Source organism: Choloepus didactylus, chromosome 1, assembly GCF_015220235.1.
Source record: "Choloepus didactylus isolate mChoDid1 chromosome 1, mChoDid1.pri, whole genome shotgun sequence".
NCBI lineage: Eukaryota > Metazoa > Chordata > Mammalia > Pilosa > Megalonychidae > Choloepus > Choloepus didactylus.
Window position 1 is genome coordinate 81,619,768 of NC_051307.1, and position 1,153,433 is coordinate 82,773,200.

Here is a 1,153,433-nt window from a genome sequence, read left to right on the forward strand (position 1 = left end):
TGGGCATTGTTTTAGTTTCCTAGGCTGCTCAAGCAAATACCTTGAAATGGGTTGGGTTAAACAATGGGAATTTATTTGCTCACAGTTTTGAGGCTAAAAGAAAGTTCAAATCAAGGCATCATCAAGGCAATGCTTTCTTACTGGGGCTGGCTGCTGGAGCTCCTTGGTCCTTAGCTTGTCATATGGTAAGGCATATGGCAGAGTCTCCTGGTCTCTCCCTTCTCTTCAGGATTCTGTTGATTTCAGCCTCTGGCTGCTCCCTCTATGGCTTTCTCTCTCTCTCTCTCTCTGTCTAAATTTCACTCCACTTATAAAGGACTCCAATAATAGGCTTGACACTGATCCTGACTGAAGCAAGCCATACTTTCTTAACTGAAGTAACCTCATGAAAACGTTCTATTACAATGGGTTCACACCCTCAGAAATGAATTAAATTTAAGAACACGTTTTTCTGGAATACGTACAGCTTCAAACCATCACAGGCATTATCCATAAAGGCTTCAGTTTCAGAGGAGGACTGTATTTCTGACTTGGAACCAGCATATAGAGAGAAGGTAGCCAGGATTCACATGTTGCATTACAATGGTTTGTCAGTGAGAAGGAGATAAGTGCTTAGGTTCAGATGCCCCTATGTTAAGTTTGTGTAGAAGGGATTGATAGGGAAACTTAATAAACAACCTTGGAATTTATCATAGTCTCTAGGGGTCCACCAAATTCTCACATCTTTTTCTTTTCAACCTAATCAGGGTTGGTTGGGAAAGAGAGCTAGGTGGCCAAGTCTACTCTCTGGGAAATATATTGACTTATAGGGCTCATATGTAAAGGCATGAAAAACCAGAAGGGATGTGTGGAATCGTTTGGAAGGGAAGGTTAAGATTTCAGTTTTGAACATATTAGTTTGGGAGTTCTCAGCATATAGAAGGCATTTAAATCCATGAAACTGGATGAGTGTAACAACAGAGTGCATTTAAATAGAGAAAAGATCAAGAGCTGACACCTGGATCATTCTAACATTAAGAGGTATGGAGAAGAGAAGTAACCAGCTAAAGAGACCAAGAAAAGTGAACAGTGAGGCAAAAGGAAAAGCAAAATAGAGCTGAATCCTGTAAGCCAGGTGAAGAAAGGGTTTTGAGGAAGAGGGAGTGACCAATTCTGTGAATTCTAAGGAAATGGCTGGTAAGACAAGGACTGACAACCGACAACCGTTGGTAGTATCTAGATAAAGATCAATTGTGTTTATGACAAGGGCAGTTTGGGTGCACAGTGAGGACCAAATCCTGATTAGAGTAGGCTCAAGAGAGTGTGGAAGGAGAGGAATTAGAGAGAGTACAGGATATTCTTTTGAGAAGTTTTGTTCTAAGGGAGGAAAAGAAATGGAAGATTAGCTGGTGGAGGAAATGGGGTCAAGAGAAAATTGAGTTTTTTTTTTTTAATAGTTGAAACATCATGTGTATATGCCTATGTAAATGACCCAATGGAGAGCAAAAATTTGATGAAGGACAGATAAAGGAACTTTCTGAATTAATGTACTTGAGTAGACAAGAATGAACAGACTCTGGTGCACAAATGGAGGAATTACCTTGGCTAGGAGTATGGAAATGTCATCTGTTATTTGTGGAGTGTATGTGGGTGTGCATGTTGGTAGATGAGAATATGTGATAGTGTAGTGGGAGTCAAGTCTATGGCCTTTCTCTACTGATTACTTCAATTTTCTCAGGGAAGTAGGAAATAAGTCATCAGCTGAGAGTAAGGTTGGGTGAGGAGGTGTGGGAAGTGAGAGAAGAAAAAATATAAAACAGTGGCAAATTAGAGTAGGAGAGAGAAATGAATCATACAGTTTGCATGCTAGTAGTGAGGGACCACTTGGGATTCAAGATCATGAATTTGAAGCAAAAAAATGGAGAGTTGAAGTATATGCAAAGGAAAACTTGAATGATGCTAATAAAAATTGATCTGCATAAGGAAATAACTGAGGATACCAAGGGGTCAAGAAACAATGAAAAGGTAGTAGGATCAAAGTTTGGAGGTCCCCATAGGGTCAAAGCATAGTATAGATTAGGGTACTAGAGGGAGTCAGCCAGAAAGTTAGGAAAATGTGGTCAGAGCATGGGAGGCAAGAAGATGAAATTAGAGAGGGGCTGCAGTTACTGGTAATGAAAGATAATGTGGCTGAGATTGGGTAAAGAAGCAGATAACTGGAAGAAAGGAGTACAGAACTAAGAGTTGCAGGTATGGGGAGGATTATCTCTATGTATGTAGAAATCACCCAAAATAAAAGCAATAGTATTATTAAAGAGAATTACAACAAGCCAGAAGTAAAAACCATGGAAAAACGAGGGAGAATGACTTAGGTAGTGATTGGTAAAGGGTAATGGGGGATATAACCTGAGGTCATGAGATTCAAAGTTGGAGAAATTTCAGGGAGGAGTGAGGGAGAGCAGTCTAAAGGTGGAAATGAGGAATAGCTGCTCCAACTCCAGGCCCAGCAGTACCAAGTCTGTGGGAGAAAAACACATCCACCCCTTGAGAGTGCAGCAGAGGAAGCAGAGTTCTCAAGAGTGAGTAAGATTTACATCAGAGAAAAAGAGGAAGGGAGCTTTCCTAGAATAGGTTGATGGTATGGGACCTTTTGCTAATAATGGACCTTGAATTCCAGAGGGTCCAATGAAAGGGTTTCAGAAGTTGTTAGGGGAAATGGAATAGGGGGCTGAATAGGAATTGTGCAGAGCCTTATGTGGATTAGTGTGTAAGAGATGAGAGGTGACTTGGACATCTGAGAAGTTCTTGTGGAGCAGATGTAGAGATGAAGGGCCCCATGAGATTAGTCCCAGGGGTAGCAAGACTTGTGTATTGTGGAGTAGGGAAAAGGATGTTTCTGGGGCTCACACTTCATCCATGATAATGAGATTACAAGAGCTGGAGAAGTCATGGTCTTAGTCTTGATTCACAATTCTCCTTTTGTTCTAGTTTGCTAATGCTGCTGGAATGCAAAACACCAGAGATGGATTGGCTTTTATAAAAGGGGGTTTATTTGGTCACACAGTTACAGTCTTAAGGCCATAAAGTGTCCAAGGTAACACATCAGCAATCAGGTACCTTCACTGGAGGATGGCCAATGGTGTCCGGAAAGCCTCTGTTAGCTGAGAAGGCACATGGCTGGCGTCTACTCCAAAGTTCTGGTTTCAAAATGGCTTTCTCCCAGGACATTCCTCTCTAGGCTGCAGTTCCTCAAAAATGTCACTCTTAGTTGCACTTGGGGTTATTTTGTCCTCTCTTAGCTTCTCCGGAGCAAGAGTCTGCTTTCAATGGCCGTCTTCAAAATGTCTCTCATCTGCAGCTCCTGTGCTTTCTTCAAAGTGTCCCTATTGGCTGTAGCTCCTCTTCAAAACATCACTCACAGCTGCACTGAATTGCCTCTGCCTATCAGCTCATTTATATGGTTCCACTGATCAAGGCCCACTCTAAATGGGTGGGGCCATGCCTCCATGGAAATGATCTCATCAGAGTTATCACCTACAGTTGGGTGGGGTGCATCTCCAAAGAAACACTCAAAGAAATGTAATTAAAACTGATAACATCTGCCCACACAAGATTACATCACAGATAATGACGTTTGGAAGACACAATACTTTCAAACTGGTACAGCTTTTGACCCCAGATGCCTAGCTAGAAGGCTTAGGGGAGGTATGACCTTAAACCTACTGTTCAGATTCATTTTCGTTCCCTTATTGGAAGAGAGGTGATCTTTCTCGGAGTATACATGTCCAATCTTGAACTCTGTTGATGGACTGAAGGAATTCTGGAGAAGTTGGTTGTATTATCAAGGGCATGGGCTTCTTCTGCCCCCTTGATGATGGGGTAAAGGGCCAAGGAATTCAAGGTTTCAGACCTCTTCCACAGCCACTGTTATAGTGCTGGGAGGAGAGCAAGTTAGACGAGACTGGTGCCCTCATAGAGCTTACATTTTAGTGGGGGGACATCAGAAATGAACAAGTAAAGAATAAAAACACTCAAGAAATGTTCAGATAGTATAAGAAACTATGAAGTAAATAAAATGGGCCTATCTGCTTGTCAAAGAGTAGTCAAGAAAGGCTTCCTTGAAGATGTGATATTTGATCTAAGACTCTTTGGGGATTCAAAATATATTGTTTGCCTCTTTGAAAAGAAGTGTCAATTTTAAGTAGGAGAAAAATGTAATGAGGTTGAGAATTTTATTCACCGGATATCTCCTGCAAGAAAAATCATCCAGAGAAATGACATTTCCCAGGGGTTCCAGCTGCCCCTCTCATCAAGAAACAGGAGGAATAGGTATATGGAGCAATCATGCCCTCCAGACTTTCTGGTTTGGCTTGGTACAGGTGAATGCAGAGTCCCTGTAGCAACTTCTGGCAGGGAGATAGGAGAGCAGAGTGCCAGGGAAGCAGAAAAAGGAGACAAAAGAGAGGCAACTGTTTGGATTGGAGTCAGAGGGAGCAATGCTGAGAGGCTACTGTGACTTTGAAATTTTGGAGAAAGAAATGTCGAAATAAAATATTTGAGAAGGGGTCTATGGGTTGGATTGTCTAAAACTAGGATGACTGTATGTCTAGGGGTGTCTGGATTAGTCCTGGTTTATTCCTGTTGATCCAGTCTGATTTTTAAGACAAACTTGTCTCTTTCAAAAGCATCACAGTTTAGACAGTAGATTATATAGTCACCCTGCTATACAAAACCCCTTAACTGCGCCCTATATGAAAGCCCACAGTAAAGATCTACATTATTTGGAAAGATTTCTAGAGTCAGATTTATGATTATTTTGAACATTTCTCTATGTAAAAATGGACAATTGAGGCTCTGACTCATATGTGGACTATAAAAGCACTCGCTGTGACATTTTAAAATCAGAATTTTTCAATCTTTATTTGATTTTTATAGAAATAGTTTATTATTTCCTGAAAGGGAATGAAGGCAAAACAGGTATAGAAATAAATAAGTGCATTTTTTTAACAAAGTGAAAGTTGGATGTATAGGGAAGCCAATTACTCTTGCTTTTACCTTAGCCTGGGATCATCTGTTAGAAGGAATTGTAGATCACTCAAATTAGCTTAAGCAAAAGGGGAAATGTATCTGGTTTCATTATGTTTCCCTATAACATTCCAAGGGCAGGATGTGTAGCCACATCTTGCAAGGTTTATTTTATTTTATTTATTTTTTTTTTTTTTTAATTCAGTTTTATTGAAATATATTCACAAACCATACAGTCATCCATGGTATACAATCAACTGTTCACAGTATGATCATATAGTTATGCGTTCATCACCACAATCTATTTCTGAACATTTTCCTTACATCAGAAAGAATCAGAATAAGAATAAAAAATAAAAGTGAAAAGAGAATACCCAAACCATCCCCCCATCCCACCCTATTTGTCATTTAGTTTTTACTCCCATTTTTCTACTGATTTTTTTTTCAATTTTTTAACTTTGTTTATCAAAAATTAAAAACAAACAGGCAAACAACAACCAAAAAAAACCCCACAACATTTCAAACAAAATCTTGCAAGGTTTAGACTCCAAAACCTAGAACGTCATCAAAGCCCAATAAAGTTATTCAGTCCCTCTCAGTTTCTTTCTCTCTCTCTCTCTCTCCCCTTTTTGGGGACTCAGTTTCTCATTTCTACTTCACTCCTTCACTGCTGGCCGATTTCTGTTTTCAGCCACTCAGTTTGTGTTATTTTGTTACGGCAGTTCTAGGAAATTAGGACAGTGATTATGTATTTTTGGCAGGAATACCACAGAAATGATGTTGTGTTCTTTTCAGTGCATCATTTCAAGGGATACATGATGTGCGTATGTCTTATTATTAGTATATTAATCTTGACCACTTGGTTGAGGTGGTGTTTGCCAGATGTATCTATTGTAAAATGACTATTTTCCATTTGTAATTGATAAATATCTTAGTGGATATACTTTCAGATTATGCAGATAACTTGTTTATCCTCAACAAAGGATCTGCTCTTAACCATAATTCTCTATTTTCCCCAACCATAATAATTTTTATTGGAGAATCAGGGACATGTTCATAGAAAAGATGTTATTTGAGCTGAATCTAGAAGTTAGATTTTAATGGGCATAAATCAGTGGGAAGGTTGTTCCTGGCTGAAAGAACAGTATGAGAAAAGTTCAGAGGTCTGAATATGCATGTTGAATTCTGTAAAACTGGTGTGTAGGCTATATGTATAGAGAAACTGACGAATGAGACTTAAAAGTCACAGGGACATAGATCATCCATGTCTGAATTCTCTGCTAGTTGTGACCTTGTTCCACAAGCCTCATTTTCCTCAGTTTCTAACAAACTGTGATTTTTGTGGGGGGTAGGGGGTTGCTACTTCTTAAAGCCTATATCTTCATTTGTAAAACACATTAGATAGTCTCGAAAGTCACTCTCACTGATGAAACTTTATGACTCTATGAATTAATAATATATTGATCCTTTCCATGTCATCATGTGTAGAGGACATCAAAGTTCATAACTTAGTGGTTTTAAAAAAATCAATCCCATGATGACACTTTCTCTTTTCCTCACATAAAATCATAGTCATAATCTGAATTGATTCAGGAGAATAGGAAGCAGGAACCTGATTAGCCAGACTCCCCTACCTTTTCCCCCACTACCAGTGTTTCCTACAAAAAAATAGGGTGTGGTGGCTTGAAGCTGTTATGTACCCCAGAAAAGGCCATGTTCTTTTAATCCATTCCTGTGGGTGCAGACCTGTTGTTGGGAAGGACCTTTTGATTAGACTATTTCAATTGAGATGTGACCCACCTCATTCAAGGTGGGTGTTAATCCTTTCACTGGAGTCTTTTTGAGAGGAAAAAGGACAGAAAAAGCCAGAGAGCTTAGAGAAAAGCTCCAGAGAATCTAAGAGAGGACCCACAGAAGCTCAGAGAGGAAGCCGCTGGAACCAGAAGTTGAAAGCAATGAAACCCAGGAGAGAAGGACCAGCAGACACCAGCCATGTGCCTTCCCATGTGACAGCGGTGTCCCAGATGTTGGCAGCCTTTCTTCATAGACCATATCATCCTGCTGATGCCTTAATTTGGACATTTTCATGGCCTTAGAACTGAAAATCTGTATGCTAATAAATCCCTATTGGAAAAGCCAACCTGTTTCTGGTATACTGCATTATGGTTGCTTTAGCAAACTGAAACATAGGGAATATGAAGAAACAGAGTTTGTTTATCAGGGAGAATGAGGGGCTCCAATTTGAACATGGTTGTATTGAAGAGATAACAGGGTGTGCTGGTTTGAATCTATTATGTACCCCAGAAAAGACAATGTTCTTTTAATCCAGTCTTGTGGGGGCAGACCTATTGTGGGTGGGACCATTTGATTAGATTGTTTCTGTGGAGATGTGACCCCACCCATTAAGGGTGGGTCTTGATCCTTTAGGAGAACTCACAGAGCAATCTCAGAGAAGCTGAGAGAGAAGCTAAGATATGTATTCCAGAGTTTGCCCCTGAGAGAGGCTAAGAGAGAAGCTAAGACAGAAGCCCAGAGACACTTTGGAGAAAACCATGGAAACCAGAAGCTAAACCTGGGATAGACAGGCAGACTCCAGTCATGTGCCTTCCCAGTGTGACAGAGGAACCCCAGATGCCATTGGCCTTTCTTCAGAGGAGGTATCATTCTATTGATAACTTAATTTGGCTATTTTCATGGACTTACAGCTGTAAATTTGTGAACTAATAACCCCCCTTATAAAAGCCAATCCACTTCTGGTGTATTGCGTTTCAGCAGTTTTAGCTAACTGAAACACAGGGTATTTAATTGGATGTATTTTGATCAGATGCAAAATGTAGACTAGTTTTCCATGGATAGGTGGCAATAAAGCCAAAGACCAAGAACAGCTTCCTTCTTGTACCATCAATTTAAATAATTCAAAGATAGTGGTAGTTAGAAAAGAGGAGAGAGACTTTCAGAGGACAATTTGAGAAATGGGGAGGAACATCAGTAAATTAAAGAGAAAATATAAAATTTTGTTTGTATTACAAAAGCATGAGTTCTGCCATGGATTTAAAAAAAAAAAACCTTCAGAAAGATCAGCTTCATCCTTCTACTAGGCATTGGAAAAAAATATAAAAGGGTGCTCATATCAGCAGTTAACAGGGCTTCCTAAACTCACTCAGTTATATTAGCAAATATAGCTTTATAATTACACATATTGATAGGAAGATTTTGTTTTCTTTTTATTATTGAATGTCACTATGCTTTATAACAGTGTCCCAGACTGATGTTAAAATTCTGGATCAATGAGAGACTATGACAGATTGTGACCAGGATCTTGATTTTCTCTGTGAACTTATTCTGTAATGACTCTCTTGGTGTACTGGACAGTGCCTTTGATAGCTCTGTGATGTAGAAATATACAACAATTTTGAAACCTAGCTAATTCAATGATTTTGTTACCTTAGAATGCTTGTCTCATGTTAAAAACTAGTTAGTACTTTGTGTGTAAGTTTTATCATTTGGATGTTTTTCAGGTCCATTATCATAAATAATGTCACATTTTTTGCTTGTAGGATTATGAGCATTGGAGATATTTTATTTTACATCTTTATTACTCTAGAAAAGATTTAAGGTGGCTTCAAAGATACATGCCGTACTGCGTGATAATATAACTTAGAAGCAGATGAGAAGGAAAAATGTTAAATCATGGTATAGGGTATAAATTTGAACCAGAAATGAAGCTAATACAAAAATAAATTCCTATTCTAAGCTTTCTAGCATCCATTTACATAAATTCTAAGACCACAGGTCTTAGCAAAACTGTTTTCTTACTAAGAAATAGGCTTATTTTTTAGACTAGAAAGGCTTTTCTCCTGGGGGTCCTCATATCAAGGATACTACAATATCAGGAATAAATTCCACAACAATGTTCTTATATTTGAGGCAATATATTTCATAGGATTGCTTCTTACAATCTCTCAGAAAAGTCTGGCAGGATCATGCTAGACACAATTCAGAAAAAGCTCTCTAATGGGGGTTGGTAAGGCATTGGCAATAGAGAATCCATCCAATTTGCAGCTCTCTGCTGGCTTGACTTAACGTAGAGGCAGATTTTTATAATATTTAAAGAACTCTATGTACTGCATCAGCTTTCAGCTATAAATACTTTCTCTTTTAGCTGAGCTTTTGATAGATACTGAGTAGCAATAATGATTTAGTCAGGGATGTTTTTCGTTGGGGTGAACAGAGACCAACATAAATCGGTACAAGAAAAGAGTGCAGGTTTACAAAGAAGACTGACATAATTCAAATATAAGAAATAAAGGTCAGCTGGGCCTCATGGGAAATGTATCTGGGAACTGGAAACAAAAAAAGGCAACTGCTGTCTCTTGCTCTGGACATATGAGGTCATCTCTCTCTCTCCCTGGCTCTGTTGTTTTTCTGTCTCTAGAGAGGCTTTCCCATCATAGTCCAGCCCTGAGAAATAACAACTCCAACACCCAGAGTTAACATAAATCATTCACTTGAATTTCCCAAACCAGAATTCCCAGGATAAAAGGAAGCTGGCTAGCTATTCATTTATTTATTTATTACAGAAGTTGTGAGTTTACAGAACAATCATGCATAAAATACAGTATTCCCATACACCAGCCTATAACACCTTGCATTGGTGTGGAACATTTGTTACAATTGATGATAGCACTTTTTTATAATTGTGCTATTTTTTTTTGTGTTAATAGTTACCTTTGTTACAATTGATGAAAGATTATCAAATAGTTAAATAGTACTATTAAATATCATGCATAATTTAGACTAGATGTATCTTTCCCCACATACCACCCAATTATTAACACTTTGTATTAGTGTCATACATTTGTCATAATTCATGAAAGAACATTCTTATACTTGTACTATAAACTGTAGCCCATCATCTACAATAGGGTTCCCTGTGTTATGAAGTCCTATGTTTTATCTTTCAATTTTTATTGAAGAAGAATATGCTACCTAAAATTTCTGCTTTTAACCACATTCACCTATATAAGTTAGTGCTGTTAATTATACTCACAATAAAATGTTACCATCACCACCATCCATTTCCAAACCTTTACAATCAAGCTAAATAGAAATTCTGCACAAATTAAATGTCAATTCCCCATTTCTAATCCCAATCTATCCCCTGTTAAACTATATTCTAGATTCTAACTCTATGAGTTTCCTTATTATCATTAGTTCCTGTCAGTGAGATCATTCAATATTTGTCCATTTTTGACTGGCTTATTTCACTCAGCAAAATGTCCTCAAGGCTCATCCACGTTGTCGCATGCATTGGGACTTCATCCTTTTTTACAGCTGAATAATATTCCACTGCATTTATCTATCACATTTTGTTTATCCATTCATTGGTTGAAGAACACTTGGGTTGCTCCCATCTTTTGGAAATTGTGAATAATGCCACTATTAACATTGGTGTGCAAATTATCTGCTTGAGTCTTCTGGGTTCTTTCAATTCTTCTGAGTATATATACTTAGTAACAGGATTTCTCGGTCATATGGGAATTCTATACTTAGCTTCTTGGGGAACTGCCAAACTGTATCCCACAGCAATTGTACCATTTTACATTCCTACAGCAACGAATGTGTGTTCCTATTTCTCCACATCCTCTCCAGCACTTGTAGTTTTCTGTTGTGTTAATAATAGTCATTCTAGTGGACGTGAAATGATATCTCATTGTGGTTTTCTTTTAATGCAATTTTATTAAGATATATTCACATATCATACACTCATTCAAAGTGTAAAATCAGTTGTACACAGTACCATCACATAGTTGTGCATTCATCACCACAATCAATTTTTTGAAAATTTTCATTACTCCAAAAAATAAACATTAGAATAAAAATAAAAATAAAAGTGAAAAAGAACATCCAAAACATCTCCTACTCCTCCCCATTATATCTTTACTTTTTGTCCCCTTTTTTTCTACTCATCTGTCCATACATTGGATAAAGGGAGTGTGAGCCACAAGGTTTTCACAATCACACAGTCACATAGTATAAGTTATATAGTTACATGATCATCTTCAAGAATCAAGGATACTGAATTGCAGTTCAACAGTTTCAGGTATTTCCTTCTAGCTATTCTAATACCCTAAAAACTAAAAAAGGATATCTCTATAACATGTAAAAATAACCTCCAGATTGACCTCTAAACTCCCTTTGAAATCTCTCAGCCACTGAGACTTTATTTTGTTTAATTTCTCTTCTCCCTTTAGGTCAGGAAGTCTTTCTCAATCCCACAATGCCAGGTCCAGGCTCATCCCCAGGAGTCATGTCCTGCACTGCCAGGGAGGTTTATGCCCCTGGAAGTCATTTCCCACATAGGGAGGAGGGCAGTGAGTTTACCTGACAAGTCGGCTTAGAAAGAGACAGGACACATCTGAGCAACAAAAGAGATTCTTTGGGGTTGACTCTCAGGCACAATTATAAGTAGGCTTAGCATCTCCTTTGCAATAACAAACTTCATAAAGGCAAGCCACAGGATCAAAGGTTTGGCCTACTACAATAGTAATCCTCAGTGCTTGCAAGAATATCAGGAATTCCTCAGGTGAGGAAGTTTAATATTTCCACATTTTCCCCAAGTCCCTCAAGGTGACTGTACAAATACTTTTCAGTCTCTGCCCTAACTACTCTGAGATATATCGGGACTTCACACTAACCCATACAAACCAACAAGATCTCACCCCCTACTCAAGGTTCCATGTAACCATGGTGTTTGAATAAACTGGCCATACAATTTAAATTACAGAGTGTGCAACAGCCACAGAAGATACAGATTTTGCACCAAATAAACATCTCTTCCTTTGGTCTTACACAGAAGTTGAGGTTTTAGAACACAGTCAATATCATCCTTTTCCCATCATTCTGGCTTACTTTAGTGCAAATCAAGTCCATTTTGTTCATATCTCTAATTGAAGTCCAATCTCTTCTTCACCCTCTTTAACATTTGCTTTATGGGATAGTACTGAAATTCATAGCTGCCAAATTCTGGCTTTGTGTCTCAGGTGTCACACAGATACCCGAAGTTCCAGAGACACACCTGGTTACACACAAACAGCTCAGCATCTCAGAATTCAGAGATAACCATTACAACTCAAGAATAGATGTGACAGCTGCAAGAGTTTACAATCCAGGAATCTTTACCATAAGCCTTCCCCTGATAACCTGTGCTCTCAGATTCAACTCTCAGAGCCTGCATACCATAATTAGTCCACATTAGTGAGTCATTATAATGTATGTCCTTTCAATTCTGGCTTATTCCACTCAACATACTATCCTCAAGGTCCATTCACCTAGGTGCATACCTCACAATTTCTTGCCACCGATTGATATTCCATTGTATGTATACACCACAGTTCACCATTCTGTTTATCAGTCAATGCACCTTTAGGCCACCTCCATCCATTGCAAATCATGAATTCTCCTGCCATAAACACTAGTGTGCAATGTCCGCTCATGTCCCTGTTCTCAGTTCTTCCAATTATATACCAAATATTGCAGGACTGTATGGTAACCCCATAGTTAGCTTCCTGTGGAACCACCATACTGCCCCCAGCTATAGAAATAGCTGTTCTATTTCCCTATGAACAGGGAATAGTTACATCCCTCTCTTTCCACATTTTCTCCAGCACTTGTATACCTCTGTTTATTTTTTAAACAGTTTAATTCACAAACCATACACTCCCTCCTAAGTAAACAATCAATGATTCCCAGTATAATCACATAATTATGCATTCACTACCACAGTCTGTATGAGGCCATTCCCATTTCTTCCACAAAGAAAGAGGAAAAGGAGAAAACAAAATGAAGACTAAAAATACAAAAGATAGAAGAAAAATAAAAATAAAATAAAATACAATGAAAAGGTCAGACAACAACAACAACACCAAAAATCCCGTATTGCTCCCTTACACCCCCCTCTTATAGGCATTTAGCTATGGTATGTTGCCTTTGTTCCAATTAATGGAAGCTTCTTACAATGTTACCATTAACTATAGACTCTAGTTTGCATTGATGGTATTTTTCCCCTACACCATCCAATTTTCAACACCTTAGCAATGTTGACATTCATTTGTTCTCCCTCATTTAGAAACATTCTTATATTTGTCCCTTTAATCACCATCATAGACCATTCTAGGTTTTGCTAAGTTATACAATCCCAGTCTTTATCTCCTATCTTCCCTTCTGGTGTCATATATGCCCCTATACTTCCTCTGTCAACTACACTCACATTCATCTTTGTTCAGAGTACTTACAATGTTGTGCTACCATCACACACTATTATGTTATACATTCCATTTCTAGATCTGTACAGTCAATCCTATTGAACCTTCTGTACTCCTTCAGCATCAAATGCCCGAACTCTAACCTCTTTCTATCTCCTGATAACCTGTGATCTCAACTCTCAAATTTCACTCATGAATATTAGTCATTAGTGAGAGCATACAGTATTCATTCTTTCATTTCTGGCTAATTTCACTCAACCTAATGTCTACTGTCTACCATTTTGTCTTTTGGATTTTATATGTCATATCTTATTTTATTTTTATTTTTTTCCTCTCTCTTTTCACCCTTATTGATATTCTTCATACCTACCCTCTTCTCCAAACCTGTCTCTCCTGTCTTTTCCTAACTGCCTGTAGTGCTCCCTTTAGTATTTCTTGTAGAAAAGGTATCTTATTCACAAACTCTCTCAGTGTCTGTTTGTCCAAAAATGTTTTAAATTCTTCCTCACTTTTGAAGGACAGTTTTGCCATATATAGAATTCTTGGTTGGCAGTTTTTCTCTTCCAGTACCTTAAATATATCATACCACTACCTTCTCACTTCCATGGTTTCTACTGAGAAATCTGCACATAGTCTTATCAAGCTTCCTTTGTACGTGATGGGTCACTTTTCTCTTGCTGCTTTCAGAATTCTCTCTTTGTCTTTGACATTTGATAACCTTATTATTAAGTGTCTTGGAGTCAGACTATTTGGATCTATTCTGTTTTGGGGTATGCTTTGCTTCTTGGATCTCTAATTTTATGTTTTTCATAAAAGTTGGGAAATTTTCAGTGATTATTTCCTCCATTATTCTTTCTACCCCTTTCTCTTTCTCTTCTCCTTCTGGGACACCCATGACATGTATATTCGTGCATTTCATGTTGTCATTCAATTCTCTGACACCCTGCTCATATTTTTCCATTCTTTTCCCTATCTGTTCTTTTGTGTGTAGAATTTCAGATCTCCTGTCTCCTAGTTCATGAGTACTTTCTTCTGTCTCTTCAATTCTGCTGTTGTGTTTCCATTGTGTTTTTCATCTCTTCTACTGTGCCTTTTATTCCCATAAGTTCTGCCAATTGTTTTTCCAGACTTCTGAGTTCTTCCTTATGTTTGCCTAATGTCTTCTTTATATCCTTCATCTCTTTTGCCATAAAGTCCCTCAACTAATTGATTTTATTTTTGAATTGATTTAGCATATTTGTTTGAAGATCTTTAATTTGTTGTTTCAACTCCTGTATCTCATTTGAAGTGTAAGTTTTTCCTTTGACTGGGCCTAACCCAGGGTTTGGGACAAAACCCTTTTCCAGTATTCTGAACTCAGCTGACTCCAAAAGCCTTTGTTTTTATTTGTGCATATATTATTTATCCATGAACCCTGCCTCCTCTCTACCAGGAGAAAACCTCCAGGTTCCTTTCCTGCTTGCTCTGGGTTTATCTGTACTCCTAGTTTATATTCAGTAGTCCCAATTTGTTAATTAAAACCACAATTAGAGCTTGGTTGAGCTACATTTCTTTGCTGCTGGCAGGCACTGCTTCTTTTTCCCACATGTTCCAAATCAGTCTATCATGCCAGTGGGGGAGGGGTGCCAGCTCTGCAGTTTGGGGAGCTTTACTTACAGTTCTATGCTGTGATCTCAGCTGTTCTACCATTCCAGACTGTTGTGTGATGTAGTCCTGTCATGGAAGTCCCTCTAACATTTGTTCCAGATTATTTACTAATTGTTCCTATTTGCTAGTTGTTCTAGGGAACCAACTAAATTCCACACCTTCCTATGCCACCATCTTGCCCTGCCTTTCTCACTCTCATTGTGGTTTTGATTTGCATTTCCCTAATTGCGATATTGGGCATCTTTCCATGTCCTCTGTAGCCTTTTGTATATCCTCTTTGAAGAAATGTCTGTTCAAGTCTTTGCCCATTTTTAAATTGGGTTCTCTTTTTATTGTTGAATTCTAAGGGTTCTTTATATGTTTTTGATATTAAACCCTCATAGGATATATAGTTTCCAAATATTTTCTCCCATTATGTAGGCTGTCTTTTCTCTTTCATGACAAAGTCCTTCAAGGCATGAAAGTTTTTAATTTTGAGGATTTCCCAATTATCTATTTTTTCTTTCATTGCTTGTGCTTTGAGTGTAAGGTCTAAGAAACCATTGCCAAACACAAGATCCTGAAGATGCTAGAAGTTTTAATATACTAGTTGTTATATTTGGGTCTTTGATCCATTTTGAGTTAATTTTTATATGTGGTGTGAGACAGGGGTCCTCTTTTAATCTTTTGCAAGTGGATCCCCTGTTCTCCCAGAGCCATCTGTTGAAGAGACTGTTCTCTCCCAGTTGAGTGGACTTGACAGCCTTGTCAAAAATCAATTGACCATAGATGTGAGGGCCTATTACTTAACTCTCAATTCAATTCCACTGTTCAATATATCTTTTCTTGTGCCTGTACCATGCTGTTTTGACCACTGTAGCTTTGTAATAGATTTTAAAGTCAGAAAGTGTGAGTCCTCCAACTTTTTCAAAATGATTTTGGCTATTTGAGATCCTTACCAATCCAAATAAATCTGATCATTGGCTTTTACATTTCTGTTGGAATTTTGATTGGATTTCTTGAACCTGTGAATCATGTTGGGTATAACTGAAATCTTAAGAATATTTAGTCTTCCAATCCATGAACATGGAATGTCTTTCCATTTATTTAGGTCATCTTTGATTTCTTTTAGCAATGTTTTGCAGTTTTTGTGTATAAGTCCTTTGTTAAATTTATTCCTAGATATTTGATTCTTTTAGTTGCTATTGTAAATGGATTTTTTTCTTGATTTCCCCTTTAGAGTTCTCATTTCTAGTATATAGAATCACTATTGGTGTTGGCATGTCAGTCTTGTACCCTGCCACTTTCCTTAATTTGTTTTTTTAACTCTAGTAGCTTTATTGTAGATTTTTCAGAAATTTCTCTATATGGGATCATGTTTTCAGCAAATAGTGAAAGTTTTACTTCTTCCTTTTCAATTTGTATGACTTTTACTTTTTTTGTGTGTGTGCCTAACTGCCCTGTCTAGAACTTCCAGTACAATTTTGAGTAACTGTGGTGACAGTAGGCATCCTTGTCTTGTTCCAGATTTTAGAGAGAAAATTTTCAGTCTTTCACCACTGAGTATGATGTAGCTGTGGGTTTTTCATATATGCCTTTTATCATTTTGAGGAAATTTCCTTCTTGTCCTATATTTTAAGTGTTTTTATCAGGAAAGGATGCAGGATTTTATCAAATGTCTTTTCTGCATCAATGTTGTTGATCATGTTTCCCCCCTCTGATTTTTTAATGTAGTAGATTGCATTAATTGATTTTTTAATGATGAACCATGCTTATATACCTGAGATAAAACTGACTTGATCATGGTGTATAATTCTTTTAATGTGCTGTTGGATTTGGTTTGCAAGTATTTTGTTGAGGATTTTTGTATCTATATTCATAAGAGAAATTAGCTTGTAATTTTCTTTTCTTATAATGTCTCTATCTGGCTTTGGTATTAGGGTGATATTGGCCTCATAGAAAGAGTTAAGTAGAGTTCCCTCCTGTTTAATTTTTTGGAAGAGTTTGAACAGGATTAGCATTAATTTTTCTTCAAATTCTTGGTAGAATTCTGCTGTGAAGCTGTCTGATTCTAGGCTTTTATGTTGGAAGGTTTTTGATGACTGATTCCATCTCCTTATTTGTCATTGATCAGTTGAGAGTCAGTGTTCATTGTTCATATGTTTCTAAGAATTTCTCTGTTTCATCTAGGTTTTCCAATTTGTTGGCATACAGTTGCTCATACTATCCTCTTATGATCTTTTTATTTCTGTGTTGTCAGTAGCAATGTCCCTCCTCTTATTTCTAATTTTATTTATGTGTATCTTCTCTCATTTTTATTTTGTCAGACTAGCTAAGTGTTTGTCAATTTTATTGATATTCTCAAAGAACCAGTTTTGGTGTTGTTAATTCTCCCTATTCTTTTTTTTTTTTTTTTTTTTTTCCTCAACTTCAGACATTTCTGCTCTAATCTTCGTTATTTCTTCCCTTCTGCTTGCTTTGGGATTAGTTTGTTGACCATTTTCTAGCTCCTACAGTGTGCAATTATGTCTTTGATTTTAGCTCTTTCTTCTCCTTTAATATAAGAGTTTAGGGCTATAAATTTTCCTTTCAGCACTGCCTTCCTTTCATCTCCTAAGTTTTGATATATTGTGTACTTATTTTCATTCATATCAAGATATTTACTGATTTCACTGGAAATTTCTTCTTTCACCCACTGATTGTTTGAGTGTGTTAACGTCCACGTATGTGTGGATTTTCCAGTTCTCTGCTTGTTATTGATTTCCAGCTTCACCCCATTATGGTCAGAGAAGATGCTTTGTATAATTTCAATCTTCTTAAATTTATTGACTCTTTTGGGAACCCAATATGTGGGTGAAGAATGATCCATGTGCACCTGAGAAGAATGTATATCCTGCTGTTATGGGGTACAATTTTCTGTATATGTGTGTTAGATCTAGTTCATTTATCATTTTATTCAAATTCTCTATTTCCTTACTGATCTTCTGTCTAGATGTTCTATCTATAGATGAAAGTGGTGTATTGAATTCTTCTACTATTACTGTAGAGGTGCCTATTTTTCTCCCTTCAGTTTTGCCAGTTTTTGCCTCATGTATTTGTGGGTACTGTGGAAAGGTGCATAAATATTTATGATCATTATTTCTTCTTATTGAATTTTCCTTTTATTAAAATATAGTGCCCTTCTTTGTCTCTTATAAAAGCTTTTGACATAAAACCTGTTTTGTCCAATATTAGTATAGCTACCCCAGCTCTTTTTTGGTTACTACTTTCATGGAATATATTTTTGCCACCACTCACTTTCAACCTATTTTTGTCTTTGAGTCTAAGGTGAGTCTCGCAAAGAACATATAGTTAGATCATGCTTTTTTATCCATTCTTCCAATCTGTGTCTTTCAATTGGGATGTTTAATCTATTAGCAGTCAGTGTTATTACTGTAAAATGCAGCTCTTACTTCAGTCATTTTTTCCTTTGGTTTTTATATGCCATATCTTTTTCTCTCTCTTTTCCTTTATTGCAACCTCCTTTTATGTATAGTTGATCTTTTGTTCTGTATCTGAGTGATCCTTTTCTTATTTCTGTTTCTGTATATTTTTAAACACTTTCTTTGTTGTTACCCTGGGGTTTAAAATACACAACCTACATCTATAACCTACTGATTTGAAAAGATACCAACTTTTAGCTTCAATAGCTTACATGTTCTCTGCTTCCATATATCTTGGTTTCACCTCTTTGTGTTGCTTTGGTCCTGCCTAGCCACTTTATATGTTATATGTCCATTATCAGGAAATAGTCCTTTTTCTTGTTCAAGTGTGTTTTGACTCCTATATGAATTAAAGAGTAGAGTTGTGTATTGAAGGTCATTACTATTGGGTTTTGCATTCACCTTTTTACCTTTTAGCTACCTTTACTGATGATCTTCATTTTTCACACCCCTCCATGCCACTCTCTTCTGTCTTTTCCTAGCAACCTGCAGAAATCCCTTTGGCAATTCTTGTAGGGAAGGCCTTTTGTGACAAACTCACTTTCTGTTTATCTGTGAATATTTTACAGGACAGTTCATTTTTTGCATTTACCTTTTTACCTTTTAGCTACCTTTACTGATGATCTTCATTTTTCACACCCCTCCATGCCACTCTCTTCTGTCTTTTCCTAGCAATCTGCAGAAATCCCTTTGGCAATTCTTGTAGGGAAGGCCTTTTGTGACAAACTCAGTTTCTGTTTATCTGTGAATATTTTACAGGACAGTTCATTTTTAAAGGACAGTTTTGCTGGGTAAAGAAATTTTGACTGGCAGATTTTCTCTTTCAGTATCTTGCATATGTCATACCACTGCCTTCCCAACTTCATGGCTTCTGATGAGAAATTAGTACTTTGTATTGTTGAAGATCCCTTGTATGTGATTAATCACTTTTCTCTTGCTGCTTTCAGAATTCTCTCTTTATCTTTGGCACTTGGCATTCTGGTTAGTATGTGTCTTGGAGTGGATCTATTAGTATGTGTTTGGAGTATGTTGTGCTTCTTGAGCATGTATGTTTATGTCTTTCATAAGAGTTAGGACATTTTCAGCCATGATATACTAAAATATTGTTTATGTCCCCTTTCCCTTCTTTTCTCTTTCTGGAACACCCATTATGTGTATGTTTGTGTAATTCATGCTGTCACTCAAATCCCTGAGACACTCAGTTTTTTCTATTATTTTCTCTATCTGTTCTTCTGACCATATGATTTCAATTGTGCCTGTGTTTCAGTTCATTGATTCTTTGTTCTGCCTGTTCAAATTAACTGTTCTATGCCTCTAGTGTGTTTTTAATCTCTCTTATAGAGCCTTTCTTCCCCATACCTTCTTTTATGTTTCTTTTCATACTTGAAGTTCTTTTTTATTTTCCTACATTGTTTTATGAATATTCTTTATCTCATTATGCATATTTTCCCTCAACTCCTTGATTTGATTCAGGAGATTTGCTTGAACTTCTTTGATTATTTATTCTAAATTCTGTCTCCTCTGAGGTTTTAATTTGTTCTCTTGTCTGAGTCATATCATCCTGTTTCTTAGTATGGCTTGTAATTTTTTGCCAATGTCTAGGCATCTGAGGTAACTCTGAAGGTCAGTTTTTCCTTCTTTTCTAGGTTTTTATTATTGATTGGTCTTGTGTTAAGGCACTTCTTTGATGTTTGGTTCAACTTATTCTGGACCTTTATAATATCCTCAGTTTAACTGATCAGATTTTTTCAGCTCTTTTTCATCTGATTCTTGCTCTGGATATGTGGTATAATTTTTAAGTTTGCACTTTTTGTGTAATTGTTTCACCTCCAGGAGAAAGCTTCCTTTTCTCTGTTCCTTCTCAGGGAATTATCATCTGTTCGGTTTGTTTTTGTGCAGAATTTTCTCCCCATCTCCTATGATTTGTTAAACTTCTCTTCCTCACTAAGTGCCCCATTTTCCTTATAATTTTCAGTCTGATACCCTCCTGTCTTACAGCAGTTCAGTTTCACACACATACCCCCCTTTTATTTTTTTTTCTCTCTGAAGATTTCCCATTAGAGTACTCCACCCTGGGGAGCCAAATAAGGCCAATCCAGAAAGGTAGGTCACTCCAGAAATATCTGTTTTGCATTTAGATGGTCCAACTGACACTAACTGCATTGAATGAGTGTACCACTTGGCATCCACCATTCTGCCACAGTCTTAACTGATACAGATTTTTATCACATCTTGGTCCTTTACCCTTTTCCCCATACTGAGCCCCTGAAATCCCTGTCCATTATCTGGTTATATAAAGAGAAAGTGCCTTCTGTCCAAAGGTGTGGTTTTGTGTGAAGTTGTCCCTGTTTTTTTTTTTTTGTTTGTTTTTTTTTTCCTGTTATTCATTCTGTCTTGTATTATTTGGAGAAGGTGGTGATGAGTGGGGAGAAATGTCACAGGTCCACTGCTTCCTTCTTATCCCTTTTCTTTTGGTCATACCAGAACTCAGGACAATGTACATGGGAAATTGTTCATTTTGTAGCATTTAGGATTAATCTTTCTACCTTTTAAAATATTTAAAATAAATAGGTCCATCATTTCATCAGTGGTCTCTAAATCAGGCATGTGCAAGCTATTCTAATAGAGTACAGAATAAAATATTATAATTTCTATTCACATATATTGACTTCATTGTCTTAAAAGGTTAATTATTTGTGATTATTCTAATGTCTGTAAACATTAGTACAGAAATAGAGCTATATAATTTATATATAAATTAATGTTCATATTCAGGGATGCATGCATTTTTTTTTTCTTTTTTACAAATTGGGTGCATGATCAAAAGTTTGGAGCCCAGTGGAATTGAGTCCTGATGAATGGGCATTATAGTTTTTATTTCTGTAGCAACATTAACAATTTCCATTTCAACCTGCAGCCAATTCTGACTCTAACTTCCTCATAAGGGTCTGATCCCACAGCACCTTGTATTATTTAGCATGTTATGCTTTCAAACCACTTGCCCTTTATTTAAATATTTATTTAGCATGAAACACTAGGAGACAGATTGTATTATGGTAATTTATTTTTGTGTTTAATTTTGAATCAGAAAGTATGAAACAACAAGTACATGGTCACCACAGGGTGAGGAGCAGCCTCCGAGTATCAGCTTCTATCAGTTTACAGAGTTCCTCAGAATTCTATTAAAAACTGTGATATTTTGAACAGGGAACCAGAAATGCAGGCATCTGTTTCTTGTTACTATTCTATGACACAAGATGTACCTGAAGCCCTGGAATTCCTTATATGTGCATATGGTCAATGATTGTTGTATACTGGCTGAGGCTGGAGATCAATGAGAACTCAAGGATGATGCTTTCATTTGCCAGTAAGGGAATGGAGAGTAGAGGAGCTTGTAGAATCTGGTAAGAAGGGAGGGGCACTGAAATTTTCCAAGCACTTATACTCCAGGCATAAATATAAACACTTTACACTTAATTCTTACAAAGATCCCATAAGGTTTATGCTATTGTTCCCATTAGACAAGTCACTATATCTCTAAGAGCCTCAGATTTATCATCTACCTAAAGTCACATTGCCCTCTAAATGGTAGCCAGGATTTGAACCCATGACTCTCCCACTCCAAAGCCTATGTACTTTCCACTATAGCACCTTTACCCTCTGGTGATATAGGTCAAGTAAGATGACCAGATATACCAATAAAATGTCTTTATTCATATATATTTTTATTTCATTCTTTAAAAAGGTTTATTATTTGTGTCTGAAGGCATGTAAAATAGCCATGAGTTGAATTTTCAGTTTGGATGATTCTGAATGGATGCTTTAGAGTATGCATCCTGTCATTCAGCACATATTTTTTTAGCACTTCCTATGTGCCAGGCATCATTGTAATCTATGGGGACACAGTGTTTGGCAAGAAGAGTCCTTGCTCTCATTCTGGTGGAGAAGGAAGCCATAAATAAGTAAATAAACCTGCAGTCAAGATGTTTTATGTACTAATAATAAGTGCTAAGAAAGAAATAAAATAAGATGATGTGATAATGATGTTGGAATGGTACACGCATGGTTGGTGAGAGGGTTACTTTGGATCATGGGGTCAGGGAAGGCATCTCTGAGGAAATTTATTTGAACTTAATCCTCAATGATAAGAAGAAGCCAGCCTTGCAAAGAGCTACAGCCTTGCAAAAACCTCACAAAATAGGATCAAACTTACGTGTTTGAGAAAAAAATCACTGTGAGTTGAGCACATGAAAATGAGAGTGAGTTTGGAGAAAAGTCAGGGACTAGGTCTTGAGTGGTAATGGAGACATCCTGGTGCCCATTCTTAAGTAGTTTTATAAGTTGATGTAACCAGCAGGTTTTAGATTTGATCTTAATATAAGGAGATCAACATCTATTTTTTGAGACCATACTATGAAAGCATTTGAAGTTTTGATCCCTGAGTTGGGACTCAGGGCTTTGGGAAGGAGTTTGAAGTTTATTCTAGGTTCAATGAGAAGCCTCTGTGGAATTTTAAGTAACATAATGAGGGGAGGAGGAGAAAATATTTTTATGTGCAGCAAAGTTAGGGCTTTCTGAGAAAATTTTAATGAAACTTGGGTCCTGACTAAAAGAAAGGCTTTGGAAGTTAATTTGTTACGGATCAGTTAGTAAGAGTCCAGAGGGATTTGCCTGCTGGAGGTATTGGTTTACATTGCAAGGGTGAATGAGATCCAGGACCATGATATTTACTCTGGATTGTTAAAGAGGAGGCTTCTCTTCTTTCTATATAAATGTCCACATTCATGTTTTTGGAGCCCAAAACATGATTCCACATAGTTAATGAGTCTAAGTCTCATTACATTGCTCTAGGGTAAGAATTGGGGCAAAGTGGAGATGGTGTGTTATTTATTCAAGTAAATAAGAATTCTCTCTGCACCAGTGACCTCAGCTTGACATCAAAGATGATATTAATAAATAGATATTATAAACTTAATGCATAATATGATTCATCATTTTTACTAGCATTCTGGCTGCTGTGTGAAGAATGGATTGGAAGAGGAAAAATGGAAGAAAGAAACCAATTAGAAAGCTATAGCAGTATATCAGTCTTATGTTATGGTTATGGCAGCAGAGTCGAAAATATCCTAGATCTATTTTGGTGATAGAGTTGACAAAGCTGGGAGATGGGATGAGGAAAATAGAGAAGTCAAGTTTGACTCTCAGGTTTTTGGCTTAAGAAATTGGGACAATTGTGGCTCAGTTTCACAGATAGGGAAGTCTGGAAGAGGGACAGGTTGTGAAGGATTAAGGTAAAGGGCAGAGTTAAAGTACCCTTTTCAACCTCATAATTGTTGGCAGGCCTTTTTCCTATTTGCCACTTGGGTCAGCCAGATGGGAATGGGTAGTTTTGCTTCATGCCTTGTTTTTCTTTTTAAATCCTGAACCTACTATTCTATCTACCTTGAAGGACATTAGTGAATCCCCTATGCCTTAATTGCTATCCAGAAGTCATATGTAATTCCACCCAAGTAGGCCTGTCCTCTTTTCTAGAGTGCTTGCTCTAAAATCACCTAGAATACTTTCTTTCCTAGTCATTTTCCCATTTGATTCCCATGCCCAAGAGTAATATGAGAAGGAGCTAAACAGGATATTATGGGAGCCCATAGATTTATATTTGAATATTCAAAATGCACAGTTTTCTCCCAAGTAAGAGTGATTTGTATGCTGTTATCTTAATGATTCCACATAGTTAAGCTGGAATCACATTTCCCAGAATTCCCAGGTTAGGGATGGCCACAGCAGAAAACTGCATGAGATTCGGAAGGCAGAAGAGAAGCACCAGCTATCTTTATGCCTTGAAGGTTGGTGTAGGGCCAGGCACTTTGCAACTCACACATGCTGTTGCTGATCTGCAAGCTTATTCTGTGGGCATGGGAAAGCAGCTCCTCTAGCTACTGCCATAGTTTTTTCCTTCGGCTTCTTTGAGTTCTGGGTCAGGTGTGTGTGCAATTCCAGGTGAATGGTGTCAGCTTATCCTGCAAGTCACCTTCATGGAAGCCCTGAGAAACAGACATAGGTTGTAGTTTGTTGGAAGCCTTGAGAAACAAACATGGATTCTAGTTTGTCCTGCTCATCCCCATTTTACATCCATCTCTCCTTCTTGACTTCCAGCCCTGCTGACTTCAGGCTTGAGAACAAATTCAGAGGCAACAGCTTTCCATAGACTGCTTAACCAGTTCCCATAATTGTGTAAGATCTCTTATAACACATCCCTGACTCTATATTACTCACAGTAGTTCTGCTTTTCCAGTAAAGCATTAACTGATACATACGTTATACAGCACTGTACACCTAGAGTTTCTATATGGTATCAAAGGGTGTTAGCAAAATTTTTACCCTACTATTTTGATTTATATCACCTCTTTTTACCTCTATGGTAGGCCTAAAACTTCCTGTGGATTGAAATACTGCAAAAGAACATTTCTATTACTTTTTAGTATCTCCCAGATTATTACTATGTATAATTACCAAGGAATACAAAATGTGTTTTTTATAATTAAGTATATGCAATTAATTTTGTTGTATATTTTATTTGCTTTCAACAACAAATCCTGTGTATGCATGTGTGCATAGCGGAAACTGTTATTTTCCTTGTATGAATGTTTTTTTATTCCTTAAAAAAATAATAGAATAACAGCTAAGGGCAATACATGATCCTGAACAGAATTTAATTATGGAGGACAGAGGGCACTAAAGGACATTTTCGGAACACATGAAGAAATTGGAATATAGATTATATTCCAATATCAATGTTAAAGTCCTTGAACTTGATAACCATACTTAAGGTTGTTACATAAGTGAAATCTTTGTTCTTAGGAAATATACCTGAAAGTATTAAATGCTCATGGAGTATGATGTATACAACCTACTCTCGAATGTTTAGAAAATAGAACAATAGACTGTTTAAATAGATAGATAGATAGATAGATAGATAGATAGATAGATATATAGATAGGCAGAAAGAATGATATGGCAAATGTAGCAAAACATTAAAAGTTGGTGGATCTAGGCATCTGGATGGGGCAATACGTTAGAGTTCTCTGAATGAGGTTTGTATTCTTTTTGCAGTTGTCTTGTAAGTTTGAAATTGTTTCAAAATAAACAGTTTAAATAAAAAATTAGTAAAGGCAACATTTGTGGTAATCTGACACTTTAAGTAATGTCCCATTGCCCATTTCATTTAATAAAATTCTACGCAACAGTATTTATTGAGTCCCAATATGTCCAGATCTATGAATTTCTATGAAGGATTCAAAGAAATATAAGACATAATTCCTGCTCTCATGGAATCCATAATCTAATACATTTCTCTTTTATGCTAAATATGTATTTTAATTTTCAAACAATTTCAAATTTCCCAAAAATATAGGAGTTTAGTACAGAGATCTTTTTTCCCCTGAGTAGTTGAGAGTAAGTTACCGACAGGATGCTCCATCCTCCCTGATTCCTTTACTGTGTTTTTCAAAAAAAAACAAAAACAGTCTTCTACATAACCACACTAGAATCATCAAAATCAGAGATTAACATTGATACTTTACTCCCATCTAATTTCCAGTCCCTGCTCAAGTTTTACCAATTGTCCCAATAATATCTTTTATAGCAAAAGGATCTAGTTCAGAAACACTTTTTTTGCATTTTGTGGTCATGGCTCTTGAAATCTCCTCTAATCTGGAATAGTTCCTCAGTCTTTTCTGGTTCACGATCTTAACAGTTTTGACGATTGCAGGTCAATTATTTTGTAGAATGTCACCTGCCCACCCCTCTAATTTGGGCATATCTATGTTTCTTATATGTATGTAATGTATAAATATGTAAATATCTCCTGCCTCTTTAAATTTTCAATTAATCAATTGATACCAGTATGGACTCCTCTATTTTATTCAATGATTTAAATTTGTTACTAACATTATTTATTTTGATGCTCAAATTGTCCTGTTTTGACCAATGATAGCCCTTTTGAGATGGCTGCCGTGTCCTTTTCATATGTCTCTATCATTCCTTGAGCATTTTCTTACTTTTTGTCACAGTAAAATGTTCCAGGTAACTCATTACTTCAGAGTAATTGCTGCTCCCAGCCCTCTAGAGTGGATAGTGCCTGGGCTTATGCATAGGTTCACACATATACCCAAACACACACATGCATGCATGCATACATTTCTATGTCTCCATACATACATTTACATCTACATTTAATTTTTTATCAATCTGTATCGAAAACTGAGTTCCAATTCCAGCCTAACACTAGAGGGTTTATTCTAGTTTTCTCAATATTTTCACCTCCCTTCTCTGACAATGAAAATCTTAGCCCCCATTATCTTTAATATTTTTACTTCTTTAATCATTTCTCCACTATGGCACCACCCACTCCATTCGTTGCTGCTGCTACTCTATGACGCTAACCTTCCTGGTCTCTCACTTGCAAGGACCCCTATGAATTCTGTGAGTGGCTGGGAGTTCTAGCGTGTTCTTGGTAGGTAGCCAGGTCACACTCAGGATAATTTGCATGTAAGCAGTTTTGGTACATTGTCTGAAGAAATCTCAGGAAACAGAAAACTTAATCTCTAAGTCTACCATTATTTGTTGGGAATTTTTTTTTCATTCTAAATATTTACTTTCAGCGTCTAATTCTTTTTATTTAAATGTGTTTTTACTGAGATATATTCACACACCATACAGACCATCCAAAGAATACAATCGCTGGCTATGGCATCATTGTATAGTTGTACATACATCCCCATGATAAATTTTTGAACCTTTTCATTACTCCAGAAAAGAAACAAAAAAATAAAAATCAAATCTTCCCATACCTTTTATCCTTCCCTAATACCCCCCCTCATTATTGACCCAGAGTATTGGTGAGGTAAGTTTGTTACTGTTGATGATAGAATATTAAAATATTACTGTTAAATACAATCCATAGTTTGCAATAGGTATTATTTTTCCCATATACCCTTCTATTATTAACTCCTTAAAGTCAGACATTTGTTCTAGTTCATGAGAGAGCTTTTTTATATTTGTACAATTAATCACAGACATTGCCCACCACAAGATTCACTGTGTTGTACATTCCCATGTTTTAATGTCCAACTTTCCTTCTGGTGCTGATGACATACATGACTCTAAACTGCCCCCTTCCACCACATTCACACCATTGATTACTGTTAATCATTCTCACAATAGCATTCTACTGTCACCTCTATCCATTTCCAAACGTTTAAGTTCAACCTAGTTAAACAGTCTGCATATCTTAAGCAATTGCTTTCCAGTCTTTAGCCTCCTTCTATATCCTGGTACTCTATGTTCTATATTTTATGTCTATGAATTTACATATTATAATTAGTTTATATTAGTGAGATCATACAATATTTGTCTTTTTGTGTCTGACTGATGTCACTTAACATATGTCTTCAGGTTTCATCCATGTTGTCGCGTGCTTTAGGATTTCATTCTTTCTTACTACCAAATAATAGTCCATTCTATGTGTATACCACATTTTGTTTATCCAGTCATCTGTTGATGGACACTTGGGTTGTTTCCATCTTTTGGCAATTGTGAATAAAGCTGCTTTGAACATCGGTGTGCAAATGTCGACTCACATCCCTGCTTTCAGATCTTTTGGGTAAATTCTGAGAAGCAGGATTGCCAGTTGTAAGGCAACTCTATACTTAGCTTCCTGAGGAACCGCCAAACCGTCCTCCACAACGGCTGTACCATTTTACACTTCCACCAGCAGTGAATAAGTGTTCTAGTTTCTCCACATCCTCTCCAACACTTTTAGTTTCCTATTTATTTAAGAGCAGCCATTCTAGTAGGTGTGAGATGATATCTCTGTGGTTTTGATTTGCATTTTTGGTTTTGCTAGAGAAGCTGAGCATCTTTTCATGTGCTTTTTAGCCATCTGTATTTCCTCTTTGGAAAAATGTCTATTCATGTCTTTTGTCCATTTTTTAATTGGGTTGTTCATCTTTTTATTGTTGAGTTTTAGGATTTCTTTATATGTTCTGTATATCAAACACTTTCTTTATATATTCTGGATATCAAATCCTTATTCAGCATCTAATTCTTTAATCAAAATTTTGAATTTATTTCTTAGAGGGTTTCCTCTAATTTTAATGAGGTTTAGACTCCAACATTCTGGATTTGACTGGCTATTCTATATAAATTATTTGCATTATCTGATCTAATATCCGTAGTCAACCTTTGAAGATAGCATTATGATTGACAGATGAAGAAATGAAACCTGTGACAACTTAGGTCATTTGCTCAAAATCACACAGCTTGGAATTTGAACCCGGGTTTTCTGATGTCAAGTCCACACTCATTGTAATGTATCATATTCCCTTGTGAACTATAATCTGAATGTTATGATGGTTTGCAGTCTAAGAGCTACTTTTGTAGGTGTTACATGGCTGTTCATGCTTCTTGAAATGTGAATAGGCAAAATGATTGATTTTTCTTTGCTATAATGGCTACTTTAGGTCTAGGGGTAGGAGGTGTCTAGATAGTGTTCACATTGAGTATAAAGATGCTAGAGCAAGGATTGGCAAACTATGGTCAGCAGGCTAAATCTGGCCCACTGCCTGTTTTTTACCCCCTGCCTGTTTTTTTATGGCCCATGAGCTAATAATGGATTTTACACTTTCAAATGTTTGAAAAAATAAAGGGAGAACATTTCTTGACAAATGAAAATGATATGAAATTCACATTTCATTGTCTGTACCAAGCTGTGCATCATGGTTTAGAACCATGTACTCCAGAAAAACATGTTCTTAAACCTAATCCATTCCTGTGGTTATCTGAAGTAACCTCATCAAAAAGTCTTACAATGGATTAGGTTTAAGAACATGTTTTTCTGGGGTACATGGTTCTAAACCATGATGCACCATGATGCACAGCTTGGCTGACACTTGGCTTCATCATCTACTATTTATGTAATCTTAAACATTTTATCTAGTTCTCTAAGCCTTATTTCCCTCTGCTATAAAATGAGAATAACAATGGTGCCCACTTCATTGGGTTGTTAGAAGAGTTAAATTTAGCATAAGAACTTCTCCATAAATGTTAGTTTTACAAATAGTTGAACGCTGGAAAATTCTTTATTTTTCTAAGTCAAAATAAATGATGGTTAATGCCCACATATCAGGATTGACAGGTAAGCTTAAATCAATTACTTTAGTAGGTCCCTTCCACTTCCCTTGGGATCCTACAGGAACCACAGGGGCTCAGGAGCATCCCTAAAGAGGGTTTTCAGTAGGTTGTTCTTGTTTATCTCTTTGATCAAGTCCACACGGTCTGTTCCAGGGCAGGGAGCTCTGCTGGCAGGTGTCCTTCCTTTGGTGTCACACTTGGCCTTGGGGACCTTCACCATAGCGTCTATATCTGGTACATTAGGTATCACAACACTCTTCCCTCCTGAGAAACAGCCTCCCCTGGGATGCTGTGTGAAAGCAAAGTGCAGGTCTATTGGTGACAACCTTTATAAGTCTTTTCTTCCTTGGCTCCTGAATCCAACTCTCATTAGATCAACCACCCTGTTTTTCTTCAATCCTTGAAGCATCTCTCTCTTCTGATAATTCAGTTCTCTGTCTTGTGAGCCCCTAGTTGACCAGGGGTCTCACACTCAACTGCCTAACAAGGCCACACATGTAAAAAAGCTGGGCATAAGACAAGAGGGCGACATAGGTACTAGGGCAAACTAGAGAGCCACTTGCCCACTCTTATGGCAATAACAGCTCCTCAGCAGCCACTGATGGTTACCATTCAGGTTCACTGTTCAAAGGAAGCTGTAAATCTTGGCAGTTGCATGAAAATTTGAATTATAAAGAAATACAGTATGGTCAGAAGAAATAGTCTGGAGACCAAATCCTGCCCAATTTCTGGTCTACTCAGCAAAGGAGAGGAGGGAAGGGAAGGGGAGGGGAAGAGAGTGGAGGGGAGGGGAAGGGAAGGAAGACGAAAGCCTCCTCCCTCTCTATCCTCTTCCTTCCGACTCGCTCTGTTTTCTCTCTTTCGTTACTTCGTTCTCTCTCTCGTTCTTGTTCTTCTTTCCTGTACCTCCCTCCTCCCCTACATACGAACGAAGAAAGAAAGAAAAAAGACAAATAAGGCCTCTTGCTCTTCTGGAGATAGAGAAACCCAGACCTAGTTATCTTCTAGGAAGGGAAAGAATATCTCCCATATCCTCTTCCTGAGACCAATGAAACAAGATGCAGTTAATTCTTGAGCAACATTATTTTGGTATATTGTTATTAATTATTATTAATTTCTTAGCAATCATGTAAAATAGTACATTCCTGGCAGATATCACTCAATAAATGCTTGTTATTACTGTTGTTATTAATTTGATTAACTCTGTCCACCCTATTTTGGAGTATGTGAGAAGGAGCAGAATCCCAGTAGGTCATCAGAACCGTGTGTGTGTGTGTGTGTGTGTGTGTGTGTGTGTGTGTGTGTGTGTGTGTGTGTGTGTGGTAGGGGTCTGACCTACTGCAAACACTTGCAGAGCTCCAAACGGCAGGTTGGCAGGAAGCTTTGCTGCCACCTGCCGCCGAGTTCACCAAACTGCTATTGCTCCCATCCGCACCCCCTGGGGAGGGTTGTTCGCCCGGCTGCTCCTTCTGGGCTGCAAATCAAACCGTTCTCCTCTCATACACACCCTCTGCGGAGCAGTTCCGTCACTGCCCCTCCCCCAGATGAGCAAACACGCAGCCTTTTGGATTGCCCTGGTGACGGGGATGAACCGTCCAGATACCAGGGGAGGGGGACTAGGAGGAACGCAAGTGGGTGCGGAGTCGATCCCTGGGATTGGCCGCGACGCGCCGACCACAGGGGTTCTGCAGCAGGACAGCGAGCAGGAGTGCTGGGGAGACCGCGCTCGGCTGCTAGGGGCCAAGCGGACCCGCCAGCTTTGCCTCCTTCCTTCCCTAATCAGAGGCAGCATGACTCATTCCTTTGTTTCCGGAAAAGATAAATCTGTATTTGCCTGAGGCGGAATTCACGCCTCCCTCACCCATCAGGAATCGTTTGTATATTCGCAGCGCCCCTTCCGTGCCTGCCCGGGATGCAGCAGAATCCTTACGGGGGCTGTCAGCCGCTGTGATGGGTGACATCGAATGAGCAACCGTCTGCGCCCGCCTTCCAAGTACTCCCTGGCTGTACATTACTGGGGCTCTCGCCAGCCCAGACGTCTGCCTCCTGGTGGCGGGTGCAAGAATCGCAGCCGTGCGGTCACCATCGCCCACCCCAATACGCCGAGCCTCACTTGGGGTGTTTTCCAAAGGGAGGTTTTTTTTTACATCTCCATTCAACTGCTGAGGAAAGGAGATGTGGTTCTTAGGTTTGTTACTAATGAATGAGTGTGTGTGCGTGTGTGTGTATGTGTGTGAGAAAGAGAGAGAGAGAGAGAAAGAGAGAGGGACTACAAGAGCATATTCATGACAGGATAATGGAGAGAAGAAAAAGGAATAGGAAAAATGAAAGAGCTTAAAAAGCAGAAGAGACAAAGTGACAGTGATGAGGAAATTGACAGCTAAAGGATGCAGAAAGAATGCAGGGAGCAACAGTTTGATGGGAAATGGGAGGGGACTTATGCATGAGAGAGAAGGGAGGATTTGACATCTGTGAGAGGTAAAGTCTCATTTTGGTGAAGTGAACCTTGTGAACATTTCAATATACCTCTCTCCTATTTTACATCCCATGTTGTTTGGCAGCTGCTAGAAATGAGTTTCCATTTTTCTGTCTTGTTTTAATATTCTCATGTCTCCCACACCTCTAAGATCATTAGAGGCAAAAACAATTATGCCATACGTCTCCTGCACCTGACAGAACCCTGGGTGCATGCTGGCTTATTAACTCCCGCCTAGCCCAGCCGCCATCAGCCACATCTGCTTTTGTTATTCTGAGCCAGGTTTCACCTGCTCTCTTTCTCTCTCTCCACTGACCTCTGTGGGCACGCTTGTCCTTTGGGAAATAGACCAGTAGCTGCTCAGAATCCAAATGTATATGCGACAAACACTCCCTCAAAGGCTTCTGCCATCTGCTCATCAACAAACAACAAACCCCACTAGCAGCAAATAGCCACAAGAATGGGTTATTTTGAATGGAATCTGCAACTCCTCACTCTTCTCTAGAAGAACAGAAGAAGAAAAGAGATTTTGCAAGGCCTGTGCTGGCTCTAGCTTGGTACCAGATGTAAAAAGGTTTAAAGAGACTCTCCACACCCCAGCCTCTGTTACTATTTTGCCAACATTACCCAAACTTGTTCCAGATTTTGGGGGTCACATTTAGAAAGCCTGGGCAGGATGATAAAACTGCTTTGGCAGGAGATAAAACAGTGCATATGGGCGTGGGCAGTAGTGCCCAAACTCATTTACCAAAACAAATGGTTTTATGAAAATGTTTTGGTCAATACATCTAATTTTGCCATAATAAGGTAGAGTTGCCTGTTTGTATGAATGAATGGAGGGGATGGGCAATGTGTGGGTAAGAATACTTAGTTTTCTTAGGGGGAACTCTCAAAGATTGCTCTCTTATTCTGGAACATGCTAGAGATGTTCAAGAATATGAATGTATATTGGAGATAAACCATTTCTCATTTTGCATAAAGAATTGTGATACAGATAAGCAATAGGAAGAGAGCAATGGGATGGTTCCTTAAAATATGAAGACTTTCTGTGGTTGTGAGTAAATGGAGAGAATCATTCTTGCCTCAATTTGTTGTTGAGAGGTTCAAAAGAAATTGTATATATGTATAGGTTTCTCAAATTCAGATGCTCCCCAGAGCAAAGGAGAAACAATGCTATAGAGAAAAAAGTCTGTTTGCCATAAATTTTTCAGCATAAGGTAACCACGTATCTCCAAATCATTAAATAATTGTTTAATTATCCCTTTAATCATTTTACCTACTTAGTTTCCTTTTCATTCCTTTATGATATATCTTTCTGCTTAGTGCCTTTGCTTATGATACTCTACAAAGATTTCAAACAACTGAGCCAGCCAAGGAGCATATTCTTATTTGGGTTCCATTGAAGATGTGGTAAATTTAGTCAACACTAGTGATCAATGAGCTCTGCTCAGTTCCACGCTCAGTTCCAGTTTTTGACATAAATATAGCTCATCACAAAGAATTCAGATGAATCTGTGAATCTATGTCTTTTTGTGGGATGAAAGTAGGAGAACCTCTCTAACTGTATTTGTATTATATATATATGTGTGTGAGTGTGTGTACTTACAGTATATACATGCTCTCTCTCTCTTACACACATACACACCTCTCCTAATTTTTCTTACCCCTACCCACAAGCTTGACCACTTTACAGAACTCAATAGTTTGTCTTCAAATTTTGGCTATGCAATGTTGGAAGGAACAACATTTAGCAACCCTTACACGGACCAGTGCTTTTTCTGTGCTTGCTCTCTAAGCATATTCACATCAGAGGTGTGCCAATGAAGCTGGAAACTGAGAGTCCTTTTTCAGGTTTCAAAGGAGAAAGAGGTCTATGGTGAAAATAATACTAATATTAGATCCAGAAAGCCAAGAGGTTGGGCACTAGGGTTCCACTATTTAGCTGAATATGTGACCTTAAGTCAGCTGTTAATTTTCTCAGTCTCAGTTTCCTCATCTGTAAAACATGGGCTAATGATAAGTGTTCCACCATCAATTGTTATTGAATATTATTATCACTATTGGAGTTTCTTGAGATAACTACATAAAGAAGTTCTGTGAAATGATATGTGCTGTCTAAATATATAGTATGTTTATGGTTAATCTTTGATAACATTTCTTTGTGTTGGGAGATAGTGTGGTGGTTAAAAGCATTGTTTGTGGAGTCAGGCAGATCTGGGTTTTAAGTCCAGTTCATTCACGCCCGTTGATCTATCATTTAACCTCTTAAAGACTCAACTTCCTCCTATGAAAAATGGAAACTAACAATATAAACAATCACATAGAATTCTCATGGATATTAAAGAAAATAATGCATATAAAACATGAGGCATGATAAATGGTTTACTTAGCATCAACATCTACATCAATTTATTTGTACAAACATTTTCCATTGCCCTTTTCCACACCACATTAACCTCCAAATCGACTCCTGCTATATTCCTGATTTGTGTTCCATGAACAGTTTTTATGACATTCTTTTGTGCTAGTCGATAGCAATTTATTTTTTTCAGTAGGTCCTCTTGCCTCGTCCTCCTTTCCCCAAACTAGCTTTCAGTACTTTCAAAGCTTTGCACCTTTGTGAAGATGGAATAAACCGTGGTGTATTTTCTTTTGCAGACCGATTATCTCCTCCATTAGAACAATCCCTGACCTACCACACACGAGTCACAGTCACTTCTTTTAATACACAATGTTGATTTGCTTCCACAATTTCATTTCATTTACATTCTTTCAAAACATCCTTCTCACCCTAAAGTTTGAGTAGGTTGCAGAGATGAGAATACATATAGTATTCACCTTCACTTAGTAGGGAATCCCAGTACCCAGCACAGTGCCTAGACCCACAAAAATTTGAATAGTGAATGAAAGAATGAATGGCATGCTGACAAGAAAATACCCAAAATATTAAATCCATTTTTCAGTGACAGGTAATGAGGGAGGAGAGTATGAAGTCTAGAGTCAAGGAAACATTGATGCAGAAATAGGGATGTGTGTGTATGTGTGTGTGTGTGTGTGTGTGTGTGTGAAACCCATTTTGAGAGAGACAGGAGCAAGGAAGTACAGTTCAGAGTCAAATAGTTTAAAAGAAAAAGGAGGGAGTGGAGCATCACATACAGTAAAACATTCTGAAAAACTGCCCTCTCCAGTCCCAGAGAAATAGTCACAAACTCCATTTTTTAGTGATCCTGATTCTACCATGATAATATAGACCGTAGGCAATGTCTGTCTTGCCAGCCAAAGGGCAGGACTCTGAAACCATCATTAAAATATGTTACTTGCATCATGAAAGAATTGACTTCTGTCTAATTCTGTTTCATGTCTCTCTTCCCAGCCTCAGGGAGCAGGCAAATAAGCATGGAGCAGGCCACACAATGGTCCTGTTTAGAAGTGTAGAAGGCACACGCTGCCTGTGTACCTTCACAGGTGCTGTGCATTGTAAATGAAGATAGTCGTGATGAATGAATAGCACAGAGATTGACATCTGTGTATTCACACATCTCCAGAGTCTTTTCCTCCATCCCCCGAACAACTTTAGTGCTGTTGAGTAACCTTATATCGGTAGCTGACACACCCTCATGCATGATCTTCCCTTTTAGGCTGAATTTTGCACCATGGCAACAAGTGGCAATTTCTATCAGTAAATGTTCAGACCTAGCTTAACATCATTAGGTTTTCTTTCTTCTTCTCATCACTGTGTCACACATGCCTATAGCGAATTAGTTCCATTGCTACTTGTGTGATAATATTTTAGGGTGTGTTTGTTTAAAAACAATAATATATTTAGCAAATGCTATAGATACAGGAGGTTTTAAGTGGGAGTAAATGCAGCAATTAATGCTAATGAGTCTGCTGTTAGGATGTAATATTATCGGTGTTATAATCAACATCACCAAATGTGGAGCCTCAGTTTGTTCAACAGATGCTGGTCTTAATGGCCATATTTTCTTCCATAGATAAGTTAGCTTTAGTTAAATGTACCATTAAAAATAACCATTTGAAATGTTGCTGAAAACAGTGACTATATGCACTGGGAATTTTTGTTTTAACCTCTGTTTTACTACTTCTTATTTTTGAAGGATGGTGGGAAGTTGAGCCTATTGCCTGTTTATGGTGTTTTGAATAGGTTAAAAAAAAAAAGCTCAGTTCATTCTAGTTAAGATCTGGTGTATATAGGCAAGAACAACAAAACAGGTACCCATGGAAAAGCCCATGTCATTTCTGTTTACAACAGCCCAGGATTGCTGGTCTGAATTGCTAACACTTCCTATAGTTGGAGACTAACATTCCTTTGTTCTCATGTCTCATTTCTTCTTAGTATTCATTTAGAATGTGAGGAAGAGTTGGGTAAGTGGGGTCTGTGGTAGTCCAACTAGCCAATAAGCAAATACCGTGTCTTCCTGAAAATACTGTTATTCTACCCCATATTAGGATTAAAGAAGGAAAAATACCAGGATGCTGACACTTAAGAATGAGGATCTTATCCTTCCAAAGCAACACACCTGGTTTGAGATTTCCCCCTGAAATATGGAGCTTGTAAAACAATGGATTAAGAGATGCATAGCCTGAGCTCTGTATCTTTGCACAATGCATTGCCAGTTATACACCCTGAGATGGATTCTCCACGTCTGCATGGTGTGCTGGTTTGAATCTATTATGTACCCCACAAAAGCCACGTTCTTTTAATGCAATCTTATGGGTACAGACTTATTGTGGGTGGGATCTTTTGATTAGATTATTTCCATGGAGATGTGACCATGACCATTCAAGGTGGGTCTTAATTAGTTTACTGGCATCCTCTCTGAGAGGATAAAATGTAGAGACATTTTGAAGAAAGCTCAGAGACGCTTAGAGAGAAAACACCCAGAGACATTTTGGAGACAGCTGTTGAAACCAGAACCAGGAAAGAAGCTAAAAGATGAAATCCAGAGTTTGCCTCAGGGAAGCTAAGTAAGAATCCACACATGCTTAAAGAGAAGGCCACTGGAACCAGAAGCCAACCCCAGGAGAGGCCTAGTAGACTCCGGCCATGTGCCTTCCCAAGTGACAGAGGAGCCCCAGATGCCATCAGCCTTTCTTCAGAGAAGGTATTATACTATTGATGCCTTAATTGGGACATTCTTATGGCCTTAGAACTGAAAATTTCTGAACTAATAAACCCCCATTGTAAAAGCCAATCCATTTCTGGTATTTTGCATTCCCCTCAACTTTATCAAACTGGAACACATGGTAAGGGGAGATAAGGTAGAAGAACGTTAAGAAGCTCAAGACAGTGCAACTGGCCTGAGATCGGGGAAAGGTTGAGTGGGGAGGGGTCAACCTGACCTGGTGAGCATGTTTATAAAGAGATTTTTCACATACACACCCCAGCTCTCTTGCATATAGGTAGTGTTTCAATCCAGAAGGGGTTCTTGGTCCTTTCCCTGGTAAGTCCTCTTGGTTCAGGGAGGTTTTTTTTTTTTTCCTAGAATGTGCTCAAATATTACTGTACCTGGGTGAATCGGTGCTACTTGAAGGCTATGCAATCTTATGATTGCTAGTATAACACCTGGAGAGGTTATATATGAAGAATAAGATGAAAACTCAGCAGCACAGGTTGGGCTAATTGTCTAGGAACCCGAAAATAATGAATGAAAAGAGATATTTGTCCATAGCCCAAGGATCTGGAGCATACTAGAGGTGTCTGAACAAAGCCTGTGGTCACAGCAGTTGAGAGGGTGCTGCAGCATTCTTTTCAGTGGCAACTGCCTTGGAGCTTCCAATGATTCTCAAACTGGAGCTGCTCAAGGCTATAATGGCACTGTTTTCTCCAACCTGGCCATCATCCTTTACCCAATCCTGTGTTTCTGATCAGAATTCACCTCTAGTGTTTGCTCCCACTAATAAAAACATCTTTTCTGGGCGGACAGAACCCAGGCATAGGTTCTTTCAGAAACAGAAGCCTTTACTACTAGATCAGTGGATCTCTAATTTGATCTATTAGTCCAGACAGGCCTAGGGTGAGCAGGTAGAATAATACAAAATACAGGTACCATGGTTAATCAAACTTTTGCACTGCCTTAAGGAGTAAAAGCTAACATCTTGTTTTAAAAGTACATGACCAGTTAACCAGCGCCTTCTCATTGAGAGTGGTTGGGTCTGTAAAAGGTGACTTATGTTAGGTGATGCACCCCAATGCATGTTCTCAGACACAATTCCCAGAGTTCAGCATAGATCCTCACCACTTTGGGATCCTTTTACCAGTAGATAGATTGATCTGATAGAAGGCTACTCTACTTGGCCAGTAGCCAATTTAGGGTTAGAAGAGAACTTAGGAGGAAAAATGGTGAAAAGGACTTTTTCTTCACACAAAAGATACATTAAGAATTCAGTCTTGGGTTTATAGGCAGTTAAGTTTTCCATGTTCATGTAATAGTTCTTCTTTTGTTGGGGAGAAGAGGGTGGAATCTGCCAATTGATTCATAGGCTTGGATTTAGAACTCTTCTATAGCCACTTGAAGTTATAATGATTGATAGATTCCTATATAATGATTGGTAGATTTGTTGGTTGACTGTAACACAGCTTAATTCTCTTTTGACAAATGTTTGGCAAGCCTGAGAGATGAGCATGGTACCATCCTAGGTCTGAAAGGATCACAAGGGTGAAAAAGACCTGACCCTTTCCTTAAGAGGTTAGAATCTTAGACTCACTTTCTTTATAGCTTTCAAGTGCCGTTTCTAGCATACTCTTAAATAGTTGGATGGATGTAGCAGGAGGTAGAATATTGGCATATAGTAGAAGGAATTTCTTCTGAGGCAATCATGATGGCGAAACTTCAAGACGGTGTTAACCTTCTGTGATGGTGGAGCTATGCACTCCAGAAAAACATGTTCTTAAACTTAATTCATTCCTGTGGGTGTGAACCTACTGAAAGCAGGACCTTTTGATGAGGTTACTTCAGTTAAGATGTGGCCCACTCTCTCTCTCTCTCAAAGCCCACTCAGCAGGTAAACTCATTGCTCTCCCCACTATGTGGGACATAACTCCTAGGGCTGAGCTGGACCCCTCATTGTGGAACTAAGAAAATCTTCTTGACCAAAAGGGGGAAGAGAAATGAAATAAAATAAAGTTTCAGTGGCTGAGAGATTTCAAATGGAGTTGACAGTTCACTGGGGAGGGTATTCTTACATGCTGTATAGATATCCCTTTTAATTTTTTATTTGTATTGGAATAGCTAGAAGGAAATACCTGAAACTCTTGAACTGCAACCCATTAGCCTCAATTCTTGAAGATGATTGTATAACTACCTAGTTTACACAGTGTGACTGTGCGATTGTGAAAACCTTGTGGCTCACATTCTGTCTATCCAGCGTATGGACAGATGAGTAGAAAAATGGGAACAAAAATTAAATGAATAATAGGGGGACTGAGGGGATGGGATGTTTTGAGTGTTCTCCTTTACTTGTGTTTTTATTCTTGTTTTTATTTATTTTTATTATTTTATTTTCTTGGAGTAATGAAAATGTTAAAAAATTAATTTTGATATATGATGGTACTGTGAACAATTGATTGTACAGTGTGGATGATTGTAGAGTATGTGAATATATCTCAACAAACTGAAAAAAAAATGAAAAAAAAAGATGTGGCACAACTTAATTGGGATGGGTCTTAATCCTGTTACTAGAGTCCTTTATAAGCAGAATGAAATTCAGATAGAGAGAAAGAAAGCCGCAGAGGGACCAGTCAGGAGCTCAATGTCAATGGAACCTGGAAGAGAAAGGGGAGGCCAGGAGACGCTGCCATGTGCTCTGCCATGTGACAGAGGAGCCCAGGACCAAGGATCACCAGCAGGCAGCCCCAGAACCTGTCTTCCAGAAGAAAGCATCACCTTGATGAGGGCTTGATTTGGACTTCTCCTCAAAACCGTAAGCCATTTAATGCCTATTGTTTAAGCCAACCTGTTGCATGATATTTGCTTGAGCAGGATTAGAAACTGTCTTCTAAGCGTGAAAGGAAAAGAAATATAAATTTCCTTGTTTAAAGGAAATCCAAATCTCAAGCCAACTGGGGAAAATGCTATTACAGACTCCAAGTGGTTTTTACTATATTGGCAGTGGAAGGGCATTTTCAGAGTTTTATATAAAATTTAAATTTTGGGAGTCTAGACCCTAAAGCTGTCTCTCCGGACCAGGAGGGACCAAGGGTTTTGGTTCTGTTGAGATCCTTTTGCTGACTGTTGAAGCTGACCATGAGCCCTCAGGAACCCTCCCCCACCTTCAGCTACCCCGAGTCTCGATCAGTTCTCTTGGTTATGTTTCAGATCCAATTCAACTCCTAAGGGTCAAACTTCAGACCTTCCCAATCACTTCTGATGTATGATTAGTCAAATCCACCTCTTTGGGATGTGGATTGCTTACTTCTTTGCTATCTTCTGTCTGTCCTGAGCAGTGCTTCAGGTATTCTATAGAGACTCATGACACATTTTCTGAAGATGATAGCTCTCAGCAAGAATAGAAAACAAACTGCTTTTTCATAACTCAAAATAATAGGTGGTTTTAGAAAGTAGTTTTTCCTACTGCTATCACATAGGATCTCATTAAAACTAACTCTTAAAAATAACCCCTGTGATGGAGACTTTAAAGAAAGGGTGTAATCCGTAATATATTTTGGTATCATGTTTCAAGTTCTCACTCAAGTCTAACAGTTGGGAACTTCTTCTTAATGCTTTATCTGTAGCTTCCCAGTGGTAATCTGTGCTCATTTTTTATGATCCCTTGTGAGGAAAAAAAAAAATCATTTTCAGAAAATTCCTTTGCTTAGGTGTAGACAATTATGGTAAATAGTGCATTCCCTTCTGTGGTAGATGAGACATTGTTAGAATGCCTTCAAATGATTTTTTAGCCTATTGGCCACCTCTCGCTCACATGATTTTTGTTATCATTGGCATCGTTTCTTGTCTTTTTCATGAAATCCTCCAAGAAGCAGTGAAGTTAACCACAAGATTAATGACCAAGGTCAATGAAGACACATCTCCTTTTCACGTTTATTTCATTTTGTTTTAAGATCACAGAACAGCAGAGCATTCATACTTGTAAAGTAACAGAAGATAGAAACAGAATTTAAATACATTTAAAAAGAAAAGGAAAAAAGCCTTTTTTTAATTTTGATTTTTTTTTTTTTACACACACTGCGCTTTTTTTTTCCTCCACAGAGCTAGTATCCAGGGAAAAAAATCCACCCAATAAACAAAAATAAAAATCCTTGAGCAACAAAAAACCCAAACCAAAAAATGGCCATGTTGATATTGTCAAGGGATCGTTCATGTACAGGGTTGAAAAAAGGAATATATTGATATATATATATTTATATGTATATAACACTGTAAATAAGGAGAATTCTAACCAAGAGCAGGATTTATACACTCTTCAGTAGAGCAGTGAGAAGGAAGGAGTGAAGCTGGTGGGGAGGGGATTGGTGGGAAGAAGTTGGAGGTTTTCCTCCATGTGTCTCTCCCTCTGCAATCTCCTCCTTTTAACCTCCCTTTCCTTCCCAGTAAATACTTCAGGGAGCAGAACTTAGCCACAATTCACCAGGATAAGCCATATACATTCTCTGGTGAAGAGTAAAGATACAGGCAAGTGGGTTCAAAAAAAGGCCCCAGAGAGCCTGGAATTGGTGCCGAGTGCCAGGAAGCTAGTATCTTGATGTATTTTCTTCATGTGCAAGAAGCAGAGTTTTAGTCTGTGCCTGTCTTTATACAGAGAAGGTTTGTGCAGAGAAGAATATAGCTGTAATAGCAGATTCAGGAGCACCATCCAAAAAGAGGCACCTCTGAAATGATCATGAAAATGGGGAGCTACCCCATGGGCAGGTCATTCTCCCACTTAAACAGAGCCTCATAAACACTCTAAGCACATTCACATTGTTATTTATACAAAGCTATATGAATTCTGGGAAGTTACGAATAAACCCTGCTCTTCAGTGTACAGGAAACTTGAGATTTCTTCTGCTCTTTTAGGCAATTCATGAAAAGACAATTTGGACAGTTACCAAGCTGGGCCTCTAGGAGAGCATGGGGCTATAGTTTGATGGGTCAAGACAAGTAGAACTGTGTTCAATGCATCAAGGACAAGGTACAAGACAATAATTCCTCACTAACTGATTGAGCACCATCTTTTCTGCTTACCCTCTTTGTAGCGAACTAAGTTTTCCCATTTGCTTTCGGCCTTCATGACAACTCTTACTGTCTTCAACTCTGTAGCCTCTTAAAAGTGAATTCATTTTTGTTTTATTTTCAATTGTAGATGGTATCAATTTGTACTTATTTGAAAATGAGGACTGTTTTCTCTCCATCTCCTTGCTTGGTTTTATACCCTATTAAGTTTAGGGAAACTAAAGTTTCCTGAGGTGCCATGAGGATTTCCTTCCCAAACAAAATGTATTATCTTGCTTGTTTCTCACAGATCTGCCTTTTGAACCTGTCTGGGACCACATGCTTACTGTCATCAGCACAAGGGTTTCCAAGGACACGCATTTACTATAAAGAGGCACTTGGCCCAGGATGAGAGAAAACTGTGTTTCCTTCATTTTCACAACTTCCTCTCTTGTTACATGCACAATACCCAATCTGCCTTCTCATGAAAGGTTATTCGAGTACAGTTCAACAGCTAAATTTTATAATATTATAAACAATGTTCTCAATACAATCTGGATGTGTCCCTTCTCTACATTGCTAAGAAGTCTTGATCAGAGCAGAATTATAGAACCAGTCCAGACATCTGCATTCTAGGAATTTTGGCTTTTGAAATGGAGATGACAAATTGATGTTTCTGAGAGGTGAGGATAATACAGAGCCCAAACTGGGGATGACAATTGGCTGCTTAGAATAATTAGCTGGGCACAAGACTTAGTAAGTATTAAATTCTTACTCAGAATCAGAAAGTTGAGAATTGAAAGAGACTTTAGAGATAATGTCATTGAAATTCTTTATTTTGGGGATGAGAAAACCATGACTCAGGGAGGGTAAATGACTTGCCTAAGTTTGCACAGCTGTCAGGTGTTTGTGGGCAGATCCAGGGCTGGAATCCAATTCTCCTGATTCCAATTCAATACGCCACCTACCTCACTTTCAAGTTTTCATTTATCTTAAGTAGAGCCTAATGTTAATTAAACCTAAATTTCTTTCTATGACTAGCAGAAAATTCATGTGTCCCTTGAAATCATCTCTTTGGTGCTTCTTTATGTACAAATTGTCCTGATAGTGGAAAAGGTGTATATGCCATTCTGCTCAACACACCAGGCACTTCAAAAAGAATCCAAGAGAATATGGCTGAGAGAGATACTATCCTTGCAATTGAAATGATTCTGACCCTTGTTTATCATATTTAGGAGAGATAAGTAGAAACATGCATCTGCCAGATAAATAAAAGTAGTTATTTCTTAGTGTAGGACCCAGAAAGATATTTCTGAAGGACGTATTTCTCATATTCCTCAATTTTTTAGGATCAAGTTGACAAGGAATCTTTCCAATGTTTCTGTGAACAGAAAAATGAAAACTGAGTAATATTCTTCTCATCAAGGTGTTGGTGACTTCCTTGAAGAAGGACGTCTTGGATGGTGACAAAAAAAAAACCAGAAGAGACTTTAGAGTTGATGAAACAGGCACACAAGATCTTAAAACTCCTCCCTCCCCTTCTCTTCATTTCAGGAAAAGCCTGGCTAGTTTTGGTGTCAAGTGAGACCACTGCTGCAACAATTGGGAATATTTCCTCTGGGTCCTGAAGGAGCAAAGAGATAGGCATTTACTCCTGTGACTTGACGGGATATGAATCTTTTACAGCTCCTGTGGGCCTGCTGCCTTTTGCGGAGGCAACCTTGTGTTCAGTTGATACTTCTTCCCGTTCTTTTAGTTTTTATTTCATGGTGAGTTTTTTCTTTAAGATTAGCTGAAATTGGGCCTTGCATGAAAAATGTAGTTTACATAGTTTATATTATGTATATAAACTAGTGATTTACATTGATTTACACATGATTGGTGCCTAATTTATTAATCAGCACACAGTATGTAAATGTGCTGAAAGGAAATCAAGATTTTAAAATAAGTTTTCCATAATATCCATAAACATTTTTGTTGGTGTAAATGTTAAACCTAAACCCAATGTTAACACCAGCTTCCTTGCCAAGAGTGAGGTTCGTAGCTGGGTGAAAACAAATTCTTTCTTAAATTTCAGTTGGCGACATTTGAATAGCATAGCTACATGCAAATGAGAATAGTTTACTTCCCTTTCATTAGTACGTACGTAAATGTAAACTCCATTTTACATTTAGTGAGATGTTTACAGATATTATGCCAACCATAATGGAATATTTACATTACTGGGGCAAATGCAGTCTTTGGAGGAGAAATATTTTAAATATTTAAAAGAAGAGAAGGAGGCTTCATAAACTGGATTTGTGTTCCTTAACTCAGGGTCTTATCTCACCCTTTTTGTGGTATGTTTAATATTTGTCTGCAAAATTAATAGTTTCTGTAGGTCAAATAGAACATTGCACTTACATTTCTACAAATGATAGTTACTGGGAACCAAGACTAAGTCTAGGCTAAAAGGTTATGAGGATGAAGAGAAAAATCAGGACATGGTAATCCATGGAACATGGTTCATAGCAAATTCCTTTCAAGCAAATAATTACAAAGTGCAAAAAATGGGGCTCCATGTTTTTCTGAATGAAGCATAGCTCTTTTTTTAAACCAAATTCAGCACTTTTCTTTTAGATTTAAATCATTATTCTAGATTTGTCTTATAATACATACAATGTTGTAAATATAGCATTTGTAAAGACAAGATTTTAAAAAAATACATACACACATATATATATATTTCCACAAATAATTCAAGGTCTGCAAAGAACAAAATGAGAAATTCAGAGAGACTAGCCAATAGAAACAGACCACAACCAACCCGGGGATGGAGCCTATAACTCTGGAATAGTTAAGAAGCTAAAAACTTGCTAGGTAAGAACTCAGAAACAATTTCATGCTGAGGAGTTTAGTTTTTGTGTGCAAAGGAGGTAAGTCCATTTTTGGAGGAGAAACAGATTTTTGTTTCAGTGCTCCAAGAACACGAAAATCACGAGTACTTTTTTAAGGTCTCTATGAATAGCCCCAGTTGTTGTATGTAGTAAAAAAAAATAAAAAAAATAAATAAAAAATAAACATGGCAAAGGAGAAATCTGACTTGGGAGAGAAGTCAAAGTTTAGGAAACAATCTTTCCTGAAAGAAAACTCATCTACTTTTCCCTAAGCCTTAGTTCTTTTAGGACAGAGGGATTTTGTCTCAAAACAAGCAAGACTGTTTCTCCAACAAGACAAAACCTTTTGATGAACAATTGTGCAGAGGGTGTAATTACATTTTCTGCAGTTACAAAATCTATGATAACTTTCATTTATCAGAAAGCACCCTGAGTCAAGGTCATTTCTGCCTTTGTCAACTAAGAGTTGGTCTAAGGATTTTGTTTTATGGATAGTAGAGTTTCATTTTGCAAACATTTTTACTGATAGTAAGTATTATATTAGTCATTCAGATTAATTGATACATTTCACTCCTCTCAGTATATTATTTTCAACCAGGTGGCTCTTTTTCAGTGCAAGGTTTCAAGCTTTCTTTGCCAATGGACAAGATTCTTGAAGGGATTTATAGCAATCTGATGAACTAAGTTCCAAGAAATCTCATGTTAAAACTTTATTTCTTGGTGTTGATCCTCTGGCCCCTTCCTTTTCCCTGACCTTTCTCTAAATGGTGTTCTCCTCCATTCTTCATATTGCTTAGCTAGACTCTCAAATCTTTGAGATTCTGGTGCCAGTGTTTTCTTGGAAACATGAACCAGGAGCAAAAAAATAAAAGAGAAAAAAAGAAAAAGAAAAAGCCCAGATCTTGTCAGAGATATATGCAAAGCCAACACAATATTTAACATATTTAATTATGTTTAATACAAGGTCCATTATATTAAAATGGAGGGAACAAATGGTGCTGATATGGCAAAGACATTCCTTTTAATGGAAAAGCATCTTCTATAAACCAAGACATTGCCCTTATGATAGAATGGACAAAATAGGGAAGTAAGGCATGTGGATTAAAGCCTGTGACATAGTATAGGGATTTGTTTCTGGTGCTGATACTAACATCTGAATTGACGTTTGTACTTTGTCCTTACTATTTATCTTTAAGTTAGCATGCTCCCTTTTAAAGCTTCTATTTAAGGGTGGGGCTGCCTCTTCAAAATATGGGGAGTATTTGTCATCAAACATGATAACCTTTTATTCCTTGTACATAGAAGACCAAAGCTGTTAAGAAAATCCTGATTGTCAATAAATTGATGCTTCATAGTAATACAGCTCACCTTCCCTTTATTTTAGTAGCTACCTTCTTGGATATGAATTTCTGCCCTATGCCAGTAATTACCATAAAAATTTTTACCCTTCTCCAAGCCCAATTTGTCCATTTCTGTCTCATATCCTAACTGCAAAATCATAAAGAAAGGCTGGTGATAAGTTTCTGGGGAAAAAAGAAAAACTGCAATAGATTCCCTTAGAAAAAATTTAAAATGCTGCTAATCAGGGAGATGACTACCTGCAAAGAAGAGACTCATTACAAAGAGCCTTCTGTCAGTAAAATCTATCAAGAAAAATTTCACTTTTCCATTTTTTTTTTAATTTGCAATTTTAGTTTCCCATTTTATTTCAAGATTCAGCTAATTTCAAGGTTCCAAAATTTGCTGAAGTACCACATTTTGCTCTGTTGTAATACCATGCAATTATGACCTCAGAAATAATCCTCTGTCCTCTCATAAACTGAGCCACTTCCAATGCTCACTATAGTCTAAATGAGAGCAATGACTGGTTTCTTGACAAAGATATCTATGTACCTACATGCAGAGAGCCAGCTCTCTCTGCCTTCTGGTGATACCAAGATTTATGATACTCATACAACATCCACATAAATTAATTACAAGTTGTCCAGCTCTTTTGATTAGGGAACTGACCCACATTTCATTGTTAATGGCAAGATGTAATTTATAGATATAAATTTAAACACCATACCCCCACTGTATCTTTTTCAGGAGACCAAAAGCTAAAAGTGAGCAGAGAAGGTGATTACAATGCAATTCCTAGTGTCCTATCATAGGATAATATATATGACATAGGGGTCACTGGATGGACTCCTATGAGCAATGGTGGTGTACACACCATCAGTGAAATAGCAGGGAGATGATGCAGACCACAAAATAAAGTATCAACCTAGAACACCAGGTCAGAAATCTGCAGGTGAACACAAGAAGTGTATTCTGTTTTTGCTATGGTCTTTGCTTTGTATTAGAACTCTGACAATATCTCTAGAATATGGCTAGGAAATTAGGCATCTGTCAACTTTTCCCACCTTGCTTATTCTTATTGTATTTGTCTGAAATATGAAACAATCTCTGCTAAGAGGAATCCATGGGGCAAATGTATTATTTGTAGATTAAGGAAGGAACAAACCAGTGATGCTTAGGATCTCTGTGTGGCTCATCATTTGGCCACTGGGAATTAAAACTTGGAGACCTTCCTGTTTCTCAGATTTACTCAACACGTGCTACTCACTCCTGCAACAGAGCAGGACCCAGTCTGTCAAAAAGCCAGGGAAGATATGATTCCCTCAGACTCATGAAACAAGAGCATAATCAGGAACCTTCTCTCCTAGGTCTCCTTGTCCACGTCACTGAGCTTTTCTACTATTTGCTTACTCCATCAATAGTAGGCACTTTCATTTACAGTGATATTCTGAGTGACTCCCGAGTAGGCTCTGATGATTGGACTGGGAGGAATATGGGAACCTGCCCTTGAAAGGATACAGCTTGGTTTGAATATACATCAATGTCACGTGACAGCCAAGGATGGGGCAGTGACTCTGCTCCTCGCCTCCTACCCCACCATCCCTTGAGCAACTTGTCACAGCCGCATCTCACAATTACAATGCAGGACAGTATCTACAACACAATGAGTCTATGTACACATGGACCATTCCTGTGGCATGCTTTAGAGAGAGAGACACACACGCTCACACACATGTATACCCACGTGAGAGAGAGAGAGACTTGAGCAGGCGCGCGCACAGTGGAGAAAATTAAAATGGCACTTCCTAGCATTTGCGGCATGACCAGTGCTCAGGAGGATGGTGGGGGTGAAGAGAAGCAGGGAGTTGGGATAAAAAGAGAATATCTGAAATGGGCGTGGGGGAGTTAGAACACACTGGAGGGAGGGGGTGGTCTTAAAAATTGGAGAGAGAGCGGAAGCAGGAAAGTCAGATAAAGGCTCAACACAGAACTTCAGTTCGGATTCCACTGATAGTCTGAAATGGCTATGAGTCAAATCAAAAGAAATACAGAATAAAAAGATCATGGAAATATAAACACCAAAGGCAATATCTTATTTTTACCCCACAGATGAAAAAGGATGAAAGAAGGAAGGATGGGTGGGGTGGAGTGTTAATATTCATCTTGCACTTTTTTACTTTATTATTTTTTACAACATCTGGATGTCCTTAGCATGATGAAGTCTCTACACAGCATAGATTTGCTTAGACATACACATACCCTGGTAGAACTTTTCCACCCTGAATTATACTCAAATTTTCATTGATGGACTTAAAATTTCTTAATGTATTTTCTTCTTCATTCTTTTATTTCCCCCTTCATTTAGAAACACACACATTTGTGAAATAAACGATCTTCCCCCATCTTGCACTCTCTCTCTCTCTGTATCCTGTGTGACGCATTTTTGTGTGTTTTTTTTAAATTATTTTAAAATTTTTATCCTATTAACATTTGCTGAGAAGGCAGAGCAGAGATGCTGCCAGCAGCCACAGTGGTACGGCCAGACTGATGGATCCGTTTATTCCTCTCACCGACCCAGGTCCTGCAGAGGAAAAGAGGAGAGAGAAAGAAATGATAATAGTTAGGCCAGACATGCTCCATGTTACAGTTGACTTCTGACCATATCAGAGGGAAGTCCCGGCCAGAAATCAATGCTTCATAGTCAGTGTGCTAATGTGCAGCCCAGGAAAGGCTCAAAATCGTTCCTAAATCCCTCTCCTCCCTGAGCTAAAACTATTTTAAACGGTATCATTGGTTGAGACACTTTTCAATACAAAATGCTCTCCTTGGGGAAGATCCTAAAGTGACCGTTGCTGATGTCTCTGATGGTACAGCAGGTTCCCTTTCGCCCAACTGCCTCTTGTAGGCTCAGATCTCATTAAGATTCCAAGCGATGCTGAGGTCCTTGAGCAGCCAGACATGGGCTCCTTGGGCAGATTCATCGCAGTGTCTCCATCGACCAATGTATGGCTCCCTCATTTCCCAGGGATGAAGCTGTCACTGTTTATTTGTTAATGGGGAGTGGGCTTGCTTTAAAGTAACATTTATGGCTGGATGGCATTTTAGCAGTGAGGTGGAAAATAAGCCAACACCTTATAATCTTAAGAGGCAGCAGGGATCCATCTGGGTCAAACTCTTCATTTGACATTTAAAAAAAAAAACACATACAAAATCCACAAACAAACAAACAGAAAACTCTGGGGCCTAGAGAGGTTAAGATGCAAGTTGGAACTGGAAGCAGAACTGAGCCTTTACCACCCCAGTTTCTCCAGTGTGGCCTTGACCTGGAGGATGTGGGTATGTGTCTGAGAGGGATGGAGAGGAAGGTGATGAAGAGGTTTGTGAGTTGATAGAAAGAGGATTGGGGCAGAAATTGTAGGTCCAATTGAAGAGCTTGTCTCCTATGCTTTGCTTGTTCTAGTTTTCTCCTTTTGTATAGATCCATTGTATAGATCTATTAACGGAAGAACATATTAGTATTTTTCACTAAGGAAACTTTTGGATTTAAGATGGTACGCTTAGACAATGAGGTCCAAAAGACAAACTGGTGTGACTGTAATTCTGGGTCACATTAAAGTTGTGAGGGCTTGTATGTAGATCAATGTGCATGTGTGAGAATGTGTGTGTGTGTGTGTGTGCATGTGTGTGTGTGTGTGCCTGTGTCTGTTGAAAATGGGATGGTCTGCAAGTGCAATGGAAACGTCCTCTGGTATGAGAATGTTTCCAAAAATGTCTACAAATATACCAGATTTGGAGGTAAAATAATATGGGAAAAATACCGTATTCAAAGATAGTTTCCTAATCTATGTTTTAGGTAAGTAATAACAACAGCAACAGAGGAACAAAAGCAACAATTACATAGCCCTTTCTACAAGGTACTGTTATACATGCTTTAAAAATATAAGCACACAACAATCCTATGAGGCAGGTAGTATAATTAACCTGTTTTACCATGAGATAAGTGAGGCACAGAGAGGTTAAAACATTGCACAAGTTTATACAACTAGTAAGCAGAGGAGCTGAGACTTTTACCCAGGAGTCTGACTCCAGCATCTGTGTTCATCACCACTGCAGAGTGGGTTACATAATAAAGTATGCGGGTGAGTCTCTTGTCAAATATTTGGCAACAGAAATTTCGATTTGTTTAAAACAACGGCCAGAACAAACAAAAACAACAAAAGGGCCTCCATTATCTTGGCAAAAATGATTTTCAATAGAATACTTTAGACTAGAATGCCTTTGGAGAATATGAAAAACATTAATTAATATAAAATACAAACACGAACTTTGAGAAGCATCATTATCACATCAAGTGAGTTTTGTCATGTTTAAAGATGTGGAAACATAGGATACAGAATTTAAATATTCAATTAATTCTCTAATTGTTGAATGGCTGTAGAATCATACTAATGAACGGCACTTTACATACCTTCAGGTCCATACCTTTTGTGAGGAATTAAGTTTCAGGGAGATACCTACCTTTAGTAGCCTGCCTAAAGCACTAGGTGTTCTGAGTCTTAGCTCAATTCTTTCCTAGGCTTCTGACCTGAGGGCAATGTTAGTTTTCTATCATTGTAGTTATCTGCATTACATTAAATGGCATGGGCTACTTGGCACATTTGTTAAGAAGCTACAAAAATATGTTTGGATTAGTGTTTCAGTAAAGCTTTCAAAACAGAGAAAGGAGGCTACACAAAAATTGAGGCCATACAGAGTTAAGCAAAAATGATGTCTGCTTTGCCCAAGGGATAGTGGGAAACAGAAGGTTTTCAAAGAGTCTAATTTTGCTTAATTATTTCCTTAATCTGGCTTTAAATACTAGGGGGAGGCTGGATTATCTTTCAGACATCTTGGATCTGAGAGGTACCTGGGGAAGTTTAAGGAGCCTAGTCTTATCATTTTAATTGAAGTGTAATGAATGTTTGAAAGTGCAAAAATTCCTTCATTGTAATATATGATATATACATATATAAGCCTGGATAAGCATATTCACATATAATATTCTTTCTAAGCATGTATGTACCCAAGGAAGTACATATGTTATATTCATACTCATATATACATTTAACACGCATATTATTGGTCTTTTAATACACACGACTGATAATTAACTGTTATTTTGCATGGCATTCTATGTGATATATGGAAAATTCCAGTATGCCTATATTAATAATCTTTTAATTTTAACCTGAACAAAATTATTTTACATATTTGAAATTTATTCGTACATCAATTAAAGATATCTTCATCTCTATCAATTATCATTTATTAAGTGCTCTCATATAGCTATTAATGTGCTTATATGACTTGCTCTTTTCATAATTGGCTTTGAGAGTAAATAAATAGACTTGAAAAAATTCAAGAGTAAATGGGTGATAGTTGGAGAATCATCATAAGTGCATGTGCAATTACGGATATATATGACTACATAGGAGACTACTTCAGTTAATGGCTATTTCAAGGCAGAATAATCAGCAAAATCATTAATTATGTTTTCGTTCATGGTTATGAAATTTTTGCTTATTTGTAGAAATGCAAATGATAAATCTCATTTCCCACACCAGATGGCCAGGCTCAGCAAGTGCTTTCAGATACTGACAGATATGATGAAAGCACAAGTCTGCAAACATAAATTAGCTTTAAGAATAGATGAGCAAATAGCAATACAATTCAAAAATTTGCTACATGTTTTTCATGTAACAGACATGAATGAGATCTTGGTTTTCAGCCATATTCTGCATGTCCGTATGTGTGTATGAACGCACCTATATATGAGTGGTATTTAGTAAGCACTGTATTGCTCTATTAGCTATAGAAGTTTGGATTACAGAAAAGCATACAATACCAACCTAAATCATTGGTTTATGACTTGGGTCAAGGCTTTTAATGTTTAATTTGAAGGGGCAACACATAGCTGCAGCAAGACTGCCAACCTGAGTCAACACACCAGGTCAAGGTTCTTAACTCCAAGCATAGGATGATAAGTAAAGCTCTGTATCAAGGTGAATGCTGGATTATACTTTGCCATGACACTACGTATAAAAGGGAATTTGTGCTTAGGGCCAAGATTGGGAAAACATCCTGAGATTAAAGGGTATGAGAATTTGGGGCATGTCTCTATATTACAAATCTGATGCAGGATCCTGAACTGATTGATTTCTCTCAGTAAAAACTCAAAGAAAGGACAAGGTGATTTTTCAATACCTGCTTTAGAAAAGCATTATACTTGGAGACACTACTTTAAGTCTGGTTAACACTTTTCTGTTGCTTCTCTTGAGGGCTTAGGGACCATTCTCTGGATTTGGGACTTGATTTACTTAAAGTGTTCATTAATCATGCCTTCAGTGAAAGGCATGATTAATGACTCTTGGGCATATCTTTCAGCCATTAAGGGATCAGAGACAATCATAATTTTCATCTTGTACATAGTTCAGCCATACAAGAAGAGAAGAAAGTCCAAAAGACTTCAAGATTTTATTCTTTTTAGAATTGTCAAAGAGCTGGCCAAGTGACTAAAAACAGAACAAAGACTTAAACAATATATAAAAAAATGTTAATCAAAGGTACAAAAATAATCTTCAGAGTCTCATAAATATCTCTTCAATTTCACCTGAAGGGTCAGACTAAGGTACACTGGCGTTCTAAGAAACCATATTTAAAGGGAAGCCAGATTCCACTGACTTTGGCGCCCCCTGCCTTCTACTTTCAGGCAATATAATTTCCACTGGGTGAATGAATTAGGGATTAAAGTCTACAATTGCCAAATAGGAGCAGATTAGAAGAGGGGAAATATGTTATTTTTGAGTAGTGGGTCTTAAGCTTAAATTTGGGCTCTTCCTTTTTATGCATCATATCCATTTTTTTTATAAATTGAGATTTTTGTGAGGCTGAGGTATTCTCACAGTAATGTTGAAATTATCACATCTTTCCTATCACAACAGTATCACACATTTTGGCACGCAAAATTTTGAAATTTTAGGCCAATACTTAGAATGAGGTTATATTGATGACCTGGGAGAAGGATGAGGCAAGAGGAAATATTAACTGCTCAAGTGTTTCGTTTTAAGAGACCCTGCTCTATTTTCTTAGCAATGTTTATATCTGAATAGTCAACAAGGGATGTAAAGTAGGCTCAGTGTCCCTTCTGAGAGAGCCCTGTAATTTGCATTTCCAAAAGTGCAGCTCTGCTCAAGTTAACCACAGATACTTAAGGTAACGAAACTGGGATGTAGGTATGAGGATAACTTTCTCAGTCTCCGAGATTTAAAAATGAATAGCCTGTCAAAAGCAATATAGGAGTCATAGATTGGATGACAGACTCCCGTGAATGAGAAAGTTCACGATTTGGGAAAAGTAGTGCCAATTGTGTTACGGAAATTATTATTGCAATTTATTGTTATGAAATAAACTCAAATATATAAGAACACAATATATTGCTGTGAAATCTTAACTTTAGTATATAGAAGGTAATCAGAAATAAGAACCATACCTTTTTGCTTGAAGTGCACGGTGGTGCCAATTTCTAAAAAAGAAAAATTTAGCAAAACAAAAACAAAAAAATTCTTTATCAATTGAGAATAAATATGAAGGTAGTCTGGTACTCTCCACTGAAAGGAGGCGGAAAGAAAAGGCAGAAAGAACATTCTAATGGGAACAGATATTGACAGAGATTAAAAGAAGGAAAACAGAAAGAGACAGTATTGTTGAAACAAATGTTGAAAAACTGGAGGGTGGCAAAAATGATTTGCAACTACAAATAGTCGATGTTACGTGTTATGTGTGTAGATGAGCAAACTCTGAGTAAGTTGTCTTAAAATACTCTTGATCCCAATTTCATGGGACAATAGACTGATCTGGTTCCAACCCCATCCAAACATTATTCAAGCCAATTGACCTGCGTGCTCTTCTAACAAACCAAGTCCATCTCCACTTCAAAGCTTTTGCACTTGTCTTTTCCTTTGCTTATAATGTTCTTCCCCCAGATTGTTGCATGGCTCATTTAGTCACTTCATTCAGATACTGCTAAAATGTCACTGAATCAAGAACTTCCCTGATCACCTTATAAAAATATTACTACTTGTTACCTTCTCTATTCCTTTTCCCTGTTTTACTAATCTTAATAGCACTTATCACTACCCGGTATCATATTATGTGCTTATTTATTTGCTTGTTTATGGTTTGTTTTCTCCATTAGCACATATGGAGGCAACAATAGTGTGTGAAGTCTTGCCTACCCCTGTATCTTTGGTGCCTAGATGAGCCTGGCCTGTAGTATGTATTCAATAAATGCTGACTGTATAAATAAATCTCAGAGTTTGAAACGTTCATATACTTGAACTCCTTTTTAAGTATCCTTATCAAATAAACCACAACACTCTTAGATCTCTATAAGGAAATATATACAATTTCCACAAGATACAGAGACCTATTTTGAATTTCAGGATTAACTGAATGGTTGTTCAGACACAGGAGCATGAACTGTGGCTATGAGATACGGATTTTCTTCTCTGTGAAGAGCAGCATATAACCTTGGGTTCCTGGGTAGCATGTTCTCACTAGAGAAGTAAAGTGATGAGTCTTTTCACTGGAGAGAGCCTTTTGAATTGTACACTTGGTTACCTAACTTCCCTGCTAGAACCTTGCCATTTTTCTTGTGGTTTCCACGATAAAGAACAAAATCCTTAACATGGCTCCCATGGTCCACCGTTGAGTGCCCTGTGCCCCCACCTCCAGCCTCATCAATATCTATCATCTCTGAGTTCCAGCTCCCCAGCCTTCCTTTAAATCTCATGGGTAACTGGCCCAATAATATCTCTATTTGAATCCCACTCATGCTTCAGAATTTAGTTGTCATTTCTTCAGGAAAGTCTTCCTCGGTCTCCTTGATCAAATTAAATCGCCTTCCCCCCTTCTAAAATAAGCTTTGCCATCCTTTATAATCCTCATCTCAGTTTTATTTTCAAATGTACTTTTATAATTTTGTGATTAATGCTTGTCTTCACCACCTGATTGTGAGTTCCATGGAATCAGGGCTTTGTCTGTCATTGTTCACAGTTGGAGCCCAGTCAGTGCATAACAGACATGCTGAATGTGCAATGGGCAAAAACAGAAGCTCTAGAATCACGGAAGTATGAGAAAAAGAAATATATGCCAAGCATTCTCCTAACCTAAAACAACAGAAAACTTGGACAGCTGAATCCTTTATTCTTTGATTGAGCACAGAGAGGGCAGACATTCAAAATCAGGACTGCAAAGTTTCTGAGGTTCACGGCAATTTATTAATCTACCCCCTCATGGCTTTCCTGTTTGTCCATCCAAAGTAGTCACAAGGAGAAATCATCATTCTTATGATGGCTGTAAGAAGGGCACAACTGTCCTTGTTTCTGATGTCTTGAAAATGTTTGGCTACAATCCAGCTTTAGCAAAACTGATGCCAGTCAGGCTGTTCCTAAGAGGAAGGATAGCTCGCATTAAGGGTAGTTTCCCTAAACGGGTCAGATGCGGGAGAGGAGACCGGCCTGAACTTTCTTTCATATTGGGATTGCTGGTGGACCTTTGAATGCACTTCAGAAGATGCCCAAGGACCTCAGCACCTGCCCTCCTGTCCTAGAAGTCCATGACTTGCAGATGTTTTGTGTGAACAAATGCAACCCACTAGAAGTCCATACAGAACGAAAGAGAGAATTTTGCTCCTCTCCTAGCAGAAGCCAGCAACCTCTACCACTCCCACACCAGAAGTGAAGCCAGGTCACTATCAGGGTATAAAACACTGGCCACTACCTGTTGGCTACCTTTTTTATATGTCTAATAGTCTTACTACTAATGTTTCAATTGCATATCAAACAGACTGCTGCTTGCTTTCATAATACCTGCAAATCAATATATTGCCTTAAAAATTATTGAAAGGCACTGTGGACAATGCATTTACCACAGTATGAACAGACTGTGGCCCAGAGAGGCTAATGAGTTACCCAAGGTAACAGCCAGCTAGAAGCAGAGCTGGGACTAAAATTCAGGGCTCCCAGTTCCCAACCAGAACCTTCTCCAAGATTTTGTAATACCCCTCTAGTGTTTTTATAAAGGCAAGTCCTCTTTAACTCTAGGGGTATCACTGGGACATTTAAACAATTCAATACTGGTTGAAAAGGGTCTCACTCTGCTCTTGTACAAAGTGCAACTTTCTTTCTTTCTTAGGTCAAGCCTTTTGACTTATTCCTTAGAATCTGTGAGGTCCCCTCATGGACCCAGAGTGACGTACGTCACCCAAAGGGGCCTAGATCCCCACTGGAACCATCTTTAGATAAAGAACACTTGGTGCCCTGCTCCATATCTGGTTCAAAGGCCTTATGGGAACATTCAGTGCAATAAGCAATTGTTCAGAAACCTGGACCAGACAGAAAGCCACTGGTTCTGCTCTAAGCTCCTTGTACTTCCTTTGAGTTTCAAACACACTGAATGCCCAGAAGCCAATGTAGAAAAGACCCTGCTTCTCTTTGCCTCAGTTTCATCATCTGTAACATGAATGTAACTAACATGTTCATTATAAAGGTGTGCTATGCATAATATAAGTTAATTAACATAGAACTTGGAATGGAGACAGGCACTCAGTAAATACAGGTGGTTGTTGCCAATTTTGGGTGAAATTCCTTCTGGGGAGGACTATTAGTGCAATTTTGGTGGAGAGATAGAAAATAAATCTTAACAAGTAAGCCATGGCATTGCAGGTCCAAAGAATAAAATAAAAAGGTAAATCTAATGCAGCAAAACTATGGACAAAACATTGGGGGATTCTAGTACAAAAAAGTGATAGGAAAGCATATTGATTAGGCAGCATTTTGGTCAGGAGAAAAGCGACAATGTGCCTGAGTTAATCAGTTACTGGCATGGACCTGGGTAAGAGGCCATGTGTTATAACTGGATCTCTTTGGGAACAAAAACTCCCTTACTAATCAACTAAGAGGAGTTGATTAAAAGAATGACTTAAAAATATTGCCCCAATATTTCACTCTATGAATAGAATATCAGAAAAATTCAGATTAACAAGATACATTTCCTTGAAATTGCTTTAAAAAGCAAACTAGATAACCAGTTAAATTTTAGATAGTCCTCCTGACTTGGACAATCAATCAACTGATTTGTGAAATGTTAAAGATTTTAAGACTCAGGATTCTATTTGTCTTTAGAAAAATAGGCTGGAGCACTTGTTTTGTATTTTTATTGCCTACTCACCGTCTTCTGTTGGAAAAGAATATTCTCTTTCCAGGAGCAAAATAAATTTGAGAGTATTTCAAAACAGCCCAGCTCTTTGAAAACCTGGTTGTGTGCTGCCATCTTGTGGTAATACTGTGACATGTTCCTACGTACTATCTAAAGGAATTACCTTTGTCCACCAGGTGGCAATAGTGGGAAAAATAGAAACACCATTTTATTTTATTTTTAATTTTTTTTTCACTGTCAAAGCAAGAACAAAATACTGCTCTTTAAGAAGGGGTCTTCTCCATTATTACAAACAACATAATTTTTTTTTGTACCTTGCTGGGAATATTATTCCTGTAGGAATTCCTTGGACCTACTCATTACGACTTACTTGGAACCTATGATTTTTATGCCTTTCAGAAAAACTACTGTCATCTCAATCTTGCTCCAACCAATAAACATAAAAAGTAAGCCATTTCAGTGAAGATCCAAAGAGTAAAATAAAAAGATAAATGTACTGAATTTATCTCAGACAGAATAATGGGGGATTCTAGTACAGAGAAGTTTCCAGCCATTCTCTGAAAGAATTTTTGTGATCTTAGTTCCTGATGAGGGGGCACAAGGGGGCAATGAGGAAACAATTTAATACTAGAAAGGGCAAGTGCTTTGACAAATTGATTTATGTTAATCCATCTTCGACTTGTGCTTTCAGATTCTTGACACCCAACCTACAACATAAAAAAGAACTGATTTGGCCTCTCTCATTGGCATAGACAACATGTCTTCCTTGTTCACTACTGTACCCTCAACTTAGTGTGGGCACAGAGTAACTGCCCAATAAATCTGCTTGATAATTGAATGTATACATATATGTACAATTGAGCAAATGAAGTTAATACTCCAGGAGCTGCCCTAGCCAAGATTCTAGGTAAGGGAAGATTCTATTCCTTTTTGAACCCACAATGTCTTAACCGAAAAGCAGGATTACTGCTGGGAATTCAGTTATGTGAAGAGCCATATGGGGCCAGGAGCTTCTTTTAGCAGTCCCCAAATCCTGACAGGTTGCAAATTTTCTGGAGGGCTGAGCTATATTTAAAAATATTCTTGATGTCTTATCAAAATTTGAGCCTTGGAAAATAAAAACTCAAGCTTCATTTTTTTCAAAAACCAGAAGATTTTGTCTTCTTCTTACCTCTCATCTCATATTAGGTGGTATAAGTTACTCTGACTCTGCCTCTTTGTCTCCAGAAGCTAAAGGGAATGTTGGACTTCATGGACTTCTAGGACTTGAGAGAGATGGTTCATTGGTGATTTCAGAGGGTAGAGTTGGGAACTCTCTCATTGCCTCGGAACATTTTCACATCTACGTTTATGGAAGATTCTTGCATTTTGCTTTCTTTGAATTCTATTTGGGAGCGGAGATGATGGTATAAAAAACCAATAAGGAGGAAAACTGATTTCCAATTTTGACTCTTGTGTCTTGACAACTTGGCTCTCGTTCTCTGCTGCTTCCCATCATATATCATACGTAGAGTTTGGGGGTTTATACTATTTGGACAGTTGTTCTAATTCCAGGGTATTTACTTGGGCATAAATGTTTCACTTTTTATACAGCCACAGCCATCTGAAGAAGAAAGAGCTCTCTTCTATTGTGCATTGTTCAGCTCTTTCTATAAGGCCATGATACACTGCAGATTTTGAAAATGGCATATTAGTTAGAGGACTGAGACCACTAAATGTTATTTTTTTTCCTGCTGACCCAGAGTTAGCAAGTTTGTCTTCAAGTGGGGAGGAGGGTCCAAATTCAACAGAGATTTTACCCTCCAGTTGCCTGGAATAGTGCAAGAGGGGCAGAGTTACAACCAATAAGAAATTTAATAAAAGAAACAAAGGAGATTTGACGTGCTGCCTCTTCCTCCATACCTGATGCTGAGAGCCAAAGCATTGCATTTGTAAGTTTCCTCCATAGGAATTTACGGGATTTTTGGTCCTTTGAGGTTTATAATTTTGCCAAGGATTTGAAAAATAAAATCTTTATTATTATTGTGGCTTAAAATGAGGCCATATTTATTAAGTCAATTTTCAAAGCTGCATTCTCTAAGTTATTACTTTCTTTCTCACAGGTTTCTCACTCTGTTCTGAGGCTTTAGGGATTAGCAGCTTCTACTTACAAGTATTATTATTATTTTTCTTTTGTTATAGAAAATGATATGCCTGGTGGTTCCTATTTGGATCGTTAAAGCTTTTGCTTTTCTCCCGTATATGGTGTTCATGTTGCATAATCCCTAATGCCTGGTATTTCTAGACTAACATTCTCTAAGAATCATAGTAATCATTCTGGGTCTGGTTCAGGGGAAAAATAAGCCAAAATAGGAGAAACAAATCTGAACCTCTAAACCCCAACCTTAATGTTATCCCTGTTTTTTAGTTCAGAGTTGAACTAGTGTCTTAACTACCAAAAGAATATATCAAACTGGTTAGAAAAACAGAGAAATCATAGCATGTCATTGATATTTGAGAAGACAAGTCAGCCTCCCTAAACTAGATTTGGGTCAAAAAGGAATCCTACTCTTTACTTTCAAATACCTCTGAAGGGTTTTCCTCTCTTGAGTTGACACTGATTGGAAATGGATTTCAGGTTTTTGATGCTATTTAACAGTAAGTAATAGACATGAATGACTTACTACACTATGGACCTATGGTGATCAATGACTCATTGTTGAATGAATGAATAAAGTAATAAGAACAGATGCTGACAGAATTTCTCCTTACAAAGTATTAATGAAATATTTGAGCCTCACTCCTTATTTTCATCAGTTGGTGGACTGACCCTCTATTCTCCAAATATTTATACTGAATAGAATCTGAAAAAATATTTTTTAAATAAATAAGAAAAGTTTTAATACATACATTTAGGGAGAGAATATAGCTGCTCCCACATATGAAGTGGGTACTGCTACTGGAAATCCTGGAGGTACCATGGGGAAATCTCTTCTAAAATGAGTCAGGTTTTGACTTAGGACCTACAAGAGCTGGAGCCATGCTTGTTGCTGTGGAGAGGGCACTAGCCCAGGGCAGGACAGCTGCCCCTGGGCCTTCTCGTGCTTTGACTTTGAGCAACTTACAGAAACATGCCCAGCCTCAGGGAGAGTGGAAAATAGAGAATGTTTCAGACCTTTCAATTTGAATGTGCTATAGTAACCTGACAGCAGAAAAATTCAGACAAAAACATCCACTTACATCATAATAATGGTGTTATCTCTAGGTGGAAGGATTATTCATGACCTTTATATTTTTCTTTATAGCTCCATATATTTTCAAATTCTTCCAGAATAAGAATGCATAGCATTTATTATCAGACTAGAAAACTATTTATAAAAACAAATCAATGGATTAAAAAACTAATTCTTGGGGAAAAGAAAACCACTTTATGGTTTTTTGGCACTGGGTGACAACATTATAAGCAGACTGAATTTTTTTTCCCCAATTTTTAGCTGACTGGTATTATGTGGACAAAATAAAAGAGAAGCTAAGAAAGGTGAGGCCTAATTTCTATAGGTATATAGACATAACAGTATGAAATAGCAATACAATGAAAAATTTATTCCATGGGTCTGTGAGGCCCTTCTGACACTAGGCTTGATATTCTGGGTAGTTTTCCTGTACAGTAGTTATAGGTGCATGTTTTGACTGTAAATGCTATGAATTATGTATGCTGAGTGACGATATGGATTGTTGCAGGAAGTGCAGTCTCACTAGACATTCTCAAAACAAAGAGAAGGCTTAGTTAAATCTCTTATACCAAATCAGCTTCCTCAAATCCTGAGGGTTTCTTATTCAGCCTGAGAGATTTAATGTTTAATAACCAATGAATTAAAATATTAGAGAATGCCCAATTGACTAAATTTAATAAAGTGGTGCCCTAGGGCTACTCCACCTGAAAATATGTATGAGATTAGACAAACTCCAGAAGTAAACTTATTTGAATCAGCTGTCACTGAGGTAGGCAGGGCCAGATGTGCAGTTTTCATCTTAAAGAAGAAACAACTGTCTCTGCCCTTCTGCCCAGAATGTATCCATCGTACTTGCAGGTAAAATCCTGGTCCTTTGACACTTGTTGGAATTAAAGACCAGTCAACTCATTTAATAAAGAACAACTTTCCAGCCCCCAAATGTACCTAGTTGTTGGTGCAAAGTAAATTATACTCCCCTTGTTTAAAAACATATATTTCTTGTGTATTTGAAAGCCTCCTGCACCTTCCTTTATCTGACTTGCTAAAAAGGCTTTAAGGCAAAGGTTTGGATAGGTCTCTAGAGATTTTCACGTTTTCTGGTTTTATTCCTCTCTTTCTGCTTCCCAGCCCTAAATTGCAAATTGCAGATCCATTTTAGAATACATTAGATTCAAAATCCTAAGGGATGCAAGACTATCTTTAATCCATGTAGTGTGCATTTTCATGTTGTATGTTTCCAAATCAAAAACATTCAAATACCATGAAATGAGATAATTGGCCTGCAGAGTTTGAATGCAGAGATAACAAGTGACGACGTGAGATTTCCTGGGGTTTTAAAGGTCCTGGAAATAAGAAGATAAGGGATTGAAAAATGTCAGTGTGCTCTGGGTTACCTTTGAACCTACATTTATGACAGTAACCACTACAGTGCAGAACTAGAGAAAGGTAGTTTTGCTTTGAACCTTCCCAGTAACTTTATTATGGGAAGTGCCAGGAAGCCTCAACAACTCTGGCATTTCCATAACTCGTGGTGTCACTGACTCCAAATATAACAGTATTACCAAGTTCTGGTGTAACTCCCTGAAAATGTTGCTTTGCCTGACCATTGCTTGGGTCAAAAGAAGCTCTACCATCAAACCTGCCTACTGAGAGGTTTTTTCTAGATGTTCTTCTAGATAATAGGCTCTCGATATCCTCCAGAAAACTAACCCAATTAATGCTACCTACCACATAGTATATAGTGTTGGTATATGTGTATACAATTAAGCCAACAAGTACTCTTTCTTGTCCTAAGAGTATAACAGAAGTGGAAATGCCTAATCCCTCTCCTTTAACCCCACCAGTTTATCAGTTTTTTTCATACAGCTCAGATGCAAAGTCAAAGTAAGAAACTATCAGAGCAAAAATTGTTTTTCCTATTTTTAGAATTAATTAGAGTTAATATTGAATATCATCCAGTTCAACTCTCTCTGGATTCTAGAACTTTGCATGTGTTGGAGTGTTCTGCCCTCCTCTTCTCCTCTTTTTGTCTAAACTTTTACCTGCAAGCCTTCCCTGACCAGTTTAGGCTAGCTAAGTTTCCCCTGCTCTGTGCTCCCCAAGTACCCCACAGGCATCCTAACGTGGATTTAGCAAACTTTTTTGTGATTGTCTAATTCATCAACCACTTCCTTATCTGGTCTATAAGCTCCATTAGTGCAGGAGCCATATCTGGCTTATTATCCATAGTCATTACCAAGACTTTCTGAGACTGGCTCAGATAGCATTTTTTTTTTTTTTTTGGAGTGAATGAATGGTATCATAAAAATATTATGACTTGCTATCTAAACTTAACATGGGGTAAAAACTTGTTTGCACTACAAATCAAAAATGAATATTCTTTCTTGTGTTCCTAATGATTAGACATCACAGGAAAAAGAAAGCATAAAGTCTAAAGGACTCTACAAAGCAGAGGGGAAAGTAAGTGGAGAGTACATCTAAATGCAGACCAAGAAGTCACACCATCAATGAGTTTCAGTGGGATTGATTGTCTATCTTTCCAGGGAAGACCAACCTCTGGAGAGTGAGATGGTGCTGTCATTTACAGCACTGCAACACCAAGTAGCTTTGAACAATGAACTTACCTGTGTCCTGGAACTCCAAATAAGGAAAATCAGTCTCCCCAGTTATTCTCTAGCTTGCAATCCAACAAACAGAAGTGCAGTCTACTGCTTTGTTATTTTTTAGCTGTTTTTGCTCATTAGACTTCTACTTCTGAGTTATACAAAACTCAAGCATACAATTAAGAAAGCATTTTAGAATTGCCAAACAACTCCCTAATGTAGAACATGGCTGGGAATGCCTATTGCTGTATGGGATAAAAAGGATGGGGTGGTAGCTGGGGTGACACTCAGCCAAGGCAGTTTTCTCCTTCTGCATTTTTTCTTAAGCCACGGGATACCATGGTTGCCCCAAACAATGTCTTCTTAGGCAGTTAAAAGATGATTCACCTTGGGACTGTGAGGTTTGGAAGGTGGAGAAGTCAGAATATCTATTGTGAGTGTGGGGCAGATGAAAATACTATAGATTGATCTCTGCTTTAGAGTAAAGATGCTATGTTAGTGGAATTGCCTAGGTGTTAAGCATATATGCATGTTACAGAGAGGTGGGAAGCATTTTGTTTTGCTATCAACACTGTGATAAACAAAACAGTGCAGTAAGCTATGGCAGTGCTTGGCTCCCCAGTGTCCAATTAGGAGGTAAGATAAATGAGCTATAAGGTCTCTCCCCCCACTGATTTGTGGTGGATATAAGCTGGCAATTCTCAGTGGTGTCCTAGTGAGTGGTCTACCTACTCCCATCATACATCTGGGTATGTATGAACACCTCAAATTGGAATTCCAAGCTCATTATGTCATGCTGTGTTCTTACTTGACAGGTATGTTTCTTCACAGCAGTATACAAGGGGAGATGTAATGTGGGACCACTTAAGCTGTTTTTGTTTTTTTTTTCCCCACAGAGGTGCTTGTTTAATTTAATACCTGCAAATGACTTGTGATGATGAAGGAACATCATGATGCTAGAGTGATGGTAGAAGGGAAGTTGTTACTAAGGTTAATCTGTATCTTACCTCCAGAAGTAGACAAAACCTCCAGATATATGGGATATTGGCTTTGTGGTGCTTGTATAGTAGGCAATCAGTATTTAGAAGTCAAATCTACTACTATCAAAACTTCTTCTTGGTTTTGTTTTAAGGATGTGAAAAAGAAAGTGTGTATGTAATGCAGGGTGGAATATAGTGGAAAATGAGAAGAAAAAGAAAATCAAGAAATACAGCTAGCAGGAACAAGGATTTCAGGCAAAAATGAAAGAATGCCAAGGGCAGACTGAAGTTAAGCTCTATAGTTTTGGGGGGCTATGACATGACATTTGTCAAGGGCTGGGTCTGTATTGATGATTAAATTCTTGGAAGGGTATGCATTGTTTTTTTTTTTTTTTGACTCTGAGTAATAACACTTCCTTTAATGCCTCTAGCCCATGTAAAGTCTCTGAACCCAGGGATAAAATTCTAAAGAACGGGCCTCTTTTCTGGCACTATCCGGCAATATTTGTCACAGTAGACTACTACCCTCACATCAAATAGTGCCCGGACACAGACACCAAGGCAAGCTGTGCTGGGGTGCACAAGAAAGCCTAGAGGGGCCTATGCCAGCATTTTCTGTCCAGTCAAGATCCTGAGTATCTCAGTCTTTGAGGCAACATGCCAACATTTTTCTTTGCAAATCTTACTGAGCTCTTCTTAGGCAGCTTTATTCCTTTTAATTAAAAAGACAAGACTGTCAATTACTTTAACTTAATTCCCAAATGTAATTGTTACTTTGAAAGATATTTTTTCCCATAAAGCTCATAGAAGAGAAATATTTCCATTAAATTAAAATTTAGTCGAAGCTTGGATTTTCAAAACTATATATTCATCTTCAAATCCCTGCTGGCTTTAGAAATCTAAATAGTGCTGCAAGGAATAAGAACAGGAAGATCACCAGGAAAGTCTGACTGGTATAGACAGATCCAGATTAGAAAAATGGGAAAAGGTACTAGAAAAAATGTCCCAGCACTAAAAATGGCCCTATCTTTAAATTGAGGCTGTAGGAATTTTAAACATTTAGCTTGAAGCTAAATGTAAATTTTGAGAGAGGTAACACTTTCAAGCTGTTATGGGACATTTAAATAATGGGGTGAATAAATTTCAGCTTTATTCTTGCTAGCAATTTTTTAACAGGGATTAATCACAACAGTTTAGGAAACGGAGGGCAGAAGGAAGAGTGGAAAGGTAAGAATTGCTAAGACAGAAATGGGAAGAAAACCTCACCTATAACAGCTGGATCTCCATCATAGGATTGGCAGATGAAGTATTAATTCCAGATAAAGTACTGGCAAAACTATCCTACTTGGCTCCCAACCACTAAAGAAAACTGTTGTTTGCAATAAAATAGGCAGGTGATGGTATCAGTATTGAAGTCAACTCAATTATTTTCATGTGTATTAATCAGGGCCTATGATCTTACTATCAAATAGTGGTTGACATGCCTAACTTTTATTTGTAGAAATATGGCCCTTGTTTTTGTTAGCCAGTAGGAAAGGAGAGAAGGATTAAAAAATGAAACCCTTTCTAGGACATGCATTAAACATTTGACCAGCAAAAAGGGCAAGTTCTTTAGATTGGTGACTTTGGATTAGTCTGACATGACTGGCATCCATTGAAAAGTATGCGTGTGCGTGCGCACATGCACATGTACTACAGAATACGGAACTGTGCAACTTTGTAGCTCCTCTTAACTGTGATAGTATATTTCTAAAAAATGATGGAAAATATTTTTTATTTAACTTTGGGATGCTACTGCATTTTTCTATGACATCCTCAGTATTCTCAGTATCCATAATACTTTAAACTATAACAAAGCCACATGAACTTATATCTAGCTAATACCCATGCAGTATGATATAATTACAGTTCTATATTTCAGTACTTCTAAAAATTATAAGAGATATGTGTAGCTCAATGTGATGATTTTAAATTTAATATACTTTCTTTCTAGGAACTTAAAGCTCTTTTTTGTATTTTAAAACACATCTTTGAGCTTGTAAGCATGAAAAATATAATTTCTTTCCCATTTCACAGTTGGAAAAACTGAATTACTGAGAACAATCCTAGTAATTATTCATGATTAATAGAGGTATGTATGTAAATCAGCCTGAATGAATGTGTGAAATTAGATATACTGATGCCAGATAGCTATGCTCATGTTTTTTAAAGATGAATGCTTTCATATAAATCTCTGTGTGAGTCGGGCTTACATCTGTCTCTGTAAAAAGTTATGGAAATTAAGGTAACTGATCATTACATATTATAAACATTATAACGTAAAATAAATTAGATGCATGTTTAAAATTTATCAGACAGGTGTATATCTAATGAGCATGGAAATATACATAATGGCTATTTACAATGTCCTATATATTTATATATTTGCCTGGATGCACAGAATGGTAGATTAGGATTTAGGTGTGCTTTGATGATTAAAAAGAGGCAGCTAGACATCGTATCAACCAAGATGGCAGCAGAAGATGCTCCAAGGTTCTATCCCCCCACAGAAACTTTGAACACTAACAATAAGTGGCAGAGCAATCTTCTTCAAAAGTCCAGAAAACAGTTAAAAGATTGCAGTAACTGCGCAAGCGCCAAATCAAGAAAATACAACTTTAAAAATAGTAAGGAAAGCTTGTGGCACCCTTTCTGGCTCTCTACCACTCCTCCTTGGCAGGGTGCGTGTAGCTGACCTGCACTCCAGTTGTGGTTTCTGGCCCTGTTCTGAAGAAAGCAGAGTAATACCTATGAACATACTGGGTGTCTGTATGTCAGCACCAATCTATTAGTTGGCAGCCTGAAAGACTAAACCAGGAATCTCATCTTGGACTTAACCTCCCAGAACTTGCCCCGCAGGCAGAAGCAACTTGCAGATAGTTAAAGCAATGTTAAGAAACAATGAAAATGAAGTCATCAGGGGCAAAGGATTATCTTCTTTTAAAATTAAAATAGTGGTTCCTGGAGGGAGTGAAAGTTCGTTTGATAGGGATTAGAAAAGACATTCAGATTCCTGTAAATCAGGGAATTCCTAAGGTCAAAGGTAGCAAAAGTCCAGGACAAGATACAGGCCCAGAAAGGACATAGAGGATCCTCCACTTCACTTTCACCTTGGACTGATTTCAAGATAGGAGGGCTAAGCTCTGAAGGAGAGCACCAGCCAATGCAGAGACAATTTGCAAAGACTGTATGGTTTTTTTTGCTTTTGCTTTTTTGTTTGTTTGTTTGTTTTTGCATTGGTTTGCTTCCTTATGTTAGTTCCTGGTACTCGAGGAAATTTTGTGTCACTAAATGATCACAGATTTAAGGAACACACAGTTCAGGGACTAAAACTCAAAGTTAACATAGTAAAATATTAAAAATACAGAGCAAAAGAAAATATTAAAAGACAAATAAAGAAACAGGAAATGATGGTCCATCCAACGGAGCAAGAAAAATTCAGCAATGATCAATGAAGAAATTCAAAGGTTGGGCATATTGGAACAAAGACTTTAAAAAGAATGATTTTCAATATGCTCAAGGAGATAAAGGAAAACAAAGAGAAAGAATTAAGGGATATAAGGAAAACAATGTATGAACAATATGAGAATCTCTATAAAGAGATAGACGTTTTAAAATGGAAGAAAATAGAAATACTGGAATTGAAGACCAAAATTCCCCAGAGGGTTTCAAAAGCAGATTGGAGCCACAGAAGAAAGAATCAGTGAACTTGAAGACAAGATAATTGAAATGATTCTGGCTAAGGAGCAGAAAGTAAAATGAATGAAAAAAAAAAAAAAAAAGCAAATAAAGCCTAAGAGAGCTGTGGAACACCATCAAATAGACCCATATATGCATTATGGGAGTCCCAGAAGGAGAAGAAACATAAAAAGGGGCAGAAGGAATATTCAAATAAATAATGGCCAAAAATTTCCCAAATGTAATGAAAGACATGGATATTCACATTCAAGAATTCCAATGAACCCCAATCAGGATAAACTTGAAGGGAACCATAGCCAAATGCATATTAGTTAAACTGCCCAATGCCAGGGAAAGGAGAGAGTTCTGAAAGCTGCAAGGGAAAAGCAATGTGTTACATACAAGGGAGCCCCAGTAAGATTAAGTGCCAATTTCTCATCAGAAACAATGGAGGCGAGAAGGCATAGAGATGAAATATTTAAAGTGATGAAAGAAAACACTTGCTAAGCAAGAATTTTATATCCAGTGGGAATGTCTTTCAAAAATAAGGGAAAGTTTAAGACATTCCCAGAAAAATAGAATCTGAGGAAGTTTGTCACTATTAGACATGCCCTATAATCAGTGCTAACGGGGCTTCTTCACACTAAAAGGAAATCACACTAAACAGTGGATAAGTGGCTTAAAGAAAAAAGACATCCACTGAAGGCAACCATATTGGTTATTATAAATTATTGTATATTTTGGTATGTAACACCACTTATTATTTACAGATTCTAAAATGCAAATGCATAAAAAGTAATGATAAATCTACAGTTTGGGACATATAATATACAAAGATTTAATTTTTAACAAGTACAACAAAAAGGTGGGGGATGGAGACTAGAGGAAGAGTGCTTGTGTTTGCTATTGAAGTTAAGTTAGTATCCAAATCAAACATGATTGTTAGTGATTTATGGTGTTAAATATAAGTCACATGGCAATCACCAAGAAAATATATGAAAAATGCATACAAAAGGAAGTGAGAAGGAACTTAAAATTGTGTATTACAAAAAATTAAATAATTATGAAAGTAGGTGTTAACAGAAGAATTAAGTGACAAAAAGATATAAGAATGATAAAGACCAAATAGCAAAATGGCAGAAGAAATTCCTGCTTTTTCAGTAGTTACTTTAAATGAAAATGGATTAAACTCTCCAGTCAAAAGGCAGAGATTGGCAGAATGGGTAAAATAAGCATGACCCAACTATATGCTGTCTATGAGAGACTGACTCACCTTAAATGCAGATACAAGTAAATTGAAAGTGAAAGGATGGAAAAAACATACATGCAAACTGTAACTAAAAGAGAGCTGGGTTAGCTATGCTAATATCAGATAAAATATACTTTAAGTCAAAAACTGTCATGTGAGACAAAGAAGCCCAATATTTACTAATAAAGGGGTCAGTTCAACAAAAACACATAACAATTAAACATATGTATGCAACTTAATGGTAGAGCCCCAAAATACATGAAGCAAATACTGACAGACTTGGAGGAAGGAATAGACAGTTCTACATTCACAGTAGGTGATTTCTATACCCCACTTTCAATAATGTATAGAACACTTAGAGAGGAGACAATAAGGAAACAGAAGAGTTGAAAGATACTCTAAACTGACTAAGGCTAACATACATATATAGAACACTTCAACCAACAGCAGCAGAATACAAATTCTTCTTTAGTGCACATGGGTCATTCTCCAGGATAGACCATATGTTAGGTAACAAAACAATGCTCAATGCATTAAAAAATATGAAACCATACAATATATCTTCCTTGACACACAATGAAAGCTAGAAATCAATAACAGAGGGAGAAATTGGAAATTCAAAAATATGTGGAAATTAAAAACATTCTTAAACAAACAATGCATCAAAGAAGAAATAACAAGGGGAATTAGAACATATCTTGAGGTTAATGAAAACAAAAACATAACATAGCAAAACTTATGGGATGCAGCAAAGGGAGGGCTGAGTATGGGAAATTTATAGCTCTAAATGTTTTCATTGAAAAAGAAGAAAGATCTCAAATCAGAGGCCTAAAAACTGGAGGATCTAGAAAAAGAAGCATAAATTAAACCCAAAGTAAACAGCATAAAGGAAATAACAAAGATTCTGTCAGGGATCAATAAAATAGGAAATAAAAAACAACAGAATCAACAAAATAAGAAAGTTGATTCTTTGAAAAGATCAAAGAAAAAAAAAAGAGAGGAAGCAAACAACTAAAATCAGAAATAAAAGGGGACCTTACTACTGACCCCACAGAAATACAAAGGATTAGGAGAGATTACTATGAAAAACTGTACATCAACAAATTAGATAATTTAGATGAAATGGACAAATTTCTAGAAACATAAAAACTATCTGTACTGACTTGAGAAGAAATGGGACATCTCAACAGATCAGTAACAAACAAAGATGCTGAACTGGTACTCAAAAGCCTCCCCACCAAAAAAAGCCCAGGACCATGTGGCTTCACTGGACAATTCTACCAAACATTCCAAGAAGAATTAATAACAATTCTGCTCAAACTCTTCCAAAACATTGAAGAGGAGAGTACATTTCCTAACTCATTGTATAAGGCCAACACCATCCTCATGCTAAAGCAGGATAAAGATACCAAAAGGAAAGAAAATTACATACCTTACAGATATAGTTGCAAAAATCCTCAACAAATTACTAGCAAACTATATCCAACAGCACAGTAGAAAAGAAAATCAAGTAGGATTTATCTCAGTTATGCAAGGATGGTTCAAAATAAGAAAATCAACTAATGTAATATACAACATTAATAGAATGATGGCAAAAGAAAACTATATGATCATCTGAATTACAGAAAAAAACATTTGACAAAATCCAGCACCCTTTCTTGATAAAAACACTCAGAAAACTAGGACTAGAAAAAACTTCCTAAACATGATAAAGGACGTATATGAAAAACACACAGCAAATATCATACTCAATGGTGAAAGACTGAAAACTTTCCTTAAAAATCAGAAGAGGACAAGCATGCTGAGTCTCTGAGTAAGATGGTGGACTATGAAGCTTCAAGACTCAGTTCTCCAGACCAGCTAGTAAACAGCCAAGAACCATATGAAACAACTGTTCAGGTGCTCTGGAGACCAGAACACTGTACACCATCCAGGGAAGACAGAAAGGAAGCGACGGATAACCTGCAGTGAAGAGCCGTGAGTAAAACTCTCCGTGTTGAGGAAGCTGATGCCCATCCCCTGCCCTCAAGGAAGGTCATATGGGACCCAGTCCCTGACTGGAAATAAAAGTCCTCTTCCCCAAGAATACAGGTGTGAGAGGGGCACAGCCAAGCACTGATCATGGCTTTTGAGTAGCTAATAGGGAAGGCTGCATCCTGGCTTTGAGGGCAGTTATAGTTTCAACCATCCCGGGACAAAAAGCAGCCTGCAGCCTCTGTTTCAACTCCATCCCTGACAAGGGTGGAAGGGGGCAGGAATTTAGTGACAGAACCTTCTCAAGGCCACAGGGAACAGTTTGCTGAAAGGTGGCTCTTCCCCAAGAATGGTGGTGGGGGTATGACCTGGCACTGAATGCAGCTTTTAATTAGTGAATTCAGATTACTGGGTCCTGGCTTTGAGCTAGGGTTGCAACCTACCCCAGACAAAAGCAGCCAGCAGCCTCTGTTTCAACCTCACCCCTGACAGGGGTGGAACTGGGTGAGACCCAAAGGCATAGTACCACATTAGGACTGTGGGGAACAGTTGGCAGCAGTGTTCCATCTGCTGAAGAAAGCATAGAATGGGGAGCCATCAAAGAGGCTTAGCGTCCTTCTGGGTCTCCTTCCTAGGGTACTTTAGAACGAATATATGCCCCTACATCAGACCAGGGTCCCGCTTTGCCTGGGAAATACTGACTTGGGAACATTCTTTCCAGGGTAGCCCTCCTCTCTGAATTTTCCTTCCAGGCAAAAGAAGGTAGAGACAGTGAAAGGAATGTTAAAAAATTATAAATACAGATAAAAAACAAATGGAGGAGATTGATATTCCTAGAGAAGAAATGGGGAAAGAAAGCTTTCTCCTGAGGGTGAAACGATAGCACAAATTGTGCAAGCTCAAAAATTGTACCATATATCCAGGGCAAGAATCAGATAAATAAGAAGTGAAAAAACCTGATCAGTTAAACATGAGCTATTCTAAAGGTCTATAATAATTTGAACCAAGTGTCAAAGGAGTGCCTTAGCACAAAGTCAATCAACAAGAAAACCTGAGGCAAGAGAGAAAAACTGACATTCAGAGTAAACTCATCAGGGTAATCACATGCCTAGACATCAGCAATAAATTACAAGCTATACTAAGAAACAGGAAAATATGGTTCAGTCAAAGGAACAAATTAAAATTTCAGAGAAGGCACTGAATTTGGAACAATTAATCAAAGGCATTCAAACAAATCTTCTAAATCAGTACAAGTAGATGAAATAAATATGGCTAAAGACATAAAGGATATTAAGAAGACACTGTGAGCACAAAGAAGAATTATAAAATATGAAAAGAAATATAACAGAAATGAATCAAATGAAAGAAACCACAGAATAGATTAAAAATACACCAGAGGCATCCAACAGCAGATTTGAACAGACCAAAGAATCAGCAAGCTAGAAGACAGAACAGTTGAAATCTTACAGACAAGAACAGATAGAGAAAAGAATGGGGAAAATGGATTAAGTTATCAGGGATTCGTATAACAGTGCACAAACATATTCATAATGGGTATCCCAGAAGGAGAATAGAAGAGAAAAGGTGCAGAAAGAATATTTGAGGAAATAATGGCTGAAAATTCCCCAACTCTTATTAAGGATATAAATATAAATGTTCAAGTAGTGCAACATACTCCAAGCAGAATAAATCCTAATAGACCTACCAAAAGACACATAAATCATTATGTCAAATGTCAAAGGCAAGGAGAGAACCAAGAGATCTGACATACAAGAAATATGAAAGGGAGTTCTGCAGGATGAAAAAAAGAGACAGGAGGGAGAGGTTTGGAGGAGAGTGTAGAAATGAAGATTATCAGTAAAGATAACTAAAAGGGTAAAAAGACAGACAAAAATAAGATATGACACCTGAAAACCAAAGGATAAAATGGTTGCCTATATGATAACATCATTGAATGTTAACATCATTGAATGGATTAAACATCATTGAATGATAACATCATTGAATGGATTAAACACCCCAATCTAAAGACACAGATTGACAGAATGGATGAAAAAGTATGATCCATCTTTATGCTGTCTACAAGAGACTCATCTTAAACTCAAGGACACAAATAGGTTGAAAGTGAAAGGTTGGAAAAAGATATTCCATGCAAACAATAACCAAAAAAAGAGCTGGGGTAGCTATAACATTGAACAAAATATACTTTAAATGTAAAACTGTTATAAGAGACAAAGAAGGACACCACATATTAATAAAAGGGGCAATCCACCAAGAAGAAATAACAAATATTTATGCACCTAACCAGGGTGCCCCAAAATACATGAGGCAAACACAGGCAAAACTGAAGGGAGAAATAGATGTCTCTATAATAATAGTTGGAGATTTCAATACACCACTTTCATCAGTGGATTGAACTTCTAGACAGAGGTCAAGAGGGAAACAGAGAACTTGAATAATATGGTAAATGAACTCGATCTAACATAGACAGACCATGGCATTCAAAACAGTAGGATATACATTCTTCTCAAGTGTCCATGAATCATTCTCCAGGATAGACCACATGTTGGCTCAAAAAACACATCTCAATAAATTTTAAAACATTGAAATTATACAAAGCACTCTCTCTGAAAACAATGGAATCAATAACAGGTGGATAACAGGAAAATTCACACATATGGAGGTTAACACACTCAATAAGTGGGTCAAAGAAGAAATTGCAAGGGAAATCAGTCAATATCTTGAAATGAATGAAAATGAGAGCACAATAAATCAAAACATTTGGGATGCAGTGATGGCAGTGCTGAGAGGGAAACTTGTAACCCTAAATGTCCACATTAAAAAAGAAAAAGCTAAAATCAAAGAGGAACCTGGAGGAACTAGAAAAAGAACAGCAATCAGAATGAAAGAAATAACAAAGATTAAGGCAGAAATAAATGAAATTGAGCATAAAAAAATCATTAGAGAGAATCAACAAAACCAAAAGTTGATTCTTTGAGATCGATAAAATTGACAAACCCTTAGCTAGACTAACAAAGAAAAAAGAGAGAAGATGAAAATAAATAAAATCAGAAATCAGAGGGTGTCATTATTACTGATCCCACAGAAATAGAAAGAATCATAAGAGGACACTAAAAAAATGTATGCCAACAAATTAGACAACTTAGATGAAATGGACAAATTCCTAGAGACACATGAGAAACTACACTGACTCTAGAAGAAATAGAAGACCTAATCAGACCAATTACGTGTAAAGAGATTGAATCAGTTACCAAAAACCTCCAAACAAAGAAAAGCCCAGGACCAGATGGCTTCACAGGTGAATTCTACCATTCTTTCCAAGAAGAATTAATGCCATTCCTGCTCAAATTCTTCCAAAAAAAATTGAAGAGAAGGGAACACTACCTAACTGATTGCATGAAGCCAACATCACCCTAATACCAAAGCCAGGTAAAAATACTACAGTAAAATAAAATGACATACCATTTTCTCTAATGAATATAGATGCAAAAATCCTTTACAAAACGCTTGCAAATTGAATTCAACAGTGTATTAAAAGAATTACACACCCTGATCAAATGGGTTTTATCCTAGGTATGCAAAGATAGTTCAACAACAAGAAAATAAATTAATGTAATATGCCACATTAACAAATTGAAGGGGGAAAACCACATGATCATCTATTTTGATGCAGAAAAGATATTTGACAAAATCCAGGATCCTTCTGGATTGAAAAAAAATTCAAAATATAGGAATAGAAGGAAACTTCCTCAATGTTTATAAAGGGCTAATATGACACATTCACAGGTAACATCACACACAATGGAGAGAGATTGAAAGCTTAACCTGTAAGATCTCAAACAGGGCAAGGATGCCCACTGTCACAACTGTTATTCAACATTGAGCTAGATGTTCTAGCTAGAGCAGTTAGGGAAGAAAAAGAAATAAAAGGCATCTGAATTGGAAAGGAAGAATTAAAACTTTCACTATTTGCAGATGACATGATCCCATATATAGAAAGTCCTGAAAAATTGACAACAAAGCTACTAGAGATAATAAACGAGTTCATCAAAGTGGTGGGATACAAGATCAACACACAAAAATCATAGTGTTTCTCTACACTAGCAATGAATAATGTGAAGAGTAAATCAAGAAAAAATCCATTTATATAGCAACAAAAAGAATAAAATGTGTAGGAATAAATTTAACCAAGGATGCAAAAGACTTGTACATGGAAACCTGTAAAACAATGCTAATAGAAATCAAAGAATATCTAAAGAAATGGAGGGATATTCTGTGTTCATAGATTGAAAGATTAAATATGGTTAAGATATCAGTTTTATACAAAGAGATTTATGGATTCAATGCAATCCCAGTAAAAATTCCAACAGCTTTATTTGCAGAATTTATAAGGACAGGTAAGGTGTTCCAAATAGCCAAAACCATCTTGGAAAAGAAGAATGAACTGGGAGGTGTGCTGATTTGAATCTGTTATGTACCCCATGAAAGTCTATGTTCTTTTAATCCACTCTTCTGGGGCAGTCCTATTGTGGGTGGGATCTTTTGATTAAGTTGTTTCCATGGAGATGTGACCCCACCCATTCAAGGTTGATCTTCATTATTTTACTGGAGTCCTTAAGAGAGCTCAGGAAGAGAGAGAGAGAGCTTAGAGATGCTTGGACAGAAATGCCCTGGGACAAACAAGCAGAGAAGCTAAGAGAGAAGCTGAAGGACACATTTTGCAGAGAAGCTATGATAGGTAATCCAGAGTTTTACCCCAGGAAAAGCAAGCAAGGACCCACAGGAGCTGAGACAGAAGCCCAGAGACATTTTGGAGAAAGCCACTGAAATCAGAAGCTAAACCTGGGAAAGAAGGTTCAGCAGAGCCAGCATGTGACAGAGGAACCCCAGATGCCATCAGCTTTTCCTCATAGAAGGTATCTACCTCTTGATGCCTTAATCTGGACATTTTCATGGCCTTAGAACTGTAAATTTGTGAACTAATAACCCCTATTTTAAAACCAATCCATTTCTGGTATATTGCATTTTGGCAGCTTAGCAAACTGAGACAGGAGGACTCATACTTCCTGACTTTAAAATGCATTATCAAGCTACAGTAATAAAAACGGCATGGTACTGGAACAAGGACAAATGCATAGATTGGTGGAATCTCATTGAGAGTTCTGAAATAAACCTTCATATAGCAAATTAATTTTTGAAGAGTTTCAAGTCCACTCATTGGGGAAAGGATAGTCTCTTCAACTAATGTTTCTAGGAAAACTGGATATCCATATCCAAAAGAATGAAAGAAGACTCTTATCTCATGCATATACAAAAATTAACTCAAAAAGGATCAGAGACCTAAATATAAGAACCAACCTATAAAACTCCTAGAAGAGAGGAAAGCATCTTCAGGACCTTGTTTTAGGCAATGGTTTCTTAGACTTTACATCAAAAGCACAAGCAATGAAATGAAAATAGATAAATGGGACCTCCTCAAAATTAAATACTTTTGTGCTTCAAAGGACTTTGTCAAGAAAGTGAGAAGGCAGCCTACTCAACAGGAGAAAATAAATTGGAGGCCAAATATCTGATAAGGGTTTTAATATCCAGAATATATCAAGAATTCCTAGAAGTCAACAACAAAAAGAAATCCAATTAAAAATAGGCAAATTCTTTGAATAGACATTTCTCAAAAGAAGATGTACAATTGGCCAAAAAGCACATGAAAAAATGTTCAACATCCTTAGCCATTACGGAAACGCAAATCAAAAGCACAATGAGATACCATTTCACATCTGGTAGAATGACTACTATTAAAACAATGGAAAATAACAAGTGTTGGAGAGTATATGGAAAAATAGGAACAGCTGTTCATTGTTGATGTGAATGTAAAATGGCGCAGTTTCTGTAGAAAACGGTTTGGCCATTCCTTAGAAAGTTAAGTGTAAAATTATCACATGGCCCAGCAATTCCACTTCTTGGTATACAGCCAAAAGAACTGAAAGCGGGGACTCAAGCAGATGATCTGCACACCAATGTTCATAGCAGCATTATTCACACTTGCCAAGAAACAGAAGCAACCCAACTGTCCATTAACAGATGAGTGGATAAATAAAATGAGATATATACATATTATAGAATTATTCAGCCAGAAAAAGAATGAAGTCCTGATGTATACAACAACATGGATGAACCTTGAAAACATCATGTTGAGTGAAATAAGCCAGACACAAAAGGATAAGTATATTAACTCACTGATATAAAAAAATTAGAATAAGTAAATTCATAGAGTCAGAAATCAGAATACAGGTTACCAGGGGCTGAGGTGGGGATAGGGAATGGAGAGTTAACACTTAATGAGTACAGAGTTTCTGTTTGGAGTGATAGAAAAGTTTCGTTAATGTATCATGTACAACACTGTGAATGTAATTAACACTACTGCATTATATATTTGAATGTGGTTAAAAGGTAAAATTTTTGGTTGTCTATATGGTACTGGAATACAAATTCTTAAAAATTTGTACTGTATAACACAGTGAACCCTAATGTAAACTACAGAAAAACATGAATAGTATAACTATAAATAATAGTGTTTCATTATTTGTAACCCAAATATCATACTACTTCAAATTGTCAGTAATAGAGAAAACTGTGCTTGTATGTTGGAGGTTCATGGCCACTTTGTATTTTCTGCATGATTTTTCTGTAAATTTACAACTTCTCTAGTAAAAAATAATTTTAAAAAGTGTGGGAGAATTGCGTGTTACTATCTTAGGGTTGTGGGGTTAATTGGCTTAACATATGCAAAAACCCTGAGAACTCCAATTGGTATCCGATAAGCCCATCATGTATGTTAGCTGTTATTATTATTAATATTACCACTATTATTAGATGAGGTCAAACTGCTGTTATAATAAGAAGCTGAAAAGAAACATTTAACCATTGATATAAATGCTGTTATCCTAGAGAAAATAAATGAAACTGTTGGGAATATCCAGTCATCTTCTTGCCGCAGTCTATGTTCAGGATTTTTCTCTCAGTTTCACTCACACCCCAGTGGTGTGTCAGTTTGAGAACCCCTTCCTGGGAGGGCCAGGTGAGAGCAGGTATCTGGTCCTCCTACAATAGATCGAATCTGGGTGATCTGATGTCCTCATAGGGTCAGCTTATAAGGACACATGTCTTACTCTGGGAGGAAACATGCCAGGCTGATTTAGGATTTCTATAAACCTTGTTTGACTCTGGCTTGTTTTAAGATTTTTCTTTTAACTTAAATTTTTTGGGGTTTTGTTTGTTTTCAGAGTGAGCTTGAGACAGCTGTATTAATCATGCAAACCCAGCCATGTGTAATGCATTTTATCAATGGAAAAACAGGGACTGAATGGCAAGCAGCTGTGAAAAAACCCAGTGCAATGCCTGAGTCTGGGAGATAATCTCAACATTTCCCAAACCCATTCACCTCACGGGGTTAGTGAATGGAAAGGCTGTTCACTTGGGATGCATAATCAGACGGGACGCAAACACATGCAACACATTCCAGGTGTTTCTTTTGAAAAGTGGAGGTGAGCGGAGAAGGATGGGCTGATAGAGCCCAGAGTACTCCAAGTTCAAGGGAATTCTCTACTCGAAGGTTAGTAAAACAAGACATGGTGGTTTCTTCTTGTCCTTTCCCCTCTTTCACTTATTTTAACTTTCTGAGGCTGGTTTCATCACCTCATTTCAACCGCCAGTCCTTCTAAATATGAGGGTGTCTCTAAGCACACTTTCTTCATAAAGAATGGCTATGCACCAGTAAGCTTATGGGGAGGAAGCAAGCAGCAATGTTATCATTCCCGTGTTTAGAGGCCTCAGGAAATGATCTGAGCCTAACAAAGTGAAAAGAGTTCCCTCAGACATTTAGAGCCCACTCTTTCCTCATTTTACAATTCAGTGGGTTTTCTTCAGCATGTAGTCAGGGGTAGTTATGCAAATATATGCAATTCAGGACTCATTTCAGAATAAATAACTCTAAATTAAAATTAATGGGGAAAAACACCTTTCAGAAACAGATCAAGGATGGAACATTTTATTTTATCTATTTATAGATATATATCTTTTAAATTAAGGAGCAGGAAGCACACTTTTTTTCTTCTTTTTTTCTTTTTTGGCAGAAGAGGAAAAGACACTTGAAAATGAAAATTTATGATTGGCCACAGTCAATACAAATTATCCTTTGGTGCAATTCCAAACAGTGGTATTATTATTATCACTGCAGAAAATCAAGCAATATGATGAAGGAAACCCAAGGGAAATATATTTGATTTATTGAGACTTGTTTTCTTTAATCACAGTTTGGAGGGGTTTAGGACTGAATTCCTGCTATGACTCTGCTGTTTATCATCTATCAGCTCGATGAGCCACGGAGAGTGGGGACAGGAGGGGACACCCTGCAAGGAGAGGTATGGACAATGAAGCAGCTGAAATTAAACATGTATTTCCCATAGGTTGGAAAATAGGTCGGAAAGTTCTCTCTTTTTTTAGTGATGGGAGGACAGGAAAGGATTTTTGTGACTTTCTCCGACTTTCAAAACACCTTAAGGAAACTAATCAGATCAAAATTCTACAGGCCATTTGTATCAGCCAACTGCTTAGGACACATTAATTATTTTAGGGTTCAAATTTAGGTTTCCACACAGAAGATGGCAATATATGATAATTACTTATTGTATATAGTTGTGTCTTGTGCTACAGTTATGACCACAATGAGGCATACTTTTCATAGATACTTGAGTATTTCATTGGCACTATAAAAAGGGTTAAGTATCCTACTATTAGTATATCTTTCCATGGGAAACTGCATTTCATGGTTGCCGTCTTGACTGGAAAGAGGAGAAAAAAGGGATTTGGTCTCTAGGAAGTTAAAAGTCCTTGTAAAGAACAGAGAAATTAAAGAGGAGACTGTCTTCCTATACCAACCTCTTCGTACCAACTACCCCCAGTCATAATTAACAGCTTTTCAATTTCCACCAGCAGAAGCCCAAAGTATTAGTAGTAAGATAAATTATATTCTCTAAAAACTATTGGATCTAAGAAAGCTAACTACAGTCTACTTACAACATAAAATCAAACTAGGGTCATTCTCCAATCAACAATTCAATTTGTGGGAAAATATAAAGTTCAACCAAATCCCACGTGCTCCATCCCACATGCTCCATCCCATGTGCTCCATCCTATGTGCTCCATCCCTAGTCCAGACTGTTTTTCAATATCCGAATGCTGCCCTTTGTGAACAGTGTCTGGTTTCACTTTGTTCAGTGTTAACATATTTCATAATGCATGACCAGATAAAATATTTGGGTTTGTGGCTGCAGAACTGCTCCCACAAAGGATACCTAGCATCATTGTGACACTCTACAATGGATGGAGCATGGCCTCTTTGAGAATACTATCCATTAGGACAAATGTGTGTGTGTGTGCACGTTTGTCACATCAAGATATCTGCAAGATGGAAACATGACAAAACGGTGTCAATCTCTGCAGCATCTCTCGAAGATAAATGTCTTAAAATAAGTGTGTCATGTCAGGAATTCAAAATGGGATATTTTCCGTAAATATGAAGCTTTGTGTCAAGTCTAGAAAACAGCCACATTTTAATGGTCCTTATTTTTAGTGGCTGGGGTAAGAAACAGATCTTATTAATATTTTAAAGAGGTTTTTATTCAATAGATTTCTAAGCTTTTATACTAAAAATAGTTTGGCCTCTTCGTAAAATTGAAAAATAACTCTTTTATTAAGCTGCCTAGTTGATCCTTAAAAACTTTGAAAGCCTCATTTCAAACAAATTAAAATAAGTTTGCATATATATGAATAGATACATATGCAAAGTGTTGCATTACTGACACTTGGAATATCTACATCCAATTTTGGCCTAATTTCTAGTTTGGACAAGTGTTATTGATACATGATTTGTCTTTAAACTTCTAAAACAGCAGCTTTCTACCTTTAATTCTGAGCACATTTCCTTTACAGTGTATAAGATAATATTTTTTAATTGGATTTATTTTTCTACACTAGGCCCCACATAGCCTAGTTTCCATTTTTTTCTCAGGTCTTTGAGTGTTATTTGCAAATCACTTTTCTGAAATTAATTTCAATGGCAGGTTGCTTTCATTTCAGAATTTTTTGTATTGTTTTAATTTTATTTGCCAATTTGCCTTTAAGTAGCCTTAAGCTAGAAATCTGTGGCTGTAACTTGCATCCAAATGTGATGTAGGAGGCAAAATTTAATTTGAGTGTGTAGACAGTTTTATGGAAGGAATACAGGATGTCTACCTTGGTTTTTTATTTGTTTTCTCTAAAACAGTTATGTTTAAAAGAGGAAGTCCCTGAATTAGCCAAGATTTTAAGAAAAAAACATTACCCTTTTTGTAATCTTGTTGAATTTCACCTTTGGCTGTATATAAAGTCATTTTTACAGGTAATACCAAAGACTTCAGATTCAGATTGTAGGAGACTCCTAATATGAGGACAGTCAGTCAGAATATCCGTATTTTCAGGGGCTAAAGAATGAAACTGGTTGTGTTCCAAGAATGTGAATTCATAGTTATCTGCAAAAAATACTGATTGAGGAAAAAATTGATTTCTGAGTTTAGCATTATCTTCCCAGCTACGGACCAGCTAGATGTTAGTTCAAGTGACAGACCCATTACGTCTGTTAACTTATTTGGTGGCAACTGGTTGACTTTCTTTTGAAGGTTTGAGGAAAGAAATGATCTCTATTGTACATGAATTTTGTGAATGTGTTTTCCCCTTTGGGTATTTTGCCCGTTACAGATGATGGAGAATGACCCAGCAGCACAGCTACAACGATAAAAATCATACTGACCTTGAATGGGGTGGGGAATTGTGGGTAAAACACGCTCTAAAGGGGAAAAAATAGTAAGCATCATGGAGAGTTTATATATTTTTATATAAATGTTTGTATATATATATATGTCTCATGTTTAGCTACTCAAACAATTATAAAACCAATGAATTTCTATGCTATAGTACTGTATCTCCCATTATGCATTCTTCTGTCTTTTCAACTGACACCAAAGTATCAAAGATAACTATTAGTGAAGTTAAAATTCAGATACTTTAAAAAAAATTTAGCTAAAGTAGTTGACAACATTAGATTGTAGTAATACTACGAACAGGATTCTACCTTCCACTGGAAAAAACCCACCAAGATTACTGATCTTTTGGAGAGTTGGGTTTAAGGGTTTAAATTAGTAGTGATCAAATTCAGGTCATGCATCCTGGTTCTGGATCTGGTCTCTCTAGCCCATGACAGATGGACCTATGGACATCTTTGTTCTCCCTAAGCCTTAGGGCTCATATCAGCTTTAGCCAAGCATCCAGAAAATTTATTTCAAGAAATATTAATTCAAATTTTCCCTCAGATTTTCACTTCCATATTACTGATATCAGGGCCAGTGTAATACCAAGGTAAATGTCTTGACATGATACAGTTTTATTTTTAGTCTTTTCCTCAATCTCACCCTCTTGTTATAACACAATTTCACCCAAAATTTGATCAACCAGTCAAACTTGCTTGATGATAAATCCCATTGAGTAATAAAAGGTGCTTTACTTTTGAATGCTGGAGTCATGGTTTATGAGTCCCTTACCACCACCCCCCCCCCCCACTACCTAAACTACTGACCAAAAATTGAATATGCTCGGTTCAAGCTTTAAGGTAATTTTATTTAGTCCATCAAATACCTAGGTTTAACTCTAAATCCTCCACCAAGGATGATTCAGAAATGTAGAAAGATACATCAGGTAGAATACCTTACTTGCTACCCCCAAATCGTATAGTGTAACATAATTAGCACATACTTTTCTACATTTCTACATACCAAACAGCTTGTTGAAATAAAGACCAACTAGAAATGAAAGTCAGCAAGAATCAAAACCACAAAAAGAAATGCATAAGTGCATGTTCAAATTTGGTCTGCCCCTCATCTTGTACCATGAGCTTAGAGCCAATTTTACCTGTACTCTGGATACTCAATAAACTGGACACAGAATACCCAGTCTTCTCTGCAGAGTGGGCTTTACTCTAGCTTGGCTAAAAGTTGTAGTTTAAATGTAAAGTTTCCTAAGCACATTAAGATGAAGCAAGTCAATTATAGCCCAGTGAACAATTGCGTCTTAGTTACACAAGTGTCAAATAGAAAAATGGTTTAAACTTCCACTGGTTATTTGGCATTAAGTCTCCAGCTTTGAAAATAAATAAGTAAACTGCTCTCAGCATTTATGTAGCAGTTGGAGATCACTGTCCCATATTATATTCCATCTACTGTATTTTATTTCTATTATTACTATTATTATTCAGGCTGTTTAAATGACTCAGCTTAATATTTTTTCATCACACTGTTCACAGCTGGGCAAATACACTCTGCCCTCATTTATACAAGACCATTTATATTGCTAAACCATCACAGCCACCCTCCCTTCATCACCTTTTCAGCTGCTTCCCATTTGTTATTACCGTCTTAACTCCATCCTATTATCATCTTAGCCCTCTCATGCCCCATTAGCTATTCTCATTCTGTTAATTCCATTCTACTGGTTTATCATTCCTTAGATGCTTCTCCATCCTAGCATTTTATCCTTATTCTTCTACCCTCATTCTGCTGCTATTTTACAGTTGTATGCCAGGGTTTGTGAGTAAGAGTGTAAAATAAAATAAATACCATTTATATTAGGAAAAAAAAAGTCCTCTGACTTTGAGGATTCAAAAGGAGGTGTGTGTGTGACTTGGTCCTATGTGGTTCTCCTCGGGCTGATAATCTTTGAGGAGGTCAGCAAAGTTCATCAGCTGATTGGTAAGTTTTCAGAAGAGAACTCAAAAGTTGGCCCTAGTGCTTTATGCTGTGGTTTTTAACAAGTCTTTAACTTGGAGCTTTGGGTTGTTTATCTGCTAAGTGGGAAGCAGGGTGTGGAGTGGTATTGGCTGATTCTGCTGGGCTATCATAAGAAACAGATAAATGGGCACTAACCCCTAACAAGAAACCTTTTTGGATTAAAAGTACCTAATGACAAAAACTGAGATTGAGGGTAGGGTGTATACATGGAGGTAATTTTATTAACCCAGATAAAATTTTCTTTTATTTTCCGGTGGGTATTACAGAGGTTCAGCATAGTCGATGCCTATTCTTGAAACTAAAACTAGTTTGTTTTTTTGTTTGTTTGTTGATTGTTGTTGAGGGGCTGCCAGAGTAGCCCCAGGAGCTAAGGGAGCTCTGGTCAGGGAAGGCTGTCTAGATGAGGTTGCATGTCTTGAGTCTAGAGGGACAGAGAGATCAGCCAAGAGGACCCTTGACTGGGCGTACAGGAGAATGAGGGTGAGCTCTGGGCAGGGAGTGGCAGGAACCTGCCTGGCTGCCCTGGGGGTCTTTTTTCAATGGACACACAGCTCTCAGGGGCACCTGTGCTCAGAGCTTGTGTGAAATCAGTCCATTGGTCTCCCCAACCTCTCATTCATCCTCTGGTGTTTCCTGAGGCTTCCTTTCCTGGCCCCATGCCTGTTGTTCAGTGTCCTGAGCTCTCTGAGACCCTGGAACAGTGGTGACTCCCCATTTTGCGAGGATGGATCAGAGGCTCCAGTTCAGAAGCCCCAAGCCCAAGTTCCAGCAGGATTGGAACTTACATCTGAGTGTGATCCCAGAGCTCGTGTGCTTACCCATAATGCCACCTTCTCCATCGCATTCTTTCTTTGGGCCAAGGCTGGGGTCTGGGGGAGACAGACGCTGTTCCAAGGATCTGCTAGGTATTGGTCGTTGGGTTGGGAAGCCTGGGCTGTCAGCCGACGGGCACGCTGTCACGGGGACTCCTATGGGCTGGGCCTCTGGCTGGTTCTTGTATCTTTTTCTATCTATGGAAAGTCCTTATGGGGAGTTTGCAGCTAGTCTTTTGAAATACATGTGGGTAGGGCTCAAATAGCAGCTCAAACTGTTTTATTATGTAGCATCCAAAAGTAGCTGATTAAGAGGCTTTGCCAAAATCTTAACTAGCATCATCAAGTATTCTATGTTTAAACGCTGGGTCCTAAGATAACTTAAAATGATTTCTAAAGAAGAAGGGAGGCCTTCATTATGAGGACTCTCTCCAGTGCTGGGTTGCTTAGGTATTGCTTGAAACTTTAATTGTACGTTTACAGATTGATGATCATTTAAAATTAAAAAGGAAATTAAAAACAACTTCCTACTCAATGATGTGGTTTGGCCCAGTGTAGATTTCTTTGTATTTTTATTCTTTTGAACTCAATAGCCTCAAAATATCTTATTAATCCTTACATGTCTCTTGGTAGAAGGCAACTGATCAGCAGGACTGTTCTTTAACATGTGGGGATATTCCACTCTTAGAGCCTAACAATGACTACTAGGCTGGAACATTAGCTTAGAAAATCAACATGACAAAAAAGTCAACAGTCTAACTAATCTAGAGGACCCCAGGCTGGTGGGGATTGATGGAAATGGAGGTAGGAGGACGCCAAAGCAGTGATTCTGGGTGGGAAGGAATATGACAATAGTAACCCAGGTAAGTGCTTCATTAAATGAAAAAAGAACAATGAAATTAGATGTCTCTTCATTTCCAAACTACAAAAGATACATCTCCCACCATTTCCCCACATACAAAAATCTAAAAAATGTACTGGTCTAGAGTCTGGACTTTGGAAACAGACTACCTGAATTTAAATTTCAGCTCATCCTTACTTAGTTGCATGAGTTAACCACTTTGTATAATGGAGAAATATAAGTACTTAATAGGGTTGTCATGACGATTAAATGCGATCATGTATGTGAAGCATTTAGCACAGTACACAAGGCATGGTACATTGTAAGGACTCAGTTGATAATAAAAAGCATTAACATATGGAATCTGTTTATATATTTCATGTGCTGAGAGTGGAACTTTTCTTGGCATCGCAGGAAGTCCAAGTCTTGATCTAGGCAATGCTGAATCATTGCTCACACATATTGTGGTATTGGATTAATGTGCTCAGAAAAGTTATATAAGGTAACACTTTTCCCAGGGATGAGGGAAGAGATATAAAAGGTATTACATGGTTATGTGGACTGAGGTGTTATGGATCCTTGCCAAAAAGAATGCTAGAATGTCTGGAGAATAAGACAAATGAGAAAGGACTATTTCCATTGGCTTAGGAAAAAATGGCTGTGAATATAATGTAAACTTACCCTCTCAATCAATTATTTTGACCCCTCTGGACATGAACAGTTGAACTGAGAGTGAAGAAGCGTTTGTGTGCATGTGGCAGAAGACAAGATGTATCAGTGACCACAAACTGACATTGTGTGAAAAGTCAGCACCTGTCACGGTGCTGGATGTGGCTGGGAATGTGCTGACCGACCAAGAGCTCTTCAGGGGCTCTGACTCTGGGCTCCAGCCTCATCTGCTCTGGACTGGCCTGGTCAGCTGCCCACACAGCGCTCTCTGTCAGGGCTGGCTGGCTGCAGATGCCCCCCAAGCATCTGTCCCTTTCTGACACAGATCTGTGGAAAATTACAGCCACCCACATTTTCAATGTCTTCTTTCTCCCCATTAGACCCACTTATTGTATTTTAAATCCAAGAAGTGGGCAATCTCCCCACTCATGTACTTTCTTTTCCCCCTTTCCTTTTCCTTTTTTCTTTTTGCTTATGTGAAAATACACTACCACAAAGCTTCAATCTCAAGATTCCAGCTGGGCAGGCTGTAACAAGGGGCCCTCCAAACCTGACTGGGGTGGGGGAGGATTCCACTCCTATTATAGAAGAAGCAAATGCCTGTCCCATAAAATGCTCACACTTATGCCTTGGATCTAAGAAACAACACGGCAGGTTCACTAATTTTCAGCAGTTTTAATATCTCCTTTTTACCTCAAAACCTGACAACTTTTAGCGTTCTATTCTTCAGCGAGTTTGAAACCTCCCAACTTTCCCAGAAGCTGATGCATGTGTTACTGAACAAGCACCTGCGTGGGCTGTTCCGTAGGTTGGTGTGAGCCCCCCCGGAAGTGGGATGCTCTTCAGCCCTGCACCGTGCACTGTGTAAATATATAATTTAGAGTGACTTCTGCCAGGTCATCATATGATTGTGAGATACTTGCCAAATTCTCCGATTCTCAGTTTACAAATGGAAATTCTGTAGGATTCTTGAAATTTCTTAATTTTTCTGGATTGATTCCTTTAAATAGACTTTTATGGATAGGGTGATGGATTTATGGGCTTGAGATGGGCTTGAGATATGGCAAATGGCCATACCCTTTACTCTAAGTATTCTGTCCTTCTGCCCTCCTTCCCCACCCTGTCACTCAGTTTATCACTGTCATTTTATTTACTATTTGAAATAATCATTAACATACTTCTTATTCTGGAAAAGGGAGGATATATATGTTAATGCATTTACAGTCGCGCACTTTCTCTAGCTAATCCAATTGTCCCATTTATTCTTTTCCAGCCCCTATAAACCTTCATGTTAAGTATATGTTCTCCTTAACCAGGTTAATTTACATCTATTGGAATCTCAAGTTAATTGTTGAGGCTGATCTGTTTTATTTTCCCCTACTTCAGAATCCCTAACATCAGAATGAAGCAGGCAACTGCATTTCTTAATAAATACCTTTCTCAAGTGTCTCAGGATATTACTATCTCTAGCTGAAGCAAAGAACACTGATGTTTGGTCTTTGGAGACAAGTAAACAGGAATATGAATTTTAGACTTCATATTGACACAGGATTTGTATAGCCATATCCCATCAAACTGTCACAGACTGAAGTCAAAGAGAGTCATGAATGAGAAAACAAAGGCCAAATTTAGAATAGTTTGTGGTGGTTGTTTCTTATAAGTGGAGTTAAAACTCAAGTAGCTTAAAAATGGTTTTAATGCTGCATTTCAAGGGACCACTCATTTAAATTGCCTTTTTTTTGTAAAAAAAATTTTTTTTTTCTTTAAGCCTCATCCAAACTGAATAAAGTAAGATGGAGCCATCTCTCCCAGTCATAGTATTTCTAGTTTTTTCAGTTGAACCTGTGCAGAAAAAAAACCTTTTAGTGGTTTATTATCCAAAATAACAGTAATAATAATAATAATGTTTTCTGGATTTTTCCCATTGGTACAAATAAACTTTCAGACTCAAGATGTGCTAACTTTTTTGTTTCTTTTGGTTATTCCAAAACATTTGTGCCTATTGCAAATTTTATCATTTTCCTTTGATCCTACCTCTCATACTTCTGTCTCTCAGAGGGCACCTGCTCCTTTGCTCTGGTCACTGGACAGACCAGGTGTGGAAGGCAGATCCAGGGCTTTAACATGTTGCTAAAGAGAAAGACTTCAAGACAGGGTCTCCTACTGACATCAGTTACTTTACAATGACTTATTCCTCTCTAGTCTACTTTCAGAATCTTATCTGGTCTTCAGAAATGTTCCTCTTTCCTACCATTCCAACTCTGTTCTAAAAAAGTAGCAGAAAAATAATGCCTTCTCCTGGCATATGAAAACGTTTCTGCAACCATTTTTCCTCCCCTAGATTTTATGTTTTGATTTAATCATTCACTCTAACCCTCCTTTTGTACTGTTAAAAATACTCTCTCTTTTTCAGCCTTTCCCCTCTTTCAGCACCTTATCCATTCTCACTGAATATTTCTTCCTCAATCACTCTCATCACTGCTATTTTTTAAAATGCCGTAAACTTCTAGGCTCTTATGTCACCTCTGCTCTTAAAGAGACCATTACCAAAGAGATTTGTGTTCTCTGAATATTCTTGCAGTTTAACCAACCATGGAAAACAAAACAAAGAAACTACAACAACAAAAAACCCAAAGCAGTTAACAAATTTAAGCCAATAAACTGAGAAGTTCCTGCATTTGTTAATCTCTTCTTAGATGTACGGATTGAGGATCCTGTGTTTTGTTTCAGTGACTATATTCTTCTTTTGTATATGTTTATCTTTAATAGATAAGGGTCGATTTTCAAGTTTTGCAAGTGAGAATCTAATAAATTTAATTCTATCTAATTGGGCCCTGCTTTGGCATACTTACTGAAAAGGACTAGGCTGGCATTGGTGATCCCCAGCTTGTTGGCAGCCACACAGGTATAGTTACCATAGTGCTCCTCAGTGACGTTGGTCACCGTCAGGGAGGACTGGCCCTCCGTGCTCTTAATCTCAAGGCCATTGGCACTGTTTATCCTAAGAGTTCAAAAACAGAAGAGTAAAAGGAAACACTGATGACATTTTTAACTTAGCAATTCCTTCCCCATCATTACATTTGGAGGGAAAGGAGAGAAAGGAAGCAGTTAGAGTTTGTTGTTCCCTGCTCAATCCCACATTTTAATTGTGCAATCCCATGTTATCAGAATCAACGTCCATTGACAGGGAAGACTCAGAAATGGATGAGTTTCACTGAGCTTGAGTTTCCACTATAAGCAAGAAAGACAAGCAGGTGGAAACTACTCATTGGACCACCTACTTCACTTTTTGCATTTTGCCGGGATGCTTTTGGGGTTTAGCTTAGTAGCTATAGGTTCCAAAGCAGGTGATAATGGGATATGGAACAGGAAGAGTGTAATAGTATAGGTCTGCATAGTTACAACTGTCATAATTAGGACTTCTGGTGCACCTAGCACCACATGGCAGAGCAGTGGGGCAATGGCAGCTTTGGCACATACCTGGTGTCATCTCGGTACCACTCGAAGTCAGGGGCAGGCACTGCTGAGGCCTCACATTTGAGTGAAGCTTGTCGCCCTGTGGTAGCTTCGTTGCTCTTGGATTCTGTGATGGTGGGAGGATCTGTAGGAAGGACAGGCACATGGGTATACATGAGAGTCAGTGAGCACTCCAGAATTTCCATGCAGGAAGAATGAGGAAGGACAATTGGGAAGGGGGCATGAAAGGCATTGTCTTGAAGCTCCATTTACCTGAATTACGTGATCAGCTGAATGGGGCTGGTCACTAGTACACTAAATAAAGTAAGAGATGATTAATGAAACTACAGGCTTGGTTTACTTAAATGGGACTCTTAACAGGTTTTATGGAAATGTAAATTTTTCTCTCCTTCAATACACCATCAATTATTTCAACTGTAGATTATGATATTTGCTTGGTTTTTTCTTTCGTAAGTTAAACTGGGATACTAAAGGGCTTAGGATTTTAAATGAATAACCTGGCTATTTTTCTTTTTCACCATCATCATTGTCACTGTTATTATTATTACAATTTCAGATGACTTTGAGGAGTCTGACAAAAATAATAGGAGGCCAAGGCCATTCCCACCCGAGCTTGGCTTGGCATTGTTGCAAAAATTCAGAAAAATAACCAAACTAGTATTAGGTGATTATTTTACCTTCTTTTATCCTACATTTCCTTTATTTCTATGACCCAGGTAAATTTCACTTGTATGTGTGGTGGTGCAGTTTGAAGTCTATTTGTTGCATAGAATGTATCCATTTTCTACTCTCTCTGGCATTTGTGTACTTGATTTTTAATTCCTAGGACTGGGCCTACAAAACTAAAGCAGGCTTGAAATGAGCTCAGAAACACATCTAACATCCTAATTTGCTCCGTGTCTTTAAAACAATCCCAGAGTGGGTGGAACAAGTGTTTACAGGTCCGTATGACTAAGATAGGCTGGTAGACTCGAGCACCAGCTTGGCTGAGGCTGTGCTTGTGTAGGTTATCGGCCTTCAAAGAGAAAAGGACCCTTCCGTCCAAAGGCCAATGGCTATGTGTGCATGGGAAAAGCAGACCCAAGCAATCTGCTTAGAATTTGGAGAGAGATAGAGATAGAGATAAAGAGCTAGAGCTAGAGCTAGAGATAGAGATAGAGACAGAGACAGAGATAGAGATAGAGAGGGAGAGAGAGAGGGAGAGAGGGAAAATTTTAGGGAAAATAGTAAAGTGAGCTCTAGTATACAAGAATCAATCAAACCAGGCACTTCAGCACCTGGTTCAACTCACTTATTTCTGAATATTCTCTTCCTATTCAAAAAATAGTTTCCAAGTTTTCTGCCTCTAGAAAACTCCAATCTTGTTAGTTAAAAAGGATGTAAAAAAGCATCAGGTTATTCTGCAATTTTCTCCCTCATTTCACTTTCACATCAGCATTAATCTTGGGAAAGGATGACACTAGTCAATTACAAAAGCTAAACACTTGCTTCTCTGCTTGGAAACCTAGGAAGTTTCTAGTACCAGGGTAAATTCACAGATATTGATAAATGAATGAAGAGCAAGTTGTTCCAGTATTTCTCAAATGACACAATTTTGCAAGCCTGTTCTTTCATGGCTTACTGGGAAGAACATTTCAAAATTCACTTGTAATGAATTCTGAATAGGTGAGGCTAAGAAAAATTATTACAAATCATACTGAGGTATGCCTAGTGTAGTTAAAATAGATGTCCTTGCCCAAAATATTGTTATAATAAAAATGTGGCTTCATAAAAACACTGCATGGAGATCCATTGTTATTCTTTATGTGACTTTAGAATAGCTTACAATTGTCAGAGGACTCTTCCAGTTTTATTACTTCCAAATCCCGGGTTCTAAAAATATTAATAAGTCCTTTCTTCTTCTTATATCACCAATAGCAAGACTCCTTCAATTAGAGTGAATAGGATAACAATGACAGTGGGCTAGGAAACAAAATATCATTCATTTAGTCTTCCATATATTGGGAATAATAATTAAAAAAGAAGAAAATTCTTAATAAAAGATTTAATTTACAGACATTTACCATGTATCAGTATTGCACTAGTTTTTAGACATTCTTTGCTTCCTAATAATACCCCTAGGTTATCATGTTCCGAAGCCTGTGCTTTGAATCTCTCTACTCTTCTGCTTCCATTTGAAAGAGTTCTTTTAGAGAAAAATGAATTCCTTATAAGGGAAAATACCATTTAGGGGAGCATATGGGTACCTTGAATAGTTAATATTATATATTTCTTCCATTTACAGGATATCAAAAAATGGCACAATAGGCAGTGACATAGTGGCTATAAATATAGATTAAGAGCTGGAAATTGGAGTCAGAGATTATGGGTTCTGCCGTATAGGATGTTATCAGACACTAAGACCTCCTGGAAAACCTTACCTATGAAAGTAGGTAATGATGCCTGCTGTTGGGGATTGAATCATGTGCCTCATAAAGACATGTGCAAGTCTTAATCTACAATCCCATGGGTGCAAATCCATTTGGAAATAGGACCTTTGAAGATGTTATTATTAGTTAAGGTGCAAACTCATTTGTGCATGAGATCACTAAAGATCCTTTTCAGATAGGGCCAAATTGAATTAGGGTGGACCTTAATCTGTTGGCTGAAAGCCTTATCAAAAGAGGAAATTCAGATGCATTCAGTCAGTAGATGCCGGAATTCAGAGAAAGACACTAGAGGAGACCAAAGAGACAGAGCACCATGTGATGGAGGCAGAGATGCAAGCCAAGGAACCCCAAGGATCGTGGCAAGCCAGCACCAGAATGCAACAGACTCTAGGAGAAAGAATGGCCTGTCAGGATGTTGAATTTTGACTTCCAGCCTCCCAAACCATCCTGTTGTTTAAGCCTCCTCATTGCGTGGTTTTTATCTTAGCAGCCCTGGAAAACTAACACATCTTCCTACCTATCTCATAGTTTTGATGTAAAGATCAAATGATAGTATTTATATGAAGACACCTTTAATATCTAAAGCAATTAAATTTATTATTTTTTATTACTGTTATTTACCTGGTGTCATGAAAGGAGCATAGGCTTTGGAATTAGACCTAGGTGAGAGTCCCAATTCCCCCATTCACAAACCATTTGATTTTGTGCCAAAGCTTGTTTTTGTCCTTTATACATGAGGATGACACTAACTTTCTCACTGGCTGAGTGTGCAGGAGTGTACCAAGGGAGGTGAGGCAAAGGGTACTGACAATAAGAAAGGGTATCATCTGTAGAGAACTTAAAAACAAAAATAAAACTGACTAAAAGTTTGTCCTTTTTTAAAATCACCATGTATAGACAATTCTAAAAATTTCAGTGATAAAAATTAAATAGCCCTCCTTACTGGAGCAGGCTAGGCCACAAAAACCTCTCCTTTGGTTCACCATCATTGATGCAATGATTATATTGAGTGTATACAAAATTTACTGCAAAGTTCCTGGTATTCTGCATGTACTCAGAAAAGTATGATCTTGTTCATATTGCAAAATTATGGTAGAAAATACAGTACTCTGGATTCTTACTGACTAGTTACTCTGAAGATCTCATACAGATCCATAAAAATTAAGATTCATCTTTATTATTACCTCTTAAATACAAGAATAAACTTAAAGTTGGCATGGAGAATGGATAGGTATAGTGAAGAGCTAGAGAAGGTGACCAGTCTGGTTCTATACTGAGTGCTCATTTTCCTAAAATTTCCTCTTTAGGTGATATTTCAATCCAAGCACTGAAGAGTCCAGTTCGAATACATGTATGCTGTCTGGAGACAACAGATTTCTCCAGTCCCGATTGTGTATTCTATGGAACTTCTGCTGCTTCTAAATACATGGCTATCAAATGCAAGGGTGAGCTTTAGAAAAGCCAGCATCCTATGTCCCCCAGCATCCAGATTGCACTGGATAGCTGTGGACACAGGATGGAGGCAGAGGTGGAGTTCAAAGAGAGACAGGTAGAGGAAAAAAGAGTTAGAAAGGGTGACAATATGAACCCAGTTAGAGAGGAACCTGTGGGAAGGAGGAAGGTGAGAAAATTAGCTGGTCAGTGAGGTTGGGGACAAGCTTGAGGGCTGGGGACAACTTTTGATAAGAATTTTTCCAGGAATAGAGAAAAAGCCCAGTATAGGAAAAGTCCAAATAAAACTAATAGTGTATAGTTATTGAATATTTGCTATTTGCTAGATATTATCCTAGGGATATTGGGCACTAGAGTGAGGCAAATCAAGGAGATACTTTTAATGCACTGTTGAAACACCATGACAGAGGTGGACCAAGGGAATGTCACCCTGAAATTGAGTGTTTGCACCTGGAACTTATAATTAAAAGACAGTCTGTCCCTAGGATTGACATCTGGAAGATATTCGCTACCCTTGGGTAAGATACAAGCAACCAGAAATCTTGTCTATTGTGTAAAATGTTATTAAGCTGATTTAATTGAGGAGATTTCCAGTCAATAATTTAGCTTTCTTTAAACTCCAGGAACTCCTACCACTATGAAAAGTAGATTTTGAATGTAACATGGCTGTGTGCAATGCAATAGACTTACTGTGTAGGAGGGTTATCTGAGAGAAGTAAAAAGGAGAGGCTATAAAATTGAGCTTGTGAGCTAAAAGGAGATAGTGTTATGGATCTCTTGTTTACCACTGTAGCGTCAGTTCCCTGTAACAAATATCTTTTGGCAGACTGACTCAGTAAATGAATCAAAATTTTGGTGGGAGAAAGCATCTAGCATTGGGATTTCTTTTTAAAGTGGTACAGGGTCTGTTTCATTGCAGTAATCCATTCCACCATTAGTTATCTTAGCCATCCTGATCCCCTGACCTAATTCCAAAATTATGTTCTGAAGAGGAAGAGGAAAATGTGGGGCATTTTCATAGCGGGCAGGCTTAGTTGAAAGTGACAAAGGTGATCCTGGATATTTTCAGAAATACAAGGGTTTTGCTGGCCAGATCTGGTTCTAATTCAATCTTGGAGTCTTCATCTACCTAATAGAATCATACTTGAGTAGGATGAATTGTTTGAACAAGACAACAGGTGCAATGTCTTTTTTAACCTGCCAACTAGCTGTTTTAACATAATATAAACACAGCTTATGAATGTTGGTAGGAAGGTGATTCCAAAGGAAATTTCTATTAGAATAAACTTCCTGATTTGTGATCAAGATCATTTGCAAAGGTTGGAGAAACGTTAAAAGGGCAGAATTTACCTGTGAGATTTTTCACCTACTTACTCAGAAAACATTTGTTCAGAAATTTGTGTAAGGTCAGTCACATGCCAGGTGCCACTGGTTAGGGCATACAGGACTTCTGACCGAGCTCATTACAGACGTCCAGGTAATTTGTTATGAGATGGTCTTTTTAGAATCCTGAGGTTTTTTTCATATACTCCTGTGGTTCACTCATCACTAGGAAAAGCTTGCATTTTCATAAAAGCCTTTTATTGAAAATTATCCACATTTTCTGCTGTTCTAAGTTACACTTTGGGGACAGTCAAGGAGCAATGTCAGAATAATTGCACCAGTAATAATAGGGCCCAGGCAGCTAGCTTTGATCTTGGGAACAATCTGCAAACCAGACCACTTTGATGTTTCTTTCACACAATGGAAACATAAATATTTTCTATGTACTCCATGATTGGACTTTCAGAAATCTAATTAAGATGAAGGTCAATTAAGAGAAAATGAAATCTTTACTCCAAAAGTCAGAGAAGAAGTAGAAGATGATGGCATGACCGTGTGTACATAAAAGAAGCTAACTAACCTAATTATAAACTTATATAAACAGCCAGAGAAATTGCCTTTCATGTGGGGAAAAAAGGTCCTAAAGCATTTTATAACACTGAGATCATTAATGTGTCTTTGAAAGACACCCAGTACCAGAAAAGAATAGCAACACTGGCATTTCAAAACTCTATTACCAAAAACTTCATAGACAGCTAGGGATAAAAGCACTTTCAGAGTTCATCAAATGCAGCCCCTGCTTCTAGGAAATTAGTACCATAAATGTCTAGGGCAATCATATGTATTGGAGTCTTCTGGGTATGGTATGAAGGACATTGCTTGTCTCTTTCAGAAGGCTGTGTGGTTAGAGTAAGGCTGTGGGAAACACTGCAGAACAGCACAGGCTGGGTGGCTCTCTAAGCCTCAGTTTCCAAATTACTGCGCATGGGTTTACTGAGCTTTAAATGACAAATCTAAATCCTCTAATCCAATGCTACACAAGTAGGTACTAAGAATTGAAAACTCTTTCTTCTCTTCTGAAAGCATGGGCTTTAGAATCAAACGAACCTGTGTCTGAATTCCTTTTCCTGTACTTCTTTCTGTGTCACTTTGGGATGACAATCTTACCTCGTTGGGTTTCAGTTTCTTAAACTCCAAAATGAAGTCACTTATGTCTACCTGCCAGGGTTATTGAAAAGATTAGAGAGAATTTTCTGGCATATACTTTAAGGAAGACATAAAATGACCAAAAATAATTCACAGAGGTCTGAAGCATATTTTCAAATATGGGTTAAGATGTTTATGCAACTATGTCTGTGTGCCTATGTCTGTGCATGTGTGTTATGTGTGCATATGTATGTAAATATATATGTGTTTATATGTGTATGTACACATGTGCTAAATGCAGGAAGGGAAGAGCTGTCAAGGCATCCCTTTGTCCCCTTCACTAGCACAATTGTGTGATGTGGGAACTTGAATTTGAATGATGTGGGAAGTCACTCCTAACTGAACAGGATAAACGAATTCTCTTTATTCCTTTGCTAGGTGACACACATCACATGGATTCTTCCCCCTGCCCTTCTCTACCCCTTTTGAACTACATCTAAGGATCTTTTCATCTGAGAAGTTCAAAGTATGCCCACTTACCTATGCATCTTAATGAAATCTTCTTTCTAATATGCCCATACTTTGGGACAAATAGATAATTCAAATTAATGTATTAGCCACTGGGGACACAATGTATCTGACCACAGTGGCTTTATGTTCCCAAGGCCAATTAGTTAAATAACAGAGTATAAAGTTTGATCTTGAGTTATTCCCTTCTGACAAACAATGCATTAAGAAGAAAATTCCAGTTAAAGCAGATACTAATTGTTCCTCTTTCCAATGTAGTATCTATGACCTTGGTCTCCAAGAAGACCACAATAATGATTGTCACAAATGCTGGTGCTGTTTTATGATGTTTTCTTAATTCTATGGTCTAACTGAAAGACAGAGAGACAAAGTGCATTGCTGAAAGTATTACAGGTTACATTTAGAGTTGGTAGAGTCGATTTATCAAATTCAAAGGCCAAGTCCTGCCTTTTGACATGTCCAATGTAAAAATATGCATCCTTGACCAGAAGAGTATCTGCTTGAAATGCAATATTCTTTTGCTAATGGGATCTTTAGAACTCACTGGAGGTGGAGGTGGGCCCTGGGCACATAGCACCTGCTGACTCCTGCTATACTCACAGTTCACAGTGACCTTGACTTGTTTGACATCTGCTGAGGAGACTTCGTTGGCAGCTTTGCACTCATATTTGCCTGACTGCTCCCTGGTGATGCCGAGAATCTCCAGATATTCTTCTTCTCCTTCAAATTCTCTTCCTGTAAAACAGAGGCTTGCATGATTTTTTGCTTTAAATTTTTAAATAAGCAGCAGATCACCTCTTTTTCATTTTTTAATGCATTAAATCCATGTGGCTTTTCAATAGTTTGACAGGGTGCTTTGTCTGAAGTCAGGCTCCACAGAAGCAGACCCAAGACAAAAATTCATGTCAAAGTGACTAAGCAGGAAGTATTCCCAAGAAAAACTAGTAAGGAGTGGGGGAAATGGGACCTGGAAAGGAAAGACGCCAAGCAACAGGGCAATGCCAAGCCAAATCCCACAGAGGATAACTTTGGTTCAATCCTTCAGGGAGCTCTGAAGATAGCACATGCCCTACTTGAAAGTAATCCTTATCAAGAGGAAAGGAGCTGGAGGAATATTTATATGTCCTTAACTGTTAGTCATTGTTTAAAGGCTTGGAGCAAGGTAGAGGAGGTGCATACAAGTTGTAAAGGGCTCTGAGGTGAGATGGGTGAAGCACTGGCATCATCTATTACACCACACTGCAAAGCACTCTTTCAACCAAAGTGGTTTTAGAAAGAAACGTGGCTTCCTTGTAAGAAAATATCATCCCATCTCTTTGCAAGGATTATGTTCTAAACCCTTTCTTACATGTATATTTTCTATTGTTCAGTATCAAACTACATCATCCTTGAGGCTTTCAGGCCACAGGCCAGATCCATGAGAATGTGCTGCTGATGGTGTGTTTTGCGATAGCCTGAGTCACCCATAGGTCAGAGATAGGGAAGTAGACATCACTTGATTAATCAGTTGGGATTGGGCTATGGAGTTCCTTTATGGAAAGACCTATGATGTTGAATGTGTCCATTTTTGTAAAGAAACCTCTAGGTAGGCAAGCTTCTTTAAATTTCCTTCTTATGGAATATAATTGATTAAATAGCTTTCTTCTGGAAGACAGAAAGAGAGAGAAATAAGGAAGAGGAAGTGGAAGGGGTGGCAAAGGAAGAGAGGAAAAAGAAGATAAAGAGGAAATGAGGCTTGAGGAAGGGGAAGAGCTTGGCCAGAAAAGCCTATGGACTTTAACTCCATCTAAATTGAACCATCCTCTCAACCCAAAACTTCAGAACTCCGCTACTGTGTGGGTTAGGATAGAGCAGCTGGGGAGTTTGTTAAAAAGCACAATCCTGCCCCCATGATGGAATCTTGTCCTTGGTCGTCTTATAGTAAATGGTACTGATTAATAGCTGTGCTCCAATGCCATGAGTTATTTTCCTTTTCTGGAAATTCTTTGATGGTCAAATCAACACAAGAGACAGCCATCACAGAAACAAATTCACTATCTAAATATGACAGCTAAGCCTGTTTAAGTAGGCTTGCAGTAGAACACAGGACCACTTTTGTAACATTCTATACCCCAACTGTCAGGAACACTCCTAGCTTCTTCTGTCAACAGTCAATATCACTAGTTTTGAGGAAGCTGCAATACCAACAACAAAAATAACAGTTATAAAAAATTATTTGGTTCTGAAATCCTGCATGTTATCTAGCCCAGGTTTCTACTGAAATGTTTTTAAAATTAGTTTATAAAGCATGTAGCTGGATATTATTATAAAAAGTTAATTTTTTTCCCTGTCTATGCTTTCCCTTTTCCCTTCCCCACATTCAAGCAGGTAATCATATCTGTTTTCACATGTTGCAGAACTGAAGGTGCTAAGGAAGGAAACAGAAATCTCAGAAAGGAGAAATTCTAATTTATTGGATTAGCAAGACAGGATCTGGACTTGGAGAGAGACAGGAAAAGATCTTTGCTGCCTATTTGTGTCTATGGAATGAAAGTCGAGCACACTAAGTGATTCCATGAATCTTCCTGATGAACATAAATGCCTCAAAGACTAATGGTAATTTCAGGAATTGCAGGCCGAAATAAGTGTAAGCCCATTAAAAACCTGGAGTGCAGAGGAAGAATGGACTTTAAGATGTTATTTTTGATTTGGGGAGTAATGGTGGATTGTAATGAGAGAAGAGTTAAAGATGATTTTAGAATGTTTTAGGACTCCTTCTCTGCCCTCCCCTTGCACCTTTCAAGCTCATTTCCAAGTAGGGACAGAGTGGTCAGTAGAAGAAAGAGAGGGCACGTACAACTTTGTTAGGGATGGCTCATGTTGCATTCTTTTCAACTTCCATAAAATACCTAGAAAAGGCAGGTCATGGATCCCTACCTCGGATTTTAAAATTCTCAAAGAAATAAAGTATTTCATGAGGAGGAAAAGATTATTTCAGCAGCATCAACTAAGGTTCTTTAAGCTAGAGAAGATTTCTACTTTTGGGAACAGAAACCAAGATGAGAAAATAAAGTAGTATTTATGGGCTTTGTGGCCTGAGATTCTTATATACCAGGGTAGGTATTAATAATCTCATTTTTTCCCAACACGCATATAATAAAACCAATCCTCAAGGGTTGAATCTTCAATCTACATCTCTTGAAAGAACTTCCCCCAGTACCACCTGAGGATAAAAGGGGAGTTTCCTCTTAAATGACCCAAAAGTGAGACTGACAGATCATTTTTGCCAGTCCTATGGCAGCTCTTCTCCCCTCTTGGCTGCCTCTATCGTCAGCACACAAAGGCTTTTTCACTAGAATGGGAGAGTCTCAGGGTGCAAACCTAATACATATAAGAGAAACTACATGCTCTTCCATCATTGAACATGGTGGCAAGAATTTAAAATATAAAACAGTAACTTCTGAGCCCTCCCTATTGTCACTCTTCCTCTACCTCTTGGATTCTGCAGTTGAAACTCTTCTACTTGCCCCCACAGGAGACTTTGACCAAAATGTGCTATCTTTACTGCTTCATTTGAGAATTTCTTTTTAGTCCAAAGTGATTTGAGAGAAAATGAGAGCTTTTCTGTTTCTAGAAAACCAAAGCACCAGATTGTAAGCTCCTTGGGGCCACATCTTATTCTTATTATCCCCCAAAACTAGCACAGAGTTTGGCACAGATCAGTGACTCAATAAATGTTTGTTGAGTTAGCCAAACTGAACTAAGAAATATGAACAGATACTAGAGTCAGATTCAATACATCATATAGTTTCAGAGAAAGGAGCTAAGTGTAGAAAGGTGACTGAGTATTTCTGTAAGAGAAGCTTGTGTGTAAATCCACTCCCTTTTAATTGTCCTAACAGAGTACCATTTTACTGGGGGAAGAAAGGGTGAACTAAGCACTCTGTGATTGAAAGACTGGACAAGGGCATCTCTGTCCACATCCTGAGGATGCACCTGCTGTGTGGAATTATTATTTCAGAACAGGTATGGTGAGACCTCAACCTGTGGAAGAGGCGTGAGGTCATTCCTTTCATCTGAGCAACTATAGTTTCTCATTTCAAGGCATGGAATATACCATGTTAATCTTGAGTCCCCAAATTGTAAAATGCACTCAGCTTTCCCTGCTCCTCTCTATTTTCCACAAAGTGTCTGTGCCTATAGAGGCATCTTTTCTTCCATTCTTTGTGCTCACTCTGATTAGCTGCTCTTAACCCAAGGTTCCTGTCACCATTTTCCTTTATTCTCTCCACCTTAAGAGAACTCTCAGGTCTGTTGTGGTCTTCCCTGATGCCAGAATGTGAACAACCTGGTGTTTAAATTCTCTAGTGGAATAAAGCCCTATGGCCATAATTTGAGCCTTTTTCCTTGTCCTATCTATTATTTTCTGCCCTTGTATAAATGTTTACTTGAAATGCAAATTTCAATATTTTGGTATTTTAAAGATCTCAACCTATTTCCACAAGCTTGCTCACGTTAGGGAATGTTATATTTATTCTGGGATCTGGTGTTTAGTTTAAATCTCCCCTTGCTTAATGTGCTTTCGTGTCTCCTGGCAATATTCTGCTAGCAGGCTAAATAACTTCTTGTCTTCCTCAGTGCACACACCTTGCAAACTCTTGCACATAATTAGCATACCCCCTCTTCGTCACTGTTTACTCAAGTTGTACATATTAGTTCTTTTAATATTTCTTCATAAGTCGGAAAGAAAGGCCTTGAGCAAATGACAAGGGGAAAGCATTCTCGTCTGTATTTTACTATGTGGAGGCAAATCAGCCAGGAATAACTCAAATTAAAGTATGCCAGGTGCTACCTTCTGAGTGCTGGGAGTCCATTACCTCCAGAGTACAGTGCTTTGGTGAAGCCTGTTGATTTCACATCTAAAATGTCTGTTTACTTAGATTTCAAGGCCAACTAGGCATTTCTAAGCAAACAGCCATTTGAAATAAAATAAAATTCTGTTGTGATTCTCTCTCCTGCTCTCTCTTTTAACTCTTCCCCCAACATTTTCCTTGTTTCTCTCTTTCCCTCTCGCTCTCTCTCTCTCTCTCTCTCTCACACACACACACACCACACACACACATGCCACATACACACACATACCACACACAAGCAGCTATTTATCTACACATTGCTCTTCACTCTAAGTTTTAGGAAACAGGGTACATATTCCGGAAAACCCAGAGCATTTGCTCACTGAACAGGGCAGGCCTGCTCTGGACAACACTCCAGGAAATGACCACATTCCCCTATTTGCAATTAAAAAAACAAAAAAAGACCATTACCCTAATAATTATCACAGTATCTGTCTTTCTTTTCCTTTCTTTGAGGTACAAGAAATAAAATTTAGGTGAACAGTAAACTTGAGTGTTTTGTGACTTTGAAAGTATAGAATTCGAACAACTCATATGCTATAAAATGGACCAATTCATTTTTCCCCCACTGTTTTGAAGACAGTCTGATAAAGTACAACATCTGAATAGAAGGGAAAGTGTTTTTGAAATGGCGCTAACATTCCCTTTACTCGCCTAAATTTGAATATTTACATATAAGTGGCTGTAAACACATTAGCTGTAAAACAAACACACATAGAGTTTAATGAAAAACAAAGAAGTGGAATTTGTCTTGCAGGGTATGTGTGCATGTGTAGAGTGTGTGCGTCTGCTGTAGTTAGAAAGAGGAGTGAAGAGGGTGAGCTAAAGCAAGTTACGAACTTCTATCTATAAAAATAAAAGAAAAAAGGATTGTGAATCAATGATGCCATTTGAAGTTTCCTGCGTTAACTTCAAATGCTGCCACAAATTTTTGTTCTTACAGTACGTTTCATGTTTACTTTTTTTTTTCCTAAGGACCTGCTCACCCGTTCCTGCTTTTGCTTTACTACATTTTTGCACATAATGTTCCCCACAAACATGTTAAAAAAAAAGAGAAACAGAGAAGGAAACACAAGAAATCTAGAAAAGATGCCTGCGATAGGGTTCTGTTTATATTTCCAGCCACGTCTCTACCCAGATCCTTTGAAGTTTCTGTTTCTCAGCTCCACATCCCCCTCAAGAGATCCTTCAGCGTTTGACAGTGTTGCTGTACAAAGGTTGAAACCACTCACTCCTCCTCCCCACCTCTCATCACCAAAATGGAGGGGTAATGAGTGGAAATGATACATGATTGAAAGAGGGGGCGGTAGATGCACTGACAGAAGCAGCAATCATAGGAAAATAAGGACACCCAGGGAAGGGCAACGTATTGAAGGGAGGAGAACAACAACCAACAAGAAAGCCCTGGGTGAAGTGATACAATGAGGACAATTTAATGGGAGAGACAGAGGAAGGGAAATGAAAGAAGAGAGCATTCTCTAGAGAGAGAGGCATCAAACTATTAAGATATTTGAGTGGCATGGAAGGGAAGGGGGTGGTTCACCCTGCTGTAGAAACGCTCACGGTTTGAATAGTATGACACAACAGGGTATGGATTATACAAATTGGCCCCATGCCTTCCACAGCCCCAAAGGGTGTAGTTAGTATCCAGGAACCAGTGAGAAGCACAATGGCAGGGAAGATTCACAACTGGCTTGATTCTATGAATGAGCATAGGCCAAATGAAGAAGAATGCCCTGGCATTATTTTTCCTGGCATCCAGAGAGATGCAGTTCATTACGGTTTGCATTTTTGTTTTCACATACAGGAAACCAGCCAGCTGCTCTAGCTTGAGCTCGGCATCCAACCGAGGACAGCCATTCATGCATCCTTTTCAGTCCTGGGCCCTGACACTCTGTCATTTTACTTACATTTAACCGTGACCCCCTTCTTGGTGTTAGTTTTTATAAATTGTCCTGCCCTTCTAAATGCTAGGTTTGAAATTAGGATCTCCCTAGGTTTAATTCTCTAAAGGGGAACTGTATTGATAACAGCTATTGTTGCATTGCAAGACTTTACCACAGTAGGAATCACACCTGGTTTTGCTTATCATTGTATCCCCAGGTTACAGCTTGATGCTGGACCGTATTGAGTGTTCAACAAATATTGTGGGGTGACTGTGGAACAAACTACCACTTATTAAACACTAACTAGCACTGTGCCAGGTGACACATATTATCTCATTTAATTCAGATTGCTTACAGATGGGAAAACAGAGATGTATAAAGTCAAAGACCTTGCCCAAGATTATAATATTTGTAAAGGTAGAACTAAGGTGGGAACAAGTCTGTAGATCCTTGGAGCCCATGTTCCCAAGTAGGCATGCCTATTTCTCTAATTACAATGCTAGGAGATGCTAGAGATGGCTAAATTCTTAGCTCTCAGATCTGCTCTATTTCTGTCTTTGAGTACAGAATGGGAGATTGAGAAGGAGCCACTTGGGGAATTTACCAAGCAAGGCAGCTCACTTACTGATAAAGAAAGAAAGTAAAACAAGAGCCTCCAAATTTTATCAGTTCTGTCCACTTCACTTACCTTCCTCATTGAGAGAATCAAATAAAGCAATAAATGAGATAAAAGTTGGTGTTTAAAAATTTAACCCCCACCTATTTATTTATAAAAGCCCCTTCAAAAGCAATATAAAGCTGTTGGTGCACATAAATGCCAAGAGCCAGAGAAGTGGCCCAGAAACACTGTAGAATGGACTTATAAAAGGGAAGACTTTGGGGAAGAAATGAGTTTCCAAGAAATGTATAATCAAGCCATCGATGGTAATTCAAACTACTGGAGTAGGAACTACAGAATATTTACATGATACAGCAAGCACTCACTGTCCTACTTAAATTTTAAATTTACCCCAGAGGTGAGAGGAAGAAGAGGCAAAGAAGCAAAATGGGGATGGAAAGAATAGGAAAAAAGGAAAAAAAGATCCTAAATACCTAGAAGAGTCCTTTAGGAATAAAAAAAATAAAAAATAAAACTCCTGCAGGTGTTGATTGTTTTCCAGCTATTTCCTAAGAAGAGGGTGAGGTAGCGATTAGCTGGACAGCATCAGCAACAACCTAGATGATTTGCCATTGTCATCAGAACTGTAGGGGTTATTTCCAGACCTGTCATTAGTGATTCTGCCATGGCTAAGGATTAAATATCAAGAGAGATGAGAGCAGTGACTGCTGTTTTCAAGAGCCACATAAATCAATTGGCATTTTGTAAGTGAATGTGTTAAACTCAGCAGGGCAGTTGTGCTGCAGAAGGGTTGCTGGGAAGAATTTTCCGGATGCCACAGAAGCCTTTGAAAGTTAATTAAAATAAAGCAGAAAATAACCCTATCTGGCACCCTACTTTTTCCTTTTAGGCCCTGATGCTACAGTAACCTAATATGGGTTCACCCCAAAGTCTTTGCTCCATTTCAGCTAGGCCCAGAGCTCAATGAGCTACTCAATCCAAATGTAGAGAAATGTTCTTGAGTAAAGTCAATAAATAAGTGATGAAAAGTAGGGGGCAGGCAAGGCTGGAGGGTGGGGGTGGTGGTGGCAGCAGTTAAGGGGATGCTTTAAACATAAACTGAGCTGATGTTTTCAAAATATTTCCTATAACAAAAGGTGGGCAGTCTTCAATTACTCAAGGATCAACATACATAATAAGAGGGAGTCCCAACATGTGCTCTTTGCTCTTAAACTAAGGTACATGAGCTGGGATTTACTGCACATACATTCAGTTTGGGTTGAAGGCCTCTGCGTACCAGCCCCCCTCATCCTGGGCCTGGTTCTTTATCTCTTCTGTGGATCAGATGGATCATGGTTGGGATGGGGTCACAGTGGCGGCACGGGAGGGAACAGGAGAGCACACGCCACCTCCTGAAAGCAGATGCTGTTCCAGGCTGGGTCCACGCGTTCCTGGAAGGCCAAGGAGGCCAGCGGGCCAAAGCTTAATAGGAAAACAGCAGCAATTTGTCTCCACTGCTATTTATATTTCAAGTGCGTGACAGGCTGTCAGTGCGAGTGAGGGTCGCTAAATTTACTGCCTTTCACAGTAGTGCCACAGTGTTTGACTTGACAAGTCACTTCATTTAAAAAGCACTGCCTGAGGATGTTTCCTCTACTTCTTTTTAAATAAAAATAAAGGGTAAAAAAGGTAATCACTGAGGTTTAAGCATTTGAAATGAAGAAAGCCCCCAAGACTGTCTTAGCCTGAGTCTATTTTCACAAACTTCCCTCTAATTTAAGTGGAAAGTGAGGGAAAGGGATGGCTCCCAATTTCTTGGTCTGACTGATTTGTGAACTGGTGATATTTCTATGCTGGGGGATGGGGGTGGGTAAAAAAGTGAGTTTTTGTATCTGTTAAATTTGAGATCCTTAATGGACATTCAAGTGGAGATTCCTTCTACACAATTGGATATAATTGCTACTTATTTTTTCACACTTCATTTCTTTACCCTTTAACCTATTTTGAGATCTTTATAATCTGAGGAAGATCACTATAGGCCGAAAGAAGAAATTAACCATGTAAAGGATGAATGGGATGGAGACAGAGTACTTCTGACAGCTGAGCAAGAGGAACAATCATACAAAAAATATAAATTTCTTGTATGAAAAGGTCTAACTACATTAACATGTATATGCAAGTGGATTGTGATCTGAATTGTAGAGCATGGCTTCTTAGTACAATTTTAAACAGTCGTTTCTTAAATATCGATTGCTACCATGTGCCAGTCAATAATTTAAGCAGAAAGTAGAAGAAAGATACTGGTCCCAACTGTCAAACAACTTACATCTTTATCAGGAATAAATAGAATTAAACAAGTCACGAGAATAAAAGTGTAATGAAATTGCAGTGGAAGTACAGGCACCACGGGAGCAAATTGTTGAAGGCCTTATCCTAGTTGGGAGGATGAGAGGGGGCCATTAGAACAGGACCAGAGGAGGCCTAAGAGTGAGGCAGAGAAAGAGATCTGCAGTCACGGAGTGAAAAATGAGTGGCTTAGCACCCAGGAGGGCCCTGACTGTACTTCACAGGAGGGGATGGAATGGTTTGGGGTCTACAGTAGAACTTTCTGTAACAGTTTCTATTAAAAATGATTAGTCATATTATCCCCAATGGTTTTAAATGCTGCTCTCACAACTTTGTTTATTTCTTGATTCTGCTCTGTTTCATGATTTTTTTTTTCTTTTTGTCTATTCTTGGGCAATAGACAATTCTTGTCCTGCTATTTAAATTACCGTAACTCTAGAATACGTTTTAGTAACAGATATGAAGTCATTTCGCAGAATTTTCCATGCCTTTTTTTTTTTTCAGATAAACTTTAAAATTAACCTGTTCTTTTCTAAATGAAATAATTATTTGGCATTTTGATTGGGGTTACATTGGGTTTGTTGATTAAGTTAGAGGGATAGGATGCCTTACAATCTTGATTCTATTCCAGAATAAGATATTGCAATTAAGCCTTATTTATTTCATCCTTTAGGAGTTTTTCTTTTTTTCTTTCTTATAAGCCCTGAGAACTTTGTATTGTTTGTTCTGAGATATTTTATATTTTCTCGTTTCTAGTGAATGGGGCCCTTTCTCTCATTATCTAAGTGGCATTGGTCACACTTTTGCATATTAATCTTGCAACTAGCTACTTATTGAATTTTCTGATTCTCTTATTGTTGCTAAAATGCTATTTGAATAACAGACTATCCTACTAAAAAATACCCTCACACCATTCACTAAAACCCATTCAGATGGATCAAAGATTTCAAAATTAAAAATTAAATTATAAGTGTACTAAAAGAAAAGTCAAGGCCATAGTTTGATAACATTGAAGAAGGAAGAATGTCTTTCTAAGTAGGCCATGAGACACAGAAGCCATAAAAAAAATACTGATTTGAGTATATAAAAAGTAAAGATTTCTCAAAAGCATAAAACCTTTATCAAGAAACTTAATACACAAATGACAAGATAAAACTTTTTATAATATGTATGACACAAAGGGGCCAAATACCTTGAACAATGAATTTTCAAAGCCAGTAGGATGGTATGACTATTTTGGGAAATGATTTGACAATATCTGCTAAAGTTGAAGATTAGTTAATCCACTAATTCCATTGCTATGTGAAGGGGTATTCACAGCAGCTTTGGAAGCAGCTCACATTGTGTTTAGGGTAAATAAATTGTTTTCTATTAATATAATAGAATATACCAACAGCAAAGAAAATGAATAAATGACAGCTATGAGAAGCAACACAGATCAATCTCTCAAACATGGTGTGAAAGGAACAAAGGATTCTAGAATAAATACAATAAAAATCCATTTATTTGAGAATGACAGGTAAAACTCATATATACTTTCCATGGATGCTATATAGTTGGAAAAATTATAAAGCAAAGCAATGAAAGTATTATCATAAAATATTTAGCATTGTTATATTTAGCCTTTATTAAATGCTTACTATGTATCATCTTTTTCTGAATTCATTTAATCAGGAAAATTTAATTAATTTAACATAATGCTCTCTAGTCATAAAAAACCAAGTTAATACAATATATATTCACAATGCTGTCCAAACTATATTGTTTATGGAATACTATGTATAGTATAATCTCCTTTGTGTTAAAAAGTTATACACACACATAAATACATATGTTCATGTACATGCTCTTTAACACATACTTGTATATACATAGATAATGTCTATAAAATGTTAACAGTCTTATTTTGGGGGGATGGGATTAGAAGTACCGGAGTATGTGATTGGGGAATTTCCCTTCATTTCATCCCCTCCCATACTGTTTGAATTTCTGATATAGATCATATATTACTTTTATAATGAAAGTTTTAAAAAATTGAATTGGATTTAATACTTTCAGTATGGGGAAAGACATACCCACCCTTGTGACTGTATCCTAAGGGCAGGTTTCTCATAATGAAAAAGAAAATCTCTGAGATTTTTCTATTTCTGGCATAAGGAAAGAAGAATTAATAGGGATGTAAGACACCAATACTAACTGACAAGAGGAACAGTAGCAAGCAAGTTGATATATGAAATCGGAACAATTCTCTAATTAGATGGAAAATAAGGAGTTTTAATGACTGTACGTGGGCATTGTCCATTCCTCTCTCCCTTCAGTATTGTCCAAATGTGGCCATTAAAGAACTGTAATTTGCAATCCTGGCCCATGCGACTCAAGCCTGTCCGATTATCACAAGCTCCCCACTGTTGAGATGGTGCTGGACTTAAAGCACTGACCCAGAAGGTGACAGAGACCTATATGCCTACTCAGTTGCTTTTACCCTACCTATGCCCCACCCCACCTAGGGTGGTCGTTTACCTGATTGCTCTCTGGTGCTTCTCATTTGCATTTAGATTGTACTCCAGTTCCCAGCTGGGGCTAAAGTTGGGCTCAACCATGAACTTAAGCCATCTCCTTTTCTTCAAGGCTGGACCTTTGAATCTACATCGACTAGTCTACTAGCCTTGATGCAACATCACTACCCAGAAATCTCTGTACTCTGTTGCTTTACCACCATTTTGAGTCTGAATATTTTGAGAATGAGCCCAATCTGAGTTTCCTTAATGATATGAACTTTGAGTCTTACAGAAAAGGGAGGCGTTCTGAGGTGAGGATAGAGAGAACCCACCCTCTGTCCTAGTTAGTTCTGCCTTTGCCATCTCTCAGCCTAAGCAGGACTCAGCTTGTCCTCCTTCCTCACTAGGTACTTCAAATTGCCCTCTAGAGTCTAATAGGCATAAACTACAAAGTCATTTCCATAACATTATTTAACTAATAGGGTCCACATGGACATCTTTTATGGATGATATGTAATAGCTGCCACACAAAAATTTTAGGCTCAGGATTTTTTTCCATTTTATATAGCACAGAACTTTGGATTTTGACCAAGCACTTAAATGTACTCAATCTTTTGTTTATATCAGAAAAAAATGTTACGCAACTTCTCAGGCTTGTGCCAAAACCATTTAGCCTTCCTCTGGGTAGCTGATCAGTCTGCTTGGAAGGTTTTTACCCTTCACCTCCCATACTTTCCATGTAGTAATCTCTCTACACAACACAGAATAGCTGCCTTGAGATTCAGTCACTGATGGATTTCAGTCTAGGACCTGTCAAATGCTTGTTTGAGACATCTGATCATTGCAAGGCCTATCTTTTGGGTATGTTAACTATTCTTTTAGTTAAAGAGTCTACAGATTCTATCCAAGGATCATATATTTAGAAAGCAAACCAGTTGGACCATAATTATTTCAACACTTCCCAGAAATGTCTTCACTGAAGTGAGACCACAGACTTTTCTAAAAAGTCTATATAAAACTTACTCTTTGGAATGCATTTTCTATGCATTTCATAATTCTTGACTTTTTAAAGGTAAAAAATAACTATGTAAATCAATATATTTTCCTATTTTTGCTTTCACTTTAGAAAACTTATGCAAATATAGTTCCCAGGTGTGCTGATCAGCTCAGACAACTTCTTGTCAGTATGTATTCTAGTGTTTTTCAAAGTGTGATCTGCAGACTGTCCACCTAAGAATCATCCTGGGAGCTTGTAACATACACAGATCACTGGATCATTGAGCCCTTTCACAGATTTGCTGAAATGGAATCTCTGAGGGCAAAGTCCAGGAGTCCATGTGTTTAGAAAGCTCCCCAGATGATGCTCAGGCACACTTATATTTGGGAACTGATATTTGATCTTAGTAGTCTGACACTCATAGTCACATCCTTTTCCTTCCCTCACTGGACTCCAGTTAACTCCCAGATGACAGGTTCAACTTTGGCCTGGGATCAGGGATCAATCCTGTTTTTAGGTCAGGGAAGACTGAAGGAGAAAACTTAAATGATCATTAAGAGAATCAGAGAATCAATACCCCACATTGAATTTGACACTCATTTGCCACTCCTGGGCTAACAACTCAGCCTGTTTGCTGGGTAGTACTATGTGTCACATGGGATGTTTCCACACGCTATTCATTCAAATAAAGGATTATTTTTTTCTCTTGCAAATGAAGCAACTGAAATTTAGCAAAGTTAAGGAACTTTCCCAATATCACCCAGATAGTAAATGGCAGAGCCAAGACATCTGTGCCACTGTAGTATTTTTAACAATTTTACCATATTTTTAAAAGTCTCAGCTCTGTTCCTTGACTGAGCTCCATCTTGCCTACCAGTTCTAGACACTAGATTCCTGGCAAAATTCTCCCATGCTGATTGCTTCCCAGCCTGCCTGGAACTCCAAACAAACCTGGGCCACAATGTTCAGTTGTCTGTTGTACTTTCTTTTTCTCTGTCCTGCAGTTACACTGCTTTTCAGGGTTTGATTACTAGATTTGTGTATTGTAAAGTCACTGAGAATAAGTCAATTACATGCAAAGTTGGACATGAAAACGCAAATTGCCTTTCCTAGTTCCATTATGCATGAATTTTTGTAACAAAAGCACCTTTGATCGGTGGATAAGCTGTCCGTGAACTTGGAGAATGACAGATGGATGGCTGCTGACCTTCTCAAGAGTTGGAAGATCCTCTAAGAGTAAATTAATTTGTAAACAGATGAGATATTTAATTTCTTCAGATCATGTTATGTAGGATTCCGAGCTACCCTATCACACACTCTAGTAGGCTAGTTGCACAGTTACATCAAAATTATAAGTGGCCAGCCTGAGGTGTAGACAGATAAGGTGATGAAAAGCAGGCAATGCTTGCGTGATAATATTTGACAGGTTGCTAGGCAGGATAAATTGCCTTAAAGATATCAAACTTTAAACCTTAATTATTTTTCCATTAAGTCTCCTTTTGCAATGCAAATATTAATGGAAGTGGTTATACCTTTTATCAGCTAGTGTTTAATTCTCAATGAACACCTAAGGAACTTCTTGGCCTGCAGGCAATCAGGTTAGGTTCTTGTGGGAATAGGTCTGAGGAACTGGAAGGACTTGAAGGAAGAGGACACTGCTAGGGGAGGAGGGATTTTCACAAATTCAGATGTCACAATTTTACACACACTATCTTGGCTTCGTGTATCTAAATGTTTGGGGAAACTAGGAAGTGAATAGTACACAGAGATAGAAAATCATTCCCATTAAGGTCTAAGTCTTGATGTGAAATTAGTTGCAGATATGAAAAAAAGGGCACAACTTATGATATATAAATAAGTCAGAATTGGTACAAAATACACTAAAATTCTTTGGATCCATTTGAAGTCATGTTCAGTTGTCTTTTAAATTTGCTGACCCACAGATTTGATGCAAATAATAATGATCCAGTTTTCCAGAAGATTATTGGTTAAGTTCTGAGCAGGAGGTCTTGGAACCTCTTCAATAAATTTCTAGGCTTTCAAAACTTTCAGCCTTCCCTTGTTTGTCTACCATTCTAAAGTAATGTTGGTTTCCAAAAGGCTAAACTTACTATATCAATATCTCAACATAGCACATATTGATGCAATTTTAAGTTCCTCATCTAATAACCCTTAAAATTTCAAGTTGAAAAAGTTAAGCTCCTCAAATCACCTCTTTCTGATGGTTGGCTTCACATCAAAGGCAAACTTAGCAGTGGCTCCAGGGCAGCACTGTCAGACTTGCTACGATGATGAGGGGCAGAGGAGAACACAAGGTGAAGATGTGAAAATGGAAGAGCATGAGGGGTAAGTCCTGAAGCAAACAAGAAGGAAATGAAGTAAGACACAGGGAGATCATAGAAAGAAATCAAGCAAATCATACCACGGGGAAGAATAAGAACAGGAAGATAATGTTTTCTGAATTGCGAAAGCCTAAAGTAGACTTGCAGACACTTCTAGAAAAGAAATTAGTCTTGCTGGCAGTCAGGGCAGATAGAGGTTCATTTTGTTTTTTTTTGGGCCTGAAGCCTATTCACTGGAAGACTCTATTCTGGATCACATGAAACAATCATGCTAAGAAGTCACCTGTTATTCTGCACAGCAAGAGTAAGTGAATAAATGCACACCTTTGCAAAGATGGCTGGGCATATGAAAGCGTAGGCTTCACAAACAGCTGGGTGGTCATTCTTGACAATGTGGCAATAACCCTTAGTCCTCATTAAAGGACTGGAGCACCAAGACATGTTTTTTGCCATTTTCCCAAATCATTGGTTCCTTTGCTCTGGCCTCAAACACTAGCTATGCTGTAAAGCAAGTTTTCAAAGCTCTGGCTGCTGCTAGGAACGGAACTATTTTAGCTTGTATCCTGAGACTTTCCTGGGAAGAGATTGCTGCACTTGCTGTGGAATATTTCCCAGGAGAAATGCAGTAAAAGTTGGAATCAGACGAACAGCTTTATACTTGTTTCTCTCTAAAAGAGCCGAAAAAGCCCTGAGCATTTCTTTTGCCTGCTGCAAAGACAGCAATCACAAACCTGTAAGGTGTACGGCGTTCTGGGTTCCTTTGGCAGAGAAAAGTCATTATATGAAATCACACACAAACACCCAACAACAAGGCAAGAGAGTAGTGCTCAAGAATCAGTCACAGAGCTTTCAAATTATGAAACTAGAAATTATATTTCCAAGAGTTGAAAAGTTTTCCCCTCTGAGAGTATTATTATCTTGAATTCACAATAAACCTCTTTCTCATTTTATGCTGCCTGGGAGTTCTTGAAATTGATGGATCATAGAAGAAATGACACGACATTCTCATAGAGACTGGCATTCTGGAATGGCCACACAATTTAGACCCTGAAACAGAGAGATATTCATTTCCCCGCCTCCTTTTAAATTGCCTTCCTTGCTCTCAGTCAAGGCTCGAGATTAACATTGTCTATTCAGCAGAGACAGAGAAAAAATGGCTACAGGGAATTAGAAGACCTTCATCCTTGCAAAGGTATGGTCCCAAGAAATCGACTTTGCCATGGAAGGTTCTAAAGGCCCTAGAAGAGCTCAGGGAAGTCTGAGACTTAAAGGAAAAACAATATTAGTAGAGCAGTGCAGGTAGGAAGTCCTGTTTAAACCATTCCAGGGCACAAAGAGCGACTCCACCTAAAGAAAACCATTGTTAAAGCATTGTGTTCATGTGTGTGGGTGGGGGGGGGGAAGGAGGGAGAGAGAGAGGGAGAGTCAGTCTCCACCTTCCTTGTTTTTTATATTTTCTCTATATATCTCACCTAAGTGTGCCCTATTGTCTCAGTTTCCTGGGGTGCTGCTGAAGGTTTGTAAGATTCTAGGAAGAATTCAACATTCATGTGAATAAGCAGGAATAGCATCTGTGCTATGCAAGTGAGAGAAAGTATGGCACACACCATCAAACCTTTTGCCTCAGGACATAAAGTGATCATCAGCTGGACTCAAAAACATTTCTACACCATGTCGCAGAGTTCTTTGTGGGAAAGAAAAGAGGGTTATAAGCTGCTTAGAACAAGTATACAGCTTGGCTGGTACAGTTAAGAGGATGCTGTTTTCTAAAAGCATTAAAATGTTCATGTCTAGTTGTCATTTATATCTCAGCATCTCCCTTTTTATCTCCTTTTTTCTTTCTTAGATTTCTACTAATTTGCATACTTAGCTATTTTTGAAGCTCTGAAAAATGGGTGAAGCAGAAGAATTAAATATAAATACAAAGATAAAAGCACCCACAAGAATAAATGAAGAAGTGAGCACACACATAATTCTTGGGTACGCACCTGTGTGTGTGTGTATGTGCGTGTATGTGAGCATGCACAAATGGGAAATGTAGGAACTCAAGTCGAACTCTGCTCTTACATACATTTTATTGTCTCCATCTTCCCAAACTGAAGAGATCTAAATAATTTATTTGTCAGTGCTTGGAACAGCTTGAAGAGACTTCTAGGTAGGTGGGATTTCTCCATCTGACAGCCGGGACGTCATCTGGTCCCTAATCTAGCTACTGAAGAGTTGGCAAAGGCAAGAAGAGAGGTAGAAGGAGAAAAAACATGAAAGGTCTACAGAGGGAAGGAAGGGAGAAAATAGGAAGTAGAAATCTGGAAAAGACGAGAGGTCTGAGTGCCAAGAGGGGTCAGGGCTAAGAGGTGGGAAAGAAAACAGAATTCAGAATCCTGAGAACAGATAAAAAGATTTTAAATTAGGTGCAGAATGAAAATAAGAAAAGGGAAAGGAAAGAACACAAATATTTATTGAGTGAAAACCATATTCTAAGAACTCTTGTATAAAGTATATTATTTAGATCTTTTGAAGATTCCATAATAAAAGTATTATTATCTCTACAGATAGTTTCTCAGAGGAAACTGAAACTAGACTGAGACTATTAAGTATCTGCCTTAAGATCACATAGATAGTGGGGAATAAGATAACCTACACTGGCTTACCAAATAAATGTTATTGGGAGCTTATTGTTAGCAAGGTATGTGCTAAGCAATTCCATACACATTACCTTGTTTAATTCAGGAAATATACCATTATGTTGTATATATTATCATTCCCATTTTATAGATGTGTGTGAGGCACAGAGGTCTGAATGAGTTTTTCAGGATCATATAACTAGTCAGTGGCAGACCAAGATTTGAATTCAGCTCTGATTAGGTCCAAAATCCATTCTCTATTTACTACAGTACTAGATTCAATTTAAGAAATAGGATAAAAGGACTAGACTGAAACTAGATTTATGGGTCAAGATAGAGAAAACCTAGAAAATAAAGAGGAATGTATCCTAATATATGATATATTTGATAGCTGGATTTAAAACATTTTTGATATAAGAAGAGATTCAGAAAAATTTTTTAACATTCCCATCTAATTTTTCTGGTCATTCTACCTTATTTTCCCTTTTTTTTTTTTTTGACAAAATAAGTGTGTGTTATAACAGAGTCTTAGAAGTGGATTTAGGGAACATAGGTTTTAGCAAAAATTCAGCCATTAACTTTGGGCAAGTCATTAAAAATCTCCAGCATTGAGTTTCCCCATCTATAAAATATGGGTGATAATATCCGTCTTGATGACCTCATAAGATTGCTAAGAAATTCAGCGCAAATGAGGTAATAGATGCAAATTTTTAAGCATTTAAGTAAATACATACAGTCACATTTAATAGCTCTCTTGCTTTAGGCTGCTGGAGAACCTTCATCTTCCCTCTGTCCCTTCTGCAGATCATCTCAAGACAAGAACATTCATTGAGGAATCAGTCCATTAAGGTGCAGGCCTCAAGGAGCTGACCATTTTCCATTAACAGCATGCCAGAGCCCCCATGTTCTTAGAAATATTTTACACTCTGAGCTTCTGACATCTTGTAGGTTCATTCTCCCCTCTTGGAGCCTTTCCATAATTTTTTATTGTATATTTAAGCATAATCAAGTTTTGAGTGCTGTCTCTGAATATTGTAAACATTAATTTGTTTTGTTTGATATAATGGAGTTTGAGCTTTTAGATTTCTGCCCAGAGATAGATGCAAACAGTACATGCCATTCTCTTCCCCCAGAAAGATATTCCTCTTTTCTCTGCCTGAGTTCCCAACACTCAGTCTTCAAGAGCCAAACCAAAGGCCATCTCCTTTACAAAATCTTTCCCAGTATTTTCCATTCTCATACCTCTCCTCCCAAACTTGCTTGAAGCTACCTCTATTCCCAACCCCCAGTTCTTGTTGGTCTCCTCTGTACTCTCAGAGAATTATGTTTATGCAGTTATTGCAGCCTGAATCAGCGTGTATTGCCATCATTTGTAAATATTTCTGTCTCCCCAACTAGACCACGAAATTCATGAGGTTAGTGTTCCAGGTCTATTTATCTTTTTTTCTTCCCATTCATTCACTGACTTGTACATTTATTGATACATTCAACTAAAAATATTAAGTGCCTATTACATGTCAGGCATTGTGCTAGGTGCTGAAAATACAGTGGTGAATAAATCCAGCCCGTTTTCTTTCCTGAAGTTTACCATTACAAAGATTTGTGTGTGTTATTACTCAATTAGTGCCTAAGGTATAACTTGGAAGAGAGATTTCACCTGGTTAGGGGGGCTAGGGAAGAGCCACTGAGGAAAAGCTGCTTGAGTGGGGATCTATTTTATTACCAAGAGTTTCCAGCCCCTAGTAGGTGCTTTCAAAAACAAAACAAAACAAAATTTTAAAAAATGCAGGGCCTCCTCAAATGACACAGAATAAGTTTAATAAAAATAGTTACTATTTACCTAGGGCTTTCTGTTATATCTATATTAACTCAGGCAATTTTCACAACAACCATACAAGAGAACATTATTTTATTTCTTCTTATAACAACTTCAAAGAGATAGATAAGGAATTGGATACTTTCAGTCCAAATCACAGATTATTCTAGAGATCCTCTCCCAAATATTTTTCTCAGAAGAGATGCTATCTTTTTATTTTCCATCAGAGGAAGCAAGCCTAGTAACTGTAACCCGATATTTGAATTTACTGTTAAAATTGTATTCTTTATCTTCACTTCCAAAATAAAATATTCTTTATACTCTCACTCATTTCTGTATTGGAATATTTAATTGAGTGAGATATTACAGTAGGGGTTTTATAAGTGGTTGCTGCATTTCATTTTAACCGATGTGGCGGGTTATCAAAATTTCTGCACTGTGTCCAAATCACTATAAATAGAAACCTATTGCCACAGGGTACAGAATAATTACAGTGTTACCCCAAATAACATCACATGCTATGCCTGGCACATAGTAGACACTTAATAAATGATGACTTATTGCTGATGAATCCGAAATGATTTTTCTTTGACAAGCCATTGTGCCTGAGTATTCATTTGAGGGGTCACTGCCAGGGTTAAAGAACACGCATGGGCAGAGGACAAAGCAAAGTTCACTGGATTATGGAGACCATCCTGTTTTCTGACCTCATTAGCATCATACCCAGAGTTCTTGATCTCAATATCAAAAATAGTTCTTGTGACTACATTAAGGCAAATCACCGTTCCTCTCTGAAGGCACACGAACAGAAGACATGCAAACACATCTATTTTCTGAAATAACTTCGCAAAATGTGACCCTGGGTAAGACTTAAGCATCAGTGTTTTTCTACTGAACTTTAGGACACAATATCCATAATGCTGTAAGTCTCACGGCAGCAGGCCAAATGGTGTATTTATATAAAGGTAAAATCCTCCCCTAACTTCCACAAACAGGTGATTGAATTTTATTTTTTTTTCATTTTAATTCCTAGAACACTAAGGAATTCACTTTCTGTTCCAAACTATAATGAGCGCTCTGTTCGGGAGATTTGTCTCTGTAGCTAATTTTTTATGCTAATCAGTCATATGGTTATCTCCACTTTTAACACCCCTACTGATCCTGATCTTTTGCATGAATTATCTGCATTAGCCCTGCAGAGGATTTCAAACTTATTCAGTAATGCGTCAAGTTCCTCATTCACTTTCACTAAAAGAAATGCTTCTGATAAAGAAAGCTAATGGTTTTTTTTTTTTTTAGACAATAAACAATACCTGTATTTTGCATAAGCACTCATTAACTTTACCTTGATGAAGTTTTAATTTCCATCAGATAGTTTACACACCCTGACCGGTAATACACTCAGCCTCTCCAATCAGCCTGCTAAGAAATGTGCATGTTGGTAGTATTTAACTGTGAGAGGAATCAAAAAGCTAATTGCTCTCTGCCACAGAACATGAAGTTACTAATGATTTCTCTCTTATCCCTTTCCTCTGTTGGTTTGATTTCTTTTGAAAGCTTGCCACAAGTTCATTCTCTGGACCAGCCTCCCTTTTCACAACCTTGTGCACTGATTTCACCCAGGTTTTTGGCCTCATGACCTCACTCCTAAGATCTCCTCACCCAGGACTTTCCAATATTCTATACTTCTCATTTCAACCACCCCTAGCAGGTTTATTTGCCCCTCTTCCATTCTATTTTTTTTTCTTCCTCTATTCTTATTTTCCTCCATTGTGATCATAAACATGTGAGAAACAACATTTACACAACACCATCTAATTCCCTGCATGATGACTCTGGGAAGACATGAGCAGTTCACCATCATCTGGAGAGTAATTTTAATTAAATTTTTCTTCTTATAGCTCTTCCTCATTCTGTCCACACTCTCTCCCCTCCCTAATTCACCTTCTCTTTTTGGAAGCTTTCCAGCAGAAAAGCAGAAGGAGGCAGCCTGAGAAAGGTTAGACAAACACAACAATATTACTGGAATAAGTAACATACTGCTCATTAAACATTTAAAATCAACAGTTGCTTGCTCGTTCTGCCAATATTGTGAGAAATGCCAGTTTTACTGCTAGGTGCCACTTGGCTTGAACTGCTTAATTCATGATTTGTGAACTGACATCCGGGATAACAAAACTGTATTCCAGTTAGAATTTTGCTGTCAAGAGGAAAGCTGAAATATCACAACACAAAGCTCCCTGACTGTTTCCTCTCCTTCCTGCCTCCCACCCTCCTTCATCATGCCTCTGCCTTCATTCCAGAAACAAATGGATGTGTTAAAACAGTCAAATGTGTTTGTGGAAGATAAATAGTTTATCTTAAATATACTGTTGTAGTGTCAAACCAAGTCTCAAATACATGTACATATTTTATTCACAGACATATTTCAGTTTCAAAATGAATAGTATTTTTTTTTCTTTTTCAAACGTTTATACATGAATGTGATGCCTACCAAAAAAAAAAAAAAAACAAAACAAAACAAAAGAAACAATGTAGCTTAGATCTTATCAGTATTATGTGCCCATCTCATCAAGAGCATGAGCCCAGAATGTGGCAGTTTGTTCCATCAAAGGCATCACTTCCGACTGGCAGCAAAGGGAACTCCCTGGATTTTTAACACATCCTTTCCCTATTTCCCATTTTGAATTTTTGTTTTATTTTCATTTTGCTGCCACAAATATGACTTCCTGGCTAAGGCTTCCAATCATATGGGCATGCTCTGTATGTAATTCAGTAAGGTGATTTTGGTCAGTTGGAGCCTCAGTTACTATGTGCCAGGTGCTGTGCTGTTTTGCAAAAAAAATGATAAAATAAAATGTGGTTCCTGCAGTTAGGCAGATCTCAGGCTCCCTGAGAAATAAATAAGCAAACAAATGATGATGGCACGCTATAATAAGTGCTGTAATGGAGGTGTGTTGATCTGCTATTACAATTCAAGATTTTCAACTCAATGGAAAAGGATGTGTGCAATAAGGTCAATGAGTTCCATCTCTGAGCTGTGCCCAGAGGCATGGTTGTTCTGTTGCACATATGAGGTGTGTGACTGCCAATGCTGATGTGCTAAAATGATGATTCCAACATCTGTGGTTGGACAATCATCACTTAGAAGGGGGGTATCTCACAGGGAGGTGAGACTCTTAATGAGTTTCCTCTCAGGACAATAATGCAACATTTCAGATGGAGGGGGAGTAAGGGAAAGGTGATAGAGGGCACTTTGCACGGAAATGATGAATATGTTGTTGCAAACTGGAAGAAAGTCTATCCCTGTTTTAAAGTGGCTGAGAACTTGGCAAAATTGTGTCCTGGTGTCAGATGGAAGGCAGAATTTGAAAGCAATGAGCTCGGATACTTAACTGAGGAGATCTCTAAACTAAAAATTGAAAATGCAGCCTGGCTTCTCCTTGCAGCTTATAGTAAAATGCAAGAAGAAAGAGATAAGCTAAGAACTGAACTCTTGGGTACAAAGAAACCAGAGATCGATGGTTTGGAAAACTCTGGGCTTCCAGAGGGTGTAACCCCAAAGGCTACAGCCCCACGTGAAGATTAAATGAAATCTGGAACCAGCCAGCCGTTTATCCAGAAAGGATTTGTGGAAAGTCCTATTGTCTGACTGTTTTGACCCCTGCATGCTGCATGCCAAGCAAACAAATTTTTTGCGAGATCTGTATAAATGGAACCACTGCCAGTCTGGACTGGAGGGGGATGGAGAAGGAACAAATTGAAGGAAAAATGTCTTCAAAGAGACAACCATGGAAGCTGAGGTCTGGAGTCAAGAAATCTCAGGCAAGGATAGCAGAGCAACCCATGCACGTGGAAAGGATGAGATTGCTCCAGGGGCAGAGGGCAGGCCTTCCGCCTCCATGCTCAGGAAGAGTGCTGCCACCCCAGGCCTCAGAGAGAGTGGAGCACATTCCCCCAGGATTGGGGAGAGCCTGGCTACCACCTCACTGTTCTGAAGGGGTTGAGCATGTGCCCCAGAGATGGAAGACAATCTGGGTGCTGCCCGATGTTTGAGGAGGGTGGGGCCAAGAAGGTGGTCTCCTCAATGCATGGATATGTTGGAGCACTCACCCCAGCGTTTGGAGAGAAAAGGGCTGCCATGAAGGCCCTTGGAAAGGGTTAGACTCCTGCTCTCTCAAGCCCCAAGGATAAAACATCATTCCATAAATTACTCTCAGACTTCGAAATCCAATGGCATTTGCCCTGTGGGTTCTAGGAATTGTTTTGGTCCTGTGAACCCTGTTTTCCTTTCAATTTTTCCCTATTGCAATGGGAACATTTATCCTATGACTGTCCCTTCTTTGTGTATTGGAAGCGGATAACTTGTTCTAAGTTTCACAGGTCCATAGCCAGAGCATTCAAAGAATGAGATGAGATTCTTTAATGGCATGATGCTGGTGAGAAAGTCCCCAAACATCTCCTGCTTAGTTCTTATTTCTACCTTACCAACAACCTACTATTCAGAATTTCCTTCAAGTCTTTGATTTACTCCTGTGAATTTCTAATAAATCTCCCGTTTTTGTCCTATGATATTCAGTTAATTTCTGTTGCTTGTCATCAAGGGACATTAATAGAGATAAATACTTGACAACCAACTTTTCCTCTTTTACTGGTTTAATACCTCAGGGTCTCTTCTCAGAACTTTTAAATTACTGGAAAAACAGAAGGCCAGGATTATGAGCAAAATTCACATAATCACTCAGCAATAACTGGAGAATATTTTAATGAGTTGGAAAATCAGTTTGAAAGATAATGGTTAGATTGAAACCTAAATATTTGAAATCTGCTGTGTTAAAACAATGTACATAGTGCTTTATGTGCCATTTCTAGTTAGATTCTATCGTCCTGACATCAAAAGTTTTTAATGTCCTACTTCAACAAGCAGCATTTTAATAGTCTTTTCATTTGTGTTCATACATGCTGCTGCTAAAGGTGGATACAGATACATAGCTGCATTCAGGTAAAGACTTAACATATAACCATTGCTCTTTGACAGTTTGAACACCCCTGAAAACTTCCCCAGGATCAATAAATCCAGCTGTCACCCCTGGGCCTTCTAACATTTGAAGCCCTGTATAGAGACTATTAAGAAAGAGCAATCCATGTTTGTGTTTCTTGCCTACCCAGTATATTCCCAATTATTCCTTTTGCCCAGGATTGCAGAGCCATTTTGCATTGTTATGGGCCTTGCTTTAATGTGTTTTGCTAATATTTCTTCTGATTACCTTGTCTATGGTTGCACACATCCAGCTGCTTGTAGAATCTTGTTGCCTTTACCCTGCCAATAAAATCTGTATTAAGGGCAAATATTCTTTTACTGATACTTGAGTGGTTTTGTTCTTGGACGTGGTTGCTGTTTATTTTCACTTTCTACTTAAATTGGTTTCTAAAATGATAGTGATTAAGCCAGATGGGACATATGTAGTATGTTGAATAAGATTCGTTGCCATAAAGAAAAATCAGAAAATATCACCATTTCTATAAATTATGAGCTTGGTTTAGAGTCAAATTGGGTCACACTCATTCTTTCACTCACCTAATAAATATTTATTGATTACTGCAGTAGATGCTTTCTGGCAGGTACATCAACCTCACAGCTGCTGTATGAACTGTGGTTAGAAGCTAACACCTGTAGCTTTCTCTGGAGCAGTGTTAGTGGATGAGAGCCAAGACGTCCTGAAATTCATGGGAGGTTACGATTCCCCTCTTTCCTAGAGGTTAATCACTGACTGATACAGGGTTAAAAAAAGCCAAGCCTTCTGATCCTGATCAGGATGGCAGAGTGAGAGAAACATTGAACAACCAGCCTGAACTAGCAGAAATATCTTTCTAAACACTCCAGAAAACAGTTAAGGGATTGAATAACAGAGCCAGCTTCAAATCAAGATAAAGCAGTAGGATCTCTTGGCACCCTGGATGGCCTTTTCCTGTCCCATCACAGGCTTGGAATGGAGCTAGCACTGGGGCTGGCCTGAGCTCTCAGTGCAGATACCTGGTCTCAGATTCAGATATGAAGAAAGCCGAGCATCCTTGTGCACATACTGGGAGCAGGTATGTCTGAACTAATCTGACTGGTGGTGGCCTGAAGGATTTGCTGTCCCAGAACTTTTCTTGCATGTAGAAAAGTCCCCTCCCACAGAAAGTTGTGAGACAGCAGTCACATTGTGCTGCCTGAGGCAAATGATTGCTGGCTGTAGGACATACAGTGCAGTGCCCAGGACCATGAGGAAACTGTTTCTTAGGGAAGAGGAGACATTCCTACCTCTGTTAATGGGGTATTCCTAGGACCACATTTGTATGCCCAAGACAAGAGGCATATGCAGAGAGGATCAGGGAGGTCCCTAGGCTTTGGCTGGGAGATAGTCTCCAAACTCACTGTATGGTTAAGTCCTGAAGTCACTCACACAGATCAATTTGCAAAGACTTTTTCAAATTTTTCTTTGTTGTTCTTTTTCTTTTTTCTTTTTTTTTTTTTAGTTCCTGGCATTCAAGAAGAGCTCTGTCACAATACTAGCTGAATACAAGTTTTAGGAACATATGTCTCAGAGTCTAAATTCCAGTGATAACATACTAACATATCAAAACATCCAGGTTTCAACAAAGGATTTCAAAACATACAAAGAAACAGGAAGTGATGGCCCTGGAAAAGGAGAAGATTAAGGCATTAGAAACCATTAATGAGGACAATCAGAACTGGGACATTCCAGACATAGACTTTTAAAAAATGGTCCTAAGTATGCTGAAGGAAAACTTGAGCAAAGAGCTAAAGGCAGTTGGGAAAATGGCAGATGACAACAAAGAGAGTATCAACAGAGAAGTGGAAATTATGAAAAAGAATTAAACAAAGTGTAAGACTGCTGTAACAGAAATTAAAAATTCCCTAGAGGAGTTCAACAGTAGAATGGAGTTAGCAGAGGAAAGAATCAGTGAACTTGAAGGTAAGACCATAGAAATCATCCAGTCTGAGGAGGAAAAACAGGAAAGAATGAAGAAAAGTGAAGAGAGCCCGAGGAACCTGTGGGACACCATCAAGCATGCCAATGTGTACATGGTGGGAATACCAGAAGGAGAAGAAAGAGAAAAAGGGGCAGAGAGAAATAATGGCTGAAAACTTTCCAAATTTAAGGTAAGACGTGAATATACACATCCAAGTGGCTCAATGAACTCCAAACAGGAGAAACCAAAATAGACCCACACCACACCATGTTATGGATCAAGTGGTCAAATGCCAAAGATAAAGACAATTTTGAGAGCTGCAAGACAGAAGCAATGTGTCATGTACAAGGGAGCCTCAGATTAAGTTCCTATTTCTCATTAGAAAACATGGAGGTAAAAAGGCAGTTGGAAGACAAATTTAAAGTGATGAAAAGAAAAAAATCACCAACCAAGAATTTTGTATTCAGCAAAACTGTCTTTCAAAAATGAGGGAGGAATTAAGGTATCCACAGATAAACAAAAGCTGAGGGACTTTGTCACCAGTCGATTACCCCTAGAAGAAATGCTAAAGGGAGTTCTGCAGGAAGACACTAGATACCAGACTGAAGCCACATGAAGAGATAAAAATCTCCAGTAATAAAGACAATGACATGGATAAATATAAATAGCAGTATTAGCGTATTTTTGATTTGTAACTCCATTTTTTACTTCCTATAGTATCTAAAAGACAAATGCAAACATTGGTGTTCTTGATGGCATCATGTTAAGTGAAATAAACCAGGCCCCAAAGGACAGACATTGAGGATCTCACTGATATGAAATAATTATAAAAAGCAAATTCATAAAGTCAGAAACTAGAATAGAGTTTACTAGGTGCTGAGGTGGAAAAGTTTTAGCAATGGAAGATGGTGATGGTAGCACAACATTCTGAACATAGTTAACAGCACTGAATTATATATTTGAATGTGGCTAAAAGGAGACATTTTAGGTTGTATATATGGTATTAGAATAAATTAAAAAAAAAAAAAAAACATAAGACAGTACAACATAGTGAACCCAAATGCAACCTTGGACTATATTTAAAAGTACAATTGCAAAAATGTTCTTTCATAAATGTGCCCCATTAATGCAAGGTGTTAATAATAGGATGGTATATGGGAACTCTGTATTTTGTACATGATTTTTCTGTAAATGTACAGCTTCTCTAATAAAAAATACTGAAAAGGCAAATTTGTAAAAGATAATAAATCAATGATTTTGACTTATGAAATATAGATATATAATTTGTGACAAGAGCTACATAAAGGTGGGGTGACAGAGGGGTATGGGTACATGATTTATGTTTGTTATTGAAGTTTTTCAGTTGGTATCTAACCAAATGAGATTATTATAGATTTAGAGTGTTAACTTTAAGCCCCATATTAACCACAAAGAAAATATCAGAGTACTTGGAAATTCATAGAGACAGAAAATAGAGTACATTTTACCAGGGGTTGGAGGCAGATGTAATGAGGAGTTAATCACAATGAGTGTAGGATTTGTTTGGGGTGAAAGGAAAATTATAGTAGTGGATGGCAATAAGGGCACTTTGACATTGTGAAGGTGATTAACCCCACTGAATGGCATGCTTGGGTGGATGTAGGATGGGAAGACTTATGTTATATATAGGTTTCCACAATAAAAAAGAGAGAAAGAAAGAAAGAAGAGAGAGAGAGAGAGAGAGAGAGAGAGAGAGAGAGAGAGAGAGAGAGAGAGAGAGAGAGAAAAGAAAGAAAGAAAGAAAGAAAGAAAGAAAGAGAAAGAAAGAAAAAGAAAAAGAAAGAAAAAGAGAAAGGAAGCAGAAGAAAGAGAGAAAGAGAAACTAAAGAGTTAAGGACAATTCAGTGCAGTACATGATGCTGGATGGGATCTAAAAATGGAGGAGAAAAGGCTCTAAAGGACATTATTGGGATATAAGAAAAATATTGGAATATAGAATGTAAGCTTTATATAAATGTTAAATATCTTGAACTTGATAACTGCACTTAAGTTGATTTTATACAAGTGAATATCCTTGTTTGTGGAAAATATACTTGGAAACATTATGTGTTCAAGGAGTATGATATGTGCAATATGCTCTCAAATGTTCAGGAACTAGATAGATATTAGATAGATAGATAGATAGAGATAGAATGATATGCAAAGGTGACAACATATTAAAATTGGTCATCTGGGTATCTGGGGGTGGGGATGGGTGTGTGTTGGAGTTTTCTGAAGGGGTTTGTATTATTTTTGCAACTGTCTCGTAAGTTTGAAATTATTTCAAAATAAAAAGTTAAAAATTCTCTCAACCATTTTGTCTCAACTTGGGATACAGAGCCTACACCACAGTCAGGCTAAGTAAGACCAGAGTTTCCCTGAGACAACATTCTTCTTGTCCTGCTGCTATTCCCTATTCTACTTAGGTTTTTGTTAGGAACATTTGCTCAATAAACCACACACACCTAAATCCCTGTCTCATTCTCTGTGTCTAGGGAACTTAACCTAAGATAATAATTCACTTTATGTCAGGTACTGGTGTTAAAAATTGAAAAAGACATTTTTGCTACCCCCCCCCCCAGGGGCTTAGAGTTTCTTTCTTTCTGGACTTATCCAGATATTATTCTGATCCAGTAATTGCTGAAAAAAAAAAGAATGGTTTTCTTGAATCACAATTTTCTCTTTCATTTAATCCATACTTTTTGAATGCATCGTTATTCAAGAGACATGCTCTTAAAACGTTGTCTAATTGAATCTTTGAATATAGAGTCATACGGGCATACCTTGTTTTATTGTGCTTCACTTTATTGCACTTTGCAGATAATGGTGTTTTTTTTTTGTTTTTTTTTTTTACAAATCGAACTTTTGAGGCAACCCTGTATCAAGCTAGTCTATCGGCACCATCACCATTTTTCCAACAGCATGTTTTTGCTTCATGTCTCTGTGTCACATTTTAATGAATCCATATGCATTATTTTTTAGACATAATGCTATTGTACACTTAATAGAATACAATACAATATAAATACAACTTTTTATATGTACTGGGAAACCTAAAAATTCATGTGAGTCACTTTACTGCAATATTCACTTTATAGCAATATTTGCTTTATTGTGGTTGTCTGGAACTGAATCTGCAATATCTCTGAGTATGCCTGTATTTGAAGTGGCACAAGGGAGTGTGCTATTAAAAGCTCTATTGTTAATCCTTTTGTGAGCTAAATAATTAATCACTCAATTTATCTACTTCAATATCTGAACTTCCATATGTCACATTGATATAAAAAAGGTAATACTTTACTGGGTTATGTCTTGGCTCCAAAGGAACTTGCTGGCAGCTTCCACAATACCCCCTATTCTTAATTTCAGACCCCCATCCCTGTTTCTATGACTGTGACATTCTGACTCCAGTGTGCCTGTCCTGCTGAGTGTACTTCATGCCAGTGAAGCCCAGCTCTTTTTCTTTCTTTCCTTATGCTGGGCATCTAGGCAAATAGCTATAAGCAAGAATTTGTGCATGATATTAGAAGGAAGAATGAGTCAGATGAACTGAATGATAAGGAAAACTAGAGGTCAACTCCTATCACAATCAATTCCAAAGGATCATCTACATATTTTTTCAGTTTCTGAAGGTCTTTTTCATTGATTGCACTGAAAACAAGTTGACCACTCTCAAGAGCTTGGGAATTTACTGATTAAACAGAGGATTTCATTTACTGCAGTATATTAGAACACATTTGGATAAGAACATAGAAGTGATTAAGAGGAATGAGAAGGAGTGTGAAGGTCAGGAGTTGAAGAATAAGTGGAAAGGTAAATGGAAGAAAAAACTGGTTGGGAGGAGATGGTGAGAATTAATAGTAAGGTATGTCGAGGAGTCCTCTCACCACACAATGTAGATATTGTGTAAACACAATGTAGATCAGTGTAAATCTGTACTTGGCTAGTGACAGACCTCAGAGAGGTTGAAACAATATTCCTGGTGTGATGAGGGAGGCAACGGTGGAGGGATGTACAGGGAGGGAGGAAGGCACTGTGTGAATGGAGACAAAAATAAATGAGAGACACAACATTAATGGTAAGTGCAAATGGCTGAGACACTCAACTAATTTCTTAAATCTGGCTTTAATAAGAAAACAATTACTGTGTATGATTAGGATGTAATTAAGATTCTGCAAAAATAGCTCCTAAATGCAGAGAATGGAGTAATTGGAAAACTTGGTCATTAACAAATCAATGACTGGGTATATGATGCCCACAATTGACTTAATAGTTAGGTGTCACAGTTATCTAATTTGATTTCTGCAAAGGTATGAATAAAAGAGAGAGCTCTATGTAAAACCAAAAGATGTAATAATAATAGTGGATGAATGGAACTAATCTTCATAATAGGTAAAGGAAATGATTTTGGATGCTGACTTCAGCATTTTTAAAAAGGAACACATGTTCATAGAGTGCAATCTTAAACATCAAGATGACAGGTAAGCAATACTATCCAGAGAAGAACAAATGGTGGACATCAATTTTGATTCCTTTATGGTGGACAGAATTATAAGTAAGTAATAAAAGGCAGCACAGAGCAATTCATATAGTTGAGTTTCAATAAAAATGAAGTAGATAATTAAAGATTCTAATTAGATTAAAATTTAATCTGAAAATAATGCTATTGGATTGGCAATTAGTAAAGATTTATAATGAATAATAGAGATCTAGTTCTCATGATCTTTTGGGTGAGGATACTATAAGGTTTGTCACTGTATATGAGAATGACTAAGGAGAGGTTGCAGATAGAACTAGATTTAAAGATATTGCAGATGTCAGTTAACAGAAAATAATGCAAGGAATGCCAACACATTTACAAATATGAACAGAAAGAATCTAAAATAAAATTCAGCTTGGAAAAAATAAATGCTCTAGCTGAGAAGAAAACAATCTAACAGACACATATATTCACTAAAAAGATGAGCCTGGAAATCAGCAACATTGAAAAAAGAACAAACATGAATGATTGTAAGAAACACAAGTATATTCTGTGTACAGAAAATATAAACAAAAGGGCTGTTCCTTTAGTTGCTGAGTGCAAGGAAGCACACTTTGAAGGTCAGAGAGGAGTTTATAGCTATAACTTAGGGAAAGTGCATAAAAAGAAAATGTTATTCAACACCTAGCATGTGTAAAAAACACTAAGCAAGACTCTCATAGGGGAAAGTATATTAAACATGCAAAACTGAATTAATTATCTTTATGCCCCAATTATAAAAACTGGGGAAATTTACAGAAGAGAAGGGAAAAAAACAAAGAGAAGGAGAAGCTAAAAGAATGATGCAAACTCAATTCTATAAGTACTTAAATTTAGCACCTGCAATGTACAGCACATGTGCCCAGTGTCTGAAAAATATAAAGCAGAATTAACATTTGTCCATTGCTATCTTCCAGTGTTTTATTCTTCTCATGGAGAGAGTTTTATATTCAATAGAACCTGCCTTGTCTTCAAGAATTTTAAGTGTTTCACAGGTGGTACCATGTGCAAAGGGCAATGGGATAGCAGATATCCAAGGATCATTAAGACTATGAGATTTTTTAAGTGGTTGGGTGAGATGATCTTAATTGTCTTCTAAATGTTATGATTCCATGGTTTTCACTTCTGAAGAAGAGACTGGAATACTACAGGGGAGGCTAGATTATATTGAGCAAGGAAAAAATAAGGGTAGGCTGAAGGTAGTTAGTTTAATATCATCCATAGCCATGGGCAGCTGGTCAGAATCAAAGGAGGACTCCAAAGACGTCACACTGCAACTGACGGGAGTTTGAAAGGTCAAAAATTTTGGGGCAGGAAGAAACTATCTGCCACAAATGATGCAAGATTCTTTGTTACCTTATTTTGATACTTTTTACCAAGCAACTTAGTAAAGCAAGGCTTAAGTCAGAACCAAGAATTAGGAGGTGCTGCTGCCATGGTCTACAGTACCATGGAGAGCTCCCACAGTGCTGAAACATCTGAAGGCAAGGTTGCCCTGTCATCCCTGATAGTTCCCCAACAACTAGAAAATGGACACTTGAGTTCTTAAAGTACCAAGAAAAGGGTAACTTTGGAGTTTGCATCTGTAACAGGGCTTTCTCTAGTTAGATATGGCTTTTAATGGAGGATTTTTTTTTAAGTCTTTGTCAGAAATTTATTTTTTGAGAGCACAGACTCTTTTCACATTTTCTCCTTTGACTCAGTCCCACCTGGTGGAGGAACTGTTTGAAAAAACAGAAAAGATTTACTGTAGAACATGAATAGCAGGATGGATATGTAAGCTCTTCCCATTTCTTCATTATTTTTATTCAATATTTTATAATTTTACTATGATCACATATTAAAGTATTAAACTGAAAAACATAAGGTAGCTTGTTAATTACTACCCTATGGCACTAAAATAAATGTTAAGGAGAATCTTATTTCAACAAACACAAAGCAAAAAAAAAAAAAAAATGATCATTCAGATGTTTGGTTTCTATGATATGAAGTTTTGCAACACCCTCCAGGCACCAATTTTAAGGTTGGTAAGGATAAATTATTGAGAAAAAGTTAAGGTGAAAGATTACAAAAGCATATCTAATAGTCTGAATATGGAACCACAGAAGGTTAGTTATGGAAGTGACCTTAAAGATTGAATCATATACTCATTTTACATTTGCGGTAAGAGAGACCTAGAGAAGTGAAGTGAATAGTTGACAGTGGCTACAATTAAAATTTAAATCTTCTGGCATCTATTGCTTTAGAGTCTTTTTACTAAGTGACATGCTAATCATTTAAACTGCTGCTCTTCAAAATGTGGCCTGTAAACTTTTTTATTAGTTTACCAAGTAAGTATGATTATCTAAACATTTTTTCTTGATTTCTGTACATATCTCATGGAGGAATATTAACAGTTTACAAACTGGCACTAGGCTGTGGACCATAATTTTTGAGTAGCAGAGATATAAGTGATAACATCTGCCATTAGAACAGTCAAAGATGGTAATGGAGTGTAAGGACGCTTAATCCAGAGCATAAAGAAAGATGCTCAATCCAAGTAAATGAAGGTTCAAAATTCAACTCTAAAATTCTTTATTTTTTTTCTTCTGAATTGACATACTTATTGCTTGTATATTTCTGGAGTTTCTCTGAACAAGATTATTAATGCAACCTTTATTTCTGACTTTCGGTGTTTTTAGCTAATCTAGTCCTAATCCTCTTTTTAGTGGAGCTGCCAGAAATAAAATGGGCAAATGAGACTGGCCGAAAAGACTAAAGCTGCATTGCAACAAACCTACTCACTTGTGACACAAGATGAAATGGAGCAGTTGTCTCTGAGGATGGGATGTCATTTGCAGGTTAATAATGTGTGATCCTTTCTTATGTATTTTGGAAATTGCAAACCACCTTTAGATAGCAAGTCAACTTCTTTTGTTCAAACAGCTGAATGTTTCATTGCTGCCTACATAAACGGAGTCCAGCAACAATGTTCCCTTGGATAAATATGCTCAGCTTTAATCATTTCTTAAAAACCATTCTCCCATGACAGAGACCTAATACAAAATGACATGCCAGAATCAGCAATAATTAACATACAAAGAATTTTATATGTTCTCAATATTAGAACAACAAGTTTTCTTTGAACTACCTGGACCTTAAATCATGGGGCAAAGGAATAGCCTACATAAACAGGAACAGCCTTTATAAGAGCCCCCCAATTTTTATCAAGTTTCAGAAAATTCAATTAGTTTTCTAGTGGCTCTTAATAATGTCTATTATTAAATAGCTACTCTGAGGCAGGACTGACTATTTATAGAAAGGCAAATAGATGAGAACTGTCTTTTTCTTTCCATTATATCAATATATATAGTATTTGTTTAATTTTATTATATCCAAATATGTATGTAAATATCAACAACTGTAAAATCATCTTGTGCTTTCTATCCTATAATGTGAAATCAAAGGTAAGATAGCTCTTTTAATACAAAGCAAAAAAATTCTGCATATATTAAGACTACTTCCCTGCTTTTGAGAAAATGAATGAAATGCTTTAACATACATCTGTCATTAAGCAATTTTATTTAACTCAGATATTGCCCTTTTGGCTTTGCATTAAGTAGAGCAACTAAATTTAAATGAATACATGATGTAGGAAGAGAAATATTTTAAATACTTTTAATCCTTTTCTCCAAATTGCACAGCCATTTTGGGGAGGCAGGGGTAAGGAACGGGTTAAATATTTTCCGAAAGCTATTGTGTTTTTCAAACCTAAGCGCAGAAGCCGAGGTTACTGTGCCATTTAATGAATAATCAATTCAGCAAGCATTTGGTATATACACATATCCACGGTATTTTAAGTGATGAGGAGGGCAGTGTGATATAGGAAGGAATTCAGAGCAGGTGACCTAGGGGTGATTTGTGAACTATGTACTCTCTTTGTGAATCACTTGTGGACTAGAATATACTTCACAGTGAAAGAAATCATACTCAGAGGCCATAAAGTGAAATATTGATTGGTATTTCTCAGGTAATAAGAACTTCAAGATACCCTTTTGCCACTGAATTTAAAATGCCGAACTGTTTTGTGAGCAGTAAGGGCAGCAACATCCACTAAGGCTCCTCGTTTTGCAGGGAGGAACTATCTGAGGCTCCATGGATCAGAATTTTCTGGTACTCTTTTTCCTTACAGCTGCAGCCATCTGACCCTAAGGGGGCTGTGAGGAGGCAGAAGAGACTGACTGCTCTCCAGTATTATTGAAAATTTTATCTGAGATGAAGGGCCATAAATCAGACTCATGATTTGCAAGCTGGCTCTACAGAACCAGAGAAAATCATGACACCAGACTGAGAAATTAGAATGCTGATTATTAGGCAGTTTTCTGGATCAAAGAAAATCTATCCTCCTATATTTAGATTGGGTGGTGTAAATATGAAAAACATACAGTTAATCATATTAAGAATCTAAAAAACAAGCATCAAGTACATAGCCATTGCTCTGCTTCCTCTCTGCTGTGCGGTATTCTAAGCTTCTTGATTTACATAGTCCTCGGTATTTCAGCACAACCTCCTGGGCTCCTGCCATGTGGCGTAAGAAGAATGCGCCTTGCCCCTGCAGCCTGGGTTCCAGAGAGAACCCACATGAAACAGACTGGAGCCCAAACCACGGCCTGGAGCCAAGCCCACCTGACTTGCAACCTGAAGAGGTGTCATGCAGCTGAGCCTAGCCCGATCATCCAAGACATGCAAGCTTGCAAATCAACCAGTGAATGTTTACTTTTGAAAGCACTGAGTTTGGAGGTGGTTTGCTACACAGTATTATTGTGACAAGAGCTGATTGATACAAGTATTATATAAGCCTTAATCACCAGTAGCAATCACTTGCTACATAGTGAAAAATTTTTTTAGGAAAGTACAGTGACATTCATCCTGTCATTTGACTAGCTCTAGATCAGGCAGTGGTAAATAAGAAAGCAAAGTTTTATCCCTTCATATTCTCACTCAAGATACATGTATCTGTGTGTCTGTGGGATGAGTATGCCTATTTATACACACAATTCTGTTGATTTAGAAAGCAGCATAAAATTCAAGTTATTCCATTTCCTTTTCATAAACCATGAAATATTATGGCAAGACTTAAAAGAAGTTAAAGCTCATTCCTTAAATACCTTGTCATTGACTTAACTGTACCAAAAGCACCTTCTCTTAATACATTCATATTTATCATCCTATTACCAATCCAAGCCTTTTCTGCAGCTTCTAGTCCCATCTGTTCCAAAGTTTAACTTCTATTCAGAATATGGTTGTTAATTACCTCTTTAACACCTCTCTGCTACTCTACATAGCATCTTTCTGTTGTTCAGAGTTCCAAGTTTCCCCATTTTCTCCAATTAATATCATCCAAATACATTTTAAAAAAAAGGAAGCAGGGAATATACTCATACTGACCCTAATTTAATCTCTGTCACTTACCACTGTTTGTCTGATATCCTGCTTTCCTTGAGAACCAGACTTCCATGTTTCCATGCCTGGTCTCTTAAAGGCACAATCCTTCTTTTTGGTATTTTCAAAAATGTAGACCAAGAACTCTTAGGTTGAACAGATTTCTATTCTTCACCGTCCCTTCCCCTTCTGCCACCCTTATTTCCGACTATTTAGATGTATGATAAATTTGGAAAAGAGGAAAGTTCAATAAGTGGTAAAATGGGATTGTTGAGATTATTTCAGAATGGAAGCCTTGTCTATTCTAAGTCTATAGCTGGAAATAAGGATTTTTGAGGAATGAGAGACAACCACTCCACCCTACCCCCACCCCCGCCTTCTGAGCCCGAAAGATCTCAGAAGTTCTTCTCAGGGTTAGGCTTTGCCTTCTACCACACAGAAGGAATAAACAAAGAGGGAAAAAAAGGGTAATAAAGCATACAATGCCTTGTTTACAACCTCTGCCGAGGCTCCTGGCTTTTGTAGATGTTCTCACTCCCCCTAGAACACTCTTGCAGCACACACATATTCTAAATGGGGTTTTCTAAAGGCCCCCCTCATCCCATCTGGGAGCAGCAAGCTGGAATTGGAGGGTGGGGCTCAGGATGGGCAAGGTGCCTTGTATTGAAAAACAGCATTCCAGTTTTTAAACACAAGTCATTCTACTTAAAGGAAATATTACTCTTTTGGAATTAAATGTAAAATCTTGGGGTTGGATAGCTGTATAATCTAAATATAATTCATGTGGCTGTATCGGTGCATTTTCAGAGTTCTTTGTACTGCTAGCATTTGTGTGTGTGTGTGTGTGTGTGAGTGTGTGTGGCTTGTTATTAAAGAATGAAACTTGGACTCTGGTGCTCAAACTAAGTTCTATCTAGATGAGGCTTAGGCATTTAAGAGGGAGTCAAATAATAAAGTCTGGGGGTAGATCAAAGTTGAGGAAAAGCTGCTATTTCTAATATGAGTAGATCATTGGATTAAGTCTTAGGATGCCTGGTTTTCAGGCCTGGTTTGGCAGGTAATTGGCTACAACTTATAAATGGAGGACATGGTACTAGAGTATTAAAGAGTGCAAATTGGCAGTAGCCTTAAAGGTTAATATTCTATAATCCTATATGATTATCCTACAAGAATAATTTACTTCCCTACTATACCTGAACTGTCAAAAACAGTATGGTCCTAGTAGTTCTGCTTAGACATTTCTACAAAGTTATTGGCTAAGAGTCCTAAAAATTGAACATCATGATAGAAACCCTTTCCTTGTCTCCGTCACTGCTAAAACAATTTGAGTAATGTACAAATGAAATCAAAAGCATCTTATATTGCATTTAAATGTAGTTGCAGTGGAAGAGATAATTTTAGGTACTCCCTCAGAACTGGCAAGAACATCCTCTTTTGCATCTCTCCCATTTGTTATTGTTTGCAGACACATTGCCTACCTAATACTTGTTTTATGTAAACAAATAAGAAACTAAATAAACAGTATATGCCTTCACTTTCTGTAGCTGTAAACTTACATTTTAATGAGATTTGGATTCAACACAGCTATTTTGATTTCTCTTTAACTTGGTTAAAATAAGATTCTACCTGAATTTCTAAATCTCAAGAACATCCTTAGCTCTACATACAGACTCAATATAGAAAATGTTAATGTGCTCTCTCTGAGTTGTGTTGCAAATGACTTCCTGAAATTGTGAAGGTAACATTGGATTGTCAACGAGCTAAAATTGTAGATGACCTTAGAGATTAATACTCAATAACTATGTATGATGATCACACAAGAATGATTTACTTCCCTACTATATCTAAACTCTCTATAAAACAATATGGCATGAATAGTTCAGGTTAGACATCTCTTCCAGGCTGTGTTAGTGGTTTGAGATGAAGCTGTTCTTCACTTTTCCAGTCAAAATAACTTGTTCTCACAGGTAGTGGAGGTTGACTTCATATTAAGAGGGAAGTTTACCTTCTAAGCCCTCTTACTTTTTAAGTACTGTTTCTTCTCTACTTTTCCAAAGTACATATTCTCCTTGCTCCTGTTAAAAGTCTTCAGATGTCTTTCTTTCTCCTTTCCAGAAAACAAAACAGAACAAAACAAACTGAAACGAAATCTCAGTAAAAGAGTTAGCCAATGAGTCTTTGCATACTCACATGTAAAGGACTGATTTTCACACAACAAAGGGATGAGTATCCTGTGATGAAAGCCCCAGCTCTCCACTGTCCTGGGTTACACCGTTGTCCCAGGAATTGGTTCCCAGTTTGCAGAAATATTGAATATTGAATAGAAGAATCCAATTAATCTTTCATTATGAGCAGCCTAGTATAGTATGCTATAAAGACATAATCATTTTCCATGTATGCCTTTGTGTGAAAAGAGTTTGTGGGAAGCTCAGCTAGGAATAAGGTAGACTTTTTGAATAGAGAGGGGGTGTTTCCAGCAGGACAGCTTGTACCACATGTGTGCCCGCTGTATACCTGTGATCCCTTGCTCATCCAATCCTAGCATACCCCCAAATATGTTCCCATTTGTGTGCAGAAGGTAGAAACCTGAAGAGGATTTACTGGATACCTAATTGTGGTGGACTGGTGGTGTGAATGACCTGCCTCAATCTTCCTTCCTCCATTTACCTACACTAGTTGCCATGGAACTTAGTTGAACCCTCCCACTTTTGACTGTGGGCTCAGCCACATGACTTCCTTTGGCCATTGAGATGTTATAAAACATGATATTAAAGGAGGCTAAAAATGGACTTGCACATTGGAGCTTGTATTCTGCTATTTTTCTCTGTTACTGCCATGAGAAGAAACATGATTGGGTGGAAGGAGAAGGACCTGAGGAACAGGGCTAAGCATGCTAATCCATTCCAGTCAAGGCCATCCTAGATCAGTTGCCTCCAAACATGGGCATGATCTCAGCCAAGATCAACAGAGCAGCCTGTCCAACTACCCTTAAAGCATGAGAAAAACTGCTTACTCTTGAACACCACTGAGGTTTTGTATTTTTTGGTTGTTGTGGTTATGTGGCAGAATTCAGGCAATATGGAATGGATAGTCTAATGAAGCTTAAGCTTCAGGGTCCCTCACTTGCTAAGGCCCCTTCCAAGACCCTGGGAGAGGCCTGTTTGTTCAATTTGGTCATTTGTTTTGTAAAATCTGCAAAATAAGATATTTAACTGCAATGGATTATGACTGTTGCTTCATTCTACTCCATCTTCTCCTCCATCACACTTCTCCAGATAGTAGGTGGCTGCAATCATGTTGGAAATCTTACTAAGAGGCAGCTAAGTCGGTATCACCTATATCTAGGTTGAGTGGGATATGCTTTTGTGTTTCACAGTTGATTCTGTGAATAGGAAAATTATTATTAGCCCCTCAGTTTAGGAATGCACCTACTTTCCACTGAGTTGACTCACTCAGCATTGCAGGGACAAAGGTTGTAATGTGATAGGAATGTGCTCTAGGACACCCAAAACCAGAATTATGTGAGTAGTAAAGGAAAAAGTTTGAAATATTTAAAGTCAGAACTAGTCAATGGAAAATTCTTCCTAACATCAGACCCATGAAATTGTAATTAGAGTGGTTCAACCACTTGAGAAAATTGTTTTCCAGAATCTACTAAATCCAAACATTTGCCTACATTAGGATTGAGAAATCCCACACCTAGAAACATAACCAACAGCAATGGGTCCATATGTTCATTAAATGATGTGTATAAGAATGTTCTCAGCAACACTATCTATTATATCTCAAATTGGAAGCTGCCCATCTGGGATAACATAAACTGGCAATAACAAGCTACCTAAACCATGTCTATCTCATAAACACAATCTTTAGTGAAATAAACCAGAGACAAGAGAAGAGTACTACAGCTATGATCCTGTGTGTATGAAGTATGGAAACAAGCAAAATTAATTTATGCTGCCAAGCATCAGGATGGTGATTACTTTTGGAAAGAAGGCATGAGGATGGTGTCAGGGGTATTGGTTGTATTCTATTTCTTGATCTGGATGCCTATTTCATGGGAGTACATTTGTGACAATTCATTGAACCATACATTTATGGTATGGGCACTTTAGTATGTATATACTCTAAGAAAGTATTTTAAAAATTGTAAACAGAAGATTCAGCTATAATCAAAATGTCAAATGGAAAAGCCTCCTTGTCAGAATTATATTTGATAATGCAGTATATATATTTATGCATATTTTATCCATCAGTTATATACTGTATATAATTATATATATTATTTTTTACATAAACAACATGAAAGGCATTTCTCTGCATTCCTCTTTTTAGGGCAGAAATCTGTCCTAGTACTACAAACATTGGGAATGGCAGTATGTGAAGTATGTGAAATCCCACTGTATCACTGAATGAAGAAATACTTAAATTTCTTGTTAACTTTGCACAAAACAGTAACACCAACAAAGACAATATAAAATTCTTAAAGTGCCACTCAAATGAGAACAGTGGTGACACACTTGTTATTGGGTGCTGTCCACTAAAAAATTATTTAAGAGTAATCAACGTCTGAGAACTTGGGACTGATCTTAAAACATATGGATGAAAGAATTTCAATAGAGGTTTCTTTTTTCTCCAAATTGGCAACAATTTAATAATTTACATGATATTACCCTTAAAAGCTGAGAAGTAAAAATGGAACTTTTAAAAACTATGAATACTAAAATACAAAGTTTAATCAACCATACTAGAAGCAAAATTGAATTGTTTTTCTATTCACGGTATAGAAAATACAACAAAACTGTTGTCTAAGAGGTGATCAAAATATATGCAAAAAATGTAGAGATATAAGTATTAAAGGGATATCAGGCAGCTGATTCATAATATAATCATGATATTCTCTTGATTTTGTGATATTTATGGTCTGTACCAGTTTTAATGTTCATAATTTGTTATAATTTCTATTTTCATTCTAAATAAATATTGAATTTTATACCCGATACTGTATTCTTCTTTTAAAGAGGACCCCCAAATTGTTATATTCCCACAGATCCTGGATGCCCCTGCTGGGAACCAAGATGCATACTCCCCAGATATGTGCCCCAGTTGCAGGGCTGTCTCCTGACAGGCAAGCTGTCAATGTTTCAAATCCTCTTCCACCTTCTAGCCCTTCCTCTGCTATAGGTCAGACCTTTTTTCCTTTTCCTCCACCCCTTTCTCTTTCTTACTCTTAATTTAGTCCCCATCTTGCAGTATAATTTGAATTAGAGAAATATGCCTGGATAACTCTTTATTGTACAGCCCTGGTCCAAGAATTTACACCATCTCTCTTTTAGTCTACTTGAAGGAAGGTTGATGACATACCCACCATCCTCCAGAACACTCTTGCCCAGATTGCTGACTCATCCAGCATAACTCTAACAACTTCCCTCACCACCTACAGTTCCTTGCCTCTGTCCACTTTTCTGTCCTAATGCATCTTTCTGTCCTTCCCTTTTTCACCCTAGTTGTATGTGGCACCTAAGGGCAATGGTGTGAAGCTGGGAAATGAAGTAGGTGCAGACCATACATGAGCTCTTCTAGAATCCTAAGTGCTCTCTGGATGAAGGAATGACCTCATAATGAAATGCTCTGTGCCTGAGGAGGGAAAATGAGCTCTTTCCAAACTCCCTACTTTTATCTGGAATTTGGAGAGATAGAGAATACAATCAGGTAAAAAGCAAGGGCTTCTTTGGTAGACCATCTTATTTATAACTGCCATCTTCTGAGTTAGAATCACCAACTCAGCATTCTGATTTAATTCACTGTTTATGAAAAATGAAAACCACTGATACATATTTTTTCTATGAGGAGTTCAGAATAAAGTCTCAAGCCACCCAAGGAAGGATTGATTTGCCTGTAATGAAACCGACTCACAGGAAAAATTTAAAATCAATCTTATGTTTAAACACAGAAAAACACTGATGGTACCTTCATATTTTCTCTCTCTTTCCACTGCTAGGTTGTTACTAGTGAGCACATATTATGTATATTACCCAGAGATGTCTCCATTATTTAAATTTAAAAAGAAACACTGTTTTTAATCAATCCATTTGCACTTGGCTGTCATAACTCACAAAGGCAGTCTGATTCCCTTTCATTATTCTCAAGAGAACCAAATGCAGATGAATAAAAAAGAGTATGAGAAGGAGGGCAAATTAAGGGTTAATGCACTTTGCTAGATTCAGACAAATATAAATAATGAAGAACTGTGTTTATTCATAACTTTAAAAAAATCTTTGTTATGCTTTTTTGCCATTGAAAATTGCGAACAATCGTCAGGTGTAAATATGAGCTTCTGCTCTTTATCTTTCAGATTGTTCTTTCATGTTTCTTTTTTCCTAATTCACAAGCCACTGCTCCTGATATCAGCACAGTCCAATCTCTCGACTGTGAATTATGAGGGCTTAGGGACTTCAGTGATGTATCATTTTGATGTCATTGGTCGAAGCTTTACAACCGACATTTGAGAGACAAAATGCTTATTAAGGGACCATACAGATGTAGTCAGATGATTTCCGGCAAATTTCAGGATATTAGGAACAAAGATATCTCTGCAGGAACAGCAAAACCTCCACTGGTTACTCAAACTGGCTGATCATTAGAACTTCTGAGTACAGTTTCCGGATTTAGCAAATAAAAAATATAGGATGCCCAGCTATATTTGAAGTTTAGATAAACACACAATTTTTAAATATAAAACCTCTTTTCTGGAAGTCCATCAAGGGGAATGCATTTCTTCTAAGGGATCTATGGAATGTGGAAGAGCAGGTAGTTAGGAATAGGGTGAAGACTGTGAAGAGGGATGGGTGTGTTTAATACATAAGAGGACTATGCGACAAATTTGTAATTCCCCTGTTTCAGTGTATTTATACCTGGCAGAATACAAGATATATCTGTAAGACCGTTTTATCTAGTACTCTTTGGAAATGATTCATTATGGAGAGCCAATTGTTTTGTTTGTTTAATAGTTGAAGTGTTGCCTCTTTAAGCAGTAAGACATTTTACATTTTAACTTTTTTGGATGGAAATCTTTCTTAAATATGTATATATTTCTGCCATTTGAAAAAGAAAACCCTGGTATTAATTTAACCTCTTTCTGTGAAGAGCCAGGGTTATTATTATATGCTTCCATTTTGTAATACAGTGATCTCTTTAGAACCCATTCAAGGATCTGTAGAACTATTTGCCCTTTTACTAAATGTCTCTATACTGTGGTGTTTTAAGCTTTTATATATGTTTTTGTTGTTTTCTGTATTCTCCCTGGCCAAGATGTTAACTGGCATTTCTTGCTTTTTTCCAAAATTTCCAAATTTCTTTCCCCCTTGGATTTGTTTGCTAACCTTCTTAGATTTGAAAAATATTACAGGAAGGTATTAAATTCAGTTCTTAGGACTATGTGCAAATTTAAAGTAAAGAACCCTATGTTAGGTTTCTATTGGGGTCTCCTATGGAGAAAGTGCATTAGTAGCTAAAATGACAGTCCTTCAGCTGTCAAAATAGTTGGCACATAGTCTACTCAAATTGTCTGTTAGCAGGTTCAATGTAGGTGTGGTTATAAGGTGGCCAACTCCCAGGTAGAAAAGTGAGGTGTGATATACTCTCCCTGTTTATTTAGAGTGGTCCCTTAAATTAAAAAAAAAAAAAAAAATTGTGGTGAAGGCATAAAAAGATGGGACCAGTAGCTGCAAGGTAAGTGATTCTGGTCTACCATTAGGTTCCCATGTGGTCTATACCTCATGAGGCCCTCCTCAGTGGAAGAACTTGCCTATTTGATGGAGCAGAGTCTCGGTTCTTTATGGTCATGATATACACATGCAGGGACTCTATGCCTTGAAGACAGGTTTCTAAGTTCCACCATTTCCCTGCCACTTCTGTACTCATGCATGGGGGTCCTCTTACACCTTCAGGGAGTACATCCTGAGCAAAGCCTGCCCTTTGGGTATGGACCACCATGTCTGCTTTGATCCCCAGTCCTTACCTCTGCTTCTGGTTGGGTAAATGCAGACCTAGACATTTAGATGTGGGATGGGGAGAGAATAAGATGTCTCGCTTATGATCTAAGCCTAAGTTTCTCAGTGGTACCCCTTACCAAAGAAGTCCTAAACTGGGTAGGGGTTGGGGGATATTACTCAGGTGTTTATCCAGTTATTAATAAATTGGATAACTTATCATTCCATTTGGCCAGCGTTATTATTGCAGATAATTTTTTCCAGAGCAAATTTGGAAGGGAGAAGAGGAGAGCAGAAAGAACCAGCACTAAATCCCATTCATAAATCATATTATCCTTAGAAAATGCTGGTGGCTATATGAGAAAAAATCTTAAGACATAGTAGGAACTCAGTTATTTACCTCTTCCTGAATGGAGAGAGGATAATAAGAGAGGTACTGAATGGAGGAAGATAAAATGGTAAAAGCGTATATCATTGTGTTCCACCTAATAGGGACACTGTGAGGAATAACTAATGAATGATTGTAAAAGTCTTTTGGAAAGATAAAGTCTATAGAAATGCAAAATAGTATATCAGGGACTAGAGATGTCAGTCGAATATAAAGGAGACAGTTTTTATTCCCAGACAAATATCTTGGTCACCATCAGCAGCAGTGGAGAAGAAAACAGAAAGAAGGGTATGTGACAGTTTAATAGTGTTCTGTTAAAAATAGAACATATTTTAAGAGTGTCCAGACTTTCTTTAAAATGAAAAGATGAGCATTGATTTACTGCCTGCTAGAATAGACTCCAAAGTGCCTCCGGCAAAATCACTGGCTTTCCCACCTTCAGTTTCTTCTGTTAATTGCAATGGAAGGGCAAATTTGGTTTATGAGAAGAAAAATGTCAGGAAGCCATTTTGACAGGGAAGGGGATAATGGTGTGTGGTTGAGAGCACTTCACGCAGGTAGTTTGTGAGCTCTGGACGGCTCAGCCTTCCGCTCTGGATCCAAACTACCCCAAATCCAAATCTCTGGTTTATCATGGCCTCCCTAAGGGATTCCTAAATGTTTAGAACAGCTCAAGGAAGCACAACAGCTTAAGGACCTTATAATCAGCAACTTGGGACAAGATGATCTCTTGGATTATCTAGGACTATTTTGGGTTCTTCAAAGGGCCGCATAGCCCAAGATTCTGGATGAAGATAAATGCTGTGTAAATAACTTCTATGGCAAAATAAGTGGGCAAAACGTTGGATTAAAAAAAAAAAAGTAATATTATTTTTTAACAAAAGGAGTTCTTAAAACCATTAACATGTTTAATGTGTGTTCTGAATCTTCAAAAGGTAAAAGCAGTGTGTATGCCCCAAACATTTGGCCATGGAACTGTTTTAGAGTGTATTTAGCAGGGAAAGCTGTAAATACATTTTGGAAAATACTGTTCTGGGCCACGTACAGATTTTCTTTTTCGACTTGAGCTTCCTAATGATTTTCTAGAGAGCTGAACCCCAAGAAGAACCAAGAAATTAGACTTTGGGATTTAGTTAAGTCTGGACAAGCTATGTAAGTTTTCTCAGATCACTTTGGTACCAATGTATGGTACTCTAAATTTATTCCAGAGTCTTCATTGAGGCTTAACCAGATGCAATTATATTGAGACCCCCCTAGTAACCAGCCAATGTTCCATCTTCTCTCGCTGTGATCGATGCAGGCATGACCTCACTTAGTAGAGAGCTCAAAGACATGGGGAACACAATGCTTCCTAGTTTGAAGGTGGTGGGAACTCTGCATAGTTGTGACCCCAAAAATGATATATGGGAATTTAGAACAAGACAAGGGAAGAAGTAGCGTGTGTTAAGTTTCCTCTGGCCACACTGAGCACACTTTGAGTGTGAGCTTCGGAGGCCAAGGGCCTGTCAGTCAATGGTCATTTGAAGCCCATTGTAAATGTGCACTGCCCTGCATCTCTAAAATATTCTCAGACAGCACCACAGTAGAAATATAGATAAGTCAGTTGAGTATCCAGAACCCAAAGGAGAGAATTGTGCTGAAATCATAGAAAAGAATAAAAGAAGACTCATTTTAATATGTTAAACACACATACATAACTAAGATAGCCAATCTGAAGCAGAAGCAGATGTATTCAGGGTACAAAGAATGACATTTTTAGCTAGCTTGGCTTCCTTTCAAACAGTTTCTCTCAGAAATGAGGGATTTCTGAGAAATGCATTTATATAGATACAAAGCATGTGTGTCTGTGACAGCAGGAGTCCTTATTTGCATCAGATTTTCTTTAACACCTGTTTGTTTCAGAGGGCACTGCCTTCCTAGGAAACACTCCAGAAAAGGAATTACGTAAAGAAAGGATGCCGTACCTTGGAAAGACAGAAGAGAGCACTCACAATTCCTGTAAATCGTTGAGTCTACATTCCTTGGTGAATAAGGGGAAGGTACTTTATTATTCTTATTATCATTATGAGAGCTGTGATTACCTTTTTATGAATAACTGCCTGATGCCTATTTTTAAACCATGTCCTTGGAACTCACTGAGTATTCAATTAAAGGTATAGACTGAACTATTTCAGTAACTCAGTCCTACATATCCCCTAAATCTTATTTGTCAAATTGCCACGAAATCTAAATGTGATGCTGTTTTACTTGTGTTGATTAGAATGATTTTGTATCTGTCTCTATACATAGTCCAAACACTGACTTCGCACAGTCAGCAACCATCTAGAGCCTTATGCATCCTGAGAAGAGGACATGGCATCTGGCTCCACTTTAAATTGTGCTTACTGTAGACAACAGAACTCTCCAAAAATGGTAATGGAGTTTATATTTATTCACATCTAATTTATTTCAGAGGGACAGACCCAGTTTCCAAACTGAAAGACGTTCTTCCTGATGACCATTAGGAATGTCCTACTTTCTTAAGATATGAAAGGCAAGAAAGAAGATGTAGGGCCGTTATATATTATAGTCCTTTCCTTCCTCACAGTGGTGCAATAAGCATGAAAAATAATTTGGATGAATAATTACATGCAACTATTTACTCCTAGGATATCTGTTTCATTACTAGTCTTCCCTAAACTGAACAGATCAGAGAATTTCCATGTGGTTTGTGAGATTAGAGATACTATTTTCCAAGTCCACATTCTAAAGATGAAGAAACCAAAGCAGAACCACGATAAGAGCTTCACTTAAGTTGAAATGGTTATTTTAAATCAGAAGGAACTCTTCCTACAAACTCTGACCCTAAAGCTCAAAGGTGTGAGGGTCATCTAAATTTGCTAATGTTCTGCATAGTAAAAGGATGGCAGTGTAAATCAGGCAAGTATACAATCAAAAGAAGAGAAGCTGGCTGCCTTCTTTATCTTAGTACTGTCTGTTTTCTTCAGCATCAATTGAGGGAAAAGCTGAAAGCCAAAGAACAACAGTGAACTGGAGAAAAATGTTTTCTTTTTGGGTGCCTTCCTGTGCCCATGGCACTGACATGGTGGATGGAAAGGGCCGATTCTGGCTAATGGCTGGAGATCATGAAGTTAAAATGACAGGAGCAGTTCAAAATATTTTCGTATTTTATTTAGAAGTGTTCTTCTCCTTTATTGATATTTTTACAAGACAAAACTTTTCCATTTCCCCATACCCGCACCTACTCTCCCCACCTCTCTGTGTTCAAATTTGCTTGAGTCGTGAGTAGCAGGCTCCTCTATGCAGGTTTAGTAAGGGAGGCTAAGACAGCAGGAACGTGCTTACAGAAGCATTCACTGCTGTGCTACTCTGGACAAACCTTTGGAGACTCTGCCACCACTAGAAACTTTCGGGGTCTGAGAGTCTGGGTTGAACCTGTCAGTAATGGCAGTCAAGGGCAACTTACATAATCATTGCCATTTACCAATTCAGCAGCAAACTACTAGATAGGAGGGCATGTGTGGAGGTAATAGGTAATAATAAATTTTTATATATTTCAAAATATGTCCTTGGCTGCCTTCTCTTCCCATTCTACCTACCATACAAAGGCTGCAATTACCTCTGTGACATGGATACCTCAAAACAGTGTTTTAAGGCCAGGCCTTGGCTACAGATACCTATTTCCAATCACCTCCTGCACAAATTAACTGGATGTCACACCCATTTTAAAAGCAACATGTCAAGACTAAACTTCTCATCCCACTCGCACAAACCAGCTTCTCCCCTGTATTTCCTATATCAATGAGCAGCACCTAAATCAACTCAGTATTATCAAAGTCAGAATATTGTTATGTTATCCTGGATTTTAAATCTCCACTATTTCTAACATTCAATTAATCAACAAATAAAATCTTCTAAACATTTCTCCAGTACATACTCTTCCTTTCTCCATTATCATAGCCTTGATTCGACACATTATCATATCTCATAGAGGCACATGAAACTAATTCTTGGGCATATACACTTAAGTGGAGAATACAGATTCTCTTAAACATACATGAGTGATCTATAAAAATTGGCCATATTCTAGGATAAAAACACATCTCAATATAGATTATGGTGATGAACACATAACTATGTGATCATACTGTGGACAGTTGATTGTATACCATGGATGATTGTATGGTGTGTGAATGTATTTCAATAAAAATGAATTTAAAAAAAAACAAACAAACATCTCAATAGATAAAATTGGCACCTATAGACTGCACTCTATTTTCACATTGCAATTAAATTAGAAATTAATAACAAAAACCTAAACAGAAAAAAACTTTCCTTTTAGAAATTCTAAGTAACTCGAAGGTAACATAATAAATCATAGCAAAATAAGAATGAACAATGATAAACATATTACAAATCAACTCTTGTGGGTTTCAGCTAAAGCAGTTCTTAGAGAGTAACTTACAAGGTTAAATGCTTATGTTATGAAGAAATAAGAGTTGAAAATTAATGAGCTCAGCATGCATTTTTTAGAAGTTATAAAATGAACAACACAACTCACAGAGAGTTAGAAGGAAATAACAAAGATAAGAGCCAAAATTATTGGGAAAAGGAACAAAAGGAAACATACAATAGAAAAGATCAAACAAGTTAAAATGTTTTCTTGAAGAAGATTAAAAGCTATCAAGTCTCTGTCAAGAGTGATCAAGGGAACAGAAAGAAAAGATGAGGCACAAATAAATTTTAGGAACAGAAAAGTGGATGTGACTATAGATTAAAGGATTAGGAACTATCATAAACAATTTAGTAATCTTTATTGTAAAATTAGGGCTATATATGTCAAATGCTTTTAAAAATTGGATGAAATTGACAAACTCCTAAAACAATATAATTTGGTAAACCTGATTAAAATATAAAATAGTTTTATAGTCATGTAAGAAATTTATCTGGTAGATTAAAATAAAACAGAGAAAACACTAGGCCCAGATAAAGTTGCAGGAGAATTCTATTCAATATATAAGAAAAAATAAAAACAAAAACAATAGAAATTTTCTATACTATTTCTGCATTTATAAAAATAACAAGTAATTTAAGATTCATTTTATTAGGCTAGCAAAATCTTGAAATTACTTCCTAACTGGTGGCCTTGTCTGTGCTGTCATCTTTCCCAGATCCTCCTTTCCCTCTCAAATGCAGAGCTGATCATGCAGTTCCTTATGTCAACACTTTCAGTGTTTCCTCATTGCCATCAGGACAAAACATCACAGCTTCTTCCTCTGGCATGCTGGCTCTTCATTCTTCTAATCTCTTGCCTTCCTTTCCAACCTCTCTCCATTGTGCTATTGTGGCATGTTTCCAAAGATGTCATGCTTTTCACCTTCTCTGCCTCCTCACTCACATCCCCTCTAATGGGGCTGTTCTTCACAATCTTGTCTTTCAAAACTAGATTCAGTTGGTCTCTCCTTGGACTCCCAGAGTTGGACTCCCACTTTTACATCTCTCCTTCACAGCTCATGTCTTCCATGTTGATCTGTGTTTACTATTATAGCTTTTCTTTCTCATGATCAATTGAATTCATTAAGGGAATTCATTTGAGGTTCTTCAGGGTCCAGCATGTGCTGGCCCATGGTGGGTGGATACTACACTTCAGGCACGTCATGGATACAATGCTTTCTTGTATAGTTTGACTGGTAAGTTAATCATCGTGTAGAATATTATTTCTAAGGGAAAATGTATTCTAGGTTACAAAGAACAATAAAAGGAATGCACTTCAACCCATTTCTAGGTTGGGGTCTGTCTATATTAGCTATGAAAGTTTCACAAGTTTTGGACATGGGGAAACAACAAAAACACCTTTCTCTCCTAGGTTCTTCGAAACACAGGAAACTCACAGTTGCCCTAATATGTGACACCAATGATATTGAGAAGCATTCTTCAGTGCACAGGCATGTGGCATGCTGAAAAAAAATCAGTTTTACCTTCCTCCCTGCTGGGCTTCATTTCATCATTCAAAGCTATCATTACAAGCCCCCAAAATATACCTGTTCAGTTTTTCTTCTGTGAACAACATTACACTGATTTCAATTAAATTCCAAAAGAGTTACCCCAGAGTCCTCCCTAGAATTTTTAATATTTGGCTTTTAATATAAATTGATCCTTTGCTATCAAGTCTGTAACAAAACGAGGAAAAGGCTTTGAGAGTTATTAAAGTCACAGACATGCACAGGGTATACTTGGGAACACGTGCTGTAGAAATGCAGCCCTACATTGAGAGGTCACATATTTACAATGCATTTGAGCAGAAGAGACCCATCGTGAGAACCCTGCAGAAGACGCCAAGGTGTTCATTACCCTCACCTATATTAGCACTTACAGCTCCCAAAGATAGAGGAGCTCCTTTACTCTGGCTGCCCCTCAGGAGCATAGCCCATTCTAGGGCATCACAAACTCAACGGCCTTGAACGCATTTCTGAGAGTGTGCCCTTGGGGTGGGAAAATACTGGGCATTCCTGTTTGGCAGTGCACTGAGGAAACGGAGTGAGGTCAGGGGACACCACAGTGCCAAGGTCACGGGGCTATGGCAGAATTGGAAATAGCAAACACAACTATTGGCATTCAGTCTGTTCGTCTGACCACCGGACCCTGGAAACAGGTGCTGGAACCTTATGGAAAGCAATTAAAGCTCTCATCCAGATTACAGGTTTTTGCCAATGTCAAAAGGAAGAAAGCGCTGATGAGGTTACCAGACCAGGGAATTTCACTCTGTGGCTCTCTCATTCAGAATTATGCCAGGAATGCATTCAGTGATGGAGTCCTGCCACTTATAACATGTGTCACTTTGTCTTTGGGAGAGCAGAAGTAACTAAGGGTAGTTACTTTTATTTATGCCATTTCATCTATCAGAGATCAGCATTTATTAAGCATGGTACTGAGATTACACTTGATTTCCCCTCAGTTTTCTTTTATTGTTTTTGCATGTAAGTCTTGGGGAAAATAATATTGCTCTGGCGAACAAATGACTTAAATGAATCTGAGGTTGTCTGGGTGTAGGTATTGCTGTGAGACCAACTTTATTATTAGTTGCTATCGTAGTTATTGTAATATCTAGTGATGTGCAGAGTAGACTTCAAAGAGCCAGCAGTTCACAGCTCTGACAATTGAAGAGGGTGGCAGCATGGAAGAACATTAACTTTGGAATCCCATTTCTGTCTCTTACCAGCTGCGTATCCAGGAGCAAGCTACTTCAACCATCAAAGACTTAATTTATTCAGCTGTAAAGTAAAGCTAATGCTTACATGTTTGCTGAAGGCTTTAAATAAATTACTAGGTATAAAGAGTTTGACACAGTTTTTGGCAAACAGCAGGTGCTCATTGCATGTTATGTCCTGTTTCCTATTTTACAGCCATGCTTTTTCAAAAGAGCTCAGAGATAAGATGTGGTCCAATTACCAGGTATCACATATTAAACCGAATTAGAGGAAGTTAATTATATATTTGTTAGCTTGATTTCAAAGAATGAGCAAAACAACTTTTGAGGCTTATTTGAATTCTTAATCAGGTTCTACACAGACAGGCCCAAGTAAAGATTCTCTGTAGACAACTTCTGTCCACAAGCCCAAACTCACAATTCCTCTAGCTCCCTAAACTTGGTTCCTTTTAGTCCACACAATTCTGCAAGTGGTCCTTTCATGCTAGTCTCTGTCAGGATATAAGTGTTAGAAAAGTCTTTAATAAATGATTCAGGTGTTAATGTTCAGGTGTTTATTTTTGTTTCCTAGGTATAGTCACTCACCTAGTGGATATTAGTATCTGTCTTTTCTTCAAGAGTGATATATATATTTTTTTCCTTGTTAATGGGTCTTAACTCAGAAACTCTTACTGCTAGGTGATGGTTCAAACTATGGATTTCTATTTCCTAATTTTTTAAATCAAGAAATATATCACTTCTTATTATAGGCAGCATTAGTTCAACAGGTTGAAGGTCTCTCTCTGTTTGATTTTGGGGAAGATATGCCACAAGGACAAAGCTTAAAATGTACCAAATAGCTAAAGAGATATCATCTGTGTTCTATCAGTTTTGGGTGGAAACTGATAAGGCCAGTCAAGATAAATACACTTCAATAAGACATTTGCTTTGTTAGAGAAGAGGAAGTTTTGCTCTAGTCTATCCTGTTTTACCTAAGTTTAAAGTATTTGGGTTTCACTCTACTAAAAAGCCAACAAAAATATATTTATCCTCTTGTTTACCCTCATATGTTTATGGTAGTTAAGTTTTGCTTGGTAAGTCATAGCTAAGTCTTTGATACAGTGTACCTCTGGTAGATTGAATTATGTACACTAATTTAGACATATTCTTAATCTTAATCTGCATTCCAGTGGATATGAATCCATTGTAAAGACGATCTCTTGAAGATATTATTTTAGTTATACTGTGGCCCAACTGAATGAGAATGGGCCCTAATCTAGATTACTGGAGTCCTTTATAAACAGAATAAATTCAGATATAGTGAGAGAAAGCCACCAGGAGGAGCCAGAAACCAGAAGAGAAAGGAGGGGACATCACCACATGATGTGGGGCAGAGATACGAGCCAAGGGACCCCAAGGGTCAGCAGCAGCCAGCACCAGAATGTTACAGGCTTTGGGGAGAAAGCATTGCTTTGCTGATGTCTTTGTTTTGGACTTCTCCTAGTCTCAAAACTGTTAGCCCATAAATTCTCATTGTTCAGGCCAACCAGTTGTGTAGTATTCGTCATAGCAGCCTTGCAAAACTAAGACAGTTCCTATATCAGTGTTGTCTTAATAATAACAATACTTTTTGTTACAGAAAATATGTTCTCTCATTTGATAACACTGGGAGGAAAGTAATATAGTATTTTTATTATTCCCATTTTACAGAGAAGGGACAGAAGCTCAAGGAAATTCAAATGTTTAAGGGGACCACAGCTAGTAAGAGGTAGGATCCAGGTTTCCAAATCCTCTCTTCTTTCTACACAGCACTTTTCAAAGTTGGCCCGTTACCCAATTATATGTGAGAAACAGAGTGATGCAAATTCTTGTTTCTACAGGTCTAGAATATAGTTTTAAATGTCTGTTGAAAATGTGAAATTTCTTTGATGTTTCATGCTTTGTAAAAAAAAAAAAAAATAGGCAAACTTTGCATTCTGCTCCATAATACATCAGTGTTTGTTTTGATGTCTCCTCTAAATACTCTTCCCCTCCATTTGATTTTTTAAATTAAAATTTTTATTTTGAGATAATTGTAGATTCATATGCAGTTGTAAGAAATAACAGAGGACTCCAGGTCCCTATTATATTTTCCCAGTAGTAACATCTAGCAAAACTATAGGACGTTATCACAATCAGGATATTGACATTGATATAGTTAAGATACAGAACACTTCTATCACCATAAGGACACCTCATGTTGCTCTTTATAGTCATACCTACTTTCTTCCTGACCCCATCCCCTCCTTAACCTCTAGAAACCACTGATCTGTTCCGCAATTTTTTTTTTCCTTCCAAGAATATTATATAATTGGAATCATTATACCTTTTGCAGTTAGCTTTTTTTCACTCAGCATAATTCACTGGAGATGCATATGGTTGCTGTGTGCATCAATAGCTCATTTCTTTTTATTGCTGAGTAGAATTTCATGGAATGGATATACCACAGTTTGTTTTACTGTTTTCCCTTTGAAGGACATATAGGTTGTTTCTGGCTTTAGGTTATTATAAATAAAGCTTGTATAAAAATTTGTATACAGGTTTTTGTGTAAATTTACATCTTCATTTCTCAGAGATAAATGTCCAGGAGTACAATTACTGGGTTGTATGATAGCTGCATGTTTAGTTTTTTTATTGCCAAACTTTTTTCCAAAGTAATTGTATCATTTTCACATTGCCACGAGCAACTTATGAGTAATTCAGTTTCTCCACATCCTCTCCAGCATTTGGCAATGGAATAATTCATTTTAGTCTTTCTGTTAGGTATGTGGTGATTCTCATTGTGGTTTTAATTTGCATTTCCCAAATAGCTAATGATGTTGGACATCTTTTCATGTGCTTATTTGCCATCTATATTTACTCTTCGATGAAATGTTTGCTTCTTTTGTTCATTTTCTAAATGTCTTATTGGTTTTTTATTATTGAGTCTTGAGAATCTTTTATACATTCTACTTATCAGTCCTTTGTTGAATATGTGGTTCCCTACTTTGCAGCATGCATTTTCATTTTTTCACAGGATTTTTTTGCAAAGCACAAGTTTTTAATTTTAATGAAGTCCAGTTTATCAATGGATCATGCTTTTGTTGTCAACTTGAAGAACATTTTATCTTTTCCATACATATTTTAGAATAATTTTATCTATGTCTACAAGAAACCTTCCTAGGACTTCTTTAGGAGTTTTGTTAAAACCTCATATTAACTTGGGGAGAATTGACAACTTTATTAAATTGAGCCTTCCAAATTGGTCATGGTTTATAATTCTTTTGATGTATTTCTGAATTCTATTTGATAATATTTTGTTAAGGATTTTGCATACATATTCATGAAAGATACCAGTCTGTAGATTTCTTTTTGCACATCTTTGTCTGGTTTTGGTATCAGGGAAACATTAATTTCAAAAATTGAATTGGGAAGTGTTCCCTCCTCCTCTACTTTCTGAGATTGTGCAGAATTGGGGTTAAATCTTATTTAAATTTCTGTAGAATTCCCCAGTAAAACCATTTTGACTTGGAAATTCTTTTTGAAGAGTCTAAAATTATAAATTCAATTTCCTTAGTAGTTGTAGGGTTGTTCAAATTATCTCTTTCATGTTGAGTGAGTTGTAGTAATTCACATTTCTTGAGGAAGTGGTACATTTCACATAAGTTGTCAAGTTTTGTGGGTAGAGATTTTTATTGTAGTTATTGCATTTCTCAGTTCTGAAATTTCCATTTGCATCTTCTTTATATCTTCTATTTACTTTCTGAGACTTTCTATTTCTTTACTGAGGCTTTTTATTTTTGTTGGTTTCAAGTGTGTTTGCAATTGCTTGTTCAAGCATTTTTATCATGACTACCTCAAAATATTTGTCAGATACTTTTAATATCTCTGTTATTTAGGTGTTGCAATCTAATGTTAATCTTTGTTCATTAAGTCTGAGATTTTCCTGGTTCTTCCTATGATAAGTGGTTTTTATTGAAATGTGGATGTTTTCATATTATCTTACAAGACCCCAGATTGTATTTAAACCTGCAGTTTTACCTTGCTTTCTCTGGCACTGCTCCTGCAGGGGAAAGGGTAGGGTGCCACTTCATTTCTGCCTGCTGAGGGCAGAAGACCAGGCTCTCCACTAGGCCTCCACTGCTACTTGAGGGGGCAGGCTTCTCATGACTGCTGGGCAGAGATGGGAGTTCCAATTCCCCCTATGATTTCCACTGATACCACAGTGGGGTTGACCTCATTATGCTGTAAAGCGGTGAAAGTCCTGACTAGGTCTCCTCTGACACAAACCCCAACTGGGAGTAGAGGGGCTCCTCCTTATTGCTGGGTGGGTACACAAATCCAGGCTGACACCACAGATGTGGAAGTATGGCTCACTACTCACCAAGAGGGGTGCAAGTCTCAGCTCCTCCTTTGGCCTTCTCTGACATCACCCTGGTGGGGACATTGGGGCACCTCCAAGTCTGGGTTATACAAGACAAAATGTAAACCCAGAGAGCTCACCACTGTGTTGTTCTTCAGACCCTGGGGTCCTTAGGTAGTCTTCTTTCTTCTCCCTACCTTTTTAAAGTATTCTTTTATTTGCTTTATATGTAATATCCAGGGATTTTAGTTGTACTTGTCAGGAGGAATAGAGTAAAGTTAAGTCTACTACATCTTCCCCAAAGCACAAGTCCCCCAATTTGATTTTTAAGTAAAACTAGATGATCTAGAAAGTATGCCATACTTATTCTGGCAGATAAACAACAATATATTAGTATCCTCTAAAAAGTCCATAGCACAGGTCTATAGGGAGCACAGATGTTGTCAATAAATTACAGAATGTTCATGCTGATGATTAAAAAAAAGAGAGGAAAAAACTGATCTTCATCAGTTGTGTAATCTGTCCATTTAATGGCCTTGAGGGGAGAAAATATAATTTGACATCATTTCTTTTCTCTTTCTCTCACTTCATATTCCTCTAAACTTGGAGCAACTCATTTCCCATTGTTTCTTTCTGTCTCACTCAACTGGCTGTATTGGCATCTCCATCTCACCTGGCTGTATGAAAAAGTCACAGCCCTGCTGACCTGCAGGCTTTAGCCAGTCCACAAATATTTATCAAATGCCCCGGGGTCAGAAGCTTGTGCGGGCTGCTTAGCAGGCTAGAGGCAGGCGGTGTTTTTCGCTTCCCCGGGGCAAGGACTGTCAGACAGCTGAAGAGTACACAGGTGTTTTAGGTTGAAAAAGAACAAAGTTGCCCTGGAAATGCCTTTCTTCAACAAAGGTCTTTTGAAGCTAGACCCTGGTATTATCTTAAGAAAAATATATATTTGTGTGTGTGTGTGTGTGTGTGTGTGTGTGTGTGTATGTGTGTAAATTCCCCTTTCCGTTGATGAGGAATTTCTGTTTGACAGAAATAGAAGAGAAATCAGAGTGGTGCATTATTTATGTGGACTCTGCCACAAAACATCAGTTTTTCCATGTAGTTTTTTCCATAAGGCTAGGAGCTACGTCTTTTTCACTATGTGACGCAAAGTATGGCCTATAATTGTTTTCTAAATGAAAGAAGACATCAGTCTATGTCACATCAAACCACCATGATGTGTTAAAATCCTGAGTGGATCTTGAGAAGAGAAAGTTTGGTGAACTGAACTCTGCAAATCCAAAAGCATAATTAAACCATTAAAAAAAAGAGACAGAAGACAATTAAGACCAATAAGATTCATAAGAGAATGATGTGGCTGTGGCAGTTCTGCAGGCACAACAGAGCGTTTAAAAAAAAAAAAAATGAAGGCCCCCAAAGACAGCGAAGATTCAGAGAATACAAACCTAGAAAAGGATAGGATAGGCAGTTTCTTTTCTCCTTCTCTGTCTTATTGTATTTCTTTCTTTCACCGCTAAGAGAAAACCTGAAGTGATAACTATCTCTCTTATAGACAGGCAGACCTACTCATTGCTACCTCCAGAATTGTCCTTTTTAGCTGCATGCCACACAAAACTCAAAACTATTGTGTCAGGAAGAATGGAATGTTAAGTACGCCCAGGCACATATATTTTAGATGCTTCTTCATTCTTCCTATACTCTTAGGATTCTTCTGCACTGCTGGAAAGTTGGAACTGGGAAGCACATTTTTGTGCTTGAAAGGTCTGTATCCTGAGACAGACTCCAAAGAGGGTGAAAGAACAATCATTTTGGGACAAGTAAGGTAGAGGAGGGGAAAGGGATGATGGGGGATGCTTACTTGTTTTATTTATCTGAAAACCAGAACACAGCAAGAGGCTGGTGCCTTGCTGCGATATAGAAACTGTCTGAAAAGAGATGTCCTGTTACTTTTTCCTTGTTAACAGTTATGCAGTATAAGCTGGAACTGGGACATGCGGGATTCGAGGCACTCCTCCATTCTCTTTGTCTACCTTCAATGTGACCAAATACCTAAGTGAAAGTTTGATGTTCTTAACTTGGCTGAAACACCTCCTATGCTGTTAAATATGGCTAACTCAGCTCCCTGATTTTGGACAATGTCTTGTTGACAACGGAAGTGATAAATTTAGAAGTGGAGATATGAGATGGTGCTTCTCCAGCATCTGCCTGCCTAGTGCTAAAAAGTTTCACTGACTGAAGATTTTTTGCTGCTGGAAAAGACCTTTAATATCAACTAGGACAACTCCTCCCTTATTTTATAGACGATGAAACAGAATTTTAGAGGTGAACTATTATGATGGAGCTCATAAATCTCATAAATGGAAGAGGTGGATCTAAAATCTTTTGACTCCCAGCATTTTCTTCTCCATCACCATATATAAAGCTTCTGAGTTCACTTGCTGCAGCCTTTAAATGTTAGTCTTGGGAACTGATCTGGGGGTGAGAATATCTTTTGCTAAATAGAACTCCTAAAATACTATGCCAGCTCTGGCCCAGATATAGTGAGTGGAGTTCTACTTACAAGTGATTGAAAATGCCTTGCGAAGATGTCCCTGTCTCCAGTCATTTCACCCAGCAGAGCATGAATGACCAGTTTTTTACTTTATAAATGAATGTGCCCCATCTGAAATGTGCAATATTAAAACTGAAAATCCAATTCCAATCATCCTACAGACAAGTAGGTGCAAGCAGACATAGGAGGCCACCGAGGATGCTCAGCCCTGCTTTAAGGGGTCCTTGCATCTAACTCTTCTCTTCAAAGCCCACTTTTCTTAATCAGCTGTGGTGTGAACTATGCTGGATTCAAAATGAAAAAAAAAAAAAAAAAAATGGGAATCTGTAAAAGTCTCAGCAGTCAAGAAACTAAGTAAACAGATGTTTACACAACAGGATATGAAAGCCAGTGCATCTAAAATATACAATAAGCAAGCAGAAATTTAACCTTATATAGTAAGTGTGTCAAATATCAACCTTACCCCTGAAATGTGCATCTCCATCATCTAGCAGACATTATTTATTATGTACGTTTCAGATCAAGGTTATAAAGGATCATTCAACCACTTACAGCATTTACTAAGGAAAATCTCCAAGCATTTAGTGGTAGTCACTTTCACCTTCTCTTACACTAATTTCATTTATGTATTTATTCATTCATTTCTTTAAACTTTCCAGGTACTTTAGCCCATAGTAGGAACTTACAAAATATCCACTGGGTGAGGAAAAAGATGAATGTCCTTTCATTTATATCTCATGACAACAATCCAATGAAGTAAATAGTATCCCCATGTTGCAGATGGGAAAATTAAAGGTTACACATCTAGTAAGAAGGGTCAGGAATTAAATCAAAGTCTGTCTGCCATCAAAGCATTATAACACATTGCATGAATACCTTTTTATTTCTAGAGGCCTGGGAGGATAAGGATGGAAAATAGTGAGAAAGAAAAAAAAAAAGTGGTACTGTTCTCCTTAAAGGGTATCTTCACTTTACTATGAATGAGATCCCAAATCTGTATATTATTTATATCCTAAGTAAGAGACAAATATTTCTGCAAAATACTAAGTAGGGGTATTAGTAGGTTTCATTAGCAGGGCCTCTGCTAATGATTTCCTGAAACTTGCCTGGGGCTTGCAGCTGAGAAGAAGTAAATGCATCTCAAGGAACAGAGTGATTTGTTGATGGTTTCAGATATTCCCTAGGTTAGAAACCTTAGAGGAAAAATAAAATGTTAAGGTGATGATGGTTGAAGTAGGACATTACAAAAATGCTTGATAGCCTTGGGCAATCTCTGAACATTTGTTTCCATATTTCTAATTTGCAACCAACCTTTCGGTTCCACCACTTCAGCTGATTGTTTATTACTTGCCTTTGCTCCTATATTGTTGCTGCTTTGTGAAATAAAACACTTTATTCCAGAGATCACAGAACTTTGTACCAACTGCACTGTTTTCTTAATGATTCTCTCTATTACTTTTCAGAGGTAGCTTCAGAAGTGTTCTATTACTATCCACTCTTCCTTCCTGCTACTTCTAAAACAAATTTCCCTTTACCTTTTCCCAACCTCAAGAACTTTAAAAACTGTATGGTGGTTTGAAGCTGTATATACCCCAGGAAAAAAACATGTTCTTAAATTTAATCCATTCTGTGGACGTAAACTCATTGGATGTAAGTCCTTTTGATGAGGTTACTTCAGTTAAGGTGTGATCCACCTCATTCAGGATGGATCTTAATCCTATTACTGGAATCCTTTATAAATGAAATGAATACAGAGAAAGAGAGGGAAAGGCATGAAAGCAAAATGCTGAAAGCAATGAAATGAGGAAGACAAGGGAGAGACCAGCAGACACTGCCATGTGCCTTGCCATGTGACAGAGAAGCCAAGGATCACCAGCGGCTCGTCTTTGGGAAGAAAGCATCACCTTAATGATGCCTTGATTTGGACATTTTCTTGGCCTCAAACTGTAAGGTAATAAATTTCCATTGTTTAAGCCAACTCATTACATGGTATCTGCTTGAAGCAGCCTAGGAAATGAAAACAACCTGTGTCTTTTTGTTTTGTACCATTGCTAAAGGCAATTATATTTTGTCATATTCTCATATCCATTTATTACATTCTTCCTCATTCTATCAAATGCTTTTTTAATTTAATGAACACTTTTTATTTTGAAGATCATATCTCCTAAATATCTGAAATCTTGCTTTGTAGAGAATAGCACCCCGAAAGAAAGAAGGGTTAATTTCATGTCTGCTCATACTGAAAGTGGAATGGAATTTTCTTCATTTTTTCCCCATTTTTACAATTTGTCTGAAAAATTATAAAACACTTTACTTTATTAAGTATGGTACATTAACCTTGCAAATATGCTAATGAATAAAAATCTGCTGCCTCAGCAACTTCCCTGAATATAAAAATTATCTCTGTTCATCAAAGAGATTTTAATTATATATTATTATTTCCTAAAAGCACCTCTTGTTCCAAATTGAAGCAGTCTTCAAAATGCAAGTACCCACCAGTGAAGGCTTCATGAGAAGCAAAGCAGAATCTGGGGCCAAGGCTGTGACTCAGGGTAGGGTCAGGTTCAAATGCACATTTCTATCTGTTAACCTCTCAGCTGTCTGATTGTTCAGGTCAGTGGTCACTAACTCCTAGCAGGGGACACAGAAGTGGTTTTATTCCTCCAGTACCATTAAGACCCGGAGTCTATTGGTGGATACTGACATAGGGAGATTACTAGCTGACGTTTAGGATAAGATCACGTTATTCCAAGCAATGCGAAGGTTGGGATTTTTCTCCCTGGCTGGGGTAAGAAATACCAAATGAAATCAAATGCTGAGAGATTTCTCTTGAGGCTGAAAAATGAATGATGTTATCTAGTACAACCTTATGCTTTCTTTCAGTTAAACAAATCCAGATTCCATCATTCAAACAACACTTTGTGAGATCACGATAACCTCTTAGGCTAGCCTGCTAACGTTTGGGTTGGAATGGGCAGCTTTTTATTTTCTCTCTGGCCAGGACTGCTATCTACATCAGTCTCCCACTGGCACAGGTGTGATGGAAGTTGCAGAAACCGGCCCCACGGTGGGCTCAATTATTCTGGCTCTGACTGTGGCTTTGGCTGGGTGATGATGAACTGCCACTCTCGGCAGCCACTTTGCTCACAGTAAATTCCCAGATGGCTTTATTTTTAGATTAGGGACAAAATCCTAAAAGACAACATTTTCGTCACTGCCTTCATGGTGTTTAGACCATAAAGAGATGGGGTGGGAGTACCTTACCTACCTTGAAAGGAGATGAGAGTCAAATTTGAACAGATTAGATAATAGCTACCATTTTTTTAGTGTTGTCTTTGAGTTAACTATCGTGTTAAGCCCGTTACATGCATTATCTAATTTAATCTTAAAACAAGCCAATGAAGTAGAGGTTAATGACTGCCTTAGGTTATAAAACAGATAAATGCCAGCAAAAAACTCCAATTCAGGCCTAATGGACTCAAAGTCTCTACTCTCAACGGTATCTACACTGCCTCCTAGGATAGGTGACAGAGGTGATTTACCTGCTCTAAAAGAGTTGCTAATCTCCCATTTGCTGTAGGAAAGACTACACAGCGCTTGAAAAAAAATGTGCTTTTTTCCCCTACTGTCCTACTGGATGCCAGGATGTCCATAGGACATTCTAAATTCAGCTTCTTGAATCTAGAAATTAAATGCCAACATGATCCATTCAGAGTCCTGTTTCCATACACCTGGGCTTGTTTAGCCCCGAGGGAAAAAGTTGCTGGCGACCTTTCCTTCTCGTGTTTGCTACACTCATAAATACATTGTATAGATTTAAGGCATCTCAACCAGACCAGCCAGGAAAGAAGGACGTAATTGCTTTATAATAGGCTGAGGGCTCTGATGGTCAAGACTTTGTTTTCCACTATAATTCTGAAGGACTGTTTTGGGTTGAGTGTCTGTGTGTGTGTGTTTGTGTAAGAGAGAGAGAATGTGAGTGTATGTGAATGTGTGAATAGGTGTGTGTTTATGAGACAGAGCATGTGAATGTGTGTGTATATGTGTCATGTGTGCGTATGGATATATGTGGTGGGTATGTGTGCATGAGTGTGAATGAGGTGTCTGGAATGTGAATGGTCAGTATCTCCTTTGTTTATTTCTTTCTTTCCTGCATCTGAAAATGCTACAAAATAGGTTTTGTTATTTCCTCCAAACTCTTAATTTCTACAGAAACTCCAGTTTGCAAGAAGTAGGCTCTGATACGGGTTCAAGTGGGTGGATTCTGGAGTGGTCAAACTTGGGATGAAAAAATTGGATGCACTATAATAATTTATTTTTGAAAAAGGAAAATGTCTCTCAGACACTGTGTTGGTTTGGAGCTATGCACTTTATGCGCCCCAGAAAAACATGTTCTTAAACTTAATCCATTCCTGTGGGTATGAACTCTTGTAAATAGGACCTTCTGATGAGTTTACTTCAGTTAAGGTGTGGCCCAGCTTAATCAGGATGGGCCTTATAGGGAAGGTCACAGAGAAAGAGAAAGTGAGAGGGAACAGCCAGAAGCTGAAAGTCAATGGAACCTGAAAGACAAAGGAGAGGCCGCCATGTGCAATGCCATGTGACAGAGATGCCAAGGAGCAAGGGTCAATGGCAGCCAGCCCCAGAATGTCACAGTATTCTGGAAGAAAACATTGCCTTGATGACGCTTTGATTTTGGACTTTTCCTTGCCTCAAAATTGAGTCAATAAATTCCCATTGTTGAAGTTAACACAATTTGTTGCATTGTTGACTAGCTAGGCACCTAGTGAACTAGAACAGATACTTATATATATCCTGGTTAAGTGTCCTTTAACCTAAAGATTCAATGATTTCTGAAAAAATGCAAACTCCTTAGCAAGGTATATAAGATGTTTTATAATATACCTTTTTAATCTCTTTCAAGGAAAGCTGAATAGTATAGTAGTTAAAGCATGGCTCCTAGAGACTCTCTGTCTGAGTCTAGATCCCATCTTCACCACTTGCTAGTTGTGATACCTTGCACAATTAGCCTAAGCCTCAGAATCCTCACCTGCAAAATTCAAGATAGTAAGAGTGATTTCAGGGGGTTATTATAAGTCTTAATTGAGATAATCTATGTGAAGTGCTTAGCATATTTTCTGGCATAAAGTCTATGTGCCATATATGCATTGGCTATTCCTATGATCACAATTATGTTATTCTACATTACCAAAACTTTAGATGATCTCTGAACATATCATGCCTGTGTCTTATATTATTTCTTCTGCTAGGAATGGCCTTTCCTTTCTTTTCCAACCAGTGAACTCTAATGCAGCTTTCTAAAACCAGCCCAAAATGCCATCTTCATCATGAGTCAGCAGAGAAAAGCCCCTCCTTTTCAAACATTTATAACACTCTTCATTTTTGTATTAGGATCCATATCCATTGTGTTGCAAGAGGGAATTAACATTTTTTGGCCTCCAAACTCCTTGTGGAGAGGAGCACTTCGATCTGTGGTCTGTGTGTCTGCCTCTGATGTCTGTCTTTCTGTCTTCTGCTCACCATCTAGCATGGTGGCTGGCACGAGGTGCTCGTTGATTGTTTACCAATCGATTTGCACAGGACAGTTATTCTGCTTTCACTTTAGCAGGCAATATCAAGGATTTTTGTTGTTGTTGTTTGCTTTTCTTAATTTGGATTTTTTGGCCTTGACTAAAACCTTCAGCCAGAATTAAATGGCAAGCTCCTTGGCCATTATCACCATCTGTGCAGCCTTATCCTAATGACCTTAGGCCCCTTTCGTGCCTGCCTCTTAAATCTCCTTATTTGGGTCAGAACTTAATCAATTCAAATAGTTTCCATTTTCTACTTCCCATCTGTTTCTTCCATATTCCTTCGACATTTAGCTTTTATTAAATTTGAAAATTGCAATGGACTTGCTGTTTAGGGTTATAGGAGAACAGTGAATGCCCAAGAGTGGAAAAGAGAATGTTAGAACTGGAAGGGACTTCACAGATTGCGTTAAGCATTGCCCCCACATTTACCAGAGAGGTAAAATGACTTGCCTAAAGTCATTCAGCCTTTTAGGGACACAGAAGAAGCTAGTACTCTGTGTCCAGGAGCATAGATAAAAGTTCTTTCCATTGCATTGACATTGACTCCTTCTGGGTTAAGTTGGAAGGAAATTTTGACAGATTATTTCACTGTACATTAAACAGGCAGATGAAATTGGACAAAATGTATTTATTGTCCTGCATAATTCTTTATCAAGTCTCTTAGGAAGGTGTTATGTAGGGAATATAGTAACCTTTTTAAATAACTATACTAGAAATGTTGCCTAAATAAATATTTGAGTCAAATTGGGCTTAGTAGAAACCCATTTTATTTTAGCTTTTGCAATTAAAATATGTCTAAAATATGGAGCCCTACATCTTTCCCTTGTTCCTGTAGTGCCGTTAGGCCCAGGCTGGAGAAGTCCCTCGAAGTTCAGGTCTTTCTCAGGATGTACTTTTCCCCATGAGGCAAGCAGTTCACAAGATCACTGGGACAGGCCCTTTCACAGTAATGGCTACCCGACAACCTTCTAGACCATGGTCTAGGTAAAGAGGACCACAAAATTCCCTGAGAAATGGCTCCTAGTCTGCTCCCAGGCTCTGCCTGGATTTCTTTCCCAGTTCATTATTGGAAGAGTGGACCTTGTCCCTGGCGTATCTATCCCTGGGTCCAGAGGCTTGTCAAGGAGCAGCTTTTGGTTAGGAGGTGTGGATGAAACTTAAGACACGTGGGCCTGGGTATCCACACATATGCTCACTAAGTTCTTTGACGTGTGGCATAGGGCCAGGGGTGGAAAGAGGAGAAGGCTGTGCTGTGAACCAGGGTCTGGGATCTGACTTTCCACACTATAACTTTCTGGTGCAGAATTCAGAGGTTTCCAAGAATTCTAAATTCAAACTTGACTTCCAGACCATTTTGAAAGAATTTTGTAAGTTAGAGGAAAGAACTTTTTTTAAAGCTTTATTTGTAGTTTTTAAGTATGTAGGTATTGGATTATAGGTCTTCATTTGTACTCTTGCCCCAAGACCTATTAAAATTAGGTGAGGGTCTGCCTGTCTGGGTTAGTATTAAGCATCATGCAAAGACTAGATTTGTCGAGTAAATTGCAACCTGTAAAACAATAAAAACATTTCAGAATGGTGAACATTGCATATGTTTTTGGAGTATAGCTAATATGAACTGACCCTGAAACATACCTTGATTTTTAAAAATTAAACTCTCAGTAATTGGCTCATTTATTTAAATTTTACCTCTTTATTCTAAAAGATGAATGACACTGATGGAATTTCCATTTAATTGGGTCAATCAACATTTTTACAAATAATACTATTTATGAGTGAAAAGAAGATGTGGGCATGCACAGTAAGGGAAAACAGGAAGAGGAATAACTGGATCAATAGAATGGGTTTTATAAGGCAAACCAGATGCATTGGAGCATGCTATTTGGAAAGAAATTTAGGTCCAAAGGGCACAGTGGTGTAAGAAGGATGGAATAACATAAATGGTAAGTGCATGATATACAAAAAAATATAACAAAGAAGGATCATAGTGCAACATAGAGTGCATTAAAAATAAAAACAAGCAGGCAATGCTGCTGAACTATTGTGTGAGATGTATGAGAAAATGTGGAAAATGGGACAGGGGCTGGAAATGAGCATATACTGTCTCCACAATCATAAAGGGCAATGCTGTGTCAATTCTGGGCCCTGCCCTTCAAAAGGAATCTGAAGGCACTTGGAACACATAGGAGAGAGTGATTGGGATGGTAAAGAATCTGACATCTCTCATACAGAGGGATCTAGGGAACTCAGAGAACAAGTGCTGTCTTTAAATATCTGAAGGACTGCTATATCCAAATGGGACTAAGTTCTTTCTGGTACCAGAGGACATACAAAGGATAAAGGACTGGAATTCACAGGGAAGTGGGTTTTTGACCAACATAAATATAAACATGTTTCTAGTGTTGTGAGTTCCTCTGCAAAATTTCTTGAAGGACAGAGAAAATGTGTGTTATCTTCACAGCTGGACCACTCCTTCCATGTTTCACACCTGGCTGTGAGTCTGGTGGAGCCTTTTGAAAAATAGTTCTTTCACAGATTTAGATTTAGGAGATGAGCTGGTTTGAAGCTGTTATGTACCCCAGAAAATGCATGTTCTTTTAATCCATTCCTGTGAGGGCAGACCTATTGTGGGTGGGACCTTTTGATTAGGTTGTTTCATTTGAGATGTGAGCCAGCCCATTCAAGGTAGGTATTAATCCTTTTCTGGATAAGCCTTGTGTGAGGATAAGAGACAGAAAATCCTCGGGAGCTTAGAGAGAAACATCCAGAGAAGTTTGGAGAGAGCTGAGAGAGAAAAACCCCAGAGATGCTAAGAGAAGACCCACAGAAGCTCAGAGAGGAGGCCACTGGAAACAGGAGCTGAAAGCAATGAACCCCGGGAGCGAAGGACCAGCAGATGCCAGCCATGTGCTTCGCTATCTGATAGAGAAATCCCGGATGCCAGCGGCCTGCCTTCAGAGTCCAGGTATCATCCTGTTGACTCCTTAATTGGGATATTTTCATGGCCTTGGAACTGTAAATTTGTAAACTAATAAATACCTAATTGTAAAAGCCAACCCATTTTTGGTATATTCCATTCTGGCTGCTTTAGCAAACCGAAACAGATTTTGATACTGAGAGGTGGGGTTCTGTGATTTGCAAATACAAAAAATGCTGGAATGGCTTTATAAATAGACACAGAGAAGATTCTGGAATAATTGTAAGAACATTGATAGAAAAGGCCTAGATTGCTTTGAAGACACTGTTGATAGAAATATGGATGCTAAAGGTACTTCTGATGAGGCCTTAGACAGAAATGATGAATGTGTCATAGCAAACTGCAAGAAAAGTGATCCTTGTTTTAAAGTGGCAGAGAAGTAGGCAAAATTGAGTCCTCATATTGGATGGAAGGCAGAATTTGAAGGTGCTGAGGTTGGATATTTGGCTGAAGAGATTTCCAAATTAAATGTGGAAAGTGCAGCCTAGCTTCTCCTTACAACTTATAATAAAATGCAAGAAGAAAGGAATAAGCTGAGAACTGAACTCTTTGGAAAATTCTGAGCTGTCAAAAATGAGTCCTCAGAGAATAATCCCCCATATAAGGATTTAATCAAACATGGAAACAGCCAGCCATTTCAGTACAAGTCAGGATTGGAAATGCAGCTATCCAGAAAGGATTTGTGGAAAGTCTTATTGTCTGACAGTTGGGAACCCTGTGTGCTGCATGCGAAACCAATGAGCTTTTTGCAAGATCTGTACGAACAGAACCACTGCCAGCCTAGACTAAAAGGAGCAGAAAAGGGGCAGATTGAAGGAAAAATGAGATCTGGAGCCAAGAAACCTTAGATCAGAAGAGTGGACCCACCCAGGCACATGGAAAGGGTGTTGGCCCCAGAGTTTGCAGAGGGCAGGCCTTCCTCCCCACTGTTGCCTCAGGCTTCAGAGAGGGTGAAGCACATTCCCCAGGGATTAGGAAGAGCCTGACCACAACTCCATTGTTTAGAGAGGGTTGATCCCATGCCTCAGAGACGGCAGAGACTCTGGATGCTGCCCTGATTGTTGAAGAGGGTAGAACAGAGAGCATGGCCAACTCCCCAATGCTTGGAAATGTTGGAGTCCTCACCCCAGTGTTTGGAGAGAACAGGGCCAGTGCATGAGTCCTTGGGAAGGATGGGACTGCTGCACTCTCAAACCCCAAGGATAAAACATTTTTCTCCATATGACTCTCAGACCATTTAATCTATCGAAGTCTGCCTTGTGGGATTTTGGAGCAGTTTGGGTCCAGTGGCACCTGTTTTCCTTCCAGTTTCTCCCTATGGCAATGGGAACATGTATCCTATGACTATCCCTTCTTTGTATATTGGAAGCAGATAGCTTGTTCTAAATTTCACAGGTTCACAGCCGGAGGAAAATTTTGCCTTAGGACAGACCACACCCATAACTGATTTTGATGAGACTTCCTACTTAATATTGCTACTGAAATAACTTAAGGCTTTGTGATATTGTGATGGAATGAATGTATTTTGCATATGGAAAGAACATATTTTTTGGGGGTCCAGAGGAGGGAGTGTGCTGGTTTGATGCTGTTATGTACCCACAAAATGCCATGTTCTTTTAATCCATTCCTGTGGGGGCAGACCTGTTGTGGGTGGGAACTTTTGATTAGGTTGTTTCAACTGAGGTGAGCCAACCCATTCAAGGTGGATCTTAATCCTTTACTGAATAATCCTTTAAGAGGTTAAAAGACAGGAAAAGCCTAGGGAGCGCAAAGAGAAACATACAAAGATGTTTGCAGAGAGCAGAGAGAGCAAAGCCCAAGAGATGCTAAAAGAGGATACACAGAAGCTCAGAGAGGAGACCGCTAGAACCAGTAGCTGAAAGCAATGAAACCCGGGAGTGAAGAACTAGCAGACATCGGCCATGTGCCTATCTTCAGGAAAGGTATTGTCCTTCTCATTCCTTAACTGGGACATTTTCATGGCCTTGAACTGTAAATTTGTAAACTAATAAATACCTATTGTAAAAGCCAATCCATTTCTGGTATATCACATTTCAGCAGCTTTAGTAAAGTGAAACAGGAGGTCTTGCAGGGTGTGCTCCTCTGGTGTCCTGAAAGGTGCCATAGGGATGTTGAAATGCATCAGGAACTGAGAACCACTGTCCTACTATGAAATAAAAGGCCTGGCATGTGTGAAAGGCTTATTAATTCCTTGACTGAACCTTCACACTTGCTGTTCTCTCTGTCTGGAATACTTTCCTCCAGACTTCTGAAAGTTTTTCTCTCTCACTTTGCTCAGATCTAAAATAAGCCCACTCCCTGTCATTTCTCCTGGTTCTGCCTTATTTCTCATCTTTCTACTTACCCCTTATCTGAAATTCTACATTTTATTTGTTTATTGGACTCTTCTCCACTAGAATATAGGTTCCATGAGGACAGGGCCTTTATTTGTCTTATTCCCTGCTGCGTATCTGGGCCTTAGAGGAAAGCCTGGCAAACCATAAATGCTTAGTGGATATTTGTTAAACGGATGAATGTATAAATGTATGAATGAACGCTTATCAATTGGTTGACTGTTTGATTGGCAGATTAAATGACATCCTCCTTTATGGAGAAACCATGGCTAGCTGACCACTTTTTTTGAGGATGCTGTGAGGGAAATCATGCATCATATAGAAAGCTAATCTGAAAATCTCTTCCCAAGGATTAGGTGGGGGATGAGAAAGAAGACTAGAAGAGAGTTCTCATAAAAGACAGCAGAATAAAGAAGGAACTAGAAAGCACTGGAGTGAAACAGCTTGCTGAGAAGCTGGCTATGGCAGCTGACTTGTTGAAATGTTCACCACACACTCTGAAATAACAGATGCACACTGATGGATCTGTGTGAGCATTTGTAATCCACTGCTGAGATGGGCTCTCTCCTCCTACCTGCCTCCACACACAGCAGCTCATTGCCTCACCATCCACTCCTAGAAAGTCTTTCTTCATTCTCAAAGAGAGGCCCACCCACCTAGCCAAGGTAATGTTTTATTTCACTCCTGAAGGAAAGGCTCAGTATTCCTTCTTCCCTTAGCTCTTTGGCCTCCTCTCTCTCTTCTTCAGCTAATTCTTGACCTTGCTCACTCTGCTCCAGCCATGCTGGACTTTCTGTTCTTCCCTAAACACATCTTCCTTTAAACCTACTCCCGCCTCAGGACTGTGCACTGGCTGCATCCTTGTCTTCCTCCAGAAAGCTAAGTAGCTTTTTCTCACCCCTGCTTCAAGTCTTGGCTCAGACGTCATTTCCTCGGTGACTCTGACTTTGACACCCTTATTGGAGATAGCAATCTCGCTTCTCCCACATACTCCTGAGACCATTATCCTATTCCAGATTTTTCATTTTTCATGCACTTGTTACTTGAAAATATACTTTTACATTTTTTATATTACTCTATTGATTATCTGCCTCCGTATATCAACCCTGTCCAACTCAAATGTTCATGTTTGAAATTGCATTTTCCATGTTTAGAACAGTGCCTAGTATGTAGCATGTGTTCAATAAATATTTGCTGAAAGACAAAATGAATTAACAAAATATTAAAACTTAAATACAATCAAGGAAATTGTTCATTAAACAAGTCTTATACCAATTAAAGAACATGGGAGTTCCTGGTTGTTTTCATCCTTTTTTCAGCTTCCACTTTGCATTCACATCTTTTTCCTCCTTTTCAATGATCCATTCATTCAAACTGCAATTATTTAACACCTACGGTGCACAGAGCAACTCACTGAGTTCTTTATGGAGGCAAAAGCAAAAGAAGACATTCCCAAGGAGCTCACAATGAAGACCTGAAGAAAACACATTGATAAATATGTCCCCTGCCCAAAGACTGTGGGAAATGAAAAAGGCTTACACCACATTTCTTTTATTAAAATGTTAATGTGAGAAACTTAATAGCTTTAATTGCTTAACAGAAATCAGGGCTTTGGCGGGTGGGGGTGGGAGAGGGGCAGGGATGGGGAGCTGCCTTTAAAATGTTAAGTGCACATCCTGAGTCTCTGGAGATATTTTACAGGATTTGGTGAGTTATATCCAAGTGAGATGACACCTAAAAGGAAGGATGCAGAGTTTTACAGGTGTGCAGTTTTACAGGTACACAATGTGATGGGGGGAGGTATTGAAGGGGGGGCATACAGGAAAAGGGTGAGAGAAAGAAGAGTGTGGCTCTGGAATATTCAGGAAGTTTGACTTCAGGGCATAGGACTTTTGCTCTGTACCCATGGTTCCCAGATCACAGGCTAGTGGAAGAAAATGAAGAAAAAATAGGAATACCAAGGGAAAGTTGAGGTAGTTTTACTTGAGATGATAAGAACAGAAAGATCCCAGAGACTGGGATTTATGTGGGAGAAGACCATTCTCATCAATGTTGAGGTATTATTTGAATGTGCCTTCGGTTATTTGACTTATAATCTATTGTGCAGATTTTTTTGATATCTGCATTTGTTCCGTATAAGAAGTTGAACATGGCTAGTTAGGTAGCTCTTCACTTGTAATAATATTCTATCAGAATTTTAAATGATTAATGTGGCCTCTGAATACAAATTGCTAAAGGGGTGTCCCTAGAGCCTACCAGGAAAGCATCTAAATCTTCTAGTGCCCCAGGTAGAGAAATAAGGATAATAGCTTAACTCAGGAATAGAGAGTAGAAAGCAAGGCAGATTAGTAAAAAAATCTTAATTCTGAAGAGCCATGAAGAGGCACAGACATTACAGGAGACAGGAAGGGTGTGTAAGGATTGTGAGAGCTATAAATCTGGGAAAAGCTAAAGAGGTCATGTTGGATTCTACTTGTGGCATGACCTCGATCCATAGGCCAGGTAGGGATATTTGAAGAAATAATATATTCTGCACAGAAGTAGAGGTGAGAAAATGAAGGCACCCCTCCTTTAGTTTGTTAGTAGGGGCTCTGAAGAGAAAAATTTCAGGTCTACCTAGCAGACAGGTGAAAATATACTCAGAACAGGGAGCATAATATAGCTTAAAATTGTCTTGTCTGGGAGGCAAAAGATTTGGTATTCTGCAGAAGCTCAGCCATTAACTAGGTATATAACCTTAAATAAGTTAGTTTCACCTGTTGAATAGGTGAGTTAAAAGTTCCTTTCTTGCTCAAAACGCTATGGAATTCTGCATTTGTTTTGTAAAGAAAAACAAACCATGAAGGCAGAAAAAAGCCTCTTCCGAGATAAACAGGGCAAGTTCTCTGACTTGGCAGTTTAGGTGGAAACCTTCAAGATAATGTGATAGGGCTCAGTGTTTCCCTTCCACTCCTGTGTCCTCTAGTTCCTGGAAATTCTATGCTTATGTTCAGTCTCTTGCCATTAGGCATCATTCCATTCCAGTTGTTGTCTTAAAAACACTAGAATTCCTGGAAGGGGTAGTGGCTGGCATATAATAGGCACACACAACAAATGCTTATTATACCAGAGTAACAAATCTACTAGATCTTTTTTTGGTGTGACAAGTAAGATAGGTCTTGTGAACTATTGGGGCCTATAAGGTACAGAAATTAGAATGGAGAAAAGGGTTACTTATGTCGCTAACAGCATAACCAGTGGCTCGAGTGGGACTCTAACACCAGCTCCATCCCAATGGCAACGGCAGACCTTTCTCAGCACGTTGAATTAAGAAGAAATCTCATTAAGTCAAAATTACAAATTTATTTTTGAGAGTCAGAAAGCAGCCTTTTTACCTTGTGGCCTAGAGCTAACAAGAAAAGAATAAACACTTAAGAAGCATATGTAATGGGCCAGGCACTATGTTAGCTGATTTCATATATATTATCTGAGCATACTGTCTAAGAGGAAAACTGGGAGATTCAAGACTAACAACATGACTACTATGGGGTTAATTTGCTTCAAGGGAAAGGAGAGAAGTTTTCTTAGGTCAGTCAGTCATTTAGTTCATTTCTAGGGAGGCTAGTTTGGGAAACCCAATGTACTATATGTAGAAACAGAGATAAATGAGGCAGCGGGGAGGGACCTATTCCAACCAAACAGGACTGTCCTTCACTATCTATTTCTTAACTTTGGATCACGGAACAGCCCACAATCCAAGTGTATCATGAACTTGTATGAATCTTTATGTTTGAATGGCTTTAAAGTACAATAAAGCATTGCATTAGTGACTTAAGTGCTAAACTTTGCATCCTTCACTTTGAGAAATGAGAAGAGATTAACAATTTGTCTTTGCAAGTTCCTCTGCCTCACAGCCTGATATCATGGGGCTGTGCCTGGTCTTTGCCTGGTCAAGTCCTCCACATCTGTATAAACAGGGTAAGAGAGTGAGTCTGAAAATCTTGAAGGCATTTTCTGTTGTGTGTAAAATTGCCACTACATTTTATAAAGCAACAAGCATGCAATTATATTAATTGATCAGAAAGAAATAATCTTACATCAAAGTCAGTCCTGGGTTCCTTAATGAACACTTCAGTTCTTGCGGAAAATGCAATAAGGTCATTGTTGACTTTAGATGATGAGCAACCCAGCTGGGTGTTTATTCTAAATTTATCACTGCCAGTATCACCCTTGGCAGCACCCCGCTTCCTCCTTCCACCTGGGATTTCCCACAAGCTGGGGAGGGAGCTCATTACTAACCAGGAGGGGAGAATGGATGCTAACACCCACAGCAGCAGTTCTGTCAACCCCTTCATTACTCTTCCTCCTGCTGAACTCCCGGCAGTCTCTGGGAAGAACCTTGGCCCTGGCCTGCTGCAAATCCCAGGGCCCCTCACTAACGCTTCACTTTTCATGGAGGTCATCACTAAGCCACACAGGACTTTCTTTGCCTGCCCCAGCTGAGTGACCTGCTTTCTCAGCAGCATGATTTCTCTAATGAGATTGTTTCACAAAGAGAAGAATGAAATCAAGTGTGAGGGGTTTGGAGCAACATGATGCTTATTCTCTGAGGCACAGGGTCAGACTGCAGGTACAATGAGCTCCTGGACTAGAGGAACTCCTGTTGAGAGCACCACCCCTCCCCTGCTACCATGTGGCTGCTTTCTCCCTGTCTCAATCCACCTGTAAATTTGGGGAAAAGATCTTCCGTACAAATGCTAGAATTGAATTTGAGAACCATTCATTAAATATCTAACATAGCTATTCTGTTGTGCTCTTCATATATTATCCTATATACATTACAGTACCAGTCATTCTATACATATTTAACAACAAACCCATGAGGTAGAAACCATTCTTATTTCACATTTATTGGAGATGGAACTGAGGCTAGCACTGAGTTGGTCACTGCAAAGATGAAAGAGACCAGGTTCTGGCCTTGAGCACTTTACAGTGTGGTGGTTGAGACAGACATGTACTTGAATGTGCCAATTTGAATGTATTATGTCCCCCCAAATGCTATTATCTTTGATGTAATCTTGTGTGGGTGGACCTATTGTAATTCTTTGAGTGTTTCCATGGAGATGTGCCCCACCCAACTGTGGGTGATGACTCTGATTGGATAATTTCTATGGAGGTGTTGGCCCACCCATTGGGTGGGTCTGAATTAAATTACCGGAGCACTATCAGTAATTTACTGGTGCACTGGATCAGACAGAAGGAGCAAGTTGCTACAGCCAAGAGGGACACTGAAGAAAGCACAGGAGCTGTAGATGAGAGATAGCTTGAAGACAGCCGTTGAAAGCAGACTCTTGGTCTAGAGAAGCTGAGAGAGGACAAATATCCCAAGTGCAACTAAGAGCGACATTTTTGAGGAACTGCAGCCTAGAGAGGAATGTCCTGGGAGAAAGCCATTTTGAAACCAGAACTTTGGAGCAGATGCCAGCCATGTGCCTTCCCAGCTAACAGAGTTTTCCCGACACCATTGGCCATCCTCCAGTGAAGGTACCCAATTGCTGATGTGTTACCTTGGACACTATGGCCTTAACACTCTAACTGTGTAACCAAATAAACCCCCTTTTATAAAAGCCAATCTGTCTCTGATGTTTTGCATTCCGGCAGCATTAGCAAACTAGAACACTGAGTTATACAAAGACAATGTAAGAAAGAATGTAAAAATTGTAATGCCATGATAGGGATACAAAGGAAATGCTTTGGTAACACTACAGTGGGAATAAGATGATAAAATATTTACCATTTATTATCTTATCTTAAACCTGACAACTTATGAGGAAGATACCATGATTATTCCCATATTATAGATGAGAAACTGTGACTTACTTTAAATCAGCCAGTAAATGTAAGAAATAGAATTCGGGCCTGGATTTTTCTGACCACAGAGCCTAAACTCTTATCTTCTACACTATTCTAATTGAGGAGAACAGAGACAAAATTTATAGGGAAATTGTCATTTTACCTTGGCCTGAATGGATACATTTTTTATAAGAAAAGTTGTGTTTGTTTTTTGGGGGAGGGAGTCATTCAAGGAAGTGGGAAAAATGTTTGCAATGGCAGAGATGTGGGATAGGATAATAGGGTGAATTCCACAATCACTGAAATTCAATTATGGATGTGATGAAGTTGAAACCTATAAAATGATTACATGGATCTTATTTTACATATACAGCATACCTTAAATGTTAGAAAAATCATAAAACGGTCAGTTTAGAGGGAAATTTGTAATAAATGAAATAGTTCTGTAGAATGTTTTAGTTTTCTGGCTGCTAAATCAAATACCATGCAAAGAGCTGGCTTTAACAATGGGAATTTGTCTCACAATTTCGAGGCTAGGAGAAGCCCAAAATCAAGGTGTCATCAAGGCAATGTTTCCTCCCAGAAAGCTATGGCATTTTGGGCCTGGCTGCTGGGGATCCTTGGTCCTTGGCTTTTCTGTTATATAACAATGCATATGATGGCATCTTCTCCTTTCTCTTCCAGGTCCTATTGCCTTTCAGCTCTGTCTTCCCATGGCTTTTTTTTTTTTCTGTGACCTTCCCTACAAGGCCCACAGTAATTGAAGTAAGACCCATCCTGATTCAGCTGGGCCATATCGTAACTGAAGTAACTTTCTCAAAAGGTCCTATTTACATGGGTTCACACCACAGGAATGGATTCTTTAAGAATATAATTTTTCTTACATAGCTTCAAGCCACCACACAGACCATCTCTAGATATTCTATTTTTTATCAGTTCTTAGTCTTTTCCAACATGGTACTCATTTTTTTGTTGTTTTTTTTTTGTTTTTTGTTATCAAATCTCTCTCATGACTTCACTCACTAGATAAATAGTCATTCAAGTCTAGACAAGTATGATGAGGCTCTGTGGCCATGCATGCCAAGCAAAAGAGTTTGGGCTCTAGTTAGAATATCATGAGAAACCCTAAAGGTTGTTGGTAGGTTGGGAACATCAGCAGAGAATCAGAGCATTAGAAAACTTGACACTGATGGTAATTTTGAATAGTTTGGAGTATGAGAGAATAGAGATGGAAACCCTATTGCTCTTGTTCGGTTTAAGTAATAATGACAGTGACAATGGGAAAAAAGTATTAGATTGAGAAATGATACAAAGAGAAGTAGGCTTTTCCAATCATTAAATTTAGGGGAAAAGGAATAAAGAAGATAATGCTGGAGGGGTAGAGCAAGAATTATTAACATTAAGAGAAACTAATTTCATGAGAAAGAAGAGCTATCACACTTGTTGAAATTGAGGGGCTGTAAGAATTCCAAGTAAAGATGATCAGTTCTAGAAATCAGAACAGCCTGCTTTTAAGTCTAGTCAATATAAGCATAAGAGAATCCCTTAAAGAGTGTATATAGAGAGAAGATCATGTCAGAACATGAGGAGTATCTCTTTATTCAAGCGATAAAGGGAGGAGGAGCCACAATCTAAAGAGATTGTTGAACCTCTTGGTAGAGGGTTTGGGATAGAAGTAAAAATGTAGAGTTAATGTATGTCAAGGAAGCAGGAACAATGAATGTAATCCATTCTTTTCACAATGTTGGCACTGAAAGGAAAGGAGAAAGATGGAACAGTGTCTTGGGGATGCAAGTCAAAACTTAAATTTATTCACCTTAGTATAGTTTCCCAAAATGGTTTCCTCAAATGTATAGTTTATATTATGACTTATAAGTATTATTGAACTGCATAAAAATACTACATAAAATACAAATATGCTATATTTTATTTTAACCTCTATACAATGAGAATTGGGCACTGTATGATGCAAGATAATGGTACTGATCAACTAATGGTTTGAGAAAGTGTGGCATGTGTTTTGACATTGTCAGGAAGTTTATTTTCTTGTCTGCCCAGGTTGCTTATGGCTGGCTCTGTTCCATATGTAGAAGAATCATGTGGGTAATGGTTCAGGGTCTGTCACCAATCAGGCCCTTCAGTCTGGAGCAAATGAATTAACTTCTCTGGGCCTCTATGCCATTTTCTAAAAATAAAAATATGAGACTTGATTACCTCTTAGGCATATTACACCTAGAAAAATGTTATATGTCTTCCCTTCCTTGTTCTAGCTGTACTTTTGGGAGGGTTTTAAAAATATTGCATCACGGGAGAAGCAGGATTAGAGCACTGGCCAAGCTTTGAGCAAAAAAAAAAAAAAAAAAAAAAAAATCTGTTTCAGGAACTGAGAGAATGAAACATTCAGAACTGAATTATTTATTTGGGAGTAAAGGCAGGGCATAAAGAAGATCTGACTCATCAAATGCAAAATGTACAAAGAAAGAAAGAAGGCAAGGATAGAAGGAAGGAAGGAAGAGAAAGAAAGAAGGGAGGGAAGAAGGAAGAAAGAAAGGGAGGGAGGAAGGAAGGAAAGAGTGACACTGTAATGTTAAATATGATCTTGAAAAATAAAATAAAATGAAGGGATAATTTGATGAGTAAAATATAAAAGCATGATGTTTTATGTGGTCATATTGCTCTCTTGGGTAACATTTGGTTTACTATGTAGGAATCCCTGTAGTAGTTTTCCAAACTATAGCCATTTTGCCTACCATTTTGCCAGACAGTCTGTTTGGCTGTATCCCAGTTGGAAGGTGGAAATGGATAACAGAAGAGAGAGGGAGGAGGAGCATAGAGGAAGTAAAGCTCCTTTTAAAATAGGCAGTTTATACTGTGTTAAGTTTCAGATGGAAGAAATTCTTGACTCCCAAGGATGATAGATGAACTGGAGGCTGAGAGGTCCTGAGGGATGACTTCCCTGCTCTCTGCGAGAGTGATGCAAGATAAAAACCCTCTTGAAAAAGTCAACTGGAATGAATTGCAGACAATGGCAAGCCACAATCTTGCCTTGTGTACTCCACACACTGCTGATCCCAGCAGACTGGAAATCCATTAGGCAGAGGAGGCTCTGCTGTTCTCTATCAAGTTTGCTTCTGACTCCCTTTTCTATTGCCCACTTCTCTATTGGGAAATGATTTCAAAAGGCCTACTTTATTGGGAGTTGACTAGATAGTTATCACTTCTTTTCTTTCTGTTTTTGACACATGGCTCTGCACTTGCTATAGTTTATATGAGAAGAAACTCCCATTTCAGAGTAGCAGGATGGGGGACGTCTTTGGAGAGATGGGAAAGGAAGAGACAAGGATTTTTAACATCATGACACTTTCAAGAAATAGCAAAATGTTTTAGTATCAGTAAAAGCTAGCAAGGTGTCATGACACTTTTTGCCTGTAAATAGCACTCTTTCAGAACCCAAAACATAATTAGAGGTGTCCTACCAGTCTCCTCCCTTTTCTTCCTGCCACATCTACTGCAGTGCCTGTCCCAGGCAATCCCATCAGCTATGACTTTGTGATCTGACCGAACCTTCACTATTTTGGTATCAAATTGTTTTTGTACTTGGGTCTCAATTCAATTCAGTTCAATTAACATTTATTGAACACCAGCAGGGAAGACCTTCAACCTTCTCTATGAGTCACACCCAAACCTCTCCAAACAAGTAAAATTGAGCTGAAAGTCTGATAGAATCACACTTTCTTACAATGCTTCCAGTATGATCTTTTAGTTTTTGCTGCTCAAAATGTCTCATGTTTGCTTTAGAGAGGTAAAATAATTATCTGGTGGCTGGGATAGCTAAAAGACTAGATTTCCTGTGGCTCTTTACTTGTGTTGGGAGAATGTATCTTGCCAAAGATTCTATAGGTTACATTTAATTTTTTTTATTTTTAATTTTTTTTATTTTTTAGATTTAAATTTTAAGTAAAGACCAGCATGACAGTGACACAGATTTCCACTGCTACTACTGACCCTTCAAAAATTCAGGACAGAATAAATCCTTTATTTGAGTTCTTCATGACTTTGTTATTTGATTTTTTTTTTTCCCTTGCAATGTATTAATACATTCTGAAAACACAGGAAGAGTGAGGTGTCATGGAAGGTGAATCATGGACTCTGCTACTTGATCTTACCTGGTTTCCTCATTTTAATAATACCTCTGTTACCTGTTGCACAACTCCTGGCACAGTAGATGATCAATTCTTCCTCTTAAAGGTATACATTGGCCATTAAATTATTTCCTGCATAATGTTATGATAAACTCTTTAAATATAAAAAAAAGTCTGTTCAAATATGTTTTAAATGTTTAAATTTGCTTTAGACATTGACTTAAGATAATTATCACTATAACATTATTACCAAACTAATATTTTTCTGATTGAGGCCAATGGTCAGAGGAACAGCAGATGAAGTGTTTGATGGCCTCCTTTTTTAAAAAAAAAACTAATTTTATTGCTATTGTTCACATACCATACAATTATCCAATGATGCAAAGTAGACAATCAATTGCCCATGGTACCATCATACAGCAGTGCATCCATCACTACAATTAATTTTTTTTCAATTTTTAGAACATTTTCATTACTCCAGAAAAGAAATAAAGATAAAAAAAGAAAACTCAAATTCTCCCATACTTCTAACCACCCCACCTCCATTATTGATCGTAGTATTGGTATAGTATATTAGTTACTGTTGATGAAGGGATGTTGAAATACTACTAACTGTAGTACATAGTTTGCAATAGGTATTTTTTTCCCTATATACCCCTCTATTATTAACTTCTAGTTATAGTGACATACATTTGTTCTAGTTCATGAAAGAAATTTCTAATATTTATACAGTTACTCATGGATGTTGTCCATCACTGTTTTATGCATTCCCATCTTTTAACCTCCAACTTTCCTTCTGGTGAAATACATGACTCTAAGCTTCCCCTTTCCACCACATTCACACAGCATTTAGCACTGTTAGTTATTCTCACAAAAACATGCTACTGTCACCTCTGTCCATTTCCAAACACTTAAGTTCAACCTAGTTGAACATTCTGCTCATAATAAGTAACCACTCCCATTCTTTAGCCTCGTTCTATATCCTGGTAACTTATATTTCATGTCTATGAGTTTACAAATTATAATTAGTTCATATTAGTGAGACCCTGCAATATTTGTCCTTATGTGTCTAACTTATTTCACTCAATATAGTGCCCTCAAGGTTTCTTCATCAACCTGTTTTTTTTTTTAAGATGGTTTTGTTCACCCACCATACTTTCCATCCTAAGTAACAATTGATGGTTCCCTGTACAGTCACATATTTATTTTTCACCACCATCAACACTATCTATATGAGGACATTAGCAATTCTTCCACAAAGAAGGAAGAAGAGTCAAAGAAGGTAGAGAGACAATAGAAAAAGAAAAGAAAGACAGAAAGAAAAACACAACAGCTAAAAAGCAACAAAAGGAAAGAGAATTAAACTAAAGTAGAATAAAAGAGTCAGACAACATCACCAATGACAAGAATCCCATACTCCTTCACTATGTCCCCCTTTTATAGGCATTTAGCTTTGGTATATTGCCTTTATTAAAGGAAGCATAATGCAATGTTTCATTAGCTATAGTCTCTAGTTTGCACTGTTTGTATTTTTTCCCCAATCCCACCCTATTTTTAACACCTTGCAAGGTTGACATTCATTTGTTCTCCCTTATGTAAAAACATATTTGTACATTTTATCACAATTGTTGAGCACTCTAGGTTTCACTGAGTTATACAGTCCAAGTCTTTATCTTTCCTCTTTCCTTCTGGTGACCCACATGCTCCTAACCTTCCTCTTTCAACCATACTCACAGTCATCTTTGTTCAGTGTGCTTACATTGCTGGGCTACCATCACTCAAAATTGTTTTCCAAACCTCTCACTCCTAACTTTTCCTATCTGTCTGTAGTGTTCCCTTTAGTATTTCCTGTAAAGCAGGTATCTTGTTCAAAACTCTGTCATTGTCTGTTTGTCAGAGAATATTTTAAACTCTCCCTCATATTTGAAGGACAGTTTTGCCGGATATGGGATTCTTGATTGGCAGTTATTCTCTTTCAGTATCTTAAATATATCACACCACTTCCTTCTTGGCTCCATGGTTTCTACTGAGAGATCCGCACATAGTCTTATCAAGCTTCCTTTGCATATGATGGATCTCTTTCTTCTTGCTGCTTTCAGGATTCTCTTTGTCTTTGATATTTGATAATCTGATTTTTAAGTGTCTTGGTGTAGGTCTATTCAGATCTATTCTGTTTGGGGTACGCTGTGTTTCTTGGAATTTTAATTTTATGTCTTTCATAAGAGATGGGAAATTTTCATTGATTATTTCCTCTGTTATTGCTTCTGCCCCCTTTCCATTCTCTTCTCCTTCTGGGACACCCATGACATGTACATTCATGTGCTTCATGTTGTCATTCAGTTCCCTGAGCTGTTGTTCATATTTTTCCATTCTTTTTCCTCTCTGTTCTTTTGTGTGTAGGATTTCAGGTGTTATGTTCTCCAGTTCCTGAGTGTTTTCTTCTGTCTCTTGAGATCTGCTATTGTATATCTCCATTGTGTTTTTCATCTCTTGTGTTGTGCCTTTCATTTCCATAGATTCTGCCAGTTGTTTTTTTCAAACTTTTGATTTCTACCTTATGTTTGCCCAGTGTTTTCTTTATAGCCTTCATTTCTTTTGCCATATCTTCCCTGAACTCATTGATTTGGTTTTGATTTGATTTGGCATATTTTGTTGAAAATCTTTAACAGATTGTTTCATTAAAGTGGAACAATATCTCAACTGTATCTTGATTGAGGTATAAGTTTGTTCCTTTGACTGGGCCATATCTTCATTTTTCCTTGTGTAGATTGTAGTTTTCTGTCGTCTAGGCATCTGTTTTCCTTGGTTATTGCAATCATATTTTCCCAGACCAGAACATGTTCGTATCTCAGAATGGGGTTATATTCAGTTTCAAGTCTCCCTGTGGGTGTGTCTTAGAGATTGACAGACTTTCCTGTGAGGTCTCTAGCCACTGCGCTATTCCTAACCTGCCCAGCAGGTGGTGTCTGTCAGCCTGTCACTCCTGATTGGTGTAAGGAGGCATGGCCCCTTTAGTTTCTGTTTTGGCTGTTTTCCCCCAGGACCTGGGGTCTGGTTCTGAAGGGAAGACCAGTAGTAAAGCTGGGCCCCACCTCCTTCTTCTTAGGGAAGATATACCCGCTATGGAGTTATTGTCTGCATTTGAATAGCTTCTTTGTCTCTCTGGCTCTGTTATCTCCACCCCTGTCTTGGTCAGAGTTCTGCAAACTGAAAATGGCTGAAGCTTTCTCCACTGAGCCCCGCAGGTTAAGAGAGAGAAAAAGGGACAGAAATCCCCCTTTCAGAGCCAGTCCATGGCCCCCCAGATTCACTCATCAGCCAGAGGCCACACCTGGTCTTCTGGGCTCCCCCTCCCAGGACAGTGGAGTCTTCGGGTTCTTTAAGGTCAGTCATTACTAAAAGCTCTAGCTGCTTATTAGAGGTTTGTAGCTTGTATTCAGCAGCCCTCATTTATTAATTAAATCCCCAGTTGGAGTTGGGCTGAGCTATATTTGCTTCCTCAGAGAGTGCTGCTTTGTACCACAGCAAGGTTTTGCAGTTAAGCCTGTCATGGTGGGGGAGGAGGTTCCTGGTACAGTTCCACAGTTTTTACTTATGGATTTTATGCTGCAATCTCAGGTATTCCTCCCAATCCAGGTTAGTGTACAATGTATGGATAGTCACAATTGTCCTCCAGCAGTTATTCCAAATTATTTACTAGTTGTTCTTGGTTGTTTATTATTTGTTTCAGGGGACTAATTAAATCCCACTCCTCTCTATGCCACCATCTTAGCTCCTCTTCCTGATGGTCTCCTTTTGATTTCAATCTTGATGGAAGGGAAGAAGTGATGCTAGAAGGACGTTTTTGCTTTGACCTTGCAGTGAGTTGAAAAAGACCTATCACTGTTCTCCAGAGAAAAGGGGTCAGAAAAGTGAGCACTTCAGGTCATAAAGTCAAGCCACTATCTCAAAACCTAGCCTTTGGGAGTCTGAGGTCATTTTCAAGCCAGGGGAAAATTCAAGTTTAGAGTTCATTTATTAAATTCATTTACTAAAATTATTAGATTAAGGGCTTAGGCTATTCAGGGAGTGCTGGAAATGCATATAACATAGTTGCCACACTTTGTCAGCTAAATTAGGGGGATTCCAACTTTAGGAAGGAAGTTTGTGGAATGTGGACAATGGATCTGAGTGACCTCAGAATTAGATAAAGTGGCAATTAATGGTAGTTTTCATTTGGTTAAGTACATAACCTATACTCACATACTTGAATTAATTTAAACTTTTCTCCACATTGTATCTTTTTTATGTTTTCATCAATTATACTAATGATATCATTGAAATAATATTCACATTTAAGATTTTTTAGAACACAAAGCATAATTTAACCTGAAAACCTATGCACTATATAATTTTACATTTAATATATAAAATTTTTCTTTCAGGAGAACCTACCACTTTATTTATCAAACCTTTAACAGCAGCACCTGGTGTCAGCTTCTGGACTCTCAGGTGCAATGAATAGGGAATATAGTTCAATGAGATGTAATTTTATTTGTGATGGCATAATTTGCATTATGTGCAAATTTTAAAATTTAATGCTTGATCCCTTAACCAACCTTTACTTTGCCACATTCTGAACTAACCAACACTTGGTTCGTCTGTTAAGAGAGATGCCCCAGTATGCTGAACAGTATTAGCCAATATTCTTTGGCTACCAACTTCTTCCACCAGTTAAGTTTTATGTTCACTATGACAAGGCCATGTTTATAACCAAACCTGTTTAATCAGTTGTACTAGTAACTGTAATTAATTTAATTTAATATTGTGTAAACTGCTGAAGGTTATGGTGAAAGAAGAGGTTTTTATTTAAACTAAATGCAATGCTTTGGGGGTTGTTCATTAAAGAAAAGTTGCAAAAAATTACTCTTGAATTAGATGTAGGCAAGACAACTCTAAAAGTAGGAAAGCAGAAACATACAGCATTCAGGTTACTTTACAAAGATCTTCGTGTTGTTATTGCGCTTAAAATAATCCAAAACAAGAAATAGAAGATAATTTTTTATAGGTGTGGTTTATACAAAAAAGATGATGTAGAACTCTAAGAGCAGACCCAAACTCACTGTGGTGGTTTGAAACTATGTACCTCAGAAAAAAATTAATGGATTAAACAATCTATTCCTGTGGGTGTGAACATATTGTAAGTAGGACTTTTTGATGAGGTTACTTCAGTTAAGGTGTGGCCCAACCCAATCAGGATGGTTCTTGAACCTATTAGTAGAGTCTTTATAAGCAGAATGAAATTCAGACAGAGAGAAAACAATAGAGAGAGCAGTCAGAAGCTGAAAGTAAAACAGAACCTGGAAGAGAAGGAAGAGGCCAGGAGAAGCCACCAAGTACATTGCTATGTGACAGAAGAGTTCTGGACCAAGGATCACCAGCAGCCAGTGTCAAACACCAATCTTTGGGAAGGGGACATCACCTTGATGAAGCTTTGATTTGGACTTGATTTGGACTTCTCTTACCCTCAAAACCATGAGTCACTGAAGTCCCATTATTTAAGACAACCCATTTCATAGTATTTGCTTGAGCAACCAAAGAAACTAAAATACTCACGAAAAATACCTTGATCCTAAATAAAGAGATAAGGGTATGAATGTACTGTACATTCATTTGTGTACATTGAAATATTGAAATATTTATGAAATAGATCTTTTTGGTGTTTTCCAGGTTTGAATTGAGTTTTCCATTAACTAATCATTTAGGTTTTCTATTGCATTAGCTTCCTCCTGTAATGAGTATCTCCCAAATTATTTAACAAGAAGTCAAGAATTACATTTTATTAGAGTTAATGTGTTTACTAAATTGTAAACTGTATTTATGCTCTTACAACATGGTGTACCACTTTAGCTAGTAAAACAAAGTAACAGTTCTTGCCATCTTTGTTAGAATTAGTCCTGAATAATGTGAGGTTTGAATTATAGGAGGTTTTAAGGAACACTTCCCATATATAAAATTCAGGTACAAGTCAAGATGTATAGCACACATAAAGTTAATTGTCTAGATACATCTTACTAAATGTAGTTGTGTCCATATAGGAGGGTTAGTAGTGAATTTCATTATGTCAACAATTACAGTCATACAATGCTATCAAAACTAGCATTTGCACAAACCTCCTGAAATGCAATTTTTTTTGTTTATGTAAATATCTTCAGGAAATATTGAATCCATGTCAGTAACATGCCTAATTTTTCTTAAAGCATTGGGAAGAATAAATATTCAGGAGAAATTTGTTGTAAGAACATAAGCACTTGATATATTTTTATTCTATCTGCTCCACTGACTTTCAGGTGTGGGGCCTATGACTTCTGGGATAAATAGGAACAAAATAACAAAGAGAATGCTCTCATACCTTAAAATCAGGGATCGGTGGACACAAAATGACGTGGATATCTGCCATGAGACTAGTTTATTTTATGTGAATAGAGATGTTTAGCTAATGAAAAGCTAGGTTCTTCCAAATAATAAAATAAATTTAACATTGCAGTATAAGTTTTCAATGAAGCCCCAAGTCTTAGTTTCCCCATCTTAAGAAAACATATATATTTTTTTTAAACGAGGAGGATGTATATAGCCTAAAATAACAACAAAAAACAGTAGGTATTGACCTCATCTCGTTTCACTATATCAGATTGCCTCCTGAACGGTAATGCTTTCTTTTTAAAAATATTCCTTTCCATTCCATTTTTTCCTATTACTTTTGTAGTAACTTAATATTTGTTGAATGAATTCTACTAAAATAAATACATAACAAAGGAGAACCAGTAATCTGGCTAGTTGATAAATAGTAAATAGAAAACAAAAGATGGATTAAGGAAAGAAAAGTAAGAAATATATAACTTTGCAAACAAATTAAGTGTCTCTTTCAAGCTCCATCATTAATGCTGTCCGCTTTTAGGTGCGTGTCTTTATTACTTTCTCCCTTATATGAAAACCTGGCTTCCTTACAAAAGTGCAAAAATGTGCCATCATCAAGGGTCATAAATCTTTCAGTATTCAAAGGAACAAAAGGTGTCTGCAAAAGTTTTGTCATAAAACAAAGTGTGACCTTGATGACTGAGTCAGTTTTTCCTCTATAAAGTGATAGTTATTTTACCTTGTTACAGAAACAATTGTGCAGTGGAGTATAGCTGCTTCAAGACAGCACAACACTAGAAAAGATTTCCATTCTCTTGTATTCAAAATTTAACCACAGTGTTTCTAGTTTCACTTGCATCTTTTGTATTTTGTTTTCTTTCATCTTATAACCTATTATTTTATCTTTGCAAATTTTCATATTTACTGGAACCCCCTGATGTGCTGTTAATATTCCCAGGTCCTGCCCTTAGAGATTCTGAATCCGTAGGTCTGTGGTGAGACCTAGGAATGAATATTTTTAATGTATTATGTCCCCCAAAATGCCATTATCTTTGTTGCAATCTTGTGTGGGCAGACGTTTTAGTGTTGATTAGATTGGAATTCTTTGATTGAGTGTTTCCATGGAGATGTGACCCACCCAACTGTAGATGATAACTCTGATTAGATAATTTTCATGGAGGCATGGCCCTGCTCATTCAGCATGGGCCTTGATTAGTTTACTAGAGTGCTATATAAGCTCAGACAGAAGGAACAGCTTGCTACAGACAACAGGGATACTTTGAAGACTGCAGAGGAGCTGAGAGAGGAGCTTCAGCTTACAGAGACATTTTGGAGACAGCCTTTGAAAGCAGACTTTTGCTCCAGAGAAGCTAAGAGAAGACAAACGCCCCAAGAGCAACTAAGAGTTCCATTTTTGAGGAGCTGAAGCATAGGGAGGAATGTCCTGGGAGAAAGCCATTTTGAAACCAGAACTTGGAGCAGATGCCAGCCACATGCCGTTTCAGCTAACAGAGGTTTTTTGGACACCATTGGCCATCCTCCAGTGAAGGTACCTGATTGTTGATGTGTTACCTTGGACACTTTATGGCCTTAAGACTGTACAACTGTACCTGTGTAACCAAATAAACCCCCTTTTATAAAAGCCAATCCATTTCTGGTGTTTTGCATTCCAGCAGCATTAGCACACTGGAACAACCACATTTTGGAAACTTTGGATAGAGATCTTGAAATTTTAGGTTTGTGTCAAAGGTAAAAATAATATAGGGCTAGCATCCATGGCTTAACAATTTTCTCTTATACAGAGGTCAACATTAGTGTTTTAGTGTGTTGATTTTATACTAATACTATGCAATATAAAAGTATTCAGTGTATGGATGTATACAAGTTAAGAGCTCAGAGGAAATCATTTTCTGTTGTAAGGTTCAAGAAATGAATTCATTTGAAATATGAATTGAATGGCGAACGTTTGTGAGGGGAGGGGGCGGCAGCCACAGAGAAAGGTATGAAAAACTTACCTAGAAGAATATGGTTCCATTTATGGGACAGGAAGTGAGCTGTTTAGCAGGGGTACTGGGAGCATGTCAGAGAGTACTGGGAAGAGAATCAGTCCTGGGAGTTCTGCTGGGTTAAGAATTACTTTCCTAGTCTATTCTCATTCCTTGATTTGTTCTGACTTCTCTTCAGAATATTTCATCATTCTGGATTGGATCTTTCTTTAGAGCAGTTGCTCCCCTTCTCGGGGGGTTGAGAGCTGGCAGTTCCTCCCTCTTTCGCCAGGAAGTCCAAAAGAATCACCATTCTCCCTAATTGGGGTGGCCATTCTCAGTCAGAGAATAAGTGAGGTGTAGCTTGTTCCTCACTGCTTCTATTGTTAGACTGGCTGTTACCCCTTAAAATCAGTTAGGACCTGAGCACATAACTGGCAAGCTGTCTGCTGTTAACTCCCTGGGATCTTTCTCCCTTAAAGCCCCTGTTGAGGAGATTTCCATGATAGACAGCTGCATGTCCTGATTAAGCTGTTCTCATTTAAATGGCACCTGCCCAAGAGATGCTACTTTGCCTTCTCAGGTCTAATTTGAAACCAGAACTAAACTGCACATATGGAGATTTAAAGCTTCCTGCTCTTCACCTGTTCTTTACTCGCCCTTGGCTGCCTCCAGAGAGCCTTTGGCAGGATCAGGGATTATAGGTAGTTCTTAGAGGATCCCACTTTGCCAAAAGTGTCAGAATCAGTCCTCAAATAAGCCTCTGGGGAAATTCCCAACTGCTTCTAACTGCTTCTCTCTCTCCCTGAGGGAAAATGCATCTCCATGAAACAGGAGTATTTAGGAACAAATTTCCAGAAGTTATCTTTCTAAGGGCTCAAAATTCAAGTCTTCCTTAAGAAGAAAGTGATACATAACCAAATCCACAGATTTACAGTGCAACATTAAAAATACCCACTAATAGAGTTTTCCCACTGTACTTAATGAGGACGACGGCTGGTGGTAATGATAAATTTCTCACTGTACACTCCTGCCAGGGGCCCTCTGGGGAAGGAAGCTGTTGCTGACTGAGGCATTTATAGTTTGTGCTAAACTCTTCTCAGTAGGAATGTCCTTGCTGGCACTGCTGAGGAGATGAAGTGGTGTAACGTGAGGTATTCACTCGCACTGATAGTAAGAACATATCAACTCTAGGCGATTAAAGTCAATCTCTTTGGATACATGCATTGTTATCAGTAAAGGCAGTTTTGCTTACTTGAAATTCAGTCTCATATTTTACACTGAATTCCTGGGTGATTGTCCATTTGATACCTCAAAGGGGACTTCATTGGCTAAGTATTCAGCTCCCACCACTCCATCTTCTTATACTTCAGTTGTTCCTGATAGAACCAGAAAATGATGGCTTCAAAATGCACTGAGGTCAAGTGCACCTTAGTCAGCCAATCCTGAAATAATCTTAGCTAACATTTAAGGAATGCATTATACCATGCCAAATATTTCATAAATTATTTCATTTAATAATTACAATAGTACTTAGTGGTAAATATCATTATCCCTATTTTACAGATGAGGAAATTGAGACTCAGAAAATTAAGATATTGTTCAAGGGCACAAATCTTGTAAGTGGCAGAGCCAGAACTTGAACTCAAGGCTACATAGCCAGAGCTCTGAATCTCCATGGTATATTATTGCTTCTTTCCAATCTTCTGGGTCCATCCATGTTCTCTCACATTGTGCATTTGCTCAGATTATTTGTGCCACCTGAGTATTCTCCTATCTTGCATTTCCCTCTTTACCCATATTTCCCTATTAATCTTACTGATTTGTAATACCATCTTCTCCACTAAGTCTTTCCTAATTTTTCTTTCCACTTATCTACACCCTTCTATCCAGATATGGGCTCCATTTTTGAGTATTTTCAGTAGCTTCCTTATAAATGTTATGGTTCTTATCTTATTTTGTCTTATCAACTTGGTTATTCAACTGTAAACTCTCAAATTGTAGTTGACGTATATTCCTAAAAGACTTAATCAAATATTTTCCATATGGTGGGTGCATAATAGATATCTATGGGATATAATTTGCTGAAAGCATGCCTATAATTAATCTGGGTCAGAGCCCAGACTAAGGACATGCAATTATGTATCTTATATAGAGGACAGAGATTATGGGTATCTGCCTCCCATTTAGAAGGTTGAAGGTTGTGATTTGAGTTTCTGGGCTCTATAAGGCTTCAGATATTGTGAAGATATGGGTGACATGTGGCACAAGAAAGTAACCTATCAAAGGTTACACAACCTTGAAGCTTCAGAGTCACAGGACTGTGATTCAGAATACCTTCATACTAGTGCAATAATCTTTTTACTACATAATGCTGACACAAACGGAATGTTTAGAAACATTTCAAGTATTTTGCCATCAATTTCTCTGGTCCTAGAGTCCAACATCTTTTCTATGGCAACACAACAGGAGATTTTAGGGGACAGCAGACCTCAGCTTTAAGAAATAAAATTATTTAACAGCTTTTTAAGAGCAATGTCAGTTTAATAGAATCTATATTGTCATAGGGACGTTTTGCTCAAGTAGACAACTTTCGATTATTTCTGATGGATCATTAAGAGTAAATTTTGCTTTTGAGTTCTTATTGACATTATCACATACTCAATTCAGCTAAATCCTTTGTTAAGGAAACTTTAGTGTACTCCTTTGCTACAATTTTTAAACACAATAGGAGTTTGAAGGAAAGACTGTTTTAAAGTCAAACTCTTAAATAGAACATCCTCTTAAAACCCTTCTACATATTTAACACATTTTGATTGAACAAAGCATCACAGTCAATAAAAAAATTAATGCCATAAGTAGACTTCCTACTTTTAGATATGACAAAATAATTGGTGTTAGACTAAACTTTAAAAGCTGGATTTAAAAATGCCCAAAACTCTTTGAATGCACCAGAAAGCAACAAAGACAGCTGGACTTGAGGAGCAAGGTCACAGAAGAGAGGGAAATCATTGAGGAAAGCCCTATATTTACATCTGATTTCTTTCTTTGGGGTATCTGTTGAAACACTGTATGGAGCAAAGAGACCAAAGAAAGCAGCAGTCCCTGTACTGGGGAGATATAAAAAAGATGAATATAGTGCTGCTACCAAAGATGCTTTTGATTGTGGCATGAGAAGCCACAATCCTGGGATCTGCAAGAATTTGCCATAATGGCATACTCAATTTGAAAGATGTATATGCATGAGCCATATTTTAAGAGTGTCTAAGCAGAGACTTTGTCAGTCTCATTGTGCTAAGAGATGAAAATGGAAGTTCCGTTTGTTAAGGGGCTCTGATAAAAACCACAAGCTTTCAGCTGAGACCATTGAAACACTATGCCCCAGGTGTATTAATAAATCCAAAACAACCAGGTTTGATTGGGTCAAGTTGATCTGCCCAGGCTCTAACTGCCTGAGAATAGGAAAAGAAAACTGCTTAGAAAACGATGTCCAACAGACCCTCTAATTAATACTGTTTATTATGATGTCTGGAATTCAATAAAACATTAACAGACATGCCCAGAGATAGGATTATATGACCAGAGACTAAGAGAAAATATATCCAAAACACAAATAATAGACCCATAGATGATCCAGGTATTTATGCTATAGTATGTAGCTTTTACCACCTAATAATTAATATGTTAAAGAAAATAGAGGAAAATTTGAACTTTAATAGAGAAATGAAATCTCTTAAAAATAATCAAATAGAAGCTTCAGAATTTGAATTAAATGATCAGTAGATGGATTTAACAGAGGGTAGACTGTGGAAGACAGGGTTACTAAATTGCTTGATCTAGATTTAAGCATAGAGAAAATTTTTAAGATGAAGGAAAATACAGCAATGATTATGAAGGATAAGTGGAACATAGTAGAAAGTTTTATGGTATGTGTACTCGGAGATCCAGAAGGAAAGATAAGAGGGAAAATAGGACAAAAGCAATACTTAAAGTTACTTTTCAAGAAATAACTAAAACTAACAAAAGACATACAACTATAAATTCCGCAAGCTTTATAAACCATAAGAAGGGATGAATGGAGAGTTCCTTCATTTGGTTTTCAGTTCATTTACACCTCTCTTGCTTTCCTTATTACAAGACTTCACAAAGTCCTGGTGTTCTCTTGGGCTCAATAAGCCTGTTTAGGGCCTGATCTCTATGGTCCCAATTTAAGACAGGAATAAGGTGATGGCAAGATATGTAAAACATAGAACGATAGATAAACTAAACAAGATATAAGGAAAATTGCTGTAATGGTAAAAAAAAAAAACATTACAGAATCCTTATTATATAATGCCTGCCTAAAGTGCTTTAATATTTAATTTGATCTTTACACTTACTATGTAAAAGGCACTACTAACCCCATGTTATAGGTGAAGAAAGTGATGTTTACAGAATTAAGGTAATTTAACCAAAGTCATAAAAAGAGTAATTTGGTAGGACTGGGATTTGAACACCGTCTAACTCAGAGCCTCTTCTCGAACACTGTACTGCACCTACCCTCCAGCAGACATGGCCATAGTGCGTGCCCTTTATGTTTGCATCTCAGATCCCCTCATCCAGTTCCTGCCCAATTTGTCCTCATGTGCACCTGTTTTGTTTTATTATATTTTTCCAGAAATAGTGCAACCAACTTTGATTATTGGGTTGATTTTCCATGGCAACTTTTCATTCTGGGCTATTTTCTTCACTTCCCAGTCAGTAGTGGATGCAAACCAATGTTAATTAGCAAAACTAATTAGTGAGAAATTTGATGGCATAAAACCACAATATAGCCTATTTTTATACAAACATATATCTATGGTAAGCCAAATATAAATCCCTTTTGGATCAGCAACTTTGGGTTTTCTGCAATGCTCTCCCCACTCATACTTTCCCTACCTGCCCCCCAGCTCCACTTTTCCCTCAGCAGGATAACTGAGCTCCGTTACCTACTTAGCACAACACCGGTACCAGGAGAGAAGCTACCATAAACTTGATCTAAAGAGAAGTTTGAAATTAAAAGGGTAAAGATCTTAAGGGATCCTATTATACAGGAAGGCCTTAAAGTATGCAAAATTCCTTACCTTGGACTACAAGTCACTGCAAGATCTGGCAGGGGCCAAACTCTCCATCATCGTCTCACACCAGTGTGCCCCTCTCTCACTGTGCTTTAACCATGTTGTCCTTCTTTAGATGACTTCAGCATTTTCTTCCTCTAGGTCTTTGCTGCCTTTGATTTCTCTGCCTAGAGCATACTTTCCCCAGTTCTTTCCAGGGCTGGTTCATCTCACCTTTCAGGTCTCAGGTCAAATGGTCCTTTCTGAGAAGCCTTCTCTGAGCCCCCTACCTAAAGCAAACACCCACTTCCTTGACCATCTCTCACAGCACACTAGCTATTTTATTTCTTTTATATCACAATAACAATCTAACGATATTTTGTTCCTTTGCTTTTTTTTCATACTTTTTTTGTGGAGTGTAACATATATATGTAGTAGTGATAACTTTCCAAGTGCAATTTAACAAGTAGTTAGAGAGAAAATTCCAAATAATGTTATGGGTTACAGTTCCATAGTTTCAGTTATTTCCTTATTGTGAAATATAACATATATGGAAAAAGGTAAAAGCTTTCAAAGTACAATTTAACCAGTAGTTATATAAGAAATCTCCAAAAACGTTGAGTTACAGTACCATAGTTTCAGTTATTTTCTCATTGTGAAATATAACATATATACAAAAAGGTGATAACTTTCAAATTACAATTTAACAAGTAGCTGTAGAGCAAATTTCAAAGGATGCTATGGGTAACAGTTCCACCATTTCATTTCTTTCCTTCTAGCTATTTTAATGTCTTAGCAACTAAGAAAAAGAAAATTACATAGAGATTCAGTATTCATAATCCTTTGTTAAATTCCATCTTGACTGTTGCTACCCATTCCTCTAGTTTAATCACTTTCCTGACCTTCATGGGTGTCTAGGCAGTGACCACCCTAATTTGTTCATGTTGAAAAAGGGTGTCGACATTATGGGAAAAGGGGATCATTTGCTTTTTCATTATTCATTTTCTGCCTTATCCGCCAACCTCTCTTTCTCTAGTCCAAGCTAGAATGTTATATCCATAAATTACTTGATGAATATTTGTTGAAGTTTTTATTATTTTATTTCAGTAAATTTTATTTATTTCATTCATTTTATTTTACTGTATTTATTTTGAGACTGCCTTTTGGAGTGTCTATGAGTTTTTGCCATCCCTCTCTGACATTTCTGTTGCTATGGCCAGTCACTACTGTGGACAGCCACATTGGGCCTGCTGATTGCTGAGGAATAGAACCTGCTCCTACTCTCTCATCCTAGGCTTTCATGTATTTAGCTCTGCCAACTGGAAGAAATTGAACTGCCTCCTCCTTCAAACAGACAGGTATAGGGATAGTGCCATGGAGAGCAAGAAAAATGAATTCAAAGTGCAGGGACTTTTTCAGCAAGAGGCCAGAGAAGGAGAAATGGATGTGACAAATGGAAAAAAGAGAAAGAGGAATGGGAAGATGCAAGGATTTCATGCATTCCTCTTAGATGTGTCAGCTTGCAGCTCTGAGATAGAGCACTCAGCTAACCAATGCCAGGCTTTTTCAATGTTGGGGCCAAATATAGATTAGAATAAAAAGGCAATGTGTGTTTTAACCAAATGTATGATTTTAAGATGGCAGGCGAAGAAAAGGTCTTCTCTTTCCAACTCCCAGCATTTATTAGATGCTAACTTTATGACACTCTTTGATCAAAGAGGGAGACACTGACCTAGTCATTTAAAGTAGCTCCATGATTATCTTCTCCTCAAAGCACCATATCCAGTTACCAAACAGCTTCTGCTGGTTGTTGATCCCATGGGTCCACTTAGTCCTTGGAAACTTGTGCTAGGGTTTCTGGACTTGCCTTTGGCATTACTTTTCCACCTGCTTGCTTCATAATGTTACTGATATTTATCCTGTAACTTGATAGTAAATCTTGACTCCATGCTCAACCCATGAATTTTGTATAGTATTTCATTGTTTTCTGCCGCTTCTCTGGAGTTACAACTACCTTTGTCCATGTTCCTGGTTCAGTCCTGGTAGACTACTAAAATATCCCAGCAGTCTATGTTCATATCCCTCCCCCCCCAAAAAAATAGCAGTGATATCAGACTTCATTTATTGTTTTAATCTATTCATTTACAATCTATTTTAAACCTGCTGTATGCTAGACATTGTACTAAGTGCTGGGAATACAGCAGTAAACAAAATCAACATGGTTCTTGCCCTCAGGGAACCAATAGTTGGGTTTGGGAGACAGGTATTTAAACAAGCCATTGTGATAACTGCCAACAGGAAAAGTAGGGGTGCTAAACTAGCAAGCAGAGATAAGAGTGTGTGTGTATGTGTAATCAGATAAAACTTTCTGGAAGAAATGGCATCTAAATTGAGATCTGAGGATTAAGGTAGAATTAGCTAGGTACTAAAAATTAGGTAGCTGTTTTGCATTAAAAACAGTAACAGAAGTTTCTCTGGTGTTGCTTTAGGCCCCCACACCCTGTTCGCTTGGCTGATCGGGGAGCTCGTGAGATTCTGGAGCTGCCTCTGACACTAATCTCCAACATGAATGCTATTGGTCCTAAGAAGGTTAGTTTTATTCTTTATTTAACATTTGGGCCAGTGAAAGGATTGTGTCCTGTGCATAAATCCCCAAACCCTCAGTAGGCCAATGTGGTGATCTGAAGTTATGCACCCAAGAAAAACGTGTTCCTACTCTTAATCCATTCCTGTGGGTGTGAACCTACTGTAGATAGTATCTTTTGATAAGGTTACTTCACTTAAGGTGTAGCCAAATTGAAATCAGGATGGGTCTTAATCCTACTAATTTAGGCCTTATGGTAAAGGCCACAGAGACAGAAGACACAGGGGGAAATCAGAAGCTAGAAACCAATGGAACTCAGAAAGAAAGAAGGAGAAGATAAAATCATGTGCATTACCATGTGACAGAAAACCCAAGGACCAAGGATTGCTAGTAGCCATTTCCAGAATGCTTCAGTCTTCAGGAAGAAAGCATCACCTTGCTGACAACTCAATTTTGGACTTCTCCTAGCCTCAAAACCATGAGCCAATAAATTCCTGCTGTTTAACTCAACCATTACATGGTATCTGTTTTAGCAGTCAAAAAACTAAAACAGTTTTGGTACCACAAAGTGGGGTGTTGCTATCTAAAATTGTAGAAACAGCTTTGGAATTGGGTAATGGGTAGAGGCTGGAAGAAATGTGAGGGATCAGAAATGAGTGAGAGTTGTAGAGAAAGCTTGTATCACCTTATAAAATATATAATTCCTCATTAACAGAATGTTGGTAGAAATATGGACATTAAAGATACTTCTGGAGAGTACTTAGAAGGAAATGACAGTGATCCTTGCTAAAAAGTGGCAGAGAATGTGGTGAAATTGAATTCTGATGTTCTATGGAAGACAGAACTTAAAAGAGATGAACTTGGATATTTAGCTGAGGAGATATCCAAGCTAAGTGTGGAAAGTACAATCTGATTTCTCCTTGCAGCTTAAAGTGAAATGAGAGAGGACAAAGATAAACTGAGGCTTGAACTGTTAAGCACAAGGAAGCCAGCAATTCATAATTTGGAAAATTTTCAGCCTCTCCAGATAGTGTGCACTGAGACTAGGGCCAGGAGTGGTTCTATCAGGGTCCCCCTGAGTTTCCAAGAAGTGAGTCTCCAGAGAGCAGAAAGTGAGTTCCATGTGAGGGTATAACGGAACAACCTTTTGCTAAAGAAGGTGTAGCTGAACACAGATCCAGACAGCCACTCAGTGAAAATCAGGTTTGGAAATGCAGTTATCCAGGAAGGATCTATGGAAGGTTCTATTGTTTGATGGTTTGGACTGCTTGAACTGCACACAAAGCCAACAAAATTTTTGAAAAACATATATGAGCAGAACACTGATAGCCTGGACAGAAAGGACAGAGAATGGATGTACTGAAGGAAAAATGACTTCAAGGACAGAACAATGAAAACAAAAGTCTGGACCCAAAAGATCTCAGGGCAAGAGAATGAGCCCAGTCACATGTATGGTCTACCCCTGTGCTTGGTGAGGGCAGTCCATCTTCACCAGTACTTACAGGAGGTGAGACTTGTGCCCTGCTGTTCATGAGAGTGCCCCCACTTCAAACCTTGAAGATGGTGGGGCCTATAACCAGTTGTTCATAAAGACCTGATGCTCAGAGAGGGTGGGGTCTTCATCCCAGAGTTCAGAGAGAGCATGGCTACTGCACAAGTGCTTGGAAGGGGTGTGACCACCTCCATCAGGTTCAGAAGACAAAGAATCAAGCCACAGATGGCTCTTAGATCTTCAAACCAAATGGACTTTGCCTTGCTGGGTTCTGGACTTATTTGGGACCCATGATCCCTGTTTCCTTATAATATCTCTTTTTTTGGAATGGGAATTTCTATCCTATGACTATCCTACCATTGTATATTGGGTGCATAGAACTTGATTTTTAGGTTTCTTAGGTCTACAGACAGAGAATTTTGCTCCAGGAGAGACCACACTCAAAACTGGTATTTATGAGACTTTGAACCTAGTATTCTTCTAAAATAACTTAAAGAGTTTGGGATGTTGTGATGGAATGATGTATATTGCATGTGGGAAGAACATATCTTTTTGGGATCCAGAGGGTGGACTGTGTTATTAATTAATCTATTCCTATGCATATGAACCCATTATAAATCAGACCTTTTGATGAGTTTACTTCAGTTAAGGTATAGCCCAACTGAATCGGGATGGGTCTTATAGAGAAGGCCATGGAGACAGAAGCCACAGGGAGCAAGCAGATGCTGGAAATCAATGGAACTCAGAAGAAAAAGGAGAAGTCACCACCACGTGCTTTGGCATGTGGACCAAGGACTGCTAGCAGCCAGCCCCAGAAGGCCACAGTCTTCAGGGAGAAGACATTGCCTTGGTGACACCTCAATTTTGTAAGTACAAAAGTAAATCAATAAACTACTGTTGTTTAAGCCAACCCATCGTATGGCATTCATTTTAGCAGCTGGGAAACTAAAACAGCATCAGATTTTTTTCAAGTGTTTTTTAGAAAATTCAGGCTCCTAAAAGGGAAGACAATGTAAACTGAGCTCAGGGGTGTGACCCAGTTCAAATGGAGGCTACTGTGATCCACCCCCTTACACAGGATCTCACTATCACAACTTTTAGGAAGATCTTGTGACCTCTTCTATAATTGTCTCCATTCAGCTGTATTGAGAAACTTACAATCTGACTGGCGGGGAAGACTCAGCAAAGTACCAAGGTATCTGGGATTGTGGGCAAGGGAGGTAGGATTTGGGGCCTTGAACCTGTACATAAAGAATTCTGTTGGACACATCTCACCTAGTCAGCCTCATATCCAAAAACAAATGACTCCATCTCATACTGGCCAATAAAGAAGCTTCTAGTATAGTCCTGCCAGTCATTTCCAAATGACCTTAATATCCACAGAGGGGAAATACCCTGGATTGCTAGATTGACACAACTGAGAATCTATCTCCATTAAATTCATTACTTTTGCACCTGGGACTTTAATTGTATCTTGACATCCAGCTGGTTACCCACCTCTATTCTTAGCTCAGACCTATTCTTTTGTAGAACATACTGATGTTCTAAAGATATCTCCCATGATAGTTGAGACAGGTGCACTAATCATCCAGAAAATAATCCACTAAAGATTTGGATGTAAGTCCATGTCAACTTACTTCCATGATGGAAAACCTCCAAAAGGCAAGAAGGAAAATTCATTAACTAGTTCACAATAAAAGATATCAGTGTATTTTTTTCCTAGCACATTAAGAATGTTCAAAGGTTTCTTGGATTTAAGCTCTTCATGCCTGCAGCCTCAATCTCCCCTGATAGACTTATAAAAATAGTTCCAATATTCTGCAGATGCCAAAAGCCTTCCAGAACTTGAAAGTTTATTTTTCTTCAATCTTTCTGAGAGGCCCAATCTAAAAGTAACCCCAATCAGCCATTAACAGTTAAAATTAATACCACAAACATTACATTTGTCCAATTTTGTTTTAACAGTACTCTGGTAGATTGAATCATGAACATGAACAAAAGACAAATTCTTAATCTTAATCTGCATTCCTGTGGGTGTGAACCCATTTGTAAATAAAACCTTTGAGGATGTATTATTAATGAAGGTGTTGACTCATTTGTGAGTAGGATCTTCAAAGGTCCTAGTTAGGTGCAGCCAACTGAATCAGGGTGCTTCTTAATCAATATTACCGGAGGCGTTAATAAGAGAAGACAGGAGTCAGAGAAAACCACAGGAAGAAGCCAGAAGTCAGAGGAAACCAGGAGAACAGATTCAAGAAGAAAGAAATAACCATGTAACAGGAGCCAAGGAACCCCAAGGATTGTGGCAAGCCATCATCAGAATGCACAGATTTCAGGGAGAAACCATGGCCTTATCATCTCCTTGATTTTGGAATCTATTCCCCCAAACTGGTGAGCAAGTAAATGCTTACTGTTTAAGCCAACCCACTGGTGGTATTTGAAATGGCAGCTCTGGTAGACTAAGGCAAGTACTGTGAAGCTATCTCCCTTCCCATTGCAAATATTTTAGAGAAGTTTAACTCAAAGAAGATGGATAATTTATCCAGGACAGAGCTAGCCATGATAGGCATTAAAAACCTGGCATTTTTATTTGAGGAGGTCTAGTACCCAGCAAAGGTCAAAACTGATATCACATAACCAAGAAACTATACTTATGATAGATGTAGAAGTCCGATTCTTACCATATCAATTTCCAAAGGCTACAACCACCACACAAGTGTCTTTTTGGAAAACAGAGCCATTTGTTTTGGAAATGTTTGTCCTTGAGCACTTTATGGCCAACCCATTACTCAATGTTGTCAGTTCCAACCTTGCCTCAAACTGCATCCAGAGACCGCATTACCAACACATCTACTTTCATTTTTCAGTCTCTTCTTTGGAAAGCCCTAAACCCAAATACATCTGTGGCTACTTGTTGAAATCACCCAACCCTCTAAGGGGCCTCAAAGACAAAAACTAATTCACCAGTGTTACTGCCATTACATGTGTAGTATGTCACCATTGTGAGTTCTGCATTAGGACAAAGGAGTTGGAAATTTTGTATTTTCCATGTCAGCCTTACATGTCTGCATAGTCAGTGAACTTAGTGATTTTCTTGCCTCCATCTCAAAACCCTGGTGCCATCCTTGTAGTTTAGAGAGTACAAAGCAAGACTAATCTGTACTTTTTTTTTTTTAAGACATAGTGACCCCATTTTGTAGGAGATCTTTAGAAAACCAGCTCTTCTACATCATATGATTTCCAACTGTAATTCTGTGACTCTGAATTATCCCCTCATCATGGAGCTTCTTTGTCTACTACTTATAAGTCATTCCCACCTTCTGTCCAACATTTCCACGTGGGTGATGCTTAGGTTTCTCAGGTATGGTGTAAAGAAGGAGAAAGCTTCTCTGGGTCCTGGGGGACAGGAAAAAATCTATTTTTCAGGAATGTGGTAAAAACCAGTCCTGAGTCTGTTATATTTTTTGAGAACATGATTACTTTTCTCTATCTCTCTCCTCTCTCTCTCTCTCCCTCTTCCTCCTCTCTCTCTCCCTCTTCCTCCTCTATCTCTCTTTCTCCACCCCCCCCCCACACACACATATACACACACTTTGGCTCATTTAATGAGGATGTGCATACAGTTATAGGGTTTGCAAAGTGCCTTTCTTAATGTCTTCTTGATTATATAAGACTTAAAATAACTTTAACTTTTAAGGAGAAAAACTGTCAGTATTGAGATGTTGATTTTAACAAATTTCATAAACATGTTTAATTGTCCAACTAGAATACAAATGACTAAAGGGTAGGGATCCTTTCTTTAAGGATCTTTGATAGCCTCTGAAAAATGTTTTAAAATGGTGGGCATTTAAAGCTTCAAAGATGTTTGCAAAATTCTATGCAGACATTGTTAGCATTCCTTTTCAATTTGCTCAGACATTGTAATCCATGTGTGAGAAGGGAGGAGGAAATTGAGGGTGGTATAACTTCCCTGAAGGTCAGCCAGCAAGCCAGGGGGAAAGACAGAATTAGAACTCACACCCCTCAATTTTCCAGGCTGTTGCTTAGTCCACTGAACCCCATTGCCTCTGACTCAGTGTATTAATATAGACTGTGGAACACAGATTGTCTGAACATATGGCAGAGAGGATGAGAAGATAATATTCTGTGGCAGAATTCGTTCCTGCAGAGGGGTGGCTGCAAAAGCTGTTTTTCTGCTGACGATTCAGCAAGTGAAGCGTTAAGTGCTTTTCTTATTTTTGTCTCCACATGATACAACTTTTCCTCTTGAATGAGATAAATTTCTGGGCATTCATTTTGTCAGGGGAAACTGATAGAAGTGAGGCCAGGAGGAGTGCAGGCCTCCACACGAGCTGTGGTGAGGAATAAATGATAAGGCACCCAATGTTTACCTGGAAGGGAGCCTAATAACCACAAGTTCCCTCTCCTTCCTCAGCAAGCCACTCCCTGTATTTAGTGCACAGATTCTAGAATTTTCTTCTGATATAGATACTGCTAATACTGCTATTCTCCTTAGGAATGATCTACAGTTGTATATACTCTTAAAACAGCCTACTTCTTTTATCACTATAAACAGTTGCCTCTAATAATCTAGTCTGAGGGCTTCATACAATGCATTGAGCAAATTATTTTGGGTTGTAGCCCCCAGAGTCTTTCTTGAGAGGGAGGCAGCAATATGGTGTTAGTCATAGGTAAGGGAAACTGGAAAAGATGGGACAGGGCTAAGGCCACCAAAGGGAGGAAGTCCCAAAGTGCAAGCACCTCAAGCACGATGTATGGCAGTAGTTTTCAAACTGGTGGATTGGTCAAGAAGAGGAAATGGAGGTGACATCAGGGCAGGGTTCCATACCCCCTCCTCTAATTATATGTTGTACAACTGTGTTCTATAATGGAGTTAAAGGTAAGAGTTTGGTTGGGAAAATAGAGGGGGTTTGTAACTAAAAGAAAGCTTTAAAAAACTGATTTAGGAGGCGGGGCAAGATGGCAGACTGGTGAGCTGTATGTTTTAGTTACTCCTCCAGGAAAGTAGGTAGAAAAGCCAGGAACTGCGTGGACTGGACCACCACAGAGCAATCTGACTTGGGGCATACTCCATACAACACTCATGAAAACGTGGACTGCTGAGATCAGCGAAATCTGTAAGTTTTTGCGGCCAGGGGACCCGCGCCCTCCCTGCCAGGCTCAGTCCCGTGGGAGGAGGGGCTGTCAGCTCCGGGAAGGAGAAGGGAGAACTGCAGTGGCAGCCCTTATCGGAATCTCATTCTACTGATCCAAACTCCAACCATAGATAGACTGAGACCAGACACCAGACAATCTGAGAGCAGCCAGTCCAGCAGAGAGGAGACAGGCATAGAGAAAAAAAAAACACACGAAAAACTCCAAAATAAAAGCGGAGGAGTTTTGAAGTTCTGGTGAACATAGAAAGGGGAAGGGCCCTGAGGCGCATATGCAAATCCCGAAGAAAAGCTGATCTCTCTGCCCTGTGGACCTTTCCTTAATGGCCCTGGTTGCTTTGTCTCTTAGCATTTCAATAACCCATTAGATCTCTGAGGAAGGCCCTTTTTTTTTTTTTAATCCTTTTTTCTTTTTCTAAAACAATTACTCTAAGAAGCCCAATACAGAAAGCTTCAAAGACTTGCAATTTGGGAATTTGGGCAGGTCAAGTCAAGAGCAGAACTAGGAGAGCTCTGAGACAAAACGCAATAATCCAGTGGCTGAGAAAATTCACTAAACACCACAACTTCCCAAGAAAAGGGGGGTGTCCGCTCACAGCCATCATCCTGGTGAACAGGAAACACTCCTACCCATCTCCAGCCCCATAGCCCAGAACTGCCCAGACAACCCAGTGTGACGGAAGTGCTTCAAATAACAGGCACACACCACAAAACTGGGCGTGGACATTAGCCTTCCCTTCAACCTCAGCTGATTGTCCCAGAGTTGGGAAGGTAGAGCAGTGTGAATTAACAAAGCCACATTCAGCCATCATTTGAGCAGACTGGGAGCCTCCCTACACAGCCCAGCAGCCCAGAACTGCCCTGGGGGGACGGCACTCACCTGTGACATAGCACAGTCATCCCTCAACAGAGGACCCGGGGTGCACGGCCTGGAAGAGGGGCCCACTTGCAAGTCTCAGGAGCCATACGCCAATACCAAGGACTTGTGGATCAGTGGCAGAGACAAACTGTGGCAGGACTGAACTGAAGGATTAGACTATTGCAGCAGCTTTAAAACTCTAGGATCACCAGGGAGATTTGATTGTTAGAGCCACCCCCCCATCCCTGACTGCCCAGAAACACGCCCCATATACAGGGCAGGCAACACCAACTACACACGCAAGCTTGGTACACCAATTGGACCCCACAAGACTCACTCCCCCACTCACCAAAAAGGCTAAGCAGGGGAGAACTGGCTTGTGGAGAACAGGTGGCTCGTGGACGCCACCTGCTGGTTAGTTAGAGAAAGTGTACTCCACGAAGCTGTGGATCTGATAAATTAGAGATAAGGACTTCAATTGGTCTACAAATCCTAAAAGAACCCTATCAAGTTCAGCAAATGCCACGAGGCCAAAAACAACAGAAAATTATAAAGCATATGAAAAAACCAGACGATATGGATAACCCAAGCCCAAGCACCCAAATCAAAAGTTCAGAAGAGACACAGCACCTAGAGCAGCTACACAAAGAACTAAAGATGAACAATGAGACCATAGTACGGGAGACAAAGGAAATCAAGAAGACCCTAGAAGAGCATAAAGAAGACATTGCAAGACTAAATAAAAAAATGGATGATCTTATGGAAATTAAAGAAACTCTTGACCAAATTAAAAAGATTCTGGACACTCATAGTACAAGACTAGAGGAAGTTGAACAACGAATCAGTGACCTCGAAGATGACAGAATGGAAAATGAAAGCATAAAAGAAAGAATGGGGAAAAAAATTGAAAAAATCAAAATGGACCTCAGGGATATGGTAGATAATATGAAACGTCTAAATATAAGACTCATTGGTGTCCCAGAAGGGGAAGAAAAGGGTAAAGGTCTAGGAAGAGTATTCAAAGAAATTGTTGGGGAAAACTTCCCAAATCTTCTAAACAACATAAATACACAAATCATAAATGCTCAGCGAACCCCAAATAGAATAAATCCAAATAAACCCACTCAGAGACATATACTGATCACACTGTCAAACACAGAAGAGAAGGAGCAAGTTCTGAAAGCAGCAAGAGAAAAGCAATTCACCACATACAAAGGAAACAGCATAAGACTAAGTAGTGACTACTCAGCAGCCACCATGGAGGCGAGAAGACAGTGGCACGATATATTTAAAATTCTGAGTGAGAAAAATTTCCAGCCAAGAATACTTTATCCAGCAAAGCTCTCCTTCAAATTTGAGGGAGAGCTTAAATTTTTCACAGACAAACAAATGCTGAGAGAATTTGCTAACAAGAGACCTGCCCTATTGGAGATACTAAAGGGAGCCCTACAGACAGAGAAACAAAGAAAGGACAGAGAGACTTGGAGAAAGGTTCAGTACTAAAGAGATTCGGTATGGGTACAATAAAGGATATTAATAGAGAGAGGGGAAAAATATGACAAACATAAACCAAAGGATAAGATGGCTGATTCAAGAAATGCCTTCATGGTTATAACGTTGAATGTAAATGGATTAAACTCCCCAATTAAAAGATATAGATTCGCAGAATGGATCAAAAAAAATGAACCATCAATATGTTGCATACAAGAGACTCATCTTAGACACAGGGACACAAAGAAACTGAAAGTGAAAGGATGGAAAAAATTATTTCATGCAAGCTACAGCCAAAAGAAAGCAGGTGTAGCAATATTAATCTCAGATAAAATAGACTTCAAATGCAGGGATGTTTTGAGAGACAAAGAAGGCCACTACATACTAATAAAAGGGGCAATTCAGCAAGAAGAAATAACAATCGTAAATGTCTATGCACCAAATCAAGGTGCCACAAAATACATGAGAGAAACACTGGCAAAACTAAAGGAAGAAATTGATGTTTCCACAATAATTGTGGGAGACTTCAACACATCACTCTCTCCTATAGATAGATCAACCAGACAGAAGACCAATAAGGAAATTGAAAACCTAAACAATCTGATAAATGAATTAGATTTAACAGATATATACAGGACATTACATCCCAAAGCACCAGGATACACATACTTTTCTAGTGCTCATGGAACTTTCTCCAGAATAGATCATATGCTGGGACATAAAACAAGCCTCAATAAATTTAAAAAGATTGAAATTATTCAAAGCACATTCTCTGACCACAATGGAATACAATTAGAAGTCAATAACCATCAGAGACTTAGAAAATTCACAAATACCTGGAGGTTAAACAACACACTCCTAAACAATCAGTGGGTTAAAGAAGAAATAGCAAGAGAAATTGCTAAATATATAGAGACGAATGAAAATGAGAACACAACATACCAAAACCTATGGGATGCAGCAAAAGCAGTGCTAAGGGGGAAATTTATAGCACTAAATGCATATATTAAAAAGGAAGAAAGAGCCAAAATCAAAGAACTAATGGAACAACTGAAGAAGCTAGAAAATGAACAGCAAACCAATCCTAAACCAAGTACAAGAAAAGAAATAACAAGGATTAAAGCAGAAATAAATGACATAGAGAACAAAAAAACAATAGAGAGGATAAATATCACCAAAAGTTGGTTCTTTGAGAAGATTAACAAGATTGACAAGCCCCTAGCTAGACTGACAAAATCAAAAAGAGAGAAGACCCACATAAAGAAAATAATGAATGAAAAAGGTGACATAACTGCAGATCCTGAAGAAATTAAAAAAAATTATAAGAGGACACTATGAACAACTGTATGGCAACAAACTGGATAATGTAGAGGAAATGGACAATTTCCTGGAAACATATGAACAACCTAGACTGACCAGAGAAGAAATAGAAGACCTCAACCAACCCATCACAAGCAAAGAGATCCAATCAGTCATCAAAAATCTTCCCACAAATAAATGCCCAGGGCCAGATGGCTTCACAGGGGAATTCTACCAAACTTTCCAGAAAGAACTGACACCAATCTTACTCAAACTCTTTCAAAACATTGAAGAAAATGGAACACTACCTAACTCATTTTATGAAGCTAACATCAATCTAATACCAAAACCAGGCAAAGATGCTACAAAAAAGGAAAACTACCGGCCAATCTCCCTAATGAATATAGATGCAAAAATCCTCAGCAAAATACTTGCAAACCAAATCCAAAGACACATTAAAAAAATCATACACCATGACCAAGTGGGGTTTATTCCAGGCATGCAAGGATGGTTCAACATAAGAAAATCAATCAATGTATTACAACACATTAACAAGTCAAAAGGGAAAAATCAATTGATCATCTCAATACTGAAAAAGCATTTGACAAAATCCAACATCCCTTTTTGATAAAAACACGTCAAAAGGTAGGAATTGAAGGAAACTTCCTCAACATGATAAAGAGCATATATGAAAAACCCACAGCCAGCATAGTACTCAATGGTGAGAGACTGAAAGCCTTCCCTCTAAGATCAGGAACAAGACAAGGATGCCCACTGTTACCACTGTTATTCAACATTGTGCTGGAAGTGCTAGCCAGGGCAATCCGGCAAGACAAAGAAATAAAAGGCATCCAAATTGGAAAAGAAGAAGTAAAACTGTCATTGTTTGCAGATGATATGATCTTATATCTAGAAAGCCCTGAGAAATCAACGATACAGCTACTAGAGCTAATAAACAAATTTAGCAAAGTAGCGGGATACAAGATTAATGCACATAAGTCAGTAATGTTTCTATATGCTAGAAATGAACAAACTGAAGAGACACTCAAGAAAAAGATACCATTTTCAACAGCAACTAAAAAAATCAAGTACCTAGGAATCAACTTAACCAAAGATGTAAAAGACCTATACAAAGAAAACTACATAACTCTACTAAAAGAAATAGAAGGGGACCTTAAAAGATGGAAAAATATTCCATGTTCATGGGTAGGAAGACTAAATGTCATTAAGATGTCAATTCTACCCAAACTCATCTACAGATTCAATGCAATCCCAATCAAAATTCCAACAACCTACTTTGCAGACTTGGAAAAGCTAGTTATCAAATTTATTTGGAAAGGGAAGATGCCTCGAATTGCTAAAGACACTCTAAAAAAGAAAAACGAAGTGGGAGGACTTACACTCCCTGACTTTGAAGCTTATTATAAAGCCACAGTTGCCAAAACAGCATGGTACTGGCACAAAGATAGACATATTGATCAATGGAATCGAATTGAGAATTCGGAGATAGACCCTCAGATCTATGGCTGACTGATCTTTGATAAGGCCCCCAAAGTCACTGAACTGAGTCATAATGGTCTTTTCAACAAATGGGGCTGGGAGAGTTGGATATCCATATCCAAAAGAATGAAAGAGGACCCCTACCTCACCCCCTACACAAAAATTAACTCAAAATGGACCAAAGATCTCAATATAAAAGAAAGTACCATAAAACTCCTAGAAGATAATGTAGGAAAACATCTTCAAGACCTTGTATTAGGCGGCCACTTCCTAGACTTTACACCCAAAGCACAAGCAACAAAAGAGAAAATAGATAAATGGGAACTCCTCAAGCTTAGAAGTTTCTGCACCTCAAAGGAATTTCTCAAAAAGGTAAAGAGGCAGCTAACTCAACGGGAAAAAATTTTTGGAAACCATGTATCTGACAAAAGACTGATATCTTGCATATATAAAGAAATCCTACAACTCAATGACAATAGTACAGTCAGCCCAATTATAAAATAGGCAAAAGATATGAAAAGACAGTTCTCTGAAGAGGAAATACAAATGGCCAAGAAACACATGAAAAAATGTTCAGCTTCACTAGCTATTAGAGAGATGCAAATTAAGACCACAATGAGATACCATCTAACACCGGTTAGAATGGCTGCCATTAAACAAACAGGAAACTACAAATGCTGGAGGGGATGTGGAGAAATTGGAACTCTTATTCACTGTTGGTGGGACTGTATAATGGTTCAGCCACTCTGGAAGTCATTCTGGCAGTTCCTTAGAAAACTAGATATAGAGTTACCATTCGATCCAGCGATTGCACTTCTCGGTATATACCCGGAAGATCGGAAAGCAGTGACACGAACAGATATCTGCACACCAATGTTCATAGCAGCATTATTCACAATTGCCAAGAGATGGAAACAACCCAAATGTCCTTCAACAGATGAGTGGATAAATAAATGTGGTATATACACACGATGGAATACTACGCGGCAGTAAGAAGGAACGATCTCATGAAACATATGACAACATGGATGAACCTTGAAGACATAATGCTGAGCGAAATAAGCCAGGCACAAAAAGAGAAATATTATATGCTACCACTAATGTGAACTTTGAATAATGTAAAACAAATGGTTTATAATGTAGAATGTAGGGGAACTAGCAATAGAGAGCAATTAAGGAAGGGGGAACAATAATCCAAGAAGAACAGATAAGCTATTTAACGTTCTGGGGATGCCCAGGAATGACTATGGTCTGCTAATTTCTGATGGATATAGTAGGAGCAAGTTCACAGAAATGTTGCTATATTAGGTAACTTTCTTGGGGTAAAGTAGGAACATGTTGGAAGTTAAGCAGTTATCTTAGGTTAGTTGTCTTTTTCTTACTCCCTTGTTATGGTCTCTTTGAAATGTTCTTTTATTGTATGTTTGTTTTCTTTTTAACTTTTTTTTCATACAGTTGATTTAAAAAAGAAGGGAAAGGTAAAAAAAAAAAAAGAAAAACAAGGAAAAAAAAAGATGTAGTGCCCCCTTGAGGAGCCTGTGGAGAATGCAGGGGTATTCGCCTACCCCACCTCCATGGTTGCTAACATGACCACAGACATAGGGGACTGGTGGTTTGATGGGTTGAGCCCTCTACCACAGGTTTTACCCTTGGGAAGACGGTTGCTGCAAAGGAGAGGCTAGGCCTCCCTATGGTTGTGCCTAAGAGCCTCCTCCTGAATGCCTCTTTGTTGCTCAGATGTGGCCCTGTCTCTCTAGCTAAGCCAACTTGAAAGGTGAAATCACTGCCCTCCCCCTACGTGGGATCAGACACCGAGGGGAGTGAATCTCCCTGGCAACGTGGAATATGACTCCCGGGGAGGAATGTAGACCTGGCATCGTGGGACGGAGAACATCTTCTTGACCAAAAGGGGGATATGAAAGGAAATGAAATAAGCTTCAGTGGCAGAGAGAATCCAAAAGGAGCCGAGAGGTCACTCTGGTGGGCACTCTTACGCACACTTTAGACCACCCATTTTAGGTTCTAAAGAATTGGGGTAGCTGGTGGTGGATACCTGAAACTATCAAACTACAACCCAGAACCCATGAATCTCGAAGACAGTTGTATAAAAATGTAGCTTATGAGGGGTGACAAGGGGATTGGAAAAGCCATAAGGACCACACTCCACTTTGTCTAGTTTATGGATGGATGAGTAGAAAAATAGGGGAAGGAAACAAACAGACAAAGGTACCCAGTGTTCTTTTTTACCTCAATTGCTCTTTTTCACTCTAATTATTATTCTTGTTATTCTTGTGTGTGTGCTAATGAAGGTGTCAGGGATTGATTTGGGTGATGAATGTACAGCTATGTAATGGTACTGTGAACAATCGAAAGTACGATTTGTTTTGTATGACTGCGTGGTATGTGAATATATCTCAATAAAATGAAGATTAAAAAAAAAAAAAAAAAAAAAAGACATAATGCTGAGCAAAATAAGCCAGGCAAAAAAAAAGAGATATTGTATGTTACCACTAATGTGAATTCTGTGAAAAATGTACAGTGTTTTATACTGTAGAATGTAGGGGACCTAGAGATACCAATTAGTGGAGGGGGACTGATAATCTAATAAGAACAGATAAACTATGGAGGGTAATCTCAATGTTATGGGAATGCTCAGGAATGATTATGGTTTGTAAACTTTCTTGGATATAGTAAGATCATGTTGGAAGCAATAGAGTTATTTTAGGTTTTTTTTTTCTCTTATGCCTTTGTTTTCTTAGGGGTTGTTAATTTTCTTGGGGTATGGTAGGAACATGTTGGAAGCAATGTAGTTATTTTAGATTATTTGTTTTTCTTACTCCTCTGTTTGGACATGGTTTATTAATTTTCTTGGGGTATGGTAGGAACATATTGGAAACAAAGTAGTTATTTTAGGTTATTTGTTTTCCTTAATCCATTGCTTTGTTTGAAATGTTGTGGGGTTTTTTGGTTGTTGTTTGCCTGTTTGTTTTTAATTTTTTGATAAACAAAGTTAAAAAATTGGAAAAAAATCAGTAGAAAAATGGGAGTAAAAACTAAATGACAAATAGGGTGGGATGGGGGGATGGTTTGGGTATTCTCTTTTCACTTTTATTTTTTATTCTTATTCTGATTCTTTCTGATGTAAGGAAAATGTTCAGAAATAGATTGTGGTGATGAACGCATAACTATATGATCATACTGTGAACAGTTGATTGTATACCATGGATGACTGTATGGTTTGTAAATATATTTCAATAAAACTGAATTAAAAAAAAAAAAAAAAAAAAAAAGAGCCATGTAGGCCCAGACAGTGTTGCAGCTGAGAGACACATTTTGAAGATAGCTGTTGAAAGCTGACACTGACATTTTGGAGACGCCATTTTGAAATGCAGCCTGGGAGCAGGCAGATGCCAGCCATGTGCCTTCCCCGCTAACAGAGGTTTTCAGACGCCATTGGCCATCCTTCAATGAAGGTACCCTATTGTTGATGCCTTACCTTGGACACTTAATGGCCTTAAGACTGTAACTTTGTAACCAGATAAACCCCCTTTATAAAAGCCAATCCATGTCTGGTGTTTTGCAAAATGGCAGCATTAGCAAACCAGAACAGATTTTGGTACTGAGAGTGGGGTGCTGTTGAGTTTGCAAACACCAAACATGTTGGAATGGCTTTTCAAATGGATAAGGGGAAGATTCTGGAAGAATTGTGAGGAGCTTGATGGAAAAGGCCTAGATTGCTTTGAAGAGACTGTTGGCAGAAATACGGACTCTAAAGATACTTCTGATGAAGTCTTAGACAGAAATGATGAATGTGTCATTGCAAACTGGAAGAAAGGTGATCCTTGTTTTAAAATGGCAGAGAATTTGGCAAAATTGTGTCCTGGTGTCAGATGGAAAGCAGAATTTGAAAATGATGAGCTGGGTTACCTGTCTGAGGAGATTTCACAATTAAATGTTGACCTTTGTGAATGTATCTCAATAAAATTGAATATAAAAAAATAAATATCGAAAGTGCGGCCTGGCTTCTCCTTGCAGCTTATAGTAAAATACGACAGGACAGAGATAAACTGAGAAATGAACTGTTGGGTACAAAGAAACCAAAAATTGACGGTTTGGAAGATTCTGGGCTCCCAGAAAATGAAACCCCAGAGGCTACAGCCCCACGTGAGGATTTAACCAAATATGGAACCCGGCCGCCATTTCAGTACAAGCCAGGATTGGAGATGGAGTTATCCAGAAAGGATTTGTGGAAAGTCCTGTTATCTGACAGTTTTGACCCCTGTGTGCTTCATACCAAGCCAATGAGATTTTTGAGAGAACTGTATAGCTGAAGCAATGGCTGGTCTGGACTAGAGGGGACAGAGGAACAAATTGAAGGAAAAATGTCTTCAAAGACAGAGCCATGGAGATTGAGGTCTGGAGTTAAGAGGTCTTGGGTAGGGAGAGCGGAGCAGCCTACACACATGGAAAGGGTGAGTTTGCCCTGGAGGTTGAGGGCAGGCCATTTTTGGTGTTTTGCAAAATAGGCACCAGTATGTTGGGTTTTTTGACCGGGAAGAGAAGAGATCAAAATTCAATTGGAGAAAGTTTTATTGTAGCCATGCGCAGGTGGGCTGAAGCCTAAGTGTGGCAACAGCTCTGAACAAAGATGGTAGTACAGATTTATAGATTTTTGGGATGGGGGTTGGGGGAATAATTGTTGGTGGGTGTGCTGGTTTGAATATATTATGTCCCCCAGAAAAAGCCATATTCTTTGATGCAATCTTGTGGGGCAGACGTTTTGGTGCTGATTAGATTGGAATCCTTTGAGTGTTTCCATGGAGATGAGACCTACCCAACTGTAGGTGATAACTCTGATGAGATAATTTCCATGGAGGCGTGGCCCCACCCATTCAGCATGGGCCTTGATTACTGGAGCACTATATAAGCTCAGACAGAAGAAGGGAGCTTGCTGCTGCCAAGAGGGACACTTGGAAGAATGTACAAGAACTGAGAGAGAGGAGCTTCAGCTTACAGAGACATTTTGAAGACAGCCATTGAAAGCAGACTTTTGCTCTGGAGAAGCTAAGAGAGGAAAAACACCCCAAGAACAACTAAGAGTGACATTTTTGAGGAACTGCAGCCTAGAGAGGAATGTCCTGGGAGAAAGCCATTTTGAAACCAGAACTTTGGAGCAGACGCCAGCCATGTGCCTTCCCAGCTAACAGAGGTTTTCCAGACACTATTGGCCATCCTCCAGTGTAGGTACCTGATTGCTGATGTGTAACCTTGGACACTTTATGGCCTTAAGACTGTAACTTTGTTACCAAATAAACCCCCTTTATAAAAGCCAAAAAAAAAAAAAAAAAAAAAAGAAGGGAAAGTTAAAAAAAAAAAAGAAAAACAAGGAAAAAAAAAGATGTAGTGCCCCCTTGAGGAGCCTGTGGAGAATGCAGGGGTATTCGCCTACCCCACCTCCATGTTTGCTAACATGACCACAGACATAGGGGACTGGTGGTTTGATGGGTTGAGCCCTCTACCACAGGTTTTACCCTTGGGAAGACGGTTGCTGCAAAGGAGAGGCTAGGCCTCCCTATGGTTGTGCCTAAGAGCCTCCTCCCGAATGCCTCTTTGTTGCTCAGATGTGGCCCTCTCTCTCTAGCTAAGCCAACTTGAAAGGTGAAATCACTGCCCTCCCCCCTACGTGGGATCAGACACCCAGGGGATTGAATCTCCCTGGCAACGTGGAATATGACTCCCGGGGAGGAATGTAGACCTGGCATCGTGGGACGGAGAACATCTTCTTGACCAAAAGGGGGATGTGAAAGGAAATGAAATAAGCTTCAGTGGCAGAGAGAATCCAAAAGGAGCCGAGAGATCACTCTGGTGGGCACTCTTATGCACACTTTAGACAACCCTTTTTAGGTTCTAAAGAATTGGGGTAGATGGTGGTGGATACCTGAAACTATCAAACTACAACCCAGAACCCATGAATCTCGAAGACAATTGTATAAAAATGTAGCTTATGAGGGGTGACAATGGGATTGGGAAAGCCATAAGGACCACACTCCACTTTGTCTAGTTTATGGATGGATGAGTAGAAAAATAGGGGAAGGAAACAAACAGACAAAGGTACCCAGTGTTCTTTTTTTACTTCAATTGCTCTTTTTCACTCTAATTATTATTCTTGTTATTTTTGTGTGTGTGCTAATGAAGGTGTCAGGGATTGATTTGGGTGATGAATGTACCACTATGTAATGGTACTGTAAACAATCGAAAGTACGATTTATTTTGTATGACTGCGTGGTATGTGAATATATCTCAATAAAATGAAGATTAAAAAAAAAACTGATTTAGCAAAAGGTTGGTTCTGTACAATAAAGTACATTACCTAAAAGTATGGATTTTGGTGATAGACCATAACTCTAAATGTAACTTACCCTGTGACCTTGTAAAAGTTGTTTGGCCTCCCTGGGCCTTAGTTACCTCATCTATAATAATGGGATAATAATTGTGCCTACCTCCTAGGTTTTTAAGGAGGCCTAAATGAGATAACACATGGAAAGGATTTGGTCTTCAGTTGGACACACAGTAACATTTGCCAAAAGGTAGCTGCTGTTATAATTTTACATAGCTATTACTATTACTTTTTGATATTGTTATTATTTAGATCCATTCCAACAACTTGGATTCATTGCCTTACTTGGGTTTGGAATTTAGGTAGAATGTCTGGGGGCTTCAATGATCTGACCAGGAATGGTAGGACTCCCACTCATGGAGAGACAGCATGAAATCTTCTGTAGAAGGAAGAATGGTAAAATTTAGATGAGAAACCCAAGTCCACTTATTTTGCCTGGGGTACTGAAAGGTGACTGTGTGGCTAGGGAGAAACTAACTACAGGATAGGAAATCAATGCTCAGCCCTGCAAATTGGGTCAAAGTTGGAGGGTGGGTGGAAATACTGCAGGTGCCCAGGACTTTCCCTTGGCATATAGGATATCTATGGTATGTGGTTGACTATAAAGGAGACTAGCAGAACAGAGGCAAACCCAAGAATTTATAGATTCTCTACCAGAGTGTGGTGTTGCTCTATCCAACGCCTTATAGTGGGCCCTGCCGGGTACCCTTGGCCTACATGTAGGGCCCAAAGTAGATTGGGCTACAGGGAATTGGAAGACTTCCCCTAGGCTATGTATTTCATTATTAAAGAATGTGGAAGTTATTTTGTTCTTTTGAGATATGGTCATCCTATTTAAATCTGCCAGGTTAAGGTTAGTTTCTATGTATGGTGACCAGGAATTTGACTGAAGTGAGAGGTCAATCCTGGTATCAGTTTTTTAAAGCAGAGGCAGCTTCACAAACAAAACCAGAACTAAGAGGTCAAGACATAGATATGTAGGAAAGCCAGAGAAAAGAGAACATAGGATTCATGAGATCAGGGGCCATGGCTGTTTCCTTGCCAGATATCCTTACACTAGCACAAATATCTCTGCCTCATAGTTGGTGTTTTATTTCTCAATGAATCAATGTATGCATGGCTTGACCTGCTTCTTTTATTGAAGTATCTAATATTGTACTCAGCTATAGGGGTGCTAAACTTATTTTATTTTTTTTTTCCAATGGGAGAAATATCTCAAGCTCAGAAGGAAGAACCCTGTTATTGGAATCTTCATAACAGTAAGTAAACTACATCTTGCAAATGAACTTATTTATGGCATACTCAATGAATGTTTCTCTTTTGCTATTAGAAAAGTTAATTAGGAAGTTCCATCTTTGTTTCAATGCTGCTACTTGGTAATACTTACTGGGCCCCAGTGTTAAAGAAACAGTAACCTCCCCCTTTCCTCCTAATCGAGGCTCATGTCCTACTCCTCATCTGGGCCCTGGTCCTAAACAATGTGCTGGGAGAGAAATCCCAAAGGAAGGTGCTATCTCAGGGTCTGGGCCATGCTACCTAATCGAACATGCACTATACCAGCCTGAAGATTTGCTGTCTCTTACTAACCTTGGAGATTTCATGGCTTAGTTTAATTTAAAAAGGTAGCTTTTGTTTATCAATCCAAAAGCAGGGAAGATAGGGCAGGGCCTGGCACTCCCCGGGAATTCCAGTTCTGCTCTTCCTCTTTCCTCAGCAAAATATTATTGGTACATGTTGGGATTTTTTAGGCAACTTCCAATCACATTTTAATTTTTTCAGCTTTTCATTTGGTGTTTCCTACCACCTCTGTTCTTTGAGAGTGATTGTAATAGATGATTATTGGCACTGTTTTCCTGCTATACCCTGGGGCCTGCAATAATCATCACCTAGAAGAAGAATTTAAAGAGTTATCAATCCAGATTACTATCAGGCAATATAATGTCTCTGAAATACCCTGAAAGCAACTGTTATTAAAAGACAAACAAACAAAAATAAATCACTAATTTTTTTCCCTTGGAGAAAACTTTTTTGTTTTTGTTTTTGTTTTTGTTTTGTGTTAAATACAAGTGCACCCAAAATGAAACAGCTATCAAAGTAAGCGTCCCCATTAACTGTCAGTTCACAGCAACTTCAATCAGCTGGTGTGTCTGTGCCTGCGGTAGTATCTCCCCAACAGCCTCCCACACACCAAACTTGACTGCTGTGTGTGAGCTGCATTAAACCTGTCTGCCATCAATCCCCCAGGTCTCCTCTGCAGCAGCCTAACGAGGTGCAGGAGCTAGCATCGCCAAGAGGCAAATGCTATTTTAGAGGGGCTCAGAGAAGCTGAGAGAGGAGCGATGGTGGAGAAAAGCTAGATATAGGCCATTAAGCAACAGGGTTTTTCTTATAAGATCTTCTCATATTGTCATTTCTATGCAGATGTGTTGTTTTCCAACCTCCTAACATCAGAAAAGGCAGTGGAAGATGAGTTACTAAACACCAGATCACAGCAAGCTAAGACACCATCACACAATTTTACCTTATGGAGAAGCTGGAAGAAAATATGCCAACTCTCATTTCCCCTCATGCATCTCTTAGAGATTGGAGACATCTCCCCAGGATGGGGCACTGACATCGTAGGCTTGGGACTCCCTTTAGAATTCGCAGGAAGGAACACTACGAAAAGAACAGGTTTTCTTTTTGCCTTCTCAGAGAATCTGGTTTGAAGCCTATTTACAGAGTTTGTCGCCCCTGGGAGAGCTGATCTAACTTTCTCTCCCCTACCCTGACCCCCACCGCCGACAATGAAGGGGGGCTACAGCCAGTGGCTATAGGACCATAAGGAGAAGTAACTCAGTAAGTAAACAGGGAAACAGTTCCCCATCCCATTCCCCGAGCTAGCAAGAAAAGCGTCACATAGGGCAACTGAGCGTTTTCCCTCCATTCTCTTTCTGGACGCCAGTTTCACATCTTCCTGAAAGGCCACTGGATCTGGGGAGGCTTCTGGGGAAAGAAGCTGAACTTTCATTTGTTCTTAAATAGCACTGGCAACCATAATAGATATTTACACTGAGAGGGTCCTTCAGAACCTTTATTAAATCCATCCAAATATACTCTCTTGCTTCTATCCAGTGAAGATAATATGCTTTGTGGCAGATGTCCAAAAGATGGCTGGATAGCCTTTGGCTACTGGAACTACCTGCTGTCTAAAATAACTCCTGATTTGTATCCAGACTCTGACAAATGCCGGGTAAAGGCATCGGCCTGCAAATTTCTTTAATCTAGCAATATGGTTTGCTGTTTTTTAAAATCATAGAAACTCAGCAAAGAAAATGATCCACTTACCCAACCATGCAACTGATATTTGAATTAGAATTGCAACCAAATGACTATCCAGTTCTGGCTTAAACTCCTGGGATCAGGGGAGAGTTACTATCTCCTGTAAGAAGCTGTTTTGTTTATGAACAGCATTTCCTTTTGGAAAATGCCTTCTTAGATTTCTTTACACATGGTCTAGAGCATTTTCCTGACATTCCTAAAAACTTGTGTAGAAATGGAAATGCATTGGTCAGATATGATTTATTTTTTGTGAGTTCATCCTGGCTCCCACTGAACAACATTTTTCCCTTAGTGTGCTTAAACTCGCTTTCTACTAATTCAGCCTGACCTTCCCCATTCCCCAAAGGCAATGTGTATATTAATAGGTCATACAGAACATGACCAGGATTAGAAGAATAACATTTCTTAATGTCTTTTATTATACAATTTGGGATAATTCTCATGACACAACATGGCATAGTGAAGATAGCTCTGACATTGGAATAAGAAAATCCAGATGTGACTCCCAGCTTGAACAATTACTACCTTGTAAATTGGGAGGCCTATCAATCTCACTATCTATTTGTAAAACGGTAAATAAAGCTGTATTTACTCATGAGGGCTGCTGAGAGAGTTAAGTGGGATAATGTATGTGAAAGGAATTTGTAGATGGTAAATTGCTAAGTAGTTTATTCCATTTTTACATTTTAGCTATTCCTTGGAAAATTGTGCAAATGGGTGGAAAAGGGAAAGGGTGAGAACACAGTGATTTAATTAGATCCATAGGACATTGCCTGCACATGGGTATGTGGATTTTAGCATACTGATATGTGGTAACTCAATATGCAAATGAAAGGCCTCAGAGGGCACCCAGCATCCACATGTGCCAATTAATCAAAGGAAACAGTGTCGTCCACTAATTAGAGGATCATCCATAAGCTACTAGGCTTCTGAGCTACTGAGGTTTAACAAATTTGCAATAAATTATGAGTAAAACATTAGCCAAGGACTAAATTCCTACTGAGCAATAGGATAAGAGGAGGGCTCATGTTATCGTTACATTTAAAGTAATTTTCTTAATTTTCTTCTTATTATTTTCCATCCTAAATAGTTCAGAACACAGTGGTAGCGTGGGGCCATAAATCCCTGTGGTTCATTGTAACAAGGGGTCCAGAATGAAGACACAATTTTGACTATTAAATTATGTGAGTGAAATTTTAACAAATGTACCAGCATTAAGTTCATCCAACTTCTTGTTTGCTTCATTTGTTCTAATGATACTACCACTGCTAAAAATTAGGGAATCCTTTGAGAATTACCCTCATGTACTAATTTATTCTTCTGAATCTCCTCAGGGTGGCAAATTGTCATTAGAGGGTAGATTTGAATTTGGAGGCAGCAACAAGATGTTTGGATCTACTCTGGTTACAAAGAAAGGTGAGCAAGCGGGAAAAGCCTATTTGTGGTCAATTGATAAACCCATCTCATCACCCATATGCTTGTCTTAGGGGATTGGTAAAGCTCAAAGAGCAAAGCTCTAACCATTAGATTTGAACTCGAGTATAAGACTCAATTTGACTGAGGGTATAATGGATACATCAAGTTTGGGTTAAGACTCAATTTGACTGAGGGTATAAATGGATACATCAAGTTTGGGTTCTGTTTAAGAAGCTTATCCCTTCACTCAGAGCACAGGTACAAGAGGTAGACGCCTTTGCTCATGCTGAAACGCTACTCATTCTTTAATTTCTGTGTAAGTGCATGTTACTACCAAAGATCTGCCTGCTAGTCTCTAATCGGCAGATTTTTTTCTGTTTTTGAGCTTTCATTGTTACTTGAACCCCTCTTATGGTACTTACTATTTTCTGTGTTTTATTGTGCCTGTTTTTGTATAATTCTTACCATTCTTATAGATAGTAAATTTTTTGGTGATAGGATTTGTGTCTCATTCATCTTTAAATCTCACATATCAATTAGATTAAGCTTTGGGCATTATATTTATTCACTATTAGTTGAATAAATCAGTTATGGGGAAGTCTTGTCATTATATGAATAAGGCAATGACTATATATACAGAAGGACCTCCAGATAACTACCTAATTTCCCTATATAAAATATCATTCTCAAGGATGAAATATTAAAAAGCATTTCCTTTAAAATTAGGGCAAAATGCCCTCAGTCACCACTTCTATTCAGCACCAGAGGTCCTGGCCAGTACTCTAGGTCCTGGCCTAGAGCAAGGGAAAACAAAAAGGTAAAAGGAGTAAAAGGAAATAAAGAAAACTTTTATTATTCACAGATGATAAAGTTGTCTATATAGAAATCCAATAAAATCTGTACATTTTTAGAATTAAAAGAATGTAGAAAGGTGGATGGATATAGAATAAAGAAACAAAAATCAACTGCATTTCTACACACTGGTAAAAAAATCTGCTTGAAAAAAGATATTTTTAAAGTGATAGCAAAACAAAAATGACAAAAATAGGAAAGAGATATGAATAAGCAGGTCATAGAAAAGGAAATCAAAATGACAAATAATATGAAAAGATGAAACTTTACTATTAATCAGAGGTGTACAAATTTTAAAAATGGTTCATACTATCATTTTTTAAAAAGTTAAATTTTTGATAATTTCTAGTGCGGTTATTAGGCAGAGAAACAAAACTTATCTTGGTCTGCAGGTGAGTGTTCAAATTAGTACAATTACTGTGGCAAAGGCTGTGAGTTTCCCCCCAACATTTGTCTTTCTTTTCTTTTCCAGCAATAAGAACTCTGTAATTTTAGCTGGATTCATGAGCCAACTTGAATACACTTCCCAGTTTCCCCTGCAGCCAGATATGGCCATGTAAATTCTGGTTAAGGAGAGACAAAGCTGCTTTGTGTATCTTTAGGGAAAAGTATATGCACTATTTGTTTCTTCCTGCTTACTGACAGCCAAAATATGGATACATTGGCTGGAACTCCAGAAACCATTCTGGACCTTGAGATGATCTTGGGAATGAAAATTGTACATACAAGTTGAACTATACAATACAGGGAGCCTAGGTCTCTAACATCCTGGATTGCTTCACCACCTTGGACTCATCTCCAGACTTCTTGAATCCAAGATGGAAATACATAACCACCTTATTTAAATTGCTATGGTTCTGGATTTTTTTGTTACTTGGTTCTGGATTTTTTGTTACTTGCAGCAGCCCAACCTAATCCTAACCAATACAGCCTCAATAGGAAAATATTTGGCCTTACCTCATAAAATTGAAGATGTGCATACCTACAGCCCAGCAATTTACTCTTCATATAAGTATATGCCTTGAAAAACCTCATCCTTATATGCACCAGGAAGCATCTATAGAGCTTTGTAATAACATGATTCTAAGACCAAAAATTGGAAATAACCCAAACGTCCATAGAATGGGAGAATGAATAGGTTGATTTTGTAGTGTTTTCATTCAGTGAACTACTAATATAGAATTAGAAATAAATTCAATCTCCCAAGAATACATAAGCATGATATAATTTATAAAACTCAATAACAAGGACACCTAAACAATGTACGTTGTACAGATAGATCTATCTATGTAATTTATAAGTAAAAGCAATGGAATGGTAAACCCAAATTTCAGGATACTGATTACCTCTAGTGTGGGAAGGGGTAGGGTCTGTGATGGGAAGGAACATGAGGGTAGTTTCAAAAATATTAGTAAGGTACCATTGTTTTTAAGCTGAGTGGCAAGTACAAAGATTTTCATTTAGTTTTTAACTTTACCTAAATGTTATACGTATTCTTTTGAGTATATGAAAGTTTAACAATAATAATGGTAAAAAGAGCAAAGGGCACAGTAGTCCTTGAATTTTGGGGTGTGTGTGTGTGTAAGTAAATCTGACTCTGGGGACATGGAGAGATTTCATCTGGGCCATATGTAGCACTTATGCTTAAGCACTACTGATATAGCAGAGTGTTCCTTCCAATGCTTTTAAACTTGTGAATGATTACCAAGGACCTGTAAGCCAAACAGATGAAGGCGACTGCCCTTTATGTCAAACAGACTCTTTGAAAGCTCATGTCTATAATCACTATCATCACAACTGCCCCTACTGCTGCCACCACTTTCACCACCTCCTTCACCACCACCTGTTTATCATTACTTCATATTAAGTGTTTTTATGTTCCTGGCATTTTACTAGGTTTTTTACATCATTAGCTCAGTTAATCTTCAACAATCCAATGAGCTAGATATTATTAACTCTTTGTGAGATCTGCCAGAATAGCTGTGCTCAGAGCAGTGAATGAACTAGCCTTGTCACAGCCAGTAAGTAGCAGTGCCAGGGTTCAAATGCAAACCCATCTGTTTTCCAAATGTGTCCTCTGTACCTCTATATCTTACTACTTCTCTACAATCCTCATTTCAAATGTCTATTTCTACTGTCAGCCTTTCAGTTACAATAATGGGTATCATGGCTTCTCTCAGGCAATATTCATGGGGATGCTTAAAGGAGTAACAGAAACAGAAGAATGTAGTGAATATATGGCTATCACCAGCAACACTTTTGAGAGGTTGGAAGATGAGACACAGAGAGAAAGAAGCAGGACATTCTGAAAAATTGAGGGTGAAGGGATGGAAATGGAGTAAGACAAATTAAAACCAGGGAAATGGGGGGGTGGGATCCAGAGAATGAATGGAAAATAAGAGGACCATCCTGAAGAATTTATTTTTTCTTTTCCCCAGAAGCCTCTTTCCTCACCTTGGAATAGGTGTTTCATCTTTTGAAATGAGTTGGATAAATGAGAAGAAAGGGTTGAAAAGTAATTTCAAGTCCACAGGGCAAATCCTAGGATAGATTGTTTTTCCCTTGCAAGCCTTTCATCCAGAAAGCTTTAAGGTCTCATGATTTTGGAAATAATTATAGCAGTGAAAATAATACTGCCTCGCTGGTGGTTTCCTCTTGGCAGCATGTGTGTGCCAATCAGTTTGTCATGATAATATCTTCAAGTTCACACACTAATTTGCATGCATGTATTTGTTAGTCAAGAAAAGTAAGGACCCTTTTATGCCCTTGGACCTCAGTGTATTTGGGGCTGTCTGTCCTGGACATCTGCACTAATGAGGTACTTTTAGGTCAGAACAAAGAAGTTCTTGCTTTGACTTATTATGTATATTTGAATATTTTAGCTGTGCATTTGAATGTACATATCACAGATATATGTAGACATTCCTACAGGATGTGAAAACTCAGATAGTTAGGGTGGGAACCTGACACTTTGTACTTGCAAAAATCCTTTTAAAATAGGATATTTACCTACTTATTAAAAGAGATAATTTTCATACTCCTGGTTTGAGGGTGGAGTGGGTAGAGGACGTTTCTCTGAATTCTGTGATATATGTGTTGTCATGAGACCTCTTATCTATATATATTATGTATTTTGTGATTCTTAAAAGCAATCACTATGCCATATAATTTATTTAATCCTTCTTTTTATTTTAGTGACATGTTATAGGAGTTGAGGATGGGAGAGAGGAAGGAGACAAACAGTAATGGGGATAATTCATTCAGCCTCTCCAAGGCATGCTAGGGCCAGAAAACCCATGTGCCTCTACAGACAATTCTGACACATGAGAGATAACCCTATCATGAATGGACAGTGTATATGGGGTCAGAGGGAAGTTGTGGGGGAGTGCTGATCCTGGAGTCGGGAAAGGGTGAAAAACCTGTCTCTTACTCTTCATTTTATAAGTTCAAAATCCTGCCCGTAAGATTTTTATGAGAAACATATTATGATGAGAAAGGCCTGTATATGTTTTTGTCTATCTTCCAAATTTCACAATAAATGGAGGGATCAAAACCCAGATGATTTTCTAATCTAACACAATGACATGTTTAGATGGTAACGGAGGAAAAACTATTGTTAGAACTTCATGATAAAACTCTTTAAATGGCTTTGTCTAATCTTCAAAAGCTCTAAAGGGAAATATGTTCTGTTTTGCTTTCACATTACTAAAAGGACTGTTGCTTTTATATGAAAACTAGTCCTCTTATTTCTAATGTACTGATTCACCTAACACTACTGAAGCTTTAAAACCATGTGTGATGGTTATGGCTTTAAGTTTTGTCTTCCTAATTATTATTTCATTGACCTTACCTCATATTGTTGAACATCAATAATAGGCTAGAAATTATCTTGTTAGGTCTTCTCAAAAGTTAATAAAAAAATTTGGAGGTATTTTTAGCTTCCTGTGAGCATTTGTAACCACTGCTTCAATCACTGACTTCCCACCTCTTGCCACCTGCTGCTGCTATCTATCCTTACTTGTGGGTTTCTTCATGCTGTGCCATATTGTAACAGAGAACTCATTTCAAAAGCAGAAAAAAGAAAAAAAAATAAAATAAAGCAAGGAAAATGCAACTGAAACATAAGCAAACAAACAAGAAAATCAGAAAGACTGCTCTACCCTTCTGATTATTTCAACATTTAATTAACTTAGCCATTAACTCTCCTTAAAGTGATTATCCCTCTGGTGGATTTCCTTTACCTAGTATATAGGAAATTAATCAATTAGGATACTTATTAGATGTAAGCTGCTTAGGGCAAGGTTGATAAGTTGTCACATAGTAGGTGCTTAATAAATGTTTACTGACTGAATGAATAAATGAATGACCCAATAAATCAATAAGCTATCTGCATAGGTAGGTAGAAATGTAGGTTCTGAAAAAAATGGATCCCATTGCTGCATTTTTACCCATGACTTCATTCTGAATTGTATTCAACTGTCATTTGAAAAAATAGTCTAGATTTTTTTATGTCTATATAACAATATAAATCCTATGAATTCTGTAAATCCTTTGGATAAAGATGAACAAAATAATTTTAAAGAATACAAATTTCATTAAGTTTAGGATAGTAAAACAGAGGATGCACTGGGGAAAAAAATCTAAATTTTGGCTATAATTATGCAGTTAGATTTTCATTCTATGAACAAACTACACTTCATAAAGGATCGGGAGAATGACCAGAAACAATGTTGGCAACACCCAGCGCTTCCAAAGAAATGTTAGGGTAAAGGGGAAGCCAAAAATTATTGGAGCTAAATCAAACTACTAAGGAGGATTGCAAAAATAAATCACCTGACTGTAAAGAGAGAGCTTAGGAAAAATGAAGTCAGAAATGCTAAATTAATAGATCTGTATACTAAAAAGGATGAATTTTACTGTATGTAAATTATACTTCAATAAACCTTACTTAAGAAAAAGGCTTTTTAAAAATCAAGTACCTAATATGACATTATTAAATTTTTTTTCTAATTACTATGGCTTCAGCAAAGCCATGGGACTCATTATTTTACCTGAAGGGGTGATAATAAAAGTAACAGTATTTGGATTAAGGTTAAGAGCACTGCCTTTGAGATCAGAGAAATATGTAAAGCTATTAGTTTTGTTACTTTGGGCTAACAAACAAACCAATATAAACTCCAATTTATACATCAGTAAAATTTATAAAATAGTAGATATGAGAAATGGTTGTTGGGAGAGCTTAAAATGAAAATATATACAGCACACTTAACATAGAGCTCCACACATTTTGATTATATGCTGTTTTCTACTGGAGTAATCAAAGTCTTCACATAGGAGGTTGAAAAGAAAGGACATTATTGGCAAAGAGTATAGAATGACTAAAGTGGCTGTGACAGACAGGAGAAGGACATGTTGTAGTTTGAATGCAGTGTTAGATCCCAGAAAGGGAGAAATGAGAGATATGTCTAGAAATGTGGGATATTACCAGATGGTGCATGGAGTTAAATGTTATTTTAAGGAGTTTGGATCTTATTCAATGGGTAATGAAAAATGATTAAACATTTTGGAGAAGTGAATGACATGATTTAAACTGTACTTTAGGAAGATTAATTTGGCAGCAATCTGTAAGTATAGATTAGAAGTAAGAATGGCTAGATATGGGATGTCCATCTGGGAGATTAATATCACATGTAAGTGACAAACAGGTCTTGAATTAGAATAGTGGTGGTGGTGATAGTAATAATGAAAAAGGATATGGATTTGGGAGATTTTTAAAGGATAGAATTGACAGAATTTGGCATTGGAAATGGAAAACACAAAGCGGCAAGAAAGAGGAACAAGTCAGAGTTGGCTTTGAGGTTTACAAACTGGGCATCTTGGAGTATGCTTGAGCCCTTAATGAGATTTTATTGGGATATGAGGAGTTCTGTTTAGGATACTTTGTGTTTGACACACATGAGAGACAACTTTATGAGTGAATGCACAAATCAAAAAAAAAAAAAAAAAAAGAGTATTGAACCACGTGATTTCTAGGGTTTCAAGGTGTCTATATTACTAAAGCAGAATCATACCAATCCTTTTAAATTTACAGTAGAGTCCTACAAGACATAGGAGCTCACTATTCCTTGCATTTAATCCGTACCTCCTAACTCACTTCCCTTCCTCTTCTAGAAATGCTCCTTGACTCCACCAGCTGGTACTTTCCCCATTTTTGAAGGTCCAACTTGAATGTCTTCTCCTTACCAAATGACTCCCAATTGAAATGTCTCCTCCTTATTGTCCTAACTAGGTATGGTTAAATGACGGGGCAGGGAATGAACATCAGAGAACCCTGAAAAAACCTTTCTCTTTTAACTTTTTCTTTCTTCTTTCTTTCTTTCCTTTCTTTCTTTCTTTCTTTCTTTCTTTCTTTCTTTCTTTCTCTCTCTCTCTCTCTCTCTCTCTCTCTCTCTCTCTCTCTCTGTCTCTCTCTCTCTCTCTGTCTCTCTTTCTTTCTTTCCCTTTCTCTCTCTCTCTCTCACCCTCTCTCTTTCCAAGTTTAAATATGAACAGAGACTGGGCCAATTAAATTGTTCCAGTTATGAACGAATAAAAGAAAGCCAAACGAAAGTGGGGGTGGAGGTGAGAGAAGACATAGCTTTTATAGCCTTAAAGAGCTGAATGAATTAAATTCACCCTAAGTTATTTAAGGACTTGGCATACAAAATGACAGACCTAATAGGTATCATTTTTCAGTAACCATGGAAGGTGCAATTCCCAATGACCCAGCAGCTCTGAGAATTGGAAGGGATGTAAAGAAAAAAAGCCTTCTGCCTTCAGGCAAAGAAGTTACAGTTATTTACTTCTTATAGCAGAGGAAAACTATGCCAAAAGGGAAAAATAAAAGAAAAACTTGGAAATAATATATGGATCCATTTTACATTGGTTTTTGGTAAATAGTGTTATCTGATTATCACAATAATGGGGGGGGCAGGCATTTTTAATCTCCATTAGAATGGGGGGAAACTGAAAGAAGAAAAGAAAAGAAAAGGGAAAAAACAGGGCACAATATCACCTTAGGACTAGCAGTGGCCTTGCTAGTGGAGGCAGGTTTTAAGGAAGAAGAGATTGTTGAGAAGTTGAATGAATGGTACCATGAAACCAAGAGAATTAACATCATGCCAAGACCACTAGATTTTGCATTTAGGAAGGAACCAGTTATAGCCAAATTGAATTGAAAGAAAAAAGGTGAGTAAGGAGGTGAAATTCACTGTTTTGAGAAATTTGGCACCAAAAGAAAGAGGTAATTGGTTTATTAGTAGAGAGGGTAGAATTATACAAATAAAAAAATCAATAAAATTGAATTTTATGCATTTGAAGGCAGAAAGCTAAAAATAAGTATAGAGATACTGAAAAACACAAAAGGAGATCAAATACATGAGTGCTGCAGAGTAGAATAATTAGAAGACAAGAAAAAGATCATATAGGTTGTGCCAGTTTGGATATATTATATCCCCCAGAAAAGCCATATTCTTTAATGCAATCTTGTGGGGGCAGGCTGATTAGTTTGTTGATTAGGATAGAAACTCTGACTGAATTATTTACATGGAGGTGTACAACCTGCCCATTCAGGGTGGGTCTTAATTGTATCACTGAAGTCCTTTAAAGGGAGCTCACAAGGGAAGATGAGAGAGACCTAGATGCTGGCTGATGCTTGGAGATGACTGGAGATGCAGACAGAAGGACGTTTGGAGATGCTAAGCTCAGAGATGAAGTTCAGAGTTTGCCCCAGATAAGCTGAAAGAGAACCCCCAGATGCTTAGAGAGAAACACCTTGGGGAAAAGAAGTAAGGACACACAGGAGTTGAAAGAGAGGAGCGAAGACAGATCCCAGAGATGTTTTGGAGAAAGCCATTTTGAAACACATTCCAGGAGCAAAGACTAGCAAGATGACAGCCACGCGCCTTCCTAGCTGACGGAGGTGTTCTGGACGCCATCAGCCTTCCTTCAGTGAAGGTATCTTCTTCTTGATGGCAGTGCCTTAGTTTGGACACTTTTATGGCCTTAGAACTTTAAAACTGTAACCAAATAAATCTCCTTTATAAAAGCCAATCCATTTCTGGTATTTTGCATTATGGTAGCATTAGCAAACTGGAACATAGGTGGAGAGATTAAGCATTGAGACTGTGAAGGGCTGTATGATATATAGGGAAGAAGAGGAAGGAGGGGAAAGAGGGAGCAAAGAAAAGACAAAGTTAGTTGGTCCTATTGGAGCTCCTCTTCAATGTTACAACGTTTAACGTGATAGTATTTGTTGAAGGAGGTGTGGTTTGAATAGGAGAAAAGGGAAGGTAAAATGCTAATGTCTAATAAGATAAACTCTAGCATATTGATAGAAGGAAGTGAGGAGAAACCATTTTCCAAGAATATCGTGGGATTTATAATCTTGAGATTAATGGGAAACTCTTGTCTAGTCATACACTATGGGAAATAAATGAGGTATTCACAGAGAGTTAGTTCCAAGTATTTGTAGCAGCTGTGAGAATTCCATTGGTATTATAAAGAATGGCTTCGTACTGGGCAAAATTAGACAGTTCTATGATTTTCCTTATATGTACCTTTGGGCCTAGGAATATAAAAATAAATTAGAAATTAGTGGCTATTATCCAGACTGTAGGTTTAGAACATAGTCTTTGATATAACTTTGGAATGAACTTCCAAGGGAGATTGACAAATCTCCATTCCCTAAAATCTTCAAGAATGGAATGAACAATGAAATCTTTTTGCAGGCTGTGATTCCATGAATAATAATTTTGATCACCATACATCAAGTTCCTCTCCTTTAAACAGATAATTAAAAGATGGAGATTTTTCCTTTTAATCATGGTGCATCCTCAGTTGGACCAATTATTAATCTCCACACACAGTGGGATTTCAAGGAATGTTTGCTTAAGGGGTACCTTTTGTAAGGCTTAGATTTTTTCTGCTTATGATGCCATTTAAGGGTTAGCACACTTAAGTTTTGCTATATTGCTTAAATATTAAGTTAAATTCATGAACCTCTTTGGTTCTCAAGCCAACTTCTACTTCCAGTAAGATTTAAAATTCACAATTCACTGCACCATTTTCTAATTTAAGCTTATTTTATAAAGTTCCTAGGTTGCCCTGTTAGACTCCAAGAGTTTATCTTAGAATTGGGAGAGGTTTTGATATGAAGAAAAATATATATTTTTAAAAATTTTAGACTATTAAGCTTGCCAATTCATTTTCCTCTTAAGAAATGATCATCTCATTAAAACTGTAAATTTATTGTCATTCAGTTTCATACTAATACTTTAAAAAGTAGAATTGTAAATTTTTTCTCCTAAATAATTTAGCTATTGAAATTTTAGTTTCAATTTATAAAATTTTCACAATACTCAGAACTTCTAAATAGGTATGATTTTGCAATTTCTCAAAAAAAATTTTCTGTATAAAAGAAAAAATTAATCCATGTAGTGACCTCTAAGTTTGGAGTTTGTCTTTCTGTTAGTGTAGAAAGAAAGTCTTAATTTCTACTTTCAAGACTACAGATAGTAGGAAACATTTTCATATTAATTTTCACATGGTCCCTTCAATCCTGGTTTTATAAAAACATAACGGAAAATACTGAATTAGAGCAAGTTGGCTGACCCATTTTGGAACTCTTAGATACCTTGAATAATTGTTGAGACCTTTGGGTTATTATCTGTACCAAGTCTTTTGAGGTTCAATCACCTCTATTTTCCATCTAAACGAGAACTTGGTCCTTATGACTTTAGAAAGGACAAGCCTCAAGGTCCCAGCTGTGTTCCTCTTTTATCCCTTAAGCTGAGTCATCGCACTCACCTCCTAAGGCCAGGTAGCTCTTGCTTGTTCTCTGTTGTATGAAGTGGCCTTTATGCTTCAGAAAATTTAAAGGTCATTTTCCTTTCTTTGAAACCTTGCTACATTTTGTTACTTACAGTGTCAGTTTCAGTAAAAGAAAACAGAGAGTTGAATTGTTATTTCATTGGTGATACCTAGAGCTTTGGGGAGCATCTCTGAAAGTTGTTTTCAATCCTGGGTCACAATGCTAGTATCCCATACTGAGATCCCTTCCCATTAAACTACACACCATAATACACAAAGGCATGGTACTCCTGGTGTGAAATGAAAGTTTTCCTTAAGAAATCTCTGCATTGTGGGAGACATTAAAAAAGAAAAAAAGGAAGTGAGCTCAGTTATCAAACCAAATGAAAATTAAGATAGAGATGAAAGGTCTTGCCCTCCAAAACTGAGTTTTTCAGAAAGCTTTGGGAAGATTAAGAGCCCATACAACTTTATAGTTATATTCTTTCCTAAGCAGGTCACTAGATATTTATATAAAGTTGGGCCTTTTGCAATAAATAGGAACCACCAGGTATTATGTTGTAATTTCTTTTTTGTCTGTTTTGAGTTTCTGGGTATTTTTTTTTTCCTACTATTGATACTAAGATCTTATTAATAACCGTATCTTCTCCAAAGCTACAAAATACATTCTCCATACCTGTTAACCCTGTAGCTTTGTAGAACTGCACTCTGATCAATGAACTTTTTATAATCATATTATGAGCCTGAATGCTGCCTTCCATCCATTTTCTGACATCAGCTGGTTACTAGTCACATGAAATGAATACTGATTGGATGCTACATGTTTGCCATGAATTCTTACTGGCTAGTTACTCTGATGCATGAAGGTCACTTGCTGAATTGTTTTGTGCTTTAGTCAGTATTGTCCCATGTTCTCTTGCAGATCTCATTTCTCAGAGTATTAACAAAAAAACCCAAATCTGCACATCAGAATTCTAACCAAGAGCCTTTGTTTCCTCCCAATCTCCAAAGAGGAGGTCCAGCTATGGAAATTATACTATTCTTCTCATGGCACTTTCCTGTGAATAGTCACATGCACAAAAATTTCACAAAGATATCTAAAGAAGCCCAATCAGTGTGTAACTAGGTGTCTCTGAGTAATGAAGACAGAGTCACTAATGAAGGGAGAGTGAATTAGAGGTCCAAACTGCATCCATCTTAACCACTTATATGCTTTGGTTAACTTTTTTTCCTTAGAAAAGAAAGGCATTTATGAGATATTGATACCTTCACATTTCATTCATCTTTGAAAGAGGGAGGAGCTGTGGAACAAAACTTAAATCATCACTATCAAATCTATTCTGCAGATACAGGAGGAAAAGAGTTGAGATATTCTAAGGCTTTCATCATTATCATCAGTGAACAAGAGGCAGTGAAACTTGTTTGGCAACTGGTAGATGTACAATGCTGAACGGTGCCTAAAGAAGAAAATCTTTATAGGCAGTAAGTCAGGAATGGGAGCAATTTCAGGAAATGTAGACACTATGTCTCTTGTCCAGGAGATACATTTGCCAAGTGCTTTAACTTCCTATTGTAGTAACTGAGCTTCCACATCATCTAGATGACTATTATTTTCCCGCACTGATTTTGACCTTAATCTCATAAGGCAGAGATTCTTTATCTAAATAGTAGTTTACTTTTAAATGAAAGGGGGGAAAATTGCCCTTGATACTTCTGGTACAAAAGCTAATGAAAAGCTCAGAAGTGAGATGAGACCCAAAGGGTCCTCAGTGTCTCCAATCCAGATTTTCTCTACTCTCTGAATGTTTTTTTCTTTATTTGTACAATTTCAATATTATCCTTTTTTTCCTTCATTGTACATTTTTTACTCTTTGCTCTCCTTCTCCTGTCTGAACCCCATCTCTCCTTCCATCAGCCTCTCAAATTACTGATTGTATTTTTCCTCTTTCTATTTTTATCTCCTTCACTGTCTCAGGCAGGGCTTTATATTTTTAAAGTTTTATATTTTTAACCACTTCCTTCTTTCTGTTTATCTGCCTGTCACTGTCATTGCTTGCCTCAGCCTTCTCCTGTGGGCACACTGTTATCTTAACCAATCATTTCCCATGGAGGCACTTTTCTCAATCCAGTCAAAGGCAAAATATGAATTGCTTGCCAGAGAGACCAGTTAAGATTCAGTTTAAAAGTGATACTATGGAACACCAAACTTTTTGATACCCCACTCTTTTCTTGCTATCCCCACCAGCACCCAAATAAAACAACTAAAAATAAAAGCCAGGCTGAAAAAAGGAAGAAGGGGATGAAACATGTGGGTCATTATATGAGGATCTCAGCATTTAAAGTGACATTTAGCAATATTTAAAAAAAAATCAACTAAATTACAAAGCTCTTTCTGGTTTCAAGTTTTGTGCTCTTCAGTTTTAAGGAAGATCTCTGATTCTCACACAGTGAGTCAAGAAATAGTTACAGAGAGGGCCGTCTGCAAGGAAAACTTTCCAGAATAAGCAGCTTCAAACAACAATATATTATTTCACAGTTTCTGTGCATGATTCTGGCTCAGAGTCTTTCATGACGTTGTAGCCAGAGAAGGGGCCATGCAGAGGCAACAGCAGAACATGTGCAGAAATGATAACTTCTAAGAAACTGCATATTTAGATCCTTTGGGGAGGAGAAAAATTGGGAGAGATTAATCTCCGGGGATAGGCAAAGGCAGAACTACAGTGTTCACTGTGTTGGTTCAAAAGTAGCAATATTAACATTAAGACCATGGGAAACTGCTGACGGCATTTAAACAGAAATGACACATGACTAATTTGTGCTGTAGGACAGTCGCTTTGACAGAAGTGTGGAAAATAAGCTGGAGGAATGTCATACAGGAGGCAGGGAAATCAGTTAGGAGGTGCTTGCAGTTGCCTAGACAGGACACACGAAGAAGCTGAAAGAAAAGGCACAGAAATAAGAATAGTTCAAGAGATATTTAAGTTACAAGCTTAGAAACAAACTGAGGAGGAAGCAAATGGCTAAGATGATGCCAAAGCTTCTGGCTTGGGTATGTGGTGGTACTGTTCACAAAGAAAATATAGGAGTAGAATTGGGTGTGGATGGGAAACACGAGGAAATTATTTATTTATTTATTTTTACATTTTGAGTTCAAGTTAAATTTGGGAATTATAACTGCAGATATCCAACAGTGAGCTAGATGTATTGGTCTATAAAGTCAGCATATGGGTCTGAGCCAGAGTTAAGTTTTTGGATGGCATGGAGTATAGATGGAGATGTAGGTTTAAATGAGATCATTCAGGGAGAACAGGTAAAGTGAGAAGAATCAGCTATTTTTTCCATTTTATGCTTGTTAAACACTTATTAAAGGCCTACTATAAGGGCAAAGAGAGTACAGAACTTAACTATGGGCTTAGGAAAGAAAAAAGAGGAAGGCATAATCCTTATCAGTTTATTCATGTGTTAATTTATGCATTCAATAAATATTTAGTATGGGATTACCATTAATAATCCAGCACATTAGGAAGCAGGTAAAATAGATAAAATCCCTACTGTAATGGAAAGTAATTTCTAATGTAGTTCCTTTGAGGAGTAAACAATCTAGTACAGGCAACAAAGAGATAAAACATAATTCATTGTAAAGAGTACGGTAGTAAAAATATCCATAAATTACAATGACAGCATAAATGAACGAGTGACTTGAAGAATCTAAACAGGTTTGGGGGAAGGCAAAGAATCTTAGACAAAGTGATGGGCATATACAAAACGGAGAGGGATACAATTGCTTGTCGTATTCCATAAACAGTGATCAATCTTGTGATTAGAGCACAGTGGATGTATGGAGATAAAGCTGGAAATATGGACTAGGGTCATACTGCAAAGGGACCTGTAAGCAACAATAAGCAAATGAGCTCTGTCCTGAAGGTATAGAGCCAAAGAACTCTCATCAGGAGACTGATATGCTTAACCATGTATTTTGCAGTAAAAGTTTGGGTGACTTTGAGGAGCTTGGATTGAGTATAGAAAAACCTGAAGACCAGAAATATTTAGGGGTACTTATGGTTTATTGTGACTGCTATAATTATTCTGGCTAATAAAAAAAATTGGTACCAGGGATAGCATGATGCTATCACAAAAACTTAAAAGTGACATTGATTTATGGTCAACTGGTAAGCAAACTGAAAGGAAAGCAAAAGAAATATGATCTATGTTATGAAGTAGCAAAAATATTTGGCAAAACCGTCACTGTATTAACTTGTGAGGTAGAACCACATGCTTACTGAGTGCACAGATTGAAAAGAAGTTGTGGTAGCCAACCTATAAGATGGCTCCCAGTCGTCTGTCTCTTAATATTTTCCTGATATTGTCTAGTCCCCCTCACACTGTGTGAACAATAGCATATTGCAGAAGTCATGATATTTCACTTCTGAGATTAGTTTTACATGAGACTGCGCTTCAGTCTTGGGTGCTCTCAATCACACAAACACTTTTACTTTTTTTAGATCACATTCTGGGGATAATCATAGGGGGGCAAGCAGCCCTACGGAAAGTCCCATCTGGTGAAAAACTGAACCTTCTTTGCCAAACAGCCAAGTGAATGAGCTTGGAAGCCGATTCTGCAGACCCAGTCAATTCTTCAGTGACTGCAGCCCCAAGTGACAGTTTGACTACAATCTCATGAGACACCCTGAGCCAGAACCACCAGCTAAGCTGCTCTTGGATTCCCACCCACAGAAACTGTGAGTTAATACATGTGCATTGCTTTAAGCTGCTAAGCTTCAGGGCAATTTTCTACTCAGAACTATATAATTAATATATGAGGTCTTTGGAAGAGATTAGCAAAATAGAGAATTGGCCAGTTTGTGAACAGAAAGAAAAGATAACAGAGAATCCAGGAATTGGGGGCCTTGAAAGGTTGGAAAAGCTAACTACTTCCTGATCCCAAACAGTAAGAGATGTGTTTTGAAAAGAACTTGAATGACAAAAGGTCAATTAAACTTCTCAGTTGATTAAAGAAACTCAGGGCAAAGGTCCAATTTACAGTGGAGACTCAATGTACCTAACAATTTTTGGGAGTGGGATGTGTGTGTAATAGGCATGTGCAAACACACTTGTACACACAAACACAACATATATGAGAACTGTGTCCCAAAAAAGAACCTTGAGTATAGTTATTAGCACATGTTGCTGATAAGAGGCCAATAGATCAGAAGTCAACTAAGATGCTGGGGGAAATATATCACCAAAGCAATCATAAGCCCACACTTAAAAGCCAAAATTGCTGAAAAAAAAATATACAATTTTTTCATTTGCATTTAATTGGTAAATTGGCTGAAGAGTTTTATTGTTAGACACAAAAAAGAAAATTTGGACCACTATGAGCAAGAGGTCGTGCTGCCAAGTTGCTACACCTTTGAAGACAGCATATTTTCAAATTTCCACTTTCGATGTGATCAAGGAGCCAGTGGATAAGTAATAGCCTTCTAGAGGGCAGATATGGATAGGATCCACTAAGAAAATAGCAGGCAAGAACACAAAATCAGATACCACAACTAGTGGAGTTTTGGAATTGCTATGGACCAGTGACTAATATGTATCTCTCATTCACCCTACTCCCAGTGAAAGTATTCATTGCAATTACCTAGTGTCTGGTTCATCATTGGTGTGTATGTGATGAGGGAGGTAAGGAGGCAGGTAACTTATCTTTTTATTTCCTGGTTTGTTGTACCAGAAGGAACAATAACTGAAACTCCTGGGTAAGACTGTACATCATCTGGAACTGAGGATTTGAGGGGCATGCAGTGACAGGATTCCCTTCCTTAGGGAGGAGGTAATTGTATTTGGTGTAAAGGAAGAATTATACGGCTATGGAGTGACTGAAGGGCTGACTGTGGCAGAGGCAATGCTTTCTGATTGACACATCTCCCTTCATTTTCCTCCCCCTGGACATATAGGAAATCACATCACTGAGTCTCCACTGCAATTCTATAGGGTCATAAGAATTCTGGCAATGCAATGTGAGTGGAAGTCAATTGTGTCTCTTCTGGGCTGAAGCAATTAAAAGCTAGTGGCCTTCCCTACCCTCTCCCTCTTACCCCATCACTTGGAGGACAAGTGTTTCAGATGGCCAAACAGCAAGGGAGAGAAAAATGACACAGGTAGGACTATAATGTGAGGGAGAAATAAATTTTTATTGTATTAAACAACTGAGAATTCAGAGATTAGAGTAGCAGGTATGGTTAATTATTCTGACTAATATAGATTCCCTTCCCTTCTCTTCTTCACCACAATATGAACAGTAAAAACACCTACTGAATAATACCATTTTAGGAGCAATATCCCCAAGTTTAGAAAACATTCATGAGATAGCATGTTCTCCTTAATACATTAATATAATAGGCTAAAACTGTTATTTTAAAACAATTAAAACTGCTTCATCCTTCAGGATGTTTTGACTTCATTTTGCTTGCTATTTTCTCTTTTCTCCAATAAGGCTATAGTGTTTCTCTAAATGAGAGGGGCACAGTGATATCAAACACTGACAATTCGTTTCTTAAAAGGCATTCAGTTTTCATGCTAAATGAGTTGTTGGGAGGATGAAAGTACAGTTCAAGTCAGGTGGTAAATAGAACTGAAGAAAGTAAAAGAAATTCATAGGGAGATAAGAAAAGAAAAAGGAAAAGCAGGAAAAATGAATAGTTTATGCATAATATAAAAAAAAAACAGAAAAAAATAAATGCTTGCTACATTCCTGGTGATTTTCTGTTTCAAGAAAACATCAACCACCACAATTATAGTTCATATTGTATCTCATACAACACAATGAGAAGGGACTTCTTTCCAAGATGATATTGGTAATTAGACAAATACCACTATTCAATAAATAGCACTTTTAGTTTGTGCTAATGACAAAGCTTTATACTACCGATGAAGCTTGATACTGGACACATTAGTTTTATATCTGACTGCCAACTTCCAAAAGAACAAGTAAGTCTTGATTGATTTCTCTTTCCGTGCTTTCTCTGTCCATCTGTCAGTAATCAAAAATCATTTTAACAAGAAACAATTCAAATGATCTGTCTCCTCTATAGTGCTAAAGAAACATCTTTCACTGTGTGCTAGTCTTTTTTGGTACAACTTGATATATGTAGATGCCATTGAAAGTGGCCCATGAATATTTTGACCATGTTCATAGTCTCTAGAGTTGGAGTATCTTCCTCAAAGGACTCAAACATGTTCCTAAACCACTCTTCAGTTACTTTCTTCAATTCTTGGAGATAGATTATGCTCAATAAGACCAGCTTATTTTGTAGTCCTGACTTTGGGCTATTATAATTGGTAAAGGTAGGTAGAGAAAATGAACTCAACCATGCTGCAGACTTAACTTAGAGCAAACTGGTGACTCAGAATAAATCCAACACACTGTTAGAGACGTCTGATATTTAGTAAATGATCAAAAGAGCATTCCATGTATAATTCAGGACTATAGTGTAAATGGAGAGAAGTTGTTGCATAGGGTGTACGTTTAGGAGTAGAGTTAAGATCTGGAGAGGCTTCTGAACTGAGTGTATTGAGATGATGCACAAAAGAGATTTATCTGGAGACAAAGAGAATCCAGTTCCTAAGCAGCTTTCACACAGTTGATAGTAGTTTTAAAAACATCTTTTCATTGATTCTTCCTTGAAATGTAATCCAGTCAGTGAGATAGAAATCTTCTTGCACTTGAGTCTTATTTGTCATAATTATGCATCTTTAGGGTTTTATAATGACCAATTTAATCACTTTGCCGTTTAGGAGGCCATAACAGCCAATCATGATAATAGGTTTGGTATTTGGTAGGAACCATTTTACACCCAAGAGCACTTATTCTGAGCCTCTTGATGCTACTTCAACTTGACAGGCAGCTTCTGATTAGCACACGTTGCAAAACCTTTGGCAAAATGCTCATTTCTTTTAAAAAGCTATGTGACCTAATAGTAGGAAACTTAGCTTGCATACAAGGTCACTATGTAAGAGAAGTTTTCTCCAAAACACTCATTCTCTTCTTAGCCATCCATAATAACTCTCTGAACACACCGATCAGCTTCCACATTCTCAGGAATTTCAAATGTAGTGTAGTTCTAATTGGCGCTGATTAGTAAATGCACTGGAACTTCCAAAACTAGCTCTGCTACTCTCATTGAGTGATACTGGGAAGGTCTCAGGTTGTATCCACTTAAAATTTATCATTTTCCTATCATCAACTGCACTTTTCAACAACTTGTCACACTAACATCATAGACAACAACATGAGATCTTAGGGCATTTTTTCTCAATCTTTAATGGACATAAGAATTACCTGGAGAGTGTTTCCAATACAGATTCTTCTGTATCATCCCCAGAGTCTCTTATTTATTGTCTTGGTGGCCCCAGGAAACTCCACTTAACATGAACCGCATTGATTTTTATATAAGTAGCCATAGATCACATTTTGAGAAACAATGTTTAAGACCAATCACAGGTAGTTTTTGCAATTGATAAAATGGCTTTCCTTTTTTTTTTTCATTTTTATTTTCTATCTATGTCTCCATTTCTTCTAAACTGAATAATCTCTCTCCTAAAGTATTTTGTCAAGGAATGCTTGAGTACATTTATTTCTTTGGAAAAAAAGGTAAAGAATACAGGGCTTTTTATGTTTGCATAGCATTATTTTAAAAATGAACAAAGATTATTCTGGAAAGCTTTCCCAATGTCACAACTTAGTATAGTGGTTTAGGTTATAGATGTGGGTTCAAATACCATCTGTGGCACCTACTAGCTTTTACATCACTAACCCTCTAATTCTCAATATCCTTTTCTGTAAAAAGGGATAGTAATACATGTTGTAGAACTCCATGAAAATTAAATACTATATCAGCACACACATGCACACATACATAAATACATGTAAACACATGACTTAGCAAAGTACCTGACTAGAGTAAGCTCTTATAATCTTTATTATTATCTTTAAGAGACTGGAGAGAAATATTATTGGGGATTGATTCATGTCTCCCACTGATGTAGCTTCCTAGGCTGTATAAGCAAATACCAAGCAATGAGTCAGCTTAAGCCAAGGGAATTTATTAGCTTATAGTTTTGTGGCTGAGAAAAAGTCCAAATCAAGCCATCAGAAACACAGGGCTTTCTTTCTGAAGACTGACATTCTGGGGCTGGCTGCTAGTGATCCTTGGTCCTTGTCTCCTCTGTCACATGGCAATGAACAATATGGCCTCTCCTGGCCTTTACGTTCTTTTCTGAGTTCCATTGAATTTCCAGCTTCTTGCTTCCTATGGCTTTCTCTGTATCTGTAAAGATCTCATTCTGCTTATAAAGAACTCCGGTAATAAGATTAAGACCCATTCTGATTGAGGTGGGTCACACTTTAACTGAAGTAGCCTCATTAAAAAAGGTCCTATTTAGAATTGGTTCAAACCATCAGGAATGGATTAAGTTTAAAAACATGGTTTTCTGGGATACATACAGCTCTAAACCACCAGGTCCACAAAACGCATGCATAGGTCCCAACCCCTAGTTCTGTGGGTGTGAACCCATTTGTAAATAGGACCTGTGAAGATATTATTAGTTAACATGTGCCAACACTGACTGAAGGTAGATCTTAATCCAATATGGTTAAAAGTCTAATAAACAAAGGAAATTGGACATAGAAGAAGCCACAGGAACAGCTGGAAGCTGAAAGTTAGTGGAACCTAAAAGAGAAAGGAGAAGATTCCACCAAATGAATTGCCATGTCATGGGAAAGTCAAGGAACCCCAAAGATTGGATACCAACCCCGAGCTAGCAAGCCTTCTGGCCTCTGAAACATGGTGCCAATAAATTCCTATTGTTAAACCAACCCATTGTATGGTATTTGTTTTAGAAAATTAATATAAATATCAGCATCTTCAAAGAAGTCATCAACATGGTGATGTAAGACATCCCCTGAAAAAACCTCCCCAGAGAGTTAATGAATAAATGGACAAATCCCACTTGCTTACAACTATGGAGGATGGTAGAGACTGGAGAAGGACTCCACAAAGCATCAAAGAAACAGAAAAAGGTCAGGTAGGAAAATTCCATTCTGGACCACCAGTCTGTTCCCCTCACTTGGTCCCACACAGCTTGGGAGTTGCAAAAAGGCAGCACAGCCCAGGTCCCTCCCACTAAGGACAGAGACTGTGGAGTGACTGTAGAGTGACTTACAGCCATGAGTTAGAACTCCATGCATATCCAAGCACAGGGACCTAAGTCCGCAGAGATACAGGTCAGAACAGAAGCTGCTGAGGAGTGCTGCATACAAAAGGGCCTTGGAGGAAAGAGGGAACCACAAAAGAAATGCTGGCAAGAACTGCTGTGCCCTCACTCAATCCAGTTTCAGTTGGCCAGACCACATAAAAAGACTTTTCTCAAGTGACACACCTTTCTGGATTGTCCCCTTCTGGCTCTCCAGGGTAGGATACCCCAACAGGGAAGAAACCAGAGGCAGAAAAGCCTCACAAGAAAAGGAGGGGTGGTTAAACTGAACAACTGTAAGATTGGATGGGTCTCATTACTGAGAAGTGTAAGGAAATGGGGCACTGAGTAAGGGAGAGAATTTAAACAAATCATAGGAACTGAGGAGAAAAGTCTGCACAAAAACAAACAGAACACATCAAGATTCCCTGAGCAGGAATACAGGAAAGGAAGCTGTCTCACTAAAGGTGAAACAATTGCACAAAAAGTACAATCTTAAAAATTGCACCACATATCCAGAGCAAGAATCAGATGAAGAAGAGTTGAGGAAAATCTGAACCGTTAAACAGAGACTATTCTAAAAGTCTAGAATAAGTTAAACCAAGTGTCAAAGGAGAGCTTTAACACAAAGCTAATCAGTAATAAAACCCTAGACAAGAGGGAGAAATTGACCTTCAGAGTTAACCCATCTAAATACTCAGATGCCTAGACATCAGCAACAAATTACAAGCCATGCTAAGAAACAGGAAGGTATGGCTCAGTCAAGGAAACAAACCAAAACTTGAAAGGAGACTCAAAATTTGGAACAACTAATCAAAGATGTTCAAACAAATTTCCTAAGTCACTTCAAGGAGATGAAGGAACAAATGCGTAAAGAGATAAAGGATATTAAGACAATGTGTTAGTATAAAGAAGAATTTTAAAGTATAAAAAGCAATATAATAGAAATTATAAGGATGAAAGGCATAATAGTAGAGATTAAAAATATACTAGAAGTATACATCAGCAGATTTGAGCAAGGAGAAGAAGAATCAGCAAACTAGAAGGCAGAACAATTGAAATCATACAGACAGAAGAACAGATAAAGAATGGGAAAAAAAGAGCAGCGTCTCAAGGATTTGAGCAACAGCATGAAGTAAACAAACCCATACGTCATGGGTGTCCCAGAAGAAGAGAAGGGAAGAGGGGCAGAAAGAATATATGAGGAAATAATGGCCAAAACATCCCAACTCTTATGAAAGACATAAAGATACATGTATGTCCAAGAAGTGCAATGTACTCCAAACAGTATAAATCCTAACAGACTCTACCCCAAGACACATACTAATCAGAATGTCAAATGCCAAAGATAAAGAGAGAATTCTGAAAGCAGCAAGAAAAAAAGTGATTTGTCATTTAGAAGGGATCCTCAATAAGACTAAGTGCAGATTTTTCCTCAAAACCATGGAGGTGAGAAGAGAGTGATATGATATATTTAAGGTACTGAAAGAGAAAAACTGCCAGCCCAAAATTCTGTATCTGGCAAAACTGTCCTTCAAAAATGAGAGAAAGTTTAAAATATTCACAGATAAACAGAAACTGAGAGAGTTTGTCAACAAAAGTTCTGCCCTACAAGAACTATTAAAGGGCTTCTGCAGGTTGCAAGGAAAAGACAGGATAAGTGGCTTATAGTAGTGTGAGAAAATAAAGATCATCAGTAAGGGTAAATAAAAGGGTAAATGCAAAACCTAATAGCACTGTACCTTCAATATACAACACTGCTCTTTAATTCATATAAGAATCTGAATATAATTGATCAAGAAAAATGCATATTTCCTAATAACAGGCATGCAAAATATAAATTGGTAAAGTGGGACAAAACAACAAAAGAGGGAAAACAGTGGGATATGGGAGCAGAGAATATATATCCTACTGAAACTAAATTAGTATATTTTCAAATAAATAGGTTATGATTGTAGGTTGTGTAATGTAAACCCTAGGACAGCCACAAAGAAGGTATTTTAAAAATATGCAGGAACAGAAATGAGAAAGGGATAAATCAGATACATCACAAAAGATCAACTATACAGAAAAAGAGGCTGCAATAAAGGAAAAGAGAGAGAAAATGGTATGACATATAAAAACCAAAGGACAAAATAGCTGAAGTAAGTACTGCCTTTATAGTAATAACACTGAATGTTAATGGATTAAACTCCAAAATGAAGACAAAGGTTAGCAGAATGAATAAGAAAGCATGATCCAACTATACGTTGTTCACAAGAAACTCACCTTAGATACAAAAACAGAAATTGGCTGAAAGTGAAAGGATGGAAAAAGATATTCCATGCAAATAATAACCAAAAAAGAGCTGGGGTAGCTATACTAAAACCAGGTAAAATAGACATTAAGTAAAAAGCTATCATAAGAGACAAAGAAGGACACTATATGTTAATAAATAAAAGAGGAAGAAAAAAATGATCATAAATATTTATGCATCTAGCCACAGCACTTTGAAATACATGAGGCAAACACTGGCAAAACTGAAGTGAGAAATGGACACCTGTACAATAATAGTTGGAGACTTTGATACACCACTCTCATCAATAGAACTAAACAGAGTATCAGTAAGGAAAAGAAGAGCTTGAACAATGTGATAAATGAATTAGACCTAACAGATATAAATAGAACATTGCACCCCCAAAGAGCAGGATATACATTCTTGTCAAGTCCATGGATCATTTTCCAGGATCAACCACATGTTGGGTAACAAATAAGTCTCAATAAATTTAGAAAGATTGAAATTATGAAGAGCATCTTCTCTGATCATAATGTACTGAAGCTGGAAATCAATAACAGGCAGAGAACTAAAAATCAACAAATATATGGAAGTTAAATAACATGCTCTTAATCAGTGGGTCAAAGAAGAAATTGCACTGGAAACTGATGAATAACTTGAGATGGATGAAAATGAGAATACAACATATCAAAACTTATGGGATGCAGTGAAGGCAGTGCTAAGAGGAAAATTTATAGCCCTAACTGCCTACACTAAAAAAGAAGTAAAAGCTAAAATCAAAGAGGAACCTGGAGGAACCAGAAAAAAAACAGCAAGCAGAAGGAAAGAAATATCAAAGATTAGAGCAGAAATAAGTGAAATTCAGAATTAAAAAAAGAATAGAGAGAACTAACAAAATTAAAAGATGGTTCTTTGAAAAGATGGATAAAATTAACAAATCCTTAGCTGGACTGACAAAGAAAAAAAGAGAGAAGACACAAATAAATAAAATCAGAAATCAGAGGTGGACATTACTATTGACTCCACAGAAATTAAAAGGAACATAGGATGTTGTGAAAAATTGTATGTCAACAAATTAGACAACCTAATTGAAATGGACAAATTCCTAGAAACAAATGAACAATGTACACTGATTCTGGAAGAAACAGAAGACCTCAACACACCAATTACAAATATAGAGATTGAATCAGTCATCAGAAACCTCTCAACAAAGAAAAGCTCAGGACCAGATGGCTTCACAGGTGAGTTCTACCATTCTTTTGAAGAAGAATTAACACTGATTCTTCTCAAACTCTTCCAAAAAATTGAAGAGGGGGGAACTACCTAACTCATTCTATAAGGCCAGCATCACCTTAATATCAAAGTCAGATAGAGATACCACAAGAAAAGAAAATTACACACCAATTTATCTAATGAATATAGATACAAAAATCCTCAACAAAATACTTGAAAAATGGAATCCAATAGGACATCAAAAGAATTTTACACCATGATCAAGTGGGTTTTAACCCAGGTATACAAGGGTGGTTAAACTTAAGAAAATCAATTAATGCAATACACCACATCAACAAAAAAAAGGGGAAATGCATGATCATCTCAATTGATGCAGAAAAGGCATTTGACAAAATTCAGCATGCTTTCTTGGTAAAAATAGTGAAGTAGGAATAGAAGGAAACTTCTTTGGCATTATAAAGGGCATATATGAAAAACCAACAGCTAACATCATACTCAATGGTAAAAGACTAAAAGCTTTCCCTCTATGATCTGGAATAAGAGAAGGATGCCCACTGTCATCAATGTCATTCAGCATCGTACTGGAAGTTCTATAAAGAGCAGTTAGGCAATAAAAAGAAATAAAAGTCATCCAAGTTGGAAAAGAAGAAATAAGACTTGCACTATTTGCAGATGACATGATCCTATATATGGAAAGCCCCCCAAAATCAACCACAAAGCTACCAGAGTTAATAAATGAATTCAGCAAAGTGCTGGGGTACAAGGTCAACACTAAATAATCAGTGGTGTTACTATACACTAGTAATGAATGATCTGAAGGGAAATCAAGAAAAAATTCCACTTACAGTAGCAGCTAACATAATCACATATATAGGAATAAATTTAACCAAGACGTAAAGGACCTGTGTACAGAGAAAACTACAAAACATTCTTACAAAAAAAAAAAAAAAAAAAAAGTCAAAGAAGACCTAAATAAATGGAAGGACATTCAGTGTTCATGATTGGAAGACTAAATGTAGTTAAGATGTCAATTCTACTCAAATAGATATACAGATTCAATGCTCTCAATTAACATTCCAACAGCCTACTTTGCAGAAATGGAAAAGCCAATTATCAAATTTATTTGGAAAGGTAAGGGGCCCTGAATAACCAAAAGCATTTGTAAAAGAAGAGCAAAGTTAGGGAGCTCACATGTCCTGACTTTAAAGCTTATTACAAATCTACAGTGGTCAAAACAGCATGGTACTGGCACAAAGCTAAATATATCAACCAATAGAATTGAATTGAGAATTCAGAAATAGACCCTTGCACTTATGGCCAATTGATTTTTTTTTTCATTTTTATTGAGATTGTTCAGATACCATACAATTATCCAAAGATCCAAAATGTACAATCACTTGCCCCTGGGTACCCTCATACAGCTGTGCATCCATCACACTTAATTTTTGTTCAATTTTTAGAAACTTTTCATTATTCCAGACAAGAAATAAAGTGAAAGATGAAAAAAGAAAAAAAGAAAAGGAAACTCTAATCCTCCCCTATCCCTAACCACCCCCCCCAATTGTTGACTCGTAGTATTGGTATAGTACATTTGTTACTGTTTATGAAAAAACATTGAAATACTACTAACTGTAGTGTATAGTTTGTAATAGGTATGTAGTTCTTCCCTATATGCCCCTCTATTATTAACTTCTAATTGTATTCTCATACATTTGTTCTTGTTCATGGAAGCAATTTCTAGTATTTGTACAGTTGATCATGGACATTGCCCACCATAGGATTCAGTTTTATACATTCCCATCTTTTGACCTCCAACTTTCCTTCTGGTGACATATATGACTCTGAGCTTCCCCTTTCCACCTCATTCACACACCGTTCGGCGCTGTTAGTTATTCTCACATCTTGCTACCAACACTCCTGTTCATTTCCAAACATTTAAGTTCATCCTAATTGAACATTCTGCTCATACTAAGTAACCACTCCCCATTCTTAAGCTCGTCCTATGTCTTGGTACCTTATATTTCATGTCTAGGAGTTTACATATTATAATTAGTTCCTGTCAGTGAGACCCTGCAATAATTGTCCTTATGTGTCTGGCTTATTTCACTCAGTATATTGCCCTCGAGGTTTTGTCATCAACCCATTTTTTTTTTTTAATATGATTTTGTTCACTCACCATACATTCCATCCCAAGTAAATGATCGATGGTTCTCTGCATGGTCATACATTTATGTGTTCACCAACTTCACCACTATCTATATAAGGGCATTTACATTTCTTCCACAAGGGAGGAGGGAGAGTCAAAGAAGGTAGAAAGGCAAAAGAAAGAGGAAAAAAAAATGACAGCTAGGAAGCAGCAAAAGGAAAAATAACCTTAAATCAAAGTACAATAAAGAATCAGACAATACCACCAATGTCAAGTGTCTAACATGCCTCCCCTATCCCCCCCTCTTATCTGCATTTAACTTGGTGTATCACCTTTGTTACATTAAAGGAAGCATAATACAATGATTCTATTAGTTACAGTCTCCAGTTTATGCTGATTGCATCCCTCCCCCAATGCCTCCCTATTTTTAACACCTTGCAAGGTTGACATTTGCTTGCTCTCCCTCGTAAAAGAACATATTTGTACATTTTATCACAATTGTTGAATACTCTAGATTTCACCAACTTACACAGTCCCATTCTTTATCTTTCCTCCTTTCTTGTGGTGTCTCACATGCTCCCCACCTTCCTCTCTCAACCGCATTCATAGCTACCTTTGTTCAATGTACTTACATTGTTGTGCTACCATCTCCCAAACTTGTGTTCCAAACCACGCACTCCTGTCTTCTATCACCCTGTAGTGCTCCCTTTAGTATTTCCTGTAGGGCAGGTGTCTTGTTCACAAAGTCTCTCATTTTCTGTTTGTCAGAAAATATTTTGAGCTCTCCCTCATATTTGAAGGACAGCTTTGCTGGAAACAGGATTCTTGGTTGGCGGTTTTTCTCTTTCAGTATCTTAAATATATCACACCACTTCCTTCTTGCCTCCATGGTTTCTGCTGAGAGATCTGCACATAGTCTTATTAAGCTTCCTTTGTATGTAATGGATCGCTTTTCTCTTGCTGCTTGCAGGATTCTCTCTTTGTCTTTGACATTTGATAATCTGATTGTTAAGTGTCTTGGCGTAGGCCTATTCATATCTCTTCTGTTTGGAGTACGCTGCGCTTCTTGGATCTGTAATTTTATGTCTTTCATAAGACATGGGAAATTTTCATTAATTATTTCCTCTATTATTGCTTCTGTCCCCTTTCCCTTCTCTTCTCCTTCTGGGACACCAATGACACGTACATTATTGTCCTTTGTTTCATCCTTGAGTTCCCGGAGACGTTGCTCATATTTTTTCATTCTTTTCTCCATCTGCTCCTTTGCGTGTAGGCTTTCAGGTGTTTTGTTCTCCAGTTCCTGAGTGTTTTCTTCTGCCTCTTGAGATCTGCTGTTGTATGTTTCCATTGTCTTTCATCTCTTGTGTTGTGCCTTTCATTTCCATAGATTCTACTAGTTGTTTTTTTGAACTTTTGATTTCTGCTGTATATATGCCCAGTGTTTCCTTTACAGCCTCTATCTCTTTTGCAACATCTTCTCTAAACTTTTTGAATTGATTTAGCATTAGTTGTTTAAATTTCTGTATCTCAGTTGAAGTGTACGTTTGTTCCTTTGACTGGGCCATAACTTTGTTTTTCTTAGTGTAGGTTGTAATTTTCTGTTGTCTAGGCATGGTTTCCTTGGTTATCCAAATCAGGTTTTCCCAGACCAGAACAGGCTCAGGTCCCAGAGGGAAGAGATATTCAGTATCTGGTTTCCCTGTGGGTGTGTCTTAGAAAATTGCTCCACCCTTTGATGCCTCAGGTCACTGTGCTTTTCTGCCCAGCAGGTGAAGCCTGTTAGCCTATAATTCTTGACTGGTGTGAGGAGGTATGGCCGTGTTCCCCCAGGCTCTGGGGTCTGGTTCTGAATGGAAAGGGCCCCACCCCTTTCCTCCTAGAGAAGACAGACCCCCCAGGTGGAGGTCATTAGCATTTCAATGGTCTCTCTCTCTGCTTGTGCTGTCTCCACCCTTCCCCCAGTCACAGCCCTGGAAACTGAAAATGACTGGGGCTTTCTCCACTGAGCCAAAAAAGAAACAGATAGTCCCCTTCAGACCCAGTCCAAGGCGACCCTCCGGCTCTCCAAGGTCAGTCGTCACCCAAAGCCTCTGTCTGTTTTTTGGGGATGCGTACCTGTAGTGAGCAGTTCACACTCGCTACTTAAAACCCCAGTTGGAGCTCAGGTGAGCTATATTCGCTTGCTGGGAGAGAGCTTCTCTCTGGCACCATGAGGCTTTGCAGCTCAGGCTATGGGGGAGGGGGCTCATGACTTGGATCCACAGGTTTTACTTACAGATTTTATGCTCTGATCTTGGGCATTCCTCCCAATTCAGGTTGGTGTATGATGAGTGGATGGTCTCGTTTGTCCCCCCTGCAGTTATTCTGGATTATTTACTACTTGTTTCTGGTTTTTTTGTAGTTGTTCCAGGGGGACTACTTAACTTCCACTCCTCTCTATGCTGTCATCTTGCCCTGCCTCCTGGCCAATTCATTTTTGACAAGTCTGCCAAGTCCACTCAATTGGGAAAGAATAGTATCTTCAACAAATGGTGCTGGGAAAATTGAATATCCATGTACAAAAGAATGAAAGAGGATCCCTATCTTACAACATATACAAAATTAAGTCAACATGGATCAAAGACCTAAATATAAGAGACAGAACTATAAAACTCCTGTAAGAAAAAATAGGGAAATATCTTCAGGATCTTGTGTTGGGTAATGGTTTCTTAGACTTTACACCAAAAGCACAAGCAACAAAAAAATAAAGTAAATAAACGTGACCCCATCAAAATTAGAATCATTTGTGTTTCAGAAGAATTTGTCACCAAGAGAAAAGACAATATTTTCAATGGGAGAAAATATTTGGAAACCACATGTCTTATAAGAGTTTAATATCCAGAATAGATGTAAAGAAATCCTGCAATTCAAAATAAAAAGACAACCTAATTTAAAAATGGGCAAAAGACTTGAGTAGACATTTCTTCAAAGAGGATATAAATGGATAAAAAGCACATGAAAATATGCTCATCATCACTAGTTGTTCTGGTTTCTAATGCTGCCATTTGCAAAACACCAGAAAGGCAGGAATAGAAGAAAACTTCTTCAGCATTATAAATGGCATATATGAAAAACCCACAGCTTTTATAAAGGAGGTTTATTTGGTTACAAAATAATGGTCTTAAGGCCATGAAGTGTCCAGGGTAAGGCATCAACAACAGGGTGCCTTCACTGGAGAAAGGTGATTGGCATCTGGGAACCTCTCTTAGCTGGGAAGGCACATGGCTGGCATCTGCTTGCTCCCAGTTTGCATTTCAAAATGGTGTTCTCCAAAATGTCAGCATCAGCTTTCAACAGCCATCTTCAAAATGTGTCTCTCAACTGCAGCTTCTCTGAAGTCCTTCTGTTTCTGAGCTTTTATAGGGCTTCAGTAAATAAATCAAGACCCAAGTTGAATGGGTGGGTCCACACTTTCATGGAAACAATCCCATCAACAGGTCACATCCTAATCAAAGGTGTTACTAGTCACATCTCCATGGAAACAATCAAAAGGTTCCAACCTAATCAACACTAAATACATCTGGCCCCACAAGATTGCATCAAAGAACATGGCGTTTTGGGGTACATAATACATCCAAACTGGCACACTAGTTTTTAAGGAAATGCAAATAAAACCAAAATGAGATATAATTTCATACCCACTAGAATGGCTACTATTAAAAAAAAAACAGAAAATTACGTGTTGTAGCAGATGTGAAGAAATAGGAATAGTCACTCATTGCTGGTTGGAATGTAAAATGGTGCAGTTGCTGTGGAAGAAAGTTTGGCAGTTTTTCAGAAACCTATATATATATAATTACTATATGACCTGGAAATCCCACTACTAGGTATATACCCATAAGAATTCAAAGCAAGAGCTTGAACAGATATTTGCACACTGATGTTCATAGTGGCATTATTCACAATTGACAAAAGATGGAAGCAACCCAAGTACCCATCAACTGACTAATGGATGAACAAAATGTGGTATAATACAATGGATATTATTCGGCTGTAAGAAGAAATGAAGTCCCGATGCACGTGACAACATGGATGAAACTTGAGGATATTAAGTTGCGTTAAATAAGCCAGACACAAAAAGACAAATATTGTATGATCTCACTGATATGAACTAATTATAATAAGCAAACTCATAGAATTAGAATCTAGAACATAGGTTACCAAGGTAGAGAATGAGGAGCTGATGCTTAATTTGCACAGAATTTCTATTCAGGTTGACTGTAAAGGTTTGGAAATGGACGGTGGTGAGGGTAGTACATTATTTTCAGTGTAGTTAAGAGCACTGAATTATTTATGTGAGTGTGGTTGAAAGAGGAAGTTTTGGGTTGTGTATGTTACTAGAATGAAAGAAGATAAAACATGGGACTATATAACATAGTGAACCCTGCTGTGAATGATGGACTAAGGTTAATAGTACAAGAATGTTCTTTCAAGATTCATAACAAATGTATGGCACTAATACAGGGAATTAATAATAGGGTGGTACATGGGAAAAATACAACTAATGTAAACTCTGGACTATAGTTAATAATATATTTTAGTATTCTTTCATCAGTTGTAACAAAGGTATCACACTAATGCAAAGTGTCACCAATAGGCGAGTATATGGGAGTGCTGTATATTTTTACATGACTTTTCTGTAAACCTACAATCACTCTAATTAAAAATTAATAGTTAAAAAACCAACAACTTCAAATATCTATATGGGAAAAAGAAATGTGGCTTCTAGGCTCTCTCTCTCTAATCTTCTTTACAAGTGGAGTAAAAGTAGTAATAAACCAAAGGAGGATAGAGTAACATTTAAATAGAAATGGATTGCTACTGTGCAGTACCACAATACCACAGGATTTTGCTACAGGTGACTCCATGTGCTGAGGTTGGTCCAGGGCCGGCCATACCTTTGCAAGTTCAGATAGCAATAATGAGGCATTGCCATGCTCCAGGGTAAAGCAGATCACCTGGAACTGTCTCCTTTCCCCATCTGTGTTTGCTCTTGCATATACTACCAGATTTTTTTTTTCCAATAGCCCAGTATCTTATTCTGAAGAGTGATAGGTGGATAGCATTGCTGCTGGAACTATGTTATACTTTTTGACTCAAGTTTAGTTTGAGAAGTCATTGTGCAGCACAGGCAATTTTGTTATGATATACTTTACTAAGTATGTTAAGTGAAGAATTGCATTTCAGATTGTTTTTGGTAGACTAGATGTCCTTAGCCCCCACCTCAAGCTTTGTATCAGAACCAGCTTAGTGTGACACGGATGGGGACTGAATCAAAAGGGTTGGCTATGCCCTTATTTGTGATGACAGCTGGAGTTAATGAGGTCCAGGAGGTGGGAGAGCGTGATGTAGTGATGATGACTTAGAGAACTGGAATTCTCCCCAGGGTCAAAAATCGTTTTTGCTGCCGTGACTGTTGATCCTCTTGTTTTATAGCTTTGAAGATACGTGGTTGGGCTCACACAAGAGAGTAGGATACTGAAAACCACCCTCCCTCCCCTATTATTAGGATTAAAACCAGCATGCAAGTCAAATGACATCACTAAGTAGATCTGGCCATTTGAAACCTGACAGAAAAATCTTCTCATATATAAAATAAATAGAAAAATTTTCTGCATAGAAAACTTTTTTTAAAAATGCCTATGTTTTGTATACTGATGGCCTTTCTTCCTTTGTGGAAAATTATGAGATAATGTTGACATAATTCATAAAGAAGACTAAAGGGTTATAATAGAATAGATTGACATGGAGCCTGGGAAAAAGACATAATACTGCTTGCTGAACAGTTTAGGAAATGTTAATCTAAGAGGAAACCTGAGTTTTATTAGTTGAAAGAAATTTAATCAAAAAAGTTATAAAACATATTTAATTTCTTTCCTTGTGATTTTTTCAAAATTAACTATTTTGACATTGGACTAGTATGTTTCTGCTGAATGTGCAGGGGAGCCCCCAAATGTTTCCTACCTATGATTGTCCGAGTTCTTCTTCAGTGAATGATACACAGCACAGTCCCTGGTTAAGAATAAAATGTTCAGGGAAAGTTAATTTCCTATGTCTCAATTTTCCTTCCCTGTGATTCTTGGTCCCTTTGTTTGTAAAATGACTTGGTGCGGTCCATTATTCTGGTATTTCAATTACTTTTAAGTGTTTTCAAGGAGTTACTTGTTTTTCAATAAATATTTTAAGTTCATGATTTATTAAGTACCCACTAGATATCTGAAATGGAGGGGGTATAGATACTTCCAATGTTATTTGGAAAACAAGACACCACAGAAATAACTATAGTGTATATAACATAGTATATAGTTATTAAAGCAATGAGATATCTAATTTCTTTTTAATAGAGCTATAGAAACAAGTAAGAAAATAGTACATAATTAAGTGGTTAATAGGGTGTTATAGGCTACATGTTCAGATGAGTATATAATTCTCAGTAATATAGGAAGGGTGTGAGCAATTGAGATTGGTGGCGTCTTCACTCATGAGATAGGTCTTGAACAGGACCCAGGTGATGCTAGAACTTGGACAGCTTTTCTGGGCAGAGATAATGACTTGAAAGATGTGTGATCTGGGATACTGCACAGGAATATGTATGTTGGGGAGTGGTGGCAAGTGAATTGGAGGGAGAAGGGTCAGATATTTAGAAGTCTTGAAGTTCAGGAAGAGAAAATTGGATGCAATATACTAGCAATCAGATACTGAGCAGAGAGACTTGATACAGACAGTGTTTCAAACAAGCTAGTAAGGAGAACAAGTGTGAGTGTGTGTGTCTATGTGTATGTGTTTGCATGAATGCGGGAATGAGTGATTAAAACTTGGATTAGGTGCCTATGACTCCTTCAGACACTTTTTTTTAAAAATAAGGTGTAGAACTTCTGTGTTTCTCAGCCATGAACAGAAGAAGTGAATTTACAACAAAAATAACAAAGCTATATTCAGATGGATAACTAAGAAGTTGCCTTGATATGACTGCTCATAAATCTATCTCCTACCCTTCCTCAAGCAGCTCTCTGACTCTTCAGTCCCAGGACTTTGAGAGCCAGGCAAAGCCCCGTTTCTGCTTCTCCTCCCCTCTCTCACAGGTAGATACTGATTATATGTGTGTTCACAATTTCTCCTGGACTAGTTTTCAGGTTTATGAAACTTGATGCAGCAAATGGACATCTGGCCTCAAAACTATAGATGCCTCAATGTTTTGTTCTGTCAGAAGAGAATAATTTTATATTTCTTCTACATACCATATAAAGTTTTTCTTTTTATTCTTTTATTCATAAGCCAAAGGTCTGTAAAGCATGGAGATTCTTGGGAGAAAGTGATAATTAAATGCTTAGTTAAAAGAAACAAACAACAACCCTCATATTTTTCCAGTGCCAGTTGAGTCAGTTTATGACATAAACCTGAGCTCAATTCCACTGTAAAATTCAGCACATGTTCTCTACAGGTTTGAGAATGTTAGGGAAAATTCATCTTTTACTTTTCATGGTTTCTTGTTTATTTGTTTTTTCATTACAATTGTTGTGTTACATTTTTCTCTGATCTGTAGTGCACCTAGGAGAAGGAATTTGGCATTCTAGAGAACAATCAGTACCTCAAAATTTCCAACTGTATTTCACAAGTTCAGATAATCTTATTAACTTTTAGCGATTACATAAACTAAAGTCACCTACTCCTCTTTTGAAATGTCTTCAGGACTTGTCTCATGTAAGATTTTTAAGCTATCACACTTCATACTAATTCGATTTTGTTTTTATTATTGTGTCCCTTGTGTTCTTAAAGGGACAGACTTCACTTTTCCTTCTAAAGATGAACATTCATTTTTTACCTTTTGTCCTGAAAATCATGAAACTTCTGCAGTGGTGATAGTAGTCCATTTTTTTTTTTTTTTTTTTTTTTTAATGTAAACACTGAGTATCCAAGTAAAGTGTAAAATGATCTTGTTTCTCCCATCTCCTTACATTCCAGATCCTTCCCATTTTCCTTATTGGTATGTGATCCTATTATTCCTGCCATATGAATAAGTCATGGTGAGAGTGTTGATTTAACTCTGCAAATGCATGTTACACCTGAAAAGAATAAGTGGGTGGGTCACATTAATGGACTCAGAAAATAATGCAAAAAATGAGCTAAAATTAGAGATTTAAGTCTTAGAGCTTCCATAAGAAGTAGGGGCACATGAACTATTTTTTCCCCTCTCTTGTGATTAGAAACTACCCTTTGAGAAAGACCAGTGACAACTTAGCATTGTAGCAGTGACAAGCGCAATGAGAATGACATTCCAGATGTCAATGTGACATCAGCTTCCCAGATCTCCTGCTCTTAATGATAGCATATTAAGAAAGAAAAAAAAAAAAATAGAAAAAGAAGCTTCAGGGCAAGTGGGAGGGACCAAGACGGAATTTTCTGAGTGTGCTGCCTGGAGATTTATGAGGAGTGACCCTGAAGAGGAGACAAGGATAGTCTCACTATATGCAAGAAGGGAGCCCTAGTTATTATGATAAAAAACCACCACCACCTCCAAAAATCCAGGTTTATTTATTACCCAGCCTAGGAAGTGCATCATATCAGTTGTAAAATGATTTAATTTTGCAAAACTAAGGATCATGTGACTCTTTTGTAAGGCTTACCATGTCTTACCATTTAGGTGTTGTGTTTTTGAATAACATTAAAGAGTGTCCATGTTCAGCCTCTGAAAAGAAGCCTCCTATCAGCTTTATTTTAGCCTTATTTCAGCACTAAGTGTAAGTGATTCCTACACGCTGGTAGTGCAAAGTCTTGGGATTTCAATGGATAAGGGAAATTATGTCAACGTAGAGTTAAGATTGAATCCTCCTGAGAAGCTTGTTTTATACTAGAATTTAAAATGAGTCACCCCACCATTCATTTAGTTGAAATCTGTGGTCCCAAAGGGAACTACAGTAAAGTTTAGCTGTTATATCTTTGCATTCTACATGGATTGGGATTTGGTTGATAACAGGCATTTGCATTTGGAGATGCTGAGGTGATAACCTACTGGAGAGAGTCTTTCTCCCCATCACTCCCTGAAACAGATCACCAAGCATGATATGAATAGTTAACTGGAAGTGCAAGTTCCTGGGCAGGGAATAATGCCCATATTTTCAGAGATCTGTGTAAAGTTTAAGTAAAGCTTCCCTGTATTTTTATATCTACTATCTTTGATCTTGCTAAAACTGTTAATTTTCTCCACATAGAAGTCATTAATGGACTTTTCATAAACTCTTTCAAAAACAAGTAAGTAGTCTCTCTTGGAATTTGGGCCTTTCATATTCTGTGTGATGCCTCCATTATTCCTGTCAATAGTCAGGTAATTAAGAGCACATGTGAGGATGGGATCTAAGATGGCGGCATAGAGAGGCGTGGAAGCTAAGTAGTCCCCCCAGAACAACTAAAAAAAAACCAGAAACAACTAGTAAATAATCCGAATAACTGCAGGGGGACAAACGTGACCGTCCACGCATCATACACAAACCTGAATTGGGAGGAATGCCTGAGATCTCAGCATAAAATCTGTAAGTAAAAACTGTGGATCCAAATCGGGAGACCCCTCCCCCACAGCCTGAGCTACAAAGCCTCGTGGTGCCAGAGAGAAGCTTTCTCCCAGCAAGTGAATATAGCTCAGCTGAGCTGCAACTGGGGTTTTAATTAGCAAGTGTGAACTGCTCACTACGAGGTACGAATCCCCAAAAAGTAGGCAGAGGCTTTGGGTGACGACTGACCTTGGAGAGCCGGAGGATCACCTCAGACTAGCTCTGAAGGGGACTCTCTGTTCCTTTTTCGACTCAGTGGAGAAAGCCTCAGCCATTTTCAGTTCCTGGTTCTGTGACCCAGACAAGGGTATAGCACAGGCAGAGAGAAACCACTGAAATGCTAATGACCTCCCCCTAGGGCATCTATCTTCTCTAAGAGGAAAGGGGTGGGGCCCAGCTCTACTACCTGCCTTTCATTTAGAACTTGGAGAAAAAGAGCCACACCTCCTATACCAGACAAGAATTATATGCTAACAGGTGCCACCTGCTGGGTAGAAAAGCACAGTGACCAGAGGCATCAGAGGGTGTACCAATTTTCTGAGACACACCCTCAGGGAAACAGGATACTGAATATTTCTTCCTTCTGGGACCTTAGCCCATTCTGGTGTGGAGAGGCCTGATTGGGGTAACCAAGGAAACCATGCCTAGACAACAGAAAACTACAACCTACACCAAGAAAAATGAGGTTATAGCCCAGTCAGGGGAACAAACTTGCACTTCAGCTGTGATGCAGGAATTGAAACAACTAATAATAAGTCAATTCAGAAAGTTTAGAGAAGATATGGTGAAAGCTGAACCATATAATGAGAACACAGGACGTACATAAAGTAGAAATTGAAAGTTCAAAAAACCAACTGGCGGAATCTATGGAAATGAAAGGCACAACACAAGAGATGAAAGACACACTGGAAACATACAACAGCAGATCTCAAGAGGCAGAAGAAAACACTCAGGAACTGGAGAACAAGGCATCTGAAAGCCTCTACACGAAAGAACAGATAGAGAAAAGAATGGAAAAATACGAGCAACGTCTCCGGGAACTTAAAGACAAAATGAAAAGCAAGAATTTACGTGTCATTGGTGTCCCAGAAGGAGGAGAGAAGGGAAGAGGGGCAGAAGCAATAATAGAGGAAATAATCAATGAAAATTTCCCATCTCTTATGAAAGACATAAAATTACGGATCCAAGAAGTGCAGCGTACCCCAAACAGAATAGATCTGAATAGGCCTATGTCAAGACACTTAATAATCAGATTATCAAACATCAAAGATAAAGAGAGAATCCTGAAAGCAGCAAGAGAGAAATGATCTATCACATACAAAGGAAGCTTGATAAGACTATGTGTGGATTTCTCAATAGAAACCATGGAGACAAGAAGGAAGTGGGGTGATATATTTAAGATACTGAAAGAGTAAAAACACCAACCAAGAATCCTATATCTGGCAAAACTATCCTTCAGATATGAGGGAAAGCTTAAAATATTCTCTGACAAACAAACAATGACCAAGTTTGCGAACAAGAAACCTACTCCACAGGAAACACTAAAGGAAGCACTGCAGACAGAAAGGAAAAGACAGGAGTGAGAGGTTTGGAAAACAATTTTGGGAGATAGTAGCACAGCAATGTAAGCACACTGAACAAAGATGACTGTGAATGTGGTTGAAAGAGGAAGGCTGGGATCATGTGGGACACCAGAACAAAAGACGAACGATAAAGACTGGGACTGTGTAACTCAGGGAAACCTAGGATGCTCAATGATTGTAATAAAAGGTACAAATATGTTTTTACATGAGGTGGAACAAATGAATGTCAACATTGCAAGGTGTTAAAAATAGGGGGGGATTGGAGGGAAAATACAATCAATGCAAACTAGAGGCTAGAATTAACAGAAATATTGTATTATGCTTCCTTTAATGTAACAAAAGCAATATACCAAAGCTAAATGCATATGGGGGGTGGGGGTGGGGAATAGGGGAAGGGTATGGGACTCCTGGCATTGGTGATGTCTGACTCTTTATTCTACTTTAGGTTAATGCTATCTTTCCTTTTGTCACTTTCTAGCTATCAAGTTTTGTTTGTTTATTTGTTTGTTTGTTTTTCTCTTTTTCTCTTGCCTTTTTCTTTTGCCTCTATGCCTTCTTTGACTCTTCCTTTATCTTTGTGGAAGAAATGTCCTTATATAGAGGGTGGCGATGGTGCTGAATACATAAATATGTGACTATACGGGGAACTAATGATTGTTTACTTAGGATGGAATGTATAGTGTTTCAACAAAACCATCTTAAAAGAAATGGGTTGATGAAGAAAACTTGAGGGCACTATATTGAGTGAAATAAGACAGACACATAAAGGCAAATATTGCAGGGTCTCACTGATATGAACTAATTATAATATGTAAATTCATAGACATGAAATATAAATTACCAGGTTATAGAATGAGGCTAAAGAATGGGGAGAGGTTGCTTATTATGAGCAGAATGTTCAACTAGGGTGAACTTAAATGTTTGGAAATGGACAGGGCTGATGGTACCATATAATGAGAGTAACTAACAGTGCTGAAAGGTGTGTGAAGGTGGTGGAAAGGGTAAGCTCAGAGTCACACATGTCACCAGAAGGAAAGTGGGAGGTTAAAAGATGGGAATGTATAAAACAGTGAATCTTGTGGTGGACAATGTCCGTGATTAACTATACAATTATTAGAAATCTCTCTAACAAACTAGAACAAATGTATGTCACTGTAACTAGAGGTTAATAATAGAGAGGCATATAGGGAAAAAATATATACCTATTGCAAACTATATAATGCAGTTAGTAGTATTTTAACATTCTTTCATCAACAGTAACAAATGTACTGTACCAAAACTATGAATCAATAATGGAGGGGGGGGGTTGTTGTTAGGGGTATGGGAGGATGTGAGTTTCCTTTTTTTTGTCTATGTTTCTTTTCTGGAGTAGTGAAAATGTTCTAAAAATTGAAAAAAAATTGTGTTGATGGATGCACAGCAGTATGGTGGTGCCATGGGCAATTGATGGTACACTCTGGATCTTTGGATAGTTGTATGGTATCTGATCACTCTCAGTAAAAAAATAGAAAAAAAAAGTAAATATAGATGTCAAAGAATTAGACTTTGAGGCACATACGTTTAGTGAGAGTGAGTGGGTGACAAAAAAGTCAGGGGTGGTTATGAGGTTCTTTATTCGTAACAAAAAATGTTCATGTTTAAAAAGAAAAAAAAAAAAAAGAGCACGTGATCTTGCCTTCTCCCGAGCTTTATGATCTTCACCCAGCAGTGCCTATGCATGGTAGACATCAGTGCTGATCTCAGACAAGGGTGCCCTTGTTCTTTTGTTTAATGTAGTGCCCTCCCTCCCCTACAGTAACCAAGACCTGGTTTACTGATTGGCACATGATAGTGGATACTCAGGAAATATTTATTGATGGTGATGGTGGTAATTATTCCATACCACAGACCACAAGGTACTTTTCTTATTGAGAAACAAAAATCTCCTTAATTGTTGATTATACGCTTTGGTTGTTAATGAGCTAAAGGAATCATATACATTCCAGGTTGTCATCAGAAGGTAGTTTTAGGAACAGACTTTTTTTTCAATCATCTAATTGATGCCCAATGTTATACTAGTTATATGCACTAGCTTTATGGTGGGGAGAACATACTACAATAGGAAAGTATATGCTTAAATTTACTTGACTTAACATGTAACTAATAGGGCAGAGGTTTCATTCGAGACACAATTCAGGAAAGATCCAAATCATAAAGTTGATCTCCAAGGACTTACCCCCAAGATAAAATTTTCCAGATAATAAATGGACATATTTTTAGGAGCTGATGGAGAAACCTTTATCTGTTAAAACTTTCCTGGGAAGCATCAGTGATTTGTCTCTAGGGACAAATAAACAATGAGCAGAGAAAGCTTAGCTTGAGATACAATATATTAACAATCAGATGGAACCCTAGAGTGAGCAAATACCTGGGTTCAATTTACTACAATTACCAAATAACTGGTTAACTGTGGAACATATTTGAATTTAAGTAAAACGTTTGTTATAACCTGATTTGGAGAACAGCATGGAGTATGTTGACTGGATTATAGTAAAATGGATTCATAACTGATTGAAAACCGTACCTAAAGATTGCTGATTAAAGGACAGACGTCAGTTTGAAAGACCTAGAAAAAAAAACAATAACCAAATTCACCGATTATATGGAACTGTTTGAAATAGCCAAAACATGGGATAATAGTATTAATAGTGAACATACATTGGACATTTACTAGATGGTTGAATTGCATCCAAATGCAAGTTCTACTCCTGAACTGACATACACAGATAATCTCCCCTTTTCAACGAAAGCCTTCAGGGAAATGGTGTTTTGCTTAAACTTTTATAAAGAATTTCAAGATATTGTCTTATTTTGAGAATTCAGCAACAGAACAAATCTAAAATTGCACATAACAGGGATAAATGTGAAGCCTTTCCTTCACATTACAAAAACTGACAATATAAATTCAAGATGCAAAATATATGGTTCATTAGCCTTGTGTGAAAATCCATCACGGGCTTTAGTTGCCTGTGATTTCACGGCCACTGGCATGGCTGTGGAAAAAAAAATCCTACCAATTTTTTAAAGTCCTCATGATGCTCATTATCTTAAGGTTTATTTCATAGATTTTTTGCTTACCCTTTATTCATTTTTCACTTTATTACTATTTGCTCAGGAAAGGTCATTTCCTTACCTTCCCTCAGGCTCCTTTCGACTTTCAAGAAAAACAAACCAGGTCTATTCAACCTCAAGGTGAGGATGGGTTGGGTTCCCTGTGAGAGTCAAGCCCCAGACCCTCACCACCCATCTCCCACCCAGGAAGATAAAACCAAAGACAGGATTCTTGGCCTTTTCCCAACTCCAGCAGAACAAAAGAGATGTGGGCCTGCTCCCAAGATCGAAGTGCAGGCTGGGGAGTGAGCTCCTCCCTGTGATTCACTGGAGTTAGTTATTGGTTATCCAGCTCAGTAGAACTCACACTTCAATGCTTATAGGAATCACCCAGGAGAGCTTGTTAAAATGTAGATTCCAGAACCCCACCCCCAAGAGATGGTGTAGGGCTCAGAAATCTACATTTTTAAATACACAGCCCAGTAGATTCGGTAGTGCATTCCTTCATGTATTAATTAATTCAACGAATATTTGTGAGCAGTGACTGCCTTGGGCATCCTTCTAGGGTACAGAAATATTACTGAGGATACAGCAGTGAATAAGATGGGCAAAGTTCACGTTATCATGGGACTTAAATTCTACTGTGGGCTACGGAGAAAAAGCTCATAAATAAGCAAATAAAATTCCAAATTGTGGCAGTGCTACAAGGAAATAAAATAGCTCAGTGGAAAAATAAAAACAGTAAAAGGACTGTTATTTGAGCTATAGTGATTGGGGGTGGTTTTCATGACAAAAGGAGGCAGTGATTTGTATAAACAGGGGAAAGAGTTCTAGGCACAGGGGTACAGCAATTGCAAAGGCCCTAAGGTAGGAAAGAACTTGGTAAAACTTGAGGAATAGAAAGTAGGGCAGTGTGACTACCACAGAGTTTCTTAATACAGGCACTTTTGATACTTTGGGTTGAACAATTCTTTGTGGTGTGGGGCTGCCCTGTGCATTACGGGACTTCAGCAGCATCCTGGCTGCTAGCCACTAGATGCTGATAGCACCCACCCAGTTTTGACAACCCAAAATATCTCTGGACACTGCCAAATATCCCTTGGGAGCAAAATCACCCCTGTTGAGAACCATTAAGCTAGAGACATTGAGAAAGGGAGAATGGCAGGAGATGAGGGTGGTAAAGTGGAGAGTGGGTTAATCATGTAGGGCCATTATCACTGCATTTTTTCCAAGAGATTCTGGAAGTAATTGGAGGGTTTTAATCCAGTAAGGGGAGTGATGTAATCTGATTAAGCTTTTAAAAGGACATTCATTGCTGCATGGAGAACAGGCTGGGTGGGAAATGGGAGCTGGTTTGCCAGTTGTCAGATTGCTGAGTAATTGAGCAGAGAAATGATGGGACTTGGAATAGTGCTTAGCAGCAAAGATGGTGAGAAGATGTTGGATTCAGAAAGTACGTTGGAAGAAGCCCAGGAAGGACTTCCAGTGATCAGTAAAGCACACTTGGAGAAACAATGTTCTTAACACTTGCTACTCAAAATGTTATCCATGGACCAGTGGCACCACCATCACCTGGTAGCTTGATAGATGCAGAATCCTAGACCCCAACAGTCTTACAGAAGCAGAATCTGCATTTTAGCAAGATCCCCAGGGTGATTGCTATGCACTTAAATTTTGAGAAGTGCTCCTATAGGCTAAATTTCTCATTTTGCCTATGAGGGAATAGATACTTTGAGAGGAAGAGTGATTCATTCAATTTCACACTTATAATCAGTGACAGAGCCAGAACCAGAACCCAGTTCTGCATCTCCTGGTTCAGTGTCTGTTGGTAGGATAACTGTATCTCCTATTAGAGCCCTTACTTGGAGAGCCAGACATTGCATGTCTGTCCCTTAATTCTCATAGGATATGGAAAAGTCACCCTTCAGAAAATAAAAGATTGAAATTCCTCCAGGGAGGAAGACTGATGACATCAATTTAAAGCAAAAAAACAAAAAAACAACAAAAAAAAAAGCACTTAAAAACCAATTACCAAGCTGTGTTGCCACTGCTCATACTGCTGGCATCTTTTCCCTGCTCTGAGTAACATTGAAAATACAAAACAAATTCCTTGAAAAGTGATGCCAGGAGTGGGTGTGGGGGATGATGATGGGCCTTGAGATCAGCCTCTGCTCAGAGGGCTGTTCAGCTGCATTTTCAGTGACAGTCATCTTCCATATCACAAGCAGCAGGATTTGCAACTTGAACAATGATTCTCTTCCCTCCATGTCAAGAGAGATTTTGGAAAGTTGAATTCTATTCTGTCTCCTCCTGGCTTTTATCATCCTCTCTCTAGTTATCCCAGACTTGCTGTTTCCTCATCCCACCAGGAAAAGGACCATTTGTCAAATTCTCTTCTCAAAACCCACAGCATAAAATAGCTACTGTCCTTTTTGGCAGCTCCTGCAGAGCTAATGTGCTGTGCTTATCCCAATATGTGGGCCCCATCATGTCATAAATTAGTGATCCTGGTTTGGAGGATGAACTTGAGGGGAAAGAATATAAGAAGAGAGATTCAAATCTTCAATCATGCCTTTCATTTGACAAGATATCTGTCTCTCTCCCTGGCCCTTTGGTGTGTGAGGGCAGCCCTGCCTGCTTTGAAGCCTAGGAGTGATTTGGTGAACCACTTCTGCCAGAGGCTTCTTCTGATTTCCTGGAGTCAGCAGGTTTATAAAGGGCAGTTACACCAACCGCTGTATGAGCACAGTGGTTGGTGGGCAGGGAGGCTGCCACAGGCTCACATGGGAGAGGATAAAGCTGAGTGTCTTTTTAGGGCTACATGTGAAATCGCTCCTCTCTGCAGGGCAACTGCCCCCAAAGCACACAGCTTCTGTCATTGCACAGCTGTCACCTGACATTAGCAGGTTCCTGACAGGAACATGTGGAGTTACCCACCAGTGCTGCTCCCCAGCAACTGAAAGCTGGGCAGTGATGCAGGTATGGGTGTGGGTGTGTGTGTGCATGTTCATGTATGTGTTTGTTTTCTCATGTGCATGTGTGTGTGTGGTTAGAGAAAGGGTTTGCGTGTATTGGGAAGAGACAACAAAGAAAAAATAATAGAAATTAAATAATGGATTTTGCACACTCAGGTATTTACAGAGTATGGAGGGAAGAGAGCAGGATTTGAGTCAGATATTCCATTTTGGATAAGTCATTTTATACCTCTGACCGTTATTTCCCTCCACCAACTGAGAACAGCAGCAATCTATGATTTATAGGATAGATACTAAGTTCCAGCCCCTATGTTAGAACGCATTGCAGATACTGTCTCACTTAATAGTCACAACAACTTTATGAGACAGAAGTCTACTTACCCACCCACCCACCCCCCTTTTTTTTCAGATGAGGAAACTGAGGCCAATTTTCCCACAACTCCCCAACAGGGAGTGATGGAGCCAAGATTCCACCCCAGGCTGAGTGATGCTAGAGTTGGCATACATCACTACTCTGCCTTCTCAAATGATAATGACCACCTCATTATAAACTTACTGCATAACAATTCATAGTTCTAGAAATCAAGGATACCCTATGTGCCCACCAAGTAAGACTAAAACAAAACAACTGCTTATCTAACCACTCTTGTAACAGTTCACTGAAGTTGAGTTTTAGTATCATCATTTTGAGTTGCCCCTAACAATAACCATGCAATATCCTTTTTTTCTCTCTATCCATGAAATTTCCTGGCAAAAACCTAAAAAGAGTAAATTTTAATTCTGAAACTGTTAGGCAGTTTTCTCAAAGTTGTAGTTTAGCAGACATAATCTAGGACGTTGTTACATAGTAAATGATGGTTTATCTAGTGTTCATCACCTGGAAATATTACTGTTAACAGGTGTTTCTATGCTTCAATGGTACAATGATAATTGATGCTCACATCAGTTACCCCCGAGGCAGTGCAACTTCTTGAATTGCTTTATGGATCTTGAAAAAACAAAAAGAAAAAAAAAAAAGAGCTTCCACTGGCATACTTTTAGCATTACATTTTATCATAATACAATTCTTTGTGCATTAGTTCAGCTACAAAATGCGTGCTAATTTCAGTTCCGTGTACTGCCAAAACAGGTTATTCTGTACAAATATATGTTCAGTATTTTTTTTTTGCCCCAAAAGCTCAAGCCTGCTTAACATAACTCAATGTCTCACTGTGAATAGCTCTTGTATTAGGTTCCTATGGCTGCTGCAACAAATTACCACAAACTTAGTGGCTTAAAACAATACAGATTTATTATTGTACAGTTCTGGAGGTCAGAAATCTGAAACAGATCACATTAGGCTAAAATCAAAGTGTTGGCACAGCTGAGTTCCTTCTGGAGGCTCTAGGGAAAAATCTGTTCCCTTCCCTTTTCCAACATCTAGACGTTGCCTGCATTCCTTGGTTCATGGCCACATCCTCCATCTTTAAGCCAACATCATAGCATCTCTCTTGGACAAACCCTGTTTCCATCTATCCTTATTCTGACCTCTGTTTCCCTCTTATAAGGACCCTAGAGTTACATTGGGCCCACCCAGATAATCCAGGAAAATCTCCCATCTCAAGATTCTTAATTTAATTCACAGGCTCTGGGGATTAAAATGTTGACATCTTTAGGGGATAATTTTTCTGTCTACCACACTCTCCTTAACGATACCTCTTTGTCACAATGTTTTCCTTCTGTCTTTTCTCTTTGACTTCAAAGTTTTGGAAGCAATACCCCCTTTTATGTATGATGGGAAGAGTGATCCTGAAATGCAAATTATGAAATTCCATGAGGTTGAGAAAAGTGATTCCACATTTAACCTCTGCCAAAATTTGGCAGATTCTTGTCTTGCCCCTCGTCAAAGGCAGCAGCACAGGGGCAAACCTGGCAATTTCCCACCACACAGTGTGTGTCTGCAGGCACTTATTCCCCAACGAGGAGAACTGTATACATTTCTCCTGTTTCTTAGGCCTCCTCTTGGGGCTTTGCCTTAAAGAATAGAACAACTTGGAGCCAGAGCATAAAAGGAAGATAGAAAACATGGAGAGTATTTTCCTGGTGCCAGACAGTAGCAAACACAAGAGGAGAATAGGAAGGAAAATCAAGGAGGCAGAAATCCAGGCTGAAAGAAACTTTGAATGCCATCTGACAGGTCTTTGGAATGTGCAAGTTTGGCTGCCTTAATGGCTGCACCATGCACCCCACATCCCTCTTTGTATTGCCAGAACAGGAGGAATATATTCCTTGGACAGAACATCCAAGTGCACCCAGAGAATAAGGAAAAGTCATGAGTAAGGTTATGAGAGAGATACGAGCCAAGGGGTAGTGGAGGTTACAGCTATGTGGACAAAATGTCCAGACAGGAAAAAAGTCCAGACACGTCGAGCCAGGCTGGGCTTCTGTTTCTGAGCCGCAGACAAACATTCTCTCTGCTAATCTTTTGCCCTCAGCTCACTTTGGCTGCTTGCCTTTGAATTCTGTTGGATATTTCTCTTCTACCTCAAATTTGGGTGTTTCATAAGCCTTGTTATTTGCAAAAGCCATTAGGGTTTAAATAGGACACCTGACAGATCTATTATAAGCAATGTTTGAAGGAACAAGAACCATCATTTCACTACATGCAAGCCCAGTTAAGACATGGAAAAATTCTCCCTATCACTGAAGCAGCAGGGTGAGGGAAAGATGCAACTGTGCCACTGTTAACCGCGTTTCAGTTCTTTTCGCAAGCATGGTCACTTGTGGATTGGTGCCTTTGCACACGAACCACACTTTTTTCTTCTAGAAATTTTAATAGCAATAACTGCAACTATCTTTTTTGAGAACTTAACAGGTTAGGTACTAAGGGGAATGCTTCATAGACATTATCTCTTTTAATTCTTTCAACAGTAATAATGAGAAATATTATCATCCCATTTTGTAGATCATTATATGGCTGAAGGAAGTTACTTTACCATGCTCACATCATCAGAAGATCATACCTAAAACTAAAACTCACATTAGACAAGTACTTCCTCATTTTATTCCCTTAAGCACAAAATGTATTTCCTCTATGTTTATCTATAAAGACCTGTTTTAAAACTTTGAGAATTGTGTAGTATCTGAAATCCTTCTTCCCTCAGATTGCTTGAAAATAAAGGCAAGATCTGATTACATTTCCTTTGTATATGGCAATACTCGGACCTCCACTCATTTTGCCTTTCTAAAGTCATTAGGATTTGTTCAACTTGAATTCTATTATTCTTCTCTAGTTTTTTAATTTGTGAAATGTATTTTGATGGTGCAGATAAGATATCAAGATGGTTTGACAGACATTACTGAGGAAAACTGCATAGTTCATGACTATGACCAGGTCTCAGGGATACAGCTTTGTACCTTAGTATCCTGTTCATGCAAACTGAGCTGCTGTAAGCCTACTAAGCATACCACCTAGGATCATATTCTTAGTATCTGAGAAATCCCAAGGTATTGGGATATTTATTGCTTTAGAGCTCTCTGGCTTGTGTTGGGAATGGGTTCTGAAAATTCTTGGAATCACCCTTGGGTAACTGGCTAGTGATTATTATAAAAATTAGAAGTTATAAAGGCAGCATACCTTGAACATGACAGGCTTGGTGTACACACTCCATCATTGATAGTAACTGAAATGAACATTGTTATTTTTGGTGGTAGTGGTGGTAGTAGTAGCAGCAGTAGCAGTAATGGTAATAGAACTGGCTTTGGTAGGTATGGTGAGAAAAGACCTGAATAATCATTTAGGTTTCTCCAAATCTCATAGATCTCTCTTACATAAGATGGAATCCCCAAAGAAAGAGAACTAGCTGCCTATCTTCATACTTCTATGGATTTTGAAATCAGTTGGAACTCAAAAAGATATCATCTCAGGCAGCTGAGATAAAAAAAATAAATGAATTTTACGGATATTCTAAAACAACTCAGTCTGTCTCCATAAGTGGACTCTATTTAATATCAGTTCAGAAGCAATATGCGGCTCTTACAGGCTAGCCTTGGTAGAAGCCATTATCCCTCTTCCAGGCACCAGTCACCCACCCTGACACAGCAAGATAGGATCAGATTGTAGGTAACTGCTGCTGCCAGACACTTCCTTGGCAGGGCCACACCTTTGACAAGGAACAGACTTGAGAGAAGATTCACATATATTATCAAAGGCTTAGCAACTCTGCACACTAGCCTCAGCACTCTGACACACAGCAGCTGACTCAGCCTGCTGTTGAGAGCTTAGAGTGCTTAAATGTTCCCGGGGAATTATCTCCTCTAGCAACAATCAGTAACGGAACTGCCAAGGGTGGAAAGTTACAGCTGCTCACACACACATAAAGCAAATCTTCCTTTCAACCTGGCCTTAGCATGTTACAGGAATGACCCAACCAGACGTGCTTTAGGTCCCCTACTGCTTCTTGGCATTATAGAGAAGACACTCCGGGTTGGCTCTACTGACAGGACATTGGGACTTTGGGGTGGGAGCAAGCAATAGAGTGGTAATGGCTGCATATACATTTTAAAAGAAGATTTAACTCCAGGATATGTCCAGTCCTAAGGAAAACATAACAACAGAGGCACTGCAAGTCTGTGATTCAGAGCTCAGAGAAAAAGGAGTCAGGCGTCCAAATGAGCAGATATGATAGTGACTTATAATGATTTTTTTTTTAAATAAGTGAGTTCATTTTCTAAAAAATAAACTAGCAATTATTATATGTGCAGCAAGCATAGTTACCAAAATTATTTTTTTAGAAAATAAAGGATGTCTTTGCTCTCTTCTGAGAACCATAGGAACCTATTCTTCTTCTCCCCAGATCACTCCCCAAATAAGCTGTCTAAATTTTAGAGTTAACCAAAGAATTGCCTGCTTCTGTGTCCATACCAAGTGTGGTGGTTTAGAACTCTATATACCCCAGAAAGAAATGTTCTTAAACCTAATCCATTCCTATGGGTATGAATCCACTGTAAGCAGGACCTTTTGATGAGGTTCCTTCAGTTAATGTGTGGCCCAAATCAATCAGGATGAGTCTTAATCCTATTACTGGAGTCCTTTATAAGCAGAATGAAATTCAGACAGAGAGAGAAAACCATGGGAAGCAAGAAGCTGAAGGTCAGCGGAACACAGAAGAGAAGGGAGAGGCCAGGAGAGGCCGCCATGTGCATTGCCATGTGGCATAGGAGCCAAGGACCAAGGATCACCGGCAACCAGTTACAGGATGCATCTTTGGGAAGAAAGCATTACCTTGCTGATGTCTTGTTTTGAACATCTCCTAGCCTCAAAATGGTGAGCTAATAAATTTCCATTGTATGAGCCAAGCCACTGGATTGTTCTTTGCTTGAAAAGCCAAGGAAACTAAAGCACCATGTGACTGTAAGCTATGGGCAGCCAAACCCTCAGTACCATGCGCTATATTTGGAGTAGCTTTTGTTTTAAAGTGAAATCTGGGATATATAGTTTGTTGCAAATCAAAGAAATTTTCCCATGGCTTCTTTTTTTTTTTTTTTTTCTTTTTTGGTGGTCGGGAGGTGTTAAAATACAAAATGTCCCATGGATTGCCCTATACAGGCTAACTTGCTGTGAGAAATGATGATGACTATTTTCCCATCTGTCTTTCAAATCCCTCATTCCCTGATCTGGTTGTATCTTTCCACAGTCAAAACTGCATAAAGCCTCAGTGACCAGCCCAAATAAAAAAATAAAAAAAAAAAGACTTATGTCATTCAAAGACTGACATTTCAGTTTTTATTACTAGAATACCTTGAAGAATTAGATATGATTTGCATTGATATTTGCCAACTGAATTATTAAAGTTTTGTTTGTTTGTTTTCTTTTTCTCTTCTTTTCATCAGGTCTTAACACTTCAATCAACAAAGCCACAATTCAGCAATCATAAGACTTCATACAGCCTATGGGATTTTGAATTGTTGACCAACTTCAGAAGAGTATCTGATTTGATGGATATAATGAAAGAAATTGGCAAGGTATTTTTGTAAAGAAGTTTGCTTCTCACAAATGTTTCTTAAGTGACATGGGGTAATTTTATTGGTATGACTTTTGTGGACAGTATGACCCCATTTGTGTTACCTATTGAGGTTTCTGTTTCATTGGAATGGATTGCAACTTCAATGCACTAGGAGACTTGCAAATGAATATGCCAAGAGAATGATGAGGATTTCAGAAATGTGTATACATTTTAAGTGATGTTAGCTTCAAAAGAATGTAGATGGAAAGACACAAAGTGGGAATTTCTGTGCAGTTGTTACTTCTAAAACTCTTCATCTAAAGTGATAGAAATTCTAACCAAAGAGATATGACAGTGCATTTATGTATCAAATAATTTTACACAGGTACATATATTCACACACACCAGGTTACTGAAACATTTCCTATTGATTTCTTATTATTGAGCCTGAAACAATTCAAGCATTCCTCACTTGTGCTTGGTAAAAATAGCACAAAATTTTAACTATTTTGGAAGATATGTTTTCCTTAGAGCAGAAGTTCTCTAAGTTTACCATGCATCAGAATCACCTAGAGAGCTTCTTAAACTAAAAAGTGTTGACTCCATGTCCAAAGCTCTAGGGTGGGTCTGATAATTTGAATTTCTAAAAAGTTCCCAGGTGATGCTGATGCTGCTGGTTTGGAGACCATACTCTAAGAACCACAGCTTTGACTACATAGAGTCTCTGGTCTTGTTACATATTTTGATCAACTGGAGTTCTACGCAGTCTTGCAGATAGCTTTTTCTACTACCTAACAAAAATACTACATTTTACATTTAAGTCTACATTTTGCATTTATCCAAGATAACATATTAGAAATAACAAACAACACTTGAATAATGTTTTATCATTAAAAAAACACTTCCACAAACATTATGTTATTTAAGACAACACAGGAATCTTGTTGTGTGAGCAGCCATTATATTATTTATATTTTACAGATAAAAACAATTTACCTAAACCCTTCCAAAAAAAAGTGAAGGAAAGCAAGGACTTAAATGCAAGCTTTCTAACTCCAAATTCTGTATTCTTTCTACCAAGTCACTCTTCTTCACAATCTATTATATTAGTAGTGAGCTATAAACTTTTGAAACTATATTTTCAAATTCATTATCTCGTTTGATCCCTCAAAGCAACAGCGTGAAGCAGATAGGCAGATATTATTGTCTATATTTTGCAGATAAAGCCATTAGAAAAGATGATGAGAAAAGTGATTACTGTCATTCAGACAGTATCTCTTCATACACTGGCTTAAATTTGTCCTACAATATTTAGCAGCATCCTCTAATGTAGCAGGTAGAGCATTAAATGTACTCCCTTGCAAGTGATATTCAGTGACACAGTATTGCAACCCCACCCCTACACCAGTTTTATTTCCTTTCTTTCTCCCCCTCACCCCCTGTCCCCACCCCAGGAACACATTTGGAAGGAAGGGAGGTGGAGATGAAGTGTAGAACTACAAATTGGTAGGAAAGTGGAAGTCCCTTTATTCTATACTTCAACTACTAAAAAAAACTTAGTAGTATAAAGACTCTTGACGCAGGATTTCTCAAAGTTTAGTGTGCATAGAAACCACCTGAGGATCTTGTTAAAATGCAGATTCTGGTTCAGTGGGTCTGAGGTGGGGCCCAATATTCCGCATTTCTAAAAAGCTCCAAGGCAATGCCAATTCTGTTTGGGGGTGGGAGGAGGCAACCTCAACAGACAAGGTTCTAGCCTATTTTTCAAAACCGTAATTATTTCATTATCATTCTCTGAACCATCTCTGGATCTCTTGGGTGGAACGGAGAGATTAAAATATAAAACACTATAACAATATTTGGTGAATACAATGTACATTGTGGGATTAGCTCAGACCTTTCTCTGTGCTAGGCTATTGATACATTCCAGTATCTTCTGATTTGTTTTTCCCTCAGGATCCTGGATAAGGTTCAAGATGTGGTCCACAGACCAGTAGGGCCAACATTACCTGGGTGCTGGTTAGAAACGCCAAATCCCAGGCTCCACCCAAGAACTACTGAATGAGAATGCAAAACAAGATTTCCAAACACATTAAAGTTGGAGAATGCAGTGCTTTAGATCCTTTTACCTTCCTGTGCTTAAGGAGTCTTCCCACGGTTCACCTGGCTGATCATCTGACTCATTGAGAGGCTTCACGCGCATAGAATCCCAGAATTCACAAGAGATTTTGTAAGGGTGGGTTCAGCCAGGAAATCTGCATTTTTAAAAACCTTTGCTTCTAATCTAAGCACTTATGATCAGCCAGCTTTGGAAACCCATTGGACTATCTAATAGTGGTCATGAAAGTTATGTCCTATGTTTTACAGTGAATTACAGGAAGTATTATAAAACTTATAGCTCTGCAATGTGTATTATTACTCTTTCAGATAGACTCAACCTGTGAACTGCTCTCTACTGCCAAAGCTAGGGTAGGCCTAAACCATCCCTCACCCAACCCCTATCTCCAGACTTTAGCACATTGGAGTAATAATGCTGAGCGCTTTGTCACGACACATACTAAAATAAATTAAATATCCTTTTCCAGATACAAAGGCCTGCAGTAGACATTTTATAGCATGTGTTAAGGAAAGAAAATGTCCTCTTATGTTAGAGATGCATACTTCAAAAAAGCAAAACTACAGTTTATGGAAACTGTTCTTGAAGTCTAACCTTTAAGCAGTTTCTAACAGACAGTATGACATTTGTCCACAGTAAGCAATTCATTTATTCATTTAACAAAGATTTCTTGAGTACTTACTCTGTGTCAGATACTATATTGAGAACTAAGGACACAAAAAATGCTTGCTTTTATGAGGAAAATGGACAATATAAACATAAATAAATGTATGACAAATACCAATTGTTAATTTCTGATAACAATTATTGATAAAACATGAGTGATAAGGAAAGCTCTAATAGAAGAATGTGGCCATTTCAAATCATTCTCTGTAACCCAGTGGATAATGGCATGGATCAGATGGAAGATGATCAACTTATCAAGGCAACAACAAAGAGGAAAAGATGTGAATAGGACCTAGAAAAAGAGTATTCCCTAAATTTCTAATACCTGCTCAGCAAGGAGTTCATGAAACTATTATCTGGCTAGGATAATGTCCATTATGTCTATTGTTTATCACTTGTAGTTTGTTTTCTATGCAATCATGCTTTAATTATCAATGTGTATTTAGTTTGCATTCATGGCGTGAGTAGCGTTATTTCTCAACAACACTTCTGTTTTCTGTACAAAGCCCTTAACTAAATAACTCAACTAATTAATAGATTTTTGAGCACTTACAATATGCCAAGTGATGTGTTGGGATGGAGAATACACACATGAATAGGTCATAGTTTCTGCATATTTATAAATCTTACAATCTGGGGAGGGGAGACAGATAAGCACATAATTAAAACCCAATTTTATTGGTTCTATGGGATGGCTTCCTGGAGGAAGTGTCATCTTGATTGTCTTGCAAGAAGAAATTATATTGGCAAAATAATAGTACAGGTGGGATGAGCAAAACAAGGATGTGTAAAGGCTAAAGGAAGTGAATGGGGCACACACTTCAAAATATAAGTAACATAATCAGTCTATAGCATAAAGTTGAGTGGGTAGAGGTTTAGGGATAGAAGAGTAAGTTGAATGAAAGGCTTTATATGCCTGGCTAAGTGATTTGAACTTACCCCAAAGGCAGTGGGAAATTGGAAAATTAAGCAGAAAAATTAACTTGACCATTTCTGGATTTTAGAAATAGCATTCTTATAGAAGGGGAACATGTCTATTAGCAAGGGGTCCACTTAGAGGACTGTTGAAATCCAAGGGAGAGAAAACATTGGCTGTGGCAATGACAATGGGAGAAGGTGAATGGATTGGCCTTTAAGGAGGTAGAATTAACACAATGTGTCAAACGAATTGCTGTTGGGAAAAAGGAAGAGGAAGACACCAGGATCAAGCTTTGGTTTTTACGTTGGACAATTTTTATCTCTTACCCTGAACATCTCCTGGAAATTGTCCTCTGGTTCCTCTACTTCTGACTACCCTGGGCAAATCCCTTAGATTATGGGACCTGGGACTGGCCTCCTTTACAAGCACCGAAATCAGACCTACCTTAGCATCTCAAGGATGATGTTAGAACAGACCCTAGCTAACCACCACAGTCAAGATTCCAAAGTCAATTATGGGCAGCCCACAACACTGGCACAACCTAGCATGATGTAGGTGAGCAACATCAAATAATACAAGTCTTACTGTGTCCTCCTCTTTAGTAATTTGTTTGGCTTACAGGTAAATCAGCCTGCACTTGTCCTGATGAATTTCATTGTGCTAATAACTGCCCATTTCAACAATTTCATGATCAGTTTGATCTTCTTAACATACTTCTCCAAGAAACCATAATTTGTTATTTTTGTTTGTTAGTTTTTAATGTGTAGTGCCTCTGTTAAACATTTTTTTGGGGGCTTCTCCTGAAATAACAGCTTTGGGAAAAATGATAAGGATGGCAATTTATCAATACAAGTTCTATATGGCTATAGTTAATAAATTAGCTGTTACATAGCTAGACTCTGGGAGAATTGTCTCCCCAGAGGAGGATGGGACATATGAATAAGTCCTGCTGGAAAATCTGTCTCTACCAAGACACCCATGATTGCTATACCCTGTTGAAAAAGAGACACTGAAAAGAACACATCAAGTATGTATGCTGAGATGTGACACAATATAAAATATTAAGACCAGCTTAGACAAAGCATTTTTATAATCCCATGGTTGTGTGTTGAAATGGAGGATAGATTTGGATAAATATGGCACTGAGGTTGTTTAAAGCTATCAAATTTTCAGTCTCTCTCAAACTGATCACTATAGGAAGCTGATGCATGGATAGCTAATAATTACAGTAATAAAAACAATAACAACAATAAAGATAACTGTGCTAAGAAATTTGCCTACATAATCTCCTTTAATTCTCCAGATAAACTTTTGGTAAGGGTTCTATTATTACAGGCATTTTAAATATTAGGAAAAACAGACTTTGGAAAAATGGCCAAAAATTTGTGAAAGGGTGAGGTGCTGAGAACCGTGGGCTAATCGGCTGTGTGCAAAGTTTATGATTAAGCTATGGCTGCCCCCACCCTCCCACCCACTCATGGATCCAAAATATTCTGAAGCCCTCAAGTCCAAGTTAGACCCCCGAGGACATATGGAGGGCAGTTCAGATCTCTTCAGGCTGAGTACTCTGGGGATCAGATGACACATCTGAGTAGGACGAGAGTCATGCACTGGGGTGGTGCTAGATATGCCTTTGCAAGTCCAACACCTGCCAGAATGGCCAGCATATCAGGTTGGGGAGATTCCCACCCCACCCATGGCTAGAGGTTGACAGTGTCAATTATTGTGCATATCTACAGGTTTCTAAGTTTGGGCTGGGAGGTCAGTAATCATGTAGTTGAATTTTGTTGTCTTCACTCTCTAAATTGCCCATTTATTTTAATGATAAGCTTACTGAAAAAAAAGAGTTTACATTTACTTGATTCAGAACTATATACATTGGTAAGGAATATGTTTCTGACTTAAATTTAAGCTGCTCACACATACAAATAAGTCTATATACCTGCTACAACTGGCAACTAAATAAGTGTGCTATAAAGAGAAATTTTAACAGTAAAAGAAAAGCAGCATGACTAAACACTAACATCATGGTTTTACAGAGGACACTTGCCAGAGTTCTTAAATGCATTAACATTCAAGGCCTTTCTATATTTTGTTTTCTCTACCTAGAATATTCTTCTCTCCCTTTTTTTCTTGACCAGACATTTCATCCTTGAGGTCTCAGCATAAGTTCCCCTCAGGGGAGTTTTGCTGGCCTTGCAGATTTTGTTGTATGGCCCTGTTTTATGGTTGTGTAGCATGTTATAATTTTCCTTGATACTGTATAAATCTAATTAAGTGGTTAATGTCCTGCTCTCCTGTTGAACTATTAAGCTCTAAATGTGCAGGGACCATGTCTATGTTAATCTTTATTGTGTCCTTTCAAAGAGTGAATACTCAATAAATATTTTTGCCAAATGAACAAATTTTGAGATGGAAATCAAGATTAATATAAATATAATTCTTTGTTGAAGACATATTTTAAAATCAATATGCAAATAGGGCATGGAAAAGAAAACAGCATGATTTTTCTTTACCATTTTTCTGCTGTTTGAATATAAAAAATAAAAATGCAAGAAATAGGTGAAAGCAATCAATAGAACATGTTGAATCATTATTCTCCTTTGAATTGTTACTCTATGCTCAAGAGACTTTACCTGCAATGTGCATAGGTTTGATTCTTCCACATTTATTTACTACCAAGGTTGACTTGAAGAATCTTTTGGAAGAGCCATACCAGAAAGCCCTAGAGATTGAATATCTTGAAACTTAAAGTGGGGATCATATGTTCTCTGCATGAAATGTGAAGTCATACTAATTCCAACATGCTATCTCAAAAGATGAGATGGTAATTACTTGGAACACGTACTTTTGGAATTCAACTTGAAGAAATTAATTTAGTTTAACATATATTTCTTCCAAATCCATGAGTGTGGAGACTAAACTGGATGTGTTTTAAGTTTAGAATTAAGACAGATGGGGCCACAGAATTAATAAAATTCAAGAATACCACCAGGCTTGACTTGACCACCAGGTCAGACTTCGAAATTAATTGAAAAGGGTCGTTCAGACTAAGAGATTAAAACTCAACATCCACTAAGAAAAATCAGATTTAAAACTCTCTGGAGTTGTCTTAACACCTCTTAGCACAATGTTTCCATCTGATACCACCTATCAAAATACAAATTATTTCTTAAGTGAGACTTCTATGTTAAGTATTTATGTCAAATCTGACTTCTGGCTTGGATGAAAGAATTATGCAGCACCTCCTGAACTGTTCTCAGCCTAAGGGGGCTAAATCCTCAGTGTGTCTTTTGTATTTCTCAGGTACAGAAAGCTACAGAGATTGTGAAAACCTTTATAGAAATGAAATGCTTAGAAACTCTTTCTGTAACCCTGAGCAATTCTGACACCACATGATGCACTCTTGAGAAAGGGGTTTCCTCACAAATGTGAGAAGAAGAAGGGCTGAGAAAAAAAGTTCAGTGAAGATGGGAACAGCATTACTGCTCACAGAGAGGAGATCAAACACTCCATAGAAAATACATGTTATGGTGCAATTGCCCTCTGGGAGTTACAGGATTATGGAAGCCTAACTTAATTAAGGGAGAAAATAGGTCACATTTAATAATCAAATATGTGACACATCATTTTGACTATAGAATGACTGATGAGGAGAGAAAAATTAAGGAATTAGAAATATATGAAAGGCAACCTTGGAATGCATCAATCCTTCTCTTCCAGTTAAGTCAGTTACATGCCTTCATTTTGTATGTATTAAAAAAAAATCACCGTTCTTCTTACTTCCCTGTCTCTTTAAAAACAGTTGCAGTATATTTGAAAAAGAAACTTTAGGAAACGAAAGAAACAAAATGACCCAACCGAAAATTTACAAAAAAACAACTGAATTCAGAGGTAATAAATATATTTCTCCTCATAAAAATATACCATGTACCTTCTTTCCTTATTGTCCCTCATGTCATCAAATGACAGGTAATCAGGTATTTGCAAACCCTGCATGGAATCTACCCTCCTTTCACGGTGGTTCGATGTCCCTGTGGAGTCGAGCTAATTACAGGTTCATTTCCTCTGCAAGGCAGTCACATTGTACTGTTGAAGGTCCGATTAATAATTGAACAAAGCTAGCTGGATTTTTTTGCTCAAACAGGTGCAGTCAGCTTTGCTGTCACACAGGGACAGAGCCTCTTCCATGGGTGTCTCCAGGAAAGGCTTCGTGTTATAGACGGAAAAGGATCACCTAATGCTTGCAAAGTTTGAAAAGAAGCAAAAAGAAAAAAAAAAGAACATCGTAGTTTCCTTTATAGAATATATAAAGGCAAATTCTCTCTTCTGTTCCCAGGAATATGCTTATGATCAGGTGGCTATTTAGGTCAGGTGCGAAAGAAAGGTATGGGAACTAATACCTGTTGTAAAGAAGAATGGAAGTCTGCCCTTGAGTCTGTGTATGCAGCAGGGAGCTAGTTTTGCATGTATCAGAATAGAATTTGACCACCAGAGCAGGCCTAGATAGAGGAGTATAGAGAAATAAAGTTCTTTCTCTTGAGATGTCTGAAGAAACTTAATGGAGGATATTTCCAAAGCCAGAAGGATAATTGTTGGGTGCAGCAAACCTCTGGCCTGTGCCCCAAGCCATGGTCTTGGCCAGGCTCTGGCAAACTTTTCTGTAAAAGGGCAGGTGGTGCAAAGTTTAGGCTTTGTGGGCCAAGTGATTTTTTGTTGCAACAACTAAACTCAGCTGTCTTAGAGAGAAAGCAACAAAAGTCAATATTTAAGTGAATAAGTCTGACTGTGTTTCAGTAACACTTTATTTATGGACACTGAAATTAGAATTTCACATATTTCTTGCATGTCAAAAAGTAAAATTCTTCTTTCTATTCTTTTTAACTGTTAAAAAAATGTAAAAATGATTCTTAGTTTGCAGGCAGTACAAACATGGGGCAGGCTAGGCTTGGTCCGCTAGCTATAGTTTGCTGGCCCCTGGTCTTGACTATTGGGAATTCCTGTGAGTATACTTATTTTTTTCTTTTAGCTGATTTTGAAATCTACAGGATTCTCTGATTGGATAGGATATAAATACTGCCTTCACTCTGGAATATCCGGCTTGCCCTCTGGTCATTTGTTGACTTGAAATATCATGGAAAAACAGGTCATTCAGGGTTCAGATCTGATGTTCGCGCTCATTGGGAAGTTTAGTTCAAGACTGGAAAGGCCCCACAATCCTGGTTCTATCTCAGAATTACTCTAAACTAAAGGGACAAAAAAGAATCTGCCTTCGGGTTCAAGTCAGCAATAGCATTTTCCCCTGAAAAGACTACTTGTCAATATTACACCAAAAGAGATAAAGTCTTTCCATTGATTCCATGATTATAACTTGAATATAATGTATCTTCCTAACCTTCTTCCTTTCTTCTTTTCTGTTCTCTACCATCTTGTTCCTCGAAGGATGTTAAGGGATTATGAACAATATATTTATATTTTCATTTAAATTAATTAGAAAAGGTGAGACAAAATAAAAATAAAGTTGAGAAAACATGATGAAAGCAGGAGTGTGGTCTATGTATGAACTTTATGCCATAAAATCTTACATAGTTTTTTTTTACTCAGTTTTATTAAGGTATAATTTATATATAACCTATACTCTTTTACAGATGGACCATGAATTTGGTTCTGAGTTTGCTAACAGTCCATATAATAGAGGACTCATGACTGTTTATAAAATTCACTGGGTTTCATTTATAAAAACAAACCATTGCTTAGAAAAAAGACAATATAGATATTGAAAACAAAGAGGAAATGCCTGAAAAGTTCCTTTCAGAAAGGAAACTATGCCATAAAATTAACAGTCTGTCAATAACAACTTTACAGCGAACACAATGAGGAGCTTTAGAGGACACTTTTTGTAACATCTTTAAATGTAGCAAATGACATTTATGTCAAAGTGCAGTTAAGTAAAAGTAGTTCTATTTGGGATAGAGGTAGCTGGTATGGGATTGGGGGCTAATATAATGCCATTCAAGTAGAAGGTGCTCTGGAGATTTAAATTAAACCAGGAGGAAGATGTTTGTTGTCTAGAGGTTCAAACTTCAGTCCTCTATGTTTATCCTTTTTCTTCTTTGTTTTTCATGTGAGGTATGAAACAGGTATGAGAGGCAGTGCATTTGAAGTTGTTCTCCTAAATAAATGCCTCATGTGTTGCTACTACATATTACCAATAAATGACTAGTTGTATGCTTTAACAACCAACAAGAATGGGTTTTGATTGATATTCTTAAGAAAATAGAGGCCTCTAATAAGAATCCCAGCATAAATAGAAGACTATTTCATAGATTGGTCCAAACTTCACCTGAGACATTAATTTGGGAGCTAATGTAAAATGTGAAATGGATGCCCCATATAATCACACCACAAAATACAGTGATTTTAAATGAAGCTATCACCAAATACTACCTTTTTTAAAAAAGTGCAGGGTAGCTCTCATTGTATACATAGCTTTGTACAATATATTTCATGGTGTTCATTTCAAAATGAATATGATATAAATCCTTAAATGAGGAAACTTTAAGAGAATGCCAGTTATAAATCAGTTAAAGGTTGTGGGCTATCTACCAAAAATAATGCCATTTTGTAAGAATAATTCATCCATAGTGTATCTTTCAGGAAGCAATTAAATAGCAGGCCCCATTCTACAAAGACTGTCGTTAGCAAAGTCATGGCATTTGCATAAAATAAGATGCAATCTGTGGAATAGGGGAAGAGGTATGCAGTTCATCCTAAATGATTTGGTAAAACATTCACATAAAGTTCAAAAGCTAGAGGACCTGGGAACCCAGTTGTGATGGGGGTGGGACGCTTAGGGTGGGGAAGAATGCAGAAGATATTCCTGGGAGATGATTTTCTGATTTTAACTGAATTAGCATCAATAGCTGGAGATCCACAATGAGCTCAAGCAACTTAGTCCATTCCTGATGCCCATCCACAGCATCAGATGTCAAGGACAGGTTTTTAGCCATCACAAACCTTTTTGTATTATTTCTGATGGATTGCCTCACAAGGTAATGCACATTAGGAAAATGGTTTATAGTTAAAAGTAAAACAAAACAAGCATACATACAAAAAAAAACAAAAATAAAAGAAATGCATATTTAACTCCAACAAAACATTGCCCTAAGATGCCCAAGCAGTAAATTAACATATATTTTAGATACAATATCCAGTCACTTAATGAATTTAATCCCTTTATATTTGTTGAGCTGGGAGGTGCTCTATTGAAAAATGAAAAATAAAATGTGTTCATGTGTGTGCCAATTACACTATCTACTATGGTTGCAGACTTGATCGAAATGACACATTAGCAAAGACAATGAGGACCCTAAATAAGACCTATGTCACAACCATGCTTGCCCTTCTGATCCAATGGAATCTCAGAAGCATGAGGATATCTTAAATGGTGTGTGGCATCTTGGAAACTGGAAAGTTGCTTACCAGTTGGTGTAAGGTGTCTCCAGGTGATAACAGGTTCAGGACGGCCATTTGCCATGCAGACAAGGGTCACATTGCTGCCCTCATTCACAGTGACATCCGAGGAGATGTTGGAGATCTTTGGTGGAACTGTAAAGACAAAAGCAAATGGCATGTGTAACCATGTCTGGTAAAAGCATGCTTGTAACTCACTGGTGCATGAAACTGGAAATGGTAAATTCGAGCCAAGTGTTCCTATGGCTTAAAGAATTTCAATTTTTGTTAAGAAGTCAGGTTGCTCTTAAGATCCAAGCTTTCATGTGTTCAGATCTCTAAGGGGAGCCTGCTGAGTGTTGTGTGTACTCAGAGGTACACAGAATACTACAATGAAAATGCTATAGTTCCTTTTTGACTAGAATGGATGTAAATTGGGTATTTAAGAGCATGTACATTTATAAAAATTACAAATATATTTTTCTTATCACTAAGTTTTACCTAAATTTATTTTCTTATGTATAAAAAATGAACATAATCCAGTATTTCCTCCAAATGCCAGGGGAAGAAAAAGTGTTATTTAGTATAAGATTGCATCATTGTGTTAAAATGTGACAATACGTGGTTACTTACAATCTAGCCACATAAGGAAACCATGGGGTTAATTACTCAATAGAAAGCCTCTAAATAACATCTTGGTTGGTGACAGGCTTAAAGATGTACTTTAAAACTTAAATATTGAATTAATAAGGCCCAAATCACAGACAGGTAGACCTTACAAAAATATGCTTGAACCTCACTATTTGCAGTTTCTGTATTTGTGAATTTACCCACTTGCTAAAATTTATTTGTAACCCCCAAGTTAATACTTGCAGTGCTTTTGCCATTGTTTGTGGCCATGTGTAGAGCAGCAAAAAATTTGAGTCACCCCCGGTGAGTGTTCCCAGCAGAAGTTAAATGAGGCGCATTGCCTTATTTCAGCTCTCATGTTATAAACACGTGTCCTTTTTGCAGTATACTTAGTGCCATGTTGTTTGCATGTTTGTATTTTTTGTTGGCAATTTCACTGTTTAAAATGGCTCTCAAGCATAACCTCAAAGTGCTGCCTAGTGTGCTCCAGTGCAAGAAGGCTGTGATGTGCTGTATGGAAAAAAGATGCATTTTATATAAGCTTCTTTTAGGCATGAGTCATAGTGCTGTTGGCCATGGGTTTGATGTTAATGGATTGACAATATGTATTAAATAGGGTGTCTTTAAACAGAAACACACATAAAACAAGGTTATGTATTGATTGGTGGATGAAAATGTTGTGACCAGAGTCTTGCCAGAACCTAGCCCTGTATTTGCCATAGAAGCAATGGTTCATTCAATATTTGTTAATTCAGTGTTTGTGGTGATTTTACAGAGCCTAAACTACCACAAAAAATGATAATTGACTGTATTACTATTACTCCTCTTCCTATTCCTACTCCTATTTAATGATACCAAATTTTAATCAAGCATGTACTATATGCAAGACTCTGTTGTCGGGTACTTTATAAGTATTAGCTCAATAATCCTTCATAACAAGAAAATAAATTCCTATGAGGTAGGTTCTAGTAATATTCCCATTTTTAGGAGTGGGACACTGAGGTGTAGAGGTAGCAAGGTGAGGGGTAGAACTTGAATTTGAATCCAGACAGACTCCAGGTCACATGCTCTTAGCACCACTTGAATAAAACGTTATCCTCACAATACCACGTGGCTGAACATGAAAAATTACTTTTTGGTGATGTGAGAAATGAGTCTCCAAGAGCCAGCTGTGATGCTTTCCAGCTTCCTTCATTAGTGTTCAGGGTGGCAACATTAGATCCCACATTGGTGAGCTTAAATTTCATCATAGAAGTTACGTGCTGATTACAAATAGTAGGGTTTATAGTTTGACTGTGGTTTTCCTTTTTGTTGCTGTTGTTTGTTGGTTTGTTTAAACTCTTGATGACTTATGCTATCCTTGAGAAAGTATGTACCTTGAGAAGGGAAGAAGACAAGACAGCATGAAAGAGTTCAATAACAAAAGAAATTTTTTTTTTCCTCCCTCAAAACAGGACTGTTTTCTGCTTTTCTAAACACAGAGGCAACTGCCTGATAGCCACGCAATCCCTGCAGATCCCAGTTAGGAGACACTGATGGTACCTGGACAACTTACTGGTTCACAGTGTCATAGGAGGCTGTGGAGGATGACCCTTATGACCTCAGAATTTCTTTCGCTTCCAGGTAGGAACCAGTGATTCCAAATAAAACCAAATGACAGAAAGAGATTGTAATTGATTCCAATTATTTAGCAATTTCTATTTATAGAGTATCTATTCCTCCTTGTTTTCTATTAGGGTTAAGAATCATTTTCTCATATGTACATATTGACTTGCAATATATTCTCTCAGTCTTTTACAATGAAAACTTGCAAAGTCATACCCACTTTTTAGGGAGGAACATGAGGCACTGAGAGGGATAATGACTTGTCAAGGATGATCTCATCAAGAAATATGGCTTGGCTTAGAATTCAGAGCTCCTGAATGTCCAATTGCCCTATTATTCAAGATTCACAATTTTTAATTCTGAGCTGAGTAAATCCATATCCTAAACATTTCCAAAAATCTACAATAAAATATAAATCAATGACGGCATTCAAGAACAAGATTCAGACATCTTAAGTGCCTTCCTCAGAGATCTAAAACCTGCAACATAGAGCTATATAATAATTTAAAAAGGTCATATTATTCAAGTTGTGGTCATCTCTGAATTTCAAAATGGGACATAGTGTATGGAGAATAAATAAAGATGTGTTCCAATTTTTAAAATGGTGGAGGAAGAGAAACTCCATATGCTTAATGCAAAAACATGCAAATTTACAAAACAGAAAAAACCTCTAAAGGTCAATCTCCCAGAGAATGATTATCTACGATAAAATTTACTTATATTACTTCACTTTCATAAGAGGAATACATACTAAGGATTTGTACATGGTGTGACTGTTGATTTTATGTGTCAACTTGGCTAGGTTATGGTGTCTAGTTGTTTGGTCCAACACCTTCATAGACGTTGCTATGGAGATATTTTGTAGCTAGGACGAGCATCTATAGTCAGTTGTCTTTAAGTAAAGGAGATTACCTTCCATAACGTGGGTGGGCCTCATCCAATCAGTTGGAGACCTTAAATGCAAAGAACTGGTGATTTTAAGATAAGAAGGGCTTCCTCCTCAAGGAATCCGAAACACTCCTAAAGTGTTTAACTTAACTTCTTTCTGAGTTTCCAGCCTAAGACATTCAGACTCAAAACTTCAGTATCATCCTAATCAGAATTTCCAGCCCTATGGAACACAGAATTATCCATCCCTAAACTTGTGTGAATCAATTCCTTATGATAAATCTCTTAACGTGTATACACTCAGATTAACCCCAAGACCAAAGAATACGCCTGGCACAGGGTTACCTATGAGTTTAATTAGATACTTGCAGAACAGGAGACGATTTTTCCAGATGGTGGTGCTGGCAGGGGGAAGTCAGCATTCTTTTATTTCGCAGAGAGAAATGAGTGCAGGGGGTGGGGGGGTGGTCTTATAAAGGTTTGTAACAATGGAGTTTCTTGCAAGATTTGGTTACAACAAGGTCTGCTGAGATTTGGTTACTGACAGCGATTAGGAGAGAAGTTTTAATGCTTCCCCCCCCTGGGGGCAGGGGGCCCATTTCCTGGTCATGCAGGCAGCTGTGTGTATCTCATAATGGAGGAGAGGTGGGGCCCTGGGCCCTGGGTCCTCATATCCTGTTAGTTCTATTTCTCTGAAGAGCCCTGAATGATGCACATAGCAAGTAAATTAAGCTACTTGTTCAATGTCACATAGAGAACAACAGACTTGGGAATAAAATCTAGAATAATTGTCTCTGCTGTGCTATGTTCTGGCCACCAAACCATACTGTCTCTACTAATTAAGGACAATATACCCAGATTGTGACAAACAATTAGCAATATAACCACACTGATATTGTATCTCCCTTTCCTCTGGGTCCCTTTTAATGGGTCTCACTCCAACATTTATCATCCCACTTTATTGTACCCTATACCAGCTTCTTCCCACAAACATTTATATATGATTTAGTCTCTCTACTCTAGGAAGAAATCCCTCCCCAAATCTTAGTTTTCAACCTGTTGAAAATCTCTTGAAGGAATTTTTCCATACCACATCCTTATTCCACCATAACAATCTCCAGTGCAATTTGGCTTTTCCCTTTGATCTCAAAAGAAACTGCTCTCATGAAGCTCACCGATGAGTATATTATCTCTAGGTTCAATGACAATTTTTGTTATTATCCTATCTTTCTCTGAAGTATTTGACCCTGTTGACCACAACCTCTTTCTTCCAGTTCTTTCTTGGTTTCTAGGACAACAAAATCAAATGCTTTCCCCCTCATCCCTCTAGCAAGCTTTTCCAGTTTAACTTTTGGGCTCATCTTGCCCTGTTCCTTAATTATCTGTATTTCTTAGGGTTATATCGCTGTCTTTTATTCATCCCAATCCACACATTCATTGTGAGTGATCTTGTCCACTCTCTAACTTCAGAAGCTATTCTATGTTATGGATGTCTCCCAAATCAAAGTCTCCAACCCAGATTTTTCTTACGATATTCCTACTCGCATTTCCAATTGACATCTGCACTGAAATGCCCCACAGATACCTGAGACTCAACATGTTCAGATTGGAAGTCATTATCTTCCTTCCCACACACACACAAAAAACTTTTAGCCTTATGTTCACTCTCTTAGTAAACGGTGTCATCATGCAAACAGTTGACCAAGCCCAAACAAACAAACACAGAAAACAAAACAGAACAAAAAATACCAAAAACAAAGCAAGGCATCTCCTTTGACTGCTCTCTCTCCTTCGCTGTACCACATATACAATTGCCCCTTAAATTCTGTGGCTTATACCTTTTAAAAATCTCTCAGATTCATTAATTACCCCAAATGCCTATTCCCACTAGCCTTGTTTCAACTATCAACTTTTTTTTTTTCCCTGAATTACTGCAAAAGCATTAGAACCAGTTTCTTTGCCTCTAGCCTTCCTCTCAAGCTCCTGACCACTCATTCACCACACTGCAATCAGAATTTTGTTCCTAAATTGCAAATGTAAGTATAGTATCTGCTGATTAATCTCATTGCTCGCCAAATAAAATCCAAACTTCTTAGTGGAATATTCTTCCTTCAACTGTTCATATGGTTAATCCCTTCCCCCTCTTCAAGTTTCAACTTCTGTCCTCTCACTTTTCCCAAGAAAATTTCCTGCCTCTGCATTCTCTCCCCTCAATTCCAGATACCACATTATTGGGTGAAGTGCCTCCCCTGTTTTCTCACATTGTGCTCTGCATTTCCTCATCATGGCACTGAAATTGTAACATGATTACTGACCTGTGTTTTTCACTAAACTGTAAGAGGTAGGAGGTGGGTGCTTTGTTTTCTCTACTGCTGAATCCAACAAACCATGGTAGGTGCTCTTAGTGTTTGGAAAAAAAAAATACTGCAAATTCTATCTTACCTCCTGCCCCAATTCTTTCCTTAGCTCAAGGAAAGCATTTCATTGAATTTTAGTCAGAAAGGAACAAACATTTATTTTGAATCCAGTAAAATATGGCTTTTATTAATATATTTTTAGCTATCCCTCTAGTCATCCATTTCACTATCAACTTCTTTCTCTCTTAATGGAAAAAAATTACCATGGGGCAAGGAATTGTTTTTCCATTTCAGAAACAGGAAGCAAGAGAAAGTTAGTGCCTACCTTCCTTAATTATTGGTTTTTCTGAGTTTTAACTTACCTTTTCCTTTTCTATGAGGAGTAATTTAAATATATTTATATTTTTTAGACTAATAAAATATTTATATGTTCTTTTTATTAGTCTAATGATTTAATAGTTTCTCCCTAGTTTCCTGTAGCAATTCATGGAGTTTCTATTAGACCACCTTAATAACATAACATCAAGGAGACAATTCGGGTTTTTGTTTTTTTTTTTCCCATTAACTAGTACAGTCTTTGTAAAAATTCTGGGAAATAGAGATATTATTATTATTATTATTATTATTACCATTTTTCAGGTGTGGATGTAGGGGACAAAATGGGTAAAAGCCACTTAGCTAACGAATAAGAGATCTAGGACAAAAAAACTACAGTTTGTAGATTTCCCAAATTTCACACTTTCCTCGACACCACATTTAGCTCGGCAAAAGTAGTGCTATATAACATATTCCTTTTAATTCTCAGTAAGGATGACTAAATAGGTAATACTGTTTAGCATGATAATCTTATTTGCATCAGCAATCAGAAGTTATTTTTCCAAATCATTGTAATATTGATTTATGCTCAATTCTTGGGTCATGATAGTACTCTGAAGATATTCTTTTTCTTTCTGGTCTATTCCCTAGCAATTCCTTATTCACAAGATATTAGTGTGATTTATTATGTTTTCCTAAAAGTAATGCTGTGAACCATTTATTTGAGGTTTTCAACCTATTCAGTTTTCGTGATCACTCTAATTTATCTGGATTATTTTGTTTTTCTTAGCAATTCATAAGTGCTTCTTATGCAGTAAGGAATCGACCTATTGCTGTTATGTTTTTTTGCAGTTTCCCCAATGTCTTCCTTGCCTCTTAATTTTGTTTCTGATTATTTTTGTTTGGGAGAAATTTTAAATTTCTTTGTAGTTATATCTATTGATTGTTCTTTTGTGATTTCTTCTATTGCTTTTGTGCATAGAAGGTCCTTTCCAAACATAAGATCAGTTGACTATCTCTCTTTCTTCTTATTCTTTTTAATGGTTTGTTTCATTTTTTAGATATTGAACTCTTTAAATAAACTGGAATTTATTTATGGTGTGAGAGACAACCAGGGTTTGTTTTCCATAAAGTTTTAGCCAATTTTCTCAGTATCATTTGTTGAATAATATAAAATGCATACTGTAATTATTTTTTTAATTCAATTTTATTGAGATATATTCACATACCATGCAGTCATACAAAGTGTACTATTCAATTGTTCACAGTACCATTATATAGTTGTGCATTCATCACCAAAATTAATTTTTGAACATTTTCATTACCACACACACAAAAATAATAAGAATAAAAATTAAAGTGAAAAAGAAAAGTGCTATTTTTTTTTTTGCCCCCATTTTTCTACTCATCCATGCATACACTGGACAAAGAAGAGTGTGGTCCATACGGCTTTCCCAATCATATTGTCATCCCTTATAAGCTACATTTTTATACAATCGTCTTCAAGGGTTCTGGGTTGTAGTTTGATAGTTTCAGGTATTTATTGCTAGCTATTGCTATTCATTAGAACCTAAAAATATACCATAATATTTGGCTTTCAGAAGCCAAATAGTTTTACCCTATAAAAAATTACCAACTTGGCCAGCCCAATATTTCTGAGAAACATGCAAATATAAATGTCACTTACCATGCCAAGTAAGTTTACCAAAATATTTTGAAAATCTAAGTCTTTAATCTTTTGGACACCATACTATTAACACGTGCTACCAGTTTCTAAATTAATTACTCATTAGAGAAATACCTCCTAAATTGTTGTTTGAAAAACATAATTTATATACCCTCTTTTCAAACCTTAGTGAAATTCATTATTCGTAGGAATCTTCAAGTTTTCAATTGACAAAACAAAATAAAACATTTAAAAATGAATATGCCATGTTTAAAAGTTCTGTTAAAATCTGAATCATCAAATAGGTAATGTTATTTCATTGGAATACACACCAATTACATGTTAAAGAAATGTACATTTTCCTGTTCAATACAAATTGGTGGTTTCTAAAATAATGCTGAAATGTAGGTGGACTTGGTTACAGAGATTCCTTTGGCCTTGAAATAAACCAGCCTTTGGTAAAATATGGCACAAACTGGCTCTGCCACACATGCTTTTATTTTCCTGCCTGATTCTTGGTAATCTCTTTACCCATACCCTTGATCAGATCTCCGGGGTCTGCCCTGACTTTTGTGGATCCAAACATGCCTGTACATGTTTGTATGTAACACTAGGTTCCAATGCCTCTGTCTTCTCTTTTGTATAAGAGCAAGATCCGCTACGTGTGACAAAAATGTGGCAAAGCAAGAACGTGAATGGAGTGGCCATTTATTGTTTTACTTGCACAGACACTATACTCCCTTCTGCTTTTGGGGAAACCACCTCTTACCCACTGCCATTTGTTTGCTGGTACTGTCAATCAAGTGCTCCATTCTTTCTTAACTGGGGAGTGGTTCATGACCTAAGCTGGGCCAATCAGATTCTCGCTCATTGGAACTTATTTTTGTAAAGAATGGCCCTCCTTTGGTAGACTGTGTTAATGGTCCCAATTCTCTACCCCTCCATTTATCCACATACTTGCCATGTCAGTCTCCTCCCACAGTGAGTGGGGCACAATTTTTCATCAGTGGACCATGTTATTTTCTTTAGTCTATAGGATATTAGCATAGGTAATACAAGCAGAATCTACAGAAGTCTTGCACCATTGGGTCCAATAGCTCTTGGGCCACTGACATGGCCCTGACAAGATGCCCAGCAGAGTCTCTGCTTCCCAGGAGGATGGCAGACATGTGGAGAAGATAGGATTGCCAGATAAAATAAGGACCCCCAGTTATATCTGAATTTCAGATAAAAAGCAGGTGATTTTTTTTTAGTATAATTTGGTCCCAAATATTGTATGAGACATAATTAATCTGGCACCCCCAGGAGTAGAGCTGCCCCAACAAAGACCATCCTTGATCAGCTGACTTGCAGACTTGTAAGAAACAAAGAATAATTATTGTTTTATTCCCCTGAATTTTGGAGTGATTTATTCAGCAGCAATAGGTAGCTGATACATACTCCAGGGCAATTGACTGGAGGGGTAATTATTTTTCACTAGTTTCTGAAACCTGGATACCTAGAGATGTATGGCTTCTGTCCTTTCCAAGGCAAAGTTATTCTGCTTTTCCTTTGATTCTGTGAGCTACTCCACATCCTTCCGAAAAAAAAAAAAAAAAATCTCTACTTTTTACATAAAATTAGTTGAGTTTTGTTGCTTAAATCAAAGAATCCTAATTGTTGCATATTGGGAAGCAATCATAATAAGGGAAAAGTTTGAAGAAGGTCCTTCTTAAAGAGGTAAATGGCTGTACTCTCTGCCTAAGGACTCTTCTGAGTTTCCACGTGATCAGCTTAGTTGGAGGTTTAGCACTGGATCTAATTGGTCTACACAGTGCTTTAAAATAACCCCAGGTCAGCAAGACCATCTAATTCTAGTTGGGTGTATTTTCATGCTTTTATCCTTGGTCCCTAACTGACCAATCAACAGAAGGAAACTTCTCAATTCCAGAGTAGGGGAGAAAAGTGGTCGGTTGTCTCATTTCCCTAACCGCAAATAATTGGCAGTTATTTTTTGTATCAGTTCAAAATGCATTCCTAGTGGTACAAATGAGCAACAAATTGGTCTCATTTGCTCTTTTGAAGTTGGAATAAGTTGTATGTGTTAATGTGGGGGTGGGAAGAGTTTAAAAACACTGCTGATTTCCTAATTTCTAACCTTTAGTTGGTATGACTTGAGAAGCTTAAGACCTACCTCTTGCCATATTTAACAGGCTGTGGAACTGCACAGCCTGTCTAATAAGAACTTTGGGTTTAGAAACCTATAGGATGCTTCCTGAGCAGCATTTATCATTAATAAACATGATCCAAAGATTCAATAATAAGACAAAAATATTTAATATAACACATAAATTCCATCTTGTAGAACATCAAACATCCACCCAACCTGGCATTTTGCTTTTGCAAATTCCACTGAAGCATGTTTTGTTGTATGGTGTTACAGTTTCCAGGATGGATGATGGCATTGGAAAATGAAGCACAGTGTACTGGATTGAGAGCCAGAGATTTCAATCCTACCATGCCACTAACTCACAATGTGGCTAAATATTCTCTTATATTTGCTTTTCAATCCCTATCATCAGGCACATTGCAAGTGCTTAAAATTTTTTGAATGGATGAATGAATGATTGAATGAATGACAAAGTATTTAAATCTCTCGGAGTCTCAGTTTCCTCATCTGGCAGTTGGCATCTTTTACAGGGTTATTAGAAGTACTATAGGATTGTTATAGTAAGATAATGTACATGAACTTGTTGTCTAAATTGTAAGAGGTTTTATGAGAGTTGCTACTTATTACATGCTAAAACTAGCTGATAAAGCAGTGTTGGCTTAATTCCTCCCAAGGTAATATAATACAATAGTTCATGCAATTCTATGACTAATAGCATTCTAGTTGTATTTTTGCAGACACTATTATTGCTAAAAGGTGTAGGTAATTATTACAATTCATAATTAATCATTAATATTGACATTGACAATAAATCACTCCAAAGACATGTATTGAGTTCTTATCTAGTAATGGAGCAGAGCTATGCCAATATGCTCAGCCCTTTAGTCAATGTCTAGACATTTTATACCTTACAATAAAAAGTGACACAAGATGTGAACGTGTACAACCACCAATGAAATGTTTCACCAAAATTTTTATAAGTTTAATTCTTGTAATCTTAAGAAAAAGCTCTCCAAATAAAATCGTGTCACCAGTACATAACTTGTTATTTAAGTCTCAGTAAAAGAGAGGTCTAATTTTATTTGCTGTCTTTGTAGAAAACAGGTATTGTCACGTGCTTTGCAGCTGCAATTTGAAGCCTCAGACCTTGCAATAGAATGGAATGACTAGTAGGGGTAATTTCTTTTACAATAGTACTAGTTCCCACTCCTATTAAGATCCATTTATAAAGCAGGAAACACCAGCATCTGAAGTAAGTACATGAAAAGTTACATTCTATGGGAACATGATACCTTTTAGAAACAAATTTCATCAGCAAGTGGGGAAAATATGTCAACTATAGATCCTCTGAGAAAGTGACTTGAAAATAAGGATAGGAGAAACTCATAATAAGTATCAATCTATTCACATTTCTTGCTGAAACTATTACAAATAGTCCATTTTTATATGCGTTAAATGATGGGCAGAATAACGGAAGAAAGGAGTGCTCATATGCTAGCAATTTAGAAGAAAAGACAAAACACATATATAAAACAAAGCAATACCACATGCCAGAAGTGTGGCAGTGTGGTAAAGTCAGAGAAACTGAAAAGGGGGAAACTCATATAAATGACATATTAAAACAATGTGGGGTCAAAAAAAGTCATCATCTGTTAATCAAACAGGAGTAGTTTTGAACTGTACATGTTTTAAAATGGGACAAGTCCATAAACAAACCCAGTGCCTGAAGCCTCACTAACCATAGTCCTCTGAAATTAGCTGGCATTTTACCCTGTTGGCCAAAGGTATACTCTGGTTAAGATTTACATTTTTGGGCCTTTAAGCCCTACATTCTCACATTCTCAAGTGGCACCATGAGTCGCTGCCACTGCCACAGGAAGTCAGATTTATACCCAAAACATTCCTTAGAGACCCATCCAGACAGTAGCTACCATCAAAAGGGAAAGTTAATTTGTGTCAGACCCAAGCATGGTATCTATGGGAACATAAAATGCTATATATATCTCACTTATACTCTACTCTGCAAGGTTTTGTTCCCTTAATGGTGGTAGATGTGTGGCTTGGATATCTATATCTGACTAAGACTCCCTTAGTCTACTTAAAAAGAAGGTATGTTGAATGGAATTTTTCCATACTTATTAAATCTTCAGAATTAACTGGAATCTAAATGTGTGGGTTGGTTCAGAAAGAGGGTACATCTCCCAGGCACCGGCATGCACATTCGTGACCAGTTAAGGGAGTCCATTATTGCCGCTTCAGCAATAGGCACACTCTGCGGGATGTCAAAAGCTGTTCCCGTGTACGGGTCATTGCCTTGCTAAACAAGAGCGAATGGAATCATCCCGACTCTGCTCACTGAGGCTGCAGTTTCTCAGCAAGTCAGCAGCTTCTCCAAAATCTCCTATTCCCAGATCCTTATTCCAGCTGTTTGGATATTTGTGTTTGCTAACCTGGGAAAGTATCCAGATGCTGGTTTAACCAATAGGTAGAAGGAATCCTCTTTACCTAGGCAAAATATCTTCTCATTTCTGGTACTTACAGAATAATCTTTAGATACTGTTCAACCACAGCAGATGGTTTTGTTATTTGGCAGAAATGGGGGTATCAAGCAGAGGGAAGCTCAAAAATATCCGGCTACCTTGGGTAGATGGCAAATAGCAACTGGGTGAATTCCAAGGTCTGAGAAGTGGCTCCAAGGGTTTACCAGAGATAAAAGAAGTGCTTCTTTTTCCTCTTTGAACTCTAAAAGATATATTTTTTCTGAGTTAAAAAGAATTGTTTGGTGCCATTCTTAGAGAGTAGATGAAAATGCATACTGCATTGCTGGCATATGCTAAAAACCCACTCTTTATTCCATTAAGAAGCCTATAAGATTTAGTCCTAAATGATGACATATCTTTAAAAGTTACATACTACTCCATGAGAAACCAAAAGATCTTTTCCCTGTCTTCCATTAGTATTGTCAAGAAATTTTGTTTTTGAATGTGAGGAAAACATTGCCTGTACCCTATGGATGATCTTTAGCTATTAAGTGAACATTATAAAGTACAAGTCCTTATATCAGAAGCAGGGAGGATTTTTAAATCAGAGAGAAAGGAACTAAAAGTGAGTAGAAAATAGAGGTATAAAGCATTCAAAGACCAATCTGTGGCCTATTACGCTTAATGATAATACAAACTAACAGCATTTATATTGAGAGCCTACAACATGCAATGGCCCTGTGCTAGGCACAGGGCAGAGGTGAGGCTGGGATGATACAATGACAATTATGACCTAGACTCAGCCAGTTTTTAATTTTTCAAAGTGCCAGTAGGAGGTTATCGTGAAAATAATAAGAATAGTTTCTAGAACATTTTCAAAATGGCTTACTGTTCATCTCATTTCCTCATTTCATTTTGGCAATCAGAAGTATATAGTGATGACTATGGAGCTTGTAACAAACCCTTAAACTTAATGATTTCATGCCCACATTACTAGCCTAAATTCTATTTTTTAGTTGCTTAAGGCACACAGTGTTCTTTGCATGTAGAGAAGGAAGTAGATTCTAATAGAAACCAACTAGGGTGAACTGAAGCATGACTAGAATACAATGGAAATAATAAAAGTTGTTTCCTGCCACTGCTCAAGGGCCCAGAAGATAGAATATTTAGATAAAGAAAAAGATTGACAGAAGGCTTTTAGAATTTCTTTCTTTGCCTTGCCCCTGTTCAAAGCTTACCATGAACCATCGCAAACTGTTTTATCAAGCACAGGTAAAAGAGAAAGAATACTTATAACAATTCTAAATAGGTTTGAAAACTCCAGAGAAGTCAGTAAGATTGTGGAAGGGTGCATGGGGAAAAAGTAAAAATAAAACCTTCTAAATGATAAATGTAAGTTTGAGTTCTCTTTCATACCTTGCTTGCCCTCTGTCGAGGGGCTAATGAATGATAGTTGACTATCAGAAGAAAATACAAGCATGAAGAAAAGTGAGAAGACATGATGATAATGGTGGTGTTGATGATGATAATACTAATGTCTTACAAAGTATGGCATTATACAAGTTTACAAAACCCTGACAGATGCCCTGTCTTATTTGATCCATACCATATCCATGTTAATATCCAGACAGGGGTTATTACCCAACATACTGTCTGGAAAGCTGAGGATCAGTGAGGTTCATTCTCTTGGCCATGGTCACAAAAATGAAAGTGAGACACTGTAGTTAAAAACCAGCTCTTCTGGTTATGCCAAGAGGACCCAAGGAAGGCCTTGCTATTTCACGGACTAGATTATTTTCCCCTGAGATGTGTGATGCTGCCACATTGATTGAATTAACTAGCTGCCAAGATAACCAGGGCACAACTAGAGACTAAAAAAAAAAAAAAAAAAAGTCTGGGTAGGTGGACAGTTATGCTGAGAACAGTGATGGAAAAAACACTGACTGCACAGAGGTGGTGGGAGTTTGGCTAACTGAAGTTAGTTTTTCTCTGCATTATTCAGTTCCAACAGGATATGGTTAAGAATTTGGTTTTCTGCTTTTGAAGTAGTTTTTTTTTAAAATAATGTTAATAATATTAATATCTGAAATTTGAGAAGGTTTAGCAATTTCACATTGGAAACTAGAGCCATCCTCACTGGCCTTATTTACTGCCTGCCTTCAATTTGGCCAAAGCAAAATGAAATTCCTCTACTTTTTCCTTCTCCTTCTTAAAACTCAACAGGGGCCTGATGGTGGTGGCAAGAAGGAATATTTCATCTCTGCTTCCACAAATGAATCTTGAATGGGGCGAGTCCCTCATTAATCTCAAACTAAATATGAAGTTAGACAAGGAGGGACCTCGAGTCCCACTGGTTTGTTCAGAGCTGTAGCCACGTGATGGGGAAAATGTCAGAGATTTCAGTTCTCCTCTGCACCCTGCTGTGATGTTCTATTCAAGCCTCATGTCCTAAAGAAACAAACACTGCCTATCAAAATCTCCCCCACCTGGCTCCCAGTCTCACCCATAAACATGCACAACACCTGTGTTTAGGAGCGCCGATCAATTCTCGCAAAAAGTACTCTCAGTAAAATGAGGAGAGACCTGAGCACTCTAGCCAATGATTTCTGAGGTAGCCACGACCCTTCGTGACTGTTTGCATCCATCTCACGATGCAGGCGCTTATACAACACGATATGTCCACTGACCCTTCCTCCCACCCAATAATGATTTTAACTGTGAGTGAAATGCTGTGTTCGTATAGAGAAAAACTGAAAGCTGGAAAAATAGGTCTGCTTGGGGTGGTGGGAAGGTAATGCAGGTGTCCAGGAGAATGGATCAGAATCAGCAGTGCTTCTAGGAGGGGAGCAAGGAGGTATTTCTCTTGCTTTGTTTCCATCAACTCTATAGTTGGTATTGCCCTGTGCTATGGATTAAATTGTGTCCCTCAAAAAGATATGTTAATGTCCTAAACCTCAGTACCTCAGAATGTGATCTTATTATAGGGTCATTACAGATGGAATTAGGAAAGTTAAAATGAGGTGTCCTGATCAGAAAGGGAGAAGAGACACAGTCATGGGGGAAGAGGCCATGTGAGAACGGAGAAGGCAGAGATTGGGTTTTACCACGAGCTAAGCAATGCCAAGGATTGTCAGTCATCTCCAGAAGCCAGGAGAGAAGCATGAACACACTCTTCTCTACTGACTTCAGAGGGAACAGGGCCCTTCGGACCCCTTAATTTCAGATGGCTAGCCTCCAGAACTGTGAGACAATACATTTTTGTTGTTTTAAGCCATCCAGTTTGTAGTGCTTTGTTTTCGCTGCCCTAGGAAACTACAGCAGGTTGCTCGCAGGGTAGTAGTTTGTCTATTGGGCCTAGAAATCTTTATAGAAACTGTAGTCCATGGGCCTTAGGGGAGGAAAGTGAGCAGTCTCTGTCCATTCCCTACATCTCACAAGCCCATGAGTCAGGTTGCAGAGCAGGAACTGGGAAGAGTTCTTCATGGTGGTCATGCAGTTTGAGATCTTCTTTATACCAGAACTCAAGTGACTGGAGGGCATCTGACATGATGGCTCCATTGTTCTCCGTAAGCCACAGACTGCACAAGGAAGTGACACGTGCTGTAGCAGTGGGTGGGATTCTTGTGTTTTTATCAAACAGCTCCACAGGCACTGAGAACCAGGGCTATTGGCCACCACGAGTGTTCTTGGTTCTCAGTCCACATCTCTCCCTTTTCCATCAGTGGAGAAAGGTCCCACTGCCCCTTCTGTATGTTACTCTATCTTTCTTCCCTCTGGTCATGGGCAAGTCAGTTAAACCTCATCTGGAAAGTGCCTTGACCCTGGGAGACTTTGGCCATTGAGAATATTTAATGCCCTTCTCTGTCACCCCTGCACGAAAGCAGAATGCCTGCCCAGATGTGGCTTCTCATTAGTTGAACATTAAGGGAGTGAATGAATAACTTACAGAATGTTCAATTCCATGAATAAAATTACACAGGAATGATTAGGACTTGGGGCCATTTGTGATTACTTTGCTCTCTTAGCCTTTTGTTAAGCTTCTTCCATTAATTACACAGACATCCCATTTCTCCAGACAGCAAAATATCTGAAATCCAAACTAGAAAATTTTAACTATTTGCCTTTGTTTTGATGAGTAGAGACTGCATGAGAGAACATAACATCAGCCTCTTTCTAAACCACGTAAATGAAAGTTTAAGTAAAAAAGAAAATCTCCCCTAAACAACAGATTCAACTACCTATGTGTATATACATATATATGTATGTTTATGTGTGTATGTGTGTATGTATGTGTATGTATATATATGTATAATATATAACCAAAGATATATTCAAAAATTCTTCCCTTGTTTAACTTTTCATGATGCTCCACTCATTAGACTCTGCCTTATGCTGGCCCCTCTGATCACTTTGGGAGTCAGATCAGGTTTCGGCTATAAACCAGCTGGTGCTATCCATTTAAAAGAAAACAGCTATGTAAGTGAGCAAGATTCTAATCACTAAGTCTAATTACAAAGTAGAGTAAATTATTATAAATGTTTAAAAAGGTGTCTTAAAACACTGTAAAGAAGAAAAATTATCAACCAAACAGAAATATGCTATGCTGGTAGTTGATACCATCGCTTGGGATTAGGAAATTCACGTGTAAATGTCTTATGGTATGGCTATTTCTGACACATGAATCCAGCATTCTCACACTAAAGACTTTTTAACCTTTCTCATTTAATCAGATGCTAAACTGCTTGATTCAAAGTACACCTTAGTTTATAGGTCCTAATGGGAGTAATGGGAACACTTCATTTATACTAGACTGAAGGGAACTTCAAATGGCTCCACTAAAATTCTAACAATTAGTCAAGGGAAAGAAAATGGGGTGGGAAAATTAAAGTGTGCCACTTTATATAGATGTGTGTATTTCCCAAATGCCCATTTATCCTCTTCTATTTAACAACCTTCCTTGAAATATTTCAAATGCCTTACATTCTCCAAATCACAATGCAAAACCAAAGACAAACACATTAACATTTAATCCTTGGTTTCCAAGCTAGCTGTCTGCACAGATATTTCTTACATTAGTTGTATTTCTAGCTCTTTCAGGGCACCATGGATCTGGTACTTTGGTCTAGGTGCTCCCTTGATGGATGAATGTGTGTGCTCATAATGGTCAGAGCTCTTCAAAATGCTATTCCCGATTTACTATCTATTATGACCCTTGGAGACTATGGAAGAGGCTGTTAGTACTCACAAAGCATCTTTGTGCTTCTCTAAATTTTCCAACGATTTGCAGTTAGTTTGGGACCATATAACTGGGCTCTGGCCAATGAAACATTGGGGAAAATGAGGTTAGCCATGCCCATACTAGCTCTTAAAAACTGTGTGTCATTCTAGCTCTTTCCTACATTGTCATGGCAGCCGATGGGGCCACTGATACAATTGGTACAGGAACAGGTAGCAGGGGGCTGCCTGACCTGGATTTGACTGCATGACAAGAAATAAGCCCTGTGAGTTCAGAAATGTCTACTATGGCAGCTAACATCAATTACCCTGACCAAATGATCAAATTTTTATTTAGAAGGGTACTGGGCTGATATTTGAAAACTAGATACTATGTTCTTTCCATGATTATGACCGTTCAATGTCTCCTCCATTCAATGAAGACTTTGGTGTGATTGTTACTAATGACTACGCAATTAATCTTCCTCTTTATTCATCCATTTTTTTTTTTTCTGACCAATTGGCATCTTCTGTCTAATATTGGTCATTGTGCCTAAGAGGTACAGGAAACTTTTTCTGCTCCACCACTATCAAAGCCAAAGTGCAGACTCAATGGAAATTTGTGCCTTAATTCTATGTCTCACTTTTGTCTTTGTCACCTATTAGAAGTTAACTACCTGCATGCCTACCTCTGCTCATACACCTTTGGTGTTGAGAACCGGGGAGTGCCTGCTTCTAGACCCCTGATATCTGTAAGTCACATGCCTGGGAATTTGGCATTCTCAACTTTGAATTTTGTAATTATATGTAAGATGCAGAGTGCAAAAGCAAATGCTCTGTAAAAACTAAACAAAGACACTTTAAAGGATTATTATTTGAATTAGCAAAATGGCATTTCTCCTCAAGAGAGTCACAACCTCTATTCATAATTATAGTGATAATGAAGCAGTACCAGATATTTCTAGAAATTGCCTGAGGATGTATTTTACTAAAAATGCCTATTTTGTACTCCAGGTGCTATAACCAAGTTTTTCCCCAGTTGCATGTCCCTGCTAGTAAATAACAGAGCTGCTTGGAAATTCTTGAATCCTGAGTTGGCTTTCCTTCTATCTTGGTATCTTTTGTACCTGCAGGGAGTATTTTTTCTCCCTATGCTGGAGGAGGAAGGTGATGCCTCTGGAATTATTTAAGGAAACAATGTTCCACAATCAATGCAAGGGCTCTGGGCCCTCTATATTAGCCTCTCTTACCTTAAATAAAAAATAATACATTATCAGAATAAATAAGATTTCTAATATGTGTTGAACATGTCCTCAGCTTTCCTATAGCGAAGGAGTTCTATACTTGGCATTTTGTAAGCCTCATTATTATAAAACCACATTTTCATAAAAAAAAACATAAAGGTATTTCACTGACTATATTTCTAGTAGAGGAGTTATTTTTAAGGTCAACCAGGGAGAATTTAAAGATAATAGTAAAGTGGACATACTGCAAATGTGTGACTATGAATAGAAAATAAGATCTGACCCACATAAGTAAACAGAATTATCTAAAAGCAGCTTCATTCATTAAATGCAATACTACACCAGGCTTCAGGAGACCTAGATCTGGAACCCCATATTTCTCTGACCTCCTTCATGTCACAAAATCTCTCCATACCTCAGTGTCTTCTTCTTTAAAGAGAGAAAAATAATATATGCCAATTTTATAGATGCCAGGACAGATAAGATTAAATCATTTAGGGAAAGTATATTGGGCACCTGTGCTTACAGTGCTTTCTTTTAAGTAAACTTTTTTTTTCAGACAATTCAAGAGAAAGATACAATTGGGTCAGGATTGTCTTTATGTGAGGCTTGCAGAATATGTCCCCTGACTATAATTATACCCGCTTGGCCTGCCATATGTAATAACACTAATTAGAGAATTAGGGATTGGCCTTTATAGTTCATAGATAGGCCAATAATGTCCTATATAATAAGATTCTACCAAATCTCAATGACATTAGCTTATAATATCTATTGAGAAGGGGGCTTTGGAAATCAATCAGGAGAATTGCTCATTTAATTGGGCTCTTACAGCCCTTTGGCTACTGCTTCACTGTACCCATGAATTTAAGAGATTAAGAGCCTAAGGTTAAAAGGTGTGTATATGATAAGTGCTCTGACAAAAGGGAAAACTCAGAAATGCCTGGAGACTTAATGAGTGTGGGAACCTTATCTTTCAGTATATATTTGTAGGATAGTTTTATGGCTACATACTGGGCTCTGAAGCCAGGCAAGGTTCCAATCCTGGTTTCTCAACTTACTAACCATTTAATCTTGTGCAAATTGTTTAACCTTTCTTTGGCTCAGCTTCCTGATATGCAAAGTGGGAAAAATTAGCCTACCTCATTTTTAGAAGTATTAAACAAGATAATGCGTGTGAAATGCGTAACGTGATAGCGGGAACATAGTGCATGCTTATAATAAAATGTCATTGCTCTCTGAACGTGCTAGTGCCACCTGACTGGGATATCAGGGACAGCACTTTGAATATTTTTCTGGAACAAAAGAGTGAATGAATGAATGAACAAATCAGTGAAGAATTCTCCCTAGCTATATACTTTTGGGAGATAACAAGTGACCAGCAACTTCTATTTCCTTAATCTGCTATGTCTGTGTCGAGTAGACTAAAACATATAGCTTTATTTCTTCAAGTGTGGGATACCTTGAATATTTTCTTCTGTTTCTAATGTCTTTATTCTCAGATGAGGAAAAGCCCAGCTCCCTCTTCTCTAAGATACATACTGCAGTTGCTTAGCACTTCCACTTTCAATTGAATGCAATTCATGTTGTAGGCCTAAAGTAAGGCAGAGAAATGTAAGTCAGAAAGGCAAGGAAGGGCATCCAAATAGAAGTTTTGCCCAAATGCTTGTCATTTTCTCTATACCACAAGGCTAAAGACTAAGATCTTCCTTTATATCAGGCAAGAATTACAGTTAATTGGGAAACCACAATTGGATAATTTCTCTTCTGTGCAATTAAAACACCAGACCTTAAGGTAGCATTAAAATATTTTGCATAACATTTACTTCAGGTTTTCTGGAAAGAAGGGAGAAAAATAAGAATTTCATTTGATGCAGCTTCAAGGTCTTCCTTTCTTTCCTGCCACTGTTTGAAATAGCCTATATTTAAATATATACAGGTTTCTTCAGGGAAACACAGGCATGAAGAATTACAAGTCTGTAACTGGAAGCATCTTTTGGGATTGAGAAATGTGTAAGCTATTGTGAAAGCTCAACAATACATGTTGCAATAATTAAATCTTTTGGAAATGATCGAACTGGATATTTTCAAATAAGCAGATCTACGTTTATCATTCTGAATTCTTTTCATGGAAAGATGGTGTTTCTCTCTCCTGTTTAGGTAATTAAAAATAGTCACCCGATGATCATTCATTATCAAACATTTCCGCACCTTAAAAAAAAAAGTTTGGGGTTCAGACTACTTGTGAAATTTCATCCTTCAGAGGAAATCTTTCTCCAGAAGCTATTATTTGCTATCGGAGAGTGGGATTAAAAAAACATTACTTCATGCCTAAGTGATGTGTTCACAGCACAGAGCATCTCTCCCTTGGTGGCTAGGCTCCAGTGCCCGCATTTTATGAAAATACCATGCATCATCCTGAAATGCTGGGCAGCCTCCAGCAGCATTAGGGTTTGGAGGAAGTGCTGTTGCTCCTTAGAACTTTACTTCTCTTATGAATATGATTGTCTCCATTTATTCTAATGCAATCGGTGGGAGAGAAGGTGGGAATAAAACACATACACAGAAGCCTCTATCTAACAGTACTGCTGGTTTGGGCATCACAAAAAAAGCCATAGGACAACCTTTGAGAGTTTGGAGCCTGCTGTGTGACAGAGATAAAAGTAGAAACAGCAAATTGGCTGCAGTACGAATGGCAGGTGCATTTGTTCACTGGAGGAAAGTTGGCAATTTAGTTTTCAATGACCAGCTTGTCTCTCAAAGGTTCACCTTTCAATGTCCTCCCTTTTGCCCCCAACTTACATCACCAAAGCTCTTTTTCACTTTGAGTCCCTATGCTCCAGGTGACAGCTACTCTTTACCCTGCTTCTTTTGGAAAAAAATGCCCTGGTCCCTTTCTATGCTTACTGGGAGTGGAATTAAAAAGAAGGAAATGGAAAGCTCATTGAAGATAGCACAGTGGAACCACATACCCAAGGAGAAAGCAAATGTGTGTTGTGTGTGAATGGTTTTGTCCTAACTGGGTAAACATAAACTGAAGGGAGGAGAGCTCTCAGGCAAAACACTGTTTCTGACTTCGCTCCAGCATTTCTATGGAGAACAGAATTCAAAGCCTTTGTTCCTTTACCAGGATTGGATTTAAAAGAGGCAGGTCAGAGGAGAAGGACTCAGAATGGAGAGGCTGATGAGAGCAATCTGTCTTCACTGAAAGGAGATGGAGGGAGGTGACAGTTGTCCAACTCCCTGCCTCAGATAAGCAAGGAGAAATGAGTGCTTTCTGGGTATAGCTCAACTGGACAAAAAGCTCAACTGGACAAAAATCTATTCATTTCCCCTTTACATAAAAGCACACAAAACCTTGAAATGTACATGTCATATATGCCAATTCTCATTTTTTTTTTTTGGACCCATCATTCTTATTATACTGGTCATTTCTTCACTTTATATTTCCATTAGTATTAACTATCTTAACAATTCCTCAAAAGGCCAGAGCAGTGCTTGAAACCATCATCCTCATCATCATCCTCATCATCATTTGAACACTTTTGGTGGAGATGGCAGTGATTATGGTAGGATCTTCCTCAAAAACTCCATTTCAGGTAGTCTATAATGTCTGATATGAACTAGGTCAGATGATTTATAAGGCCCATTTTAGTTAATAAAATAGCAAATTGATCTTCGGCAACAATCAAAAGAAGGATGTATAACAAATAAGTGATTTCCAAATTGTACAATTGCCTGGTAATGAACAACAATTTATCAGATATGCTTGTCCAAGGCTTAGCATAAGACTGATGAAACACCGCTGATCTCAAAATTGTCTGCCCCACATGCAAAATCAAAGGCTCCTGGGTTTAGGCAGGCGAATAGGATTCATATTAAAAATTTAGCCCTTTTGTAAATGAGTGACTAAATTTCACGTATTGCTCCATGATGGGACATCTGTTACCTGTTGTGCCGGTTTGAATGTATTGTGTCCCCCAAATGCCATTGTCTTTGTAGTTTTACGGGGCAGGCGCTTTGGTGCTGGTTAGATTTGCTTGGAATGTGCCCCACCCAGCTGTGGGTAATAATTCTAGTGAGATGTTCCCATGGAGGCATGGCCCCACCCATTCAGGGTGGGCCTTGATCGGTGGAGCTATATAAATGAGCTGACTTGGGGGGAGGAAAGAGAGTGCAGCTGGGAGTGATGTTTTGAAGAGAAGCAAGCTTGCTAGAAAGGAACGTCCTGGGAGAAAGCCGTTTTGAGGCCGGAGCTTTGGAGCAGACGCCAGCTGCCTTCCTAGCTAGCAGAGGTTTTCCGGACGCCATTGGCCATCCTCCGGTGAAGGTACCCGATTGCTGACGTGTTACCTTGGATGCTTTGTGGCCTTAAGACTGTAACTGTGTAGTGAAATAAACCCCCGTTTTATAAAAGCCTATCCATCTCTGGTGTTTTGCATTCTGCAGCATTAGATAACTAAGACACCTGTTCTTACAGTAGAAAGAGATGGGGCACAACTTAGATGTTGCACTTTTCACAAATGATATTGATTATACCATGGAGATTTGTACTATAAAGGATAAAGCAGTAGAAATGGCACTAGCAGCAAATGCTTGAGTACCTCTTGGTACTCTTAATAAAGTTCCTGAGATACCATTTCATTTTAATTAAGCAAGAAGGAAACAAACTCACACATATATTATGGGTACCACAATAGTAAACCTTGAATTCCAAATGGAATATCTATTCTATATAGCAAACTGTTTTGGAAAGTTCTTGAATGTGAGGATATTTTCTCTACTGTTATACTTGGACATACTTGAAGCCTTAACCATGCTTAAGAATATTATATTACTTGCTTACTTTTCTTTGCCATCAATCCCAGCAGACTGATACAGTAGAACCAACATAAGTACATCTGTGCACACTTTATTTAGATTGAAGTTAATTAAACATTAAGTTTATAGATAATGTTAGGCGATCGATAGGACCTTCATTGTCTGAAAATTTTATCTTCCATTCTGAAGTGTGACTACCAGAGTTAGTGTATCTATTTTTATGTTTTCATTATGATAAATTGTGAAGGGATATAATAACAATACCTAACATTTATTGAGCACTTACTAAGTACTTTAAATGTATTAATTCATTTAATCTTCTTTAGAAGATAAGTCTATTAATATGTCCATTTTACAGATGAGGAAACTGGGTTTACATAGTTAGCTTGGATTAAAATCTTAGGTCTGCTACTTTCTATCTGTGCTCTTAATCGTTACTCTGTATTCCCTATCAGTATCTATCAGCCTATTGATAAGTCGTTCTGGATCAGTTAACTTGGATTATGCTCTCTTGCCTTCTCACCACTCTATATGCCCTTCCCAAAGATGCATACTTGGTACCAAAGGATCTTATAGAATAAAGGGATTAATTTTTCAGTTGAGGTTGTATAAACAGCTTATATTCCCCTGCTAGAAACTCCAGAATGGTGAAGATCCAGTGTCTTATCCCAGTCTATCTATGTTCTATCTGGAAATTTTACATGTTTCTACATATCCTTCCAGTGGATGGTTTTTCAGCCTTGGTACTGTTGACATTTTGGGTTGGATAACTCTTTGTTGTAGGGCCTTGTAGTTTAGCACATCACTGGCCTCTATCTATTAGATACTATTAGCACCCCTTCCACCCCAGGTGTAACAACCCAAAATATCTTCAGACATTGCCAAATGTCCCCTACATGGCAGAACAACCCCTAGTTGAGAACCACTGCTCTGGGAAGTTGTGTTGGATGGTCCAAGGAAGTGCACACTCATCTACCAGGCTAGGGGTAAATGCAGATGGCATGAGAGATCTTTCTGAAAGACAATGGCAGTTTCCACAAGAGAGGACTTTGCCAAATCTATTTACTGTTGTGTCTTTGGTCCAAGAATCAGATTCTTAAACAGCTCCAAAAAGACATATTAATTTCATTCTTCAAGATGATGCTCCACTTTATTAAAAAGTAATGAAGGATGATTTCACCGATTATCATTACTCTTTAACTTTTCGAACATACATCTCTGGTCACTATAAATTTTTCAAAAAATAAATAAATACATTTAAAACATTCTTAATTTAGGTACTTGCAGAAGGGTCTCAGATAAACATTCAGTCTGCCTTCCTCCATGTGGACTGTGAAACACAAGGATCCTGGTAGGCTGATACATAATTATTAAAGTTAGTGTGATGCCAATAGACATGAAAAGGTTGCTTCTGGTATTCTACTCTGCTTGAGGAAAGAGTGATGCCCCTATCTACCTAACTCAGCACAGATGTCACCTCAGCACAAGGCAACAAAATGGAATTTCCTGGGCATCAAAGCAGCATCACAGTGTGACACGCAATCCAACAAAACTTAGCAAGAACACCACTACGTTAGCTTGCTGCTGTGTCAAGCAGACCTGCCGGTAACACCTGGCCTGGGAGCAAATAGCTCTGGATGACTGGAGGGAATATGGAAAGGATCCATTCTTAATGTCTTTACACTTATACTTTCATAGACTCTTCTACTTTGAGTCCAGTGAAACATCCTGTGAATTCCCTCTGTTTCGTCTTTACCAAGCTCTTTACCAAGAGCTAACTTTATTCCCCTTTTAATTAAAGTATGACCAAGTTACGATGCTTTAGATATATGGACAGACATGGTGTACTCAGAGGAAATTCTCAGGGTTGATTACCTGGCAGCATGTTGTGTACCAAGAGAAATGCTGCTTTGCTTTCTAGATGGAAAGCAATGGGAATAATAATATGCAAATTGATGTATCAAAATTTCTGAAAGCTCAGCATTATTTCTTCTTGCCCAAAGATTTCACCTCACCTTATTAACTATTCTAACAACCCTTCCTTTTTTTTTTTTTTTTGTTTGTGTAATTCTTGTTTCCTCCCATTTAGCACATAGAAAAAAGCATTAGTAACACTCTTGGTTTTAAATGAACCCTATTAATATTCGCCTCTGCAAGGGACTCTGGGATAATTTTGATAAATGCGGCCACGAAGCTGATGTGACAGAGCTGAGTGTGATGTTTGTGTGTTCATGAGGAACTGCTTCATGCACAAAAGGGAGACAGACTGAGATGGAGTCTGGCAGGTCTCTATTTTTGAGCCACAGTGAGCAGCCTAAGGTAGAAATATAATTGGATTTAAAAAAAAAATAACTAATACAAAACAAAACAAGGAATCCTTATCAAGAAAAAGCAAACATCTACTTCCTGATCAGGAGGTTATTCAAGTATTGGAATCCTTAGCTCTCACAGACCTGGTTGTCCAGACCCAGAGAGCTGCACAAGAGGGTAACGAGAATAAAACCTGTGTATGTAAGGGGAGAAGAGGTGAGCATGTGGGACTCAGGCTGCTTTGAGCTGCTTCCATTTCTCTCCATGGTTTCCCCTAACAGAGCAAGTTGCCCCTGAATGACTAGTTGCTTTCTGGTGGTGAACGCATTTCCAGAATGTGGAAAAAAAAAAAAAATGCAGGTTGCCACTTCTTGAAAAGCTTTATAGCAAATGTCAGAAGTTATTGAAGATCATTCCATATACGTAGTTGCCTAGGGTGGCCTTCAAGAAGGTTGTTCATTCTAAATGGAATAAATAAAAAAGCGTTGTGGTATTGAAGGTTTATGAGCAGCATAAAGACAGCTATTCTAATTGTGTTAAAGGGTCTTTTAAGCTAAATGAGATCAAACTCCAAACAGAAGCACAGAGAGTAAAAAACAACAACAACATTAACTTCTTTCTACAGCTACCTTTATTGTCCTTTGTCCTATTTAATATTTTCATTATGAGCCTTGGTGCTATTTTGGGAACAGGTGTCCATTTTATCAACATTAAAAAGTACACAGATGATCACATTGAGTGCTTCTGAAGAGGATATTAGAAGGAAATAAGTAGAGAGTAAAGGTTATAGTAGTAATGGTTGGAAATTTGGCAATCATATTTTGGGGGAGAGATGGAAAATCTGGGAGAAGTTGGCGATAGGGTTTTAAAAATAGTGTAAAACCACAGCCAGCTCAGAAAAATTGTTGCTGGTGTGATAGGAAAAAAAAAAGTACAAAAGGTAGGAATTTCTCACAAGTTGGCTTTTCATTAAGTATTTCTGAGAAGTAGAATAGAAAAGCTGCCAATTGCATAGTCATCATTTATTGAATACCTGCTATGTAGCAGGCCCTGTTCTAAGAATATTTTATTTAATTGCCAGAAGCCTCTTGAAATGTAGATATCATTATTCCCATGTTACACGCAATTGAACTGAGACTCAAAGAGATTAACCATGTTGCAAGGTAAATGGCTTTGATCTAATTTAACTTAAGGCCAAAACTGGGCATAAGAAGTTTAGGGACTTTCTCAAGATCCCACAGCCTAAATGATGGAGTCCTAGTCTACCTAACTCCAAAGTAGAAGCTCTTTTTCTCCACTAACTCATGCTCTTCAGTATTTTGGTCCCAGTATTAGGAGATGAGAAATAGGAATCCCTTTTCATGGGCTAAAGTAGGTGTGGTGGATTGAATTGTTGATGCTAGTTTAGACATGTTTCTTGTTTTGTCCAGATTCTGGTGTTGTAAGATTTCTGCAACATGTTACTTCAGTTAAGTGTGGCCCAATTGAATCAAGTTGGATTTTTCTCAGGATCATTAGAGTCCTTTATAAGCAAAGTGAGAATCAGATGGAGAGAGAGAGACCCCAGGGAGCAGCCAGAAGCTGGAAGTCAGTGGAAGCCAGAGGAGAAAGAAGATACCACCATTTACATTGCCATGTGACAGAAAAGCCAAGGACCAAGGACCCTTGGCAGCCAGCCCTAAAACACCAAAGTCTTCCAGGAGAAAGCATAGGCCTGCTGATGCCTTGATTTTGAATTCTTCTAGCCAAAATCATGAGCTAATAAATTCCTATTGTTTAAGCCAACCCATTGTATGGTATGTTTTTTTGCAGCTAGGAATCTAAAACAGTAGGTGTCTTGGCTATTCAAGCCATTCTCCATTTATATAATTGTCATATAGTCTTTCTCTAAAGATTCATATGAGACAACTCCTGTAATATATTTCTTGGAATTTATAAAACAAAAAGTTTAATTTTTGAAGCTGACATGGCTCTTATCTTGTGCTTCATTGCCTTTGGAAGGATGGACCCTCCTGTTCTTAGCGTGGTTGCCAGAAGCCTGCACCTGGTCGAGGTATCTCCATCTAGTGGTCCAATCAGAACCCAATAAGCAATGAGGTGGACTGCTTGGAAGAGGAAAATATGGAGCAGGGACGCTCAGTCTGGGCTATATTACTATGCCATTGGAGAAAAGAAACAGGAAAAAAAAATATAGCCACACAGCCTACTGAGCAATTGTTCCTGCACAGCAACTCCAGTCTAATTGATTTGGACACCACAGCTAATTTTCCCTCAGACATCTGTTAGCACACATTAGTGGATGTCGTTAGGTAGGGAGGCACAGATTAGATAGGGAGCAGAGCTCAAAGGCTGTGGTTTGGGAGGCTGGAGCAGATGGAGGAATGACAACAGATTGAGGTTGCCAGCACTCCAGCAACATCAGATACTTCTGCTGCAGCAAACCTGAAACAAAATGGTAATGGCTAGGGAGCCCTGGCAGTTGTGGCAAAATAATCTGATCCTTTTGTTATTTGCCCAAATAATAAGTGCCTTCTGAACTTCCAAAGACAAAACAAGGATGCTCCAGATATCAAAAGAGCCAAAATACACATAAAATAAACACAGGTACTTCCAATGGCCCTTTCTCTCCTCGTTCCAAGTCTCATTTATCCCTGTATTTTTGATATTAGTATGCAGTGACTATTCCAGGGCCTCACTCACACAAAAATTCAGGCAGATGAATTCAGGCTGGTCAGGTCAGAGTTGTCTAAAGCATTTGCCATTGCAAAGAGCTGAGAAAAAAAGTCCTGTTTTATTTATTCTTTCTTATGCATCTATGCTTACTTAACTGATGCCAGAATGTAGTTCCTGTCCTTTGGGAATTGTTTCTCACTTGAACAAGTCAAAAAAATCATCTGATGCCTTCAAAGAAATCCTCCACAAGCCAGTCTATACTGATTACTACTCAACAAATACATTTGAAAGATTATGATCCTCTTTCAGAAGTAGTACAATGTTATGCATTGCAAATAAGTTGGAGAGAGAAAAAGGCTGTGTCTCAGTCTGGAACAGAAAAACCCTACATAAAGGCAATTATTTCTGTTCATGATATAGACTAAATATTTCCCTCTGCTCCAGGCATCCCCTCCAAAAATCCTTATTCACCCTTGCTGGCAAGGTAAAGCCCAATTTCCTTAGCAGGCCTTTCAAAATACATCACATTCTGGCCTCAACTGATTATTCTGGCTATATGTCCCCAAATTCCTCTCCAAGTTCCCTATACTGATTGAAATGGGCTATTTGACATTTCGTGAGCATCCCAACTATTGTGTCTCTTTCGTTCCTTCAGCCCATCTGGGCAACTCGGTCTTATCCTTCTAGGCGTTGCCCCTAAGATGGCAATGAAAGAGTCGCAAAGTATAGTGTCCTAGAATATCACTGGTTTACCAAGGAAGGGATATTTTGTGCAGTACAGTAGATTATATGTGAGTCTTTGAAAAATGATGGAATGACAGTACATAATGATTAAAGAACCCACAAAACTACAACTCTGAATGGTGTGACTTTTCTGTCAACTATGAATTAGGTTTAACAGAAAAATATAAAATAAACAGAGTCACATGACTTAAATTGTGAGTAGAAGAAATGAACATAAATTCTATAGTCTTTCCTGTGGTTGCCTTTTCATCCCTTTTCAGCCTTATTACATTAATGATGGGGGGAAGAGAGAATCACATTGAAGGATTTATATAGCACTTATATATTAGACACTATGCTAGGTGCTTTAATATTATTTTTGATAAGCTATTATCATCATCCCCATTTTGATGATTAGAAACCAAGGAAAGAAGAATCCAAGTCACAGAGCTTAAGTTGCATACTAGAATCAAACCCAGTTTTCTGGTTTCAAGGCCAGGATTCCTTTAACTATGTAATAACTTCCTGTTTCTTCTCTCCATTACAGCATCATGCACTGAAGATGTGGGAATTAAAGAGGACCAAGGCATTACTGGAATAGAAGAGGTGAAAGGCAGTGTGGGAATGGATAGGGTGAGGATCTCTGTTGCAGCTTTTATGGGCACTGATGCTATAGAAATTCAGTTGAGCACAAAACCTCCTCTTGGTTCAGTCTTGGAGGATGATTAGAAGATGATAAATATAGTGTCTGTGTTATAGAGGATTGAAGTGCCTCTACTGGAGCTTGAAGCCAGGGGTGTCCATCTGTTCTAGCTTTAATGGGATTGACCTGGCTTTGCTATCTCTGCTTTCTGCCAAACAGAATCAGAAGGCATCAGTGTTAGTAATTTGGGAGCAGTTTTGAGCTACATAAGTGGCTGTTAGTGGAATTTATGGACAGTAAAGTTAGATTCAGGGATAGCCTGGAGCAGAAGCAGTTTATCTTCAGTAGCCTCCATGTTCCTATGTCCTCCCTTCTTCCAAGTGACCATTAAGAGTGAAAGAAAGAATTTGAAATATTGCAGTGATACATAGTAAGGTGCAGGTGACATCTGCCAATTCTCACCTTCCAAGCTCAGTTAACAACAGGTATTTTCATTTTAAACTATCTTAACTTTTAGGATGATAGGGTAGTGACAAAAGGGATTACAATGCACGTGGTTACACATGCAGCCAGCTTCTCTGACTACTCATAAAACTGTTTTGCTTTGTTGTTGTTGTTTTTGCTTTGTTGATTGGATATGAGGGGTCTCTACCTGCATCATGCATTTCCCCAACTCTCACCTTCCACAATCAACCACTTTTTATGAAGAAGGATAGTTCTGGTTGCATAAAAATGCATATTTAATATCAATTAGCCTTCATAAATTAGTTAAAACTAACAGTGTGTTCACTATATTTCTACTTCATGTACATTTACCAACATCAATTACTGAACCAAAACAGACCCAGGGAGATTAGGTACTGTATATGTTTCTAACTTGAATAAAAGTCAAAATCCCTCTTTACTTACCCCATTTAACAGAGAATCTGTCACTTCAGAGAAAAGGTGAAAGTTTCCATGATGCTGGCAATATCCCCTTGGTCAGATGTTTTCTATTTATGCTCCTCTCCCCACTCCCAGATCTACCTTGCTCCAGGCCCTAAGAGGCTAATTCCAGGAATTTATCAATAACGTCCTTGCCTTTGACACCCAGTTGGATCAGCCAGTGAGGAATGTTGGTGAGAGATCTGAAGGAGGGGAGGGAGTGAGATCTGGCCCTTTATTCCCCAGCCGCCCTGAGGCAGCAGCCCATGGGCTGGCGGCAAGCAATTTCCCACTATGCATTATAGCTCTCATCAGGGACCCTCAGAGATCTCCCTTTCCTGACTGCACTGGCTTTACCCTCTTCAGAACTAGAGGTGACAACAGCTTCCCTGTGTTACCAGCCCCTGGGGTACAGCACTATCCCCTGTGATTTCCTTACCCCCTGACTCCTACCCAAATATTTAAAAATATTCTTTATTTAACACCTTCAAAATTATCCAATTTGAGTGTGCTGTCTGTTTTCTGCAGGGATCCTAACAGACCAAGCCCTATAATTCAGATTTACCTTTATTCTGAAGCCTGAATATGGTCCTTGGGGAAATTAGGAAAAAACAAATTCTTCCACCAAGGCACAGGGTTGAAATGGGTGGTTTAGTCTAGAAAAGCACCAGGAAACTGTATGAATTCCCCATGCCAAATACTGGCCATTAAAATGTGGCTCACATTCACCTACTAAAGCTTGCTTCCCAGCCAAGGTTTTAATAGTAAAATAAAAATTTTGGAGTTGGCCTTGCTCGCCCCAGGCCAGAGGCATATTTCCCAGTTACTTCTAAATGACTTCTCTTTAAAAAGATCCAATACACGAGATGCTCTGAAATGCTGTCTTTTTTCCAATAGCCATAAAATTAATTTGTATCAGCAGTGTGATAAATGACACCTTGTGAAAGATAAATTGTGTCTTATAAGGCCACAGTACAGGGCACACTGGAGTCCAGAATTCCAACATTATCCCCAGCAACAATTCCAGGATTCCATGAAAATGTTAAATAGTAAAAAGCCCCCAAAGTGTTTGAAATGGTGATATAATGGCATCTTCTTCCACGTCTGCCTCCATCAGAAACCTGGTGGCAGATGTAGTGAGCGACATATTAGGAGCACTCATTTTCTCCTCCAGAGACACTGGAACCTGCAATTGGGAAAAAATGAAAGGGCTCCAGTATCTGGCACAGCCAAGGGTTGTGAATCATCAAGGCCAGCCAGGGAGTAGCAGGGCGAATGATGACCTCCCTTGTCAGGTTTTAGCATCCCATATATTTGGCACGCAAAACAGGGGTTTAAAATAGCTCTCTTGCAGGTTCCATGTGACTCGTCACTGGACCCAGACAGCACAAAAGGACTGATTAGTGAAGCAAAAAAGAGGATTTCTCCTGAGATGACTTCCAAAAGCTGCTTCTTGAAGCATAAATCTCCCTTTGGAAATGTACAACTTTCTGGGAAAGGCAGAAGCACCCTCCCCTTCAAACTATTGAGTTTTGTTTGGGAATTTTTTTTTCCCCTAAATGAGGAGCACCTCCAACTCCAACAATCTTTACTGTAGGGAGACATCAGGGAGTGAAAAGGATAGTTTCTTCCCAAAGCACACACCCTAGTCTTCTTTCCCACTATCCTTGGGCAGAGAATCCAGTGCCACACCCCCCTTCATGGAGAATTTTGAGCAGTGGCTTCTTGGTCATCTCTGGCTGCCAGCAGAAGCACAGGGTTGTCACTTCTATTTTGGGTGCATTTGCAGAATACAGCGAAGGGCCGTTCATGTCAAGGTTGCCAGCTGGGAGCCACTGGCAGGTGCTTATTGCTGAAATGGTGCATGGGGGTTGGGGAAGGGGTAGATTCAATTTTCCTCTCCTGATGGAATAAAAATGTTTCCTAGGGAAATACAAGTAGAACAGCTGTCATACCACCAACAACTGCTTCAGAACTTCCTTGCACCCCGTGTTATTCTTTAAATGTTGAGCAAGTCACAGAAAAACAAGGTGAAATGCTAAGATATGAAGTGAGATAAAGAAAATGGAAGAAGGCAGGATTTAAAAGGAGAAAAGGGAATGATAGGGAGAGGAGCCATGAACTGAAGAATTGCTTCAGGCTGTTCAGTGATCCAAAGGCTTCAGAACCGTGGACAGCAGTAAATAATGACTACTTCGCAAGCATCACCTGATTGATAGCTGGCCCCTTAGGATTGTGGGAAAAACCTTCTGTGCTTGGAGATGACAACGAGGAAAAAAGAAGGATGAGGAAAGAAGAAGAAGGATAAAAAGAAGAGGAGGAAGATGAGGAGGAGCTAGAGAAAGAGAGAGAGAGAGAGAGAGAATATATATTTGAATTTAGAATCTTAGAAAAAGGGGAAAAAGAAATATTATATGCAGCTTTTGCTTCATTCCCCTATTATTCTATCAAACCTTTTGGGTTTTGGCTTTCACAGTAAGTTTTATTTTTATTAAAAGACAATATATACTTTATATTTTCTGTATAAATTTATCATGAAAGATAGTATGTATTTTCCTCCTAAATTCTTGTACAGGAAATTGCTGGCTGGCTTTATGCCTCTAGGTCCTTGGCAGGTGAACACTTTACCAGTGAGAACAAGTTCAAAGTTAAAAGATGTTGGGACAATAGGACAAGATGCTCTGCAAAAAAGTCCTAGCGCTTAACCTCCATTAAGAAGGAATTAGTCACTTGCCAGTAGTTACTAGGTATTTGGGCTCAATTATCCAGGAAACTTCTTTCACAGAGTGGCCCTGCTACTATGTTATGGGGGCAGACAAGTCAGTGTGATGTTGTTCGAGGTGCTCATGTGCTCCGGAACCTATTTCACATCTCATTGCTTAGCTGGATGGGATTTGATTGTACATGCTGTCCAGTCTCTAGCCTGGTGTAGAGAATCAACCAGTTCTGAAGCAAAACTCAGTTTCATTAAAGGAAACAGAGTGGAATACAGAGTGAAAGGACTGCAAATGAGATCAGAGTGAAGTATCTCTACTTACAAGTCAGTCTGGCTCTGAGTTAGTGAAGAGGAAAGGAGGATATTTACCACGAAGCACAGTGAGGTTGGACGTCACCGGTTCCTAATAGTCACCAAAATTAAAAATTCTTACTTCACAGCTTGAAGTATCAATCACCATATTATGTTTGAAAACCATTTGTCCCAGTCCTAGATCTGTAATCTTGATCACAAAGGTCAAATTTTCAATTCAGTTACATCATAGTTATTGATCACCTGCAATGAGGTGCAACAGGCAATTAAATCATGATTTTGTCCTGTACTCAGTGTTCTTACTATCCATGGAGGGAGACAGGCATATAGACAACCATAACGCAAGGAAAATAGGTGATGTTACAGAAGTAAAAACAGCAAACTAAAATAGCACTGTTTGATTGCTAGAAGTCTTTTGAAGATGTAGCATTTAAGCAAGGACTTAGGGGCAAGTTTTATATTGGAGGGATGATGATGGAATTCTAGACTGAGGACACTTCATGCAAAAGTTCAAATATGACAAACCGATGAGTTTTTAGGAATTGGCAAGTAGTTTGATACGATGGAAACATTGGGGAATATAAATAAATGTGAAGACAGACATGGCTGGGATGTAAGGTGATAGGAAGTTCATGGAAAAGATGAATATCAGGCTAGTGTGGAACTTTATATTCAGTAGGTAATGCAGCATCATTCAAGTGTTTTGTGTTGGGGAGTAACAGGCTCTGCTGTGTGCTTTTTAAAGGCAGCTCATACAGCCAGATAAAAATGGATTGGGGAGGTCTTAGGTTGGAGGCCATTGGTAAATTCTTCTTTTCTTTCAGTCATATATACTTAATGTTTCATTTTTGGCAAGGAGAAGGAGGAGTGGGAAGTTCCAAGCATGGGCTCCTAAAGACTTTTCCTGGATTCAGTCAGGGAAACTGTCCCTAATCATAATGTCATAGGCTGAGTCAAGTAGTCAGGGAAGAAAAGTTCTTATGTATATAGTAAAAGCATTTTGCATTAACACTTCTGATCAACACTGAATAAGCATTTAATAAGAGTAAAAAAATTTTGCATTTGTTTAATGTCAAGGGAAAAGTAGAAAAATAATTTTGGCAGTAAGTGGATAAAACATTTGGAAAACTTATCATTCTTCTGCCTTTTTTGAAAAATTAGCAAGAGAGGGTCTAGCATTTACAGTCATGTTCATTACCATGCAATAATGTCCTGTTGCAAGCCTGTAGAATAATAGTGCCTTGTGGTTGGGCTACTCTTTCCTAGAGGTTGAATCTTCAGAAGGTTTTATGTTTTGTTTTGTTTTTTACTATCTATTATGTTTCCTATACTTCCAGTAAAGGAAAATATTCTGAAGTCTGAGTATAGATAATATAAGCATGTAACATAAAGATTCTTGGTCTGGGATTCAGGCAAAAGGCCATGCTTGTCCCTGATTTGCTGGGTGATTATAGTCAGACTAGTAAACATTATCATGCCACAATTTTGCAATGTGTTACTCAGGTATTAAAAAATGGTAGCTCTAGGTATGCTATGGAGATGTTGTGGGATGAAAAGCGATATGAACCTGAAAGTCCTTTGAAAAAAGTGCAGAACTGAGGGAGAGTACACTCCATGTGCTATCTGACCATGTGCTATCTGTCAGGAACTGGGCTGAGTGATGAGGATACAGTGATAATAATATGTGGCCGGAAGCTGTGAGTCAGCAAAAAAGAAGGGCAGGGAGTTGTGATAATTGCTGTAAGAGATGTATATAAATTTAAGGTTCACTTTTTTGGGGGGGTTGAATGATTATAGATGAACATGATGCTTTGAGGAGCCTACCTGGAATGATGCAGGCATGTTTTCTCTATAAGTCAGAGTTGAGGGGAAATCCCTCCCCCTACTTTTGAAAGGCACTGTTCTAAAACACACACACACACACACACACACACACACACACACACACACACACACACACCTGCATTTGGCAATACCGTCAGCCCATGGGAAGCTTAATGGAGAGGAATAGGGCTCTTTGGAGCTCATTGTGGGCTATATTTCCCAGTTCTGGTTCACCCTGGGACCTATTCCAGAATCAGTCATATTTGTCATTCTTTAAATGTATGTGGAAGGAGTAAAGAATGATTGGAGAAAAGTGACAGTGAATTCCATATGCTTCCTTTCTAAATTACTTTTTTAGCAATTTTGCTTAGTCGATATGTCAAGAGAGGATTTTTTGAGCTAAGGTTGCAGATTCCAAGTGGGTTTTGAAACTCCTGCTGTGCCTACATCAACATATTAACCAAGCAAGAGGCAGGAGAGGACCCTGTTTTATTTCCTTTTCCATAGCTTTTTTGATTCATGAAGCAGATACATGAAGCCTGGAGGCTCACCTTCTATAAAATAGTCTCTTATTATATGATTATAAAGAAAGATACTGGCTCTCCATCCTCATTCTGATTCTGATGTATTTATTTTTTCATCTCTGTGCTGTATACCTGTTATAGGAAAGAATATGGATTTGATGTTAGAATTGCCATAGTCATTAGGCCAAGTCTTCCTAATACTGAGGATGGATCAAATTGGGTCATCCAGACTCCCATACAGTCTCTTCCATAACCAAATACACACAGTGAACTAGTTTAGGCTAAAGTACCGTCTGGTACAGAGCTAATCAGTTCATTTAGGAATAGGACCCTAAATAAAAAATATGATTCAGATAAACTGACCTTACTATTAATAGAAAGCAGAGATCACCACATGTTATACAATGACGTTAGTCAGAAACAGACATTCTAAGAAGAAATTAGCTCTAATGAATACTCAGAGTAAAAATTATTTTTAGAAAATTATCTTCAAGATCAGAGAGTCAACTCTACAAAATGTGATTTCTGTACTCCTCGCCCCATTTTCTGTATTTCTCCTCCATTCCCCAGAAATCCTGAATGCTCATAATGGACCTTTCTTTTTTGTTGTTGGAGGAAATGTAACCAAAAAATAAATCCTTACCAAGGCATAAGGGATCTAGATATGCCTTCTCCTGAGAAGTTTTTATTCACTGATTTGTGGATTTATTAAACAACATTTAGTGATGTTCTGCTATGCACTGAGCACAATGCTAGGCATGATATTTGTAAAGTGAATGATAGAGGGCCTGATTTGTGATATAAAGGAATACATATGAAAATGTATCTCATATGTGGATATTTTGGAGAGCAGCCTCTGTGAAGTTAGCACACATCAACCACACCAAGGCTAACCCTGTCTCTAGCACCTGCTGTGAACCTTTCTGTACAGATTTTTCACTCAAAGTCAACATCCATTGACAGACCAACTATTTTATTTGTGGAAGATGCAGGCCCACTGTTTCCTGGGGACCCTCACTTTGGTAATTTCTTTGTTTATTCACATTTTTACCAATGAAATAAAGATGGAACAGAAAAGAATGTCAAATCAGTCAAACAGGTAACTAGATTACCACTTCAGATAAAAGGAATTCAGTATGTAAAAGCCTTTTTGGGTATTTTAACTCTATGGGCATATATGATTTATCTTCATGTAGAGGTTTTCTTTTTATCAGCCTAGAATTTTCTCTTTAAACCGTTGTACCCACCTGGGGGGTCTGCCTATTATATGACTTGATCTCCCATGAGAGAGTGTTGGTCATCTGACTCAAGTTAGCCAATCAGAGTACTGTTCTCCTTAGAGAGTGAGTTTGGTCAGCAAATGGGTATGTTATTGAAACAGAGCCAATAAGAGTCTTTCTTTTCATAGTCTGAAATGGGAAAAAAAGAAAGAAGAGGAGAAGAGGGGAGGAGAGGAGAGCATTTGAGAAAAAAATGATGTTTATTCCAACAAGCTTGTATGGGATGGAATGGTAGGGAGAGAATTCAGCTGGGGATTAGAAGGGATGAAGTCTGCTGAATTATCTATAATGAATATGTTTTACAGTAAAAGGAATGAAGGCAGCTCCATTTTGGAAATGAAATAGGGAAGATCTGGGTTCTAGTTTCAATTCTGCCACCAACTAGATCTTTGACTACAGGAAAGTCAATCAAACTTTTTAATCCATGGCTTCCTCCTTTGTAAAATGAGGGGCTAGAGTAGTGGTTTTCATCCCCAACCCTGGTGATTCCTGGATGTTTCATGGAGCACATTGGGAGGGGGAGGGTTAAGATGTGGCAACAAAGTAGGGTTTTCTTACCTTTCTGCCTATGCTTTCTAAATCAGAGGTGCTTTAAACTTATCTGTTTTATCTGTTGAGCTTTCATATAAGCTTTCAATGTAGCTTAAAATTTGAAAAACAAAAGTTAAAATCATTGAACTTGATGATCCCTAAGTCCCATTAGGTTTTACCTCTCTTTGAAGTTAATCCCCACAGTAAATTTTCTACCAGGAATACAGTAACCTGCTCATAAAAAAAATAGTCATCTTCTGTAATTGCTTGCACTTAATCCAAGCAAGTTGGTTATTTTTGAACATTCAGAATCTTTAGCTTTGTGAAGTATGATGATATAAGTTAAAAAAATATGAAAACTTGGTTTGGGACTGCAAGTTTGTGTTTTAGTTACCCAGATTCAGGCCATTAAAGGAATGGAGAAAACAAACCCAATTTATAAAACCCAATATATAAAACCCAATATATAAAAGAGAAAGTGAGAAGAATGATAAAGATGACTAAAGATCAATGAATTGTGGGTGTCTAAGACATATACAAATCTTCAATCTCTTACCTACTAGGAAAGGAACTATACCGGTAAATACAGGCTCCATGCTTGTTCTGTTCTGACACTGCCTTTATGATATATAAAGGGCTATGACACATGTCCTATCTAGTTGAGAATAGATATGAATTTAATGATAAATTTAGCTGCAAAGCTGTAAATGGTTAAGTGTTTAGAAATTAAATTTTCAGTATCTGTACAGGAGGGTAGCATACTAAGAATCAAACTAGCTGCAGTTTCAAATGAGTTAGGTTTCTACTGAAAATCTTATTTTACTTCCTGGTGGATTAGAGTGGGAAATTTCTTTTATTAGAGGATGTTTAGCATCCAGCAGATAGAAGGCATCTGAAGAAGGAGGAAGGAGCCTTTTGCTTTACCTAACTCTCTCCAGCCACTCATATGTATTGAAGAGAAGACTAAAAGAAAGAAAAACAAAATTAGGAAAAGATATGTTCCTCCAGCTCTGATTACTTTGGATCCCCCTTGTATTTTGCCTATCAAAGTGGAAGAGATGTTGGAGAGGATATCTGGCTTCTAAGAATTCCAAAGATGAAATAATAATGACCTTTGCTCTACTTTTCTGAGCTATCGTCCTTTTTTCTCCAAAATTTCCCACATCAAACACCAAAGTTCACCTGGGGTAACGTAGAGCTTAGATCCACCAGAGGAGTCAACAGACTGATTCTTTTTCTTTCAACAGGCAGAGCTGGTCTGTTCTAACACAGGAGTTTCATTTGAATCTCAGCTGTGATAACCTAAAGGTCTTGTACACACAGGTAGCCTAACAAAGGTAAATGAGACCTTTTAATCAGGTTTTCTGAATTTCCATTGGCTGACTTGGCTGCATCTCAGCTTTAGATGATGAAAAATCACCTGGAACCTCTCTGATGAAATGCTCCCTGCCTTGGTATGTGTGAATCACCCAGAAAGGGTAATCAGGTGCCTTCACTGATCCTGCAGAGCAGGCAGCCCTCCTGCTGGAGATATCGCTAGCTTGCCACAACAACTTGGAATTCTCCTCGAGTACCCTAGTTCCAGGCTAAGCACAGCCATTCTGTGATTTATGTTACATAGCTATGCCTCCAGGCAGAAAATGCTACCAATAATCACTCACTATGGGGGACTGGGAAAAATGCAAAGACTTTGGGGGGGGTTTCTCCTCCTCTATTTTCTTTTCTCTTTCCTTTTCTTCCTTCCCTACCTATCCTTCCCCTCCTCTCCCACACCTCTCTCCTCTCTCCTTGCTTCTTCTACTCTCTCCCCTTCTCTTGCCTCAATTTTTTCAGCAACACACTCATTTGCTAGCTGAGTTATAAAAATAGGAAAATAAGAGCTAATTTTGCATTCTTCTTTCTTTCCTCTTAAATCAAAGTACATTGTTTGTGAAAATGCACAAATACATCAAATATTCCTTAAAGAAGTAAAGCGAATCCTAAATGAAATTTTAATAGCTAAGAAAACTTAATGCCAAATGAGTAAGTTCAAAACCTGAGAAATGAGCTCTCTAAAAAGTAGGGATTTATTAAACAACAATGACAGCAACAACAACTAATTCATTCGTTTCACAAAATTTTAATTTTAATACCCAAGGCACTGTGCTAAAGGAGATACCCAAATAAAAAATAATATGCCACAGTGAAAAATTAAAAAAAAAAAGACAAATTTATAACATTTAAAGGCTTTCTTTCTACAAGGCAGGAATATATTGAGACATGAAACATTCAGCCTGAAGTTGCCAGGGAAATGTAACCAGAGAATGGAGACAAGGACTAGAAGAGGACCCAGGCACTTAACATACTTTATCATATTTAAATTAGTAGCACTTATTATGTTCATCACAAGAAGTTTTAATATTAATATTTCTGTTTTACAAATGAGAAAACAAGCTCTTCTGGGGTTAACTACACAGCTGTTACTTGGCAGAGTCATGATTTGAATCCAGTTCTCTGCTCTGAAGTCAGTGCTCTTTCTAACAGTATATCACATGGGAAAAGAGAACCATGCATAACTCACTTAATGGAATTTGATTTAAAATGAAAATGTTGCATCTAAAGATAATAAACTGCATAGGTCCATTTCCCTCAGTCCCCTGAGGGAGCAGTTTGCCATGGTCAGGTCTTAATTATCCTCCGTGTATGGACTCAGAGCCGCCGTGATACAGCCCAATTTGATACAGTCAGAGGACGGGGTAAGTACATTGGTACCCCCTCATCTTCAGCTATCTCTTCAAATGTCACCTTAACAGGGAGGACTTCCATGCCCCAATATTGAAAACTGCACATACCCTCCCCCCAACTCTAACACCACTTACGTTCTTCCCTTCTTTTTCTCCATTGCTCTATGTGAGGTAAGAACACTGACCCAAAACTTACAGATCATAAGAGCAGTTCCTTCTGAGGTTAGAAAATGGAACTGGAAACTGGTCAAAGGAACTTCCAATTTATCTGTGTTGTTTAAAAAATTTATACAAAAATACATCTATGAACTACTTGTAAAATTAAAAAATACATAAAATAAGTAAAAATAAGGCAAGATAGAATTCGCTTCATTACCTTACTGTTACTCCCATTTTCTTTAATGAAATTTGCATAAAACCTTCCAACATGCCTTGAATGTAGTTGATTCTCACTGAATGTTTGAATGAATAAAATAATTTCTTAGTCAATAATTTAAAAAAAAGAGCAGCATGCTAAGCACAGAACTACATTTGAAGTTAAAATTTAAGATCATGTAATATGGAGATAAGGGATATGGTAGGGATATAACTTTTTTTTTTACATATGTATGTATTTATTCAATATCTAATAAATCCATTTTTTAAAGACTGGAGAGAAATATACTAAAATGTTAATAGTGGCACTGTCTCTTCTAAAGGATAGGTGTTCCGGTTTGCTAATGCTTCACTGAAGAATGGCTGTTAGTGTCCAGAAAACCTCTGTTAGCTGGGAAGGCATGTGGCTGATGTCTTCTTCCTTTGCTCCCAGGTTGTGTTTCACAATGGTGTTCTCCAAAATGTCTCTTTTAGCTGCAGCTCTTCTGCAAAATGTCACTCAGTTGCTCTGAAGTCCCTCTGTTTGTGAGCTCTTTTTATAGGACTCCAGTGAACTAACCAAGACCCACCCTGAATGGGTGGGGCCACATTTCCATGGACACATTCAATCAAGAGGTGACACTTTAATCAAATGTGTCACTCACATATAACATACTACTTTTACAAAGTTTTTTTTTTTTTCCAAACATGCAAATTGCATAAATATAATCTCATTTATTCTCCAAAGCCCAAGATACAGGGAGAGACTTTGGTACCACTTTTTCCTTTTGGGTAGCAATAAAATAACAACAACAACAATAATAATACTAGTGATAATACTACTACTTTTACTAAATGCATATGCTATGAAGCAATGTATAAAGTTATACACACAAAAAAACAGACACTTATGGCAATGCGTGTGTATATATGATTTGATCTATAAAATAACTTTAGTTTTCTTGCATCAGGTTGTGTCTTTCACTAATTTTGGAAAATTCTACCATTTCCACTTCAAATATTTTTTCTGCCTTATTCTCTGTCTTTTCCTTTTGGACTTTTGCCATTTTCTGGTGTCTCACAGCTATACAAGGCTCAGTTCCATATTTTTCACTCTTTATTTTCTCTGAGTGCTTCATTTTTGGAAAATTCATACTGTTCATCAATTCTTTTCTTTCCTGCATTCATCTGCTGAAAAGCTCATCATGTTAACTCTCCACCTCTGATGTCTTTTCCATTTCTAGTATTTCTATTTGGCTCTTTTTCTTTTTTTATAGTTTACATTTCTCTGTTGAAATTACCCATCTCTTCATGCTTGTTGCCCATCTTTTCCTCTAAATCCTTTAACATATTTATCATAGTAATTAAAGTCCTTTCTGGTATTTCTAGTATTTGGCTCATCTCTGGGTCTGTTTTTCCTGACTATGTAATCTCTTAATGATGGATTCTATATTCTGGCTTGGTATTGTCTCATAATATTTTATTACATGCCAAAAATTGTGTACAACAGAAGTCAATATTGAGGTAAATAATGTAAATATACTGTCTTAGTTTACCACACTGCTATGACAAATACCACACAGTTTGTGGACTTAAACAAAAAGCATTCATTTTCTTACAGTTTCAGAGGCCAGGAGGCCTGAATTCAGGCATCAACAAGGCCATCCTTTCTCCCAAAAGTCTGTAGAGTTTTAACACTAGCTTGTTGCAATCCTCGGGGATACTTGGCTTGTATCTCTGCCTCCTGTCACATGGCAATCTCTCTCTCCTTGTGTCCGTAACTCCAGTTTGCTGATTCCAACCTTCTGGTTCCTCTGGTTGTATATGGAAACTCCTCTCTTAAGAAGGCCTCCAGTCATACAGCTTAAGGCCTGCTTCATTCAGTTTGTCTATACTTAAATAGGATCTTGGAAGATCCTATTCACAAATGAGTCCCACACTTTAACTGATAATATATCTTCAAAGTGTCCTATTTACAAATAGTTCCACCCACAAGAACCCAGATTAAAATTAAGAGCTTTTCTTTGTTGGGGTACATAATTCACCCCACCACAGTCTGCCTTCTGGACCCATGAAATAAATGTTCTTCCCTCATGCAAAATATACTCACCCTATGCCAATACCCCAAAGGCCTTAAAGTAATTTCAGTAACAACTCTACATACGAAGTCTCATCAAAATCAGTAATGAGTGTGGTCCACGTTGGGGCAAAATTCTTCTCAGTCTGTGGGCCTGTGAAACCTAGAAAACAAGATATCTCTTTCCAAAATAAGATGATGGGATGGGCATTTCTCTTCTCATTACAAAAGGGAGAAATTGGAAGAAAAACAGGAATCATGAGTGCCGAGCAAGTTTGAATTCCATAGAGCTGGCTGCAAGCTGGAAACCTCAATAAAGGTGAACTTGAATCCCCTAGGGGAAGGAAGAAATTCTTCTTTCTGACTTCTGAAATCCTAAATTCTGGATTTTAAGACCCTCAACTGATTGCATGAGGATACTCCCCACATTGTTGAGGGCAATCTCCTTTGTTTATTGTAAATGCAGTCAGCCATCGATGCAGTAAACTTTTATGGATGCAAATCCATCTACAAATAATTTCCAGTAACAATCAAGCCAGTGCATGTTTGACCAAACAAGTGGATACCATAACTTACCAGGTTGACACATGAAATTGACCAATACATATACCAAGACAAAAGTCCATCTTTTACTTCTGGGCTGTTAATGTTGGCGATTGGGTCAGTCTAGTCTGTAGTTGATCCGAGTCTGTGCCTTGTTGTTTTAGTTACCTACAGTACACCACTGGCTTTAAGGCCCCCTGATGATAGACTAACACTGCCTTGGTAGTAATGTACTATAATGCAAGGAGGTTTTTGTCAGTTCTGCTCTGCCTCAGATTTAAGCAAGACTTGTACACCTACACCTTGGGAAGGGAATGTGCCCATTCTCCTGTTCCTCCCCTAATTGTAGATGGTCAGTGATTTATAGTCAATGTGAAGCCCAAAGTGCAAAAGAGTTTTTTCTTGCTCCTTCTTCAGATATATACTGACCCTCCACCAGATGTAGAGGGTCACTACCTGGTAGTGGTAGAAGGCCTGAAATGACTTCTCACAAACAACTCAAGGACCTTAGATTGATTTAATAAGATATCCCCATTCTTCTATCTTTCTTGATATCATTGTATTATATTATATTTTCCTTTTTTATTCCCAAATTAGCTACCATTTTAATTCAAAGCCTATTTATTATTAACAAAACATCTGCCAATATCTTTGTTCAAATATGCTTCTTGCATTTTACTCCTTCCTTCTAGGTCTACCTTTCCTTTACTGAACAATGTTTTTCCTCCAGGAGATATGCCAGTGAGGATCTGCAAGTGTTGTATCATTGCAGTCTTTATTGGTCTAGAAATGTTTCTTCATTGTTATTTTTATTTTTCTCTTAATCTTGAATAATGTTTCTACCCAGATTGATTTCTAGATAGCTAACAATTATTTACCCTCGATGGTTTAAAACATTTTTCCCATTGTTTTTTAGACTTTCCTGTTACTGATAGGTAGTCTTCAATCAGACTGATCATTTTTCCTTTGTAGGTAATCTGCTTTTACTATGGATTTGAGGTTTTCCCCCTTGTCTCCATGCTTTGCAGTTTAATCATAATGTGTCTTGGTTTTAAAAATTTTTTTTTTATACTTGGTATAAAATACTACTTTTATCTATGAATTACAATTTAAAGTTTTGGAAAAGTTTACAGACTCACTTCAATTAATATCTCTCCTTAATTCTTTCTAGTCTCTCTTGGAACTACTATGATATATATATTGAATTGTATTCTATCTTCCATGTTTCATAAAATTTTCTTTTTCATATGTTCCATATGCTTAACAACCTGTGATTTATCCTGGGTGATTTACTTGATCCATCTTCCAATTCCTTAATTCTCTCTTCTGCTATATCTAATCTGGAATGTAACTCTTTCATGAAGTTTTTTTTCCCCCATTGATCATATTCTAAATTTCTAGACTTTCAGTATTATTCTTTAATGTATGTTTTCTTTTCTCATGAGAGACTATTCTTGCTTAAAAGATGCCTTCACTTATTTGTAAATTTAAGCAGGCAAATTGTAAAGTTCTTTTTAGATTGCCCTACAATCAGACTTCCTCAAGGGTTCTCTTCCTACATATTGGGCATAAACACTAATTTTAATGGCATCAAATTTGCTTATGAACTGTATACTTTTTAATCAGTGAGAACATCTTGAATTCCAATTTCCAAATTTTTGGAAATTATCATCTTCAAGAATACTTTAGTTTGAGGATATAACCCTATGGAGCAGTCTCATGATGTTTTGCTAGGGATCTATGGTAATCACTGTTCTTTAAGATTTGGTAAAATGGATATTTGAATGAACAATGTCTAAAAATGTGGTAACTCTGAGCCCAATATCTATTCATTTTTCTATTATTCTGTTATTTCTGGGTTTTAAGGTAATATCTGTACAGGTATTAATAGCTTTGTAGTACTATTTCTAGGTGTTATTTAGACCTGGTCCTATGCTGGGTCCCTAGGCAAGGAGGTGGAATTATTCTAGACCCAGTTTGCATGGTGAGTTTGCATGGTGGCAACTCTTTCTTGGCTTGTGGCTTTAAGTGTGGAGACCAGTTACAGCAAGTCCACCATGCATGGAGTCTTACATTTTGTTCCAGTCACACTTCAACATTAAAATCTTGGCACTTAGGTATCTAACCAGTTCTATTACTACTGTGGAATAACTACTTTCAAATTCTATTCATCTCAATATTTTTTTTCTTAATGTTTGATGTCTAGAGAGTTCCCCATTAGTTACTGACTCTAAAACATACTCTTTCCTGAAAAGCAACTTAGATACTTGAAAAACCCAATCTTGAGCATGTTTGTTTAGCTTTGCACCATTTGTGGAGAAGCCCCAAGAAATAAGAACATTCCTATCACTGTTCAGTATAGCCCAAGGAAGGAGACAGGGGAAACATTATCAAAAGTGGTTTTAAAGTTTTATTAACAATCACTATTTTCATTTCTCTTGTCTTATTGGAATAAAAATGATAAGAGGATCCCAGTTAATATTATCTGCTTTTTAAATACTGAAATCATAAAATGGTAAATGGATATAATATGTGTATATGTGTATGTTTTTGGCTTGTATAGATATATCTAGTATATTTACATTATGCCAACATTTTTAAAGTAAACATAAGTACAAACATAGTTATCTAGGAGCTTTCCAGAAAATTTACCTTAGAGACCTATATTCTTATTTCAATAATGTAATTATTATTCAAATTACATCTAGAACTTAATTGTAGATTTGATTTCTAAGACCTTGGTATCTTGGTACAAAAAAACAACAGATATTTGTTCACCAAGATTGGAACCAGGTATCAAGTATTAAAGTGTGTGATTAACCTTGGTAACACTGTCCTCAGTGAAGAAACAAACAATACAAAAATTATTCTTAAAGTAGTAAAGATCCTTTTCCAATTGTTCATAAACTTATCAGTAAATGAGAAGTTCTCCAAAAGGTGAAAAACTTACAACATTTGAAGAAAAGTATAGCAAGTAAAATGGACTATTTTGAAGAATAATACTTATTTGAATATATAAACAACGTTTGCACTGTTTATAAAATAGTTTTATTATTTGTTATCACTCCTTGTTACTGTGTGTGTGTGTGTGTGTGTGTGTGTGTGTGTGTGTGTGTGTAACCACCTTGGAGTCAGAGAGTAAGTTTTCTTGTCAAATTTAATCTAAAACTGAAATCTGGAAATTTGTTTATGGTGTCCTGATCTTTGGGTTTGACAAATCTCATTAAGCATTTTATTACTGAGATTGCTGCATGGTTTCTAACACTTCCTCTTTTTGAATTAGACACAGTAAAATTCATATGGTACTTCAGCAATTATGCTGTTGGAACACACTGAAGAGGCAAAACACAAACTCCAGCCTAAATCGTTTCTACTGTTAAACAGGAAGAAGGGATTCATTCTCATCCTTCTTCAGAAGCAATTCATTCATATCAGGTTTCCAAAGGATTAGCTCATTTATCCAAAGGAAAAATTAACAGAATATTTGTGTATTTTGCTCTAAGAAAGTCTGTACAACATTGATTTGAAAACATGAATACAAAATAAATAAATTAGGGAATGATATTTACATTAAAATGAGAGTATTTCACTTTTAAACATATTTTCCAACAGATTCTTAAACTCTTCCAATGCCTTTATGTGTATTTAAAATTGCTAATTACTTGATCATAAACCTGTAGTATGAATATTATTAAAAGTTATTGTTAAATAAAGAATAATTATGAAATGAAGACAAAAGTTTTAAAATAATAATGTAAGCTTATGGAGAAAAAAAGCAAATACAGATTAATTTTACCTGTAGACCTTCAAGTAGCTATCTATTGCAAAAAAGTAAGAATGATGTTTTTCTCCAGAAGGCATGGCATATTATTAAAACTATTATGTTGCTTTTAACCTCCCTTCCCTTCATGCATCTGACTTTTCCCCTTAAATTTTGAAGCATCCTTCAATCTACTCTTGTTTGCTTTGCTTTTTCGCTGCCTCTTTGGCAAAATTCTAGATAAACACAATAAATGGGTGGTGATGCAGAGCAGTGACTCAATGGATTGTAGTCCTTTTTTCCTCACTTTTGGTGGCTTGTTCTCAGGAGAAATGGTTCTACTGAAAATGACTAATTTGGTGAAGCAAACCTCATTAATAATTCCTAGAGGGAATTTTGATGCCAGAAGCATTTGGAACTGTCTGTACAAGAAAAATATGAAAACTTTCAGAAACACAGAAAATAATTTTGTACCTTTTCCCCCAATGGAGATATTGGCTAGGAAGTTATTCAGAATGTTTTCCTAATGTGAAAAAGCAGGAAAACATAGCCCAGATATGACCAATGTGTTTTTCAGGGAGGTAAAATAAAACTAAAACAAAAATAATACCTATTATTAATGGAGTACCAACTGTATTCCAGGCAGTGTAGTAAAGACTAGATTACATTTTCTCTCAATCTCTACATGCACACATGCACACACACAAACACACACTGCTATGAGAAAATTATTGTTACATCCTCTTTTTACAGAAAAGAAAACTCAAGCATAAATGTTAACATAATTTGACCCAAATCAAACATAGTAAGTGAAACAAACCAGAATACAATTTGTATAGTGTGACCTCAGAACCTGTGTTCTTAAGCTACAATGTGCTGAACCTTAAGGCTAGGTTTGGGATCTTGGCAGGTTCCTAGACTAATATTTTAGGTATCAAGTTAAAGAGGATAAATAATAATTATTATTATATCATAACAATTATTTATCATTATTATTTACCATTTATGGGCTGGTTTTTCAGATGGACATTTATCTGATGCATAAGAAAGGGATTCAGTGACACCTAGTCAGACATTTCTTAGAAGATGACACTTCAGAAAAATTGTCTCCTGTGGATAGCAGTCAGTTTGGAGTTTGTTGTGACTTAACCAGCAGAGGATTCTGAGAACAGCTGTCACTCAGATTATATGACAGAAGAATATGCTGAATGTGGGTCCAAACCATGTCCATTCCAGGTCAAATAAGAAGAGAAATAATGACAATATAAACAGTTATACTTAGATTTAGGTAGTATTCTTATATATTTGTTATTTCATGAGAGAGTAATAATTCAAAGGGAATTATATCTCCAGTTTTGTTTTCTATATTTGATTGATATTTGTGATGCATTGTTGTTTGCTGTGGCTGTCTAGGTGATCAAAATACTGTTCCAATTACCTGTAGGGGACTGGCAGGTTATACCTGGCATAAGAGCAGAGGGCAATTTGGATCAGTCTAAATTTTAGCACTTTTACATGAGCTGGCTTTCTTATCAAAATCAAGGAGAACCTAAGATGGCGGCTAGGTGAGACGGGACAAAAAAACACCTCTGTGAAAAATACCAGATAAAAACCAGAAAGTGACCCAGAACACCACTGCCAGTGATGCACCAGCCGGACAAGGTCTGCTAAATCCATAGGGAACATGCATTTGATGAAACCAGGAGCCTGCATTCTGAAACGAGTGAGTGAGTCAGCTGAAAGTCCCGCAGCTGTGCTGCAGTGTGGGGAAACGGTGGGCTGGCATTTGGAGACGGACTAGTTCTTTAAAAAAAAAGCCAGGGAGTGGCTGCAGATACGACAGGGAGAGCCGCACAATGAAGCAAGGCAGGAGCAGGCTAGGCTAATGTCTCAGTGTCTGGCGTGGAGGATACCCCTTCCCACACCCGCTGCTGATAGTCTTGAGACCAGAGGAGCAGAAGGGAGCCAAAAGGAGAAAAAAAAAATGCATTCCTTGCAGCCATCTCCCCAGCAGGCAGGGGATGCTCCTGCCTGGGGCCATACCCACAGCCCAGAGCCACACCAAGAAACCCAGTGTGATGGGGAATCTTTCCTGCAGCACTACACACAAGCCACAATATCGGCTGTGGACAGTGGTCTTTAATATACCCACAGCTGATTGACTCGGAGCTGGGAGGGCGGAGCTGTGTGGAAAGGGGGAAGTTAACGCGTCCCATTCAACCATCTTTGAAGTGGGCTGGGAACGCCCCTGCACGGCCGGTGACCCAGGGCTTCCCTGGAGGCTGGTGCACACTTGTGACATGGCACAGCCCTCCCTCAGTAGAGGTCCTGGAAGAGCCCAGCTGGGAAGGGGGAACCGCTCGGAAATCCCAGGGACCCTATGCGAATACCAAGGACTTGTGGGTCAATGGCAGAGACAATTGGTGGAAAGACTGAAATGAAGGCTTAGGCTCCTGCAACAGCCTTAAATCTCCGGGAACACCTGGGAGGTTTGATTATTACAGCTGCCTTGCCTGCCTAACCACCCAGACACATGCCCCACATTCAGGGTGACAGCACCAGCAACACACCCAAACTTGGTGCACCAATTGGACACCACAAGAATCAGATCCCCACACACCACAAAGACAAAGTGAGGGAGAACTGACTTGAGGGGAATAGGTGACTCATGGGCGCCATCTGTTGGTTAGTTAGAGAAAGTGTATGCTGCCAAGCTACAGTTCTGTCAAATTGGGGATCAAGTAAAGCAAATGTCAAGAGGCCAAAAACAACAGAAAATCTTAAAGCATATGATAAAATCAGATGATATGGAGAACCCAAACCAAAATACCCAAATCAAAAGATCAGAAGACACACAGTACTTGGCACAATTAATCAAAGAATTACAGACAGGCAACAAGAGCATGGCTCAGGATATAAAGGACATGAAGAAGAGCATGGCACAGGACATAAAAGACATAAAGAAGACCCTAGAAGAGCATAAAGAAGAAATTGCAAGAGTAAATAAAAAATAGAAGATCTTATGGAAATTAAAGAAACTGTAGGCCAAATTAAAAAGACTCTGGATACTCATAATACAAGATTAGAAGAAGTTGAACAACAACTCAACCTCCTCGAGGACCACAGAACAGAAAATGAAAGAACAAAAGAAAGAATGGGGAAAGAAATCGAAAAAATCGAAATGGATCTCAGGGATACAACAGATAAAATAAAACTTTCAAACTTAAGACTCATTGGTGTCCCAGAAGGGGAAGAGAAGGGTAAAGGTCTAGAAAGAGTATTCAAAGAAATTGTTGGGGAAAACTTCCCAAACCTTCTACACAATATAAATACACAAAGCATAAATGCCTAGTGAACTCCAAATAAAATAAATCCAAATAAACCCACTCCAAGACATATTCTGATCAGACTGTCAAATACTGAAGAGAAGGAGCAAGTTCTGAAAGCAGCAAGAGAAAAGCAATTCACCACATACAAAGGAAATAACATAAGACTAAGTAGTGACTACTCAGCAGCCACCATGGAGGTGAGAAGGCAGTGGCATGACATATTTAAAATTCTGAGAGAGAAAAATTTCCAACCAAGAATACTTTATCCAGCAAAACTCTCCTTCAAATTTGAGGGAGACCTTAAATTTTTCACAGACAAACAAATGCTGAGAGACTTTGCCAATAAAAGACCTGCCCTACTTCAGATACTAAGGGGAGCCCTATTGACAGAGAAACAAAGAAAGGAGAGAGAGATATAGAAAAGTTAAACAGACATATATAGAATATTACATCCCAGGTCACCGGGACACACATTCTTCTCTAGTGATCACGGATCTTTCTCCAAAATGGACCATATGCTGGGACATAAAAACAAGCCTCAATAAATTAAAAAAAAAAAAATGAATTTGTTCAAAGCACATTCTCTGACCACAATGGAATACAAATAGTAGTCAATAACCATCAGAGACTTGGAGAATTCACAAATACCTGGAGGGTAAAAATGAGGGGGAGATAAAAACATTCCCAGATAATCAAAAGCTGAGGGACTTCATCACCAGTAATCAGTCCTATAAGAAATCCTAAAGGGAGTTGAGCAGGCTGAAAGGAAGGGACACTAAACAATTGATTGCAACTACATGAAGAAATAAAGATTTCCAGTAAAGGTCACACGGTGAACATAAATACCAATACTACTGTATTTTTGATTTATAACTCCACTATTTAGTTCCTACAGTATCTAAAATACATAAAGTGTAATGACAAATCAGTGGTTTTGGAATCAATGTAAAATATATAATTTTTTACAAGAACTACATAAAGGTGGGGGAATAATGGAGTCCAGGAACATAGTTTATGTGTCATATTGAAGTTAAGTTGGTATCAAAGAAAAACAAGATTGTTATAGATGTAAGATGTTAAATTTAAGCCCCACGGCAAACACAAAGAAAGTATCAGAGAATATGACCATAGAGATGAAAAGTAGAGTAGGGGTTCTGAGAAGTGGGGGAAGGGGCAATGGGGAGTTAAGAAATGAGAGTAGGGTTTCTGTTTGGGGTGAAGGGAAACTTCTAGAAATGGATGGTGGGAAGGTGATAGCATTGCAACATTCTAAATATGATTAATTGCACTAATGGAATGCTAGGGAGGGGGTCGAATGGGAAGATTTAGGCCATATAAATGTTTCCACAATTAAAAAAAAAAAAGTGTAAATAGATGACAATTAAATTTCAAGGATGATCCTGGATGGGATCTGAGGATGGAGGAGAGGAGGCTCAAAGGGACACAGATGGGACACACACACACACATAAAAGGAAATATAGAATGTAAGCTTTGTATCAATGTTGAATTTCTTGAACTTCTTAGCTGTGCTTAATGAGATTGCATAAAAGAATGTTCTTGTCCATGGGAAAGGTATGTGTGAATTATATTGTTTGTTCAAAGATATGTGCAGCTAGCTCACATATGTTCAGAGGACAGAGCAATAGATGATGGATGATAGATAGGGAGGGAGGGAGGAAGGGAAAGAAAGAAATGGTGGTGTGACAGGATGTTAGAGGTGGTGGATTGGGGTATCGGGGGAGGGGGGCTGAGGTATGATGGAGTTCTATGTATGGGGTTTGTACTGTTTTTGCAACTCTTCCTGTAAGATTGAATTTATTTCAAAATAAAATCTATTAAATTAAAAAAAAATCAAGTCATTCATCCACTCCATTCCTAAATCTCTCTAAATTATAAAATGGGGATTGTAGCACCTGACACCACGCGTTTCACGGGTATGCAAAGAAAAAACCTAGCATGTACTTTGTCTAAACAACATCTCCAGATGGCTATTTCTCTGCCAACTCAAATTAAGTGTTCCCAAGATTGCTGTTCACCATCTTTCCTTTATATGTCTCCCATGGGTCCAAGGAAGCAGCACATTAGGAAAACAAGCAAACAAACATATACACAAACATGGCTTCTCAAATCAGACAGACCTGAGTTTGAATCATGGCACTATCATATATTGCTTGTGTGAACTTGGGTGAGTTATTTAATCTTTCTTTCTCCATAATCTCATTTGGCATAGGGCTGAAAATATTCACTCTATAGGGTTGTTGTAAGGTTTTGTAGATAATGAATGTGAATATCTGGTACATATAGCAGGTGCTTCAAAATTGGGCTATCACATTATCACTAAACTCTATGTCACTGGAGTGGCAATATGCTATAGAACAAACATGAGGCTCAGTTTTAAGCTCTTTATTGTTCTTCATACAAAATCAGAACTTTTCTGCCAGATACTATAGGCTTCATATGTTGAAAAATCACCCCATCCTCTTTGCCCAATAGAATTACAGTCTGGTTACCCTTTCCCTGATACTACTATCTATTTTTCAGAAACTGCCATTAAAATCATTCTACTTCAGTCTCGTTTTTTCTGTCACTGAAGATTCTGCCCATAGTTTTTACCAAGTTAATACCCTCATTCGACATTATAGAAATTTTCAATCTCACAGGGAATAAAGTCTAAGATTCTCATCAACTACCTCAAAATTCTTTATATAAAACCAACACAATAATTTATCTCCTCTTAATCACATACCAATCTTTTCTGTTTCTAAGATCACTTCATCCTCATATTCTGTTTATCCAACTCCTGTTTGCGTCAAGCTACATTCTTTCCCTCAAAATCCCCTCATCACCATTATTTCTGCCCAATAAACATTTGCTATCTGATTTTTCAAACAACTGTGGAAATCTCACCTGTCTCAGGAACCCTGTGTTATAACTGTTCAGCGAGAAGCCTCAGCTGAGAAGTTCATATATCTGACTTAGAGCAATTCTTACATTCTTAAGCCCTCCCCAAATTAGGAGAAGCATCAGCAACTCCCTTCATAGTGCAAATCCCACAATTTCCTCTTCAGGCTACAATTTGGCTAAATATATTCCTTTAATGTCTTCCTTTCTATCATTGTATGATGCCTTAATATCTGAGCTTGTACTCTCCTAGAGAGCATATAATGTGTCTACCCAAGCAGAGAGATGCTTCAAAAATATTACCGAAGTTGATGGAGAGGAGATGAACAAAAATGTGGCATTACTGGCTACCCTACTGCAAGGCACAAAACCTAAACTTCTAATTTTACCCAAACCAATTCTACCATCCCATGCCCAAAGGCCCTCAAGCAGCAAGGCTGCACAGCTTACACACTGCTGTGAAATGCAGACCTCATATAGCAGCCGAAGTATATAAATATGCAAATCATAGATGTATGCAGAAACAGCCTTCCAATAGAGAACACCAGCTGTCATGGGCAAAAAATCACTCTGAGGACTTGGCATTGGTGAATTGGCAAATACCCCCTGGTTATTGCTGTCCCATCAATCATGGGCTGTTTGGCCAGGTTGAATTCTTGAACAGGTTTTCTCCCCCATTCATCTGGTTAAAGAATATTTCAGGGGATGAAATAAGCCACTATAAAATTTTATCTGGTGGTCTGATATAGGGAGTTTATTGTTCATCTCTGGACATATGCCTTGCTGTTGTTTAAAAAAATCTACAAAAAGAAAACAAAAGCACAAACAAAAGAAAACAAAAGCACCTAGCTAATGTTTTGTTTCTTTTTAGTAAAGAACCATTGAGAAGGATTCTACTGTGATATGGGTGATGGGAAATGTGCAAAGTTTAGTAATTTGTTAATTTTTGTTCAGAGTGGTTCACTAAACACTACTGGCCTAGGAAACTCTAGATCCTATAAGTTATCATGAGTGATTACTCTGTGAAATGGAAATGAAATGGGGAAGAGGATAAAAGGCAGTCTGAATATTGACAAATCTATGTTACCCCAAAATCTTTGGAAAGTCTTGTTTAACGAGAAAACAAATAAGAAATTTACTTCTCAACAAACAACAAATAATGGTTTACAACCATAAAGGAATTCTGAGAGAAGTAAACATGTCATCAATTTCAATAACAGTATTATGCAGCAGAGAACAGATCAACGAAAGTTGGGTAGGTTTTCAGATGCTTTAGAATATTAATGAACAAACCCATTTCTCCCTCCATAAACCATTCCATCCGGAAGAGCACTTAAAAATGTACCACAAATCATTATCCACTCTAGCAACCAATCAGCATTCATGGAAGTTATATCTACCCCTAGTCTTCTGTCTCTGAACAATCTGAAAAATACTCTCAATTTTGCTAACTCATAGGCATGGTACAATTCTTCTTACTATATACTTGCTAGAAAATAATAAGCTTTCTTTCAGATTTAATATTTTCTCATGGTGGCAAATACTAGAAGGGAAAACCATCATATTTTCTTTAGAGAACTTAACGTACTCTGGGATTATTACTTGGGTGATGTTCCGTTACGCCCTTGTAAACAAGTTGAGATTTATTGCTGCTTCAAAGACAGGGGAGCAGGGCATAGACAATTGCAAAGATGTGCTCCATACATACCAAGGTGGAGTGAAGATGAATCATAATGAATAAAGACTAAGATTTTCATTAAATGCCTCAACATCCTTTATATGCTTCCACCCTCTTTTGTCAACCTGGATGTTCAGCAACTACAGTGTTAGTAAGTAAAACTAGCAATCCATATGAGTCATCTATTTTTTGTAGTTCTGTATGGTTTCAAAGAGAAACAAGACAAGGCAAAGTCTGAACTCTGGGAACTTATTCAAGTAGAGGAGATAAGACGTGTATTCAAATAACCATGTTATAAAGTGTTAAAGGAGAAATAAATGTTCTTCTAGCTTTGAGAAAACAGAACTCTTGCTTATGCATGGTAAGATTAGGTAAACTGTGATGGACAATCCACTCTATATAGAGTGTGCAGGGTGATATTTCTAAAACCTCAGTGAGAAAGTGTCACTTCTCTGCTTTAATCTTTCCATTGATTTTCATTACAACTAGAATACTGCACACCCAGCAAAACCACAAACAAACAAATAAATGACCTGCACATGCCTGCAAGACTCTGCCTGACTCCACAGCCTCCTCTTGTGCTCCATACCCCCTCGCTCAGCTTGTTCCTGCTCACTGGTGTCCTTCCAGCTCCTGCAGAGTCGAGCTTCATCCATTCTCAGGGCCTTTTCACAAGCCTTAATTCTGTGTAGAACCCTCTTGCTCACATGCCATGCCTCGTTAACACTACTCTTACCATTGTGGGGAAGAGGTGGATTATCCAGGATATGCACATAGGGAGAAGTGCATCTGAAACAACGTTAGGAAAAATCACACAGGTCCAGACTATTCTGTGTGCAGTTGTGTGCAGTCATACTATGAATGTTAATACTGGAGGGATATTTCACAAATATCTGGAAGAGATGTGCAGGGCGGCTTTGAATAATAGAAAGATGAGTGCAAGAGATATCCTTTTTCTTGGGAAAAAAAAAAACCTGGGAAAGAGTTAATGTGGGCCTAAATTAGAGATTGTAAGAAAGCATGTTTTATAAAGATGTGACTAATTGATGGAGATAGATGGGGATGAAGAAGATAAAAATAACCCTGCTTTCAGGGAGGTCAATTGTGCCATTATCAGAGACAAGTGAATCACAAGGAAGATGAGGTGATGCTTTGGTGGGGAAAAAGATTAGCTTTGACTTGAGCATAATAAACACGAAGTGGTGGTAGATAGGCAGAAATGTTTATAAGAGAATTAAAAATCTGGGCTAGTAGTAGTATTCAGAAAAAAAAGTCATGACTGGCAATGGAGTTGGGTAATCAAACTACATAGATATTACAGTTAAAGATGAGGTCATTAATGGATAAAATAACAATAATAAAAAAAAAAAAAACAGAACAGAGACAAGGGCAGCCCTGATGAAACATATAGAAATACAAAGATCATACAATTAAAGGAGATCTGGTTGGTATACTCTGAGAGATAGAAGGAAACTTAGGTTAGTGCATTATTTCAGGAACTGAAGGGAAAGGGGGTGTAAGAAAAAAAGAGAATCATTAACGGTTTGTCTAAAGAGAGATCAAAGAAATTACATGAAAAGACTAGCCATTAAAAGAGGGGGCAGTATGAGATTGCATACTTGGAATGTGGAAAAGACTGAGAAAAGCAAACGTTAATTGACTGGAAAATATGCAAGTGATGAATGGGGATATTTCTAAAAAGCATGAGGTCTCAACTGAGGTTAGAATAACTTTGTATGGTAATCAGTAAATTTTTATGGTATCTCTTTTCCTAGTAACATTTAACACTCCTTAGATAAGGGGAGGGGGGAGGAAATCACCAGAGTTACTGATGGTTGGGAACTGGAGGGGTCAAAACAAAACAAGATCAAATAAAATTAAATTTAGGGTTCCAGTAAGGGGGCCATTGAAATATCAGATTATAAACCCCAGATTGGGTGGATAAGAAAATGAGGCATCTAAGGGGTCTAGATTAAATAATTATTTTTTAATCAGATAATGTTTTATTTGTATGCATGAAATTGCTTCTTTTACAATTTTACTTGATTTGGAGAGTGACAAGGTCTTAGAATGTATTTGTGTGTGTGTAAATGTGTGTTTGCATGTATGTATTAAGCATTATCTTTATAATATCCATTTTGGAAATAATATATCTTTGCAAGAGTTAAGAACTTAAAAGACTTACCACTTCAGATAGTCTTAGGAGTTTGTTTCTTCCATAGCAACAAAGAAATTTTACTCCCTGAATTTTTTCTGACTGTATATCCTTTTCAATATTCATGAGTTTATTATCTAACAATTTTCTTGAGCTATTCCTCAGATATAATACATACACATACATTTTGAAACTAAATAATATAAAATTTTAACTGTAAATCCAACACCCAGAAAACCATTATAAAAATTATCTTCGTGTATTTCATTCTATCTTTTACTAAAATAGTTGTGAGTATATATGATATGAGTATGTATTTATTATAGTTTACAAAATTGATGCTATAGTTTATACTGTTTATTCTGGTTTGCTAATGTTGCCATTATTCAAAATACCAGAAATGGATTGGCTTTCATAAAGGGAGTTTATTTGGTTACAAGTTACAGTCCTAAGGCCATAAAAGTGTCCAAACTAAGGCCTCAACAACACTGAAGAATGGCCAGTGGCATCTGGAACACCTCTTTTGGCTGGTAAGGCATGTGGCTGGCATCTTTTTCCTTTACTCCCAGGTTGTGTCTCAAAATGGCATTCTCCAAAATGTTGCTCTTGGGGCATTTCGTCCTGTCTTAGCTCCTCTGGAGCAAACCCTGGACTAGTATCTCCAACAAGTCAGCAGAATCTGCTTTCAACAGCCATTGCCAAAATGTCTCTCAGGTGTAGCAGTCTGGGCTTGTGATGGCTCTTTTTAAAGGACTCCAGTAAACTAATCAAGACCCATGCTGAATGGGCAGGGTCAAATCTCCATGGAAACATCCAATCAAGAGGTCACACCCTAATCAAAAAGATTAATCAATCTGCCCCCACAAGATTGCATTAAAGAATATGACTTTTTCTGGGGACATTATATATACAAACCTGCACACTGTTTTGTAACCTGTCAATTTCACTTAATCATATATTGGGAACACTTTATTATATAATAAAAAGTTTTCTTAAACATGATAGTTAAAGGCTGTTTGGTTGTGTAAGTCAGATTTCCATTGCAAGCAACAGAAAACTCTCTGGCTGTCTTGTGAAGAGAAGGAATTCAATGAAATTCATAGAATCCCTGGCAAGACTGCAGAATCGGAATCATCCACAAAACCATAAGAGGAGAACATGACTGCTGGTGACTCTGAACATGAGATACCAGAGCTTTCACCTTCACCAACACATGGCCCTGCATCCAGGTCTTATTAAAACACCAGTGATACAACTGCTCCCCTCAAAAAATTCATTGCTCCAGTGCCAACAATTACCTGAATAGCTTCTCTTTGGTCCTGAGGTTCTTGTGCCAATGATGTCTATTCAGAATTTTGAGGCTGGAGCAGGCACATTGGTTTCGGACCTGGATCTCATGCCCCAACTCTAGTTTTGAGTGTGATTATTTCAACTTTTATATGATGGGTAAGGTCTGCATCCTAACAATACTGACAAAGAGGAAAATTTCCAAAGATAGGGAAAAGGTTTGAATGCTGGGCAGCTATTAAAATGCCTGTTATAATGATATTCCTTCTTAGGAAAGAGCCCCAATTTAATTTACCAATTCCTTATTCAGATACTTAGTGTGTTTTCCATACTTTTCTTTAAAAAATAACACAGTAATGACCACTTTCTACAAAAATCTGTCTTCATCTCAGATGATTTTCTTTGTACATATTCATGGAAGTGAAATTACTGGGTCAAATGATACAAATACATTTTAAAACTTTGATAGTCATCCCTATATTAATCTAGGGAAAGTTTCCATTAATTTACACTCTCATCAGGGGGATATAAAACTGTCAGCTTTCCTACTGATTTTGCCAATCCTGCTATCCACATTTTGTTAACCCTTTCTCATTATACAGGTTTTAAAAATAACCTTTTGTTGTTTTACATTGCATTTCCTTGATTATCAATGAGGTTTTAACAGTTGTACATACATTTGCCTTTTATAATGTCCTTTTATAAACTGGTAATTTGTGCCCTTTGGCAATTTTGGGGTTATAGTTTCTTTATTGTGTTTTTTTTTCTTTAATTTCTTTATCGATTTGTTAAAATCTATTCATACACAAATGGCATTAAAACTTTATCTGGTACATATTTTGTTTTTAAATCAGTTTATCACTTATCTCTGAATTTTGTACATGTTTACAAATTTATGTAATAGTCAAATTTATTCATTTTTCTTTATGCTTTTTCACTTGCTTTTATGCTACAAAAGTTTTCCTCACTCTGTTAGATACACATTTATTGATGGTTCTTCTAGACCCTTATTTTTCACTTTTAAATCTTTGATACCTGTGGTATTTTATTTTGGTCTATGATTGTTCAGGAAAAGTTAACTGTTTTTCTACAATTAATTCAAAAACATTTGGACAACTTCCAACAATCTTTATTGAAGAATCATATTTTCCCCATATTTTAAACAAAACTGTATCATATGTGACCTTATATGTGGAAGCATTTTCTGACTTTCATTTAGTACTGACTTGGCTATTCTTAAATAAAAAATGCATTGTTTTAATTATTTTATCTTAGAAAATAAGTTAGTCTCTAGCAATACAAGTCTTTCTGCTCCAATAAAACTTTTAAAAATTTACTGGCTCTTTGTGCCTACTTTTCCTAATTAATTTTATAAATTTGCTGTAAGTGTAATCAAAAATCCCCAAACTAATTTTTAGATATGTAAAAAAATCTATCTTAGAAAAATTTTTCATCTTTAAAACTCTTTATGTTTCTATTCAAGAATTAAGTATTTCCTTTCCACTAATAAACAGCAAACAAACTCTTATTTTATTCTTCCAGGTAAATTGGTATCCATTTCTGCATTGAAGTTCTCCACATTACTTATGTAATTCATTTTTAAATTTTTAAAATATCTTTGCAGTTTTGTGGATGACCATTTTTAGTACATGTGTTTAATATAATGTAAAATATTGATTTTATTTATTTATTCAGATAAATGGACATCTTATCAAACTATTATGAATCCTGATGTTTTTCTTATTAATTTATAAGGATTTTTTAGTTAGTGATTGTATTAGCTGGATATATTGACAAGTTAATTTCCTCCATTCCCATTCCATTTTCTTGTCTTATTGCATTGACCAGAACTTCCAGAATAATGTTCAATAATAATGATGATTGTTGGTATCCTTGTTTTATTCCTCAATTATTATTTATATATTATTTTCATGTTAAGAAAAAATACCCTCTCCAATAGCTTATTAAATTTGTAAGTATTTTAAAAAATTGAGAAATTGAATTATATCATCTATACTTTTGTCAGTTACTGGGATTGTCTCATGATTTTTCTCCTTTGGCCTTTTGAGAAGATATATTTTATCAATATCTTTCTTTATAATGGATTACCCTTGAAAAAATTCTACTTGATTATGCTATAATTAAACTTCAGTATAATTTTGGATTTTATTTGCTAGTGTTTATTCTTAATACCTGCCTTAAGCATTGTATATATATATTATACTTAAATTTTGAAACAATTCAAATTTACAGAAAAATTTCAAGAGTAGTACAAATAACTCCCATATATCTGTCATCCAGATATCTATTATTTACTCCATTTAAGTTTTGTCAATTGTCCCAATAATGTCTTTTCTACCAAAAGAGTCTAATCCAGGATCACATGTTGCATCCAGTTTTCATGTCTCTCTGGTCTCCTTCAATCTGGGACAGTTCCTATGTCTCTCTGACTTTCATGACCTTGACGTTTATGAAGATTACACGCCAGTCTTACAGAAGGTCTTCATTATGGATGTGTTCAAGGTTTTCTTATGATTATATTTAAGTTTTGGCAAAAATATCACAGAAACAATGCTGTGTTCTGCTCATTGCATCCTATTGTTTGGCACATGATGTTGATTTGCCCAATTACTGTTAGTGTTGACTTTGATTACTTGATTGGTATGTGTCTGCTAGTGTTCTCCACTTTTTCTCTTGTTTTCTTTTTTTCCTTCTGTATTTAATAAATATTTTATAGGGAGCTACTTTGATATTATTTAAATTCTCACTATTTTAATTTTACCTACTAGTTTAAGAATCTATTGTTTTTCTTGCCTGAATTATTTTTCCAATGGTTGACAAATGATAATTTTCTAATTCCATCATTCCTTCTACATTATTAGTCAGCATTGTACTATAAGGAAGAACTTTGTATTTTCTTTATTTAATAACTGTTGTTTAATTTGTATTAGTATTATCTTATTATTTATTTTGAAGCCCAAATTGTCCCAGAGTTGGCCAGAGGATGTCTCTTCAAGGTGCTTCCACGTACTTTTGGCATATGTCATTATTCTTTGAGTACTTCTTTACTTCCCGGCATACACCCATACACAAAATGTTCCAGGCTCATATTGTTCTTTCCTTGCTCCAGCCCTGGAATCAGCTATTTCTCCAAGTAACCCTTGTTCCTTTTATTGGAATGATATTTTAAAATCAAGAGCTGCATGCTAGGGATGCTCATTGCTACTGTGCTGTCACTGTTCAGGGCCCTCTGACTAGACAGTACTAGAAAATACATACACACAATTATATCTATATATTTTTCTATCTATCATCTATTTATCTAATCATCTAATCTATCTATTGTTCCATCTAATCTATCTATTGTCTATTAAAAAACATGAATAAATGCTAATGATACTCATTTCAATCCAAAACCAAAAGGTTCATTTTAGATTTTGTCCTTTCCATATTTGCACCTTTCTTCTCCAACAGTGGAAACTGTTTAACCTTATCTTCAGTATAGTTTTTATTTGCTCACTTCCCCTGAATGTAGCCACAGTCTTAACTCTCCCAGGTGCCTCCCCACTCGGGTGCTCTCCATGCATGGGCCCTGGTCCTTGCAGCGGTGCCTCCACACTCAGAAATCCTCTTTGGATGGGCCCTGGCACAGGTTGTGATGCTTTCGCATTATACACCCATCCGCCTAATAGCTTTCTGACTAACAAGAAAGGAAGAAACTTTTTTGTGTTCTGCATACTTAATCCATTCGTCACTCAGGCAGACCTAGAACTTGGTGACTTTTCAAAACCACCCATATTATTCAGGAATCTGTTGTGCAAAAATAAATGTTATAAATAAATGGTGTGCAGAAGTAGTAAACTGAAAACCAGGAAAGTACCTATATATTGAAAAAATCTATAAAATAAATATATACCATCTTTATTTGGTTTTTAAATACGTGAATTCAAAGACTTGCCTTTAATATTTTTAAGAGTACACAGTTTTATTTTGGTAATTCTAGAAAACTACAGATGATAATTCATGCTGGTTTATGGTTCTATTTAAAATATTTGAAAGGGTAGTTATCCTTATTTTAATACTTAAGGTAAATTTCTGTGTAAAAACTAGCACATCTCTAAGTAGCCACATATGAAACTATGTAAATGTAAGCAAAAATAACTTGTGACACATACTGCATGTAGCTATGATATCTAGAGATGCAGATCCAATATGGAATAAATCCCCACCCTTGAAATTCTTCCTAATCACTCTGAAAATTGTGATTATAAGGTATTATAATCTTTATTTGTGCAATGACTTAAGGTTTTTACACTGAGCCAAATCCAGCATTGGTACTAAAATAACTTTGTCTTTCTTCCATTATTTTATCTCATCTTCAAGAAGGACAAATGCAGTTTAGAGTAGAAAGTATGTGGATGTAAATGGTTGACTTATTTTAATAACTAAAAGTGCGCTGCAGATGTATAAAGTCTGGATATAGTAGTCAATTGTGGATGAACAGGCTTGAGTAAGACAAAAGTTATAGTCCATGTTATATAGGGAATATCACATTTAAACTATATAAAATAACATTCCTAAATATTTTAGCCCCCAAATTTCACTTCTTTTCATTATATTAGCTGTCTGGTTGCTAAGGCAAATAGGACCATCTTAAAAGTTTGATCTTGACCAATTAACAGTCAATCAGGGAGTTATTGTCTGAAAAATTAAGCTGAAGAGTAGTAAAATTAGTAGATTTCAGCATATAAAATCCAAATGAGGATTCCAGTTAGTCATTAAGAATCGCGATAATTAACAGAGTTAACCCTCAGGATCAAATCCAAAGAAGATTCCAAATTCCTGTTTTAATAAAATGCCTTAAAAATGTAAAGTGCTACAGGATGAGTTGAGTTAGAATGAAGTAGAAAACTTGTTGCATGAAATTCTGTAGGCAATGTTCAATTGTTGAAAAAATAATCATTGTAACACTAGACCGTATTTTAGAAAAGACAGGAAGATTGAAAGAAGGATGGGAAGGAAAAAGGAAGTAAAGAAAGAAGGAAAGGAAGAGGGAGGATGAGAGAAGAAAAGGGGGAGAGAAGAGAAGAGAGAGACCAAAAGAAAAAAAGTATACTTTCTTGGAGTTCTAGGTAATATATTTTGGTCAGCATCAGGAATGTTTAACAGGGTTGTAGAACTGGCTTCTAAGAGTTTAAAACCTAATAACAGTAAATTCTAGACTAGTCTTCATGAAAAAAAAAAAAAACCCTGTGTTTCCTAACATCTGATTCTTCAATTATTTAATGAAAAGGGCATCTGTAGACATTACAATTAAAATGCAATGTCATTAATGATTTATAGGAAGTGTGGTTTTTCAAGTGCAGATTTGAAAAGAAAGACCAAACATGTTGGCTTATAAAGAGTTCCACTCATATTTTTCACAATTAGATTGGTTTAATTAAGGTAATTATGCAATGTATTTCTGACAAGTGTTGGAGAGAGGCTCAACATCTCTGTATGTGTTTTGAGTCAAAATGTTGGGAAACATCTCTTGGATACTACTTAATATTGTAGTCAAATTTAAGTATTTATTTAAAATGGGCTTTGAAAATTTTGATGTGTTTTTTTCCTAAATTACCTCTGTATTATATGCAGATTAGGTCATTTGTAAAACAATATTAACCAAATTAGAATAGAAAAAAAAGAGAGCAAAAGACTCAACATGGAATTGACCACTCTAGTATGAAACCTAATTTCAGAATGATGTATTTGATACATTGAAAATATGGTAAAATGTGTAAGGTATGAAGAATGAGTTTTTTTTTGAAAGATTCACATTTTAGAAATATTGTCTTTAGGGATTTCTGTTGTATTCACATAAACATGGAGTTACTTAATGTTACAGCTAAAAAACAAAACAAAACAAAAAACCCGTTTTTGGAGCAACTATTTCCAAGGCTCAAGAACATGAAATTAATCTCTGAGTTTTCAGTGAGCATGCAGGTATATTTTATTTTATTTTATGTTTAATATTTACTATTATAAGGCTCTTGTATTTGTTCTGCAGAGTCTTAGACACTATCTGATGCAGTGTCATACAGGAGAATGAGCAGGCGGACAGCAATAGTAAATCCCTATCATTGATTTCTTATATTCTTAAAATAGAATTTCTTGATTTTTATTACGCATCTGAATCACCTGGACAGCGTGCCATTTGTAAAAATTTTGCACCCATCCTCAGAGATTATGATGCAGTTGTTCTGGGAGTGGTTCTTGGGAATCTGCATTTTGATAAGTATAATAACCTAAAACATTGACTCTGTCAAAAATTATGCAAGGAGAACATGTAGACAAATGTTTCCTTAACACGTATGCCTTCATCTGCAGCATGAGCAGGAAATAAAGGAGAGGAAACTTTGGGGGAAAAATGGACTTTATTAATGGAAAGAATGCTGTAGTACCCTGTTTATATTATTGAAGTTGAGGATAACGTTTCCTTAATATTAAAGCTTAGAATTTGTAAGGGAGGTGACAAACAAACAAAAAAAGCTGGCTTTATTTATGGATCCCATCATTTATTAACTACCTCAAATACATGTGTTCTAGTTTGCTAATGCTGCTGAAATGCAAAACACCAGAGATGGATTGGCTTTATAAAAGGGGGTTTATTTGGTTACACAGTTACAGTCTTAAGGCCATAAAGTGTCCAAGGTAACATATCAGCAATCGGGTACCTTCACTGAAGGATGGGCAACGGTGTCCGGAAAACCTTTGTTATCTGGGAAGGCATGTGGCTGGCATCTGCTCCAAAGTTCTGGTTTCAAAATGGATTTCTCCCAGGATGTTCCTCTCTAGGCTACAGTTCCTCAAAAATGTCACTCTTAGTTGCTCTGGGGTGTTTGTCCTCTCTCAGCTTCTCTGGAGCAAGTGTCTGCTTTCAACGGCCATCTTCAAACTGTCTCTCATCTGCAGCTACTCTCTCAGCTTCTGTACATTCTTCAAAGTGTCCCTCTTGGCTGTAGCAAGCTTGCTTCTTCTGTCTGAGCTTATATAGTATTATAGTAATTTAATTCACACCCACCCTGAATGGGCGGGGCAACACCTCCATGGAAATTATCCAACCAAAGGTCTTGTCCACAGTTGATTGTATCACATCTCCATGGAAACACCCAAAGGATACCAAAATCTAATCAACACTAATATGTCTGCCCACACAAGATTGCATCAAAGATAATGGTGTTTTGGGGGACATAATACAACCAAACCGGAACACCATGTTTATATATAGGGTAGCCTTAATATCTACAGTTGCAACATTTAATAACAACTAATTACAAATTATCCCAAAGGTCACTATATTGCTTTGTACAGTTGGTTGATGCAAAAATGTGACCTGTGTACCTCATGAGGCAGGTGTGTGGGGATGCCACTTAGCTAAAAGATTAAATTTAGCAAACCATACAGCATTTTAATTTTTTTAATTTAATTTTATTGAGATTGTTCACATACCATACAATTATCCAAAGATCTAAAGTGCACAATCAATTGCCCATCATACAGCTATGCATCCATCAACACAGTAATTTTTTTTTTCAATTTTTAGAACATTTTCATTACTCCAGAAAAGAAATAAGGACAAAAAAAGAAAATTCAAATCCTCCCATGCCCCTAACCACCCTCCCTTCATTATTGATTTATAGTATTGGTATAGTACATTTGTTACTATTGATGAAACAATGTTAAAATACTACTAACTATAGTACATAGCTTGCAAGGGCTATATATTTTTTCCTTATATACCCCTCTATTATTAGTTTCTAGTTCTAGTGCCATTCATTTGTTCTGGTTCATGAAAGAGATTTATAGTATTTGTACAGTTAATCATGGACATTGTTCACCACAATAGTCACTGTTTTATATATTCCCTTCTTTTAACCTTCAACTTTCCTTCTGGTGACATACGTGACTCTAAGCTTCCCCTTTCCACCACATTCACACACCATTCAGCACTGTTAGTTATTCTCACAGTCACGTGCTACCGTCACCTCTGTTTATTTCCAAACACTTAAGTTCAACCTAGTTGAACATTCTGCTCATGATAAGCAACTGTGCCCCATTCTTTAACCTCATTCTGTATCCTGGTAATTTATATTTCATGTCTATGAGTTTACAAATTATAATTAGTTCATATCATGAGACCATGCAATATTTGTCCTTATGTGTCTGACTTATTTCATTCAATGTAGTGTCCTCAAGTTTGTTTCATCAATCTGTTTTTTTTAAAGACAGCTTTGTTCACCCACCATACTTTCCATCTTAAGTAAACAATTGATGGCTCCCTGTATAGTCATATATTTATGTATTCAGCACCATCACCACTATCTATATAAGAACATCTCCATTTCTTCCACAAAGAAGGAGGAAGAGTCAAAGAAGGTAGAGAGACAAAAGAAAAAGAAAAAAAAAAAGAACCGTGGCAGCTAAAAGGCAGCAAAAGAAAAGACAGAGTTTACCTAAAGTAGAATAAAAGAGTCGGATGACATCACCAATGCCACAATGCCAAGAGTCCCATACCCCTCCCTTATGTCCCCCTTTAAAGGCATTTAGCTTTGGTATATTGCCTTTGTTACATTAAAGGAAGTATAATACAATGTTTCTGTTAGCTATAGTCTCTAGTTTGCATTGATTGTGTATTTTCCCCAATACCACCTTATTTTTAACACCTTGCAAGGTTGACATTCTTTGGTCTCCCTCATGTAAAAATATATTTGTACATTTTATCACAATTGTCGAGCACTCTAGATTTCACTGAGTTATACAGTCCCAGTCTTTATCTTTCCTCTTTCCTTCTGGTGTCCCACATGCTCCTAACCTTCCTCTTTCAACCATACTCACAGTCATCATTGTTCAGTGTACATACATTGTTGTGCTACCATCACCCAAATTGTGTTCCAAACCTTTCACTCCTGTCTTTTCCTTTCTGTCTGTAGTGCTCCTTTTAGTATTTCCTGTAGAGCAGGTATCTTGTTCACCAACTCTCTCATTGTCTTTTTGTCAGAGAATATTTTAAATTCTCCCTCATATTTGAAGGACAAGTTTACCAAATATAGGATTCTTGGTTGGCAGTTTTGCTCTTTTAGTATCTTAAATATTTCACACCACTTGCTTCTTGCCCCCATGGTTTCTACTGAGAAATCCGCACATAGTCTTATCAAGCTTCCTTTGTATGTGATGGATCGCTTTTCTCTTGCTGCTTTCAGGATTCTCTCTTTGTCTTTGATGTTTGATAATCTGATAATTAACTGTCTTGGCGTAGGTCTATTCAGATCTATTCTGTTTGGGGTATGTTGCACTTCTTGGAACTGTAATTTTATGTCTTTCATAAGAGATGGGAAATTTCATTGATTATTTCCTTTATTATTGCTTCTGCCTCTTCTCCCTTCTCTTCTCCTTCTGGGACACCCATGACACATACATTCATGTACTTTATGTTGTAATTCAATTCCTGGAGAAGTTGCTCATATTTTTCCATTCTTTTCCCTATCTGTTCGTTTGTGTGTAGGATTTCTGGCATCTTCTTCTCCAGTTCCTGAGTGTTTTCTTCTACTTCTTAGATCTATGGTTGTATGTCTCCATTGTGTTTTTCACCTTTTGTGTTGTGCCTTTCATTTCCATAGATTCTGCCAGTTGTTTTTTCAAACTTTAGATTTCTATCTTATGTTCACCCAGTGTTTTCTTTATAGCCTTCATCTCTTTTGTTATATCCTCCCTGAACTCATTGATTTTTTTTATTTGATTTAGCATATTTCTTCAAAGATCTTTAATAGATTGTTTCTTTAAAGTGAAACAATATTTTAACTGTATCTTGACTGAGGTTTAAGTTTGTTCCTTTGACTCGGCCATATCTTTGTTTTTTCTAGTGTAGATTGTAGTTTTCTGTTGTCTAGGCATCTGGTTTCCTTGGTTACCCCAGTCAAATTTTCCCAGACCAGAATGGGATTATATTCAGGATGTATCTTAGAAGAATGAGAGACTTTCCTGTGAGGTCTCCAGTCACTGTGCTTTTCCTAACCTGCTCAGCAGGTGGCACCTGTCAGCCCGTCACTCCCAAATAGTGAAAGAAGATGCAGCCCCTTCAATTTCTGTATTGGCTCTTTTCTCCCAGGCTCTGGGGTCTAGTTCTGAAGGGAAAGCTGGGCCCCACCTCCTTACTCTTAAGAAACATATACCCCCTAGGGAGTTATCATCTGCATTTGAATAGTCCCTCTGACTCTGTTATCTCCACCCCTGTCTGGGACAGAGCACTGTAAACTGAAAATGGCTGTGGCTCTCTCCTCTGAGCCCCTCAGGTTGAGAGAGAGAAAAAGGGACAGAAAGCCCCCTTTCATAGCCAGTACACAGCCCCCCAGTTTCACTCTATCGGCCTGAGGTAACACCTGGTCTTCTGGGCTCCCCCTCCCAGGACAGATGAGTCTTCTGGTTCTTTAAAATCAGTCATCACTAAAAGCCTCTGTCTGCTTGTTGGGGGTTTGTAGATTGTATTCAGCAGTCCACATTTGTTAATTAAAACCCCAGTTGGAGCTGGGCTGAGCTATATTCGCTTGCTACAAGAATGCTGCTTTCTACCACAGCAAGGTTTTGCAGCAAAGCCTGCCATGGGGGCGGGGGGGGGAACTCCTGGTGCAGTTCCACAGCTTTTACTAACACATTCTATGCTGCGATCTCAGGCATTCCTCCCAGTGCAGGTTGCTGTACGATGTGTAGACAGTCACGGTTGTCCCCCAGCAGTTATTCCAAATTATTTACTAGTTGTTCCTTATTGTTCATTGGTTGATCTAGGGGACTAACTAAATTCCACTCCTCTCTATGCTGCCATATTGCCCCCTTCACATAGCATTTTTATTTTGACAGAGTTTTTTGTATATAATGACTATGATGAACTGATAAAAGTTTATTTTCTTCCTCCCAAATTATAACCAAACAAGAAAGAAAATATTAGAGATGTTGAAATGTCACCAACATGTGGTGGGGATATATACACAAAGGTAAAGGAGGCTTCCAGAGGAAACAGGATACAAGAGAAGGGAAGTGTACAAACACTTCCAAGTGTTTTAAGTTGGGAATTTTTGAAGTCTTGAGTAGTAGGCTTCAACCATTATTTTTCAACTGTGATATCTGAGAAGGAACAGTTTGGGAGAAATGAGTAGCTCTTCTTTACACACAACTAGGATGGTAAACAGTCTAAAATGTTACCATGAAAGTCAAGGTATATGTCAATCTACCTGTGCCCTCTCTTATGACCAGCATAATTAGTTCTAGGAATACCTGAGGGTGTGACCCTATCTTAAATTGAATGAAATTACATAGGGTTACTTCCTCAAATGATCTTAAGGTGCACAATTTGTTGATAGCAGTGGTTTTCAAAGTGTGGTCTCTAGACTAATAGCATCAGCAACATTTGAGGAATTGCTGAAAATGCAAATTATCAGAACCATCCCCAGACCTACTCAATAATTAATTCTAGGGTGGCTTGTAACAATCTAAATTTTAACAAACCTTCCTTGTGATGCTGATGCACACTGCATTTTTCTCCTCAAGCATCCCTTATAGTTGACAGGTAAAGCCTTAAAAGTGTTGCTAGTCTAAGAGGTCTCCTAGAAACCTGAAGAAAAATTGCTAATACTAGATGCATGGAAAAGGACAGCTGGCCAATGGACTGAAGGGACCCAAAATAAATGCTAAAAGGGCCTGCTTTAAGGGCAACAGGCAGTGAGTGACTGAGTAACAAGGAGTAGCTGCTTATGCTAAAGTCCCTCTCCTTCCCAATCCTAGGGAAGGAGTGAGTCTGTGCTGGTTTGAATGTATTATGTCCCCCAGAAAAAGCCATATTCTTTGATGCAGTCTTGTGGGGCAGACATAATAGTGGGGATTAAGTTGGAATGTTTGGATTGGGTTGTTTGCATGGAGATGCGCCCCACCCAACTGTAGATGATAACTGATGGGATATTTCCATGGAGGTATGGCCCCACCCATTCAGGGTGGGCCTTGATCAGTGGAGCCACATAAATGAGCTGACTCAAAGAGAAGTAACACAGAGTGCAGCTGTGAGTGACGTTCTGAAGAGGAGCAAGCTTGCTAGAGAGGAACATCCTGGGGGAAAGCCATTTTGAAACCAGAACTTTGGAGCAGACGCCAGCCACATGCCTTCCCAGCTAACAGAGGTTTTCCGAACGCCATTGGCCATCCTCCAGTGAAGGTACCCGATTACTGATGTGTTACCTTGGACACTTTGTGGCCTTAAGACTGTAACTGTATAGCCAAATAAACCCCCTTTTTATAAAAGCCAATCCATCTCTGGTGTTTTGCATTCTGCAGCATTAGCAAACTAGAACAGAGTCTTTGGGGACAGCAGCTGAGTCATTGTCATTATCATTGTCATCATTTTCATCACAATCTGTTGAGATAGAACCCCTGATGCTCCAGGCACCATGCTAGAGGCTTACATAAATAACCTAATTTAATCCTTACAATAAATTCAGGAGAATTGTTAAAAGTTAGGAGACTTTAATATTTTATAGATTACAAAATTGAGGCTTAGAGAGATTAAGTAGTTTACCCCAAAGTGTATTTCGGTAGCAAGAAAGTAAACTGGAATGCGAATCAGGCAGCGTGACTGCAGAGCCCACTCCCCTAGCCTCTGTTTTTTAGTGGTAACCCAGAGCACCCTTGAGCTAAGGGTGGTCTCACCACTGTGTAAGGACAAAGAATACAGACTTTACTTAATGACTGGTCCAGTTGGATTTGTGGAAGCCATGGATGGTGATCGAGGCAGGAACTGTAAATGTAAAAAGACCAACAGATTCTGAAGGAAAGTGCTGTGGCTTTAGGGGAGGGAGACTTATGAGCCATACCTAGAAGCAGAATCTTTGATGTGGTAAAAAAAAACATGTAGAATTTTTCAATGCAGACTACAACCAAGAATGATTCTTATACTGCGCTTTTGCTCCAGAATGGAGTCGAAGCATGGAGGAGGAAACTGTAAAAAACAGCAGGGATGGAATTTGTGACCTCACCACAAAGTTCAGTGTCCCAAGGTGATGTGATACAGTCTGCTGGTGCTAGAGATGAAATATATATATCCATACTGTTGTCCAAAAAAAAAAAAAAAAAACCTCCCTGATTCAGACCCAAGAAAGAGACAATGAGACAATCCTTCCTTCATCTCCTTTCAAGTGCATGCTTTGTTGCTCATTTTCTCTTTCAAAGCAATGTGTTAAAGGAAATACAATATATTTTGAATGGGACAGATAGGGGTTTGAAATTCTGTCCTAAAGCAACTGAGAATCTTAGGCAGTCCTTATCCTTTATCCTCTCTGAATTTTAATTTTTGTGTATTTATAATAACATCAATACTTATTTAATAATAATATTACTAAAATGAAATGATAAAGTAAGCAAACAGTACTTGGCACTTAGTAGGTTATTTTCCTTCCCTGAATATTAAGTAAACTGAATTTCACTTTCACTGCCATAGTATGGAGGTGAACAAAGCATGATTTAATCCAGTTTTAGTTCTCACCCTTGGGATGATATAGCAAAGGAGTACATAGACAAAATGGGGTAAAAAAGGGAGGGGCTTTGGGAATTTGGTGCTAAGAGCTTGAACTTAAATATAAATCTTAAATTTTTTTGAAGTCATAGCAAAAATTTTCCATTGCAATAGAAAGTACTTTGGATTTGATTTCAACTCTCTTTGGCTCCAAGCTAGTCCATGCACTTACTCTCTGTAACCTTGAGCAAGTAACCTAAATTTAATGAACCTCTATTTCCCCATCTGAAATGAAAGACTAGAATACTCAGATTTTCCAATTTTATTCTGCAAAGGACAATGCATAATTTCTTGTTGTGGTCTCTAGGGGTTTTTCAATGATATTGAAGGTATTAAAATTGTGTAGGAATCTCATATCATACTGTAGAGCTGATCATTATATAAAATATGTTCTAAGAGGCCCGAAGTAAACTACATAGTTATCTCCTATCCCCCTGCCATTGAATTAAGTTTTGAAATGTGTGTTGTGTGTGTGTATGAGTTTGTGTGTTTGTGTTTTGAAGGAGCTGGTAAATGAATTCATTTACATAGTCACATATTGCTGTAGCAGTGCTTACACATTTAAATGGGTTGCCTGGGATCTGAAGCTGGATGTCTCTTGTTAAGCAGTTTAAGTACTCTCTGCTAAACTACAGGGAAAACACCTTATGCTTTGACTGAGAGAGGAACTTGGCAAGCCAGTAAACATGCCTTTTAGAAGCAATAAAATGAAGCTGTCAACCATTGCACATGGACCAAGATAGAGGTCACATGACTAAACCACCCCTTCACCAGGCAGTCTCTGATGTATTTCATTCCAGTTTCAATCTATTAATCTGAGGAGTTGGGAGAGCAATAATTTAAATGCTGCAATAATCAATTCCATAACACATTAATAGAAGCTACAGTCAAACTTTGCTACACCATTGACTGCACTGGAATCTTGACAGGAGCCCTAGGACCATGCCTAATTTGCATTAAATTTACATAAAATTGTAAATCAAGAATACATGAACACAGCCCTAATATTTGTTACTGCTTAGATCTTGCCTGATAGATCAAAACTGCTGGTGGTTTGACTTCATTTGCAATAAAATTGTGCAGTCGATCGGTTTTGTTCTCATTCTGCAATTATGGGGAAAGGGACTCCAGGGAGCTAAAGTTTGGGGGCATATGTATGCCATTTAGTGTTTTCATTCTGTAAAGCCATGACTCAGATGTGCCCTCAGAAACCCCAATCTAGAAGCAGATTGTCCCCAATGGCTTTGCGGATCCTTGTCACTGGATTTGCTCACCAATAACGTGCCATTAAACAGAGATGCAAACTACACAGAAAGTTGGACAGCTGAGATGATATCAAGGCCTCTGGGAATTTGTATTTTTCCACAAAACATTTACTGTTATAAAAGCAGATAATTAATGATATTCTTCAGGCTGTAGACAGATCAAATCAAACCTTTAAATTCAACAAAGCATTCAGTACCTAACAAGGTGATAAAGTGGGACTTCACATGGTTAGTTATGAGCTTTCTGTCTGTTCTTGTGACCCCATTTTATCTTGTTCCAATCACTGTGGCTTTTGCTGTGTGTTTTTTCTCACTCTGGTCTAGAGGAAAACATTCTTATCAAGGTTGCTGGCTCACTGTGTCCAGGGTCCTCTCTCTCTATTCTCGTTAGTCCTCTCATTATAAGTCTATTCTGCTTGAAAGAAAATTCCTAAATTTTTTAATGTATTTGGAAGTGTTCCAGGTGCTTGTTTCCCCCTATGAAAGATTTTACAAATATTTTGTGCATCGTGATTATTTACTGTGACCCACCTCTCCTGTACCACCGACCTATCCCACTCTTTTCTTACCTTGCACGATCAAGTAAACTTGGGAGGTCTTGGGCTCATGCTGTGTCTGAACTGAGCAAGTGTAGGAACCTTCATCATAGACATCCACCTTCTGGATTCGGAGGCTGTATTCCAGAGAATGGCGTTTCTCCAGCTCAACCCGAGGATCCAGAGACCACTTGTCATGTCCAGCGAAAATGATGCCAGAACGGTTCAACCAGGCCACCTTTGAGTTCTTGTCTTCTACAACACACCTGGCAGGGCAGAATAGTCATGTTAGAGCCTTAATCATAACTACATCTGCTTTCATTCATCACATGATCAGGCTCATCAAGACCAATCAAGAGAAATAATTATGTGTAGGGTGAATCATTGCCATGACATTTCTTACAGTCTTACATATTTTCATTCTTTCTCCTTTAAGATCTAATTACCATCCAAAGGATGGATATCAGAATATTAGAATCAATTCAGTCATAAACCATCTGCGTATGAGTAATGCAGTAAATGAAGTTAATTAAGTATTGACTTCCCAATGGATTATCTTCTTCTTGTCTAGGAAAAGGTCATTCACACAGAACCCCACCTGTCTAGGTTTTCACTTTGGGAATTAGACTTTTGATACTGAGACACTTTTACTCAGTCTTGAATTGTACTTATTCATTTCTGATAGTCTTGTGTGATAACAGATTTCAGTTATACTCTGTTGCCATAGGCATTAGAGTAGAATATGCTTCTGATCTTTATTTCTTTGGTGGGTCCAACCCTAGGAGTGAGAAGTGTGTCAGCACCAAGGCAGGTCCAAGGGCAAGTGGATGGGTGTTGTGTCACGGAAATCAACACAAGCACCATCTGGCATGATTCCGCTACCAGCTGCTGAGGGCAGCAAGTTGTCTGCAGGCAAGACAATTTGCTACCAGTATTTCTGGCCACGTTAGAATGAGTTCCATTTTTTATGGGAGATGAAAAAACAAAAAGAAGTACTGATTCATATATATCAAGGAAGCTAAAGGAGAAATGCTTATTTACATGACTACTTATTTTAGAAACCAGAAAAGATCTCTTACTCTTGAAAGAGAGGGGAAAAGAACCTGGGTTAGGGAGAAAGGGTAAATACTCTCTGATGAGGCAGTTTCCTCCTTTAATTCCCAGAGGAATTTGGCATTGGAAACAAACTAACAAAAAACTACTTTGTATATTTATGTCCGCCCCACAGGGAAATTGTCCTAGACCCTGTTCACAGCTGCAGAGCCAGCTGCTCAGCACTCTGGGGCATGAGGGGTGGACAGAAGGAGACAGGAGCTTGACGGCAGAACAATTAAAACATCATGTTCCTCTGCAATTTCCAAACCGAGTCAAATCCAGGTTTTCTCTCCGGTCAAAGGAGCCAGACATAGAGATTCCACATCAGTGCATAGACAGGAAAGTGACTCATTAACCATAGGCATCGTAGGGATACAGAGGACAACTTGTATCTCTCATAAGGAGAAAAGATTAGTCATTTTAAAATATCTCATCTATGTACAAAAGGCCTCCTTATCTCATTGTTTTTATGCGGAATTTATGTTTCATTTAGAGTGAGAAATAGGTTTAGTAACCTGGGTGCCAAGATTCCCAGGTCCTTCTTTTCTTCTCCACCTATGTGTTTTCATAAATACACCTAGATTAAAGTATCATTTAATATCTCCATTTCCCAGTATCTGCTTCTTTGCCATGCAGATATTCTTAAGACTAATTATATGTGTTCAATAGTTTACGAGTTCCTCCATGAAGAGCACAAGGCTAACTTTGTGGATACTTGCTGCTTCTTTCTAGACTCAATTTTAATTGTCCTGTTCCACTTTTTGTGATATCATTTCTTTGTCCTTACGGGCGTTTGCAGCATCTCTCAATTTAGAATCATTTATGAATTAATTAGTGGACTGTTTGTGGTGTTTTCCCAGATCATTAATGAAGCTGTTGAATGTGGATTTATTTTGTTTTTTATTCTGAAAAGAATGAAAATTTGCTCTAAAAATGCATTTTAAATCTTCTATCACTTTCTCCCTTTCACTGTCCTCCCTAGCACAGCCCAACAGAGCAAGGACCGACTTTGTTGCATCATAGAGATCCCTCAATGCTGTTAAGCTCAGAATATGGCCCTAATCTGTTCATTTTGAGAAAAAAAAAAAATAATATATATATATATATATATATATATATATTTCACATATGCATGGCCTATAAGTAAAATGAAGACAGAGATTTTGTCTTATTCATTAGAGTACCTCAAAAAACTAATCTGGCATAACACAGATACTTGGTAAATGCCTGTTGTGTGAATGAACAGTGTCACACATGCAAACACAGGACATATGATTTCCTATTTTCCCTTGCCCTATCCTAAGCCCAACAGCATCCACAAATGAATTTGGAAAATTTCCTTGTCAAAACAACGTAGAATTTCTATGTCAGGTCCTTAAGGTCTTTTAAACATTTTAAGCAATTTTGTTTATGGAAAAGTTAAAATCATCATACAGATCATTATTCCAAATTATTCCCTGAAAGTGTTCAGATCTATCTCACCTAAAGAAGAACTTAACTATTTCAGCCAAATTGTCAGAGCCATAAAAAATGTTTCTATCTAAATAACGTATTATGAAGAAATTTTATGACAATCTATATAGAACCTTATTTTTACATTAGGTTTCATTCACATTAAACTTTTAAACTTATCTTTTGCTTCCAAACTTATACTTCCAAACAAATATATTAGAATATACAAACATACCCATACACTCACACTTTTTACTGATTCAGTATGATTAATCAAACTCCAAGACCAGAACACAACCTATTGTTTTTTAAAAGGAACACACTTTTCCAAATACATAAGAGCTCTTTTATGTGTTGTCAGTAGTTTCAAGTAAAAATATTGACTCTGTAACAAGAAAATATCCTTCTACAATGTGCCTAAAATTTCATTCTAAAAAATGAACAAAATAATAATTTAATATCAAAACACTTTTTAATTTTATTTTAAAATCTTTATTTAAGGTGGCCACTACTTTTAATCATAAAAATCACATGCAAGAAAAAGAATGTAAGAGTCAAAAAGTGACAGTCTCAATTTGTAGAAGTCTATGTTTATTAAGTGAAAATAACCAGACACACAGGGTAGTCTCCTAAATGCTAAAAGAAATGTTATATTGCAAATAGTATTTACATGATATTTATAGTATATATTAATTATATATTATATAACATATATTAATTAATTACATTAATATAAATTCAGACCTAGGTTCTCTGCATACACTGATTCACCAGTAAGCATCATGTGCTTGTATCCAGGAGGTAAGTTAGCTTAACCATGTATTGTGAAGGCCAGCATGGTAAGTGAGAATTCTCATACTATGTCATCATAATATGATAAAAATGAATTATCACCCACCCCAAATGCTTACGTCTACTTCAAAACTGTATACCTAATAACTTAATCTCCAAAATCTGCCTTGGCTAAAGCAGGGAAGGTGTGAAGACATGTATTTTTAAAATTTGTTATTGTTAATGTGTTGTTTGATTGAATAGAATGTTTCCTCCAGGAACTTGCGACACTGCCAACAAATCCCAGAATTTAGAAAGGACTGCATCCTAAAGAGAGTGTGTATTGATGCCACAAGGAGAGGGTAAGAGAATGTTCCTCCAATTTAGGTGGGAATTCTGGCAGGCAGCTGAGACAGGTGATGAGAAAATTTAAATGGGAAGGCTGTAGAATACTGCCAGGAAGTCAAGAGTTGGCTGGGAGGTCAGAAGGTAAAAAAACAACCAAATATACAAGCAAAACCAAAAAATACAAAAACCCAAAGCTGTTAAAAGGCATGCAACCTGCAAAAAAGTCCAAGGGATTCACACCTCAAAGACGTGAGATCCAAAAAAGTTACCAGCAAGCATAGGATGATTCAAGGTGGGTCACATTATTAATAATTTAGGTTGTGTAACATGTCATCGATAACTATTTATTTAGTCTTCTGTCATTGATATTCTACTCATTTAGTCTTCTACCATACTTACTATGGTTATATTGAAAGCCTTTGTAGACATAATCTTTCAGTTATTTATTTGTGTCTCCATATCGACCTCCCCACCATTCTAAATTTTGTATAAGGTCTAAAATTTTTCAGCCATGGAAAGTAGAGTTCAGACAACCCACAGAGCACCCCATGTGCTTGCTGTAAAGGTTTGTAGTAGATTGTACAGAATCACTAATGTATTTAGAGGTAGAAAATACATGATCAGAGCCGTATTTAAGAAATATGTAATCTGAGGGTGATTTGTGCGGGAAAATCTGGAGTGGGGATATCATTTTTGTTCCTGTGAGTTCTTGGACCATGGTTGAGTAGTGGGGTGGGGATGAGGTGCTGATTGAACTAAAAAGTAATTTTCAGTATACAAGAATAAGTGCTCAAAAAAGAGACGAGTTGAATGCATTAAGAGAGCCATAGAAAGGAAACTAGGGACAAAAGTCCATGTCATTACTAGGTGCTGAAAGATGAACAAGGGTCTCCAAAAGTACATAAAATTAGGGAGGGCAAAGAAAAGGGCAATAGGCACAAACTAAGTGAATGTTTTCCTAGTGCAGGTTTTTGATCCTACCAAAGCTAACTCTGCTTATAAAACTCCAAGACTCATTCCCAGGACATCTCCTCTCCGGTTGAAAGCCTTGACCAAGAGAAACAAATAATCTTGTTTCAGTGTGTGTGTGTGTGTGTGTGTGTGTAATAGTGCTCTTTCCCTATATATATAGCCCTCCGGAGAACTGTCCTTGTTAAAATGACTGCTTAAAGAAACCATGAGTGGTGAGTGGGGTCCTCCTGCTAAGCATGGGGATATGATACAGGCTGTGCATTCGTCTTACAGACATCAGCATAGAAATAAGACATGTAGCAATAGAGACATTAAACTGGCAATTTAAGGTGCAAGATTGAGGATTATTCCCTCCAATTGCATCATGCCTCCAGCTTGCCACATTCAATTAGACCTCTGCATTTTCCAAACATGATGAATTTTTTCTTCCCTTGGATCTTTGCTCATCTTCAACCATACTCTTCCTCTCTTTGTTTCTTCAGGAAATTTCTCATCAGTAGCCCATTCTTTTATTTGGTTCCTTTTCCTGAGGTCATCAAACTTCACATTGCATTAGAGTTACTTGCTTTCATTTTTTTTTTTTCATAAGCTTATTAAAGACAGTGATCCTCTCAATTCATTTTTGGAGCCCTCTAAGTGCCTAGCAGTGTACACACACCATATATATAGTAGACACTTGCTGATATATGCTAATTTAAAATATTTGTTCAATTATCAAATATTTGTGAATTATCTGATAGGTGCAGAACAGATGGATAACCATTTTAACATTTTTTTCAGGAATAAATGATCAGGACAAAGACAAAATTATTGAGCACATTTTTAACATGAAAGCAAGGGAAAGAAAAAAATGTGCTCCTTATTTTCAATATGAAGAGAGATCATCCCTCATAACTAAATGATCTTATATTGTGAGTGAACAATAGTGAGAAAAAGTACAAAGCAGTAGGTAAATGTTTAGTTGGTTGTCACTTTAACTATATTAAAGGTGAGTTACCTACCTTAACTACGAACATGATTTTGTACAAATCAGTTTCAAAAAAAAAAAAAAAAAAAAAAACCAGGAATGGTAAGTAAACAAATTTTTATCTTCTCTTTTCAGTATATCAGAATCCATGAAACTGTCGCAAGAAATCAATGCACCCATAAAAATTTCAAGCATTGGATCTCAGCAAACACTTCACACCAAGAATATATGCACACTTATATGAACAGGTTCACTGACAATTCCACTCATACTGTGCAAGGTTAAGGATTATGCTTCCAAAACGATGAAGGTAATTGGAGGCAGAAAAGAAATGCTAAATTTAGTTTGTACCAATAGATTACTTAATAGCATATGTACTGATAGCATATCCATGATATAACTGAAACACATCTAGCCAATATTAAGCCTGTTTAATTACAACTAGATACATCTCTTCATATTTTACAAGCATTACTGGTTGCTAAAAATAAACAGCATTTAGAATTTACCCAAACTTGGCTTTATATAAATTTTCTGTATTTCTCAAGAGTATGATCTTGTATTTATTCATTAATAACAAACTAATACATTTTACTTGATTTTGCAGTGCAATCAGATAGATAGGAGAGATTTATTTGTTTCTTAAATTAAGAAAAACACAAACAAACAGATGAGTGGTTCTCAACTGGGGGCAATCCACTACCACCACCACCACCCTGGGGTGGGGAGGCATCTGCCAATGTCTGGAGACTTTTTTTGTTGTCACAACTGGAAAAAGGAAGAGTGGCTTGCTATTGGCATCTAACTGTTGATGCTGTTTATTTTGCAACTTCAGCCCTACAAATAAAACCCGTAGTGGATCAACAAAACTATCACGGGATAGTTTCCCTCTAGAAAAAAGATAATCGGTCTTGGGAGTGATGCTTCACATTTCCAGCATTTAAGTGTGGAATCAGGAAAAAGTTCTAAGCAAAGGATGGAATAAAGTTTTGTGGAAATATCCCAGATCTTCCTGAGTCAGAAGTCCTTAGACTGGCTTTATAATTTTGTTTTAAGTATAATGAATTCCAAGGATACATATGCAATTATATTCAAAACTAAATACTAAATTGGTTAAAAAGCAAGTTTAAAGAATTTTGAATTATCAGTCATTTTGCATCGCCTCTGCCTCTTTACCATGTTCTAAGATTGAACTCAGCAAGAAATAAAGAGAACTGTGGAGATTCACTGCTGACCCTTAGGTTCCCCTATTAGCTGTGGCTCCAACAAGAAGCTTTGACTATCTAGCTGCCTTGCTCCCATCTCGACAACTTTCTGGCTCTGACTTCTGATGTTGACCCCTTCCTGTTCTCTTGGCCTTATTTTCTTGTCTTGTGCATGTCTGCTCTCTTACTCTTGATCCCCTTGAAATACACACTGACCTTAGTTTGATGATAGTTTATTTTTCTAGAGTCTTACTGAATTTTAGTCCAGTTCACACCATGATAGCACCTATATGGTGAGAACACTATCCCTCACCCTAGCTTCTTTGCATGGATTCACATACAAGTGCTTGCATGTCCATGTACATATGCACACGCCCAGTGGTGGTCACGGACGTTCAGGGAAGAGTAAGAACACAGAGGTGGTGAACCCACAGGAACAAGATTCATGTGAATTGATTAGTAATCACACTGATTCAGGAATCTCTACACAGCTGATGGAGTGTTAGGGTAAAAGACACACTGTTTAGTCCCTGAGGATATCTATTTTATTTCTGGCCATCAGTCTATCAACTATTGGAACACAGGTAATTCATTTAGCTTTCCTGTTTCCTAGTTTCTTCATAAATAAAATGGGGCTAATGCTAATTGCCCCTGCCTCTTAGAACTACTCCTATGCTAGTTCTGTTAATCAAATGAGCTAATGTACATGGAAATATTTCATAAAGTACAAAACAATATCTTCATTTACACTCATACTTTCTGTCAGTTATTATTTGGTAGATAAGGAAACGGTCCTAAGAGAGGAATGACTGCAAAGGAAAAACACTGATTTTCCTAAGTCATGTTCACAAAATTTATCTCTTTGTTTTAGAATGTGATAAATCCACTAAATATATATTACTACACAGACTCTGTAATCAATTATGTATTTCTAAAAATTCTCAGTTTGCATTGGTTATTTGCATGTGCTATACTGGAAAAATACCCTTTCAGTCATCAGGTTACTATTTATCACCCAAAAATGCAAAAGGAGTCAACAATGGCAAATGGTAAAGACTGGACAAGCTGTGTCATCCCTGGAACAATGAAAAGGCCTCTCTAAGGTGCTTTTTGTCTGTTATCACTAGAAGTCACCTTGTCCAGCCATATGTATGTTATATGTGCATATATAATAGATATGCATTGCTATATTCTCAGGTTCATCTTCTTGAAGGAATCAGCAGAAATGCACATCCATGCAGATGGTAGAGGTGAGAGGGAGGGAGGGTAGGGAAGGAACCAGAATACTGAAGTAAGTATCAAGTATGCCTCAACAAACTGCCAGTTCCGTGACAGTCCATTCTCCTCTGGTTGTCACATCAACTTTGTCATCCCTTCATTCAAGTAGAAGAAATACACAGAAACAAAGGAAGACAGCAATTCTAAAAAGTAACATAAAATAAAATAAAATAAAAATAATAATTAAAAAAATTAAATTAAAAAAGACTAAAATTGAGGCTGAGAATGGAAAAAGACTGATTTTAATCCTAGTCACTGGTGCAGTTAGGACTGATCTCGGGAACATTCATGAGTGGTTGGAAACCACTGTTCTAGGATATTTCCAAGACTCTCAGTCACTTTAGGAAATGAAGCATTATCTTCTTAATCAGCCTATAACATGAGAGTCTCCATTTCCTCGTCAATGGCGAATGGACAAGTCATGTGTAGTTGCTTCAGGCAGGTTTTTTAGTAAAGAGAGACAGCATGGTGGGGTGGTAATAGGTGCAGAGTGAGAAACTTGTTGCCTGCTCTGAATCTGGCTCCATCACATTCTTGTTGTGTGATCTTGGGACATTTGCTCAACCTCTCTGTGCCTAGGACTTCTCATCTGTAAATTTAAGACGATAATAGTATCCACCACATAGGGTTGTGATGTTTAAATGGGCTAATTCTAAGCACATAGAGCAGTTCTGACCCTAAATGTGTCTACTATTATTAATGGAAAGCTTCAGTGTTTTTCTTCCATGAAACAAAATTAATAACTACCTCTTCAATTGTTGTGATTATTAAATGAGCTAATATATTTAAAGTGCACCACAAGCTTTGGGAGAGACTAACTCGTTTTGATCCCATCTCCTTCTACAATTTGAATCTTGGGCATTCATTCTGTAAAGATGCCTTGGTTGGGCTAAATTAAATAATCTCGGTATTGTTGTACAATCCAATTACTTGTTTACTGGTAACCTCCCCGGAAACCCTCTATTAGGGCCTGGGTTCTCTTGCATCCTTTACCTCCCTGGCCCTCTCTGGTCAACAGCCAGCCCCCTAAAGCCCAAAAGCATCAAACTGAAAACAGTATGATGCAGCGTGATTATAGAGCAACATGGTAAATTGAGGCTCTGATGCCTTCTCTGGAAGGTTTTTAAAAGATTTTTGGTATACCTGTGCATAGGCAGCTCAGGCCTTAAACGCCTCACTACTTTCAGTGAGATTCAGTTAATTCCATAGCAGGCAGATTCCACGGCTATCTCTCCAGGACAGCCAGAATACAGGACACCAGCTGGTCTATGCTATTCTTCATCATCTGCTGAGATCTGCTGGCAGAACTGGGATTCCTTCTGGATGGGATAAGGCATACTCTATGCTTTATGGACTTTCTATGCTCTATGCCTACTCCTTCTCCTTCTCAGTGGGTGAGTGATAATTATACTGGCATTAAAGTAGTAAGGCTCTATTACTGTTTCCTTTCCTTTGAACTACAGAATCTCCTCTTTCCTTCCCCCACAGTTGAGGGAAGATGAGACGCAATACTAAATCTTGCTTTTGTTTTGATCCTCCCTATGAGTCTCTGTTCTCTGTGAAAAATTCCCCTCATTTAGAAGTGGAAAAAAATTGCTTTTAGTTGTGCCTTTGAAAGAATAAAATTATTCTTGAAATCTGGCTCAAATTTTAGTTAAGAAAACTTCACTCCCTATGAAATTGGAAACAATTCCATGGCTATTTAAAGAAAATTATGTTACTTTCTGAGTCGGTGTAAAGTAAATATCAAAAACATGCTTAATTCTAGAAGGAAAAAATCTGGTTTGTACCATGTAAGGTTTATTCTTTATCTCATTCCAGCAGTAAAGAGAAATAAAAGTGCTTATAATAAATTATAATGCACTTAGAATGAGCATTTTGATGTATGAGGCATGGCTACAAAGTCAGGAGACTGTTTTCGATAAGTCTCACTTGAAAAACCAGCCCCCTACTTTATAGTCTTATCATATATAGCATTATGTAAATGTTATCATTAGAGCAGAACCATGTTATATTATGACTCATCACAACATGCATATGATATACATGCATTTAGATATAATCCCTCTGAAACATGACAATTAATAAATACAACATGTATACTATAACAGAGTTAACAAATAGTAAGTAAATAATGAGACTGCTGTTTTTAGTCTGCCTTCACTGGTAAAGGTAGAGGTGAAAGAGATAAAAGCAGATAAATAAAAGGAATAAAAGAAGTCTTTATTTTTCAAATGCACTTTGTGGATACAAATGTGAAATAGGTGGTTTTAGTAGCTGCAAACTGAAGGAGACATTATCAAACAGATCCATCTTAGAAGGAAATGTAATGATCCCCACCCCTGGTTGACAAGAAGCTGATAGATCACTGATTAATGGTTATAAATCACAAGGACACTTCTCATATGGAAAATTATAATCCTAAGGATTTTTCTTTCTTCCATTTTGGTTTTCCATCACCCACTTTCCACCCCATCTCCTATATTTCCTAACTCCAAAATTATTTTTTTTCTTCAGCATTTTCTTTTAAGGAGAGTGGTATCAGGATGGCTTCATCCTTGTGTGAATACCAATTTTTGTGGTTTCTCTTCTGTCTCTCCCTGTAACTCATTTTTTTCCTCATATTAAACATTTTTCCAAAAGCTTGCCTCCCTTGAACAGATCAACAATCAGGATGTAAACGGGAGTTGGAGCCAGGTGATCAAAAAGATCTTCAAAAGTTAACAATAGAATGGATACAAAAGCAAGAGCTAATGAGTCTGAGATGAAACCCCATCTGGGAGAGCACTTATAATGAACTCGGTTTACTTCAACTGCAGAATGATACTGTGGCTACAAGGCTCCATCTATACAAAACACTGACCCTGCGGGGTGTTGCGGGTGAGGGCTGTAACTGGTGTCTGACTTGGTAGAGAGAAGTAGTCAGAGACCATTACCCTTTTGACTACTACATCCACCACGTAAGTTCACTCTGAAATTTCACAGCCTGCCTGAGTTAAAGAAAGAGCCATAGATTGTCTAAGATGAAAGCCACATTCTGAGTTCTAAGAAGAGCTCTGTGATTCAAAAGCACCATCTCTTCAGCAGACTTTTTCCTCAGCTGGGAGGATTTGCAGTTTACCTTCCCATTCTCTTTGTCCTGGGCGGCTCTAGCTTTGAGATTTTGTTACAGAAGAGGCACCTTCCCTCATAGTGAGTCTCAAAATATGGCTGTTAAATGCAAAAACAGACTGATACAGGGACAGAACTGAATCTAAGTGGAAGTTAATAAGGGTTTATTTTGAAACTGTTCCTTTCTTTTTGCTGAATCCATTATCACCTCTTAAGGTTCATGACCTCATGACCTGGCACCAGGAATGCCCTTGAAATCTCAATATATGCTCCAGAGTCTGACCTGAGGACCAGCGAGAATCATGCTGACAAATTAATAATATTCACTCTCCCTGAAGGGCGAGCCAGCTTCATCTATTCTTTGGAGACCACTTTCAGAAGGTTTTTAGTGATTGACTAATTGAGAAATCCAATTGAATTGTCTTAAGTATTTGTCCTATTTAATCTTTTCCCGGCTTGCAGCACCATTCACCATTGTCTCTTTACATTCTCTTGTTACTCTTCTTAACTCTACTGCCATCTCTCAGTTTCCATACTTGGCCTCTCTTTCTCCACTGCCATTTTAAATATTGTTCTTCAGGACTGTACTTTTCTTTTTTCCTGACCTCATGGAGTATTCTTAAAACATTTCATCAATTTTTGGCTCTAATTACACTTTATCAGATAGAGATAAAAAACCAGCTGCTAAGCACAGATATCGGAATGCACCTCAAATTCAACATGTTCTGAACGGAAACTAATTATCTTCCACTTTATTCTTGTTCTCCTTCTAAATTCCCAGTTTCAATTAATGGAATCACAATACAATCCATTGAGGCTCCTGTTTTAGTTTCCTAGGCTGCTCAGGCAAATACCATGCAATGGGTCAGCTTAAACAATGGGAATAATCTGCTCATAGTTTTGAGGCTTAAAGAAAGTCCAAATCAAGGAGCCATCAAGGCAATGCATTTTTCCCAAAGACAAGTGGTGTTCTGGGGCTGGATGCCAGAAATCCTTAGTCCTGGGCTCCTCTATCACATGGCAATGCACACGGCAGCCTCTCCTGGACTTTCCATGCTCTTTAGATAAATTTCAGCTTCTGGCTGCTCCCTTCGGCTTTTTCTCTGAATTTCATTCTGTTTATAAAGGATTCCAGTAATAAGATTAAGATCCATCCTGACTGAGGTGGGTCACACCTTAATGATGTAGCCTCATCAAAAGGTCCTAATCACAATGGGTTCATACCCACAGGAATTGATTAAATTTAGGAACATGTATTTCTGGGGTATATTCAGCTCCAAACCACCACAGAACCCAAGCAAATAACCACAGAGTTATTTTTGATTACTCTCCCTTAATGTCACTTGTATAATCAGATTTTACTTTTACATGATTTTTTTTTTTCTCCTGAGATTGACCTTTGGTCATTACCATTGTTAAAATCCTTCTCATCTCTTGCCAGCATCAATGCTTAGCCTTTCCACTGTGGTTCTGGCTTGCAATATGGTATCCTCTACCTGCAGCTCTCCCATCTTTCATACTGAACAGAATATACATGAAGTTATCATGTAATTCTCTTGATTAAATGTCCGTGGCTTTTTACAGGATGAATCGCATAATGAAAGTCAGCTTAACCTAGCTTTCCCTCCTTATCTCTTGACATCATAATCTCTCTCCACCAAGAACTTTGTCCGTTATTCAGATCCCAATCTCACACTCCCTAGCTTCTGTTTTTCCTTCTATCTCAAATGTCTTTTGCATCTTTTTTATTTGGCAAGCTACTGTGTGAAATCCATCTCAGATGTACCCTTTCTTGTTAATCATTCCCACTTTCCTTAGTTGTTTCCCAGCTTGTATTAGCATTGTGGTCCAGTTTACTGCCTCCCATCACTGTTTTTAAAGGTAGACCAAGGCCATGTCTTCTAAATATTTGCATCTCTATTGACTGACAAAATGCCTGCCACATAAAGCCCCTCAATGATTGTTTGATGGATGAATGAACAAACCATGAATTTTCTCTTCTATTCTCACATTTTTAGGATGTCTTCTTCTATTGTTTCCATGGCTGCCTAAGCAAATACCATGCAATGGGTCAGCATGAACAATGGAAATTATCTGCTCATGGTTTTGAGGCTAAAAGAAAGTCCATATCAAGGTGTTATCATGGCAATGCTTTCTTCCTGAAGACTGGTATTCTGGGTCTGGCTGCCAGTGATCCTTGGTCCTGGGATCCTCAGTCACATGACAATACACATGGAAGCCTCTTCTGGCCTCTTCCTTCTCTTCCACATTCCATTGATTTCAGCTTCTGTCTCCACCCTCTGTGGCCTTCTCTGTTTGAATTTCTCCATACTTATAAAGGACTCTAGTAATAGAATTAAGACTCATCCTGATTGAGGTGGGATGCATCACTGAGGTGGTTCACACCCACAGGAATGGATTAAGCTTAAGCACATGTTTTTCTGGAGTACTTTACTTCAAACCACCATACCTTCTTGGTACATCTTGAAGGTGGAAGATTCTTAATATTTCCCATGGTTTGGAAAGTGGAGACCTTAGCAAGACAAGGACTCTTTGTTTTATCTAACCAGCCATCTCATTTCCACTCAATTTGCTGCTACCATTCTCTCTTGTCTTGCTTTGCCTGGAAGAAATAATAATATATTTTCTATCATACATATTTGATATAATCTAATAGATAGAATTTTTAAAAATGTGCAATGGAAACTTTGTAACTCAAATACTTTCTACCAATATGCTGTTTTTAAATATATCAGTGCCCTTCTTGTTTGATATACTTGAATATGAATCTTGATCTCTTCTTGGTGTCTTTATCCTAGAGGCTTATGTTTAGGGATCCACCTGTACAATTTTAATCCATATTCAGATGTCACACTGAAGACTAACTAATCTCAGTAATATATCCTACTCCCTATGAATTCATAGAGGGTCTGTGACTAGGTCACAACCAGCTATTGCCCTGTTCATCTCTAGGGAAATAGGTTAATTTGGGCTCACAGATCATTTCATTTTTTTTCCCACTTCATTATGAAATTGGGAATTGTTTTTCTTTCAAGTTAATAATATCACCTAGAAGCAACACAGGAAATGTGATAAAAAAGTACATAGAATGGGATTTTCTTTCTTGGATCTTTTGTTGTCTAGGATGTCACTGAAATTTAGGCTTTCTTGAGTCCTCCAGTCAACAGCGGCACCATAGTTATTTTGACACAACTATGTTTCATTCCTTAATATTGGGAAATATTGTTCTACATTTCTTTTCTATAATTATTACAATACAGAATCTCTTTATTCTGGCTATCAGTGTCTAAATCTGCAATCAGGATTAAATATAACTTCTCCAAAATACAAAATGAAAGAAGAATAAATATTAGCAAAATATGTTTAATGATTTGGAACTGAGTTTATCTCAGTCAAATAAATAATACATTATTGCCTCTTATATCTTGCTCTTTCTTGTCCTCTAAGGAAACATTTCCTAAATGTGATGGTTAACTTCATGTGTCAACTTGGCTAGGCTATAGTGCCCAGTTGTTTGGTCAAGCAAGCATTGGCCTGATTGTTACTGTGAGGCTATTTCTTGGATTTAAATAATCAGTAAGTTGATTGCATCTATGAATGGGTACATCTACAATAAACTAAGGAGATTGTCTTCAACAATGAGAGAAGTATCATCAAATCAGTTGAAAGTCTTGAAGGGGAACTTATGATTTTGGCAGTCAGAAGGAAGAATTTGCATCTCTACTTCAGCCAGACAGTTTCTCCTGGGGAATTCATTGGAAATCTTCATTGGCATTCCCAGCTTGCAGCAGACCCTACAGAATTTGGGACTTCTGCATCCCCACAGCCATGTGAGCCCATCTCCACAGTTGTGTGAGCCAATTCCTGTAATAAATCTCACAATAATCACATATGTGTACACACATATGAATATATACATATGTATATATATACATATGTATATATTGGTTCTGCTTGCCTGGAGAATACTGTCTAATACATTAAAGTTCCTATTTTGGTATCTTCTATCACAGTATTCTAAAGGAAGTAACTCCTATAGCTAATCTGGACATGTCTTTACATTCAAACTTCAGGAGTATTGCTGTGGTGTATGGCTTTATTCAGAAATGAAATATATAGCTTTTTTAATGTAGTAATCACTATATTTATTCTTTCTTGAGACTAGAATACAGTGAACTAATAAGCAGGATATAAATCATATATTTGTATGCATATTTTCTATGTCACTTCCTCTTATTCCAGTTTTTTTTTCACACTCTTTACTTTGAGGACACAAGTCAATGTAAGAAAACGATTTATTTGTATGACTCTCTATTTTGCTCTTATGCATTGTGAGCCCCTTAATCTTTATGAACATTCTTCTGTCTGGATAAGACCTATTGCCACATCACATAATGATGCCCATTAAAATTACACTTATGCTAGACTATAAAATTAAGGAAGTCAGAGTCCTTAGTTTCTCTGTTCTAAATTTATCAGTGCACTGATTTGAATGCAAAAAAAAAAAAAAATCATGCAGGTATTCAGTACAAATTCTCTAACAATAAAGATCATTTCAGAAATACAATTTCCTATGGATCATTCTAACTCTATAAAACACCTGAATATTATGATGGCACCAGAATCAGAGCACAAGAGGGCAAAGAATGCATTGTTCATTAAGTAGAATGCTACCTCTAGGGGAGTCAAAGCCGATTTTTTTCCCAATTGCTGAATTCCACACAGGGGCTCAGTAGCCCCCAAAGGACTCAGTGTGAGCATTCAGTGAGTCCAATTCCATTATTTTGAATCCACTTGGCACTTTTTACTTACTGATTTCTCATAATCATCAGATCTTAGCAGCACCAAAATGGCTAGAGGAAAATAAAGCAAGATAAAAAGATACATATTCAGTGCAAAACAGCTCAGACTGCTAGCCCCAAGCAATAAATAAGGGAATAACATTCTCCTTTGTGGTAGTACAGTATATTTCTGGGAGGCTAAAGTTGCTAGATGCCAATCTGCTTGAGGCAACATTAAAAAAATTCGACAAGCCAACAGGAAAAGCAAAACAGGCCTGCATGCTATTCCATGTGGCTTTTTGTCCATCATGGATGAAATCTAATATTGGTTTACAAGGAAGATTAAAAGAGATTAACAATATATACCAGATATTAACTCCTTCTATTATTTTGACCTGCATCTCCCCAATTTTTAAACAGCCTACACGGTCAGATACTAGCGTTGCATGGGACAAAGACATTGTAGAAAATATGTTTGTTTCATTGTGCTACCTTGCAGACCACTCACAAATGAACTATCACAAATTTCTCTAGCATTAGAAAGCAATTAACTCTTACTTTACTCCACAATACTGTGCCTGTTCACCATACCTCTCCAGGGGGTGTTGCTGTGTGTGTGAGTCCATGCCAAAATCTCCCAGAAGGACCCCACAGCTGTACTATTCCTTGTCAATGACAGGTGAAAAGTTAATAAGAATACATTATAGGCTAGAATCATTCTTGACTTATAAACACTTTTACTTGTCATCTTCATGAAATAAACTTACAGCCAAAGCAGGAACATTTGAAGAGAGCTGTTATCTGGGGTGTCCCAGGTACTTCCAAAGCAGACACCAGTTTATCAACAGAGAAGAAAACATACTTGAGCATCAGCAGGCAATACTGCAATAACACCAGCTATTCCTTAAAAGCCTTTTGAAAGTTTGTTTGATGCATGGGTGAGCTGGCATGTTGAAGGAATTTATAGGGATCTTGGCTAGGGAAGAGAGATTTTTCAGTTTTGGGAAAAACTATATTGCTGCATCTGGTAATACATAGACCAGAATAAGGGAACACAGACTGTCAGCCAGTCCTTTGAGACTCTTTTCTAGCCACAGTAGAAGCCTGATCTGAGAGGACTAACTGCTTCAGGAACCTCCCAGCTTCTCATAAGGTCTACTAACCACCAGGCATCGTCCCTCTCAGTAGAAACAGATTTGGAGCTGAATTCAGGAGAGTTGGCTCTGGATTCTTGTACATCCAAACAGGCAATGCCATTGAAAAATGGTAGCACAGATTGTAAATGTCTTCCTTTGATCAATAAGAAGTTTTATTCCCCCTGATTAGTGCCTAACAGAAGGCAATTCCTGATACTTGTGCTTCATGAATTTCCACTGAGACAGGTTTAATTCTTCATTTTCATCAATGCCATTAGAGTGTTCAAAGTGTTTATTTAGAATCACTTAAAAAATGTTGGTTTCAAAATGTCCCTACTTTGAAGCTTGGTAGGGAGACCTAGAATATTCCCATGTAAATGTAGATTTTCACAAAGTAATATAGAATATGACCTTAGCAGTCAGTTCTTTCTCTTTTTCTTTTCTCTTCCTTCTCCCCTCCCTTTAGCAATTTTTCTTTTTTTTTGTGAAAAGCTATGAAAAATTTTTGTATGTCATTGCACAGATTTGCAAGGCTGTTTCTTTTCTATTTCATTAATTCTGCTAATTTATCAATTAATTTGGGTAATGATATTCACCCCTTTTCACTACTCCCTTAACAAGAATTTTCTAATGAAAGAGATATTGGCTGGCTGCTTTTTTTGAAATAACTTTTTTATTGTGGCAACATATATACAAAAAAGTTTCCATTTTAACCACTTTCAAATGTGCAAGTCAGTGGTATTAATTAAACTCACAGTGTTGTTCTACCATCAGCACCATTCATTACTGAAAATTTTCATCACTTCAAATAGAAACTCTATACCTATTAAGCAATAACTTGCTGTACCTCCTCTCCTCCTACCCCCTAGGTAAACAATAATCTACTTTCTGTGTATGAATTTGCATATTCTAGTATTTCATATAAGAAGACTCATACAATATCTGTCCTTTATTTCTGGCTTATTTCTCTCAACATGACATCTTCAAGTTTCATTCATGTTGCAGCATATATCAGAACTTCATTCCTTTTTATGGCTGAATACTATTCCATTGTGTGTATACACCATGTTTTGTTAATCTGTTCATCTTTTGATGGTCACTTGGGTTGCTTCCCGCTTTTGGATACTGTGAAGAATGCAGCTGCAAACATGGGTGTACAAATATCTGTTCAAGTCCCTGTTCTTATTTCTTTAGATATGAACCTAGAAGTGGAATTGTTGAGTCATATGGTATTTCTGTGTTCAACTTTCTGAGGAACTGCCAAACTGTTTGGCTGATTGTTTTAAAATGTGTTTTTGGGGAGGCTGAGTTGGTCACTGTAATGGATGTTAGCACCAAATCAAGGGGACTCTAGCAACATGTTAGTGGCATGTGGAAGCCAGTCTGCTTCTGTCAGCCAGCACTGAATTTTCAGAAGCATAGATCTTGAGATGAATAGAACAGTTTAGAGAACATAGGACAGCTCCTTCTCCAGTGTGTGAAAGGTAATTACTCAGTGGGATTTACCTCGACAGAAGCGACATGCTCTTGATGAGAACTGCTTTGTTGCAGGGATAAGATTTCCTAGCTGGAAAACAAAACAGAAAGCTGCATTCTAACCTGGAGTACCGAATAGCTCAGAGAGAGAAATTGGAGCTCTACGTCTGCTTTTAAGAGGGAATTCATGTAAGGACAGGGATTCCCCTTAGAAATGTGGATCCTGGGAGAAAAACTGATGAAAATCATCTTTTAGTGATGGAGAGTATGTAAATATGTCCACCTTAACCAAAGTCTGCACACATGTGGAAAAGGGCAGGGATGGGAAAAAAGAACAGAAATCAACCTGGAATCACAGTCACAAACAGCCAGCCAGTACCTCTTTTCATCAGAACTCAGTGGAGAAGGAGAAAGGATAGCGTAAGCAATAAGCTTCCAAATGACTATAATAAGAAAACTAATAAAAGTTCTTAGAATTAGAATGACTCACAACCTGAAAAAGAGTCATTTGGTTAACAATTAAATGTTCAGTTACAAATCCTACTCGATCCTTCAGTGTTTCAATAGATGGCTCATTTGGTACAAAGAGCATGCAGACTTTTAATAACATAGGAACATGCCTGGGAAGTTTGTAATTGGAAGACTGTCTGGTGGAATCCTCAAGGCAGGTTTGGGATCCCCTAGGAATTATTAGTAATTAGAGTAAGAAAAGGGGAGGGAGTTTGTTTAAAAAAGAGAATCATTTAGGAGACTTAACTATGCTGTCTATCCAGGGCACCTTCTCCCAAACACCTGGGCTAACCCACCCCACAATATGGACATTTTTCTTGAAATCTACCTGAAGCTATTTCAATAACAGAAATTAATGATCTATTGGATGTACCAATAACTGATCCAGGTAAAATATTGTTTTTATCCTTTAATTAGTCATCACCAAACTGACTGCCATGACTTTAGACTTTAACATTTGAAATTTGAGTTTCCTCTTAAATACATATCTTAACTAATCCTGTGCCTCAGAAATAGTCTCCTAAATACTAGTGAGTTCAAACTTCTGGAACTCCAAGTTCAGATGTTGTTTTTTGTTTTTTGTTTTTTTAGTGTATTCAGGCAGATAAGAGAAAGAGAGAAATGTATCAATGAGTAATAATGAGAGAGACTGAGAAGGTAGGGCAGAGTGTAAAACAAAAAACACAATCTCACAGTGAGACAGCGTGAAAGAGTGAGAGAGAGGGACGAGGGGCAGGGAGGGACAGAGAGAGGAGCAGGGCCAGAGATACAGTAGAGGAATTAATAGAGAACCAGATAAATGAGCAAATACAGAAAGCCAGAAGAAATTCTAGAATACACAGTGAGAAAAAAAGTTTTTAAAGTAGAAGGTATGGAAAAGAGAAATAAGAATGCTTGTGTTCAGAAATTTTGTCATTCTGTCTCTCTCTCTCCTACCATGTCCTACTCTACCTCCCATTTCCCAGTTAATAAATCCACAAAGTTGAAGGATCTTTTCAGGGTAGAAAAGTCTAGACATCGAGAAACTAAGAAGGCAGCTAGGTGAGACAGGGAAAAAAAAACACCTCCGTGAAAAATACTGGATAAAAACCAGACAGTGACCCAGAATACCAGTTACAGCGATGCGCCAGTTGGATGAGGTCTCCTAGTTCCACAGGGGCCGTATACTTGGTGAAACCAGGAGTTTGCATTCCGAAACGAGTGAGTAAGCTGGCTGGAAGACCCGCAGCTGTGCGGTGGTCTGGGGAAACCAGGGTTTGGCATTTGGAGACCAACTGGCTCTTTTAAAAAAAAAAAAAAGGGAAAAACCCAGGAGCGGCTGCAGTTGCAATAGTGGGAACCATGCAGTAAAACACAGCAGGAGGGGGCTGGGCCAGCCTCTCGGTGTCCAGCCTGGAAGATAGCCTGCTGCAGATACCCTTGGGGCTGGGAGAACAGAGAGGAGACCCGGAAGCAGAAAGAAACCCCGCGGCTAGCAGCTGGCTCCCCAGAGGGCTGGATAAACTCTGCCCAGGGCTGTGCCCACAGCCCAGAGCCCCACCAGTTGTCCCGGAGCTGGAAATGAGGAACTGTGTGAGGAGACCATCTTTGCATCAGGTGGAAAGTGCCCCTGCACGGTCTGGCGGCCCAGGGCTTCCCTCGAGGGACGGCGTGCACTGGTGATGTAGCACGGCATTCCCTCGGCAGAGGTCCTAGAGGATCATGGCTGGACGGGGAGACCCGCTTGGAGAACCCAGGGACACTACGCCAAGTCTGATGGTTTGTGGGACAGCGAGAGAAAGGGTCTGGGGCTGAAATGAAATGAAGGCTTAGACTCTTGCAGCAGCCTTGAATCTCCAGGAACCTGGGGGATTTGAATATTAAAGCTGCCTTTCCTCCCTGGCCACTCGTACACATGCCCCACATTCAGGGTGAATGGCTCCAGAAACACACCCAAACTGAGTTCTCCAACTGAACCCCACAAGAATCATTTCCCCACACATCATGGGGACAAGGTGGAGAACTGACTTGAGGGGTATAGGTGACTCACAGATGCCATTTGCTGGTTAGTTAGAGAAAGTGTACGCCACCAAACTATGTTTCTGAAAAACTAGATTGGTATTTTTTTTACAACTTGAAAGAAACCTATCAAGCAAAGCAAATGCCAAGGGGCCAAAAACAACAGAAAATCTTAATGCATATGATAAAACCAGATGATATGGAGAATCCGACTCCAAACACACAAATCAAGACATCGGAAGAGACACAGTACCTCGCACAATTAATCAAAGAACTACAATCAAGGAAAGAAAACATGGAAAAGGATTTAAAGGACATCAAGAAGACCATGGCCCAGGATATAAGTGACATAAAGAAGACCCTAGAAGAGCATAAAGAAGACATTGCATGAGTAAATAAAAAAAAAGAAGATCTTATGGAAATAAAAAAAACTGTTAGCCAAATTAAAAAGACTCTGGATATTCACAATACAAGACTAGAGGAAGCTGAACAATGTCTCAATGTCCTAGAAGTCCACAGAACAGAAAACGAAAGAACAAAAGAAAGAATGGAGAAAAAAATTGAAAAAATCGAAATGGATCTCAGGGATACGATAGATAAAATAAAGCGTCCCAAACTTAAGACTCATTGGTGTCCCAGAAGGGGAAGAGAAGGGTAAAGGTCTAGAAAGAGTATTCAAAGAAATTGTTGGGGAAAACTTCCCAAACCTTCTACACAATATAAATACACAAAGCACAAATGCCCAGTGAACTCCAAATAAAATAAATCCAAATAAACCCACTCCAAGACATATTCTGATCAGACTCTCAAATACCGAAGAGAAGGAGCAAGTTCTGAAAGCAGCAAGAGAAAAGCAATTCACCACATACAAAGGAAACAACATAAGACTAAGTAGTGACTACTCAGTGGCCACCATGGAGGTGAGAAGGCAGTGGCATGACATATTTAAAATTCTGAGAGAGAAAAATTTCCAACCAAGAATACTTTATCCAGCAAAACTCTCCTTCAAATTTGAGGGAGAGCTTAAATTTTTCACAGACAAACAAATGCTGAGAGAATTTGCCAATAAAAGACCTGCCCTACTTCAGACACTAAAGGGAGCCCTACCAACAGAGAAACAAAGAAAGGAGAAAGACATATAGAGAATTTTAACAGACAAATATAGTACCTTACATCACAAATCACTAGGACACTCATTTTTCTCTAGTGATCATGGATCTTTCTCCAGAAGGGACCATAAGCTGGGACATAAAACAAGCCTCAAGAATTTTTTTTAAAAAAATGGATATACTCAAAGCACATTCTCCAAACACAATGGAATACAATAGAAGTCAATAATTTTTGAACTGTAACTCCACTATTTACTTCCTAAAGGATCTAAAATACACAAACTCTAATGACAAATCAGTGGTTTTGAACTCAATGTAAAATATGTAATTTTAGACAACTATATAAAGGTGGGGGAATGGAGGAGTATAGGAACATAGTTTATGTGTCCTATTGAAGTGAAGGTGGTATCAAAGAAAAACAAGATTGTTATCGATTTAAGAGGTTAATTGTAAGCCCCACAGTAAACACAAAGAAATTATCAGAGAATATAACCATAGAGATGAAATGTATAGTTTGGGTTAAGAGAATGGGGGGAGGGGCAATGGGGAGTTAAGAAATGAGTGTAGGGTTGCTGTTTGAGGTGAAGGGAAATTTCTAGTAATGGATGATGGGAAAGAGCATTGCAACATTCTAAATGTGATTAATCCCACTAATGGAATGCTAGGGAGGGGGTGGAATAGGAAGATTTAGGCTGTATATATGTTTCCACAACTGAAAAAAAAAAAAAAAAAGACAATCTAAATAGATGACAATTGAATGCCAAGGATGAACTTGGATGGGATTGGAGGATGGAGGACAGGTGGCTCAAAGGGACACAGTTGAGACAGAAGGAAAAGGAAATATAGAATGTAAGCTTTGTATCATTGTTGAATCTCTTGTACTTCTTAGCTGCACTTGATGGGATTACATAAAAGAATGTTCTTGTTCATGGGAAGTGTATACGTGAATCATAGTGTATGCTCAAGGATGTGTGCAGCTAGTTCTCATATGTTCAGAAGACAGAGCAATAGATGATGGATGATAGATAGGAAGGGAGGGAAAGAAATAGTGATGTGACATCATGTTAAAGTTGGTGGAGTGGGCTATCAGGGGAGGGGTGTCAGGATATGATGGAATTCTGTGCATGGGGTTAGTATTGTTTTTGCAACTGTTCCTATAACTTTGAATTTATCTCAAAATAAAAAAAAAGTCTAGACATCTAGAAATAATTTCACTGTCTCTTTTATGATTATAAGATATCTGCTCTGCATTAAAAATTTTTAAAAGACAGAAAAGCATAGACAAAAAATCATAACATTCTCAATGCTTGTTTCTGGTGATTTACGTATATTTATATTTAGAGTCATACTCAGGAATAAGTCTATGTAATACTGAACTTACAATTTATGTTTGTGTATTTAGAAAAATGTATCTATAACTTTGAATTCTTTTAAAAATTATTGCGTTAGACAAGTAATGCACGTTAATCATAGAATATGATTTCCCCTTCATTTACTTACCAGAAGATCTTGAAGCTGTTCCCATAAATTAAAAATCCTGAGATAGTACACATTAATGGCTGTGTGGTATCCCATTTGAGGCTAGATTCTGATGCCAACTCTGTGTACGAAATGTTGTGTCCTCAGGGAGCAGGAGCAGTGGGTCTCCCTCACTACCACTTTCAGGAGGTGAGGTTCCTGGGCAGCTCTCAACTCATGCTGGGTGTTCCCAGGGTGCATTCGCCATTGTGTGTCACGGGACTCGAACATTAGTGCTAGCAGCATGAGTAGGTTGACAAAGTTTAAATCTCAGTCCCACACACACCAGCTATTACAATTTATAGGCAAGTTAACTAACCTCTCTGTTTCTCCTTTGGGTTGTTTTGGGACTTAATAATAAGTCAATACTAAGGTAATAAACCTATAGCATTACCAGGCATGGAGTAAAAACTCAATCACTTAGATATTACTGTTGCTGTTTTATTGTTGTTATTGTTATTGTTGCTGTTGTTATATTTGTTAGTAACAAAAGTGGAACATGGAAGAATGGGATGAGAAAGATTTTTTTTCTGAAATGAGTGGGTCAATATTGCAAGATAGAAGGAGCAATGAGGAGGATATCAGGAATGTTTATTCTGAGAAAACACTGATCAAATTATACTTCAATGAGCTGACCTTCTGAATGGGAAGGGAAGAAAAAAATAAGAAACCACCCTTAGAATGTTAAACTTTAAGCCCTGTGCTTCCGTTAAGCCAGGATGGTTAAGAAATACTCCACCCTTTTGTGTTCCAGGAAGCTTTGCATACAATGGATTTAGAGTTGACTGGAAACCAGGAAAAAATTACATTAGCTGTGGTTGTAAAGTTTTTGGGGGATCACCACAGAGGACCCCAATGCCCTCATAACACCCATCTTCATCCTTCCTTGTGACTGTCATAAGACCTACAGATGACTCACTTGTTTACCTGCCTCTAAGAAACCTGAAGCTCCCTTCCCTTTCTTAGAGACTTTGCACATTAATGAACATTCTCCACTATTGCAATCATTTGAACAAAGTCATCTCCTTAATTGTGCAGGGCCTTTTGTCTTTCACAATGCTGTGCCATAAAGTTCTCCATGCTGGGCTACACTTTTGGAAATGTGGGTCTGGAGTAGGGCACAGAACAATTCTGGGAAGTGCATGGGATGGGAGGAAGAAGGCAGAAAAGGATGCTTTTTAGTCCTATTTGGATATGGGCCTATTCATTATATATCTCTTATTTTGCCAAATATATGCATTCCGGAAAAGCAGTTTTTTTTTTGGTGCCTTAGGGATTGCTGCTAGAAAAACAGAGACCCCTGGTTGCAATAAAACCGTGAGATGTAATAAAATCAGACACTTAAGAAAGAAGTAGCACCACTTTTTACAATCACATATTTAAGAGAAATGGTGACTTGGGTTTTACAAACACTAACAATAATGGTCTCAACATTTATAATCTTGTGATACCGAGCAAATAAGTAACACAATGAAAAATACTGAAAGTGTGATTGGAGCCCCTCAAGGTAGATTTCAGACCCCAATCGGTCCAGCTACACTTTAGATCACTCCTCCATTTGGGTCATAAAGTTAGGAATTTCTCATTTCTTGTCTATTCAGTTTAGTTATTATGTCAGCAAGTATACAGTCCCCTAAGTGTTATAATCTTTTCCTTATATTTTATGCCATTGGGTTAGCAGTAGAATATCACAGCTTTTAGTATCTGGGAGCTTGCAAATTTAGACAATTTACAATAGTGTTTTATGAGCAGAAGGGATTGTTTTCCCTATTATTCATCTCTTCATAATAGTTTGCTTGTTTTGTGGGGTTTTCAAAACACTTTAAATGGAATCTTTAGTCTATCTCAGATTTTATGAACTGGTAAAATGGAACCTGAATGTGGCTTGCATTTAAGGCACTTAATTTTTCTTAAAATAAACCATATGTGTTACTTTTAATAGAGACCAAATATATACCAATGCTCTAGGCCGCTAGTTGTGAAACACTTATTTTGTATTTTGTGTCAGGCACTACTCTAAAATATCTACCCATGTTTCAGGATTTAATGCTTACAACAACCTATGTAAGGTGGGTACTCTACGATCCCCATTTTAAACAAGAGGAAAGTAAGTCACATAGAGGTTAATTACATTGGTCAAGCAATCCCGGATAATAAATATAGTACTGGAATGGAATCTAGTCATCCTGGTTGCAAAAATCAGACTTTCTCACTATGCTGCCCTGTCTTGACAAATGTCTGCATAAATGAGAAATTAGGAATCAACAAATAATTAGGATGACCGAATCATTATACAGATGCCTTTTTCTTACTTTCTAGTATATTGTAGAATAGTCAAAAGGAAATACCCATAATTTCTGAAACCCACTAAATTGTAAATTGTTAAAACCTTGTGACTGGCCCTGCTCCTACCCCCTTATCCTATTTTACAACCTTGGAATCTCATGATCACAAAGAAAACTCCCTAAAATATTTATTAATGAAGGAACTTGAGTCAGCCCAGAACTAACTGCTGAATACAGTTTTCATACTTGATATTGTAATGGTTATGTTCACTTAATTCTAGCTTAGTTACACTCCTTTACATGATACTACAGATGTTTATACTTGTTATTATAATGGGTACATTGGCTTAGTTCTATCTTAGCTCCACCCCTTTATATGGTACTATAATTATTTATACTTGTTACTGTAATGGTTACGTTAGCTTAGCTCCACTTCTTTACATTTTGTAAATTGTGGTGGTTTATACTTGTTGTTGTAATGGTACCAACTCCAACTCCTTTTGTTTGAATCCTTAAAAACCCTAAACTTCTTAGACTCAGGGAGATAGATTTTAGGCCTATAGGTTATCTGTTATCCTTGCTTTGCATAGCAATAAACTCTTTCTTCTTTGAAACACAGGTGTCATAGATTGGCAGAGAACCCCACATGTGATTAGGGTTCCAGTCAAACTCCACATTGTTTATTGTTTTATTATTATCAAAGTTATACATGCACATGGATTAAAACATCAAATAGGAAGATGAAAGCATAGAGAGGAGTGGAAGCTAGTTTGTCTCCATGGAACAACTAATAAACAACCAAGAACAACTAGAAAATAATCTGGAATAACTGTGGAGAGACAAACGTGACTGTCTACTCACCATACACCAACCTGAATTGGGAGGAATGCCTGAGATCGCAGCATAAAATCTGTAAGTAAAAACTGCTGATCCAAGCCAGCAGCCCCCACAACCCATGGCCCAAAATGCAAAACCTCGCAGTGCTAGAGAGCAGCACTCTAATAGCAAATGAATATAGCTCAACTGAGCTCCAGCTGGGGTTTTAATTAACAAACATGGACTGCTCAATACAAAATATGAATCCCCAACAAGCAGACAGAGGATTTTGGTGATGACTGACCTTGGAGAGCTGCAGGGTGGCTCTGGACTAGCCCTGATGGGGGCTTTCTGCCCTTTTTCAGCTCAGTAGAGAAAGTCTCAGCCATTTTCAGTTCCCAGTGCTCTGAGCAAGACAAGGGTGGAGATAGCACAGGCAGAGAGACTATTCAAATGCTAATGACCTCTCCATGGGGAGGGGTACCTTCCCTAAGAGGAAAGAGGGGGGGACCAGCTCTACTACCTGCCTTCCATTCAGAACCAGACCCCAGAGCCTGGGGAAAAACAGCTACAGACCACACCTCCTTACACCAGTCTGGAGTGACAGGCTGACAGGTGCCACATTCTGGGTGGAAAAACACAGTGACTTGAGGCCTCACAGGGTGTACCAATCTTCTAAGACACCATCAGGGAAACAGGATATTATTCTCTCCTTCCAAGACATGAGCCTGTTCTGGTCTGGGAAAACCTGATTGGGGTAACCAAGGAAACCAGATGCCTATACAACAGAAAACTACAACCTACAATAAGAAAAACAAAGTTATGGCCCAGTCAAAGGAATAAACTTACACATCAACTGAGATCCAGGAATTGAAACAACTAATACTAAATCAATTCAAAAAGTTTAGGGAAGATATGGCAAAAGAGATGACATGTATAATGAAAACACTGGGTGTACATAAAGTAGAATTGGAAAGCTTAAAAAAACAAGTGGAAGAATCTATGGAAATAAAAGGTACAACGCAAGAGATGAAAGACACAATGGAAACATACAACAGCAGATCTTAAGAGGCAGAAGAAGACAATCAGAAACTGGAGAACAAGATACCTGAAAGCCTACACACAAAAGAACAGTTGGAGAAAAGAATGGAAAAATATGAGGAATGTTTCCAGGAACTTAAGGACAAAATGAAATGTAGGAATGTATGTGTCATTGGTGTCCAAGAAGAAGAGAAGGGAAAGGGGTAGAAGCAATAATGGAGGAAATAATCAATGAAAATTTCCCATCTCTTACAAAAGACATAAAATTATGGATCCAAGAAGCACAGGGTACCCCAAAAAGAATAGATCTGAATGGGCCTACACCAAGACACTTGATAATCAGATTATCAAATGTCAAAGACAAAGAGAAACTCCTGAAGCAGCAAGAGAAATGCAGTCCATCATATACAAAGGAAGCTTGATAATACTATGAACACATTTCTCAATAGAAACCACGGAGGCAAGAAGGAAATGGTGTGATATATTTAAGATACTGAAAGAGAAAAACCACCAACCAAGAATTATATATCTGGCAAAACTGTCCTTCAAATATGAGGGAGAGCTTAAAATATTCTCTGACAAACAGACAATGACAGAGTTTGTGAACAAGATACCTGCTTTACAGGAAACACTAAAGGGAGCACTACAGACAGGAAAAGATAGGAGTGAGAGGTTTGGAAAACAATTTTGGGACATAGCACAGCAACATAAGTACACTGAACAAAGATGACTGTGAGCATGGTTGAAAGAGGAAGGTTAGGACCATGTGGGACATGAGAAAGAAAGAGGAAAGATCAAGATTTGGACTGTATAACTCAATGAAACCTAGGGTGCTCAATGATTGTAATAAAAGGTACAAATATGTTTTTATATGAGGTAGAAGAAATGAATGTCAACATTACAACTTGTTAAAAATAGGTTGGGATTGGGGGAAAATACAATCAATGAAAACTGGAGACTATAATTAACAGAAACATTGTATTATGCTTCCTTTAATATAACAAAGGCAATATACCAAAGCTAAATGCATATGGGGGAGGGGTCATAGGGAAAAGGTATGGGACTCTCAGCATTGGTGATGTTGTCTGAATCTTTATTCTACCTTAGTTTAATGCTACCTTTCCTTTTGTTGCTTTCCAGCTGTCATCTCTCTCTCTCTCTCTCTGTCTCTGTCTCTCTCTCTCTCTTTTGTCCCTCTACCTTCTTTGATTCTTCCTCCTTCTTTGTGGAAGAAATGGAGATGTCCTTATATAGACGGTAGCGATGGTGCTGAATACATATGTATGTGACTACACAGGGAACCAATGATTGTTTACTTAGGATGGAATGTATGGTGTGTGAACAAAACCATCTGTAAAAAAATGAGTTGATGAAGAAACCTTAAGGGCACTATATTGAGTGAAATAAGACAGACACATAGGACAAATATTGCAAGGTCTCACTGATATGAACTAATTATAATATGTAAACTCATAGACATGTAATATAAGTTACCAGAATATAGAATGAGGCTAAAGAATGGGGAGCGGTTGCTTATTATGAGCAGAATGTTCAACTAGGGTGAACTTAAACATTTGGAAATGAACAGAGGTGACAGTACCACATTGTGAGAATAACTAACAGGGCTGAATGGTGTGTGAATGTGGTGGAAAGGGTAAGCTCAGAGTCATGTATGTCACCAGAAGGAAAGTGGGAGGTTAAAAGATGAGAATGTATAAAACAGTGAATCTTGTGGTGGGCAATGTCCATGATTAACTGTACAAATATTAGAAATCTCTCTCAAGAACTAGAACAAATGTATGACACTATAACTAAACATTAGTAATAGAGGGGAATATAGGAAAAGATACATACCTATTGCAAACCATATACTACAGTTAGTAGTATTTTAACATTCTTTCATCAATAGTAACAAATGTACTATACCAATATTATGAATCAATAATGGCGGGGGGTGGTTAGGGGTATGGGAGGATTTGAGTTTCCTTTTTTTGTCTTTATTTCTTTTCTGGAGTAATGAAAATCTCCTAAAATTTGAAAAAAAATTGTGGTGATGGATGCACAGCTGTATGATGGTACCATGGGCAATTGATTGTACATCTTGGATCTCTGGATAATTGTATGGTATGTGAACAATCTCAATAAAAAAAAAATCAAATAATTCTACCAGGTCTGTTATGAAATCATCCTTCTGCCCCCACTCTCCCATTTTCTCTTCTTCAGAAACAAACATTTACAAGTTGTTTTGACAGTTTTTTTTTTTTTTTTGGGGGGGGGTATTTTCCATTTTCTTAAAAATGCTTCTGTTGGTCTTTCTTGATGCCATTCAGTTTTAAACATTATCTTTTGCCTCCTCACTATGCAAGCTAAGGATTGAAATATTTTTCCTCTCCACACCCATTCCATACTTACAGACACTTTCTGTTTTCTCATTCTACTCAATACGGTTATTATAATTTTGGATAGATCAATTCAGGCTTTACATTACTATGACAATCTACCCTTTTCAGAATTAAGACGTGAATTATAATAACTTTTCCCTGAAATTAATGTTATTATTTTTTGCTTTGTTTTCATTTCTAAATATTCATCAATAATTGAACCCCAAACTATCCACCAACAGAAGACATTCAGACATGTTAGATAGTCTATTCCTACTCTTTGTGAAGAAATCTTTCCTTGAGATGTGTGACCTCCATCCTGAACTGTTTGCTCTCCACATCTGTGTGGGACTATAATTCTAGCATCTCTCTTTGTTTTTGTAAAATATCTTCACTTATCTTAGAATATTAATGATATTTAAGTTTCCTCCTGCTCACATTTCTCTTCTCTCCAAGTTGCCCATATCTATTTGTTTATTTTGTTTTTTTTTCTTTCATCATACAGGGTATTTTAGTTTGTAAGGGTTGCTATGACAGATACCACACACTGTGTGGCTTACACAATGGAAATGTATTTTCTCAAACTTGTGGAGACTAGGAGTCCAAAATGAGAGTATCATCAAGTCATATTCTCTCCCAGAGTCTGCAGTATTCTGGTGAAAGCTTTCTGGCAATTTTCCCTTAAACCATGATCTTTCCCTGTCTTCTCCTCTTGTTCCAACTTTCATGTCCAATTTCTACGAGGATTTCAATTACATTAGTTTATACCCACCCTCATTTGGTGGGGCCACACCTTAACTAATCACATCTTCAAAGGTCTTATTTAAAAATTAGTTCTTGGGGGAAAATGGCAGAGTAGGGAGCCCCAGGACTCAATCCTTACACCAGAATAACTATTAAACAGGCAAGAACTGTCTGAAACAGCTATTTTGAAACTTCAGAGGCCAGAAAAACACTGTACAGCATCTATGGAAGAGGAGGAAGAGGAAACTAATAAGTTACAGCAAGGAACTACAAACTGCTCTCTCCAGGTGGCAGCTACCAGTGCCCAGCCCCCACCCTCACAGCAAGCTGCAGGGCTTAGTTCCTGGCGAGCTCACTGAGATAGAAAGAGACATAAAAAATGCTCTTCCTCAAGAATGGGATTGGACACAGCTGATCACGGCTTTTGATTAGCAAATTCAAATTGCTGGGTCCAGGATCTGAAGGCAGCCATTGTTTCAATGCTCTCAGACAGGGCAGAGACAGTGGAGACTAAAGACACAGCACTTCCCCAGGGATTTGGGGACAGTTAGCTGAAGTGCTGAATTTGCTAGGCATACTGGTAAAGCTCAGCTCTGGGTAGTCATTGGAGAAGATATGGACACCCTTCCTGATCCTTTCCCCAGGACCCTTTGGAGCTGGTCCACACCCCATTCATGAGTCCTCAGCCCTGGGTTGGCTGGGAGAGACTGGCTAGGAAAATCCTCTCCAGAGAGACCTTATTCCCAGAATTTACCCTCCAGGCAAAAGCAGTGTGACACAACAAAATGAACTATAGAGGTGAATAATCTGGGACAAATGTCTACTGAATTCAAATATCTAGGAGAGGGAGGTCTGTCTCCTGGTGATCAGAAGAGACAATCAACTCCTGTAGAAAGAGGAAATCCAAAACAACTAACAGGCAAAAGCCTAGGACAAGACAGAGGCTCAGAAAGACAGGGAAAACCCTACACCCTGCATTCACCTTCAACAGACCTTCCTAATAGGAGGTCTGAAGCCCAAGAAAATCACTGTCTTATCACCAAATGGTCACAAAACATCCCAGGGTGTAAATCCCAGAGTTAACATTTTAATATATTGAAATGTAAAGTGTGCAACAAAAGAGTAGAAGACAAAGAAACATGAAATGATGGCCCATCCAAAGGATGAGGATAAAGATAAAGAAAACACGAATGAAGATGAGAATGTGGATATACCTAGCAAAGATTTTGATCTTAAAAAGATTCAAGGAGATGAAAGAAAGCACAGGGAAAGAACTAAAGGATACCAGGAAAACAAATAATGAGCAATATGAGAAACTTAGTGAAGAGATTGAAATTTTAGAAAGGAACCAAACAGAACTACAGGAGTTGAAACCACAACTGAAATGAAAAATGCCCAGGAAGATTCTAACATCAGATGGGAGCTGGCAGAAGGAAGAACCAGTGAACTTGAAGACAAGACACTTGAAATGAGTCAGGTTGAGAAGCAGAAAGTAAAAAGAAATACTAAAAGTGAGAATAGCCCAAGACAGCCATAGGGCACAATCAGATGTACCAAGCTACATGTTATGGGAGTTTCAGCAGCAGAAGAAAGAGGCAGAAGGAATATTCAAAGAAATAAATGACAGAGAACTTCTCCAACTTAAGAAAAGATGTGAGCATGCACATCTCAGAAGCTAAGAGAACACCAAACAGGATAAACATGAAGAAAAAATTATACCCCATAATATATTGATCACACTATCAAATGCAAAGGACAAGAAGGTAATTCTGAAAACTGCAAGAGAAAAGCAACATATTAATACAACAGAGTCCCAATTAGACTGAGCACTGATTTCTCATCAGAAACTACGGAGGCAAGAAGGCAGTGGGTTGAAATACTTAAAGTGCTGAAGGAAAACAATAGCCAGCCAAGAATTTTACAAACACTGAGGCTCTCTTTCAACAATGAGGGAGAGATTAAGACATTTTCAGATAAACAAAATCTGAGCGAGTTCCTCACCACTAGATCTGCCCAACAAGCAATGCCAAAGGGATTTCTGCAGATTGAAAGGAAAGGACATTGGAAAATGGTTCAAAGAAGCATAAAGAAATAAAAAACCTCCAGTAAAGGTAATCATTTGAATAATTATAAATGCCAATATTATTGTATTGAATTGTTTGGTATACAACTACACTTCTTACTCCCTACTGATTCTAAAATGCAAATCATAAATAAAGACATATATCTAGGATTTTGGACATACAATGTACAAAGTTATAAGTAGTAACAAGTACAAAATAAGAGGGGTATAGGAAAATTATATGTGCATGCTATTGAAGTTCAGTTGGTCTCAACTCAAATATGATTGTCATATATTTAGGATGTTAAATTTTAACACAAGGATGATCACAAAGAAAACATCAAAATTATAACCAGATAGAAATTAGAAGGCAATCAATATAGTACAATACAGAAAAACAAATAAATATAAAAGTGAGCTTTAATATAAGTGAGAACAACAACAACCAAAAGGTATAAAACGTACAAAGGCTAAATAACAAAATGTCAGAAGAAAGTCCTGTATTATCAATAGTGAGCTTAAGTGTAAATGGATTAAACTCTCCAGTCAAAAAGCAAAGATTGGCAGAATGGATTAAAAAAAACATTATCTATATGCTGTCTGCAGGAGATCACCTCAAATTCAAAGATACAAGTAAGGTTGAGGGTGAAAGGATGAACAAAAATATACCATGCAAGGAGGAAGCAAAAGAGAGCTGGGTGGTTACACTAATACCAGATAAAATAGATTTTAAGTAGAAACAGTTATGAGGGACAAAGATGATCATCATAAACTGAAAAAGGGACAATTCAACAGGAAGATGTAACAATTATAAATACATATGCATCTAACAGCAGAGCCCCAAAATATATGAAGCAAATACTGACAGATGTAAAGGTAAAAATTGACAGTTCTATTATTAATAGTAGGAGACTTCAACATACCACTCTGAATAATGGATAGAGCATCTAATCAAATGATCAATAAGGAAATACAGGAATTGAATGATACCCTAAACCAACTATGCCTAACAGACATAAAGTGCATAAAGATCACTCTGCAGGATAGACCATATGTTGGGTCACAAAACAAGTCTTAATATATTCAAAAATATTGAAGCCATACATTGCATATTCTCTGACCAAAACAGAATGAAGCTAGAAATTAGTAATAGAGGGAGAAATAGAAAATTAATAAATATGTGTAAATTAAACAACATACTCTTTTTTCCCAATTCAGTTTTATTGAGATATATTCACATACCCTACAATCATCCACAAGTTATAATCAGTTGTTCACAGTACCAGCATGTAGTTGTGCATTCATCACCAAAATCAAGTTTTGAACATTTTGTTATTCCAAAAAACTAAAAATAAAAATTAGAATAAAAATACAAGTAAAGAAGAACACCCAATCCCCCATTATTCATTTAAATTTCATTCCCATTTTTCTACTCATCTGTCCACACACTGGATAGAGAGAGTGTGAGCCACAAGGTTTTCACAATCACACAGACTGTGTGAACTACATAGCTACACAATTGTCTTCAAGAATCAAGACTACTGGGTTGCAGTTCAACAGTTTCAGGTATTTCCTTCTAGCTATTCTAATACACTAAAAACTAAAAGGGATATCTATATAACACATAAGAACTCCAGAATGACCTCTCAACTTCATTTGAAATCTTTCAGCCACTGAAATTTATTTTGTTTCATTTTTCTTTCCCCTTTTGGTCAAGAAGTCTTTCTCAATTCCATGATGTTGGGCCCAGGCTCATCCCCAGGAGTCTTGTCCCACTAAACAACATACTCTTAACCAATGGATTAAAGAGGAAATAAGAAGCAAAATAAGGAAATAAGTTTAGGTGAATGAAAATGAAAATAAAATATACCAAAACTTATGTTATGCAGTGAAGGCAGTGTTGAGAAGGAAATTTATAACTCTAAATGCATATGTTGAAAAAGAAGAAAGACTTCAAATCATAGACCTAATCTCAATACTGTAAGAACTAGAAAAAGAAGAGCAAACTCAACTAAAGAGATAGGTGAGCAGAAGGAAGGAAATAAAAAGATTACAGTAGGGATATATGAAATAAAAAAAAAAAAAACAATAGAGATAATTGACAAAACCAAGGGTTGGTCCTTCAAAAATCAATAAAATAGAAAAACCTTTAGCAAGATTGACAAAGGAAAAAGAGAGAAGACACAAATAACAAAAATCAGAAATGAAAAGGGGGACATTACTATGGACGCCACTGAAATAAATAAAAGACTATAGAGGGTACTGTGAACAACTGTATGTAAATAAATTAGATAACCTAGATGAAATTGACAAATTCTTAGAAACACAAAAACTACCTACATTGACTGAAGCAGAAATAGAAGATCCCAACAAACCAATTGCTAGTAAAGGGATTGATTTGGTAATCAAAAAACCTTCCAAAAAAGAAAAGCCCAGTACCAGATGGCTTTAAACGGGAATTCTACCAAACATTCCAAGAAGAAATAACTCTGATTCTGCTCAAACTCTTCCAAAAAATTAAAGAGGAGGGAATGCTCTCTAACTCATTCAGTGAGACCAACATCACACTCATACCAAAGCTGGGTAAAGATATCACAAGGAAAGAAATATAAAGGCTAATACTTCATGAATATAGAGGCAAAAATCCCAATAAAATAAAAGCAAACTGAATCCAACAGCATATTAAAAGAATTATACATCATGGTAAAGTGGTTTTCTCCCCGGTATGCAAGGTTGGTTCAACATAAGAAAATCAATTAATGTAATACACCATGACAGCACATTAATAGAATGAAAGGGAAAACAAAAACAAAACAAAACGACAACAAAAACTTGATTATCTCAATTGAAGCAGAGGAGCTATGGCATCCTTTCTTTTTAAAAACAATTAGAGCACTAAGAACAGAAGGAAACTTCCTCAACATGATTAAGGGCATATATGAAGAGCCACAGCTAACATTCCACTTAATGGTGAAAGACCAAAAGCTTTCCTTCTAAGATCGGGAACAAGACAAAGATGCCCACTGTCACCACTCTTATTCAACATTGTCCTAGAAGTTCTTACCAGAGCAACTGGGAAAAAAAAGGAATAAAGGGTATCCAAATTGAAAAGGAACAAGTAAAACTTTCCCTATTTGCAGATGATATGATCCTATTTACAGAAAATCCTAAGAAATCCACAACAAGGCCCCTAGAACTAATAAATGAATTCAGCAAAGTGGTGGGGTTCAAGATCAACATCCAAAAATCATTAGTGTTTCTATACACAAGTAATGACCAACCAGAACAAGAAATTAAGAAAAAAAATTCCATTCCCAATAGCAACTAGAAGAAACAAATATCTAAGAATAAATCTAACAAAGGATGTAAAGAACTTGTACACAGAAAACTACAAAACATTCTTTTAAAAAATCAAAGAACTACATAACTGGAAGAAGCTTTCATGTTTGTCAATCAGAATACTAAATATAGTTGGGATTTCAATGTTACCTAAAGAAATTTATAGATTCAATTCAATCCCAGGCAAAATTCCAAAAACCTTCTTTGCAGAAATAAAAAAGCCAATCATCAAATGTATATGGAAGGGTAAGGGGTCCCAAATAGCTAAAGCCACCTTGAAAAAGAAGAATGAAGTTGGAGGACTCATGTTTCCCAATCTAAAACATATTACAAGGCCACAGTAATCAAAACAGCATGGTACTGGCACAAAAACAGACATATAGACCAGTGGAATAGAATTTAGAGCTCAGAAATCAACCCTCACATTTATGGCCAACTGATTTTTGACACCGTGACAAAGACTACTCAATTGGGAAAGAATGGTTTTGTGCTGGTTTGGATATATTATGACCCCCACAAAAAACCATGTCCTTTAATGCTATCTTGTGGGGGCAGGTTTATTAGTCTTTTGATTAGGGTGGAACCTTTTGATTGATTGTTTCCATGGAGATATGACTCACCCAACTGTGGGTGATACTTCTCACTAGATTATTTCCATGGAGGTATGTCATCGTACATTCAGGGTGGGTCTTGGTTAGTTCCCTGGAGTCCTTTAAAGGGAGTTCACACAGAGAGCAGAGAGACAAAAATGCCCCCAGGATATGCTGAGCCAGGACACACAGATGTTAGACACTTGGAAGCCAACAGAGATGCTTACTGATGCTTGGAGACATGGACAGAAGGATGTTTGGAGATGCTAAGCTAAGAGATGAAGCCTGGTGTTTGCCCCAGAGAAGCTAATATAGACCCAGAGACATTTTGGAGAATGTCATTTTGAAATGCAATGCAGGAGCAAAGGACTAGCAGATGCCAGTCATGTGCCTCCCCAGCTGACAGAGGTGTTCTGGATGCCATGGCCATTCTTCAGTGATGGTATCCTCTTGTTGACTCCTTAGTTTGCACACTTTTATGGCCTTAGAACATTCATAACCAAATAACCCCCCTTTATAAAAGCCAATCCATTTCTGGTATTTTGCATAACAGCAGCATTAGCAAACTGGAACAGTCTCATCAACAAATGGTGCTGGGAAAACTGAATCTCCCTTTGCAGGGGGAAAAAAATAAAGGATTGCTACCTCACACCATATACAAAACCAACTCAAAATGGATCAAAGCACTTAATAGACGTGCTAGATTAGTGCCAGAAGAAAACTTATGGAAGCATCTTCAGGACCTTATGTTAGGTGACGGTTCCTTAGAGTTTACACCCAAAGCACAAGCAACAAAAGAAAAAATAGATAAATGGGAACTCATCAAAATTCAAAACTTTTGAGCTTAAATTACTTTTTCATAAAAGCAAAATGACAACCTACACAATGGGAGGAAATATTTGGAAACCACATATCTGATAAAGGATTAATATCCAGAATATAGAAAGAAATCTTTCATCTTAACAACAAAAAAAAATAAGGAAACCAATTTAAAAATGTGCAAAAAATTTGAACAGACATCTCTCCAAGGAAGATATACAAATGACCAGAAAACACATGAAAAGTTTCTCAACATCATTAGCCATCAGGGGAATGCAGATCAAAACCACAATGAAATACCATTTAACACCCATTATAATGGCTGCTATTAATAAAATGGAATATAACAAGTGTTGGAGAGGATGTGGAGAAATAGGAATACTTGTTCATTGTTTTTGGGAATGTAAAATGATGAAGCCACTGTGGAAAAGTTTAGTGATTCTTCAGAAAGTTAAGTAAAGAATTACCATATGACCTGGTAATCCCAGGCCAATCACATTTCTAGGTATATACCTCCAAAATTGAAAGCAGGGACTTGTTCAGATATTTGCACACTGAAAAATATATCTGAATATGATTAAAAGACAAAATGTTAGATGGTATATAAAGTAACAGAATAAAAATTTTTAAAAAAATTCACAATTGCCAAAAGAGGGAAGCAACAGAGGTATCCATCAACTGATTAATGGATAAATAAAATGTGGTATATACATACCATTGAATTTATTCAGCCATTGAAAAGAATGAAGTCATGATACAAATGAAAACATGGATGAAACTTGAAGACGTCATGCTGAGTGAAATAAGCCAGACACATAAATATTGTATGACCTCACTGATTTGAAACGATTAGAATAAGCACGCTTCTAGAGTCAGAATCTAGAAGACAGGTATTCCAATTTGCTAATGCTGACATTATGCAAAATACCAGAAATGGGTTGGCTTTTATAAAGGGGGTTTATTTGGTAAACAGAGATGGTCCTAAAGCCATAAAAGTGTCCAAACTAAGGTATCAACAATAGGGTACCTTCACCAAATAATGGCTGATGGCATCCAGAAAACCTCTGTCAGCTAGGAAGGCACATGGCTGGCATCTGCTCCAGGGTTCTGGTTTCAAAATGGCTTTCTCCCAGTATGTTTCTCCCTAAGCATCTAGGGGTATTCTCTTTGTTTCTCCCAGGCAAACTCTGGGCTAGCAAAATCTCCTTTCAATGGCTGTCTCCAAAATGTCTCTCTCAGCTGAAGCACTGAGCTCCTTCTGTCTGAGCTCTTATAGGGCTCCAGTAATTTAATTAAGACTCACACCAAATAGGTAGGGTAACAGCTCTAATCTAATCAGAGGTAATCCAATCAGAGGTATTACCCACAGTTGGGTCAGTCACATCTCCATAGAGACAATGAAGAGGTCACATCCTAATCAGAAAGATTAATAAATCTGCCCCCACAAGATTGCGTTAAAGAATATGGCTTTTTCTGGGGGCATAATAGATTATCAGGGAACAGTGTAGGAATAGAGAATGGGAAGTTAAGGCTCAAAATCTACAGGTTTCTTGTTTGGAATGTGAAAAATGTTTTGGTAATGGATGGTGGTGATGGTGGCACAACATTTTGAATACAATTGCAGCCCTGAAAAATATATCTGACTATGATTGAAAGAGAAAATGTTAGATGGTATATTAAGTAACAAAATAAAAATTTTAAAAAAACCTGCATGGAACTATAGTACACAAGCAGTGAGCCCTAAGTTAAATCATGGACTTTAATAGTACAGTTGTAAAAATGTGCTATCATCAATTGTGACAAATGATCCACACCAATGCAGGGTGTTGGTGTTGGGATGGTGTGTGGAAATCCTGTATTTTATGAATGATTGTTCTGTGAACACACTATTTCTCTAATTAAAAAAAAATCAGTTCACACACACAGGGCCAGGGGTTAGGATCTGAGCATGTCTTTTGTAAAGGATATGATTCAGTCCCCAACAGAAGGATCCCTTAGGTTCATAGCAATTTTCATATGCTATTTATGTTTAAAATGGGAAATAAAAAGCAAGTGGGTTTTTGGAAAACTCTCTCTAGGAGCCATGTCCGAAGTTTGACAATCATGAGTCCACCATGCTGGAGAGGCGGAGTATAGACACTGTGGTCAGCAGTCCCAGCTGAGCCCAGTTTTCCATCCATCCATCCTAAGGCAGCAACAAGTGATTGAAGCCCATCTGTTCTTTTAGGTTATGAAGGATTATTCAGACACCAATCTTTAATTTGTCAGATCTACAGCTTGGTGGCGTACACTTTCTCTAACTAACCAGCAGATGGTGTCCGTGAGTCATCTATTCCCCTCAAGTCAGTTCTCCCCAACTTTATCTTTGTGGTGTGTGGGGATCTGGTTCTTGTGGGGTCCAACTGGGGCACCAAGTTTGTGTGTGTTGTTGGTGCTGTCTGCGCTGAATGTGGGGTGTGTGTCTGAGTGGTTAGGGAGGCAGGGCAGCTTTAATAATCAAACCTCCCAGGTGTTCCTGGAGATTTCAGGCTGTTTCAAGAGTCTAAACCTTCATTTCAGTCTCGCCACAGATTGTCTCTGCCACTGACCCACAAGTCCTTGGTATTGGCATAGGGTATCTGGGATTTCTGGGTGGGTTCCTCTTCCCAGCCATGCCCTTCTAGGGCCTCTGCTGAGGGAAAGCTGTGCTACATCACAAGTGCATGCTGTCTCTCAAGGGAAGCCCTGGGCTGCTGGGCTGTGCAGGGGCGCTTCTGGCCTGCTGTAAAGATGGATGAACAGGACATGTTAATTTCCCCCTTTTCGTACAGCTCCACCTTCCCAGCTCCGGGAGAATTAGCTGTGGGTGCACAAAAAGCTATTTTCCACACCCGACATTGTGGTGTGTGTGCAGTGTTGCCGGAAACACTTCCCGTCACATTGGGTCCCGTGGCGTGGCTCTGGGCTGTGGCTCCAGTGCCAGGCAGGAGCGTTCCCAGCCCACTGGGAAGATGGCTGCAAGGGGTGTAGTTTTTTTCCCCTTTTGGCTAACCTCTGCCATCCTTGTTCTGAAACAACTAGCAGTGGGTGCACAAAAGGCTATCTTCCATGCCAGATACTGAGGCGTTCACACAGCCCTTTCCTGCCATACTTCACTGTGTGGTTCTTGCTGCCATATCTGCGGCCACTTTTGGGTTTTTTAAAAAATAACTAGTTCACTTCCAAACGCCAACCCATGGTTTCCCCACACTGCAGCATGGCTGCTGGACATTCAGCAGGCTCACTCACTCATTTCAGAACACAGACTCCCAGTTTCACTGAATGCACAGTCCCTGTGGATTCAGTAGACCTTATCCAACTAGTGCATCGCTGGAACTGTTGTTCTGGGTCACTTTCTTGCCTCTATCTAGTATTTTTCATGGAGGTGTTTTTTTGCCCTGTCTCTCCTAGCCGCCATCTTAAGTTCTCCCCCAGGTAACTTTTAACATGCAGATTATGATTCAGTAAGTCTAGGGTAAAGCTGAGAACTCTGTGGCCCAAGGACCACAAATTTGTGTGGTAATGATGCAGACCATTTAAATATTTAGGGATATTTCTGGCATTATGAAATTTTATTTCTATTGTAGAGGTACTATGTACATAAAATCTTTTGTCAAAATCAGGGTTTGGATAGAAACAAGTTGACTTCTTCTGGATAAAGGAATGTCAACTTGTGAGTTGGATTAAGACATAGGATGAAACATGAAAGTATATTCAGTATTTGTGATTTGTTGTGTTTGTGTATGTGCGTGTGTTTATAGGCCAGTGGTACTAGATTCCATCAGAGAGCTATAAGATTATTGTCTGTAGGAATTAATGCATGACTGTATACATTTCTATTTGCATACATTTTCATACCATGCCTTATACCAAACTGAGTTAAGATGGCTTAAATATGCATGCCAAATGATATTGATTAAAAGAGGCAAGGAAATCAGGGCAAAGGGAAAATGACCATAAAGAAGATAAAATAAAAGAAATGGTGTGGTTAGTACATAAAATATTTGCTGTGATTTCTGCACACTTAATGACAGGGGTATCATAAATATGGCTTTAGGCAGTGACTACAAAAATGGATACACAATCATTTACCTAAGTCATTGCGGCAATGAAAGACAATTTCTTGAGTTTATCTTTATGAAGAGGAGGCCACATAATGTTCCATACAATATTGTCAAGGGCACCCTTAGAGTAATAGTCTCATAAGGCTACTCTGATAATATACATTTGTTCAGGCATGATTTTAGATGCTGGAGATGAAGAAATAAAGACATAAACTTTCTCAAGAGCTCACAATCTTACGGGGAGACATACACAGCCAAGTAATTTCAAGTAATAGGTATTATTAAAAATGTACATGGTATGCTTTTGGCCAAATGAGGAGGCAAGTGAACTCAGCCAGGGGAATGATGGGTGCATGGACTGGTTTATGGAGTAACATAAAAATTATGCCAGCACAAATGTGTGTTCTATGTTGCCAACACCCAAAAGAGTGCACGATCTAAAAACGGTTCTTCTTTGTGGTCAATAGAAGTAAAAAGAAAGAAAAAGGTTCAATTAGGGAGTTACAGTGACACATATATGGGACCTAGACTCTGGAAGGCTGAAGCTCAGGGGCGGGAGGACTCAGAGGATACTAGCCCAGTTACTCCTCAACAGTGGTGGAAGTGCGGGACAAATCTGGGGTGCCAATCAGAGAACAGGGTCACAGAAAAGCAAGGGTCACAGGAGGCTGGTCCAAGGTTGTGGGGTAGTCAAGCAAGCTAGATGACTGGTCCTTAACCTGCTTTGTTTCCCTGACACCTTTGAAAATATGACTATGGTTATTGACTTTCTCTTTAGCAAAATTCCAAATATACATGCATGCAGAGTTTTGGCGTGGGTTCAAGGGTTTTTGGGGTAGGTGGGTCATAGACCTGTTTAAGCTTACCCTGACACAAAACAAACAAAAACAAACACAAAAAGTAAAACTAAAAACCAAGATTCGATGGATGTATCAGGCCGTCTTAACTTGAGGTTGGGAGCCATTTAGGTATTATTGCTAACTCTCTACTTAAATTCTGTGCTCACCAGTGACCCTCTCATTACAGAAAGTCAACAATTTCAAGCGGATGACAGACTCTGTGAAGCCTATTAGGGAAACACTAGGTTAAGACCACTTAGGCTAGGGGCAATGCGATAGTCTAGAGTCAAGAAGGTCACAATGTCTTCAATTTTTTCATCCTAATCACATTTCATTTGTGAGCACTTTTCCCATTACTTGAACTCACTGGCCTTTCTGCAGACCTTTTAACCAATAAGAGTTGCTTATTGTAAGATCTAAAGCTAAAAACTGAAATATTGCATTCTTGCTTAGCATTGTGGCCTTAGTGAGTAAAAGATAAGTGCATTATCCTGTGTAAGTATCGGGCCCAGGAACAAGTTTGCAACTTTTCTGACTTTCCCAGGAAACAGAACCACAAACTTCACAGGTCATGAAAATGTATTTATTCGTGAGTCAGTCCCAGGAGTTATATGGGCTGTTTTCACACAGTTCTAACTTTATCTTAAGTTTCTTTTAGACCTTTACAAATAAATCATAAACCTCCCCCACAAGTTAGAATAATACCTAACAATGTTTGATTGGCTTTGTTATCTGTAAGCACAGAATATTTCAGTTTCTACCAAGTTCTCTAAACTCTAAAAATTATAGCTCACATTTACTGTGACACTTACAAGTGCCAAGCATTCTTCTGTGCACAATACAAGTATTATCTCACTGGAACTTCCTACCAGAAACTCTGTCATGTAAGTTCTATTAATATCTGCATTTTAGGCAGGACAAAACTGAAGCACAGAGAGGTTAAGCAATTTGCCTAAGATTACACAGCTACTAAGTGGCAGAGAGCCAGGATCACAACTCATGCAGACTGGCTCCAGAGCCTGCACTCTTCATTATTTTGCTAAATTCCCTCTCAAAGGCTCTTACTGAGACAAAATAAATATCAAGATATCAAAACACTGGAAACAAGGTAAATGTGAAAGGAATGGGGGAGGTTGATTAAATAATATTACTTGCATTCAATGGAATTCTATACTGTCATTAAAATGTAGGGTATAGAAGTAAATTTAGGGACCTGATAAAATATTACCAATATAGTGGTGAATGGATACAGCAGATGAACTCTCTAGTAAAACCCATTTGTACACATACACAAATAAAGGACATACACCAACACGCTAATGATGGTAATTACCAAATGGTGGGTAAATAGGTAATGCTTATGTATTTTACCACCAATGCCTTTCAACTGATTTTTGCACAGCTGTCTCCTTTTGCTTTTTTTAGAGCTCATTTTAAATGTTACTTTATTAGGGAGGGCTTCCCTGACCCCCTAGTCTGAAGTAGCACCCAGTCACTCTATGGTTCTATATAGTGCTTATCACTATTTTATATTTTTATTATTATTTGATAGTAATTTTTACATATGTTTTTGCTTTTCTGTCACATCCATTATAAGTAACTTCCAGGAGCATGAAGACCAGGTCTCTCTTGCTCACTTCTGTATTTCCAGGACTTAGAAAGTTGTATAGGTTCTTCATAAATAGTTATTGAGTAAATGAGTGAATAAGTAATAAATGACAGCTTCACAATTTGACATAAGCTTAAAACATACTATTTTCCTGACCTCAAATTTTACCAAGAGAGCTCATAATTTCCCTCCACATTCACTCACATTATCACATGCAATTATTGGACGCAACCCTGCCTGAGTCAAGAGCTATGGTAGGCATGGGAGACATGGAGGAAATGGTCCTTGCCTTTAGAAGGTTGTATCTAGTGATTTGAAAAACTTTTAAACAGAGATAAAGGACACATTACAAAGTAATATAAAAAGTATTATAGCCCCTTAGAGGAAAGACTAATTTTCCCGTTACTTTCCAATCAAGAGAAACCAATATAGCGAATTTGTCTTTGAAAGTTATCCAAAAAAATTACAAAAGTGATTCTCATGGTAAAATCAATAATTGGAAAACATTATCAAATTATTTGTGTTTGATTATGTTCTCTTGCCCATTTATAAATAGACATAACCAAAGATAGAGTGAGCTGCCTTCTCATTTGGTTATGAATGATCTGTGTCTTAATAAGAACTTCTGGGCAAGTAGCCCATAACACCTCCTGCAGTCATGGGTCACAGTTGAAGTATTTTTTTCCTTGGAGATATAATTTATTCTCTGCATATACACTGAATTTAACTAGTGCTTCTGAAAATGCATGTGGAAAGGAACATCTTGGCTTTGTAACTTTGATGTCATTCCAACAATAGGCAAAACTATGCCACGTGGGAAACTTTATGATATGGAAAAAAAGTTAGAAGATTAAATGCAATTATTTAAAAAGTCATTATTATTAATTTATCATGGAAGTTGAAGAACAAAATCCACTCTGTTTTCATTGTAACATGCTCTCCTTTACCTCTGCCATTAAAACCACTGCAAATGAAAAGTGTTTACTCATGGATTATGTTTTTATTGTAAATGAATATGTGTGCCCAAGATACTCAGTCTGATATGCCTAAATCTTAAAAGAAAGAAAATTATATAAGACTTTGCTTTCACTGTCAATATTAGTCAACCACTAATGTCAAACACATCTTTGGAGTATGTCCCAAGGTCCTCCACTTTGATGATTTGCAATAGCTCCATAAATTTTTGAGAATGACTTAAGTTATTGGGTTCCAGATAATATAAGGTATGGTTTGGAGAAAAAAGACCTATTCACCCAGGAACTATAGGAATACAACTTTGGCACAAGGGGTCATATGCCTTCCTTACCACAAAGATACCATTTGGAGAAAATGGGGCATTTACCCAGGTACCATAAGAACACAACTTTAGGGCAAGGGCTATATGCCTTCCTTACCAGCTAACCCAGTGGGCCTGCTAAGCATAAATACAAAAAATATGAAATTATTTTCATATGTCTAGTGGAAGATAATCTTCTAATCTACAAAGAATAATGATATTACTAGGCATTTGTTTTAGTTTCCTCATTGCTAAAGCAAATACTATGCAATGGGTTGGCTTAAAGAGTGGGAATTTATTGACTCATGGTTTTGAGGCTAGGAGAACTCCAAATCAAGTTGTTAATAAGGCGATGCTTTCTTCCCAAAGACCACCACTTTGGAGCTGGCGGTCAGCAGTGCTTGGTCTTGGCTTTTCTGTCACATGGCCATGCACATGGCTGCCTCTCTTGGCCTCTCCCTTCTTTTCTGGGTTCCATTGACTTTCAGCTTCTGGCTGCTCCTTCTGGGGCCTTCTCTCTCTCTGTGACCTTCTCTATAAGGCCTTCAGTAATAGGATTAAGATCTATCCTGATTCAGCAGGGCCATACCTTAACTGAAGTAACCTCTTGAAAAGGTCCTATTTACAAGAGTTCTCATCCACAGGGATGGACCAAGTCTAATAACATGTTTTTCTGGGGTACACAGTTCTCAGAAACCACAGCATTCTCCAATGATACGCAAAAAGTGAGAAGGCTCTGAGCAACTTGAGTGGAAAACTGCCAGCAAATGTTGTAAACCTTTATCCAGCTAAACTTGTACAGTGTGAATAACTCACAACTCCCATATCCTCAAACAAATCATTGGTTCTCACTCATGAAAATTATATTTGGGATTTGTGGCCTTCAGAGTTGCCCCAGAGTTATACTAAAGCATTATCTTCACATCTTAAACTGATGTAGTACTTAGGAAATTATCCAGAATGTCGTCTTTGGCTCAAACTTTGAAAGTTTATTTGGATTAATTCATTTGGAAATAACCAACTCTAAATGTACATCCTAAGCATTTAGGCATTTTAGGTAAATTAAAATGTAAATAATTTTGAAAGCATTTTAGAGACAGATTTTACTACTGACCATATTTATAAAAGAAATTACAGTTGGGACCATGTTTCTTGCCAAGAGATTTGAAAACACAAAATGAAAATGTAAAAGTAAATAAATAAATAGATAGATAGATAATCTCTGCTAAACTTTAAACTGCAGAATGACTGGAGTTAAGAGCCAGTTTAGAAAACAAAATGAAGCTGTCTGTATTAGTCACTGACTACTTTAGATATGGGTGTGATCTTGGAAATACATGCAAAGAAGAAAATACAGTTGGGTCTTGAATACATGGAGGTTTCCAAAAATAAAAAGTGCATGTGGAAAAGGTTATGGTTTTCACCTGAAAACTACTCCTACTCTCTAGCACAGCAAAGAACTGACTTGCTAATTTGAGGGGACAAATCAGACAGCAATGTCTAGAGAAATGCTGAGATTTTGGTTTTCATAAGGAGAGGGTTAGAAAAGAAATTCCTTTCTGCAGCATTTCAGGGTTATTTATTTCCCAGGCACTTTTGGCTTGGTTTGATGTGTTTTCATTGTGTATGGTGTCCTAGCCCGTTTTCTCCCTCCCACTTAAAAGCATAGAGCAAGACAGTGACAAACTCATTTCCATATCTAAAGCCAGCTCGGAAATATCATCATTTAATGAAGTTTTTACAAGAACAAAATAAGTCTTCATCTGTTCTGTGCTTATTTTTGCCTAACAGTAATCAAGAGAGACTGTCGTTCATGATCTTTTGTTTGCTTTCCCTTTCTCTATTTCTCTTCCTTTCTTAGTTAAATATTCATAACAGTTTTGCTTGCCCCCCACACACACTTTTTCTGTTTTCTTCAGCATATTCCTTTATCTTTCTTTCATTCCTATGTTCATTTCTTGTGATCCTTTTTCCTTGTTAAGACATTTCATCTACTGGCAGTCTGCCCATCGTTTATTCCCCTAAACTGTGTTTTTAACTTTCTTTTTACCTTTTCCAACACCACCACAGCTCTTTTCTTTGACTTCTCTTGACTTGAGTGTCCTAAGCTCAATATGTATTGGTTTCCCACAGATTTGTTGCATTTATTTACTGCTCTATTTCAGCTGGAAAAACAAGGAAATGGAGGAATGTGTTGTATTCTAGTTTCTCCAACAGATTTGTTCTGAACCCACCTTCACTCCAAAAATCATACTGGGCTTTATCAACAAGGGCAGTCCAAAAAAAAAAAAAAAACAGACAAAAAACTTAGCAGAGTATTCATGCTGGTGTTTCTTCTAGCAACAGTGAAAATTGGAAATAATTTATAATTAGTAATCATCAGAGAAAATACATTAGGATCTGTGGTGTGTCTGGGCTTATTGTTCTTTCAGAGTTAATAATACTCCATCAAGCTCAAAGAACCACAGAGCTGTGGTACAAATATAGAGAATAGAATGTAGACTCTGAGTCTTCTTCACTTCCATGTTACTGCATTTTAAAAACATCTGTTTGCAGACAGGATTCTTCTGCAATGCCCCCAAAGAGGAAGGCACAGACTTTTCCTTTGGAAGACTGGAAGATTGGGATAAAAATGGTTTTGGACTTTCAAAATATTGATCCAAAGCTTCTAAACTTTTGTCTACGTGAAAAGAAACATTACGATCTCAGCCACATCAAATTGAGTCATGACTCCTCCTAGCTGCTGCAGTGTAACTGGTGAGATTTGAGGGTATACAGAGGCTAAACGGCCAGAAGACAAGCCCCTCTCAGGAGCACTAACAAGGGGACCTGCCCCAAGCATATCAATGTCCCTGACAACTTTCTCTTGGAAGTAGGGCAGGCTTGGTTCAAGACCTAATGAATCACAGAAAATAGTACCATGGATTATGTCCTTCACTTATGTTTGTTAAGTACTTAAGGCAGAACCAGGGACTCATGGTGGGTTCTTGCAGATATGAATAGGATTCTGACCTATCTCTTAAGGATTTTTAAGGACCTAGTTGGGGAGATGAAAAAATATGCCAATAAAACCTGCTATTTGCACATGAGATTTGTCTGGTTCCTACTTCTTTCTTGCTATGGGAATATTTAAGACATTCTGTGAAATGGTAATCTAGCTAGCATGAAAATTGTTGGTTTAGAACTTAATTAATCATTTATGCAAATTTCTAAGGTGTCTGGATTGATCTATTGTGATTTATTTTTAGGGAATAATGAAAATGATACAGTAGGCATCTCTGGGATTTGCTAAGAAATGCGCCACTAATAAAATACAAAATGTATAGGCTTTTGTTATTTAATTTCTCATATAAAAGTTCAATTAATTTGGATATCAAACAAGTTTGGTTTGTATGTTGAAGTATGGAGTGGCTTATTGACTGTTTTGAACAGTTTTCTGTAGATGTTGATAATCACATCCAAGTGACATATGTATATATGCCTTGGAAAAAAAGAAATGCATATACACTTTTCATCCTCTTTTGCATCCACAGATCCCAGCTTAGTCAAAGGGTAGGATTCAACCAATATTCTTTCTTTAATGCAGTAGAGACATTTTGAGTGAACTGAAAGAATGCTCAAAGGTGGAAGAAAAGTTGGAAAAAGAAGAGAAACACATGTTCAAATTAGCAGCATCAGGGTACATATGTAAGTCTTAAATCATTTTAAGGAGATGTGCAAATTCACAAGTACAAAAATATTCGTATTTAAAACTAAAAGCTGAGTAAGAAAGGTTCCTTTTAAGTATACCTTCTTTCAAAGTGGAAATTAGTGTCTCTAGAAAGGCTAAAAGCTGAATAAGCAAATGTTTTCAGTGTTTGTGGATGTGTCTTGCTTACTTAATGAAGGCAAACAGAGTCGTGAAACACTTTGACTTTCCTTTCTTTATAATGGAGACATACTAAAAAATAAGGCACTTCTGTAATTACGCCTTTTGTTCATTAGCAGGGTTAATTTTAAGCAACATACATTTCTTCTAAAATAATTTATCTTAAAGATTATCTTCATATATCCCACTGTTTAGCAGCTGTAATAGAAGTTTTCAAAGTTTCATCAATTGTCCATCAGGTTCCTCAAATCTTGTTTGTGTATTCACTATCATAACCAGGCAAAACTAGGGATCGAGACCCTTGGATTGTTTTTATTAGCTTGTTTCAGTTTTTAATTTGAATCTCTAGTATGGTTATCTGCAATTGCCAAATTTTACCATTCACTCAGTCATTCAATAAACTTTTATTGAGTGCTTTCTGTGCTTCATAAAATGTCCTAAATTTGGGGGATATCAGGAGTAAAGGTATAATTATTACCCCAGTTAGAACATAGCGCCATGGAAGAAGAGTCGTATTGATAGAACTATGATGAATCAGACCCTGTGGTGCTCTGGAGTTATGTACCCTGGAAAAACATGTTCTTAACCTCAATCCATTCCTGTGGGTGTGAACCCATTGTAAATAGGACCTTTTCATAAGGTTAGTTTAGTTAAGGTGCAGCCCAAATGAATCAGGATGGGTCTTAATCTGGATTACTGGAGTCTTTTATAAGCAGAATGAAATTCAGGCATAGAGAGAGAAAGCCACAGGAAGAAACTGGAAGTCATCAGAACCCAGAGAACCTAGAAGAGGCCACCATATGAATCGCCAAGTGACAGAAAAGTCAAGGACTGAGGACTTCCAATACCAGCCCCAGAATGCCACAGTCTTCTGAGAGAAAGCATCTCCTCGATGGCACCTTGATTTTGGACTTCTCCTAGATGCAAAACCATGAGCCAATAAATTCCCATTGTTTAATCCAACCCATTGCATGGTATTTGCTTTAGCAGCCAGAAAACTAAAACAGATCCTTCTTTATAGAGTCTCTTCATTTATTTCTCCAAAGGAAAAAATGAAGATGCTCAGGAAAATGTGGCCAATTTCACAATTTTTATGTTTCTTAAAATTAATGGAATAAAAGTAGTAGTGGAATTCAAACCCCTGATTCTCTGACTCCTAAAGTCATACTTTCTCACCACTAAATGATGTTCCTGGAAGTTGGTAGAGCAGTTTCTCCCCTTTATGTAGTGAATTCACACATTCCCACCATATGAGAGATTAACCAGATTTGTTCATGTTATCCACACTCAAAACAAATTCTCATGGCCATGTTTCTCATAATTGCCTTTTTTTTTTGTTGTTAATTTTTCCCATAATTGCCTTTTGACATGCATCATTATAATGGAAAAAAATTAGGAAACAGCTGTGCTACCACCCATTCCCTTTAGGGCACCATTACAGGATTCCAAACAGCAATAATCATTTAAGTGACCATTGCCACTATATTTGAGGTCAGCCTTGTTATTATAATTGCATGAGGCATTTTCTCCCATGTTTGGTAAGAAAACTTAGAGAAAAGATCCAAACAACATTCTTCTTCTCTCAAGGTTAAGAAGTAGAAAGAGAACATAATGCAGAAAAAGAGGGAGCATTTTTTATTCTCACTTTCATGTGACCTTTGCACAGAAAAAAGAACACTAAAATAACATGTCACTAATATTTTTGTTCAATGCCATTCATATGTCACCTGAGTTAACTAAAAACCTATGAGCAATGTGACAACATTGCTAGGTATTTGTCAAAAATAAATGCTCAGGCTATAGAAAAAAATGTAAAATTGCAAACAGATTGGATTTTGTTTGTTCATAGATGTGAATGGTATGGCAAAAGTGTGTAAAACTATGTGACTATATTTATATCAGTTTCCTAATACTCCTTGAAAAACTTGACAAAATGTGAATTCACAGGACCTTGATATTTGGCAATAGGAAATGTTGATAAAAAAATTAGTTGGCAATACAAAGTACTCTCAGATATTAGACTAGGTATGCAATATAATTAGAAATTTTGAACTTTCTATTGCATACATAACAGCTTGTGGTAAAGCTCTGGGTAAATCATCTAATCACGAACATAAGAGTGGCACTGCATTGTACTTCCAAGAACATCCTCAGGTCAGAAAAGACAAATGAGAGAGGCGATAGTTAAATATTTGCTCAGAAAATATCCTCTGATAATATACTGCCAATTTCTTACCTTGGTAAATAGCATCCTCTTCTCCCAAGGTAACTGGGTCCCCACTATATTAGATTTTATTTACAGAAAGGAACTCTTGCCCCCAAACACACAGCAGTTTACGTGGAGGGCATGGACCTGCTTGTCTCAAAATATTGTCAGCGTGACCTTTGGCACTGACCCAGCAGAAAATCACTTTCCCTAAAGGAAGCCAACACCCCCTTTCCCTATAATCTTCCTAGTAGGATATGGTGTTAATGAATCAAGCCCTGCTTCCAGTGGCCATGGCACAAATTGCCTCATTTGGCTTGGTCACTGAGAGGACAATTGCCAGGTGTCTATGTGCACACAGAGCATGTGCAATGTTTCCATGGAAATGCATCTTGTTCTGCCTGAATGGCCTTGGAAACGCATTGAGCTCTGCAGGGATGTGCCATCTCTTTCTGGAGGTCAGCCCAGTGGAAAGTAAAGTCTTAAGAGATGCACTGGACTCTGGATTCTATGTGCTCATCTAGAAGGTTGATTAGAGGGACTTGGCTATCAGTCTCACTTTTAGTATTCTCTATACTCTGGACACCAACTCCAGAGACAGGAGTCCAGTAGTCTTTTCTGGCAGAATCCAAATGTAAAGATGGTAAGCTTTCCCAAGAACATCAGGGAACGCTCTCAGTAGTTTCAAGGACAATATTTTAAGGAGGTAGATGTTCTGGGCAATTGTGCCAAAAACCATGTTTTCTAGCCATTTTTCACATACACGAATCAATAAACTCCCTCATTGGTTAAGCCAGTTGTGACCCTGAAATTCTTTAAGATACACCCACCAAATGAGGCCAAAAAAGGTAGACAGAGGCTAAGTCCTATACCAGTAGCCCCCAACTTCAAGTCCAAGAATCCCATTGAACAACTGCTGCTCAAACATTGAGAACCACTGCTCTAATACCTTGTAGCTCAATTGTAAGTTACATATAGAGCTATCCAATGAAGAGAAAAGTCAAATGCCTTGGAATTAATGTTCCTTGGGGCCTTGAAAGCATCTTTAACAGGGTAGCACATACCATTCCCCACAGGACAATCTGCAGCTGTGAAAAGCCTCAACCAGTTCCATCTGGCAGTGCAGGTCAGGATGAAGGGAACGTGAAAGGCAGAGCTGCCTTGTCCTGGCTGCGTCACACTGATGGATTATTCGTAATCACACAGTCGTTCTTCGGAAAAAATACAGTGGGTAATGTTCCAGTATATGACACATTTCTAATGAGCTTCTCATGGTGAAATGGCTCCAAATTTTTAGGGGAAAAATACCTCAGGCAATATTTTTTCTCAATTTGTTTCTCCACAAATGTCTTCTTCTTCCTCCTTCTTCTCTCCTTTTTCTCCTTAGTTTCTCCCTCAAGTCTCTTACAATGGTTTAGCACTTTTATTTCTTTTAAACTAGTATAACTATAAAAATATTTCAAATAGGTAATGATTAACACCTTGGTAGGAGTCAGTGAATGGTCCCATTATGGATGTTAGCTTTAGGATATACATAAAAATCTCCCAAAATACACTTTCTTGAATTGTCTTGCAACCTTTACCTAAGAAAACCTCCAATCTATTTCCTTTCCTATTTCTTCATGGCATGTTCTGCACTCCTTCCATGTTGGTATAAGCGTAGTGTAGACAAGGGTTAGACATAATGAGATCCTGACCGTAAATGCTTCCCCACATTACTAAAGCAAACTTTCCTGACACAGCCAAGTCTCTAGATTTGAATGAGCCTCAAATATTCTCATAACAGGAAGCCTCAGGATGGAGACTAGAAAAGTTAACACTTGCCTTCTTGCCCAATCAGCTGTAGATGCAGAGAACTACTTAATAAGTTCAAATCCTGCCTCAGTCATACAACCTATGAGACTTTGAGCAATTGGTTGGTTTAAACTCAGTGAGTCTCAGTTTCTACATTTATATTGGAGATAATAAAATCCTTCTAACTCAACAGGTTTTTGAGCACCTGTTTAGGTATTATTCTAGGAGATCATAATACACTTTGAGTCAAAATGCTATTTTCATGTTTACATTTCACTTAATCGCATTGTAAATGAACTAAATGATATCATTTAAGTGAGTCCAAAGCACAGTAAAATTCAACATCAATACACGGTAGGCCAAGGTGAGGGAAGGGGTCTGTTGGAAATGCACACAAATACCCATTCTCTTTCTATATTCCCTTTCCTAATTAGGACATTTCTACTTCTTTTATCTGGTACAAATCTCTCTATTCTCATAGAAGTTTGCAAAAATGTGGGTTGGATATTAGGCTTTAGAACAAACCAGAACGCTTCCTTATATAAGGAAGTAATGGGGTTGACATGGGGTTGATTTGGCCCAAGTTTTATAACAGAGGACCAAAACTATATTGCTTATATGTAAAAAAAAAAAAAAAAAAAAAAAACCAAACAACTAGAATATGTAAGTACACATAAAAAAAGTAGAATAAACTATTTTCAAGCCATCCTTGTTTCCTCCCTTTTAAAACACCCTTTCTTAAATTCATTAGTGCATTTTATTCCAAAAATATATCCCATGCCCACCCACTGTCCTTTATCTCCACTATTACTGCCCTATTGCACATTTCTGTAACTCTAGTATGAACTACCACCATTTCTCATCTAAATTAGCCTCCAAAGTGGTCTCCAAACTTCCCATGTTTACCTGTATAAACCCATTTTCTTCCCAGTATCCAGAATTACCTTTTAGAAAGGGAAACCAGACAATGAAACCCCCATCCTCACCAGCTCTAAAAATCTTCTAATGGCTTTCCAGTGAAATTAGAATAAAATCCAAACACACAACATGACCCAAAACTGATATTGCCCCTAATTAACCCTGAGACCTTATATTCTGCCTTTCTAACTATTGCTTACCAACTTCCACCCACACTGGCCTTCCTTATCAGGCTTGTTTCTGCCTCACAGCCTTTGCACTTGACATTCCCTTTGCTTAAAGTACGATACCACCACCCCTACACCCTGCTTGGCCCAGATATTTGCATTGCTTGTTCTTTCCCTATTTCAAATCACATCCCTTCAGAGGGGCCTTCACTGACCACATAGCCTCTTCCTACACTCCAACCACTCTTTCACATTACCTTCTTTTAGTTACGTCATAATTGTGAATGTCTATTCCCCCACCTAGGTAATGAGATCCATGAGTAGGGATATTGCTGTCATGTTCTCTGTATCTACAATGTCTAACTATAGGAGACACAATAAATATTTGTTGAATTAATAAATAAAAATCTATGAAATTAATAATTCTTTGGGCATGTACATAGCTGTTTATTTCTAAAATTTGGTGAGTCTCTCAATAATAGCATAACAACATTATTGGTAGAATGTTTATTATATGTTAGGCACAACACATATATAGAAATCATTCAACATAGCAATATGCATTTTTCTATTTTGTCTTCATGACAACTTTGACGGAGTAGGTGTTATGTTCATAGCCATTTACAATTTAGTAAACTAAAACTCAGAGAAAGTAAATTAATTACCCAATAACTCACAGCCCATAAGTGGCAGAGCTATGATTCAAAACTAGTTCTGCCTGACACTAAAACCAATGCTCTTAGTCTTACAAACATCACCACCTACCCTTCTTCACATCACTCCTGTACGCCCAACTAGAAGTGTTAGTGAGTGCTTACTATGTGCCAGACATTGTCTATGTTAATTCTTCCAACAACCTTGTGATGTAATCCCTTGTTTTCCAGATGAGAAAACTTCAGCTCAAATAGGTCAGATGGAATTTGAACTCAACATTTTCTGACTCCTGCGGCTGAACTGTTAACTTCTATGCTACAGCATTTCCCTGACCCAATTACTTGCAAAGTCACAGATGACAGGAATCAAGAGTCTAGGCATGTGCTACAAGCTGGGTCCAGCCTTATTGCATGGCCAGTACATTCATCTTTGTCAAATGACAGCTGCATTGTGTCCCCAACTATGGAAACCAGGAATCACTCTGCTGGCTGACCACCAACTCTCTGTCAGTAGGGGAAAAACAACCAGAAACCTGAAGTTTCACTATTACATTGGTGGTGCCTCCTTCATTTATTTTATAAGCAATAAACTGTGCCTGTCCATTGTTTCAATTAGGGAATTTCAAATGAGATTGAAGATAATGCATCCCATAATTTCTCATCCTTCCCAGTTCCACAGGCTGAGGCTGAGCTGATTTCAGGGTGAAATTCACACTCTCCTGATTAATGAGGCTAATAAAGCTCCTTTATTGTGATATGAATAGTCTTAAAAGTGTCCTAGAGAGTCAATATCAGTGCTTGATGGCCTCACACAAGCAAGGTCCTTGTCTTAAGTGGCACTAAAGCTTAATGAGTTATGCTTTTGAAAAAATTTGTCACTGAATTTGGATATTGATTTGTGATGCTACAAGGTGGCAAGACCCACATCAGTGACACAGGTGGAGCCAACTATTTTTAAACCACCTATTTCTTTCACACACCTAATATATCAATGATTTTAATACCCTGCTGAATCGCTTAGGTTGGCAAAGGGATTGGAACATGTGTAGAAAAAATCACACAGGCATTCATTCAAGCAGACCAATGGCTATTGTTCTACCAGCATTTGGAATGTAAAGGAGCACAGCAGACCCTTTTTAGAAGGTTAAGATTAAGAGTTGGCTTTCAAACATCATTTCTCCATCACACAAGCCTACACACCCACATACACACTTACAGAAGTCAATCTAGTATAATAGAAAAACATTTCATAATTTTAATAACCTAGAAGTCCCTGGGTTAAACTGTGATTGTCAAACTAGAGGGAAAAGGCTATTAATTTCTTTGTGTATTGGGACTAGTACAAACCAAAAGTTATGACCCTTTATAAACACATCTATTACAGATCTCCATTTTGTTAAAACTGCTATCCTCACACTTCCAAAAGTTGCTTTACAAATATTACTTTACTTTTCTCTTTTTCTGTCAATTTTCCCATTCGATGCAGTCTCATCACTTCTTGTCCACCTTTACTGCTTTCTTGATCTTTATACATTTATATTTGTATGTGTCCTGTCTTGCATACATAAACATGTCCCTCTACACTTGCAGAAACAGGATCAGAAGATTATATATTATGTAAAGTAAGTACTTAAAAATATCCAATAAAGATGCCACATTGTCAAAGTCACTCATTCATCATCATTCACCACCAAACAAGGGATTTATTTTGTTGATTGTGTTAGTTTCCTAGGGCTACCCTGGAACCTTAAACCACAACTGTGGTGGCTTAAAGCAATTATAATTTACTCTCTCACAATTCTGGAGGCTACAAATCCAAAGTCAAGGTGTTAGCAGGGCTGCATGCCCTTAGAAGGTGCTGGGGAGAACCCTTCCTCGCCTCTTCCAGCTTCTGGTGGTTGCTGGCAATCTCTGGTATTCTTTGATTTGTAAACGAATCACTCTATTCCCTGCCTCCATCTTCACATCGCCCTCTTCCCTGTGTCTTTCTCGGACTTCTTTTCTGCCTCTTCTAAGGATATTTCTCATTGGATTTAGGGACCACCCTAATTCAGAGTGATTTCATTTCTAGATCCTTCCCTTAATTACATCTGAAAAGGCCCTTATTCCAAATAAAGTTACATTCCAATCTTCCAGGTGAATTTATATTTTGGATGGCCACTATCCAACCTACTACAGCCAATTACAGACTGTCAATTTATTTTATTAAAATACTGAGGATGCTTCATTTTTTAAAATGAATGTACAATTTTTATTTGGAAATTATGTTGATGCTAAGACTTATCACAAGTAAAAATTTGGCTAGTGACGTGATAACCAAGAAATCACCTTCACCAGTTACTTTTTCCTTTATTCTTCCAATGAGTTTCAAATAACATACACATCCTTTGAGAAACGGTCAAACATAGAATTCCAAGCTGAACAAAAAATTATATTTTTTATATTCTGCACAGCTGCATTGCTTAAATAATTCATTATTAACCTATGCCTTTATTTGCCTCCTTAAAGGCATACTCAGATCAACGTATTACAGCACATACGGGACCTCTTTTTTTTTTTTTTAATTAAATTCAGTTTTATTGAGACATATTCACATACCATGCAGTCATCCATGGTGTGCAATCAGCTGTTCATAGTAGCATCGTATAGTTATGCATTCATCACCCCAATCTATTTTTGAACATTTTCTTTACACCAGAAAGAATAAGAATAGGAACAAAAAATAAAAGTAAAAAAGAATACTGAAATCATCCCCCCCATCCCACCCTATTTTTCATTTAGTTTTTGTCCCCATTTTTGTACTCATCCATCCAAACACTGGATAAAAGGAGTGCCATCCACAAGGTTTTCACAATCACACTGTCACCCATTGTAAGCTACATTGTATACAATCGTCTTCAAGAGTCAAGGCTACTGGGTTGGAGTTTGGTAGTTCTGGGTATTTACTGCTAGCTATTCCAGTAAATTGAAACCTAAGAAGGGTTATCTATGTAGTGCATAAGAATTTCCACCAGAGTGACTTCTCGACTCCATTTGAAATCTCTCAGCCAATGGAAGTTTATTTTGTTTCACTTTGCATCCCCCTTTTGGTCAAGAAGATATTCTCAATCCCATGATGCCAGGTCCATATTCATCCCTGAGAGTCATATCCTGAGTTGCCAGAGAGATTCACATATAGGACCTTTTTTTAGCCCTATAATACTTCTCATGATCCCTGCATTTGGGAAAGAGGAAAGATGAAGTGAGATACACTACTTTCAGTTCTCCTGTAACCCAGGCATTCTATGACATTTCAATATGGAGACGGGTGCCTTGTCCCTGCAGAACGAGTTTTCTACAGGATTACATTCTTTTGCCTGTGGTTTCTATTGTACATATGCTCTACTTTTAATAAATCAGCAAAAGGACATAGTATCAGAGAGAGTTCTGTCATTGCAAAATATTATCAATACTCCGTAAAGGTTTTGCAAGTTACCTATGCATGTCATAGATAGCAAAGGAGGGAAGACACAGAGGATCTCTGCACATTATGTTGGACTTCTGAGAAAGAGGAATGGTCTTAGATCCTAGATTTATAAAATCTTATGGCATGGCAGAAAGGGTTTGTGTAATTCTCACTCTGAACTACACTTGGAAAATTGAAATGAGTTGCTTAATTTCTTAGAGGTTGGTTCATTTATTTTGTAGACATGATCATCAACAAAACAAAACAAAACTTGAGGAAAAGCCAAGTGCAATATCTTTAATGTACCACCAGGTGACAGTGTTTCTAAAATTAATCATTTATACTAGAATGCTCTGAATTGTCTTTGTAGATGGGGCCACATTTTAACAGACAGGTTAATGAACAACCACATGATTGTTTTTAAGCAGTAAACCAAATTATTAACTGAATTTCTATTCATGATTACAATTATTTAAATCTAATGAGATGACACACCCAAGTGACAGTAGTTATAGAGTAGATCTTGTGATGAATAGGCAAAATGACTAGAACATCTTTGAAAATACAAAACAAGTGGTTTAATTTTCAGCTATCCCTCCACAGTGCAGGATCAGTTAAATTGAACTGGAGAGGTTGGCTATATAAATTTTATTTGTTACATGATGACAGCAAAACACAACAATAATGAGATTTTAAGGTGATATCATATCAAAAAAATAAAAAATAAAAAAATACTCATGAAATTTTGTACAAGGGACAGATGTGCTCAAAGGCTTATATTGATTAATATGGATAAAAATGAGTGTTTGGGACTCATTTGATGAAATGGTTATTATTTTAAGAAAGGTAACCTATAGAAAGGAAATTGTTTAAACTAACCCAAAATGATGTGGGGAATTCAAGTTACTGAAAATGGAGAGTAGGAAGAAAAGGAGAAGGAGAGGGAGAAATAATCAGGGTTTTCTCCATAGCCTTGGGATTTGTTAACTAAAAGGAATATGCCTTAGCAAATTTGCTCTTGCACGGGGAATATAGATGGAATCTGGTCTAAGGAGGGAACAGGAAATTGACCAAAAAAAAAAAAAAAAAAAGTCAAAAGATAAACTTGGCCCATTTTGGAGACTCATTAAATTCTTCCAGGATGTACATTAAGGTTCTCTGGGACTTTGTAAGCTCTAGTCTGTATCAAAATCTCCCAAATCAAGTTCAAGGTCCTTTAGTCTGATTACAACTCAGGTAGGGTAGTTGGACCTCTGAAGCTTCGCTTAAGTTAGGCTAAACCCAGGAGGAGTTGATAGTTTTGGGGAACACTTTGAAGAGCCTTTTTATTGCCCCAATGTGAGCCTGCCAAAAACCACACTGCCTTGGAGGCATGATTGACTAAAGGTTTCAGTTCTGTTTGGGAGAGGAGTGGAGGTTTTGTTTGCAGAGAGTGTAGGAGGTTAAATAGAATGATTTCTAATACCACAACCATCCCTGTATCTTGGAGGAGCATACCATTGCCCACCAGGTTAGAGGTGATGCCTTGAGTTCTGCTCATTTACACTAAAGCTGTCTCATCTACATTAACTGACAAGGTAACTGGAATTTTATCTATTGTTTATTTGAAACTACGTATGTTTTATATGAAAATGTATTTATAGTATTTATAGTAAGTGGCAGAGGTATGACATATATTCGGACCCCCTTATTATAAACAGGGCCCTCCTCATTATATTCCACCCAATTGCTATCTACTACTGCTAATTTGGGGCAGGTTGAAGGGAGATGCATACAAGAGAAAAAAAAAGAAAGGTGAGAATAAATGGAGAGAGAGATGTTTTAAGAAGAAAAATGCAATATAATTACAGCTGAAAAAAGAAGTGGCACATTATCAGCCTTCTATTTTCACCTTCCCGTCTTCCTCTCCTTCATTTTCATTATATTCTCCTATTCTCATTACTACTTCCTCTCCCAAATCCCAGATTAAATTACAGAACATGGCAGGGAAGGGAATGATTCCTAACACTGATGAATAACTGTAGCAATATAGCCGTGCCTGTGATTCCTTGTGTGCTGATGTAGTCTAGCCTAGTCTACATGCCATAAAAAGGGACACTGAAAACCTGAGGAGTCACCTCATGTTTTGTCTCTGGTTCTTCAGGAAACAGGTTCTGAGATTCTGATATTCACATGCAAAAGCTCTGGAGCTGGAATGACCTTTCAGAACAGCAGAGCCTTTAGGCAAGGGAGCCACCATTATTTGCAGCAGCAGGAGAATGAGTTTCTAGTCCTAAAATGGGGGATCTGGGGATTGCACTACAGCATTCACTATTACAACCTGCATTCCTTCAATGAGGTAAATAGCTGTCACTACTATGGTAGCAGGTGAATTGGTTGTGACTGAATTAATTGAGATTTATACATTCATAGCATAGACACTAATGACAGCAGAAGTCAATTGCACTCATTCCATACATTTAAAAGATGTTAATCTCAGAGCATGTCTAGAGATTTATTATATTTGCCTATGGCAAATTATATGTTAGCATGTGATGAGTGAAAACTGTTTCCTGCACATGTTTGACTTAGGTAAGCCTGTAAAGTAGATATAGTTTTAGGGTCATAAAATTAAAACTAGAAAGTCATGTTGTCTAACTTCTCTTTGTTACATCCTCACTAAGTGACCACTTGACCTGTGTTTGTGTACCTCCAAAGACAAGAAATTCATAATCTCCAGCAATAAGCCATTCCATGTTTTGACAAATCTAACTACTAGAACTTTACCGTAACATAAAGAAAGACTATAATTTTCACATATTGGTCTTAATTCTCTCCTTAGGGGCCATGAACAGCATTTAATTTTCATTCTGCATGTTATCCCTTCATAAATTGAAGACAACTAGTGATTCTTATAACCTGTTTTAAAGTCCTGCACCATCCTAGTCATTCTCCATAGAATATTTTGATTTTGACAAGGGCCCTCTTAAAGGATGATATTCACGATAGAATACAAACACCAGCTTCCAACTTAATAGCAACAGCAGCCCTTTGGGTCACTACCCTGAGATGGTTGAACCATATTCTTTTCACACAGTTTGTCTTCTCTATCCTACCCTTCTGTAGTTGGTTCAGAATGGCATTCACTTGAGTAGTTTATTTTTTTAATCTGCAAGTTTTAACACTACCTAATTGTATTCCACAAAATGTATCTATTGCCTGTACAACATGATGTAGCATTTAATCATGGATGCTGGATAGCATTTGGCAATGCCTTTCTATGCTCTTTTCTTCTCCTGAAATAAACTGTAAACTCCTTTCATGTACAGTCCCCATTGATCACACTGAATATAACATTAAAAATAAAAGTAAATATTTTTTCATTTCTTCTTGAATCAGTTTTTTCACTTATTTTTTTCTTAAGAAATGACTAGTTTATCTAAGTTTTCAAATGTGTTGGCATAAAGTGTCTATTTTGTGCTCTTATGATTGTTAAAGTTTTTATTATATTTAATTATGTCCCCTTTCATCTAACAGTGATTTCTCTGCCTTGTCTTCTTCACTTGATAAACCATTGCAGATGTTTTTTCTATTTTATAAATCTTTTCAAAATAGCTTTTGAATTTTTTGACCTTCTCTATTATTTTTTTTTATTACTTACTTCATGTGTATTTTTTGCTCCTGTCCTTTAAATATTTCCTTTCATTTTCTTTTGATTAAATTTGTTTCTCCATTCCTACCTTTTAAAATGGAATACTTGGCTCAGCAATTTTCAATTTTTTTTTCTTTAAAATGTGTTTATAGTATGTCAAAATAGCCTTCTAAAATCATTTTTTGCTGCATTCCACAGTATTTTATCATCATGCTTTCATCATCATGCTTTCATCATCATGAAGTTCTAAATACTCTGGACTTTCTGTTATGAATTCTGTTCTAATCTATGATGTATTTAGAAGGTTTTAGTTTCCAAGCATATGGAATTTGGAAGTGGGATGTCACGGCATTGTTATCCAGAGTTATCTTTGTGTCTGATCATCTGATCAGTTTTTAAAATGACCCATTTGTGCTTGAAAATAATATATATTCTCCAATTGCTCAAAGAAGTATTCTATACATGCTCATATTTATGTTCATTAATTGTTATTCAATTCTCTATATCATCATTTTGTCATTTTTATCTAGTCATTTAAGAGAGAGTATGATAAATTTTCCTCTCTGGTTTTACATTTGTCAGTATTTTTGAGTAACTTGGCTAAATTTTGCTTGATATATCTTAAAGCTTTCATTTGACTGCACACTACTTTAGGAATATTATGCTCTTGTTGATGAAAGTCTTTTATTTGTTTATTTATTTATTTATTTGGTCATATATCAATGTTACTATATCAGGAAATAAGGTATCTTTTGATTGGTTTATTGCCTGGTGTTTTTTTCCACTGTTTTGCTTTCAACCTTTCTATATTCTAGGCTTGTCTGTGGTTTAAAAAATTAACATTTATTTAATATAGTTAACAATTTGATGTGCTACATTCTGAATGATTTTCTCAGACACAATTTCCAGTTCACTTATTCTATTTTTTACTGTGTCTAATTTGTAGTTTAATTTATACATTGAGGTTTTAATTTGTAGTTCCTATATTTTTCATTATAAGAAATTATAATTGCTTCTTTTCCAAATGAATCTTTTTTCTGATGCTCCTTTATTATGGTTTCTATTCCTTCTCTTGATCATCTTAGTTATTTAAATATATATATGTATATATATATAGACACACTCTTCTTGATTGTTATTTTATCCATAATTTTTTGGTGTGGTACACATTTGAATTCAATTTCTAACAGGTGACTTTTTTTTTTCTAACTCAGAGATTGGGCTAGGTGGCAAAATTTAGTGTGGCTTTTAGGGCCAGTTAGCAGAGGTTTCATGGCTCCATTTTCACAAGACAGACCTTTGTGGTCACACTTCCTGCTTTACATTAGTCCTTGAAACCTATCCCCACATGAGTACATGGTAGCCTATACATCTCTTGTCAGATATTCTCGGTCATGCCATGGCATCAACTCAAGTTATCCTCAGCCTTCAAGTCCCATTCTTGTTTCTGTTACCCAAACATTTCCATTCTTTCTATTGATTAGCTATTAATTAATTCGTAAATTGTTAACATATTATTCAATAGTTTTATTCGTTTGTAGTTGAGGAGTATATACATGCTAAGACCAAATGTTGCTGGGAGTTCTTACTGAACACATAAAGACCCTCTTTTACATGGACATCTTTACATTATTTCAGCTATTAATTAATTTTTTAATTGTTAATATATAATATATTATTCAATAGATTTATTCATTTGTAGTTGAGGAATATACACTTGCTAAGACCAAATGTTGCTGGAAGTTCTTACTGAACACATAAAGACCCTTTTCTACATGGACATATTTACATTATTTCAAGATAATTTTCATGTCTTCCTCAAATCCTCTCCATATAAATAGCTCCAATACTGTAAAAAAAAATAAAATAGTAAATAGAATACTAATATGCCAACAGTCTTTTTAAAGAAGTCTCTAGTGTTGCATAGGCAATTGTAATGAATCTTTTTCACTGAAATAGTAAATAGGAAAATATTTTCTCATGCTGTTTTCGTTTGTTTGTTTGTTTTTCTTTGGTATGCCAATGGCACACACTATATATATCCTTATTTAAAAAAACATATAAAATTATAATGTGATTCTTAGTTTGTATACCTCCATCTACCACTAGACTGGTGATATTCAAGAGTAGGAGTTGTGTCTGGCATATATGTGGCCCCTAATATACACTAATTGCTTTGAATTGGCAGATTATGAGGGACTTAAATATCATGAGATCATGAAGCTCCTATTTTGCAATGAGCTTGGAATTGAACTTTTGGCATGGATAAGATAGGTGAGATATGGCTTAGCAGCAGTTATTGCTTGCAGGAAAATAGAAAAAAAAAAATAGGGCTTTAGATATTTTTGTTGCCCAAAAGCCTAATATGAGTAAGTAATATCTGTATCCACTTTTAGGCAGAGTGCTTCCTTGAGGCAGATAAAAAGTCTTATTTCTCTTCCTATTGCCAATACCAGCAAATCAATTGGAATAGTAACCATGTGTTATATAAGTGAATGATAATGTTAACAAAAGAGGAGATTTGTCACCATAGTGTATATTTCATGGGGAAATAAAGTCTTACAAAGGCAATGAAGGCTGTTTTCAGATATGTAAAGAACTGTCAAATGGAAGATGGATTAGGCCTTTCCTGTGTGTGAATCATATCTATTTGGTAAAAGTTACAGGAAAATCAATTTTCAGCTAACAGTAGACATGTTTAATAATTTTAACTATATACAATTGGAATGCCCTGTTCTTGTGGTATTCAAGAGGCAGAAACACTACTTATTTGAAATGTTGTTGAAGGAATGCATACAAATCATAAAATGTTTGAGCAAGATGACTTTTAAGGGTCCTACCAAACTGGAGATTCTAGGGTCTGATGGTATGATAAGTAAAATAGGATCATTATCTCCCTTAATTAAAATGTAGACTAAGATTCCATTTGTTTTTGATTTAACTATGCCATACTATTGATATGCATTGAGGTTGAAGTCAACTTGACTGCCAACATTTTTTAAACAACCCTAAATACTACACTTGACATAAATTCTTACTGTCTCATTTTCTGAGATTCGTATCATTATTGTAAACTCCTTAAAATTACAGGTCTGTAATTCAGCATGTTACATACTCACCCAACATTCTTGGGATATGCTCAGTCTCTGTGCTTTATAACCTCATATAATCCATTGACACAAATATTGGTCCTTACAACGTGCCTTTAAAAATCCCTTCCAAGTGAACTCAGTTTTATTAAAATTCTTTTTTTTTCCCATTTTGTCACCAATAGTATTGTGACATAAAATCTCCAACGTTTTGCTAGCAGTTAGCTATGCTACATAATACAGCATTCTTCTGACAGTCTTGTAAGATGGTCAAGAAGCACATGAGCTCAGTCTGACAGAAATAGATTTTTAGTGAATGTGTCCTGGCTTGTAGTGGTCACCGCTTTCTTTTCTCACAATTATGTTAATAATTTACTTAGAATATTTTCAGGAATTGAAAACAGGTCCTACAGTATACAATTTGGGGCATCAATCTTCTTACTCTATTTAAAAAATTGAAGCATGGTTTTCCCATTTCTAGTCTTCTGGTTCATTATCTTGGATTTTTAAAAAATTCCAGAACAGTTTCATCAATTTTATCAGAAGCAGTGAAGCATGTTCATCTGATCAAGGACAACTAAAGTCACTTAATTTAGTTAGATGTTTTCATTATCTCTGTATGTTTTGAACTTCATTCTTTTTTCCCTTAATCCAGAAAAAAAATGTAAAATAAGAACAATTAGTTCTATTCTTTCCTTTTTGTCTGAGCCTAGTTGTTCTTCTTTATTCTTTGACTGAAACTAATATACCTTGAATGAAACTATGAAACTAATACATATATGGCATATTCTTACAAAGTTTTCCAATCTTCACCTAATTCTAGTTTTAAGACTTCCAAACATTATTCTTGGAAGTTTGTGGTATTCTTTTGTATTTTTCCTTCATCATGTACCAATCTTTGATATTTTTTCTACAAAACTACATGCTTCTATTCATTAGGGATGGTGTTCAATTTACATTTGTACCCTCGGGACCTAGTTAAAAAAATAAGCTATAAGAACATGTGTTTGGTTTATTATTTATTCAATACAAACTGATTATTTAGTCAATGTCCTTTTAAATAGAGCAGGGAGTCACCATGCAGACATGGATTAGTGCTTATGTAATGTCACACAGGTGATTCCTATTCTAGATTATGATTACTAGTGCAAATATGAAAGTAATTTATCTCATTCTCCTATATTTTGAAGCAAAAACTTACATGTTGCTACAACAAAAAGAACCTTGGCCTTATTACTTCTATAGTCACATGGATTTCCAATTACAAGGAGCTGTTTGGAGCAGAAATCACTGAATAGATATTGAGCCTAAAGTAAGTTCAAGGAAGTTTCTAGCCCCATGGGAAATTCATGGATATATAAGTCCTAGTGAGTTAATGGCACCCAGAAGATAATGATAAGCCATGCAACATCTTTGTTCCATATAATCTCAGGGACTAAATTTACTCGTCTTTTAAAATGCATCTGTCATAGACATTTAACATGTGATTGGTAAACAGAAAGAGGTCTGTTCCAGACCCAGAATAAATGAGTAACTGATATAGGACAATAGTCCTCAGTATGTATCAAAAGAATGTCAGTAGTTTGCATATAGCACAACAGCACCTACACTCTGCGATTTGCAATCACAGGAGTCAAAAGAGAAAATGGCACAGGCTATGAACAAACTAGTCATAATAGGAAGCCCACTGCTATGCTGAGGCACAGCCACAGAGCAACTGATTACATAAGATCATCTATTCAGCCCCTTACGAGCTGTTGTTAGTGCTCCGTTCAACCTTCCTCTAGTCACCAATTATGTTTATAGTTAACAGTTCGTGTACTTATTTACATCTCTGGAGAGTGGGTTTATGTGCAGAATTGTGGTGAATGGATCACAGTATGGCCCTTGTGCCCTCAATATGCAGAAGCCAGGAGCCCCTGCAGCTTTGTGCTGGAAGAAAGGAAAAGAAAAGAGGAAAGGAAAACAGAATGGCGAAAGGGGCTGAAAAGCAGGGTAGGGTGAGAGTGGAGGCTGTGTACTGCCCTTGCTGTCCCTAACAGGAAATTACAACAAATCCAAAAGGCTTGGCCTGTGACTAAAGAAGCATTTGTTCCCGACCATTAAACCTGGCTTGCTCACCAGAAGGATTTTACAGTCCCTTTGACCGTGTTGAAAATTTGAGGATGGAAATAATCCCTTTCACTCCCTGTTTTTGTTGCTCTGCAAAACCCTTTGAGAGATTGAACCTTGGGCATTTGTCAGCGAGGTCTGATGCACAATTTGCTCTTTTTCTATGAGTATTCAGCAGACTTCAGATCTATAAAAATTCTACTTACTCGTGGCCTATTTTCTGATCTTCTGGGGGCTGGGCAGCTTCACGTTATCCGAGAGGTGCCAGCTGTTGCTATTACAGACAACATTCAATGGTTCATTTATCTGAACATGTACTGTTACTTGGCAAGATCTTGAGGAAGGAAACTTTGTTGTGATGGTGACGTACTTCTTTTTTGATGGAGCTCTTGAATAAATATCATTTTAAAAAGGCTCTCTGAATGACTGGAAGAATTTCTTATATACATTCTGACTTCAGCAGCTGAGAGATATATGGAAACCCCTTGTATATCTACATTTCTACCAACAAAATAAATTGTTGAAACAGCAAACATCTTTCTAACTATGGCATTGAATATTACTCAGGGTATGTGTGTAAAGAGCACTAACTACACTCATTAATCTGATTGCAATTAACATGTTCAATTATTAGATGACAAAAAATGTTGAACCGAACGTTCAGAGATGATTCAAAAACATGCGGACTTCATTCAAGTCATTAGGGTGCTTTAATTAGCAAAGAACACTCTTCTGACCTCAGGAGTAAGTTACAATTTCACACACTTACATTTCATGGCAGGGGCCTGAGTTGTCATCACTTTATAAGCTAACACAAGAAATCAAGGCCTAAAGTTTATTTAATTAAACCAATCACTTTTTCTTAATTTCTAAAGTATAAATAGATCCCTAATTCATAAAATAGCTAATCTTTCTCCCTTATAGTTATAAATGTATCTGTAGAAAAGTGAAGACTAAAATTCAGCCTCTTTTCCTTTTCACTGGTTTTATCATATACAATATGAAGAACATAAACACTGTCATTATTTAAGAAGATCCTGTAAGTATGGTCTCTAAGTACTAGAATATACTAAGAGTCAGAAAAAAAAGTCTAAAATGAAAAAAAGAGGTCTCTATCCTCAAGAAAAGAAAAATCTGAATGTTTAGAACCACCATATGCACTACGGCCAGGTTTCTTGGAGTTTGATTTCATGCTCTGCCCAAGTTCCTCCAAAACTAAAGCCCCCTGTCAACTTTTGGCCCACTCCAGATAATATGAGAACTGCTAAGGGATTTCTCATACTACACCTATATGACATAGCTAATGACACAACCTGACTGTAGGAAAATGAGAGGGAATCCATATTTAAGAGCTCAGTTCTGCAGGGTTTCTCCTGAATAATGGCTCTAAATTATGCTATGTGCTATAGATTGCTTGCTTTTCCCTAAGAAAAGGTGACTTATCAAACTGTGCTATCTCTTTAGTAAACAAAACAAAAAAAAATTCAAGAAGGATGAAAATAGCTTTAGTGCTAGAAAGGTCACACACGTCTTCAAATAATAAGACTAATGATTAAGGGGAAAGAATAAGATTAACCCTGGACCTCCAAACTGTCCACTTTCCCAAACTTCAGTACAACAATGTGTATTACTAGTTTTCACTGTTTCATAGAATATAATGGTGAGCATCATATAAAAATAACTAATTTGAACTTGTCTAAATTGAACAATGCAGACTTTTATAGGATAGTAACATTAATGTGGTTACAAATGTATAGAAAACTATAGGTGTATGAGTGTGCTGTTACATTACCTACTAGTTTACTCAACTAGTTAAACTCAACTAGTTTTAGAGATAAAGGGATATTGTACCTGGAAACCTCAATTCAATCTTGTGAGATTTCCTTTAAGAATAGTTTTAACATATTGGCTTTAACTCAAACCTAAGGTAAATTATAGCATCTATACTATTTGGCAACTTCTCGTTATGTTGGCTAATGAGGTCTGGTAGATTTCTATGTAAATAGGAGAAAGGAAAACCAAGATAAATTTTATATAAATTTTTGCCAAACCTTTGGTTTTAGAGCTTCGAAACAAACCAACTAGCGCTCTAGTGGATTAGCATTCTAAAACTGTGTTCACTTATTCAAAAAAGAAATGACAAATCTCCCCAAATAGCTTATATCATAGAATAAACTGTAACAATAACCTAGAGCATAAGTAGCCTAAGGGTTTTCCTGGGCAGACATACTTTATAGGGTAGCTATGAGGATTATCTGAGTTATAAAGCATTTCTTGTTGTTTATATTATAATTTGCAGACAATAAAACAATATTAGAAGAGAATGTGATTCAGAATGATAAAGAACTGTGCACTGCCGTCATCTTTATCAATCACAAATATGCGTTGGTCCACCCTGATACACTGCAAGACCAAAGATTCAATTATGCTGTTATACTATTTAGTACATTGCATACCTCGACTAATTTGGAAAGGCATTTTTAATAACAAACCTTGAAACACAAAGAATATCCTTGTAAAATTTAATTTAACTTCAGTTTCCTATTCACCGACAAAATCAGTTGCCCAAGATGATACGCTCTGCTAAAATTCATTCTCCACAATTAGTCATAATGATCCTTTCAAAGCTCAAATGGAATCTTCTCGCTTACTGATTAATGACCTAGTCTTTGCTAGGTTTATCAATTCTCTGCCTGCCTGGTCTGGAACCTAAGTACATCTTCATTCTCATCTAATGACATCTCTTTCTCCTATCTGTACCCAGCTACACACACTGCACATCTTTCAGCTCTTCAAACAAACACTGCTCCCTTCTTCTTCAGTAGCTTTACACTTATTCCTGCCCCCCATCCTCACCCATTCTGCTTAGTCAGCTCACTGACATCCTCAAAGAGTTCTCCAAAATAAGGTGTGTACACCTTGTGAAGAATGCAAAATAATCCTTAGGAGTGTGGGGAAAAAAAATAATAGAGCTTTTATTTCTATTTATGTTTACCAAAACTAAGAAGTAAATTGTGCTTTAAAAAGATTAAAATATCAATTGTCAGAATATATACAAGCATTTATACATGAATAAAGGTATATTGGGGATACAAAAATATTAGGCCACTGGCTTAGATCTCAGCTCAGCTGTCTCTTCTTCACAGATATCTTCCTCAATCAAACAAAGGCAAAAATCCCCCCTGTAGACCCTTATAACACCATACATTTCTTTGAAGCATTATGATAGTTATAATTTTACATTCATTTCTGAGACTATTTGATTAAATCCCTGTTCTTATCCACCAGGATTTCCTTTCATGAGTGCAGGCACTGAGGTTTATTTTTGATCATTCTTTTCCTTTCATAATGTCTATCATGTTGCCTGGCTTATAGTAAGTATCAGATAAATATTTGATGAAAACAGAGTTCTGTGTATGTATGTGTGTCTATGTGTATGTCTGTGTGCGTGTGTGTGTGTGTGTGTGTGTGTGTGTGTGCGTTGAATTAACCAGGATCAAAGTTCTCCAAATGGAGAGCTGCAATATTTCCCTTCTATATTTATAACTAATAAATTCTTTCTCCCTTTCTCTAGATTCTTTTGCCATTGATTTCAGTAGATTCTCTTTGTGTCATATGTTTATTTACTTCAGACTTGTCAGGACAAAGCTCAAATATCAGCTGGGTCCATGATGCCCACAGTAATTGCAAAACTGTTTGTGGTAAAACAGATTAAGAGGCCCTACTCAGCAAGCACTGAGCCAAGTTCTTCCCTGGTTGCTTCAGGAACATGTGGCAGAGCTCTGTAATGTGATGGATAACATATGAAATGCAGAGGGCTACCCATATGCTGCTATGATTTTTCTGTACAGGATGTGCTCTTTGGACTTAATAATGGTGATTTACGACATTGGTGAAAACTCCTGTTCTCTTTAGGCCTCATGCAGAGTTCCTGTGCAGGAGGTGGCAAACCTATAATCTCATACTGCAGGAAAGGAAATGAAAGAAAGGAAAGGAGACTTCTAGGACTAACCAGTATTAGAACTGATTGGATTGGTTTATACTACCTGTCAGAGGAAGGAGCAGATATTAGTCCTGAATTCCTGAATATTGAGTAAAAGAATACAGGAGGCCTCATAAAAGTTGGGGTGGGTGGAAGGAATGCTAATTCTTCCTATATGAACACTTATAGATATGATATGTATAGCCAATGGTAAAGTTAATGGAACTTGGTTTAGTATGAGGCAGGCGGTGGGGATTGACATGGTGAATATTAGCGTGCACACCTGGATTTCAGTGGGCAGGAAGTGTGATGTTATGGGGATATGGCTCCTAAATACATGAATGCATATATTATATATCAGGCTATACTGATAGAAAAAAATCAAACTGGAAATCTTTTTTGAAGAGAGAGACTGGTATGATGAGATGACATGAAACCCCTTCTAAAACAGAGTGGTTACCACAAGTAAGACAAAATCAGTAATGTAACAAGGGGGAGGGAAGGCTCTGGAGGAATTTTAATGGTGGCATCAAGAGGAAAAGAGTGTTGGGTGAATGAAGTGTCAAGCAGAAAAGAACTAGGCATATCCTGCACAGCCTTAAGCAGGACCTGTGGATAGATGACACAAAAGTAAGTTCAACTCCATCTATGGAAGGGCATTCTAGCGTCAGAGCCCTGTGATGATGGGAAAGTCTGTCTCAGGGAGGAGGGGAAGGTGGACCACTGGAGATGATCAATCATAGTCCAGATTAGTTATTTCCAAATCTGCCTTATTATCAGAATCAACAGGGGCATCTCCTAACCATGCAAATGCCCAGGACCAAGCTGGGTGATTCTTATGACTAGATAAGGTTTGGTATCACAGGACTAGATGCTCATTGATTGATGGTAAAGACATAATTCAAGCAGTATTGGGAGGATGAATTCTAAGAGCCCCCTCATCCCTGATTCTATCTTTCTTTATACTTTATAGTAATAATCAAAGCATAGACAAAAGGAAGATGGGCATCACTGAAGATTTAAAGAACTTTATCATTTTAGAGGTTTTCAGTAGGAATTTGGAGTTTCTTCAAGTGCTTCTACATTCAGCAGTACCTCATCCTCTGGTTATGTTTGCTAATGTGGTAGTTGGCAAAAAGGAGGAAAGGAGAATCTTGTTAGTCACCCCAAGCGAACCATTGAGTCATTACTCTCCTGATGGCATTTACTTTATGACCACAAAATACAGGGGGAAATATATATCTCAATGGAAAAAAAGAGGAAAAAGATAACAAAACAGAAACAAACAAAAGAAGAACTATTTTAAATAAAATCTATTTAGCCATATTTTGGTGTACTCCTATATGAATGTTTAATAGATACGAAAAACATCCTCGATGAAACATTCTCAAACTTCATCACTGATAAGGAACTTTGAGAAGCTTGTTAACATGCAGATTTCAAGGCTAAACACCAGAGATCATGATTTAGTTGGTCTTGAATGAGGCTTTGAAATTTGGGTTTTCAATAAGCGAAAGAAGCAATCCACACTTAAAGAAATAATAATTTACAGTGCTGCCCATTAGAACTTTCCACAATGTTAGAAATGCTATATATGTGCAGCCCAATATGGTAGCCCCTGGCCAAAAGGCTATTGAGAACTTGAAAAGTAGCTAATGCAGGTGAGGAATTGAATTTTCAATTTTATTTATAATTGCAATTATTTTAAGTATAAATAGTCAAACGTGGCTAATGGCTATCATATTAGAGAGTCCAGCTTTAGAATATACTTTGTTTTGGGAAAAGGAACATGGTAAATTTCTGTTTTGCCTTTTATCTTCCACACATTGGGGAAGTAAGAGATACTGTATCTCAATAAGAACAACATGAAATAATGCTTTCTCTAGGATATATCCATTTGATCCATAAGGGCATATAGCATTATGATTTTACAAGAGTATTCAAAATTATCTGAGTAGATATTTTTATTACTAGCCCAATCTGCAAACATCAAGTATTGCCATATTCACAGGGTGAACTAAATGGACCATCTGTAGTTAACTCCATTTATTTGTACTTAAAATGACTGAACACCAAGCAGTGGGCATGCTGTTTGACCATGTGGCAATCCCACTGGTTAATTTCATGACTATTCTGCCTGTAGCTGGTCAGAGCAGTTGCATAAGCCTGGACTAGGTGTTAGAAGAACTCCTGAAATCTATAGACTTTTCCTTCCTACACAGATACTAAGAATGTTGACTGCCAAGAAAGTCACAGAAGAAGAAATTGAGATTCCAAGCTGTCTCATGAATGGACATGATGCTAAGATATATTCTAAATCAAAGGGCACCAGTGTGCATTCATACACCAAAAAGAGACATAGCAGGTTTCCCTTCAAAAAATAGTCAGACTCCTATGTCGGTATTAGAGGGATGTGAACTCTAATCTTTATTGGACCTTTGCTGGGAAGCATTTAGATAGAAAAGCTGGAAAACATGCATATACTTAAATGCACAAACACAAACACATGCTTATTTACACACACACACACACACACGCATACACAGACTAAATAGATGGGGATTGACAGGCAAGGGTGGGGAAAAGTAGATTTGGATGCAGAAATGAGAGTGCATAATTATGTCATAATAGCTCACTCCCAAGCAGAGAAGGAAAAGAAAGGAAGTAGGGCAGAAAAGAAAGAACGTTCGTGGATCCGCCTCTTTGCCCCTACAGACAAAGGTTCTTTCCACACATTCTCATTAGCATTTTGGCATATAAAAATGAATTCTAGTGCTAGTCTACAAAAATTATTGCTCTCCTAACTGAAATCTTAGACAACCTCATGTGGTTGGCAATAAGTGGTCTTAGAGAATTGTTTTGAGAAATTCTGTGATTGGCAGTACGCATCTTGTGCATGGGTTGGTACTGGCAACATTCCATGATCTGCACAGCTTGCTGAAATTGCCCACCTCCTGAAAGAGCCTGCCATAGAAAGCTGGTTCAGGCTAGGAAACAGGTGTAAGGATGGAGTCTGGAGCCAACACCCCTCAATCTTTCCCCACTGATACTAGGATACAGTGAAGACTCAGATCATACAGTCTCTCTTTAGGACTCTTTTTGTAATAAAAGCTGAAAACCTATTATCTACAAAATGTTTTAAAAAGCTAACCTCTACATGGTATGTCTCAGTTTACAATTCTTTGTGGCCTCAACTTTTTTTGAACATCATAATTTTATGGATACAGAAACAGAAGCTCCTATTGCTAAGATCACATAATGAATCAGTGGTGGATTTGGGGTTAAAATCATGTTGTTCTGATGCCTAATCCCAGGCATATTTTACAATGCCCAAATGCCCCCATCTTAATATCACATTTCTAATGAACTTGGCAAAAGAGGTTCACAGGTTTATTCAAAAGAAATCAAAAGATTGGCATTTCCTGGCTATGCATGTTACTTTTGCATTTTCTGTCTATGTGGTGTGTATGTGTGTGTGCATGCATATGCACACGTATAGTCTGCATTCCAAGGCTACAGTTTTGCTGAATGTCCTAGCCTTGACTCATCTTTGTGTCCTACAGCCTGTCAGTGATTCTGGGCTTTGATCTTCTTCTCAAGGTTCTCCCTGGCTGTCCTAGAGTTACTGCTCGTGGCCCCACTAGGAACAGCAGGTGATTGAAATTTCCTGGGTCTGCGGAAAAAGGGAGAGGACTTGGGGAAGAGGGAGAATGACAAAATGAAGCGAAAAGGAAAAGCAAGAAGGAAGTTACCCAAAATATAATTTACAGGTTTCGAAATGTTTTCACATTTAGAGATAAGAAATGCACGAGCATCCCAGGGGCTTTCTGAGTTATATAGATAGATTCATACTGAGGTTAAAGTTTGCTAGAAGAGATTTCTAAAGTATCATAGACTTTCATTTTATATTTTAACATTCAGCTTGAGCTTTGGTCCTTTGAATCATGAATATGCCAAATATTTGTATGAATGTTGGACAATAGCGCTTTTAATCCAACCATGCACTGTGCTTCTTAAATCTGTGTCCTATTTACTTACTCAAAAAGCAGTTAACAATAAGCATCTGGTTTCCACAGTCAGATTATTTAACATTCACCAGTGTCCTATTTGCATGGGTAGAGCAACAGACAAGGCCTATTTAAAACCTTTAAAATTCTAGCCTATTCTCCTGGCCTTCCTTTCCTTTCATCTCTTAAAAAGTGTGAGAGAGCAAAGAAAATGACTGAGGTCAAAGAAGAGTTTTTGAGGTGAGAATCTAAGTGTGAACAATATTTTTTTTTTTTTTTTTTTTTTTTTTTTTTGTAATTACTCTTATTCCATTTGAAACCAACCTGAGGTCACTAATTCAATATATGTGTAGTACATATATGTTTCAGATAGTCTCCTCATCACTTCAAACATAAGTGTGAAAATGATGTTCCTTTCCCTAAGGACACATTCCCTTCCCACAAAGAGCATAGCTTTATGGGTACAATAGACTGAGAAGCATTGCCAAGTACATGGTGACTGGGAGGATGAAGGAGCAGTCCCTAAATAGGACTGTGGTATCAGGGAAGGCTTCCTGTAGGAAGAGAACTAATCCTATTACTTATTACTTACAAGCTGGATGAACTTTATAAAGCTGTCTGCATTTCTGAGTCTGATTCCTCACTTGTCACTTTTTAAAAGAGCCCTTGTGGCTCTAATATCTCAGGGTATTAGATATGAACATTCATTGACTCTACCGTCCCACATTGATCACGTAATGATTTGTCCAGTGGTAAAGCTAGTATGCCTGAGCAGCAGATGCAGGTTGAAATCCTGCATGCACAACATGCAAACCAAGCCTAATAGCCCGTGTCCTTTGGCTGGAGGCAGGGGGTGGTCTCAGAAACCTGGGTGGGCTTATCTGCAGTCACCACTGACCTCTCCTCTGCTGGAGCCCAGCTCCACACCATAGTTGTGCCCCATCATTGCAGCCTTCTCCTCTTGTGTTAAATCAATAGTTTATGACATGTATAAGAGAAAGCTGTAAATTTAATTTTGTCCCCTGCCGTGTGATTTCTATCTTGTTTGCCGGCAATATAATGAATGTGTTTGCCCTCCAGACCCCCCACCCAGTGGAGCAATTGGAGGATAAAGAAAGAGAAAATAGCAAAGCACAATTAGGTAGATGGATTACAACTAGATTAATCAGAAGCTCAGCTAAAGATAGGCAGATGTCTTTTGTGTGTTTGCTTTTTTCAGAAATCCACTAAACATGAGTTGATAATTAAGGAAAATGTGAGCTCTGTCGGTGCATTGGAAATTAAAGGTGATCCAGAGAGGTTGTTTTTAATTACAAGGGAATGTGACTAGAACAGCCTGGTCTTAATGGTCCATCTCTACCTTACTGTATGGGCCTCATCTGCTGTCACTAACCCTTTACTCCTATGCCACAAACATCCCAATTTCTTTATCACCCAGGGCCTTGAACTGCAGATCCCATCAGCCTGAAATATCTTCCCCTGGCTCTTTGCAACATTGGCTTCTTGTTTTTTAGTACTCAGTTCCAATCCTTTTAACCCTATTGTGTAATTGCTAGAGTCTTTATCACCAGCTGAAAACATCTAACATATGTATGTGCTTCTTTGTTTTTTCATTTGTTTCTCCTACTAGAATGGAAGCTCAGTGGAGGCAAGAAACTTGCTTATTTTATTCCCTACTAGAGCCCCTGTGATGACTGCAATACTTATCATGTGTCATTGCTTAATAAATATGAGCTGAATCAATAAATGCAACTATTGTAAGCAACTATAGGCACTCAGCACAAGTAAAACAGCAATAATGCCATAAGGCCAGAATTACATATTTAAAAAAATTGCATTGGACCACAGGCTCGCAGAACACATAGCCATTGCCACCAGAATAGCAAGAACAACAACAAAAAAATCTAGTATAGACATTTGGAGTCCATCTGCGGAGTCCATCTGCAGACTCCTGTGATGCAGAGTCACATCATTGAACTTACACAGCTTGGAACTCAGGCGATGTATGTAGCAGTGTTGACCACGGATTAAAACATATTTCTCCTCAGCATCATCCAGGCTGAGAGGTTGTTATACAGATCCACTCCACAAAAAGGGTAAAGAGAAGACACATGTGTATACAACACCATGAAAGTGAGTTGAAAGGCTTGAGGATCTTACAAAGTGTGTATAACCTTCGTAACTCATCCATCTTCCTATCCATTGAATGCTGGCTATGGGGCCTAGCACAGAGAGGTACACTGGGGACATAAGCACTAACCAAGACAGGCAGTGCTCCTTCCCCATGGACATATATTCTGTCATGTACAGTTCTTAACAACTTCTGGTCCTTGCCCCTGTACATAGAATTATTATGTACAGCCAATTTATAAACCGGACAGAGAGAAATCTCTCTCTGAGTGTGAAGACCAAACAGAGCAGAACAGGGGAACAGCCATCAGGAGTAGAAGCACTGGACAATAGGTAAAGGCAGGCTGAGAAGAAAGGGGTAAGAGGATGCCGGGAGGCAAAAGCAAGGCGGCCTGGGGAAGGAGCAAAATCAAAGAAGGAGTGACAACTTTGTCACCACAGACTCAGCAAGGTGATTCTTCTTACCTAGGCTTAGTGGGATGGTTCATTTCCAAGTATTTTTTAAACATTGTTTCGAGATATGTTGGTGGAAATGAACAAGCTGTTCAAAGTGTCCCTTTATCTAATGATAAAGTTCTCCATCAGCCTGTAACCATTGCATTTGTTTTTGTGAAGATACGCTGAGAGCTTTATTTTTGTAATTGACCAGTGGATCTGTCAGGGTGTAGGAGATGACATCCCTGGAAGGGAGCTCTCTCTGTGTCATGGTGGGTGGCACAACCAGGGCTGCATTTCTCAAGAATCAAAGGACTTTCATTTACATTTGAAGCAAGAGAGGAAAAAAACAGCACCATTTTATTGTCAGTTTGGTTCCAATCAATCCACTCCTCACCATGACTGCCAAGTTGTCCTTTGATGGAAATTTATCCCAGAGATAGAATGTAAAATTTTTATGAGATTATCTGTTGTTTGCAACCTCTCACAATTCCCCCTAAGACTCTTGAGGAGGGAGCATTTTTTTCTGCTTATCCTTGGCATATACCTGATCCCCAAGCATCCAACTTACTGTCTTGATACAGACTGACTGCAGTACCCCTGGCTGTGCAGTATGTGTTTGCCCCTGGAGTGGAGGGCACAGGACAGCCTCAATGACCAGAACATCTTCCCTACTGAGACCTAAAATTCTACCATTAGTGATTAATGCTTAGGGGAAATCAAAGAGTCCCTGTAGATTAAATATCTGTGGGTACAATTAAGAAATTACCAAAAGATACAGTACAATTCCTTACATATTTCTAAACATGAAATCTAGCACTGCTCTTACACTTGTCCTTTTCTAAACTGGAAATCCTTTTGATAATGATGAATCTTTTAAAATTAATTTGCTGGTCAAATAGTTTTATTTGTTATGCTTACAAATTGGGAATAAAGCATATGAGAAAAAAAGAAAAGGCAAGAAAAAAAACAAAACTTAAATTGCTTTTTTTCCCCTAAACTGCCTCTGTTGAATCTAGTAGTAGAACAGTTGCTTTTGAAGATATTTTCCAGTTTACACTCAAACCGGAAAACAACTTGGAAGAGACGGGATTTTTATGTTTGCTTTAGCATAGTGTTTAGATTTTTTTAAAAAATAGATTTCAATTTCCTCTTCAATGAGATAATACAATAAAAGTATGTATACATTAAAAACTAGATATATGCATAAGAATAACTAAATAAAATACAATTTGGAAATTTTTTCAACATACATATTGTGCTGGTTTGAATCTATTATGTATCCCAGAAAAACCATATTCTTTTAATTCAATCTTGTGGGTGCAGACTTTTGTGGGTGGCACCTTTTGATTAGATCATTTCCATGGAGTTGTGACCCTGCCCATTTCAAGGTTGGTCTTAATTTGTTTACTGGAGTCCTTAAGAGAGCTCAGAGAGAGAGAGCCAGAGCTCAGACACAGACCCAGACATTTGGAGATGCTAAGCTAAGAGGTGAAGCCCAGAGTTTGCCCTGGAGAAGCTAAATGAGAACCACAGACACTTAAGGAGAAAGCCACTGGAAATTCCCTTCAGAAGCTGAAAGCAACGCAACCTGGGAGCAAAGGACCAGCAGATGCCAACCACGTGCCTTCCCAGCTGACAGAGGTGTTCAGATGCCATCACCTTTTCCTCAGAGAAGATATCCACCTCTTGATGACTTAGAACTGTATATTTGTGGATAAACCCCCATTGTAAAGGCCAATCCATTTCTGGTATTTTGCATTCTGACAGCCTTAGCAAACTGGAGCACATATAAATCAAGAAAAAAAAGTACAAATAGCCAAATACCAGCTATCAATTGTCTTGTTTGATAAGCCAATCAGAGCAGGCCTGTATTTATGATTCAATCTGAATGCTTAATTGCATATAACATATATAGTGCTACGTATTTTATAATGTGGTTGCTCCTGTCTAATTTAACAACTGAAATAATCCAGATTTTAACTATACATAGATATATAGTTAAAATATATATACATACATATATATACACACACACATGTACACACACATTCCTTTCCCATTATAAAGGGTAACATTTGCTTTTGTAATAGGCATTGGATAAGAAAGTTATTATTATTATGTAATAATATTAATGTAATATTTAGGACTGGGGAAGAAACTTGTGCAGTGTTTAAGTGTCGGAGGCACACTGGCCTCTGACACTTACTGGCTGTATAACTGTGCTAAATGAGTTACTCTCTTTAACCCTCAATATGGAATAGTGTATAATAATACCTATTTTAGGTTGTGAGGATTATATATGATAATATATGCAACACACTTGTGACAAGCAGTGGGATTAACATTCAATATATGAATAACAGCTTGGCTCTCCAACCCAGAAAATCCTGACTCAGGCTGATTTTTACAATGAGGACATCTATTATCTCACATAACAAAACTGTACAGAGGTGGGTAGACTCAGGAGGGGGTTGTCATATCTTTGGCTCTGCTTCTCTATGGCTCCCAGCTCTTCACTCCTCCTTGTGTTGGTTTAATACTCATGTGCAAGAAAATCCTCTGAGAAGTTCCCAACAGATTTTCTTCTCACATTCATCGGCCAGAATTGGATCATGTGTAATGTATTATAGTGGTTAAGAGCTTGAAAACTAACATATGATGGCCCGAGTTTGAATCTCAATATTACACCTCAGAGCTATTTAAATTTGGGCAGTTGCTTTCTTTCTCCGTGCCTCAATTCCGTATCCTAAAATTAGGATAGTACTACTTCCTCCCTCATTGTACTGTTGTGATGATTACATGCATATTACAAAGCAAGTGCTTAGGCAGTACCTAGAACATAGTAAGTATTTAATAAATGTTTGCTATTGTTCACTCTAAATCAATCACTGAGAAGGGGTATGGAATTTCTATTATTAGTTTAGATTACTCAGAATATATTAGTTGAAGATAGGGTTACGTTTTGCTGACCCATACGGGAGGATGGAAACCTTAAAGAAAATCACGTTATAATATGTAGGCAACCAAGTCTGATCACCAAACTCTAAACATTTTCATTTTTATTATTGTTCCCATTCTTTTAGTGTCATCAACACATCACTGTTCAAATAAAAATCAATCGACTAAACTGCAGGTGAACTCTACTTGATGATTTTTTTTTTTAATCTATTATTTTGAGCTTGGAACATATTTTAGGCATGAAAACACTATACTTTCATAACTTTTTGTCACCCATGACATCACTGAAACAGGACTTCATATTAGCCTTGAGTTAGTTTAAATTCATTGTAGCATCTCTGGGAGCAAAGCATCCAGAACCTCTAGGACTTCTGACCCCGAGAAACCATGATTCATGAGGCCCTGGTAAGGTAAGGTTCCAAGAAAAGGCAACTACAAAGATGGGAGTACAGGAAGGAGATGGAGAAAAGAGAATCAATTTCTGGATCAGATAGGAAGAGATTATGTATTTATCTGCTTCTCTCTGGATTCTATCAGTGTCCAGTTAACTGTGGTTCCTCAAAAATGGCTGCTGAATAAAGGAGTGAAGGGATGGGCAGTCATAGTTTCCTTATGAGAAAGTATGCATTCATTCATTCAAAAAATTTGGTACTCATTTTTTTATTTTTATACAATAAAATTAACTTTTTGAGGTACAGGTCTGTGAGTTTCGACAAATACATAAAGTCATGTAACCACTGCTAATCAAGACACAGAAGAGTTTCAATATATCCTTCCCCTGAATTTATTCAATAAATATTAATTGAGCATTTTATCGTATTAGGTACTGGGCCAGTATCTGGGTATATGTTGGCTAGTAAGGAAGGTAAGATTTCTGACCATTTAGCAATTACAGCTGGTTGGCTAAATGTCACAATCCTACATAATGTAATTGGCAAAAAGGTTAAATTATTGCTAGTTAGTATCAGTGAGCAGTAAAACTGGATGCTTAGCAATTTTATTATTTTATGCTTTTCTTTCAAATCTTATTGAAACTTCCTTAAGTTATTTTCATCTAAATGTCAGGTTAGGTTGTCTCTGATTTCTGTCAGAGATAAGACTATCCATAGGAAATGTAATTTGCTGCTGGGGCTTTTCAAGCCACTGATTTAAAAAAAAATTATTAACGTTTTATTCTTTTTTCTTTTTCTTTCTTTCTCTTTCTCTTTTCCTTTTTTTTTTTTTTTTTTTTTGGCTTATATTTGTGATAGAGAGTAGAAATGCAGTGAGAATAACTGCAATGCCAAACCTAGGTTTAAAAGCATTTGAAAACTCCCAAGGAAAATGGTAACAATATCATAGAGAGAATCTGGGCTGGAAATAAAGCACCTAGTTGCTCTCAAGAAGGCCTGCTTCCAGAATCATTAGTGTTATAGACGTTGTGTATCATGATTCAAGCTTTGCTCAATAACTTATAAGTGAAGAACAGTTTACTTATATTGGCATTGCTTAGAGCAGCATTTCTTCCTCCCTTCATGATAGAAAACAGAACAAAATCTCCACAGCTAAAATGACTACTGGGAAATAGGGAGTGAAAGGATTGAAGAGAGAAGAGAGTCATCTCTTTAAAGATACAAAGAGTCAAGCAAATTGTCAACAGAGGTATCCAGTAAATTCTCAAAAATCTCAACGTCTATTTATTTCAATATGCATAAATTTTATGCTAGTTAAAAGATCCAAGTTAGTAGTCCTGAACACTGGTTAAGTAAGGATGTCTGATAGCAGAGGGGATGCTCTATTTTGGAGAATCCTACTGAATTTCTTTTCATTGTTTCTCCCAAACCTTGCGAACTGAGAATGGCCTCTTCAGTCTGTCAATTAAGTGGCTGAACACTGATCAACTTTTGGACAACAAAGATCTAGTAGAAGAGCATTAACAATAGCTCGAGAATTTGCAGACCAGAATCAAACATTCACTAATAATTCAGGAGTTAAAAGATATATAAACCATTTGCCATCACTCTCTTTAACCACTTTCTTTATAGCAGGGATAGGACTATTTAAACTGAAAGACAGAAACACCTGCAAACATGCACAAGCATGCACTAGATATTTCTGTAATGTGTATAATACTTTTTTGATCTGTCATTTTTTTTTTTTTAGTTTCCTATGCTGCTCAAAGCAAAAAACCATGAAATGGGCTGTCTTTTATCAATGGGAGTTTATTAGTTTACAGTTTGAAGCCATTAGAATGTCCAAATCAAGGCATCATCAAGATGATGCTTTCTTCCTGAAGACCAGCTGCTGGTGACCCTTGGCTTCTCTGCCACATGGCGAAGCACATGGCGGCATCTGCTGGTCTCTGCCTTTTCTTCCAGGTTTTGCTGCTTTCAGCTTGTTGTCTCTGTGGCTTTCTCTTTTTCTCTGTATTCATCCCGTTTATAAAAGACTCCAGTAAAAGGATTAAGACCCACCCTGGCCTACCCTTTAACTAAGGTAACTTCATCCAAAGTAAACTTACAACAGGTTTGAACCCACAAGAATGAATTAGCTTTAAGAATTTGATTTTCTGGGGCACATAGAGTACCAAACCCCACAGTCATCAAATATTTTGAAATCCCCAAAATTTGTATAAATGGTTTATAGAGATATTTAAGGCAAATATTTTTGTTGGAGGTAAGGCTCGAGCTTTTTAACAATTAATTAGAGTTAAACAGTTTATTTAAGAAATATTTAACATCTATTTCATGCATAATAGATGAAAGAGAGAAAGGGGGAAAACATTTTCTTTTCTCTAACCACTGGGAAAGCAGTCTTCAGTTTCTCTTGCCTTCCACCTCTTCTTCCATCTTTCCTTGTTCAGCAGATACATTTCACATGGTTACATTGTTATTAGACAATCTATTTCTTACCCCTTTTGAAAAAGTATCCAACCCTTTGATTAAACAGTTTCTGGTCCTCACATCCCCACACTTTTCAACTCTTGACAGTTTAATTTCCAGTCTCAGAACTTTTCCAAATCAGAAAATGTCAGATTTGTGTATTGTCACAGGTAAAAATCAAAGCCTTCTAATTTATTTCCAAAGGCTCTTTAGCTCCTTGGGATATTTTTAATATTACAACTTTAAAGATTATTTCTTACAGTTTATGATTACAGTATGAGCTACCACGACAATTAGTTCTCATAAACTTCCCGTGACAACCACCACCAACACTCATATGACTATTGATAATCACACCTTGCATTTATATAATGCCTTTTATTTGAGCTGACCCCTAAATATTCTATACACCATATTCCTGGGGATCACTTTATCCATCTTCAGTATGCAGCCACCTTAGGGCAAAGAGTAATAGCTGTTCAATATAGCACTGGATTAAAAAACATTACATTACATCTATTATTTTCTCTTTAAATCTTCAAAGGGATTTTATAATAGCAATCATAATAGCTGTGTCTTTTATTATGCTCATCCTTTTGCCCTACTCATAGACCAGAGGCATCATTCAGTAAGGAAAAAAATCGTAACTTCCACTAAAAAGTATCAAAAGAATTAGCTTATAAAACCGTTAGTCATCAAATCCACCATATCTCATACTCATATTTGCCCCTTCTCCATCACTTCCACAGTAATAATGATTAGCAACTTATTACATCATAGGGAGGTTTTTGTGACTGTTTTTCAGATGGCTTATTTATTTTTCTGTGCTTCCTGTATATATAACCTAGGCTACTTCAAATATAATATTCACTTAATCACAGTGGCTCCCTGCTATCACATCATATGCAAGCTCTTCTAATTTTCTTTCAGTATCAACCATCATCCTGCCTATCCATCATTCTCTTTCCCATTCCTTTCTTTGAAGTTGACTATGTGTTTCCTTTTGCTTCGGTTCATGTCCCATCACCTGGTCTTATTCTATTATATCTTACCTTTTGCATTGTCTTATGCTATCTCTCCACTGTCCACCCTTACAAATGGCCTCTCCATCAGTATTGGACTAGACTCATCTGAGATCACTTCCTTAAAGTATATTCATCATTTGAACCATCCTTTAACCTATGTGGTGATATTTTTCTTTGAGCATGTCCCACTTATCCAGAGACTACTGAGTTCATAGTTCTTTAGCTATTTTCTCGGTCTCTCCAACTAGACTACACTCTCCAAAGGCAAGGGCATACCTTCTTGTTGACTCTACCAAGGCACCTAGGGTACTGCTGGAAATCTGGGAAGTACTCTATAAACTGATTAACTGACTGCATAAGAGGTATGTGCCCAAGGAGAATGAAAAGGAAACATCTGTGGTAGCACATGTACACATGCACACATACACACACAGAGAGAGTCAAACACATATCTTAGAATCACTCCTGTTTTTTTCTTAAGAAAAAAATAAGACTGGGTCAAAGGGAGTATCATAAAGGTGCGAGCAGACATATTTGCAGGATAGCTCATGATAAATGCATCTCTGTGCTAAGGAAAAAGTCAAGGTTCCTAGTGCTTTTAGTACAGTGCGAAGAACATTGTGCTAATGGTTATAGTAAATCCAATGAAAACTCAAATTGAAGGATGTGAAAGCCTAACACCCAAAGGCAAAGTTATTTTCTGTTTATAAAATTGCACCCTTGTGCAATAATGTAGAATCATAAAAATCAAGAAGTGGAAGGGGCAGCTTTGAGGTCACCCAATTTAACCCTTTACCTGATGCATAAATTTCTGATATAATATCCCTGTTAAGAATAGCCCTCCAATTTGGTAGAACTTGGTATGAGATTCAAAAACAACCTTGCAATATTGCAGTCATTATCTTCACCAGCAGAGCTACAAAGGCAGAAATATAATGATTAAACCGGTATTTCCAGACATGTAATTCAATACTCTATATATGCAAAGAATTAAATAATAAACTAAATAATAAACTAAAATAATAGGGAAGAGAGCAATTCATAGATGGGTAAGAAATAATCTCTGTGCTCAAAAGAGATAGGGAAGTATAAATATGCAGGAAAAAATACTCAAGAGAAAAGCAAAAGGAAAATGTTAGGTGTGGGACTAGTACAAAGTAGCTATTCCATGTTTACAACTGGAACACACTGTCTCACTGACAAAGACTGTTGCATAACTAAGAACAAGTAGCTCCATTTCATTTTCTTGCCCAGGCATCACCAACAGTAAATTCCCAGGTTCAACCACTGCCATGATCTTACTTGTTAAACTAACCAAAAGATGAAGCAACCAACCAAACAAGCAAACAACTAAGCAATCAACCAACCAACCAAATGCATTTCCTTATTATCATAAATGATGGATATCAAAATACAATCCCCTCCAGATAATAAGGGAAAAAAGGGTGAGAGCTGTAGCTGATTTTTGTTTGTTTGTGTGTTTGTTTGTTTTGTTTGCTTTAAACTTTTTATAACTAGCAACTTATTTAATAATTGACATGTAGACAGACTTGGTAAATAATCATAGAATAAACTTTAAACCATGTAATAATGGGGGTGTGATTGAATGATATTTCTGATGGGAACGGAAAGCAATTGCATCTCCCTAAGTGACTTTCAGATGGAATGTACATTAAGATAATGAGAAATGGGTATTCAAAAAACTTCCAATATTCATGGGACTGATTAATGTAAGTGTCAGGTTCTCATATCTTCAGACTTATCTTCTAAGACAGTTGATTTTTACCCTTTTTTCTTAAGCTTTGGAATATTTGTTGTTTTCCCAAATGAAATCTGACATAGAACCCAAATTATATAAAATAGATAAAAGAAAAATTGGCAAGAATTTTAGCTTTTCTCATAGGACACATTTTAAGAAATCACTAGGAGTCCTTGGGACACAGTTTAAAGACCACTGCCCTGAACAATTCTTTAAGTGCACTGTAGTTCTAAGGTGCAGTTTTTATGTTCTTGTGTTGCAGCTTTTTATGTAACCCTCACTATGAGAAAGAAGTATAACTTCAAAGCCTAATGTATCTGAATTACAGATTGTCCCAGAGATTTAGGATAAGAGTTGTTCAGATCCCACATTTTGTAAGTGATAAGGGGAATTATTCTAGAATGAAAGCACAGGCACCACACTCTGGTCAGAGTTAGCAGGAATCCATGTACTATAGAGGACATAAATACCCCATGTAAGAATTCCCCCACAAGGAAGGCAAGTCACAGCCCACTTGAGATTTACTAAATGTAAAATACACATAAAAGCTTTAACAATGCAGCCAAAGGGTTTTTGTGTGCATTTTACAATGTGAAATGCCACAATGTTAACAAGAGCAGGGGAGAATGTAAATAATAAAAAGAACATTTTTTTTTTAATTAAAAAAGTTCTTTCGGAATTATCCAGGGATGAGAAGTGTCATTGATCTTGATGAAGGTTTTTATACAGATACAATTCTCAGAAAAGGAAAGGGGTGATTTTATTGGATTTTTTCTTGTGGCCTGGATGAGATCATCCTCAAAATTACCAAAAGCAGTCAGCCGTTCATTCAGCAAATATTTATTTAGCACCCGCTCTGTGAAAGTCACTTCCTAATAATCATGGGGATCCAGAAATCAATAAACTGTTGTTCCTGACTTGTGGGATCTCACAGTCTATTTATTGTACAGTGTCTGTACAATAAAGCTGCTAGGATATTTGGCTGATCATGCTAAGTACTATCAGAGAGACTGGAAATAAATCAATAGAAAGTCTTCAAGGTAGGAGAGTAGATTTTGAATTTTAAATGATTAGATGAGAAAACATTGAAAGCAGGGTAATTACATATCTGCACATATCAAGTAAAGACATATCTGTCTTTAAGTTGATCATTCTAACAGTTAGAGAGAGAAAGAGAGAGAGAGAGAGAACACACTTGTACACACATAACATGCACATCCATGTATAAAGGGAGAAATTCAAAGCAGGCAGATCATTTCCTAGCAGACCTAGGAAAGTGGTAGAGAGGTATGCTGGTTTGGATATATTATGCACACCCCCCTCCCCCCAAATCCCCATTTTAATCCAATCTTATGGGATATTTGGATTAGGTTATTTCCATGGAGGTGTGGGCTCACCCATTCAGCATGGGTCTTGATTAGTTTACTGGAGTCCTTTATAAAGAGCCACATAGGCCCAGATGCTTGCTTGCTGATGCTTTGAGATGCTTGGAGATGTTTGGAGATGCTAGCCCAGAGTTTGCCCTGGAGAAGCTAAGAGAGACAAACCCAGAGACATTTTGGAGAAAACCATTTTGAAGCACAACCTGGGAGCAAAGGACCAGCAGATGCCAGCTACGAGCCTTCTCAGCTGACAGAGATGTTCCAGACGCCATTGGCCTTTCTTCAGGGACGATATCCTCTTGCTGATGCCTTAGTTTAGACGCATTTATGGCCTTAAAACCGTAAATTTGTAACTCAATAAATCCCCTTTATAAAAGCCAATCCATTTCTGGTATTTTGCATAATGGCAGCCTTAGTAAACTGGAACAAGAAGGTAGAAAGGATGGGGTGGATTACAGGAGCATCTATGGATGCTAAGAAGTAAAAGGAAGTATTGGACATGGGAGTGATGGATATTTTGCTCCCATAAAGAAGGCAACCAACAAAAAGGAACACATTCTTGTGACTCAGGAGCCCGACAGACCAAATCCATTTCTCATCTGACATAGTTCAAAATTATCTGTTGTAACCTTCAAAATAGGTAATAACAACAAAAAAATAAAATTCAGAATTAAGCAAAATAGTATTAATGGGGCATTTTCAGATAACACCGTGAATTTCTTTTTGATAAACCCTTTTAACTGAAGCTACATTAATGGCTATCTAGTCTCATTACCTTTGCTTTCTACCCACCCCCTCCTGTAGTAATCTTAATCCTGGGGATTTTATTAAATGGATTTTTAGTCACTTTACATTTCAGGGAAAGATGCCACATCCTGATGCATCTATAAGAGTCCCAGCCACTCAATATTTACTATTTTTAATGAAAATAAGTGTTTCTTGACAGTAGTGGCCTCCTCCCACTTCCTGCAGAATTACCCCTAGGATTGTTCCCAGTTTAAATTTCTCCAAGACTATGGTCAAAAGGGTGAAAATAATAACTTACAGGTCTTCTTCCTGCCTGCTCATGCTGATCTTTTCTGCTACCTTAGTTCCCACAAACTACAGAAAACCTTTGCAGACATCAACCGGAAACAGCTTCATCTACAGTCAACTCCTCACATAATTCCTCAACTCAGCAAGTAAATATACCAGTAAGATCACTGTGGTGTGTAACCTTTGTAACTCAAGTACCTCCCATGGGAAATATCAGTCTATTCTTGATGCCTGAACAACTGAATATGAATTTGGGTGGATGGAAGTGGTTATAGAGGGAACGATTGCTTAGGTGTATATACTTGACAGTTCCCAAGGGTATTAATGTCAGGAATATATCAGAAAGTTATAACTAACCAATGCAGCTAGAAATAAATACTTCTGACCTCTCAGTCTCCTTGTTGAAAATTTTCTGCAAAATAGCATGTTTGTACTTGGCCATAGAAGTAGTGTTTATTTAGGTACACGTAGCATATTTAGAATAGCATTATAACAAATAGCTTGGGCTCAGATCTTAAGATATTTGTTTTCAGTCTATAATGTAAGCATTTGACAAATATTTTTAAGATTATACCCACACACTTAGTCCTTAGGACATTGGGGGTGATATGTACAATGTCAGGTACCATGTTTTGTGTTGGGGGTATATCAGTGGATAAGATGGACATGGACCCTGTCTCATGGAAGTTAGAGTTTACCTGGGATAATGGGTGCTACACAGATAACTGCTCAAATGAATATAAAATTAAAACTATGATAAGTGAAACACAGGCAAAACAGAATATGCCAACAGAGTGCATCAATAGGACCTGTAGGTCTAAAGAAAATTTAAATATTTGGATTTCTTATCCTAGATGATTTGTATTGCTATTTTCTTCTTAAAAGCAAAAGTGTTAGAAATTATGCTAAACTAGTTAAATATATGTTATTGCTGAGAAAAGAGCTGTTCCATAGAGAAGACTTCTGAGAAAGAGAAGAACGAGACTGCTTTTGGCTGCTATAGAAGGGAAACTGTCAAAAAAAAATCCTCACATAATAAGTTGTTCATCAATATGGTTGTGGAAGTGGAGAAGAAGGAGTAAATATGAGATATGCCTGGACTTGACCAATAGTTTAAAGAGCTAAGCCTTCTGGTACTTGTTAGAAGCTATCATGTTTTCATCACTGAATGCCTCTGGTCTATGCATAGGACAAAGGAATGAGCATAATAAAAGACATAGCTATTATGATTGCTTTTATTATGAAACCCCCTTGAAGCTTTGAAAAGAGAATAATATTCTTAATGTGGTATTTTGTGGTCCAGTGTTATGTTACACAGCTATTATTTTTTACCTTAACTAAAGTGGTTGTATCCTGAAGATGGGTGAAGTGATTCCCATGAACATGGTTTTAGCTTATTGAGAGAGCAGCTCAAATAAGAGACACCAAACTAGTGCTGTTGAAAAACAGCCAAGAACAGTCCAAGATAATTTGTACTCCAAATAATTATTTTAACCATTAATATGCCATTTATGTAGATGTTTCTGTTAGTTCACTTCATCCAAGTTTAATTTATCTGACCAATAATTCGAGCACCCTCATTTGAGTCATTATTTTTAAACTTCTTTGTTCCTGCTTTCACCAGCGTTGTGCTAAATGAATTAACAAAGGACATTATTTCCTAACCAAAGTGAAAGGTACTATTCAATGCACGATTCACCAGTTGCCACCCCCAAATAGAAAAGATGACACTAGTTACTACAATAATGTGTCCTCAAATTAGCATAATTTTTAAAAATATTTGGTTCCAAATCTACACATAAAGCTTATGGTCACAAAATACTTAGGGCATCCCAATTCACCTTAGTTCTCTAAGCATTCATGTCACTCACAGTATCAGAAACCCTGGCAAATGTTGCTGAATGATGATACTGCTATGGCTGATACAATGTAAAAAGCATCCACATACTCCTAAATACTTGACATTTGTGTGTCCCTTTATTTTCACAGAGTACTATCATACATATTGTTTTTATTGCTCCTCACAACATCCTGAGGATGGTAGACATTATTGCTCAAACAGGCTCTCAATTTGATATCCTTCTGATTCCACAACTGTGATTTCCTCACTGACTTGGCATCTGATTTCCTTAAGAAGGATTTTAAAAATTTAAGTTTACAGATTCTATCACAGACTTTCCAAATGAAAATCTCCTTGTTTGTGACCTAAAAATCTGTATGATTATAAAGTTCTTCCAGATGACTGTGTTTTAGTCTATCTGATGATTCTATTTAGGAGCCAATCTTGATGAAGAGTTGTGGAAGAAATTTTTTAAAGATGAAGAGATACAAATTTTATTAAAAGTAAGAGAACATTTTGTCAGCTTCAATAACAATCATGAGTCTGCTCTATACACGTAGTACCTGAATGTGTTATGTTTGGAAAGCCATTTTAAATTAGAAGAACTTAGAAACCGTTTTCTCATGGAAATAACCTGGTAGATACTGGCAACTCCAAGAACATTCATAAAACCTCTGTAGCCAGTGAAGTAGCCAAATACCAATGCCATGAACTATTACTTGAGTTATTCATAAGGTTCTTTTCATATAATATATTTTCAATGGACAAATAAATACCTACATTCTAGAAATCAATTATTTATTTGTCCAATAAAAGATCTAATTTTTAAATTAAATATATATTATAATTCTTGTGTGCCAGGAATTGTGCAGGGCACCAAAGATAAGACATCAAACAAGATAAAAATAATTTTTGTCCTCATGGAGCTTACAGTAAAATGGAAGGGTCTGCCAACCAAAACATAACTAGACCAAAGTGTCATAAGTACTATGAGATGTTATGGAGATGTCTATAGATGGTACAGATCCTTTCAGAGTAGATGGGGAGGGAGAGGGTGGCATGTTAAAGAAGAGAAGACTGCCTAGAGTAAATTTTGCCTAATATAATTTCTAAATAGAAAGGGGTTAAAGGACACTCAGTCATCTGTTTTAATGTTTTCTCTGGCTTGTTTTTGTTGCTCTGTGTGTGTGTGTGTGTGTGTGTGTGTGTGTGTGCGTGTGTGTTTGTGTGTGCATGCATGTGTTTTAATACAGCCCAGACCTACTGATTCTGAATTTTGGTAAAAGGTTTGAGCCTGGTAATGTGGGTTAGTGCCACATCGCCAGCATGGCCAAAAACTTTTTTGGCTGTATCAGGCAAATTCAATTTAATTCAATAATATTCAAATATTCATAATAGTTATTGAGTTCATAGTATAAAACAGGCATTGTGCTATATGTTGGTAATACAGAGAGGGAAAGCTCAGGTCTTCCCCTCATGAAGACTACTTTTGATTTAGTGGAAGAAATTTATAAGCAGACAGATAATGGGGGGGGGAGGGGCTGGGGTCCATGGTCACTAACAGGAATAAGTCTATTGTTGGTAACTGCATGTTAAAATCTGCATGAAATATGGCTTCTCTTTATGTTGGAATCTCCCTTGTGTTTCCAAATTTGACTCCCTGACTGGACTTTAGTATGAGACAGATGTAGGCTATTAGTTTTGATATATTTTGAGTTTGGGGACTACCTGTATGTGACTTCTAGGAACATAATGATTGAGACAGTGATGATAAAAGTAAACCTCCTGAATTTAAGACTGAAGAAAGAAAATATGGGTGAGAACAACATCATCAGCATGGCCATGAACTCTTTTGGCTGTATCAGGCAAATTCAATTTAATTCAATTCAACTTAATTCAATTCAATTCAGCATGATTGCATGCTTATTCTGTGGAAGGCTCAGCACAGATGTTATAAGACAGGTACAGATAAGACATTAATCTTGGAGGGATTTTTAATTTGGTGATCAGAAGTGAACAAGTGGAAAATAAGCACATACACAGAAGGCAAGGCAGCATAATGGGTTAGTGAGAGCATATAGGCTCTGATATAAGATAGAACTGGGACTTTACATCCACTGCACAACACTGTAATTGGGTGATTTTGAGTGAGTCACTTCACATTTTAGGGCATAAGTTCCCTTATTTCTAAAATGGTGGCAATGATAGTACTCAGCTCACAGAGTAGAGGTTCCTGGTACACTGTTAGCACTCAAATAATAAATTATAGTTGCTGATTTTAGTATTAATATTGATATAAATTTAAAGTTTAGAGAAAAGACAACACTTCTGACCAGAAGACTTGGAAAGGCAAAGATTGAATGGACAAATTCCCTGATAAAAAGAATCCAAGAAGAAAACAAATAAATATAAAAATCTAGGGCTTATCTGGGGAAGAATAAGTAGGACCCATCTGGATGTGGAGGAATATGGGCATATCAGCAGGAAGAGAGTGTAGTGGGAGGCTGGGTAGGAGGGCTAACTGAGTCCCCATAAGAGAAGATCTTAAATACTATTTTAACAGGCATGGAAGCCATTCTGTAAACAAACAGGCTTTTGAAGAGGAGGATTGCATTAATAGATTTGCATAGGATGCTAACTCTGGTAGGAGTACAAATACTGAACTTGGGAGAGCCATTAAAAGACTGGGCCATATGAAAGGTTAGAAGGTTCTGAAATTATCATCACCACCACCACCACCACCACCACCACCACCATCTTCGTAGCAGCTAATATTACTCAGTATTACATGCATCAACTAATTAAAACTTTACCACAATTCTATTACATGGTTACTACTACTATTTCCAGTTTTCACATAAGAAAACTGAGAACCAGAGAGGTTAATGGGTATGATTGTTTATAGCCACAGGGTAAGTGGAAAGGTGAGGATATAAAAGCAGGCATGAATTCTGGAGCTGGTACTCCTGATCACTTTGCTATATTGAATCTCAGAAAAAAGTGGAGAAGAGAAGCAAAATGTAGTTTCAAGATACCTCAATCAGACTAGACAACTGATGAGGATATGTAGACTAGGAAGAAAGGGGAGTGAAAAATGACCTGGATAGTTTGAGTTGAGGTAACTTGGACTTGGGGATGTCTTTAATGAAATATGAAATATGGGGAAACAAAGTTTATTTTTTTGTCAGGGAGAGTAGGGTATTGTATGGCAGATGCCTCCGGAGGCATCCAGGTAGACATAAATATGCAGTATTTGTAAGTGTTTGGAAATATGCATTCATTTCTTAGAATAGGAGGGAGAGATGGGGATAGACACTGATAGAGGTAGAGATAGATAGAAATGGGAGACGGGAGACAGAGAGGGAAAGGGGGAGAGAGTGGGAAGGGAAAAGGGAGAGAAAGAGGCACAGGGAAAGCAAGAAGGACAGGGAAAGGGACAGGGAGAAGAAGAGGGATGGGGAGAGGGAGAGAGAGAGAGGGAGAAATTAGAAAAGGGGACCCTAAACATACCAAACCAAAAACACTCTTGTAGGACTGAATCAATAGATTCTTGTTCCCAAAACCTTTTTTTTTTTTTTTTTTGTTAGACCTCCACATTACCTGGAACACCACATTTTACCCATGTTAAGGTTAAATATTTAAGATATATTCTAATATCACATATGCATCATATTTACTAAGTTATGGGGAAAATCCATACATTCCTTCTATGGTGGTGTAGGCTTTGTTACTAAACAGATAATGCCTAAAATTATTGGCTATTTTTGTAGAAAATTTAAAGGCTGAAGATTAGAAAAGAGGCTGAAATATTACAGAGGAAGACGTACATAAAATATTTTCATTTTGCTAAAGGAGTCCTCATCACCATCACCAAACAATATTTTTGAAGCTTTATAGCATTGGTCCTCCAACCTCTTGATATTTTTCCCCTATCCTTTTGGGTAATGAAACCCCCACAACAATAAAACAAAAGTGACATTCTGGGCCAGTAGAAAATATACTTCACCTGCTAGTTGTACCAAAGAATAGAATGTGAGAGAACATCTTTTCAACCTTTCGTTAAAATTTGAATAGTCACATCTTTTTACTTACCACTAAAAACCTAACTTGTATATATTATTCTTCTAGGGATATAAATTATTTATCACACTATTCAAATATTTAGCATCTACCACCACTTGATTAAAAAGTATGAGTTTAAAATTTACCATGCGAAGTGAAGCTTCTTTTTATTTGTCTGAAAAATTATCTATTTCATATTTCCAGGAATATTCCCTAATGCTGGTATTTCATGTTCTATTAACAAGTGGTATTTTCACTAAACACTTACTTTGTCATTTTATAGACTGCTTTTATCTCAGTTTGGCTTTCCCATGTTCAAACTGGAGATTCCCAGTCTTTCCAGGCTGCCTTCACACAGCTGGGCTCCCATCTCTTTGGTCCTTTACGTTACTCATTCTCTACTGTCTACAGTTCTGTTTCGTCACATGCAGTTTGGATGAACAAGAGAGCAGGGCAATGTTGTGTTAACGTTTTGAAATCCTAGCTGATGATGCTCCAATTTGGATAACTTTACTGACCTCAACTCAGATGGTATCTACAGGAAGGAAGCAACATACAGTGGCTTCCAGATCCCCTTCAATACCTTCAGACATGGTAAGCTCTTAACAAGGACCTGGCTACCTGTTTGAAAGATACTTTTAGTATTATATTGAAAGTACTTGTCATGGAATCCTATATTTAAAGGCCTTCCAGATTTCTTGCTTGCCCAAGAAATCTACTTGCTCTGGTTGGGTGATTTTCTGGTTCTTCTCCTCCTCTCCTCATCCTCAAAAATGACTTCTCTTTTTCCCTTTCCAAAAAGACTCTCTCTGACTTTGCTTGTTATTCAGGTAGTTTTGTTTTACTTTCACCAGCCTTTGATCTGTTTGATCCTCAGAGAGCATTTATCCTGAATTTCAAATGTATCCAGGTTTCTTGTGGCTTATTTAACTTTGCAGATTTTGCTTTAAGTTTTGTTCAATATCCACATTTTGGCACTGTTTCAGCTCCTGAAATTTAATAGCTAAGTGATGGATTGCTTCATTTCTTCCTCTCCCTCTAGAATTTTGTGATACTATCTATACAATTACTTTACACATGCCTCCATCATCAGTTTCTGTTCAAATTTAATAATTAGCTCCACACATTTCCTTTGTGTTTTTGTATTAAACACTTGTAGAAAGTAACTTATTGTAATAGTACTTGTAGATATTTATTAGATCAGGAAATCTTACCACCTTCTGATTTTTCCCTGTATGGGTATTCTGACACCCCGTGTTTAGCCAAATTCATCTCTTAGTATTACCATTTGCCCTTCTTTTACAGATTCTTTGTGTCCCTCCATATTTTAAGATCAGGCTCATTATTTTGTAAAGACAGTCTAGAGTGTATCCCTATGACCGCATTTTGTTATGTAAATGAATATTTCCAACTACAGGGATTCTATCGTATAGTATTTCCTTTGAACTTTATGTTTTGCCTCTATTTCTGTGTTATCCTACTCTTATAGATTCCAAAGGCTATATGTTTTATATTCTATTGATTAGCTTTCCTCCTCCTCATCTCATTTTAAAAACAGTTATCTCAACTAATGTATTTTTAATAAATGTTGAATATTATGCAGTGCTTTATAACATTCTGATCATCTATTGCCTTTGTTTAGCAATAAATGAATGTTCAGGGTCTTTTATTCACTCTATTGGTAGAAGAGCCTTCTAGGAGACAATTATTTCTCTAGCCTTCTCCTGCCTTATACCCAATGCTTTTTCTTGCTACTAAAAATGGAAGAGTTGTAGTGAAGAGCAGGTAGGAGGAAAAGGAAGCAGAAAAATCTCTCTGGTTTCACCTTTAAAGAAAACTAATGATTTTCTCCTAGAAGGAAATCAAAGGCTGCATGAAATATCTGCCCCTTTAAAAAAATGTAAGCTGATTTTCTTTCTTTTTTTTTTTTTTAAATGCCAGGCACTTTTATCCTTATAGCTTAAAGGCAAAGAATTAATGAAATGTAGAAAATGAAGGACATGTGACAGCATCAAAGAAGTAAAGCAAAGCTAGACAGTGTGTGTCTGTCTATGTCAGGCCAGGGTGGGCCTTTTTAGGCAGACCATTAAGGCAATCTGGCTGCCAGATGAAGTCTTTATGAAAGGGCAGAAAAGATGCATAAAGTCTTTTTGATGTTTTAAAGGAATCTCTCCTTTATACCTCCCCCTTTTTTTCCTCCCCCATCATCTTGTCCTTACCAATGCCATCCCACTTGCAAAGCAAACTACAACCATTTGTAGAAGTGTTTTATGTGTTAGAGCAATTGGATCTTGACTTGATCTCGAATTTGAGGGGTACTGGGGCATTTTTAGTATCTTCTGGGAGAAAATAGTGAATTACTGGGTAGAATGGGTAGAAACCTCAGGGACATTCTGAGAAGCAGTGGTTAATCAGAGTGGAATTAATCAAGTCCTATTTACCTAATCAAGATAAGGATTATTTCTTGAATAGGCTTAATTACATCACATTGGCACCATTAGATCATCATGACAAATCCCCTCATTTTAAAAAAAGGAAAGGAAGCTTCAAGGACTCCACTTAGTCTAATAAAATTACAAGGGTAAAATCCATTTCTCCACACTCTTGCTTCTTATACCATATAATCTCTCTCTTTACTCACAGAAGACCTAAGACACGATCTCCACTCCTGCCTTCTCTTCCTTGTTATTTGACTCCATCCTCTGCAAAAACTATTTGACCAGCAGGGTTGTCTCCATTGGATAAGCCTCTCAGTTTATTCAAGCCCTGCGGTATTCAAGCCCTGAGAGGTCCACACACCTGGATCTGCATAGGAGAGAGGCTCTGCTATCTGTTAGGGTATTCTGATGGGGTGGGGAGTAACCATGAGGGTTGTAAGTAATAATGGTCATGTTCCCTGGGACAATAAGAGCCACAACAGAGACTGTAACATGCCCTTACCCTGATTTCTCGGCTGTCCCGAGGTCTTTTTTTTTTTTATTTTTTTATTTTGAAATAAATTCAAAGTTACAGGAACAGTTGCAAAAACAGTACTAACCCCATACACAGAACTCCATCATACCCTGACCCCCTTCCCCTGATACCCCCATCCACCAACTTTAACATGCTGTCACACCGCTATTTCCCTCCCTCCCTCCCTCCCTATCTATCATCCATCATCTATTCTCCATCTTCTGAACATATGAGAGCTAGCTGCACACATCCTCGAACAAACACTATAAGTCACATATACACTTCCCATGAAAAGAACATTCTTTTATGCAATCCCATTAAGAGCAGCTAAAAAGTACAAGAGATTCAACAATGATACAAAGCTTACATTCTATATTTCCTTTTCCTTGTGTCTCAACTGTGTCCCTTTGAGCCTCCTGTCTTCCATCCTCCAATCCCATCCAGGTTCATCCTTGGGATTCAATTGTCATCTATTTAGACTATCTTTTTTTTTTTTTCCAATTGTGGAAACATATATACAGCCTAAATCTTCCCATTTCACCCCCTCCCTAGCCTTCCATTAGTGGGATTAATCACATTTAGAATGTTGTAATGCTCTTTCCCACCAATCCATTACTAGAAATTTCCCTTCACCTCAAACAGCAACCCTACATTCATTTCTTAACTCCCTATTGCCCCTTCCCCCATTTCTCTTAGCCCATACTCTACTTTTCATCTCTATGGTCATATTCTCTGATAATTTCTTTGTGTTTACTGTGGGGCTTACAATTAACCTCTTAAATCCATAACAATCTGGTTTCTCTCTGATACTACCTTCACTTCAATAGGACATATAAACTATGTTCCTGTACTCCTCCATTCCCCCACCTTTATATAGTTGTCTAAACTTACATATTTTACGTTGAGTTCAAAACCACTGATTTGTCATTAGAGTTTGTGTATTTTAGATCATGTAGGAAGTAAATAGTGGAGTTACAATTCAAAAATTATTAACTTCTATTTGTATTCCATTGTGGTTGGAGAATGTGCTTTGAGTATATTCAATTTTTTTTTTTTTTTTAATTTATTGAGGCTTGTTTTATGTCCCAGCTTATGGTCCCTTCTGGAGAAAGATCCGTGATCACCAGAGAAAAATGAGTGTCCTTGTGATTTGGGATGTAAGGTTCTATATATGTCTGTTAAAATTCTCTGTATCTCTTTCTCCTTTCCTTGTTTCTCTGTCGGTAGGGCTCCCTTTAGTATCTGAAGTAGGGCAGGTCTTTTATTGGCAAAATCTCTCAGCATTTGTTTGTCTGTGAAAAATTTAAGCTCTCCCTCAAATTTGAAGGAGAGTTTTGCTGGAAAAAGTATTCTTGGTTGGAAATTTTTTCTCTCTCAGAATTTTAAATATGTCATGCCACTGCCTTCTCACCTCCATGGTGGCCGCTGAGTAGTCACTACTTAGTCTTATGTTGTTTCCTTTGTATGTGGTGAATTGCTTTTCTCTTGCTGCTTTCAGAAGTTGCTCCTTCTCTTCAGTATTTGAGAATCTGATCAGAATATGTCTCGGAGTGGGTTTATTTGGATTTATTCTATTTGGAGTTCGCTGGGCATTTATGCTTTGTGTATTTATATTGTGTAGAAGGTTTGGGAAGTTTTCCCAACAATTTCTTTGAATAGTCTTTCTAGACCTTTACCCTTCTCTTCCCCTTCAGGGACATCAATGAGTCTTAAATATGGACGTTTAATTTTATCTATCGTATCCCTGAGATCCATTTCGATTTTTTCAATTTTTTTCCCCTATCTTTCTTTTGTTCTTTCATTTTCTGTTCTGTGGACTTCTAGGACACTGAGACATTGTTCAACTTCTTCTAATCTTGTATTGTGAATATCCAGAGTCTTTTTAAATTGGCCAACAGTTTCTTTTATTTCCATGAGATCTTCTATTTTTTTATTTACTCTCGCAATGTCTTCTTTATGCCCTTCTAGGGTCTTCTTTATGTCGCTTATATCCTGGGCCATGGTCTTCTTGATGTCCTTTAAATCCTTTGCCATGTTTTCATTCCTCGATTGTAGTTCTTTGATTAATTTTGCCAAGTACTGTGTTTCTTCCGATATTTTGATTTGGGAGTTTGGAGTTGTATTCTTCATATCATCTGGTTTTATCATATGCACTAAGATTTTCTGTTGTTTTTGGCCTCTTGGCATTTGTTTTGCTTGATAGGGTTCTTTCAAGTTGTAAAAAAAAAAGATACCGATCTAATTTTTCAGAAACACAGTTTGTTGGCGTACACTTTCTCTAACCAGCAGATGGCGTCTGCGAGTCACCTATATGCCTCCAGTTAGTTCTCCCCAACTCTGTCTCTGTGGTGTGTGGGGAAATGATTCTTGTGGGGTTCAATTGGAGAACTCAGTTTGCGTGTGTTGCTGGAGCCATCCGCCCTGAATGTGGGCGTGTGTATGGGTGGCCAGGGAGGAAGGGCAGTTTTAATATTAAAATCTCCCAGGTTCCCAGAGATTCAAGGTGCTGCAGGAGTCTAAGCCTTCATTTCAGTTTTGCCCCAGATTTTCTGTCACTGACCCACATACCACTCGCATTGACATAGCGTCCCTGGGTTTTCCAAGCAGGTCCCCCTTCTCAGCTGTGATCTTCCAGGACCTCTGCTGAGGGAAGGCTATGCACGTCATCCCTCAAGCTAAGCTCCGGGCCGCCGGGTCATGCAGGGGCCCTGTCTGCCTGATGCAAAGATTAGCCTATAATTCTTGACTGGTATAAGTTCTGAATGAAAGGCAGGCAAAAGCTGGGCCACACCCCTTTCCTCTTTAGAGAAGATGGGTGCCTTAGGGGGAGGTCATTAGCATTTCAATGATCTCTCTCTGCCTGTGCCACACCCTTGTCTGGGTCACAGAACTGGGAACTCAAAATGGCTGAGGCTTTCTCCACTGAGTTGAAAAAGGAACAGAGCTAGTCTGAGGACACCCTCTGGCTTTCCAAGGTTAGTCATCACCCAAAGCCTCTGTCTACTTGTTGGGGATTCACACCACGTAGTGAGCAGTTCACACTCACTAATTAAAACCCCAGTTGGAGCTCAGCTGAGCTATATTCACTCGCTGGGAGAAAGCTTCTCTCTGGCACCATGAGACTTTGGAACTTGGGCTGTGGGGGAGGGGTCTCCCAATTTGGATCTGCAGTTCTTACTTACAGATTTTGTGCTGTGATCTCGGGCATTCCTCCCAATTCAGATTGGTATTTGATGACTGGATGTTCATGTCTGTCCTCCTGCAGTTATTCTGGATTATTTACTAGTTGTTTCTGGTTTTTTTTCAGTTGTTCCACGGGGACTACTTAGCTTCCACTCCTCTCTATGCCACCATCTTAGATCCTCCTGTCCTGAGGTCTTTAAATGCCCCCAACTCTCCTATCCTTTAGATCTACATGAACTGCTGCTGCACATTTCACACTCTTCCCATATTGCCCTTGGTGCATAGGTAATGCCACACTAGTTTTGCTGAATATCCTAGTGGAGTATAACGTGAAAGTGATCTGTGGATTAAGGGGAAATGGAAAACCTGGATTCAAGCCCTAATTCTGCCAATATCTATCAGTGTAGCTTTGAGCAAATAAAAGATGGGAAGCCTGGCCCAGAAAGATGAAGTAAAATGACGAAGTTAGATTTCGTGACTTGTAAGGTGTTTCTCAGTACTAACTTTCTCCAAGAACCTGGAAAAAAATAAAGCACAGCCTTTCCTTCCCTCTTTGCCATGTCCCTATACCACTTCCACTCTTTCTCAGTTACTGTGATCTATTACCTCAAAATGTCAGCAGTGCATTTTTCAAAGTATCAAGGACTCAGCAGAACATGAAAGCTTTGTATTCTTCCTATTCCTTTCCCTCTTGAGAAGAAAATTTTCCTTTGTAGTTATTACACAGTAAATTATTGAGTTATGAAACATCTCTCTGACTCACAAAGCACCCTTCTTTTCTTCTTTTCCTAGCAGAGTTTCCCTTTAATACCACCTTACCCACACCAAAGATACATAGCACCCAGAATTTTTTTTACCTATTAATACAAGGCATATTCTTACCTTTGTACACATATGCCTATGCTAATTCACCCTCACACATAAAAATAACAGGCTCTTTGAAATTCCTTGAAATGGAGTTTTTTGCCCGCATTAAACACAATGCCGGTGTGTCCTTATATGCCCTCTCCAACCTGAATACTTGTTAACAGGAGTTCTTTGCCTCATTTAGAAATCCAGCTCTGTAAAAGTAAAAGCAGACATGGAATATCCATTGCCCCAGAAAGCCCTCCAGGCAGGCTCATGCTTTTTTTTCTGGCAGAGTTCCCAAGGAACACCTTTTAAGACTATCATAAGTGGCTCAATTGATTAGAGGTCTAATATGACAACTTAGAGAATGTTTAGGAATGACTGGCATCTGCATATTTCCTGGTGAGGAACTCCCATGGGAGCCGTTTATTTGTTCAGCCCCAGGACTTCTTTGTCAGGTCCAAGCCAGATCCCTTCCTTCCCTTCTTTCTTGGTCTGGGATTTTAGCTGCTTCTCATTGGCTGCTTCTCACTGACTTTCTGGGTTCACACCAACCCCTTTTTTGAATAAATTACAGTCTCTTTATTGGATCTCAAGTTCTTGCTAGCCAAAATAGATGCACACAAGCTCCTTTTAATATAACCTGGGATTTATTGTGAATCATCTCTGGGGAAAAGGAGGTATCTTTTATTTTTTTTAATGTGGTAGGTTCATTCACACAGTCAACATGAATTTACTGAGCTTCTACTATATTCCAGGCATTGGGAATTTAGGAGTAAATGAGAATTCCTGCCTCTAAGAGACAAAACTCATATATAATCAACAGATGCTATTCCTCAGATGAATGAGGAATTTGGAAGACACAGTAAAATGGACTGTTGATTCTTTCTGTTATATTTAAAGTTAAAAATGTTCCAGAATTTTACAAAGTCTTTGCATTCTACATATTCTGACTATTGACTAATCATAAATTTTATTCATTAATTCAAGAATTATTTCTGAGCAGCTACTATATATCAGCTCTATTCTAGGTTCTGAAAATAGAATGGAGACAACCAACTAATTCCCTAGCTTATATTCTATTGGAGAAAATGGACAATAAGCAAATAAAAAATATGTGTATAATAGAGTTTTACATCATAATAAGTGCCATGAAAACAAGTGAATAAAGAGAACTAAGTGGCCAGCAAAGGCCTCTTTGAGGAAGTGACATTTTAGTGGAGGGCTGAATGAAATAAAATAGAGAAGCAGGTGATTGGCTAAGGGAAGCGTTTTCCTGGCAAAAAGAGAAGCAATAGTGAAATTTCTGAGTGGGAATGATGTTGATATTTTGAGGACCATGACAAAACCCTGGATAAATACAGCAGAGCCTCTAAATTGGCCATGGTGGGAGTATTCACCCCATGGAAGTCAGGGCTTCTCCTGGGTTTGGTTGACATTCAGGAAATATCCTGCCTGCGCATTGCCACAAACCCATAAAAAGAACCTATTCCTTAAATCTCCAAAACCACCTTTGCTCCAGAGAAGGCCTTCAACAGAGATGGTAAGAAAGCTTCAGCCCTATAAATATAACTCCAGTCCGCACACTTCCAGTGGTGCTTGGCTCTAGGTAAGAAGGAGCAAGTTGTGAAGGTCCTCTAAGGTATTTTGGTACAGGTTTTCAGGTGGTCTGCATTATTATGGGAGGATCCATGACCCAGTTCCATCAATGCAGAAGACCAGTTTGCCTTCTCTACTTCCTCCTGTCCTATGGGGTGACATCAGAAAACCTCACATGCAAATACTGAGTACAAGGGACAAATAGAAGCTGCACAGAGGGTTGTATTGGTCACTTTGTAGATTGAAAATACTGTAAAGAGTTCCTAAAGAGAATTTAAATTAGTAAAAAGCAAAACGAGATGCAGGGATGAGCCACAGGCACTCTAGGGAACACACACATATACTGATATATTAAGAAAACCTTACATTGATAAATCTTCATAAATCTGTGGGACAATATCCCCACCCACACCCTGAATTCCTGGACTCTACAACTGTCACACAAGAGACTAAAACAATTACATGTGATACTTAATTAAACATCTACACTTCCAGTGAGTGACAGATTTACCTTCTTTTTCCCCATTTTATTAGAGGCAGCCTAGAGATAAAACCTACAAGATATGAGTAATTATAGCCTGCTGAGAAAAGTGATGGAGTGCTACACTCAGAAGGACTTATAAAGCCCTGAAAATGTGGAGTCAACACTTAAGACCATTTTTTTATTATTATTTTCCCCAACACTAACAATTTCCCAGCTTGTTCCCAGAGGGAGATAAAGAAACAGTGTGTATCTGCATTTTAATAGGAATAAACAGGACTGGTTCATTCACATTTTTACTGCACTGGTTTCATGTTCTTCAAACCAGTAGGATACAATGAAAAATGTATGTGTCATGGCCAGTGGAAAACTACAAACAAGGAAGGTGAAAATTTGTTATTATGAGCAGAGTTTTAAAATAAAAAAAAGAAGGATCATAGTATTTCATGAACAGTACTTGTTAGGGGCTTAGAATAATCTTTCAGATAGTGCTGGGAAATGGGTAAACACCTTTAGATACCTTCTGAGGCTAATGCTAAGTTAGATGCCATCCTATCTTGGGCACCTTCGGTGGAGAAAGATACAAGAAGAATGAACCAATGATCTCCCTAGAGTCAGTGTCCACCTTAACGTTAACATGAGGACACATTGTTTAAGGCTGGAATAGGGATGGTTGAGTTTGTGGGGCAGACTCAGTTTTATTTTTTCTAAAACAGATGGTTTTATCTGGGCTCTATGGATGCTTGAAACTTGGATTCTCTAAATTGAGTGTGCATAAGAACCACCTGCAGTGCCTGTGAAAAATGCAAATTCCTGGCTTCTATCCTAAGAGACTGATAGGTCAGATAAGAATCAGGAGTCTGCATTTTGCTAAGCAACCTAGAAGATTGTGATGAGGTGGTCCAAGGGCCACACAATGAGAAACATAGTCCCAGGGGTTCTATATTTGGGTTTTAGGAAGTTTTTGAATGCCTGATATTTAGACATTGTGAGTCCTTAAGTTTGCACGTTTTCTTGGGATTCTTAAAGCATATAAAAGAGTTAAGAACCCTGGTGGGGGAGGATAATTTTGAGCAACTGGGGGTTGCACTTAACCTTTGGATTCTAGCCAGCCTTACTGAGTCCCAAGATCACCTCAGCAGCTTGGCTTGGGAAAAAGAACTCATTTTCTCTGCTGGACAGATTTCCTGGTTTAGCTTCTCTGTCCTGAATTTGGCTTTCTGCTCTGTCCTTTACCCACACTATTCCTGAGTGATAATAAGGCAATTAGCCAATGACTTATTTTAGGGTGTTTAATGGGCCTCTAAAGCCATGTTTTCTTCACATCCTATGAAAGTGTTTCATGATTAATGAATGACAAAAGTTAAATATGTCCAAATAACATTCCTGGATCTTGTTCAACCATATCCTGGTTATTGGGTTTAGGGATCAGATTTAACTCCAGCATCACTTAGATAAACCTCATTAACTTGACATGTGATCTACAGTAAATTACATAATACCCATAGGCCTCAACTTCTTCATCTGTAAAACAGGGGCAAAAATATCTAAATTATTATATTACTTTGCAGAAAAATGAGATAGCAGATGTGAATTAACCTAAAAAATAGTTAGAATATTCTATTAGAGAAAGATATTGTCATAACTAAAGTATCAGTGTGCCTTTGTGGCTAGATAAGTGTTAAATCCAAGAGAACAAGGGTTTTGTACTGGATACAATAATTCAGGGGTAAAACAAGGGCTTAAAACAGAGGCTTTCTGGTTACTTCTAACAGTGAGAAATAGCTTGATAATCACTTCTTGCTGTGATGGTGACATAGGCATAAAAGTATGAGTCAGAAGGAAATGGAAGGAGGGCATGCACATGAGGAAATATCAGACAGTAGTTCTAAACCCTAGCACTCCACCCAGTTCTTTTTTTTTAACAATCACTTGCCTCTCTTTCTAGCCATCCTCCTCACTTTTTTGCATTCCATTGCTCCCTAACTTTTTACACCTTGTCAAGTAAAACTTTCCTTCCTTTTCCTCTTTTTGCTTGAGTCTTTCTCTTTTGCAATTTAATTCTATTTCCTTTTATCTTTCAATATGCTCAGGGAATAGGGTTAGGAAGAATGAGTTGAAGGAAGGGAAGGCATACAAAAATATTATGCATAGGCGACACTTGGAAAGATGGAAAATTACAAAAGAAAGTAGGTGAATGAGTCAGCAAATATAGGCAAGTGTTTCTCCCTATCCCAACTCAGTTCTGATACACCCTTGGTAAATAGTTTGTCCTGTGCTACTATCCCCTGGTTTCTAGAATTTTTTCTTATGGAACAATTAGGATATTGGAAGAGAGGATTTGCTAAGGGCCTTTTCAGCTCTGAAAGGCTGGTTAATGAGCAGGAAGCGGTAAATTCAAGACTATGCCAGGGACTAAATTTCTAGTCTAATTTCTTTTACCTAGTAAATATAATTGGATTATGCTGGTATTCGAGGTACTTTAACTACAACTTAGCTAACTTTTGTATTGATATGCCAGCTACTGCACTGTGACAGAATAACCTCAATCCAGATGGTTTGTTTCTTATGCAATTAAAAATGAGGATGAGGATAGCATTAATATTCTTTATTTTAAAATGCTTTTAGAGTTTATAAAACAACTTCACACACACACAAACTCACCAAGTCCCCATTAAAATGAAATACAGGCATTATTTCCAAATTTTACAAATGAGAGTGCTTCACTTGCAGTTATTTGATTTCCTTGTTTACTGGGGACTTTAAGGCAGAATTCTCTCTCAAAAGGGAAGGTATATAGATTCTTGGACTGTCTCAACTTCTGACATTTGGGCAACTGGAGAATTTGAACTCAGTCTCTTCCCCAAAGTTTTCATCTATGAAATTGCTTATCACAACAGAAATGACCCACAAGGCTTGGAACAATTTAATCCAGATAAAGAAGTTGATAAAAGCATTTGTTTTTGGAAAAGCAGGGTATAATTTATCTTAGAATGTGACCATTTCTCAGATTAAATGAAATGCCCCTTATCTGGAGACTTGGTGCACCTTATAAATAGAGGTATATTTACAGAAAGAAGGTAAAAAAAAATGAAAGCTTACTATAAGCCAGACACTGTGCTAGACAATGACTGATCCTCCTTTGCAAAAATATGGCTCACGTTGGGATGAAAACTAGCTCAAATTCATTTTAAATACAGAAGCTAGAAAAGACCAGAAAATCTGGTCACCATAATGTAGAGAAATATATCTAAACTTTCTCACACTTGCCCCCATGCCATCCAACAAAATAAACTAATAATTAGAATGAAAGAAATAATACAAAAACACAAAAACAATACATTAAAACCCTGGTTAAACCGACAAAATAACAACTGTAATCCTCTTTAGGAGTTGAATTAAAGGTCACACTATTCTAGCTCCATATTCTTCTGTTTTGGCTGACCCTAACTCAGTCACACATTCACTCTTTTAGTGGTGCCCCATTTCTCCTTTAATAGATAAATCATACTGAGTTTCAGACAGAAAGCTGAAAATCTTTCATAGATGCATTCAAGGTATAATCAGAACTGGCTTTAGCAGTGTATTAAGGCAAGCACCCTCCCACATGAGAGAAATCAGGGTAAGAAACACATCAGAAAGTGAGAAGTGGGAAGAAGTGAGAGAGGTAAGGGGATGAGAATTGGTGACGGCAGTTAAAAAATGAATACATCTTTCTGCCTAAACCAGGATATGTTAAGCTGAAGATGGCCAAATGCTCATGGCTACCATGTGAGACCCTAGAGAGAAATTCAGAGAAGAGTCTAGAAAAAACGTAGGCAGTGGAAGAAGCATTCAGATAAAAGCCATTTTTTTTTCCAACCTCCTCTGCAGATCTCACTGCCACACTCCCAAGGAATCAAACTGCACAGTGATGTGGGGAATTCTTAAATGAACCCCCACCCCGCCAACTTGGCTCAGCTAAATAGAATCATTGTTCAAGGTTCAGGTGAGGCCCATTGCAAAAAGGGGCTTGTATACATTATCAGGGACAATTAAAGTTCTTGGCATTAAAGTAGATTTGGGGGAATCATTTGCACACATCTATGCTGGTCCCTGTTCTATGACTCTAAGAGCCATTCCTCAGTCCTCTGTCTCTGCTGGGTCACAGTGGGGCTAACACATGCGGACTGCACTTTCTGGATTCTCCTCGCAATTGGGTTGAGTAGGGGAGAAGCACTGTAAGAAAATTAGAGGCTGGGGCAGGAGAGAAGCCAGGCATTTCTCTCCCTTTCTCTCTTCCTTGGTCAGTCTTTGGCAGTGGCTATATCCCCTCCGGACTTCAGTCCCTTGACTCCTGTAACTCTGAGCACCCCCCCCATTTCTCTCCAGCTGTTGTTAACCTCTGGGTTGCTTCAGTGCCTTCTGATTGGCTTCCCCAAGATTCTATCTCCTGTATAATCAATTGTTTGAATTTAATTTCCTCTATTTTCATACTTTGAGTGATTTCCGTTTTCTTGGCTGTGCCTTCATTGATACAACCATTTGCTTCTTCAAGCTTTCTATTATTAAAGTTTCATTAATGTTTCTGATTAAATCATCTTTGTCATATTAATATTAATTAATATAATACAAATATAATTATATTAAGTAGCCATTATATACAATCCAACTATATCTCTAAAGAACTTTGTTAAATTTTCTTCTAATTGATGTGGTAATGACTCAAAACCAATACCTATAACCTATCACAATCAGTATTGTCTGGAGCATGAACAAGCAGCAAAAGAAAAAAACAGAATGATGGTTGAAATAGAATGCCATCTAAGGGTAGTCATTCATTCTTAGTAAAGATGGAAGCCCCCAAATAAATGAATGACTCTTTTGATCTGGTCCAGGGGAAAGGTCTTTTAGAAAAGTTTGAAAACTAATCTTTTAAAAGAAAAGTTTCTCCATAAAGCAATAATTCTCAAAGTATTGTTTATAGACCACTTATATCCAAATCACTCAGCCTTCTAACAATGTTAGATTGTTCCTAGTCCCTATAACCTTAGATCTACTGAACTAGACTCTTTGGTGAGGGAGCTCCAGGAATCTATTGAAAAACAACAACAACAAAAAACAAACAAAAAAATTATACAGTGATTTTTATGTGCATTAAATTTTGAGGAGCATTGGCCTAAAAAAAGAAAATAAAATACTATTAGTCATTAGAAACAATTCATCTGGAAATAAATTGGTAGTTGCAGCAAAGCCCGCATTTCAGAAAAGTAAAGATCTATGTTTGCAGAATAGATGTAGCCAGAATAGCCAGTTCCCTTAACCCCATCTTCCTGTTGACTGCTTTGGCATTTTCAGCTAAATTTTGATATGATCTTGACTAAGACTACTAGTAAGTACCCAAGGACATAAGTTTTGGTCCTTAGTTACAATGGTGTTAGGCTTCAGCTTATTACAGCAGTTAAAATAATTTCTGGCTGTAGTAAGTCCTTTGTAAATATTTGATGATTGTATTATCTTTTTCATCTCTTTATCCACAGAACCTAATACAGTGTCAAACTATCAATATGTATTTGTTGACATGAATTGACAAGAATTCCACTAATCCCATTCACCTCATACAAATTTATCAGTAGTAAGATGGAAATGTCTGTGAGTCCTATCTCAAGTAGATCTTATTTGGCAATAGTATTGATTGTATTTCTCCACAATATATTACCTAAGCCATTATGTTCATTGATTCAGGTGTGGGGATGGATTGGGAAGGGGTGTGAGTGCGGTCGGAGAAAGAATTTAGGGAAACAAATGTAGCAGGAATTTTCCCCTTAACATTTGTAACCAAAATGGAAAGGCACTGCAGGCCCTGATCAAAATTTTAAAGGGGGTGAAGTGTATCTTTCTTCTATAGTTTTACCTTCTTCCTCCTTTCATTCATTCATTTATTCTTTCCTTCTAGAAGCTCTCATCTCTTTGGATCGCCCTTTATCTAGGCAGTCTCTCACTCAGAATCTCCTCCTTCTTGGATCTCTTATCCTTTCTGGCTGGATCCCTGTTTCTGCTGATTAACTCTGAAAGTTTCCAGCTGCCTGGGTTTTTCATTGCCATCGTCTTTCATTCTGTTACTCTTGCCACTTTGGGGCCAAACTGTCTGCACCTTGCAAGATGTCTATTAAACTAAAGGGAAGACTGGAGGCCTATCAATGTCTTCCTCTTTCAAACAACAAGTGCTTTTTAGCAGCAGTTTCTGATACAATGGGGTCCTCTGGCCAACCCTAAGACAGAATAATTTCCTTCTCTCTCTCCCTCTTTATCTCTGTTACACAGAAACACTCACACTCACACATAAACTCTATCTGGGTTCCATTGCCCCCTACTGCTGCCCTTCTCTGCATGTCTTTTGTCTTTCCAGCATGGGGCTGGGATAGATGCCAAGAGCTGCCTGAATACCTATTCTAAGCATGGAATTTACAACTTTGTCCCTGCCACTCCTCTTCCTAAAGTCTTACCTCCCATATTCATATAGAACCAGCTGCTTCAAGATGCAGACAACATCATTTTTTTTTTAAGACTACAGTGTCAGGAAATTGTGGTTTACAAACTAGTTTGAAGTATACAAACTCACCTCACTCAGCTAGATCAGATAAGTTACAACTATACAGACTCAGCATATTAAGTTAAAGATGGCATAAAGCATTGTGCTAACTCTTCAAAGCCTTCTCTGTTTCACATTTGAGGTAGTGCAGTGCAGATTTTTGTAACCCAATCATTTGGATTATTCTCTTTTCCTGTCAGTGCAACCTGAATTCCTTGATTCCAAGATCAAGCCATCCATTTCAGAATATTCTTAGTAATGAAAACCTGAGATTTTTCAGAAGAACACTGGGAAATTGAGAGTCAGGGAAACCAGACTTTCAGTCTACAGATGTTTTCTGGTCATCTAATGAATGCTGCCTACAAGATCCAGTTCTTATTCCTGAGGAGATACAGTCTAGTGGGCAAATGCATGTATAGGCAACTTTATTACAGCACGATATATGCTACTGATTTAAAAATACATAAAATAACTAAAGCATGATTATTTCTTCCTAGAGAAGTACAAGAAGTTGATATTTAAACTGGGACATGAAGGGTAAATGAAATCTCATCAGTCCCAGTCAGAGAAAGGGTAGAGTTTATTCCAGAAGAAGGAACACTGTGAGAAATGGTGTGGCTACAGAGACAAACATGCTTATTCAGGTAAGCAGGAGCCATCTGGTTTGGATGCAGTACAAGGTAGGTATGAAAGAGTGAGGAAGGAGTATATTGAAAAGATAAGGGTGGGGAATGAAATGCTAAAAATACATGGACTTTTTGGGGGGAGGGCATTTCTTTGAGACTAAGTTCAGAAAGATTGGATGGGAAGCTGTTACTATTCGTAATGAGAAATGATGAAGATCATGGATGTAGGGATCGAAAGGAGAAGCCAGAGTTGATGTTCCTTTGGGAGAATCTCCAAAATCAGTGGCCAATATGTTGTATAGGTTAATGGAAAAGAATGAGAATGTCAAAATGCCTCCACAGTTTCAAGTGTTAGTGATTTAATGAAAAAGGCTATTATGAACTGAGTTGAATACTCTGGGAAAAGAGAATATTTACAGGTGGGAGTGATGATTAGATGAGCCATTTAGAGAAGGATATTTAGCAAAATTTCCACCAGGATGCCAGATAGCATGGTGGAAATTTCTATTAGAAAATCAGAGCTCAGTAGAAAACTAATGTTGGCATGTACTCTTACGAATCATCAGTAAGTTTTCAAAGTATATAGCTATAGGAAGTTCTGAGGCTGATTGTGAAGAGGGCAGAGCAGAAAATTTGATAAACCCTTCCTTTTAAGAGATATGTGATTATTTTTTTCTTAAATCATTAAAACTTAGCTCAGTTGTCACTTCTTCCAGGAAGCCTTCTCTGATGCTCAATCACACCAGTTATCAGTCCTTTCACTCTGCTTCTATTAATACCCCATTTAGACTAGCATTACACTTAATCTCCTCTATTATATTAATTCATTTGCATTTCCTTTATTCCCACTGAAGTAAATTTTTCTTAAAACTGGGACCATGTCTTATTCTATTTTGTGGCACCAGCACATATCATAGTTCTTAACACAGAATAGAAGTAGAATGCACATCTACTATAACAAACAGATGAATGAATGAGTGAATAAGTGAATAAATGGAATGAGGAAAAGTAAAACAGAATTTTCAGACAGATAGGTAGGACAGAAGTAGAATGAAGACAAAGTATCAAGAAGGCTAACGGTGTGAAATGCTGTAGAACAGTCAAGTAGAATGAGATCTGAAGAAGGACTTTACTAGATTAGGGAAATAATATTTATTTAATTGGAGGCTTTTTTTGTTTGTTTGTTTTGTTTTATTTTGTTTTTTAAAGAAAATCATTTCAGAGGGCAGAAGTCACAATCCAGTTTTTTGATGAATTTGTGGAAGGGAAAATGTGGTTGCAGCAACTTTTGTCTGTTCTCAGAGAAGTTTCGATAAGCGTGTAAATGCTGATGTTGCGTGACAGGGATTATTATTTTTTCTTTTTTTGGAAGGGGGAAGGTTGAATATGCTTGCCAAATGGTAAAGATTTGCATGTGAGGGAAACTGAAAATGTGCATAAAGAACCAGGATGAAGGGAGATGGTAATAGAATAATCTAGAAAAGGGACAAAGATAGCTTATAATTTTACTGTTGTCACAGCCTCACTTTCCATCACACACACACACACACACACACACACACACACACACACACAGTGCTAAATGCAGAGCAGATATTCTGAATAATGGGAGGTAGAACAGTAAACACTAAAAGGCAGACAGGATAGAGGGCACCATTTTCTATTGACATTCAAAAATTTCAGGAAGCATCAACCACACTATTGGGAGAAGAGGAATATTCATAGTCATATATTTAGACTTTAGTGAAGAATATTTAAAAAACTGTATCTGGCAAGCTGTGAGAGGGGTTTTTCAGCCACATGCTCAAGTTGAGGACAGAATCATCTGGATATTCTTCCCCTAAGAACGAGAATATAGAATTTGCCATTCCCATCTGGTTTCCCAATAAGACTGGATTTTTCAGAGGAACACATGAATGACATTTTCATCTGTGTAATTCAGTTTATCAAAGACAAAGTGCAGCTTCCTGGACTTGCTTCTCTTCTAGCTATAAAGATAATCAGCTCATGACCCCCAGTGGGAGACATGTAGCTCCAGTGGCTTCGAATCTCAGGAAATCACCCAGCTGCCTTTAAAATTCAGTGACCCTTTATTGCTGTGAATTCAACAGGTTAAAGCTACATCTTGTAAAAAGTGTTCATTTGTTCTAATTTACTAATGCCATGGAGTGACCCTTTGTTCTTTTATGCAGCAACTGAGGAGAAACAAGAGAAATCAGTAATACAGCACAGGTAAACCTGGTGCTGCAGTGTTTTCCCTTTTCTTGTTCCTCTTCTGTTTGTAGATAAATAAGCATCCAAGCTCCCATCTAAGAAATTCAGCCCAAGCTCCCACCACCTTGTCAAACTCTTCAAGGGAAACATTATTGCCTTAATTGCTTAAGCACAATTTGCATAATATGGAGTTCTGACAGCCATACAAACAGGGATGCAAAAAGGAGATTAACAAGTGGGGTGCACGCTCAGCCAACCCTGCGCAGTTGGGAAAGGAGAGCAGAGAAGAATTCATCGGATGGTTGAGTTCAGTGTTTCATCTGTGCTCTGTCCCTCCCCCCTGTACCTCCTTCTCTCCATCCCACCTTCGGGTTTGTTTGTTTTTCATTTGCATGCATTGGCTCCTAGCGTGTGCCTAGACTGTTAATTGCAGTTCCTAGCGGAGCCTCCTTCAGGCCCTGGTAAAGCTCAGGCGGCACCAGGCAGCACAGATTTAAAAACAGACTTGCCTCTTTACTCCAAGCTCATTCTAACATTCAAGATGTTAACACTTCTTGGGAAGGCAGGAACTGTATCTTACTCATCTTTGTGCCTTTGGTGTCTTTTCCTAAAATGAAATTGATTTATCTTTAGAAGAGTCTTGACTTCCAGTGGGACCCTCCTCTGTATGGCCGTCAGTGTGCCCCTCCCCTCCCCCTAGGGCAGACCTCTGACTAAGCCATTCTCTTTTGGAACACTTCACTGACTCCCTGTTGCCTACAGGTTAACAGACCCCTTGAAATAGCTTCTAATTTAGATCCAGTCACCCTGCATTACTTGTGTAAAAGGAAAATGTTCCATTTATCACAGCACTTGCCCAGGCGATGAACTAAATGCTGTGTATCACTGCAACTCTTCTAACTAGCAGAAGCTGTTAAAGGACCATGAACTTTGAGCACCTCCCTCCCCCCAAGAACCAGACCTTTACTAGACCTAACTGAAGCCCCTTTTCTGACCAATGGAAAATGGGACTTAGTTTAACAATTGTGTAGAGACCGATGGCCTCGTTCTGTCCTATCCAGAGAGCTAGTTGTCCATCATTATTATCATAATCACCATGAATCCCCACCATCCAGCACATATAAGCCCCTAACATTCCCATCTCAGCCAACTCCTCAGTGAATTTCTTCACTGGTGTTGCCTGGCAAGTTAATAAACTTATCCTCTCCCCTGTGGTCTCTGGTTAATATTCTGACACTTGTTCATTCTGTATTTGCCCTAGCCTCTATGTCTTCATTACGTATCACTTCTACCAGGACGACCCTCGTCCCACTCATCCACATCCTTTCCTGGCTCATTCCTACCCATATTCAATACTAGTTTCAGTAATTCCTGCTCCAGAAAGACTTTGCTATCTTCAAATAAGCACTTGGCAGGATGCTGCTACTTTTGTCAGGGGTTCTGGAAATCCCCACCTCTTTACAAGGTAAGCTTCTAAACCCCCACTCCTTTTGGCAAGCACTGTTAAAGTTACCTGAGGAGAAGAAATATAGAAAAGTGTTCTCTCTGTTTGTTATGGAAGTATACATACACAATTGATTTTTGATTTGTATACTGATATTGATTTTGTTTCTAACTACTTTCTTAAACTATTTTATAGGTTCTAATAGTTTATAAGGCCTCGTTTTACGTAATCATATTCTCTGAAAATAATGAGAAATTTATTTCTCATGTTCCTATCTTTATACCTTTTGTTGATCTTTCTTGTCTTGCTGCACTGGCAATGAAGCTTTTATGATGTTGAGCATCTTTGTCCCATTCCTGATTTTCAAGGTAATACTTAATTTCACTAGTAAATATTTTCCTGTATTTTTTAAAGTACATTTCCTTTATGAAGCAAGGAAGATCCCTTCAATCCTAACTTTAAAAATGTTTTTATTAAGAATAGGAGTAGAATTATATCAAATGCCTTTTTAAAAAATTTTTTTACATAAACACCCCCAATTTCTAGGCTATTTTAGAAGTACATGAATTTTTTTTCTTTTTTCCCTATGTATATAGTTTTCCAAATTGTCTATTTCCCATATAATATTTCCAAATATGTGTGATTACTTAAGTCAGTAAGGCCTAAACTGAGGTGTCTTTTGCCTATGCTATGGTTTTAGTGTGTGATATGTTTATACATGTGCATTTGCATGAAAAGGGGAGCTTTCATTTTGGAAAACTAGGAAGGGTTAAGGTGAGTACAAAAAAAGCAAGCAATGATCAATGAGCTGGTATATAGTTCTAAGTATAGAGTCTCAAATTAAATAAATAGATTTGGGTTTATTTGTTTTTGTTTTTGACCATTGTGCTGGTTTGGATGTATTATGTCCCCCAAAACACCATTATCTTTGATGCAGTCTTGTATGGGCAGGAATGTATTTCTGTTGATTGGGTTGGAGACTTTTCATTGGATGTTTCCATGGAGATGTGATCACTCAACTGTGAGCAAGATCTTTCATTGGATAATTTCCATGGAAGTGTGGCCTTGATTGGTTTACTGGAGCATTATATAAGCTCAGATAGAAGGAGGGAGCTTGCTACAGCCAAGAGGGACACTTTGAAGAATGCACAGGAGCTGAGAAGAGAAGAGCTGCAGATGAGAGACAGTTTGAAGATGGCTATTGAAAGCAGACTTTTGCTCTGGAGAAGCTAAGAGAGGACAAACACCCCAAGAGCAACTAAGAGTGACATTTTCGAGGAACTGCAGCCTAGAGAGGAATGTCCTGGGAGAAAGCCATTTTGAAACCAGAACTGTGGAGCAGAACCAACCACGTGCCTTCCCAGCTAACAGGGGTTTCCGGACACCACTTACCATCCTCCAGTGAAGGTACCTGATTGTTGATGTGTTACCTTGGACACTTTATGGCCTTAAGACTATAACTGTGTAACCAAATAAACCCCCTTTATAAAAGTCAATCCATGTCTGGTGTTTTGCATTCTGGCAGCATTAGCAAAACAGAACAACCATTCATCTCATAGGAAACTACTTAGAAATAAAGAACATGCATTTGTCTTTGGTGCCTCATGTTTTATTTGTGACAGTAATGATGATGATGACGATGATTTGGAAACATAAATACTGTAGTGTAAACAAGAAGTAGAGAGAACCTCTAAAAGTGAATGACTGAATGAAAAGCCAGAGACAGATAACCAAAAAACAGTAGCCATGATTTTCTTAACCAGACAATTCTTAACTTAGATTGAGCTTACACCCTCCTAACCAAGAAATATGGGAAAGCAAAGGGCTTTTAGAGTATTTAAAATAAATATTAAGACTGTAAAAAAGGATATGCTGGAATGATTTATTATTCACAGCTCAAATATAGTCGTGGCAGCAACATGCTGACTGTTCGCGTGTATGGTCAAGCTCTTATTAGAGGTCTGAGCTTTGGATCCCAGACTTAAAGGAACTAGTCAATCTGGCAAAATAATTAAAAGTGATTTGGGTCAGAGTTTATCTTGAAGAGGCCCATATCACTTCTTGCTTAATGAGAGCTCTGCCATGCTCTAGCCCTTTTTTCAGCTATAAATAAAACAGAATGGGCCAGAGAGAGATCACGTAGGAGACGTTGCTTCCATGGGTTAAAGCTTGTGCTTGTCTTCTGATTTTGCTTTCTCACATGTAACATAAGAGGAAAGTAAGGTTACAATTGAGTTCTGATTGTGATAAAAACTCTGAAAAGAATGCTAAGGAAGGAAGCTCTTACCCAATCCAGTGACACAGGATTTTATTGCTTGACACAGTTTGTTGAGCAACCATGAGGCAATTCACAGTCTAGTACTTCTTGAAAATAATGAACCATGTGTGTTGTGATATCAAATAAATGGAAGTTGGAAATGGGAGAATGCTTATGATCAGCCATTTGGAAAGATGCACAAAGTTCAGTTTTAGGTGGCAAAATGATTCAAAAGTGATGAGAAAGCTACCCTCTGAGCAAATTTTAAAGATGCCAAAGGCAAAGATTTTCTTTCCAATGGTGGCAAAATCTTATTTCCTGTTAAAGATGAGAATTAAAGGAGAAGCTGATTTTAAACAGCACAGAGGGGGAAGTAAACGAGCAATAAGTCCATGAAGACTGATGCTCCTCTGAGCATATTCACTGTGAAACATCATGTTTACCATTTACCCAATTAAAGCAGATTTAATTTAGAGTATTTTGTTTAGAGAAAAAATAAATAAAACTTCAAAGAAACTACAGAAGTAAAAGGAGCTTCAAAGGCATCCTTCCAAGTAGATTAGGTACTACAAATGTTTAAGCATTTAATGATCATCTAATATTTAAAGCTTATAAAATCATCTAAACAGGTTTTAAGGTTGCAATTTATGTAAGTGATAATTCCTTGTGGCCGTCTGTCTTCCCTCTATATTTGTTGGGTGAGTGTAGATTTATGTGCCTGTATTTAGAGGGCACGGGGCAGCAGGTGACAGGAAACTTTGCTTATTTGCCGCTTTAAGTACCATGCTCTACCGTCTTCCTGCAGTAGTGGTGTAATCCGTGTGAAAATGTAAAGATTTTAAGTCTTTTCAGTAAATGAGAAATCCCAGTAATTTGAGAATTTACAGTGGATCCCATAATAAACTGTGTATTTATACAACATATTCAAAGATCCTGAAGCTTCATTGTCCATTACCAATTCTGTTCTTAGAAGATTTGTGGGATTTTTAAAAGCAAGGAGTTTCCATACTGAAAAAAGAGAATGCTACAAGTTTTGACATAGCAGAGGTATAAGTTAAAAACATATGGATTCATCCCTAAACTATAGTAGACTTTAGTGATAAATTATAATTCAAAATAAAGTTGTTGGCTTTCCAAAAAGCTTATCTTTTTCTTGGATAATGTGCCAATTAAGCCAAGCTCTGCAGGTCAGGTCCTGTTCAAACAGCTGACCACATTACAAAATGCCTATAACTTCACCCCAGCCCAGAGTGAAAGTGAATTGTTTACGTCAGTAGAAGTTTCTGCTGAAAAGCTAGGTATCATGTTGTATCTGTGGCACAAGGCTCTGAGTTTTTCTATTTAGACTGTGAGCCCTAGTCTGAAAAGTGAGCATGTGCCTTTAAAAATATATAAAGGGATAAGCAGAGAAGAAGCATGACAGAGTCATCCCTAAGCAGTAAAAAGAGCAATGAGAACAGGAGAAATATTGAATCTTAGTAGACTGTGACTAAATGTTTTTAAAATCTTAAAAGGGCTGAAAGGTAATCAAATAACCAGACTCTCCAAGACATACTAACAGAGTTTAAAATATGCTTTGGATCAAGTGTTTATACCTCATCTGTTAATTCAACCAATGCTTACTAAGAACTCAGCATAAGAAGGGTACTGTTTTGGGTAAATGGGGGATGGGTCAAAAATAAAAGAAATTGTCTCTGTCCTCAAGAAGCTTATAAAATATGCTGCTATAAAAAGGAAGAAAAGAAATTGAGCAACAAATCCTCAAGTAAAACTTTGCTGGAGGGTTTGCTCTGGCAGATTGTGAGATGCTCCACGATACCCATTCTCCCCTTCATCTATAATGGAGTGTTAGCTGGGTTCTGGTCACCCAGGAAAGACTCTTATTTTTCAATCTCCCTTGCAGTTGGGTGCAACCACAAGACCAATTTCTTGTTAATGTGATGTGAGTAAAAGGGATATGTGCCATTTCCAGGCTTGCTCTTTAAAATATTGGGTGTACATTGCGTTCACACCATTCTCATAGCCTGCTGCTATGAAGTAACTGCCTTGAAACCCAGAGATGGAGGCAACTTGTGGAAGATGCAAAACCACCCTCATCAAGAGTTCTTATTTCTGAACTATCTGAGAGAGAAATGAACTTCCATTTCATTTCAGTCACTGCTTTTTTTTCCCTTGGTATATGTGTAACAGACTCTTCACCTGCACCCTAACTAGTTCAGCTGCTAAGCAATCAAAAGGGTGAGTTTACATAGAGAAGACTCCTTAAATTAAGTTTGAGGGAGATGATGGACATGAATCATCAGGGGGTTGATAAATATATGCAGCAGCACAGCAATCAAGAAAAACATGGTAGTGGGTATATCTGAGTTGATTAAAGCAAAAGGGTTCTCTAAGAGAGCGGTGTACAACAAGGTTCCAATGATTGTAGAATCATAGTCATGTCCAATAGGTCTTTTTCCTCTCCATGTACATGAATATGTCATACACAATTTGGAATAAGTCACCATGCAACAGCTGCTTGAAAAGAAAAATTACCACCTCACAAAGGTGTACATTCCTACCTTATATAGCTCTAAACATTAGAAATTTCTTCCTAAGATGGATCCAAAATCCACCTACTCATAGCTTCTGATCAGTGGTTCAAGTTTTTTCCTTGCAAGAGAGATAAAAATAAATTTAATTCTCTTACTATGTGACAGCCCTTTAAATCTCAGTTTATCATGTCTCCCTTTAGCCTTCTCATTTTCAAATAAACTTCCTTAGGGGACTTTACCTATTCCTTCCTTTCCATGACTTCTAGGCTCATTGCTGTCTGGATCATTCTGTAAAAGATCTTTTTCAATTTGCTGATGTTCTTCTTTAAATGTTATGTTATGTGCAGAATTGAATATATTACCCTAGGTAATGCTCTGATGAGGACAGAGAAAACAAATGACATTCACTGCCCTCGTTCTGGGCAATGCACACCTTGTAATAGAGCCTAGAATCAAATTAGTGTATTTATTCTGGCAGGCCTGCTTTATTATCTAAAACCAATTACTTTTGCTTCTTGTATGAGATGGTGTGGGAAAGGGGGAATCTTGAAGCAGTGTGACAGCAAGAAAGCCTTTGGTAATCTAATGCATGAAGTGAAGAGAAAGGGAGAGATTAAACAAAAAACTATTTAAGAAAAATGAGCAGGCATTTAACGAATTGGATGTTGTGATAGTTAAATTCACGTGTTAACTTGGCTAGGTTATGGTGCCCAATTGTTTGGTCAAGCAAGTAGTGGCCTGATTGTTACTGTGAGGATATTTTGTGGATTTAAATTATTAGTCAGTTGATTGCCTCTATGGCTGATTACGTCCATTGCCTTCAACAATGAGATAAATCTCATCCAATGAGTTGAAAACCTTAAAGGGAGAACTGATGATTTCAGCAGTCAGAAAGAATCTCTACTTCAGTCAGCCAGATTCTCCCAGGGAATTCATAGAAACCTTCATTGGAGCTCCCAGCTTGAGGCCTTCCCTATGGAATTTGGACTTGCCAATCCCCATGGTCACATGAGCCAATTCCTATAACAAATCTAATTATATATATCCTATTGGTTTAGTTTCCTGGAGAACCCTGATTAATATAGATTTGAAAAATAATAAAAAAAAAACTTCAGTGACATGCTATGAGTTTAAAATGAGAGATTTAGAAGGAGTTTGGGGGAAGAGGTATCAGGAAAGGGTAGAGATTCTTTCAGTTCTGTTGAAAAGTTCACAGCTAGTTTCTGCTCTACTTGATGGGAAAAGTAGAGACATAAACTACTTTGAAATATATTGTGTTCAGATGTAAAATGGGACGGGAAGAGGAATACTCATTCTTATGTACCATTCAGAGTCTTGAGGGGAGAGGAACAGATGGTTCGGTGGTTAAGATAAGCACTTAAAGTGAGGCTGTTCTTACCCTAAGCTTATTCCAAACACCCAAGTTTCTGGAATCTGAAATACGACATTGGAAATATCACAATCAGGAAGCTTTCAAGATTGTTGGCACTTCCTGAGGCAGTTCTATACTCCAAAGACCATTTTAATTAAGACTCAGGAGATTAATTCTCACTGCTGGTGGCTGTTGTGGTATGAGTCCACACCTTTACCAAAAAGATAAATTCATACATGTAATGGAGCCAAAACACTTTAATATCAAGTCCTGAGGATTTATAGCTGTTTTCATCATCAAGCCTGTAGAGCTAAAGGAATCGTGTTTCAAAAAGCAAAGCGTTAACCCTCCACAAAGTAGAGAACTAAATAAAACATTCATGTGTTAATGAAGAGTCACTGGCAGCATACAGTAAAATCTATCTGGCCTGGAATTCCAGCTCTATTAACAATGGCCAAGTTGAGGCAAGTTATTTAATCCTCTGAATTCTGGTTTTAAGACTTGTTAATCAATGAATGCATTCTTGCACTCATTCATTCCAAATTAAGTATCTACTATGGTCTACACAAATATTAAGACATGGTCCCTGCCTCAAGGAGACTACAATCTACTAGGAGAAAGCAGTTCCTCTTCATTTGTTTTGAAGTTTTGCTATGTGCCGAGCATTGTGCTGATAATTCTACATGGTACTTGTTGACTTATTTCACACAAAAGCTCTATGATATCAGTATCTTCAATTACAAATAAGAAAAATAAGGATCAGAAAGATTAAATAATTTGCCCAGGATAATGATTAATATCAGGTATTTCCAATCCTGGCACTTTAGTTCCCATCCTCTGTACCACACTGCTTATATCTAAGTGCAGGGGTGCAGGACTCTGAAGGGACTGGGGAAACCTGAGGGGCTCCCAACCCAGGTAATAACCCAGGGAGTGGGCCTAGTTAGTTCGCAGGTTTGGGAGGAGGGGGGGTGCTTTTATTCGCGCAGTGCTTCAAATGACAGGACAGCACTTTTAAAACTGGATTCAAATGAGAAATTATAAAGCCTGTCTAGTCTAGTCTTAACCTCTTTCACCGTGTTAAGGTGCTACTGACCAGACAATGTAAGAATTAATAGGGGATATAGATCATGCTGGTTCTCAGGAAAGGGAGGCATCTGTGGGGAGCAGGGAGGCAGGGAGGCAGGGAAGAAGGAAAGGAAGGGGAATCCTTCCTTCCATGTAGAATCATCTTCCAAGAACAATAGTGCCTATCAGATATTGGAAAAGTTAGACTTGAATAGTGGATTTAGGAGAAAGAAGATGCAGATAAATGATGCAATCAATCAAAGGAGAAAAGAATACAGATCAAATGTCAACACACACCTGTGCAGTGCAATGGATCAGACCAGGCAGGCCTTATCTGATAAGCTCTGTTTTAGAGGGTATGGAAATAATGAGTTCCTCTTGGCTATTTTGTCCCAGAATATACACACCATTTGGCTGTTTAACTTAAAATACTCTTATCATCACTGCATTGCTACACCTCCCTGATCCCAAGCCCCGCTAGTCTCCCAGCCCCCTCCATACACCTGCCCAAAAGTCTGATGTGGATTTGCCAAATTCTCTTCCCGACACTGCAGTACTCTGTGACCAGAGTACTGCATGGAGTTCACCGATGACCTCCCATGACCAGGTTCTTCTCTCCTAAATGGGCTGCACCCCTTCCCCTTCTGCTTTCAGTTTTGTTACCATATAGCCAATCTTCAGCATTTAACTTTATTGTGAGTAGGTTCAAATTTTTTTTAATAACAACTTATGCTTCTGACCTACGCCTTAGTAGCAAAAGAAACATAAACATTTTAATGTGCCTAGCCATTTTGCCCTCATTTGCTTATATATTTGTGTGTGTAGTATGTGTATTTGTGGATGCATGTACATGTGTATGTGTATATATATATTCTTTTTTTTTATTTACGGAACAATCATGCATACAATACAGTATTCTCAAAGACTACCCTATTATAAACATCTTGCTTTGGTGCGGAACATTTGTTATAACTGATGAAAGCACATTTTTATAATTGTACTATTAATCATTAACAAGCCCATGATTTAACTTAGGGTGCACCACAGTGCAGTTTCATGGAATTTTTTTAAAAAAATTTATTGTTATCTTATATACAATCTAATATTTCTCCCTTTAACCACTCCAGATATACATATATATATTTCATGCTGTTAATTATATTCACAATGTTGTGCTACCGTCACCACCATCCATTACTGAAACATTTCCATCATTCTAAATAGGAACCTTATACATTTTAAGCCTGAAGTTCCCATTCCCTATCTGCACCGCATCCTCTGGTAACCTATATTCTAGATTCTGACTGTATGAATTTGCTTATTGTAATTATTTTATATCAGTGAGATCATATACTATTTGTCCTTTTGTGTCTGGCTGATTTCACTCACCATGAAGGAAAGAATACAAAAAATACTCCTAAAAGAAGCAAAGAACCAAAGGAAGATGGACAATTACAAGAGTCTGAGGGAGCTGAGGTTGGAACAGGAGCTAAAAGTGGGAAACATAATGGTGAATAATTTAGCAGTCACAGGAAAATAGAGTACTGGGACTTGGGGACATTTTCTGTTGCCAAGCATAAGAGAATGGGAACAGTCTTGACATACCGACTTCTTATTCCTATCAGGTGTCAGGATTTGTTGTGTTATAAAGCAGCCATTATGGATTCTAAGGCTTTATACCTTTAGGAGTTCAAGATTTGTATTTATCAAACTGGAACCAAGGAATGAGATAAGGGATTTGGGGGCCACTTATCTACTGACATAATCAAGCCTGATGGATAGGAAAACAATTCTAACATAGGCAGGATAAGCAGCCATTCTGCAGTCAAAAGAGCATTAAATGGGGCTCCAGAAGCATGGTTCCAGGTCTGACTCTAAGACTAAAGCAAAGGGAAACAACAACATTATCCAAACATTTATTTAAAACACACAAACTAGTGGTTTTCAAATACTACTTAACTTAATCTTAAAAATGTAATTAAGCCCGTTTTATAAACAAGAAAATTGAAATTGCAAAAGTAAAGTAACTTGTCCACGTTAATGCATCTGATAACTAATAGAGGCAGGTTTTGGAATGAGAACCTTGGGGATTCCAAATTACAGCCCTCTCCGCTCCACCATCTTGCCTCTCAACTAGCTAGGGAGCTCTTTCAACCTCTCCGAGCCTCCACATGTTCACCTAGAGAATGAGTTAGTACCTAGGTTAGTGGTTTCCTGCTGTGTGTTTGTGTTTATGTCTCTGTGTGTGTATGTGTGAGGGAGACAGAACCTTCAGGAACACTAAATCTTAGATTGAGTTTTCAGTAACAGATGCTGGTGGAGCTGTGCCAATTTCAGCACCGGAGGAGGCCCTGGTATCTCACCCCTCTCTCCCCATTCTGACCTCTGAGAGATGCCAAGGAAAACATAACTTTGCAGAGAACAGTTTAAAAATGTCTACATGTAATATTCTATGACCCTAAGGAAAAGTAGGTGTGTTTTGCGGAGGTGGCGATGGGCAGCAAACAATTGACGTGGTCTTTTTCTACCACTACTCCTCAAAATATTTTTTGGTAAGTTTCACAGTGTGGTGATTCATTCTAAAGACAATGATTAAACATCTATTATGAGCTGGGTACTCTCCGAGGAGCTAGTCCCACCTCACTGACCTCACCTCCATCACTTGTACTGGATGCTGTCCCTTTTCCTGGGAGTAAGACCCATAAAAGTGGAGTTGTGCAGAGCCCAGGCTCCAACACCAAGAAGCTGTGTGATCTTGGACACTCTACCTCTTTGGACATGGTCCCTCATTTATAAAATGATGGTGCCCCCTAAAGCTCCTTGCAGCTCTGACAGCCTATGATGTTATGCCTATTTTTATGACTTCAAAAAAATATTAGACACTTTTTATTTCCACATTGCTGAATCCTATGGGCTGACAGCAGCTTGCCATGGATGAAATTACTTTTTAATAACTACTTATTTGGTGCTCATTTTTAATTTTTAAAAAGTTTCTCCTTTAGGGCATAAACACATTTCTGTCTCTAGCTATCTAAATGCAAAGTAAGAAGAAGCTCAAACTCTTCATTTTCTACCCTAATTTTGGTTGTTGGACTTTTGATCTAAGTATGAAATCTGTGCAATAAGAGCTCTGTTTAAGGGCTTTGTGTTGTGAACAGAATGTGTGTATTGGGGTTTGGAGAGAGGTAGAGAAGACAGACCAACGCACACCATTTCATTGAAGCCGGGGGTGGACTCTGAAGAAATTTGACATCTTCCTTACCTCTGTGATTCTTTTCTTTTTTTTTTTTTTTTAATGCTTCATCATCCTCTCACATATTTTAGAGTATTCCTTAGACATCTCTGTGTCCACCCCCCCCCCCCACCAAAAATCCTCTTTTCAGAATGCATAAACTGAATAAAGGGTATCCTATTCTTCTTTGGTATAATAAACAGTGCAAATCAAGCAAACTAAAAAGAACCATTAATTGAGATTCTTCTTTGAATGTTTAGCAGATAACAAACACTAGAAAGATAGAGTAAAAACATCTGGTGATGCCATAAAATAATATAACTCATTGGATAAGTAACAGAAATTCCAAAATCAGAATAACATTCCTAGTAACCCAAGGAAGGACAAAAATAATTGCACCATTCTTTCACCAAATATTTATCAAGGACTTACATTACACCAAGAACCGTTTTAACTGGCCCAAAATTAACTGCAAATTTATCTACAGTAATCAAAAATTGGAACCAAACTAAATGTCCAAAAATATGAGATTGATTGAGCATGGCATATAAATTCATTAAAATATTATGAAGCCACTTAAAATTAAAATATATAAGACTATGAAAACCATACAAAATGTTTAGCCTATCATGTTAAGTAGAAAGCAAACTATAAAGTGATGTGTACACTAGTACACTAGAATCTCAACCATGTAAAATATGTGTTCACATGGACGGAGGTTTGGAGGAACTTTGGAATAGTTAAACTTACAGTGTTTATTAAAGTGGCAATGCTATGTACGAACTTTTTGAGGATGGTATGGAGTGTTGATATTATAGGGTATTTGTGTGTTTGACAATGAAAAGGAGCCTCATTCTCTAATGGTGAGAGCACTTCTACAAGGACAGCTTCTTAACATTCTTGGTGATTCCAGTTCCACAATGTGGCTGCCTGAGGTCTGATCCTTTGTGTCTCTGAACTGTATGGAAGAGTGTATAACCCTTTGGAAACTGCTGATAACTTTCATGGCTGTAATTCTTTCTCTAGGGTTATATTTTAAAGTGGCTCTTTAGCTGATTTTGTAAATTTTCCTTTTTAAATTTCTCTTCTCAGTCTCTTTCTAATGAACTTTAAAAAATAAAAAATCCTTCCTGAAGTCTCATGTTGTAGTTCTACCTATGGGTATGATTCCCCATGTGAGAATGTCAAATTTAATTAGATTGTGCTCTCTGTTACTTAATGACTCAACTAGGCTTACAAGCCCAAGATCATAACTTCCCCATGAGGCTGCCGAGTTAGCTATTTCAAGAAACAACTATTTATGTTATCCAGCTGTAATTATTATAAAACATAGCCAGAAAATAATAAAAATAGCAATATACACTTCATTAGAAACTTCACCCAAGGATACTCAAGCATTTTACAAGATTTCTTCACTCAGTCATTTGCATAACACATTCAAGATATAGGAGAACCATATTAAAAGTCATTCTTCTAAGGACTTCTTTGAAAAAGAAAAAGCCACAGACTCATCCTGTGTTCCTTTTCTTCTCATAATAACTTTTCAACCACCTGGCAGATTCCAACCGAATCTGACAAAGGATACAGAATTCAGAACTAGGTAACACAATATACATTTGGCTAAAAAATAAAAAGACAAACACAAAAAAAGAGGTATTTTTGGGGGGTGGGGGGTCCAAAAATATTCCTTTTCTTTTGAATATCTTGGCAGCCTCTTCACTTCCTAGTTCCTCTATGACTATTCTTGTCTATGAAATATTTATAAACATATAATCAATGAAGCAACAGATGACAAAAATTATGAGATTTGAGAAAAAGCCCTGTCTACTTTATACAAGTCAAAAGTCACAATGGAATTGTTGACCTTATATACTTCACAGGAGCCACAGTACTGGAGCTCATTCAGCCTGAAGCAACATTTGTGAGGTCATGTTGCTCCGGGATATAGCTTCCAGCCCAAGAATGATCTTCTAAGGAACTCCCTGTCTAATTTGTTCACCATCACACGTACCCAGAACCTGGGACAGTATGTCTTGCTTATAGTAACTGCTTAGTTTCCATACATAGCTGTTCAATGCATGAATCTAGCATTGATTTAGTGATCAGAAACAGATTTTCCCAGCTGGTAATTAAAATTCTTTGCCCAGTGAATGGACTTTAATAGGATCCTAATTTGAACAAACCAGCTGTAAAAGGCATTTTGAAGGATGTTTGGGAGAAGTTTGAATATGGACCTGGTAGTTGACTAGGGGGACCCAAAAAAGATATGTGCTAACACCTGGCACTTGTGAATGTAACCTCATTTGGGAATAAGGTCTTTGCAGGTGTAATTAGGTTCTGGATTTTGAGATAACAGCATAATGGATTAGGGTGGTCCCTAAGATAAATGGCAGGTGACTTTCTAAGAGAAGACACAGATAGATATAGGGAACACACAGAGTCACAGAAGAAGGCCATGTGAAAGCAGAGACTGAGGTCAGAGCTCTGCCAAAGGCCAAGGAACACCTGCAACCACCAAAAGCTGGCAGTGGCAAGAAAGATTCTCCCATGGAAACTTTGGAAGGAGCATGGCTCCACTGACACCCTGATTTCAGACTTTTGGCCTCCAGAACTGCGAGGGAATAAATTTCTATTGTTTTAAGCCACTCAGTGTGTGGTAATTTTATGGCAGCCCTAGGAAACTAATATAGACCCTGTAGTAAATGGGGTAAAGGAATTGAGGAATTGTTGCTGTTTGTGTTAGGTGTGGTAATGGTACTGAAGTATGTAGGAGAATATATTTTTTAAGATTCAAAACTTCATGACTGTGGGAAAGGGCATAATCTTTAATTGATTTTAAATGTATCTGCAAAAAATTGATGCATGCATATGGCAAAATGATGACAAATGTTAAATCTAGGTATTGAGTATGTAATTATTCACTACATTATTCTCTCTTTTCTTTCCTGTGTATTTGAAAAAAAAAATCAAATGAAATACTGAAAATAAACATTGCCCTAATCTTTCTTTTATTATGATATTGGATTCTCTAAGGAAAATAACAATCAGTTCTCCAAATACAGTTTTACCAAATCATTTTCCAATGTCTAAAAGAAAAGTTCTAATCCCCGTTTTACCTTCTCTGCTTTGTGACTGGTTTATTTATTTATTTATTTATCTATCTATCTATTTTCACAAATCTGCTCTATACATCTTCCTGTTTGTCTTTTAAGGTCAAATCGCAACTCTTCAAGGTGCCTCCTCAAATCTTTCTTTTCCTCATGTTAAAATGATTGATTTAACCAATATGAACAAGCCATAGATTTCTCCCAAATTCTTTCTTTCTATCCTTAATTCTTCCCCAAAACTTCATAAACTGCTGCACAAGAGCAGTAACTACTGACTGGTTCTCCAGCGTCCCTTCTGCCTCCCAGCCACTCTCTGACATGAGGCACTAGGCTGGTGGTCATTCTCATGCTTCACGGTCAGGTCCCCTCCTTGGATGATATTCTGTCTCCTCAGCTTCCGAAAATAGTTGATTGCCTGTCCTGGGGGGACTAGGACAAAGTTTGATGAATTGCCATTTATTTCACTTCTACTAGAAGGTGATCCCAACAAATGAAATTTTTCTTCTGATACCCCTTTGTTCCCACTCATCCCATTGCTGATCTTTGCTAGAAGGACAGAGAAGTCCATTTACTCTATTTTATCACCAGAAGCTGTTCTCATTATCTCAGTGACACTATCCTCTGGTCTATAGAACTTATCTTTTGGTCACTCAAATATCACTCAAGGCCCCAGCAACATGGACACTTTGCTTGTCTGGTATTGGCTATTCTTTATCCTTTTATGGCTCACATACTTGCTGAATTATATATTAGATACTTTAATCCCATCAAGGGTTATTGTTCTCTCTTTTCTGTGAAATGTGGACATGCCACAAAGAGTTTTCACAAAGAGCATGGCTAGCATTATTACAGCAGGCAGACTACTTCCTCCATCCTGCAGTGGATTCTGGGGAGCCAGGCCCCACAAACCAGTCTTCCTCCTTGCCATGTCACCACTGATTTGTCTTTTGCAGCCTTTCCTTTCTCCTACAGTAGAGAAAAGACAGAAATTGTTTTTAGCCATGTATGCCCTATGTTTTATACTGATTACTTCAGTTCTATCACTCAAGAGAATAAAAGGGATCTCCTTGAGAGCGAGCCTTTGGTTTGCCACTCTGCTCCAAGTTTCCTAAAAACAAGTCCCTTATTCATACTGAGACATCTAAATCATCACAGAGCTACCTGCTTAGGATTCATGAAATGGCTTTCCTACATCATGAACATTTTAGAGTATATACTCTATACATGCTTATAAATTACGTATCTGAAGCTTCCCTTGTACTGCTCTTCATTTAAGTAAAATGTTTTCAACTTTCTGGTCTCAATTTAAGCACTTCTTGGAGTAGTCTTACCTGACCTTCCACACTTTCATCATAGCATAATCAGAGTGTGTATCTATGCAGAATTTGTGAGTTAAAATTTACTTTCCTCACTTGGCTCCAAGTTCCATGCCTATTTTGTTCATCACCATATACCTAGCAGAGAAACATGCACATATTGGGTGGTTAATAAACATTTGTTGAATTAATAAGTATAGCATACATTCAGAGTCCACTTTTACCCTGCTTAACTGAGGTATGACAAATATTTCTTTCCAACATATTCTCTCAGAATAAGATTTTACCTCCTTTTCTCCACCTTTGTTTTCTTTCTCCTCTCCTACCTCTCTTATTCTCTTATTTTTTCTATTAGCATTCCTCTTTTCTTTTTTCTCTCTTCTCTGCCATCTTGTTTATGAATTTTAAGGATGAAGCTCACATTTAGTATCTACTAAAATTATGAACAGAGGATTTAAAAGTCAATTCACATTTTAAAGTGTCATAACTTTCAACCACATAATTTTGCCTAGCATAGCACCAGTGGTGTTTTTGAAAGTCTTATCAAAATTCAAACAGAGAGGCGGGGCAAGACAGCGGCATAGAGAGGAGTGGAAGCTAAGTAGTCCCCCTAGAACAACTACAAAAAACCAGAAACAACTAGTAAATAATCCAGAATAACTGCGGGGGGACAAACAAGACCATCCACTCATCATACACCAACCTGAATTGGGAAGAATGCCCAAGAACACAGCATAAAATCTGTAAGTAAAACCTGCGGATCCAAGTCACAAGACCCCCTCCCCCATAGCCTGAGCTGCAAAGCCTCATGGTGCCAGAGAGAAGCTCTCTCCCAGCAAGTGAATATAGCTCAGCTGAGCTCCAACTGGGGTTTTAAGTAGCGAGTGTGAACTGCTCACTACAGGTACACATCCCCAAAAAACAGACAGAGGCTTTGGGTGACGACTGACCTGGGAGAGCCGGAGGGTCGCCTTGGACTGGGTCTGAAGGGGACTATCTGTTTCTTTTTTGGCTCAGTGGAGAAAGCCCCAGTCATTTTCAGTTTCCAGGGCTGTGACTTGGGGAAGGGTGGAGACAGCACAAGCAGAGAGAGAGAGACCATTGAAATGCTAATGACCTCCACCTGGGGGGTCTGTCTTCTCTAGGAGGAAAGGGGTGGGGCCCTTTCCATTCAGAACCAGACCCCAGAGCCTGGGGGAACACGGCCATACCTCCTCACACCGGTCAAGAATTATAGGCTAACAGGCGTCACCTGCTGGGCAGAAAAGCACAGTGACCCGAGGCATCAAAGGGTGGAGCAATTTTCTAAGACACACCCACAGGGAAACCAGATACTGAATATTTCTTCCCTCTGGGACCTGAGCCTGTTCTGGTCTGGGAAAACCTGATTTGGATAACCAAGGAAACCATGCAACAACAGAAAATTACAACCTACGCTAAGAAAAACAAAGTTATGGCCCAGTCAAAGGAACAAACGTACACTTCAACTGAGATACAGGAATTTAAACAACTAATGCTAAATCAATTCAAAAAGTTTAGAGAAGATATTGCAAAAGAGATAGAGGCTGTAAAGGAAGCACTGGACATGTATACGGCAGAAATCAAAAGTTCAAAAAAACAACTAGTAGAATCTATGGAAATGAAAGGCACAACACAAGAGATGAAAGACACAATGGAAACATACAACTGCAGATATCAAGAGGCAGAAGAAAACCCTCAGGAATTGGAGAACAAAACACCTGAAAGCCTACACGCAAAGGAGCAGATGGAGAAAAGAATGAAAAAATATGAGCAACGTCTCTGGGAACTCAAGGATGAAACAAAGTACAATAATGTACGTATCATTGGTGTCCCAGAAGGAGAGGAGAAGGGAAAGGGGGCAGAAGCAATAATAGAGGAAATAATTAATGAAAATTTCCCATGACTTATGAAAGACATAAAATTACAGATTCAAGAAGCTCAGCATACTCCAAACAGAAGAGATATGAATAGGCCTACGCCAAGACACTTAATAATCAGATTATCAAATGTCAAAGACAAAGAGAGAATCCTGCAAGCAGCAAGAGAAAAGCGATCCATTACATACAAAGGAAGCTTAATAAGACTATGTGCGGATCTCTCAGCAGAAACCATGGAGGTAAGAAGGAAGTGGTGTGATACATTTAAGATACTGAAAGAGAAAAACCGCCAACCAAGAATCCTGTATCCAGCAAAGCTGTCCTTCAAATATGAGGGAGATCTAAAAATATTTTCCGACAAACAGACAATGAGAGACTTTGTGAACAAGACACCTGCCCTACAGGAAATACTAAAGGGAGCACTACAGGGTGATAGAAGACAGGAGTGCGTGGTTTGGAACACAATTTTGGGAGATGGTAGCACAACAATGTAAGTACACTGAACAAAGGTAACTATGAATACGGTCGAGAGAGAAAGGTGGGGAGCATGTGAGACACCGCAAGAAAGGAGGAAAGATAACGACTGGGACTGTGTAACTTAGTGAAATCTAGAGTATTCAACAATTGTGATAAAATGTACAAATATGTTCTTTTACGAGGGAGAACAAGCAAATGTCAACCTTGCAAAGTGTTAAAAATGGGGAGGCACTGGGGGAGGGATGCAATCAGCATAAATAAGAGACTGTAACTAATAGAATCATTGTATTATGCTTCCTTTAATGGAACAAAGGTGATATACCAAGGTAAATGCAGATAAGAGGGGGGGATAGGGGAGGTATGTTAGACACTTGACATTGGTGGTATTGTCTGATTCTTTATTCTTCTTTGATTTTAGGTTATTTTTCCTTTTGCTGCTTCCTAGCTGTCATTTTTTTTCCTCTTTCTTTTGCCTGTCTACCTTCTTTAACTCTCCCTCCTGCCTTGTGGAAGAAATGGAGATGCCCTTATATAGATAGTGGTGAAGGTGGTGAACACATAAATATGTGACCATGCAGAGAACCATTGATTATTTATTTGGGATGGAATGTATGGTGAGTGAACAAAACCATATTAAAAAAAAAAAAATGGGTTGATGACAAAACCTTGAGGGCAATATACTGAGTGAAATAAGCCAGACACATAAGGACAATTATTGCAGGGTCTCACTGATAGGAACTAATTATAATATGTAAACTCCTAGACATGCAATATAAGGTACCAAGATATAGGACGAGCTTAAGAATGGGGAGTGGATGCTTAGTATGAACAGAATGTTCAATTAGGATGAACTTCAATGTTTGGAAATGAACAGGGGTGTTGGTAGCAAGATGTGAGAATAACTAACAGTGCCAAATGGTGTGTGAATGAGGTGGAAAGGGGAAGCTCAGAATCATGTATGTCACCAGAAGGAAAGTTGGAGGTCAAAAGATGGGAACGTATAAAACTGAATCCTATGGTGGGCAATGTCCATGATCAACTGTACAAATACTAGAAATCGCTTCCATGAACCAGAACAAATGTATGACAATACAATTAGAAGTTAATAATAGAGGGGCATATAGGGAAGAACTATATACCTATTACAAACTATATACTACAGTTAGTAGTATTTCAACATTTTTTTCATAAACAGTAACAAATGTACTATACCAATACTAGGAGTCAACAATTGAGGGGGGTTGGTTAGGGATAGGGGAGGATTAGAGTTTCCTTTTCTTTTTTTTTTTTTTTCATCTTTCACTTTATTTCTTGTCTGGAGTAATGAAAACTTCCTAAAAATTGAACAAAAATTAAGTGTGATGGATGCACAGCTGTATGAGGGTACCCAGGGGCAAGTGATTGTACACTTTGGATCTTTGGATAATTGTATGGTATCTGAACAATCTCAATAAAAATGAAAAAAAAATTCAATCAAACTAAATTGATCAAAGACTTCAATATTAGAGCTAGGACCATAAAACTTATAGAAGAAAACAAAGGAAGCATCTTCAAAATCTTGCGGAAGGAGATGGTTTCTTAGACCTTCTACCCAAAGCACGAGCAATGAAACAAGAAATAGATAAATGGGATCTCCTCAAAATTGAACACTTTTGTGCTTCAAAGGAGTTTGTCAAGAAAGTAAAAAGACAGCCTACCCAATGGGAGAACATATTTGGAAGCCACATATCCCATAAGGGTTTAATATCCAGAATATATAAAGAAATCTTACAGTTCAACAGTAAAAATACAATCCAAGTAAAAAATGGGCAAAATACTTGAATAGATACTTTTCCAAAAGGAAATACAAATGGCTAAAAAGCACATGAAAAATTGCACAGCAATAGCTATTAGGGAAATGCAAATCAAAACCACAATGAGATTTCATTTCACACTTACTAGTTGAATGGTCAATATCAAAGAAACAAACTAACAGACAAACAAAAAACAGAAAACTACAATTGCTGGAGAGGATGTGGAGAAATAGGAACGCTTATTCACTGCTGGTGGGAATGTAGAATGGTGCAGCCGCTTTGGAAGGCAAATTTCCGGTTCCTCAGGAAGCTAAGTATAGAACTGCCATATGATCTGGCAATCCCATTACTAGGTATATACTCAGAAGAACTGAAAACAGGGATGTGAACAGACATTTACATACCTATGTCATAGTGGAATTATTCCCAAAAGATGGGAATGTCCCAAGTGTCCTTCAACTTATGAGTGGATAAACAAATTGTGGTATATGCATATGATGGAATATTATGAAGCTGTAAGAAGGAATGAAGTCCTGATGCATGTAACAATGAAGATGAACCTTGAGGACATTACGTTGAATGAAATAAGCCAGACACAGAAGGACAAATATTGTATGACTTCACTAATATAAACTAATTATAATGAACAAACTCTTGGGTGTTAAAATCTAGAGTAAAGGTAACGAGGAGATAGAAAGAAGGCAAAGAATGGGAAGATGATGCTTGAGGCATATAGAATTTTTAATAAGGTTGATTGTAAATATTTGGCAATGGATAGAGGTGATGGCAGCACAATACTGTAGGTGTAATTGACCTACAGTTAATTACGGTAGTATGAGTGTGAGTGTGGTTGAAAGGGGAAGTCTAGTATTGTGTATGTCACTAGAAGAGAAGCTAGAAGATAAAGCATGGGGCTGGATAACATAGCAAAACCTGTTGTGGATGATGACTGTGGTTAATTGAACAAATACAAGAAAGTTCTTACATGAACTAGAACAAAAGTGCATCCCTATTACAAGGTGTTAATAATAGGGTGGTATATGGGAAAAATATAATTATGCAAACTAAGGACATAGTTAAGAGTAGCATTGTAATATTCTTTCATCAGTTTTAACAAAGGTACTATACCAAAGCTAAGTGCCAATAATAGGGGAGTTTAAGGGATTTATTATTATTATTATTTATTATTATTATTATTATTTGGAGCAATGAGAATGTTCTTAAACTGATTGTTGTGGTGAATGAATAAATCTGGGATTATACTGAGAGTCACTGAGTGTATACTTTGGATGGATTGTATGGTGTATGAATAAAACTATTAAAAAGCAAGCAAACATTATGTTAAATAAAAAGAAACAGACAAAAATTGAAAAACAAAATCAATCAAACTGATATTGGTCCAAAGGAATCTGAAGATAAACCATTCTATCTTTTATTGATTCATATTAATTATATACAAGGCTGTAGCTATCTAAACACATTGATATATGTCTGTACATGGTGAGTGCAAACTTTTTTTTTTGTAAAAGTAGTGTAAGCCAGGCCGCCAAATGGCAAAATATTGGGTGTGAAAGGTTAGTAGATCTTGCCTTCTAAAGGGAAAGAACATCAACATTGTTTTCTCTAACTCTAATTTAAAAAGAAAAAAAAAAATCCTTATAGTATGTGGGCCACAATTTTTACTAGACTTATAAAAACCCTTCTTGAAGCAAAGCCTTCTGTGATAAGCACTTGATGATAAATCAATATTTGCAAGGGTAAATAATATATTAATCGTTCTTAAAGGATACATGGGTATTGAAAAGAGACCTCTACATCTACAATGTCGTCATGTCATCATTAGTATCATTAGTTACAACTCAGACTCTGTGATCAGATACACCTAAGTCTGTGTTCAGATTTCAACCCTACTAATCATATCAACCTGAGCAAAGCACTTGAACTCTCCACCTCAGTTACCTTGCATATAATATTTGAGCAATAACAATGTCTACCTGGTAGGGTTTATGGGATGATTAAATGGACCTAAAAACTGTTCAGCCCGAAGTACTCAGTTAACACTAGCTATTACTATTATTCTTATCAGTATTGCTGGTTTTGGTGACGGTAGTCAGTTTGTTCTGGTTAAATGCGAATATTTGGCAAAATAAGAGAAGCAAATTCTGAGTGCTGTCTAATGGAAAACATGTCAAGTAAATCAAATGTGGGCACAATAAGAAAACAGTCTGGACACTCAAATGGATTAGCATTAATCCCCTCTTTACTCATGAAGGAAGCTGGAGGCATTAGGGAAAACTGGTGGCCTATTCAATATCCCATCCAGTATTTCCTACAGACTTTTTCAGATGATAACTTGAGGATAACTTTGAGGAACCACTTGGGAAATATCAGCTCTATCACATTGTTATAGGGATCAGTAAACTCATTTGGATTAAAAAAGTATAGTAAAACTGTTTGACAAATTCAGATCCAAATAAATGTCATATTTCATAAAAATTGGAAAAAAAAATCAGCATTTAATTTTCTCTAATTTCTTTCTCATTATGGTTTGTAAGCGTTCTTTTGGGGATTTCACAAAACAAAAGATATCAGAACTTCTCTTGAAAGTATCTCCTTGGGAGGAATTATAGTCTGATTCTACCAAATTACAATATTTAGAGAAAAATGAACAGAAACATCTGCCTTTCTCTCGTATTTCTCAAATAAGAACACAAGATTCATTTACTTAAGAAAAACAAAAGGGAATTTAGAAATTGTAATATATTCTCAGGGTAGTTACAAATAAAATCTAAATTCAGATCAATGTGAATACCACAGAACTAAAATTAACTGGAAATTCTTGGCTTATTTCAGATTTTGATAGGCTGGAGATAAATTCGCTATATGAGTATGACTAAGTTGCATCGCTGAAAACTAATAACTACAGGCAATTGTTAATATTCAAAGCATGCTCCAAAATTTCATTTATAATTCATTTGTTTGGGAGTGACACTATACTTTTTCCATGGAAACACTCTTATAATGTTGATTAAGTTCCTAGGAAAGACCATGAATACCACTTTTACATAAAATCACTATAAAATACTTTCCATCTACAGAAAGAAGCTAATATACACTGTTTCAATAGCAAAAATAAACTCTAAAATGGCATAAAAGGTACCATTTTACACATATTTGGAATTTCTTGCATTGGATAAAAGATGGCAACTCGAAAGGGATGAGGCGATACATGATGTATTTGTTGGAGTTTCTGAAGACTTTGGGTCCTTTCAAAGTCTTCAGAGGTTATTAAGCTACATTCTCTTTTTGCCCAAATAGTTTCAGATTGTACAGATGTTGCAAATATGTCTTCAAGACCATACTTAAATGTAAATGTTCTAAAAATGATCATGGTGGTGAAAACACAGATTACGGGATGATACGGTGAACCATTGATTGGATGGATTGCATGGTGTGTGAATATTCCTCAATAAAATAACATTAAAAACATACTTAAATATAATCAGTTATTGACACAAAAATGGAATGGATAGAGGAAAAAAGAGGGTAACTGAGAGGTAGCTGACCAGAACTGGAAGGGAATAGGAATGGGGCAGAGGGAAGAAGACTATAAATCAGCATGTAGAAATGTATGGGAGCAAAGGACATTGCATGAGAAGAAATTATTGAACTATAAAGGAGAAAAAGATAGAGGGACGGGATTGTGTATAATCCTTTGGTGGGAGAATAAAGGAAGTTTTGGGGCAGAAATAGGGGTCCCCTTGTTCCATGAGTATACAAAGAGGCAGGGATATTAACTCTTGACATTTTGGTTGCTAAGCAGAATACATACAAGTTGCAAAGAGGCAGATGCTTAGGCCGTGGAAGGCTCTGTTGTGATGTATTTATTGAGCAGTTCGAGCTTGTTGGTAGAACACTTCTGTTTGTCTTCAACAAGTTAATGTTTAAGCCTTTTGATCTTAAAAATACTCAGCAGCATTGGCCAGTCCTTCCTAGCCATGTGTTAGGTATTAGCATATCATGGGAATAATTCTTAATTAGTGTAGAAAAATGAAATGGATGAGTAGAAAGAAGAACATTTGATATACGTGTTTAGTGGTATCCTACTGCAACTGTTTTCATATATTTCAAAACTTGTTTGATTTCTTGGTTCCTATTTGACAGTAGATGCAGTGAAAAGTCCGGAGAGACTTTATGAGTAACCTTTTCCCTGTAATGCAATAGTCCCATCACTGGTCCGTCGGCTATGTCACCTTCAATTAAGCAGTGGCTCAATCGGTGTGAAGACAGCCTCCATATTGTTCCCATAGAAAGGCTTCTCCTTTGTAACTAAACCTTTCCCAGCTGTCAAAATGTTCACCAATCGCTGCCTCAGCTCTTTGGAACACACTTGGCTTTCGTGTGCTGATGTGTTTACTGTACCAGTAATTAATGCCGTTAGCTTTGTAATTTAAAAAAAAACAACAGAATACAGAACTTTTTTATTTCTTTTGCCTTTATACTTGGGGTGATAATGCTGCAAGTAAAAATTAATTAAAATGAGATGAATTGCCTTCAGTTAAACAAAACAGGAGGAGTAAAGGAGGGGTAAAGGGAGAGATTAAGGGAGGAGGAAACTGAAGAGGCATTTGTAGCCTCATTAATGAAGCAAACTGAGGAGGCTGGGTTTTAAAAATTCTCCTGACTCTTTTTACTTTGTGTTAGAGTCTGGATTAATGGAGACAAAAACTATCAGTTATTGAGGAAATACAAAGAAGCTACACTTTTCCTTGGTTTGGCTATGGGTCACTGTGAAGACCACAAACAAGAACACCCATGTTTGTTCAAGCCCTGTTCAATTTTCCCATACCAGTCTGTTTGAAGTAATGGACTGTGAAATTGGCTTTTATATTATTATTAATTAGATATGATGCCTATTTTTTCAACGCTTGATGCACTGAAAAGTTTTGTTTCTTTGTACGAGACAACGTCCTGACAAATTCAACCATTGATTATTACAAGGCTTGAGTGAGAAAATCTGACTTCTTCCCATCCTGAAAAATAGGCCTGATGTGAGCCAAGTTCTTCATCTGCCAGTGTCTGATTTTTCTGCATTTAGCCTCAAATTTCTTTCTGAGGGATGCTGCTTCTTTCAAATTAGCAGACTGCACTAGTGCCCTGAATTTCATAAGGAATGGCAATTGATTAATCTATAAACCTGTGCTTAATCAAATCCTAGTATGTACCTTAAGACTATGTCAGGTGCTGTATGGGATACAGATGCAGTGAAAAACAAAACCTTTGTCTCTAAAGACTTGATGCACTAGGAAAATGGCTAAAGTGCATAAACTACTTAGAAGTGGGCAATTAAGGGCTTAAGGCTCTGACACTGGGTGAAATGTGAGTTCTGTTAAACAGAAAGGGCACTGTGGACTGAAGAAGTCAGTAATAACTTTATGGAGAGACTGAACCAAACGGAAGGAGCAGAAAAATTGGTACACCTTAGGAGAAAAGATTTTTCACCACAGCGCAGAACATATAATCTCTAAATATCCCAGTCACCAGTCTAGGGGAAAAAAGTAAAAACTGTCAGCAGGTAAATAACGGTGAATATTCTCTAGCATTCTAAGCTCCTTTGTTGCTGTTTGGTGTTCTGTACATTGTTCCACCTGGGAAGGTCTACCCTGTTTAACCTCGTAACTCTGATATGCCTTCTTTATATTTTCAACTGGAAACATATTCCCAAAGTTTACAAGTGGGAATCATATGCTTCATCTTTCAAAGTTAGGGCTCTGGTTCTAGTGTGTGAGCTAAACAAATTTATAAAAATACACATTGAACCAATATCCCTCCCATGTGTTTTGACTGAATTACAGGAAGAGATGCTGAGGAGACTTCAGATCATCTCTGGAAGTTCTAGGATAATCTACAAAACTCCACAGCCATTTTGTATTTGGAGCTATTTCACCAGCATCACCAGGTAACAAATGGTTTTCCAAGAAAAGGGTAGTAAATGTGGCCATATGATTTATTTCTTCTCCTTCTGTTCTCCATCCCACAGATTGTAAAATTAGATTCCTTAGATTTAAGAATTAAGTCAATATTCTCTTAGTGAAACCATCTGTATTTGTGCAAGAGGAGTTTGTAAAAGTCCCTTCAGCTCAAGATGTTTAGAGAAAAAGGTTCACTTGGTCCACTCAGCATCTAGATGGAAAGCCTGCTGACAGTGTAGTGAGCCTTATAGAGGATGCCCAGATGCTTTATAAAGGCCTTGGCTTGGCTCTGTCACACCTGCAATTTCCAAGTGAGGAAAATCAATCATCCTAGTTCCAGATAGTTCATCCTGAGAAAGAGACAGTTTGAGGAGTGTTTTTTTTCAAAGCAGCAGGGTTGATTTGCTGCCAGAGGCAAGGAAGGCCCTGAGTCTCAAATGAGCACAGGTCTTAAACACCGAGAAGGCAGAGCTATTAAGTTAAATGAAACTAGCTGGGCTTTGATGGATGTCAGATGGGCTTCTGAGCATCTGCTGAACTACTTAAACTAGGGAGAGGCCCCTACCGATAGGAAGTATCCCTTTGCCACATTTAAGAAATTAAAAGGATTTTATTTACACACACACACACCCATATAGACATATCCCCCTCCTTTATGATATGTGTAGATATATTGTCATGTTTGGAGTCACTGACAAAGTTGAAGTGCACAGCTGATTCTTTTTTAGCTGCCTTTAATCATTCCTTAGAACCTTGAAGAAAAGGCAATGGCCATTTAGAACATCTGAGAGCTTGCAAGAAAAAATACACAGCCATGTTTTAATTAAGAGATGATGGACAAGATTATAGCTATGATATGAAAAAAAAAAAAAAAAAAGATGGCAATGAAGTAATGAGGCCGTATAGGGAAAAAGTGAACCAGGATAGAAATGATAGTAAATTACCAGTGTAAGGTGAATTACTGATTCCTATGACTTCTGTGAATTCCACATGGCCGTTCAATTTTTAACGATCACATGGTTTACTTGAATCTCCCCTCCTAGTTCCAGAAGGCAAAACAACATGCTCTGTGAGCAGCAGAAAATTCTCCTGCTGACTGGCTCATAGACTCTCCACTTGAAGTGCTGGACTTACAATCTGGTTCAAGCAAAGAACTGCTGACTGGCAGCTAGCACCTGCATAGCTACTGGTTCAAATCTTTTAAAGCCTGGCTCTGAGAAAAAAATCAGTGATATCCAGGATATTGGAGTCGGCTGCACAGGACGCAGTCTGTCCCTATGCGCTACTATCCTGTGATAGTTTAGTCTTCCTTTGTTGTATACATTGAATAGGGGCTTTTCTCAGTTTTTTTTTTCAGGTCTGATCACAGATTCTGTGGATTGGATAATACAGGCTCATGTATTTTTCATTTTAACTTCTCTTGAGATATGAATGTTAGGAAAAAGAAGAAATAATGAAAGGGGGTACACAGAGAATAATTCATAAAATGATCAAATGTTGCCTGACATAAGAAGGAAAGTAGAATTTGGTAAAAGAGAATCATGGTGGAAGATATTGGCGTCAGCTTAGAGATAGCATTCATTCATTCATTCATTCATTCATCTATTTAAATAAGGAATCCTCTTATCACCAAAGGAAAATGATTTCTTGTTTAAAACTCAGTCATAGAATTGGCATTAGAGCTTACTGCATTAGACCTAATAAAGCAGTTTCATTAGAAACAGAAGAAATTTTATTCTAAAGCTGTCACTGAAAGACAAAAAGATGAAATTTATCTTTCTTCCACATTCCAATTTTTAATTCTCTGCTCTTGAATTGAGGATATCAGTACCTGCATTTCTTGATATGGCAAAGAGAAAGAGCTCTTTTACCATGTTTGCAGAACTTTTTTTCTCACTACTTTCAAATCTGAAGTATAACTCACATCCCAAAATTACGCTTCATGGAAGACTAGGCATACAGATGCTCATAAAATACGGGTTCATTGGGAAAATAAATATCAAATATTTTGAATATAATATGTGTTTTAGTTTCCTGGCTGCTAAACATATACCATGCAATGAGTTGGCTTAAATAACGGGAATTTATTGACTCACAGTTTTATGGCTAGGAGAAGTCCAAAGTCGAGGCATTACATTTTTCCCTGACTATAGTGTTCTGGGGCTGGCTTCTGGTGATCTTTGGTCCTTAGCTTTTCTATCATGTGGCAGTGCACATGGTGGTGACTTCTCCTTTCTCTTCTAGGTCCTGTTGACTTCCAGCTTCTGACTGCTCCTTCTGTTTTTCTCCTCTAAGCCTTCTCTATAAGTCTTTCAATAATAGGATTAAGTTCCATCCTGATTCAGTTGGGCTGCACTTTAACTGAAATAATTGCATCAAAAGGTCCTATTTACAAGGATTCAAACCCACAGCAATTGATTAAGAAGAATGTTTTTCTGAGGTACATAGCTCCAAGCCACCATAATTTGCTTTTTGGAAATTCACATTCCATATAAACATTCTAAAGGCTCTGAGAAGTCCTGTAAGAATGACTTTAAATCAGTATCCACCAAACTTTTTTTTTTCCATGAATATATATTCATGTTGTATGTTGTATGTTATTTATGTTATATACAACACAAAATATTTCTGCAGAACAAATATTCTAAAAGATATAATTTGGTCTATGGTATTATAGTGCATAGAAAACTGACACTCAAGTAAGCCAACATTCAAATTCTTGTTTTCTGCTTACTAACTTCACAATTCAGAATTCATATGTACATGCAGGAGTGCACAGAGTGAGATAAGCCGAAGGAGTGAAAGAGAGACAGAGACAGTTATATATGTGTATATGTATATGTATCTATCTGTCTGTCTAGAGAGGGAGGGAGAAAGAGAGAGAGATTGTTATGGCCTACGTCTTTAAAAATTTACTCTCCAAACATTTGTTTCTTTATACATAATAGTGAAAATTATGTTGTATCTCAGTAAAGGGAAAGGTAATAACATTTGAATGCCTACTATATGTCAATGTTTGAATGCATTATTCTTCCTATCTCATGAAATTTAAGAATAATTATTACAAAAAGTATCTTTTCTCTGAATACATTAAATTTAAGATATGACCTTATTATTTAGAAAAAATAATTTTCCTCCATAGTTCTCATGACTTCTGTGTTCTGCCTTGCACCTGGATGCAGTAAGACACTAATCTTGCCTCCGTTATTTTAATCCAGATACTTTGATGAATTTAGGCTAAATGAGCCTTACTTTCCAGCTTTTATGTATCACTTCCAAACACTGCTCTTTCACACATGAATCAACATACATGAAAAGAGCATCAGGGACATAGGAGGTGCTCAATGAATGTGCTTGTTGCTTCTTATTATTGAAATTCTTACTGTCTCTGTCCATGATTTGTCTTTTTCCTCTCTGTATTTACTGTAATCAAAATGCTAAAGATAAGATATAAGGAGCCTAGCTCATTGGTAACTAGGAAAAAAGAAACTTTCTTCAGTGAATACCCTACTTTGTACAACTTTCTTCTTCACCAAAGTATATTTTTATTGTTTTGGAAGTATATTTTGCTTAGAATTACATGTTTTCTGAATATTGTTAATTTATGTAGTTTCTAATTTCTGTGTTTTGAGATTTGTACTAAATGACAAGAAAAAATGAAGAAAATGTTCCTTTCCCCTCACCCTGACCTTCCTCGTGAACCTCCTTTCACTGCTGGTGTCCACCTTGATTTCACTTCTGAAAAGCTAGACCACATAACACTGAGTCATGTCTTCTTTACATTTCCCAGCTATAAAATGAGCAAAAGATAAAATAATATAATAGAAATGAATGATTGTAACTGAGTGTTAATGTCTGCTACATAATGCTTAGTTAACGCTGTTTAGGCCCATACATTGCCTTAAACGTTATAGTATTAAAACAAAGATCTATTGTTTAATATCCTTCATCTTGAGATATTTGAAGGAAAAGCAGTATGCAAATTCAATATATATTCAGATGAATGTTTATTTGAGCTAGACTTTGAGCAAGTTGCTCTACCTCTATGGGCCTGAGATTCATTATCGAAAAAGCAAAGGCGCTTTATTAGATATTTATAAGGCCATTTACCACTCCAAAAATGCTATGCCTCCGCAATTTAAACAATATATATTTTTTCAAACTCAACATTTGCCATTTGAAATAAGTCATTTCAAAGTCTGGATGGTAAAACTGAAGACAGTAAGATGATTTCCCGATGGTGATATTAAAAAACCATGCATGTTTAAGTATAATTGAGTTAGAATGCAAAGCCTGCTCCTATCTTAATAAGTTTTTAAAGTCCACTTTCCGCTTTTACATACTCCCTCACAAAGGCTAAAGCAAAAGAAATGTGAGCCTCATCAGTTTGAGTAATAACATACAGATCCTCAGTGGTATGTTCTTTTTATTTTTTATTTTTTATTTTTTATTTTATTTTTTTATTTTTTTAAATTCAATTTTATTGAGATATGTTCACATACCATACAATCATCCAAAGTGTACAATTGTTCACAGTACCATCATATAGTTGTGCATTCATCACCCCAATCTATTTTTTTATTAAGATTGATTCACACACCATACAATCATGTAAAATATACAATCAATTGATCACATTACCTTCATATAGTTGTTCATTGATCACCCTGATCTATTTTTTTAACGTTTTCCTTGTACCAGAAAAAGTGAAAAGAATAAAAAAATAAAAAATAAACCCAAATCATCCCCCCACACCCTATTTTCTTTTTATTTTAAAATGTGCAGTTCTTTGTTCCCTGTGCTAAAATGTAAGTGCGAAATTCAAAGCAGTATAGCAAATTGGTAAATTTTACTTTTATTTTCTCTCTTCATTTGCTTAACCTCTGTGATGGCAACGCTAATGATGGTTGATGAGTGAGCAAAGCAGAAAGGAAAAGGAGAGCAAGAAGCTGTGGCAATATAAACCAGGTGTTGTAGGTTGAATTGTGGTCCCCAAAAAGGTATCTCCAAGTCCAAACCCCTGGTCCTGTGAATATGATTCTATTTGGAAATAGGGTCTTTAAAAATGTGATTAAGATGAGGCCAAACTGGGTTACTGTGGACCCTAATCCAATATTACTGGCATCCTGATAAGAAGAGGAAATTTGGATCCAGTGACAGACACCAGGGAGAAGGCCATATGAAGATGGGAGAGGCAGAAATAGGGAACAGATACGTTCCTATAGACTTGGATTTCAGACTCCTAGCTTCCAGAACTGTGAAAGAATACATTTCTGTTATGTTAAACCACCCAGTTTTCAGTACCTTGTTTTGGCAGCCCTAGGTAGTAAAGCATGGATACATGAGCTCCATACACTTTTAGTGACCAAATAGTACAGATTTACTATAATTACAGGGTATCTACTTCCATCCCCTTCATTTATTTTGGCCACCATTTACTGAATGGTGGCATAGAGTCCTCACAACTACACTTAGAGGTACTATTAGCATATCTTATATATGAGGAAGTCGAGGTTTGGAAGGGATGGCAAGTAGCAAGAGGTCCCACAACTAACTGACTGGGGCTCAAACGAATCATTCTCTGAAACCCATGCTCTTAATTACTGAATAATTCAACAACATAATGAAACCAGGTTCTAATGTATGCTTAGAATTGATGGAGGGATAATGTGTGTGTGAGGGGTGGGTGGATTGTGGGCTGATATCCAAGCACCAGTTCAGATAAAACTATAGGGCAGAGTTTCTCAACTTTTCCACTCTTGCCATTTGGGGATGGATGATTCTTTGTTGCAGTGACCTATGTATTGTAGAATGTTTAACAATATCCCTGATGTCTACCTATTAGATGTTGGTGGCATCCTCCACCAACTTGTGACAACCAAAAACATCTCCAGACATTGACAAAATGTCCTTTGGGAGGCAAAATCACCCTGGTTGAGAACCTCTGATCTAGTGGAATGATGGCATTTGCCAAGATCATTTGAGTAATCGATCTCCACTAGGGTACCCACTAATCACTGGGCCTTCTGAGCTTTGTACCTTCCTGGTTCTCTCCTACCAATTGTTTGGCTCCCTTAAGTGTCTGCTAAACAACATGATCCTTTGGGACTTTACTAAGGTAATCAAGTTATTTGGGTCATTTTATCATCAATTTGGTCCTGCCTGAGATTTTTAAAAAAAATGGTTGAGATTTTAGAAAAGGTGTATAAAATAGATACAATTTTGAAAACATTTTTTCTGACTTTTTAAATATCCCTGCATAATAGTGAGTCACTTAAACACCCTTCCTGGTAGCTGTAGCGGATGACTAATATGTGGGTCAATGGCTAGTGCATACAGCCTTTTCTGTATTCACCTGAGATCCATACCCTGCAGCCCACAACTCAGGTTTCTATATATGTAGAATATATATATGTATATTGCATTTCATAATTTATTTAGATGTTTAAGCTAGGTTTTTACAAGCTGGTGAACACTGACAAATTATTTCTCCCACAGAACTATAACCACGCATTCCCAGACAGTATAAATATATGGTTGAACTAAAATATATGTATATATATATGTATTTGAAGGCATGAAGAAGAGGAAGAAACTTCTTTAAGCTAAAGTTAAAGAATTATGTCTCTTCCTTTTAAACTGTTTAACAGATGATATCAGAACCCCTTCCCCATGTTCCTGTGTCAGTTTTCTAATCTTTCTTCCCTGTGCCTAATAAAATCAGCCCCAAAGAGCCCAGTCCACTGCTCCTCCTCTAAAATTAGCTAAGAAAATATAAACCTACCATCAAAGGATTCCATATGTATTGTTATTTGCTGACATAAGCAGGAAATATGCTCAATATAAAAATGAAATGACAGTTTTCTTTTTACTTTTTTCTCTGTTTTTCAAAATAGCAATACTAAACCACTGTGCCTGCAGCCTTAAAAAACAGACTGAGTTGTGTGCTTTTACTTTCCCACTTACTCCACATATCATCATCACCACATCCTATAACCGTAACCCAGCTGACAAGGTTTTGATGATTCGCAAGGTGAGAGTGAATTCATTTGAGCTCTCTCCATGTGGCTAGGCATAGTAGGCTTTTAGAAACTATAAGTAGTAGATACTCATTTGTGTCATGTCACCTGTGATGGTCTAAGCCTAGAATAAAGGAAATCTATTCCAGCTTTTCTTCTGTAAGGGAGGCTGATCAGAACTATGTAGAGTTTCCCATAGGGAGAATAAAATGGATGGTTTGGGGTCCCAATCATGATATACTGCTGAATGGTCAAGTGCCAATGCTCTCTCTCTCTCTCTTTCTCTCAAACACAGCCATATGTTTCTCTTTTTATAAGGTTCACTTTCTAAACTACAGATGACTGAAGTGACTTCCTGGCTCACTATGCTTAGGAATTACAAGTTGAGTTCCAAAAATCCTAGAATACACTATTCAGAACATATGCTTAAAAAATGAAAATATGGTAGAATTAAAAAGAGTTATTGAAAGCCAGGAATCCTATTCTTAAATTCCTGATTAAATTTCAGGAGAGATAGTATACCAGGGAATGAGTTGTTTGATGCAGTAAATGAAGTAGTAAGTGGTACCCTAAATAAAAAAGGATTTAAAATTTTAAATGATTGAAGCAGAGAAGATAATTTCTAGAATAACCAGGAGGGACATCAGTATGAAAAAGTACACCCCTCTAAAGAGTGGTAGAATAGAAACTTTATTTATAGCTATGTAAGAGAATCACAAAATTTTAGATTTAGAAAAAAATTTTAAATCTAATTATTTTGTTATGCAAACAGATTTTCTGACTGATAATCATCTAACTTTTGCTTGAACTCTTCTAGGGATAGAGAGCTCACTATTTCATGAGATGCAACATTCTTCTGTTGAACCAATTCTACCTGCTTCAAGTTATCCTGATATGAATCTGATATCTTTCTACCCCAACTGTCCACATAACTCAAACTCACTGGTCCTAGTTCTGACCTTTGGAACAATAGAGAAAAAAATGTACTTCTTCCCCCCTGTGCCAGTAAGACAGAACCATGACTGTCTCTTCTCTAGGTTAGATTTAATCAGTTAGGTTATATTCCACGCTTCCTGGTATGAACAAGATTATAATTTATGAACTTGGTCATTTGGCTTCACCTCACGCTCCAGAGGTCATTGCTCCCTTCCATTTTTTTGTTTTTCATTTTTGGGGTCACAGTTTATATACGTTCAGTTATGCAAGTCATTTAGCATAATAACAGATGTATCTCTTCATTTTCTACAAAATCTTGATAATGTACAGAATATTCTCAAAATGTATAATTGGTAGTTATAAGGAAGTGTGGTCCCAAGAACAGGTCAAGAACTTCCCAAAAACAAATATCCCTTAATATTTCTTTTGCAAACTAGATAGACAGGATGTGAATGTTTGACTGGACAAAAATAATATCTCTCATATATGCTATTTTAAAGATGTGTCGAGGTTGAGTCTCTTGGAACAGAACCAAGGTAGACACTGGTGAATAAACCATGTCAATGGACCTAGGTCTGCTGCTTTGTGGGTACTGGAACAAAACTGTCAGTTGGCTCAGAATTAAAATGATTAGGGGAACAACCTACACTACAAGATTAAAAAAAATATATAGTAATTAAGAATGTTGTGTTGTTAATTTACATTGAGAAATATGCCTGCCAAGCAAACCAAAACATTTGCATTAGGTCTGGTTGGCACAATGTCTCCCCTGGAGAAAAACATTACAGGAGAAAGAAAATTGAAATTAGAAGTTTACTTGATGAGCATGAGATTAGAGTAAAGCCAAAGAGGAAAATGATCTATATAACTAGCAGTACCAATTACATCAAGTATTCCTAACCTCATGCCCACAGACTTTTGGGCTTTAAAGCATCTGTGAAATCCAAGATTTTCTAACACAAAATATTGCATCCATATGCAAATATTTATTTTTGGGGAGAGAGATGGCAATCGTTTCATCAAATTCTCAAAAGGGTCCATAAAAGAAACAATTTTAAATGTTAAATAATATATCATGCCAAGTGAAAAGGAAACCTTATAACATCTGTGGGAATTTATTTTCCTTGAAAAACTTGCAGAACCACAGTTTTACTCTCACTCCCTTTTGTTCCAGATTTCATACACACCACTCTTCCTGTTAATACATTCTTTATGCAAACACTTTCTTAGTGTATAATTTTCTTTATACTGAGAACTTTTGCCCATCAAAATAAACAAAATTATGCTGCAAAGCACAACATTGTAGGCCTAATTGTTTCCTAAGTTCCCCAGCCATATACTTGTGGATCATTTCTGAGGGTTGTATGTATCTACAAACAGTTAATACCATCTTCTGTGCATTCCTATGTTCTAGGAACATTCTAGGAAAGCTTCCAAGTATGTGGTCTTAACACTAGCACCATGAGAGAAGGAGCATTCCTGAGGGCATACCTACTGATGATGGGGATATAAATCTAGGCAATGAACAGCCAATTTGAATCAAATTACCTTTCATCTTTACATATCACTTTCAGTAACTTTAAATACGGAAAAGTGACACAGCTACCAGGGAGGTAGGGCTTTCCTTTAGACCCAACTTAACTCTAGGAGGGGGAATTCCATGCTTCTCTCAGATATTCAAACAACACCTCATGCTCCCTCCAGTGTGTTATTTTGCTCAACAGCTTCTATCTCTGTGGAATACAGGAGCGGAAAACTATCGAAAGAAAGGAAAGTTAAAAAAATTTGCCAGGGAAAAATATCCAAAAACCCATCACAGAGAGCAGGGAAAAATCTAGGTCTCCACAGATGAGTGCTTTTAATTAGGAAGAGGTCTGAACAGCAAAGAGCTTATGCTAATAAGCAGCCTCTTTTAATCAGCTTATTAAAAGGAAACATTTTTAACAGCCAAAATAGTTTCAAAAATGGTAATTATTAGAAAAGCATTAACAGGTTGATGGTGGGGGAAGGAAATGGCTGGTCATGAACTGAAATTAAAAAGCTTTCTGGATACTCTAAGCAGCCCCAGTAGTCCTAAGAAGCAGCAGCGCTGGGCATGTTTTGTGCCAGCTTCATCTCTTTTTCTTCTACAAAACACTCCCTTTTCTTTTTCAAGTCCCCTACTTTCACATATTTCCTCCTTTCTTTGGGGATTTTATTTTTCCCTCTGTCATCCCTTGAAAATTTCTAACATGTTTTTCCAATACTTTTTCTCTTTCTGCTTTTTTGTTCCAAGGCTTTGGTTCCATTTTCTTCCCCCCATAAATATGTTTTTCCTTGCATACTAATCTCTGTAGCCCAAATATGTTCAACCTATCTAATTTGAATTTTAAAATGAAAAAAAAAAAAAAAAAAACTGGTAAGATTTGGCTTCTAAGGAATGTTTCTAGCACTTTCACTCTCTCCATCATAGTTAGAAAAAGGTCTCCAAATGGTTATTGAATTGTATTCCAATATGGATTAAAATATCAGGATCCCTGAAGTAAGCTCCTGATTTCACTGTGTAGTCAAGGTCTAAGCAGGAAAACACAATACTGTAAGAACCAATAAAAAAGAAGGCAATTAATATAGGGACTTGATAAACAGATGATGGAAGAGGCTGGGGGTTCAACTAAGGGATGCTGAGGAAATAAAGATTTTTTCAACAGCAGGAAGCTATTCCCATCTCCATACTGGAGAAACAAACAGAAAAGATGATATTACTTGAACCCAGAGGCCGTAGCTGAGAACATTTAGGCCTTGTCCTGGGGAACTGAAGCCATGGAAGAGATGCTGGGGACAACCCAAGATACCACCTGAGGCAAAGAGTAGAGAAAGACATACTCTAACCATTCTCTTCTTCTTTCTCTCCAATTTCCAACCATGCCTTCCACTGGCTGGGCCCCACAAGAGGTCAGCTTAAGAGCAGGGCCTGGGAATCAAAGCCTGTGGAGGCATCAGATTCCAGCCACAAAGAGTAGATAGAGCAAGGCAGGTGTCAAGACCCGATCTGAGGACCAATGCAGTGAGGCCAGCATTTTCTGGCTCTTTAATATAGGAAGTAAGTGAATTCTTCCTCTTCCTCCTCCTCCTCCTCTTTCTCCTTCTTCTTCTTCTTCTTCTATTTTTTACTTCAGGTATGCTAGCAAATTTCCAATGCCTAGGTCAAAATGGAATTCAAATATCTGAAAGAGACCTGAAATCTGAAATACTTGGAAATTTCTATGTTATCAAAGTCTAAACCACTCAATGCATGTTTTAGCTTCAATTGGCTACCCTGAAACAAGGAGGGTTCAAGCACTCCTATGCTTGCAGACAGCATTTTTCCTGTGAATCCATACAGTTTGGGGAAAGTCAGAGTACCTATGGAGTTGCTATCTTCATTTATTTCACAAAACTTATGTCGCTACTGAACTAAATGTTTATGCAGATAAGGTAAGGAAATATGGAAGAGTAAATGGAAATGAAATATATGACATATTTTTTATTTAAAGGCCAGACTTTATTATAAATTGTCTAAAGAGTCACCATTATGAAATTTGTATTTCCAAATTAGAAAGTTGGTAGGTGTTAAAAAATAACAGGGTAGTTTAATTTCAGTGGAAATCTCTATGTTGCTTTGCAAACCTTTGTAGTTTTTTTGTTTGTTTGTTTGTTTGTTTTTTAATTTGGCCTTCATGCATTCCCGATGGTAGACTGCCTAAACTTTTGCCCCTCTGCTTTAAAGTACGTATATCAATTACTTTCAAAATAAAAGCCTATAAGTAAGATCTTCCTCAAATTTCCTACCTTTTATTTTAACAATTATAAACTTTACTTCATTCCTATCACAAATGAAGCACTCTTGTCTGAAATCTTTATGCTATCCTGGGTCCTGGGTCCTATAACAGTTTGTTTCTTTCTTTGAAATTTTCTCTTCATCTCTCTTTCAACCACAATCTTAAATTCAATTTCCCTCCATAATCTGGTTACTTCCAAATTATGATGAACTAATCACTCATCTTTTAACAAGATGCATTTCCAATGGCCTACCAGGCAAATCCATGTCCTCAAACCTAACATGTCCTTCATGGGGTCATTATCTTTCCCACCAAAATTCTCATATCTTATTCTCATACATTTAAATTCCCCAAATAGAAAAGCATCCCAGTGCCTGAAGTGTTCCTCCTAATCTTTGCAAGGATGGATTTTTCTTGTCATTCTCCTCTCTGCCTTACTGAGACTTACCTTATCATCAGCTTAAAACAGCTGCCAGGTACTCTAACACAGCACCATGTGTCAATGTATTAGTTAGGGTTCTCCTTGGAAACAGAATCAATGAGAGATGTCTCTTATTATCAAATTGTAAAAGTGACTCACGCAACTGCGGGAGCACACGAGTCCAAATTCTGCAGAGCCTTCAACAAGCTGTCAACTCCAAGGAAGACGTCCGACGAACTCCTCGGGAAATGAACCGACAACTTTGACGAACTCCTCAGGAAACGAACCCACAACTTTGACAAACTCCTCAGGAAACGAACTGGCAACTTCGACGAGCTCCCCAGGAAAAGCTTCACTGAGCAGCTGAAGAAGAAGTGAAGGTTTCTCTAACCGTCCGGCTTATAAGCCTCCAACTGATCACCCAGACCAAATCCAGCCAATTGCATTCTCTCACTGTGGAAGCACGCCCCTTGATGAGTCATCAGTCAGCTGCAGTCAACTGACTGATGATCCGACAAACCAGCCCGCTGGTTTATTAACCAGCCTCAAATAGCCTCACAGCAATCGTCAGGCCAGTGCCCGCTTGACCAGACAGCTAGGCCACCTAGCCAAGTTGACACATGAACCCAACCATCACAGTCAATGAGCATTGGATATTGTTATTCATTTGATTATTCATGTATTTCTATCCCCCACCCACTAGAAAATAAGCTCCCAGAATACAAGAACCCACTATTATTCATTGCTAATACACTACAGGTCTTTACTAAGTATCTGTTGAATGAATGAACAATGACCTCTTCATTCCTTTAGTTATCCAATTCAGTAAACAAATTTTATTGATTCCATCTCAGAAATAAATTCCCCTGGCCCTTTCTTAGTTGAGGTTCTTATCATGTTTTTCCTGGACTACTTCAAATGGTCTGAGCCTCTAATTTCTCACCAAGTAAAACATCCTGTACACTACTATCAAAATCCCGTCTGTTACGAAACAAAAAAAAATCTGATTATGATACTTAGTTTCACACATAAAAATCTCTATTGTTTTCTTATTGCCTAAAAGGTAAGGTCCATACAAAGACATACAAAGCCCTTCAAAATCTGGTCCATGCTTTCTATACCTTCCTTAATTCCTGCCTTTCTCATCTACACCCTATGGTCAAGCCATATAAAATATCTCACTTTTCCCAAAACATGTCAGGCTTTTTCATGACCTGGAGTCCTAGTGTATACTGTACCCTCAGTTTAAATGGTTTTTCCTTTCTTCATTAGAGAAATTCTAAAAATTCCTCTAAAACCCAAATCCAGTAAAACCTCTTTTGTGACATTTTCCCCATATCTTCTTAATAAGATTGAGTCTGTCCCGTGCTTTATTTTAGCATCATATTTCACACATGTGTAGGCAGTGTGCCTCCCACTGGACTGTCAGTTCCTACAGAGCAGGGAACATATCCTAGCCATCACTGTATCCCTCTACCCCAGCACTTGCCTGAAACAGATTTTTTTTGCATGTATAAATAAATGAATTAATTCAAACACATGAGAAACTATAGCCATTTTCTTAGGGGTTGCTCTACATTCTCTAAGGAAATCAAAACTGAGGCATAGAAGTCTTGATTTTAAGAGAAGTGAGAAAGGAGAAAAGGAAGAAAAAGTGGAATGTACTTCAGAAATGAAATGCACACTGAGTCCTGCAGCCGTTTTCATTATGATCTCTTCCTTTCACTCTATGGTCTTTTAAACTAAAAGAAAAAAGCACAAAAGTAGGCTAAAGGTAGGTGTCCTGCATTATTGCTTCACTAGTTCTCATAGGACGAGCAAATCAAAGGACATTAGAATTAGAAGAAATCTTAGCAACCATCTAGTTGAAACTCTTCACTTTCCCAATAATAATCTATAAGTTAAAAAGATTTGACTTGCTTAAAGATAAAGACCAATACTCCCTTCTTCATGCCATGCCATGTTTCTCTTTCAGACTTTTGTTAGTTCCCAGAATTTAAAACACATTCTTTCTACCATCATTTTTTATTTCCATGTTTTCTCAAATACTCTCTACATGCCTGAATGCAATTTTCTTATATATCATTGCCTGAGTATATTTCAGGGAATGCATAGGAAAGGTAAATACAAAAAATAAAAGCGCCTATACAAAATTTTGCTTGATACAAACGTCAGGAGTGCAATTGTGTTGTATGGGCACGGCAGGAGTCCACGATATCTAAATGAGTGTAATTTAAAATCTCCATACCTTTTCTGCAGGACTACTTTATTTTCATTGTCATGTTTTGATGTGAATGACTGTAGCAGGCAAATGCCAGTATTCACAGCCCTAGTCCTAGTTTGTCTGAGAAAATTATGCCAAGTGTGCAGTGCCATCTGCTCCTGTAGCGATGCCATCCTTCCATTTTTCAGCACAGTAATAAACAACCCAACCACACGTCATTCTCTAAGCTCCACAAGCGCCTCAGGGCAGTAGAGGGAAGAGGATGTGGTCCTCCTATGTCACATCCAGAATGACTCATATGGCAGGGAAGAGGAAGGGAGAGGTAATAAGGGAACATTTGGAGCGTTGAACGGGAGGGCAGTCCCAGGAAAAAAAAAGCCACAAGACAGAAAGATTATGTCGTTCTTTGCAAATGCCCTGGTAGAGGAGACGATAGGGCAAAACAGAGGTGGAGTAGAGCTGGAAGTGACATTCATTTTAGAACATTTTGAAAGCTTCATACCAGCTTTTCCATCCCCAATGTGTGTGTGTGTGTGTGTGTGTGTGTGTGTGTGTATGTTTATGTGTGTGTGACTGTGGTCATCTTCCCAATAATAAAGAAATGACCCATAAATGGACAGGTAATTAGAAAAAAAAATCTGGTGAAATTATCTAGGACAATGTGGTTTAGTAATTCATGCAGGGATTGCATCCTGTTTTCAGTAAGACATAGAAGTAAGGCCATGGAACTCTGGTCTTGACATAGCGATGTGAAAGCTGAGGGACTCAGAAGTCTGAGGTAACCAATATCTAACATTTAAATTGCTTTTCAAATATTCCTGCCTCACAATTCAGCTGTCTCTGCTTGTCCATAATCAGTGACAGGAGACTCAACATGTTATTCTATCAGATCAGGGTCTTTATATACATATTCCAACTACCTAGATCTTTTTTGATATGTATTTGTCACAGAGTTTCTTAATTGTGAAGAAAGAAATTTATGATATAGCATCAGTGTTGTCTCCTAAGACACTAATTAATACACTGAACAGATATTTAAGAAAGATATGTCAAGAGGTATTTTGTTGATTTGAGAATGAAAATCAAACAAATGTGATATAAAAGAATGAAATTTTACAGATAGTTGGAGATATTTTTTGGAAAATTTGTGGGAGAAAAATGGATAATTAACATTTAAAAAGCAAGGTGTATTGGGACTAGGGAAAGTTTATGGTTGTCCTCAGAGGAAAAATGTTTCTGTGGATAGAAACCAGGGGGAAATATAAAGCTGAAATTTGGCCTGAAACTAAGTATGGGACCCAGAGAGAAGACACATTGCTTTCACAGCAACTGAGGTCTACCTCTCATCTCTAACTGAAAGTATAGGTGAATTAATTGTGTGGTTAAACCTACATGACAATAAAGATCTAACCAATGGGAATCTTCATCAGGCAAAATCAGCTCATCTGAGATTAATGTGATTTACTTACAAACCCTCAAATTATGTGGATGTGCACCTAGAGACTTACAGAACATGGTGGGTTTCAGTCCACACAGTACAGTAGAGAAAGCGCAGGAGAAGAACAAAGAAGGTAGTGACACTGACTGAACTCCACAGCATACTCTTTAAAAGTGGCACTATTGATGATCTAGGTGGTGGTACTTACCAAACTCTGTGCCAGGAAAAGTGTCAGGTTCTGGAAATACAAAGTCAAAGTAGGCAGATGTCTTACCTCTAGAAGCTCACCGAATAAAAGGAGAGATTCATGCAAACATAGCTAATTCACATGGGAGCAGGAAGTGGGACCTGCATTTTGGAGGAAGTTAGAAATGGCATCAGAAAAGATATAGAATTTTTAACTTTTAGGGCCTTGAAGGATGAAATTTCAATACATTAAAAAAAGGAGAAAGGGGCATCCCAAGCAGCTGTGGTATCTGGATAAAGACTATGGGGCAGAATAAGCCTTTTAGTCTACATCCTCCATTCTGCAAACATTAGCTTGAATTGGCATAAAGTCAGGCAAAGGAGATGAGGCAGTCTTCTAAGAAATGGCCAATCTGGTCAAATTCCAGGTTAGGCACATTGGACTCTCAGCCTTGAACCTCTCTCCGCTGCTCCTACCTCACTGGATTTTCTTGAGCAAGAAGTCAGGCCAAAGATGCTGTACATATATGTGGGCATGGGGACACCTGTAAGGACTTCTGTGAGAAAGGCTGACGTTGGTTTCAGGTTTATACAATCCACATCAGAAGAGTCTATGAAATGGATTAAACTTAAATAACACTTTCAATCCTGAGAGATTCAGAGGATGTGTTGATCAAATATGGGTGCAAAATAATATCCCTTGATTTCAGGATTGACAAATCACCTAGTCTCTTTATCTGATAGTTCCTTATCTGCATTGGTGCCTGGATGTCAAGGCAAGTTTGTACCTATTCCAGGGAATGCTTCTGGAAACTAATTGAAGATCCTCCAATATCTAGTTTTCTGGACACTGCATACCCAGGAAAGCCCCAGAAAACATTGCTCTACCTGGCCCCTTTAGATCATAGTTAGCCACAGTTATATGCTGGTGCCACTCTGTAGTATAAGTTCATGATTATTGTCATAGTTATTCTCAATGATAATATCATTCTGGCAGCAACTCCTGTCATTAAAATGATAATAAATAATGCAAAGAGTTCTTCCAAGTGCATCATTTCATTTAGGTCTCCCATGAACCCTAAGATGGATATTATTACAAACACATTTTTATAAATGAGGGACCTGAGATCCAGCAAAATTAACTGACTTGCCCAAGATCACTCAGCTATTTGACAGCAGTGCCAGAGAAAGACCTAGATCTTCTTCTTCCAAACTCCATGCCTTTTTATTCCCCCAAATAAAGGCTGTGACAGTCTGTGCCATGCAGAGTTAAATTCAATAAAGGGAATAACAGTGTGCTTGGCAAAGAAATCCATGCTGCACTTCCTCCTCAATTTCAGGTTAACTAGAGATATCATTATTATCCTTATTATCGTAGAGTATTGTTATCTTCCCTATGAGTACTTCTTTCAAGTGAGGCAACATCTTGTTTGCCACCTGAGTCACAACATCAAATCTAAAGCACCAGGAGTTGCTGTCACTACTGTACTCTAAAAGGAGTAATCATCCACATTCTGCTACTCACTGTGCATTTGGTAGCACTTTGCTTACCATAGAGCTGCCTCCTAACCCTGATTTCCATTCATTTTCAATTTATACCTCACAACCAAATGGCCAAGGAAGAGTCATATCTGTGTAGAAATTAAACATTAAGTTATTACCAACAGGGAGGAGCTGTTTTTTTTTTTTTTAACCTCTTCTGTTGGAGGCTCAAAGTTACAAAGAAAGAGAAGCAACAACAACAACCATAATAACAAAATAGGAAGGGCAAGCAAAGAAAGCTAAAAAAAAGTGAGAAAGGAAAACAAATTCATGAACACCCTGTGTTTAAACAAAGAATGGCTGATCTACTTGTTCATTAGCTGGGATTTCTTCAAGGGGAAGAAGTTGAGCTGCCCAGGTGTCCACCTTCATCTTGTTGCCAGGAGTTCAGTCCCCTTCTTGCCAAGATTTGCTGCTTGGTTGTCCTCTGCAACAACCTCCTTCTTTACCAAACATATTCCTGCCATCTACATAGATCAACTGAAACAAGGTAGAAACAGCCAACATGAACGTCAAGTTAACTTACGATTTCTCTGATGAAATCCTCATTCTAATTTTATAAACTCTAGAATCTGGAATTGCTAATTCAGCCACAAAGTTTACTGTTAAATTTTTGAGGAGATCATGGTTAGTACAAAGGGTAGAGATGGTAAGGAAGCAGCAAACATCTAAATACCAAGAAAACCTAACAGGAGTAGATCATGGGGGCCAAAGCCCATCAGCAGACACTTAATCCATAAGGTTAATCACAATAAAGATAGGTGAATTCATTAGCAAAGGAGAAGTCAGAAACACAGATATAGGCAGGCGAGAATAACATTGGTCAGATTTGGTGGGTTATTTCTTTTATTTCATGACTGCAGATGACAGCTCCTTCAAAGGGATTGAACTTGGCAGGGCAAAATGTTCAAGCAAGAATAGATAACCGACCCATTCCTCAGGAGAGATTCCTGAAAGGGGTGGGAGTTTAAGCTGAATGACCTCTAAGAACAATTCCAGTGCTAAGATTCTCTGAAAGATTTCAATTTGCCAATGCCTTAATTTTGTCTATGGGAGTTTTGGGGTTTTTGTTTGTTTATTTTTTTTGATGTACCAAAATCCAGTACTTATCACTTAAATCATGTTGAACTTTTACATTTAAATGGCTGGTAAACAGCATTATTTATTAAGCCTCAAATTCTCAAAGCTGAAAAACTCATTCTGCTTTTCAAACACTTGACCAATAGTGACAAATCACCAGCTGTAGGCAGCCCAAACGGCCAATGTTTATTAAACGTCTCAGTCAGCCTCAAACCTCATGAATTGTTTAACATACAAGAGAGACAAAAAGCCAGTATTTCTCCTTGTGTCAGCTCTTGTTAGGAGTGTCTCTAAGCCTCTCACTGCTGGCAAGGAACAACATTAACATTCATTGTTTTTAAACACGTGGGGGCTTTGGAGGACTCTGTATACACAGCCAGTCCTGTGCCAAGTGTCTTCAACTGTGCACCCGATCTAAAGGCAGAAAGAGCCAAATGGGAGGCCCACACCAATGGTACACACTTAGGAAGGAAGGGCAGTTGACAGATTGTTCTGCCACCACTGGGGACAACTGAGATGTGCTAGAGAAAGAACCCAGTAACCACACATCAAGAAGAAAACTTCACAAAATAAATCGTATAGACAAACTGGGACTTTTCTAAGCTTTCAATTGGAGGCCAGTTGAAGGAATTGGCTTTAAGCAGTCTGAGAGACAGAGACTCTTATCCAGCCTTTGAAGTAGCTAAAGGATTTCATCATTGCTAGGTTGTTTAGTTTTGTTTTTTTACCCCAGGCTGCCTCTCTCAATAGTTTATGGGGAAAAAAAATCAGAAGGCACACTGTAGGGGTGGTGGGTGGTTCATTTGCAAAATCTCTAGAGGTTCTTGTAATCACGAGTCCCTGTGATTCTAAGTGGCTAAACATTTTTAATGAATAACTTGGATATTTTGAGAGAAGAAAATATTTTAGCATTATGAATGTGAAAATTCAAGGAAAAATTTACTGCAGTAAATGTCTACTAACAGGCATCTAACTCAATTTCTATAAATAGTGTGGTTTCAGCTATTCCCACAAATGTCACTATGAACTTAATCCTTAGGTATTTTTTTCTGATTTTCAACAGCCCCCAGGAAGGTTAATTCTTTGACACACATTGTCTAAGGATTAAGGGGGGTACTCCAGTGAATTGGAGGTACAAGTCCTGATCAACAAAGAGAGAGGTCTGTTGGGTCCACAATGCCCTGACCATATTAACAGAGAGAACTTACATATTGAATCAGTCTACACCCTTTCTAGAGTTCTTTGAATTCATATGACCTTGAGCTAAACCAGCAGTCCCAGAGCTGTTCCAGACTTGGAGAATTATCAGAGCTACGGTGCACAGCAACTGCCATACTCTTCCCTGGTCTTTCTTCCTAAAGTGAGAGTAAAGGATCTTCTTGACATATTAGTATTGCAAGGGGTCTAAGAAATGGATACATTTTCCCAATTGAATAAATAGAGAAATGAAACACCCTTCACCATTTGCACATAGCGACCAACCATACAATGTGATTTGGAGTCATCAGATGTCACCCATGGAAGGAGAGAAAGTGGGAGGTAGTATTTTCCATTAGTGGCATCCAATCCCCAAATGAAAGGTTTCTGTGGTGGTTGTAAACATCAGCTGAACTGCCTGGAGAAACACATTTTTTATAGAACACTGCATATATGTGATATATACAGTATGTTTTTATTACTATTATTTTTCTTTTATCCTTCACATATCTTTTGCAGATGAAAATTCATAGCAATCCAAAATAAGATTGTAGAGGCAAAGGAAAAGAGACTCATATATTAAGCATAATAAACTTTAATAATTCTCTCCTGCTTGTTCACAAAGCTGAAGCTAATTTGCAGGAGGGCTGATGTAGTTTCCTTTTGCAATGATGGAAATTTTTCATTTGTTGTTTTATATTGGACATCAGAAGTTGCCCTGCTTCAGTGAACTCAGAAGTTTTAAAGTAGGAACAAAAATTAAATCCAACAGGTTTGAAATTTAAGTGTGTATGATGATAGGAAAACAGTGGAGCGGCTGTTTCAAGCTATCCTAAGTGTCAAAATCTGAGCTCTCCTTTCTCAAAAATGCTCAGTGTTCTGGCTTGCTAATGCTGCCATTACGCAAAATACAAGAAATGGATTGGGTTTTATAAAGGGGATTTATTAAGTTATAAATTTACAGTTCTAAGGCCATAAAAGTGTCCAAATTGAGGCATCAACAAGAGGATTCCTTGATTGAAGAAAGGCCGATGGTGTCCGGAACACCTCTGTCAGCTGGGAAGGCACGTGGCTGGCATCTGCTGGTCCTTTGCTCTCAAGTTGTGTTTCAAAACAGTGTTCTCCAAAGTGTCTCTGGGCTTGTCTCTGTTAGCTTCTCTGAAGCAAACTCGGGGCTAGCATCTCCAAATGTCTCCAAGAATCTGCTTTCAACAGCCATTTCTAAAATGTCTCTCTCAGCCCCCCTGAGCTACTTCTGTCTATGAGCTCTCTTATAGGACTCTGTGATTTAATTAAGACCCACCCTGAATGGGTGGGGTCCATATCTTCATGGAATAATTTAATCAAAGGTCTCACCCACAGTTGATTGAGTCACATCTCCATGGAAACACTCAAGCAAAAGATTGTCTGCCCTTACAAGATTCCATTCAAGAACATGGCTTTTGGGGGACAAAATATATCCAGACTGGCACACCCAGCAAGATTATCCCTATTTCTCAATCACTGTAACATTCTATGATTGCATATTCAGTGTCAGACCATCAAGTCCTTCCCAAACCAAACACCACGTACTTCCTCCTAATACTTAAACTACAGTTCCATGATGGTGTTCCGTCCTCTAAAGTCTAGAAGTGCTGATTACACATATTCTTCATAGGGACTGTTAACATGACAACTTGTAACTTCTCTTTCAATATACCCTGAATATACATAGAATGTGTCTGAGGACAGAGACCATGAAACATCTCTTGGAATCCCAAACCCCTTATACCATCAACACAGAGAAGGATGTAAAAAATAGCTGTTAAAATCTTCTGCATCCATTTTATAACCAGAAATCTGTCCATAAATCAGAGCTGCATTCAATAGTTCATGTATTCATTCATGCACCAAATAGGTCTACATAGAATTTCACTCACCACTGCCTACTTGATTTCCAGAAAAGGACAATGACATATTGTAGCCAGAGTAAGAATGGGAAGGGAATAGACTGGGGTGGGGGGGGGGGCAGGCACACGCCATGATGAAGACAATAGCCATTAGGATAGTTTCCTCCATTTCCACTGCTCATGGGTAAATAAAACCAGCTCCCCCGCCCCTGCCATGAATACATTCTCCTTTCGGTAATGTCATGTTATACATGGTTCTGCCGGGACTCAAGCTTTAGGAATCCTTCACAGGGACTAGAGAAAGCCATCCTCTACCTGTGCTTCTTCAGATCTAAGAGGATCTTCACCAATTATTGAGATTGAATATCAGGAAAGCAAATTTTTCTTTTGCTCTTTGGTCTTAATGATACATTGCTTTACACAGTATTTTTAAGTGAGACTGTATTTCCTCTACATTTTCATCACATTTCAGAAACAGTTCTAGTTTAGATTTGTATAGGCAAGACCCTTCTCTTCTCAATCCACCCACAATCACTGCTGGTGATATTTGTTTCAATAACATGCTTATGTACCGGCACAGAATTGGAATGAAAGAACTGAACAATGGAGTGCATTAATAACTAAAGAAGATCTAAAAGTGTAATTACATTTTAGCAAATAAGTTAAGAAAAGGAAGATTAGCCAGAAAGATGCAAAAAAGAAAGCAAGAGAGTGAAAGAAAATGCTGCTTTAATATGAATTAACAGATGAATTTGCTACAGGGTAAAAGTCTTTAGTTAGAGCAGAAAAAGTATAGGAGTTCACAAGCTAGAACGGTTTGATCATGTGCCAGAAAGTCTCTTTCAACAGTCATTTTGGAGCATGTATATTTATAGACAAAGAAAGCCATAAAAATTGCATATGGTCTTCTGAGTGCTTGAGCACTTAACTTTAACTAGAGAAGTGAAGTGGAAGCAATTTATTTTTTTTTCCCATTTTTTAATACTTCGGCGGCATAATATTACACCTACTGTTACAATTTGCTATTCGTAGTTAAATCCCTGAAGACCAGGCACTAAGATTCCTAAGACTAGAAGGTGGAGAATGTAAGAAAGGAAAAGAGCTGAGCCTCCATGACAATTAGAAGAGAAGGCCCTCCAGGAATCCAAATCAGCTTGGATGTATGCTTCCAAAAAAAATAAAAAAAAAATCGTATTACTAACATAGCCTAGAGACAAAACCACACTTAAATAGAAGGTGCTGCCTCAAAGGTTTGTGTATTTATTTTATTTATTTAGGTGACGCATTGAGTCATAGCGGAAATAGACATCAAAAGGATTGGTTACATTGTGACCATTTTCCTTCTTTTCCAGTTTTCCTTTTTCTTGCTGGTGCTTCCCTGTTTATCCAATCTAACGCAATAAAATGCGTAATTAATTTCTAAACGCTTCCATTGAGCAGTGCAATTTGTCAAGTCGAGTTGTTAATAGAATTAAGCTTTTTATCAGCGATTAGCAAAAGAAGGTAAAAAAAAAATTAATTACGGAATTGTATGCCTCCCTGGTTCAAAGCCAGGTTTTGGATTAAATGTTCGATAAAGGTTTCCTGACACGTTATAAAACATTTAGCAAAAACTGCTTTCCCCTAGTGTGTTTAAAACTGTCTCTGTGCAAAATCAACTGGAAGGCAGGAGCATTTGAGCAGACCTTTGTGCACAGTAGGGTGGAAAGATGGAATATCACTTTTACAAAATACTGAGGAAAACACTGGTTTTCCTCATTGCTCAGGGTAAATGGCAAGTTGTGACCTCACAGGTGTTTTCCATGTTTAATTTCTGAGAGTTGATAGTGTGCCATGCAGCTTGGGTGAAACTGAAGAATTGGTTGGAGGGAGTAATAGAAAAGTACATTGATAACGTGATATATACATATATGTATAATGGCTGTATCTGTAATTATACACAACATACCACCATGGTTACTGTGTCTTAAGTAAGGGGTCTAAAGGCTACTCAAGATACCTGATCCTCTCTAAATCTCTGATTAATTTACCCAGCTGTCCCATCCCTGATAGTCTCTTTTCTTTCTCCCTTCTATTTATCCTCATCATGTCAATTTCCAATGAAGTAGAATAATTTAATCCATTTTATCCCCTTACTTTCTCCACTCTAAGGGAGGAGGAGGGGGAGGATGAGGAGAGATTAAAAGGATGAATCTGACTGGTTGGACCCTGACATTCGCTGAATCTCTTTGCACAAGTGGTGCAAGTTACTAGGCCTCAGGAACCAGGCTTTGTTTTACATTCTTTCAAATGCTTGCACTGAGGCATAACAAGCTGTGTCCTACCTGGATTTCCACATCTGAGGCTACTATGCTATAGGCTGCTGCTTGAAACCCCATGTTGGGGGCACATCTGGGCAAGGCCTAGAGCGTGGTTTCCATAGGAAGGTTTTTGTTCTTCAAAGATGGCATAGTCAGTGGGTGTGCAGGTCCCAAGTTCTAAAATTAGGATGGGAGGGCAGATGTCCCCCTTCAGCCTGAGATCTAAGTCATGTTCTCTAAGCCCACTTTTAGCAGAGAACCAAGCGTTGGATTTACAGGGACATTTTACAGACTAATAAAAGTGGTACATAATTACAAATGGGATATGTCCAATTAATGAATGTTTGCTCCATCTCTTAGAACCAAGAGGAGGAGTAGATCCCAATCACACAATATGTAAAGCATTCTTCTATTATAGACACTGTGGTGGTTTAGAGCTGTAAGTATCCCAGAAAAACATGTCCTTAAACTTAATTGTTTCCTGTGGGTGTGAACCACATTATAAGGAGGACCTGTTGATGAGGTTACTTCAGTTAAGGTGTGGCTCAACCCAATCAGGATGGGTCTTAATCCCATTACTGGAGCCCTTTATAAGCAGAATAAAATTCAGAGAGAGGGAGAAAAAGCCACAGAGGGAGCAGCCAGAAGCTGAATATCAACAGAACATGTAAGACAAGGTAGAAATCAGGAGATGCTGCCATGTGCCTTGCCATGTGACACGCTTAGGACCATGGGTCACCAGCAACCAGCCCAGAATGCCACAGTGTTTGGGAAGAAAGCACTGCCTTGATGATGCACTGATTTAGATTTTCTCTTAGCCTCAAAATCATGAGCAAATAAATTCTCATTGTTTAAGCTGAACTATTGCATGGTATTTGCTTGAACATCCCAGGAAACTAAAACAGACACACTCTTTTCTTCTGTTTTTCTCAATCTTCCTTTTTCCTCTTCTGTCTTTATGCTTTCTACCCTTCTTTGGAAATTTTCTTGAGTGATCATGCAGAATTCAATTTGTAAGAAGCATTCAAATAATGATACAGTATGACTATATTATGTAACAAACATGGATTATGTAAAACAAAGGTGTTACTGTACTTTCCTATACAAAGTTAGCAATTATTTTCTAAACGTTTGCTGCTAACAAACAAAGAAACCAAAAAACAGAACATAGAATCAGTTTAGCTGTCTGGTTAACAATTGGGCATTACAAGGAATGCAATTTCTGATTGTTACAAGTGAATCTCTGGGGGCTTTTTCAGTCTTGCATATCACTGTAACCTTTCTACCTCGAATTTCTGATACATAGTAGGTACTCCATAAATATTTGAATTGTTAAGTGACTGTTATTCTTTGTGCCTGCTATTTCTTGTTTTAACTCTTCCACTGAAATTTTAAAAAATATATACCTTTGCTTCCTCAGTTAACATGAGGTATGAAACATACTTCGACTTTTCCTTAACGGCTCAGAATTTTGCAATGCCTCATTAAGTATGAGTAATATTAATTAGCACTATGAAAGTAATAACCTAAAAATTATCAGGTAAAATAGAATGAATTTAAATTGATCCTCATTTATCCCATCCACTTGCTTTTGACTCTGCTTCCAGCTTGTGTTCTTTTTTATTTTTTTATCTCATTCTCATAAAAGAATGAAGAAGTGCAATTCCATGGCCTCCTGAACCAAATTTAACACAGTTGCCTTTCTGCAAAATTAATAAGTGAATCTAAGGATGAATCTCTCTCTTCCAAATTGTTTTTCAGTCCTCATTATAAACTTTCTTACCATTTGTATCAATCTCTTTTTAATTTTCAGGAGCTTTCAAAATATCTTTTATTAACTGAGCATTGGCAACAACTTAGTTAATGTGAAGGCTTTATTCTATTATGTCTTTTTTTCTTTCTTTCTTTAATTGGGTAAGAGTCCCTCTCTATTTAAGAAATTAATGCTAGGTTGGTATATTTGAGAATCTTAATCTCTAAAGTACTAAACAGAGTGCCAAGGACAATTTTCTTCAAGCTTTTCTGTTTTATTAAATTTTAACATAATTCTAGGAAAAAGCAACATATAAAAAAAATCCTATATTATAATCTTGCATTATGTTTAGGCAATGGAAATCTTTTTTATAGAAATGTAGCATAGTCTAAGTAACATCCAAGTTCATAGATTGCTTCTTGAGGGTGAACACTATTGCCTAAGAGTTAAAATAGAGTTGCTATTTTCAGATGAACCTATGCTTCTAGAGTAATCTTTCTTGTATGTATAATAATGCAAAGGGATCACTCCTCAATTGGAGAAAAAAAACAGAGGAGAGGGAAAGTGACATTTATGCATAAACTTGTATTTTCTTAGCAAAAGGTTTAGGTGTAACACTTGAAAATTTTGGAATTAGGGCAAAAAAATTCTTCAAAACTGTTTAGTTGCTATGTAGTTGTAGTCAAGTGATAGATTTTTATAATACAAATGTCAAAGCTATCTTACTTACAATGCACATGCTTGAACAATAGTTAGGTCAATCGTGTTTACTCAAAAACTTTTTTTTTCTTTTATTTTTTTTTTAGTATATTCATGAGACAGTGGGCCAGAGACAGCAGTTGAAAACACTCATTAAAATATGGTTTGCATATTCTAATATTGCTGTATGGGGATAAGATAGTCTTCAATGGCTGTATTTTGCTTCCAAATGGTGACGAATTTAACCTGGGTTCATTTTCAGTGCCAACAGTATACAGGTACAATATAAACTAAAACTGGACAATTTCACCAAGTCTTATACTTATTTTCAATTTTTCTTATAATTATATGTGTGTGTTCTCCTATTTTAAAGCTTATCCACTTTGATAGATTATTTCTCTCCCCTTCACAACTAGAAGCCAATACAGAGGCATGCAAGGAACTAGTTTTTAATTTAGAAAGCACCATATTTATTAAATATCTGAAGTTGAAGTGCTGGAGGTGTTGATATACAATGAGACAGTAAGGTTGCTTGCGTTAACATGCTTAGCTCTTATTGGTTGAGTGGATAAGTGACTGGGGGATTCTTTTGGTAACAAGTGTTATGAGATACCAAAGTGTTTGATTCCCCTACTTTCTCTTCCCTGCCCCCATAACAATTAGCTGCATCCTCTGAAACATCATTGCAACTTGCTCTCTTCTCTTTGTTCTCATTTTGCTTCAACTCAAAGGACTTCTATTCCCATGGCATACCTCCTCATTGTTCTCTTCTTTTCTTGTTTTTACAACCTTCCTCCCCAGTCTTACGCCTGCAGTGTCCCAGGTCTGGGTTGTTGTTTGAGAGTTTGCATTTTCGTGTTTCAGTACTTGTCTCATATGATATGGTCAAATATCCTGATTGCATATCAGGATAGACATGGTCTATCTGGAAGATGGTCTTTGGTGGTTGTCTTTCTCTACTGAAAGGAATGTTAAACTTTCCTTCTTTCTAATCCTTTCAAAAAGGATCCTACTTTACATTTGTATAGCACATTTAACTTTCCAAAGAACTTAGAACACTTTATCTCATTTGATATTTACTGAGACTCCCTAGTGGGTAATTAGGACTCTTCAACATCTAGGAGTCTCCCTCCTATCCAGTAAAATACCAATATTTAAATTTTGATTAAGCATGACCTCAATATATATATATTTATTTATTTTCAAATAATATACATGAACTGCTATATTAATATATTATAAACACCATAAAATATATAAACAAGAAATAAAAAAGAGTGAGATAAAAATACAGAGTTTTTAATAATTTCTTCAAAAACCTCAGGGCATAATCATGGGACCTTCTTTGAGACCACTGCATGATCGGCCAGATCATTAGTAATTGTGTTTGGATATTTAGAAGGAGCATTGTCACCTGGGAGAGTTGGTGGGTGGGCGTGGGAGGGGGGTTTGCTATTGCAGAATCACTCCTAGGTTTTGGACTCTGGAACTTTTCCTCTGGTCTGACTCATATCAACATTTGTGGGACTTAGAGAAGAAAGCCAATTAGTGTGCCTCTGTGCCTTGGGGAGAGAAAACCTGAGCCTAGGGCCCAAACAAAGTTCAAGGCATCATTTTCTGCAGGAGACTGCTGGGTAAGAGCTGGAGGGAGAGATGGAGCATCACTTGGGGAAGAATACAGCTGATTAACATTCTGGGCATGTAAAACAGTTTGTGCACAATTAACTTTTTTGAATCATATTTCTGAGCTTTCAAATTATATTTTTTTGTAGTGTAATTCTATCCTCTTACCCGAGGCCACATACACCCTGGTATCACAGTATTGTAAATTATTCCTTTGCCTCCTTAGTGTTTACAACTTTCTGATATAGCACTTATAGTTAATGATCATGCATATTCCTTCCTAGTTATCACCGTGAAACTACAGCTATTTTATTATTCTAATCTTTCCTCATGCATCCTGGAGTTTTTTAATCATTTTTTGTTGTTGGTTTCTTCTTTCATTTCCAGTTATCAGTATCGATCTGAGCCTGGGGCACTCAGACCTGGAAGGGCAGGACAGATAGAGTCTCACCCTACCATATACATAGAAGCTATATGCTATAGCTTTCCCATTCTGTGATAGTGTGTGTCTGTTTAAAAAGCCAGTGCTCTCATGCATTTTTCATTTTTATTATCTTAGCATCAAGTTGAATTATCAGCATGTCACCTTGCTAGTTAGAAAGCTGTCATCTGATCTCCCTTCTCTATGGCATCCTTCCATTTAAGCTCGGTCCTTCCATTTAAGCTTGGTCCTTCTCATAGCTCTGAATTCCACGTTTTACTTTTTTTTTCTTTTTGTTAGTTTTGCTCTTCTCAAAGTTATCTGTGGTTTGTCCCTTCTTATTTTTCTGTTAGCACCTGTCAGCACCTTTTCCTGTTTAGAAAAGTTACTATCTAGGAAATTAGTGTGGTGTCCTGCATCCATACTTTCTGAAGACTTGGTTTGTCAGAGAATGCCTAGCTATCTGTGGTCAGGTTCTTGGAATGTGGCTGATTTTCAAAATCTCCTTTCCAAAATGCTGTCACTTGGATCAGTCTCTCTGCAACTAGAAGTACTGCCACTCTGCATCTGCATACATATATTCACATGCACATCTTTTTCCTAAATTAAAGTGAGGGACCGGTTGAGTAAATATTTTAATTCTCTAAGTGGCCAATCTATACAACACCAAGAATAATTTGAGAATGCAATAAACACTAAATCATTTCCCTAATGAGCCTATGAATCCTCTTCTTTACCATTTTCCTATAATTTGCTGAACCATATGGAGGTAGAAACATTCACATTCACTTTGCTGCTTGGAGTATTTTCCCCCCTTAGTGTAAGGACTGCCAGGCTAACTGATCTCCTAGCCTCTTCCACTGGCTGTTTAAACAGAATCCATAGGTACCACCTGCTGTTACTCCTGTTGCTCCTATTTGACTTGGTGGTACTGAATCTGAAATTTGATTTTAATAATAGGGATGTCAAAATCATGAAACCATGCATCCTAGATTATGGTGTGTGGAGAAGATTTCAGTCTTCTTGGAGCACTAAGGCTTAGATTTTAGGGGATAAGTGATGCAAAAGCTGGTAAGTTTGCTCCCTGCCTCAGAACTACAGCCTCAAGTACTCCACAAGGCATCCCTTTGTGTTAATGTTTCAGACTTTTTTGATTCAAAAGTGTTCAAAGCCCTGTCTGGGATCTTATGCTTTTGGACCGAAGGATGTGACTCTGTTCACTCTAGTGTTCTCTATGGGTATCAGATGGCAGTCACTTCTTGGTGTCTACTCAAACACGTCTAGACTGTTTTACCAGAAAGGCTACCATTGCACAGAAAAGAAGGCAGTAAATTTCAAATCATTAAGTGTATTTTACTAGGGAAGAAGGGAAGCGTTCAAGAGGTTACCATTTGCTTAAGAGGTCAGGGGAAAACAACATTTACCAGGGAAGCATGAGATCATCAAAATCAAAGCAAGACACATAACTTCCAATTTTTGTTGTTTGAAATCCTCTTCTAGGTCCATTATGTGATAGGTGCAGGGACTGAGGGTTCTGATGCACTCACAGAAACTGGTTTGGTGAATCCCAGTGAGTAGATAGCTCAGTGTTCTTGTTTTGTGGGCTCCTATGCAATGTTCTTTTTAGGGAGAAATTCTTTAGGGTGGGCTCCCATACTCTACCCACTCTCACTGGGGAAACCTGTCTGTTCTCGAATGGTCATATGGAAGATAACACTTTGTAAAAGAGTAAGAAAAAATATTGTTATGAGGCCACTGGTTCAATTTATGATCGGCAAAGACAAGGAATATGATCAGACAGACATATGAAGGTGATTATAGTGAACTGTGTGTACTCCCAATTGCAGAAGTTAATTAGCCTACCATATAAAGGATGGATAATTTTATAGTTACATACATTTGATAAGAAATTGCATATTGAGTAACATGCTTAAATAATATTTTTTTAACTTCACTCCTGTGAAGCATATATCAAGGTTAGACCTACTTTTAAATTGTTTCTCATTAGATCAAAAGTTTCATGTTTTCAAACAAGATTCTATAATTACGACCTAGCATTTGTAAGATAAGGCTCAATCCAAACAACTGATGATTTTATCCACTAATATCAGTAATACTAATTTGCATAGAAAAATGTTGTATCCTTTGTCTCATGAGGAAATACAGCAGCATGATTTTAAGGCCAGGATTTTCATTGAAAGTGGTAGGGAGTAATCTGTGGCGTTTTTACTCAGATGGGAAAGATACATGTTCTGCTGTTGGGAAAATAAGAACCAAGTGCTGAGGGAAGTGCAGATCAGCTCTGAGAGGCTCCCACTGAAAATGATGGTGTGCTGCTCCCAGGCAGGATGGCAGGGGAAGAAGTCTGCATATCAGCAGGCACTTGGCTGTAACTACCTGCCTGCCTCATTCAGGGTGGTAACTCCCTCTAATGTTATATTGTGTACTGGTCCTGCAGAACCTTAGTGATACTAGCTCATCAAATTAAAGTGGAAGATAAAGAGCATATTCTGCTAGCTCTCTTGTTCTTTTTCTTTGCGGGAAAACTCTAAAAATTCACTCTTCTGGAATGAGACGATCACAAAGCTCTTCCTCTGTTCATCTTTCAGTTTATAACCTTCGTCTGGACTTCATGGTGACCACGGTAGAGAGTTGTCAGGAACTGAGTGCTTGCCAAGCTTGGACAAGGAAATGGCCCTGTGATATATCCCATATGCTGGAAGGAAGTGGCTTCCAGGATACCCAGTCACAGCTCTGGGGGAGTCCAAGCAAATGCTGGCACAGCTCAGCCTCCGAGGCACGACTCAATCTGGGGCTCGCAGGAGCTGAAGGGGAGTGTTCAGATCTCTGCCTTTTCATAAATTACAAGGGAGAGACTTAGAGAAAAGATGGTGATGATGACGGATAGACATTCAACTCATCAGCTCTATTCTATTTTTAATCCCATTTTCCAATTCTCCATTTTAGAATCACCCATTTCTCTGGCAATCTTCCTAGTGATCTGAAAGTTCTTTTCTAGCCTCCATATACTCTGTGTATTGTTACTTCTTTGTATATTGATTTTCAGCTGAAGGAGGTTGGCTTGAGAATAGTCTCCCTTTTTAAATAGACTTATAATGTTGCATATATTTTAGTGAAAACTGGCTTTGACATGGAAAAGGTTATACTCAGGAGTACCAGAGCTGTCCATTTTGCTGCTCCTGAGGAAGGGTCACCTAGAAAAAGACTGAGGTTCATATTGGATTTTTTTTTTTAATTGGGAATTTGGCATTTGTTTGCGGTAGCTGTGCTTTCTAAGAGATTAAGGAATGTTACTAGTAAGGTTCACTGAGGAACTGCATTTCGTGTTTTATATCATAACAGATTTACATCTGTCCTTTTGACAATGTAGTAACTTTTCAAATCCACATATAGAGGGCTCGTAGCCCTGCCATCTGCTTCCCCATCAGAAAAAACCCAATAGCAGATACGCTGCCAGGGCATGGCTTTAGTTTCTTTGTCCTGCTGCTGTGGCCATAGTAATTTAAATAATTATTCCAGAGTGATGGAGTTCTTGAGAGGGGCTATTTCCCAAACTCTCGCTTCACATCAATGGTATGGCAACCATCCAGAAAGGTAGTGCATCATCTTTCCCACAGGTGAGAAAAAGTGATTGGATTTAACACTGTAACTATCTTGGTCACTCTTTGCTGCTCAACTTCAGGCTTCCTGAATGTCTGTGTTGAGAAATCAAGGTTCCATTAGGACTTCTTAGTCAGTTTCTGATCTTGGCAATTTTTCTGTCCTAGGCTAGCCCTGTAATGTAAGTTGTACTCTCATATCAAAATAAAAGACAGAATCACTATAGACATTGCTTGGCTCTTACTCATGATTTTTATCTTTGGCTTAAATTTTTTAAAAACGTATTTTCCTTTAAATAATTACCAGCCAGAATGGGGAGAGGAAGGTTGCTGTTTCTTCTTCTTCTTCTTCTTCTTCTTTTTTTTTTTTTTTAACATGAGGAAAATGTTTTACTCCCCTTGAGAGTTTCCTGGCTGTTTTGTCTCCAGGGTCACAGTTACATAAAACTTTACACTTAGCTTCAGCACCTCTTTCCCTCTCTAGCCAACCTCTCTCCTCCCTTTTATCCCCACACAAGGGGGAACTGCAGTGAAATGCTACTTAATTACCACACCACGTAACTAATTAAAAGCAGGATGCTTGTGCTTGGTATGCTAATGAGCTATTAGAGATCTGGCATGCTTTAGTGACAAGACATGGGTTCCCATTCTATCCTTCACCTGGCTGTGGATTTCCAGTTGACAATTAATGATGATGAGATGGAAATTTATTATGCTGCTTGTGAGCCAAGAACTTTGGGAGAGGGCAAAAAGGTCAAGCAACAAAATCACTCAGAGGAAGCAACTCCTGAGCTAAAACCAAGAGACAAAGAAATCTGAGTATTTGATTTACAGGAAACCTTTGGGTAGGGAGAGTGCATGGCAGAGGGTGTTCAATAAATAGTGAACTTTCATTATTATTGCTGATGGGCCCAGTGATGGAAGATGAGTATATTGGAAGTTAACTACTGATCAGCTACTTGTATATATATACCCTCTGCCCAGATTTGACTTTATTACTTAAGGCATCCTAAAAAAGATTAGCATTTCATGAAGAGGCAGGGTCAGGGCCCTGCAGAAGGCTATAGAAAGAGGAAAGCAAAAGGATACAGGAAGAGAGAGAAAAATGGAGATAAGTATGTATAACTACTTTGGGCTGATTATGAGTGAAAGAAAAAGATTATAAATGGAGTAACACAAGAACATTAGCAAGGGACAAGAAAATAGCAATACTAATGCTAACAATAACAACAGCCAATGTTAATGCCAACAATAATAAACAACACTTACTGAATGTCCCTTTTCTATGTGGCTGGCACCTGCTAAGCATTTTGCATGAATTATCTCATGGACTCTTTATGACATCTCTGCTGTAACCAGCACTATAAGATCGATACAGAGTTCTGAAACAAAGTGCCCCTGACTACTATCTCTAAAATGGCAGTTAAAACTAAGACCTTCTTGCAAGAGAACAGGAAGATTGGACTCTCATTTGGAACACTGATCTGAACATGTAAGGCAGGTTCTGTATCTTATACCCTCTGCATCCAGAATACAATAAAGACTCATAAAAGAGAAAATAAGAAATATGTATACTTATGCTAGCAATAGATGGAATGGAACATTGAAGAGAGCGATCCCTTTTGTTTACAAATAGGCAATGAAGGCCAAAGGAGGAGAAATGGCTTTAGCAAGTTGAAGCTGCTGTTGTCATGCATTTTGAATTAATTGCTCAACTTCTACTAAACGATGCATTTTGAAGCAACAGAAACAGCATAGCCAGGAAATTTATTTTGCTGTCTTTAAATGAGTGCACACAATGTTTGGAACTGCGCTTGGTTTCTCCCTAAGTCTTTATTATCACCTGAGTGAAGAAAAGCAGCAATCAAAATTCATAGAGATGCCCTTCAATTGAGGAGAGATGAACACACTAGGCCAGGCCCATCTCTGTCCCCCTGGGAACTCCAGTTCAGCTGGCAGAGATACCGTCACAAGAGTAGTGCCTACCTTAATGCACTCTTGATTTTGTTAGGAACATCGGTTTTACTGTGATCATGTGCAATACAATAACAAAAATTTCTGTGGCAGAGAATGACAGCTTTCTCCCTAATATTTATTCTTCCCATCTTCCTCCATAAGAGAATATCTGTATTATTAGTTGAGGCAATGAGCCCAAGAAAAATCTCCATTTTGCAGCCTCCCTTGGCCAATGAGGTGTACAGTAAAATCAATGTATGGAGCCTCCAGGGAAGTTCTTTGAAGGAGGGATGGGCATGTAGTGGCTAGAGCTCCAAAAGCCATTTTCAGCCTGGAGGATAGAAGTCGCATGTTAAAGATGGCAAAGTCAAAAGATTAGCCTGGGGCAATTCTGCTGAAATTTCTATCTTGGACTATCTCCTCTGGACTATTTCACATTAAAGAAAAATAAAAGCTCTAATCTGTTTAAGCCACCTTATTTGGGCTTTCTGTAATAGGCAACTAAATCTAACCCTAGGGAATACATCCTTTTCCAATTTCTTCTTGCTATTTCTAGTCTAATAAGAGTGGCTATTTCAATTTTTATTTTGTGGTACGTAAGACGACTAGCCATCCCTTCTCACTTTTGTACATCAAGGGAAGTTCTTTTGGTAAACAGAGTGGTCGTGTTGGCTATGAATGACACTCTTGCCGGGATAAACCCACATCCCTTGTCCTTGTGTATCAGTCAGTGTTCTCTAGACAAACAGAACCAACAGAAGATATCTGTAAATATGAAGAGAGGTTTTTAAAACTATCTCATGTGATTGTGGGGATGCACAAATCCAAATTGTAGGACAGGCTGCAAGCTGGGAATTCCAATGAAGGTTTTTGATGAATTCCCACGAGAAGCTGGCTGGATGAAGTAGAGATGGAAATTCTCTCTTCTGACTGCTGAAATCATCACTTCTCCTTTTAAAGCCTTCAACTGATTGTATGAAATATGTCTCATTGTTGAAGGCATTCTCCTCAGTTGATTGTGGATGCAATCAGCCACAGATGCAATCAACTTACTTATGATTATCACAAAATGTCTTCACAGTAACAATCAGGCCACTGCTTGCTTGACCAAACAACTGGACACCATAACCTAGGCAAATTGACACGTGAACTTAACTATCACAATCCACCCCTTGTCAACTTGGCAGCCATACACATCTCTTTAAACCTTACTAATCTCTAGTCATATTTTCACCTAACAATTCTCAATTGTCCTGTGTAGAAGTGAAAACACACTGACTCTTCTCAGAATTGGTTGCAAGTTCTTGGGTAGCATTCACTCCTAAACTTAATATCCTACAATTTAAATATTATGACAAGAAGCTAATACAGCTTATGTCATATGATAAAATAGGGAAGAAAACAAATATATTTCCTTTATTTACATACACAAATATACTCATAAAAAAACAAGGAAGATATATTCATAACCATTACAGTCCTCATTTCTATAACTGGTCACATGGTTATAATTTGTATTTATCACTACCTTCTTCCACTACCCATTCCATATTCCCTTTACCCTCAGCAAGCACCTCAGCTGACCATGGTTCTTTGTCTGGTGAGGTGACCCAAACCTTCACTGCTGAAGTTTCTGGACCATTGGTAGTCCTGCCTGGATTGGGTTGTTGCAATTTTCCATTGACATTAATCACAAGGCACGGTGGTACTAAGATACTTCCTAGGGGATCTCCTATGTTACAGGAGAACTCTTCTTTACCTCCATTGGGTAGTTGCAGCCCTATTTCCCCTTGATAGTCAGGATCAATCACCCAGCCAGTACAGTAATTCCCTTCTTTACTTGTTAATTCAGAGGCATGAGGAACCCAAAGTGGCCAGGTGGTGGTCTTAACTTCCAGTTCAATGGGGAATCATTGCTGTGTCTCCTGGTAGAAGCACTCCTCTTTTTGGAACTAAGACATGTAGATCAGCAGAGCTTAAGGTTGCAGGGACAGTGGATCACTAGGGATGATAGTGAGTGGTGCCACTCCCATTTCCACCCCTTGATTCCTGGACCCATGAATCCTGGCTATGGGAGAAACAGCACCATAGAGTGGACACTGTTTCAGAGCATACACAGCCTCCTGGAGAACCCTGTCCCAACCTTACAAGGTGTTGTCACCTAGTTGTGCCAAAATTGAGTCTTCAAAAGGCCATTCCACCTTTCTATAGGTCTAGCTACTTCAGGATGATGGGAAACATGGTAAGACCAGTGAATTCCATGAGCGTGTGCTCATTCCCACACTCCATTTTCTGTGAAATGGGTTCATTGATCAGAAGCAATGCTGTGTGAAATACCATGACAGTGGATAAGGCATCCTATAAGTACATGGATGGTAGTTTCGCCAGAAGCATTGTCTGCAGGAAAGGCAAACCCATATCCAGAGTATGTGTCTATTCCATCTAGAACAAATCACTGCCCCTTCCATAATAGAAATGGTCCAATGTAATAAACCTGCCATCAAATAGCAGACTGATCACCTTGGGGAATGATGCCATATCAGGGACTGAGAATTGGTCTCTGCTGCTGGCAGACTGGGCATTCAGAAGAGGCTGTAGCCAAGTAGGCCCTAGTGAGTGGAAGTCCATGTTACTGGGCCCATGCATAAACTCCTTCTCTACCAGCATGGCCACTTTGTTCATAGGACCACTGGCAATGACAGGAGTGGCTGGTGAAAGAGGTTTATTGGTATCTACAGAATGGGTCAACTTATCCACTTGATTATTAAAATAATAACCTCTGGTGAGCATTAACCTGGGATACAAATGCCTTCATGTTTTTGCCCACTCAGAAAGGTCTATCCACATGCCTTATCCCCAGACTTCTTTCCCACCAATTTTCCAATCATGTTCCTTCCAAGTCCCTGACCATTCAGCTAAACCATTAGCAACAGCTCATGAATCAGTATACAAACACACCTATGGCCAGTTCTCCTTCCAAGCAAAATGAACAACCAGGTGCACTGCTCGAAGTTCCCCCTACTGGGAGGATTTCTCCTCACCACTGTCCTTCAGGGACATCTCAGAAAGGGGCTGCAGTGCTGCAGCTGTCCACTTTCAGGTGGTGCCTGCATATCATGCAGAACCATCTGTAAAATAGGCCTGAGTTGTCTCTTCCTCAGTCAAGTGATTGTAAGAAACTCCCTAAAAGACCATAGCTCTGGGCTGGGAAAGAGAAGGTAATGTAGCAGTAGTGGGGGTCATGGGCACTTGGGCCATATCCTGATGTAATTTCACTTGTGCCTTCTGGACCTGCTTGAGTCCTATCTTGTATACACCACATCCATTTTATGATGGAGTGCTGCTGTGCACACCCAACTTTATGGCTTGGTGGGTCAGACAACACCCAGCTCATGATAGCAACCCAGGTCTCATGGCAATTTGGTTGACCATGGTCTTATATAGCAACAGGCCAAAAGCTATTTCTCAAAAGGAGAGTAGTTATCTGCAGAGGATGGAAAGGCTTTGCTCCAAAATCCTAAGAGTCTGCATTGTGATTCTCCTATAGGAACCTTTCAAAAACTCCAAGACAGCACCTCTATTTGTCACTGACACTTCTAGCACCATTGCATATGCTGGATCATATGGCCCAAGTGGCAAAGCAGCTTGCACAGCAAACTGGACTTGTCACAGAGCCTCCTCTTTTTCTGGATCCCACTTAAACAAGCAGCTTTTCTGGTCACTCAGTAAGTAGCACACTCAAATGAGGAATATGTTGTTTCCAAAATCCAAAGAGGCCAGTCAGGCACTGTGCCTCTTTTTTTGGTTGTCAGAGGGGCCAGATGCATCAGTTTATCTGTCACCTTAGAAAGGATATCTCGACATGCCCCACACCACTGAACACCTAGAAATTTCACTGAGGTGGAAAGTCCCTGTATTTTTGTTAGATTTATCTAACAAAAATGCCTCACCAATATATCTAGAGTAGTTGCTCCTTCATGCTCACTAGGTACAATCAACTGATATCAGCAATATAATGGACCAGTGTGATGTCTTATGGGAGGGAAAGATAATCAAGATCCCTGCAGACTAGATTATGAGCTAGGGCTGGATAATTCTGAAGTAGGACAGTGAAGCTGTATTGCCGGCCTTGCCAGCTGAAAGCGAACTGTTTCTAGTGGTCTTTACTAACAGCAATTGAGAAAAAAGCATCCACCAGATCAATAGGTGCATACTAGGTACTGTGGGATGTTTGGTTTATTCAAGCAAAGATACCACACCTGGAACAGCAGCTGCAATTGGAGTCATCACCTGGTTAAGTTTACAATAATCCACTATCATCTTCCAAGGTCCATCTGTTTTCTGCACAGGCCAAATAGGAGAGCTGAATGGGGATTTGGTAGGAATCACTATTCCTACATCCTTCAAGTCCTTAATGGTGGCAGTAATCTCTGCAGTCCCTCCAAGGATCTGGCATTGCATTTGATTGACTATTTTGCTAGGTAGGGGCAGTTTTAATGGCTTCCACTTATCCTTTCCTACCATAATAGTCCCCTCCACAAGTCAGGGAACCAACATGGGGATTCTGCCAGTTGCTGAGTATGTCTATTCCAATTATACATCCTGGAACTGAGGAAATAACCCCTACTCTGACTGATGAACCATAGTGACATTTTGGGTCTCCTGGAATTAATGGCACTTCTTGTCCAGTGCTTAATAATCCCCAAATGTCTGATCATTTCCTCTTCCCCAGTGCACAGTTACCCCGGTAAAAGGCAATAGATCTCTTTGGGGAGGGCTGGGAGGAAGATTAACAGTATAAATTTTGGACAATGTGACAGGGTCCTTCCCCAAGGAACCAGGCCTTCCCTTCATTCAAGGGGCTCTGGGTCTATAAACTGTCTCAACTATGAGAATTGATTAAGGAGCTGCGATACTGTTTTTGCAATTCAAGTTAGACTTTTATTCACTTGACCTAGAACTCTTCTGCTTATTCAGATAAAGTAAGAATTTAGTAGACTGACATCTATTTTACTTCTAGGTACCCTATGATCTCCTAGCCAACGTCCTAAGTCTCTGCAAGTCAGAGTGTTCTGATTGCTGCTTTGAGTCTGCTGTCCATTATGGTAGCCAAACCTTCCTTGTCTTTGGTGATTAAGTGCTGCCACTTGGCTTCTGCCAACCTGAGATCACATCGTTCCTGTTGTGTTTAAGAATCTGAGCTTGAGGACAGCAGTTCCCACATTAAAAGCTGACCTACAGAGAAGAGCAACCACAGGGCTCTTCATGGAAATGGAGTTAGTCTCTCAATTTGATTCTTCTCAGTTCTGCTGAAAGGTGTACCCTCTGGACATTCCTGGGCTGTGTGAGTAGGTCTTCCGTGATAAATCCACTCTAATCCTCCAATCTCTCTAAGCCTTTGAATCCCCTTATCTGTATTATAATGGAGCAGTTCTGGCATTTCGACCTCAGGTAATGCTGGCCACTTTTTGATCCATGTTTCAGCCAATCACCCAAACAAACTGTTAATGCCGTTTCTAACTCCTTGAGCTACAACACCGAATCCAGAATCTCTGCTTAGTAGGCCCATATCAATAAATTCAGCCTGATCCAACTTTATATTCCTTCCGCCATTTTCCCACACCTTTAATACCCATTCCCACACTCACTCCCCTGATTTTTGTACATATAAATTGAAAAAAATCATGCAGTTCTTTTGGAGTATAGCACACATCCTCATGAGTCTCACATTATACCTCACATTTTGGGGACTGGTGGGATTTCAGACTAGTTATAGGTCTAGAAGGAAAGAGAGGTGGTGGAGTAGGTCATGAAAAGAATTAAAAGCGTTTTCAAAGTCCATTACCTCAGGGCTTCCCATGCAGTTTCATCTGGTGAAACAGGATTAATTTCCTCAGACAGACTGGTGAGGGTTATTTGCTCACAAAAGGTGGCTACAGGTTTATCAGGGACATCAGGGTTAATCTCTTCAAGTGGTGGTTGGATAGCAGATTCCTCAGGGCAGACTAGAGACAGGGAGTCTGGTTCTTCAGACAGGCTGGAAGTAAGGAAGCCAGTTCCTTGGGGCACACTATTCCAGGTTTATCTGGCAATGATTCAGCAGAATCTAGGGTTGCAATGTCCCCTGGCTATCATTATCAACCCATATGCTCCTATTACAATTTCCAGGATCCTATTCTTTTCAAATCAATGACCTCACTTTAACAGCAGACACTCTGCAAGGTTGGGAATCTAACTTACATTGTAATTCAGACACTCATACAATGAGACTCTGGGTCTGGTTTTCAGAAATCTGAAGTCTGAGGCTACACAAAATAAAATTTTCTTTCAGGACACACTTAAAACTTTCACGTCCTTCACGTGTGTTAAGAGCACATTTGAAGCTTCAAGATCATCCTTTCCTTTTTTAATTGTTTTCAGAGTATTTAGGAATGACCAACCAACATCATTATAACTTTTAACTCCACAAAACTCTGTCAAAGTGTCAAAAACACTCTCACCCAGAGCCTTGCCTCCTATAAGCATTTGAGTAGCCATATCCAATGGTGATATTTTGCATATCTCTATTGCCAACTTATGCCATGGACTATCAGTGCCACTTTGATTATTGGAAATAGTCATTAGTGCCTTTGAATCTAATCAGATTAGAGAACCAATTCCCCCAAACCCCAGAACCAATTTAGGAATCTCATCCCCAATATTCTCTTTCTCAAGAACCACTATCGGTACCAAAGCTGTATTAGTCAGGGTTCTCTAGGAAAATAGAACTGTAAATAGTATGAAATTTTTATAAAAATTGTCTCATTCAACTGTGGGGGTGCACATGTCCAAAATCTGTAGGGCAGGATGTAAGGCAGGCTGTAAGGCAAATCAATGAATATTTTCAATGAACTCTCCCAGAGAAGATGGCTGGCTAAAGTAGAGATGGAAATTCTCTCTTCTGACTGCTGAAATTATCACCTCTCTTTTTAAAGCCTTCAATTGATAGAATGAGACATCTCTCATTGCTGAAGGCACTAGTTGATTGTACATGTAATCAGCCATAGATGCAATCAACTTACTTATGATTTAAGTCCACAAAATGTCCTCACAGTAACAACCAGGCCAGTACTTATTTGACCAAACAACTGGACACCATAATCTGGCCAAGTTGACACATGAACTTAACCTTCACACTTTGCTATAACTCAAAGATTAGGTATAGATCCATACCTTAGTCATAAAAGGCATGGCTTATGGAGACAGAAGAGAGGACAATTTCTTTATATGCTGCTATTGCTAAATGGGAGCCTGGAGGAGCATGCAGTTTCTGTAACATCCTTAGAGCCCTGTGATTTGTGGGGCATCAGGAAGAAGCATTAGTTTTTGGAAAACTTGACCTGCATAGAATCCCTCCCTTTTTGCTTTGACCTCGATATTTTGTGTGTATTTCCAGGATTTCTAAAGTTCCTTCATTTATTTTATTTTATTTTTTTTCTGTTTTCTTTTTTCATTTTTGCTATTTTTGTTTCTTTTTTAAATTTATTCTTATGATTTTAAAAAATGTTGTACATTTAAAGAAACATTATTCTTTGCTTGAAGGATGGAGGACAGGGTTGGTAAGAGCTCAAGGATTTTGGTGGAGAATATTAAATGAACTAACATTTCTTGGGGTTTGAATAGGTGAAATGGCAGTCCAGCTAGACGGAAGACTATATGTAACATCAGATCATTCAGTGAGGCCAGTAGCTATGAAGTCCCTATTAGTGTATCCACATGGGTCACAATTTTCCTGGCAGGGCCTAAAAAAACCCTTCCATTGGGTGGCCCAGCAGCTCAAAAAGCTACTGAGCAGAATAGAAGCCTGACTGTTCTTTTTCATCATCACCTCTGTCCATCCACTCCCATATACCAAACACAAGATGCTTGAATGCATTTCTCATTTATGCTTAAACAGTAAAATGACAGACTTATAAGTTCAAGCTTTTAATGATAAGAGTGACTTTGAATCTCTTATTTTCCATGAATGAGCTATGTGATGGTAAGAAAGATATTAAACCTCTGCCAGTCCATTTTCTCATTTATACAATGAGATTTACAACACATTCTTATATACTTTGTTCCCATTTACAATCTACCCTCCTTATGAAAACATTCAAGATTGTACTCACATTTGGATCTTCAGTACCCTTCACATTTTCTGGCACATAGTGTTCAATAAATGTTTGCTGAAATTCAATGAACTAGTGAATGGATGCCATTGAACCTAATGGAACTGCTCTGATACAGGGCTGATTATTTATGTAATCCCATTCTATATTCAAGTTAACATTGAGCTTATTACAGTGTGCAGCAATCCTATCAATAAGGTGACCATATAATTCATCATCCAAACCAGAACACTTTTGAGAGTGAAGGGGGAGCACTATTAAAAATTGCTACAAGACAACAGTATAAACTGGGACTGTCTAGGAAAAATGGGGACATATATATGATCACCTTACTAAAAAGCACATGGTTCTTTGCTTAATCCCTTAGTCAGAATCACAAACAAATTTGGGTTTGTTAAAGTACATACAGGCTCAATTCTAAGCCAAAGGAACAGCCCAAGCATTGTACAATTATGCCTTACTTTGTGCAATGGATTGGTTCCTGAGCAGCTGTGTTTATTGGAATTTATAAATGAAAAGACACACATTCCCACAGAGGCACTCTATTTAAAGGATCTCAGGGCTAAACTACTTTGAAGTGATCAATTCTTCTAAAAATTGAATGATCAACCCCACCTCCCACCTCCAAACCTGATATCCAATTTATTTGCTTTATTAATTAAATTTTGCTTTCTTTAGTTTTATGTTGTATTTTACAAAGAAGACACACCTTTAGACCAGAGTTTTGTATGCAGCATGTCCTAATAAGTGTGTCATTGGTCAATGAGTCACTGAGGACCCTTGCAGCATGTCTGAATAAGTGTGTCATTGGTCAATGAGTCACTGAGGACCCTTTCAGTCATGCAAAACCTTTACTGTGATGAAATTGTCACTTCATAGGGCAACAGACAGAAATGGCAGAGGACTATTGCTGAACAATACAAAAGGGAAATTCCCTCTGAGTTAGCGCCCCCTTTCCCTGGATGGCCACAGAATTAATATCCCTTTGCCCCATGAAACTTAAGAAGGGTTGTCTTGAATTGAGGTCATGGTGTTAGATGGACCCTGCAGCTTCTTTATTGCATTTGAGATCAGGACTGAATGTTTTAGCATTTGAGTTGTTCAGAATGTCTTTAGCTATACCACAGGTGGGTCTGTGCATCAGCAACATCCTGGGCCTCCAGCAGGTAACAAGGATTAATCACAAAATGAAACATTGTTTAAGTGACCCTCAATTTGATTCAAGATAAGGTATTCCTGCAAGTATCAGGGTACTATAACTTTGACTTGCCAAGGGGGCTTTAATATTTAACGTATGTTGGGGAGTGACAGATAGCCTTTCAGCTATGACTTTTATGAGAACTCCCTCTTTTTCTACCTGAACTGCAAGCACAGAATGTCACATTAGGGAGGATGCTTAGGGTACACTCAGTCCTGCCATACCCATCCAGACACACTATTTTAATAGTTATAGACAATAAGCAGCACCATTACTATCACTTAAAGTCAGGAAAATTTAAATTGAGTCCAGGATCTGTTAGTCTCTAGCTCTGTGACCTTGACAAAATTTCTTTATTATTTTAGTTACTTCAGTTATTTTATATATAAAATTAGAGGATTGGGTCAGATTTACTCTGCCTTTATAACTAACATTCTAGTAGTGATTCCTTGAACTCTGAAATAGACAGAAACATAGGGTGAAATAAATCCACATCAGATAATGATATTGCCATGGTTCAACTGTGAAGCAGTGATGAGCAAGAAGGGAATTAACACAAGAAATAAACCAATAAAAATAGATAGTATTCCACCTTTCTGAAACTGTAGCAGGATAGAAACTCATTCCAAAAGAGAAGAAATTCCAGCAAATTGAGCCCATATTACTATTTTCTTCAGGATCTCAGGTATACAAAATTGGATGAATCAAAATAATTGGTCCCTGACAATTCATCATTGGTGCATGTATGGCTTACTTTGATAATTTGTCATTTCTTAATAATATAATGAGCACTGAAAAATCCATCACCATGTTTCTGTCCTACCAAAGTAATAGCATCCTAAACCCCATGTTTATCATCCTCACACTTTTCTTTTTATTGTATTATTACATTTCATGCATTCCTTTTCAGTACATGGCTTATTTTAGTTTTCTATGCATATTAAATGATTATCATGCTATATATAATCTGTTGGGAATGGTTTATTTCTCACTCAATCTTATGTTGCCAAGATGTGTCTATATTTATGCATATTACTGGCATTCATTTGTTTTGTGTATATTGTGTGAATATACCAGAATTTATTTAGACTCATTCCTGGCGATGGTCATATGGATTGCATCCAGGTTTTTCCTACTATGAACAGTGCTTTGATAAATATTTTTGTACATGCCTCCAGATCTACTCATGCAAACCTTTCTCATGAGCATATACCTGGGAGTAGAAGTGTTGGAGCATAGCATATATAATTATCCAATTAAGGAGAACATGCCAAACTGATCTCCAGCCTATGTTTTTTAAGGAATTAAACCATTAATTTTTTTTCCAAAGTAAATATTTGACAAAAGCATATTTTATAGAGCTAAGCATTCTGGAGCTATAGAGGACTGCAGACAAGTTGATAGATCCCTATTTTGAAACATGGTGGAAAGTAGATTCATCCATTCACATAAAGCCCAAAAGAAGTAATAACGTCCTATGCCTAAAGAGAACTAGATTGTTTTCAAAGAACTAACAATAAAGCATAATTTATTATCATTTCTTCATATATACATCTATCTATCCATCTATCTATCCATCTATCTATAGTAGTTAAGTGATATAGCTTATTTTTAGTATACAAACATAAGGTATCATGATATTATTACCTCACTATTTCTTTAATTTAAAAAAATTACTCTCTAATATATGACTTCATTATATTCATTTCAGAAGGAGAAACAGATTCAGGAGGGTTAAATATCTTCCTCCAACTTTGCTAGAACTTGAAATAGTCTAGACCACTTACTCCCAGTCAGTTCAATTAATAATTTAGATTTCAAGTGGAAAATATTTAAAAAACCCAAAAAACTAGATTACATTAGTAAACAGTTGGGATTATTGAACAAGAATCTTCTAAGTTATTAATAATGAAAAAAAGTGAAATCTTTTACTTTAAACCTATCTTATACCATAGAAATATAATCTGCTTTGTGAACAGAGCATAAAATACTACCTACTGAGAGAAGTGCCAAATTGTAGTGTAAAGAGGAGCTGGATTTTCTTTACTCTTCTATGGGAGGAGTAATCCAAAAATATGTAAATTAACATGTGGGCTCTTTTCTGCTATAGAGAAGGGAAGCTAGAAACTAAGGAGAGATGTAAGAAAGTACACTGAGTATTTCATATGTACTTTATGTGAACTGGCTGTGGAAGAAAAACATGGGCTGGGATGAGGTAGTGAAACGGAAAAAAAAATAAAAGCAGGAGATTGGATTTTAGAAAACCAAGTAGAGTGAAATATGAGATGGATATAGAGACGGGAGGGGTTATGGGAACCCCTTTTACTCTTCATCATTGGCAGCACTGACCACCAATGCACATACACGGCTCATTGAATTATAGTCCAACACACAGATAAAACATTCATACAACAAAAATGAATATAGGAACTATATATCTGTAAATAGGACTTCTGTCCAGTGGTTTATTTGTTTATGGGCAGTAACTTGTAAGTCTAGATCTTTAATCGACCTGAGGCAACTAATCAAATATTTGGAAACGTGCAAAAATAACATTAGAAAACAAAAACTAAAAACAGTAACACCAAGACTTTGAAATGGCATTCTATCATTGGGTAAGTTAAGTCCCATTGTTTGATAGAAAGACCAACTGGTATTGTCTTAAACTCATTGAATGATTATTCCTGTAGAAACCATTTGATAATGGCTAGAGAAACAGCTGTTTAGTGCATCTTCTCAAGTTAGTCATAGGATGGCCCTCTGTTTAATGAGAAAATGTATCTTCTTCTTGAAGAATCAGCCTAATTGATCTTGATTTTTCTATTTCTGAACCAAAGAACTTGAAATACATTGGTCTTCCATGCTGCTGTTAGTTATGGTGTTTTTCTTTCTCTTTTTTTTTTTTTTTTTTTTTTACAACCATACATCTCCTGACAAATCTATTATTTTGCTGTATGGTTTTGGTCCCTACAGATTCAGGACACATACAAATAATGTCATCCTGTATGTGTAGAAATATACTATAAATAGTCAGTAAAAAGTCTGTTAATGTGGAAAAACACCCCACACATAAACAGAAATTTTGATCTGCTAATTTTGATGGTTGCTAATGTGCTCACAGACATAGGAGACTGGTGGTTTGATGGGTTGAGCCCTCTGCCACCGGACTTGCCCTTGGGAAGACTGTTGCTGCAAAGGAGAGGCTAGGCCTGCCTATAATTGTGCCTAAGAGCCTCCTCCTGAATGCCTCTTTGTTGCTCAGATGTGGCCCTCTCTCTCTAGCTAAGCCAACTTGAAAGGTGAAATCACTGCCCTCCCCCCTACATGGGATCAGACCCCCAGGGGAGAGAATCTCCCTGGCAACATGCGATATGACTCCCAGGGAGGAATCTAGACCTGGCATTGTGGGATAGAGAACATCTTCTTGACCAAAAGGGGGAAATGAAAGGAAATAAGCTTCAGTGGCAGAGAGATTCCAAAACAAGCTGAGAGGTCACTCTGGTGGGCACTCTTATGCACAATATAGACAACTCTTTTTATGTTCTAATGAATTGAGGTAGTTGGTGGCGGTAGATACCTGAAACTATCAAACTACATCTTGAAGATGATTGTATAAAAATGTTGCTTATGAGGGGTGACAATGGGATTGGGAAAGCCATAAGGACCACACTCCCCTTTGTTAAGTTTATGGATGGATAAGTAGAAAAATGGGGGAAGGAAACAAACAAACAGACAAAGGCACCCAGTGTTCTTTTTTACTTCAATTGCTCCTTTTCACTTTAATTGTTATTCTTGTTATCTTTGTATGTGTGGTAATGAAGGTGTCAGGGATTGATTTTGGTGATGAATGTACAACTATGTAATGGTACTGTGAACAATCGAATGTACGATTTGTTTTGTATGAATGTGTGGTATGTGAATATATCTCAATAAAATGAAAAAAAAAAAAAGACAAGCTACAGACTGGGAGAAAATATTTGCAATTCCTATATCCAATAAAGGACTTGTAGCCACAATGTAAAAAAAAAATAAGTAAATAAAATAAAAAATAAAAAATAAAAAAAAAGGAAGGGAAAGATTTGGCTGTGCTGGCTCCTGGTATCAGTAGCTTCAACAGAAGATTGCTGCAGGTATCTGGAGCTGGCACTGAGGACTTGAGAATCAATAAGAAATAGTGTTCATAGTCTTAAGTCTGTAATCATGAACACAGAAAAAAAACACAAAACATAGCAATCATAAAGTAGTTTCACAAAATGTAATGGGCACTGGCTACCTCCACAATGGAGGACCTACAGGGAAAAGTGCTTTAAAGTGGAACACAGAAAAATTTATAGACTTTAAATGATAAATATGAACACATCACAAAGTATACAGAAAACATCTTAACCTGACCCCTGAGTTTTGGGGAGGTATTTTTGAGTATGAGTTAAATGTTTGACATTTTTAGGCATGATAGTTACTATAGAAGGGTTACCATTTGCTGCTGACTCTATAATACTATTTTTGTCTTCAAGTTGTGCTGTTTGAAGAATCTGGACTGTACTTGACATGAACTAATTTTAATAAAAGGGATTATACCATGGAACCAGTATACATGTATTCTGAATAAATCTATGCATCTAAGATACGGAAAAAGTAGTGATTAATTGCATGTTATAGTTGTTTTCAGAAATCCATAACATATATGGTTCAAGGAGGGCTGCATAGTAAGGAGGAAGTAGAAACAAAATCACTGTTTCTATTTTTGAAAACACTTGTGTAAATATTTGACTAGAAAGTATTACAGCAATTAAATAAAACTATACTTAGACAAAGTACCTGTACAAATACATTCAGCTTCACAGGTTGAATGTCTGATTTATTAAAGAGATTTATTAGGATGACAGGAGAATTTTGAAAAGGCTAAGCACTTTTAATTTGAGAGCTGAAGAGAAATTTAGCTTTGTGAAAAATTATAGAAATGGTGTAGCAAAAAAAAAAAAAAAGTCTGTTAACATGGAAAAACACCCCACAAATAAACAGAAATTTTGATCTGCTATTTGATTTAAATGTTTTTGTTATAATAAACTAACATTTGTGCATCTTAATTTTCTGCTCTTTCATGGAAGCAGCACTTTGGGTATAAATAACATCTCAGAATCAGGTAAATCATTTCTCGGGCATTATGATATGCTAATATGTTTCTTTGGATTTCCTGAGTCCTTCTGGAGTTACTAAATGCTGTCCTTCATTGTTTGAACACTACCTAGAAATGCTCACTGTTCCCCAAAAGGTCATCGAAGCACATTATAATTTCAGAAAGAGATAAGCAGTACTGAAGACCTTATCTGTACAGCAAATGTGAGTTCATATGTGAAGCTGTTGTCCCTACAGAACCTATCTCCACCTCACCCTACCCTTGACAAACAGTGCCGGGTAAGGCCTCCAGTGACTTCCCATTCTCATCCTAGTTCTAAAAAGGTTTGCTACCTTGCTTTTTCTTTTCTTTTATCAAATGAGGGAAACTCAGTTGATTCTAACAGAAAAGGAAACTGAGAGTAGTAGGATGTTCATGTAAAATATATTTGAAGAGAGATAACAGGCACACTTGCCTATAAAATAGAAAATATTAACTCCAAAATTACTTGTCCATTTGCAGGTTCCATCCAAGAGATAAATTATTGCTTTCTTGAAGAAATATATTTTAGACATATGGAATTATGGCCTTCTTATTCTGCATTACATATATGTATAATGCCCTCTCTCTCTCCCTCACTCGCTCTCTATCCAGAAGATCCTGGAACCACATATCATGGATTCGTAAAGGTGCCTGACCATGGGATAGAGAGTAGTCCCAGATGACCATGAAGGTTCTTTTTAAGTTTAAGATTCCCCTCAGGTTCCTTTCTGCTATTTCCCTTCTACTTCTTCTCTGCATTCTCATCGGACTTTACCTCTTCATTGTAAATCACCTCAGAAGAGTATTTCTACATGGTTTGTCTCACATTTAGGATATTATTTTTAAAAATCACATTTTCCCTTCTGCCTTTGAATTTCCTTTTTGGAGTTTCCGTACTTTGTTCTTGTGCTAGAATTTGGAAGACATGTAGTTTGGAATGGAATATGGTTAAAAAAATATTGTTATTTTTGTGTAGCTTGTACTTCTGGATTCTTTTTTTTTTATTTTTTAGTTTGCTACTCCTGTTTCTAGGATTTAGGTAATGGACGAATAAGTAAATGACAGTAGCTGTTGAGAGCTGAGAGTATAAATGGAATGATGCTCATAAAAATGATGCTTTTCTATGTATTAAATATTATCTGACTGAAGCTACACCACTGTTATTGTTTACTATTTATTCAATTTTGCTTATGCCTTTTCCATGTTTTAAAGTATGGTCTACACCAAGTAAACATCCTCAAACCATGTGCTATAAATTCATTAGTTCATTAAAAACATACTTTTTGAGAACTTGCTAGGTATTGAACTAAAATGTGTTCCTTATCTCTCTGGTTACTTAAACCCATGAGCAACACATGAGGCTAAAACTGATGAAACAAGGAAACAAGTTATTTGTTGATATAATTGTTAATTAAGTTTTTGTATGTTTGCTTGTTGTTATTTTAAACCATTCACCAATCAAACGTTTTTGTCAAAATGCAGTAAAAATAAACTTTGAGGAAAAGATAAAATTTGTTTGCTAACTGTAGCCTTTCATCTCAGCATTAAGAAATTAAATGTACAAAATTCAGTTAATTCATCAGGTGCTTACATAGTCATATAAAAATGAAAATGTATTTCTATAATTGGTAGGAATAAGAACAAACAGCACAGCCAAGAAACTGTTGCACACACAGCACCAGATTTATTTATCGTTTACTTATTCATTTATTTAACTCTTAAAACAAACATTTGTTGGTTGTCTGGTTCTCTAATATACATGGAAACAAAGGGGGTTTTGTTTCTGCTCTTCTACTCCATAAAGTAATTTCTGAAAAAAAAAAAATCTATGTTCAACCACCTCAGTCATTTTTTTAGAAAAATCCAATGTGCGTATGTGTGTGTGAGGTAGGAGGAGGGTGGAGAGGAGTCTCCAATTTAAAAGAAATGTTATTCATCTAACTATTAAGCATGACAACAATAGAAAAAATCATTTAGGATGTCATCGTATTTTCCATTTTTTAACATCATTATTTTATGCTTTATAAAGCAATGTAGAAAAATCATTAGGGCCAAATAATACTGTCACACAGACATTTGAAGGTGGGAAAATACAAAAGCTGCTTCTTAAGATGATTTAAAAGACAATAGTGAGGATGAAGTTATCAACACTATTCCATTCACCTACCCAATATTTTCAACCTTACTCGTACCTCCATAATCTCAGTCCAGGACCAATACACTAATTTGTTTTATTTCCAAAATGGACAGACTGGTGGATGCTATAAGTGGTAGGATCATTCTACACTAAACAGAAGAAAACCAAATTGAAGAAAGACAGAATCCTATACACCCATCCTAGGCAATGGGTGAAATTACATGAACTTGACATTCTTGAACTGTATATGAGCACATGCATGAGGAGACGTCAAAAATAACTTGATGATTACAGATTTTAAGGGCCCGCAGACTTAGAAGGAGCTGTGTTTTAATATTATAGCTAATTGATTTGATAGATTCAACAAGTTTTCTCTGGATATATAAATTGTGGATGTCCTTAGGAAATATTTCTTTATATACTAACTGGTTGAGAGTTTAGGACTTTTCTATTTTGATTGAAGGTGGTGCAAGGAGAACATGATTTATAATTAGGAAAAGTTTGGATTGGAAAGAAAGCAAATGCATCCATTTGCTTCCTTTAAGTTAGGGTTGGACACACTTCTTAAATACCTTACAAAAATCATTTAGAATAAAAAATGTTATTTAATGCATGGTTATTCAAAATTGGAACTTAAAAATTACTTTAAGAGTTAGGCTGAAAATATAGCACAAAACAATTTTAAAAGTGTCATGGATAATAGATCTACAAGGTATTACTAAGCAACCAGGGTCTTTGGGGTAGATAATTAAGCTTGAATATTGAAGTCTGTGAAGAAAACACATGCGAAACAGCATATCCAAAAACAGAGTCAACCAGCAGGGCAATTCCTATTGAAAGCATCCTAGATAAACTGCTGAAAGAAGCAGCCAGCCAGCGTGTCCACTGTGGAATGAGCTGACCATCAACAGCCGTGAGGAGGAGTTCTAGACCCTAGTGCACTCATGTTCTTCACATTTGTTTATAGTCACTGTTATGGCGAATGCTTTCCACCCACAAGGTAGTATGCATGGAACAGCATACAGAATTGGAGGAATCAAAAGCAATGGTAATAGAGGCAGTAGGGCACTTTGTGCATCAATAAACACTTAAATGATCATCAATCAATATGCAACAGAACATGGTCCCTGATAAGAGGGGTCAAACAACATTAGATATGTAAATACAGATGAATAATAAGGTTCAAGAAGGAAGTTTTGTGTGGCTACCATGAGCCAATATTACCTAATATTGTCAGCCAATAATTCTTGGTTTAAAGAATAATTTCCAAGTATGCAGTACCACTCTAAGTACAAGAATTCCCAGGATTATTTTGTTCTGAGAATTATTCAACATTTGTTTTAATATAGCAATCTATTTGCTCTTTTTGTGCCAGTTTTTTTATACATCTGCAAAACAGCATAACCACAGTCTGCCTAACCATGCCCAAATATGTCAAAGATGTAATTATCACTTTGTATAATGCTTCCATATATTCCTAGACAGATATACTAATTATTCAGAGAGTCATGATGGACTCAACCTATTCTTATTTTTCATTATACAAATAAATAAATAAATAAATAAATAAATAAATAAATAAATAAAATCATGTTTGCTGTTTTAAAAAATGGTGCTGTCCTACCTTTTGGATACCCCCATGATATCCGTACTGTGATGTACAAGATGCCACTGCAATGTTTAATAATCATGTAACCCTATTTAATGTTATTTATCTGTCTGAGATATTGTGCTGACGGAGCTGCACATTTAGGAGAAGAGCAAAAAGCAATAATGCTACAATAAAAATGAAGTGAATTAAAGATGGAAAGCACTATTCCCACAGGTAAAACCTTTTGAGGGCACTGAACGTTTATCTTATTTATAATTTAGTCCCACTAGGACACTCTTCTGTGCTGATTATCAGAGCAATTCTACCTTTGAGAAGGAAAAAAAAAAAAAAAAAAAGACACACACATATCCAGAAGCTGAAATAAGCTTTTTCTTTTGTGTGACTTAAGAACTATTGTCACTATGTGGAACTCTGAAAATTATTCCATTGGAAAATAATTCATCTCCTAGATTATATATTGTCTAGGTTTCCTCTTCCTGCTCTTTATTACTGAAGGAAACTATTAGCTGATTTTTTTACTGCTTATTCTCCACCTGAAGTTATTATCCTCAATTCATGATATCATACTCATCTGCAAAGCAACCAAATAGGAGCACGAATTCAGTTTGAGGAACTAAACAAGGGGAATGGAAGGACTTGTAAAGCAGAAAAATCTGCAAGAATAGGATCTCTGGGGAGACATGGGCATGCTTATGGCTGTTTCATCTCTAAGCTGCTGATTTAACTTTGTTTAGGTTTGAAGTAACGGAGCCCTAATTCTATTGTGACATAATTGTGGCCACTGATAGCTATGCTAGCATAAGATAAAATAGTCTCTAAGTCAAAAACTGTTACAAGGGACAAAGAAAGTCACTGTATACTATTAAAGTGGTCAATTCAACAAGAAAACGTACAATTATGGAAACATATGCACCAAACAGCAGAGTCAGAAGAAGAGTCAGAAGAGTCAGAGTTGGAGAAGGAGAAGGAGAAGGAGAAGAAAATATTGGAGAGATCTGAAGAGAGAAATAGTTCTACAATAATAATAGGAGACTTTAACATACCATTTTCAATAATGAATAGAACATCTAAACAGAAGGTAAATAATGAAATAGAAAGTTGAATGATACTATAAACCAACTGGAGATATATATATATATACACTTTACCCAACAGAAGCCTAATACACACCCCTTCTCCAGTGCACATGAATCATTCTCCAGAATAGACCATATCTTTGGTCACAAAATAAGTCTCAATAAATATAAAAATATTGAAATCATACAATGTATCTTCTCAGACCACAATGGAATGAAGTTAAATAAAAATAACAGAGGGACAAGCAAGGGGTAAAAGAAAAAAAATCACAAGGGAAATTAGGATATAGGTTGAGGTGAATGAAATTGAAAACAGAGAAGAACAAAAATGAAAATAAAACATGCAAAAACTTATGGGATGCAGAAAAGGCAGTACTGAGAGGGAAAATTATAGCTCTGAATTACTTTGTTTAAAAAAAGAGAAAGAGCTCAAATAAGAGACCTAATATCGCAGCTGGAAGGTCTAGAAAAAGAAGAGCAAATTAAACCCAGTATGATATGAAGGAAGGATATAGCAAAGAATAGAGTAAAGATTACTGAAATAGAGAAGAAAAAAACAAAAGAAGGAATCAGCAAAGTCAAAAATTGCTTCCTGGAAAAAATCAAATTTAGCTACACTGACAAGGCAAAAATAGAGAGGACACAAATAATTAAAAACAGAAGTGAAATGGGGGGGTTGGATTACTTCCTACCGTAGAAAAATAAAACGGATTATAAGAGGATACTATGAATAACTATATGCCAACAAATTGAATAACCAGAAGAACTGGAAAAAATTCATAGAAACACACAAACTACCTATACTGACACAAAAAGAAATAGAAAATCTCATAATCTCAATAACCAGTAAGGAGACTGAATCAGTACTCAAAAACTTTCCGAAGAAAAAATCCCAGGACCAGATGGCTTCACAGTGGAATTTTACCAAACATTCCAAGAAGAATTAACACCCACCTTGCTCAAAATCTTCCAAAAAAATTGAAGAGGAGAAAATACTCCCTAACATATTGTATGAAGCCAACATCACCCTAATTACCAATGCCAGATAAAGATACCACAGTAAAAGAAAATTACAGACCAATATCCTTTGTGAATATAGATGAGAAAATATTCACCAAAATACCAGCAAACTGAATCCAACAGCACATTAAAGGAATTTTACACCATGATCAAGAGGGTTTTATCCCAGGCATGGAAAGGTGGTTCAACATAAGAAAATCAATTAATGTATTACATGACATTAACAGAATAAGTTTATATATGAGAAACCCACAGCTAATACCGTAGTCAGTGATGAAAGACTGAAAGCTTTCTCTTTAAGATTAGGAAAAGATAGGCATGTCCACTATTATCTCTGTTATTAAAAAATTGTACTGGAAGGTCTAGTCAGAGCAATTAGGGAAGAGAAAGAAAGAAAAGCCATCCAAATTGGAAAGGAAAAAGGAAAAGTTTCCCTATTTGCAGATGGTATGCTCTTATATATAGAAATTCTTGAAAATTCCATAACAAAGCTAATGAAGTTAATAAAAACTTCTGAAAAGTAGCATGGTACAATAATAATGTAAAGAAATCAGTGGTGCTATACACTAGCAGAGAAAATCAAGAAATTGCATTTACAATTGCAACTAAAAGAATCAAACACCAAGGATTAAATTTAACCAAGAATGTAAAGGACTTATACAAGGGAAACTAAAAAGCATTGCTCAAATAATTTTTTTTAAAGACCTAAATAAATGGAAGGACATGCCATGATCATGGGTTAGAAGACTAAAATATTGTTAATATGTCATTTCTACCCAAAGCAATTTACAGGTTCAGTGCAATTCCAATCAAAATTCCAACAGCCTTCTTTGCAGAAATGTAAAAGCTAATCATCAAATTCATAATAAAGGGTAGAGGGGCCTAAATAGTCAAAGTCATCTTGAATACAAGGAATGAAATTGGAAGACTTGTCCTCCAGATTTCAAAATTTATCACAAAGTCATAGTAATCAAAACAGCATGATCTAGCACAAGGACTGACATAGATAACAATGGGATAGAATTGAAAGTTCAGAAATAAACCCTTACATCTATGGCCAACTGATATACGACAAGGGTGCCAAGTCCACTCAGTAGGGAAAGAATAGTATCTTCAACAAATGGTGTGGAGAAAACTGGGTGTCTGTATGCAAAAGAATTAAGGTAGACCTCTACCTAATAACATATACAAAAATCAACTAAAAATGGATCAAAGATCAAATTATAATAACCAAAACTATAAAACTCCTAGAAGCAATGTAGGGAAGCCTCTTCAGGACATTGTGTTAGGCAATGGTTTCTTAGGCTTAACACCAAAAGTATGAGCAATAGAAGAAAACATAAATAAATGAGACTTCATCAAAATTAAAAATATATATATATATGCATCAAAGGATTTCAAAATGAAAGTAAAAAGACAATCTACAGAATGGGAGAAAATATTTGGAATCCATATATCTGATAAAGATTTAGTATCCAGAATATAAAACAAAATGCTGCAACTCAACAACAGTAAAAAACAACCCAATTAAAAATTGGACAAAATATCTGAATAGACAGTTCTACAAAGAAGAAAAAACGGTCAAAAGCAATTGTAAAGATGCTCAACATCATGAGCCATTAGGGAAATTCAAATCAAAACCACAATGAGATATCATTTTACATCCACTAGAAAGGCTTCTATTAAGAAACCAGAAAATAACAAGTATTGGAGAGGATGTGGAGAAATATGAGTACTCATTTCTGTGGGTGGGGATGTAAAATGAGGCAGCCACTGTGGAAAACAGTTTGCTGGTTCCTCTAAAAGTTAAGTATAGAATTACCAAAAGACCTGGCAATCCCCATTCCAGGTATATGCCCTAAAAATTAAAAGCAGGAACTTGAGCAGATATTTACACACTGATGTTCATATTGGTAATATTCACAATTGTCAAAAGATGAAAACAACCCAAGTGTCCATCAACAAGTGGATAAATAAAATGTAGTATATATACATAATGGAACATTATTCAGCTGTAAAAAGAAATGAAATTCTGATACATGAAACTATATACGTGAACCTTGAAGATATGATGAGTGAAATAAGTCACACATGAAAAGACAAACATTGCATAATATCACTGATATAAAATAATTAAAATAAGCAAATTCATAGAGTCAGAAACTAGAATACACATTACTAGAGGATGGGGTGGGGTTAGAGAATAGGGAGTTAATACTTACTCAGTACAGAATTTCTTCTTGGCTTGATGGAAAAGTTTTGGTAATGGATGGTGGTAATGGTAGCAAAACATTGTGTACGTAATTAACAGCATTGAATTGTATATATGAATGTGATTAAAAGGGGAAATTTTATGTTGCATATCTGTTTCTAGATTGAAAATTATAAGAAAAAGGCAAGATGGCGGAATAGAGAGGAGTGGAAGCTAAGTAGTCCCCCTGGAACAACTACAGAAAAACAGAAATAACTAGTAAATAATCCAGAATAACTGCAGGGGGACAAATGAGACCATCCACTCATCATACACCAACCTGAATTGGGAGGAATGCCCGAGAACACAGCATAAAATCTGAGGAAAGGGGTGGGGCCCTTTCCATTCAGAACCAGACCCCAGAGCCTGGGGGAACATGGCCATACCTCTCACACCAGTCAAGAATTATAGGCTAAGAGACATCACCTGCTGGGCAGAAAAGCACAGTGACCTGAGGCATCAAAGGGTGGAGCAATTTTCTAAGACACACCCGCAGGGAAACCAGAGACTGAATATTTCTTCCCTCTGGGACCTGAGCCTGTTCTGGTCTGGGAAAACCTGATTTGGATAACCATGGAAACCATGCCTAGACAACAGAAAATTACAACCTACACTAAGAAAAACAAAGTTATGGCCCAGTCAAAGGAACAAACGTATACTTCAACTGAGATACAGGAATTTAAACTAATGCTAAATCAAATCAAAAAGTTTAGAGAAGATATTGCAAAAGAGATAGAGGCTGTAAAGGAAACACTGGGCATATATACGGCAGAAATCAAAAATTCAAAAAAACAACTAGTAGAATCTATGGAAATGAAAGGCACAACACAAGAGATGAAAGACACAATGGAAACATACAACAGCAGATCTCAAGAGGCAGAAGAAAACACTCAGGAACTGGAGAACAAAACACCTGAAAGCCTACACACAAAGGAGCAGATGGAGAAAAGAATGAAAAAATATGAGCAATGTCTCCGGGAACTCAAGGATGAAACAAAGTACAATAATGTACATATCATTGGTGTCCCAGAAGGAGAAGAGAAGGGAAAGGGGGCAGAAGCAATAATAGAGGAAATAATTAATGAAAATTTCCCATCTCTTATGAAAGACATAAAATTACAGATCCAAGAAGCGCAGTGTACTCCAAACAGAAGAGATCTGAATAGGCCTACGCCAAGACACTTAATAATCAGATTATCAAATGTCAAAGACAAAGAGAGAATCCTGAAAGCAGCAAGAGAAAAGCGATCCATTACATACAAAGGAAGCTTAATAAGACTATGTGCAGATCTCTCAGCAGAAACCATGGAGGCAAGAAGGAAGTGGTGTGATATATTTAAGATACTGAAAGAGAAAAACCGCCAACCAGGAATTCTATATCCAGCAAAGCTGTCCTTCAAATATGAGGGAGAGCTCCAAATATTTTCTGACAAACAGACAATGAGAGACTTTGTGAACAAGACACCTGCCCTACAGGAAATACTAAAGGGGGCACTACAGGGTGATAGAAGACAGGAGTGCGTGGTTTGGAACACAATTTTGGGAGATGGTAGCACAACAATGTAAGTACACTGAACAAAGATAACTATGAATATGGATGAGAGAGGAAGGTGGGGAGCATGTGAGACACCACAAGAAAGGAGGAAAGATAAAGACTGGGACTGTGTAACTTAGTGAAATCTAGAGTATTCAACAATTGTGATAAAATGTACAAATATGTTGTCTTACGAGGCAGAACAAGCAAATGTCAACCTTGCAAGGTGTTAAAAATGGGGAGGCATTGGGGAAGAGATGCAATCAGCATAAACTAGAGACTGTAACTAATAGAATCATTGTATTATGCTTCCTTTAAGGTAACAAAAGTGATATACCAAGGTAAATGCAGATAAGAGGGGGGGATAAGGGAGGCATGTTAGACACTTGACATTGGTGGTATTGTCTGATTCTTTATTCTACTTTGATTTAAGGTTATTTTTCCTTTTGCTGCTTTCTAGCTGTCATTTTTTTTTCCTCTTTCTTTTGCCTCTCTACCTTCTTTGACTCTCCCTCCTGCCTTGTGGAAGAAATGTAGATGCCCTTACATAGATAGGGGTAAAGGTGGTGAACACATAAATGTATAACCATGCAGAGAACCATCGATTATTTACTTGGGATGGAATGTATGGTGAGTGAACAAAACCATATTAAAAAAAAAATGGGTTGATGACAAAACCTCGAGGGCAATATACTGAGTGAAATTAGCCAGACACATAAGGACAATTATGGCAGGGTCTCACTGATAGGAATTAATTATAATATGTAAACTCCTAGACATGAAATATAAGGTACCAAGATATAGGACGAGGTTTAAGAATGGGGAGTGGTTGCTTAGTATGAGCAGAATGTTCAACTAGGATGAACTTCAATGTTTGGAAATGAACAGGGGTGTTGGTAGCAAGATGTGAGAATAGCTAACAGCGCCAAATGGTGTGTGAATGAGGTGGAAAGGGGAAGCTCAGAGTCATATATGTCACCAGAAGGAAAGTTGGAGGTCAAAAGATGGGAATGTATAAAACTGAATCTTATGGTGGGCAATGTCCATGACCAACTGTACAAATACTAGAAATCGCTTCCATGAACCAGAACAAATGTATGACAATACAATTAGAAGTTAATAATAGAGGGGCATATAGGGAAGAACTATATACCTATTACAAACTATATACTACAGTTAGTAGTATTTCAACATTTTTTTCATAAACAGTAACAAATGTACTATATCAATACTATGAGTCAACAATTGAGGGGGGTTGGTTAGGGATAGGGGAGGATTAGAGTTTCCTTTTCTTTTTTTCTTTTTTCATCTTTCACTTTATTTCTTGTCTGGAGTAATGAAAAGTTTCTAAAAATTGAACAAAAATTAAGTGTGATGGATGCACAGCTGTATGAGGGTACCCAGGGGCAAGTGATTGTACACTTTGGATCTTTGGATAATTGTATGGTATCTGAACAATCTCAATAAAAATGGAAAAAAAATTATAAGAAAAAAACAAAACATAGGTTTGTACAACACAAAGAGTGAACCCTAATGTAAACTATGAACTATAGATAATAGTGAAATTATAATAATATTCTTTCATCAATTATAACAAAGTTCCCACACTACTGCAAGATGTTAATAATAGAGTAAGTATATGGGAACTCTGCATTTTCTGCATGATTTTTATATAAACCTACAATCTCTCTAATAAAAAAAATTTATTAAGAAAAACAAGAATAAAAACATATATGTCACCCTTTAGTAAATTATGGGCCAGAAGAAGTCTGCCTTCAAGGGGCAAAAGTAGAATCACACAAAAAGCATGGACTGAAGCAGAATAGTCTCCCCCCTCACTAAATGTCTTGATTTCCAACTGGGTCTTTCCAAAATGATGTTATCCCCTGTACCTAGCTTTCTTGTTTGTCCAGGATGTATTTTTACCTCCCCACATTAAGTTTCCATCTCTTCTTTAGTTTAACTGGTCTCTCACTAAAAGCAGGGGTAGGAGAACAGGAAGCCTATTAGTAATTATGTCTGTTGCATACACAAGATTCTCTATGCTCATTTTTGCTTGTGCTAGTCTCAGATGTTGGAACATTATACAAATGTTTCATATTTTTAGAAAGAATTATGGATTTGCCTAAAGAAAAGATATTCTTGGTTACTGTATTTTATTGTCTGTAATTATTGAAGAAATAAAATTATGTTCAATAATACTGTTACATGCATATGCTAACTACTGAGTATATACTATCTGTATTGAATTTTGCAAATCTGTTATTATGCACTTCACTAAAATTTTATCTGAAATGGTAAACATTTCTGAGGATACGTTTTCTCAGAATTCCAAAGTTAATGATTATTGAGCAGTTATATAAGTGATTTTTTGCATATTCTATATAATAGATCAGCTACACTTACACATTTTTCTAATGTCAGCTGTTCTGGTAAACATCAGGAATATATCCCAAATATTTACCATTGTTTACATCCAGTCTTCTTTAGGAAAACAATCATTCAGAAATCTGAGTTTGGGCCAAATATGGAACCTGTAATATAGGCGTTTACAATGGCTTCTTTATATTTAAAGAACTAAAATCTGGTAGCTTCAATTATTGATGATCCCTGTCCACTATTTGTTTTAATGAAACTTAAGAAAAATCAGAATCTGACCTGGCATCTTCACATCATAGAAGACAAAAGAAGAAATGTGACAATAGTATTAAATTAGTACATAACAACTTTTCATCCTTCGCATGTTGGTTCCTCACCAAGGCAACTGAGTGAGGAGAGCACAACAGATATTTCCATTTTAGAGATGAAGATGTGGAGGCTCTGAGAAGTAAAGCATCTCAGAATGAGTTGGACAAGGAGAGGACCTGAAGGAACCTGTACCTAGGTTCCTGATCACTAGTTCTGCTTTCTTCCCTGTACTGAACAGGGTAAGAGGGACATTTTCAACACCTTGGTGACTGGAATGTTCAATTTATATAAACTACAGTTTTCTCTTCTCCTGAAGCAGCTCAGCTGTGGTAAGAATTTAGTGGACTGAAAAGGGACCCAGTATTGGCATCCATTCTCATGCTGCTGGCCAGGAAGTTTTCAAAATCTTGTGCCACTGGATGATATTTTGTAGTGGGGTTTCTAAACAAACTTGTTTAGACTTGGAAATAAACATCTTTAGAGAATGTTGTTCACTGACAGGAAAGGGTAACTGACAGCATTTGCTAGAAGACTGGCTATTGTTCAGCAGATCCTCTCTCTTTTCACTAATCTTGCCTCTCTCCACTAATCTTGCCTCTCTCCATGATGCTCCCTTTGTTCCCCTCTAGACAGTGGAAGTGATCATTCACACAAATTTAGAGTGGCTTGAGAAAGGCATACTGCATCCTGGAAAAGCCCAAGAAGGTGTGTATGGGTATGGGTATGTGTATTCACATATATTTTCCCTTTGGGCCCAAAAAACCATCTACTAAGTTAAAGAAATTATTCCATCATCAAGAGAATGGAAGACAGTAAACAAAAATGAAAAAGAAAGGAAAAGAAAGGACAAATGAAAAGAGGAAAGGAAAGGGAAGGAGAGAAGAGGAGAGGAAAATGTAGGTAGTAGAATAAGGATGGATGATAAACCAGCAGTTGCAAGCTTTGAAACCATGTAGGCATGAGACCTATGGGATTGCTGAAGCAAGGGAAGACAAATAGAGCAGGAAGTTAGAAGAGGATCTGTGGAGGAGATTTTAGAGGAAGTTTGAAGAGTGCAACCAGAAGGACATTAAAGATGAATGGACATGGACTGGACTGGAGACAGGAGAGGACAAGTTATAACTCCTTTGAAACTCTTACCATCTAGTTTTCAAACTTCACATGGGATGCCATTTTGTTGTTTACAAAGAGAAAAAGTGTTCTTATTAGAAAAATTGGTGAGATTGACTATTTCCTTAATATTCATAACAAATAACCATTTTGTAATTAGATGAATAATAGTGACAGTTATCAGAACTGAAAAAATGAAAATAGAATACTCATCTTTTATCTCTACAATAGCCAGATTCAGATATGGCACATAGAGTGTACGTTAAGCAACCATTGAAAAATTAGGAACTATAATGCTACCCACAGGACTCTCATGAGGACTGAATGTGAATATGAAATAATTTCCCAAATATAAGATGGTACACAAATAATACAATTTTACTAATATTATTAATTTTAGCATGGGTGCAAAGTCAAGGCCTATGTCTTCTTGTTGAATAGATGCTCTGTGTAATCTAAAGCCACTAGTTAAGTATTCCAAAAGGAAGGTGCTTTCATTTAGATTATCACAGCAATCTGGAATGTATTTCTCCCTAACGTTTAACTGTCAATTCTCTGGGCTAACAGGTATTTCCCCCACATTGTCTATATTATCATCTTTAGTACTAACAAATAAATGTAAGTTATACCTACATCTTGAGAAGTGTCAATCTGAAATGAAAACAACCATCTTCATATTAATTGCATTCATAATTAACCTTCTGACACTGCCAAAAGGAGGTTCATTGTTTCTGTGGAAATAAATGCTATCTAAGTGATTATGCATGTGCTGATGCTTTCTTTATTTTCTATAAGAAAAATCAAGATGCTCTTTAAAAGAATCTTTACTCTTTACTAAAAGTGAGCATAATTTATATAAACTTCCATGCTCAGAAAATGGACTGATCACATGCTGGGCAGAACTTAATTGAAATAGCAAGTTTGATGTTATTAGAAGCAGGGATAAGTCATAGAGGGAAGGGGTTAGATATGAGGGTTAGAGCCAGTTGCCTCTGCTTTCCCCTGTCCTCAATACCATGTGAGTATCATGTGAGTATTCAAAATATCTCTTGGGGAGCCAAGGCCTGGAAGCAGCCTTTAGTTTTGAGATTTTCAGAAAATCTCTGTTCTTTTATCCAGTGGCAGATAGGCTCTTCTTTAAACAATTTAATAGACATCGGTATGTCATTGCAACATTTTTTTTTCTCTAATATGTTCTTTCTTTATGAGCACTTTCTTGTGATATAAGAGGTTATGATATAACATCCTTAAATGGCTTCAGTATCGCAGGAATGGGAGTTACCTCTTTCACCCCCTTAATCTATAATTATGTTTGCTTCCTTTATGTTAATCAGATATCTCATGTCTCAGGAATTCCGATGATATTCTTAGTAAGGAAATAAAGAGAGGCATACATATATGGCTCATTTTATAATTGTTATAGAGACCTAAGGTGAAGCCAATGTCTTTCTTCCAGGTAAATCCAATTGTGGTGGTTAGGTTCATGTGTCAACTTGGCCAGGTGATGGTGTCCAGGTGTTTGGTCAAGCAAGCACTGGCCTAACCATTACTACAAGGACACTTGCAGCTGGTTAATAAACAGGAAGACTGGTTTATTAAATCATCAGTCAATTGGCTGCAGCTGTGACTGATTATATCAATGAAGGGAGTGTCTTCTGCAATGAGAGAATTCAATCAGCTGAATTTATGCTGGATTTAATCCAATCAGTTGAAGCCTTTTGAGCAAGAAAGATAGAGGACCTTCACTTCTTCTTCAGTTAGCCAGTGAAGCATTTCCTGGGGAGTTTCCTGAGGTGTTCATCAAACATCTTCATCGGAGTTGCCAGTTTGCTGCCTGAGGAGTTCATGGCACACCTTCATCGGAATTGCCAGTTCACTGCCTGCCCTATGGAATTTGGACTCATGCATATGCACAGTTGCGTGAGACACTTTTATAAAATCTTATATTTATAGATATCTCTTGTTGATTCTATTTCCCTAGAGAGCTCTAACTAATACACCAACCTATAGCAAAACCGTGGAAATGTTTGGTTTGGGATCATTGCCGGCTTCCTTTTCAGTGGTTCTTACTCTCCTGCTGCCTGTCTTCTAAAAAGGTGCTCATTATCCTCATCCTGCTTTTGGCCACCCATGACTCCTTTGATATTTCATAACAATTTTCCCTCCCTTGATAGCCTACCATGTTCTGGATGTCTCTCTCTGCTCATCCTCCTATAACTGGAGTGTCGTAGCAGAAGCTGTAGTAGTAATAATAGCATTATTTTTGATGAATATTTTACCACCTACTGTATTTACCTTATATGTTTACTCTCCTATTTAATCAATGCAAATAGGGTTTTTGCTGACCACAATTTGAACAATACTTTAGCTCATGTTTTCTAACTCTAACTCAAAGTCTTTTGCTGGACTTTCAAGGACATTACACATTATTGGTAAAGGTAGGGGTGGATGGGAGACACTCATAAGTTCTTTTGAGCCATTAAATCATGCCACAGAGGCAAACTGCCAATGCATAAAGCCATATACACTCATTCTTCAGGTTATCCATTCAGGTGTATTGGGGAAATAAGATAAATATTTCCCAGTTATACAATTTGGTAAAACTTAAGCCCATATTAGAACATGAACAAGGCTACTGAATAAATGAAACAGTCATTTCCTAGGTGATTTTAACTAACGTACTTTCTGCCATATGTTATGTGAGATGTTGAGAATGCAAAAATGGAATAGGTTTTGTAGAGAGAGACATAAAAAAACAAATGGAGTGTAAGATTCATGGTAGAATCTTTTAAAAGTAGGTTAGAGGACTTTTAAACTTCTCACCAAATGAGAAGCATAAAAAAAGTTTGAAAGCTAAAAGTATTGGGATGGAATTTATAAAGAGAAATTCCTTGGAATAAGCAGTGTAATGAACCCTGTCCCCAAGAATAGGTGGAATGGTTTCTCAATCAGTTCAAGAATGGCTTCAACAAGACTCTCAGAGAACATTGTAGGCAGGTAAGAGTCACAGTGGACTTCTTTCAGGCTTCCACCAGAGTAAGGGAAGAGATAAGCTGAAGTCGGACTAAAAGGAGGTGATTATATTACATGGCCCGCATTCCTAAGGATCCCTAAAGATCTTTGGGTATTTCCTGAGGACTGGATATATATCTCACATGGCAAAGAGCCAGGATGGGGTCCTCTTAGGTCCTTTTCAATTGGGCAACCTGTAGAAGTAAGCAGGATTAAGGAAAGATCAAGTGAAATTAGATAGTTTGATTCTTGGGGCTTAAAAGGATCCAATCATCACTGGAAGTGGGAGATGAATTCATAATGGTCAAAAGAGCATCAGGTGAATGCTTTCCAGTCTAAGGTGGTGTCTCCTAAAAAACTCTGAAATTTCCATTAGCAAATGAATTAGGAAACTTTTGCCAGAATTAGAGAAGTAAAAGTGTCTTATGATAGTATAAATCAGGTAAGAACTTTCCTGTTCCTTCTACCTTTCTCCCTACCCAAAGTCCCTATTCCAGAATTAAAAACAAAAACAAAAGCCAAACAAATAAATAAACAAAAAGAAACAAACAAACAAACAATAAACTACTTTCTGGTGGAAGGAAGTTGGAAGTATGGGGAGAAAAAAATAGTAAAGAAGGTGGTAATGCCCCTTTCCCCAACTGAAGTAGACCTTAGCTGAAGGTGGGGAGGGGGGGGGACGGGACTTTGAATAATAAGAAAATGGTTGAGTAACTAATAAGGCTTGGCAGTATAATTTTTATATCAGGTCTCTGCTTTTTCCTTAAAGTTAACTTAGGGCCTTCTTTTATGTAAGAGTAGCCAGAAAATTCCTTGCCAAGAGCAGGAAGAGAATAGTCAAGTCAATAAATTTTAAAGAAATAGTGGGAATAAAAAATACAGATGGCTTATAATTGGGTTTGTGGCAAGATGGCAGAATAGGAAGCTGCAGGAATCAGTCCCTCCACCAAAACAATTATTAAACTGGCAGGAGAAATCTGAAGCAATCACTTTGAAATTCCATTTTCTTTAAACACTTTAAATAAATATATATTTTTAAACTCTTAAAAAAATGTCTAGGGGAACACTATGCAGCATCCAGGGAGGAATAGGAGGAAGAGGCTGATAAATTGTCATAAAGACCCGTGAGTTTTTCCATCCCTGCAGTGGCTACCATCCCACTTCCCCCAGCTTCCTGGCCAGCAGCAGGGGTGACTGGTGCTCTGGTTCCTGGCTCAGGTTGCTGGTGCCAGAGTGAGAAACAAGGAAGTGGTCCTCCAAGCTCTGGGTTGCATGGTCTGATACTAGATCTCTATCTTTCATCAGTAACTTCAGATTACAAGAGGCCTGCTCTGAGGGTGGCAATTGTTCCAACCCCATGAGGCAAAAGCAGCAGAGGAATCTCAAGGATAGTAAACATCCTCAAAAATACAGGGCTACATTCACTGAATATGGGCTGAATTAAGAAAGCACAGCTTCAGAAATCATAGAAGAAGCTCCTGGCACTCTTTCTGGCTTCTCCCCCCACTCCTCCAGCTACCACCCCCAATGTGAATCCCCAGCCTTGTCCAAGAGGGAGCAGAGCAGAGGTAACTGTGTGCATTTGATGATGCATGCATGTCAATCTATTAGGCAGAAGTCTGAGAGACTGAGCTTAGACCTGTCTTGGGCTCGCCCTCCTAGAGTTTGCCTGAGGTATAGAAGCTGCTTGCAGACAGCTGGGACAGTGGGAGAAACGATTAAGTTGAAATGGCCTGGGGCAAAGGACTATCTGCATAAAGTCACTGCAAAGAGCAATCAGGAGGGGGAGAAGGTTTGTTCCAAAGGGAATAGAGAGGCATTAAATCAAACTTCTGTAGAATGCAAACAGGTAATTTCTGGGACCTCCAGCAAGCACAGATCTGGGAGACAAGGCAGGCTCCTGGTTCCAGTTCCACCCAGGCTCAGTTAAGGCAGAGAGGACTCTGCACTTCCCATTTGCCTCCCACTGATTTGCCTGATAGGAGAGCTAAGCTCTGAAGGAGACCTCTAGCCAAAGCAGAGATAATGTGCAAAGTGAGGAAAAGATAATTTTGCCTTGTTTTGTATGTATTGATTAGCTCCTGGCACTCAAGAAAATCTCTGTCATATCACCAGCTGGATAAAAACTTAAGAAAGAGTCAAGAGTCTAAATACCAAAATTAATGTTTTAAAATATTAAAATACACAGTGTGAACAAAAGATTACCAAACAAAGAAACAGGAAACGATGGCTATGGAGGTTAGGTTCACTTGTCAACTTGGCCAGGTGATGGTGCCCAGCTATCTGGTTAAGCAAGCACTGGCCTATCTGATGCTGCAAGGACATTTTGTGGACTTAAATCACCAGTACATTAATTGCATCTGTGGCTAATTACATCTGCAGTTGGCCAAGGGGAATGTCTTCCCCAATGAGAAACATTTAATCTAATCAGCAGGTTTTTAAGGTGGAGGTGATAGCTTTAGCAGACAGAAGACAAATTTTATCTCTATTTCAGCCAGCCAGCCTCTTCTGGGGAATTCATTGAAGAACTTCATTGGTGTGGCAGCTTGCAGGATGCCCTATGGAATTTCAACTTGTGATCCCCACAGTTGAGTAAGACACTTTCATAAAATCTGATATCATTTACAGATATCTCCTGTTCATTCTGTTTCCCTAGAGAACCCTGACAAATACAGCTTGGTACCAGGGGTGGTTCTTGAGCAACAGAATCTTAAAAATGAATCTTTGCAGTTGATTCCCTACTCTGATTAGATTCAAAGGTACTAATGAAATATATCCGATAATCAAGATGGCATTGACAGTCCATGGCATGAGTTGGCAAAAGAGATACACAAAATATCACCATTTGATTCTCCTAATCATACATTTATATGACGCAAGGCTCTGGGTGCCATATGAAAGATGTAAATGTTTCTATATGTGCCCTGAAAGAAAATCTTACTTCCTGTGGATGCAGACTTGAGATTTCTATAAACCAGACCCAGAGTCTCAATGTGTGAGTAGCAGACATACAATGTAAACTAAAATCTCAACCTCGTGGGGTGTCTGCTGTTAAAGTGAGGGAATTGATTGGAAAAGAATGGGATTGTGAAACTTGGGATGGGGACATATGGGTTGATAATGATGGCAGTGGGGACATTGAAACCCTAGATTCTGCTAAGTCTTTGCTAGGAAAACCTTTAGTGGTCTCACCAGAAGAAACAGCCACCCACTTCCAGCCTGTGCTGAGGAGAGAGCTATCTGATCTCCAGCCTGTCTTGAGGAAACAGCTTCCCGATATCCAGGCTGCCCTGAGGAGTCTACCATCCAACCTCCACCTGAAGAGATTGAAGAGATTAACCCTTCAGTCTCTGCTAAACTTGTTACTACTTCCCCTGAGGAAACAGCCCTCATTTTTCTGTCAGGAGAGATTTATACTGCTTCACCAGATGAAACTGCATGGGAATGCCCTGAAGTAATGGGTGTGAAAGACACTTCTAATTCTTTTCATGACCCAACCCCACTACCCCTTTTTCCTTCCAGGCCTATCACTAGACTAAATTCCCAACAGGCTCGGAAAGGTGAGGTACAAAGTGTGACCCATGAGGAGGTACACTATACTCCAAAGGAACTGCATGAGTTTTCCAATTTATATAGACAGAAATCACGGGAATATGTGTGGAAATGGATATTAAAGGTGTTAGATAATTGTGGAAGGAATATAAAGCTAGATCAGACTGAAATTATTGATATGGGCCCACTAAACAGTGATTCAGAATTCAAGGTTGTACCCCAAGGGGTTAGAAAGGGTGTTAACAGTTTGAGTAGTTGGCTGAAACATGGATCAAAAGGTGGCCAACATTATCTGAGATTGAAATGCCAGAACTGCCCTTGTATAATGTAGATGAATGGGCCAAAGCTTGAAGAGATTGGAATGTTAGAGTGGATTTATCATGAACACCTGCTCACACACCCAGGAATGTCCAGAGGACACACCTTTTACCAGGACTGTGAGTAATAAATTTGTGAGACTAGCTCCATTATCCCTGAAGAGCTCTGTAGTCGCCCTTCTTTGTCAGATATTACCCTGGGAACTGTTGTCACTGGGCTGGAATCCTTAAGTAAAATGGGGATGATCAGATCCTGAGTTGGCAGAAACTATTTGGCAGCAATTAATCACCAAAGACAAGATGGGCATGGCTATCATAATGGACAGCAGACTCAAAGCTGCAGTAAAAATAATCTGACTTGCAGGGACCTATGTCATTGGTTAGTAGATCATGGGCTACCTAGAAGTAAATTAGATGGGGAGTCTACTAAATTCTCATTTGACCTCTATAAGCAGAAGATGTCTAGGTCAGGTGAACAAAAGTCTGACTTGACTTACAAAAACAGTTATGCCCCTTAATCAATTCCCTAACTTGATACAGTTTACAGGCCCAGAGCCCCTTGAATGAGGGGAAGGCCATGTCCCTGGGGGAAAGATCCTGTTACACTGCCAAAAATTTACACTGTTAATTTTCCTCCCAGCCTTCTTAAAGAAACTTACAGCTTTTTACCAGGGTAACTGTGACTTGAGGAAAAGGAAATGATCAGATATTTTGGAGATTATTAGAAAATGGCTCATAAGTGACATTAATTCCAGGACACCCAAAACATCACTATGGTCTACTAGTCAGAGTAGGAGCTTATGCAGGTCAGGTAATTGATTGAGTTCCAGCTCAAGTATATCTCACAGTGGGTCCAGTGGGTCTCCTGACCATACTGTGGTTATTTCCCCAGTTCCAGAAAGCATAATTGGAATAGACATACTCAGCAACTAGCAGAATCCCCACATTCTTCCCTGACTTGTGGAGTGAAGGCTATTATGATAGGAAAGGCCAAGTGGAAGCCACTAGAACTGTCCTTACCTAGCAAAATAGTAAATCAGAATAATACTGGATTCCTGGATGGATTTCAGAGATTATTGCCACTCTTAAGGACTTGAAAGATGCAGGGTGGTGATTCCCAGCACATCCCCATTCACCTCTCCTATTTGGCCTGTGCAGAAAACAGATAGGTTTTGGAGGACGACAGTGGCTCATTGTAAACTTAACCAGGTGGTGACTCCAATTGCAGCTGCTATTCAAGATGTAGTATCATTGTTTGAGCAAATCAACCCATCCCCTGGTATTCAACTATTTATCTGTCAAATGCTTTTATATCAATAGCTGTTAGTAAGGACCACCAGAAACAGTTTGCATTCAGCTGGCAAGGCCAGCATATATTTTCACTGTCCTACCTCAGGGGTATATCAACTCTCCAGGTCTATGTCATAGTCTTGTCCACACACTATGTCATATGTCTTCCCACAAGACATAAAACTGGTCCATTATATTGATGATAACATGTTGATTGTACCTAATGAGCAAGAAGTAGCAACTTATCTAGACATATTTGTAAGGCATTTGCATGTCAGAAGCTGGGAGACAAATCCAACAAAAAACAGGGTCTTCCCACTTCAGTTAAATTTCTAGGTGTACAGTGGTATGGGACATGTAGAGATATCCCTTGTAAAGTGAAAGATAAGGTGTTGTATCTGGTCCCCCCTACAACCAAAAAAGAGGCATGATGCCTAGCTGGCCTCTTTGGATTTTGGAGACAACATATGTCTCATTTGGGTGTGCTACTCTAGCCCATTTACCCAGTGACCAGAAAAGCTGTTAGTTTTGAGTGGGGGCCAGGAAAAGAAGAGGCTCTGCAACAGGACCAGGCTGATGTGCAAGCTGCTCTGCCCTTTGGGCCATATGATCCAGCATATCCAATGGTATTAGAAGTGTCAGTGGCAAATAGAGATGCTGTCTGGAGCCTTTGGCAGGCTCCTATAGGAGAATCACAATGCAGGCCCTTAGAATTTTGGAGTATAGCCTTACCATACTCTGCAGATAACTACTCTCCTTTTGAGAAACAGCTTTTGGCCTGCTACTGGGCCTTAGTAGGGACAGAATGCTTAACCATGGGCCACCAAGTCACCAAGAGACCTGAGTTACCTATCATGAGCTGGGTTTTGTCTGACCCACCAAGCCATAAAGTTGAGCATGAACAGCAGCACTCTATTATAAAATGGAAATTGTATATATGAGATAGGGCTCAAGCAGGTCCTGAGGCACAAGTAAGTTTCATGAGGAAGTGGCTCAAATTCCCATGGTCCCTACTCTTGCCACATTACTTCTCTTTCCCAGCCCAGAGCTATGGCCTCTTGGGGAGTTCGTTATGGGCAGTTGACTGAGGGAGAGAAAATTTGGGCCTACCTTACAGATGGTTCTGCACAATATGCAGGCACCACCCAAAAGTGGACAGCTGCAGCACTGCAGCCTCTTTCTGGGATGTCCCTGAAGGACAGTGATGAGGGGAAATCCTCCCAGTTGGCAGAACTTTGAGCAGTGCACCTGTTTGTTCATTTTGCTTGGAAGGAGAACTGACCAGAGTTGCATTTATATACTGATTTATGGGCTGTTGCTAATGGTTTGGCTGGGTGGTCAGAACTTGGAAGAAACAAGATTGGAAAATTGGTGACAAAGAGGTCTGGGAGAGAATTATGTGGGCAGAAAACATGAATATATTTGTGTCCCATGTGAATGCTCACCAGAGGGTGACTTCAGCAGAGGAAGGTTTAAATAATTAAGTGGATAAGATGACCCATTCAGTGGACACCAGTCAGCCTCTTTCCCCAGCTGTTCCTGTCATTGCCCAATGGGCTCAAGAACAAAGTGGCCATAGTGATAGGGATGAAGGTTATGCATGGGTTCAGCAACATGGACTTCCACTCACTAAGGCTGACCTGGCTGCAGCCACTGCTGAGTGCCCAATATGCCAGCAGCAGAGACCCACACTCAGTCCCCAATATGGCACCATTCCCCGAGGTGATCAGCCTGCTACCTGGTGGCAGGTTGATTACATTGGACCACTTCCATCATGAAAGAGGCAGTGATTTGTTCTAACTGGAAAAGACATATACTCTGGATATGAGTTTGCCTTCCCTGCATGCAACACTTCTGTTAAAACTACTATCCATGGACTTACAGAATGCCTTATCCACCATTGTGGTATTCTACACAGCATTGCTTCTGATCAAAGAACCCACTTCACAGCAAATGAATGTTTGGATGGGCACATGCTTATGGAATTCTCTGGTCTCACCATGTTTCCCATCATCCAGAGGCAGCTGGGCTGATAGAATAGTGGAATGGCCTTTTGAAGACTCAATTATGGTGCCAACTAGTGGCAATACCTTGCAGGGCTGGGGCAATGTTCTCCAGGAAGCTCTGTATGCTCTAAATCAGCACCTACTCTATGGTGCTGTTTCTCCCACAGCCAGGTATCATGGGTCCAGGAATCAAGGGGTAGAAATGGGGGTAGCACTAATCACTATTACCCCTAGTGATCCACTAGAAAAACATTTGCTTCCTGTCCCTGAAAGCTTAAGCTCTGCTGATCTACACATCTTTGTTCCAAAAGGAGGAGTGCTCTCAGCAGGAGACACAACAATGATTCCACTGAACTAGAAGTTAGGACTGCCAACTGGCCACTTTAGGCTTCTCATGACTCTGAATCAAGAGGCAAGGAAGGGGATTACTGTACTGACTGGGGTGATTGGTCCTGACTATCAAGGGAAAATAAGGCTACAACTACACAATAGAGGTAAAGAAGAGTTTGCTTGTAACATAGGAGACCCCCTAGGACATCCCTTAGTACTACCATGCCCTATGATTAAGGTCAATGGAAAACTACAACAACCCAATCCTGGCAGGACTACCAATAACCCAGAAACTTCAGGAATGAAGGTTTATGTCACCCCACCAGGCAAAGAACCACTGTCAGCTGAGGTGCTTGCTGAGGGTAAAGGGAACATGGAATGGGTAGTAGAAAAAGGTAGTGATAAATATGAACTATGATCACATTACCAGTTATGCAAATTAGGAATGTAATGGTATGAATATTTCTTCCTTGTTTTGTTGTAAGTATATCTGTATTTGTACATAAAATAAGTACCTTTTTTTCCTTTTCTATCTTATCCACTTACAATACACCATCAATTATATTGTTTACATTATAGTATTTAAGTTATAGGATATCAAGTTTAAGAGTGAATATTACTCATAGACTTGTACCCTATTCTGGAAAGATTTAATGCATTTCTGGTTGTACACAGGAGATTTGAATATTGTTAGTCAAAAATATGTCTGTTATTTTTTTTTTATAAGAGATTAAGCATGGTTTAAGGTGATGGGTATAGTTGTCAAGTTGACAAGGGGTGGACTGTGATGGTTAGGTTCTTGTGTCAGCTCAGCCTAGTGATGGTGCCATTGTCTGGTCAAGCAAGCACTGGCCTAACTGATACTGCAAGGACATTTTGTGGATTTAAATAATCAGTACATTGATTGCATCTATGGCTGATTACATCTGCAGTTGGCCAAGGGGAGTGTCTTCTGCAATGAGAGATGTTTAATCTAATCAGTAGAAGGCTTAAAGGGGAGGTGATAACTTCATCAGTCAGAAGAGACAATTTTTTGTCTCTACTTCAGCCAGCCAGCCTTTCCTGGGGAATTCATCTAAGACCTTCATCTGAGTGCCAGCTTGCAGCCTGCCCTATGGAATTTTGACATGTGCATCCCACAGTTGTGTAACACTTTTATAAAATCTCATGCTATTTACAGATATCTCCTGTTGGTTCTGTTTCCCTGGAGAACCCTTACTAATACAGACTTGCACACAGAAAACTGAAAAACAGTGCTAAAAGAAATCAGAGAAGACCTAAAATAAATGGAAAGACATGGCATGTTTATAGATTGGAAAACTAAATATTCTTAAGATGTCAATTCTACTCAAAGCAATTTACAGATTCAATGCATTACAAAACATTTTCCAACTGCCTTCTTTTCAGAAATGGAAAATCCAGTTATCAAATTTATATGGAGATGTGAGCAGCCCCAAATAGCAAAAAAAATCTTGAAATGAAGAAAGAAGTTGGAAAACTTACACTTTTTGACTTTAGAGCATATTACAAAGCTACATTTGTAAAAACAGCCTGCCACTGGCATAAAGAATGATATATTGATCAATGGAATCAAATTGAGAGTTCAGAAATAGACCCTCATATCTATTGCCAATTGATTTTTGACAAAGCTGTCAAGTTCACTCAACTGGGAAAGAATACTCTCTTCAACAAATGGTGCTGGGAGAACTGAATATCCATATGCAAAAGAATGAGAGAGGGCCCCTATCTCACACCTTATACAAAAATTAACTCGAAGTGGATCAAAGACCTAAATATAAGAACCAGGATGATAAAATTCCTAGAAGAAAATGTAGGAAAGCATCTTTAAGATTTTGTCATAGGCAATGGTTTCTTAGACACAAAGCCCAAGCAACAAAATAAGAAATAGATAAATGGTACGCCCTCAAAATTAAAAATCCTTGTGCTTTAAAGGACTTTGTCAAGAAAGTGAACAGGAAACTTACTCAATGGGAGAAAATATTTGGTAACCATATTTCCAATAAGGGTTTAATATCCAGAATATATTAAGTGATCCTACAACTCATCAATAAAAAGACAAACAACCCAATTTCCAAATGGGCAAAAGACTTGAATAGACATTTTCCCAAAGAAGACAAACAAATGACTAAAAAGCATATGAAAAGATGTTCAACATCACTAGCTATTAGGGAAATGCAAATTAAAACCACAAGGTATCATTTCATACTTACTAGAATGGCCACTATTAAAAAAGTTACAACTGTCAGAGAAGACGTGGAGAATCAGAAAACTCCTTCACTGCTGGTAGGAATGTAAAATGGTGCAGCCACTGTGGAAGAGAGTTTGACAGTTCTTCAAAAAGCTAGATATAGAATTGCCATATGATCTGGCAATCCAGTTATTAGGCATATACCCAGAGGAATTGAAAGCAGAGAATGGAACAGACATCCGTACCCAAACGTTTATAGTGGCACTATTCACAATTGTCAAAAGGTTTAAGTATCACAAGTGTCCATCAACCAGTGAATGGATAAACAAAATGTGGCATATACATGTGATGGAATATTATCCAGCTGTAAGAAGGAACAAAGTCCTGAAGCATGCAACAACATAGATGAACCTTGAAGACATCATAGAGTGAAATAAGCCAGACACAAAAGAACAAATGTTGTATGACCTCAGGGATATGATATAATTAGAATATGCAAACTCAGAAATTCTTACTATTTAGAATACAGATTAACAGGGAATGGGGTGTGGGTAGGGAATTGGGAGTTAAAGCTTAAATTGTAGAGTTTCTATTTGGGTTGATGGTAAAGTTTTGGTAACAGATGGTGGTGATAATAGCACAACATTGTGAATGTAATTAACAGCACTGGATTATATATCTGAATGTGGTTAAAAACAGAAATTTTAGTTTGTATATATGTTACTTGGATAAAAATTTTAAACAAACAAACAGGACTGCACAACATAAAGAATGGACCCTATTGTAAATGATGGACCATCATTAACAGTACAACTATAAAATTGTTCTTTCATGAATTGTAACAAATATACCACACTAATGCAAGGTGTTAATAATAGGGTGGTATACCAGTTTGCATATATTATGTCCCCCAGAAAAACCCATGTTCTTTGATGTAATCTTGTGGGAGCATACATATTAGTGTGGATTAAGTTGGAACATTTGGATTAGGTTGCTTGCATGGAAATGAGCCCCACCCAACTGTAGGTGATAACTCTGATGAGATATTTCCATGGAGGCATGGCCCCACCCATTCAGGGTGGGCCTTTATCAGTGGAGCTGTATAAATGAGCTGACAGGCAGAGGGAACTCAGTGCAGCTGTGAGTGACATTTTGAAGAGGAACCACAGCCAAGAGGGACACTTTGAAGAATGCACAGGAGCTGAGACAGAAGTTGTAGATGAGAGACAGTTTGAAGATGGCCACTGAAAGCAGACTCTTGTTTCAGAGAAGCTAAGCGAGGACAAATGTCCCAAGAGAACTGACAGTGACATTTTGGAGAGAAGCTGCAACCTAGAGAGGAACGTCCTGGGAGAAAACCATTCTGAAACCAGAACTCTGAAGCAGATGCCAGCCACGTGCCTTCCCAGCTAACAGAGGGTTTTCTGGACATCATTGGCCACTCTCCAGTGAAAGTACCCGATTGTTGATGCATTACCTTGGACCCTTTGTGGCCTTAAGACTGTAACTGTGTAACCAAATAAATCCCTTTTATAAAAGCCAATCCATTTCTGGTGTTTTGCATGCCGGCAGCATTAGCAAACTATAACAGGTGGTATATGGGAACTTTGTATTTTACGCATGATTTTTTATAAACCTACAATTTCTTTTAAAAAATGAAATAAAAAAGATGTTTTATGATGAGACCCATGAGCCTTGTTTTTTTTCAAAAGCCATATAAAGATAATAATGGTCTGGGTAGTCTAACCAATAGAAAATCACACTTTCCTTCCTAGTGTTCCCTAGTTTTTTATTTGCTTTTCGTTAGAATGGTCTCATCTTACTCAAGATATTTTTGATTTGTAGTCTTGTGATTTCATATGTGGTCAGGAGGGTTAGAAGAGGAGGCGAATGTGTGGAAAATATTTTCATTATTTCTGCCTTCCAAAAATAAAGATGGAAAGGGTGATTAGAAGGCTGATTTTAGAACTCCATCATTCTACAAGTCGGTTGTTTCATATCTGAAATTGCTTCTCTATTGTAGTGTTTCCTCTTGGAGAGTAATTTCACTACCTGGGTACTTTAATTCAAGTTTTATGCCAAAAATTGGACCTTTTTTTTTTTTTTCTTTTTTGTATTTTTCTTTTATTGGTCTTACAAAGCTATCAGTTAAGAATCAGTATAGCTTTAAGATTCTTTTATTTATTTTTTAATAATTTTTTTCTAGGAGTTAATAAATATATTCTTTAGGCCACAAAAGACCTAGAAGGCATGCAATTTGCTAACAATGCATTTGTATGTTTCTGGCTCAATAATTTAAAATTAAATTGTATCTTCTCCAAGGCTAACACATCACAGAAGCTGTGGACCATTTCTGAGAACTCAGTGTGTTTCCTTTCATCCCACCAGGTGAGATCTTAATATTTCATCCTTGACTCCAGTATAGGTTATCACCACTTTGGAACTGAAGGAAGGAGAACCCCTGCATTTAATTCCCTCATGGCTCTCTCCCTCAATTTGATGTTGTAAGATAGTCCTCAGTAGCTCTCATGGGCTCCCAAACAAAGGAAGCCAGCGGCTAGTTTCCCAACTTCAGAATCCTCCTAAAATGATCAATTCCCTCTGAAAACCAATTATCTCCAAATATTTGCACATTTCTAAAATGATCATGTCATCTAGAATTCCAAAATATCTAAGTATCTGATCATGCACATCAGTGCAATTTGGAAAAAGATAAAATTATATAATTGTGAAAACATAATAAGCTGGGACAAGCATACATTTCAGAATTCCTTACACTGTAGTAAAGTATCTTTGCTTAGTAAAGGACTGAATGATCTAGCTACATTCAAGGGCAAATAGAAGAAGGAAACAAGGAGAGAAAAGGTCATGATTTCAAAGTTGACTGAATCATTGAACTGTGAGTAAGGCTGGTTTGAAGCTTGAGCTTTAGGGTTGGCTCAGCCTCAAACTGGTTGTGATTGGGTAGATGGTTTGGAGAACTCCCTTCCACTTCCTGGATTTCGGTCAGACAACATGATCTTTTGAAATTGTAAATCATCTTGTGTCAATCCTCTGCAAGGCCATCCCGATGCACATGGAATAAACCTCACCTCCTTATTGGTCTATGACTCTACAGGAGACGATCCATGCCAATCTCAGGGCACTCATCTCCCACCAACCTCTGTTTCACTCTTCCTGCTGTAGACACATGGGCAATCCTGACCATCTTTGGGCAACCCCTCTATAACTGCCATTTCTTCTCCCTGGAATATTTTATCCCCACACTTGCACATGGCTCATTCTTCTCTTCTTCCAAGACTCTGCTCTAATGTAACTTCTCTTGAAAATTGTATATGTTTGTCTGCTGGCTTGTTTTTATAGGTTAAGCTTTCCAAAATACCCCCATCCCTCAAACACTTACTCTGCCATCAGGTGATGGCATTTATTGTCTTCTCTCACACTAGAATGTATGATTCATAAAAATAAGGAAGCTGCTCCCACACCATCACATTTCCTACAGCAAGAATGAGGCCAGGTGCATAGGTCTTTGACAAGTGTCAACAGAAGGAAAAAATGAATGCCTTCACTCTTTCTATACACCCCCCCCCCACCCACACACATATCAGCTATAAAACCCTTAAAAGAGAAAAGGGCTGTGCATTTGTGTGAACTTATCAAGAGGATTCTGGGAGACAGGAGGCTATGTAAGAGCCACCCTAGAGTAAGTCCACTGGGGAAAAGGGCTAGAAAGGATAGAGCTCTTTCAAAGTGGAAAAGAAAGTAGGTTTCATCTCTAGGGCTTACAAAAAAAGGAGGGCAAAGACCATGGGGGAGCCAGGCTAGGTCTAAGACATGACCCAGAAGGCTTAACTGTGGAAAGCTTCCTGTGGTTCACAGCAGCCCAGGCTTATGCTTTGAAATTCCAAGAGGTGAAGAGGGGCACTTAAGGCAACATCCTCTTCCTGTCCTAGGAAACAGGGATGCTTTACGATGCATAAGGAATATACTCTGCAGCCTTGGCAGACATCCTGCCTTGGGAATGACTTTCTTACTTCAGCCAAAGACCTTGAAATGGAGACCTCATGTGTAAATATGTGCAAATGTTGAACTAAATTTATCCCATAAAATTTTTAGGAAACAACCTTGCCATGGATACAAGTTGTTGAATACATTATCTGCTGGGGTTAACAGGGTTTGCTTCTGCAGAAATAAATAAATTAAAAGGAAGCACTGAAGGGTTCACTAGTCCAAATTTGTCTTTAATAACATTCCATTAAAAATAACGGAAAGGCATAGCTCTCACACTAATTCAGGCTCAGAGCCATGCTGTTCTCTTTAAGGCTCATGTCCTCAGAGGAGCCTTCTGTGGTTTTAATCACTTCTCTTGCTCTAACCCACCCACCCCCCTCCAGATTTTTTTGTTATCTCTTTCCTTTTTTGGTCTTTCCATCTATCTGACTTTGGCTCATTTACCTTGATTAGCAGAGGAACTGGTATCACATTTATCAATAAGGACTAGTGATTTTTAAATCATTTAGACCAAAAGTTACATAAATCACCTGTGTCATGTAAAAACAGGATGTGAGATAAAAAAATACTATCTTCCTTAGCATCTAGCTAGTTTTCATCAGTATAAGAGCCTAATGCTAAATATTAATGCTAGAGACTTTTCCCAGTTCTGCGTTTCCTACCTTGATACCATGTCTATTATCTCTGAAGTAAAAAACAAACAAACAAAAAAAACATATAACAGAACAAAACAAAAACGTAGGGACTAAAATGTCTATAAAAAGACACTGTCACTACTAGCTATAATTCCCTCATTCCCTTTCTACTCATGCCCATCTGGATATAAGATAGAATATTCTTCTCATCACTTGCCTCATAACAGCTACACTTACAGAGTTAGTATTGAATGAAGTTTGTAATGTTTCCTGTGATATTTAAGTGTAACTGTTAAGGACTTAGTAATGCCATCTCTCTCTCTCTCTCTCTCTCTCTCCCCCCTCCTCTCCCTCTCTCTTTATCTCTCTCTCTCTATATATATATGTGTGTCATATGCAGAGAGAATCATAAATTCATCTTAGCAGAGAAGATGTTGGTGTGGCATTGTTTGCATTATGGAGGTGAGGTTGGAACTGCTTAGCAATTCTCTGTGATTTTCTCACTTATGGCTCTAGCAACATGACTCTGTAATATGAGAAGATGCATTCCCAAGCAGGAAGCCTTAATTTACAATCCACACAAATCCCAAATCAAAGTGAATTGAGGACATAATAACCAGGCTCTAGTACAGTTACAGTGTGCTCTGCGCTTCAGTGAAGAGAGGCTGCCGGTGAAACATTTAATCTTTTTCGTGTGCATTATATCTGGCTCCATCACGTACTGCAGCTTGATGGATCTAACATTTTCCAAAGTCCAAAAGGTAAAGATTTAAAACATTAAGTACTTTGAAAGAAAAAAAATACAGTAGAAATGTAAACCTACAAAAATGAATGCAGGAAAGGGGAGAAATTTTGAAACACTCCTTCCTTGTCAGATGAAAAAGATGGAAACTGAAAGTGGCCATCTATCTAACTTTGCCATTTTCATCACCAGCATATCCCAAAGATCTACCTCCAGTCTGATCATTTCATGCCCCAGTTACTAATCCACAATGAAGATTTCTTGGCCTCTTCTTACAGAGCTCTTAGTTTGTCCTCAAACACAAGCGTTAATGGACAGCCTCCCTGGCTAAGAACACTGTACAAGCCTCAGACTTTATGCAATTCCAAACCAGTTGGCTTAGACTCAGGAAGTATGATATTTCCCCTCCAGTTCTAATAACGTTGACCTTGAAAGAGAGCAGACAATGCTGCCTCCCCAGGAGGGAGACAGAAAAAATTAAGTAGGATACTATGACCACGTAAAGGAATTCAGAGTATGTTTCTTATCTTTATGTTCATGGGAAGGAGGTAGAACCTATAATCCTGGTGTTTTTGGTGTTGTCTAATATGAGGTAGAGGGAATGGGGAGAGGAGCAGCAAAAAAATGCAAGGGCAGTTCGGGGAGCTGGTGTATACGTCTTCTTTGCAATGGATGCAAACTATTGGTGAGCACCAACCCTAACTCCCCGCCTTTCCCCGTCTCTGCTTCTTCTATCTTCCTCTTGGCATGGATTCCTCAAAGGAAAAACAGATGGATGAAAGGAGGTATGTTTAAATATGGGCAATACAGTACACTTGTTGGATAAATGGCAGCATGGCCATTTCACCTGTGCCATCTCCACAAGCAGTGGATTAAAATGTGTGTGCCTTAGCTCACATGTGATTACTCTCACTGTGATGATTCCTTATTGGGAATCTGCAGAGTGGAAGTTGTTAAAACATCTAAATCTTTAAACTTTTGAGGAGTAGGTTGCAAACTTCATTATATTGTTCTCTCCTTCACAAAGTTCACACAGGTTTTCTGTAACAAGGCCCTGAAAATATGGATAGTTTCAATCTGGCAATTTCTCCAAACATGAACTACCTGAATTTTTTTTTCCAAGCCACTCTGATCTCTTGGGTCTTCAGCATAGTGCTATTCATTTTCCTGACATAAAGCAGTGAGAAATTCCTCTTGCTCCCCTAAATCACCTGTTCGCAAATTTTTCATAAGGGAACCTCAAATGATAGCTTGGTGCTTCTATTAACAGCCTTAAATCTTCTAAGACATATCAAGACCAAAAAGAGAGACAAGTAAACAAACAGAAGGCCAATTCATTTGAGAATAAATGAAGTGGAGTTAAGTTCAATTTTCTATAAACATTTAAACCATTTCACACATAGTAAAAGCAGATCTGTGCTTTCTCAGTCTTAAATCCCATGGGTTTATTATGTTGGCTTGAAACAATTTCCTCTAAAATACAGTGTGCACTTAGAGATGGAAACTGAACTCATAGAACCCTAAGTGTCTGTTTATTTATTTGTTTTATAAAACTCCACATGAGAAAACAATCAGTAGCATCTACATCAATCAGGGAAATCTTACCACAAAAGAAAACACACCAATCTATTTATAAGAGAGAAGAGCAAATCAAGACTAGTATTCCCATGAAATAAAAATAAACAGTTCTCAAAAACAAGGGGGTAGAATTTTCATTGTCAAAAAATTTGAAAACTACTGCACATTTTAACTATTTTTTAGATATTCTCAATCCACCATAACATACAAAAGGCTCTGAAAAGTCCTGCTTTCCCAACATCTGTTTAATTTGGTTAACTTGCCTAAGCAGCAATTCCTACATGTATTTAACTTAGGACAAATATTTTTTCAACAAAGCAAAATACCCACTAACATTTGTAGGATGTCCTGATTTGTCATAACATACTTAGGAAAATGTTTGGTTTCATCAAAAGCCAAATGATGCGGCAAAGGCTGCTGGAGAGCCACTCACTTTGTGATCAACTGCCCCTGCCTTTCTCCTCTGTTCTAGATAGATAGATAGATAGATAGAGATATGCCATTTCTCAACTTAAGGTCCAAAAAAAGAGCTTGGTGGCACATTCTAATGGAAATCTTATCTACTGTTTACAACCCAAATCTCACTAAGTTTTAATTGTCAATTTGGCAGTATTAAAAATTGTTGCAAAGAACAGAGAATCACCCAGGCTACCTTAAGAAAAAAAAAAAAAAAAAATTATAAAGACATGTGGTGCCTGAAGCTAAACTTGGACCAGCTTTGACGCAGTTGTGTGAACTGGCTACTTGCCCCATCTCTCTCTTTCTCTCTCTCTCTTTCTCTCTTTTCTCTTTCTCTGTATTCTTTCTATACTGTCTTTTCATTGCTTGATGACCTATTATTTCCTATTTCTCAAGAAAAATCCCAGAGGCAGCTACTCTGACTGATTAGCAAATCATTACTTACCCTATTGTGCAGAGCTCTTCATATTGATAGATCTCATCATGGACCTTTGGTTCAGGTGTATAACTTCCTCTTTTGGGAAAAATACCTTGTTGAAGCATCCTGTGGTAACTTTCAAGACAAGGAATTGGTGTGGTGGCATTTTAGTTCATAAGAGACATTGTATAAGGCAGAATCTTTTAAATGACATGTCTCTGTATACTGTCCCTTGCTACACTAGTATAGGAAAAATATTAAATTTCACTGCTGTGCTATACCACACTAAAGGGTAAATGGAATCTGTAAGTTGAAGAATTTCCTCCCATCTTCCCCAAGACACATATATGATAATATAGCCATAAAAATGCTTTCTTGTCTTTATGCCTCTAAATTCTCACCAATACAATTGATCCTATTTTCTACTGTGTTAATCTAATTCACAACGGTTAAGATAAACAACTGTCCTCTTAAAAAACCTCCAGTGTCTTTCTTTGCACGCAGGATCTAATCTGAGCTCTTTGAAATTTCACTGAAAGCTCTATTTACCTTGACCCTGAAATGTGTCCCTAAATTTATGTGCCCATTCTGCCCAATAGAAAACTATTAGTTTTTGTACTGGTTGCTAAGGACACCTGGCAAATTCTCGTGTTTATGCCTTTTCTCAGGTCATTCTCCCTGCTGGATATGCATTTCTTTGCCTCCTGTCCTCATCTAAACTGCTTACTTTTCTGCACATTCCTGATCTAAATTATAAGTCAGTGCTTTACTAATTAGGCTTGGCATATTGGCTTATATGGGTAAGTGAATTTGAAAGAGAATTGAAAAGAAAACAAAGACCAGCTTAGATTTTGTGGGGGTAGAATTAGGTATTTGAGGACTCTGCCATATGGCTTGGCCATATGGACAGACTATGTTGAGTTTGACCAAAAGCACTGGCTTAAGAGTCATGCAATCTGGGCTCTAATCCCAGATCTGCTACTAACAAGCTATTTAACCTTGGGCAAGACACTTAAACTCTTTGGGTTTCAGCATCCTCATCTGAGAAATCAGTACTTTGACCTAGACGGTATCTGGAGTGGTTTCAATTCTTCACATTCTATGATGCCATGATTGCTTTCACTCAAGTATGAGTTGGCTTCACTGGTTTGTCACAACTAACATGAAGTCAGGAAATCAGCTGATGTTGGATTTGGGGAATATTTATAAGGCCCTATCCAAAGGTTCATTTGAGATATAGATGCAAGCTTTGGTGGTTTCTTCCCCGCCCCCCCTCCCCAAGTCAGGATATTTCTGATGCTGTTCTGTAGCTTGCTGTACCCACGATAGTTTAACACAGACTCTGGGTACTTGAAACATTGGCAGAGGTCTCCAGTTGCAAAATAGACACAACTGCTTGCAGACCAGACGTCAGAAGTTGCATTAATCTAGAGTTTTCTTGGGAAAAATAATCCTTGACTTACACTTGAACATTCCTGGCAGATCTCCCATTGTTATAGAACAATCTTCCAGGTATCAACTCTGGATTTTTTTTTTTTTTTAATCTCTTTGCTTTTTCTCCTCTACATCCTTACAAGTGTCCTGGGCTCTAAAGTCACCACTCAGCAATCTTTTTTTAAAGTACATTGTGTAACAGAGACTCCAGTAAAAATAAAATGGTAAATAAATACCTGGAAAGAATAAAAGTCTGTCACCTTTTGAAATACACCTGTTTATGGAATACCGTTCCATGTAAAGGGAGAAGGTATTTTTTCCTCTTGCCCTGCAGAGCAGTGAGATAACTTAATTTATATCTTTGATAATCTCCCCTACTTCTTTTATTTCATTTCTGCAGTTTAGATTTAATGCATATTTTATAATTAAATGCATAGGAAATAATTATCACACTGACTAAGTTCCAACTCTCACCAAGATATTAATAGCAAGTACATAAAGTCAACTCATCTTTAATCCTGGGTCTTCTTATGAAAAAGCAGCACATAAGAATGAAAAGATGATGCCAACCATTGCTCTTCATATGGTGCTTACAGACAAAATTGTCTGTATATGAAGGAAATAAATTGTGAACATGGATAAAAGATATTGTGCATGTATGTGTTGCCTACCCCAGGGGGAAAAAATGGGAAAAAATTCTACTAGGAAACAGGAAATAAGATTCATAACCTCAGCTCAATCATTATTTAACTGATTTACTATTTACGCAAATAACTCAATCTATTTACGCAAATAACTCAATCTTCTAGAACCTTAACACTTCATCTGTAAAATGGGAGCCAAAGTATTCACCCAGTGCCCTTCCCAGGAATGTCCTGAGAAATCAGGAGGGCTTCATAATCTGTAAAGTGTGTTACAAATGCAAAATATTGCTCATAGGTGTTTTATCAGTCTCAATGTATAATTGGTCCAGCTTCTGACTTCTGATCCACAGTATAAAATTTAGCAGTAAAAAATTATTTCACAAATGATTTGTTGCCCCCTTTCATTAACCAGGAAGATAACTGAAACACAAGTTAAAATGGCTTGCTCACATAGTTTCTCTGTTGTCCTAAAAGTATTCATTCAAAATATAGTGAATCTAAGGGCAAACAAGGGTAAATAAAGCTCAGAAAAATATAAATGTGTAATAACCCAAAGGCTGTCATATTACATTTTTAAGTCCATATCTATGGGAAGGTTACCTGTTGAACTCTCTTGCTTCAAACTTCAGAAAAAGAAGCAGAGACTATTTCTTTCTTCATTTTTTCTTTCTTTGTCATGAATGAATACCATCCCAGGATGCCTTCATTTGTAATGCCCTCACCCTCTTATACCCACTCCAAAGAGTGCCATTTAATATCTTTTTTATTTTTTTCCCTCTGAGACTGAATGCACTATTACTGGATCTACCACCAAGATGATTTCTCCTTTAAGAGCTCAATACTCAACACCATCTTCAGATGTGATAACATCAGAGAAACTTCTGAAAGATGTGGCTAATATCCATATATGGATACCCTTTAATTTTATGTTCAAATGGAAGCCATCAGTAGCCCTGACTATTACTGCCCCAACCTGAAAACTTTAAGCAAACTATGAAGGCATATGTGTGTGTGTGTGTGTGTGTGTGTATATATAATTTCCTATTTCATTTAGTGTTTCCAATAAAAGGCATATTTTCAAGATGAGAAATAACCTAGAGGAACAGGCAGAATTTCAAATGTTCTTAAATTACAAATTAAGGGTTAAGAAATATCGTCTAGTTTCACGTAACAAAAGATGTAGGTTTAAATCTGGCTACAGTCAGTTCATACTGAGGTGACTAATAAGGGAATTAAGAATAGATTTATAATAAAAAGTTAGGGGATGGTTTGAGTAAGCACAATTGTTATCTATTATTTCAGAAAATCAATAAAAAATATCTAAAACTGATAAACGCATTAACATCATTATAAGCATTATAGTGAGCTATATGGAGCTAATCGGCATAAGAATTAAAAGAGAAACTGCTAGAAATAGGAAGTGGGATTCTGGGAGGAGGCAGGAATGAGGCATACTATTGTTCTTGATTATGTTTAGCTATGTGCATGCATTATTTTGAACATGCACATACACGTACACACACACAGAAAACATACTTTGTCTTCTTCCAGGTGATCTAGAACAGCGCTATGCATAGTGTTCTCAGTAGATGTTGGTTGGTTACTTCATTGGTTGGTTAGTGTCTAGCTAAGGGGTTGAATAAATGAATAATTGAATATATGAATGACTGAATAATAATGATAACGATGATCATCATCACCATCATTTTGAATCTACACCTCTTGAACACATACCCACTATCACAGAGTGTAAGAACCCAGACCTACAGAGGTAGCTGAGACACGACCATTTGACACTGAATACTGGCTACAATCAGTCCATATAGTGGATTATTCACAGGAACATTATCAACAGTTAATGGCTGCATTTCATAAACTAGGCTGGGAGGTCAATGTTTGGGGGACAATATTTCTAGGTAATATTTGAGCTACCATTTTATTATGATTGTTTTAAGTACTGACTGCTGAATTTTACTACAATCTACTTATGCATTTGAATATTCTAGAATTCAGAAATAAAAAGCACAACAAATAATTTCCTGTATTTCATAAAAGTCACTTTACATGAAATGAATAAAAGCATGCAAAAATAAATCTGAAATAAAAATATCCCTTAGCAGACTCTTATAATAAAGAGTAAGATTTTTTTCTTTTTTTGTTACCATAGTGGCAATGATTTTTAAATACTATTCATACAGATTTCAGCATTATAGTAATCAGTGTTTCCTATTATTCTCAAGGTATTAAAAGTAACATGCAATGTTAAAAGCTTAGATTGCCATTTAAATTTAAATATTAAGAAATGTTATGATTCAAAGTTTAATTTATATGTTCTGTGAATAATACCTGATGTGGAATATTATAGGGGAGGCCCTTTCACTATTAGCATCAAATAACATATGTAACCTGAACTTAACTTTCAAGCCTGCAGTGATTTGGCATGGGTGTATTAAAGAAGGTTGATAGAGAGTGGAAGGAATTCCATTTTTTGCCAATAGAACTTACAGTGTTTATACTGATTACAAACTAGGTCAAAGGAGATGTAACAGTTGCACACTTTTCCTGCAGTCTTTCCTCAAAGCTCAATTAAAACTTATTGGCAAGAGAGCAGGAAATAGGAAACCAATAGGACAGGTTTTATCTCCTGTCTTTATGGGATATAAGAATGCCCTGCATGTTACACACAAAATTTATGTAATAGTAGTAGGAAGAGGATGATAAAAGAAAGGAAATTCATATCTCTACAATTGAAAGAAAAAGAAAAGTAGCCAGAATTGAGGCCACACATTTGTCCTAACTTCTGACCAAGGTTAAAGGATTTTTAAATTCTGAATGAAAGTAATGCTGAAGGAAGGATCTTTCCTTGTTTCTATTTTCCACTTGGAAGGACTTCCAATATAGCAATACTTCTGATATTACAGGATTGAGGTATTTTGTTTTGTTTTGTTTTGTTTTGTTTTGTTTTGTATATTGGGTGACATCCATATTTTCTGACTGGAAGGAGTTAATCTATTTAAAAGTTTGAAGCTAGAGGGATTTCTTATTTATTCTTTCTCTATCTTGAACAGTGTAAAGCTATAATTCTAGGTAAGTGTAGCTATACTGTAGTCAAATTTCCTATTATATAGTCAGTCCCAAGGTCTAGACACCAGGGACAGAGGAGCTTGGAGGGAGGCAGAAGGATCAGAAAGTGATAGCATGTCCTTTTAGTCACAGATATACAGAATTATCTCCACTTGTCATTTACATAATAAAGAAATCGCCGTCTAATCATACCACAGGAATACCTGTATGTTGTGCCTTATTTCTTAATTGCATTAGAACTCAGGTAGTCAAAAAGGGGTAAAATGTATTGACTCCTCAAATTTCAAAAAAAGGAACAATATTTCTAGGTAATATTTGAGTTACCATTTTACTATAATTATTTTAATACAATCCATGTATTTTCTTCTGTAGGTAGATGGATCAACAGGCATCATGTGAGGAAACACAGTATATTTCCAGAGTTTCAGACTGCATATTAATGGCTTGGAGTAACACATTGGGTAACCTATATGCTTGCTTATGTAAGTTTGGATGGGACATTAAGATCCAGTTTAGAATAAAGCACCCTTTCCCACTGAGCTTGCAAGGCACATGTCTGTGTGTGCTGAACGAATTAAACCACTCTGGCCACATAATGAGTAAATGTGATCATTGCATCCAAATCATATATGGACAAACAAAATCATGAATGGATAAACCAAACCAATTGATAAAGTGCATGAAATGAACAGATATTGCAGCTGCTATCTACTACCTTAGGTAATGCCCTACTAAAATTTGAAACATGAATGTAAAGAAGACTTTCCTCTTCAGTGTCTTGGACAAGACAAAATTGCTACATCTTGGGGATTATTTAAGCCCTAAAGATCTTACTTTACTGTAGAAATATCCTTTGAACAACCCTCACAAAAATGCATTTTATTATGAACAGCCCAGAACTATGTTGATGGACTATAACAGTGTTTGCTTTGTCCCTCTTTGTCCAAGAGAAGTAGTTTCATTGCCCAGAGAGTTCTATAGTTGTTAGGCTTATACCAGAGTAAGAACTGCTTTTTAAAAAGTCCATAAATGTCACTTATATTCTATTCCCATTAGTGATATATTAGACTAAACATTGTGAGAAATGCAAAGAAGTTTAAGACAATGTTGTGATACTGTGAGCCATTGATTGTATTCTTTGGATGGATTATACGGTGTGTGAATATATCTCAAAAAAAATTGCATTAAAAAAGAAGCATAATAGGAGTCTCAGAAGAGGAAGAAAAAGCAGAAGGAATATTCAAAGAAATAATGACAAAAACTTCTCTAACTTAGCAAAAGATGTAAATATACACATCCAATAATTCCAGAGAACACCAAACAAGATAAACTTGAGGAAAATTATACTGTACCATATATGGATCACACTACAGAATGTAAAGGACAAGAAGAGTTCTGAAAGCTGCAAGAGAAAAGCAATGCTTTGTGTACATGAGAGTGCCAATTAGACTGAGTTTCAATTTCTCCTCAGAAACCATGGACTCAAGAAGGCAGTGGGATGAAGTACTTCAAGTGCTGAAAGAAAACAAATATCAACCAAAAGCTTTTTATATGGCAAGACTTTATTTCATAAATGAGGAGAAGATTAAGGCATTTCCAGATAAGCAAAAGGGAGTTCATCACCACTAAATTAGCATTCCAAGCAATGCTAAAGGGAATTCTTCAGACTGAAAGGGGCACTAGACACTGGTTCAAAGCAGTACAAAGAAATAAAGACCTCTGGTAAAGGTAACCATTTGGGTAATTACAAATGCTAGTATTATTATATAGTATTGTTTGAATGTAACTCCACTTCTTACTTCCTACAGGTACTAAAAGGTAAATGCATAAAAAGAAATGATAAATATATAGTTTTGGATACACAATGTACAAAGACATACGGTTTAACAAGTACAAAAAAAGTGGGGGGATGGAGGGATATAAGAAAAGTATATGTGTATGCTATTGAAGTCAAGTTGGTACCAAATCAAATATGATTGTTTTATATTTATGATGTTAAACTCTAACCCCATGATAATCATAAGGAAAAATATATGAAAAATATATCCAGACAGAAAAGAGAAGGCTCTCAAAATGGTAGAGCACAAAATAGCAAATAAATATAAAAAATAGGTATTAATGGAAGAATTGAGGGACAAAAAATGTATAAGACATATGAAAGCTAAAGAGCAAAATAGCAGAAGAAAGTCCTGCATTATCAGTAGTGACTCTAAATGTAAATGGATTAATCTCTCCAGTCAAAAGACAGAGATAGGCAGAATGAATAACAAAGCATGACCAACTATATGCCCTACAAGAGACACACCGTAAATAAAAACATAAAAGTAGATTGAAAGCAAAATGATGGAAAATATATATATATGAAAATATAAATATAAATAAATATATAAATAAATATATATATATATATATCATGCAAGTAGTAAACAAAAGAGAACTAGGGTAGCTATACTAATATCAGATAATTTAAACTTTTAAATGAAAAACTGTTACGAGGAACAAAGAGGGCCACTATTTACTTATAAAGGGATCAATTCAACAAGACATAATTATATATATGCACTTAATAGGAGAGCCCCCAAATAAATGAAGCAAATACTGACAGATTTGAAGGGAGAAATTGACAGTTCTACTTAAAGTTCTAATAATGCATTGAACATCTATTCAGAGGATCAATAAGGAAATACAAGACTTGAATGATACTCTAAACCAACTATATTTAACAGAACACTTCACTCAACAACAATAGAATATACATTTGTCTCGAGTAAACACAGATCATTCTCAAGGGCAGACCATATCTTAGGACAAAACAAGTCTCAATACATTAAAAAACTATTGAAAAGAAAAAAAACCTATTGAAATCATACAATGTATCTTCTCCAACCACAGTGGAATGAAGTTAAAAATCAATAACAGAGAGAGAAATGGAAAATTCACAAATATGTGGTAATTAAACAATGTGCTTTTAAACAATCAACGGGTTAAACAGGAAATTACAAAGGAAATTAGGAAAAACATTGAGGTGGATGGGAATGAAAATACAACATACCAAAACTTATGGGATGCAGCAAAGCAGTGCTGAGAGGGAAATTTATAGTTCTAAATGCTTACATTAAAAAAAGAAGGAAAGCTTCAAATCAGAGACCTAACCTCAAAACTGGAAGAACTAGAAAAAGAAGAGAAAACTAAATCCAAAGGTAGCAGATGGAAAAAAATAACAAAGATTAAAGTGGAGATAAATGAAATAGAGAACAACAATAACAATGAAAAGCAATAGAAAGAACCAATAAGATCAAAACTTGGTTTTTTGAAAAGACCAATAAAATTGACAAACCTTTAGCTGTATGGATGAAGAACAAAAGAGAGGAGACACAATTACCAAAAATCAGAAATGAAAAGGGGAACATTAGAACTGATCCCATTGAAATATAAAGTACTATAAGAGGATACAATGAACAACTGTACTCCAATAAATTAGATAACTTAGATGAAATAGACAAATACTTAGAAACAAACTACCTTCATTAACTCAACAAGAAATAGAAGATCTCAACAAACCAATTACTAGCAAAGAGGCTGAAACAGTATTAAAAAAATAAAATAAAAAACATTCAATGAGGAAAAGTCCAGGATCAGATGACTTCACAGGGGAATTCCAAGAAGAATTAACTCCAGTTCTGCTGAAACTCTTCCAGGAAATTGAAGAGGAGGTAACACACATTAATTCATTGTACAATGCCAACATCACCCTTGTACCAAAGCCAGAGATAGATACTTCAACAAAGAAAATTATAAATCATTATTTCTTATGACTACAGATTCAAAAATCCTCAACAAAATACTAACGAACTGAATCCAATAGCATATTAAAGGAATTATATGCCATAATCAGTTGGGATTTGTCCCTGATACGCAAGGGTGGTTCAACATAAGAAAATCAATTAATGTAATATACCACATTAACAGAATGAAGGGAAAAAATAGCATGTTCATCTTAATTGTTGCATTTGATAAAATCTAGCATGTTTTGAATAAAAATCCCTAGAAAACTAGAGTTAGAAGAAAATTTTCTCAACATGGTAAAGGGCATATATGAAACCCCCCCAGCTTTATGTTGAAAGATTGAAAGCTTCCCCTCTAGGACCAGGAACAGGACAAAAATGCCCACTGCTACCACTGTTATTCAACATTGTGCTGGGAAATCTTGCCAGAGCAATTAGGAAAGAAACAGATACAAAAATTATCCAAATTGAAAAGGAATAAGTAAAACTTTCCTATTTGTAGATGACATACTCTTATATTCTGAAAATCCAAAAAAAAAAAATCCTTAGAGCTAAAAAATGAATTCATCAAAGCTGTTGGGTACAAGATTAACATCCAAAAATCAGCAGAGTTTTAAACATGAGCAATGAACATTTAGAAGAAATCACAAAAAAATTTTCATTTATAATAGAAACTAAAGGAATCAAATACATAAGAATAAATCTCACCAAGGACATAAGGGACTTTTATACAGAAAACTATAAAACTTTGCTAAAAGAAATTAAAGTAGACCTAAATAAATGGAAGGACATTCTGTGATCACAGACTGGAAGACTCAATATTATTAAAATGTTAAGCTTACCCAAAGTGATTTACAGATTCAGTGAAATCCCAATCAAAATTCCAACAAACTTCTTTAGAAATGGAAAAGCCAATCATCAAATTTATATGGAAGGGTAAGGGGGCACAAATAAAGTCATCTTAAAAAAAGAAAAGTGACGTTGGAGGACTTATGCTTCCCAATCTCAAACTTATTACAAAGCCACGGTAATCAAAACAACATGGTACTAACACAAGAACAGACATATAGACCAATGAAATAGAATTGAGAGCACAGGAATCAGCCCTCATATTTACGGCCAATTCATTTTTGGGAAGGGAGCAAAGACCACTCATTTGAGAAAGAATAGTTTCTTCAACAAATGGTGCTGAGAATACTGGATCTCCATTTCAAAAAAAAAAAAGAAGGTGGACCCCTATCTCACACCTTATACAAAAATCAACTAAAAATAGATCAAAGTCCTAAATATAGAACTAAAAAACTCCTAGAAGAATATATAGAACCAACAAACTCCTAGGGAAGCATCTTCAGAAACTTCTGTTAGGAAGTGGTTTCTTAGACTTTATACCTAAAGCACAAGCAACAAGAGAAAAAAGTAGGTAAATGAAGCCTCATCAAAATTAAAAACTCTTGTGCCTTAAAGGAGTGTATCATGAAAGTAAAATGACAACCGACACAATTGGAGAAAAAATTGTAAAATTACAAGTGCTGGAGAGAATGGAAAGAAAAACAAAAACCTATTAATTGCCATGTACTGTGTGGTGCAGTGACTGTGGAAGACAGTTTGGAGTTTCCTCAGAAAGTTAAATATAGAAAGTTTAGTGTAGAATTACCACAAGACCCAGTAATCACTACTTGGTATATGCCCAAAAGAATTGAAAGCAGGGTCTCAAACAGATATTTGCACACTGTTGTTCATAGCAGCATTACTTACAGCAGCCAAAACATAAAATCAACCCAAGTGCCCATCAACTGATGAATGTCAAACAAAATGTAGTATATACATACAATGGAATGTCTTTCAGCCATAAAAAGGAATGAAATTCTGATACGTGAGTCAATATGGATGAACATTGAAGACATAATGTTGAGTGAAATAAGCAAGACACAAAAAAGATAAATATTGTATGATTTCATTGATATTAAAAAATATATTAGAATAAGCAAACTCATGACTCATAAAGCCAGAATCTAGAACATAGGTTACCAGAGGACATGGTGGGGATAGGGAATGGGAAGTTAAGGCTTAAAATGTACCCGGTTCTTATTTTGAATGACGGAAATGTTTTGGTAAAGGATGGCAGTGATGGTAACACAGCATTGTGAACATAATTAGCAGCACTGAGATATATGTATGAATGTGGTTTAAAGGGGTAATGATAGTTTTATATAAGGCAATAGAAATTTTTTTTAAATGCATGGGACTGTACTACACAGTGAACCCTAAGTTCATCTATGGACTATGGTTAGTAGTACAATTATAAAAATGTGTTTTCATCAGTTGTAACAAATGTTCCATACTAATAGGGGGGTCTATGGGAATCCTCTATTTTGTGCATGATTTTTCTGTAAACCCACAAATTCTCTAACAAAGAAAACAATAGAAGAAATGAAAAGAAATGATGATATAATATTTTCTGATTTACCTTAACATAAAAAAATGCTGAGTTAGAGGGCTGATTATTTAACATGCTACTGTCAATCCTTTTATCTTTTTCTTTTCAGCCTTATCCTGGGAAATGTTTTTCCAGATAATTGAGAGTAAAAAACACAGAATTATTTTAAGATACACTAACAAAATTGAAGGCAACTTACTTTTCTATGTTAGTTTCTTCATATAAAATAAAAATAGCTGTAAATTATATTTTTCAGAAGTAAATGTTTCATCCTTTGAGGTCATTGGATGGAAAAAAAAAGCACGGTATTTCAGCTTTGCTTATGTTTTCTAACTTTATCTTCATTCTTTTTCTTCAGTGATTACCCCACCACCACCCTTTTGTTTCTTCTGGAATCCATGAATTTTGTAGTCATAATAGATTTCCTGCTTATTGGCTCTATTTCCTTCATCTTCTTTATGTGTGGCTATCTCTAACATCCCAATAATCTTCCAAAAGACATCCTGTGACATAGTTCTTCAATGTATGTTCTATTTCTCTTTATCATCTACCCAGGTATCTATCTATAAATCTATCTAGCTATCCATTGTGCTTTTGCTGCAGATGCTGATACTCAAAATATAATGCAATTGACTTACCATCTCTTGGAAGCAAAAAAAACCCTCTGTTTGATTCTTTTTTTCTGGTTCCAACAGAAATCCCTGCAGGGCCATAGACAGAAGAGAGGCTGTCCTTCTGTTCCCCAATTTTCTGCCCCAAATCATAGCCAGTTTTAGCCAATAAATCATGAATTTAAGCCCAGCAGCTTTCGATCTGCTGGCTCCAACCCATCTGTTTTAGAGTTACATGCGTGTCTAAAAGTGAAAAAAAAAAAAAAAAAAAGAAAGAAAGAAAAAAGGAAAAAAAAACTGGGATTTAAGAGGCTTTGCTCTAATTTCTGGAGTTTGCTAGAGAAGAGAGGAGGGAAGGGAGAGCACAAGGACACAAAGAATCCTGAGTAGTATTGTTCCAAAGAAAATGTTTCTAAGTGCTTTTTTCTCAACCTGTAAAGATGAAGTTACTGATGTATGGCTTTGGGGGGAAAAAAAGCTCCTTAACACTGTTCTTTATCTACCAATTAAAGTATGTTATTCATTTTTGAGACCTGATTTCAAGGCACAGTTGCATTTTATTTTCTATTCTTTATACTGGAAATGAAAATGATTTTCAAGTTTGACTTAATTAAGCATATAAGATTTTGGAATACACAAAAGCCTATCTGGAGACACTGTTGGATTTCTTAGGATATTTAGTTTCTCCTCTTGTGCCACGTTCTTGGTACGAGAAGCAGGAACAGACCCAGTCTATCTTGGTGGAGGTTTTTGAAATTGAGCAGTACATACTTTTCAATACTGTATGTATCTGCCAATCACCTAGGGACTTTTGAGGGCAGAGATGTGCAGAGAGGAGAGAGAATAGAATCAAAACTTTTTCTTTTTTTTTTTACCTTTTAAATTTTAACCAGCAGGAATGACAGGATAAGGCAGCCTCGTGCTAAGGGCTCAGAGCACAGAGGCCTGCTAAGTAAAGCCTGCAGGTTTCCATCTGCCTTAAACACCCAAGTGTTCTGCCCATTCGATTTTCCCAGGGAGTGAGCACCCATGAGAACTTGAACAGAGGTCCTGGGAGAAATACAAACACAGTGACTGAATTCTTCCAAAACAGCAGCGCTGGGTGGGGAAAGCACTACTACTGACAAGTAAAAAGGTTGCCGACATTTAATCCATGACAGGTAGAACCTATAGGAGACAGCACATCACATATGGGGAAAAGGATTGATGGAGAGTAAATTCTTAGTAAACATTGTGAAAACACTGTCAAAAGATGTGAGAACCACATGGAACCATGGTCATTCTGATAATAGCTATTGATTATGAAAGTGAATAGTGCCTATAAGTTGCTATAAATTCAGACGTGCTTTAAATGAATTTGAATTTTATAGTAACATGCACATACACTGGGAAAAAGTGGAAATACATATAGACTTAGGATTTTCTTTATTCTATACACAGATGCTTTTGGTGTGTATATGGTTTTGAGTCTCTGAAATTTTCCCCTGACTCTCCAAGTATCTGGAACCTCGGGACCTTTGGACCAGTTCAGAGTTGGGCCCTGTCTAAAGGACAGAGATTCAGCGATCACCAACTGTGGCTAGTTGTGCAAAAGGCATGAGGAGTTATGAGGCAGCCTACAGCTCAGAAAAGAAACAAACGGTCCATGGAAGAGTCTAGACCTGCTCTCTGAAGGCTGAGAGAGCCAAGCCCTCCTAGGGTATCACAGGAGAGCAAAAAGCCATTGGGGAAACCAACAGCTTGCTGCAACTACAGCTACAAGTCAAGCAAGCACTGAGCCTGACAGCTCAGGAAAATGCCCACTTCTTGCCGACTCAGACAAAAAGGCTTCACTTAGGCCTAGGGAAAGTGTCTCTAATAAGGCCATCCGTTAACCGTGTCGCCTGAGTCCCTCTCAGTAATTCTCCATTCCCTCCCTTCCCACCTCCCACCCTGAAGCCAGCCATTAATGCAGCAGGGACTGAAGAAAATGAAGCTGTTGGGCTCAGTAAATATTACCGAGCTCCATGAGGAAATGCAGCCCCATTATTTAGGCTCTTGTGTACCAGGCACATTTTGATCACTTCCATTTAACAGAGTAGTGAGAGGCTGAAAGCGGGCTGGCTGTGCAGCAGCATTTAGTCATCCATCCCCTTGCTCAAGCAAAGTCATGGTACAGAGCAAAAGAAAGAGCTCGGCCACAGTTCCTAAGGGTTTGTGCCCAGAGCGCATAGTATAAGAGAGACCACATAATCACAGGGAGGAAGCACTGGCCACATGTTCAGGGGCCTTGGAATTTATTCTCTGCTCTTTTGTTGACTTGATCATGCATTGAGTCACTTAAACTTCTAGCAAGGCTCTTTGATCCCTAAAATGGAGAATATACCTTCATTTTGTCACATAAGGTTGCCCGTGATATTCATAAGATGAAAGGCCAGTCTAACTTCCCTAGACAAGTCACTTATTCTAGGGAATAATTTAACTTTTTCAGGTCATCTGTGCCCATCTTAATAAATAATATATTTTAATACTTTGCTACTAACCTAATGCCTCAGAATATGATTTCACTCTGAAATGATAAAAATTAATATCTTAAGTATACTTTTCACATATTTGAGGAATTAAAATAACATCTTTAATATTTGGAAATGAAAAAGGAAAAAAGAAAATTTAATATCACTCATAACCAGGATCATTTCAGTTTAAATGTGCCTACTGAAATGAAAATCCAGGAAGCGAAAATATGCAATAAAAAGGCCATACCCCTGTGCCTGAAACCGAAAGTATTTCACCAAGGCTAAAAGACAATCAAAAACTTGTAGGCTGCAGCTGAAAATATGACCAACTAACAACCAAACTGATTGTTAATGACAGCTGACACTGACCTGAGGAGAAAGGATTTCAACAAACAAACAAACAGAAATAAATAAAATAAAATAAACAACCAAGACTTGAATAGACAAGTTACCTCACTTATAATCCAGTGAAGTAAACCAGAGAAGATAAAAGAAGTTGGTGTCAATATCATTTGTCAGTGGTCTCTTATCCTAGAAAGAGGTAGACTATGGGATGATTTCCAAGCCTATACTTCTTCCCCGAAATGATTTCTTGAGAAAATTGTCCATCCTATGGCCTGAGGTTTATACATTTTGTAGGATGAGTCACTGGACATATGACTAGGTTCTATTCCACAGACATATATGCAGAGTAAAAATAATTCTTGCAAAGCCATGGAATTAACAGGATACATTGCAAGCAAGATAATTTCCTCGACACATGCCTATCATGACAGAATCAGCAATTTGATTTTAATCAGTGACTCTTTCTCCTCACTGACAAGACCTCTTAAAGAAAAATAATTAATTGCAGCTTTGTGGACATGGCGAAAATTCACCCACATTTCCAATAGGCAGATTCTCCACTCAGGTTCCTTCTTTGTCACAGACACTGCTCAAGGACTCCAGATATTAAATCCATATTAATTTACTGTGGAGACCATGGCAACCTGTCAAGAAGGAATAATATTTTCCAAAATGAAGGCACTAATAATTATGACCCAATAATGCAAGAGAAAAGGTCCATTTGTTATGGTAACCATAAACAGTACCTTAAATAATAAGTTCGGTTTGTTTATCACAGCACATTTTCAGAAAATGTTCCTTTACAAATTAGCATGCCTGGGTGGCACTAAGCAAAATTGTATATAAGTAATTTTTCCCCCTATGGCTCACTCTCTCTCTGTAAGTGAGATTTTTACCTACTCTTTCTTCCTTTACCTAGTTCCCAGCCTTCATCTTTCTAAACCTCCAAAACATTTTTTCCCAAAAGTTTTTATAAATGCAGTCACCTCCATAAACCCATCCCACAACCCAATTTAGGTAGAGACCACTTCCACTGTGCTAACTTCCTAAAACAGGAAAGGCAGAACTTCAATGTGTTTTACACCACCTAAAACATATTTCTGTGGAATGTTGAATAAATACCTATTGCTAAAGACATGAATAGTATTTGATTTATAAATTTCAATGGATACCATATTTTATCAAAACAAACATATTTTAAGTCATGATTTCCTCTTAACTATTCTTCTATAATGCCTTTTATGCATGAAACATTTATTCCAATAATTAGTTTTGGAATAAAAGAATGTTTGGATGAATAGATGGTTGGATGGATGGACAATATCCCTGCAGGGACAGAGCTGACATTTTAGTAGCACCTACCTCCTAACATTCCCATTAGGGTAATGCAAGTTGGTAAGGACTAGTCTACGTATCTATCAGTCATCAAAAAATATGCTCTTTTTATAGATCAGAGACTCTAGAATTCTAAATTAACTGTGAGATTTACTATCAGTGATTTTAAGTTCTAAATTACATATGTCCTGAGGGGTTTTTTTCCCCATGCACCCAAGAATTAATGTGAGCCCTTAATCATTGGAAAATGAAACAACTGGAGAGGGCTTCTCAACTTCATGCAAATGTCTAGCTTCATTTTGGAAGAGGGTAAATAGTAACTGAAATGTCAAGTTGTCTCTGACTTGAATTAAGCAAACTGCAGAAGTCATGCCTCTTCTAGAAGATATTTGGGAGAAATAAAGATTTTTAGAAAATTGCCATATGTCATTAAAGTTTAGAAAAGAAATTTAAAATGTGCTTCATTTTGCTTACTTCAAATTGAAAACACTGATAAAGCAGACATTAAAAGGATTGCTAACCTGGCACCAAAGAATTGAATGTGTGTTTATGAATAAGAAAATATTAGCATATAGGCATAAATAGTCCCAAATGCATTTTTTGGGGGGGGTGTTATAATTCAGTGTCTATTATGTCTGAGATGGAAACAAAAAATGAAACAAGAAAAAAAGCTATTTTGCCTCTTCTTGAACTTGAGGAGTATGGATTTATTCCACACTGGTAAAAATTATGTCAACAGATATCCAGGAAAACCTGTGATTTAGGGCATCTTCACAATCTGAACATGGCCCAGAGTAAGTGCTTGCAAAGTGTACAGAGAGGTTAATCAAAAATGTTACAGTCATTAATCCCGCGAACGAATAATCTGTATGTGCAGACTGGCATGGGCATACCCAGAGCACAACAGATTTAACAACTGGATGCACAGAGCATCTTTCACATGGGGCGTGATATTTGGATTGTTATCCCTTATATCACTGTGAAAAGCAGGTGTGAACTGATGGATGTGATCAAAAAGCCAAAGGAATTTAAGGGATGGCATCACCAGAAGGTGGGTAAAGGGTATTAACAACATGGCTGTCATGAGATAAAGGGGCAGAGCAGGGATAAAACCTCCAAGAATAATCATGGCAAAGTCATGAGTGATTTCTAACTTGCCAGATGTGATGGTTAATAGTATATATGTTCTCTCATTGGCTGTGCTAACTCAGTTTAATCTGCGTATCTGATAAGTTGTCCTACGCTGTTCAGCAAAGAACATGGACTACTGCTATGTACCATATCCTAAGGAACTTAAGGACAAGTACAAGCCCACCTCCCAAAAGCCAAGAGTTAAATGGGGGGGGGGGGGTTAATATGTAATAGATTCAATATAATACATGTATAACCGTAGAAAAATGGATAAGGTACAGGAGGATACAGAGGAAGGGGCAATTAATGATGTGGGCCCCTGGGTTGGCACTTCATGACCAGGGAGCTTCTCTCAGGTGGTGTTGCCTAAACAGGACTATGAAGGATGGAAGCCAGTTGGATATTCAGGTGTAAAGTTCAGTTTTTCTAGATAAGGAAACTACAGGGGCAAAATTGTGAAATAGCATGGTGTTCTTGAGAAAACAAGTGAGCCAGATTTATTGACGTTCAAAGCATGAGGGATCAGTGTGGGGGTGAGACTGAGAGCTGTAGGGGAGGCTACTGAGCAGGAAGGCATGGGTCTACATGCCACACTTTATTCAAAATGAGGACAATGCAATGGATTTTAAGCAGGTGAATGAGAAGGTCAGAAGTATATTTTAGAAAAATTTCTCTAGCAGTAGATAGGGGAAATAAATTTTAATGTGAGTCTGGAGTATGGAGATCATCAGAGACCCTATTATAACAATCCAGATAAGAGCTGATAAGGACACAAACTGAGGCAAGCTTCTGGTGGTACACAAAGGGGATACACATGGGATGTTGAAGTTTAATGAGCAGAAATTAATGCAAAGGTATTATTGGCAGGGAAGCTGGATAATGGAAAGCAAAGTGATACTTTTCTGCTTCATGGAAGTGGGGAGAAAACTCAAAACCTAAGGTACTAATCCTGGATAAAGATCAGGGTATAGAGAGATTCAGAGTATTTGATTTAAGGTGTTTTGGTATGTCAAGATGGAACCAGATATTTAGTGCTAATTTGATAGAGCAAGCTTAACTTTTAATGACAGAACAATGATAGGGCAGCCTCCTTTTGCTTAAGCATACTATATCTTTGATTCCTTCCCTATTTCAATGATAGGCCCAAAGAATTACACATATGACACAGCCTTGTGCATAATTATATTATTGCTCCTTTATAAGATATTCCAATTACAGCCCATAGTATTTAGTGTAATGACAGAGAGATTTCATTTCAGGAACAGCTCATTTACCCAAATGGATCAATAAAAGGGAACAGAATTACAAATTACAAAAGAGATGAGAGCAAGAGGACAGCCATAAACTTTCTATGGCTCAAAATTCAGGACCGCAATATTGTGTGGTTTATTCTATATCAACTCATTTCATCCTCAATAAAGAAGTCCTGGGAACCTCTAAAGTCTTAGGCAAAATGTCCTTAAATCAAGAAGAATCTGACTGAAGCACAAAACACCAACTCTAGTCTCAATTCCCATTTCCTTCTAATCCTTTACCACCCTCAAGTTAAAATAATGTATGGACCAACTCACAGGAAAATAACATCAATATGAAACTGCAAAAGTCAAGACCCAAAGACACAAGTGCTTCTTAATCTCACAAGAATAATTATAGTATTTGTATTCATTACAGTTCTGCATATATTCCCAAAGTGCCCTCATAAGACCCATTTTGTAAGTGCTCTCATAAGACTCATTTTGTGATAAGATACTGGAACAATGAAATTATTTTACCTAGTGAAGAGGAAGAAGAAAAAGACTTTCTAGAGGAATAGTTTGGAGTGTGATCACAAATATATAACTTCTCTATTCCCCTGTGTTAGGGAATCTGAACTTCTGAACAATATTTTGCCTTTGTCTCTCCTCCTGAATGTATTTATTCAGTACATTTAATTGTACATTCATTTACTTTTCAGTTAAATTTCTGAGTTTTTGCTCTATGCCTGACAAATGTTTAAGTTTCCGTATTAGGCTATTGGCTCCTTCAGAGTGAAATGCATGTATTTGTTTATGCCACAAATATTTGAGTCCATCATGTATGAGGAAATATGCTAGACTCTGAAGAAACAGTGGTGTGTGAAAGCAGGCACAATCCTTGCCCTCAAAGGAATTCATAGTCTGGGGGCTAGGGAGGTGAAATGAAGGGATGGTGTGGTAGACTGGATCATGTCACCCACAAAGACATGTTCAGGCCTGAAGTGAAGCCTCAGACCTGTGGGTGTGAGCTCATCTGTAAATAGGACCTTTGAAGATCCCATTTGGATAAACATAAATTGAATATGGGTGGATCTTAATCAAATATGGCTGAAGTCCTTGTAAGAAAAGGACATTGGGACACAATGAGTAGAAACCATAGAAAGATAGAACACCATGTCATGGAGGCAGATATTGAGCCACTACCAGAATGCTACAGACTTTAGAGAAAACAGGGCCTGCCAAAAGCTTGATGTCGGACATCTACCCTCCAAAACTGTGAGACAATAAATTCCTGTTGTTTAAGTGAGAGCAGCTTATGGTACTTGTCATAGCAGTCCTAACAAACTAAGATAGATGGAAACATATAATAAAATAAACCAAAGTGAAGGAATGGACACAAGCAAACCTAAACAAGAAGGTTTTGTTTGCTTTTTACTTTTAAGATCAAAGAGACTAGAAAATGTTTATTGCAAATGGGAAAGATTCATTTGCATAGATGTGATGGTTAATTTTATGTGTCAACTGTGCTAGATTATGGTGCCCTGTTGTTTGGTCAAACACTGGCCTTGTTGTTGCCATGGGGATATTTTGTAAATGGAATTAGCATCTACAATCAGTTGACTTTAAGGAAAAGAGGTTACCCTTGATAATGTGGGGGGACCTCATCTAATTGGTTGGAGGCCTTAAGAGCAAGAACTAAGGGTTCTAGGGATAAGAAGAGTTTCTGCCTCAAGACTTCAACATCAGACTCGGCCTGCACTAGGAAATTTGGACTTGCCAGCTCCCCCAACTACATGAACCAATACCATAATATATGGGTTTTGTTTTCCTGGAGATCCCTGACTAATACAGAAGGAAAGGTGAAGATTCCCAAAACAACAGGTGAAGAAATCTAAAAACAGCAGTGGAAGCATTGACCTTAGACAGAAGTTGGCATCTCTGACCCATTCCACTGTAACAGGAGGTGAGAGAGGTGAGCAGATTTATAGAAGTATGGTCAGATTAGAATGTTTAAGTCAGAAATTGAAGACAATTCCCATATGCAAGATTCTATGAGACCAGTCATTTGCTGAGAGAATTGGAGAAAACAAAGTGAGAAACTTTTATTCACATGTATATTCTTGGCAACATTTATCACAATTCTTAGCACATACCTAGTGCCCCTGAAATGCTGACAGTGTAGATAATTTTTAATGGGAAAGAAGGAAAGAAGAACTGAATGAATGATTCTGTTGTATGTGTACTTAAAGGGCCCGACTGTAGTGAAGAGTTAATAAGATCTTTAGAAGTGACTTTCAAAGCAGATTTTGCTAGATCCGCAAATTGGAAGTCACCCCTGGACTTAGTGGAAGAAATGCCCAGAAGACTTTGTTGTCCAAACTCCATAGCTGCAAGGAAAAAAGATGAGTTAGAAAAGAGAACTATAAAACAAAAGTCATAATACACGATAATAGGTTCACAGTTTTCTGCATGTCTCTTGTTCTATTTTCTGAAAGCAGGCACATTTTGAGTGAAAACAGGTTTTATGTCCCAGCAATAAAGAGGTATAACTATAAAAATATATGTCATATCAGCAGGCATATCTCTAAACAGAATGTTTTACCAAGTTTCCCATGAGGCGTCCGAGGCCCTTTAAATTATAGGGTGTATGAGCTTCCCTGCAGGGCAGTGTTTGAACTGCAACTCATTGTCAATCTAAAGTGGAGTCGGAAATAAACCTTTCTGAAATGAAAGGTCTGTGTTCTTTACTCAGCATTTCTAGGTCTCTTTTGTACAATGGATACCATCACCAAGCAAGAAAAGAGATGTACATTCAGTATGGGTCAAGTGAAGCTTAACTTTAATTGCATTCATTTAGGGAAAAAAAAATCTCACATTTTAACTTAAACCTTCACATTTCTCTCTGCCAAGTTTGAGGGCAAAGCAATGAAAAACTGCCAGCACTCACTTAAATGGACAGAGAGATGTAATAAGAATTCAGAAGAGCAGTTAATCCAAAGATCATCTCTATTTGGGTTTCTAGTAACATTTTCAGTTGGTTTACTTTCTTAATTATATTTTTCTCAATATGAAAACTAACTTGCAATCTTTCAGAATAGACTAACTAGGTAGCAGAGAGCTAGAAATATCCAGGCCTTGGAATGAGACAACCTGGGTTGTTTAAATGGCTGGGGATATTAAGCAAAGTGAAAAATCCAGAATGGAGTGAATTTAGTATGTGTTCTCACCATCTTGGACTGCTCTCACACTTGGTGATATTACCAAGGAAATCTCACATGGCTTTGTCCTTTAGATTGGGCTTGTGAAGAAAACTCTGATTTTCCAAAATAGTAATGTACTGTTATTCAAATAGTAAAGAAAGGACGGGGTGGGGGGGGAGGACTCAATACCCAGCAATAAAGGACTAGTTAAAAAAAAAATACATCAATAATATGGATTCTTGTACTACTAAAACAGCATTTACAGAGAATTTTAATGAGTTGGGAATCAGTTTATGATACATCATAAAAAGGGGAAAGTCAGATTATGAAATTGAATATATACTATTATCACCACTATGTGGTTAAGAGCACAATTGCTGGAAACTGGCTGCTTCCGTTTGAATCCTGATTGTATCAGTTATTAGATATTTGACATAGATTAAATTGGTTTGCCTTTCTGTGCCTCAGTTTCTTTATTTGTAAAATGCAGATCATAACAGTACCTACCTCCTAGTGTTGTTATGATGATGAAGAGATCTTTAATGTATTTATAAAATGCCTGGAGCATGGTAGGCACAATAAATGTTACTATTTTTATTCTATATAACTTTGCTCATGATGTTTCTTCTACCTAGAAATCTTTCACTCCTTTTTAAAATTTACCAGCTCCTGCTTATCACCTAAGGTCCAACTACACCAAGTATGAAGCTTTCTCTCCTGACTCTTCCCCTCTAGACAAAAGTAATCACCCCTTCTATTCCATTGTCAGAGTGTTTTGTAATAAGCCCTATGCCATAGGATCACAATCAATGTGTGTTGTGTATTAATCCATGTGTATTAATTTAATCTCTTCTTCCATCAGAATGAGGATCCTTTAAGATCAGGGGCATGTCCTGTCCATCCTTGTATCCCCACAGACTAACAAGAGCCTGGAATATAATAGGTACTCAGTTCATATTGGATTAATGAATAAATGAATGAATGCATGTAAGCTAAGTTCCATTAGTGAAGCAGTAGGAAAGAAAGAGGAAGCAGCAGTTTCTTTTCCTGAGACCTCCAAAGTCTAGGTGTACTTTGAGGAATGTTTCATGATTTAAAATGCTCAAAATTCCTATTATCTTTCTACTGTTGCCTTTTCTAAAACATAATACTTCCACTGATAACTAAAGCAGGGTGGTACAAATTAATAAAAAGGAAACAGGAGTCAAAAGTCCACAATCTATTGCTGACACGAAAACTATGACCTTGAACAAGTAATTCACATCTTTGAACGTGTAAATTGGGGATGATGATACTCCCACCAACATCTCCACAGGGCTATTTTAAGGATCAATTAGAGAATGCATGTGGCACATTTTGGAAAAGCAGCATACAAATATAAGATATCATCATTAGTTCTTTTGTTGGTAAAGCTTTGCTCATTTAGAAGTTCATTTTTAATATCAGACATTTTAGAAATTTACTGTTGCCAGTAATTCTTTGACAAGATTAAGGACAGCCTTTGAGTATTTCTATTCTGCCTTATTTTACAGAAAAATTCTTGGGAAGACAGAGAAGTTTAAAATCATTAGACTTCCTATGGAACACACTGAAAACGAGGAGTGCAAGTCACATTAATATTTAAAATACAAACACTTATTGGTTCTATTTATAAAGCATCAATCAGCAATTACATTAAAATGCTTTTGTAATTCCTATTTGCTTGACAGCTTCCTTCTTCCATTTCACAGACAAACTGAGGCACAGCTAGATTTAACTGTGCTATTGCAGATTATCAAGCGTGATCTGGAAAGGGACTGAGAATTACTTTCTGACCCAGAGCTGTCCAATAGAACTTTCTGTAATGATGGAAATGTTCGTTAATCTGCGCTGTTCTGGATAGTACCCACTATCCATATGTGGCCATTTAGTACTTGAAATGTGGCTTTTGCAACTGAGGAACCTAATTTTTAATTTGATTTAGTTTAAATTAATTGAAATTTAAATAACTATGTCCTAGTTTGCTAATGCTGGACAATGCAAAACACCAGAGATGGATTGGCTTTTATAAAACGGGGATTTATTTCACTACACAGTTACAGTCTTAAGGCCACAAAGCGTCCAAGGCAACACATCAGCAATCGGGTACCCTCACCGGAGGATGGCCAATAGCCTCCGGAAAACCTCTGTTAGCTAGGAAGGCAGCTGGCATCTGCTCCAAAGCTCCGGCCTCAAAACGGCTTTCTCCCAGGACGTTCCTCTCTAGCAAGCTTGCTCCTCTTCAAAACATCACTCCCAGCTGCACTCCATTCAGTCTCTTTGAGTCAGCACATTTATATGGCTCCACTGATCAAGGCCCACCCTGAATGGGTGGGGTCACACCTCCATAGGAGTATCCCACCGAAGTCACCACCCACAGCTGGGTGGGGCACATTCCAAGCAAATCTAACCAGCACCAAAACGTCTGTCCCACAAGACCACAAAGATAATGGCATTTGGGGGACACGATACATTCAAACCGGCACAAACTATATTTGGCTAGTGGATACTTACTATACTGAACATTGCAGATCTAATCAGTCACTGTGTTTAGCATGAATATCCTCCTTCCACATGCAATATAAAGATAAACGTAGTTGTTTCTTAGCCAAACTGATACTTAAATAATAATGCCAACTTATTGTTTATAATAATACTTATAAAATGAATACATTATATATTTAATATTTTATAATTGTTTTAGCTTATAATTATAAAATAATATTTTATATTATTATTAAATAATATTACATGCTGACAGTCTGTGTCTCCCAAGCAGACTGTCAGCATGGTCAGTACCTTTTCTCCATGACAAGACTATTACAATCAGAGACTGGTTTAGGGAACATGGAATCAGAACTGGGAATGGGGGTATGATAGGTGATTCAAATGTTTAATGGCCTCCAATTACAATAACCTTGCCAACAGGACAGGGACTGATTTTACTGCTAGAATACTCAGTCTATCAGCCAAGAAATTGCCTGCGATAGTTCTTTGGTGAGCACTGCTGTCCTTCCTTTGACGACTCTCCCTTTCCCAGCCAATCCCCATGATTGGGGGGGGGGGGTTCTTCCTCTCTGTTTCTCCAAACTCACACTTGATGGGCCCCAGCAGAGAGAAAACTTTGTACCATCTCTTTGGATTTGCTTTCCCATAACTCTCAGTCTAACACACCAATCTCCCTTTTTATCAACCAGAGAAATGATTCAAAGGCACAGAAGAGAAAGAATATTTATTTTAACCCTTCTGATAAGGAACGAACTCAACCTGTCTGGGAAGAGCTGTGCCTTCTTTTCCTTCACACATACCATCAAGAGCATCTTAAGGTCGGACTGTAAATCATGTAAAATATCTTTATCTTTTCAAGGCAGTTTTTCACCTATATTATAATCAAGGACAAGAGAGGTCACAGAATTCCATTAGTATGTGTCCTCACAGCGGCAGGTGAGTGTGAAACTTTTAGCTACTGAAACGGCTCTGACAGAACTAACCCCAGGTCTTGGGAGGGGCTCATTCTCAGTTAAGATGAGGTCCTTGGGTTCCCAGTTTGGTGTGTGGGTGATTTTGATATTCATTAAAAGGAAACACTGATGGACTGAGACACAGGCAACTTTTACCCACCCATCAACTATCCAGGCCTGAAACACTCTAGACTATTTCAGATCCTTTAGCTTTCTGTATACTTGCTTTATAGATGTAAGCCCCAAGTCTGCTCAGTAAGATGCCCAGTTATTCCAAGCTGGCCTTTCACAGTTAGAAAGAAAAATGCCTCAAGACAATTGAGTAGACAAGGTAAAGCTGATGAATGATGTCAAGAGATCTTAAATATATGAATTCTGACAACATTGCAATCACTTAGTCCAACTCGCTCATTATATAGATTGGAACATTTGGTCCTGGACAGGTAAAGTTACTTGATGAAGAACACAAAAATAGTGTCTAAGCAAAATGTTGAAAATTCTAACATAAAATAACAGTGATGATAAGCCTTTTTTTTTTCTTTAGATGCATATGGCAACTAGATTACTACTCATTACACAAATGAGTAAACTGAAAGATGACAAAATCAAATTATTATAAAAAAGGAAGTCAGTTGAAGTGCACCTTAAAACATAAGATCTATTCAAACCAGCAAAGGTTAAGGATAATCTATGAGAGTATAGCATTGTACAGTTGGTAAGGGTTAGTCTAAAGCCACTGACTATCAGTATTTTCTAGAAATTAAGATGTGAATGAGACTTAGATAACTCTGGAAATTATAAAGTCAACTAGACAAACTCAAACTGCCTTCGCCAATCTCCACTCCCTTTAGTCTGAACTATTTCATCTCTTCTTACATTACCTTGGTTATTAAGGATTAATAGCAGGCCTCAAGGTGACTAGCTCTTGGAATCAGTGGAGAATTATAAATATATGTAAAGTTTTTTTTTTTCCCTTTCAAATTACAGATTCCTAGGTCTCATCCCCAGAATTTCTTTGTTTCAGCCTGGGAATCCATTTTTTAAATAAATTCCCCAAGAAATTCTGATGCATCAATTGAGAATCACAGTTCAGATCATTCAATATTGTTTACACTGAGTTAGAGTTATTTATGCATCTGCCTTTTCATCTAACACATTTTTTTAAAATAGGGGTTTAATTTTATTAAGTAGGCTTAATTTTTTTCTTGTTATCTTTTTTTTTTTTTTTTTTTTTTGTTCGTGTTCCAACCTGATTCCTCACACAGTAATCTGTTAATCTGTAAAAGGATTTAAAATGAAGTACAGCTCAGTTGGAAATCAAGCTTTGCCAGTACTAGCTACTTGATAATGAGCAAATTACTAAACTTCTGTGAGTACTACTTGCTTATATCATTGTATATACTTCAAAGGCTTGTTGGAAAAAAAAATAATATGATGATGAGCCAAGCAGTTATCCCAGAAGAATACGGGTGCAAGAGTTTGGGCCAACTACAAATTTAGAGGGAAGAGCCCTCAGAAACCTCCCTCGATTGATAATTTGCTGGTAGGGCTCATAGAACTCCTCCCAAGCTGTTATAATCACAGTTAAGGTTTACTACTGGGAAAGAGCACAGATTAACATCAGCCAAGGGAAGAAATACCTAGAGCAGAGTCCAGGGAATTACCAAACACGGAGCTGCAATTGTCCTCTCCATGTGGAGTCAGGATGCAATACTTTTCCAGAATTTATGTGTAACAATACATTCAGAATATTATCACACAGGGAAGCTCACCTTAGTCTCAGTGTTCAGAGTTCTTTCTGGCGCTCTATCACATAGGCATGATTGAACTTAGTCCTCAGGTCAACTGATATCACATAGCCCAAAGCCTTCACACTAAATCTTTCTGATGTGGCCAGTCCCCACCTTAAGACTATCAAACGTAGGGAGCCCCAGCCCTGAATCACATTGTTAGACTATTCAGTGTGCCTTAAGGCCCCCAGGCAAACAAAGACACTTCTATCAGACAAGACTTTCCAAGGTCTGGGAGACAACCTCCCAGAAGCCCAGGGCAAAAAGAGGCCAGAGCTCTTTTTGGACAAAGTTACATTCTTTACTATACAACGGTTTTGTTTTGTTTTGTTTTTTATAAATGGTAACTACTGGTTGCAGTAGTAGTAGCAGCAGTGGTAAAGGTGGTATCAATAGCACTTTCTCAATAACTACCTTTTCTGTTTGTTTGTTAGTTGTAGTTTTTTTTTTTTTTTAAGCAGTTTTATTGAGATATAGTCACATACTATGTAATCCATCCAAAAGAATCAATGGCTTTTCATATAATCACAGAGCTCTGCATTCATCACCCGAAGCAATTTTAGAACATTTTCATTACTCCACAAAGAAAAATCCCATACCCCTTAGCAGTCACAGTTCAATCCCTCTATTCTTCCAGAGCCCTATATAACAACCTTTTAATTTAACTAAAAAGAAACTATAACAATCTATAAAACAATCCACTTGCAATAATTTAGGAGAACTAAGGCCTGAGCCAACAACTAATGCCTATGTGAGGAATAAATGATGCCAAGTCAATTTAATTTTCATCTCAGATAGAGTGGCAAGTCATGCAGAAAAGGAGAAAGCAACAGATGCAATCTATGAAGACATCAATGATGTTTTTGATCTGGTTCCATTGGCAGTCTCCTCAATAAGCTAATGAAACATGATCTAGATTTGTGCAACTAAAATATTTTTCTTCTATTATACCCTTTTTCTTCCTCCTAAATTCCCCTGCCTATCCCCATTTCCTCTTTTAACCCCACCAAAACAACAAACAACCCCTCCCTCTGAAGAAAGCAATTGTGCCAGATCATGAAGGTTGTATTTATGTGGGTGCTGGGTGCAGATGGTAGTGAAGCGGTTGGATCAAGAAAAAAGGACTCCTTGAAAATGTTAGCTCAGCAGCTCTGACCATCTTTGAATTTCTCTGTGGCTGCTTTGGAGGCCATGACATAAAACGTAATCATTAGTAGTCTAAGATCCAGGCTGGATGCCCTTGACAGGGTTAGCCACTATGTAGTACCAAAGATGACTGGTGGTTGCACTCACCCTTCCTATGTACAGTCACCATCTTCTCCTTTACCCTTTACCACTCTGAATTCTTCTTCATTTGCTCTACCCACCTTCCTTGAGTTTTTTTCATAATATGATTTTTTTTTTCTTTTTTCTGTGTTTTTCTCCCTTTTTTTAATGCCTTTAACCTACCCCAAATTTCACAAGCATTTCTTAGATACATCAAGCAAATAGGGCTAAGACACTATCTGTCCTGCTTTCAAGGAGTCCAGGTTGCTGCTACCAGACACATCTCAGAGGATACCTGTCAGGAACCTAAGGTAATTTGAAGGGGTGAAGGAAAGCACACCAATTCTGCAATTAGACAATAAGAAGGATTTTGTTCAAAGTATCTAAAATTTTTTTTTTTAAATTACAAAACACCCAGTGTGTGTATTTTCAAGCAAGTATGAATACATGTATGTGTGTATGTGTTTTCATCTATAGCCACACATTTAACTCATAGAATGATTGTGTTCCACTCATGTCATGGCTTCCCAACAAAAGGGTAGACCTTTTTATCTAAAATGTGATTCTCCATTTCATTTTTCAGTGATGTCCATATTAAGGACTCAGTAACAAAAACACAGACCCTGAGCTCTTTGAAAGAAAAGCATATTCTGGTGAGGACCCCATAACTAAAAACATCTTTGGGTATATATATATATATATACATATTTTTTTTTTTTTTTTCTGACAGTCTCATATAAAGTCCTTACCCTTCTGCTTTGCTTAACCTATGGAGACCTGGCCATGGAGACAACATATTATTCCATGACTTTCTAATTTGTCCTTCAATTCATCACCAGAACTTCATAACACTTGTCAGTGCTCTGCTGGAGTCACATGAAATAAAATGTGCCCTTCTGCTGATGAAATTTTGCTGTCTGTGGAGATATTTTAGCCTGCTGCCTGGATAATTACACGTGTAACTCACATTAGCTATGCAGAGCAACTTGAGGCGTGTGCCCCCAGCATGGCCACGAGGGACCCCGCACTGGTGTGACGGCCTCTTGCCATCCTCGGTCACTGAAACAGCAGCTGCAACAACCTTCTCCCACTTCTGCCCTCTCAGTGATCATCTGGTGCTGCCCATGTTTTCCCTCATTTAACTGAGGGCAAGCACCTTCTGGTCCATGGTGTTTGGGTACAGATTGAGGCAGGATGTCATGTGCCTTTGAAAAGTCAAGGTTGGTTCACAAGCCTCTTGAGGCAGAGGAGGGTGAGAAAGAATGGAAAACAAACACTTATTAAGAACTTACAATTACCAGGCATTGCGCTAAGCCCTTTCACACATGCTATATAACTTAATTTTCAGAATAACCCAGTAAAGGAAGTTTAAGAGTTACTATTTTACACATGAGCAAAATGAGGCTCAGAGAAGTTAAGGTGATTGCCCAAGGTCACTTGACTGGTTTGTAGCAACCTGGGACCAGATCAGGTTTCCTAGTTCCCAAACCAATATCCTTTATACCAAAATGGACATAACAGCATCAAGTTCCATTTATTCACACATTTGATCAAGATATTCATTTTTGCATGGTGCAATATTTAAGAGCTTAGACTCTAGAGTTAGACTGAGTTCAAATCCTAGCTCCAACATCTACTAATAATACAACCTGCATAACTTTCTTACCCTCTCTATACATCAGTTTATCTATTTGTAAAGTGGGATTGATAATGTTATCCTCTCATAGGATTTTTTGTGAAGATGAATAAATTATCCATATAAATCTCTTAGTGCATTGCCTGGAACATGACAATGATTTCAGTCCTCCTGGTGGAGCACATAGGCCAGTGTGGAAGACAGATGCATAAACAGATAAATGACACTACCACATGCTAAGTACCCAAATAAAGTTAAAATGAAAATGCTGTAGGATCTCAGAGGAAAATCCCTGCCTAGCACTTCCCATCCTGTGAAATGTGAAATGAGTCCACCTTAATAACAGGAAAACAAAATTCACAGTGGTGTCTATGGGAATTGGTCATGGCAGCAAATGGTTATGGCTTTAAATGGTGAAGACAGATAAGTTACTTCCAGAAGCCATTTTTTACTCAAGAGGTCCCCTGCCTATTTTTGGAGGCCCTCTGGGGTTAGTGCATAGAGTGCTTACTTTGACTATTAGTACTGCTGTTTTAAGAGCTATAAACCTTCATTTAAAGCTGAATTCATCTTATCCAAACCTACAATAAATAGGGCCAAAGAATGAATAATTTTTCCCGTAGAAAAAGAAAAACCCCACCCTTTCAGAAAAGGGAAAGGAATATGAATTTTTGTGCATTTTAAAAATTTAATTTGCTGAAGAAAGATTATATTTAAGCAATAGAAATCAGATGAAAATATCATTGGCTCTTAAATAGAATGACCTTCAAGTTCAAAATAGAATGACCCTCAAGTTCACTATTTCACCTCAATTGTCCAGTTTTTTCTCCAATACTCTGCTATAGGAATCATTACACAACAGCTGCACTAGATAACTGTAAGTTCCCTAAACACACTTCCAGGTTTTCTGACCTCCAGACTATGGCTCATTCCATCACCTCCATCTAGATTGATCTTACCCCATATCCTATTCTCTATCTCTCAAATTCCACCTACCAAGTGCCTCCAAGACTCACTCAGAGGTTCACTCCTTTCTGAAGCCTCTTATAGGGGTCAAAAGTTTCCCCAGATCTAGAGGAGCCTGGTCTCATGGACAGTGTCTCATTCCAAAGCCCCTTGGTCCTGTACTAGCTCTAGATACCCCCTTAAACTGAGACTGACAGTATGTAGAATAATTTAGGAGAGAGGAATTCATGTGGCTATGTTAGGGGTGGGGAAAGCGTCAAATGGAGAAAAAAAAAAGCTGCTAAACACCAAAATCAGTCAATTTTGTAACCTTTATATGACAAGCACCATAGATAGTTCTCTATTGGCTATGAGAGAAATAAAATACAGCAGCTATGCTTTAAGAAATGAGAGATAGTTATTTACAAGGTTATTTGTAAGTGTACATACAAAATAATAGCACCTAACATTTTGCTTAATATTCTAAGAACTCTGTCCAAGAATTGTTTTGTGTATTAAAGAAATCTCTGTCTCTACTTGCTACCTACCTACTCATTTTATCTTTTCAGTAGCTCAAGGAGGTGGGTACTATTATTATCTCCATTTTACCAAGGAGAAAACAGAAGTGTAGAGCCATCACTCAATTGGGAAGTGACGGAACAATGACTCCACAATTCATGCCTCTGATGTACTATCTTTCATCTGTGATGAATAGCTAAATTTGGGAATTCCAACTACATGTTCAAAGACTAATGACATTCAAAAAGGAAAAAAAGTCAATGTATTCAAATAAGACTTTAAGTGTTCAGAGAGAAGGGGATTCAAACACAAGGTACAACTAGAGGGAGAAAGATCAACGACATCAGTTTGTATAGAGGAGACTGATGAGAAATAAGGTCCTACAGATGTTAAGGGGACATATATGCAGGGCCTTGACCTTAAGTTGAAGAACTTACACATAATAAGTCAAGTAACAGGGAGCCATCATAGGTTCTGAGGAAACAGCAGATGCTGGATTAAAACTATTGATCATTTGGAGTTACCTGTGATTAGGATTTCATACATTCCTATATTCTCTACAGGGTTCTGTCATTGGTATTCTTTTTAGGTTGTTTTAGCAACCTAAAAAGTGCATGGCAAATAGGTGGTCATAAATATTTGTTGAATTAATGAATGCCTGAAAAGAAAATTGGGAGTAAAAAGGATTGGGCAGTGTAGAAATGCAAGGAAAATAAGTTTGCTTCAAAAATGAAATGGTAAATATAGGAGTTAATGCCAAAATGAAGTATAGGAGGATTAAAGATTAGAAAAGGTCAATAAATTTGGCCAGAATGGTGTCTGGGTGATCATCAAGAGCACTGTTCTAGTGATATGAGGAGGGTCAATCTAGTCTGCATTATATTAATGGGGAAAATGAAGGTAGCAGATACCTTCTATGTTTTTTGTTTTTAATTAGTAGGAGGGAAAGAGGTTTGTAAGTGAGCAATTGAATCAAGGATCCATTTATTTTAAGAGGCCAGAAATCTCTTCATGTAAACTGTTCATGCAATTATCTTTTATAAAATCAATAATGAAACATTCAGTCTTATCTCTGACCACAGCAATGTTGTGTCATGTCCTTTGAGGCCCTTGGGCAATCTATACCATGCCAATCAAAGGTTGAAGTTTTAATAATATATTGTATGAACCAGACATTGAGAAATTAAATTATCCATCTACAGATTTCATAGCAGGTCATAAACAGACAGAAACTAGTGTTTCACTTAGTCTCCACACGAGGAGAAGGAAGGAGTTGAACAGAACTATCTCTGAAATTCTTCTGGTCTGGTATTAGTCTACACCCAGTCTGTCTCCTCACTGCCATTCTTTACCCGGTAAGCCTTTTGCTTCTCCCCAGCCAACTGCCAGCTGACCTTTACAAATGCTCCTTAGTTGTTAATTAGCTCCAAGAGAGCTTTCTATTATCCCATGGTTATAATTTTAAATAACATAAAATTACATGAAAAATTAAATAACAAAAGTAATTAAACATAATGCAGTTAGCATTCAATGTGCATATCTAATTAACGTCAATACCCACATGAATGCAAAATTCATGAAAACAAAACGCGATGCAATATATTATATTTGGATACTCTAACAAAGGCTTCTTTAAATATTTTCTCTGAAAGTGAAGCATTTTGGGATGATAAAGATAATTAAATGCTGTAAGAGTAGTGATCCATTTGACAGAGAGAATTAAAGCTATGAATGATTTCTAATAGAAACGTGAACTCCCAACCTTTATTCTATCAGGCTGACACTCTTTCCACAAGAGGCAGGAGATGTAAAGAAAGTAAAAGAAGGGTTGGAAAGCTGAGTTCAAGAGGCTCACCACTTTTAAGTCCTAAACTCACTATAGGCAGTTCCTTTGCAGAAACAAACAGTACTGTATAGAATTGGCAGCGGGGAGGCCTGGGGAATGATGTAACAGTAATTTAAAAACGGAATGCATGGATCGTAGGCCATTTTTCTTTAAACAATGCTATTCATTTAATGCCACAAGAATACACTTGTTTTACCAGAAAGTCGTCTGCAAATTAGCCTAAATTCACTATGCTTCCTTCCCTCCATAAAAAAAGCGAACAGATCAAAGAATGAGATTTTCCTGCAATTTGGGTATGCACAACCCCAGTTGTGGGTGGTATTTTGTCATCTGTGTTTGTGTGATTAGTCTCACTATGTCAGGCATCACCCCAGATTCCCCATTCAGTCGAGTCTTGGATAGGGATGGTTATTCTATTTCTCTTCCTATGCTATACCTTAAACCATCACTATCTCCATTCAGTTTACATATGGAAATCCCGCCACACCAGCCTGCATAGCATTCGGTGAGACTTGCATGCACCTTGCCAATCAATGAAACAAAAAACACTAATGAATAAAAACTTTTAAAAAAATCAAATGACTGTTGCCATTTCATATATGACTATATGCATACTACTATTAACCAGAGAATGTGTACATGAGAAAGAAAAAGGATGTGTGTTAAATTCCTCCTCATCTCCCTCTAGATTAGCATCCCTCTAAAGGTCAACTTACTAGCCTCAGGTTTACTGCCCTTTTTTGCTGCTACTGTTCTGAAGTACATGCTCACTTTTTATTAAAAATCAAAAAAGCACAGGAGCTTGTAATCCTCTAGACTCAAAGTTTTTTTCTTTTTCTTTTTTCTTTTTCTCTTTTTAATAAAAATGGAAAGTTTAGCTCAAAGCAATAGCAGCTAAAATTAGAATGAAATCAGCAGCTGCTCCCCAGGGAAGATGGAAAACCAAATGGGTTTGTTTTTTCTTCTACTACAATTCATATATATATATATATATATATATATATTTTTACTTTAAATTTGGAAGCCTTTCCAAACATTTGCATATGTCAGCAAAACAATATGTTATGTTTGTAGCCCCCATGCCCTACTCCCCTCTACCAAATCATGTCAAACACCAGCCTTTCAGGTAATGTACAAGGAAACTTTATTGTGTTTCCAGTGTCACAGCCTGTAGAAACAATGGCAGTAATTAATAGCATTAGCAAGGCATTAATCTGTGCTGCCAATGAAACTTTCCTGTGTTTCTCCCTCTATACAGTTATGTCAGTACACATGACAGCTGGCACAAGCTAGACGTACTAGGTTCTCTTAGCGTACTCTGCAATATAGTTGATTGTGTTACTCAGAAATCATGGCTGAAATGGGTCAGAAATCAAGTATTGAGACAAAGCTTAAATATCAATTAACCTTACATTCACCCACCTTTCCCAACCCTGATTTCTACATCATTCATTCATCACATACTTTTAAATGATCTAATTTTTTCTCTCCCCCTTGCCATTTACATGTTGGCCTGCCTTCCAAACAACCCCAAACCTGCCCCTCTTCATAGTGGCAGCACTGACACAGTGACCTGCACACCTTCAGCAAGCAGTGAATGGAGTCCCAGACTTGGGTAAATTTATTCTCAGTATTTTTCCCTTCATCTGCCTTCAGAGTTTTCTCTTTCTGCCTGTGGGATCATTGTGAGGGCATCTGTGCTGTGTTGTTTTCTTCTAACTTGCTTTCCTGGAAGAGCTTCCTGCCAAACCTGCCCCTTACCTGTCTCAATGACGTCTGTGAGGGCATCTTTCATTAGGAAATATTAAAGAAGATTTTCATTATACTTACATGAAGAGGTTTAGTCTTTGTTACTACATAAAGAATAGACAAGATAATCATCATTGGTAATTCACCTTTACTGGGTGCTTACTATGTACCAAACACCATGTTAGGAGATTCCCAGTCTCTTTCACTACTCTATGAGGATTATTGTTATTCTTGTTTAACTGCTGGGGAAACTGAGTTGAGAAGAGGGTTTAATTGGCCAAGATCATACAGCTATAAGTGAAAGAACCTGGTTTCAAATTTTAGTGGTTTGACTTTCACTCTTATATTAGTGCTAAAGCTTCAGAGTGTTTGACCTTCCCTCCCCCCCCCACACACACATGTGCACACACATGCCCACACACACACATTCATTCATAAGGCCTGGAAAGAAGAGAAGACATGACTTGAAAACCTTTCTCCTTCAAATCCAACCAATTGGGTCAGACCTGGGCTGGTAGTGAGAGAGGGTTTGGACCTTTTGAGTTTGGTCCCAATTATTTTCAAGAAGCTTCCCTGCTCTGAAGTCTGTGTCATTTTTAATAGTTTTTCTCCAGAATTCATTCTTTCTATATGGGCTTTGTGAGATTCAATTAATATGTGAAATAATGATAATAGAAAATAATTTGAAGAAGACTCATGATAAATGCAATACTAGTTCAAGGAAAGACTTGGTCTTTATACAAGACAATAAAAAGATCTGTAGGTACGTTATCTGCTGAAGCAAAACTATGTTGTATGGGTCATCAACCTGTATGTTTCATAATAACAAACTGATCACAAGAAACGTTCAGGAGAATAATTCCCTTGAGTGATACATTTTGAAATAATTAGACACATTTGAGGGATTTTACTCCTTTCTCAGTAACATCCTACACTAGCCCCTTCGAGAACTGAAAAACTGTTGGCCACTTCTGGGATAGTAATTTTATGATCCAATATAAAAATAAATTTTATTGTATTCTATTATTGAAGTGGCTATAACAATTCGATTGAGTTGTTATATGGAAATAAGCCAGCCTCCCTCATATGAACTCAACCAGGGAGATCCAGCAATTTTTCTTTAATAGATGTCTGGGCTTATGCTTTTCTTTTTTTAAGAGAAAATATTAGTGATAGATAGATTCTTGGTATACAAGTCACATGCAAATACTACCATTGCCTTAACACTGTTTGAGCATGTTTATTTTTGTTGTACTTGGAGGCATTTTGTTTACCCAGAAGATTTAGGCCTTACATATTTGGGCATGCAAAATTTTTTGAAATTGACTGCCTTTTATTTCTTTTGACAGATAGCAACTTTAATGGACTTATTCTAGGTGAACAAACCTGCTTAAATGCAAATCTCACTTAGGGAATTTGCTCACCATTTACTAGATCATATTCTCCCTATCCAAATCTTTTGATAGTTTAATCTTTCTTTCTTTCAGTTTTTTTTTTCTTCCTCCCTCTCTCTGTATCCTTCCTTGCCCATCTTCCCTCCTTCACTTCCTTCCTTCCTCTTTCTTTTCTTCTCCATCATCACTTCCCTGCAAACTATATTAAGTCATCTAAGAGTAAGGCATTCGTATTTTCCAAAGCATAAGTAGAACCAAATTTATTACTGTGTATGAACAATGGGACAGAATATTTAAAATTTAGAATGCCCCAAGGAAATCTGGTTTCTTAGTCACCATAAAGGTTGCTGTCTGGCTACTCCGGTCATAAACAAGGGACAATTTTCAGGTTACTAAAAATAATAGAGATCTTACTGTAAGGATATGCTGTCCTGTGGGCCAGGAAAAGCTGAAAATCCCAAACTCAGTACAAGCAGGAATTATAACAGAGCTGAGTTGCAGGAATGGCAGGAATTAGTTAATAGCTTTCCACCATAAATATATCTCAGCTACTCTCCGCAAGTCTCCATCTCTGAAAGTCTGCTTCTCTTGCTACTGCTAACTAGACTGTGAATCCTTACTTTACACACCTTTTTTTCAACTTCATAGCTTCTAGTTAATCACAGCTTCTATTTTCTCATAACTTGGGCTTCTTATGACTATTTAGGACTTAACTCAAGGATTTTTGGCATTATTCAGCTTCAGTATCCTTCGCTAACTAAGACATTTCTGGTAATTCCCAATCAAAGTCAAGTGAACTTCTTTGGTTCAGTTTATCATTTCACATTGGCTATACCTTAGGTCAGTTTACAGATTAGTTACTTCATGTTATGGGTTGAATTGTGTTCCCCCAAAAAGATGTGTCCACAGTAACTCAGAATGTGACCTTATTCGGAAGGTTATTACAAACGGAATTAGGTAAGCTGCAACGAGGTCATACTGGAGCACAGGACCCTTAATCCAATATGACTTGTGTCCTTATAAGAAGAGGAAATTTCAGGGACAGACCCAGTGAGGAGAATGCCGTATGAAAATGAAGACAAGAAACAAGGCCACATGGAAATGGAGGCAAGGATTAGAGTTCTGCTGCCACAAAGCAAGGAATGCCAAGGATTGCCAGCCATTTCCAGGAGCCAGGAGAGAAGCATGGAACAGATTCTTTCCTAAGATGTTGGAGGGGGCATGGCTCTTCCAATGCCTTGATTTTATACTTCTAGCCTCCAGAGCTGTGAGGCAATACATTTTTTTGTTGTTTGAAGCTATCTAGCATGTTATATTTTGTTATGGCCAACCTAGGAGAGTAAGACACCCTGTCAGCAGAACCCCACTACAGTCCAGTGAGCTGTGGCAGGAATAAGGTAAAAATGGTTTGGAAATGAATTTCATGGGGAAAGACAGAAGCACACAAACTTTGTAGCTTAGACAGTGTGCCAGTTTGAATGTATTGTGTCCCCTAAACGCCATTATCTTTGATGTAATCTTGTGTGGGCAGACGTTATCAGTTTTGATTAGATTTCTTTGAGTGTTTCTTTGGAATGTGCCCCACCCAGCTGTGGGTGATGACTCTGGATAATTTCCATGGAGGTGTTGCTCTGCCCATTCAGGGTGGGTCTAAGTTGATAAATGAGCTGACATAACAGAAGGAACCCAGGTGCAGCTGTGAGTAACATTTTGAAGAGGAGCTACAGCCAAGAGGGACACTTTGAAGAAAGCACAGGAGCTGCAGATGAGAGACAGTTTGAAGACAGCCATTAAAAGAGACTTGTTCCGGGGAAGCTGAGAGAGGACAAATATCCCAAGTGTAACTAAGAGTGATATTTTTGAGAAACTGCAGCCTAGAAAGGAACGTCCTGGGAGAAAGCCATTTTGAAACCAGAATTTTGGAGCAGACGTCAGCTGCGTGCCTTCCCACCTAACAGAGGTTTTTTGGACACCATTGGCCATCCTCCAGTGAAGGTATCTGATTGCTGATATGTTACCTTGGACACTTTATGGCCTTAAGACTGTAACTGTGTAACCAAATAAACCCCCTTTTATAAAAGCCAATCCATCTCTGGTGTTTTGCATTCCAGCAGCATTAGCAAACTAGAACAGATAGTTTCTCAGCAGGAACTATGGGTGAGTGGTCGGACAACTTCCCTCAGAGGGAGCTTTGTACATTGTAGGTACTACGAGGAAAACGTCTAATCAAAACATTGCAAAACACAATGAAGGGAAAAGCATTTTTTTTTTCCTCTACCACCCTATTCCTTAGCTGATCTAATCCAGATATTTCTGCACCTATATGAATTTTCTTCTTACTCGCTAACTTTTTTTATGTCTACCATCAGCAGAAGACAGCGATGTTTGCTTAAGAATCTTAGACTCCTAGGAAAGCAGAATCCTTTTCCACTGAAGACCTATTCTACCACCTCTTCTAGGTTGAAACGAATACTCTCATCTGGTACACAGATCGTGACTCATTTCAGAATCTGTTCACTGCCCTCAGAAATTCTTAGACTATATTGTCCGGTTTTCTGAGCACTGAGAACACTCAACTTCTTTGTTTACAACATGTTACTCCCTATTCCATCAACTCTACTCACTCATCACTCATGAAGATGTAAGAACTGAAGCCCCAATCGTCTTCAACCTTTCCTTTCAGGCTCAAATTATAAGGGTTCCGAGAATCACTGTTTGGCCTTCGGGTTGCGACATTGTTTCTTTTCACAGAACACTAACAGAGGTCAACCAAATAATGATTTATCTTTATTGAGTTACTTGACTCTTTTCAAGATCTAGTGAATTTGAAGTCCTGCAAGTGACATATTCTTTTATTCTCTGTATATCACTGAATATAAAATACAATAAATCATGTTGTTTCTCACCTCCCTGCTCATCTCACACCATCATGAATAATATTCATTCATTTACTCAAATCAATAAATATTTGTTGAGTGCCTACTCCAGGGCCAAGAATTGTGGATATGATGATTAATAAAGATATATAACAATATAGTTCCACCACTACACTCACAGAACATAATAGCATGTTGTGTGCCTTCTATTCTTGTTTTTCATTAATAACTACCATTTGTGGAAACTATCCTATGTTCCATAATTATTCTGCCAAATTTAAGAGCAATCTCCACATCCACCTTGAAAGGTGGTGCAATCTCCATTCTATAGGTGGAACAGCAAGGCTGAGAGAACATACTAAATAGCCCAAAGTCATAGAACTAACAAGCTGTAGAGCCAAGAGTGGAACCAGTGTCTCTCGCTTCAAAGACCACCCTTTACTCAGTTCACCACAGAACCTCTGAACTTAGTTAGAACCCATCATTTGTTTGATTTAGTGCTAGGAATTAGGGGTTTTGGCTCCTATCTTGATTTTTACACACTGGAAAAATTATATTGTAAAAAAAAAACCCTGCATTTTGCTATCTAATTGGAAAAGAACAACCTAAATGAAAAATATGTTCTGCCTTATACTGTGATAGAGAGAAGAGTGCTACTTGAAGTCAAATCTTATCTTTGTACCAACACTATGAATCATTACTCAGGGTTACCACTTTCAGGGTTAATACTCTTATACATGACTAAGGCAAGTGAACAGGGTTACTTGTGGAATGATTAATAAAGTACTTTGGAGTCTTAGAAAGGGAGCCAGAAAAACAGAATATGATCTCAATAAACTCAATTTCATTCTTTAACAAACAAATATATATTTAGTAACTACCATTGTTAAACAAGATTGTTTTCCTTAGGTTAGTACGTGTCGCTGAGCCACTGCAATGCACATAGCACCATTTTAGACGTTAAAGACAATCCTTTCAACTTTGATGGGATCAAAACCATAGCCTTTAAATTGAGACAGAAGAACTGATGTGCATTCTGTTGTGCTAAAGAAAATCCCAGCTCCAAAAGACAGACACATGACCTCCATGGATCCATAAAGGACATTTGCTAGCTTCCACCTTTCTAGGAGAAAGAGGGGTTAATTTTCTCCTTAAAAAATTTCAGGAGTTTACTAGGCAAAAATTATTTTCAATCTCTGATCTACATATTCTGAAATAAACTGGATATTTTGGTACTCTTCTATATATAATGCTGATGGAGGCCTAACTTCTCTCCATCACTCAGGTCTCAAATTAAATGACACCTTTTCAGAATGGCCCTCCCAGACCACCCTACCTAAACAGTCCATCCTCTTTATTTGAGCAGTGACTCTCCATAGTGTCAACTTAGTTTCTCCTTCCATAGAATTGTTGTCATTGGAAATCATCCTGTTTATCATTTGCTTTTGTTTTGTTTTTATCTGTCCTTTTCTACTGGGACTCGAGCTCCATGAAAGCAGGGATAATGTTTATGTGGTGACAATTGTATACTTAGCACTCAGAACAATTCCCTGACCCTTTAGTTGGTATTCAATTATTATTTATATAATGAGTCAATGTATGTATGAATGAAAGAATGAATCAATGAAGGCAGTGATCAAGAAGTTGATGCCATTATTGAGAGTGGTGTGTTAAAGTCTCTGACTATTAATGTAGAACTGTCAATTTCTCCCTTCAAATCTGTCAATATTTGCTTCACGTATTTTGGGGCACTGCTATTAGGTGCATATGTATTTGTAACTGGTACCTCTTCCTGTTGAATTGCTCTCTTTATCAGTACATAATGACCATCTTTGTTTGTCATAACTATTTTTGACTTACAGCCTACTTTATCTGATATCCATATAGCCACTCTAGCTCTCTTTTGATTACTACTTGCATAGAATTTTTTTTCCATCCTTCCACTGTCAATCTATTTGCATCCTTGAACTTAAGGTGACTCTCTTTCAGACAGCATACAGCTATGCTTTTTTATCCATTCTGCCAGTCTCTGCCTTTTGACTGGAGAGTTTAATCATTTTACAATTGAATCATTTACAATTAAAGTTACTACTGATAATAGAGGAGGGAGACCTCTGTAACTCATTCTAGGAGGCCAATATCACCCCTGTACAAAAGCTGGGTAAAGATACCATAAGATAAAATTACAGACCAATATCTCTTATGAATATAGATACAAAAACCATCAACAAAATACTAGCAAACTGAATCTGAAGCATATTAAAATAAGAATATACCATGATCACATGGAATTTATCCCCAGTATGCAAAGTTGGTTCAACATAAGAAAATCAATTAATGTAATACACCACATTAACAGAATGAAGGGGAAAAAACGACAACAGCAACAATACATGATCATCTCAATTGACACAAAAAAGGAATTTGACAAAATACAGCACCCCTTCTGGAATAAAACACTTACAACACTGGGAATAGAAGGAAACTTCCTCAATATGATAAAGGGCATATGGCAAGCCTGCAGCTAACATCCTACTTAATGGTGAAACATTGAACAACTTCACCGCTAAGATCAAGAACAAGACAAGGATGCCCACTGCCACCACTGTTCTTCAGCATTGTACCAGAGGATCTTGCCAGAACAATTAGGTGAGAAAAAAGAAATAAAAGGCATCTAAATTGGAAAGAAAGAAGTAAAATTTTCCCTATTTGGAGATGGCATGCTCCTATATATAGAAATTCCTAAAAAAAAAAAAAAAAAAAAAAAAAAACCTCAGCAATACTACTAGAGCTAGGAGATGAATTCAGCAAAGTAGCAGTGTAGAAGATCAGCATCCAAAAATCAGTAGTGTTTCTATATGAGAGCAATGAACTTTCAGAAGAAGGAACCATGAAAAAAAATTTCACTTGGAATACAAACTAAAAGAATAAAATATCTAGGAGTAAATCTCACCAAGGATGTAAAGGGTTTGTACACAGAAAACTATGAAACATTTCTAAAGGAAATCAAAGTAGACCTAAATAAATGGAAGAACATTCTGTGATCATGGGTTGGAGGACTAAATATTATTATGATGTCAATCCTACCCAAAGTGATTTATAGATCTAATGCAATCCCAATCAAAATCCCAACAAACTTCCCTTTGCAGAAATGGAAAAGCCAATCATCAAATTTATATGGAAGGGTGAGGGACCCCAAATAAACAAAGTTATCTTGAAATAGAAAAATGAAGTTGGAGGACTCACACTTCCCAATCTTAGAACTTATTACAAAGCCACAGTAATCAACACAGCATGGTACCGCCACAAGGATAGACAGATAGACCACTGGAACTGAATTCTGAGCTCAGAAATAAACCTTCACATTATGATCAACTCATTTTTAAAAAGGGGGCAAATACCACTCAATTAGGAAAGAATAGTTGCTTCAACAAATGGTGCTAGGAAAACTGGATCTCCATTTGCAAAAAAAAGGAAAAGAAGGAGGACTCCTACTTCACATCATATGAAAAAATCAACTCAAAATCAACAAAAAATCTAAATATAAGAACTAGAACTATCAAACTCCTAGAAGAAAAAATAATGAAGCATCTTCAGGATCTTGTGTTAGGCATGGTTTCTTAGCATTTACACCCAAAACACAAGCAACAAAAGAAAAAAATAGATTAATGGCACGTCATCAAAGTACAAAAGCTTTTGTTCCTCATAGGACTTTGTCTTAAAAGTAAAAAGACCACATACACAAAGGGAAAAAATATTTGGAAACCACATATTCAATAATGGATTAATATCCAATGGATAAAGAAATCAAACCACATATCCCATAATGGATTAATATCCCATATATATAAAGAAATCATTCAACTTAACAACATAAAGACAAACCACCAAGTTAAAAAAATGGGCAAAAGACTTGAAGAGACATCTCTCCAAAGAAGATATACAAATGGCCAGAAAGCACATGAATAGATATTCAACACCATTAGCCACCAAGGAAATGAAAATCAACACCACAATGAGATACCATTTCACACCCATTAAAATGGCTGCTGTTAAAAAAAAAAAAAAAAAAGGAAAATGAGTGTTGGAAAGGAGGTGGAGAAATATGAATACTCATTCATTGCTGGTGGCAATGTAAATTGGTACAGCTGTTGTGGAAGACAGTTTGTGAGTCTTCAGAAAGCTAAATATAGAGACTACTATATGACTCAGCAATGCCACTTCTAGGTATGTACCCAAAAGAATTGAAAGCATTGAAAAAATATTTGCACACTGTTCATAGCAGCATTATTCACAATTGCCAAAAGATGGAAGCAACTCAAGTATCCATCAGTTGTTGAAAGGATAAATGAAATGTGGCTTATACACACAACAGAATATTATTCAGCAATAAAAAGGAATGAAGTACTGATATATGTGACAACATGCATGAACCCTGAAGACATCATGTTGAGTGAAATAAGCCAGAGACAAAAAGACAAATATTGTATGATCTTACTGAGTTGAAACAATTAGAATAAGCAAACTCACAGAGTTAGAATCTAGAATATAGGTTACCAGGGCATGCAGTGGAGGGGGGTGGGAGACGGAATGGGAAGTTAGGCTTTATATGTACAGTTTTCCTATTTGGAATGATGCAAATGTTTTGGTAATGGATGGTTGTGATGGAAGCACACAGTGTGAACTCAACATCACTGAGATACATATCTGAATGTGATTTAAAGGGAAATGTTAGAGTGTATATATGGTAACAATAAAAATATTTTTTAAAAATCCATGGAACTACACTACACACTGAACCCTAAGTTAAACCATCAATTAACGGTAAAATCATAAAAATGCACTATCATCAATTGGAACAAATGTTCCACAACAAAGCAAGGTGTTGTTGTTGGGGTGTTGTATAGGCGTCTTGTATTTTATGCAAGATTGTTGCATAAAATTGTTCTGTAAATCCACAACTTCTCTAATAAAGGGGGATTAAAAAAAGAAGTTAACACCATGGCTGATATTCCAGGGCATCCTCCCATTTTTTTTTCCTAATTTTTATACATTAGTCAAAGGATAGTATTCATCTAATTTATTTTATTTTATTTAGTTGCTAAAATTCTGAGCAAGGGCTTCCCACCACCAAGCTCCTCTGAGCTGAAGCAGCCTTTCCTGTTTAATTCCATCTTTGAGATATTCCAAGATTTAAAGCATCTTTCTAGATCTTGAGCTTTGTTTTTGGAATTAAGTACACAGAGGCATTCCACAAATAATCCACCTCAGGTTTTACTTGGGACCCAGACCCAAGTGGTTTGACAATTGTAGATTACTTAGCCAGATCTAGTTGGACATAAGTAAAATATAGTCAATAAAACTTCTAATTATTCCCATTAACACTAGAGTCATTCATTCTGAGCTTAGACACCTGGACCACAACAAACAAGACGTCAGTTTTCCCTGCAAGCCCTTCTCTTTGTTTCCTTGAATTCATCTTTTTGCTATGAGTCATGCTGGGTGCCTATATCCCCTGTGTGAATAAGAATTTTCCCTTGAGTTGGGAGGAATTTATTTTTTAACTCTGCAGCTTGTCTTTCCTAAGCTGACCCACAACAGCCAATGTGTCTTGGCATTATCTATAGCATTTGAGATTTTACGGTCAATTGCATTCCCTCCTAACTGTCTCCTCTTCTTTTTCACAGGCTTAAGGATTGTGATTTTTAGTTTCAGCCCTTTCAGGGTTGGACTGGGCACCTCAATCTCTCATACCCCTACTATTGCCTCCTTTATAGCCTTTCATATTAGGAAAGGGGTGATGGATACTTGACGTAGTCCAAAGTAGAAACATGTTTATTTTATTTTATGCTTCTCAATCATCTCTAACAGAGTTGATCCCAGAAAATTGTGTTTCTTCATAATCCATTTGTATATGTATATATATTTATGTATGTATAAATATATACATATTTTATTTTTTCTCACAAGGAATCACTACTCTCTTCCAGTTGCCCTTTGTTCTAATTCAGTCTCACCTTAGTCAGATATTCTTATCGCCTATCTTACTGCTGTCCCTATCATTATGAATAAAAAGAAAATAAAAGTAGGTATAGTAAAATATTTCCTTTAAAAGCCAAAATCTAGATTTCAGTGAAGGCACAGAGGACCCTCAAATCTTTAGACCGGTCAAGATTTCATTTCCAATAGGACAGAGAATTTCCAAAGCTAGAAAAGTTACCTTGTATAAAATACGAGCAAACAGAAGATTTAATCATCATATTTCAACTTTCTTAATTTGATCTCTCAAATATTTTCCTTCTCCCCTGTGCTTTCTGCATTCGTATTGCAGATATGTTTCTTCATATACATTTCAAATGCAGAGTTTTATGGTTTAAGCAATGACATTTTGCTTCTGAGCTGAAGATGCCAAAGAACTGAGTATAGAACTAATGGGATCCTCAGTGATCAAAGTATCATTTGGGAACATCACAGCTTTGTGACACTTCTATTTTGATGATGCAAATCCTCCACTTTCTATCAGTAAGAGAATTTTCAGACCCCTAACCCTCAAAGGTTATAGAGTGAAGAGTGCAAAGCCATTCAGATTTTTTTTTTTTATGTGCCCATTTTTAAGTGCCCTTATATCCATGTTAGATTGATGGTCAAAGGCTGAATAGCTGAGGAGGGGGAAATTCTATTCTACTCACATTTGGACATTCAGGCATTTCTCAGTAGAACATTTCCATCATAACTATTTAAGTAATAACTCTTCTCAATTTAATAAATCAAATCATCTATGTAGTCTTTTCAATTCAATCATTCAGACAAGTTCTATACCTCAGACTGGCCATGTTTCAGTGGAATAATTTGATCCTAGAGGCATGGAATTCTGTCCTCCTGAGTAGTGAAAAAGGAAAGCGTTTTTCTCTGTTTTGCCTCCCTTTGTCACTGCTTAAAGGGTACAAAGAGACACATGGCTTTAAAAATTCACAGTATCCTGATTCCTTTGAACAAGTGAACACAACCATCCTCTGAGTCATTCCCAACTCCTAGTGTCCCTGGACTAGATGATGATCGAATACAATGTAGCAACCAGAAATAGCCGGGCCAAGACTAGGTCAACTCATGAGCTTGGAGGGCAACCAGAAGAGAAAGCAGCATTTAACTCAGTATTAGAAAAGTTGGGCTTCAGTACTTATTTTGCTTCTTCCTCAGCCATGTGATTTCCTACATTTGACATCACTTTGTTCACTTCTTTCATCTGTAAAATGGGTAAAATGATCATAATCTCACAAGGCTGAGGTGAGAAAAATGTCTGTCGAAAGACTGACGACCATCATGAGCTGAAAGAATATTAGTTGTTAATATTAACCTACAAGATATTCCATACTATCCTTGCCACCTTGTTTTTACCTTTATATGCCTAAGGCTTTCCATGCCCAGGCTTTCCATGATACAGGAGAATAGGTGTCATTGAAATCATGTAGCCGAGCACGTGCATTCAAGGTCAGATTGATTCAGAAACTACTCCAGGAGTCAAACCGTGGTGAGGAAGGAAAGGTGAAAGGTGGAGACTGTGGCTGAGAGAAGCTTCTGGCCCCCAAGCCTCTAGTCATGTTTTCCTTAGATCTTACACCACTGCTTTTCACAGTTCAATGTGCAAATGAATTGCCTGGGGAGCTTGTTACAGTCCACATTTTAGTATAATAGATCTGGCCTGAGGAGCTGCATTTCCAATAAGTTCTAGCTGAGGCCAGTGCTGTTGGGCTGTGGATAATACTCTGAGTATTACATGACCTTCTGTGACTCTTCGTGACCTTTTGAGTACCTCTCCAGCCACAAATCCTACGTGTCCCTGCACTTTACCTTGTCAGTTATCAGGAACATTCTAGCTGTTTCTTACTTTGTACTTTAGCACATACTATTTTCTACGTCTGGAATATTCCTCTTACTTTTTTTCTAGATAAAGCCAAAAGATTATCATCTCCAGGATTTTATTCTCTAAACCTCCAATGTTAGTCTGTTCCCTGGTTTCTGTTCCATGATACCTTTACATCAAGGTTTAAGCTTATGTGGCTTTATCTCTCCACTGCACACTGAAGTTACCAAGGATAAGAACTCCATCCGCTGCTTCTCTATAGCACTAACTCCTAGCATTGTGTCTTACTAAAGCACTTGTAAGTACTTGTACAACTAAGCAGTGTATAAAGAACACATTAAATTTTAGACCCCATCTGTGCCGATTTGAAACTATGTTCTTTTAATCCACTCTTATGGGGACAGACATATCATGGGTGGGACCTTTTGATTAGGTTGTTCCATGGAGATGACACCCCGCCCATTCAAGGTGGGTCTTAATTAGTTTACCGGTGTCCTTTACGAGAGGATAAAAGGTAGAGACATTTTGAATAGAGCTGAGAGATGCTTAGAGAGAAAATGCCCAGAGACATTTTGGAGACAGCCATTAAAACCAGAACCAGGTGATGCTAAGCTAAGAGATGAAGCCCAGAGTATGCCCCGAGAAGCTAAGTGAGAACCCACAGATACTTAAGGAGAAAGCTACTGGAATTAGAAGCTGAGAGCAATGCTACCTGTGAGCAAAGGACCAGCAGATACCAGCCACGTGCCTCCGCAGCTGATGGAGATGTTGGGATACCATCAGCCTTCTCCTCAGAGAAAGTATCTACCTCTTGATTGTCTTAATTTGGACATTTTCATGGCCTTAAACTGTAAATTTGTGAACTAATAAACACCTATTGTAAAAGCCAATCCATTTCTGGTATTTTACATTTCTGGCAGCTTTAGCAAACTGGAACACCATCCCTGACTGAAATATTGAGGATCAGGCAGAATGTCACTCCCCAGTGGCAGCATATTGTGCTTTTCACTAAGAAATAATACCCGGTGGCTGAGGGGGTATGCTCGTGAGAGAGACTGGAGAAAATAGAACAAAATAAAACAGAAAGCAAATCTTTAAAAAAATTGTACAAGGCAGACTGGATTAGGCTTGAGTCTATGTGATATGCCTTTGAGGACATCAGTGAGCCTCTTCTGCACCCTGCTATTTGCGCTGGGACATTGCAGATGGTCAGGACTCTTGATGGATCATTGTGCACCAAGCTCCATCAATCCCTCACTAGTTCTGCTCCTCACCTCCTTCCTCATGTATTTTCCTTTTCAATGCTTTGTGTATGGCCCTAGGGCTGCTCATTAACAGAGACCCCATCTGATTTAAGCCTGCTCTTGTGTCCTCGTCCTCCTTTCCCAAAGCTGGATAGAAGAAAAGGAGGTAATCCATCATGCAAAGGAAGCAATCTTCTCCCACAGACACTTGGGAACTTACAAGATAAAAGGCCAAGAATATTTCCCTTCACCACCCTCCCCTGCTTTCCATTATGAATTTAAAGCTACTCTTCTCTGGGTTGCATGATCTCTCCTGCCAGCCTGACACTGGTAATGGTAAATTAGGTTTAGAATTTTCCACTGACTTAAACTAATTGGCATAAGGTTGAGAAGGGGAGGTATAGAAGTGCACCTGTGTTCTTACTGTGACCTCTACATAGCATATTCTATTTCTAACATACAAAAAAAACTCAAGTTGGAGATTAACATTACAGGCAATATATTTTGGCATTGTATGTCTAACACGCTTCTACAGTCATTAATTATTAGAATTATCATGTAAAATGAGAATCATTTGTTACCATTAATATACTAAACATGGTGGAATCAGTAGTAATAAATGAAGGTGGTTAGGAACCAATGAAAAGAGCTGAAAGGTGAAAGGAGTATCATCATTACTACCTTGTGAACAAAGAAGCCCCATCTGTACACTGATACACCAAAGCAAAATGAGAAAGGGGTGATGCCGTTACATGTAGCCAGTGGTCTGAAAATAAGCTAATTCTCATTTGTCAAAGATGGCCAACTTTTATTTGATTAAGAATTTTGTTTTAAAAGCTAATGCATATTTTCTATATGCTTAGTGTAGAAAACTAAGTGCAAATTATTCTTATTATTTAAACCTGAAATAAATCTCCATGATTCCACAATAAAGAACAACAGCTTGAAGTGTATGGGAATAAAAGTAAATGGGTTTGATTTGCCAGATCTTTATAGTGCAGAATTTCATTGTCATCAAGAAGGTTTCACAATTACTAATAATGTAAAATGTTACCCACTTCAGAATAATGCAGGGTAAGGCATTTTGGCTTAGTAAAATGTATGAATTATATGGTAGTTGTTCCTGTTTACTAAAACTGCCAGAATGCAAAATACCAGAAATGGATTGGCTATTACAATGGGGGTTTATTAGTTCACAAATTTATAGTTCTAAGGCCATAAAAATGTCCCAGTTAAGGCAACAAGAAGACAATAACGTCTATGAAGGCAGCCGGCATCTGGGACACCTCCGTCACATGGGAAGGCACATGGCCAGTGTCTGCTGGTCCTTCTTTCCTGAATTTCATTGCTTTAAACTTCTGGTTCCAATGGCTTAGGAACCATAGGATGATACCTTCTCTGAAGAAAGGCTGATGGCATCTGTCACATGGAAAGGCACATGGCTGGAGTATGCTGGGCCTCTCCTGGGGTTAGCTTCTGCTTTACATTGCTTTCTCCAAAATGTCTCTGGGGTTCTGTCTTAGCTTCTCTCTTTCAGCTCCTGTGCATCCTTGCTTGTTTCTCCCAAGGCATTTCTATCTAAGCATCTGGGGCAAAGTCTGGATTGCATCTATTAGCTTCTCGCCTGGTTCTGGTTTCAATGGCTGCCTCCAAAATGTCTCTGGGCATTTTCTCTCTAAGCATCTCTGTCACTTTGAGCTCTCTTGCATGTGCTGAGCTCTCTTAAGGACTCCAGTAAACTAATTAAGACCCACTTTGCATGGGCGGAGTCACATCTCCATGGAAATAATCTAACCAGAATGTCCCACCCACAATTGGGTAGGTCACATCTCCATGGAAACAACCTAATCAAAAGATCCCATGCACAATAGGTCTGCCCCCACAAGATTGGGTTAAAAGAACATACTATTTTATGGGGTACATAACAGATTCAAACGAGCATGTTGGTTTTTAATAAGATTAAATTATTTCATGTAGACAGAGTTTAATATATGTTATAAATTCATCTATTTAGATAATAATTGGAAACGTGTATTGAGCTTTAATTAGCTCTGTACAAAGCACTGAAGATACATTTTTTAATTTAGTTCTTATAACAGTGCAATGGAGCTGACCCATCTGTATCCCTATTTTAGGGTTAAAGAAACTAAAGTAGAGAATAGCCCAAGGCATCTCAGCTATAAGTGGAGAAGTCTACAAGAAATACCTTTTAACTTTCAGTTAAAATTTTTCTGTGAAAATTGTTAAATGAAAGGAATCCTAGTTGGTTATCTGTTTGTTTCTAGCTTTATGAGAGGCTTTGAAATTAGATTCCTCTATTAAGAATAAAACTGTGGGTCACACAGTTACATTTGAATTTCAGATGTAATAATTTTTTTAGTTTAAATATGTCTCGTGATATTTGAGGCATGTTTATACTAAAAAGTATTTGTGGTTTATCTGAAATTCACATTTATTTGGGTACCCTGTGTTTTATCTAGCAACCCTATCTCATTTAATTTTTATAAGTTTATGATGTAATTATTATTAACCCCATTTTAGATGCAGTAAGAATGAGACTTAGCATTAAGAACTTGCCCCAAGGTTACAGAGTTAGTAAAGGAAAGAAGTAAAATGTGTGTCCAGGTCTGCTTAACTTCAGAGCTGAATCTCTTTATCTTGACTATTTCCTCACACTAAATTCCTTGAATTGGAATTTCTGGGTCAAAAGGTCCAATGTTTTTAAGGGTTTTGTTTATAATTAACGAATTTCCATTTAGAATGTTAACAGTTTTACATTTCCAGCAATGTCTATTTCCCTGGGCCCCCACCAACACAGGCATTATGATTTTTAAAAATCTTTGCTAGTTTAATAAATAAAACATAGAATAAACAAAAAAAGAGAGTAAGATGGAAAATTATTAGAAGGAAAACAAATTATTCAATAATTATGATTTTTGGACTTGTCTTCTTTAATGTGAAAGTTTTTGCCAAATCTAAAATTCTGCAATGTTATATATGCAAATACTTAGTTATTAAAAAAAAAATCAGAAATGGAGTGGAGTACAAATTTTCAAGAATAAACAGTAATTCTGCCCTGCACCGTGCTTTCACATATGTTCCAAATGTTATGGAGAATTTCATGATATAATAGTAAAGACTGGACTTGAACAAATGTACCATTTAACCCCACTTCAAATGTTAGATGGCAGAAAATCTAAATTGTATTTTTCTAGTAATTTTCATTTTGTTTTCAGCAAAATTATTGGGGGAAAACTCAACAGGTAGGGCCATTCATAATAAATAAGCAATAAGAATCTGGTAAACTTTTATTTATAAATTTAAAGCTTACTTACATTGAATTAAATAAAATTTCTGATGTGAATTCCCTAACACAGTTCCTGGCACATATCAGGTGCTGAATAAATACTACTTTGCGTTTCTTTTTTCAACATCACCCTTCCAAGAAATTTAGTCCAAAGGGCAATTTAATTCACATGATATTTTCACAGTGTTCATTTATTAAAACATATCACACAGTTAATTTGCTATCTGTTGGGACTCTACATTGATTAGAATGTTACACAACCTCCTCTGGCTCGTCTAGCACTAGGAAAATTTAGCAGTCGTTTGGAGAAGCAATTTTACTGGACTCAAATATAGAAAATGATTTCTAATTTTTATTCCTTATTAAAAAAAAGAGGGATTTTTACTATATCTTGCACCTTAGGTAGCCCTGTCCTTTAGAATGTTCGCTGATCTAAAGACTAATTAATATCAAAGACTCTAAGTACCTCAAAAAGGTCAACCACTTAGCACCATCAAACTTCAAAAGACCCTTCTAGTGTCCCTGGGTCCCCTTTGGGGTAGTAGGGACAAGTACTGGGAAACAGCGTTTGCATGCTAATAGAGAATTCAGTAACACCCCTCCCCACTGCCCCAACACTGGCAAAGGGCAGGAGCTAGGTTAATGCTTCTTCAACTTGAGTATGCATCAGCATCACTGAACAACTTGTTACAAATTTCAATTCCAGGGTCCTTCCCCAGAGTTTTGACTCAGTAGATCTAGGGCAAGATCTAGACATCATCATTTCTCATAAGAGCCCCAAGGGATTCTGCTGCAGGCTAAGAATTTAACTTTTACAGAAACTGAAGTAGCTAGCCCCAAGTTGAAATCACCCAAGGGAAAAGAAGAGAAAATAGTGCCAATTTGCTTCTTGCCCTCAACATTTTCATCCCATTCCTACAAAGAGTGTGACTTGGGTTTCATTGGGTTTTGCTTGTTTTGTCTACATTTTGCAAAGACTTTCACCTTTATGAAGGATTTGGAGAATATGGTCCCTATGGATCATCATGTCTTTAGCCTGCTTCAGATTTAGCTATAAAGAAATGGCTGAAGTTTGGGAGAACTATGGTCCGGTGAGTTTAACAGGCTGAGTTTGACTTTCCTGCCCAGTGGACGAATGCAGGTTTAACATGACAGTCTCTCTACTGAATCCCAAGACAATCTCCTTAGTAACCTGCCCCTTGCTCAAGATAACTACCAAGTGCCCTGCAGCCTCTTAGTTGTAGAAACCTCTTCCTGAAAGGGCTCTCCTCAAATATCTTTATCCTCCCCAGTTGGTCACTATATTATTTTCTCTCTCACTCCATGCATAGATACTATAAATTTCCATACACCATCTTGACTGTGTGTGAAACTCATGATAATCTGAAGACTGGAAACCTGGTAGGTACGATAGAAACATCCTCCATCTTATTTTCCAATCAAGCAATGCTCAAACTCCCACTGAGGGGACTGGTTGCTGCTGCAGCTGTGAGATGGACGTGTAAGGGGAGAAACAGCTAATGGATTTTATCAGCAGTTTCTCTGGAGGTGTGGACTGCCACCCTCCTCTGTTCTAAACCTCAGGAGGAATGCTGAAGTTAGTTGACAAGACTCTTTGAAGATGTTTTCATTGGACTGGAGTTGCTGCATGGCACCCCAAAGTGGCACTTCGGTGCACACTTTGTTATAAATATGCAAACTGAATCACTGGGTGCTACCAGCCCAACCATTCACAATAGAGTGATTATCAACTGACAGCTTTAAGCTGGTGCACTCCCTGCTGTCTTCAGCAGAGACTTTGCTTAAAGCCCTGCCATCCATCCCTGATGAGATGCAGGAGGTAGCTATCAAGATTCGTCTTGCAAATGCAAAGAAGCTGTCTCTCCCAAGTAGGGAGAAGAGGTGGGAATGACAGACAAGCAGCTTTAATAGCAGAGGCTAGGGAGTTTACCAGGTCAGGACACTCCTCTCAACAGAGGGCCCAATTGTAGATTTTTGAGAACATCTCCATCTGTGGAGAGCAATGTTGCTCAAACTCAGCCTAAAAATCACCAGAGGCTTGGTGAAACTACAGATTCCTGAGCTCCCCTTCTAGAGATTTTAGCTTGGTTAATTTGGAGTGGAGCTAGGACTTGATACATTTATCATGTTTCCCAGTGATATGATTTTAGTTTGTAAAATGTCTTGGTTTAGGGCTAAGAATAGTGGGGTATCTAATCCCACTCAGGTCTTAGCAATCGTGAACTCAGATTTGTTAAAGTCACATTTATAGTTTATTACATTCTAACCACAGTTTTTACAGCTTAGTCAAAGTTTAAATGTATTATCAGATAACCACAGTAAATAAAGCAACAGCTCTAAGAAAGAGAGTTTTTCAAGAATGCTTAGCAAAACTTGGAAACAATTAACAGCCTTGAATGACCACACAGTCACTAGTAAGTTGTGTCATGACACTGAATTATAGAGGTTTAAAACACAAATTAACACCTTCCCATGGAGAATGAGGTTTACTCCCACCCACCAGTCTGGTATAAACTTAGGACTCGTTGACCAATAGAGTACAGGGAAAGTGCCTCTATATGATTTTCAAGACCAGGTCACAAAAGGTGATACAGTTTTTGCCAGATTCTCTTGGGAGATTTGTCTTCAAAGCTTTGAGCCACCAGGTGAGAAGTCTGAGGCTACCGTGCCTCTTATGAAGGGGTCACTGTAGATGTTTGGCTAACTGCCCCAGCTAAGGTCCCAGCTAATAGCCGGCATGAACTGCTATATATCTAAGTGAAAACATCTCTAGCTATCACTAGCTCCTAAATATTGAGTCACTCCAAGCCATCAGGTCACTCCCAGCTTTGGTTCTTCTAAACTGAGGCCCCAGACATCTTAGAGCAGAGACATTCTGTCCTCACTGAGCCCTGCCCAAATTCCTGACCCAGAGAATCTGTAAGCATAATAACATGGGTGTTTTACAGCTGTAAGTTGTGGGGTAGAACATGTATCATGATCAGAAAGCTTGCAAAACATCTAAGAAGAGCAAGGATAATAGAATCTGATAGTCCTGGCTGTGCCATTCAATTACCCTGTTATTCAACTAAAAACTGCATGACTGTGGGTAATTTTCTCCTCCTACTCTCAGGACACCACATTGTAAAATGGAGGAAAAAGTATATCTCAGAACTGTAGTAAAGATTAAAAGCGGCAATGTGTGGGAATTTGCTGGGCACAGTGTCTGTTTTCATAGTGAGAATTTAAAAATTATTGCTATTATCTTTATAGTTGTTGTTGACACTGTTGTAATTGGCATTGAATATCAAGGATCCCTAGACATGTCAGTGGAGACCAATGCCAATAAACTCACTATTGAGGAAAATCAGTACATTGGGTCCAAATTGTGGCAAACTGATATTATGATAGACTCCAGAATCTGTCCTATCCAACACACCCCTTGCACAGATGAAATACTTTGTTGAGTAATTTGTTTCAGATAGTGAATGCAATACTTTCTCATTCAAGAACACTTTTTTTAACTAGACACTCACATAATAGTGGTATTCATGGTAGAAAAAATTACATATTTTGTTACTAACTATATTGTGTATCTTCATATATACACAATAGCAGTGTATGTCTTATCACAGCCTACAGACAATGCTATCTCCAGATACAGATTCAATGTTCTATTAGAATAAGTGACTTTACTGTCCAGTAAATCTCGGAACCTAGGTCTTCTTGTGATAAGTCAATATCTCCATGTCTAGACTCTCCAAAAGGGATACTAAACAACCACACCCAACGAGGCATGTGCTTTGTAATTTTGTTTGGCTCTTTCAACCTAGAAGAAGGGAAATATTTCTGGTAAGCTTTATACACATCATCATCAGTCCTCCTGTAAGAGGAGAAGTTGATATGATTAGTTGTGTGGCATATGAAAGAAAGAGAAGTTAAATGATCCTTTTAGGGCCCCAGATGGCCTCCAAGTAACTGAGATAATGGCATTTAAACTCTTTCAAACCTGATTTTTGTTTTAACTCCAAATCATGCCTAGGTAAACTGGAGTTTTCCATGAAAACATGTAAATATTGGCAAACTCTCAAAACCTTCATTAAGAAAATAATCCAATTTAATTCAGATAATTCAAACTGAAAAGCAGTAGAAAGAGTAGTCCTGTTATTTATGAAAATAACGCTAAATGGTGTTTTTCCTTGTCAGGATAGTGTTAGCTCAGGTCCTACTTAATCTCTTCAAAAGTGACCCAGAAGAAAGGTTATTTTCATTTTGTTAATCCTGGGTAAGAAGACAGTGGAAATAGCTCATTAATGAAATCTGTATGTGATAGGTTAAGATGTATGGCAGACACCATGGAAATTCCTGAGATGTCATATACATTAACCCAGAGAGGGTAGGAATATGAGTGGAAAATAACAAAATGAGATTCAGCTTAGAAAAATGAACACCAGTACATCTTGAGCAAAATAATTCAATGGACAGGAGAAACCTGGAGAGCAGTAATGCTGAAGGAGACCTGGAGCTGATAATGGAGGACAAATTAGATCTCAGTTTGCAATGTGATATGGCTGCCAAAGGGGTTGATGCTATTTTGAACAGAATACAATGATCCATTATGTTGAGGCAGAGGAAAAATATAGAGAAACGACTCCTACCTTCCTTGACTATGGTTAGGCTAAAGTACTGCATCAGGCCTCTTGACAATCAAAATGTGTTGAGAAATTGGACTGAGTACAGAGGATAGCACTAAAATGATTAAAGAAATGGAATGATGTATTTATGGGAAAAGATTAAAGGGGCAAAATATGTATTGGCTGGATAAGCAATGACAAGCAGGGCTAAGATAGTCAACATTTGAAAGGTATAATTTTCCACAAGAGAAAAAGATTATATAAATGTGAAATAATAGCAACATATTACAACACCAATGAGAAAGTGTCTAGGAGAGGATAACACAGCCTTAGTATATATGGTTAGGGGTTGAACTTGCTTCCTGACGTCAGCCATCCTGACAATAGACCTTTCACTCGCCATCTTGTCTTTGGAAGGCACCAGAAAGACCCTCTTCTTTCAAGGCAGACAAACTTGAGCATTTGGGAGCCATCACTGGGAAAAGCTGAATTTTGTGTAGTGTGTTTCTTGTGCCTTTCTTCTCTTTGGTTTCCATTACCCTACTCTTCAGTATAAATTTAATTTACTCATCCCTGTTTCCAGAACCCACATCAAATATTATCTGTGATTATCCGTCTCTAGGAACTTTCTCCTTGTAAGTGCACAATAGAGGAAAGAAAATGGGGGATCTGGGAAACATTATAGAATCAATTTGTACCAAGATGTTGGTGTGATAACAGTTTAGTATCTTACTCAAACATACGCATAAGGGACAATATTTTTTTCCCCACAAGGAGGCCCCTGGCCAAAAGATGGGGGAATATCTTGATATGGGCCATCTCTGTGCCCTTCATGTCACATTCTCTAAGCTTTCAAGTGCCTATAGCAAGTGCCTATATTTGGAAGTGCACCCTACACCATTTAGGGTTGCTAAAATAGCTGCAGCATAGTCTTAAAGATTGCATGAGTTAATTTAATAGATGTTTGGGGTTTTGCATTAAAACCCCAAACATCAAGAGCATGTGACATACTTTATGACATATGATGCTGCATGGGGGAAATTTTCATGCAGTTGTAATGAGCCAGGATATGCTCTATTGGAAGCATGGATGGAAAAGAAATATAACTTAGCTCCCTTCCAGCTCTAACATTCTATGACTCTATAATTCAGTGACTGTAGGATCATTTTCATGATTCAAGAGTCAATACTGATGGATTCTTTACAAAGTGAAAATGTGAAGAAAAAAGTAAGAGATGAAAAGTCATTCCATTATATGTTAAGTTTTATGATGCCAGGGAGATACAATTTTGGAACAAAGCGAGTGATGAGATGTGTAGAGCTAGCAAACAAAAAGGGGGATTTTTTTTTTTTTTTTTTTTTTTTTTAAAGGAACTGCAGTGTCCATCCATCACTGATCCCTGAAGTGGAAGGGAGAAAAATGTGAAATTTCTGCACCTACTAGTGATGTATTTGGAAAGACAGGATATCTTGCTCAGGGGGAACTTTAAAGAATCAGACATGTGCTGTAGAGCAAACACAGTGAAACATGGGTCACTAAAGAGCCCTCAAGTTACAGAGAGGACAGGTTTGTGACCCTGAAACTAGGCAATGCAGGCAGAGTAGTAATCTTCCCCAGATCCACCACTGACTGGCCCGAAGGGATTGATGGGGAATGTGAAAGCAATAAAATGATCACCAGGCTCCACTTTTTATATTCTAATAGTAAAGAAAATAGGTTCCTTGGTTTCAGGTAATTTCCTAATACAAGTGCTTTAATGAAAACAAGATAGTCACCTGAGGCAACCAGGGGAGTCAAACATGGTCAGTTAAAAGCATCACGCCGTGTATAAAATGGCCACAGGCAGTCTTTATGATAGATACAGGTCCACTCTGGGGCCTACTGATAGTGTGGCTCTCTGTGTTGATTATTAGTGGCCAAGCATAAGAACTATTTTAGCCATGTCTCATAAATTTCTTCAGCTTCAAAGAAGTGCAGCCCAGGTCATCTACACATCATAAGCTGAAGACAGAATGTGGGTCACTCTGAACTGCAGAAATAGGCAGCATAACTTAGCCTGCAGAGTGCTTTGTTTCCAATCATATAAAGGTAGGGATTTTTTAGCCACCTGCATTGCTCAAATAAACCTGGATAATTTTCCAATTATAGCATAACTCGATGCTATAAGAGTGCATGTTTAATATTCATAAGTAACAGAGAAGCTAGATAGTATGTGAAAATCTCCTTGCTCCAAATTTAAGGCTCTAGTCATGTAAAAAGCAACATTTTGAGAAACACAAGGACTTAAACTATAGAGTTATAAGCTCATCAAGTAGGTGCCAAAAGCAAGCAAACAAAAAATTAACAGGCTCCTGTGAAAACATTTGAGTAGTGGGACAACCGTTTTGTGTGTGTGTGTGTTTTTTGTTTGTTTGTTTTTTTGTGTGTGTTTTTTGTTTTTTTTCTTTCAATGCCAGGTAGCTCTACCATTGAATTGGCCACAAGTATTAAGCCACAAGTACAGTGTGACCTTTTTCATTTAGTCCAACTCATCTATGATTTCATAGATACAGAGAAAAGACATGCATAAAGATTTGAGTGAAAGAAATAAATTGCAAAAGGAAAACCAAATTACCCAGAGTTCCCTTACTTGTTTATGGCTTATGGGACAAGATAAGTTCAAATACAAAGCAGAAAAACTGATTGATAGCCCAAGATGGGGGGTGGGTAGGGAATGGGGGATGAGAGGGAGACATTATTATACTATAACTTTATTCAGACTTGCAAACAGATTTCAAAGTCCTTCAAAAGAGAACATTTTATTATACCTATAAACCTACATTAGCCATATATTTACTAAAGAAATCTGTCTCTAGCCTGTTCCTCTCAGATGACTATAATTGTCACATCTGAAAACTGCCTAATGCCAACACCTAGAAAACCCACCACAAAAAATCCCAACTCTAATTCTCAACAAGCTCCACAACAGTAGAATAATGACCATTTATCTAGTATATAGATACAAATTGTGTCAGGGGCTTCATATGCATTATCATATTGAGTCCATACAACAACCCTAAGAGGTAAGTGTTATCCTAATGGTAAAGAGGGGGAAACCAGAGGGATACATATTTACAAGGTTAATTAAGCACTGAAGTTTCAAATCCCCATCTTGCTAGCTCCAAAGTGTCCAGCAGAGAAAGGAGATTTAGAGGTTTCCTTAAATTCATTTAGATCCCACTCTCTGATTTCCATATCATTCACTGCAGACATTCTACAAAGCTTCCTGTAGTTTATTTTGTGCTATGAGCAAATAGACCATGATCTCTATGTCTCTGTGTGTGTGCATATATTTTATGTGTTTAACAAATGTTTATTGAACAAGTAATTCCACACTACTCACTGTGCCAACTACTATGGAAAAAAGAATAGACATGGTCCCTGCTTTCATGGAGACTACCATCTAGCTGCATGCTTCACTTGGTGAGACATAATTACTTAAAAGCAAACAGCAGCCAATGCATTGAAAACTATGATTTTCAGTGATTTATAAAGGAAAAAGTGTGTCTATGTGAGGGATCAACCATATGTGAGAGATCAACCTTGCCACACTATTGTTACATTCATCATCATCATCCTTATTATAACTATAGCAATAAAGCAATTTTAATGTCATTAAAGTGGAGCAATTAGAATTCTGTCAACACCCAGAGCTTGGGTCACCTGGACAAATGGGAAGAACTAGAAATCTGCCCCAAGGTTCAAGACACATCGATCTTCTTTTCTATAAATGAACAGAGAAATAGCTACTTATTTGCATGACAATTGTTGGAGACTTGGCGAATTCCAGGAACAGCCAAATTGGAATGGATACTGAGATAACACTCAATAAAACAGTTTCGCAGTTTCATTGATGTTCATAGTTTTAAGGCTTTTTAAAAAGATTTTTAGATTTTTTTAGATTATTTCTCCCAATTTCTAGTTAGTGTTGGTTTTTAGAACGTCTGATTATTTTTGAGTGATCAAAGGGAGAAAAAGTGTTTTTTAATAACTACCCTACGAAGACCAGCAATGTTCCCTAACATTAGGCCATCGCAGTGTCAGTTGCTAGTCCAGCTGCTGAGCCTACAGAAGCTGGGTGCATAGAGATTGATACAAAAACAAAAACAAAAATCAAAACAAAACAAAAACCAACAAACAATCAACAGAAAACAGAATGGGGGAAATCAGTAATCAATAAGCAGTCAATTCTGACTGCTTCCTACAGTGTTCCTTTACTGTGAATGTCATACTTGGCGAATAAATAAATATGATGTGCATGTAACCTGCATCCTGAAATGACATGAAGGAAGAAACTAGGACGTATTCTAAGAATTTAAAATCTGTAAATCTGTAAATTACTAAAATCAACACACATACTAAAAGGGTTAGATTCTGGAAACTTAGTAAAGACTTATGAAAAACAAATTACCTTTTAATTGCAAATAACCATATCTACAGAGATAAGCATTTCATGCAGATGGGTGCTATTTTGCATGTTATATGTTTCTGTTAATGAGATTCTGAATTTTCTGTACATGGTTATTCCCAATGAATTTTTCCCCCTAAGTTCAGAAGAAGTGCATTATTTTCTAAGGGTTAGTTTTATCTTATTACAGAAGAGTTCTAATGACTATCTATATTTACCTGGATGTCTGTGGGCCTTTGGAGTTAATTCCTATTATTATTATTAGCAGTAGTAGTAGTAGTAGTTATTAAGAATCACATAATGTAATACATGGAAGGATCTGTAGAAATCATTGTCCATCACCCTCATTTTGCAGAGGATGATATTTAGGGCCAGAGAGGCTAAATGTGTTGCATGTGTCATACAGGTATTTCAGGCTGACTTGGGAATTCATTCATTCAACAAACATTCACTTATTTGTTCTTTGGGTTTTACAAATAGCCTAGAACAGTGGTTTCTGACATACCCTCAAGTGCCTCCTTCTCTATCTCAATATATTTAAATCTATTTATTCATTTACTTACAAGAGTCAAATTGAATGCTATACTTCATTCTTCTCTCCTAGAATCAGTTTCTGGACTTGGTAAATAACTAAAACAATGATTTTTTATGCACAGTTTTGAAAAATATTTCAGGGATGATCTTAATTTATGTTGAAATAATAATATAACTTTTTAAAAATAATACCAACTTTGCACAAAGGCAAGGAGAATCCAGAATATTGCTAGAAGAATGCAGGACAAGTATATTTTCTAGTCTTGCCTAAGGCTACACAATGAGCAATAAAGTGTTGATGATTTTACACTTACAATATAAAATGAAGTCATGATATAATAACAACCTTTCCTTCTATTCACTCCTCCTGAAATAAGCTTTGATGATGACGGTAAATCTTCCGCTTTTGTATACAGAATTTGTCTCTTTTTGTCTACCTTCACTCTTAATAAAGAATCACTTTCACAGTTGGTAGGTCAGTCAAATAACTGCTTCAGAAAACAAATATTGGTTCCCTTCAGACTAAAAGGCAAATTAATTTGGGTCTAGTTTAACCTGGTCAGACAGTGCCTTAATGTGTATATAGAGAATTGGCACTGTGGTTGAAGGACTTGATTACTTGTATCGGGACAGTCTTCTCACCCTTTCTGCTTTTTAGTATCTATTTCAGTCGCTGCCTGCCTTTCTCCCTCTGTGTCTTAAAAATATTCAGTTATATTTGTTTTCACAGATGGCAAAATATGCTATATTAGAAATAATCCATACAATGGATTTCAAGAGGCAAAAATTGCAAATAACAAGACAGTAAAAAAGAGGGGGCATAGATAAAATTAAGAGGACAGAATCCTAACCCTAACCCTAAAACCATGACCCAGCCAACTGGAACACAAGAAACTCACAGATAGGCTTTGAGTGGAATCTTTCCTGTGTTCATGATAGTAACAACTAGAAGTAGATGGGTATTTTGGGAATGGAGTGCTATGACAGTGCATAAAAATATCAAATGAGAGAAGAGAAGAGGGACAGGAAAAGAAAGATACAAAGAAATAAATGATGGGGAAAATACTGTCCATCACTTATTCATTATTTTTTAAAGCAGACTTGGTGGCATATATGTGGGGAAAGTTGAAAAGGGAAGTCTATGATACGAAGATAGATTATTCACAATAGATTGGCAATAATGCAAGTGAACAGATTTTATTTCATTTCTCATTCACAATCCAGTGTTGATAATAGATACCCTTTGCTGAAGGATCACATTCTTCATGCCTAAATACCATGCATGTGATTCCAGTCAGAATAAACTCAGCCTCAATTGTTTTCTTGGAAACATCTCATATGGTAGACTAACCAAAGCCCTGTCCCAGAATCAAAGCACCACAGCCCGTGTGTACTTGGTATTATAACTCCACTGTCATGCATTCAACTTTCCTTCTCTTTAGCAACATTTGAGGTTTGGTTCATCCTATCCTGTGTAAAAGAAAGGTACAGTAGCAGAAACAGCTCCATTCCTAGGAATCCATGAGCATTTAATAGTAAATTAGAGGAACATGACAATGTAACCATTACCAATTAGCCTTCACTGAAGGCATTTGTTACAGGCACTTTCTATTGGTAAAGCGATATAAACACACTGGTATTAATTCCCAGCCACAGGATTAATACTGACTAGAAGCTGTATTCAAACCAGTTTTTCTTTTAACCCATTACTTCTGCAAAATTAAAATAAACAGATAAATAAATAACATCTGAAAACACTGGAAATTTTCTGATCAGGAAAATTTCCTGATGATTGGCTTTCATATTCATTGTTGATGATAGTACGAACTACTATAAACTTTTTGGAAATTAATTGGCAATAGCTATTAAATTGAAAACATATATTACCTTTGACATACCAATTCCACTTTTGCACTAAGCATAATGGTTAAGAGAACAGGCTCTGGATGCAGACTGCTGGAGCTTGAATCTTGGCTCAGCCTCTTACCAAACATATGACTCTGGACAGGCTTCTTAAAACTCCCTATGCCTCAGTTCCCAGCTTCAAAATGAGGATAATAACTATACCTACCCCTGTAGAACTGTTAGGGTAACTAAACAAGTTAATGGATGTGAAGCACTTAGAAAAATTCTGACCTAACAGCCCCCAATCACTTGGCTATTATCATTATTTTATAGAAATAAAAACACCAGCACATAAGGATGATATTGAAACTGTATTATATTGTTTGTCATGGAAAAAAAATTGTAACAACTGAATCCATATGCGTGAAAAATGTACCTTTTGTCCTTGCTGGGCTGTTCAGTAAGAAAATCAATTTGTAGAATTAGTTGTTCAGTACCATCCCACTTAGAAAAAATACCTACCCCCCAGAAAACCCTATATATATCTCTGTGTGTGTGTGTATGTGTATATATATATATATTTTGTATATTTATATCCACCCTTGTCAAGCATCCTTGCAGCACTAAGTTACAACAGTAAATAAACCACACGTATATCAGCCCTCACAAAGCTTATATTTTAGGAAGCAGTGATGTACAAATAATTAAGTAAAATACATAATAATTCTGATGTGACAAGTGCTATAGGAAAAATAAAACAAAGCAGGGTAGTTACATGTAGGGGGCATCTGAGGAGACAATGGTGAGTTGGGGATGGTACCTTAAAAATAAGCTGGTCAGGAAAGGACTCTCTGAAAAGACATTTGAGCAGAATCCTGAAATAGGTGAAGTGGTGAGATATATTCTTTATTTGTATGCTAATGCATATATGGTTGTATATTTTGTATGACTACAAAGGAAAGTATAAAAGAGAATATACTAGGCTATTAAAGTTAATTACTTTGGGAGGTCTGGAGGTAGTGGGGGTTATTGTTTATATATTTTTATTGTTTATACATTTTTTATTGTTTATAACAATAAATTGTTATATATTTTTTATTGTTTTTATTGTTTATATATTTTTATTGTTACACATGTTAATTTTGAAATTAAAAATAATTGATTAAGAAAATTAGAGCACATAAGTAAAAAGTGAATGGAGGCTGGTAAAGATCTAAAAAATCAGATTAATTTCTTGTCACAGCACACAGAGGTGCTCAGTAAATACTGGTTGAACTGAAATTTGTCCTTTTATTCTTCAAGTTCTCTCCTGGGGTAGGCAAATAAGATAACTGAAGCTGACAGAGGTGAAAGATTTTGGTTAAGGACACAATTGCTTTTGGTTAAGTACTAATTGTTGGCACTATGTGCTGTACACTGATTTCTCTCCAGAGGTTACCTGCAGAACACCCTCAGTCCTTTTTTAAAGAAGTTTCCTTTTATAGCCCTGAAAACTGCCTGAGAGTTTGTTGAAACAATTAGCATAAATAAAAGAGGGATTCAGAAATTTGGGCATGGCGGAGGAGAATATAAGAAAGAGCCGCTTTGCTGACAGTGAAGGCAGTGCACCTGCTTTGTCGTACACACAATAATGAATTTTGACTTTGCTTCTTTCCTATACCCTACCTTCTATTAGAGGTGCTGTTAAACAGAAAAATGATCAAAAGCTAGACATCTGAAGGGAGAAAAAACAGAATGAGGACATCTCAGTACCATTGGTCCCTGATTAATGAAGAGATGGCTTCAGTACCCAACAGGGGACTTGCTGAGATGCTCAGCTGTGCCTATGTTGGGAAGGGACCCTGAAGAATTTTCCAGAATCAATGGCATATTCACAAACATACCCATCTATTCCTCATCCTCACATTAGGCATAATTATGTTCCTTCTCAACCAAATAAGTCAGAGCTCATCAGCCTGGAATAAAGAGACTCCTTCCAATGATTAGAGGAATACTCCACTGGAAACTACAGAGTGAACGGCAGTGATGAACTAATTAAATAAACAAAAGCATAGCACCAGAAGCTGTTTTCTGTTTATCTGGACTGCTACTGAAAATGTGAGAGGCGTTATTGCTATCCAGTATTATTCCCTTCAAACTGGCTGCTCTGGCTCACGCATGATTTGAGTAAATACATTTTGGAACTCTTGAAATGTTCAAGGACAGTACTAGCTAGAAACCAAACAATGGTGTTTCTCATTTCTTCTCAGGGACAGAAACCAACCAGCTCTCCACTTAAATATACCAATGTCAGCAGCATGGGAATATCCTCTCTCAGGTAACACAGAGTGTAGAAACAATCAGTGAGGATGTCAGAGGGACTTTTAGCTATCCCATTTAGGCACTGCAACATGATTCTTCCTCAGCTCCACAATTTGGTCAAAAGGTCAACCAGCATTTACTGTCCACACCCATAAAGGAGGCACACACCTAAACTAGGCATTTAACCAGAGTTCCACTTGTCTTAAAAATACTCTCTGGCATATCCACCTTTAGGATAAATTGTCAACAGAGGAGATCCTTTGAAATTCACACATTACTCCATTAATATCCTCCTTACATGAATATGGTGTTGGTTTATCAAGGTAGCTAGTAGAAACAAGGTTCTGATGTATGCAGGATGAGAGAGTTGGGTTGGTGTAGGAGAAGGTGAGACAGTTGCAGAACATGAGGACTTGCTCTGAAGGCAGACTGGAGAGGCAGAGTTTTCGTAAGGACCTAGGAACCTCATAGGAACAGCACAAAGAGAAACTGAAAGGCGGCAAGGAAAAATTGCAGTTGAGAATAGAAGGACCAGGAAAAGGCAACCCAACCTTGTTCACTTTTTTTTTTAGAGAAGTTGTAGGTTTACAGAAAAGTCATGCATAAAATACAGAGTTTCTATATACCACCCTATTTTTAACACCTTTTATTAGTGTGGTGTTTCTGTTGCAATTGACAAAAGAACATTTTTATAATTGTACTATTAACCAGGGTATACTGTTAGTGATATACATTCCTATGGAATATTTTTTTTTAATTTATTCTAGAACCATAAACAACCTAAAGTTCCCCCTTTTAACCACATTCAAATATATACTTCAGTGATGTTAATTACATTCATAATGTTGTGCTACCATTACCACTATCCATTACCAACATTTTCCATCAACCCAAATAGAAACTGTATAATGTCAGCATTAACTCCCCATTCCTTACCCCCACCCCATCCTCTAGTAACCTATTGTCTACTTTCTGACTCTATGAATTTGCTTACTCTTAATTACTTCATAACAGTGAGATTATACAATATTTGTCCTTTTATGTCTGGCTTATTCCATATGATGTCTTCAAGGTTCAACCATGTTCATCTAGGGACAGCACTGGGATTAATGATACATCATTAAATAAATCTCCTTTGAAGTTCAGTGTTCTAATGTGGAAATATTCATTGTTAGATAAATATAGTGATAGTTACTTTACCTAGTCTCTCCAGAGGATGCGGGATGCCTCAAAGTAAAACATTGAAATAACTGAGTTATCTTTAATCTTAAAACATGCTTTCATTTTAACAATTTTTCTTGTAACTAATTATGAAATATATCAACTGCTTATTTTCTTTAATTAACATATATAAAAATTCCTTTCCAAAAATAATCAACTGTTTTACTGCACCACAGAATAAGGACTTTTTCAGGGTCTCTTGGCGTATGTACATAGGGTTATTTGCCCCAGTGTGGAATGGCTCAAGCCCTTTCTTAAGTTTATACTTGTTTACTTTCTTCCCTTTGTCATTAGTTTCTTGTGCACAGAAATACTTGCCTCTTTTTACAGGATTTGGAATTTCATATCTGAGTGTAGTTCACTTTCTATGATTCATTCAGCAAAGCTCTGTACTCTCAGTCTTCTCTACTTATCCTTGTGCTCAAAGATATGTTCTAGAAGGTAGTGATGAGCTACAATCTCACTTCTGGTTAATCAGGTTGTTATACTTGACTAAAAAACATAAGAATTATGATATGGAATTGCAGCTACTGGCAAACCAAGAGGAAACAAGGGTTAATAATGCCACATGCCTAGGAATGTGACTAAGTTATGAAAAGGGTTCATGACCTAACAGGGAAAACTCAAGTGATATCTCTCTACTCTTTTGCAGAGTTACTCATAACTCTGGCTGGCTGTGTCCACAAGAGTTACAGTTTGAACCATATAACTATGGTACTTGATACTTAATTTGGCTCTTGTTATAAACTTCTTGTTATTGTTAATTGCTTCATGTGCACAAGTCTTGTTTCATTAAGAGGACCCTACACTCCTTGAGGGCAAGGATCATGTTTTCCCACTTAATTTGGGTTTCTCCACACTTTCCCAGACAACACGGTGTACGTAGAGGGTACTCTATAATTATGTACTCAATTGCTTTATTATACATGAAATTTTAAAATTAAACTGAAATTAGAATAATTTAAATACCCTTCTGATACTATCTAACCCAGCAACAATACAAAAAAAATGGGGGATGAGAAGAGGGAATGTATACAAGTGTAGATATTGGAATATCATGTGACAAAAGTCATACAATTCCACCCCATATTTTAATATACTTTAAGACCTTGGTTAAGTGAATTTCCACTGAAAATTTACATACATGAGCCTTTGCACACAGACAGTGGATTACATATTATTGGGCTCACTTTAGTAAATAATAATTTGGTTTATTAATGATTCAATTAAAAGGAAGTTCATGAAAAGTACTGCAGGAGAGCCTCTGATTTCTCAACCATATATCCATTCAATGATTTTTAAACTGTTTTATGAACTTGAGAGCTAGTGTACCATTAGCAGAGTTTGACTGAAGGGAAATTATCAGGATCTGCTAGAATCCTTGCCACTCCTTCCTCTTCGCCTCTGAAGCAGGAGCTGCTTAACACTAATTTTTATATTTAGTCCTGATCAGGGGTAATTTAAAGAGCTCTAAATTGATAGAATAGCTGGTCTTGCTTTGCCCTCATACCCAAATCCTGAAATTAAATTACTGTCCTGTCCCTTGCCGAGTTCCAGCCATATACCGCCGATTCTTTTCCAGGACCAAACCCGAATCAAAATCAAAGCAGGCATTTCTAGATGAGACAGTTCGATGCAAACTCAAAACCTTGTTGATGCTGCCTTCCTCTGTGCCTGTACAGTCTATAAATGCCTTCCTAGAAACCCCTTGGTCACTAGGCACAACCATTCCAGGCTGGACTGTCTTCAACCACTATCTCAGCAATTACCAAGAAACTTGCTGGGAATTAGTCCTTGCTGAATTTTCAGACTCATAGCTCCAATGGCTTTCCCTTTGCCATGAGGAAGCTTAAAATTTTTCATATACCAAGAATCACAAAATCATAAAATTTTAGAGCTCAGAGCATCTGAAGAGATCCTTCAAGTTTAGAGCTGAATTAGGCATTGCATGTAAATGCAGTTTTTTTATGGTAGGCCTCAGCATCTGCTGTAGGAAAGACCAAACATTTATCTACTATCCACATGTTCTAAAGCAAAGTAAAAGAACCAAGGAAGACACTGGGAGCATTATCAATGGTTTTGTAATTCATAAGGGAAGGTGGAGAAGGCCATCAAAGACTTCTAAAGCTGTAGGAAAAGCTGTGTGCAAATGTGTGGGTGTGTGTGTGTTTGCTCATGTGTGCTGTATTTCCTTGAGAGAGAGGGGATACAGAGGACTCAGGAAATGCACAGAATACTTACATCTAAATGGCATGACTAATCTTCCAGCTTTCTACTACAGATGTTTCTTATATAATAATATACATTAGCTTTGATATTGATTCAAATGAGAAGCTGATTCTGCTAGCTTTTGAGTCCATAAAATGAAATCCATCATTTAAAATAATTTGGTTTTCAGCACACATATTTGTTTTCCACATTTATATGTATGTACAAATTCTGAATTTTAAGATTTGAAGAATATCTTCAATAAGAGAAATACAACAAGCAAATTTAAACAGTATGCTTTGCATTTCTTTCAAGTTTTTTTTTTAATAAGAGTGCTTACTGATTAGGAATTATTACACAATAAAATCTCTTTGTAATTTGTTTCACAGGAAGTCAGTTTCTTACAACTGCAAACTTAATCAAGGTCTGAGCTGTTATTTAACCTTATAGCAAGATCATCAAGTTGACACACAAGATTGCTAGGTCTGACTACCCCAATGTTATTTTTTATAATCAATGTTGAAAACTATAATTTTATAATAAGGTAAAAACAGACTTCACTCACTCACTTAAGCTCTATGCAATAAAATGGAAAAAAGAAAAAAAAAAAACAACAACGCATATTTTACTAAAAAGTAATTATTTTCAACAGTTGCCCTGAAAAGTAAATTACCAGAATTTTCTTTGACAAATAGAAACTTTTTGTGATATTTGCTAGAGACTTCATGGAGTCATAGTCTCTTCAAGTTCAAAAAGTCAGTGAGTATATTGCTGAGATAACTCCAACTATAAGGATAAATGACACTGATAGGTTTAAAGGGTAGTTAAGGAAGATAATCTAAAAGCATGAACAGTGATAACTAACTCATTCCCAGAAGACTGGGTCTGGGAGATTTGAAACTGTTAATTCACCCAGTACACTATAAGAAAATTTAAAAAAAAGTTCATATCAGAGTACAACTCCTCAAAGAGATGGTCAAATACAAAAACTGAATAAACCATTCTATTAAAATTGGAATTTTTAAGACCCATTTTACATATATGCTGCATGGAATTTAGGTAAGGTTTACAACCATTGGGCTCAATTATTCTGTCACAAAGCTAATATAAATAAATAGATAAATCCTGAAAACAAAGTCTAAAAATAAGTTATAACAGTTCATGTCATTCTTTGAAAAAAGCAGACAATTTCTATAAGGCTAACATGAGAAAAAGCATAAAATTGATGGGCTGCATAAGGTAACACATAGAATGAAAGAGTTAAGCAGCCTAGCTTAGGAAGGTAAAACTCCAGGGATGCTTATGGGAACTTGGAGACAGGGACTCACGGAGAATATCATTAGGTTTTCATCCTTAGGATGCATGAGTTCCAATCACTTTCCATCCTTGTGTGGCTGTGCCCCATATTCAGGCTGCTGGGAAAGAGCACAGTCAGCTTAATCCCCTTCAGACAGAGAAGCCTTCACGATTGACTGTCCAAATGGTACCACGTGGAATGAAGGAGTGGCAGTTCCCCAAAGGAAAGGCTAGTGGCTTTTCCATGAAGGGTAAAGGGATTCCAGAAGGCCAAAACACTAGAGTCCCCTTAGAAATGCAACACAAGAATTTACGCTTCTTTTTTCCTTCACTCTAGGCATTTACTGGACTTCAGTAATGAGCTAATATATAAAGATAGATGAATATAAGGGAGTCTTTGGATTGCAACAGTCTAGATGATTTGGGAAAGAGGCAGTAACCTCTATTGCAAGAGCACATGAAAACAGAATCGAAGCCTAAAACCCTTTTCTCACTTGACAGGAAGGCAAGTTTTGTTATGTGACGTTACATCTGATAGGAGAATAAAAAATGTTGAAGCCCATTGGATATAGTCATTACTAGAAGAAAATAAAATTCACCGGTTAGAACGTGTTTTTACCTGTGATATGAGTGATGTATTGGATGAAATAAGACACTCGGTCTTAATGCAGACTTGTTTCTACACCAAAATATTGACTGAATTAAAGCCCCTACTATGAAATCCAAACTGTGAAACATTATATCTTAATGACAAGTGTTACTGGTTTTAATGAAATTAAAAAAAAAAATTGTAATATATACAAATAAAAAGCAAACGATTGATAGCACAAATACAGATTTGAATGCTATATTTGGTAATTATTCTTAGCCGCCAAAAAATATGTTTGGAGTGGTATAAGATGTAAATAAATAAATAGTTATTGCTATTTAAATGTCTGCCTGTCTGCCTTTGATATTTTTACCATGTATAAAATTTCTGTGTTATTTTTCCCATATGAAACTAAAAGAAGGGAAATCTAATTTCCATGAAAGGAATTTTGGTTTATTTGAAGTTTTTTAAAGGTGGTTACTATGAAATATCATATTTCAAATTTTATTTTCAACTTCTTGAGTTCAGAAACTAAGATATATATTATTTTTGGGCAAAGCTATGTTCCAAGCTGAGGTACATTTATGCTAAGTGTATAGCAAGTTTTAATTAATTAATTAATAATCCATTCATCAATGAGTAAAGATTATTTTCCCTGGAATCAGAAGGTGCTGAAAGAATAGAAATTTTTGTATGCTACAAACTTGAAAAATGTCCAAATTAGATCAAGATGCTAAAGCTTTTCAAATGGTGAAAGGTAAGAAATTTGCAGACTTGGCCTTTCTTCAGTTTAGCACTGTAAGATCACTCTGTATCAGACCAATGATAGCCATCTGGCTAACACAGAATAGATGTCAGAAGTCTACCTGGTGCCAAGTACCTGCTTTGTGCAAATGTTGCACAGCCTATGTCTTCAGGCAGCTTTTTGTAGGGGGTTTAGTCCATGTTATCTTGGATTTAAAAGAATGCAGTTTATTTGCAGTAAAATTGTTCCTTTCATGTTTTAGTGAAGAGGGCAAGGAGAAACTACTTTGCCTTGAGGCCAATATCTGACTCCCATGCAAAGCATCTCTTCCAAGACTCATCAACATCTCATGAAGATGAACACCAAGATTGATAGGTGATGAAAATCAGTGTATTCTGCATCCACAGAGATTGTCCTTCTTCACTGATTGTCCAGAATATTTATCACTGTTTGTATCTTTAAATGACCATCCATCTGTCTGTCCATAGGACTGTCATCATGATCCTCCCCACACAACTTTTTAAATTCAGTTTTATTGAGATATATTCACATACCAATCATCCATAGTGCACAATCAACTGTTCACAGTATTATCATTTAATTGCACATTCAACACTCCCATCAATTTTTGAACAGTTTCCTTACTCCAAAAAGAATGAAAATAAGAATAAAAATAAAAGTAAAAAAGAACACCCAATACATTTCATCCCCCAATCCATTCCATTTTTCAGTTAGTTTTTGTCCCCATTTTTCTACTCATCTGTCCATACACTGGATAAAGGGAATGTGAGCCACAAGGTTTTCACAATCACGTAGTTACACCATGTAAGCTACATAGTAATGCAATTGTCTTCAAGAATCAAGGCTCCTGGGTTGCAGTCTGATGCTTTTAGGTATTTCCTTCTAGCTATTCCAATACACTGAAAACTAAAAAGGGATATCTACATAGTGCATAAGAATGGCCTCCAGAATGACCTCTTGACTCCATTTGAAATCCCTCAGCCATTGAAACTTTATTTTGTTTCATTTTGCTTCCCCCTTTTGGTCAAAATTTTCTCAATCTCACAATGCTGGGTCCAGACTCACTTCCAGGGGTCAAGTTCCATGTTTCCAGGGAGATTTACACCCCTGGGAGTCATGTTTCACATAGGGAGTATGGCAGTGAGTTCACCTGCAGAGTGGGCTCAGAGAGAGAGACAGGCCACATCTGAGCAACAAAGAGGTTTTCTGGGAGAGACTCTTAGGAACAATTATAAGTAGGCTTAGCCTTTTCGTCACAGCAACAAGCCTCACAAGGGCAAGCCCCAAGATCGAGGGCTCGGCCCACCAAATTGTCAGTCCTCAATGTATGTGAGAACATCAGCAATAACCCAGGTGGGAAAGTCCAACATTTCTACACTTTTCCCAAGTTCCTCAGGGGGGCTCTGCAAATATATTTTTATTCTCTACCCAAATTACTTTGGGGCGTATCAGGATTTCATACTAATCTGTACAAACCTACCAGATCTCACTTCCTATTCAAAGTTCCCTTTATTCATGGTATTTGAATAAACTGACCATACAAGTTAAATTATTTAGTGTGCTGCAGAAAGTATAGATCTTGCACCATATAAACATCTCTTCCTCTGGTCTCACATGGAAGTTGAAGTTTTAAAACACAGTCAGCCTCGCCCTTCATCCTTTGGCCCAATTTGCCCTAGTCCTAACCAGATCTGCTTCATTCATATCTTTAATTGAAGTCTGAACTCTTTTTCAGCTTTTGAACATTTGCTGTATAATACTGACATTCATAACTGTCAAGCTCTAGCTCTGAGTTTCAGGTGTCCCACAGAAACCTAAAGTTCCAGAGACTGACTAGGTTATACACAAAGAGCTCAGCATCTCAGAATTTGGGAATAGATGTGACTTCTGTAAGAGCTTACAATCTAGGGACCAGTACATAACCTGTGCTCTAAGATTCAATTCTCAGAGTTTACACATTATAGTTAGTCCTCCCCACATACATTTTTACATAAATGAATAAAATATTTCAAGGAATATAGAAGAAAACTTTAAAGGATCAAAAAGTTAGGTATATGGTCCCTGTGCTGGTTTAAAGTTGTTATATACCTCATAAAATGCCATGTTCTTTTAATCCAGTCTGGAGGTGCAGACCTGTTGTGTGTGGGATCTTTCAATTAGGTTGTTTCAATTGAATAGAGTGATCCACCCCATTCAAGTGGGTGTTAATTCTTTATTGGAGTCCTTTATGAAAGGATATGAGGCAGAAACACAGAGAGAGAAGTAGAAAGAGAGATGCCCCAGAGATACTAAGAGAGAACCTACAGACACTCAGAGCAAAAGCCACTGAAACCAGAAGTTCAGAGCAATGACACCTGGGAGCAAAGGACCAGTAGATGCCAGCCATGTGCGTTGCTATCCGAAGAAGAACCCTGAGTGCCAGCAGCCTTTCTTCAGAGAAGGTATCCTCTTGTTGATGCCTTATTTGGACATTTTCACAGCTCTAGAATTGTAACTTGTAATGTAATAAATCCCCATTGTTAAAAGCCAACCCATTTCTGATAATATTGATTCTGGCAGCTTTAGCAACCAAAACAGTCCCCAAGAAGGTGTGGGGGAAGGGTCTGAGTAGTAATGCATTTATTTTTTATTGATTTAGAAAATCATTTATTTAGTATCTACTTTGTGCTAAGGGCTGGGAATTCACAAATGGTAGATGAAGCCTGTGCTCTAAGGGATCATCCTCTCTGCCTTTCCATAACAGTGGTGACAGAATTAGGGAATAATTCTAAGTACAGGAGCCAAAGACCTTTTTCTTTTACCATTTCATAATCTTTTCTGAATCTTTCTTATCACTGACACATACCTCATCCCACCTTGTTTCTTGAGTCACTTTCCAGCTGTCAGTATTCTCCAGTCATTCACAAAACATGGTTGGTAGGGGAAAGATGTATTTGATTTGCTGGACTTGAGGTATAAGGCAGCTGGAATATATAATACCTGAAACAATTACTCCTATGCCAAGCCTAAATACTTACAGTTGGCATATTGGACTTGATTGAACAGATTTAACAGCCAGTTTAATAGCAATTGATCAGATTAATGTTAAAATAATTGGATCCTTTCATTGGAAGAGTCAAAGGTATAGATGTCATCCATTAAGAATCAACATTTCTTGTACATGTGTATATGAGGATGAAATTAGAGAAATCATAATCACTGGCATCTTCAAACTAGTGTCATTGTTCTATTTCTTAAGCTGAATCATGGAGTAAATATGTTAAATACTTACTAAAATGTAAAAGCAGAGATCAGGCAGCCATCTATTACAAAGGGTATAGGATTTAAATATATCTTATTTTTATCTATCCCTTCTATTTCCACATTTCCTATCAAATTTAGTTTTTCTCCCCGACTTTGTTTCATCTCTCAAAATGTATTTCTCTTTCTTTTATTTACATTTATTCTTTTTTCCTTTCCTTTCCTTTTATGTCACATGAAATCCACTGCCTATGAGCAAGAGTAATTATTCACCATTTCTCTTATCTTGGTTTTACTACATTCCTTTTTAGGCCTAATGACTGTAACTACGTGCCATTTCTGAATGTGCTTGGCTGCAAGCATAAACGAACATTCTCTTAACCCAAGGACATGAGTGGCAGGTGAGTGGGTGAGAACAAAATTGCTTCTGGTAAATGTGGGTGGGTGGAAAATGTTAGCTGCCTGATAGGTTTTCTTAAAATGCTGTAATAATATTCCTCATTTAATTAATAGTGTGAGGAGAGCCACTAGTAAGGGCTCAAAGGGATGCCCACAGTGCTCCTCTGCAGCAGTGAGCAGAGGAGCTGGAGAACATCCCCAGACAGGTTAAAACTTGGCTAATTTGCTATAGATTAGGACTGAAGGTAACCTCAGACTCATAAAACCAGAGAGCTGATTGCCAAGAGTAGAGCAGGAGACACGTTTACCTTTCTGTAAGCCAACTGTGTTAGTTTGCTAAAGCTGACAAAAAGCAATATAGCAGAAATAGGTTGGCTTTCATAACAGGGATTTATTGACTTACAAGTTTACAGTTCTGAGGCCAGGAAAAATGTCCAAATCAAGGCATCAAAAGGTGATGCTTTCTCCCTGAAGACTGGCTACCAGGGATCCTTTGCTTCTCTGCCACATGGCACCTGCTGGTCCTTCTCTCCTGGGTTTCATTGTTTTTAGCATCTGGCTTTTCTCCCTCAGCTTCTCTGTCTGCTTTCTCTCTCCATATTCATCTCATTTATAAAGGACTCCCAGTAAGAGGATTAAAACCCACCCTGGATGAGGTGGGTTCATCTTAATTTAAGATCCTACTTACAATTGGTTCACACCTGCAGTAGGTCTACACTCATGGGAATGGATTAGCTTTCAGAATATGATCTTTTCTGGGGGTACATACAGCTTCAAACCATTACACCACCCAAAATACTTTTGTAAATATCCATATAGACCACCTCAGAAGACATGTACATACATATAGACGTACATACATATGATTTAACAAAAAAATCCAAGGTTGTAAGCCTTCCCTATTTAAACTTGCAGAAAATGAGTAGTGAGAATTGTTTTTTCTTTCAGAAAAACATCTTTATGGAATTTTTTTTGGATGTGTTTAATCTCTTTACCCTTGTGGGTTTTTGAAAGAGAAGAGAGACTAAGAGCTAATAAAGTACAGAAATGTGGGCTTGCCCTCTAGCAGCTCTGGAAGGATGAAGTTTGATTTGCGGGGGAAGGAAAGGAAAACACAGGAATTTGGAGAAAATCTAAGTTGGAAGAAAAGGGTCACCTCAGGAACATGAAGGTACACTGAGGCCTTAGGGGAAATAGAATTAGTGAGTTCCAGATGAGGAAAGAATATTAAAATGGAAAAAAAAAGCTTAATTTTAATTGTTTTTATTATACGGTATACTCTACATCCCTTTATTATGGTCAAGCCTTTAAACCATTATACATCACAATCTTTAGTTGTATTTTTGGGGAATAGCAGAGAAGAGGTGTTTGAAGGAACACAGGTCAGAGAGAAGACATTAGCTTTAGGGAGGGAGTCTGTAAATACACCAAGAAGGAATTTAGTATAAAACTTACCAGAAGTAGCCAGTCTTTTCCTAATACAACTCCTTACATCCCAACTCCCCCCACCCCAAACACCCTAGATATAATCAGAAATGTTAAAGAAGGTTCTGAACTTCATACATTATATGTGATGGGGTCCTCTATAATTTTATTTAAATATAGAAGAGAAGGTGATTACAAATTGTCTGGATAAATTGGGAGCATCCTGATTACATACTCTAAAGTGAGATTCTATAATCAACATTGAGGTTTCATGGGGAAGTTGACTTTTGAGTTATCCTCCAAATAGCAAGGGCAAAGGAGAAGAGTATCCTAGGTTGGGTGGACCAACATGATCAAAAACAGTATCTGCAAACCTCTCTTAAGGTTCACAGAGTCTGCTGACACAAAGTAAATGAGAACTCTCACATTTTACTATGATGACCTCTTTAGGGTACTCTCATTTAATGTCCAGTTCAATGTTCCATCACCTGTGTCTTATATTAAAGAGTCATCTATATAGTGTTCTAATTATATGGTAAGAAAGGTCAGCAGTAAAGAGACTGGACTGTGGACTTCATTCATGATCACTTAAAAAAATGATTGATGCCTTTGAGGACACTGAAAATTTCTCCTTAAGCAGCTAATCTGCTGATCTTGTTTTGTATTCAAGAGAAGACTTTTTTTAGCATGGAGACATTCAATTTTCATGAAAAACTGAGGAGACAGGTAGCCATTTGCCATTGCATGGGTATGATACCACTTGACAGCTAGCACATCTCATCCAAGAGTTTTAGTAAGCTTGACAAGTATTATTAGAGCATTAAGTGCATTTTACTAGTGATGAACTGAGGCATGAGTTAAGTGTCTGGCCCCATACAACTATAGCAAGTCAATGGCAGAGATGAAAACCAAACTCTGGTCACCTGCACCTTAGGTGGTAGATTTTTAATAGCATTTTGCTCAATTATCCCCAAAATTTACAAAATTTCTATAAGAACCAAAAACACAACAGAGAATGATTATAAAATCATTTGTTTGTACTCACTACTTATTTTTCAAACCATTATAACTGTAAATGCTTCATTTATTGGTGCAATTTTGGTGCTATCCCAACACTACAACCAGCCAGTCAACTTTTCTGCAGTCTACCCAACTACCTCTAGACTTGAGAACTGGAAGGTCACAAGTTGAGCTCTCCTGAGACACGAAGATCATGTATTGCTACCAACGGAGGTTTGTGCAATAAGGAAGTGGTGATGAATATACTAATTAGGAAAATAAATAATAGTTCAGCCAAGATGCAACATGCAAGAGGCCTTCCCTTCCTTTAATCTTTCTCCTGTCTTAGACTCAGCTACACAAAAAGGGCTGATTCCCTTTGGTAAATAAGTCATATGCTTCATAGTGTTGATACCTTAAGGAATGAACGAGTAAATACGTATATGTGAAAATTGCTTTGAAATACATGTTATGCTTTTCAAAGATGTACTATTTTGTCTTCTTTGTCTATCATCACTATTATGGTCATCACATTATTACTGAGAGAAGAAAAGGATGCTATTTCAACCACTGTGGGAGAACAGGTTCCTACACTAAGTTCTGTCCCAAACAGTTTTGGGTTGCTATTTGCTGGGCCAGTATTTGGGGTTGGGGGATGGTAGGGAGAATGGTAACAACTTTCAACATTAAAAACATTTTTTTTATGTTTTCAAAACTAATATATCCATTAAATCTAGACTACATATAAGATACCTACAAAACAAAAAACAAGAAAAAATCATTAGTGCCATCATCTAATGCTAAGCACTTTTTGTATTTTATCCTACAAGATTATTTTTATATGCATGAATTTAGTTTTTATGCTGTGAATATTACAGTATATAAAACAAGTTGCATACTTTCTTTTATCCCTTCATCTTTTAACAAAAGCATTTTCCTTGTTTATAATAGCAACGCTTAATCAGAGATTTCATTTGCAACTTCTATAAGGTATTATCATAACTTTTATAGTTGAGGATAATAAGATTAAGATGATGCTGAAATTCAGTTGGAAAGAAACTGAATTTAATCAATAAATGTGTTTTTTGTGAGAGTATTTCAGCCTATTACTTTAGTTACTGGATTCCCTCCAGAGTTTTCAGGATTAAAATCCCAACACACTTTTCTATGCACTGAAATCTCATTTTGTATAAAAATTCTTCAAAATGTAGGCATTTATATGCACTGATTATCATTAATGACTATTTTCATTGTAGAATAATAATTACTGTGCATATTTTTACTACATATCTAACATTTTGTAACTTTTCTTTGACTTCAGTAATTCACTAAATTCACTAATATTCTGGGGCCTTTGTTATCAATATAGCAAGATTAACTCTTCAGAACTTTAAAATAATTGTTTAGAATAATTCATGCCACTATTCTGTTTATATGTTGGAAAGAGGCTGCAATAAAATGTTGTATGTTTTATCAATTCCTTATTAGGAGTACTCCAACTTTTGATTTTACACTAATAAGGTAAAATGTCCACTGCGTGGATTAATTTGAAACACTGGTGAAGTAGTCTGGAACTCCTATATTCACTTTTCTGTTTGGTTTGAAAACAAAAATCATTCTTTAATCTTTTCATTCTGCATCTAATTACCTACTTCTTAAAGACATAAACTTGGTGCCTCTCATTTTGAATAAAATGTGTGATGAAAAAGTGAAAGCTTCTCATAATAACAAAATATTTTTAATAACACAGTCCACATTAGAGCTTGACCATTGTTTCAAGAACAAAAAGCAAACAACAACAACAACAACAAAAAAATGACAACATCAAAATATCTCTTATATCAGGGAATTGGAGTAGGATTGGAGTTTTATCCTGGAAACCACACAGACACTTCAAGAAAACTATAGGTTAGATTTGCTGTTGATTGTTCTTAGGGTTCATCCGAAGAAAGAGCATTGCTGTGCTATTAGTCTGTCTTTAAGCACTTTTAGTTAGTGCAGTTTTTATATTTAACTAACAAGAGCAATATTTTGATTGATGTTTCTGGGTATCTCCAGATTAGGTATTTTTTTTACAGATGCTGAAACAAAAATTAAAGGAAGCTCAAGAAATAGAACACATTTCAAAGATGTCCCTGTGGGGTCAATTATCATCTATAAATATTTACATAATCCATCACTTAATGCCACATTAATCTTTCTAAAACACTTTTCTTTTTGGTCAGATCCATTTCTTGTTCAATAACCTTTCCACAGATATTGAATAAAATCCAACTCTTTAGCTCTGTAGCTTAAGACATCCATCAAGCTATTTTGTACTACTAAGACAAACAATTTCAACCTTTTTACCCTCCTTTTTTCACTCAACCAGTTGAGATACTGTTTCTCCTACAGCACACAACCTCACTATTGAATTTATTGACCAATATCTTACATTTTTTCCAGTCAGAGTCCATTAAGCTCTTTTATTTTCATGACTGCTAATAGTATTTAAATTCTGTAAAGCTGTTTATATTTTGTAAGTATATATGTGTCTATGACACACACACATGCACATACTGAGAGACAAGTGGGAAAAGCATTTTATCTCCATTAGCCCATAAGGAGACAGAGAATGCAGGTAGCTTGACCAAAACCTGTTAATTGGGAGCCAGAATTAGAACTAGAACTCATGTTAGCACACCCCTCTGAGTGCACCACGCCCCAGGAAATAACAGTGTCCTTCAACCCTAGAACCCAGCAATCAGAGCCACGGTCTGACCCTCTGCCCCACGAGTCCCTGAACTTTTAAGAGTCCTTTATGGTGCTCTCCAAACCTCCACCTTGTGTGAGATCAACTGGATATACCAAGGAACTCTAACTGTCATGACGATGGAGTTAACCTGGGGTCCCATGACCAGGCTCAGTTCCAGGTAGATGGCCTGGTGATTGAATTGTTCCTGCTGGCTGGTACACTGTTTCTTTCAAGGGATCACATAGTTTGGGCTACCATAAGGGTGCTGACACATTACCCTTGGATGACATTTAAAATTTTTATAGACAGAGGGTCCATAAAAAGTATATATATATATTTACATATATTTTTTTTTTCCTGGGGCCCACTCACCTCAGGGGTGACCTTCCTTCTGGGGGCATTCTTCTTCTCAAAGTCTAGTAGAGAGAATAATTTGATATTGTGCATTTGTAATATGCATTAGACTTCATAAGAAGCTACCCCATATATCATATTATTTGATCCTACAATAATTTAATCAATTAATTAATTCAATAAATAGTTACTGAAGTTGTTTTTTGTTTTTGTTTTTTTTTGTTTTTTTTCTGTTTCAGGCACTAAATTAGGTATTGAGGATTCATAAAGTATAAGATAGAGTACTATCTCCAACATCATGAGGCTTGCATCTAGTGATACAGAAAAAATTAAGCTAATTACACAAATAATTATTCACTACAATTATGAAAATTGCAATAATGTCCCATAATCATGGGACCACCTCACCTAGTCTATATGGTAGATACATCTGTGAGATGTATAGTATCAATTTCATTTCAAGCTGATTTAATTGCATTTAACAAAGTTATGGTGACTTGATCAAAGTCACACAGTAGGTAGTAGGTGGCAGAAATTGCACATGTATCAAGAATTATGTTTGGTCTGCTCTTTTTACTATCAACAACTGCTCAGACCAAAAATAGAGGGAGCCCTACCATGGTAGAAATAAACTCTTTCTTTTTGAGAAGAGCATTTGTGTGATTGCAGACATTCTGAATGCTGCTATTACTTAAGATAGGTTCAGAGACAAAAAAAAAAAAGTCACTGTCAGTGAAAAATTTAACAATAATATTGACAAGCAATTTTATTGCTATGGTAACTGTAAATTAAGAAAGGTAATTTTTAATTGATCTAACCAAGGGAATATCTTTATATTTTAATTGATCTAACCAAGGGAATATCTTTATATGTTCTTAGTGTCATGATGAGAATTAAAACAGGGCACTGGGATACATTCTGAAAATCCAAGAATGACAAGAAAAACCTAGGCTCTTAGAGATTCAGGGAAGTGCATTTCAGGAAGAGAGTACAGCTAACTTGAGACATTCAGAGCAGAGTATGTGTTATTTGAAAGACAGGCTAGGGCCAGGTCATGTGTGGTCTTTATAGGCCAGGGCAAGAATTAGTGTCTTATTTTAAAAGCTGTGGGAAGACTTCAAAGTGTTTGAATCAGAAAGGTGACATGATATGATGTACATTTTTAGAAGCTGGTTCAGATCAAAGTCTGTTGAGATCAAGTGGGCATGTGGCATGGAAATAAAGATTGAGCCAACTGGAAATAATATTCAAAAACTCTTTAATGGAAGTCAGAGGAACCAGCAGGGAAAAACAAAAAGAAAAACCCTGACCAGAGATAGAAACCACAGAAATTAGCACAGTAGAAAGACTTGTCATAAGCAGGGGAACCAAGATTAGGAGAAATACAAGGAAAATTGTCGTATATGGCTAACTGGATGCAATGCCATTAACAGGACACTCACAAACAAATGTGGAGATTGAGTGATGGCAAATTTAGTCACTGTCACCGACCCTTGTCTCAAACAGATCCCTTCTTTGTTCTGAATTGTTGAATCTGTAGTCTCATAATACTTTCTTATGTTTATAACTGCATACACTTACAGTCTTTTTAGGGTACTGCCAAAAACTTGTGCAATAGGGAAGTCTGCGCCAAACAAGGGCATTAGACTCAGACAGACCTGGGCTTAAAAGCTAGCGCTACCTCTTCCAAAATATGTGACTATGGGCAAGTTATTCAACCTCACAGTGCTATGGTTTTGATAATGTAAAATGGGATTGATAATACTACCTACCTCTTACAGATAACCCATACAAACTGCTGAGAATAGTACTTGGACCATATGAAATTACAGTTAGCTATTATTATTAGTTACATGTCAGATTAAAATTATAAAAAAATATGATATATTAAATTCAATTAATGTTACTTATATGTTGGCTGGCACATGACTGATTTGTGGTTTAACAGTTTTTTAAGATATTTGAGATCAAGGGTATATTTATGTAATTGTGCTTTATATTTTCTTCATCTGTGGGTTTTTCCCTATCATTTTCTTTGTTAATTAGATGAATAAAAGAAAGTTGCATAATCTCCACATACCCCTCCCCTCCACTAATACCCTTCTGAAGCAACCAATTTTAACAACCTGTGTATCTCTCCTTACTCATATAAGCTTATACATATATATGAGAGGTTACTTTCACAAAGTGGGGATCATATTATACAAATGACTCTGCAATTTGTTTTTCTTCTTTAACAATGTATCATGGATACTTCTCCATATCTGTAGATTCAGATGTAACTCATTCTTTATCAAAGACTGCAAAAAATATTTTATAACATGAATATAACATAATATCTTATATTCTTTATTATACAGTAGTATAACACATGCACACTGAACTGAATTCTGACAAACATACTTAGGTTATCAGTTCTCATTAGAACTCATATGGAAAGGACTATTTGCTATATGTTAAAAGAGTTATTCACTGTCTTTAGTTTCATCAAATCTAAGTGAGTGAAAGATGTTAATAAATTTGTGGGTTCTGTCCTAGAAGCATTTCAATCTATCTCTCTCAACTAAGGATTCACTATTGCTGGCAAGTTCTATGGATCATTGTAAATATACCGCAAAGCAGGTATTAACTACTGAATATATATATGTACACACACACACATATATATATACACATATATATATATATATATATATATATATATATATAGTACTGTGCACTTGTATGTGTGTGCATGTGTGCTTTCTAAATTATATGAAAAGATCATGCAGACTGTTTCTTGACTAAATTTTCTCATTGACGGTTGTAGAGGAGAATGAAGTGAATACAGATTTTTTATGTCAAAGTGAATGGAATGTTAGTACTATAAAGGGCACACTTTTCATTATGTCTCACAATGAAAAATAATGTCCAGGGAAGCCATTGCTGAAATTGTAATACAAGGAAAGGAGAAATAAGATTCACTCTGCAAACTTTTGATTTTAGCATTACTTTTCAGAAATGCACCAGTTGTATAAGTGGAGATAGTCTGGACAATAGCCTATATCTTGAGCCATGGAATTCTTTCAACTGAACTTTAGGAATCTGCTAGTCAGGATTTCATTTCATTCAGGATTCCCAATTCTTAATTGGAGATCTTATCCCTTCCAATAAATGAATATTGTTTTCAGTGGTTGTCAAGTTGACTAGCATAGAGAGCATCCCTTAGATGTTGTTTTAACGTATCTTGATATGTTAATGTCCCCTGTTATTCACGTCAGTGTTCCTGTTGGCCTTAATGTCTTAGAGCCATACAATATGGATATGACGCTATGGCGGGTGTACGCAAACTACAGAATGGGAGCCAAATCTGGCCATGGACAATGGCCTATATTTGCAGTCCTTGATAAGAATGATTTTTTACATTTCTAAAAAGTTGTTAAAAAAACAAAAAGGTGGAGAGGGTGGATAGAGAGACAATAGGACAGAGATTCTTTATGGTCTGCAAAGTCTAAATTATTTTCTATCTGACACTCTACAGAAAAAGTTTGCTGACTCATGCTCTAAGGTCATGTTTGGGTAGTTTAAAAAATTCCAAATTTTTGTATGTATTTCTTGGTAGAAAACACTGCCTCCCATCCACTCCAACTCAGTATTTGTTTATTCTAGGGATAAAAGGTGTACCCTTCGTAATTTGACTCCAAGACGAAAAAGGGCAAAATATCTTAGTGTGCTGAGTTGTAGTTGCCAAGAAAAGTAAGTAAACATACACACACACGTAGATACATACACACATTCACACACATCTACATATGCAAAAACTCTTGAGGAAAGATTGCTTAAAAAAGTAAATGTGTAACATTGCATATTTGCTATTTTCATATATGTTAGTAATTTCCCTTTTCCTGCTAGCTATCTATAAGACAGGGATAATTCATGTCTGCCCCCACTATTTCACAGGAAGTTTGTAAATTGAGATGAGAAAGACTTTGAGCTCTTAACTTGGTGCTCTATCCATCCAAAATACTTCTGTGACATTTTATTATTTAAGAGGTTATATAAGAGAAATTCTTACACAATACCCTAGGAGAAAGTTGTGAAAGGTTGCAGTGTTACCTTGCTATGTACTTGGAAGTATATTCTAAGTACATTTGGAAGTATTTTTTCATATATAAAGTCTATTTAACTATTTTCTCTTGCCTCCCCTGAATCTCTATAGTAGGTGAGCTCCACTGCCTCGCCATTGATCACTAGTTGGCACCTGTTCCCTTGTTGGCTCTATAGTGCAAGGCTCAGAAATGAGTCACCATTGTGATGAATAAACATGATAAAATGATCCTGTGGATCCATGCAGACACATGAGGGAAATCTAAAATCCTATTATTTTAAAGTGAGAAGGATATTATGGATTATTGATTTCTTTCATGCCTACATTAAAGAAATTGACACTCAGAGAGATGAAATGCTTTGCTCTTACAGTAGAACCAAGCTAGATCCTAGGGCTTTTGTGTTCCCATCCAGTGTTCTTTTCATCACCACTTTTTACAAGAAAAAGTAAAAGGGAATAGTGAAAAAAGAAGCAGCATGGAAAACAAGAAAATTAAAGGAAAAGGAAGATGCATATAAGTATATAACAAAGTATATAGAGAGTAAGGTACAGCATCGCTACCTGAGGAGAAATAGGAAAACAGTCAGGGAAGGAAAGAAGTCACAAAGTGGGTGACAAACTGGCAATGCATGTTCTTGTTCGCCAATGCCAGGATTATCCCAGTGAACTTGAGCCCAATTGCCATGACAATAATTAGCCCTAGTAGTCTGACAGATCGTTACAGGAACATTAGAAGGGCATTAGTGAGAATTAGCCATTTTTCACTCATCGATTACATGCCATAGTTGGCTCTTTAGTGTATTGGTGTCTAATAACTATACTCTAAACTAGCACTTTCATCCCTCAGTTGAGATCTCAACCCAGTAAACTCAGCCCAAGCCATGCAAAGGGACTTTGTTGAATTAACTAAATGTGAATCCATTTTACTTATTTAGGGAGAAACTCATGAATTAAACCAGGGTATTATTTGGTCAATCTCTGCTTGGCAATGGACAATAATCTAACGTCTTCCTCTGATTACAATAACGTGCCACACGATTTAGAAAAGACAACAGACTGACAGAATCTGGCAGACTTCCTTCATTTACTTAGGCTGCTGTTATCACAAGTTTCAACTCAGGAGGAGGTTACCGTTAACTTTATTGCCTTTATTGTGAGGAATATTCTTATATTTCATTCATTTCAGTTGCCAATTACCTTGGCTTATGGAACCACTAGATCAGTTGTTCTGAAATGAATCACTTGGAAAGATCCCAAAGAAATACGTATGTATGGTCTATACCCGAGACCAATTGCATAAGAAATTCTGGAGGTGAGACCTGAGCATCTGTGTTAGTTTATTTGTTAAATTTTATTTTCTAAGTTAGGCTCACAAGGTGATTCTGATGCACAATGGAGGTTGGGTGTTACTGCATTTTCAAATATATTTTTAGGCCCATTAAACTGGGGATATGGGGTGAAGTGGAATACACATAGTGATGATGCTAACAAATCATTTGAATTATTTCCAGTATTGATGACAGATGGTACATTGTTTTTGTAGATGTGAGCAATCTAAAAATCCTAAGCAGAAAAAAGGTAACTTTGAGGGGGTATTTTGTGATTTTTTTTCCCTTTTCTTATGTATCACTACTTGTCCACCCACACAGAAAACACATTTGAGTCGCATATTTTAGAAGGCACAACAATTTTCTCACACTATTTTATGAGTAATTATATTTTCCTAATCCTAAGAAGTCCAGCATGGATATCCAAGGCAAAGCTCCCTCCACCCTGTGTCTCCTTCCCCTTCCTTTCAAGAGGAGTATGTCAAAACAGCACTGACTAGAATATATGAAATGAATTATTGAGATGCTAGTAGCGATGCACTCACTGAGGCTGGGTGGATTACAGGGCAAGCAGGGGTGCGTGTAAGTCATTGTGCTCCACTCAGTCACAGGGTCAGACTCTAAATCCTTTTATTTCCAGAGGAAACTCAAGAGAATAGAATAATAAAAGACAAAACCAAAAAGAAAGAAGGTGAAGGGGAAATACCACGTTTATACTACACTCTCTCAGAGTCTAAAATGAGTATTTAAGTGAAGGAGAATTGACATTAACTTCACAACCTTGGCCAAGATGATTCATCTTCTGGGTTCAGTTTCCACGTCTGTCACATGAGAAAGTTGGTCTAAAAACCATTTTAATTCTCAGCGAGCTGTAAAAAGCATTATGATTCTATGAGACAACTTCCTAGAACCTCTTCTGACTTCAGCACTGGAAGGTATATCCTTGTCATGCAAGGATTTTTTATGTGTCCCAGAATTTGAAAGCAGTCCCAACAATACATGATTAATGGTAAAATGTAACTTGGCCAAGACCAAGTTGAATCTCAAGCCCAAAGAGGCTGTTGCATTGGGAACTTTTAAGCCTGCCCAGCCTCTGAACCCATAGGAAGTTCTCATTTTCTACTTATCTTGGCAAACTTAAGGATTCACAAAAGTCTTAGGCTTATGTCTCTCATGCTTGTTAAGAGACTTCTGTACGTGTCCCTACATTTTATAAGAATGCCTTTATTTAACATGGCTGCCTATTATTATTTACCCTGTTTAGTTATCATTTGAGGAATTGAATGGAGTAGATAATTTAAAATATAATGAATGCTCTGGGAATTTTTGGGGTAGTGTCTTAGGTAAGTAAAGAAAACATTAGCCATGGGTGGTTTTAGTAGGTACATGTACATTGATCTTGTTGAAATGTAAATTAAAGAAATAAAGCAAGGAATAGTTATAATTATTGATATTAATATTTATGCTACTACACATAGTTACCATTTACTGAGTACTTATATGTATTATCTCATTTAACTTCAAAATGATGTGGTGAAATACTTACTATTATTATCCTCACTTTATAGGCCAGGAAACTATTAGAGAGGCTCAGGATCACATGGTAAGTGATGTAACTCAGATCTGTTAGGGCACTCTAAAGTCCCTAGGGCAAAATAAGTGCCAGTAATGCAGTAGTAATACAGCACAATTTTTAAGATCATGGGACATGGAGTCAAAGAGGTATCGACAGCCTTTTCTTTCTCCACAATCATCTCCCCTGTAATTTTCCTGAAGTTCAATTCTGATAAAAATCTTCATTCCTTTAAATCTCCTTCTCACCAAATTCATCCATCTCTGGCAGATAGTCAAGGAAGTCCACCATCTGGTCATCATCCATGTTGTCAGTCTTATTGCCCACTAATCTTCTACAGTAACCCCGGAAGAGTCATATATTACTCATTCTTTTTCATTTATCTAAGTTGCCATCTTCCATTCTGGAACCTCCACATAAAGTGTTCAGGGAAGTCTTAAAGGAAGAAGTGACATTTCAAATGAATCATGAAGGATAACTAGAATTTTGACAGGTGGAGATTGGAATTTTAGAGGAGGAGGGTCAAGCATTTGAGAAGCTGTATCAAATAATGTCATGGACCAAGATACGGAAAACCAAAAAGCATATTTGGGATACAATGCTTATTTGATACACAGAGTAGAGAATAAAGCAGTGACAATTATGTTTGGAAAGGAAATTTGGGATTACATGATGGAGGGAAGAATAGATAAGAAGAAGAGGGGACAGTATCAGAGCAAAGATTGCAGAAGCATCAAGAAAAAAAGTGAAGACACTTGCCTAAGAAATTAAGAAGTCATTAGGAAGATAGGAAGATGTGTGTGTGTTGACCCTGTTATTTAGGATTTCAGGTAATCTTTTGGTCAATCTATCTGATGGTAAAGGTGATTGGACAGAGTTGGGTGTTTTCTTTTCTTTATTTTTCTATTTTTTTTCCATTTACCTTTTGATTCTCTATTACTTTTGTTATTTTACAGCCCTAGACAGTTTATACCAACAGCTGCGTCTCTTGCCTTCAGGGATCTTACTCTGCAAGTTGCTGAATCTAACAAAAGGACTTTCCTACTTGTATATTTTTTTTTTTTAATGAAAGTAAGGGCTCTTGGAACAGAACATTCTTTTATTAGATGCCAACATAAGGCTATAGAGGAGAGTAGGCAAGTAGACTATATGCAACATCTTCCTTTACCTCTCTTTCAAAAAGGTGGCCCAACAATCTGGGAAGGATTTTAATTTTCAGCTTTGTTTCTGTGCTTCTGACCTCCAATAAACAAATGAAGGAGACTAAAATATACATTTTTCTTTGAAGACAATGCCAAAGTGATTTGGCAAAAGACAAACATAGCTCTTTTCACCAGCTCTAAAAATACATTGGGACCATAGTTCTAAAAGTTCTGAGCACAAACACATTAGGCAAAGGAAGGCTGATAGGAGCTGACAGGAGGTATCTTTTATTCATTTTTTTAATGATCCTAATAGAAAACATATTGAGATGAAAAAAGTAGGAAGCCAGACCAGAGAAAGAGGAGGTACATTCGTAAACTTCCAGTAGAGGTTTGCTAAGCAATAGCAGAAAGAACCAGCCAAGGGACCCAAGTTCTAATTGCAGATGTTACATTCCTGTCTTGGAGGGATGGGGAAGAGGTTTTTAGCAGTCAAGCAGGATACTGAAACTCCTGACCTTGGGCCAAGACAATCTGCTTTTTAACTAGAGGCAACTGTATTCCATTCTTTGAACAGATGGCATAGAGGAAAAAATGCAAACATAGGCTCTCTAGTGTCTATTCCAAAAGCCAGCCAACTTCCAGCTGTGGTAGGACACGCAAGGGGTGGTAAAGGTCCTAGTGGGTGGGGAGAGTTGTGTAAAGAGCAGAGAAGACACTGTCTAACAGTAAAAGCTGGCAGGCAAGAGAGGGTCTTCTTTGGTTAGAGTGATGCTGAATATGGTCACATTTTAATCATGTTTATGCCAGTTATACCTCATAACTCTCCTAGATCATTATGGTTCCTCCTAAAACAGGCCTATATCTTGCCCAAATTCTACAATCTTTGTACCTCTGATGATAATCAAATACTGCTAAGCTACTATTTATTTTTCATTTCCTCTTCACCTTGAACTATTTAAAAGCCAGAAATTGCTTTACTAAAGCTTGGCTGCATGATGTCAGTGTTACAGGAAAAGACTTATCAAGAAAAGACCCTTCCCTGAGCATGATCAAATGGAAAACACACAAGCTTGAGTGAAGTGTCCATGAAACAGTGGTGGATAGCATCAGCTATGAACGTATTAATGTATCTTCTATGTTGGTATGCTCTACTGACTTCTCCAGCTAGAAGGTGGTGACAATCAGGGAGGAAGTGATCATTTTTTAGGTAAAAAATACACTGCAGCTCCTAATATCAAATTATTTTTAGATATTAATTACACTCAACATACACTGATACTGACCATAAGTCAGTTTCTAGGGTTCTAGATTTTCAAAGATAAATAAACATAAACACCATAATCAAAGTAAACAGTCATATAAATTAAAAATTACTATTTTTAATAAATTAAAAATTTATTAAAAATTATTAATTAATAAATTAAAAATTACAATTTTTAATTTGTATGAATATGTTCTGTGTTAGAGACTAAAGGTGCCTTTGTTTCATGATGAGATGGGTGTCAATTCTTCCTGTTTCAGACAGAGAAGGCTGCACAAAGAAGGTAAAGTTTGAGTTGGGTTTCCAAGAATGGGGAAAGAGTTTATGAGGCAACCAAAGGGAAGAGGTTAATAAAGGGCGTTCCAGGGAGGGAAAGCCATGTACAAAGACCTGGAAACATACAAAAAATACAGTGCATTTGAACTGGTGCTAGCACTTCTGTAAAGGTGGAAGGGAAAGGAAGGGGGCAATGGAAGTAAAAGTGAGGGACACATTATGAACATGGGCAATATCCATATTTTGCAGGCAACATAGAGCCTGTGAAGTGCCAGCTCTTCTGCAGAAGATGGTGCCAATGCTCAGCCCACATCCCCTGAGATCCCCTACCATTTTCATATATATTTTCTCCCAGTAAAGTTCACTCAGGATATCCAGCACCTGAGGATCTTAGTCATTGGGCTATCCTCAGGCTGTTAGAATTTGTTCTACATAAACATATGGAGCTCAACATATGGAGCTCTTGAAATGCAGTGAAATTTATGTCCCCCAAATAAATCCTTTAACCAATGATTCTTGGTGTTGGGATATAAGCATTCAGGCTCCCTTGCTTCAGTTAGGTCAATTTTGAGGCATGACTTGGGCGGTCTTTTGAATTCCTTTGTGGAACTGAGCCAATTCTCTGTGAGATTTTATATGCCATTGCACTCTAATGTGGAATTCTTTTCCTCCAGAGCCCACTTTCCTACTCCTTTACTGTTTTTTCCTGGGATGGATTCCTGATAAATCGATTTGACCCAAATCCTCATCTCAGGGTCTACTGGAAGTCCAGTATAAGGGTCCTTTTTTAACTTACAGGTGCAAGCTATTAAAGTTAGTCTGTAGAAATAGTGTTTTATTGATAAACTAAATATAAAGCTGTGATGAAATGGGAAATCTGTTTCTAATTAGCTTTTGCTGTATTGCAAGGTTGGTGGCATTAAGAATAGATGAGACTATTACATTTACACATTTGTGTGGAGCAGCGAGGAACTAAGGCTTTCACTGTATCATTTGTATTGGAGCACTGCTTCATCAGTGTCCTGGGCTGGAACTAATGATATGGCTGGAGGACTAGTGAATCTCATCCTCTAACTCCAGGTGCTTAGCGCTCCAAACTACAATGCAAATGTTTTTGTTTCCTTGCATATTTCTCTCTTTATTGGGGAAAGTTTATTTTAACCCCACAAATGTCAGGATAGAGGACATTCAAATAATGGGGGACCTAATTACAGTGGCAAACACACATTCCGAGTTTGTCAGCCGCATCTCCCCAGTCACACTCCAACCTCTATCTATTTTATGGCTATTTCAATGTATGCCACAAAAGTCTCAAATTCCTCAAAGATGAGAGACAACTAAATTATAATTATTTTTGACATATTTACACAAAATTATCCATGATTATAATAATAACATTGAGAATAACACTTGATGCACTTAAATAACATGAATGCACCTAAATTCTGCCCTAACATTCCCTCTACTATATCTGGCCTAGCCCTGTGAAGCCATCTGTTAATACACCTTGAGCCAGAAGAAAATTTTGGTAATGGTTTCCCCTGCAAAATGACACCTTAGCCCATGCAAGGGCTTCTGTGTAACAGTTACCACCCTACTGTAATTTTGACGTATTAAAGCATGACTCAGACTGGCCTCCTCATTACACTCACTTCCTAATTACAAGGACTGGACAATTTTAAACAGAAAGGAAAAACCACACACTGATTTTGGATGCTTGATATCGAGTGACTTTTTATTCTAGTCATGACTCTTTCTTCCTCCTGACTTCTCTCTCCATTCCGACTTCCCCAATTTATTGAACTAAAATGTGCTTTTCCTTCCAAATCCATAGGAAGACAATCTCTCAGCAAGTTTTAATATGTAAAATCTTTCCTCCTTACTCCTTATTCTTACCTTGCTCATTAGCTTTTTTAAGCCAAGTAGCTGGAAGCATTTGTTTCCACATATTATGGAAAGCTGTGCAGGCAGGCTGTCCCTATCTTTCCTTCTCATTTCTACTGTTCCTTTATTCCCTGTAATCACTATTCCTCTCTATTTTCTACTCCTTTCTCATTCCGTTTCCTTTTTCTTTTTTACCCTCACTACCTACCTTGCTTCTCATGCATGATTTGTACATTCATTTCCTTTCCTGAAAATAAAATAAGAACTTCAAAGATGTATGAATGATCTCTCTTGTTTTAATAATTCAAGATGAATACACCACAAAGCTTGCTCTGCCATTTCCAGCATTCACATTAGATCAGGCACGGCATCTGTAGCCCCAAAAGAAATATATCAGAGCAGTTCCCACTCTGAAATATATGGCACACAGCCCAGCTCTTCCCTGGATTCTGCATGTTACCAATGATTCTATTTCAAAGCAAGTGTAGGCAGAATATAGGAAGGGAGGATTTGATAGTGTTTGATAATTCACAACTTACAGCTAAGGAAAGGCAGCTTATTATTAAATGCAAATAAAATGAAATGAAGTCCGGCTGTCTGGGTGCAGATAGAAATTACACAAAGCCCATAAGCCACTCGGAAGATCTTAACTACTAGACAGAACAGAGCTCCCGGTTCTGCCAGCAAGCACAAATCCCTTCTTTGAAGGGACTAACACCCTGTATTATCTGCAGAGAAAAACTCAGATTATACAGGCTTCTTGGAAAACTAAGGTGTGACTAGAAACAGGGCAAGTAGAGCCACTTATGCAAGGGGGAAATGTTTTGATTTTAAAGTATTTCAACCTCTTAAGTTCCTATTGTTACTTTCCCCTTCTATATGAAGGTTGTTACTGGCTAGGGGAAAATTGCTTGTTTTCTTGCCAGGTTGACAGGCAGCCTGCCTGGAGCAAAGATATATTTTGTTCACAGACTATCCAAATCCATAACATTAATACGACTACTTTATAATGGTCATAAAAATGAATTGGGAACAAGATAATGATTTCATATCAATACTATTTACATATCTTTTTCAAGTCTACTTTTATTTTAAAACAGTGAAAGTGCTTCAAAATCTATAGAGCCAGATATGTTTTTTCTTTATCAACCAGGCTCCAGGGCTCTGATGGACAATGTTTTGGAAGAACTAGGAAATCAGGATTTCCAAACCTGAATACATTCAATGTGGCCACCAGGTTCATTTCTCGAAAACAATGCTTTAAATCTGCTCTCCACTAACTCAAAAATCTCTAGTGATACTTTTTACTGCATCAAGTTTACATCACTTCTTATGCAATTCTATCCTCTATACCTGATTTGGGACTCCCATAAACGCATTCTTAGATATGTGGGCAGATCTCTTCTGCATTTCAAGAGTTTTATGTTGTTCTCCTGTCCATCCTCTGGGCCTGGGATACCTCTCTCCCATGTAACTACTTAATTTAACACATGCTTCAAGTCCCACTTCAAACCCCATCTTTTCCACGGATCCTTCTGTGAATGTGCACCACCTTTCTCTGTGGTGGTAAGACATCTACTTTTTTCCCTGCTTATTTTGATACTCACATGCGGGACACTGTTATCGAGTTCTGACTTGGCGGGCCTGGGCCAGGGGAACTGATCAGCCCCTAGGAAAGGTAGTGGGGCACGGGTGGTAGCGCCCTCCACGGCCCCCCGGGCCTGAGAAAGTGGAGCCGAATGCAGGCCCCATTTCCTCACCCCAAAGTACAACCGTTGGGGAGGGCTTGCCGGAGAAAACCCCCCCCCCAGTGCCTTACCCGCACCCTCCACCCTCTTCGTTACCGGAGCAACCCCCGCCCCTTTTCAAACAACCTCCGCGCCCTCTCAGAACCAATCCAAGCCTTTAACCCCTACAGCTACCCCGCCCTCTAAACCGCCCGATATAAGCTTGTACTCTCCCCTAATAAACTCTCTTGGCTTCCTCACCCTAAAAGAAACGTGTCCCGCCTGTTCCTTCTCGCCGCCCTCCACACCTTGCACGCCACCGCCAGGGACCGGGCCCAGTCCCCCGCCTCGCCCTCGCCTCCGGGAAAGAGCCCCCGCCGCCGGTACCCTCCGAGCAATCCCGAGAGCCTAGGATTTAGCAACCGGCCGCCACCCCCCCCAGACGAGTCAACTGCGACCGCACTCACATACTTTGTCAATACACTGTATCATCTGTTTTACATTACTTGTTAATTACTTTCATGTGTCTAACAGGTCCAGCCAATAGAGTGTGTATTTCTAAAAATTGGAGATGGATATTAGAGCTATTTTCTCTTCCCTTTAGTATCTAGCATTATATCCATCATAGCTCCATCCTGGACATCTCCCTTAAACTCTAGACTTGTTTATCCATTGTGGTAGTTTGAAGCTCAGTACTGGATAGACTATGTGGTGGTTTGGAATTGCATGTACCCCAGAACATGATTAAAAGACCATGTTCTTTTAATACATTCCTGTGGGTGTAGACTTATTATGGGTGGGACCTTGTGATTGGGTTATTTCAATTGAGATGTGGCCCACTTCATTCAAGGTAGGTCTTAATCCTCTTACTGGAGTTCTTTTTAAGAGGTTAAAAAGACAGAAAAAAAAAATAAAGTAAAAAAGAAACAGAGAACCTAAGAGAGACAGAAGCTAAAGGTGAGAAACAGAGGAGGTCAAAGAGGAGGCCACTGAAGCCAGAAATTAGAAGCAATGAAACCCCAGAGAGGACCAGGAGATGTGACCATGTGCCTTGCTGTCTGACAGAGGAGCCCAAGCTCACTGGCAGCCAATCCTCGGTGAGAAGGCATTGTCCTGTTGATGCCTTAATTTGGACACTTTTCATGGCCTCAGAACTATAAACTTGTAAGCTAATAAATCCCCATCATAAAAGCCAATCCATTTCTGTTATATTGCATTTGGCAGCTTTACCAAACCAAAACATCCATGTCTCTACTCAACATCCCCGTTTGAACATCTAATAGGCATATAAAAGTTACCATATCCAAAAGAAAACTTTCAATCCACCACCTCCAAACCCTGCTCCTTATATTGTCTTATCTATCTCAGTTTCTGGAAGCTCCATCTGCCCAGTTTGTGCCACATGATTACTGTGAAGCTGCTATTCTGTCATACCTCACAGCTAATCCATTTTGAAATCATCTCAGTTCCATCATCCAAACAAATCCAAAACGTGTCCAATTATTCCACTTCCCCTGCTATCACTTTTGCCCAGGACACTGATCATCTCTCACTTGTTGCAATACTGTTACAATGTGTTCCTAATGGCTCTCCTTGCTTCCACCCTGCATGTTGTAATCCATTCTCACCAGAGCAGCCAGAATGGTCCTTGCACACATAAGTTGTATCATGTCGCCCCTCTTCTGAAACTCTCCAAAGGCTTCCCATCTCAGAGTAAGTGTTTTCAGGAAATGACCTGCTGGCCACATTGGACATGTTCAGTTTTGGAAATCCAGATTTCTTAGTTCTTCCAAAACATCATGAATCAGAGGCCTGAAGCTTTATTAAATTCTTTAGTGTAGCTTATAAAGTCCTACATATCTAGTCTTCAATTATCTCTTTGATTTCATCTCCTCTCTCTACCACTCCCTCCACTCCAGCCACAATGACTTCTTTTCTATTCTTCAATTATACTTGCTATTCCTTCAGCCTGCAATGCTTTTCCACAGACAACCTTATTTAAATTACACCCCACACATACCATTGGCAATTCCTTGTCCCCCTTTTCAGCTAATTTTTACTCTCCATAGTATTTATCATGATTTAACCTACTAAAATGTCTATCTGGGTTTTTTTTTTTTCTATTATTTTCTATCTATCTATTAGACTGTAAGCTTCTTGAAGGCAAAAGTATTCCTGTGTGTTTTGTTCATTGCTCTATTGCCTAGTGCTAGATAGATTATGGGGTGGTTTGGAACTGTATGTACCCAAGAAAATCTTGTTCTTAAACTTAGTCCATTCCTGAGGGTGTAAATCTATTTTAAATAGGAACTTTTGATGAGGTTACTTCAGTTAAGGCATGATCCAGGGTGGGTACTAATCCTCTTACTGTAGTTCTTTATCAGAGAATGAAATTCATACAAAGAGAGAAAGCCGTGAAAGCAAGAAACTGAAAGTGATGAAACACAGAGGAGAAGGGAGAGACCAGGAAACACCTCCACGTGCCTTGCCATGTGGCAGAAAACCCAAGGATTGCCAGAAGTCAGTCTTTGGGAAGAAAATATCACCTTAATGATGCCTTAATTAGGACATTCTCATGGCCTCAAACTGTAAGCTACTAGATTCTCATTGCTAAAAGCCAACCCATTTCATGGTATCTGCTTTGAGCAGCCTAGTAAAGTAAAACAGACTATTACCAGGCTTCTATTGGATGCCCAATAATTATTTGATGATTGAGTGAGTGAATTGGGCAGAGAAAATATTCTTGTTAAGTGCCTAAGTTCTTATTAACTTAGTATAGTAGAAAGTAATTGGTAATTGCTCTGATAAAACTCTCAGAGAAAGATATCATGCCGAGAAAGCATGTTTCTTCCATGGCATGGATTGTTGTGTGTGTCCCATGGCAGCTGGGAGCAGTACAAATGTTTTGTAAGAAATTTTAATGTTATTCCAAGCCCAGCCACTGGTTACCCACAAAATCCCCATAAAGGCCTAAACTCCTCTTGCCTCAGGCTCCCATATAGAAGACTATCATGTTGGTCTTCTACTTGAATCCTTTATACAATGTTTACTATATTGTTTTCTCAGAAGGAGAGGGAAGATTCTATAAGATGACTGTGTGATCAGGGATACTGTCTCTCTGATGCTACATTCCCAATTCTTAAGATAATGTCTGACTCGGTAGGCTTTCAAATACTTGTTGAACCAATAGATAATTTTAACAATGTTGACTTTCACTATCTGCAAAGCTCTATGAAGTATGCGGGGTTTTCAGAATTTTTGTTTGTTTTAATGAAAAAAGAGAGAAATGGTCCTGAAGCCATGTAGTCTTTAGACTACTGGGAAAATCACACAAAGAATGAATGTGTTTATAGAAGCTTTGGAAATGTGTGTTTAAGAAGGGTGAATAATGTTTGATAATTGCTAGATGCACATAAGAGATCTTTAATTTAGAAGGTATGGGCCTTGAATATGATTTCAGTATAATATATTCATGTATTATATACCTATATGTACCAGCTTCTATACTAGATGCTAGAGATATAATGATGAGTAAGACTTTGCCACTATTCTCAAAGGGCTGGCAGTCTTAAAATCCCCTGTTTGGGAGAAACATAATGAAAGTCAATCAATCAATCAATCAACCAATCCAACAGTGTTAAGCTACTGGTGAGTTAGGGGAGACTTCCCAGAGAGGACGGAAACTGAGTTAAGGACTGAAATAAGAGTCAAAGTTAGGCTGGGAAAAGGTTGAAAGAGCTGTGAAAGAGAAAATGACACATTGGAAGGCATAGAAGCAGTTCAGTGTGGCTGAATTTTAAATGGATTAGAAAGTAAGAGGAAGATACAGGTGGGAGGAAGGGTAAGCAGAAAACGATTTAAAATATGACTGGGGAAGTAGATAAGTAAGGGGAAGATTACAAAGGCCGTGCTTGCCTTTGCAAGAAATTTTAATGTTATTCTAAGAATAAAGGGGAGCAACTTTAGTATTATAAGAAAAACAATGATACAATCAGAATAGAATGAACAATTAGAAGGCTCTGCCTACAGCATGTAGAATAGGCTGGAGGGGCAACACTGAGCACTGAAGTCAGCTGGGGGCTTTTGCAATGATCCAAGTAAGAAATAACAAACTCTTGAATATGAGTAGTGATGGTGGAGGAGTCAAATTAGGAAGGACAGATTTGAGAAATATTAAGGAAGTGAAAATGACAGGAACCTATTGTGGAAAACAGTTTGAAAATGAAGGAAAAGAAATGCTGCGTTACAATCAGGATCAAACACAGAGGAGCAGCTCTAGAAATGCACAATCCAGCAAAACTCCAGTTAAGGACTAGTAAGAGTAGAAAAAAAACAAAACAAAACAAAAAACCAGCTAGTGGCGAAAAATTCTATGTCTGGGTCTTCCACTCTGACTCTGCAGGTTGATGCAATATACTCTCTGAAGTCATGGAGGGAAAAATTTCCTTTTTATCCAATTTTATATCTAGCTGAGCAAAAGTTAGTTACCAACAGTCCAGAGCCTATGCAAATTATCAATCCTGACATCTCACTGCAGGTCAACAGGCATACACATGTCCAAAGTTTGTCTTGGACTCACTCACGTTGAAAGCATTGGCAAGATATTCCAAGAGACAGTGTGTGAGGGGTGCTGAGTGCCTGTATTCCCTGAACTTAAGGTGAGAAGTGAAGAAAGGAAAAAGAAAAGTAGTTAGGGCATAGGTTTTCTATGCATCATTTCTTCTCAACTACTCTGGAAAATCTGTGAACTAAAGATTAAGGCTAGATTAATACTTGCTACAAATTTCTAAAACACTCCTGAATTTCTTCCTTTCCCTCATAATATACTCCAGTAGAAACTAGTTAGCTACCTTAATTTTTTTTTTTTTTTTTGCATTGATGGGGTAGTCTTCTGACAAGAAAGTTTCCATTTCCCTTTTCTCTAATAGCCTTAGTTCACCATTGCAAGTACGATAACATATGGCCCTGCCCTTAAGAAACCTGAAAATCAGGTGCTCTTCCCTTAATGGCTTGCCCCCATCAGCACCACTTTCAGACTTCTCTGATAGTGTTCTTTTTAGATATTACTTCTTGGTACATATTTGTTCATATTCCACTTTTGATTCCTTTGTTAGTAATTTATTTGCTTTTATTCAGAGTCTCTGCAATGATTTGATCCTACTTCTGTGGCCAACTGTGCATATAGTTTATGTGCCATCAGATGGATCCCCTAGCAAAGTGTCTCCTCTTATTCTTACTCTTAGAAAGGGATGAGATAAGGTCCAAACAAGAGAAGACCCACTGATGTTAGTGAGGTTGTTCTACCTTAGCCTTGCATTTTCTTGGGCTTCCAGCACATCTGGGGTATGAAAAAGGTAAAGACTTCAAATAAATTATTGGTTACTTAATATCCCTCTGCATTTTGACATGCTGAATCTTTCAGAGCTTCCATGTTTCAGCTTTCAATCTAACCAGCTCAAGTTGGTTAGGACAAAGTTTGTCATACAGACTGTACTCTACATCTGTAGAGATTTCTTTATATCACCCTGTGTCTTCCCTTGCTGACTGGATCATCCCATCTGACCCTTCAAGACTCATATATAATCTTCTTTTCAAGTCATAACTGACCCACCCCTACTATTATTTTCTACAGAAATAGGTTTCTCTTCCTCTATTTCCATAACATCTCATACAAATAATTAGTTCACTATTGACAGACACTAGAACAAGTTAAGACTAAATATATTTGGTTATATAATACTATTGTCAAATATATACATATGGCAATATATACACATTTATTAAATTGTAGAAGTCTCTTTGCTTTGCAAATTATCTCCTTGAAATGTCCACATTGCCTAATACTATACCTGATAGAGTGGGTAGTGAATATTTTTCTGAAAAGAATAAAATCAATTGCTAGTCTATGAAAAATCTTATTCCATGCTTCCATTGCCCAATATAGGGAACCAAAGTAGCATATTCAACCACTGTCATTTTTCAATAATACATTTCACTTTCCCATTGTGGAAAATATTTGGTGACTCACAGGCTAAATATACTGTAAAAACAGCTGATATGATACTATTTTAAAGTGTTAATTATGTATTTATTTGTGACTTCACATGTTAGGGCTAAAGACCAAATTTGTGCTAATGTATCTAAATAGGGAATAGACATTAGCACATCCCATTTATTGAGGTAACGTTTGCAATTCTATTATGATGGATAATCACTTTTCATTTAAGAAAGATCTTGATTCTGAAAACTGTCATCCTGTGAAACTGCTGACTGAAGATAGGCCTGGCAAGGAAAAACGAAATGTGTGCACTTTACTTATATCACTCTAAATTAAGAAGAGCTTATCTCAATATCTCAGTGGCCAATAGTAACGAATTAATAAAAGCAACATAGAGTGTTTCCACAAAAGTATGTGGGTGCCATAAGGTCCTGCAACCTCATTATAGGGTATATACTTGGAAGGTCTGAGAGCAGGGACAGGAATGGACATTTGCACACTGATGTTTATGGTAGCAATATTCATGATTTGCAATGGATGGAGGTGGCCTAAGGGTACATCATCTGATGAACCAAATGGTGAACTGTGGTGTATGCACACAATAGAAAATTGAGCAGCTGCAAGAAGGGATGAAGCTGTGAGACATGCAACTAGGTGAATGGATCTTGAGGACAGCATTTTTTTTTCCATTTTTTTTTATTGTGAACTTTAACATATATACATAACAATGATTAGTTTCAATGTACATTTCACAAGCAGTTAGAGAGCAAATCTCAAAGACTGTCATGAATCACAGTTCTGCAACTTCAGCCATTTCCAATATTGCAAAATATTGTAAAATATAATTATAATATAAAATATAATACAGAAAGGTATCACCTCTTGATGTACAGCTCAACAAGCAGTCATATAGGTAATTTCAAAAATTGTTATGGGTTACAGATCCACAATTTCAGTCCTTTCCTTATTATGCAATACAAGGTATATACACAAAGGTGAAGATCTTCAAGGCACAATTCAATGAGCAACTATAGAGCAAATCCCAAAGGATGCTATAGGCTACAGTTCCACTATGTCATCTACCTCCTTCCATCCATTCCAACACCCCAGCATCCAAATATACATATATGTATATAAAATTATATAAAGTTTCAGTATTCATAGACTTTAGTTCAATCTTATCTTGTTTGTTGCTACTCCCTCTTCTCAATCTCTTTCTCCTTCTTCAGGGGTGTCTAGGCAGTGAGTACCCTAACTTGTTCATATTAAATGGGGGTGTTGACAGTATGGGGAAGGGGGCCACATCTCAGAGTTGACCTGAAAGAGGCTGTTGCTTCTGGGTTTTAGGACTTGTCTGGTATTGGAACACTGTGGTGGATTTAAGTTTCTGAAAGATAAAACTTAATGAGTGCATCTTTATAGAAAATCAGGTAGGGACCAAGGTATTTGGGGACTACTTTTGGTAAGGGCATGGCATGCTGTGGCCAATTGGGATGTCTAGCTGGAGCTTGCATAAGATAAACCTCCAGGATAGCTTCTCAACTCAGTTGGGGATCTCTCAGCCTCTTATGACCTCAGCTTGTTGCCTTTCTTTTTTTCTCCCTTTTGGTCAAGTAGACATTTTCAATCCCTTGCTGCCAAAGCCAGGCTCAATCCTGAGAATCATGTCCCATGTCACCAGGGAGATTCATTCCCCAGGGTGTCATGGAGGACAGCATTTTGAGTGATGTACACCAGAAATGAAAAGACAAACATTATAATGCCTCACTAATATGGACTAACTATAATGTGTAAACTCTGAGAATTGAATCTTAGAGCACAGCTTATCAGGGAAATGCTTATTGTAATGGTCCCTAGACTGTAAGCTCTTACAGCAGTCACATCTATTCCTGAGTTGTAATGGCTCTCTCTAAATTCTGAAATGCTGAGCTCTTTGTGTATAACCTGTTTGGACTCTGGAACTTGGGGTATCTGTGTAACACTTGAAACTCAGAGCTAGAGCTCAGCAGCTATGAATGTCAGTATTATACCATACAGCAACTGTTAAAAAAAAGCTGAAAAAGAGTTCATACTCTTGAAGTGGATCTGGTTAGGACTAGGGCAAATCAGACCAAAGGGTAAAGGACGATATTGACTGTGTTTTAAAACTTCAACTTCTGTGTGAGACCAAGGGAAGAGATGTTTATTTGGTGCAGGATCTATATTTTCTGCAACACACTAAATAATTTAACTTGTATGGCCAGTTTATTCAAATACCATAATTACATAGAATTTGATTAGTAAGTGAGATCAGGTAGTTTTGTACAGGTCAGTGTGAAATTCTGATACATCACAAAGTAATTTGGGCAGAGAATGAGGATATATTTGCAGGGCCTCCCTGGGGAACTGGGGAAAAATGAGGAAATGTTGGACTCTCCCATCTAGGTTGCTACTGGTGTTCTCACAAACATAGAGGACTGACAGTTTGGTAGGAGAAGCCCTCGATCTTGGGGTGTGCCCTTGTGAAGCTTGTTGCTGCAAAGGAGAGGCTGAGGCTACTTATAATTTTGCCTAAGAGTCTCCCCCAAAGAACCTCTTCATTGCTCAGATGTGGCCTCTCTCTCTCTAAGCCCATGTGGCAGGTGAACTCACTGGCCACCCCCCTACATGGGATATGACTCCTAGGGGTATAAATCTCCCTGGAAACATGGTACATGACTCCCAGGGATGAGCCTGAACCCGGCTTTGTGGGATTGAGAAAATCTTCTTGACCAAAAGCGGGAAGCAAAATGAAACAAAATAAAGTTTCAGTGGCTGAGAGACTTCAAATGGAGTTGAGAGGTCACTCAGGAGGGCATTCTTATGTGCTGTATAGATATCCCTTTTTAGTTTTTAGTGTATTGGAATAGCTAGAAGAAAATACCTGAAACTGTCGAACTGCAACCCAGTAGCCTTGATTCTTGAAGACAACTGCATAACTATGCAACTTACATGGTGTGACTGTGTGATTGTGAAAATCTCAAGGCTCACACTCCCTTCATCCAGTGTGTGGACAGATGAGTAGAAAAATGGGCACAAAAACTAAATGAAAAATAGGGTAGGATGGGGGGATGGAATGTTTTGGGTGTTCTTTTTTACTTTCACTTTTATTTTATGTTATTTTATTATTTATTTATTTATTTATTTATTTATTTATTTGGAGTAAGGAAAATGTTCAAAAGCTGATTCTGGTGAATGCACAACTATATGATGGCACTGTGAATTGTACACTGTTGATGACTGTAGGGTATGTAAATATATTTCAATAAAACTACTAAACAAAATGGGGGGAAAAAAAACAATATACAAACCTAACAAAAAACCACTAAGATTTTTGCTTAAACAAATGAATCATTTTAGTTGCTTAGAGAAATAAAAATGTAATTACAAACATAATCATGACCCTAAATTAGTTCCTTAATTATTATTTCACTTTTTATGGACCTTAAACCAGGTTAAAGATACACAAACATACATACACAAATGTATGTGTATATGTTTATGTATGCATGTGTATACATACACTCATATGATATATACATATATATTATCAGCCATATACATATGTAGGTATCGATATATAATTGAGTTGATTTATGCACGGTACACATTGTGCTTGTCTTCAGCTTTAAAAGATAAATCTACTGTATAAAATACTAGATGCTAAAAAAACCATCTAATGCTGCTGTGCCTCTATTCAGCATTTCTTTTATCTCCTTTGCACTCTCTCGTAATATAATAGACAAATGTTTGTTTTACCTGTGCAGTAAGTACATATTTTCACCTTCTTCTGTGGGAACCACTCTTGTGTTTGGAGGCTGCTACTTTCTCATCCACCTGCGTTTCAAGTTGAAAGTGCTAATCACATTACCCTGAGTCTCCTCCTGTAATCCAGATACGGCCAATCATTGTGTATCATTCCCTGATGAATTATTTGTCCAGAGATGGACATGAGCACTAAACCAAGTCAATCAGTCTCCTACAAGGGAGGCTGATAATATAATTTCTTGTCCAAACTGGGCTTTTGTGAGTGAAAAAGAATGTTCTTAATAATGATTAATAATATTAACTAATAATAATTTTAATGTTATTAAAATGATGTTGGGACAAGAGGCTTGCAGACAATATTCTGTATAATATACAGAGATTAATGATCACATTCTCAGAGATGTTTCTAGGTGGTGTTGGCATGGAAAGTTTCCTTTCTGTTACAGATAAAGCAATACTGTATCTAATACTGTAATACTATATTTATGAGCGTGAGAACAACACTGCCTCACAGCAACCCTGCAGTCCTCTGCTATGGGAAAAAAGCCCAGCATTGAAGAAAGAAGCAGAGATGAGAAAAGGCACTGCCATATATAAACAAATCTGGACTTCTAAAGGAAGAGACGTTACTCAGAGGAAAGACTATTGCAATAAGGAGAATGCTATGATCTCAGAAATCTGCAATCATCTCAAAATCAAACAAAGGGGTTTTTATGTTATAGAGTAAGGAGGAAGAAGATAAGATAAGCAGAGTCTTTTAAGGCAAAGCTGGAGAAGCCAAAGATTTAAATGCGCAGTGGGGTCTGACAGACAAAGTTTCTGGCTGTAGTTTGTAGATTCCTAGGAGAAACTGATAAGGGAGGTGAGTTTAACTTTTGTGCTTGCTCTGGTTCCGGAAGGGGGGGAGCAAACAAAGTTCAGAGGCCTGTAGGAAGGAGAAAAGCCTGACTAAGGGTAGGTCTATACAACACAGAGTGTAGGAAATGGGCAATTGTGAACACTTGGTCACCATAAATAAGAGACAGAGAGAAAGTGAAACAGCACACCCAAGTTGGAAAATCTCAGGTTCCATCGCATTTTGAGGCCATTCTCATCTCTATGGAGACATTTTTTTTTCTTCTTAAGCTAGTAAGAGTTGGGTTCTGTCACCTTCAAAACTCTGAATAGAAGAGATACTAGAAACCATTTAGTTCAAGTTCCTTATTTTATAAAGAGACTGAGACCCACAGAGGTTAAAAGACTCATCAAAGTTTTCAAAATATTTAGAATTAGACCATTAACTCAGGTCTTTGTCTTTCCTTTTATTTCTCTTTATAATACATCATATTGCATCTCTTCTATATTATTCTAAGATATGATTTTGTTTTTTCATATCATGCATATAATCATCATTATGAAGGAAATCTGTGCCTTCTTTAAAAAAAAAATCTTGGTATACTTCTTAGATCCCTTACCCAATGAAAATTTAATGAATACTTGTAGAATTAACAACAGGTAAATGAATGAAATTCAGGACTTCATGATCTGCCATTAATGAGTTTCCTTTGTAATGACAAAAATGGAAAGAAAAAAAAAAACAAAAAAAAACAAGCAAAACCTTAGTAATTGATAACCTGTACACCAATGGGTAAATTTTCAACATACATCATTCAATGCTTCCAAATATCACAAGTATTTAGAATACTTCTTGTATTTGGAATACTGCAAGTATTAACTATGTGCATATCTTGATGATTCTGAAGCTATCACCAGAGCAACCAGCCTCAGTAGAAGGGATGAGTCTCCTTAGGGGCACTGAAGACATTTTATCTAAGAGAGAGCAACTTAAGAGGGGGAAATAACTAATAGGATGAAATCTCCACGAGAACAGACACTATTTCCATCTCAATTACTCTTGTATATCCAGTGTCTAGCACAGAGATTAATACATAGTGGTAGGCCCTCTAAAAGTATTTCTTGACTGAATGACTAAAATTCAAAATCTGCTCTCAGGCAAGACAGAAGTAAGGAAAACTATCCATGTATGAATAGCTCTAACAGGAGCAGTCAGGTGAGTTTAGATGGGGAGTGAGAATGGGAAAAGGAAACCTAAACTTAAAACAGTCAGGGCTGTCAATGGGCAGTGGGGGCAAGTAAAGATGATGCTGAAAAGCTAGAGAAAATGAACAATTACCACCCAGATAAAAATCACTATAAATGCATTTAGACACCTAGATATGCACCCTACAATTTGTTTTCACATGTCAGGTTTATTGAGCACTTAAATATCCACCACTGATGAAAGGTTAATCTGGTGGATATTCTGCTTATTTTCAAATGCTGTTCACAAAAATATATCACTTGGTACAAGTCTAATCAATCTATTTCAGAGAGCAAGAGTCGACCAAGTCTGTATTAATAAAATATAGCTAAAAGTCTAGTTGAAATGTTTCTGCCCTCTCTCAAAAACTTACAGGTTGGCATATATTTGGGTTTATTTCACACATTTTTTTTTCCCCAGATTGATGCAGTGTATGTCACACATAGATAACTGATTAACCACATGAAAAGTTTGAAAATTTAAGGTTTGACTTAGAATCATTTATATGTCAAAAAATAAGAGATTTAGGGGAAGAGTGTTTTTTTCCTCCCAAGTTTTAATTTGCAATTAAAAAATCAACAGTAAAGGAGTTCACCATTTGAAATGTTACTGTGGATTTTTAATAGCAAGAATGAGTATGAATATTCTACCTGTTCCAGGTAAAAACTGAAATGCTCTCTATTTTTAATATCTTGGAGAACATTCATTTTTGCTTGCTTTGTTGGAATTTCTAATAAAGTAAAAATATGCACAGTTAATATAAGCCCAAATTTCCTCAAATAGACAGACATTGCAAACTCCCTGCTGTCAGCTGACAGTTTCTAGTTATGTCATCTTTCTGACCCTGTTAGTTTCTTGCATAGCGCCTTGCGTAGAGTGTATGTGCAGAAAACATGTGAAATAAATAGATGGAGAATGGATGGACAGATAAATGAGTAGATGAACAAAAAAAGGTGAACAACAAAAAGAATACATGCTCTCACTATTATTGAGATGATGATGATGATAATCCTCTATATTGATAGACCACAAAAAATATTCTATAATGTAATTGAATAAAATAGATGTTTTTTCTTCTCCCCCACAGACTTCAGACAGATCACATGATTCCTAGAAAGGGGACAAACTGTCTTTGTTGGGTTAAATCCAAAAGGCCATGTTCAAAATTTATAGGGGAAATATGCAGTACACTTTTACCTAGAAATTTACTTTTTGTTGTCTTCTATAAAGATATTCAAATGAATGGCAATACTGTTTCTCTCCCTCTAAGTATCTCAATCTCTAGTTCCTGAGTTTGGTATAATAATGCAATTGAGGACTTTAGATATGCTGACATTTTATAAAATAGAGATTTGGTTGCAAAAAGGTGACTGGAAGCGAAATGGAAATAAAAAGAGCCCCAAATCATTGGATTCAGAGGCCAAGATATTTTATTTATGCAAATTGGACTATCTATGCAGTAGATAGTCCAAAAGAAATAGATTTGCTTCCTAAAAGTAGGGTTCTCAAAAAGACTCAAAGACAAAGCACAGCTAAGTGATGCTGATCACAAAATTTCTGTGAGTAGGAGGCCAGAGTAATTTACCATTCTTAACAAAAAGGCTGCCTGGGTTGCAGTTTGGGGGTATCTCATATCCTATTATATTACACTATCAAAATTGCAGGAATTGTGGATGCTAGGCCATTACCTTTTAGACAGACAAGCTACTAAATTATTTGTATGGGGAACATGAGCCACTTACTTATCTTCCTGATAAGGACAGACGACAGGTGGGGAGTGTCTGGCAGACAGACCCTGGTGGGGACTCCTCTGTCTGGGTTGCAAAACTGCCACTCTTTGAGATGTTCTGTCTGACTGACAAACTGATAGAAACAGACACATCAGCAATATGAAATGTTTCCAATATGATAAATAGAGGGTATTGCATCTTGACTTTAAATGAACAAGTAAACATGCAAAACTCCATGCAAAATAGCACCTTTTATGATCAACAGGAGCACAGAGTATAAAATAAGAGGAAGATTTTTTTTTAATGAGTTTCATAAATATTTATATTTATGAGGCTCATTAGAGGGGGTATAAATTAATACCTTTTTTGTTTCCAGTGAAGATATTGAATCCAAAAATGTTGAGACTACTCAAGATTGTGCAGTTAGTTAATAACTGAAAAAGGACTAGAACCCACTCATCTGATCCATTGGGAAACATGTATATGTGAAACTTAGTGGCGAAAACAAGAAGGAACTACCCCAGCAAGACCATAAAGACAAATAGAAGAAGGTGAAAGTTGAGTTTATCTTTGGTGTCTGAGCCTAGAAAATTATCTGGAGTCTCAGGCAAGAACTTTATGAGATTTCTGGTTCTTTCCTACAATCACTTTGCTGCAAATCCAAATGATACACTTTTCTCATGGGAGTTAAATTACCATCTCTTTTTATACTCTCTTTTAGCTCCGGCTAAAATCTAGAAGTGGATGTGCATCTATCAAAAAAACTGAAATGTCAATAAACAACATGTTATCCAGAATCCTTTCCTACTTCAAGTAAGTATTTATAAAGGATTTGGGGACTCTGGGTATGTGTCACATACAGCAGTACTGGCCAAGAAAACCAATGCTGAAAAAATTGACAAAGAGATGTATCCAAAAATCCAACTCCCTCTATGCCTTGGAAACCCCATTAGATATAGGTTAAAGTTCATTATAGAACATATAGACCAGAACCATGTAGTGGCATCAAAGTTGTATTAGCTTGAAATTTTTGGAGACATGGTTCTTTCAGGATGGAATGACACTGTTAGGAATACTTTGGGGCTATTTTCCTCTTGATTATCCCTCCCTGAACCCTCTTCTTCTACTCTGCTGATGTACATTTGCTTTCCACCTTTTCTATTTTTTATTGATCAAATAAATTAGATCAAACAATTCTACTTTTACTTCCCAATTCTCATTGCATTTTCTTCTGAGTCTCTGACTAGAAGTTGGGTAGAAAATGTTCACTATTTAAATAAAGAGGGAAAATGACAAATTTGGTAAAGCAGTCATGTTTCTTCTTGAAGATCGACCTGCTTTTTTTCTCCCTCCACTCTGCACCCCACAGTAAAAAGCAAAAACTAAAATAAATGGCTATCTTCTGACAGAACATAGGTTGAACAGAATAGAGAAACAGGGAGAAAGAAACAAATACAAGCAAATAAGGCAGTAGAAAATATAAATGTAAAGAAAAGGAAGATGAAGGCTGGAGAGAGGTAAAAATGGGAAATGAAAGGAAGAAAAGAAGAAGAAATTATGAAAAAAAAAGTAGAAAATGAAAAAGAAAAGAATGTGATGGCTGTTTTAGATTTTTTTTTTAGCTACCTGTCTTTGATTCTCAAAGCATCTGCTGCAAGAGTACTAAGAAAACTTAACTTTCTGCCTTCACTAGTTGAATTTTTTTAATTTAAATTTCAAGTTCTTTAAGAAGACTGATAACAAAAATAACCAAGCAAATGTTTCCAAAGGGAAAGGACAGTACATTCCCATCAGTTCATCATTCATTCATGTATCCTTTTCTCTACTCATCTTCCATCTACTTGTCTATACCAGTATATCATTTATGTATGTGTCTTTTTAACCAAGCAACCATCAAACACCTATGTGAAGCAGGTACAGAGTGAAGCCTAAAACACTATTTTGAACAAAGCAGAAGTAGCTATGCTATTAGATGTAGAAATGTGAAGGTAATTAAAATAAAATTTAAAAGATCTCAGTTCAGAGCAACTGATGACCCTTAGTTGAATCTCAACACTGAACACTTCTAATCTTAAATAATATTCGTTCTCAATGGTGGCACAACCCCCATGGCATTTTTTTTTTTTTTTTTTTTGGTAAGTATCAGAAAGATTACAGTCCTTATCTTCAGGGCTTTGTAAAGGACGTTTATGTTATAAGAAAGGTCTAAGATAGCCTGAGAGTTTATACCAAAACAAATGGTGACATATGGAGGCAAGCCTGGGCTTGTGCAATCTTAGGATATTGTTGTTTATTGTTCATGTAGCTCTTTTCATGACTGTGGTGCATGATTTGCATGCCTGATTTACCTTGTCATGTAAAATGATGAATTTCATGCTAAGATCTATAAACTGAGCATAACAGGAGCAATCCAGAGGCTACTGCCTACTAAACTCAGCTTCCCAAGTGGCATTGATGGTATTTGTCCTTAACTGCAGGTAGAGAAACCCATTCTGGTGACACTCTATCAAATCATAAACTCCTAGAAACTCAACTGGAGTTTAAACAAGTTTCAGTGTATTTTATATAGTATTAAAATACTACTATTATGTGAACCATGCTAGATAAGTAGGTAAAAATAAGACAGATATAAATTTTTTGAAATAGGATTTGCTCTTTATAAGATAAAAACAAAGATATATTGGATATTGATATCTACAATTAGATATAATAGAATTAGGACTCATGTCTATAATAATTTAGTATTGAAAATATACAGTTGTAAATAAAAGTTATCATGCATGACTTTTGTTAATTTTTCTTGTTTAAAAAACCCATTTTTCATTTTTAATACCTCTAATACTGACCCATCACACAAGCTTCTTGTTATAATACTTACTATAAAATAATTAGGGAATGAGCATGAACTCTTCTAGGATTATGTTTTGGGAAGAAATATTAAAAATAAATACACCAAGCACTATTAATATTTTCCTTCTTTGCACATATCTGTGTCATCTAAATTTTATAAAGTGAGTATATATTGTTTATAATTGGAAAATGACTTATTTTATGACTTAAAAAGTTATAGTTGTGAATTGGTGAAAGCTGCCGTAAATGGATGAAGAAGAAATTTATTAATATGGTGTGATTGTTCTATAAGTGCAGAAGGAATGCTTGTTTTCTTCCTTTGGAGAAGTATAGTATACTAGGGAATTTATTTGAAATTGACAAATCTATAGTGCATAACTTCTGAAAATGGAACCTAGATGAGGAAGGATATTTAGCATCCTTCTACATTCAGCATTTTGTGTTGGGAGGAAACAATGGGTGTTGTTTGCATTTTCCTGCCTAGGAACTTAATCAGACCTGAACAACTTGTATACACATTTAAGTTCAACACATTTAGAAACATCCAGTCTAGACTACGGGCATAGCAAAAATAAGTATGTAATCCTGAAACCACCATGCATGGCAGATATTATTTTTCCCATTTTATGGACCCAGAGAGGTTAGAGAGACTGCACAAGGCCTCACAACTTGGCAAGTGACCAGTCTCTCTGACTCCAAAGTTGACTAATGATCCTTTTGTCACACCAGGAGTATAACTGCAGAAAAGCATTAAGAACTGGCAGTTTGAAAGTGAGTCAGCTTACTGATTTTCAAATACACAGGACGTAAAGCATAAATTCGTCTCTGCCTTTGTTGTAAATAGTCTTTCTCACTGTGACCTCCCCATTAAGTATGTGGTCTAGTGCCCACCCAGACGGACTGTAGTCAAGGAGACTTACATTCTCTACCCAGGAATACAGGTAAGTCATTTGGCAGAATGGAAAAAGTGATTTTTCCTTCTTCTACATTGGCTTGCCCACCTGTACATCAGAGATAATATTTCAGAGCTTTCATGAGTTATTATGTGTAAAGCTACAAGTTTCTTAGAGGAGAGATGCTTCTAAGTGCAGAGCAGTACATTATCATTGACGTTATTATGAGACACAATAAAAGCTTAACCACTAAGCTATTTGTTTAAGCGTTTTCCCTCTGAATCTCTCAGGCACGATGTAAGTCAAGTGTGGACAAATGTAGTTTTCAGGTCAAATTTGGCATGGAGGTGCTTCACAGTGACTGCCATCTTCCTCTTTATCAAGAAACATCTCAGGAGATGAAAGGTCTCTCTTTGTTTTTTTTTTTTTTTTTTCTTGATCAGCGCTACAAAGCTGCTTTGCATGCTGGGATCTGTAGTTTCCCTTCATCATAGCTCCCTTTTAAAGATGAAAGTATAAGTAATGTGCTCTAATTTATACCTATGAGAAAGTGCTCTAGTGACCTGGAAAGTAAGGGCAACTGCTGAAATCAGCCCACTACATTCTTTCCTTTAGAAATAGTGCTAAGGAAGACTGCAAGGTTGAGCAATAGATCCATTGTAATGTAGATGACATTGGCTAGCTCTGAAGAACTTCTCCTGTCATCATTTAATTACTCCATATTAACTTATAAATGCAAGGAGACCTAGAGATGATGAGCTAGGTAGAGAAGGAGCTGTGCTTATTTAGTAATAATTAATTACTAGGAATTTTCAACAGTGGGACATTAACCACTTGCCCTTTTAAATGGTAATAAATAGCAGACATATGTCTAATTAAGGAGCTGTAAATGTTTTGGAGCAGCTGAATGTAAGGAGAAAAACGCTTATTTACGGAGCTATATTGAAGGAAAGTGAAAGTTATTGGCGCCTTTAAAGCCTGCTCTAACATTAGGTATCTGCACAGATTCCTAACTCTCCCTGTCATGGCATTTCTCACAGAGGCTGGTGTCAGGGTGGAGAGGACTTATGGCTTCCTTAAGTGGTTTCTTTCAAGAACAGTCCCTTAGTGAATCTCAGGCGAATCTCATCTCCCCATCATTCCTGAGTTTTCACTATTAGGGTACAATTTTCATCACATTAAGACAAACTCTGCTGCTTCTGCTAAACCTCTGTATATCACCCAAATAACTCTAAGTACTAGGATTATTAACACTTTTAATAAAATGCTCTACTGAATAAGAAGAATAATAGAATTTTTAAATAAGACCCTTCATTCTCAGACCCCACCTGTGGAGGTTTAGTTAAGCATTGAAGTGCCAAGAGGAGCTCAAAAAAGGGGATTTACACATATAGTGTCATGTTATTCTAATGGACTCTGGAGAAGCTGAAGGACACTGCAGGGCAGAAAGGATTAATGTCAGAGGAAGCACTTTGAACCTTCCTCCATCACCTGCTGGAATTCACCTCTAAAAACAACTGCTGGTTTGTAAAATCTTTACCAGATTACCGAATTAGTCATTTTTTTTCTGATCTTGGCAAGGACTTCCTTTGCTTTCTCGTATTTCTAGATTCTGTTTTAAAACATCTCTTTAATCACTTTTTCATACCAAAACTTTTCACAGCAAAACTCAGGCCACAGCGAGATGACACATGATCAGACAAGGGCAGAACACCTCTCACTTGGTCCATCCTGGGAGTTCTGTGCCAACTCCTCAGCTGTCTTCTCTACACTCCCTGGCCCCAAGCTTGGAGTCCCAGGATGAACTGCCAGGAAAGATGGGGTTTTCTCCAGCCTTCCACACTCTGCTCTAACTTATGCTACAAAAGCATGAGTAGCGAATGTTATATAATGACTCTCCCAATCTGTCACAGGGCCTTTCTTCTTACAGTGGCTGCCCCTCCCTCCTAGCAGCTCTCTCTCCAGGTCATGGGTGGCTGTCTGCAGGGATATATTACTGAGACAGTTATTACCTCTGAGTCTGCTCCCCTGAAGCTATTCCACTAATGGACTTGGATGGACCCAGCTCTAAGTTCTAGTTGTTCATACATGATTACACTATCCAATAGTCAGAACAGAGATGAAAATATGTGAACAAACAGGGAAGCAAGGCAATAGATTAGATTAATAAAATACACTCTTTATGAAATGTCACAGAGTATTCTCTTGTCTCTTCCCTATTTGGAACTCTCTTAGGACACACAGTCCTAATATTGCCAGCTCCCACATTAAGAGAATCACAGATACCTGCTTACAGATAACCGTTTCTACATTTCTGACAACTGGCCTGAACCCTCTTCTTCATTCAATGGCAATGCTTTGAGAAATCAAGGGCCTATGCCAATGAGAAGGTTTTTAATGGGAGTATAGACCATCTACCCAGCAAGAATTAAATAAGCACTGACAGCAGGTTCCTAATTTAGAATCATCTTCAGGAAAAGACAGCTAGCTCACTTGCCTGAATTCATTCACTGGCCCTCTCTTGTCCTTGAGTAAGGACAAATTCCAGAGAGGTTTACCCCAGGTTACTTCTTTTGCCACTTTTCTACCTAAAACATATTTTCTATCTCTTTACCTTTTTTCTCCCCTTTTCCTGTCACACAAAGTATGGTTTAAATTAGCAGATTTCAGTCAGGGGAGATTTAGACACCCTTCCCCACCTAGAAGCACAATGGAGATGTTATTTTGATGTCACAACTGGGCAGCTGATCAGGGAGGTATATGACTGGACTTTAGTTGGTAAAGGCCAGGGATGCTGCTAAACATCCTATAATGCACAGGGCAGTCTCATACAACAAAAATTATCCAATCCAAAATGTCACAAATAGAACCAAGGTTGAGAAACCCAGGTTTAGATGACCCTCCTATGTGCTCCTATAATATTGTCTTTTTCTTATAATAGTAAATAAATAAAAGTTAGCATTAATTTACAACTTTAGTCATATCAGACATTTCATTTATGACAGACTCAAGTCCTATGAGACAGGTAACATTATTATGTCCCATGTCACAAATGAAGAATACGAGGTTTCATCATTGGCTTGGAGAAGCACTATAGGGTTTAGAATCATGCAGTCTACCTCTCAAGACCATACTCTTTACCATTATACTATTTTCAGAAATCTCAGAATGCTTGGGAGAGAGTGGTACAAAGCAGATCATCCTTTTGGGTCCTTAGGCCAATGGTAGAGCATGAGTGTACAGTATCAGGGCAGGACTTGATCATTGTGATGGTTTGAAGCTGTGTGTACTCCCAGAAAAACCTGCTCTTAAACCTAAATCCATTCCTGACGGTGTGAACCTACTGTAGGTGGGACCTTTTGATGAAGCTATTTCAGTTAAGGTGTGACCCTCCTCAATCTGAATGGGTCTTAATATTCTTACTGGAGTCTTTCATAAAAAGATGAAATTCAGACAGAGAGAGAAAGAGCCATGGAAACAAGAAGCTCAAAGCAATGAAACCAGGAAGAGAAGGGAGAAGCCAGCAGATGCCACCTTTTGCCTTGCCATGAGAGATGAGCCAAAGATCTCTGGTAGCTGATTTTGGGGGAAAAAGCATCCCCTTGATGATTCCTTGATTTGGACATTTTCTCACTCTCAAAACTGTAAGTGGATAAATTTCCATTGTTTAAACCTGACCCATTATTTGGTATTTGCTTTGAGCTGCCTAGGAAACTAAAACAATTATCAAGCACTTGAAATGGCTCCACAGAGAACTAGAAAAGGGCAATTGGAAGACAAAGGAGTAGAGTGGCCAGGATTTCTAAGATTTTGCCTTTTTTGCCTAGACTTGGCCCATGATGGCAAAATTAACTAGTCTCAGTTGTCTAGTGAAGAATCAATAAAATAAAAATATTTTTTTGAAGTCAGGAATATGGGAAGCACTGATAGATCTATTTGCATAAAACTATGTAAGAAAGAAAGAAAGAAAGAAAGAAAGAAAGAAAGAAAGAAAGAGAAAGAAAGAAAGGAAGAGAAAGAAAGAGAATAAAGAAATCCATTACAGTTTACATGTTTCAGTCAAATTGAAAAAGTTTGGGGACTCTGAATTATATCACAATTTGGACTTGAATAAAAAGAAATAATCCCCCAGTTAGAAAAATAAATAGTAACAATTGTTGTTCAACAATTATTGAAGATTATTACTTAAAATTTTTATAGGTTGGTGACTTTCTAAGAGTTACAGAAAATGTGATAAACCTAAGAATCAGAAAGAAAATGAAAGAGTCCTTTACTATTCCCAACACAGAGGAACAAACCTAGAAATAACTCTATTTGAGAGGCATGCACTTAATACAGTATTGGTGACGAAGTAGAAAATTTTCTCCTTGAAATTAATACTAAAATCTTTCCCATATATCAGGTAGGAAAAATTAATGTAATCAAATACTCAGGAAATACTAGGGTTGTTCACCATGAGCATTTGGCTATAGCAGTGATTCTCAAAGCGTTATCTCTAGAACAGTAGCATCAACATCACCTGGAAACTTGCCAGAAATTCACACTCTAGGGCCCCATCTGGACTTACTGAATCAGAAATCCTAGGGGTGGGGCCAAGAAATCTGCTTTTTTAACAAGTCTTCCAGGTGACTCTGAGTAGGCTCAAGTTTGAGATCAATGGTCTATAGTGATTTCAGCAACCTTGTAAGTATACCATTGTAACTACTAGTTAATAGAATAAATACAAATGATCTCAAGTTAATAATGCCTTTTTTTTTTTGTTGGGGGGGAGGGAAGCATACTTTTGGTGGTCTATATATATGTGTTATATTAGAGGTTCATAAAATCTTATTTCTACATTTCACTTAAAATAAATTAGGTTCTTCCAAAGAATAAACAAACAACTTACTTGCAAATCATGAAAACTACCTAATGGTTAATAAAATTTCATAAAAACTAAAGAGATATTTCCTCATCCTTTAGTGAGCACCTACTAGTCTTTACATTTTATATAATTTTTAAAATCCAAGATATTTATATATTCTCTCCATGTATTTCTGTGCCCTCTAACTTGCTTCCCAGTAAGGATAGAGAGATTTAGTCTGTTTGTCATAGCCTAGACATTCACTGAACCAAATGTTTCAATCACCATTAAGCAAGGTCACTATACTTTAAATTGGGATAACACCAATACCTGCACTTTCCCCTCCTCTGGTTCTATTCATGTAGCAAGCAGACAGGCCAATCCTACAACAAATGGTGTTAGTACAAATGCACAGTAAAAGTCTCAGACTTCAGTTGTAGTTCTGGATGTTCTGGGTACAGTAAACACAGAAAAAAAATGAAAGAGAAAGAAGATCCAATCAAAGAGGCAAAAGCTTCCTTAACAAATTGGTGGCTGTGGTCAGGTTGTGGAAAGGGCAAGAAAGCTGAAAACAGTCACTTGCTAATTTCAAAGAAAATAAAAAGCGTAGGAAACTGGTTTAAGAAATCAGTCTTTTTTAGTTCTTTATACTATATGCATGTCTCGAATACCAAATCAATTCTAAGGGAATGGGAAGGTTATTGGGTGAAAAGAGGTATGAAAGGGGGTTGAGGTGGAAGTTGCAAATTGAAGGAATGTATATTATTCTTTTTAAAGAGAACTTTCTTCATTTAAATTGACTGTTGTACTCTGTCGGATGATCATACTAACTTTCATTTTGGGGAATTTATATTTTTGGAGGGTGAATTTTATAGCTTATCTGGAGACTTATCACTGCTAGATACAATGAAAGCAGAAATGGTAGAAGTCTTCACTACAGAAAAGAAAAGCAAGTGGAATCTTTATCTTTCCCTAAAACACACCCTATTCCATCATTAGCAGGTTTCTTAAAATGTTCTACCCTGCAGTGCAGTGGATTCCACGATGCATCCATCCTGTGTGGTTTCCTGCACAACTCCTTCAACACATCACAATCTTGCTTGGTCTGTCTTCTAGTTCACTCGTTCATTCATTCATTCATCAGACATTTATTGAAAACATAGGCTAGACTTTAAAGACCTTACATCTCACTGATTGGCAAATGATCAATCATCCAACATTGAATTCTCACCTCGGTAGGAATTACACTTCAGCGAAAACTTAACTGACACACAAAGTTTGACTAGACTTTTTACTGTGCTTTGAGATACCTAGAAGGAATTGGGGTGTAGAAGAAATCAAACCAGTGTCGCCGGCTTCTACATATATATTGGTTTGCAGAACTTCTGTGAGTTTTGTGTGTTCAACTCTGTGGTCTGTGATAGACACCACAGAGTCTATACTCAACTCTGCATAAGCCTGGCAACTTAATTCTCACAATTGCCCTAAAGAGAAGTTACTGTCATGGCCTTTTACAGGTAAAGAAAGTGAGGCTCTAGGTTAAGGTCATATAGTTAATATATGGTAGGGCAGGGATTTATAGGAAGATTTGTCCAAGAAATTGTTGCTGGACAAGTTAAAGGCAAGGTAATACCTGCTTCACAATATTGCTGAAGGAGCACTATAGAAAACCAGCCAAACTGGCAAAGGTCAGAGGAAAAGTTAAATCTGCCGTAATACAGATCAGTCAGTCATTGGGCTTAACACCAACAAATAGCCTCCTTTGTGCTTTTCATTATGTATAACGAAATGATTGAGGTTAGGAGGGTTATTCTCTTAGGAACTGGGGCAGGAAGAGTTATGCATATTGTCTTGGTCTTCTTGTTACATCTTGGAAAGAGAGCTGCCTTGCCCTCAAGTTATGTGTAAAGATGCTTACTGCAAACGGGCATGATGCAGGCATTTGAAACTTCCCACAGGTGAAGCGTAAATTCAGAGCATCATAATAAATAATAATAGTGCTTTACCCTTCATGCTGCATTTTAATGCTGCTGATGTTGAATTTACATAGACCCTTGCAGAAAATGCAGATGAGAGACTGAAATATGTTGACAGGGCTTTAGGCAAAGGAAAGGGTGAGAAGCAACCAGTGGGGGGGAAGACAAGTGGAACTAGTAGAGGATGAGGGTGAAAGGAAAAGGGCTGGGCATATTCTGTAAATTTTATAAATTTTAAAATAATTCTTATTCCAATTCAAACATTTTCCTTAAAGGGATGACATTCACAAAGGCCTCACTGAATTTTTTTGCATTTCTAGCATGGAAATCATACATACATTTTACAAAGTGAGTTACAATTCACATGGCTTTTATTTCCATAGTTTAAAACTTTGCATTATTCTGTAAAACTAAGATAGTGTGGGAAATGGTTCTGGGCCATGTGCCTTCAGAAAGCATTATTGAAATAAATGATTCGAGGGGCACCGGATGAGTGCTGCTTTTGTGCCAGGCACTGTGATGGGCTGGGACCACAAAGTTGAATAGGACATGGTCTCAAGGAACTCACATTCTCAATTGCACTGTCTTCTCTATTCCTAGGCCACTCTATGCCAAGCTCCAGCATATACCTGTACACATCCCTTCCTTGAGATTCATTGCCGACTGTCCCTAACTAGTTTTCCAGACTCACTTCCCTCCACTTCCTGAAGCCTTAAGCCATACTTCACTTCTTGCTCTCCAAACCATACAGCATACTTCTCTGGTGGGTGCATTCATGTAGAAAATGAATCACACATTTTTACTTGTAATCAGATTGACTGGAACCGGCATGCAATTGCAAAATACAGGGCTTTGAGAAGTACCATGCTTAGAGTTGGAGTAAACTAATAAGCTAGAGCATCAGTTTTAGGTACTACATTTGGAATAAGAATCAGGTGTAGAAGAAAATTGGGATAAGAAAACAAAGGAGTTAAGTTATTCATGTATTAAGCTAGGCAGATGGAGGTGAATCTGGTGTGATTTCCAAGGTACACTAGGAGTCCTTTTACTGACTCTGGGGCTGCCATTTAGTGAGATGGATTAGAACTGACACACTACTTTGAATACACCGTATTCCCTTTGCACATGTTTACCTCTGTTTGGAATGGTCCTCTCCTTGCCCTTTTAGTGAATACCTAACCCTGTGTGAAGGCTTGTCACATTGCTGCTTTGTAATTTGTCTATGTCTTCAGTCCTCTGCTAAACTGTGAGCACCATGAGGACAGAGACTGGCTTTGTTTACTTTCGGTCCTCTTTGCCTCCCAGAAGTTAGCAACAGTCGTAATAATAAGTAATTTTTAAACAAAATAAAAGGAAAAATGGAGGTCAGAAGAAAGAAGGATACATGGGAGGTAGGGTGAGACAAGTAAAAAGAAAAGGAAGGAAGGCAGGGAATGAGGGAATAAAGAAAAGAAAAAGAAGAAAAGGAATCTCTTACTCTCTACCTTTCTACTCTCACATTTGGATGCAGTTTTGTACTGTATTTGCTTTTCTCTTTTCACTTTTGAAAATCTTAATTTGTTGTAATCTTTTTTTTTTTTTGCAATTCTTAGAATTCTTAGAATTCAAGAGACAGAGGTATTTTTAGTTGTTTGATTGTTTGTCTGTCTGCTTTTTGGCTCAACCAAAAACTCAAGAGGGCAGAAATCTTTATTCTGTGAACCATCGATTAAGCCCAGAATCTGACCTTCCACCACAAAAAAAAAAGTAGAGGTAAGAGGCCTGAAGTTTAATTTCCTCCTCTTCTAAAAGAAGGGATTCCAATGCACACTTAAATGGATTGTTCCTCTGAGCCAAACCTAGCCACAGGGAAAACCATTTGGGATTGAGCCAAGGGGCTGTGTGTGCTGTTCATGCTGGAGGATGGCTATACCAGAGTGAGAGGAGAGATTAATCAATCCAAGACAACATCTGTTAGGAAACTGAGTTTGGCTCTTGTTATCAGCTGCATGCACTTCAGGGGCTGTATAATATTCAATTTGATTATCTCTCACCTGCAAAGAGTAAGCTTTTCCTTTTGCTAAAAATCACTGGGACTAGCTGAAGAAGAATTGATATGCTATAGACAATGCTAACAAGAAATCACAAACCAGAAACAGGACATGGGAATGAGAAAGTAAGGGAAAGAGAGTTTGGCTTAGTTGAGACCTTTTGTCTTGTTTTGTTTTTAAATCAGTTGGCTTGTTTTTCTGTCCCGTTAAGGGAATTAAGTCTCTTTGTTTTACTTGTCAATCCTGATCATGATAAACAAATGGTGACGAGGGCAGTGCAAGTCTTTTGCGTTTCTTTAAGAGTCCATTAACAAAAAATTGTTGATCTTTGCTTTAAAGACCAATGCCCAGATCCTGCAGGTCTCTGTGGGTTTCCTGCTGGAAGGGTCACAGCAAGGGGTGGCAACACTTTTGTACATTTGAAAAGAAAAGGTTACATCCTAGAGAAATAGGATGACAGATTTGGGTCTAACTGCAGTGAGTTTAATGGCCTAAACTCCCTTGAGTTGTCACTGATACAATCTTGAAAACTGCCATCTTCAGAGCATTAGTTTCATAAAAATGTGCTTGTAACTCTTTCTCTACCTCTTACTTGTATCTGGATTTATACATTATTAATTTCCAATTCAACCACAGGAGTCAATGTATTTTTATGCCATTTATGTTTATTTTTAAGTACTTCTCTTTTTCCCATTGCACTGCAAAATTCCCCAGTCTAATCTTTAGTACTGGTCTCACTGATTAGATTTATTCACTTCACTTAATCTGTTAGCGGGAAAGGATCATTAGTTATTTTAATGTTATCTGAAACTCAGCAGTTCCCAAAACCCAATTCATTACCTTTCCCTCATGAAACACGCTCTGTTTCCTTAATTTTCTATTATTACCATACTTGAAACTTCATTGATATATTTGACTCCTTACTCATCCTTGCCATGTTAAGTCAACCAGCCACAAATTCTTGTGGATCATGTTTTCAAAATATTCTTCACATCTTTTTATTTTGTTTCAGTACCCCACTCACTAGCACATCTCCTCATGTCACCAAGCACATACCACTTCAATAAATTTTTAGCTGATAAGTCCTTCTGCCAGCCTTTCTTCACCTTCAAGCTATTCAAAAGACTGCAACTTACCAATGTCAGTTATCAAATCATTTCCCCTTGCCTGAAAAAAATAAATTTAAATTCAGACTCCTAAACTTGGTATTCGAGATGACCCACAACTGGTCCTTGTCTACATTTCCAGACATGTTTGCATTAAGTTAAACTTACCCTTCTTCAAGAATTTACCTTTGGCACTTATTTTTGAAGTTAAAAGTTATTTATCTTCTTTTGAATTTCTTAAATTCTTATTCAACAAATCATTTATTTACTGCTTTTATTTAGAAGTTATATTAATTATATTATTTCCTGAGTTTCTGGAAGATTTTGGGGATAGGTTGGGAGATTTTAAGTAATATTGGTTTTAGAATTGTTTAAATTTCTTTTCTAGAAAATGAGTGTTCTGGGTTTTAGTGCTACACAGTGGTACCAGGAACCCATAAAACAAATAAAATAAGGTACAGTGGGCCAAAATTCAAGATATGAAGACAGGGAAGATCTGTAAGATATGTATTTCAGGGTAAAAAAAAATAATCTTTAAGTAAAAAATCCAAAGCAGACTCAACAGGGGCAAGGTAGACTAGTGGAAATCCCAGGTATATAAATTAACAGGTGGAGACAAGAGACATCAAGGCAATAGGAACCAGTTTGGACCAGAAAAGTTGGGTAAGTTTCTTATAGTCCAATACAGAGATGGAAAAAATTCCTAGTATTCATGTATCTCTTTTATTGGCCATTTTAAAAATTAGAGCAAAGCATTTTAGGCAATACAGTGAAACTTCCAGCAATATATTTATCATGGCACCTTTTATGAAAATAACTGTCAGCTTCCTTTGGCTTAGAAATTCTGACTTTGCTCCATTTTTCTCTTTAGAACATCCAAAAGTGGCACTACACTCTTATTCATAAGATGTAATAAGGCATATATCTTAATTCTATATTATAAACTTTTTGAGGGCAGGGAAAAAGTCTCCTATCTGTCTATTCAAAGTAGATACTCAATGAAATGATGGTATCTTCTACATCTTTTAGAAAACTAAGCAGTAACAGGGATAAAGTACTATGAATTCCAGACATTCTTGGCAATGACTGATAAAGGGACACGTGAACAGGTTTCGGAATTCATGAACTAGAGCAACTGAAAAGTAAATAAATTGGCAAATGTGCTAAAGCAATTCTATAGGTTAAGGATAGTTTTTTCAAGTGGGACAATTGGATCTCTACATTGAAAAAATGCATTTAGACCCTTCCCTTATACCATACACCGTATAATTAATGCAAAATGGATTACAGACTCAAATGTAAGAGCTAAAACTATAAAACTTTTCGAAGAAAATGTAGAAGAAAATCTTTGTGATGATGGGTTGGGAAAAGAGTTCTTAGATACAATACCAAAAGCATGAATTGTTAAAAAAAAAAAAAAGAAAGAAAGAAAGAAAGAAAGAGAAAAACAAAAGAAAAATTGGACTTCATCAAAATTAAAAACTTTTCAACTTAAAAAGACAATATTAAGAAGCAAGAAGACAAGCCAAATACTGGGAGAAAATATTTGCAATTAATATATCTGATAAAGGACTTGTGTCCAGAATAGATAAAGAATTATTATAACTCAATAATAAAAAGATGAACAACTCAATGGGACAAAAAAGTCAAACAAACTTTTACCAAAGGTTAATACAAATGGTTAATAAGCACATAAACTGTGCATGACCTAATTAGTCATTAGGTAAATGCAGATAAAACCAGAATGAGTTACTACCACATACCCACTAGAATGGCTATATCAAAAAGACAGCAAATAAAAAATGTGGAGAAACTGGAGCCATCATGCATCACTGGTAGGAATGTAAAATGACGTAGTCACAGTAGAAAACAGAATAAGGAGTCTCTTAAAAAGTAAAATATAAGTTTAACATACAATCCAGCAATTCCATTCCTAGGTATCTACCAAAAAGAAATGATAATACATATTTGTACAAACAATTGTTCATGATTATTCATAGCAGCATTATTCATAAGAGCCTTAAGGTAGATTCAGTCCAAATGGTGAATTGTTAAACATAACATGGTACATCCTTGCAATGGAATATTACTAAGTTATACAATGGAGCAAACTACTGATACATGCTACAATATGGATGAACTTCAAAAACATGCTAAGTAAAGGAAACCAGATCCAAAAGACCACATGTTACAAGATTCCACTTGTGTGAAATACCCAGAGAAAGACAAATATGGAGTCAGAAAACAGATTACTTGTTGCCAAAGTCAAGGATCGATCTTTCAGCTCTGACTTTCAGGGGTCCAATTATCTTTCAGGGGTCCAAAGGTATATTATGGTGATTGTACAACTTTGTACATTTACTAATAATCATTGAATTGGACATTTTACTCTGGGAAAATTTTATGATCCATAAATTATACCTCATTAAACTGATACACATTGCTGATAAGTTTTCCTAAGCAGCTTTCAGGTCTTAGCTTCAATACCACCCCTTCAGAAAGGCCTTACCTCACAGCTTTATCCAAAGTATTTCCTTCACAGTTTCTCTTATTATATCTGGCTTTGTTTCTCTTTTAGCACTTACCACAAGATTTAAATATCTTATTTATGTATTGCCTTAACTGTCTATTGTCTTTCTCTATAATTGGGATATAAGCTCCATGAGAGCAAGGACTTTATTTCTCTCATTAACATTTTATTCCCAGAACTTGGCTCAGTCACTGGCCAAAGGTTTAACAGCTATTTTTGGAATGTAAGAAGAAATAAAAGAACAGATCATGGATAAATGGCTGAATAAACAGATGAGCCATATTTTCAAAGTAAATTAGTTTTAGATAATTTTTAGGAGACACCTTTAATAATCTTCCATTTTGAGAGGAAAACATATACAACAGAAGGGAATTGGTATTTCCTCATGATCAGGAAAGTGGAATCCCCTTCCCAGATCAGGCATCTGAGACTTTTTCAATGAGGACAAATTGCCCAAACTGAGCATGGCCAACATCCACATCTCTCTTTTTTTATTTTTATTTATTTTTTTGACCATCCCATTAACAAAATTGTTTTCTCTGGGGTCTAGATCCAATTAAAAGAAAGGGCAGCAGAGAGGAGAACACTGAGTGAAGCAATGTTAAAAACGGTTGTGAACATTTCCCTTGGGATAGAGAAAGCTTTATTGGCATTCCAAGCCCTCTTCCTCCTTTCCCCTCCACCCCCCTCAACTCCTTCTCAGAAGGCCTCAGGGCAAAGAAGCACCCAGCATTCAACTCAGGAACAGAAAATAAATACACTGGGAATACTCTAGGGTTCCTAGATGAATACAAAGCAGTGATTCAGCAAAGACTCCGGGGCCTCAGTGAAAACAGAGAGCTGGCACTGAACACAGCACCAGAAAGGAGAGGGAGAGAGGCAATATCTTAAAGTCCTTTCCACATTCCCCTCCTGTGATGGCTCCACAGTGAGGAGTTTAAATGCAATCATGAGAGAAAGAAGAAAAGGGAAGAGGGAATGGACTGATAACAATACTGCATAAAATGAATAAGAATATAGCAAAGTAAAATAGAAGGAAGCAGGCAGATTTTAAAATTTAAGACATAATGAACTAGGCTCTAAAACAGAAATAGGTGATTTTAAAAAGTATAGGAAGAGAAAAATAGGTAAAATCATTCATTGGTTAGTTCCAAATGAACCAGAGAGCTGTGTTCTGTTCATGAGCAGTGGCCATTTGACATCAATTATCTTGTTAAAATGCCTGAGCTTTATTTCCAGTGTATGCAATGGGTATAAAGTACATGTCCTCTTTTCCTTCCTTCACTCAGGTCTTGTGAGAACTTATTAGGCAATGTATGTGACATGTCTTTAGAATTTTAGAGGGCCAGATAAACAGAATGTTTTCTTTTTTCATTTTTGAAGAAGCTTTACATTGTTGATGCTGAATAAACATTAAATCACACTCAAGTTTTGAGGCCAAGCAAGGGAGAGTAGATTATAGTTCATTGGGGAAAAATTTAAATTTCATTCCAGCACTAAAAGCAAGTAACAAAACACTACTAATCTTCCATAGCCCTAACTTCTCCAACAAGCAATTTATCTGTGGGGGAAAAAAAAATATCAGAGAAACCTTTTTCTAATGAATGCTGAATGTTTTATAATCAAGTGAGGGTCACAGTGCAATGCACTGTGGGTTAAAAAAAAAGGATCTTGGATAGGTACAGAGTAAAAAGTTTAAGGTACAGCTCTAGGTTCTACTAGAGACTCAGTCTTAAGTAGCTCAAGATAGAATGTATTATGGTTTAAATATCATGTTAGTTACCCAATAAAATTGACAGAACCTGAATGTTCTAGTAAGTGTCTTGGAAAGACTGGCTTTCGCTTCTTCTGATTGATTGCAGCAAATGAGACTGGAAGCCAGGTTAATACTTTACGTATTAGGAAAGCTTTGGGGAGTGTGTCATTTTATAATAATGTCATTTCTCCCCTTTGCAGACTTTCACTTTTCTAGCCTTTCATCTAGATTAAATACTGTAAATCACAGCTTTGTTGATAGGAAAGGAGATATTTGCATTTCTCTTGAAAATTCCATCCCCAAGAGGCCAACTTCACTAATGAAGAAAAGAGAGAAGAGTTTGCCAAACCAAACAAACTGCCTACTGTAGAGGTCTGGGCACTTAGACCTGGTGGTGACTCCAGATGTCTAAGTCATAAAGCTTTGTCAAGTTATCAATTCTGGGAATGCAATTATCACCCCAAATAAGCAAGAAAGTAATTTCATAAGTATTGCTAACTTTTGATATTTTCATTGGCCCTCAGATTTCAGCATCCCATACTTACTTATGACAAGGAATAGATAAATGTCCCACCATTATTCATTAACTTTTGCCATATGATACATAGAATGGGACATGGCAAAAAGTATACTCCAGGGGTAGATGGCAGAACAGGAAGCTCCAGAAATCAGTCCTTCCACCAGAGTAACTATTAATTTGGCAGGAACTGTCTGAATCAACTATTTGGAAACTCTGCAATTCAGTAGAACACAGCACAACATCCAGGGAAGAGGAGGAAGAGAGGCTGGTAAATTAGTGTAAACAGGAGTAAATTGCTCTCTCTCTGTATTGGTTACCACGGCAGTCTGCAGTAGGATCCAGCCCATGGCATGGCTTGCTGGCACTAGACAGGAACATAAAAAACACTTTTCTAAGATCCGGAGTAGGCAAAGGCTGGTCACCGATAACAGCTTTTGATTAGTGACTTTGGACCACTGGGGCCCAGGTTTTGAGGGTAGCCATTGTCCCAATCCACCCCAGACAAACGTGGCAGAGGACACTTAGAGATAATATGCTTCCTCAGATGTATGGAGGACAGCTGAAGGGCTGCATTTGCTGGGCAGGTCAAGAAAGTGCAGCTTTAGAGAACACTGGAAGAAGTTCATGGTGCCATTCCTGACCCCTCCCCCATTCCCTCTCCAAGGCAGTTTGGACTCCCTTTGTGGGTCCCTGGCCTTGTTCTGCCTGGGAAAGACTGACCTGGGAAACTCCTCTCCTCCAGAGTGCCCCTCCCCTCCCAGAATTTGCTCTCCAGGTAAAAGCAGCTTGAGATAAGGAAAATACTGTATGAAACAATAGAGGCAGATGGTCTAGGACAAAGTCTTACCTGCTCTAAGTCCAGTGGTAGAAACACCCAGGAAACGGAGAAGATCTGGCTCCTGGGAAGTAGAGGGAGCTTTCAAACTCCAGTGCACAGAGTACTCTTAAGCTGTTAGCAACTGCAAGCCCAGAACAAGACACAGGCCCAGAAAACACAGGGAGGAGCCTGCATTTTGTATTTGCCTTTGGAAGACCTACCTGACTGGAGGGCCAACACTCAAAAAAAATCTCTGTTGTATCACTAGCTGGTTAAAAACTAAAGAAACAGACATCTCAGGCAATAAATTCCCAAGTTAACATTTTAAAACATTAAAATATACAGTGTGCAACAAAAGACTACATGACAAACAAAGAAACAGGAAAGGAAGGCTCATCCAAAGAAAGAAGATAAAAATCCAGAAAACATCAACAAAGAAGACCAGACTGTGAACAGAAAAGACAATGATTAAAGAAAAAAAAATCTTCATTATGCTTAATTTGATAAGGAAAATACAGAGAAAGAATGAAGTGTATCTGGAAAATAATGAATGACAAATATGAGAACCTCAATAAACAGACATATGTTAAAAAGGACCCAAACAGAACTACTGGAGTTGAAGACTACAATAACTGAAATGAAAAATTCCTGGGAGGGTTTCTTTCTGTCAGAAGAAATAATGAGATAGCTCAAAGACGAGGCAATTGAAGTGAGTCAAGTTGAGGAGCAGAAAGAAAACGAATTATTAAAAGTGAAAATAGTTTACATCTCTGGGACAACATCAAGAAAAACAATATATACATTATATGAGAGTCCCAGAAGGAGAAGAATGTGGAAAGGGGGCAGAAGGAGTATTCAAAGAAATGATGACAGAAAACTTCCCAAAGTTAGCAAAAGACATAAATATGTACATCCAGGAAGCCCAGAAAACAATAAACACACCTGACAATAAACACACTCTATCACATACTGATCGAACTGTTGAATTCAAAAGGCAAAGAGAGAGTTCTGAAAGCTGCAAGAGAAAACCACATGATAAGTATATGGAAAACCTGCCTAGATTGGGTGCTGATTTCTCACCAGAAACCATGGAGGCAAGAAGGCAGTGGGTGAAATACTTGATATGCTGAAAGAAAACAACTGACAACAAAAAATTGTATATCCAACAAAACTTTCTTTCAAAAATGAGGGTGATTAAGACATTCCAGGATAAACAAAAGTTGAGGGAACTCATCACCAGGAGACCTGCCCTACGAGCAATAATAAATGGAGTACATAAGACTGAAAGAAGAGGACACAAGTCAGTGTTCAAAGTGGCATAAAGAAATAAAGACCTCCGGTAAAGGTAATCATTTGGGTAATTATAAATGCCAGTACTATTGTATTAAATTTTTGGTATGTAACTACACTTCTTGCTTCATATGGGTGCCAAAATGCACCTGCATAAAAAGTAATGACAAATCCATGATTTTGGACATACACTGTACAAAGAATATTGGAAACAAATACAAAAAATAGGTGGGAGGTGGAGGAGTACAGGAACATTTTATGTTAGGCTACTGAAGTCAAGTTGGTATCAAATCAAATATGGTTGCTATATATTGCTATATATTTAGGATGCTACCCCACTGTAACCACAAGGAAAATATATGAAAAATATATCCAGATAGAAATCAGAAGGAACTCAATATGGTACAATACAAACAAATAGGAAAAAAAGTCAATACAAAAATCAAATACAATGAAAAAAATCAGATAAATCTGAAATTAGACATTAATGGAAAAAATGAGGATCAAAAAAATTATAACTCACAAAGACTAAATAGCAAAATTGCAGAAGAAAGCCCTGCATTATCAGTAGTTACTTAAAATGTAGATGGATTAAACTGTCCAGTCAAAAGGCAGAAATTGGAAGAATGGATAAAAAAGCATGACCCAAATATATGTTTTCTACAATAGACTCATCTTATATTCAAAGTCATAAGTAAGTTGAAAGTGAAAGTAGAGAAAAAATATATGCCATAAAAGTAGTGACCAAAAGATAACTGGCTAGCTATATTAATATCAGATAAAATATGCTTTAAATCAAAAACAGTTATGAGGGCCAAAGACAGTCAGTATATACATGTAAAGGGGACAATTCAACAAGAAAACATAAAATTAAAAGTATGTATGCTCCTAACAGCAGAGATCCAAAATAAATGAAACAAATACTAACAGACTTGAAGGGAGAGATTGGCAGTTCTACATTAAGAGTAGGAGACTATAATATACCACTTTCAAAACTGGATAGAGCATCTAGACAGAAGATCAATAAGCAAATAGGAGACATGAATGATACTCTAAACCAACTGGACCTAACAGACCTATGTAGATCACCACACCCAGCAGAACAGAATACACATTCTTCTCAAATGTGTGTGGATTATTTCTCAGAATAGACCATATCTGAGTTCCAAAATTAAGTGTCAATAAATTTAAAAACATTGAAACCATGTATTGTTTCTTCTCTGACCACAAGGAAATAAAGTTAGAAATCAGTAACATGTGGAGAAATGGAAAATGCACAAATATGTGGAAATTAAACAGCACACTCTTAAACAACTAATGGGTAAAAGAGTAAATCACAAGGGAAATATGGAAATGCCTTGAGGCAAATGAAAATTAAAATGCAACATACCAAAACTTATAGGATGCAGCTAAGGCAGTGCTGAGAGGGAAATTTGTTCCAATTTGCTAAAGCTGCCAGAATGCAATATACCAGAAATGGGTTGGCTTTTACAATGGGCATTTATTAGCGTACTCTTTTGCAGTTCTAAGGATCTGAAAATGTCCCAATTTATGGCATCACCAGGATTATAGCTTCTCTAATGAAAGGCCACCAGCATCTGGGGAAGGCACGTGGCTGATGTCTGCTGGTCCTTCTCTCCCAGATTTCATTGCTTTCAGTTTCTGGCTTCAGTGGCTTCCTCTTTTCACTTCTGTGGGTGTGTCCTTGTCTCTCAGCTTCTCTGGGGCTTCTCTGAGCTCTCTAGGCTTTTATTTTATTATATTTTATTTTAGTTTAGTTTAGCTTATTTTAGTTTTTTTTTTTTTTTTACTCTTTCATAAAGAACTCCAGTAAAAGGATTAAGACCCATCTTGGGGCAACTCCTCAATTGAAACAACCTAGTCAAAAGATCCCACCAACAAAAGGTCTGTACCCACAGGAATGGATTAAAAGAACATGGCCTTTTCTGGGGTACATAACAGCTTTAAACCACCACAAAATGTATTCCAAATGCTTACATTTACATTTAGAATACAAAAATGGGATAACTAGGAAAAGAAGAGCAACTAAACCCAAAGTAAGCAGAAGGAAGGAAATAACAAAGATTAGAGCAGAGATAAATGAAATAGAAAATAAAATAACAATAGAGAGAATCAACAGAACTAAAAGTTGGTTCTTTGAAAAGATGAATAAGATTGATAAACCTTTAGCTAGACTGACAAAGAAAGAGAGGAAACAAATGACTAATATCATTTAGTGACTTTACTACCAACCCCACAGAAATATAAAGGATTATAAGAAGATACTATGAATAACTGTGCATCAACAAATTGGAAAATCTAGATGAAATGAACAAATTCCTAGAAACATAAAAAAACTACCTACACTGACACAAGAAGAGACAGAAGAACTCAACAAACCAATAACACGTAAAGAGACTGATTCAGTAACCAAAAGCACCCCAACAAAGAAAAGCCCAGGACCAGTCTTCATAGGTGGATTTTGCCAAACATTCCAAGAATTATTATTATCAACCCTATTCAAAAACTTACAAAAAAATGAAGAGAAGCAAACACTCCCTAATACATATCTCCCTCATCCCAATAACGGATAAAATACCACAAGAACAGGGAATGACTAGCCAATACCTCTTAAAAAAATAGATGCTAAAATCCTCAACGAAATGCTAGCAAACAAAATCCAACAGCACATTAAAAGAATTACACACAATGATCAAGTGGGATTTATCCCAGGTATACAAAGATGGTTCAACATAAGAAAATCAATTAATGTAATACACCACATTAACTAAGGGAATGAAAGTTAAAACAAAGAAACAAAAAATACAGGATCATCTCAATTAATGCAGAAAAATTCATTTGACAAAATCCATCACACCTTCTTGATAAAAGTCCCTATAAAACTAGAATTATAAGGAAACTTCCTCAACTTGCTAAAGGACATAGGTGCAAAATTCATAGCTGACATCATACTAAATGGTGAAAAGACCAAAAACTTTCCCTCAAAGATCAGTAACAAGACAAGGATACCCATTATCACTACTGTCATCCAACATTGTACTGAAAGTTCTAGCCAGAGAAATTAGGCTGTAAAAAGAAATGAAAGACATCCACATGGGCAAGGGAGTAAATAAAACTCCCCCTGTTAGCAGATGACATGATCCTGTATATAGAAAACCTACAGCAAACTCCTAAAGTAGTTTGCTGAAATCAGCAAAGTGGAAGGGTAGAAGATCAACATCTCCAAATTGGTAGTGTTTCCAATATAGTAATTAACAATGTGTAGAAGAAATCAAGGGGAAAAATTACATTTACAATAGCAACAGAAATAATCCAATACATAGGAATAAATCTAACCAAGGATTTAAAGGACTTGTACAGAGAAAACTACAAAACATTACTAAAAGAAATCAAAGAAAACCTAAATATATGGATAGATAATCTGTTTCCATGGATTGGAAAACTAAAAATTGTTAAGAAGCCAATTCTACCCGAAGTGACTTACAGATTCAAAGCAATCCCAATCAAAATTCCAGCAAACTTCTTTGCAGAAATGGAAAAGCAAATCACCAAATACACAAAGTCATCTTTAAAAAGAAGAACAAAGTTGGAAGTCTCACCCTTCCTAGTCCTAAAACTTCTTACAAAAGCCACAGTAATCAACATAGCATGGTACTGGCACAAGGACAGACATATAGAACAATGGAATCAAACTGAGAACTCAGAAATCAACCCTCACATTTACGGCTAATTCATTTTTGAGAAGGGGACAAAGACCACTCAATTGGGAAAGAATGATCTCTTCAACAAATGGTGCTGAGAAAACTGGATTTCCATTTGCAACAGAAGAAGGAAGACCCCCATCTCACACCTTATAAAGAAATCAACTCAAATTTAATTGAAGCCCTAAATATAAGAGCTAGAACTATAAAACTCCTAGAAAAAAGGTAGGGAAGCATCTTTAGGACTTTGTGTTAATGGTTGCTTAGACTTTACACCCAAAGCTCAAGCAACAATAAAAATAGATAAATATGACCTCATTAAAATTAAAATATTTTATCATGAAAGAAAAATGACAGCCTACTCAACAGTAGAAAATATTTGGAAAGCACATATCTGATAAGGGTTTAAATATCCAGAATATAAAAAAAAATTCAACAACTCAAGAACAAAAGGACAAAAACCCAATTTAAAAGAAAAGATCAAAAGACTTGAATAGACATTTCTCCAGAGAAGATACTCTAATGGCCAAAAAACACATGAAGTGATGCTCAACATCATGAGCCATTAGGGAAATGCAAATTAAAACCACAATGAGATACCATTTCATGCCCACTAGAATGGCTTCTATTTTTAAAAAATGGAAAATTACAAGTGTTGCAGAGGATGTGGAAAATAAGAACACTCATTCTTTGCTGGTGGGAATGTAAAATAGTGCAGCCAGCAATCCTATTTCCAGGTATATACTCAAAAGACTTTAAAACAGGTACTTAACAAATTTTTGCACACCAATGTTCACAGCAGCATAATTCACAATTACCAAAAGATGGGAGCAACCCAAGTGTCCATAAACCAATTAATGGATAAACAAAATGTAGTGTATATGCACAATGGGAAATTATTCCCTGTAAAAAAGAGATGTTTTGATACATGTGACAACATAGATAAACCTTGAAGACATCATATAGAGTGAAATAAGCCAGACACAAAAGGACACATATTTTTATGATTTCACTGAAACAAATAATTAGAAGAAGCAGACTCAGAGTCACAATCTAGAATATAGCTTAACAGGGGCTTTGATAGGGATCAGGAACAGGGAGTTAATGCTTAATTATTACAAAGTTTCTGTTTTGGGTGGTGGAAAAGTTTTGGTAATTGATGGTGGTACAATAATTGAATGTAATTAAGAGCAATGAAATACATATCTGAATGTGGTTAAAAGGGGAAAATGTTAGGTTGAATATATGGTAGTTGAAAATTAAAAAAAGAAATCCAGGGAATTGCACAACACAGTGAACCCTAAGTAAACCATGAACCATAGTTAATAGTATAATTGTAAAAATGTGCTTTCATTAATTGTAACAAACATACCAAATCAACATAAGGTGTTAATAATAGAGTGGTATATGGGAATCCTGCATTTTATGCATGACTGTTCTGTAGACGCACAATTTCTCTAATAAAAAATAAATAAATAAAATGCTCTTAAAATATATATATATATATATATATATATATATATATATATATATATATATCCCATTCTTTAAACACCATTAAAAATGTATTATTGAGCATCTGCTATCTCTCCAGTCCTGTTCTTGGCAATATGTGGGTCTTAGTGGACATAATCATAATCTAGACTGGGCTCTGCTAATAACTAACTGTTTGGCTATAGGAAAGTCATATATATTTTCCCTCTTTTTTAAACTGCAAAGAATGTTATATATCCAAATATCTATAAGAATTGATTGAGAGATTCCCAGTCCAAGGCACTCAAGTGGTATTTAACCTTCTTTGATTCTATGATTTAGGGAGTTTGCAATCAATTTTGAAGACACAAAGGTAAAACAAATGCAACCCCTAGCAAATATTGAATACATTTTAACTGTTAAATTTTTTGGTACCACCTGGAGGTCCATGAATAAATAAATAAATAAATAAATAAACAAACAAACAAACAAACAAACAAACAAATCCTGAAAAATAATTGCGTATGGAATAATTCTCATCTCCTATGGAAAGTGGGCATAAAATAAATAGAATTTGGGTAAATAGAGGGGAGAAAATAAATCATACATCCTGGAGAAAAACAAAGCATTAACTTGTAAGATGGGAAATGTGGACATGGCATGTCAGAAACATTGCTGGCAAAAAGAGAGGTGGATTATTAGAGAGATAGACAAATGAGAGCCTGATAGTACTGTGGAATTAAGGCTGATGAGACATGGTCTGGAGGACTTTTTTAGTTTCCTGCGTATGGAAAAGAATTGATGAAAAGCTGCACTAGAAGAAGAAGCAAAGCAACAGTAAAAATCGAAGCGGTTCAACGATAAGCTCCATCTTATTCACTGCTCAATTGTCAGTACCCAACCCAATGCCTAGCATAAAATAAGTACTGAATAAATGGAAAGACTGAAGTTGTTCATTCATAATAATAGTCATGCAGTGATCAGGGTTTGAAATAGAGTAATAACACTGGAAATAAAGAGACCCCATTACTTAGAGACAGCTCATTAAATTTACCAAGTATAAAGAAAAATGAAAGCAATAATGAAACTCTAAGAGCACCACAGCACAATCAGGAAACCAGATCTGAAATGTGAATACATTATCTGTGACTGTCCTCTGTCTTCCCTCTTCATCTTGAATCCTGGAGCCATCATCACCATATATTTCCTAACTTTGAACAACACAGTGCTGACAAGAACATTGTAAAGCTTTATCTCATGGTAAAGAATAATGGGCCAAAGTAGTCTACAGAATAGCGGGGTGTAATTATTACTAATCTGCTTGGAGGTGAAGAAATGTGGCAAGAAGTTTAAAAACAAACATCTCCTCGGGGGTTTTCTGGTAGCAAACACCCTGAGATTGGTTTATTCTTTATTGTGTCCTAAATTCTTTACTGAAATTCCTGCCTTCCTATCTTTTTCTCTGCCCCCATTCAAGTTTCACTGCAACCCTTAAGACTGGCACTTTCATTGAAATGTCCATAGTAACATTCCTGCCCAAAGCAATGTTTTAACAACCATCTCTACCACCATCAGGAATACACTGCTTTCATTGTTACTTAATTTTTCATTTGTACAAGTTCCTTGAGACACTATATGTTTCAAGTATGGATCCAGATTCTTGTGGGTCCTGAAATTTATACAATGTGGAGTCTTTCTTTAAAAAAAGAAAAGAATACAATATGATGAATTCAAAATTAGAAACTAGGCTTTGGAAGTGGTGCATACATACAAGGAGCACAAAGCCAAAGTTTTGCTAAATCTTATTTATTTAGTAGCTACTGAGTGTCCAGCACAGAGTTATACAAACTGGATACACCTGTTATAGTCTTGGAAATTTCATCTAAACATAAAGATTAAACTATCCCCTAACAGGATGACAGCAACTGATCCCAACTCAGACCTTATTATGAACCGAGACACTCAAATTCACTCACTAATGAGCAGCTCCACATAAACACCTGATGGCTACTCAAAATCAATTTGTCCAACTCAACTAATCTTTCTTTGAAAATCTACTATTTTGCTCCATATAACCTCCTGTATTTATTCTCCATCTTTTCCACACCTGTATTTCCAATCATATTCTACTTTATTTACTTAAGATTCCCCCTCTTTCCACCATCCTGTAAACCTTCTCATGGCCATCTCCTACCTGTATTACTATTAGACATTATTAGACCTATCATTAACCTGGTCTAGAATGGTCTCCAACCATTTTGATTAAAAGGATCATTTTATCACCAGATCTTCTTACCTCTTCATAATTGAAGAAATGTCCGGTTTTTTAAAAAACATAAATGCTAAAAATTTTAACTCATTTTCAATTATTTTAATGTATTTTAATTATAATAGAGTCTATGGAAACTGGAAAACTAGTAATTAGTTTATGCTTGAGATACATAATGTCGACACATAATGTTTAGTTTATGTATGGATTTTTGGAACCTTTGCAGTAATTCTGTAGCTCCCTAAGGGCCTAGGGTTTGGGAACTACTTGCCTAATCCTTTTCTCTTGGGACTAAGATAGATGAAAACTGAGATTTTATCTTTAAAAAATTGACTCTGACATATTTAGGACTTTGTTAGATAATTCTTAGAATCTCTTGACATTATCTTTTTAAGAAGTACCATTTTTATTTTAATATCCATAAAATTTTCATTGGGAAATTGTGATATTCTTGGCAGTGTTTTCAGCTTTACACACAGACAACCCACTTTGGAATGGAGTTATTGGTGTTTTCCTTAAATCCTGACACTGAATCCTTCCCTAATCTGCTTGCCTCTAACCCCTATCTATCCTTAACTTTTCTCTTTAAGTTCATACTTCTGTTTGCTTGAACTTTCTGAGCTTTCAGAACTATTACCCAAATGCCACAATATGCATTGAAAAGTCACCTGGTTCCACAGACAAACGATATGCCTCACTGCTTCTTTCACTGTAAATACAGCTGAGGCATAATGAGGTAATTGGCTAAGTACCTGTGAGTTCAGAAAGACTGGTTTCATAACTTGATAATTACTATTTATAAATATTAATAGTTGCATTTTTGGGTGAATTGAAGTCATTTTACAAAAAGAGATAACATAAAGAAACATACATACCAAAAGATGAGAAAGCAAAAATGCTGGTGTTAATGAAAGAGATTCAGATCAGCAAGAGGTAGGAATAGAGTCTAACTAGATATATTGCAAGATGTCATTTGTTGTTTGACTTCATATTTAGAGGCAGCAGAGTTTATTTGAATTGTAAAAAGAGGAAATCAGAAACCAAAATTATTTTGCTTCATTGTTACTGGAGAAAGCACATTATATGAGAAGTAAGGGAGTGACACAAAGTACTCCTCAATGTATGAATTAGTAAATGCATTCCTAGGTATATGCATTTACTAATAGGAAAATAAAGTGGAATTGCCACTGCTGCAGCACTCCCATTCCAGTAACGACCATCCCTGTGATATGTGGTAATCACCAGATAAAAGGCTTTATCAAATAGCTGGGGAGGTGGCCAAGTCTTCTCAGGGCTCAGAGAGACCCAGGATAGGAGAAGCTCAACACCTAGGATACCTACAGGTTCAGAGAAGGAAAAGAGCCAATATGAAGCATGGATTTGTATGTGGCATCATGTTTTACTTTTGGGGGAATAAATGAGGTTAATAATTCGAGCCTTGGTATCACCCATATGATTGAAAGTTTGCTTCCCATGTTTATTTCCAACTGTTGAACATAACCAAGGATAGACAGAGAGAATCCTCTACAACTATCAATCAATACATATTTTTTTATCAATTGGTATTTCTTTGTTATGAATGTTCAATCATCTGAGAAAAAGTCTAGCTCATAATCTGTTTATAAGCCCATCAGGAGAAATTTGTCAAAATCTAGATACTCATAGTGAATGGCATTTCCCTGACCCTTCTGTCTGGAATTTTTTGTTTGTCTATTTTAAAGAAACCTATTTACCATGTTATGGTTTGTTCCCAGGGAACCCATGTTGGCTCCTAGTGATTGCTGCTTCCTTTTCAAAACGTTCCCATTTGTTTAAAGCTACATTCTACCACTTAGGCTTTTTTTTTTTATTTTTTTGGTTGATTTAATACTATTTTACCAGATTATTTATAACTAGGACAATATTGTATGTCACCAATATTGTGAAATTGTTTCTGTTTTCCACAGGTTTTCATGTTAGCAACATTGTTTCTATAATCATGCTACCAATTTGTTGTAGTTCCCTGGGTATATGCATTTGGGTCTTACAATGAACTTCTTATAATACTTTGATCATTTCTTGAAATGCCTTGGGCTTTCAAAATGGAAAAGGGTATAAAAGCACAACTAAAACAATTTTACTTGATTAAGAAATTGACATTTAATGAAAATTCTTATTCTTTTCCTTCAGAGGATGGTCTTTCATATTCTGCAATCACTCTCATTAACAGACCACGAGATCTCTTGGTGACTTAGAATGAAGAAAATACAAATTTAGAAAAGAATTGAGAACATAAATAGAAATTATTAAATTTATATTTTAAAAATTACAGTTATTTCTTATTTGGCTAAAGCATCATTATTTCTGTCCTATAATAACAAATATAAAAAAGCTTAATGAGTTTTTATTTACTTTTTGGGAACTATCTGATGGCCATGATCTAATAGAAACAAGAAACATTGAACCTGACATCTCTTAAAATATAATTTTAGCACCTTGCATAATGATTAATTAAAAACAAACCATTACTCAAAACAAATGAAGAAAGCCATTAAATGATGTTTCTTACACAATAAATCTGTCTACAGCCTTGATAATCTGGAAAATATGGTCTTCTGCAATAAATTTCCTCATAATTGGTACATCAAATTAATTAAATTCCTTATTAAAATGTGCTATGATCCTAGTTCACAATAATGTTCACATTCATATTTTGTGTATGTAAATTTCATGTATAGAAGAAGAATAATTATGCTTTTATTTTTATATAAATGCTTTTATTTTTATATAGTTACAAAGACAGAGATAAATTTTAATAAATAAATTAAAATATGATATTCAAATGCATCCATCAAATATAGATTAAGTATATGTGTGACACAATTTTCATGTCATAACAAATTCGGTACACATACATACTATTATTTTAGAAGAACTACATTTTGAGTTTTGTTTTATTTTTATACAGAGATTAGGGCATTAACATAAAAGTCTTTTTAAGTTTCTTATACTGTAACATTTACAAGATAATGTACAAGTTTGTTATTTTTTTAGTTTGACAATATGATAATTCCACTTACATGTTGCATCTATTCTGATGAACTCAACTTATTCAAAAACATAATGGCACTTCACAAGACCAACATCCTTGTTTAAGAGGTAAGTAAGAATTACAGCCATTTTGGAGTTGGAATAATGGAATTTAATTCTCAACTTTATACAGTTAGTGATTTTTGCAGAACTAAAGTGTAAATCCTTTGATGCCCAATGTAGAGGTTTATCTCCTCTAGTGACATCCTGAAGAATTTCGGCTTTTCATTATCATGGTGACGGTCAGTTCATCATATTAAAGTCACAAAGGATAAGCAGAAGGAGAGAGGTCAGAAAGAGAGTCAAAGAAAAATCCCTTCATCTATAAATTAATGATTCAGCACTATAAAATGCTGACTTTGAGATATACTAGTGCAATTACATCATGAACAGCATAACACGATAGCTATCTTTGGTTATCTCAAGACAAAGGTCAGCCATAAACTGGTCACCATATGTGGCTCAAACCTCAGGAAGTAAACAGCCCAGATGTAGATATAGTATGGTGAGGTATGACTGAAGAAATACAAAAATTAGAAACCAGGAAACCAATTATTTTTTCCAACGTTTTCACCTGAAGATACTTACTATGCATGACTTAGTGTTGGGTTGCTTAACTTACTATTTTTATTATATATATATAAATATATATATATATATATCACAAAATTTTCCATTTTAACTATTCAGCGTTTTAACTATTCAGTTACATTCACAATGTTGTTCTACCATCACACAATACATTATCAAGACTTTTTCATAACCCCAAACAGAAACTCTCAACTTATTAAGTAAAACCTTCCCAGCATCACTTTCATTTTTGTCTTTTGTTCCTAGTAAGGTAGTGTGGCAAATAGTGGCATGACTAAAGTATAACTTTAGAAAGATTATCATTAAATACCATTTCAAATTATAAAAATTAAATATAGAACTGCATCATCAAAAAATTACATTGGGGAAATTGCAAGGCATTATTGTATGGGAAGCTGGGTTGCATTTCCCTTTAGAGTTATAGGTTTCTCCTGCAAACTCATATGAGCAATGCCCTTGTGCATAATGGCAAGATATACAGAAGGGAATTTGGGATTATTACAAAGTCTACTGTATAATCAAGTTTGGATTTCTTGAGGAGAGAGTAATAGGTCTGTGCTGCAAAACCCAGGCAGGCATCATTGTTCAGCATGTGTAATTACTTTGAGTCAAATGATTGTGAGCGATCTGGAGCTTGCCTCATTTCACAAGAAAGTGATAGAGGTAGAAACACCTGTTGTATATCACCCTGCTGCTTTAAGTAACTCCCAAACCCCAATTTAGTTGCTGAAAGGTCACAGCCAACACTAGAGGGGGAAAACCTCAGCAGCTCCGGCAAGCTCTGTAGGAAAGAGAATTCCTCTTAGAAATACCTGGGATGCTGAGCTCTTCACAATGGATATGCCTCATCTCAGGACCAATGAGCAACTCCTTGTCCTGTCAGAAGCTACTGTGCTATTAGAGAAAGGAGAATGCTTTGCAATGGCCCCTGTCTTTAAACCCTGAAGCTTTGGGATATCCCAAAATACCCCACTTGCCTTTCTCATTTTCTGGAAAGCTGTGCTTGAACAAAGTCATTGCAATGGGCAGTGCTGAAGGTGCTTCTAACCAGATGCCCTTACCACCCCATCAATGTTCAAAGAAGAACTCATCTCTGATTTTACTTTTATATCTCCTTCAAGCACACATCCATAATTACTCCAGTAGTGGTTGACCTCACCACCAAAATATCTTATTTCATAACTGTCTCCTAATTTGTTTCCTCTTTTGTAACTCATTTTCTGAATTGCTTTGTTTATAGTATGACAATCCCTCCATGTTCAATTCAGTGAACAAATAAATTTATTTGAGTCCTTAAGGAACTGAGCTAAATGCTGGGAAGAAAAGGTAAAGTAGATGTTATGCCTTCCATTGAGGAGGTGAAAGTACATTTGAAATGAGACTCAAGTGAACTAAATATTTTTTTAAAGTGTAGAGAATGCTAAGCTCAAGATAAGAAGAGAGGCAACAGTGATAATATATAGGGTAATTATCCCAGTCTGCAAGCATTAGGGAAGATGCCCTGAATGATATGGCACTGGAGCTGAGCCTGGAAGGAGGAGTGAAGAGGTAACCTGGCAAAGAAATATGGTGGGGGTGGGGAGCAGAGGAGGAGGAGGTTCCAGGCAGAGAGAACATCATGAACCAAAGCAAGACCCAGCACTAAGTATGTACACACTCATTCACGTGCTCATGAATCAGGAGGCAATGAGGTCATGGAGAGTTTTCAGAGCTAAGTAGCTCGGACTTTATGTTGTACACGATTAGAGGCTTTTGAAAAATCTGACATTTCTAGACTGATACTCAAAAACAGTAGGCCTGGGATAGACAGCTGAGCTCAGGCCCATTGTGCTGAATTATGAGAAGTCTGAAGGATCTGAAGGTATAATCCTGTAAAGTTATCTAAGGAAGGGGTAAGCAAGCAGTGCTAGTTCTTACTTAGTTTCAGACCTGTGTCTTTATTTTATCCCCATAAAGCTGGGACAAGGTTTTATGATCCTGAACTCACACATCAGGAGATTAATAAGATGAAGTTCAATGCTCTGGGATCTACCTTCAAATCAGTCCTGGTTATTATTGCATTGATACAGAGTTTTAGTTATAGGGACTGGGTCCTTCGCTTTTACTTCCTGCCTAAGTTATCTCTTTTGGTAATAAACCTCGGTTCTAAGTAAGTTATGTAGTAGTGAAATCTCTGCCCTGTTCAAGCCAGCCTTCATCCCAAGGTCTCTGTGCCTTCTCTTGAGCCCCAGTATTATGGAAAGTCTCTATTATCAGATAATAGACCTCTGTGTGACACCTACCTTTCTGGGCTCTGATTATGGACTGCTGACCTGTGACTTTCCCTACTGTTGGCGCACCATGTTGGACCTCCGTATCTCCACCTCCTACCTGCTAAAAGCTGCACGGTGCCCTGTTCTGCATGCCTCACCAGAAACGCTCTAGGCTTATCATGGAATGCCTCCATCATCCTTGGAGACTGGTCTAGTTCCTCCCAGTTTATCACTGTCAGCTTCACTGTTAGTCAAAAGTAAATTTTCTGCAAATTAGAAAAAAAGAAAGGAAAAGAAAAGCCTTTCACCTTCCTCAAAATAATTTAAACAGCAGTATTGCAATGACTACAATGTGTAGGGCACCTACTTGGACCACAGTCTTACAGCAGCCATCCTATTTGGGGTTTCTAAGAGGAACAGGTAATAGGAGAGTCTACTAGGCAGAAAGTCATAAGTAACAATAAGGAGATAGCAGAGCTTAGGCACGTAAGTGAAGGAACAGGGGAAAGCATCCAGAATTCAGATTTTAAAAATCAGAGTAACAGGCAGAGAGAGGCACCAGAAGCAAGAAGGAAATAGATTGGGGGGAAAATAAAGTTTTTGTCAGGGTCAGAGGAGTGTTGGTTCTTCCAAATACCAGAATGGCTTTGAGAGTATAATTAGCCAGAGGCTACAAGGGAAGGAAAGAAAGCCCATTTGGTTAAGACAGACAGTAGACTTGTGATAGATGGGCCATTTCCTGAAAAAACTCGTCCTTAACCTGTAAGAGCTCTCGATGATCCTCTACAGAGCAGTGCAATGTTGATTATGAGAGAGAGAAAAAGAGAGAGACAGAGAGAGGGAGAGAGAGAGATTTCTTGGCATATTTCTAGGTATAATGAAAAACAGCATATCATAGTAAAAAATGAAAAGCAAAAGGATAAACACAATTGAACTCTGAGAGAAAGAGTTCTGAAATGAAAATGAGGATACATGAGCTCTAGATTTTAAATGGTCACTCAAATCCTTGGGTAACCAACTTAATTTATCCATTCTCAGTTACATCACTTTAAAATGAGACAGCTGACTGCCTAATTCCAAGGCCTTTCTTACTCAGAATAAGATCTTAAGAGTTTAGTCTTTAACAATTAACAAAATCTCATTAATCTCATTATCTTGAGATTAAGTTTGATGATAGGTGATTACAAAAAAAAGTGTTTATTTGCTCTGCACTCCTGATAAGAAACTCAACCACCTGTATATTCTAGGATACTTGTTACTTTAAGGAGTTGAAATGAACTAATACACGCTTCTTAAAACAAATGACCATAATGTAATTTATGGAGTACAGTTAAAAGGATAATTATAATATTGTTTCATTAATTGTAACAAAGTAACCAAACTAAAGCAGAATTTAATAATGGGGAAAACTATGGAGGTAGAGTAGGGAAGTACATGGGAACTCTGTACGATCTGCATGATTTTTCTGTAAACCTACTTTATTAAAAATAAATAAGAGAGGAGTTTCAGAACTGCATATACAAATAACATTATACATAAAAAAAACACACACACACATAAACGACAAGCCTTGACCACAGAAATAAGAATAAAAGGCTCATTTATTTAAATTGTCTAATTGCCTAAAAGTTAATCCCTGCTGTGACTATAATGGCAATAATGTTAAAAGTTTATATTTATATAGCATTTCCTAGTTTACAAAACACTTTGATACATATTATCTCATTTGATCCTCATAATAGCTTGTGCAGTAGGCCAGCTAGTTATCAGTTATCCCCATTTAATAGATTAGAATATTGGAAACTATTTAGATCTTGGTCTTCTGAGTAGTAGTTGAGCATTCTGAACTTACTGTATCCTTAATGGAAAGTCTTTACCTAGGGCACAAAGATTTGTCCATAAATTTTAGCAAAAGACCGATAACCATGTAAAGTTGAAGTCCTTCTACAAACATATAGTCATTATCTTGTAAATAATGTATTTATGTATATAGAAACATAAGTACACAGAATGAAATCTGTTTGAATCATTTTACACTGAATGACATTTTTCTTGCCAAAATATTTTTTCCTCCCTTAGAGCATTAAAAATAAATAAGTAAAGCCTAGAACTGTTTTCTTTCTTGCCAAATCTAAATGAGAGAGAGAAAACACAAGACAATATGCTTAAAGAAAAACAAGATTTCATGTCATTTCAATAGACACTATGTAAAATGGATCCATATTAAAATTACATCACCCCATTTTCCATGGCAGCACAATGATAAAATCGTGCGGTGAAGCAATGGATCTGTGATGACTTCTTTCCTTTCTCCCAGTTGAATTTGTTTATCTTCTGACATATTTTCCAAACCAAACAACATGGCTCCAATCTTTTTACTTCGTATCTATTAAGTGCTGCCCCCCAAAATGATTTGTAAGAAAGATTCCTCATCTATTAAAGTATTGGTTCTCAACTCTTTGTGAACATATCAGAATAAAAAAAATAAAAAAAAAGTAAAAATAAAAAACAAAAAAAGATGCCCAGGCCCTACCCAATACTGATTAAATAAGAATCCCCGAGTACAAAATATGTTGCTTCAGTATACTTTAAAAGCTCTTCAGATAATTCTAATGTGCAACTATAGCTGTGAACTATCTACAGCAGTCTTTCTGCAATGTTAATGTGCTTATGAATCAGCTGGGGATCTTGTTAAAATGCTGATTCTAATTTGGTAGATTTGGGATGAAGCCTGGGGTTCTGCATTTTTAACAAAGAACTAGGTGATATTGAAATTGGCCATCTGTGGACCACATTGTATAGTAGCAAGGGTCAGTGGTTTTCAAAGGTCAGTACCCTGACCTGCAATATCAGCATCATTGGGGAACTTATTAGAAATGCACATTCCCAGACCCCACCCCAGACATGAATCAAAAACTCTGGAGGCCAGGCAACCTGTGTTTTAAAAATCCTCCAGGTAATTCTTACACACACACACAGTTTGAGAATCACTGATCTAAAAAAAGTTTCCTGAAGTCTAAACAACTGGCTGCATGATTAGAAAGCCACTAATAACTTACACTTATATAGCACTGTAGGAAATTCTACAGACTTTCCTACTTTATGTCTTGTGAGCTTCTTAAAACAACTCTGTAAAGTAAACAGTTTCGGCATTTTATAAATAAGGAAACTGAAGCTCAAAACATTTAAGGGATTTGCTCAAAGTCACATTGCATGCAATGGTAGATGCAAAATTAGAGCCCAGATCTTCTGGGTCTTCCAAACTACAGGCAGAAGAGTGAGATAAGAACAGGAGAAGCAGCTGTGACCTGATACTGATAATAGTCTGAAGGAGAGGGATCACTAACCCTCTGGTGATGGCAAGTAGGGGGACCAGTGCACATACAGGCACCTCCTATCAGGTGAATCACAGCCATTTGTACTTGGAGCTCTCGGAGACCACAGCAAAACACACTAATCCTTTTTTGCCTGAGTTTGCTATTATGTGGATTTAGCTTTGAGAAACACAAATGTTGTTTAACCCTCACCAACTGACTTAGTGGATGAGTCAGTCACTTATGGTTGTTCACTCCACAATTTCTACAAATAATTTATTTGAAATCATATGACATAAAACAGAAAAACTGCCTTTATTGTGTGTTGCATATATGTATACATACATACTTATGTGTATCAAACTTTAGGAACACAAAACTACTAGAATTTGCATGTGTCTCATGAGACTTGCCTGTGTGTTACTCAGGATAAATGACAACAAATGATAGAATTCACAGTGCATGGATATCCTTTAACAAAAAGTATTTAATATGCTATATTCTTAGGCAATATGTAGTAATACATTTAGCTATACTCTTTTATTTAACCAAATGTATTTGATAGAGTATCTTATGGACAATGAGCAATAAGCAAGTATGCTCATTTGAAGATGGAAGATCATCAAATCCAATAAACCGTCCATTAACATTTATGATTCTTAAGCAAAGTATCCATAATAACCCATACATTTGATTACCTTTGATGGGTTTAGCTACAGAAAAAGAAAACTTTGTAACTGCCATACAGTCACCCGGTGGACCAATGCCCACAAAGTTTGTTTTCAAATAATGAATTGCAATTTTGAGTGTTGCTCCATTTTGGCATCTTCTTATTGAATGTAGGTGTTCTAAATGCCATGTAAAAATTTCCCTTGAAATTTACACAAAATCTTTACCTTTTACTGTCAAATAATCATACCTATGGTTTTTGCATTTTCTTCTTTTTCCCCTTAATATAGAAACAAACAGGAATGTAAAGCCTTGGAATTTTGAAAAACTATAAAAATTTACCTACCTAAAACTATATTTCCAAGATTCTTAGCTTTCTTATACATAACACTTATTAGGTTCATTTACATTAAGATAGGAAAAATGCCATCATTATATGAAATATTATAATATCCTGCAAACTTCAAATAGGGTCAGAATTGTGAAATAAAAAAAATTGCACTATCTGAATTTAGGATAATTAAAATAAAAATAGTATGGAGCCCCTGCATTTTATCATACATACACTTATGCTATCTTATGCTATAGGTCTACATATGCAAGTATATGTAATTTTTTCAGTTACCTTATAAACAGATACATTAAACTATAATATATTAAATATTTTATAATAATCTTTCTATACATATGATGCTGATATTGAAAATATGGTCAGTCGTACTGTAAAAAATGAAATGTTAAAGGTTGAGTTAGAACACTACCTATTTCCACCTTGACTTATCAAAAGAGGTACACAGTCTAAACCTGTCAAGGGTAACTAGGAGGTGAATCACTGTAGAGGACTTAGTGTGAGGGTAGAAGTTGGAAGTATGAGTGCTAGAACTTGTTAAGTAATTGAGGAACTCTTCCTAGGATTGTGAGTGGTGGCAATGGTGCAGGTGGACTCTGTTCAGAAAAACACCTGAGGCTTTGTCACATGTCCTATGGGCTAGTGCACCTCATACCTTAACGTGCATACACCTGGGGATCTTGTTGAAATGCAGATTCCAGTTCAGTAGATCTAGGAAGGAGCCCAGCTGCTCCTGCTGCTAGTGGTCTGTGGATCACACTTTGATTATTTGTCCTTGGGATGAAAGATGATTTTGTGGGTTCTTTTAGATCTTTTCAAAAGTCCTCATGAAGATCTAGAATCTTCTCTGGGATACAACTGGGTGAGGTATATATACATGAAAGTATCTTTCTTTCCCTCCAATTTTGTCATTATCATCCTATCATCTTTACTTTTCTTTTTCTCAAAAAGATAGAAATTAAAGAGCCAGACTCCAAGACTAATCTACACTATCCTATCAAGATGCACCTTTATGCCAAAGATCATGATTACGTAAAACTGAACATCAGTACACTTGTCTAATGGAAGTATGACAGGGAAAGTAAAGGTTTTGGGGACAGTCAGCCAAACTCTTGTGACTGGACCACCAGAATTACAAACCTTCCTTGTCTCCTGTTGCCCAATTTCAGATTATTCAGGGCTACAGACTCATTGAAGGAGGATTTTTCCCTCTTGCCAATTCACTTTCTTAGTGCCAAGCATCTACTGTGGCTTCCAATGAATCAAGTTCTCCTTCCTCTCCTCCCCTGAAAGCTCATGCTCCCAGTAAAATGTCACAAATAAAGTGGAAGCAACCTTTCCCAGGCTAGACTTGAAAATAGAAAGCAAGGGCACCATTCTTCACCAGGAAACTGACCTACAAAACTTACTGGATTCATTTAAAGAAACTGAGAAGAAGGTCAGCTAAGAAAACAAAGGGAACTCTCTCCATAGTTACTTTGATAGAGCTCCACCAACTCAGCAATAAAGCATTGTACAAGGTAAAGGAAACAAAACAAAAAAAAAAAGAGGTCACATTAGGTGAAGTCTAGGAAGCAATTTGCAGAGCACTGGACTCTCACAGGTATTTGCATGCTCTGTTTGTCTATCTTCACTTTCCCAGAGAATAACTGGTTCTATATTTATTCTCTTTTTTCACTATCCTTATATACACACTGTAATGTCTACTAAAATGTAATGTTTAAAAACTCCATTTCTTTTGAGTTACAGATACACAGAAGCATATAGATAGATTCATATAGAATAGATGTAGATACAGATACAGATTTTATGTAGTGAGACTGCCTCTCATAGACATGTACTTCTATACAAATACTATATGCAAATATAGGAATACATTTTTTCTCCTGAACTAACATTTAGGTGCTTATCTATGATAATTGTAGCCTAAGATAGAGTTGAGGTTAACTTAGAAAGAACTTACAAAGTTCGTGGGCATTTAAATAAAAAACTATTAATCCAGGGTATTTACTTTTCCTATATTCAATCTTGTAATCATTAAAAAATATTTCTAGGGATAGCATAGATTAATACAGAGTGCTTCACTAGTAAAGGGTTAATGATTTTAGGGGTGTGAATGTTAGCAGTTGAGATGGCATCCTTGTGTGTTTGCAAAAAACATTTCGGCATCTTGTCCAAATCCCTTTGCAAACAGATAAATTACTCTATAAATCTTATTGCTCCATGTGGATAATTCACATACACAGTTTTATAAGGCTGGAGAGCTAGAAGGAAAAATCTGATTTAAATAGTACGATCTTTGGGATTCATAATCACCCAATGCTCAGGAAATGAAGAAAAGAGTACTTACACATAAGGATTTTCTTAGTTTTTACAATCTGGAGAAACACACACACACACACACACACACACACACACATCACTTTCCTCTCTAACAAGGCTAGAGGTCCCAAAGCAGGACACTCTGTGACAGCCAACCAAATTTATTTCTGAGGGAAGGAAAGAAAACTTTGCTGCTGTCGGCAGCTCTGCTACAGAACTGCTCCCTGATGCCCCAGGGTTTATGCACTATCAGCTCCTCGCACACAGATTAGAGGTTTATTTTCTATCGTATTACTGTTCTTTATTGCTACAAGCAATATTAGCTAGATAGACAGACTGACACTGGCTCATTTTACTTGAATGAAATGAGATTTTTAAAACATCTCAGGGAGTGTTCTTTTTTTTTCTTTCTCTCTCTCTCTCTCTTTTTTTTTTTTTTTTTGTCAGTATCTCACAGAAATTCAAGGAAAGCTAGAAAGAAGGGCAAGGGATATGTGCAGAACATATAGAAGGGAAGGGAAAAGAGAAACACAGGAAACAAAGCTTAGAGATTTTTGGAAATAGAATTATGACTAGGTTCCAGTCTAGTCTCCCTAGCTCACTGTCCCTTACAGGGGTCAAACTCCCAAGGACTTGGGACTCTTCCTTTCCAAATTTCAAATCCACATTATGAAGTTTGGCAGAACTGCACAGATATAAGTCTTTGAGGTTAATAATTAATTTGAAATATCCATTTATGCCAGGTTAGTTATTTCCCATACTCTGTACTTAACACTCCTATTCTTAAATAACAGCAATTCATTTTTTTTTTTTTTTTCCTTTTCTTTTCTTTATTCTTTTGGTGATTTCTATCCACATTTCAGAAAAGGCTCAATAACCAACCAAAGTTCTAAGATTGATTTATTGCCCTAAATGCCAATTAGAAGATTCTTATAGAAAGTGTTCTATCTGAACTACTGCTAGGGCAGAGCCAGAGGCCTTGCTGTACACACACACACACACACACACACACACACACACACACACACTTGCACCAGGACAGGAGCACAGAAGATGCAATACACTGTACCACTCTCTGGGAGCCATAATTCCACAACTCTTCCTTCCTAATTAAGGAACCCCAACAAAACTCCAAAGTACAAGGTATCAGCAGTTATAAAACCAAGAATACTGCCCAAATCTCACTAATACACATAGGTGAAGTTAGTCTTCCTGGATGAGAGAAACAACATCCTGAAGATCAAGCAACACATAACCAGCACAACTGGTCCCTGACAGGGATCAGAATTACCCTGAATTTTGTTGGCTGATACATCCACCAGTCAGTAGAACACATACACACACAGACAACACACACACACACACACCCGCAGCATCAGGAACTGCAGTTCAAGATTAGGCGCATATACACACACGCGCGCACACACATACGCACAAATAGACACATGAGCGTAGCAAAAAAAAAAGTTGCCCAAAAGCCCTACCTGAGGATGGCCGTATCCCCCTGCCTCACGGTGATGTTGTCCGTGCCTCGATTAAAATCCACGCTGCGAACAGGCAGTCCTGTGGGAAGAAGGCAGAGCAATCTCAGTAGGACCAGCGGCAACTGTTTCCGATCAGGCTGAACTCTCCCGACCATGGTGGCCACGCTGAGCTGCGGGTCGGGTCCGCGGGCGTACTCTGGAGGGGTGTGTGTGTGTGTGTGTGTGTGTGTGTGTGTGTGTGTGTGTGTGTGTGTAAAGCGCTGCTCGCCGCGGAGGGCTTTACAAACAGAGGGCTTTCATCAACCGCAAAGACAGAATGGGCTTCTCCAGTTGGTGATCCTTTCCACTTTGCCTCTCTCTGTCCCTTGCTCCGTCTCTTTAGCCCCTAAGACTGAACAAAACCCTCATAAAACCCAAGCAGAGAAAAAGAAAGTCAAAGGAGCACAATTTAAAAACAGAGTACAAATATAAAACCCTGTAGGAAAGACGAAGAAAAGGCTGCAAAAGGGAAGATGTTCTTCTCTGGTCTGTCTGTGGCTGGATCCTTCTCTGCCCGTGAGGAGCTGCCTAGTGCCTGAGCTGAGCTCCTTCCTTCTGTAACCCACTTTCCCGGACGGGCGAGGGAGCCGGCACCGAGCCTGCCAGTGAGTGTAAAGAAACCGCCACACGGCAGCTGTAGCAGCCCAGTCTCTTTTCCCCTCCGCCCTCTCTCTCCAGTCCCTCCCTCTCCCTGCTCAGCACCTCCCCCCGCCCCCCTTGCTGCTTTTCAACAGCCCCTCCACGTCATCCCTTTCCCCCTCCCTTCCTCGTGGCCCCTAGCTTTGCACAACTGCCCCCTTCAGCCGCGGCCAGCCTTAATGAAAGTCTGATTTGCCTTTAGGTTGTCAGGACAACAGCTCCATCTGAGGCCTGGCTGATTTCCTTAAGAAGAGGGAATGGAGCTTAGGGGTACTGTTAGAGAGCGAGAGGGGAGGAGAGGGACTCTTGCTATAAAAGACCAAGAGAGAGAGTCCGAGAGAAAGGAGAGGGAAGAGTTAGAAATGAAGGGAAGAAGAGGATAGGAGAATGCAAACCTTGACTAACGGAGACAGGGAAACAGAGAAGGATAGGAAAAAACAATGGGGAGGGGGTTTTGCAAGATGGGCTGAGGAGTGTGAAACAGAGAAGAAACTTGGCAGTGGAGTCTAAGATGAAAAGCCAACATTGATTTCAAAACTAAATATTCCTGGGAACTGGCTGTTCACACTCATATCTTGTTCATTCCTTCCTCACTCCTGCACTTTATTTTTCAGGATTAAAAAGGTTTATGTTCTCTCCTTCCTTCGTCCCCTCCCCCTCCTGGAACCCCTTATGAAAGATGGATTGGAGACAATGCTGGTATTGAGTGGTCTGGGGTGTGAATGCTTGGTTTGTCTTTTTCCAAGTGCCAGACTCAGCAGCTGATCCCTGATCCCTAAATCAACCTCACTCTCCAGGAAACCCTCACTCAGTCCCACACTGAGTAATGATATTAAGGACTGTTGTTTAAAGAGCACAGTATTGTTGCTACCCAAGTTTCTACTGGCACTTCCTTCTCAAAATGTTCCTTTGCAAGGAAGGTTTCAGAAGCTTGTCATTTATAGGGTGACACTAAGGCTACACACAGCACTTCAGCTAAAGGCAGACAGGGTAGCCATCATTTGTCTCTCCTACGCTATGAACCAAGCAAGTGATGAGGGTGATTAGGGCCTTGCATTTTAGCCACTCAAGTGAGATCCCCTTCAATCCTTCAACACTGATGCGGGATGGAAGATGAAGTTGGACTGGTCAAGAATATCATTTTCTTCTTCTTTTTAAATTTTATTTTGAATAAGTGAAGCATTCATGTGGTACCAAATTCAAATGGTACAAAATGCTATAGAGAGAATATATTCCAAAGTATTCCATGCATACACAAATAAATGCATACACGCACAGAGTATCCCCATCCCTCTTGTTTAAACAAAGAACCAAGGATACTTTCAAAACAATAAATAAATAAATAAATAAATAAATAAATAAATAAGGACTCGGTCTTAGGAACTGTTATCAAGCCTCCCCGAGTAGAAATCCTAAGGATGCATTTTCTGTGTTGATACCTGCCTTGTATCCTAGAATATTCAAAGAATTTATCTGCTACATTTTATCCATTTAAAGGGTAGGTTAATTTATATAATGTGGGAAAGGAAGGAAGGCCTCTAGTTTTTAAGAATAGTCTTTGAGGAATTGGAAACTGAATTGTCACAAGTTCAAGACTGGTGGAGTTCAATTAATTACATTTGCAGTATGCATTATTTTTATATACACCCAGATGTACTATATTGAGGCTTATAAGAATTCCTCAGCCAATAAGCTGATGACGTTCCACAATTTATTTCTAACTCAACTGTTTAAAATTTTGAACACATTTTGCCACAGAAAATATAGTTGTCAGATGGTTAGTTGAACTACAGAACCCATAAACCTGTGATTCTCAAAATCAATGGGAAAGTGAGCTTCAAGTGCAAAATGGAGATGTAAGAACTGCATATCTCTTGGCCAATATTGCAGGTTTGATAACACTGTCAGGCTTTTCCTGAGTTTTCAGGGGTGAAAACAAAGGCTTATACATAGCACCTACTTTGGTTGGGTGGTGTTTCTCCAGTGTCAGGGGGAAGAAAAGGAAGACACAAGTGACTGGGAGTCCTGGAATCATCTCTATCCACTGATAGTGCTAGGTGAATGGTGTGATAATCCCCTACCCCAAAGACTTCCCAGACACTCTAAAGGGAAGGATCAGACATATCTGGATATGAATAGCATGTTGTATCAGTGACATAGAGTTTGTACAAAGGCAAGGAGGAAGTATGGTAGATTCATAGCATATTATTTGCAGAAGATGCATAGTTATGGTTCTTAACTAATGCCTGTATCAGTAATGTCAAGTTACTGGTAGGACTTACCTGGTGTTACTAGGAAGAAGCATGGAGTTTAACATACTAGAGAACAAAATAATTCACACTAAAGTGGTAGAAATGTGGAGTTTGTAGCAAATCAGTCAGATCTGGAATTTGTCTCTATAACCACTCTGAGAAAATGACGTATTAAGTTAATCAGGATCACTATCAGGATTGTAAAGGAAATGCCTAATTTACCTAAGAGGCTAAAATCATGAGCACATATTTGAATAGAAAAAAAAACACATAATGCAATTATTATTATTTTTATATCTTCATTAAATAAAGTCCATTTCTTGGCAACTTTTGTTATGCTAAATTGACTTGCTGTCTGCATTGAAAGTAAAACACAATATATAGAAAGCCTGTCTTAAAAAATTCTCAAAATGTTCAATAATTCACACTGGATTTCTGAATAATTTCAAAACCATGAAGTTTATTATGTAAGTTAATTATTCAACATTTAGCACTTACATCCAGGTAGCACTTCAAGTACAACTCTCTAACCCAATCCTTGGCCCAGAGGAAGCACTCTATAATTGATGAATGTAAGAATGAAGGAATGGTTGAATGCCCAAGATCAGGCATATGCCTTATATCAACATTTAAAAATTACTAAATGTGTTTGTGGGTGTACTCTCTACTTCTATTTTGACATTATGTTATTTCAGAGTCCTTTCCCTCAATAGTCATTGTTCTTTGCACTCCCTCACTATCCTATTTTTTCTTTTCTTTTCTTTTTTTTTTAGCCCCTAGGATCTCTTCCTTTCTAATAAATTCAGTAGTCAATATATATTGGATAACATCTTAGCCTTATGCTCACTCCCCTAAATCTACCCCAACATTAACTCCTCTGCTTCCTTTCCTAAGAAATTTAGAGAAGGAAACAAACAAATGAGTCACTGAAATTTATATGGGCTATTTTTCTGTAAACCACTATATGAATTCTTCCAAGAGGGCTGGCAAACATGAACATACTTTCGGGTTGTTTGTGAGGCGAGTATGGCTGTTAGCCATGTGAAACAGCCATCATCTCCTAAGTAAGATGATCTTAACTACTAATTTAAAATAACATACTGCCTTTCTGAAAGAGCCTTTAAAAGATTCTGGCACTCTCCAGGGACAAATGCTGCAGGAAAAACAAAAACTGTTTAATGTCTGAGCACCCCAAGAAGTATGAAAGGTTTGTTCTTCTCTATAGCTGTGTAAGGTAATAAGCTCACATGAAATCCAGATGCAGCCTGGAATGTAAAACTAATTCAGCTACATTGCTTACATTTTATGCTAAACATGTCTAAAATATTATTAATATATTGCTCTACATTTCTACAGTTGTAAGGTCTTAATCATAATAATGCCATGTCTGTACTTTACTTTCATAAGTGGAATTACCATTTCCATATGAACTAGAAATGCAGAATTGTTACTATTTCTCCTTAGGATTTCTACTATGACATTCTCAATGATTTCATCATAATTTAGCAATATTCAAGTATCCCAGATTATGCTCATAAGCATGGCACTATCATATGTGAGTTTCCTTTAGAAACTGGCTCCTTTCAAATACAGAAACTTCATTCACATGTGACTCACTGATTAACAAAATCAGTCAGCTTCAAGTCAGTTAAATATTGTTCAATTCCTTGCTGTAGAACCCTCAGTGATGGAAAACACTCAATCCATACCCTACACAATTAAAACGATTATTTCATGGTTTGCTTTTAGTGCATGCCTTTGTGATTCATTGTTATCACATTGGCCTTCTGCTTCTAATTAGATATCCTTTGCTCACTCATTTTATTTTGGTAAGCATCAATGCTTGGACCTGTCCCAGTTTTCGCAAGGTCTTTGAGATTCTGGCTGCTATTTGGGTCCTCATTCCTTGCTTCTACTCCTGATTACCCACAAACTCATAGATACATTTTTGCATCAGCAAACTTACTATCATAGTCATTATTACTATTTTACAGACATGTATTCACTAGCCCTTGGACCCTCCCCTTTTCCAGGTTGTTCATCCTGTCACTATTTACATGGAGGTGGCAATAGCCAAGTAATGCTGGGTATGCAATGCTGCTTGCTCTTTTCCATCAGTCTTTCATTTATGGGAAGAATATTTCAACAGCTGGAAAGATGTTGGTAGCAGCATTGAATAGCAAGCTGTTAGTACAAGCAGGTAATCAAGCTATTTTATCCCCTCTTTGTGGTTATTGTAGTGACTTGGGTTCTTAGCATTAGAAAAACGTTTAAGGAGAAGTGAGGAAGAGTGGAGGAAGATATGGAATTCCAAACTCTGGCATGTTCAGCAGGCTTATGATTCATTCATTCACTCATTCATTCAATGCACTTTTCTTGTTATGGAGGTGAATCAAGACATGCCAAGACTCTGATCTTATGGAACTTACATTCTAGATGAAAAAATAGATACTAAACGAGTAAATTCATATTAATATTATTTCAGAGAGTAAATGTCATGGAGAAAAATACATGTGATAGTGGCCTGGAGATGAGGTAAGGGGTGCATAAAGAGGAGAGTTAAACAAAACCTCTTTGAAGAGGTGACATTTAAACCAAATTGGGAAATCTAAGTAGGTGGTCATGCAAAAAAATAACTATAAAACCTTTCCAGGTAAAAGGGATAGTAGGTGCAAAGGCCCTGAGGCAGGAATGGGTATGTCATACATCAGGAATGAAAAAGGGAGTAAACCAAGAGTCTCGTTGTTGTGCATGTTGTAGAAAAGATAACCAGAAAAAGTGGATGAGACTGGACATGGGGTCAGATAAGAAGGGTTCAAAATGAAGAGATTCTAAAGTAAGGAATTTAGATTTTATTCTAGTAATTTAAAATGTTAATAAAAAATTTTAAGCAAGGCTGGTACAATCTGAATTACATTTTAAAAAGTTCACTCTGATTACCATATGAAGACTGGATTGTAGAAGAACAATAGAAAGCATATGGAGACAAATAGGAGGATATCTTAGCCACCTGGTGGCAACTGGCTTGGACAAGGGGGTAGCAATGGAAATGGAGAGATTTGAGTTGACTGGACTAACTCATGATGGTAAGACCCTTCCTAATAGGCCATTTTCTATCACCAGTAATTAACATTTGCCAGACATGAGCAATTCCCCACACTGTAGTAGTTCTATCTATTCTGGTATTACTTTACAGGAAGCCACTGTTGATCAGATGAGAACTGACAGAATGCCAAGTAGACTATCATTTATAACAGCTAGTCAGAACTAATTGTGTCCAATTTACTGCAATTGTTCATGCTTAAACTTTGTTTACCCTTAAAACAATTATTATATTTAATTAAATGCCAGTATAAGAAAGTGTTTTGTTAAAGATGAGGTGCATAACAATATGAGCATGTGGTATTTAACTGCTAAACTTTACTAAATATTTTCTTACATATCTATATTTATTTAGCAAGCAATAAGTATCCTGCTAAATCTGAATGGAATGCCTAATTAAATATCTTGAAGCTATAAGTCATGTAAATAACACTAATATGTTTCCCAAGATTTTACTGACAATATTGAGCTGCAAGAAAAGTCGTGTTAGGCCATTACATTATTTAAAGGACCCTAGAAGTTTGCCAGCTTACAAATGTCTTCCTTGCCTAGCTGACCTGTAATTCACACTCTCAGCCCTCTATGTTTTTAGTAACGAATGTAGGCAAATTGCCCATAGGAGAGAAAGCGGATTCACACGACATGCCTCGTAAGTCATGTTATCATGTTTAAGACGATTCATTAAAATAAACAACATTTTTGAGACCTCCCATGAGACAGGCACTGTGCCAAACTCTGCAGAAACAGCAATGCATAAAACCTATGTCCTGCCCCCATATAGTCTGATGAGGGGAATGCCCCTTAAAGCCCCTCCGAAAGAGAGGTTGAACATTATCTTTATTCAATTGAAAGGCAGGTCGTTCAAACCTCCTCTCCATTATGAGAAGTGTCAAAATTAATTGACATATATAACCCCATTCCTTTCCTTGGGTAATGCAAAACAATAAAAGTCAGAGCCCTTATCCCAAGGAACACAGAAACTCACAAGCAAAGTGGAGAAGTAGGGTAAACACACATGAAACAGAGAGTAAAATGGACTAGTGAGTAAGTAGAGTTTAAACTGTATGGCAGCAGAATCAAAGTGTGGTGGGAGTTCAGAAAAGATAATCCTGAAAGAAGGATCTTTAAAACAAATATTTTAAGTACCCCTTGGAAGATGTGTAAGAAGAGACAGGAGGAAGGAAGATAGGTCCCCTATGCAAAGACGGGACCATGAAAACAAGTCTGAAAGAAAGAATGGAACTTTAGGAAGACCTGTCTGGCTCGCAGAGGGAGAAGAAAAAGAGCTGATAGAATAGAGAAGAGATTTAGGCCTAAAGAAGGACCCTGAAAGCCATAGTTAGATTATAGAGGAAGGAGGTGGCAATCAGGAATTAAAAGGTAGCAGGAAGACAAAGTAAAGAAAATAGTTAATAAAATTATAAAATTATGTTGTAATTTAATTTATAAATTAAAAATTTAATTTATAAATTAAATTATAATTTAAAATTATATAATTATCAATAAATGAGGTGATCAGCACAGGAAGTGATGAGAAAGGGACAACTAATACTGATTATATACAGTGCTAAAGAATGAGGCCTTTCCCTGAGTAAGTTTACATTAGTGAGGAAGATAAGTTTTAGGGAAGCATGTGGGGTTAGAAATGAGAAAAAGTTAAAATAGGAATATGACTCTGTTTTACTAACTTGAGGTCAGTGAAGGGCTTGACAGGTATGTTAAGGAGTTTGGCCTTTATCCTGAATTCAACAGGAACTATTAAAAGCTTTGAGCAAGCCAGTGACATAATCCAACTTGTGTTTTAAGAAGATAACTGGCAATGGAGTGGAAGATAGATTGAGACAAGTCAAAGTCAGGGAAGACAAGTTAGAAAGTTTCTGAAATAGCACAGGCAAGAGATGATAAAAGCACAGGGGAATGGCAGTGGAAAGAGAAGAGAGGCGAGGACTTTGAGAGGAATTTCACAGAACTGATGGGACCTGTCAATTAATTGAATGTGGAAGTTGAAGAAATAGGAAGGGCAAATGAGTCTTTGACTTTTTTGCTTGAAGTCCAAGTTGCTAAAATGGGAAAGTTGAGAAAAGGGGCCAGTTTCAGAGGGAATTCAGAAATTCTACTTTTAGAATTCTGGATTGGTTTCTAAATTGGTACTCAAGTAGCCTGCACCTCAAGACGGACATGCTCGGGAAGTTGACATTCTTCACCAGAGGGCTGTCCCTGAGTTTTGTAATAAACTAAGCACAGAAATCAAAATTTTTCCTTGTGTTTTCTCTTTCTCTCACTTATTTTTGTAATTTCAATTTTTAAGTATAGCATGTGAGCAGATGACATTTTTACCAATAATATGAATCTTATTTAAAAAAAAAAAATTTCCATAGAGCAATTAACTGATTCTATGTTGCAAGAAGAAATATAATCTGAACTTGTCTCCCTCTGCTGGTTGCACATTGAGGTATCATGGGTCTTTTTACCAGAATAATAGTAGTAATAGAAATATCCAAAAATCATTTGTTATGGACAAGTGTGGGATATTACAGTTCACAATTCAAAGTCACACCAAACTCATATTTTTTCTTTAATGCAACTATGTGAGTAAACAGTACAAGTATTACTATTTCATATGACAAAAAAAAGAAAGAAAGAAAATAACTTTGAGATTCCAAGCCAGTAAACTGGCTTTTGAAATTAGAGGGAAATCGGGGAATGTATGTTTTTAGAAGAATTGCATAATGACAAAGCTGGAAAACACCCAGAAAATCTTCTTGCTCTACTTTCCCATTTTACAGCAGAGTCACAGAAACTTTAGACTTTACACAGTTATTTAGGAGCACTGAGATTAGTATTCAGAGACCGTGACTCTCAAACCAGTGCTGTTTCCCTTGCACCAGGCTGCCTGATGAATAATGTCAGAAAGTCCATCTTTTACAGCATAGCTGAAGCACTTATATAAGCAGGGTGGGTTGTAGATTCAAAATGCCAATTTCTCTGGGTCAAGATCAACATTGCATTAGAACAACTCATAGCTATACTAAACTGATAAATAAGCAAGTAAGAGACAAAAGGAAAAATAGAAACAAAAGAAATACATATTAGTTGGACAAACGGATATAAGGCAAAGAACAATCTCCAATCACCTATTTGAATAGCTTACTGGTCTGTCTTGCCTGGGGCTCTATAACCACAAGCAAGGCATGAGATGATTTTCAGGGGTGCCAGGGTATTACAGATTGTGTCAGCAGAAGAGTTGGAGTGGAATTCCCCACCCTCCAACTGCTGGGTACATACTATAGACCACTGGCTATTCACCCAATATCCTACTCTACAAAATTAGCCTGTTCTTAATAATTATTCTCATTCTCCCTTGGCAGAAAAGAAAAACAGATTTAAAAGATTTATAATTGTGTGTAAGTAACTGATAAACTCTATCCCCTGAAGGACATGACTATTATACCGGGGGAGTTTGCTAAACCCTATAATTCTCTAACGGGTGAAATATGTAAAGAAGATACTTTTGAATGGTAGAGTCTTTCAGTAATTTACTTCTTCCTGGCAAGAGACAAAGACCTTTGGGTCAACAACAATGAAAGAGCTTTAAGAGAGCTAAAAATTAAAAGAAAAAAAGAATTGACATAATTTTAACCCATTCAATAATATCCACTTAATCAGAAGAGAACTTAAACTATCAATTCAACACATTATGCTTATCATTAAAAGTTTTTTTTAATGTAATAATATGGGTATTGGATATTTATTGGTCAGGAATAGAGAAATTAATAATAGTGAAATTCTATATTATATGTATACCCACATGTACACATATACAAAAAAATATAAATGCATATAGATAACACAGACAATTCACAAAAATAGACACAATACACTTGGTAAATATTCCTGATATCCATGTCGAAAAACACTTTATCAGTTAAGATTTTCATGCAGTTTTTGTTTTTTTTCAGTAGCAAAATTAGAGTCTTGTTTCTTCTATGGTGTTATCTTTTTTCTTTAGAAAAAAAAAAGCATGACAGAGTATTGATCTTAGGAGAGAATTAGGTTAGTAAATGGCTTTAGAAGCTTTCTGTGATGTTTGGAAGCAGTGGGAATGAGCTGATATGAGGAATATACTCTATTTTAAATGAATTGGGTTATGGGTAGAGCTTTGATCTAGGAAATATCTAGTTTGGATGTAATGACTAGATAGTTTTGGGAGATAGGAGTAAAGGAAAGGATAAGCAGGTGAGAAAAGTTGGGTTGTGTCAGCACTAAGTGAACAGGAGGGAGTGTGAGCTAACAGGCAGTGTAGAAAGATAAATGAAAGCAAAGGGAAACTTGTAATATGATCATTTATTTATTGATATAGAAAATTTTTATTCATCAGTCTATGTGAGACAGTCTAATACCAACTCCTGTTTTAATGCATATAGCAACTGGGGTAAATGATTTCTTTTTTGGGGCAAAACTGACCACCTTGGTATTAAGGAACAATACTCAGGGAAAATTCAAATCACATTTTGCAACTTCTTCCACTCCTAACAATTTGGGTTTGTTGTTTTGGTTCATGATATTTTAGCAATAATTCTTAGTTAATTAAATATCAAGAATGTATTGATCACCTATTATGCACGTGGGTACTCTAAAAGATCTGTGAAGACTATTCAGTGCAGTCTCTATGATAAGAATCCTCTGTAATAAGAAGTGCTCAACCTTGTTAGGGAAAGAAGATCAACATATAGATTACTGAAATATCAACATATAGATTAGTGAAAGTTTAAAAAATGGTGTAAAATTTAGTCAGAAATATTGAGGAAAAGACTCTAAGTACCCAAGAATTCAGATGTGCAGAGATCACTTCAACCTTTTGTGTCAGTCAGGGTACTGCATTGAGGCCACCAAGAGGGACAGGGCAGGGTCCTTGTTCTCAGTGAATGCACAGCCTGGAGTGAGATTCAAACAAATAGGTGGGAAATGGCAATACAGTACTAACTGTACAAATACCCACATAGTGCTGTGATCCCATAAAGGAGGCCACCTAATCCAGACTGGAGAGAGAGCTTTCTGAGAGAGATGGTAGCTGAGCTGTGTCCTAAAGGAGAACTCATCTGAAAGATCTGGCTTCAGAGTGGCCCCTTAGGGATGTGTAGGATAAAGACAGTTGGAAAAGAGAGTAGGGGCAAATTAAGAGAGCCGACAACAAGGATACATGTTTAGAGATAGGAGGTAGCATCATGGAACAAAGCAAAGGGGCAGGGAAGAGAGTGCCCCGACTAGAGAAGATCTATGATGGGGAGTTGTAGGGAACTCATTTAAATAAGGAAGGTGGAGAAGGGTCTGAAAGGGTCTTAAAAGACAGGAAAGGAGAATCTAAATTTATGCATTAATAAACAAGGATGTTTTATTTTCTTGGGCAAGTTCTTGAAAATGACATAGTAGTTAAATAAAATGAAGGGCACAGCTAGGACATTGTCTTAGTAATTCAGACATGAGTGGCAATGACCTAGCAGTGAGGGTAAGAGTTATTATAAAGATTTCTTTCCTAACCAGATATATAGAACAGATAAGAGGGAGGTATCCAAGATGAGTTCCATGAATCTTCCCTGGGTTTCTGGAGAATAGTATCATCATTGATAGAGATCCAGGAAGTTGAAAAGGCAGCAGAGAAAACAGAGTGGAGTATATAGGGGTAGGGTGGGGGAGTGGTACTAATCCCCTATAGGTAAAAAGCCTGCCATTTGGTTAGCTACTGCTATGGCAGGGAATGTGTCTGTTAATGAGTTGGCTGTACTTGCTCAATTGGCATGAATTTCCCAGATGTGCATAATTAAGAGAGGAAAAAATAAAAAAAGAAACCATGTGATCCTTACAGTGTTGGTGCTTTTATTTATCAGTACTCATAAAAATGTGGCATTAAATATTCCTTACTGTCTACTCCAACAATTTGCCACATACTTTGGAGCATCACTAAAACACATACAGCACTTGGGTTTAAATGTACTTTAATCTCTAAAGTTATATTGTCATTAATTTATGTTAACTATAACTCTGGATTTTCTTTTCTAGGTCTCACTAGACCTCATCCCCAAACAGGGAGTCTAAAACATTCTGGGTTATGCTCATTGAACTTGATTAGTCATCATTATGCTCTGCTTGAAATTCATATATCTTTCTTCTAATCTATTTCTAACTGGGCCAATCATTTAAAAAAAAATCTGTACATTTCAAAATGCATTTATAAAGTTATAAAATAGTTTTTGGAAAGATAAATAAATAATGAGCTTTATGTTGGAAATGTTAGATTCAAGTTTAAATATTAAAGAAGAAGTTTATGTATGGAGCTGGACTTCAGGATCATTATTGGAATACAGAATAGGTGGTTATCAGCATAAAGGTGAGAATTGAGACGCAGGTATGTGTGTTTGAGAGATTGAGAGAAGAAAAAGAAGAGCAAAGGCTGAAAACTGCGCTGGGAGAACCACTCTGGGCAATGATTGTAATGCTGGAGCAAGAAAACAAGAAAGAAGCAAGAAAAATTGTTCCTGGAAAGCAGCAGGGCCAGCATTTCTCCTTTCATCTGTAGAAAACAAAGTGCTTTCAAATTCATTTGTCTTCACTTGACACCTTATAGCACTCCGGAGAGCTCTTTGGAAGAAAGATGTTATAAATGTCAGGTATTAAGATAATAAACATAAAAACAATAATAGATACTCAAAACCTTTAAATAGAAGGAAGGTGCTGCCTGTATTCATTACTAAGTGGTTTGAATCAATATCAAAGAATGATGAGAACCCAGGATTGAATGGGTCTAGGGCATCCTTATGTGAGCAATGAGATGACAAATACCCTGAGAAAAAAGGGGTGGTCTCCCCTCCAAATGTGCCCTCTATCTTCTCTAAAGTACCATTAGACCTGCCTGCATATGTAGTAGGACTTCTATGCTTCCAAGATAAACATAACAGCCTTCATCAACAGCACCAAAGTGGGAGACCATGTTTGATTTTGTCATACCAACTGAAATGCAATCTATTCCCTAAATGCCATTTTGCAATTGTTATTCCAATTTGCAAATCAAGTATGAGATTCTGATGCTATCTAAACATTTACAAATGGGAAAAAAAAATTACCCTCACCAAGAAGCACCAAATTGTCATTTTCCCCAAGAAACATTTTATACCCACTTTGAAAATCTGTGGGACATCACATACCCACACACACCCATAGACACATATATGCAAATATATGTTCATCACAAACAGACCAGTACCTGGACAACTGGTGACTTACTGGCCAGTTAGTTAATTGTCTAGTAACTTACCATTAAATCAAATACAACCTAACCCTGTAATCAACAAAACTTAAATTTCAGGGTTGCTGCTTAGTTGCTGCTTCCAGATAGCGCAAATGAGGCACTGGAGAACTGAACATTGAAACCTCGAGCTCTGAGTCTTGGAGAGATATTGGCATAAGGAAGAATGTGACTGGGGATATCTTTGGTTTATACTTAGTTTTTGAACTAGGGTTTTCATATTTGACAAATGCAAATCCTACAGATATTCAGATATGAGTGGAAGATTTGGTATAACATCACTGTATTTCTAGTCATTCAATTCTCTCTGTCAACTGGTACTTGATGCTGTGTATTGCACTGATTCTTTATCATCTCTATTGCCTAGGCAGAGTCAGACAGAGTGTTATAATGTACTATATATCTATGTCTTTACTCTCATCAGTGCCTTTTCTTATCTGAAATTTAGGGGGAAAATGTTCTTAATTTTTAAAGAAAAATGTCAAAATTATTTCTGAAGATTTCTATATTATCAAAGAGCAAAGAGAGTTAGAGCAAGGGAATATTTAATTAGCAATTATTTTCCTCTCCACTGACAAGAGTTTAAAATATATTTTCCCTTATATGAAATAACAAAAAATAAGCTAGTTTAGATCACTTCTCATAAGCTATCCTTGTATCCCCTAAATCATGATTTTTAGATCAAACATGTTTAAATATATCTTCCAATGTTTTTTAATTGGATGAGGACATAGCCATCAGGCAATCCAGCTCTTTCATTTTACACATGGGATAACTGAGACCCAGTGACTTTAAAGATCTTGCTCAAGGCCACACAATATATCCTAGCAGAGCCAGAATTTCTTCTTATTCTCAGTTCACAACTCTGATTGAAATATGTTGAAATCCAGGCAAAGGGGAACATATATTAAGAGTGTGTGGAAATGTGTGTGTGTACACTTATGTGTATGTGTATGTGTGTGTGTTTGGTTAGCCTAATCCCCTGGGTAGAATCTCCCTACCCATTCCCACCCCTTTCCCTACTTCCAGCTTTTCTTTATGCAGCAAATTCTTACTCCTTAATCAAGACCCAGTTCAAATACCATCTCTTTTGGCCTTCCTGCTCCATCCCAGGCAGGGCCCATTGCTTTCACCTCCTAGAAAGCACACGAGTCATTTTGGTAGCATAGCTTGCCAAATACATTAGAGTTTTTTGCAAACATGTCTACAAACTTCATTAGAGTCTATTATGCATTATCATTACTATATCATGAACTCCTTAAGCATAAGAAACACAGCCCCTGTGTCTTTGATTGCATGGTGCCTAGCACAGTGCTTGACAATGGTGAGTTTGTAGAAATGGCTAAATTTCATTTCAACCAATAAAGTAAAAACCTTACTCTCCAGCGTAACTACTTTAAGAATTGTAACTTTTCTGTAGACATCATATTGAACTTCACTTCAATTCCTCTGGAATATTTAGAAAGGATAAAGACCCAGGTTTAATAAATACTTTTAGGGGAGTATTGTGGGTGGGCCAAGTATTGCTCTTCAGGACCTATATACTGCCCCCTATGCTGACTTTTAAATTTTATTCTGAAGAAGAATACCTATAACTTCTCATAATCTATTGAAATTTTGTTTCCTTCCTGCATGAAGCTGGTATTTCTCAACCATTTATAACTATTTTGTTGAAGTCATCAGAAACAACCTGGAATTTCAGGTTTCATCTTAAGTGGGTGTTGCTTCAGTTAATGATCTGTTCACTAGCCAGAAGATTGGCTATCAAGGACTATCTCAAATATCACATCTATTCTCATCTGACTAAAAGCGTATGATGTAGACAAATCTACAACTTAGAAATGTGTGAACAAGGCCTTTGAAGACAAAATCAAGAAAGTCCAACCATCTTGCTGAACTGTTTCTCCAATGTCAGATAGTGGAAGATCATTTGACTAAAGCTGCATGTTTGGACATTTCTAGACTGAACTACTACCCATTTTGATCAGTGGGGAAATCAGGAGATCACTCACTCTTTTTTTGCCACGCTTTTATTTGTAGCCTTCTGTCTTTGCTCTCTGTCTCTGTGTTTCCAGTTTATTTTCTCCCACCTTCCCTATTCTTCAGTCTAGATGTGCGATGGTTAAGTTCATGTATCAACTTGGCCAGGGTATGGTGTCCAGTTGTTTGTTCATGAAAACATTAGCCTGACTGTTACTTTGCAGATATTTTACGGACTTAAATTGATAAGTTGATAGTATCTATGGCTGATTTTATCTACAGTAAACTGAGGATATTGCCTTCAAAAATGAGAGAAATCTCATCCAATCAGTCAAAAGCTTTAAAAGTAGATATGATGATTTCAGCAGTCACAGGAGTAAATTTCCATCTACTTTAGCCAGCTTCTCCTGGGGAATTCATCAAAAACCTTCATTGAAGTTCCTGGTTTGGAGCCTGCCCTATGGAATTTGGACTTTCCCATCCCTACAGTCATATGAGCCAATTCTTATAAAAGTATCATAATATTTACATTATATATATGTAGTTCTTTAGAAACAGAATCATAAGGATGAGATTTCTAACTTGGTTCTGGGGTTTGGGAATTGATTCTCTAACCTGATGGGATTTAAAGGCACTAATTACTCTATTTCTGACAATCAAGATGGCACTGATAGCCATGCTAGGAACTGGTAATAGAGATATGCAAAATATCACCACTGGCTATGGCAAATCGAATGACGATAAGAGGCATGGGTCTGGGTGAGAGTGTGTTTGACACCCTAACAGAGTCTTGAAGAGTTAAAACATATGATGTTGGTTGGTTGTTCCTAACCACACTGGATACAGTTGTAAAAGAAAGGGATGAGCTCAAATTTCCAACCTAAGAGCCACATAGAGGACATGAAAATTTCTATGTATGCCTTTGAAGGAAAACTTCTTTGAAAATACAATTTTATTTCAAGCTGCAGACTTGAGATTTCTGAAAACCAGACCCAGAGTCTCACTGTGTGAGTGGCTGAATTACAACATAAACTGAATGCTCAATCTTGAGGGCATTGATTGAAAAATAATGGGATCCTGAAAGTTGGAAATGGGGACATACATGTTGATAATAATGGTGGGGACATTGAAACCCTAGATTCTACTGAGTCTTTTCCAGATAACCTGTAATGTTCTGCTCTGAAGAAGCAGCCACTAAATCTCCAATCTGCCCTGAAAAATCAGCTACTTTACTTCCTGTCTGCCCTGAGTAACCAACCACCTACTACAGCCTATCCTGAAAAATCTGCCCTGAGTAACCAACCAACTACAGCCTATCCTGAAAAATCTGCCATTCAGCCTCCCCCTGGAGAGATTAAACCACTGAGCCTAATAAACCTGTATCCACCTCTCTTGAGGTAGGAGGTCTCATACCTCTTTCTGAAGAGATTAATACTGTTTTGCCAGTTGAAACTGCAATGTAATACCTGAGGTAATTGGCTTGCAAGATATTTCTAATTCTTCTCATGACCCACCCCTACCATCTCTCTTCCTTCTAGACCTCTAACTAGACTGAAGTCCCAACAGGCCACAAAAGGTGAGGTACAAAGTGTGACCCATGAGGAGATGCACTATACTCCAAAAGAATTGTGTGATTTTTCCAATTTATATATGCAGAAATCAGGGGAATATGCATGGGAATGGATGTTAAAGGTGTGAGATAATGGTGGAAGGATTATAAAGTTGGATCAGGCTGATTTTATTGATATGGGCCCACTAAGCAGAGATTCTGGATTCAATATTGAAGCTCCAGGGGTTAGAAAGGGCTCTAATAGTTTGTTCAGGTGGTTGACTGAAGAATGAATCAAACGGTGGCCTACATTGCCTGAACTGCCCTGGTATAATGTAGGTGAGGGGTTCCAAACGCTTATTGAGACTGGTATTTTAGAGTGGATTTATTATGTAAGACCTGCTCACCTGTCCCAAGAATGTCCAGAGGACACACTTTTCACCAGAACTGTGAGGAAAAAATTTGTGAGAATAACTCGATCATCTCTGAAGAACTCTGTGATTGCTCTGTTGGGGACAATTAAGGTAGCATATATAATATTCACCTTCAGCAATACCGGTAACATGCAACATGGCCGCCCGGGCTGATGCAAGAACAGCCTAAGCTATAATTAGCCTTCTTCAAGGAAGTAACAGTAGTTCCCGCCTAAGCAGTAGCTAGTTCGAGCCTAAACAGTAGCCGCCCATTGGCCATCCACCCCAGCAACAGCTACCACCAATCCCAGACCCCCAGCAATAGCAACCGCCAATCCCCCTACATCTGCCTTCCACCCTAGCAACAGCAGCAGCCAATCCTAGATCGCCACCCGTCCTTACTAGCCACTCCCTCCACCCTTAGAGTATATATACCCTGCCTCTTCAATAAAATTTTGCAGCTTGATCAGAAACCTGTCTTGCTGTCATTCCTCGTGTCTCTTGTCCCATACCATTCTTCCCTCGCAGGAGTCAGAGCCTCGGTTGATCGTCCCGTGGGCCAGGACAACGTTCTTCTCAAAAGATCAGATGTTACTATGGGAACTGCTGTCACTGAACCATAGCCAGCTGAGGTTCTTACTGAAGGTAAAGGGAATATGGATGGGTAGTGGAAGAAGGTAGATTTCAATATGAATCATGACCATACGACCAGTTACAGAAGTGAGGACTGTAATGGTTAAAAATATTTCTTCTTTGTTTTGTTATGAGTATGTTTGTATATACACATAAAGCAAATATTTATTTTCTTTCCAATCTTATCCCCTTATTCTATGATATAAGTTGTATTAGCTTCATGTCACAGAATTTAAGTTATAGGATATCAAGTTTAAGAATGAATATTACCCAAGGACTTGCATCCCTAATCTCAGAGAGTTGGTGCATTTCTAGTTGTATGCAGGACAGTTGAGTATTGTTAGATGAAAACATGACTGTTATTGTATTTATGTAGAGATTAAGTATGATTTAAGATGTGCATGACTGCCAAGTTGACAGTGGATGGCCTGTGATGGTTAAGTTCATGTGTCAACTTGGCCAAATTATGGTGTCCAGTTTAGCAAGGCAAGCAAGCACTGTCTTGATTGTTACTGTAAGTATACTTTGTGGACTTAAATCATCAGTAATTTGATTGTATCTATGACTGATTACATCTAAGTCAACTGAGGAGATTGTCATTAACAATGAGATATGTCTCATCCAATCAACTGAAGGTTTTAAAAGGATAAAAACAGCTTTACCAGTCAGAAGGGAGAATTTCCATTTCTGTTTCAGCCAACTAGCTTCTCCTGGGGAAATTCATCAAAAACCATCAGTTTCCAGCTTGCAGCCTGCCCTATGGAATTTGGACTTGCCCAACCCCACAGTCATGAGAGACAATTACTATAAAAATTCCTATGAAATATATATCCTGTTGGTTCTGTTTTCCTAGAGAACCCTAACTAATACAAGATCCTATTCCCCCAAATTTCACTTCATACCCTTTTAAGTATTTTTACATAATATCTCATTTCTTCTCCTTCTCATGTGAGAGGTTCCCATACTTGACCATCACAAACAATTTTCAAGTTGAATAATTATCTAATACATGTACCAAAAACACTTTCTGTTTGTGTTGTTGTTGTAGCTGTTCTTAATTTACCATTGAGTTTTCATTTACCAAGCACCCTTGAATGGAGTGTTTGAAAATGAAAACCATAAATTAAAACTGGCTATTTATTTTTGACAAGATAAATAATGAAGAAACTTGACACTGTGCTAAATGCTGGGGGGAAACTGGAAGAAGACAAAGTCTTGTCCTCAAGAAACTCATATTATATTGGGTAAGAGACACACACACACACAAATAGTTTTTTTCTTATGTGTGACCTTAGATTGAATTTTGAATTTTTGTTCTGTAAGTCATTGACTCCTGGAAACTCAAGGATCTCTACTCTCATTTGATATAGTAAGTGAGATGGAGAATGGAATATTAAAAGAGGAATACTAAATGTGGACAACATAAAATAATCCTCCCAGACCTTACTAAAATCAGCATAGTCTTTGAAGACTTGAGGCTTTAGTGAGAAGGAGAAGATTTGGAGAGATTTTAAAGCAAAGCCCAACAAAGATTAAAGCAGTTAGAAAAATTAGCAGATGCTCATCAGTTTGGAGCCAAATAGATACTTTGCTGGATCAAATCAGAATCTGCCTGAAGTCCTTAAGAAAACAGTTCAGTAAAGTTAATGTTTTGAAACCATGAATGTCAGCCACCGCTTTATTTTCTTGACACTGCCTTCATCAGTCCCATGCAGCTCAATACACTTCTGGCTTCCATCCTTAACACCACCTCAGCAGAGGCAGGATGTGATCAGTGGTCTTGGCTGCCATGACTTTACCATCCTGATTCAATGACCCAGCCATAAGTTCTGGCTTCCCACACAGTCCTCTCCCATAACTGCCATGCCTTCTCAGCAGTACTTTTGACTGCCAGCCAATCCTAAACTCCAGCACACCAGGGGCAGAATCCAATAAGCAGCAAGAAACCATATTTCCTGGGTCTTCTACAACAATGGGATTTGTTATGGTTATAAAACACAAATCCAATAAGGGTTTAACTTCCAAAATATACAAAGAAGTCATATCTAGCTATATCTATCTATCTATTTTTCTATCTATCTATCCATCTATCTATCTATCTGTATGTATAACTTCTAGATGCCAGATACTTTGTCAGATGCTAGGGATACTAAGAAGAATCAGATATATGCCTACCATCATAGTCCAGTAGAACAGGAAGTAACTTCTGAACTAACATATTAGCAAATCAGAAAATTAAGATACTGGAATAGATATTTGCCAGAGGCAGAGTGAAGGCACAAGGGTGAGACTGATTATTAAGTATTCTCAAAGTGTATGGAAAAGGCAAATAATGTCAGGAAAAGTTTCATGGTAAAGGGGATTCTGAAGCTATTTTTTTCTGAGCTTTAAAAATTTTTAATTAGAGAAATTGTAGTTTTACAGAACAATCATGTAAAAAATACAGCATTCCCGTATACCCCTCCCATCATTAACATGTTGCATTAATGTGGCACCTTTTTGACAATTGATGAAAGAGTGTTATAATTGTGGCATTAACTATAGTTCATATTTTACATTAGGGCAGATGTTTTTTTTTCCCCAATATACCACCCTGTTATTAACACCTTATGTTAGTGTGGTACATTTGTCAGAATTCATGAAATAACATTTTTATACTTATACCATTTATTATAATCTATTGTTTATAGTAGGGTTCACTATATTGCATAGCCCTACGTTTTATCTTTTAATTTTTATTCTAGTAACATATATATGACCTAAAATTTCTGGCTTTAACCACATTAACATATATAATTAAGCGTTGATGATTTTTTAATTCAATTTTATTGAGATATGCTCACATACCATGCAGTCATACAAAGCGTACATTCAGTTGTTCACGGTACAATTATACAGTTGTGTGTTCATCACCAAAATTAATTTTTGAACATTTTCATTACCACACACACAAAAATAATAAGAATAAAAATCAAAGTGAAAAAGAACAATTAAAGTAAAAAAGAACACTGGGTGCCTTTTTTGTTGTTTTTTGCCCCCATTTTTCTACTCATCCATCCATATACTGGACAAAGGGGAGTGTGGTCCATATGGCTTTCCCAATCACATTGTCACCCCCATAAGCTACATTTTTATACACTCATCTTCAAGATTCAAGGGCTCTGGGTTGTAGTTTGATAGTTTCAAGTATTTACTACTAGCTACTCCAATTCATTAGAACCTAAAAAGGGTTATCTATGTTGTGTGTAAGAGATCCCACCAGAGTGACCTCTCGGCTCCTTTTGGAATCTCTCTGCCACTGAAGCTCATTTCATTTCCTTTCACATCCCACTTTTGGACAAGAAGATGTTCTCCATCCCATGATGCCGGGTCTAGATTCCTCCCTGGGAGTCATATTGCACGTTGCCAGGGAGATTTACTCCCCTGGGTGTCAGATCCCACATGGGGGGGGGGGGCGTGATTTCACATGCCAAGTTGGCTTAGCTAGAGAGAGAGGGTAACATCTGAGCAACAAAGAGGCATTCAGGAGGAGACTCTTAGGCACAATTATAGGCAGGCCCAGCCTCTCTCTTGCATCAACATTGATGATTACACTGACAATGTTGTGCTACCATCACCACAATTCATTTCCAAAACTTTATAATCAACCTCAGTAGATAGTCCGCACAATTTAAGTATTAACTCCCCATTCTCTACTCTCAATCCAGCTGCTGGTAACCTATATTCTAGATTCTAACTCTATGAGTTTGTTTATTGTAATTATTTCATATCAGTGAAATCATGCAATATTTGTTCTTTACTGTCTGGCTTATTTCACTCTACATGATGTCTTTAAAGTTCATCCATGTTGTTGCATGAACCAGAACTTCATTCCTTTTTATGACTGAATAATATTCCATTGTATGTATATACCACATTTTGTTTATTCGTCAGTTGATGGACACTTGGGTTGCTTCTATCTTTTGGCAATTTTTATAATACTGCTAGGAAAACTGGTGTACAAATTTCTGTTTGAGTTCCTACTTTCAGTTCTTCTGGGTGTATACCTAGTATAGGGATTGTCAGGTCGTATGGTAACTCTATACTTAGCTTTCTGAGGAACCTCCAAACTGTCTGTGCCAGTTTGAAAGTATTATGTCCCCCAAAACGCCATTATCTTTGATGTAATCTTGTGTGGGCAGACATATCAGTGTTGATTAGATTGTAATTCTGAGTGTTTCCATGGAGATGCGTCCCACCCAACTGTGGGTAATGATTCTGATTGGATAATTTCCATGGAGGTGTTACCATACCCATTCAGGGTAGGTTTAAATTAAATCACTGGAGCCATATAAATGAGCTGACAAACAGAAGGAACTCAGTGCAGCTGTGAGTGACATTTTGAAGAGGAGCTACAGCCAAAAGGGACACTTTGAAGAATGCACTGGAACTGAGAGAGGAGCTTCAGTTTACAGAGACATTTTGGAGACAGCCTTTGAAAGCAGATTTCTGCTCTGGAGAAGCTAAGAGAGGACAAATGCCCAAGAGCAACTAAGAGTGACATTTTTGAGGAGCTGAAGCCTAGAGAGGAACATCCTGGGAGAAAGCCATTTTGTAACCAGAACTTGGAGCAGATGCCGGCCACATGCCTTCCCAGCTAACAGAGGTTTTCCGGACACCATTGACCATCTTCCAGTAAAGTTACCCGATTGTTGATGCATTACCTTGGACACTTTATGGCCTTAAGACTGTAACTGTGTAACCAAATAAACCCCGTTTTATAAAAGTCAATCCATTTCTGGTGTTTTGCATTCTGGTAGCATTAGCAAACTAGAATACTGTCTTCTACAGCAGCTGCACCATTTTACATTCCCACCAGCAATGAATAAGTGTTCCTATTTCTCCACAGCCTCTCCAACATTAGTAACTTTCTGATTTTTTTTTTTTTTAGTGTAGCCATCTAGTAGGTGTGAAATGGTATCTCATTGTGGTTTGATTTGCATTTCCCTGGTGCCTAATAATGTTGAACCTCTTTTCATGTGCTTTTTAGGCATTTGTATATCCTCTTTGGAAAAAAATGTTTATTCAAATTATTTTACCCACTTTTTAATTGGATTGTTTGTCTTTTTATTGTTGAGTTGTAAGATTTCTTTTTACATTCTGAATATTAAACCCTTATAAGATATGTGGTTTCCAAATATTTTCTCCCATTGACTAGATTGTCTTTTCACTTTTGTGATAGAGTTCTATGATGCAATTTTTTTTTTTTATTTTGATGAGGTCCTATTTATCTATTTTTCTTTTGTAGCTTGTGTTTTGTGTGTGTAAAGTCTAAGAAACCATTGCCTAACACAAGATCCTAAAGATGCTTCCCTACATTTTCTTCTAGGAGCTTTATAGTTCCAGCTCTTATATTTAATGTTTGATCCATTTTGAGTAATTTTTGTATATGGTGTAAGTGAAATAAGGGTCTTCTTTCATTCTTTTGCATATGGATATCCAGTTCTCTAAGCAAAATTGTTGAGGAGACTATTCTTTCCCAGTTGAATGGATTTGGCAGCCTTGTCAAAAATCAACTGGCCATAGATGTGAGGGTCTATTTCTGAACTTTGAATTTGATTCCATTAGTCTATATTTCTATCCTTGTGCCAGTGCCATGCTGTTTTGACTACTAAAGGTTTGTAATAAGCTTGAAGGCCAGGAAATATGCATTTTTCAACTTTGTTCTTTTTCAAGATGGTTTTAGCTATCCAGAGCCCCTTAGCTTTCCAAATAAATTTGATAATTGGCTTTTGCATTTCTGCAAAGCAGGCTGTTGGAATTTTGATTGGGATTGTTTTGATTCTGTAAATCATTTTGGGTAGAATGGACATCTTAACAAAACTTAGTCTTCCAATCCATGAGCATAGACTATCCTTTCATTTATTTTTATTTTCTTTGATTTCTTTTATGGAGCTAAATGTTTTTGAAAATGAGAAGAGGAACATGTAGGAGGAAAGTCATTAATTGTTTCACTCAGTTGGTACTGCAAACAGTTTAGTATGCTTAAAACTACTCTATCACTAGAAGAAGTAGTCTAGAGATACACAGGTATTAGATCACAGAAGGTTTGCATTTACTACTACTAGAAACAAACATGAACAGAGTGATCTTGTTGGGGGGACAACATATGCATTTATGTGGACTGAACTTCCTCTCTCCCATCTGCTCACAGACCTATCACACACACATGTCCCATATGCAACCATGTAAACATGTACTTGCATGCACACAACTCATTTCCTTTCTAGATTACTGAGAGTCCCAGTTTGCTAAAGCTGCCATTATGCAAAATACCAGAAATGGATTGCCTTTTATAAAGGGAATTTATTAGGTTACAAATTTACAATTTTAAGGCCATAAAAGTGTCCAAACTAAGGCATCAGCAAGAGGATACCTTCACTGAAGAAAGGCCAATGGCATCCAGAACACTCTCTTAGCTGGGAAGGCACATTGTGTGACTGGCATCTGCTGATCCTTTGCTTCCAGGTTGGTTTCAAAACGGCTTTCTCCAAAATGTCTCTTGGCTTTTTTCTTAGCTTCTCTCAGCTCTCTGCTTGACTATCCTGAGGCATTTCTCTGTAAGCATCTGGGTGTCCTCTTTTAGCTTCTCTGGGGCAAACTCTGGGCTTCATCTCTTAGCTTAGCATCTCCAAAAGTCCTTCTGTCTGCATCTCTCGGCATCTCCAAGTGTCTGGTTCTGTGTGGGCTCTTAGCTGTCTTAAAGACTCCAGTGATCTATTTAAGACTCACCCTCAACAGGCAGGGTCATATCTCCATGGAAACAACCTAATCAAAAGATCCCACCCATAAGTCTGCTCCCACAGGATTGCATTAAAGAACATAATCTTTGCTGGGGTAAATAATAGTTTTAAACCAACACACTGAGCTATAATATATTTCTCTTGTCCAAATCAACTACTCATTTTAGGATCTGACTCAATCCTGGCCATATAAAGGACTCGAAATAGGGAAAAATAGAATCAAAGTGCTTTTTTCTCTCTTCTTCACAAAACTCAAAGTCTAGTTACTACTCTTGTCTTCTCCTGTACCCCTTCATACTACACATACACACATGCACACACACACACACAAACATATGCTTAAATGGAGATTTAGTTTTTATGGGAAAGAAAAGCAAAAGAAGAACAAAATGGTGGGGATGAGAGGAAAAGTGAGTGGAAGTGAATTCTTTGCTTGGGAAAGAAGGAGCTGAAAAATATTAGAATGCCACTGCCTCTAACTCATCACTCGCGCCCTCAAATATAAGCCATAAAATGAGCTGACTTTCTAAAGTTCTTCAGGTACAAGTGAGATTTCAGCCAAATGTCTGATTTATAATCCTTAGTGAGGAACATCTAATCTGAAAACCAACAAAAGTGGATATTACAGAAACCCAAACATTTTTATTAATAGAGTTTCAAAAATTCAGAATATTTGAAATTCCTTTCGAGATAAAAATATTTTAACATCAAATTTTGGGCTTCTATTTGCATCAAAAGTACACAGACAAACTCAATGGGCAAAATTTTTGGAAACTATGTATCTGACAAAAGACTGATATCTTGCATATATAAAGAAATCCTACAACTCAATGACAATAGTACAGACAGCCCAATTATAAAATGGGCAAAAGATATGAAAAGACAGTTCTCTGAAGAGGAAATACAAATGGCCAAGAAACACACAAAAAAATGTTCAGCTTCAATAGCTGTTAGAGAGATGCAAATTAAGACCACAATGAGATACCATCTCACACCAATTAGAATGACTGCCATTAAATAAACAGGAAGCTACAAATGCTGGAGAGGATGTGGAGAAATTGGAACTCTTATTCATTGTTGGTGGGACTATATAATGGTTCAGCCACTCTGGAAGTCAGTCTGGCAGTTCCTTAGAAAACTAAATATATAGTTACCCTTCGATCCAGCAATCACAATTCTCAGTATAAACCCAGAAGATTTGAAAGCAGTGACATGAACAGATATCTGCATGTCAATGTTCATAGCAGCATTACACACAATTGCCAAGAGATGGAAACAGCCCAGATATCCTTCAACAGATGAGTGGATAAATAAAATGTGGTATATACACTTGATGGAATACTACACGGCAGTAAGAAGGAATAATATTGTGAAACATATCACAACATTATGAAGACATAATGCTGAGCAAAATAAGCCAGGCACAAAAAGAGAAATATTATATGCTATCACTAATGTGACCATTGAAAAATGTAAAATAAATGGTTTATAATGTAGAATGTAGGGGAGCTAGCAATAGAGAGCAATTAATGAACGGGCAACAATAACCCAATAAGACCAGATAAGCTGTCATGGGTAAATTTAACGTTCTAGGAATGCCCAGGAATGACTATGGTCTGTTAATTTCTGGTGGGTACAGTAGAAACAAGTTCACAGAAATGTCGCTATATTAGGTTATTTTCTTGGGGTAGAGTAGGAACATGTTGGAAGTAAAGTAGTTATTTTAGGTTAGTTGTCTTTTTCTTACTCCCTTGTTATGGTTTGTTTGAAATGTTTTTCTAAAAAAAATGTTATATAGTTAATAGTTAATTAAAAAAAAAAGGAGTTAACTAAAAAAAAAAAAAAAAAAAAATGAAAAACATATGCAGCGTGCCCCTAAAGAGCTGGGGGACAATGCAGGGGTGTTGAGCCCACCTTCATGGTTGCTGATGTGCTCACAGATAGGGGACTTGTGGTTTCATGGCCTGAGCCCTCTACCACAGGACTTGCCCTTGGGAAGACTGTTGCTGCAAAGGAGAGGCTAGGCCTCCCTATAATTGTGCCTAAGAGCCTCCTCCCGAATGCCTCTTTGTTGCTCAGATGTGGCTCTGTCTCTCTAGCTAAGCCAACTTGGCAGGTGAAATCACTGCCCTCCCCGCTACACGGGATCTGACACCAGGGGAGTAAATCTCCCTGGCAACGTGGAATATGACTCCCGGGGAGGAATCTAGACCCGGCATCATGGGATGGAGAACATCCTCTTGACCAAAAGTGGGATGTGAAAGGAAATGAAATAAGCTTCAGTGGCAGAGAGATTCTAAAAAGAGCTGAGAGGTCACCCTGGTGGCACTCTTATGCACAATATAGACAACCCTTTTAAGGTTCTAACGAATTGGAATAGCTAGCAGTAAATACTTGAAACTATCAAACTACAACTCAGAACCCTTGAATGTTGTATAAAAATGTAGCTTATGAGGGGTGACAATGTGATTGGGAAAGCCATATGGACCACACTCCCCTTTGTCGAGTATGGATGGATGAGTAGAAAAATGGGGGCAAAAAAAAAAAAAAAGGCACCCAGTATTCTTTTTTACTTTAATTGTTCTTTTTCACTTTGATTTTTATTCTTATTATTTTTGTGTGTGTGGTAACGAAAATGTTCAAAAATTAATTTTGGTGATGAACACAGCTATATAATGTTACTGTGAAAAACTGACTGTATGCTTTGTATGACTGCATGATATATACAATATGTGAATATATCTCAATAAAATTGAATAAAAAAACAAAAACAAAAACAAAAAAGTACACAGACTAGAGCTGTCAGAAGACTATTGGATAAATGTGTTTTCCCACCCAAAGCTGCATTTCTCCATTTCCTCTCATAACTCGGTAGTCTTTATAGCAGTGCAGTACAAACCACTGAGAGAATTCAGACTTGGAAATTGAAATTCCAGTCTTAAAGAAAAGGTGAAAATGTCCAGAATTTCCCAAAAGCTTTAAAGTCCCAAACAACAACAATCCTGTTCTGAAGCACAGGAAAGAGTTGTATGAGATTTTTGTAAAGATATTGTTTAGTAGCATTTTGTGAACATCTTTGGTGGAGATTGATGACTTCATTGGAAAGGCAGGTAGGTCCTGTCCCCCAAATTGCAAAAAAAATTGAATGAACTTGGTCAGATATCTCATCAGCTGAATCATGTTAGAACCGGCCCTCCATATTCAATATTTCCTCTTAGAAATGTCACTGAATTATTGGGCAAAGGGGAAAAGAATAGGAACAAAATAGCCTGTGTGAACTGAAAACTGGCTGAGACTATACCACTGATAACCCTTTGCTGGGGTATGTTGGGAATTTTAGCACATGTGGGTTGCAAACTTGATCAGATTGCATTGAGTATCAATGAATACAGTGAGTTCAAGCTTCCAATCCAAGTTATTTTGGAGCATTTTCAAAGTTCCTCTTTTTACTCTACTTATATAAATGTTCGCAGGATAGTATTGATCTTAGGGCATTACTTCTGCATGTACTCCCCTTTCTCTATGCTGATGATTGTCTCTAGATGTTTATTTTAGGATCTTTCTTTAGTCAAGAATAATCTACCTTTTACATCTGAGATGTTCTTTAACCTCCATTCTAATTCTCTTCTTAAGGAAATTCAAGGTTCCCTAGGAGTGTTTGAGTGTCAGAAGGAGAGCAATATTGTTAGAAAGACATTTACATGTCACCTAGTTCACTAGTTTTCAAAACACGATCTTCCAAATTCTTGGATTTTTAAATAGCTGACCCAAGCCCACAGTGCCAAGTGGCAAAAAGGGATGCCAAAAAAAAAAAAAAAGATTTTAACAAAAGGAAAAAGATTTTAAGCTGCTTTTATACACTGAGGTTCCATTTTCAATTTCATTTAAAAAAATATCTTATTATTCATGAATGAGAATTTCCAGGCCTAGAGAGATACAGTAACTTATTTTAGGTCACTCAGCTAGTTATTTACAGAGTCAGAATTAGAACCCACATCCCCAGACACTTTATCCACTAAGTATCTTTCCTGTCACTCTACATCCCATTCTTCTCATTCCTCTTCCCATCCTATTGACATCTACTCATTCTCCTTGTTTCCCCATTCTTCTTTCTTCATTCAGCACTTCATAGTTGTGTCTAGAATAGTCCAAGTTTCTCTTTAGATTTTATTCAATATCCCATTCTCAACAATTCTGAGAGTATTAATCCACTATCAAAAGACAGTAGAGGTCATTATCATAATTAGTAACATCCTAATTTTACACACTGAAAACATTCATCTTTCATGGATTTTACACATTAGTTATACTGTTTTAACCTCATATATTCTTATGATTATCTCAGAGAGGGGTACAAATACTAAGGCCCAGAAATGAGAAATGACTTGCCCAATGCAACACAACTATTCCAAAGCACAGGCAGGGCCCCATTCCTTGCCCTTGACCACACCAAATGAAGAGATGGGTATGTGTGAGGGGGTGATTTAAATTTCCATCTGCATGAGAGATTATTCTGCTTCCTCCTGCCATTTCAAATGATTTGGTTCCTTATTAAATCAGTCATGCATACACCTTCAAATTACTTGTTCACCTTACAAACCTCACATCAACCTGCTAGAGCAAGACTGAGGGGCCAAAAGTTCCTGTGTAAACTTTTCTCCACAATCCATATGGTTGATTCCCCCTTCATCTATACCTTCTTAGCAACCTTTACATTTTGACAATGTTTTGACCTCATCAATCCAACATCTCTCCCACTGGCTTTTTATTCATATAGTCATCCTGTTCATACAAGAACATCTCGTTTTGGGAAACACCATGTGTAATATACCACCTGAGACCTTGCCCTTATCTCTGCCCCTTTGTAGAGACTCTAAATCCTTATCTCAGTATTCAGAATATTAAGGATAAGAGAGTCTAAGGAGTAGGAGGTACCAAGCATGAAGTGGATAGTCTCCACAGACAATGACAATGGCAGGGAGAGGGCACATCCTCTAAGACTGAGACATGCATAACTCCAAGGTAACACATGCATATATCCAGTTGGAGGAAATGAAACCTCATGCTGCTCTGATCTCCCACCTTCTCCATGATATAGTGGATGAAGAGACCAGGAAGCAGTTAAAGGTAGAGGGAGCAGTTATCTCCACCACAGACATAATTTCATCAAAATCTAAAGATTTGCAAAGAACTATCCATTTCCTCTCTCCTCCTGCTGAAGAGAGGCAAATAGATGGTAGCAATGCAATGAAGTGTGATCAGCTGTTTTGAGGCTATGGCTCATGCTCTTTGCCCTATGGTAGGAAGTTTGGGAGGTTAGAGGTACCATTCAAACACCTGCTGATGGGTAAGAAACTTCTTTGTGGAATCAGCAATCCAATTTTCTATAGAAAACTAGTATTTTTTTAGAAGACACAGTAAAAATCATTTCTGGGTCAGCCATGGCAAAATGATTACAATCACATTTCTCTATTGTTTGATTAGGTCACTGTTCACTAATGCCCTGCAACCATGAGCTTCTTTGAGCTGTCATCTCATAGCCAATACCACTTGTGGTGAGCTTCCCTATATCTGATTTGGAAAACTAGTTGAAGGCAGGAGGAGGTTTTCTTTCTCTACTATAAAAAGAGTTTTGGGTCATGGATGGTTGCCTTCTCACTGTGCTTTTAAAAGAAGAGAGAAAATGCCTTCAGTTTGCTGGGAGCAAAAATATGCTCTTTTTTCTTCTGAAACTGTTCCTTGCATCTCACAAAATATTACTGAGCATCCCACAAGTAGCTTATCATCTTATCTATTTGCAACAGCAAACTGAATGTATGAGGGAAACCTCTTCAGACCAGTGGAGTCTAGCAGCCCAGGAGGCTTTGGGGAATAAAATATCTGACAGCAGGTGGCCTGGGTAGACCAGCTGTGTGGCTGTACATAGGAACTGCCAGTTAACAAATTAGGGCAGCCTGTACCCATTGCTCTTGGGGAGTTGGATGCAATTCTACTCCCTTTAGGCTCCGTGGGCTGCAAAGGGGGAAAATAGGCATTTCATCATGTCCTATGCCTGCCTGCTCACATGATTTTAGGTTGTGCTTGGACAAAATGGTTTCACATGCAGAAGTAAAAATGACAGTCCCAAAAGATAGTGGACCAATGACCCAGAGGCCATATATCAGTAGTCTCCATTCCCCTTTGGGGCATAGCCAGTTACCATGGCAACTGACGGCTAAGGCTCATTACAGCCCGTGCTTGTTAGTGTTTAAAAGGTGATTTATAAGCATATAAATAATTGGCAGCTCATTAGCAGGTGGGGCTCCTGAACTCAGCTGCCTTTGGCAATTATCTACAGGATTCAGGAGTTGTGCTCCTGTCCTCTGCAGCTGCCTGCCTGTCTGTCTGACTCAGAAAGTATCAACCTTGAAAATAAGGCAAAGTGGAAGCAATCCATCAGTGTGGTAGGTGGAGCAGATCTTGTAACTAATGGTGGTCGTTCGCCTAGCAGAGTGCAAAGGGACAGATGGGAGGGAGTACAGATGCCCACTTTCAATTTTTTCCTCCAGAAAATATACAGACCATATCCCCAAAAGCCCTGTTTCTTGGCAAGTTCATTAGGAATGGGGCCAGCCTTATATATGTCATTGTTTATACTGGAAGGACCTCTTGTCTAAAATTATCCCTGTACCCAGGAGTCACAGAACCTGAAAGTACATCAGAATAAACATACTGCATTATTTTTAGCTGTGTGTGCATGTGTGTGAAAAAGCAACAGAGGGAGAGAATAATCTAGGGTTTTGGGGGAAGAACAGGGTTAAGAGAGAAATGGAGTGGTTCTATACTTATGATAGTAGTAAATGCTCTAATATTGCTGTTTATCATATTCTAATAGCTGGAAAGACCAGCTTTTAGAATAGCTTCTAATAGCTTCTAATAGCTAAGAAGACAGAAAGACATGACTGTTAGGGATTAATAATTGCAAGAATTTGTGGATGGGAACCAGAGTTTTTCCATAATGCAATTCTGACCTCCACTGGCTGGGCCTGATTCTGGGGTTCTGGGGTTGTTGGCTTGTTCGTTTTGTTTATTTTTAATGATCTCTTATAATATGTAATTTGTACACAGTTTTGGGGTCCTAAGTAACTAATACTAAAAATATGCAATTATGAGGAATGTCTTACTTTTATCTCTATAATCTATAAGAGATACTATATCAGTAGTTTATTATCATTATTCTATTCTTATTCTTATTATGGCTTCAGGTAGGTGAGAAAAAGAAAGAGAGCAAATAGGAAGACAATTGAAAGATACCACAGTTGGAGTAGGAAGTAGAATAAGAGGCTGGGGAATTAGAAGAGGAAAAAACTGTAGGCCAAAAAGATGTTCCATCTGGTTTTGTAGCTTATTTCAGCCATTTGCAGGTAATCTCAGGAGCCTACAACCAGGCATAGACAGTCAATGCTGCATAAAAGAAATGCAAGTATATCAGCTGTGCATTGTTCTGCAGGGTCCTCCAGCAACTCCATGAGTTGTCCATACCATCACTGATGATGTATGTCTCAAAACCAAAGGGGCTGATTACTCCTTCAATTATTTAACTTATGTAACAGCATATTTTCTCCACCATTCACCTAAGTGCCTGATTCTACCAATGAAGCACCTAACTCACAGCAACTTAGAAGTGTTATTCAGGTTGATTAAACACTAGCGTATTTATGGAAATACATTTTATCTTAATAATTGGTACTGGTTTTTAATTCCATCCTCTACAAAGTGGGGGGTAATTATCTTGATCTTTTCCCCACATGCTATACTCTCTGAAGAAAAACTATTCCAAATAAATATTAACAAGAACAAATAACCATATAGCTCTTACTATGTACCAGGAATTGTTCTAAGTGCTTTACATATAGTAACTCATTATTTCTCACAAAAATCTTATAAAAGAGGCATTATTATTGTCCTTTTCTTGCATTTGAGGAAGGTGAGGCACAGAGATGTTAAAAAGAACTTGTCCAAGGATATAGCAAGGAACAAATTAGTGGCAGACCTGGAATTTGAAAACTGTGACACTACAGACTCCCCACTTGTTTTCCTTCATATATGTTGAGCTATGGTTCTGCTAGCAGTTATGGAGCAGAAAGTGACTTAGTTTGTAACTCTCACCAAAATAAACAAAACATACCAAGTAAGGTACAAAATCAATATTCCTGAGAGCATAATAAAACTTATAATGCAAAGAAATTTTAGATAAACTAAACTCCATTGAGGGATTTTCATAGGAGAGAAGACACATGCAGCTGTCTCATTCCTCATTGCTGGAAGGAAGAGGAAACATCCTCAATAGACAGAGATAAGGAGAAATCAACCAAACTGTAACACAATTTTAAGGCCTCTGTGTGGGCTGCAGAGACAAATTAGAATTCTGAGCTCCCCAGCCACAGAGTAAATCTTCATTCACTTGCCAACACTTCCGCCTGAGTATTCACTGAGTGTTCAGGTGTGGTCTTCCAAAGGTTGGAAGGCAAGACGGGAGAGCTGAGAAAGATCAATTCCAGTTTAGAATTTTCAGCTTCCAAGGGCTGTGGGCAGGACAGGAGTTCTGAAAGAGAAACCAATGTGAGACATTCTGGGAGGAGAACCATTTTTCTAGGCCCAGACTGCCTTGGGCAGGCTTGGAGGAAAGCTAAGAGAACTCTCCAGAAACTAACTGAGCTGGCAGCCAGGCTGTAAAAGCAGAGGGAGATCTTCATATTTTAAGAAGCCAGGACTTGAGTAGAGAAGCCAAAAGAGATCTATGGATCTCACTAATACTCAGACCTCAAGACCACAGGAGGCAAATTCTGATCCCATTCTCAACACATTTATATTTTACAGTTAAACTAATGTTGAAAAAAAGCCCAGACACAGCTCAACTACATATCAGATTTTATTCAGCAGTCCACTTTCACTATTTTTTGGAAGTCAATATTATTAACCTCAGTTTCTACTTTTTTTTAAAATACAAAATGTCTGTAGTACTATAAAAAATTACCTGACACACAAAAAACAAGAAAATATCACTCATGGTCAAGAAAGAAAATACAAAGAGAAACAGACCCAGAGATGGCCCCGATGTTGAATTATCAGTCAGGGACTTTAAATTATCTATAACAAAAAATTTAAAAGAACTAGTAGAAAAGGTAGGTAACATGAGAGAAGAGATGGAGAATTTCATCAGAGATATGCATACTGTATACAAAAGTCTAATAAATACTCCAGAAATGATAAATGGAATATCAGAAAGGAAGAGTTCATTAGATGGATTTAATAGCAGACTAAAATCATAAAAGAAAAGAATAACTATCCTTGAAGACAATAAAAGGCTTCCAACCTGAAGAACAAAGAGAAAACAAAAAAGTTTTGAAGAAAAATAACAATATCTGAAATACGCAGGGCAATATCAAACCCACTATGAGTGTAGACAAAAGATAGAAAATAGAGTAGAAAAAATATTTGAGGAAATGTAGCAGAGGAAATTCAAAATTATTGAAAGACATACATATCCAGGATACTTAGTGGACACCCTTCAGGGTACTACAAAACAAAACACACCTAAGCACTTTACAGTCAAATTACAAAAACCTAACTTAAAGAAAATTATTTAAAAGCAGCCAGTAAGGAAGACATGTTGTGTTCAATGGAACACTAGGATGATATCTATCTTCCCACTAAAAATAACTGGAGGACAGAAGACAATGGAAAATATATTTAAAGTACTAAAGGGAAAGAAATCAACCTAAAACTTTTATGTTCAGCCAAAACACATCACTTATAAAGGGAGTCAAATAAATTCATATTCAGAGGAAAGCAGAGGGAATTTGCTTCCTGCAGCCCTGCACTGCAAGGCTTGTTACAGGAGTTCTTTAAGTTAAAGTGAAATGATGCCAGATGGCAACTCAGATCTGCAGGAATGAATGAAAGGCACAGAAAAGGGCAAATATCTGGGAAAATACAAAAGACCTTTCGATTCTCTCTTTCTCTCTCTCTCTCCCTCTCTCTTTCTCTCTCTCCCTCCCTCCCTCCTTTTCTCTCTCTCTATCTTTAAAAGACTATAATTTAAAAGAAAAATAACAATACATTCACTTTATTAAGGTTTTTGCATATGTAGAACTAAAATATAAGAAGTAAAGCGCACAAAAGTCAGGAAGAAGGTAAAAATATACTGTTCATGAAGTAGCATAATATTATTTGAAAGTAGACTGTAAAGAATTTGAGAATTCATATTATAATCTCTAAATCTGTACTGTCCAATAGGGTAGCCACTAGCTGCATGTTGGCATTTTAAGCTTAAATAGAAATTAATTGAAATCACATAAAATTTAAAATTCAATCCCTCAGTTGCACTAGCCATATTACAAATGCTAAATAGCCACAAGTGTCTAATGGCTACCATATTGAACTAACAGATATAGAATATTTCCACCATTGCAGAAAGTTATTTTTAGACAGCACTGCTCTATATTAACCATTAAAATATAACACAAAGATGTATGTCTGGACACTTAAAATTGGAGTCAAGAGAGGATACAAAAATATGTTATTTACTTCAAAGACAGCAGAAAAGCAGAAACAGAGAAACAATAATAAATAAGTTAAATAAATACCAAATAACGAGATAGATTAAAAAACCTATATCGATAATTATATTAAAAAATAATGAACTGAATACTCCACATAAAAGTCAGAGATTATAAGATTGTATAAAAAGAAAGATTTTAAGTTATTAAAACAAAGAGGCTGAAATTTATGTGTGAAAAAATACACCCTTTAAACACCAAGTTTAAAAAATCTGGCGTGGCTTTGTTAATATGAGACAAAGTTGAATTCAAAGCAAAGAGTATTACTAGACAACAATAGGAACATTTCCTAATGATAAAAAGATTGACTCAACAGGAAGTCATAACAATCCTGAAGCAATACTTGACAGACTAAAGGGCAAATAGACAAATCCACATTTTTCATATATTTAACACCCCTCTCTCAGTAACTAATAGAACAAGTGGTCAGTTAGTAAAAATATAGCAGATTTGAAGAATAAAATTAACCAACTTAATATTTATATAATACTTCACCCAACAACTGTACGTGTGTAACACTACACCAACAACTTCCCACAGTCTTTGCAAGTGCACATGGATCATTCACCAAAATAGATGATATCATAAACCATAGAAAAGGTCTCAAAAGTATTAAAGGATTAAATCATACACAGTATATTCTCTGACCACAATGGTATTGAATTGGAAGTTAATGACAAAAAGATTTATGGAAAATCCTTAAATATTTGGTATTTCAACAACAAACTTCTAAATAACTCATGGGTCAAAGAAGAAATCACAAGGGAAATAAAATATTTTGAAAAGAACTATGATGAATACACACCATCAAAATTTGTAGTAATTAACTAAAACTGGCTACAGGAAATTTTATAGCCTTAAGTGCTTATATTGTATTTATGTTACTAGAATAAAAAAAAAAAAATACAGGTCTGTACAGCTTAAATAATGAACCCTAATGTAGACTATGGGCTAGAGTTAATAGTACAATTATAAAAATATTCTTTCATCAATTGTAATAAGTTATCACATTAAGGCAAAGTGTTAATAATAGGGGGATATATGGGAACATTGTATTCCCTGAATGATTTTTCTGCAAACCTACAACTTCTCTAATAAAAATATTTTAAACAAAGTAAAAGAGGGAAGATTTAAATAGTAATTAAAGATTCCACCTTAAAAAACTAGAAAAAGAAGAGCAAATTAAGCCCAAAGTAGACAGAAGAAAGGAAGTAATGAATAAAAAGCAAAAATCAGTGAAATATAAAACAAAAACAGAGATAATCCAGCCATCAAAAGTTCTATCTTTAAAAAGATGAATTGGAGGGAAAAAAAAGAAAACTGTACAAATTACAAACATCAAGAATGAAAAGGAGCCAACAATAGAGAGTCTACAGGAAATAAAAATATAAGAAACAGCTTTATGCCAATAAATTCTACAAGTTAGACAAAATGGACATTCATTGAATAACACACTTTACCTAAACTGGCATAATAAGATACAGGAAAACTAAATTGCCCCATGACTAGTAAAAAAATTGAATCCATAATTAAAATCTTTTCCACAAAAGTAACCCAGGTTCAGATGCTCAGAAGCCTTCATTGAAGCTTTATCAAGTATTTAGGTAAGAGATAACGTGAATTGACAACAAATGGAGGAGGAGTAAATATTATTCAGTCTTTCTCATGAGACCAACATAATTCTGATATGAAACCTGGCAAAGACATTACAAGAAATTTTATATATATACATATATATAGGGCAATATCTATTATGATCAAAGATGCCACAGAGTTAACAATACAGCAACAATTTGAAAACACACACACACTCATTCACATATGTACAATAGAGTGATGCATCATGATTAGAAGGATTTTATCTCTTAATATTTAAAATTAACATAGAACACCATGTTAGAAGATTAAAGGAGAAAATAAATAAAATAATCTCAATCTATGCAGAATAAAACATTTGACAAAATTGAATACACATTCGGAATAAAAACTCTCAGTTTTTTTTGCAAACTAATAACAGAAGGAACCTTCTTTAATCTGATAAAGAATGACTCAAAAACCTACAGCTAACATCATCTTTAATAGTGAACTACTGAATATTTGCTCTCTACTTTCAGGAACAAGGCAAGGATGTCCATTCTCACAGTTTTGTAGTTTCATTCTTTGTAATATTTTACCAAGGTTTACAGCCTTTCCAATAGCACAAGAAAAACAAATAAATGATTTAAGATCTAAAAGGAAGAATAAGTAAATTTACTTCTACTAAGTAAATTTAGTAATATTTCAGAATTCAAAATCAATCCATAAAAATCAGTAGTATATATACAAGCAATGAAAACCTGGAAAATGAAAACACATATATGTTTTCTAATAGCATTAAAGACCACTAAAAATACAAGAAAAATCTATTGAAGAATATTTGAGATCTTCAGACTGAAAACTATAAAATATTATTGAGAACTACCTATATTCATTGACAGTACTTAACATTTTAAAGGTATCTGTTTTCCCCAAATTGATCTTAAATACATACTTGTGAAACTACCAATAGGCCATTTTGAAGATATTGGCAAACTGATTTGAAAACTGTGGTGGAAATACAAAGGCTCTAGAATAGAAAAAAACAGTCTCCAAAAAAGATTTAATATTACCTGATTTCAAGGCATACTATAGAGCTACAGTAAGCAAGTTAGCGTGACAATTGGCCTAAGGATAAATCTATAGATTGATGGAACAGAAAAGTAACTCCAGAAATAGACCTGCACATATAAAATCAATTGATCTTCAGACAAGGCAACAAGTAATTCGATTGGGAAAAGGAACATTTTTAATGAATGGTGCTGGGACAACTCAACCCTCATCATACTCCATTCACTGAAATTAATTTAAGATGAGCCTTAGACCTATACTGAAAATGCAGAAGCATAAAGCACAGAAGAAAATAAAGGTTTCTATCTTTATAACCTTGAGAATGAGCAAAGATATTTTCATCAGGACACAAAATCAGTAACTCTAAAAGGAAACAAGAAAATGATAAATTGGACTTCACCAAAATTAAAATTTATTTTTCATTAGAAAAAGATTAAGGAAACAAATAGACAAGTCAAGACTGAGGAGAAAAAAATCTCTCTCTCTCTCTTTCTCACCATATATATATATGTCAAAGAACTGATATTACTGACATCCAGAATATATAAAGAACTCCTATGGATCAATAATTAAAAGGACAAAAGCCCAATTACAAAATGGGTAAAAGTCTTGAAGAGATACTTCACAAAGAAAAAGTACAAATGGCAATTAAGTGCATGTAAATGTGTTCAAAATATCCAAAAGAGACTTCTAAGAGAATGTTTGCCTCAACCTTCATGTTCATAATATCACCAAACAGTAAATATCACAAATGCCTATCAACAGAAGAATGGATAAACACATTGTGTTAGTCATACAATAGAACACGACTTTGTATATAAAGCAATGAACTACTGATACAGGCAAAAGTGTGAATGACTACATTTCAAAAGTGTGAGGAGGGAAAGAAACCAGTCACAAAAGTATACTGACTCAGTTATCTTATTTATGTAGCTTCCAAGAATAGACAACACTAATCAGAAAGTGGTCACTTCAGTGGGTGGGCAGATTGAAAGGTAAATGGACCACATAGGAACATGAGGGAATGATCTAGGGTAGTGTAAATAAAAACCATTAAGAAAAAGAATAGTTGTGCCACAGACTAGGGAAAAGTTTTTATAATACCTATATATGACAAAGGACTCATATACAGACTATTTGGGTAGTGGGTAAATGTGTCCATAAAATTGTCAAAATTCATCAAACTGAACACTTAAGATCTGTGCATGCTACTATATGTAAGTTATACCTCAATTTAAAAAACAATGTGTTGAGCACCAACCAAGTGTCAGATTCTGTGCAATACACAGGAGATATTGTGATGAACACTCATGTGGCCTCTGCTCACATAAATATCCAAAATAAATGGCTTTTTCTGAGCTACTCAAGGACTTAAACTCAAGAGCATTCTTTTTTTTTTAATTTTCAACATAAACGACCTCTTTTTCTAGTAAATAATGTAGTGATAATATACTGCACAGGAAGTCAGGAGTCCTGAGTTCTATTCACATTTGTGTCCTTGACTATCTTTGTGACCTCAAATAGCACATTTCTCCTCTCTATGCCTCACTATCAGTGACCCTCACTGATACCAGTCCAATATCCTGTTAAGCCTTACATCTTTATTGGTCTTATTCTTATTGCATATACTAAGGGTAATAGCATCCATTTACTATGAAGCTAAAAACTTGGATGAAAACAGTTCATCTTGGAAGGATATAGCTCCAAAATCTTAGACAAAACTTGATACCATCCATCACTTTCTATGGTATTCCCACTTACACAAGTCATGTGAGTAAAGCCAAGAGTTGGAAGGGTTATTGGATTTTTTAATATAACTAATATTTGGACTATACTTGTCTCATTTGAAATATAGTTGCCTTTTTATGGCTTTTTCAACTATGTTAATTTTGAGACAAGAGTGACTCACCTAGTACCCAGTGGTTCAGATCAAAAGGCCCCACTTGTAGAAAGACCTTTTGAGTTTGCCAGGTATAAGAAGTTTTTTATTTTGTTTTGTTTTTTGTTTTCTATAAACTGAAATTGGAAAGGAAATCTAAAATACGTATGCCCAAAAAACATTCTCTCTTGTAAACATTTAGAGAACATGCAACAGTAAATTGCTCTTTTATGAGGTCTGCAGAGAAACATAATATGTAACTTGTTTTTGTTGTGATATTTGAATTTTGCTTTTCTCACAAATTGCTTAAACACTTTTTGGTTACAGAAAATAAACCTTAAGTCAATATTAACTGATCCTTTACACAATGACTCTGCTGCTGTCCCATGCTGCTCTGTTTTTAATTGGAATCTGTAATCCCTTCTTCTCACCTTTCCTTCATAGCCATCCCATATCTTTTCTTACTTCTTTCTATACACAGTCTTCAGTCAATTTCCATCCATTGTTTCCTCCTCAGCCCATAGCCATAACTCCTTAACCATTTATTTCATTCTTAACACTAGTTTATTGACTCATTCAAGAAAAACTTTTAAAGTACAAATAATATGTGTGAGATGTTGTCTAGATGCCAGGGATACAGTGGCGAAGAATGTCCCTGCCATTGTGGAGCTTATAGCAACAAGAGAGGTGTGATGCTTTTTCTTTATTAAGCTCTTTTCCAGATTTTAAACTTGGTTGTGGGTGTGTGCTTAGATTTGCTTTTCAATGACCTTTAGATTCAAAGTCTCAAAATGCCCCATGCTTCTCTTTAAGTTCCAACTTTTACTATAGTCTTCTGACTGATATGAGGGTTCTTGATTCATAAACAAGTTTTCAGCATTCTAAAAATATATCTCCCTAGAATCCCCCTAAGTAGCAAAGAGAAAACAACTGGTGCAAATGAAGCACAGGTATGGTGACAGTTTTGCTCCTTTTATGGTTCTCACTTCTAACATTTTGCCATTTGTTCTTTCATTTATGTATTTACTTATTGATTGATTGATGATTGATTCAGTGCATTAATTCATAAAAATTTATTCAGCACTATAAGCCAGGGAGTATTCTGGATGAGTATCATGTTGTCCTTGTCTAGGGGGGACTGAGTGTCAAAACTACTATCTTTCAAAAGCCTTTGCCACAACAAACATAATAGCCTTTGGCAATCAAAAAAAAGGGAATTCTTCCCATTTTGTTCAAAGAGATGGTTTTAAAATGAATAAAGTTCATTTAAAAATAGAAGACATTTTTAGTATTGAGGAACTCTACTAGATAATATCTGGTATACAAAAGTATAAGTGAAAGTGTAGATGTTTATATACATACATATATATTTACCATTTACTTTTCTTAGTATCATATTCCTGTAGGGATCCTTTTTGAACTATCTTCTCTATAAACTGCATTCTAAAATAGCCTTTATTACACTGAAAATGATATTGAGAAACTCATTTTTTTTTAGTCAAGGTGTGAGGTTTTCAAAGCGCAGATTTAAAATGTCTTCATTGCATCCTCCCAAAAAAGCAAAGTACAAATGATGCCTGCGAACACACATAATCATTCAATTTGGAAAGAGATGGCAATATTTTTGGCATATTTAATTCATGTAACTAATGATTATTTTATTGTTACAAGTAATAATAGCTATCCCTCAAATAAGTGTTTATATTTTTCGAAGCTCCTTTGAGGTAATAATTCACGCGATCAGCCACTACTCTAGGAGCTAGTTACTATTATTATCTACATTTTACCAATGAGAAATCTAAGGAATATAGAGGTTGAAAAACTTGACACACTGAATACTGAGTGTAAAATATCATATAACATAATAAATAAAATTTTATTGGAAAGGCACAAAACCTGCCCAAAGGGACCATTTAATAGTTGACAACTTTTTTTTCTTTTTTTTTTTAATTACAAGTAGTAGCAAAAATGTTATGGAAAACCCTTTAAAGGATGTGACTTTTTTCTGTCTGAAACATGTCTTGGGATATATTTATCTCCTTGTTTTCATCTTCCCCTTGGCATTTTACCGATTCTGGATGTCTCTTTGTTTTCTTCCTTCTCTGCTGAAGAGCCCATCTGTATTCCACAAGAAGGGTTCAAATTCAGCATTTTAAACTTTAAACAGCCTCATTGCCTCTTGGGAAAGACACAGCACCCTATATTTATTTAGAAACAACAAAAAAGGACCACTTATTTACTTGTCTGTAATTATAAACAGCCCTCTAATCTTATCATTAATTGGATATATAAAAAGTTTTAAAGTGATAACAAACCTATCTATTTTTCCATAAAGCCCCTCTCAATCTCATTTTGTATTCCCCTGAGACTGTCCTATCCTGTAGAGAATCCCTCTGCCCTTTATCATTTTTCTACAGTGTCCTTATCTAGCTATGCTATATGTTCCTTTCACCCAATTTTCTTCTTATACCCAATATTTTCAATATTATTAGCCTGGTTTCTTTTGACACAAGGACTTAAAAGCCACTACCTATTTCTGTCTGTGCTGCCAACTATTCATGTCCCTGTCATTTTAACACCTTTAATCTCTGACAGCAAATGTCAAAATCTCTCAAACTACACTGTAGGCCAACTTCAACAAAATTCAATAAAGGGTTGGGTAATTCTATTAGAAACAATTGGTACCCAAAGGAATGGACGTCATGGAGGGGACCTAAATCTCCAAAAAGAAAAGAAAACAAAACAAAACAAAAGGCTTGATTTGCATACCATGTTTGCAAGAAGTTAGTATTTTGACCAACAATTTTAATGACTGCCTTCAGGTGAATGGGTGATAGGCTTATGTCAGCTTCCCTGAAAGTATAAGTATTTTTCATAGTTACCTAACAAATGACAGAGCTGGGGTATAAAATAGAAAAGGTTAGAATTTTAAAAGTAGTTAAAAGTCTACTTAATCCTCATTCTTACCCAATTACCTATAAACTTTTGACTTTTACTTTCTAATCTAGATATACTTCCCTTGGAGACAAAGTTCTCATTTCCTCATCTATTTTTTTTTTAAATTCCTTTGGCATTTTTAAATATTCTCCCTGTGTCTAATGACTAGTAAATATTGAATATCTTTTCATTTAGAATAGGGATTGCAGCAGTTTTGTACAACCTGGCTACAAACCTCAAGTCAATTTTTAAAAATGTTGCCTGAATTTTGGTTCAAATATTGGATTTTCTCTTCTTACCTTTAAAAATGATTTGAATGTAAAAGGACAAAGCCATTCTTAAAAACAGTCACAGTGACATCTGCCAAAAGCTAAAAATGTCTCATTGATTTAACCACCAATCTGTAGTCACAATGAAACCGTAATGTTTTTGTGAATGCCCTATGATGTGTTGTGTGGGTAAAGTAATGTGTTTGTAGAATTAGGTGGCATCTCAAAGAGACACCAATCAGCTATATTTTGTACTTTTTGTTCCAGACGCAGGAAGAAAACATTTAATCCATCTGATTTGATCCAAAGAACTGTCTTAATAACATTTGAAATGACATTTTTTCTTGATTCTAGCTCTACTACTCTGCCATACTTCATCCTATATAATTAGGCTATGTCTTTGCAGACATAGTCATAGTGCCCACGATGTCAACTCATGATTAAAATGCAAACCAAAGAGTTGATAACATTTTCAAAGTACTCCTTTCCAAATAGTTGCAACCAGAAAATTCTCTGTTCCCTTCTGGTCCATGAGCTGGGAAGCAGTTGCTTGGATAGAGGCTATCATCAGACTTGTCTCGCTCTAAGTTTTGTTCTAACAGCTTTCATTTCCTAAATTCCAACCGTGATTCAGAAGTTACCAGCTGTTGCATAAAGTACTGAAGATATGAGAATGTAGGACTCTGTTGCAAAGTAAGTCAGAGAGGTCCATAAGTACAGCACTGGATAAATGGCAGGAAGGGCGACTTGGGAAGACGACAAGAATTGATAATTGACTGTATACTGATATCAGAGAAGGACAGGTGGAAAGCAGCTGTGCAACTAGAGGGTGCCATGGCAGAGACCCAGCCACAGGGACTGGGCTTCCTTCTCTGTCGCATGGGAAAAAATACATCCCAATCGCCCAGAAATTCAGGAGTTCACAAAGGTGGGAGCAAAGGCTCAGAGATTGGAAAGTTTAAATTATGTGGAAAAATGGCATGAGAAGAAGCATGGCAAAAACAGCTGGTTCCTGTGAGAAACAGGGAGGTAAGACAGGAAAGTAGGGCTCTGACTTACAAGGTCTCAAATCCATCAGAGTTTTTGTTTCGTTTTGTTTTGTTTTTAATGTATTCAGTGGAGAATGACTGGAAAAAAAATCAGTAAGGGATTATATATGTAGAAATCTGTAAACATTTGAAAAGATTCCATGCAGGAGCTGTGTGACCTTGAGCTCATTACTTAACCCCACCCAGTTTCCTTAACTGTAAAATAGCACCAAAAATATAGCTATCTTTTGGATTTTTGTGACAATCAATTGAGATAGTTGACTTGTGCAGTGCCTGGCCCAGTAAGCCCTTGGGTGAATGTTAGAGGCTCTGTGATTCATGAAAACAGCTATAATTCACATATTCCTTCAACTTAAATATGATATTAGCATTTCTCTTCACCCCTTCCTAGCCAGGAAGTTCCTTGAAAACAGAGCCTATAACTTAGTCTTTATTTTATCTCAATCAACACTTAACCAAACATTACATATAATGAAGAAATAGCTATCTCTGGCATGGATGAATTATAAACAATATAGAGAATAGAAAATGCATACAGATTTCCCTTTGCTGTTTTCCAGCCCCTACTTCTGTCACCTCTCAAACCTGAATCTGAGCTAGAGGCTGCATCCATCACGAGAGTCAAAAAATGCTTGTAAATTTGGGCCTGACTTGCTCTAATGAAGTCTTATTTTTCCTCAATTTCTAGGGGAAAATAAAGCACTGAATGATTTGATTCAGAGGCCAGATGACATCTCTTCCCAGGCTGACCTATTTCAATATGTGCACCTCTCAGAGATGAGAAGCTATGCAGAGTCTCAGAGAAGAATACTTGAAAGGCTGCCTCCTCCTGGGAATGTTTCAGATTTTCAAGATTCTAGGTCATCCCTGTCCCTAATATTTGTAATTCATTCCCAACAGCAGGGCAATCTGTTCATATGTTCTTTAAAAAGCAACAGCAATGATTGTTTATCTGCATTCTAATAGGTACCACATTTAAAAATAAAGACTCATATGGAGTTTTTAAATCTCATCAAGTAGAAAGAGTAAGGTACATTAAAATTTAAGGTAATTTGATTAATTTTGAGTTAAATAATTGAGCCACCTCCTGAGAAAGACATCATTTAATAACAACCAGATAAAGAAACCCAATGTTGTTGAATAAAATTGCTTAGGGGTGGGTAAGTTTGTTCAGGGGCTATGAGCTATCCAGGGGTAATGCGGAGATTGATCAGGAAGGACCCCTAGTCTCTGATGGTTTTGCAGTTTCTTTTAACATAGAGTGTTAGCCCTTGAAAGGACTGAATGGGAACTTCATTATGTACTGACTTCAAGTGTCAGGCAACTTCCCATTTGAAAGCATATCAGGAAACAGATACAGGAAAATATGAATTGAGATTCATTAAGCTCAAATGCATGTTCCTTTCACAGAGATGACAGAAAGTATCTTCCTGTGAGATGACTAACCATGGGTAGGGTTTCTGGAGAAAGGAGACCCTTTCCTTAAATTAGCTTGTCTTGCAAGTATTTCAGGTTATCATCCCAGTCAAGTCTTCGTGCCTCTCAGTTTTTACCACAACTTCTACAGGAAGCACACAACTTTCCTAGAATGAGGGATTACACTCTCCAGGCTTTGGCCTTGATTAAAACCACTGTCAGGAGAAATCGTCACTATTTAAAGTGCTTGGAAGAATGAAGCAGCTTCAGGACAATCCATAAATCCCTCTTCCTCTATTTAGCTTTCTCAGTTTCTATGTGGGCATGGGAGTGCCTCTGTATGCAGGTCTGTTTGTGGGTGTTAAGTATAACATATGTATATATGGTGTGCATCTGAGTGATATCATTAGCCAGACAGAATTTTCTGCCAGGATACTGTTGTCGTCTAATTCTTGATATGATAAAAGACTATTCCTGATAGCTGTCTGCATCTGTCATATTTTTTCAGTTTTAATATTCATCTTTTCACTCCTGACTGCCCCATCATAGAGACATATCAAATGGGCTTAATTTAGAAATTGAAGTTAGTGGTGACCTCACTTGCTGCATTTTTTAAACACTTCAAATGACTACCTTTCCAGCCACTTAGTTTTGTGTAGGATCTAGAGTTCTTTTTCAACAAGGGAGATTTGACTTCAGTGCAGTTCACAAAACATGTATCAATCAGCCTGTGCAAATGCACACAAATGTGAAAGCCATTTGTAATTAGACAACCAATTAGATTCTGTTCTGTGATTATCCATGTATTCCCAGTGCCTTGCAGAGAGCCTGACAAATAGTGGGGTGCACAATCAATGTTCAACTGAATCTGAATCTTTACAGATAAACTTGACAGAATTAGCTATTAAAATAGAAAGGCTAACTTACTGAAAGGTCAAACAGCTCAAGGAAGATGGGATATGGCAGCTGGATCAAACTGTAAAAATTGCTGCTTCACAAGATCCTGTATTGCTTATATCCACAAAGAGATCTTGCGGAGAAAGAAACTGCCATGGTGGTGAATGAATGTTAAATCGTACTGACTGCACTAGGGCTCTCAAGAGATAAAAGTGGGCTGGCTTAGCACATCGACATATGAATTAGATCAGGGGACTCAGGGTATGAAATATCTTGCAAAAAAGAGTGGAGAAAAAAATAAAAAAAAGAAAAAATGACTTTTTTTGAAAATGGTTTCATGGTGTTCAAGTATGGAAGATCTATCTAGCTCATCTGGGGTCTAAGATTTGCTTAAAGCACCTGGGTCCAGGAGCACTAGTATTAAACAAATGTGGTTCTTTGTTGATGTCTTTCTTGGCCTATTCACTTCTTGTAGGAGAGCAAAAGCTGAATTTAAAAGCAGAGACCAATCTCACTAAATCTAAGATTTTCCACAATTGTTACCTTTTTTTTCCCAATTTCCGTTTATTCCTGGTGACTTCTAGAATCATTTTAAAATAATATAGAGAGGAAGAGAAGGTTAAATACAGTAAAAATAAATGTTTGAAGTATGAAAAGGTAGAAGCTATGCTTGTTTTAATAAATTATTTCATATACATATATAATTTGCCACATTATGCATATCTCAGATGCATGGGCAATTGTGAGATTACAATATTGTAGGGATAGAAGTTCATCTTCAGACTCAATTTATTTAGTCATAAAGTTATGTGTTTGTTCATGTGTATGTTTCTTCTCTTTCCCAAAGTGATTGGAGAAGGGGGTCGGGAAGATAAGAAAACTTTTAATTGGTGCATTCAGCGAAGCAGTTCAGCGACAGAACATTAATTTTTATTTTAATAATGGGATTTTAATTGAATACTTTGCTGGTGCTGCACTAAGTTGGGTTTGTTATTTATAATTGCATTAAGAAAGATCACCTCCCTTCCCCAACTAATGCCACCCACACTCAAATAAAATGGTATTCATTTGGAAAGAAGAATTTATATTACTATTCCTTGAGCATTCTTGCAACAAAATGTGTTAAGTATCAATAGACTATCAAGTTATTTTTGGAGAGTAATCAGGAATACAAAAACTTTTCTTTCAAATACTGTGGCACAGATCTCTTACTGTCTACCTAATTCTATTTTCCTCTTTCTCCTCCAGTAATAGGAGTGTAGCTTGGGACCTGACCCTGTAGCTGGGTACCTCCCCTTGTACCTATTTGTGCTTGTACGACTGTCTTGTCAATGGATATGAGCAAATTTGATGTGGGTCACTCCCACTCCAAGGCTTTGAAAATCTAGTGTGTCTCCTCCATGATTGCTTTACACTCTTCCTCTTGCTGGATATTTATGATGACATGGCTCTATGGGATGGTAGAGCATCAAGACAGAAGGAGACTGGGTTCTGGAAAGAATACCCACACATGGCATAAATGTCCATTGTGTTAGACTATTGAAATTTTTGTTTATTATTGCAGTCTAGCATGTTCTACCTAATGCAAATCCCCCAGAAGTCAGGTTATATTGTTTAATAAGGAGAGAAAGCAGAAAACACACATTGGTGGGTTGTCTATTTTTTCTTGTATTTCCAAGAAGGGCCAGTTTTGTATAGTGTGTGGTAAGAATCAAACATTGTGGTAGTCATTAGAACTCCCAAACCTTTGAAAAACAGAAACTTGTTATTCTTATAACCCTTTTAAAGATACCAAATATTTTGACTGAATAAAAAGAAAATGCTGAAGAAAGAAGAATGTAAAGCAAATCAGTTAACAGCAAATGAATGAATGAATGAGCAGATGACTAGATGGACAGAAGAAAGGAGAGAAAGAGTCCTGCCTGGATCTAGGTGAGGCAGTAAGAGGGTCAGATCTCTTTCTCAACTTCGGAATACAAATGATGCAAAAATGATGCAATAACAATGCATCATCCCAAGAAATAGCAAGAAGAGTATGGATTTAACATCAGACAGATGGAAACAAATATTTATTGAATATGCACAACATGCCATGAACTGTGTTACATATTTTCACATACAATCCTATGTTTCACGTGTAGAGTTTCATAAAAATCTCACAAGGGAAACGCTAACCCAGTGAGAAATTACCGAGACTCAGTTTTACCATCCCTGGGTTATACTGTGAGTATATGGCTGAGTCAGAATTAGAATTAAGTATTTGTAATTTTGAGGATGAGGTTGTTCAAATTTTACTTCTTATTAACTGGGGATTTGGCAGGTAATTCTTTGAAATTTACTTATTTCAACCTTAAAATGGAAATAACATCTATTAAATTTAATGCAAACATATATATATTATAAAATTATGTTAATACATATTATATAATTTAATAGATTGAGTAGAACTTAGTATAATTTAGGAACGCCAAGTTCCCGTGTTTCATGTGAGAATATTTTGGATTGGTTATTGCTATTTGGGTTTCAGGAGAAGCAGAAGAGGTAGAAAATAGGAAGTAAAGTAAATGATTCCAGGTGCCCTGGCCTTGCTGTCTCCAGAATCTGATCAGTACACTGCCTCCAAGGCTTGTGCTCTCCCAGCCTCACTCTGTCATCTGGACTTTGTATATCCTTCAACCTCATTTTTTTATCAATACATTTTTCTTCCTGTTTTGTCATTTTGTGGTGGCTATGTTCAAAACTGAGGAAAAATCAGCTAATTTAGCAAATTAAATCATGCTAATTGGGCGGTGGTATATTATTATGCAATGCCTTTCTAGACGCAGTGTCTTAAGACTAAGGATGATTATAAAGCAGATATTTCAGTTAGTTTAGGAAGGCAAGAGAGAACATTATTTTTTACTATGATGCTAGGTGTGATTAATAATAAGTATCATTATTATGTATTGAGCCTCTACTATGTCTCAGGTCCTGTAATAAGTAACTTACAAGTATTATCTCATTTAATGGGAACAATAAGCCTGTGAAGTACATCCATGGAAAAGGAGCAGGGGAGGTTAAATAGCTTGCTCGATGTCACACATCTTGTATAGGACAATAGTGAGTTTTCAGTTCGATCTATCTCCAAGACCCCACCCCTAATTGCCACACCTTACTATATATTCCGTGGATAAGCTATCTCAGAGTTATTTTCTATGTGTTGTGGCTAAAAATGGGCCTTTAAAATACTTTGAGCATAGAACAGCACTAGTTATGAGGAATGGGAGGGAGAGAACTTGGCTACAAAATCTTAAGTCCTGAATGAACCATAAATAGTAACAAAAGGTTGGTGCTGGTGCTAAAGGGTCTGCATACAAAGGACTCCTATGAAATTCAATTAAGATGTCCACAACAGAAAATGTTTGTGATGATTCTTAGTGGAATTAAAGACACACCAAATCTTCTGAATGCATTTGCGAAAATGTAAGAGCAATATTGTGTTCTGAAAGAATGCCACCTTGTGGTTACTTATTGATAAGCAGAAAGAGAAACAGTTGACTGGTAATTACTAAAGGAACAAAGCTGCCTGCTGGAGCCAGGATGCCAGGGACAAAGCATTATACTTCTCAAGCATCTGCATGTGCAGGCTATTTGCAGCAGCGAGCAGTGAGTCAACATTTGAAAAGAAAAACAAACCAAATGCACTGTACATTTTTGATTTGTATAAAAGGTGTGGGTACCTTTGACCTCTAAGCATATGCATGGGAATGAACATATAATATCAAGATGAAAATAGAAAACAAAAATCAGTCATTGAAAGGACAGGAAAAAGGACTTTCAAACTCTGGGTTATAAATGATGAGTAAAAATACGTTTTCGTATTTCTACAGGTATTTTGATAGTCAATGAGTGGAGGTTTTGACTGCAGTAGAAAGAGAACAAGAATATTTTAAAACTTTGGGCAATAATGATGCCTTTTCATTATTGTTTCAATTTCACAGCATTGACTTTTTCTATTACTCCTGTAAAAGAAGTCAATATTTATAATATAAAGATATTTAAGTTTAGTTGTTACTTCCATGATTCTCCTTTTTTATGACCTTTCTTTTCCTTCCATGGAAAATGTTGACTTTATTCTTCCTCTGGGACCTAGAGTGTAGGTGTGAAATAATTTTGATATTCTATATCTATAGTTATGGGATGGCATATTCAGCAAAGAGAACCCAGAGAACTACTAGGAGTTGGTAACCTGAGTCAAGAGAGATCTAATATTAACTCACAGAAAATGTCAACCTTTTCTGCTTTGGAAATGAACAAGGATATAAGGGATCCTCAGACAGGAAACAAAAACATGGTGGTTAGAAAGATAATGAACCAAATATGGTAAATACATTGTGATTCCTCCCACTAGACTATAAGAGTCTTAAGACTAGACTCTGCACATTTGTTGTGCATGTGGCCTTAGTATCTGGTTCTTAGGAGTCAACCAGTTAATTTTTTACATTGGACAGGAAGTTGGCAATGGGATGAATTATGTGAAGATGAGGTGAGGTGGACTTAACCCTCAAGAAAAGAAGTAGATCCATCATGAGGCCACAGGGCTTTTATATAAGAAGCAGAGGTAAAGACCCCTGGCTAGCACATAGAGTAGGACTTACCCCACCAACAGGATAGTACATATTTTGGAGAGTAGATTTGAAAAAAAAAAGAACAATAAGTCAGGAACCGGGTACCATTTCCAGGTATAGAGAGAATCACAGAAATATCCAAGGAGGGAAATTACAAATTTACATAGAATGGCTTGAAATGGAGGGGGGGTGGGTGGAACAGATATTTTGAGGTTAAGGTAATAAAGCTGCTCAAGTTCAAGGCCAGGCATAGAGCATAACCCTCTGTCTAGCCTGGAGTGAGAGGGATAGCCCTGGAATCTCTGCCTAGAGATAAAAATGTAAAGTAGATTATTAGAGAGACTGAAGATCAAAATCCTGTTGCCAAACCAAATTTGTGTGTCTTGGTCAACTGTGTATTCTTTCACATAAAATTCTGTTATATTTGAGGTGAGAGAAATTAACAACTTCCTAAGCCAAATCAGGCTAGTATATTTTTAGTTAATTATTCAGATATGAAATCTTTGTTCCTTAAATACATTCATTTGCTCTTATACTTTGTTTTCACTTACACTTATTTTTCTATTCAACTAAAATCTAATTTATTTTAGTTACTGTTCTAGTTTGCTAATGCTGCTGGAATGCAAAACACCAGAGATGGATTGGCTTTTATAAAAGGGGGTTTATTTGGTTACACAGTTACAGTCTTAAGGCCATAAAGTGTCCAAAGTAACAACACATCAGCAATTGGGTACCTTCACTGGAGGACGGCCAATGGTGTCCAGAAAACCTCTGTTAGCTGGGAAGGCACATGGCTGGCATCTGCTCCAAGGTTCTGGTTTCAAAATGGCCTTCTCCCAGGACATTCCTCTCTAGGCTGCAGTTCCTCAAAAATGTCACTGTTAGTTGCTCTTGGGATATTTGTCCTCTCTCAGCTTCTCTGGAACAACAGTCTGATTTCAGTGGCCATCTTCAAACTGTCTTTCATCTGCAGTTCCTGTGCTTTCTTCAAAGTGTCCTCCTTGGCTGTAGCGCCTCTTCAAAACATCACTCACGGCTACACTGAGTTCCTTCTGTTTGTCAGCTCATTTATATAGCTCCACTGATCAAGGCCCACCCTGAATGGGTGGGGCCACACCTCCATAGAAATTATCCAATCAGAGTCATCACCCACAGTTGAGTGAGGCACATCTCCATGGAAACACTCAAAGAATCACAATCCAATCAAAACTGATACATCTGCCCACACAAGATTACATCAAAGATAATGGCATTTGGGGGACATAATATATTCAAACTGGCACAGTTACATTCTAGGAAAATTTTCTTTTTCTACCCTCTATTTAGGGTATATAGGAGGAGCAATGAGCTCCTAAAAGCCAGGTATGGTAGTATTCATGAGAAGGAAGAGACCTTAAATCCAGGCAAAGAGTGCCCAAAGGATCAAGGAAGGGAACTGTCTGGACATTTCTAGAATTTTTTGAAAACAACTAGCAGTCAAACTAAAGAAGGCTGAAGAGTCAATGGGACAGAGAGTGCAAGGGCAAAAGAAAGACATTACTGAGAGCAGGGCCCAGAAAAAAAAGCAGTAATCCTGTTCCCTGGAGAGAAAAACCTGAGCACTGAGGACTGATTCTTTCTATTCATCTTATGCATTAAAATGTGTTGCAAATGAACTGATGGTGTTTAAAAAGATGGGACAAAGAGGGATAAGACTCTGAAAAGGAGAGATACATTAATATGTGGACTGTAGAGTTGGTGATTAGTAGAGAAACTTGCTAGAACAGTGTCATTTTTTTGAGGAACTAATGCATGGCAAACAATCAAGGCTGATTAAGAACCTACTTAATGAAGTCTAACACTTGGGTAACAAACATAGATTCTACACTTTCAATCATCACTTATTTAAATTAATAATCAAATCACCACCATGATAATATGCAATATATAGTAGACATTAACTCAACTCAGTTGATTACAGAAAACAAATAACTTTATTTTCCTCAAAACTAACTTAGTAGGAAAATTGCAAATTTTCTATGATTAAAATAGCAGCAATTTAAAAAACTTTAATAGTATGGACAAATTCTCTGGAGACCAAAATTTTACATAGATACATATATAAATATACATATACATTAAAGTGAAGGTATTAAATTCAACAATCTTATTGTGTACCAACCATTATATCAAAAATTATTTTTTTAATTAGAAAAATGAATATTTCTTTTTGGCAAAAAATATTTTTAGCCAAGTGAAAAATCCCTACTATATTTGGATACACGTTTTTGTTTTTTACCTCATGGGCTCTCTCTTTAGCCATATTTCCCTACCTCTCTTCACACTTACCAGCACATTTAAATGAATACAAAATGGACAAAATGAGGGATCTTAGAGTCACTCTCTTGAACCAACTCCTTTCTGAGTATCTTTCTCTTCTCTTACAGTCCTTCCACTGTGCTGGCGGGATCTGATTAGCTTTGTTCTTTGCTGCTCTGTTAACCTGCCAGCCTGTCTTGTGATTCCCGTGTCTTTCCCCTACCAAATGCTGCCAAATTAATTTATGAAATAAAATCTCATACTTAAAAATCTTCTATTAGTATGTATATCACCTAAAATTTCCTCTTTTAACCACATTGAGATAGATCTGTTTCTAGAATAAAAATTAAAAACAGAAACAGAAACAAAACAAAATTCATGAGACTATACTACATAAACAGTGAACTCTATAGTAGACTATGGACTATAGTTAATAATACAAATATAATATTCTCTCATCAATTGTAACAAAGATACCGCACTAATGCAAAATCTTAAAAATAAAGGCATGATCGCTCATGTATGATCCTCCTGTAAACCTACAGCATCTCCAATTAAAAAAAAATCTTCCAGTATTTTTTGAAAACCAAATACCTAAGCCTGACATTCAAGGTCTTCCTTGATTTAGCCCTATTTTACACTTTCAGCTTTATTTCTTACCTGAATTGTACCCTTCCTTGCCCTATGTGCAAACTAGACTCATTATCACACTTTCACCTTTCACATGTTCCGTTAATGCACTTGGTTCCATTAATATATTTCACCTTCCCCATGTTCATGTCCTTGCTTATGTCATTCCATTTGCCAGGAATACCATTTTCTGTCCCCTACACCATTATCTGTCAAACATGTACACTTTCTTTAAAACACACCTCAAGTACCCTCTTCTCCAGGACTGCTTCTCACCCCTGTAGGTAGAGGTGGTTTATTTCACCTTCAGGTTTTATAGAATTTATTGAGTATAACACTCAAATACTGTTTATCACATGCCCCCTTGTAGTACAACTCTCTTGGTCCATTTGTATTATTTCTTCAACAGATACAAACTCCCTAAGAATAATGACTGTCATTTCTCATGTATTTAACCTTTACAAATCACACATGAGGTACTTAAATATATACTGAATGAATGAATGGATCTCTGTAATCTTCAATTGTGCCTAAGACATAGTGTCTGACACATGGTAGTTATGAAGTATTTAATTGAAAGTTGGAAGTGAATTTGAATGGGAGACTCTCCTGAAAATAAAAACTTCCATTTCTTTCCCTATTGTAGAATTGATAACTACAGGAGCAGATATCGCAAAATGAATGCTTCCATGGGATGACTATTGTATACTGTATTAGTCAGTGTCTTTAGGGAAACAGAACCAACAAGAGATATCTGTAAATATGATAGCACGCAACTGTGGGGATGCACAAGTCCAAATTCTGTAGGGCAGGCCACAAGCTGACAACTCCAATGAAAGTTTTTGATGAATTCCCCAGGTGAGTCTGGCTAGCTGAAGAAGTGAAAGTTCTCTCTTCTCCCTTAAAAATCTTCAACTGATTGGATTAGATCCAACTGTTTGTATTCTCTCATTGCAAAAGACACTCCCTTAGTTGATTGTAGATATAATCAGCCACAGATACAATCAATTGACTGATGATTAATAAGCCAGCCTTCTGGTTTATTAAACAGCCATGAAATGTCCTTTCAGTAACGGTTACACCAGTGCTTGCTTGACCAGACATCTGGGCACCATCACCTGACCAAATTGACACATGAACCCAACCATCACATATACTAACATGCCGTCTATTTCTCATTTTGCCCTAGTGATTTTACCTTTTGATGTCCATGAAATATATACTATAAGAATTCAACTGGCAGTGCAGTGAAATACATTATCAGAATGGTGACCAAATAGAACTTCTCTTTATTTTTTAGTAGACGTTTATTACAATTTCTGTTTGAATTGACTTACAAAGATATGCTTAAGTCCAAATACCTGGCCATGACCTTATTTGGAAATACCATCTTTGAAGATACAATTGGTTAAGATGAGGCCAACCTGCATGACAGTGGGACCTAATCCAAAATAACTGGTGTCCTAGGGAAATGTGAATTCAGAGACACACAGACGTAGGGTAGAATGCCATGTATGAAGGAGACAGAGATTGAAGTGCTGTAGCTACAAGCCAAGAAATGCCAAAGATTGCCAGCACACCACCTGAAGCTAGGAAGAAGTAAGGACAGATTCTTCCCCACAGGTTTCAGAGTGAAAATGGCCCTGTTGAAACCTTGATTTCAGACTTCTAACCTCCATAACTGAGAGACAATACATTTTTGTTGTTTTAAGCCACTACTTTTTGGTACTTTGCTATGGCAGCCCTAGGAAGTGAAGACAATTTCAAGTACATTTCATATTGTTATCTATTATGTTATATTCTTTTGCTCCATAATAGATTTTACCTATAGTGGAATATGCCCCTCCAAAAAGACTAAGATTGCTCAATTTCTCTAAGTTTGTATCATTAAAGAGCAGAAAAGTCAATGATTATTCACTTTTTCTTACAATGAAACGGGCAAGAAAATCACAGTGGAGGAAAAGGTAATGTCTGAGTGTTCAGCAGCACTTACGACTTGGAGTAACACTTTAAATTTTTGTTGGTCAGCAACTGAGAAAGGCTTAATTTCCTACAGGATTTCCAGGCCACAGCATTTGGCGCATAGCATTTATTACATTCTCATTGAGCAGTGAAGTTAGTGGAAATCAGAAGAAATCGATAAATGTGCTTCCTGCCCTCAAGAAGCTTATAATCCTCTAGCTGTAATATTTCCAAGTATGTTGCCCTAATTACCATCAGAGATTTTGCTTCTTCATTTCCCATATGTCAGATTCAGCAAGACTCATTTAATACAGGCAATTTTTCTCTACCTACCTACAACACTTCCTTAGTTTCTCATTAGTGCCAGATTTTCCAGTGACACGTCCAATTAGAACTGGCTTGATTTTAACAGTGATTGATATTATTGGAGAGGCTAATATTACACTTTGTTTCCATGTCTCTCTCCAATAGAGAGTTCGCTCAAAATATTTAATAAAAGGCAAAGCACCAGAGAGCAATTAAAAGAACATTTTCTCTGAAGTCCAAGAGAACTGTAGGACAATTTGCTCAAAGTCCTGGATTACTATGCTTTATACCTTCCACTCAAATAGAATTAAGTATTCAAAGGATAAATATCATTTTATCACTGTTTTGGAGAAGACCAGATGACATGGAAAAAGAAAATGGCTGTAAATTGAAGAGAAGAAGAAAATAGAAGTTGATAGCACATAGTAATAACAGTGAAGTCTTGAATGATGTCCTATTAAAATCTCCTGCTAAGGACAAAAAAGGATAGTTTTCAGGATAAGTGAAGAGGCCAAAGCATAAAAAAAAAAAAAAAAAAAAAAAAAAATCAAGAAAACATGTTTTTAGTCTTATGGACAGCTCACACACTCACACACACACATTCAAGCATAAGTAACTTGTTAAAATGCCATAGGAAGAATAGAAAAGAGGATGGGAAAAACAACTACAAGTAAATGAAAAATCTTCATAAAAATGAAGATAAGACAAAAACTTAAATCTTTTCAAGGTGTACATGCTGACTCTTCAGAATAACTTTGGATTCAAGAGATACTTCTCTACACATATGACAAAAGTTTGATTTGGATTTTGGATTTCTCTGTCTATGAAATATCAATAAAAATGTCTTCTGACCAGGATATCTAACCAGAAAATATTATGGGGTTGAAAGAAGCTACCTTCTCATTGAATCACATCTCAGCAAGGGGTCAGAAAACTTTTTGGCAAAGGGATGGATAGAAAATATTCAGAACTTCTCAGGACATAAATTCTCTGTCCCTACTACTCAGCTCCACTGTGGGAGCACACAAGCAGCCATGGACAATGTATAAATGAATGAATATGGCTGTGTTCCAAAAAACTTTGCTTACAAAAATAGGTACAGGCCAGGTTTGCCCATAGGCTGCCTCCTCCCTGGGTTAACCAACTAATTAGTAGTGGATGGGACTTTCAACAGTATCATACATTATTTAATTTTTGGCATAAAAATGACACTGAGAAAATGAGTCCTCTACTTTTTAGCACAATGAGTAAACAACTAATTTAGTTCAGACACATTTATTTTACAAAAAGAAGTGTGTTATGGTATTTGGTTTTACAGCTCATCTGAAAGAAAGCATTTTCAGTGACACATGGTCACAAAGTTGTTGGCTAACTTAAAAAAAATTAGCACTTAATTCAGTCTTGAACACTTTTCTGAAAATATTTGAACATTTTGCTGGGTTTCTTTCAAGAAGAATTATCCAGGAGTTAATGACAAAATTAGTTTAGAAAATTCAACCAACTACGTGAACTAAAAAAAATTTGCATTCTAATATAACATGCTTTTCTCTGCATCAAATACTGTACAAGCCTGAGTTCAGTGAAATTTCAAGTATTAATAACCAATATGGCAGATTATTTTGTTAAAGAGTTTGTGAAAAAGAAATCAGGAAAAATGATTTTAAAATTGGTAGAAGGAAATACATAGGGCTTGTATCTCCAGTGGAATTACAGAATGAACATATCATAGAACTGCAGAGTTAGAAATGTCCTTAGTAAAGGAAACTGAGGCACTTTTTCTAGAGATCTCTTGCCATCACTAGCTTAATCGAGTTTTATTTTTAGGTAGAAAGTATGAGTTTACTTGTGCCACAAGTACCTCCCGGTAATCGGGGAGCAGTGAGGAAGTATGTCTGCTTGATACTATGTGGAATAACTTCCTCCACTGACTCTTAGGGAACCATGTGCAGGATTGCATAAGGACCCTTGAATGTACCTCTGCTAGTACAACTTGTGAGCTAGGGAGGAAGATTCTCATGATTTAATAAAAAGCAATCATTCCACAGTAATGACCTAAGGATTAGCTAAATGTCAGGTATTCTTTTGGACGCTTCAGAAGATGTTTCATCCTTAACTATAAGGTGACATAAGTGGATGAACAATTAGTAGCAATTGTTTTTGTTTGTCTTTGTTTTGTTTTGTTTTAATCTAGGATCAGGAATCTTTCTGTTTGTTCCAAGTTAATGTAAACACCATTTTTTCCAATGTTAGGGAAAAAACATCACATCCTCCTGTTGTTATTCTGCTCTCACACATTGATGGTAGTCATGAAATTATAGATATTACTGCATGAATCTTAGCTAATTAAGTGATTTTTTTCATCTAACTTTCAAAGGACTACCAACTTGTTTTGAAATATTCTACTTTGATAGACAATATATCCTGTGACTTTTTTGATAAAGAAATGCAATTTCTTAATCATATTAAACTTGCTCTTTCACTTTGCTTTCCTAAGTAAAAGAGTTAAAAAGTAAAAAAGGAAAAAAAAAAACCCAAAAAACTTGATAGCTTTTCAACTGTACTTGTACTTGCCCTTCATTTTTCCTCCCTTTTAATATCTCTGCACTTTATGGTCATGCATATCTGATTTATATTTCTCCTAAAAGAGAAAGAACTTTTAGATTTAAGCTGAGGTGGAGGGAAGGTATCGTAATTGATTGAAGATTAGGGAGGGTAAGTATAGGATGCAAGCTCTGCTATTAATGGGTAGTGTCACTGTGACTGTCTGGGTCCTGGATTCCTCATCTGTAAAATGAAGCCCCTTAATGACTTCTAAGGAGGCTTACACCTCAGAGTGATGTGAAATACTTTTGATACCAGAAGTTCTGAAGTCTTAAATAAAGATATTGAAGAAAGTCCGAAGTAATGTCTTTCTCTCAAACACACGCACACACACACACACACACACACACGCACATCTTAGGGTAAAATCTGCAGATCTTCAGTGGCTCTACCTCCCCAGAAGTATACAGCTTTGGGAATGTATTTTGTTACATGGGTCACATCAAATTTATTCCCAAACCTGTATACATACAACATACTACACAGAGTAGATGATATTGATAGATAGGTGAAAGATAGATAAATCTGGATAGATTAGATAGATAAAAGGTAGATAGGTGGGTAAGTAAGTAGGTAGGTAGGTAGGTAGACAGATAGACAGACAGACAGATAGAGTAAAAAGAGCTTAGGGAAGGCAGAAGATACTTGTGAAACTTTTTAGATACTAGACTCTTCTATCCACAACATTGCACAAATTTTGCAGCTTCTCCATTGTGACACTTCTATGATTCCAGGAGGCTCTACTGCTTCAAATTGAGTAGGTCAGAGCTTAAGCAAGAGGGTTAGAAGCTCGAAAGCTAATATATCACCAAGACTTGGAAAGGGTCCACTGTATGCCCAGAATACTTCATAGCTATGGTATATATACATGGAGGAGGATGTAAAGTTCATTCTGTTATGTCTGTTAATGTTGATTATTAATTGTAGGACAAGCATATATGCTTGGTACAATTTGTATATTTTCTAATGTTGACAATCAGAGAGTAGTATCCTCCTACTAGATGATACACTGAGAAAACTGAATGAAAACTAAAATTGGCATGACGTGCAACAAGCTTATGGCAAATCCTTGTTAGTTGCTCTTTGTAAGTTTTGAGGGGAACATGTTTATAACAGGCAATGGGAGAGAAAATCCTTAGAAACAATGGCAAAAAGAAATTTCTTTAAATAGAAGGGTTAGGATAGCTCTTACTTTTAACTAAAAAAAACCCATAAATAATGGTTGTAAGCAACAATGGGAATCTGCCTTGGTATGCATTTCTTTGCAAATAAAATTCACAAATTTGAGATGGTTTCACAGTGTCTGAAATCCTAGAAGGTAATCCTTGTTTGGCCATTTGCAATTTTCTCAAAAATGAAATACTTTCTTCATAATATACTTCTTTCTTTGACTACCTACATGTTGATAATTCAGAATCCAACAGAGCAATATGTTAAACCTCATCAATGATATACTGTGAGACATCCTACTACATTTTCTCTGCTTCTGATTGCACATCTAATGTTTTAATCTGTAAAATTTGCATAGTTTGGGTCCTAAGTAGCTTAGAAATGGTAACAATTTTCCTTTTACAGTCTTATAGAAAAAAAAAAAAAAAAAGGAGAGGAAAAAAAACATGACTAGTGCTAATTGTGTCTACATTTAGAAGACCAGGGGGCAGATAATTTTCCACTAAGGTTTCTATCCTCCCCACCTGCTATGATAAAGAGATAGCTGTTTGATTTTCATGACATGAGACAAGATATATTTGTTTAACTTGGTTTACTCTGATGTGTATTTTTTTGGCTTGTTAGGTCTTTTCCCTCTTTATTCTTACTCTTTATACTGTGCATCTCTTTAATGGTTGCACAGTCATCTGGAAAATACAATGAAAGGTGAAAAAAGATTCTGCCACATCAAAGGTAAATGAGGTTAAGCTGTCCAAGGAAACAATATAATAAAATTGTGTACTGGGTGAGAACTCAGGAGATATTCATTTAAAATGGTCACTTCTTTTCAATACAAATTACACCTAAACCATTTCTAGAGAAGAAATACTTGTGATACTGAAAGACTTGTCTTTTCAAATGTTTAACTTCTTTTCTTCTAAAATGATAACGTATTTCATTACATTAACAACCCTTGCTGTCAAGACAGTATTCCTTATGTTGAACTCAATTCTTGCAGCCTGTTTCTTCATGTTCTTTCTTAGTAAAGCCTGATAATTGTAAGAATTAACACTTTAGGTTATATGTGATTTTCAGTGTCTTCTATCCTTTATGATCAAAGGAGAAAAGTCACAGAAGACTTATTTCTCCCTCTCAAATATTCAAAGGAAAGAACTTACTACCTTAGGCTGAAGAAGATGCTGTGGTCCATAGGGTTTCTTGACCCTAGCAGCAGTCAAAAACAGGCTGAACAATCAAGGGCCGTGTTCCTTAAATTTAACCATGATCAAAAGGATGTGTGATGAAGGGCTACCTCATCTCTTATTTTGGACTCAGTGGTCTCCATGGCTGAAATATCTGAAGAAGAGCTGAAATTTTAGCTCTTAACAATTCTTGGGACTCAAATGCAGAGGGAAAAAATAGAAGGACCCTGTATAGGCAGAACTCTCAAGGAAATAGTAATAGTCTAATTGGCTGGATCAGACTTGAAAAACGATAAATTTCAATATCTTGCCTTTGGGGAAAATCATATCACTGGTTGGATAGTGTCTTGTCTATCAAAATACAAAGTTTATATTTTGTTTTCCTAGTGTTAACTGTGTTTTTCATAGTTCTAATTGTTTCATGCTAATTAAAATTTCATAATTCTGTATGTGCTAATTACCACATGACTTAGAACCCAGGAGATGCACAACTTCTCTCTTCTATAGATCCTAATCTCCCAGTAATCTCATCCAGTTGATAGGCTTTAAATACAGTCTTGATACTAATGAATACCATATAAGACCTCTTTCTTTATCCAAATTCTTATAACTGCCTAACTGACATCTCTGCATAGTTATCTAACAGGTATTTTAAAGGGCTATCCCAAAGACAATTTTCATTTCTACCCCCCACCTCAATTCAACCTGATCCTACCCTGGTTTTCACATTTCATAAATAACACTTCCCTGTTTTCTCACTGTTCATGATAAAATCCATGGAGCGATTCTTGACTCATCGCTTTCTCTTACATACTCACACATTCTTTCTATCATGGTTAAATTTAAGAAACACAGCCCTTGATTGTTCAGTCTCTTCTTGATTGCTGGTAGGGTCAAGAAACCTCAAGTTCACAGCATGCACAGATCATATTATCTTTTCCTTCAAAATATGTCCCCAAATTGACCACTTCTTACAACCATGACAGTTACAAACTTAGTCTAAGCCATTATCTCATTTGTGTGAATTATTGCAATAGCACTGATTGGCATATCTCCTTCACACTAGATTCTCTACTCCAGAGTCTATTTCCATTCAACAACCAGAGTAATTCTTCAAAAATATGTCAGGCAGTTCTTGTCATTCTACTTAAAACCATCCAAGGCCTTCCCAGTTCAAACAAAGTCCCATATAATCCATCTCATGACACATCATTGACCTCATCTCCTATTAATTTCCTTTTCCATACATACTTGCCTCTTTGCTGGTCTTTGCCTTCTGACTCAAGGCACTTTTACAGTTTTCTCTACCTGGAAAACTCTTCCCAAGATATTTCGAATGGTTTGGTCTTTCATTTTTTTTTTTCCCATCTTAGCTCAAATAACGATTTATCACAAAGATGTTCCCCAAACATCTTATTTTAGACATGCTGCCCCTCTACTCTCCATCTACCTTACCCTGCTTTATTTTATTTTGACCACCTGATATAGCATTAACAAATCTTTAAACTCCTTAAGGGGTGAGACTTTTTTGTCTACTGCTGTATAACAGCACATGGAAAAATGCTTGTTTGAATGAAATAATAGTTTGTAAGACATTCTCAGCCTCTGGAACATAAATGGTCATTTTCTGGGTAGTAGAAATGAGCAAGTCCCCCTCAAATCAACAACTACTTTTCTCTGCACTAAGCAATTCAAATTATAAATTATTTCTGTATTCTATCCTTGTGATTTTGAACCTTGGAAAGTTTGGAGACGGGTAATTACAGGTGAATAGGATTCTCTATTGTTTTCTTTGACTAAAAAATTACTTATTCATTCATTCACTCATTTGACAAATATTTATTAAATCTCTTAATATAAAATGGTTGGCTCTGGAAAAACATAAAATTGATACAGAATTTGTCCTCAGGGAGCTTATTCATCTAATGCAAAGCCATAATTTGCAACAATTTGGTTTTATTTTACAATAGCTACTCATCTTCTAGATATTCTTAACATACATACAGTGGTCCACAAATAATAAAAACCCAATACATTTGTCTTAGTTTGATAGGCTTCTATTTACAAATACCACACAACAAATTGGTTTGAACAATGGGAATTTATTGGCTCACAGTTTTCAGGTTAGGAAAATTCCAAAATTGAGGTATCATCCTCCCTATGTGGATCTGACACCCAGGGGTGTAAATCTCCCTGGCAACGTGGACTATGACTCATGGGGAGGAATCTAGACCCAGCATCATGGGAGGGAGAACATCTTCTTGACCAAAAGGGGCATGTGAAATGAAATGAAATAAGCTTCAGTGGCTGAGAGATTCCAAAAGGAGCCAAGAGGTCACTCTGGTGGGCACTCTTACGCACACTTTAGACAACCCTTTTTAGGTTCTAATAAATTGGAATAGCTAGCAGTAAATACTTGAAACTATCAAACTACAACCCAGAACCCATGAATCTTGAAGACGATTGTACAAAAATGTAGCTTATGAGGGATGACAATGTGATTGGGAAAGCCATATGGACCACACTCTCCTTGTTGAGGGTATGGATGGATGAGTAGAAAAATGGGGGCAAAATAAAAAAAAAAAAAAAGGGCATCCAGTGTTTTTACTTTAATTGTTCTTTTTCACTTTAATTTTTATTCTTATTATTTTTGTGTGTGTGGTAATGAAAACGTTCAAAAATTAATTTTGGTGATGAATGCAAAACTACATAATGGTACTGTGAACAACTGAATGTATGCTTTGATGCTTTGTACGACTGCATGATATGTGAATATATCTCAATAAAATTGAATTAAGAAAATTGAGGCATCAGCAAGGCAATGCTTTCTCCCCAGTGTTTGTAACATTTTGGTGCTGGCTGCTGGTGATCCTTGGGGTTCCTTGGCTTATATACCTATCTTTAATCACATGGTTCCACTGACTATCAGCTTCTGTCTCTTTACTGTGGCCTTCTCCAACTATTCCTGATTTTCTTCTGCTAATAAAGGACTCCAGTAATCTATGTTAATGCCTACCTTGCTTCAGTTGGCCACATCTTAAGTAAAAATTACAAGAGATCCAATTTATAATACATTCACTCTGACAAGAATGAAGATTAAGATTAAGAACATGTTTAAATTGGGGTACAAAATTTAGTGTAACACAACATTTCATTACAAAATAACAATAATCAAATTCTCAACTAGACTAGAATATAAGAGAACCCAAACCTTATTTTGCTTTTTATTAGACTTCTAGAATGATGCTATTCCTTGAAATTGTTTAGTGTTTTCATTTTCCGTTTTCTAAATAAAACTTGCGAATTGTGTCAAATACATAATAGAAAGTATTATCTGTTGATTACTTTCAAATCATATTATACACACACACACACACACACACACACACACATATATGGCCTAATTACTACACAGTAGTTCATCTTTTAAGGAGAACTTCAGATTCCAGCAATAATTAATACCAAATCTTTAATTTGTTATTGCTTATAGGACATCAATACCAACATGATGTTATTGAAAAGTGATTTAATTGTGAAAATGTGGAAATTTATATTTCAAAATTAGAGATCAAAACGTAATCTTAATTAAATCTCCCAGAAGTAGGTGAAGTAATTTTGAATTATAAAAATTAAACAAAGATGTATAGATGACTTTAGAAATGAAAATCATATCTAATAAACATTGAAGTGAACTATTTTAGAGAAATGAGATCCCTGAAACACACTAAATTGCAATTAAACAAGATAAATATTTATTATATGTGGCTGTGATTTATTAAGCTGTGTTGACCTAAAATGTAATTGATATCTGAATCATATTTCATTCTGATACAGCCTTCATTAAATCTGAAGTTTTGGCTTTGAAGGTATATCATATGTTCTCTTCAGCTTTTAATCTCTTTGAAATATGAGTTTGAGTCTTAGGAAGGCTCTGAAAGTCACAGACTCTAGTTTCTTGTCTCTTGATTATCACTGAGGTTGTTCTGTTCTTCCAGTACTGGCTAGAGAAGATAACCTGTCACAGGAAATATCAACCTCTCTAAGGTCATTACCAAGGACCCAGAATGGTGTATGGAACAACATTTATGTTTATGTTTATATTTATATTTATAAATGAATGACCTGTTATTTTATTCACCTCTAAAATGAAGTCATTTAAGCATAGAAGTTTTTCCCAAATAGGATATAAGCATCAGCACATTATTATTAGTAGGCATTTCCGGAAAAATTAGGTTCTATGGTCAAATATGCTTGTGAAATGTTGGGTTAAACAAAATGAGTCTGATTTCTTTACTGCAGGATTTTTTAGAACTCTTACATGTAAATATGCATTGTACATATCCTAGAAAGGAAAAGCACAACCAGCATTTCTCAAACATTTCTTTTTCTATACAGGAGCTATACAAAGTTATAACAAATAAATCACACATTATTTTGTCTTACCTGTTGACAAACAAAAATGTTTTCTACTCTGCTAACTGCCCAATATCGCTAAATTTAAAAATACTAATCATGTTCTTGCTCATATCCTCTACAGATTCCTGGATTATGTAAGAGAAGGAAACTTTTTTGTAGCTGTTTTATTTTTATCAACATGGACAAATGAAAGTTGAAATCTGAAATGATTCTTGAATTAAATTCAATGCAAAATCTCATGAAAAGCAGTGGGCTCCCTGCCCCATATACTAAGTATGGCCTGGATAACTAGCCCTGTTCCTTAGTTTCCCTACTCTCTTAGAAGTTAGTCCTCAACTAAGACCAAGCCAAGCCTGGATGAAACAACATACCTGGTCTCAATGAAGGCGCTATTGTAAAGTGCTAATGACATCTAGGTAATCCATTAACAAGAGCCTAAATATTATTCACAGATACTGTATTTGCAAATTTGCTTGCTTGCTAACATTTATTTGTAATCCTAAAATCAATATGCATGGAGCTTTCACAGTCATTCACACACATGCATGGAGTGATGAAATATTTCAGTCACCCAGCACGCTCATTCTCAGCTGAGGTTGAACAAGGTGATGGCCAGCCTTCTTGGTTCTGCTCTGCTACTGTAAACAAGTGTCTTTTAGTGTTACGTTCAGTGCCTTTTTTTTTTTTTTTTTACATTTTTGTGCTTATTGTCAGTGAGTCTGTTGTTTAAAATATCTCCCAACAACAGTGGTGAAGTGCTGTCCAGTATTCCTAACCAAAAAATGCTGCGATGTGCCTCATTGAGAAAATACATGGGCTAGATGATCCTTGTTTCAGCATGACTTATAGTCCTGCTGGCCATGAGTTCAATGTTTATGGAGCAACAATATATATTAAGCAAAGTGTCTTTACACAGAACCTCATATAAAACAAGGTTATGTATTGATAGGTTGATGAAAGTGCTGTGACCAGAGGTTCACAGGAACAAAACCCTGTATTCCCCATCAGAAGAATTGTTCTGTATTTGATAACTCAGTAATTGTGGTGACTTTATAGAGCATTACTACTGTGAATAACAAGAATCAAATGCATGTTTTCTTTTTCTTTACTTAATGAAGATATATGGTTTCCTGGAATATCTGTTTTTGATGTTCAAGTCTAAGCATTCCTGATTCAATATTTATCTCCTTGTGTTCTTGTAAAATCTCTTCTTTGGTAATGTTGGAATTTTTGGAAGTACTGGAATTTAAAATGTCTCACCTCAGACACAGCTTCTATAGAGATCTAGATCTTTCTTGGTCTCTCTTTCTTACTAAGATACCCATCCACCAGCATGATCTGTCTGTCAGAGTATTGGAGTGTTGAGGCTCTTTTAAGACTATTGGTTTTCGAATACATCTATCTAAGTGCAAATTCTATCTCTATCATTTATTTTATGACATTGAGCAATTGAGCTACCTTCTCTACCTCAATTCTCTCAGTTGTAATGGAGGTTCGATTATAGTACTTAACTCAGAATTATTTTGAAGATTAAACAAGAAATGACATAAAAGAGCTAAGTAGAGAGTTTAGCTCTGAGTTTTCAGTGAATATAATTAATAAAAATTATCTATAATAGTGCTCCTATCCTTAACTGTCTGGTGACCTCCAACCCCAGAAACCTATATTCTTTTATTCTAAGAATCAGAATAATAATGCCTTACTTAAATGAGATAGAGGCAACTGGTGTTTCTCCATTAGCATTTAGCTTTAGCGTTTACCACATATAAACAAAACAACAGCTTTGATACCTACCAAAGATAACACATATTCAGATGTGTAAAAAGGAGAATATCTGGGGAGGGTAGGAGCAGGAGGATGGTAGGTGTGGAGGAATGCTGAATTTTCCACACTGTTGTTTGCACTGAATAGTTACTACTTAATTATTTAGCAATATATTTCATTTTGGGTCTATAAACCCAGGTTTTTGCTATGTCTATATGACAAGCCTAATCTGAAGCAGCATACATGATTTTGTTTTATTTTTACCCTGCCATATTAGCAAGTGATAGTCAAACAATTAATCACAGCTAGACTACAGAGCTTTGAGCAAGCTGTCAAGAAACTAAAATAACTAGACAAACTAAAGCACAATGTGCTTATTTTTGGTTGTCTAAGCATGGCCTGTATCTCTCATTTCATTCAATTCTTTGTTAACTCTCACTTTCTTGGCATTTTGTTTTCCTATTTCTGTTTATAGGAAAATATATAGTGAATGGCCAAAGACACAAAGGTATAAAAAATATTAAGCACAGTTACTTGCCAGAATTCTATGTCACATGCTCAAGAGAAATGACAACTAGTGTCCAAGGTAGCAAACACACAATGGACTATCACTGTCCATCAGACAGACCCCTGATGGGAAAATTCTAGCTACATTAATGAAGTGTCTGGTTTAAGTATTTGATGTGCCAGCACATCATCCTTTCCTTTATTACTCCTTTACCTTCCCAAGAGAAAATGAAGCAAATGCTGCTCATCTCCACAGGGGTCATGCATGACAAATTTTAGTCTAAAAGGTAATTTACAAGGAAAATATGTGACACAAAATGTGTGGAGAGACATGGAAAGGGGCAGCATGTCAACCAAATTGTAATAAAATAGCTAATGAACATCAGCCTTCTAATTAGTAAAACCAAAATGACAAAACCAGGTGACAGTTGGGTTAAAAATGGAATAGTAGCCAAGTGAATGAAGATAGAATAATGTTAATCTCAATTTACAGAGAATTCAGAAAAAAGAGATAGGATTTTTGCTTTCATATTTTTAGCAGCTGAACTAAATGATGTTCATCTTCCTCAAGTTCTCAGTGTCAAAAGCCATCATGTCCATAGGAGACAGAGACACTGCTTGGTCAAGGTCATTGAAGGTGTTGTTTTACACATCATCCAGCTCCATCTTTACAAGTACCCATGAACAGTCTTTTATAAGAAAAATTTTCTCCTTGCCTATATATTTTATCTTGTTATATTTGGAATCTCATGTTGATTAGATTCCTATTTTACTTTGATTTTTCCCAGAAGCAGACCTTGAGACAAGGATTATAGTGAAAGTAGCTTATTTGGGAAGGGTAGTTAACACTGGCAAAGTAGTGGAGAGGTGATATGGAGAATGGAAGGAAGCATAAAAAAGCTATGAGGGCAGTCTCCTGAAAATTCTGGGAAACGATCATGCCTTAGATTGATCACTCCCATTTGATGGGGGAGTTGGGATATTTGCATATCGACTACTGTAAGTCTTTGGTTGAGGGCTGCTCTACGGTTTTAAGTCTTCAGCACTTCCATCCTGCTGCTTTCTGTGGTTCTGGGTGGGTGGATGGGTGGGGGCTGGGCACAGATGCAAAGAATCTGTACAGTCCTCCCAATTTCTTCCAAAAATCAGTATCCCAAAAGCCTTATTACTTTATATTTTCTCCTTGATGATTCCAACCAGTTAGTATATAAGGTTTTGTTGAAATTTTAAATATGAAGGATAAATCAGATTTCACAGTCGACGCAGACTCACTCTAGGAAGTAGTGGATAAGTGTGTCTTTAGTATTTTAGTTATAACCTACAGTTAGTCTGTGAATTTATTTAAAAAAATACACTCTGGGGACACAAAGATGAAAGAAACATGATTCCTTCCCTCAGGGAGCTTAAATCCTTGTTAGGGAGAATGACAAAGAAACAAGAATGGCAAGAGTAATACCAGAGCTAGGATGTGTCATAAAATGGTATCTGATCTACATTGCTATTTTACAACATCAGATATTATTTATTTCAGCACAAAATTTGGGGAGGCAACCTTTAAAAGCAGAAATATTTACTATCTTAACTGTGGTTGAACTGGGCTAGCTATGATTATGTTCAAAATTATATAGTCCTGTTAGAATAGTAATTGATAATACCCTTTCAGCATCTATCAAACTGGTACAAATGTAACAACCTGTCCCTACCCTGTTTGCACAAAAATGGATTCAAAACCCATGCCCTGCAGCCTCACCACAAATCATTCTCCCTAACAAGTCTATGACATGGCTTAAAAGCAGAAAGACTGGGCAAAGCTGTTTGTTAAACAATCAGCCAAAATTACTTTATAATCTTCACTTAGAGATCTTAGCCTAGGTCAAGATTGATAGTGACAGCAACTCAAAGCCATGGCACAGCATTTTTAATGAAAAGAAACTGTTTGCTTCACCAATTTCACTTCTAAGTATCTAGGAAAGGACATGCTCTTCCACAAAAAAATATGGTTTATCATGTTTCAAGAAGTTAAATAAATATTCTGGAACCAATATATTTCAAAATAGATAATAGGATTACGTTTTAAGCAAGCTGTCAGGAACTATTTGGCTAATTATTGTATACACACATTAGGCAGCACATTTTACTGTGAGTTTGTCACGTTTGCTTAACTTCTGGGACCCCCGAATAAAATTTAAGAAAGCACTCTTAACATGAAGTGGAAACGGTTGCATCCCATTGTGAGAATGAGATTAAGTTTAGCTTTCACACAGGATAGGTGTGCCTGGCAGGGTGGGGCAGTTCAGGAATTGACAGAAGGTTAAAAAGACAAACTGTAGTCCATGGTCAGTCTCCCTGTTTATTCACCCACTATCCATAGTCAGTCCCCCTTTATCTGCCCACTATCTACTATCCTTGCAAGGTGAAGACTCTTGAGTAGAGGTTCCCAAAATAGCCTCATAACTTGTTACCAAACTAGCCCAGACTGGCTCTAAAGAGGCCTGGGCATAACCAGTATAGTTAGGGGTGGAGATTTTTTCCAACCATTTCAAATTCATGCTGGGAAATTTATTTCAAATGTTTCCAATTTGTGAGTGCTGCATGTTTCAAATTTGTGTGGGCTAGTTAGGCTTGTCCAACAGAATGTAACCTCTGAAGTATCCAGCCACTGGAGAAACAGGGGAGGGACTTGCCAGTTAGGTATAGGGAATAAATTCTGCTGGGCTTATTGTTCTGGGTGCCAACCCCCCACATTTTGGTTGGGCGCCTGTTCTTGCAAGATCGTGAATAAATTCTTTTCTTCTCCAAAATCGGGTGAGTGTTTATTCCTTTTAGGAATAGTGCTTGTTTCTCACAATTTCTTGGGGGCTCTTCCGGGATCTGAAGCATCGAGGAGGAGCCCCAGGACAGAATAAGGGAAGGCATGTCCCGCCGTTTGAGCGGTCTCAGACTCCAATGTTGGGGTCCTGCCTCTGACTGCTGGTGAGACCTGTGATCAGATGCTTAGGTCTGCTGATTGTGGACATGAAAAGGGGAAGGAAAAATGCACTCACAGCAACCAGGTAACTCTGTGCACAGACCAAGGTAAGAAAAAAGACTATTAAGTATTACCTTGGTGGTGGGGACATTCTGATGATTCTGAGGCTGATCCTGAGGGAAAGATGCCCAGACAAGACTCCGAATGGGGAATAGAGGCAACCAGCTGGCTGGAAAAAAAAAAAAAAAAAAAGGGAAGGGGGTACCTGTAGGTTCCCCGGGGAACATTCCTCTGGATAGTCCATTGGGGAGGATGTTGAAACATTGGGTCGAAAGTGATCAGACCAAGGGAAAGGATAAAAGGAAAATGATTAAATATTTCTGTTATGTTTGGATAAGAGAAAGCATTTTGCCACCCGATGTATTCTGGCCAAAATATGGGGCAGATGAGGAATGGCTTTGTGCCAACCTTGTGCATTATGTTAATAAAAAGAAACCTTTTTCCAAGGAGGAATCTGACTATGCCATGGGCTGGCTGCAGGGAAAAGAGAACAGATTTTATCCCTTGAAAGTTAAGAATCTAGGTTCAGAGACTGAATCTTTAGAAATTAAACCTGGGATCCTTTGTTAAGCATTCCCCAGCCTTATGTTTCCCCTCCCCCACTGGGGCAGGAACAGTTGAACCTTAAAGATTCAACGGAACCAGGTCACACCCCCAGGCAATCAGAGGGGCAATCGGAGAGCCAATTGGTGCCAACTGCTCCACTGGTTACAACCCACCAACAATTAAGAAAAGAATTGGAACAGTGTAAGAAAAATATCCAGAGGTTTCCATTTCCAGAGGCTTCTGAGGAGAGGAGGGTGAGAGTATATAAACCTGCTGAGTCTTTGTACCCTCTCAGAGAAGTACCTATTGGATCAGGAGAAATTGGTTATGTAAATGTACCATTAGTGAGTACAGAAGTCAGGAACTTTAAGAGGGAAGTGAAATCATTAATGGAAGATGCAGCAAGGCTAGCCAAACAATTAGATCAATTCTTAGGCCCCAGTTTATATACCTGGTCTGAATTTATGTCCATAAACTAAACATCTTCTTTACAGGAGAGGAAAGGGGAATGATAAGGAGGGTGGCTATGAGAGAATGGGAGAAGCAGCACCAACCCAGACAAGAGGTGATGGCAGCAGAGCAGAAGTTCCCCAATGTGGACCCCAATTGGGATAATAATGATCAGGAGGATAGAACACACATGAAAGATCTTAGAGAACTTGTTTTACTGGGAATTAAATTGGCTGTACCAAAATCTCAGAACTTAAGTAAGGCTTTTGAGGTAAATCAGGAAAAAGATAAGACCCTCTCAGCCTACCTGCACAGGTTGAGGGACCAGTTGAGGAAATACTCAGGAATGGACTCTGATGATCCTGTGACCCAGGGAATGCTAAAGGTCAGCTGTGTAAAGGGATCTTGGCCTGATATTCAGAAAAAGATCCAGAAAATAGACGGATGGCTGGTTAAGCCATTGGAGAAGTTATTGAGAGTCTCAGAAAGTGTTTGTGAGAAGAGAGGAGGAAAAGCAGAAGCAGAAAGCCAAGGTCATGATGAGCATGGTTGGCCTCATGGTCAAGGAAAGATTAGGGACAAAGCAGAGAGGAGACAGACAGGGGTGAGATAGAGAAGTAGTCGGGGCCAGTTAGAAAGAAAGAGAGGGGACTGGTCTAGGGGGAATTCAGGCCATGGTTGGCTTGCCTCTTCCCTGGACAAAAAGGAAACTAAGGAAATTTCTGGGTTTGGTGGGGTGTCATATATATTATGATTTAAGAATTCTATGGCATGCTGTTTGTGTGATTCTTTACCTGTATGTTTAAGTGATGTGGGGCTGGATAGGTATTGGTGGATAATTTGCAGATTTTAGCATATGCATTCTGGGAGTTGAAGATTCGTGTATCTAATGGAAGTTTGGGTTGTGTGTTTACACAGGGATGTGGGATAATTGTATTTGTATGTAATAAAACATGTGATACAATTATGTAGGAGTCTTTAAAGCTGTGGGAGTTTGTCAGTGTATGGTTTGGGACTTGGCAGAGATTTCCTGTGTACTCATCTCTGGTAGACTGGAAATATTTCTTTATGTCTTTGTAGTGTATACTAGTTTGTGTGTACTCTAAAGCTGGGCAATTGTTTGCAGGTTCACAATAGTGTGGAGAATGAGACAACTCTTTACTTGAAAGTGTGAAAGAAACTGTGGCTGTACATGCTTGTAAATGGGCATAATGTGTGGTTTTGTATGGCTATGGGTGTGTATATATGAATTTTACTGTGTGCAGCATTTTCTCTTAGTTAGGTAGAAGTGGTTTGAGTATGTATAAGTTGTATGTGTCTGTCTGTGTTCCAAATATATAAGGGGCTGTGTGTTCTTGTGATTCATAGTATGGTTTTGCTGATATATTTTGGGCAAAAGCAAAAGGTTCATACTCAGAATACAAGTGGATTGTATGCACATGTTCCTATAAAGAGGTTGATGTTCACTGAAGCTGCATCAAACGAACTTGGGACAGTGAGTGGTGCATATCTCTTCCCAGCTCTGTGTTTGGTGATGCCTGGTTGCTAGCTTGAAATTGGCTCTGGTGGGAATAGAGAAAACACATATATTGTCAAATGCCCCAAACCAAGGCTTGTTGTCCTCCCCTTGAAGAGTGGTTATTACTCATCTGGCAGCAAACCTTGTGTGTGTGTTCAAGTTATACATACATGTGAATCAAGTATATTCAGGCATCACTGAACTGGGTGTATTGAAGACTGGATTTTCAGTGGGTGTTTGGGAATGGTGAGCCTTTTTGTTCATTAATCCTGGGTTATTCTGAATTATTGTTGTCCTTTAGTCTAATTGCTCCATTCTTTTTACCAGTAAATAGCCTTAAATGTCGGTAAATTCTTGTTGAGCTTCATGCAAATGAGTTCAGGGGTGTCTGTACCTGAGAGAGGTGTTAGCAGTTTTATACCAGGGGAGTCACTGGGGAATACAGAACATGTGTGATCTGGTTCTTAAGCATTTTGGATGTGTGGGCCTTTATAATGTAGCTAAACAAATATGTAAATGATGCATAATTTTCCAAAGGGTTAATAAGAAAGTCCTAAAAAAACAAGTACATGGGGGAAGGGAACCAGGCCTCAGGCCATTTCAGAGTATTCAAGTTGATTACACTGAAATGCCCCCAGTGGGGTGGCTAAAACTAGAGATCTCCCTTAGATTCAAAAGACCTCTTCCTTCAAAATTATGTACTGGCTTTCTCTCCTACTCTGTCATCCCTGAGGCATCTTGGTTTGCTGGCCCAGACTCTGCCCCTTGAATTTGCTGTCCATCAACACCAACCTGGCAGCTGGGTCCTGATCAAGTTGTGGAAGGAGTCCCGACTTCAACCAGCCTGGGAGGGACCTTATCAAGTTTTGTTAACAACAGAAACAGCAGTCTGGATGGCAGAGAAAGGCTGGACACGGTACACCTGAGTAAAGGGACCAGTATCTGAATCAGACGATAAGTACCCAGCAACTCTGCTGAAATCTTGGAAAATAGCTCCAACCTCAGATCCCTTAAGGGTCACTCTAAAGAGACAATGCTGGGAGGGAATATCGGAAAAGGTGGGGGGTGGGTCAAACCCTATGTCTCCATACCACTTGGTCAGGTGCTTTAGAAAATTGAAGAATGGGCAGCTTAAAGCTCAGACTAGGAATGGGGATAATTATGCAAGCCATAATGTTCCCAATTCAGAATGCATCAAGTCCTGTCAAACTAGTAATAAATATAACTGAAGGCTTAGAGTTTCAAATAGTGCAGTTTGACACATGTCAGGTAGAGGACTGTGGGAATTTGGAGTACCACCGGTGGCTGAGTGGGAAGGATAAATATCTATGCCCAGAGCTGGTAAGGAATGTCTTCAGTAGAATCTCCCCTTGCCTCTTTTGGGCTGATGTATGGTGGGTGGACTACCCAATACAAGGATGGACCATAGATAAGAGTTGGATCCACCCAACCCACTGGAAATTAAAGTACATTTCAGAGTATTCAAGTTGATTACACTGAAATGCCCCCAGTGGGGTGGCTAAAACTAGATAACCTTTTAAATAACCTTTTAAAAAAGTAATACCCCCACCAGATTGCAGAAATCTTCAATGCAACCCAGTGGTAATAACTATTAAATAAGCTAACAAATGACCCAATACCAGTGGGGGAATTGGTTACATAGGAGTAGAGGTTACTGGTAGAGATCCTCTGGGAAGATTCCATCTATGAGTCCTTTCCCCTCTATTAAACTTGTCATTAACAGTATTCTCTCCAGTCAGCCCTTCAGTAATACTTAAGGGGGCAAGGTAATTAGAATAATGAAAGCAGAAAACTTAAAGCAAGCCATAGAAATAGAAACAAGGTACAGGGATGCAAATGCCTGAGTAGAATGGATTAAATATACAGCCCAGAGCCTAGACAAAAGTAACTACTATGCTTGTGTAACAGGCCAACCCACTGCTCAGATTGTGCCCTATCCCTTTGGTGTGGAAAAGCATGAGAAGGAGTTCAAGTGTGTGGTGCTCCTTTTCCAGAATACTACTCCTGGTGAAAATTGTAGTACATTGTCCTCCCTTTTTCCTTCAATCAGGAGAGGAAACAACAAGGCCAGTTTAGCTCCGCACCTTGGCCCAGGAAACCACTCTGCCTGTCTGTCTAGATGTGGAAAGGGGCTCTAGGATCTCAGGACCATGGCCTCGTGTACCCAAGTGTGGGATGTGACTGAGGATAGTACTGGCAGTTTCTCCAGTTTAACCACACCCTGAGCAGACCTTTAGCATTACTGTGGAAAGGGCGTCCTCCAACCAGTATTACCAGAAAAGTGGAAAGAGACCTGTGCTCTGGTTCCATTGGCCGTCCCAGTCACCCTGGCATTTGAGAAAGGGGAGGAAGTGAAAACCCAAGAGAAAAGGGAGAAAAGAAGTTTACCTGGTTCCTTCAAGGATCAAATCTATTTAGACAGGATAGGAGTTCCACGGGGAATCCCAGATGAGTTTAAGGCTAAAAATCAGGTAGCTGCAGGATTTGGGTCATTTTTTTCTAGTGGGTCATGATTAATAAGAATGTAGACTGGATTAATTACATACATTATAGCCAACAAAAATTTATCAATTACACCAAAGATGCAGTTAAGGGCATCACAAAGCAGCAAGATGCTACTAGCCGAATGGCATGGGAAAATAGAATAGCCTTAGACCTGATGCTCGCTAAAAAAGGAGGCGTTTATGTAGTGATTGGTGGTAGTTGCTGTACATTTATCCCAAATAATACAGCACCTGATGGGACCATCACCAAAGCTTTGCAAGGTCTAACCGCTTTATCCGAAGAATTAGCAGGGAATTCAGGTAGTAATAATCTTCTCACTGGGTGGTTGGAAAACTGGTTTGGAAAGTGGAAAGGGGTGGCGTTGCCCATCTTGACCTCTCATCATTGCAGCTGGAGTACTCACAGCAGTTGGCTGCTGCATCATTCCATGTGTCCAGGGATTGACTCAAAGACTTATTGAGACAGCCCTAACCAACCAAATGCCGGCTCAATACATGCGAAACAATTTATACGCCCTCAGAGAGGAGGATTTATATGATGAGGAATGTGAGAAAGCTCTTCAGAGATTTGAGAGACTGGAATGTGAACGCTAAAGAGAGTTTAAAAGAAAGAGGGGGGATTTATGAGAATGAGATTAAGTTTAGCTTTCACACAGGACAGGTGTGCCTCGCAGGGTGGGGCAGTTCAGGAATTGGCAGAAGGTTAAAAAGGCAAACTGTAGTCCTCGGTCGGTCCCCCTGTTTATCGTCCACTATCTACTATCCTTGCAAGGTGGAGACTGGGGGGTAGAGATTCCCAAAATAGCCTCATAACTTGTTACCAAACTAGCCCAGACTGGCTCTAAAGAGGCCTGGGCATAACCATTACAGTCAGGGGTGCAGATTTGTTCCAACCATTTCAAATGTTGCAAATTTGAGCTGGGAAACTTATTTCAAAGGTTTCCAACTTGCACCGGCTGCATGTTTCAAATTTGCATGGGCTAGTTAGGCTTGTCTAATAGAATGTAACCCCTGAAGTATCCAGCCACTGAAGAAACAGGGGAGGGACTTGCCAGTTAGGTGTAGGGAATAAATTCTGCTGGGTCTATTGTTCTGGGCACCAACCCCCCACATTTTGGTTGGGAACCCATTCTTGCAAGATCATGAATTCTTTTCTTCTCCACAATCAGGTGAGTGTTTATTCCTTTTAGGAATAGTGCTTGTTTCTCACACCATTAACCTCTCAAAGTGTGAATATAAATACTAGTTTTAAAAACAGACAAAAGAGTTTGGGTAGTACAGAGAAACTAAGCTCTAGATATACTCATTGGTTTGTGACTTTGGTCAAGTCAAAAGTCTCTCTCTGAGGATAGGCACAATGGTTCTTAAGATCCCTTCCAACTACCATATTTTTTGACTCACTAACTATTAGTACAACAATATAAAAATAAAGATTATGTAATCTAATGTAGAAGAGAACAAATAGTTTTCCTCAAATACAGTAGAGAGTGCATGCCAGACCTGATTTAGAAAGCTGAAGGCTGATTAAGAAGGGTTCTAGCAGTTTAGCTCTCTGAAGGACCCAATTAGGAATTTTAGTTTAACTCAAGGAAAGAGATTTTCTTTTCACAGGTCTAGAATTTAAAGGGAACAAAGAACTTTATGTGACAAAATATGTCAGCTGCTTAACCATAATATCTTATAATTGGTCAATTTGTTGTCCACATTTTACAATACATAAATTAAGTAATGCTAAATCAAGGCTCAGAGATTTAAGTGATTTACCCAACGTCACAAAATAGTGAGTTGTAAAAATGAGACTTAACGATGGTATCTGTGTTTCCACTATGGTAGAATATAATATCACCACAGCCTATCCTTCTCACTCATTACAACTAAAAACTCTAGACAAAAGGAAAAACAAAACAAAACAAAACAAAACAAAAACCACAACAATCTGAAGACTCTGAAAATTAGACAAAAGAAGGCAGATTGTGAAGGGGAGACTAACCTGGGAGAGGCACCTATGTGGGGGTGAGGTTCCTGATCTCCACCCCCCTCCCCAACAGTTCTAGTTCAAATAGTGGTCCCACTCAATTGGAAAATAATAGTCTCTTCAACCCATGGTGCTGGGAAAACTGGCTACCAATTTGGAAAAGAATAGAGGTGGACTCCTACCTAATAGCATATAAAAAAATTAACTCAAAATGGATCAAAGAACTAAATTTAAGAAACAAGACTATTAACACTAGAACAAAATGTAGTGAAGCATCTTTGAGACCCTGTATTAGACAATGGTTTCTTAGACTAAAAAAATAGCATGAACAACAAAAGTTTTTAAAAAATGGGACCTCATCAACATAAAAAAAAACTTTTGTGCATCAAAGGACTTCATCATGAAATTAAAAAGACAAGCTACAGAATGTGAGAAAATATTTGAAAACCAAATAAATAAAGAAAGCCATGCCTGGACACATCATAATCAAACTGATCAAAATCAAAGTTAAATAATAATATCTTAAAACAAACTAGAGATAATTGACATATTATGTACAGGGAAAAAATATTTCCACTAACTAAAAATTTCATGGATTTCTTATTAATATAATACCTGCCAACTTATACTTCTTTGCCCATTGAAAATGTCTTTGAGGAATCAAGGTGAATTACAGACATTTTTCATTTAAACAAACACTAAAAGAATTTGACACCAATAGACCTGCTCTACAATAAATACTAAAGGAAGTTTTTCAGACTGAAGGAAAATAAAAGGGCAATTTAGAACTTTAGGAACAAATGAAGAACATCAGAAATAGTAAATATGTAGACAAATATAAAATATTATTTATATTTTAAAATACACATGACTAGTTAAAAAGAGAAAATTATAACATTGTCTGGTGTATTCTATGATATTGTCTGGTGTATCTGTGCAACATTTATAACAATTATCAAAGACAGCAGAGGATAGCATTGGGACATTTATTCTGTGTGGTTGTAAGAGTTCGCATTTTACCTGAAGTAAGACAATATTAACTCCAAGTAGTCTGTGAAAAAATGTATATACACATATATCACTAAATCAATTACACCAAAAGTATAGCCGAAATTCAGTACATAAATTATTAAATAATGCTGAAAATATTAAAATCGTCTAAAGAAAAATAGTAAAAGGGAGAAGGGAGAACAAAAATAGAAGGGAGGGACCAAACAGGAAAGGAATAATAAAATGATAGATATAAATCCAAACATTTCAGAAATTATATTTAATGTTAATGATTTAAATGGCAGTTTTCCCCAAATTTACCTTTAACATAACCCTCATCAAAATTCCAATTTTTTTGTAGAAATTGACAAGACAGTTCTAAAATTTATATGGAAATGCAAAGGACTCGGAAGAGCCAAATAATTTTTTTAAAGAACCAAGTTGAAGGATTCTCCCTACCTGATGTTGAGACTTATTATGAAGTTACAGTAATAAGACAATTCAATATTTGCAAAGGAGATAGTCATTGTCAATGGAATAGAACACAGTCCAGAAATGGACCCACACATATATGATAAATTAATTTTCACAAAGACAAAGAAATTCAATAGTGAAAGAAAAATCCTTTCATCTTCCCAAAAAATGGTGCTAGAATAAGTGGATATCCATGTAAAAAAAACAAAACAAAACAAAAAAGAACATTAACTCTTACTTAACACTCTACAAAAATTAACCAGAAATGGATATAAACCTAAATGTAAAACTTAAACTGTAAAACTTCTAAGTGGAGACATAGGTGATGAATTTTGTGATTTTGGAGTAAAACTATCTTAGAACATAAAAAATCATGACATGAACTTTTAAAAAAATGTTAAATTGGACTTCATCAAAATTAGAAACTTTTTTCTCTTCAAAATACCCCATTAAAAGAAAGAAAAAGCACACCATAGACTGGGAGACTATATTTAGAGCACATATATAAAATAACTTGTATCCAGGATATATAAAGAATTCTTACAACTTAGTAATAAGATGAAAAAGAATACCCTAACAACAGGCAAAAGATTTGAACAGACCACTTTACAAAGAAGATATACACATGGCCAGTAAATGCATAAAAATTTGCCAAACATCATTAGTGATCAGAAAAAATGCAAATTAAACAACAGTGAACTATGTTTGCACACCTATTAGACTGGTCAGGATGAAGAGCAATTAGAATTCTCAAACATGGCTGATGTGGATGTAAAATAATACAACCATTTTGAGAAACATTGGACAGTTTCAAAAAATGTTACACCTACATCTCTCTCACATGACCAAACCTTTCCACCAGTAGGCATTTTATGCAAGAGAAATGATACATATGTCCACATAAAGCCTTGTACATAAATGCTCACAGCAGCTTACTTTGTAATATCTGAAAACTGGTAAGAACCCAAATTTCCATCAACAAGTGAATGAATAAACAGATTACGTAATATTACTCAGTGATAAAAAAGAACAAATTTTTGATAGCAATTGGATGATTCTCAAAATCATTATGCTGAGTAGGAAATGTCAGACAAAAACGAATATATGCTGGATGAGCCCATTCATATAAAATGCTAAAGAATGCAAATTAATCTATAGTTTCAAAAGGCAGAGCAGTGGTTTCCTAAGGATAGAGGTGAAGAGAGGGGTGGATTACAAAGAGGCTGAGAAAACTTTGGGGAGTGATGGAACTATTACTTAGCTTGATTTTGGTCATGGTTTCATTGGTGTATACATACAAAAAAACCCACCAAATCATGCATGTAAAATATGTGCAGTTTACTGGATATCAATTATATCTTTATAAAATTGCCAATATGAATTCAGAAGCAATATTCCCCTTCCATATTCAATAATTTTCACTGAAGTTAAAATATACTGTTACCATGTTTTGACTAAGTTCCATTCTCTCAAGAGATGCTTTTTGCACAAGCCCATGCAAATGTTGAAGTATTATTTTCGTTTTTACAAATTTAAGTCTCCAAGCAGAAAAGTCTTTCTAGGAAGCCTCTTAAAGAGAACAATACAAATCCATGTGTCTTCCCACTAATTCTTAATTCTTCTAATGATCTTGACACCAATCATTTCATGAATCTGTATTGCTGAGAGTACTATCCATCATAATTTACCTAGAAATATGAAGTGACATCAAAACCTATCTTCCTCAATTTCTGGGCTACAGATTTTTAAACCTTAAGTGGATTCTCTGTTAACTGTTGAGTTTTATTTTCTTCTTGTAGAGGATTTTTTTTCTCCTTATCCTCTGATCCATTAAGAGCCAGGTAAGAACATCAGTCAGCAAGAAACATAAAAAGAGGATAGAGAAATATGAAGACATTCAAGGAGAGATGGGAAATGCCAAAGAACTCTAAATCCTAGGTGTTTTTGACCTGTGCTTTTGAGGTTTTATGGTGTTTTCTTCACTACACGCCCAAGAACCTAACAGTATTACCCATGTAGTGCTATCACGATCAGTAGCTTTTAAAGCTTCTCCAGACTTGGGTTGCTGCTATTTTTGTTTCCTCTGTGGTTTTTTCTTAAATATATATTTAATTTTCTGATTATAAAAGTGATGCATATATACACACATATATTTATTTATTCTGAAAAAATACTGTGATATAGAGATGTATAATACTGAATATTAAAATCCTATATAATTTTACTGATAATTATCTGATATATACTTCATTTTTTTCTATGCAATTTTCTGCTTTTTTTTATAACAAAGTAAAGAAGCACACTTTACCTCATTTAATTTTTACAGAATGAGATCAGACAATATTCCTATTCTTAACTGTTTCTTTCACTTAACAATGTTATAGAGATTTAGACACAAAGATATGTCTTATTCTTTGTAACTGCTGTTTGGTAGTTTATTGCATGCATGCATCTTCCCAAATTTATCTAACTAACCTCCCTATTAATTGAGAATGTTTTTAATTTTTTGACATTGTGACGAATTTTAGAATGGATATCTTTGTATGTATATACGTAGACATACAAACACATGCAAAGATCTAACTCTTTCTGTAGGGAGGTTAAAAAATAAAAATTGCTGAATCAAAAATACCCATTTTAAATTTTAGTAAATATATTTAAATTGCTTTAAAAAATGGTTCTTCCAATTCACATTTTCAAATGAAAGTACCCATTTCTCAATATCACCACTATATACACACTGAACAACTGAGTAAAGCTAAGTCACTATCTTCTTTAGTAGCCTTTAAACAAAGTTTAAAATAAAGCAAACCCTTCAAATAAAATGTCTATTTCATTACATACTTGAACCCCACAAATCTGCAGTTGAATATACAAATGTTCAAAAGATGTCATACATGGCCTGAAATTTAAGTCGGCCTCCCCTGCACAATCAGTTCTAGAATACCAAGTTACTTTATCTTCTTCTTGCTTCTTTTTTTCAAAGTCTGTTCCATGTCCCAATATATAGAAGAGCCACAAAATCCCATAGTTCATATAAAAGTACACAAGACCATTAAGTCCTGCCTTAAACTTTCATCCTTCCACCTTTTGATGCACAAAAAAGAAAGAATTCAAGTAGTGTTATTTCATCAGCTTCTCTGCTGGACAAAGATATCTTTGCTAATGGAGTGGAAATGCTTTACCAGCCCATATCCTATTGTCTTCAAGCTATTCTGAATGGGAGCCACTGCCATTATGTGAATAAGTCATGCATGATCCCTGGGCATATTATCAGCCCCTTGTGGAACATTTTTACCAATGTTGGAAAGTTATTGTTGTCAGTGTCAGACTTTTAGACTTTATCAGTCTCCCTCATGACAGCCCTCCGTTATTCAGGCAGACTTGGGACAACTTCAAGGTGAGAATTTTCAATACAAGGTCAAGTGGACCAAATTTCTTTTCTATCCACTGCTCAACCATTTCTTTTCCCTTCCATCATGATTCATAGATCAACTCCTCATTCTCTAGGACTGCCATGGGAGGAGTGCAAAGGTAACCTCTTTCCACCAGTATCCCAGAACCATCTTTAAAGGGTAGTAGACAGAATTTACATTTTCTCATTTGTGTTTTCCATAAAGGCCTTAATTATGCTGGTTAAATGTTGATACATATCCCTTAGCCACAAAATTCCTGTGAAGGCAGTGTTATACAGTAAAAAACTCACAGCATTACAGCTAGAAGGATTTCTTTCAGATTTCAACTTTATGAACTTTGACCAGCTACTTAAAATCTCTGAGTCAGAATCCTCATTTCTATAATGGGTCTAATGCTACCTTCCTTGCAGGACTGATATGAGAATTAAATGTGATAATGTATATATAAAAACCTTGCTCATTACCTGGCTCATCATAGGAGAACAACAAATACTTGCTTTTGCTTCGCTCCATTCCTGTAATGCTTTGTGATAAGTACTGTCCTCGATGTCTTCATGATTATTTTGGCCAAAAATTTAGTATTATCTTTGGGAATGGAAAAAGTATAGTCTTTTCCAAGGCATGTCTCGGAGTTTCATGAAACCTGAAAACCTAGGTATCAGAGCTAAGAACCCAGGGTAATTGTTCCCTTTTGCTATACCTCTACTTCTTTTGACCACCTGATTCTTACTCACAGTTAATTTATGGATTAGTCAGTAGCTGTGGGGAGAAGTAACTTGAGGGTTTGGAAGACTGGCTGGAATACACATGCCAGAATATCAGCTCTCTACATTTAGACTGGCAGATTGGACATGTATTATTTGTAATTATGCAAGTATTAAAATGATTATGACAGTTTTAAAATCTCAGAAGAGAATAGCTGAATTGGTGAACAGGGTGGAATTGAGTAGGAGTAGATCCTTCATGGCAACTGATTCTTTAATGGTAAAACTCAGGGCAAACCAAAAAATTGCTGATTTTCACTCATAGCATATGTGTTCCACCATTTCCTACTCCTAAGCATTAAAAATAAACATCTATCTTAGGCTTTAATGTATTGGAATAGCTAGAAGTAAATACCTGACACTACCAAACTCCAACCCAGCAGCCTGGACTCCTGAAGACAATTATATAATAATGTAGATTACAAGGGGTGACAGTGTGATTTTGAGGACCTTGTGGATCACACCCCCTTTATCTAGTGTATGGATGAGTGGAGGAATGGGGATAAAAACTAAAGGACAAATGGGGTGGGATGGGGGGATGATTTGGGTGTTTTTTTTTTCACTTTTATTTTTTATTCTTGTTCTGGTTCTTTCTGATGTAAGGAAAATGTTCAGAGATAGATTGTGGTGATGAACGCATAACTATGTTATCATATTGTGGACAGTGGATTGCATATCATGGATGATTGTATGATGTGTGAATGTATTTCAATAAAACTGAATTAAAAAAAAATAAACATCTATATCATAAACTTGATGGCACTCAGAAGTATATTCTATGTCAGAAGCTTCTGATAAATAAACTTATGCATATACCAAGAAAAGGCAATATCAGAGAAACTAGCAAAGGCCAACACTAGGCAAATATAGTTAACACAAATATATTTGGAGAGCATACTGACTATAGAGGAAAAGATAAAGCCACGGGATATGAAAGCAGTCATTGTTACAATTGCTCAAAGGCCGTCCACAGAATATTAATGTGCCTACTATATGCTGGGAAGTGTGTTGAGTACTTTACATGTATTATCTCATTTAATTCTCACAGCAACTTTTCAAAGAAGTTACTATTGATAATCATAATGTGAAGATGAAGAAACTGAGTCTCATGGAAATTGACCGATTTGTCTACTATCATACAGATGGTATCCATGAGCTTTCCATTCACATATATTGATTCCAAAGGATATATTCTTATGCTCTTCAACTTTTGCTAAACCATATGTATAACACAAAAAATCAATGTTGCAACAATAGTTGTGTTACCTCGGGAAGCAAAGGAGATGGGTTTCCAAAACTGTGAACTTCAGTGAGAAAATAAAAGAAGTTATCTGTCACTCATGCAATTCATTCATTCATGAAACTCTTCCTGAGTGAGAAAAAAATTCAAGAAAAACAATTACAAATACCCAATAGAAGTCATTGTCAAAATATTCTTAATGTTGTGGTATTTTGGTTTTACCACATGTGACTAATTGAAAAAAAAGTCAAACATCTGCCATGGCATATTATTATTAATACTATTATATGATGATAACTACTTTTAAATGGAGACCTTGAAAAATTATATGCAGAAATATTTTCTTAGACTCAACAATCCAGCATCAAAGTCAGAAATAGTAAAAAGTAACTCACTTCTCTCCCAAGGGGGGAAATATGTTTCTTGTATCACTCAAAGACATCTGCAGAAAGAGTATGCTACCAAACCCACCACAAGAGAATCAGGGTCACCCAGTGCTTAGCTGTCCAGTTTCTGAAGTCATATTCTTTGGGTTTGAATTCTAGCTCTATCATTTATTAGCCATAAGAACTTTAACAAATTTTTCAACCTCACTGTGCCTCAGTGAGGGTTGCTAAGAGGATTAAATTATGTAATACATTTAAAGTGCTTAGAAAGCACCGAATGCTGGCCACACAGTAGACAATAGCTATTGCTATTATTACCATGATCGTAGCAGTATCATTCTACTTCTTCTTTATTTTCAACTTATTTTTCTTTCTAGGGGTCATACTACCATTAATTCTAAAATAACCAATCTGGTTCCAATGAAAAAGAGAGAAAATTAAATATATGTCTCAAATGTATCTATTAATGTGTAGGATCATTTAACAGGCAAAGCCTACTGAAAACATGAGCTCATTATTAGTCAGAGTTTTGGAAAAGAGGTAAGCAGCAGGAGACTAATCCTCATCAAGAAGGGAATTGGAAATAAAATCCAAAGCATAATTTTACTTCCAATGAAATCATACTTTTTCTCACTTAGAATGTCACAGTTTTTTGGCCATCTTTTTTTAAGAAAGAAAATACAGACTTTTATTCTATGTAAGATGGCAGAGTAGGGAGCTTCAAGACTCAATTCATCCTCCAGGGTGGCTAGTAAATACCCAGGAACTGTCTGAAACAACTGTTTGGGGGCTCCGGAGACCAGAAGAACACTGTGCACTATCAAGGGAAGAGCAGAGGGAAGAGACTGATAATCTATAGTGAAGAACTGTGAGTAAAACTCCACACTGCAGAGGCTGATGCTCATCCCCTTCTCTAGTGGAAGGTCACCCAGTGTTCTGGTTTGCTAATGCTGTCATTACGCAAAACACCAGAAAGGTATTGGCTTTTATAAAGAGGGTTTGTTTGGTTACAAAGTTACAGTCTTAAGGCCATAAAAGTGTTCAAGCCAAGGTGTCAACAATAGGGCACCTTCAGGGAAGAATGGCCAATGGCATCTGGAACACCTCTGTTATCTGGGAAGGGATGTGGTTGGCATCTTCTTCCTCTGTTCCCAGGTTGTGTTTCAAAATGGCTTTCTCCCAGGATGTTTCTCTACAGGCAACTGGGGGTGTTCTCTTAGTTTCTCCCAGGCAAACTCTGAAGTAGCAAAAGTCTACTTTCAATGGCCATCTTCAAAATGTCACTCTTGGCTGCAGCCAATGTCAGGGGTTCATAACTCCAAGCATGTGTAAGCATCAGCATCAACTGTCAACATACATCTTCAAAATATGTCTCTCAACTGCAGCTGTTCTCCAAAATGTCACTCTCATTTGCTCTCCAACATGTCACTCTTAGCTGCTCTGAGGTCCTTCTGTTTGTGAGCTCTTTGATATGACTCCAGTGATTAAATCAAGACCCACCCTGAATGGGTGGGTCCATCTCTCCATGGAAATAATCCAAATTAAATGTTTCACTTACAGTTGATTGAGTCACATCTCCATGGAAACACTCAATCAAAGGATTCCAACCTAATCAACACCGTTACACCTGTCCCCACAAGACTGCACCAAAGAACATGGCATTTGGGAGGACATAATACAACCAAACTGGCACACCCAGGGATTCAGTCCTTGACTGGAAATAAAAGTCCTCTTCCCCAAGAACGGGGCGGGGGGGAACATGGCCAAGCACCAAGTGCAGCTTTTGATTAGCAGCTTAAGAACACTGAGTCACAGCTCTGAGGGCAGCCACAGCTTCAACCAGTGGAACAAAAATCAGCCAGCACTCCTATTTCAACCATGCCCCCAATGGGGTTGGAAGCAGGGTGTGATTTAGAGACAAAGTGCCTTCTTGGTGCTGTGGGGAACAGTTTGCCGAAGGGCAGCTCCTCCCCAAGAAAAGGAGGGCAATGACCCAGGACTTTTGCAGCTTTTGATTAGCAAATTCAGATCGCTCAGTCCCATTATGCTAGGGTTTCAACCTAGAGAAAAGCTGCTGGTAGCCTCTGCTTTGACCCCATCCCTGAGAGGGGTGTAATTGGTTGAGACTTACAGGGCTAGCACCACCTTAGGACTGCAGAGAACAGTTGGCTGAAGTATGCCATCTGTTCAGCAGGCCAGGAAAGCATAGATTTGGGGAGCTGTCAAGAGAAGTTTGACATTCTTCTGGGTCTCCTGCCTAGGGAACTTTGGAACCAATCTATACTCCCTTCATGGGTCTCTGGCCCAGTTTTGACTGGGAAAACTGACTTAGAATGTCCTCCCCGGGGTGAATTTTCTCCCAGAATTTGCCCTCCATGCAAAGGCTGCTAGAGACAACAAAAGAGTGTTAAAAAAACAAACAAACAAACAAACAAACAAAAAAACATAGAGGCAAATAAAAAACAAACAGAACAGATCAACACTCCCAGAGAAGGAATGAGGGAAAGGAAACTTTCTTCTGGTGTGGGGGTGGGGGTGGGGGAACAAGTGCAATTTCAAAAATTGTACCATATATCCAGAGCCAGAATCAGATGACTAAGAGCTGAAAAAAATGTGATCAGACTTGAACTATTCTAAAGGTCTATAATAAGTTGAACCAAGTGTCAAAAAAGTGCCTAAATACAAAGCCAATCAACAAGAGAACCCAAGACAAAAGATGCAAATTAACTGACAAAGTAAAATCATCATGATAATCAGATGCTGAGACACCAGGAAAATATTATAAGCCATGCTAAGAAAGAGGAACATATGGCCCAGCCAAAGGAACAAATCAACTTCAGAGGACACACAGAATTTGGAACAATTAATCAAAGATGTTCAAACAAATATCCTATCAATTCAAGGGCATGGAGGAAAATATAGCTAAAGAGATAAAGGATATTAAGAAGACACCATTGAGCACAAAGGAAAATTTGAAAACGTAAAAAGAAACATAACAGAAATGATGGGAAGGAAAGACACAATAGAAAACATTAAAAATACACTAGAGGCAAACAACAGCAGATTGGAATAGGCAGATGAAAGAATCAGCAAGCTAAAATATAGGACAGTTGAAATATTACAGTCAGAAAAACAGATAGAGAAAAGAATGGAAAAAAAATGATCAGGGTCTCAGGGTTTGAAAGTCAGCACAAAGTGCACAAGGATAGGCATCACACGTGTTCCAGAATGAGAAGAGATGGGAAAGGGGGCAGAAATAATATTTGAGGAACGAATGGTTCCAAATTTTGCAACTCTTATGAGGGATATAAATATACATGTTCAAGAAGTGTGACATACTCCCAACAGAATAAATCCTAATAAGTCTACTCTGAATGTCAAAAGTCAAAGATAAAGAGAGAATCCTGCAAGCAGCAAGAGAAAAATGATTCCTCACATAGAAGGGAAACACAATAAGGCTAGGTGACAATTTCTCATCAGAAACCATGGAAGTAAGAAAGAAGTGGTATGATATATTTTAGGTACTGAAAGAGCAAGGAATTCTTTATCCAGCAAAATTGTCCTTAAAAAATAAGGTAGTTAAAAATATTTACAGATAAACAAAAACTGAGAGAATTCATCAACAAGAGAGCTGCACTACAAGAAATACTAAAGGGAGTTCTGCAGGCTGAAAGGAAAAGACAAGAGAGAGAGGTTTGGAGGAGAGTGTAGAAATGAAGATTATCAGTAAGGGCAACTAACAGGTTAAAGAGAGACAAATATAAGGTATGACATATAAAAACCAAAGGATGAAATGGTTGAGGTAAGCACTGCCTATACAGTAGTATAATTGAATGTTAATGTTAATATTAAAATCCCAGTCAAAAGACACAGATTGTCAGAGTGGATAAAAAGTATTATCTATCTATATGCTGCCTACAAAAGACTCACCTTAAACTCAAGGACAAAAATAGGTCAAAAGTGAAAGGTTGGTGTTAGTTTCAGAGCCATTCAAGAATTCATACAATGCACCGAGTCAAAGTTTAAGTATAAAGTTTAAGATTTATTAGAGGAAGAAAGCAGGTGGGAGCCAACAGAAAAGAAGAAAAAGATAATGGCTCCCGCTCTCCATCTGAGAGCAGCATTCTTTTATGAAATAAGGAACCCACGTTGGGTAGGGTGTCTGCTGTGATGTTCTGTGCCTCAACTGGGTGAGTGCCTATCTAGTTTTGGGCTGATTGGTCAGTAGAATTCTGAGACAATATTCTTTTTTAGGAAAGCAGCTGCATTATCTAACTGGGGAGAGTAGGCCTTCTTGGTTGTTTATTTTATGGGCATCTCTGACCTTGCCTTACCCACCTTTGAGGGGCCACTGGGATGGCCTTGAACAGCTTTGAACAGCCTTCATTCTTTAGTTTATGAGGCACCTGTTTGCTTGTGAGGTAAGCTGTGGGGCCCCTGAGTTAGAAACTCCTTTTACATGTTAGTTTCTTCTTCTGGGATCTAACAGTTGGAAAAAGATATTCCATGTAAACAGCAATCAAAAAAGAGCTGAGGTAGCTATAATAAAATTGGAGAAAATGTACTTTAAATGCAAACTGTTATAAGAGACAAAGAAGGACACAATATATTAACAAAATGGGCAAGCCACCAAGAAAAGATCACAATCATAAATATTTATGCACCTAACCAGGGGGCTCCAAAATGCATAAGGCAAACACTGGAAAAACTGAAGGGAGAAATAGACATCTCTACAATTATGGTTGGAGATTACAATACACCACTGTCATCAATAGATAGAACATCTAGACAGAGGACCAATAAGGAAACAGAGAACTTGGATAGTATGATAAATGAACCAGACCTAACAGACACTTACAGAACATTAAACCCCCAAACAGCAGGATATACATTCTTCTCAAGTACTCATGGATTATTCTTCAGGATAGACCATGTGTTGGGGCACAAAACAAACTTCAATAAATTTTTTAAAAAATTGAATATATACAAAGCACTATCTCTGACCATAATAGAATGAAGCTGGAAATCAATAACAGGTGGAGAAGTAGAAGATACACAAATATACAGAGGATAAACAATATGCTCTTAAGCAATCAGTGGGTCATAGAATAAATTGCAAGAGAAATCAGTAAGTATCTGGAGATGAAGGAAAATGAGAACAAAACCTTACAAAACTTATAGGACACAGTGAAAGCAGTGCTGGGAGAGAAATTTATAGCCATAAATGCCTACATTAAAAAAGAAGAAAAAGCTAAAATTGAAGACCTAACTGCACACCTTAAGGAACTAAAAAAAGAACAGAAGATTTATTCAAAATCAAGCAGAAGGAAAGAAATAACAGAGATTAGAGCAGAAATAAATGAAACTGAGAATTAAAAAAAAAAAAAATAGAATCAACAAAACCAAAAGTTGGTTCTTTGAGAAGATCAATAAAATTGACAAACAGCTAGCATGACAAAGAAAAAAAAGTGTGGAGATGCAAATAAATAAAATCAGAAAGGAGAGAGGGGTGATTACTACTGACCCAACAGAAACATAAAGGAACGTAAGAGGATACTATGAACAACTGTATGCCAACAAATTAGACAACTTAGATGAAATGGACAAATTTCATAGAAACATAAGAACAATTTACACTGACTCCAGAAGAAATAGAAGACCTCAATAGACCAGTTACAAGTAAGGAGATGGAATCAGTCATCAAAAACCTCTTAACAAATAGAAGTCCAGAACCAGATGCCTTCAGAGGTGAATTCTACCAATCATTCCAGGAAGAATTAATACAAATCCTGCTCAAACTCTTCCAAAAAATTGGAAAGGAGGGAACACTACCTAACTCATTGTATGAAGCCCGCATTACCCTAATACCAAAGTCAGATAGAAATACAACAAGAAAAAAAAAAATACCGGTCAATTTATCTAATGAATATAGATGCAAAAATCCTCAACAAAATACTTGCAAATCAAATCCATTGGCACAATTAACAAATTATACACCATGACCAAGTGGGTTTTATTCCAGTTATGCATATGTGGTTTAACAAAAGAAAATAAATTAATGTAATATGCCATATTAAAAAATCGAAGTGGAAAAAGAACACATGATCATCTTGATTGTCACAGAAAAGGCATTTGATGAAATCCAGCATCCTTTATTGATAAAAACATTTTTAATGATATGAATAGTAGGAAACTTCCTCAAAATGATAAAGGGCATATATGAAGAACCACAGCTAACATTGTACTTAATGGTGAAAGACTGAAAGTTTTCCCTCTAAGACATGGAAAAAGACAAGGATGTCCACTGTAACCAATGTTATTCAACATTGTGTTAGAAGTTCTAGCTAGAGTAGTTAGGCAAGAAAAAGAAATAAAAGGCATCAACATTGGAAAGGAAGAAGTAAAACTTTCACTATTTGCAGGTGACATGATCCTATCCATATATTGAACGTCCCCAAAAAATCTACAATAAAGCTACTAGAGCTAATCAATTAGTTAAACAAAGTGGAGGGATACAAGATGAACATGCAATAATCAGTAGTATTACCATACACTAGTAATGAACAATTTGAGGAGGAAATCAAGGAAAAAATCCATTTACAATAGCAACTAAAAGAATCAAATATTTAGGAATAAATTTAATCAAGGATGTAAAGGACCTGAACACAAAAACTACAAAACATTGCTAAGAGAAATACAAGGAGACCTAAGTAAATGGAATGACATTCCATGTTCATGGATTGGAAGATGAAATATAAAGATGTCAGTTCTATCCAAAATGATTTACAGATTCAACAAATCCCAATCAAAATTCCAACAGCCTACTTTGCAGAAATGGCAAAACCAACTATCAAATATGTTTGGAAGGGTAAGGGGCCTTGAATAGCTAAAAACATCTTGAAAAGAAAGAAGCTGAAGGACTCATACTTCCTGACTTTAAAGCTTATTACAAAGCTACAGTGGTCAAAACAACATATAGTAGCATAAAGATAGATATATTAACCAATGGAATCAAATTGAGAGTTGAGAAATAAACCCTCACATCTATGGTCAAATGATTTTTGACAAAGCTGTCAAGTGTATTCAACTGGGACAGAACATTCTTTTCAACACATGGTGCTGGGAAAACTGCAAAAGAAAGAAAGAAGCCCCCTATCTCATACTTTATACAAAAATTAACTCAAAATGTATCAAAGACCTAAATGTAAGAACCAGGACCATAAAACTCCTAGAAGAAAATAAAGGGAACATCTTCAAGATCTTGTGGTAGACAATGGTTTCTTAGACTTTACACCCAAAGCACAAGCTACAAAAGAAAAAAAAAAAATAGATAAATGGGACCTCCTCAAAATTTCATACTTTTGTGTTTCAAAGGGCTTTGTCAAGAAAATGAAAAGGCAGCCTACTCAAGAGGAAAAAATATTTGAAAATCACGTATCTGATAAAGTTTTAATATCCAGAATATATAAAGAAATCTTACAACTTAACAATAAACAGACAAACTACCCAATTAAAAATAGGCAAAAGATTTGAATAGACATTTATCCAAAGAGGAATACAAAGGGATTAAAAGCACATGAAAAGAGTCTCAACATTGCTAGCTATTAGGGAAATGCAAATCAAAATTGCAATGACATATCTTTTCGTACTTACTAGAATGGCCACTATTAAAACAACAACAACAACAACAACAACAGCAAAAGAAACAGAAAAATAGAGTTGGAGAGGGTGTGAAGAAATAGGAGCACTCGTTCACTGCTGGTGGGAATGCAAAATGGTACATGCACTGTGGAAGACAGTTTGGCAGTTCCCAGAAAGCTAAACGGAGAATTGCCATATGATACAGCAATCCCACTATTAGGTATTTACCCAGAAGAACTAAAAGCAGAGATGTGAACAGACACTTGCAGACCAACATTCATAGTGGCATTATTTACAATTGCCAAAAGTTGGAGGCAATCCAGGTGTCCATCTACTGATGAATGGATAAACAAAATGTGGTATACACATACAAGGGAATATTATTCAGCCGTAAGAAGGAATGAAGTCCTGATGCATGTGACAACATGGATAAAACTTGAGAACCTTATGTTGAGCAAAATAAAGCCAAACACAAAAGGATAAATATTGTATGATCTCACTAATATGATCTAATTATTGTAAGCAAACTCATAGTTTCAAATGTAGAGTATAGGTTACCAGGAGATATAATGAGAGTAAGAATGTGGAACTGATGTTTAATTTGCATGGAATTTTTAATTAGGTTGATTTTTAAATGTTTGGAGATGGATAGAGGAGTTGGTAGCACATTACTGTGCATGTAATTAACAGCACTGAATTATGGTATGAATGTGGGTTAAAGGGAAAATTTAGGATTTTGTATGTCACTAGAAGGAAAGCTAGAGGTAAAACATGGGACTGAATAACATAGTGAACCTTGTTGTGGAAGATGACTGTGGTTAATAATACAAATAAAAGAATGTTCTTTCATTATCCAGAACAAATGTACATCACTATTACAAGGCATTAACAATAGGGTGGCATATGGGAAAATACCGCTAATGCAAACTATGGACTAAAGTAACAGTAATATTTTAATACTGTTTCATCGGTTGTAACAAAGGTACCACACAGATGCTAAGTGTCAATAATAAGGGGATATAAGGGCTATGGGGTTTTTCTTTTTGGAGTAATGAAAATTTTCTAAAATTGATTGTGGTGACAAATACACAACTCTGTGAATATATTGCAAGCCGTGGATTGCACACTTTGGATGGATTGCATGGTACATGAAAATATCTTAGTAAAAGTGCTTTTAAAAATGAAATACAGACTTGAATGGTTAAAATTGCCAAATGAATGAGAGAGAGAGAGAGAGCGAGCAGTGATGCACCTGCTGTGAGATGGTGCACAAATTTGCTAACTCTTCATGCTGCAACCATGAGGTTGCTGAGGGATATGACCCTGAAAGCCAGGAAAGTTATGGTCTAGACAAGTGTGACCTTGCCCACAAAATTCCAATACAATAAAATGGAGGACCCTGTTTGAGGCTTGCAGTAGTTTGTCTTTTAAGTAGTTGAAGGAAGTGCTATCTTACAAAGGTAATAGCAAACATTCAAGCTTATTGTTCTGAGATATAGGATGGAGAAGAGCTTAGATAAATAAATCATGGATGACAGATTCATGAAGTGCTTTTAAGACAGAGTTACAATATTATGAATACATCCCTCACACTTTGAAGCAGTTGCAATTAAAGACAATTATATTCTTCTACCTAAATGCACCTCTCCTATAATTTTTTTAACTACCATTCAAAATGAACACAGATAATAGTTTAATGCTCTGTAGCATTTCTTATATTGCATTCTTTGCGTGTTCACTCATGCATTAACTGATACATACTATGCATAAGCCACCATGATAAACACAGATGCCAACGTGAGTTGGACAAATATCTATTATCTGGAAGCACACATTTTAGTGGAGGAGAGATAGAAAAACAAGTTGAAAGTGGTAAGTACCAATGGAGAAGTATGGGAAATGTGGTATGGAAATATTAAAAAATGGTATTTTGCTTTGTTATTTTATGAGTTTAAAAGGAGAATAGATGTTCAACAAGCATGTTGTATAATCAAACTAGGGTTAATGGAAACACAGAAAGAAGCCTCTGGGGGTGCCTATGTACAACAGTAATACAATTGGATGGCTGGTGGGCCAAGACTTTGCCAATATATTACTCAGCATGAGAACACTAGCAAAATCTCAGAGTCAGTTTGTAAGGTCTCAATAGAGAACCTACTTTAAGGCTGTAATTGATTTCAGGTGTAAATAACTAGACTGTATTTTAATTACAGGAGTAAATGGCATCCATATTCATGACCAATAAGTAGAAAGCAACATTTGCATGCCATAAGTACAGGCTATGACAATTTTTCCTATTTAAAAAACAAAAATAAATGGAGGGAACTATGAAAAACTTGACACTCTAAAGAGATTTCACAATGTTTTTTTTTTATTGTTGGTTGCTCTTGTGGTTTTTATATTGTTTTCTGCAATGTCATTTGTTCAAAATTCCCTCCAAGTATGAATTAGCCTTTAATAAAGCTTCAGGTCTCAAAAAAGAACATGCTTGATCAACTTGAGAATTAAAAACAAAACATTTATCTTCAAAATATTATTTTGATGATTTACTCCTTTAACATATGATACCAAAATTCAAAGTACCCAATCTTCCACTCTCAAGAGAAATGAAAAGACTAAGGAAATTAGAGAGGGCCCAAATTGTATTTAGACCATTCTATTATTTAAAATATGATGACTTTATATAAATGTCTTGCCATACAATATTATACAAAAAGACGTAAACGGACATGTGTACAGGGCTGATAATCAACAAGCACAGCAGTATAGTCCTACTGGTTGTTAAAAATACTGAGACACTTCCATTCACATTAGTAAACAAGCACTGTTCTAAGGACCCTAAAATGCCACAATTTTCCAGGACTCCTGGAGCCTAATCCAGGAGCTTTAAGTGTGCCCTGTGGGGACCACACTGGACCTGTTAGCCCTTCCTGCCCACCTTCCAGTCAGCTGCTGAGAGTACAGCTAGCATTACTGGAGTTGGCTAATGTCCCAGTGGGCCAGTGTTTGATGCCATCCCTTGACATGAGGAAGCTGAGGGGGATAAATGAGACCTGTGAGAGTGTACTCCTTTGAAAATAAGCAGAAGCCTGGTGAGGGGATATTATTTTTTTACCATCCCTGCTGAATATAATCTCCATTTTACTTCCATTTAGAAGGACATTAAATGGACCACCAAATGCTTGTTGGTTATGCACATTAACAAATTAATGCTATGAATAACCTAAGAGCCAATCTTATATAAAATATGCTCTATGCCAGACATCTTTATAAAAACATATTCACTCATTTGAGTACTGTAATTATCATCATTCTCATTTTATAGATAAGGAAATGGAGGCTCAGAGAATTATTTAAAACTTAAGTGGCAGAGCAGGAATTTTAGTTTAAGAAGCCTAACAACAGATCTGTTTTTCTTTTCCCACTACACCACTTCTTGTCTAGAATGAAGGATCAGGTTCCATCTATTCAAAAATATCTTTTCAATAAATGGTATTTGTCATTGAGTCAATAATAAAGATACTTACTATGTTTTTAAAATATCAAGCAGTATGTTAAGGGCTAGAATTTTTGATTGGAATTTCTCATAGTTGATCAGAAGCACAAATAGAAATACGTATTACTGACAGTATAATTGATATTAAGAGAAACCTTTTAATTACTGAAATCACAATCACTCAATGACTACAACTTTAATGGAAATATCACCAGAAGAATTTGATGGGATTTCCTATGTCAAATGGGGCATCATTTACTTGTTGGCAGCAGTAGCAAATAAAAGATCCCACCTGGGAGAGCAGAGAACCCTAATTATCTCTACAAATCAACTGATTTGGAAATTATTAGAATGAGTTGATGAAAAATTTGTGTCACATATCAGTGGGTAAGCAGATTTGTAATATATACAATTGAATATATTTAGAAAATGAAATGAAATATTAGATTTTTGGATTTATATATTGATATATATACATTAATTTATAGTGCTATTCTGATTTTTAAATAGTATTACTATCACCACTGTATATAGACATAGAAAAATAATTTGGAAACTCTATACCAAAACATTAAGAGTGGTTATATCTGGGTGTTGAGATTAGATACATTGTGTGTGTGTGTGTGTGTGTGTGTATGTGTATCAACAAAGAGATACTGGTAGTATAAACAGGAAAAACAAATACAAGTTATATATTTAAAATAATTACCTTTGTCCAGACTATCCTTTCTTTTTTCAAATAACTAAAAACTCAGACCTATGCTTTAATATTAACTTAAGCCTAATCTTAAACAACTTAGAGGTCAGAAGACAAATTTTCTCGAGTTTTCTGTAAACAGGTTCCTCAGCCCACTATATTTATCATCTTCCTTAACCCAGTATTGATCCCAGAAGTCTCAGTCTCACCTAGAATTTGGAAGGATTGAAGTGACTTTTCCTGAACACTTTTAATTGTCCTGTTTTCTCCCTTTCCTTACTGATACCTTATTTTCCAACCCACCCACCCATACACATAAATCAAGGAAACAAGGAAATCAAGAAAAGGGCTCTATTTTAAGGATGCTTCTCACCTTGGTGAGCCCAATATTCTATAATGTGATAAGCAGTGGAAGGACAAAATGCCATTTTCAGAAGAGAGGCTCTTTTCAGAAGTTTACCACTTAATGGGGTCACCTTGGATTCCGTTTTACTTCTGAGTGGTAGCATGTTCTCATTCCCTTCAATTAAAATCATAAGATATTCAGATGGTCTGAATTGTCATCCCTGTTTTCCCTAGAAAATCGTGAACTCACCTGAGAAGGTAGGAATGGAGAGTCAAGGTTATGCTGTATCCCTTCCTCCCCCCTACTTAACACAACCTTGGGGCCATCTCCAGAACTTATTTAAAGCCTCGGCTTATTCCCAATGGGAAAAGTCTTCTGGAAGTTTCAATCATTTAAGGTTCAAGAGCAAAGGTAATTAAAATAGCTAACACTCTATGTGCCAGGTTAATTATTCACCCATTTAATCCTCACATCAACCCCATAAGATGGATAATGTTCCTATTCCCACTTGAGTAACTTGTTCAAGACCATATACTAGTAGACAGCACAGTTGGGATTCAATCCCAAGCAGTCTAGTCCCTGTCTTTAACCACTAGGCTATGCTAAAGTGAGCCTGGGGAGGAGCCCAAGTCACATGGGGAACTCAGATCCAGCCTGTGCCCAACGGATAGCGTTTTCGTTGCTGGGCCATGCCCAGAAGCAGCTATCTAAGGGTATTACAGTAAAACACAGCATTATTTCTCAGTTAATTGCTAGTTTCTGTGAACCACAGTATTGCTCTTTCTTAACAATATTGAAGAATTAAATCACATAGCTGAATCACTTAAGATTCAGCAAAACTTCGCTCTACCTTTTCAGCATCTCTGAAATGGAGATAATAAAAACAACTTCATCAGAGTGTTGTAAGAATTAACTAAGGTCTTAAATATATATAAAAATGTATAGCATAGTGTCTCACAGATAATAGGTGTCTCTAAGTGGTCTTGTGTCATACACAAAACACCAATCAGAATAGATGATAGCAAAAGTTGGGCATTTAGTGGTCACAGAATGTGAAATATGGTCCCTGCCTAAAGAAATCCATAGCCTTACAACTAAACGAAAGTCAGGCATAGAATTAAAGTTTTGAAAGCTAGAGAAATTATCATCAAATAAGATCAGAACTATGGAGTGGTTATCTTGAGCTCTTGCTACTAACCACACACCCATATTATCTCTCTCTTCTGTATTTTTATAGACAAAGATCACATTATACTACTAAGTCTTCTTGGGTTATCATGACACCAAAATGCTACTTTTAGTCTCCCCCCATTGGCTGGTATCCAAATTCACCCTTGTTAGAGCTTATACATCTCATATTAGTCCAGAGCCATTATCAGATGGATTTCTTTTGTCCAACAAACTGAAACACATTTTAATTTTGCTTAATTGACATTTATATGGCATCTATCACAAAATTACACACATACAGTGATCATTATTGCTGGTAGTAATTAGAAGTATTGCACTCTGATGATTCCAAATGGTTTATTTTGTAAATTAGTTCACATTTCTTATATCTGTGTTAATGCAAACAGATGGACATACTTTCTATTCCTTCCTTACTTTTTTTTTTATTATATACTCCCCTCAGATACCAAATTTACTTCCCCTCTCTTCAAGTATTTTGCACATATATCAATGCTAGGATATTGAGTGATAAGTTACCTTAAAATTTCTGATGATGAATAATTCCTGACTACTAGGACACACAGGTTTAGAAAAGGAACTATATCATTTTGGCCTGTAAAACCTAAGGAATTTTCTAGAGAAGTAAGTTACTCATCTCTCATTACTCCCAATGAAAGTCTGATTACTTCCTGCAGGGCTTTTCTGTGCATTGCATAGAATAGGGAGCTCCTTGTCACTCCCCTTTGAGAAAGATACGTACTGATGGATTTTCATGATGCATTCTTCCTCTTCCAGGTTTTGTTATAACACCTTGATATAGAAAGAAGAAAGCAAGTGAAGAAGAATTTTGAAGAAAGGTTATGATAAGTAGCTGGGAGTGTTCCTGCTGAGCCATCCCAGAACTGGAGTTTTGAATAATGCATGTCCCATAAATCTAAGTGTCCCACTATGCCACATTTTAGAACAGGGAGAGAAAATAATAGCTACTGTCCACACTTATCACTAATAATAAATTGCAGGGCCCCTGTGTGTGGCGGCGATTAATGCAAAATGCAACCCAAAACACATAACTAACTAAATAGATAGTTTGAGTTTCTTGGGGTTATCTCTTTTCCTCCTCTTTCTTTCTGAATAGAAAATGCATTTTTAAAAAATCTCCAGAACACCTACCCTATTCTCTTTGAGACAGACAAATGGGCTCTTTTTTCAGGCAAGGTCAGGAGCGTGAGTATGTGCATGTGTGTGTATGTGTGTGTGTGTGTGTGTGTGTGAGAGAGAGAGAGAGAGACTCACTGGCACGGAATTCACTTGCACTAATGGGATAAAAAGAGAGGGAAGGGATTGGCAGAGTCCTGACAAGCACATTTTGTAGATGATGAATTTGCAGAGGAATGTCAGCTCTAATTTTCAGTTAAATTATGAAATATTTTATGAAAAAAACACAAACCCAAAACCCTTCAAAAATCAAGAGCATAATTGAACTTTATGTGGAAATGAAATATTGATCACACATCTACACAATGAAAACCCTTTCAAAATGTGAGAAATTAAATTTCATCATCAATAACAGATACAAATTTTGTAGGACACTCTGAATACTGCTATACCCCCAGATGGAACCATCATTTATTGATACCCTTCAGTTTGCCAGGCATTGAACCACATAGTGTATTTAATCCTCTCACCAATCCTATGAAATAGACATGAGTATTATCATCATTGTTCAAAGTAGGAAACAGTCTCAGGTAGACTAAATAAATTCCCAAAAGGCACACATCTGCTAGGTGGCAGAGCTGGGATTTGAATTCCTTTTCTGCTAAATACCAAGGCCTATGTCCTTTGTACTTTGCCATATATTGGATTGTCAGATAAAATACAGAACACCCAGTTAAACTGAATTTTGGATGAACAATGAGTATTTTTTTAAGCATAAGTATGTCCCAAATCATTATTTATCTGAAATTCAAATTTAACTGGGCATCCTGTATTTTTATTTGCTAAGTATGGCAAACAGCCATATGTCTTCCCTGGATCCAGCTGTCTATCTTTGAGAGGGAGCAAACCATTGAAATGGAAAGCCATTTGCCATGGAAGAGGAGAGGCTAAAATGGGGCTCCCTTTCAACTCAGCACCAGTGTGTTCTTGTAAGGTGCATGGTGTTCTCAGGAAGATCCTCAGACTTTGTGCTGGTGGGAAGATTAACAGTTTGCAGATGGAGTGAGCAGCCAGCTTATTTGGAGAGGGTACACGATGGAGTGAGGGAGGTGATCAATGAACTGGCAAGAGTAATCTTGAATGCCAAACCTGCCATTCACCAGAGGGAATTGAATGGGCTCTAAGTTCTAAAATTTTCTGACCTACTCTGTTATACATATAATCAGTGAAGGAAGAAATACGGACCCAAAGAGTTTTTTGTTTGTTTCCTTCCCATCCCACCCTTTCAGGCTAGTTGAGTGTCCTAGCTCCAGAGAGAAAATTACCCCTTACCTTCTGGAACCATTTCTGAGAAAAGTCGTTACTCTAACCCTCCGGGGCATTTAAGTGCAAAAGTTGGCTGCAGTTTTGCCCTTGCCCATTCCTCTTGCCCCAGCACCCATTGCCTGCCTTGGTCTTGACCATTTTTCCTAACATTCTTCTCCTTTCTGATTTCCTCCAGTCACAAATATCTGTGATCTGCCTATCTGCCTCGTTTCTCGTTTGCCTAGCCTTCAGCCTTTTTTTTTCTCCCCCTCTCTGCTAGGGAACTGATAAAAGTAATGTGAGTTAATGTGTTAATGACCATTGAAGGGTTTATCTCTTCCAGGTAACATCTGCTGCCTTAAATGTTGTAACAACAAAGCATAAGCAGGCTGGGACTGGAAATATTTTAGATCAGGTAGCTATTTTCTTATCACTCCTATATTACATCAAACCAATCACCCTCTGCCCCCAATCCCCTCCTCACAATTGATTGACCAAGGTATCTATTTCCTCACTCTATCACACTGGCCAATTTAAGATACTTTAGGAAAACCATTTTTTTCCTTATTCTTAATTGCAGCGTAGTTGACTGAATGGAAGTAACCAAATATGTTGTACAGAAGCCTTGTTCAGAAAAACGAGAAATCATTAACAAAAATGACTGCCAGGAAAGTAAAGTCTCAATTTTTTTCCCTGTCTTTCCCACCCTCACTCCTACTGATTTTTCAAAGGTAAAATCAGGTTTCTCTTTCTTTGTGACATCTTTCCTCCACCACTACCCCCAACAACTTCCGTTATTTGTAACTTTACTGTACCACATATATTTTTCTGTCACTATGGTTAAAATTATGACTCTGGAGCTAAATAGCCTGTGTAGAAATCCTGACTCTGCCACTTAACAGCTGTGCACCCTTGTACAAGGTAATTTAATCATCCTATGCCTATGTTTTTTATCTGTGAAATGGGATAATAATATTGTCTTCCTCATAAGGCAGCTCTGAGCATTATATATGTATATATAGTTCATAGAACAGGGTCTGGCACACAGCAAACATGGCATATATGTTTGCTGTTATTTATTTTATACATGCGTTTGCACATCAGCCTTCCAATACTATGAGCTCTTGAATGACAAGAAGTGTGTGCAATTCATGTGTACATTTGTAACATTCAGTGCCTGGCCCATAGTAGACACTCAATAAATGTTTACAGAACAGATAATTAGCCACATACAACTCTCTGAACAATGTGAAAATAGGCCTGAGGCCTTGCTCTGAGGTTAGAAAAGTCAAGTGACTGGCAACACAACTCAAAAATAGTTTTTTTTTTCTTCTGTGAAAAGTAGAAGTCTATTGAAGAACCACATTTTTCCTCCAGACAAGCATCAAAGATGGTTTTTTGGCTGATTGGTTTGCTTATTTATCTATGTTTACGTACTGTTTGGCCTGAAATGGCTGATCTTGATCATGAATCATTTTGCTTCTATATAGCAAATCCTTCGCTTGTCAAGAATTGTTTTTCTTCATGTTATCATTCATTCTCAGTCAGAACCTCACCTTTTCAAAGGAAGTTATTTTCTTTGCTCATATCAAATGCAAATAATATATATAATGTTTATATGTAAATACATGTGTATTTGTATATATCTTTCCACGAATCATGTTTTCTCCCTAGTTTGTTGCAGGGGGAATAAAAAACACCTTTATAATAAAAGTTTCACACTTCTATATTTCCCAAAATGAAGTCCCAAGGATGCCTGCCTGAGGTATAATTAAAAAGTAGGCAATATCTGTCTTCCATGCTCCCTTTGCAGTCAGGCCTTTTATATCTGGACACCCAAAGACTTCGTATTTTCCCACTTTCCCAACCCTTTTGCCTCCCAACTTCAGCCACCAATGCAGTGGTCCAAGATCCTTATCTTTTGTGTTCTACTCTTAAAAGGCTTTCTTTTTACCTGAAATCTAATCCACCATTGTGAGCTGATGTTTCATGGCTGACACTTATATAGTCTGCCTAAATAAGGGACACATTAAACTTTACATGCCACCAAATTGCTTTTCCATCACAAAATGTCAATAGAATTACACCCTGAGTTGGGGGGAACAAGATGTGAGAGAAGGGATGAAAGATGACTTAAGGTTCCTTACAGTTCAGCAAATCAGTTTAAAATCAACAAACACATCCATGCTTTGCATGATGGCAATCAAAACATGGCTCCCTGCTCTTCAGGGCTGGGCACCCACTGGGATATGGCTCTCACATGGTATACCCAGGAAGAGATCAGACTCCAACCCAGAGTGAATGACACAATTCAGAAATTAACAGTCATACCTAAGCATTCTACTACACCCCTTAGTTTTGTTAGGCAGAAGTGGTTGAAGACAAGGAGAAATGTTGGGCAAGATGCCTACATATAAAATCATGGGGGTATTTGTTTCATGAGTATTATGCATGATCTATGTCAATATTTCCTTCCTATCCCATTAAACTGTGTAAAATACACTTTAAGTATTCATATAACCTCCCTAGGAAGGCAACCTCTGAATTTAAATTAAGATCTAAATTTTATGCCCTGTCAGATGGTGCCATTCTTGCCTCATCCCAGCCTGCCCTGAGCCCAGGACACCAAACCCCTCTTTGTAGGAGGAAATGATCCACAGTGTCCTGCTGGTGACCACGAAAGAGAAAGATTTTGTCCTCTTGTAAAAACACAGCTGAAAATTATACTGCCTTATCTTTTTTTTCATTTTTAAAATTGTGGAATATAATATATTTACACAGAAGTGACAGCTTTCCAAGTACTAATTAACAAGTAGTCAGGGAGCAAATTTCAAAGAATGTTATGGGTTACAGTTCCACAGTTTCAGTTATTTGCTTACTGTGAAATATAACATATATGCAAAAAGGGGATAACTTTCAAAGTATGATTTAACAAGTGGTTATATAGGACATTTCCAAGAATGTTATGGGTTACAGTACTATAGTTTCAGTTATTTGCTTACTGTGAAATATAACATATATGCAAAAAGGGGATAACTTTCAAAGTACGATTTAACAAGTGGTTATATAGGACATTTCCAAGAATGTTATGGGTTACAGTACCATAGTTTCAGTTATTTCCTTATTGTGAAATTAGCATATATACAAAAAGATGAGAACTTTCAAATTACAATTTAACAAGTAGCTATATAACAGATTTCAATGAATATTATGGGTTAGAGTTCCACCATTTTAGTTCTTTCCTTCTAGCTATTCTAATACCCTAGCAACTTAGGAAAATAAAATTATATGGAGATTCAGTAGTCATAATCCTTTGTTAAATTCCACCTTGTCTGTTGCTACCCCTTCCTCTAGTTTAATCACTTTCCTCCTAACTTGTTCTTGTTGAAAAGGGGTTTGGACACTAAGGGAAAAGGGAATGCAACTGGTTGACTTTCTTGAAGAAGCTGTTGCCTCTGGATTTTGGGACTTAGCTGGCATAGGAGTACTCTGGAGGATTTAAGTTTCTGAAGAATAAATTTATTTAGTGAAACTTTTATAGAGTCTCAGATAGGGACCTTAACTTTTACAGTGTATTGAAATGAAGAATTAATTCACTCTTTGGGATTTTGTGGGGCAGGGACTTTGGTGAAAGAAATGCAAGGAATAATACATTTCTCTCATTCTCAGGGACCAGTAGCAGTTTATTTACTTCTGAAAAATATCGGCAGCAGGTGAGCAAATATATAAGTGAAAAAGATAAAATGAGAAAAGGTTCAACATGAAGAGGATATATTGGCATATTTCGCAGTGACCCATCTATGGATAATTATGCTGGGTCCTGAACACACTTTATACTCCTGATTGCATCTCAGTCTGGGCAAACTTCAACAGCTTTACTTATGATGATTACAGAAACCTGGTATTCCCTAACTCCTAGGTTACAAATGCAGAAGAAAAATTCCAACATTTGTTTTAATACTGAGGTGCTTTAACCACTTTCAGGAAGTGAGCAAACAACCAAAGAGTTTTCAATGGAAGTTTCTTCTTTTCAGCAAGAGCCCGTTTTTCTTTTTTGGTTCATGTACTCTAATCAAAGACACTGCTTAATAGTGCACAGTGTGTGGAGAAGGAGACAGAAGATGGAGGGAGCACGAATGTAGGTGTATTTATTTTTTTATTTTGCCTAAGAGAAATATAAAGTCATTTGTCAGTCCTGTGATTTAGCACTGTCATATATTATGATTGCCAAGAAACACCTGCCTTCCATTTACACACACGCTATTCCATAGTGTAGCATATAGAAGTATCAGGAGAGGTGTAACTGAGCAACTGTGGCTAATAACAAGAATTTTCCAGCACAGCATTTGCATTTATACTTACATGTCAACACTATATTAAATATATCAAGAGTGAAGGGGGTGGGGGAAACTTAGAGGAGGGGGGTGAAGAAGTTTGATAATTTTATACTGTGCATGTGTGTATATGTGTATATCGTCTTTAAAAATCCTACTACAAACTATTTTTCATACTTTGTGAGAAGGGCAGTGTTTAGTTCCAACTCGCCTGTGTATATATGTACCCTTATGTTACAATTTAAAAGATGCGGGCCTATATGGATGCCATCAGTGACATTAGAAATCTAGCATTATGATATGTCATATGACATTTTATTTGCAATATTAAAAACCTATTTTTTTTCATATTGGAAAGGGTAATGACATATTCTAGATATAAATCTTCTCCACTATTCCTCTAATATTTCACTCTAAATTGGGTAGGTGAAAGGAGAGCCATGTCACCAAGTGGGTTATATTTTACTATAATCATTAGGAAATTTCATTAGCCTTTTATATTAATAATCCAATTTATTAAATGATAGTGGGGAATTGACAAATTTTATCAAAATCTAGAGTTCCTAAATGTTATTCTTCACTAATTCCTTAATTAAAAAAAAGTGTCATATGGAGAATTTGTTTTCTCAGAGAAAGTCTGTGGTGGTGGGAGAGGATGCTTTGTAACTGATGACAGGTGGTGTTTACACTCATAATTTCCTCATTTTTCATGTTTGGGAATGGATTCAAAGGGAAGAAGGATCAGGCAACAGTTGCAGCCCCGGATATCATTTATGGCATCTTTCCTCGAGACGTGAAGTCCTGTGCATCAGTGAAAATGATATAATACAGAAGCAGAGACCAGGAGGCTGTAGCAGCAGTGCAATGATTAGGTAAAGTGTCCCTGGAACACTCTTGGGTCCCACCCTCCTAAGTAAATGCCTTGTATTAGGTGACTTTCTTTTTTAGCCACTAAATCATCCCCCAAAATAAAGGCTATAAAACCTAAATATAAAACTGGCCAATGGAATTTGATAGAATGCAACAATTTGAATTTAGACATTAATGCTGTGTGTCTAAAAGGGTTAGTGAGTTGTTTGCACTTAGGGTGCTTTAAGCTTCAGATTCCTATGCATCTAACACCCCTAAATGTCTGGTCAACCTCCAAGTGATTAGGTTGTTTGGCACTCAAATTATGTCCCTTGACAATACAAATCAGATTATATCCAACTGATTCTATATGAAGGGGGAGATCCGATGGTTTCTCTCTAATACAACCTGAGGAAAATAGATGCATGCATGCCTGTGCTAATGTTACTGCCCCTATCTGAGACCTTTTTACAAGCTTTCTGTCTTCTGACTTATGGTCAAAGTGTATAGGGAACTCTTGGCTTCTCTAACATTAGCATATGCTACACTGGACTGGGTAGAAACTACAGTCCTAAACTTAATCCTTTCCTTGACAGGGCTTCTCCACATCCTTCACAATGGTGTAGGATGTCAGGAGGTGGTAATGGAACTTGCTAGTGTTAGTTTTTATCTTCCATTGTCTGTGAGCAAATGTGTCAATATAAATGACCATTTATTTAAAGAATCAAACAAACAAAAATTTGCTCTAAACTCTATTTTTGGAATTAAGAGATTACTCTTTTTTCATACCAATGCAGATAGGTTTCAAATGCTGACTTTTTCCTTTTTCTCTCCACTCATTAGTAAGCAAGTAGCTTCTGTGGACTCTGGAGTCTTCTCTGACAAGAAAAAATAACCTCTCATTTCAAGGTGAAGTTATGGGTTTGGGGACCAAGGGAGGGTCTAGACCTTGCAGACTACATAAAAAAGGCAAACAGGGCTAAAGTAGTCATAGATGGGACATAAATGATCAGGCCAAAATAATTTAATACCATTGTACCTTGAAATGATCCATAAATGGCAGAACAAAGGATAGAAATTAGAGAAAGCAGTTGCTATAGGGTATGCTGATGGGGCATGTAAACAGAGTATCACAATTTATTAAATGATGTTAATTAATACTTAACAAGTAAAATGCACAAATTTGGACCAATATCAGCTTTTGCTGCTTTAAAGCTAAAAAAGGGCCAAAATGCCTACACTAGAGCTGATACATTGTTTTGAACATTTAAAACCTAAATAATGAATACTGTTTATTTGGACTCCTTGTATTAATGGAAATCAGATCTAATTATCAAATCTTTCCATGCATCTATGCATCACCCAGCATTTTTCTAGGTGATTTGAGAATGCGAGATAAGTAAAAATGCTGAGGAGATTTTAGTCTATATGTTGCACAAGGGAAAACACTTATATAACAATCCAAGACAGAAAACTAATTAACTGGCAGAAGAAGTGATAAAGACAGTCAGTTATGAGATTATTGTTTAAAGTTCTGGTTGAGCCAGCTTCATGGAAGAGAAAGAGGGGCTAATGTTCACTATTAACAGGTGAAGGGAAAGTGGCAGGGAATTCAAAACCTGAGCACAGCATGAGAAGAGTTTAGAAAAGTAGTGTGTGAGGATAGAGTATTCAGTAGATAGTTCACAGAAAACTCTTGACAGAAAAAAGGATCCACTTAGAAAATTAATAAGACAAAATGGGAAAGAATGTTGGGTCGTAAATGTCAGGTTAAAACATTCTATCAACAGAAAGGATCCCTTGAAACATTTTGAGAAGGGATGAGTTATTATCAAAATATTGTTTGAGAAATATAATGTAACAGTGTGGTGCAGGATACATTCAAGGCTCCACAGAAAAGAGGAGATGACAGGAGTTAAGAGAGCACTGCAATAATTCAGGGCTCTGGTGTTGAGGACCTGCTTCATGGAGGTAAAAATGAAAAAGACGGTGTATGAAGGAGAATGTCAGGACTAAGTTGGTTGATTAGACATGTTGGGTGGAAAAAGGAGACAACAAAAAGACTCAAATTTTAAATAATTAATATGAGCAGTATTTTGATAATTTTGAAAATGTTATACACTAGGAGAAAACTGATTACAAGCCAACAAAGAGATAGTGTTTCATGAACTATTGACGTCTATTTCTGTATGAAATGCATAAACTCAAAAACACAAAGGAGGAAAGAGGGTAAATACACATTCCAGATTAAATTTTCATGCAATAAAGCTGGTTTTCCCTTTGAATACTGAATACATAACACCTCTGTGCATCACCCTAAGACATAATTCAAATAATGACTTCAGTGTCCTGAAATCCTCAAACAAGTCACATAACATTGCTCTACAGTTCTATTTAGAGTAAGGTCGATGTTCCCCAGCAATGCCTCAGTGGCAGATTTTTTTTTCCTTTGCAAATCTTCTTGTGTGTGTGTGTGTGTGTGTGTGTTTGATACTTCAGAAAATATGAAGACCGCGTGAGTTGAAATATTCCTATAATTGCAGGAAAGTGTGTGGGCCTATTCTCTTGGTATACATTGCAGTGGGTTCTAGTGCCATGTAGAAGCTGTGGCTCTATGAAAGGGCTACAGTTTGAAAGGAGGAAACAGCACCAAAACATATTTAAAAACATAATAATGAATAAAAAAATAAAATATTAGTCTTATTTGGAGACATTCACCACCTTTCCTATGTTCAGACATAGATGTTTCTGTGTATTCACCCACATTCATTCTTCTATATGTCAACAGTGAGAGATAGGTGGGTTTCAAGGAGAAGGAAGGAACAGAATTTAAAGAGATGTCTTGTTTTCTGGTTTGAGTCTGTTATATACCCCCAGAAGCCATGTTCTTTTGATCCAATCTTGTGGGTACAGACCCGTGTGTGGGTGGGATCTTTTGATTGGGTTGTTTCCATGGAGATGGGACCTACCCAATTATGGGTGGGACCCTTGATTAGATGATTTCCATGGAGATGTGACCCAACCTATTCAAGGTAGGCATTTACTGGTATCCTCTATGAGATGATGGCTGGCAGAGGCATTTTGGAGAGAGTTTAGAACCAACACAGATCCAGACACTTGGAGATGAAGACAGAAAGATGTTTGGAGTTGCTAAGCTAAGAGATGAAGCCCAGCGTTTGCTAAGTGAGAACCCAAGGCACTTAAGGAGAAAGCCACTGGAGTCAGAAGCTAAGAGCAACACAATCTGGGAGCAAAAGACCAGCAGATGCCACCCACATGCCTTCCCAGCTGACAGAGGTGTTCTGGACACCACTGGCCTTTCTTCAGTGAAGAAACCTTAGTTTGGAAACTTTCTTGACCTTAGAACTGTAAATTTGTGAACTAATAAATCCCCTTTATAAAAGCCAATCCATTTCTGGTATATGCATTTCCCACAGCTTTAGCAAATCAGAACTTCTTGGAAAATCAGACAGTGGGCAACATGATTTTAGTCAATGCCCAGTTGCAATTAAAGAATAAAGAGACACAAACTTAGCTTCATTGGAATATCTGACAAGGGGTGGAAGTATGATGTTTCTTCTTTGCAGCACTGTGGGAGGGTATTTTATTTCCTTCTCATAAAGGACAGAACTGACTTAAATGGATATATTAAACACTACTGTTGAAGAATCAATGAATTCCTATCATTGGCATAGTGGTTGTGGTCATTTGAATGCTTTGAATTAAGTTTCATAATCCAAGTGACATTTAACAGTGTAATTGCAATGAGTAAATATCAACATCTTTCTCTATTCTAAATTCAAACTAATAAGCAAAGTAAAATCTGCGTGTCTCAATGGGTACAGTTTTCTTATTTTATAACTATTGTACTCTGAATCTTTAGAGATTTAGGTAATATTCGTATTATATTATATCTATTTCTTTTAAATATACTTTTATAAATTTAGAAACTAACACTGAATAGTATATCCAACTAAGCATCTGCTCTAAGTGCATGTCAAATTATCCTTCTAAATTAACTTCCATTACATTTTCATCTTTCTTTCTTCCCCATCCTCTGCTAGACACATCTAAGCTAATTTGAAAAATTTACACTCTGTTATAAAAATATGAAATCACAAACTTTTTTTTTTTTTTTAAGGTGTTTTAGCTCGATTTGAGAAATCTAAACAGCATGGTATACAAATATTTTTGCTTCAGGACCAAGGACAGAGATACCAAGGACCAGCGTGGCATTCCCAGGTGTTCTGGATAGTGAGAATTGAAGTACTTCCATGCTGGTGAGGAATTGGAATGCTGCTAAAATGAGGTAAGCCAAATGAGGCAATATTTATTTCTGCCACCTCGGAAGTAAATATTGTATGAAATACTGCTCTTATTATTGTATGAAAACAACTTCAAAAAGAACAAGTCTATTCTAAGAACTCTGATGTCTGTTTTGATCCAACAAGGATATATAAACAAACAATAGGTATGAATTTAGGGGGAATTATTAAGATTTATACTCACTTCTTTCAGTTCCACACTGAAACAACCTCTCCATTCAGAACCCCATCTTATAATGGAGTGCCTTTATAGTGCCCTTTAACCTGGGGCATCTCTGGCAAATTAAATCCAGTTCAAAGATACCCATTATCTTTAACTTTCTGGGGCTTCAAGATCTCCCTAGATACTGGAGAAAGCTGAAACCTTAGCAGATAGCCTTCATAAATTCTTGTGGGAGAATTTATTTTTTATTCCCAAGAAATGCAAACTGTCTCTAGAGAGCTTTAAATTAAGGTAGTATAAATTTTAAGTAAACTAGAAAAAGAATCATAATAGTTAGTCCTATTTCAGAATTCCAATAGTGATTATCACATACAATGAAAGTTACGTAGGAAAAGACAGGTGAGATGTGTTTATTTTTTAAATCATTAAAGTGTTTTGAGTTCTTTCAACTTGGGTATTAGGTACAAATAAAATGTATCAATGTAAATTTTAAGGAATTTTTAGTATTTTATGTGAGTGGGCAATTTTAGTGGGAAGTCTTAGCACTTTTTATATATAAATGGGGGAAAGAGGAGTAAATTCGGATGAAGTTTTAATCTACTGAAACATTTATTTCTTTTTTTCTTCCTCTCCTTTATGTACTTTTTTTTTTATTTTGAAATAAATTCAAAGTTATAGGAACAGTTGCAAAAACAATACTAAACCCATACAAAGAATTCCATCGTACCCTGACCCCCCTCCCCCGATAGCTCAATCCACCGACCTTAACATGCTGTCACATCGCTATTTCTTTCCCTCCCTCCCTATCTATCATCCATCATCTATTGCTCTGTATTCTGAACATATGAGAGCTAGCTGCAAACATCCTTGAACATACACTATAATTCATGTATACACTTCCCATGAACAAGAACATTCTTTTATGCAATCCCATTAAGCGCAGCTAAGAAGTACAAGAGATTCAACAATGATACAAAGCTCACATTCTACATTTCCTTTACCATATGTCTCAACTGTGTCCCTTTGGGCCACATGTCCTCTATCCTCCAATCCCATCCAAGTTCATCCTTGGCATTCAATCGTCATCTATTTAGACTGTCGTCTTTTTATTTTTATTTTTATTTTTTTTCAGTTGTGGAAATATATATACAGCCTAAATCTTCCCATTCCACCCCCTCCCTAGCCTTCCATTAGTGGGATTAATCACCTTTAGAATGTTGTAATACTCTTTCCCACCATCCATTACTAGAAATTTCCCTTCACCTCAAACAGCAACTCTGCCTTCATTTCTTAACTCCCCATTGCCCCTTCCCCCATTTCTCTTAACCCAAACTCTACATTTCATCTCTATGGTTATATTCTCTGATAATTACTTTGTGTTTGCTGTGGGGGTTAAAATTAACCTCTTAAATCCATATCAATCTTGTTTTTCTTTGATTTTTTTTTTCAGTTGTGGAAACATATATACAGCCTAAATCTTCCCATTCCACCCCCTCCCTAGCCTTCCATTAGTGGGATTAATCACCTTCAAAATGTGATTAATCTTGTTTTTCTTTAATATCACCTTCACTTCAATAGGACACATAAACTATGTTCCTATACTCCTCCATTCCCCCACCTTTATATAGTTGTCTAAAATTACATATTTTACATTGAGTTCAAAACCACTGATTTGTCATTAGAGTTTGCATAATTTATATCATGTAGGAATCAAATAGTGGAGTTACAGTTCAAAAATTATTGACTTCTATTTATATTCCATTGTGGTTGGAGAATGTGCTTTGAGTATATTCAGTTTTTTTTTTTTTTTTTTTTTAAATTTCTTGAGGCTTGTTTTATGTCCCAGCTTACGGTCCCTTCTGGAGAAAGATCCGTGATCACTAGAGAAAAATGAGTGTCCTGGTGCTTTGGGATGTAAGGTACTATATATTTCTGTTAAAATTCTCTATATCTCTTTCTCCTTTCTGTTGTTTCTCTGTTGGTAGGGCTCCCTTTAGAATCAGAAGTAGGGTAGGTCTTTTATTGGCAAAGTCTCTCAGCATTTGTTTGTCTGTGAAAAATTTAAGCTCTCCCTCAAATCTGAAGGAGAGTTTTGCTAGATAAAGTATTCTTGGTTGGAAATTTTTCTCTCTCAAAATTTTAAATATGTCATGCCAGTGCCTTCTTGCCTCCATGGTGGCCGCTGAGTAGGCATAATTTAGTCTTATGTTGTTTCCTTTGTATGTGGTGAACTGCTTTTCTCTTGCTGCTTTCAGAACTTGCTCCTTCTCTTCAGTATTTGAGAGTCTGATCAGAATATGCCTTGGAGTGTGTTTATTTGGATTTATTCTATTTGAAGCTCACTAGGCATTTATGCTTTGTGTATTTATATTGTGTAGAAGGTTTGGGAAGTTTTCCCCAACAATTTCTTTGAATACTGTTTCTAGACCTTTACCCTCCTCTTCCCCTTCTGGGACACCAATGAGTCTTAAGTTTGGACATTTTATTTTATCTATTGTTTCCCTGAGATCCATTTTGATTTTTTTGATTTTTTTCTCCATTCTTTCTTTTGTTCTTTCATTTTCTGTTCTGTGGACTTCTAGGACACTGAGACGTTGTTCAGCTTCCTCTAGTCTTGTATTATGAATATCCAGAGTCTTTTTAATTTGGCCAATAGTTTTTTTTATTTCCATAAGGTCTTCTATTTTTTTATTTACTCTTGCAATGTCTTCTTTATGCTCTTCTAGGGTCTTCTTTATGTAGCTTATATCCTGGTCCATGGTCTTCTTGATGTCCTTTAAATCCTTTGCCATGTTTTCGTTCCTCGATTGTATTTCTTTGATTAATTCTGCGAGGAACTTTGTTTTTTCTGATAACTTGATTTGTGTGTTTGGAGTTGGATTCTCCATATCATCTGGTTTTATCATATGCATTGAGATTTTCTGTTGTTTTTGGTCTCTTGGCATTTGCTCTGCTCGACAGGGTTCTTTCAATTTGTAAAAAGAAACCTATCTAATTTTTCAGAAACACAGTTTGGTGACGTACACTTTCTCTAACTAACCAGCAGATGGCGTCTGTGAGTCACCTATACCTCCCAAGTCAGTTCTCCACCTTGTCCCCGCGGTGTGTGGGGAAATGATTCTTGTGGAGTCCAGCCGGAGAACTCAGCCTGGGTGTGTTGCTGGAGCCCACCGCCCTGAATGCGGGGCACTTGTACAGGTGGCCAGGGAGGAAGGAAAGCCTCAATATTCAAATACCCCCAGTTCCTGGAGATTCAAGGCTGTTGCAAGAGTCCAAGCCTTCATTTCATTTCAGCCCCAGCCCCTCTCGTTCGCTTTCCCACAAACCACTGGACTTGGCGTAGTGTCCCTGGGTTCTCCAAGCGGGTCCCCCCGCCCAGCCGCAATCCTCCATGACCTCTGCTGAGGGAGTGCCGTGCTATGTCACCAGTGTGTGCCATCCCTCAAGGGAAGCCCCGGGCCGCCGGGCCGTGCTTGCTCGCTTTCAGCCTGATGCAAAAATGGCCAAACAGGGCATCTCCACACCCCTCTCCTCACACAGTTCCCTCCTCCCAGCTCCAGGACAACTGGTGGGGCTCTGGGCTGTGGGCACGGCCCTGGGCAGGAGTTTATCCAGCCCTCCCGGGAGCGAGCTGCTAGCCGTGGGGTTTCTTTCGGCTTCTGGCTCGCCCCTCCATTCCCCCGGTCCCAGGGATATCTGCAGCGGGCTATCTTCTAGGCCAGACATCGAGAGGCCAGCCCAGCCCCCTCTTGCTGTGTTTTACTGCGTGGTTCCCACAATTGCAGCTGCAGCTGCTCCTGGGTTTTTCCCTTTTATTTTTATTTTTTTTATTAAAAGAGCCTGTTGGTCTCCAGACGCCAAACCCTGGCTTCCCCAGATCACCTCATGGCTGCAGGACTTCCAGCCAGCTTACTCACTCGTTTCAGAATGCGGACTCCCAGTTTCACCAAGTATACAGCCCCTGGGAACTAGCAGATCTCGTCCAGCTGGCACATCACTGTACCCGGTATTCTGGGTCACTCTCTGGTCCTTATCTAGTGTTTCTCACAGAGGTGTTCCTTTGCCCTGTCTCACCTAGCAACCATCTTAGTTTCTCCTACTTTATGTACTTTTTTTGTCTTCTGCTAAATGAAAGGCCTCTGTGTCAGAGCAGGAGGAAACTGGTGATGATTAATTGATTTAGTTGTCAAACTACATGACAATGAGTAGGTGAATAGTGTGAGGATTGCAGACCATCCTTTTTTCGGAGGGGGAGACTTTGTAACAAAGAAAGGGTAAGGAAAGAAGAAGAGAGAAATGACTATAAAAACGGATATGCACAAAAAGAATTATCTTATTGTGCTGGTTTGGATATATTATGTCCTGCCAAAAGCCATATTCTTTAATGCAATCTTGTGGGGGCAGACGTATTAGTGTTGATTAGGTGGAATCCTTTTATTGTTTCCATGGAGATGTGACTCAATCAACTGTGGGTGAAATGTTTGATTGAATTATTTCCATGGAGATGTGGACCCTGCCCATTGAGAGTGGATCTTGATTTAATCACTGGAGTCCTATAGAAGAGCTCACAAACAGAAGGACCTCAGAGTAGCTAAGAGAGACATTTTGGAGATGACCATTGAAAGCAGACTTTTGCTGACACTTTGGTGATGCTAGCCCAGAGTTTGCTCCAGAGAGGACAAAAATGCCCCAAGAGCAACATTTTGAAGAATGCACCAGAGCTGAGAGAGGAGCTGGAACATGACCTGGGATCAGCAGACACCAGCTACATGCCTTCCCATCTAACAGAGGTTTTCTGGACGCCATTGGCCTTCCCTTGGTGAAGGTACATGAGAGTTGATGTCTTAATTTGAACATTTTCATGGCCTTCAAACTGTAAATTTGTAGTCAAATAAGCCCTCTTTATAGAAGCCAATCCATTTCTGGTATTTTGCATAATGGCAGCCTTAACAAACCAGAACAGTTGTTAAAGAAGATTTTAAGCCTCTAAATAGCCTCTAATCCTTCTATATATGTGCATACATTTTTTTTAACCTTATAAAGATTACCTTTTAGAGAATTGCTAAGAAACTTAAAATTCAATGGACATTTTGATACTATCCATTGAATCATATCTCTACCTCTGGCTCAACTGTGACCTTGGGAAAGTTACTAAATTTGCTTAATTTTGATTTTTCTGTATTGATAATTTAAGTAAAACCTACCAGAGAGGACTGCTATGAAGAAACACACAATCAACAACCTGTTGTAAAAATAATATTCACTTTTATAAAGTCAGACTGCATGAGATTTTATTCTCACCTTGTGTGGAGGAGAATCTCCATAAGTGATATACACTGTCTTTAGTCGATCAGTTCTCCACTATACATCAGGCTTGGAGTTGTTCAACCTTCTTGGTAGCGACCATTTAAAATGATGGAAGATACGAGGATTTTGCTCTGTTTTTTCAAGGTTGCCAGTCTCTTGTATGTACTGATGATAAGACTGCCTATGAAACCATGTTACAATATTGAATTTCCTTCCCTTAAAAATAGCCTTGACTTTAAAAGTTGAAATGAAAATTCCATTTCTTACTAACATGTTGAAACTCTTGAACTTTTCAAAAACACCATTCTTATTTCTGTTTATTTTTTAGGGGCTGGATTGGGTGGGGAGATACAATCTTAACTCTAATATTCTCTAAAACTATGACCATAATTCAATAGTCTCACCAACTTTGAGAGGGGCATTCAAAACTTAACAGAAGGTTCAAACTTTTAATTGTGTATGGAACTAGGTATAGTTGTATGTGTCTGTGCTCACACAGCAGTTGGTTTATCATATTTATAGTTATCCACTGGCAATGGGAAGATAGGTATTGTTTTAATTAACCTTTTCTTTTAAAATATTGATGAGCTAGAACCATATCAAATATGTAATCACTTGCAACTTAAAACTATGTCTTCTGTTTAACGTCATTAAAAAGATGATAGCTCATCATTATTTTACTGTAACCTTTAAGTCATTGTACCTAAAATAATTTTTTCATTAAACAAGATCCTTCCTAGAAGTTCACACTATATATAATGAGTAAATTGATATACAGAGAGAAAATGAAATAATCCTGTATGTATTTGAATATCAGTTAGTAAAATTTTTAGGAGTGCCCCTTACGTCAATATTTTTAAACAAAGGTATAGGTGCCAGTTTGAATGTATTATATCCCCCCAAATGCCATTATCTTAGATGTAATCTTGTGTGGGGAGACTTATCAGTGTTGATTAAATTGTAATTGTCTGAGTGTTTCCATGGAAATGCACCCCACCCAACTGTGGGTGATTACTCTGATTGGATAATTTCCATGGAGGTGTTATCCCACCCATTCAGGGTGGGTCTAAATTAAATCACTGGAGCCATATAAATGAGCTGACAAATAGAAGGAACTCAGTGCAGCTGAGAGTGACATTTTGAAGAGGAGCTACCACCAGGAGGGACACTTTGAAGAATGCACTGGAACTGAAAGAGGAGCTTCAGCTTACGGAGACATTTTGAAGACAGCCATTGAAAGCAGACTCTTGCTCTGGAGAAGCTGAGAGAGGACAAATATCCCAAGTGCAACTAAGAGTGACATATTTGAAGAACTGTAGCCTAGAGAGGAACGTCCTGGGAGAAAGCCATTTTGAAACCAGAACTTTGGAGCAGATACCAGCCATGGGCCTTCCCAGCTAACAAAGGTTTTCCGGACACCATTGGCCATCCTCCAGTGAAGGTACCCGATCGCTGATGTGTTTTCTTGGACACTTTATGGCCTTAAGACTGTAACTGTGTAACCAAATAAACTCCCTTTATAAAAGCCAATGCATCTCTGGTGTTTTGCATTCCGGCAGCATTAGCAAACTATAACAGTCTAGGAATTTAGTTTTTAAGATAAAATTCATATTATTACACTGCTTTCACTCATGAATTTGGATCTTATCTACTCTAATGATGATAATGGTTAACATTTAATCAGCAGTTACGATTAAGACATTTAAGCCTCATAGCAGCCCTCAGAGGTAGGTATTAATACTTTCATTTTCCACATAAGGAAACTGAGGAAAGCCATTCAGTTTCCTTATATGGCTTTAACCTTCCTAAAGCCACAGAAGTTGCTGAACTGGAATTAGAAACCAAGTCCATCTGACCCTAAAGCTTATCCATACCAAGACACTTACATTTCTGCTCTTTAATACTTTTGCTTTTTAAGTCTTTAGTTTTCTGTGAGTAAAATAGCCAGAAAAGTTTCTGAGTTATGTCGTTCCAACTTTTCGCATAGATGATAGATATTACTAACATATTCTATATGTATCTTCCAGGAGTGATTTTAAAACCTTGCTTTATTTTAAGAAGGTCTGTTTTATATGTTTCCATCTTCTTTTCTAACATACTATTAGAAATTTTCTTATCAATACTAGATTTATGCTTTTGGTACTCCTTATTTGATTCCTCATTCAATAACTCTGTAACACTTTTATAAATGACTTCAAAAATTGTTGAAATCAATAAGCAAGCAAAAAAACAAAACAAAAAAACAAAAAAACAAAAAAAAAAAACAAACTTTGCCTGGACAGTCAAATGTCCTAGAAATTAGGCAAGAAACTGGGAATAGAGAACTTGTTAAAGTGTGGTCCATATAGAAAGAAGGACAAAAGAAGACAGGTATATAAACAAATAAATTACAACACAGGTAATAAGTATAGTGGTAGGAACTTGAGTAAGTTATGGAAGTAGCTTTGAGAACTGAATACTTTTATAAGGATGGAGGTAGAGGTAGAGGGACAAAGAATTAGAAAATGACATCTGAGTTGAGTTTTGAAATATGAATAAGAGTTTTCCTGGTGGATGAAGTAGAGGCTTGAGATGGTTGGAAGAGGAGAAGAGATTCTGGGCTGAGGACACCTATATCAAGAGTATTTTTTTTTACCCAGGACGTAAGTTCAAATTGCAATTTCCCAAGGATAAAATAAAATAACACATGTCCCCAAAGCTATCATTCCAAAAATGCTAATGCTTCTTCATATACTTCCTTCTTGTCAAGAGTTCAGAATACTGCAGTGGCAATTTAAACACTAGTTAAACTTACACTTTGTCTTCGCAAATTTCTCTATATTCTCTGAAGATTTTCTTTGACCTATATATTCTTTTCCTTTTTCTTTTATAGACTAGCATTCCTGGATCTGCTTTACTAATAGGATCAACCAATAACACAATTAAATAGAAAAAGGTATCTGAGGAACTTCTAATACTATATTACTTAGCAATATTTATTCATAGGACAAGCTCCAAATGGAGCCTGATTATCCTAGACATCAAACATTAAAGTCAAGTTAAAAATTATTCTACTAGACTATAAATGTTTACAGGCAGACATAATAAAAAAAGTATCTTTTAATTATTGCTGCACACCAGGCTTTTTAATTCTAGTGTTTTAAATGTACTGTTTTGGTTTGCTAAAGCTGCCAGGATGCCATATACCAGAAATGGGTTGGCTTTTTTTGATGAGGATTTACTAGGTTACAAATTTACAGTCTAAGGCCATGGAAATGTCCAAATTAAGGCATCAAGAGGAAGATACCTTCTGTGAGGAAACACTGCTGGCATCCAGGAGTCCTCTGTCACATGGGAAGGCACATGGCAATGTCTGCTGGTCCTTCTCTCTTGGGCCCTGGTTTCAAAATATCTGTCTCCAAATGTTTCTGGGTGTCCTCTCTCAGCTTCTCTGAGCTTTCTCAGATTCATCTGTCTTTTATCTTCTTATAAAGGACTCCAGCATGAGGATTAAGACCCACCTTAAATGGCTGGGTCACATCTCTATGGAAACAATCTAATCAAAAGGTCCCACCCACAATAGATCTGTACCCACAAGAATGGACTAAAAGAACATGACTTTTCTGGGGGTGTATAAGAGCTCCAAACCAGCATATGTATTAACTCAATTTAATCCTTGCAATATCCCTGTGAAGTGGACATTATTGTGATGTCAGTATTACAAATCATGAACTGAGATAGAGGGAACTTTAGTAACTTGGCCAAATCACAAAGCTCCTAGAGGTGTTTTTTAGATTAAGATACACGTGGTTTGGTTTCGGAGTCTATTGTCCTAGCTGCTAAATATGTTAAACTATTTACTGAAAGAACTTAAGAGAGCCTCGTTTCTTTTAAGGTCATTAAGCAAATTATTTAGAATTTGCTACTTTTTCAGCTCAACTTTTTTATGTTATGTAGCATGGAGACACTGGCATAGAAGTCAAAGTCCCTGCCCAAAATTAGCTTACAATTTTTCAATAAACATAATATTAAAATCGAAAACAACTGGAACTTACAGTAAGATCAACCACAAAAGTAGGAGCAAAATATTTGTGCAAATGATTTACATAATTTCATTATTTTATTAGTCTGTCAATTTTGAGTACCCATTGTGTGCAGTGCTTTGTAAAAGAGTTAATCTACAATTTCAGTGTATTATAATCTAGCTTGGATGATTTTTCACACCCACATGAACAGAAACAATGACACAAGAAATATATCAATTAGAAACTGAGAGAAGGGTTAATCAAGAAACATTCATTCAGTGCCTCTTATGTATATGATGTTATACCAGGTATAACAGAATGCAAAACATTTTGTAAACAAGATCAGTATAGGCATTAGTTTATAATGTAACTAGAAAAAAGGAAACACACACAGATATATGCACACACACACATATATATATAGAATTCATTGAGACAGATTGCTAAGTAACAGAAAAACAAATGAAAATCATCTGCCTGCAATGTTGACACATGAAAATAAATTGATGCAAAGTAGAAGAATACTCATAAAGACATATGACTATCCCCAGAAGCACTTCCAGGAGGGTGAGAGCTTTGTGCTAAAGAAAAGAAGCCTCTGCACTGGCAGAAAGGAGGAGAGAAATCATTCTGCCCTGATAGGACAATCTGTGCATGTGCTCCAAAATATTATGTAGGAAATGAGTCAACAGTCTGAGGGAGTGAGCTGCAACTGGACTCAGAAGAGAGATATACCAAAATAAGGGGACCAAGTGATGCCCTGGGAAAGAGTGGTGTGGGCAGTTGACAGAGAGTCTAGAATTTTTGATTTGGAGCTAAAATGTGCATCATTAGGCATTCAGGAATCATGTGGTAGGTTGGGGTGTGTGGGGAGGATATGGCCTGGAAGCTTTATGATGGATGAGTCATATGTAGCAGAGAGTATGCCAACAACTTTTAGTGAATGGGGATGTAGACCAAGGTGGAGGCTGTAGGATTTAAAACTTAAGCTGAATTTGAGAGATATGGAGAGAGAATTGAAGTTGAAGACTGATTCCAAGTTATTAAGACAACCCCAAATTTATCATTTGTAATAATTTATTAAAGAAGAAACTTAAAAGACTAAGAGAAAAGGAAGCCATTAGTGAAGGAATGGAAGGAGGGTTAGAAGTAGGAATAGGGAGATGAGGAAGAAGAGGAGAAAGAGGGTGAGGGGAAAGGGAAAAGAAATAAGGATTGTGACTATATGTTATGTGTGAGTTGTGATTCATCTAAAATAATCTTACTCATGATGAGTAGTGTTCAGGAGGTCAATTCTACCACATTTTCTTTTATCTTTCATTTACTGCAGTGGTTGTGGCTTAATATTCATTGTATACCCACAGTATATTAGGTACAGGTAGCTAATCTCGCTTTCTCTTTGCTGGCAGTATCGCAGGACGCATGTTGTACAGGTAGAATCAGCAGGTGTTAAACAATAATTGGACTATATGGAACAAGATACATTTTTCACTGTGCATATTTGCCTTCATAATATCAAGACTATGCAGATTCTTTCCATGGATATTGCAGAGATTTCTTGAAATATACAATACCTGCACTTAGCATTTCTCATGAATATTTCTAATACTCATTCACAACGCATGCAGGTGTTAACTACAGCCTAACAAATACACAGATGGGTATAAATGCATTGTTTGTACAATGTAGCCTTTATACAATGCCTGCATTTCTCAAAGCCTGTAGCACTGAAGATGAGCAGGACCTACTCTGTTCTATCCATCTCTTGACAATGCATCCAAGGAAAACAGAAAATGATGGTCACCCAAATCTGACATTAGTGAACACAAACTCTCAGCCACACAGTGATATCTTTCTCCTTAAAAATAGTGATGCAGACTGTCTCCATTACTTAAGAAGGCCAATTTTCACATGAAAGGTGTCAAAAAAATACTGTATTATCCCAGTTTGCCTGGAGGTGCCTTGACAGCACCTTTCCTACCCTAAGAGGGCAGGATGGTTGGTATTCAGCCAAGAAGTTAGTAAAAATAGGTTCTTTTAAGAGTAGGGTGTGAACCTGTGAACATCATAAAAAGAGTTTAATGCCATACTGAGGAAGGGAACAATTAGCTTCCTGCTGCCTTAAACTAACCAGGAACAGCATGGGCCCTTGCTACAGATTGGTGAAGGGCAGCAGGGAGTTAATTGGTCCTTTGATGGAAACTCTGATGAATGCTCACCAGAGTCTACTGAGTAACAACCACATTGCACTCCCGGGATCTCTGGTGAAAGGTGCCATAGAAATGTGAAGAGACAAACCAAAATGGGGAAAAGTGAGAGACAAACAGATGGGAAATGAAAGGGAGAGCTAGGCATGAGAGGAACTAGATGATGATGTTTCAGGCAGGCAACAGAAGGAGAAAGCAAGAGTCAGAGACAGAACAGGAAAGACACTAGATGTCTTCAAAGAGTTTAGTTGAACAAATTCAACAGAGTCCAACTCAGCAGGGTATCTCTGAGATATCCACCAAATGTGTACAATTACAACAAAGGATAACTCCCAGGTGAGCACTAAAGAGGTCTCCCAAAGGGCCCAACAATAGCAGGTGTTCTATTATTCCTCTAGGTTTTCTACCTGCTCACCTAATTAACTCAGCAGTCTCTCCCTGGCTAACACTGAGATTCTAATGAGAAAGTGGAATTCAGGGGAGACTGTAGATTAAGGAGAACCAGTGTCTGTGATGTAAATCAAGTGTACAAGCATAAAAGGTGTTAGGAGGGGAAGAAAACACAGGCAGGAAAAGAGCCATAATTGTGTCTCTTCCTCTTCTCTTCCTTTTTAGTTAGATTGGTCTGTCTGTAAAAGACCAGCAAGGTTTCTTCTTGGTTCTCCAACTAGGAAGATGGTTGCTGCCCCCATGTTGGCCTCCAGGGCATTCTGTCCTTCTATATAGTCTTATACTAATGTGGCACAAATAATGATGATAGCTATTTATTGGAAACTTACCACATGCCACTCATTGTGCTATATGCCAAAACTTGATTTCTCACCCATGATCCTATGAAGAAGGTTTCATTATTATCCTCTTTTTCAGAGGCTGGTGTTGTGAGCTCAAAGAGGTTAAAGAATTCCAAAGTTCAGGTAATCAAGAAGTTACATCCCAACATTCAAGCCCAGATATCCTGACCCCACAGCTGAAATTTATTTCACTTATCTGCTATGACCCATTATCTTTCACTAATAAAAAAGTTGGAATTTTACTATGCAGCATACTATTTACAGAAATTACAAAAAACAGATAAATTAATTTACTAAGCATAGAGTTTATAAAAGAGTTTTAACAGGAATCATCAATTTGGCTGGTTAAAGTTATAAGGTTCACAGGTTCTCAAGGCTTTTTCTCATCAAATTCCTGTTCCATTTTTCTAATGTACTTTCCGTACTTGGGCACAAAGGCTCTTCTCACCCTCTGAGAAAATTATGCTTATTTATCCATACCTTTATACTAGCATCTATGCCCAAATGTGGAATCCCTCTGAATTTCTCCATCAGAGATCCTAAACATCAATACTTTCTTATTTTTAAATTTGACTTCGTTTCTAGGATTCTCCACTGATTTCATCGTTCCTATCTAAGGAATGCTCTTAGATCTCAGCTCAATTGCCTAACAAACATGATTTGCATCTCTAGAGCATGGTGAACAGTACACCATGGATTACAAACAGGTCTTGTTCCTCAAGGACTGAAACCTTATACTATTCCAAAAATCTGACGACTTCTCATCAACTTCATTGATAGCACCTGTTTTAGTTTCCGGGCTGCTAAAATGAATATCATGCCATGGTTTGCCTTAAATAACAGGAATTCATTTGCACAGGGTTTTGAGGATAGGAGAAATCCCAAATCAAGGCATCATCAAGGTGATGCGTACTCCCAGAATACTGTGGCATTTTGGTACCAGCTGCTGAGGATCCTTGGTCCTTGGCTTTTCTGTCACATGGCAAATACACAGCAGCCTCTCCTGGTTCTCTTGGTTCCACTAACTTCTGGCTTTCTCTCCATGTGCATGAATTTCATCCAGTAATAAGATTAAGACCTATCCTTATTCAGTTGGATCACACAATTAACTGAAACAACCTCATCAAAAGATTTTATTTACAATGGGTTCAGAATGGAATGGATTAAGAATAAAACATGGTTTTCTGGGGTACATAGCTCCAAGCCACAACAGCACCCCAGCCATTAGTCAAAGCCACCATCAACTCCTGTCTGGATTATCTCAACAACTTCCTACCTTGTTCTGATTCCACCATTTCTCCTCTACTGTCTTTTCTCTGCCATGAAGTGAGAGTAGCCAGAGTGATTCTTTGAAGTCTTAAACCACATTGTTTCTCTTCTCTGCTCAAATCTTCCAATGACTTCCCTTCTCACTCTGAGTAAAAATCCAAATTTTATATCATGGCCTAGGAGGTTTTGTCCCTTAACCGCTCACCCATCCAGCCTCATCAGCTTGCTGCTATTCCTTAAACACTAGCATCCAGGCATGCTTCCACCTCAGGAACTTTGCACCTGCTAGGCTCCGTGTTTAAAATGCTCTTCCTCAAGAAGTCATACATCTCTCCTCCTTTGAGTCTTTCCTTATCAGTAAAGCCTTCCCTGACAACCAACATTTGAAATAAAATGATGCATCTTTCAATTATAATGGGCAGCTTTTCTTTCTTTCTTATGGGTGGATAAATACCGGTGCATATTTGCAATTAATTGCTTGTGTCTTTCATTTGATGAACTATAACAATAGAGCCTCACTTGCTCCTCCATACATTACTTTCTATGACCCATTTTATTTTTTTTCTGTATCACTCCATGTTATACTATGTATTTGTTAGTGTAATTGCTCATTTCCTTTCTCCTTTGAACAGCATATAAGCCCCACAAGTTGAAGGACTTTGTGTTCACAGTTGTTCCCCCACATCTAGAACTGTGCTTGGCATGTATTAGATACTCCATATTTGTGAACAAATGGATGAAAGGCCCTCTCTGATAGTTCAGTTACATATGAGTCCCACTTCCTTATACACTGAAGGATTAGTTATCAATAGAGAGATCCTAAATTCCTGTAGACAATAAGAGGAAAATATAGTCTCTCCCAAGGTTATATGCATAATATATGGAAACAAACCATCAGCCTTCCAGTGGTTGGTTGTCATTGGCAGATTTCAAAATCATAACACCTTAAAATATCTCTACAGTCCAAATGGAGAAAAAACAAAATATCAAAAATCCCAATAACACTGTTAGCCCATGAACCCGGACCAGACAAGGGCTCTATTAGTTCATGGCAATGATGGTACTTTTTTTCAGAACCATTACTAAAGCCATTCATTCATAAAACTAAAGAATAACTGGGTTTTAATAACTGATTTCCATTTTCAATATGCTCCTGAAGATATCATGGCTTTACTTAGGACACAGCCCCAGCAGGGAACAATTCTGCCTCCGGTATGTGTGCACCTACCAAGAGGGGGTAAGATTTGCTAAAACACTGAAGTTGCCCAAGCTACATCCATCTGCAGACAATCAAGTCTATGTCCAGATTTCCAAAAGGTGTAAAGTATTTTATGCTATTTATATTTTATGTGTTCTTCACACTTTTTGGAAGCCTCTGTAAATAAATGATTTACCATTGTAGCCACTGAACCACAAGATCATTTCCTTTGTTTTTATAGCTCAGTGAACACTTTAAAATCCTATGAGTGGAGGTTCCCAATTTGTTCAAACAAAGGAATCTATAGCAAATTCCATAAACTCATCTGCTAAAGCTTCCCCAAATTTAATCTTTCATATGTTCTGCTATGGACCTAGGCATTTTGGCACTATGGACAACAAACTTCCCTATGGAAATGCAATTGTTTTGGGTGACTGATGTCCCTGTGAATGTATCTTTCTCTCTAAGATTATATTTTTTGTCTCCTATCTAAATAGCCAGACCAATTTTAAGGGAAATTGGGTTGAGAGAAGTATTTTGAGACTGAGGCATTCTATGTCAGATACTGCACCCTGTGGCCAATTTATACAGCTGGGAGAGAACTGGTGTGGGAGACGATGACTGACAGGCCCTCAGGAATGAGAGTGCTTTCGAGCATCAAAATCATCTTTATATATTTTGTATTGGCTTCAGAGACCCTTAAATAGAAACTACCCCTACTCAAAATAATGTACTCATGATGATTCCAGAAGACACTATTTTCCTTTGAAAATAAAAACAAAAAAACATGTTCCTTTCTTTCAATTCTGGGTCCTAGCTTTCTGGCATTTGCACTTGAAAGTTTTCCAACACCTCTGAAGTGAGACTTGAATTTTTCTGGCTGCTTACAGTACATGGTTCAGTAGACCTCAGTATTCCTAGGATGGTTGATTTGTTTTTTCTTTTTCCTTTTCTGTCCCTTCAGTCACAGAAAAAGCTCCTGTCTTATAACTCAGTACCATATCAGAAAGACACTGCTCCAATAATCATTTTCGTTCTGCTCACTGGCTACTCTGGGGAATTGGTCAGGCTTGGAGGAAAGGTTCTTTTATGTCTCTTCTGTTATATGATGTATTGGAGGAATATTGGAAACGTCTAATTTTAAAATAAGTATGTCTCACATTTATTGAATGTTTTTGGGGGGGAAATAAAAATCATTTGAAACAAAGTTGAACATGAATCAACTAGCCGTCTAAAAAATGTAACTAAATGGAGCAGCTGGGTTTGCCTTATTGGTTCATACCAGGAAAGGTATTATATAAACAAAACAAGAAAATGTGGTTTGATGCTCAACTGGGAAATGAGACTTTTAATGAATGGATCATTCTGTAAGGTATACTATTTCTATTTCTTCATGAAAGATGCACACAAAGTTTTTCAAGTTGATGCAGTGCTCATCCTTGATAGTCAAAACTCTCTAAGCAAACTTCTCTTCACATCTTATAAGGGTACTACCTAGTCATGTATTAAATCTCCAGAAGAGATTATAGAGTAGGATTTATAACTAACTCTAAAGCAGTGAGCATGTGCTTAAGATTCAACTAAGCATCTTAGAGCAACTGAATCAGAATCTCTGAGTGAGGCCTGAGCATTTGAATTTTGATGATGATTCCAATGCAAGTGATCTACAGATCAAACCTGGAGGAGTCCTGACTCATGGAATTGACTCCTACATGGGAAGTTTATGGAAGAACCCTACTAGCTTAAAGGTATCTTCCCCTTATCCTGTGATCTAATATAAAACTTCTTTTTAACTGGGGCATTGGGGGCTAGTAGGTACTCCCTCTTAAAATGTGAATATGTTAATTTGATAAAGGAATACATTTCATATATTAAAGGTTATAATAAACTAAGCATAGAAAATGCTTTGCAAGACTTCAACCAGAAGTAGAACTCTGAGGGATTGGAAAAAGAAGAATAGAAGAAGGAGTCAGAAACATCTGGAATGAGAGTCACCACAACACAGTCTCAAACAACAATATGCTAGTGCAATTTCACTGTGGCCTTTCTCACAAATCAGAATCTCTGAGTGAGGCCTGAGCATTTGAATTTTGATGATGATTCCAATGCAAGTGATCTACAGATCAAACCTGGAGGAGTCCTGACTCATGGAATTGACTCCTACATGGGAAATTTATGGAAGAACCCTACTAGCTTAAAGGTATCTTCCCCTTATCCTGTGATCTAATATAAAACTTCTTTTTAACTGGGGCATTGGGGGCTAGTAGGAAACAGCTTGAAAGCAATAGAGAAGAAGGAGAAGCAAGACTTCCAGATTTGACTAAAAATAATATGTCATCCATACCTGTGTAGTATCTTCCAATTTACAAAAAGACTGTCATGTATACTTTTAATTTTATGCTCATGACCACCCTGTAAAGAAATTAGTAGTATCACAAATAAAGTGCAATGATTAGGGGAAAAAAGTGTCTTTAGAGTCAAATTTTCCTGGGTTTAAATCCCAGCTACCAAATCCTACCTTTGTAAGAGCAGATAGAAAATGTAAGCTCTCTGAGCCTCAGTACCCTCAGTCTGGGGTACTGAGGAACGATGATAATGTCTACTTGTGAAGTGGTTATAAAACTTAACAAAACAAAAATAGATTATTTAGAAATCATATGTCTGACACTTAGCAGGAGCCCCAAAGTAAACTTGTCTTATTTCTCATTTGAAAGGGAAACTAAGAATTGTAAAATTAAGTAACTTGATCATTAAACTCAGTGATTAAGTTCAGAATGACTGAAATCCAATGTTTCTGGCTCCACACCTCACATGCTATTTCCTCTATAGTATAGCATTTCTAAGGGCAAGTTAGGGATCAAGAAATAAAGACTGCATTTACTTTACAGTTGCTTCCAATAGTACATTTATAATTTTAAGTCCTGCTTATTGTGAGAAAGGCCACAGTGAAATTGCACTAGCATACTGTTGTTTGAAATACTTCTTTTATAAATCAAATAAAGCTGGGAAAAATTCTGACTCGTGGAGTTTGCAACAAGTCCAGGTCTCTGGGACTATCCAAGTATTGTTTTAAATTCAAGCTTTCAAGCTAATCCTTGAGCATTTCTAAGTTCACTGATGTCCTTGGAGATGTCCCAAAGAGAACAAATTAGGATTTATTTAAGCAGAACATGAGTGTTCCTCACACCTCTAAGGTTTAGGTCTTCTGTCCTGAGAAGCCCCTGGCTGGCACCTGAATCCCCGACAAGAGATCTCTGGAGTACAAGCGGGCCACCATAAGTAAAGCACTGCTCCATCAGTAGCAACACCAACTTCCCACTGGGCAGAACCTAGTTAAAGTAAGATATGCAAAGCTTTACTGCTCCGGGAGCCAGTCAGATGATGCTCTAAAACATGAGCCTGGGAAAGGACTGCCTGGTTTACAGACTCCTAATTGACCCTCCAGGTACTTGTGCAGTGTTGAAAATAAGCTATCCCAAATAGCTTGCCAACTAGTCTATCAAATCCTTTCTGCTATGCATGCAAAGAATGTATATGGACATAGCTTTTGACTCAAAACCAAAACAGTGGCAACATTATCTATATATGTCAAATAAAATGTACAGACTCTAAGCATTTGTGACGGAGAATGCCACAAAGCTCTCAGCATTCTCCCTTATCCTCCTCACCAGCCTCAAAGTATCGGTGGAGTACAAAACTTCTTAATGCATTGGCCAATGACATCTACTATCTTTTCCAGGGGGAATAAACAGTAACAGAAATAAATGATCTTTAGGCCCTCCTGTACAAGTAAAATGCACCAAAGGTGTGATCATCGTAAAGCATTTGATATAAGTGTTAAAAAACAATTATAAAGCATAACGTGAGATTTTCTTTCTCTCATTCTAAGCACTGAACTCCAAATTACTCAGTTAGGACTTGGAGCATGTGCTCTGCATTATGTATGGAGGAAAAATATTGATTGTGAGTGCACTTAACTAAGTCCACCCCTAGCATGGAGGTTAAAACCAGAGAGCATCTGTGATCAATTCCCCCATGGATCTGTTAAAAAGCCAGTGTGTGCAAGACTCTGTTCTCCAGATGAGCCCCACAACATGTTTAGTAAGTGAAAAAACACTGCACTTATTTATTATCAAGTTGCTAGGTGCAAAGGGAACCTGATCTGAAAAGGATTTTAACCTGTGGTCTGCAGCATCACTTTCTTTTTGCCCCGTTTTTTTTAATTTTTTTAATTTTTTTCCCCCAGTTAAAAACTTTGACAGATAAGGACTACTAGTCATCTTTTTTCAATTAACTAGAGAGTTTTGTTTTCCCTTGGGCTTCACTTTATATTCACAGAACTCATTTATCTCATGGTATTTAGATATGTCTTTGTACCCAGGACCACTTACGGTTAAATGATTAGAAGTAGAAAGGCAATGGTTTAAAATTAAACTTTAGGCCCCAAGTAAAACTCTGCAAAGGATCCACTCCCCCAAACTGTATAGTCCTTGGGGTAAACACAGAATGGTCTCCTGCCTTAGACCAGAGACAATGCAAAATTTCAGGACAGCACATAGATTGTGGACACTACACTTGTGCTTCTTGAATTTTTTTTTTTTTTTTCTATAATGGAAACTCCAACTCTCAGTATTTCTAGCAAGAGTAATTCATGCCTCAAGCTGCAGACATACTCCCCCTTGCTTTCGCTGAGTGTTTCCCTGTTAAAGTGTCATACTCTGTTGGGACTCAGTTCAAACAGCCATGAAGAGTGTTCTGCTGTCAGTTAACTTAGAGCATAGTCCTAATGAGGTTAAAGTCTGCTGCAGTCCTGACTTGTAACAACACTGATGAAATCATTTAAAGAGCCAAGTGTGACAGATTTTGCAGGCCCAGATTCCACATCACAAGGACAAGATGGCCAGGCCACAACTAAGTCAGCTTCTGGTTTGACTTGCTGTATGACAATTAGGCAGTATTCTAAAAGCCTCTTAAAGTATAAGCCAATTTCTAGAATACATTTTAATTTCAATTTTGTATATTTGACAGGAAACTCACAATTTCAAATGAGAGAATCCCATCTCAAGTAGCTTAAGAAAAAAATAATTTATTGGCATTAAAGGCCCAAAGATAGATCTAGGATCAACAACACCTTGATCTAGCTCCTCAAATGTTCTCTCTCTCTTTCCCTGCCTACCTCCATTCTTAGCTTTTCTTTTCTCTCTGCCAGCTTTATTCTTGGGTACATTTTCTTTTCACATGGAGGCACAAATTGTTACCTGAAGCTCTAGGAAGCATTTTCACCCCCATAGCATTGCTAAATGGCCTAGCGAGGATTCTAAGGCATCAGACCGTGTCACATGACCACACCTGAGCCAATCACTGCACTTGGACAGGGAATGGGTGTTCTAATTGGCTAGTCCTGAATCAGGTTCCTACTCCTGGCCTATTTGGGCTAAGCAAGATGGTATGGGAATGGAACATGAGGATTAATCTAGGAAAGGCAAAAAAAAATTACATTTCACTTTATTGGTCATGGTCAATTAGTTTATCACAGTCCAGGTTTCAGCCTGGTTTTGTATGTCAAATAGATAGAAATTTCATGCTTTCTGTAGTTTTTAGTGTACAACTTCCATTTTCTTCAGTTTTATATTGATATAGTCTGCTTGTTTTCCTTTTATGGGGCATGGGAATTACTAAAGTGATCTTTTGTCTGCAGACACCCTGGTGAAATGCTTCAAGAATTTTTAATACTGTTCATAATCTTGTTGCGCTCAAAAGGTTTCCAAATGCATAGGGAATGTGTTCTGGTGGTGTCCTCCAAGCTCCTTGAGCTTCTTGTGGCTTGCAGTACAGTAGTGTAAGTACTTGTATGTGGGAAACCAAGTCTTTCATGTTGCCTGAGGCATATCTAGGGTGGTGGCATAGAACGCTAAGCTGCAGGCCTGCATGGAACACCGTGCGGGCCCGCCCTGTAAAGATATGTGTCTTGTGACTATGACGACATTTACCATTGTCCTAAACCTAGATTGTTCCTTCTGATATGCAACAGGATGTAAACATAGGTATCTGGTGGGCTCTTCCGAGCCTGAGGATATTTAGCATATACTCCCCGATCTTTTGAAATAAATAACTGGAGCAAAGGTGCATTATTGTCCACTTAGCACGAGCTGCAGTGGGCCCCCTGCTCCTTTAATTCTTAACTTTGTATCTGTGTCTCATTCCTGCACCGCGCCGTCAGCAAAAAGTGGCGCCCAACGTGGGGCTCGAAGAACCGGACCTGGTTCCTGACAGAAGAATCGCTTGAACAACTGAGGTACAGCAGCGCTGGAACTCGGGTGGAGGTGATGGCCATCTTTTGTATGCGTTCCTTGTAGAACGACCCTGAGCATTATAAGTAGGGTAATGGGTAATATTGAAGGACACAGTAAATATGTTCCCTATATTTCCCTCTTACGGCAGCTGCTGCGGGCCAGCGGTGTCAAGGTGGGGGAGTCACAAATCTTAGAATTGCTGCAGGTTATTGAAAAATACTGCTCTTGGTTCCCTACCCTTGGCTCCCTTGAATTGCATGACTGGGAGAGGGTAGGTAAGGAATTGAAACAAAAACATATGCAAGGAGTTAATTTGCCTATTACTATTTGGTCTACATGGTCTTCAATTAAATCTGTTCTTGAGCCTTTAAAAACTGATGATGACGAGGAAGAATATGAGTCTGATGACAATACTGGTCCCAATCCTCTTTCTGATGATGATAAGGGTAAAAAAGATCCAGTAAAATCTCAAGTTTTTAATTCTTGCCAATGCCCAAAACCTCCTTCTGCGCCTTGCTGGAAGGAATGGTCCCCGCCTCCTCTGCTGCCTCTTTCGGCGCGTAGCTGTAAACCTGCCCGCCTCTCAGGCGTACAGCAGGGTCTGGCAGAAGCCAGGAAGCATGGAGATCTGGAGGCCATGTGCTGTCCCTCCACCACCCCCAAGCCCTCCGTCTTGGAGCTTTCCCCAGCTACAGCAGGGAGCGCAGCAGTTGCCCTGGCAGTAGACCTCGCTGCTAATGCTGAGGCATGTCTTCTCCCCAATAATCCTGTTAAGGTCCCCACTGGCTATTATGGTCCCTTACCTAAAGGGATGGTGGGTCTTTTGCTTGGACACAGTTCTCTCAATCTTAAGGGTGTTCATGTACACACTGGAGTCATTGACTCTAACGATACTGGGGAAATTCAGGTGGTCATGTTTTCTTCTATTCCATGGACTGCCCATAAAGGTGAAATAATTGCTCAACTCTTACTATTACCTTATGTACCTGTTGGTTCCTCCTCTAAAAATAGGGAAAATGGAAGTTTCGGTAGCACAGGAAAGGCAGGAATTTTTCTCACAGAGGCTCTGCAGGAGCCGCGCCCTATGTGTACTCTTACAATTCATGGGCATAGCTTTACTGGGCTTGTAGATATGGGCGCCGATGTCTCTATTATTAGTCAACAACATTGGCCCCGACATTGGCCATTGTAAGAGGCACAAATTATTGTTGTGGGCCTAGGCTGCCCTCAGGGACTTATGCAAAGTGTTCATATTTTGCCTTGCCTTGGCCCTGAGGGACAAAAGGCCACTTTACAACCTTATTTGGCTGCTCTGCCTCTTAATCTTTGGGGCAGAGACCTACTTGAACAATGGGGTGCTACTGTACATATCCCTCCTCCTAGCGGGGGTGTACAGTATTCAAAGCCACAAAATGATGGCAAATATGGGGTATGCCCCTAGCTATGGACTTGGCATACGTTTGCAAGGTACCCCTTCACCCATACAATTCTCACCAAAATGTGATCAATTTGGTTTAGGGTATAAACCTTTTTAGTGGCAGCCGCTGTTCATTTGCCTCCCCAACCTGTCCCATTAGTATGGACTACAACAAAACCGGTATGGGTAGAGCAGTGGCCGCTTACAAAAGAAAAATTAGAGGCTTTACATGAACTGGTTTAAGAACAATTGTCCTTGCAGCATATCAAAGAGTCTTAGTCCTTGGAATTCTCCTGTGTTCCCAATAAAGAAAAAATCAGGAAAATGGAGAATGTTAACTGACCTAAGAGGTGTTAATGCTGTCATTCAGCCCATGGGACCTTTACAACCTGGGGTCCCCAATCCTAGCATGATTCCTGAAAACTGGGCTTTAGTGGTCATTGATATAAAAGATTGTTTCTTTTCCATCCCTTTAGCTGATCAAGATAAGGAAAAATTTGCTTTTACTATTTTGTCCCTTAACAGTAAAACCCCTTCTAAATGATATCAGTGAAAGTTTTTACCACAAGGTATGCTAAATAGTCCTACAATATGTCAATATTATGTCAACAGTCTGTCTATTTAAATTTTCCTAAAGCTTATATAATCCATTATATGAATGATATTTTGTGCTCTGCACCTCAGGAAACTGAAGTAGAAGCTTTGTTCTATGCTGTTCAAAAAGCTTTACAGGATGTAGGATTGCATATTGCTACTGACAAAGTGCAACACACTTTGCCTGTGCAGTATTTGGGTTCTAGTATCAATAAACTAACAATTCAACCCCAAAAAGTACAACTCCGCAGAGATGCTGTTACCACCTTAAATGATTTACAAAAACTACTAGGGGATATTAATTGGCTTCACCCCAAAGTAGTTATAGCTAACTATGAGCTCTCCAATCTATTTTCTCTCCTTTGTGGGGATTCTAAATTAAACAGCCCTAGATCTTTAACTTCAGCTGCAGAGAAGGAATTACAATTAGTGGAAGATAAAGTTCAACAAGCTCAAATATCCAGTGTTGATCCTACACAACCTTTATCTCTACTTATCTTTTCCACTCCCAAATCCCCCACAGGCTTGCTTTTGCAAAACAGTAAGCTTGTAGAATGGATCTTCTTGCCCAATTCTTCTGTAAAATCCATTTCCCCTTATCTAGATATCTTAGCTACTTTAGTTGCTCAAGCCAGAAAAAAAGGCAAAACAACTCAATGGTTTTGACCTTCGTTTAATTGTGCTCCCTGTAACAGCTAAAGAACTCTCAGTTATTTTGCAACAACATCTAGCTTGGCAAATTGCTCTAGCTGACTATGTTGGCCAACTGGATAATCATTACCCCAAAAATGATCTTTTCCAGTTCATTCGACATACACAATGGATACTGCCTAAGTATACTTCTTGTGAGCCTTTAATCAATGCTCCCATTGTTTTTACTGATGGATCATCTAAAGGTCGAGCTGCCTATACTGGTCCTAAGTCCAGAGTTTTAGATTTTCCTCATTTCTCTGCCCAGCAAGCTAAACTGGCTGCTGTAATAGCCATCTTAACAGATTTTCCTGAGGCTGTTAATATTTTATCTGATTCTGCCTATGTTGTTCACATAGCTAGTAAAATTGAAACAGCATCCATTAAGCAACAGTTGCCTCCTTGTTTATTTAACCTTTTTCTTGAGCTACAATCAGCTATTTGTGTTCATGTAGCTCCTTTTTATATTACCCATATTTGTTCCCATACCAACCTCCCAGGCCCTTTAGCAGCTGTCAATGCTGCTGCGGATAAATTATTACTGCCTGTTATTTCAGAAGCTTCTCATTTTCACTCACTTACTCATCTTAATGTGCAAGGACTCATGACTTGATTTTCCCTTACTAGAACACAAGCTAAAGATATTGTTTCTTCTTTTCCTAATTGTCAACTTCTTACTGCTCCACCTTTGCAGGATCCTGGTGTTAACCCTCATGGTCTAGCCCCCAATGACTTATGGCAAATGGATGTTACTCATATCCCTTCCTTTGGCCACTTAGCCACTGTTCATGTCAGCATTGACACCTACTCTGGCTTTCTTTGGGCCACAGCACAAACTGGTGAAACATTTCGACATGTTCGTACTCACCTTTTTGCCTGTTTTGCCTCTATGGGCTTGCCCCATACTTTAAAAACTGATAATGGCCCAGCCTATACATCTGCAAAATTTGCTACTCTTACTACAACTTGGGGCATTCATCATACCACCGGTATTCCTTATAATCCCCGAGGACAAGCTATTGTTGAGCGTGCCCATTATACTTTAAAAACCATGTTAACAAAAACAAAAAAATGGGGGAGATGATAGAACTCCCCATGAATGATTATCAAAAGCTTTATTTACTTTAACTTTTCTAAATTTTTATGAAAAACTGGGTGGCACTGCCGCAGAACGACATTTTCCAGCTGAAAAGTCAACACTGAAACATTATTTCCAGAAAGCACCTCCTGTATGGTGGAAGGACATGCTAACTAATGAATGGACAATGGGTACTTTACTAACATGGGGAAGAGGTTATGCTTGTGTTTCCCCAGGTGATGGACAAGCACCACTTTGGATACCGGCCCAATGACTGAAGCCGTACCATGAACCCAGCAAAGAAAAGAAAATTCCTATGGGACGTCGAGCCACCAGTAATGCAGTTTCAGGGTCTGACGCTGAAAATGACAGTGATCAAGCCAACACCCCAAACTAGGGAAGCCCAACATCCAACTTGGGGTCAGATAAAAAAGCTGTGTCAAGATGCAGAAAAACAAATTCAGCAAGCCATGCTGCCAGTAACAGGTCCTAACCTGACTGCAGCAATGTTGGCTCTTATCGCTGTTGCTGTGAGTGTATCTCCAGCATGTGCTCATTCAGGAAATTACACTTACTGAGCTTAATTCTCTCTATGCTCAGGCTAAATATCCTATTAGTTGGCACAGTGTTGGCTGGTCTCCACCTAGAGCTACTTTAAATCATTCTTATGTTCAAGATACACTTTGGAGGCTTCCTATTAGTTTACATAATATTTATTTCACAAAAATAGATACTTTTGGAATACAAGCCTGTGTCAGAGACCCCTATGTGTTCTGGGTAGGAAACTTAACTATTAACACTACTACCAAAGAAATTACTTGTCTGGCGAACTGGAGTTGCTCATTATATACTTGTTTAAGTAACACCATAAATTCTAGCAACATCACTGTTGTAGTTCTTAGATGACGAAAGGGTCTATGGCTCCCTGTTTCACAGCATAAACCTTGGGAATCATCACCTGATATGCATATGTTACTACAAATTTTAGAAAAGGTATATAAAAGAACAAAAAGATTTCTTGGATTATAAATAGCTTTTATTATAGGTATAACAGCCATTGCTACAACTGCTGCTGTTGCAAGAACAGCTTTACATCAATCTATTCGGACCACCAAATTTGTCCAAAAATGGCACAAGAATGCAAGCAAGCCTTGAGATGAGCAATTACAAACTGACAAAGAAGTTATTGCTTGCCTTGTAGACCTAGAAAATGCTGTTCTCCTTCTAGGAGAAGTACGGTATCAATTTAAGTTAAAGTGACTGAAATAAGTCCATGTTTTGTGTGACCCCTCATGAATATAATCACACACTCTTTAATTGGAGTAAAGTCAAAAAACATTTACTTGGACACTATAATAATCTTACATTGGATATTCTAAAACTGCAGGTTCTCTTACTGAAACTGAAACTATGCAAGGCATTGCTGAAGGCCTTGAATGATTAAATCCCCTTTTATGGGTTATCTTAATAATTTTGCTTTCTTTGTTTAGTCCTCAGATGCATGAGAAAAACCCTCTCAGACCTAAAGCAAAAAGAAGCTGCTTGGTCCATCCTGTCTGCATTGAAGAAACAAAAAGGGAGACATGCAGGAAACCGAGTCTTCCATGTTGCCTGAGGCATATCTAGGGTGGTGACTTAGAATGCTAAGCCGCAGGCCTGCATGGAACGCAGTGCGGACCCGCCCTTTAAAGATATGTGTCTTGTGACTATGACGACAACAACGTTTACCATTGTCCTAAACCTAGATTGTTCTTTCTGATATGCAACAGGATGTAAACATAGGTATCTGGTGGGCTCTCCCGAGCCTGAGGACATTTAGCATATACTCCCCGATCTTCTGAAATAAATAACTGGAGCAAAGATGCATTATCGTCCACTTAGCACGAGATGCAGTGGGCCCCCTGCTCCCTTAATTCTTAACTTTGTGTCTGTGTCTCATTCCTGCGCCGCCCTGTCAGCAACACTTGTACATTAATGGGTCTATAGTTTAAGGCTCTACTTTGCTAATGATGGCGGCAAGGCAGGCAGGGCATCAACAGTGCCATACGGAAACCCATCAAGTGGCCTTGGTGAGTCTCCTGGGGGCAATCATGCATCTATGAGGCTGCAGTTTCCCAGTTCTACCAAAGGTCTCTGAAACTTAAAGAACGACTTAGCAGAGTGGATTATTTCTTTCATCTTCCAGCACTTGGAATTTAGGAAATATCACATACCAAACTGTAGCTAAAATTATTTTTTATTCCATGGTTTTCTGATGATATGATGTCCTACAGAATTCTTTAGGACTTGGTACTGGTTAGTAAAGTGCAAATGTAATGTTGTTATAATATTGGATGTCTTCAACTTCTGGAATTTTTGACATTTTCTTTTCCTATTTATGAATCAAAGTGCTAAGAGGAAGTTCAGTTTCCATCAAGATGAGCACCTAAATGTTTTAAGACAGATCTCTCTGCATATCTATGTTCCTTATCAAGAACTCTAAAAGTGGGCACATCGTAGTCTAACTTCAAAGCTCTACCTTCATTCAATGTCAATTCCATATTTTATGCCTATGTCCAAGAAAACTGATGGAGAAGGGAATTAAAGAAATACATTATAGACTTTTGGATAATACAGATAGATTGTTGTTCCTGACCCAAAGGCTTCTCTACACTTTATTTGTTAGTCTGTCTTCTCCTTTGTGTACTAGCTCTTCTTCAAAATCATGCTTTAAGGCATGTCATTAGGGCAGAATCTTTATTATGCATGTGCTGTGTACTGACCACATAGATGCTACTGCATTTTCCTCTCTGGACACTGATAGAAACTGTCAAACTTATGGGTAAATGCAGCAAGTTATGAAGGGCATGATTATATTATTACCATTGTCCAATGAGCAGAAAGTCTTTAGGGTACCGAAGTTAGATGGTATCTTTTTCTCCAAAACTGTAAGAAGCACAATACTGCCTTTTGCCTTATTTACAGATGAACTAAGATTGGCTGACTGCACAAGAGTCACAGTTGCTAATTTTTAGTGCTTTCGCCATTTATAATTCATCCAGATACAGCTACTAATTAGCAACTGTTGGTAAACTTAGATGTGGGCACAAGTCAATGCCTTGCTGATCTGGTTCCTTCTATTTGCTTATTCCTACAGTTACAAACAAGGTTTGGATGGTTTCTGTTCCAAGAAGCTAGTTCCTCAATTAGAGTAACTAACGGCAAAAGCCAATTTAATTTAACACCAAATTCAGTCATCTTGTTTGAGACCTGGCATATTGAGATAACTGATATGTTCCATACACATATATGTTTGCTGCTGGATGTTGATGATTGTAAGGATAAAAGTCTTGATGTAAAGATGATATCAGTGCTTGATTGAGGAAAACAGCTCAATTTTAAATTCTTTCACTGAGGCTTTAATTTTCACCAAAAACACATATAAGTTTTTGGAGGATACTGTAAGTTAACTTCACAGTTTTCCTTCTCTCCCCCTTCCTTGCTAACAAAGCCCAAATTAGGTTCAGAGCAATGTTCTACGTAATTAAAAACTTACTTTTTCAGTCCCTTTTGCACTTAGCGGTGGTCACAATACTTCATTTTAGTGAGTGAGGTAGAAGTGGCTATCTGCTGGAGTTTTCCAGGAAAGCTATTGTTTTACTGAAGAAAGAGGGGAGTTGAGGCTGGTATAACTCTCTCTTCTTTCTGCCTTTTATGACACACAATGTCTGGAGTTAAGGCTACCATCTTAGAGTCATAAAGAAAAGCTCAAGAATACTGTAGAAACTTTGGCAATATTTCTGGCAGCACTGAGATATCGAACCAAGAAATTTAGCCTCCTATGCCTTGACTTCTTGTTTCATGGGAAAAATAAACCCTTATTTTACACCAAAATGGGTTTTATGTTACTTGAAACTGAATGCAATATGAGACTGGACTTTGCTTTCCCCATGCCATTCAAGAGCATCACTCAAGCCTGTAATCACCAGGTAAAAAGGTTCAACATCATCCATGAAAGCCACATAAACAGCCTCTGAATTCCATTCAATATAACCCCATTATAATTACATGAACATTTGAGTTACAGTTTTCAGGGCATTTTCTGACATGTACTATATACTTGTGGAGTGTTTATTTAATATTTACAAGCTATAACCAACTTCTTTTTCTTGAAGAAAGGAAACTAAGATCAGAGAAGATGAGTGAAGTTTATTGGTAATATATCAAGACACAAAGTTAATAAGCGGCCAAGTCAAGACTCAAACTCAAGTCTGCTGATTCCAAAACCAATTTTCTTTATAATACAATACACCTGGGTCAAAGAGGAAGGACAAAGAGAATGTAATCCAGATTTAAATACAAAAAGTGGAAAATCTTTTCTATGCCAAATCTGTAAGTAATTTGTGTGTAGATATGTTGGAATAAGAGGGTTGAGATCTAGGTAGGGGTGTGTGTGTGTGTGTGTGTGTGTAAATGGTGGGGGACAAACTTCTTAAATAACAGCTCTGGGATATCACTGTCTGTATTAATAGTTTTATGCTCCTACTTTTCAACAGTGTGATCTCTTTCTGGGTGGAACTCCTGCTCATTGGAGCATTAAGGAACACACTATTGACTCTCCGTCTCCTTTATAACTTGAACTGAAAATATACTCCATATTTCTCAGTTTCTTTCCCTTTTTGCCATTGTTATTGGGGAAGGTAGCTACATTATCAAATTCTGGGAAGCAGTTTGGGGAGCCAGCTTACATAAATGTAATAAATAAATCAAGTTGAGGTAATAGCAACTTATGTTAGAATTTTCCAGCATTTGCAAACAAAATCATCAAAAGATATTAGTGAGCATACGTTGTGTGCAGCACTCAAGTGACAGAAACTAGGTACTCCTGTCATGTCCAGAGAACCCAGATTCCTTGTTTATAATACATGTGCTTTGTTGCACAGATAAGGGATGGTTTGGAGGACTTTCCATATGATGTGTCAACCCAATGACCCTTCCAAAGACAAATCACTAGGGGCCATATTATTTATACTCATTTCTTTATTCTTAGTGTATCTGTCTCACTCATCCACAGGCTTGGTGACCCTAGGCTGCATACGATTTGGAGTAAAACCTCCCATACTAACCTGGCTCTCCTTCTCAGATGCTATCATGCCAGAAATGTCACCATTAGCTATTTCATTCAGGAAAACGCCTTCTGGAGAAAGACTTGTCTCATAACTCTGTATTTTGGTCTAACCTTCCCCATAGTGTTTTGCATGGTACAGATTCCTAACAAATAGGAGAAAGCCTAAATGAGAGAAACTGAGGATAGGACAGCAGAAATCAAAGATCGACTTCAGACTTCAATTATTTCAGTTTTGCCTAGGGTTAGCTTGGGCTAGGGAAAAACACAAAAGCAGCTCACTGTCATTTCAATCTATATTTTGCCTGAGGCAGAGGAAGATGCGATTCTTCCCTTTATAAGTCAGTGAACTTTGTGTGTCTGGAACTGCCCTTAAGGCATAACAAGGCTATGAACGATGGTGTATCTCTTCTGGAGTCACATTCCTTGAATAAAAGAGGGAAATGCTTTAAGGTGGGGTGGTGAGAATGCAGACAACACAGCTGCAACATGTAGGAAAGCATCTCTGTGGCAGATGCTACCCTATCAATCTACCTAGTGCCACTTCTGTGCCATTTGGCCTTATTCCTCTACTCAGAGAGAAAACAGTCATGCTGGGGGAGGAGGGTCTCAGAGCATTAGCCAAATCCCAGTTTGAATGCTTAACAATCTACAGGGTTTATTAAGAGTACCACATGTACTACACAGAAGGCCATTAACTCTGCATTTCCACTGGTGATGTCGCCCCAAATCTCCCTGCCATTTGAATTGGGCAGGAGATCCTCCATTCCTGAATGAAACATTTATGTAGTTGGGCATCTGCTAAAGAGGTGCCATGTTGCTCCCTAGTTGAACTGGCTGCATGTCAAAGAAATAAATCTGTAATAGAATATGCCAGATCATCTGCATTACTTAATAAGTAGGGTGTGAATCTAATTTGGAACACAATTTGGATATAAATCTTTAATATTATTTCTCCAATGGAATCAAAGGTTTGCATTAATGGCATTTTAATTAATACACAAAGTGGACTGACCATTTTGTTATCATAAAAATGTTAGCCCAGACTGAATCCCCTATCACTTCTTAGTTTGTTTTTAGGCCATTATTCCTGTCTTCCCTTTCTCCTTCCTCTTAATACATTTCTATACTTTAGGAGTAAGCATTTGTTTTAAAATCAGCTTTGACTACTTAAAGCTGTATGAACATGTGCAAGCAATGTAGCCTCATAGAATCCATGTAAGCATTATATGACATATGTAAAGGTGTCTTGCAAAATTTAAGCATCATGCAAATTATCTCTAACTTGTTTGACTGTGTGGACATTAGGTAACAGGCATTGAGCTGAGCACTTCGCATATATTATTTTATTCAATGTAATTCTCACAACAATCCTATCAAGTGAGTACTAGTATTACCTGGTAATACAGAAGAGGGAAATGAGACTTAGGGACTTAACCCAGCATCATACAGTTACTAAATAATGAAGAGGTAAAATCTGATGCCAAACCAACACAATATAATTAAAAATCAGATATAGATGAGATTTTTGATTATCCCCTCCAAAAGCATGGTGAATGAAATTTTATTTAAATTAACTTTTTTTTTCTTTTTTTTTTTTACCCTGAGGAAGCTTCAGATAAAGCCATTCTATGCTGATTAAGAAAGAAAGAGTGAGTCTGTCTTCTAGTCTCTATGTAGAGTTGAAGTCTACTAGCATGCTGGCTTTGGGTGTAAGGGTATTATGGATTGTTGGACCCCAGCCTAATGAAAGGCCAGAAAAAGCTGGAAATGACACAACAGCCCACCTCTCAAAAAAAAAACCAAAAAAAAAAACACAATTCCTCACTCATTGGCTCTAGAAATTTCAGTTAAAGGGACTGACCAAAAATTTAGATTTCCTTAAGGCACAGCTATTCTCTCTTAGATAAGCAACTTCTTTGCTTCATTTGGTCTAATCATTTTCCTCTTACAGTGTGTCTGCTTGTTTTAGATGCAAACTAAGTATGAAATCACAAATAGTGCAACTCCTCATTTCTGCCCGTCTTTTCTAACACCTGCCGGCCCTACCCACCTTTTTGAAGTCTTGACCTGTTCACTTTCCTCTCCCTGCTGCACTTGGGGACACTGGCTTTCTCTCTGTTCTTCAGACACACACCTTTTTTTCTGGCTTTTGGACCTTTGTGCTTATTTTCACACTGTTTCAGTGGGCAGCCCCTTTATTATCCAGGACTCAATGCAAGTGATACTTTCTCTGAGAGGCCTTGTCTGAACACCCATCTAAAATGCACACTCCTCCCCACAGTAACTTTGTTTTGTTGTGTTTTTGAGTGTGGGGTTGTTGTTTCTCTTCACAGCACTTCTTACTACTTGAAGTCACTCTATTCATTTGTCTGCTTGCCTGTGTATTGCCTGTATTTTCTACATAATACAAGATTCTTAAGAGCAGAGACTTGCTTGTTTCATTTGCCACCGTATCCCCTACATCTAAGTTCTAGCTAAAACAATACCTTCTAATTTTAGTGCCCAGTAAATATTTGTCAAAAGAATTAACGAACTCATTTACACAACTAGTTCAACTTTTAGCACCAAAAAGGAATAATTTCCATGAATCACTGTAGTACAAGATTGGCCATATGTAATCACACATGATCAGGAGGAAAGCAATGTAGGAAAGTTTACTAAATTATCTCAGTTATTTTTGACTGAAAAAAAAGGCCCAAAGCCCAGTCTTCATTATTCATGTGGCAGCAGTGTGCCAGTGTGTCACATAAGGGGAGATTAGCTTTTAAGAACCATCAGCAAACATTCCAAAATTGCTCCTTTAATAAATCTCAATGTAAAAAGCCTGGGCTTGACCTACAGGGGAGAAATCTTTGAGGACTGAGATGTTAGAGCTGGTTAAAATAACCATGCTTAACAACTTTAGAAATAAAATCCTTGAAGTTACTCCAAGATAGTGGCTTTGTTGTTATATCTAGGAACTGTTAGTTGAGGAAGAAAGACAAGACCTGGAGGTTAGATGCAAAGATTCAGAGTGTTTGCCTGAAGGAGGAAAGACTTTACCAGGAAGATAGAAAGGCTCAAACAATACTCAAAGGGTTCAAGAAAGAAAAAGTGTAGAGTCACTGACAATGAAGTTAAGGAGGGCAGAGAGAAAATAAACACTATTAATAAGGTGTGATCAAAATGAAGAAGATAAATTGATTTACAATGCTTATTGCTGTGAGATAGATAAAAAAATAAAACTTTAAATATTGATTAAACTGAGATATTGGTGACGAGTCTCCTTTCTACACTGTGTTTCCCTGCTTTCTTCAACTTCTAGAATAATAAGGAAGAGCATAATCTCCATGGATTACTTGCAAAAGATACTGCTTGGAGAATGTATGAGATGGTGCAACTTCTCAAATTCCTCTCAGCTCTCTAATTATATAACATTTGGAAACATCTGATCTCTGCAAAACCCAAAGCAAACATTATTTATCTCATAATCTCATTGTCTTCACTTAAATAATAATCACATCAAAATTGGTAACAGGGCAATTAAAATTCACACACCCACACCTACACCTACACAGACACAATGTCATAACATGGAAGTTACATTTACTTGCACATGAAGACTCCAGTAGATTCTATAGGGTATGCATTCAGTGGTGACCTCAGATGGACGAATAATGATAACATATATAATTGTTTCTTTTTAATTATTATTTCATCTTATCACTTCAAAAAGATTTGTCAAAGGAAAACACTGCTCTGTCAAACAGGGTCAAATGATTCTTTTCTGAAGAGAAGGTTTTGTCAGATCTGTGAATGGCCCAAATAATACATCTGCACATTGAGTGCCTCTTTTGGAGAATGGGACTATGAGATTTGTCCCTTGTCTATTTCTCAAAGGCCATGCGAGAGTAAATGAAATGCTGTCCCTAAAGTTTTCTTAGCTGCTGGCAGCATCACAAATGTGAGACGATATGCAATTCAGCTGGTAAGGACTGTTAATCCTCAATGGCTGTACAAGACGTAAAATGAGTTCCCACCACATTGGAGGCCTCTTGAAGGCCCAGGGAGCCATCTGGTTGCCTACCTTGAGTGACAAATTGGATTTGGAGCTGAAAGAGAAAAGGGCTCCTGGAGGAAGGAATGACTTGGGAACCTGTCCAAGTCTGTGAGGCATTTTTACACATTCTCACTTGTACTTTTTTTCAGCCTCCAGTGGGTTATAACAATGCAAGGGAAACAAATGAGGAACCACATCCATTACATGTGGGATCACTGTGCTAGAAGGAAATAAGGAATTGAGAGGCAGGATCCACAAAAGGCAGCTGATCTGACGTAAGAAGGAAGATTTTAAAGGATTCATTCATAAAAGAATCTTTAAGGTAATAAAATAAGAAATCCCCTGTCTAGATTGTCACAACCCAAGAATTTAGGTACTCATCCTTAGGAATGTTAGCTCTTCCTTTATTTCTCAGGAATAGCCTCTTTAACAGTAAACAATTCATAGAAATGTACTCCTTTTTAAAATTTTTATTTTGATATAATTTTAAACTTACAAATAAATTGCAAGATAAGAACTTCTGCATACCCCTTTCCAGTTTCACCAATTTGTACTATTTTGACATCTTTTTTATTCTCTATTAAATTATATAGTTTAATGTTGATGTAATTAACAGGTATGCAACTATTCCAGTTAGCTAATGCTGCCATTTTGCAAAACACCAGAAAAGGATTGGCTTTTATAAAGGGGGTTTATTTGGTTACAAGGTTACAGTCTTAAGGCCATAAAGTGTCCAAGGTAAGGCATCAACAATAGGGTACCTTCACTGGAGAAAGGCCATTGGCATCTGCAAAACCTCTGATAGCTGGGAAGGCACGTGGCTGGTGTTTGCTTGCTCCCAGGTTGTGTTTCAAAATGGCATTCTCCAAAATGTCTCTCTGTCAGCTTCTCAGGGCAAACTCTGGGCTAGTACCTCCAAAGCATCAGCAAAACTCGGCTGTCAATGGCCATCTTCAAAATGTCTCTGTAAGTTGCAGCAGCAAGCTCCTTCTGTCTGAGTTCTTATATAGGGTTCGAATGAACTAATCAAGGCCCGGGCTGAATGGGCAGGTCCACACTTCCTTGCAAATTATCTAACCAGAGTTATCACCTATAGTTGGGTGGGTCACATTTCCATGGAAACAACCTAATCCAAAGGTTCCAACTTAATCAACACTAATGTCTGCCCCCACAAAACTGCATCAAAGAACATGTTTTTTTCTGTGGGACATACTATATACAAACTGGTACAGCACCTTAAATGTATTTATTAATATTTAATGTATATTTTATAGGTAAGGTTTCAAATTCAAGGAATTTAATATTGATACAATACTTTATTAAATCTACAGTCTATATTCCAACTTTGTCCCATGACCCAACAATGCCCTTTATAGCTTGTGTTTTCTCCAGTAGAAGTTCAGTTCAGGGCTATTTATTGCATTTAGTTGTGAGATCTCCTTTATCTCCTTTAATCTGACATAGCTTTTCAGCTTTTTTTTGTCTTTCATGACACTGACAGTTTTAAAGAATCCAGATCTCTTATTTTATAAACTTTTCCTCAATTTGGCTGTGTTTAATGTTTCCTCATAATTCTATTAAGGTAGCTTGTGCTCTGTTAGAATACAGCATCAGTGATATGTTCTTCTCAGAGTGTCATATCTGAAGGCACCATATCCATCTTCTCCTGATTGGTGATCACCAGATCAAAGAACTTTACAATTTCTCCACTGTATAGCAATTATCTCTCCCTTTGCAAATAATAAGTAACCTGGGGGGAAACAGATTGGGGTCATGCAAATATGATGATTCCTGCCTAAAGCAATTTGTTCTGTGATGGTCCTGGATGTGGTTCTCCAAATCCCACTACTCTCTCCACATTTGTCAGTTGGTCTTCTATAGGCAGGAAAAGCTTTCCTTCTCCCCCATTTATATAAAAAACCCTTCCTTCCAACCTCCCTCCCTCCCTTCCATCTTCCTTTCTTCCTTTCTTTCATCACTTCTTCCAAGCACAGCTCAACAAGATGTTCCAGGCTTGTCTTACGCATTCTCTGCTCCAGATCTAAATTCAGCCACATCTCCACTAGTTCTTTTTACTGGGGAATGACATTCGGAAAACAAGATCTGGGAGTTAGGAATGCTTATTATTCCAGGGTGTCACTGCTTCTTGCCCTTTCAATGGACGTGGGAAATATGTTTCTAATGATTCCTCTCATTCCAGTACAATCCCATAGAGTTCTTCTTTGCCTTTCCTCATTCCATATCATAGCTCTCTTTTGTCACATGAAAATCCTGGCTTTCAACAACATAAACACGTTTACTCATTTACTCAGTCATACAATAGACACAAAACATTTTCAGAATTATTATGTCCATAACATTACCAAAATTAAAAGAAAAAAGTTTCTATTTGAGCTGATAGCAGACACTTAAAAATTATTTTAATTTGATTTTATTTGAAGTTTATTGAAGGTAATTTATAACTTAATAATTCTGAAATTATATTAAAAATTTGGCTTCTTTTTTTTGCTATATTTTTCCTTTAAATGTGGTTATCCAATTCATTCAAAATACAGTTGTTAACATTTGTTTGTGTTTGTAGCCCATATTAGGTTTTCTTTTTCCCATTCTTATTGAAAATTTTTATTTTTAAATATGAAGAATATAACAAGCCACCAAAAGGCCAAAGTATGGGAAAGTTTATACGCTAAAGAAGTGTCATATTCCCCTCTATCCCTTCCACTCTGTTCCTGTAGCCAATTACTTCTAGCTAATCAATTCATTCAGTTTTCTGATTTATTTCTCTTGCATTTTCTTGTAAAAATAAGCAGATATATGTATGTTTTCTTCTATTTTGCTGCACAAAAGCATGTGACATATATTATTCTACAGTAATCTGCTTGTGAATGTGACAAAAGATATACTACTCGGATGCAAGAATGTTTAAGATTATTCAATGTCTACATTAGAAGGATAAAGACACAAAAAGAAGAGAATTCTTATTGACCTATTCTTTAATGCTAAAATCTTCTATGCAGTTACTCAACCCTAGTATATTGGTAGATTCCTCTCTTGATAATTAGGTGAGGAGGCCATATCTTCCTCCATGTTTACATCCCTTGTTCAAATTTTTTCTTAGTTTCTCTGAAGTGATGTTCGTCTCTAAGCCCCTCCTCCCACCTTTTTTAATCTCCACCCAAACAGTGCAGCCCTGGGTTGTTCCTCTCAGTCCTAAGCAGAAAGTCCCTAATTTCTGTAGAATTTTTTCTCCAATTTTCTCTCCTTTCTCTTTACTAACAGAGTTATTCTGATTTTTAGTGTCCTACCTCCATTAGGAGTAGGTTGGTCACAGTGTACAAATCATCAGGTCAAAAATCAATAATCATCCCCCATGCCTAATAAATTTTGTATTTCTCAGGGTGTTTTGTTGTAACAGCTGCTATTTAATAGGTTTCATACTCTAGTAAACATTTTGAGTAGTGGAGAAAGAATTCTGGAGAGGGAGCCTGGAACTGTTTATCCGAGGTTTTTTCCTTTAATTTGTTTGAAATTGCTGAAATCAATTCAGCAATCTGGGCTGCACATATATAAGAAAGGAATTAAAATATGATTTTTAAAGTCCTTTACAGCTCTAAAATTCCAGTCCCATGGTTCTGTACTACTTTCCACTTAGATGCCCATTTTCCCTATTTCTTGGTTCAGTTGGAATCTGAAGAAAGCAACCTCTTAAAATATATACATACATACATTTACATATTAACAAAATCAACAACATCCACTTAAAGCACAGTCTTACCCATGGAGATAGAAATGCACCCCAACAATCAGCTAGAGAGAAGTGGCTTTGCTTCTAGATTATATTGGCAGTTTATGAGCAACCTGGAGTGGTCAAGCAAAGGTCTTTCAAACACATGATTTCCTACGAGTGTATGTCTATTAAATGATATCACAACTGCCCCCCCTCCCCAAGACTGTGGTCCTTTAATTATTCCTATCCTAATACCAAGGGTTCATTTTCTGACTAGTTACGACCTCCCTGTGATGAACACTGCCTAGGACCATACTCTGTTCTGCATAATTACCTCACAGTGAAAAGTTAATAGATGAAAACTGAGAGATCTGCTTCTCTCCAAGCAATTCAAAACCTGAAAATTAGATGTCAACGTTCACTCAGCCCCAGCTCTGTTTGCTGCAGTACAGTAATTACTAAATGAAAAAAATAATTTAATCAGTGCATTCTTTTATTCACTTCCTCATACCTTTTCTAAACTATTCTATCACCCAGGCAGAGAAATAAAGCACAAAATAAAACTATGTACCACCTTGAGGGGAGTGGTTATACTAGAAAAGTGCCCCTTGCCCTCCCCTTTCAGTCACTGTCTCAAAGCCTTGCTGAGTGCCTCCAGGTAGCTCTGTCAGGTGGGGCACATGTCAGGGCTTCTTGGTTGACAGCAGCCTAAAGGAAAAGAAACTAAGCAAAGGAAGCTGCAGAATGTAAGAGAAGCATTATTAGATATTGCAGACGAGACTCCTTAAAACTATTTTTTTCCTAGATAAGGCTGCAATTATAGCTAAGTTTTCCTGCATATTAGTGCCAAATACTAACCCCTTTCAGATTAATGGTGGTTTCTAGTATGGGGAATAAGGCAAAAAAGACCAGCTAGCACAAAACCAATACTTAATTGATGCTCATTCATTCATTTATTCTTTCACTTACTCTACAACATTTATTGAATGATCACTATGTTCCAGGCATTGTATTAGGCACTGTGGATCAATACCAGTTAACTAGATAGACATGTTATTACTACAGACTATTGAATGTATAAGCACCTCACAAGTGAACAGGCCAAGGAAAAACAAAACAGCTGAACTTCAAAATTCACACTGTTAATTTTAAAGGTAGAGAATTTCAGTTCAATTTGCAATTGTGTTTAATGGAAAAGAAACTCATCATTTTGATGTCTTACAGAGTTTCTATCACATTTGTTTTCTTGCATGAGATGTCCCAATTACAAGTAGACATAGTAAAAATGTATGAGGGATGTCTCTCCACCCTCAAGCTTGTTTAAAGAACGAAGGCATTCCTTGGCCTCCCAGAAGAAACAATGCAGCTGAAAAAGACAAATAATAATCTTGCTAGACAATTTTGAAGGCAGAAACCAAGCCTGTTTCTTTACCATTTTATGCCCAGTGCCAAATAAAGTGGATGGCCTATATCAGGAGCAAAGATTACATGTTGAATGAATGAATACATGAGTGGATAAAAGAGATCAGAGTATTTTAGGGGAAGACACGGGAGAGACCATAAGGAGGGAAAAAAAAAAAATCTGTTCTTCCTAAAATAAAGCTATTATATGTCTCTTCCCATAGAAATTAAACAAGCAGCTACTTCCCATGAGCCACATTAAATTAAGGAGGAATTATAGGCACTAATAAATCCCTGGCATCTTATCAAAGACCTTAGGACGATGGTATCAGCACAGTCACTTCTAGAAGTGACTTTATGTAGAACTTACAAGGCTGATTGAGATGTTTGTTATTTTCCCAGAGCATTTATCCAAGGGGTGGCGTTGTGCCTTACAAGAATCATCAAACCCACCATCTGCTACCCACTACTGTTGATTCAAGTGGGAACAAATGGTTGAGCCAGAAGAAATGTGGACTATATCTTTAGCAACTTTGACCTTGGACAAGTTATTTCCTATTTCCAAGTTTCAATGAGAACATTCATGCCAATGATATTTTGGTCCATTTAAAAAGCCCAATTCTATGATTTTAAAAGCTGAGTAGGAATTATGGGTGACAGTGGAATGTTCATCTACATTTGAAAATCATTGTTTGGAAGATATTTTTGAATGCAGATATTCAAAGTAAAGATTACTCTGTGGGTGTTTCAAAGAAAAAATATCACACATTAGCTTTCCATACCAAAAATATGGATTTCTAGAAAAGATAGAGGATATCTCAGAAAGTCTGGAAGAATATCTGACAGAAGGCTTCTAGATATGACGGAAGGGACTTTACACTGAAATCTTAAGAGGAGGAAGAAGAATGCACATTCAACATCAGATACACTAGAGAACTATAGAGCCAACAGACAAAGGAAAATAAAAAGTGAATGTATTTCACTACAATTTTCAAACAAAATCACAACCAGCACTTATGACTTGAGGTACTATGCATCTTTGCACAAAGTGAGAAAAATAAAGTGAGATCTTGAATTTTTAATACGAGGATTCAAATATGACCTTAGATTTTAGGAATAAGATACGCTGCTAAAATATGGAAAACCAAGAGAAGATTTCTGCTCTAATAGGGGAAACATGGCATAAAGTCTTTTTGGTGAAACAACTAAGATTAATAACCAAAGTGGTATTACTATAGATACATATCTCTGGGATAGTGTGTATTACGTGACATTTAGTCACTGCTCAAATATCAATTTTCTCCACAAGATTGCAAATTCCATGAAGGCTGAGACATCTGTTTCTTTCTCAGTACTTACAATAGTTGCTAGAATAGAACAACTCATTTAATCTTTGTGGAATTAATGTTAAGCCTATAGTAACTACTTATTAAATACTTGATGACTAAAAGCACAGAACAGAATCTATAACAAAGCTATTTAACCAAAGATATATAAATCTATTAAGGATCCAGATGGACAGTTAATCTCTAGGAACCAAGGAGGAAATTCTTGACTCAGAATATCCATATATTTTCTTATTGCAACCACAAAGGGGGGAAATGTTTAAAGAATGGGTAGCATCTTACTGTCAACTGCATCCAGGAATCATAGCTCCCTTTCTCCCTGTTCAAGTACTCCTGCCATATGACCTCTTCTAAGTTGGCATGGACAATCTCCGTAAAGAATGTTCTTCCTATCATCCACACCACTGGCCTTTATATCCATGAAGGGCAAAGTGTCTGTTTATGATTCCCTTGTGACAATCAGACTCCCATGAGTGAAACAAACTGAAACTCAATTAAAGAGGATGTGGTGCCTGCAATCTTTTATTAAATCCTTTGGCAGTGAACACAGCTGCTGTAGCCATTCTTTCTTTACTTCTCCCTGAGAAGCACCTCCTGGGTTTTAATTCTGTCTGAGACATGTAGGTGTTTCTCCAGGATCCTGTCCTAAAAAATAACCCCTTGATTGAAATGTAGAGAATGTCAATAAGCAACCTCACACAGGAAGATGAAGAAGAATGGATCTGATTGCATTTCCTATTGATAGAGTAAGGGAGAAGGAGGGGCTGAAGAGAGGTGGTAAGTTTGACAGTAATAGCTTTCAGCATCACTGACAAGCCAAGAAACTTTATCCATTCATCGCACTTTTCTTTCTGCTGATTCTAAATGCAAGCCCCTTACTTCAAGCCTGACTGACTTTTCTCTTGATTCAGGGTAATTGGGATCCTCAGAGGCTTCCCAGAAGGAAATGTTTCCTCGTTGAATCATCTGTGGGTGTACACTAGATAACAGTTTGGCTTATGTTCAATATCTTTGGGTGTCACATTGGGGACTCAGAGTGTTGGGTTGCTGAAGCTCAAACATTTCACAATCGGGAAAAAAGTCACATTAGTAGCTTCTCTCCTACCTAGACCATCACTGATTTCAATTACATTGTGTAATAGAATCCATGATTCAGTCTGAAATCTAAGGGACCAGAACAATCTTGAAATATTTCCAACCTCTCCAAATCATGCTACCTGCATGCTTGTGTTGATATATGGAAGCATTAAGTACACAATGCAATTGCATTGATTACGACTTGTCATCATTACAGATGGGCATGGATAAGTCTGGGATTTTAATGAGCCAATATGGATTTCATGTTCTGCTTTCAGTCTGAGAGACAGCAGTAGCTCCTTTTAGTAGAGATTGATTCTAACATCCTAGAATTTTAAGGTCAACTTGTTTCCATTTGTATGGGTTACTTATCTTATTAAACAGACGAAGCACAAGAATTCAAATCTTTAGGGTAAAGTAGAAGGAAGAAAAGAATGATACAGGGAGGGGGTGATTTACTAGAGAGTTAGCATGGATAATTCAGAGTTGTTTTTTTTTTTTTTTTTTTTTTTTTTAACCAAGAGCTTTTCTATCCAGCTGCTTCACCTCTTCTTGCCACTTTGTCTGTATAATATCATGGTAGAAATATTATTTATAATATCCTTCAGTCTCCAGAACACATTTTCTTTGAATTTAGCAAAATGCTTTTCTTATCTCTTCACCTGTCTAATCACATATTTCAACAGCAATATTCATATAGATCACATTGTATATATTCAATGGAAAAGAAATTCTGTAGAAGCAAAATATCACCACTTTTATGCTTAGCCAGTAACTCTAAATGTCAAGAAACTTTGTACTCACTCACCACTCCTGTTTTCTTCTAAGTAATTTAACAGAATTGATTAAAATGTCCTCATTCATGGCAATGTTACTATAAACCTGAATCTTGGCAATGTTTCAGAATTGAGGAGGGAAAAGATAAGCCAGACTTTTAGGCTACAAGTCATATAAGCACACAGACACAGCATCGTGTTTATTTTTTTCTAAGAAATGAGTGTGCAGATGAGGTGGAATAAATTTCAATTTTTAAGAGGGTGGGAGTTTAACTTTGACTATGAGCAGGTAATCCTGGAGCCATTTGTACCTCTGTGGACCTATGGGGCTCTAACTTGGGAAAGAAGAGCTTTGTATTTGGGATGCAATTGTCACAGCAATCAGTCCATCAAGAGGGTGTTCTTTTTCTTTAGGGGAATAAAAGGGATATGGAAGTCTCTGCAGGAACACAGGAGTAGCGGAGACATGAAAACAGAAACCCTGTATCATTCAGAATTGTCCAGTAACTTGTGGTCAAAGCTTACATACCATTATATCTCGTTTCCTTCTGGCATTCCCTATTGCCATGTGTTCTGATTTTTGCGTCTCCTGCCAAGTCGATTTGCCTTTCTGTATTTATTCTCTGAATAAAATGAACTTTTCTCACCTTTTCTTCACTCCTTCTTCCATCTTTCAAGCACAGTTTTAATTAAGGTGGAAAGATATAGAAATACCATAGCTCTCATAGAAACTATGGAGAGAGCAGATGCAAAAGAAAAGCCCTCAAGACACAAGTATTCTTGTCAATAAGCTTCAGAAACTGTCAGGAAAAAAAGACTTAAAAACAGATTGCCTTTATTTTTCCTTTAAATTTCATTTAAAATAGGAGGTAAAGAGTTCCATTTAATAGCAGTAGAATTACCCTCCTAAATGATGAGCTGGCTTTTGGAGTGGAGTTTGTAATAAAAACTCAGGAAAATACTTTGGGGAGAGGAGTAGTGAAGAAAAGGGGTAGCAGCTATGTTTATTTCCTTTCCTCTAACCCTGAAAGGAAAGAGGATGTGTATGCTTCTGTGAGTATATGTGTGTGCATGCATATGTGTGCTCACATCTGAAACACAGTGAGAGAGATGGATAGAACTGACAGCTGTAAAACATGTCTCAATAAGTGTTGACTTCTTACCATCAACATGTTTGTGATCTCTCTGATTCTGAAATGATTTCAGAACCCTGAAGTAGGCAAATTTCTCCTTGCATTCCTCTCAAACCTCTTTAGGCATTTCCTTGCTCCCCTCATTTGCCACAGAGTCCCTACTTCATTTTCTAACTTAGCCCCAATCTTTCCTGGCCATGCTAAAGACTACAGAGTTCTGAAGTTTGCATTAACATTTGCCTTTCCACTATCAGATGCATGATGTCCTTGCTTTCTAAGGCAAACTTATCCAATAAACTAAACTAGATTTTAAAGTGCAAATCACTGCAAGGAAATGAGATAGATCTAGATAGAATTGCTTAAATAGAAAATGTAGTTTTCACCACCTGTCTAGATCATCACCAGAATTTCAGATAAGAAACTCTGGAATCTGCACTCAACAATAGCAACAACCTGATGGTAAGCTGTGTTGAATACAGTGAATGTACAAATAGGCCAAGAATGTGTCTGGGCTTGCTTGAAAGTGCAATATTACTAATTTGCATATTTTGCAAGCTATCACTGAGATTTGATGATTTGTCCAAGTAAAGTGCTTTAAAATATAAAAGTTTAATGGGTTCATAGTCCATTGCACTTTATGACATTGCCTGTTGACACATCTTAGTATATTTTAATGCTTTTTCACACTTGACATGGCACTACTGTGCAGTAATTAAGTTCCTATAAATATGTTCAGTAATGACTGCTATTTAAATTGATTAGCCATTGATTAGTTCATATCAATTCAATGACAACTGAGCTTTTCAAATTAAACAACCCAACAACATTAAGATAGTCTTAACTTACATTATTTAATTTGAAATAGAAGAATAAGAAATTACTAGAAATATATGCTTGGCATTGATAACTGTAAATTCATTTTTAATAACTGTTGAGTTTAACACAATGTGTATACTTAGGTTTTCTTATAACCCAAGGGTGGCAAAGCAAGGTTCATGTGAAAAGTACTCAATTTACAAAATGTCTCTCGGAATCCAGAAATAAATTGTAAACTAAATCTGAAAGGCATCTCTCAGACTCAGATTTACTTCCTCTCAGGATATTTACCTCAGCTAAGTGCACCTGATCTGTTTACAGTGTTTAACATGTACAAAACCCTAAGATAATAAAGGTAATTATTCTGCCTGAAAGCATTCCCTAAGTACTTCTCTCCACTATTCAGAATTTTACTGCAACTGTTTCTGTCCCTCCAGTTTCTATATAACCTTGTGGATAATATCTACACCACACAGTCTGGCATTTGGAGACCCAAATGTTTGATTTTCTGACCATGCCCTCTACTCCAAACCAGCATGAACTCTCCTTCAGAGGATGTGGTCTTCTTACTTCTCCAAACAAAAACTTCTCAGAATCTGCTCCACAACTTGCTCTAGTCACTTATTCCTTTGTTCTTTTTGTAAAATAAATATTCCTGGGACTTGATCTTTCTGTGTTCTTTCTCCCTGTCCTTCCTCCATATTATACTGTAAATCATTCAGAGAGGATTCCCATCCATGCTAAACTGCTACAAATGATCACACACACTTTATGCTACACCAGACTAGGGGACCCCATTCACAATGACCACAAGGTGAACACTGACCCCTGGAAATGTGCCTGCTTCCACTGACTTTGTAACTCACAACACAGCAAATGGCCGAACACAAGTGCTGGACACACATCTAGCTCTAGGAGATAACAAACTTTTGTATCATTTTAAAAAGCAGAGAAAGAGAAAAACAAGCAGATGCTGACCTTCTGCAGGTCAGATAATTTTCTCATATATGTATGTCCGTTTGCTCTTCTTCAAATGTTGCAACGGTAAGCCTGGTTGATGAGCCCCAAAAGGGAGTTTACTGGTGAGATGTTCTCCGTGATACAGGGGAACGATTTTTTAACTGGGAGGTTGGCATTGGTTATCATCTGCCTTTGTTTCCTAGGGCTGCCATAATAAAGTACCATAAACTGGTACTTAAACACACACACACACACACACACACACACACACACACAGAAATTTATTGTCTCACAGTTGCAGGGTCATGCTCCCTCTGAAGTCATAGGGAAAAATCTGTTCCATGGCTCTCTCTCAGCTTTTGGCTGTGGCTAGCAATCCTAAGTATTTCTTGGCTTGTGATGTAACTCAATCTCTGCCTCTCTTGTTACATGGCTGTCTTCTCTTTCTGTGTCTCCTCTCCCCTTCCTCTTAGGACACAAGTCATTTTGGATTAAGGGCATCCTAATCCAGTCTGACAAACTTTTAACTTGCTAATCCATCTGTAATGACCTTATTTCCAAATAGGGTCACATTCTGAGTACTGGGATTAGAACTTCAATTTATATTCCAAGAGATACAATTCAACCCCTAAATTTTCCTATTGTAATTATTACTGTCATTGCCCTCATCTGTATACACTGCTCTTTGGCATTGCTGACAACCTCTTATCAACCTCTTTTGTTTGTTATTGTGTTTCCTATGAAATATACATTTAATTTTTCAATTCTAATGCTCTGATATAAAACTCAGAAATTGTTTTGAAACCCTTTTGTGTTTTGGCATACATGGCATTATATGATATCTGTTTATTCATATATCTCTGACCCCTGCTCAAGCTTCACAACCACATTTTCCCCCTAATTCCTCAATCACTCTTTCCTCTGCTCTTTATTTTTTCTAGTATCTCCTCTTTTTGTTCCTCCAATGATCATCTTTAAGATTCATATCCGACCCTCTGTTTTTCTCTCTACACTCTGTTACAAACAACTCATCCAATTTTTATATTCCCTTGTCATCTCTATGTGGATGATGAACACTAATATATATTTATTTATATATCTGTGATCTTCCACAAGCTTCACAACCACATTTCCAATGTCTGACTAAATAAGATCAATGGCATATCCTGCCACCCATTCAAATTACCACAGGGTGAATTATTCCTTCCCACTTTATATTTGTTAATGTGTAACCAGATACCCACTCATCAAAGACTGGAAGCTTGATGCTATCTTTTTTTACTTCCTTCTATTTATCTCTCCCATTCGAAAATCCATCAGTAATCAAGGCATGCTAATAATACATTCAAAATTACTTCTCATATCTGGCAATTTCTTTTTATCATACCATTACCATAGTGCAAGTCTTTATTACCTCACATCTGGATTCAGTTTAAGATCCAAAGACCATTTGATGAGCACCTGCTGGGATCTAGACCCTGCTAGCTGCTTTCACATATATTGAATGTTTGTGTAGATATTCTCTCTTCCAAACTATCCTCAACTTAACAAAAGTTGACATTACTCTAAAACAATGAATATTCCTAAATATTAATTTGGTCATTCCTTTTTTCCCCAACAAAATCCTTCTAGTAACTCATTCAAAAGCACACAAGTATATTTCCCCACCTTTTCCCAACATTAACAATGCTCCACGGAAGCTACATCTTTGGGCACTCCTTTTTATACTGTGATAAATAGGGAAAATGACCAGATTCTTCCTATCCCCATTTGAGTTCTCGTCTCCCATATGATTTTGTAGCACTTCCAATCAGAAGGTGGTGTCTACAGCTTCAATTAGTCATGTGACTAGCTTTGGCCAATGGGACAATAGCAAACATGACCCAAGAAGACTTAGAAAGTGGTTTTGCATTAGGACCTGCCTATTCACACTGCACTTGGAACCTTGAGAACACCATGTTAATGAGCCCAAGCTAGCCTGATGCAGAAGAATCCTAGCTGATATTGGACAATCATGAGACATGTGAATGAGGCCATCCTAGAATACTGGCCACGAGCCAACCCATTAACTGTCCAAAGACACATTAGAGAGTACAGTAGAAATCAACAGAGCTGGCCTGTATCAGAACTTTCATCCAGCGATTCATAAAATTATGATCTGAATAAGTTGGCTGTTGTTTTAAGCTACCAAGATTTGAGGTGGTTTTTATGTAACGAAAGCTAATCAATGCCTGTAGTTTACTTGGTTTTCTGTTTTTGTTTTTGTTTTGTTTTTTTATATCTTTCTTGAATACTCTGGTTCAAAAATACTCTTTCTTTTTTCTGAGTTATGTCATTCAGATTATACTAGTAGATTCAGGAGATCTGATTATATTTTCAACCACAAGCCACCAATACAGCTTGCAAGGGAACAACTGGTCTATACCACTTATCTGGCACTCAATAATATACTGTCTTGTTTTCAATGTCTCATGTGTTGAAATCTATTTTCTCCAAGTAGATAATAAATCTGATCTATCTCCTTAGAATCTTGATATCTCTTTAGAAGTTATAAGCATTCCTTGGCTAAAGTAATCTCTCAATTAATTTTTGCTGATCAAACGAAAGATCCTTTCACAATTGTGTGTGTGCGTATTTATATATCTATATATCTATCTGTGTATCTATATATATATACCTTTACAATGTGAGAGCAGTTAATAGTTTAAATGACTGAAAGACAAACACTCAAAATGGACACATATTGTACATTTGAGTGCAATTCTCTTTGCCCTCCTCCTGTGCTCATCTCAGAAATATGACATAAGAATTCCTTGCCCAGAGAGATAAACAAGAATAAATCAGGTGACAGAGTAAGACCCCATCTTGCCATGAATATATTTTTCTAATCCTTCACAATAAGAAGGATGTGTAAGATGAAAGTGGTTTATCTTATTTATCTTTCAGCTTTATGTCAAATGTATGTTGTCATAGGCATAGGATACCAATGAACAGAGATTTTTCTTCTGCAGGATCATTAAGTCAGAAATTTCTAGCTTTTATGTTCTGGAGTGCCTACAGCATTTTTACTTCAGTGCTACATTAAAGTAATTTTTGCATTTAATATGGAATAAAGGCAAAGCTGTCTCACAATGCCCTAACCACAGGTATGTGGGCGAACAATTGTCTACAGATTATAGCTTGGAAACAGATTCAAAGGAAAGCTAAGAAAGGCAAAACAACTCAATTTGGAATGCGAATCAGCCTTGGAATTGGCATGCTTCAGAGAGGATAGTATGTTTTCCTTCCTGCTTTGATGATGGTGCCCCAATACAAATTCTGCTTCCAAGATATAAGGGGTGCTGCTTTTCAATCAGGAGAGGTTTTTGAGGCTCTCTGACCAAATAATTAAAAAATAATAATAATAGAGAGCATAGAGTATGCATGTTCTATCAATTTGGTGTTAAAGGAAACATTTATATACAATTACCATCTCCAGTATTATATCTCCTGTCAACCTATCAACTTTCATACTTTGAAGTCCTGGTCCATGAGAGTCCAGAAATGAGGAACTGTAACTTCACCATCTTAATAGAAATATAATAGTTTTCGTCTTTTTGCCATTGTTTATCCTGGCTGTATGCTTGGCTATTTTCCCCCTGTTCTGGTTTGCTAATGCTGCCCTTTTGCAAAACACCAGAAATGGATTGGCATTTATAAAGGGGGTTTATTTGGTTACAAAGTTACAGTCAGAAGGCCATAAAGTGTCCAAGGTAAGACATCAACAAATGGGTACCTTCACTGTAGGATGGCCATTGGTGTCCAGAAAACCTCTGTTAGCTCAGAAGGCATGTGGCTGGTGTCCGCTTGCTTCCAGGTGGCATTTCAAAATGGCATTCTTCAAAATGTCAGTGTCATCTTCCAATGGCCATCTTCAAAATGTGCCTCTAGCTGCAACTAGCTATGAGCTCCTTCTGTCTGAGCTCATATAGAGCTCCAGTGAACTAATCAAAGCCCATGCTGAATGGGCGGGGCCATGCCTCCATGGAAACTATCTAATCAGAGTTATTACCTACAATTGGATGGATCACATCTCCATGGACACAACCTAATCCAAAGGTTCCAACTTAACATTAATACATCTGCCCCTACAAGAACGTATTAAAGAATATGGCTTTTTCTGGGGGACATAATATATACAAACCAGCCCATTCCACTCCTGGACCCCAGAAAAACATATTCTTTCCAAATACAAAATACATTCATCCCATCATAATATCACAAAAACTTAAATCATTTTAGTAACAATAGGTAAGTACAAGATCTCATCAAAATCAGTTACAAGTGTGGTCTGTCCTAAAGCAAAATTCCCCTCTGGTTGTGGACCTGTGAAACTTAGAACAAGTTATCTGCTTCCAATATACAAAGGAGGGACAGTCATAGGGCAAACATTTGCATTGCCATAAGGAGAAAAGGAAAGGAAAACTGGGTTTAAAGGACTAAAACAGTTCTTAAAACCTGCAGGGCAAACTCCATTAGATTTCAAAGTCTGAGACTCATTTAGAATGATGTTGCATCCTTGGGGATTGAAAGAGTGGGACTCTAACCTTTCCTAAGGGCCTTTGCAGCAGCCCCTTTCTCTTCAAATGCTGGGGTAACATATCCACACATTGGGGAGACCACCTTCTTGACCCCAACCTCCTCAAACACCAGGGCAGCACCTGGATTCTCTTCCATCTCCGGGGCATATGCTCAATGCCTTCAGAACAGTGGGGTGGCAGTCAGGCTCTCCCCAATCTCCTTGGAATGTGCTCCACCCTCTTTGAGGCCTGGGGTGATGGCATTCTTCCTGAACATCGAGGTGGAAGGCCCACCCTCGACCTCTGAGGCAAACACTCTTTCCATGCATGTGGGCCACTCTGCTCTCCCACCCCGAGACCTCTTGACTCCAGACTTCAACCTCCATGGCTCTGTGTTTGAAGAAATATTTCCTTCAATTTGTCCCTTCTCCAGTCCAGACTGGCAGTTTCTCCATCTAAATAGATCTCTCAAAAATCTTGTTGACTTAGCATGAAGTACAAAGGGGTCAAAATCGTCAGACAACAGATGTTTCTACAAATCCTTTCTGGATAACTCCATTTCCAATCCTGGCTTGTACTGAAATGGCAGCTGGGTTCCATGTTTGGTTAAATCCTCATGTTGGGCTGTAGCTTTGGGGGTCTCATTTTTTGGAAGCCCAGAATTTTCCAAATTATCAGTTTCTGGTTTCTTTGTACCCAAGAGTTCAATTCTCAGTTTACCTGTGTCCTGTCACACTTTACTATAAGCTGCAAGGAGAAGCCAGTCCGCACTTTTGATATTTAATTTTGAAATCTCCTCATCTACGTATTCCAGCTCAGTGCTTTCAAAAGCTGCCTTCTATCCAACACCAGGACTCAATTTTGCCAAATTCTCTGCCACTTTAAAACAAGGATCAACTTTCTTCCAGTTGGCAATGACAAATTCATCATTTCTGCTCAAGGCCTCATCAGAAGTATCTTTAGAGTCCATATTTCCACAAACAGTCTCTTCAAAGCAATCTAGTCCTTTTCTCTCAAGCTCCTCACAATTCTTCCAGAATCTTCCCCTTATCCATTTAAAAAGCTGTTTCAACATGTTTGGTATTTGCAAACAAAGCAGCACCTCACTTCTATGGTACCAAAATCTGTTCTGGTTTGCTAATGCTGCCCTTTTTCAAAACACCAGACATGGATTGGCTTTTATACAGGGGGTTTATTTGGTTACAAAGTTACAGTCAGAAGGCCATAAAGTGTCCAAGGTAAGATATCAACATTCGGGTACCTTCACTGAAGGATGGCCAATGACATCAGGGAAACCTCTGTTAGCTGGGAAGGCATGTGGCTGGTGTCAGCTTGCTCCCAGGTGGTGTTTCAAAATGGCGTTCTCCAAAATGTCAGTCTTCCAATGGCTGTCTTCAAAATGTGCCTCTGAGCTGCAGCTAGCTATGAGTTCCTTCTGTCTGAGCTTTTATAGCACTCCAGTGAAATAATCAAAGCCCATGCTGAATGGATGGGGCCACGCTTCCATGGAAATTATCTAATCAGAATTATTACCTACAATTGGGTGGGTCACATCTCCATGGGCGCAACCTAATCCAAAGGTTCCAACTTAACACTAATATGTCTGCCCCTACAAGAATGTATTAAAGAATATGGCTTTTTCTGGGGGACATAACATGTACAAACCAGCACACCCCCTTTATATCTAATATACTTTATCCATATATTCTATGGTGCAAAGAGGATGTTAATGCTGCTTTCCTTGTTCTTGGATTTCCAAGTTCTGAAAAATTTTATTTCTGCTGCATAAGTTATACACCTCACCTATTCACAATTAGAAATGAATGACCAGTTAAGTTGGCATGGCATTAGCAAGAATAGAAGAGGTGCCAAAGAAGTCAGGGTAGAAATAAATGAAAGAAATTGGGTTCTTTCCCTTTAGTAATCTTCAAGGCTAAAAACGTTGTTTTGCTCACTCAATGCCACACACCATTGTTCAATTCATTCTTTCAGTGATCAAGAAATTACTGTGCCAAAAACTGGAAGCAAACAACATGTCTTTCAATAGATGAATGAAATATCAAACTGTGGTACATCCATACAGTGGAATGTTATTCAACAATGAAAAGAAAAGAGCTATCAGGCTATGAAAAGACATGGATAAATATTAAATACATATTGCTAAGTGAAAGAGGCCAGTCTGAAAAGGCTACATATTTACATACTTTTATGATTGCAAATCTATCACATTCTGGAAAAGGCAAAATTATAGAGACAGAAAAAAATGATCAGTGGTTATAAAGGGGCAGGGGAATAGGGTTGAATAGGTGAAGCACTGGGGATTTTTTTGGTTGGTGAAATAGTCTGTATGATACTGAAACGGTGGGTACATGGCACCATGAATTTGTCAAAACACATAGAACTTTACAGCACAAAATGTAAACCTTAATGTATGCAAATTTAAAAAATCATTCAGGAGGTCAGGCATTCCAGGATAGAATATAGAATGTTAAAAAAAAAAAAAAAACTAACTGTATTACAAGTCTATGAAACAACTTCACTGAAGGAGCTAGGGGAAAAACGTGAAGACCTAAGCAACTTTGGAAGTTGATAAAGTTATTTCCCAGGGGGGTACAGTTTAACAAATCTCAAACCACTATGCGTGTATACTAGAATTTAAATTAAGTAAATGGATGATAGATGATGGGAGTCAGGTTTCCCTGAGTGGGAAGCTGGATAAACAAGAGGAGGAGGCTAGGATGATTCATTTAGTAATGGATTAGAGTTTGAGGCATAACATTTAGCTTAATATAGACACAGATGGTACATAAAGAAATATTTAGAGATATGTATATATGCATGGGTTAGTGTATATACATGTATTTCCATACTCTCAGAACTGAGAGGATCTAGAAGCAATGACACTTCAGTAGTAGCAGGCAAATCTAGTACCCAGATCTTGGCTTCTAATGCCATTCTCTAATAAAAAGAACCAAGGCTTCTTGATGAAAAGGCCAATTCCAGGACTGGAAAAGGAAAAAAAAAAAAAAAAAAAAAAAAAAAAAAAAAAAAAAAAAAAACCCAAGATGAACTTGGAGTATATTGTGGTGCCAGAAAGTAAGGAAGTGCTAAAAATATAAACAAATAAAAAGCACATACACACACATGATGGGCTTATGTCAAAGGACACAGGAGTCAACTGAAAGAGCTCCCTATGGCCAAAGCTGGAACAATTTGAGCAAAAATATAAACAAAGCAGTGCTGTATTATAACCCAAAGTATAAAACGATATCCGTAAGTCCATCTTAGAGAAATAATTGTTTGAGTAAATAAATAAATGGGAGAGAAAAGGCAAATATCCTATTCAGAAGAATTACAAATAATATTTAAATACTCTGGTCTTAACGATGTCAAGCCTAACTTCCCACTTTTTACGTGTGAGCGTCATCACATAGTGATTTCCTTCCACAGAGCATGGTCTGTAAAGGGGTTAAAAAAAATGAGTAACTTTACACTGTAGAAACCTGACAAACATGACTTCAACCAAGGTCAACATCAACAGTTATGTCATGTTGATAATATGTACTCTTTATGTGACAGGATGAAAATGGTACTTTAAATCTGTGGCCTTCTTCCCCAAAACCCATAACCCCAGTTTACTGAGTGGGAAAATGTCAGACAAATTCAATAGAGGGACATTCTACAAAATCAGAATAGTACTCTTCAAAACTGTCAAGGTCATCAAAAACAAGGAAAGCCACATCCTAGAGGATTCTAAGGAGACAGGACAAGTAAATAAGTAAATGTAATGTGGTATCTTGGATGGGATCCTGGAACAGAAAAAAAAGATTAGATAAAAACCACGGAAATATGAATTAAGTATAGACTTTAGTTTACTAATAGTATATCAATATTGATTCATTAATCATAACAAATGTAACACACTTCTATAAGATAGTATTATGGTGTTGGGTATCTGTGTGACACCTGAAACTCAGAGCTAGAGCTTGGCAAATATGAATGTCAGTATTAAGGCATACAGAAACTGTCAAAAAAAAAAAAAAAAAAAAAAGCTGAAAAAGAGCCCAGACTTCTTCAATTAGAGATATGAATGAAGCAGATCTGGTTAAGACTAGGGCAAACTGACCAAAGTGTAAAGGTTGAAACTGACTGTGTTAAAACTTCAGCTTCCATGTGAGATCAAGGGAAGAGACGTTTATTTGGTGCAGGATCTACATTTTCTAAACAATATAACTTCTACAGTCAGTTTGTTCAAATACCATAATTACATGGAACTTTGAATAGGAAGTAAGATATGGTAAGTTTGCATAGGTTAGAGTGAAATGGTGACACATCCCAAAGTAATTTGGGCAGAGAATAAAAATATATATGCAGGGCCCCCTGAGTAGCTGGGAGAAAATGCAGAAGTGTTGGACTTCCTCACCTGGATTTTTGCTGATGTTCTCATAAACATTGGGACTGACAGCTTGGTATGTCGAGCCCTCTATCTTAGGGTTTGCCTTTATGAACCTTGTTACTGCAAAGGAGACATTAAACCTGCTTATAATTGTGCCTAATAGTCTCCTCCTGAGTACCTCTTTTTTGCTCAGATGTGGGCTTCTCTCTCCAGCTAAGCCAACTTGGCAGGTGAACTCACTGCCCCCCCCCCCCCGCCCCCGTGTGGGACCTGACTCACAGGGGTGTAAATCTCCCTGGCAACACAGGATATGATTCCCATGGATGAATCTGGACCGAGCATTGTGGGATTGAGAACATCTTCTTGGCCAAAAGAGGGATGCAAAATGAAACGAAATAAGGTTTCACTGGCTGAGAGATTTCAAATGGAGTGGTAAGGTCACTCTGGTGGACATTCTTACGCACTATATATAGATAAACTTTTTTAAGTTTTAATGTATTTGAATAGTGAGAAGTAAATATCTGAAACTATCAAACTCTACCCAGTAGCCTTGACTCTTGTAGATGATTGCATAACAATGTAGCTTACAAGAGGTGACAGTGTGGTTGTGAAAACCTTGTGGATCACACACCCTTTATCCAGTGTATGGATGGATGAGTAGAAAAATGGGGACAAAAACTAAATGAAAAATAGGGTGGGATGGAGGGATGATTTGGGTGTTCTTTTTTATGTTTATTTCTTATTCTTATTCATATTCTTTCTGGTGTAAGGAAAATTTTTGAAAATAGATTGGGGTGATAAATGCATAACTATATGATGGTACTGTAAACAGCTGATTGTACAGTATGGATGATTGTATGATATGTAAATATATCTCAATAAAACTGAATTACTTAAAAAATCAATACCTAATAATTTGTGAGAAAATTCTTAAAATTTAAAAATAAAGACTATAATTGGAATAAAAAAAGATAGTATTTTGGGAAACTGGGTATGGTGTATATGGGAACTTTCTGTACTATCTTTGCAATTTTTCTGTGAATCTCAAATTTTTCTAAAAATAAAATTCATTAAAAAATATTGTGTACATACTTTGTTATTTGCTGTTCTAAAGTAAAAGCAAAATATATAGAAGAACCTACAAGTTTACAATCTAGCAAAACAGACACAGTTAAGCAATGAAGTTTATTAAGCATCTATCAATTTCCTGTCACTGTGCTAGGTGCTTTATAGATGCTATTTAATTTAATCCTGTGTATTATCTCTGTTTTACAGATGAGGAAAATGAGTGCCAAGTAAATTACATGATTATATAATATAATTTAGCCAAATAGCCAATATGGGGACCCAAATATGTATGACCTGAAGTTCATGCCCCTTGCATTGAAAAGAGTTGACCTCATCTGAATACATATGGTAGATGCCCAGACATGGACTTCAAGACAGCAGGTGCCAAGTGCTGCCAGTGGTACCAAAAAGACAGTGGCGTTGATGTTCAAGGAGGGAGAGCACTGCTAGCTGAGCAGGTGAGGCTTCATGTAAAAGGAGTTTTTGAACTGAATATTAACAGGTGAGTAAGTTTTTGATAGGCAGGTAGAGGAAAAAGTCATTTAATTAGGAGGAAACAAGGAGAAAAGGCATCCAGCTGAAACCACATGAAGTAGAAGTCTAGGAATTAGAATTGGTCTAGTTTGGAAAGAAGGTAGTGAAAATCTATGAGAATCTATCTATGAGAATCAAGGGACAAAAACAGTCTTCCTTCTCCCGAATCTAGATTGAGACTTGAGTTAAGGAAGAGCATTATAGCATTGTATTATGATTAATTGTTTACATGTCTATCTTTCCTTCTTGATTGTGAATTCCTAGAGAGCATGGAAAAGATCACCCAGGGAGGCAGCTTCTCTGACACTTAAAAAACCCACTCACTTCTATTGTTTAGGTAGGACATAATCAGGCTGAAGTAGTAATTATTTTACACAGAAGTAAAATTCTTTCTCTTTTCAGTCTTAAAACTGAATTATTGAGGTGAGGCAACATGACAGGATAGTGAGGTATCTAGAGGATAGTTAGTCCTCTAGAGCAGCTAGTAAACAGCCAGGAACACCTAGAAAATAGTCTGAAACAACTGTCTGGAGGACATCATGAATGGACACACATCATACACCAGTCTGGAATGGGTGAAAGGGACAAAACCACAGCATAGAACTAAATGGAAATGTCCTCATATAGGTTGTGGTGGTGAAGGCATAACTACATGATTATAACAAGAAACAATGATTGTTTACTTAGGATGGATTGTATGCTGTGTGAATAAAACTGCTTAAAAATAAATAGAAGGATACAAGTGTTGAGAAAATGTGGAGAGAGGGTATACATATTCACTGTTGGGAAGTAGAATGGTACAGCCCATCTGGAGGGCAGTGTGTTGGTTCCACAGGAAGCCAAGTATAGGGATGCCATATGATCCCGCAACCCTGTTATTAGGTATATACTTGGAAGAACTGAAAACAGGGACATGACTGGACATTCGCATACTAGTATTTATGGCAGCAGAAGTCATGATTTGCAAAAGATGGAGGTGGCTTAAGGGTACATAGATTGAAGAATGGAAGGATGAACTGTTGTGTATGTATGCAATGGAATACTGAGCAGCTGCAAGAAGAAATGAAGTTGTGAGGCATGCAAATAGATGAATGAACCTTGAGGACAGTACATCGAGAGAAATAAGCCAGAAATGAAAAAAGTAATATTATAATGCCTCAGTAATATGGACTAAATATAATGTGCAAACTCTGAGAATTGAATTTGAGAGCCTAGGTCATCAGGCAAAGGCTTATTGTACTTTCCTAGACTGTAAGCTCTTACAGCAGTCACATCTATTCCTGAGTTATTACAGTTATTTCTAAATTCTGAGATGCTGGGCTCTTTGTGTACAACCTGGTTGCTCCTTAAAATTTCATGTATCTTTGTGACACCTGAGTCTCAAAGCTAGAATTCTGCAACTATGAAAGTCAGTATTAACCCAGGTTACAGCAACTGTTAAAAAACCTGAAAAAGAGATAAGACTTCGATTAAAGATATCAGTGAAGCTGATCTGATTAGGACTAAGGCAAATTAGACTAAATAATAAAGGATAATATTGACAGTGTTTTAAAATTTCAACTTCTGTGTGAGAACAAAGGAAGAGATGTTTATTTGGTGCAAAATTTATATCTTCTGTAGCACACTATCTAATTTAACTTGTATAATCAGTTTATTCAAACACCATAATTACATGGACCTTGAATAGGGAGTGAGATCTTCTTGGTTTGGACAGTTTAGTGTGATGCCCCAATCCAACCCCGAGTAATTTGGGCAGAGAATAAAAATGTATTTTCAAAGCCCTCTTGAGAGACAGGGGAAAATTGGAAATATTAAACTTCCACATCTGGGAAATTCCTGATATTTTTGCAAGCATTAGGGGCTACCAATTTAATAGACCAAGCCCTCGATCTTGGGGCTTGCCCTTATGAAACTGTTTCCTGCAAAGGAGAAGCTAAGCTTACTTATAATTGTGCCTAAGTGTCACCCCCAGAAAACCTCTTTTGTTGCTCAAATGTGGCCTCTCTCTCTGAAACAACTCTGCAGGTAAACTCACTGCCCTCCTCAATATGTGGGACAAGTCTCCCAGGGATGATACTGGCCCTGGCATCATGGGATTGAGAAAGCCTTCTAGGACCAAAATGGGGAAGAGACGTGACACAAAATAAAATCTCAGTGGCCAAGAGATTTCAAATAGAGTCAAGAGGCCATTCTGGAGGTTACTCTTATGCTTTATATAGATATCCTTTTGTAGTTTTTAGTGCATTGGAACATCCAAAAGGAAATACCAGAAACTGTTGAACAGTAATCCAGTAGCCTTGAGTCTTGAAGATGATCGTATAACTATATAGCTCTTAAGGTGTGACTGTGAATTGTGAAAACCTTGAGACTGATACTCCCTTTATCCAGTGTATGGGCAGATGAGTAAGAAAAAAAGACAAAAATAAATAAATAATAGGGAGAGGGTAAAGGGTATAAGATGTTTTGGATGTTCTTTTTCTATTTTTATTTTTATTTTTGAGTAATGAAAATGTTCAAAAATTGATTGTGGTGATGAATGCATAACTACATGATGGTACTGTGAACCACTGATTGTATACTTTGGATGATTATCTGGTATGGGACTATGTCTCAATAAAATTGCATTTTTAAAAAAAAAACTGAATTATCATGGGCTAATTATCACTATAGACAAATTATTTCTGTGAGCTATGTTTTCTTAGCCTAAAAATGTAGAAAAGTTGACTTTGAAGGACTTTGGAAGAACAGAGAGATTATAAGTTAAACTTGCATTTCATTCTCTTGAAAATCACACACAATCTGTAAAATGCATATATAATTACTGGATGTGCAACCAAGCCACTAAGCCAATACAATGGGGAAAAGAATGTATTTTTAACATGTGGATATCCATATAGAAAAAAAAACCCACAAAAATGCAATCCCTACTTCATTAAACACACAACAATTAATTTGAGATGGATCATAAACCTAAATATACATGCTTGTATTACAAAGCTTCTAGAAGAAAATAGAGAAGAATATCTTTGCAAGCTTGGGGTATGCAAACATCATTAAATGTGACAGAAAAACGCACTAACTTTAAAGTAACAAACATAACTTGGATTTCATCAAAATTAAAATAGTCTGCTTATCAAAGGAATCCATTAAGAAAATTAAATGGTCAAGCTACATATTCGGAAAAATCTCAGACATATATGTCTGATAAAAGCACTTCTAATGAGAATATATAAAGAGCTTGCATAAATCAACTATAAAAAGATAAACAACTCATTTGTAACATGGAAAAAACAATTGAAAAGACACATGACAGGAAAATACAGGAGTGGTCGATGAATGCATGAGAGATGCTCATCATCTTTAGTAATCAAAGAAATTCAAATTAAAACAACCAAGACTGACCATTCCACACCCACAGGTTTGGCTAAATTGAAAAAGACTAGCAATACTAGTGGGGAACAAACACAACTCTAATACAATGCTGGTAGAGTATAATATGACACAACCATTTTGGAGAACTGTTTGCCAGTTTACTATACAGTTAAACTTCATATGCTGTATGACCCAGCACCACAGCTATGTATTACTCAAATGAAATAAAAACCTATATCTTCAGAAAGAATGGCCATAATCTTCTTGACCAAAAGGGGGATGCAGAATGAGACGAAATAGTTTCAGTGGCTGAGAGATTCCAAATGGAGTCGAGAGGTCACTCTGGTGGACATTCTTATGCACTATATAGATAACACCTCTTAGGCTTTAATGTATTGGAATAGCTAGAAGTAAATACCTGAAACTACCAAACTCCAACCCAGCAATCTGGACTCCTGAAGACAATTATATAATAATGTAGATTACAAGGGGTGACAGTGTGATTGTGAAGACCTTGTGGATCACACCCCCTTTATCTAGTGTATGGATAAGTGGAGGAATGGGGATAAAAACTAAAGGACAAATGGGGTGGGATGGGGGGATGATTTGGGTGTTTTTTTTCACTTTTATTTTTTATTCTTGTTCTGGTTCTTTCTGATGTAAGGAAAATGTTCAGAGATAGATTGTGGTGATGAACGCATAACCGTTATCATACTGTGGACAGTGGATTGTATACCATGGATGATTGTATGGTGTGTGAATGTATTTCAATAAAACTGAATTTAATAAAAAAAAAAAAAAAGAATGGCCACAATATCCTTATTCATAATATTCCCAAACTGAAAATAATTCGAATATCCATCAAATAGCCACAGGAAATAGATACATAAACAATATAAACAGGTGGAAATTAGTATACCTACTCAGCAATAAAAAGAAACAAACAACTAACTCATGTAACAACAAAGATAAATCTCATGGACATTATGTTGAACAAAGGATGTCAAACACAAAAGAGAACACAGTGTTTGAAGTTCAAGAACAGAAAAAGGGAGAATTGGGAGGAAAGTTTATGAGGGAATTTTCTCATGTGATGAAATATTCTATATCTTGTCTGTGTGGTAGTTACATGGATATATATACTTAATACTCATAGATCTGACTATTTAAAACCTGTACATTTTATTGTTTGTAAATTATATCTTAATAATTTACATTTTCTTGTTTGTAAATTATACCTCAATAAATAAAAAACAAAAAACAAAAAAACAAAACTGAGCCAGATCTGTCACTCGTAAGAAAATCAAAATGCTTACAAAGACCATCAAGACTTTAACATGATCTTTCTGCTCCCATCATCACCCTGTTACTGTCAGACTTCATTTCTTACCATACTCCCTTCTTTCGTTCTATTTCAACCACACTGGCCTCTTTCATGTTCCTTGAACATGCCAAGCAAAGTCATCCCTGAGGGTCTTTCCTTTGAAAGCTCTTCTCCAGAGCTTCAAAATTTGTTCCTCTACTTCCTTTAGTGTCTGCCCAAATGTTCTTCCTATGAAACCTTTCCTGACAACCCTACCAAAATAAATAAAAAAATAAATAACGTCACCCCCCACACAAGCATGCACATATATGTACACTTATACACATGCACAGACACACAACACCATCACCATCTGGAACTCCATCCCTCTTAACAGCTTTGTTTTTCTTCTTAGCACTCAATACCATTCTACTTTCTATAAAATTTGACTATTTTTTAATATATATTGCTCCTAAGTGGAAAAAGTACCTAATAGGACAGGGACTTTATTTTTATACTTCTTCATTGCCAGTATCTAGAACAATGATAATATACAATAAGGTCTTGATAAATAGTAGTTGAATGAATATGATTTCAATATAGATAATTTCATTAAATTTTAAATGTCATGAAATCTGAAAAAAAAACTGAATGAATAACCAAGAAGCAAAAAGAACAAAGGAAAATACAAGTGCCTATGAAATTGTTAAGTTAATAATGGGACAGCTAGAGTTTTGCAAAAGTTTGTAGGTAAGGTAGTGGTCACAGACCAAAAGTTTGATTAAGTTAAACTCATACACATTTATAACTTTTCTACTTGGAGAAACATGTTACTTCATATAGTCTTGCATGAGAGTGTACTCAAAGTTATTGAAAGACCTGTTAATTGTGTCACAATGAGTGAAGAAATAAAGCATGCAGGGCTACTGGGAGAAGTATTTTAATTTTTAAACCATCTGAGTTTTACTCATGTTTATAAAATGGCAGTATCTTAACGTTACTCTCAGTGAAATAAAACATTTTGCATCTGAATATAAAGTACATTTAAGACTATTTAGATCTTCACTTTATAAATAATTATGCACTATTTTAATTCTTCAAATTAAATTATGGCTGTTAGAGTGTAGCTAATCCGTCTTTTTTCTCTGAGAGTTTATCAACAATGTGCTCCTCTCACCTCAGTTTTACTGTATAATGAGGAAAACAATTGGGCAAAGCTGAAATTAAAATTAAAAAAAGGCTGTTAGGAAGATGATAGATATCAAAAATAAAGACATGAAACTGGAATTTGAGTAAGAAGGTAAAGGATATGATGAAAACATTTTATAGAAATGCTATGAAAACACCTAAAAAACAACCATAGTTTTTCATCTTTTTAGTTTATTCATTTACCAAAAATAAAATCTAGCACAGAGGAAGAAGTTTTAAGGGTTGAATTAGAAATTCTGTGGATATAGTAAAAGGTAAGACATAGTCATTGAAACACAATTTTGTGAATAGACTAAAATTAGAAGGAAGTTTACCAAAAAAGCAGGCTGGGTGATCTGCCAAGTGTTATACTAACATAAGCTCTATTTACAGTTGTCCTTGATTCCAAAGCCAAAAAGCATGTAGAAGCTAGTAACATGTATGACTAGCTTCTGAAGTCAGACTTGCTACTGGAAATTACTGTGCAGTATAGAAGGTCAATGGGTGATACTTGCTGATCCCCATTACATATTTCATTTTGCAATCTAGGTCATAAAGTATGGATTTTTACCTCTGAGTTTGAAATTCATGAAACAGTATCATATGCTATATGTAGGGAAAGGCATTAAATGTTCTTTGATTTTAAAGAAAAATCATTACAATACCTTACATACAAGTAATTAGAAAGTTCTAAGTGTGTATACATATACATACAAACACACACACACAGAAAAGAGACTGAGGGTGTAGAAAAAAGCACAGATTTAAAAAAGAGAAAGGAGACTAACATTTACTGGGTGCCTTCTATATGCTGTTCTGGCATCTACTTACATCATCTCATTTGATAAATATGATAATAAACCTGAGGTTATCCCTGCGACCCCACCCATGGGACTTCTTTAGAGGTACAGACATCTTTCCTTAAGGTGATTTTGATATTCTCATAAGTAATCTACTTTATCTAGGGTTATAGATTTGATCTTTAATACCAAATTATTTTCATTGTGAAATGTGATAATGAAAGTTCTCGTATGTATATTATAAGCACTTCAAAAATGCACTTGATGGCACCTCCTGATGTGACATAATTTTTCTAAGAAGCTCTTATTCTTTATGAGCCTTTATTCCTAGGAATAGCTTACTGTAAAAAAAAAATTTTGCTAAGTGTTTGTCTTTTTTTCACAAAGTGAGTAGAACAAATATGTCATCTGGTGGGTGCTTTTTTTAAAGCAGTTTTATTGAGATATATTCACGTACCATATAATTCATCCAAGGTATACAATCAATGGCTTTTAGTAAAATCACAGAGTTGTGCTTTCATCACTACAATCAATTTTAGAACATTTTCATACTCCAAAAAGGTTACCCCTTTGCATTCATCTATAATATCTCTATCCTTTCCCAGCCGTATATAAGCACTAATCTAATTGTCTCTATAGTTTATTTATATTGAAGAACACTAAAATATTACCATTAACTGTAGTTCATAGTTTGCATTAGGTGTACTCTTTCCCATATACCACCCTATTATTAACACCTTGTTCTGGTGACATATTTGTTACAGTTCATGAAAGAACATTCTTATGTTTGTACTATTCACCACAGACATCATCCACCACAGAGTTCAATATGTTATGCAGTCCTATGTTTTATTCTCTAGCTTTCCTTCTAGTAACACATGAAACTTAAAACCACCCTTTCATCCACATTCACACACTTAATTCAGAGCTGTTAATTATACTCATGGTAATATGCTACCATCACCTCTGTCCATTTACAAACATTTACAATCAACTTAAATAGAAATTCTGTACAAATTAAGCATCAGCTACCCATTCTCTACCCCACTCTATCTCCTGCAAACCTACATTCTAGATTTTTACTCTATGAGTTTGCTGATTATAATTAGAACAATTCCAGAGCTCTTCTCTTCCATAGTTATACTACATATACCACAAGATGAATAGTTTATTCTCTGGTCTTTCCTTTTGGTATCCTTCAAACTGATAAATTACAAAGTCTTGTGGTTTAACCAATGCTTAGGTATACACTATATGCTCAATAAACAACTGTCATTTGACATCTAGATTATGGCAAAAATTGCATAATGGAGCAAAATTATCCTTGCTAAGATATTTTTAGAAAGGTTTCTTTATTTCAGGTGGATACAAAAGATTATGAAATATCACCTGAGTTGAAAAAGAGTGAAAAATTTATCCCAATAAGGAAAGCATTAAATATTACCAGAGAAATCAAAGATCACAGAAGCCAGTCCTGCTCTATTTGATTCTACCATTATAAAGAGTGCTATGTAAGATTATCTGTTATATAGGATTAAAATCATCCTTACTCAGGATGCTGTCTTAAAAGTAAATAATCAAAAGTCTCCCAGTAATGAAAAGAAGATTTAATACCAATCCTTCTCAAACACTTCCAAAAATTAGAAGAGGAGGAAACATTCCCAACTCATTATAAGACGCTAGCATTACCCTGATACCAAAGCCAGATAATGAAGGCACAAAACATAAATAAATAAATGAATAAATAAATGAATATCAATATCCTTTTGTACTGGTTTGTGTATATTATGTCCCCCAGAAAAAGCCATGTTCTTTGATGCAATCTTGTGGGGGCAGACATATTAGTGGTGATTAAGTTGGAACATTTGGATTAGGTTGTTTCTATGGAAATGTGACCTACCCAACTCTGGGTAATAACTCTGATTGGATAATTTCCATGGAAGTGTGGCCCCACCCATTCAGCATGGGCCTTGATTAGCTTACTAGAGCATTATATAAGCTCAGACAGAAGGAGCAAGCTTGCTACAGCCAAAAGGGACTCTTTAAAGAATGCACAGATGCTGAGAGAGTAGCTGTAGATGAGAGGCCATTTGAAGATGGCCATTGAAAGCAGACTCTTGCTCTGGAGAAGCTAAGAGAGGACAAACACCCCAAGAGCAACTAAGAGTGACGTTTTTGAGGAACTGCAGCCTAGAGAGGAATGTCCTGAGAGAAAGCCATTTTGGAACCAGAACTTTGGAGCAGACACCAGCCAGGTGCTTTCCCAGCTAACAGAGATTTTCCGGACACCATTGGCCATCCTCCAGTGAAGGTCACCTTTGTTGATGGACACTTTATGGCCTTAAAACTGTAACTTTGTAACCAAATAAGCCCCCTTTTATAAAAGCCAATCCATTTCTGGTGTTTTGCATTCTGGCAGCATTAACAAACTAGAACACCTTTATAAACATAAAAATCCTCAATAAAATACATGCAAACAGAATCAAAGGACTATATACCTTGACCAAGTGGGATTTATTCCAGCAATGCAAGGACGGTTCAACATAAGAAAATCATTCAATGCAATATACCACATTAATTGAATGAAGGAGAAAAACCACATTACCCTTTCAATTGATAAAGAAAAGACATTTAGCAAAATCAAACATGCTTTCATGATTAAAAAAAAAAACACTAAGAAAACTAGGAATAGCATGGAACTTTCTCAATATGATAAACAGCATTTATAAACAATCCACACAAAATATCAACTCAAGGGTGATAGATGAAAAATTTCCCCTTAAAATCAGGAACAAGACAAGGATGACCACTGTTACCATTGTTATTCAACATCACACTGGAAGTTCTAGCCAGCAATCAGGCAAGAGAAAGAAAGAAAAGGCATCCAAATTGGAAAGAAAGAAGTCAAATTAATCATATTTGCAGACGACATGATTTTATATAGAAAATTCTAAAGAATTTGACAAGAAAGTTACTGGAACTAATAAATTAATTCAGCAAATTTGCAGGTACAAGATAAATACACAAAAGTCAGTTGGGACAAAAGGAGAGAACAGAAAGTACTTGGAGCTTCTGTCTCAAGAGTCCTCAAAGAGCTCCCAGATCTACCCACCCTCAGAACCTGATCAAGAAGACACTGAGGAGAAAGCCAGGAACTGCGTGGACTGGACACCACAGAGCAATCTGTCTTTGGGCATACTTCATACAACACTTATGGGGATGTCGAACTGCTGAGATCAGCGAAGTCTGTGGGTTTTTGCGGCCGGGGGACCCACGCCCCTCCCTGCCAGGCTCGGTCCCGTGGGAGGAGGGGCTGTCGGCTCCGGGAAGGAGAAGGGAGAACTGCAGTGGCTGCTCTTATTGGAAACTCATTCTACTGATCCAGACTCCAACCATAGATAGACTGAGACCAGACACCAGAGAATCTGAGAGCAGCCAGCCCAGCAGAGAGGAGACAGACATAGGAAAAAAAAAAACAACACGAAAAACTCCAAAATAAAAGCAGAGGATTTTTGGAGTTCTGGTGGACACAGAAAGGGGAAGGGTGGAGCTCAGGCCCTAAGGCGCATATGCAAATCCCGAAGAAAAGCTGATCTCTCTGCCCTGTGGACCTTTCCTTAATGGTCCTGGTTGCTTTGTCTCTTAGCATTTCAATAACCCATTAGATCTCTGAGGAGGGCCCTTTTTTTTTTTTTTTTTTTTTAATCCTTTTTTCTTTTTCTAAAACAATTACTCTAAGAAGCCCAATACAGAAAGCTTCAAAGACTTTCAATTTGCGCACGTCAAGTCAAGAGCAGAACTAAGAGAGCTCTGAGACAAAAGGCAATAATTCAGTGGCTGACAAAATTCACTAAACACCACAACTTCCCAAGAAAAGGGGGGTGTCCGCTCACAGCCACCATCCTGGTGGACAGGAAACACTCCTGCCCATCGCCAGCCCCATAGCCCAGAGCTGCCCCAGACAACCCAGTGTGACGGAAGTGCTTCAAATAACAGGCACACACCACAAAACTGGGCGTGGACATTAGCCTTCCCTGCAACCTCACCTGATTGTCCCAGAGTTGGGAAAGTGGAGCAGTGTGAATTAACAAAGCCCCATTCAGCCATCATTTCAGCAGACTGGGAGCCTCCCTACACAGCCCAGCAGCCCAGAACTGCCCTGGGGGGACGGCACTCACCTGTGACATAGCACAGTCATCCCTCAACAGAGGACCCGGGGTGCACAGCCTGGAAGAGGGGCCCACTTGCAAGTCTCAGGAGCCATACTCCAATACCAAGGACTTGTGGGTCAGTGGCAGAGACAAACTGTGGCAGGACTGAACTGAAGGATTAGACTATTGCACCAGCTTTAAAACTCTAGGATCACCAGGGAGATTTGATTCTTAGGGCCACCCCCCCTCCCCGACTGCCCAGAAACACGCCCCACATACAGGGCAGGCAACACCAACTACACACGCAAGCTTGGTACACCAATTGGACCCCACAAGACTCACTCCCCCACTCACCAAAAAGGCTAAGCAGGGGAGAACTGGCTTGTGGAGAACAGGTGGCTTGTGGACGCCACCTGCTGGTTAGTTAGAGAAAGTGTACTCCACGAAGCTGTAGATCTGAGAAATTAGAGATAAGGACTTCAATAGGTCTACAAACCCTAAAAGAACCCTATCAAGTTCAGCAAATGCCACGAGGCCAAATACAACAGAAAATTATAAAGCATATGAAAAAACCAGACGATATGGATAACCCAAGCCCAAGCACCCAAATCAAAAGACCAGAAGAGACACAGCACCTAGAGCAGCTACTCAAAGAACTAAAGATGAACAATGAGACCATAGTACGGGATATAAAGGAAATCAAGAAGACTCTAGAAGAGCATAAAGAAGACATTGCAAGACTAAATAAAAAAATAGATGATCTTATGGAAATTAAAGAAACTGTTGACCAAATTAAAAAGATTCTGGACACTCATAGTACAAGACTAGAGGAAGTTGAACAACGAATCAGTGACCTGGAAGATGACAGAATGGAAAATGAAAGCATAAAAGAAAGAATGGGGAAAAAATTGAAAAAATCGAAATGGACCTCAGGGATATGATAGATAATATGAAACGTCCAAATATAAGACTCATTGGTGTCCCAGAAGGGGAAGAAAAGGGTAAAGGTCTAGGAAGAGTATTCAAAGAAATTGTTGGGGAAAACTTCCCAAATCTTCTAAACAACATAAATACACAAATCATAAATGCTCAGCGAACTCCAAATAGAATAAATCCAAATAAACCCACTCCAAGACATATACTGATCACACTGTCAAACACAGAAGAGAAGGAGCAAGTTCTGAAAGCAGCAAGAGAAAAACAATTCACCACATACAAAGGAAACAGCATAAGACTAAGTAGTGACTACTCAGCAGCCACCATGGAGGCGAGAAGGCAGTGGCACGATATATTTAAAATTCTGAGTGAGAAAAATTTCCAGCCAAGAATACTTTATCCAGCAAAGCTCTCCTTCAAATTTGAGGGAGAGCTTAAATTTTTCACAGACAAACAAATGCTGAGAGAATTTGCTAACAAGAGACCTGCCCTACTGGAGATACTCAAGGGAGCCCTACAGACAGAGAAACAAAGACAGGACAGAGAGACTTGGAGAAAGGTTCAGTACTAAAGAGATTCGGTATGGGTACAATAAAGGATATTAATAGACAGAGGGGAAAAATATGACAAACATAAACCAAAGGATAAGATGGCCGATTCAAGAAATGCCTTCATGGTTATAACATTGAATGTAAATGGATTAAACTCCCCAATTAAAAGATATAGATTCGCAGAATGGATCAAAAAAAATGAACCATCAATATGTTGCATACAAGAGACTCATCTTAGACACAGGGACACAAAGAAACTGAAAGTGAAAGGATGGAAAAAAATATTTCATGCAAGCTACAGCCAAAAGAAAGCAGGTGTAGCAATATTAATCTCAGATAAAATAGACTTCAAATGCAGGGATGTTTTGAGAGACAAAGAAGGCCACTACATACTAATAAAAGGGGCAATTCAGCAAGAAGAAATAACAATCGTAAATGTCTATGCACCCAATCAAGGTGCCACAAAATACATGAGAGAAACACTGGCAAAACTAAAGGAAGCAATTGATGTTTCCACAATAATTGTGGGAGACTTCAACACATCACTCTCTCCTATAGATAGATGAACCAGACAGAAGACCAATAAGGAAATTGAAAACCTAAACAATCTGATAAATGAATTAGATTTAACAGACATATACAGGACATTACATCCCAAATCACCAGGATACACATACTTTTCTAGTGCTCACGGAACTTTCTCCAGAATAGATCATATGCTGGGACATAAAACAAGCCTCAATAAATTTAAAAAGATTGAAATTATTCAAAGCACATTCTCTGACCACAATGGAATACAATTAGAAGTCAATAACCATCAGAGACTTAGAAAATTCACAAATACCTGGAGGTTAAACAACACACTCCTAAACAACCAGTGGGTTAAAGAAGAAATAGCAAGAGAAATTGCTAAATATATAGAGACGAATGAAAATGAGAACACAACATACCAAAACCTATGGGATGCAGCAAAAGCAGTGCTAAGGGGGAAATTTATAGCACTAAACGCATATATTAAAAAGGAAGAAAGAGCCAAAATCAAAGAACTAATGGATCAACTGAAGAAGCTAGAAAATGAACAGCAAATCAATCCTAAACCAAGTAGAAGAAAAGAAATAACAAGGATTAAAGCAGAAATAAATGGCATAGAGAACAAAAAAACAATAGAGAGGATAAATATCACCAAAAGTTGGTTCTTTGAGAAGATCAACAAGATTGACAAGCCCCTAGCTAGACTGACAAAATCAAAAAGAGAGAAGACCCATATAAACAAAATAATGAATGAAAAAGGTGACATAACTGCAGATCCTGAAGAAATTAAAAAAATTATAAGAGGATATTATGAACAACTGTATGGCAACAAACTGGACAATGTAGAAGATATGGACAATTTCCTGGAAACATATGAACAACCTAGACTGACCAGAGAAGAAATAGAAGACCTCAACCAACCCATCACAAGCAAAAAGATCCAATCAGTCATCAAAAATCTTCCCACAAATAAATGCCCAGGGCCAGATGGCTTCACAGGGGAATTCTACCAAACTTTCCAGAAAGAACTGACACCAATCTTACTCAAACTCTTTCAAAACATTGAAGAAAATGGAGCACTACCTAACTCATTTTATGAAGCTAACATTACTCTAATACCAAAACTAGGCAAAGATGCTACAAAAAAGGAAAACTACCGGCCAATCTCCCTAATGAATATAGATGCAAAAATCCTCAACAAAATACTTGCAATTCGAATCCAAAGACACATTAAAAAAATCATACACCATGACCAAGTGGGGTTCATTCCAGGCATGCAAGGATGGTTCAACATAAGAAAAACAATCAATGTATTACAGCACATTAAAAACTCGAAAGGGAAAAATCAATTGATAATCTCAATAGATGCTGAAAAAGCATTTGACAAAATCCAACATCCCTTTTTGATAAAAACACTTCAAAAGGTAGGAATTGAAGGAAACTTCCTCAACATGATAAAGAGCATATATGAAAAACCCACAGCCAGCATAGTACTCAATGGTGAGAGACTGAAAGCCTTCCCTCTAAGATCAGGAACAAGACAAGGATGCCCGCTGTCACCACTGTTATTCAACATTGTGCTGGAAGTGCTAGCCAGGGCAATCCGGCAAGACAAAGAAATAAAAGGCATCCAAATTGGAAAAGAAGAAGTAAAACTGTCATTGTTTGCAGACGATATGATCTTATATCTAGAAAACCCTGAGAAATCGACGATACAGCTACTAGAGCTAATAAACAAATTTAGCAAAGTAGCGGGATACAAGGTTAATGCACATAAGTCAGTAATGTTTCTGTATGCTAGAAATGAACAAACTGAAGAGACACTCAAGAAAAAGATGCCATTTTCAATAGCAACTAAAAAAATCAAGTACCTAGGAATAAACTTTACCAAAGATGTAAAAGACCTATACAAAGAAAACTACATAACTCTACTAAAAGAAATAGAAGGGGACCTTAAAAGATGGAAAAATATTCCATGTTCATGGATAGGAAGGCTAAATGTCATTAAGATGTCAATTCTACCCAAACTCATCTACAGATTCAATGCAATCCCAATCAAAATTCCAACAACCTACTTTGCAGACTTGGAAAAGCTAGTTATCAAATTTATTTGGGAAGGGAAGATGCCTCGAATTGCTAAAGACACTCTAAAAAAGAAAAACGAAGTGGGAGGACTTACACTCCCTGACTTTGAAGCTTATTATAAAGCCACAGTTGCCAAAACAGCATGGTACTGGCACAAAGATAGACATATAGATCAATGGAATCGAATTGAGAATTCGGAGGTAGACCCTCAGATCTATGGCCGACTGATCTTTGATAAGGCCCCCAAAGTCACTGAACTGAGCCATAATGGTCTTTTCAACAAATGGGGCTGGGAGAGTTGGATATCCATATCCAAAAGAATGAAAGAGGACCCCTACCTCACCCCCTACACAAAAATTAACTCAAAATGGACCAAAGATCTCAATATAAAAGAAAGTACCATAAAACTCCTAGAAGATAATGTAGGAAAACATCTTCAAGACCTTGTATTAGGCGGCCACTTCCTAGACTTTACACCCAAAGCACAAGCAACAAAAGAGAAAATAGATAAATGGGAACTCCTCAAGCTTAGAAGTTTCTGCACCTCAAAGGAATTTCTCAAAAAGGTAAAGAGGCAGCCAACTCAATGGGAAAAAATTTTTGGAAACCATGTATCTGACAAAAGACTGATATCTTGCATATACAAAGAAATCCTACAACTCAATGACAATAGTACAGACAGCCCAATTATAAAATGGGCAAAAGATATGAAAAGACAGTTCTCTGAAGAGGAAATACAAATGGCCAAGAAACACATGAAAAAATGTTCAGCTTCACTAGCTATTAGAGAGATGCAAATTAAGACCACAATGAGATACCATCTAACACCGGTTAGAATGGCTGCCATTAAACAAACAGGAAACTACAAATGCTGGAGGGGATGTGGAGAAATTGGAACTCTTATTCACTGTTGGTGGGACTGTATAATGGTTCAGCCACTCTGGAAGTCAGTCTGGCAGTTCCTTAGAAAACTAGATATAGAGCTACCATTCGATCCAGAGATTGCACTTCTCGGTATATACCCGGAAGATCGGAAAGCAGTGACACGAACAGATATCTGCACGCCAATGTTCATAGCAGCATTATTCACAATTGCCAAGAGATGGAAACAACCCAAATGTCCTTCAACAGATGAGTAGATAAATAAAATGTGGTATATGCACACGATGGAATACTACGCGTCAGTAAGAAGGAACGATCTCGTGAAACATATGACAACATGGATGAACCTTGAAGACATAATGCTGAGCGAAATAAGCCAGGCACAAAAAGAGAAATATTATATACTACCACTAATGTGAACTTTGAAAAATGTAAAACAAATGGTTTATAATGTAGAATGTAGGGGAACTAGCAGTAGAGAGCAATTAAGGAAGGGGGAACAATAATCCAAGAAGAACAGATAAGCTTTTTAACGTTCTGGGGATGCCCAGAAATGACTATGGTCTGTTAATTTCTGATGGATATAGTAGGAACAAGTTCACAGAAAGGTTGCTATATTATGTAACTTTCTTGGGGTAAAGTAGGAACATGTTGGAAGTTAAGCAGTTATCTTAGGTTAGTTGTCTTTTTCTTACTCCCTTGTTATGGTCTCTTTGAAATGTTCTTTTATTGTATGTTTGTTTTCTTTTTAACTTTTTTTTTTCATACAGTTGATTTAAAAAAGAAGGGAAAGTTAAGAAAAAAAAAAAGAAAGAAAGAAAAACAAGGAAAAAAAAATGATGTAGTGCCCCCTTGAGGAGCCTGTGGAGAATGCAGGGGTATTTGCCTACCCCACCTCCATGGTTGCTAACATGACCACAGACATAGGGGACTGGTGGTTTGATGGGTTGAGCCCTCTACCATAAGTTTTACACTTGGGAAGACGGTTGCTGCAAAGGAGAGGCTAGGCCTCCCTATATTTGTGCCTAAGAGTCTCCTCCTGAATGCCTCTTTGTTGCTCAGATGTGGCCCTCTCTCTCTGGCTAAGCCAACTTGAAAGGTGAAATCACTGTCCTCCCCCCTACGTGGGATCAGACACCCAGGGGAGTGAATGTCCCTGGCAACGTGGAATATGACTCCCGGGGAGGAATGTAGACCCGGCATCGTGGGACGGAGAACATCTTCTTGACCAAAAGGAGGATGTGAAAGGAAATGAAATAAGCTTCAGTGGCAGAGAGATTCCAAAACGAGCCGAGAGGTCACTCTGGTGGGCACTCTTACGCACACTTTAGACAACCCTTTTTAGGTTCTAAAGAATTGGGGTAGCTGGTGGTGGATACCTGAAACTATCAAACTACAACCCAGAACCCATGAATCTCGAAGACAGATGTATAAAAATGTAGCTTATGAGGGGTGACAAGGGGATTGGGAAAGCCATAAGGACCACAGTCCACTTTGTCTAGTTTATGGATGGATGAGTAGAAAAATAGGGGAAGGAAACAAACAGACAAAGGTACCCAGTGTTCTTTTTTACTTCAATTGCTCTTTTTCACTCTAATTATTATTCTTGTTATTTTTGTGTGTGTGCTAATGAAGGTGTCAGGGATTGATTTAGGTGATGAATGTACAACTATGTAATGGTACTGTAAACAATCAAAAGTACGATTTGTTTTGTATGACTGCGTGGTATGTGAATATATCTCAATAAAATGATGATAAAAAAAAAAAAAAAAGTCAGTTGGGTTTCCATACACCAATAAAGAATAATCTAAGTAAATTTTTAAAAATACTGTTTACAATAGCATGTAGAAGAATAAAATACCTGGGAATAAATTTAACCAAGGAGGTGAAAGAGTTGTACATGAAAACTACAAACTTTTTGCTGAAAGAAATTAAATAAGACCTAAATAAATGGAAAGACATCTGTATTCATGGATTGGAAGACTAAACACTGTTAAGATGTCAATACTGCCTAACGTGGTCGACATATTCAACACAATACCTATCAAAATATTAGCAGTGTTTTATTTTTTTGCAGAAACGGAGAAGCCATCCTCAAATTCATATGGAACTGCAAGGGGCCCCAAACAGCTAAAACAATCTTGAAAAAGAAGAACAAACTTGGAGGACTCACACACACAGATTTCAAAACTTACTACAAAGCTACAGTAATCAAAACAGCATGTTACTGGCATAAAGACAGCCATGTAGAATAATGGAATATAATTGAGAGTCCAGAGATAAATCCACATATATATGGCCAGTTGATTTTTGACAAGGGTGCCACGTCCATTCAATGGGTTAAGAATATAGTCTCTTCAACAAATGGTGCTGGGACAACTGGACATCCACATTCGGAAGAAACAATGTGGAACCCATACCTCTAACCATATACAAAAAAAAAAAAAAAAAAAAAAAAATGAACCAAAGATCCAAATATAAGAGCAAATGCTCTAGACCTCTTACACACCAAAAAATACCTTCAGAAGCTTGTAATAGGTGAAGGGTTTTTAGATTTTACACAAAAACACAAACAACAACAAAAGTAGCTGAAATGGACTTCATAAGAATTAAAACTTCTGGGCATTAAAGGACATTATCAAGAAAGTGAAAAGACAACCTATAGAATGGAAGAAATTATTTGGAAACAGCATATCTAATAAGGATTTAATATCCAGCATATCTAAAGAACTCCTATAGCTCAATAACAAAAAGACAAATAAACCAATTAAAAAATGGACCAAGGATTTGAATAGTCCTTTCTCCAAAGAAGATATTCGAATGGCCAATAAGTATATGAAAATATACTGAACATCATTAGCTATTAAGTAAATGAAAATTAAAGCTACAATAAGATAATATTTCAAACCTACTAGGATGGCTATTATTACAAAAACAAACAAAATAACAAGTGCTGGTGATAATGCTCAGAAATAGGAACCCTTGTACATTGTTGGTGGCAATATAAAATGGTGCAGCCACTGTCAAAAACAGTTTGGAGCCTCCTCTGAAAGTTAAACATAGACTTATCATATGACCTGGCAATTCCACTCCTACGTATATACCCAAAAGAATTGCAAGCAGAGACTCGAACAATTATCTGTACAGTAACGTTCACTGCAGCATTATTCACAATATCCAAAAAGTGGATGCAACTCAAGTGTCCATTAACAGATGGATGGATAAACAAATTGTGATTTATCCATACAATGAAATATTATTCAACCATAAAAAGAAATAAAGTGCTGGTACGTGCTACAACATGGATGAACCTTAAAAATGTCATGGTGAGTGAAATAAGTCATAAACAAAAGGACAAATATCAAATGATTTCTCTTATATGAAATATTTAGAATAAGCAAATTCATAGAGACAGAAAGCAGAATAGTGGTAACCAGGGGTGGGGGGAGGGGATAATGGGGAGCTATTACTAAATGAGTATTAGTTTTTGTTTGGGATAATGAATATAGTATGGAAAGAGACAGTAGTGAGAATTACATAGTACTGACAATGTACTTAATGTCAAAGAATTGTCCACCCAAAATGATTAAAATGATTTTTATGTTAGGTATATTTTACCACAGTTAAAAATTAATTAATTATAGAAAATTAAACTGTAAAAATAAATCAGTAGAAATTACTGCCTAGAAATAGTTATTTTTTTCATTTTCAACAAGCTATCATTTGAAGGTGAGGACATATGGTGTTAATACTTATAGTATGAGTGCAATTCACCTTAACCAAGAGTTTATGCCTAGATAAAAGGTATATTCTTATAGTTCCCTTTTCTGTTTGAACCATCATTGTTTTGCTGAGCTCTTTACTTTTCTTATCACCAATTCCATCCATGCCCTGTTCTAATCAACTCTGAGTCTGCATTTCCATATCTAAGCTAGCTCCAAGTGTAGCACCCTCATCCATTCATCCTCAAATACATAATTCCTAATCTATCTTTTCACCTGTAAACTCACTAATATTTAGGTCTTCTGTCTCCTTTCATAGGAAGGAAACACCAGGTAATGATAAATACATTCAGGCTAAGCTGTTCAGAGACCTGGAAGCTAGTGCTACTCCTCTTAATATTTTAATCAGGGGATAATCCCTTAACTGAATAGTAGATTTATAACTATCTGTGGCAACCTGGTGCAGGGAATTTTCTTGTTACAGAAGTGTATTAAAAAAAATATGATCTTTCTCAAAGAGGGTACTTAGAGAGCTGGAGATAAATCTCGAAGGGAACAAGGGTTAACCATAACCAGTTAAAAATATAGGACTGTATATAATTTTTTAAATAGTGGAAGGTGATGGTGGTTGTTTTACAAAAGTGAAGTTGTATTCTATATCCCTTTTGAAGGTAAACACAATGGTCACTAGCATGATTAACCATTTAGGGCCTGAAATTGTGAGTTTCTACATATGTCTATACTGGCAAACTTACTAACATATTAGTCAAAATACTTTTTGTGATTTCTTCCCACACACAGCAGACTTACTGCTATCTAGTATCACAAAAGATATAAGAGGAGTAGAGAATCTACTGTAATTCCACTTTGTCATAGATTCAGCATCCGTGGCTATCAATGTCACTAATTCATTCATTCATTCATTCATTCATTCATCAAACAGACATTGAGACCTTGTTATATTACCAACACTGTGCTAGGTGTTGTATATGAAGTTTTCTCTACTAGAGTTATTTTAAAGACCAAAGTTCCAGTAAGAGATGAATGTGTTCATGAGGAGTAGTCACAGAGAGTCACATGGGAGAGAAGATAATGAATTATAAGGTAAAAAAGACCACTTTTAGAGTATAGCATATATTTAAATATATAGCTAGGATGGAGTATGGAAATACTATTTTTTAAAAGAAAAGGACAACATCAATTTCCTAAAGTAATATTTGGGACAGGGTTTTGTTCCAAAATCCACATATAAATCTGGAGGAGGATGGATTTCACCATTGCTGTTTATGGAATTTCTAAATATTCTACCTACACAAATGTTTTCAAGAGTGATTCCTTCAAAATAATTTGAATATTTTAGTAATTCTGGGTTATCCAGAATACCTGTTCATACTTCACATCATGTCAGGCACCCTGTTCAACACAACACCATGTGAGTTACTGGTACCTACTGTGCAAATAAAAAACGTTGTTTATGTTGTCTTTAGAGAAGAGAAGAAAAGAGAGGCTGGGTGAGTAATAGAATAGTCAGGGTAAATTGGCAACCAGTCAAATGCAAAAAGTGCATTCTAGAAGAGGAGAAGAAGATAAGGAGTGATTTCTAAAGTGTAAGTTAAGGCTAAGCTGTTACTGAGTCAAGAAGACCAATAGGATTTATATATAATGGCAAGTGACAAGTGATCACCATAAAGATTTTCCTGAAATGGAGTACTGCTAATCTCTCCTCTAAGTCTAATACCAACGGCTCTGGCTCCTGTAATGCTGTTTGAAATGATATGTGCGTAAGCAGAAGCAATCCTATTGTCAAGGAGGGTCCTTTTTTTTTTTTTTATCTTTAAAAAGTCCAAACAACTTTTGGTTAGTCCTGATTACTATTTGGAAACAGGAATGTTTATGCTTTCATTGTTATTTTCACTTATGATTCAACAAGTGTATTAGTTGTGGATTGATTTATGTGTGGGGAAAGGGTGGGTGCTTCCAGAACAAGACAGCAAACCACCTTATCTCGGGCTCAGAAAAAATGGGCCTCTTGAAAGGAAACTTATTTCATTACAGATTTTATAAATGTCTTAAAAAACAGCAGCAATAAGAATTTAACTGCTAGTCTTCAACTTGCTCACTTTGAAGTCTCTTCCAGAACTAACAGAGAAACCTTAAGAGTATTTAACCAAATTATTCTGAACAAATGCTTTTGTTATAGCCAGTCTTAGAACACAGTGACCACTTTGCTAACTTCACTCTTTCTAGCTGATAATTTATGGCAGGTCAAATATATTAGACTGTGATCATGTTTCTTGTTTTTCTCTGATTTCTTTATTCTTTATCATTAAGCAATCAGTTTTAGTCATATAAGAGTCAGCTCGAATGTTACTGACTATGTGACGCTTTCTCTGACAGACCCCTCCCAAGTAAGAATCAATGTCTTCCTACTCAGAATTTCCATAATACTTTGTTTATATAATGCCTTCTTCCCACCTCCAACAACCTTCCACCACTCCTTTCCCCCAACCAGACTCCCAATAGCTATTGGAGAACAGAGATTATGCATTATATACATTTCTATCCCATAGAACCTAGAAAAGGGAGGGCATTATTGAAGAAGGGAGTAAGGGGAGAGAAAGGGCTAAGAAGAAACAAATATTAGTAATAGCTGTGATGTACTGAGTGCTCATCCATGTGAAAATACCATATTAAGTCTTTTGCATATATATCCCATCTAATCAAACAATTCTGAGCAGTTTACATATACCAATGCTTTTAGTTCTCATAGAAACCCCTTAAATTGCAGTTACTGATATTACCATTTTAAGGTCAATGAAAGGAAGACTCAGAAAGGTTAAACAACCTGCCCAAGGTCACCCAACCATAAGTAAAAGAAAAGATATGGAATCAAGTTTGACTGATTCCAAAGCTCGCGTTCTCAACAGCCAGGCCATGCTATTAATTTGTGGAGAGCTGAGGAATTTGGCAGATGTAATCTGACTGTTAACACAACCCACTCTTAGGATAGATGATGGTGTTAACAGGTAGGATAGACTGCTTAGCCTGGAGACTGGAGAGATGAACTGCAGTGATGAGAAAAATCAGAGAAGATGCTGCATAGGCAATGACAAGATGGAGAGGCTGTTACATGTGTGATAATAGATAACAACCCTGGGCTTATGGCATAATATTCAAAATCCATTCTGGTTCACAGCTTACTTCCAAACAAGATGCAATTCCACTTTCTCTATTCACTACTCATATAGCTGATTGACTCCAGATGTGGATCATCTCTCATGTAGACCTGCAGCTATGAAGCAATGACAGAATCTCCAAGGCCAGCTTGTAAGGGAATTTCAGGTCTCATCAAGCCAAGGGAAAATCTCCAGGTGATTTTACCTCTTAATACCTCTTCAGAGAAAAAATTCACTCTCCATAGAAAGCGTCTGTTCAAAAACCATGGGATGTTTAACACATTGATCATATTTTGTATAGTCTGCAGACCCTTCCAAGAAGACAGCATCAGAAATAGAGCTGCCAATCACAGAGGAGCCTTCAAGGGTAGAGGAAGTCAGCTAAACAACCGCTGTTGCAGGGACAGTCAGTTAGAATGCCTGTTAATGTGAAATGCTCCCATGTAAGAGTTTCTGATCTACAGGCTCCTGTCGTGCTTCAAATCATGGTTCACAATTCCCTGTGAAGGCTATTAAGTAATAGAACAACAAAAAAAACAACAAATAAAACAACAGTAACAATAACAGCAACAGCTACCATTTATTAAGCACTTAGATAAATAAATATAAATATAGATGTGGATATATTAGTATAAACATAGTCCATATATAGCTCAGACTTATCTCAATCCCCACATATCACTTATGCCCAGATGGTCCAATTGAAAGACATAATTTAGGAAACCTGGAATCCAGGAGTCCATATGTTCCAGATTAATGTGTTCTTATGCCTTACTCATGTAATAAAACCTAGTGTGGAATTGGAGCAAACATTTTATCATTTTCCTAACTTGGACCAGGGCTAGAATCAGTTTAAAGAATAGCCTCTAATGAATTTAGAGAATAGCCTTCCACATGCAGAATTGAGACCATGAAATCCAAGATCATCTTTTAACTGAAAGTAAATTTTAAGGGAAATTATTGTTGGTTAGAGAGATATTAGGTTAAAATCATCACTTTATTTTGGAAGGGTACTTGGAAGGATTTAATAATTAAGCAAAGAAGTTCTAATAAATAGTTGTGAATAGGAAATATGTTGTTATTATTTGACAAGTATGAAGAGTATCCTGGCAGCTAAATGAAATATTAATTTATTGGCTTCTCACCCACTCACCAACTAATGTCTCTTCTTCTACCTGATGTACCCCAGTTCCAAGGGAACCATCTAAAAATACTGTTTGGTTCACAATGAGGTAGGAGAATATGTTCCTTGGATGCAGACACAAAGGATCCAGTGCTCTAGGATATAACTTAGGAGGAAATGAGGCAATGCTTGCTTGCTGCATTGGCAAGTCCTCTTTGTGATCCCCATAAAAATGCGTTTGTGCCAATGGAAGTGCTTTAGTTTCCCCATTGTACTGGTCTGAATGTATTATGTCCCCCAAAACGCCATTATCTTTGATGCAACCTTAGGAGGGCATATACATTGGTGTTGATTAGATTGTAATTCTTTGAGTGTTTCCATGGAGATGCAACCCACCCAACTGTAGGTGATAACTCTGATTGGATAGTTTCCATGGAGGTGTGGCCCTGCCCTTTCAACATGGGCCTTTATTGGTTTACTGGAGCACTATATAGGCTCAGACAGAAGGAAAGAGCTTGCTACAGCCAAGAGGGACACTTTGAAGAATGCACAGGAGCTGAGAGAGAAGCTGGAGCTGAGACAGACATTTTGAAGATGGCTGTTGGAGGTCAATGCAGACATTTTGGAGAACACCATTTTGGAATGCAACCTGGGAGCAAGCAGATGCCAGTCATGTGTCTTCCCAGCTAACACAGGTTTTCTGGACACCACTGGCCATCTTCCAGTGAAGGTACCCCGTTGTTGAGGCGTTACCTTGGACACTTCATGGCCTTAAGACTGTAACTGTGTAACCAAATAAACCCTTTTTATAAAAGCCAATCCATTTCTGGTGTTTTGCATTCTGGCAACATTAGCAAACTAGAACACCCATCTATATGCAATAGAGCATTCTGTCTGTTCTTACTTTCAGCTTCCATATATCTACCCCGCTTTTTCCTAAGGTCATATCTATTTATCCCATGCTTATCTATGAAAGTCCTGATAAAATACTTGTCACCTATTGTCTGTCCTAAGATCAGCTCATTATTTAGACATTTTCTATACTTGCTGTTTGTCCTCAGAGGCACTTATAGCTCAATACTCTTGAGGGGGAAGTATAATAAGATGATACTAAGGTGAAGTTAGAATATTAGCTTATATCTACAGTGTTATGTTTTCCCACTTCATCAAAACTCTAAATGTCTACAGACAATCCCTCAGATATAAGAAGGCAATGCTAGAAGTATATTGACAGGCTGTCGTATAACACACAAGAGTCTCTCATCTACTTGGCCCTCATATTGAGGTCTTAATTAGGCATTGTTTTTATTTGCCTTATTTTTATTGTATATATACATATATGACAGATATATGTATACTTATGATAATGCATAAATATATACATGTCCATACAAATGGTAAATATGTATATCTCAATACAGTTTTTAATGTTTTCTGAATCTGGCTGGTGGATATCTAGAAATTGCTAGAGAGGGGAGGAATAATTTCATTGATTACAGTCTCTGGTTTTAAAGAATGACTTCCATAAAAAAGAAATATTGTAAAGTTTGATACTGTAGCATTGTACAATGATATTTTAGGTATCATGAATTATTTGGAGGAAAAGAGATCATCAGTGAATGAACTCATAACAGCAACCTGCCTTCCTACATGTATAATAATTCAAGAAGAGCAGGATATCAAATGAATTCAAGGACTGTGGGATTGGGTTGATAGCTGTCATTTTCAGTTGTTTCAACCAAAACCGTATTCAAATCCCCAAATGCTGCTTAGCTTTTCCACATTCTAGTTTTTAATTTATAAATCTGGATTTAAAGTGTTTAACCTCTTGGAGCATATTTAACAATTTCCAGTGACATTAGATCACGGTAATTAGTATTTGTAAAGAGATTTGGGATTCTGGATGAAAGCAGTTATAAAAGTGCAGAATACTAGTGTTTCTGTATGTCAAGAGACAACTTTAAACAAAGCAGAAATAGCATAAGGCAAAAACCTAAGAGGAATCAAAGAATCATAGGCACATTAAGCCTTCACACTAACAAAAACAGTAATTTTTTTCTGCTTTTAAAGCATCTTCTTTCGCAAATATTAAACAAAAAAGTCAAATATATTAAGCCAACATTTTTGCAGATAGATACATGTGGGCTTTTTCTTTTTCTTCCCTGAAAGATGGGATTAGGCTGAGCAGCAGTGGCTGTCGGAAGCTCAAACTCCCTGCCTCCCAGAATGCGTACTTGTAATTAAAAGCTTAGCTTAGCTCACCTTATCCTTCCAGCTTCCCAGGCGAAAAGTCAAAGCCTGCATTTAATTGCATATGTATATGTCCATGTTTCTAAAACCAAAGCTCCAAAAAGAACCAAGGCTTGGGAGGTGAGAGGGCAATGCACAGAAAAATATTTGACACTGAATCAAAAATAAAGGACAACAGATACATGGTGCTTAGATTGCTTTTGGTTTGTTACCAAGTGGAGTAGGACATAGTTGCTATTTGGCATTTATACTTAGATAAGCAGCAAAAAAAAACAAAAAACAAAACAAAACAAAACAAAAAAAACAGTCCAAGTATGCTGTATTTGCCTGAAGATTTTTTCATAAGCATATTCCATTTTGGGGGGTCAGTTTATTGAATCAGTTCTGTCAGGAATGGAATTAAAATGTGGAATAATCATTCTGTTAGAGAAGGCCAGCATCAGATGTGTCCATTGGAGGCTACCTGGGAGTAAGGCTGACGGATAAGTGGGATAGTCATTCTGGTCTCAAGACTGACAAACTACAGGGGAAGCACCATGCAGATCCCAAGAACCTTGGGTCAAGGGCCAAAATGTCTATTTAAGCAGAGAAAGGATACCAACAAATAGAGGTTCCAATAGCAGCTAAGAAGAAGGGGCTAGGTGACAGGGACATGGTGGTAATGATCATGGAGGAACTGAGAATCACATAGAAAGCATCCTGTCTCTGAGGGGATTGGCTACAGAGCCAGTTATGCTCACTGGGAAATCAGGAATCTTTCAGCTGAGTACAGAGACCATATGATAATCAGCAGCAAATGAGACTCAGTGATGAGCCCTGCCTTGGGATCAGCAAAACAAAGCCAGAAGGTTATAGATCAGAAAGGGAGTAAATAATTATTTAGAGAAACACTGACTGACACACGGTAAAGAATGAGTGAATCCTCCTTGCACCAATGCAGCAACTAATCCCCAGTTAGGGAAAGTGAACTACTAAAGTTCAAACGTTAGTGCCTAGTCAGGGCTGGAATCCAGCTCTCTCCCGAGGCTACAACACTTAACATTACACCCCGCTACCTAACCCTGGACAGGAATATGGAGATTTCCTGGGGTGCGGGTTAAGAAAAGTTCTGGCCCTGAGGGCAGTAGAAGTCAGCAAGTCCACGGAGGCTTTTGTGAACTGACACTAAAAGTGTACAAAAGAGAAACAGGTTCTCTTTCTATCTAGGTGATCATGAAAAAATGCTTTGGTCATTGCTATTTGTATGGCAGTGGAGTTTTCTATTGTGTAGTTTTTAAAAAGATGCTATACAAGGGCCTAAACTACTGAAAAATCATAGTTTTAAAAGCACTAATAACGGTGTAACTGAGGTGGAATGTGCCTGTGGAGACCAGAGTTACAGAGCACTAATTCTATCCCAGAATAACTGAACAGCCCAAGTTGCCTCCCAAGTTGGATATTTTAATTTCCTTTTTTGCTTCTCAAAGTTCATATCATTCATAGAGATCTGGCCTGATTGATCTCTGGTAAAATTGCTCAAGTGAGGAACCAGTTTCACCTCTCAGGGTCTCAATGTCCTCCTGCTCAGGCCCCTGCTCAGATCACAACTACTGGTTTCGCTAAGGTGTTTGCTCATAAGACTGAAGCATTACCCTTTCCCATTGGCTTGCTTTCTTCCCTCTCTGACATCTTTCTTTACTTCCTCTCTTCCTTTTTCCTTTCCTCCCCTCCCTCTTTCTTTCCTTCTTTTCAGATAAGTTGTGCTTAACATGTCACAGTCTTTTAATACTCAAGGAAATGAAGCTATAATTAATGAAATTCAGGTATACACAGATGAGTGAATAAAAACAAATGATAAGCAGCATAGGACTTTTATTGTTCCTTATATCACCCAATAAAAGTAACTCCCTACTTTGGTTTGGCCCTGGAATTATGGAGCACTAAAAAGGGAACCTGCATGCTAAGCCTCACTGAAGAGTTGGTTTATTTTTGAGAGGATGGGGGCTGACGAGAAAAGATGGAAGAAACTTTCATTGGGCTTAAATATGGAAAAATTGAGAAAAACGTGTCGGCTAAATTACCAAATGAGACGGAGGCAGCTCTTTCTTCACAGCAATGCAGCCTCGGCTGCAAAGCATCTTGGTAAAATGCCTCACTCTTGTGAAAAATTTTACAAGGTTTTACAGAAAGTCATCTCTTTCTTTTATTTCAACCCTTATCTTAAGTTCTACATCGAATTTCAGGTTTCTATCTCATCTCAGAAGTTCCTTCTTCAGAAAGTCATCTTTAACATTCTTTTCTCTCTCATTCTCTCTCATCCTTGCTAAGAACTAGGAGATCTTGTCTCTGAGTAGTCTGTTGGGCTCTCTCTAGCCTATTCTCTGCTGCACAAGGATGCACTCTGCCTCTCCTTCCAGGGAACATAAGAACACAGGTTTATTGATTTACAGTTGCTTAGCCAGTGTCTCCTAGCAACTGTTTTAAAAAACATTTTTTTTTTTTTTTTTTTTTTTTTTTGTCATAGAATCCCTTAGAACACAAAACACACAAAATAATACAGAACTTTAAATGTTTTCTTTCCACAAACAAAGAGAAAACAACATCAAATGTTAGAAAGGTTTTGAGGGAAACAGAAAACAAGAGTAGGGATAGAAGATCCTCCCTGTTTAAGAACTATATGAGTTTATCTCTTTTTATTGTGTGCATGTTGTGATAGTTGCATTGTATAGAAACATGGCTATTCTTCTGATGTCTGTGTAGCATGAATCAGGGCATTGACTGATAGGTGAGGTCAGAGAAGAAACTGTCAATTCTTAGTGGGGAACTGAATCTAGGTAATAGTAAGTGTTGGCCTGTCTTGATCTATATAGAGAGTCTAGATATATAGGAATTTAATGTTGCAACTGGCTACCAAGGCAGAGAAAAACTTAAGAAAGAACAACAGTTTTTGAAGAAATTGCAGTAACCCAAGAGAGTATTATATGGTTTTTCAAATCAGATTTCTATATCAGAGACTATAAGACTCTAAGGTTAATATTTGTGGACCATATATGGACTCTAGGGAATTCATGAATTCCATTAATTAACAAACAAAACTTTTTGTGTGAGTTTTTTTATGTAGTTTAACCAATTAGAGAATCCATGATTTACATTAGATTCTCAAATGTCGAGTAACAACACGACAAAACACACATCCTCTGTTTCTTTCACTCTAATAATAGATTGTTTAAATATTCCAGACTTGTCTGAGTTATGCTACAGATCTTGCATGAACTTTTCTTTTTAATCCAGGTTAGGACCAGGCTTTTAAAGGAGAAAATAAGTTTAACGGGCATTACTGAAATGGCAGCTTTAATTGTAAGAAAATCCACTGGGAAGAAGGCGACTCTGAGGCAGAATGGCATTGCATGGTTCAGCTAGTCTTACCCAATAATAAGGTATCTTACCAGTGCCAACCTTGAAGTTTTGCGTGTTATTTTCACCAAAACAATGTATCTTTTCCTATAAAGGGGCTAAGAAGTTTCAGTACACATTGCCATCCAATGAATTAATGCAAATGATATGCAAATGAAAAGCCAGTTGGAACCTGCTATTTCTTTTAGCAGAGACCACAGATTTTTTAAATAATACAGCTGCGCTATAAATTATTTAAATAGCATACTCTATTAAAGGTAAAGTGGAAGCAGCACTTGGAACATAAAGGAAGTGAACATAGTAGCTTACCTCAGTTTACTCAACCGTAAAAACTGTATATTATAGCTGTCCTTCCTATCTCACAGAATAGTTATAAGAATCAAATGGAGCAATGAATATGCAAGCATTTTACAAATACCAAAGAGTGTTTGGTTCTTACCTAGTGTATATATATCAGCGACTGGATCCATTAAGCATTCTCCTAGAGGAAAGGAAAAATGACTCAAACATTTGAAAGGTAAGTCTAACAAAATGAATCATAATTTAAATATATACTGTCTTAGACATAATTCAACTAAGATTATAATCTGAATTATAAATCAGAATACAATCCGATTAACTTAAAAGTTCTGTATTTAAGAAGCTCTATGAGTGGTGTTTACATGAAAGAAAAACTAAAAAGAACCAAAGTGCTCATTAATAACTAAGTGGTTAAACTAAGTATATTAACATACAGTGGAATTCTACACAACCATTAAAAATTATCTTCAGGTCAGTCTTTATTGACAACAAAATCTCTAATATATTGTTTACTGAAAAAATGAGACAGTAACAATCTTATATCATATGACCCAGTTTTCTTATATAATAGAAATATATATATCAAAATGTTAAGAGTGGATATCTGGGATAGGGTTTCATGTGTGATTTTTCCCTTCTTTTCTTTTCACATATCCATATTAGGATGGTATATATGTGGATTGCTATAATGATCAGCTAAAAGGAATGAACCTATTTTCATTTTGAATGGGAAAGTATAATCTCAGAATTTTTCAACTCCTCTAAAGTCCTAATTTCAAAAACAGTTCCCATCTACCACTGTTGGATTCAACAGTGCCAGCACAATTTAATACAAAGTCTGTGGTTTTCTATGCCCTAAGCAGCACCAGTGAAAATCCTTTCACTAAAAAGCTGGCCATGATTTCTAGAACACCTATCATTGTGGAAAGGGAAAAAAACAAAAAACAAAAAAAAACTTAATTTGATTAAATCATCATTTCCTGAAAAACTTGCCTAGCAAAGATGAATTTAATGGACTATCAAAAGAACAGCAGAGGCTTGAGGGCACTGAATGGTTTAAAATGAGGTTTTTAAGGAAAAAAGAACAAAGGAAGGGTTGCCATAGGATTCTACAACAGTGTATACTAGAAGCAGCCTGTGTTTCCTTGGAGAAGTCAAGGATTGGTACAATCAAGTTAGGGAGCTACTAGCGCAGGAAAAATAAAAATGGTAGCAAGATAAATATCACCTGCCTCTCAGCTTTGCTTGCCATCCACCGTGCTTATTGCTGGCATTAAAGCAAGCTTCTCTTATAATCCATGGAATTCCCAAATGCCAATTCAGCATTTCTCCTTCTTTTCCCCCTCCCACTTCTCAGTCTACTCACTTTTTCTGATTCCAGAAAAATTATCTTCACACACTTACACCAAAGAAAAGAAAGACTGCTGTAAAGATTTGGGAGCCTTTTATTAGTAAGTTTCTCTTATTCAGACTTGAATTCCAAATCCTGCCATATCGCTATAGAGGGTGGAGAGGGGAGACTTTACAGGTTTTGAGTTCTGAAAATGTATCAGGCCTTTTAAAGTAAGTAATTTTATTTAAAGTTTGCAATAACCCTAAGAAGTTGTTTTGTTGTTGTTGTTATTGCTTTGTTTTCCTAGTTTAAAAAAATTGTTTTCAGATGCTAATACCAATGCACAAGGAGTTCGAGTAACTTGCTCAAGGTCATCTGGAGCATATATGACATAAATAGTTTCTTATCTTTGGTATTTATTATTTTGAAGCCAAAGAGATTTCATTCATTGATTTAACACACTCCTTATTGAGTGTGTACCACATGCCAATCACTACACTAGTATGGAGAATATGTAGCCATGGCATTTGCCCTCAAGAACCTCACAGACTTGTAGGAAATTTGGTAAGGATGGCGCTATAAAATATTTGGAGCAATAATTTAGCCAGGTCCTTAACAATTTCCTGTGATAATTTGTGAGTAATAGTATCTGTATTGTTATTAGATCTTTATTCCATGAGCATGGAAACTCAGAAAAATCAAGGAACTTCTCTGAGATCATAAATATGGTCTCTGATTTGGGAAACATTGAATTATGTCCTTTCATCTTCAACTCTATTTCTAGGTAAATAATCACCCTTTCCATATATGTGCACTTTGTGTATAGCATACAAATTAGTAAATGCATGTAAACCCAGATTATTTGAGTGGTTTTATATTATATATGCAAATTCTGTTGTGTCAATTTGTTTGTTTAATGTATGTGTCAATACATTTGACTTTGATATGCGCTCACCCAAATTTACTGCTTGATATAAGGAAGCTGGTTTGAAACATATGGCACCTTTCTAAAAACAAAAATGTTTGATTAGAAAAAATCTGGAAATACAAGGAGTGTGCTTTTCAAATGATTTTTTAAGCATGATCATAGCAATATGGCTTATGCTGAGTACCCTGAATAATAAATTAGTCAAAATACGTACTCATTGCAAATCTGTAGCTTGGATTTCACAATGCTCACAATATTACAGAAAAGTCCTATGTATTCAGGTGTGACTTCCTTGAATGATAGAGTAAATTATAAGGGAGAAATATTTGTCATTAACTACTTTTTACATAGTTGGTTAATTTCCTTTCTTTTAGTACTTGTGGTAGCTTTTTTTTTGCCTTTTGTACCTGATATGCTAGCAACCCTGATGAGAAGATGTGAAATTTTCAAAAGACAGAAAAGACATCCATTCCCATATTTGCATAAATGAACAACTAAACAAGGAGAAGAATAAGAAAATAAAAGCCTAGAGGAACTTACCATTTTCCTTTTTGCAAGGCCTAATATACAGAGATGAAATGCAAATGAAGGTGGGGAGCTGGGTAGCACCCTCCCCTCCTGAATTTGCAGCTGCCCTGCACATCTGCCTGTCATGTTGGCCAACAGTCCCCAATGTGAAAGCTCTGGACCGAGTATTAATGACCCTCAAAATCCAAGTTCATTTCCTCCTCTTCCCCTTCTAAGTTGTGAATTCATTAGCATCCAGGTCTGACTGAGTATCCAACTGAAACCTTACAAGTATCCAAGGTAAAAAAAAAAAAAAATAATAATAATAAAATAAGCACAAGGGGGTTTTAGTTGGTGGGTACAGAGTGTCTGTAAATAAAAAATTAATAAAGAAAGAAAAATCACAAAAGGCATACCTTTGAATACTAAGTAAATTAATACAACCACTGTTACACACCTGGGTGGAATGTTACAAATTGCACCCAGAAATAGTAGTCACTATTTCACGTTCCCCCGAAGGTGGTGTCTGATGGAATGAAAGTTGCTGACTTTTTCTCAGACTTTTTACCACTTACTCTGGGCAATGTGGAGCTTGACACAGAAATCAACACAGACCTGGAAAGCATCAGAAAGGGCAGGAGAGCTTTGCAGCTGCTACTAGATAAACATTTTATTTATTTAATGGTAATTCTTAAATTCAAATGTGCATGTGATATTTCTACCTACTCTGCATCAGTCCACAATCAAAATGACTGGTTCTCTCTGATATCTTTTTAATTTTTCATTTTCTAGTGCCATTTGGGAATTGAAATGCTTTTTATATCATATGTTTTCCAATAACAAACTAATTTTCATTTCATGCAAGGAATGTGCAAAGGGGAAATGGGCAGTTTGATGCTCGCAGGCTAGGGAGTAACATCCTGCAGGATGGCAGCTAAATCACCATCCTCTGATTCAGGACTCTATCAGCCCTGCCACTTTCCAAGCTCCAACCAACTATTAGGCTATACAACCTTTACAAAGGCAGAAAGGAAAGAGGGGGTGCATGCTGCAAAATGATTTATAGGAATTGTAATGCTAGGACAGCACAAAAACCCCATAAATATTCTTCTTAATGTTTTACTTTATATGACAGACTTCAAGTGATATACTGTCCGTCAATTTTCAAGATGGCTATATAAACTTTCTTTTTTTTTTTTTGCTATAGCCTAATATATGATGAAGTCTCTGCAGATTAATATATGGAGCCAGGTTGTTTTCTAGTGTGCACAGTCCTGATAATACAGATCTTTATCTAAAAAAAAATGAATATATGAAATCAATCTTGACTTTTTAGAATGGGTTTCTTCTCATAATATCAAAAGAAAACAATGTGAACGTGAAAGAAGAAAACAGAGTAGTATTACATGACATGTTTCCATTCCTACTCAACCAACATGAATAGCTGTGTTTTTCTGCATGTACAGAACTGATGGCATTAGAACCCTTTTTTCTTATTTTTATAGGATCCCATACAAAGGTTGACAGTGTCTTTTAATCTAGATTTTTAAAATTAGACAGATGGTTAATTTTTTGGTTAGTCAGCCATCAGAGATACTAAAAGTATAATGACCCTGTACAAAGACTTCTAGTGACCATTGAAGTGAAATGCTATATTATAACACAAACAAGTATTTCTTATTCTGTTTCTGAAAAATGACCAGAGTGCACTACTCTGCATAACTTCAGCCTGAGCCATGCTATGACTTGCAGCAGACTAGTGGGGAAAAGCAAGGTATCTGGAAATAAGGAAATTGAGGCTAGTAGGAATAATGCTAGGGTAGACATTATAACTCTAAGAGAACAGGGTCTGAAGTCCAAATCACCAGATCCAGAGGAGTACAGTGAATCCTCCACGTTTCGCCCAGGTTTCCAAGAGGTCTGATTTAAAGGAAGAGAAACAAGGGAGGCCAAACAAGGGATTGACTTCGTACCTGACATCAGATGAGGAAACTGAGAGATCCATGCTGTCAGGGAGTTCCACTGGGGTTTAAGCAGAGCAGCTGCCAATGGCTGATGATGGAAAGAACCAGATCTGGATCCTAGAGGAAGAGATCTGCAGGAACTAGCTGAGGGTCAGAGCCCTAGGCAACAGGGCTCAAGTTTGGGTTTTTATGCAATGGGCCCAGGAGGGCAGGCAGCTAAGTAGAATGGAGTGGAAATGCATAAAGAAGGGGGTTTTTAGGAGAGAAAGCACTGCTTGGTGCTGATGCAGTCTTTGGAGAAAAGGGACACCTGGCATAGGGCTACAGACTAATTTTCTTATTCCTGCTGGTGGAGAATTAGTTTCTAATATACCTCCAGGCCTGAATCTTGATGATTCAGGAATTAGGCAAAGCTGAGCAATTTGTTGGGCGCTCTTCAGTAGCCACAGCTGGGAGTACAGTGGCAGAAACTGAAAAAGAAGTCCATACATTACAGGGATTTTTTTTTAATTTTAGGAAAATTAAAATAAATGGGAGAATCCATTTAAAGAGATGCATTTGCTGCATCAAGAATATATAATGCTTAACTATCTAGAGGAAAAGAATCTATGCTGCATGATTTTATCATCAGAGTCAAATATATTAGCCATATGTGCAAGAATTATTCTGTAGGGTATAGCATGTATTCAGTCTGGCCTGACCACGCTTTTAAAGAAAACGTGTTTCGAGGAAAGGTTAAAGCCTGTGCTCAATTCTGTTTTCAATATCAGAAGAAATGTAATATCATGACTGCTTCCTCACTTGTAAACTGAGAATTTTGGGAAAAGGAGGGTGTAAGCACATGAACAGAATGATCTTTAAAGTCCTTTCCAACTCTAACATTCTATAATTCTATGATTCACTCATTCATGTAGCCTGTGGAATGAGGGGGATATACCAAGGGATATAGCTGTAAGCAAAAGTAGGCCACCATCTGCACAAGGACTATATGGAGAGTAGACAATATTTGTTGCTTATTTGCTTCCTGATTGTGGTTAGTCAATGGTGAGAAGCCCGCAATCTACCTGCCCTCCCACTAATCTAGAGCATCCACCTGTGGTGGAGATGTCAGGGTATATAGGAAAGAAGATAAACTGCTCTAATATCAAATCAGATGGATTTTGTATTAATCTATACTCATTGAATTAGAATCTCTTCTGAAAAGGCAGAAGTTGGAAAGCATGGGCCAGAGTTACTGGGCATGATTTGGCAACAAGTCTTCGTGATCCATCTATGCTGCTCAAATTAATATAGCATCATTTTTGCCCAAGAAGATGAGTTCGGTTTCCTAAAAGACTTCACAGAGAAAATATGTCTTTTCTAGTAGCAAAATTGACAAACACTACTTAGGTATAGCTCATTTTTAATTTACTGGATCAATTAAATATTCTTTAAGAAATTCTTGAATGTCTTATGACTATGGAAGATGTTCTCATTTTACATGGTTTCAATTTAACAACTGTTGAATAAGCATCAGTGATTAAAAGTGAAGGGAAGCAATATTATCTGCTATCATGGAATTTACCACCTATAGCTTTACTATTCAATATGGTAGTAATTAACCACCTGTGACTACTGAGCACTTGAAATGTGGCTGGGCTATATTGAGATGTAAAGTAAGTGTAAAGCACTTACACATCAGGTTTCAAAGATTATTACCAAAAAAAAAAAAAGAAAAAAAAGAAAAAGAAAAAAAAAAACAGGATGTGAAATATTTCAATGTTTTTATGTTATTACCTGTTAAAATGATAATATTTTGAATATATTGAGCTAAATAAAATATAGCATTAAAATTAATTTCCACTCTTACTGGCTTTCTTAATGTAGCTATTAGAAAATTTAAAATATTTATGTATTTTATATTTTTATGTTTTTATTGGACAGCACTGATCTACAATCTGAGATAGAACAAGTACACTAAAAACCAATGACACAATGTGGCAAGTGCTAAAAGATGCCATCAGTGAAATATAATGAAAGTTTGGGGAGAGTATAAATCAAGCAAGGATTTTCCCAATTCCATGCTCCCCAAAATGCTGTATATTAATGGGAATACACACCTAACATTCCTCCCTTATTTTGTAAAAAAGCCACAGAAATCCAATTTCCTACTGGATAAGCTTCTTTTGGAAGTTCAATAACAACTGATCTAAGCGCACTACTTTCTTCCCAGTGTCAGCTTTCATCACTTCTTTGACTATTCTGTGCTTAGATTATCTGAACTCTGTGTATTCCTCACATATGCTGTGCTTTTTCTAACCTTTGAGCATTAATACACGTTTTCCATCTTCATGGAACCTTCTTACTCTTTCCTTACTCTTCATCCTGATGAGCAGTGAACTTGTATTCCAGCTTTGGCATAGATGTCACTTTTTTTTAGAATCCCTGCTTCACTGTGTGCCCATAGAACGTCCTCCGTTATAGCACACTTTGTACTTTGCTCTAACTTTTCTCTTTGGACTTTAAAATTCTTGAAGGCAGGAAGGTCCTATTGCTACATTAGTCACCATTGCATCCCAGCAACTAAACAGCACCTGACATGCTGGTTCATCAGTAAAAGCCTGTTGTCCATGGAAAGGGAAAGGAATGCCAGATGGACAAAAGAAATGGTTTCCTGGCACAAGTGACATTTGAGCTGGGTCTTAAAAGATGATGAGATTTTATCAGTTGAGGAGATGCTATATGTTCTGGTTTGCTAATGCTCCCATTCTGCAAAACACCAGAAATGGATTGGCTTTTATACAGGGGGTTTATTACCAAGTTACAATCTTAAGGCCATAAAGTGTCCAAGGTAAGGCATCAACAATAGGGTACCTTCACTGAAGGATGGCCATTGGTGTCTGGAAAACCTCTGTTAGCTTGGAAGGCACATGGCTGGCATCCACTTGCTCCCAGGTTGCATTTCAAAATGGCATTCTCTAAAATGTCGCTTTTGAGGTGTTTTGTCCTCTCTTAGCTGCAGCTCCTCTTCAAAATGTCAGTTGCTCTGAGGTCCTTCTGTCTGTGAACTCATTTATATGACTCCAGTGGTCCAATTAACACCCACCCTGAATGAGCAGGGTAACACCTCCATGGAAATTACCCAGTCAAAGTCTTGCCCATAGTTGATTGAGTCACGTCTCCATGGAAACACCCAATGAATGGGTTCCAACCTAATCAACACTAATATGTCTGCCCCCACAAGATTGCATCAAAGACAATGGCATTTTGGGAACATAATACATCCAAACTGGCACACTATATTAGACCATGGAAATAAAAGCAATAGAAAGAATGTTGATAGAGATCCAGCAAATACTTTACAGGATAGTATGGAAGCAAAACCAGATATATGTGGCAAGAATAGTAGATCAGTGAAAAAATTCTGTTATGAAAGAACTTGAATGTCAGGGCAAATGTCTACTTCATTTTAAAGTCAGTGAAGGTCCATGGGAGTTCTTAAAAGATTTTTGAGAACTCCCATGGAGTTTGAGGAATGACATGATTGGTGATGTTCATGAAAAAAGTAAATAGCACTATGCAGGATGAATAAGACTGAAGATTTTAATGTTCTAATATTATGAAGTGCTAAAATTTCTCACTACACTTAAAATATCTGGGATGATAGAAAGTAGAAGGAAAAGAAAAATGAATGCATAATGTAGAGAAGCAAGAAGAAGGCTTAGTGGCTGAAAAGGTTAGGCAAGCAGAATCAATTGAAATCAAGCCAAAATAGCCCCTGTAAATAAGCCACAATTATCTTCAAGTACAAATGATCACTAGGAACCTCAAAATCTAGTAATGTGTAAATTAGCTACATGTGTTTGTTGAAGTGTCTCCACCACTTCTCAATCTACAGAGAGAGTAAGATTTTTTTTTTTTTCTCATTTAGGACAAGAGTGATAAGTCTAGAAAGGTCAAACTAAGTATCACTTTCATCTGGGCATTTAGATAGTAGATTGATGGATTCTGAGAAAGTGGAAGTGTTTGTCTTTCTCCCTCGAAGACTGAACGGACAGAGGAAATGGCTCTGAACAGTGCATCATCAAGGACAAGCCATTTTCTCTATATCCTCTTGAAAATCAAACCATTATGTAGGATTGTATACAGGAATTACTGGTTTGAGTAAGAAGACTGCATAATGGAATATGACAGATTGTCAAACATCATTCAAAAACTTAATTTTTCTCAGCAGAAAGTTGGGCTACCCTTTTCCAAAAAACACATACTGCATATGCTTCAGCAGCCCTACTCCCTTTAAAATGCTTACTCCTAAGAAGCCAATTCTCCATTTTTATTCAATTTTATTGAGATATGTTCACATAACATACAATCCTCCCAAGTGTACAATCAGTTTTTCACAGCATTATCATGTAGTTGTGCATTCATCACCACAATCAATCTTAGAACATTTTCATTACTCCAAAAAATAACATTAAAATTAAAATAAAAAAAGAATATCCAAAACATCCCATCCCCTTCTTCCCCCCATTGTTCATTAATTTTTTAATAAAGTTTGATTGAGATATATTCACACACCCTATAGTCACCCATAGCACACAATCAGTTATTCACAGCACCATCATACACTTATACGTTCATCACCAGAATCAATTTTTAAAACTTTTCCTTACTCCAAAATAAAAATAAAAGCAAAACACAGCACCCAAAACTTTCCATCCCCTCCATCCAACCCTATTCTTCATCTAATTTTTGTCCCCATTTTTCCATTCATTTGTCCGTACACTGGATAAAGGGAGTGCGAGCCACAAAGTTTTCGCAATCACACAGTCACACTGTGCAAGCCACATAGTTATGCAATTGTCTTCAAGAATCAAGGTCACTGAGTTGTGATTTGACAGCTTCAGGTACTTCCCTCTAGCCATTCCAACACACCAAAAACTAAACACTGATATCTGTATAGCACATAAGAATAACCTCCAGAGAGATCTCTCAACTCCATTTGAAATCTCTCAGCCCATTGGAAACTTATTTTGTTTCACCTCTCTTGGTCAAGAAGATCTTCTCAATCCCACAGTGCTGGGTGCAGGCTCATCCCCAGGAGTCACTTCCCAAGTTTCCCGGGGGGAGTCATGTCCCATGTAGTGGGGAGGGGAGTGAGTTCACCTGCCAAGTGGGCTTAGAGAGAGAGGGGGCCACATCTGAGCAAGAAAGAGGTTCTCTCCATTGTGATAAGATAAAGTTACTTCAGGCTGTTGGCATAGGGAGGGAAAGAAGAAGAGAGGAAGCCCTACGCAGTAATGAATTCCTTTGTTCTTAACTTCGAATCAGGCGTTTCCACGTACATATGAGAGAGAGTATCAGGAGGGCTTGTACTGTAAACTAATCTAGTGAGAGAATAGATGGGGACGGGACAGGGCAGGTGGTCACAGAGCCTGGGTTGTAAGGCTCATTCTGGTTCTGCCACACAGAACCAGAACAGGGTGTGACTAAGGGTAAGCTATTAAGGACACCTAAGCCTCTATTTTCTCATTTAAAACAATAATACTCTCATAACTGTCTGATGTCTGAGATCCATCTAGATCTAACATTCTTTACTTATAAAAGATGAGAGACAATTAATCCTAACTGGAGGGGGAAACCCTTCATTCCTTCAATTTTTAGCATATATGCTTGAAGGGAGGTGATTGACATAACTAGTAAATACTAACAAGTTGGGGTTAAGGCATGTTTACTTGTATTTCTGGTAGTTTTTCTGACCTCAAGTGAATTATAAGGAAAAAGAGTGCCACTGCAGCCTGATAACCTTGTGACCCTTACAGTTTTCAAAATAATTATCAGTCATTAGTACAAGCATTAGAAATATATTGGGTGGCTTCTGGGTCAGAATTTGTCCAATATAGCATCTCATTTGTATCTCAAAGAGAAGTTAAGGCCTGCCACATGAAACTATACTTGTTACCTGATGACTACTCTCATTTTCTCTCTCATATAAAATTTGTTGAATCATATTCCCATTTCACAAGGGCTCATTCTCATTCTGCCCACATGATTTAAGTGGAGGAAGGGAACAAGGAAGGGAGAGGCGGGGGTGGACGTGGTATTAGGTTCCAGCGCTCATGCTACCTATCTTTCAAAAGGTTCATACATCAAACAGTAGTGAGTGATGGCAGACAAAAAAGCACCATCAGGTCCCTCTCTCACTAAAGGAGTTTAGACTTCCAACATGATGAATTCTCTTTGATAAAAGAATAAAGAGATTTGTTGTCTCTAGAGAAAGCCGCTGGAGTTCTCATGGTCTTCACGCTAGGCAGAGCGCCAGCTATCCATATCTCCTGTTCCCTCCTTGTTTTGTCTCTTCCACGTGGCTAAAATGAAAGACACAGATGCCCAGTTCTACTTAAATATTTTATTTTAAACTACAGAGATAGACTGTAACCTCTCTCCATTTGAAGGATTAGATATTTGTGAGAAAAGAAATCACAGAAAGACAGTTTCATCAGAAGCTGCTGAAAAATGAGACTATGAGAAATGAATGGGGCATATGGTCCTCTAAACTTCATCAGAAGTGTCAGTGCTATAGTCATTCAGCCATGGGCCCAAAGGAGCAAACACCAGATCTTTAGGTCTCACCAGTCTCTTCCTTCTCTCTCTCTTTCTATTCTCTTCTCTCTCTCTCTGTCTGTCTCTCTGTCTCTGTCTCTGTCTCTCTCTCTCTCTCAATTGTAATTAAATATTTTATCTTTAAGTGTTATGAGGAGCTTGGGAAATTTAATCCTAGATGAGTAGTAACAGCTTTCCACATAAGAAAATGAGTTCCCGTTACCCTTGGCTTCTGGATCCAGCAGGGCTTGTATGTGAACCCAGGGCTTCACAAGGATATTGCTTGTGTCCTGAAGATTGGACTATCCTTGGAACTCTGGTTAGTGGCACTTTAAGACTAAATGCATTCTAAAAATGGGAATTTAGAATTCAACTAGTCCAGCCTCTTTCCACACAACTATAGGTATTATTTGGAAAATTTTACCCATTCCATTTTCCAATTCTTCAGTCCCTTTTTGTACAGAGAAACATATTTGTAGATACATGAATATATTTAGATAAATTTACAAATTGCAAACAGCCAAGGTCTGTAATAAACTACAGTCACACTCTATCATTTTACTCATTAAGTTTCTAAACATTCGCAACATTTATGAAGTCACAGTTACTAGATTCTTGTTTACACTAGAAATCTCAATTCTTGGTCTCTCTCTCTCTCTCTTTCCCCCACCCCCCAATTTATATATGCACTCATGGTTGCATCAGTTTATTGGGTGACAAATTAAATTGTGACTGTAAATATGTCAGAGTACATGATGGAAGTTCAAAGCTCAAACTCAAATTCTATAGAGTAGCCAAAGGCTCTATGCATGCCAGTTAGAAGCTGTGTGAATGTTCCCCTCCAGTCTCTGCACAATATTTGTGTGGATAGAATCCATGTTAATGACTGGAATCATTAAAGTAGTCCTGACAACTGTTATTACCATTCAGCTGTTGCTTGGACATAAGCTTATACAGAGATATTAGCCATTCTTTAGTTTCCACCAAGGGCAAATCAATCTCTATTTTTGTGACAATAGTCCATACTTTATAGTCTAACAGATGCAGTCCCTCATCCCTCACTTTCTAGTGGAGTGGTCATGGGTACATTAGGTAGTATCATCACATCTCAATTCCTTCATGTGTGAAAAATGAGAATAATGATATCCACTTTGAAGAATCATTAGTGTATGTATTAAAACATATTTAAAACTGCAACATAAAAATTGGCCCATAGCAAGTGCTCAAAATATGTTAGATTACTTTCCATGCAGAAAAGTCACAAAGTATAAGGCATCATCTGAATAAAGAAGGAACAATTTAGAATATTTGGCCCAGGGTCAGGAATGTTTTCTTTCCAAAGCAGGGAACTGATGTGCAGTTGTGTATGAACTTTCCCTTGATCTACAACTCCTCATCCAAGGAGTTATAGAGTGTTCCCTAGATGGCCATGCAAAAGAGAAAGACGGGGAAGAAAGGGAATCAATGTGCCCCTCCCTCCTCCACTATACAGTCATTTTGGTTTAAATATCATCATTTGCATATTTTTTATCTGAACTGAGAAAGGCCACCTTCTCACACCTAATCACCAGGAAGCAGCAGGCAGCAGCCTTGGAAGCTTTTATCAATATGCCAATATTAATTTTAGTTTATAATTTAAAAAGTGAGAGTGAAGTGACAGAGATGGTATCATTTCAACGTTTTTTTTAAACATATTAAAAACTCTTTTTTTTTTTTTTTGTTGAGACACAGTAGTAGGAGGAAAAACATGGAAATGAAGTGGAAAAATAAAATGAGAAATAATCAAAATCCAGACAAGGAAGAAGCCGCAATACAAGTAATCCCCCCTCTCCTCCTCCTGCATACATATAAATTACCAGAATGGCTAAGAAACATGAGGTTAGATAAAATAAAAAAGAAAAAAGGCGGTTGCCTAAGTCTGAAAAGAGAGCAATATCAAGAGCTCTATTGCTTTGTTTAAAATCATCACTGTATAAAATGTTTGTTAAACTTTAGTGCAAAAAGAGTTGAACTAGAAGTTAGAAATTACATAGAACTTACTTCGTCTGCTTTGGGAAGCAAAATTCCCAATGCTAATACACACACACACATATCCTTTAACTTAAAATATAACAGAAAATATTTGAAAATTTCTAAATATTTATTTGAAATTTAATAGGAATAATTGGGAGCATGATAACATCTGTGAGCTCTGTCGTCTGATGGGCAACCAGTAGAATGGACACATTTAGGCACAATCCTCTGCAATCTATCTACCTGTATTCAGAGTGACAAGATAGAATTTTCTCTTCTATTTATCTCTTTACACCTTTGCTTCTTCATTCCTGGTGGGGAAGGTGTCTTTAGTAAGACACAGCAAAGAGCCACACACTTTTTGGCATAATAACTCATCAATGTAATATTACATGAATTGGCCAATAAAACCCAGAGAAAGATATACCCATTCTATAGATGAACTGCTCTGAAGGTAAGGGCTTTCAAACAGATCTATCAAAGATGAAAAATAAAGATTTGCTACCCTCTTCCAGGATGATCTCATGACCTCAAAGACCATGGGGTATACTTTTAGGATGGAGCCTTTTGACAGAGCTGGGAATAAAATAATAATAATAATAATAACAATAATAATGATGACAGACCACAGAAAACATTAAGACGTTTTCTTGGGGAGACCCTAGTAGAGACTGTAGATGTCCTTTGTCTCAAAAGATAAAGTAAAGGAAGTTTATCTGTGCTTGAATCACCTCTACTTTGTTGTGTTGAGTGTTTTGGGTGTTGGGGAGGCAGGGAAGTTGTGTTTGGTAAGTTTGAGTTGTATTAGGATGAATATTGAGAAGATGGTAATGGATCATGTTGATGTGTCTAGTTGAGGCATTTCATTGAGGGGAAATTTGGGTTCCCAGTCTTTAACTTAAAAGGTTAACACTAGAATAGCTTCTCTAATGATTTAGAGTATGGATGTAGATCAGTCTTTGAAATGCTTAAGGGGGACAAATTCACATACGATCGGTTATAAAGCTGTGGTTTGATCCACAAATTTCTGAGCATTGGCCATAGTAGAGGCCAGGACGTGAAGATGTAAGGGTGTCTTGATTCAGTCGTCCTGGGGTGGCGTCGGTTTTGAGTCCTAGTGAGGGGACAGTTCCTGAATGAAGTACGTCCTCTGACGAAATTAATATTCGAATTGATATTTCCATAGGTAACTCGGTTGTCCACTTCTAATGGTCGAAGTTCTCCGGGCTTTAGTTCGGAAGTGGGGATCATGTATGAGTTGAAGTTAAGGTCTTCATAATCTGTATATTCATAGCTCCAGTATCACTGATGGCCTATAGTTCTGACGGTGAGTAGCAGGTTGTTGATTTCATCCATTATATACAGGATTCGTAGTGAGGGCAGGGCAATTAAGATCAGGATGACAGCTGGGAGAATTGTTCACACAGTCTCTACTTCTTGGGCATCTATGGTGCTGGTGAGGGTAAGTTTGGTTGATAGTATTAGTGAGATGATATATAGCACCAAGGTGCTAATTAAAAACATGATCATTAGCATATGGTCATGAAAGTGAAGTAACTCTTCTATGATTGGTGATGTGGCGTCTTGGAATCCTAGCTGTAGGGGGTAAGCCATAGAGGTGTAAATGGTTTTAGCCTATAATTTAACTTCGACAAAGTTATATAATTGTTTTATTAACGCCTCGTTCAGGAAGAAAGTCATACTGGGTATGAAGCTGGCTTGAAACCGATTTTGGGGGGTTTGATTCCTTCCTTTCTTGGGCTGGACTTTGACGAATGCGGGTTCTTCAAATGTGTGATATGGTGGCAGGCAGCCGTGGAGTCATTCAATGTTGGTGGTAGTAAGTTCCCAGTGACACTTCGCGTTTAGAGGCAAAGGCTTCTCAGATTATAAAGACTATTAGTATTACTGCGGTTAGTGAAATGAAGGAGCCCATTGATGAGATCGTATTTCATATTGTGTATGCGTCGGGATAGTCAGAGTAGCGTCGTGGCATTCCTGAGAGGCCTAGAAAATGTTGAGGGAAGAATGTTATGTTTACACCTACAAACATGATTACAAAGTGAATTTTGGCTCAGGTTGTGTCAAGTGTGTAGCCTGAGAATAGTGAGAATCAGTGCACGAATCCTCCTATAATTGCGAATACAGCCCCTATGGATAGTACGTAGTGGAAGTGGGCTACTACGTAGTATGTGTTGTGGAGGATGATGTCTAGCAATGAGTTTGCCAGTACCATACCCGTTAATCTGCCTACTGTGAATAGGAAAATGAAGCCAAGGGCTCAGAGCATGGCCGGGGATCATTTGATGTTGCCTCCGTGTAGTGTAGCCAGTCAGCTGAATACTTTTACTCCTGTAGGGATAGCAATAATTATGGTGGCTGATGTGAAATATGCTCATGTGTCTACGTCTGTTCCTACTGTAAATATGTGGTGGGCCCAGACGATGAAGCCTAAGAATCCGATTGACATCATGGCTCATACTATTCCTATATAGCTGAATGGTTCTTTTTTTCTGGAGTAGTATGTGACAATGTGGGAGATCATGCTGAAGCCTGGTAAGATAAGAATGTAGACTTCAGGGTATCCAAAGAATCAGAACAGATGTTGGTATAAGGTGGGGTCACCCCCTCCGGCAGGGTCGAAGAATGTAGTATTTAAATTGCGGTCTGTCAGGAGCATGGTGATTCCCGCGGCTAAGACAGGGAGTGAGAGGAGAAGGAGGACTGCCATGACTAGGACTGATCAAACAGTGGGGTTTGGTATTGGGACATGGCAAGGGGTTTTATATTAATAATGGTGGTAATAAAGTTAATGGCACCTAGAATCGACGAGATTCCTGCTAAGTGTAGGGAGAAGATAGTTAGATCAACTGATGCGCCTGCATGGGCCAGGTTGCCTGCTAGGGGTGGGTACACGGTTCAGCCTGTACCTGCGCCTGCTTCTACTATGGATGAGGAGAGAAGAAGTAAGAATGATGGTGGTAGTAGTCAGAAACTTATATTGTTTATTCGGTGGAATGCCATGTCGGGGGCTCCGATTATTAATGGGACTAACCAGTTCCCAAAGCCACCAATTATAATTGGTATAACTATGAACAAAATTATAACGAATGCATGTGCGGTGACGATTACATTATAGATCTGGTCGTCACCTAGTAGTGTTCCTGGGTGCCCTAGCTCAGCTCGGATTAGCAGGCTTAAAGCAGTGCCTACTATCCCGGCTCAGGCACTGAACAATAGGTACAAGGTTCCGATGTCTTTGTGGTTTGTTGAGAATAATCAACGGGTAATGAACATAGGTAAAATGGCTGAGAAAGCATTAGACTGTAAGTCTAAAGACAGGGATAGAGTCCCCTTTTTGCCACAGCCTTGTGGTGAATATATCATACTGAATTGCAAATTCAGCAAAGCAGCTTTAACTCTGCAGGGGCTTCTCCCGCCTTTTTTTTCTGCGGCGGGAGAAGTAGATTGAAGCCAGTATGTTAGGGTATTTAGCTGTTAACTAAAATTTCATGGGATTGAAGCCCATCAATCTAGTGAGGACTTAGCTTAATTAAAGTGTTTGATTTGCATTCAATAGATGTAAGATGAGGTCTTGCAGTCCTTGTATAGGGGTTAAGTATTTCATACTTGCTTAGGGCTTTGAAGGCTTTTGGTCTTTGCTATCCTAAACCCCTATTCTAGCATACAAAGTATTGGTGATAGGGGGATGATTGTTGTGGATAGGGTGATTAGAGTTGGTATAAGGGGTGATGGTGTGGTGGATTTAAATTGTCATTTGATTTTTGTGTTATTGGCGGATGGAAATAGTGTGAATGATGTGGAGAAGATGAGGCGTATGTAAAAGTGCAGGTTGAGTAGTGCCAGAATGGCTATTATTGTGGGTATAATAATTAGGTTGTTTTTTGTTATTTCTTGAATAATTATTCATTTGGGTAAGAATCATGATAGGGGAGGGAGTCCTCCCATTGATAGAAGTACGGCTGCTATTAGGGTGGTTAGAAGTGGTATGGTGTTTCATGTGTGTGTGGGTGCTAGGGTGGTGGTTGATGATTGTTGGATGAATAGGAGGAATACTGAAGTTGTTATGAGTAGATAGATGATGAGATTTAGGGTTATTAGAGTAGGGTTGTATATAATAATGGCCGTTATTCATCCTATGTGAGCGACGGATGAATAGGCCATGATTTTTTGTGGTTGTGTTTGGTTTAGTCCTCCTCAGCCCCCGACTATAATGGAGAGTACGGCTATTGTAAGTAGGAGTGTAGGATTGATGGAGGCTGTGATTTGGTATAGGATTTAGACGGGGGCTAGTTTTTGTCATGTTAGTAGAATTGTTCCTGAGAACAGTGGAATTCCTTGGGATACTTCTGGTACTCAGAAGTGGAATTGGGTGAGTCCTAGTTTTATGGTAATGGAGATGGTGATAATGCATGATGCCAGTGGGTTGAAGATTTTTATGACTGTTCATTGGCCAGAGTACATGAGGTTGATTATCACGGCTATTATTGGAAGTACGGATGCTGTGGCTTGTGTGAGGAAGTATTTAGTGGCTGCTTCTGTTGATCGAGGGTTGTGTTTTAGTGTTAGGATGGGGATTATTGCGAATATGTTGATTTCTAGTCCTATTCAGATTAGAAGTCAGTGGGAGCTGAGTATTGTGATCATAGTTCCTGAGAGCAGCGTTAGTACAATGATGCTTAGCGTTATGGGGCTGATCAGTACGGGAAGGGTATAAACCAACATTTTCGGGGTACGGGCCTGATAGCTTAATTAGCTGATCTTCCTATTAGAATATGGTGTAATTTTGAATTTTGAATTCTCAGGTATGGGTTCGATTCCTGTATTTCTAGAAATAAGAGGGCTATAACCTCTATTGTTTACTCTATCAAAGTAATTCTTTTGTCACACATATTTCTTATGTTTGTGGGGGGATGCTCGCAAATGAGGTGGGTGTGGCTACATGTCATATGCATATGGCTAGGGTGAGTGGGAGGAAACTTTTTCATAATAGGTGTATTAGTTGGTCGTAGCGGAATCGTGGGTAGGATGCTCGGATTCATAGGAATATGTTAGTTAGGATCAGGGTTTTGGTGGTGAAATTGATTGTATGGAGTTCTGGGAGGAGGGGGCTGTGGAATGCACCAAAGAATAGAGTGGTGGTGACGGCGTTTATCAAGATAATGTTAGCGTATTCAGCTATGAAAAATAGGGCGAAGGGGCCTGCTGCGGACTCTACCTTAAAGCCGGATACTAATTCTGATTCGCCCTCGGTGAGGTCAAAGGGGGCTCGGTTGGTCTCAGCTAGAGTGGAGATGAATCATATCATGGTTAGGGGTCATGTTGGTGGGATTAGTCATGTGTATTCTTAGGTGGTAGTTAGCGTCGATGGTGTAAATGACCCATTTATTAGCATGAGGGATAGGAGGATAATTGCTAGGGTGACTTCGTATGAAATTGTTTGTGGTACTGCCCGTAATGCTCCAATAAGAGCATATTTTGAGTTTGATGCTCAACCTGATCATAGGATAGAATATACGTCTAGGCTGGATACTGCTAGGATAAACAGGATGCCGAGGTTAAGGTTGATGAGCGGGTATGGCATTGGGAGCAGAATTCACAGGGTGAGGGCTAGGGTGACGGCTAGTGTTGGAGCAATAATAAATATGAGCCTGGATGATGTGAGTGGGCGGAAAGGTTCCTTAGTGAATAATTTTACCGCATCTGCGATTGGTTGGAGTAGACCGTAGGGTCCTACAATGTTCGGCCCTTTGCAGAGTTGTATATAGCCTAGGACTTTTCTTTCCACTAGTGTTAGGAATGCTACGGCTAGGAGAATGGGGATGATTAGGCATAAAATATTGGCGAAAAACATCTTGTTAAGAAGAGGAGTTGAACCTCTGATTATAAAAGTTTAAGTTTTATGCAGTTACCGGGCTCTGCCATCTTAACAAACCCTGGTTTGGGGTTGGTTGTTGGGGGCTGATTAGATTTGGATTAATTCATCTATTTAACTTTAGGGCACTTTTGTGGAGTGGGCCCTGTTTCTCTTGTCCTTTCATACTGGGAGAAAAGGTTTATAGATAGAAACCAACCTGGATTGCTCCGGTCTGAACTTAGATCACGTAGGACTTTAATCATTGAAAAAACGAACCATTAATAGTGGTTGCGCTATTAGGATGTCCTGATCCAACATTGAGGTCGTAAACCCTATTGTCAATATGGACTCTGAAATAGAATTGCGCTGTTATCCCTAGGGTAACTTGTTCCGTTGATCAATTGCTTGGGTCAATTAATGGTGTTGAAGTATGTTGACTGGTAAGGTCTGAATATATAGCCATTCGGAGGTTTATTTATGCTCCGAGGTCACCCGAACCGAAATTGTTAGCCTAGGTTGTGGGTGGTTGTTCCTGTTGGTTTGTGGGGGTTGCAGTTAGGCTAGTTAATTGAAGCTCCATAGGGTCTTCTTGTCTTACAGGTTTATCCCTGCCTCTTCATAGGGAGGTCAATTTCACTGATTGGAAGTAGGAGACAGTAAAATCCTCGTTGGGCCTTTCATACAAGTCCTTAATTAGAGAACAAATGATTATGCTACTTTTGCATGGTCAGGGTACCGCGGCCGTTGAACATGTGTCACTGGGCAGGCGGTGCCTCTAATAATTGTTATGCTAGAGGTGATGTTTTTGGTAAACAGGCGGGATTTATGTTTGCTGAGTTCCTTCTACTTCTTTTAATCTTTCCAGTATGCAGGCCTGTGTTGGGTTAACAATGGGTGGGACTGGAAAATGTTTAGTGGCGTGGAAAAGTCTGGTTGTTAACTATCAGTGGTGGGTCCGTTCTGATATAAGCTTGTGCCTGGAGAAATTTATTCCTGTTACTTATATTAACATTGTTTCTTCTATTATTATAGATTGGTCCAGTAAGGGTTTAGGAGTTGGGGGCTTATTTTGGAATTTTTGGTGGTGGTGGTGTTGAGCTTGAACACTTTCTTTATTGGTGGCTGCTTTTAGGCCTACTATGGAGGGTAGAAGAAAGTTACTCTCTAGGCGGGGTTTATCCCTTGTCAACAGAGCTGTACCTCTGTTGACTATATTTAAAATTTGCATTGATACTTGATGTTATGTTCTTTGGGCAAATTTTAAGTTGAACTTAGATTCAGTTTCTGGACAACCAGCTATCGCCAGACTCGATTGGCTTTTCACCTCTACCTGAAGATCTTTTCACTATTTTGCTACATAGATGAATTGGTTCTTTACACTGTCCGCAGGTAGCTCGTCTGGATTCGGGGTTTTTAACTGAAGTGCTCTTTGCAAGGGTTTTTCTAGTCAATTCATTATGCAAAAGGTAAAATGGTAGGTCTTTGCTATTTCGTGCTGTTAGTTTTCCTTTCATCTTTCACTTGCAGTACTTTATGGCGCCTGTTGATAATTTCTATCGCATATATGTTTATGGGGTAAATGGTTTGATTTTTGTGGTAGTGTTAGTTGAGTTGTAAGTTGTGTAGGGCTAGGTCTGGCTCAGAGTGGTCTATTTAGTTGAAATCTTCTGGGTGTAAGCCAAGTGCTTTTGTTTAAGCTACACTTTGATTTTTTCCAAGCACACTTTCCAGTGTGCTTACCTCGTTATGACTTGTCTCCTCTAGGAAGTGCCTATGGTGAGAACAATATGTTTGTTGGTTGTAGGCGGGTTGAGGAGGGTGACGGGAGGTGTGTGCATGCTTCGTGGCCTGGTTCAATTAAGCTCTCTATTCTTAAGTTACTTCTAAATCCTCCTTCAGCTTCTAAGGTTTCATAGAAACTTCCGTCAGTTTTCTTTTGTAAGAAAATGTAACCCATCTCTTTCCACCTCATGGGCTACACCTTGACCTAACATGCTTATGAGTGATAATTGTGCTTACTGCGGTTCTCTTTAAGGTTTGCTGGGGATGGCGGTATATAGGCTGTATTGGCTAGGGGTGGTGAGGTTTATCGGGGTTTGTCGATTATAGGATAGGTTCCTCTAGGGGGATGCACTGCCAAGTCCTTTAAGTTTTAGGCTGTTGCTAGTAGTACTCTGGTGAACATTTTGGTTTGTTAAATGTCTAGGTTTAGGGCTAAGCATAGTGGGGTATCTAATCCCAGTTTGGGTCTTAACTATCGTGTGTTCAGGTTTATTAAAGTCATTTTCGTTGCTTATTTTATTTTGACTGTAGCTTTTTACGGCTTAGTTTTGGTTTAACTTTATTTGTCTGGTTACCTTAAACACGTTTTACGCTGGTGAATATTGATTTGGGTTAATCGTATGACCGCGGTGGCTGGCACAAAATTTACCAACCCTTGTGTGTTAGTACAACTAAGTCAAACTTTCGTTTATCGCTTAATTTTTATCACTGCTGTGTCCCGTGGGGGTGTGGTTGAGCAAGGTGTTGTGAGCTACATTGGGTTTGTGGGCTTGATACCTGCTCCTTTACGCCACAGTTATTTGTGATCATGGGCTGATTAGTCATTAGTCCATCGAGATGTCTTATTTAAGGGGACCGAATGGGCGATTACTAATAACATGGCCCTGAAGAAAGAACCAGATGCCAGGTATAGTTCCATGGTAGAAACCCCCACGATTGATGGGACCAGAGTGAGAAGAGGGGTACTTATTGGGTGGGTTGCTGGTTTCTTGAAGCTTGCTGATTAAGGAAAGATAAGGGAAGAGGTAAGCATGGTGGCTGGGACTGATTTCAGGGGATGTGCTATGTACGACCAAGAGTTTAATGTACTATGTAATATATATAATGGACAGTATATAAATGATATTCATGGGGAATATAAATGTATGCACGATAAAGCATAGGGCCGTTTACCGTGCCTGAGTTGGGCGCGGGGTCAGGTGAGGTTGAGTGTTTTAATACTGGTATGGCACATTGGGGCTGTGACTACTATGCAACCAGGGGGTAGTTTAATGAGAATTTCAGCTTTGGGAGCTGATGGTGGGGTTAGTAGCAACCTCCTTCTTGAAGTGCCTTCAGAAACATGTGTTTCATTTCTGGCTTACAAGACCAGTGTAATTTATTATACTACGAGGACTGTTATCATTTTATTAAGTTGTTTTTGATTAGGCCTGCTGCGGGTATTAGGATTAGAATGATGGAGAAATATGAGATTGATGCCAGTTGGCTGATGATGGTGAATGGGTGTTCCACTGGTTGTCCTCCAATTCATGTTAGGATTAGTACGTTGGCTACCAGTATTCAGAATAGACATTGGCTGATTGGTCGAAACATCAGGCTTCGTTGTTCTGCTGTGTGAAGTATAGGGATGATTATTAGTACTAGGATGGAGCAGATAAGGGCCAGGACACCCCCAAGTTTGTTAGGGATAGAGTGTAGGATGGCATAGGCAAAGAGGAAGTATCATTTTGGTCTAATATGTGGTGGGGTGCTGAGAGGGTTTGCTGGGGTGTAGTTGTCAGGGTCTCCCAGGAGATCTGGATAGAATAGTATTAGTGTCAGTGTGATGAGGACTGTGAGGAATAGGCCCAGGATATCTTTTACGGTGTAGTACAGATGGAATGGGATTTTGTCGGAGTCCGACGAGATGCCTAGTGGGTTGTTTGACCCGGTTTCGTGTAGGAAGAGCAGGTGTGTTAGTACGAGGGCTAGGATGATGAATGGGAGAATGAAGCGGAAGGCGAAGAAGCGGGTTAATGTGGCTTTGTCTACGGAAAACCCACCTCAGATTCATTCTACTAGGTCTGTTCTGATGTATGGGATGGCCGAGAGTAGGTTTGTGATTACTGTTGCACCTCAGAATGATATTTGTCCTCATGGTAGTACGTAGCCTATGAATGCTGTGGCTATGACAGTGAATAGTAGAATGACTCGATGTTTAAGGTTTCTAGGTAGGAGTAGGAGCTGTAGTACAGGCCGCGGCCGATGTGTAGGTATAGGCAGATGAAAAATATTGATGCTCCGTTATCGTGGAGGTAGCGGATGATTCAGCCGTAGTTTACGTCTTGGCAGATATGGGTGACAGATGAGAAGGCAGTAATTGTGTCAGATGTGTAATGTATTGCTAGGAATAAGCCTGTTAAGATTTGTATAATCAGGCAGATTCCTAGAAGTGAACCAAAGTTTCATCATGCTAAGATATTTGATGGCGCGGGTAAGTCGACGAATGCGTGGTTAATGATTTTGAATAGGGGGTGTGTTTTGCGAATGTTGGTTATTAGTTCTCGTAGTTGAATTACACTTCCACTGCATCACCCTTTCTGCATGCTATTTTTAAATCTCCTGTGCACACTCTGATTCCCATATGTATCCTTTAAATATTGATGTTCTCAAAGCCTGATCACTCTTAGTAACCTCAAAGGACAGTTCTTTCTAGCCCCATGGCATAAAATGCCAAATATATACAGATATTAACACACACATACACACAGAAAACAGCTGTCTCCTGAGCTTCAGGCATGAATATCTAATTGACTAATTAAATGCATGCACACCGGCACTTCTGAAAATCAGCTTGTTCAAAGCTAAAATCCTCTCCCCCAACAAACTTACTCCTACCACCACAATCCCAAAAATTGGTCAAATCTGAGATTTAGTTGTTATCCTTGACTCCACTCACTCTGCTACCCCTCAAATCCAGTCAGTAACTGAATTCCATGGAATCTAGCTTGTAAATCTCTCAAAATTGTCTACTTCTCCCCATTGTTCCTGTCACCACTGTCATTCAAGGCTTCATATTTCTCCTAAAGCACTATCATACCCTCCTAACTGGTCTCCTTATCACTGACCTCGCCCTCCTTAAACCCATTTTCTACTTTGCAGTTATAGTAGTATTTAGAAACACAATTTCACATGGCATTCCCCTTTTAAAATCTTCAGTATCTTTACATTTTATTTTAAATATGTTCAAATCCATCTCCCCTACACACACATACACACACACACTACTGCTTTGTTCACTTTTCCGGCCCCATCTCTTGCTGCTCTCTTATTATGTATTCAAGAAATTATAAATTCATTTTATATTCTCAAAACCAGTATGTATTCTCTCTCTTTTTCACTTTAAGCACTTTTCTCCCCCCCTCTCAACATCTGGATATTAGTGTAGCAATCATGATACAGTTTAGAGGTACTTTCTGGCTCTGCCACTTGCTAAGTTATATGACCTCCAGAAATGTAATCAACTTTTCTGAGACTTAGCATCTTCATTGGTTACTCAATGAGGAACTATCTCAGTAGCATCTGTTTCATGTCCTGAAGTTCATAGATTAATGATTTCATACTGTAACTACTGATTACTTTGCTGAGCTCCATTTTTTTTTACCTGGAAATGAGAGACAATGTTATCTTATAGAGCCGTGTTGTGATTAAAACATATTAATATATGTAAATGTGTTCTATAAACCTCAACTGTTATTTTTATAATTAACTCTCACTATAATTATATGTAATATATAATGTTAACTTATTAATTTCTTTAATTAAACCAAACAATATGTGCTCAATAAATGGTTATATATAGGATTATGAATTAAAAAAAAGTGTTACCTGCCAATGTCCTACAACCAAAACCACCAGTAATACTGTAGTCAAACAAAGTTTAAGTTTTTTGACTTATTGCAACAAAGGTGTAAAACCATGAGGAAGTATGGGATATCTTAGTAACAGGTTATTAGAAAGGACTTATAAGATTTGGGCTTGTATAGAGTGATTTGGGAGAAGGTTTAAATAAATGGGATTTGATCAGGATTGATTGCTGTAAGGAAGTATTGAGTCCATCTAATCAGATGCTGTTTTATTACTTCATTAAAGTATTCACAAAAACATATATATCGTACAATGTTTTCTATTTAATTTACAAAAAAGTGCAGTCATATGGGGATGAAGGGAGGGAGACTGCTTCACTAAATAACACTAACTGGTAGAAACACAAAGTGCTTTTTAATATCACTCACAAAAAATAATTATGTCTTGCTTCCCGATAAAAACAATATTAATCAAATTACTCGTGGAACTAACACACTACAGAAGACTTCTGTAAGATGGCAAAATAGAGACCCCCATTAGCTGCTCTCCACAGAGCCAGCTAAAAGCTATAATACAAAGGAAAAATGGAGAAGAAAAACATCAGTGAATCTAGCAGAGAATCACAATTTCAAACCCAAATCTAAGAAGAATATTTCACAAATGCAGGGACTTTGGGACCAAACCAAGGAAAGGTTACTGTAGCTGATCCAGAATGAATTAGACTTCGTGTGGAATACAGAGTTCTTGAGAAGTGGATGGCATGACCAGAAGGTCAAACAGCAATCTCTTAACTGGCCACATGTGGGCCACAGGAGCATCTCCGGTTACCTTTCCTTGGGGACCTTTCCTTGGGGATGAGGGGAATAAAAAGAAGACAGACACCCCTCAGGTGGTTGGCATCTGCCATCTCGTCAGGATAAGATGAGTTTTTGGATGGAACATAAGCAAACAGTAGATCAATCAGAGGCAGCTAAAAACAGGTATGTAAATGTTAAAACACCACACAGAAGGCCTGTGAATTTACCAAGCTTAATTGGGAGCTATGGGCCACTCCTGCTGATCAAGAAGGCAGAAGCTAAATGAATAAGGGCATGTCACAGAGACAGAGAACTTGGTGAACTGGATGAGAAAAAATGTTCTGAGACAACGTGCCTGAATTGAATATCCTTCTTGCCTAACTTATTCTGCTTACTGTGCTGTTTTTCAGCAAATAGCTACTTTACAAAATAACAATTATGAAAACATGTGTCTCAAACTAAGAGATATGAAGAAAGTTGTTGTTTGAAAGAACAGTTACATAATTAAATTCTTCTATCTTTTAAAAAGAAAGGTTAAAAATGCATGGATTAGCTATTCAGCTCAAGAAATTAGAGCAAAAATATAATTAAGGGGAACAAAAAGAATCTATTAATAAAAATCAAAATCAAAATAAATCAATTAAAAACTACAAAATTAATAAACAAATTTGAAAACTTCTTTCTGGGAAAAAAATCACTGAAAAAAAAAAAAGCACTAGTTAATCCAGTTGGTAAAAAAAGAGAAAAAAAGTACAAAACTCAATATTAGAAATAGGAATGGGAAACAATGTGTTCAGAGATACATAAGATACCAAAAAAATTATAAGAAAAATAATAGGAGAGTCTGTTGCTTAAATCCATGCTGATACTTAAAAAAACTTGGATGACATGCAAAAGTGGCCCAGAATATAATAGTAATCATAAAAGGGAAAAAATGAGAAATGATGCCATCAAAAAGAGAATAAAGTGGCAACCACAGATGGGAGAAGAGTTTTGTAATACATTTATACTAAAGAGCTTAGGAATTACAATCAGAAGATTTAAAGATCTCCTAATATCAATAAGAAAATGACATAGTATCCAACAGAAAATTTGGCCAAATGATTTAACAGAACGTCACACAAAAGTCTATCCATTCCTAATTATATATATAAAAAAAAAGTCTATCCAAATGGCAAATAAATATATGAGAAAGGGTCAGTTTCATTATGCAATGCTGAAATGCAAATTAAAATCACAACACAATAACAATATGCAAACAACAGAATACCTAAAGTTAAAAAGAGATTATAAAGGGTAGGTGAAAAAGTGGAACAATTGGAACTCTCATACATTGCTGGCAGAAATATAAATTTTTATAGTCATTTGGAGAAGTGTTTGGCATTATCCACTAAAAGCATGAACACACACTTTATGACCCACCAATTCTAGTTCTAGGTATATACTCAACAGAAATGCATTCATAAGTTTACAAAAAGACATGTACTAGATTGTGCAGACTAGAATTAGTAATAATAGTCTCAATCAGAAAATTGCCCCAAATGTTTATCAACAGAAAATTGAATAAATTAATTGTATTTTCACATAATGAAATACCTATAGCAATGAGAATGAGTAAACTATGCAACAACATGAATAAATCTCACAAATACAATGTTGAAATAAAAAACAATGTTTATATGAATTATAAAATTAGGCAAAACTAAAGTATAGTGATAAAAGTGAGAACAGAGATTGCCTTTGGGAATGGGGCAGTGACCAAAATGGGGCAGTGACCAGAAAGGGCTTCTGGGGTGCTGGTAAAATTTGGTTTATTCATCTGGATGCTGGTTGCAAAGTTACGATCACTGAAAATTCACTCAATGGTGCCTTTACGATATTTCCATTTTTTGTTTATATATTAAACTTTAATTAAGGGTCTTTTTTTTTTCAGTTAGACCTAGAAGTGCTGGAGAATGTAGCAAGCTGTTTGCTACAGGAAAAAATGGCAAAGTTGTCAAAGAACTACCCCCTTTCTTTTTCATGCACCGTTACTCCCACCTTCCCTCCCAAAACAGGTCAAATCATTGTCGCATGGGAGAAATTCCTCTGATGCTATTTAATTGATTTTGAACACAAATAAGAAAAGAGAACTTTCAAGTTATCTTTAAAATGGTCAGCAAAACACTGATATTAAGACTGTCAAACCAGTGCCAAAATAGAGAAGCTATGGATTAATTTTATGAATATGGAAGGAAAAACACTAAATAAAATATTACCTAATAGCATAAAGCAGAACATGTACTGGGTTTTATAGCAGGATTGCAAGGATGGTTCAATATGATCAAATCTATTAATGCAATTCATATTAATAGGTCAAGTAAAAATATATTGAAATATATTAAACAGATACTCAAAAATAACACATACTTTTCTCATTAGAAAAAAAAAACAACTAGATAAAATGCATGGGTATTCTAAAAAATGCATTTTATATGGGCATATATCTTACAAGTACATACATAATAACCAAAAACACACATATAAACCTATCAAACTAAAAGTCAGTATTATGTTAATAGATGAAAAATTTAGATGCATTCACATTAAAGTTAATACAAGAAAGGTATACCTAGCATCACAAATATTATTTAACCTTGTTATGTAAGGGTTACTCTAAATAAACAAGATAAAGAAATAAGGTGTGTACTGATAGGAAAGTTGAAGCAACCCTGTCATTATTTAGAGATGTCATGTTTATGTGCCTGGGAAACTGAGGAATACAACTGAAAAAGCATTAGACCAATAAGTGAAATGTGAAAGGACTGTGAGGCAGATTTAACACATTAAAAACCCATAGCTTTTCCACACACAAACAATGCCAATATGAATGCAAAGGAAGAAAATATCCCATTTACAACAGCATCAAGTTACAGGTAACAAGGCAGTAGAATTATGCTTGAAAATCCATTAACCAACTTTGAGGCTCTTTTTCCTTATCTATAAAACTGGTCTAATGATAGCCATCCTATCCTACCTCCCAGAGCTGTGTTCAGGTTTTGAAGGAGGAGGAGCTTGCTTGGTAAAGTACAAAAGACTACACACACATTTGGCACCACTACTAGGTGGCAGATAGGCAATCTGTGTTCCCTAACACCAATTTCACCTGACAAACTCGCAAGCATTTGATCTTTCTCGATGTCCTCAGAAGCTCTAACCACAGAAGCTCTAATCAGGCATTTCAAAATCTGATTTGATTGTCTCAGCAATTAATATATGTTGTTTTCTTTTACAGGTGGCTGTGCAGTCATCCAAAAGAATCAAAGGCAGGATTAACTGCTACGGAGAGATTTAAAATAGCTGGGAATTGTAATAGTTCTTACAAAGGAAAGGAAATGCAGTATAGAAACAATCCTCAAAGAGATGGTAAGAATGGCTTAGAGGAAACTTAGAGCAAAGTTTTATGGTTATGAATTTTTGGATTAAATTTAATTACTGAGTTTGCATGTTCAAATTAAGGGTACATATTTTACCTTCTCTAAGGCTACAAAACAGGAAGTAGTTAGACAGGTGGTGATATTCATCATTGAGTCCTTTGAGATAGAAATTCTATGAGGGAACTCAATTCTGGCTATGGACTAGAATCTCCCAAGAAGGTATCTCAGGCTCCATGTCCAGATGTTCTGATTTAAATGGTCTAGGGAGGGACCAAATAATTCATAAATTTTTTAAGCATCACAGGGATTCTAATGTGCAGTCGGGTGAGAGTCACAGATTCAATGGACCAAAATGGAATATTCTCACCACCCCTTCTCCATTTAAATGCCCTTCCACATCAAGACCAATTTTTTTCACTTGAAGCAAATTACGAAATTCTGGATTTTTGTACCATCTTTCAACTAACTGACTCAAACTTTTTTCATTTTATATTTTTTCAAAATGTGAATTGCCTAAGTCTCACAGAACTCTGATGAGGTGAGTAATAGTTAGAAGCCATTCACTCACCCTTCATACTCTAGCAGATGTTAAATAGCAGCAACAGAACCACCACCCGGGAATAGGAAAGATGTCTGTATTCAAATGAAATTGTTTGAGGGAATTTAGAGAAGCAGACAATAATTAACTTGCATTTAGGTTTGGCCAAAGGGCCATGAGTTAAGACCTGAAAGTTATATGCCTAAAATAGACCTTTAATATTGGCAAGCCATCTGGATCTTGATTTTATGTATTATCCAAAAATCATTGCACCCTTAGTAGACAAAATATCCCTGTAAATGAATGGGGTATTCATTTCTTCACATATGGTACAGCCTCAAGTGTACTGCTTGTGCCCAGTGAACAATAAAAAATAGATCCATGCAGGGAAAAGTTCAGCAATGACACTATTTTCTAGGAACTCAGATATTCTCCAGTCATCTCCCAATCAACTTCAGAAGAATTTCAATTTAATGTAATCATAAACCAGAAACAAGGTCATCAAGCACATAGACACACACACATATGCTCACACAAAGACTTTGTTTTCTTCCAAAAAACAAACCAAACCACAAGTTGAAATTTTACTGCAAGAAAATACTATTCATAGTAAACTTAAAAAAAAAAAAAAAATCCTTGTGGGGAAAATTGTGGCATAAAGAGAAAAGGTAAATTTTACCTCTAACTTGCATATTTTACTCAGTAGCTGGAGCTTAATGGTTTCCAAGAGTAGAGACTTAGAGCTTTAGTCACATAAATACATTAAACATTGCGTTAAAATTGAGGCACCCATTACCTCTACTAGCCCAGCCTTGCTTACCAGCTAGTAGTTAGAACATGAACTTCTATTTTTCCTCACCAACAAGGTGACCCCATTTACAATATTAAGTTGGCCCCAGCAGTTCATCTCAGAACTTACTATGGTTCCAGAGCCCCTGAGGTGCAGGCATCTAGCAGAGCTGGGAAAGCTCAGAGAGTCCTTTTTCTCTAGAGCTATCTCTTAAGAGTCTTCTCCAGGTCTGTGTTACCTCTGGCCCATGGGTTCTTTCCAGTGAGATATCAGCTTTATGGCTTACCCTAAGAATTCCAGGCTATAAGAAGAGGACAGAATAAGATGATACCTCCAGGATGTCCTTTACTAGATGAGAATGTCTTATGATTTCACAAGCAAATTCCTTGTCTTCAATCTACTCAATGCTGTCGTTTGTGGACCCCTGAATCTTATCTTACTGAGATCTCACTTAAGAGCAAAGATATTGAGTGGTTTGTATGAATATAGCTCAAAAAAGACAGGAACCTAGGCATCCTCCAGGATCTGATTTGCAGAAACGTCAAAGTGGTCTCATTGGGGCCCTACCATCTAAAGCATTCATCTTCAGTCATTTTTCACCTTTTGTCAGTCTAGTTGTCCATGGACACCAGAATATTATACCTCTAAGTAATCTCAATTTAATATCTCCACAACCCCAAGATGTTTACTGTAAGTATTATTAGCCATTTTAGGTTCAGTGAGGAACTTTCCCAGATCTATGGACTAGTTGGTGCCAGAACTATATTCAAATACAAATCTCAGTCCAAATTTTATGTTTGTATTTTCCCATATTGCTTTCATAATTTAGAAGAAAACTTCTAGAAAGTCACTGAAGTGAATATTGTAGTGCTAATCTCTTCTCCCAGGAGAGTCTGCTGTTAAGTTATCAAAAATGCTAGAGGGATGTTTAGAAGAATAAGGGGGAAAGTCCTGACTTTCCTACAAGGCCATAATTGGCTTAAAAAAAGCATGGCCTTTGGAATCCTGTAATCACAAGTCGAATTCTGGATTTTCCTCCTAGTGGCTGCATGACCTTGCCTCTAAAATACAGGGATAGAAATACCAACATACTTGCAAGGTTTAAATGGGAGGACATAAGTAAATCTCCCAGCAGAGTGAAACTAAGTGACTTTAACAAAGTAGGGGACGAAAGAGAGGCAGAAAATATTAGAAGTATTAGAACCTAGTAAAAGAAGAATAGAAACAGGGAAAAAGCAGACATAGAGAAAACCCTTCTAGGGAATATATGTCACACTACTGGAAGACTGGTGTAGTGGGAAGATGATGCACAATTGAGATAATCAACAGGGTCATTAGAGTTCGATCCTAATCCTGTCTTTTGGCTTCCCTTATAAGACACAGAGGGTACATAATTTAAAGACCATTTCAAGAAGCAAAAGATAGTTGATGGGGGATTCGGTATTGTGAGGTGATTATTCACCAAAAAGGAGATGAGATTCCATGCTATGCCAGAGATGGAAATATCACCTTAACAAGCATGGACAGCCCCCAATGGACTATAAAATTCATTTGGTGGCTGTGATAATTCAAAAGAGCCAGGTGGCACATCAGTAACAAGGGAAGACATAAATTTTAATTCATGAGGCTCATCAGTGTCCTGGTCAGAAAGGGACAAACCCTCCACTCTCCGGCTCAGTAATCCAATCTAATACGCAGAGAAAGCATTTTGAAGTGACACTCATCAGCACTAAGGAACACTTTTTAAAAATCACTTTACATATGGGTGTGTGTGCGTGCATATGTATAACCAATTGGTGACTAAATTCTTGAAGGGTTAGCAGAGATGGGAAACTGATCAGTAAATTTTTGAGCTAAATATAAGTTAGAGCTTTTCTCCGTCAAGCCAATTGTTTCAACTGAAAGTCTGATGGTTTCATTACTGACCTTAATAAAAGTAGGACTAACCAGGCTTTGTGTCTGCAAAGGAAAAGGAGACTTACTTATGTAATACAAGCATAAGTCTGAAATGAAAACACATTTTCCTTTACTAACACACTAAAAAGTAATTATATTTTTTGAGAAGACACATACAATTTGGCAGTCACAATACATGAATTTGCTAAATATTCTCTGTGGTGGACACTGTCTGCATTCTTTCACACTTAACAGACCTTCCCACATAAACTATTGTGCATCTACACACATGTACTGTGTATCTGAGTATCTAGCACATTGCCTGCATGAAGCAGCTGCTCAATAAAGATTTAAAGGATGACTGGGTCCTGCCTGTTCCATTTTTTTTTTTTTAACTCAGCTTATATCTGATCACTCTTCTCTACCCCACCGTTATCCTCTTAGCTCAAGCCATGGCCATCTCCACACTGCAAAACTGCAAAGCTACCATGTCCCAGTCACACCGTCATCCAAATTGGCCCTCACACTTGCCACTAGAGCTACCTTTCTCAAACCCATTATCCCTAACAATAATATCACCATTTCTTTCCTCTCAGTTTGATCTCCAAACCCTCACCCCCTTACTGGCTTTCCTCTCCCTTACTACTTACCTGGTTTTATTTTTCTTCCTAGCATTTGCCTGTACCGGATAAAATCTATTTGTATGTTTGGTTTTGATTTCATTTATCTTTTATTGTTATTCTCTTCTTAATATAATGTAAGCTCAGTGGAATCAGGGACTTTGATGTATTCAATTCTCTACCATTATTGTTTGGAATAGGTCTTGTCCTGAGTAGGGGATTAATAAATATTTATTAAATGAATGAATCTCTGTATTACCTAGGCAGAACACAGTGCCTGGCACAGATAGATCAAAATATGTTTGTTAAATAAATGAATGAACACAGGAACATACTAAACTTGAAAGTATGTCTAAGAGTTTTCAGATTTGTGATGAAGTCAAAGGTAGTCTTTAGGTCCCTACATCTCCTCCTGTCTGTATTCTCTTTTCTCCCCTCATTCAGTCATACAGTTTTACAGTTAATAATAAAATAAAGTCTGCGTAAATTTTCAGGTTGAACACGATGCTATAGGGAAGAATTGTGGGGAAAGAATTGGGCTTTTCCTACCTACTTACTAAAACTGCCTTAGTCACAGCATGCTGTTACTCCCCACCCTCTTAAAAAACTGGCATGAACCAGAAATTAATAAATTGGCATTATTCTACTTCTATGTATAATCAATTAACACTCTGCCTACTCATTCATTTCTTTTTGGGATTCCTTCAAAAGTTCTAAATCTATAAGACAGTGGGGGACAACTGGGGAACTATCATCCAAATGATTCAAATGGGAATGAAAAAAAAATCCAAAAGCAAAAGCAAAATATTTCTGAGACCTTCCTCCCCTCTTTAGGCATATTTCACAAGACATCTGAATAAGAATCTTGATGAAAATCCTTTTAAAATCACAGAAGTTACCTTAAATCTATGCTGTATGAAATAGAACCCTCCTTTTGTTTAAAAAAGAAAAATCAGTGTAGATCCTTGAGGATCAACTACTGAAGATATTTCTTAGCTCTGCTGGTCACAATTTTAAGGTCATAATCAAGTTCAGTACATTTTGGAAGTATATGAAAAAAATGATGACAATAAATTTCTAATTAAAAAATGTAAAAAGATTCACATAGCTCTAAAACAACTGACCATTTATTTATTTAACAAATATTTACTTAATGTTTATTGTGTGCCAAGCACTCTCTGGAGTTAATACTGGTCAAGGCAAACCAAATAATTTGCAAAAAGAAAGTCTGATATGGGTGAGCTGCAGGGAAACAAGAACCATGGAATGAAAGATTGAGTTGGAAGGGACTGTAGTTAATCTCTAATGCTAAAATCAGCCTAATAACTTTACAATATAGACAAGGATACAAAGACATGAGAGGCAAGTTACATGCCAAAGTTATACCAGAGAGGAAAGTAAAAATATGGACATTAGAGAAAAGAGAAACAATGTGGTAAGAAGTTGAAGGAAACGGCCTGCAACAGAAGAAGTCAAGGGCATAATGTCTTTACTGCAGTATAGGTGAGTTTATTTCATTTAGAAAGAATTGAAAAGGAATGCACTAGTGGAAGTAAGAATGACGTGTTGTTCAAGGATATTTTAATTATCATGTTATTATTGTATGCCATCATCTTAACCTCACTGACATTCCTCTTCTCTTAACTCTTTCTCTCCTCCAGACTCTGTATTTCGCCACCATTCCCTCTTTGGCAAATACCATATTCATCCACCCTGCTCCACCAGCAAGAAACTAGGGAGACATTCCTGATGTTTTCCTTTTGCTTCTATCCTACATTCCCATCTCTCCTAATCTAGATTATGAAGTCATCTCCCAGATTCCTAAATCTATCATTAGTTTCCCTTCCAGTTTTCTCACTACCCCCAACACTGATCCATTATCCATAATGTTCTCAAAGTCATCTTTCTAAAGCCTGAAACGGATCGTCTTGTTACTTCTTGAACCTTTCCAACAGTTTTCCATGAATTTCAGGTTAGAATACAAGCTTCTAGTGTAGTATATTCCAGACCTTTCATGATCTTCCCCTTGCTGTTTTGTATGAACCATCTCTTCTACACCTATTTCACACACTGAACACTGCATTCCTGATACACATTCCCACTTCTAACTGGTTCTTGATTTGTCTATCTAGTCTTCAAAGCTCAGATCAGGATTCATCTCCTCTAGGAAGTCTTCTGTCATTCCCCTGCCCTACATTGTCCCACAGCACATTCTATATTTCTCTATCATAATATTTATGACCATGGGTTTTAATTGCTTAATTGTAAACTCCTGAAAGTAACTGATATTTATTTCTGTCTCTCAAGTCAATGGTACATATCAGGCATAAGTTAATACTTGTTGCATGACAAATAAATGCATATTAGACAATCTTCTGGGCTCCTGAATTACAAAGAAAAATAAGATGGAGTGACCACTTTTAAAAAGCTGATAGTTTACTATACTTGGTTGTGGATTTCCTTCGTAGTTTATATAATGATTTAATTTCACTGAATAAAGACACTTTTGAGTTATGGTATGAACATTCCTAATGTTTCATTTGCACTTAAATTTGAAGGAACTTATTTATTTCAGAGTTGGATTTGAACTCCACCTGATACCACATCGCCAGTTCAAACCATCCACCCCTCCTTTCAGTTAAATGAAAGGAACAATGACTTACAGGAACTGTAAATGTATTAAAAATGTCATGATCACTTTATATATAGAGCAACATAAATATGTAATTCAGATTCTTAAAAAAAATGACACAGATTGATCAGAGAAGATGAGCCAGAGGGGATTACTTAGTGATCTAAAACTCATCTCTGCAATATCTTGAACCTCAGCTTCAAATCCAGCCTGGGTCAAGACAACCTGTCATTCCCTAGAGACTAAGCACTGCCTATCTCATAGTTCACGTGTGTGTGTGTTTCATATTGCTTGAGGACTCCATGTGCTTAAAAACCTCACGGAATTTTCTCATAAATGATAATGCTAGCCTAATAAGCTTAGCTGAATTCAGAGAACTACTTGATATATAACTGGCAACTCTGGATAATGCCCTTGGGTTGTTAGCCATTCTATAAAAATCAAATTCAGTCAATAGTTCAGAACCTGAGTTTGCCAGAAAGTTACCTCATGCCACTTCCCCCCTCACCCAATGTCCCATAATAAAATGAGTGTCTAATTACATGAACTGATTCTGCATGAATAACAATCTGTTGCTTAGAAACAGGGAGAAACTTGCCTGGCTTTTCAAGTACACAAGGGAAGGGACCTCTCCTGTGGTTCTAGCACCTTTTTTGCACCATATTCAAATGACAATACAAACAGAATAGAAGGAGACATCTGCATAACTTGGAAAATTTATGACTGATAAGGCATTATCTTGTCAGTTGAAGACACTTTCATGACAAGTATTTATGATATAAGGAGTTTTCTAGTTATGGATAGAGTTTGGGCTGATAAAGGAGTTTCAAGATTTCTAACACAATTCCCTTAAGGGTAGGAGGATTAGTGCTGATATTTCAGAACAGGCTTATTACATTCTGAATCCATTTATTAAGGTGGGGGCGAAAAAGAGGTTTGGTGCTCAGTATACCAACACACACACACACACACACACACACACACACACACACACACACACACACACATTTGGAGAATTAGAGTGAGGGTATAGAGAGGGGATTATAAACAGGGAGACAGGGGGCCATCAGGTCTCAAGAGAACAGAAGCAGAAAAATTAAACAATTGTCTGATTGACTCACAAGTGCCTATTACCAAGGCAATGGAGGTATGTGGCAGCCTTAAGGGGCTTCCAGCCATGCACAAAGCTGTATGTAAAACTAAGGAAAACAACTTGTGACCTTAGAGGAGAGAAGGAGAATCTTGAAGGTAGGCATATATCAATGAGCAAATTAAATTTCAGGCCATGAGGGGTGCTTGGAATCAATTTGACAGAGTTTTCCTGAGGCTTTTCAAATGAATAGCAAAGCAAGTAACTTTGGAAAATCACAATAATCTCAAAGCAATATTCACATTCTTTCCTCAAGTGCTCTGACCGATTTCTGAAGGTGTTTTTGAATAGTAGAGATCTGAGTGCTACTTGTCATGCCATGAACTGAAGTGAGCCTGCAGAAATAGAACCTTTTACCCACCCAGACTCTATTTAGGGGGAAGTCAGCTGAAGCAAATCACACAAACCTTCCTCAGGCACCACAACACATGAAATCAAGCTAAAGTTCTTTGGAAGAAGTTTTTAGAAAAAATGCAAAGGCCATGTAGTAGAGTCTAGGGAGTATGGTGAAAGGGCTTGACTTGGAGACGGATTGGAAAAGATTGTACCTAGACACTTGCACACTTGCTTACCGTGGGCTTGTGAATCAATCTGTGACCTGGCCTGTGGCCCTCAGGGGCGGTTGTTGCTTTAATTTCTTTAATAACAACAATCTCCTTTCTACCGTGTTATTTTTCCATCTCCTTTTCCACGCAATGGGCCCAGCCAGGATTTGTACTGCTCAAGAGATGGCTTGATCCTGGTTGCGGTGGGCAGAATAATGGCCCCTCATAGATGTCCATATCCTAATCCCTGAAATTTGTATGTTACTGTAAAAGGCAAGAGGGATTTTGCAGTTGTGATTAAGGACTTTGACATGGAGAGATGATCCTGAATTATGTTGGTGGATCCAATACAGTCACAAGGATCTTTAAAAGATGGAAGAGGAAGGTAGAAGAGTCAGAGAAGGACATCTAAGGACAGAAACAGAACTAGGAGTAATACAGGTCATGAGCCAATGAATGTGGCAGGTTCTAGAGGCAACAAAAGACAAGGAAAAGAATCCTCCCCTAGAGCCTCTAGAAGGAATGCAGTCCTGCTGACTGATTTTAAAATGCCAACCTCCAGATCTGTAAGATAATAGATTTTTGTTGTGTTATATCACCAAAGTCCATGGTAAGTTGTTACAACAGCAATAGGAACTAATGCACCGGGTGAGGCTCTTCTCAGATATTCTTCCACATGAGTATCACGTTTTGAATGTTGATTCTCCTAGCGGTCATTTTTCCATTCATTTTTTCACTTCCTTGCCTTGTGATAAGCACCTGCTTTATTCTGCTCACTTTTGAAGGAGCTGGAGAGACATATATCTAGGTCCTGTTTCAAGGAACTTACAATCAAATGGGAGTAGATCTAATGTAGGAATAAGGATAGAAGCATGTTCAGGCTACCGTGTGGGACCCAAGGGGGAGTGAGGTCTGTTCTGTTTAGGAAGAAGAGTGGAAATAATTTTCTTATATGGAAATCTGAAAGGTATTTGGTGGGTTGTCAAGTGAAGAAAAGAAGAGAATGACAGGCATTCCAGACAGGAAGGCAGAATGAGAAAAACCCTAGAGGCAAAAAGAGCTATAAATTTTCAGGTGGAAGTGTAGGGTGTAAGTATCAATACTAAAAGAGGTAAAACTGAGGCCTATGTTTAGAATAAGGCCCAGCCTTTATCTTGTAAGTGATGGAGAATGTTAGTAAAACCAGGGTCAATTTTAAAACTGTTTTAGGAAGCTGGCTAGTTGGAAAGCCAGAGTCAAAGAGACCAGTTATAAAGGTAAAAGGGTATTAGAATGGTCCAAACCAAAGGTAATACCATCTAAAGCAGCAACATAAGAGATAGAAAGATATTGTATCAAAATCTGTTAAGAAGGCAGAATCAACTGGGCTTGATGGTTGTCTGCATATAGTGAAAAGAAAAAAGGAGGCATTTTGGATGAAACCTGAGTTTGGGTCTTGGATAGCTAGTATGCTGCCCCTTAAAAGAGGGGCTGCAGGAGGACAGCTAAGTAAAAATAGGTGATGATTTAATCTCTGTATTCCATTCTCAGTTTTATAAATTCTTTCACATTCCCTTTAATTAGTTCATGAAATCCCATATATATTGTGTAAGGAGGAGGGACAATATATTGTATATATTTAGCATTTCCTTTGCCTACCGTAGTTCTGAGCATATGATAAATCCTTGTTGAATTGAAAAGAATATTGTGCTCAGCAAGAAAGATGTGTGCTTTGATTCCAATTCAGATGTGGTGCTTGGGGTTTAAAATTACCCTGAAGGTCAATCAACATAGCTCTAGGCAAAGGCATATCTCTTAGAAATGGATTAGAGAACCACTGATGGTAGAATTTTTCTTCTAGCATGATGCATTATCTTCAATAACAGGGAAAAGAAACAATTCCCCATGCATTCTTTTTCTTTGGTTTTAGGCAAAACAGCTGAGCAGGTAGGGATTTCTATATCTCTATTGATAATCTAAGAAACAGAACAAGTATTTTTGAATACCTACTGTGTGTATGGAGTTCACCTGCCCCAAAGATGAGGTTATTTTTTTTTCTTTTTTCGCCTATTAAAATGGATTTCAATTTCTGAAAGGCTGAGCAAATCCTCTGCTGTACAATTAATTATTAGATGTTAAAAATACTGAATTAGGGACATCACAGCTAATTCAGTCACAGTGGTAGACATGACAGAGTGAAAGAAATTTGAATTCCCCCAAAGTTGAGTCTACTCTGCCAAAATGAATTTTTATTTTTATTTGAATCAGACACTATCCCAATTCACCAGTTAATATACTTTATCCTGTGTCTGTAGTTAACCATAGAGGAAAAAGCATCCAGAGTTTTTCCTATTCTAATATCAAATGGGAGTAATACCTTCAACAAACAAGCTCCCATAACTGAATACTGAGAATAATATGCTGCAAAGACCTAGACACTGCAGTATCATCCTGAGGGACCCTGACAGGTTTGATTCATAATTATATGGAAAGGTACAGAACAAACCTGGCATCATGGCATTAAGGGACAACAGCTGGTGAGTGTTTTCTGGATGCTTTCAGTGTTTTCTAGGCATAAAACAATAACAAACAATAGGTCAGTTTCTAGGGGTTCATTATTAACCGATGTTAACTGGCAAAGAAAATGGTGATATTTGCTGGTGGATAATGTATTGGCAAATATCATTTCAAAGGTTTAATCATGTGACCAGGGTCAGTAACTGCTTCACTATTCCTTGAGCATGAAGAACTCAGAGAGTAAATGATTTATTTTCTGACAACATTATATAAATTTTAATATTTTCAGAAGAAATTGAAACCTACTAATCCTGACATGTGGTGCTCTTAAACTCAGGGACATAAGGAAACATTGATATAATTTCTGCCTTTCAAGATGAAATTATATATTAACCACACAGCACCCAGCCCCATACACAGCCAGGGCCCCATAAAATCATTAGCCTGACATCAGAATTGCGTTTTGCTAGCTAAACACTGAACCCCTGTACAGCATTATGCAATTTATTACAAACATGCAGGCTTGATCCAGTAGCTGAGAAGTCAGATCAGAGACCTGAGTAAAAACAGGTTTAAATAAAGAGGCAGGTAGAGGCAAAGGGGATAGCCAAACACAAACAATCAGAAAAGAAGAATAAATATCAATTGCCTTTAGCAGTGTGCATAGGGATCACCCAGGGATCTTGTTAAAATGCAGATTCTCATTCAGTAGATCTGGGGAGGGGAAGCCTACGATTCTGAATCCTAAACAAGCTCCAAGAAGATACTGCTTCTCTGCAGACCCCACTTGAGTGCCAAAGGTAGCACTTCCCGGTGTTTAGGAATGCTCAAGCCACCAAAATGATACTGACGCTGGTATGTGTCCTCAGTTTACCTTTCCTATTCTCTATGTGATACAGTTTTGTTTCATATAATGTCTTCCTATTTGTACTTTTTTTCAGTCCCTATAGTACATCTCTTGAGTTAGGTATTGACCTGATTTTTGGACAAAGAATAAGCTTGCTGTCCTGAAGGCATCCCTTCCTTCTGATCCTGTCTACCACTACCTCCGTGTTAGACTTTGAGAAAGGTATTGCTTTTTTTTTTTTTTTACCACTGTCTCTTTTAGACCTGTGAGAAAACCAAGAGAAGAACTTCCAAACATCCCCTCCCCCCCAAAAAAAGATGAAAAGAAAACAACAAAATTTTGGAAAACCTAAGCCAGCGAAGAGAAGAAAAGCAAAACAAAACAAACAAAAGTAAGCCTCCAGACTGCCAGTCTCAGAGGAAGACAGTACTGTGCTTATTAAAGATAATTTTTAAACCTTTAAAAAAAAAAAAACACACTTCAATATTCAGTTCTCTCATGTGAAAGACTGTATCAGACCAGAAGTTCTGCCGTGGGTGGGGGGTTCAAGTCTGTCTCTGCTGCTGTCTAAATATTTCTTCAGCTGAGGAAGAAACATTTCCTGCAAATCTTATGCATGAAAGGCAGACTCTCTTGCCAACTAGGAAGACAAGGAACAAAATAAAGTGCAGGGTAAGGACAAGGAGGAGAGGAGGCACTTCAATACCTAATTTCTCCATTAAGAGCTATTACTCGTATTGGAAGAAAAAATCCAAGCCAGCTTTTCACCCTCACCTTAAACCATCTTTGCCTGCGGAGGGCAAAATAAACAAGTAAAAAAAAAACGCAAAGGAATTCAATAAATATCAAATAAATATCATGTTGTACAGAAGGCCAGTGTAGTGTATTACAATGGCATTCAGCTTACACAGATTTCTAAAGTGATGTTCAAAAACATTTGGCTTTAATATAAAATACTGCATTTGCTCTTGGAGAGGTCATTGTTTTGGCTCACATAGCTAGTCCCAACTTACAAATTAGAGAGTGTGATATGCATTCAAAAGGATGTCAGTATTCAATGACTTTGACAAGGAAGATACTGGCAATAAGTGGTTTTGCCATTGCTTTGATTTGTTAAAGATGATGAAATGCGATAAGAAGTGGAGTGGCTTTTACAATGGGAATTTATTAGCTTATATGGTTACTGTTCTGAGGGCATGAAAATGTCCAACTCAAGGCATCAACAGGACAATTCCTGGGCTCTGAAGGCTGACTTCAGGCAGCCTGGGCTCCTCTGTCACATGTGAAGGCACATAGCAGTGTCTGCTAGTCCCTCTCTCCTGGGTTTCGTTGCTTTCAGCTTCTGGATGCTCCATTTCTCAGCTCCATTGGGTGCTTCTCTGAGGCATTTATCCTCTTATAAAGGACTCCATTAAGAAGAAAGTCTCACTTCACAACTGAAATAACCTAACCAAAAGGTCCCATCTACAGTAGGTCTGCACCCACAGAAATGGATTATAAAACTATGATCTTTTCTGGGATATATAACAGCTCCAACCAAAACAGCCATGGTCTGCTCCATAGTCAGCATCTGTGAATTGGGAATCTTAACAGTAAAAGCATCCCTAGCTCTCATGCAGGAAATTAGATGATGGTGTTTATGACCAAGCAAAGTACCATACCACTGTGATGGTTAATTTTATGTGACAGCTTTGCTGGCTTATGGTATCCGATATTTGGTCAATCACTAGCCTAGTTGTTATTGTGGAGGTTTTTGATGGGATTAGCATCTACAGTTGGTTGACTTTAAGTAAAGGAGATTACCCTCAGCAATGTGGGTGGGTCTTATCCAATTAATTAGAAGTCTGAAAGCTATAATTGAGGGTTTCAAGAATTAGAAGGAATTCTTCTAGAATACACTGCTCAGATTTTCCTACTAAAGACTTCAGTATGACTCCTGGGATTTCCAGCCTCTCCTATCTGCCAAACGGAATTTGGATTTGTTAATCCTCACAATCCCATGAGCTAATTCCTTTCTCTCTCTCTCTCTCTCTCTCTCTCTCTCTCTCTCTCTCTCTCTCTCTTTCTCTCTCTCTCTCCTCTCTCCTTTTGGTTGTATTTCTCTGGAGAACTCTAACTAATACAACCATCACCATTAGAACTATTACACCATTACAACTACCGCCTACCCATCTTTTTAGATATATACAGAGAAATAGAACATGCTAAAATAGGAAAAAACATTGGGACTCAATCAATCAATCAAGGGTAATTATTAAGCATGTATGAATCCAATACTGGGTTCTCAGGTACTCCAAGGGAAATCAGACAAACATCAGACAAAATCCTCATCTTCCTGCAGCCAATGATCTTGTTAGACAGAATAAACTAATATATAAGTGATTTATGAAGTGATTTTAGAATACTAGTAGACACTACATAATTAAATATTACATTGCACAGAGTCAGTTATGAGTGCTAAAATAAATCAGAGAAGGAAAAGATCAATATAGGCTGAAATGGAAAGTCAATCAAATTTTGTGCAAAGGGAATAGTATAAAAAATCAGAATACCTAGTAGTTCTGGGGCCTGGGCTTGTTTGTGGTTACCTGTGAAATGGGAAGGACAGAAATACATACCTCACAGGGTTATTTCAAGAATCAAATGAATTGTGATTATGAAAAAAAAAAAAAAAAAAAAAACAAAGCAAAACCAAACCTTTCATCATAAGGAAATATACATTTTCTGGTTTATTGTTATTGATAATAGCACCATTTTATAAAATGAGAGGGTGTATACTGTTCTTGAAAGAAGTATTAAGTAGAGAAGAGGGAAGAGTTATCTAAGCAAAGAGCAACAGTGTGCACAAAAGTAGGCGTGGGGTGGGGACAGGGTACAAGCATCACATGGGAAAGACTGAGACCTGGAGGGGGGGGGGCAATAAAACCACAGGTAGTTGACTTCCTTTTTAAAGAAAAATAGATAAATTAAGCCACTTTATTAAATGGGGAATGTCAGGAGTATACATGAGTGCAGCCGCTACTCAATATGTCTGTTCTTTTGCTGTTTTCCTCCTTTCTTATAATCAGGCTTTCTCGTTGTACATCCCTTGTTCTCAGTCTTCTGCAAGCTTACAGAAAGCAAAACAAAATAAAACAAGGCAGGAAAAAAGAAAACCAGGAAATGAAAAAAAAAAAAAAAAAAAGATTGCCTGGCTCTCACTACTTTAATACAAGGGGAAACAGAGGTGGGGCAATGGGGAAGAAGAGATTAGAAAATGTATTAAATCATCACTTCGCCTCAGGTATGGTGTTTCTGCACATTACCAGGCATTCTCCCAGACCAGAGAATGTGATACTTAACTACATGACCAGAAGCAAGTTGAACTGGATAATAAGAATATTAGGGGGTGGCAATTTTATAGATGTAAAAAGTACAAAGCTAAGGAAGAAATGAGAGAAAATACAGGAATGAAGAATAAAATAAGAGACACCAAGAGCCAGAGAAACGATAAAAGAAAGTGCAAGAGAAAAATGGTCCATTTCTAGAATAAATGCATTAGGTTAAAATCTAAAATGTCCCAGGTTTCAAAAACTTTGAGATTTTAAAAGAGAATAAGCCTAAAAGGGATCTGGATAGATCATATAACATGCAAGGTTAACTTGCAGAGTAAGAATAATATGATCTACCATTTATTTAACCTCCTACTATGGGCCAGTCATTCTGTTGGGGGCTTTACATTCATTAAATGTCATAATGTTAGTTAACTATTATCTCGAAGATGTGGGGTGCTCAGAAAGCTCAAATTCCCTGAAATTGCCTCCTTATCCTCCCCACCAAATCTCACCTCTGCTGCAGCCTGAAACTGCAATTGAGGGTTAGTCTTTTATTTCGATCATTACAATATAAGTTTAACAATACATGATTCAGTAATAACTTAGCCTGGGTTAAGCCAACAGCTAGATGAGAGAAGGAAAGTTATTGACGAAGGAGAAAGGAGGATAGAGTAATGAGGTACTGGGGAATAAGCAGCATTCTAATAACTAGGATTCGCAGAGAAATGGGACTCTGAAAGAAGAAATGCATAACAACAGGCCTGCATTTCCTATTCTATCAACTTGCCTGGGGCAGTTGCCAATGACAAGACATAGTTGGAGGGATTTTAGAATTAATCATAAACACATATCTGAGGAAGGGGTGGAGCTCTAATTTTGCAACAATTCAGAATACTTACAGTATTCTGAAAAAGTATAGAGATATCTTACAGTGAACTAATTCAAACATACACACACCCTGGCTTTATTGATCTTGAGCTACAAGGGTGTTAACGGGCTATATAGCCCAACCTGATCCCATTTTACAGGTGAAGAAAAGAAATCAGAGCCCAGAGAGATCAAGTGACATGACAGGAAGCCTATTAGTTGCGGGCCTATAAAAGATTGATGCCATCCACCCAATATCCTCTAGATTGCCCCATGATGTGATCTTAGAGAGGTGTCACCACATCAAATAACCTTACACAATACCAAAGAAAGTATACTTTGGATGAAAATGAAACAAAGCTCAGGCAAACTCTTTTAGACAGACATGACAGTTGCTGTGAGGTATGATGAATCTTACTGAGGGAACAGAGAAAGACCACGGATTCATAGCCAAACTGGCAAAATATGCAAAACCCAAAACTCTACATAAATTGTGTGATTTTTGGCCAATTTAATATTTTATATTATTTATATTTTTTCATGATTGTAATGTATGTTGTGATAATTAAAAGAAATACCATATATAAGAGACCTAGCAAGGTATTGATTCTCACTTGAACCCTCAATTACACAAATTACCTTTCTGCAAAAAGCAATGGAATTAAACTCAGTTAATAAAAAGCAGTGGAATTAAACTCAGTTAATAAAACCTCATGGTCTAAAAGGGACAGAGGTGAAATATTCTGTAAAAATGAAAACTGTGTCAGTTTGATTTTCCATGATATGATTGTTCTGCTGACCAACTTAAACCTTATTGATAAACAAAAAAGATGCATCTTGCATCCCATGAACACAAAACACCAATGCCAATGCCAAGTGCCAAGATCATTTCTAATGACCAAGGCCAGGACCATCTCTTGGGCAAAGATCCTGTATTCTAGCTTTTAGGAGAGACTAGTAATGAAACTTTGAGCCAGACATTCAGCATATTTGCCTCTTAATCTCTTCATTTGTAAATGTTGGGGGGTGGAGAAGTTAAATGCTATTAAGGGTTATTCCAGCCCATAATATTCTACGGGTCCATGTTCTTTCTTCTCCCTCAATTACAGACCAGGCAGCTCCCATTTTGAGAATTGAGAAAATATTAATATTGCTTTACTTTCTCTTTCCTCAAGGAATCTCACTCCATTTTTTAAAATCGTTGCATTTATGCCTATAGTATCTACTCCAGGACTTTGTGAATTGAGAAAAATGGAATATGCTTTGTCCTTGCTTGGGCACATAAATATTTAAAATTGTTTTTAGTTCTGGTCACCTATCTAGTAGATGTGGCTTCTTACATCTTCACCCCTTACTTATTATTTACACTTTATGGCCCCCCAAAGCAACAGTGTAATGGATGAAAAAAACAAGCAATTTGAACCCTTTTACTGCTGCTAAACCAGTTTATTCAGGAATTAAAACATTTAATTGATTTTCCAGGGCTCAGAATTAAGAGTTTTGATGAGCATCTATAAGGAATAGGTAGTTAATGTTAAAGTCAAGGGGGTCCTAGACCTTACACCCAAAGTGCAAGCAACAGGAAAACAAATAGACAAATGGATCTCCTCAAAATCCAACACTTTTTGTACATCAAAGGACTTTGTCAGAAAAATAAAAAGACAGCCTACACAATGGGAGACAATATTTGGAAACCACATACCAGATAAGGGTTTAATATCCCAAATATATAAAGTGATCCTCCAATCAACAATAGAAAGACAGACAACCCAATTAAAAAAATGGACAAAAGACATAGACAGACTCTTTTCTGAAGAAGAAATAAAATGGCTCAAAAACATATGAGAAAATGCTCAACTTCACCAGTTATTAGGGAAACGCAAATCAAAACCACAATGAGATATCATCTCATACCTACCAGAATGGCCATTATTCAAAAAACAGAAAATTACAAGTGCTGGAGAGGATGTGGAGAAAGAAGCACACTTATTTACTGTTGGTGGGAATGTAGAATGGTGCAACCACTCTGGAAGACAGTGTGGCAGCTCCTCAGGAAGCTAAGTATAGATTTGCCATATGATCCAGCTATTCCATTACTAGCTATATACTTAGAGGAACTGAAAGTTAAGACACAAACAGACATCTGTAAACCAATGTTTATAGCGGCATTATTCACAATAGCCAAGAGATGGAAAGACCCAAATGTCCATCAATGGATGAGTGGATAAACAAACTGTGGTACATACACACAATGGAAGATTATGCAGCAGTAAGACAGAACAAAGAACATATAATAACAGGGATGAATCTTAAGGACATTATGTTGAGTGAAGTTAGGCAGAAACAAAAGGGCAAATACTGTATGGTCTCACTAATATGAACTAACATTAATGAGCAAACTTTGACAGTTAAAAGCTGATAACACAGGCTACCAGGAGATAGAAAGAGGGTAGAGATCAGGCACTTGATGCTAAAGGACTACAGAATGTTCAGCGGGCTTGATTGTATAGGCCTAGAAATTGATAGCATAATACTGTGTGATGATAGCACAATATTGTAATTACACTGAACAAAGATGTCCATGAGTAAAGCTGAAAGAGGTGGGCTAGGAGCATGTATGACACCTGAGATAAAGATAGAAGATAAAGACTAGGACTGTTTAACTTAGCAAAAACTGGAGTGGTCAATGATTGTGACTAAATGTACAAATATAAAACTGTTCTTGCATGTGGGAAAACAAATTAATGTCAACCATGCAGAGTGTTGGAAAGGGGATGGTAGTGGGGAAAAATATAATCAAAATGGAGTCTATGGTCAACCATAACATTGTAATATGCTTCCATGAAATGTAACAAAGGCAATATACCAAAGCTAAATAAGTATGAGAGGGGGATACAAGGGAGGGATATGGGATTCTCGGTAGTGATGTTGTTGTCTGACATTGTATTGTATGATATTTTCTTTTTCTGTTTTTTATCTTTTTTATTATTCATTAAAAAAAATTTTTTTTTTTCATAATAATCAATATGTTCAAGTGCTGACTGTGGTGATAAATGAGCAACTGTATGATGACACCGTGAACAACTGATTGTATACTGTGGATAATTATATGGTATGTGAATATAGCTCTATAAAATTGTATGGAAAAATATAAAGAAATAAAAGTGCTGGAGAAAACATGGAGAGAGGGATGTACATATTTACTGTTGGTTAGGAGGCAGAATGGTATAGCCTTTCTGGAGGACAGTTGAGTGTTTCCACACAACGCTAAGCATGTGGGTGCCATAAGGTTCTGCAACCTCATTAGAGGGAATTTACTTGGAGGATCTGAGAGCAGGGACATGAATGGACATTTGCACACTGGTGTTTATGGAGAGAGTATGCATGATTTGCAATGGGTGGAGGTGGCCTAAGTGTGCATCGACTGAAGAATAGAATGGTGAACTGTGGTGTGTGCATATAATGAAATATTGAGCTATTGTGAGAATGAGTGAAGCTGTGAGACCTGCAAAGAAGTGAATGGAACCTGTAGACAGTATTTTGAGTGAACTATGCCAGAAACAAAGGCAAACACTATAATGCCTCACCAATATGGACTAACTACAATGTGTAAACTCAGAACTGAACCTGAGAGCACAGTTTATCAGGGGAACGCTTATTGTAATGGTCCCTAGATTGTAAGTTCTTACAGCAGTCACATCGATTCCTGAATTGTAATGGTTATCTCTGGATTCTGAGATGCTGCTCCCTTTATATATAACCTGATCGATCCCTAGAACTTTGTGTATCTGTATGACACCTGAAACTCAGATCTAGAACTCAGCAGATATGAATGTCAGTATTAGCACATATAGCAAGTGTTAAAAAAGCTGAAAAAGAGTCCAGACTTCAACTAGAGACATGAATGAAGCAGATGTGGTTAGCACTAAGGCAAATTGGGCCAAAAGGTAAAGGACAATACTGATTGTGCTTTAAAACTTCAACTTCCATGTGAGACCAAGGGAAAAGACGCTTAGTTGGTGCAAGATCTGTATTTCCTAAACAATTTAACTCACAGTTTGTTCAAATGCCATAATTACATGAAACTTTTAATAGGAAGTGAGACCTGGTAGGTTTTCATAGGTTAGTGTGAAATAGCAACATATCCCAAAGTAATTTAGACAGAGAATAAAAACGTATATGTAGGGCCTCCCTGAAGAGCTGTGGGAAAATGCAGAGGTGTCGGCCTTCCTCATCTGGATTGTTGCTGATGTTCTCATAAACATTGAGGATTGGTGGTTTGATGTGCTGAGCGCTCTGTCATGGGACTTGCCCTTATGAAGCTTGTCACTGCAAAGGAGAGGCTAAACCTGCTTATAACTGTGCCTAAGAGTCTCTCCCTGAGTACCTCTTTGTTGCTCAGATGTGGCCCCATGTCTCTAGCTAAGCCAACTTGGCAGGTGTGCCGGTTTAAATGTATTATGTCCCCCAAAATTCCATTATCTTTGATGCAATCTTGTGTGGGCAGACCTATCAGTGTTGATTAGATTGTAATTCTTTGAGTGTTTCCGTGGAGATGCACCCCACCCAACTGTGGGTGATGACTCTGATTGGATAATTTCCATGGCGATGTTACCTCACCCATTCAGGGTGGGTCTAAATTAAATCACTGGAGCCATATAAATGAGCTGACAAACAGAAGGAACTCAGTGCAGCTGAGAGTGACATTTTGAAGAGGAACTACAACCAAGAGGGACACTTTGAAGAATGCACAGAAGCTGAAGAGAGTAGCTGCAGATGAGAGACAGTTTGAAGATGGCTGTTGAAAGCAGACTCTTGCTCTGGAGAAGCTAAGAGAGGTCAAACACCCCAAGAGCAACTAAGAATGACATTTTTGAGGAACTGCAGCCTAGAGAGGAACATTCTGGGAGAAAGCCATTTTGAAACCAGAACTTTGGAGCAGACACCAGCCAGGTGCCAATAGAATTAATTAAAGGGCTCACATGTTGAGATCTTTTTTTTTTAAGTAAAGACAGAAACCTGGACTTTTGAGGAAATGTCTAAATCTTTAAATGTTGGCTCAATTTTTTAAAATAAATAAAAGTTGTATAGACCAGAGTCTTAGTTTGCCATAGCTTAACAACAGAAGTTTACTGGCTCATGGGTTTGAGGCTAGAAAAAGGTGGCCAAAATCAAAATATTGGAAAGGCTTGCTTTCTCTCAGAGTCTGGAGTATTCAGGTGCTGTTTTTTAGAAATCCTTGGGATTCCTTGGCTTGCATCTTTGCCGACCATCACATGGAGCTCTCTCTCTCCCTGTCTGCTCTTCTGGATTCTGCTGACTTCCATCTTCTCCTGAGTGGCTTCTTTGATTCCTGGCTAATGGTTTCTTCTCTTTATAAAGGCCTCCAGCAACATGGGTTAAGATCCACCTTAACTCAGTTGAAATGCACTTTAACTAAAAATAACGTCTTCTGATGGTTCTATTGACAAATAAATTCCCACCTACAGGAACACAGATTATGATCAAGAACATGTCTTTTGGGGAGCTACATAATTCAATATTTACAGTATATCTTTGGATTGAATTGGGCTAGGTTATTACTAGTTTGAGGACTTTCATTTAGAGTGTTCTTTCTCTAAGAATAAGTGTTTCCTTCTTGGGCAAGCAAAGTGTGTGTTTGTGTGTGTGTATCTGATTCAACATTTACCTGTTATACACTCAAAGAAATAAAGAAGCATATTGACTAATTAATTTGTGACAGCATGGGAATCAGAAGTGGAGTTCCCATGACCCTCTAGATTGTTCTGTTAGACTGAAGGTACCAAAGTCCACTCTAGGCTGTGTCTCTGGAAAAATGATTCTAGATTATCACAGACTAAACACTTGGAGAAATATCTTGATGGGGTAGGAAAATAAGTTGAGAGGTATGATCAACTGTGCCACAGGATAAAATATCCTGAAATGTGGGCAGAGATACATTCGACAGCAGTTTAAACAAGAATGTCCTCTCCCAAAGCTGGAGAGATCAAGGAACAAGAGAGTAATGTTATGAATGAGGTGGCACCCATAGAAGATCATCCCCATGACTTCAGCTTCTTTAGAGCTTTTCTCCTTAAACAATGAACATTTTATTTAGTATACTAGTTAACATTTTCTAATTATTTTCTAATTTTAAAATAGTTCCCCAAATGTGTGTGTGTGTGTATGTGTGTGTGTATTTCTCACTATTTTATGGAGTGCTATTGTGGGAGGAAGTGATTGACAAGGGCATAACTGAAAGAAGACCAACCCCACATTCTCCTTCCTCTACATGGAGGCCATTTTGAGGGTCTCAGCTCCACATGAAAGATTCAGCCACCCCTGACCTCCCTGACATACCAGCAATAACTGTACAGTGGCCTATGGCAAAGCAAAGAACAGTGGAAAGGAAAATGTGATGCAACATAGACAATCAAGGTGAAGATATGAGAGAAGACGTGGAACTAAGCCTTCTTTAATCCCAAATATATTAAGGGGAAATGACCAGAAAGGCAATGGTTACCATACAATTGAGCTATAATATGCAAAGAGATAAGAAAGCCCAGCTGGGGCTAGAGTAATTTTCCTGCCCTTATTTCCCTACTAAAGTTTTTAAAATTCCAAATATGAAATCTAATATGAAAGAAAATTCTAAATGTAAATACTACCTGTACCCCCAAAAAATAAGTTCTTAAACAGGTTCTTAAAGTTAATCCATTCCTGTGGGTGTGAACCCAGTGTAAATAGGGCATTTTGATGAGGTTACTGCAGTTTCCTCAATTGAGATGGGCTTTAATCCTATTTCTGGAGTCCTTTATAAGAGGATGGAATTCAGACAAAGAGAGAAAGCTATGGAAGCAAGAAACTACATCAACAGAACCTGGAAGAGAAGGGAGAGACCAGGAGATGTTGCCATGTGACAGAAGAGTCAAAGATCATTGGCAGCCAGCCCCAGAATGCCAGTCCTCAGGAAGAAAGCATTGCCTCACTTTGTCTTGGACTTTCTTTTAGCCTCAAAACAGTAAGCTATTTAATTCTTATTGTTTAAGCCAACCCTCTTCATGATATTTGCTTGAGCAGCCTAGGAAACTAAAATAATATCTTTTGTATAATGTAAATCCCCTCTCCACCCCCATTGTCTATTCTGAAACTTATTAGCAAAACTGACATGTTTACAGGCTTGAATCCTTATCTCAGGTAACATTTTTCAGGAACAAACCTTGGAGTGAAGATGAAAGAAAAGTAAGGAGATATATTCCAAATACTTTCTCCACAAAATGGAAAACAAAACTAAAGTAGTTTTGGATAGTGCTTTTCTATATAGCACTTCCCTTGCTGTTACCTCATACTATTATACACTTGCATTTCCCCAACAACCCTGGGAATTACAGAGAACATTTATAATTACTCCATTTACAAATCCATAGGAGTTTCCCAAGGCCGTATGGCTGGCTGAGTTGAAACTGAAACGCTGGTTCCTATTAATCCAATTTTGGGGCATGGTTAATTGTGTGTAAATCTGGACCTTAGATTCCCACCTCCCAAACCTGTATTTTAGGATAAAGGTAGTAAAGAGAAGATATAAGTCAGTAAGTAAACAGCACTCTGTCTAGACCTATATCTAAGAATTACCATCCATGTAATTTTGGGTAGTCTGGAGGCCAACCCAATCTCAGAAATGTTCTTGAGTTTCTAAGAGATAAGTGCTTGTGTTCTTATTTTCTCTGACGGTTTTAATGCTAGACATTGCAAATGTTCTGGAGTAACCACCTCTCTCTTCTTCCTTCTTTCAGCACAAAGTAACATATCGGTTATCTTAACTAAAAATGTCAGCACTTTATTGGCCAAGCTTCTAATAGATTCCATTATAGCAATATGTGATTTATGATTTCTCCTTTCAGGAACTAAGGGGACATGATTATTATTCAGGAAAACCTGTTTGACTTTTTTTTTATATTCATTTTCCCATTTCAAATGTTATTACATTTTTAAGATGCTTGTAGTTTTCTCGTTCTACAGTGTAGACCCATATAAGAAGAATTTCCTTTCTGACTCATAATTCAATGCTCAGACTATTAGACCATACCACCTGCTAGAGGATGACATGCATCTCATTAAAGATAGCTGCCATTATTAATGATCAAGCACAGTTCAATGAGTACTGTAAAACTTTGAACATAAGCATAAAGCAAAACGCTAAAGATAAATTAGGGCTGCAATGAAACTCAGCTTCAATAAAGCATCTGGCTGAAATATCTATATTCAGCTTCAGTCAAATATACTAGAAAATACTGGATGCTGAGTATTAACTGTGGGCATTCTACATACAAAACATTCATACCCAATCTAATCTTTCAATTACACTGCAAGTAAACCTAAACCTAAATCTTGAAACACAACCTGAAACCTTTAATGGAAACTACCTAAATATAAATTTATAGAATTTACCCCTTTGTGGGTCACATTTTATAAAGTGTGCATTATCTACATTAGCAGGGTACAAAGGAATATGTTAAATGTTTTAAATTACTTGATCCAAATTTCCCTTCTGCTTTCACATTGGGTAAAATAACTAAAAGCATTTCTCAAGATAACATTGTTCATAGTTTACACTGTTTCCCCAAATGTGAAACAGTCTGATTTATGGACATTATGCTACTGCATTTCTTATCTTGTTTAATAATGCAACTTTCTGCCTTTCTACCCAAATAGCATCTGCTAATCATGGGATCAGAAGCACATTTTTTAATTAAATGCATAATTTATATTCCCTAGGGACAATGAACAATAGAATTATTTTCCCAAGATTTACTGTTTTCTTTCCCTTTATTCCAGCCCCCAAAATATACTCAACATGTCCTCTGAAGTAATAACCATCCCATCTGGCTGAGAAGCAATGGACACGGCTCCTTAATCACACTGTACACTCCGTTCTTGGCACTTCCATACCAGAAAGATATCAACAAATTGGATGGAATTCAAAGAACAGCAAGAACAACGATTAAAGAGATGGAAGCACTGAGTTATGAAGAAGGATGAAAAGGACTAAATCTGTATAGCTTGGCAAAGCGACAACTGAGGTAGCATATGAAAACTGTCTGCAAGTGTTTGAAGAATGTAAACACTAAGAGAAGAGACATAACTTTTTAGAAAGGTCTGGAGAATAAGCAGATCAAGTATGGAATTGAAGAAAATGCAGAGAGGTGCTAAGAGGGAGGATTTGCTTATTAATGGCAGATTCTCATAAATAAAATGAAATCTAAAGAGCAATGGCATATCATATTTTTAGGTTACAATTAGGGTTGACCTGCATTCAGAAAATGACAAGTGAGATAATACATACTATCTGTTTGTATGTGTACACATAACATTTGTGCTGTCGTTTTCAGTTTACTAGTTGCTTCCATTTGCATTATCTCATCAAATTATCACAATGACCTTCTGCCATTAGTTCATTTTAAGTAAGAGAAAGCTGAGGATAACCTCTGCATAAATATCTAGACAAACAAGAAAAACAGAAGTAAAACATCACAAACCCTGAGTTTAGAATGACTTTGCTCTTACAACATCTTATATTCCAGAATTCTAAAACAATTTAGACTGTACTCATTCACAATATGGATAAAAAATTCAAGGTTTTGTTTTAAGCCTGTTCTTCCTTGGAGTAAATTAGATATGAAATGTTACCAGGGCAAAATATTGTGTTGAATACTCCTTTAATGCTATAGAGGACACTGTGAAAATGATCCTTCTTCAATTCTCTGGTTACTCTCCTCCCTTGGATGGTGGGTTCCACCAGCCTTCACTCCCTAATCCTGTTAACAAGAGCTCTCAGACCATTCACTAACACAAGGTGTTGAGTTTCGCTTAAAATAATACCTACCCCCTTGCAAGAATATTTATCATATAACCAGAATCAAATTCTTAAAGAGATGGAACTCAAATGTGCAAAGAGATGTCAGTTGTTTTGTTGCCAGGTTCCAGGCTTCTGAATCTTTCCAATCTCCTTCCATATGCTACCTCCCTCCACTGGGGATCTGCATGGAGAATAAATCAGGTATGGAAACTATTATTTATAACTAGATCCAAATGCCTAGAAGGTTTAAAACCCTAATGAATTGGCTTGGAACCTGTATGAGCAAAGACCTGTTTTGCATAGATAAAAGGAGTGAAGACCCTTTTGGCATAGATAAAAAAGATGGACTATTTTTTATGCTTCTTTTTCTCTGGTCCACACACTGATTTCCTCTTAGTTATCCCTAAGTTATAGCTGCAAAGGAAAGAAGGACACATTTCTTCTCCATAAAGAAACTCCAATGTACCTATTACCACAATAGCCATTGGGAAGAAGTGAGAAAATCAATCCTAAATAAAATAATCCAATGAGAAAAGAACTCCCCCAAATCAGGAGATAGCTTCATGTAGAATCAAGAGCTTTTAGAAATTTTGCTCTTCACACTGAAATTTGTGGATCTTTCCATCAAATGTTTGTCCTAGATGTAGAACATATAAAAATCTGATCCTTGGGAGTATAAGGAAGTTGGGAGGTCGGGGAAACACCGCTCTTTACCCTAAAAATGCAGGATTTATCCAAAATATAAGGAGGAGTTTATTAGGCATGCTTTTGGTGTGACTACTCTTCAGAATTAAAGTAGAGACATCTACCTAGAGATAGCTCTGCCTTTTAGGTCTTAGAAAACTGCAATTTTTTTTTAGTGTATGTGTTCAGAGAAGTACTTCTAAAACTTTAGTGTATATGAATCACTGAGGGTTCTTCATAAAGTGCAGGTTTTGATATAAAATGTCTGGGATGGAGCCTGAGATTCTAAATTTCTATTAAGTACGCAGATGACATTGATACTCCTGTCTGTGTATCACGTTTTTAATAGTAAGACATTGTAGGGCAATTTCCCCTGGCAGTACGACATAGCAGTGAAAAATAGCAATAAACTAGCCACATCTTTTTCAATGAAATTCACATTTTATTTAAATTCTCCATATATGGCATTAAGTGAGTATATTTAGGTAATAAAGCAGCCGCATACACTTAAAGTTTTTTCATATTAAGATTTTATAACCTTATCCTTTTTATAATTGAGGCTCAATTTTTATAAACATGTTTCCAAGTCCATGCCTTATTGATAATCGTATTTTGAAAAGGGTTCTGTAGAAGAATGACCAGGAGGTCACCTTCTAGCCACAACTCTAGTTACAAAACCTCAAAGGTAGACAATTGATGCTTTCCCCAAACAGGGTTAATATAAAACTGCTATATTTATGTCTGATGAAAGCATTAATTTCTAAAATACAAACAGTTAAAACTTTTCTTTTTTAGTATTTCATTCTATTTTGATATAGAAGACATCTAGAAACAAATAAAAAAAAATGAAAGTGGCTCTGGTCTGTTTTCACCTTTGAGAAAAAAAATTTGCACTCTATTTTTAAGTTTTAACCCAAGAATAGTCTTTCATCCTTCTTTATGGAAGCCAAAATGCAAATCGGGATGAAGAAACCATCAGTGACTATTTGGGGGTTTGTTGGAGGGGCAATCCAGCCACAGTGAATCACCAAGGACATATGAAGCCTATTTTTCTGTGAAGCTAAACAACAACAAAAAACACAAGCCTAGAGATATGAAGGGAAAAGTGTGACTGCTCTGACAGCAGAAACAAGCAAGTATCTCCAAAGGGGATTAGTCCCTGTGCTTCAAAGTAACTAAAACAAAGAAAGCTGAGCCAGCTTCAAGGGGAACAGCACCTTCCATCAGACAAGGATGAGCTAATCAAATAGTGCCCATGTGTGCGATTCAGCAGCCTTGATGGCCAAAACCAAAATAGCACACTTTCACTCTAAAAATTTAGCTTTCCAAAGTCAACTCCCTTTCATGGAATCATAGAGCTGGAAGTGACCTTAGAGATCATACACATCCAAACCCCCAATGAATGTCAGGGTGCTTTTTACATGAGTTCTACCAGCCTGTCTTCCAGGCTCTGTTCTCACAAAATAGTTTTAAATCATGAACAGCTTTAATTGCTGGAAAATACTTCCTAAAAATGAGAGCCAAAATTAAAGTCTAATTTATGAAGAAAGTTTTTGCCTTTGGAGAACAAGTCTGATTTCACTTCCACATGGGAGTTCTTCAAAGACCATTCTATCCCTATGAAGTATTCTTTCCTTTCTCAGTGTAATCATCTCATAGGGTGGTGTACAGTATTTTTTACCATTCAGATTATCATCTAGTTTGTCGATGCCTCTTTAAAATTGTAGCGCCTACTAAATACAAGACTCCAGATGCAACCTAATCAGTGAAGATAAATTTGGACTTTTACCTCCCACAATCTGGAGATAATATTTTTTTTAATTCAGTGTAAGATTACTTTCCTTTCTATCATAAATTTGCCAACAATTTTTTTTTTGGTAAAACCACTATAAGTTATATTTCTCCTAACTTGTCTTGTACAGTGGACATTTTAATCTAAGTGTGGTGCTTCACATTTATTCCCATTGATTTTCAGTTTTCAGTTTCAGTTTATTGTTTAAGCTAACCGTCTTTTGAATTTTTATTTTGTTATTCAAAAAATACCCCCACAAACTAGACTTCTGCAAATCTGATAAGCAGACTCTCTCTATTGTCATTCAAGTCACTGTTAAAAATACCAAATCAAACAGAACCCAAAACAGATATAAATATATGTTCGCATAAACTTTCAGTATATTTCCTCAGTAAAATAGAATTCACTTAAACACTTTATGTTTTCTTTTATCACTCTTCCACTTACTGACCTTAAGCAATGCAACTGTATTTGAGAGAAGACACAACCTAAAAGAACCCTTCCTTCCAGTTTCTCCTTCCTAAAGAACCGTAATGCCACATATTTAGTAATAATAACAATCACCAACTTTATACTCTGCTCAAATGTGTGACATGACGAACAATCACACTATTTTAAATGCTCTATATGCATCACTTCATTTATTTTTCATATGAAGTAGGTATTATTATCCCCATTTATGAGAAGTAGGCTGAGGCTTAGAAAACTTAAGTAATTTCCCTAAGATTCCTAAAATATAAGCAAGACTTAAATCTGACTCACTCTAACCTCCATATCTTACATACTACAGGATACTGCTTCCTGGGATATAGAAGAGTCCACTGGACTTTCAAGGAGGTCAGATTTGTGAGTTTAGTGACTCATTCTTTGGGAATTTAAGCAATGAGTTGAGAGCAGATATTGCAATGGGGAACACTGTTAACAGGTGGACTTAAAGGTGTGCTCCTTAGCCAGACCAAAATAAAATAAAATTAAAATAGAGAAAGTTAGTAACTTTACTTCAAGGGACAATGTTGTACTGTAAGAAATCAATGGTTTATTCTTTCTTTCAATCCGCCAACAGAGTTAGATTTTGTTGCAGGCTAACCAAGCCCATGGTACTAATCAGCACACTCTCTTCAAACATTGCTTGCCCTTATTTTCAGTTGCTTGTTACTTAAATTCACACCCATTTATCTTCCATCACAACTCAACCCATAACTTTCTCACTGCCTGACCTGAGACATGGATAGCAATTTTCAGTGTAATCAGCCAAAGGATGTAATCAGTGCAATTAACAGATGGATTGGGACTACTACACAAAGCCGAAATTAAAATCCCACTAAAATTACTGTACTGTATCTGTAAATACTCAAACTAAACAAATATTTCTTGGGATAAGTTTCTGGCAGTGTAATGTAAAACTTCTGAAGGAGTTCTGCCCCCATCCCCACTCCCAATTCACCAATTAAATTTTATTGGGCACTAACACTAAAGCCTATTCTTACGAAAAAGCAAAATAGGATGTGGTCTCTTTCCTTGAGGAAGATTGGTCTGTTGAAGAAATAAGTCTTAAGGTGATCAAATACTGAAAACAGTAAAAGACAGTGCTAAGCTAAAAATGCAAATAGAAAACATACTATACTGGGAAGAGGATGAGCTGAGTTTTAAATTTGACTCCTCTAGCAATCTGTCTTAAATCCCATGGATCATTATTATAATCACCCTTAACTTCCTTACCTCTTTTCCTCTTCACATTTGCTTCACACAACCTCACCTCTTATCTCCCTTGCCACACCTGTGCAGCAATAGCAGACTGGTGCTGGGGAAAAAACAAACAAATAAAAAGCAACCAGCCTGGCTGTTTTCACTTTACATTCATAACCACAAACCTCATCTGATCACTGCCAAAATTCTATTACCTTTATCCAATGAACTTGATTTCTGCTCTTTATATATATTATTTTATAACTTCTTAACATTCCTCAAACCTCCCATACCCACTCCCCTCCTCAGACTAAGTTAATGACCTGTATTATACTTGATTCATAAAACGAACCTGCATTAGTTTTCCAGGCTGCTATGACAAAGACCACACAATGGATTAGCTCAAACAATGGGAATTTAGTTTTGGAGGCTAGAGTGCTTGTTGCCTCCTGGGTACGGTAGTGTCTGGTGCTGGCTTGTTGCAATCCTTGGGGTTCCTTCGGGCTTGCATCTTTGCCTCGGTTCACATGGTGATGTCCTTTCCTTTTTCTTCCTCATCCATGTTCCACTGACTTCTAGCTTCCAGCTCCTCACAGTGGCTATGACTATGCATGAATTTCTTCTGTTTATACAGGATTCCAGTAGACCAATTAACACTCAACCTCATTTAGGTGTGCCATATTTTAACTAAAAATAACATCCTGTGAGTGGGTTCACACTCACAGGAACACAGATTAAGTTAAAGAACATGTCTAAATTGGGGTACATAATTCAATCTACCACAGAGCCATTAGAGGGAGTTCTTGTATATACTTGGTAAATTAGAAACATCAACTTACATCTCTTTCCTCCTGATTCTGTGTAAAAACTTTCCTTCTCCCATCAAATGAAAAATCTCTCCACCAGTGTACTGAGTTTCATCCATACTTACTTTCTTGAGGACTTTGCTCCTTCCTTTAACCTCTCTCAACTGCATGATAAATCTTTCTTTCACTAGTAGATCATTCACATTCTCATATGAATATCCATATGTGTCTATATTAAAACATACTTATTATTTCCCAGCTTTAAAAATAAAGGAAGACAGAGGCGGGGCAAGATGGCAGTCTGGTGAGCTGTATGTTTTAGTTACTCCTCCAGGAAAGTAGGTAGAAAGGCAGGAACTGCATGGACTGGACACCACAGAGCAATCTGACTTTGGGCATACTTCATACAACACTCATGAAAACGTGGAACTGCTGAGATCAGCGAAATCCGTACGTTTTTGCGGCCAGGGGACCTGCGCCCCTCCCTGCCAGGCTCAGTCCCATGGGAGGAGGGGCTGTCAGCTCCGGGAAGGAGAAGGGAGAACTGCAGCGGCAGCCCTTATCGGAAACTCATTCTGCTGATCCAAACTCCAACCATAGACGGAGACCAGACACCAGAGAATCTGAGAGTAGCCAGCCCAGCAGAGAGGAGACAGGCATAGAAAAAAAACAACACGAAAAACTCCAAAATAAAAGTGGAGGATTTTTGGAGTTCTGGTGAACATAGAAAGGGGAAGGGCAGAGCTCAGGCTTGAGCTCAGGCCCTGAGGCGCATATGCAAATCCCAAAGAAAAGCTGATCTCTCGGCCCTGTGGACCTTTCCTTAATAGCCCTGGTTGCTTTGTCTCTTAGCATTTCAATAACCCATTAGATCTCTGAGGAGGGCCCTTTTTTTTTTTTTTTTTTTTAATCCTTTTTTCTTTTTCTAAAACAATTACTCTAAGAAGCCCAATACAGAAAGCTTCAAAGCCTTGCAATTTGGGCAGGACAAGTCAAGAGCAGAACTAGGAGAGCTCTGAGACAAAACGCAATAATCCAGTGGCTGAGAAAATTCACTAAACACCACAACTTCCCAAGAAAAGGGGGGTGTCTGCTCATAGCCATCATCCTGGTGGACAGGAAACACTCCTGCCCATCGCCAGCCCCATAGCCCAGAACTGCCCTAGACAACCCAGTGTGATGGAAGTGCTTCAAATAACAGGCACACACCACAAAACTGGGCGTGGACATAAGCCTTCCCTGCAACCTCAGCTGATTGTCCCAGAGTTGGGAAGGTAGAGCAGTGTGAATTAACAAAGCCCCATTCAGCCATCATTTCAGCAGACTGGGAGCCTCCCTACACAGCCCAGCAGCCCAGATCTGCCCTGGGGGGACGGCACTCACCTGTGACATAGCACAGTCATCCCTCAACAGAGGACCTGGGGTGCACGGCCTGGAAGAGGGGCCCACCTGCAAGTCTCAGGAGCCATACGCCAATACCAAGGACTTGTGGGTCAGTGGCAGAGACAAACTGTGGCAGGACTAAACTGAAGGATTAGACTATTGCAGCAGCTTTAAAACTCTAGGATCACCAGGGAGATTTGATTGTTAGAGCCAACCCCCCTCCCTGACTGCCCAGAAACACGCCCCATATACAGGGCAGGCAACACCAACTACACACGCAAGCTTGGTACACCAATTGGACCGCACAAGACTCACTCCCCCACTCACCAAAAAGGCTAAGCAGGGGAGAACTGGCTTGTGGAGAACAGGTGGCTCGTGGATGCCACCTGCTGGTTAGTTAGAGAAAGTGTACTCCACGAAGCTGTAGATCTGATAAATTAGAGATAAGGACTTCAATTGGTCTACAAATCCTAAAAGAACCCTATCAAGTTCAGCAAATGCCACGAGGCCAAAAACAACAGAAAATTATATATGAAAAAACCAGACGATATGGATAACCCAAGCCCAAGCACCCAAATCAAAAGACCAGAAGAGACACAGCACCTAGAGCAGCTACTCAAAGAACTAAAGATGAACAATGAGACCATAGTACGGGAGACAAAGGAAATCAAGAAGACCCTAGAAGAGCATAAAGAAGACATTGCAAGACTAAATAAAAAAATGGATGATCTTATGGAAATTAAAGAAACTGTTGACCAAATTAAAAAGATTCTGGACACTCATAGTACAAGACTAGAGGAAGTTGAACAATGAATCAGTGACCTCAAAGATGACAGAATGGAAAACGAAAGCATCAAAGAAAGAATGGGGAAAAAAATTGAAAAAATCGAAATGGACCTCAGGGATATGATAGATAATATGAAACGTCCAAATATAAGACTCATTGGAGTCCCAGAAGGGGAAGAAAAGGGTAAAGGTCTAGGAAGAGTATTCAAAGAAATTGTTGGGGAAAACTTCACAAATCTTCTAAACAACATAAATACACAAATCATAAATGCTCAGCGAACCCCAAATAGAATAAATCCAAATAAACCCACTCCGAGACATATACTGATCACACTGTCAAACACAGAAGAGAAGGAGCAAGTTCTGAAAGCAGCAAGAGAAAAGCAATTCACCACATACAAAGGAAACAGCATAAGACTAAGTAGTGACTACTCAGCAGCCACCATGGAGGCGAGAAAGCAGTGGCACGATATATTTAAAATTCTGAGTGAGAAAAATTTACAGCCAAGAATACTTTATCCAGCAAAGCTCTCCTTCAAATTTGAGGGAGAGCTTAAATTTTTTACAGACAAACAAATGCTGAGAGAATTTGCTAACAAGAGACCTGCCCTACTGGAGATACTCAAGGAAGCCCTACAGACAGAGAAACAAAGAAAGCTCAGAGAGACTTGGAGAAAGGTTCAGTACTAAAGAGATTCGGTATGGGTACAATAAAGGATATTAATAGACAGAGGGGAAAAATATGACAAACATAAACCAAAGGATAAGATGGCTGATTCAAGAAATGCCTTCACGGTTATAACGTTGAATGTAAATGGATTAAACTCCCCAATTAAAAGATATAGATTCGCAGAATAGATCAAAAAAATGAACCATCAATATGTTGCATACAAGAGACTCATCTTAGACACAGGGACACAAAGAAACTGAAAGTGAAAGGATGGAAAAAAATATTTCATGCAAGCTACAGCCAAAAGAAAGCAGGTGTAGCAATATTAATCTCAGATAAAATAGACTTCAAATGCAGGGATGTTTTGAGAGACAAAGAAGGCCACTACGTACTAATAAAAGGGGCAATTCAGCAAGAAGAAATAACAATCGTAAATGTCTATGCACCCAATCAAGGTGCCACAAAATACATGAGAGAAACACTGGCAAAACTAAAGGAAGCAATTGATGTTTCCACAATAACTGTGGGAGACTTCAACACATCACTCTCTCCTATAGATAGATCAACCAGACAGAAGACCAATAAGGAAATTGAAAACCTAAACAATCTGATAAATGAATTAGATTTAACAGACATATACAGGACATTACATCCCAAATCACCAGGATACACATACTTTTCTAGTGCTCATGGAACTTTCTCCAGAATAGATCATATACTGGGACATAAAACAAGCCTCAATAAATTTAAAAAGATTGAAATTATTCAAAGCACATTCTCTGACCACAATGGAATACAATTAGAAGTCAATAATCATCAGGGACTTAGAAAATTCACAAATACCTGGAGGTTAAACAACACACTCCTAAACAATCAGTGGGTTAAAGAAGAAATAGCAAGAGAAATTGCTAAATATATAGAGATGAATGAAAATGAGAACACAACATACCAAAACCTATGGGATGCAGCAAAAGCAGTGCTAAGGGGGAAATTTATAGCACTAAACGCATATATTAAAAAGGAAGAAAGAGCCAAAATCAAAGAACTAATGGATAAACTGAAGAAGCTAGAAAATGAACAGCAAACCAATCCTAAACCAAGTAGAAGAAAAGAAATAACAAGGATTAAAGCAGAAATAAATGACATAGAGAACAAAAAAACAATAGAGAGGATAACTATCACCAAAAGTTGGTTCTTTGAGAAGATCAACAAGATTGACAAGCCCCTAACTAGGCTGACAAAATCAAAAAGAGAGAAGACCCATATAAACAAAATAATGAATGAAAAAGGTGACATAACTGCAGATCCTGAAGAAATTAAAAAAAATTATAAGAGAATACTATGAACAACTGTATGGCAACAAACTGGATAATGTAGAGGAAATGGACAATTTCCTGGAAACATATGAACAACCTAGACTGACCAGAGAAGAAATAGAAGACCTCAACCAACCCATCACAAGCAAAGAGATCCAATCAGTCATCAAAAATCTTCCCACAAATAAATGCCCAGGGCCAGATGGCTTCACAGGGGAATTCTACCAAACTTTCCAGAAAGAACTGACACCAATCTTACTCAAACTCTTTCAAAACATTGAAGAAAATGGAACACTACCTAACTCATTTTATGAAGCTAACATCAATCTAATACCAAAACCAGGCAAAGATGCTACAAAAAAGGAAAACTACCAGCCAATCTCCCTAATGAATATAGATGCAAAAATCCTCAACAAAATACTTGCAAATCGAATCCAAAGACACATTAAAAAAATCATACACCATGACCAAGTGGGGTTCATTCCAGGCATGCAAGGATGGTTCAACATAAGAAAATCAATCAATGTATTACAACACATTAACAAGTCAAAAGGGAAAAATCAATTGATCATCTCAATAGATGCTGAAAAAGCATTTGACAAAATCCAACATCCGTTTTTGATAAAAACACTTCAAAAGGTAGGAATTGAAGGAAACTTCCTCAACATGATAAAGACCATATATGAAAAACCCACAGCCAGCATAGTACTCAATGGTGAGAGACTGAAAGCCTTCCCTCTAAGATCAGGAACAAGACAAGGATGCCCGCTGTCACCACTGTTATTCAACATTGTGCTGGAAGTGCTAGCCAGGGCAATCCGGCAAGACAAAGAAATAAAAGGCATCCAAATTGGAAAAGAAGAAGTAAAACTGTCATTGTTTGCAGATGGTATGATCTTATATCTAGAAAACCCTGAGAAATCGACGATACAGCTACTAGAGCTAATAAACAAATTTAGCAAAGTAGCGGGATACAAGGTTAATGCACATAAGTCAGTAATGTTTCTATATGCTAGAAATGAACAAACTGAAGAGACACTCAAGAAAAAGATACCATTTTCAATAGCAACTAAAAAAATCAAGTACCTAGGAATAAACTTAACCAAAGATGTAAAAGACCTATACAAAGAAAACTACATAACTCTACTAAAAGAAATAGAAGGGGACCTTAAAAGATGGAAAAATATTCCATGTTCATGGATAGGAAGGCTAAATGTCATTAAGATGTCAATTCTACCCAAACTCATCTACAGATTCAATGCAATCCCAATCAAAATTCCAACAACCTACTTTGCAGACTTGGAAAAGCTAGTTATCAAATTTATTGGGAAAGGGACGATGCCTCGAATTGCTAAAGACACTCTAAAAAAGAAAAACGAAGTGGGAGGACTTACACTCCCTGACTTTGAAGCTTATTATAAAGCCACAGTTGCCAAAACAGCATGGTACTGGCACGAAGATAGACATATAGATCAATGGAATCAAATTGAGAATTCGGAGATACACCCTCAGATCTATGGCCGACTGATCTTTGATAAGGCCCCCAAAGTCACTGAACTGAGTCATAATGGTCTTTTCAACAAATGGGGCTGGGAGAGTTGGATATCCATATCCAAAAGAATGAAAGAGGACCCCTACCTCACCCCTACACAAAAATTAACTCAAAATGGACCAAAGATCTCAATGTAAAAGAAAGTACCATAAAACTCCTAGAAGATAATGTAGGAAAACATCTTCAAGACCTTGTATTAGGCGGCCACTTCCTAGACTTTACACCCAAAGCACAAGCAACAAAAGAGAAAATAGATAAATGGGAACTCCTCAAGCTTATAAGTTTCTGCACCTCAAAGGAATTTCTCAAAAAGGTAAAGAGGCAGCCAACTCAATGGGAAAAAATTTTTGGAAACCATGTATCTGACAAAAGACTGATATCTTGCATATATAAAGAAATCCTACAACTCAATGACAATAGTACAGTCGGCCCAATTATAAAATGGGCAAAAGATATGAAAAGACAGTTCTCTGAAGAGGAAATACAAATGGCCAAGAAACACATGAAAAAATGTTCAGCTTCACTAGCTATTAGAGAGATGCAAATTAAGACCACAATGAGATACCATCTAACACCGGTTAGAATGGCTGCCATTAAACAAACAGGAAACTACAAATGCTGGAGGGGATGTGGAGAAATTGGAACTCTTATTCACTGTTGGTGGGACTGTATAATGGTTCAGCCACTCTGGAAGTCAGTCTAGCAGTTCCTTAGAAAACTAGATATAGAGTTACCATTCGATCCAGCGATTGCACTTCTCGGTATATACCCGGAAGATCGGAAAGCAGTGACACGAACAGATATCTGCACGCCAATGTTGATAGCAGCATTATTCACAATTGCCAAGAGATGGAAACAACCCAAATGTCCTTCAACAGATGAGTGGATAAATAAAATGTGGTATATACACACGATGGAATACTATGCGGCAGTAAGAAGGAACGATCTCGTGAAACATATGACAACATGGATGAACCTTGAAGACATAATGCTGAGCGAAATAAGCCAGGCACAAAAAGGGAAATATTATATGCTACCACTAATGTGAACTTTGAAAAATGTAAAACAAATGGTTTATAATGTAGAATGTAGGGGAACTAGCAATAGAGAGCAATTAAGGAAGGGGGAACAATAATCCAAGAAGAACAGATAAGCTATTTAACGTTCTGGGGATGCCCAGGAATGACTATGGTCTGTTAATTTCTGATGGATATAGTAGGAGCAACGTCACAGAAATGTTGCTATATTAGGTAACTTTCTTGGGGTAAAGTAGGAACATGTTGGAAGTTAAGCAGTTATCTTAGGTTAGTTGTCTTTTTCTTACTCCCTTGTTATGGTCTCTTTGAAATGTTCTTTTATTGTATGTTTGTTTTCTTTTTAACTTTTTTTTCATACAGTTGATTTAAAAAAGAAGGGAAAGTTAAAAAAAAAAAAAAGAAAAAGAAAAACAAGGGAAAAAAAAAGATGTAGTGCCCCCTTGAGGAGCCTGTGGAGAATACAGAGGTATTCTCCTACCCCACCTCCATGGTTACTAACATGACCACAGACATAGGGGACTGGTGGTTTGATGGGTTGAGCCCTCTACCACAGGTTTTACCTTTGGGAAGACGGTTGCTGCAAAGGAGAGGCTAGGCCTCCCTATGGTTCTGCCTAAGAGCCTCCTCCCGAATGCCTCTTTGTTGCTCAGATGTGGCCCTGTCTCTCTAGCTAAGCCAACTTAAAAGGTGAAATCACTGCCCTCCCCCCTACGTGGGATCAGACACCCAGGGGAGTGAATCTCCCTGGCAACGTGGAATATGACTCCCGGGGAGGAATATAGACCTGGCATCGTGGGACGGAGAACATCTTCTTGACCAAAAGGGGGATATGAAAGGAAATGAAATAAGCTTCAGTAGCAGAGAAATTCCAAAGGGAGCCGAGAGGTCACTCTGGTGGGCACTCTTATGCACACTTTAGACAACCCTTTTTAGGTTCTAGAGAATTGGGGTAGCTGGTGGTGGATACCTGAAACTATCAAACTACAACCCAGAACCCATGAATCTCGAAGACAGTTGTATAAAAATGTAGCTTATGAGGGGTGACAATGGGATTGGGAAAGCCATAAGGACCACACTCCACTTTGTCTAGTTTATGGATGGATGAGTAGAAAAATAGGGGAAGGAAACAAACAGACAAAGGTACCCAGTGTTCTTTTTTACTTCAATTGCTCTTTTTCACTCTAATTATTATTCTTGTTATTTTTGTGTGTGTGCTAATGAAGGTGTCAGGGATTGATTTGGGTGATGAATGTATCACTATGTAATGGTACTGTAAACAATCGAAAGTACGATTTGTTTTGTATGACTGCGTGGTATGTGAATATATCTCAATAAAATGAAGATTAAAATAAAAAATAAAAAATAAAAAATAAATTAAAAAAAAAAATAAAGGAAGAGAAAACCAACCGCACAAAACTCCCCTAATTTACCATCTCTTTGGGCTCCATTATTATTCTGTTCTCTTTCATAGCCTAACTTTCTCAACTTTTACTCTCTATTTTGCTCACTCCAATCTGGTTTCTAACTTTACACTGTACCAAATGACTTTCAGCAGTGACTTCCATGTTGCATCATCTTATTCTGTTACAGACAGCATTCCACAGTTAGGCAACATCCTCCTTCCTGAACACTCTCTTCTTTTGATTTCCATGGTGCCACTTCTTCTCGGGCTCCCTTGCGGGCATGTCTCTGACCAGGCTTTAAATATTGAAATATGTCAGAATCCCTTCTAAGCCCCTCTTCACTATCTGTACCCTCTCCCTAGGTGATCTCATATAGACTCATATCTTCAAATATAATCTCTATGCTGGATATTCTCAAATAATTTCTCCATCCCAGATTTAACCCATGAGTTCTGAACTGTATATGTATATCTACACTTGGATTTCTATCAGAATCTCTCACACTTAATATGTTTACATTGGAATTCTTGATTTCTCATTCAATCCCTAAAAATAGGATGGGATTATAGAGAAATGAAGAAGTTAAGGGTAAAATGAGAGCAAAGATAATATAGTGGGAATAAGGTAATGAAGGATTTTGACTGTGGCAATGGTTAGAAAATAGGATTTTGAAGTTTAGTATGTAAAAATGAATACTAATGAGATGAAAAGTTGAATCCATTATTTTTAATGCAATTTTATTGAGATACATTCACATACCATACATTCATCCCAAGTGTAGAATCAGTTGTTCACAGTATCATCATATAGTTGTGCATTCATCAACACAATCAATTTCCATATACTGGATAAAGGGAGTATGAGCCACAATGTTTTCACAATCACACAGCACACCAAATAAATCATGAAGTTATACAATTGTCTTTAAGAATCAAGGATACTGTATTGCAGTTCAACAGTTGCAGGCATTTCCTTCTAGCTGTTCTAATACACTAATAACTACAAAGGGATTTCTATCAAATGCATAAGAATAACCTCCAGAATGACCCCTCGACTCCATTTGAAAACTCCCAGCCACGGGAACTTTATTTTGTTTCATTTCTCTTCCCTTTTTTGGTCAAGAAAGCTACCTCAATCTTATGATGCTGCGTCCAGGCTCATCCCTGGGAGTCATGTCCAATATAGGGGGGAGGGCAGTGAGTTTACCTGCAGTGCTGGCTTAGAGAGAGAGGCCACATCTGAGCAATGAAAGGGTTCTCTGGGGGTGACTCTTGGGCATAATTGTAAGTAGGCTTAGCCTCTCTTTTGCAGTAACAATTTCATAAGAGCAAGCCCTAACATCGAGGGCTTGGTCTACTACCATGGTAGTCCCCAATGCTTGTGAGAATATCAGTAATTCCCAGGGTGGGGAAGTTGAATATTTCCAATTTTTCCCTAGTCCCTCGAGGGGCTTTGCAAATACATTTTTATTCTCTGCCCAGATTACTCTCTAGGATGTATCGGAGCTTCATGCTAACCTGTGCAAACCAACCAGATCTCACCCCCTAGTCAAGGTTCCATGTAATTATGGTGTTTGAATAAACTGACCATACAAGTTAAATTATATAGCGTGGTAAAGAAAATACAGATTTTCCACCAAATAAACATCAATTCCTTTGGTCTCACATAGAAGTTAAAGTTTTAAAACACAGTTAATATCATCCTTTTCCCTTTAGTTTGGTTAACTTCAGTCCTAACCAAGTCCGTTTTGTCCATATCTCTAATTAAAATCTGATCTCTTTGGCAGCTTCTTTAACATTTGACCTATGGGATAATGCTGACATTTTTAGCTGCTGAACTTGGCTCTGAGTCTCAGATGTCACACAGACACCTGAAGTTCCAGGCACTGACCAGCTTATACACAAACAGCTCATCATCTCAGAATTTAGAAATAACCATTACCTCTCATAAATAGATGTGACAGCTGTAAGAGTTTAACAATCTAGGAAACTTTATCATAAGCCTTCCCATGATAACCTATGCTCTCATATTCAATTCTCAGAGTTTGCAAATTACAGTTAGTCAATATTAGTGAGGCATTATAATGTTTATCTTTTCGATTCTGACTTATTTCACTCAACATACTGTCCTCAAGGTCCATTCACCTAGTCACATACCTCACAAATGCATTTCTTCTTGCCACTGCTCAATATTCTGTTGAATGTATACACCACAGTTAACTATTCTGTTTATCAGTCATCGTACCCTTAGGCCACCTCCATCTGTTGCTAATCGTGAATACTGCCACCATAACTACCAGTGTGCAATGTCCATTCATGTCCCTGCTCTCGGTTCTTCCAAGTATATATCCAATAATGGAGTTGGAGGACCATTTGAAACCCCATAGTTGGCCACCTGCCCTCCAGATGGGGTACACCATTCTACTTCCCTACCAACAGTGAATAGGTACATCCCTCTCTCCACATTTTCTCCAGCACTTGTATCCCTCTGTTTACAATTTTTTAAGCTGTTTTATTCACACACCATACAATCCATTCTAAGTAAACAATCAATGATTCCCAGTACAGCCACATATTTATGCATTCACCTCTACAACCTATATGAGGACATTTCTATTTCCTCCACAATGAAAGAGGAAAAGAAGAAGAAAAATTAAGAATAAAAATGTAAAAGTCAGAAGAAACATAAAAATAAAGTAGAATACAATGAAAACGTCAGACAACAACACCACCACCAAGAATCCCTTATCACTCCCCTATAACCCCCTCTTATAGACATTTAGCTTTGGCATATTGCTTTTGTTACAATTAATGGAAGCATATTACATTACCATTAACTATAGACTCTAGTTTGCATTGATTGTATTTTTCCCTCGTACCACCCAATTTTCAACACCTTGCAATGTTGACATTCACTTGTTCTCCCTCTTTGAAAAAAATTCTTATCTTTATACATTTAATCACCACCGTTGACCACTCTAGTTTTCATTAAGTTATACAATCCAAGTCTTTATCTTCTATCTTTCCTTCTGTTGTCATACATGCCCCTGGCTTTCCTCTTTCAACTGTATTCACACTCATCTTTGTTCAGAGTACTTACAATATTGTGCTATCACCACACAGTATTATGCTATCCATTTCTGGATCTGTACAATCAATCCTTTGATCTTTATGTACTCCTTCAGCATCAAATGCCCAATTTCTGCCTTTTTTCTATCACTTGATAACCTGTGTTCTCAACTTCAACTCTCAAATTTCGCTCATCAATGTTAGTTCATGTTGGTGAGTCCATAGAGTACTTGTCCTTTTGTTTCTGGCTAATTTCACTCAACATAATGTCTATTGTCTATGATTCTGACTTTTGGAATTTATATGTCATAACATATATTTTTATTTTGTTTTCCCTCTCTCTCTCTTTTTACTCTCACTAGTATGCTTCATTTCTACTCTCTTCTCCAAACCTCTCTCTCCTGTCTTTTCCTATCTGCCTATGGTACTCCCTTTACTATTTCTTGTAGAGCAGGTCTCTTGTTCACAAACTCTTTCAGTGTCTGTTTTTCTGAAAATATTTCAAACTCTCCCTCATTTTTGAAGTACAGTTTGGCCAGATATAGAATTCTTGGCTAGTAGTTTTTCTCTTTCAGTATCTTAAATACATCATGCCACTGCCTTCTTACCTCCATGGCTTCTACTGAGAAATCTGCACATAGTCTTATTGAGCTTCTATATGTGATGGATCACTTTTCTCTTGCTGCTTTCAGAATTCTCTGTCTTTGACATTTGATAATCTGATTATTAAGTGTCTCGGCATAGGTCTATTCAGATCTATTCTGTGTGGGGTATGCTGCACTTCTTGGATCTGCAATTTTATGTCTTTCGTAAGAGATGGGAAATTTTCGGTGATATTTCCTCCATTATTCTTTCTGCCCCTTTTCTCTCTTCTTTTCCTTCTGGGACACCCATGACACATATATTCATGAACTTCACGTTGTCATTCAATTCCCTGAGACCCTGCTCAAATTTTTTTTATTCTTTTTCCTATCTGTTCTTTTTTTTATGTAGGATTTCAGATGTTCTGTCCTCTGGTTCCTGAATCATTTCTTCTGCCTCTTCAAAGCTGCTGTTGTATGTCTCCATTGCATTTTTCATCTCTTCTACTGTGCCTTTCATTCCCTTAAGTTCTGCCAATTGTTTTTTCAAACTTTCATGTTCTTCCTTATGTTCACTCAAAGTCTTCTTTATGTCCTTCATCTCTTTTGTCATATCTTCCCTCAACTTGTTAATTTCAGTTTAGAATTGATTTTACATATTTGTTTGAAGATCTTTAATTAGTTGCTTCAACTCCTGTATCTCATTTGAAGTATAAGTCTGTTCCTTTGACTGGACCATATCTTTATTTTTTCTAGTGTGATTCATAATTTTTTGTTGTCTAGGCATCTGGTTTCCATGATTACCCCAAACAGATTTTCCCAACCCAGACAGACCCAGGTCTCAGGAAGAAGGTGTAATCAATATCAAGTTGTCAGAAGGTTGTCAGACTTTCCTGTGAGACCTCTAGAGTCTGTGCTTTTCCTATCCTGCCAGCAGGTGATGCTTGTCAGCCCACAGCTACTTACCGGCATAAAGAGGTATGATGTCTTTAATTCTCACTGGACCCTGTCCCAGCCAGGTGCTGAGAATGTCAGAAGCCAAGCTTAAGATGTTTCTGTTTTATTTTGTTGTTGTAGTTTTGTTTTGTTTTTTTCCTCAGTTCCTGGGGTCTGAGTTCTCTGAGGGAGGGCAGCCACTTGAGCTGGGCCCCACCTCCCACTTTTATTAGAGAAGATAAGCCCTTTAGGGATTTATCTCCTAGATTTGACTTCTTCCTTTGTCTAATTATCTGAATTCCACCCTTGCATGGATCAGCACTGACAACTGAAAACGCCTGAGGTTTTCTCTAATGAGCTACTTAGAATGAGAGGAAGAAAAAGGAAAAAAGAAAGAAATCCTCTTTTCAGAGCCATCCCCTGCCCCCCCCCCCCCACACACATAGTTACCAGTCAAGAACCAGAGTTGGTGCCCAGTTCCATGTGCCCCTTTTCTTGGCACACAGCCCTTTTTCAGTATTCTGAGTTCAGCCAACTCCAAAAGCCTCTGTTTTTTATTTACGTATTTTTCTTTCCATCAGTCACACTTCCTCTCTGCCAGGAGAAACCTCAGGTTCCTTGCCTGCTAGTTCTGGGTTTATCTGTGCTCATAACTTGTATTCAGTAGTCCAAATTCATTACTAAAACCACAGTTGGATCTTGGTTGAGCTACCTTCCATTCCTCCCAGTAAACTGCTTCTTTCTCTCACAGGGACATGTGTCAGCTCAGCCTGCCATGCCAGTAGGGGCGGGGCACCAGTTCTACAGTTTGGGGAGCTTTACTTACAGTTCTCAACCATTCCACCCATTCTAGACTGGTGTACAATATGTGTCCAGTCACAGATGTCCCCCAACAGTTGTTCTAGACTATTTGCTAGTTGTTCCTGGCTATATGCTGGTTGTTCCAGAGTACTAACTAAATTCCACACCTCCCAATGCTGCCATCTTACCTGCCTTCTGAGTCCATTATTAATATGATTATGTATAACTAAGGCAGAGTTGAATTGAAACATATGGGAGCCAAAGAAACCAAGACATTATGGAAACAGAATGTTGTGCCACATGGAGTCAAATAGAATGATGACAGGATTTGGGTGGAGCTATAGAAAAAAAACTAGGAAGTTAGAAGCACAGAGCCCAAGAATGGTAGCAAATAGATAGCATGAGCCTTGAAAGGAGATTTGTTTTGTTGTTTTGTTTTTGTTTTTTTTTAATGAAATCAGCATATTGTTCTAGAATAAGCAATGGTGATCAGGGATAATCTGACTCTATTGGCAAGATGATCATTCTCCACTTATTGAAGGGTTTTCCAGGTAAGCAGTACCCTTGAGCATGACTCAAATTTCAGTTAAGGTCATTGGTGGAGGGAAGGAGTTGAGGACATATGAGAGTTAAATTATCCTAATTATCTAAGCTCCAAGAGGGTAGGGACCATGTATGTTTTATTAACCATTTTATAATGTATGTTTTATTAACAATTTTATAAACCTCATTCTATCATATGAAGGACTCCCACATTGAATATGGTTGACCACTGGCCTTTTAGCTAGGATCCATGGACTCCCAAAGTATGGTCATTAAAAGATTAAAAGCAGTGAAGTTACTATCAAAAGAAAGCCTTTATCCTCCAAGATCTATAGCTGTTCAAGAGTTCCAGACCCATAGTACCTTCTGAGGAAAACCTGATTCAATCTGTTTCAAGGAAACTTGCTGAACTTAGTCTGTTCCCTCATATGTGAAGCTTGGTTCCTATGTCCTGCCTCCACCCTACACTTGTTTCTACTAATTCCAGTTTCCTTTCTCAAGTGCATGTATCTACCCTTGAAAATGAAAATATATCTGAGTATACATGTGCAAGAAGCAATGTTTCAGGAATATGAGTTCTTTCTGAAAACAGGAGAGAAGCTGATGGTTTTGTGCATATTGTGATTCTTAAAACAGTGAGCAGCAGTCCTATGCTTAGAGTGAGTCAGATATGTGGGGTCATTTTTTGAAATAATTTTGTCATAATTTTCAAGAAATATATCAAGTGACCTCTGCTTGGATTCTATGTGAGAATGCTGGTTACTGTGTTGCTTCCTTCATTTCTAGTCACAAGATTCTCTGGTTCAGCTTAGACATCATTCTTAGATGTCACTCAGGCGGAGGCAGGCTGAAGCACTGCCAAATGGAAGAGGAGGTTTTCTATATGTGTTTAGCAGAGGTCAGACCAAGCAAATTCATTTATAGAGGCACCCAAACTGTCCATCATCCCCTTCAGCACTACGTAACATGGGGAAGTGGAGCAGTAAGACCCGAGCTACAGTGAGGTCATGTTTCAGGCTCTGTTTATTTGGCCTAGGTATTTTCCTATTCTGCTTCAACATCTACAAGACTGACATCCATTCAGTCCCCTTTCTGAGAGACCAGGTAAGATGGCAGAAGCACGGTGCATCCACAGCCACAGCTGGCAGCTTGATTTCTGGACCCATAATCATGCCAATCAGAGCTTCCGACATTAAAACCTGCTCAAAAACCCAAAGTCAGAGGCCCCATTTGATGCCACCAGCTTTCTCTTTCAACTCAAGTCCTACAATTAGGCAGCTTTGTGTTTTTTTCACACTTATGCATTATGATGGTTATTTAGGCTGATGCACAATAGTCTCCAAGAATATGCTTTCCCAATCCATGCCTTCTTCCTACTCAGCAATGTTGCTAAAAAATGCTGAGAAATTCAATGAAGGTCACAAGCAATGCCGGTCCTTAAGGCAACAGGCAGCAGTTTCTTTCTCTCCAGCTCTCCACTGATAAAAATTACAAAATGGAAACCTCTTCAGAGCCTTCAACCTCCTCAGCCTGGCCCCATCAGCCTGCTACTCAGAAAACCTAAACCTTTCACTTATGTAGCTGTGGCTTCAGAGAAATTGTGTGATCCAGCTTGCCTATAACAAAGCACACATCCCAGTCACCTTATACCCAACTTTCTATAGGGGCTAAAAATAGGATCTAACTAAAAGGAAGTGGTCATTTCTGCTGCAAACATGAAAATAAACATTTTACTGTAGCATCTGACAGCTATACAATAAAATGGTAAGAAAATTTCAGAAATAACTAAAAGCTCTGATGATCTTTTTTTTCACATACAAAGCAGTACTCAGAAGCACCATACACCCAGTAGCCAAAGTGAAAGTAAAAACTCAAAATTCAGCATGAAATTATAAATCACTCACCCTTGATGAAAGAATGCCATTTATTCACAGAAAATATTCACAGTATCCATGTTTCTACTCTATGGGGTGGGTCAGAAGGGACAAGGGAAGAGTTTGTATTTATTTTGCACTCCAATTAAGAAATGAAAGTTTTTTTGCAGCAAGGCAGAAACACAGATAAGAGGCATGACAAAGGTTTCTAAGGATCTTTAAGGAAAAGTAAAGAAAAAAAATTATTAGCATACTCAGTAATACAGATAACCAACATTTTGCAGAATATTGAAGGTTGCATGCCTCCAAAACCAGTCGATAGAAAATGATTCTACTTGAAGTGAACTTTTAGCATTTGAAGATGCAAAGGTTAAGGAGTTTCTTTAAATCATTAAAAAAAACCCATAAAAAAGAATCAGTCCATCCCAACACACAATGACAGGGGTGGATAATAATGTGAGGTGCAGAGTTGGGTATCAGAAGAGTCCACATGGGTCCAGAATAGATTATTCCTTTATATATGCTATTGAAAGGTCCTTCCTCTCACTTTGGTAAATCCTACTCCTTAAATTTCATGGTTTATTGTTCATATACTAGAGTATCAAATTAGCAATCCAAAAGAGCTTGGCTCAAAATCCATCCTATGACATGAGAATTTCCATTGACATTGTCTTAGATCTCTGTGAAATTTTAGGCCTCATGTTATCATGGTCAGATACCTCTCACTCATGTGTTCTGTTCTCTCAGTTTCATGCTCATATTGCTTCTCCTTACTGTTCATTTCTCTATGCCCCATTATAGACTTAAACATGAAACAAAGACTCTTTTCCTTGATGGCCCCAGACAACACTCTCAGAAGATAGTAAGCAATAGATCCAGGGGTAGCTGAAGTGGGAGAAGATGTAACTTTGCTTCACATTACACCACATAACTTAAGTCTTCTTTAAATGCTTCTTGGCAATATCCACCACATTTAATTTCTTACTGGTTGATTTTTGTCCTAAAGTCAGTGACCCATCACCACAAGTCTGAATTCCCAAATGCATCTGTCTTAGTCTTCTGGCTGCTATGAAAAATATCACACATTGGATTGGCTTAAACACAGGAATTTATTGACTCATTGTTTCAGAGGTTAGAAAACTTGCTTTCTCATGTTGTTGGTAGCAGTCTGGCAGGCCAGCAAACCTAGGGTTCTTTGGCTTTCCCTACACATAGTGGTATCGCCTCCTTGCTCTTCCGTTCTGTTGATTTCTGGGTTCTGGCCCTTCCCTGTGGCTTTCTTTCTTTATTAGGCCTTGAGTAATAAGAATAAGACCCATCCTGTTTCAGTTGGCCATAACTTAACTAAAAATAACATCTTCAAAAGGTCCTATTTACAATGGGTTCACACTCACCGGAAAGGGATTAAGAACATGTCTTTTTCTGGGTACATAATTCAACCTATCACCACACCCATCAAATTCCCCTTACATATTCCCATTTCATGCCAGAGAGAGGTGTGTCTGTTTGGTACCCATGTGATAGCAAATACAGTTCAGTGGCTTTTCACTCTCAGGTGCATATGCTGAAGAAAGGGTAGACCTGACAAACACAGAGACTGAAGTATTTTCTTTGTTAGGCAGCCTACCAACAATGGCAAGACAAGTTAATGTTCTGTGTTCTTAATCAGTCATGTCTTAGAAATTTGGCACTGTGAATTAAAGAGTATCTATGAACTTTTAAAACAACTCTTACACTTTCTCCTGGGTAGATAATAACAGGCTAACTCTTATTAACTATGTTGTTGTGTACTATTATGGACTCAGACATGAAATAAGCTACCTTTAAAAATCCTTCTGAGTTGATCCTCTCAAGAGTTTAGTGAGTAGGTAGAGGTAATGTAAAGTTCCCCCAAGAATATGGAAGTTGGTTTACCCACTGAGAGTGAAATTAGCAAGAAGCAACCCAGAGACCAGAAGAGATTAGTCATCTGTAGAAGTGCCAAAGGAGTTTTATAAAATGAAAAATTAAGGAGATTTGGAAACACCCAAGTTTAGGCAAAATGACTTGGGCAAAAGCTTGCAGGAACAGTACTGGAAAATGAAAGTTGAAGCTTAATCATTTTCAAACCTAACTGAAGACAGAGGAGAATCATTTTCAAAGGTTCATAAAGGAAAGCCAAGAGTCAAGGACATATGTCAGTGTATCTTCACATAATCCAGGCTAGAGTGTTCCTTGATGAGCCAACATGAATCTCTGGTTGGCACATATATATGTATTGGTAGAATGGGGTTCTGATTATACCATTATAACTTGATGTACTACACCACCAAAAAAATCTGTCTAAATTGCATTGCTTTTGTTCCATTCTCATGAGCAAGCTTCTGATTAAAACAACTGGCTCCCCATATGGACTTTCTAAGTGGGGCTGGGGTGGGGTGGGTGGGAGTACAATGGCAAGCTGAAATGCATTTTTGGTTAGTCTGACACTTCCACTATCTTCTCTATGCCTTAACTTCACATCTGTAAAGTGGACTCAATAACAGTTGCTACCTCATAGTGCTCTGTGAGAATAAAATGGATTAATAAACGTAAAGTGTTCAGAGTGCTAGAAAATACACTATGATCCCAATTAAATATTGATCTTACTGCTATTGTTGTAAATTATTATGCTGACAGGAAGTTGATTTAGAGAGGTATGAGTTAGTCTCCCAGATTTGATCACCTCTGAGTACAATGGCAAAGCCAAGCATGTAGAAAGCTAGTAACCTTTGCAAGTTACTACCATATTATGAAGCCCTAGTTAAGCTGTCTCTAGTCTTTCTTAGGTGTGTCTCTCATTCATCTCTTCACACAGAGTTACGTTCTTTTTAGAGTTTGTAGGATTCCATTTTGTTTCAGAAAAAAAGGGTATTCCTTCTAGAGCCAGACTGAGTACCCAAATCACATATGACACTTATCCTGAGTGAAATAAAAACAACTCAATGGGAATCTATAGATAAGGAATCAGCAAACTTCTGCACAGGGTCACATTTTAAGTATTTCAGCTTTTCATGCCATCAAGTGTTGGCCACAACTAAACTCTGCTGTTATACTATGGAATCAGCCATAGACAATATTTAAACAAATGAGCATGGCTGTGTTGCAATAAAACATTATTGCAAAAACAGGCTCTGAGCTAGATTTGTCCCATGGGCTATAGTTTGATGACCCTGATATTGATTAAAAGAGACTTAAGAGTTAGTATTAATCAATTACAATGAAAATGGGAATTATTTATAACTTGATTCAGACAAGCAAATAAACTGTGCCCCCCATATCTATCTATCTATCTGTCTATCTATCTATCTTTCTCTCTCTCTCTCTCTCTCTCTCTCTCCATACCCACCTATCTAAGAATTTAGGGAAATGTGGCTACTGACTGAATATTTGATATTAAGAAATTATTGCTAATTTTCAAAGAGTGGCAATGGCGTTTTGGTTATGATTTAAAACATTCATATCTTTTAGAGATATATACTGAAATATTTTCAGATGAAATGATGTGATGTCCTTCAAAATTATCGGAGGAGTGACAGGATGGGATAGATAGAAGACAATTGCTTATGAATTGATAACTGTTGAAATTCGATGATGAATATATGGAGTTCATTATACTCTTCTATCTATTTTTTCATATGTTTAGAATTTTCTGCAATAAGAAGTTTTTTTGAAGTATAAAAATACAAAATGCAGAATTGCAAACCCCAACTCCACCTGTACACACACACACACATGCACACACACACACACAAACTGAGATGCAGGTTGACAGCTCAAAGAGGCAAGAACAAAGGTCAGGACTGAGATGAATGAATGGAGTATGTGACACAGGATGCCTTATGTTGACTTCACAATTACTGTCTTAAATGGTGTAAAACTGTAGATTTATGGGAGGTGGAATGGGATACAATGCTGCTAAAAGATGATGCCGCTTAGCATATACCTATCAGATAGGGTAGCATTTTCCAATTTTGGGCAAAAGGAGTCAATCAAAGATAGAAGGAATGGACAGAATTTCCAGTCAAAGAGACCCTTCAATGTTGGGACCCAGCTCATGCAAGAAGGCCAACAGTATAAATTGGGGCTGTGTTGTTGTTTCCACATCCAGTTATGGTTTAAAAAGCAAAATTCCAGACCTTTCCTCATGCTGTTCTCTCACTCTGGAATGTTTTCCTTCACCTACCAAACTTCTCCTCATCCATTTTAACCTTGCTCGAATGTTACATCTGGGCAGAATTAGTACTCCCACAGTGTTTTGGCTACCTTTATCAAGCACACCTAGTTGTATAATAATTTATCTGTTCACTCGTCTATTATGTCACTTCAACTATTCTCTGAACTTTTTGAAAACAGAAATGGCATCTTCTTCTTTGTGTCCTGAACAGCCTATGCAGGGCCTAGCTCACTGTCCATCTTCAAAAATGTCTTAAATGTCTGCATGCTCATTAATGGAAGAGAAGCAGCCTAGACTATTTAACAGTCTCTGTATGTATCTGCAGTGTCATACCTGGTCCTCAACAGATTGTTAGACTCTTCCTTCCTCCCTGTAAATTTATACCTATTTAAGTCCAGTTCAAAGATACCTCCTCCTTTAAGTCTTTTCCAACCATCTTTATATCCATTAACTCTACCCCTGCAATATTGCTTTAGCATTTTGTGTGCATGTGTGTGTGTGTGTGTGTGTGTGTGTGTGTGTGTGTGCTGATTCTAACATAGCACTGTACATTTGGAACACTGCTATTTGAAGTTGTCTCTTGCCCTCCCTGGACAAGAAGGGTAGGGATTCTCAATAAATTTATTTGAGTGAATGAATGAGTTGAATTGCTTTATCTGTACACCTCAAACTTCAAATTGACGTCAAGAATTTCTTCACAAGCCTTTCAGTCAATTTATCAAGTCTATTTTCTAGGCTCTGCTTGACCTGAAAAAAGTCCCTTGAGAAACTTCTATACACTTTTAAGACATTTGCAATCTACCTGCCTGTTGGCAATTAATTTCCTCCTCTTTGCCATCTCAATAATAATAAAATGATTCCAATATCTATTTTCAAGTTTGCCATGCTTCCTAACTCTCTGCTTCTCTAATAACTACTAATTTTAAAATTCCTTCTGTCTTTGCTTTCACCCTCTGAGCATATCCCTGCCCTTGCCACCTATGCCTTGGATAAAGCTAGCCCACTATGACCCAGTAAAGATACTTATGTTCTAAAAATCAGATGTGTTTTATTATTACACTAGCCAAAGGTAGATTTGCAAAGCCACATTAATTTGGAAGAATGCCTTTTATTTTCCTAGTGTTGAAGATTTTATTTTTTATTTTTTTACTTTTTTACTTTTCTTTCTAGTGCCTCCACCCTCACAGTTTACCTTCCGTTTCTCTATTAGCTATTTTTATGTTCCAGAATTTTTCCAGGATTTCCAAACCAATTCACATCTTTCCAAATAGTTTGGAATTGTCACTTTTCTCCTTATCTTTAAGGCTGGGGAAGGAACTTCCTAACATTTGGAGTTCAGCTCTTTAGTTCCTACAGAGCCTAATGGCAGTACTTTTTTTCTTCATTAATTAAAGGAAACTTTTTTTTTAAAAAAAGAAGACAACAATAAAGAGAAATTAGGCAATTACAGAGCCAACTGCACAGTTGTACTACTAGTGAATTTCCTGATAGCCTAGACACTAAATTACCAGTAAGTGGCAATGCCAGTTTTCTGAATCATACTATCACTTCCAGATATTTATCCTCTTAAAGCACACAGCAGTGTAAGCTGGGTCCGAAGTGCTATGTGATAAAATTGGGGGCTGTAAGACATTCCTGCACAGTTGCACAAATGAAAGCTGTGGTGAAGCTTTGACAGGAAGAATGTGCCTTCTGAGATTAAATGCAGTTGAAATGAAACATCCCATTAAAATCAGTAATATAACTGCAACAGGGCTCATTTTAGACTCTAAGGAAAGGGCTCTGTGACATAGTGCTTAGAAGCACAGACTTAGAACCAGGCAGCCAGATTGAAAAGCCATCTTTGTTCTTTAGTAGCAATGAGCCAGTTACTTAAAAGCTCTACAGTCAGTTTCCTCATCTCTGAAATGGGGTAATAACTGTACCTACCACACCTAACATGAAGAACATCTGAGTTAATAAAAGTAAAACACTTAGAATAGTGTCTGCCACATAGTAATGTTAGCTTTTGTTCTTTAAAATATAAACAACTATGGATCCACGTATTTGCATCATGTACAAACCAAGAGTATCAGGTACCTTGTTGCCTAAGGAAGTTTCCATATGACTTGCCTGCTGCACTTCGTAATCACTGTTACTAGTGGGTCTTGTGATCAAATTATTCCTTGCAAGGCAAGACTCTGCATAATTTACTGTAATTCAGTTGCATGACGTTTTGCTCCCTAGCCAGCTATTGTTCTCAAATTATTCTCATATTGGTTTAGAATAATCCGATTTGACCCTTACTTACTGTTGCCAGGAAGAGTAAACTAAAGCCTTTGGCAGCCAAAACTGCAAGAGCTCAAACCAGTAGTCCTGGACTAATCCCTGTCATTCACTGCCTAAGAGCAGAACTGTACCCAATCCAAGGAACACCTTGGTTTACACTTAGCACTGTCCCTTGAATGCTCTGTGACTGCGCTGTTAAAGGTCTCATTCAGAAGCTGAATGTGCTACTAAAGCTTCACTCTAAAAAAAAAAAAATACTTGGCAAGATGAGTTTTTTTCTGTTTTAACCCCCAGCAGTGTGTATATCTTAAGGATCTGAAACCATAGCTATTAAAACAAGGCTCTTTAACCATTAAAACCTGGTCTGAATAATCTTAAATGACACCAACACAAGCATAAAACTCTGATAGGTAAAGAAAAATGTGGGATTATAGAAGTTTTGCAAAATATGGAGGAGATAAAATGCTAGCAACTTTTCAGTTTGATACCTTAGGACAAGCATTTGTAAAACATGCACACCTGTGAACTCTGAAGCATTCCATACCACACATAATGTTTGATTAATCACCGAAGTGATTATGCTAAGTAGCATCCACAGTAATTTAAACAGATATATAAATGGTTTGTAATTACAGGATATTGGGCTCTATAATTCATTGCTTACCAAAGAGGTATTTGTTGTGTAATTACTGTATCTTTGTGAGATATTTGCTGTGCATTTATAGTGCAGTTTATCCTGAGCTTGCAGGCTACCAACTGTCTTTGGTTCCCCCACGTCTAAACTCAAGAAGCAGACAAAGCACTCTGTAATATTTGGGAAGGCTGAGAACATAGAGATTTATGATAACAATATCCCAAAAGCCAGTACAGTTAACACTTGATTTTTCTACACCATTGAAGGAGAGCATTGGTGTGACTAATTGAATAGCTCACAAACTACGAGCAGTTTAACTGAAGTCCAAATCCAAAATGGACTTATTTTGTTGACTCCAGGAGTATACCTCTAATCTGACTTGGTAATCCTCCTCCCAGACACACACACACACACACACACACACACACACACACACACACACACACACACACTTAGATAATAGTTCAGTATTGAGCTGAAGTGAACAGCTGACATGGGAAAATGAAAAAGTTAAAAAAAGTCTAACATTTTCCTATATCGTGTAAATATAATGAATAGATTTATTCATGCCTATGAAACTGGTTGCTATGCAATTGTGTCCAACTGTCCATTTCCACTAAGCAGAGAGCAAAAATAAGTGCTACGTGGGAAAAAGAAAGAAAGAAAGAAATAGCAAAAGGAAATTTAGATTACACATAAAGACAGATTCAGATGAGCATTCAAGAGTTTGTTTGTTTACAGTGTATAGCAATAATTTGGATCCACACATAAATAATGCAGTTAGATAAAAAAAAATAGAGCTAAGGGATCTGACGGTAAATGGAAATTTTGAGATTTCCAAACTTTTGTAACAATGACAGTCCTTTAGATAATGAGAATAAGTTGGGAGAAGTGTGGTGGGCTTTAGGCAGCACTGCTGGCAAGGAGAAACTGAGGACTATCTGGCACTGTTTCTTGGGGTGATAAAGGTGATGAACAGTCAATCTTTTCTATGCATGAGAATGTGTGGGACACCCACAATCTTACTCATAATTCAAAGGTTGTTTGCACTGCTTATGCCGACAAACACTCTGAGGAAATTATGACTCAAAATTAAATAATAATAAATATCTAAATATTAGTAAGAGAGGAATAGAGTTAAGAGGAACATATAATATGTAATGAATGAGTTAAGGCAAGAAAGCTAATGACATCTGGAAAAACTTGGACATACTAAAATAATATCATGCTAAGACAATATTACTGTCTTAAACAAATACAAGGAAAACAAACATAAATAAACAGAAAAGGTTAACACTATCCATGAGCTGTATGGAAATTAATCACAAATGCCCACAAAAGAAAGGAAAAAAAAAAAAAAAACAAGATTAAATTAAGTTTGCACAGTTTTTAGTAAACGTAAAAATCTAAGTGTTGGAGATGGTGTTCCAGTTTGCTAATGGATTGGCTTTTATAAAAGGGGGTTTATTTGGCTACAAATTTGCAGTCCTAAGGCCATGAAAGTGTCCCAACCAAGGCATCAAGAAGATAATACCTACACTGAAGAACGTCAGATGGTGTCAGGGACACCTCTGTCATCTGGGAAGGCACGTGACCGGCATCTGCTGGTCCTTTGCTCCTAGTTTTGTGTTTCAAATTGCTTTTCTCCAAAATATCTCTGGGCTTCTGTATTCACTTAACATCTCCAGATGTCCTTCTGCCTGCATCTTGAAGCATCTCCAAGCAAGCATCTGGGTTTTGGCTTAGCGTATGCCAGGGCATTTTTTATCTCTCTGCTCTCTGCAAGCTCCGTTTAAAAGACTCCAGTAAATCAATCAAGACCTACCCTGAATGGGGGGGGTCAAACCTCCACGGAAACATCCAATCAAGAAGCCACACCCTAATCAAAAAGATTAATCAATCTGCCCCCACAAGATTGCATGAAACAATATGGCTTTTTCTGGGGGACATAATATATACAAACTGGCACAGCTGGTATGCTTCAGAAGTTTTTAGACAATTCTGTGATTTGTCCATCACAGTCCTCAAAGAGTACAGACCCCTAATATTACAGCCTGAGCATGGCTAAAGGACATTGTAGAGTTATTCTGAGACTGAGAGAAGAGAATGAATTTAAAGATATGACCCATATATGCTTAAGATATATATAATGAAGAATTATATTTATTTATATATATATTTATGTCTGAATGTATATTCAGACATAAATAGCAACCATATGCTAGAACACAGCAATTCTAAATATCCTTTCTCAGTGTTGAAGTAAACCTGCCAAATTTCTGATAATTTCCATTATTTAAGAAAATAATGACATGACATTTCAATTTTAAACTTAAACATATCACCAAATACATATTATAACTATATTAAATTTTTGAACATTTTTCAAATCCAAAAGAGATTTGAAACATTGCATCATTCTGTTTTCCTCTCCTCTCATATTTTCAACCTTACCCTTCCTATTCATGACAACTGCAGTTACTTCCTTTCTCTTTAGTCTTTTCTTAAATGCCACCCTCTCAGTGAGGCCCTCCTTGACTACCTTTTTAAAAATTGCAACCCTTTTGATAATTATCATCCCTACACTCTCTCTCTTTCAAGCTCTATTTATCACCATTTTATACTTGATACATTTTGCATATTTACTTATTGTCTAGCTCCCCCTGCAAAAATATAAGTTCCACAAGGGACTGGGAAGTTTTTTGTATTTTTCTCAATTCCAAATCCTCAGCAAGTTTCTATGGCATATAATTGGATTCCATTATATAACTTAAATAAATTGTTCCACTCTCTCATGATTTCAATTGCCATTTTTATATTAATAGTTTTAAAATTTGATTTTTTAGCCTAGATCTCTGTTTTAGGTTTAAATACCAACTGCCCTGGGCTTAAATATTCAACTGTCTATTTGAATCACCCCAAAACAGCATAATCTCAGAATATTCAAGACTAAATTCATTATCTGTCCTCCCTACATCTCCACATTACCTCCCTGGACCCTGTAAAATCCCCTATAACCTCTTTTTTGGTGAATATCAACAATCTATCCAGACACTGAGTGAAAAACCTTGGAATTATGCCACAAATTATTATTGTTAAATCTTTCTGTGCTCTTGCACAGTCTGCTTCCTTCTCTAACACACCTTGTTGCCCTTATTTAGGCAACATTGTCCTGATGAATGAAAAAGCTTCTTACTTGGTCTCCTTGATCTGTTCTCACCTCCCAATGATCTATATTCCATGCTTCCAAAAAATGCAAATCTAGCCATGTTGTTCTCTCTCTTAGTATCATCCAGAGGTGGTCAATAGCTACAAAATAAAGCCCAAATTAATTAGTATAATAAAAAGACCCTGCCGTGATGTAGCCTCTACTCAACTCTGTTGTCTCATTTATCAATGAACTCAATCTCAGCATCAGCTGCTCTTCCAATTCACCAACTGTTTTATTTCCTATGCTTTTACTCGTGCTCCTCCTTTAACAAAGAAAGCTGTTCTTGAACTTGTAAGTTCCAACTCATCTTTTAAGATTTAGCCCCTGTTCCCAGTTTGCTTATGCTGCTGTTATGCAAAATACCGGAAATGGATTGTCCCAGGCCATAAAAGTGTCCAAACTAAGGCATCAACATGAGGATACCTTCACTGAAGAATGGCCGATGGCGTCTGGAACACCTCTGTCAGCTAGGAAGGCACTTGGCTGGCACCTGCTGATTCTTTGCTCCCGGGTTGTGTTTCAAAATAGCTTCCACCAAAAAATGTCTCTGGGCTTGTCTCTTTTAGCTTCTTCAGCTCCTGTGCATCTAAGCATTGGGGTCCTCTCTTAGCTTCTCTGGAGCAAACTCTGGGCTAGCATCTCAAAGCCTCAGCAAACATCTGGGCTCTTTTTCAAGGACTCCAGTAAACTAATCAAGACCCACCCTCAAGGGGTGGGGTCAAATCTCCATGGAAACATTCAATCAAGAGGTCACACCCTAATCAAAAAGATTAATACATCTACCACAACAAGATTGCATTAAAGAATGTGGCTTTTGGAGGGACACAATATATCCAAACCGGCACAGCCCCCAAGCTCTGCCTCTTTTATTAAATTTATTCTCCTTTGAGAATAAATAACTCCTCTCTTTGTACTGTTGCTTCTATATTCTCTGTCATAGCACTATACATTCATTGCACTCATCTTTACATATTTATACCCATTACTCCTAGATCATAAGCTCTTAGAGGACAGGGCCAAAATGTAACTCATCTGTAAAACATAGCACCTTTCATAAGGTGGTGGAGGGATAAACACCATAAATGAATGACTGCAGAGCTATGAGCTTGTGTAGCAGTACGAAACATCCAGAATGTAAAAAATACATAGGTGTTTGAAATATATATCTATATATCAGAGAATAGACATTCATTGCCTGTTCATGAATGAGAAATGAAAGAATGAAATTATTTTTTAGAACATTTGAATCCAATATCAGCATTATGATGCTTCATGTAGAGAGAAGCAAGGTCTAAAAATTAGGAAGCCACTGAAGGAACCTAAAAATAAGATAGGGAAAAAAGACAAAAAAAACTCTCCCAGTTCACCAGTTTGAACCAGCCGCTCCTCTTCACTGCATCTCTTCATGTCACTGCACTTATATGCTGTAAGATCTCCTGTTTGGCACTCCAACCCCCACCAGACAACAAACTTCCAAGGTCAGGGCTGTGTATTGTTTGTCACCATGATGCCAATGTTTGCCACAGCATAGGACAAATGGCAGATATGCAAAAAATTTGCATGAATAAGTTCAGAAAATAATGGTCCAATTTAGGATAACAGTGGGGAGGAAAGAAAGGAAAACGGTGTGACCTTTCAATGGAAGATCTTCAGCTGACGTAGCTCTGTCTTGCCTCTTCTTAATCATAGGCTCAATGCTCATTCATTACACACCATCTCCTCATTTCATCAAGATGTCTTCCTTTTGCTTGCTTTTGATTGCTAGATCTCTGCTTCAGTGCTTGGCTGCCTTTTTGGTAAATAAGCATTCAATAAATCCTGACTGAACTATATTCTAGGGCTAGCCTTTTGACAGCCATTCTCCCTGTTAAACAATCCAAAATGTGTCCTCAAAATCTGTACTATTCATGCCTCTCTAAAATGTGCCCCTTAGCTCACTTCTATCGCATTCACTTACATCTGCTGTGGTATCAGCGTCCACTACCACAGTCTCCCATCCCCACACACTACCAATACCTTTTTACTCAAGTTGTAAATAAGCTTCCAGGCTCTTCTACATCCTGCTCTACTCAGTCTCCTCTAAACATGTAACTTATCTTGAAAATTTGGGCCTTAAGCCTATGATCCCTAAATCCTCACCTAAGTGTCTTTATGTAGGATTCTATTTTTTTATTTGATGTCATGACCTGGTCAGAAAGCAAAGACTCAAGTATTGAATAGTGTGAGCTTTGACTATTTCAAAGTCTGTGGTTGCTATATATTTGTTCTAGTATAGAGAAAGGCATCAAAATAAGTATACATATCTATGTACATGTATTTAAGTGCGTTTATATATATCATGTATATATACCTAAATTTATGTTTGCATGTACATATGCATAATCTATATATAGTATTTTAAGTTATTTGATACATTTTTCTGATAGTAAAAGTGATACATAGTTATTGAAAAAAATCCAAGCCATACAAAAAAAGTATAATGAGAAAAATAAGTATCACCTGAAATTCCATCATACAGAGATAATCTTTATCAATATTTTATGAATCTCTTTCTGAACATTTCTTTCAGGTTGCATATTATGTAAGCATATACATATAATACGTTCATTCCCAAATTAGATTATGCCATGTATTCAGGCTTTGAAATTTGTATTTTTTTTTTTTTATTTAGCAGTGTTTTTTGGAACTCTTCTCATGACAATTTATAAATATGAATCTAGATCATCGTTAAAAGCTGCTTAGCTGGGTGCTGTGCCAGCATATCCTAATTTAGTTAACCAGCCCTTAATATTGGGTATTTTGCTTATTGCCTTTTTTTTTTTTTTTTTTAACTATTACTGTTTACCCTGGTGCTCTTTCCTAAAATATACGTTGGTGTCCCTGTCCAGTTAGATACACTGGACAAATTCCATGAAGCAGAGCTTCAGAACCAATGATTAGATTTTTTTATTCCAAATGCCCTGGCTATCTTTGTAACTTCTATTTTTCTCCAGGTCTATTGATGACAAATGATGATGGCCAAGCAACTCTATGAATTGCTATCTAATATCAAAGAACTGATCTGAAATAACATCTTTAAAAACTGGAAATTCATTAGTTTTAATAGTGACTGATACTAATACTATTCATTGTGGTTCTTGTTTTGTATCTTAATTACATGGAGTGAAAAGAGATTAGAAGGATTGAAGAAGTATATCCTTAAGTAACTTAATAACAAAAGGGCTAGCTGTGCCTGGCTTTCTTAATCAAATAAGTGCATAAGGATAGGGCATGGGCTTTGAATATTAACGATATCAAACTTCAGGGTGAGTCCTTCCAAACACCACTTTCAAACAAGCACAACAACAAAATCTGTTGGCTGTGGTGTTGAACTTAATCCATTTTGCTTCATAGTGTTTAGGGCCAAGTAGGAAGTTGCAAATTGAAGGATTTGAGCATAAATCTTCAATTAAATAAGTGGGTCTTGCACATAGTATGACCCCATTTCATGCACAGATGGAATTAATTAGTGTAGCCTTTCTGAGATTTCTATGGCATCCCATACAGAAGCTCAGAGCTGAAGGCAATGACATTTCCAATATTTCAAAAGAGAACTCTAACAGATGAATATAAAATAAAAATAAGAAGAAAAGAAAAGCACCACTAAAACTTAAATTCCCACGCATACAAATATCAAGAATTCCACATTTCTGGTGCCCATGGCGACTGTAATTCGGCCCCATTGTGCATATTCCATTGTGCATATATAATAATTTAGAGTTAAGTGCATGTTTTGTAATATGAAATGTTACAAATGCTCAAGGAGAGAACAGTTATGGTTGCTGTGGGAAACAGAACTCTGAATTTCCTGATTTTTGTGTTGTGAAATTCCAGCCATCAGGTTGAATTAGCATCATTTTCTACATTTAATAATAGATTGTTCCATTGTTGCTTTGAGGAGAGAAAGGCTTTTTCCCCCTTCTCCTAATATATTTAAAGTGATGGGATTTATTTTAAATTGAATTAACTGGAAAACAGCAGTTCTTTATCAGATATAAGTAACAAGTAATAAGCCTGCATTCTGCCTCCAATTAAACAATTGAATTGAAATAGTAGTTAAAGGGATCTTAATTTTTAAATTGTGAAATATACATTAAGTGGGTGACAGGCATAAAACCTACAAATTATCTTATTCAAAAGATATTTAAGAATATTATTTTAACAATCTTTCATACAAAATCCTTCCCCCTAATGCTACCCATAATACCATCCTTTGCAGTAATAAGTAGACATTGTCTGACGTCCCTGTATGGCAGAGTCTGCTATAACTGTGACTGCATTTCTAATCATCATCCCCATCTTCTTTATACTCATAATAGTTTTTCTAAGCAGAGGAAATAGGGGTTCACAAAGGTTAACTGCACATGGTTGGAGAAAAGAACTGAGATTGAACTCAGTCAGGACTGTTGGGCACAAAAACCCATGCATTTTCCATTACACTTCAAAGCTCCTGGCCAGCCACCCTATACTTGATCTGACTCAAGCATTTATACCCAATAAGAAGAGACAATAGCAATAATGATTATGATGACTGTGATGGTCTGAAGTTGTTACATACCCCAGAAAAGGACATGCTTATTTAATTCAAAAGGTAGTACTTTTGGCTAGACTATATCAATTGAGATGTGACCTGCCTCATTCAAGGTGAGTTTTGGTCCTCTTGCTAGAGTCCTTTATAAGAGGATAAAACACAAACAGAAAGTAAGAGATGAAATTCAGAGAAGTGCCCAGAGAAGCTGAGAGACAAGGACACACCCACAGAGGCTGAGAGAGGAAGTCATTGAACCAGAAGCTGACAGCAATGAAACTGAGGAGAGAAGGACAAGCAGATGTCAGCCATGTGCCATCTGATGTGACAAAGGTGTCTCAGATGTCGACAGCTTTTCTTCAGAGATGGTATTGTCCTGTTGATGTCTTAATTGGACATTTTCATGTCCTTAGAACTGTATAATTGTAAGCTAATACATCACATCCCTATTGTATAAGCCAACCCATTTCTGGTATACTGCATTCCATCAGCAACTTTAGCAAACCAAAACAGTGATAATATTCAAAAACCTTATACCACTGATAATGATGCATTAGCAACAGCATCTCTCTGCAAGAAGGTAGGAAATTTAGAGGCTTAAAACCTAGATTGTAGTAGAATTGGACTGAGGAAGAGTTAGTTTTACTGTGATCATGAATTGGCATAGTACAGGCACAATTTGAAGCAAAGAGGGCTTACTATGTGCCAGGCACCATTCCAAGCAATATTCCAATTACAATATTAACTCATCAGATTCTCATGACAACACTGGGATGTAGTAACTATAACTATCCCCATTTCTATATACTAGAACTCTGATGCACAGAGAGGTTAAGTAACATGCCCAATTCCCACAGCAATTAAGTGGTGGAATCAGGATTTGAACTCAGGCAGCCTGGCTTCAAAGACGATGCTTCTAATCAATGTTGAAGAAGACAAGAGCGCCATGAAGTTTAATGAGGGGACTGCATACAGGCAAGTGTATGTCTTTTCTCTATTTGTCCTTGGTTAGTGCGATACATCTCCCTACAAAGAGCTTTTGTACCTCCTCAAGATAATATAAGATCTCAAGAAAAAAAATCACAAGCTAATCCAGACCACCACCACCACCTCCATGGGTCAGGTTTTTAAGTATCAGTTCTTAAATCCTTCTGTTGTCAATTCCATAAACTGCTCCCAAACCATTCTTATACAACACTTGTTTGCAAAGATCTCTCACAGCTCACCTATTTCTCCCATAGTCAAGTTTACCATCGGTTCTCTTATTCTGTTTTCCTAGAGATTGTGCCTTAATTGGAACATTTAATTATGTCTCATCCTTCTCTTCCCAGGTTTAAATGCCCCAAGGATTTTAGGTTTCCTTAATGAGATATGTTTTACAAAGATTTTCCTAGGAATTAGGAGAAGATAATGGCAAATCAAACAATATACTCTAATTCATATTATGATCTTAGCACTAAGGAAAAAGTTATTTTCTTCCTTAAATATAAAAATTCATCAAGTCCTGGAAATGGGGAAGGGAGGAATAAAATTTCAATACTGTTTTGGCTTTTTAATTTTTTTCTTTTTTTTTAATCTTAAAGATATAAAAAGCCTGGAAAACAGCCAGCAATCCCCTTCCTCCCACCCTTCCAAATTTTCCAATTGATCACTCACATTAACCTCCTAAGCACTGGAGCCATCAGATAGCTGAGGCACTATCTGGTCCATCAGCTGAGCCAGGCCGCTGGAAGAGGCAGCCTGAGCAAAGGCCCCAGCTGTTCCAGCTTTGATAAGCTGAACGAGAGCCTCACACATCCAACTGCAAAGCAATTAAAACCGCAAAAGGGCTTTTCTCCCCCTTTTCCTCTTTCTTCTTCCTCCAAAGTTGAATAAAAATGACTTGATAAATTATTCTTTTCAGAGCTAACCACTCAAGGAAAAAAAAAAAAAGGAAAGGAAAAGAAAAAAGGGAAAGTCACTCTTGAGAACTGATTAGCATGAAGTCCCAGCACTCCAGCAATCATTACAGATTCATGCAACAGGGAAGGCAATGGAAGAAAAGGACAGAGGGAGTTTTATCTCAAAGTGGGCAGGAAAGAGAGAAATGTTCTCCTTAGGCTAAGGAGCCTAATTGGGCATTGGAGGCCCTTCTTCCCCCTTGGGTCTTTGAAAGGCAAACCTCAAACCCTTAAAGTTAACTTTAAACCTTGAATGGAAGGGATAAGGCCTTGCATTCTCTACTAAGGCCTTATCCCTTATTCTCTGAAAGCTGGCCAGGGAAGAACTCTCCCAACAAGTTAGAACCGCAGGGAGAAAGTTAAGTAACCAAGATTCCCTGAAGAGTAAAAGGAAAGAGGTCTAGAAAGTTTAACAGTAGTACTTGGTGAGGCAGGAAACTGTCCGACTAGAGTGTCCAAAGTAAAAAGGAAGGAAGGAAGGAAGGAAGGAAGGAGAAAAGAAAAGAAAAAAAGAAAAAAAAAAAGAAGAGAAGAGAAAAGAAAAGAAAAGAAAAAAATTAAACAAAATGAGCAGAGGTAAAAATAAGTTAAGACATAAATCGATGCACAAGCTTAGAAGGCACTCAACAAATATATCCTTGCTAAAGTATATCCTTGCTAATATTTGCATATGAGAAATTTATATTTGTGCAATCTCTCATGTGAAGATAAAGCAGAAATACCTCAGATCTGAAAAGGACTGGAAGTAGTAAAACAGCCACTAAGACCATCAGCTGTGTCTGAGGAAATGAAAACCTAAGGATTAAAACTCCTTTGCCTCTGAAAGGGAACATAAAGGAAACTCTTTGGACCCTAATCTTCACTCAGCGAGTAGAACTGATAGACCGCTAACAATCTGAATAACTTAGTTAACCAGGAATTTTGATTCATTACATCTCTGATGTAAAAGCAAACGACAATTGTGCCATTAAAGGAAATTTTTTCTCAACAACGTTTTTTCTCCCCTCTCTCCAGTCACACTTCACCTCACCAAACCCATCACTGCTCTTTATATGAGGCAAATAAAAAAATAAAATTATTTTGCCTTCTCTGGCCAAATGGCATTGTAGCACTTGGAGAAATTGTGATAAGAAGGAAAGCATATCTCATATGGCCAAGTTTGAAGTGTGTGTGGGGGGGGTCAGCATGCTCTGATAAAAGCAAAATAAAGTGAGAGAATGGGAACAAAGAACAAGAGAGAGACAGAGAACATGAAGGACAGAATGCAATGAGGGAGGTCAAATGCACAAAAGAATAGAGATGCACAATCAAAGATTCTTTTCCCTTACAATGGAAAATGCTTTATTCTAGATCTCCAAGTTAAATAGACAACAGATGCCCCTTGGAGAGTGTCATTCTCCTCAGCTCCTTATCACACACCTTCAACCAATCCTGAAGCTTAAGTACCCTCCACAACCTGAATATTTGTACTACCTGCGTCAGTAACAAGCAGTTCAGTTTAGCATGCTAGTCATTAAGGTTACAGATAGGAATACTGCCCAATATTTTATTCAGGAATGCATAGCCTAATTGGGAAAATAGATATTTAAGTGAGTAATTTTAATATACCTGGCATTATAGAAGCTCATAGGGTGTCATCTATCCAGACATGAAAAAAGTGGGGAGAGAAAAACAAGACTTCTTGGAGGAGATGAAGTTTTAACAGTTTACTTGGAGGCAATTGGATGAAGAAAGAGCAGAAGGAATACACATTCATAAACATGCAGTAATGCAGCACAACTGAGAACCTCAAGTAGTTGATATTTTATGGTATATTAAGAAATACAAGATAGGAAAATAGACAAGTGAAAAGGAGCAATGCATCTGCAGTTGGAGATGACCTGGATATTGCACACAGGACTTCCACTCATCGTCCCACTGCCCTGAACTTAGTCAAAGGCCAGGTCCAGGTTCAAAGGAGGCTGGGAGATGTAGTCTATAGGTAAGTAGCCAGTGGTCCACGAACAAGGTAAAGATAGATATTGCGAGGACTCTTGGCAGGCAATAGCACATTTTACCCTATTGACTTTAGAGAACTATTGAAATCTCTGAATCAGGGAAATGTCATAACCATATTTGCAGCCCAGAAAAACTGTTCTTGCAGAACTATAGAGAATGCATTATAGAGTATAATGGAATCAGGGAACTAAGCTAGCAGAATGACTGAGGGGCTGATAGAATTGTGACCAACCTGGCAGAAATTGAGATTAATTTGATTTAAAGGAAGAAGAAGAAAAAAAAGGTTACCTCACATACTTTGTTGACTAAGGTTTACCACTACCATACATGCCTCCATCATTCCAAATTATTGTTATTTTTTTAAACTAAGCTCACTTGGCATTATCAGTGTGGGCTCCAGGCAAAGAAATCAGTCCCTGAAAAGGCCTGGAAGAGAGATGGGGAGAATGGTTCATATCAAAGAATCAAAGATCTTAGGGCATGTGAAGGTAGGTATTGGTGAGGCGGGGGCAGGAGTGGCAGGCAGATTACAGATTATGCAGCATTCTTTTTTTTTTTTTTTTTAATCTTCATTTTATTGAGATATATTCACATACCATGCAGTCATACAAAACAAATCGTACTTTCGATTGTTTACAGTACCATTACATAGTGGTACATTCATCACCCAAATCAATCCCTGACACCTTCATTAGCACACACACAAAAATAACAAGAATAATAATTAGAGTGAAAAAGAGCAATTGAAGTAAAAAAGAACACTGGGTACCTTTGTCTGTTTGTTTCCTTCCCCTATTTTTCTACTCATCCATCCATAAACTAGACAAAGTGGAGTGTGGTCCTTATGGCTTTCCCAATCCCATTGTCACCCCTCATAAGCTACATTTTTATACAACTGACTTCGAGATTCATGGGTTCTGGGTTGTAGTTTGATAGTTTCAGGTATCCACCACCAGCTACCCCAATTCTTTAGAACCTAAAAAGGGTTGTCTAAAGTGTGCATAAGAGTGCCCACCAGAGTGACCTCTCAGCTCCCTTTGGAATCTCTCTGCCACTGAAGCTTATTTCATTTCCTTTCACATCCCCCTTTTGGTCAAGAAGATGTTCTCCGTCCCACGATGCCAGGTCTACATTCCTCCCCGGGAGTCATATTCCACGTTGCCAGGGAGATTCACTCCCCTGGGTGTCTGATCCCACGTAGAGGGGAGGGCAGTGATTTCACCTTTCAAGTTGGCTTAGCCAGAGAGAGAGGGCCACATCTGAGCAACAAAGAGGCATTCGGGAGGAGGCTCTTAGGCACAACCATAGGGAGGCCTAGCCTCTCCTTTGCAGCAACCGTCTTCCCAAGGGTAAAACCTGTGGTAGAGGGCTCAACCCATCAAACCACCAGTCCCCTATGTCTGTGGTCATGTTAGCAACCATGGAGGTGGGGTAGGCGAATACCCCTGCATTCTCCACAGGCTCCTCAAGGGGGCACTACATCTTTTTTTTTTCCTTGTTTTTCTTTTTCTTTTTTTTTTAACTTTCCCTTCTTTTTTAAATCAACTGTATGAAAAAAAAAGTTAAAAAGAAAACAAACATACAATAAAAGAACATTTCAAAGAGACCATAACAAGGGAGTAAGAAAAAGACAACTAACCTAAGATAACTGCTTAACTTCCAACATGTTCCTACTTTACCCCAAGAAAGTTACCTAATATAGCAACATTTCTGTGAACTTGCTCCTACTATATCCATCAGAAATTAACAGACTATAGTCATTCCTGGGCATCCCCAGAACGTTAAATAGCTTATCTGTTCTTCTTGGATTATTGTTCCCCCTTCCTTAATTGCTCTCTACTGCTAGTTCCCCTACATTCTACATTATAAACCATTTGTTTTACATTTTTCAAAGTTCACATTAGTGGTAGCATATAATATTTCTCTTTTTGTGCCTGGCTTATTTCGCTCAGCATTATGTCTTCAAGGTTCATCCATGTTGTCATATGTTTCACCAGATCGTTCCTTCTTACTGCCGCGTAGTATTCCATCGTGTGTATATACCACATTTTATTTATCCACTCATCTGTTGAAGGACATTTGGGTTGTTTCCATCTCTTGGCAATTGTGAATAATGCTGCTATCAACATTGGCGTGCAGATATCTGTTCGTGTCACTGCTTTCTGATCTTCCGGGTATATACCGAGAAGTGCAATCGCTGGATCGAATGGTAACTCTATATCTAGTTTTCTAAGGAACTGCCAGACTGACTTCCAGAGTGGCTGAACCATTATACAGTCCCACCAACAATGAATAAGAGTTCCAATTTCTCCACATCCCCTCCAGCATTTGTAGTTTCCTGTTTGTTTAATGGCAGCCATTCTAACCGGTGTTAGATGGTATTTTATTGTGGTCTTAATTTGCATCTGTCTAACAGCTAGTGAAGCTGAACATTTTTTCATGTGTTTCTTGGCCATTTGTATTTCCTCTTCAGAGAACTGTCTTTTCATATCTTTTGCCCATTTTATAATTGGGCCATCTGTACTATTGTCATTGAGTTGTAGGATTTCTTTATATATGCAAGATATCAGTCTTTTGTCAGATACATGGTTTCCAAAAATTTTTTCCCATTGAGTTGGCTGCCTCTTTACCTTTTTGAGAAATTCCTTTGAGGTGCAGAAACTTATAAGCTTGAGGAGTTCCCATTTATCTATTTTCTCTTTTGTTGCTTGTGCTTTGGGTGTAAAGTCTAGGAAGTGGCCGCCTAATACAAGGTCTTGAAGATGTTTTCCTACATTATCTTCTAGGAGTTTTATGGTACTTTCTTTTACATTGAGATCTTTGGTCCATTTTGAGTTAATTTTTGTGTAGGGGGTGAGGTAGGGGTCCTCTTTCATTCTTTTGGATATGGATATCCAACTCTCCCAGCCCCATTTGTTGAAAAGACCATTATAACTCAGTTCAGTGACTTTGGGGGTCTTATCAAAGATCAGTCGGCCATAGATCTGAGGGTCTATCTCTGAATTCTCAATTCGATTCCATTGATCTATATGTCTATCTTTGTGCCAGTACCATGCTGTTTTGGCAACTGTGGCTTTATAATAAGCTTCAAAGTCAGAGAGTGTAAGTCCTCCCACTTCGTTTTTCTTTTTTAGAGTGTCTTTAGCAATTCGAGGCATCTTCCCTTTCCAAATAAATTTGATAACTAGCTTTTCCAAGTCTGCAAAGTAGGTTGTTGGAATTTTGATTGGGATTGCATTGAATCTGTAGATGAGTTTGGGTAGAATTGACATCTTAATGACATTTAGCCTTCCTATCCATGAACATGGAATATTTTTCCATCTTTTAAGGTCCCCTTCTATTTCTTTTAGTAAAGTTATGTAGTTTTCTTTGTATAGGTCTTTTACATCTTTGGTTAAGTTTATTCCTAGGTACTTGATTTTTTTAGTTGCTATTGAAAATGGTATCTTTTTCTTGAGTGTCTCTTCAGTTTGTTCATTTCTAGCATATAGAAACATTACTGACTTATGTGCATTAATCTTTTATCCCGCTACTTTGCTAAATTTGTTTATTAGCTCTAGTAACTGTGTCGTCGATTTCTCAGGGTTTTCTAGATATAAGATCATATCGTCTGCAAACAATGACAGTTTTACTTCTTCTTTTCCAATTTGGATGCCTTTTATTTCTTTGTCTTGCCGGATTGCCCTGGCTAGCACTTCCAGCACAATGTTGAATAACAGTGGTGATAGCGGGCATCCTTATGCAGCATTCTTAAATTATGCTAAGGACTTGGGACTTTATCAGGTAATTCAGAAAAATTGCAGAGGGGTAAACAGTGAAATTGAATAGTCAACCTTTTTTTTTTTTTCCTGCTTTTGAAAGATCACCTGGCTGCAGAGTAGGAACTGGATTGGAGGGGAGAGGGACAAGTCTGAAAACAGGGAGACTAGTTAGGAGGCTATTGCAGTAATCCAGGGATGAGAGGATGATGGCTGAAATTAAAGTACATGTGACAAAATAATCTAAAGGAGTTACAGAATGAAGAATGGGCAGACTTAACAGGTTCTGTAGGCTCTGTTAGTAATTTACAGTCATGATGGGAAGGCAGATGTCCTATACTAACGTAGGGGCCAGTAAAAAGAACACTATCAGAATATTGCACAAAGAGAGTAGTTAAGAAGGGGTGAGCCAAGGGTACTATTTGAAGACAGAATCTGAAGGGCCATCCATCAAAAGTAGCTCAGCTTTTCAGTCCCACTGCTAACAGGTGATGAAGCTTGATCCATAAAACATCCCTGGGTGTTATTGAGCTGAAGCATTGGAGGGTTTTACTCACCCTGAATAAAAAATCACTTCCAGTGCTTGAATTCTAACAGATTATCTTCCTCCCACTTGTCTAATACACACACACACACACACACACACACACACACACACACATACACACACACCATCCCTTTTTAGGTGTGTAGCTGTATTAAATACAAAGTAGGAAAGGAGAGGTACCACTCATAGCACATTTGGTTTGCTGCTGTTATCCCTGATTTACTCATTCAATCATTCATTTATTTATATTTTCATTTTCAGCATTCACAGAGCTCATTTAGGGACTTTTAGATACTATAGTGAAAACAAAAGCAACAGGAGACAGAGTATCTCTTTTCAATGATCATCTGGCTTAAAATCATAAAATCCCAAATTTGGGGAGGGATGTTACAGGTGATCACATTTACTTCTCTGAAGCATGCCTAATTTTTCAGCACAGCATTCAGTTATGTGGTAGACCAACATCTGAACAATTCCAGTAACAATGGGTATTCTATTACCAGACAGTTTATGTTAATAGCAGTTTATATTTCTTGGACCAAAATAAATCCAGTTTCTGACATTTCATCTGATAAATCAATTTTTGTCATTTTAAACCAAAGAGAACATATTCAATCTCTGTTTCATATTCCAGCACTTCAATAATGTGAAGATTTCCTCATATTCCACAAATTCTAAATTTTAGGTTAATTAATCAACAGTTCTGTATTTCCTTATATGCCATGAATTCCAGATATCCCATCACCCTGTTTACATTTATCTGTGTGCATTCTACAGCTGTTAATATATTTTTAAAATTATGCCCAGAGAATTGAATGTAATATTCCAGGTATGGTCAAAGCAGCTGAAGTAGACCTGTTATCTTGTCTCCATTGCTCTGTAAGGCAGTATAGCAAACCAGACACTTTTAAAGATGTACCTAATACAACATAAATATATTCTGAATAATTACAACAAGCATACCTTTAAAAATATGCTAAGTATTCTGTAAAAAGATTAGAAAATAAACATCAGGATAAACCTCCCAAAATAGAAGGGAGAATATTTTAGAAGACAGTAAGCTATTGAAATAGTAAATAATAACAAAATATAGACATCCGAAAGGACAAAGATGCATTACTGAGAAAGAACTAAAAAAAAATGGAGAAAACTCTGTCAGAAATGTCAAGGAAAATAGAGAAAAAATTATATATATATATGGAGAGAGAGAGAGATAAGAAAAAGTCATTACTATAGACATTTGGAAATTAAAATTATTATAAGAAAATTTTGTGGAAAACTTTATGCTAATAAATTTGAAAATTCAAGAAAAATGGGTAAATCCTTATGCAAATACAACACATAAAAACTGACTCAAGAAGTAGAGATTAAACAGTCGTACTACCAATCATTATACAATAGAACGAGTAACTTAAAATCTCCCTATAGAGAGAAGGATCTATTAACCTTCACGCAATAAATATGTGATTGCTGCAATAGATACAGGAAAGCATTTGATAAAATTAAACACTCCTAAATTTTTTTTTGCAAGTTAGGAATAGAAGGAACTACTAAATTTGATCAAAGATAACTACCAAAGTAAAACTGGCTAGTGAACAACTGTATGTGAATAACTGGAGCTTATGAGAGAGAGAGATTGAATTTTAAGTCACCTAGGCTAAAATGATTTCAAACTATACAAGAATGGATGCCTTAACTCCACCATACTTCAAAATTTACACTGATTTTTAACATAAATTAAAATCCCTAAATATTATTCACGCTTCATATTTTTTAGCATTCTTTCCTGTACCTCCAGGATATTTATCCTACATATCTCTGACTTTTGGGGAAACAAAAGACAGCAAAACATACCTTGAAGGCAAGTTGTTATTGCCTCACAGTCATATACCTCCACTGACACAAAGGATTACAGAACAGGCTACCAGCTTGAAAGAAGAAAAAGAATGGGTAGAAAATAAGGGGAGAAAAAAAATTAATATCTCAGAAAATTGGCCTAATTAAAAAGGAGTCACACAATTAAGGCAATGAGGAGTAATTATATATACTCCTTTCTCTTTTTTTCTGTCAGTCTAGCTAAAGGTTTGTCAATTTTATTTATCTTTTCAAAGAACAAGCTTTTGATTTCATTGGTTTTCTGTATTGTTTACCATCATCATTATTCTCTATCTCATTTACCTCTGCTCTAATTTTTCTTTCCTTTCTTCTGCTTGCTTTGGGTTTAGTTTGTTCTTCTTTTTCTATATTCTCCAGTTGTGAACTTAGTTGTCTGATTTGAGGTCTTTCTCTTTTTTTAATGTAAATATTTAGAGCTATAAATTTTGCTCTCAACACTGCCTTTGCCGCATCCCATAAGTTTTCATGTGCTTTGTTTTCATTTCATTCATCTTAAGATACTTAATAATTTTCCATGTTATTTCTTCTTTGACCCATTGGTTGCTTAGGAGTGAATTGTTTAATTTCCAAATATTTGTCAATTTTCCAATTCTCATTCAGTTAATGATTTCTATCTTTATTCCACTGTGGTTGGAAAAGATGCATTGTATGAGTTCAATATTTTTTAATTTATTGAGACTTGTTTTGTGACTTAACATATGGTTTATCCTGGAGAAAGATCCATGTGCACTAAAGAAAAATGTGTATTTTTCTGCTATTGGGTGAAATGTTCTATATATGCCTCTTAGGTCTAGTTGGTTTATAATGCCATTCAAGTCTTTTTTTTTCCTTATTGATCTTCTCTCTAGATGTATATCCATTATTGAAAATGGTATGTGGAAGCCTTCTATTATTAATGTAGAACTGACTATATGTCCCTTCAAATCTAAGAATATTTTCTTCATATATTTTGGGACTCTTCTGTTAACATGCATATATATTTGCAATTATCATGTCAACTTGTGAAATTGAATGGTTTCTGTGGATATTTTGATCTTTCTCCCTCATAACGGTTTTTGACTTACAGTCTTTTTTATCCGATGCTAGTATAGCTACCCCGGCTCCCTTTTGGTTATGTTTGAACAGTATATATAATTTCCATCCTTTCACTTTCATTTTATTTGCATCCTTAAATTTAAGGTGAATCTCTTATAAACAACATATAGTTGAGTCACACTTTTTTATCCATTCTGCCAATCTCTGTCTTTTGACTGGAGAGTTTAATTCATTTACATTTAAACTGACTGTGGATAATATACAATTTTCTTTTGCCATTTTGCTCTTTTGTCTTTGTAAGTCTCTTTGTCTCTCAATTTCCATTAATGCCTATTTTTACATTTATTGATTTTTTTTCTGTTTTGTATCATTTTGAGCACCTTCTCATTTCTTTCTGAATATAGTTTTAATATATTTAATTTGTAGTTAACAATGGGCTTAAATTTAATATCCTAAATCTATAACAGTAACATTTAATTTGATAATTCAACTTGAACAGTATACAAAAACTATGGTCCTATACCCCTCCACCTCCCTGCCTTTATGTAGTTCTTGTCACAAATTACAAGTTTATACATTATGAAATTCTCTGATTTATACATTTGACTTTTAGATCCTGTAGGAAGTATAAAGCAGATTTACAAACCAAAAATACAATATTACTGGCATTTATACTTACCCATGTCATTACCCACATTGGAGATCTTTATTTTTTCATGCAGCTTCAATCTATTGTCTAGTGTCTTTTAGTTTCAACATTCAGAACTCCCTTTAGCATCACTTGCAAGGCCAGTCAAATTGTGATTAACTTCCTCAGCTTTTGTTTATCTGGGAATGTCTTAATCTCTCCCTAATTTTTGAAAGACAATTTGCCATATACAGAATTCTCAGTTAGCATTTTATTGCTTTGGCATTTTAACTAAGTCATCCCACTGCCTTTTTGACTTAATGATTTCTAATGTGAAATCAGCATGTAGCATTTTTGACGTTCCTTTGTACATGACACATTTCTTTTGTCTTGCGGCGTTCAGAATTCTCTCTTTATCTTTGTCACTCAATTGTTTAATTATAACATGTAACAATGTAGATGTCTTTGTGTCTCTCTGGTTTGGGCATTTATTGACCATCTTGGATATATGAGAAAGTAATTCTGGGACCTTTACAAATCAGAATTTAGTAATATATCTAAAATGGCAAACCTTCGTCTCCACCTTTTAAAAATATTTTACATCTTTCTGTAAAGTTTTTAAAGCACTATTTTTGTACATACTAGAAACCTCCTAATCCACCACAAAATCCAAATAATCATTTTATCCTTTAATTATTTTTTAAAATAAATGTTTGCTCCAGATATTCAAAATGAAATGGAGAAAAAAGAATAAAGTGATACCTTGTATTATTGCCTACAGTTATTAATGCCTTTCAAATTTTTATACAACAGATTTGGAATGAGATTCCACATACACAAAAGAAAATAGCCCTATTTCATATTTCTACACCTAATAGTGGCACAAATTCTGTAGTTCAAAATCCTGTACCTATTTCACATTTTTTATTTCCTCTGTGCACTTCATTTAACAGGTAACCAAATCCTTCCAGATACTCCCCCACATTTCCCATATTTGCCTAATTATTTTCATTTCAGTAGTCCTCCCTTTCCTTATTCTTTGTATCTCTATTCCTGTAATGAGGTCCTGGTTTGATGTCTCTGGGATCTCTCTCTCCTGATGCCAAGTGACTAGCCAAAATACACAATTCAACTTTCTTCTCCAAAAACCAACCTATATGCCTTCTATGAATTCAGATCCAAAGCCATCTAACAATTTGTTCCTTATTATCTATCAACTATCACTTGGCTCATTCCTCAAAAGGATCTTTCCATTCCAGAGAACAAGATCCAATCTGCTTAATGTTCTTGAATTGTCAAATCACACATCTGTGGTTTCTCCATTCATAACAACACCTTCTTTAATTTCTGCTAATTTATTTTATCTTCCTTCAAAACCCAGATCCAGAGAGTCTTTCTTGATTTATTCAGGCTCAGCTCAAAACTCTTACACTCTCTATCCCCTGTGTGTATATGTGTAACTGTGAGTGTATGTGTATATATACCCAATTTGTGTATATATGTATATATAGGGTATAGATATGTTACTAGTCACATGTTGCATTATAAATCATCTCTAATTGCCTCATTTGGGTCTCCATGAATCTATTTTTAATCTCTTGTTAACCTTTATATTAGTAGTTTCATTCAAGAAAACTCAACACTGAGATGGATATTTGGTGCAATAAATTGAAGATTCATGATTGAATATGATTTCAATGGGATGAAAAAAACAGCAAGACTTTTAAGAGAAAAAAATTGATGGGAACATATTTAATAAATTGAGCCCTCAATCTTGAGGCTTGCCCTTATGAAATTTATTCTTGCAAAGGAGCTAACCTACTTATAATTATGCCCATGAGTCACCTCCAGAGAACTTCTTTTGTTGCTCAGATGTGGCCTCTCTCTCAGCCAACTCTGCTGAACTCACTACCCTCCTCCCTATGTGGGACATGATCTCCCTGGCAATGTGGACATGACTCCCAGGGATGAGCCTGGTCCTGGTATCATGGGGTTGAGAAAGTCTTCTTGACCAAAAAGGAGGAGAGAAATGAAAAAAAATAAAGTTTCAGTGGCTGAGAGATTTCAAATGGAGTCGGGAGGTCATTCTGAAGGTCATTCTGAAGGTTATTCTTATGCGTTATATAGATAATCCTTTTTAGTTTCTAGTGTATTAGACTAGCTAGAAGGAAATACCTGAATCTGTTGAACTGTAATCCAGTAGACTCGATTCTTGATGATAACCGTGTAACTACATAGTTTTTAGCATATGACCATGTGATCGTGAAAACCTTGTAACTGACACTCCTTTTACCCAGTGTATGGACAGATGAGTAATAAAACAAAGACATATATATATATAACATCTTCTTTAATTTATATTATATTATACATACATATATATGTGTGTGTGTATATATATATATATATATGAAATAGGGGTATGAAATGTTTTGGGTGTTCTTTTTCTTTCTATTTTTTTAATTTTTGGAGTAATGAAAATGATCTAAAATTGATTGTGGCAATTAATGCACTATATGATGATATTGTGAGCCATTGATTGTATATTTTGTATGGATTATATGGTGTGTGAATATATATCAATAAAATTGCATTAAAAAATTGATAGGAACAAATGGAAGTACTGTTTTGAGAAGTAGTGGAAAGAACACTGGTCTTATCACCAAATAGCCTGTAACCCTGGCAGGACTATTTGCTAATTAAACTTCAATTTTCCTAACCTAGAAAATGAAGAGGGTTGTCCGGGTAGTCCCTATTATTCCTTTCATCTCAAATTTTCTATATAAAAGTTGGTGGATGTGTCTTCAGTATGTAAGTTCTTTTTGATAGGCAGAATTATGGCCTCCATTGATATTCCATACTCTAATGCCCAGGATTGTGAATGTGTCACCTTATATGGCAAAAGGGACTTTGAAGAAGTAACTAAGGTTACTTATAAATTGACCTTAAAATAGGGAGATTATCTTGGATTATCTGAATGGGTCCAATGTGATCATATGAGCCCTTTAAAGCAAAAAAGGAAATCAGAGAGTTTGGAAGCATGAGAAGCACCCGATTCTAACCACTGCTAGCTTGAAGATGGGGAGGGCAACATGTAAAGCATGAGAAAGAAAGAAATTCTGCCACAACCAGTGATCTTAGAAGTGGACCCAAGCTCAAGATTAAACTCTGGCCCAATTAATACCTTGAGTCTAGTCTGATATGGCCTTAAGTAGAAAATCCAGCCATGCTGTGCTTAATTTCTGACACACAGAAACAGTGAGATAAATTTATTTTGTTTTAAGCTGCTAAATACATTACAGCAGCAATAGAAAACTAATACACTCTCTAAGAACTGTGTCATGCATCTGTTGACTTTCTATACCATTGAATCCAACAGGCAGTAATTCTGAAATGAGCAGTAGGTTGCTGGGAGTAAAAAACAAGCAAACAAACAAAAAAAACTAGAGCTTGTAAGAGAGAGCAAAGCTGGAACTACAGACTTTAGTCATCTGCTAATGTATAAGAATGGACGCACTTACAAAAACATTTGAGTAGGGCTAGGAGAACAGAACCCCTTGCAACTAATTGTTTAGAAATAGCCACATTTTAAGGCAGGAAGGTAAGGAGAGGAGAGTTAAAGAATGGGAAGAAATTGTCAGACACTAGGATGTATACAGAAAAGTATATAATTTATATATAACAAAAGAAGTGGGGACTATTTAGAAAGAGAAGGTAGTCACTCCAGATGGCCTCTATTGTTTCACTGAAGCTAGAAGTCAGTCCAATTAAAAGTAGTATTTGTTGGGACTTTGAGATAAAATTCCGTAGTAGTCTTTTCAGTGAGGGTTCTAGGGATCTATTAGGAACTAAGAGTGCCTGGTTGATGGGGAGCCAGAATGACTTTGCAATGAGTCAGGTGTAAAACAGATCTTTCATCTTCTAGGATACACCATGATTCAGAGCCAGGAGCACAGCAGGTGACAGATGATTGTGATCCAGGGTTGGATATTGGTACATTGCATATAGCAGAAGTTCACTGAAGGAACAATGAACCAGAACAGTGGCTAGAAAAGAGATCAGGTTTTAGAGTGGTCCTATAACAGTAAGGAGCAGTCGTATGTTTGATTGAAGTTAGGAGAATTTAATGAATTGAGATCCCAGCAGGAGGGATGAACAGGTTTTGTGGTCCTAGGAGAATGGAAGAGGTGACAAGTGGCTGGCTTTTCTGACGGCAGCATTTTTCCACATAGATTATCATATTCAATCTTTTCAAATCTCAAGTAGGTGCTACTTAGCCTCATTTTCCAGATACAGAAACAGAAGTCCAAAAAATTTATGTGGACTATCCAAGATCATGCAGCAGATCAGTAGCAAAACTTGGGTTTGAAAACTTTTCTGTCTCTAAATTCTGCCAAAGTCAAATGTCTGGAAGGTGCTAGAGTGGGAACCAAAAACACAGATTAGAAAGTTTATGCACCTTCTAACTCATAACATCAACTTTCAAAACTGTACACTTAGTTACATTCAAGTTCTATAATAAGCATTTTTATATGCATTGCTAATTTTATTCTCACAGCAAACCAGTAGGGATATTTATTTTATTCCCATTTTACAGACAAGAAAATGAGGCTTAGAGAATGGAAGATATGTAATGAAAGTAACGCAGCTAGTCAAAAAGAGTTAGCAGTCCTATGCTACCATTAAGCATATGTCATGGATTAAATTATATCTCCTAAAAAGACATTCTCAAGTCCTAATCCCTGGTCCCATGACAGTGATCCTATTTGAAAACAAGATCTGTGAAGATGTTATTACTTAAGATGAGGCCAAACTGAATCAGGGAGAACCCTAATCCAATATGAATGGAGTCCTTGTTAGAAAGGAAATTTGGACACAGACACACACATTCACACAGCTGGAGCTGGAGGTGGAGCTGGAGCTGGAGCTGGAGATATAGAGCTAGAGCTAGAGCTAGAGCGACTGCCGTGTAATTGTGATGGAGGCAGAGATTGAGATAGTCCATGGAAGGCCAGCAAGCCACTGACAGAACCCTACAGACTTCAGAGGAAGCATGGCCCTGCCAACACCTTGATTTTGGACTTCTAGCCCCCAGAACTGTGACATAATACATTTTTGTTGTTTCGAGCCATCCAGTTTGTAGTACTTTGTTATGGCAGCTCCAGTGACTAATACATTCTACTACCAGCAAGTTCTTTCCATGAAATACCAGATACCTCCATTCTTTTCCTCCTTTCCCCTTAATTGTGTCAGCCACTTTTCCTGTTCTGGAAAATTCACACACCTGAATTCCCAGGACCATTGTGTCACTTCCCCATTTTGCACCATCAGAGGCGGGACATATCCACTCTTTGGCCTCCTGCCTGAGCTCCTTTAGATTTGAGACTTTGGATTCAGCTAATACTTCCTCTCAAGCAGAGATCTTCTTTAGAATGAGAAGTGGGATTTGGGCATGTCCCTCCTCACAATATCTCAAACTATACAGAACTGATGCAGTACAAAAGGGATATTTTCCAAAGATTGAAAACTTCTGTAAAAAAGCTTGACTAAGACAATTTGTGTCAAATGGCAGATGCCTTTGGGAACACAACACAGAAAAAGAAAAGAAGAAATAAATGTCTCAGAGAGGAAGAGGAAAGAAAATAGAAGAGAGGAGAATGTGCTGTAGAGGCATGGAGAGTAAAGAGAAAGAAAATTCAGAGGAAATAATAGCATAGCAAAAGGAAATAGATTATATGAGAACAGCTTAATAATAATTATTTATATTTAATAATAATAATAAAAAACCTTAATGTGCATGCTAAAAAGAACATTCTCTCTTCTTTGCCCTCCTTTCACTTATCAACAAATTTCTTAGATAAAATACAACTAAAAAAAATAAACTAAGGATTGGCTTCTGTACCTGATCTTGAGATGTTTCTTTATTCCCAGATTTCTACACGATGGAGACTGAGTGACATGAAGGTGCATATTTACGATTTACCTACTATTTTTATCATCTCTTTTCCTGATCTTTCAATTGTCTCCTTCAGGAATCAGACAAAATGCAAACAGGGGAGGAGGAGACCCACTGAAGGTTGGTAGTTACCATTAGTCACTATATTAATGAGGTCAGAAGATGCCTCAGCACAGCCTGGAGGAATAAAGAGCAAATTCCTCAATAATGGCCAGGACAACACTGGCCATTTCTAGCCTTTGAAAAATACAATGAATTCAAGGAAACATCTAATACTCCATTGGATTCCAGTAACTTTAATTTTGGTAATGAGAAAATAATTTCATGCATTACTCTTTGCATCTAAGCAGTGAACTGCTTTCAAACCTGAACAATTCTTCCCCAAAACACATTTGAAATAATTCGTGTTCCTGGACCTCTCAGAGCCTCCATGGAAAGCAGGATTTTCCAGTGGTGTAGGAGACTCAGATTGTGGTATGGAGGCGCCCTCTGCTGGACAGATGGTTAGTTGCAGGTATAAATTCTAACCTGCTTTGAGTTGCAAATTCCTTTTGACTAGTGCATGATTATGACTAGTAAAGTAAACACTAAGGATAATAAGGATAATGCCTAATTAATACACACATACACCCCATTATTCTCTGAAAATCTAAAATGCAATGGCCTATTATGGATAATTTATTATTTATTCTCTATCTTCTTTGTGCTTGCTTAATGTAGGTATGCAGTATCTTTTTATTTTTCTTTCTTTTTTCTACAGCTAGACTGGAAACTTTAAAGGTGGGTTTTCACAACAAACTTACCAAACTCAAATGATAATTTTTCCTCTTACTGGATTTAAAGAACAATTTTTCTGCTTTCAATTGCATTACCTTGGCTAAGTTAATTAACTTCTCAGTCTTGATTCCTTCATCTTGGGAAATAAAAGAATAGTTTTTCCTAGGCTTGTTGTGAGAATTAAAAGATAAAATATATGTCATTAGGCACATATATTTTCTGGCACAGTAAAACATGATTTTCTAAGTACTTAATAAATAATAATTTCCTTTCCATTTCCTGACCTTTCCCAGTGGCCAGAAACAAGCAGACCTCAGGGATATTGTGCGTGTGACTCCAGAGCACTGCAATAAACTGAGTATGGCCATAAATCAAGTCACACAAATTTTTTGGTTTCTGAGAGCACATAAAAGCTATATTTACATTATTCTGTAGTCTATTAAGTGTGCAATAGCATTATGTCTATAAAAACAATGTACAGACCTTAATTTAAAAATACTTTATTGCTAAAATATGCTAACCATCATCTGAGCCATCAGCAAGTTGCACTCTTTTTGCTGGTGGAGCATTTTGCTTTGATGCTCATGACTGCTGGCTGATCAGGGTGGTGGCTGCTGAAAGTTGGGGTGGCTGTGGCAATTTCTAAAAATAAGACAACAGTGAAGTTTGCCACATTGATTGACTCTTCTTTTCACAAAAGATTTCTTTGTAGCATGCAATGCTAGTTGACGGCATTTACCCACAGTAGAACTTCTTCCAAAATCAGAGTCTATCCTCTCAAACCCTGCCACTGCTTTATCAACTATGTTGATGTAATATTCTAAATCCTTTGGTGTTATTTCAACAGTGTTCACAGCATCTTCACCAAGAATGGATTCCATCTCAAGAAACCACTTTCTTTGTTCATCCATAAGAAGCAACTCCTCATCCCTTAAAGTTTCATCACAAGATTGAAGCAATGAAGTCTCATTGTAGGCTCCACATCTAATTCTAGGTCTCTTGCTATTTCTACCCCATCTATAGTTACTTCCTCCACTGAAGTCTTGAACCCCTCCAGTCATCCATGAGGGTTTGAAGCAACTTCTTCCAAACTCCTGTTAATGTTGATATTTTGACCTCCTTTCAAGAATCATGAATGTTTGTAATGACATCTAGAATGCTGAGCCCTTTCCAGAAGGTTTTCAATTTTCTTTGCCCAGATCCATCAGAGAGGTTTTCAGTTTTCTTTGTTCAGACCCATCAGATAAATCACTATTCATGGCAGTTCTAGCCTTACAAGATACGTTCCTTAAATAATAAGACTTGAAAATCGAAATTACTCCTTGATCCATGGGCTGCATAATGGATGTTTTAGTCTCTCTGCTCTCTGTGACAGCTCCCTTTAAAGGACTCCAGTAAACTAATCAAGACCTACCCTGAATGGGTGGGGTCAAACCTCCACAGAAATATTTAATCAAGAGGTCACACCTTAATCAAAAAGATTAATAAGTCTGCCCCCAAAAGATTGCATCAAAGAATATGTTTTTTTGGGGGACATAATATATCCAAACTGGCACAAAGTATGTTACACATTTCATTTCCTGTAACATTTTTTAAGATATAGCATGAATTGACCTATAAATGAGTGCATTTAAAAAGTAAATAAAAAGTAAATAAATTGTAGACACTGTATTTTTATCCACTTTTTTGCACAATAACTTTTTTACCTACAAAAGTCTTAACAAATAAAAGTTAAATTTCTTAGAGCTTTGAAAATCATAAGAACTATCACTCTCTAAAAGAGGGCAAATTATATAATATTTACCAGTTCAATAAATCTAGAAATCCTTCTATTTTACAGTTACTCTCACTTGAGTTGAATTTTTTCCCTTGCTAACATTCAGCTTTCTAGAAATTACATCTTAAATGCTTTCTCCAGACTGGACTGCAAGCTTCATGAGTGCAGGGTTGATATTAGTCTTGATCACTCAGGCATCCAAATTTATTACAATGCCTGATATATAGCAGGCACACAATCTATATTTATTGAATTCAAATGAACCAAATTAATCATATTTCCTTAGAATATTTTTAAACTAGATACAATTTTGTGGTAGTGTTAATAGCAAGATTCTGAAATAAACCAGTAGAAGCCCCTAGGGCTTCAAGATTATTTGAGTCTACAAAAGTTGTTAAGGTTAAGTTTTAAAATGGTGGGAGCAGGGGGGAAGAAACAGCTATTGCAATGATTTTTTTTTTTTTTTTTTTTTTTTGCTGTTCCCTCCCTGATTTCTTTCTCTCCCTGCAGTTCTTTGAGTTTTATAATTGTTTCTCTCAGTCACATGCAGTAACTAAAAGACAGCAATTGAGTCAGACATCCTCTGACACAGTTAGAATTTCAACACAGACATACTTTATATATGGGTCTTGATGAAGAGGGAAATGATTCAAGTCCACAGTCACTCTCAATATCCATCTAAGTCTTCACCCAGCTGAACTTCCATAGATTGACTATGTGTCTGTGCTGATGTATCTACCTAGTAACCTTGCTTGGCTAGGAACTATATTTTCTGACATCTCAGCATTGCACATAAATCACAAAACATCTTCCTTACTTCCTCCTCACCTTAACCTGGATATGAATTTGGACAAGGAGAATCAGGGGGAGAGGCCAGGTACTCCCAAAGGATTATCTGCCATAAGAAAATGTGAACAAATTCAGAGATGCAGGTAGAATGGAAAACATTGCTGATATAGCAAAGATGGGAGTCTGAAGCCAATCTAAGAACCAAGGTCAAGACCCAAGGTTACTACCAACAAGACAGTATCCCTAACACAGCAGCAGATTTGGAAAAACCTGTTCCTAAGCCAAGGAACAAGAACTGGGGCACATAGAGCAGAATTAAGAGGATAGCATCGCACATCCATTCTTGAAACACATTGATATTTTATTGGTCTTTCTTCTGATATACTGACTCTCTTTCTCTGGGTTCCTGCCTCCCTAAACATAAAATTTCCTTATTTCAGGCCTGCATTTCTTTTCTTTTCTTTCCTTTGTTTCCTTTCTTTTCTTTTCTCTCTCTTTCTTTTATTTGTGTATGTATATGCATACACGTGTATGTGTGTGCCTGTATTTTGCAGGGAGGCATCTGTTAATGTTTGCTATATATTCTCCATCATGCAGCAATCACTGTCAGAAATACCATGCCAATCAGCCTCAAGCTGACAGGAGCACATGCATTTCCCTTATGATATATTATAGTGGCTAAAATAGCCATGAATACAAAATAATCAGAACTCTTAGAGAACAAGCTCTGCTAACTAGAGAAGACCTAAGAGAGACACAATATGCATTGATTTATTAGCTGCAAAAAGTTCCATCAGTGTGGTGGCTTGGAGCTATGTACTCCAGAAAAATGTGTTCTTAATCTTCATCCATTCCTATGGGTATGAACCCTTCTAAGCAGGACTTTTGATGAGGACACTTTAGTTAAATTGTGGCCCAACTGACTCAGGATGAGTCCTAATCCTCTGCTGAAAGCCTTATAGGGAAGATCAGAGAGAGACAGAGAGAGTAACAGGGAACAGCCAAAAGCTGGAAGACAATAGAACCCAGAAGAGAAAGAAGCCAGGAAAAGCTACCATGTGCATTGTGATATGACAGAAAAGCCCAGGACCAAAGATCCCCAGCAGCCAGCCTCAGAATTCCAGTCTTCTGGGAAAAGAATTGCCTTGATGACACTTTGATTTTGGACTTCTAGCCTCAAAACCATGAGCCAATAAATTTCTGTTGTTTAAGACAACCCATTGCATGGGATTTGCTTTGGCAGCCAGAAAACAGTATCATAGCTGAGTATTATGAAAAAGGATGAAGAAAAATGGTGGGATTGCAGTAAGGAGAAAAAAGTCTCCCCTTTTCCCAATCAAAATCATTGTCATTTTCTCTCACAATTATCCAAATGCTTCGAAGCCCTCTACCTGAAGTGGAAATCTTCAGTTGTCCAAATAGTTCTGATTCATGAAGCTCACATTTTTCATTTCTTGGAGATGAAGGTACACATTAAAGGGATTTTACCTATAAGCCACAGCTGAGACTCTATGTCCAAGTGGGCTTGTCCATAAATGCCCAGATGTATGAATCTGGAGCTCAGAAGAGAGGGCCAAGCTGAAGAGAAAATGCAGTGTCATGGCCCATAAATGGTCCATAAAATTGGGGATGGGCTGATAAGACAAGATAGTCTGAAAAGGAGAGAGAACCCTAAATTGAGTCTCAGGAATCCCAACATTTAGAAGAAAAGAAGAAGACAAAGAAGGCAGCAAAAGAAACTGAGGAGCAGACATAAAGATGAAAAGAAATTCATGAGAATATAATGTTATGGAACCCAAGAGAAGACAGTGTTGCAAGAAGAAAGACAGAAACCTGTGCTGAAAGTTGCTTAGAGGTAAAGTAAAATGAGAAGTGAAATGTCCTGTTTAATCTGGCAACATGTTGACCACTTGTTGAATTTAGTAAGAAATGTATCAGTAGAATGGTATAGGTGTAAGCCAGGTTGGGGAGAGACAAATAATGGTAGGGGGAAAATATCTCATAATTCAAATTTAAAATGAAAAAAAAGAACATTTACAAAGGCATTAGAATGGGAAGTGAGAGAGTAGAGGATAGCATGGGCACATAACTCAAGAAGCTTTTTGTGAAGGAAAATAATGAGGTGGGACTGTAGGTTGAGGGCACTATAGTATCAAGGATATGTATTTGCTTGCTTGTATGTTAGGGTTTTTTTTTGTTTTGTTTTGTTTTTAATGCAGTAGTCAAAGAATGCAGATAAAAGAGACTGATCAAAGAATTAGGAAATTGTGTATGGGGGTGGGGTGGGGAGTGGAACAAAGAGAATTGGCTCTCCTAGAAAAAAGAGGGGATTAATATTTGGAGAATTTGGAGATAAACACCTGTTTTAGTTTTGAGGCCGTTAAAGCAAATACCATGCTATGGGTTGGCTTACACAATGGGAATTTATTAGCTCACGGTTTTGAGGTTGGTGAAAGTTTAAGTCAAGGAGTCATCAAGGTGATGCTTCCTTCCTGAGGACTGGCTTTCTGGGGCTGGCTGCTGGTGAGCCTGGGTCCTGGACTCCCCTGTCACATGGCAGAGCACATGGCACCCTCTTCTGGCCTTCCTCTTCTCTTCTGGGTTCTGTCGATCTTCAGCTTCTTGGTTCCTGTGACACCCTCCCTCCGTCTGAATATCATTCTCCTTACAGAGGACTCCGGAATAGGACTAAGACACATCCTGATTGAGGTGGGCCACTCCTTAATGGAAGTGGCCTCATCAAAAAGTCCTATTTACAATGGGTTCACAGCCACAGAATGGATTAAGTTTAAGAACATGTTTTTTGGGGGTACATAGCTCTAAACTACCACAATACCTTTGGTAGAAGGAGGGGTGCTTCCTCCATAGTAACTACCTGGGAGAGAAATAATATAGTTATAGATGAAGGCAGACCCCTAGTTAGATAATGGTAAGGCAGCCAAGGAGAGCTGTCCCATTTGCTAGCTGGTGTTTTCCTTGTGGAGAAAGCTGTTTGGAAATACACTATATTTTCCTGTGGAAGTCCATGTCCATATCCGTAATATATGTTAAAATTCCATATGAATAAGCAAAATAAATTTATCGGAAATTTTAACTGACTGGGATGTACGTAATTCAGAATTATGGTCTTAGCATATTATCAAAAGATATGGCATTAGAAAGAGAGATATAAAAAATGTTAAAAAATAGCCAGTTTTCCAAACTTCTTCAGAGAATTAGTCTTGGCACAATCGATCCCCTGAACAGTTTCTATGTCAGGGTCTCTTTCCATGGTGATATTAAATTTTATTTGAATGGGTGCCAGTTATTCATAGTGCCCCTCAGTTTAAGTAAAATAATAGCACATTGGATGCAAATGTATTTTAGTCATGAGCTAATACTCCAGCAAACAAAATTTCAGTACCTGGAAAATGTAATCATGATAGAAAAATTGAAGAAACAACACATTTTTTCCTTATAGAGTATATTTATAGATGGATAAATACCTATTTTTCAGGTTTTTTCAACAATTTTTAACTTGTTATTACCATTGATTTACTCAAAAAGAATGTCATGCAAGCTTGTAAAGCTTGTGAAGTACAAGCAGTGTTAGTCATTTTTAATGTTCTTCCTTTTTTATGTTTGATGATAAGATCTCCTGAAATTTGTCTGAGGATCAAGATATTATTCAATATAGTCAATATTTCACAGACAACATTTCACAATGCAAGAGTTGTGTATCATTGAAGATTCAATTTTTAGTTGCTGCTCAAATTCTACCGGGAGAGTCAGGATAATTACCACTGCTGCTTCAGTTACAAATCTACAGTGATTTCAGGCAAAAGATACATGTCTCAAAAACCATTTCTCTTGTATGTAAAGCCCTCAACCAGTTATCCATGAACACTGGATTTTCCTAAGTGGAAATTTAGGCACCAAGGAAACTGCCTAAACTCTTCCAGACCTCTATTTGCAGTGGCTGTTAAAAATCTGAGGTTCTCATCCCTTTGGGAATCTGAAATATTCATCTCCTCAGAGAAGCACTATATCCACATGCACCAAATGCTCATTCACAGACTAAGGATCTATGGACCTCAGGATTACAGCCCCAAAACTTCAGTAGGTGTCCTGATTTGAGAAAGTACAATACACAAAATAAATCCATCATACTACAAATGAATTTCCTTTAGGAAAAAAAGTTACCACCATTTTTACTTAAACAGCATGCTTCCCAATGCATTTCGGTGTTTGTAAGATCATTTGATATTTGAGAAATACCACTGGAATAAATGTTCCATGAGGGCATGGCAGGGATATTGTCTTTCTTGTTTACTGCTATGTCCCTTCACATAGATAATAATTATTTGCCAAATAAAATCATTAACAAATGGTAGAACGTCGGTCATTTTGAGAGAGCAAGGGAAAAATCATGAGGGTGCTATGATTCTTCTCTGCCTTGTGTAGAGGAAAATAGACCTTATAATTATCTTCAGGACCTATTAGCATGATTTGCAATAGCATCTAGTAGCTTATCCTTGTTCTGGTCCACAGTGCTAAATTCAGGAAGGACTTGGACCAAACTCTGTTGACTAGGGAAGGCTGGGGGTGAATAATCAGAACTGTGTTCATGCCTGAGTGTATTGTAATATACAAAATCCTTTAGTTATATTGCATGTTCCATAACACCCAGATAGATGAGAGGTTCCCAGTTCAGGTGAGTGGGTCCATTGCAAATATCCAGACAACTTTGTGTAAATAAATAGCCATAACTGTCCCAGCACATATAATCTCATGATGGGTATAGAAAGCGAGCCTCTGATGGAGACAGGGATACTTTTTGACGATCTGGTATGATCTCAACTCACAGGTTGTCATCCCCAGGTACCTGTCCCCTGGTAAGCAGCTCAGTGTCTCCAACTGTTCTTGAGAATACCACAGCCCTTTCTACTGAGTATTCTGACTCTGTGGGTAAATTTGGTTTCATTTTTCCTGGTGTTATATGTTCCTGGTCTTCCATCAAAACGATATTTATCAATGTCATAATGCAAAAATGTCCATCCATCCCCAGGTGGTGTTGAAGAGATGTGGGTGCTTTTGATGATAGAGTAAGAGGTAATCCTCCCCCTTGAGTAATTTGCAATGCATTGCAACAAGAAAATTACCTTGGGATCCTTGTTAAGCACAGGAACTATTCTTGCTTATTATTGTGTAAGACAGCTAAATGTTAAGGAAATGTGAATTACAACAGCAATCATTGTGGACTTGAGTGAACCAAGAAAGAAAGAAGGTCTTCCTAGGGGTAGGAGAGAAGGCCACAGGCTGACAGGAGGACATATGGCACTCTAGAAGTGGAGAAAACCTACATAAATATTTTTAAGCAGAAAAAAAATTCTTACATTCTGTGGATGCATGCCTGATGCTCACATTTTCTTTGGGTCAACATGGTAATGAGGGTAAGATTTAGACTGAGTCTTTACCATCATTTGTTTCAATTACTACAACAATCTCCTATCTGGTTTCTCTGTTTCCAGTCCCATCAATTTCTCTTCTTACTCTGCTACAGTAATTATCTAAAATATGAAGATTTAATCATTTAACACAAACATACCCAAATTCACACATACACCTACCCCTCCTTACTGAAAAAATTTTTAAAGTTGTCTATCACTCTTAGGAGAAAACAAAATTCCTTTACAAAGCATTCAAGACCCTTGGGATAGGGTCCAAGCCCCTGCCTACCTTTGGAGACTCATCTTCCAGAATGCCCATCAGACCCTACGCCCTGTGCACTTTGCCATTCGTTCTCACACTCTGAGCCTTTGCACATTCGTCCCCTCTGTCTGGAATATCATCCTCTATTTTTATTCTCATGTGAATAGTTGTTATGTATCTGCTTTTTCTAAGACTCAAAGTGGGCGTCTCCTCTCAGGAGTGTTCTCTGTCCCTCCACTGTGTACTGGGTGTTCTTCCACTCTGCTCTCATAATAATTAACAAAGGCTCCTAGTGTAGCAGTTATCAAACAGCCTGATAGTCACGCTCTATCCCTGGGCTGTGAGGTTCCAGATGGTATTGACTGTATCTATCCAAAGTGACTGCCAAAGTGCCCCGGATATAGTAGAACTAATAACCATAATCATAATCATAATAAAACAATATTTGTGTTGAAAGAATAAATGAGAGAATTACTGTCAGGAACAATGTAGGTTAGAGGAAAAAGACATGAATCAGTTGTCCAAAGACTTTTTTTTTTGGTCTAGAATGTGCTATTCATTTGTTATGTGAACCCTTGAGAAGTCCATTTTATTCCTGAGTTTTATTTTCATTTATGGAAAAATGAGGTGGTTGGACTACATGCTCTCAAAAGTCCCTTTCAACTCTAAATTTCAATTTTTAAAAAGCTCTCTGCTTAGTTTCTCCATCTAGCCAAGAGGCGTATTTTGAGTATGTTGTATGATTGGAAGAGAGAATGAGGAAGAAGACAGGCTGAATGTACATGTTCTCAACCAGAAGGCACCCAGTAATAGACTCTGGTAATATTGATGATATGCTTGCTTTTCATTTAGCTTTTCCAGCTGTGCAGCAAAAATAAAAAAATAATAATAATAAATTTTCATTTCACTGTTCTCTGTCACTAAACGGTTACATTTTTATGTTCCACTTTTATATACTTTACATTCTTTCTTACATTCCTCAATTGTTTTTAACAATTATTTAGTTTCCTAAAATGGTGTTCCTGAAAGAGAAGAAAATTTTGAAACACTTAAAAATGAAGTCAAGGAGCTTGCCTGTTTTGCAAACCACCGTTTCTTCTGTGCCAGGCACGTTGTGGTTGCTCAGTGAATATTTATTAAATTAAGTATCTCTTCACCACTCTAGTCAAATGCTTCAGAAAGACCACAGTTCAGGTGGGATAAGTAATGCAGAAAAATTTCACTAATTTGATATCCAACATTTTTAAATATGTGTTTGCTTGGATATTGTTTAGATGGAGTGTTTATAAAGAAAGCATTTGCTAAGCTTGTCTGGCTGCTCTTAATAAGTTTCAGAATGCAAGTTCAAAAATAATCAAAGAAAGAAAATCCAATCGTTATTTTGAAAAGCACTTATTGACTTATAACTGATTAATATGTTAATTACATTTTATTTTAGCCTATTCATTGAAGTGATTGCCCTAAAGGACTGCTTTTTAACACTCTTAAAAATTTAGTTGAACATCTTGATTTGTACAAAGGATAAATTAGAGGGTAGGTATTTGCTTTATTAATTATTTTTTCCTAAAAATGTATTTTCAAATTATCAACAGAAATTTCTACTTCAGATGTACAGAGATAAATGCTTATGTGCTTGATAGAATATTCAGATGAATGAGTCACTGTCTCTGCCTCAAATGTAATAGAATAAATGAGACTTAGTCAAAGGATAAAATGACCATATGTATAGCATGGCAAATATTAACCTTTTTGTGATAGGAGTATGAAAGAAGGTAGCATGGGATCTCTTTCTTGGCATGTTAGGCCGAGAAATTATCAGAAAAGAAGTAAGGTGTTAGCTTGTCCTTAAAAGATAAATATAGTTTCAATAAGTGAAAGGAGAAAAGAAAGCATTTCCAGTAGAGAGAACTGCGTGGCAAAAACATAGCTTTTTGTTGGCACAAAGCATGCAGAAGGAACTAGATCATGCATTTAGCAGTAACATACAATAGTAGCTTCAGCAGCAAATACCAGAGTCAGATCCCAGAACACAGCAAAAATCAGATTAAGGAGACTGACCTTTATTCAGTACTCAATGAGCATCCAAGGAGAATAAACTATAGAATGGAGAGAATAAAAGCACGAAATTGAGTTACAATGCTGTAGAATAATGCAGTTACAAATCAGGATGAAATTATAGTGGTGGTGGTGAGAAAAGAAGAATGAAGGAAGGAATAAAAGTTGAGAAGAATCAAAGTAGCATGGTGATCTATTTGAGAAAAGGTTCAAGAAAAGAAAGAGTAGTGAAAAATGAAACAGAGTTACTGAGAAAATGATGGCTTCACAGAGAGAAAAGACAAGTCAAGAGGGGCAGCAGATTCACCAGAAAGATGATAAAGTTGTTTTTTGTTTTGTTCATTTTTAAAAATTCTCATTTTTGAAGTGCTGAGTTTCAGGTAACAGAGAGTCAGTAAAAAGCTATCACCAGTGGAGGTTGTGAGTATGAGACAAGACAAGGAAAGAAGTCGGGGTTGTTTACACTGATTCTTCAGAGATTTCTATCAGACAACCAGCTTGCTGTCACATCCTCCGGACAAATCACACAAACACAACACAAGTATTACATGTATTTGTCTTGCTAGGGAAATGTCTCTAATTGGGACCTAGCCCCCTTTTACATCACCCACCACTTTTCTCTTTGGTCGCCAGATTTTTGCCTAAATTAGTTGAAAACACCGTAAGCCCAAATTCCTGCGTCATAATTCAGCAGTTTGAACTCGGGTGAAAGTGCAGTGTTTGAAACATAAAATTGTGAATGGCTTTTAGAATAAAACAAAACAAAACAAAAAAAAAGATGAATTCTTATGAGAGTGACTCATACTGAATGTCTGACTGATCTTAATGAGAGCCCAGTTACTCCTAGTTAGCCCATAAAGAAAGTGCCCCACAGTTCACTTTCAAAAGTGACCTGAGGCTACAGGCAGGGATCTGGTTTCCTCCACTGTTACGGCATCTTTTGAGTCCTCGTGGAAATAATACTGCTCCTGTTACTGGATGGGGATGACTTGGTTGCTTGGGGCCCTCAAGCTACAGAAGAGAACTCTGCCCTCCTTATCCCTAGAAGCACATATGCTTCCTCAATAGTGGGAAACTATTCCTTTTGTTCCCAATGAGTCTGAGGATGTCTGAAACAAGCACTAAAACTCTTATTTCTATCTTTAGACGTAGAAAGTTTTAAAACAGTTTAATGCTGAGTTCTTCTTAAAAAGCAGACTGGTGAATTAGAGAGACAGATGAAAAAGTAGTTATGAGTCATCTGCTTATCCTTTCCAGAGATTTTTATCATGGGCTTGCAACATGCCAATTAAGAACTTAAACCTTTGTGGACTCTGTTTAGGTATCAGACTGGAAAATGACAGTGATATGCAGTGTTCCTTGAGGAGCTTAGAATGTTTTCTCCTTCTCTTCCTTGATAATTCCAAAAATACCTTGGAAGGGGCAACAATGCCTATAGCAATGGCTATACCTTGGGAAATATCTTCACTTTAGGATTCACAAGGAAGCATATCCTTATATCTTAAAATATATTATCTTGTACCTTCTCTCTCAGCTGTGTTCAAGCGCAGGGACTCGGTGTTCACAAAACTCACAAACTGCAACTACTTCTCTGGCCAGCTGAGGGCACAATTGCTCTGCTTTTGCACAGACACCTCCTTAATACTTTTGAAAAAGAACCACCAGAAGGATGGTTCTCTGTAGAGGACTACAGAGAGGGGGCACGCAGGAGAAAAGGGAAGCTAGGAGGTGGTGGTAGAGGGGTAGTGGGCAAGCAAATCTAAAGCTGCAACACAAAGCAGCAGCAAAGAGTTTTGTGAAGTCTGAAAAAATACTGAAAATTCATGTAGAAACCTATATAATCCAAGAACTTTTCTGCGATAAAGTGTATTAGATTTACAGAACAAACAGGGAGACTTTTCAATTTTTTTAAATCTTTGTGGGCTAGTTTAATAAACATTTTTTTTCTTTAATTTTAAGTACCTAGCTAACTTCTGCAAGTCCTCAATTAGAGAAATAAAAGGCTGACTTTAGAGTTTCTTAGCCTAGCAGTACGTTCCAGTGGCTGTAGTGATTTCATAATTGATTCTTCACCTTAGTTTAGGCACAAAACAATATGGAGAGAAAGTGATAGTATTTTCTGGGAATATATAATTTATCTGATATTGAATATATACCTTGACCATTCATAATTCATTAATATAAAGCTAAAACAGAAACTTTCCAGATCTTGCCTAAAAACTTCATAATGTAAGACATCTGAAATATTTATCTGCTAGACATCTTTCCTATGAGAAAGTCCAAAGTTATTGAAGTATATCAATATTCATTTGGCATACCAATGACTTCCTCCATCCTCAGATTCAACTCCATACTACATTCGGAACAGTTAGGCATAGGTAAAATTGACCTCTGAAAATGGAAACAACATATTTCTGGAGATTGTGGCCTCCTATTTTTTTTTTTTTCTTTATATATTTTTTGAAAGTCCATGGTATACTTGTAGAGTCAAAAAGTAGACCTATAACTGAGCCCTAGTCTTTCTTCTAAAAGGGTTAACTGCTTAATCTACTCTGTAATGCTCTGAACAAGTCTTTTCACAAAGTTGGTCATGGGATTCCAGGCCCCTCTCTTATCAAGGAAAGCAATGCTGCCGGAGAAATTCCTCCCAGTCTCAAGGGCCAGGAGGTTTAAAGGCTAATAAAGAGGCCAATTCATCAAAATCATAGACGTGAGACCAGAAGTGAGATTATAGAGATTCTATTTATACGTGATTGCCAAACTACTCTTGCTAAAACACAGATCAATTCATTTCACTTGCCTTCCCATTATGTATTAAATAAAACCCATCCTCTGCTTCCTGACATTCATAGCCCTCCTTGAACTGGCACCAGCCAGCTCTTCCAACCTCCTCCTGCTGCCCTATAAGCTCTAACCAAACTGGACCAACGGGGTTTCACATTCACATCCCTCTAACCTGGCCCTCAGGCAGGGCCCTCTCTCTAGATCTCAAGTGGAGTGATCAGGTGAAGTAAAAGCAGCTCTTTTCTCCAACTCCAGAGGACTAAATGTATCTTTGCTGACCCAACCCAAACAGCTTCTCCCGCAAAGTCTCCCCTAACATCCTCTAGAGAGCCCATCTGTTTTCAATATGCATCACGTCTAGTTTCTCTTCTGACACTTAATTCCTTCTACTTCAATATGTAGTTCTCTATGGACATACCTTTTCTACTAGGAGTAAGCAGTTTGAAAGTAGAGTCCATATCTAAAATATTTTTAAACTCTAATACACTACATTGCACAGCACACATGGGCACTCAATAAATGTTTACTAAATAAATCAACAAATGAATGAATTCAGTTTCTAGTAAACCAAAATTTATATACTCACACACACACACACACACACACACATCTACACATATCTACACACATATATATGTATTTACTAGTATTACATGTATACACATACAATATCTATTTATATTAAGTACTTCTAATAGATGCAAGAGTTTCTGCTATAGAGTCAGATTTAAGATTCAAAATACTCCAAACTTTACAATTTAAAAAATCAAGTAAAATGTATGTTTTAATTTGGTAATAGATTTGAGGAGTAAGAAAAAAAATGGTTTTCAAATCTTCCTTTAGTAATTTAAGAGGAATTGAGGTATTGACTATTTGCCATCTGTAGTTTTATTATCCAAAAATGTTGCTCTGTGAGTTTCCCTGCAACATTTAAAACACATACCTATTGGAGCACCTTAAAAGCAAATAATCCATAGAACACTTGCCCATTCGCTAGTTATTTTGGACACCATGATGTATAGAACAAAAGTTACAGATATGGCCTTGGCCCTCCTGATCTAGATGAAAAAACATTTTTTTACCCATAAAACAAATTAGTAGACAATTTATACCAATATATAACAAAACATTGAATAAATAGCATGGATCTATGTGTATTCAGTAAAGGAGGAATAAAGGAGTAAAGGAGGACTCATTGATGGCTGTAAAGTTTTTAAGAATATTGGAATTTTGCCTGAGTCAAGATGGCAAAAAAAGTCCATTCCTCAAAAGGAGTGTGGACCACTTAAGAGGGACAGGATTGAAAATGGCACATGGGTTGGATGGTAAGGAAACTGGTCTGATTATATATGATAAGCATTTTTTGAGCATTTACTATGTGACAGGTGTTGTGCTAAGCATCTGGGTGGAGAGTTTGTATTCAAGCTAGTGATTCTCAAAGTTTGGTCAGCCAACAAACAGTACTGGCATGATCTTATTACAAATGCAGTGTCAGTTCCCACCCCAGATCTACAGAATCAGCAACTGTGGAGTAAGGGCCCAGGAAACTGTATTTTAGCAAACCCTCCAGGTGATTCTGGTACTCACTAAGGCTGGGAATTAGGGTATTAGAGGGAAGGAGGAAATAACCCTGATCAGGTGGTGAAAGAGCTAATAGTGAACTGCTTTGGGTGTCCTAGAAACAGGAAGCCACAGACAGATTTTAAAAAGACAAGTGACATCAAGAAAGTGATGTTTACTTAGCTCTGGTAGCTTAGAAGAAATATTAACAGAGACTGAATGTCTGAGGAGGATTATTATTGGGATGTTGGAAATCTTTGTAAAAAGTTCCCTTAAGCCACACAGCTTCTGAAAACAGTAGAAAAGGTATAATGAAATAATTCCATCTTTTGAGAAATGTCACTCTTCTCAAAGACATTTCAATACAATACCTAAGAAATTTCTCCTCTCTATATTTGTGTTTTCTCTGCCTTCTGTAGAGCCTAATTCAGCAGAGGAAAGAAGAATCCTGCAATTTTCCTAGAAATATTGAGTCAAACTTCCAGTCTATCATCATTTCTTTTTATAGTGTGCTTGATATTTTACATCAACTTGAGCTACTAGGATGAGGAGAAAGAACTAACATTAGACTGTGTGGATTTTACTGGTTTTTGTTTTAAAATTAAATATTATGTTCTTTTTCACTTTAATTTTTATTCTTATTATTTTTGTGTGTGTGGTAATGAAAATGTTCAAAAATTAATTTTGGTGATGAACGCACTATTATATAATGGTACTGTGAACAAGTGAATGTACGCTTTGTATGACTGCATGGTATGCGAATATATCTCAATAAAATTGAATTTAAAAAATTAAATATTAAAAGAAATCCAAATCTTACTGCAATTTATCACAACTATAACTTCCCTCCTTATTACTTATATAGATATATAGGCTTATAAATATGTTACACTTTAAAATGCTTAGTCATCCTCTGGGGAAGTACACAACTCTGTCCTGGGCTTGGGTGTAGTGAGTACTGGGACAAGAAGGGCTCCTTTCTACAAAGTCGCACAAAGGATGGGGTTATTGGTTATTTCAGGTAGGAATGTAAAGTGATGTTTAAGATAGCAATAAGCAAAATCTAAAATTCTATGACAAACAAGATTTTAGATAGAAAAGTAGGGAATAAGAAATTATGAAATTTGAAAAGCTAAAAGTTGAATATTATGAAAACCTGGTTAAATCCAAGGCAATCCCAGATGATGGACCGTTCCATGTACACTGTTATCCGCAGTGCTTAATGAATTTTCTTTAGTGAGTTCAGAGTTGTCTATCAATTTTTGTTTTTGTTTTTGTGTTTGTCTGCTTTTTGTTGTTGTTTTGGGGGGTAGGGGAGATGGTCTCTGCTGCTGGGAAAGGTTTTCTGGAAGACATGGGAGAATTACCAGATCATGAGGCACTTTGTAGTAGGTGTTATCTGTTCTCTAGGAGCCTACATTGTCTGGCCCTGCGGTCTAAATCGCAAGTTCTTCTACATATAATTTGGAGTCTTCACTCAAGCAATGAGTGCATCAGCCCTTGTTTTATTTGCCCCAATCCTATTTGTCTTTGTTGTTATGGTTCACAATTCTTTTGTGGGGCCTGGGTGGAGAGTGTTTAGGTGTAGAGAGTGACTTGCTAACTTCCACTTATGTATATAGAGCACTGAGGGTTGAAATTTTGCTATTACGGTTGGGGATGGTCACGGAGGCCCAAATTAAGATTTCAAATATGTGTTTTTAGAACAGAAACAAAGCTTTGATGCATCACTACTTAGAAATTGAAATAAACTTTTTTATCTTAAGAATTTACCAAACACAGGCCAATTGGGACCCTTGAATTCACAATGAATATCAGAGGAACATTTATAAATATTTTCTGATATGCACTAAGCAGCATCTCATAGTGGTTTGTTTTTGTAATAAAAGAAGCTGTAGGTTTACAGAAAAGTCGTGTACAAAGCACAGCATTCCCATATGCTCCGCCCCCCCCTTTTTAACATTTTGTATTAGTGCGGTAACTTTGTTATGACCAATGAAGATATTATAATTGTACTATTAAGTATAGTTCATTGTTTACATTAGGGTATGCTTTCTTCCCATATACCATAGGCTGTTTTTGTACATAAGATAAGCAGAGGATGTAGGCATAGTCCCAGAGTGAGTGAGTGCAACTGCCAGAGAAATTCAGCCTGGTTGCATAACCACCAAACAGAAAGTTCCCATGAGTTTTGTCCTGATCAACATTTGAACAAAATAAAAAGTGGAAAGCAGGAAGGAGAAGGGGGCAGCCCAATCCCCATAGCTGATGCGCTACTTACCATTTTAAAAGCTTCTCGAAGCAGACTGAAGTGAGTAGATTGAAAACCTTGAAAGCCACAAAGAAAAATTAACAAATCAAAATAAAACTGTTAACTTGTGTCTGTGATATAGGTCAACTTTCCAACCATGATAGGGAAGAAATTATACAAGCTTGTTTTATCCCTCCTCATGCACACTTTCGTGTCTCAAAGCAAACACATTTCAAACAAATGACATTTATTAAAATCCAAATCATTTCCCAGTAAAACCTCTGTCTCCAGACCTTTGAGAATTCCTAAAGACCTTGGAACCAGAAACTGGTGAAATAATTCTGAGTGTGCGTCTCTCTCTCTTTCTCTCTCTCTCTCTCTCTCTCTCTCTCACACACACACACAAATATACACACATACGAAGTTCACAGCAATTTTGCAATCAGAACCTTGCATACCAGCATAATGAACTTAAGAATTAAGCTCAGTTAATTCAGTTAAGACTGTGATTTAGAACATGTATATGGAATACTGTGCATCTTTTCTGCTTTACCAATGAAAAGAAACTTAAAGAATAAATTAAGCTGTAAAATCAGGGGTCTTCCTTTCATTGGGAAAGGATGGTGGAGAGAGGGTGAGGCACTGTCAGTGACTTTCCCCATTTCTCCATTCTGCATTAAGTATGCAGATACAAGAGGTCCTTAAGGCTTGTTCCACTATTGCTGATCCAGTGTGGGGGGATTACAAGAGTGACATGGATCAGTATACAAGGCTTTCAGCATTTATTTAGTCTACTGGTCAATTTGTGTTGGGCTGAAACTCTTAGGATGAAAATAGACTTTTTGAAATGATTAATGAGAGTGATTTCCTACAGAAAAGGTTTTCCCTCACTGTGTTGCTAGAGTAAATGTGTAAATGCACACACACAAATGCACATATGCATACATACAAGGTCCATGAGAGCATTTTTTGACCTTTGAGTAAAGTAAAAAGGAAAAGTAATAAACACTGCCCTTAACTACAGATGGAGATTTCACAGACCGTGCCTAAATTAAAGAATGCTAAAAAAAAATTAAAAGAAAACCAAAGACTTTTCAGGTCTAGGGTAGCAAGAAAGAAAATAAAGGAGGTATGAGTGACTATGAATATCAAACGGTATGTGATGAGTGAGTAGATAAGGCGACCAGCGAGATGAAAGGTGTTGGGTAATGCAGAGTGCCCTGTTAGAGAATTTGAAGGTTAGGACAAGGATACTGCTCTCAATGTATTAGGCCTTGGAAACTAATACAGACTGTTTGCAGGGATGCCTGATCAAAGTGGTGAATAAAAAAGAAAATGTTGACTACAATTTTCAAAGTTGACTACAAGAGACAGCTTAGATTCTTAGATTTAAAATGTGCAAGTAAACAAAGGGTTCTAGACCTACAAGGGAACTTTGGCCTCACATAGCCTGGGGGATTTGTCTTGCAGATAATGATATTGGGCCTCAGGTGAGTAAATAGCTAGTGTGAGGTCACTCAGCTATCTGCATGCAGAGGCAAGAGTAGAACCTACATTTCTTGATGTACAGAAATGGACTTTCTACTCAACAGGTGACCGTAACACATTTCAGAACCACAGAACTCTTTCCATTAAAAAAAAAAAATCTAATTTGTAAGATACATGACGCTTTGCTGTGGTTAATGTGGTGACCTGATTATGGGGGTGGGTGGAGTTTGGAGGGGCAGCGGTGCTTCAAGTTTGTGCTGGCTACTTCACCACCATCTCCACTGCCTCCTTCAGCCAGCCCTTCAAGGCTCCCCAAACCCCTAAGACAATTGAAAACCCCTATGATATAATGCTTTTCTCCCTGTCTTCTGTCCACCAAAAGAAAAAGCCAGAATACTCTAAGTAACAACAGCTTCTAAACAGCATAAAATCTCCTTTAGCCAGCACTTTTAGAAAATAAAATTACGTAATCATTAGAGTAGTAGTATCTTCAGAAAAAAGTAATAATCAGCATTTAACTTTATTTTACAGTTCTTTGAATTTTCAATTAGTTTGTTGCATCCAATCATATATTAGGTTTATTCAACAAGTATATTTAGCATCAGACATTGAGCCAGATACTTATAAACAAAATCAAATAAGATGCAGTCTTGTCATCAAGACACTTACATGAACCATGACAATACTTCAAGGTGTTAAGGGTTGGGGTAGAGGCAAGGAGAGGGTATTATGGGAGGATGGAGGAGAGAAATACATGTCAGACTGGGAAGTGGTAGTCAGGAAGGGCCTTCTGGAGAAGGTGATGCTTAGAAAAGGATTTGAAGATCAGGAAGAATAAGCTTGGCAAGGGTCAAGACATGGAGATAGGGACAGCCATGAATTTGAGAAGCTTGTGCATGGCAGGAAGTAGTAGAGTCCATTAAATGAAGTAGCTGAGCACTGAAACTTCACTGAATAAATAAATTAAATTACATTTACAAGGTAAAGAATTCAGCTGAGAGTGTCTTGACTCATTTTTTTCCCTATAAAATAGGAATAATGATAGTGTCTATTTTCCAGTTATTCTACGAAGTCTTAGGGAAGAAAATTCCCTTTTTTTATAACCTTCCACAGATAATGAGAAGTGCAAATTAACTACAAGATGATATTTTTTATTTATCACATTGGCAAAAGTCAAGAAGTTTTGTATAGCCAAGGATGTAAGTAAAAAGGCATCACGTGTTGTTAATGTAAATGTAAACTGTACACCCTCCATGGAAGATAATCTGGCAATATTTCTCTAATTTTTAAAACTGTAAAACCCTTTGACTTAACAATTCCTCTTATGAATTTATCCCAAATATCCACTCAGATATGTGATAAATGACAACTGTCTAAATCTGTTACATTAGTAATGTCTTGACATTGTTTAATGTTTTTTGGATTACAATTTAAAAGACACTGGAACATCATTTGATTGATTTTTGTCTCTTGGTGATCTGACTCTTACAACTCACTCCTTATTTGAAAGAATGCAAATCAGGTCTAGCATTTAAAACAACGGTGAGGAGTCAACAAGAGAATCCATGTGAAAGTGACAGAATATTGTCTTCCACATAGGTAGAACTCAATAAAGAATATCATTATTAGCTATTAAAGCTATTAGGAGCCACTAAGCAATTTTAAGTAGAATGTGACACAACAAGCTCTGGGGTTCAGAATTGTCACTTGAGAAGCAGCAGAAGGACAAGATGGAGAGAGGCCACACAGGTGGTAAAGAAATTAGTCAGAAGGCTATGAAAATTATCCAGATAAGAAACTATGGGAGAATGAACTAAAGCATTTGGGACTGAGAAGGTAACAGATTAGAAGTTGTTAACAATAAAATGATTTCAATACATGGATCTGCCTGAATGGAAGAGAAAGTAAATGAAATATATTCATAGACCCTATAAATATATTTTAGGAAACTTTAGCATTAAGGAAAAATATGGAAGACATTGAATAAAATTGATTCAAGTCAATGCAGGGCCATCTTTGCCAGTAATTTTTTTTTTGTCTGTGAAGGATTTTCAGTTAGATCTTGTGTTGGATTGAATTGCATACCCCAGTTTGGACATGTTTTTGGTCTTGGTCTTCATTTCGGTGGGTGTGGACCCATTGTAAATAAGATCTCCTCAAATTTTATTTCAGTTAAGGTATAGTCCAACTGAATCAGGTTGGACTTTAATTTGGATTACTGGAGTCCTTTGTAAGCAGAATGACGGCCAGACAGCGAAAGAAGCCATGGGGAGCAGTCAGAAGGTGGAAGTCAGTGGAACACAGAAGAGAAAGGAGAAACACCATGCCATGCATTGCCATGTGAGAGAAAAGCCAAGGACCAAGAATCACTGGCAGCCAGCCTCACAGAGCCAGTCTACAGGGAGAAAGCATCACCCTGCTGATGCCTCGATTTTGGACTCTTCCTAGCCTCATAACCATGAGCCAATAAATTGCTAACCAGTGTATGGTATTTGTTTTAGTAGCTAGGAAACTAAAGCAGATCTCTACGCAGACTTTTTCCGGCAATCTCTTAACACACACACACTCCCAACATGTACTCTCTCCTTTTAAGCTAGGAATATCCCAGCACTATAACACCTTAGGGTCAGAAACCTTGCCGAAGAAAGGCTCTATCCTCTCTGCTTATATGAGCAGTGGCAGTGTGCCAGTTTGAATGTATTGTGTCCCCCCAAATGCCATTATCTTTGATACAATCTTGTGTGGGCAGACGTATTAGTGTTGATTAGATTGTAATTTTTTGAGTGTTTCCACAGAGATGTGACTACCCAACTGTGGGTAATGATTGGATGATTTCCATGGAGGTGTAGCTCCGCCTCTTCAGTATGGGCCTTGATTAGTTCACTAGAGCACTATATAAGCTCAGACAGAAGGAGCGAGCTTGCTGCTGCCACGAGGGACACTTTGAAGAATGCACAGGAGCTAAGAGAGGAGCTGCAGATGAGAGACAGTTTGAAGACGGTCATTGAAAGCAGACTTTTGTTATAGAGAAGCTAAGAGGACAAACACCCCAAGAGCAACTGAGAGTGACATTTTGGAGAGAAGCTGAAGCCTAGAGAGGAATATCCTGGGAGAAAGCCATTTTGAAACGAGCCACATACCTTCCCAGCTAGCAGAGGTTTTCCAGACACCATTGGCCATCCTCCAGTGAAGGTACCCGATTGTTGATGTGCTTCCTTGGACACTTTATGGCCTTAAGACTGTAAATGTGTAACCAAATAAATCCCGCTTTTATAAAAGCCAATCCATTTCTGGTGTTTTGCATTCCAGCAGCATTAGCAAACTAGAACAGGCAGGGAGCTCACTGCCCCCAAATGGCAGAGCACAATTTAATTCATCTGCCAGTCCTAAATCCAGCATTTCAGGGAGGTGTGTCCTGCCAATATCACCATGGACTTCTGCGAAATACTTTTTATTTTGAGCCCGCTCTATTTCTGGAATAGCTCAATGACAGGCATTAGCTCCATACATTCACTGTGAGAATAATAATTCCATAACATTTGTAAAAATATGAAGCTTGAAGCCTTAACATGGTAATCCAAACCACCCACCCCCAACACTTATCAAGGAATATTATATTGATGATTTTATGAAGAAAAAAGAAAGTGATTCATATTTATTTCTATTCTCAATCATGATTTTAACGTAGTCTGTGCAAATGTTGCCCTGACTGCTTTCTGCCTCTTTAATTTCCATATGCCTCCTCAAGCATTTTTCCCCTATCTTTAACCGGCTCCAGATACAGTGTGTGCGACAAGAAGGCACTGCTGGTCTCCAACCCAATCTACCCCAGGGACACGGAAATGAGCTTTTAACACACAAACATTTGTGTTCAAAATGAAAAAAAAATCCCCCTGGAAAAGTATGGCTCAGAGAAAATTACAGAAACTGCTACCAGACAAGGCCCCAAGAGGGCAATATACCCTGGGGTGTTTAATAAATAATTGCCAGTTGACTGACTGCTGGCCAGTTTCCCGTGTTGAGGGACCATGGTGTTTTCCAAGAATATAAATAAGAAGAGAAAACACACTGTCTAGAAATCTGAGCAGTGAAGCTGGCTTCGCAGGCCCATGAAGCAGCCATTCGGCTCTGCAGTCTGATTAGAGGACGGCTGCTAAAAAGACTACCATCTCTCATAACACTCCCAACACCCCAGCCTGGCCCTGACATTTCCCCACTAGAACTTATTCTTGTTGCTTAAGGTTCTGGGCTCTAGGAGTTTTCTTCCATAATTCAAAAACCCTACAGGAGTCACATTTTAAGCAGCATCTACTCCTTAATGCTTTATGGAAGCTTAGCAGGTTGCTTTCTAATCTGACTACTGCTTAGTTAGAATGGAACACTGAACTGTATGTTATCAGCTTGGAAGATAACATCTGGGCCTTCGGCTGTTGCCCTGAACGTGCAAACCAGTTTGAGACCCCAGAAGAAACAGCATACAAGAAACATACCCTTTCCCAGAGTTGCCATCTGCTTCACAATTTTGCTTTGACAGTGTAGTTCTGCAAAATGTACCTATTAACAAACACATCTAACATACCAGTGCTTACGTTTAAATAGGAGAAGCTGTTACATTCATCCTTTTCATTATTTTGCCAAGCATAGTTGGGTTATGTTTTTATTTTCTAGATTCAGATGCTATGGACAGGGCAATTAAGTATTTCATTGTTGTTTGTTTATTTGTTTAAAGAGTTATCTAATGTTACATGATTTAGGAATAGTGTTTATGGAAAAATAGCCACAATGCAAATCAATATCTCTACTCCTCTCTTCTAACTCTATCCTGATACTTTCATACATGTATTTGTTTGTTTGTGTTCCACGAAAAATACAATCATGGACTGCCTTGAAGGGGAAAGAAGTTATATAAGGTACATGCAACTAGAGAGAATTAGGGAAGGGGAAGCCACCTCCTACTAATTTGCCCCCCATAAGGTAGGTCCTCCTCAATTACAGGCTGCGCATGGAGAGGTTACAGTGGACCTCAACAGTCAGAGCTGCTGGAACTGCATTCTCACAGACTTAATGGAAGAACAGGCCTGAGTCGTCATTTTCATTTGCCATTGCTAACACACTGGTCTAGCCAACCAACATTTTTTGGTTGGATACTTGGTAGACTCTTTACTGATTTCCACATTGCCTTTTTCTCCCCACAGCCAAAGTGATCTAAAAACGCCACTGATGCCCCTGGGCTTAAAAGTTTTTAATGGTTCTTCTTAACTCTTAGAATAAGATCCATCTCTCTACAGCAGCCTACAGTGGCCTGCCTGAGTTGGTCTTACTGGACATCTCTAGCATCTCTCAGGCCACTCTTCCCTTGCCCCTAGTGCTCCAGACACTTTGGCCTCCTTTCATTCCTGAAATATGCCAAGTCCATTTCTTTTTCTGAGCCTACATTATCCCTTCAGGCTAGAAGCCCACCTTCCTTCTTTGGTTAAGGCCAAGTTCTTATCCACAATTAGGTCTTATATCCTCAAAACTAATGTTGATTTCTATTTGGGATGATGCAAAAGTTTTGATAATGGATGGTGGTGTTAGTAACACAACATTCTGAAAGTAATTCACACCACTGAATTGCATACTTGAAAGGGTTAAAATGGGAAATATTATGTTGTACACGTTACCATAGTATTTTTTTAAAAAAACCATACAAGTGTGTAATAATAAAAACAACAAAAGTAAATAGATTAGTATATACAGGAGGTGGGGCAAGATGGTGGAGTGATGAGGTGTGGGTTTTAGTTACTCCTCTGGGGCACTTGGTGGAAAGCCAGGAACTGTATGGACCAGACACCACAGAGGAAATTGAGTTTGGACATACTCCATACAACATTCATGAACATGTGGAACAGCTGAGATCAGCAAAATCTGTAAGTTCTTGTGGCCAGGGGACCTGTGCCCCTCCCTGCCAGGCACAATACTGAGGGAGGAGGGGCTGTGGGTGCTGGGAACTAGGAGGGAGAACTGCAGCTGCAGCTCTGATTAACAAACTCAGGCTGCTGAACAAAAACTTCAACTGTAAATAAACTGAGACCAGACTGGAGAATCTGGGAGCAGTCAGCTCAGTAGAGAAGAGACAGGGCTAGCAAAAACAGCAAAAAACAAACAAACAAAAATACCCAAAATAAAAACAGAGACTTTTGGAGCTGGGGTGAACATAATATAGAGAAGGGCTGGGCTCAAACAGAATCAGGCACATATGCAAATTCAAATCCCTTCTCTGAAAATCTGGTTTCTCTGCTTTCTTGATTGTTCCTTACTCACCCTCAACTCCTTGTCTTTTAGCATTTCAATAGCCCATCAGAGCTGCAAGGACTGTAAATAGTCCATACTGGGCCCTTCTTTTTCTATTTTTTTTTTCTTTTTCTTCTTTTTTTTTTAATAACTGTTCGAAGAAGCCCATTACAGAAAGCCTCAAAGACTTGCAATTTGGCAAGAATAGAGCTAAGATAGCTCTGAGAGACAAAGCAATAAGTCTAGTGGTGGAGAAAATTTGCTAAAGACCATAACTTCCTAAGAAAAGGGAAACATGGCTGTGATGGTTGGGTTCATGTGTCAACTTGGCTAGGTGACCCAGCTGTCTGGTCAAGCAGGCACTGGCCTGACGATTGCTGTGAGGATATTTGAGGCTGGTTAATAAACCAATGGGCTGGTTTGTTGGCTCATCAGTCAATTGACTGCAGCTGACTGATGACTCATCAAGGGGTTTGCCTTCCACAATGAGAGAATGCAATTGGCTGGATTTGGTCCAGGTGATCAGTTGAAGGCTTATAAGTGGGACGATTAGAGAACCTTCACTTCTTCTTCAGCTGCCCAGTGAAGCATTTCCTGGGGAGCTCGTCAAAGTTGCCGGTTCATTTCCTGAGGAGTTCATCAAGCACGTTCATCGAAAATCCCAGTTCATTTCCTGAGGAGTTCATTGAAGTTGCCGGTTCGTTTCCTGAGGAGTTCGTCGAAGTTGTCAGTTCGTTTCCCGAGGAGTTCATCGGACATCTTCCTTGGAGTTGACAGTTTGTTACATCTCTCATTGATTCTGTCTCCCTAGAGAACCCTAACTAATACAATGGCCCAGATTCTCCTCTGGGGAACTCAGACCCCAGGGGCTGGAATTCAGAAACCAGCTTCAGTGAGCCATGCCCCCAACAGGGACAGAGTCACCAGGAGAACTAAAAGCATGCACTTCCTTACACTGGTGGGGGAGCTTTTGGCTGGCAAGCTCCACCTGCTGGACAGCACAGGAGAAACACTGAGTCTAGAGGCCTCACAGGAGGATCTCATTCTCAAGGAGACTCCATACACTTTTCCTGAGACCCGGGCATCCCTGGACTGGGAAAACCTGACTGGGGTTGATCATATCTGAGGAGACCCTCATCCAAAAAGGCTACATGGAGGCAGGACAGGAAATAGAAAAACAAGAGGCAAAAAACTTCGATCAACTAAATAGAACCTAAGTTAGAGGCTTAGCTGAGCTAAACACCCAAGGTTAGAGAACAAAGACAATCAGCAAGAAAACCCTAGATAAAAGAGAGAACATGAGCTCCAGAATAAACTAATCAAAAAGTCAGTTGCTAGACAGCTCAAGATAAAGAGCCATACTAGGAAACATGAAAATATGGACCAGCCAAGGAGCAAACTAATAGTTCAACCTGAGATAAAATCAATTCAATGAACTGAAGGAAGAAATAATTAAAGATGCTCAAACAAATCTCCTAAATTAATTCAAAAATCAAGTCAAGGAACTGAGGGAAGATATAGCAAAATAAATGAAGGATATAAGGAAGACACTGGAAGATTATAAAGAAGAATTCATAAACTTGAGAAAACAAATGGCAGAACTTATGGAAATGAAGGACATAATGGAGGAGATGAAAAAGACAATAGAGGGATATAACAGTAGATTTGAACATTCAGAAGAAAGGGTCAGTGAATTGGAAGACCAGACATTTGAATTCATACACACAAAAGAACAGTTGGTGAAAAGAATGGAAAAAATATGAGCAGGGTCTTAGGGAGCTGAGTGACAACATAAAGCACAAAAATCCATGTTATGGATGACCCAGAGGGAGAAGAGAGGGGAAAAGGGGCAGAAAGAATAATAGAAGAAATAATCACTGAAATTTCCCAACTCTTATGAAAGACAGAAATTTCAGATTCAAGAAGTACAGCACACCCCAAACAGAATAGACCCCAATAGACCTACTCCAAGACACTTACTGATCAGATTGTCCAACATCAAAGACAAAGGGAGAATTCTGAAAGCAGCAAGAGAAAAGCAATCCATCACATACAGGGGATGCTCGATAAGATTATGTACAGATTTCACTGCAGAAACCATGGAGGCAGGAAGACAGTGGTTAGATATTTTTAAGATGCTGAAAGAGAAGAAATGCCAACCAAGTATTCTATATCTGGAAAAACTGTCCTTCAAAAATGAGGGAGAGATTAAAATATTTTCAAACAAACAGAAACTGAGAGAGTTTGTGAATAAGAGATTGGCGCTATAAGAAATACTAAAGGGAGTACTACAGGCTGAAAGGAAAAGACAAGAGAAGGAGGTTTGGAGAAGAGTGTAGAAAGGAAGATTATCAAGAAGTGGGGAAAGAGAGAGAGGGGAAAAATAAGACATATATAAAATCTAAAAGACAAAATGGTAGAGGAAAGTACTGCCCTTACACTAAATAACACTAAATGTTAATGGATTAAACTCTCCAATAAAAAGACACAGACTGGCAGAATGGATTTAGAAACAGGATGCAGCTATATGCTGTCTACAAGAAACTCACTTTTGACACAAGGACAAAAACTGGCTGAAAGTGAAAGGTTGGAAAAAGATATTTCATGCAAACAGCAACCAGAAAAAAGCAGGGGTAGCTATATTAATATCAGACAAATTAGACTTCAAAAGTTAAACATTAAAAGAGACAAAGAAGGACACTATATATTAGTAAAAGGGTCAATTCATCAAGAAACCAAACAATCATAAATATTTATGCACCAAGCCAGAGTGCCCCAAAATTCATGCAGCAAACACTGAGAACACTGAGAGGAGAAGTAGATAACGCCACGATAATAGTTGGAGGCTTCAATACACCATTCTCATCAATGGATAGAACATCTAGACAGAGGATCAATAAGGAAATGGAGATGTTGAATTCTATGATAAATGAACTAGACTTGACAAACATTTATAGAATGCTAGATCCCACAATAGCAGGATACAACAAACTCTTAGAAAAACCAGTGGGTAAAGGAAGAATTTACTAGAGAAATGAGTAAATACCTCAAGCAAATGTTGATGAAAACACAACATATCAAAACTTATGGGACAAAGCAAAGGCAGTGCTGAGAGGGAAATTTATTGCCCTAAATGCCTATTAAAAGAGAAGAGAGAGCAGAAATTGAAGAGTTAATTGTCCACCTGGAGGAACTAGAGAAAGAAGAGCAAACTAACCTCAAAACAAACAGAGGAAAGAAATAACAAAGATTAGAGCAGAAATAAATGAAACTGAGAACGGGAAAACAAATCTAGAGAATCAAAAAAGCCAGAAGCTGGTTCATCAAGAAATTAACCAAAATTGATGAACCCCTAGCTAGGCTAACAAAAAAAAAGAAAAAGAAAGAGAAAGAGAGAGAGAGAGAGAGAGAGGAGAGAGAGAGAGAGAGAGAGAAGAGAGAGAGAGAGAGAGGGAGGATGCAAATAAATGCAATCAGAAATGGGGAAAGGAAACAAAACTACTGACCCTTTAGAAATAAAGGGGATAATGAGAAGATACTATGAAGCAACTATATGCTTATAAACTAGACAACTTACATGAAATGGACAACTTCCTAGAAAAGCAATAAACAACCAACATTGACCTGAGAAGAAAATAGACAACCTCAACAAATCACAAATGAAGAGATTGAATCAGTCATCAAAAAGCTCCCGCCAAAAAGCCCAGGAACAGATAGCTTCACATGTGAATTCTACCAACCATTCAAGGAAGAATTAATACAAATCCTGCTCAAACTCTTCAAAAAACTGAAGAGGAGGGAAAGCTACCCAACTCATTCTATGAAGCCAACATCACCCTAATACCAAAATCAGACAAGATACCACAAAAAAGAAAATTATAGACAAAATCTCTTTAATGAATATAGATGAAAAAAATTCTCACAAAAATACTGTAAATCAATCCAGCAGCACATTAAAAGAATTATACACCACGGCCAACTGAGGTTTATTCCAGCTATGCAAGGCTGGTTCAACACAAGAAAACCATTTAATGTAATACACCACATCAATAAATTGAAGCAGAAGAACCACATGATCATCTTGATCAGTGGAGAAAAGGCATTTGACAAAATTCAACATCCTTTCTTGATGAAAACACTTCAAAGGATAGGAATAGAAGGGAATTGTCTCAATATGATAAAAGCAATATATGAACAACCCACAGCTAACATCATACTCAATGGGAAGAGTCTGAAAGCTTTCCCTCTAAAATCAGGAACAAGACAGGGATTCCCATTGTCACCATTGTTATTCCACATTGTGCTGGAAGTTCTAGCTAGGGCAATTAGGCAAGAAAAAAAGAAATAAAGGGCATTCAAATTGGAGAGGAAGTTGTAAAACTTTCACTGTTTGCAGATGACATGATTCTATCTGTAGAAAATCCAGAAAAATCTACAGCAAAGCTATTAGAGCTAATCAATGAATACACCAAAGTAGCAGGCTACAAGATCAACATGCAAAAATCTGTAGTGTTCTTATATACAAGTAATGTGCAAGAAGAGGAAGAAATTAAAAAAAAAAAAATCCATGTAGAATAGCAACAAAAATAATCAAGTATTTAGGAATAAACTTAACAAAGGCCACAAAAGACCTATACAAAGAAAACTACAAGATACTGCTAAAAGAAGTTGAACAGGATCTAAAAAAATGGAAGAACATACTGTGTTCATGGATTAGAAGACTAAATATAATGAAGCGGTCAACTCTATCTAAACTGATTTATAGATTCAATGTAATACCAATTCAAATCCCAACAACTTACTTTGCAGAAATAGAAAAATGAATAACCAAATTTATTTGGAAGGGCAACATGCCCCAAATAGCCAAACATATCTTGGGAAAGAGGAACAAAGTGGGAGGTCTCACACTAACTGAGTTTGAAACATACTACAAAGCTATAGTGCTCAAAAAAGCATGGCACTGGCATAAGGACAGAGACACTGACCAATGGAATTGAATTGAGTGTTCAGAAATAGACTCCCACATCCATGGACAATTGATCTTTGATAAGGCAGTCAAGCCAAAGCAACAGGGGCAGAGCAGCCTCTTCAATAAATGGTGTTTGGAGAACTGGCTATTCATTTCCAAAAGAATGAAAGAGGACCCCTATCTTTTACCTTTTATAAAAATCAACTCAAAATGGATCAAAGACCTAAACATTAGCACTAAGACCATGAGACTCTTAGAAGAAAATGTAGGGCAGTATCTTAAAGATCTTGCGATAGGAGGTGGTTTCCTAAACCTTACACCCAAAGCGCGAGCAACCAAAGAACAAATAGACAAATGGCATCTCCTCAAAATCAAACACTTTTGCACATCAAAGGACTTTGTTAGAAAAGTAAAAAGGCAGCCTAGCAATGGGAGATGATACTTGGAAACCACATATCAGATAAGGGTTTAATATCCTGAATATATAAAGGGATCCTACAACTCAACAACAGAAAGACAAACAACCCAATTTAAAAATGAGCAAAAGACATGGACAGACATTTTTCTAAAGAGGAAATACAAATGGCTCAAAAACATGAAAAAATGCTCAACTTCACTGGCTGTTAGGGAAATGCAAATCAAAACCACAATAAGATATCATCTCATACCCATCAGTATGGCCATTATCCAACAAGCAGAAAATTACATGTGCTGGAGAGTATGTGGAGAAAGAGGTACCCTTATTCATTGTTGGTGGGAATGTAGAATGGTGCAACCACTCTGGAAGACAGTGTGGAGGTTTCTCAGGAAGCTAAGTATAGATTTGCCATATGATCCAGCTATTCTACTGCTAGTTATATACTCAAAGGAACTGAAAGTTAAGACACAAATGGACATTTGTAAACCAATGTTTATTGGGCATTATTCACAGTTGCCAAGAGAAGGAAGCAGCCCAAATGTCCATCAACGGATGAGTGGATAAACAAACTGGTATATACACACGCTGGAATATTGTGCAGCTGTAAGACGGAACAAAGACATGGAACATATAATAACATGGATGAACCTTGAGGACATTATGTTGAGTGAAGTTAGCCAGAAACAAAGGGACAAATACTGTATAGTCTCACTAATATGAACTAACATTAACGAGCAAACTTTGAGAGTTAAAAGCTGATAACACAGGCTACCAGGAGATAGAAAGAGGGTAGAGATGAAGCATTTGATGCTGAAGGCTACAGAATGTTCAGCAGGATTGATTGTATGGATCCAGAAATAGTATAATACTCTTTGATGGTAGCACAATATTGTGAGTATACTGAACAAAGATGTCTGTGAGTAAAGCTGAAAGAGGTGGGATCAGGGGATGTATGACACCAGAGGTAAAGATAGATGATAAAGACTGGGACTGTATAACTTGGCAAAAACTGGAGTGGCCAATGACTGTTGCTAAATGTAAAATATAAAAATGTTTTTACATGTGGAAGAACAAATGAATGTCAACCATACAGAGTGTTGAAAAAGGGATGGTATTTGGGGAAAAAACATAATCAGGGCAAACTGGAGTCTATGGTCAACAGTAACATTGTAATATGCTTCCATTAAATGTGTCAGGGGCAATATACCAAAGTTGAATGTATATGAGAGGGGGATATGAGGGAGGGATATGGGATTCTTGGTAGTGGTATTGTTTTCTGTCCTTATGATTATATTGTATTGTATGATGTTTTATTTTTCTTTTTATTATCTTTTTCATTATTTGCCAAAAAAAAAAAAATTCCTCATAGTAATCAATATGTTCAAATGCTGACTGTGGTGATAACTGTACAGCTATACGATGATACCATGAACAACTGACTGTATACTGTGGATAATTGTATGGTATGTGAATATATCTCTATAAAATTGTAGGAAAAAATAATTAGGGGTAAAAGTGCTAGAGAAAACATGGAGCGAGGGATATACCTGTTTACTGCTGATGAGGATGCAAAATGCTGTAGCCTTCCTGGAGGTACTGTGAGGGGGCCATAAGGTCCTGCAACCTCGATTTGGGGTATGTATTTGGAAGATCTAAGAGCAGAGACATGAATGGACATTTGCACACTGTTGTTAACAGAAGCAGTATTCATGATTTGCAATGGGTGGAGGTGGCCTAAGGGTACACTGATTGAGGAACAGAATGGTGAACTGTGGTGTATGCAAACAATGGAATATTGAACAACTAGGAGAAGGAGTGAAACTGAGAGACACAAAGGAGGTGAATGGATCCTGTAGACAGCATTTTGAGTGAAGTATGCCAGAAACAAAGGCAAGCAATATAATGCCTCACCAATATGGATTAACGACAATGTGTGAACTCAGAACTGAATCTTAGAGCACAGCCTAACAGGGAAACGATTATTGTAATGGTCCGTAGATTGTAAGCACTTACAGCAGTAACATCTATCCTGAATTGTAACGGCTGTGTCCAAACTCTGAGATGCTGATCTCTTTGTGTATAACCTGGTTGGTCTCTGGAACATTGGGTATCTGTGTGACACCTGAAACTCAGAACTAGAGCTCGGCACATATGAATGCCAGTATTAACACATACAGCAACTGCTAAAAAAAAAAAAAAAAAAAAGCTGAAAAAGAGCCCAGACTTCAATTAGAGATAGGAATGAAGCAGATCTGGTTAAAACTAGGACTAATCGGGCCAAAGGGTAAAGGTTGAAACTGACTGTGTGTTAAAACTTCAACTTCCATGTGAGACCAAGGTAAGAGAGGTTTATTTGGTGCAGGATCTATATTTTCTAAACAATATAACATCTACAGTCAATTTGTTCAAACACAACAATTACATGGAACTTTGAATAGGAAGTGAGATCTGGTAGGTTTGTATAGGTTAGTGTGAAATAGTGACACATCCCAAAGTAATTTGGGCAGAGAATAACAATATATATGCAGGGCCCCCCTGAGGAGCTGGGGGAAAATGTGGAAGTGTTGGACTTCCTCACATGGATTGTTGTTGATGGTCTTACAAACACTGAGGACTGATGGCTTGGTTTGCTGAGCCCTCTATCTTGGGGCTTGCCTTATGAAGCTTGTTGCTGCAAGGAGAGGCTAAACCTGCTTATAATTGTGCCTAAGAGTCTCCACCTGAATGCCTCTTTGTTGCTCAGATGTGGCCCTCTCTCTCTAGCTAAGCCACCTTGGCAGGTGAACTCACTGCCCTCCCCCCTACATAGGACATGAATTCCAGGGGTGTAAATCTCCCTGGCAATGCAGGACATGACTCCCTGGGATGAATATGGACCCGGCGTCATGGGATTGAGAACATCTTCTTGACTGAAAGGGAGATGTGAAATGAATAGAAATAAAGCTTCAGTGGCTGAGAGATTTCAAATGGAGTCGAGAGGTCACTCTAGTGGACATTCTCACATACTACATAGATAACACTTTTTAGGTTTTAATGTATTGTAATGGCTAAAAGTAAATACCTGAAACTATCAAACTCTAACCCAGTAGCCTTGACTCTTGAAGACGATTGTATAACAATGTAGCTTACAAAGGGTGACTGTGATTGTGAAAACCTTGTGGATCACACTCCTTTTATCCAGTGTATGGATGGATGAGTAGAAAAATGGGGACAAAAGCTAAATGAAAAATAGGGTGGGTTGGGGGGTGATTTGGGTATTCTTTTTTACTTTTATTTTTTGTTCTTATTCTGATTCTTTCTGGTGTAAGGAAAATGTTCAAAAATAGATTGGGGTGATGAATGCATAACTATATGATGGTACTGTGAGCAGTTGATTGTACACCATAGATGATTGTACGGTACGTGAATATATCTCAATAAAACTGAATTTAATTTAAAAAAAGGTAAATAGATTAGAGGTTACTAGGGGTTGGGAGAAGGGAGAAATGGGGAATAATTGCTTAAAGGATGCAGAGATTCTATTTGAGGTGAAGAAAAGTTTTGGAAATAGATAGTGGTGATGATAGCGCAACATTGTGAATATAATTAATGTCACAGAATTATGCAAAAAGTAGTTAAAACGGCAAATGTTATGTTACGTATTTTTTACCATAATAAACTTTGCAAGAGGACAAGAAAAAATAAACAAAAAGAACTAATGTTGACTCTTCTTAAGTGGCTTTCACCACTCCTACCCTTATTCTCTATCAAGGCACCCTTTCTTTTCATTCGAATATTCATCACAATTTTAAGAAGATACGTATCTCTTTGACCTAGACTGTATCTCCTTGAGGACAGGGATTTTTGCCTATTTAATATACTTCTGTTTGCCCAGTGTCTAACACAAGACTGGCATATCTGAGTTATTTATCAATTATTTAGCAAATAAATGAATTAACAATGATTTCCCAAACAGCTATTCTTCATATTGTGTGGTCAGAATACAAAGAGTTAAGAAAAACTAAGCAGCATGCACTGCTTTCCACAGGCTGAGCGATGAGCTGAGATGCTTAGGATTATTTTTTCCCAATTTTGCAAGTTATAGTCAATTTAAGACAGATTCTTATTAGTTCAGATCCCACACCCAAGCTTAGTAATTTATATTCTGCTCCTTTGTTCTGAGTTTTGATCTGTGACAGGTTTAGATAAAGGAAAAATAAATTAAGAGAACAGAGGAAGCTTAGTGAGAAAATACAAAGCCATCTTCTTTATCAGTCAGTGGTTCAGAGATACCTTTAAAAATGTATTGTGTTCTATAGTTTTTAATTTAAAAAATGCAAAAATCACAGGTTAATGTCAAATTTTCTAAATAAAACTCATTCTTAAAAGATATATACCATTATATTGGTGATTTGATGGTTATAAGAAATCTGATTTTGTGTAAAAATTACATTTTATTTTCATATATTAGTTTTGTATAAAGCGGAGAATACTTACAACCAAAACAAAAACCTAGGATTTAATTGAACCACTGTTTGGCCTTGGTTTTTAACCCTGCCTCTTGAAAGCTATGTAATCTTGAGCAAATACATCTTTGAATATCTGTGTTGAGCTTAATGTTCCTGGGCTGCTAAAGGTGAGAGTTTCATCTACCTCACAGTGTTATTGTAAAGCTTAGATATATAATAGTGTGAAAACACCCAGACCAATCTCTGGTTTATAGTGCATGCTTAATAAAGGTTAATTCAATTTAAATCTAAATCTCTTCCTGCTTTCCAGAAGTTTTTAATAGGTCCCTCTGCTAAAAATCACCTCAGTCTCTCAGTAAATCTAGTCATGTGTTTGGCTCCTGAGCCTCTATATTCTTAATTGGATAGTTCAGCCCATGGTTTATTATAAAAGCCTGGATTCTACAATCAAATTACAGATCAATCAACAATTACAAGAAAAACAATTACTGGCTGGCAATGATTTTGTTTATACAACTGCAGCTTTGCCTGCTTTGCTTCCCCCAATATCAGATTCTCCCATCCTAAAAGTCTGCAAGTGCTCAGAATGTTTTGGATATTTCCCCTTCTTTACTAAATCTATCTACTGTGTATGCTCACCAGTGAGACTCATTCATAATGTTTTCCATCTACTAGATGAATTAGAGAGAAAGAAGATCTCTGTTATCACTGTTGGGTGTCTGTGATGGTTAATGTTATGTGTCAACTTGACTAAGTTATGGTGTCCAATTGTTTGATTGAATGCTGGCCTAGTTGCTACCATGGAGATAATTCTTAGGTGGAATTAGTATCGATACTCAGCTGACCTTAAGTAAAGGAGATTACCCTCCATAATGTGGGTGGGCCTCATCCAATCATTGAAGGTTTTAACAACAAGAACCAAGGGTTTCAGAGATTAGAAGAATTTCTGCCTCAAGTTTTTGACATCCTCTTACTGGAATTTCCAGTCTACAGACTGCCCAATGGAATTCAGACTTGTGAGCCACCATGATCCTGTGAGCTAATTCCTTATAATAAATCTCTTGATATGTATATATGTACATATGTATACACCCTGTTGGTTCTGTTTTCTGGAGAACCCTGACTGATATAGTGCCTTTGAATTAAAGAAGATACTCAATGATATGTCAATGTAGAACATGCATTCTCTATTACCGCCTCTATTACCCAAAGGGGGACCAAAAAAAAAACCTTAGATATTACAATTCATGTCCCCTCTAAAGGCCTCAGTATATAAAAAGATATACAGTACATCTATGATATTAAAATTTCATGGGTTGAGGAGCAATTAAGGGAATGATGTCTAAAAGCACCCGGGCAGTGGTTGCAGTGATAATATAAAAAAAGGTTGAAAGATATTCCTTTGAGAAAAACACTCTTCTCTTGGGATTGTCCTTTCCTGAAAGAGTATGCTTGCAGAGCAGAACTACTTACAGAGAGTGCAAAGATATCAAAGACTGGTGGGTTGGCTCCTCTCTGCTACTGAGTAGTGGCAGGAGAGAGACAGTGGGGTCACATGGAGCTCCCTTTGAATCCTGGGTCTGCAACCCCTAGCTCCATGACCTTGACCAAGCTATGTCACATCTCTATAAAAGGAGGATAACAATACTGACTTTTCGGGGCTAAAGGAATGATTAGAGGTGATGTGTGCCTCGTTACTGGAACATATTAGACATTCAGTAAATGGATGCCATTGCTATTTTCATGAACGATATAGACAGAGGTGATAAGATGACAAGGAGAAGGAAGCTCTCAGAGTCCTGTAGGAGGAGCAGCCGGGGGCAATGCTAGATAGGAAAAGATGTTAGGAACGTGGGCTTGCCAAGCTTGCTCTTGGGTGAAACTTCCTTTTTTCTCCCTGATCTTTTCCCTTTTGACTGAGTCTTAGGATAATACAGCTTTAGGCCATGGAATTACTTCATTACTCACAAATAATTATGTTTTACCATTCTTTCCTCTGGGCCTATGACCTTGCCACTGTGCTAGTTTTATAATTGTGCTGTTGCTGTATATTGCATGAGGAAATTATTTGAAGTGCTCTTTTCTACACAAGCCTGTAGCAAAAGAGTATTTCAGTCCAGGAAAGGCCACTACAGTAGATTGGGGGAGATTATTTTAGCATTTCCTGAGTAGTCACCGGAGGATAGGAACATCGCTGATTTCCCAGACTTCTTCCACAGAATGATTTATAGAGGACATGCATAGCATAGCAAAGAGATAAATTTTGTGCTTAAAAGGTTAATTCTTGATTTGATTTGTTTTAGAAGTCCTGGAGATTCAGTGGAGGACAAAAAAAAAAAAAAAAAAAAGACAGGCATTACAGAGTCCCTGCTCTACAAAGAGAATAATGAGAGGAGATAAAGAAATGCATGGAAAGAATTATTTGGTCTTTCTGTAAATTTATCTATTTAATTTTCTCATAATCCTCCTCCAATACTGCTTCACTTCACATATGTTTCCTGCTCAGGTTCTGGGTATCTTTTCTTTCCACTGTCATTTATCTTTAATTCCTCTCAAGACACATCCATTTTCATAGGAATATGTTGTTGATGGGTGAAAGAGGAAGACAGGAATAGGAAAGTCAATAAAAGTGAATTTTTATATGTAGCATCAAGAAGTTATTCCAGAATTATAACCAAATACAATTCAAATACTTTCCTCCAAGTCTCAATTAAGGTTGATGGGTGCAAATCTCCTACAGAAAAAGATGTGTTAAGTGAATGCAGAAGTGTCTTTGATGAACAGGATGCACTGTTCAAGCCACTTAAAGTGATACCAGACTCAAAGACAAAAAACAAAACAAAACAAAAAAAACAAGGACAGGTGATTACAATTACCACTAATATTTTATTTATGTGTTTTCATCTTTGTTTTGGGAATAATGGCACCACTAGATATTTTGACTGTAGAAACAACATTTTTTCCCATAAAAGGCCAGAGGTTGGTCTATGGCTTTTCATAGAAATATGGCAGTGACCTCACATCTCTAGAATCTTTCAACCCACTGGTTGTCAAGTACATTTTTCAACAAGTGCATTTCTGTCTCTGTTGAATCCAAACAAATATAGTGGGGCACACACTGACATTTTCCTGCAAGTGGGGAAGGGGAGGAAGAAAAATATCTTATCTAATTGAAATTGTTGGAGAAACTCATTTTGGAAGCTAAATAGAATTTCCCGATTTGGATTTTAGCCAACATTTGGAGCACCCTTCCTCTCTCCCTATAAATCTTAAAAAAAGGAACACTGCAAGAAAGAAGATGGGGCCCTAGTTTGATGTCATACTTGAAAGATCACTGTCAAGTACACTTATTTTAAAAGGGTGCTTTAAAATACATACTTCCCGCTATTAGTGAAACATGTAAGAAACCAATATATATATATATATATATATATATATATATTTCTTTCACTGCCCTTTATGTTCTTTGCTGGATAGCAGGAACCACTGCACAGTTCTCCTTGGTGAGGAAAGCTAACCCAGCAGTCTAAAAGCAGCTTTTCTCTCCGGATACTAGGACACCAGTGGTAAGGCCTGTGGGAACAGGCTCTAGGATTCACCATTAGGTACATCCCCAGCGAACAAAGACTGTTAGCAGAAAGCCCTGCAGAATCATCCGAGCTTTTTTCTTATGGATCGCTTCAAGGGTGGCTCTTTCCTCCAAACTACTAATTCATACTCCCCCTATAATCCGTGATGGAATACACTCCATTCAGATGGTAGTGTTAAAAATATTTACAGACTCAAAAAGTTTCTTAATTCTCTTTCTCTTCCTTCTCTCTCTTGATGTCCTCCGTACTCCCTCTCGCTTTCTTTCTTTCTCCCTTTTAATCACAGCTATTGAATCTCCTTTGAAAATTCTTTTTGGCCTAATAAACTTTTTAAGAAAAAATTAGCCATCTTGTTTGGGAGCTTAACAGCCTGATGGCAGATGTTCAGTTAGTTATTATGGGCCTAAGAGTCAGACTCACACACACTACACCCTATTTTTTTTTTTTTTTTTTAAACGAAGTCTGGGTCTGAATCCTATTTATGTCACTTGCCAGCCTGAGGCTCTGGGTAATCAATTCCCCTTCCTAATGCTTTCTTTTTTTTTTTTTTTTTTTTGCTTTTTTTGTTTGTTTTTTCCTTTATACAGTGGAAACTATGAGATTCTTAGTGTTGTAAGGATTAAAAGAAATAATGTGTAAAAACCTGGTACAAATTATTTATGATTATTATTTGCATTATCTATTAACATTTATTTATTATTTTTATAATTAGCATAAACTTATAGCCCAACTGCTCTAGTTCCCACAAAGCTGTCTTAGATGCAATAATAAGTAAATTTAGGTAATTCTGAGAGTTACCTAGGACTCATCTACAATGTTACTGAAGTCACAGTAATTTAAAGTGTACTATGAACCCTGTCTAGAAACCTCAAGGACAAGTAGGTGCCTTCAATTATGTGTGAGCCACCAACCTGAGTAGATCATGGGATCCCTTAGCTGTTTCTGCTCCACCTCAATTCTCTTCCACCTACCTGCTCATTTGTCACAGTGGGGAATGGTATTATTCCTCTAGTATTCCAGTTTACAGTTCTCAGAATAATCACCTGCTCATTCACCAGTGACTCCAACATGTTCACTGAGTCATCCCTAAGGTCCTGCCACTTCTCTCCAACTACTGCCTCCCTCCAGCCTCACTCTTCCCAAGCCTCACTGTAATGGCCCTAGCCCTGCCCCTAGGAGGATCTCCTCAAAGTTTTTGAAGTATGTTTATATAACTCGTCACTTAATTGAGCTCATTCCTTCAGCCTAGAGCTGGAGATGAATTATATCCGTCCCAACCAGGTCCTAGAAACAAAGTGTCTCAGCTTTTCCAAACCTCAGCTTAGACAGGAAGCAAGTTAGAAGGGAGACATTTACCAGCTGCTACTCACCTCCATCAGACCCTGGAACATTAGCAGTTTTAGAATCACCTCAACCTAAAAATCTTATCAAGACTGGATTCTAAACTCCTTCATAAGACATCTGAGTCTTTTAAAAGCTATTTTTCCATAGCTCTTTAACCACAATTTTTGCCACTGCCTCAGGTGGACACATTGTGTTGTCCAAACCAAACTGTTTGCCTTGACCCCTCCATGAATTTGTGCCTATTGTAACCATACTGCTTCTTCTTTTCCCTGAATGTATTTCATGAATTCAGTCTTCAAAGCACTGTTCAGGTGTCTTCATCACTGCAGAGACCCTTCAGCCCTCCCCAGATACAGTCCAGTCCTATTCTTCTCTGCCTTTATAAAACCTGGATTCTCATCTATTATCACACACGGCTTATTGTCTTATTATTGCTTGTAACTCTCCTGTGCCACATGGAGAGTTCTTAGAAGGGTTCAATGTTTCATTATTTATATTCATATTCATAATATGGTATTCAGTGTTTGTTGAGTAAAAGAATGAAAAAAATAGAGTGAGATAAAGAATGAACCTCTCCTTTCAGGATTCCCTGAATGATTCCATTTTCTTGATGTTACCTTTTGCACAAATCACTCTGACTTAGGGTACATTTGTGCCCTGCCCAAACACGATATAAACCAAACCAATATATTCCTACAACAACTACCCTGCATTACTCACAGCTTAAAAAGAGGAGAAAAATATGGGAATAAATGAATTGTTAGAAACACAGGGCTGGAAGGACCTTTACATGGTTAAGTCTCTTTTTCCACTTCCTAACAGGACAATCAGGCAGGAATAAGACTTCAACATTACTCAGCCCATGAGTAGTACTAATGTCTCCTTAAAGTTTTTTGCTTTACTGCCTTGGGAAGAAAAGAGGACAGGCAAACACAATACCTCTCCTAGCTGATGGTGTGTATTCCATTTCTAAGAAAGCAGATAAAGTATTCATTGCAGTGAATGGAAAAATACTGCTTGAATTAAGCTTTAAAAATGAAGAATCTGACTGAACTGATCCAAACTGAATGGCAACCAATATCTCTCCTTGTGTCTGGAGGTTGATGAAAAAAAAGTGGGTCTGTAAACATTCTGCTTCGCTATTAAACACTCGCAGTACTTTCCTCCTTCCTTTCATAGGGCAGTGAATTACAAAAAGGTGGGAGCCCATTCTCAGCCTCATAGAGTTGGCTTCCTGCTATCATCCAAGTTAAAGCTACCCAAATTAAACAAACGCTAAACAGCTAGGCATCTACAGATTTAGAGTAAAAAGTAGTTTTCATCTCAAGAGTAATTCACAGCAGGAAATGTGCCCTGCCATCACTATGACCTTTCAGAATGCCATTGATGCCCAGAGAATAACACAGTATGGTACCTGACCTTGGCATTCATCTCATCTCAGATGTCAGGACAAAAGTTTGGTGAGGGATGAGGCCATGTGTGACGTGGCAGTGTTCTTTCCAATTTTAAATCTCACTTTAGTTCTTCCAATCATGCACGCGGGCATTGCAACACTGGTTTTGTGAATGAAGCAAGAATTGAGTAGATGTGGGGAGCAAAGAAGAGGGATGCTAAATGTGGTAGTTTGAATCTGTTACATACCCCAGAAAAGATCATGTTCTTTAATCCATTCCTGTGGGTATAGACCTATTGTAGGTGGGACTTTTGATTAGGTTATTTCAAATGAAATATGATCCACCTCATTCAAAGTGGGTCTTAATCCTCCTACTGGAGTCCTTTACAAGAGGACAAAAGACAGACAAAAGCCCCAGAGAATTTCAGAGAGAAAAAGCTACAGAAGCTAAGAGAGACAGACACTAAGAGAGAAACATGCAGAAGCTCAGGGAGGAAGCCACTGAAGCCAGAAGCCAGAAGCAATGAAACCCAGGAGAGAAGGACCAGCAGATATCACCATGTGCTTTGCTTCACCAGTAGCCAGACTTCAGAGAAGCTATCATCTTGTTGATGCCTTAATTTGGACGTTTGCACAGCCTTAGAACTGTAAACTTGTAAACTAACGAATCCCTATTGTTAATGCGCGCGGCGTAGGGCCGTGCAGTGGAGCCTAGGCTGCTGCGAGCTCCACGCGGGGACTCTCAAGGGAAACGCAGCGTGGCGGGAGCTGGCAGCCAGAGCAGCCTCGGAACAGCAGCAGCCGCTGTCCGCGGAGCCCACCGAGCCTGCCATGGCGTTGTTGATGTCGCTGAACGGGCTGAAGGAGGAGGACAAAGGGCCCATCATCGAGCTCTTCGTCAAAGCTGGCAGTGATGGTGAAAGCATAGGAAACTGCCCCTTTTCCCAGAGGCTCTTCATGATTCCTTGGTTCAAAGGCTCCCGGGACCCACCCACCGTTTATAACTTTCAACAATGAAGTCAAAAGATTGAGGAATTCCTTGAAGAAGTCTTATGCCCTCCCAAGTACTGAAAGCTTCCATCAAAACACCCAGAATCAAATGCTGCTGGAATAGACATCTTTGCCAAATTCTCTGCATATATCAAGAATTCAGGGCCAGAGGCTAAGGAAGTACTGGAGAGGGATCTCTTGAAAACACTGCAGAAACTGGATGAATATCTGAATTGTCCCCTCCTGGATGAAACTGATGAGAATAGTATGGAGGATATTAAATTTTCCACAGGTAAATTTCTGGATGGCAATGAAATGACATTAGCTAATTGCAACCTGCTCCCCAAACTGTACATTGTCAAGGTGGTGGCCAAAAAGTATCGCAGTTTTGATATCCTGAAAGAAACGACCAGCATCTGGAGATACTTAACCAATGCTTATAGTAGGGATGAGTTCACCAATACCTGTCCCAGTGACAAGGAGGTTGAAATAGCATACAGTGATGTAGCCAAAAGACTCACCAACTAAATGGCACGTACGAGAGATGTCTTCATATCTTCCCCTAACAGAATATGCTTTTCCTAACAGACTGTTCCTTTTCCTATAAAGTAGAAATTTTATTTTGCATGAATATGCAGTTATTCAAGATTAGGATAAAGGATAGGCAAGGTATAGTAGCTATCTTAAAATATACACTCCCAAGCAGTATTATTTTAAAATTCTCTTACCCTGCCTACCTCCCCTCCTGGTATCCCCTCTCCTCTAATTTGGAGACATTCCATTATAAACTTTTCAACGTAGAGGTGGTTTGCCACCTCTCCGAGCCCTCACCAAACACTGGATAGATGGCAGAACTCTCGAGGTACAGTGTTTAACTGTTAAAAGTGGTAGCCATGACTTCATCAGTCTGCCCCAAATGGTGCATAACGCATGGTACAAGGAGTATTTATGTATTTTTGGAATTTTATAATAGTTAGTAAAAGTATATGAAAGGATTGCTACTGTATCAGAAATATTCTGTTTCAATTTAGTCTATCCTGGATATGTGCTAAAGGCTATTATCACTGACGAAGAGAGCCAAGTCACTGCAGATTTTGCTAGTTTGCATTGTAGATGAATTTTTATTTTTATCAAATAGCATTTATCATTTATACCAGTTGTAACATCTGATACTATGTAGAAGCTGAAAGTTTAGAGGGAAAGGATAGTAGTCTCAAGATCTTCCTCAAGCATTTCATCCTTATGAGAGAAACCGATTAACACCTGATAATCTATCTAAATCTGTTATTTGTTATACGTAATTTGTCCAGTGCCATTCATTTGGAATATTATTGCTTTCTTCCAGTTTGTTTTTTATTTTTAAAAGCTCCTTTTTTTTTGGATAAACATGGGTCTATACCTTTGTAGACGTTTTGAGCAACACTACGTAGACTCATATTTAGTTGATTTTGCGTAGCAGTACAATGATTAGTAATGTGAACGAACACTTATGCAGAAATTAACATAAGAAATGTGGGGTGAGTTTGTCAAAATATAAAGAAAAATTTTGTTTCTAAAGCACATTTAATGTAGATAGCTTTTGTAAAGAATGGATTATTCATCCTATATTCAAAGCAAGATAAAATACACAGATTATCAATCTCCACCCCTACCCCCCAAATTTATTGTTAGACTTTGGGTAGAGGATCATTCACTCCTTTTGGACTGAAATACAGTGTTGTGGTGAGTGTGTATTTACTTCAGTTTTGCCTAATCTCAATCAGTGTACTTCCATGAGTTAAGTTTTTTCTATAGCCATGTTGAGAAATAGCACTCTGCATGAAGTCTGTTTTTTGTTTTTTGAATTGAAGTCCTATATCAGGAATTATTTGCTTCTAACAGGGAAGGAGGAACTTAGTGAAAATAAAACAAAAGTTTGCTATTAAAGAAAAAAAAAAAAAAAAGCCAGTCCCTTTCTGGTATATGGCATGTTGTCAGCTTTAGCAAACCAAAACACTGAGAAAGAAGATGACTCTTTCAAAGTGTTCTTTAAATGGAACCCATTACAAGAATATAAACAGGAATGACTATACATAGAACAAAAGGCAAGGACTCAGAGTCAGAAAAACAAGGTGTGAGTTTCAGCTTTCCAACTTTCTAAATATATGACATTGAGAAAGTCATTTTACTTCTGATACTCAAACATTTTCCCATCTATAAAATTAAAACAATTACATATCCCAGTTTCTTCATAAGGCTGCTGTGATGATTAAATACTAATAGATACATTGAATACATATTAATTATTCTGCAAATAATAGTACATTTAAACTATAAAGAGCTGTACAGGTATCAAGAATTTTCATGATCCTGCAGTACAACACCTCGCCAACTACTTCTACTTAAATTCAGAGACCACTTAGCCACACACCCTCAGTGTATGGTCCCTCCTTTAACAGAGATGTGCAATGGATATCAGCTTCTATATGGACCCTGCCAGTGAAGGCTAATTCACTACTGTGTGAGACAGCACCTTCCATTATTAGACACCTTAGACTATTAGAAAGCGGTTCAATGCAATTTAGTTTGTTAAGAAATGCTTCCATTTTCTTACACTTACTATGAACTTACAATGAGTCTACTAAGCAGTTTACCAACAGGATCTAATCCAGTCCTCTCATCAATCCTAATAGAGAATATCATTTTCACTCTTTTACATATGAGGAAATTGAGGCTTGGAGACTTGAAATCATTCAGAGAGCACATAGCAGTGAGTGTTGAGAGATGACCCGAGTAAGCATTTTAGATTATGACAAGCTCAAAAAGAATGCTGTAGCTCTGGGGTTTGATGAGATGCTAGCAGGAGTGTGGAAAAATTGTTTCTTTCTCCTTCCTGTCTCACTTTTCAATGTGAACATAGGAAAATGTGTCTCTCTTTCTCTTCCTCCCCTTGTAAATTGAGAAAAGCAATACTTTTAGGAGCCACAGAGGGATGCCTGAGCAATTTAATGAGTTAATATTTGTAAATAGCATTGTGACTCTTTAATAAAGCATGTCTTAACTGAGAACCAAGTATTCCATTACCTGAGTGGGCACACCAATAGCTCAACAATAACACTATAGCCTGGTTTAAGTTTGGTTTTAATAATAGCATTGCATTCGTTTAACAGAGAACAGAGCACCCACAGGTATGAAATCAAAGCAACTAGTTAGCATGGATCTTAGAAAAACTGAAAAAATAGAACCACAGGATGCTCTCTGTGATTTGTGCTATGGGCTCTATTGAGGCCTAAACCATAGATGGCTTTTCAGATCTGTCAATACCTTGAGTTATATACTAACTTGGGAGTTGGTAGAGAAACACATGTTAACACACTTGCTGCCTGACCTTTCAATAACAGACTGGACCAAATGCACTATTCTGCTCTGGCTCCCCAGCTTCCTACTGGCCTTTGAAGATGGCATGAGGTCAGCCCATTACAGTCATATACCCACTAGGCTAAAAACATGTATGAATAACTGAGACAAGATCTATATTTAAGAACTGGGCTTATGTTTCATGTCACACCGAGATTAGACTACCTTCTAGCTTTTTACCCTTGCCCCCTCCCCAAGTTCTAAAGAAGTCGTAACATTTCCTTTCCGCTTGCTAAAGCACTAAAAATCAGAACTCTTGTCTATTTCAACAGTGGCAAAAAATAAGTTAAAGGATATTGTCTCAAATGAAGTTCACCATGATTCCTGATATTTTCTTTTCAATTTTCCTAAAATTGAGTATTGAAAATCCGTGTCTTCCTTACTTTAGGAAAATTGAGGATTAAAGAATTATCTATGTTGATATCACCAAGGTAATTTGGGCTTTATTTTCAGGTCTGATTCTCCTCTTCTGTTTTTTCTCTAAATTCCCCAAAATAAACAAGGCATGGAAAGCATGAGAAGAAAAAGAATAAAATAAGGGTTGGATAAAGAATCATTATAATAAGGTCTGAGACAAAGGGAAAACGGAGACATTTGGGTAAAAATCTGTAAAATGGAGAAAACACATTGTCTTCCTTTGTCTTTTTAATTTTATGTTCTTTCTCAGTTTTATTTAGAGTCCTAACTATTAGATGAAATATGCAATAGAATAACATAAAAAGTGATATAAACATTTTTAAAAGGCACTGGGAAGTAACATGTTCCTTCAAATTAGTATCAAGAAGCTTGTTAAACATCTACTGTGTACTCAACATATAGCAGGTACCATAGACATCTAGATTTACAGAAACAAGCATGAGGCTACAAATAAATTATTGAAACAGAAATAGGAAAGGAGAATTTTACTGTATTTGTAATGTTTTATTTGTAAAAGCAATTAGAAGTAAATACAATAATGTTAACATTTATCAATTCCACATGGTAATGGAAGTATGTGAAATAAACTTGGTAATATCTCATCCTAGATAACTGGAGATATAAAACAAGGGTTGAATTGGAAATTAATCTGAGAAACTCATTTTGGAGTTATCAATCTATTCTCTATTATCCTAATCTTTCCACCAATATGGCATTCACCAGTGTATAATTCCTAAGATTATCAAGCCAACAAATGGCACTTTATAATTCAAGTCACACATTTTGTCCACCTTTGAATTCTCTCAAAACACATGTTTGTCATCTAATTCTAACGAGTTATTTTCACTAGTCTTTTCTGTTTGGCTAATATCCTGAGAATTGAACACTTCTTGATTTAGTATTTCCAACATGTTTTTCTCTAAGAAGCAATACTAAAGAGGACATATACTTCTTGGTAAATCCTGCCACAAAGGACTCATTGGGTTTATGAGCCTTCTCCCTTTAAAACATGGAGTTTTGTTTTTGTTTTTGTTTTTAACCCATTGTCTTCAAATCTTCCACAGAAGAGCCAATGAGAAGGTATAACTCAACAGGGTATGGGGCAAATGAAAATAGAATTGGTAATCCTGTGGAAATATTTCTGCACTTGAAATTAACTGAATTCTATCAGTCAAACAAGTCACTTTATCTGTGTAGGCCACAGTTTTATTGTCTGTTATAATGAGGATGGGGACTTGCTGAATTTGATTTTCTCAATAAACACACTGTCCTCAGTTGAGCAATATAAAAGCCAGCCTAATTTCCAAGACAAGGGACATCCTTAGAAAACCCTGCTTCCAAGGGTTTTGTCTGGCTTTAACAACCAAGCAAAACAAATTGACTTGTTCAACTTCACATATTATCAATCTGTTGAGGTCAGAAGTCATATCCTATCCATTTTATACCTACCTCACAAAAGCATAGCCCAGATCTTTTCACATAGTAAGTACCAATTAAAAAATAAAAATGATAAACCCTAATATCAACATGCCACTCTAAAGTTTACAAAAATTTTCATGTACATTATCACATGAAATTCTCTAGCAACCCTAAAGGTAAACAACACCATTTTAAATATAAGGAAACTTAGGTTCTCAAAAGTCGTGCCCTGCTTAAAGTCACACAGGTAATAAATGGAACTGCTAGAATTTGGGTCTACATTTTAATTTTTATTGGATGGATGGTTGGATGGATGGATGCATGGATGGATGCATGGAAAAAAATAAAAAATACTCTGTTAGGAGAGAAGATTTCCTATTGCTATTCCAAGGCAATGTTCTGTTATACAAAGGAAGATGCAGAGGGCTGAGATAATCTCTATCATCTATCACTGAAGAGAGTCTGGTCTTGAGACTTAGAGCTTGGAGGCTAAGCTAAAAAAAACCAAAAGAAGTAACGGGGACCATCAAATTCATATTCATAAATATAATCTTTTTTATTTTGTTTTCTTTGCAACGGTAAAACAGACTTTAGAAACAACACTGGTGTCTAGAATTAAAGAATTTGATACAAATGATCCTTTAAGAAACTAGCCCTTCACTAGGCCTCTAAAATGCATTGTGCATATCTAAGAATAATGAATCTATCAATCCCAACAATAGCTTGTTAGCAATTCTAAACTTTTGTATACTATAATGCAATTTGGGAAGAAAATTCATACAAGTCTATTATTGCACATTTTTAAATTTGGATTTCTCTTGTATTATTTCCTCAAAGTGCTCATAAGTGTCAGGACCACCCAGATCTTCTTAATCTCAATTAAATGCTTTGAGGATATATCCTCCAAGTGTGTATTCTATAATCAAAGACCCCAAAGAGACATAATGTTTATAGGTAAAAATAATCCTTAAATTAGACTACAAATTGTTGTTATCCAGTAAAAACAATAATACATAACATCATCTCTGCAGTATCTAAACTGATGTTTTGGCATTGTTGAATGATGTCTTTCATCCAAAATGAACTGTAAATTATCAGATATGGTGAGTCAAAAATCTGAAAAAATGTCTTCAATTCTTCTGTCAATCAATTAACTCTTGCTATTGAGACCATTAATGCCTAACCATTTCCCAAACACTATCTTAGATCCTAGGGTGGACACAAGACCATAGGATAAGGTACGATACACTCAAGAGCAGGTTATTAGAGGAAAATACAGTCTATCTGGCCAAACAAAGGTTAATTCTGAGCATCTTCATCCTGACTTTCAATGTGTGAATTCTGTAGTTCATCACCTAATGATCATTCACCCCTCTCAGCAGAAATTGAAAATATACTACTTAAATCTATGAATTTACAATTACTCTGCATTCCAGGCTTAACTCTTCATTTGAACTTCTCTAGTTCTTCATAAGGAAGTTGGAGGCTACTCACTATGAGCTCTCTTTTATGCATTTCTCAGTGTTTGCTGCCATTATTTCCCTATGCTCTCCAACAACACTCACATTCTGCTCTAATTAGGCTCAGAGTTTTTCGATTCCCTGTGATTCCTGTGCCCATTTGATCCATGAACTTTTGCTCATATTCTTTTTCTATCCAGAAGGCCATTGCCATTCACTACCATGCTCTACCTGTAACTCAACTTACTCTTTTGCATTTAAAAAAAAAAAAAAAAACCTTGCCAAATCCCTTTTTCCCTTCTTTAAGCTCCAATTGGAATTTTAAGTCAATGTCACATGGTTCGGAACAATTTTTTTTTCCTTAATTGCTTAATTATGTTGGTATTGGTAGATTTAGTGGGGGAGAAAGAGCATTACAGAGTATGCTTGAAAAAGGCTCAAGGCTAATGTGGAGGTATCACAGGTGAAACTCTGCCTTGTGATAGAAAGATCTAGGAGATCTAAGAGAGTAGGTTTGCTTATGCCAATGCCTGTCAGATGGCTTAATTTCCATTTTCACATGTGGAGTAGCATACACTAAAATTATAAATTAGGCTTTGTGCTGGTTTGGATATATTATGCCCCCAAAAAGTCATGTTTTTTATTGCAATTTTGTGGGTACAGATGTATTAGTCTTTTGATTAGGTTGGAACCTTTTGATTGAGTTCCATGGAAATATGACTCACACAACTATGGGTGGTAAGTCTGATTGAATTATCTCCATGGATGTGTGGACCCCGCCCATTCATGGTGAGTCTTGATTAGTTCACTGGAGTATTTAAGAGAGAAGCTAAGAGCTGACACAGACCCAAATGCCTACAGATGCTCAGAGATGCTTGGAGATTCAGACAGGAGGATGTTTGGAGATGCTAAGCAAAGAGATGAAGCCTGGAATTTGCCCCAGAGAAGCTAAGACAGGACTTAGAGAGAAAAGTCTTGGGAGAAAGAAGCAAGGATGCACAGGAGCTGAGAAAGAGGAGCTAACAGAAAACCAGAAACATTTTGGAGAAAGCCATTTTGAAATGTAACCCAGACGCAAATGCCAGCCATGTGCCTTCCCAGCTGATGGACGTGTTCCAGAAGCCATTGGCCATTCTTCAGTAAAGGTATCCTCTTGTTGAAATCTTAGTTTGGACACTTTCATGCCTTAGGACTGTAAATTGGTAACCATAAAACCCCCTTTACAAAAGCCAATCAATTACTGGTATTTTTGCATAACTGTAGCATTAGCAAACCAGGACAGGCTTGTATAAAATTATAAGCCTGTTATGGAATCATAAAGATACAGTCAAAAAAAAAAAAAAAAAATCCATGCCAGGTAGTTCATTAGAGGGAATTTAATCCAATGAAGAAGTTAAAAAAAATGTTAGAAAAGCTGCACACTACACAGGGTATGATGAAGTAATCAAGAGATTAGCAATATCAGACAGCCACTATCATCCCTAGAATCCAAAAGAGGAGGTGGTACCACCATGATCTGGGAGTCAGGGCTACCCAATAGGAAATGAAACTACTTCAGAGGCTTCCCATGGGAGCTGGGACCATGGAGAAGGTGCAGAAGCATAAAGAGATGCAGCAAAATAGTCTGGCTCCTCTGTTCTCACAGCCCAATCTCCTGCCAGTGCCTTCAATTGGTTGAACCTAGCAAGAGCAACTTGGCAGTCAGGAAAATGTAGTTTTTCAGATCAGCACCCTGTGATAACATAAGCAGGAATGTGGGGAATGAATTTGAGACCAAACAGCAATTAATTTGTATATTTTTTTATCTCAACCAATCAAAAAGCAGAGTTTCTAAACATCTTGTTAACATTATATAATGAATGTAGTAAGCTGATAAAAATTATCTGATTATTATTTAGTATTAGTTACAGTTTGGATATCATTTATTACAAACACACATCCACACATATATTTGCTATGAATAAATATGTACATACACACACATGCATTTTGAAATATAGTCAGAACACAATCTTCAAAGGAGCATACATCATAAAGTACCAAACTTTGATGCATGTCATTGTTAAATTCAAATAAACTACAAAAATTTTCACATGTGTATATAATTCTTTATAATCCAGAAAGGTTTTTATAGCTATTTTCTTTGAGAGGATATATAAAATAAATCCCAATTTGAAGTATGTTTTTCAAACTCTGTCTCTAAACATTATTAGATTAGAAATTCTGAAAAAATGTTGAGTTTGATAGTCAATATTTACTACAACCCCGCCCCGGTGACTATCGCAACCATACTGACACTTAGCATTGTTCTATACTAACCCTTATTCTTGGTTCTAAATTACATTCTGCTATTTCACTACTCACTTTTCTGTCAAGCAAATGTTGCTTCTACAGAATTCTTAACTCACTGTCCAAAATAAAGGGAAAGGAATCTGAACTTGATTAAACCAACCATTGTGCAGACTTTACCTCTAGTCCATTATTTGATTCTGTGCACCCTGGACTATAAGTGGAAGTAATTGTTTCATTTTTTATAGATTCACAGCTTTCTGGCAAAATCCAAAGACTGATAATAGTGCTATTTAGGAAAATGGCAGTGTTTCTGATAATATTGCTCATAAAATATATAAACCCTTTACTGAACTATATTGTTCAATATTTTTCTGCTGTTAAGTACTGGAATATGTAAACAATGTTGAAAACATTCCCATTAGAGCCCTTGTTTCTTCTGAAGAAGCTTGTTCTAAAGGCAAAACTCACACTTCTGTGTTCCTTTATTGAGTCACTGTCTGTTGATGAGCCCAGCCCTTTCATTCAAGTGTTGTCTACCACACAGCTCATCAAAGAGTACTGTCAAGGTTTGGGTCATTAAACCATAATGGATGAAAATAAAAACAGCACTTGAGACAATACCTGTTATTACCAAATACACTTTTCAGTTGTCATTGCAGAGTGAAATACTGAGAAAGCTGAGTGACATGGGACTGTTCGCCAGGAACAGCGATGTAAGTATAAATTAGACGCATTAGAGGAAACTTAAAGATGATAAGTCTAACCTTTTCAGTAAAATTTCTGGCCAGAAGAACAAACACACAGTACATTAAATAAGAAGAAAGCACTGAGCTATAGGCAAAGGCATGCTGCATGAGATGAAGCATCTAAGATTTCTCTAGTTTCAGCTTTATTCTTTGAAAATTACTTCAGAAATAATTACACAGCAAATGAAATATTTTTTTCTATAGACATATTCTCTGTATTTCTAACTCAGGAACATGGTATATATTATGAGTTTCATTATTAACTAATTCCAAGGAATGATTATAATAGCTATTTAATTATACTTAAAGTTAAAAATTTGCTCTAGTATATCAGAACAAAAGCTGTTTTTCTATTACTCTGGCATTAAGAGATCATAATAGCTACTGTGTATATACTGATTATTAGGCAGGAATTTTCCTATCTACTTTAGATATAATACCTCTTTATATCTTCAAAACAACTCTATGAACCTTTAATCCCCATTTTATAGATGAGGAAACTGAAACACAAAGATATTAAATGACTTGTCCACAGTTACATTATTGTATTGTGGTAGAAGGGATTGGAATACAGACAGACCAGTTTCAGAGTTTCTGCTCTTAATTGCCACTACCTTGGGTTAGATATATGAGAGGTCCAGGTTTTTGTTCTATGACACATTGGAAGAAATGGGTAGTAAGGTGGGCTTGATAGACTAGTAAGTCAAAACAATAGAAAAACTTCTTAATAAGACAATGAAACAACATCTATTTAAAGCAAATTATATACCAAGAACTTAGCTGAAATCAGGATATACCAAGATGGATGGATTTTTTTATTGAATTTACAATCCATTTTTAATGAGTTTACAAACAAATGGAGGGCCTTACATTTGGGTACAATGGACCCATTGTCAAACCACCTATTGTTAAACTCCTCTGAATTGTACAGTATTAAATTCAAAAGAGGAGGATTCCGTGAAATTAAGACTTACTCTTCTTAGGAAGACCATACACAACAAGAAAGGTCTCTTTTATCCTAGAAACAAGAAATATTTAATCCAATGTCTTGGTTTTACAGACAATTAAGTCTCTTAATCTCTTTTTATAACTTAGTGGGTTCTCTAAAAATGTCCTTTCCTCTTCTAGACCTTGCTTATGTTGTTTTCTACCTATTGTGCTTCTAAATTACATTCCAGCAAATTTCTACCTACCTCCAATCAAGGCTCATAAGTAATCATTTCATGATGGTTTTTTTTATTTTTCAGTCCAAAATATTATTTTTCTCTTGCATTCAGAATACTCTACTTGTGCTTTTTATATAGATGTTTATGTATTTGACATTCCATTATATTCATACACAGCCCTTATTTATTTCCAACACTGTAGTAAGGGCTTCATGGGAACAACATCTTCGCTTCTATTCTCCACAGTATTATTACAGTTCCCTCAGTTAAACAGATATTTGGTAAATGATTGTTGAATTTGATTTTCCTAATTAAAAATAGTCTAAAGCAAAGTTTATTTTTATGTGCAATTTTACCACTATTAAGAGGAATAATACTTATATTAGTTTTACTTAAAACAACTTGAAATAATGTTAACTATTGACAGGTTAGTTATTCTACCTTATATGTTCACATACATGTATACATATACTTGTGTGTGTGTATACATATACATATGTAGATAGAAATATATTCCATTTTTATCTCAAAGCATCTTGTATTTACGAATTACCTAACTTCTGTGGCCTTCAATTTGCCACTTAAGACTGCATTATTATAGAGTTTGGCATTTGTTTATAAAATTAGATGCAAAAATATGCTAATGTATCGTTAAGACTGAGATTATAATTACATAGAAGTCAGAAAACTCTCTGTTAAAGTTCCCAAAGCAATCATAATTCTTTTTTTTTTTTAAATATCAATGAAAATATATTTTTTTGAAATGGGTACTCCTGGAGTATTAAAGCCTAAATACAAAAGAAATTGAAGTGGTATTTGAGAAATGGAGATAAAGAAAAATCTTAAAATGGAGAAATTTCACTATCTTAAATAGTTATTTTTTTTAAAAAAGGAAACAAATTATGTAATTGATGAAAAGCCCACCTGAATGTAAAATATTTTTAAGTATAAATAATGCAAGGTGTTAATAACTGAGGAAAGAATTTCTAAAATATATAATTTGTGTCTTGCCTGGGACCCTCTAGCTATAGAGTTGCTATAGCAATGCTACTAAAAAAAATTAATATTTGTAATTAGACCAAAGCTTTAATACCGTAAATCCCACTACAGCTATTTATTTTCAAACTGTTAAGGATCTGTGGCTATTTTCAGGACTCAGTGATTTACATTTGTATTTCCTCTATTTCAGCCACTGTTGTGACAATGTAGAAATTGTCCAGTTAACTCCAATTAACATTCTGCTTTGATTGTATCCAGATACAATAAACATACACACACACACACACAAACACACTCCTCATAACAAATGTGTTTGGGGGTTTGGATTTTACTTAGAAAAACTGCAGGGAATATGTTTTGGTTTGTTTGCTGATTAAAAAATCTCCATTGGGGAAAAAAACCCTACAAATTCTAAATTTCTATTCATTATTCCTTATGATTTTCTATGATATTTTGATGATAGCCACACTTTTATTTCTCAATACTTATCCAAGTAAATATTCTCATGTTTATGAAAACAGAGTGAAATAATAAACTGGAGGTGATCAGATAGAGCGGTTTAACTAAAGGACTACAAAAGGAAAGGCAAAAGAATTTCTAAAGGGTATTACCCACAATTGTGCCAGACTATGATAATCCAAAGAACTCCTCATTAATCAGCTTTCTTCTGCCATACTGATAAATGAAAATTACAGTGGCAAAATAGCTGCATAACTTTAGTGTAGATAAATGAACTGCATTGTTCCACTGTAAAATTTGAATGACACCATTTTTGCATGGCTAATTATTAGGAGAGGGAGTGCCATTTGTTTTTGAGACTTCATCAAGATGTGCCAGTCAATTCACAGTGAGAAACCCATGAGAAACTGGATAGAAAACATGAATATATAAGCAAATTTTACAGTCCTTGTGTAACAGTCTTTCAAAAATCATTTGGCTTATATAGGGATTATGTAGTCAGACCTACAGACTATTAAGTAAATGAAAATTCTTAACACTTGTAATCAAGTCTCTGGCTGGAATAAAATGGACAAAGAAGAGAAGTTACCCAAAGATGGAGCATAGAGAAACCATAATAGCATAGTTACCTGGCTCATATACACGATTTTTCCCGGAACAAATAGTTTTTAGAAAACAGGAACGGCAACTTACCTAAGGAGAGAATGAGAAAAGACATAGGTTATAAATAACAGCAAAGGCATTTTAAGAGAAGCATGCCATACTTAATAGGCAGACTCAGGTCTATACACACAGAAGAATTACCTAATCCACTAAATGCCTCCAACATCATTTTCTATGCCCTTTATCCCTCTTTAAGTCTTCTCTACTCTGTTTTTCCTGGCCTACTTCCTTCTAGCTACCACTTCACCCTGGACTTGAAGGTATGCCCTCCCCAGCCTGATTTAATTCCACATATACTTAAATGTCCCATAAAACAAACAAACAAAAAAAAAAAAAAATGGCTAATTTCATCCCAAAATAAAGAATCAGGAAATCCAGACTAGATTCCAGATTTTGCCTCTTACTAGAGTTCTCCTTAAACAAGACAAACCATCTGTGAACTAAAGTGATAGAATAATATGAATTTAAATCTACTTTGCACTTCAGAAATTCTACGTTTTAGAGAGAAGGCAACTGGAATGACCAATAGAATAAATTTCTAAATAAAATTTCTAAATAAAATTTTCAGATTCAGTAACTCTTAGCCTGGATACAAATTTGAGGGATGGGCCCTTCCCGTGCCACTCACATGATTTTGGACTGGCTATTCTGTGCAAGTCTGTTTTGGCAGCAAACCTCTAGGATTATAAAAGGCTTATAAAAGATCCTAAGTTGGTATTTTTAGAACTACAATATCATTTGAAATATAATAGAGTGAGACTGGAGGAAAAATATGGAATTCTGGGTTTGAATTGAGATTTGGTAAAATTCAGTTGCCCCAAGACTATTTCAAAACTGATATGTTCAAAAGCCAGTAATGCTCAATGCACTAAGGTGACAGGAGCAGGGAAAGGGCTGTCTCCTCCAGGTAGGGGCTACTGTGTTTGCAAAGCACCTAGTTCAGTCTCCATTTCCTTGGGAGCTAGCTTGGAAAATTCTCTAGGTGTACAACCTTAATGTTTCTCCTGCTGGAAGCTGAAGTGTTCATTTTATGCCTCGGCTAATTTATGGGTTTAGTTCTTTGTAAAATAGATTCTAGAAAAGAGAGAGAACCTGAAAATGAATTCCCTCTGCACAACATGTGTGTATGGTCCCATTAGCAGTTGCACAGTGGGCAATCGATTAGGGAGGGAAAAATGGCTTTTTTTATGGTAATGGATTTTGAGCCTCCTGGTGATAATTTATTTACTAGAAATTTTGCAGAGCTGGCTAGCACACTGATGAAAACCCTCTGAACATGTTCATTTAAAAAGAGGGAAAAAAGTGGCTTGGCTTTTTTTTTGAGAAATATTGTTATTAAGTCATTGGAAACATATTGACAAAATATGTCTGAAAGCTACAGTCCTGTAATTTATAATACAAATTACATTGCTATTGACAAATGGCAATTTAATCCTGCAATTAACTTTAATAATTTGAATTTTTTGGTTGCTTTATTTTTTTTAGAAAAATCTTGACCGACATTCAGTAAGGTCATGCTAGGCTAGTCAGCAATGCTTAAAAGCAGTCTCACTCCCTTAGTGTTTCTTTGTTTAAAGTTATGCTACACATCTACAGATTGAAGTGTAAAACCAGAGTCTTTACACCTTTACCTATAACCCCTCAGAATCATGAGAAAAATAGGGATTCCCCTACCACAAATTTCCTTGATACATGAGAAAAGAATGGCAAATGAAGAAAATGGAAGGGACTGTTTCTATCTTAAGGGCTTAAGGGCAGAGAACGATTTCCTAAATAAATGTAAATAATAATAATAAGAAGAAGATAAAAAATTGATGGCTTTGAGTACAACAGTTTTTTTTCAAAACTTCCCTTTAACAAAGAGTACCATATGCACAGATAGTAGATGAAAGACTGAGAGAAGATAGTTGTTCTATGTAAGAATGACACATGGTTAATATTTTGGTTACACAAGGAACTCCTTAAAATCAATAAGAAAAAAGACAGGGATAGCATAAGAGAAATGGATGGGCTATATAAATAGGCAGTTTACAGAGATGAACCCTAAATGGCTAAATAGCATATGAAGACAGTCAGACCCTATTATAAAGATAAACATGAAAATTCAAAACTGAAGCCAACATTTAGTATTTATTAAGTTGGCAAAATTTAAAATTGTGTAATTCCAGATGTAAGACAGGAAGTGGGAAATAGGAAACCTCAAGCATCCATGGTGGGAGTATAAACTAGTACAATGTAATGGAGAGCAAATTGGCAGTCTTCACACAATTAATTAAACACAGTAATTAATTACACCCCCTGACCCAGCAACTCCTGGACATATACCTAGAGAAACTATTTGTAACAGTAACTTTTTAAATATAACTTAAAACTGTATTGCAATAGTAGCCTTTAAATGTAAGCAAGCGGTGAATGTGAGCACTTAATCTCACAAAGGAGCAATATGTAAAGATAAAATCTGCACCCAGACCTGAATAAGCTTTCATCTATCCCCCTAGAATTGTAGGCACTTTTCTCAGGTTGCACAGAGGATGTAAATCCCAAAGGAAGTAGGAAATAACTGAGATAAAAAACTACAGAAGTTCTCCAGGCCTCTGTTACTAGTTAACTAAGATGATTATCTCTCTTTGTCTCTGCCATGTATAAAAGCCAAATGAAAAATCTCTAACGGGGAGGCCAATTTGGGAAATCTCCCCTGTCTTCCCACCTGTGTAATATAAACCTTTTTTTTTGTCACCCAGTGACAAACCCAGATTTGGGAGTGCCCCACCTACATGTTCACAGATGTAGGAAGGGATCTGAACAAGGATGTTTATCTCAGTACTATTTATTTTAGTGGAAAGTTGAAGTCAACCTATATGGCCATCAATTGATGAACATCAATATGGGAATAAGTAAATAAAATGTACAGGAGTCATCCAGTGAATCTAATATGCATATATTGGAAGCAATATACTAGATATAAACACCCCTGAATGAACAGATCCTAACATCTGTACCAGGAAAAGAAACAAAAACAAAAACAAACAAAAAAACAACAGCAGAGATTTTTAGCACAGCCTCATTTATGTAACATGACCCACACAAAGCAACATTATTATAAAATGATGCATACATATTTAAGGGTACATATCTATCATGTCTAGATAGGGATATGAGATCAGGAATGAAGGGAAAAAAAAAGGAAGAGAGGCTATTATTCATACATTAAGGTTGAATGTAGGCTACAAGAAATAAGAGTATGCTCTTGAGGTTAAAAAAGAAGGAAATAATAGGATGGGAAGAAAGAGAAAAAGAAATTCAAGAAATGTTTTGCAGTGATATTAAAAGAACTCAAATATGATGAGACAAAGTGTAAGCCTTTGTATATGGTATGTCGGGTAAAGGTAAGGTCCAAGTTGGGTTCAACAAACCCTACATTTCTAATTAGTGTTACCATGATCTGGGAGGTGGGCCCTTAATGTGTGTGGTCTAGATTATATTTCCATGTGCTTGGGACCAGAGCCCTTCTCAGGCTTGATGAATCCCTTGAATCAGAAACATAGCAAGGTATTTTCACTGCTTCACTGCTAGCGGGCATTGGAAAGAATCTTGCAACTAAAAAATCCAAACAGCCCTCTAAGTTCATCTATTTTAATGAATCCCAATCCTGGCTGCCTCAGAATCATCTCTGGAGAGTTTTAAAACTACATATGTCTAAATCCTGCATCAGATCTATTGAGAGACTTTGAATGGATAGGAAGTGTTTATCTTTTGATAAGCTCTTCAGGTGATTCTAATGGGCCAGACTGGCACCAGTAGGAGAACAAGCATTTGGGAATCAACTGTCTATTTTACTTCCCACTCAGTGCATAGCATCCTCCCAATAGCTGTCCAGAATATTCTAGGACAATTCTAGCACAACAGAGGACTAAGCTGTCCACAATCTGAACATAGTGTACACTGTTACATACTCCTTGCTAAATAAGCTTTTGCCAAGCACCTCCATGGTTAGTTTGCCAGAAACAGGATATTACTAGCTATACCTTTTCTATATAACTGAGGTTGTAAGAGGCAAGAGAAATATACTTTTGCCAGATTATCACTAAATTCCAACTAACAGTATGTTAATTGCAAGTATAACAAACAGCCACTAGGATGAGGAGTAAATAGGCCTGTGGAGCATTTGGATATGAATAAATAGATGGTAGGTGTGCCTCTGCTTGTGATTAGCCCACTACAGATTTTTGTTTTGTCTAATGTGGGTAAGACTCCTTTAAAAGACATCAACAATAGATTTTGAATATTTAAAACATATGTGAAAAATGGAACTATTTTGACAGATATACTCAAATTGTATGCAAATGTAATGCATATTTAATGCAAATATACACGTGGTTCTCTCGGTTGTTTCATTGTGCCCTTCAGTAAAATGCTAATGGCTCTTCTGTACTTCTTTATACTACTCAGCAAGTAATTGTTAATGTAACTTGTGGATAACATACAAAGGATGGGATAAAAGAAATAGAAGACAAGGTGCCTGGCCTTGAGAATATTACCGTCTAGTTGGGGAGAGAATATGTGTTCCCAAAACTCAAACATGTTCATGCTCCTGAATTACCAATCTTGCTAACACTGCCACTCAGACACCTGAAGTCCAAGAGTAAACTCTGGAAATTAAACCAGACTCCTTTCACACCTCAAGTCCACCTCCAGTAAGTCATAAAGCACCAGTTGTCTTTCAAATCCATCCCTCCTTCCTATTTGAAGACCTCTGCCTTAGGTCAGCTCAGTAGGAAATAATGGGATATCTGTAAGATTATCTCACTCTTCTCCCTGCCCTCACCTTTAGTCCGTGTCATGTGCTATTGTCAGAATAATCTTTCTAAAACCCATGGATGATCCTTGCCTAGAATTCTTCAATGACTTTCCAAATAATACCCAAACTACTCAGCACAATACTTTAAGCCTTTCATAGTCTGCTAGTTGACTAATCAATTGGCTTTTCTGCCACTTTTCCACTTACATCATGTTCTCAGGCCAAAAGCAAAGATTTGTAATTCCTTAATCACCAGCAACTAAGCCTCTACAAATGTTGACTCTGCCATCTGTAATGGTTTCTTCTTTCCCTCCTTCCTTCCTTTTAACTACTTGATGAACTCCTACTCAATCTTCAGGAGCCAGCTCAGATGATCCTTTTTCCACATCTAATCCCACCCAGACTGGGAAAGATGTTGCTTTTATGTTTCTGAAGTATTCTATGAATCTCTCATTTCATTTGTCTTTAGTTATAATGGAGGTAAAAATAAATCACATATAAAACTAATGATATATAACTTTGTATGTATGACCCTACTTTTAATGGCAAGTCTCATCCAACTTCCACATACATTCAGAGTAATATGGGGATCTATTGTAAGCCCTACATATTTGCCAAAGACTCTAGATTAAAAAGTTCTTGCTACCTCCCCAAGTACTCTAAAACTGCAGTTGTCTGGAACTATGGGCAAAAAATATATAATTTGTAGTTCATCTCCATGCTCCAATAAATGGAGGACAACTCAAAAATTTATCACCACTATCACTGACAATACATCATACCTGGGGATCTTTACAAGACAGCCAGTATTATTAATCGAATTACTTTCCATCCCTTGGGCAAGCTGGGGGGCTGAGATAGGGACACAGGGACACAGTGTAAATATTTACTTCCAGTGTCCCCTATTAGACTATATTTCTTTTTTTGTTTTTTGTTCTCACACAGTTTATTTAGAAGTTTAGAAGTTAAAACATGGACATTTTTAACACAATATTGTGCTACCATCACCACTATCCATTTCCAAAAATTTACAATCAAAATAAACAGAAATTCCATAAAATTCAGCATTAACTCACTATTCCCTACCCCTTCCCAGCCCCTGCTAACCTATATTCTAGATTCTAATTCTAATTATTTCAAATCAGTGAAATCATACAATATTTATCCATTTGTGCCTGGCTACTATTTTCAAGATTCATACATGTTGTTACATGTATCAGGACATATTCCATTTTATGGCTGAAAAATATTCCATTGTATGTATATACCTCATTTTATTTATCCATTGATTGGTTGATGGAAACTTGGGTAGCTTCCGCCTTTTAGCAATGGTGAATGATGCCTCAATAAACATTAGTGTATAAATATCTGTTTGAATCTTTGCTTTCAATTCTTCTGTGTATATACCTAGTAGAAGGATTGCCATGTGATATGGTAATTCTGTGCTTAGCCATTCTAGTGGGTGTGAAATGATATCTCATTGTGGTTTTGATCTGCATTTTCATAATAGCTAGTGATGTTGAGCATCTTTTCAGTATAGCCATTTGTATATTCTCTTTCAAGAAATATCTAGTCAAATCTTTTGCCCATTTTTAAAATTTGGTTGTCTTTTTATTGTTGAGTTATCAGATTTCTTTACATATATTTTGGATATTAAACCCTTACTGGATATATGGAATTCTCCCACTGAATAGGTTACATTTTCAGTTTCTTGACAAAGTCCTTTGATGCATGAAAGTCTTAATTTTGAGGAGGTCCCATTTATCTATTTTTTATTTCATTGCTTGTTCTTTGGGTGTAAAGTCTAAGAAACCATTGCCTGACACAACATCCTGAAGATGCTTATTTACATTTTCTGCTAGGAGTTTTATTGTCCTTGTTCTTAGATCTTTGATCCATTTTGAGTTAATTTTTGTATATGGTGTGAGAAAGTGGTCCTCTTTCATTCTTTTGCATATGGATATCTAGTTCTTCCAGCATCATTAGTTGTAGAGACTATTTTTTCCCAATTGAGTGAACAAGATAGTCTTGTCAAAAATCAATTGGCCTTACCTAAGGGTATATCATCTGAGGAACAGGATGGTGAACTGTGGTGTATGCATACAATGGAATATGGAGCAACTATGAGGAGTGAAGTGAGACATGCAATGAAGTGACTGGAACCTGTAGACAGTACTTTGAGTGAACTATGCTGGACAAGGCAAACACTGTAATGCCTCACCGATATGGACTAACTACAATGTGTAAACTCAGAATTGAATCTTAGAGCACAGCTTATCAGGGGAATGATTACTATGATGGTCCCTAGATTGTAAGCTCTTACAGCAGCCACATCTATTCCTGAATTGTAATGTTTACCTCCAAACTCTTAGTTGCTGATCCCTTTGTGTATAGCCTGATCAGTCTCTGGAATGTTGGGTATTTGTGTGACACTTGAAACTCAGAGCTAAAGCACAGCAGATATGAATGTCAGTATTAGCGCATACAACAACTGTTAAGAAAAAAAAAAAAAGCTGAAAAAAACCCCGGGCTTCAATTAAAGATATGAATGAAGCAGATCTGGTTAAGGCTAGGGCAAATCAGGCCAAAGGGTAAAGGTCAAAACTGACTGTTTTTTAAAACTTCAAATTCCATGTGAGACCAAGAGAAGAGATTTTTATTTGGTGTAGGATCTATGTTTTCTAAACAGTATAACTTCTACAGTTAGTTGTTCAAACACCATAATTACATGGAACTTTGAATAGGAAGTGAGATCCGGTAGGTTTGTATAGGTTAGTGTGAAATAGAGACACATCCCAATGTAATTTGGGCAGATAATAAAAATATATATGCAGGGCCCCCCTGAGGAGCTGGGGGAAAATGTGGAAGTGTTGGACTTCCTCACCTGGATTGTTGCTGATGTTCTCACAAACACTGAGGACTGACAGCTTGGTATGCTGAGCCCTCTATCTTGGGGCTCACCCTTATGAAGCGCATTGCTGCAAAGGAGAGGCTAAACCTGCTTGTAATTGTGCATAAGAATCTCCCCCTGAGTGCTTCCTTGTTGCTCAGCTGTGGCCCTCTCTCTCTAGGTAATCCAACTCACTGCCCTCCCGCCCCCCTACGTGGGACCAGACTCCCAGGGCTGTAAATCATGAGATTGAGAACATCTTCTTGACCAAAAGGGGGATGTGAAATGAAACAAAATAGTTTCACTGGCTGGGAGATTTCAAATGGAGTCGAGAGGTCACTCTGATGGACATTCTTACTCATCATATAGATAACCCTTTTTAGGTTTTAATGTATTGGAATAGCTAGAAGTAAATACCTGAAACTATCAAACTCCAACCCAGTAGCCTTGACTCTTGAAGACAATTGTATAACCATGAAGATTACAAGGGGTGACAGTGTGATTGTGGAAACCTTGTGGATCATACTCCCTTTATCCAACGTATGGATGGATGAGTAAAAAGATACAGACAAAAACTAAATGAAAATTAGAGTGGGATAGGGAGGATGATTTGGGTGTTCTTTTTTTATTTTTTATTCTTATTCTTATTCTTTCTGGTGTAAGAAAAATGTCCAAAAAGAGATTGTGGTGATGAATACTCAACTATATGATGTACTGTGAACAGGTGATTGTACACTATGGGTGATTATATGGTATGTGAATATATTTAAATAAAGTTGAATTTAATTAAAAAAATGAATTGGCCATAGATGTGAGGGCCTATTTCTGAACTCTCAATTCAATTCCATTTTTCTATATATCTATCCTTGTGCCAGTAGCATGCTGTTTTGACCACTGAAGCTTTATAATAAGCTTTAAAGTCAGGAAGTGTGAGTCCTTTTCTTTGTTTTTCTTCTTCAAGATTGTTTGGCTATTCAGGGCTCTTTATACTTCCAAATAAATTTGATAGATGGCTTTTCCATTTCTGCAAAGTAAGGTGTTGGAATTTTGATTGGTGTTGTGTGGAATCTCTAAACCATTTTGGATAAAATTGACATCATAACAATATTTAGTCTTCCAATTCATAAGCATGAAATGTCCTATTTATTTAGATTTTCTTTGGTTTATTTTAGCCAAATTTGTAGTTTACCATATATATCCTTTACATCTTTAAATTTATTCCTGGGTATTTGATTCTTTTAGTTGTTATTGTGGATTTTTTTCTTGATTTCCTCCATAGACTGCTCACTAGTAGTGTATAGAAACACTACTGATTTCTACATATTGATCTTGTACCCTGTCACTTTTCTGAATTTGTTTATTAGCTCTAGTAGCTGTGTTGTAAATTTTTCAGAACTTTCTGTATATAGGGTCATGTCATCTGCAAAAAGTGAAAATGTTTACTTCCTTTCCAGTTTGATGTCATATATTTATTTTTCTTGCTTAACTGCTTTGGCTGGAACTTCCAGTACAATGTTGGTTAACAGTTATGACAGTGGGCATGCTTGTCTTGTTCCAGATATTAGAGAGAAGGTTTCAATATTTCACCATTGAGTATGATGGTTGTTGTGGGTTTTTCTCATATGCCCTTTATCATGTTGAGGAAGTTTCCTTCTATTCCTACTTTTCTAAGTGTTTTTATCAAGAAATGATGATGGGTTTTGTTAAATGCCTTTTCTGTGTCAATGGAGATGATCATGTGCTTTTTTTCCACTTCAGTTTGTTAATGTGGTGTATTACAGTGATTTTTTTTTTTAATGTAGAATCACTGTTGCATAACTAGGATAATACTCGATCATGGTGTATATAATTTTTTAATGTGTTGTTGGATTTGATTTGCAGGTATTATGATGAGGATTTTTGCATCAACATTCATAAAAGAAATTGGTCTGTAATTTTATTTTTTTGTGTGTGGTATCTTTATCTTTATCTGGCTTTGGTATTAGGGTGATGTTGGCCTCATAGAATGAGTTAGGTAATTCTTCCTCCTGTTCTTTTTTTTTTTTTTTTTTTTTTTTTTTGTAGAGTTTGAGCAAGATTTGTATTAATTCCTCTTGGAATGATTGTGAGAATTCACCTGTGAAGCCATCAGGTCCTGGGATTTTCTTTTGGGGGAGGTTTTTGATGACTGATTCAATCTCTTTACTTGTAATTTGTCTGCTGAGATCTTCCATTTCTAAGAAAGTCAGTGTAGATTGTTTGTGTGTTTCTAGGAATTTGTCCATTTCAGCTATATTGTCTAATTTGTTGACATACAGTTATTCATAATATCCTCTTATGATCCTTTTTTAATTCTGTGGGGTCAGTGGTAATGTCCCTCCTCTCTTTTCTGATTTTACTTATTTGCTTCTACTCTCTTTTTCATTTCATCAGTCTAGTTAAGGATTTGTCAATTTTATTGTTCTTTTAAAAGAACCAGCTACTGGTTTTGTTAATGCTCTCTATTGTTTTTTATTCTCAATTTCATTTATTTCTGCTGTAATCCATGGTGTTTCTTTCCTTCTTACTGCTTTGGGTTTAGTTTTCTTTTCTTTCTCTAGTTCCTCCAGATGTGCAGTTAAGTCTTTGATTTTAGCTCTTTCTTCATTTTAATGTAAGCATTTAGGGCTATAAATTTTCCCTCCCAGCACTGCCTTCACTGTATCCCAGAAGTTTTGATATGTTGTGTCCTTGTTTTCATTCATCTGAAGATATTTACTGATTTCCCTTGCAATTTCTTCTTTGACCTACTGATTGTTTATGAGTTTGTTATTTAACTTCCATATATTTTTGGATTTTCCAGCTCTCTACTTGTTATTGATTTCCAGCTTCATTTCATTATGGTCAGAAAGGATGCTTTCCATAATTTGAAACTTTATAATTTTATTGAGACTTGTTTTGTGACCCAGCACATGGACCAGCCTGGAGAACAATCCATGGGCACTTAAGAAGAATATATATTCTGCTGTTTGGGGGTTCAATGGTTTATATATGTCTGCTAAGTCTATTTCATTCATCATATCATTTAAGTTCTATCTATTGATGAAGGTGGTTTTTGAACTATTATTGTAGAGGTGTGTACTTCTCCTTTAAGTTCTACCTGTGTTTGCCTCGTGTATTTTGGGGCATTGTGATTAGGTGCATAAATATTTGTGATTGTTATTTCTTCTTGGTGGGTTGAACCTTTTATTAATATAAAGTGTCCTTCTTTGACTCTTGTAACAGTTTTTGACTTAAAGTCTAATTTGTCCGATGGGTTAGTATAGCTACCCCACCTTTCTTGTTACTAGTTGCATGGAATATCTTTTTCCTTCCTTTCACCTTCAACCTATTATTGTCTTTGGGTCTAAGGTGAGTGTCTTATAATTTTTTTTTTACACAGCCTGTCCATCTGTATCTTTTGATTGGGGATTTTAATCCATTAGCATTCAGTGTTATTACTGTAAAGGCAGTACTTACTTCAGCCATTTTACCCTTTGGTTTTTATAGGTCATATCTTGTGGTTGTTGTTGTGGTTGTTGTTGTTTGCCTCTCTTTTCCTTTATTGCAATTACCTTTTCTTTATAATTGATCTTTTGCGATGTGTCTGACTGATCTCTCTTTGTTGTTACCCTCAGCTTTGCATTAAAAAACCTACATCTAAACCTATCAATTTGAAAATATCTCAGCTTAGCTTCAGTAGCATACATGTTCTGTTTCCCCTCTTTATGTTGTTTTGCCCCTAGATGGTTTTACTGTTGATTGTTTTTTTTTTTTCCTTTCTTGCTTTTCCAGAACATAGCAGAAAGTCTGGCACATGCTAGGTATTCAGTATATGTTTGATGGATGAATGAAAGAAGGAGAGTGAATTAATATAAAGCAACTAGAGTAGTTCTAAAGTTCCATGTATAAAGGCTCCCCCCCACCACCACCCCGCATAGGCTGATTGGGCCAGACTGCAGAGAGAATTGATTACAAAGGAAGTATCATTTTAGTGTAAGATGATTACAGAAAAACTTCTTAGAATGTTAAGATTTGAGCTGGGTCTTACAAAAATATAAATTCATTCAATAGGTAGAGAAAATGAAAGAAGACATTTCAGGCTAAATACAGAGATGGTGTCTTAGTTTGCTAATGCTGGAGAATGCAAAACACCAGAGATGAATAGGCTTTTATAAAATGGGGATTTATTTCACTACACAATTACAGTCTTAAGGCCACAAAGCATCCAAGGTAACACATCAGCAATCGGGTACCCTCACCGGAGGATGGCCAATGGCCTCCGGAAAACCTCTGTTAGCTAGGAAGGCAGCTGGCATCTGCTCCAAAGCTCCGGCCTCAAAACGGCTTTCTCCCAGGACGTTCCTCTCTAGCAAGCTTGCTCCTCCAAAACATCACTCCCAGCTGCACTCTCTTTTCTCTCTTTGAGTCAGCTCATTTATATAGCTCCACCGATCAAGGCCCACCCTGAATGGGTGGGGCCACGCCTCCATGGGAACATCTCATCAAAATTATCTCCCACAGCTGGGTGGGGCACACTCCAAGCAAATCTAACCAACACCAAAACTTCTGCCCCACACAAGACTACAAAGATAATGGCATTTGGGGGACACAATACACTCAAACTGGCACATTCCACCCCCTGGAACCCAAAATGGCATTATCTTTCCAAATACAAAATACATTCATTTCATCACAATATCACAAAAACTTAAATCATTTCAGTAACAAAAGTTAAGTACAAAATCCCATCAAAATCAATTTAGGCGTGGTCAGTCCCAAGGCACAATCTTTCTTTAGCTGTGGATCTGTGAACTTAGAACAAGTTATGTGCTCCCAATATACAAAGGACAGACATTCATAGGATAAACATTTCCATTGCCATAAGGAGAAACAGTAAGGAAAACAGGGTTAACAGGAGCAAAACAGTTCCTAAAACCTGCAGGACAAACTCCAGTAGATTTCAAAGTCTGAGAGTCATTAACAGAACAATGTTGCATCCTTGGGGCTTGAGAGAGCAGGAGCCTAACCCTTCCCAAGGGCCTTTTTGGCAGCTGTTTCCTCTCCAAATGCTTGGGTGAGTGCTCCAACATATCCACACATTGGGGAGACCACCTTCTCGGCCCCACCCTCCTCAAACATCGGGGCAGCTCCCGGATTCCCTTCCATCTCCGGGGCACACGCTCAACCCCTTCAGAACAGTGGGGTGGCAGCCAGGCTCTCCTCAATTCCCTGGAAATGTGCTCCACCCTCTTTGGGACCTGAGGTGGCAAAACTCTTCCAGAGCATTGAGGCGGAAAGCCCGCCCTCGACCTCCAGGGCAAACTCACCCTTTCCATGCATGTGGGCTGCTCCGCTCTCCCAGCCCGAGACCTCCTGACGCCAGACCTCAACCTCCATGGCTCTGTCTTTGAAGAGATTTTTCCTTTAATTTTTTCCTTGTCTGTCTCCTCCAGTCCAGACCGGCAATGGCTCTGTCTATAAAGCTCTCGCAAAAATTCTGTTGGCTTTGCATGAAGCACACAGGGGTCAAAGCCATTAGACAACAGGACTTTCCACAAATCCTTTCTGCTTAACTCCTTTTCCAATCTTGGCTTGTACTGAAATGGCGGCTGGGTTCCATGTTTGATTATATCCTCATGTTGGGCTGTAGCTTCTGGGATTCCACCCCCTGGAAGCCTGTAATTTTCCAAGCCATCAACTTCTGGTTTCTTTGAACCCAAGAGTTCAGTTCTAAGTTTATCTCTCTCTGCTCGCATTTTACTATAAGCTGCAAGGAGAAGCCAGGATATGTCCTCCACACGTAGTCTGGAGATCTCCTCAGCTAAGTATTCCAGGTTGTTGCTTCCAGATTCTTCCTTCCATCTGACACCAGGACTCAATTTTGCCAAATTTTGTGCCACTTTAAAACAACGATCACCTTTCTTCCAGTTTGCAACAACACATTCATCATTTCTGCTCAAGTCCTCATCAGAAGTGTCTTTAGAGTCCATATTTCCACAAACAGTCTCTTTAAAGCAGTTTTGGCCTTTTCTATCAAGCTCCTCACAACTCTTCCAGAAACTCCCCATTATCCATTTAAAAAGCCGTTCCAACATGTTTGGTATTCGCAAACTCAGCAGCAAAAGCACCCCACTTCTCTGGTACCAAAATCTGTCTTAGTTTGCTAATGCTGGAGAATGCAAAACACCAGAGATGAATAGGCTTTTATAAAATGGGGATTTATTTCACTACACAATTACAGTCTTAAGGCCACAAAGCATCCAAGGTAACACATCAGCAATCGGGTACCCTCACCGGAGGATGGCCAATGGCCTCCGGAAAACCTCTGTTAGCTAGGAAGGCAGCTGGCATCTGCTCCAAAGCTCCAGCCTCAAAACGGCTTTCTCCCAGGACGTTCCTCTCTAGCAAGCTTGCTCCTCTTCAAAACATCACTCCCAGCTGCACTCTCTTTTCTCTCTTTGAGTCAGCTCATTTATATAGCTCCACCGATCAAGGCCCACCCTGAATGGGTGGGGCCACGCCTCCATGGGAACATCTCATCAAAATTATCTCCCACAGCTGGGTGGGGCACACTCCAAGCAAATCTAACCAACACCAAAACTTCTGCCCCACACAAGACTACAAAGATAATGGCATTTGGGGGACACAATACACTCAAACTGGCACAGATGGATATAATGTTGTGAAGGGCAAGAGGTCAGATTGCCTCAGGAACTGTGTAGAATCAAGAAAATCTCTGAGTATTTTGAATGCTAGGTGGAGGAGTTTATACTGACCTGAACTGCAATGTACAGCCCTAGTAAGAAACTGGTGTAATGAAGTCAGTGTTTGAAGACTTGATATAAAAATTCTGTATTTCATACATTTTTGAAATCAGGAGAGAATGAATTATACTAAAAACTATTTCACAAGCAGAGAGTTATGCCCTCAGTTAATCATAATTGATATACTACCAGTTAACCCAAAATTCTGAGAGTACTTTTTGAGTTAGAAATACAGGGATCCTTTTCCTGGTATCCAAAATGTGGAAACTGGGCATATGATTATTGTTGTTTAGCAGGCAACAAAACAAACTCTACAATAGGGAAGAGTAGAAATTGAAGGTTGTGACAATAAGTTAAACCTGGAAGAAATGTAGGAAGGGGAAATATAATTTTTCAAAGGGAATTAGTAAAGCCAAGAGTCATGGAATCTTATATGGCCACAGATTATTACTTTGATTTTTACATTGCATTTGAAGGAAAATAACCTTGAATTGCCCCTAATGCTGTATCTGAGCACTAGTTCAGAAATAATTCCGGAAAATCATTGTTTATTAAATATCTCACAGAAAACAATTGTTTTTTAAATTGATGGCTTTTTTAAGTACTAATACCAATTAGAATGTGAACAGAAATACAATTGAAAATAGGGATTATGCTTTATTATTCTGAATATCATTAGTTCCTGGTATTTACCAAGCTTACAATGAATGTTTGCTGAATGAATAATTGAATAAATTGATAGTAACAGGACAACTGGGATTGTAACAGACCATGTGAGGAACTTAAAGTTTATATATTGACTGACCTATTAACCATTAGATTAAGCATAAAAATTTCTGGAATTAATTTATCCATGAAATATGAATAGTCTCTTTAAATGCAATTACCTCTAATTATAAAGAATAAATCAAACGGTCTAGAAGGAAACAAGAAAAGGAAAATTCCTTTTGCATTTCAAATATTGATAATTTTCAAGACCACTATAATTTAAAGAAAGACAAGCTACATTTGGGATTTTTTTACTTTATTCATTGCTGAAAGACCCGCCAATTGACCATGACAAATACCCACTGCACATCCATTTCCATCTTGCAATTTAGTCCAAGTCTTTGTAGAAAATGAAAGCAACATAAAATATGCAGAGAACATCTACATCCCTTCAGGCTCAGGATGAATTGAGCATCTCTGAAAATATTATGCAAATACAAGTATGTTTTCTGTGATGGAGGGCATTTAGCTGGGTCTTCCCACACCTTGAGATCTTGAAGAAAGTCAGTGGATAAAAAGTTGAATCCGATTTATTTTCACTAGCTTCCAAGTGAGGGTATAAGTAATTCTACCAAAGAATTCTTTCCTATACCTCCTCACTGGCTGCTCAGATGTTCAATTTTAGTTATGAAGTAATATTACTAGGAATGTTCACATTTTTCTGGACACTGTATTAGATCCCTCCACTAAGTACACAATGGGCTTGAATATAGCTAATCCATTAATTTCAGTTTCAACAATCAATCTTGGTTTCTATAGCCCAGTCCATAATTTTATGATCTGAATTGATTGGTAGGATAAGGCATATGTCATTCATTTTTATAAAAATAGAGCCATGGGTTCCCGTTGGCCTATGCAAAATATGAATAGCACAGTCTCCTCAGCAGAAATGATTTTGGGGATTTATTCCACCAGATTGTTTAACTGTCAATTGGGATCACTTTGTCCCTCATTCTGCCATAATCTGGCAGGGCATAGTTCTGTACCCTTTAGGGACAGATGAAAATATTTCTCATCTTAATATATTCACTGACTATTTGGTACAAGAAAATAATCACCAATATTCCTTGCTTCCTTTGGAGAGAGAAAGCTAGCAATTTCCTTTTCCTGTTAAGCAGGACCTGGGGGAAAATCATAACCCTGAGATCCCCAAACGTAGCTGAGTCAAATGTATCATGTACGGCGTCTACTGTGTACCCTATGCTGCCATTCAGTTCAGATATTTATAAGAACTAATTAGTAGATGCCTAAGTTGGAGCATTACTGTACAAATTTTGAATCCCAAAATTGAAGAGCTACAGATTGGTTTTTATCATGCCAGGAGGAACTGTTCTATGAAAGTAGTGGCATATGCCTTTATTATTTGTCCCTTGGGTACAACTCTTCTCAAATCAGAACTAATATCAGTCCCCAAACTAGCTGCATCAGTGATGTCTTTATAAAATTCATGAGAATATCAGCTCATTCTGAAAACTTCACTTGACCTCATCACTATGTAATAGCTTTCCTTATATGCTTTCCTTATACAGTTAAAATATGCTAATGTGCTTCTAAAAAGGAAAATAAAAATCAAGTATTTTTCTTTGCCCTGTATAAAATTCCTTCTAGGGAGACAAATTTATTACAAATTGCAATAACTTTGTCATGTTGTTTTAGTTTTTTTTAATGACTTAGTCTAAATTGCATGTGGTAAAAGACTACTTAATATAACTAATCATTTGTCTCCAAGAATTATTTACTTAAAACTGGAATTTGCTGAAAAGCATCACATCATTTTTTACTTATGTCACTGAAGGTAATTGCATAATTAGGAACTAGTTTACAGAGGCATGTTTTTCACATAATGCTGATAACCCAGGCCTAAATAGCCCTTTCCATCCAGGATCTCAAGGCACTTTATAAATCATTATATTTAAGTCTATTCTCACACCTGCTCAGGACTAAACATAAACTGCAAATGGGGTATATTTAAAGAGATCATTTAATACTAGGATAATTACTGCAAAGAATTCTCCACTGGAGTGAAATGCAGCAAAGTTTTAACAGATGATTGAGAGCAATAGGGTACCAGTTGAGGTAAAGAAATAAAGAATGACATCTCCAATTAAAACTACAGGAAAGATTTAGCAAGGAGAATGAAATTACTCATTTGGATTTTGGTCAGGATGCCAGAGTTAATACCATACATATTAGGAAAACTATTTCTAAAGCTTTAGGAACTCATCCATGTTAGAATTTCACTTTAATATGTCAGCTAAGACAGAGAATTCTGGGAACAAAAGGCAAATAGAAATAGCACCCATCACCACATGGTGTGATCTATGCTCCAATCAAACACACACAAGCACACACACACACACGCTTCAGAGGTTAAGAATGGGAGGGATCAGAAGGATTATGGGCAGTAAATTAGAGGATGAAACAGGAGTGGTGGCTGAGACTAGTGGATTGACACACAGGATGGAAGTTGCAGGGAAATGGTCAAACTTGAATTAAACAAATCAAGAATCCTTTTGTTTTCTGGTCCTACATCCTGCACTTCATTTCCATTTCAAGCATTATTGCAGAGATAGCCTGCTGACAAGTTGACTACTAAAATAATAATGGCATACCTGGAAAGGACCTTAGAAATTAATTACCCCTGGTTTGCTGAAGAAGAAACTGAAGCCCAGAGTGTTCAAGGTCACACAGCTGTAGATAATTTCACGATGCATTTTAGACTTTTCTATTTGGAAATTATATAATATGATCAAGGTCCTTGCACACTTCAGATAATTCTAACCTTTGCAAATGTCCACAATTGTTAGCTCTTTAGGGCAGAAACCAGGCATTTCCTGTACATGTGTTTATGTGGCTTAAGAGTAGGCACCTTTCCACCTTATTATTTGTAGGATAAAAAATCATCCTTCGTACCCTCGACTGGCAGAAGGTGGGGAGAACTTGAAAGCTCAAAGTGACATAAGGAATAAATTACAGAGAAACATTATTAATAGCTGTCATTAGAAGAACTGAGCACAGTTCATATGAAAATGCAAGGCTGAAAAATCCAATTCCACCTGCACTTCAGCCTCCCCTTTCACCCCCCTAACCCAGGGTCCTTAAACACTGACTTGGAAATAAAATGGATTGTTTACAGCTGCCCACATGCAGACCTATTCTGCTTACCCCACCCAGTGTTTACATGTGGCTTCCCTTCCCAGCCTCAGTTCCTACCAAGGAAGGCCATTTGAGAAACAACAGGGCTGCAAATGGAACAGAATACATTTTATGAGTCAGCTTGATCCTCACCCATGCACTGAGAGTTCTGAGCGTTAAACCATTAACCCATTGCCTGATTTTAAAATGAACTCTCTGCCTTTGGTTATCCCCCTAACAGTGGCAGCTGTGGGATTCAGGCTTTTTTGCTTCTTTGATTCATTTTCTGTTAAGTTCCCTTTCCCTGTGCCCATCTTCTGTAAATTCTGTGGTGATTGAGCAGAATTTTAGAGCTGAATAGGAATAAGTACTGAATTATATCTGATTGTAGCAGCTACGTGTAATTTTCAAAACCTTTTTAAGCGAGAATGAAATTGTTCTTGCATCTGGCCAAATGCAGTCACCGGGAAATCAATGAGATTAGGATGGAATAAGGCACACTCGGGCCCTGAGGTGTCTCAGCAGATGCTGACCTAAAGATGGGAGAAAGTGCAGGTCTGAATGCAGAGAAGACTCCAATTTCTCCTTAGCCCAAGAGCCAGGTCAGTCTAACTGGTACTTCACTTAGCACAATTACAATGGCAGGTGAGAGCATAATTAATAGATCTCTAGTTGAAAGTTAAAAATCATTTTGCCTCCAGCTGGACAAAAAAAAAGCATTAATTAAACCAAGTTAATGCCAGATTTGCAAGTGCTTATTGTGGAATGAGATGTGGACAGGAGTACTGCTTTTATTGCAAATAAAAGGAATATTATAAATGTTCTGCTTTGTATAATTTTACTCTGGGATGGGTTTGACATTTTCCTAAACCTCATCTGTAAAACAAGAGAAAAACATAATAAATTTTTCTTCTAGTTCTAAACTGTGGTGCTAATAGCCACATACTTGAATGCTAGTAAAGTCTTTTTTAATTTGACAATTGTTATTGCACTTGTTCCGAATGGCAATCATTCATGTTCAGGATCAATTATACCACGTGGTAGAGCTGGACAAACAGCAGTATCGTTTTTCTCCTGTTCTGAGGTTGTTTGTACTTAGCAGGATTTATTTTCATTCTCTCATTGAAATGGAATTCTAATTTGAATGGAGAGATCAGGGTATATACCCTGATCGTTTTGCTTCAAGGCCTTATATAATTTTCTACCCAGATTTGAACCTATAGATATAAAGAAAGTATTGTTCAGGACACCCAACATTAGAATTATTTTTTTTTTTAGAGTGAAAACCTCATTGATAATAAGTGGGTGAAAAGTCACTTATTTAATTTGTGAATATTATCCAGGCACAGATCATGTGAAAGCACAGTACAAAGCACAGAAGGGCACACTAAGATCTAAAAGATAAATTTAGTGTCATCCTGCAGAGTTTGAACTAAACTGACCTCCGTTTCCATGGCCCCATGTGTATGCTTCTCTCATAGGCATTGCCCTTATCACACTTTACTGTCACTGTTTTTCTTTCCAACTGGGCCATGAGTTCTTTGATGATATCTTGATATCATTCATTCTGTATGTGTAGAATGTACCACTATGCTTGACACACTGGGGAGGGGATCTAAATGAAAGTCTGTTGAGTAGATAAATGTGGGCCAAAGTTAATAAGTTAGATCTTCAGGATTCTCTTTAATACCAGATAAACAGTGAAAGAAAATCAAGTTAGACCTCTTTTCCAAAGATGACAGTGATGAAGAGAATAATCTGGTATAGAGGGACACAGTGCAGATGAAATTCATTCAAAAATATTTAATGAGGCTAATCTACTCTAAGCATTAGGCTAGATGTAGGGAATGCAAGACTATGCAAATTAGTCAAACACTGCCCTTGGCATTTTACAGTCTAATGGGAGAGGACACGTAATAACTGCCTTATCTGCCTCCACCTTGGAAACACATAGGGTTGAAAGTAGTGGTGCTGAAGCCTGCTCTTGCCTGTTCCTGAAGGACATTTGTTTAATATTCAGTAACTTTGCAAGCTGGTTGTTAAAACCATTTGTTGTTTGGAAATGGTTCTGGTGAGTATACTCCCAGAAATCAGCCAATTTCATTTTCTGGGCTGCTCAAGCAAATACTATGAAATGGATAAGGCTAAACAAGGATTTATTTGCTCACTGTTTGAGTTTGGGAAAAAGTCCAAAAGGCATCATCAAGGCGATACTATTTTCCCTTAGACTATGGCATTCTAGGGCTGGCTGCTGGTGATCTTTGTTCCTTTGTTTGTCACATGGCAAGGCACATGGTGGCATCTCTTCTGGGTTCCATTTATGTTCAGCTTCTTGCTCCCTGGGGCTCCTCCTCACTGTATGAATTTAATTCCACTTATAAAGAACTCTGGTAATAGGATTAAGACCCATCCTGATTGGACTGGGTCACACCTTAACTGAAGTAGCTCACCAAAAGGTCCTGCTTATAATGGGTACACACTCACAGGAATGGATTAGATTTAAGAACATGTTTTTCTGGGGTACATACAACTTCAAACCACCACATCAACAAATACTACAAATCAGTGTTTTCTCTTTTCACTAGAGAGTGAGTTTATCAGCACAACACTAGTTACAAGTAATGGGTGCTTAACTCTGCATCTCTTCACCTCCCCCCTTCATTTTCCTCTTCCTCTCTCCTTTGGTGGGTGATATTATAAAACTGAAGCATATTTATAAGACATTTTATTTTAAAAAGTTTGATATTTTAAATTTGAAAAATATGCATGATTAGAACTTAGTATTTTTTTATGAAATAACCCAAAAAGGGTTTTTTCTTTCCATTTACATATGTCTTTCCTAACATATATAAATTAAAAATTAATTATGATTAGCCTATGTACAATGCCATACATGTAATAGTATACCATGTAATATATGTAAGTAATAGTATACCATGTAATATACATACATATATCTATACACTTGAATAAAATAAAATTAAAATGAATATTTTTTCCTTTTTTAATGCAATTTTATTGAGAAATAATCACATAACATACAGTCATTCAAAGTGTACAATCAGTTGTTCACAGTATCATCATATAGTTGTAATTTTATCACCACAATCAAACCTTGAACATTTCATTACTTCCAAAAATAAAATGAAAATTAAAATAAAAAATAATATCTAAAACATCCCATTGCCCTCCTCCTCCCATTGTTCATTTACTTTTTTTTAATACAGTTTGAGATATATTCACACACCCTACAGTCATCCACAGTGTACAATTATTCGCAGCACCATCATACAGTTTTGCATTCATCACCAGAATCAATTTTTAAAACTTTTCCTTACTATAAATTAAAAATAAAAGCAAAAAAAAGAACACTTAAAATCTTTCCATCCCCTCCATCCCACCCTATTTTTCATCTAATTTATATTCCCATTTTTCTACGCATCTGTCCATATATTGGATAAATGGAGTACGAGCCACAAGGTTTTCACAGTCACACAGTCACACTATGTAATCTTCATAGTTACACAACCATCTTCAAGAATCAAGGTCACTGGGTTGCAGTTTGACAGCTTCAGGTATTTCCCTCTAACCATTCCAACACACTAAAATCTAAAAGGTGATATCTATATAGCTCGTAAGACTACCCTCCAGAGTGACCTCTTGACTCCATTTGAAATCTCTCAGCCTCTGGAACCCTACTTTTCATCATCTATCTTTCCCCTTTTGGTCAAGAAGATCCTCTCAATCCAATAGCGCTGGGTGCAGGCTCATCTCCAGGAGTCATTTCCCACATTGCCAAGGGGATTCAGACCCCTGGGAGTCACATCCCACACAGGGGGAGGGTAGTGAGTTCACCTGACGAGTGGGCTTAGAGAGAGAGGGGGCCACATCTGAGCAACAAAGAGGCTGTCTGGTGGGGGAGGGGGATTCCTAGGCACAATTATAAGTGGGCTTAGCCTCTCCCTTGCAGCAACTAGCCTCACAGGAGAAGGCCCCCAGATCGAGGGCTTGGCCTACTAAATTGGCAATTCTCAATGTTTGTGGGAAAATCAGCAATAGTCCAGGTGGGCATTTCTCCTCAGCTGCTTGGGGGGGGGCCTGCAAATACACTTATACTCTCGGCCCATATCACTCTGGGATGTGTCAGGATTTCACCCCAGCCTGTACAAACTCACCAAATCCCACTTCCCATTCACCACTCCCTACACCTATGATGTTCAAACAAACTGATCATACGAGTTAGATTATCTAGTGAGCTACAGAAAATATAGATCCTGTACCAGATAAACATCTCCTCCTTTGGTCTCACACATACATTATAGTTTTAAAACCCAGTCAGTATCATTCTTTACCCCTGGGCCTGATTTGCCTTAGACCTAACCAGTTCCTCTTTGTTCATATCTCTAATTAAATTCTGAATTCTTTTTCAGTTCTTTTGACAGTTGCCATATGGGGTAATACTGACATTCATGGCTGCCAAGTTCTAGCTCCAAGTTTCATGTGTCACACAGATACCCAAAGTTCCAGAGACCGACCAGGTTATACACAAGGAGTTTAACATCTCAGGATTTAGAGATAACCATTACAACTCAGGAATAGATGTGACTACTGTAAGAGCTTACAATCTAGGGACCATTACAATAAGCATTTCCCCAATAAGCTGTGCTCTAAGATTCAGTTCTCAGAGTTACACATTATAGTTAGTCCATATTAGTGAGGCATTACGGCATGCTTCACTCAAAATGCTGTAATCAAGAGCTATTCACCTAGTTGCCTGTTTCACAGCTTCATTTCTTCTTGTGGACACTCAATTTTCTGTTGTATGCATACACCACAGTTCACCATTCTGTTCATAAGTCAACGTACTCTTAAGCCACCTCCATCTAGTGCAAATAGCGTATACTACCACCATATATACTGGCACATAAATGTCCATTCGTGTCCCTGCTCTCCAATCTTCCAAGTACCCCATTCTGATGTTGCAGGACCTTGAAACACCCACATACCTAGCTTCTTGTGGGACCACCATACTGTCCTCCAGATATGCTATACCATTCTATTTCCCCACCAACAGTGAATACATATCTCTCTCTCCAAGTTCTCTCCAACACTTTTGTCCCTCTGTTTATTTTTTTCCCTTGCAATTTTATAGGGATACATTCAAATACCATACAATCATCCACAATGTACAGTCAATTGTTTCAGTATCATCATATGGTTGAGCATTCGTCTCCACAATTAGCACTTACACATGTTCATTACTCAAACTACATTAAGTTTTAATGAAATGAATTGATTGGACTAATTTGGAATCTTCAATAATGCAAGATACTTTTATTTTTATATAGATTTAAAACTACTTTTAGTACTAAAAATATAATTACTTCTTATGTGAAAAAAGATCATTTATGTTTATGTTCTATGAAGTCATGTTTATATCTGCTGTGAATGGTATTTTTTTTCATGAACTGGCCTTGTTTTGCCAATTTGTGCCAGTTTATAACTTCTTTTGCAACAATTCTTTATAATGATAGAAAGCGATATAACTGGAATTATTCTAAATTATTTTGTAATCTCAACATTTTATTTACTTGAACCTCACCTTGTTTTAAATTGATGAAGATTATTTTACCTGTAATTCTTGTTTCATATGCATTACCAAAATCTTTAATTCTTCCATATTTCTGAGTCATTTTTACTGAATGTGACTAGTGTCATTGGGATTTCTGCAAAACTTCCTACCTTATTGTGATAGGTAAGAGCAAAGAAAATTGGGTTGGAGAGTGTTAGGCTTGAATCATAGTTCATAGAATTTGGCCAAATAACTTATCTCCTCTAACAATCTCTTTGCAAGTTAAGTAAGTATAAGGTAAGAGATGTGTGCTGATGAAATGAGAAAATGGATGCAGTGACTTTAATATAGTGGCTTGTATATCGATAAAGCTCTGTACAGTCAGAGACTAAAATATATAAATAAGCAATGAAAGAGAGGGAAATTTGAATGCTTCTGTTGTGGATTGAATTGTGTCCCCAAAAAGATGGTCCTAAACCCTAGGTACCCATGAATATGACCTTATTTTGTAATAGGGTCTTTAGAGATGTAATCAAGTTAAAATGAGGTCATACTGGATTAGGGTGGACCCTGAATCCAGTAACTCTTATAAGTAGAGAGAGGCTTTGGAGACACACAGACACTCACAGGAAAGAAGGCCATGTAACAACAGCAACAGAGATTGGAGTGATGCAGCTGCAAGCCATCACCAAGGATTGTCAGCAGCCACCAGGAGCTAGAAAGCAAGGACAGATACTTCCCTAGTGCCTTCAGATGGAGCACTGCCCTTCCAACAGCTTAGTTTATTAATTCTAACCCCTGGAACTGTGAGAAAATAAATTTCTGTTGTTTTAAGCCATCCAGTTTGTGGTACTTTGTTATTGTAGTTCTGGAAAACTAATACAGCCTCTGTGAGTTAAGCTCTAAGATCAGATCAGATGCAAAATAGTGCAAATCTTAGAAGTTCAAGTGTCTTCAAGTACTAAAAGATATCTACTGCAAAAGCACTGAATGTGCAGAAAAATTAGAAGGGATTGGTGAGTGATTTTGAAAACTTAGAATCAAGAGAGGCATTTTGTCTACTGGATATTTTTCTTTGTGCTTTGCATACATTAACTCATTTAACCATCCAAACAACCCTGTGAGGTTCTGTTGTTAATAATCTCATTTAGAAATGAAAACTGGGCTACAGAGAAAATCTTGACTAATGTCTTATCCAATAAAGTGGTAGAGCAAAGATTTGAATCTTGAACAAGGCAATAATGTGTGTGTGGATGTGGGGGGAGGAGGGTATAACAGGGTGGGTTGGTGTATACATAAAATATATAATATAGTGTATAAAAAAGCACATATTTCATAATTTAATGAATTCTTACATAATATTTACAGACCCTGTTCTAGGCTTTTTTTTTTAACAAATATTAATTCATTTAATCTTTATAATAACCTTCTGCTACAGGTAGCATTATTTTCCCCATCTTAAGAAAGAGAGAACTATAAACTTATAAAACTTGTCTGAGATCACACAGCTAGTAAATGGCAGAGCCAGCCTCAAATCCAGGCTGTCTGGCTCCAAAATCAGCCAGCTAAGTGCCCATTCTTAGCCCTAATTAAAATAATTTTAGTAATCCATCAGCAAGGTCAACCCTATTGGGAAAATATCTATGTGATTTGCGCAACAAACTTCCGTGAGATGTTTTTTTCCTTCATACTGATCTTTTTACAAAGAGAAATACTTGAGAATTTGAGTATTTCAATTCTTACAACATCTACATTTCTAAAAGTAAATTAGAGAACTAAGATGGCGGCTAGCTGAGACAGGGCAAAAAAAATGCCTCCGTGAAAAACACTAGCTAAAAACCAGAAAGTGACCTAGACTACTGGTTACAGCAATGCGCCAGCTGGATGAGGGCTCCTAGCTCCAGAGGGGCCGTATACTTAGTGAAACCTGGAGTCGGCATTCTGAAACAAGTGAGTAAGCTGGCTGGAAGACCCACAGCTACGCAGCGGGCTGGGGAAGCCAGGGTTCAGTGTATGGAGACCAGCTGGCTGTTTTAAAAAAAAAAAAAAAAAAAAAAGGAGCAGGTCCAGTAGCAATTGTGGGAACCATGCAGTAAAACACAGCAAAAGAAGGGGGCTGGGCCGGCCTCTTGCTGTCTGGCCGGGAAGATAGCCCGCAGCAGATACCCTTGGGTTCGGGGGAACGGAGGGGAGAGCCGGAAGCAGAAAGAAACCCCGCGGCTCACAGCTAGCCCCCGGAGGGCTGGATAAACTCCTGCCCGGGGCTGTGCCCACAGCCCAAAGCCCCGCCAGTTGTCCCGGAGCTGGGAAGGAGGAACTGTGCGAGGAGGAGGGGGCTGAGATGCCCCGCTCGGCCATTTATGCTTCAGGCTGGGAGTGCGCCGCTGCACGGCCCAGCGGCCTGGGGCTTCCCTTGTGGGACGGTGCGCACTGATGACGTAGCACAGCCTTCCCTTGGCTGAGCTACTGGAGGAGCGCGGCTGGGAGGGGGGATCCACTCAGAGAACCCAGGGATGCTGTGTCAAGTCCAGTGGTTTATGGATCAGTGAAAGAGAGAGGCTGGGGCTGAACTGAAATGAAGGCTTAGACTCTTGTGGAGGCTTTGAATCTCCGGGATCCTGGGGGATTTGAACATTAGAACTGCCCTTCCTCCCTGGCTACCCGTACACACGCCCCACATGCAGGGCGGACAGCTCCAGCAACACACCCAAACTGAGTTCTCCAACTGAACCCACAAGAATCATTTCCCCACACAAAGCAGAAAAAAGGTTGAGAACTGACTTGAGGGATATAGGTGACCCACAGATGCCATCTGCTGGTTAGTTAGAGAAACTGTACGTCACCAAACCGTGTTCTGGAAAAATTAGATCGATATCCCTTTTTCTTTACAACTTGAAAGAGCCTTATGAAGCAAAACAAATGCCAAGAGGCCAAAACAACAGAAAATCTTAATGAATATGATAAAATGAGAAGATATTGAGAATCCAACTCCAAACGCACAAACCAAAATATCAGAAGATACAGTATACTTCGCAAAATTAATCAAAGAGCTACAATTGAGGAACAAAAACATCGGAAAGGATTTAAAGGACATCAAGAAGACCATGGCCCAGGATATAAGCTACATAAAGAAGACCCTAGAAGAGCATAAAGAAGACATAGCAAGAGTAAATAAAAAAATAGAAGATCTTATGGAAATAAAAGAAACTGTTGGCCAATTTAAAAAGACTCTGGATATTCACAATACAAGACTAGAGGAAGCCGAATAACATCTCAGTGTCCTAGAAGCCCACAGAAAAGAAAATAAAAGAACAAAAGAAAGAATGGAGAAAAAAATCAAAAAAATCAAAATGGATCTCAGGGATACGATAGATAAAATAAAATGTCCAAACTTAAGACTCATTGGTGTCCTAGAAGGGGAAGAGAAGGGTAAAGGTCTAGAAAAAGTATTCAAAGAAATTGTTGGGGAAAACTTCCCCAACCTTCTATACAATATAAATACACAAAGCATAAACGCCCAGTGAACTCCATATAGAATAAATCCAAATAAACCCACTCCAAGACATATTCTGATCAGACTCTCAAGTACTGAAGAGAAGGAGCAAGTTCTGAAAGCAGCAAGAGAAAAGCAATTCACCACATACAAAGGAAACAACATAAGATTAAGTAGTGACTACTCAGCAGCAACAATGGAGGCGAGAAGGCAGTGGCATGACATATTTAAAATTCTGAGAGAGAAAAATTTCCAACCAAGAATACTTTATCCAGCAAAACTCTTCTTCAAATTTGAGGGAAAGCTTAAATTTTTCACAGACAAATGCTGAGAGACTTTGCCGATGAAAGACGTGCCCTACTTCAGATTCTGAGGGGAGCCCTGCTGGAGGAGACACAGGGAAAGGAGAAAGAGATATAGAGAATTTTAACAGACATATATAGTACCTTACATCCCAAATCACCAGGACACTCACTTTTCTCTAGTGACCACAGGTCTTTCTCAAGAAGGGACCATAAACTGGGACATAAAAGAAGCCTCAAGAAATTTAAAAAAACATTGAATATACTCAAAGCACATTCTCCAACCACAATGGAATACAAATAGAAGCCAATAATTTTTGAACTGTAATTCCACTAGTTACTTCCTACATAACATAAAATACACAGACTCTAAGGACAAATCAGTGGTTTTGAACTCAATGTAAAATATGTAAGTTTAGACAACTATATAAAGGTGGGGGAATGAAGGAGTATAGGAACATAGTTTATGTGTCCTATTGAAGTGAAGGTGGTATCAAAGAAAAACAAGATTGGTATGGATTTAAGAGGTTAATTTTAAGCCCCACAGTAAACACAAAGAAAGTATCAGAGAATATAACCATAGAGGTGAAAAGTAGAGTTTGGGTTAAGAGAAATGGGGGAAGGGGCAATGGGGAGTTAAGAAATGAGTAGGGTTGCTGTTTGAGGTGAAGGGAAATTTCTAGTAATGGATGGTGGGAAAGAGCATTATGACATTCTAAACGTGATTAATCCCACTAATGAAAGGCTAGGGAGGGAGTGGAATGGGAAGATTTAGGCTGTATATATGTTTCCACAACTGGAAAAAAAAAAAAAAGTCAGTCTAACTAGATGACAATTGAATATTAAGGATGAACTTGGATGGGACAGGAGGATAGAGGACAGGTGGCTCAAAGGGACACAGTTGAGACATAAGGAAAAGGAAATAAAGAATGTAAGCTTTTTATCATTGTTGAATCTATTGTACTTCTTAGCTGTGCTTAATGGGATTACATGAAAGAATGTTCTTGTTCATGGAAAATGTATACGTGAATTATAGTGAATGCTCAAGGAAAAAAAAAGTAAATTAATAAATTTACCCTCTGGTTTTATATCCCATTCTTTCATGAGTCTGACTACTATAAGTCCCTTCCTGAGAGATCAGGTTTCTGACTCTTGGAGTTTTGGCCATACTATACATAATGGTAAATTCCCTAAGGTACATACAAACTTACAAGGCCTTTATGAAATATCCTAACACCTTTCCCAGGCTACATCACTTCTCTAGAGCTCTACTAGCTATAAGGATGCAAACTCCTTTTCTTATTTTTCTAGGTGCTGCTAGGAGAAGGTTTGAAGGGGCAGTTAAAAAAGTTTCTTTTTTCAAAACCCAACCTTCAGTTTGTTAGGCTCAATTAATTATTGGTGGATAAGCTGAAACCATTTGTAAGGACATGTTTCTCGGGTGGTTGACTATTTTAATTGTGTATGTTGTCTCTGTGTCTGGGTATAGTGACATAATCACTTACTTCCAAGCATTTGTTTTGGAGCAAAACAATCTTTCACTAAATTTTAGAATAATCCTCTCTTTGAAGTCTGCTCTCCATCTGTGTTCCCAAGTTTAAAACTCTCCACTTCTACCTGCTAAATTCAACGATGACTTTAACACCAAGCAGCAGGTAGAACCAACGTGCTGGCTCAAAACTGAATCCTGAAAGTGAATCTGGCATCCCTGCTGCAGAATCATGTGTTTGCTGATCTGCGCCATTAATCTCCAGGGGAAAAGAGTGAGAAATGTTGCAAGGGACAAAAGGGGGAAATTTTCTGATTAGTTGAGAACAATAATAGCATAAAAATCATCAGCATTTTGCCTCTGTAAGGACAGATTTGCAAACCAAGAAAATGGAAATGCTGCAGCTACAGCTTCATTCCAAGACAGAAGTCAGAGTGCAAAAATGCACACATATACACTTGCTCCCACAACACCCCTTCCTACATATCAACACAGAAACCTATCATAAAGGTCAAAAACCCCACCTAGAGGATTATTCATTATAGTGTATGAAACAGAGTATATGGTCATAAGTCCATAGAAATGAAAAGTCAAGGGATCATTTAAATATTATAGCACTGAAAGTTAATGCTTTTATTCAAAAAAATACTTTCTCTTGGAATAGTAATTCAAATCACCATCCTTTATTTCTGAAACACCTGAATCACTGATTAATTAGAAGCTCAGGATGTGTCAGCACATTCATGAGATCTCTTCCAGCTGCTTGATTTTTAAAGTTGTAAATTGTTCTTCTGGTCTTGTAGTTGAATAAAGAAATTGCTTCTGAACTCCTTAAGGGCACAAATAAAGCATATATTCTCTTCCCTCCTCTCTGACTAGCACATTTTCACACACTGTGTGTGCTTTCAGAAAGAACCTTTTTGCTACAAGTTCCTCAAAGGAAAGATCAGTAGATTGAAAACAAAATGGGAAATAACCTGAAGAGAAAGATAAATTCTTGGGCTCTTTCCTATACAATTTTCTTTGAATTTAGCCTTTATTCATAAAATCACAGGCTTAAGTACTATTTACTGGTCACTAAAATTCTAGCAAGCTTTTCCGCCTTTTATCCCCCTTCTCCTGCCACGTAACTCACGTAACTATGACTCCCTCCTGCTGACATGACTCCCACTTAATAGCCCATTTTTTTTACATTGTTCCCTACCCATTCACCTGCCTCCTGTAGAGTGATTTTTGTAATCCTGTACTTTGCAAACTTCTAGATTCTATTTCAAGCTAACTAACTTCATTTGTTTTCCTGCAAATGTGTACACTCAGCCCCTCTCCTTTTTCATCTTCTAACTTCACTTCATGACACTAACAAGATATTTCATATCCATCTTCTTTATTTTTCTAATCACATTTGCTCCATTCATGTCTTAAAATAATGCTAGAAATAGCACTTCATATACCAGCAAGCAATAATGAACTTTGGGCAACCCAATCTGAATTAGGCTTAAACCATTACTACATAAAATAGACGTGTTTAAATGTGTTAGCAGGTTTGCAAATTTTCTAGCAGGTAAAGGATGGAAGAAGTTTACTTAGTCCAGATAACAGTCAGCACAATATCTATACATTTAAAAATCATTTTGGGTAACTATGAGAATGGGCAAAGATCAATAGGATGCGGGGAATTAGGGAAGAGGCTGGCTCAATAAGATTGGAGTTTTTTTATCCCCACCTCTCTGATTCTTTCATTTCTTTTCTTTTCTTTTTAACTTCTTTTTTCCTTTCTCCTTTCTGTTATATGGAAAGTTCTGCAGTTTTTTTTTTTTTTTTTTCTTTTCAAATCTCTGTCCTTCTGTTTCTAGCTTGCATCTACATTTTCTCACTTCTCATTCAACACTCTTCATTTTTCTCTATTTCAAGAAAGGTTGCCAAGCCATTTGGAGCAGTGACATTTAAAATATGGCTTTTCTTTATATAATCATGTTTGAAGATATCTATTTTTAAGTTAAATAATTAATATTTATTTCAGTAAATACATTAGAACAAGATGTTTAAAAATAATAATTTAGAACAAACATGTTCTAAAAATAATAATTTAGAACAAACATGTATACTTCTTTCTTCAGTAAATAAATTTCTACACCTGCTTATATGATTAACAGTCATAACTCCCTTGAAATGTAAATTATTGGTAAAATGCTTGTCTGATCACTTTGTCCTCAGATGTCATTTTATATTATACCACTTTTATGACTGGACGAAAGAAGAACAGAGGACAGTAGGAAATGGAGGGGATGAGGTCAACAGATCTTTTCAGGATTTCTTTCTAACACTTGAATTATTTACATACAAAACTAGGTTGTGGGTTTTCCTCCCAATTTTTAAAATCTATATATGGTATATTCCAAAGAGTGAAAGTTCTGGGAACAGATTAGCCTAAATTAAAATCCTATTTCTGCCACTTAATAGCTCCATTATCTTGGACAAGAAATTAAAGTTACAAGTAGAAGCAAAGAAAGAAAAAAATAGATAAATGAGACCTTATCAACTTTTTTTTAAATTGTGCATCAAAAGACTTTATTATGAGAGAAAAATAACAGGCTACATAATAGGAGAAAATATTTGGAAACCGTATATCTGATAATAGTTTAATACCCAAAATATATAAAGAAATGCAACAACCCAAAATGAAAAAGATGAACAACCCTATTTAAAAATTGCAAAAGACTTGAATAGAAATATCTCCAAAGAATATATGGAAATGACCAAAAAAAGAACAAGAAAAGATGCTCAACATGATTAGCCATTAGGGAAATGCAAATCAAAACCACATTGAGAGACCCAGGATCTAAGACGGAGGCATAGAGAGGAGTGGAAGCTAAGTAGTCCCCCTGGAACAACTAAAAAAAAAAACCAGAAACAACTAGTAAATAATCCAGAATAACTGCAGGAGGACAGATATGAATGTCCACTCATCATACACCAACTTGAATTGGGAGGAATGCCCGAGATCACAGCACAAAATCTGTAAGTAAGAACTGCGGATCCAAATTGGAGACCCCTCCCCCATAGCCCGAGTTACAAAGCCTCGTGGTGCCAGAGAGAAGCTTTCTCCCAGCGAGCGAATATAGCTCAGCTGAGCTCCAACTGGGGTTTTAATTAGTGAGTGTGAACTGCTCACTACAGGGTGCAAATCCCCAACAAGTAGACAGAGGCTTTGGGTGACGACTAACCTTGGAAAGCCGGAGGGTGTCCTTGGACTAGCTCTGTTACTTTTTCAACTCAGTGGAGAAAGCCTCGGCCATTTTGAATTCCCTGTTCTGTGACCCAGACGAGGGTGTGGCACAGGCAGAGAGAGACCATTGAAATGCTAATGACCTCCCCCTAAGGCATCCATCTTCTCTAAAGAGGAAAGGGGTGGGGCCCAGCTTTACTGCCTGCCTTTCACTCAGAACTTACACCAGTGAAGAATTATAGGCTAATCTTTGCATCAGGCAGACAGCCTCCCTGCATGGCCTGGCAGCCCGGGGCTTAGCTTGAGGGATGATGTGCACAGCCTTCCCTCAGCAGAGGTCCTGGAAGATCACAGCTGAGAAGGGGGGCCTGCTTAGAAAACCCAGGGACGCTATGTCAATGCGAGTGGTATGTGGGTCAGTGACAGAAAATCTAGGGCAAAACTGAAATGAAGGCTTAGACTCTTGTGGTGGCCTTGAATCTCCAGGAACCTGGGGGATTTGAATATTAAAACTGCCCTTCCTCCCTGGCCACCCATACACACGCCCAACATTCAGGGCGGATGGCTCCAGCAACACATCCAAACTGAGTTCTCCAACTGAACCCCACAAGAATCATTTCCCCACACACCACAGAGACAGAGTTGGGGAGAACTGACTGGAGGCATATAGGTGACTTGCAGACGCCATCTGCTGGTTAGTTAGAGAAAGTGTATGCTAACAAACTGTGTTTCTGAAAAATTAGATTGGTAAATTTTTTTTTAGAACTTGAAAGAACCCTATCAAGCAAAGCAAATTCCAAGAGGCCAAAAACAACAGAAAATCTTAATGCATATGATAAAACCAGACAATATTGAAGAATCCAACTCCAAACTCCCAAATCAAAATATCGGAAGGAACACAGTACTTAGCAAAATTAATCAAAGAACTACAACTGAGGAATGAAAACATGGCAAAGGATTTAAAGGACATCAAGAAGACCATGGCCCAGGATAAAAGGGACATAAAGAAGACCCTAGAAGAGCATAAAGAAGATATTGCAAGAGTAAATAAAAAAAAAAAAGGATAACATGGAAATAAAAGAAACTGATGGCCAATTTAAAAAGACTCCGGATATTCACAATACAAGATTAGAGGAAGCTGAACAACCTCTCAGTGTCCTAGAAGTCCACAGAACAGACAATGAAAGAACAAAAGAAAGAATGGAGAAAAAAATTGAAAAAATCAAAATGGATCTCAGGGATACTATAGATAAAATAAAACGTCCAAACTTAAGACTCATTGGTGTCCCAGAAGGGGAAGAGAAAGGTAAAGGTCTAGAAAAAGTATTCAAAGAAATTGTTGGGGAAAACTTCCCCAACCTTCTACACAATATAAATACACAAAGCACAAATGCCCAGTGAACTCCAAATAGAATAAATCCAAATAAACCCACTCCAAGACATATTCTGATCAGACTCTCAAGTACTGAAGAGAAGGAGCAAGTTCTGAAAGCAGCAAGAGAAAAGCAATTCACCACATACAAAGGAAACAACATAAGACTAAATTGTGACTACTCAGCGGCCACCATGGAGGCGAGAAGGCAGTGGCAGGACATATTTAAAATTCTGAGAGAGAAAAACTTCTAACCAAGAATACTTTATCCAGCAAAACTCTCCTTCAAATTTGAGGGAGAGCTTAAATTTTTCACAGACAAACAAATGCTGAGAGACTTTTCCAATAAAAGACCTGCCCTACTTCAGATTATAAAGGGAGCCCTACCAACAGAGAAACAAAGAAAGGAGAAAGAGGTATAGAGAATTTTAACAGGAATATATAGTACCTTACATCCCAAAGCACCAGGACACTCATTTTTCTCTAGTGAACATGGATCTTTCTCCAGAAGGGACCATAAGCTGGGAAATAAAACAAGCCTCAAGATTTAAAAAAAAAAAAAAGAAAAATGAATATACTCAAAGCATATTCTCCAACCACAATGGAATACAAATAGAAGTCAATAATTTTTGAACTGTAACTCCACTATTTACTTCCTACAGGATACAAATTACACAAACTCTAATGACAAATCAGTGATTTTGAACTCAGTCTAAAATATGTAATTTTAGACAACTATATAAAGGTGGGGGAATGGAGGAGTACAGGAACATAGTTTATGTGTCCTATTGAAGTGAAAGTAGTATCAAAAAAAAACAAGATTGATATGGATTTAAGAGGTTAATTTTAATCCCCACAGCAAATGAAAAGAAATTATCAGAGAATATAACCATAGAGATGAAATATAGAGTTTGGGTTAAGAGAAATGGGGGAAGGGGCAATGGGGAGTTAAGAAATGAGTGTGGAGTTGCTGTTTGAGGTGAAAGGAAATTTCTAGCAATGGATGGTGGGAAAGAGCATTACAACATTCTAAAGGTGATTAATCCCACTAATGGAAAGCTAGGGAGGGGGTGGAATGGGAAGATTTAGGCAGTATATATGTTTTCACAACTGAAAGAAAAAATGTCTAAATAGATGATGATTGAATGCCAAGGATGAACTTGGATGAGATTGGAGGATAGAGCACAGGTGGCTCAAAGGGACACAGTTGAGACATAAGGTAAAGGAAATATAGAATGTAAGCTTTGTATCATTGTTGAATCTCCTGTACTTCGTAGCTGCGCTTAATGGGATTGCATAAAAGAATGTTCTTGTTCATGGGAAGTGTATACATGAATTATAGTGTATGTTCAAAGATGTGTGCAGTTAGCTCTCATATGTTCAGAAGACAGAGCAATAGATGATGGATGATAGATAGGGAGGGAGGGAGGGAAAGAAATAGAGATGTGACAGTATGTTAAAGTTTGTGTATTGAGCTATTGGGGGAGGGGGGTCAGGGTATGATGGAATTCTTTGTATGGGGTTAGTATTGCTTTTGCAACTGTTCCTATAACTTTGAATTTATTTCAAAAGAAAAAAAGAGAAAAAAAACCACATTGAGATACCATTTCACGCCAATTAGAATGACTGCTATTTAAAAAATGGTAAAGTGATGCTATCAACAAAGGGACCTAAGATAAATGCTTCTCCAGGGAAAACCTAAGATGGCAGCTAGAGGAGACAGGGTAAAAAAACACATCCATGAGAAATGCTAGATAAAAACCAGAAAGTGACCCAAAATACCACTTCCAGTGATGCACCAGCCGGACAAGGTCTGCTAAAACCACAGGGACCATGCACTTGGTGAAACCAGGAGTCTGCATTCTGAAACAAGTGAGTAAGCTGGCTGAAAGTTCTGTGGCCATGCTGCGGTGTGGGGAAACTGCAGGTTGGTGTTTGGAGATGGACTAGTTCTTTTTATTAAAAAAAAAAAAAAAAACCTGAGAGCAGCTGCAGATACGGCAGTGAGAACCATGCAGTGAAGCACTGCAGAAGCGGGCTATAGCAAATGCCTCAGTGTCTGGCATGGAGGATAGCACGCCCCACACCTGCTGCTGATTGTCTTGGGGCCAGAGGGACAGAGAGGAGAGACAAAAGGAGAAAGAAACCGCACCCCTTGCAGCTGGCTTCCCAGCATGCTGGCGACACTTCTGCCAAGGGTCGTACCCACAGCCCAGAGCTGCACCAGGAAACCCAGTCTGACGGGAAGTGTATTAAATGGCACTCCGCACACCCCACAATATAGGCCATGGACAGTGGCCTTGGGTGCAACCACAGCTAGTTGTCCTGGAGCTGGGAAGGCAGAGCTGTGCGAAAAGGGGGGGTTGAATTGCCCCATTCAGCCATTTTTGCATCAGGCTGGAAGCGCCCCTGCATGGCCAGCAGCCTGGCAGCCGGGGGCTTCCCCTGAGGGAAGGCGCACACTTGTGACATAGCACAGCGTTCCTACAGCAGAGGCCCTGGAAGATCACAGCTATCAAGCAAAGCAAATGCCAAGAGGCCAAAAACAATAGGAAATCTTAAAGCATTTGCTAAAACCAGATAGTATGGAGAACCCAATCCCAAACACCCAAATCAAACAATCGGAGGAGACACAGTACTTGGTGCATTTAATCAAAGGACTACAGTCAAAGAATAAGAGCATGGCACAGGATATAAAGGACATGAAGAAGAACATGGCACAGGATATAAAAGACATAAAGAAGATGCTAGAAGAACATAAAGAAGAAATTGCAAGAGTAAATAAAAAAATAGAAGATCTCATGGAAATAAAAGAAACTGTTGGCCAAATTAAAAAGACTCTGGATACTCATAATACAAGATTAGAGGAAGTTGAACAACAACTCAGTGTCCTAGAAGACCACAGAACAGAAAATGAAAGAACAAAAGAAAGAATGGAGAAAAAAATTGAAAAAAATGAAATGGATCTCAGGGATATCATAGATAAAATAAAACATCCAAATTTAAAACTCATTGGTGTCCCAGAAGGGGAAGAGAAGGGTAAAGGTCTAGAAAGAGTATTCAAAGAAATTGTTGGGGAAAACTTCCCCAACCTTCTACACAATATAAATACACAAAGCATAAATGCCCAGCAAACTCCAAATAGAAAAAATCCAAATAAACCCAGTCCAATACATATTCTGATCAGACTGTCAAATACTGAAGAGAAGGAGCAAGTTCTGAAAGCAGCAAGAGAAAAGCAATTCACCATATACAAAGGAAACAGCATAAGACTAAGTAGTGACTACTCCGCGGCCACCATGGAGGTGAGAAGGCAGTGGCATGACATATTTAAAATTCTGAGAGAGAAAAATTTCCAACCAAAAATACTTTATCTAGCAAAACTCCCCTTCAAATTTGAGGGAGAGCTTAAATTCTTCACAAAAAAAAGCTGAGATTTTGCCAATAAAAGACCTGCCCTACTTCACATACTAAAGAGAGCCCTACCAACAGAGAAACAAAGAAAGGAGAGAGAGATATAGAGAATTTTAACAGACATATATAGAACCTTACATCCCAAATCACCAGGACATACATTTTCCTCTAGTGATCACGGATCTTTCTCCAGAATAGACCATATGCTAGGATATAAAACAAGCCTCAATAAATGAAAAAAAAAATTGAATATATTCAAAGCACATTCTCTGACCACAGTGGAATACAAATAGAAGTCAATAATTTTTGGTTTGTAACTCCACTATTTGCTTCCTACTGGATCTAAAATACATAAACTCTAATGACAAATCGGTGGTTTTGGACTCAATGTAAAATAGGTAATTTTTGACAAGAACTATATAAAGGCAGGGGAATGGAGGAGTATAGGAACATAGTTTATGGGTCCTATTGAAGTTAAGTTGGTATCAAAGAAAACCAAGATTGTTATGGATTTAAGAGGTTAAATTTAAGCCCCACAGTAAACACAAAGAAATTATCAGAGAATATGACCATGGAGATGAAAAGTAGAGCATGGGTTATAAGAAGTGGGGGAAGGGGCAATGGGGAGTTAAGAAATGAGTGTAGGGTTGCTGTTTGAGGTGAAGGGAAATTTCTAGTAATGGATGGTGGTAAGGTGATAGCATTACAACATTCTAAATGTGATTAATCTTACTAATGGAATGCTGGGGAGGGGGTGGAATGGGAAGATTTAGGCTGTATATATGTTTCCACAATTGGAAAAAAAAAAAGTCTAAATAGATGACAACTGAATGCCAAGGATGATCCTGGATGGGATCTGAGGATGGAGGACAGGAGGCTCAAAGGGACACAGTAGGGACATAAGGGAAAAAAAAAAAAAAGGAAATTAGAATGTAAGCTTTGTATCAATGTTGAATTTCTTGAACTTCTCAGCTGCACTTAATGGGATTGCATAAAAGAATGTTCTTGTTCATGGGAATTGTATATGTGAATTATAGTGTTTGTTCAAGGATGTGTGCAGCTAGCTCTCATATGTTCAGAAGACAGAGCAATAGATGATGGATGATACATAGGGAGGGAGGGAGGGAGGGAAATAGCGGTGTGACAGCATGTTAAAGCTGATGGATCAGGGTATTGGGGGAGGGGGCCAGGGTATGCTGTGTATGGGGTTAGTATTGTTTTTGCAACTGTTCCTGTAACTTTGAATTTATTTCAAAATAAAATTTAAAAAAAAGCTTCTCCAGAGAATTAGTGAATAAAAGTACAAATCCCACTTGCTTAGAATTCTGGAGGATGGTAGAGACTTGAGAAGGACTCCACAAATGCTGAATCAAAGAAAAAGAAAAATATGAGGTAGGAAATTCCCATCACATACCCACCAATCCATTCCCTTACTTGTCACTCTGCTTCACACAGCTGAGGTGTTGCACTGAGGCAGTGGCCTGGGTCCCTCCTGCCATGGACACAGAGTATACAGAGCTACTCACAGCAGTGAGTTAGAATGCTATGCATGTCTAGGCACAAGGACTCAAGTCTGCAGAGACCCAGGGCAGAACACAAGCCTCTAACTTGTGCTGCATGCAAAAGGGCCCCCAGGGTGGAAAAAGTGAGAGACTAAAAGTGCAGCATAAATGTTCATAAGAGATGCACTAATCCAATCCAATTTCTGTTGTGCAGAACATCTAAATGCAAAATGGACTTTCCTTGTTTGACTCACTTTTATGAACTGAACCTATGTAGCTCTCAGGGCAGGATACCCTAATTGGGAAGAAACCAGAGGCAGAAAAGCCTCACAGGAAAAATAAATTAAATAGGGGGTTAAACTGAACTGTTGCATAACAGGGCAGGTCCCAGAACTGAAAAGTGTAAGGAAAAGGGCAGCACTGAGTGAGGGAGAGAATTTAAACAAATCATAGTTTCTGGGGAGAAAATTCTTCCCAAAAGCAAACAGAAAAGATCAAGATTCATGGAGAAGGAACCAAGAAAGGGAAGCTATCTCCTGGAGGTGAAACAATTTGCACAAAAAGTGCAATCTTAAAAATTGTCCCACAGATTCCAGGGCAAGAATCAGATGAAGAAGAGCTAAGAAAATATGAACAGTTAAATACAGTCTATTCTAAAGGTGTAGAAAAAGTTGTACCAAAGGGCAAGGAATATCCTTAACACAAAGCCAGTCAACAATAAAACCCTAAACGAGAGGAAGAAACTGACCTTCCAAATTAACTCATCAAAATAATCAGATTTCTAGACATCAGCAAAAAACTGCAAGTCATACTAATAAAAAGGAAGATATGGCTAAGTGAAGGTAACAAATTAAACCTTCAGAAAAGACACAGAATTTGGAAGAACTAATTAAAGATATTCAAATAAATCTACTAAATCAGTTCAAGGAGATGAAGGAAAATATGCACAATGGGCTAATTGATATTAAGAAGACAACGAGCATAAAGAAGAATTTGAAAGTATAAAAAGACACATAACAGAATTTATGGGAATGAAAGGCATAATAGTAGGGATGAAAAATATACTAGAGACATACAACAACAGATTTGAGCAGGTGGGAGAAATAATCACCAAACTAGAAGACAGGACAATTGAAATCATAGTCAGAAGAAAAAACAGAGAAAAGAATAGGAAAAAAATAAAAAAGAGAAAGAGAGCCAATGTCTCAGGGATTTGTGTAACAGCAGGAAGAACACAAACATACATGCCATGGGCATGCAAAAAAGAGAAGAGAAGGGCAAAGTGGAAGAAAGAATATTTGAAGTAATAATGGCCAAAAATTTCCCAACTCTTATGAAGACATAAATATACGTGTCCAAGAAGTGAAAATACCATAAACAGAATAAATCCTAATAGACCTATTCTGAGAGATATATTAATCAGAATGTCAAATTCCAAAAAAATAAGAGGGATATCTGAAAGCAGCAAGAGAAAAGCAATTTGTCACATGCAAAGGATCCTCAATAAGACTAAGTGTGGATTTCTCATCAGAAATCATGGAGGTAAGAAGGAACTTATATGATATATTTAAGGTACTGAAAGAGAAAAAAACTCCCAGCCAAATTTTTATTAGCTGGAAAAACTGTCCTTCAAAAATAAAGGGCAGTTTAAAATATTTACAGATAAACAGAAATTGAGATAGTCCATCAACAAAAGACCTGCTGTACTGGAATTACTAAAGGGAATTCCAAAGGTTGAAAGGAAAAGATAGGCAAGAGAGACTTGGAGTAGTTTGAAGAAATGAAGATCATCAGTAAGGGCAACTAAAAGGGTAAAGGCAAAACCCAATAGTATTGTATCTTCAATATACAACCCTATTCTTTAATTCCTATAAGAAAAAGGCATATTTCCTAACAATGAACATGCAAAATATAAAGTGTTAAAGTGGGACAAAACAACTAGAACAGTTAAGCACCTCTACTATAATAATTGGAGACTTCAAAATACGCCACTCTCATTAATCAATAGAACACCTAGATAGAAGATCAATAAGGATACAGAGAACTTGAATAGTATGATAAATGAACTACATCTAATAGACACATACAGAACATTGCATTCCAAAACAGCTGGATATACATTCTTCGCAAGTGCACATGGATTGTTCCCCAGGATAGTTCACATGTTGGTTCACAAAACAAGTCTCAATAATTTTAAATGATTGAAACTATGCAAAGTATCTTCCCCAACCATAAAGCAATGAATCTGGAAATCAGTAAAAGGCAGATAACTGGAAAATCAACAAGAATATGGAATTTAAATAGCACATGCTTAAACAATCAATGTTTCAAAGAACTTGCAAGGGAAATCAGTAAATATCTACAGATGAATGAAAATGAGAACACAACCCATCATGACTTATGGGATGTAGCTAAGGCAGTTCTGAGAGGGAAATTTATAGTCCTAAACACTTACATTAAAAAAGCAGAAAGAGCTAAAATCAAAGACTTTCCTGCACACCTGGAGGAACTAGAAAAAGAACAGCAAACTAAATACAAAAAAACAGAAGAAGGAAAGAAATAACAGAGATTAGAGCAGAAATAAATGAATTGAGAATAAAAAATAGTAGAGAGAATTAACAAAACCAAAAGTTGGTTCTTTGAACAGAAAAATAAAATTGACAAATCCTTAGCTAGATGGACAAAAAAAAAGAGAAAGAGAAGACAAAAATAAATAAAATAAGAAAAGATAGGGGGAAATTACTACTGATTCCATAGAATTAAAAAGGATCATAAAAGGATACTATGAACAACTGTATGTTAACAAATTAGACAACCTAGATGAAATGGACTAATTCCTAGAAACACACAATCTACACTTACTGTCACAGAAATAGAAGATCTCAGCAGACCAATTACAAGCAATGTGAATGAATCAGTCATCAAAAATTCAACCCCCCCCCAAAAAAAAAGCCAGAATTAGATTGCTTCAGAGGTGAATTCTCCTGATCATTCCAAGTTGAATTAATACAAATCCTGTTCAAACTCTACCAAAAAATAATAATAATAACAGGAAGGCAACTACCTACATTATTCTATGAAGCCAACATCACACTAATACCAAAGCTAGATAAAAATACTACAAAAAATGAAAACTACAGACCAATTTCTCTTATGAATATAGATTCAAGAATCCTCAGCAAAATATTTGCAAATCAAATCCAAGAGCACATTAAAAAAAGCAAGGGTAGGAAAGGAAAAAGTAAAATTGTCACAACTTTCAGATTGCTTATATTTGTGTATGAAGAGAATCCAAAAGATAAATACTGCTTTAAATTTATGAATTTGGCAAAGTCTCTGTGTACAACACTCAAACACACAGAACAAAACAAAAATGCAACATATGAGAATATAGTAGATTGTGAAATGGTTTTTACAAAATAAAAAAATCTAGAATACCTTTAAAAATATTATGCAAGATTTCTACAGAGAAATCACTAAATTACTGGGAGATACTAAGTATGACATAATAAAAAGAAAAAAATAAACCTTGTTTATGGATTGGAAGAATCAATATTGTAAAGATATTAAATTTCCCCAAATAGATACATAGGTTCAATGCAACTGCAATAAAAATCTTACAGAGGGGTATGAGCATCTGCATGTGTGTGAGACAAGCAGGTTTAAACTTTCATATGGACATGCGAAGTCCCCCAAATATCCAAGAACTATAATTTCTCCAAGAAACAGTTAAAGAACATATGAAATCATATGTAAAGACTTATTATATAGTTACAGTAGTTAAGACTGATAGGAAAGGAAAATAGGCCAATGGAACAAACCCAGAAACAGACTCAAATAAAAATATTAGCTTTTAGATAAATGGTATTGTGTCAATTGGATATCCACAACCAAAAAGTAATGAATCTTAACTATTATCTCACATGATATATACAAAATCAATTTCAATTGGATTGTGTACCAAATGCAGAAGTAAAGCAATAAAGCATATAGAATTTAATATGGGAAAATATATTCTTGACCTTGGTGTAGGAAAGAATTTATCAAATAGAAAAGTAAAAGAATTAATCATGAAGGATAAGATTGAAATTTTGACTTCTATTCATTAAAAGCCACCATTACAGGAATAAAAAGACAAGCTATAAAGGGAAAGAATTCATATGGCTGACAAAGGATTGTGTCCCAGTAGCTGTTGTTAAGCAACAATTTAATGACACAAAGCAATAGTTTTAATATATACTCATATATTTGGTGCCTCAGGAATTAAGACTTCACTTAATAGGGAATGGCTTGTCCCTGTTCCCAAATATCTGGGATCTCTCAGCTGAGAAGACTCAAAGGCAGAAAGTGACTCAATAGGTTGGATTGAGAATCATCTGTAGACTCCTTCACTCACATGTTTGGTGCCTGGACTGAAAAGTAATGTCTAAACATGCTTTTCAAAGGTTCTACTCACAATGGGTCCACAGGAATGGGATTACTATTTAGAATATGTTTCTTTTTTTTTTTTTCTGGAGTACAAAACTCGATCTACCATACTGTATGTGGTGGCTCAGCACTCCAGCACAAATGTTCCGGGGAACAAGATGGATGCTGCATCACATTTTATGACTTTGCCTCAGAAGTCACATGCATCACCTTCATCATACTCTATTGATCAAAGCAATTACAAGCTCTTTAAGAATCGAAAGAGTAAGACAAAACCCCATCTATAGGAGAGGAGGAAAGTCAATCACTACATACTCAATATAGTATGCATATGATAATCCCTATAAATCTTTATGACAAATAGAAACAATCCAATAGAAAGAAAATAGCCAAAAGACTTGAAATTATGAGAGTCAATTGGTGTAACTTTGTTAACTCTATTAACTTACATTTACATTCAGAAATTATTGAAAAGACATTAGGGGATAAGGGATTTTTAAATGTTTTAATGGAGAAGATTGTTAAGTGTGTTGGCTCTCAAGAATGGACAGAACTTGGAGATGTGGGAAGAGGGAAATAATATGTCTGATCTTCCCCCACAGGTAAGGATGGGACTTGAAATCTCTGACCTGTGCTTGAGAGTTAAGATTGAACAATAGTTGAGAACAATAGAGGACATCTATTGGGTCATCCTAGCCAGTTTTCATCACTTCTCCTTTCTGGAAAAAGCCAAATTTTCTGGGAAATTTCCCATCCATATGGTTATAGCAGAAGCAGTCAGACATGTCTGTGTAGCTTGAATCTCCAATAATTGATGGATAGAAAGGTGAACCAAGGATTTAAGGTGGGACAATCATCATCACAGAGCTGTTAACAAGAATTGGAGTAGGGAGAGCTATCAAACAAGCCACACCTGTTTGGATCTTTTAAAACTATTTTTAGGCAGAACAAAAGAACTATGACGTTTATTACCACATTCATTTGGGAAAATTATAATGATGCATTGATCATTGTACAAATTTTTTAATTGTGTATGCACCTGACCTGGTAATAGTGTATGGTGTATTCATATTTTAACAGAAACCCATGGATATCTTTAACTCTAGTAATTAGAAAATCAGAAGCCAACATTTTTATAGTATCAATATGTATCATTACAGACTGTAGGGTTTATGCATCCATTCACAATAAGCTAAATTAAACATGATGGTGCTAAATTAATGCTGATTAGAATTAAAAAGCAAAAAAATCTGCCATGGAAAATGAAGACAATGAGAAAATAACAATGATATTATAACAGCAACCAAATACTTCTGTAAAATGATGAGCATTCCAACACTCTATTTTGTGTGAAGGAGCTTTGCAACATTGAGTCATGTTGCATAGGAGGTAGCATTCTTAATAAAAAACCACACAAGTGTCCCAATCAAACTATGGTAATATGCTTATTTTTATTTAAGAATGCAAAGGATGATCATTCTTAATAAGTCAATGATTTCTTAGTAAATGATTTTTAGTACATTAAAATTAAAGAATAGAGAGATGGCATCAACATATAGACATAAGACATTTGAAAACCTCTCCCTAGAGATTCAGAAAAAAGGGACATATTTCTCTTCCTCAGAACTCTGGAGGAAGGGAAATACTGGAGAAGGATCCCACAAATGTGGAATTGAAGGAAAAGAAAAATATAAGGTAGGGAATTTCCATCCCAGACTGACTGGGCCTTTTCTCTCCCCCACACTTAGTCCAACACAGCTCAGAAAGTGCCCACAGGCAGTGGCTGGGATCCCTACTACCTCCCACTTGGGAAACAGACTATAAAATCTCTCACAGCAGTGAGATAGAGCTCCATGTATATCCATACACAGAGACACAAGTCTACAGAGATCCAGGGCAGGAAACAATCCACTGAGGAGGATAGAACTCAAAAGGGCAATGAGGAGGAGCTTCCAAAATGGAGGATGGGGGGGAAGCAAAACCTACAACTTTCCCCAAAGCAGCAAGTAGCCAGACAAATACTGTTCATTTCAACTGTTTGGGGATCTGGGGGATAGGGTATTCCAATGCCCAGGTCTATGAAGGGTGAAGAGTCTGAGAAAATGTGGTCAGAGATGGTAGATTGGGCTGTGGCTCTTGGCATCCATCCTCAAGGGATGCCCTTGAGGGAGGCAGTGGTAGGTGGCTTGATCCTTGCCTGGGAGACAGCTTCAGAGTGAGATGGCAGCAGGAACCCTCCATCCAAAATAAAGAGAGTGACACAGTCCAACACTGAGACAGATATTGGCCAGCCAGGTGAGAAAAGAGGAGCCCCACAGTTGCAGCACCACCAAGAAAGATGCTGTTGGGCTCCAAAGATCACCATCTGCTGGGTGGACTGGCAGGTGCAGGGAAAAAAAAAAGCAGAGCTTTTTAGAGCCTCTCCAGACTCCACCACAGGCCTATTGGAGTTTATCTACATTCCCTGCATGTGTACCCAGCCCTGTTTTGGCTGGGAAATATTGCTGACCCAACAGTCAAAGCAGTGCCCTAATACAACCTGAGCAACAACAAAATCCTAGACAACAGAGAAGAACTGACTCTCCAAATAGACCCGAGAAGGAAATCAGATGACCAGATATCAACAAAAAATCACAAGGCACATGAAAACATAGGAAGATATGGCCCACTCAAGGAAAAAATTAAGAAGTCAGAGGAGACACAGAATTTGACAAAACTAATCAAAGATGTTCCAACAAATCTCCTTAATCATTTCAAGGAGATGAAGGAAACTATGCATAAAGAGATAAAGTGTATTAAGATACTAGGTGAGCATAAAGAAGAATTTGAAAGAATATACAGAAAAATAAGTGAACTTATGGAAATAAAAGGCACTATAGATGGAATTAAATATACACTAGAGAAACACAATAGCAGATTTGAAGAGGCAGAAGAAAAGATCAGCAAGCTAGAAGACAGAGCAACTGAATTTGAACAGACAGAAGAAAAAATAGAGAAAAAAATGGAAAAATTTGAGCAGGTGCTCAATGAAATGGTTGACAACACAAATTGCACAAACATACACATCATTGGTGTCCCAGAAGGAGAAGAGAAGGAAAAAGGGTGAGGAAGAATATTTGAGGAAATATTGGCTGAAAAATTTCCAAACCTTGCAACAGACATAAATTTGCAAATCCAAGAAGTCCAACAAGTTCCAAACATTAAAAATCCAAATACACCCACAACAAGACATACTAATCAGACTGCCAAATGTCAAAAAGAAGGAGAAGATTCTGAAATCAGCAAGAGAAAAATGATTCACCAACATACAACTAATGCCAAATAAGACTAAGTGCTGATTTCCCATCAGACATCATGTGTTCCTGTTTCCTAATGCTGCCATTATGCAAAATACCAGAAATGGATTGACTTTCATAAAGGGGGTTTATTTGATTACAAATTTACAGTCTGAAGGCCAAGAAAATGTCCAAATTAAGGCATCAATACAAATATACCTTCACTGGAGAAGGAAGGCCAATGGTGTCCAGAAAATCTGTTAGCTGGGAAGGCATGTGGTTGGCATCTGCTGATCCCAGGTTGTGTTCCAACTCCTCTCTCAGCTCCTGTGTGCATTACTCAAAATGTTGCTTTCAGGGTTGTGCCAGTTTGAACATATTGTGTCCCCCAAATGCCATTATCTTTGATGTAATCTTGTGTGGGCAGACGTTATCAGTGTTGATTAGATTGTAATTCTTTGAGTGTTTCTTTGGAATGCACCCCACCCAGCTGTGGGTGATGACTCTGATTGGATAATTTCCATGGAGGTGTTGCTCTGCCCATTCGGGGTGGATCTAAGTTGATCAGTGGAGCCATATAAATGAGCTGATATAACAGAAGGAACTCAGTGCAGCTGTGAGTGACATTTTGAAGAGGAGCTACAGCCAAAGGGACACTTTGAAGAACGCACAGGAGCTGCAGATGAGAGACAGTTTGAAGATGGCCATTGAAAGCAGACTCTTGATCCAGAGAAGCTAAGAGAGGACAAATACCCCAAGTGCAACTAAGAGTGACAATTTTGAGGAACTGCAGCCTAGAGAGGAATGTCCTGGGAGAAAGCCATTTTGAAACCAGAACTTTGGAGCAGATGCCAGCCACATGCCTTCCCAGCTAACAGAGGTTTTCTGGACACCACTGGCCATTTTCCAGTGAAGGTACTTGATGGCTAATGTGTTACCTTGGACACTTTATGGCCTTAAGACTGTAACTGTGTAACCAAATAAACCCTCTTTTATAAAAGCCAGTCCATTTCTGCTGTTTTACATTCCTGAAGCATTAGCAAACTGGAACAGGGGTGTTTGTACTCTCTTAGCTTCTCCAGAGCAAATTCTTGGCTAGCATCTCCCATGTTTCAGCAAAAGTTTGCTTTCAGTGGCCAACTCCAAAATTTATCTCCAAGCTGCAGCAGCAAGCTCCTTCTATCTGAGCTCTTATGTAGGACTCCAATGATTAAATCAAGACTCATGATGAATGGGCAGGGCCACAACTCCATGGAAATAATCTAATCAAAGTTATTACCCACAGTTGGGTGATTTATACTTCCATGGAAACAATCTAATCCAAAGATTCCAACCTAGACAACACTAATGCATCTGCCCCCACATGATTGCATTAAAGAACATGGCATTTTGAGGACATAATACATCCAAACTGGCACACAATGGATGCAGGAAGGCAGTAGTATGATATAGTTAAGATATTGAAAGAGAAAAATTGCCAGTCAAGAGTTCTCTATACAGCAAAACTATCCTTCAAAAATAAGGGAGAATTTAAAATATTCACAGATAAACAGGCTGAGGGAGTTCATTAGCAAGAGACCCGCACTACAAGAACTATTAAAGGGAGTTCTCCTGGCTTAAATAAAAAGACAGGAGAAAGAGGCCTGGAGGAGGGTTCAGAAACGAAGAGTATTGGCAATGGTAACTAAAAGTATAAAAAGAGAAAAAAAAAAAATAGATCCGACAAATAAAAGCCAAAGGATAAAACGGATGAAGTACTGCCTTTACAGTAATAGCATTGAATATTAATGGACTAAATTCCCCAATCAAAAGACATAGATTGGCATAATGGATAAAAAATATGATCCATCTCTACACTGTTTACAAGAGACTAATTCTAAACACAAAGATATGAATAGGTTGAAAGTAAAATGTTGGAAAAAGGTATACCACTCAAGCAGTAACAACAATAAAAAAGCTGGAATAGCTATACTAGTATCAGAAAATAGACGATAAATGCAAAAACATTATAACAGACAAAGAAAGACACTATATTCATAAAAGGGACAATTCACCAAGAAGAAATAACAATCATAAATATTTCTGCAACTGATCAAGGTGCCCCAAAGTGAAAGGCAAACACTGGCAAAACTGAAAGGAGTAATAGACATCTCTATGATAATAGTGGGAGACTTCAACACAACACTCTCTTCAACAGATAGAACATCTAAACAGAGGACCAATAGGGAAACAAAATACCTAAATAATATGAGAAATGAATTAGACCTAACAGACATATACATAACATTGCACCCAAACAGCAGGATATAAATTATTTTCCAGTGTTCATGGAACATTCTCCATGAGAGAACATATGGTGGTGCACAAAATAGGTCTTAATAACTTTTAAAAGATTGAAATTATATAAAGGACTTTCTCTGATCATAACGGAGTGAAGCCAGAAATCAATAACAACCAGAGAACTGGAAATTTCACAAAATATATGGATGATAAACAAATCACTCTTAAACAATCAGTCTGTCAAAGAAAAAATAGCAAGAGAAATCAGTAAATAACTTGAGATGAATGAAAACAGTAACACAATATATCAAAATTTATGGGAAGCAGTGAAGAAAGTGCTGAGGAGGAAGTATATAGCCCTAAACAACTACATTAAAGAGGAAGAAAGAGCAAAAGCCAAAGCCCTCACTGAACAACTGGAGAAACTAGAGAAAAACAGCTGACTAATTCCAGAGTAAGCAGAAGGAAAGAAATAACAAAGATTAGGGCAGAGATGAATGAAATGGAGAACAACAACAAAAACAGAAAGAATCAATAAAACCAGAAGCTGGTTCTTTGAGACAATCAATGAAATCAAGAAACTCTTAGCAAGACTGAAAAATTAAAAAAGATAGAAAATGTATGTAAATAAAATCAGAAATGAGAAGGTAATCATTACCACAGATCCCAAAGAAATACAAAAGATCATATGAGGACACCATGAACAACCGTATGCCAACAAAGTAGACAACTTAGATGAAATGGACAAATGCCTAGAAATACATGACCAACCTATGCTGACTTAAGAAGAAATAGACTTCAAAAAACCAATCACAAGAAAAGAGATTGAATCAGTCATCAAAACCTCCTAATAAGATAAGCTCAGAACCAGATGGCTTCACAGGTGGTTTTTACCAAGTATTCAAAAAGAAATAATACCAATCCTGCTCAGACTCTTCCAAAAAGTTGAAGAAGACAGAACACTACCTAACACATTCTACGAGGCAACCCCCCCACTACCAAAGGCTGATAAAGAGATTACAAGAAAAGAAAACCCCAGACATGTTTCTCTAATGAATATAGATGCAAAAATCCTTAACAAAATACTTGCAAATTGAATCCAACAGCACATTAAAAGAATTATACGCCATGATCAAGTGGGTTTTATTCCAGATAGGCAAGGGTGTTTCAACACAAGAAAATCAATTAATGTAATACACCACATTAACAAATTGAAAGGGAAAAATCATATCATCATCTCAATTGATGCAGAAAAGGCATTTGACAAAATTAAGCATCCTTTCTTTCTAAAAACACTTTGAAATGCAGTAACTGAAGGAAACTTCCTCAACCTGATAAAGGGCAGATGCTGGTTTGAATGTATTATGTCCCTGAGAACGCCATTATTTTTGATGTAATCTTGTATGGACAGGCTTATCAGTGTTGATTAGATTGTAATTCTTTGAGTGTTTCCCCAGAGATGCACCCCACCCAACTCTGGGTGATGAATCTGATTGGATAATTTCCATAGAGGTGTTACCCAACCCATTCAGGGTGGGTCTAAATTAAATCACGAGCCATATAGATGAGCTGACAAACAGAAGGAAGTCAGTGCAGCTGAGAGTGACATTTTGAGGAGGAACTACAGCCAAGAGGGACACTTTGTAGCATGCACAGCAGCTGAGAGAGTAGCTGCAGATGATAGACAGCTTAAAGATGGCCATTGAAAGCAGACTCTTGCTGCAGAGGAGCTAAGAGAGGAGAAACACCCCAAGAGCAACTGAGAGTGACATTTTGAAGAGGAGCTTCTGCCTAGATAGGAATGCCCAGGGAGAAAGCCATTTTGAAACCAGAATATGGAGCAGACTCCAGCCACATGCCTTTCCAGCTAACAGAGGTTTTCCAGACACCATTGGCCATCCTCCATTGAAGGTACCCAATTGTTGATGTGTTACCTTGGACACTTTATGGCATTAAGACTGTAACTGTGTAACCAAATAACCCCCCTTTATAAAAGTCAATCCATTTCTGGTGTTTTGCATCCTGGCAGAATTAGCAAACCAGAACAGGGCATATCCAAAAAACTCACAGCTAATTATAAGCTCAATGGTGAGAGACTGAAAGTTTTCCCTCTAAGATTGAGAACAAGACAGTGAACTGGAAGACAAGACATTTGAATTCATACACAAAAAAGAACAGATGGTGAAAAGAATGGAAAAATATGAGAGGGTCTTAGGGAGCTGAGTGACAACGTGAAGTGCATGAATATACATGTTATTGGTATCCCAGAAGGAGAAGAGAGGGGAAGGAGGGCAGAAAGAATAACAAAAGAAATATTCACTGAAAATTTCCCAACTCTTATGAAAGACAGAAAATTACGGATTCAAGAAGTACAGCATATCTCAAACAGAATAGATCCCAGTAGACCTACTCCAAGACACTTACTAATCAGATTGCCCAATGTCAAAGACAAAGAGAGAATTCTGAAAACAGCAAGAGAAAAGCAATCTATCATATACAAGGGAAGCTCAATAAGACAATGTACAGATTTCTCTGCAGAAACCATGGAGGTAAGAAGACAGTGGTATGATATATTTAAGATACTGAAAGAGAAAAACTGCCAACCAAGAATTCTGTATCTGGCAGAATAATCCTTCAAAAATGAGGGAGAGACTAAAATATTTTCAGACAAGCAGATAATGAGAGAGTTTGTGAATAAGAGACCAGTGCTACAAGAAATACTGAAGGGATTGCTACAGGCTGATGGGAAAGGATAGGAAAGAAAGGTTTGGACAAGAGTGTAGAAATGAAGATTATCAGGAAGGGTAAAAGGAGAGAGAGGAAAAAATAAGATATGACATATAAAATCCAAATGACAAAATAGTAGAAGAAAATGCTGCCCTTACACTAATAACACTAAATGTTAATGGATTAAACTCCCCAATAACAAGTCATAGACTGGCATAATGGATTAAAAACAGGACCCATCTTTATGCTGTCTACAAGAAACTCACTTTAAACACAAGGACAAAAGTAGGCTGAAAGTGAAAGGTTGGAAAAAGATATTTCATGCAAACAACAATCAGGAAAAAGTGGGAGTAGCTGCATTAATATCAGACAAATTAGACTTCAAAAGTAAAACAACTAAAAGGGACAAAGAAGGACACAATATTTTAGTAAAATGGTCAATTCATCAAGAAAACATAATAATCATAAATATTTATGCACCAATTCAGAGTGCCCCAAAATTCATGAGGCAAACACTGAGAACACTGAAAGGAGAAGTAGATACCTCTAAAATAGTAGTTGGGGTCTTCAATACACTCCTCTCATAAATGGATAGAACATCTAGACAGAGGATCAATAAGAAAACTGAGATGTTGAATTGTATGATAAATGAACTAGACTTGACAGATATTTATAGAACACTGAATCCCACAAGAGCAGGATACACTTTTTTCTCAAGTACTCATGGAACATTCTCTTGGATAGACCACATGCTGGATCACAAAACAAGTGTCAACAAATTAAAAAATATTGATATTATACAAAGCACTTTCTCAGACCATAATGGAATAAAGTTGGAAATAAATAACAGGCAGAAGGTTGTAAAACTCACAAATATACAGAGACTAAAAAGCACCTTCTTAAGAAACCAGTAAGTAAAGGAAGAAATTAAAAGAAAAATAGCAAAAACCTCAAGGCTAATGCCAATGAAAACACAACATATCAAAACTTATGGGATGCAGCAAAAGCAGTGCTGAGAGGGAAATTTATTGCCCTAAATGCCTATATTATAAGAGAAGAGAAAGCAAAAATTAAGGAATTAACTGTTCACTTGGAGGTACTAGAGAAAGAAAAGCAAACTAACCCCAAACAAACAGAAAGAAAGAAAGAATAAAGGTTAGGGCAGAAATAAATGAAATTGAGAACAGGAAAACAATAGAGAGATCAACAAAACCAGAGGTCAGTTCTTTGAGAAAATCAATAAAATTGATGGAAACCTAGCTAAGCTAACCAGAAAAAAAAAAAAAAAAAAAAAGCAGAAGCAAATGCAATCAGAAATGGGAAAGGAGACATGACTACCATCCCTGCAGAAATAAAGGAGATAATGAGAAGACACTATGAGCAGCTAGATGGCAATAAACTAGACAGCTTAGAAAAAATGCACAACTTCCTAGAAAAGCATGAGCAACCAACATTGACTCAAGAAGAAATATGTGACCTCAACAAACCAATCACAAGAGATTGAGTTAGTCATCAAAAAACTCCCAATAAAGAAAATCCCAGGAGAGGCAGGGCAAGATGTTAGAGTGGTGAGGTGTGGGTTTTAGTTACTCCTACAGGGCAGTAGGTAGAAAGCCAGGAACTGTGTGGCGCGGTCACTGCAGAGCAATTTGACTTTGGGCATACTTCATGCAACACTCACAAACATGTGGAACAGCTGAGGTCAGTAAAATCTGTAAGTTCTCTCAACCATGGGACCCATGCCCCTCCCTGCCAGGCATGGGTCCTGTGGGAGGAAGGGTCATTGGTGCTGGGAACCAGGACGGAGAACTACAGTTGCAGCTGTGATTGAAAACTCAGACTTCTAATAAAAAACTCCAAACATAGATAGACTGAGACCAGACACCAGTGAAGCTGGGAGCAGTCAGCCCAGTGGAGAAGAGACAGGGCTAGCAAAAACAGCAAAACAAAACAAAACAAAACAAAAACAAAAATAAAAAAATAAAAAAAAACAAAAAACCCCAAAATAAAAACAGAGCCTTTTTGGATTTCCAGTGAACATCAAATGGAGAAGGGCAGGGCTCAAACAGAATCAGGCACATAATGCAAATCCAGAGGGTGAGGACCCTTATCTGAAGAGTCTGTTTGCCTGCTTTATTGATTGTTCCTTAATGGCCCTAATCTCCTTGTCTCTTAGAATTTCAATAGCCCATTAGATCTGCAAGGAGGCCCCTTCTTTTTCTTTTTCATTCCTTTTTTTTTTTTTTTAATTTTTCTCTTTTTCTAAAACAATTACTCTAAGAAGCCCGTTACAGAAAGCCTCAAAGACTTGCAATTTGGGCCCAGGCAAGAGCAGAGCTAAGATAGCTCTGAGACACAAAGCAGTAAGTCTAGTGGCTGAGAAAATTTGCTAAACACCACAACTTCCCAAGAAAAGGGGGGTGTCCTCTTACAGCCATCTTCTCGGTGGGCTGGGAACACTCCTGACCGGTGCCATTGCTACAGCCCAGAGCTGCCCCATTCAACCCAGATTGATGGGAATTGTTTCCAGCAACATGCTCACATGCCACAATATCTGGTGTGGACCACAGCCTTTCTTTCACCCAGAGCTAATTGTCCCAGAGTTGGGAAGGTGGAGCTGTGTGGAAAGGGGGAAATTAACATGCCCCATTCATCCATCTTCTCAACAGGCTAGGAATGCCTCCACACCACCCTTTGGCCCAGAACTTCCCTTGGGGGATGGCGCTCACCTGGTACATAGCACAGTCTTCCCTCAGCAGAGGCCCTAGGAAGGCATGGCTTGGAAGAGGGAGCCACTTGCAAGTCCCAGGGACCATAGCCAGTACTAATGACTTGTGGGTTGGCAGCAGAGACAAACTGTGGCAAGACTGAACTGAAGGATTAGGCTATTGCAACAGCTTTAAATCTCCAGGAACACCCAGGAGATTTGATTATTAAAGCTGCCTTCTCACTCTAACCACTCAGACACATGCCCCACATTCAGGGTGGGAAGCACCAACTATACACAGAAACTTGGTGCACCAATTGGACCCCCACAGGACTCAGACTCCCACCCACCAGAGAGATAAAGTTGGGGAGAACTGGACTGAAGGGAATACATGGCTCATGGATGCAACCTGTTGGTTAGTTAGAGAAAGTGTACTCCACCAAGCTGTAGATCTGAAAAATTAGAGATAAGTGTTTGAATCAGTCTACACATCCTAAAAGAACCCTATCAAGTTAAGTAAATGCCAAGAGGCCTAAAACAACAGAAAATTTTAAAGCATATATATTAAAAAAAAAAAAAAAAACAGACAATATGGATAACCCAAACCCAAATACCAAAATCAAAAGATCAGAGGAGAAACAGTACTTGGAGCAATTAATCAAAGATCTAAAGACAAACAATGAGAGCATGGCACAGGACATAAAGGACATGAAGAAGACCCAAGAAGAGCACAAAGAAGAAATTTCAAGAGTAAATAAATAAATAAAAAAAAAAAGATGATCTTATGGAAATAAAAGAAACTGTTGACCAAATTAAAAAGATTCTGGATACTCATAGTTCATGACTAGAGGAAGCTGAACAGTGAATCAGTGACCTCAAGGATGACAGAACAGGAAAATGAAAGAACAAAAGAACAAATGGGGAAGAAGTTGAAAAAATTGAAATGGACTTCAGGGATAGGATAGATTATATAAAAAGTTCAAATATAAGTCTCATTGGTGTTCCAGAAGGAGAAGAGAAGGGTAAAGGTCTAGGAAGAGTATTCAAAGAAATTGTTGGGGAAGACTTCCTAAACCTAAACAACATAAATACACAAATCATAAATGTCCAGCACACTCCAAATAGAATAAATTCAAATAAACCCACTCTGAGACATATTCTGATCAGATCATCAAATACAGAAGAGAAGGAGAAAGTTCTGAAAGCAGCAAGAAAAAGCAGTTCACCAATTACAAAGGAAACAGCATAAAACTAAGTAGGGACTACTCAGCAGCCACCATGGAGGTGAGAAGGCAGTGGCATGACATATTTAAAATTCTGAGAGAGAAAAATTGTCAACCAAGAATTCTTTATCCACCAAAGCTCTCCTTCAAATTTGAGGAAGAGCTTAAATTTTTCACAAACAAATGCTGAGAGAATTTGCTAATAAGACACCTGCTCTACTTGAGATACTGAAGGGAGACTGTTCTAGTGTGCTAATGCTGCCAGAAAGCAAAACATCAGAAATGTATTGGCTTTTATAAAGGGGATTTATTTGGTTACACAGTTATAGTCTTAAAGCCATAAAGTATCCAAGGTAATGCATCAACAATTGGGTACCTTCAATGGAGGATGGCCAATGGTGTTTGGAAAACCTCTGTTACCTGGGAAGGCATGTGGCTGGCATCTGCTCGAAAGTTCTGGTTTCAAAATGGCTTTCTCCCAGGACATTCCTCTCTAGGCTGCAGTTCCTCAAAAATGTCATTCTTAGTTGCTCTTGGGGTGTTTCTCCTCTCTTAGCTCTCTGGAGTCTGCTTTCAATGGTCATCTTCAAACCATCTCTCATCTGTACCTACTCTCTCAGCTTCTGTGCATTCTTCAAAGTGTCCCTCTTGGCTGTGGCAAGCTTGCTCCTTCTGTCTGAGCTTATATAGTGGTTCAGTAATTTAATTCAGACCCATACTGAATGGATGGGTCAACACCTCCATGGAAATTATCCAACCAAATTTCTTGTCCACAGTTGATTGAATCACATCTCCATGGAAACACCCAAAGGATTCCAAAATCTAATCAACACTACTATGTCTGCCCACACAAGATTGCATCAAAGATAATGGTGTTTTGGGGGACATAATACATCAAACTGGCATGGATCTCTACCAACAGAGAAACAAAGAAAGAAGAGAGAGAGATGGAGAAAGGCTCAGTACTAAAGAGATTCAGTATAGGTACATAAAATACATTAAGAGAGAGAGGGAAAAATATATATCTGACAATCATAAACCAAAGGATAGGATATCTGATTCAAGAAATGCCTTCAAAGTAATAACATTGTATGTAAATGGATTAAACTCCCCAGTTAAAAGATATAGATTGGCAGAGTGGATCAAAAAATATGAAACATCAATATGTTGCATATAAGAGATTCATCTTAGACACAGGGACACAAAGAAATTGAAAGAGAAAGGATGGAAAAAAATATTTCATGCAACCTACAGCCAAAAGAAAGCAGGAGTAGCAATATTAATCTCAGATAAAATAGACTTTATATGCGAGGATGTTATGAGAGACAAAGAAGGCCACTACATACTAATAAAATGGACAATTCAACGAGAAGAAATAACAATCATAAATGTTTATGCAACCAACTAAGGGGCTGCAAAATACATGAGAGAAACACTTGCAAAACTAAAGGAAGCAATTGATATTTCCACAATAATTGTGGGAAATTTCAATACATCACTCTCTCCTATAGATAGATCAACCAGACAGGAGACCAGTAAGGAAACTGAAAACCTAAACAATTTGATGAATGAATTGGATTTAACAGACATATGTAGAATATTACATCCCAAATCACCAGGATACACATTCTTTTCTAGTGCTCATGGAGCTTTCTCCATAATAGATTATATGTTGGGACATGTAATCTGCCTCAATAAATTAAAAAAAAAAATGAAATTCAAAGCACATTCTCTGACCTTAATGGAATACAATGAGAAGTCAATAACCATCAGGGACTTAGAAAATTCACATATACCTGGAGGTTAAACAATACACTCTTAAACAACCAGTGGGTTAAAGAAGAAATAGCAAGAGAAATTGCTAAATATATAGAGACAAATGAAAATGAGAATACAACATATCAAAACCTATGGGATGCAACAAAAGCAGTACTGAGGGGGAAATTTATAGCACTAAATGCATATATCAAAAGAGAAGAAAGAGCTAAAATCAAAGAACAAATGGAGTAACTGAAGAAGCTAGAAAAAGAATAGCAAACCAATCCTAAACCAAGTTGAAGAAAAGAAATAACAAGGATTAAAGCAGAAATAAATAACATAGAGAACAAAAAATAATAGGATAAACAACACCAAAAGTTGGTTCTTTGAGAAGACAACAAGATCGACAAGCCCCTAGCTAGACTGACAAAATCAAAAAGAGAGAAGACCCATATAAACAAAATAATGAATGAGAAAGTTGGCATCCTGCAGATCTGAAGAAATTTTAAAAATTATAAGAGGGTACTATGAACAACTGTATGCCAACAAACTAGACAATGTAGAGGAAATGGAAAATTTCCTGGAAACATATGAACAACCTAGACCAACCAGAGAAGAAATAGAAGACCTCAACCACCCAATCACAAGCAAAGAGATCCAACCAGTCATCAAAAGCTTCCCACAAATAAATGCCCATGGCCAGATGGCTTCACAGGGCAATTCTACCAAACTTTCCAAAAAGAACTGACAACAATCTTACTTAAACCCCTTCAAAACATTAAAGAAAATGGAATACTACCTAACACATTTTATGAAACTAACATCAATCTAATACCAAAACCAGGCAAAGATGTTTCAAAAAAGGAAAACTACAAGCCAATCTCCCTAATGAATATAGATGCAAAAATTCTCAACAAAATACTTGCAAATTGAATCCAAAGATGCATTAAAAAAATCATACACCATGACCAAGTGGGGTTCATTCCAGGCATGCAAGGATGGTTCAACATAAAAAAATCAACCAATGTATTACAACACATTAACAAATCAAAAGAGAAAAATCAAATGATCATCTCAATAGATGCTGAAAAAGCATTTGACAAAATCCAATATTTCTTTTCGATAAAAGCACTTCAAAAGGTAGAAATTGAAGGAAACTTCCTCAATATGATAAAGAGCATATATGAAAAACCCACAGTCAGCATAGTACTCAATGGTAAGAGACTGAAAGCCTTCCCTCTAAGATCAGGAATGAGGCAAGGATGACAGCTGTCACCACTGTTATTTAACATTGTGCTAGAAGTGCTAGCTAGGGCAATCCAGCAAGACAAAGAAACAAAAGACATCCAAATTGGAAAGGAAGAAGTAAAACTGTCATTATTTGCAGATAATATGATCTTATATCTGGAAAACCCTGAGAAATTGATGACACAGCTACTAGAGCTAATAAACAAATTTATCAAAGTACCAGGATACAAGATTGATGCACATAAGTCAGTAATGTTTCTATATGCTAAAAATGAACAAAGTGAAGAGACACTCAAGAAAAAGATACCATTTTCAATGGCAACTAGAAAAATCAAGTACCTAGGAATAAACTTAACCAAAGATCTAAAAGACCTATACAAAGAAAACAAAATAAACTCTACTAAAAGAAATAGAAAGGGACCTTAAAAGATGGAAAAATATTTCATGTTCATGAATAGGAAGGCTAAATGTCATTAAGATGTCAATTCTACCCAAATTCATCTACAGATTCAATACAATCCCAATCAAAATTCCAACAACCTACTTAGCAGACTTGGAAAAGCTAGTTATCAAATTTATTTGGAAAGGGAAAAAGCCTCAAATTGCTAAAAACTCTCTGAAAAAGAAAAATGAAGTGGGAGGGCTTACACTCCCTGACTTTGAAGCTTATTATAAAGCCACAGTAGTCAAAACAGCATGGTACTGGCACAAAGATAGACATATAGATCAATGGAATTGAATTGAGAATTCAGAGATAGACCCCCAGATCTATGGTCGACTGTTCTTTGATAAGACACCCAAAGCCACTGAACTAGGACATAATAGTCTTTTCAACGAATGGGGCTGGGAGAGTTGGATATCCATATCCAAAAGAATGAAAGAGGACCCCTACTTCACACTCTACACAAAAATTAACTCAAAGTGGATCAAAGACCTCAATATAAAAGACAGTACCATAAAACTCCTAGAAGATAATATAGGGAAACATCTTCAAGACCTTGTTCTAGGCAGCCACCTCCGAGACTTTGCACCCAAAGCACAAGCAACAAAAGGAAAAATAGATAAATGGGAACTCATCAAGCTTAGAAGCTTCTGTACCACAAAAGAATTTGTCAAAAATGTGAAGCAGCTAACTAAATGGGAAAAAATTTTTGGAAACCATGTATCTGACAAAAGACTGATAACCTGCATATATAACAAAATCCTACAGCTCAATGACAATTGTACAGACAGCCCAGTTATAAAATAGGCGAAAGGTAAGAAAAGAGAGCTCTCTGAAGAGGAAATACAAATGGCCAAGAAACACATGAAAAAATGTTCAGCTTCACTTGCTATTAGAGAGTTGCAAATTAAGACCACAATGAGATACCATCTCACACCAATTAGAATGGCTGCCATTAAACAAACAGGAAACTACAAATGCTGGAGAGGATGTGGAGAAATTGGAACTCTTTTTCACTGTTGGTGGGACTGTGTAACGGTTCAGCCACTCTGGAAGTCAGTCTGGCAGTTCCTTAGAAAGCTAGATATAGAGTTACCCTTCGATCCAGCGATTGCACTTCTCTGTATATAACTGGAAGATCTGAAACCAGTGACACAAACAGATATCTGCATGCCAATGTTCATAGCAGCATTATTTACAATTGCCAAGAGATGGAAACAACCCAAATGTCCTTCAACAGATGACTGGATAAACAAAATGTGGTATATACGCACAATGGAATACTATGTGGCAGTGAGAAGGAACGATGTCATGAAACATATGATAAGATGGATGAACCTTGAAGACATAATGCTGAGTGAAATCAGCCAGGCACAAAACAAGAAATATATGCTACCACTAAAGTGAACATTGAAAAATGTAAAATAAATGGTTTGTAATGTAGAATGTAGGGGAACTAGCGATAGAGAGCAATTAATGAAGGGGAAAGGATAGCCCAATAAGAACAGATAAGCTATTGTGGGTAAATTTAACATTCTGTGAATGCCCAGGAATGACTATAGTTTGTTAATTTCTTGTAGGTATGGTAGGAACAAGTTCACAGAAATGTTGTATATTAATTTATTTTCTTGGGGTAGAGTAGGGACATGTTGGAAGTAAAGTAGTTATCTTAGGTTAGTTGTCTTTTTCTTACTCCCTTGTTATGGTTTGTTTGAAGTGTTTTTTTATTGTATTTTTTAAATGTTTTTGATATATTAATAGTTAATTTAATTTTTGATATAGTTAATAGTTAATTTAATTTTAATTAAATTTTAATTAAAAGAGTTAATGAAAAAAATATTCAGAGCGCCCCTGAGGAGCTGGTGGAGAATGCAGGGGTGTTGGGCTTCCCCACCTCAATGGTTGCTGATGTGCTCACAGACATAGGGGACTGGTGGTTTGATGGGCTGAGCCCTCTACCACAGGACTTTCCCTTGGGAAGTCTGTTGCTGCAAAGGAGAGGCTAGGCCTGCCTATAATTGTGCTTAAGAGTCTCCTCCTGATTGCCTCTCTGTTGCTCAGATGTGGCCCTCCCTCTCTAGCTAAGCCAACTTAGCAGGTCAAATCACTGTCCTCCCCGCTTCATGGTATCTGACACCCAGGGGAGTAAATCCCCTTGGCAATGTGGAATTTGACTCCTGGGGAGGAATCTAGACCCAGCATCGTGGGATAGAGAACATCTTCTTGACCAAAAGGGGGATGTGAAAGGAAATGAAATAAGCTTCAGTGGCAGAGAAATTCCAAAAGGAGCCAAGAGGTCACTCTGATGGGCAGTCTTACGCACAATATAGACAACCATTTTTAGTTTCTAATGAATTGGAATAGCTAGCAGGAAATACCTGAAGCTATCAAACTATAATCCAGAACCCTTGAATCTTGAAGACAATTGTATAAAAATGTAGCTTATTAGGGGTGACAATGTGATTGGGAAAGCCATATGGACCACACTTCCCTTTGTCCAGTGTATGCATGGATGAGTAGAAAAATGGGGACAAAAAGAGAAAAAAAAGGCAACCAGTGTTCTTTTTTTACTTTGATTGTTCTTTTTCATTTTAGTTCTTATTCTTATTATTTGTGTATGTGTAGTAATGAAAATGTTCAAAAATTAATTTTGGTGTTGAGTGCACAATTATATAATGGTACTGTGAACAACTGAATGTATGCTTTGTATGACTGCATGGTATGTGAATATATCTCAATGAAATTGAATTTTAAAAAAAAGAAAAGAAAAGAAAAGAAAAGCCCAGTACCAGATGGCTTCATATGTGAATTCTACCAAGCATTCAAGAAAGAATTAGTACCTATCTTGCTCAAACTGTTCAAAAAAATTGAAGAGGAGGGAAATCTACCCAACTCATTCTTGAAAACAACATCACCCTAATATCAAAATCAGACAAAGATACTACAAAAAAAGAAAATTACAGACAAATCTCTTTAATGAGTATAGATGCAAAAATCCTCAACAAAATACTTGTAAATCGAATCCACAGCACATTAAAAGAATTATACACCACAGGTGGGATTTATTCTAGGTATGCAAGGCTGGTTCAACACAAGAAAATTAATTAAATTAATATACCACATTAAAAAATCAAAGTGGAAGAACCACATGATCATGTCAGTCAATGTAGAAAAGGCATTTGACAAAATTCAAAATCCTTTCTTGAAGAAAACACTTCAAAGGATAGGAATAGAAGGGAACTCTGAATATGATAAAGGCAATATATGACAAAACTCACAGCTAACATCATATTCAAGGGGGAAAGACTGAAAACATTCCCTCTAAGATCAGGAACAAGACAGGGGTGTCCAGTGTCACCATTGTTATTCAACATTGTGCTGGAAGTTCTAGCAAGAGCAATTAAGCAAGAAAAAGAAATAAAAGGCATCCAAATTGGAGAGGAAGAAGTAAAACTTTCACTGTTTGCAGATGACATGATTCTATATGTAGAAAATCCAGAAAAATCTACAGCAAAGCTTCTAGAACTAGTCAATGAATACAGCAAAGTGGCAGGCTACAAGATCAACACCAAAAATCTGTAATGTTCCTATGCACAAGTAATGTGCAACAAGAGGAGGAAATCAAGAAAAAAATTCCATTTACAGTAGCAACCAAAAGAATCACATATTTAGGAATAAACTTAACCAAGGCCACAAAAGACCTATACAGAGAAACTACAAGAAACTGCTACAAGAAATCAAACAGGACTTTAAAAAATGGAAGAACATACTGTGTTTGTGGATTAGAAGACCAAGTTAAGATGGCAATTTTGCCTAAACTGATTTATAGATTCAATGCAATACCAATTAAAATCCCAACAACTTACTTTGCAGAAATAGAAAAACCAATAACCAAATTTATTTGGAAGAGCAAGATGCCCCAAATAGGAAAAATATTTTGAGAAAGAGGAACAAGAGGGGGATCTTGCATTGCCTGACTTTGAAACATATTGCAAAGCTACAGTGGTCAAAACAGCATAGTACTGGCATAAGGATAGACATACTGACAAATGGAATTGAATTGAGTGTTCGAAAATAGACCTTCACATCTACAGACAATTGATCTTTGATAAGGCAGTCAAGCCAAAGCAACTGGGACAGAGCAACCTCTTCAATAAATGGTGTTCGGAGAACTGGATATCCATTTCCAAAAGAATGAAACAGAACTCCTATCTCACACCTTATACAAAAATTAACTCAAAATGGATCAAAGATCTAAACATTAGTGCTAAGACCATAAGACTCTTAGAAGAAAATGTAGGATAATATCTTAAAGATCTTATGATAGGAGGTGGTTTCCTAGACCTCATACACAAAATGCAAGCATCCAAAGAACAAACAGACAAATGGGATCTCCTCAAAATTAAACACTTTTGTACCTCAAAGGACTTTGTTAGAAAAGTAAAAAGGCAGCCTACGCAATGGGCAATGATATTTGGAAACCACATATCAGATAAGGGTTTAATATCCCAAATATATAAAGGGATCCTACAATTCAACAACAGAAAGACAAACAACCTAATTTAAAAATGAGCAAAAGACATGGGCAGACACTTTTCTGAAGAGGAAATACAAATGGCTCAAAAACATATGAAAAAATGCTCACCTTCACTGGCTATTAGGGAAATGCAAATCAAAACCACAATGAGATATCATCTCACACCTACCAGAATGGCCAATAACCAAAAAACAGAAAATTACAAGTGCTGGAGAGGATGCGGAATAAGAGGCACATTTATTCATTGTTGGTGGGAATGTAGAATGGTGCAACCACTCTGAAAGACAGTGTGGAGGTTTCTTAGGAAGCTAAGTATAGATTTGCCATATGACTCAGCTATTCCATTACTAGATATATACTCAGAGGAACTGAAAGTTAAGAGATGAACAGGTATTTGTAAACCGATGTTTATTGAGGCATTATTCACAACTGCTAAGAGATGGAAACAGCCCAAATGTCTATCAGTGGACTAGAGGATAAACAAACTGTGGTATATACACATGATGGAATATTATGCAGCTGTAAGGCAGAACAAAGACAACGTGGATGAACCTTGAAGACATTATGTTGAGGGACGTTAGCCAGAAACAAAAGGACAGATACTGTATGGTCTCACTAATATGAACTAATATTAATGATCAAACTTTGAGAGTAAAAAGCTGATAACACAGGCTATCAAGAGCTGGAAAGAGGGTAGATATCGGGCATTTGATGCTGAAGGACTATAGAATGTTCAGTGGATTGATTGTATAGATCCAGAAATAGATAGCATAATACTGTGTGATGGTAGCACAATATTGTAAGTACACTGAACAAAGATGTCAGTGAGTAAGCTGAAAGTGGTGGGATAAGAGCATGTATGACACCAGAGGTAAAGATAGATGATAAAGACTGGGACTGTATAACTTATCAAAACTAGGGTGGTCAATGACGTTACTAAATGTACAAATATAAAAATGATTTATATGTGGGAAAACAAATGAATGTCAACCATGCAGAGTGTTGCAAAAGGGATGGTACTGGGGAAAAAAGACAATCAAAGCAACCTGGAATCTCTGGTCAACAGTAACATTGTAATATGCTTCCATTAAATGTAACAAAGGCAATATACCAAAGCTGAATGTATATGGGAGGGGGATATAAGGGAGGGATATGGGATTCTTGGTAGTGGTGTTATTGTCTGAGCTTACTGTTTTATTGTATTGTATGACATTTTCTTTTTCTTTTTATTATCTTTTTTATTATTTGCTAAAAAAAAGCAAATGTTTTTTGTAGTAATAAATATGTACAAGTGCTGACTGTAGTGACAGATTCACAACTATATGATGATACCATGGACAACTGATTGTACAGTGTGGATAATTGTATGGTATGTGAATAAATCTCCATAAAATTGTAGGAAAAATATAAATAGGGATAAAAGAGCTGGAGAAAACATGGAGAGAGGGATGCACCTATAAAAAAAAATCATTGGACTGTCTATACAGTATTAATGAACTATCTGAGGAGGCAATCAAGAAAAAAATTCCATTTACAAAAGCAACTAAAATAATGAAATACCTAGAAATAAAATTAAGCAAGGACATAAAAGACCTGAACATGAAAAACCATACATTACTAAAAGGAATTGAAGAAGACCTAAATAAATGGAAAAACATTCCTTGTTCGTGGATTGAAAGGTTAAATGTCATCAAGATGTCAATTCTACTCAAATTTATCTACAGATTCAATGCAATATCAATCAAAATTCCAACAGCCTACTTTGCTGAAATGGAAAAGCTAGTTATCAAATTTATTTGGAAGGCTAAGGGGCTTCGAATAGACAAAAACATCCTGAAAAAGAAGAATGAAGTGGGAGGACTCACACTTCCTGACTTTAAAGCACATTATAAAGCCACAGTGGTCAAAACAGCATGCTACTGACATAAAGATAAGCATACTGATCACTGGAGTTGAATACATTTCAGAAATGTATGCTCAGATCTAGGTCAACTGATTTTTGACAAGTCTCCCAAGTACACTCAACTAGGGAGTATACTTCAATACGAAACAGTCTCTTCAATAGATGGCGTTGGGAGAAATGGATATTCATATCCAAAAGAATGAAAGAGGATCCTCTCACACCCTATACAAAAATCAACTCAAAATGGATCAAGGACCTAAATATGAGTCAGTACCAGAAAACTTGTAGAAGAAAATGTATGGAAACATCTTCAAGATCAAGCGATAGGAGGCAATTTCTTAGACCTTACACCCAAAGCACAAGCAATGAAATGAAAGAAAAATTAAATAATTGGGACCTCCTCAAAATTGAATACATCTGTGCTTCAAAGGACTTTGTCAAAAGGATAAAAAGGCAGCTGACTCAATAGGAGAAAATATTTGAAACCACATATCTGATAGGGGTTTGATACTCAGAATATATAAAGGCATCCTACAACTCAACAATAAAAAGACAAACAACCCAATTTAAAAATGGGAAAAAAAAACATGAATAGACATTTTTCCAAAGAGGAAATACAAATGGCTAAAAAGCACATAAAAATGCTCAGCTTTGCTAGCCATTAGGGAAATGCAAATCAAAACCACAAATGAAATTCACAACTTTTAGAGTGACTGATATTAAACAAGCAGGAAACTACAAGTGTAGGAGGATGTGGAGAAATTGGAACATTTATTCACTGCTGGTGGGAATGTATAGCACTGTGGAGGATGGTTTGGCAGTTCCTCAGAAAGCTAAGTATAGAGTTGCTATGTGACCCCGCAATCCTTCTACTCAGTATATACCCAGATCTGAAAGCAGGGACACTTGCACACACTGATGTTCATAGTGGCATCATCCACAACTGCCAAAAGATGGAAACAACCTAAATGGATGAACCTTGAGGACATTATGTTGAGTGAAATAAGTCTAACACAAAAGAACAAATATTATATGATCTCATTAATATGAATTAATCATAAGTAAACTCATAGATACAAAATGTAGAATATCTGTTTCCAGAAAATGGAATGAGGCTAGAAGATGGGAAGCGGTTGTTCAAAATGTGCAGAATTTTTAACTGGGTCGAACTTAATAGTTCGGAAATGGATAGTGGTGATGTTAGCACATTATTGTGAGTGTAATTAACAGTGCTGAACTGTGGGTGCATGTGGTAGAAAGGAGAAGTTTAGAGTCATGTATATCACTAGAACAAATGCTGGAGGCTAAACATGGAAATAATTAACACGGTGAATCCTGTGGTGGATGATGACTCTGATTAACAGCACAAATATAAAAGAGTTATTTCATGAATGAGAACAAATATATGACACTAATACAAGGAGTCAGTAATAGAGTGGTATAAGGGCAAAATGTACCTACTTTAAATTCTGGACTATAGTTAACAGCAATAGCTTAATATTCTTTCATCGACAGTAACCGATGTACCACATCTATACTAGGGGTCAATAATGGTGGGTGATAAGGAGTATGGGATGTTTTGGGTTTCCTCTTTTATTTGTATTTCTTTTCTTTAGAGTAATGAAAATGTTCTGAAATTGACTGTGGTGATGAATGCACAACCATGTGAGGATGCTGTGAGCTGCTGAATGTATACTTTGAATGGATTATATAGCGTGTGACTATCTCAATAAAATTGCAGTTTTTTAAAAAAAAGAATAAATTGTCTATGGTGTTGAGCATAAAATTCAACCATAAGAAACAAAGAAAGGACTTTCATTTTTTGAATAATTCAAAAGTAATTAGATTCACTTATAAATAAACCTTTGTTTGAAACTGAAGAATTGCTATTTTAGACGTAAAAGTTATCATGAATAAAACACAAAGGTGGAAATAAAATGGGGCATTATACCTTGACATTTTAGAGTTTGCAAGATGATGTTATCTCTTTAAGTCTAAATAAAATTATTTAGTGCCAGAGGAGATATTCCTCCATGACATATTTAGTAAAATGTTATCTTATTAACAGCTTCATTAATCCATGCATCCAACCATCCTATAGAGTCTGTCCCAGTTTCTGTCATTCTGAATGAGGGCATCTGTTAATTTCTATCCTCACTGAGCCATTTTACATTTATGAGAAATGAGTTTCATCTTACTGGTTTTAACCAATTTCTCAAATTTAAACAGGGCATAATGGAATGCTGACCAAACCTACATCATCTTAGAGTGTGCTTATACTTGTGTCATCTTTAAACTTTGTTTTTCGTATTCCTTTCCCTGGTTCTAAAAGTTATGAATGACAATATTGATGAATATTATATTTGGAGGTACCTTATTAGCAACTCAATACAACATGTCCCCCAAGATCGACAGTGGCCCATCAATGGCTCCTAGAAGAACTATATTCAATTATTTTTCAGTTGTACAATTCAAATGACTATTACTTCTTTCCACTCAGCAATGTTACTTTCCTTCTGATAACTCTGATAGACTTTCATCTCATTTACTCATTAGGTTTCCATTATTGTCTGGGAAAAATGAACTTATTTGCCCTGATTTGTTTGTTTGCCTCAGACATATTTGGCTTCACTGTGATAGCAGATGGGTATGAAAATACATGCATGTACGTATTTTGCCTCATTTCTTGGCAAGTGAATTAGTCCACAACACTTTCTGTAGCCCATCTCGCATTTAATGTCACAGAAGGGATTCATCTTTCGGCAGTGAACATTAGCAGCCTGAAGAAAGGGGGTCATAAATCCCATTTTCATTTTTTATTAAAATCATACTATGTCAGAGTATAATTTTCCTTTTTTGATACAGTGTAATTTATTCAGTGACCTTGGACCATGTTCCTGTGCCAATCTGAATGGCTGGATCAGTGTATTAACAATTTCTGCAACTTCACGCAGTTTCCTCTAGGACAAGTCCTTGAAAAGCCAGCTTTTAGCTGAATATACATGGATGGAAGGAAAATGCTGGTGAATCTTAAGAAGGAAATCAGGGGCCATTGCAATGTTTTGAAAATGAAACAAAATCAGTGAATCACACAGAAAACATAAATGTTTGTTTTTATATAATTTATGAAACTGTTGTGTCAAGATTGAGTATCATTCTATCATGACCTCATCTAATGTCTTTAGCATCTTGAGTTTCAATCATCTATTATCTTACTATAACTAATTTCTGAATAAACATGAAAAAATTGAGCTCAATCTATGAGTAAATAAAATGGTTAAATCATTTTACTTAAATGGTTTTAACCATCAAATGGGTAAAAAGATAAAATTGTCTTCTTTCTAAATAAGGTAGAGCAAAAAGGCATAGTCACTTTGGGACCCAAGGGTGATGGTTGCCTAATGGCTCCAAACTGTGGCCAATGTGGTCCATCTCCTAGTAGTGGCTTTTTAGCCATAACACTTTCTACCATATCCAGCCCTGATTAAATTCAAAGTTCAACCACCTCACATCAACCCTGTGCTTTGCTTTATGTCAGTTTCATCTATTGGCAAAACTTCAAAGTTAGTTTAATCCTTCAACCTGTGTTCCCTTCTAATTTCATGCAACTGAGCCTTGGTGGAGAAAATCATACAACATTATACCATATATACATGGTGTCATATAAATAATCCAACAACCCCAAATTAGGTATGTATGTGGTTATGTACATGTGTGTCAAAACTATAAACTAAGTTTTTTTTAACTATAGGTAAAACTATTAGTAGGTTATGATATTGGGTTAGAAAAGACATGCACTTTTATTTTTTAGCATAATATAAGACTAGAAAATAAAATCAGACTGCCTTGCTTGCAGCAAACAAATATTGTTTGCTAAAACATGTTTCAGTTATATATATGTATCAGGAGTTGTACTGTAAAATGAAATTCTTTATGCAGTTCATGATCAAAAAGATTTCACTGGTCTAGAACTATGCAGGGTATTGACGAGGATCTGGAACAGTCGGAATGCTCAGATACTTTGGAAGTAACTACTGTTTCTTATAAACACACACTTACCCTCTGTTCCAGGATTCCATTCCTAAGTATTTATGCAAGAAAAATGAAAACATGACCACAAAACAATTTGTACTTGAATGTTCATAATTACATTGTTCATAATAGCCAAATACTAGAGACAACCCAAATGTTCATAAATTGATGACTGGATAAACAATTTGTGTTATATCCATACAATGGGATACTACTGAGCAATTTAATAGTCTTAAGTTCTGATACATGCAACACTGTGGTTGAATCTGTAGAACATTATGGCAAGTGAAAGAAGCCAGCCAAAAAGAAAATATATTGTATTATTCCACTTATACGAAATTCTGGAAAAGACAAAAACCATAGTAACAGAAAAAAGATCAGTGGTTGCCAGGAGCTGGGGGCAAGGGCCAGAGACTGATTGCAAAGAGGCATAAAAGAACTTACAGGGTTAACGGAAATGTTCTATGTAAAATTGCAGTTAAAGATACACATCTGTATAAATTTGTCAACACTAATCAAAACGGAAAGTCAAAATTAGTGAATTTTATTGCACGTAAAGTATACTTCAACAAAGCTTAGTTTTAAAATACTAAGAAAAAAAGACATTTCTTTACATATCTTTTAAGATGCCTAATATGGGCAAAAAATGCATTCCCAGATAACAGTGGTATTTGATAGATTTCTTCATTCTTAATACTAAATCTATTTAATGTACAGTAA

The 1,153,433-nt window shown here is 37.4% G+C and overlaps 1 protein-coding gene and 2 pseudogenes across 4 annotated transcripts; 1 reads left to right on the forward strand and 2 right to left on the reverse strand.

Annotated features, from left to right (window-relative positions):
- Positions 1-41,080: 41,080 nt before the first annotated feature.
- Positions 41,081-919,842, reverse strand: LOC119533935 (limbic system associated membrane protein). 4 transcript variants are annotated; one of them, XM_037835912.1, is made up of 10 exons: positions 919,806-919,842; positions 723,498-723,576; positions 351,359-351,591; positions 277,327-277,452; positions 97,596-97,730; positions 90,121-90,241; positions 89,493-89,641; positions 82,290-82,325; positions 53,960-53,992; positions 41,081-49,012 (listed from the first exon to the last, which is right to left on the reverse strand). In XM_037835912.1, exons 1-10 carry the CDS (start codon positions 919,834-919,836, stop codon positions 48,915-48,917), a joined length of 1,041 nt encoding a protein of 346 aa, XP_037691840.1. In that variant the 5' UTR covers positions 919,837-919,842; the 3' UTR covers positions 41,081-48,914. The 4 variants fall into 4 exon arrangements, with proteins under 4 accessions (XP_037691840.1, XP_037691823.1, XP_037691832.1 ...); XM_037835895.1 differs by lacking the exon at positions 919,806-919,842 and having other exon boundaries at positions 723,498-724,147; XM_037835904.1 differs by lacking the exons at positions 82,290-82,325; positions 919,806-919,842 and having other exon boundaries at positions 723,498-724,148.
- A 14,103-nt stretch (positions 919,843-933,945) lies between these two features.
- LOC119533953 lies at positions 933,946-934,607 on the reverse strand (annotated as a pseudogene).
- A 135,645-nt stretch (positions 934,608-1,070,252) lies between these two features.
- On the forward strand, positions 1,070,253-1,070,939 carry LOC119517359 (annotated as a pseudogene).
- The last annotated feature ends 82,494 nt before the right edge of the window (positions 1,070,940-1,153,433 follow it).

Bases quoted from the DNA above. Each gene is read 5' to 3' on its own strand.
- LOC119533935 (XM_037835895.1), bottom strand. From the start codon at position 723,652: ATGGTCGGGAGAGTTCAGCCTGATCGGAAACAGTTGCCGCTGGTCCTA. The intron at 277,453-351,358 runs GTAAGAAAAGAG...TTGTCTTTACAG, and splicing joins AGTTTACTTGATCGTGCAAG to TTCCACCAAAGATCTCCAAC. The intron at 49,013-53,959 runs GTATGGTTCTTA...TTTCCTCTGCAG, and splicing joins CGTGCACTTCAAGCAAAAAG to GACCTGGGTCGGTGAGAGGA.